General features: G+C 48.3%; 7 protein-coding genes and 1 non-coding gene across 16 annotated transcripts; 4 read left to right on the top strand and 4 right to left on the bottom strand.

Annotated features, from left to right (window-relative positions):
- Positions 1–84,740: 84,740 nt before the first annotated feature.
- Positions 84,741–201,315, bottom strand: ilkap (integrin-linked kinase-associated serine/threonine phosphatase). 2 transcript variants are annotated; one of them, XM_070882202.1, is made up of 11 exons: positions 201,138–201,315; positions 188,037–188,105; positions 184,574–184,696; positions 182,091–182,208; positions 179,831–179,937; positions 178,551–178,644; positions 165,156–165,243; positions 127,576–127,697; positions 106,965–107,084; positions 87,897–87,978; positions 84,741–85,541 (listed from the first exon to the last, which is right to left on the bottom strand). In XM_070882202.1, exons 1-11 carry the CDS (start codon positions 201,166–201,168, stop codon positions 85,401–85,403), a joined length of 1,095 nt encoding a protein of 364 aa, XP_070738303.1. In that variant the 5' UTR covers positions 201,169–201,315; the 3' UTR covers positions 84,741–85,400. The 2 variants fall into 2 exon arrangements, with proteins under 2 accessions (XP_070738303.1, XP_070738304.1); XM_070882203.1 differs by lacking the exon at positions 188,037–188,105.
- Positions 201,316–216,856: 15,541 nt separating this feature from the next.
- kif1aa (kinesin family member 1Aa) lies at positions 216,857–728,806 on the bottom strand. Of its 2 annotated transcripts, none has more exons than XM_070882200.1 (46): positions 728,701–728,806; positions 548,854–548,930; positions 543,517–543,696; positions 536,514–536,579; positions 534,285–534,463; positions 423,917–424,028; positions 410,033–410,110; positions 407,218–407,283; positions 406,136–406,153; positions 403,953–404,028; positions 402,436–402,514; positions 397,926–398,068; positions 387,445–387,656; positions 384,262–384,341; positions 382,344–382,419; positions 364,817–364,896; positions 361,360–361,466; positions 359,646–359,729; positions 356,993–357,173; positions 354,709–354,781; positions 352,347–352,440; positions 350,774–350,922; positions 349,264–349,442; positions 341,745–341,882; positions 313,963–314,081; positions 312,322–312,407; positions 307,892–308,027; positions 305,857–306,019; positions 305,128–305,218; positions 302,800–302,918; positions 301,323–301,378; positions 291,697–291,805; positions 291,418–291,484; positions 289,435–289,519; positions 279,362–279,467; positions 257,028–257,142; positions 255,191–255,324; positions 250,200–250,261; positions 238,234–238,379; positions 236,426–236,629; positions 231,460–231,531; positions 229,367–229,488; positions 224,716–224,859; positions 222,819–223,011; positions 219,916–220,034; positions 216,857–217,116 (listed from the first exon to the last, which is right to left on the bottom strand). In XM_070882200.1, the coding sequence occupies exons 1-46, from the start codon at positions 728,804–728,806 to the stop codon at positions 217,074–217,076; spliced, it is 5,124 nt and encodes a 1,707-aa protein (XP_070738301.1). In that variant the 3' UTR covers positions 216,857–217,073. The 2 variants fall into 2 exon arrangements, with proteins under 2 accessions (XP_070738301.1, XP_070738302.1); XM_070882201.1 differs by having other exon boundaries at positions 387,445–387,578.
- Positions 586,346–631,060, top strand: LOC139265260 (uncharacterized). Of its 2 annotated transcripts, none has more exons than XM_070882199.1 (4): positions 586,346–586,917; positions 594,418–594,633; positions 626,190–626,396; positions 630,099–631,060. In XM_070882199.1, exons 1-4 carry the CDS (start codon positions 586,633–586,635, stop codon positions 630,288–630,290), a joined length of 900 nt encoding a protein of 299 aa, XP_070738300.1. In that variant the 5' UTR covers positions 586,346–586,632; the 3' UTR covers positions 630,291–631,060. The 2 variants fall into 2 exon arrangements, with proteins under 2 accessions (XP_070738300.1, XP_070738299.1); XM_070882198.1 differs by lacking the exons at positions 626,190–626,396; positions 630,099–631,060 and adding exons at positions 600,398–600,604; positions 601,333–602,288.
- Positions 604,137–604,208, top strand: trnaw-cca (transfer RNA tryptophan (anticodon CCA)). Its single transcript has one exon. It is a non-coding gene; the product is annotated as a tRNA-Trp (tRNA).
- Positions 728,807–877,963: 149,157 nt separating the features above from the next.
- On the top strand, positions 877,964–907,750 carry LOC139266204 (allantoinase, mitochondrial). The gene is made up of 11 exons (XM_070884034.1): positions 877,964–878,113; positions 882,974–883,125; positions 890,233–890,347; positions 892,197–892,343; positions 893,899–893,944; positions 902,313–902,406; positions 903,542–903,728; positions 903,919–904,057; positions 905,866–906,038; positions 906,126–906,158; positions 907,613–907,750. Exons 1-11 carry the CDS (start codon positions 877,964–877,966, stop codon positions 907,748–907,750), a joined length of 1,374 nt encoding a protein of 457 aa, XP_070740135.1.
- An 8,165-nt stretch (positions 907,751–915,915) lies between these two features.
- On the bottom strand, positions 915,916–1,019,201 carry cox18 (cytochrome c oxidase assembly factor COX18). 4 transcript variants are annotated; one of them, XM_070883304.1, is made up of 7 exons: positions 1,018,813–1,019,201; positions 948,916–949,386; positions 943,843–943,943; positions 937,354–937,520; positions 927,874–927,992; positions 919,385–919,492; positions 915,916–917,152 (listed from the first exon to the last, which is right to left on the bottom strand). In XM_070883304.1, the coding sequence occupies exons 2-7, from the start codon at positions 949,375–949,377 to the stop codon at positions 916,979–916,981; spliced, it is 1,131 nt and encodes a 376-aa protein (XP_070739405.1). In that variant the 5' UTR covers positions 949,378–949,386; positions 1,018,813–1,019,201; the 3' UTR covers positions 915,916–916,978. The 4 variants fall into 4 exon arrangements, with proteins under 4 accessions (XP_070739405.1, XP_070739401.1, XP_070739402.1 ...); XM_070883300.1 differs by lacking the exon at positions 1,018,813–1,019,201 and adding an exon at positions 954,440–954,632; XM_070883301.1 differs by lacking the exon at positions 1,018,813–1,019,201 and adding an exon at positions 954,384–954,471.
- agxta (alanine--glyoxylate and serine--pyruvate aminotransferase a) lies at positions 954,450–1,048,369 on the top strand. 2 transcript variants are annotated; one of them, XM_070883299.1, is made up of 11 exons: positions 954,450–954,502; positions 1,014,727–1,014,919; positions 1,019,934–1,019,998; positions 1,021,228–1,021,328; positions 1,028,444–1,028,514; positions 1,029,557–1,029,641; positions 1,034,576–1,034,671; positions 1,037,877–1,037,946; positions 1,041,345–1,041,440; positions 1,045,359–1,045,487; positions 1,047,459–1,048,369. In XM_070883299.1, exons 2-11 carry the CDS (start codon positions 1,014,730–1,014,732, stop codon positions 1,047,564–1,047,566), a joined length of 1,011 nt encoding a protein of 336 aa, XP_070739400.1. In that variant the 5' UTR covers positions 954,450–954,502; positions 1,014,727–1,014,729; the 3' UTR covers positions 1,047,567–1,048,369. The 2 variants fall into 2 exon arrangements, with proteins under 2 accessions (XP_070739400.1, XP_070739399.1); XM_070883298.1 differs by lacking the exon at positions 954,450–954,502 and adding an exon at positions 1,004,118–1,004,414.
- A 6,778-nt stretch (positions 1,048,370–1,055,147) lies between these two features.
- Positions 1,055,148–1,091,553, bottom strand: scly (selenocysteine lyase). 2 transcript variants are annotated; one of them, XM_070883296.1, is made up of 13 exons: positions 1,091,399–1,091,552; positions 1,077,497–1,077,641; positions 1,071,849–1,071,958; positions 1,070,635–1,070,735; positions 1,069,580–1,069,766; positions 1,067,348–1,067,475; positions 1,065,624–1,065,788; positions 1,063,700–1,063,806; positions 1,060,756–1,060,792; positions 1,060,005–1,060,088; positions 1,057,729–1,057,831; positions 1,057,508–1,057,583; positions 1,055,148–1,055,754 (listed from the first exon to the last, which is right to left on the bottom strand). In XM_070883296.1, the coding sequence occupies exons 2-13, from the start codon at positions 1,077,598–1,077,600 to the stop codon at positions 1,055,568–1,055,570; spliced, it is 1,389 nt and encodes a 462-aa protein (XP_070739397.1). In that variant the 5' UTR covers positions 1,077,601–1,077,641; positions 1,091,399–1,091,552; the 3' UTR covers positions 1,055,148–1,055,567. The 2 variants fall into 2 exon arrangements, with proteins under 2 accessions (XP_070739397.1, XP_070739398.1); XM_070883297.1 differs by lacking the exon at positions 1,065,624–1,065,788 and having other exon boundaries at positions 1,091,399–1,091,553.
- Between the last annotated feature and the right edge of the window lie 61,880 nt (positions 1,091,554–1,153,433).

Raw genomic sequence — 1,153,433 nt, 5'->3', positions numbered from 1 at the left:
CCGATTCACCGACCTCCCATCTCGCCGAACTCACCGACCTCCTGTCTCGCCGAACTCACCGACCTCCCGACTCGCCGATCTCACCGACTTCCCGATTCACCGACCTTCCGACTCGCCGAACTCACCGACCGCCCGATTCAGCGACCTCCCGACTCACCAACCTCCCAAACTCACCGACCTCCCGTCTCGCCGAACTCGCCGACCTCCCAACTCGCTGACCTCCCAATTAGCCGACCTCCCGACTCGCCGACCTCCCGACTCGCCGAACTCACCGACCTCCCAACTCGCATACCTCCCGATTCACCGACCTCCCGATTCACTGACCTCCCAACTCGCTGAACTCACCGAACTCACCGACCTCCCGTCTTGCCGAACTCACAAACCTCACCGACCTCCTGACTCGCCGAACTCACCGACCTCCCGATTCACCCACCTCCCGTCTCGCCGTACTCACCGACCTGCTGACTCGCCGAACTCACCAACCTCCCGAACTCACCGACCTCCTGACTAGCAGACCTCCCGATTCACCGACCTCCCGATTCACCGACCTCCTGACTCGCCGAACTCACCAACCTCCCGCACTCACTGACCTTCCGTCTCGCCGAACTCACCGACCTCTCGAACTCACCGACCTCCCGACTCGCCAAACTCACTGACCTTCTGTCTCGCCGAACTCACCGACCTCCCGATTCACCCACCTCCCGTCTCGCCGTACTCACCGACCTGCTGACTCGCCGAACTCACCAACCTCCCGAACTCACCGACCTCCTGACTCGCCGAACTCCCGATTCACCGACCTCCCGATTCACCGACCTCCTGACTCGCCGAACTCACCAACCTCCCGATTCACCGACCTCCTGACTCGCCGAACTCACCAACCTCCCGATTCACCGACCTCCCGTCTCGCCAAACTCGCCGACCTCCCAAATCGCCGACCTCCTGACTCGCCGGCCTTCCAATTCACCGAACTCCCGATTCGCCGAACTCACCGACCTCCCAAACTCACTGACCTTCCGATTCGCCGAACTCACCGACCTCTCGAACTCACCGACCTCCCGACTCGCTGAACTCACCGATCTCCCGACTCGCCGAACTCACTGTCCTCCCGATTCACCGACCTCCCGACTCGCCGAACTCACCGTCCTCCCGATTCACCGACCTCCCGACTCGCCAAACTCACCGACTTCCCGACTCGCCGACCTCCCAACTCGCCGACCTCCCAACTCGCCGACCTCCCATCTCACCAACCTCCCGACTCGCTGAACTCACCGACCTCCCGAACTCACTGACCTTCCGACTCGCCGAACTCACCGACCTCTCGAACTCACCGACCTCCCGACTCGCCGAACTCACTGACCTTACGACTCGCCGAATTCACCGACATCCCGTCTCGCCGAACTCGCCGACCTTCAACTCGCCGACCTCCCAATTCGCCGACCTCCCGACTTACCAACCTCCCGACTCGCCGAACTCACCGACCTCCCAACTCGCCGACCTCCCAACTTTCCGACCTCTCGATTCACCAACCTCCCGATTCATGGACCTCCTGACTTGCCGAACTCGCCGACCTCCCGATTCACCGACCACCCACGTCTCGCCAAACTCACCGACCTCCCGACTCACCGACCTCCTGACTCGCCTAACTCACAGACCTCCCGACTCAACGACCTCCCAACTCAACGACCTCCCGACTCGCCAAACTCACCAACCTCCCGACTCGCTGAACTCACCGACCTACCGATTCGCCGAATTCACCGACCTCCCGGCTCACCGACCATCCGACTCGCTGAACTCACTGATCTTCCGACTTGCCGAACTCACCGACCTCCTGACTCACCGACCTACCGTCTCGCTAAACTCACCGATCTTCCGACTTGCCGAACTCACCGAACTCCCGACTCGCCGAACTCACCGACCTCCCGACTCGCCGAACTCAATGACCTCCTAACTTGCCGACCTCCCGATTCACCGACCTCCCGTCTCGCCGAACTCACCTACCTCCTGTCTCGCCGAACTCACCGACCTCCCGACTCGCCGAACTCACCGACTTCCCGATTCACCGACCTTCCGACTCGCCGAACTCACCGACCGCCCGATTCACCGACCTCCCGACTCACCAACCTCCCAAATTCACCGACCTCCCGTCTCGCCGAACTCGCCGACCTCCCAACTCGCTGACCTCCCAATTAGCCGACCTCCCAACTCGCCGACCTCCCGACTCACCGAACTCACCGACCTCCCGACTCGCCGAACTCACCGACCTCCCAACTCGCAGACCTCCAGATTCACCGACCTCCCGATTCACCGACCTCCCATCTCGCCGAACTCGCCGACCTTCAACTCGCCGACCTCCCAATTCGCCAACCTCCCGACTTACCAACCTCCCGACTCGCCGAACTCACCGACCTCCCAACTAGCCGACCTCCCAACTTTCCGACCTATCGATTCACCAACCTCCCGATTCATGGACCTCCCGACTCGCCTAACTCGCCGACCTCCTGATTCACCGACGACCTACGTCTCGCCAAACTCACCGACCTCCCGACTCACCGACCTCCCGACTCGCCAAACTCACCAACCTCCCGACTCGCTGAACTCACCGACCTTCCGATTCGCCGAATTCACCGACCTCCCGGCTCACCGACCTTCCGACTCGCTGAACTCACTGACCTTCCGACTCACCGACCTCCGGACTCGCTAAACTCACCGATCTTCCGACTTGCCGAACTCACCGAACTCCCGACTCGCCGAACTCACCGACCTTCCGATTCGCCGAATTCACCGACCTCCCGGCTCACCGACCTTCCGACTCGCTGAACTCACTGACCTTCCGACTTGCCGAACTCACCGACCTCCCGACTCACCGACCTCCGGACTCGCTAAACTCACCGATCTTCCGACTTGCCGAACTCACCGACCTCCCAACTCGCTGACCTCCCAACTCGCCGACCTCCGAACTCGCCGACCTCACGTCTCACCGACCTCCCGGCTCGCTGAACTCACCGATCTCCCAACTCGTTGAACTTACCGACCTTCCGACTCGCTGAACTCACCGACCTCCCGACTCACTGAACTCACTGACCTGACTCGCCGAACTCACCAACCTACCGACAAGCCGAACTCACCGACCTCCCGATTCATCGACCTCCCGGCTCGCCGAACTCACCAACCTCCCGATTCACCGGCCTCCTGTCTCGCCGAACTTGCCGACCTCCCAACACGCCGACCTCCCAACTCACCGACCTCCCGTCTCGCCGAACTCACCGACCTCCCGACTCGCCGAACTCACTGACCTACCGACTCACCGAACTCACTGACGTCCCGACTCGCCGAACTCACGAACCTCCCGACTCGCCGAACTCACCGACCTTCCGACTCGCAAAACTCACGAACTTCCCGATTCGCCGAACTCACCGACATCCCGACTCACCGACCTCCCGTCTCGCCGAACTCACCGCCCTCCCCATTCACCCACCTCCCATCTCGCCGTACTCACCGACCTGCTGACTCGCCGAACTCACCAACCTCCCGAACTCACCGACCTCCTGACTCGCCGACCTCCCGATTCACCGACCACCCGATTCACCGACCTCCTGACTCGCCGAACTCACCAACCTCCCGATTCACCGACCTCCCGTCTCGCCGAACTCGCCGATCTCCCGACTCGCCGAACTCACTGACCTCCCGTCTCGCCGAACTCGCCGACCTTCAACTCGCCAACCTCCCAATTCGCCGACCTCCCGACTTACCAACCTCCCGACTCGCCGAACTCACCGACCTCCCAACTCGCCGACCTCCCAACTTTCCGACCTCTCGATTCACCAACCTCCCGATTCATGGACCTCCTGACTTGCCAAACTCGCCGACCTCCCGATTCACCGACCACCCATGCCTCGCCAAACTCACCGACCTCCCGACTCACCGACCTCCCGACTCGCCTAACTCACCGACCTCCCGACTCAACGACCTCCCGACTCGCCAAACTCACCAACCTCCCGACTCGCTGAACTCACCGACCTTCCGATTCGCCGAATTCACCGACCTCCCGGCTCGCCGACCTTCCAACTCGCTGAACTCACTGACCTTCCGACTTGCCGAAATCACCGACCTCCCGACTCACCGACCTCCGGACTCGCTAAACTCACCGATCTTCCGACTCGCCGAACTCACCGAACTCCCGACTCGCCGAACTCACCGATCTCCCGACTCGCCGAACTCACTGACCTCCCAACTCGCCGACCTCCGAACTTGCCGACCTCCCGATTCACCGACCTCCCACCTCGCCGAACTCACCGACCTCCTGTCTCGCCGAACTCACCGACCTCCCGACTCGCCGATCTCACCGACTTCCCGATTCACCGACCTTCCGACTCGCCGAACTCACCGACCGCCCGATTCAGCGACCTCCCGACTCACCAACCTCCCAAACTCACCGACCTCCCGTCTCGCCGAACTCGCCGACCTCCCAACTCGCTGACCTCCCAATTAGCCGACCTCCCGACTCGCCGACCTCCCGACTCACCGAACTCATCGACCTCCCGACTCGCCGAACTCACCGACCTCCCAACTCGCATACCTCCCGATTCACCGACCTCCCGATTCACTGACCTCCCAACTCGCTGAACTCACCGAACTCACCGACCTCCTGTCTTGCCGAACTCACAAAGCTCACCGACCTCCTGACTCGCCGAACTCACCGACCTCCCGATTCACCCACCTCCCGTCTCGCCGTACTCACCGACCTGCTGACTCGCCGAACTCACCAACCTCCCGAACTCACCGACCTCCTGACTCGCCGACCTCCCGATTCACCGACCTCCCGATTCACCGACCACCTGACTCACCAAACTCACCAACCTCCCGATTCACCGACCTCCTGACTCGCCGAACTCACCAACCTCCCGATTCACCGACCTCCCGTCTCGCCGAACTCGCCGACCTCCCAAATCGCCGACCTCCTGACTCGCCGGCCTCCCGATTCACCGAACTCCCGACTCGCCGAACTCACCGACCTCCCAAACTCACTCACCTTCCGATTCGCCGAACTCACCAACCTCTCGAACTCACCGACCTCCCGACTCGCTGAACTCACCGATCTCCCGACTCGCCGAACTCACTTTCCTCCCGATTCACCGACCTCCCGACTCGCCGAACTCACCGTCCTCCCGATTCACCGACCTCCGGACTCGCCAAACTCACCGACTTCCCGACTCGCCACCTCCCAACTCGCCGACCTCCCAACTCGCCGACCTCCCGTCTCACCGACCTCCCGACTCGCTGAACTCACCGTCCTCCCGAACTCACTGACCTTCCGACTCGCCGAACTCACCGACCTCTCGAACTCACCGACCTCCCGACTCGCCGAACTCACTGACCTTACGACTCGCCGAATTCACCGACCTCCCGTCTCGCCGAACTCGCCGACCTTCAACTCGCCGACCTCCCAATTCGCCGACCTCCCAACTTACCAACCTCCCGATTCGCCGAACTCACCGACCTCCCAACTCGCCGACCTCCCAACTTTCCGACCTCTCGATTCACCAACCTCCCGATTCATGGACCTCCTGACTTGCCGAACTCGCCGACCTCCCGATTCACCGACCACCCACGTCTCGCCAAACTCACCGACCTCCCGACTCACCGACCTCCTGACTCGCCTAACTCACCGACCTCCCGACTCAACGACCTCCCAACTCAACGACCTCCCGACTCGCCAAACTCACCAACCTCCCGACTCGCTGAACTCACCGACCTTCCGATTCGCCGAATTCACCGACCTCCCGGCTCACCGACCATCCGACTCGCTGAACTCACTGACCTTCCGACTTGCCGAACTCACCGACCTCCTGACTCACCGACCTACCGACTCGCGAAACTCACCGATCTTCCGACTTGCCGAACTCACCGAACTCCCGACTCGCCGAACTCACCGACCTCCCGACTCGCCGAACTCAACGACCTCCTAACTTGCCGACCTCCCGATTCACCGACCTCCCGTCTCGCCGAACTCACCTACCTCCTGTCTCGCCGAACTCACCGACCTCCCGACTCGCCGAACTCACCGACTTCCCGATTCACCGACCTTCCGACTCGCCGAACTCACCGACCGCCCGATTCACCGACCTCCCGACTCACCAACCTCCCAAATTCACCGACCTCCCGTCTCGCCGAACTCGCCGACCTCCCAACTCGCTGACCTCCCAATTAGCCGACCTCCCAACTCGCCGACCTCCCGACTCGCCGAACTCACCGACCTCCCAACTCGCCGAACTCACCGACCTCCCAACTCGCAGACCTCCCGATTCACCGACCTCCCGATTCACCGACTTCCCATCTCGCCGAACTCGCCGACCTTCAACTTGCCGAACTCCCAATTCGCCGACCTCCCGACTTACCAACCTCCCGACTCGCCGAACTCACCGACCTCCCAACTCGCCGACCTCCCAACTTTCCGACCTCTCAATTCACCAACCTCCCGATTCATGGACCTCCCGACTCGCCAAACTCGCCGACCTCCTGATTCACCGACGACCCACATCTCGCCAAACTCACCGACCTCCCGACTCACCGACCTCCCGACTCGCCAAACTCACCAACCTCCCGACTCGCTGAACTCACCGACCTTCCGATTCGCCGAATTCACCGACCTCCCGGCTCACCGACCTTACGACTCGCTGAACTCACTGACCTTCCGACTCACCGACCTCCGGACTCGCTAAACTCACCGATCTTCCGACTTGCCGAACTCACCGAACTCCCGACTCGCCGAACTCACCGACCTCCCGACTCGCCGAACTCACCGACCTCCCAACTCGCCGACCTCCCAACTCGCCGACCTCCGAACCCGCCGACCTCACGTCTCACCGACCACCCGACTCGCTGAACTCACCGACCTCCCAACTCGTTGAACTTACCGACCTTCCGACTCGCTGAACTCACCGACCTCCCGACTCACTGAACTCACTGACCTGACTCGCCGAACTCACCGATCTCCCGATTCATCGACCTCCTGACTCGCCGAACTCACCGGCCTCCCAACTCACCGACCTCCCGTCTCGCCGAACTCACCGTCCTCCCGACTCGCCGAACTCACCGACCTCCCGTCTCGCCGAACTCACCGACCTCCCGACTCGCCGAACTCACCGACCTACCGACTCACCGAACTCACTGACGTCCCGACTCGCCGAACTCACGAACCTCCCGACTCGCCGAACTCACCGACCTTCCGACTCGCCAAACTCACGAACACTCCCGATTCGCCGAACTCACCGACATCCCGACTCACCGACCTCCCGTCTCGCCGAACTCACCGACCTCCCGATTCACCCACCTCCCGTCTCGCCGTACTCACCGACCTGCTGACTCGCCGAACTCACCAACCTCCCGAACTCACCGACCTCCTGACTCGCCGACCTCCCGATTCACCGACCTCCTGATTCACCGACCTCCCATCTCGCCGAACTCGCCGACCTCCCAAATCGCCGACCTCCTGACTCGCCGGCCTCCCGATTCACCGACCTCCCGACTCGCCGAACTCACCGACCTCCCAAACTCACTGACCTTCCGATTCGCCGAACTCACCGACCTCTCGAACTCACCGACCTCCCGACTCGCTGAACTCACCGACTTCCGACTCGCCGAACTCACCGACCTCCCATCTCGCCGAACTCGCCGACCTTCAATTCGCCGACCTCCCAATTCGCCGACCTCCCGACTTACCAACCTCCCGACTCGCCGAACTCACCGACCTCCCAACTCGCCGACCTCCCAACTTTCCGACCTCTCGATTCACCAACCTCCCGATTCATGGACCTCCTGACTTGCCGAACTCGCCGACCTCCCGATTCACCGACCACCCACGTCTCGCCAAACTCACCGACCTCCCGACTCACCGACCTCCCAACTCGCCTAACTCACCGACCTCCCGACTCAACGACCTCCCAACTCAACGACCTCCCGACTCGCCAAACTCACCAACCTCCCGACTCGCTGAACTCACCGACCTTCCGATTCGCCGAATTCAGCGACCTCCCGGCTCACCGACCTTCCGACTCGCTGAACTCACTGACCTTCCGACTTGCCGAAATCACCGACCTCCCGACTCACCGACCTCCGGACTCGCCGAACTCACCGAACTCCCGACTCGCCGAACTCACCGACCTCCCGACTCGCCGAACTCACCGACCTCCCAACTCGCCGACCTCCTAACTTGCCGACCTCCCGATTCACCGACCTCCCATCTCGCCAAACTCACCGACCTCCTGTCTCGCCGAACTCACCGACCTCCCGACTCGCCGATCTCACTGACTTCCCGATTCACCGACCTTCCGACTCGCCGAACTCACCGACCGCCCGATTCAGCAACCTCCCGACTCACCAACCTCCCAAACTCACCGACCTCCCGTCTCGCCGAACTCGCCGACCTCCCAACTCGCTGACCTCCCAATTAGCCGACCTCCCGACTCGCCGACCTCCCGACTCGCCGAACTCATCGACCTCCCGACTCGCCGAACTCACCGACCTCCCAACTCGCAGACCTCCCGATTCACCGACCTCCCGATTCACCGACCTCCCAATTCGCTGAACTCACCGAACTCACCGAACTCCCGTCTTGCCGAACTCACAAACCTCACCGACCTCCTGACTCGCCGAACTCACCGACCTCCCGACTCGCCGAACTCACCGACCTCCCAATTCACCGACAACCCGCCTCGCAGACCTCCCAACTCGCCGACCTCCGAACTCGCCGACCTCACGTCTCACCGACCTCCCGACTCGCTGAACTCACCAACCTCCCGACTCGCTGAACTTACCGACCTTCTGACTCGCTGAACTCACCGACCTCCCGACTCACTGAACTCACTGACCTGACTCGCCGAACTCACCGACCTCCCGATTCATCGACCTCCCGACTCGCCGAACTCACCAACCTCCTGATTCACCGGCCTCCTGTCTCGCCGAACTTGCAGACCTCCCAACACGCCGACCTCCCAACTCACCGACCTCCCAACTCACCGACCTCCTGTCTCGCCGAACTCACCGACCTCCCGACTCGCCGAACTCACCGACCTACCGACTCACCGAACTCACTGACGTCCCGACTCGCCGAACTCACGAACCTCCCGACTCGCCGAACTCATCGACCTTCCGACTCGCCAAACTCACGAACTTCCCGATTCGCCGAACTCACCGACATCCTGACTCACCAACCTCCCGTCTCGCCGAACTCACCGACCTCCCGATTCACCAACCTCCCGTCTCGCCATACTCACCGACCTGCTGACTCGCTGAACTCACCAACCTCCCGAACTCACCAACCTCCCGGACTCACCGACCTCCTGACTCGCCGAACTCACCAACCTCCCGATTCACCGGCCTCCTGTCTCGCCGAATTTGCTGACCTCCCAACACGCCGACCTCCCAACTCACCGACCTCCCAACACACCGACCTCCCGTCTCGCCGAACTCACCGACCTCCCGACTCGCCGAACTCACGAACCTCCGACTCGCCGAACTCACCGACATCCCGACTCACCGACCTCCCGTCTCGCCGAACTCACCGACCTCCCTATTCACCCAACTCCCATCTCGCCGTACTCACCGACCTCCTGACTCGCCGAACTCACCAACCTCCCGATTCACTGACCTCCCGTCTCGCCGAACTCGCCGACCTCCCAAATCGCCGACCTCCTGACTCGCCGGCCTCCCGATTCACCGACCTCCCGATTCACCGACCTCCCGACTCGCCGAACTCACCGACCTCCCAAACTCACTGACCTTCCGATTCACCGAACTCACCTTCCTCTTGAACTCACCGACCTCTCGACTCGCTAAACTCACCGATCTCCCGACTCGCCGAACTCACCGTCCTCCCGATTCACCGACCTTCCGACTCGCCGAACTCACCGTCCTCCCGATTCACCGACCTCCCGACTCGCCGACCTCACCGTCCTCCCGATTCACCGACCTCCCGACTCGCCAAACTCACCGACATCCCGACTCGCCGACCTCCCAACTCGCCGACCTCCCAACTCGCCGACCTCCCGTCTCACCGACCTCCCGACTCGCTGAACTCATCGACCTCCCGAACTCACTGACCTTCCGACTCGCCGAACTCACCGACCTCTCGAACTCACTGACCTCCCGACTCACCGAACTCACTGACCTTACGACTCGCCGAACTCGCCGACCTTCAACTCGCCGACCTCCCAACGCGCCGACCTCCCGACTTACCAACCTCCCGACTCGCCGAACTCACCGACCTCCCGTCTCGCCGAACTCGCCGACCTTCAACTCGCCGACCTCCCAACGCGCCGACCTCCCGACTTACCAACCTCCCGACTCGCCGAACTCACCGACCTCCCAAACTCACTGACCTTCCGATTCGCCGAACTCACCGACCTCTCGAACTCACCGACCTCCCGACTCGCTGAACTCACCGATCTCCCGACTCGCCGAACTCACCGTCCTCCCGATTCACCGACCTCCCGACTCGCCGAACTCACCGTCCTCCCGATTCACCGACCTCCGGACTCGCCAAACTCACCGACTTCCCGACTCGCCGACCTCCCAACTTGCCGACCTCCCAACTCGCCGACCTCCCGTCTCACCGACCTCCCGACTCGCTGAACTCACCGTCCTCCCTAACTCACTGACCTTCCGACTCGCCGAACTCACCGACCTCTCGAACTCACCGACCTCCCGACTCGCCGAACTCACTGACCTTACGACTCGCCGAACTCACCGACCTCCCGTCTCGCCGAACTCGCCGACCTTCAACTCGCCGACCTCCCGATTCACCGACCTCCCGTCTCGCCGAACTCGCCGACCTTCAACTCGCCAACCTCCCAATTCGCCGACCTCCCAACTTACCAACCTCCCGATTCGCCGAACTCACCGACCTCCCAACTCGCCGACCTCCCAACTTTCCGACCTCTCGATTCACCAACCTCCCGATTCATGGACCTCCTGACTTGCCGAACTCGCCGACCTCCCGATTCACCGACCACCCACGTCTCGCCAAACTCACCGACCTCCCGACTCACCGACCTCCTGACTCGCCTAACTCACCGACCTCCCGACTCAACGACCTCCCAACTCAACGACCTCCCGACTCGCCAAACTCACCAACCTCCCGACTCGCTGAACTCACTGACCTTCCGACTTGCCGAACTCACCGACCTCCTGACTCACCGACCTACCGACTCGCGAAACTCACCGATCTTCCGACTTGCCGAACTCACCGAACTCCCGACTCGCCGAACTCACCGACCTCCCGACTCGCCGAACTCAACGACCTCCTAACTTGCCGACCTCCCGATTCACCGACCTCCCGTCTCGCCGAACTCACCTACCTCCTGTCTCGCCGAACTCACCGACCTCCCGACTCGCCGAACTCACCGACTTCCCGATTCACCGACCTTCCGACTCGCCGAACTCACCGACCGCCCGATTCACCGACCTCCCGACTCACCAACCTCCCAAATTCACCGACCTCCCGTCTCGCCGAACTCGCCGACCTCCCAACTCGCTGACCTCCCAATTAGCCGACCTCCCAACTCGCCGACCTCCCGACTCGCCGAACTCACCGACCTCCCGACTCGCCGAACTCACCGACCTCCCAACTCGCAGACCTCCCGATTCACCGACCTCCCGATTCACCGACTTCCCATCTCGCCGAACTCGCCGACCTTCAACTCGCCGAACTCCCAATTCGCCGACCTCCCGACTTACCAACCTCCCGACTCGCCGAACTCACCGACCTCCCAACTCGCCGACCTCCCAACTTTCCGACCTCTCAATTCACCAACCTCCCGATTCATGGACCTCCCGACTCGCCAAACTCGCCGACCTCCTGATTCACCGACGACCCACATCTCGCCAAACTCACCGACCTCCCGACTCACCGACCTCCCAACTCGCCGACCTCCCAACTTGCCGACCTCCCGATTCACCGACCTCCCGATTCACGGACCTCCTGACTTGCCGAACTCGCCGTCCTCCTGACTCGCCGAACTCACCGACCACCCAACTCGCCGACCTCCTAACTTGCCGACCTCCCAATTCACCGACCTCCCGTCTCGCCGAACTCACCGACCTCCTGTCTCGCCGAACTCACCGACCTTCCGACTCGCCGAACTCACCGACTTCCCGATTCACCGACCTTCCGACTCGCCGAACTCACCGACCTCCCGATTCACCGACCTCCTGACTCACCAACCTCCCAAACTCACCGACCTCCCGTCTCGCCGAACTCGCCGACCTCCCAACTCGCTGACCTCCCAATTCGCCGACCTCCCGATTCACCGACCTCCCAACTCGCCGAACTCACCAACCTCACGAACTCACCGACCTCCCGACTCGCCGACCTCCCAATTCGCCGACCTCCTAACTTGCCGACCTCCTGATTCACCGACCTCCCGTCTCGCCGAACTCACTGACCTCCTGTCTCGCCGAACTCACCGACCTCCTGATTCACCGACCTTCCGACTCGCCGAACTCACCGACCTCCCGATTCACCGACCTCCCGACTCACCAACCTCCCAAACTCACCGACCTCCCGACTCGCCGAACTCACCGACCTCCCGACTCGCCGAACTCACCGACCTCCCAACTCGCCGAACTCACCGACCTCCCAACTCACTGAACTCACCGAACTCACCGACCTCCCGTCTCGCCGAAGTCACCGACCTCACCGACCTCCTGACTCGCCGAACTCACCGACCTCCCGACTCGCCGAACTCACCGACCTCCCAACTCGCCGACCTCCTGATTCACCGACCTCCCGACTCGCCTAATTCACCGACCTCCCGACTCAACGACCTCCCAACTCAACGACCTCTCGACTCGCCAAACTCACCAACCTCCCGACTCGCCGAACTCACCGACCTTCCGATTCGCCGAATTAACCGACCTCCCGGCTCACCGACCTTCCTACTCGCTGAACTCACTGACCTTCCGACTTGCTGAACTCACCGACCTCCCGACTCACCGACCTCCCGACTCACTGACCTTCCGACTCGCCAAACTCACCAACCTTCTGACTCGCTGAACTCACCGACCTCCTGACTCACCGACCGCCCGACTCACCAACCTCCCAATTCGCCGACCTCCCGATTCACCGACCTCCCAACTCGCCGAACTCACCAACCTCCCGAACTCACCGACCTCCCGACTCGCCGATCTCACCGACCTCCCAACTCGCCGACCTCCCAACTTGCCGACCTCCCGATTCACCGACCTCCCGATTCACGGACCTCCTGACTTGCCGAACTCGCCGTCCTCCTGACTCGCCGAACTCACCGACCTCCCGACTCGCCGACCTCCCAATTCGCCGACCTCCTAACTTGCCGACCTCCCAACTCACCGACCTCCCGACTCGCCAAACTCACCAAACTCCCGACTCGCCGAATTCACCGACCTTCCGATTCGCCGAATTCACCGACCTCCCAGCTCACCGATCTTCCGACTCGCTGAACTCACTGACCTTCTGACTTGCCGAACTCACCGACCTCCCGACTCACCGACCTCCTGACTCGCTGAACTCACCGATCTTCCGACTTGCCGAACTCACCGAACTCCCGACTCGCCGAACTCACCGACCTCCCGATTCACCGACCTCCCAACTCAACGACCTTCCGACTCGCCAAACTCACTGACCTTCCGACTCGCCGAACTCACCGACTTCCCGACTCACCGACCGCGCGACTCACCGACCTCCCAATTCGCCGAACTCACCGATTCACTGACCTCCCAACTCGCCGAACTCACCAACCTCCCGAACTCACCGACCACCCGACTCGCCGAACTCACCGACCTCCCGACTCACCGACCTCCCGACTCGCTAAACTCACCGATCTTCCGACTTGCCGAACTCACCGAACTCCCGACTCGTCGAACTCACCGACCTCCCGATTCACCGACCTCCCGACTCACCGACCTTCCGACTCGCCAAACTCACCGACCTTCCGACTCGCCGAACTCACCGACCTCCTGACTCACCGACCGCCCGACTCAGCAACCTCCCAATTCGCCGACCTCCCGATTCACCGACCTCCCAACTCGCCGAACTCACCAACCTCCCGATCTCACCGACCTCCCAACTCGCCGACCTCCCAACTTGCCGACCTCCCGATTCACCAACCTCCCGATTCACGGACCTCCTGACTTGCCGAACTCGCTGTCCTCCTGACTCGCCGAACTCGCCGACCTCCCGACTCGCCGACCTCCCAATTCGCTGACCTCCTAACTTGCCGACCTCCTTATTCACCGACCTCCCGTCTCGCCGAACTCACCGACCTCCTGTCTCGCCGAACTCACCGACCTCCCGACTCGCCGAACTCACCGACTTCCCGATTCACCGACCTTCCGACTCGCCGAACTCACCGACCTCCCGATTCACCGACCTCCCGACTCACCAATCTCCCGAACTCACCGACCACCCGTCTCGCCGAACTCGCCGACCTCCCAACTCGCTGACCTCCCAATTAGCCGACCTCCCGACTCACCGACCTCCCGACTCGCCGAACTCACCGACCTCCCGACTCACCGAACTCACCGACCTCCCAACTCACTGAACTCACCGACCTCCCGTCTCGCCGATCTCACCGACCTCACCGACCTCCTGACTCGCCGAACTCACCGACCTCCCGACTCGCCGAACTCACCGACCTCCCGTCTCGCCGAACTCACCGTCCTCCAGACTCGCCGAACTCACTGAACTCCCAATTCACCGACCTCCCGCCTCGCAGACCTCCCAACTCGCCGAATTCACGTCTCACCGACCTCCCAACTCGCTGAACTCACCGACCTCCCGACTCGCTGAACTCACCGAGCTCCCGTCTCGCCGAACTCACCGACCTCCCGATTCACCCACCTCCCGTCTCGCCGTACTCACCGACCTGCTGACTCGCCGAACTCACCAACCTCCCGAACTCACCGACCTCCTGACTCGCCGACCTCCCAAATCGCCGACCTCCTGACTCGCCGGCCTCCCGATTCACCGACCTCCCGATTCACCAACCTTCCGATTCGCCGAACTCACCGACCTCTCGAACTCACCGACCTCCCGACTCGCCGAACTCACCGACCTCCCGACTCGCCGAACTCACCGTCCTCCCGATTCACCGACCTCCCGACTCGCCAAATTCACCGACCTCCCGATTCACCGACCTCCCAACTCGTCGACCTCCCGTCTCACCGACCTCCCGACTCGCCGAACTCCCCGACCTCCCGATTCGCCGAACTCACCAACCTCCCGACTTACCGACCTCCCGTCTCGACGAACTCACCGACCTTCAACTCGCCGACCTCCCAATTCGCCGACCTCCCGACTTACCAACCTCCCGACTCGCCGAACTCACCAACCTCCCGAACTCACCGACCACCCGACTCGCCGAACTCACCGACCCCCCGACTCGCCGATCTCACCGACCTCCCAACTCGCCGACCTCCCAACTTGCCGACCTCCCGATTCACCGACCTCCCGACTCGCTGAACTCACCGACCTCCCGACTCGCTGAACTCACCGAGCTCCCATCTCGTCGAACTCACCGACCTCCCGATTCACCCACCTCCCGTCTCGCCGTACTCACCGACCTGCTGACTCGCCGAACTTACCAACCTCCCGAACTCACCGACCTCCTGACTCGCCGACCTCCCAAATCGCCGACCTCCTGACTCGCTGGCGTCCCGATTCACCGACCTCCCGATACACCAAACTCCTGACTCGCCGAACTCACCGACCTCCCAAACTCACTGACCTTCCGACTCGCCGAACTCACCGACTTCCCGATTCACCGACCTTCCGACTCGCCGAACTCACCGACCTCCCGATTCACCGACCTTCCAACTCACCAACCTCCCGAACTCACCGACCTCCCGTCTCGCAGAACTCGCCGACCTGCCAACTCGCTGACCTCCCAATTAGCCGACCTCCCGACTCGCCGAACTCATCGACCTCCCGACTCGCCGAACTCACCGACCTCCCAACTCGCCGACCTCCTGATTCACCGACCTCCAAACTCGCCGAACTCACCGACCTCCCAACTCGCCGACCTCCTGATTCACCGACCTCCCGACTCGCCGAACTCACCGACCTCCCGACTCGCCGAACTCACCGACCTCCCAACTCACCAACCTCCCAACTTGCCGACCTCTCGATTCACCAACCTCCCGATTCATGGACCTCCTGACTTGCCGAACTCGCCGACCTCCCGATTCACCGACCACCCACGTCTCGCCAAACTCACCGACCTCCCGACTCACCGACCTCCCGACTCGCCTAACTCACCGACCTCCCGACTCAACGACCTCCCAACTCAACGACCTCCCAACTCGCCAAACTCACCAAACTCCCGACTCGCCGAACTCACCGACCATCCGATTCGCCGAATTCACCGACCTCCCAGCTCACCAATCTTCCGACTCGCTGAACTCACTGACCTGACTTGCCGAACTCACCGACCTCCCGACTCACCGACCTGCTGACTCGCTGAACTCACCGATCTTCCGACTTGCCGAACTCACCGAACTTCCGACTCGCCGAACTCACCGACCTCCCGCTCCACCGACCACCCGACTCGCCGAACTCACCGACTTCCCGATTCACCGACCTTCCGACTCGCCGAACTCACCGACTTCCCGATTCACCGACCTTCCGACTCGCCGAACTCTCCGACCTCCCGATTCACCGACCTCCCGACTCACCAACCTCCCGAACTCACCGACCTCCCGTCTCGCCTAACTCGCCGACCTCCCAACTCGCTGACCTCCCAATTAGCCGACCTCCCGACTCGCCGACCTCCCGACTCGCCGAACTCACCGACCTCCCGACTCGCCGAACTCACCGACCTCCCAACTCACTGAACTCACCGACCTCCCGTCTCGCCGATCTCACCGACCTCACCGACCTCCTGACTCGCCGAACTCACCGACCTCCCGCCTCGCCGAACTCACCGACCTCCCGTCTCGCCGAACTCACCGTCCTCCTGACTCGCCGAACTCACCGACCTCCCAATTCACCGACCTCCCGCCTCGCAGACCTCCCAACTCGCCGACCTCCTGATTCACCGACCTCCCGACTCGCCGAACTCACCGACCTCCCAACTCGCCGAACTCACCGACCTCCCAACTCGCCGACCTCCTGATTCACCGACCTCCCGACTCGCCTAACTCAACGACCTCCCAACTCAACGACCTCTCAACTCGCCAAACTCACCAACCTCCCGACTCGCCGAACTCACCGACCTTCCGATTCGCCGAATTCACCGACCTCCCGGCTCACCGACCTTCCGACTCACTGAACTCACTGACCTTCCGACTTGCCGAACTCACCGACCTCCCGACTCGCTAAACTCACCGATCTTCCGACTTGCCGAACTCACCGAACTCCCGACTCGTCGAACTCACCGACCTCCCGATTCACCGACCTCCCGACTCACCGACCTTTCGACTCGCCAAACTCACCGACCATCCGACTCGCCGAACTCACTGCCCTCCTGACTCACCGACCGCCCGACTCAGCAACCTCCCAATTTGCCGACCTCCCGATTCACCGACCTCCCAACTCGCCGAACTCACCAACCTCCCAACTCACCAACCTCCCAACTTGCCGACCTCTCGATTCACCAACCTCCCGATTCATGGACCTCCTGACTTGCCGAACTCGCCGACCTCCCGATTCACCGACCACCCACGTCTCGCCAAACTCACCGACCTCCCGACTCACCGACCTCCCGACTCAACGACCTCCCAACTCGCTGAACTCACCGACCTCCCGACTCGCTGAACTCACCGAGCTCCCGTCTCGCCGAACTCACCGACCTTCCGATTCACCCACCTCCCGTCTCGCCGTACTCACCGACCTGCTGACTCGCCGAACTCACCAACCTCCCGAACTCACCAACCTCCTGACTCGCCGACCTCCCAAATCGCCGACCTCCTGACTCGCCGGCCTCCCGATTCACCGACCTCCCGATTCACCAACCTTCCGATTCGCCGAACTCACCGACCTCTCGAACTCACCGACCTCCCGACTCGCCGAACTCACCGACCTCCCGACTCGCCGAACTCACCGTCCTCCCGATTCACCGACCTCCCGACTCGCCAAATTCACCGACCTCCCGATTCACCGACCTCCCAACTCGTCGACCTCCCGTCTCACCGACCTCCCGACTCGCTGAACTCACCGACCTCCCGACTCACTGAACTCCCTGACCCGACTCGCCGAGCTCACCGACATTCCGACTCGCCGAACTCCCCGACCTCCCGATTCACCGACCTCCCGACTCGCCGAACTCACCAACCTCCCGACTTACCGACCTCCCGTCTCGACGAACTCACCGACCTTCAACTCGCCGACCTCCCAATTCGCCGACCTCCCGACTTACCAACCTCCCGACTCGCCGAACTCACCAACCTCCCGAACTCACCGACCACCCGACTCGCCGAACTCACCGACCTCCCGACTCGCCGATCTCACCGACCTCCCAACTTGCCGACCTCCCGATTCACCGACCTCCCGACTCGCTGAACTCACCGACCTCCCGACTCGCTGAACTCACCGAGCTCCCGTCTCGTCGAACTCACCGACCTCCCGATTCACCCACCTCCCGTCTCGCCGTACTCACCGACCTGCTGACTCGCCGAACTTACCAACCTCCCGAACTCACCGACCTCCTGACTCGCCGACCTCCCAAATCGCCGACCTCCTGACTCGCTGGCGTCCCGATTCACCAACCTCCCGATACACCAAACTCCCGACTCGCCGAACTCACCGACCTCCCAAACTCACTGACCTTCCGACTCGCCGAACTCACCGACTTCCCGATTCACCGACCTTCCGACTCGCCGAACTCACCGACCTCCCGATTCACCGACCTCCCGACTCACCAACCTCCCGAACTCACCGACCTCCCGTCTCGCAGAACTCGCCGACCTGCCAACTCACTGACCTCCCAATTAGCCGACCTCCCGACTCGCCGAACTCATCGACCTCCCGACTCGCCGAACTCACCGACCTCCCAACTCGCCGACCTCCTGATTCACCGACCTCCCGACTCGCCGAACTCACCGACCTCCCAACTCGCCGACCTCCTGATTCACCGACCTCCCGACTCGCCGAACTCACCGACCTCCCGACTCGCCGAACTCACCAACCTCCCAACTCGCCGACCTCCTGATTCACCGACCTACCGACTCGCCTAACTCAACGACCTCCCAACTCAACGACCTCTCGACTCGCCAAACTCACCAACCTCCCGACTCGCCAAACTCACCGACCTTCCGATTCGCCGAATTCACCGACCTCCCGGCTCACCGACCTTCCGACTCACTGAACTCACTGACCTTCCGACTTGCCGAACTCACCGACCTCCCGACTCACCGACCTCCCGACTCGCTAAACTCACCGATCTTCCGACTTGCCGAACTCACCGAACTCCCGACTCGTCGAACTCACCGACCTCCTGATTCACCGACCTCCCGACTCACCGACCTTTCGACTCGCCAAACTCACCGACCTTCCGACTCGCCGAACTCACTGCCCTCCTGACTCACCGACCGCCCGACTCAGCAACCTCCCAATTTGCCGACCTCCCAATTCGCCGACCTCCCGACTTACCAATCTCCCGACTCGCCGAACTCACCAACCTCCCGAACTCACCTACCACCCGACTCGCCGAACTCACCGACCTCCCGACTCACCGATCTCACCGACCTCCCAACTCGCCGACCTCCCAACTTGCCGACCTCCCGATTCACCGACCTCCCGATTCACGGACCTCCTGACTTGCCGAACTCGCCGTCCTCCTGACTCGCCGAACTCACCGACCTCCCAACTCGCCGACCTCCTAACTTGCCGACCTCCCGATTCACCGACCTCCCGTCTCGCCGAACTCACCGACCTCCTGTCTCGCCGAACTCACCGACCTTCCGACTCGCCGAACTCACCGACTTCCCGATTCACCGACCTTCCGACTCGCCGAACTCGCCGACCTCCCGATTCACCGACCTCCTGACTCACCAACCTCCCAAACTCACCGACCTCCCGTCTCGCCAAACTCGCCGACCTCCCAACTCGCTGACCTCCCAATTCGCCGACCTCCCGATTCACCGACCTCCCAACTCGCCGAACTCACCAACCTCACGAACTCACCGACCTCCCGACTCGCCGACCTCCCAATTCGCCGACCTCCTAACTTGCCGACCTCCCAACTCACCGACCTCCCGACTCGCCAAACTCACCAAACTCCCGACTCGCCGAATTCACCGACCTTCCGATTCGCCGAATTCACCGACCTCCCAGCTCACCGATCTTCCGACTCGCTGAACTCACTGACCTTCTGACTTGCCGAACTCACCGACCTCCCGACTCACCGACCTCCTGACTCGCTGAACTCACCGATCTTCCGACTTGCCGAACTCACCGAACTCCCGACTCGCCGAACTCACCGACCTCCCGATTCACCGACCTCCCAACTCAACGACCTTCCGACTCGCCAAACTCACTGACCTTCCGACTCGCCGAACTCACCGACTTCCCGACTCACCGACCGCGCGACTCACCGACCTCCCAATTCGCCGAACTCACCGATTCACTGACCTCCCAACTCGCCGAACTCACCAACCTCCCGAACTCACCGACCACCCGACTCGCCGAACTCACCGACCTCCCGACTCACCGACCTCCCGACTCGCTAAACTCACCGATCTTCCGACTTGCCGAACTCACCGAACTCCCGACTCGTCGAACTCACCGACCTCCCGATTCACCGACCTCCCGACTCACCGACCTTCCGACTCGCCAAACTCACCGACCTTCCGACTCGCCGAACTCACCGACCTCCTGACTCACCGACCGCCCGACTCAGCAACCTCCCAATTCGCCGACCTCCCGATTCACCGACCTCCCAACTCGCCGAACTCACCAACCTCCCGATCTCACCGACCTCCCAACTCGCCGACCTCCCAACTTGCCGACCTCCCGATTCACCAACCTCCCGATTCACGGACCTCCTGACTTGCCGAACTCGCTGTCCTCCTGACTCGCCGAACTCGCCGACCTCCCGACTCGCCGACCTCCCAATTCGCTGACCTCCTAACTTGCCGACCTCCTTATTCACCGACCTCCCGTCTCGCCGAACTCACCGACCTCCTGTCTCGCCGAACTCACCGACCTCCCGACTCGCCGAACTCACCGACTTCCCGATTCACCGACCTTCCGACTCGCCGAACTCACCGACCTCCCGATTCACCGACCTCCCGACTCACCAATCTCCCGAACTCACCGACCACCCGTCTCGCCGAACTCGCCGACCTCCCAACTCGCTGACCTCCCAATTAGCCGACCTCCCGACTCACCGACCTCCCGACTCGCCGAACTCACCGACCTCCCGACTCACCGAACTCACCGACCTCCCAACTCACTGAACTCACCGACCTCCCGTCTCGCCGATCTCACCGACCTCACCGACCTCCTGACTCGCCGAACTCACCGACCTCCCGACTCGCCGAACTCACCGACCTCCCGTCTCGCCGAACTCACCGTCCTCCAGACTCGCCGAACTCACTGAACTCCCAATTCACCGACCTCCCGCCTCGCAGACCTCCCAACTCGCCGAATTCACGTCTCACCGACCTCCCAACTCGCTGAACTCACCGACCTCCCGACTCGCTGAACTCACCGAGCTCCCGTCTCGCCGAACTCACCGACCTCCCGATTCACCCACCTCCCGTCTCGCCGTACTCACCGACCTGCTGACTCGCCGAACTCACCAACCTCCCGAACTCACCGACCTCCTGACTCGCCGACCTCCCAAATCGCCGACCTCCTGACTCGCCGGCCTCCCGATTCACCGACCTCCCGATTCACCAACCTTCCGATTCGCCGAACTCACCGACCTCTCGAACTCACCGACCTCCCGACTCGCCGAACTCACCGACCTCCCGACTCGCCGAACTCACCGTCCTCCCGATTCACCGACCTCCCGACTCGCCAAATTCACCGACCTCCCGATTCACCGACCTCCCAACTCGTCGACCTCCCGTCTCACCGACCTCCCGACTCGCCGAACTCCCCGACCTCCCGATTCGCCGAACTCACCAACCTCCCGACTTACCGACCTCCCGTCTCGACGAACTCACCGACCTTCAACTCGCCGACCTCCCAATTCGCCGACCTCCCGACTTACCAACCTCCCGACTCGCCGAACTCACCAACCTCCCGAACTCACCGACCACCCGACTCGCCGAACTCACCGACCCCCCGACTCGCCGATCTCACCGACCTCCCAACTCGCCGACCTCCCAACTTGCCGACCTCCCGATTCACCGACCTCCCGACTCGCTGAACTCACCGACCTCCCGACTCGCTGAACTCACCGAGCTCCCATCTCGTCGAACTCACCGACCTCCCGATTCACCCACCTCCCGTCTCGCCGTACTCACCGACCTGCTGACTCGCCGAACTTACCAACCTCCCGAACTCACCGACCTCCTGACTCGCCGACCTCCCAAATCGCCGACCTCCTGACTCGCTGGCGTCCCGATTCACCGACCTCCCGATACACCAAACTCCTGACTCGCCGAACTCACCGACCTCCCAAACTCACTGACCTTCCGACTCGCCGAACTCACCGACTTCCCGATTCACCGACCTTCCGACTCGCCGAACTCACCGACCTCCCGATTCACCGACCTTCCAACTCACCAACCTCCCGAACTCACCGACCTCCCGTCTCGCAGAACTCGCCGACCTGCCAACTCGCTGACCTCCCAATTAGCCGACCTCCCGACTCGCCGAACTCATCGACCTCCCGACTCGCCGAACTCACCGACCTCCCAACTCGCCGACCTCCTGATTCACCGACCTCCAAACTCGCCGAACTCACCGACCTCCCAACTCGCCGACCTCCTGATTCACCGACCTCCCGACTCGCCGAACTCACCGACCTCCCGACTCGCCGAACTCACCGACCTCCCAACTCACCAACCTCCCAACTTGCCGACCTCTCGATTCACCAACCTCCCGATTCATGGACCTCCTGACTTGCCGAACTCGCCGACCTCCCGATTCACCGACCACCCACGTCTCGCCAAACTCACCGACCTCCCGACTCACCGACCTCCCGACTCGCCTAACTCACCGACCTCCCGACTCAACGACCTCCCAACTCAACGACCTCCCAACTCGCCAAACTCACCAAACTCCCGACTCGCCGAACTCACCGACCATCCGATTCGCCGAATTCACCGACCTCCCAGCTCACCAATCTTCCGACTCGCTGAACTCACTGACCTGACTTGCCGAACTCACCGACCTCCCGACTCACCGACCTGCTGACTCGCTGAACTCACCGATCTTCCGACTTGCCGAACTCACCGAACTTCCGACTCGCCGAACTCACCGACCTCCCGCTCCACCGACCACCCGACTCGCCGAACTCACCGACTTCCCGATTCACCGACCTTCCGACTCGCCGAACTCACCGACTTCCCGATTCACCGACCTTCCGACTCGCCGAACTCTCCGACCTCCCGATTCACCGACCTCCCGACTCACCAACCTCCCGAACTCACCGACCTCCCGTCTCGCCTAACTCGCCGACCTCCCAACTCGCTGACCTCCCAATTAGCCGACCTCCCGACTCGCCGACCTCCCGACTCGCCGAACTCACCGACCTCCCGACTCGCCGAACTCACCGACCTCCCAACTCACTGAACTCACCGACCTCCCGTCTCGCCGATCTCACCGACCTCACCGACCTCCTGACTCGCCGAACTCACCGACCTCCCGCCTCGCCGAACTCACCGACCTCCCGTCTCGCCGAACTCACCGTCCTCCTGACTCGCCGAACTCACCGACCTCCCAATTCACCGACCTCCCGCCTCGCAGACCTCCCAACTCGCCGACCTCCTGATTCACCGACCTCCCGACTCGCCGAACTCACCGACCTCCCAACTCGCCGAACTCACCGACCTCCCAACTCGCCGACCTCCTGATTCACCGACCTCCCGACTCGCCTAACTCAACGACCTCCCAACTCAACGACCTCTCAACTCGCCAAACTCACCAACCTCCCGACTCGCCGAACTCACCGACCTTCCGATTCGCCGAATTCACCGACCTCCCGGCTCACCGACCTTCCGACTCACTGAACTCACTGACCTTCCGACTTGCCGAACTCACCGACCTCCCGACTCGCTAAACTCACCGATCTTCCGACTTGCCGAACTCACCGAACTCCCGACTCGTCGAACTCACCGACCTCCCGATTCACCGACCTCCCGACTCACCGACCTTTCGACTCGCCAAACTCACCGACCATCCGACTCGCCGAACTCACTGCCCTCCTGACTCACCGACCGCCCGACTCAGCAACCTCCCAATTTGCCGACCTCCCGATTCACCGACCTCCCAACTCGCCGAACTCACCAACCTCCCAACTCACCAACCTCCCAACTTGCCGACCTCTCGATTCACCAACCTCCCGATTCATGGACCTCCTGACTTGCCGAACTCGCCGACCTCCCGATTCACCGACCACCCACGTCTCGCCAAACTCACCGACCTCCCGACTCACCGACCTCCCGACTCAACGACCTCCCAACTCGCTGAACTCACCGACCTCCCGACTCGCTGAACTCACCGAGCTCCCGTCTCGCCGAACTCACCGACCTTCCGATTCACCCACCTCCCGTCTCGCCGTACTCACCGACCTGCTGACTCGCCGAACTCACCAACCTCCCGAACTCACCAACCTCCTGACTCGCCGACCTCCCAAATCGCCGACCTCCTGACTCGCCGGCCTCCCGATTCACCGACCTCCCGATTCACCAACCTTCCGATTCGCCGAACTCACCGACCTCTCGAACTCACCGACCTCCCGACTCGCCGAACTCACCGACCTCCCGACTCGCCGAACTCACCGTCCTCCCGATTCACCGACCTCCCGACTCGCCAAATTCACCGACCTCCCGATTCACCGACCTCCCAACTCGTCGACCTCCCGTCTCACCGACCTCCCGACTCGCTGAACTCACCGACCTCCCGACTCACTGAACTCCCTGACCCGACTCGCCGAGCTCACCGACATTCCGACTCGCCGAACTCCCCGACCTCCCGATTCACCGACCTCCCGACTCGCCGAACTCACCAACCTCCCGACTTACCGACCTCCCGTCTCGACGAACTCACCGACCTTCAACTCGCCGACCTCCCAATTCGCCGACCTCCCGACTTACCAACCTCCCGACTCGCCGAACTCACCAACCTCCCGAACTCACCGACCACCCGACTCGCCGAACTCACCGACCTCCCGACTCGCCGATCTCACCGACCTCCCAACTTGCCGACCTCCCGATTCACCGACCTCCCGACTCGCTGAACTCACCGACCTCCCGACTCGCTGAACTCACCGAGCTCCCGTCTCGTCGAACTCACCGACCTCCCGATTCACCCACCTCCCGTCTCGCCGTACTCACCGACCTGCTGACTCGCCGAACTTACCAACCTCCCGAACTCACCGACCTCCTGACTCGCCGACCTCCCAAATCGCCGACCTCCTGACTCGCTGGCGTCCCGATTCACCAACCTCCCGATACACCAAACTCCCGACTCGCCGAACTCACCGACCTCCCAAACTCACTGACCTTCCGACTCGCCGAACTCACCGACTTCCCGATTCACCGACCTTCCGACTCGCCGAACTCACCGACCTCCCGATTCACCGACCTCCCGACTCACCAACCTCCCGAACTCACCGACCTCCCGTCTCGCAGAACTCGCCGACCTGCCAACTCACTGACCTCCCAATTAGCCGACCTCCCGACTCGCCGAACTCATCGACCTCCCGACTCGCCGAACTCACCGACCTCCCAACTCGCCGACCTCCTGATTCACCGACCTCCCGACTCGCCGAACTCACCGACCTCCCAACTCGCCGACCTCCTGATTCACCGACCTCCCGACTCGCCGAACTCACCGACCTCCCGACTCGCCGAACTCACCAACCTCCCAACTCGCCGACCTCCTGATTCACCGACCTACCGACTCGCCTAACTCAACGACCTCCCAACTCAACGACCTCTCGACTCGCCAAACTCACCAACCTCCCGACTCGCCAAACTCACCGACCTTCCGATTCGCCGAATTCACCGACCTCCCGGCTCACCGACCTTCCGACTCACTGAACTCACTGACCTTCCGACTTGCCGAACTCACCGACCTCCCGACTCACCGACCTCCCGACTCGCTAAACTCACCGATCTTCCGACTTGCCGAACTCACCGAACTCCCGACTCGTCGAACTCACCGACCTCCTGATTCACCGACCTCCCGACTCACCGACCTTTCGACTCGCCAAACTCACCGACCTTCCGACTCGCCGAACTCACTGCCCTCCTGACTCACCGACCGCCCGACTCAGCAACCTCCCAATTTGCCGACCTCCCAATTCGCCGACCTCCCGACTTACCAATCTCCCGACTCGCCGAACTCACCAACCTCCCGAACTCACCTACCACCCGACTCGCCGAACTCACCGACCTCCCGACTCACCGATCTCACCGACCTCCCAACTCGCCGACCTCCCAACTTGCCGACCTCCCGATTCACCGACCTCCCGATTCACGGACCTCCTGACTTGCCGAACTCGCCGTCCTCCTGACTCGCCGAACTCACCGACCTCCCAACTCGCCGACCTCCTAACTTGCCGACCTCCCGATTCACCGACCTCCCGTCTCGCCGAACTCACCGACCTCCTGTCTCGCCGAACTCACCGACCTTCCGACTCGCCGAACTCACCGACTTCCCGATTCACCGACCTTCCGACTCGCCGAACTCGCCGACCTCCCGATTCACCGACCTCCTGACTCACCAACCTCCCAAACTCACCGACCTCCCGTCTCGCCAAACTCGCCGACCTCCCAACTCGCTGACCTCCCAATTCGCCGACCTCCCGATTCACCGACCTCCCAACTCGCCGAACTCACCAACCTCACGAACTCACCGACCTCCCGACTCGCCGACCTCCCAATTCGCCGACCTCCTAACTTGCCGACCTCCTGATTCACCGACCTCCCGTCTCGCCGAACTCACTGACCTCCTGTCTCGCCGAACTCACCGACCTCCTGATTCACCGACCTTCCGACTCGCCGAACTCACCGACCTCCCGATTCACCGACCTCCCGACTCACCAACCTCCCAAACTCACCGACCTCCCGACTCGCCGAACTCGCCGACCTCCCAACTCGCTGACCTCCCAATTAGCCGACCTCCCGACTCGCCGACCTCCCGACCTCACCGACCTCCCGACTCGCCGAACTCACCGACCTCCCAACTCGCCGAACTCACCGACCTCCCAACTCACTGAACTCACCGACCTCCCAACTCACTGAACTCGCCGAACTCACCGACCTCCCGACTCGCCGAACTCACCGACCTCCCAACTCGCCGAACTCACCGACCTCCCAACTCACTGAACTCACTGAACTCACCGACCTCCCGTCTCGCCGAAGTCACCGACCTCACCGACCTCCTGACTCGCCGAACTCACCGACCTCCCGACTCGCCGAACTCACCGACCTCCCAACTCGCCGACCTCCTGATTCACCGACCTCCCGACTCGCCTAATTCACCGACCTCCCGACTCAACGACCTCCCAACTCAACGACCTCTCGACTCGCCAAACTCACCAACCTCCCGACTCGCCGAACTCACCGACCTTCCGATTCGCCGAATTAACCGACCTCCCGGCTCAGCGACCTTCCTACTCGCTGAACTCACTGACCTTCCGACTTGCTGAACTCACCGACCTCCCGACTCACCGACCTCCCGACTCACTGACCTTCCGACTCGCCAAACTCACCAACCTTCCGACTCGCTGAACTCACCGACCTCCTGACTCACCGACCGCCCGACTCACCAACCTCCCAATTCGCCGACCTCCCGATTCACCGACCTCCCAACTCGCCGAACTCACCAACCTCCCGAACTCACCGACCTCCCGACTCGCCGATCTCACCGACCTCCCAACTCGCCGACCTCCCAACTTGCCGACCTCCCGATTCACCGACCTCCCGATTCACGGACCTCCTGACTTGCCGAACTCGCCGTCCTCCTGACTCGCCGAACTCACCGACCTCCCGACTCGCCGACCTCCCAATTCGCCGACCTCCTAACTTGCCGACCTCCCGATTCACCGACCTCCCGTCTCGCCGAACTCACCGACCTCCTGTCTCGCCGAACTCACCGACCTCCCGACTCGCCGAACTCACCGACTTCCCGATTCACCGACCTCCCGACTCGCCTAACTCACCGACCTCCCGACTCAACGACCTCCCAACTCAACGACCTCCCGACTCGCCAAACTCACCAAACTCCCGACTCGCCGAATTCACCGACCTTCCGATTCGCCGAATTCACCGACCTCCCAGCTCACCGATCTTCCGACTCGCTGAACTCACTGACCTTCTGACTTGCCGAACTCACCGACCTCCCGACTCACCGACCTCCTGACTCGCTGAACTCACCGATCTTCCGACTTGCCGAACTCACCGAACTCCCGACTCGCCGAACTCACCGACCTCCCGATTCACCGACCTCCCAACTCAACGACCTTCCGACTCGCCAAACTCACCGACCTTCCGACTCGCCGAACTCACCGACTTCCCGACTCACCGACCGCGCGACTCACCGACCTCCCAATTCGCCGAACTCACCGATTCACTGACCTCCCAACTCGCCGAACTCACCAACCTCCCGAACTCACCGACCACCCGACTCGCCGAACTCACCGACCTCCCGACTCACCGACCTCCCGACTCGCTAAACTCACCGATCTTCCGACTTGCCGAACTCACCGAACTCCCGACTCGTCGAACTCACCGACCTCCCGACTCACCGACCTTCCGACTCGCCAAACTCACCGACCTTCCGACTCGCCGAACTCACCGACCTCCTGACTCACCGACCGCCCGACTCAGCAACCTCCCAATTCGCCGACCTCCCGATTCACCGACCTCCCAACTCGCCGAACTCACCAACCTCCCGATCTCACCGACCTCCCAACTCGCAGACCTCCCAACTTGCCGACCTCCCGATTCACGGACCTCCTGACTTGCCGAACTCGCTGTCCTCCTGACTCGCCGAACTCACCGACCTCCCGACTCGCCGACCTCCCAATTCGCCGACCTCCTAACTTGCCGACCTCCTTATTCACCGACCTCCCGTCTCGCCGAACTCACCGACCTCCTGTCTCGCCGAACTCACCAACCTCCCGACTCGCCGAACTCACCGACTTCCCGATTCACCGACCTTCCGACTCGCCGAACTCACCGACCTCCCGATTCACCGACCTCCCGACTCACCAACCTCCCGAACTCACCGACCACCCGTCTCGCCGAACTCGCAGACCTCCCAACTCGCTGATCTCCCAATTAGCCGACCTCCCGACTCACCGACCTCCCGACTCGCCGAACTCACCGACCTCCCGACTCACCGAACTCACCGACCTCCCAACTCACTGAACTCACCGACCTCCCGTCTCGCCGATCTCACCGGCCTCACCGACCTCCTGACTCGCCGAACTCACCGACCTCCCGACTCGCCGAACTCACCGACCTCCCGTCTCGCCGAACTCACCGTCCTCCTGACTCGCCGAACTCACTGAACTCCCAATTCACCGACCTCCCGCCTCGCAGACCTCCCAACTCGCCGAACTCACGTCTCACCGACCTCCCAACTCGCTGAACTCACCGACCTCCCGACTCGCTGAACTCACCGAGCTCCCGTCTCGCCGAACTCACCGACCTCCCGATTCACCCACCTCCCGTCTTGCCGTACTCACCGACCTGCTGACTCGCCGAACTCACCAACCTCCCGAACTCACCGACCTCCTGACTCGCCGACCTCCCAAATCGCCGACCTCCTGACTCGCCAGCCTCCCGATTCACCGACCTCCCGATTCACCAACCTTCCGATTCGCCGAACTCACCGACCTCTCGAACTCACCGACCTCCCGACTCGCCGAACTCACCGACCTCCCAACTCACTGAACTCACCGACCTCCCGTCTCGCCGATCTCACCGACCTCACCGACCTCCTGACTCGCCGAACTCACCGACCTCCCGACTCGCCGAACTCACCGACCTCCCGTCTCACCGAACTCACCGTCCTCCTGACTCGCCGAACTCACCGACCTCCCAATTCACCGACCTCCCGCCTCGCAGACCTCCCAACTCGCCGACCTCCGAACTCGCCGACCTCACGTCTCACCGACCTCCCGACTCGTGAACTCACCGACCTCCCGACTCGCTGAACTCACCGAGCTCCCGTCTCGCCGAACTCACCGACCTCCCGATTCACCCACCTCCCGTCTCGCCGTACTCACCGACCTGCTGACTCGCCGAACTCACCAACCTCCCGAACTCACCGACCTCCTGACTCGCCGACCTCCCAAATCGCCGACCTCCTGACTCGCCGGCCTCCCGATTCACCGACCTCCCGATTCACCAACCTTCCGATTCGCCGAACTCACCGACCTCTCGAACTCACCGACCTCCCGACTCGCCGAACCCACCGTCCTCCCGATTCACCGACCTCCCGACTCGCCAAATTCACCGACCTCCCGATTCACCGACCTCCCAACTCGTCGACCTCCCGTCTCACCGACCTCCCGACTCGCTGAACTCACCGACCTCCCGACTCACTGAACTCCCTGACCCGACTCGCCGAACTCACCGACATTCCGACTCGCCGAACTCCCCGACCTCCCGATTCACCGACCTCCCGACTCGCCGAACTCACCAACCTCCCGACTTACCGACCTCCCGTCTCGACGAACTCACCGACCTTCAACTCGCCAACCTCCCAATTCGCCGACCTCCCGACTTACCAACCTCCCGACTCGCCGAACTCACCAACCTCCCGAACTCACCGACCACCCGACTCGCCGAACTCACCGACCTCCCGACTCGCCGATCTCACCGACCTCCCAACTCGCCGACCTCCCGATTCACCGACCTCCCGACTCGCTGAACTCACCGACCTCCCGACTCGCTGAACTCACCGAGCTCCCGTCTCGTCGAACTCACCGACCTCCCGATTCACCCACCTCCCGTCTCGCCGTACTCACCGACCTGCTGACTCGCCGAACTTACCAACCTCCCGAACTCACCGACCTCCTGACTCGCCGACCTCCCAAATCGCCGACCTCCTGACTCGCTGGCGTCCCGATTCACCAACCTCCCGATACACCAAACTCCCGACTCGCCGAACTCACCGACCTCCCAAACTCACTGACCTTCCGACTCGCCGAACTCACCGACTTCCCGATTCACCGACCTTCCGACTCGCCGAACTCACCGACCTCCCGATTCACCGACCTCCCGACTCACCAACCTCCTGAACTCACCGACCTCCCGTCTTGCAGAACTCGCCGACCTGCCAACTCGCTGACCTCCCAATTAGCCGACCTCCCGACTCGCCGAACTCATCGACCTCCCGACTCGCCGAACTCACCGACCTCCCAACTCGCCGACCTCCTGATTCACCGACCTCCAAACTCGCCGAACTCACCGACCTCCCAACTCGCCGACCTCCTGATTCACCGACCTCCCGACTCGCCGAACTCACCGACCTCCCGACTCGCCGAACTCACCGACCTCCCAACTCGCCGACCTCCTGATTTACCGACCTCCCGACTCGCCTAACTCAACGACCTCCCAACTCAACGACCTCTCGACTCGCCAAACTCACCAACCTCCCGACTCGCCGAACTCACCGACCTTCCGATTCGCCGAATTCACCGACCTCCCGGCTCACCGACCTTCCGACTCACTGAACTCACTGACCTTCCGACTTGCCAAACTCACCGACCTCCCGACTCACCGACCTCCCGACTCGCTAAACTCACCGATCTTCCGACTTGCCGAACTCACCGAACTCCCGACTCGTCGAACTCACAGACCTCCCGATTCACCGACCTCCCGACTCACCGACCTTTCGACTCGCCAAACTCACCGACCTTCCGACTCGCCGAACTCACTGCCCTCCTGACTCACCGACCGCCCGACTCAGCAACCTCCCAATTTGCCGACCTCCCAATTCGCCGACCTCCCGACTTACCAATCTCCCGACTCGCCGAACTCACCAACCTCCCGAACTCACCTACCACCCGACTCGCCGAACTCACCGACCTCCCAACTCGCCGACCTCCCAACTTGCCGACCTCCCGATTCACCGACCTCCCGATTCACGGACCTCCTGACTTGCCGAACTCGCCGTCCTCCTGACTCGCCGAACTCACCGACCTCCCAACTCGCCGACCTCCTAACTTGCCGACCTCCCGATTCACCGACCTCCCGTCTCGCCGAACTCACCGACCTCCTGTCTCGCCGAACTCACCGACCTTCCGACTCGCCGAACTCACCGACTTCCCGATTCACCGACCTTCCGACTCGCCGAACTCACCGACCTCCCGATTCACCGACCTCCTGACTCACCAACCTCCCAAACTCACCGACCTCCCGTCTCGCCGAACTCGCCGACCTCCCAACTCGCTGACCTCCCAATTCGCCGACCTCCCGATTCACCGACCTCCCAACTCGCCGAACTCACCAACCTCACGAACTCACCGACCTCCCGACTCGCCGACCTCCCAATTCGCCGACCTCCTAACTTGCCGACCTCCTGATTCACCGACCTCCCGTCTCGCCGAACTCACTGACCTCCTGTCTCGCCGAACTCACCGACCTCCTGATTCACCGACCTTCCGACTCGCCGAACTCACCGACCTCCCGATTCACCGACCTCCCGACTCACCAACCTCCCAAACTCACCGACCTCCCGACTCGCCGAACTCGCCGACCTCCCAACTCGCTGACCTCCCAATTAGCCGACCTCCCGACTCGCCGACCTCCCGACTCTCCGAACTCACCGACCTCCCGACTCGCCGAACTCACCGACCTCCCAACTCGCCGAACTCACCGACCTCCCAACTCACTGAACTCACCGAACTCACCGACCTCCCGTCTCGCCGAAGTCACCGACCTCACCGACCTCCTGACTCGCCGAACTCACCGACCTCCCGACTCGCCGAACTCACCGACCTCCCAACTCACCGACCTCCCGACTCGCCGAACTCACCGACCTCCCAACTCGCCGAACTCACCGACCTCCCAACTCACTGAACTCACCGAACTCACCGACCTCCCGTCTCGCCGAAGTCACCGACCTCACCGACCTCCTGACTCGCCGAACTCACCGACCTCCCGACTCGCCGAACTCACCGACCTCCCGACTCGCCGAACTCACCGACCTCCCAACTCGCCGACCTCCTGATTCACCGACCTCCCGACTCGCCTAATTCACCGACCTCCCGACTCAACGACCTCCCAACTCAACGACCTCACGACCTCCCAACTCACCAACCTCCCAACTCGCCGAACTCACCAACCTCCCGAACTCACCGACCTCCCGACTTGCCGATCTCACCGACCTCCCAATTCGCCGACCTCCCAACTTGCCGACCTCCCGATTCACCGACCTCCCGATTCACGGACCTCCTGACTTGCCGAACTCGCCGTCCTCCTGACTCGCCGAACTCACCGACCTCCCGACTCGCCGATCTCACCGACCTCCCAACTCGCCGACCTCCCAACTTGCCGACCTCCCGATTCACCGACCTCCCGACTCGCTGAACTCACCGACCTCCCGACTCGCTGAACTCACCGAGCTCCCGTCTCGTCGAACTCACCGACCTCCCGATTCACCCACCTCCCGTCTCGCCGTACTCACCGACCTGCTGACTCGCCGAACTTACCAACCTCCCGAACTCACCGACCTCCTGACTCGCCGACCTCCCAAATCGCCGACCTCCTGACTCGCCGGCCTCCCGATTCACCGACCTCCCGATTCACCAACCTCCCGACTCGCCGAACTCACCGACCTCCCAAACTCACTGGCCTTCCGATTCACCGAACTCACCGACCTCTCGAACTCACCGACCTCCCGACTCGCCGAACTCACCGACCTCCCGACTCGCCGAACTCACCGTCCTCCCGATTCACCGACCTCCCGACTCGCCAAACTCACAGACCTCCTGATTCACCGACCTCCCAACTCGTCGACCTCCCATCTCACCGACCTCCCGACTCGCTGAACTCACCGACCTCCCGACTCACTGAACTCCCTGACCCGACTCGCCGAGCTCACCGACATTCCGACTCGCCGAACTCCCCGACCTCCCGATTCACCGACCTCCCGACTCGCCGAACTCACCAACCTCCCGACTTACCGACCTCCCGTCTCGACGAACTCACCGACCTTCAACTCGCCGACATCCCAATTCGCCGACCTCCCGACTTACCAATCTCCCGACTCGCCGAACTCACCAACCTCCCGAACTCACCTACCACCCGACTCGCCGAACTCACCGACCTCCCGACTCACCGATCTCACCGACCTCCCAACTCGCCGACCTCCCAACTTGCCGACCTCCCGATTCACCGACCTCCCGATTCACGGACCTCCTGACTTGCCGAACTCACCGTCCTCCTGACTCGCCGAACTCACCGACCTCCCAACTCGCCGACCTCCTAACTTGCCGACCTCCCGATTCACCGACCTCCCGTCTCGCCGAACTCACCGACCTCCTGTCTCGCCGAACTCACCGACCTTCCGACTCGCCGAACTCACCGACTTCCCGATTCACCGACCTTCCGACTCGCCGAACTCACCGACCTCCTGATTCACCGACCTCCTGACTCACCAACCTCCCAAACTCACCGACCTCCCGTCTCGCCGAACTCGCCGACCTCCCAACTCGCTGACCTCCCAATTCGCCGACCTCCCGATTCACCGACCTCCCAACTCGCCGAACTCACCAACCTCACGAACTCACTGACCTCCCGACTCGCCGACCTCCCAATTCGCCGACCTCCTAACTTGCCGACCTCCTGATTCACCGACCTCCCGTCTCGCCGAACTCACTGACCTCCTGTCTCGCCGAACTCACCGACCTCCTGATTCACCGACCTCCCAACTCGCCGAACTCACCAACCTCACGAACTCACCGACCTCCCGACTCGCCGAACTCACCGACCTCCCGACTCGCCGATCTCACCGACCTCCCAACTCGCCGACCTCCCAACTTGCCGACCTCCCGATTCACCGACCTCCCGACTCGCTGAACTCACCGACCTCCCGACTCGCTGAACTCACCGAGCTCCCGTCTCGTCGAACTCACCGACCTCCCGATTCACCCACCTCCCGTCTCGCCGTACTCACCGACCTGCTGACTCGCCGAACTTACCAACCTCCCGAACTCACCGACCTCCTGACTCGCCGACCTCCCAAATCGCCGACCTCTTGACTCGCCGGCCTCCCGATTCACCGACCTCCCGATTCACCAACCTCCCGACTCGCCGAACTCACCGACCTCCCAAACTCACTGGCCTTCCGATTCACCGAACTCACCGACCTCTCGAACTCACCGACCTCCCGACTCGCCGAACTCACCGACCTCCCAACTCACCGACCTCCCGACTCGCCGAACTCACCGACCTCCCAACTCGCCGAACTCACCGACCTCCCAACTCACTGAACTCACCGAACTCACCGACCTCCCGTCTCGCCGAAGTCACCGACCTCACCGACCTCCTGACTCGCCGAACTCACCGACCTCCCGACTCGCCGAACTCACCGACCTCCCGACTCGCCGAACTCACCGACCTCCCAACTCGCCGACCTCCTGATTCACCGACCTCCCGACTCGCCTAATTCACCGACCTCCCGACTCAACGACCTCCCAACTCAACGACCTCACGACCTCCCAACTCACCAACCTCCCAACTCGCCGAACTCACCAACCTCCCGAACTCACCGACCTCCCGACTTGCCGATCTCACCGACCTCCCAATTCGCCGACCTCCCAACTTGCCGACCTCCCGATTCACCGACCTCCCGATTCACGGACCTCCTGACTTGCCGAACTCGCCGTCCTCCTGACTCGCCGAACTCACCGACCTCCCGACTCGCCGATCTCACCGACCTCCCAACTCGCCGACCTCCCAACTTGCCGACCTCCCGATTCACCGACCTCCCGACTCGCTGAACTCACCGACCTCCTGACTCGCTGAACTCACCGAGCTCCCGTCTCGTCGAACTCACCGACCTCCCGATTCACCCACCTCCCGTCTCGCCGTACTCACCGACCTGCTGACTCGCCGAACTTACCAACCTCCCGAACTCACCGACCTCCTGACTCGCCGACCTCCCAAATCGCCGACCTCCTGACTCGCCGGCCTCCCGATTCACCGACCTCCCGATTCACCAACCTCCCGACTCGCCGAACTCACCGACCTCCCAAACTCACTGGCCTTCCGATTCACCGAACTCACCGACCTCTCGAACTCACCGACCTCCCGACTCGCCGAACTCACCGACCTCCCGACTCGCCGAACTCACCGTCCTCCCGATTCACCGACCTCCCGACTCGCCAAACTCACAGACCTCCTGATTCACCGACCTCCCAACTCGTCGACCTCCCATCTCACCGACCTCCCGACTCGCTGAACTCACCGACCTCCCGACTCACTGAACTCCCTGACCCGACTCGCCGAGCTCACCGACATTCCGACTCGCCGAACTCCCCGACCTCCCGATTCACCGACCTCCCGACTCGCCGAACTCACCAACCTCCCGACTTACCGACCTCCCGTCTCGACGAACTCACCGACCTTCAACTCGCCGACATCCCAATTCGCCGACCTCCCGACTTACCAATCTCCTGACTCGCCGAACTCACCAACCTCCCGAACTCACCTACCACCCGACTCGCCGAACTCACCGACCTCCCGACTCACCGATCTCACCGACCTCCCAACTCGCCGACCTCCCAACTTGCCGACCTCCCGATTCACCGACCTCCCGATTCACGGACCTCCTGACTTGCCGAACTCACCGTCCTCCTGACTCGCCGAACTCACCGACCTCCCAACTCGCCGACCTCCTAACTTGCCGACCTCCCGATTCACCGACCTCCCGTCTCGCCGAACTCACCGACCTCCTGTCTCGCCGAACTCACCGACCTTCCGACTCGCCGAACTCACCGACTTCCCGATTCACCGACCTTCCGACTCGCCGAACTCACCGACCTCCTGATTCACCGACCTCCTGACTCACCAACCTCCCAAACTCACCGACCTCCCGTCTCGCCGAACTCGCCGACCTCCCAACTCGCTGACCTCCCAATTCGCCGACCTCCCGATTCACCGACCTCCCAACTCGCCGAACTCACCAACCTCACGAACTCACTGACCTCCCGACTCGCCAAACTCACCGTCCTCCTGACTCGCCGAACTCACCGACCTCCCAACTCGCCGACCTCCTAACTTGCCGACCTCCCGATTCACCGACCTCCCGTCTCGCCGAACTCACCGACCTCCTGTCTCGCCGAACTCACCGACCTTCCGACTCGCCGAACTCACCGACTTCCCGATTCACCGACCTTCCGACTCGCCGAACTCACCGACCTCCTGATTCACCGACCTCCTGACTCACCAACCTCCCAAACTCACCGACCTCCCGTCTCGCCGAACTCGCCGACCTCCCAACTCGCTGACCTCCCAATTCGCCGACCTCCCGATTCACCGACCTCCCAACTCGCCGAACTCACCAACCTCACGAACTCACTGACCTCCCGACTCGCCGACCTCCCAATTCGCCGACCTCCTAACTTGCCGACCTCCTGATTCACCGACCTCCCGTCTCGCCGAACTCACTGACCTCCTGTCTCGCCGAACTCACCGACCTCCTGATTCACCGACCTCCCAACTCGCCGAACTCACCAACCTCACGAACTCACCGACCTCCCGACTCGCCGAACTCACCGACCTCCCGACTCGCCGATCTCACCGACCTCCCAACTCGCCGACCTCCCAACTTGCCGACCTCCCGATTCACCGACCTCCCGACTCGCTGAACTCACCGACCTCCCGACTCGCTGAACTCACCGAGCTCCCGTCTCGTCGAACTCACCGACCTCCCGATTCACCCACCTCCCGTCTCGCCGTACTCACCGACCTGCTGACTCGTCGAACTTACCAACCTCCCGAACTCACCGACCTCCTGACTCGCCGACCTCCCAAATCGCCGACCTCTTGACTCGCCGGCCTCCCGATTCACCGACCTCCCGATTCACCAACCTCCCGACTCGCCGAACTCACCGACCTCCCAAACTCACTGGCCTTCCGATTCACCGAACTCACCGACCTCTCGAACTCACCGACCTCCCGACTCGCCGAACTCACCGACCTCCCGACTCGCCGAACTCACCGTCCTCCCGATTCACCGACCTCCCGACTCGCCAAACTCACAGACCTCCTGATTCACCGACCTCCCAACTCGTCGGCCTCCCGTCTCACCGACCTCCCGACTCGCTGAACTCACCGACCTCCCGACTCACTGAACTCCCTGACCCGACTCGCCGAGCTCACCGACATTCCGACTCGCCGAACTCCCCGACCTCCCGATTCACCGACCTCCCGACTCGCCGAACTCACCAACCTCCCGACTTACCGACCTCCCGTCTCGACGAACTCACCGACCTTCAACTCGCCGACCTCCCAATTCGCCGACCTCCCGACTTACCAATCTCCCGACTCGCCGAACTCACCAACCTCCCGAACTCACCTACCACCCGACTCGCCGAACTCACCGACCTCCCGACTCACCGATCTCACCGACCTCCCAACTCGCCGACCTCCCAACTTGCCGACCTCCCGATTCACCGACCTCCTGACTTGCCGAACTCACCGTCCTCCTGACTCGCCGAACTCACCGACCTCCCAACTCACCGACCTCCTAACTTGCCGACCTCCCGATTCACCGACCTCCCGTCTCGCCGAACTCACCGACTTCCCGATTCACCGACCTTCCGACTCGCCGAACTCACCGACCTCCTGATTCACCGACCTCCTGACTCACCAACCTCCCAAACTCACCGACCTCCCGTCTCGCCGAACTCGCCCACCTCCCAACTCGCTGACCTCCCAATTCGCCGACCTCCCGATTCACCGACCTCCCAACTCGCCGAACTCACCAACCTCACGAACTCACTGACCTCCCGACTCGCCGACCTCCCAATTCGCCGACCTCCTAACTTGCCGACCTCCTGATTCACCGACCTCCCGTCTCGCCGAACTCACTGACCTCCTGTCTCGCCGAACTCACCGACCTCCTGATTCACCGACCTCCCAACTCGCCGAACTCACCAACCTCACGAACTCACCGACCTCCCGACTCGCCGACCTCCCAATTCGCCGACCTCCTAACTTGCCGACCTCCTGATTCACCGACCTCCCGTCTCACCGAACTCACCGACCTCCCGTCTCGCCGAAGTCACCGACCTCACCGACCTCCTGACTCGCCGAACTCACCGACCTCCCGACTCGCCGAACTCACCGACCTCCCAACTCGCCGACCTCCTGATTCACCGACCTCCCGACTCGCCTAATTCACCGACCTCCCGACTCAACGACCTCCCAACTCAACGACCTCTCGACTCGCCAAACTCACCAACCTCCCGACTCGCCGAACTCACCGACCTTCCGATTCGCCGAATTAACCGACCTCCCGGCTCAGCGACCTTCCTACTCGCTGAACTCAGACCTTCCGACTTGCTGAACTCACCGACCTCCCGACTCACCGACCTCCCGACTCACTGACCTTCCGACTCGCCAAACTCACCAACCTTCCGACTCGCTGAACTCACCGACCTCCTGACTCACCGACCGCCCGACTCACCAACCTCCCAATTCGCCGACCTCCCGATTCACCGACCTCCCAACTCGCCGAACTCACCAACCTCCCGAACTCACCGACCTCCCGACTCGCCGATCTCACCGACCTCCCAACTCGCCGACCTCCCAACTTGCCGACCTCCCGATTCACCGACCTCCCGATTCACGGACCTCCTGACTTGCCGAACTCGCCGTCCTCCTGACTCGCCGAACTCACCGACCTCCCGACTCGCCGACCTCCCAATTCGCCGACCTCCTAACTTGCCGACCTCCCGATTCACCGACCTCCCGTCTCGCCGAACTCACCGACCTCCTGTCTCGCCGAACTCACCGACCTCCCGACTCGCCGAACTCACCGACTTCCCGATTCACCGACCTTCCGACTCGCCGAACTCACCGACCTCCCGATTCACCGACCTCCCGATTCACGGACCTCCTGACTTGCCGAACTCGCCTACCTCCCGATTCATCGACCTCCCGTCTCGCCGAACTCACCGACCTCCTGACTCGCAGAACTCACCGACTTCCCGACTCAACGACCTCCCGACTCGCCGAACTCACCGACACATCGATTCACCGACCTCCTGACTCGCCGAACTCACCGACCTCCCGACTCAACGACCTCCCAATTCGCCGACCTCCCAATTCGCCGACCTCCCGACTCTCCGAACTCACCAAACTCCCGAACTCACTGATCTCCCGTCTTGCCGAACTCACCGACCTCCCGACTCGCCGAACTTACCAACCTCCCGACTCGCCGAGCTCCCAATTCACCGACCTCCCGACTCGCCGACCTCCCAACTCGCCGACCTCCCAACACGCCGACCTCCCAACACGCCGAACTCACCGAACTCACCGACCTTCCGAATTGCCGAAATCACCGACCTCCCGATTCACCGACCGCCCGACTCGCTGAACTCAGCAACCTCCCGATTCACCAATCTCCCGTCTCGCCGAACTCCCGGTTCATCGACCTCCTGTCTCTCCGAACTCACCAACCTCCCGACTCACCGAACTCACCGACCTCCCGACTCGCCGAACTCGCCGACCTCCCAACACGCCAACCTCCCAACTCGCCGACCTCCCGGTTCATCGAGCTCCTGTCTCGCCGAACTCACCGACCTCCCAACTCGCCGAACTCACCGAACTCAACGAACTCACGACTCGCCAAACTCACCGATGTCCCGACTCGCCGAACTCACGAACCTCCCGTCTCGCCGAACTCGCCGACCTTCAACTCACCGACCTCCCAATTCGCCGACCTCCCGAATTACCAACCTCCCGACTCGCCGAACTCACCGACCTCCCGTCTCACCGACCTCCCGACTCGCCGAACTCACCGACCTCCCAAACTCACTGACCTTCCGACTCGCCGAACTCACTGACTTCTCGAACTCACCGACCTCCCAACTCGCCGAACTCACCGACCTCCCGACTCGCCGAACTCACCGACCTCCCAACTCGCCGACCTCCCAACTTGCCGACCTCTCAATTCACCAACCTCCCGATTCACGGACCTCCTGACTTGCCGAACTCGCAAACCTCCCAACTCGCCGACCTCCCAACTTGCCGACCTCTCGATTCACCAACCTCCCGATTCACCGACCTCCCGTCTCGCCAAACTCACCGACCTCCCGACTCAACGACCTCCCGACTCAACGAGCTCCCGACTCGCCAAACTCACCAACCTCCCGACTCGCCGAACTCACCGACCTTTCAATTCGCCGAATTCACCGACCTCCCGGCTCACCGACCTTCCGACTCGCTGAACTCACTGACCTTCCGACTTGCCGAACTCACCGACCTCCCGACTCACCGACCTCCCGACTCGCTGAACTCACCGATCTTCCGACTTGCCGAACTCACCAAACTCCCGACTCGCCGAACTCACCGACCTCCCGATTCACCGACCTCCCGACTCACCGACCTTCTGACTCGCCAAACTCACCTACCTTCCGACTCGCCGAGCTCACCGACCTCCCGACTCACCGACCGCCCGACTCACCGATCTCCCAATTCGCCGACCTCCCGATTCACCGACCTCCCAACTCGTCGAACTCACCAACCTCCCGAACTCACCGACCACCCGACTCGCCGAACTCACCGACCTCCCAACTCGCCGAACTCACCGACCTCCCAACTTGCCGACCTCCCAACTTGCCGACCTCCCGATTCACCGACCTCCTGACTTGCCGAACTCGCCGACCTCCTGACTCGCCGAACTCACCGACCTCCCGACTCGCTGAACTCACTGACCTCCCGACTCGCCGAACTCACCGACCTCCCGACTAGCAGAACTCACCGACCTCCCAACTCGCCGACCTCCCAACTTGCCGACCTCCCGATTCACTGACCTCCCAACTCGCCGAACTCACCAACCTCCTGACTCGCTGAACTCACCGACCTCCCGTCTCGCCGACTTCCCGATTGACCGACCTTCCGACTCGCCGAACTCACCGACCTCCCGATTCACCGACCTCCCGACTCACCAACCTCCCGAACTCACCGACCTCCCGTCTCGCCGAACTCGCCGACCTCCCAACTCGCTGACCTCCCAATTAGCCGACCTCCCGACTCACCGACCTCCCGACACACCGACCTTCCGACTCGCCGATCTCACCGATCTCCCAACTCACCGAACTCACCGACCTCCCGACTCACCGACCTCCCAATTCGCCGACCTCCCGATTCACCGACCTCCCAACTCGCCGACCTCCTGACTCGCCGAACTCACCGACCTCCCGACTCGCCGAACTCACCGACCTCCCGACTTGCCGAACTCACCGACTTCCCTATTCACCGACCTTCCGGCTCGCCGACCTCCCGTCTCGCCGAACTCGCCGACCTCCCGACTCGCTGACCTCCCAATTAGCCGACCTCCCGACTCGCCGACCTCCCGATTCACCGACCTCCCGACTCGCCGAACTCACCAACCTCCCGACTTACCGACCTCCCGTCTCGACGAACTCACCGACCTTCAACTCGCCGACATCCCAATTCGCCGACCTCCCGACTTACCAATCTCCCGACTCGCCGAACTCACCAACCTCCCGAACTCACCTACCACCCGACTCGCCGAACTCACCGACCTCCCGACTCACCGATCTCACCGACCTCCCAACTCGCCGACCTCCCAACTTGCCGACCTCCCGATTCACCGACCTCCCGATTCACGGACCTCCTGACTTGCCGAACTCACCGTCCTCCTGACTCGCCGAACTCACCGACCTCCCAACTCGCCGACCTCCTAACTTGCCGACCTCCCGATTCACCGACCTCCCGTCTCGCCGAACTCACCGACCTCCTGTCTCGCCGAACTCACCGACCTTCCGACTCGCCGAACTCACCGACTTCCCGATTCACCGACCTTCCGACTCGCCGAACTCACCGACCTCCTGATTCACCGACCTCCTGACTCACCAACCTCCCAAACTCACCGACCTCCCGTCTCGCCGAACTCGCCGACCTCCCAACTCGCTGACCTCCCAATTCGCCGACCTCCCGATTCACCGACCTCCCAACTCGCCGAACTCACCAACCTCACGAACTCACTGACCTCCCGACTCGCCGACCTCCCAATTCGCCGACCTCCTAACTTGCCGACCTCCTGATTCACCGACCTCCCGTCTCGCCGAACTCACTGACCTCCTGTCTCGCCGAACTCACCGACCTCCTGATTCACCGACCTCCCAACTCGCCGAACTCACCAACCTCACGAACTCACCGACCTCCCGACTCGCCGAACTCACCGACCTCCCGACTCGCCGATCTCACCGACCTCCCAACTCGCCGACCTCCCAACTTGCCGACCTCCCGATTCACCGATCTCCCGACTCGCTGAACTCACCGACCTCCCGACTCGCTGAACTCACCGAGCTCCCGTCTCGTCGAACTCACCGACCTCCCGATTCACCCACCTCCCGTCTCGCCGTACTCACCGACCTGCTGACTCGCCGAACTTACCAACCTCCCGAACTCACCGACCTCCTGACTCGCCGACCTCCCAAATCGCCGACCTCTTGACTCGCCGGCCTCCCGATTCACCGACCTCCCGATTCACCAACCTCCCGACTCGCCGAACTCACCGACCTCCCAAACTCACTGGCCTTCCGATTCACCGAACTCACCGACCTCTCGAACTCACCGACCTCCCGACTCGCCGAACTCACCGACCTCCCAACTCACCGACCTCCCGACTCGCCGAACTCACCGACCTCCCAACTCGCCGAACTCACCGACCTCCCAACTCACTGAACTCACCGAACTCACCGACCTCCCGTCTCGCCGAAGTCACCGACCTCACCGACCTCCTGACTCGCCGAACTCACCGACCTCCCGACTCGCCGAACTCACCGACCTCCCGACTCGCCGAACTCACCGACCTCCCAACTCGCCGACCTCCTGATTCACCGACCTCCCGACTCGCCTAATTCACCGACCTCCCGACTCAACGACCTCCCAACTCAACGACCTCACGACCTCCCAACTCACCAACCTCCCAACTCGCCGAACTCACCAACCTCCCGAACTCACCGACCTCCCGACTTGCCGATCTCACCGACCTCCCAATTCGCCGACCTCCCAACTTGCCGACCTCCCGATTCACCGACCTCCCGATTCACGGACCTCCTGACTTGCCGAACTCGCCGTCCTCCTGACTCGCCGAACTCACCGACCTCCCGACTCGCCGATCTCACCGACCTCCCAACTCGCCGACCTCCCAACTTGCCGACCTCCCGATTCACCGACCTCCCGACTCGCTGAACTCACCGACCTCCCGACTCGCTGAACTCACCGAGCTCCCGTCTCGTCGAACTCACCGACCTCCCGATTCACCCACCTCCCGTCTCGCCGTACTCACCGACCTGCTAACTCGCCGAACTTACCAACCTCCCGAACTCACCGACCTCCTGACTCGCCGACCTCCCAAATCGCCGACCTCCTGACTCGCCGGCCTCCCGATTCACCGACCTCCCGATTCACCAACCTCCCGACTCGCCGAACTCACCGACCTCCCAAACTCACTGGCCTTCCGATTCACCGAACTCACCGACCTCTCGAACTCACCGACCTCCCAACTCGCCGAACTCACCGACCTCCCGACTCGCCGAACTCACCGTCCTCCCGATTCACCGACCTCCCGACTCGCCAAACTCACAGACCTCCTGATTCACCGACCTCCCAACTCGTCGACCTCCCATCTCACCGACCTCCCGACTTGCTGAACTCACCGACCTCCCGACTCACTGAACTCCCTGACCCGACTCGCCGAGCTCACCGACATTCCGACTCGCCGAACTCCCCGACCTCCCGATTCACCGACCTCCCGACTCGCCGAACTCACCAACCTCCCGACTTACCGACCTCCCGTCTCGACGAACTCACCGACCTTCAACTCGCCGACATCCCAATTCGCCGACCTCCCGACTTACCAATCTCCCGACTCGCCGAACTCACCAACCTCCCGAACTCACCTACCACCCGACTCGCCGAACTCACCGACCTCCCGACTCACCGATCTCACCGACCTCCCAACTCGCCGACCTCCCAACTTGCCGACCTCCCGATTCACCGACCTCCTGACTTGCCGAACTCACCGTCCTCCTGACTCGCCGAACTCACCGACCTCCCAACTCGCCGACCTCCTAACTTGCCGACCTCCCGATTCACCGACCTCCCGTCTCGCCGAACTCACCGACCTCCTGTCTTGCCGAACTCACCGACCTTCCGACTCGCCGAACTCACCGACTTCCCGATTCACCGACCTTCCGACTCGCCGAACTCACCGACCTCCTGATTCACCGACCTCCTGACTCACCAACCTCCCAAACTCACCGACCTCCCGTCTCGCCGAACTCGCCGACCTCCCAACTCGCTGACCTCCCAATTCGCCGACCTCCCGATTCACCGACCTCCCAACTCGCCGAACTCACCAACCTCACGAACTCACTGACCTCCCGACTCGCCGACCTCCCAATTCGCCGACCTCCTAACTTGCCGACATCCTGATTCGCCGACCTCCCGTCTCGCCGAACTCACTGACCTCCTGTCTCGCCGAACTCACCGACCTCCTGATTCACCGACCTCCCAACTCGCCGAACTCACCAACCTCACGAACTCACCGACCTCCCGACTCGCCGAACTCACCGACCTCCCGACTCGCCGATCTCACCGACCTCCCAACTCGCCGACCTCCCAACTTGCCGACCTCCCGATTCACCGACCTCCCGACTCGCTGAACTCACCGACCTCCCGACTCGCTGAACTCACCGAGCTCCCGTCTCGTCGAACTCACCGACCTCCCGATTCACCCACCTCCCGTCTCGCCGTACTCACCGACCTGCTGACTCGCCGAACTTACCAACCTCCCGAACTCACCGACCTCCTGACTCGCCGACCTCCCAAATCGCCGACCTCTTGACTCGCCGGCCTCCCGATTCACCGACCTCCCGATTCACCAACCTCCCGACTCGCCGAACTCACCGACCTCCCAAACTCACTGGCCTTCCGATTCACCGAACTCACCGACCTCTCGAACTCACCGACCTCCCGACTCGCCGAACTCACCGACCTCCCGACTCGCCGAACTCACCGTCCTCCCGATTCACCGACCTCCCGACTCGCCAAACTCACAGACCTCCTGATTCACCGACCTCCCAACTCGTCGACCTCCCGTCTCACCGACCTCCCGACTCGCTGAACTCACCGACCTCCCGACTCACTGAACTCCCTGACCCGACTCGCCGAGCTCACCGACATTCCGACTCGCCGAACTCCCCGACCTCCCGATTCACCGACCTCCCGACTCGCCGAACTCACCAACCTCCCGACTTACCGACCTCCCGTCTCGACGAACTCACCGACCTTCAACTCGCCGACCTCCCAATTCGCCGACCTCCCGACTTACCAATCTCCCGACTCGCCGAACTCACCAACCTCCCGAACTCACCTACCACCCGACTCGCCGAACTCACCGACCTCCCGACTCACCGATCTCACCGACCTCCCAACTCGCCGACCTCCCAACTTGCCGACCTCCCGATTCACCGACCTCCTGACTTGCCGAACTCACCGTCCTCCTGACTCGCCGAACTCACCGACCTCCCAACTCACCGACCTCCTAACTTGCCGACCTCCCGATTCACCGACCTCCCGTCTCGCCGAACTCAGCGACCTCCTGTCTCGCCGAACTCACCGACCTTCCGACTCGCCGAACTCACCGACTTCCCGATTCACCGACCTTCCGACTCGCCGAACTCACCGACCTCCTGATTCACCGACCTCCTGACTCACCAACCTCCCAAACTCACCGACCTCCCGTCTCGCCGAACTCGCCCACCTCCCAACTCGCTGACCTCCCAATTCGCCGACCTCCCGATTCACCGACCTCCCAACTCGCCGAACTCACCAACCTCACGAACTCACTGACCTCCCGACTTGCCGACCTCCCAATTCGCCGACCTCCTAACTTGCCGACCTCCTGATTCACCGACCTCCCGTCTCGCCGAACTCACTGACCTCCTGTCTCGCCGAACTCACCGACCTCCTGATTCACCGACCTCCCAACTCGCCGAACTCACCAACCTCACGAACTCACCGACCTCCCGACTCGCCGACCTCCCAATTCGCCGACCTCCTAACATGCCGACCTCCTGATTCACCGACCTCCCGTCTCACCGAACTCACCGACCTCCCGTCTCGCCGAAGTCACCGACCTCACCGACCTCCTGACTCGCCGAACTCACCGACCTCCCGACTCGCCGAACTCACCGACCTCCCAACTCGCCGACCTCCTGATTCACCGACCTCCCGACTCGCCTAATTCACCGACCTCCCGACTCAACGACCTCCCAACTCAACGACCTCTCGACTCGCCAAACTCACCAACCTCCCGACTCGCCGAACTCACCGACCTTCCGATTCGCCGAATTAACCGACCTCCCGGCTCACCGACCTTCCTACTCGTTGAACTCACTGACCTTCCGACTTGCTGAACTCACCGACCTCCCGACTCACCGACCTCCCGACTCACTGACCTTCCGACTCGCCAAACTCACCAACCTTCCGACTCGCTGAACTCACCGACCTCCTGACTCACCGACCGCCCGACTCACCAACCTCCCAATTCGCCGACCTCCCGATTCACCGACCTCCCAACTCGCCGAACTCACCAACCTCCCGAACTCACCGACCTCCCGACTCGCCGATCTCACCGACCTCCCAACTTGCCGACCTCCCGATTCACCGACCTCCCGATTCACGGACCTCCTGACTTGCCGAACTCGCCGTCCTCCTGACTCGCCGAACTCACCGACCTCCCGACTCGCCGACCTCCCAATTCGCCGACCTCCTAACTTGCCGACCTCCCGATTCACCGACCTCCCGTCTCGCCGAACTCACCGACCTCCTGTCTCGCCGAACTCACCGACCTCCCGACTCGCCGAACTCACCGACTTCCCGATTCACCGACCTTCCGACTCGCCGAACTCACCGACCTCCCGATTCACCGACCTCCCGATTCACGGACCTCCTGACTTGCCGAACTCGCCTACCTCCCGATTCATCGACCTCCCGTCTCGCCGAACTCACCGACCTCCTGACTCGCAGAACTCACCGACTTCCCGACTCAACGACCTCCCGACTCGCCGAACTCACCGACACATCGATTCACCGACCTCCTGACTCGCCGAACTCACCGACCTCCCGACTCAACGACCTCCCAATTCGCCGACCTCCCAATTCGCCGACCTCCCGACTCTCCGAACTCACCAAACTCCCGAACTCACTGATCTCCCGTCTTGCCGAACTCACCGACCTCCCGACTCGCCGAACTTACCAACCTCCCGACTCGCCGAGCTCCCAATTCACCGACCTCCCGACTCGCCGACCTCCCAACTCGCCGACCTCCCAACACGCCGACCTCCCAACACGCCGAACTCACCGAACTCACCGACCTTCCGAATTGCCGAAATCACCGACCTCCCGATTCACCGACCGCCCGACTCGCTGAACTCAGCAACCTCCCGATTCACCAATCTCCCGTCTCGCCGAACTCCCGGTTCATCGACCTCCTGTCTCTCCGAACTCACCAACCTCCCGACTCACCGAACTCACCGACCTCCCGACTCGCCGAACTCGCCGACCTCCCAACACGCCAACCTCCCAACTCGCCGACCTCCCGGTTCATCGAGCTCCTGTCTCGCCGAACTCACCGACCTCCCAACTCGCCGAACTCACCGAACTCAACGAACTCACGACTCGCCAAACTCACCGATGTCCCGACTCGCCGAACTCACGAACCTCCCGTCTCGCCGAACTCGCCGACCTTCAACTCACCGACCTCCCAATTCGCCGACCTCCCGAATTACCAACCTCCCGACTCGCCGAACTCACCGACCTCCCGTCTCACCGACCTCCCGACTCGCCGAACTCACCGACCTCCCAAACTCACTGACCTTCCGACTCGCCGAACTCACTGACTTCTCGAACTCACCGACCTCCCAACTCGCCGAACTCACCGACCTCCCGACTCGCCGAACTCACCGACCTCCCAACCCGCCGACCTCCCAACTTGCCGACCTCTCGATTCACCAACCTCCCGATTCACCGACCTCCCGTCTCGCCAAACTCACCGACCTCCCGACTCAACGACCTCCCGACTCAACGAGCTCCCGACTCGCCAAACTCACCAACCTCCCGACTCGCCGAACTCACCGACCTTTCAATTCGCCGAATTCACCGACCTCCCGGCTCACCGACCTTCCGACTCGCTGAACTCACTGACCTTCCGACTTGCCGAACTCACCGACCTCCCGACTCACCGACCTCCCGACTCGCTGAACTCACCGATCTTCCGACTTGCCGAACTCACCAAACTCCCGACTCGCCGAACTCACCGACCTCCCGATTCACCGACCTCCCGACTCACCGACCTTCTGACTCGCCAAACTCACCTACCTTCCGACTCGCCGAGCTCACCGACCTCCCGACTCACCGACCGCCCGACTCACCGATCTCCCAATTCGCCGACCTCCCGATTCACCGACCTCCCAACTCGTCGAACTCACCAACCTCCCGAACTCACCGACCACCCGACTCGCCGAACTCACCGACCTCCCAACTCGCCGAACTCACCGACCTCCCAACTTGCCGACCTCCCAACTTGCCGACCTCCCGATTCACCGACCTCCTGACTTGCCGAACTCGCCGACCTCCTGACTCGCCGAACTCACCGACCTCCCGACTCGCTGAACTCACTGACCTCCCGACTCGCCGAACTCACCGACCTCCCGACTAGCAGAACTCACCGACCTCCCAACTCGCCGACCTCCCAACTTGCCGACCTCCCGATTCACTGACCTCCCAACTCGCCGAACTCACCGACCTCCCGACTAGCAGAACTCACCGACCTCCCAACTCGCCGACCTCCCAACTTGCCGACCTCCCGATTCACTGACCTCCCAACTCGCCGAACTCACCGACCTCCCAACTTGCCGACCTCCCAACTTGCCGACCTCCCGATTCACCGACCTCCTGACTTGCCGAACTCGCCGACCTCCTGACTCGCCGAACTCACCGACCTCCCGACTCGCTGAACTCACTGACCTCCCGACTCGCCGAACTCACCGACCTCCCGACTCGCAGAACTCACCGACCTCCCAACTCGCCGACCTCCCAACTTGCCGACCTCCCGATTCACTGACCTCCCGACTCGCCGAACTCACCAACCTCCTGACTCGCTGAACTCACCGACCTCCCGTCTCGCCGACTTCCCGATTGACCGACCTTCCGACTCGCCGAACTCACCGACCTCCCGATTCACCGACCTCCCGACTCACCAACCTCCCGAACTCACCGACCTCCCGTCTCGCCGAACTCGCCGACCTCCCAACTCGCTGACCTCCCAATTAGCCGACCTCCCGACTCACCGACCTCCCGACACACCGACCTTCCGACTCGCCGATCTCACCGATCTCCCAACTCACCGAACTCACCGACCTCCCGACTCACCGACCTCCCAATTCGCCGACCTCCCGATTCACCGACCTCCCAACTCGCCGACCTCCTGACTCGCCGAACTCACCGACCTCCCGACTCGCCGAACTCACCGACCTCCCGACTTGCCGAACTCACCGACTTCCCTATTCACCGACCTTCCGGCTCGCCGACCTCCCGTCTCGCCGAACTCGCCGACCTCCCGACTCGCTGACCTCCCAATTAGCCGACCTCCCGACTCGCCGACCTCCCGACTCACCGACCTTCCGACTCGCCAAACTCACTGACCTTCCGACTCGCCGAACTCACCGACCTCCCGACTCACCGACCTCCCGACTCACCGACCGCCCGACTCACCGACCTCCCAATTCGCCGACCTCCCGATTCACCGACCTCCCAACTCGCCGAACTCACCAACCTCCCGAACTCGCCGAACTCACCGACCTCCCGACTCGCTGAACTCACCGACCTCCCAACTCGCCGACCTCCCAACTCGCCGACCTCCCGATTCGCCGACCTCCCGTCTTGCCGAACTCACCGACTTCCCGATTGTCCGACCTTCCGACTCGCCGAACTCACCGACCTCCAGATTCACCGACCTCCCGATTCACCAACCTCCCGAACTCACCGACCTCCCGTCTCGCCGAACTCGCCGACCTCCCAACTCGCAGACCTCCCGATTCGCCGACCTCCCGTCTCGCCGAACTCACCGACCTCCTGACTCGCCGAACTCACCGACCTCCCGTCTCGCCAAACTCACCGACTTCCCGATTGTCCGACCTTCCGACTCGCCGAACTCACCGACCTCCCGATTCACCGACCTCCCGATTCACCAACCTCCCGAACTCACCGACCTCCCGTCTCGCCGAACTCGCCGACCTCCCAACTCGCTGACCTCCCAATTAGCCGACCTCCCGACTCGCCGAACTCACCGACCTCCCAACTCGCAGACCTCCCGATTCACCGACCTCCCGATTCACCGACCTCCCAACTCGCTGAACTCACCGAACTCACCGACCTCCCGTCTCGCCGAACTCACCGACCGCCCGACTCGCCGAACTCACCGACCTCCCGACTCGCCGAACTCACCGACCTCCCAATTCACCGACCTCCCGCCTCGCAGACCTCCCAACTCGCCGACCTCACGTCTCACCGACCTCCCGACTCGCTGAACTCACCGACCTCCCGACTCGCTGAACTCACCGACCTCCCGACTCACTGAACTCACTGACCTGACTCGCCGAACTCACCGACCTTCCGACAAGCCGAACTCACCGACCTCCCGATTCATCGAACTCCCGACTCGCCGAACTCACCAACCTCCCGATTCACCGACCTCCTGTCTCGCTGAACTTGCCGACCTCCCAACACGCCGACCTTCCAACTCGCCGACCTCCCGATTCACCGACCTCCCGTCTCGCCGAACTCACCGAACTCCCGACTCGCCGAACTCACCGGCCTCCCGACTCACCGAACTCACTGACCCGACTCGCAGAACTCACGAACCTACCGACTCGCCGAACTCACTGAACTCACGGAACTCCCGACTCGCCAAACTCACCGATGTCCCGACTCGCCAAACTCACGAACCTCCCGACTCGCCGAACTCACCGACCTTCTGACTCGCCAAACTCACGAACTTCCCGACTCGCCGAACTCACCGACCTCCCGACTCACCGACCTCCCGTCTCGCCGAACTCACCGACCTCCCGACTCGCCGTACTCACCGACCTCCTGACTCGCCGACCTCCCGATTCACCGACCTCCTGACTCGCCGAACTCACCAACCTCCCGATTCACCGACCTCCCGTCTCGCCAAACTCGCCGACCTCCCAAATCGCCGACCTCCTGACACGCCGGCCTCCCGATTCACCGACCTCCCGACTCGCCGAACTCACCGACCTCCCAAACTCACTGACCTTCCGATTCGCCGAACTCACCGACCTCTCGAACTCACCGAGCTCCCGACACGCCGAACTCACCGATCTCCCGACTCGCCGAACTCACCGACCTCCCGACTCGCCAAATTCACCGACCTCCCGATTCACTGACCTCCCGACTCACTGACCTCCCAACTCGCCGACCTCCCAACTCGCCGACCTCCCGTCTCACCGACCTCCCGACTCGCTGAACTCACCGACCTCCCGACTCACTGAACTCACTGACCCGACTCGCCGAACTCACTGACCTCCCGATTCACCGACCTCCCGACTCGTCGAACTCATCAACCTCCCGATTCACCGACGTCCCGACTTACCGACCTCCCGACTTACCGACCTCCCGACTCGCCGAACTCACCGACCTCCCGACTCGCCGAACTCACCGACCTCCCGATTCACCAACCTCCCGTCTCGCCGAACTCACCGACCTCCCGACTCGCCGAACTCACCAACCTCCCGATTCACCGACCTCCCGTCTTGCCGAACTCACCAACATCCCGAACTCACCGACCTCCCAATTCGCCGACCTCCCGACTCGCCGACCTCCCAACTCGCCGAACTCACCAACCTCCCGACTCGCCGACCTCCCGACTCGCCGACCTCCTGATTCACCGACCTCCCAATTCGCCGACCTCCCAATTCGCCGACCTCCCGACTCGCCGACCTCCCGACTCGCCGACCTCCTGATTCACCGACCTCCCAATTCGCCGACCTCCCAATTCGCCGACCTCCCGACTCGCCGACCTCCCGACTCGCCGAACTCACCGATCTCCCGACTCACCGAACTCACCGACCTCCCGACTCGCCAAACTCACCGACCTCCCGATTCACCGACCTCCCGACTCACTGACCTCCCAACTCGCCGACCTCCCAACTCGCCGACCTCCCGTCTCACCGACCTCCCGACTCGCTGAACTCACCGACCTCCCGACTCACTGAACTCACTGACCCGACTCGCCGAACTCACTGACCTCCCGATTCACCGACCTCCCGACTCGTCGAACTCATCAACCTCCCGATTCACCGACGTCCCGACTTACCGACCTCCCGACTTACCGACCTCCCGACTCGCCGAACTCACCGACCTCCCGACTCGCCGAACTCACCGACCTCCCGACTCGCCGAACTCACCGACCTCCCGACTCGCCGAACTCACCGACCTCCCGACTTGCCGAACTCGCCGACCTCCCGATTCACCAACCTCCCGTCTCGCCGAACTCACCGACCTCCCGACTCGCCGAACTCACCAACCTCCCGATTCACCGACCTCCCGTCTTGCCGAACTCACAAACATCCCGAACTCACCGACCTCCCAATTCGCCGACCTCCCGACTCGCCGACCTCCCGACTCGCCGACCTCCCAATTCGCCGACCTCCCAATTCGCCGACCTCCCGACTCGCCGACCTCCCGACTCGCCGACCTCCCGACTCGCCGACCTCCCGATTCACCGACCTCCCGATTCACCGACCTCCCGACTCGCCGACCTCCCGATTCACCGACCTCCCGACTCGCCGAACTCACCGACCTCCCGACTCGCCGAACTCACCGACCTCCCGACTCGCCGAACTCACCGACCTCCCGACTCGCCGAACTCACCGACCTCCCGACTTGCCGAACTCGCCGACCTCCCGATTCACCGACCTCCCGTCTCGCCGAACTCACCGACCTCCTGACTCGCCGAACTCACCGACCTCCCGACTCGACGAACTCACCAACCTCCCGATTCACCGACCTCCCGTCTTGCCGAACTCACCAACATCCCGAACTCACCGACCTCCCAATTCGCCGACCTCCCGACTCGCCGACCTCCCGATTCACCGACCTCCCAACTCGCTGAACTCACCGAACTCCCGATTCACCAACCTCCCGACTCGCCGAACTCACCGACCTCCGGACTCGCCGAACTCACCAACCACCCGTCTCGCCGAACTCACCGACCTCCTGACTCACCGAACTCACCGACCTCCCGATTCGCTGAACTCACCAACCTCCCGATTCACCGACCTCCCGACTCGCCGAACTCACCGACCTCCCGATTCACCGACCTCCCAACTCGCCGATCTCCCAACTCGCCGACCTCCAGACTTGCTGAACTCACCGACCTTCCGACTCGCCGAACTCACCGACTTTCCGACTCACCGACCTCCCGATTCACCGACCTCCCGACTCACTGAACTCACTGACCCAACTCGCCGAACTCACCGACCTTCCGACTCGCCGAACTCACCGACCTCCCGACTTGCCGAACTCGCCGACCTCCCGATTCACCAACCTCCCGTCTCGCCGAACTCACCGACCTCCTGACTCGCCGAACTCACCGACCTCCCGACTCGACGAACTCACCAACCTCCCGATTCACCGACCTCCCGTCTTGCCGAACTCACCAACATCCCGAACTCACCGACCTCCCAATTCGCCGACCTCCCGACTCGCCGACCTCCCGATTCACCGACCTCCCAACTCGCTGAACTCACCGAACTCCCGATTCACCAACCTCCCGACTCGCCGAACTCACCGACCTCCGGACTCGCCGAACTCACCAACCACCCGTCTCGCCGAACTCACCGACCTCCCGACTCACCGAACTCACCGACCTCCCGATTCGCCGAACTCACCAACCTCCCGATTCACCGACCTCCCGACTCGCCGAACTCACCGACCTCCCGATTCACCGGCCTCCCAACTCGCCGATCTCCCAACTCGCCGACCTCCAGACTTGCTGAACTCACCGACCTTCCGACTCGCCGAACTCACCGACTTTCCGACTCACCGACCTCCCGATTCACCGACCTCCCGACTCACTGAACTCACTGACCCAACTCGCCGAACTCACCGACCTTCCGACTCGCCGAACTCACCGACCTCCCGATTCACCAACCTCCCGATTCACCGACCTCCCGACTCACTGAACTCACTGACCCAACTCGCCGAACTCACCGACCTTCCGACTCGCCGAACTCATCGACCTCCCGATTCACCGATCTCCCGTCTCGTCGAACTCGCCGACCTCCCAACACGCCGACCTTCCAACGCGCCGAACTCCCGATTCACCGACCTCCCGTCTCGCCGAAATCACCGACTTCCCGACTCGCCGAACTCACCGACCTACCGACTCACCGAACTCACTGACCCGACTCGCAGAACTCACGAACCTACCGACTCGCCGAACTCACCGAACTCACCGAACTCCCGACTCGCCAAACTCACCGATGTCCCGACTCGCCAAACTCACCTCGCCGAACTCACCGACCTTCCGACTCGCCAAACTCACGAACTTCCCGACTCGCCGAACTCACCGACCTCCCGACTCACCGACTTCCCGTCTCGCCGAACTCACCGACCACCCGATTCACCGACCTCCCGACTCGCCAAACTCACCCACCTCCCGATTCACCCACCTCCCGTCTCGCCGTACTCACCGACCTGCTGACTCGCCGAAGTCACCAACCTCCCGAACTCACCGACCTCCTGACTCGCCGACCTCCCGATTCACCGACCTCCTGACTCGCCAAACTCACCAACCTCCCGATTCACCGACCTCCCGTCTCGCCGAACTCGCCGACCTCCCAAATCGCCGACCTCCTGACTCGCCGGCCTCCCGATTCACCGACCTCCCGATTCACCGACCTTTCGACTCGCCGAACTCACCAACCTCCCGACTTACCGACCTCACGTCTCGCCGAACTCACCGACCTCAAGTCTCGCCGAACTCGCCGACCTTCAACTCGCCAACCTCCCAATTCGCCGACCTCCCGACTTACCAACCTCCCGACTCGCCGACCTCACCGACCTCCCGAACTCACTGACCTTCCGACTCGCCAAACTCACTGACCTCCCGACTCGCCGAACTCACCGACCTCCCAACTCGCCGAACTCACTGACCTCCCGACTCACTGACCTCGTGACTTGCCGAACTCACTGACCTCCCGACTCGGCTAACTCACTGACCTCCCGACTTGCCGAAATCCCGACTCGCCGAACTCACCGAGCTCCTGAACTCACCGACCTCCCGACTCGCCGAACTCACCGACCTCCCGACTTGCCGAACTCACCGACTTCCCTATTCACCGACCTTCCGGCTCGCCGAACTCACCGACCTCCCGATTCACCGACCTCCCGACTCACCAACCTCCCAAACTCACCGACCTCCCGTCTCGCCGAACTCGCCGACCTCCCAACTCGCTGACCTCCCAATTAGCCGACCTCCCGACTCGCCGACCTCCCGACTCACCGACCTTCCGACTCGCCAAACTCACCGACCTTCCGACTCGCCGAACTCACCGACCTCCCAACTCGCCGACCTCCCAACTTGCCGACCTCCCGATTCGCCGACCTCCCGTCTCGCCGAACTCACCGACCTCCTGACTCGCCGAACTCACCGACCTCCCGTCTCGCCAAACTCACCGACTTCCCGATTGTCCGACCTTCCGACTCGCCGAACTCACCGACCTCCCGTCTCGCCAAACTCACCGACTTCCCGATTGTCCGACCTTCCGACTCGCCGAACTCACCGACCTCCCGATTCACCAACCTCCCGAACTCACCGACCACCCGTCTCGCCGAACTCGCCGACCTCCCAACTCGCTGACCTCCCAATTAGCCGACCTCCCGACTCGCCGAACTCACCGACCTCCCAACTCGCAGACCTCCCGATTCACCGACCTCCCGATTCACCGACCTCCCAACTCGCTGAACTCACCGAACTCCCGTCTCGCCGAACTCACCGACCTCCCGACTCGCCGAACTCACCGACCTCCCGATTCACCGACCTCCCGCCTCGCAGACCTCCCAACTCGCCGACCTCACGTCTCACCGACCTCCCGACTCGCTGAACTCACCGACCTCCCGACTCGCTGAACTCACCGACCTCCCGACTCACTGAACTCACTGACCTGACTCGCCGAACTCACCGACCTTCCGACAAGCCGAACTCACCGACCTCCCGATTCATCGAACTCCCGACTCGCCGAACTCACCAACCTCCCGATTCACCGACCTCCTGTCTCGCTGAACTTGCCGACCTCCCAACACGCCGACCTTCCAACTCGCCGACCTCCCGATTCACCGACCTCCCGTCTCGCCGAACTCACCGACCTCCCGATTCACCGACCTCCTGTCTCGCTGAACTTGCCGACCTCCCAACACGCCGACCTTCCAACTCGCCGACCTCACGTCTCACCGACCTCCCGACTCGCTGAACTCACCGACCTCCCGACTCGCTGAACTCACCGACCTCCCGACTCACTGAACTCACTGACCTGACTCGCCGAACTCACCGACCTTCCGACAAGCCGAACTCACCGACCTCCCGATTCATCGAACTCCCGACTCGCCGAACTCACCAACCTCCCGATTCACCGACCTCCTGTCTCGCTGAACTTGCCGACCTCCCAACACGCCGACCTTCCAACTCGCCGACCTCCCGATTCACCGACCTCCCGTCTCGCCGAACTCACCGAACTCCCGACTCGCCGAACTCACCGACCTCCCGACTCACCGAACTCACTGACCCGACTCGCAGAACTCACGAACCTACCGACTCGCCGAACTCACTGAACTCACGGAACTCCCGACTCGCCAAACTCACCGATGTCCCGACTCGCCAAACTCACGAACCTCCCGACTCGCCAAACTCACCGACCTTCTGACTCGCCAAACTCACGAACTTCCCGACTCGCCGAACTCACCGACCTCCCGACTCACCGACCTCCCGTCTCGCCGAACTCACTGACCTCCCGACTCGCCGTACTCACCGACCTCCTGACTCGCCGACCTCCCGATTCACCGACCTCCCGATTCACCGACCTCCTGACTCGCCGAACTCACCAACCTCCCGATTCACCGACCTCCCGTCTCGCCAAACTCGCCGACCTCCCAAATCGCCGACCTCCTGACTCGCCGGCCTCCCGATTCACCGACCTTCCGATTCACCGACCTCCCGACTCGCCGAACTCACCGACCTCCCAAACTCACTGACCTTCCGATTCGCCGAACTCACCGACCTCTCGAACTCACCGACCTCCCGACTCGCCGAACTCACCGATCTCCCGACTCACCGAACTCACCGACCTCCCGACTCGCCAAACTCACCGACCTCCCGATTCACCGACCTCCCGACTCACTGACCTCCCGACTCGCCGACCTCCCAACTCGCCGACCTCCCGTCTCACCGGCCTCCCGACTCGCTGAACTCACCGACCTCCCGACTCACTGAACTCACTGACCCGACTCGCCGAACTCACTGACCTCCCGATTCACCGACCTCCCGACTCGTCGAACTCATCAACCTCCCGATTCACCGACGTCCCGACATACCGACCTCCCGACTTACCGACCTCCCGACTCGCCGAACTCACCGACCTCCCGACTCGCCGAACTCACCGACCTCCCGACTCGCCGAACTCACCGACCTCCCGACTCGCCGAACTCACCGATCTCCCGACTTGCCGAACTCGCCGACCTCCCGATTCACCAACCTCCCATCTCGCCGAACTCACCGACCTCCCGACTCGCCGAACTCACCAACCTCCCGATTCACCGACCTCCCGTCTTGCCGAACTCACCAACATCCCGAACTCACCGACCTCCCAATTCGCCGACCTCCCGACTCGCCGACCTCCCGACTCGCCGACCTCCCGACTCGCCGACCTCCCGATTCACCGACCTCCCAATTCGCCGACCTCCCAATTCGCCGACCTCCCAATTCGCCGACCTCCCGACTCGCCGACCTCCCGACTCGCCGACCTCCCGATTCACCGACCTCCCGATTCACCGACCTCCCGACTCGCCGACCTCCCGATTCACCGACCTCCCGACTCGCCGAACTCACCGACCTCCCGACTCGCCGAACTCACCGACCTCCCGACTCGCCGAACTCACCGACCTCCCGACTCGCCGAACTCACCGACCTCCCGACTTGCCGAACTCGCCGACCTCCCGATTCACCAACCTCCCGTCTCGCCGAACTCACCGACCTCCTGACTCGCCGAACTCACCGACCTCCCGACTCGCCGAACTCACCAACCTCCCGATTCACCGACCTCCCGTCTTGCCGAACTCACCAACATCCCGAACTCACCGACCTCCCAATTCGCCGACCTCCCGACTCGCCGACCTCCCGATTCACCGACCTCCCAACTCGCTGAACTCACCGAACTCCCGATTCACCAACCTCCCGACTCGCCGAACTCACCGACCTCCCGACTCGCCGAACTCACCAACCACCCGTCTCGCCGAACTCACCGACCTCCCGACTCACCGAACTCACCGACCTCCCGATTCGCCGAACTCACCAACCTCCCGATTCACCGACCTCCCGACTCGCCGAACTCACCGACCTCCCGATTCACCGACCTCCCAACTCGCCGATCTCCCAACTCGCCGACCTCCAGACTTGCTGAACTCACCGACCTTCCGACTCGCCGAACTCACCGACTTTCCGACTCACCGACCTCCCGATTCACCGACCTCCCGACTCACTGAACTCACTGACCCAACTCGCCGAACTCACCGACCTTCCGACTCGCCGAACTCACCGACCTCCCGATTCACCAACCTCCCAATTCACCGACCTCCCGACTCACTGAACTCACTGACCCAACTCGCCGAACTCACCGACCTTCCGACTCGCCGAACTCACCGACCTCCTGACTCGCCGAACTCACCGACCTCCCGACTCGCCGAACTCACCAACCTCCCGATTCACCGACCTCCCGTCTTGCCGAACTCACCAACATCCCGAACTCACCGACCTCCCAATTCGCCGACCTCCCGACTCGCCGACCTCCCGATTCACCGACCTCCCAACTCGCTGAACTCACCGAACTCCCGATTCACCAACCTCCCGACTCGCCGAACTCACCGACCTCCCGACTCGCCGAACTCACCAACCACCCGTCTCGCCGAACTCACCGACCTCCCGACTCACCGAACTCACCGACCTCCCGATTCGCCGAACTCACCAACCTCCCGATTCACCGACCTCCCGACTCGCCGAACTCACCGACCTCCCGATTCACCGACCTCCCAACTCGCCGATCTCCCAACTCGCCGACCTCCAGACTTGCTGAACTCACCGACCTTCCGACTCGCCGAACTCACCGACTTTCCGACTCACCGACCTCCCGATTCACCGACCTCCCGACTCACTGAACTCACTGACCCAACTCGCCGAACTCACCGACCTTCCGACTCGCCGAACTCACCGACCTCCCGATTCACCAACCTCCCAATTCACCGACCTCCCGACTCACTGAACTCACTGACCCAACTCGCCGAACTCACCGACCTTCCGACTCGCCGAACTCACCGACCTCCCGATTCACCGATCTCCCGTCTCGTCGAACTCGCCGACCTCCCAACACGCCGACCTCCCAACTCGCCAACCTCCCGGTTCACCGACCTCCTGTCTCGCCGAACTCACCAACCTCCCAACTCGCCGAACTCACCGACCTCCCGACTCGCCGAACTCACTGACCCAACTCGCCGAACTCACCGAACTCCCAACTCGCCAAACTCACCGATGTCCCGACTCGCCGAACTCACGAACATCCCGACTCGCCGAACTCACCGACTTCCCGATTCACCGACCTTCCGACTCGCCGAACTCACCAACCTCCCGACTTACCGACCTCCCGTCTCGCCGAACTCGCCGACCTTCAACTCGCCGACCTCCCAATTCGCCGACCTCCCGACTTACCAACCTCCCAACTCGCCGAACTCACCGACCTCCCGAACTCACTGACCTTCCGACTCGCCGAACTCACCGACCTCTCGAACTCACCGACCTCCCAACTCGCCGAACTCACCGACCTCCTGACTCGCCAAAATCACCGACCTCCCAACTCGCCGACCTCCCAACTTGCCGACCTCTCGATTCACCAACCTCCCGACTCACGGACCTCCTGACTTGCCGAACTCGCCGACCTCCCGATTCACCGGCCTCCCGACTCGCCTAACTCACCGACCTCCCGACTCAACGACTTCCCGACTCAACGACCTCCCGACTCGCCAAACTCACCAACCTCCCGACTCGCCGAACTCACCGACCTTCCGATTCGCCGAATTCACCGACCTCCCGGCTCACCGACCTACAGACTCGCTGAACTCACTGACCTTCCGACTTGCCGAACTCACCGACCTCCCGACTCACCGACCTCCCGACTTGCTGAACTCACCGATCTTCCGACTTGCCAAACTCACCGAACTCCCGACTCGCCGAACTCACCGACCTCCCGATTCACCGACCTCCCGACTCACCGACCTTCCGACTCGCCAAACTCACCGACCTTCCGACTCGCCGAACTCACCGACCTCCCGACTCACCGACCGCCCGACTCACCGACCTCCCAATTCGCCGACCTCCCGATTCACCGACCTCCCGACTTACCGAACTCACCAACCTCCCGATTCACCGACCTCCTGTCTCGCCGAACTTGCCGACCTCCCAACACGCCGACCTTCCAACTCGCCGACCTCCCGATTCACCGACCTCCCGTCTCGCCGAAATCACCGACTTCCCGACTCGCCGAACTCACCGACCTACCGACTCACCGAACTCACTGACCCGACTCGCAGAACTCACGAACCTACCGACTCGCCGAACTCACCGAACTCCCGACTCGCCAAACTCACCGATGTCCCGACTCGCCAAACTCACCTCGCCGAACTCACCGACCTTCCGACTCGCCAAACTCACGAACTTCCCGACTCGCCGAACTCACCGACCTCCCGACTCACCGACCTCCCGTCTCACCGAACTCACCGACCACCCGATTCACCGACCTCCCGACTCGCCGAACTCACCCACCTCCCGATTCACCCACCTCCCGTCTCGCCGTACTCACCGACCTGCTGACTCGCCGAAGTCACCAACCTCCCGAACTCACCGACCTCCTGACTCGCCGACCTCCCGATTCACCGACCTCCTGACTCGCCAAACTCACCAACCTCCCGATTCACCGACCTCCCGTCTCGCCGAACTCGCCGACCTCCCAAATCGCCGACCACCTGACTCGCCGGCCTCCCGATTCACCGACCTCCCGATTCACCGACCTTCCGACTCGCCGAACTCACCAACCTCCCAACTTACCGACCTCACGTCTCGCCGAACTCGCCGACCTTCAACTCGCCAACCTCCCAATTCGCCGACCTCCCGACTTACCAACCTCCCGACTCGCCGACCTCACCGACCTCCCGAACTCACTGACCTTCCGACTCGCCAAACTCACTGACCTCCCGACTCGCCGAACTCACCGACCTCCCAACTCGCCGAACTCACTGACCTCCCGACTCACTGACCTCGTGACTTGCCGAACTCACTGACCTCCCGACTCGGCTAACTCACTGACTTCCCGACTTGCCAAAATCCCGACTCGCCGAACTCACCGAGCTCCTGAACTCACCGACCTCCCGACTCACCGAACTCACCGACCTCCCGAATTCACTGACCTTCCGACTAGCCAAACTCACCGACCTCCCGAACTCACCGACCTCCCGAACTCACCGACCTTCCAACTCGCCGAACTCACCGACCTCCCGAACCCGCCGACCTCCCGACTCGCCGAACTCGCCACCTCCCGACTCGCCGACCTCCCAACTCACCGACCTCCCGACTCCCCAACCTCCCGTCTCGCCGAACTCACCGACCTCCTGAACTCGCCGAACTCACCGACCTCCCGAACTCGCCGAAATCACCGACCTCCCGAACTCGCCGACCTCGCCGACCTCCCGACTCGCCGAACTCACCGAACTCCCAACTCGCCGACCTCCCGATTCACCAACCTCCCGTCTCGCCGAACTCACCGATCTCCCGACTCGCCGAACTCACCGACCACCCGACTTGCCGAACTCACCGACCTCCCGACTCACCGACCTCCTGACTCGCCGAACTCACCGACCACCCGACTCGCCGAACTCACTGACCTTCCGACTCGCCGAACTCACCGATCTCTCGACTCGCCGAACTCACCGACCTCCCGACTCGCCGAACTCACCGACCTCCCGACTCACCGGCCTTCCGACTCGCTGAACATACCGACCTCCCGACTCACCGACCTCCAGACTCATCGAACTCACCGACCTCCCGACTTGCCGAACTCACCGACTTCCTGACTCACCGACCTCACCGACCTCCCGACTCGCCGAACTCACCGACCTCCCAACTCACCGGCCTTCCTACTAGCTGAACTTTCCGACCTCCCAACTCGCCAAACTCACAGGGCCTCCTGACTCACCGAACTCCCGACTTGCCAAACTTCCGATTTGCTGAACTCACAATTGGATAGGGAAGAGTAGAGCCTAGCAGACACAGTTAGATTTTGTAAAAGGACAAAGATAAACCAGGAGTAAAAGTTCTCAATTGGAGAAAGGCCAATTGCTTGTAGGTAAATCAGTGTCAGAGCAGTGGGAGGCATTCAAGGAAGAGATAGTGAGGGTTCGGAGCAAATATATTTCTGCAAAGAAAAAATGTGGAACACCCAAATCAAGTGGTATACAGGGTAGGATAAGGCAAAAAAAATAAAGATTACCGAGAGCTAAATACTGCAGAAACCCTCGAGAAGTATACAAAATGCAGGGGTGAAATTAAAAAGGAAATTAGGAAAGCAGAGAGGGCATGAAAAAATATTGCCAAATAAAAATCAAAGAAAACCCAAAGATGTTTTATAAATACATAAAGTGCAAGAGGATAACTAAAGAAAGAGTAGAGCCTATTAGAGACCATACAGGTCATCTGTGTGTTGAGGTGGAAGACATGGGTATGGTTCTTAATGAATAATTTGAGTATGTCTCACAAAAGGGATGAAGTAGACATTGTAGTTAAGGAGGAGTGTGAAATATTAGATGAGATAAACATAGTGAGGGGAAATTTTCAGACATCTTCGAAAGTAGATTAATATTGTCCCTCAGAATTTTTTCCAGACCCGATGAAATGTTAAGAGAAGCAAGGGAGAAAATGACAGAGGTTCTGACCGTCATTTCCCAATCTTCTCTGGCTACAGGTGTGGTGCTGGAGGACTGCTAACGTTGTACCTTTGTTTAAAAAGGGAGAAAGGGATAAACCGAGTAATTACAGGCCAGTCAGCCTAACCTCGGTGGTGGGAAAATTATTGGAAAAAATTCTGAGGGACAGGATAAATCTTCATTTAGAAAGACATGGATTAATCAAGGACAGTCAGCATGGATTTGTTAAGGGAAGGTCGTGTCTGACTAACTTGATTGAATTTTTTGAGGTTGGTAGCACATTTGATGTGGTTTGCATGGATTTTAGCAAGACTTTTGATAAGGTCCCACACGACATACTGGTCAGAAAAGTAAAAGCCCGTGGGATCCAAGGGAATGTGATAAGTTGAATCCAAAATTAGTTCAGTGGCAGGAAGCAAAGGGTAATGCTCGACGGTATTTTTGTGACTGGAAGGCGGTTTCCAGTGGGGTTCTGCAGGATTCAGTACTAGGTACATTGCTCTTTGTGGTATACATCAATGATTTAGACTTGAATGTAGGGGGCATGATTAAGACTTTTGCAGATGACACAAAAATTGGTCGTGTGGTTGATAATGAGGAAGAAATCTGTAGACAGCAGGACGATATCAATGGACTGGTCAGGTGGGCAGAACAGTGACAAATGGAATTCAGTCCGGAGAAGGGTGAGGTTCTGCTTGAATTGTATAAAACATTAGTTAGGCTACAGCTAGAGTACTGCGTACAGTTCTGGTCACCACATTATAGGAAAGGTGTGGTTACACTAGAGAGGATACAGAGTATTTACAAGGATGTTGGCTGGACTGAAGAATTTTAGCTATGAGGAAAGATTGGATAGGCTGGGTTGTTTCCTTTGGAACAGATGAGGCTGAGGGGTGACTTAATTGAGGCGTATACAATTATGAGGGTCCTAGATAGAGTAGGTAGGAAGGACCGATTTCCCCAGAGAGGTCAATAACCAGGGGGCATAGATTTAATATAATTGGTAGAAGTATTAGAGGGGAGTTGAGAACTTCCTTCACGCAGAGGGTGGTGTGGGTCTGGAACTCACTGCCTGAAAGGGTGACATTTAAAAAGTATTTGGGTATGCACTTGAAGTGCCGTAACCTACAAGGCTACAGACCGAAAGCTGAAAAGTATGATTAGGCTGGATAGTTTTTTCAGCCAGCACAGACATAATGGGCCTCCTTCTGTGCCATAAATTTGTATGATTCTATAATTGGTTCCCAGTCTGGCAACACCTCAAATTAAAAATTCTCATCCTCTGTTCAACACCCTCCATGGCCTCATCTCTCCCTATCTCTGCAATCTTCTCCAACCGACAAGTAATCCTCCGAGCTATCGGCGCTCCTCCAATTCTGGCCTTCTGTGCATCCCTGATTCCGATAAACACACTGGAGCTTTTCCTGTTATTGCACACAGGCGCATTGGATCTCCTGATCACAGGTACAAGAGGAATATTCGGCAGAGAAGATCGCATTCATTTAAAAGGACTGAAAATCAAGAATGCTCCATTATTCTCCCTGCTTGATTTTCCTCAATGCGCATGTATTCAGACACAGCAGTACGCCCAGGTGTTCAAATACGGCCAGGTGTTCAAATACGGCCAGGTGTTCAAATACGGCCAGGTATGCCCAGGTGTTCAAATACACCCAGGTGTTCAAATACGGCCAGGTGTTCAAATACACCCAGGTGTTCAAATACGCCAGGTACGCCCAGGTGTTCAAATACGGCCAGGTGTTCAAATATGGCCAGGTGTTCAAATACGGCCAGGTACGCCCAGGTGTTCAAATACACCCAGGTGTTCAAATACGGCCAGGTGTTCAAATACACCCAGGTGTTCAAATACGCCAGGTACGCCCAGGTGTTCAAATACGGTCAGGTGTTCAAATACGGCCAGGTGTTCAAATACGGCCAGGTGCTCCGGTGTCAACCATGGCTCTGTTGGTAGCACTCTCACCTTTCAAGTCCCATTCCAGAGACTTAGGCACATAATCTAGGCTGACACTCCAGTGCAATACTGAGGGAGTACTGCACTGTCAGAGGTGCCGCTTTCTGGATCAGAGGTTAAACTGAGGCCCCGTCCGCTCTCTCAGGTGGATGTAAAATATCCCATGGCGCTATTTTGAAGAAGAGCAGGGGAGTGAGTTATCCTCGGTGTCCTTGTTAATATTTATCCCTCAATCAACATCATTAAAAAACAGATTATCTGGTCATTATTACTTGCTGTATGCAAATTGGTTGCCATATTTCCTACACTACAACAGTGACTACACTTTAAAACTACTTAATTGGCTGTAAAGTGCTTTGGGACATCCTGAGGTCATAAAAGGCACTAGATAAAAGCAAGTCTTTCTTTTTGAAATACACCCAGATATTCTAATACACCCAGATATTCTAATACACCCAGATATTCTAATACACCCAAGCAGAGTAACCAGAAACTCTGCCTAATTGTTGCCACACAGTTAGGAAGTCTGACGTGGGATTGCTTGATGCTAACAGCTGTGAGAAAATTGGAACTGGCATTCACCCTCAACCTTTTCTCCCCCAAAGACTCCTGTCTCAATATTCTACGCACCAGCAATGACTGAGGTATCCTACAGTGGCCTTTAGAATTGAATCAAAGACCTCAAGTCCAACCATTACTCAATATAAAATCAATGGTCAGAACATTCCTCCAACATGCAAGTGAGGGAACCTTGCTCACTATGGCCATAGTCAATAATAAACACAACAAATCAATATATCCATAAAAATAGGCTGGTAGAAAGGAACATATAATGGCCCTGATTTTAACCATACCTGCCCAGCAGTGGGAGAGGTGAAAAATTTCTGAGCCAGCTTTCTGTTTGCAGGCTGCTCTGTTAGCCCTTGGCGAAATTTTATCTTACCCGACTTTTAAATCGGCCAAGGCTCTTGGTGCAGGCAGGCAGGAGCCTCATCGATAATATTTAAATCAGGGCCCTTTGGCCAGCCCGTTAGGAGAAACTAGGCAGGATTGCCTGCAGAATGCCTCCCTCCCATACCCCAGCACCTACACTGACACCCCAGGGGGCATAGTTAGCGTGTTAGAGGGGCCTGCACCTGGTGAAACATGCAGCACAAGTGAGCAGTGCAAGAGATGGAGCTGGTGTAAGGGCTACAGTAGTGTAGTGGTTATACTACTGGGCTAGTAATCCTTATTGTGAGACTATGAGTTCAAATCCCACCAAAGGCAGTTAGCAAATTTGAATTTAGTTTGAACAAGTATTGGCAATAAAAAGCTCCTGTCAGTAAAAGTGAGCATGAAGCTGTCGGATTGTTGTAAAAACCCAATTGGTTCACTTATGTCCTTTAGGTTAGGAAACCTGCTTATCTGGTCTGGCCTACATGTGACTCCAGCCCCACACCAATATGGTTGACTCTTAACTGCCCTCCATTCAATAGTGATTGAGGACAACTACGGATGGCAGTAAGGAAGGTAGAATAGCTAGCAATATTTAGATGGTGAGGTAATAAAAGTAAGAATTAAATTGGATGAAACCATACTCCGGACACACAAAGATACCACATCCAGCAGCAAGGTGTTGGCTGATGTGAGAATGGAATGTTAATTGCTGGAAGAACGCCAATGTGTCTGGGGAACAGCAGGGGAGTGTGAAAGGAGAATAAGTCTCTCTGTAAGAAATATCTAAAGTAGATAAGCAAGTGACGGTTTTGAAGGACATCTGTAGTCATTCATGTGTGCGGAATGTCCGGGGAACAATAATCAGATAGTGATGCTAGTGGTCTATCTGACTACTGACATGCTTACGTATTAACCCGATGTACTTACGCACTAACCGCATGTAGTAGGAACATGCTTACCTCATGTAATTAACCATGTAAAGGTACAGCACATCAGTGTACTTTAGGAATTCTACCTAGTCTTGCATAGGGGGGTACCATGAGCAATCAGCGGGTTCAGCTTGCGAATCCCCTATGAGTTAGTTGTGCGTGAGTATAAGTGACGTCAATCTTTGGAATGGGTTCTAGTAGCATGTTTATTAATGAAGGTTATTAATCAGACGTCTCTCTAACTTGAGTCCACTTGCCTGTATTAAAAGTGATGGTTAAAGATTATCCTAAATTCAACAGAAGGGAGGAGGTGTATTGACCGTTCCTGATCTACTGAAGCCATTGAATCTCTTGCTGTACTATCCAAGTCCTCAGGGTGATACTTGTGCTGTTAATTTCCTCTGCCACATCCAACCAGGCTCTCTTAGTGAAGCAGTTACACTGTTGGAGAGAGAGGATGTCCTGGAGGGGTCAAGGATGGAATCTATATGGATAGAGTTAAGAAATAATAGAGGTGCCATTACATTACTAGGTGTATTCTACAGGCCATCAACTCGTGGGAAAGATATGGAGGAACAAATTTGCAGAGAAATTAGAGAGATGCAAGAACTATAGAGGAGTGATAATGGGGGACTTCAACTATCCTAATATAGACTGGGGTAGTAATAGTGTAAAGGGCGGAGAGGGGGAAGAATTTCGGGTGTGCTCAGGAGCACTTTCTTGATCAGTACGTTTCCGGCCCAACGAGGAAGGAGGCATTGCTGGATCTGGTTCTGGGGAATGAAGTAGGTCAAGTGGAGCAAGTGTCAGTAGGTGAACATTTAGGGAACAGTGATAAAATATCATAAGGTTAGATTAGCTATGGAAAAGGACAGGGAACAATCTCGGGAAAAATACTTAATTGAAGGAAGGCAAATTTCAGTGGGTTGAGAACAGATCTGGCCCGGGTAAATTGGAATCAAAGATTGGCAGGCAAAACTGTGGTGGAACAATGGGCTGCCTTTAAAGAGGAAATAGTTTAGGTACAGTTTGGGTACATTCCCACAAGGGGGAAAGGTAGGGCAACTAAAGTCAGAGCTCCCTAGATGACATAAGAGGTAGAGAGTAAGATGAAGCAGAAAAAGAGCCCGTATGACAGATGTCAGGTCGAGAATACATCTGAGAATCAGGCTAAATATACAAAGTTCAGAGGAGAAGTAAAAAGGAAAATAAGAGGGGCAAAGAGAGGGTACACGAATAGAATGGCAACTAACATAAAAGGTAATTCAAAAATTTTCTATAGGCGTATAAATAGTAAACGGGTAGCAAGAGCAGGGGTGGGGCCGATTAGGGACCAAAGAGCAGACCTACACATGGAGGCAGAGGGCATGGTTGAGGTACTAAATGAGTACTTTGCATCTGTCTTCACCAAGGAAGCAGATGCTGCCATAGGCATAGGGAAGCAGGAGGGAGAGGAGATACTGGATGGGATAAAAATTGATAAAGATGAGGTACTAGAAAGGCCGGCTGCACTTAAAATAGATAAGTCACCAGGACCGGATAGGATGCACCCGAGGATGATGAGGGAAGTAAAGGTGGAAATTGTGGAGGCACTGGCCATAATCTTCTAATCCTCCATAGATACGGGGCTGGTGCCAGAGGACTGGAGAATTGCAAATGTTTACATCCTTTTTTGAACAAGGGTGTACGATAAATCCAGCAACTATAGGCCAGTCAGTTTAACCTCGGTAGTGGGGAAGCTTTTAGAAACAATAATCAAGGACAAAATGAACAGTCAATGGATTTATTTAAGGCAAATCGTGTTGAATCAACTTGATCAAGTTTTTTGATGAAGTAACAGAGAGGGTTGATGAAGGCAATGTGGTTGACGTGGTGTACATAGATTTCCAAAAGGCGTTCGACAAAGTGCCACATAATAGGCTTGCCAGCAAAGTTGAAGCCCATGGAATAAAAGGATCAGGGGCAGCATGGATAAGAAATAGGCTGAGTGACAGGAAACAGAGTGTAGTGGTGAACGGTTGTTTTTCGGACTGGAGGAAGTATGCAGTGGTGGACCACTGCTTTTCTTGATATATATTAATGATTCGGATGTGGGTGTACAGGGCACAATTTAAAAATTTGCAGATGACACAAAACTTGGAAGTATAGTGAATAGTGAGGAGGATAGTGATAGACTTCAAGAGGACATAGAGAGGCTGGTGGAACGTGTGGACACATGGCAGATGAAATTTAATGCAGAAAAGTGTGAAGTGATACATTTTGGTAGAATGTATAAGGAGAGGAAATATAAACTAAAGGGTACAATTCTAAAGAGGGTGGATGAATAGAGAGAGACCTAGGGATATATGCGTATAAATCATTGAAAGTGGCAGGGCAGGTTGTGAAAGCAGTTAAAAAAGCTTACAGGATCCTGGGCTTCATGAATAGAGGTATAGAGTATAAAAGCATGGAAATTATGCTAAACCTTTATAAAACACTGGTTCGACCTCAACTGGAGTATTGTGCCCAATTATGGACACCGCACATTAGGAAGGATGTGAAGGCCTTAGCGATGGTGCAAAAAAGATTTACGAGAATGATTCTAGGGATGAGTGACTTCAGTCATGTAGATAGACTGGAGAAGCTGGGGTTGTTCTTTATTAGAGCAGAGAAGATTTGATAGAGGTGTTCAAAATTATGAGGGGTCTAGACAGAGTAGATAGAGAGAAACTGTTCCCATTGGCAGAAGGGTCGAGAACCAAAGGTCACAGATTTAAGGTGATTGGCAAAAGAACCAAAGGCAACATAAGAAAAATCTTTTTGACACAGCGAGTGGTTAGGATCTGGAATGCACGGCCTCAAAGGGTGGTGGAGACAGACTCAGTCATAGCTTTCAAGAGGGAGTTGGATAAGTACCTGAAAGAAAAAGATTTGCAGGGCTACAGGGAAAGGACGGGGGTTGGGACTAGCTGAGGTGCTCTTGTAAAGAATCGGCATGGGCTTGATGGGCCGAATGGCCTTCTTCCATGTTGTAACCATTCCATTATTCTATGATTAACTTGTGAAAGAGGTCTCTTTATTCACCATGTGATATCCTGCGAGTGAGCCCAAACTGTCCGTACTTGAGCAGAGAAATGTTATTCTAGGGACTGTCAATCAGATCCACCAAAGAGCACAAAATTCAGCTCCCTTTGATGTCCCTCTAAACCATAGCCCTGTATTTCTGTGGGAGTCTCTAATCTCATGTCAAAACCTCAGACGAATCCCTGGAGAAATGGCGGTTTAATTATCAACCTCTTGTTGAAAGTTGATCCGAAAATAAAATTAAATAGACAGGTTAACATTTCGGTTTGACCCATCATCAGAACGTGGTTTGCTTAGAAACTGATTCATCCTTATCCCATGAAGTTACCAAAAAAATAGAAATTATTGACTTTAAAATAGTTAAATTAACATACCTCCTTGGTCCAGGTAATACTATGGCTGTCTCTGGGCTGCTTAGAGGTCTGAGAAAGGGTGAGATACAATAGTGAGACAATTTGCCTAGTGACAATAGAACACATTGGGCTGGATTTTATGAACCTCAGAGGGTCCATGGCGGGTGCGTCAGTGGCAGGTCCCAACCCCGCTGCTGGCTCTATCCCGGTCTCTGAAATGAATTTCCCCTGATTGGGCTTGTTATGCCCCCGCAGCGCATTTCCTGGCCAATTAGAGGAAGCGGGTCTGATGATGTCATTTGATGATTCATCATCAGCCGGTTTCCTGGCCAACTTTATTTTGACAATTGTGCTGTCAGTGTTCTATAGCATTGAGGTGCTGCAAACACTGACAATCGCTGCACAGAGCTGCATACAGGCTCTCCCATGACTCCCTCCATATGCTTATTGAGGGAGTCACAACACACAGGGAGGCCTCTTCCACCCCCTAGTAGATCAATTCGGCCTGGTTACACATTACAGAGGAGGGCACAAGCAGGGCTGTGGTCAGGATCTGGGTGCAATGCTGCAAACGTTTCAATAATCTCAATAGATCACAAAACACGAGTACAAAGCCACACTCAACATCATCCTGCTGTGCCTCTCATCATATCCCCATCACTCTGCCTTCCCTATCCTACTCCTGCACATCCTTACCCACACATTGAAACCTTTATTTTCAACATTTTGCGTTTTTGGAAAGATTTGTGTGCCACTTTGGAAGTGGCTTAGTGAGTTGCAGTGAATGGTGAGACATAACGGTACCCCCCCCCCCCGCCCCCCCTCCACCGCAGTAGTGATGAGTGTGAAAGGAATGGATTGGGCATTGTAGATGCTTTATGGTGTTGGTGTGGGGTGGTGCCAACCTGGTGCATCAGGTGGCAGCCAGGGTGTACAGCATTAAGTGAAGTAAATCTGGCTATGGTGAGGCCATCCCTGGCCACCCGGGCAGCATTGTGGTCGGGTGCTAATGCCCTGTGTCCTGTGCAGCATCAGTTGATTGCGGAGAAGGTTGGTGTTGTTGTTGGTGCTGCTGGTGTGCCTGGTGATGCTGGTGTTGGGGCTGATCGTGGTGGCATTCTGAGGAGCAAGGTGGGAAAGAGCACACAGGCTGATGGAATAGATGGAATAGATGGCAGGTGACGTAGAGAAGACAGAAGCGATCTGTCAATGGTGGGAGAGGTAATGAGGTCAGACTGGGTGGTGACTTGCGTAAAGACTTACAGCATCCTGAACCTGTAGTGGAAATGCAGCTTAGAGAAGCTAGTGGTTAAGGGAACATGTCTCAATCAGATGGGAGCTTTGACTTGATACTTAAAGCTGTCAATTCATCAGCTGATTCAATACCTCCCACCTCAGCTTCACAGACGAAGTCTCGGCACAGCGGGAAACCACTGGGCGACCTGTCAAATCCAAAAAGCTGGATAAAAAACATTATTGGCTGTAAACAAGCCACTAATGATTTTAGCCGCTTCCCCCACCGCTGCATGTTGGGTTTGCCCAGCACCGAGAGACCCGACATTTGGTAAATGCGCATGTCGGCGTGTTCACAGCAGGATCCTGACTCACTGGGGAAAAGAAACACTTTTACACTCGACCCGCTGCTGATCGCGCCCGCTGACCCCCTGGAAAATCCAGTCTATTTTTTCTGGGATCATTGTAGGTGCTGTAAAAGGTTTTAGTTCACAAATCATTACAATCTATCCAGGGTTATGACTCCCAATGAAAGAAACCTATGTGGACAGTGTTGACAAAGCCACATTTTCACATTTTGAGAAGGTGAATTTTGATGGTGTGCCTTCTCCTTGAGAAGGATTGCCTCTGCAATCTTTGTGCTGATGGTGCTCCCACGGTGGTGTTAGGTGGGGAATTCCTTGATTTTGACCCAGCGACGATGAAGCAACAGGCGATGTGTTGCCAAGTCAGGTGGAGGTGGATGGCTGTTTCCATGATCATGCTGTTCTTGTTCTCCTTGGTGGTAGAGGTGCCAAGGCTGGGGGCGGTGACAGTTCTGTCAAAGCTAGCTGTCAGATTGAAGTCTCAAAAATTACTTTTGCCAGTATTAAAATATCAAATCCTTACGGATAAGTTATTTTTGGCTGCAGTTATAGTAGTGCTCCAAACTGCCAGAAAATGAAGCTTTTATATATCACTTAATTGCGTCACTCAGAAAGGTTGCAAAGCATCTCACACCCAATTAATTACATTGTGCTGTTGTCAGTGGGAAAAGTGCAAAACTAAAAGCAAAAGTTTCTGAGGGGTGGGTGGGGGGGGCGCATATGGCTTCGATGTTAGATACCCCCAGGAAATAAATCTCCTTCAGTATTTCCATTCCCCCTTCAGTCATTAAATCGACAACTGCCAAAAAATGATTATGCATTTTTAAAAACTTATTCCTGGGATAGGGGCGTCGCGAGCAAGGCCAGCATTTATTGCCCATCCCTAATTGCCGTTGAGGAGGTAGTGGTGAGCCACTTCCTTGAACCTCTGCAGTCCATGTGGTGAAGGTACTCCCACAGTGCTGTTAGGGAGTGAGTTCCAGGATTTTGACCCAGCATTGAAAGAACTGAGATATATTTCTAAATCAGGATGTGTGTAACTTGAAGGGGAATTTGCAGGTGATGGTGTTCCCATGCAGTTGCTGCCCTTGTTCTTCAAGGCGATAGAGCTCGTGTGTTTGGGAGGTACTGCTGAAGAAGCCTTGGCGAGTTGCTGCAGTGCATCTTGTAGATAGTACACACTGCAGCCACGGTGCGCCGGTGGTGGAGGAAGAGAATGTTTAAGATGGTGGTTGAGGTGCCAATTAAGTGGACTGTTTTGTCCTGGATGGTGTTGAGCATCTTGAGTGTTGTTGGAGCTGTATTCATCCAGGCAAGTGCAGAGTGCTCCATCATACTCCTGAGTTATGCTTTGTAGATGGTGGAAAGGCTTTGGGGAGATACTCATCGCTGAATATCCAGCCTCAGACCTGCTCTTGTAGCCACAGTATTTATGTGTCTGGTCCAGTTAAATTTCTGGTCAATGGCTACCTCCACGATGTTGATGGTGGGGGATTCGGTAATGGAAAGGCCCGCGATTTCCTGGGCAGGAGTACCTGCATTTCCTGTAAGCAGCAAAGTTTGACACTGCCGAGAAGGGGCAGGAGCCCGCTAAAAGCCAGGGGGGGTAAGGAGGACAGCCTACATCGGTCAAAGTACTTGGAAAGCAGATCAGACAGGAACAAATCGATTCAATGCTAAGAAAGGAGCAACGTGAAAAATAAGGAAGCCAAGGCCCAGCCCAAAAACAAGGACTAATCTCACCAAAAGGTTAGGACGGATAATTTTGGCACAACAGGATTGTGCACCTGCAGGATTGTGCTTTGCTGCAGGATGTTGCTGGCCTCAGACCAATTGTGAATTCCTGGGGCAGCAAGGACAGCGGCCCAAGTAATTGGACTAACAAGGCTTGCGCCACCAAGCCGCCTGTGCATGTCCATTGGAAAAGTGGAGCAAGCACAAATCCGGCAGAGTCCACAGCTGGTTTCCCGCTGCCTCCACTCCTGGCACAAGCACCAAATTTCTGCCCCAGTGTCAGAGTGAAGGTCAGGCTTGCGGTCTGGCAAAGTGGAGGATCCAACAGTCTGTGTGATACGCTTGAACACACGGCACCTAAAATGGCAAGTTGAGGGATTAGAGAGGAATTTTCCAGTTTTAACCCCCCCAACTGTCTTTGGGTTTTTGCTTCTCTAAAGGAGACTACATGGCACCTAGAGGATAGGAAGTCTCTAAATCTGCTGCACAAGGCATCATAACTGTATGGGACAGGCGGCATGGACCAGCTGCTCCCTTCCTGTCCGATGTTTTTGTATCTGCGTTTGCAAGTCAGCTGACTCCTGCTGGCTCAATAGACAGATTTCACCACGGCCTGGTTTCCTCACCTGTATATTAAAAGATCCATTTTACTTGCAATCAAGCTGCAAACTTTCTCACTCTGTTGGGTGGCACATCAGCCTAACACAATGTATATATCCATGGAAAAGGATCCTTTCTGTTCTTTTTCGGTTCAATTTCTTCACTGCTTTATAAGAAATCTCCATTCCTTATGTTTGTGGGGAGACTGGAAGTGATACTGTGAATATTTAAAAAAAAATAGGCCTCAATAGAAAATCGAAGAACTGACTCCTGTCTGGGTGGCGGTATGAGCTGTGAGGAGGATGCTAAGAAGCTGCAGAGTGACTTGGACAGGTTAGGTGAGTAGGCAAATGCATGGCAGATGCAGTATAATGTGGATAAATGTGAGGTTATCCACTTTGGTGGCAAAAACAGGAAGGCAGAATATTATCTGAATGGCGGCAGATTAGGAAAAGGGGAGGTGCAACAAGACCTGGGTGTCAAGGTACATCAGTCATTGAAAGTTGGCATGCAGGTACAGCAGGCGGTGAAGAAGGCAAATGGCATGTTGGCCTTCATAACGAGAGGATTTGAGTATAGGAGCAGGGAGGTCTTACTGCAGTTGTCCAGGGCCTTGGTGAGGCCACACCTTGAGTATTATGTACAGGTTTGGTCTCCTAATCTGAGGAAGGACATTCTTGCTATTGAGGGAGTGCAGCGATAGTTCACCAGACTGATTCCCGGGATGGCAGGACAGACATATGACGAAAGACTGGATCGACTAGGCTTATATTCACTGGAATTTAGAAGAATGAGAGGGGATCTCATAGAAACATAAAATTCTGACGGGATTGGACAGGTTTAATGCAAGAAGAATGTTCCCGATGTTCGGGAAGTCCAGAACCAGGGATCATAGTCCAAGGGTAAGGGGCAAGCCATTTAGGACCGAGATGAGGAGAAACTTCTTCACTCAGAGAATTGTGAATCTGTGGAATTCTCTACCACAGAAAGTTGTTGAGGCCAGTTCGTTAGATATATTCAAAATATTGAATGGTGGTGCAGGCTCGAAGGGCCGAATGGCCTACTCCTGCTCCTATTTTCTATGTTTCTATGTTTAACTTGGTCCAGGCCTTAGGTTACTCATTGTGACCCCTTAACCCTTGCCCCAGTGTTGGGAGGCACTAAACAATAGTGCCCCCTCAACTGAAGTAAAGCAACCAGCACATACAAAAATATGGTTGAAACAGCAGAGGTAGGAGAGGTTTTGTATTTCTAAATAGTTGCGGATTTCTGCTCTCGATTGTGTAACATCACAACCGAGGGCCTTTCATGCAGCTAAGTGGGCGATACAATTAAACAATCTGCATAAACAATTATAGAGTGGGAGTGGACCGGAGCTTCCCTCGGTACAAAGGTCGCCTGTTGGACTGCACAAACCCCTGAACAATTGAAGCACTTTGATCTTCATTTGACTGTGATTGCGCAGCTCTGTTTCAATTCAGTGGTTTACATGTCAACAGGCAAGAAAGAGCCAAGGGGCGTTAGATACAGAAAATTAAATAGGTTACATGAAGGTAGGTGGTGAGCAATATATTTAAGATTAACAGATGGTTGGGCAGGCGTCACAAGGCAGCAATTTAATCCAGCAGGTCTTGGGACGATTGTGCTCAAAATGGAATCACTACCTCTAGCTCTCAGCCACTGGCTACTCTGCAGTTTAATCTTTGAATGATTTATTGTTCATATAAACATTGTGTGTTTGTCTGTTGCACTACAGATGTCACACTTCAAATGTCAAAAGTGTACAAAAAAAAGAGAACGAAAGCCAGTCATTTCTTGATTTTTTTTCCCTCCTGGAGTTGAAATTTTTCACTGGAAACCTGCAAGTTCCCTTTACCAAACAGCAATTGAACTCTGACTGACCTCAGGACCTGCTAAGCCCATTCTTTGCCATTGGGAACCTGAGCAGCAGTGGAATATAAAGCGATATGTCACCATAACATGCCAAATATCCTCAAAGGGAGTGCCCTTAATGTCAGAGGGGATCAGCCAGCATTGTTAAAAGAGTCCAGATACCATGACGCGAGAAGTATGTTGAGGGTGGCAGAGGTAGCAGGATCTGAAGGAGGGGGTGACAGGTGAGGTCACAGCTGAAACTATGCAGCATTTCACCACTGGTATAAGTGATTACCTTCCTGGCACAATACAGAGTCTAAATATACTGTTATTACATAAGAAGATAAGAACATAAGAATTAGGAACAGGAGTAGGCCATCTAGCCCCTCGAGCCTGCTCCGCCATTCAATAAGATCATGGCTGATCTGGCCATGGACTCAGCTCCACTTACCCGCCCGCTCCCCGTAACCCTTAATTCCCTGATTGGTTAAAAATCTATCTATCGCTGACTTGAATACATTTAATGAGCTAGCCTCAACTGCTTCCTTGGGCAGAGAATTCCACAGATTCACAACCCTCTGGGAGAAGAAATTCCTTCTCAACTCGGTTTTAAATTGGCTCCCCCGTATTTTGAGGCTGTGCCCCCTAGTTCTAGTCTCCCCGATCAGTGGAAACAACCTCTCTGCCTCTATCTTGTCTATCCCTTTCATTATTTTAAATGTTTCTATAAGATCATCCCTCATCCTTCTGAACTCCAACGAGTAAAGACCTAGTCTACTCAATCTATCATCATAAGGTAACCCCCTCATCTCCGGAATCAGCCGAGTGAATCGTCTCTATACCTCCTCCAAAGCCAGTATATCCTTCCTTAAGTAAGGTGACCAAAACTGCACGCAGTACTCCAGGTGCGGCCTTACCAATACCCTATACAGTTGCAGCAGGACCTCCCTGCTTTTGTACTCCATCCCTCTCGCAATGAAGGCCAACATTCCATTCGCCTTCCTGATTACCTGCTGCACCTGGAAACTAACTTTTTGGGATTCATGCATAAGGACCCCCAGGTCCCTCTGCACCTCAGCATGTTGTAATTTCTCCCCATTCAAATAATATTCCCTTTTACTGTTTTTTTTCCCAAGGTGGATGACCTCACACTTTCCGACATTGCATTCCATCTGCCAAACCTTAGCCCATTCGCTTAACCTATCCAAATCTCTTTGCAGCCTCTCTGTGTCCTCTACACAACCCGCTTTCCCACTAATCTTTGTGTCATCTGCAAATTTTGTTACACTACACTCTGTCCCCTCTTCCAGGTCATCTATGTATATTGTAAACAGTTGTGGTCCCAGCACCGATCCCTGTGGCACACCACTAACCACCGATTTCCAACCCGAAAAGGACCCATTTATCCCGACTCTCTGCTTTCTGTTCGCCAGCCAATTTTCTATCTATGCTAATACATTTCCTCTGACTCCGCGTATCTCTATCTTCTGCAGTAACCTTTGTGTGGCACCTTATCGAATGCCTTTTGGAAATCTAAATACACCACATCCATCGGTACACCTCGATCCACCATTCTCGTTATATCCTCAAAGAATTCCAGTAAATTAGTTAAACATGATTTCCCCTTCATGAATCCATGCTGCGTTTGCTTGATTGCACTATTCCTATCTAGATGTCCCGCTATTTCTTCCTTAATGATAGTTTCAAGCATTTTCCCCACTACATAAACCTCTCCGAAAGCCATTGCCTAGGTAATTGAGTGGTGGAATTAGAAAATGAATTGGTATTCACCACGAGTGCTCTGTATCTGCAGGAGGATACATAATGAGGCATGATGATTTATAATGTCGTTTCAGATGACCTGCCGTCTCGTGAGAAGTGGAGTGGATCAACAGTGCACTGCGGAGCCACGTCCCATTGCAGACTCCTGTCAATTCCATGTAACCCACCCTCCCAGAAACTTTCCAAAGTGATTCAGTGGCGTGAAAGGGTGTGCACTAGTGTGTGTATGTGCGAGGCATCCAGTGTTTCTCACTTGTACCGGAAAGGCAGAGACTGAGTGCGATTTGTATTGTTAAATGCGTGCAAGTGAAAGAGAGGAGAACATGGGCAGGACGGCACATGAAGGCTTTTGGGTGTGAACGTCTTTCATGGTCAAAACACATTAAAAATGGTACAAACTGAAGTGGGCCAAGAGTATTACAGTGTCAGCTGTGGCTCAGTGGGTAGCACATTCATCTCCGAGTCAGAAGATTGTGGGTTCAAGTCCCACTCCAAGAACTTGAGCACATAAATCGAAGCTGACACTCCAGTGCTGCTCTGTCGGAGGTGCCGTCTTTCGGATGAGGCGTTAAACCAAGGACTCGTCTGCTCTCTTAGGTGGATGTAAAAGATTCCATGGCACTATTTCAAACAAGAGCAGGGGCATTATCACCGGTGTTCTGGCCAATATTTATCCCTCAATCAACATAACAAAAACAGATTATCTGGTCATTATCACATTGCTGTTTGTGGGAGCTTGCTGTGCGCAAGTTGGCTGCCACATTTCCCACATTACAACAGTGACTACACTCCAAAAGTATTTCATTGGTTGTAAAGCGCTTTGAAACGTCTGGTGGTCGTGAAAGGTGCTATATAAATGCAAGTCTTTCTTTTCTTTTCCTAAATTGTGAGAGCAGTTACCTCGGTTATCTCCTCCATGACATGTGTAATGTCACTGATGCACACATGTATCGAACCTGCCTGTACACATGCAACCTGTCTAACAGTTTGCAATCTGTCCATTTGAATATAATCTCTCCATATGTTTGAAACCTTGTCCATGTGTTTTGAACAAGTGGTATACTGCATTACATAGACCGGGAGCTTTAGGAGGGTGTTGGTGGTTTTATTAAATCCATTTGTTTTGTTGGTTTCATGGTGGGCTGCAGGCTCCTAAGTTAGATTAGGTTTCATTTCAACGTGTTATTTGACAATGGCATGTACTCTACATGTTGTCTGTCTTCTCCAGTAGTCTCTGGCATATCACTTGTATAGTATATTAATTACACCACAATGCACACCCGAGGGATCGTATCATCGTGGTGGGGCCCAGACCAAAGAATGGAGTCTGAGAATTGGAAACGCAACTGTTTTTGCACTTCATTTCTCAAGTTCCTTAGACAACACCCATTCCATAATTTTTGGGAACAATTCATGTTGTTCCAGTGCCCTGAATGCTATGCGAAGGAGCTGTAACGTGAATCAATGGGTATGCATTAAAAGCCACAAGGATCTGGGCTTCAGTCCCAGTCCCCTCCAACACCAGCCACCCACTGAAACCCTAGTGGATTAGCCAGCACTATGAATGGGGAGGCCCTGCTGTAACAAGAGGATGTCTTGGCCATTATCTTTCATTCTGAAAAATGTAGTCCCCATGCCAAACCCTCCAGCTCCCAACGTCAACTGTGAAATGTGATCATTCCTTAAAATAATGGTTTGGAGAAACTCCCAGCCAAGTATCTATTTCATGGATGTGCAGCTACCCTGAAATTATGAGAAAAGGGCAACAAAGTGAATCCAAACAGGATATGTTTTATGCTGTGTCAAGCTGTGACGATGGGGCAGCAGTGCGAGTTGGCTGCTGCTGGAAACGACTCTGGTTCCTGGACCTGTGAGAATGCATACGGTGCTGGTATTATTGTTGTGTACATGATGACTTGTGCAGATAACTACTCTAATCCTACAGTCTTATGCACAAAGTGCACTGTTAAAAATGTGTAATCTCAGCGGCAGAAACAGTTGTAAATCATTGCTTCCTTTGACCCTGCACCGTATGTATATTCATGTCCGCAGACACTTTAAAAGCAAGGGCTGAGTGAGAGGATCCATTAACAAAGTCTGGGGCGTCCAGTTTATTTTTGCCTAGTCAATCACAGATGATGAGGGCTGTGGGATGTGACTACATTTGATGGTAGCTGTGGGGTTCTGGGATCAGGATTTATTTTTTAAGAAAAGTACTTTCAAATCAACTCGTTATAAAAATAGATAGGTAGGAACGGTATGTAATGCCAGTATGGCATGGCCTTGACCAGGGGACTTTGTCGGCCTGACCTTGACCAGACGACTTTCTCGGCCGGCCCTTGACCAGGGGACTTTCTCGGCCTCCCCTTGACCAGGGGGCTTTCTCGGCCTCCCTTTGACCAGGGGGCTTTCTCGGCCTCCCCTTGACCAGGGAGCTTTCTCGGCCTGACCTTGACCAGGGGGCTTTCTCGGCCTCCCCTTGACCAGGGGGCTTTCTCGGCTTGACCTTGACCAGGGAGCTTTCTCGGCCCGACCTTGACCAGGGGGCTTTCTCGGCCTGACCTTGACCAGGGAGCTTTCTCGGCCTGACCTTGACCAGGGGGCTTTCTCGGCCTCCCCTTGACCAGGGGGCTTTCTCGGCCTGACCTTGACCAGGGAGCTTTCTCGGCCTGACCTTGACCAGGGGGCTTTCTCGGCCTCCCCTTGACCAGGGGGCTTTCTCGGCCTGACCTTGACCAGGGAGCTTTCTCGGCCTGACCTTGACCAGGGGACTTTCTCGGCCTGGCCTTGATCAGGGGATTTTCTCAACTGCCCCTTGGCCAAGAGACTTTCTGGCTGCCCCTTGACCAGGGGGCTTTCTCGGCCTCCTCTTGATCAGGGGGCTTTCTCAGCTGCCCTTTGATCAGGGGGCTTTCTCGGTCTGGCCTTGATCAGGGGGTTTTCTCGGCCTCGCCTTGACCAGGGGGCTTTCTCGGCCTCCTCTTGACTAGGGGGCTTTCTCAGCTGCCCCTTGACCAGGGGGCTTTCTCGGCCTGGCCTTGATCAGGGGGCTTTCTCGGCCTCCCCTTGATCAGGGGGCTTTCTCGGCCTGGTCTTGACCAGGGGGCTTTCTCGGCCTGGCCTTGATCAGGGGGCTTTCTCGGCCTGGCCTTGATCAGGGGGCTTTCTCGGTCTGGCCTTGATCAGGGGGCTTTCTCGGCCTCCCCTTGACCAGGGTCTTTCTCGGCTTGGCCTTGATCAGGGGGCTTTCTCGGCCTCCCCTTGACCAGGGGGCTTTCTCGGCCTGGCCTTGATCAGGGGGCTTTCTCGGCCTCCCCTTGATCAGGGGGCTTTCTCGGCCTGGTCTTGATCAGGGGGCTTTCTCGGCCTGGCCTTGATCAGGGGGCTTTCTCGGCCTCCCCTTGATCAGGGGGCTTTCTCGGCCTGGCCTTGATCAGGGGGCTTTCTCGGCCTGGCCTTGATCAGGGGGCTTTCTCGGCCTGGCCTTGATCAGGGGGCTTTCTCGGCCTGGCCTTGATCAGGGGGCTTTCTCGGTCTGGCCTTGATCAGGGGGCTTTCTCGGCCTCCCCTTGACCAGGGGGTTTTCTCGGCCTCCCCTTGACCAGGGGGCTTTCTCGGCTTGGTCTTGATCAGAGGGCTTTCTCGGTGGTGCCTTGACCAGGTGGCTTTCTCGGCCTGGTCTTGATCAGAGGGCTTTCTCGGTCTGGCCTTGACCAGGGGGCTTTCTCGGCTTGGTCTTGATCAGGGGGCTTTCTCGGCCTGGTCTTGATCAGGGGGCTTTCTCGGCCTGGTCTTGATCAGGGGGCTTTCTCGGCCTGGTCTTGACCAGGGGGCTTTCTCGGCCTGGTCTTGACCAGGTGGCTTTCTCGGCCTGGTCTTGATCAGGGGTCTTTCTCGGCCTGGTCTTGATCAGGGGGCTTTCTCGGCCTGGTCTTGACCAGGGGGCTTTCTCGGCCTGGCCTTGACCAGGGGGCTTTCTCGGCCTCCCCTTGATCAGGGGGCTTTCTCGGCCTGGCCTTGACCGGAGGGCTTTCTCGGCCTGGCCTTGATGAGGGGCCTTTCTCAGCTGCCCCTTGACCAGGGGGCCTTCTCGGCCTGGACTTGACCAGGACCTCTCTCAGGCTGCCTCTGAAATAGTGACTATTAGGAGCACGTAGCTTGCATCCACTATTGTAGGTCTGGTGGCCCACGGGCTGTCCTCTTAGCTTGTCTGTATGGAATGTCGATGGGCTTTACTAAAGAGATTTACGAGAATGATTCCAAGGATGAGGGATTACAGTTACGCAGATAGACTGGAGAAGCTGGGGTTATTCTCCTTCGGGCAGAGAAGGCTAAGAGGAGATTTGATAGAGGTGCTTAGATAGAGTAAATAAGGTAAATTGTTTCCAATGGCAGAGGCTCTAGATCCAGAGGACACAGATTTCAGGTGATTGGCAAAAGAACCAGAGGCGACATGAGGAAAATCCTTTTTTTATGCAGCGAGTGGTTAGGATTTGGAATGCACTGCCTGATAGGGTGGTGGATACAGATTCAATAGTAGCCTTCAAAAGGGAATTGGATAAATACTTGAAGGAGAAACAAAATGCAGGAATATAGGGAAAGAGCGGGGGAGTGTACTAACTGGACTGCTCTTCGAAAGAGCCAGTGCAGACTCGATGGGCTAGAATAGCCTCCTTCTGCGCTGTACTATTCTATGAATCGATATGGTTGGAGCAGTTGACAGTGTCCTGACTGGCTGAAGCCCTTCCTGTTGGGTTCACTAGGTCAGCTTCCTAGGGTTCATACTGGGTCAAGACTCAGAGACCAGCTGCGATGCCAGAGCGACTACATGTTCACAAATCTTACACACACACAGTGGCTCTGCAGTCATGGCTGTGACTTTACTGCCAATGTTAAGTCACACGGTTGTCCTGTACAGTCAGGCTGAGCGCTCGGCCCTTCGCGAGCAGGAGAGGCACCCCTCTGCGCCCAACGTTTGCCTTTGCCAAAAGCGGTGGGTTATGAAATCACCCAGAGCAGTGATGTTTCCCCACCCTACCCCTCAAACCTCTCCAATGGGGTCACGCTGCCTGATTTTACTCCAGCATTTAATATAAATAGAGTTCCAGCAACTATCCTCATGTCTGCTTCTACAAGAAGGCATCGGAGAGGAAACAAGGTGTCAAGTGCTTGTATCTAAATGAGCTGGTACAGCCAGGTATTTGCAAAAGAACCAACTTTAACTAGAATCCAACCAAAACACAGTCCTCAAAACCAGCACAAACAAGGCAACAATAACAAGTGCAGAACAAACAAGAACCTCCAACGCATTCGAGGTTTTCACACATTGCAGTTTGGGTCCTGGGAGAACAACATTAAAACCTCCTTTGTGGTGTCTGTATCTGTATTTTATTTATCGAACCTACCAGTGACCCCTTGCAGACCCCTTTTGACACGCTGTGTACAGGGAGGCAGTCTCCACACGCCCATTCGTGCATGCTCCAGGCGTTCCAGGAGAAACACTGTCCAGCCAGCTCCACGCTAGCATCGTGGGAAAAGCTCTGTAAGAGTTGCTTCAGCTCACTGAGCAGAGGAGGCCGCTGTTCCAGCGTCGGGCCGACGGAGCCACGGTACAAAGCGGATCTCTGCTCCAGTCAGCTGCTTGGAGGTTGACATGTAGGAGTGTCGTCAGTCAGTGGCAGGGTGGGAATTCTCCAGGATCAGACCAGAGCAGGCAGCTCAATAAAGATGTGCATTTTCATTTCAAGTTTTTGAAGTGGCCTGAGATTTGTTCACTCTTTTCTTTCCGGGGTCGGCAATTCCACCTGGACACCCACTTTAAGCCTGCGAGACATTCTCGATGAGGCAAGTTCCTCGTCTCTCAGAGCCCGATGGCCACCAGAATGATGGTGACATTGTCAGCAGAGCCCCGGCGGACCGCCTCGCTGGCCAATCTGTTGCAGGCGGCTTCAAACCGCACATCCGCCGCTGCCTTCCCCAGCCTCGCTATCAGAGTTTCGTCCTGTGGGTCGACACAAAGACCACGCAACAGAGGTTATGGTTTACAACTCAGGGGAGCCGCCGACGCACACAAGCCAATGATGGGAAAACTGCTGCTAGGTAGCTGCTGTGGAGCTGGGGGGAATGGACTCTTTATTCAATGATGGTTACTAATGGCCAAATGTACTGAACGAGGGCCGCAGCGGGAGCCTCTTCCTTGGTCCCCCTACCACATCAGCTGAGAAATAGACAGGAACCCCTCTCTCATTCCAAAGTGTTTCCACTGATAGGGGAGACTAGAACTAGGGGCATGATCTTAGAATAAGGGGTCGCCCATTTAAAACTGAGACGAGGAGGAATTTCTTCTCTTAAGAGGGTTGTAAATCTGTGGAATTCGCTGCATCTGAGAGCTGGGACATTGAATAAATGTAAGACAGAGATAGTTTCTTAACCGATAAGGGATTAAGGGGTTATGGGGAGTGGGCAGGGAAGTGGAGCTGAGTCCATGATCCGATCAGCCATGATCATATTAAATGGCGTAGCAGGCTCGAGGGGCCGTATGGCCTACTTCTGCTCCTATTTCTTATGTTCTAATGTGCCCAAACTCCACCCAGTACGTATGAACAAATGGCCATTCATCTCAATCTAGCCTGCGGAATTTGGAGTCAGCCAGGGCAGTGGCAGCAGGCACCAGAATTGGCCTCGGGATCTGAGCTGGGGAGCAGCAAAGGATCATCCCATGCTCCTGCTTGCTGTCCAGTGAGTCCTGCCACAAAGTGCATGTGTGGATGCTGGGCAAGAACATGCTGGGGCTCTGCTGTGAGGTATACGCTCTCTGGGCTCACACATGATGACTGGATACTTTACGAGGTAATGCAGGGAGGTGAGTGCCCTTGGAACCCATGTCCCAGCAACGGTCGGTGACTTCAGGAAAGCAGCGAATAATCCTGGAGGGATACAAAACAATCCTGAAATTCCCACTTCCTCCACCAGACATGCTTCACGTGGGTCCCCAGATCCAAGTACTGCTGCAGCCAAACCCATCTCCTGGCTCAAAGGAGCTACTAAAATCCCACTTCCTCAAAATAAACATCTTGAAGGCACTCAGAGTGCTTCCTTTAATAATGATTCTTGGCTGTAGCAGAGATCGCATCATATAGAAGGTATGTGGATTAACGGTTAACGAATGCATGGTCAGTTTGGACTGGTTACTATCGTCTGAAGCGGTCAGAGAGGAATTTTCCCAGAGTATTTTCTCCCTTTCCTGCATTACAACAGTGATTACACTTCAAAAATACTTCATTTGCTGTAAAGCACATTGAGACGTCTGGTGGTAGTAAAAGGCGCTATATAAATCCAAGTCTTCTTTCTTTCTTATTGGCCCTGCATTTGTATCTGTTTTTTGCCCTCTCCTCTCCCAGAAGATTACATGGCTGTGGGAACGGGGGATGGGGGGGGCGGGGGGGCGGCGGCTGTGGAAGGGCGGGTAGGAAGTATATAGTTATGATGCTCCAGGCATCAAGAGTGTGGGGGAGGCTTGATGGACCAGCTGGTCCTTTCTTGCCCGTCATTTTGGTACGTTCAGAATGTGCGGGAAAAGATGCTGGAGTCAGCTCTGATCACTGAAAATCCGGGTCACTGTCCTCACTCACCTTGCTGTAATGGATGGGCAGCCCGTTTTACACCACAGCGGATTTTCTTTTCCATTGATGTCACTGGAATACGGGCTGTCCATTCGCTGTTTCACCAAAGGCCAATTCCACCTGCTATGGATTAGTGGATCAACAACCAACTTGTATTCATATAGCACCTTTAATGTAGTAAAACGTCCCAAGGCGCTTTACAGGAGTATTAATAAGACAAAAAAATTTACACCGAGCCACTCCTTTGGTCCAGTATCACTCAGCAGGTTTATGTTCAGCAAACCTGCGACCTTCATTGTACATTTTAGGATTATTCTTTTTCCCAATCTTACCCGTGGTAGGCACCAGTCGCCAGTCATAGGGCAATGGTGGGGTTGGGCGAAGTGTGGTGTTGCTGGGGTCAGGTGAAAAGTGCTATGTGGGCAGGAAGGGCTGCGTTGGTGGGCTGGGAAGGGACTTGCATCTAGTGATCATGGAGCGATGTAGCAGTGTGCCTGAAAAGGGTTTGCTATTATACTGGGAGGGGTGGGCTGGCTCCCAGGGCACTGTGGAAGCTGTTCCGTAAGCAGTTGCTGGGCTGTGTCAGAGGGTGTGACACCACAAAACCACTATCCCACAGCATATACAACGAAGGGGACCAGCGAACTCCTTGTAACATGGTGTTTCCAAACCCTTGTTAACTTTACAGAATTCAGCCATAGGGAACAAACTGGTGTGACACCAGCAAACTGTACCTCGAGTATTGCTGAAACAAAGAGGACGGCTTCATCCGGGGAGAACACTTTAAATAAGCCATCGCAAGCGAGGAGAATGAACCTGGAAAAGAGAAAGCACATCACACACTGACACTGCGGGAAGCACTGCTGCAGAAATGGTATTGATGGAACATGGTCAAACATACTTCCATTCAATACATTTTGTCCCTCTGGTTTTCTCCACTTCCCTGAGGGGTACAGTTCCACAAGCAGTGTTCACCTCTCCAGTACCTCACTCATGTGGCCATTATTCATGCCTCAGCTTTCAACAGCAAGTGCTGGCAATTGCCACACATCAGAGCCTTTCCTCCCCCTCCCCTTACAGCAAGGGGCAGATTTCACAGCCGGGGTTGAATTGGAGATTGGGCATAGAAGGGCCACGACCTAAACATAAAATTGTCAGTCACTCTTTTAGTGACTGCCTGCTTTAAGTATATAAAATGGTTAGAGGGGGAAAATGGAAATGGCATGAAATAATATATTTCAATTATTTCACAGCCATTTCCAACCATGTCTTTAGAATCATCCCAGTCACGCGAGGCAATCATGGAGTGAGTTATGGCCGGAATCGAATCAAGGACTTTGGGTGAAGTGACAATTTCTGAGAGTGAAGTTACGGTGATTTATACCCATTACCTGCGCTCAGAGACAAAAATCACAGTCACAAGTCACTCTTTGGTTTGATTTCAAATACAGTTTACAAACATTTTAGGTTTTTTTGTGCAAACATGCCTGCTGACAGGGCATGTTGACTTCCCAGGCTCAGTGATGATGTAGACTGACATTATTACAGAACGTTTATCAAGAGGTAATCAGTCGTGAGCAGGACACTCTATGGTTGGCAAACATATGTGTTTTGTATATTAAAACAGTAACTGAAGCACGTGTTCAACATCAACCCCTCACAGTATAGCTCAGTTCAGAAATCTGATGACTGGGAAAAATCCCAACACACAACTCAACCTGTGGCCATGGACCACATTCCGTACCAATGTACTAAGCCCCACTGTGCCTCAGTTATCTCCCACCCCTTGCCCCCATGTAATCTGAACCGCCATTTCCTCGATATGCAATCTGCTCTATCTGAAACAGCCGTCACTGAAACATCAACAGGCTCCTGTCACAGGCCAGTGTGAGATGGTTATCTGGCACTGCCTCGCAAGCAGGTGAGTGAGTCCCATATTTACACTTTAATGCTAAACTCAATTGAATGAGCAACAGAAGCAGCCATTTGTCGAGCCTGTCACTACATATCATACGCTGTCATTAGGAAACCCATAACAACTTGATGAGCATAACAAGGTGAGGAAATACGGGCCTGTGCTGATGTCTGGTCGAGACAGACAGGATAAGGCAGGGTTCCCATCCATTCCCACTCTCCTCCTCCCCCCCCACCCCTCCATTAAAGAGATGGTGAAATATCTGCTTATATCACAACTGCTCATTGCACATGCTACAACGCTCCAGGCACAGTTTACAAAGGGAATTGGAGGATAAAGAATATTTAAAAAGAGCTGGTGGGCTTTTCTTTCTTCTCCCTCCTGAAGATGCTGACTGTTTATTAAAATGCCATGGGTGCCAGCACTCCTGCAGTAACTCACTCAAGTGGCACTGTTCACACGTGAGCCTAGATAGTGACTATTGGCAGAATATTCCATTGTAAAGGGCAATACAGCCAAGCTTGATCCTATTGTCACGCGTTGTCCAATAGGCAACGGTAGCGTAGTGGCTACAGCCCTGAGGTTGTGAGCTCAAATCCCACCACCACAAGATGCGACACTGAATTCACCAAATGAGGGCATTGCTAGGCTGACACCGGAAGGAAAATGACTGCTGTAAAAATCCAACTGGTTCATCAATCCCCTTCAGGGAAGGGAATCTGCCACCCCTAACTGGTCCGGTTTATATGTGAATCCAATCCCACAATACACAGTTGACTATTAATGCTCTCAGAAGTGGCCTATCAAGCCCTTAGCTGTAAAAATAAATACCACCGCCTCAAGGCAACTAGGGATGGGTGCTAAAAGTGACATTGCCAGAGTCACCCACATCCCCAGGAGAATTTTTTTTAAATAAAAACATTTGCATCCTCAGGACTGGGAACATTATTTTTTTTACATTTTTTTAATTTGTTCATGCGATGTAGGTGTAGCTGACACGGCCAACATTTCCCATCCCTAATTTCCCTTGAGAAGATGGTGGTAAGCCTCCTTCTTGAACCGCTGCAGTCCGAGATATTATAGCTATTACGGAGACATGGCTAAAAGATGGGCAGGTATGGCAGCTTAGCATTTCTGGTTACAGGATTTTCAGATGGGAGAGAGATGGGGGTAAAAAGGGAGGGGGGGGCATGGTATTGGTTAAAGAAACTATTACAGCTGTTAGAGAGATCATCAAATGAGGCCATATGGGTCGAACTGAAAAACAAAAAAGGGGCGATCACATTTCTGGGCGTGTACGATAGACCCCAAAACAGTGAGAGGGAGATAGAAGAGCAAATATGTTGGCAAATTTCTGAGAAGTGCAAAAACTATAGGGCAGTAATAGTAGCGGATTTCAACTATCCTAATATTAACGGGGACAACATTAATGTGAAGGGTATAGAGGGGGTATGGAATTTCTAAAATGCATTCAAGAGAACTTCTTTAGCCAGTATGTATCAAGCCCAACACAGGAGGGGGTGGTTCTGGATTTCGTTTTTGGGAATGAAGCTGGGCAGGTGGAAGGGGTATCGGTGGGAGAGCATTTAGGTGCTAGTGACAATAATTCAATTAGATTTAAGTAGTTATGGAAAAGGACAAGGTTAGACAAGGAATAAAAGTTCTAAATTGGGGAAAAACCATCTTTACTCAGCTGAGAGGTGATTTAGCCAAAGTGGACTGGAAACAGCTACTTGAAGGTAAATCAGTGTCAGAGCAGTGGGAGGCATTCAAGGAGGAGATCAGCAGGGTTCAGACCAAATACGTACCCTGAAAGAAAAAGAGTGGGATTAACAAATCTAGAGCCCCTTGGATGTCTAGGGACATACAGGATAGGATAAAGAACAAAAAAGAGGCTTATGACAGATACCGAGGGCTAAATACTGCAGAATCTCTCGAAGTGGAACATCCAGGGGTGAGATCAAAAGGGACAGAGACTGTACACACACTGACCCATTTACATCATACTGAGACTGTACACACACCAACAAATTTCCATCACGCTGAGACTGTACACAGAGATTGTACACACACTGACCACGTACATCACACTGAGACAGTACACACACTGACCCATGTACATTACACTGAGACTGTACACACACTGACCCATGTACATTACACTGAGACTGTACACACACTGACCCATGTACATTACACTGAGACTGTACACACATTGACCCATGTACATTACACTGACCCATGTACATCACAGTGAGACTGTACACACACCAACAAATTTACATCATGCTGAGACTGTACACAGAGATTGTACACACACTGACCACGTATATCACACTGAGACAGTACACACACTGACCCATGTACATTACACTGATACTGTACACACATTGACCCATGTACATCACAGTGAGACTGTACTCACACTGAGACTCTACACACACTGACCAATGTACATCACACCCAGAGAGTGTACGCACACTGACCCACGTACATCACACCCAGAGAGTGTACACACACGGAGACTGTACACATACTGACCATGTACTTCACACACAGACTGTAAATACACTGAGACAGTACATACACTAACCCACGTACATCAAGCACTGAGGGCTAGAACCTGCACTTTTGAGCTTATCACCCAAAAATGGGCGTTATTTCCGGCATGGGTTTTAAAAAGGGTATTCAGATCGCCGGCTTCTCGGCTATTCTCAAAGCACCTAGTCTCCATTTTTTGAAATGGATGTTACCGCGAGTGATATGAAATGGGCGGTAGCGTTAAATCTCGCTGACCTTCTGCCGTAAAGTGTCGCCGTCCTTAGCAACGGCATGGCAATGCTCGATTCCCGCGATTCAGGTCAGGGGTCATCATGACATGCGCAGAAGAGGAGACAGAGAGAGAGAGAGGGAGCTGGGAGGAACTGAAGGCGTGTGTGGCTGTGGTGTGTACTTGTTTGGCTGTTGTGGGAGGCATGAGGGAGATTCACCAGCAGCAAAAAGCTGGGAATTAAGCACCAAACATATAGCTAACACCGAGTTTTTGTCCAACAAATAAGATATAGCATGGAAGGGATGATGGAGGCCCTGGAGCTGGTCGCCAGGAACACTAGTGGCAGAGGGCTCCCAGTGGTCCCGGAGCATGGCACTGCACCCCAAGGTGCCGCACCCTCATTGCCAACCACACGAGAGCCAGCAGCAACATCTTGCTTCTGGCTCGGAGCATGTTCCCACCTCGGGACCGTCCTCTCCCGTATCCATCCAAGCAACGTTTCAGTCGTCATCCCCCCCCCCCCCCCCCCCCAATGAAGCATTGCCTGAGGAGCTCCTCGACCAGGTGGCTTGGAATCAGGAGCGGAAGGGGAAGGGGTAGAGGTGGGGAAGAGAAGCGGGGGCGGGGGGGGGGGGGAAGGGTTGGTTTTTACCGAAATACTGATGATTTCAAACAAATGTTCAGTTTAAATGTTTTTTAGTTAACCAAACCTTGTTGTGCATTGGCTCAGATAGCTGCACCGTTACACGCTGATGATTCCTTATCAAAGGGTATAATAACACTTAACTTCAATCAACTTAAACTTTAACTGTCACCAAGGTGATGCCCACCATTAATGTATGACCTGCACACCCAGCAGTGTGTCAGCCTTGTAAATACCACCAATGTTCTTTCAGGCAAAACGATCATTGATGAGCTCCTGACATAATGCTCTTGCAGCTATCATGCCACCATGGCCCTTTCATGATGTCTACAGGGGGACGGGGGCATGGCTTCAGCGTCAGCCTGATTGTCTGGCCCAATGTCAGTGTTTGCCTCCTCGTCTTCCTCTTCCTCTCTCTGGTGAGGTGGACTGTCAGACTCATCAGGCAATTCTTTGTCCCCTCCTGATATCCAAGTTGTGTAGCATGGAGCAGACCACCACGAATTGAGCTACCTGCTCAGGGTGGTATTGGAGCTCGCCTCCTGAGTGGTCCAGGCACCTAAAGCGTTGCTTAAGCACTTCAATGGCTTTCTCCACGATATTGCGAGTGGCTCTGTGGCTCTCATTGTATCGCCTCTAGGCTTCGGTGTGGGTGTCACGCAGGGGGGTCATCAACCAGGTGGCGAGGCCATATCCTTTGTCACCACGCATCCAGCATTGACCTTGTGGCTGATAGTTAAACAAGTCAGATACAGTGCTCTCACGCAGGATGTGAGCATTCACTGCCATTATAATTTGCTCGTGGTCAACAACAAGTTGAATATTCAGGGAGTGGAATCCCTTGCGGTTCCTGAAATCTTCAGCATCCTGAAAAGGTGCTTGTATCATGATGTATGTACAGTCTATTGCTCCCTGCACCTTGGGTAAGTTTGCAATTCACTCTCACTCTGTGCCTCCTTGGTCATAGGGAAGCTGATCAAGTCCCTCCTGCATGCGTACATGGCTTCAGTGACCTGTCTAATGCAGCAATGTGTGGCATGCTGAGACAGTCCGCAAATGTCGCCAGCTGTGACCTGAAAAGAACCCGATGCGTAGAACGACAGTGCCGCGGTGATTTTGACCTCGACGGACAGTGCAGTACTGATGGTGCTGGCAGGCTGCAGATTTCCCCTTATGAGCTGGCATACCTCAGTGATAACTTCTTTGTGGAAGCGTAGTTTCTGAAGACAGGTGGTGTCAGGCAAGTCGAGGTAAGACTGCTTCTCCCTGTACTTACGGGGGCGGTGTAACGTCTGGTCCTCCTCATCAGTCTGGTACATCTTACATTGGGCACATAATGCTTTGGTGCGATCTCAAGTCTGCTGCATGTAATTGGTCATTAAGAGAGGGTGAGAAAGGACAGGCCCCATTGCAATAGCTCTCTGTTTTCCACCGATTGGTCACAAATAATGAATGTCCCGACGAAGACATCTATTCAATTCCAATCGGTCACAGTATGGTCAAGATGTTTGTACAGATGTTCACTTCAACTCCAACGACCTCCATAGTACATCTGAACTCCCCTAAGGTTGAAGCAGAGCAGCCTTTTAAAGAATGCGACACGTGATGTAGAACATGGCGTCCAAAATGCTGTGATTAGTTTTCTGGGCGGTTTTTTGGGCGAGCGATATTGTGCGCAAGGTGGTGAAAGTGACGCTGGGTGATCTCATGACTGCTAGTTTTGGTAAATATGCTCTGTATGACAAAAAAAAGTGGGCGGGCGGTATTATTGAATCTCGATGTTAAATCAGTGTGAAAAGTAATGCTGGGCGATATTATGGGCGTTGATTTTGCCCATTCTGATGATTCCGCCCAAAAAAAGTGGGCAGGCGGTATTATTTTTTCCTGGCGTTAAGCTCATGAGGAAAGTAACGCTCAGTGATAAATTCCCGAAAAATGCCCGTCAGTTTCCATTTTATGGCTAAATGGGCAATATAGGTGACTTACACATCATTTCAGCAGTAAAATGGTTGTTAAATGTGCGTTAAGCATGTAAAAAATATGGAAAATCGAGCCCCATGAGGGTAATGTGTGTGTGGAGGCAGAAGATGCAGGTATGGTTCTTAATGAATACTTTGCGCCTGTTTTCACAAAAGAAAGAGAGAGGCGATGCAGACACCGCTATCGAGGAGGAGTGTGAAATATTAGCTGAAATTAACATACCGAGAGGAGTTATTAAGAGGATTAGCAGCTTTGAAAGCGGATAAGTCCCCAGGCCCGGATGAAATGTATCCCAGGCTAATCAGTGAAGTAAAAGAGCAAATAGCAGAGGCTTTGACCATCATTTTCCAATCCTCTCTGGCTTCAGGTGCGATGCCAAAGGACTATGGGACTGCTAATGTGGTACCCTTGTTTAAGAAGGGCGAAAGCGATAGGCTGAGTAATTACAGGCCTGTCAGCCTAACCTCAGTTGTGGGAAAATTATTGGAAAAAATCCTGAAGGACAGGATACATCTACATTTAGAAAGACACGGGTTAATCAGGGATAGTCAGCATGGATTTGTTAAGAGAAGGTCGTATCTGATTGAATTTTTCCAGGAGGTAAGCAGGAGGGTCGATGAGGGCAGTGCGTATGATGTAGTGTATATGGATTTTAGCAAAGCTTTCGATAAGGTTCCACATGGCAGACTGGTCATGAAAGTAAAAGCCCATGGGATCCAGGGCAAAGTGGAAAGTTGGATCCAAAATTGGCTTGGAGGCAGGAAGCAAAGGATAATGGTTGATGGGTGTTTTTGTGACTGGAAGGCTGTTTCAAGTGGGGTTCCGCAGGGCTCAGTGCTAGGTCCCTTGCTTTTTGTGGTATCAATGATCTAGACTTGAATGTAGACTTGATTAAGAAGTTTGCAGATGATACTAAAATCGGCTGTGTGGTTGATGAAGAAGAAAGCTGCGGAATGCAGGAAGATATCAATCAACTGGTCAGGTGGGCAGAACAGTGGCAAATGGAATTCAATCCAGAGAAATGTGAGGTAATGCATTTGGGGAGGGCTAACAAGGAAAGGGAATACACATTAAAAGGTAGGACATTGAGAAGTGTAGAGGAACAAAGGGACCTGTGAATGCATGTCCACAGATCTTTAAAGGTAGCAGGCCAGGCGGATAAGCTGGTTAAGAAAGCATATGGAATGCTTGACTTTATTAGCCGAGGCATAGAGGCAGGTGGGTTATGCTTGAACTGTATAAAACACTGGTTAGGCCACAGCTGGAGTACTGCGTGCAGTTCTGGTCACCGCATTACAGGAAGGACGTGATTGCACTGGAGAGGGTACAGAGGAGATTTACGAGGATGCTGTCAGGAGTGGAGAATCTTAGCTATGAGGACAGATTGGATAGGCTGGGTTTGTTTTCCTAGGAATAGAGGAGGCTGAGGGGAGACCTCATTGAAGTGTATAAAATTATGAGGGGCCTAAATATAGAGGATAGAAAGAGCCTATTTCTTTTAGCAGAGGGGTCAACAACCAGGGGGCATAAATTTAAAGTAATTGGTAGAAGGTTTAGAGGGGATTTGAGGGGAAATATCTTCACGCAGAGGATTGTGGGGGTCTGGAACTCTGCCTGAAAGGGTGGTAGAGGCAAAAACCCTCACCACATTAAAAAAGTACTTGGATGTGCACTTGAAATGCCGTAACCTGCTAGAGCTGGAAAGTGGGATTAGGCTGGATAGATTCTTGTTGGCTGGCGCGGACACGATGGGTCGAAATGCCGTAAACTTCTATGATTCTCGGTGAAGGTACTCCACAGTGCTGTTAGGGAGGGAGTTCCAGGATTTTGACCCAGTGATGATGAAGGAACGATGATACACTTCCAAGTCAGGATGGTGTGTAATTTGGAGGGGAACTTGGAGGTAATGGTGTTCCCATGCGCCTGCTGCTCTTGTCCTTCTAGGTGGTAGAGGTCGCGGGTTTGGGAGGTGCTGCTGAAGAAGCCGTGGCGAGTTGCTGCAATGCATCTTGTAGACGGTACACACTGTAACCATGGTGTGCCGGTGATGTAGGGAATGAATGTTTAAAATGGTGGATGGGGTGCCAATGAAGTGCGCTGCTTTGTCCTGGATGATGTCGAGCTTCTTGAGTGTTGTTGGAGCTGCACTCATCCAGGCAAGTGGAGAATAATATTCCATCACACTCTTGACTTGTGCCTTGTAGATGGTGGAAAGGCTTTGGGGAGTCAGGAGGTGAGACACCAAGCCACTGACATGCTCTTGTAGCCACAATATTTATGTGGCTGGCCCAGTTAAGTTTTGGTCAATGGTGACCCCCAGGATGTTGATGGTGGGGAATTTGGCGATGGTAATGCCATTGAATGTCAAGGGGCGGTGGTTAGACTCTTGCTTGTTGATGATAATCAGTGCCTGCCACTTGTGTGATGCGAATGTTGCCAATTATCAGCCCAAGCCTGAATGTCGTCCAGGTCTTGCTGCATGTGGGCATGGACTGCTCCATTGTCTGAGAAGTTGAAAATGGAACTGAACACTGTGCAATCATCAGCGAACATTCCCACTTCTGACCTTATGATGGAGGGAAGGTCAATGATGAAGCAGCTGAAGATGGATGGGCCTAGGACACTGCCCTGAGGAACTCCTGCAGCGATGTCCTGCGGCTGTGGTGATTGATCCACAACCACCACAACCATCTTCTTTTGTGCTAGGTATGACTCCAGCCAGTGGAGTTTCCCCGATTCCTATTGACTTCAGTTTTACTAGGGTTCCTCGATGCCACACTCAGTCAAATGCTGTCTTGATATCATAGAATCATAGAAATTTACAGCATGGAAAGAAGCCATTTCGGCCCGGCCAACAATGAGCTATCCAGCCTAATCCCACTTTCCAGCTCTTGGTCAGTAGCCCTGTAGGTTACGGCACTTCAAGTGCACATCCAAGTACCTTTTAAATATAGTAAGGATTTCTGCCTCTACCACCCTTTCAGACAGTGAGTTCCAGACCCCCATCAACCTCTGGGTGAAGACATTTTCCCTGAAATCCCATTTATAACTTCTACCAATTACTTTAATTCTATGCCCACTGGCTGTTGACCCCTCTGCTAAGGGAAATAGATCCGTATTATCTATTCTATCTAGGCATCGTATCATTTTATACAACTCAGCCTCCTCTGTTCCAAAGAAAACAACCCCAGCCTTTCCAATCTTTCCTCTAGGCAGTCACTCTCTCATCTCACTTCTGGAATTCAGCTCTTTTGTCCAAGGCTGTAATAAGGTCTGGAGCCAAGTGGTCCTGGCGGAACCCAAACTGGGCATCAATGAACAGGTTATTGGTGAGTAAGTGCCGCTTTGTAAAACTCAAAGTTTTCTCAAAATTCAAAGATTCCCCCTCTGTGTGAAGAAATCCTAAGGAAGGAGCATTTTGGACTCGCTTAAAATGAACTTTGGGATTTTAAAAGGTGCATGGGTGTGCAAGGGAAAAGGACTGAAAGCCAGGGGAATGCAACCTCTGAAAAGCCAGTCTTTGGGTATTGGAGCTGTCTGGGATATTGGAGCTAAACAAATTGTCTGGGGAATTGTGTAAACTCCAAAACTCTGCTCCCTGGGAGACATTAACACAGCAACAATTGATCCAGAGATAGCCAGCCATAGCTCTAAGCATGAAACCCATCTAGCACATGCATAATGTTAATCACCTACCCGGCCTGCATGGAAAACCTAGGCCTAGGCAGACAACGTAAACACCAAAGATGATTTTTACAATCGCAACTCGAATTCAACAGATTGACACATCCTAAACAAGTTATCATTAACGAGCCCGCCAAAATTCAACAAAGAATTACGAAGCCCGCCAAAACTAAGAAAAAGAATCGGGTTTGATTTGGCGTGCAGATTAGAAAGGCTCTCAAAGTATAATTGAGGCCCTGTTTTACAGCCAAGAACTCACACTTGCTTCTACACTAGCTTTGTATGCTTCAGACTTGGCAGACTTCAAGATCAGCACACCAGCTTTCGTTAAGCTGGTTCTTCAGAACATCAACCAAGACAACATCGCAAACGACCATGATACCAAGCACGCCACGGCAGCAAGAGGCTCATGAAACAACCAAGATATTAGCAGCAACAAAATTGGTAATATTGAGCCACCGCGGCCAACGATTTTCAAACTGAAGTCAACTCGACGAAAACCCGAAGATTCACAAGCTGTTTCCACTTTACAAGCTATCCCTGAGCTACCAACGGCTAAAACATTACCTAAAAGAACTTTAAAACCTACTGCTGAAGGAAGAAAGTGGGTACTTACCCCATAAATCCAAAACGCACCCTACCGCATCAGCGGACACCACCCAACTGAAGACTATGCAGTAAGAAGTCTTCCACGACATTCGAGGTATGGCAAGCCGAACCTACAGAGTCCAGCGAACCCCGAAACCGCGAACCACCGCTAACTGTCAATAAGAGGATTGGTGAGCATTATCCCTGTTGCCCTAGAGTTTAACCTAGTCAGGTTTAGGCATTGGGAGGTGTGAGGTGTATTATTTTCTGTAACCCCTTTTATATGTGTGATAAAAAGTGTCCCTTATTCGAGAGATTGTAAGTTTTGACATTGTACTTTCTTTCCTGAATTAAATCAAAGTTTCTTGCACCAAAACCAGTTGTCTGCTGCACTTTGTCACATCCCCAAATAAATCCAAAGTCTAGAACCCAGTGAGTGGGAGCGATTCGAACCGCTCAGAAGGTCAGAAGTGAACCTGACCCCCACACCACCCCGTACAGCTTGATGGCACTGCTGACGACACCTTCCATCACTTTGCTGATGATTGAGAGTAGACTGATGGGGAGGTAATCGGCTGGATTGGATTTGTCTTGCTTTTTGGACAGGACATACCTGGGCAGTTTTGCACATTGTCGGATATATGCCAGTATTGGAGCTATACTGGAACAGCTTGGCTAAAGGCACAGCTAGTTCTGGATCACAAGTCTTCAGCACGATAGTCGAGATGTTGTCGGGGCCCATAGTCTTTGCTGTAACCAGTGCGCTTAGCCGTCTCTTGATATCACATGGACTGAATCGAATTGGTTGAAGACTGGCTTCTGCGATGGTGGGGACCTCAGGAGGAGGCCAATATGGATCATCCACTCGGCACTTCTGGCTGAAAATAGTTGTAAATGCTTCAAACTTGTCATTTGCACTCACGTGCTGAGCTCCACCATCATTGATGGGGATATTCATGGAACCTCCCCCTCTAGTTAGTTGTTTAATGGTCCACCACCATTCATGACTGGATGTGGTAGGACTGCAGAGCTTTAATCTGATCCGTTGGTTGTGGGATAGAAACATACAAACGTAGAAAATAGGTGCAGGAGTAGGTCATTGGCCTATTGAGTCTGCACCACCATTCAATATGATCATGGCTGATCATTTTTGCAGCTTTAGTACCCCATTCCTGCTTTCTCTCCATACCCCTTGATCCCTTTAGCCGTAAGGGCCACATCTAACTCCCTTTTGAATATATCTAACAAACTGGCCTCAACAACTTTCTGTGGTAGAGAATTCCACAGGTTCACAATTCTCTGAGTGAAGAAGTTTCTCTTCATCTCGGTCCTAAATGGCTTACCCCTAAGACTGTGACCCCTGGTTCTGGACTTTCCCAACATCGGGAACATTCTTCCTGCATCTAACCTGTCCAATCCTGTCAGAATTTTACATGCTTCTATGAGATCCCCTCTCATTCTTCTAAATTCCAGTGAATATAAGCCCAGTCGATCCAGTCTTTCTTCATATGTCTGTCCTGCCATCCCAGGAATCAGTCTGGTGAACCTTCGCTGCACTCCCTCAATAGCAAGAATGTCCTTCCTCAGATTAGGAGACCAAAACTGTACACAATATTCAAGATGTGGCCTCACCAAGGCCCTGTGCAACTGCAGTAAGACTTCCCTGCTCCTATACTCAAATCCTTTTGCTATGAAGGCCAACATGCCATTTGCCTTCTTCACCACCCTGTCTATAGCATGCAGCTTCCATTTTTTAGCATGCATGTAGTCCTGTGTTGCTTCCCCAGGTTGGCACCTCATTTTTAGCTATGCCTGGTGCTGTCCCTGGCATGCTCTTCTGCTGCTGCTGATGGCCCACAGCGCCTCATGGATGCCCAGTTTTGAGCTGCTAGATTTGTTCCGAACTTATCCCATCTAGCACGGTGGTAGTGCCACATAACACGATAGATGATGTCCTCAGTGTGAAGACGGTTCTTTGTCTCCACAATGGCTTTGCGGTGGTCACTGCTACCAATGTTGTAATGAACAGATGCAACAGTGACAGGTAGATTGGGGAGTAAGAGGTCAAGTAGGTTTTTCCCCTCGTGTTGGTTCTCTCACCACCTGCTGCAGGCCCAGTCTGGCAGCTATGACTTTCAGGACTCGGCCAGCTCGGTCAGGAGTGGCGCTACTGAGGCACTCTTGATGATGGACACTGAAGTCCCCCACCCAGAGTACATTCTGTGCCCTTTATTGCTCTCAGTGCTTCTTCCAAGTGGTGTTCAACATGGAGCAGTACTGATTCATCAGCTTCGGAAGGGCGGTAGGTGGTAATTAGCAGGAGGTTTCCTTGCCCATGCTTGACCTGAAGCCATAAGACTTCATGGGATCCGGAATCAATGTTGTGGACACCCAAGGCCACTCCCTCCAGATTGTATATCACTGAGCCGTCTACCCTGGTGGGTTTGTCCTGCCAGTGGGACAGAACATACCCAGAGATGGTGATGGGAGGAGTCTGGGACATTGGCTGAAAGCTATGATTCTGTGAGTATGACTATGACAGCTCTCCCAATTTTGGCACTAGTCCCCAGATGTTGATGAGAAGGACTTTGCAGGGTCGACTGAGTGTGCCGTTGTCATGTCCGTACCAGTGCCGAGGTCCGTCTGGTTTTATTCCTATTATTGTTTTTCGTAGCAGTTGTGTACAACGGAGTGGCTTGCTAGGCCATTTCAGTGGGTAGTTAAGAGTCAACCGCATTGCTGTGAGTCTGGAGTCATACATAGGCCAGACCGGGTAAGCATGGCAGATTTCCTTCCCTGAAAGGACATTAGTGAACCAGTTGGGTTGTCTCATTGCTTTTTCTCTTCCTAAGCACAAGGGCGCTGAAGCCAATTATAGCATTCATACTGCAACTTGCCAGCTAATTCAGGACAGCCCAGGCATTGAACCTAGGACCTCCTCTTCTGCATGTAGCTCTAATAAATGGGATCAAAGTTTTAAAAGGAAATGTAGTTTTTTTTTTAAATGAAGGGCGAAGCTCTCCTCCAAGTTACTTTAGTTTTTTGGCTTCCCTACAGTATGCAGAATCCCCCTTTGACAGCCTTGGGTTCTGACAATACGATGAAAGTCAGAAGGAGTTGGCTGCCATTTCCCTTATTTGAAATGGTCATTACCTGGCAGCTAGGTAGCATCAATATTACCCGCCATGCCATCCCAAGCCTGGATGCTGTCTGTGTCCTGTTGTAGGCTGCCATGGAAGCTTCATTATTGGAGGAATTTTAAACAAAGCTGACCATCAGCAATTGGCCCTACTCCTAACCTTATGACAGAGGGAATGTCATTGATGAAACAGCTGAGGAAGGTTGGGCCGAGGAGACTTCAATGAGGAACTCCTGCAATAATAATCTGGAACTACAATCAGCCTCCAACAACCATGACCATCTTCCTTTGTGTCAGGTATGACTCCAGCCACTGGAGGATTTGCCTTCAGTTTTTTTAAGGCTCCTAATGCCATCCTGTCCACCTTGTTGTTGGGGGCAGCTACTCTCATCATTCCTCTGGCATTCAGCTCTTGCGTCACTGTCTCAATTAAGGCTGTGTTGACAGCTGGGGCCGAATTATTCTTGGGAATTCTGAACTGAGCTTCAGTGACCAGGCTATTAGTGAGCAGGTGCTGTTGGATGACACTATAGATGATACTTCCATCAGTTTACTGATGGTTGGGAGAAGGGAGAGTGGGCAGTAATTGGCCTGGTTAGACCAATCCTGTTCTTTGTGATTGGACATGTCTGTGCAATCTACCACATTGCTGGGTAGATGCCAATGTCATAGCTGTACTTGAAGAACTTGGCTAGGGGGTGTTGCCAGTTCTGGTACACAAGTCTCAGTACTATAACCATCATCACCCTTCAGCATAGGTAGTCCTTCAAAATCGACTTGCTTGCTTCCACTCTAAAAGTGAGTTCTCAGGTGGCTGTACAGTCCAATGCGGAAATTACAGTCTCTGTCACAGGTGGGGTAGACAGTGGTTGAAAGAAAGGGTGAGTGGGGAGCCTGGTTTGTCGCACACTCCTTCCGTTGTTTGCGCTTGATTTCTGCATGCTCTTGGCAATGAGACTCAAGGTGTTCAGCGCCCTCCCAGATGCTCTCCCTCCACTTAGGGCAGTCTTTGGCCAGGAACTCCCAGGTGCTGGGGGGATGTTATTCTTTATCAAGGAGGCTTTGAGGGTGTCCTTGAAACATTTCCTCTGCTCACCTTGGGCTCGCGTGCCATGTAGAAATTCCGCGTAGAGCACTTACTTTGGGATTCTCGTGTCGGCATGCGAACAATGTGGCCCGCCCAACGGAGCTGGTCGAGTGTGGTCAGTGCTTCGATGCTGGCCTGAGCGAGAACACTGACGTTGGTGCGTTTATTATGCTCCCAGTGAATTTGCAGGATCTTGCGAAGGCAGCGCTGGTGGTACTTATCCAGCACTTTGAGATTACTGCCCTGTAGACCATAAGCTTGGTCTTCATATAACCAGGATATTGTCAGTGACCCGATCAATCCCCATCCTCAACCATTGCTGAGCCTAGCACGTGAGTGCAAAAGACAAGGCTGAAGTGTTTGCAAGTGTCATTAGCCAAAGTGCCCATCTCTGCACTCAATCTGACGCGGGCTCCTCACAAAATCCCACCAAAGATGGCAATGCCCTGAAAGTTTGGCTCATTCCACGTGACATTAAGAAATTACTGAGTGCCTACAAATCATTGGAGTATTCTTTTTCCTGACATGACATACTCTGAACTACCACATTTTTAAAATCACATTCGATGAATTCAGCAATAACTTGTATCTCTGTAGGTGTGAGATTCACAAACGGGACTTTGAAGTTAATGTCTGAGGTTAGAGCAAATGTGGGTCTGTGATTTTGCCAGTTTGACCAGGAAGTCTGATACAACCCAGTAAAATGGTAATGCCAACCTATGGGCTACTGAAAGCCAGGCCAGCAATACCAGCTATCATAACGTTACGTCAAACCCCTTTGACTGTGGGTTCACTCAATGCTCCAACAGCACGGACTTTGCTTGATTTGCCTCACCCAGATGTCTTCTCTTCCGTTTTGAGAAGTGACCCCGAAAACAAAATGGGGTATTATTTATCATCTTGGATGCATGGTGTATTGGCTGAAATATCCGTTTGAGCCTTGTCCTTGATGCAAGTGTTTACATAAAGAATTTAGAAACATTAATTTGTGCCCTTAAAAATATATTCTTTTTAAATGCTTTTACTGCCACATCATATAGACGATTCTTGTATGCAACTCGAAAATCAGATGAAGAAAATTATCTTGGATCACTGAGGTACTGGTATGTCTAGGGTTGAAAGGCAAAAACCCTTATCAGATAGTTTGCTGGTTTGATACACTGCGATAGGAAATGATTCGGTTTCTAAACCAGCTTCGATCACCCCCATTCTTGGTTTGAAGTGTGCACTCAGGCTGTTGCTGATAATCCACAAACTCTACACTCGCCTACGATGGTCACAACTGCCATGTCTCTGGACACGTTTAAACTTCTATCAACTGAATTTTGTGGCATTGGATGTTGCGGAGTAGCAGGGTCTAGACTACTCTTTAAAATAAATTCCCAGAGCAGCAAACAACATACAGTGAAGGGAAGGGGCTTAATGAGAGAGATTTCCTTTCACACTCTGGGACTAGGTGGTACAGTGGGTCACACACTGTCCTTTCACAATCTGGGACTGGGTGGTACAGTGGGTCAGACATTTGCAGCCCCTCCCAATCCTATTCCTTAGATCCTGCTTGCATTCTGATTATATCAGAGATAATGCAGATGTATCCTCCTAATTCGCAGATTCCTCAGGCTGGAATTCCTCAGATGGATTGCTCACAGGGGAAGCAGGAATTTCAGGTACAAACACAATTCGCTGGATTTCCGCACGCCATGCGCCACCTTCTGCCCACTCCCCTTTCATTAGGAAAGATTCAGGCTATCACAGGGATTCCGCTCATTATACTTTCAGTCGGCCCCAAATATTTCAGGGAGGAAAGGGTCTTAAATACAGTTCTCTAACCTCCAACCCATTATATACCTCCGCCTCTCCTATCAGAAAGGCAGGGTGCCACTCTGGTATTCATATGTTTTTCCTTGCCGGGCACCTGTGTTGCATCTCTACAAGTGCGGGTTGGCACCACGTACCATGGAATTGGCTTTTATTCTTTCTGTCATGTTACAGACTCATTCTCGTAAAATGTCCCATATGGTTTTGATGTGTCCGGCCGGGTATGCTAGATTGGAGGTCAAGCCATTCAGTTAAAATACAGGCCATTTTTAAGTGTTGTACGTAAATAATTTGACTTACTTAATTTAAGAAAATATTTGAATTTTGTTTGTCCCAGTCAAAATTTGGAAAATGTTTCTCAGCCCATTGTGTTCAAATTTAGTCCAAATTCAACTGAAGACTTCAGAGACAGATAAGTAAGCCAGAGATTCTGTGTACAATGAATAGTAAACCGCTGTGTAAGATTAATATTCAAGACTTAAAAAAAATGCATTTATGGGGTCTGGGCGTCGTTAGCAAGGCCAGCATTTATTGCCCATCCCTAATTACCCGAGAAGGTGATGATGCGCACCTTCTTGAACAACTGCAGTCTGTGTGGTGAAGGTATTCCCACAGTGCATTTACAGAGGGAGTTCCAGGATTTTTACCCAGCGACAGAAATATATCGCCATTCCTTCACTAAGTCAGGATGGTGTGTGACCTGGAGGAGAACTTGCAGGTGATGGTGTTCCCATGCGCCTGCTGCCCTTGTCCTTCTCGGTGGTAGAGGTCGCGGGTTTGGAAGGTGCAGTCGAAGAAGCCTTGTTGAGTTGCTGCAGTGCATCTTGTAGATGGCACACACTGCAGACATGGTGCGTTGGTGGTGGAGGGAGTGAATGTTGAAGGTGATGGATGGGGTGCCAATCAAGCGGGCTGCTTTGTCCTGGATAGTGTCGAGCTTCTGGAGTGTTGCTGGAGCTGTGCTCATTCCAGGCAAGTGGAGAGTATTCCAACACACTTCTGATGTACCTTGTAGATAGTGGAAGGTTTTGGGGAGTCAGGAGGTGAGAGACTCACCAAAGCCTCTGACCCGCTCTTGTAGCCACAGTATTTATGTGGTTGATCCAGTTAAGTTAATGGTCAATGGTGACCCCCAGGATGTGGATGGTGGGGGGATTCGGTGATGATAATGCAGTTGAATGTCAAGGGGCGGTGGTTGGACTCTCTCTTGTTGGAGATCGTCATTGTCTGGCACTTGTGTGGCACAAGTGTTACTTGCCACTTATCAGCCCAAGCCTTAATGTTACCCAGGTCTTGCTGCAAGCGAGCATGGACTGCTTCATTATCTGAGTAGCGAATGGAACTGAACACTGCAATCGTCAGTGAACATCCCCTTTTCTGACCTTATGATGGAGGGAAGGTCATTGATGAAGCAGCCCTAAGGAACTCCTGCAGTGATGTCCTGGGGCTGAGATGATTAGCCTCCAAAAAACACAACCATCTTCCTTTGTGTGAGGTATGACTCCAGCCAATGGTGAGTTTCCCCCCTGATTCTCATTGACTTCAATTTTACAAGGGCTCCTTGATGCCACACTCAGTGAAATGCTGCCTTGATGTCAAGGGCAGTGACTCTCACTTCACCTCTGGAATTCAGCTCTTTTGTCCATATTTGGACCAAGGCTGTACTGAGGTCTGGAGCCGAGTGGTCCTGGAGGAACCCAACCTGAGGATCGGTGAGCAGGTTATTGGTGAGTAAGTGCCATTTGATAGCAGTGTTGATGACACTTCTATCACTTTGCTGATGAATGAGAGTAGACTGATGGGATGGTAACTGGCCAGATTGGATTTGTCCTTTTTATGGACAGGACATACCTGGACAACTTTCCACTTTGTCAGGTGGATGCCAGTCAGTTTCTGTTCACATCAGTGCAGCCAATACAATCTGAAATTTCCCATTTTCTGAGGAAGGATAGTTAAGCCTGTAACTACTATAAATCTGCATCATGTCATTGCTTCTGTTCACTTATCCATGTATGGTTAATAAAGCTGCTCGATAGTTTATAGCCCAAGACACAGTCAAGTGAAGTGTTTATTCTATTGTTTATTCTACTGCCAGTGTTTAATGCAACCCTGAGTAATGCCAGTACCAAACAGGCAGCACTCATCTTATAACACTAACTAACCATTCTACCATACCTGTCATTGGGTGTTAACTGACAGCGTCTAATGTCTGGTATTGCTATCACGCCGCAGTGCTTGTACTGTCCGTCTCCAATCGAGCGCGACACCTCCAGCACGCCCATCACCCGACCATCCCTGTACAGATAGGAATCAACACATCAGCCTGTGCTCAATAAACACACATTATAAGCAAGGTACAGAGTAATAAGCCTGCTTTGCGTCATAGCCGTTAGTTACACTGCTGTGCCTCCCCCACAGACCCAGACTGCCCACCCTGCAGGGCTGAATCGCTAACTGAACATTCCTGGTGAGACCCACATGGAGCACTGGTCAATGGCTTCAAACTGGTGGCAGAAAATCAGGGGCTGCGGGGCACAATTTCCTGAATAGCATTCCCTGTGAGTGCCGAGTAGGGAAGCAGCCTTTCTAGCTTATCTTCGTCAGTGACCTAGTTGATTTCCAAATTGTTCTCTTTGCTGATGACAGGACCGTCTGAAAGAAAGTGGTTAATTCCCCAACTAAAAATCAAGCAGGGGCGGAATCATCTCAGGCAATGATAGATGTGCCGAGCCATGGGAAGATCAATGCTATGATACCTTTACCTGTGTGGAGACCAAATGATTGCGATGTTACCTACCCACTTCCACTCTAAAGATAGGAAACTCTGCTCAAAACTTTCTGGCTTGTTGATCATACTTACATGGGGGTGGATACACAGAGTACAGGTGGAAAAACTGGTGGGAATCTCAAGAAACCACAATTGGTAGCTTCAGGATTCCACAAAGCCTCCATGTGGACAGAGTTCGGCCTCTGAGTGTTCGCAGACGCGTCGTCCGCGTACTGTAGTTTGATGACAGAGCATGGGATGATCTTGGATCTAGCCTGGAGGCGGCATAGATTGAACAGGTTCTCACTGGTTCTTTGGTTAAGTTCCACTCCAGCAGGGAGCTTGTTGATTGTGAGATGGAGCATTGCAGCAAGGAAGATCGAGAAGAGCATTGGTGCGATGACGCAGCCCTCCTTGACCCCGGTCTGGACGTGGATTGGGTCTGTAATGGATCCGTTGGTTAGGATCATGACTTGCATGTCGTCGTAGAGCAGTTGGATGATGGTGACAAACCTTTGGGGACAGCGGAAACGGAGGAGGATGCTCCATAGTCCCTCGCAGTTGACAGTGTCGAAGGCCTTTATAAGGTCAAAGTAGGCCATGTACAAGGGTTGGTGCTGTTCGCTGCATTTCTCTTGTAGTTGTAGAACTCCAAGTCATCGTCAACATCTTCACTGAGGTGTACGAAAGCATGGGCTTTGCGTTAAAGATCCGTAAGACAAAGGTCCTCCACCAACCTGACCCCGTCACACAGCACTGCCCCCCAGTCATCAAAATCCATGGCTCAGTCTTGGACAACGTGGAACATTTTTCATACCTCGGGAGTCTACTATCAGCAAAGGCAGACATCGATGACGAGGTCAAACACTGCCTCCAGTGTGCCAGCGCAGCCTTTGGTCACCTGAGGCAGAGAGTGTTTGAAGTCCAGGATCTCAAATCTGGCACTAAGCTTATGGTCTACAGGGCAATAGTGATACCCGCCCTCCTGTATGGCTCAAAAACATGGACCATATACAGTAGACATCTCAAATCGCTGGAGAAATACCACCAACGATGTCTCCGCAAGATCTTGCAAATCCCCTGGGAGAACAGACGCACCAACGTTAGTGTACTTGATCAGGCCAACATCCCCAGCATCGAAGCACTGACCACACTCGATCAGCTCCTTTGGGCGAGCCACATCGGCCGCATACCCAACATGCGACTCCCTACTCTACTCTACTCTGAACTCCTACACGGCAAGCGAGCCCCAAGTGGGCCGAGGAAACGCTTCAAGGACACCCTCAAAGTCTCCCTGATAAAGTGTAACATCCCCATCAGCACCTGGGAATCCCTGGCCCAAGACCGCCCTAACTGGAGGAAGAGTATCCGGGAGGACGCCGAGCACCTCGAGTCTCGTCGACGAGAGCATGCAGAAAACAAGCGCAGGCAGCAGGAGGAGTGTGCGGCAAACCTGACTCCCCACCCACCCGTTCCTTCAACGACTGTCTGTCCCACCTGTGACACAGAGTGTAATTCCCGCATTGGACAGTACAGCCACCTGAGAACTCACTTTTAGAGTGGAAGCAAGTCTTCCTCGATTTTGAGGAACTGCCTATGATGATGCTGTGGACAGAAATGGAATACTGTAGCTCTGTTAGTCAGGCTACAGAGAACGCCCCTCTTTTCCTTCCAGAGTAAATGTTGTTATGCTCAATAATTTGTTATGAAACTGGAAAAGTTGCTATTTATTCAGCAGGATGCAGGTTGGTCAGCAATATGTCACTGAGCAGCTGCAGGGCATTTTGGGAGGAGAGGGTGAACAGCCAGAAGTCCTGATCCACATCGGTACCAATGACATCGGTAGGAAGAGGGATGAGGTCCTGCAGGAAGAGTTTAGGGGCTAGGAGAGAGTGATTAAAAAGCAGAACCTCAAAAGGTAGTAATCTCCGGATTACTCCCAGTGCCACGAGCTAATGAGTACAGAAATAGGAGGATAAAGCAGATGAATACGTGGCTGGAGAGATGGTGCAGACGAGAGGGCTTTAGTTTTCTGAGGCATTGGGACTACTTCTGGGGGAGGTGGGACCTGCACAAGCCGGACGGGTTGCACCTCAACAGAGCCGGGACCAATATCCTCCTGGGGGCGGGGGTTGCTAGTGCTGTTGGGGAGTGTTTAAACTAGCTTGGCAGGGTGATGGAAACCTGAAAAGAGATTCAGTAGGGAGGGGAGTAAAGCTGGAATTAGAAAGCAAAAATAAAAGAAAGTCAGTTTGAAGGGAGGGAAAACAAGCAGGAAAAAAGGGTTAAAAAAAAACAAAGTTAAAGGCACTTTGTCTAAATGCACGTAGCATTTGTAACAAAATAGATGAGTTGACAGTACAAATTGAGACAAATGGGTATGATCTGATAGCCATTAGAGACGTTGTTGCAAGGTGACCAGGACTGGGAATTAAATATTATGGGGTATTTGACAATCCGGAAGGACAGACAGAAAGGAAAAGGAGGTGGGGTAGCTCTATTGATAAAGGATGGAATCACTGCAATAGTGAGAAATGATATTGGTTCAAATGATCAGGATGTTGAAACAGTTTGGGTGGAGATAAGGAATAATAAGGGGAAAAAGTCATTGGTGGGCGTAGTCTATTATCATCATAGGCGATCCCTTGAGCTAGAATGACTTGCTTCCACGAGAGTTCAGATGTTTCAATGAAGGACCCGATGTGCCAGTCTTGAACTCCAGTTGAGGGGGTGGAAGATGCCTGTGCGTGGATTTTTTTAATGTGTGGTGACCGTTGCACATCAGCCACCACATGGGCTTAACAGAGCTAGGCCTTTATCCAGTGGCACGGGTTAACCAGGACGACTGGAGACCTGCACTGCTGCACGGACCTAGTGCGCACAAATATCACAGTGTGGGCTGGTCCGTGCTGCCCCTGGGCCCTCAGCTCTTCTGGGCCCCGTACCCTCATTCGCCTCACCTCCGCCACGATGTTCCAGGGCCCAGCACTCCATCTCTATTTATAGCCCTGACCTGCGGTAGTGTTCTCACACAGGTCGGGGTGGCCCACGAGTCTATAGGCCCCCTAACAGTAGCAACTCTGTTGGTCGGAGCATAAACCAGGAAATAGCGGGGGCTTGTAAAAAGGGAACAGCAATAATCATGGGTGATTTTAACCTCCATATTGATTGGACAAATCAAATTGGTCAGGGTAGCCTTGAGGAAGAGTTCATAGAATGCATAAGGGATGGGTTCCTTGAGCAGTATGTAACGGAACCAACCAGGGGGCAGGCTATCTTAGATCAGGTTCTGTGTAATGAGACAGGATTAATAAACAATCTCCTCGTAAAGGATCCACTTGGAATGAGTGATCATAGCATGATTGAATTTCAAATTCAGATGGAGGGTGAGAAAGTTGGATCTCTAACCAGCGTACTAAGCTTAAATAAAGGAGACTATGAAAGTATGAGGGCAGAGTTGGCTAAAGTGGACTGGGAAAATAGATTAAAGTGTAGGACGGTTGATGAACAGTGGTGTATATTTAAGGAGATATTTCACAACTCTCAAGAAAAATATATTCCAGTGAGGAGGAAAGAGAAAAGATAGCCAATGGTGGCTAACTAAAGAAATAAAGGATGGTATCCAATTAAAAACAAGGGCATACAAAGTGGCCAAAACTAGTGGGAGGTCAGAAGATTGGGAAGCTTCCAAAAGCCAGCAAAGAATGACTAAAAAAATGATTAAGAAAGGGAAGATAGACTATGAAAGTAAACTAGCACAAAATATTTTTTTAAATAGCAAGAGTTTCTATAGGTATATAAAAAGGAACAGAGTGGCTAAAGTAAATGTTGGTCCCTTAGAGGACGAGACCGGGGAATTATTAATGGGGAACATGGAGATGGCAGAAACTCTGAACAAATATTTTGTATCAGTCTTTACGGTAGAGGACACTAACAATATTCCAACAGTGGATAGTCAAGGGGCTATAGGGGGGTAGGAACTTAACACAATCACAATCACTAAGGAGGTGGTACTCAGTAAGATAATGGGACTAAAGGCAGATAAATCGCCTGGACCTGATGGCTTGCATCTTAGGGTCTTAAGAGAAGTAGCGGCAGGGATCGTGGAAGCATTGGTTATAATTTACCAAAATTCCCTGGATTCTGGGGAGGTCCCAGCAGATTGGAAAACTGCAAATGTAATGCCCCTATTTAAAAAAGGAGGCAGACAAAAAGCAGGAATCTATAGACCAGTTAGCCTAACATCTGTGATTGGGAAAATGTTGGAGTCCACTATTAAAGAAGCAGTAGCAGGACATTTGGAAAAGCAAAATTCGGTCAGGCAGAGTCAGCATGGATTTTTGAAGGGAAAGTCAAGTTTGACAAATTTGCTGGAATTCTTTGAGGATGTAACGAACAGGGTGGATAAAGGGGAACTAGTGGTTGTGGTGTATTGGGACTTCCAGAAGGCATTTGACAAGGTGCCACATAAAAGGTTACTGCACAAGATAAAAGTTCATGGCGTTGGGGGTAATATAGTAGCATGGATAGAAGATTGGCTAACTAACAGAAAACAGAGAGTTGTGATAAATGGTTCATTCTCTGGTTGGCAACCAGTAACTAGTGGGGTACCGCAGGGATCAGTGCTGAGACCCCAACTATTTACAATCTATATTAACGACTTGGAAGAAGGGACTGAGTGTAACGTAGCCAAGTTTGCTGACGATACAAAGATGGGAGGAAAAGCACTGTGTGAGGAGGACACAAAAAATCTGCAAAAGGACAGAGACAGGCTAAGTGAGTGGGCAAAAAATTGGCAGATGGAGTATAATGTTGAAAAGTGTGAGGTCATGCACTTTGGCAGAAAAAAAGAGCAAGTTATTATTTAAATGGAGAAAGATTGCAAAGTGCTACAGTGGGACCTGGGGGTACTTGTGCATGAAACACAAAAGGATAGTATGCAGGTACAGCAAGTGATCAGGAAGGCCAATGGAATCTTGGCCTTTATTGCAAAGGGGATGGAGTATAAAAGCAGGGAAGTCTTGCTACAGCTATACAAGGTATTGGTGAGGCCACACCTGGAATACTGCGTGCAGTTTTGGTTTCCATATTTACGAAAGGATATACTTGCTTTGGAGGCAGTTCAGAGAATGTTCACTAGGCTGATTCTGGAGATGAGGGGGTTGACTTATGAGGAAAGGTTCAGTAGGTTGAACCTGTACTCATTGGAATTCAGAAAAATTAGGGTTATAAGTGGGCTTGACAAGGTGGATGCAGAGAGTATGTTTCTACTGATAGGGGAGACTAGAACTAGGGCGCATGATCTTAGAATAAGGGGTCGCCCATTTAAAACTGAGATGAGGAGAAATTTCTTCGCTCAGAGGGTTGTGAATCTGTGGAATTTGCTGCCTCAGAGAGCTGTGGAAGCTGGGACATTGAATAAATTTAAGACAGAAATAGGCAGTTTCTTAAACGATAAGGGGATAAGGAGTTATGGGGAGCGGGCAGGGAAGTGGAGCTAAGTCCATGATCAGATCAGCCATGATCTTATTGAATGGCGGAGCAGGCTCGAGGTGCCATATGTCCTACTCCTGCTCCTATTTCTTATGTTCTTACGTGCCCGGTAAATAAATAGATAATGAATAGAACTGAATTGGCAGAGGGAGATTTCGAAAAGGATCGGGGCGGAGAAGGGGACAGGGTGGTGATTAAGGACTCCTTACTTCCAATGTCCAAGCTTGCAATGAATCAAGCAATGGGTTGCTGTTGTAAAGGTAGCTAGGCCAGTGTCTTAAGGCAACATGGAGACTTTATAATGCATCAGACAGGCGATATTTGCAATACTGAGATCAATCCTCAGCAGATCACAACACACAACGGAGAATGTGCAGAGAGCAGCAGCTCCACAACCACAGGCAATTGAGGACCCCAATACTGTCCCCCGAAACCTATAAATCTTTATGCGTGTGCTTCTTCTGCGCAGATTAGACAATTAGATGCAAGAGGGGCAAGAGAAAGCATTTTACGTGGATCCTGAAGTTGATAAGTTTTAATCCATTCATATTCTGCTAATTTCAGCATCCACCTAATAATCCCAGCCTCAGAGCTTCGAAGTAAAGAGATGGATCGCTGTTGCCAGGGTTAATATATCAACATTAGGAAGCTACAAAGAATCATAACTTTGTCACAATCTTGAGGGAATGGCCTGTGGGTTGGTGGAGTTTTGGCTCCTCCTACTGGGGAGGAAGAGGAGGGGAAAGTTGTCATATAAGGCAAAACGCAGAGGGTTCTGCGGATAGAGAGAGACTAAGAGATAGAAAGAAGACTTGTATCATATAACCTGATCACTAATAAATCCAATAAGGAATTCGAGAGAAACCTCTTTACTCAGAGTGATGGCAATGTGGAACTCGCTACCACAGGGAATGGTTGAGGCGGATAGCATGGAAGCATTTAAGAGGAAGCTATACAAGTAAACGACGGAGAAAGGAATAGAAGGATATGTCGATAGGGTGAGATGAAGGAGGTTCATGTGAAGTGGAAAGAATGGGCAGAGAATTCCACAGATTTACGACCCTCAGAGAAGAAATTCCTCATCTCAGTTCTAAATGGGCGATCCCTTATTCTTAAATTATGCCCCCTAGTTCTAGATTCCCCCAAAAGCAACAACTTGCATTTATATAGCGCCTTTACACAGTAAAACATCTCAAGGCGCTTCATAGGTACATTATCAATCAAAATTTGAGACAGTGCCACATACGGCAATATTAGGGCAGATGACAAAAAGCTTGGACAAAGAAATAGGTTTTAAGGAGCATCTTAAAAGGAGGAAAAAAAGAGAGGTAGAGAGGCGGAGAGGTTTAGTGAGGGAATCCCAAAGCTTAGGGCCACGGCAGCTGAAGGCACGGCTGGAGCGATTAAAATCGAGGATGCTCAACCGGGAGCCAATGTAGGTCAGCGAGCACAGGGGTGAACAGGACTTGGTGTGAGTTAGGATTGGGACAGCAGAGTTCTGGATGGACTCAAGTTTACGTAGGGTGGAAGGCGGGAGGACGGCCAGGAGAGCATTGGAATAGTCAAGTCCTGAGATAACAAAGGCATGTTTCAGCAGCAGATGAGCTGAGGCAAGGGCAGAGATGGACGATGGTACGGAGGTGGAAGTCTTGGTGACAGAGCAGATGTATGGTCAGAAGCTCATCTGGGTGTCAAATACGAACATTCTGGTTCATCCTCAGACAGTTGCCAGGGCGAGGGATGGAGTCAGTGGCTAGGAAACGCAGTTTGTGGCGAAAACAAAGGCTTCGGTCTTCCCAATATTTAATTGGAGGAAATTTCTGCTCATCCAGTACTGGATGTTGGACAAGCAGTCTGACAAATCAGAGACAGTGGAGAGGTTGAGAGAGATGAGCGGTGAGGTAGAGCTGGTTGTCGTCAGCGTACATGTTGAACCGGATGCTGGGTTTACCTATGATGCTGCGCAGGGGCAGCATGTAGATGAGAAATAGGAGGGGGCCAAGGATAGATTCTTGGGGGACACCAGAGGTAACGATGCGGGAGAGGGACGAGAAGCCATTGTAGGTGATTCTCTGGCTACAATTGGATAGACAAGAATGGAACCAGGCGAGTGCAGTCCCACTCAGGTGGACAACAGTGGAGAGGATGATGGTGTGGTCAAGTATATCAAAGGTCGAGAAGGATGAGGAGGGTTCGTTTATTGTGGTCACAGTCGCATAGGTGGTAATTTGTGACTTTGATAAGGACCATTTCAATACTATGGTGGGGTGGCAACCCGATTGGAGTGATTCAAGCATGGAGTTGTGGGAAAGATAGGCATGGAATTAGGAAGCAACAACTTGTATTTATATGGCGCATTTAACATAGCAAAACACCCCAAGGTGCTTAACAAGAGCAGTTTTGATACCAAGTCACAGAAGGAGATATCAGGACAGATGACCGAATGCTTGGTCAAAGAGGTAGGTTTTAAGGAGCGCCTTAAAGGAGGAGAGAGAGGCAGAGAGGTTTAGGGAGGGAATTCCAGAGCTGAGGGCCTAGGTAGCTGAAGGCACGGCCGCCAATAATGGAGCAATTATTATAGGGGATGCACAAGAGGCCATAATTGGAGGAATGCAGAGATCTTGAATGCTTGTAGGGCTGGAGGAGATTACAGAGATAGGGAGTGCCGAGGCCATGGAGGGATTTGAAAACAAGGATGAGGATTTTGAAATGAAGGTGTTGTCGGACCGGGAGCCAATGTAGGTCAGCGAGCACGGGGTGATGAGCGAGTTAAGATGGGAGCAGCAGAGTTTTAGATGAGCTCCAACTAATGGAGGGTGGAAGATGGGAGGCTGGTCATGAGAGCTTTGGAATAGTCAAGTCTAGAGATAACAAAGGCATGGATGAGGGTTTCAGCAGTAGATGAGCTGAGGCAGGGGTGGTGTCGGACGATGTTATGGAGGTGGAAGTAGGCGATTTTGGTGATGGTGATTGGTGGTTGGTAGCTCAGCTCGGGGGTCAAACAACACCAAGTTTGCGAACAATCTAGCTCAGTTTCAGACAGTTGCCAGGGATGGAAACTGTGGCCATGGAACATAATTTGTGGCGGTGGCCAAAGACAATGGCTTTAGTTTTCCCAATACTTTTAGTTGGAGGAAATTTCAGCTCATCCAATACTGGATGTCAGACAAGCAGTGTGACAAGTCAGAGGCAGTGGAAGGGTTCAGGGAGGTGGTGGTGAGACAGAGCTGAGTGTCGTCAGCGTACCTGATGTGTGTTTTCGGATGAGGTCGCCGAGGGGCAGCATGTAGATAAGAAATAGAAGGGGGCCAAGGATAGAACCTTGGGGGACCAGAGGCAACGGTGCAGTAATGGGAAGAGAAGACATTGCGGGTGATTCTCTGGCTATGATTCGATCGACAAGAATGGAACCAAACAAAGGCAGTTCCACCCAGCTGGAGGAGTGAGGCGAGGCATTGGAGGAGGATGGGGTGGTCAACTGTGGAGAAGACTGCAGATAGGTAGAGAAGGATGAGGGGGGATCGTTTATCACGGTCACAGTAACAAAGGATGTCATTTCTGATTTTGATAAGGGCCATTTTAGTACTGGGGCAGGGCCGGAAACAATTGGAGGGATTCAAACATGCAATTGCGGGAAAGATGGGCACGGATTTGGGAGGTGACAACATGTTCAAGGACTTGGGAGGAAAGACAGGTTGGAGTTGGGGTGGTAGTTTGCAAGGATAGAGGGGTCAAGGGTGGAATTTTGAGAGGGGTGATGATAGCAGATTTGAAGGGGTGGAGGACAGTACCTGAGGAGATGGAACCGTTAGCAATGTCAGCTAACATATGTACCAGGAAGGGAAGTTGGGTGGTCGGCAGTTTGGTGGGAATAGGGTCGAGGGATCAGAACATAAGAACATACGAACATAAGAATTAGGAACGGGAGTAGGCCATCTAGCCCCTTGAGCCTGCTCCGCCATTCAACAAGATCATGGCTGATCTGGCTGTGGACTCAGCTCCACTTACCCGCCCGCTCCCCATAACCCTTAATTCCCTTATTGCTTAAAAACCTATCTATCTGTGACTTGAATACATTCAATGAGTTAGCCTCAACTGCTTCCTTGGGCAGAGAATTACACAGATTCACAACCCTCTGGGAGAAGAAATTCCTTCTCAACTCAGTTTTAAATTGGCTCCCCCGTATTTTGAGGCTGTGCCCACTAGTTCTAGTCTCCCCGACCAGTGGAAACAACCTCTCTGCCTCTATCTTGTCTATCCCTTTCATTATTTTAAATGTTTCTATAAGATCACTCCTCATCCTTCTGAACTCCAACGGATAAAGACCCAGTCTACTCAATCTATCATCATAAGGTAACCCCCTCATCTCCGGAATCAGCCTAGTGAATCGTCTCTGTACCCCCTCCAAAGTTATTATATCTTTCCTTAAGTAAATTGACCAAAACTGCACGCAGTACTCCAGGTGCGGCCTCACCAATACCCTATACAGTTGCAGCAGGACCTCCCTGCTTTTGTATTCCATCCCTCTCGCAATGAAGGCCAACATTCCATTCGCCTTCCTGATTACCTGCTGCACCTGCAAACTAACTTTTTGGGATTCATGCACAAGGACCCCCAGGTCCCTCTGCACCGCAGCATGTTGTAATTTCTCCCCATTCAAATAATATTCCCTTTTACTGTTTTTTTCCCCAAGGTGGATGACCTCACACTTTCCGACATTGTATTCCAGGCATGGGTCTAGTGTAGAAGATGAGCTCGGAGAGGGCATGAGGGGTTTTAGGATATAAACTAGAAAAAGATGCGAGTTCAGGGCTAGGGCAGGGGCGACCCTTGGGGGAATTTTGGCGCGGTGGACTTGGGGAAGGGAGCGAAGCGGCAGAGACAGCTGAACGGATGGTCTCAATCTTTGTGACAAAGTCGTCCATGAGCTCGTCACACTTTTTGTTGGAGATGAGGGTGGAGGAGGCTGGGGACATGGGTTAAAAAGACTGTTTGTCGTGGAAAAGAGAAGCCTGGGGTTATCTTTGCAGTCCAGGATGATTCTGTAATAGAGCAATTTTGGCAGAGGAGAGCAGGAACCAACAGTGTTATATGTGGTTCAGCCAAATCTGGCAATGAATGGTTAAATCAGTTGTCCACCATAGATGTTCAAGCATGCGTTCATTGGACTTAAGGGAGCGCAGATGAGGGCACACATGGGGGAACGACCAGGGTGAGAGAGAATATTGGTATTGATGGGGCCAAACGCATCAACTGTGGAAGTGAGGGTGTGACCGAGCAGATTGGCAGCTGCAAAAATGTTGTGGTGAATAGAGGTCAAAGGCCAAAGTTGCAAATTTGAAAGTGCAGTTGCAAGTGACTTGTGGGGAAAGTGTTTTTTCCAGGGGCAGACACAGAAGGAAGTGATCAGAGATAGCCTTATCTATGATTGACATGATTGGAGTAGCGAGCTTGAGGGGGTGACCGTGAACATAGATAGGGGTGTTAACATGGAGAGAGAGATTTAGGGAGGATAGGAAGGTAGTGAAGATAGGAGAGAGAGAGAGAGAGAGAGAGCATGAAATCACCGAGGCTGAGAAGTCGTTCAGTACAGAGGCTGTGGGACGAAAGCAGCAAAGATATCTCAGTGAGAAACTTGGCTTGGTACTTGGGTGGGTGGTAGAGGAGGAGGAGGATTTTATTGAGGAGCGAGAGGGGTGGAACAAGGCGAGATGCTCAAAGGAGGAGAAGATGCCAGAGGTGTAGTCAGACAGATCAAGGTGTGATTTAGTGATGAGAGCTGCACTGTCATCGCAGCCATTTGAGCGAGGCAAGTGGTGGAAAGTATAGCCAGGCGGGGAAGCTTCATTAAAGGGGAAGACATTATCACCCCTCCATAAAGGTCATGATGGTGATGCAATCATCCACAATAAGCTCATGGATGATAAGAGCCTTGTTCACAAGTGAACGGACATTCTGGAGGGAGCTGTGAAGAGGGGCGGTGATAGCTGATCCACTGACAGAGTCCACGGGGTCAGTACGGAGATGGGTGACTGGAACGGGAAGATCAGCCCCCTGCATGTGCGCTGGACAAGGTGGTTGGTAAGAGAGTAGGATGGGGCAGTTGGGGTTGCTGCTCATAAGACGACAACATGTCCCTCGATGGGCCCTTCATAGGTTGCCGATAGAGGCAGAGGGAAGTTGCAGGCTTATCTAAAAGGGAGTCAAGCCTGGGACAACGGCAGGAGGAGTAGGAAGGTTGAGGAGTGCCGAAGAGTTGGGGTGGGGATTTGGGAGGGCAGAGAATCCGAGAGGGGAGAGATGAAAGGAGGCACGATGACAGGAGAGCGAGGTCTAGGAGGGGTAAAGAGAAAAGGGGAGAAAGAATTAATGGGCTCAGGTCTGGAGTGGCAGCTAAAACATGCACGTGAATGGACACCATGAAACTCAAGTTATGTAGGTACGGAAGATAAGGATAGAAATGTCCTGGTAATAATCGGAGACAGGTGTGGAGGGCGAGTGGGTCTGACAGCCATTCCAAAGGCAGAGCACTGGAGGAAGCACTGCTGGAGGTATTGCCATGGAAATGAAGAACCAGGAGGTATTCAGAATCAATCGCTGGGCAGAAAATCAGCCACGGCCCCTACCACCACTCTGAGCAAGTTTAAGACATACTTAAAAACTTGGAACTCTTCACCCTGCCTAAACCCTTGCAGATTTAATTCCACACATCAAACTTTCAGCAGTCACATCAACGGCAAATCCTCACTCCACAAATCCTTTCGATCCATTAACGCTCTCACCTTGCAGGAGATCAAACTCTTCAGATTCAATTTACTCATTGAGGGGCAAATTGTTTAATCTTTCGACCCCCATCTCAATAAGAGCATGAAACAGTCAGCCAGTTCCAGAGTGCAGTAATATGTTGTGTTGCTGTTTCCAGTTCAAGAATGCGTTGTGCTTGCGGCTTATTAGCTCCTGGTCGATCTCACATAACCAGTCTTGATGTTGCCTGCGGGAGTGACCAAGCCTCTCTTCACAGGTGCTAATTATGGAGGCCTTGAGGGCAGGTCAAGCACTGTAGACGCTCTGCAACTCTAGTTCACTGGAAGTTGTCAGGTTGGTTGTGAGGCGCTGGCTGAATAGGGCTTTCTTCGCAGGGTCTTTGAGTGTCCCAGCGTTGATTTTCTTGTGGCAGTGTTTCGGTTTCCGCCGCTGTTTTGACAGCTTTCCCAGTTGCTGATAGCAGGGAGATTCCCCTGTAATTGCCACAGTCGGACCTGTCCCCTTTTTTTTTTTAAAAAGATGGTCACGATCACTGTATCTCAGATCTCCCGGCATTCTCTCCTCCGTCCAGATGAGAGAGATGAGGTCATGTATCCGCGCCAACAGTGCCTCTCCGCCATACTTCAACGCCTCAGCAGGGATTCCATCCGCTCCTGTAGCCTTGTTGTTCTTGAGCTGTCTTATGGCTTTTTCTATCTTGTGCAACGTTGGGGCTTCAATGAGGTGGTATCAGCCACTGGGAAAGCTGTCACTAGAGTCCTCCTCAACCGTCTTCTCCCTGTGGCCAAGGAGTTCCTCCTGGAGTCACAGTGCGGATTTCGTCACCTACGGGGCACAACGGACATGATCTTTGCAGTGCGACGGCTGCAGGAAAAATGCAGGGAGCAGCGCCAGCCCTTATATATGGCCTTTGACACCGTCAACCGCGAGGCTCTAGAAACATAGAAAATAGGTGCAGGAGTAGGCCATTTGGCACTTCGAGCCAGCACTACCATTCAATAAGATCATGGCTGATCATTCACCTCAGTACGCCTTTCCTGCTTTCTCTCCATACCCATTGATCCCTTTATCCGTAAGGACCATACCTGACTACCTCTTGAATATATCCAATGAACTGATATCAACAACTCTCTGCGGTAGGGAATTCCACAGGAAAGAGCATGCGGCAAACCAGTCCCACCCACCCCTTCCCTCAACGACTATCTGTCCCACCTGTGACAGAGTCTGTGGCTCTCATATTGGACTATTCAGCCACCAAAGAACTCACTTCAGGACTGGAAGCAAGTCTTCCTCGATTCAGAGAGGCTGCCTATGATGTTTTGGGGCTACATTGATGGAAATGATAGAGTGAATTAGGCGATGGTCAGTCCAGCAGTCGCCGACTCCTGTCATGGCGCGGGTGATGCGGATGTCCTTGCGGTCCCTCGCTCAGATGATGACGTAGTCTCGCAGATGCCAGTGCTTGGAGCGAGGGTGTTGCCATGAGGCCTTGTACATGTCTCTGACGGAACAAGGTGTTGGTTATGACAAGACCATGTTCTAAGCATTTCGTCAAGAGGCGGGTACTGTTGGAGTTGGTTTTCCCTACCCCCTCTCTGCCAATACACCTCCCCAGAGGTCTGTGTCCTTTCCAACTCTGACGTTAAAGTTGCCAAGGAGGATCAGCTTGTCATCCATAGAGACTCGGGACAGTGATTGTTTGAGGCTGGAGTACTCTTTGGTCTCATCTGTAGTTTCCAGTGTTGACTGTTGCGCACTGGTTCCGGGCTAGGGTGAGCCGAAGGGTCATGAGGCGTTCGTTTATCCCACAGGAGTCGTCTCAGGGATGGCGCACTAGCTCATTTTTTACGGCGAAGCCTATCCAATGTAGACGCCGTTCTTCTTCTGGTTTACCTTCCTCGAGAGCAAGAAAGCAGCTCTATAGATGTCTGAAGATCAAGGTCCAACATAAAACTCGCGACATAAAGAAGAGATGGTGGGTGGAAAAAGCGCAGGAGATCCAGCAACTAGCCGACAACTACGACATGTGTGAATTCTTTAGCGCAGTCACGACCACCTACGTCACAAGCACCCAAGGCTCTACCCCACTGAGGGCCAAGAACGGAGTGGTACTCATCAAGTTCAGAGAAGCAGTCAGTGCCCGCTGGAAGGAGCACTTCTAAGATCTCCTTAACCGAGACACTATCTTCGACGCAAGTGTCCTCGACCCCATCCCGCAGCATGCTACCCGCCATCATCTCAGCACAACCCCAGCCCGACAACTGAACAACAAGGCCTCAAGAGCAGATGGAATCCCTGCCGAAGCACTAAAGCATGGCAGAGAAGCACTACTGGTGCGTATCCATGAACTCATTTCTCTTATTTGAAAGGAGGAGAGCATGCCAGGGGATTTCAGAGACGCTGTAATCGTGACCATCTTCAAGAAAGGTGACAAGTCTAATTGCGGTAATTACAGAGGAGTTTCCCTGCTGACTGCCACAGGGAAAGTCATCATAAAAATCCTCCTCAATCGTCTTCTCCCTGTGGTTTTCATGGCCTTCTTTGACCGCACAAAGGCCTTCAACACTGTCAACCATGAGGGATTATGGCGTGTCCTCCTCAAATTCGGCTGCCCTCAAAAGTTCGTCACCATCCTCATGCAAGCCGTGATCCTGACCAACGGATCCATCACAGACCCAATATACGTGCGGACCGGGGTCAAGCAAGGCTGTGTCATCGCACCAATGCTCTTCTTGATCTTCCTTGATGCAATGCTCCATTTCACCCTCAATAAGCTCCCCGCTGGAGTGGAGCTAATCTACAGAACAAATGGGAGATTGTTTAACCTCCGTCGCCTCCAGGCCAGATCCAAAGTCGTCCCATCCTCTGTCATTGTACTACAGTACACAGACGGCTCTTGCGTTCGCGCACACTCGGAGGTCGAATTCCAAACCATAGTCAACACCTTCACCGAAGCGTACGAGAGACTGCGGCTTATACTAAACATCCGTAAGACAAAGGTCCTCTACCAACCTGCCCCGCCACACAGTACTGCCCCCTGATTATTAAGATCCATCACGAGGCCTTGGACCATGGAACATTTCCCATACCTTGGGAGCCTCCGATCAACAAAGGAAGATGTTGATGGCGGAAGTCCAAAACCGCCTTCAGTGTGCCAGTGCAGCCTTTGGTTACCTGAGGAAGAGGGCGTTTGAAGACCAGAACCTCAAACTCGGCACCAAGATCATGGTCTACAGAGCAGTAGTGATACCCACCCTCCTAAATGCTTCAGAGACATGGACTATGGAGAGCAGTCACCTCAAAGCACTAGAAAAGTACCACCAATGCTGCCTCCGCAAGATCCTGCAAATCCATCAGCAGGATAGGCGCACCAACGTCAGTGTTCTCAATCAGGCTAATATCCTCAGTATCGAAGCATTGACCAAGCTCCATTAGCTCCGATGGATGGGTCACATCGTCCACATGCTCGGTACGCGATTCCCAAAACAAGTGCTCTACTCAAAGCTCCGATAAGGCAAGCGAGTCCCAGGTGGGCAGAGGAAACATTTCAAGGACAGCCTCAAAGCCTCCTTGAAAAAAGTGCAACATCCCCATGGGCACCTGGGAATCCCTGGCCCAAGTCCGCTCAAAGTGGAGCAGAAGCCGGGAAAGTGCCGAACACAGAGTCTCTTCGCCGGGAGCAAGCGGAAGCCAAGCGTCGACAGTGGAAGGAGCGCATGAGCGGCCACTGCCAAAATTGCCCCCCCAGAGGTTTCCCGGCAGTGCCACGATCTCCCCCCTACCACTCCGCTGCTGCCGATCCACCTTAAGCGTGACATTACAGTGCGCACCACCGATCTAACCCAACAGCGACATTCCCCTCGGAAAATCTTTTTCCCGGTGGTCCAGTGAGGCTGTGGTGGTGCAGCTTTTCCTTTTTGTCAGCCAACTGCCATATCGGTCCAACAATTATGCCCCAGGTTCGGCTGGGCCGCCAACAAGCAACGTGGCACCCCCTCTTGGGTGCCAGGCTTCAACCCAGCTGAAAGCCTCTGGTGGCCCAGTAGGCCGAAGTTTTATAATCGCAGAGGCTCTCCCCTTTAAGTGAAGGGGAGAGCCGTGGTGACATGGCACCGTGATGACATCATCGAGGTGGTCACTCCACACCGCCCCCAACTTCTGCCTCTCCGTTGCTGTCACTGTTCTGGATCGGAGAGAAAAAAAAAGAGCCGAATGTTGCTCAAGAGGCGACCTGAAACGTAGTTGTGGTAAAAACCATTGAAACGGGGTGGGAGTACACCGTTTCGGGCGGGTAGCAATTTCTATCCCGAGGTGTTTTAGGACTGAAGTTAATGTAAGTTAGCAAGCACAGTGGTGAGCAAGACAGTGAGGAATAGGATAAGAGAAACAGAGTTTTGGATGAGCAGAAGCGAGGAGGATGGGAGGCCAGCCAGGAGAGAATTGTCAGAGTCAAGTCTGGAGGTAACGAAGGCATGGATGAGGGATTTGGCAGAGATCGGTTGAGGCAGGGGCAGAGAGAGGTGATGTTATGGAGGTGGAAATAGATGGTCTATGTGATTGAGCAGATATGGGGTTGGCAACTCAGCTTGGGGTCAAACAGAACACCAAGGTTGAAAACAGTCTGGTTCAACCGGAAGCAGTGGCCGGGGAGGGAATGAAAATTAGGGGATAGGGTGCGTACAGTGTTTGTGCCGGGCACCATAGACAATGGCTTTGCTCTTCCCAATGTTTAACTGGAAGAAATTGAGGCTCATACGGATTTGTATGCCAGATAAATAGCCTGACAACACAGACAGTGGAGGGCTCGAGAGAGGGGTGATGGAGAGGTAGAATTGGATTTCATCAGTGTACTTGAGGAAATCTAGTTGTGGAGGATGAAGATGTGGTGCACATATTAAGGAAATGTTTGTTACTTTTTACAAATGGGAGAAGAAGTGAGAACATGGATTCATAGAGTAAGATGTTAGCCAGAGGACACTAAATAGAGGTTTTTAAAATTATGAACAACTTTGATGAGCTGAATAGGAAAAAATGATGTTGTCTGATTGGGAAATCAGTGATGAGGAGTCAACAATTTAAAATGGGCACAGAGAGCGAGAGGAGAGATTTGGAGGATTATTTACAGGAAGAGTTAAGAGCATGAAATGCTTTGCCAAAGGGAATAGTTTAGTAACTGAGACCATTGCATCTTTTTAGGGAGGAGTAGATAACATTTGAAGAAGCGGAAGATACAGGACTATCGGGACAGTGCAGAGCACGGGATTGCTGTAGCAAAAACCGGTCAACGGACACATAGAAACATAGAAAACATAGAAAATAGGTGCAGGAGTAGGCCATTCGGCCCTTCGAGCCTGCACCGCCATTCAATGAGTTCATGGCTGAACATGCAACTTCAGTACCCCATTCCTGCTTTCTCGCCATACCCCTTGATCCCCCTAGTAGTAAGGACTACATCTAACTCCTTTTTGAATATATTTAGTGAATTGGCCTCAATAACTTTCTGTGGTAGAGAATTCCACAGGTTCACCACTCTCTGGGTGAAGAAGTTTCTCCTCATCTCGGTCCGAAATGGCTTACCCCTTATCCTTAAGACTGTGACCCCTGGTTCGGGACTTCCCCAACATTGGGAACATTCTTCCTCCATCTAACCTGTCTAAACCCATCAGAATTTTAAACGTTTCTGAGATCCCCTCTCATTCTTCTGAACTCCAGTGAATACAAGCCCAATTGATCCAGTCTTTCTTGATATGTCAGTCCCGCCATCCCGGGAATCAGTCTGGTAAACCTTCGCTGCACTCCCTCAATAGCAAGAATGTCCTTCCTCAAGTTAGGAGACCAAAACTGTACACAATACTCCAGGTGTGGCCTCACCAAGGCCCTGTACAACTGTAGTAACACATCCCTGCCCCTGTACTCAAATCCCCTCGCTATGAAGGCCAACATGCCATTTGCCTTCTTAACCGCCTGTTGTACCTGCATGCCAACCTTCAATGACTGATGTACCATGACACCCAGGTCTCGTTGCACCTCCCCTTTTCCTAATCTGTCACCATTCAGTCTGTCTCTCTGTTTTTACAACCAAAGTGGATAACCTCACATTTATCCACATTATACTTCATCTGCCATGCATTTGCCCACTTACCTAACCTATCCAAGTCACTCTGCAGCCTCATAGCATCCTCCTCGCAGCTCACACTGCCACCCAACTTAGTGTCATCCGCAAATTTGGAGATACTACATTTAATCCCCTCGTCTAAATCATTAATGTACAATGTAAACAGCTGGGGCCCCAGCACAGAACCTTGCGGTACCCCACGAGTCACTGCCTGCCATTCTGAAAAGTACCCATTTACTTATACTCTTTGCTTCCTTTCTGCCAACCAGTTCTCAATCCACGTCAGCACACTACCCCCAATCCCATGTGCTTTAACTTTGCACATTAATCTCTTGTGTGGGACCTTGTCGAAAGCCTTCTGAAAGTCCAAATACACCACATCAACTGGTTCTCCCTTGTCCACTCTGCTGGAAACATCCTCAAAAAATTCCAGAAGATTTGTCAAGCATGATTTCCCTTTCACAAATCCATGCTGACTTGGACCTATCATGTCACCTCTTTCCAAATGCGCTGCTATGACATCCTTAATAATTGATTCCATCATTTTACCCACTACCGATGTCAGGCTGACCAGTCTATAATTCCCTGTTTTCTCTCTCCCTCCTTTTTTAAAAAGTGGGGTTACATTGGCTACCCTCCACTCCATAGGAATGGATCCAGAGTCTATGGAATGTTGGAAAATGACTGTCAATGCATCCGCTATTTCCAAGGCAACCTCCTTGAGTACTCTTGGATGCAGACCATCAGGCCCTGGGGATTTATCGGCCTTCAATCCCATCAATTTCCCCAACACAATTTCCCAACTAATAAGGATTTCCCTCAGTTCCTCCTTCTTACTAGACCCTCTGACCCCTTTTATATCCAGAAGGTTGTTTGTGTACTCCTTAGTGAATACCAAACCAAAGTACTTGTTCAATTGGTCCGCCATTTCTTTGTTCCCAGTTATGACTTCCCCTGATTCTGACTGCAGGGGACCTACGTTTGCCTTTACTAACCTTTTTCTCTTTACATAGAAGCTTTTGCAGTCCATTTTAATGTTCCCTGCAAGCTTCCTCTCGTACTCTATTTTCCCTGCCCTAATCAGACACGATGGGCTGAACGGCATCCATGTGTTGTAAACTTTTACAGTTCTCATTTCTCGGAACTGCTGCTGTTTGAAAGGTCTACAAAATTCCTCCAAGATTAACACGGATCAGTTTGTACATCGAACTCCAAAATCTAACACACAAATTGATCTAAACGCTCATTCTCAACCCTATTTACATTTACCAGCTGGTCCCTGGAGAGCGATGCTAAAGGAAGCTCATTCCAGCGTTTTCCTACATTTAACACTACTAACTCTTCTCTCCGAAAACCAGAGAGAAAATTATTTAGAAGATGGAGACTCATTCCTGTGTGCATGCACGGATTGCCCAGGTTTCCGTGGATTCAGAATCAAACTGCGCCACACACAGTGGATCTCGAAATATTCGCTTTTTCACAACAAGCTGGCACACTGCACTGGCAATGCGGGTTTGGTGAGAACGAGGCAGATTCCAAGGACCGTCTTTCTGTCCTTGTCCAGCAGAAATTGATGGAGGATCATAATTTGTTTGATCTGACACCTGCCCTCCTTTCTTCAGAAATCTCTAGAATTTATTCCTTACCTTACTGTACCTCCTGCTTTCTGGATTCGCATTCTCTCGTCGTACTGGGTTGGATTATGTTCCTTCACCAGTGGTAAGGACGTCAATTTCTTGCTTGCCTCATTGAAACGACACAAGATGGCCTGCACATGAGAAGGCAAATTTTATTTTAGCAGGTAAAGGGTTCATTCCATCTTCAATTAATGCTCCGATATTTATACAGCTGACCCATGTACATCACTTCGAGACTGTACACACACTGACCCATGTACATCACACTGACCCATGTACATCACCGAGACTGTACTCACACTGAGACTGTACACACACTGACCCACGTACTGTAGACACACTGACCAACCAGTACCATGTACAACAAACTGACCACGTACATCACACTGAGACTGTACACCCACTGAACCATGTACATCACAGTGAGACTGTACACACAGTGAGACTATACACACACTGACCATGTACATCACACACTGAGACAGTACATACACTGACCCAGTACATACACTGACCCATGTACATGAAGCACTGAGGGCTAGAACCTCCAGTTTTGAGCTTGTCACCCAAAAATGGCTGTTATTTCCGGCGTGGGTTTTAAAAAGGGTTTTCAGATCGCCAACTTCACGTCCATTCTCAAAACACCTAGTTTACATTTTTGAAAGTGAGCGTTAATGCGAGTGATATCAAATGGGCGGAGCGTTAAACTTTTCTGACCTTCTGCCGTAAAGTGTGGCGTCCTTAGCAATGGCATGGCAACGCTCGATACCCGCGATTCAGTAGGTCAAGGGTCACCATGACATGCGCAGAAGAGGGGACAGAGAGAGAGGGAGCTCAGAAGCACTGAAAGCATTTCTGGCTGTGGTGGGTGCTTGTCTGGCTGTTGTGGGAGGAACGATAGAGATTCACCAGCAGCAAAAAGCCCACTAAGCATCAGGAACATAGTTGGCACCGAGTTTTTGTCCAACGGATTAACATTAAATGGAAGGAATGGAGGAGGCCCTGGAGCTGATAGCCAGGAACACTGGCGGCAGAGGGTCGCACTGCACCCCAAGGTGACGCACCCCCATTGCCAACCAGACATGAGAGCCAGCAGCAACATCTTGCTTATGGCTCAGAGCACGCTCCCATCTTGCACCTTGGGACTGTCCTCTCCCATATGCATCCAGGCAGCGATTCGGCCATTACACCGCTGCCCCCACCCCCACCCCACCCCCGGCCGCTCCCCCATGCCCCCCAAAGAAGCATTGCCTGAGGACCTCTTCCGCCAGGCGACTTGGAGTCAGGAGGGGAAGGGGTGGAGGTGGGAAGGAGAAGTTGGGGGGGGGGGGGGTGGGAGGAGGGTTGGTTTGTTCAGAAATACTGATGATTTCAGACGAACGTTCGGTTTAAATGTTTTTCATTCAACAAAACCATGCAGCACATTGGCTCAGATAGCTGCACCATTACACACTGGTGAGTCCTTAACATAAAAGGGTATAATCACACTGAACTTCAATCAACGTAAAATTTAACTGTCAGCAAGGTGATGCCCACCATTGATGTATGACTTGCACACCCAGCAGCGTGTCAGTCTTGTAAATGACACTAACATTCTTTCAGGCAAAGCGATCATTGATGAGCTCCTGACGTAAGGCTCTTGCAGTTATCATGCTAAAATGGGCCCTATCATAGAAACATAGAACATAGAAACATAGAAAATAGGTGCAGGAGTAGGCCATTCGTCCCTTCGAGCCTGCACCACCGTTCAATAAGATCATGGCTGATCATTCACCTCAGTACCGCTTTTCCGTTTTCTCTCCATACCCCTTGATCCCTTGAGCTGTAAGGGCCATATCTAACTCCCCCTTGAATATATCCAATGAACTGGCATTAACAACTCTCTGCGGCAGGGAATTCCACAGGTTAACAACTCTGAGTGAAGAAGTTTCTCTTCATCTCAGTCCGAAATGGCTTACCCCTTATCCTTAGATTATGTCCCCTGGTTCTCGACTTCCCCAACATCGGGAACATTCTTCCTGCATCTAACCTGTCCAGTCCCATCAGAATTTTATATGTTTCGATGAGATCCCCTCTCATCCTTCTAAACTCCAGTGAATACAGGCCCAGTCGATCCAGTCTCTCCTCATATGTCAGTCCTGCCATCCCGGGAATCAGTCTGGTGAAGTTTCGCTGCACTCCCTCAATAGCAAGAACATCCTTCCTCAGATTAGGAGACCAAAACTGAACACAATATTCCAGGTGAGGCCTCACAAGGCCCTGTATAACTGCAGCAAGACCTCCCTGCTCCTATACGCAAATCCTCTAGCAATGAAGGCCAACATACTATTTGCCTTCTTCACCGCCTGCTGTTCCTGCAGGCCAACTTTCAATGACTGATGTACCATGACACCCAGGTCTCGTTGCACCTCCCGTTTTCCTAATCTGCCGCCATTCAAATAATATTCTGCCTTCGTGTTTTTGCCACCAAAGTGGATAACCTCACCTAACCTGTCCAAGTCACCCTGCAGCCTTTTAGCATTCTCCTCACAGCTCAAACCGCCACCCAGCTTCGTGTCATCTACAAACTTGGATATATTACACTCAATTCCTTCATCCAAATCAATATTGCAAATAGCTGGGGCCCCAGTACTGAGCCCTGTGGTACTCCACTAGTCACTGCCTGCCATTCTGAAAAGGACCCATTTATCCCGACTCTCTACTTCCGGTCTGCCAACCAGTTCTCTATCCACGTCACTACACTACCCCCAATACCATGTGCTTTAATTTTGCATACCAATCTCTTGTGTGGAACCTTGTCAAAAGCCTTTTGAAACTCTAAATACACCACATCCACTGGTTCTCCCTTGTCCACTTGACCAGTTACATACTCCAAAAATTCTAGAAGATTTGTCAAGCAGGATTTCCCTTTCACAAATCCATGCTGACTTGGACCGATCCCATCACTGCTTTCCAAATGCACTGCTATTTCATCTTTAATAATTGATTCCAACATTTTCCCCACTACCGATGTCATGCTAACCGGTCGATAATTGTCAGTTTTCTCTCTCCCTCCTTTCTTAAAAAGTGGTGTTACATTAGCCGCCCTCCAGTCCATAGGAACTGATCCAGAGTCAATATACTGTTGGAAAATGATCACCAATGCATCCACTATTTCTAGGGCTACTTCCTTAAGTACTCTGGGATACAGACCATCAGGTCCCGGGGATTTATCGGCCTTCAATCCTATCAATTTTCCTAGCACAATTTCCCACCTAATAAGGATTTCCTTCAGTTCCTCCTCCTCACTCGACCCTCGGTCCCCTAGTATTTCCAGAAGGTTATTTGTGTCTTCCTTTGTGAAGACAGAACCAAAGGATTTGTTTAACTGGTCCGCCATTTCTTTGTTCCCCACTATAAATTCACCTGAATCTGACTGTAAGGGACCTACGTTTGTTTTCACTAAATCTTTTCTCTTCACATATCTATAGAAGATTTTGCAGTCAGTTTTTATGTTCCCAGCAAGTTTCCTCTCATACTCTATTTTCCCCCTCCTAATTAAACCCTTTTTCCTCCTCTGCTGTATTATAAAATTCTCCCAGTCCTCAGGTTTGCTGCTTTTTCTGGCCAATTTATATGCCTCTTCCTTGGATTTAACACTATCCTTAATTTCCCTTGTTAGACACGGTTGAGCCGCCTTCCCCGTTTTATTTTTACTCCAGACAGGGATGTACAATTGCTGAAGTTCATCCACGTGATCTTTAAATGTTTGCCATTGCCTATCCACCGTCAACCCTTGAAGTATCACTCGCCAGTCTATTCTAGCCAATTCACGTCTCATACCATCGAAGTTACCTTTCCTTAAGTTCAGGACCTGTCTCTGAATTAACTGTGTCACTCTCCATCTTAATAAAGAATTCTACCATATTATGGTCACTCTTCCCCAAGGGGCCTCGCACAACAAGATTGCTAAATAATCCTATCTCATGTCACATCACCCAGTCTAGGATGGCCAGCCCTCTCGTTGGTTCCTCGATATATCGGTCTAGAAAACAGTCCCTAATACACTCCAGGAAATCCTCCTCCACCGCATTGCTACCATTTTGGTTAGCCCAATCAATATGTAGATTAAAGTCGCCCATGATAACTGCTGTACCTTTATTGCACGCATCCCTAATTTCTTGTTTGATGCTGTCCCCAACCTTACTGCTACTGTTTGGTGGTCTGTACACATCTCCCACTTGCGTTTTCTGTCCTTTGGTGTTCCGTAGCTCCACCCATACTGATTCCACATCATCCAAGTTAATGTCCTTCCTTACTATTGCATTAATTTGCTCTTTAACCAGCAATGCCACCCCACCTCCTTTTCCTTTCTGTCTATCGTTCCTAAATGTTGAATACCCCTGGATGTTGAGTTTTCAGCCTTGGTCACCCTGGAGCCATGTCTCCGTGATGCCAATGATATCATATCCGTTAACTGCTATCTGCGCAGTTAATTCGTCCACCTTATTCCGAATACTCCTCGCATTGAGGCACAGAGTCTTCAGGCTTGTCTTTTTAACACACCTTGCCCCTTTAGAATTTTGCGGTCTACAGGGGGACGGGGGCATGGCTTCAGCGTCAGCCTGATTGTCTGGCCCGATGTCAGTGTTCGTCTCCTCGTCCCCCTCTTCCTCTTCCTGGTGAGGTGGACTGTCAGACTCATCAGGCAATTCTTGTACCCTCCTGATAGCCAAGTTGTGCAGCATGGAGCACACCACCATGGATTGAGCTACCTGCTCAGGGTGGTTTTGGAGCTCGCCTCCTGAGTGGTCCAGGCATCTGAAGTGCTGCTTCAGCACTCCAATGGTTTTCTCCACAATATTTCGAGTTGCTCTGTGGCTCTGGTTGTATTGCTCTCAGTCTCGGTGTGGGTGTCATGTAAGGGGGTCATCAGCCAGGTGGCGAGGCCATATCCTATATCCCCAAACTTCCAGCATTGACCTTGTGGCTCATTGTTAAACAAGTCAGATAGTGTTCTCACGCAGGATGTGAGCATTTACTGCCAGTATAATTTGCTGGTGGTCAACAACCAGTTGGACATTCAGGGAGTAGAATCCCTTGAGGTTCCTGAAAACCTCAGCATCTTGAAAAGGTGCCCGCATTGCGATATGGATACAGTCTATTGCTCCCTGCTTGTTGGGGAAGTTTGCAATTCTGGAGAAACCTAGAGCCCTCTCACTCTGTGCCTCCCTGGTCATCGGGAAGCTGATCAAGTCCCTCCTTCGTGCGTACAGTGCTTTAGTGACGTGTCTAATGCAGCAATGTGTGGCATGGAGAGAAAGTCCGCAAATGTCGCCAGCTGTGGCCTGAAAAGAACCCGAGGTATAGAACGACAGCGCTGCGGTGACTTTGGCCTCGACGGACAGTGCAGTTGTAATGGTGCTGGCTGCAGATCTGCCCTTATCAGCTGGCATACCTCAGTGATAACCTCTTTGTGGAAACGCAGTCTCCGAAGGCAGGTGGTGTCGGGCAAGTTGAGGTAAGAATGCTTCTCCCTGTACTTGCGGGGTGTGTAACATCTGGTCCTCCTCATTTGTCTGTCACTTCGTACATTGGGCACATAATGCAATGCAGCGTTCTTTTTGCGATGTCGAGTCTGCTGCATGTATTTGGTCACATTGCAGTAGCTCTCTGTTGTCCACTAATTGCACGCAAACAAGGAATGTCCCGACGAACACACTTCTTCAATTCCAATCGGTCACAGTGTGGTCAAGATGTTTTTAGAGATGTTCACATCAACTCCAACGACCTGTAGAGTACATCCGAACTCCGCCCAGGTTGAAGCACAACAGCCTCTTAAAGGACGCGACATGTGATCTACAACATGGCATCCATAACGCTGTGATTCGTTCTGGTTAGATCCACTTTTTGTGGGCGGTTTTTTGAGCGAGCGATATTGTGGGCGAAATGTGTGCGAGGTGGTGAAATTGACGCTAGTTTGGCCGCTGGTTTGGGTAAATATGCTCTTTACGACAAAAAACAGTCGCCAGGCGCTAATATTGAATCTCGGCATTAATTCCGTGCGGAAAGTAACGCTGGGCGATATTTTGGGCGTTGAATTCACCCAACCTGCTGATTACAACCAAGAAAGTGGGTGGGCGGTAATATTTTTTCTCGGCGTTAACCACATGGGGAAAGTAACGCTCGCCAATAAGTTTCCGAAAAATGCCCACCAGTTTCCATTTTGTGCCAAAATGGGCGATACATGGGCGTTATACGTCATTTCAGCAGTAAAATGGGCGTGAAGCAGGCAAAAAAAGTGGAGGTTCTAGCTCCAAGATTGTACACATACTGACCCACGTACACACACACACAGACTGTACACACACAGCGCCGTATACATCACATCAAGACTGAACACACACTGACCCACGTGCATCATACACCGAGACTGTACACACACTGAACCATGTGCATCAAACACTGAGACCGTAAACACACTGACTCATGTACATCACAATGAAACTGTACACATACTGACCTCTGTACATCACGCCCAGAGACTGTACACACACTGACCCATGTACATCATACCCAGAGACTGTACACACACTTTCCAATGTACATCACAATGCGAGACTGTACACACACTGACCCATGTACATCACACTGAGACTGTACACACACTGACCCATGTACATCCCACTGAGACTGTACACACACCAAACCATGTACATCACAATGGGACTGTATACACACTGACCTATGTACATCATTCTAATATAAACACACCTTACTGACCCACGTACATCACACTGAGACTGTATACACACCAAACTATGTACATCACACCCAGAGACTGTACACACACTGTCCAACATACATCACACCCCGAGACTATATACACACTGACCCATGTACATCACACTGAGACTGTACACACACAGATTGTACACACACAGAGCCACGTACATCACACACTCAGAGCCACATACATCACACACTCAGACTGTACATACACTGACCCATGTACATCAAACACGGAGACTGTAAACACACTGACTCATGTACATCACAATGAAACTGTACACACACTGACCCATGTGCATCACGCTGAGACTGTACACACACTGAGACTGTACACACATTGACCAATGTATATTACCCCGAGACTGAACACACACTGACCCATGTACACACACGGAGACTATACACATATGGAGACTGTACAGACACTGACCCATGTACATCATTGAGAATGTAAACACAGTTTACTGACCCACGTACATCACACTGAGACTATATACACACCAAACTATGTACCTCACACCCAGACTATACACACACTGTCCAATGTACATCACGCCCCGAGACTGTACACACACTGACCCATGTACATCACCCCAGAGACTGTATGCACACTGACCCATGTATACACACTGACCCATGAACAACACACAGACTGCATGCATAATGATCCATGTACACACATACACAGAACACACACTGACCCATGTACATCACACTGAGACTGTACACATGCTGAAACTGTACACACACTGACCAATGTATATCACCCTGAGACTGAACACACACTGACCCATGTACACACACGGAGACTATACACATGAGGAGACTGTACACACTGACCCATGGACATCAAACACTAACACTGTACACACACTGACCAGTGTACATCACAATGAAACTGTACACACACTGATGCACATACATTACACACCAAGACTGTACACACCCTGACCCATGTACATCATACTGAGACTGTACACACACTGACCAATGTACATCACACTGAGACTTTATACACACTGACCCAGGTACACACACTCAGACTGTACACACACTGAGACAATACATACACTGACCCATGTACATCAAACACTGATAGTGTAATGCACTCGGATATGTGTGTGTACCTGACACTGTACACACACAGACCCATGTAGATCACACCGACACTGTACACACACTGATCCACGTACATCACACCCCAAGACTGTACACACACTGACCAATGTATATCACCCTGAGACTGAACACACACTGACCCATGTACACACACGGAGACTGCACACACTGACTCATGTACATCCCACTGAGACTGTATACACACCAAACTATGTACATCACACCCAGAGACTGTACACGCACTGTCCAACGTACATCACACCCAGAGACAGTACACACACGGAGACTATACACACACTGACCCATGTACATCACAAACTCAGACTGTACATACACTGACCCATGTACATCAAACACAGACTGTACACATACTGGCCCATGTACACACACACACAGAGACTGTACATTCCCGGAGAATGTACAGACACTGACCCACGTACATCACACGGAGATTGTATAAACCAAACTATGTCCAACACACCCCGAGACTGTACAAACACTGATCCATGTACACACACTGACCTATGAACAACACACAGACTGTACGCACAATGATCCATGTATAAACACACACACACAGACTGAACACACACTGACCCATGGACATCAAACACTGACACTGTACACACACTGACCCATGTACATCACACTGAGCCTGTACACACACCGACCCGTGTACATCACACGGCGACTGTACACACACTGGCCCATGTACATCACACGGACTGTACACAAGCTGACCCACGTACATAGCCCCGAGACTGTACACACTGACCAATGCACATCACACTGAGACTATATACACACTGACCCATGTGCACACACTCAGACTGTACACACACCGACCATGTACATCATAGTGTCTGTACGCACAATGATCCATGGAAATCACCACGGGACTAAACACGCACTGACCCATGTTCACACGCGGAGACTGTACACACATGGAGACTGGACAGACACTGACCCATGTACATCATTCTGAGAATGTAAACACATTTTACTGACCCACATACATCACACTGAGACTGTATATACACCAAACTATGAACATCACACCCAGAGACTGTACACACATTGAGACTATACACACACTGACCCATGTACATCACACACTCAGACTGTACACACACAAACTGTACAAACACAGACTGTACACACATAGACCCACTTCCATCACACACTCAGACTCTGCATCCACTGACCCATGCACATCAAACACTGAGACTGTACACACACTGACCCGTGTACATCACAATGAAACTGTACACACACTGATGTGCATACATTACACACCGAGATTGTACACACCCTGACCCTTGTACATCACGCAGACTGTACACAAGCTGACCCACGTACATAACCCCAAGACTGTACACATACTGACCAATGTACATCACAGAGACTATATACACACTGACCCATATACACACACTCAGACTGTACACACACTGGTCCATGTACATCAAATACTGATACTGTACACACACATACCAGAGTACATTACACGGACATTGTACACACACAGACCCATGTTCATCACACTGATACTGTACACACGCAGACCCATGTAGGTCACACTGACACTGTACACACACTGACCCACGTACATCACACTGAGACTGTACACACACTGATTCATGTACATCACAACCCGAGACTGTACACACACCGACCCACGTAGATCACACTGAGACTATACACACCCCGACCCATGTACATCACCCCGAGACTGAACACGCACTGAGACAGTACACACACTGACCCATGTACATCACACCCAGAGATTGTACACACTTTCCAACGTACATCACATCCTGAGTCTGTACACAAGCTGAACAACGTACATCACACTGAGACTGTACACACCCTGTCCTGATGTTGGGGAAATCCAGAACCAGGGATCACAATCTAAGGAAAAGGGGTAAGCTATTTAGGACCAAGATGAGGAGAAACTTCTTCACTCAGAGAATTGTGAACCTGTGGAATTCTCTACTACAGAACGTTGTTGAGGACAGTTTGTTACATATATTCAAAAGGGAGTTCGATGTGGCCCATACGGCTAAAGGGATCAAGGAGTATGGTGAGAAAGCAGGAATGGGGTACTGAAGTTGCCTGATCAACCATGATCATATTGAATGGTGGTGCAGGCTCGAAGGGCCGAATGGCCCACTCCTGTACCTATTTTCTATATTTCTATGTATGTTTCTATGACCCATGTACAGCTTACGGAAACTGTACACTCTGACCAATGTACATCACACTGAGACTGTATACACACACACTGATGTACACACACTGAGACTGTACACACACTGACCAGTGTACATCACAGAGTCTATACACACACTGATCCATGTGCATCACACGGAGACTGTACGCATACTGACCCATGTACTTCACATCCCGAGATTGTACACACACTGACCATGTACAACACATACTGAGACTGTACACATACAGACCCGTGTACATCACACCCAGAGACTGAACACACTGACCCATGTACATCACACTGACCAATGTACATCACACCCAGAGACTGTACACACAGAGACTGTACAGACACTGACCCATGCACACACACAGAGACTGTACACACTGACCCACGAACTTCACATACCGGGACTGTACACACACTGACGATGTACATCACACACTGAGACAGTACATACACTGACCCATGTAAATCACACTGAGACTGTACGCACACTGACCCGTGTACATCACACTGAGACTGTACACACTGACCCATGTACATCACAGAGACTGTACACACACTGACCCGTGTACACACACACTGAGACTGTACACACTGACCCACGTACTTCACATCCCGAGTCTGTACACATACTGAACGTGTACATCACAGAGACTGTACACACTGGCCCATGTACATCACACCCCGAGACTGTACACACAGACTGTACAGACACTGACCCATGTACATCACACTAAGACTGTACACATGCTGTCTCATGTACACACACTGACTCAGGTACATCACACTGACCTATATACATCACACTGACCTATATACATCACACCCCGAGACGGCACACACCCTGACCCATGTACATCACACTGAGACTATATACACACTGACCCATGTATATCACACCCAGAGACTGTACACAGTTTCCAACGTACATCACACCCCGAGACAGTACACACAATGACCCATCTCCACACACGGAGAGTGTGCATACTGTCCCACATACTTCATATCCCGAGACTGTACACGCACTGACCATGTATATCACCCCGAGACTGAACACACACTGACCCATGTACACACACGGAGACTGTATACACACCAAACTATGTACATCACACCCAGAGACTGTACACACACTGTCCAACATACATCACACCCCGAGACTGTACACACACTGAGACTATACACACACTGACCCATGTACATCACACTGAGACAGTACACAGACTGTAAAAACACTGATTGTACACACACAGGCGCACATACATCACGCTCAGACTGTACATACACTGACCCATGTACATCAAACACCGAGATTGTAAACACACTGACTCATGTACATCACAATGAAACTATACACACACTGACCCGTATACATCACACCCGGAGACTGAACACACACGGACCCATGTACATCATTTGGAGAATGTAAACACACTTTACTGATCCACGTACATCACACTGAGGCTGAATACACACCAAACTATGTACACCACAACCAGAGACTGTACACACACTGTCCAAGGTACATCACACCCTGAGACTGTACAAACACTGACCCATGTACACACACTGACCCATGAACACACAGACTGTACGCACAATGATCCATGTACACACACACACAGACTGAACACACACTGACCCATGTACACACACGGAGACTGTACACACTGACTTACGTACTTCACATCCCAAGACTATACACCCACTGACCCATGGACATCAAACACTGACACTGTACACAGACTGATCCATGTACATCACAATGAACCTGTATACACACATTACACACCGAGACTGTGCACACACACTGACCCATGTACATCACATTGAGACTGTACACACCCTGACCCTTGTACATCACACGGAGACTGTACGCACACTGACCCATGTACACACACACACACAGACTGTACACACACTGACCAATCTACATCACACTGAGACTATATAAACACTGACCCATGTACACACACTCAGACTGTACACACACTGGCCCATGTAAATCACACACTGAGACAGTAGATACACTGACCCAAGTACATCAAACACACATACTGTACACACACAGACCCATGTAGAGCACACAGACTGTACACACACTGATCCACGTTCATCACACAGAGACGGTACGCATACTGACCCATGTACACACACGGAGACGATACAGACTGACCCAGGTACATAACACCCTGAGACTGTACATCACACTGAGACTGTAAACACACTGACCCATGTTCATCACACCCAGAGATTGTACACAGTTTCCAATGTACATCACATCCTGAGACTGTACACACACTGACCAGATTTGGGGGGGGGGGGGGGGGAGAAGAGAGAGAGACTGTAGGGGGATCAAGGGGTATGGCGAGAAAGCAGGAATGGGGTACTGAAGTTGCATGTTCAGCCATGAACTCATTGAATGGCGGTGCAGGCTCGAAGGGCCGAATGGCTTACTCCTGCAGCTATTTTCTATGTTTCTATGTACATCACACACAGACAGTACAGACACTGACCCATGTACATGCAACACTGAGACTGCACACACTGACCCATGTACATAACACTGAGACTGTACACAAGCTGTCCCAATGTTGGGGAAGTCCAGAACCAGGGGTCACAGTCTAAGGAAAAGGGGTAAGCTATTTAGGACCAAGATGAGGAGAAACTTCTTCACTCAGAGAATTGTGAATCTGTGGAATTCTCCACCACAGAGAGTTGTTGAGGCCAGTTCGTTAGATATATTCAAAAGGGAGTTAGATGTGACCCTTACGGCTAAAGGGATCAAGAAGTATGGAGAGAAAGCAGGAATGGGGTACTGAAGTTGCCTGATCAGCCATTATCATATTGAATGGTGGTGCAGACGGGAAGGGCCGAATGGCCTACTCCTGCACCTATTTTCTATATTTCTATGAATGTTTCTATGATCCATGTACAGCAGACAGAAACTGTACGCAAACTGACCAATGTACATCACACTGAGACTGTATACACACAGACCGATGTACACACACTGAGACTGTACACAGTCACCCATGTACACACACAGAGACTGTACACTCTGACCCACGTACTTCACATCCCGAGACTGTACACACACTGACCATGTAGAAAACATACTGAGACTGTACACACACAGACCCGTGCGCATCACACCCAGAGACTGCACAAAGTCCATGTGCATCACACGGAAACTGTACGCACACTGACCCATGTACATGACACCCGGACACTGTACACATTTTCCAACGTAGATCACACACCGAGACGGTACACACGCCGAGACTGTACACACACTGACCCATGTGCATCACAGAGACTGTACACACCCTGACCCATGTACATCACTGAGACTGTACAGACACTAATCCGTGTACATCACACTGAGACTACACACACTGACTCACGTACATCACACTGACCAATGTACATCACAGCCCGAGACTGTACACACACCGAGACAGTACATACACTGACCCACGTACATCACACCCCGAGACTGTACGCATATTGACCCATATACATCACACCCCGAGACTGTACAGACACTGACCCATGTACATAACACAGAGACTGTACACACACAGAGACTGTACACACACAGACACGTACATCGCACAGAGACACGTACTTCGCACAGAGACACGTACTTCGCACAGAGACTGTACACACAGTGACCTATGTACATCACACCCCAAGACTGTACACACACTGACCTATGTACATCACACCCAGAGACTGCACACACCCCGACCCATGTACATCACACTGAGACTATACACACACTGACCCATGTATATCACACCCAGAGACTGTACACACAGTTTCAAACATACATCACACCCCGAGACAGTACACACACATTGACCCATGTACACACACGGAGAGTGTACACACTGTCCCACATACTTCGCATCTCGAGACTGTACACGCACTGACCATGTAGAAAACATACTGAGACTGTACACACACAGACCCGTGTACATCACCCAGAGACTGAACACACACTGACCCATACACATCAAACACAGAGTATGCACAAACAGACCCGTGTACATCACACACTGAGACACTACACTGACCTATGTACAAAACAATGAAACTTCGCACTCTGAGACTGTACACGCACTGACCATGTATATCACACCCAGAGGCTGTACACACACAGATCCGTGTACATCACCCAGAGACTGAACACATACTGACCCATACACATCAAACACTGAGAGTATGCACAAACAGACCCGTGTACATCACACACTGAGACACTACACTGACCTATGTACAAAACAATGAAACTGTACACCACACCCGGAGAATGTACATCACACTGACCCGTGTACATCACACTGACCCGTGTACATCACGAGACTATATAGTCACACTGACTCATGTACATCACGCTGAGACTGTACACATGCTGACCCATGTACATCACAGAGACTGTACACACACTGATCCGTGTACACACACGGAGACTGTTCACACTGACCACGTACTTCACATCCCGAGATTGTACACACACTGACCATGTACATCACACTGAGACTATACACACACTGACCCATGTATATCACACCCAGAGATTGTACACACAGTTTCCAACATACATCACACCCTGAGACAGTACACACACATTGACCCATGTACACACACGGAGAGTGTACACACTGTCCCACATACTTCGCATCTCGAGACTGTACACGCACTGACCATGTAGAAAACATACTGAGACTGTACACACACAGACCCGTGTACATCACCCAGAGACTGAACACACACTGACCCATACACATCAAACACAGAGTATGCACAAACAGACCCGTGTACATCACACACTGAGACACTACACTGACCTATGTACAAAACAATGAAACTTCGCACTCTGAGACTGTACACGCACTGACCATGTATATCACACCCAGAGGCTGTACACACACAGATCCGTGTACATCACCCAGAGACTGAACACACACTGACCCATACACATCAAACACTGAGAGTATGCACAAACAGACCCGTGTACATCACACACTGAGACACTACACTGACCTATGTACAAAACAATGAAACTGTACACCACACCCGGAGAATGTACATCACACTGACCCGTGTACATCACACTGACCCGTGTACATCACGAGACTATATAGTCACACTGACTCATGTACATCACGCTGAGACTGTACACATGCTGACCCATGTACATCACAGAGACTGTACACACACTGATCCGTGTACACACACGGAGACTGTTCACACTGACCACGTACTTCACATCCCGAGATTGTACACACACTGACCATGTACATCACACTGAGACTATACACACACTGACCCATGTATATCACACCCAGAGATTGTACACACAGTTTCCAACATACATCACACCCTGAGACAGTACACACACATTGACCCATGTACACACACGGAGAGTGTACACACTGTCCCACATACTTCGCATCTCGAGACTGTACACGCACTGACCATGTAGAAAACATACTGAGACTGTACACACACAGACCCGTGTACATCACCCAGAGACTGAACACACACTGACCCATACACATCAAACACTGAGAGTATGCACAAACAGACCCGTGTACATCACACACTGAGACACTACACTGATCTATGTACAAAACAATGAAACTGTACACCACACCCGGAGAATGTACATCACACTGACCTGTGTACATCACACTGACCCGTGTACATCACGAGACTATATAATCACACTGACTCATGTACATCTCGCTGAGACTGTACACATACTGACCCATGTACATCACAGAGACTGTACACACACTGATCCGTGTACACACACGGAGACTGTACACACTGACCACGTACTTCACATCCCGAGATTGTACACACACTGACCATGTACATCACACCCAGAGACTGCACACACCCCGACCCATGTACATCACACTGAGACTATACACACACTGACCCATGTATATCACACCCAGAGACTGTACACACAGTTTCCAACATACATCACACCCCGAGACAGTACACACACATTGACCCATGTACACACACGGAGAGTGTACACACTGTCCCACATACTTCGCATCCCGAGACTGTACACGCACTGACCATGTAGAAAACATACTGAGACTGTACACACACAGACCCGTGTACATCACCCAGAGACTGAACACACACTGACCCATACACATCAAACACAGAGTATGCACAAACAGACCCGTGTACATCACACACTGAGACACTACACTGACCTATGTATAAAACAATGAAACTTCGCACTCTGAGACTGTACACGCACTGACCATGTATATCACACCCAGAGGCTGTACACACACAGATCCATGTACATCACCCAGAGACTGAACACACACTGACCCATACACATCAAACACTGAGAGTATGCACAAACAGACCCGTGTACATCACACACTGAGACACTACACTGACCTATGTACAAAACAATGAAACTGTACACCACACCCGGAGAATGTACATCACACTGACCCGTGTACATCACACTGACCCGTGTACATCACGAGACTATATAATCACACTGACTCATGTACATCACGCTGAGACTGTACACATACTGACCCATGTACATCATAGAGACTGTACACACACTGATCCGTGTACACACACGGAGACTGTACACACTGACCACGTACTTCACATCCTGAGATTGTACACACACTGACCATGTACAAAACATACTGAGACTGTACACACAGATCTGTGTACATCACAGCCTGAGACTGCACACCCTGACCCATGTACATCACACGGAGACTGTACGCACACTGACCCATTTACATCACACCCAGAGACTGTACACACTTTCCAACGTACATCACACCCCGAGATGGTAGACACGCTGAGACTGTACACACACTGGCCCATGTGCATCACACGGAGACTGAACACACACTGATCCATGTACACACTGACCCACGAACTTCACATCCCGAGACTGTACACACACTGACCCATGTACATCACACTGACCTATGTACATCAAACTCCGAGACTGTACACACACTGACCTATATACACCCAGAGACTGCACGCACCCAGAGACTGCACACACACTGACCCATGTACATCACACTGAGACTATATACGCACTGACCCATGTATATCACACCCAGAGACTGTACACAGTTTCCAACGTACATCACACCCCGAGACTGAACACACACTGACCCATGTACATCACACTGAGACTGTACACACAAACTGTACAAACACAGATTGTATACACTCAGACCCACGTACATCACACACTCAGACTGTACATACACTGACCCATGTATATCAAACACTGAGACTGTAAACATACTGACTCGTATAGATCACAATGAAAATATACATACACTGACCAGTGTGCATCACACCCAGAGACTGTACACACACTGACCAATGTATATCACCCTGAGACTATACAGACACTGACCCATGTACATCACACTGAGACTGTATACACACCAAACTATGTACATCACAATCAGAGACTGTACACACACTGTCCAATGTACATCACACCCAGAGACTGTACAAACACTGACCCATTAACAACACACAGACTGTACGTACAATGATCCATGTACACACACGGAGACTGTACACACTGACCTACGTACTTCACATCCCAAGGCTGTACACACACTGACCCATGGACATCAAACACTGACACTGTACACACACTGACCCGTGCACATCACAATGAAACTGTACACACATTGATGCACATACATTACACACTGAGGCTGTACACACCCTGACCCTTGTATATCACACGGAGACTGTACACACACTGACCCATGTATACACACACACACACACAGACTGTACACACACTGACCCATTTACATCACACGGAGACTGTACACACACTGACCCATGTACATCACTGATACTGTACACACACCGGCCCACGTACATCGCGCCCCGAGATTGTACACACACTGAGACTGTACACACACTGACCCACGCACATCACACTGAGACTGTATACACACTGACTCATGTACATCACAACCCGAGACTGTACACACACCGACCCACGTACATCACACTGCGGCTGTACGCACAATGATCCATGTATTTCACCCCGGGACTGAACACGCACTGACCCATGTACACGCACGGAGACTGTACACATACTCGCCTATGTGCATCACACCGAGACTGAACACACACTAACCCACGTACATCACACTGAGACTGTACACACTGACCCATGTACATCACACCGAGACTGTACACAAGCTGAACAACGTACATCACACTTTACTGTAGAAACCCTGACCCATGTGCATTACATGGACACTGTATGCACACTGACCCATGTACATCACACCCAGAGACTGTACACATTTTCCAACGTAGATCACACCCAGAGACGGTACATACGCGGAGACTGTACACACACTGGCCCGGTTTCATTACACTGATACTGTACACACACTGACCCATGTACACACATGGAGACTGTACACAATGACCCACGTACTTCACATCCCGAGACTGTACACACACTGACCATGTAGAAAACATACTGAGACTGTACACACACTGACCTGTGTACATCACACCCAGAGACTGCACACACTGACCCATGTACATCATACTGAGACTGTACACAAGCTGAACAACGTACATCACACAGAGACTGTAGACACCCTAGCCCATGTACATCACACGGAGACTGTACGCACACTGAACCATGTACATCACACGGAGACTGTACACACACGGAGACTGTACACACACGGAGACGGTATACACACTGATCCACGAACTTCACATCCCGAGACTGTACACACACTGACGATGTACATCACACACAGACAGTACATACACTGACCCATGTACATCAGAGACTACACACACTGACCCATTTACATCACACTGAGACTGTACGCATACTGACCCATGTACATCACACCCAGAGACTGTACACACAGACTGTACAGACACTGACCCATGTACATCACACTGAGACTGTACACGCACTGAGACTGTACACACAGACCCACATACATCACACTGACCCATGTACATCACACCCAGAGACTGTGCACACAGACCTACGTACATCGCACTGACCCACATACATCGCACTCGGAGACTGTACACACAGTGACCTATATATATCACACCCAGAGACTGCACACACCCCGAAACTGCACACACACTGACCCATGTACATCACACTGAGACTATACACACACTGACCCATGTATATCACACCCAGAGACTGTACACACAGTTTCCAACATAAATCACACCCCAAGACAGTACACATACACTGACCCATGTACACACACGGAGAGTGTGCACACTGTCCCACATACTTCACATCCCGGGACTGTACATGCACTGACCATGTACATCACATCCCAAGACTGTACGCACACTGACCCATGTACATCACGCTGCGACTGTACTCAAGCTGACCCATGTACATCACACTGAGACTGTACACACACAGACCTGTGTACATCACCCAGAGACTGAACACACACTGACCCATGTACATCAAACACTGGGACTATACACACACAGACCCGTGAACATCACACACCGAGACACTACACTGACCCATGTACATCACACTGAGACTGTACACACACTGACCCATGTACATCACGAGACTGTATATCACACTGAGACTGTACACACACTAACTCATGTACATCACACTGACCAATGCACATTACACTGACCAATGCACATCACACAGACTGTACACACACTGACCCATGTACATCACACCCCAAGACTGTACACATACTGAGACTATACACACACTGACCCATGCACATCACCAAGACTGTATACACACGGACCCATGTACATCACACAGACTGGACACACACTGACCAATGTACACAGACGGCGCCTGTACACACTGACCCACGTACTTCACATCCCGAGACTGTACACACACTGACCATGTACAACACACCCAGAGACTGCACACACTGACCCATGTACATCACACTGAGACTGTACACAAGCTGAACAACGTACATCACACCCAGAGATTGTACACACTTTCCAACGTACATCACACCCTGAGACGGTACACACGCTGAGACTTACACACACTGGCCCATGTGCATCACACGGAGACTGAACACACACTGACCCATGTACACACACGGAGGCTGTACACTGACCAACGAACTTCACATCCCAGGACCTGACCCATGTACATCAAACACGGAGACTGTACACACCCTGACCCACGTATATCACACGGAGATTGTACACGTACTGACCCGTGTACATCAGAGACTATACACACACTGATCCACATACATCACACTGAGACTGTACCCATGTACATCACACCCAGAGACTATACGCACACTGACCCATGTACATCACACTGACTCATGTACACACACTGACCTATGTATATCACACCCAGAGACGGCACACACCCCGACCCATATACATCACACTGAGACTATACACACACTGACCCATGTACATCACTGAGACTGTACACACACAGACCAGTGTACATCACCCCGAGACTGTACACACACAGACCCGTGTACATCACACACCGAGATACTGCATACACTGATTCATGTACATCACAATGAAATTGTAGACACACTGACCCACGTACATCACACCCAGAGACTGTACACACACCGACCCATGTACATCACACTGAGACTGTGTACACTGAGACTGTACACACACTGACCCATGCACATCACAATGAGACTGCGCACACACTGATCCACTTATATAGAAACATAGAAAATAGGAGCAGTAGTCAGCCATTCGTCCCTTTGAGCCTGCACTGCCATTCAATATGATCATGGTTGATCCTCTATCTCAACACATAGCCCTTGATGCCTTTTGTATCTAAAAATCTATCTCCTTCTTAAATATATTCAGTGACTTAGCTTCCACAGCCTTACATCGTAGAGAATTCTACAGGTTCACCACCCTCTGAGTGAAACAAAATTCTCCTCATCTCGGTCCTAAATTTCCTACCCTATATCTTGAGACTGTGACCCCTTGTTCTAGACTTCCCAGCCAGGGGAAACATCCTCCCTGCATCCAGTCTGTCCAACCCCATTAGAATTTTCTCCTCATATGACACTCCTGTCATCCCAGGAATCAGTCTGGTCTCCCTCTATGGCAAGTATATCCTTTCTTGGGTAAGGAGACCAAAACTGCACACAATACTCCAGGTGTGGTCTCACCAAGACCCTGTATAACTGTAGTAAGACATCCTTGCTCCTGTACTCAAATCCTCTTGCAATGAAGGCCAACATACCATTTGCCTTCCTAACTGCTTGCTGCACCTACATGTTTGCTTTCAATGACTGGTGTACAACGACACCCAGGTCCCTTTGTAAATCGACACTTCCCAAGCCATCACCATTTAAATAATACATTGCCCTTATGTTTTTCCTACCAAAGTGGAAAACTTCACATTTATCCACATTATACTGCATCTGCCATATGTTTGCCCACTTACTCAACCTATCTAAGTCGCCTTGCAGTGTCTTGGCATCCTCCTCACAACTCACAATCCCACCTAGTTTTGTGTCGTCAGCAAACTTGGAAATATTACATTTGGTTCCCTCACCCAAATCATTTTTATATATATATATATATTGTGAATAGCTGGGGCCCCAAGCACTGATCCCTGTGGTACCCCACTAGTCGCTGCCCACCATCCCGAAAAAGACCCATTTATTCCTACTCTTTGTTTCCTGTCAGTTAACCAATTTTCAATCCATGCCAATACATTACCGCCAATCCTATGTGCTTTAATTTTGCACACTAACCTCTGATATGGGACTTTATCAAAGGCCTTTTGAAAATCGAAATACACTACATCCACTGGCTCTCCCTATCTATTCTATCAGTTACATCCTCAAAAAACTCCAGTAGGTTTGTCAAACATGATTTTCCTTTCATAAATCCATGTTGACTTTGTCTAATCCCATTGATATTATCTAAGTGTCCCGTTATCACATCCTTTATAATAGACTCCAGCATTTTCCCTACTCATCATCATCATAGGCAGTCCCTCGGAATCGAGGAAGACTTGCTTCCACTCTTAAAATGAGTCCTTAAGTGGCTAAACAGTCCAATACGGGAACCACAGTCCCTGTCACAGGTGGGACAGATAGTCGTTGAGGGAAGGGGTGGGTGGGACTGGTTTGCTGCACACTCTTTCCACTGCCTGCGCTCGATTTCTGCATTCTCTCGGCGACGAGACTATGGTGCTCAGCGCCCTCCCGGATGCACTTCCTCCACTTAGGGCGGTCTTTGGCCAGGGACTCCCAGATGTCAGTGGGGATGTTGCACTTTTTCAGGGAGGTTTTGAGGGTGTCCCTGTAATGTTTCCTGTGCCCACCTTTGGCTCGTTTACCGTGAAGGAGTTCCAAGTAAAGCGCTTGCTTTGGGAGTCATGTGTCTGGCATGCAGATAATGTGGCCTGCCCAACGGATCTGATCAAGTGTGGTCAATGTTTCAATGCTGGGGATGTTGGCCTGGTCGAGGAAGCTAAATTTGGTGCATCTGTCCTCCCAGGGGATTTGTAGGATCTTGAGGAGGCATCGTTGGTATTTCTCCAGCGACTTGAGGTGTCTACTGTAAATGGTCCATGTTTCTGAGCCATACAGGAGGGCAGGTATTACTACAGCCCTATAGACCATGAACTTGATGGCAGTTTTGAGGGCCTGGTCTTCAAACACTCTTTTCCTCAGGCGGCCAAAAGCTGCACTGGCACACTGGAGGTGCTTGTCTCATTGTCAATGTCTGCTCTTGCTGATAAGAGGCTCCCGAGGTATGGGAAATGGTCCACGTTGTCCAGGGCTGCACCGTGGATTTTGATGACTGGGGTGCAGTGCTGTGCAGTGAGGACAGGCTGGTGGAGGACCTTTGTCTTACAGATGTTTAGCGCAAGACCCAGGCTTTCATACACCTCAGTAAATACGTCTACTATGTCCTGGAGTTCAGCCTCTGTATGTGCACAGACGCAGGCGTCGTCTGCGTACAGTAGCTTGACGACAGAGGTTGGGGTGGTCTTGAACCTGGCCTGGAGATGACGAAGGTTGAACAATAGTTTAATTCCACTCCAGCGGGGAGCTTGTTGGCTGTGAGGTGGAGCATGGCAGCGAGGAAGATTGAGAAGAGGGTTGGGGCGATGACACAGCCCTGTTTGACCCTGGTCCGAACGTGGATCGGGTCTGTAATGGATCCACTGGTAAGGATCACAGCCTGCATGTTGTCGTGGAGCAGGCGGAGGATGATGACGAACTTTTGGGAGCATCCGAAATGGAGGAGGACGCTCCATAGGCCCTCGCGGTTGACAGTGTCTATAGGTTCCCTACTACTGATGTTAGACTAACTGGTCTGCAGTTCCCTGTTTTCTCTCTCTGTCCTTTTTTAAATAGTGGGGTGACATTTGCCACCCTCCAATCTGCAGGAACTATTCTATATTCTATAGAATTTTGGAAGATGACAACCAATGCATCTACTATTTCCATGGCGACCTCTTTTAGTACTCTGGGATGCAGATCATCAAGCCCTGGGGATTTATCGGCCTTCAGTGCCATTAGTTTCTCCAGCACTATTTTCTTACGAATAATAATTTCCTTTAATTCCTCTTGATCACTACACCTTTGGTTCCCTAGCATTTCTGGGACGTTATTTGTGTCCTCTTCTGTGAAGACAGAACCGAAGTATTTATTTAATTGTTCTGCCATTTCCTTGTTCCCCATTATAAATTCTCCCATTGCTGACTGTAAAGGACCTACATTTGTCTTCACTAATCTTTTTCTTTTTACGTACTTGTAGAAACTTTTGCAGTCAGTTTTTATGCTCCTTGCAAGTTTACTCTCATACTCTATTTTTCCCCTCTTAATCAATCTCTTGGTCCTTTTTTGCTGAATTCTAAACTGCTCCCAATCCTCAGGCTAGCTACTTTTCCTGGCAACTTTGTATGGCTACTCTTTGGATCTAATAATATCCTTAATTTCTTTTGTTAGCCATGGTTGGGCCACTATTCATTTTGTGTTTTTACGCCAGAAAGGAATGTATAATTGTTGCAATTCATGCATTTGTTCTTTAAATGTTAGCTATTGCCTATCCACCGTCATGCCTTTTAATGAATCTTCCCAATCTATCATAGCCAATTCATTCCTCATACCTTCGAAGTTTCCTTTGTTTAGATTTCGGACCCCAGTTTCGGATTGGATTATTTCACTTTCCATTTTAATAAAGAATTCAATCATGTTACAGTCACTCTTCCCTAAAGGACAACAAGACTGTTAATTTGCCCTTTTTCATTGCACAATATCCAATCTAGGATAGCCTGTTCCCTAGTACACTCAACATACTGGTCTAAAAATCTATCTCGTACACACTCCAGGAATTCATCTGCCACAATATTATTACTAATTTGGTTTGACCAGTCTATATGTAGATTAAAGTCACCTACGATTACTGTAGTATCCTTGTTACATGCATCTCTAATTTCCTGTTTGATGACGTCCCCTACATTACCACTACTGTTTGGAGGCTTATAGACAAATCCCACCAATGTTTTCTTGGTGCTCCTTAGTTCCACCCAGACTGATTTTACATCTTGATATATCTGAGCCAATATCCTTTCTCACTATTGCTCTGATTTCATCCTTTACTAACACCGCCACACCCTTTTCCTTTTTGCCAGTTCTTCCTAAATATCGAATATCCTTGGATATTCAGTTCCCAACCCTGGTCACCCTGCAACCATGTCTTAATTAGTAATTGCAACTATATCGTATCCATTTACATCTATTTGCGCTGTTAATTAGTCGACCTTATTATGGATGCTTCGTGCATTCAGATACAATGCTTTTAGATTTGTATTTTTAAAATTATTAGACATCTTAACACTATTTTGTACTATAGCCCGATGTGTCTTATCGCTATATTTTCTTACCTGGACCCTATTTGTTAGTGCACCCTTTTGTTTGTATGCTCTGCCCCTTCCTGACATTATCTGGTTATCTTTATCACAATCACTTTCCTATATTGCTTCCTTTTCTTTTTTCTTTAGTATTCTAGATTTCTCTCCACTGGGACCCTCATCCCCAGCCGCCCCCCCCACCCCCCCAACCCTCACCTTATTTAGTTTAAAGTCCTGTCTATCTCCTTCATTATTCAATTCGCTAGAACTCTGATCCCAGCATATTTCAGGTGTAGTCTTTCTCTTTCCAGAGTATTAGTGCCAGTTCCCCACGAATTGAAACCCACTTCTCCCACACCAACCACTGAGCCACGCATTCATCTCCCTGATTCTATTGACCCTACGCCAATTTGCTCGTGGCTCTAGTAATAATGCAGAGATTATAACCTTCGTGGTCCTGCTTTTCAATTTAGTCCCTAGCCGTTCAAACTCTCTCAGCAGAACCTTTTTCTTAGTCCTACCTATGTCATTGGTACTTCCGTATACCACGGCAACAGGATCCTCCCCCTCCCACTCCAAGTTCTTCTCCAGCCCGGAGGAGATGTCCTTTACCCTGGCACGGGTAGGCAACACAGCCTTCGGGACCCACACTCGCGGCTACAGAGAACCCTATCTATCCCCCTAACTATGCTGTCCCCTACTACAACCACCTTTCTCTTTACTTCCCCCACGTGAATGGCTTTCTGCACAATGGTGCCTTGGTCAGTCTGTTCGTCCACCCCGCAGTCTGCACACTTGTTCTCAAGGGTTGCAAGAACCTCAAATCTATTGGACAAGTGCAGGGACTGGGGCTCCTGCGATACTACCTCCTGGATCCCCGTACCTGCCTCACTCGAAGTCACACCCTCCTGTCCCTGACCACGATTCAATTGTAAAGTATTTAATCTAGAGGGTGTGGCTGCCTCCTGGAGCAAAAGGTCCAGGTAACTTTCTCCCTCCCTGATGTCTCGCAATGTCTGCAGCTCAGACTCCAGCTCCTCAACCCAGAGCCGAAGCTCGTCGAGCCACAGACACTTACCGCAGATGTAGTCGCCCTGGACCAAAACGCCCAGAAGCTCCCACATATTGCAGCAGCAACACATCTCCTGTTTTCCCATTATTTTATTTAATTAATTAGTTTAGTGTTAATCAAAGTATTGACCCTATATAGTTTATTCAATTAGTTTAATAAAGGTTAGTTTTTAAAATTTATATATTATATTAATTCAAAGAAAAACTTAGCCCACAATCACCACCAATTACTTAGCCGCTTTACCTGTGATGTCACACTGCAGAGTTCTCCCCACCCAGAGCCATGAGATCTCCTGGGAGAGGCAAAAAAACAGATAAAAACCCAGACCAATTGGGGAAAAAAATCTGGGAAAATTCCTCTCCGACCCAACCAGGCGATCGAAACTAGTCCAGGAGATCACACTGGCCGCAATAGATTCCTAGAAGTTGCAGGTCTGCTGCGAGTTTTATCCCCAACTCTTGGGCCTTGGTCTGCTCCCGCTCAGGTACGCCATCACTCTGCGGGAAAAGTTAGGAAAAACGAGGCAAAGCACCACCTCGTTTTCCTTACTTCACCGAACTCTCCCACTTACCAAACTCTCCGGTTTCCCACTCTGAGCTGCTGCACCACACACTGACACTGTACATCACAATGACCCATGTACATCACCCAGAGACTGTACACACACTGACTCACGTACATTACACAGACTATAAACATAGAAACATAGAAAATAGGTGCAGGAGTAGGCCATTCGGCCATTCGAGCCTGCACCACCATTCAATAAGATCATGGCTGATCATTCACCTCAGTACCCCTTTCCTGCTTTCTCTCCATACCTCTTGATCCCATTAGCCGCAAGGGCCTTATCTAACTCCCCCTTGAATATCATATTGACCCGTGTACATCACAACCCGAGACTGTACAAACACTGACCCATGTACATCACAGAGACTGTACACACATTGACCCGTGTACATTACACTGACCAGTGTACATCACACTGACCAGTGTACATCACACCCCTCCACACTGTACACAAACTGAGACTGTACACACACTGACCCATGTACATCACTATGAGAATGTGCACACACAGATCCATGTACATCACACTGAAACTGTACACTCACTGGCTCATGTACATCACACATCAAGAATACACACACACACACTGACCCACATACATCACACTGAGACTGTATACACACTGACCCATGTACATAACCGAGACTGTGCACACACTGACTGTACAAACACTGACCCATGTACATGACACTGAAACTGTACACAGGCTGACCCATGTACATCACACTGAGACTGTTGTAATGTCTGTAAGCTTGTAATGTTGTAGCTCCACACTGTGGATGTGGATGTAATGTGTTACTGCAACTAAAAGTGAACAAATGAGTCAGCTGACCAGAAGCTTCCGGAACTTCTGAGATGCTGTCTGTCATTATAGAAAGTGTATGTGCTGTGCTCTATGAATATATCACTACTGTACACACGCCGACCTATGTACACACACTGAGACTGTACACACATTGACTCATGTATATCACACCCCGAGACTATACACACACTGACCCATGTACTTCACACTGAGACTGTACACACACAGACCCATGTACATTACCCCTAGACTGTACACACACGGACCCACGTACATCACACTGAGCCTGGTCACACACTGACCCATGTACATCAAACCCCGAGATTGTGCACACACTGACTTATGTACATCACACCCAGAGACTGTGCACACACTGACCCATGTACATCACCAACATGAGACTGTACACACACAGACCAATGTACATCACACTGAGACTGTACACGCACGGAATCATGGACATAATCCCCAGACTGCACACACAATGGCCCATGTACATCACACTGAGACGATACACACACCGACCCACGTACATAACCCCAAAATTCTGCATACACTGACCCATGTACATCACACTGGGACTGTACACACACTGACCCATGTACATCACAGAGGCTGTACACACACTGACCCATGTACATCACACCCCAAGACTGTGCACACACTGACCCATGTACATCACACACTGAGACTGTACACACACTGACTCATGTTCATCACCCAGAGACTGTACATACACTGACCCATGTACATCACACATGGAGACTGTATGCGCACTGACCCATGTATATCACCCTGACACTGTACACACACTGACCCATGTACATGACCACAAGACTGGACACACACTGACCCATGTACATCACACTGAGACTGTACATCACCCCGACCCATGTACATCATCCCATGATTATACCTACTGCTGCATTTATGTAAGATATTCAAATGAATCATTATGACACCAGTACAAATAAGGAAATGTGAAACACAATGCCTTTGTTACTTAGATAGACCAGCTACATCTAGTTTCACAGTTTAGTAGCAATTAATGATCATTAATATGCAGCATTTTAGATCACCACATCACAAGTCAGACACAAAGGAGCCTTGGTTTCCTTCTCTGCTGGATTGCGATGGGTGCCCGCAGCCGGGCAGCTCATTGTACAAATTCCACGGTTTGTTTTTCCGTGCGGGTGGCTGAGATATTGTGTTCGGTGTTTCAACAGCACAGCCAGGATCGCCACGACAACCATCCCCTCCACTACCGCAGCAACAGGGTGGCGCACAGCATCATCCAATAGGCTTGCTGTTCTTAATTATGAATTTTCCCCAGACAAAATCACTGCAGGAGGGCCCCACCTCATCCACGGGGCCATGATCTTACAGTATGGGACCTCGATCATCATCCTGCTAAGGCAGTGATGAGATCAAATGTCAATATTTCAATAGGATATGAAAGGGATAGTGAGATCATGTCTAGGGGGGGTTGCACCGCTTCAGGCTGGCCACAGGGAAAGGGGCTGACAGACACTGACCTGCACATTTAGTCTTTGTAAACAAATGAGGAAATGGCTTACCAAAACACTTTTTTCTGAAGATGATGGTTATTCAAGACCGACAGAGTCTGTCACGAAATTCAAGCTCAAGGTTCAAACAACAATGAGATTTCAGAGTAAATGCCTAACTGTGGTTTCGCTGCACTCTGGAACCATCCCTTTACCTATTTACTTGGTACACATTTAATAGGAAAGGGCAAAATAATAACTTTTACATTCTTAAACTATACAAACCAATAGGTAATTAACAATGTTCTTTAGTGTCTCTGTGGTCGATGACACGGCAAACTGTCCTTCACTTACTACCCAAGGTTCAAATACACTTCCTGCTGATGGAATGACAGCCCCCTCTTTCTCTCTGTCCGTTGTGAGGCTCCTAAAGTGATATGAATTTTGTATTGTCTTAATCTTGGAGTGAATCAGCATGAGCTCACATACAAAACCTCCACAATTTAGCACAAGCAGTTCAATCTGACTCCAAGAGGCCGTAAAGATGCAAATGGAACAGGTAGAAATTCATTATCGCCCAGTTTGGGAGCAGTAACATTTGAGAGATGGGAAAATTAGAACCAGGCGCTAAAGTTTTCCCCCTTCTCAAAAAATTCAGTTTAGCGCTTCTGGAAGAAAGTGAAATATTAAATCAAGCGCTCCACTTGCTTCTTGGAGCTAACAGGGCAGACGCCTCAGCAGCTGGGCCATGCAGCACTGCCGTCTACAGACGGCCCTTCCCTCCCTTAACGGGAAGGGCCAACGCTGCAGGCTCAGCAATGAAAAGAGGACCTGCATGAACCACTCAGGGAGCAGGGATGCCACGCGATCAGCCCAGCACTCAAGCAGCAAGGACCCCGCGAAGAAAACGGAGCAGCACCGAGGTAAGTTTCTTTTTTACTTACCTCGGCTACCTCGCCTTTAACTATGGCCCCGGTAGCGGCCGGCCGCCCGATCCACGCTTCCTGCAGCTGTCGATGTTTTTGCCCAGCGCTGCTGCATGGGGTGAAACTCAATTTGGGGGGGGCGGGGCGCTAATGGGGGGAGGTGCGCTATGATTATGTCACGATCTTGGCCCGCAGGGGATCGGGGCACAAAGCCTTAGCGCCGCCGCTAAACTCCCGCCCAATATGGCAGGAGTCGTTGCCATCACCGTGCCCGGTAACACATTTGCGCCGCGTTAGCACGCCCCCCGCGAGGCGGCAAAGCATTGAATTTCATCCCACATATACTACAGGGGCAGTCTCCACCTCAGGCAATGAGAGAAATCATTAAAGTCGAATACAGAAAGCTTTATTCTGCTTGTTTTGAGAGTTCTGGTGGAACAGTGTAGAAGGAGATGGGTTCTCTTGTGACAGTTCCATGATCTATACTGCCAATGCCCCCAGTAAACGAGGCTCCCTGGTGAGAGCTCAGTGCTGAGGAATTATTCCTTGTATCTAACCCATACTGCACCTACCCTGGGAGTGTTTGATGGGACAGTGTAGAGGGAGCTTTACTCTGTATCTAACCCGTGCTGTACCTGCCCTGGGAGTGTTAGATGGGACAGTGTAGAGGGAGCTTTACTCTGTATCTAACTCATGCTATACCTGCCCTGGGAGTGTTAGATGGGACAGTGTAGAGGGAGCTTTACTCTGTATCTGACCCGTGCTGTACCTGCCCTGGGAGTGATTGATGGGTCAGTGTAGAGGGAGCTTTACTCCATTGAAACCCTGTTCTACAGGTCGTATTTGAAGCTACAAGCTGGTAGCTTATGTCCCCAGAGCCCGGCACCTCTGGATTGGATATTAGGCGACTTCAAAGTTGCAGATTTCATTAAAGTCAGTGGAGTTGCTCCGGGACACAGAGCCCTCTCCCGTCAGTGACATCACTGGAGCAGTATGGAGATGCCACATGGGGAGTCTCTGTCTGATAAGAAGTTCGCTTCAACATCACTGAATATTTTCACATGACAATTTATTCCAAAAATGGTGGAACACATTGAACTATGCTGAACTTGCCTTCAATCTGTTTACTAAAGGAGATCAGTGTAAATCTCAACCTGCAGAGCAAAAATTGAGAGAGTGGCTGCAGTATAAAACATGTAAATATAAAATAATATCCAACAGCAATCGAGACACCTAAACAAAGGAGCTGCTGTTATACTGCACGTAGCCACAGATAACAGTTATCAGCATGGGTCAGGCAGGTGTCAATGTATTGAAATTATTCCAGCCAGCTTATCTCAAAGCATTCGTTATCTTCTATCAAGAGCCTTGTTACATGTTGGATAAAAGATAGTGGCAGAAACATTTAACTCTGGATTGAAATCAGAGGTTCAGACAATGCCTAAAACCCCTAAACACTAAAGTTCAAGACCTTTGCAATCCAGAGATTAAAAATATAAATGCTGCTTTTTTTTTTTAAACGCTCTACATTAGGAGGTGAACCTACTTATTTATATCGTGCCAAGGGATGGGGCCTTGCATTCACCCTATGCAAGGGGGATGGCTTCCATTCACGCCCCGCAGGGGGGGGGGGGGCCCTCCACTCCACACCCCGCGGGGCACTCCACGCCACACCCCGCCCCGCGGGGCAGGGAGGTGGTGGAAGAAATGTGCGTACAAGTTAGGGAAATGAATACAAACCATAGAGGATGTCAACTACCCTGATATTAATTGGACAGAAGAGGTAGGCAAAGGGGATAACAGAATGGAGTTCCTACAATGTGTATAGGACTCCATTCTAACCAGATATGTAAAAAGCCCATAAAGTGAGAATTTGCGATTGGATCTAATAATGGGGAATAAATCAGAACAGAAAGTAAAAGTAGGGGAACATCGAGGCAATAGTGACCATAATATACTACACTTTAAGGTGATAATTGAGAAGGACATAAGTATGACGAAAATAAGGGTAACAGGTTGGAGAAAAGCTGATTTTGAGGGGCTGAGAATATAAATTGAAAAAATAAAATGGGCAACAATATTGGCAAACAACAATGTAGAACAGCAATGGGAAACATTTAAAACGGTGATCAACAGAGTGCAGAAACAATATATTCTTCTAAAAGGAAAGATGAAACTAAACCCTAATGAAACTCCATCAATTAATAAAGCCTAAGAGAAGAATTGAGGGTCAGGAAAAATGCATATATTGAGAACATAGACAGCAGGGAAGTGCATGATAAGCGAGAATACAAAGAGATTAGGAGGTCAAAAAACAATTAGGAAGGCAAAGAGGAAATTAAATTATCAAGGAACATAAAACAAAATAGTAAAACATTTTACAGGCACATCAATAAAAAAAGGTTAGGATGGGAATAGGGCCATTAAGGGATAGGAAGGATCATACCACAGATAACGTAGAGAGATGGCCAAAATATTCAATAATTAATTTTCTTTCGGTATTTACCAAGAATAAATAACAGATGGACAGGACATTGGATGATGAGATTAGTAATGAGATAAGTGCATTTAAAATAAACAGAATAGATATCTCAAATAAACTAAACAAACTCAAAGAGGATAAAATCCCAGGTCCAGATCGATTGCATCCGCGCATTTTAAAAGAATCTAGGAGTCAGCAGAGGCATTACCACACATATTTAATAACTCATTAGCAAAAGGTGTAGTACCGAAGGACTGATGGATAGTTAATGTAATAACTATATTTAAGAAGGGGGATAGAACCTGTCCAGGGAATTATAGACCAGTCAGCTTAACATCGGTGGTAGGAAAATTAATGGAATCCCTACTAAAGGAGAAAATAGAAGAACATTTAGAAACCAGAAATATAATAATGAAATAGTCAGCATGAATTTCAAAAGGGAAAGTCTTGCTTGACCAATATTATTGAATTTTTTGAAGTAGTAAGAGAGAGAATAGATAATGGCAATGCAGTCGATGTAATTTATCTCGATTTTCAAAGGGCCTTTGATAAGGTACCCCATGATAGACTGATGAACAAGGTCAGAGAATGCGGAGTCAGCGGGCAAGTAGCAGAATGGGTAGCTAGCTGGCTTCAAGACTGAAAGCAGAGAGTAGGGGTAATGGGTAGCTATTCACAGTGGCAGAAGGTGGGTATGGTGTTCCACAAAGATCAGTGCTGGGACCACTGTTGTTCACAATTTAAATTAATGATTTAGACTTTGGAATCAAAAACACAATTTCTAAATTTGCGTACGACTCCAAATTTGGGGGGGGGGCGGTTATTCAATACTGAGGAGGACTGCAACAAATTACAGGAGGACATTTATAAACTTGCATAATGGGTATATAATCGACAAATGTAGTTCAACACCGATAAATGTGAGGTATAACATTTTGGTAGGAAGAATAGGGGGGTCATTTATTACTTGGAGGGTGCGAGTCTAGGTGGGGTAGCAAAATAAAGGGATCTTGGAGTACAAATATACAAATCACAAAGTTGTGACACAGGTTAGCAAGGTCATGAAAAAAAGCAATCCAAGCACTAGTGTTTATTTCTGGAGGTAGACAATTGAAAAGTACAGAAGTTGTGCTGAACCTGCATCGAGCCTTGGTTAGACCGCACCCAGAGTACTGCATACAGTTCTGGTCGCCATATTATAAAAAGAATATAGAGGCACTCAGGAGGGTGCGGAGAAGATGAACAGGCTGGGTCTCTTTCCTCCTGAACAAAGGAGGCTGAGGAGTGACCTAACAGAGGTCTTTAAAATTCAGAAAGGTTTTAATAGAGTGGATACAGAGAGAATGTTTCCACTTGTGAGGAAGAGCATAACTAGAGGCCGTCGATATAAATAGTCACCAATAATCCAATAGGGAATTCAAAAGAAACTTCTTTACCCAGAGAATGGTGAGAATGTGGAACTCGTGACCACAGGGAGTGGTTGAAGCGAATAGTATAGATGCATTTAAGGGGAGGCTAGACAATCATATGAGGGAGAAGGGAATAGGAGGTTACGCTGCTAGATTTAGATGACGAAAGACGGGAGGAGGCTCGAGTGGAACATAAACACTGGCATGGACTGGTTGGGGCGAATGGCCTGTTTCTATGCATATATCCTATGTAATCCTATGAAAGGAAGACCCCTGTACACAGTGAATTAGTAAGGTAGAGCTTTCCTCGTACATGCTGCACTGATGAAAGGCAGCCTGCCAATATAAGCTCTCTCTTCCCTTCCTTCCCCCCTCTCCTAATGTTACCAAATCCAACTCAATACGTTTTGGACTGTTTGCCTATCACATCATGTGAGGAATCCCAATTATAAAAGAGGGAACAGTATGTCCCAGACGTTAACTGGCAGCACATTCTGTAAAGCTCACTGCCACACGACTCCCTGCTAAGTTTCAAGTTCCAGTGTCCATCTTAAACTCTCTGACGCCCACCCTGAAGTCAGTACCAGACTCTGGAATTGTTGAATTTAACACTCAGAACACACAAGATTGTAGTCGTCTCTCTGTAACTGATAATCAGAGCCTGTAAGCATTGAGCTGAGACAAGGAATCCACGGTCTTATATAGCCATCACTTGCTAGGTATAATGGAACATTCAGTTCTCATCGTGTGTTTTTAACAACCTGGGGAAGAATTCTCTCTCCCTGTTCCACTACTGTGAACAGTCGCTGGAACCAGGTAAGGGTGCCCCCATTGAGAACTCTGACAAATGGTTACAAACGACAGGTTAAAAGGAGAGGCAGATAGATAGAGTGGAACAAGGGGGAAAAAAGAGAAATGAAAGTAGAGAAAAGGAATGTTAGAATGAAAGGGGGAAATGACAGAATGTGAAGGGGTGAAAAAAAAGTCAAGCTGACTTGTACTAAATACAAGGGAAAGGGAGAGAAATCAGAGGGAGATTTAGGAAGAGAGAGATACAAGAAGGGGAAGTGGGGAAGGGAGAGAGAGAGAGAGAGAAGAGAAGAAAAAAGAGAAGAGAAAAGAGAAGAGAGATCTTGCCTATCTCCTCTCCCTGTCCAACTCACCCCTCCTAGCGCTGAACCTGTGGACCCTGGCAGTGGGTCAGCCATCACTGACCTTCACTGCATCTCCCTCCAGAATGTCTGTTCACTTGCGAACAAGGCCCTTGTGGATGATTGCTTCGACATTATGGCCCTGACGGAAACTTGGTTGAGGGGTGATGACACTTTAAATGAAGCCTCCCCGCCCGACTATACCTTCCATCACTTGCCCCACTCAGAAGCCAGTGATGGCTGTGTGGCTTTCATCCCTAAATCATACCTTGGTCTGTCCCCCTACTTCTCCTGCGCTTTCTCCTCCTTTGAGCATCTCGCCTTATTCCACCCCTCTCATTTAAAATTCTAGTTCTCTACCGCCCACTCAAGTACCACAAACATATTATCGAGATATCTTCACTGCTTTTCTCCCTCAGCTTCTGCACCGAGTGACTTCTCATCCTCAGTGATTTCAACCCCCATCTCAATTCATCATGTTCTCTCTCCTCGGAGTTCACTAACATCCTATCATCCCTTAATGTCTTCCTCCATGTAAACTCCCCAACCCATATTCACGGCCACCCTCTCGACCTTGCCATCTCTCGTGGTCTTGCTACTCCCATCATGTGAATTCAGAAAAGGCCTCTCAGACCACTTAAGAACATAAGAACACAAGAAATAGGAACTGGAATAGGTCATTTGGCCCTTCGAGCCTGCTGCGCCATTCATCAAGATCATGGCTGATCTTCTACCTCAACTCTACCTTTCTACCCTATCCTCACCCTTAATTCCCTTTGTTCCCAAAATGTTATCGACCTCTGTCTTGAATATACTCAACGACTGAACATCCACAGCTCTCGGGTAGAGAATTCCAAAGATTCACTACCCTCTGAGTGAAGAAATTTCTCCTCATCAGTCCTAAATGACCTACCATTATTCTGTGACTGTGACCTCATGATCGAGATTCTACAACCAGGCGAAACATTTTCCCAGCATTAACCCTGCCAAGCCCCTTAAGAATTTTATACATTTCAATTAGATCACATCTCATTCTTCTAAAGCCGCCACGGCTTCTTTGGCAGCACCTCCCAAACCCGCGACCTCCACCACCTAGGACAAGGGCAGCAGGCGCATGGGAACACCATCACCTCAAAGTTTTCCTCCAAGTCATACACCATCCTGACTTGGAATTATATATCGTCATTCCTTCATCGTTGCTGAGTCAAAATCCTTGAACTCCCTCCCGAACAGCACTGTGGGAGAACCTTTACCACACGGACTGCAGCGGTTAAAGGCGGCGGCTCAGCTCCACCTTCTCAAGGGCAATTAGAGATGGGCAATAAATGCTGGCTTTGCCAGCGACGCTCACATCCAGGAATGAATTTTTAAAAACTTGTTAAGGAATATAGGCCTAGTCTACTCAATCTCTCTTCATAGGGCAATCCCCTCATTTCAGGAACCAGTCTAGTGAACCTTCACTGCACTCCCTCTATGGCAAGTATGTATTTCCTTAGGTAGGGAGACCAGAACTGAACACAGTACTCCAGGTGTGATCTCACCAATGCCCTGTATAATTGTAGCAAGACTTCTTTACTCTTATACTCTAATCGCTTTGTAACAAAAGCTAACATACCATTTGCTTGCCTAATTGCTTGCTGTACCTGCCTGTTAACTTTCTGTGCTTCATGTACAAGGACACCCGGTGCAAATATTTCCCAGTCTCTCATCATCCCAGACATATTCTGCTTTTTTGTTTCTCCTACCAAAGCGGATAACTTCAGAGTTCCCCACATTGTATTCCATTCGCCATGTTCTTGCCCAGTCAACCTGTCTATATCCCTCTGCAGCTTTTTTACTTCCTCCTCTTTGGGGAAAGTAAGGGAGAGTGAGGGGGAAAGTAAGGGAGAGAGAGAGGGAGAGAAAGAGAGAGAGAGGGAGAGGGAGAGAGAAAGAGAAAGTAAGTGACAGAGAGACAAAGAGGAAGTAGGGGGGAAAGAGAGAGAAAGTAAGGGAGGGAGAGAGAGATGAAGTGAGCGAGAGAGAAAGTAAAAGGAAAGTGAGTGAGAGAGAAAGTAAGGGAGAGAGAGAGAAAGACAGGGGAAGTAAGCGAGAGAAAGTAAGGGAGAGAGAAAAAGAGAGAGGAAGTAAGGGAGAGAGACAGGAAGAGGAAATAAGGGAGAAGGATAGGGGAGGGGGGGGGGAGCGAGAGAAAGTAAGGGAGGGAGAGGAGGAAGAGAGCATGAGATAGAGAGAAATGGAAAGAGATGGGAGAGGGAAAAAGCAGAGATAGGTTCAGGAAATAACGAGTGAGCACAAGAACAGAGATAACAAGAGGGAGAAAACAGAGATTGAGGTAGGGAGAGTGAACAGAAAGTGGAGTAGGAGAACAAACAGACATAAAGGGAGCACATTTGTGAAAGTGCACTTCCCCAGCCTGTGATTTTCCATCAAAGGAGGCAAAGCGAATAGCCATAGAACTGGAAAGGGGGTGGAAGAAAGAGAGAGCAAGAGAGCGAAGAGAAAACAAGAAAGGCCGAGGAGAAGGTGAGAGAGCTGAAGGGCCATTGTGTATGGATTATTATGCATCAAGAGATCAGGATCCCCCCAGCACAGATCACTGTTATTGGTGAGAGTTTCATACCCTGCTGTCACCGAGGTTTGCAACGTATAAATCCTTGTCCACCAGCAGAACACATGTGGCAGTGGTTCCATCTTTCCAGGTAGGTTTCCTGCAGGAAGAGACATCATAGAAGACCAGTTAGTTCATTGACCAGAGTATATGGAACATTTTATGCAATACTGTGTCAGCATGATTTGGGGCTCTATTTAAAAATACTGATCTGCCAAACTAAGACCAGCACATCACACAGCAAGGCGTCAAAGGTCTTGGGACGGTGCCAGGAGGATTCAGGGATAATCCAAATAAAGCCAAAGCACTTTCCTACCTGCACGTTGTGGCTGAGGAGGGAAGTGAGGTTCTCAGGATAAGTAGCCCAGAGGCTCCGCCACACGCCGTTCAGCAGGCGTCAATGACATCGCAGCTGCCAGCTTCTCATTGGTGGGCTGAGGCATGTGGTTTGGCGATCCGAGAGAGGCAGGGCATAACGAATCTTACCCTGGCAACAGTGGCTGGGCAGACACAGCAGTCCGAGCCACTGTCAAACACACAGAAAACTTCTCACAAACCATCTCAACGTGCACCTTGGGTTCTTTTAATTCATCAGCGGCTCAGTGGATTTCAGCAACACAAACCTACAACTTCTTCCAGCTCCTAGTCCAGCTGACTGGTGACACCATGCCTGATACTTCCACCACAGTGTCCGGATAAAAGAACCCCCAGCAGGTTTTAACTGCTGAATACCAGCGAGAGGTGCAGGTAAAATAGGCAGAAGTTCAAAGCAACCCCTTGAATAAACTGAAGTCATTGCAAACATGGTAAAATGGCCTGTACTACTGCCCCGCTCCGTGCAAGGCGTGTAAGCAAGCACTTTCCCAGTTGTCAGCCCTTCTCTCACACAAAGATTTTGACCCTTGCTGGCTACTGCTGCATGGCTACTCTCTAGAATTTAATTCGATATGCTGTTTACATGATAACCGAGAAAGTTTGGGGGAGCGGGGTATTTTAGCTACTCCTACCTGAAGGAAACTTTGTGGGGGGAGTTAATATGACACTTACCCACACCCTAAGTCAGTGGGGTCCTCTTTAAATATACAGATTGGGCTCCGATGAGCTCATTGGGGCCGGTCTGCCATTTTAATTGAATGCCTGAGCAGGAGAGCAGTGGTGCCCTCCCCACCAGGCAAACTCTGCTGGCAACAGCATCCAGGGCCAGAAAAGGCCCAGGAATGTAATTATTTATTTTTTTAAGTTCTTTAAAAAAAATAGGTTTCCTTGTGGGCCATGAGGAGCACGAGTAATCTTTCAGGCCAGACAGGAAAGCTGGGCGTTTCCTGCCCTGGGCTTCCATCTCCTCCCCAACCGGGATTCCCCTCCCGGAGCACTTTCCTTGTGCTGGGAGCCATTCCCCTGGGTCCCCTGCAACAGCAGTCGCTTCCTGTACTTTTTGGTTGGGATGTCAGCAAGCAGCAGGCTAATGAGGTGCGGCCATTAAAAATCGGCCAAGCCTGCCTGCTGCTGCCCTCGAGCTGGCACTGCCGCACACACTGCTCTCAGACAGGTACTGCCTGTTGCTGCCCTTGGACGGGCACTGCTTGCTGCTGCCCTTGGACAGGCACTGCTGCACACACTGCTCTCAGACAGGTACTGCCTGTTGCTGCCCTTGGACGGGCACTGCTTGCTGCTGCCCTCGGGCGGGCACTGCCGCACACACTGCTCTCAGACAGGTACTGCCTGTTGCTGCCCTTGGACGGGCACTGCTTGCTGCTGCCCTCGGGCGGGCACTGCCGCACACACTGCTCTCAGACAGGTACTGCCTGTTGCTGCCCTTGGACGGGACTGCTTGCTGCTGCCCTCGGGCGGGCACTGCCGCACATACTGCTCTCAGACAGGTACTGCCTGTTGCTGCCCTCGGACGGGCACTGCTTGCTGCTGCCCTCGAGCGGGCACTGCCGCACACACTGCTCTCAGACAGGTACTGCCTGTTGCTGCCCTTGGACGGGCACTGCTTGCTGCTGCCCTCGGGCGGGCACTGCCACACACACTGCTCTCAGACAGGTACAGCCTGTTGCTGCCCTCGGACGGGCACTGCTTGCTGCTGCCCTTGGACAGGCACTGCCGCACACACTGCTGTGTTCTCAGACTACACAGCCAAGGGAGCCTGCCCTTGCCCAAAGTCTAAAAAACATACTTCCCAGTGAGGATCAAGGGATGCCAATCAGGAGTGAGGCACCTTGGCTGAACTTTACTCCTCCCTAAACTAAGTGGCACTGAGTATCAACTGGTGCCCAGCTGAGATGACCTAGTACAGGCAAAGGAATTTAACCGGTGATCTCCCGGTCAGTATAGCTTACACTTGAGCACTAAATTGATAGCAATATTCTTTCAAAATTCCCCAGATTCTAGAACGTCCCAGCAGATTGGAAGTGAGAGAATGTAAAGGAATTGAAAGGAGGGAGAGAGATAAAAGGGAACTACAGGTCACTTAGCCTGACATCAATCATCAGGAAAATGCTGGAATCCATTGTTAAGGTAGTAGTATCAGGGCACTTAGAAATCAAGACATGCTTATGCAGAGTTAACATGTTTTATGCAAGGGAAATCGTGTGACAAATTTATTCGTTTTTTTGAGGATGCAACTAGCAGAGTCGATAAAGTGGATGCAATGCAATTGGATTTCCAAAAGGCATTCGATAAGGCCACATAAAAGATTATTACACAAGATAAGGGCTCATGGGATTGGAGATAATGTATTAGCATGGATAGAGGATTGGTTAACGGACAGAAAACAGAGAGTAATGGTAAATGGGTCTTTTTCAGGTTGGTAGGCTGTAACTGGTGGGGTGCCGCAAGGATCAGTGCTGGGCCTCAGCCATTCACAATCTATATTAATGACCTAGATGAAGAGACTAAATGTAATGTATCTAAGTTTGCTGACGATACAAAGCTAGGTGGGTCAGTAAGAGGAGAATATAAACCGTCTGCAAAGGGATATAGATAGACTGAGTGAATGGGCAGTAAGGTGGCAGATGGAGTATAATGTGGGGAAATGTGAGGTTATTCACTTTGGTAGTAAGAATAGAAAAACAGATTATTTTTTAAATGGTGAGAAACTTTTAAATGTTGGTGTTCAGAGAGATTTGGGTGTCCTCGTACAAGAAACACAGAAAGTTAGCATGCAGGTACAACAAGCTATAAGGAATGCAAATGGCATGTTGTCCTTTATTTCAAGGGGATTGGCGTACAAGAGTAAGGAAGTCTTGCTACAATTGTACAGGGCCTTAGTGAGACCACACCTGGAGTACTGTGCACAGTTTTGGTCTCCTTATCTAAGGAAGAATATACTTGCCTTGGAGGCAGTGCAATGGCGATTTACTAGATTGATTCCTTGGATGCAAGGGCTGTCCTACGATGAGAGATGGTGTAGAATGGGCCTATACTCTGTGGAGTTTAGGTGATCGCATTGAAACATACAAGATTCTGAAGGTAATTGACAGAGTAGATGGCAAGAGATTATTTCCCCTGGTTGGAGAGTCTAGAACTAGGGGATGTGGTCTCAGCATAAGGGGTAGGTCATTTAAGACAGAGATGAGGAGGAATTTCTTCACTCAGAGGATTGAGAATCTTTTGAATTCTCTCCCCCAGAGGGCTGTGGATGCTGAGTCTCTGAATATATTCAAGGCCGAGATAGATAGATTTTTGGATTTTTGGGGCATGAAGGTTTATGGAGATCGGGCGGGAAAGTGGAGTTGAGGCCGATGATCAGCCATGATCTTATTGAATGGCAGAGCAGGCTCGAGGGGCCGTATGGCCTATTTCTGCTCCTTTCTTATGTTCACAGAGGTGACAAGGAGAGCAGGAGTGGCACATGAAATAGCTCATCATCTAACATGCACCAACTTTTCGCAGATTGAGGTTAAAGTATACAGTTGGGACAGTGTAGAGGTAGCTTTACTCAGTATCTACACAAAGGTGTTCATGATCTGGGAGCTCTTGATGGAGTGGTTTAAAGGTAGCTATATCCTGTATGTAACTTGTGTTGTACTTGAGCTGGAAGGGCTTGATGGGACAGTGTAGAGGGAGTTGTACTCTGAATCAAGAACTCATTCTGCACCCTACCCATCAACTGTGGCTGTTCTGAGTGTATGCCACTTTCCTTCTTTTGGATATATCAGATCCTGCAATTGCTGCCCGTTTCCGATCACAGCCACACTTCAGTAGGGCGAGAACAATGGGTTACTTGTATATTGCACCTAAAACTGAAACAACAGCTTACGCAAAGAATCTACAAGTACACAGCCCCCAACATGGCAAAACAACAGCTTATACATATACAACACCCGAGCTCAGCAAAACAGCTTACACATATACAACGCCTAACTCAGGAAAGCAACTCACACATATTGTAGCAGACTGATGAGGACCCGGAGCCCAGAGGAACAATATGGCCCCTTTAAGAACCTCCCCATTAAAGATATCTGCACCTGGAGTGGAAGGTGACTCCCCCAGCCTGCTGAAAATGAGAGGGGAGGTTCAAGGGAAGTAGGCCCTGAAAGAGGCGAGAGTTGAAGAACTGAAAGTCATATGGTGTAGTCTTGCTTTGTGTTATATGCATCAAAAGGTGTTTGGAACTTGGATTGTTCAAGGACGTCTGTTTGTATGGAAAAGGAGGCTCAGACACAGCAGGACCTTGTAACAATATACATAGAAACATAGAAAATAGGTGCAGAAGTAGGCCATTCGGCCCTTCGAGCCTGCACCACCATTCAATAAGATCATGGTTGATCATTCACCTCAGTACCCCTTTCCTGCTTTCTCTCCATACCCCTTGATCCCTTTAGCCATAAGGGCCATATCTAACTCCCGCTTGAATATATCGAACAAACTGGCATCAACAACTCTCTGCCGTAGAGAATTCCACAAGTTAACAACTCTGAGTGAAGAAATTTCTCCTCATCTCGGTCCTAAATGGCTTCCCCCTTATCCTGAGACTGTGACCCCTAGTTCTGGACTTCACCAACATCAGAAACATTCTTCCTGTATCTAACCTGTCCAGTCCCGTAAGAATTTTATCTGTTTCTATGAGATCCCCTCTCATGCTTCTAAACTCCAGTGAATACAGGCCCAGTCGATCCAGTCTCTCCTCATATGTCAGTCCTGCCATCCCAGGAATCAGTCTGGTGAACCTTCACTGCACTCTCTCAATAGCAAGAATGTCCCACCTCAGATTAGGAGACCAAAACTGAACATAATATTCCAGATGAGGCCTCACCAAGGCCCTGTATAACTGCAGTAAGACCTCCCTGCTCCTATACTCAAATCTCCTAGCTATGAAGGCCAACATGCCATTTGCCTTCTTCACCGCCTGCTGTACCTGCATGCCAACTTTCAATGACTGATGTACCATGGCACCCAGGTCTCATTGCACCTCCCCTTTTCCTAATCTGCCGGCATTCAGATAATATTCTGCCTTCATGTTTTTGCCACCAAAGTGGATAACCTCACATTTATCCACATTATACTGCATCTGCCATGCATTTGACCACTCACCAAATCTATCCAAGTCACCCTGCAGCCTCTTAGCATCCTCCTCACAGCTCACACCGCCACTCAGTTTAGTGTCATCTGCAAGCTTGGAGATATTACACAAACCAGCAGGAAGAGCAGTGCAAGAAAGATAGTGCAGGGGTCCCCTGTGGTCATCCCTCTGCAAAACAGATACACTGCTTTGAGTACTGTTGGGGAGGATGACTCATCAGGGGAGGGCAGCAGCAGCCAAGTTCATGGCACCGTAGGTGGCTCTGCTGCAAAGGAGGGCAGGAAAAAGAGTGGGAGCGCGATAGTGATAGGGGATTCGATGGTGAGGGGAATAGATAGGCGTTTCTGCGGACGCAACCGAGACTCCAGGATGGTATGTTGCCTCCCTGGTGCAAGGGTCAAGGATGTCTCGGAGCGGGTGCAGGACATTCTGAAATGGGAGGGAGAACAGCCAGTTGTCGTGGTGCACATTGGTACCAACGACATAGGTAAAAAAAGGGATGAGGTCCTACGAAAAGAATTTAAGGAGCTAGGAGCTAAATTAAAAAGTAGGACCTCAAAAGTAGTAATCTCGGGATTGCTACCAGTGCCACGTGCTAGTCAGAGTAGGAATCGCAGGATAGCGCAGATGAATACATGGCTTGAGCAGTGGTGCAGCAGGGAGGGATTCAAATTCTTGGGGCATTGGAACCGGTTCTGGGGGAGGTGGGACCAGTACAAACCGGACGGTCTGCACCTGGGCAGGTCCGGAACCAATGTCCTAGGGGGAGTGTTTGCTAGTGCTGTTGGGGAGGAGTTAAACTAATATTGCAGGGGGATGGGAACCTATACAGGGAGACAGAGGGAGACAAAAATGAGGCAAAAGCAAAAGACAGAAAGGAGATGAGGAAAAGTGGAGGGCAGAGAAACCCAAGGCAAAGAACAAAAAGGGCCACTGTACAGCAAAATTCTAGAAGGACAAAGGGTGTTAAAAAAGCAAGCCTGAAGGCTTTGTGTCTTAATGCAAGGAGTATCTGCAATAAGGTGGATGAATTAACTGTGCAAATAGATGTTAACAAATATGATGTGATTGGGATTACGGAGACGTGGCTCCAGGATGATCAGGGCTGGGAACTCAACATCCAGGGGTATTCAACATTCAGGAAGGATAGAATAAAAGGAAAAGGAGGTGGGGTAGCATTGCTGGTTAAAGAGGAGATTAATGCAATGGTTAGGAAAGACATTAGCTTGGATGATGTGGAATCTATATGGGTAGAGCTGCAGAACACTAAAGGGCAAAAATCGTTAGTGGGAGTTGTGTACAGACCTCCAAACAGTGGTAGTGATGTTGGGGAGGGCATCAAACAGGAAATTAGGAGTGCATGCAATAAAGGTGCAGCAGTTATAATGGGTGACTTTAATATGCACATAGATTGGGCTAGCCAAACTGGAAGCAATATGGTGGAGGAGGATTTCCTGGAATGCATAAGGGATGGTTTTCTAGACCAATATGTCGAGGAACCAACTAGGGGGGAGGCCATCTTAGACTGGGTGTTGTGTAATGAGAGAGGATTAATTAGCAATCTCATTGTGGGAGGCCCCTTGGGGAAGAGTGACCATAATATGGTGGAATTCTGCATTAGGATGGAGAATGAAACAGTTAATTCAGAGACCATGGTCCAGAACTTAAAGAAGGGTAACTTTGAAGGTATGAGGCATGAATTGGCTAAGATAGATTGGCTAATGATACTTAAGGGGTTGACTGTGGATGGGCAATGGCAGACATTTAAAAATCACATGGATGAACTTCAACAATTGTACATTCCTGTCTGGCGTAAAAATAAAAAAGGGAAGGTGGCTCAACCGTGGCTATCTAGGGAAATCAGGGATAGTATTAAAGCCAAGGAAATGGCATACAAATTGGCCAGAAATAGTAGCGAACCTGGGGACTGGGAGAAATTTAGAACTCAGCAGAGGAGGACAAAGGGTTTGATTAGGGCAGGGAAAATGGAGTACGAGAAGAAGCTTGCAGGGAACATTAAGGCGGATTGCAAAAGTTTCTATAGGTATGTAAAGAGAAAAAGGTTAGTAAAGACAAACGTAAGTCCCCTGCAGTCAGAATCAGGGGAAGTCATAACGGGGAACAAAGAAATGGCAGACCAATTGAACAAGTACTTTGGTTCAGTATTCACTAAGGAGGACACAAACAACCTTCCGGATATAAAAGTGGTCAGAGGGTCTATTAAGGAGGAGGAACTGAGGGAAATCTTTATTAGTCGGGAAATTGTGTTGGGAAATTGATGGGATTGAAGGCCGATAAATCCCCAGGGCCTGATGGACTGCATCCCAGAGTACTTAAGGAGGTGGCCTTGGAAATAGCGGATGCATTGACAGTCATTTTCCAACATTCCATTGACTCTGGATCAGTTCCTATCGAGTGGAGGGTAGCCAATGTAACCCCACTTTTTAAAAAAGGAGGGAGAGAGAAAGCAGGGAATTATAGACCGGTCAGCCTGACCTCAGTAGTGGGTAAAATGATGGAATCAATTATTAAGGACGTCATAGCAGCGCATTTGGAAAATGGTGACATGATAGGTCCAAGTCAGCATGAATTTGTGAAAGGGAGATCATGCTTGACAAATCTTCTGGAATTTTTTGAGGATGTTTCCAATAAAGTGGACAAAGGAGTACCAGTTCATGTGGTATATTTGGACTTTCAGAAGGCTTTCGACAAGGTCCCACACAGGAGATTAATGTGCAAAGTTAAAGCACATGGGATTGGGGGTAGTGTGCTGACGTGGATTGAGAACTGGTTGTCAGACAGGAAGCAAAGAGTAGGAGTAAATGGGTACTTTTCGGAATGGCAGGCAGTGACTAGTGGGGTACCGCAGGGTTCTGTGCTGGGGCCCCAGCTGTTTACATTGTACATTAATGATTTAGACGAGGGGATTAAATGTAGTATCTCCAAATTTGCGGATGACACTAAGTTGGGTGGCAGTGTGAGCTGCGAGGAGGATGCTATGAGGCTACAGAGTGACTTGGATAGGTTAGGTGAGTGGGCAAATGCGTGGCAGATGAAGTATAATGTGGATAAATGTGAGGTTATCCACTTTGGTGGTAAAAACAAAGAGACAGACTATTATCTGAATGGTGACAGATTAGGAAAAGGGAAGGTGCAACGAGACCTGAGTGTCATGGTACATCAGTCATTGAAGGTTGGCATGCAGGTACAGCAGGCGGTTAAGAAAGCAAATGGCATGTTGGCCTTCATAGCGAGGGGATTTGAGTACAGGGGCAGGGAGGTGTTGCTACAGTTGTACAGGGCCTTGGTGAGGCCACACCTGGAGTATTGTGTACAGTTTTGGTCTCCTAACTTGAGGAAGGACATTCTTGCTATTGAGGGAGTGCAGCGAAGATTCACCAGACTGATTCCCGGGATGGTGGGACTGACCTATCAAGAAAGACTGGATCAACTGGGCTTGTATTCACTGGAGTTCAGAAGAGTGAGAGGGGACCTCATAGAAACGTTTAAAATTCTGACGGGTTTGGACAGGTTGGATGCAGGAAGAATGTTTCCAATGTTGGGGAAGTCTAGAACCAGGGGTCACAGTCTAAGGATAAGGGGTAAGCCATTTAGGACCGAGATAAGGAGAAACTTCTTCACCCAGAGAGTGGTGAACCTGTGGAATTCTCTACCACAGGAAGTAGTTGAGGCCAATTCACTAAATATATTCAAAAGGGAGTTAGATGAAGTCCTTACTACTCGGGGGATCAAGGGGTATGGCGTGAAAGCAGGAAGTGGGTACTGAAGTTTCATGTTCAGCCATGAATTCATTGAATGGCGGTGCAGGCTAGAAGGGCTGAATGGCCTGCTCCTGCACCTATTTTCTATGTTTCTATGTTTCTATGTTTCAGCTAAATCATTGATGTATATTGTAAATAGCTGGGGTCCCAGCACTGAGCCCTGCGGCACCCCACTAGTCACTGCCTGCCATTCTGAAAAGGACCCGTTTATCCTGACTCTATCCACGTCAATACATTACCCCCAATACCATGTGCTTTAATTTTGTGTGGGACCTTGTCAAAAGCCTTTTGAAAGTCCAAATACACCACATCCGCTGGTTCTCCCTTGTCTATTCTACTAGTTACATCCTCAAAAAATTCTAGAAGATTTGTCAAGCATGATTTCCCTTTCATAAATCCATGCTGACTTGGACTGATCCTGTCACTGCTTTCCAAATGCGCTGCTATTTCATAATTGATTCCAACATTTTCCCCATTACTGATGTTAGGCTAACCGGTCTATAATTCCCCATTTTCTCTCTCCCTCCTTTTGTAAAAAGTGGTATTACATTAGCTACCCTCCAGTCCATAGGAACTGATCCAGAGTCGATAGACTGTTGGAAAATGATCACCAATGCATCCACTATTTCTAGGGCCACTTCCTTAAGTACTCTGGGATGCAGACTATCAGACCCTTGGGATTTATCGGCCTTCAATCCAATCAATTTCCCTAACACAATTTCCTGACTAATAAGGATTTCCTTCAGTTCCTCCTTCTCGCTAAACTCTCGCTCGCCTAGTATTTCCGGAAGGTTATTTGTGTCTTCCCTTGTGAAGACAGAACCAAAGTATTTGTTCAATTGGTCTGCTATTTCTTTGTTCCCCATTATAAATTCACCTGAATCTGACTGCAAGGGACCTACGTTTGTCTTCACTAATCTTTTTCTCTTCACATATCTATAGAGCTTTTTCAGTCAGTTTTTATGTTCCCGGCAAGCTTCCTCTCATACTCTATTCTCCCCATCCTAATTAAACCCTTTGTCCTCTTCTGCTGAATTCTACATTTCTCCCAGTCCTCAGATTTGCTGCTTTTTCTGGCCAATTTCTGGCCTCTTCCTTGGATATAACACTATCCCTAATTTCCCTTGTTAGCCACGGTTGAGCCACCTTCCCCATTTTATTTTTACTCCAGACAGCAATGTACAATTGTTGAAGTTCATCCATGTGATTTTTAAATGTTTGCCATTGCCTATCCACTGTCAACCCTTTAAGTATCACTTGCCAGTCTATTCTAGCCAATTCACGGCTCATACCATCGAAGTTACCTTTCCTTAAGTTCAGGACCTTAGTCTCTGAATTAACTGTGTCACTCTCCATCTCAATAAAGAATTCTACCATATTATGGTCACTCTTCCCCAAAGGACCTTGCACAACAAGATTGCTAATTAGTCCTTTCTCATTACACATCACCCAGCCTTGGATAGCCAGCCCTCTAGTTGGTTCCTCGAAATATTGGTCTAGAAAACCATCCCTAATACACTCCAGGAAATCCTCCTCCACCGTATTGCTGTCAGTTTGGTTATCCCAGTCTGTATGTAGATTAAAGTCGCCCATGATACCAGATGTTTATTGCACGCTATCCCTAATTTCTTGTTTAATGCTGTCCCCAACCTCACTACTACTGTTTGGTGGTCTGTACAGAACACCCACGAGCATTTTCTTCCCTTTGGTATTCCGCAGCTCTAACCATACAGATTCCACATCATCCAAGCTAATGTCCTTCCTTACTATTGTGTTCATTTCCTCTTTAACCAGCAATGCTACCCCACCTCCTTTTCTTTTATGTTTATCCTTCCTGAATATTGAATACCCCGGATCTTGAATTCCCAGCCTTGGTCATCCTGGAGCCATGTCTCCGTAATCCCAATTATATCATATTTGTTAATAGCTGCCTGCGCAGTTAATTCGTCCATCTTATTACGAATACTCCTCACATTGAGGCACAGAGCCTTCAGCCTTGTCTTTTTAAACACACTTTGTCCTTTTAGAATTTTGCTGTAATGTGGCCCTTTTTGATTTTTGCCTTGGGTTTCTCTGCCCTCCACTTTTACTTTTCTTCTTTCTATCTTTTGCTTCTGCCCCATTTTACTTTTCTGTATAGGTTCCCATCCCCCTGCCATGTTAGTTTAACCCCTCCCCAACAGCACTAGTAAACACTCCCCCGATGACATTGGTTCCGGTCCTGCCCAGGTGCAGGCCGTCCGGTTTGTAGTGGTCCCACCTCCCCCAGAACTGGTTCCAATGTCCCAGGAATTTGAATCCCTCCCGCTTGCACCACTCCTCAAGCTATGTATTCATCTTAGCTATCCTGCTATTTCTATTCTGACTAGAAAAACAACACCGTGCCCTTATTGAGGACCCAACATAACAACATAACAATTTAAATGTATATAGCACTCAGCATCCTACACAACAAAATATGTCATGGGTCTTCATGAGAGAGAGGCCGAGTCGGACGCCAGGCAACAATTGGACAAAGAGCTGGTGAGGGTGATTGAAGACAAGGAAAGAGCTAGGTTTTGAGAAGACTTTAATGCTGGGGGAGATGAAAAGAGGCAGAGGGATTTCTGGAGAAGAGTTCCAGAGTGCATGGCCCTGATGGCTGAAGGTTCTACCTCTGTTAGTAGTTTCAGTGATAAATTGGACATAGAATTGGAAGCTCAACTCAGTTGAATACAACATCAATGCTGCATACTTCAAGGTTCAGCCGGAAGTCAGGATGGAATCAAGATAACAGTGCAGAGTTTCTTGTGAGAACCAAGCAGACTGGCTTCAATCTTGCCATTCTGAGCCAAAACTTTCTTCAAGCATTCATGTTAGACAGGCCGTCTGACAGCACAGCAATGGCCATCGAGTCAAGGGTGATGGTGGAGGTAAAGCTAAGTGCCATCATGGATAAGAGACAGCATGTAGAGAGGAATAGGAGTGCCTGAGGATGGAACCTTGTACATGGCAGAGGTGGACATGGGCCATTTAAGATGCGTTGGCTACACTGGAAAAATTAGGAATGGAACCTTTTGGGGGCGGAGCCAAGGATGGGCATTTGAGGAGGTGGGTGATGGCAATAGCTCTGATAGCAGGGAACAAATTCTGAGGAGAGGGAGCAGCTGACATGGTTAATAAGCACCGAGCCAAGGAAAGGTAATTGACTTTCAGGAGGTTGCATCAAGAGGGGTTCGAGGGAGCAAGCAGTTGGTCTCATAGGAAGATGAGTAAAAAATGCATTTGATCCAATTAATACATTAGAGATTGCAATCTGTTCTTGCACCCAAGAATCAGAACCTCATGCTTGCCCCAAGTCAGTAATTCTCACCTTTGGGGTATTATTTTGCTTTTCCTGGGTGAAAGAGAGAGAGCAAAATAATGGCACAGAAACAGGCTCTCTCAGAATTTGGAGCACAATTGAAATTCCTCTATCAAACTACAGAAATTTGGTGACCTCCACTGAAAAATTGAAGATAGCGGCTTATTTTTCAAGGATTCAGTGGGTAAATGTAATGTCGAGTTGTGTCGAAAGCAAGTGTGAGGAGGACGCAAAGGATCTGTAAGGGATATAGACAGGCTAAGTGAGTGGGCAAAAATTTGGCAGATGGAGTATAATGTGGGAAAATGTGAGGTTATCCACTTTGGTAGGAAAAATAAAAAAGCAAATTATTTACATTGGGGGAGATTACAAAATCCTGAGATACAGAGGGACCTGGGGGTCCTTGTACATGAAACACAAAAAGTTAGTATGCAGGTACAGCAAGTAATTAGGAAGGCAAATGGAATGTTGGCCTTTATTGCAAGGGGGATAGAGTATAAAAGCAGGGAAGTGGAGTTGAGGCCAAATCAGATCAGCCAAGATCGTATTGAATGGTGGAGCAGACTCGAGGGGCCAAATGGCCTACTCCTGCTCCTATTTCTTATGTTCTTATGAGTGTGGTAATGAACCATACAGGAATGTTCCTGCATAAAACCCTAGTCTGTGCTGAGAAAAGGAGATGCTACAGTTGGCCTCAACTGTGTTTGGGAGGGGGAAAAGAATAATCAGCCCAATTTCCCATTACGACTACTCACTGGCTTGATGCCTGCTTGAGAAAGCCCTCGTCCGTCTGCTTGAAGGTCAATAGAAGGCACTTCTTAATGGTCTTCTCCATACTATTCACTTCTCCTGTATAGAGAGTAATTAAAAATTGATCAGTCTTCACAAAAACATCTCACCAGACTGTGGGGGATCCAAATTCAGTCTAGCTCTTGGCTTTCAAGATATCACATCATCATTGGCAGTCCCTCGAATCGAGGATGACTTGCTTCCATGCCAAAAAAGGATAAGTTCACAGGTGTTCCAATGAAGGAGCTAATATTCCAGGTCCCGAACTAGATGTTGATGGGTGGAAGATGCCTGTGCGTGGATTTTTTTAATGTGGGGTGGCCGTTGCACACCAGCCACCACACGGGCTTGACAGAGCTAGGTCTTGGTTCAGTGGTGAGAATTCCCCAAGACGACTGGAGACCTGCACGGACCAGCCCACACTGCGATGTGTGTGCGCACTAGGCCCGTGCAGCAGATCAGATCAAGATATCACAGGGGCTAATGAAAACATGGTTATGTACATCCTGCAAGTCCAGGGCTCAGAGACCTCTTCAAGTTAAAATCTTTTCACTGGAACTTAATTTTGGAAACATGCAACAGATCAAAGGAGATGGTCATATTCGACTCAAACCCTGGAGTCTCACATATTGACTGACACCAATGTTAAGTCCTGGAGTGCTATCTATAAATTCTTTTAGTAACACAAGCCAGGATAATGAATTAAAATAAAAACCTTCCCCTTAATTATTTTTAACTACTGGAATTTTCTATGCCTCAAAGGATCTTTGTCTCATCTTTGATTGAGCAACAGAGCATCTTAACTTCAGATCTCATTTTAGTTCAAATTACATGAACATGGAACAATGATATAACACATATGCCATAGAGATTCTTCTAGCTAGCTCCTCGAAATGAAGACAATAATAGGCCTCAATCCAATGCTTAGCTATTCTTCTGTAGGATACTTTTATATGTACAGTAGGGAAAACGCACAACCCAGAGCTACCAATGACCCCTGCTAAAAAGAATAGCACCCCGGTCCAATTAGGGAGCTTCTTCAGGACTGAACTCCACTTCTGTCCCATCAGGGAGCATCTTCAGGACTGAACTCCACTCCTACCTGATCAAGGAGTCACCTCCGAGACTAAACCTCACTCCCATATAGCCAGTCCTGCAAGTGACTGGATACACCTACAGAGCTTGGAAATTCTGTGGATTTCAGATTAAGTGCTGGAGTTCCCGCTTTCTGCAGCAATGTTGTTACCTTTGGGGAAGTTCCTGGCGAGATTGAGGTGAAGGTTCTGTGCTGCGTACTTGGATGCTCGTATTCCAGCGTGGCCATCGAAAACAGCAAAGTACGACAATCGAGAGCTAAACCAGAGGCAAAGAAGAAGGATGAGGAAGGGAGAGAAATGGCAGCTGCGTTATCCAGCAACACGTTCACATCACCTGCAAGCCACTCAGCTCAATTTAATTCTCGAGAAGTGGGCAAGGCCATCATTTATTGCCCATCCTAGTTGCCCTGAACCGAAAGGCTTGGTAGGCTGCTTCAGAGGGCAGTTAAGATTCCACCTGGTTGGAGTGGGACTGGAGTCACATATAGGCCAGACCAGGTAAGGAGAGCAGGTTTCCTACCCTAAAAAGGATGGCAGTGAACCAGCTGGGCTTTTACAACAATCCGACACGTGATCACGTTTACTGGTACCAGCTTTTTCAAAATATATTTTAAAACTTTGTTCAAATTCACAAATTGCCATGGTGGGATTTGAACACACAGTCATTGAATGGATGGTCAAGGCCTCTGGATTGCCAGTTCTGTAATGTAATCACTGCACTACTGTACCCCCCATTTATCAGGAGTAATGTTCCATGGCAAGAAGTCTGCATAGCAGCAGCTGGACAGTGTTAGATCTCCACAAACTACACTGCAGTACCAGTACATAGGAGTGCACATTGGCTTGAAGTGTGTTCACGTCAGTGTGTGGTACGAGAGGAGGTGTTGAGCTGAGGCCAGAAGCTTTCCCAAAGGGGGGCAGCGGAAACAGGAGACGCTTTCGCAAGCTGCCCTCACAAACTCAACAAAAAGGGGCAGTGGAAGCTGGGAATGGCTCTCCAGTCTGTGCTTTTCCACACAAGAACTCTCTGGGCCAGGGAGAGTGGGTTTGTTGCATGGTAAAGCTTCCTTAGTCTAAACTTAGTCTAAATCTTCTGGAATTTTTTGAGGATGTTTCCAGTAGAGTGGACAAGGGAGAACCAGTTGATGTGGTGTATTTGGACTTTCAGAAGGCTTTCGACAAGGTCCCACACAAGAGATTAATGTGCAAAGTTAAAGCACATGGGATTGGGGGTAGTGTGCTGACGTGGATTGAGAACTGGTTGGCAGACAGGAAGCAAAGAGTAGGAGTAAATGGGTACTTTTCAGAATGGCAGGCAGTGACTAGTGGGGTACCGCAAGGTTCTGTGCTGGGGCCCCAGCTGTTTACACTGTACATTAATGATTTAGACGAGGGGATTAAGTGTAGTATCTCCAAATTTGCGGATGACACTAAGTTGGGTGGCAGTGTGAGCTGCGAGGAGGATGCTATGAGGCTGCAGAGTGACTTGGATAGGTTAGGTGAGTGGGCAAATGCATGGCAGACGAGGTATAATGTGGATAAATGTGAGGTTATCCACTTTGGTTGTAAAAACAGAGAGACAGACTATTATCTGAATGGTGAGAGATTGGGAAAAGGGGAGGTGCAACGAGACCTGGGTGTCATGGTACATCAGTCATTGAAGGTTGGCATGCAGGTACAGCAGGCGGTTAAGAAGATAAATGGCATGTTGGCCTTCACAGCGAGGGGATTTGAGTACAGGGGCAGGGAGGTGTTACTATAGTTGTACAGGGCCTTGGTGAGGCCACACCTGGAGTATTGTGTACAGTTTTAGTCTCCTAACTTGAGGAAGGACATTCTTGCTATTGAGGGAGTGCAGCGAAGGTTCACCAGATTGATTCCTGGGATGGCGGGACTGACATATCAAGAAAGACTCGATCAACTGGGCTTGTATTCACTGGAGTTCAGAAGAATGAGAGGGGATCTCATAGAAACGTTTAAAATTCTGACGGGTTTAGACAGGTTAGATGCAGGAAGAATGTTCCCAATGTTGGGGAAGTCCAGAACCAGGGGTCACAGTCTAAGGATAAGGGGTAAGTCATTTAGGACCGAGATGAGGAGTAACTTCTTCACCCAGAGAGTGGTGAACCTGTGGAATTCTCGACCACAGAAAGTTGTTGAGGCCAATTCACTAAATATATTCAAAAAGGAGTTAGATGTAGTCCTTACTACTAGGGGGATCAAGGGGTATGGCGAGAAAGCAGGAAGGGGGTACTGAAGTTGCATGTTCAGCCATGAACTCATTGAATGGCGGTGCAGGCTCGAAGGGCCGAATGGCCTACTCCTGCACCTTTTTTCTATGTTTCTTTGTAAATCAGCACTCGCCCTCTAAACATAAGGCCGCTCTGCGTCCGTCACTGTGATACTTACACTTCCGATGGTAACTGTGTGATGCCTGCCGTGAAATCATCGATTATAACATGCGCATCCTGCATTTCTACTCGTTCGCCCTTTCGCTCTGCAACATAACCCTTTAAGGTCACAAGTCCTGAAGGAAATCACACAAAAAACTGTCAGCAAAAACTGGATATGTTGAAGTCCACTTATCACAACATTTCAAAATATCCCGTGCTGAACAAGGAGTTCTCCTTCCCCTCTATAGTCCCACCCACATCTCTCCTGAAACCACTAGATCATGCTGGGATATGGCTCCACGGGTCTATGCAACAACAACTTGCATTTCTATAGTGTCTCTGATGTAGTAAAATGTCCCAAGGTGCACCACAGTTATCAAACAAAATTTGACACCGAACCACATAAGGAGATACTGGGGCGTAAATTGCGGCCTCTCTGGGTGCGTATGATGTGCGCGCACACCCGAAGAGGCCTCACAAATGCCGGTTCTCAGCACGCAATGCGCCGAGAACGGGCATAGAATTGTCAAAATTTCTTTTGACAGTTCCAGCGCATCCCCGGGAGGAGGACATTCGTGCTCAGAGATTTGGGCTATTTGCCCAACTCTTGCCCAGCAAATGTTCTTCAAATTCTTATGCCCGGTAAAAGCAGGTGTATAGCTTACTTTTACCAGCGTAAGAGTTTTAAAAGATAGAAAAATTAAATGTTATCACTAATTTTTATATTAAAAACCCTGTTCGTTGTTAAGTTTATTTTTATGCCGATTAAAACATTTTTTTTTAAATGTTGTCTACAATTACAATTAATTTTATATGAGAGTTTTTTTTTTATTTATTGTGTTGTGTTTCGGTGTTTTTGGGGGTGGGAGGTTATTCTTATTGTACAGTAATGGAAGCTTGTACAAACGGAGCTCCCATTATTATCAATGAGAATACTCCATTGTCATTGGTGGTCCAGACTCACGTGATCCCAGGTTGCACTTATGTTCCTGGGATGTGTAAGCCCATGCACTGCGCTGCAAATGGAGGCCGCGGACCGCAAGTATATGTTCCTCCGGGACCACCAGATACTTTCATTAAAAAAAATTCGGTCGGAAACATCCGCCCGCAGGAAGTCTCCGACCGCAATTTTTGGGCCATTAGGACAGCCGGCTAAAAGTTTAGTCAAAGAGTTAGATTTTAAGGAGTGTCTTAAAGGAGGACAGGGAGGTAGAGATGCGGAGAGGCTTAAGAAGGGAATCCCAGAGCTTAGAGCCTTGGTAGCTGAAGGGTGAAGTGATTAAAAATCGGGGTTGCTCAAGAGGCCCTAAAATATGAAATCTAGCTTCTGTTGTGGGTGAATTTTAGGGAACTTAACCTTTTGCCCCGTGTGGATCAGGAAGATCCTAGGCGCGAGTTCCGGTCTGTGCTGAGTTACTTGATCTCAACCAAGGTCACAGTTGGTTTCAGCACTCTAGGCCAGATAAGAGGGAGGGCATATTAGCCAGAGCTTCCATCCTCGTTGCTATCAAATCATCTCTTGCGGGAAAGTGTGCGAATGTGGAGGGGGGCAGGATTGAGCTTGGCGTTGGTGCCCTTCATAACTAAAGAATAGTTATTGTCCAAGATAACTTGTGAAGAAAATCCTTTTCCAAGGTTATCTGCACATCCTCCTCTAGTACAACTAGATTCTCATTTCCACCATCGCTTGTAAATACTAAAACATATTTATTTTATGTCTCTGCCATTCCTTCATTTCCCTCTCCATCCCTGAACACTCTTGCCCTCTCCGAGTACTGTTTTATGTGCTTATAAAAGCCGTTACTAATTACTTTTATATTATCCGCTGACATTTTTTCATATTCCCTTTCATGTCCTTCTAACCTCCCCGCTATACTTTGTAGATTCCTCGTGATTTTATTTCGCACCGTTAGCACTACTTTTAATTTTATGCCCCTTTTTAAGTTTGTTTGAATCTATTTGTCCATGGGACTTTTTCCTTTGATGCACCCTCATTTTAGATTCTGAGAATATAATTATTTTGCATTCTATCCATTCCATATTTGAAGAGTTCCCACCGCTGATCTAGCAACCACTTTTCTGCCCAGTTAATTTGGCCCCAATCCCTCTCATCACACTGAACTTTGTCTTTCTCCAGTCCAGCACTCATAACTTTAACTCTTCGCTGTCCTTTTCTGCATTCAAGTTGAAACCAACAACATTGTGATCGCTATTTCCCCAATTGCTCTCCTGCATTAGCTTTTTGTACATTTATCAGGGTTACAAACTGCGGCGTCACACTGGTGTGAGATCAGACATGAATGGGAGACAGGAAAGAGGTGAAAAACATCTGGAGAAAAAGAGACGGAAAGAACTTTTCAAAAATATATCTGTTACAAACTTTTCCCAAGGAAGTGCCCTCTTTAGACAAGCACTCTCATTAAATAAGGTCTCCATTAACCAGTGTGATCTGTACCTGCTGTTAGTCCTTCGTTCACTTTGTCCATTTGGTTACATTACCTTTACAGATCTTCTTCTCCTCATGGCCCTTGGACCCATTCTGATCCAACAATTTGCGTTTCTCTCCCTTCAGGTTATTCTGTGCTTCTGGAAGCTCCCCGAACAGGTCAGGTACGCGAGGTGCTGGCAGGTGCAAGGAACAAGACAACAATTGAGATACAAGCACAAAACAATAATGCGATTACAACATTAACAGCTTTTAGTAATACTACACCTTTCACGTAAACTACTCTCCGTTTTATCTTACCACCGCTGGCAAGCGTTCCTATCAAAACACCATTGCAGCATTCATAACGTGGCGGAGATGCCAGTGAAGAACCAAAAACTCTATTTGGGACAGGAATTTACTGCCTGCAGAGGCAGAGAGCTACCACTGGCACCTGGAATCCAGTCCATCATTTTGATTCAGGCTGTGGGTCAGAAACGCACCTTTGTTGAAGGTCGTCGGCCAGAATAACAAGGTTGCAAACACAACCTTATAATAATAACTGTGCAAATGCAAGGTGTTGTTCCAGTGTTGCTGAGTTTGCCTCGCAGTAAATCTTTATTCATCAGTCAGTAATAGAGACGGACATACATCCATCCCCATCACTCTCCTGAAGTGCACTCTCTTGCCTCTGATTCAGAAGGTTGTGGGCTTGAACCCCACTCCAGGACTTGAACACACAATCTAGACTGATATTCTAATACATTACTGAGGGCCGACTGAGTTGTCAGAGGTGCCATCCTTTGAATACTTGTTTCAGGTGGACGTTATAGATCCCGTTGGAGTTTTCCAGGGAGAACAAGGAGTTCTCTTGGTGGCTTCTCCAACATTTCTCCCTCAACCAATTTCACCAAAAACAGACCAACTGACTAGCCATCTCATTGATGTTTGTGGGACATTACCGTGCATAAGACAGGTGCCCCATTCACCTACGTCGATACAGTGACAGCACTTCAAAGCATTTCATTGTATGTGAAATCCTTTGGGATTCTTCAGAGAGATGTCATATAAAGCAAGTACAGTCCCCACCTTTCTTTCTGAGGTGTAAATAGCATCCAATGTTATTGCTGATTTAACTAGTGTACCAGTACACCATAGGGGAAACACATCTAGGCCAACAAATGTTAATGTTGTGATACACTTCATCTTTATCACTTCAAATTGCTCCCATCACCATCACTGTAAGCAACAGTGCATCATTCCAGTGTTATATAGCTGAAAAATCTCTCCCCAGGGGCAATATGGAGAAAGGAAACAAAAAATGTTCACTGTTTACAAGGATTAAAGAATGCATAATACTGGAATCACACACCAAGCCTCTGCTAGGAATAAGGGCCCCAAGTTTCCACACGTGGCGAAAAAGGCGCCCCTCAGAGCTGGGCGCCTGTTTTTCGCGCCGAGATCGACGCCACATCATTGCCTGAAAGGTCTGCCTGAAGCACTTTCACACAGGTAGGAACATGGTTTATTTAATCTTTTCTTTGCTTATAAATTTTTATTCAGGTTGGATTTATTTGTATAAATTTGTATAAGTATAACTAAGGATTGATTGTAGAATTTAATGACTTCCCTTCCCCCCCCCTCCCCCCCCCCACCTCGTTCCCGACGCCTAATTTGTAACCTGCGCCTGATTTTTTAAAGTGTAGATAAGGTTTTTTCAAGCGTACAAAAATCTTCACTTGCTTCATTCTAAGTTAGTTTGGAGTACGTTTTCACTGTGGAAACTTTCAAATCAGGCGTCAGTGGCCGGACACGCCCCCTTTTGAAAAAGAAATTCAGTTCCAAAGTGAAACTGTTCTACCTGACTAGAACTGCAGAAAACTAAATGTGGAGAATTCCGATTTCTAAGACACTCCGTTCTACACCAGTTGCTCCTAAAAATCAGGAGCAAATCATGTGGAAACTTGGGGCCATAGTGTGAAATCACATCCATCATCAGCCTTGTTGCATACTGGGAGCAAATTGCGAAACTACAATTCGTGCTTCACATGTTTGCAGAATATCCTCCTCTCCCAATGCTATATGATCAAGTCTCAAACATCACCATCATCATCATCGGCAGCCCCTCAGGGTCGAGGATGACTTGCTTCCACATCAGGGTGGGCGCTGCCCGGAGTTCGGGACCGGCAAGGAATTCTCAAACACTGCAAACATGAGGCCCGGACATCTGGGGGCTTGCAAATGGGAAAACAAGGTAATATGGGCAGACAGGGACTGAATGTGGGGTGGGCTCCTGCTGCACGGAGACCCTCATCCTTATTACCACCTACAAATGAGCGGGTGCCTTATGATGCCACGCAAATGTGGGAAACATATACAAGCTATTTCCTGACATTTTCTCTTTAGCAGGTACAATGCCATAGTGAATATGTTGCAGTAATCCTGAGACCTGGACTAATAATCCACAGAATACAAGTACAAATCCCACCATGGCAGTCTGATCATTTGAATTCAGTTAAAGAAAAACGGTAAAAGTGATGATAAAGCGGTCGGATTGTCATAAAAACCCAAATGGTTCACGAGTGCCCTTCAGGGAAGGAAACCCGTTGCCCTTACCCGGTCCTGCCTGTATATGATTTCAGTCCCACACCAATGTAGGTAACTCTTAACTGCCCTCTGAAGTGGCTTATCAAGCCGCTCTGTTGTATCAAACTCCTGCAATACAGTGGTTCTAGAGGACCCACCACCACCTTCCCAAGGGCAACTAGGATGGATACAAAATACTGACCTTGCAAGCGACCCCAATGTCCTGAGAATGATTTTTTTTTTAAGCCTGTGCATCACTGGTGTCCAGCATTGTCAAAGGCCTTGGGAGGGACTTAACACCAGTTTTGGATATTGGGATCAATTGCGTTTCCAAAGTCGGCAAAACCAGAAAGTGCTGCCATTTAAAAAAATAAATTCCCAAAGAGAGCAGAGGTAGAGTAAGCATCTTCAAATTGGTGGCATTAACATAAGAACAGTTGGCCCCTCAAGTCTTCTCCGCCATTCAATAAGATCATGGCTGATCTGATATTGGCCTCAACTCCATTTCCCTGCCAGCTCCCCATAACCCTTGACTCCCCTATCATTCAAAAACACGTCCATCTCTGACTTAAATATATTCAATGACCCAGCCTTCACAGCTCTCTGGGGCAGAGAATTCCAAAGATTCACGACCCTCTGAGAGAAGAAATTCCTCCTCATTTCCGTTTTAAGGAAGAATCACCTTGTGGTGATGGGGACTACCTTCACCACACAGACTGCAGCAGTTCAAGCCGGTGACTCACCACCGCCTTCTCAAGGGCAATTAGGGATGGGCAATAAATGCTGGCCTTGCCAGTGATGCCCACATCCCAGGAACGAATATTAAAAAAAAGTTACAAAGTCCAACAATAGAGAAACAAAGATTATGGGCAGATTCCCACCATCATTGACATAAAGCAGAAGCAGATCAGCAAAAAGGACAGGAGTTTTATTCTCTGGCTGTGTGTTTACCTACGTCTGGGTTGCTTGTGTCTGGTAGGTTACCAAAGCGTGAAGGTTCTGATTTCGGAGTGTCTCCTCCTAATTGAACAAAAGAAAACAAACACATTCATAGCAGTCAGAATTTTCTCGCCCCTTTTTTGTCAATCTCCTGTCACTGGCTGTTCCCTGGCTTGGGAGGTGGTCAATGACCTGCTCTGAGCTCGCTGGCTGCTGCTGGGAGTTTCGCCAGAGTTGATCAGAAGCAGCCAGAGCTCAGAATACGCACTTGCTCCCCTGGGGTAATGTCCTGACCTGCCATAAAGTGCCTTTCCCTGACTAAAGGATAGGGCTGAGAGAGACAAATTGGGGGTCTGTAGCTGCATGATGGAGCATGTCAGAGAATCAGCACACCATACATCAATCCCACTAGGAGCCCCAAGCCAACCCTGACTCTCAGAGGGAAACCACCCAATTCCAATTCCTGCTGCAAACTCTAACCTAACTCTGATTCCCAGTGTGAATCAAAACCCCGACCAGGAGCCCCGAGCCAACCCTGACTCCCACCGATAGATCCAAGCAACCCTGACTCCAATCGAAGCCCCGAGCCAACACAACCAGTAGTCCAAACCCCAATTCTCACTGACAGTTCATACATTGAAATGAACTTACAAAAGCAAGTCATTACTTGCAGGGTGGAAAGAACGCACACTGTCAGGTGTTAAGACAATGCACAACATTCTCTCCATAATAACCTGTCCACTGTAAATTCACAGATTTAAATGTGTGAGCTGCCAGTTGGAGTTGGATCAGATCTACAAGCAAAGGTTTGGCTGAGTCACATTACATTTATATTATGATTTCTATGGCCTGGTTTATAAAAGGTGGCTTTGTAAAATCTTGCACGGGCCATTTTGACCAAGCTTGGCGGCACTCTAGCTGGATGAATTTCAGTCGCTAGGTGCCAGGTTAACTGAAATTAGCATCATTACATCAGCAGTGAGGATGAAACCAACTGCAGCAAAATTAGGAACACCCACCATTTTGATTGGCTGCCATTAAACACAACCAGTAATAAATTCTCAAGAGGTGGGGGAGAAATTAAACTTTTCTAATATTGTGCTGGAAGGTCCCATCTGAAACATTAACCTAACTTCTCTTCCAGTGCCAACTGAACTCCTGCACATTTCAGGCGTATTCTGTTATTTCAGATTCACAGCTTTCATTTTTAATCCAAACCTTACACGTACCGAGTTGAAAGCAGCAATGCTACCAGCATAGGGAAATAGGGCCCAAATCTCCATCAGTCTGCGGTTGTACACTGGAGCATGAAATGCATTAACACACAGTGGGAGGGCTGCGTCCATGCTAGTGTGGCCCCACACAGTAACCTCCTCATCTCAGCTGCTTCGCTATGGAAGGTGCTCAAGGCTGGTGTGTTCCACAGAGGCAGGAAGGGGAAAGGGAGTTTGAAACTATGACCCTCAGCAATACATTATGGCCCTCAGGGTGACCCCCACTGCTGTGTTGTGACGCCAGCATTGTAAGAACAGAAGTATTATGAGCAGGAGTAGGCCATAAGGCCCCTCGCACCTGCTCCGTCATTCAATAAGATCAAGGCTGACCTATGACCTCAACTCCACTTTCCTGCCCTACCACAGGGAGTAGATGAGGTAAATAGTATAGATGCATTTAAGGGGAGGCTAGATAAGCATATGAGGGAGAAGGGAATAGAGGGTTATGCTGATAGCTAGATGAGGAAAAACAGGAGGAGGCTCGAGTGGAGCATAAACGCTGGCATGGGCTGGTTGGAACAAATGGCCATATGTCCTATGTGATCCTATGTAATCCCCATATCTCAACCTTGAATATACTCAACGACTGAGCATCCACAGCACTTTTAAGGCAGAGAATTTCAAAGATTTACAATCCTCTGAGTGAAGAAGTTCCTCCTCGTCTCAGTCTTAAAAGGCTGACCCCTTATCCAGAGACTATGTTCCCTAGTTCTGGACTCTCCAGCCATGGGAAACAATCTCTCAGCATCTAACCTGTCAATCCCCCTGAGAATCTTGTATTTTTCAATGAGATCTCCTCTCATTCTTCTAAATTCCAAAGAGTATAGGCCTAATTGACTCAATCTCTCCCAAGGGACAACCCTCTCATCCCAGATATTAGTTTAGTGAACCTTCGTGGAACTGCCTCAAAGGCAAGTAAATCCTTCCTTAGATAAGGAGACCAAAACTGTACACAGTACTCCTGGTGTGGCCTCACCAAAGCCCTGTATAATTGTAGTAAGACTTCTTTACTCTTGTACTCTAACTCCTTCGAAATAAAGGCCAGCATACCATTTGCCTTCCTGATTGCTTGCTGTATCTGCATGCTAACTCTGTGTTTCCGAAATCTATCTGAACACCAACATTTAATACTTTCTCACCATTTAAAAAAGTGTTATTGTATTCTTTCCACCAAAGTGAATAACCTCACATTTCCCTATATTATACTCCATCTGCCACCTTATTGCCCACTCATTTAACTCATCTATGGGTTAGACTTTCCCTAAAGCCCCCCAATGCCCGATTGCCACCTAAAAAGACCGCTAAGATTCTTCAAATATCGCTGGGGGAAAATTCCATAAGGGGAAAAATACCGGCCGGCGAGGAAATGGATCTTACACGTAGATTCTCAGCGGTTTCTCGGTGGTTAAATGCGAAATTTAGCAAAATGGGCGGTTCTTAACAGAATGGACGGTAAATACTCAAAATTTAGACCGAGGCTGCGGTTGGGCCTAGGAAGGGGAGACTAATTCAAAAAATATTTTTTCAATGAAACAAGAAATAAAAAGTTAGAAAACATTCTCAAGACCCTTTTTAACTTAAACATGAAAGAATTTTAACATCATCATTAAAAAAACTTTAACTTACCTTTCTTTGCAGGGTACTCACCTACCGCCCCTTTCCCGGCAGCTTTCTGTGAGCGTTTTTTTGATCTTGCGTATGGGTCACCGTTGAGGCAAAACTTGACGGTGGTGGTTTTCTCGGCGGTGCACGCAGATGCACGTGGGCGGTCTGCTCCCCAATGGTATTTTGAAAATGTCGGCGGAACTCTGAATGAAGAGGAAACTTTCGCCGGGCGAGTTTTCACCGAAAGAGAGCTGTGCCACCGAGAAAACCGCCGAAAATGAAGGAGGAAGTCTAGCCCTATATCCTTTTGCAGGCTCTTTGCAGGCAAAATTGCCCTTTTATATAGTGCCTCTGGGGTGCTAACGGGCACAAATGCGGTTTCACCCGGGAGAGGGGGTGCCCTCGTGGAAATTGCCCCGGAGGTTTGGGGGGGAGGGGGGGGGGGCAGCACCACGCTACGCAATTAGCACCCCAACCGCTATGCAAACGGCAATGACCCCTCACCGCCCCGTGCCGAACCCTTTGCGCCCTGCAGGGGAAATTGCCCTGCGGGCCGCGAGGTTGGCGCAGGCAGATGTCAACGCCAGTTTTGCGGGTTGCGAAGCTGCCGGACATCCGCCGCCAGGGCATCCCTTAAAAGGAGCAGCCTTTAGCACCCCTGGCTGCAACTTTTATTTGACGGCCGACTCTTGCGTTGGCCCAACAATGGCGGCCCTCACATCAACTGGGCTGCCATCATGCAGCCCGGTGCTCCGCTTTGGGTGCTGGCCCGGTCGATCACCTCCCTGTGGCCCAGTGGCTGCCACCAAAGGGGCTGCAGAATGCACAGCGGTCCTCCACACTCCGCTTCCATGGAGGGGCGCATGGCGCAATTCCACGTCGGGGGGCCGGGATACCCGGGCTAGGCGCAGGAAGTCCCGCTCCTGGAAGATAACTGCCCTCATTCGGGGCGAATTGCAATTTCCAGCCCTTTGTGCCCTCCTCACAGCTTACTTTCCCACCTAGCTTTGTACCATCAGCAAACTTGGATACATTACACTCTGCCCCTTCAGCTAAGTCATTAATATAAATTGTAAATAGCTGAGGCCCAAGCACTGATCCTTGCGGCACCTCACTAGCAACAGCCTGCCAATCTAAAAATGACCCGTTTATCTCAACTCTCTGCTTTCCGTCCATTAACCAATCCTCTATTCATGCTAATACATTACCTCCAATCCCATGAGCCCTTATCTTGTGTAACTTTTTATGTGGCACCTTATTGAATGCCTTTTGGAAATCCAAATATACCACATCCACCAGTTCCCCTTTATCTACCCTGCTAGTTACATCCTCAAAAAACTCTAATAAAATTTGTCAAACACGATTTAGCTTTCATAAAACCATGTTGACTCTGCCTAATCATATTATGATTTTCTAAGTGCCTTATTATGACTTCCTTAATAATGGATTCCAGCATTTTCCCGAAGACAGATGTCAAGCTAACTAGCCTGTAATTCCCCATTTCCTCTCTCCCTCCTTTCTTAAATAGTGGGGTTACATTAACCACCTTCCAATTCATTGGGACCTTTTCAGAATCTAGGGAATTTTGGATGATCACAACCAATGCATCCACTACCTCTGCCCCCTCTTTTAGAATCCTAGGATGTAGGCCATCAGGTCCAGGGGATTTGTTGGCTTTTAGTCCCATTAATTTCTTAAGTACGTTTTTACTCCTGATATTAATTACTTTAAGTTACTCACTCTCATTAGCTCCTTGGTATTTTTGGTATACAATTTGTATATTCTACTAGGAAGACAGATACAAAATATTTATTTAAGGTCACTGCCATTTCCTTGTTCCCCAATATAATTTCTCCTGTCTCAGCCGCTAAGGGACCAATGCTTGCTTTTGCTACTCTCTTGTTTTCTACATACTGGTAAAAGTTCTTACAATCTGTCTTTATATTTCTTGTTACTTTACTCTCGTATTCCATTTTCTCACGGTTTATCAATAATTGGTCATTCTTTGCTGGTTTTTAAAGCTCTCCCAATCATCAGGCTTACTACTATTCTTCACAACATTATAAGCCTCTTCTTTTAATCTAATACTACCCTGAACTTGTTTAGTTAGCCACGGATGGATCACTTTTCCCGTTGAGTTTTTATTTCTCAATGGAATGTATACTCGTTGAGAATATTGGAATATTTCTTTAAATATTTTCCACTGCTCATCTACCATCATATCTTTTATTCTAGTTTCCCAATCTACCATAGCTAATTCACCCTCATATCTATGTAATTGGCTTTATTTAAGACTCTAGCTTCGGACTCAAGAATGTCACTCTCAAACTTAATGTGAAATTCTATCATATTATGATCACTCTTCCCTAGAAGATCCTTTACGATGAGATTACTAATTAATCCTGTATCATCACACAAGATTAGATCTAAAAGAGCCTGTTCCCTGGTTGGTTCCATGATGTATTGTTCGAGGAAATTGTCTTGATGCATTCTATTAACTTGTCCTCCAGACTATCCTTGCCAATTTAATTTGCCCAATCTATATGAAGATTAAAGTCCCTATGATTATTGCATTGCCTTTGTGACAAGCTCCTATTATTTCTCAATTAATACTCTCTCCTACTGTATAGCTACTGTTAGGGGGCCTATAAACTACTCCCACCACTGTTTTCTGCCCCTTGTTATTTCTGATCTCCACCCATACTGATTCTACTCCCTGATCCTCTGAGCCAAGATCCTTTCTCACTATTGTCCTTAAGTCATTCTTAATTATCAGGGCTATCCCATCTCCTGTTCTAGCCTGTCGGGCTTTTTGAAATATCAACTACCCTGGAATATTTAATTCCCAACCTTGGTCACCTTGCAACCACGTCTCTGTAATTGTTATTAGATCAAAGTAATTTATCTCTATTTATGCCACTAATTCATCTATCTTATTACGGATGCTTCGTGCTTTCAGATAAAGAACCTTTAATTTTAACGTTTTACCAGTATTCCCTTTCACTTTATTCGCTGATGCACTATTACATTTAAATTCCCTGTCCCTTCCTGTCACACTCAGCTTACTTTTACCCAATTCACTGCACTGCTCTATTTCCTTGACTTTTATCTTTAGATTACTAAATTTCCCTTCACCTGTTCCCTCCCCCTACCTTTTTATATTAAAGCCCTATCTACAGCCCTAGATATTCGATCTGCCAGGACACTGGTCCCAGCCCGGTTTAAGTAGTGCCCGTCCCAATGGAACAGCTCCCTCTTTCTCCAGTACTGGTACCAGTGCCCCATGAATTGAAAGCCCTTCCTCACACACCTATCTTTGAGCCACACATTTAACTCTCTGTTCTGCTTGTCCCTATGCCAATTTGCACGTAGCTCCGGTAACAAGCCAGAGATTGTTATCTTTGAGGTTCTGCTTATTAATTTAGACCCTAGCTCCTCAAACTCCCTCAGCAGAACATTGATCTTAGTTCTACCTATGTCGTTGGTTCCTACATAGATTCTCCCACTCCCAAGTTTTTTTCCAGCTGTGAGGAGACATCCTTAACTCTGGCACCAGGCAGACAAAATTGCCTTCAGTACTCCCCATCACAGCTGTAGGGAAAAGTATCTATCCCCCTGACTATACCGTCGCCTACCACTACCATATTCCTTTATACTCCCGGTGCCGTGGTCAGTTTTCCCATCCTCCCGGCAGTCTTTTTTCTCATCCATACAGGTAGCAAGTACCTTGTATCTATTGGACAAGGTCAAGGGCTGAGGCTCCTCCATCACTATATCCTCGGTCCCCGTTTCATAAGATATACGTCATAGAAACAACCAGTCCATGCTGGCATTTATGCTCCAATCGCGCCTCTTCCCATCTTTCCTCATCTAAATCTATCAGCATAACCCTCTATTCCTTTCTCCCTCATATCCTTGTCTAGCCTCCCATTAAATGAATCTCTCCTATTCACTTCAACCACTCCCTGTGGTAGCGAGTTCCATATTCTCACCACTCTTTGGGTAAAGAAGTTTCTTCTGAATTACCTATTGGATTTTTTGGTGACTATCTTAAATTGACAGCCTCGAGTTATGCTCTTCCCCATAAGTGGAAATATTCTCTGTATCCACTCTATCAAAACCTTTCAGAATTTTAAAGACCTCTATTAGGTCACCACTCAGTCTTCTTTCTTCAAGACAAAAAAAGAGACCCAGCTTGTTCATCCTTACCTGGTTATGTATACCTTCGCATTTCTGGTATCATCCTTGTAAATCTTCTCCACACCCTCTCCAATGCCTCTACATCCTTTTTATAATATGGCGACCAGAACTGTACACTGTACTCAAACTATGGTCTAACCAAGATTTGATACAAGTTTAGCATAACTTCCCTACTTTTCAATTCTATACATCTAGAAATGAACCCTAGTGCTTGGTTTACTTTTTTAATGACCTTGCCAACCTGTGTCGCAACTTTGTGATTTATGTTTTATTACTAAGATCCCTTTGTTCCTCTACCCCATCTAGACTCGCACTCTCCAAGTAATAAAGTGATCTCTCTATTCTTCCCACCAAATTGTAATAACTCATATTTATCTGTGTTGAACTTCATTTGCCAATTATATGCCCATTATGCAAGTTTCTTAAATGTCCTCCTGTAATTTGTTGCAGTCCTCCTCAGAACTGGCTATTCCCACCACCACCACCCCCCCACTCCCCCAAGTTGGTGTCATCTGCAAATTTAGAAATTGTGCTTTTGATTCCAAAGTTTAAATTGTTAATATAAATTGTGAACAGCAGTGGTCCCAACACGGATCCTTGTGGAGCACCACAATCCACATTCTGCCACGGTGAATAGCTACCCTTTACCCCTACTTTCTGCTTTCTGTCTTGAAGCCAGCTAGCGATCCATTCTGCTACTTGTCCTCTGACTCCACAATCTCTGATCTTGTACATCAGTCTATTATGGGGTACCTTATCAAAGGCCTTTTGAAAATCTAAATTACATTTACTACATTGCCATTGTCTACTCTCTCTGTTACCTCTTCAAAAAATTCAATAAGCAAGACTTTCCCTTTTGAAATCCATGCTGATGATTAATTAATATATTTTTTGGTTACTAGATTCCATTATTTTTCCTACCACCGATGTTAAGCTGACTGGTCTATAATTTTCTAGACAGGTTCTATCCCCCTTCTTAAATATAGGTATTACGTTAGCTATCCACCAGTCCTCTGGCACTACATCTTTTTCTAATGAATTATTAAAAATGTGTAATAATGCCTATGCTATCTCTTCCCTAATTATTTTAAAATGCTTGGATGCAATCCATCCGGACCAGAGATTTTATCCTCTTTGAGTTTAATTAGTTTATTTAATATAGCCCCTCTTTTTATTTTAAATGCACTTATCTCATTACTAATTTCAGCATCCAATGTCACGTCCACCTGTTCTATCTCCCGGTAAATACTGAAGCAAAATAATTGTTCAATATTTCTGCCATTTCTCTATTGTTACCTGTGGTATTATCCTGTCTATCCCTTATGGCCCTATTCCCATCCCAACCTTCCTTTTGTATTGATGAGCCTGTAAAATATTTTACTATTTTGTTTTATGTTCCTTGATAATTTAATTTCATAATTCTCTGACTTCCGAATTGTTTTTTTGACCTCTCCTAATCTCTTCGTATTCTCCCTTATCATGCACTACCCTGCTGTCTATGTTCTTAATGTACGCATCTTTCCTTACCCTCAATTATTTCTCGAACTGGAGGCACTTACTGCAGAAGTGGTTGCTTGAGATCTTCTCGTTGGTCTCCATCACCTCCCATATGCTGCAGTTACATCGCACCACATGCACTGCCATCTCTATCTAACTTTATTTCATTTATATAATTAATTAGTTACTGTGTGTATTCAAATGATTATTTTTAATTTAAAGTTTGGTTTGTTATTAATTTAATATAGTTATAATAGTTAATACTCTCCCAGTCTGAACTTACCTAACCTAGGCAGCAAAAGAACTGTAATACTCACCAACCAATCGCCTACCTGCTGCACTGTGATGTCACTCCTTGTTTTTTTTATATAAAATCGCTGCTTAGCTCCCTTTATGTCTCTGCTTCCGTTCAGGTCCGCGCTGTGTCCTGGGCCTTCTCTGGTCCTCCCTTTATGCTGCCGCCTCCGCTCACGCTTGGCTCCGCACTGTGTAATGTGACCGCCCCCCACCAGTGCAATACTGTGAACCCCCATTGCTTATTGGTGACCCCAGTACTGTACTGCAACCCCTCTCCAGTGCGTATTGGTGATCCCAGTGCAGTATGGTGTCCTTAGTACTGTACTTTGAACCCCCATGCTTATTGGTGACCCCAGTACTGTACTGTGAAACGCTTCCTCCCGCCCCCCTCCCCCATGCTTATTGATGACTCCAATACAGTATTGTGACCCCAGTACTGTACTGTAAACCCCAAGGCTTCTTTGGGACATCCCTCAAGCTATATTACATAAGAACATAAGAATTAGGAACAGGAGTAGGCCATCTAGCCCCTCGAGCCTGCTCCGCCATTCAATAAGATCATGGCTGATCTGGTCGTGGACTCAGCTCCACTTACCCGCCCTCTCCCCGTAACCCTTAATTCCCTTATTGCTTAAAAATCTATCTATCTTTGACTTGAAAACATTCAATGAGCTAGCCTCAACTGCTTCCTTGGGCAGAGAATTCCACAGATTCACAAGCCTCTGGGAGAAGAAATTCTTTCTCAACTCGGTTTTAAATTGGCTCCTCCGTATTTTGAGGCTGTGCCCCCTAGTTCCAGTCTCCCCTACCAATGGAAACAACCTCTTTGCCTCTATCTTGTCTATTCCTTTCATTACTTTAAATGTTTCTATAAGATCACCCCTCATCCTTCTGAACTCCAAGGAGTAAAGACCTAGTCTACTCAATCTATCATCACAAGGTAACCCCCTCATTTCTGAAATCAGCCTAGTGAATCATCTCTGTACCCCTTCCAAAGCTAGTATATCCTTCCTTAAGTAAGGTGACCAAAATTGCACGCAGTACTCCAGGTGCGGCCTTACCTTATACAGTTGCAGCAAGACCTCCCTGCTTTTGTACTCCATCCCTCTCGCAATGAAGGCCAACATTCCATTTGCCTTCCTGATTACAACTATCACATTTCAGAATCTTTGACCATTTTTACGAGAAGGATCTAAATAAGAGTTATTTTGAAATGTACTTTTAAAAGGCATTAAGAATATAACAGATAGGAGCAGGAGTAGGCCATTCAGCCCCTCGAACCTGTTCGCCATTCAATAAGATCGTGGCTGATCTTCTACCTCACCTCCACTTTCCTGCACTATTCCCATATCCCTTGATTCCCTCAATATCAAAAAATCTATCGATCTGTCTTGAATATACTCAATGACTGAGCCTCCACAGCCCTCTGGGGTAGAGAATTCCAAAGATTCACAACTCTTTAAGTGAAGAAATGTCTTCTCATCTCAGTTGTAAATGACCATCCCCTTATTCTGAGACTGTGACCCCCCCCTGGTTCTCGACTCCCCAGCCAGGGGAAACATCCTCCTGCTTCTACCCTGACAAGCCCTGTAAGAATTATGTATGTATCAATGAGATCACCTCTCTTTCTTCTAAATTTTAGAGAATGTAGGCCTAGTCTACTCAATCTCTCCCCATAGGATAATCTCCCACTCCAGGAATCAGTCTGGTGAACCTTCGTTGCACTCCCTCTATGGCAAGTATATCCTTCCTTACGTAAGGAGACCAAAACTGCACAATACTCCAGGTGTGGTCTCATCAGGGTCCTATATAATTGCAGTAAGACGTCTTTACTCTCATACTCAAATCCTCTTGCAATAAAGGCCAACATACCATTTGCTTTCTTAATTACTTGCTGTACCTGTATGTTAACTTTCAGAGGTTCGTGTACAAGGACACCCAGGTCTCTCTGAACACCAACATTTCACAATCTCTCACCATTTAAAAAATACTCTGCTTATCTATTTTTCCTACCAAAGTGGATAACTTCACATTTCCTCACATTATATTCCATTTGCCATGTTCTTGCCCACTCACATAGCCTGTATATATCCCCTTGAAGCCTCTTTGCATCCTCCTCACAACTTACATTTCTACCTAGCTTAGTATCATCAGCAAATTTGGATATATTGCATTTGGTCCCTTCATTCAAATCATTAGATATAGATTGAGTATAGTTGGGGCCCCAAGCACTGATCCTAAGTTTACTGAACAGTAGGACTGGCAGATATGCATTAGGTTTCAGTCTAGAGATCTTTCACATTCATTGTTAATGCCACAATTAGTTTTGTTTGAACGCTGCAGGGGTCATTGCCAAGATAAGGCTGGTGGATCCAGCCTGGTATCGGATGGAGGAGTTAGTCAGTTTAGACAAAGCTGATACTGCAAGCAGGCTTTTAAAGGACATGGGAGACACTGACACAGAGTCAGTTTGGCTTTTGGAAACATGGCTGCAGAGGCAGTCAGGTAACCAAATGTTGTGGAAAGGTTGCAGAGGAGAGGATACTTCAGGGAGGTTGTAGGACAGGATGGAGAGGGATTACTCTGCTTATGTTCAGTACAATGACCCACCAAAATGGAACAGCTGATGTGTATTCTTTATTTTATATCAATACGCAAATACAAGTTTACCATTTGAAATAAGTGACACTGATCATATAAATTATTCTCTATGTTTTTATTTATGATAGAATAAAGCAGTTTACAATTCAAACCATAGAATCATAAAATAATGCGGCACAGGAGCCCGTTCGGTCCATCATGGCTCTTTGAAAGAGCTATCCAATTAGTTCCTGCAGATTATTCCACTTCAAGTATTTATCCCATTCCCTTTTGAAAGTTACTATTGAATCTGCTTCCACCACCCTTTCAGGCAGTGCATTCCAGATCATAACAACTTGTTGCGTAAAAACATTTCTCCTCATGTCGCCTCTGGTTCTTTTGCCAATTACCCTAAATCCGTGTCCTTTGGTTACAGACCCTTCTGCAACCGGATACAGTTTCTCCTTATTTACTCTATCAAAATCGCTCATGATTTTGAACACCTCTATTAAATCTCCCCATAACCTTCTCTGCTTGGAGAACAATCCCAGTTTCTCTACTCTCCACATAACTAAGTCATTCATCCCACCCATTTAAGTAGATCTCTGCATCCTCCCAAAGGCTTTGACATCTCCCCTAAAAGGTAGTGCCCAGAATTAACCCAGCTGGGGGCCTAACCAGTGTTTTATAAAATGATTAGCACAACTTCCTTGCTTTTATACTCTATGGTTCTATTAATAAAGCCAAGGATCCTGTATGCCTTTTAACAACCTTCTCAACTTGTCCTGCCACCAAAGATTTGTGTACGTATACCCCAGGTATCTCTACACCTATCCCCAGACCTCTATTGTGACCCCTGGTACTGTTTGATGAGGCCTGGTGTTGCAGGTTTCCCCCTCGAGAGCCGCCCTGATACTTCCCCTGGTATTTTTTCGTCCCTCCCCGGGGGCCGTATTTGAGTAGTTCATAACCCACTCCAGAGACTTGAGCACAAAAACCTAGGCTGACACTCCAGTGCAGTGCTGAGGGAGTGCTTTCGAATGCGATGTTAAACCATGTCCCCGTCGACTGTCTCAGGTGGATGGAAAAGATTCCACGCCACTATTTTGAAGAAGAGCAGGGGAGTTATCCCCGGTGTCCTGGCCAATATTTGTAATCCTGAAAATTTATCACTAAAACAGATTATCTGGTCATTATCACAGTGCTGTTTGTGGAAGCTTGCTGTGCACAAATTGCTACTGCATTTCCCACATCACAACTATTTTAGTGCAAAACAATAAATTAAGTGCCCCCATATTAAAGGGGCACTAAAACCGACAAATTAAACTTTTAACATGAAATGGATCAAATAAAAATTTGGTTGCCGGGGGTGATAATGCACTTCAGTCCCTTTCCCACATTATAACAGTGACTACACTTTTTGACGTACTTCATTGGCTGTAAAGCGCTTTGGGACGTCCTGAGGTTGTGAAAGGCGCTATATAAATGCAAGTCTCTCATTTTGTGTGTGGTCCTTCCCCAGGGCTGGTTTGGGGGCTCCCCCATCCCTGCCCCGCCCCAGGACGGAGCCTCAGCCTCTCCAGCCGCCGGCAAGCTGCTTCAAACCCCACCGAGGGAGGCCGGGCTGCAAGTGTAGGCCGCAACCGCCGCCACACCTTACCGGGCTCCGGCAGGTCTTCAAACAAATCCATCCCGCGTGCGCCCGCTTCCTCTCCTCAGCTTTCTAAAGGGGTGATGCCTTCCGACAGTCAAACCAAACTCCCAGGCCCAGGCTTCAACCGCGGCCTTCAAAACCAGCCGGGCAACGCCAGGTTCCCGCCGGGTCCTAGTGCCCGCCCTGTCCCAGTAACAGCTTCTCTGGGTCCCAGTGCTCATCCAATCCCAGTAACACCCGCAGAGCTCCTCTGGGTCCCAGTGCCCGTCCGATCCCAGTAACAGCATGCACAGCTCCTCTGCATCCCAGCAACTGCTTTGGGCTCCTCTGGTTCCCATTGCTCGCCCGGTCCCAGTAACAGCCTGCAGAGCTCCTCTGAATCCCAGTGCCCACCCTGTCCCAGTAACAGCATGCACGGCTCCTCTGGGTCTCAGTGCACGTCCTGTCCCAGTAACAGCCTGCAGAGCTCCTCTGGGTCCCACCCTGTCCCAGTAATAGCCCATAGAGTTCCTATGGGTCACAGTGCCCGCCCTGCCCCAGTAATAGCCCACAAAGCTCCTATGGGTCACAGTGCCCGCCCTGTCCCAGTAACAGCCCACAGAGCTCCTCTGGGTCCCACTCTGTGCCTGCGAAGGTCGTCCGGATGCTAGCCTCCGACTGCATACATACAGGCAGCGGGGTTCCCTCATCCAGCCAACCCCCGAGTCCCAGTGCCCACTGTCAGCAACATTACACCCACAACTGGTCCTTAGGTACCAGCCAATTCCATTACACAAAACCCAAAGCATCTTTGGAATCCTGGAAAACAGATGCCTTGCACAAGTTACTTGTAAACACTAGAGAAACTGGCCTGACCCACTGAGATTTCCAGCATTTGTTTTTATTTCAGATTCCAGCATCCACAGTATTTTGCTTTTGTGCTAGAGAAACTGGGGTTGTTCTTCTTAAAGCAGAGAAATTTAAGGGGAGATTTGATAGAGGTGTTCAAAATCATGAAGGGTTTTGATGGAGTAAATTAGGATAAATTGTTTCCAGTGGCACAAAGGGCAGTAAACAGAGGGCACAAATTTAAGGCAATTGACAAAACAGGCAACATGAGGAGAAACATTTTTACGCAGTGTATTGTCATGTTGTTATGATCTGTAATGCACTGCCTGAAAGGATGGTGGAAGCAGATTCAATAATAACTTTCAAAAGGAAATTTGATAAATATTTGAAGTGGAATACTTTGCAGGGCTCTCTGGAAAGAGCAAGGGAATGGGACTAGTTCAAAGAGCCGGCAAGACACGGTGGCACAAATGGCCTCCTTCTGTACTGCATCATTCTATGATTATATTTATTGTACAGTGACTCCCTGGGTCTGTTCCTCCTGTATATATTGTGCAGTGACTCAATAATAATAATAACTTCTATTTATATAGCGCCTTTAACGTAGTAAAACATCCCAAGACGCTTCAACAGCAGTGTCAACAAGACAAAACAGATAAATTTGACACCGAGCCACAAAAGAAGAAATGGTTTTAAGGAGCTTCTTAAAGGAGGAAAAAGAGATAGAGAGGTGGAGAGGTTTAGGGAGGGAATTCTGGAGCTTAGGGCTCAAACAGCTGAAGGCATAGCCACTGATGAGCAGTTATAATGAGGGACATTCAAGAGGCCAGAATTTGAGGAATGGGGTTGTGAGGCTGAAAAAGGTTACAGAGATAGGAAGGGACAAGGCCATGGAGTGATTTGTAAACAAGGATGAAAATTTTGAAATCGAGGCATTGTTTAACCGGGAGCCAATGTAGGTCAGAAAGCACAGTGGTGATGGGTGATCGTGACTTGGTGCAAGTTAGTACACGGGCTGCCGAATTTTGGATACACTCAAGTTTACATACTGTAGAATGTGGAAGGCCGGCCAGGAGTGAGTTGGAGTAGTCAAGTCTAGAGGTAACAAAGGCATAAATGAGGGTTTTAGCAGCAGAAGAGCTGAGGCGGGGTGGAAGCGGGCAATGTTACAGAGGTGGAAAAAGGCGGTTTTAGTTATACCGTGGATATGTGGCTGGAAACTCATTTCAGGGTCAAATATAACAACTAAGTTGCCAACAGCCTTGTTCATCCTCAGATTGATGCTCGGGATGGAGTCAGTGGTTAGGGAACATAGTTTGTGGCAGCGACCAAAGATAATGGCTTCAGTCATCCCAATATTTAATTGGAGAAAATTTCTGCTCATCCAGTACTGGATGTCGAGCAAGCAATCCGACAACTTAGATACCAAGCAGGGGTCTGGTGAAGTGGTGGAGAGGTAGAGCTGGGTGTCATCGGCGAACATGTAGAAACTGACTCTGTTTTGGATGATATCGCCAAGGGGCAGCATATAGATGAGAAATAGGAGGGGACCAAGGGCAGATCCTTGGGGAATACCAGAGGTAACGATGCAGGAGTGGGAAGAGAAGCCATTGCAGGAGATTTTCAGGCTACGATTAGATAGATAAGAATGGAATCAGGCGAGTGCAGTTCCACCCAGCTGGACGACGGTGGAGAGGCGTTGGAGGAAGATGGAGTGGTCAACTGTGTCAAAGATTGCAGACTAGTCCAGAAGGGCGAGGAGGGATAGTTTACCTTTGTCACATACACACAGGATGTCATTTGTGACTTTGATGAGAGCAGCTTCGGTACTGTGGCAGGGGCGAAAACCAGATTGAAGGGATTAAAACATTGGAAAGATTGTCACTGATTTGGGAGGCGACAACACGTTCAAGTACTTTGGACAGGAAAGGGAGGTTGGAGATGGGGCGGTAGCTAGCAAGCAAAGTGGGGTCAAGGGTTGTTTTTTTGAGGAGAGGGGTGATGACAGCAGATTTGAAGGAGGGGGAACAGTACCTGAAGAGAGTGAACTGTTAACAATGTCGGCTATCATGGGAGCCAATAAAGGAAGTTGAGTGGTCAACAGTTTAGTGGGAATAGGGTAAGGGAGCAGGAAGTGGATCTCATGGATAAGATGAGTGTGGAGAGATCAAGAGCGAAGATCAAAAAGAAACTGGAAAAAGATGCGAGTTTAGGGCTAAGGCAGGTGAGAGCCTCAGAGGAAGTTTGGCCCGGTGGGCTAGGGGAAGGAAGGGAAGTGGCAGAGGCAGCTGATCGAATGGTCTCAATCTTTGAGACAAAGAAGTCCATGAGCTCCTCACACTTGTTGTTGGAGGTGAGTGTGGTGGAGACAGGGGAGAGGGGTTTAAGGAAACGGTTAGCAGTAGAGAATAGTAGCCAGGAGCTATTTTTGCATTCCAGAATGATTCTGGAATAGTGAGCAGTTTTTGTAGACAAGAGTTGGAACCGATAGTGTTTTATGAGTTCAAGCCAGACCTGGCGGTGAATGGCTAAACCAGTTGTCCGCCACACCTGTTCAAGTCTGCGCCCTTTTTGACTTGAGGGAGCGAAGATGAGGGCTGTACCGGGGGAATGGCCAACATGGGAGAGAATAATTTTTTTAATCGGTAATCTTTTCAATGGATGTGTTCCTCCTGTATATATTGTACAGTGACTCATTGGGTGTATTCTCCTGTATATAGAAACATAGAAAATAGGTGCAGGAGCAGGCCATTCAGCCCTTCTAGCCTGCACCGCCATTCAATGAGTTCATGGCTGAACATGAAACTTCAGTACCCCCTTCCTGCTTTCTCGCCATAACCCTTGATCCCCCGAGTAGTAAGGACTTCATCTAACTCCCTTTTGAATATATTTAGTGAATTGGCCTCAACGACTTTCTGTGGTAGAGAATTCCACAGGTTCACCACTCTCTGAGTGAAGAAGTTTCTCCTCATCTCGGTCCTAAATGGCTTACCCCTTATCCTCAGACTGTGACCCCTGGTTCTGGACTTCCCCAACATTGGGAACATTCTTTCTGCATCTAACCTGTCTAAACCCGTCAGAATATTGTACTCACTCCCATTTCTTCCCAAATTACAAGTGACTACTCTCCAAAAGTACTTAATTGGCTGTAAAGCGCTTTGAGATGTCTGACAGTCGTGAAAGGTGCTATATAAATGCAAGTCTTTGTTTTTCTCGAGCCTCACCTGTGATAGCTACATTAAGGGTATTATGCAACTGCCAATTGTTCACACTGCTTTGACAATGAGAGCAATAGGTCCCTTTCAAAGATTCCCAATGCAAGTTTTACTCCCACAGCGGCGTTCTTATGTTGTTCATTATTTTTCCCAATTTACATAGCTTTATGTTAGTCTGGATTACATTTTCAGTCCCTTTTATTTCTGTAACCATGGAACTGATCAGAATCATTATGAAAATCACTAACTGGCTCCTGTTGCCATTTACTATTTCAATATCACCAGCAGCCAGGTTAGAACTGATTTATGTATCCTAGTCATTGACAGCAGGGGTCCAAGCACTGATCCCAGTGGATATCACTCAGCCCCTCTCCCAGACTGATCCATGATACTCCGCCCCTCCCTGTCTGACGCTGATCACTGTGATACTCCACTCAGCCCCTCCCCCAGACTGACACTGGCCCCTGTGATACTCCACTCAGCCCCTCCCCCAGACTGACAATGACCCTGTGATACCCCACTCAGTACTTTTGGTGTCTTGTTGTACACTGCAGGATTCCAGTCCCTGGATTGGGACAGTTGAGGGGAGTGCAAAGGTCAAAGGAGCAGGCAAGGATTATTCTTTTTACTGAGAGAATCCCAGAGATGCAGTAAAGGAGGGGTTACCTTCTTTAGGGCAGATGAACACCCTTCTCCAAAGTCTGCTGCTCAGAGGTGGCAGAGCTGGTGAACATGCTTTCAATTGTACAGGGTCCCCCAAAGACAGATGAGGAAAAATAGTTATCTCATATTGGAAAGGTTTCCCAAGATAAGTGTAGCCAGTTTCAAATGCAATGTAATGGCATGGTTGGAACAAAGACCTTCATCTGAACTAGCTGCCGCTTTATAGAGGGTGTATGAATATCATTGGAGAAACCTTTTAGCTTCTTTCACATAGCCACGGATCAGCGTGAATTCATGTGCAGCACACCTTGTTGTTATGGAAACGTCCACTGAGGTGGCTTCTTCATCAGAAAATGTAGGCCCACAAATTTGGTTACATCCGATTACATGCTGTCCCAGGACACAGAATGATCACTTGCATTCAAATTTCAAGGCTCTTCAAATTTGCAGCCCTTCACCAATTTGTTTGCGCATACAGGAAAAAAGGAGCACGTAATAAAAGGGAGAGGCAAGAAACAGCCGGTGAATCCCCACCCACTTCAAGCTCCTCACCTGTCTCAAGAAAATTACCCTGCAGATAGTGGGTCCAGAATTGGTCGAGCCAATTCGAAAGGGCCATGAGATAATTGCTCACACTTTGTCACTCACAAATGTAGCCTACACCACAGCATCATAAGCCATGATGCCTCAGTAACTGGAACCTTACATAGAATGTACAACATGGAAACAGGCCATTCAGCCCAACTGGTCCATACTCCACTCATACCTCCCACTCCTCCTCATTTAACCCAATCAGCATATCCTATTCCTTTCTCCTCATGTGTTTATCTAGCTTTCCCTTAAATGCATCTGCTATTCGCCTCAAATATTCCTTGTGGTAACGAGTTCCATATTCTAACCACTTCTGGGTAAAGATGTTTCTCATGAATTCCCTATTGGATTTATTAATGACTATCTTATATTTATAGTCCCTAGACTCTCTAAGTCTACCCCTTCAAACCCTTTCATAATCGTAAAGACCTCTTATCAGATCACCCCTCAGCCCTCCCTTTTCCAGAAAAAAGAGCCTCAGTCTGTTCAATCTTTGCTGATAAGTATAAACTCTCGGCTGTGGTACCATCCTAGTAAATCTTTTTTGCACCTTCTCCAGTGCCTCTATGTAATCTTCTTCTGAGGCGGTCCCTCATATCGAGGATGACTTGCTTCCACCAAAAAGGGATGAATTCACCGGTGTTTCAATGAAGGAGCTAATATTCCAGGTCCTGAACTGCATATTGAAGGGTGGAAGATGCATGTGCATGGATTTTTTTAACATGTGGTGGCCGTTGCACTCCAACCATTGGTCTCCAGTCGTCTCTATGTAATATGGAGACAAGATCTGTTCACAGTACTTCAAGTGTGTTCTAACCATGGTTCTATACAAGTTTAACATAACTTCTTTGCTTTTCAATTCTGTCCCTCTCGAAATGAACCCCAGAATCTGCTGGGAGCACATTTCTGATTCCACAGAAATGCTTGTTTCTTAGGCCAGCCCCAGCCTCTCCGGTCACTAAGATTTTGAGATTGGGGAAGAAGCACCAAGTGAAATACTCAGCGTGAGTTCAGAGGGGGCATTTGGAGGTGGCAGCAGAGGAACAGAGACATGCTGACTGGGAGAGCAAGCGGACTTCTCAGAAGAACTGGCCATCCTAACATATTTGGGGACTTAAAATAAGTTTAAGATCGCTGAATTACAAAGGTGTGAAACATTTTTTAAAAAGCAAAATAAGTCGATAAATTTTTGAATGTACATACCAAACAAAATGGGGAAAAGAGGAATTCTAAAAATTAGAAATGCAATTACCTCGAAAACAATTTCAAAGCAACACAGCACCACTTAATGGGCCCAAGTTTCCACAAGAAAAAAAACGGGCGCCCCTCCAAGCTGGGCGCCCGTTTTTCGCGCCTAAAACGGCGTCTAAAAAAATCCTCGGTATTCTGCACCTACTTACAGGTCCTCTGGCCCTCGGCGCAGCCAGCACGAGCTGTGGGGGGGCAGAGCCAGGTCCCGGCGCTGAAAACAGTGCCGGGACCTCTGCACATGCGCGCTACAGTCGGCACGCAAGTGCAGTAGCTCCAGGCGCCGAACTGTGTGGGAGGGGCCCGAAGCACGCAGCCCCTAGCCCTGGCCCAATGGCCTCACTGGGGCTCCTCCCACGGCCAGCTCCTGCTCCCCGCCTGACCAGACCCGACACTCGCTCCCACCCCCCCCCCGCCGACCAGACCCGACCCGACACCCGCTCCCCCCCCCGCCGACTGACCCGACCCGCGCTCCTGTTCCCCGACCCGACGCCCCCCCCCTCTCTCTCTCCCTCCCCTCTCTCTCTCCCTCCCCTCTCTCCCTCCCTCCCCTCGCTCTCTCTCCCCTCTCTCTCTCTCCCTCCCTCTCTCCCCCCTCTCCCTCTCTCTCCCTCCCTCTCTCTCTCTCCCCTCTCTCCCTCCCTCTCCCCCTCCCTCCCTCTCTCTCTCCCTCCCTCCCTCTCTCTCTCTCCCTCCCTCCCTCTCTCTCTCTCTCCCTCCCCCTCTCTCTCTCTCCCTCCCTCCCTCCCCCCCTCGCTCTCTCTCTCTCCCCCTCCCGCTCAGCGGCACGAACGGCTGCAGAATTCTCCCTGGCTGAAGCACTTTCACACAGGTAGGAAGATGGTTTATTTAATCTTTTCTTGGCTTATAAATGTTTATTCAGGTTGGATTTATTTGTATAATATTTGTAGAAGTATAAATAAGGATTTATTGTCGAATTTAATGAGTTCCCTTCCCCCCCCATCCCCCCCCCCCCACCTCGTTCTGGACGCCTAATTTGTAACCTGCGCCTGATTTTTTAATGTGTAGAACAGGTTTTTTCAGTTCTACAAAAATCTTCACTGGCTCCATTCTACTTTAGTTTGGAGTACATTTTCACTGCAGAAACTTTCAAATCAGGCGTCAGTGGTCGGACACGCCCCCTTTTGAAGAAAAAATTCTGTTCTAAACTAGAACTGTTCTACCTGACTAGAACTGCAGAAAAAAAAATGTGGAGAATTGCGATTTCTAAAATAGTCCGTTCTCCACCAGTTGCTCCTAAAAATCAGGCGCGAATCATGTGGAAACTTGGGCCCTAAGTGTCAGCTGTGGCTCAGTGGATAGCACACTCACCTCTGAGTCAGAAGATTGTGTGTTCAAGTTCCACTCCAGAAACGTGAGCACATAAATCTAGGCCGACACTCCAGTGCTGAGTGCTGTACTGTCGGAGATGCCGTCTTTCGGATGAGACGTTAAAACTGAGACCCTATCTGCCCTCTCAGATGGATGTAAAAGATCCCATGACACTATTTTGAAGACGAGCAAGGGAGTTATCCTCAGTGTCCTGGCTAATATTTATCCCTCAATCAATGTAACAAAAAAAACAGATTATCTGGTCATTATCACATTGCTGTTTGTGGGAGCTTGCTGTGCGCAAGTTGGCTGCCGCGTTTCCCACATTACAACAGTAACTACACTCCAAAAGTACTTAATTGGCTGTAAAGCGCATTGAGACGTCCGGTGGTCATGAAAGACCCGATATAAATCCAACACTTTTAAGAAAGAAAAACCCTAAGACCCTACAGTCACTTCCACTGGAGCCCTATTCATTTTTGGTAGCTGCCTGCACATTTCCCAAGCAATGTTTGGCAAAATCACAGTACCCCTTCATTTTCAGTATTTCTGCAAGCCTAGTGATGCTGTTGCTCACCACTAGCTAGAAAATTCTTTGCCAGCATTTACAGTCCAGCTAGAAAATACGAGTCTGGACAATTCAGGTGCAGAGTAGGCCCAAGTCCGACTTCCCTAAATTTCTGCCCCCTCTCTAATTGATGCCTGCGACAGTTGCTTCGCACTGTGCAGTGCCTGATGATTCTTTCATGACTATGGACAAGGATATATACCCTATGGCATGGGAACTTTGTTAGTCTTCATGTCCATGTAATCTACCTATTCCATCCTGATTTCAAATTCCTCCAGGATTTTGGCTGCACCAATTAATAATAATGTGTATTAGGTTCCCTTCACAGTGAACATTTCTCGAAAATAATCTTTCATATAATCCATCCATTTTTTTCTCCATCTTCAATTACTCCACCACTTTCAGCCTTTGAGCTGGATTTTCGGCTTTGATGTTTTTGGGACAGTAAAGTTTGCGCCCGGGAACAGTTTGCGCCTCAGTAAGTAAAATTGGCCAGCTGGGCCCTGAGTCAGAGGGTGCAGCACTAAGGGAGGCCTGATTTCCAAGGCATTCACTGCGGGTTTTGGTGCTTACGGGTCGGGCAAGAGTCAAATCTCGCGCCAGTGTCGCAACCAGGGGCGTTGCTGCTTTTCCGGGCAAACTGATCCGAGGATCGCTGCGGGGTGCTGAAGGCTGACCTCACCACTGCCATTGCCACCACTCTGGGATGAAAAACGGATGGAGAGGAGCCGCCCCTAAAGAATTCAACTCCCTCCCATCCCACTTTTGCAGTCACAAATCTCTCCTTTGTCACTGTTTGGGTAAGGAGTTTGATTGCGATATTCAGCTTCTAACGTGACTTGTGCCTTTAAGACCACTGCTCCAAGTAGGAAAATTCAAGAAATTGTAGCCACATAAACTGTTGAGGTTACAGGACAAATGTTACTGCTTGTGAATGTCAGGTTGAAGCTCAATAACTGTATTACTTTCTCAAAAGTGTGATATATAGATGGATAGATAGTTGGATAGATAAATAGATGCTAGATATACGTTACTGATGTGTGTACATTGCTTGTCTGTCATTTGTGACTTGTGTATGTACCACAATGAGACACAGAACCCTGGTGCTCGCTTGTCCAGAACTGCATAATTACCACGTTTATTTCTTTATTGACAATGCGTTAAAGGGTTCACAAACATCTGAAGACTCTAATTCCAATACCCATGGTTTACACTTCAAGAGACTACTGACCATCTGAGACGGTGTGTACATATAATATACAGTGGTCACAGCCATCACGTATATACAACGTCAGAGGCGGTTTTCAAAATGTACAAAGCTGGGAAGAACAGGTGTGGACTAACTGACAGTAGAAGCACAGAAGTAGAAAACAGATCCTTCCATTCGTTCATTGTTACCTTGCCATCAGGGTCGCAAGTCAATCCTAACTGAAATACGATGTTGTAGAAGCTGCCTGTTTGATGCGAGATTCCTGGGGTGAGCTTTTGGAAGAGTTTGCGCTGTACAGGTCTGTTACGGGTAACGGCGGGGCCAATTGTTACCACATTTGTAGTTTTGGCAAACCCTCTTTGAGCAATTTTGGAAAGCGCTCTCACTTTCTTTGGATGATAGGACAAGGCCATTGGGGTAGAAATTCATCCTGGGTGGGGTAGCGCCAACCATGCAGCATTGCTTCCGCCGCCAGTTATAGGCCCCATAAGATATTCTGTTCTATTGACTTCAATTGAATTGACCATCGGGCCGGGCTTACGACAGGTGAGTAAAGCAACTGCCTCCCATAATGCATTATGGCCCAAGATTAATTACTACCCTGTTGTCCCTGTCTCCCTTTCTCTGAGAATAAATGGGAATCACCTGCAGTCACCATCTAATGAGGCCTCATCCACTGGTTAACAGTAGCAGGTTTGCAACCGAGCATCCTGTCAAAACAATCATCAACAACCATCAGGATATATCCTGCAGCTTGTCACTTACATTCAGGTCGTCACCCATCTCAGGCAGTCAGTTCAGTTCACCACTGGCACGTATGTGGTGACAGTGGTATTTCACAGGCTGGTGGAATGAAAGCTGAGTAAAGCACGAGGTGCAGTCAAATTCCTCCAATTAGCTCAAGGCTCCCTTTCCCAGCTCAAATCACCAAAATCACTGCTTTTTCAGTACAAAACCAGTCATGGAGTTCAACATTTTCAGGTGAGACAGAATTCCTAAAACTTGTATTCTTCCTGGTACTGGCAACACTTAAGTGGTTAAAGATCTAATTGATCGAGGCAAAATGTTCAGTCTAGCGAAGGATTCAAATCCCAGTGGACAAAAGTTGAAAATGAAGATGGAAGAAGTGAGTTAGGGGGAACTTTTTCATCCAAAAAGTAACTGAGTTGTGCAATAAGTGACCAGAGAAGGACATTGACGTGGACAGTAGAAGTGGGATCAAGAGATAAAAGATCGGTTTCTGATGAAAAGATGGGGGATGTGGTGAGATAGTCAGTAGATGGTGAAAAGGTGGATAGGCGGAGCTGAGGAAGAGGGCCAGAAAGTGCATAGGTTATGTTAAGGGATAAAGTGAGAAGATGCGTAGGTTATGTTGAGGGATAAGTTGAAAAGGAGTATAGGTTGGGTTAAGGGATAAGGTGAGACGGTGCGAAGGTTGGGTTATCTATGAGAAAGGGATGGGCTTGTTAGGCCGAATGGCTTTTTCCCTTTGCTAAAAATTCTCATTTCCTTATGGCATATTATACTTATTAAGCATCTGACAGTCAATTGAAGGAAAGAAATTCAGCCTTTGCTGAACACTATTGTTACTTGTATAAATACAAGTTGTTGTTGAGCTAACCATGTGAATTACATTTTCAAATTATTACACAGTAATTGTTGATATATTTGTTGAAGCAACAACATGATGGAAAAGAACTACAGGTGAATTGGACATTCAGGCCCTGTCCACAGATACACTGGGCCTTTTTACTGGTGAAGTACTGGGCATTTGTCTCTTGGTGCACTGGCAGCCTTTGGTCAAGCATAGCAGATATGAGAATGTTTTGGTCAAGTCACCTTAATTATTAACCCTGCTCCTTCGCAAACCTCCCACTTTCCTGATATGGGCATGCTCTATAGGTTGGTTGGCCTAAGGCACACCCCCTGGCTTGCAATTGCACTGCATTGAAGGGAATTTTGGAACATCTTTTGACTGTACATCTCATCCCATCCTGTAGTCAGACATACTCCATAGGCTGGCTGGCCAAGGTTATATCTGCTACTCAACTCAAAAAGCCCTCAAAAGTGGCATTGCACAAACAGTCTCATTTCTGCTCTGGTAAGTTACTTGGCTTGATTCACCCTATCCACTCCGAGTCTTCAGCACCATTTTATTATCAACCTGGACAAATGTGACTAGTATAATACTCTTTCTTGCATTAATATTGGTAATATTGGTATTAACTGAGACTACAAAATGTTAATCTCATAAATGTGATTGTTCAATTTTACAGCTCTCCATAATTCATATTAGCAGCTGGCAGAAGGAAATTAAAATTGGCCAGTTAAGGTCCAGTGTACAGATGCTATCGATTTGATACCTTGCAGTTTTGGGTATTGAATGTGAAAAAACTGTTTAAGTCCATCTCTATTGAATGTGTATGCCAGTTTGTTGTAGGATTCCTTGGTTAGTTTGCCTCTGTTTAGTTACCTAACAGACCTGTATTGCTGCCCGTCTAGTTTTACAGATTTGAGGAGTCCTATCATCACCATTGTGAACACAAGTCAAGGGCAAGGGTCCTTCTCCTCCAAACTCATCCTGCAATCCTAGATTACTGCAAAGTGGAAACAGTCGAGGTGGGGTTGGAGAGGTGAACAATGCTCCATGGGACACATTTCAGCCCAAGCACCCAAAACAAAAAATACTACTTGTACTGTGGCATGCTTACTATCTGCTCTCCAGTGTATAGTCCTATAGAATAGGGAAATGAGTAATGCATTGAACGTGCTGCTCCAGATACTGTTAAGTTTTATCTATGTTCCAGATATTTCCCTTCAATAATTGGTCTCCATGCAGAATCCCATCAACACAAGTTTTTCCCACTATCTCCTGAAGGCATTAACACTCATTTGCCATCTGCACTGGCCAACATTTGGTACCTCCTCTCAAGTGACCACTCTTGGCGTGTGACCCTAGACAGTAATTGTTAACAGAGTACTTGACTGCAGACATTATGACCAAGCCTACTTCCGACTTCAATTTAACATTTACATGCACTTTCCAGCAGGCATCACTGGATGGTGACCAGGAGCAGAAGAATTTTGTCACCTCACTAGACCGAATTCTAAAACTATAATTATTGAGATCAGTTCTTTGAATATAGGAACAGGAGTAGGCCATTCAACCCATCAAATCTGTTCCGCCATTCAATTAGATCATGGCTGATCTGTATCTTAACTCCATCTACATGCCTTAATACCCTTGTCGAACAAAAATCTATTGATCTCAGTTTTGAAAGTTTCAATTGATCTACCCTCAACAATTTTTTGGGGGAAGAGAGTTCCAGATTTCCACTACCCTTCTGGCCTTTAGGGACCTTGTGGCCTGCATCCCTCAGTACGTCCCGAGGTGGCCACATTATCCGCTGGGTCACAGGGTGGGCTGATACGGATGAATTTTATGAAGATATGTTCCCGGCAAGGAGCCTTGTCCAGTGGCAGAACTATCGGGAAGTCACACACCCGTGCACTCATGGCTGAGGCTCCACACAGGGAGCCTACAATTAGCGCTCATCTGTAATTTTATTTAATACTCTATAGGTCAGCTCACTCTCTCTCTCTGGGATGACGCACAGCCACCGATGAAAGCTTGAATGCAAATTAAATCCAGATGATGTCATGCAGTTGCATCCGACTTCATTACTAGTGCCGAGGGACTACCACCACCAGTGACACCAAACTTCTCCAAACCAGACTATGTTGCTAAAGTGACTGAATGTGCTCAGTGCATCGGGAGAAGCGTGCTTCAAACGTGGAAACAACCAAGGGGTGCGGAGAGGAAAGTGATCCCGAACGCACTGTGGTGGGTGGTGGGGGTAAGGGGGCTACATGAACATGCTCAGCAAATGGGACAGCCTTCTTGTGCATAGAACGCATAAAAGTGCACTTGGCCCAACTGACACATAGTCAAAGACAAACAACACAGAGAAAGTGCAGCAGGACACGGGCACAGGACACACTTGCCAATGTGCAACTGAAGGTTTTGCTGCGAATGGTCAATGCCCTTCTCGGTTCTGCAAGCTTCCACTGAGGCACTGTTACCTTAAACATTGGAAGGATACGACCAGGACTTGGGTGCTTCCAACTCTCGAGAGCTTAGGTTTAACCAAAGGTCCACCGCAAAATCCAGTGTATAATCTACAACCTTAAAGTCAGTTAACACATCAATGTGACATCATTGGAGGGGGTTCTCTTTAGCAGCAACTGAATATTCCTGCATTCAGCTGGTTTTGGGGGATGTTGCACTGATGGTTTACAATAACCTGCAGAACATAACACCAGCCCTAACAATAGAGGAACATCAGCCTTAACAATAGAGGGTGCAACATATACACAGCTGTGAGCTTTTAAAAAATATAACAGCAACCAGCATACAGGGGTGTGATGTACGCATGGATGTGAGTTATGCGCTGGACTTTAAGGTATTGCAGTCTCCCGGCAAGGGGGTGCCATATTCCTTTCCACCTGCACATCATGGGGGAGGGGGTCTTCCATTTGTTTTTGGTTTAAATAAAGCACCATGGAGGCTTATGGAGGTCATTGTCACCGTGTTCCTACAGCCCAAACAGTGCTGTGCGGGCTAGGGAGAACCTTGTCGGACACTCGAAGCAATGCTTCTATTCCTACCAACCCTGCAAGCTCCAAGTATCCTCACCACATTCAAGTGGTTCCGTCCTGATCGAGAGCCCCACCTTCCAGTGCAGTGCTTTCAACTGCAGCCTGCGAGGATACTCGACTTGCTTGTAATACTGGGAACGCAGCCGGCAGCTGTGGAATAGTGTTCGCCCGTGGACAGAAATGCAACACACAGGAGTGACTAAGTGTGCGGAGATCTTGCACTTCCAAAGCAAAAGCGTCCTATGTTGCGCAGCCAACCGTCATCGATGGTTCTGGGACAACCAGAGAAAACTGCCCCAGAAGGTTTCAGACCCACTGGCCCCTTCTCCACCCGAAGAAAATCATGGAGAGCGCACCCCGCGGGGCAGCCTGGCACTCTGAAGAGGAACGGGGAGGGAGAGGCAGCAACATCAGCATTTAGAAGCAGCTGACAAAAGCCATAAAAGAAAACCAATCAAAATCATTGTCCCTGCCCCCAGCCCCGGCCCACCCCGATCTTGTTGGGCATATAGTCCGTCACTGGGTAAACAAGTCAAGGGTCACGATGGCATCAGCATTGGGCTGTCAGCCGGTCTGCAGTGCACTGGCCTCTCCTGCATCAGCCAAGGATACAGCAATTCAGCACCACTCGCTTCCAAAGCCACTGATTTATAAAACATTGAATCTTTCAGATCCAACACGGTACGGGTGCTGGGCTAGTTCACGAAAATCCAAACATACCACGTAAACATGACAAGCGGGTGGGTGAGAGCTGTCCAAACATGTGAGCCTGGGGAGGAGGGGGACAGCAATGCCCAAACTCAGCAGTAACAATCATTGTTAAAGATTAAGAATACACCATCAGTATAGAGCTAAACGTGAAATATATACATCATTTACCCTTTTACTCCTCCTCTGCGATCCCAGTCTTTGCAATTCTCCTTTAACCGTCATCTGTCTAGATAATTCCGCCCCTCCCACAAAAAATAAACTCCCAGCTCTCCTCAGACACAAACCTCAAATCGTTCGTGGCGCCTTTTGGAAGGCTAGATTCGTCTTTAAGGGGACGAATGCGGACAGCGAGTCAGCGTGGGGCTTTGGCCGTGCCAACCGACCAATGAGGAGCTCTCGCTGAGCATTTTAAGGCTCTCCTTCAGTTCACCCACCAGTTCCTCCATCCTTCCCAGCAGTGCCCAACCCATAAAGAGGATCGTGCCCGAGGGCACAACCAGGCCCCATTCAGCCGCTCCTCTTGGGCACTGCTGTTGGGAATGGTAGTGATGCCACAAACCGCCTTCACAAACATCCCCCCTTCGATCTCCCCCTCCCCCCAAAAACGCAAGGAGCACAAACAGCATCTAGTGTCCACATCACGGAGCTCATTCATCACTGATATCTAACCGCTTGCTGAAGACACACAGAGCATCACACACACACACGTAACACGGCGCTCCCCAGCGCCAGGCGACACGGTTTTTGCTTTCACACAACTATTAATTTTTGTTCCTCAATAAATTACTACACGTAGAGCAGGCATGTTAGATGAGCATTCACGTCAATGCTGGAAGGGCTGGGTTGACTATGTACATATGAGTCCAGTCTGATGTCACCGGGTTGGAGTGGAATTTCAACTGATTCCAGGATTCCTGTCAGATCCTCATCTGACTGCTCCTCCTTCTAGACAGCTTCGATCTGCAAGAAAGGATGAAAACACCTTTAGTAAACGTAAATACCAATGCTGCCTGACACTCGTGACGAAGGTAACACTGTCTGGCACACCTCACACCTCGCACTTTAACACTCTCTGGTATACCCCACAACCCTTGGTATAGCTCCTTCTGATACACCCCACACATAATACTCTCTCATATACCTCATACTTTCATTATAACACTGATATATGTCACATCCCTCATTATAACACCTCTCAGTATAACTGTCCGATATAGCCTACACCCCTCACTATAACTGATAAAGCCCAAACCCCTTACTATAACTGATATAGCCCATACACCTCACTATAACACTCTCTGATACATTCCATGTCTCTCAGTATTACTGTCTATGACACTATAACACACTCTGATATACCCCATACCTCTCATAGGAACAGAAGTAAGCCAATTAGCCCTTCAAGCCTGTTCCGCCATTCAATGAGATCATGGTTGACCTGTGACCTAACTCCATTTTCTCACCTTTGCCCCATATCCCTTAATGTCTTTGGTTAACAGAAATCTATCAATCTCAGATTTAAAATTAACACTTGACCCAGCATTAACTGCCCTTTGCGCAAGAGAGTTCCAAACTTCTGCCATCCTTTGAGTGCAGAAGTGTTTCCTAACTTCTTTCCTGAAAGGCCTGGCTCTAATGTTTAGCTTATGTCGCCTAGTCCTAGATTCCCCAAACAGCAGAAATAATTTCTCACTATCTACCCTATCAATTTCCCTTAATATCTTGAAAACTCCAATCAATTCATCCCTTAATCTTCTAAATTCCAGGGAACACAACCCTAGTTTCTGTAGTCTCTCTTCGTAATTTAACCCTCGAGTCCAGGGCTGGATTTTCGGCTTTCTCCGTTTCGGGGCGAAAATGGAGGCGGTACAGGAAAATGACTGCCCAATTAGCATTGCCGATTAATTGCCTAACTTTCGGCATTTGGGGTCTGCACAAAGGGAGGCGTTGCACTATTTTCGCGGCGCAAAAACCAGAACCTCACCAAATTTAGGGAGCACTGCGAGAGCGGCTTTGGGAGGGGAACAAAACATTCAAAAAACATTACCAAAACTCTTACCGAACAAATCGCTGCAAAACTACAAAAAAATAAAAACTTTAACTTACCTTTTTTCAGTTTTTCCGACTTACCGCTGCCGGCAGGGCTGGCCTGCCGTGTTTTCGCGGGTGATCACCAGGGCGCGGCGTACTGGTCGGGCGAGTCTCGAATCTTGAACATTGTTACAATTCGAGTCGTTACTCCCCGGCACAGCTCTCCCCAGCGGTACTTCCAAGCACCGCCACAAAAACCGAGCCAAGGATCGCGACCGCTGATCACAACAGCTCAGCGCCCAGTTTTTCGCCGCGGAGGGTCAAAACGCGACGAAAACCCGGTCGCAGGTATCATTCTAGTAAATCAACGCTGCACTCCCTCCAAGGCTTATATATCCTTCCTAAGGTGTGGTGCCCAGAACTGCCCACAGTACTCCAGGTGTAGTCTAACCAGGGCTTTGTACAGCTGTAGCATAACTTTTACCCCCTTGTATTCCATTCCAGTCTTCTAGATATAAAGGCCAGCATTCCATTAGCCTTTTTGATCATTTTTTTACCTGCCCGTGACATTTTAATGATCTATGGACACGGACCCCCAAGTCTCTTCGGAGCTGCACTGTTTCCAGCTTTTCACCATTTAGCAATACTCTGATCTATCCTCTTACGTTCAAAATGGATGACCTCACACTTGCCTACATTGAAATCAATTTGCCACAGTTTTGCCCATTCACTTAATCTATTAATATCTCTTTGTAATTTTATGCTTCCATCTACACTGCTTATTATGCCACAGTATAACACTGTCTGATATACCCCACACCCTCAGTATTACACTGCCTCATATACCCCACTCACTCAGTATTACACTGCCTCATATACCCCACATCCCTCACTATGACACTGTCTGATATAGTCCACACCTCCTATAACACTGCCTCATATACCCCACATCCCTCTCTATAACAATGTGTGATATAGCACATACCCTCATTACTACACTAACTGATAAAACCCACACCTCTCACTATAACACTGTCTGATAAAACCCACACCTCTCATTATAACACTGTCTGATATAACTCACACCTCTCACTATAAAACTGCCTCATATATCCTACATCTCTCACTATAACACTGTCTGATATAACCCACACCTCTCACTATAACACTGTCTGATATAACCCACACCTCTCACTATAACACTGCCTCATATAACCCACACCTCTCACTATAACACTGTCTGGTATAACCCATACCTCTCACTTTAACACTGCCACATATATCCCACACCTCTCACAATAACACTGTCTGATATAGCCCACACCTCTCACTATAACACTGTCTGATATAACCCACACCTCTCACTATAACACTGTCTGGTATAACCCATACCTCTCACTTTAACACTGCCACATATATCCCACACCTCTCACAATAACACTGTCTGATATAGCCCACACCTCTCACAATAACACTGTGATATAACCCACACCTCTCACTATAACACTCTCTGATATAACCCACACCTCTCACTATAACACTGCCTCATATAACCCACACCTCTCACTATAACACTGCCTCATATAACCCACACCTCTCACTATAACACTGTCTGATATAACCCACACCTCTCACTATAACACTGTCGGATATAACCCACACCTCTCACTATAACACTGCCTCACTATAACACAGTCTGCTATAACCCACCCCTTGTGTGGGAGGTACCTGATTGAACCAGCGAGGAGAGGGTTGAAGGCATACAGCCAGTCTTGCATTTCTTTATCATTGCAGGCTTGCAGCAGTATCCCACGATGCTCAGTGCACACAGCAAACGTGTTTGGAGTCTGCAACAAAAAAATGGTGGCAAGGAGAGGGTCAGAAAGTCGGACGAGAATCCTAACACTTGGCTGAACAGGTGCAAAAGAAATACCCAGCCTGCTGTAGAACATTTACGTCTTGCCATGGGCAGGCACCATTTGGAGGCCAGGTACTTCACACAGGAAGAGAAAGAAACAATAAAACCGCAAGCCTCACAGTTCAAATAATCCAAAAGCAAAAGACGGTGCTGGAAATCTGAAATAAAAACAGAGAATGCTGGAAATACTCAGCAGGTCAGGCAGCATGTGAGAGAAACAGAGTTAATGTTTCAGGTCGATGATCTTTCCTCAGAATGGAAAAATTTAGAGATGTTACAGATTTTAAGCAAGTGCAGGGGGAGGGGAGAAAAGAACAAAAGTGAAAGTCTGTGATAGTGTGGAAGGCAGAAGTGATTAAATGACAAAAGGTATACCTGAAGTACAAAACAAAAGGAGATGATAATCGGACAAGTAAAGAAACAAAAGATGATTATAGATCGGTTAGCCTGACATCAGTAGTGGGGAAAATGCTGGAATCAATTATTAAAGATGAAATAGCAGCGCATTTGGAAAGCAGTGACAGGATCGGTCCAAGTCAGCATGGATTTATGAAAGGGAAATCATGGCTTGACAAATCTTCTAGAATTTTTTGAGGATGTAACTAATAGAGTGGACAAGGGAGAACCAGTGGATGTGGTGTATTTGGACTTTCAAAAGGCTTTTGACAAGGTCCCACACGAGAGATTGGTGTGCAAAATCAAAGCACATGGTATTGGGGGTAATGTATTGACGTAGATAGAGAACTGGGTGTCATGGTATATTAGTCATTGAAAGTTGGCATGCAGGTGCAGCAGGCGGTGAAGAAGGCAAATGGTATGTTGGCCTTCATAGCTAGGGAATTTGAGTATAGGAGCAGGGAGGTCTTACTGCAGTTGTACAGGGCCTGGTGAGACCTCAGCTGGAATATTGTGTTCAGTTTTGGCCTCCTAATCTGAGGAAGGACATTCTTGCTATTGAGGGAGTGCAGCAAAGGTTCACCAGACTGATTCCCAGGGTGGCAGGACTGACATATGAGAAGAGACTGGAGCATCTGGGCCTGTATTCATTGAAGTTTAGAAGGATGAGAGGGGATCTCATAGAAACATATAAAATTCTGACGGGACTGGACAGGTTCGATGCAAGAAGAATGTTGCAGACAGGTCAGTGCTTCAATGCTGGGGATGTTGGCCTGGTCGAGGACACTGACATTGTGGCAATAGCAGAATCATTGGCAGCTACCATGTGAAAAAAATAGGGGCAGAGGTTATGATCTGAAATTGCTGAACTCGATGTTGAGTCCAGAAGGCTGTAAAGTACCTAAACGAAAGATGAGGAGGTACTGTTCCTCGAGCTTATGTTGAGTTTCATTCGAACAGTGTAGGAGACCAAGGACAGAGAGGTCAAAGTGGGAGTGGAGCAAAGAATTAAAGTGTCAGGCGACCGGAAGTTCGGGGTCACGCTTAACGGAGGTGCTCCGCAAAGCGGTCACCCAATCTGAGTTTGGTCTCCCCAATGTAGAAGAGACCACATCGTGAGCAGTGAATATAGTATACTAAATTGCAAGAAGTACAAGTAAATCGCTGTTTCACCTGGAAGGAGTGTTTGGGGCCCTGGACAGTGGGAAGGGAGGAAGTAAAAGGGCATTTGCGTGGGAAGGTGCCATGGGAAGGGGAGTGATGTTGGAGATGATTGAGGAGTGGACCAGGGTGTCACAGTGGGAGTGGTCCCTTCGGAAATGCTGAAAGGAGAGAGGAAGATGTGTTTGGTGGTGGGATCACGCTGGAGGTGGAGGAAATGGCGGAGGATGATCCATTGAACTTGGAGGCTGATGGGATGAAAGGTGAGGACAAGGAGAACCCTGTCATGGTTCTGGGAGGGAGGGAAAGGGTGAGAGCAGAAGTGCGGGAAATAGAACGGACACGGTCGAGGGCCATGTTAACCACTGTAGAGGGGAAGCCTTGGTTGAGGAAAAATTAAGACATATCAGAAGCACTAGTATGGAAGGTGTTAAATAGCTTTATTAAATAGCTATGTTTCACTCTGTCTGGAAGATGGGATAACCCAGTATCCCACCAATATTTTCTTGTTTGCTTTTGATGGACAGCAAGAAAAGGAGAGCTGAATGCCGGCTCCATCATTATCCCATAACCTAGCCGGTAATGATTTGAGACCTAGGGCAACATGGAGGTGTACGTCTGTCAAGGTCATAGGCGGCAAAGTGCCCTTGAAAAATATCGTTAGCTGACAGCCTGAGGGAGGGGTAGTGGACATTCAGCCACAGTCTGGGGGGGGGGAGACATTCAGTCACAGTCTGGGGGGGAGGGGGGGTGGTCAGACACAGTCTGGAGGGGGGGGGGCTCAGTCTGGGGGGGGGGAGACACAGTCTGGCGGGGGACACACACACAGTCTGGGAGAGGGGGGAGACACAGTCTGGGGGGGGGAACATTCAGCCCTAGTCTGGGCGTGGGGAGTGGGGGGAGGGGCAAACCTCATCAGACAGTGTGAGGGGAAAAGGACGCAGAATAATTGATATTTTGTCCAATCTAACATTACTGCAGAGAGGCGGGAAACTATTACAAACTTTGATGATGAAAAGTGTGACAGGAGAGCAATGAACCTTCAGCAGAGAAAGAGCAAACTGATGCAATAAGGCGTCCGACATCTTGTCTATCTGCAACACCGCGTTGACACTTGGGCCATGAGCACTTGTCTGAAGGAGAGAGTTTGTGCTACCTTGAGCATGGCCTGCTGGTCCTCGCTGTACTCCACCTGTGCGGCTGACAGGTTGAGGATGGCCCGTTCCACCGTGTCCTTGTCGGTGTTGTAAATGTAGACATACGGCCGACGCACGACCACGTGGCGCTTCACCCAGCCGTTGGTCTGAGGCTCCAGGAAATGCAGGGTCCCTTTCTTTGACACAATCGGACTGGAAGACAACAGAGAATAAGGTAACAGGGAAGTCCTTCCATGCCTCACCATGCACACCTCATTGCATGACAATTGATCCAGCACCTTCAACATTCACTCCCTCCACCACCGGCGCACTGTGGCTGTAGTGTGTACCATCTACACAATGCACTGTGGCAACTCACCAAAGCTTCTTCAACAGCACCTCCCAAACCCACGACATCTACCACCGAGAAGGACAAGGGCAGCAGGCGCATGGGAACACCGACACCTGCAAGGTCTCCTCCAAGTAACACACAGTCCCGGCTTGGAAATACATCGCATTCCTTCATCGTCGCTGGCTTAAAATCCTGGAACTCCCTCCCTAACAGCACTGTGAGAGTACCTCCACCACACAGGCTGCAGCGGTTCAAGAAAGCGGCTCACCATCACCTTCTCAAGGCCAATTAGGAATGGGCAATAAATGCTGGCCTTGCCAGCAATGCCCACATCCCATGAATGAATAAAAAAAAGTCTCTTCTTTTCAGGACCTCTTTCAAATAGGCTGCCTAAATCGGCAAGGGGTTGCCGGCGGGTGGAGTGGGGGGAGGCGCGCGGTGGGACAGTATCTTGGCACAACCTCAAAGGAGCTTCAAACAACGAGTCGATGCTGTCGCCGAGCTCGGTTGACTCCATTGGGTGACTTGGTGTGGGAGCGGTTAATAAATTAAACACAGGGAGGCCCAGTAATCCCAGGCAGCTCATGTTCGTCTGCTGGTGGTTGCTCATTCACCAGCTCTGGCAATAGCCCAGGATCAGGTCACTTGCCACTTCTTGGAAGTTATGTATAAAACTCTGGTTAGACTGTACCTGGAGCATTGTATTCAGTTCTGGGCACTGCACTGCAGGAAGGATTTATTGGCCTTTGAGTGGGTGCAGCACAGATTCACCAGAATGATACCGGGGCTAAAAGGGTTAAATTATGAAGACAGATTGCATAGACAAGGCTTGTATTTCCTTCACTATAGGAGATTAAGGGATGATCTAATTGAGATGTTTAAGATGCTTGAAAGATTTGATGGGGGAGGTAGAGAAACTATTTCCTCTGGTGGGGGAAGTCCAGAATAAGGGAACATAACATTAACATTAGAGCTAGGCCGTTCAGGGGTGATGTCAGGAAGCACTTCTTCACACAGAGGGTAGTGGAAACCTGGAACACTCTCTCCCAAAAAGCTGTTGAGGCTGGGGGTTAAGTGAAAATTTCAAAACCGAGATTGATAGATTTTCGTTAGGTAAGGGTGTTAAGAGTTATGGATCCAAGGTGGATAACTGGAATTAAGATACAGATCAGCCATGATCTAATGGCAGAACAGGCTCGAGGGGCTGAATGGCCTACACCGGTTTCTATGTTTTCCAGCTGCAAAATGAGTGTGCCAGGGGGTCGGAAGACAAGGGAACGGGTTTCCAACAAGGATCTGAATTCATAAGGGTCCTTGGATAGCGACGAGGAGCAGGAACCCTCCCAACCTAGTGACACCAAGCCCAATTTCAGCACCTCTTACTGCTGCCCCGGCTAAGGCCAGCTAACTAAGTGTGGATAATCTGGCCGGCGTAGCTCAGTACAGGGGGAATATAATAAATGTTAAAAAGACAGAAAGGAGAGGTTAGCACTATTGGAGAAGGCTAGCTGGCACGGTCGATGCACAGACTGTAAGATATAGGAGAGATCACATTATCGCCATACCTCACTCTAATCTCCTGGATATCGGCGACAAACATGCGAATTCTTCCTTTCTCGTCCTTGCCCTGCACAGGAGATTTCTTCAGTTCACCGTCTTGTAATAATTCGGGATCAGGGCTCATCGCTCTGGATTGGGTCTCAGGGGTCCTGGGACAGAGATTACAATATTCAAGTAATGTAACCATCACCAAACGTGGTTTGGCCATCTATTCCAGAGATTGATGACTATGTGAAAAGAAAAATATCCTGGCATCTAACCTACTTTTCCATATTTTAAACTTGTGTCCTTCCTTCTCTATCTCACTCAAATAACCAACCCACACAAACAGAATCTGTTCCTTTCATCATTATAAAAACCTCAATCAGAAAAAATCTCTAGTTCCCTCAGTCTATCCTGATAGCTAAAAGCCCGAAGACAGGGTAATGTACTCCTGACGCCTCTTGGACCTTCGCTAAGGTCTTGATAGTTCCTGCAATATGAAGAGACCAAAACTGGACTGATTATTCTAAATGAGAAGCAATAAGGCCTCGAATAAGCAAAGTATTGTAATTCTAGTTTCATACTGAACTGTCCTAGTAACACTCCCAGATATATTCCACACCCCTCACTGTAACACTCGCTGCTATATCCTATACCTCTCACTATAACACTGTGATATATCCCATACCCCTCACTGTAACACTTGCTTCTATATCCCACACCCCTCACTGTAACACTCTCTGATATATCCCACACCCCTCACTGTAACATTCTCAGATATATCCCACACCCCTCACTGTAACATTCTCAGATATATCCCACACCCCTCACTGTAACATTCTTGGATATATCCCATACCTCTCACTGCAACACTCTGATATATCCCACACCCCTCATTGTAACCCATGCTTTATAACGATACACAGCCCCTCATTTTATCACGACAACATATCTCATTATAATGCTCTTTTATATACCCCATGTCCTCACTTAACAATCTTTGACTTACCCCTTCACTATAACATTCTGTGATATACCTCGACACTCTCTGATATGCCTCACACGACAGCAGTCTCTGATATATCGTACACCTCTCACTGCAACACTCTCTGATATACCCCATGCCTCTCAATATATCAGACCCTGACATATCCCACAACCTCATTGTAACACTCTCTAAACGTGGGCTCCCTGTCAAGGACCGATTGCAAACTGGCACTGCTGTTCCAGTTACACTGCTGGCACTAAATTAAAAAGTAGGACCTCAAAAGTAGTAATCTCGGGATTGCTACCAGTGCCACATGCTAGTCAGAGTAGGAATCGCAGGACAGCGCAGATGAACACGTGGCTTGAGCAGTGGTGCAGCAGGGAGGGATTCAAATTCCTGGGGCATTGGAACCGGTTCTGGGGGAGGTGGGACCAGTACAAACCGGACGGTCTGCACCTGGGCAGGACCGGAACCAATGTCCTAGGGGGAGTGTTTGCTAGTGCTGTTGGGAGGAGTTAAACTAATATGGCAGGGGGATGGGAACCAATGCAGGGAGACAGAGGGAAACAAAAAGGAGACAAAAGCAAAAGACAGAAAGGAGATGAGGAAAAGTGGAGGGCAGAGAAACCCAAGGCAAAGAACAAAAAGGGCCACTGTACAGCAAAATTCTAAAAGGACGAAGGGTGTTAAAAAAACAAGCCTGAAGGCTTTGTGTCTTAATGCAAGGAGTATCCGTAATAAGGTGGATGAATTAACTGTGCAAATAGATGTTAACAAATATGATGTGATCGGGATTACGGAGACGTGGCTCCAGGATGATCAGGGCTGGGAACTCAACATCCAGGGGTATTCAACATTCAGGAAGGATAGAATAAAAGGAAAAGGAGGTGGGGTAGCATTGCTGGTTAAAGAGGAGATTAATGCAATAGTTAGGAAGGACATTAGCTTAGATGATGTGGAATCTATATGGGTAGAGCTACAGAACACCAAAGAGCAAAAAACGTTAGTGGGAGTTGTGCACAGACCTCCAAACAGTAGTAGTGATGTTGGGGAGGGCATCAAACAGGAAATTAGGGGTGCATGCAATAAAGGTGCAGCAGTTATAATGGGTGACTTTAATATGCACATAGATTGGGCTAGCCAAACTGGAAGCAATACGGTAGAGGAGGATTTCCTGGAGTGCATAAGGGATGGTTTTCTAGACCAATATGTCGAGGAACCAACTAGGGGGGAGGCCATCTTAGACTGGGTGTTGTGTAATGAGAGAGGATTAATTAGCAATCTCATTGTGCGAGGCCCCTTGGGGAAGAGTGACCAAATATGGTGGAATTCTGCATTAGGATGGAGAATGAAACAGTTAATTCAGAGACCATGGTCCAGAACTTAAAGAAGGGTAACTTTGAAGGTATGAGGCGTGAATTGGCTAGGATAGATTGGCGAATGATACTTAAGGGATTGACTGTGGATGGCCAATGGCAGACATTTAGAGACCGCATGGATGAACTACAACAATTGTACAACCCTGTCTGGCGTAAAAATAAAAAAGGGAAGGTGGCTCAACCGTGGCTATCATGGGAAATCAGGGATAGTATTAAAGCCAAGGAAGTGGCATACAAATTGGCCAGAAATAGGAGCGAACCCGGGGACTGGGAGAAATTTAGAACTCAGCAGAGGAGGACAAAGGGTTTGATTAGGGCAGGGAAAATGGAGTACGAGAAGAAGCTTGCAGGGAATATTAAGACGGATTGCAAAAGTTTCTATAGATATGTAAAGAGAAAAAGGTTAGTAAAGACAAACGTAGGTCCCCTGCAGTCAGAATCAGGGGAGTCATAACGGGGAACAAAGAAATGGCAGACCAATTGAACAAGTACTTTGGTTCGGTATTCAATAAGGAGGACACAAACAACCTTCCGGATATAAAAGGGGTCAGAGGGTTTAGTAAGGAGGAGGAACTGAGGGAAATCCTTATTAGTCGGGAAATTGTGTTGGAGAAATTGATGCGATTGAAGGCCGATAAATCCCCAGGGCCTGATGGACTGCATCCCAGAGTACTTAAGGAGGTGGTCTTGGAAATAGTGGATGCATTGACAGTCATTTTCCAACATTCCATTGACTCTGGATCAGTTCCTATCGAGTGGAGGGTAGCCAATGTAACCCCACTTTTTAAAAAAGGAGGGAGAGAGAAAACAGGGAATTATAGACCGGTCAGCCTGACCTCAGTAGTGGGTAAAATGATGGAATCAATTATTAAGGATGTCATAGCAGCGCATTTGGAAAGAGGTGACATGATAGGTCCAAGTCAGCATGGATTTGTGAAAGGGAAATTATGCTTGACAAATCTTCTGTAATTTTTTGAGGATGTTTCCAGTCGAGTGGACAAGAGAGAACCAGTTGATGTGGTATATTTGGACTTTCAGAAGGCTTTCGACAAGGTCCCACACAAGAGATTAATGTGCAAAGTTAAAGCACATGGGATTGGGGGTAGTGTGCTGACATGGATTGAGAACTGGTTGTCAGACAGGAAGCAAAGAGTAGGAGTAAATGGGTACTTTTCAGAATGGCAGGCAGTGACTAATGGGTTACCGCAGGGTTCTGTGCTGGGGCCTCAGCTGTTTACACTGTACATTAATGATTTAGACGAGGGGATTAAATGTAGTATCTCCAAATTTGCGGATGACACTAAGTTGGGTAGCAGTGTGAGCTGCGAGGAGGATGCTATGAGGCTGCAGAGTGACTTGGATAGGTTAGGTGAGTGGGCAAATGCATGGCAGATGAAGTATAATGGGGATAAATGTGAGGTTATCCACTTTGGTGGTAAAAACAGAGAGACAGACTATTATCTGAATGGTAACAGATTAGGAAAAGGGGAGGTGCAACGAGACCTGGGTGTCATGTACATCAGTCATTGAAGGTTGGCATGCAGGTACAGCAGGCGGTTAAGAAAGCAAATGGCATGTTGGCCTTCATAGCGAGGGGATTTGAGTACAGGGGCAGGGAGGTGTTGCTACAGTTGTACAGGGCCTTGGTGAGGCCACACCTGGAGTATTGTGTACAGTTTTGGTCTCCTAACTTGAGGAAGGACATTCTTGCTATTGAGGGAGTGCAGCGAAGGTTCACCAGACTGATTCCCGGGATGGCGGGACTGACCTATCAAGAAAGACTGGATCAACTGGGCTTGTATTCACTGGAGTTCATTAGAATGAGAGGGGACCTCATAGAAACGTTTAAAATTCTGACGGGTTTAGACAGGTTGGATGCAGGAAGAATGTTCCCAATGTTGGGGAAGTCCAGAACCAGGGGTCACAGTCTAAGGATAAGGGGGAAGCCATTTAGGACCGAGATGAGGAGAAACTTCTTCACCCAGAGAGTGGTGAACCTGTGGAATTCTCTACCACAGAAAGTAGTTGAGGCCAATTCACTAAATATATTCAAAAGGGAGTTAGATGAAGTCCTTACTACTAGGGGGATTAAGGGGTATGGCGAGAAAGCAGGAATGAGGTACTAAAGTTGCATGTTCCGCCATGAACTCATTGAATGGCGGTGCAGGCTAGAAGGGCCGAATGGCCTACTCCTGCACCTATTTTCTATGTTTCTATGTTCAGGAGGGAGTCCCTCACCTCACATATTCTTCCCTGATTGCTGTATAAAGAACAGTTAAAAATCTATTGGAAAACATGGGCTCTAACCTCAGCTCGGAGATGTACTGTCCTTCCAGCAAAGAGGGGCAGGTTGAGGAGGGGGGCAATGTGGTGCTGCTCAGTGCAGAGAACGAAGTGTCCCTCGTCAGTGTGACGGACATCTCAGATAACTGAAAAAAACAGGAAGACAAGCAGCATTATGTTTAGCACCAGCTTCTGCCACAGACAGTCTTCCTCACTTTGATGCAGGTCTCGCTGCCCTTTCCTTCTCTTCCCACCTCCCCCCCCAAAGGCAGTGACCCACACTGTGCTCCAGCTCCCTGCTGTTGCTCTGTGCCTCGCCAGCCATGCGTGAGGCTGGATAGTGATGGTCAGAAACGTGTTCAATTGTCGGGGCATCACAGCCGAGCCCAACATCCAAAGCCAGCATACCTTCGGAACGGGAACCCTGGCTGATTGTTTTTCTTTCTGCTCCAGACAAGGATCATGGAGGCCAATTGCAGTGATCCTACTTCTGCTGTGGCCCCGAAAAGCTAACTCCGTAGCACCAAGGAAGTTGCGTCACATTGTGCCTGTGTCAGCACTTTGTTAAAGCAATCCAACATACTTAGTTCTCCTCAACCTTCTTCTGCAAGATGATATATGTTTATGTTATTAGTCCCAACGTGGAGCAGAACATTTGACCTGATGTCTCCCCAGTTGCTCGTGATGTCTTTCACCCCGACACCAAGGTGGTCAGATACCATTCGAGACTCCTGGTCACGACTGCAAAGAACTGTCCGCACGCCTGACGACAGAATCTCCCATTACTGCCACTCTCCTATTCTGGTCTACCTACCTGTCACCCCTTGGATAGACCTTTACTCCACGGTGCTGCAGGACCAACCTCCTTTGGGCTGCTGCAACTGCTCATCTCATATTCGTCCAACATTAATGATCTACCGGACTTTGGGGTTCCCGGCAGCTGGGAGTCAGGCCAGCCTCAGAGAGTCACCAACTTCTCTTGTTCTGAACTATTCCAAGTGTCCCGAACTTGGGTGACCATATTCTGGAGATGAGCAATCCAAAAACCCATCATTTTCTCTGATTCTGTCAAGTGCAGCCAATGGCTGCCGAATTAACCAATCAGAGAACAGCTCATCACGAGTACAAAAGCGAAAAACTGCGGATGCTGGAATCTGAAAAAACCCCAGAAAATGCTGGAAATCTCAGCAGGTCAGGCAGCAGCTCAGATTTCCAGCATTTCCTGTTTTTATAACAGCTCATCACCTCTTTGTTTCAACCAATTAATGACCTATTACTGCTGCAAACCAGCTTCCAGCGAGCCCACCAAATAAACAACTTTAGACAGCTGTTAGCATTGAACAGCTAAAATGAGGTCAATTAAAATAAATTTGAAATTTATAAATAAAAATTCCAATGCATATTTCCTAGTCAATCCCACGGAGGCTAAATCCCACACTACTCTGGCCTTTTACACTCCACTGGCCTCTCGTGGCTCAGCACAGACAGGAAATTAAATCAGATACCTCATGGTCTGAGAGGCAGTGCATTCATTCTCTACCCCCTTTGTCTAAATGATTCATTTGACCTTTATTTATTTATTTTTTTAATTCGTAGCCAATCGTTCCAATTCTTTGTCAAATCACAAACACCAGAGGTCACCTTGCACACATCAAGGATCACTCTGCGCCAATGCTCTTAGCCAAAAGGCCTAGAGCCACTGCACCGTTCCTGGAAGTACTGCAATACCAGGTTCGTGCCATGGAGGTGGATGGGTCAAGCCACCCCACCCACCTCCTTTATTTAGTTTATAGCCACATTATCCAGAGAAGACACACCCAGCACCTGTTGTCACGCAACAGAGCCTCCCTCCCCACACGATCCACTCCTCACTGTGTCACTGGTGTGGTATTCGGTTTTATCTACCTGTCTGTTAAATATTTTGCTCCCTATGTTCAGCAGACAAATGCCAGCATCATACGGAGAAACAACAAACAGACAGGGCTTCTCTGGAGTACCAGAATCGTAAACTGCGCTGTGAGGCTCCCTGCCACTGTGTCAACTCTTGGATCATGATCACAGAATGTCATCCAATCCCACCTGGAATTAAATTGCCCCAGCACCATTTCTCAGCATACCTTGCTCTCACTGGCGCTGATACAGACGTGGCTGTACTCCCTGTTGAATGTGTGGGACAGGAGTCGGAGGCACTGGAAGAGAGAGCAACACCCATGAGTTTATGGTTATGGGTTTTCCAAGAAACCTTTTTACTCGCTGCCTGCCCGGTTTCCTCCAGGTGGCAATTTGTGCCCTTATAAGAACGTAAGAACATAAGAAATAGGAACAGGAGTAGGCCATATGGCCCCTCGAGCCTGCTCTGCCATTCAATACGATCATGACTGATCCGATCATGGACTCAGCTCCACTTCCCGGCCCGCTCCCCCATAACCCCTTATTCCCTTGTCGTTTAAGAAACTGTCTATTTCTGTCTTAAATTTATTCAATGTCCCAGCTTCCACAGCTCTCTGAGACAGCGAGTTCCACAGATTTACAACCCTCTGAGAGAAGAAATTCCTCCTCATCTCTGTTTTAAATGGGCGTCCCCTTATTCTAAGATCACGCCCTCTAATTATAGTCTCCCCCATCAGTGGAAACATCCTCTCTGCATCCACCTTGTCAAGCCCCCTCATAATCTTATACGTCAGCACCCACTGCCCCTGTAGTAAATACCACCCAACAATTAACCAATGTACCCCTCCCCTATCAGCAGACCTGTACTGTCCCCCTCCCTTATCCATTGTCCTGTACTGTACCCCTCCTCTATCAGTTGTCCTGTACTGTGCCCCTCCCATATCAGTTGTCCTGTACTGTACCCCTCCCCTATCAGCAGACCTGTACTGTACCCCTCCCCTATCAGTTGTCCTGTACTGTACCCCTCCCCATCAGCAGAGTTGTACTGTACCCCTCCCCTATCAGTTGTCCTGTACTGTACCCCTCCCCTATCAGCAGACCTGTACTGTACCCCTCCCCTATCAGTTGTCCTGTACTGTACTCCTCCCCTATCAGTTGTCCTGTACTGTACCCCTCCCCTATCAGCAGAGCTGTACTGTACCCCTCCCCTATCAGTTGTCCTGTACTGTACTCCTCCCCTATCAGTTGTCCTGTACTGTACTCCTCCCCTATCAGTTGTCCTGTACTGTACTCCTCCCCTATCAGCAGAGCTGTACTGTACCCCTCCCCTATCAGTTGTCCTGTACTGTACCCCTCCCCTATCAGCAGAGCTGTACTGTACCCTCCCCTATCAGTTGTCCTGTACTGTACCCCTTCCCTATCAGCAGACCTGTACTGTACCCCTCCCCTATCAGCAGACCTGTACTGTACCCCTCCCCTATCAGTTGTCCTGTACTGTACCCCTCCCCTATCAGTTGTCCTGTACTGTACCCCTCCCCTATCAGCAGACCTGTACTGTACCCCTCCCCTATCAGTTGTCCTGTACTGTACCCCTTCCCTATCAGCAGACCTGTACTGTACCCCTCCCCTATCAGTTGTCCTGTACTGTACCCCTCCCCATCAGCAGACCTGTACTGTACCCCTCCGCTATCAGCAGACCTGTACTGTACCCCTCCCCTATCAGCAGACCTGTACTGTACCCCTCCCCTATCAGTTGTCCTGTACTGTACCCCCCCTATCAGTTGTCCTGTACTGTACCCCTCCCCTATCAGCAGACCTGTACTGTACCCCTTCCCTATCAGCAGACCTGTACTGTACCCCTCCCCTATCAGTTGTCCTATACTGTACCCCTCCCCTATCAGTTGTCCTGTACTGTACCCCTCCCCTATCAGCAGTCCTCCTCAGTATTTAACCTCATGTCCCCTCAACAGACCTGTACAATACCCATCCCCCATTCAGAGTCCTGTATTATTTCCTCACCGAGATTCAATGGCCCTGTTATTTACAGGCAGGCGGGGAAGGAGCGGGGCGAGTGTTGGCAGCTGGGAAATCCGAAAATACTGAGGTCTTCAGGCAGGACCTCATTAGCGTCTTTTTAAAACTCCAGCTGCCTGCCAGATTGAGTGGCTTGCAGGACCACTGGGCACTGTGCATGGCCATCGAGAAGATCGGGAGTAGTGGGAGTAGGGCTGGGGTAGGTGGCAGCAAGCAGGGAGGGAGGGAGAGATCACGGGGGAGAGATCGGGGGGAGAGAGATCGTGGGGAGAGAGAGTGCGGGGAGAGAGATCGCGGGGGGAGAGAGATCGCGGGGGGAGAGAAATCGGTGAGGGAGAGAGATCGCGGGGGGAGAGAGATCGCGGGGAGTGAGATCATGGGGGGAGAGATCGGGGGGAGAGAGATCGCGGGGGGAGAGAGATCGCGGGGAGAGAGAGATCATGGGGAGATATCGCGGGGAGAGATAATGGGGAGATATCACGAGGAGAGATCATGGGGGGGAGAGATCACAGGGGGAGAGACCGCGGGGGGAGAGATATCACGGGGAGATATCGCAGAGAGAGAGAGATCGCGTGGAGATATCATGGGGAGAGAGAGATCGCAGGGAGGTATCGCGGGGAGAGATCACAGGGGGAGGGATCGTGGGTAGAGATCATGGGGGAAGAGAGATTGCAGGGGGGAGAGATTACGGGGGGAGAAATTGTGGGGGGAGATCATGGGGGAGAGAGATCGCGGGGGAGCGAGATCGCAGGGAGATATCGCGGAGAGAGATCACGGTGAGAGATCGCGGGGGGAGAGATCGTGGGGGAGAGAGATCGCGGGGGAGAGATCACTGGGAGAGAGTTCATGGGGGAGATCGTGGGGAGGGATAGATTGGGGGATGGAGAGATCATGGGGGGCGGGAGAGATTGGGGGGAGGGAGACACCGGGGGGAGAGAGATTGGGGGGAGGGAGAGATCGGGGGGCCGGAGAGCGCAGAGGAGAGATTGGGGGGAGAGATCAGGGGGCGAGATCGTGGGGGGAGAGCGTGCGGAGGACAGGGTGGCGGGGAGGGAGAGATCGGGGGGAGGGAGAGACTGCGGGGAGGGAAAGATTGGGTGAAGGGAGAGATCATGAGTGGAGATAGATCACCGGGGGGGGGAGAAAGATCCCGGATGGCGAGATCGTGGGGAGAAATCGCAGGGGTGATCGTGGGGAGGGAGGGAGGGATTCGGGGGAGGGAGAGATCGGGGGAGGAATTGTGGGGAGGGAGGGATCACGGGGGGAGAGATCGCGGGGGAGAGGTCGGTGGGAGAGATCGCAGGGGAGATCATGGGGAGGGAGGGAGAGATTGGGGGGAGGGAGAGATCGGGGGAGATTGTGGGGAGGGAGAGATCACAGGGGGAGAGCTCGGAGAGAGAGATCGCGGGGAGTGATCGTGGAGAGAGATTGGGGAGCGAGATCGCGGGGAGAGATCGGGGAGAGAGATCGCGGGGAGAGAAATCGCGGGGAGAGATCGTGGGGAGAGATCGGGGAGAGAGATCGCGGGGAGAGATCGCGGGGAGAAATCGTGGGGAGAGATCGGGGAGAGAGATCGCGGGGAGAGATCGCGGGGAGAGATCGGGGAGAGAGATCGCGGGGAGAGAAATCGCGGGGAGAGATCGTGGGGAGGGAGATCACGGGGAGAGGTCGCGGGGGGAGAGATCGCAGGGTGAGTGAGATCGCAGGGGGAAAGACATCGCGGGAGACGTGGGGGTGAGGAGAGATCGTGGGGCGAGAGATCCGGGGGTAGAGATCGTGGGGGGAGAGATCGCGGGGCGAGATCGCGGGGGAGATCCTGGGGAGAGAGGGTGAGGTTCTGGGGAGGGAGAGATCGGGGAGTAATTGTGGGGAGGGTGGGATCTCGGGGGGAGAGATCGCGGGGGAGAGATCACCGGGAGAGATCATGGGGAGGGAGGGAGAGATTGGGGCGAGGGAGAGACCGGGGGGAGAGATCGCGGGGAGAGAGAGAGTGGGGGGAGGGAGAGATTGCGGGGGAGAGATCGCGGGAGGAGAGATTGCGAGGGGGAGAGATCGTAGGGGGAGAGATCGCAGGGGGAGAGATCGCAGGGGGAGAGAGAGCAGGGGGAGAGATTGCGGGGGAGAGAGATCGGGGGGAGGGAGAGGTCATGGTGGAGGGAGAGATCGCGGGGGGAGAAATCGCGGGGGAAGAGATCCCGGGGCGAGATCATGGGGAGAGATCGCGGGGGAGATCATGGAGAGGGAGGGCAAGATTGGGGGGAGGGAGAGATCGGGGGGAGGGAGAGATTGAGGGGAGGGAGAGATCATGGGGGGCAGAGATCATGGCGGGGAGAGAGATCGCGGGGGGAAGAGATATCGTGGGGGGAGAGATATCGCGGGGGGAGAGAGATCGCGGGGGGAGAGAGATCGCGGGGGGAGAGAGATCGCGGGTCCTAAACTGGAAGTAGGCGCGCTTGTGGCGGATTGGGGCGAGTTTCAGATTTTTAAAGATTTAACTCCCTTCTTCCCTGACATATCGTGGTGGGGTTGGTAAGGTAAAAATTCGCGCAATGTGTTTGATGGGACAATGATGAGTGAGATTGTACACATGGTGTATCTGACCTGGGAGTGTTTGATGGGACAGTGTACAGGGGGCTTTACTCTGTATCTAACCCGTGCTGTCCCTGCCCTGGGAGTTGGTTGATGACACTGGGGTAAAGAGTACAAAATGTGATAGGAACATGAATTCACCAAAAAGACTGAATTTACATTCCATGAACAGGCAGCCAACACCTCAGCCTATTTGACCTCAGTAATGTGCACACCCAGTGGGAGTGCTCCTTGGGTCCTTACTGTTATATATGTAAACTTGTAAATACCTTGTTTAACCACCAGAGGGCTCACCCCCCGCGATCTCTCCCTCCACCATGACCTCTCCCTCCCCCCGATCTCTCTCCCCCGCAATCTCTCCCCCTGCTCTCTCTCCCCCTGCGATCTCTCCCCCTGCGATCTCTCCCCCTACGATCTCTCCCCCCCACAATCCCTTGGGAGCACCTGTACATAAGGAGGCCTCACAGGCTGCAGAGGCACTCTGGAGACCTGTAATAAAGGACTATGGTCACACATTACTTTGAGCTCACAGTACCTGGTCAGATTCTTTATTCAAGACACAACACTTACCTTGGCTGCTAACTCTTTCTGGCGTTCGGTGGTGGTATAGGTCGGCATGTCGTTGCTTCCTGTTGAGTGTAGGCTGTACGTTGAGGAGATGCTTTGTGATTCGCTGAGGTCCTCGCTGGTGTATGAGGATACTGACTCGCAGCCTGACCTTAGCGTGGTCTCCAGCTTCTCACGCAACAGCAGGTAGTGTCGAGTCTTTTCCACCTGCGGACCGCGAAGCAGACAAGGATCTCACCAACTAACTTACACACCCCAAACTATCACTGCCTTCTGCAAGAGCAAAGATCCCCTTGCCCCACCCCTCCTGTGAGAGAGGGAGTTTCGTTCTCAGGACCTCCGTCAAAGGAGGCACTTCATCCTCAGGAACAGTATCAGAGAGGGAGTTTCACCCTCAGGACTTCCGTCACAGGAGGCATTTCATCCTCAGGACCACCATCAGAAAGGGAGTCTCACCTGCATGATCCCAATTCATGGGTCTCACCCTCAGGATCCCTATCACAGAGGGAGCCTCACTCTCAGGACCCCTATCAGAGATACTTCTCAACCTCTGGATCCATTGCCCACTTTGTTCCTTTTGGGAGGAAAATTGTAGAATGTTTTTGTTTTTAAGTCGCTGCACCAGTTCTCCATCCCCCTCCCCAAGGGTCACCCGGCGTGGTTCCGAGTGATACAGGCTCTGAAGATCCCCGCTTCAGTCCCTAGTCTGCACAGAGTTCCCTGACCTGAGGCATGGCACTTCTTGATTGCCAGCCCCTGCTGCAAACTGTGACTATGGCTAAGATTTTTCATTTTGGGCACAATCGGCGATCTGGGCACAAATTCCGAACAAAATTGCGCGAGTTTTAAGCAGTGTTTTTTTTTGCTCAAGTTTCCGTTCAAACTTATTTGTATATCTCCAAACATAAATTTTTTCATGAACCAGCACAATCGGACAGTGTTTTAGAATGTATTTAAAAAATGTTGCACTGAAAAATATAGTTTGATGTATTGAAGAGTGGTAACCTGGTGCAGTTTTAATAATACAGCTGAAAATGGCTTTATCACAAAAAATAAACATTTTTAATCAGTGTCTAGTCCACCACCTGTGAGTAACCTAATTTTAAATAATTGAATTCACTTTTAAAAACTATACAGAACCAAGTACTTATTTCATTGGTATACAGTAGTCAGTTTCTTAGTAAAATACTTTAAAATTATTTAGAAGCTTCTAAAACGTGTCTATTAGTGTCGTTGCTCCTAAAAAAAAAAGCTCCTCGAAGGCCCGCAAACGTATGCAATGACGGGAAACTTGCCATGGTGATTAACTCGATCTGGGGGCGTGGAGAATTTTGTGGGCGGGTTCGGCTTCTGGCGCAATGTTTTTTAAACTAGAGCAAAAGATCACGGAAACTCGATTTGCTCTGGACGTAATTTGCGCTTGACATTCCTTGATCTTTTGCGCTGGCTTGACCGCTTTCGAGCAAATTGCACCGATAAGACAAGGGCAAACTGGCTGAAAATCCTGGCCGATGTATGCACTTGAAGACATGACTGGTCTCAAGCAGGGATGTCCCCCGCCTCCTCCCAACAGGTGGAGAGCCTGTTGACACTCGCTCTCTGGGCTCACACATGAAGGAAGAAGACATCTAGGTGAGATACGGAAGGGCAGTCAGTGTCTGTGAAACCCATATCCCAACAAGGATCAAGTGCCTTCAGGAGAGGAAGGGGAGAATGGAATATCATCCCATTCCTGGAGCGTTTGGTAAAATTCATATAAAGTTTACAATCCCGTCCCATCACCCGAGGCCCCGGTACGGGGATTACTGTACCTCTTGTAACAGGCTGAGTTTCTCCAGTTCCCATTGGTGGTCCAGAATGAGGCTGTCGCTCCGGGGCCGCCAGCCAGCCAGATTCTCTTCCCCGCGGACATAGGCGACGGAAGTGTCGAGGACTCGCCTGCGTCTTCGCTGCATTCCTGTGTGGACACAATGGACTGGATTTTCGGCATTTCTGTATTCGGGGTGAAAACGGGGGCGGGGCGGGAAAGTTACCGGCCGGGAATAGCCTGCGTTTTGGTTAGGAATTTTCACCATATGGGCCCTGCGTCAGGGAGCGCAGCACAAAGGGAGGCATTTTCGAGGTGTAAAAATGGGAAACCCGCGAACTAAAGTGCCAGGCCCTTTGCACGAGAGAGAGAGAGAGAGAGAGAGAGAGGCCTGGGGGGGCGGCATGGGGGGGGGGGAACGGCATGGGGGGGGGAACCTTAAAAAAGAAACAGTCCCAAAACATTGCCCACGCCACCACAACATAAATCACTAAAAAAATTTAAAGAACAAACACTCGCACTGACCTTCGGAGTACTTTACCGACTTCACCGCCGGCGCATCGTGGGACCGCACTGATTTCCCAGGCAGTCATTGCGGGCACACTTCCGGGCGGACGGATTGGCAAGTGGCCAAACTATTGCCGGTGTCGCAACCAGGGGCGTCGCACACCTGGCGCAGCTCTTCCCGGCGGTGCTGCTCAGCGCCACCGGAGGATCGCTGCGGGGCGCGGGAGACCTGAACGCAGCCTTTCACACCACTCCGGGGCAAAACCCGGAGCGCAAAGGACCAGAAAATCCAGCCCAATGTCTCATTACCGTTTCAAGTCATAAAACGCAGGTGGAACCGATTAAACAAACGGAGACCAGTGAAACTCCATGCGGACCACAGCCAGAACATCATCTACACTCCGATCCCAGCAGCAGAAAGACCTAAACGTGCATCCCAGTCACTGGTGGAAATGCCAGGAGTTGGCAACGAGCTTCACTTCATTTCAACAGATTTCAGTGAGATTCCCATATTTCTGATCTTACTCCAGTGTATTACTTCGATGTGTGCTGTGGGCTGTTGGTTTGTTTCTCTGGGCCCGAAATTGGTGGAAGCTAAGTTCCACCCAAGTGCCGCCCAAAGGACCGCTGAGATCCTGACGGTACTTTGGGCAGAAGTTTCATGGAAGAATCTTGGAAAGACCGCCCAGCGGCAAAAATGGGACTTATGCGCTGAATCTGGGTGGCAGCTCCCATTCTTGGCGGTAAAGTACCACCGAGGATTGAGTCGGGCCCAGGGAGGGGGAACTAATGAAATAAAAAAGAAAAAAAAACACTAGAAATCCTTCAGGGGACCCCATCCACCTGAATCCCTGCAAAAAAATAAAGAAAAAAAGGTTACTAACCTTTTTTTGCAGGTTTTCATACTTACTGTTGAGGTTAGACCTGTTATGTATCTGGACTTGTATATACTCTGGCGTATATACAGAGGCCTCATTCCCTGGCGTCTCAAGGGATCTTATAATCCCTTGGGAGCACAGGTATTTAAGAGTGCTTCACAGGTTGGAGAGATACTCTGGAGACCTGCAATAAAAGACTAAGGTCACACTTTATTTTGAGCTCACAGTATTCAATCTGACTCTTTCTCCATACAGTACAACTGGCGATGAGATACAGATAGCAAACCCAAAGATGCAGAGAACAGTGGGCATCCTGGAGAAATTCTCGGAGGGAGATGATTGGGAAACTTTTGTGGAGCGACTCGACCAATACTTTGTGGCCAACGAGCTAGATGGGAATGTAGAGCGATCCTCCTCACCGTCTGTGGGGCACCAATGTATGGCCTCATGAAGAATCTGCTCTCTCCGGCGAAACACACGGAGAAATTGTACGATGATTTGTGCACACACTGGTCCGAGAGCATTTGAACCCGAAGGAAAGCGTTCTGATGACGAGGTATCGGTTCTACACCTACAAAAGGTCTGAAGGCCAAGAAGTGGTGAGTTATGTCGCTGAGCTAAGACGCCTTGCAGGACATTGCGAATTTGAAGGACATTTGGAGCACTTGCTCAGAGACTTTTTCGTACTTGGCATTGGCCACGAAACCATACTTTGCAAACATTTGACTGTAGAGACCCCAACCTTGAGTAAGGCCATAGCGATAGCCCAGGCGTTCATTGCCACCAGTGACAATACTAAGCAAATCTCTCAGCACACAAGTGCTGCTACAAGTACTGTGAACAAAGTGATGTTGTTTTCGAATCGTAACAGACAGGGCAGGTCGCACATACCTGCAGCTTCACATCCGCAGATGTCTCAGAGTCCACCATCAAGGGTGATGAATGCAAGGCCATTAACACCTTGATAACGCTGCGGGGGTGATCATCGTTTCCATTCACGTCGATTCAAAGGATATATTTGCAAGGGCTGCGGAACAATGGGACACCTCCAATGAGTGTGCAGGCGAGCTGCTAGGCCTGCTAAACCTGCAAACCACCATGTTGCAGAGGAGGATAGATCCACAGAGGACCACGCTGAAACAGAGCCTCAGACCGAGGAGGCAAAGGTACATGGATTGCACACATTCACCACGAATTGTCCCCCGATAATGCTGAAGGTGAACTAAATGGACTCCCGGTGTCAATGGAGCTAGACACAGGCATGAGCCAGTCCATCATGGGCAAAAAGACTTTCGAAAGATTGTGGTGCAACAAGGCCTCAAGGCCAGTCTTAACTCTAATTCGCACAAAACTAAGAACTTACATGAAAGAACTGATTCCTGTAATCGGCAGTGTTACTGTAAAGGTCTCCTACAATAGAGCGGTGCACAAGCTACCACTCTGGGTGGTACCGAGCGATGGTCCCACGCTGCTCGGCAGGAGCTGGCTGGGAAAGATACGCTGGAACTGGGACGACATCCGAGCGCTATTGCCTGCTGACGACACTTCGTGTGCCCAGGTCTTAAACAAATTTCCTTCGCTGTTCAAACCAGGCATCGGAAATTCCAAGGAGCAAAAGTGCAGATCCACCTGATTCCAGGGGTACGACCCATCCATCACAAGGCGAGAGCAGTGCCGTACATGATGAGAAAAATCGAGCTCGACCAGCTACAAAGAGAGGGCATCATCTCACCGATCGAGTTCAGCGAGTGGGCTAGTCCTATTGTCCCAGTCCTCAAGGGAGACGGCACCGTCAGAATCTGTGGCGATTACAAAGTAACTATCAATCGTTTCTCCCTGCAGGACCAATACCCACTTCTAAAAGCCAACGACCTCTTTGCAATGCTGGCGGGAGGAAAGACATTCACGAAGCTGGACCTAACCTCAGCCTACATGACACAGAAATTGGAGGAATCATCGAAGGCCCTCACCTGCATCAACACACACAGGTCTTTTTGTTTATAACAGATGCCCGTTTGGAATCCGGTCAGCAGTGGCGATATTCCAGAGAAACATGGAAAGTTTACTGACGTCGGTCCCGCACACAGTGGTCTTCCAGGACGGCATCTTGGTCACAGGTCGGAACACAGTCGAGCATCTGCAGAACCTGGAGGAGGTTCTTAGTCAGCTCAACCGCGTGGGGCTCAGGTTAAAACGCTCGAAGTGCATTTTCCTGGTGCCTGAAGTAGAGTTCTTGGGGAGGAGGATTATCAGGCCCACCAACGTGAAGATGGAGGCAATCGAGAACGCATCGAGGCCACAGAATGTGACGGAGCTGCGGTCGTTCCTGGGACTCTTGAACGACTTTGGTAACTTCTTACCGGGTCTCAGCACACTGCTAGAACCACTACATGTCTTACTATGAAAAGAGGGCGAATGGGTTTGGGGCAAAAGCCAAGAAAATGTCTTTGTAAAAGCGAGAAAATTGTTATGCTCAAACAAATTGCTTGTGTTGTATGATCCATGTAAGCATTTGGTACTAGCATGTGATGCGTCGTCATATGGCGTCGGGTGTATATTGCAACAAGCTAATGATTGCGGGAAACTGCAACCGGTTGCTTATGCATCCAGGAGTCTGTCTAAGGCCGAGAGTGCCTTCAGCATGATTGAAAAAGAAGCGTTAGCGTGTGTCTATGGGGTAAAGAAAATGCATCAATATCTGTTTGGGCTAAAATTCGAATTGGAAACTGACCATAAGCCACTTATATCCCTGTTTTCCAAGAGCAAAGGGATAAATACAAACGCATCAGCCTGTATCCAGAGATGGACGCTCACATTGTCCGCATACAACTATGCCATCCACCACAGGCCAGGCACAGAAAACTGTGCCGATGCTCTCAGTAGGCTGCCATTGCCCACCACGGGGGTGGAATTGGCGCAGCCCGCAGATCTAGCCATGGTTATGAAAGCATTTGAGAGTGAGCAATCACCTGTCACTGCCCGGCAGATCAAAACCTGGACAAGCCAAGACCCCCTATTATCTCTAATCAAAAGCTGTGTGTTTCACGGGAGCTGGTCCAGTGTCCCAGTGGAAGTGCAGGAAGAGATAAAGCCATTCCAGCGGCACAAAGATGAAATGTCTATCCAGGCAGACTGCCTTCTGTGGGGCAATCGAGTAGTGGTCACCAAGAAGGGCAGAGATATCCTCATCAATGACCTTCACAGTACCCACCCAGGCATCGTAATGATGAAAGCGATAGCCAGATCCCACGTGTGGTGGCCCAGTATCGATGCGGACTTAGAGTTCACAGATGTACCCAGCGAGGCGCCGCTAAGTTTATGGTCTTGGTCCTCCAAATCGCGGTCTAGGGTACACGTCGACTATGCAGGTCCGTTCTTGGGTAAAATGTTCCTTGTGGTTGTAGACGCGTACTCCAAGTGGATTGAATGAGAGATAATGTCGGCTAGCATGTCAGCTGCCATTACTGAAAGCTTGTGGGCCATGTTTGCCACACACGGCTTACCCAATGACCTGGTGAGCGACAATGGGCCACGTTTTACCAGTGCTGAGTTCAAAGAATTTATAACCTGTAATGGGATCAAACATGTCACATCTGCCCCGTTTAAACCAGCATCCTGTGGTCAGGCAGAGAGCAGTGCAAACCATCAAGCAAGGCTTGAAGGGGGTAACTGAAGGCTCGCTGCAGATTCGCCTATCCTGAGTCCTGCTTGGCGACCGCACGAGACCCCACTCACTCACTGGGATCCCACCTGCTGAACTGCTCATGAAAAGAGCACTTAAGACAAGGCTCTTGTTAGTTCACCCTGATCTACATGAACAGATAGAGAGCAGGCGGCTTGAACAAAGTGCATACCATGATAGCGCAAATGTGTCCTGCGAGATTGAAGTCAATGATCCTGTGTTTGTATTAAATTATGGGCAAGGTCCCAAGTGGCTTCCCGGCACTGTCGTGGCCAAAGAGGGAAGCAGGGTGTTTCGGGTCAAACTTTCAAATGGACTCATTCACCGGAAACACTTGGACCAAATCAAAGTCAGATTCACGGACTACCCAGAGCAACCCACCTTGGACGCTAACTTTTTGATCTCCCAACATACACACCAGTGGCAACTGACACCACGGTTGACCACGAAGCAGAATCCATCATCCACAGCAGCCCTGCAGGGCCCAACACACCAGGCAGCCCAGCAAGGCCAGCTGCACAGCAACCAAGTGAGTGCCCAACAAATAACTCAACAACACCAGCCTTCACACCGAGATGATCAACCAGGGCAAGAAGGGCCCCAGATCGACTCACATTGTAAATAGTTACACTATTGAGTTTGGGGGGGAATGTTGTTATGTATCTGGACTTGTATTTACTCTGTACAACCACCAGAGGGCTCATTCCCCGGAGTCCTAAGGGATCTCATAATCCCTTGAGAGCACAGGTATTTAAGAGTGCTTCACAGGTTGGAGAGACACTCTGGAGACCTGCAATAAAAGACCAAGGTCACACTTTACTTTGAGCTCACAGTGTTCAGTCTGACTCTTTCTCCATATACTACAAGACCCGCCTCCACGCAGCGGTCCTTTCCCCTGCTGCAGCGGATTCCCGCCCGGACCAAACTGGCAGCTCGGTGGGCGGGAGGACACTTACGCACGTTGCACGCCAGCGGGCGTCAGCGGGTGGTCCCCAGCGGTCTTCCCTCCCAGCCGGCGGGAGACCTCCACCAAGCTCGCTCAGAGGGGAGACCGCCCAGAAAACTCGGTGGTAGCGGACGGCAGTGGGAGGTGAGTCCACCAGTTTTGGCCCCCGTGAGTCTCATTGGCCAGCTATGTTCTGTTACTTAGCTGCTGTCACATGTTTAAGACACCTTTTCTCGTGTGGAGTAACAGTCAATTTCCACAGGGAAATATAAAGAATGACATTAATAGTAAAGAAAATATCAGATTTTCGCCCCCAGACTGGAGGCAATCAGTCAAGAACACAGCTCTCCGTGGCTAGATCTGGAAACCATGTTCTTATGAACTTTGCTTTATTTTAATGATCGAAGGGTGTAATGAGTATTATTTCTAGTAAAATAAAATAAACCTTTTCAACAGGTTGTAAAAAAGCAAAATAGGCTGGAAATTAGTGTTGTCGATAATAGTGAGTGAACAGATTATACGTTCATTTGACAGTCCACCGTTCTTTTGTCAACAGAGGGGTTAACTTACACTGCAAATTCTACACGGCGATTTTTATTTTAAAATATCTCTAAACCCTTCCAGGGTAAACTACTGTTTGCTTGAATGGCAGCATTACAGCAGGCTCTTCTGTGGCCTTGCCTCCCTCCCCTTTCCAGAAGGGAAATCCCGGTTGTATAAAATGCACCCACCAATATTTCAGTGTGCCTATGCAAATTACCTGAAAGTGAGGTCTCCAACCATGTTTCCAGCCGCTCGCCCAGTTGGAAGGCTGAACGCAGGCGTCCAGTGTTCAAAATGTTGGTGGAGGCATCTCTGGGGACCCAGTGGCGGAGGGGCCTGTGCAAGTGCCATCAGACTCTAGCCACACACAGGCCATGGCAGCAAGAAGGAAAATGTAGGCAGCTATTCCTCCTCCTACCCACTCCATGCCCCCCCCCCCCCAAAGGCTGCCTCAACAAGTCTCTGCCCCCACAATATGGCAGAGGCCTAGGCCCAGGAGCCCGCTCCCAGCATGCAAATGGCCCTGGGGCAGGAAAGTTGGCCGGGGTCAGGGTCGGTACCACGCTGACAAGCGGCAGTCCCACCAATCGTAAAGCTCGCACCCAGGCATCAGAAATCCAAACACTCAGGAAAATAAATCTCAGACCTTCAGAACTCTGATTTCTTATCAGTAATTTTGAAATTTGCCATTGCTGCAAAGTGGGTTTTGATATTTACTTCAGGATTTATCCCCTACAATGAGCACCATCAAATGTTGGCTATAGATGACACTTATATTATGGCCTGCCCACGAGCTGGTGCACTTTCAGGACCTCATGTGTCACCTGGTCTATAATCATACCTACTGACATTTCCGGACTTGTGCCGGCTTTCGTTACTCGACTGAGTTGGCATATGTTGTGCCCAGGAACAGTGGCTGCGGACGGACCGGAGGAGGGTTGACAGGATAGATGCCGAGAGGTTGTTTCCCCTGGCTGGAGAGTCTAGAACTGGGGGCATAGACTCAGGATGAGGGGTCAGCTTTTTCAGACTGCAATGAGGAGGAATTTCTTCACTCAGAGGGTTGTGAATCTTTGGTATTCACTACCCCAAAGGGCTGTGGATGCTGAGTCATTGAATATAGTCAAGGTTGAGATAGATAGATTATTGGACTCTAGGGGAAGTTAAGGGATGGGGGGATCGCGCGGGAATGTGGAGTTGAGGTCAAAGATCAGCCATGATCTTATTGAATGGCGGAGCAGGCTCAAGGGTCCATGTGGCCTACTCCTGCTCCTAATTCTAATGTTGGTGAAGCATGTTGTCAGTGTGGTCTCTGTATCATTGCACTCACGTCCGATGCTGCCCCCCTCCTCCCCCACCGCCCCGACCCCCTCTCCCTGCCCTGTCAAAGACCTGTCTCACATGGCCATCCCTGACGTGCAGACTGCAACACCAGGCTGCTCAAAGCCCAATCATCTGTAATGTATGTGAACCTCACCTGTGTGGAAGACTTGCCACTAGGGGGCACACCTGTGGGAGACCTATGGGTCACTTGTGTACCTTGGAGCAAGCAGGTATAAAAGGCAGTCCACCATGCTGCTGCCTTACTTTGGAGTTAAATCAAAGAGACCAAGGTCACAATGGTTTGAGCTTACAACACAGTCTCGTGGAGTTATTCTGATCTTAACTGGCGATGAGTTACAGATCACGAACTTTCAAGCGGAAATGGCTGTCATTGGTATTCTTGAGAGATTTGTTGAGGGTGATGATTGGGAGGCTTTGTTGAGCATCTTGACCAGTACTTCGTGGCGAACGAGCTGGACATGGCTGAGACAGAGACCAAGCGCAGGGCGATTCTCCTCACCGCATGCGGGTCGTCGGTATATGGCCTCCTCAAAGATCTACTGGTCCCAGACAAACCAACGGACAAGACTTATACAGAGCTGTGTGCGCTGGATCAAGAACACCTCCATCCAAAAGAGAGCATCTTGATGGCCAGGTATCGCTTTTACACGCAGCATCGCTCCGAGGGCCAGAATGTGGCGAGCTTTGTCGCTGACCTAAGACGCCTTGCAGGACCGTGCAAATTCGCAGGATCTATGGGGGAAATGTTGCGGGACTTTTTCGTGCTGGGAATTGGCCACGAGGTCATCCTCTGCAAACTGCTGTCTGCCGAATCCATAGGTCTGAGCAAGGCCATCACGATAGCCCAGGCCTTCACATCCACGAGCGACAATACAAAACAGATTATCTTCACAGAATCGAAGCTCACCGGCAAGTACTGTGCATAAAATAATGCCTTCAGCAGGCAGAACTGTACCTAGTAGGGTCCACACGACAGCAGAGGCCAGGCCTAGGGTGACTCAGAGGCCGCTGGGGAGTGCTAATGTGAATCCATTAACATCATGCTGGCACTGCGGGGGCAGTCACAGAGCCCATCAATGTCGATTCAAGCACTATGTGTGCAAGGACTGTGGAACAATGGGGCACCTCCAGTGAATATGCAAGCAACCTCAGACTCACCACATGGCAGAGTCAGCAGAGTGACCGATCATAGCAGAGCGACCGATCCAGTGCGGATCACGTTGAACGAGCAGGAGAGGCAACTCAACCGGAGGATAAGAAGGAAGTATGGGGTACACACCTTCATCACCAAAAGCCCTCCGATAATGTTAAAAGTCAAACTTAACGGCATTCCCGTCTCATGGAATTGGACACAGAGGTGAGTCAATCGATTATTAGCCAGAAGGCTTTTGAGAAACTGTGGAGTAACAAGACACAGAGGCCAAAACTGAGCCCAATTCACACTATGCTGCACACTTACACCAAAGAACTCATACCTGTTATCAGCAGTGCGGCAGTGAAAGTATCGTATGACGGAAGGGTGCATGATTTTCCACTATGGCTTGTACCAGGCGATGGCCCAACGCTGTTCGGCAAAAGCTGGCTAGGCAAGATCCGGTGGAACTGGGACGACATCAAAGCACTGTCCTCGGTGGATGATGCCCCGTGCACACAAGTGCGAAACAAATTCCGGCATTATTTGAGCCAGGCATCGGCAACTTCTCAGGCGTCAAAGGCCCGAGCAGTCCAATATATGATGTGAGAGAAAGTTGAAATCGAGTTGGACAGACTTCAACGAGAGGGGATCATATCGCCAGTTGAGTTCAACGAGTGGGCCAGTCCAATCGTGCCAGTGCTAAAGAGCGATGGGACGGTCAGAATCTGCAGGGACTACAATGTGACGATCAACCGAGTCTCATTACAGGACCAGTACCCGCTACCCAAAGCAGAGGACTTATTCGCAACGCTAGCAGGAGGAAAGTCGTTCACCAAGCTAGACCTAACCTCCAGTTACATGACACAGGAGCTGGCTGAACCGTCAAAGAAGTTGACGTGCATCAACATGCACAAAGGACTGTTCGTGTACCACAGATGCCCCTTTGGGATTCGCTCGGCAACGGCCAGCTTCCAGAGGAACATGGAGAGTCTGCTGAAATCGGTTCCATGCACTGTGATGTTCCAAGATGACATCTTGATCACTGGTCGCAACACCACAGAACACTTGCACAAACTGGAAGAGGTTCTAAAGCGACTGGACAGAGTGGGACTCAGGCTGAAACGCTCCAAGTGTGTTTTCCTGGCGCCAGAGGTCGAATTTCTGGGGAGAAAGATTGCGGCAGACGGCATCAGACCCACCATCTCCAAGACGGAGGCCATCAAGAATACATCCAGACCACAGAACGTGATTAGGCTGCGTTCGTTCCTGGGATTCCTCAATTATTTTGATAACTTTCTACCGGGGTTGAGAACTTTGCTGGAACCCTTGCATTTGTTGCTATGCAAGGGTGACGACTGGGTTTGGGGTAAATCGCAAGGCCAGAAACCTGCTATGCTCTAACAAGTTACTTGTATTGTATGACCCATGTAAACGCTTAGTACTAGCATGTGATGCATCGTCGTACGGGGTCGGTGGTGTGTTACAGCAAGCAAATGTGTCAGGCAAACTGCAACCGGTTGCTTATGCATCCAGAAGTCTATCCAAGGCTGAAAGTGTCATGTTTGTAACTATAATGTAACACCACTGTATTACTGTATACACTCAACTCAGATACACATCTTAACCACAGGGGGTGAACTTGTGGGAGACACTCCTTACCTGATCACACAGGTATATAAAGGGAGGTCCCACGCAGGGTCATCACTTCTGGAGTCCTGTAATAAAGAGTTAAGGTCACTGAGTGGCCTTGTCCCTGGAATGTGTCTCGTGTGGTTTCATGCTGTAGAGTAAGGACTTTACAGAAAGAGCCTACAGTATGGTTGAGAAAGAAGCGTTGGCATGTGTACGGGGTTAAGAAAATGCACCAATATCTATTTGGTCTCCAATTCGAGCTCAAAACCGACCACAAACCACTTACTTCACTGCTCTCTGAAAGCAAAGGTATCAACACCAATGCTTCATCCTGCATCTAAAGATGGGCACTAAAATTGTCTCCATTTGACTATGTAATCCGCCACAGACCGGACACTGAGAACTGCGCTGACGCCCTCAGTCAGCTGCCATTGCCCACTTGCTCATCAGGGTTCCCCCTGCAGCATTGTTAATGAAGAGAGCACTCAAAACCAGGCTCACCTTAGTCCACCCGAATCTCAATGATCACGAAGAAACCCGGAGGCAGAGGCATAACGTGTACCAGGATCGCGCGGCGACCTCGCGTGACATTGAAGTCAATGATTCGGTGTTCGTTCAAGGTCCCAAGTGGATTGCTGGCAGTGTCTTAGCCAAGGAGGGGAATAGAGTGTTTGTTGTGAAATTGTTGAATGGGCAAACATGCAGAAAACACCTGGATCAGATCAAACTGCGATTCACGGACTACCAAGAACAGTTTGAAGAAGACCCTACCATCTATGATCCACCAACACGGACCCAACCAGCAATCGACCTCGCTGTCAACCCTGAGGATGAACCCACCTTGCCGGACAGTCCGATCAGACCAACCGAGCTGCCGTGCAGCGATGATCTGACCAACTCACCCATGCCAGGATTTCAACTCAGGCGATCGACCAGGGAACGCAGACCGCCAGATCGCTTCAACCTGTAAATAACCTGTACTCAAGACTTTGGGGGGAAGTGATGTTATGTATGTGGCTCTCACCTGACTTGCCACTAGGGGGCACACCTGTGAGAGACCTATGGGTCACTTGTGCACCCTGGAGCAAGCAGGTATAAAAGGCAGTCCACCTCGTTGCTGCCTCACTTTGGAGTTATATTAAAGAGACCAAGGTCACAATGGTTTGAGCTTACAACACAGTCTCGTGGAGTTATTCTGAACTTAACATCATCCTTACTCAAACAAAAAGCACGCTTCAGCGAGTTTAACCAGCAGCAAACAGATGGTTTTATCCCTTTTCCAATCAGAAAGTACAGTTCCTACCTGGGCTTACAGCATCTGCCACCCGGCACAGGCTCAGCTCATACACCCCGGTCACTCGGTTACTGTCGAATAAAAACAAGAGAGAAGAGGGGTGTAAACTTAGTAAACTCAGCCAATACCTGAGAGTCAGAAACTACACAATATAAACACGCACCCCCTTTCAAATCCACACTGCCGCCCCAGGGACCTCAGTGAAGCGACAGGACATTTTCCCAATAGGTGCCATCCAGTGTTGTGGAGTTTCAGCCATGTGACCAGAGAGGCTGGACATCAGATACTAAGAGGGAGCAAATATTGGCATGTCGGTTTGCCCGTTTTGAACGATTAGCTCTCCCTAGACCTGCTCTCCTAATCGGAAGGTGACTTCCTCCCAGACTGCTCTTTCAATCGGGAGGTAAACTCTCCCCCCTCTCAACTGGTCTCCCAAACATGAGTATGTATAATACCAGGAAACGTCATTAGGCCTGAAAAAGTGTCTCAATATCAAAAAAGATGCCACCGATTCTCCTTCTCCTCAACTCCCTCAGTCCCTTCTCTCTCTCTGCAGAAACAAAGCTAATTACCTCTGGACCTGATTGCAACTGTCTGCTTTAATGTCTTTTGCATGTAATTTATTCAAAAACTTGATTACCATTTGGGTGAAAAAGTTCCCCTGACTTCCTCTGTTATTCTGAACGTCTTCATTTATAACCTGTGTTTCCTGCGTTTTGAACACTTTGCCAGATCAGTTACATCTCAATAACTCACATCACAATCTGTTCCTTTCTGAAGTGAACAAGTCTGATTTCCTTCACCTTTCCTCAAAGAAATTCCTGATGACTGGAACATCTAATGCCAGTAGATAGCTTTCCTCAGGATCCTTTACAACCAACACCCATCATCGGTGGGTTTTTAAAAATTTGTTCACAGGATGTGGGTGTCGCTGGCATTTATTGCCCATCCCTAATTGCCCTCAGGAAGATGGTGTTTGTAATATTCATAGCTCCATCCAGTGGACTACTGCAGCCATTGTTGTTTACAACAATAAAGAGGGAACAAGTCACGTGACTGGCTTTCTGAAGTTAGCAGCCATCTTAGAGCATGTGTGTGTTTGTGAGGTCATACCGAAAACATAACATTTGGCGACGAGAATGGGATAATTGGATAACAAAGCTGAAATTTTTGTTGGTGGATGATTCAGCCATCTGACAGAGAGACTTTGAGAGCTTCACTGTTTTGATTAACAGCTAAAAATCTAAGGTAAATTACAAGCACACTTGACTGAACTGCCAGAGTCTAGATGGTCACGCCGATGGAATAGGGCGCTTGGAGGAGTTTCAACGTGACCGTGAAAGTTTCGGAGCAAATAGTATCATCGAAGTCCCCCGATGATGAAAACCATAACCAGGTGGTGTTGGAAAGAAAACGGGCTATTTTCTTAACTGAAGCAGGGCCCGAGGTTTATGAAACCCTGAAAAATTTGCTTGTGCCTGTCAAGCCAAAGGACACATCTCTTAAGCAGATTCAGCACTACAGTCCTGAGCCCCTGGAAATTGCTGAAAGTTATCATTTCGGAATACGAGATCAGTTAATCGACTAAAGTATCAGTGAGTACATGGTAGCATTAAAAAAGCTATCTATTCACTGTAATTTCGGAAACTTTCAGGACCGAGCATTGGGTGACCGCTTTGTTTGTGGGATGAAAAATGATGCAATGAGAAGAAAGTTATTGACAACTCCTTGACTTGACTTTTGATTCAACTTGTCAGACAGCTATGTCAATGGACATGGGCGACCAATATTCCCGAGAATTTCGTACCATTTCCAGTCGTCAGACAACCGAGGTGAATCGCCTACAGATTAAAAGTAAAAGGCAGTTGGGCCCCAAAGTCTCAGAAATTGGCAATGGTAACAGAGCATTGAAGTCCTGCTATCGGTGCCTGGGACAACACATTGCTAAAAGTTGTCCATATGTGAAGGCAGAGTTTTTTTCTGCAGGAAAACTAGGCATCTTGCGAAGGCATGCCGACTGAAGAGTAAAACAACTTTCAAAGCTATATGTAGAAATCCCCAGAGACTACATAGCATGGAAGAAACACAACAGGACGAGGAGGTTTTAGAGCTACACATCATCAAGAGCATGAGGGTGTCTAACAGCGATTTGAAAAGTATCATCATCCACATAGATGTTGCAGGAACCAAGATATGGAAATCGACACTGGTGCACCTGTGAGTGTAGCACCGGAATCACTATATCTCAACAAATTACGTGATTTCCCATTGGAGAAATCCAAGATAGAGCTGTGAGGCTACTCGGGAGAGAACATTCCTGTGGTAGGTTGTATCACCGTACCGGTGAAATACAAAGATCAATTTCAAAGTTTTCCTCTCTTAGTAGTGGCAGGAGACAAGCATTCCTTACTTGGAAGAAATTGGTTGGGATCACTGAAGCTGGACTGGAGTGAGATTTTTCGAGTTGAAACGAGATTTGCATCGAAGGATGATGTCATCAAGAAGTATCCGAAGGTGTTCTGTGAAACAGGCAGTCCGATCCAAGTCTTCAAGGCGCGTGTCAGGGTACAGAAGGACCCTAGACCAGTTTACTGCAAGCCATGTCCCATACCATATGCACTCAAGGAGAAAGTTGAGCAAGAACTCAAAAGACTAGAGACTGAGAATATTATAGATCTATGTAATTGGGCTACACCCATTGTTGTTGTACCTAAGTCCGATGATAAGGTAAGATTGTGCAGTGATTATAAAGTAACTGTAAACCAGGTTTTAAAGGGTAATCTCCCCAATACATTACCAAATGTAGAAGATTTGTTCACAATACTGACAGGTGCTCAGATATTCTCAAAGTTGGATCTTATGAATGCCTACTTACAACTTGAATTAGATGAGGAGTCCAAGTCAAGCTTGACTATAAATACTCATCTAGGCCTATATCAAATTAATAGGCTACCATTCAGTCTTCCGTACCCTGCCATATTCCAGATTTTGTAAGATATTGAAGGAGTAGTATGTTATTTAGATGACATACTAATTTCAGCACCAAACAGGCAAATTCATAATTACATATTGAATGAAGTCCTCAACCGGCTAAAGAAGCACAGAGGACAAGTGTCTGCTCGCAAGTGTGAGTTATTTCAAAACTCCGTGGAGTACTTAGGATACAGAGTAGACAAAGATGGTTTACATCCAACCAAGGGAAAGCTGGATGCAATCAGAAATGCACCCACTCCCAAGAATGTCACTGAACTTTGATAATTTTTGGGTCTTTTGAACTATTATGGGAAGTTCCTACCAAATTTGGCTACAGTGTTACATCCACTGAATGAACTATTGAAAAAACAAGTCCAAGAAAAAGTCAGAATTTAAGTCTGAGTCCGAGTCAGACAGACAAACAGTCTGAAGTTGCAGAGAGTTCAAATTTAAATCAAGGGCATCCCTTGGAGAAAAACTTTCCTCAGGATCAGCCTCGAATGAGTATAAATTCAACACCATGTTTGGAAGGTTCTGTTCGAGAGCGAAGTATCCTCTTCGAAACAGAAAACAAGTAGTTAAGCTTGATTTATATATACGGCAAGATAAGTCCATACCTTTTGTTATGTATAACCATGCAAGTTATGTATGATGATTATTTGTTATAATTACTTCTTCATTAAGGAGGGAGAAGTGTAATATATATGGCTCCACCCAGTGGACTACTGTAGCATTGCAGAAAATGCTTTTTCGAACATTAAAGAGGGAACAAGTCAAGTGACTGGCTTCCTGAAGTTATCAGCCATCTTAGAGCCTGTGTGTGTTTGTGAGGTCATACCGAAAACATAACAGTGTTGAGTGACCTTCTGAACCACTGCAGTCTGTGTAGTGAAGGTACTCCCACAGTGCTGACTTTGTTGTAGCGGTTTGTTACAACTGAGTGGCTTGCTAGGCTATTTCAGAGGGCAGTTAAGAGTCAACCAAATTGCTGTGGGTCTGGAGCTACATATAGGCCAGACCGGGTAAGGGTGGCAGATTTCCTTCCCAATATGACACTACTGAACCAGATGGGTTTTTACGACAATCCGATAGTTTCATGGCCACCATTATTGAGACTATAGTTTTTTTTAAAATTCTAGATTTATTTAAGGAACTGAATTTAAATTCCCGAGCTGTTGTGGTGGGATTTGAACTCACATCTCTAGATCATTAGTCCAGGCCTCTGGATTACTAGCCGGTAACATTACCACTATGCTAAAAAAAAGGAGGGTAACTCGATACTTCATCCTTCTATGTCCCCAAGGAAGAATCCACGTCCTCAGTCAGAGAAATAACAGACAGTGTTCTCGGTACTGCAGACTCAAATGATGGGCAGCTTTGGGCCTCTTTTACAATAAGGCTCCCATATGGTGACTTACCATTCATCAGTCTAAGTGGCTGGGTAGGCCAAATTTCAAAGGGCATCTAGCTCAGATGTCATCATCAGTTTCAATCTGTTACCAGCCACAGCAGATACAATGTGAGCAACGGCAGTCTGTTCCTTGAGCAACTATTGCACTGAGCACTTATGTCGCTCCCAGGAGAGCTTGCAAAGTCCACCACAGCTGCATCCTCTTTGGAGCCAGACAGTATAAACTAGACACCGACAGCCTAGTTTTAAGATAGGCTCCCATTTTATTTCCTACTTCTGCGTTTCATAATGTGGAGATGTTACTGTTGAGGTTTTCGACGAGTTTACTAAAGGAGCAAGGTAACATTAGAGCCCCTCACCCCAGCCCATCCTTCCCAGATTCTGCTCCGCCCTATTCCACCCCCTTCCTGCTTCCTTTTCAGTTTTGGACTTAGTAAGCGTGGTGATCTTAAGGTCAAACCCAAGGCAGCCGCCATTACTTGAACATTGACCCCACGTTGTGAGGCTAGCCCTTTTCCTGCTACACAGTTGAGTAATCGTGATCTGCATTTCACTCGGAGAGAGTGAGGGACTCCCGAGAGCAGCTGTAGACCATCGGCAGCAGGAAACTTCCTACCTCTCCGAAGGTTTGAGGGTTCCACTGCCAAAGAGGTTGCGGATGGAGCGGGAGGCCGGCAGCCTGGCATCCCGTGTGTAGAATACCATGCAGAAGTCTTTGGTAACGACTGCGGGCTGCGTGCAGTTCTCCATCTGCAAAAAAATAAATCAAGAGATTTACAAATAATCCAACAATGTTGATTAACAATGACGTGTGTCTCTTACTTCTTGAGGGAAAGTTTGGGAGAGGAGGAGGGAGGGAGTGAGAGGGGGAAGGGGAGACTGAGGGAAGGGGAGATGGAGGATGTGAGAGAGAGAATGCGAGCTCGGGGGCCAGAAGAGGCGAGGGCACAGGGGCAGCACGGGCCAGCCCACACTGCAGGATGTGTGCGCACTCGGTCCGTGCAGCAGAGCTGGTCTCCAGATGTCTGGGTTAACCCTTGCCACTGGACCAAGACCGAGCTCTGTCAAGCCCGTGTGGTGGCTGATGTACAACGGCTACCCCACGTTAAAAAAATCCACACACAGGCATCTTCCACCCTTCAACGCGTAGTTCGGGACCTGGAATATCAAGCCATTCATTAAAGCACCTGTGAACTCATCCCTTTTTGGCGTGGAAGCAAGTCATCCTCGATACGAGGGACTGCCTATGATGATGTGTCTCTTACAAACCTGAGAGTTTTATTTAAAAGGAAACACTGCCTTGTTTTAAAAGGAATTATTTGTTGCTTGCCAGAAGTGCAGGTTGAATTTCTCGTTGACATACAGCCACACTGGAAAAATCTTCTCCTTCTTCTTAGGCAGTCCCCCGTAGTCGAGGATGGCTTGCTTCCACACTAAAATGAGTTCTAAGGTGACTGATGCCAGGTCCCAAACTTCATTTTAAAGGGTAGAAGATGCCTGCGCATGATTTTTTTATTTTACGTGGGGTGGCCGTTGCACACCAGCCGCCACACGGGCTTGACAGAGCTAGGTCTTGGTCCAATAGCAAGGGGATCCAAGACAATTAGAGACCAGGCTCTGCTGAATGGGCCCAGCACACACGCACATACACATTCCTACTGACCACCTCCCTCCCTCCAGTCCTCTCTCCCTGGATTTCAGAAGATGCTGTGTAGGTGAGCGCATTAATCTTGGTATAGTTTGCAAATTTGTCCACAGAATAATACCCCAAAACTAGAAATCTCACCCATGGGAAAGCCGCAGGATAGATAGATGGTGAGGGGAATGAAGAAATGTCACGCTAGTGCAGCAGAGGGGCTCATGAGATACACTGCTGAGAGTGTAGAGGGAGCTTTACTCTGTATCTAACCTGTGCTGTACCTGCCCTGGGAGTGTTTGATGGGACAGTGTAGAGCGAGCTTTACTCTGTATCTAACCCGTGCTGTACATGCCCTGGGAGTGTTTGATGGGACAGTGTAGAGGGAGCTTTACTCTGTATCTAACCCGTGCTGTACCTGCCCTGGGTGTGTTTGATGGGACAGTGTAGAAGGAGCTTTACTCTGTATCTAACCCGTGCTGTACCTGTCCTGGGAGTGTTTGATGGGACAGTGTAGAGGGAGCTTTACTTTGTATCTAACCCGAGCTGTACCTCCCCTGGGAGTGTTTGATGGGACAATGTGGAGGAAGCTTTACTCTGTATCTAACTCATGCTGTAGCAGATCTGGGGGTGTTTGATGAGACATTATGTAGGGTTTTTCACTCTGAATCTGGGAGTTCTTGATGCTGAGACTGGGCACCTGAAATACAAACTTTTCAATTCCCAAGGACTAACATCCCTCCCCTTGATGAGCACAACATTCACAGCACAGGAAGAAGGGCCCGAGACCCTCTGTTTGGCTGAAGCCAGCTCCTACCTCCAAATACGCAGACAATGTCATGTAGATCTTCTCTCCGTATGGGGTCACTCTGTTCAGCAGCAGGGAGTTGTGCATGGAGCTATCCCAGCCTGCCTCAAATCGGTAAAAGGTTCTGCAAAAAGGGCACTATCCAGTCAGCTCACATAATTTCTCAAACACAGTTTAGCTATTTTGTTTCTGCTTTCTTCCACAAATAACGGGAGCCACTGGGAGAGATAATAAGACACAAACTCAACAATAGTTCAGGACAGCCACTTACCTTTCAGGGCTCTGTTCACTTTGCCTCCTGTCTGATCCATCACACAAATGAGTGGCGGGTCCTTGCACCTGACCGTGTGCGGCCAGTGAGGTGATTCAGTCCACCTCCGTTTTCTCAACTATTGATGGTGTTGACACCTTGGCAGGCATGGTAGGGCGGGCCCTGGCATCCCATCCAATGAGCCATTCTGCATGTGCCAACTTACGACAGCGATTGTTGGCTGATTATTCAACCGCAGGGACCCTCAGAGCCAAGCCTGATCCTGCCTTCAGTTAATTGGCCGCACCGGTGCTCTCTAACAAGCAAGGCATCATTCAATAGAGATTGGGGCGGGGCGGTGACATTGGTCTTCACCATTGGCCGATTTACACTGTGCCCAACTTTCTTTTCGATTGGCAACTGAATGAACTGATGGGGCATGGTGTAAAACGGGCTGCCGATTGGCTATGAGCCTGTTTCGCACTAATGCCGGACACTAACTGTACCCCAAGAGGTGAGAACAAGGGTCAAATTTATCCAGCTTAATCGAGGGCACTGAGGCCAACTGTAGTGCTATATAACTACCGCCTTGGCTAAGATAAGCTAACTCCAGGAGTCAAATGTTGGTCTTTCAAGGTTTATATGACTCAGGTACTCACTCCCTTAATCACCTGCAGCTTTAGCACAACCAGTGTCAGCTGTTACCCCTCCTACAGGATGGAATTCTCGGGATTTACTGAAATATGCTCGGCCGAAATAACTGGCAAAACTTACATGGAGCTGGCAGCTCACCGCGGGCATTCCCGTTTCCCAAATCTCGACAAATCCACGTCTGATGGACTGGAGAAGCAAACTGGTCTTTCACATTGATTGGTACGTACACAAAAGGCCCTTACATAAGGTATCAATCAGCCAAAGAGAATCTCAGTCTCAACAGGGATTCACTGTAAACATGAAAATAATGGCAATAAAGTAGGGAAAGAGCAGCTGCTGATGGTGTGGGTAGGCTTTATTGGAACACGTACAGTGCTGTGTAAAGACTGCTCACCTAAAAAATAATATGATAGCCATATGTTGGTGTGATAAGGATGGTCGAGGGGGAGGGAGATCTGGGCAGGGAGATCAGTGGTTAGGGGGAGGGAGATTGGGGGTCAGAGATTGAGGGGAAGGCAGATCGGGGAAGAGAGATTTGTGGTTAGAAGGTAGGGAGGTCGGTAGTTGGGGGAGAGGGAGATTGGGAGTCAGGGAGGGAGATTAGGGGTCGGGGGATCACGATTGGTGGTCCTGGAGATCTGGATTGGGGTTGGGACATTGAAGGTCGGAGCCAGTGCCTGGAGGTCGGAGGTCGCAGATCTTGGGTCCGGCAGTGGCAGCATTTGTGAAGGTGACTGTGCTAAGCACCTTAAGCTAGTTCTTTATGTAGGTGATCTTTAGGGTGGGTTTCCCTGACTGCAGCCAATAATGGCACTGGCTGCCTTGGAGCGGGCACCTGAACTAGGCGTTCGGCTCCTTATTTGAATATGCAAATGGACGACCGCTTGCTTTAGGTGTGGAAAATGTTTCTTGTTTCTCCTTTCCCAATATGGCAGGTGGCGCACCATGTTGAGGCCTTTGGAGGCCGCGTCGCGCCTGAAAAATGTGTGCTATGAGATCTAATTTAGCCCCCAAGGTGTTACCTGAGAGATCGTGTGAAAACGGAACGATGGAATGATAACTGAGATGATGTTATAACACAGAGTTATGTGATAATTTAAAGATGGTGTGATAACTCTGAGATGGTGGTAACTCTGGGCGATGGTGGTAACGCTGGGATGGCGGTAACTCTGGGAGATAGCGGTAACTCTGGCCGATGGTGCGGTAACTCTGGGATGGCGGTAACTCTGGGAGATGGCGGTAACTCTGGCCAATGGTGCGGTAACTCTGGGATGGTGGTAACTCTGGGATGGTGATAACTCTGGGAGATGGCGGTAACTCTGGGAGATAGCGGTAACTCTGGGAGATGGTGTGGTAACTCTGAGATGGTGGTAATTCTGGGATGGTGGTAACTCTGGGCGATGGTGTGGAAACTCTGGGCGATGGTGTGGTAACTCTGGGCGATGGTGTGGTAACTCTGGGATGGTGGTAACTCTGGGATGGTGGTAACTCTGGGATGGTGTGGTAACTCTGGGATGATGGTAACTCTGGGCAATGGTGTGGTAACTCTGGGATGGTGTGGTAACTCTGGGATAGTGTGGTAACTCAGGGAGATGGCGGTAACTATTGGTGATGGCGGTAAGGTACCTCTGGGAGATGGTGGTAGCTCTGGATGATGGCGGTAACTCTGGGAGATGGCGGTAACTCTGGACGATGGTGTGGAGAAGGATGTTAATTGAGAGATATGCAATAACTGTGAAAGATTGTGTAATAGCGCTGAGAGATAGTTTGACAACTGAGATGATGTGTTGACGGATCGATGTGGAAAAACTGAGCCACTGTCCTTTGACCCCTACTGGATGGGGCCGACATTTAGTGCTCAGGCCTTGCCTGAGAGAGACATGCAATCAGGTGACGTAACTCATAAGTCACTAATGTCAGGAAAGTGGGAAAAAAAAACAATGGCCTGGATTTTGGGGTGGGTATGAAGCGCATGCGATAAATCCCAAACTCGCGGCCTGTCAAGATGACAGGCCATCTGCTCCACCATCAAAACCTAATTGCTGGTGCAGAGTTGGGCTATTTGCCCGGCAATTACGGACAGAAATTTTACCGCTGGTGGAAACAGGTGCAGGTTCGTAAGGGGATATGCAAAATGAAAAAAAATGATTTTCTTTTTAATTAAATGGCATCCAGGAACATTAGAAGCTTTAAGGAGAAGCAATCCTAGTGTATATTAAAGCTGCAGGTTTAAAAAAAAATGTTTAAATTTCATAACTTTCTGTACAGTGTTTAGAAGTGGGAATTCAGAGTAATGAACTGGATTCCCACGATAAATGCTAAATCTATATATATTTTAAAGGCTGGAGTAATGAAGTAACATAGCAATTTAAATGAATGAAAGACACTCTGTTTTCTCATTGGAGGACCAAGCCCATGTGATCTCAGGTACGCTTCCACACAGGCTGCTTCCCTGAGAGCCGTGGGCCACTACACTGCACTCCGAGTCGCAGTGCAGAGTGGATGTTTACACAGTGGGGTCTCCATCGGGTCGGTGCGTATTATTTTTGCAGGTTGGAGTATACTCCGGAGATACGCCGCCGACTGCAATTTGTGGCTCATCGGCTCACTTCTGTAAACTCAAAGGGGGAGAAATTCAGTCGTGCCTCTGTTGGGGCGGTGTCTTGGGCAGAGCGGTAAATTTTGCGCGGCAAATGGATTACGTCTGCCACCTCAAAATTCATCAGCTGGGCCCGGAGTTTGGAGCGGAGCGCTAAGGGACACATTGCACACTTCTCTTAGGGCGCTAGGCCGGCTGAGCAAGGGAAAATCCCGAGCTGAACAGCCGGCCTCGGAGCTCCATAAGAGAGGGCTTGGGGGGGGCGGGGGGGAAACTGAAAAAAACCACCAAAAACATTCCCAGTAAATAACTCATGCCAGCACAACACAAGTTGCGAAAAAAAAACAATCACAATTGCCTGAGGTGGACATTACTTACCTCACTGCGGCCGCTACAGTTCGGACCGTCAGCTCACACAGCAGGGGTCGCTCTATGGAGCGCTACAGATTTGGCGGCAGCCAAAAATCGTGCCGGTGCTGCAACCAGGGGCGTTGCACACCGGCTCGCCACTTCTGGCCGCTAAAGCTCCGCGCCCCCTTGAAACCAGCACTGAATGTCCCGGCGGGGCACTGGAAGCTGGCCGCCTGCCCGGAAGTGTTTATTAAGTGCTTACTGCCGCCATTGCTGCCCCTCTGGGGCGCTAACAGGAGCGGCAGAAGACCAAAAATGCATCCCAAACTATCTAGCGCAAGATAACAAACTTAAGCCCCTAAAACATTGGCTGCACCATAAGAAAAATTTCCCAGGGGCCCTAGTGCCCATCATTATAAGAGTACAATTCCATCACTCCCACAACCATGGTACTCAACTCCGTTATTTGTAGAGAAAGCAAGAAACAATTAGACAGTTACAACATAAAAACATTTTTTAGACAATATAAATATAACTTTCTTCTGAATTAATTTCAATGCTGGAGTTTTATAAAGTAATTTGTCACTTGACAAATTCTCAGTGAAAGACATGGAATGCCAACCACCAAGGAAGGACACAACACTATACACCAAGGACACAACACTTGAAGAACAGGTCATGTGACAAAACACAACACAACTCATCATCAACAGAAGACGACAGCATGTGAAGAACACAATACAACGCATGAAGAACAGACTATAACATGAAGAACAGAATACATGAGAAATAAATGCAGAGTATAGTATAGGAAGAAGGCACAAAATATGAACATAAAGCGCAAAGCACGCAAGACAAGTAGATTGCAAGAGAAACGTTACTCAGCGAGGGACAAAGACACAAAGACAGCAATACACTGAGGGTTCACTCCAGTTCCATACTTATTACCATCTTTCAGATCAGTAACATGATATTCGGGGTCTTTGTCTTCGTTCTCAGTGGGGGGGTGGGGGGGGGGATTTCTTGTGTTTGGATTGGATTCAGGACAGACGGGCAGTCTTCTTCACACAAACCCTCACTACTGACGCTTGTCCCTCAGAGCACAAGTCTGCTGGGAGGTGAACTATCAGGATTGGGTGTGTAAGTTAATAGGCTGGGTATAGAGGCGGTTTCAATTTACTGCCCAAGGCACAGACTAAGCTTGCATCACTTGAGTCGAGAAAATGAAGGGGTGATCTAATTGAGGTGATTAAAGGAGATATTTGATAGGGTCGACAGAGGGAACTATTTTGTCTGCTGGGGGAGTCTAGAACAAGGGGACATAATCTTAAAATTAGAGCTAGGCCATTCAGGGATGATGTCAGGAAGCACTTCTTCACACAAAGAGTAGTGGAAATCTGGAACTCCCTCCCCCAAAAAGCTGTTGAGGCTGAGGGTCAATTGAAAATGTCAAAACTGAGATCGATAACATTTTTGTTCGCTGAGGATATCAAGGGATATTGAACCAAGATAGGTAAATGGAGTTGAGATACAGATCAGTCATGATCTAATTGAATGGCAGAACAGGCTCGAGGGGCTGAATGGCCTACTCCAGTTCCTATGTTCCTCACTGAGAATCCCTTTTTTTGAGAGGTGGGGAGCCTAGACCACTCATAAAATACAGTAAGTGGCATTTAATGGTGGACAAAGATACTGGGGACATTCCAGGGCTTTGTGGTATATGTAGAGTAGAGATGCTATAATTGCTGACACTCAAAACACCCTCAACACCAGCTCCTCCATCACCGACAGGCTCTTGGAGGTCAGCCGCCCTGCTATGGGGGCACATCAAACGCAGCAGGCAGGAACCCAACGCATTCGACATAAAGGAGCCTCTCATCAAGGAGCGATTGCTGCATGTTTAGTTATCAGGAATTATTCCTGGAAATTAAAACGTAGTAGGGAATGCTGGGAATACACAGCGGGTGGCCCAGCATCTGAAACAGAAGACAAGGCAATGTTTGGGGTAGGACCCTTCAAAGATAAGGCCCCACCTGGAATGTTTAGCCTGTCTTTTCTCTTTCAGATGCTGACTGGCCTGCAGTGTATTTTCAGATCTTACTCCAGATTTCTCATCATTCTTATCGACCTAAAATTTCTCAGGTCCTGATGTGGAAAATGGCAATCTGGTTGAGAATAGGGTATATTCGGGGCTGATAGGTCGGTCGGGTGCACTCGGCCCTAAAACACCTCGCCACGGCAGTGTGCAGCCCCCAGGGGGTCACATACATCAATTTTGTACACGAGGCCGTTCGCTCCCACTCACAATTCTTTTTGTGGTTTAAAATGGGGGGAAATAAATGGGAAAACCCATTGTTTCCTGCTGGGAGAGGGGAAGCTGCTTAACGTGACTCCAGTATCCTGCTCACTGCTGCGACTTGCGATTGTCCTCATAACAGAGGCTCCCCCTACTCCCCATAACATGATATAGGTCTGACTCTTAAATCTAGTTTGAAGAGCTGCATGTAATTTGGGATCTTAAATAGAGCAGCCCATGTGGAACACCGTGCCTCACATCGTTTCCCTCAGTTGCTTTTCATTTCTTCAATCACAGCACTTTGTGCTCACTTTCTTTTCAAGACACTTCAGTTGCCATAATGTTTTTTGCCCCGTTTTCAAACACATTCTCAAAACCTACCTAGTCAATCATGGCTTTGCATCTCTCCTGATATTGAGCTACTTCCTTCACATGCTTAACATCAATAACCCCTCCCAGCTAACATTCTGTGTTACTGACTGTATCTCCACTGGTGTTAATCCAGTTCCCTCACACTGTCAGACTCTGTAACCTTTCCCCAGCACCCTGTGTTACTGACTGTATCTTTACTGATGTTAATCCAGCCCCTCACACGGTCACTCAGTAACCCCTCCCGCAGCGCGATGTTACTGACTGTATTTCTATTGATAATCCAGCTCCCTCACGCTGTCACTCAGTAATCCATCCCCAGCACCCTATGTTACTCACTGTATCGCGACTGATGTTAATCAAGCTCCCTCACACTGTCACTCAGTAACTCACTCTGATTATACTGTCACTGCTCATGATTATACACAAATGCTGAATACTGAAACAGAACAGAGCCAACTGATGTAATGATAATTCTGAGTAACTACTTGCTTTCCAACATGTGCTGTGATAGTGAGCCTCCCCTTCTTTGAGTGATGTAATCAGAGGAATAAGAAGCAGCTGAGATGTGTTTGTAGTAATGAAAGGCAGAGACGAGTGAGGTGGGGAGGTCGGGGTTGGTTGCCAGTTGAGGTTAAGGCCCCGGAGCGCAGAATCCATGCACAAAGCTGTCGTGGACCCCACCACTCAGCCCCAATTGTTCTGTCCGGTCTGCAGGCTGGAGGAAAGGAGGGCTTGCCTTCTCACCCTGTGCCCATATTCAAGCATTCCAGCGGGAGTCAGTTCAGGAAGGAAGGAGCAGGTTGTGCCTTCATACCACTGATGTTGGCTTCTTGACTGAGGGGATTGGCCAGAAACCCAGGGGAAAACCCTCAAACATTGACCAGGAGGGGCGGGGGTGCATTTGCTGAACTGAAAAGCGACATTACAAAGTAGTATTACAAAGACAACAGACCCAACACTATGACGTCTATGAAAAAATGTCATTTTCATCGCCTCTAAATTCTTGTGTTATAACAAATATCATTTTACAAACCCTCTGTAAAGCACGGCTCAGGAATAGCTCCTCCTGTTGCAGCAAGAGTGGTTCCTGGTGCATTTTAACTTAATTGAAATAAAAATAATATTTTGCGACCAAACTGCAGACTTTATGGCTAGTTTCCACAGCCAGTCAGAACCCTAATTTTAGATTGATGCCAAATGGATGCACGTTCTTGATGTAACCATGGTGACAATAGCGGGCCTACACTAAGAGGCAATGGCAAATAAAACTCCAGCATCTCACCCTGAGTATTACTGTATAATAAACCACTTGATGCATTGGTCAGGTAGAGGCAATGGTTTCAGACCAGAAGCAGATAACCATTTACTGACACCCTCTTAGTGATCATATGATTATCACAACACAACATGTAAGTTTAGTGCCTGTGATCACTTAGAATTAAAAGTTGTTTGATTTTTCTGGCCCAGTGAAATCCTGTCAGATTTTGTCTCCGCCATTGTGTTGAGAGGAAGGCTGGCCAGTCCAAGGATTCCTCTGTGGCCGCAGCCTCTGGTGGTACTGGGGCCTCTCAGGGCTGGGCCTGGGGTGAAAGAAAGAGACACAACACCACAACAGGAAGTTCTGTTTCCCAAAATGCAATTCACATCACCCACAATTCTGTAACTGGTTCTTCTCTCTTTGGGGTCCCCTCCCGCTCCATACTGTCCCTGACTGAGATGACAAGCAGGTTCCCTCCCCCAAGACCAAGGTGATTCTGCAGCCAGCCATAAGATGGGTGGGGGAGAAATCTGCTCGACTCTTACTCTGGCTTCCCCTTCCCTTCCCCCACCATGGCAAAACCCAATGCCTATATCTAGAGCACCCCCTCCCCCGACAGTTGCTGGGCTCAGACTGCGAACTCACCACATGACAGCAGATTACCACTTTGTGCCACAGTGAGTTATTGGCACTATGCTCATCAAAAACTGAAGCCCAGCCAATTGATACTCTCGCTAGATACAGCTTTGGTTCTGTGGAATTGCAGACTCATGCTTACTGGCATTAAATGGGGAAATAACGAGAGAATTTTAATAATACAGTGCTCACTCATCTCAGCACCTTTCCGGTACACACAGTGCACTTGCCTGGGGCGGGGCAGGGCTGGACTGGGCCGGTCTGGGCTGGTCACAACTAGCAACCGGTCCCGAGAGAGCGTGTCCATAGTGCTCCAGTGAGGTTCTGCCAAGAGTGTCAGGAATTGGCTGAGTACACCAGCCACCATTCAACAACTCAGGAACATGCATTATGTAACTCCCCATTCAATGCATTCACGGTCTCAATCCCAAGCCCATTAGAAGAGGGAGTGTCTGGGTAAGACGGAGTGTCTCTGGATAAACGAAAAGGACAGAATGCCCTCAAAGATGACGGGGCTGATGTGGAAGATAAGTGGGGAGCGGGAAGGATGGGTACGAAACAAGGGCAAAAAGCAGCCTGTATATTGATGTGCGACACCAGTAGCGAACCCGTTAGCAAGTTCGTCTGAAACTTCTATCCGCCGTTTTAATCCTTTCCGGTTAACGCCATCCTGATTCTGACCCCAAAGGCAACCAGCAACACAAATAAAAGAAGGTAACGAGAAAGGAAAAACAGTCGCGGCCGTGAGCTATTGTCACTGAGCTGGATCGAGGGTGGCTGCTTGGCCTGATATCAGACTGGACTGAACCCAGGCTGCGGTGGGGGTGGAGCGCTGGTGCTAAGCAGATTTGATACAGAGGAGACCAATCTCTTAGGGGGGCGTGGGCAGCACAGGTACTGTCAGCCCACTCCACGGATCAACCAGGACACAGCAATGGAGCTCTGGTCTCCTCTGGACCCTGTTTATTCAAAATATTACATTCGGTGACATGTAAAGAAAGAAGTTAAAATGGCCTGCAAGAAGGGAAGAACTTGCATTTATAGAGCGCCTTTCATGACCTCAGAACATCCCAAAGCGCTTTACAGCCAATGGGGCACTTCTGCAGTGCAAGTGCAAAGAGCACCTTTGTAATGTAGGAGACGTAGCAGCGAATTTCTGCATATCAAGGTCCCACAAACAGCAATCAGATACAAGACCAGATGATCTGTTTTAGGTATTGGTTCAGGGATAAATGTTGGTTGGATTACAGGCAAAAACCTCCCTGCTCTTCTTTGAAATAGTACTATGGGATCTGTTATATTCACCTGAGAAGGCAGACTATGCCTCGGTTTAACGTCTCATCTGAAAGACGGCACCTCCGACAGTGTAGCACTCCCTCAGCACTGTACTTGATTATGCACTCAAATCTCTGGAGTAGAATTTGAATGCACAGCCTTCAGTTGAGTGAGTGTTACACTGAGCCAAAGCTGACACCTTAGTCAAAGGGTCAAAGGTAAAATAACAGCGAACAAATTAACAACAGAATGACTAATTGGATTCATGTGCCTACTCCTGACTATTATTCAGCAGCATAAAAAGAACAGACCACAAACCCCTGTAGGGGTAGCACTGTCCACAGAAGGACTGAGCCCTTATGTCCATTTTCTGTTTTTGATCAGCTTCAAGTGGTATACAATAATTTTGTGCTGCCAAAAATATTAAAAAGGGGGTTTGTGCTGAAAGGTGCATGATATTAATCCTGAGAATGGAATAATTTGCATTTTTTGCACCAACATCAAACACTCCCAGGTCAGGAACAGCATGGATTAAATCTAGGATAAAGTTCCCTCTACACTGTCCCATCAAACGCACCTAGGTTAGGTGCTGCAGAGGTTAGATACCGATTAAGCTCTTTCTACACTGCCCATTATTTGGACAGTGTTACCTCTCCCCTCCCAATATGTTCATCCAGCATCACTTTAACCTTTGACCCTCAGACACCATCCTGACTTCCTGTTGTGATGTTATGAATAGGGCACTTAACAGTGCTCCCAGCCACTTCCATTTTTTTAAAATATGAAAAACAGGTCACTTTGGCTGCTGTCTAAACCATTCCTTTTTGTTCTGAATCAAAGCAACTAACAAGAGTGATGTTAATAAGATTGTTGACAGATCGATGTTTGGGGGGCCTGCAAATCTTTCCAGTTTGGTGCCCTGCAAGATGCCTGAGCTTGGAAAGGCCAACATTTGTATGCAAAGGTCCCGGATACATTCCGCTCCGTCCTTCGACATCTCTTGCAGTGCACAGCTCTCAAATTCACAAGCCAGGCACCCGTCACGACTGGCCCAATATTGGATTGACTGCACTGGTCAAACTCTGAGCATGCCCAATTGTTCAGGCTTGACCATGGCAGACCCCACAGGTATAAAGGTACAGTATTGCTTTTAAGGGCCTGTGTGTGGGCTCATCATAATTAGTCAGTGTCCTGAAAGGTGGTGGAAGCAGATTCAATAATACCTTTCAAGAGGGAATTGGATATATACTTGAAAAGGCAAATATTTGCAGGACTCTGGGTAATAAATGTCAGCCTCCATTCAATTTACACTGCAACCAAACTTAGAAATCTTAAGGAGGGGCTCCAGGTTTTAAGAAAGTTTTCTTGCTCCTTCGAATCCTCATCCTGTCCCATTCCTTAACTAGAATCGTGCCAGGATCTAGGATAGTCCCAGGACACAGACCTCTCCTTGGCTACTATCAAAGCTGCTCTGTACTAGCGGTAAGAAAGCACATTTATGGAGTGCAGATAATTCTCTCTCTCCCCCTTTCTCCAAGTGCTTCCTATTTAGAAACTCTGAGCTTTAAATTCTGGCCGAACTCTTAAGAAACTTCTCAGTCACACATCTTTGGGCTTTCCTCTGCAAACATGTTCCTCACATTCTGTAAAGTTCTTGAATCCACTTCAAGGCAAAAGCTGACCTGGAACAGTAACCAGTATAGCAGGACTGCATTCCACTTCATCATATTGTAATGTAGGCTGGATCATTAGCTGGCTTATAGTTTTGAAGGGAAGACAGGGACAGGGAAGTAAGGAAGTAAGATGGGAGGATGAGAGACAGAGATCGAGAAGAGGGACAAGGAGTAGGAGAGAAAGGGGGAAAAAGAAAGTCAGAGGAAGTGAGGGAGGGGGAGGGGAATGGAGGGAGATGGTGAAGGTCAGGGGAATGAAAGGAAGAGGGAAGGGTAGGGGAGAGGGAAGGAAGCGTGATAGAAGAGCGATAGAAATCTTAAGAAAGCCTTGCGTTTATGTTGCACCCGATCATGTCAACAGGGGAAAAAATGACCTTTTTAACTTTGAATTCTATTATTTGCTAATAATATTTGGGGTAATTCCACGATCCTATGCTCCTGTGGGGGAGTTGGACTTGAAGGAAGGGAGGATTGGAGGTTGAGGCACAATATGGCAGCCCCAATTTCCCAAGCGGCGCTTGCTTCGAGTGCAGCTCCCTGCTAACAACGCGAGATGTGGAGTCCGCCCTTTGGTCTTCTCCCCCAATGCCCAGCCTTTTGATGCAAAGCTCAGCCCAGCTGAACAATGGAACGTTTGAACAACTCATCACTGCTGGCAAGTCCTCAAAACAAGCCGGGCTTTGCAACAATCTCGCCGTGTTTGAGTGTCCCACCTGAAACATTCATCTGCATCACACGGTGTCGGAACTGCTATTTCCAGAGCAGTTGCATGGTTTGTTTCAGAGGGCGGATTCTGCGCTCTCAGCACGGACGCTGTTGCTGGGGTCGGCGATTGTTTGGCCACTACAATTATCGCTCTTCTATCACGCTTCCTTCCCTCTCCCCTACCCTTCCCTCTTCCTTTCATTCCCCTGACCTTCACCATCTCCCTCCATTCCCCTCCCCACTCCCTGCAGGTTCTGACCCTTCTCCCAGGAACCCGAGTCAGCCCTTTAGATTCCAGTCTCCAGGGTTTCCCCAATAATTCCTCAATCAACTGCGCTACAATTATTCTCCCCCGCCTCCTACACTCGTCCAGCCAAGCTCAATGAACAGCGCCTCATCTTTCTCCCGGATACCCTGCAGTAGTTGCGTGGAACAGTGAGCTTGAGACCTCATCTGTCTATCAGTTCCTGGCATTCAGCACCTCATTCTCTTCCATTTTGTAGCTGTTTAAACTCCCCTCTTTTCACCTGCCTGAACTGGCCTGAAGAAATCGAGCAGCCATTCATACCTCTTTCCTGCATCGTCAAATCTGTTTCCAGGCTATGGAACCCCATGGCTGCCTCCTTAGGGACAGTAATTGTTGTAAAACACACAGCACTGAAGGAGGCCATTCGGCCCATCACCATCTTAGTCAATGCTAGCTTTTCGGAGCTATCTACTCTGAGGACTCATTGGTTGTTCTCCCCATCCGCTTTAGTTTGGCCAGTCGTGTAAAGCGACTTTCCCCACCAACCACACCTGACAATATCACTTCTGATGAAAGGTTTCCATGGTAACCTGTTTCTCCATTTTTTTCAAATGATGCCCCCGTTCTGCATTTCCAACTTTTTGATTTTATTCCTATTATTTTCTGCCGCTGGGTTTAAGTTTCCAAAAGGGATGGAAAAGACTTTGACTGCAGGCCGATGGAAGGAATACTGTCTCTTTGAACACAGGAAATATCACAATCTTGAATAAAGACATTGTAAAAGGAGCACAGATATCATCGGAGGGAACAGCAGGTTAACAGGCACAGGACACCGACAGGGGGGTAAATAAAACCAAAACAAGTGATACCAGTGAGTGAAACAAAAGAAAGGACGGGACACAAACTGGAGAGAGAGAGAGAGAGACAGAGCGAGCAAAAGAAAAGTTCACTGTGTACCTATTGTCATTTCCGTGTGTTATGCTTTTAGTGAAGACAACCCAGAGACAAACACAAAAGGGGAAAAAAAAGAAAAAAATGTCAGAAGTTTAGTCTTCAGGATGTTAAATGCCATGTCAGTGATGCCGACCTGAGCAACAGAGAGGGGTGGGGGAGTGGTGGAGGGGGGGTGGGGTGTGAGGGTAGGGGCAAAGTGATAGCCACCACCCTCCACCTTAGCCGAGTACAGGCTGCCAACGAGCATTAGCGTGCAGTTTCCTCTGAGAGCAATAGAATATTCTGCAAAGACCTGGATTGCGAATTGATTGGGGCATGAGACATACTGTTAGCTGTGTGGCTGAGTCACCTGATACAATTGAGGAGGGAGCATGGTGACTGTATCTTGTCTGTAAATACGTTGCAATCTCAATCACTGCTGATGGGAACAATCCTCCTCCGGGGGTCATTTAATCCGCCAGGCCATTCCTGGTTACACAGTGCGTCACCATTACACTGCATGGTTAAATCGTGAGTAACCCTTACCCTGGTGAAGAAACAGCAACTTGATACTGTTATACAGTGAGTAACCATTGATCTGCTGCATAAACAGCAACTCCACACAGCTACACCATGATAATGCTTACCCTACTGAATAAACAGCAACTCTAAACAGTTACACAGTGAGTGATTCTTACCCTGCTGAGTAGCAGTAATTCTATAGTTGCACAGTGAATAATCCTTATCCTGCTGAGTAAACAGGAATGTTGTATATTTCCACAGTGAGTAACCTCACCTTGCTGACCATTCGAGAGATCAGGAATTGAAGTTCAGAGGATAGGTTCACAAAATCGGTTTTGTTTCCTTGAAAACAATGAACTTTCAAGGTACCTAAACCAAAGTGAAGTCTTTCAGATTGCGAAGTGTTCTAGAGTATTGTTCCCTACAAGCTAAAGGCTTCAAATACCAGGACACAGAAGCTAAAATCAGGACATTAGGAGCAGGAAAGGAAGTCAAAAGTTTTTACACAAAAATTAATAGAGTTGAGGACCATTTGGAAGGTCACTGAAGCAAATAGTATCCATGGGTTCAATAGGAGAGAAGGATTGACAGAAATAGCAAGGTGTGATCTTGGAAAAATGAACCGGCTTATTTGATCGAATGGTTGTTTTCTGTTTTTAAGACTCTTACATTCTGAACAGCAACTCCGAGCACAATAAGTAATCCTTACACAGCTGAACAAGCAGAGGCTCCATGTAGTTACAATGAGTGAATCCCTACACTGTTGGATAAACACTGACTCCAATCAGATACAGTGAGAAACCCTTACCCCGCTGACTGAACAGGAAATCTACACAGATACAGTGGGAAACCCTTACCCCGCTGACTGAACAGGAAATCTACACAGATACAGTGGGAAACCCTTACCCTGCTGACTGAACAGGAAATCTACACAGATACATTGGGAAACCCTTACCCCGTTGACTGAACAGGAAATCTACACATATACAGTGGGAAACCCTTACCCCGCTGACTGAACAGGAAATCTACACAGATACAGTGGGAAACCCTTATCCTGCTGACTGAACAGGAACTCCGCACAGATAGAGTGGGAAGAGTGAGAAATCCTTACCCTGCTGGATAAACAGTAACTCCATACCATTACACAGTGATTAACCCTCATCCTGCTGAATGAACAGGAACTCCATAGTTACACAGTGAATAACCCTTACCCTGCTGAAAAAACAAGAATTCTATACAGTTACACAGTGAGTAACCCTTACCCTGCTGAATGAACAGAAACTCCATAAAATTATAAAAGGGGGAAAAGGTGTGTTTTATTTGGACCCCACAACCAAATTAATTAGACAGTGTTTGCGGTGCCACAGTCAACAAATGATCAGATTCAGCTTAGAGATTGTCTATTGTATGTGACCTCTAAGGGGTTAATATGTTGCTGCAGACTCTCTGGGGCCAAAATTCAGGTGTGTAAGAAAACTGGCACACCTATGATTTTTAGAGTGGTGCTCACCTCTGGGAACTCTGATGCGGTCGGAAGAGCCATTTTCAGGACTTTGAAATGTTTTCAAAGTCCCATAGGAAATAACTCTTAATGAGGGCGGGCCATAGACTTAAAGCCAGGCTGACTGGCTGAAAATCGGTCGGACAGGAACTCTGCCGCTGTCAATCAGTGGTGGAGTAGTGGTGATGTCACAGCGTATGTGTGTCACCACACTCTCTCCCCTCCGTTAAAGGGGAGAGATTCTGTCATTTTAAACCTTCGGCCACTGGGCCACCAGGCAGGGTTTCGACCGGGCCAGCGGCCTGGCACCCAAGATTGGTGGCCCGGCCGAACTCGGGGGCAGTATTTTGCCGGCCGATTGGGAAGTCGGCCGGCAAAAAGTTTTACATTTCGGCCGCGGCAGTGAGCCCTCCCCTTTAAGGGTCGCCACACTGCCAGGCCGCACTCAGTGCGGAGAGGGTGCACCGACAGAAAAACCTGTCGGGGTACCGCACGGCGGGGGAGCGACGGATGGAGATGAATATCGGAAGGTAAGTATTTTTATGTAATAAAACTGGCGGTGAAACCCCTGATGACTCGCTTTCAGTGGCCACCAGAATCGGGCGGGATAAGGGGTCCAGGCCGAAAAATCCCCAACCTAAATTTAGGTCGGGTCGGCCAGTTGACCCCAAAGCAGCGGCCAATCGAATTTTAAGAATGGCCACCGCAAACGGGCAATTACAGGTCTTTTTGAGACCCTAAATTTCTATCCCTCTACCTCATACCCAACTGATCTGTAAGGAAACCATGATTGTCCAGGCTTTTCCTTATTGCTGTACAAATCTCCGCTGCCTCAAATGGTTTGTTGGATGAGGGCCCTTGACTGGCCCTTGAGCAATAGTAACAACACCTCACAGCTTGTGCTCAAGTTAGCCCATTTAATGGGTAGGCCAACTTCCTTGCAGTGCCATACGAACTTCAACTCAGCACATCGTAAGTTAAGCTTTTCACACCATGTAATACTGAAGCCTGCCGCAACTGAAAGGATTGACCGTGCAACATTTTACATACACGCACTGACCGCCCACATTCCCCTGCCAAAAATAAAACTTAAGGGAATGAAGTAGCAGCAGAAAAGCTCCCCCTGACCCACCCTCAGTCCTTAGCGATACGCCAGCCCACATATCACAGCCATCGCAAGCGCTACATGCAGCCTCCTCAGAGCTAATGGAATCGGGCTTCAAACCGAATCAGACTGGCAATGCCTGGCAGGTCTTTGCAGAATGTGGTGAGAAGAGGAAAAGTGAAAGGAAACAAACTGTCCAAATAAATGAAGATGAAATCAAAGAAAACCAAAGGTTTCGATGGGAGTTCGATGCCTGAAAGCTGTCGAGAAATAAATATCTTAAGCATTTAAAACAAAAAATACCTAGGCATATCCGAATCAAGAAATTGCCTGCAAAAACACAAAAACAATACCTTGTTAGTAGACTCAATAACGTATTGGAGGTGACGGTAACATCATAAAGCAAAGCACATATAGAAGCTTTGGGCCTTCAGCAGACCCTGTAGCAAAGCTATGTTCTAGGAGATAGAAGGTCACTAAGATTCATTAAGCAGCTTTGTTTGGGACCATCTTACATAACAGTTAAAGTTCCTTGCTTTTTTTTTACACAATGTTTTGATTTTCAGTCAAATTATTAATTCATGGCAAACGGAGCACTCAAGAATGGGCGAGACCTCAATACTGTGTTGTATTGTGCCTTTCTTTCCAGCACCACGGCAGATCTCACCTTCAAGTACAGAATATGACGGCCAATGACTCTCTAGTAGAAAAGAAATCTACACTTTGTGTTGAAGTCAGATCAGGTACTGTAGTGTTGTAGCTGGATCACAAAGCTTAGCCGTGCACAAAATTGTGCTGGCCATTTTTGGCAAGCCCAAAGCTGAACAGGAAGCAGGATAGGGCAGGACAGGGCAGGGAGTGGGATCAGGGGCCTGAGTATGATTGCTGTTCTGCTGAGGAAGCTCTTCAGAACTGATTCCTGCATTTCACAAGAGTAATGAACTTTTCATTTCGCAATCATATTTATGGAGGTTGAAGTTCGACCCCCTTTGTCTCTTATTATGTTTTTTAAAAGCCCTGGATCCATTATTCAAAAGCTGGTCTGCTAAGTTGCAGACTGGGAAAACAATTATTGCACCTGACCAATCACAACTAAAGTTCTGTTTGGCTTAGGCAGCCATTTTGTTTGGATACAATGCTGCCTAAACCTGGCTGGTATTGGCTCACCACTGCCAGCAAGCAATGTGATCAGACAGTGAAACTGCCTGCCTGATAACCTTCTCTGCTTATCCTGGGCAGAACATTTTTCCAAGTATCCACGCTATTCTGGGAGGGGCCTATGTTGTCAACTGACTGACAGATGCTTCAGCCAGTCTGAGCTGTTTAGTGACCTTCTATGTCTGCGGCAGTAACAATGTCCACAGGTGGTACATAACAGGGATGAAGCAGAAGGAACTTTGACCATTTGCTTTGTAGAGCATTAGCACATTCACTGCAGCAGCTAGTATGAAAAAAACAATCACAGGTAGCATACACACATTCTCACATGTATACGCACACACAATCTCATGTTCACACTCACACACTCTTAGACATATTCTCTCCTGTTCATGCGCTATCTGTGTCTCACACACACACACACACACACACAGTTACTCAGTCTCACACTCACTCACAAACTCATTCATAGTCACACACACTCATACACAAACTCACTCATATTCACACAGACTCACACTTTCCTTTACACAAACCAAACCAATCAATTTTCTAATTATGTAGAGTTTTCCTGTTTTAAAAGCCTCACCCTTGTCACATTTATCAGAAAGGGTTAGTAGAATAGATAAAATAATTACCTTTAGAAAGAGTTTTGCACATTAAATAAATCATTCAATTGTTACTGCATGATGCTGCTCAACCTACAATTTTCCTGAATTTATTTCTCCCCATTTCCCTGGTCTTACTGACCCCAGGGGCGCAGGGGTGGGGTCGGGGGGGGTTAATCACCAAGATCGGGTGCGTTGGCTGCAAGTGAGAAGTAAAAATATAAAAAATGTCAAACCCGACACCACTTCCGGATTTGACGGAGGCGGGCGACCAATCCGCTCTGAGGAGGCAGGTGGGTAAGTAAAAGCTTTTAAGGAGGCTGCAAGCCTCCATTTAACAAGATTTTTACTTTTCGTCCATTTCGGCTGGGTTTCCCGGGCCTCGAGAAACCCGGTAGGTAAAAGGAGGGGGGAATGGCCGGATCCATGAGGCAAGTGCCTTTCCAGCACTGCTTGTTGGACCGGAGGAGCGGAAGTGTTGCCCCCTGCCCGAACGATCTTAGCTGCTTCCCTCCCCACCATCATCAGAACCCCCGACCTGCGATTCCAGAACCCCCCCGCCCCCTCACTTCCAGGCTCTCCCACCTGACCATAATCACCCCTGAACCCCTGAACCTGATCTCCCCCCGCTGACCACGATCTTTCCCCCTGAACAGGAGATCGCCCCCGAACATGACCTGCCCTCCCACCCGCAACCCCACATGAACATGATCTCTCTGGCCCCCCTGACCATGATCTCCCCCCTGACAATCTCTCCACCAGATCACAAGCCCCTGCGTCCCCACGATCACTGACTCCTCCCCCCTTTCTCCTCACTACTCCCCGGCTGAAGCTTTGCGCTGTGGGCATTCCCACCCAACAGAGAGGCGGCCTGTCCATCAAGCTTGCTGTCAGTTTGGAAACCTTGTGAAAAAATTTAAAAGGTGCCTTGCAGTTAATTTCAGCAGGAGGTGCGGAAAATCCGTACACCCATCACAAACTTCTCCGCCTGCTCCCGCCCCATGAATATCGTGGCTAAAGTCTCTACCACTGTTCTAACAAACTACCACCCAGTCTCAGAGTGTGAAAGGACAGTGTGTGACCCACTGTACCACCCAGTCCCAGAGTGTGAAAGAACAGTGTCTAAAACACAGTATAATCCAATTCTGCTTATATTAATTTGCATGCAGAATGTTAGGTTTTGTCGTTTTGGATTCTGATATCTAAATGCTGAGTTGGTGTTCATGGCACAGATCTTCTCTAACCTGGGAGCCAACAGTCTATGGTTCCATCCATAACTAATCATTTTTAAAATAGCGCACCATGTACAGGGAAGAGCTAGTATCAATAGATACAGAAATCTTCAATAGATACAGAAATAAAAACCAATTTTTCAGAAGCTCTTGAACTACATTAATGGAAGGGGAAAGAGAGAAAACCAAATGATACCATTGCAAAAAGGATGACATTTACAGATGGTCCCTTAGTGATCATGAAAACTCCACGATACCAATGGAATGATATAGATTCTCCCTACTGAGCATTACTGTACTGCCCCAGAGCAAAGTGACTAGTTATTGGTCTGAAAGGAGGTGCTGCTTTCCAACATTGCAGTGCACTGATGAATTGAGGCATCTTGCCTCTCAAACTCTGAAAAGGACAATATCCAGTCACTGGGGCTGAGCGAAGAGATTCAAATCACAGGGCCACAAGTTAAAAATCAGAATGTTAGGAACGAGAAGGGAGAGAACCTTTTCACCCAAAGGGCTACTGAGTTGTGGAACAGATTACCAGGGAAGAACATTAAAGGGTGTCTTATAAATAGGGTCAAGAGACAATTGTTCCTGAAGAGAGGAGATTGGAGGATATGATAAGATAGTGGAATCAGTCTCTGGCAAAGCAGTGGGCCTGTTGGGCCTTGAGGCCTTTGCCTGTTCCGAACATTCTATTTTCTAAAGAGGTCAAATAATGAAACAAATGCCAAAGTGGAGATTTGGGTTCAATTTGCTTTTAGTTTCCCTTTATAAGCCTGGAGCACTTTGAAGTCTCCACAGCTTATGTGTCAATACTGCTCTATACTCAACTATAGGCAGGAGGCTGATTTTCAGTAAGGCATGAATCCTTCCTGCTGATCTGTGCTGGGTCTATAATGTAAACTGACTGGAGTCTGACAACAGTGGCACCCTCGGACATGAAAGTCAGCACAGAGTCTAAATGACAGCAGATATTTAAATCGAGGTGTAGAACCACATATAAAACAAGTTGTTTCAGAAATGGCATGCACAGAGGGCTAACTGCCATCTCGTAACCAGTAATACTTGCGAGAGATTGCAAGCCGGGTGGTTGAGTCACTAAAAGAGATGCGTCTTCCGAGGTGGGAGTAGGGATATCTACAGGTAGTGGGGCGGAGGTCTGCACCTCACATTTTAGCAAACCACCGGCCCCTCCTCAACTGATGCATATGCTGCAAAGCCTGTCAACTTGATCAAATGGATTAAACGGCATGTTGGATTAACCCAAGAATAGGATCACACCAAGCATCGTATACATATAAATACACATATAAACATACATCAAGTATACAGAGATGCTCCTGGGTTTTAACTCATAAGGTGCCTGTAACATGAGGTGCACCTTGTACACTGATGTTGCCTGTTGCTGGACTTTAGAATTCTCTAAGACAATACTCGGAAAGATGTCGATCTTGGTATCTGGCCCCTGTTATTCCCCAGGGGTTTACATCTCTGGATTTTCCTCTCCTACAGTGGTGGCAGTGGTGAGAATACTTACTCTGTAAACGTTGACAAGATTGGTGATGTTTATTGTTATTTCCACTCGCTCCGCGCCCCACCCCATCTCACATGTGCAACCTTGACCCTCAATCACCTTCAGTATGAACAGTAGAATAACACCACTATTTTTCAAATCTTTACAAAAGGAAGGAAAACACATTCCAATTTTGCAAGGGGTAGGAAACACTGAGTAGCTACAAATCCACTATGTGCAGAATAACGGACGCCATCCAGCCAGCTACTAAACCGCAACCCAATCAGTGTGCTCAGGTAAACTCGCAAAGCAACAGAAGCAAAGTTAAGCATAAAAAGATAACATTTTTGATTAAATTATCGTTTGAACTCTTTTCAAAGTGCCAATTATCTTGTGTATTAATTAACATTGATTTGCACTCTCACTTTCTTGCTGTCTATGGGGTGTCTGCATGCGATGTGGAGTTGTATTCATGCAAGGGCACGATCCTCTGTGTGATATCAGGACTCCCTATCCCTTCACTCTCAGGTCAGGAACAGTATGGGTTAGATACAAAGCTTTCCTCTATCTCTAACCCATGATGTACCCAACCTGGGAGTGTTGATGCGGCAGTGTAGATGGAGCTTTACTCTACATATAATCTGCGTTGTATCTGATCTTGGAGTGTTTGATAGGACAGTATGGAGGGAGCTTTACTTTGTATCTAACCCGTGTTATACCTGTGCTGGGAATATTTGATGGGACAGTGTAGAGGGAGATTTACTCTGTATCTAACCCGTGCAGTACCTGCCCTGGGAGTGTTTGATGGGACAGTGTAGAGGGAGCTTTACTCTGTATCTAACCCGTGCTGTACCTGCCCTGGGAGTGTTTGATGGGACAGTGTAGAGGGAGCTTTACTTTGTATCTAACCCGTGCTGTACCTGCCCTGGGAGTATTTGATGGGATAGTGTAGAGGAAGCTTTACTCTGTATCTAAGCCGTGCTCTACCTGTGCTGGGAGTGTTTGAAGGGGCAGTGTTAGAGGGAGATTTACTCTGTATCTAACCCATGGTGTACCTGACCTGGGAGTACTTACTGGGATAGTGCAGAATGAGCATATCTAATCTGGAACTGTTTGTTGAGACACTGTAGAGGGAGCTATTCTCTGTATCTAACCCTATGCTGTACCTCAGAATCGTGCAGAGTTATGAAGGATTTTGATGTTAAAAAGGGAAAAACTGCACTGGGAGCAGCTGATGGATTGACCTGCCCTTGCGGCCCTGAATAAATGAGACGGGGTTTGAGGGAAAGGAACCAACAAGTGAGAGTACTTGGAATCGAAGAGAAGAGGAGAAATCTGGAAATCATTTGAGAATGTTAAAAATAAAATACTATGTAATTTGCAGTGGGTAAAAACCAGGCAGTGTCAAATTGGGCACGAGTGACTCTCTCGCTCAATGCTCAGAGTCTAACGTACCGATCCTCCAAGGATGGGTGTGCGTAGCCAGCAGTTAGAATATTCAGGGATAGGATGTTGGGATCGATGATGGAATCATCCGACTCTGGCGTGTTCCGGATCCGACCTACAAACAGAGACAATACGAGATTGGTTACTGAGGCCAGTATTAACACAAACACAAAAAGTTAGTATGCAGGTACAACAAGTAATCAGGAAGGCAAATGGAATGTTGGCCTTTATTGCAAGGGGGATAGAGTATAAAAGTAGGGTAGTCCTACTACAACTGTGGTGAGGCCACACCTGGAGTACTGCATACAGTTTTGGTCTCCTTATTTAAGGAGGGACATACTTGCATTGGAGGCAGTTCAGAGAAGATTCACGAGGTTGATTCCTGAGATGAAGGGGTTGTCTCATGAAGAACGGTTGAGCAGGTTGGGCCTCTACTCATTGGAGTTTAGAAGAATGAGAGGTGATCTTATTGAAAAGTATAAGATTCTGAGGGGGCTTGATAGGGTAGATGCAGAGAGGATATTTCCCCTCGTAGGGAATCTAGAACGAGGGGGTATAGTTTCAGAATAAGGAGTCTTCCGTTTAAAATGGAGATGAAAAGGAATTTCTTCTCTCAGAGGGTTGTGAATTTTTGGAATTTTCTACCCCAGGGAGCTGTGGAGGCTGGGCCATTGAATATATTTAAGGCAGATTTTTGAATGATATGGGAGTCAAGGGTTATGGAGAGCGGGCGGGGAAGTGGAGTTGGGGCCAAGATCAGATCAGCCATGATCTTACTGAAGGGCAGAGCAGGCTCGAGGGTCCAAATGGCCTACTCCTGCTCCTATTTCTTCTGTTCTTATGTTTCTTATGTGTACCTGGATCCCCAAATCACTTTTATGTAATCCCATCTGCTCTTCACCGAAGGTCTCTCTGCGTGACGTCAATCGAGCTCGTGAACTTCCTGCACATATCTTGTGAATTGACGAATTCTCACTGTGGTGGACTTTATGTGTGTCTCTCTCCTTTATATTTATATTTTTCTTTAAATGTATTGGCACAGTGTAGGAAGCCCAATGGGCTTGGTAGGCCAGCCACTGCACTCGCTCTCCAGGTGCCAGCCGTGGCTCAGTGGGTAGTACTGTCGCACCTTTTGGGTTTTGGGTTTAAGTCTCACTCCAGAGACTTGAGCACGTAATCCAGTCTGACACTTCAGTGCAGTACTGAGTGAGTGCTACACTGTCCGAGCTGCTGTCACAGATGAGCTATCAAGGTTATGGAATCAGGGTTGCAAGACCATTGTTCCTTTCCTGCATTCCCCCCACCTCTCCCCCTTTTTCTGGCTGTGTACTTGCTTAAAAGCTGATATGTCCTTACTATACAGTATAAATACACACAAGGCCCATACTTGAGAGAAGGTCATTCTGTGACCAGTTACCTTTATTACCAAGACCTCAAGTGATGAAGGTGGGTGGAGCTTCCCCTTTTATGCCTAAAAGTCCAGGTTAGGAGTGTCTCCCACAAGTTCACCCCCTTGTGGTCAATGTTCTCAAGGTGGACAACTTAGGTCAGCTTATACATGGGTTGCAATGATAGTTGAATACATGACATCACCTCCCCCGCCAAAGTCTTATTGGGATCACAGGTTAAGTCTCTCTGGTGGTTTACGCTCCCTTGTAGAGCGCCTGAGTTGGGGCTCCGATTGTTGGGCGCTGGCCTGAGTGTCTGCTGTTTGCGGTGCCTCAGGCCTGTCCGGACTGCCCACAGTGACTGGGCTCTCCTCCACTTGGTTCCGGTGTTCGGTCACCTGTGGTGGAGTAAACTCTACGTCGTGTTCTTCCTCTGCTTCTTCTATGGGGTTGCTGAACCTCCTTTTAGTTTGACCCACGTGTTTGCGGCAGATTTGTCCATTGGTAAGTTTAACTACCAAAACCCTATTCCCCTCTTTGGCAATCACAGTGCCTGCAAGCCATTTGGGCCCTGCAGCGTAATTAAGGACAAAAACAGGGTCATTGACATCAATACGTTGCGCCCTCGCATTCCTGTCATGGTAGTCACATTGTGACTGATGCCTGTTCTCAACAATTTCTTTCATAGTCGGGTGTATAAGGGATAACCTGGTTTTGAGCATCCTTTTCATTAGCAGCTCTGCGGGTGGAATCCATGTGAGCGAGTGTGGTCGGGATCTATTGGCCAACAGGAGGCGTGATAAGCGGCTTTGTAGGGAACATAGAAACATAGAAAATAGGTGCAGGAGCAGGCCATTCAGCCCTTCTAGCCTGCACCGCCATTCAATGAGTTCATGGCTGAACATGAAACTTCAGTACCCCCTTCCTGCTTTCTCACCATACCCCTTGATCCCCCGAGTAGTAAGGACTTCATCTAACTCCCTTTTGAATATATTTAGTGAATTGGCCACAACTACTTTCTGTGGTAAAGAATTCCACAGGTTCACCACTCTCTGGGTGAAGAAGTTTCTCCTCATCTCGGTCCTAAATGGCTTACCCCTTATCCTTAGACTGTGACCCCTGGTTCTGGACTTCCCCAACATTGGGAACATTCTTCCTGCATCTAACCTGTCTAAACCCGCCAGAATTTTAAACATTTCTATGAGGTCCCCTCTCATTCTTCTGAACTCCAGTGAATACAAGCCCAGTTGATCCAGTCTTTCTTGATAGGTCAGTCCCACCATCCCGGGAATCAGTCTGGTGAATCTTCGCTGCACTCCCTCAATAGCAAGAATGTCCTTCCTCAAGTTAGGAGACCAAAACTGTACACAATACTCCAGGTGTGGCCTCACCAAGGCCCTGTACAACTGTAGCAACACCTCCCTGCCCCTGTACTCAAATCCCCTCGCTATGAAGGCCAACATGCCATTTGCTTTCTTAACCGCCTGCTGTACCTGCATGCCAACCTTCAATGACTGATGTACCATGACACCCAGGTCTCGTTGCACCTTCCCTTTTCCTAATCTGTCACCATTCAGATAATAGTCTGTCTCTCTGTTTTTACCACCAAAGTGGATAACCTCACATTTATCCACATTATACTTCATCTGCCATTCATTTGCCCACTCACCTAACCTATCCAAGTCACTCTGCAGCCTCATAGCATCCTCCTCGCAGCTCACACTGCCACCCAACTTAGTGTCATCCGCAAATTTGGAGATACTACATTTAATCCCCTCATCTAAATCATTAATGTACAATGTAAACAGCTGGGGCCCCAGCACAGAACCCCACTAGTCACTACCTGCCATTCTGAAAAGTACCCATTTACTCCTACTCCTTGCTTCCTGTCTGACAACCAGTTCTCAATCCACGTCAGCACACTACCCCCAATCCCATGTGCTTTAACTTTGCACATTAATCTCTTGTGTGGGACCTTGTCGAAAGCCTTCTGAAAGTCCAAATATACCACATCAACTGGTTCTCCTTTGTCCACTTGACTGGAAACATTCTCAAAAAATTCCAGAAGATTTGTGAAGCATGATTTCCCTTTCACAAATCAATGCTGACTTGGACCTATCATGTCACCATTTTCCAAATGCGCTGCTATGACATCCTTAATAATTGATTCCATAATTTTACCCACTACTGAGGTCAGGCTGACCGGTCTATAATTCCCTGTTTTCTCTCTCCCTCCTTTTTTAAAAAGTGGGGTTACATTGGCTACCCTCCACTCGATAGGAACTGATCCAGAGTCAATGGAATGTTGGAAAATGAGTGTCAATGCATCCGCTATTTCCAAGGCCACCTCCTTAAGTACTCTGGGATGCAGTCCATCAGGCCCTGGGGATTTATCGGCCTTCAATCCCATCAATTTCCCCAACACAATTTCCCGACGAATAAAGATTTCCCTCAGTTCCTCCTTCTTACTAGACCCTCTGACCCCTTTTATATCCGGAAGGTTGTTTGTGTCCTCCTTAGTGAATACCGAACCAAAGTACTTGTTCAATTGGTCTGCCATTTCTTTGTTCCCCGTTATGACTTCCCCTGATTCTGACTGCAGGGGACCTACGTTCGTCTTTACTAACCTTTTTCTCTTTACATACCTATAGAAACTTTTGCAATCCGCCTTAATGTTCCCTGCAAGCTTCTTCTCGTACTCCATTTTCCCTGCCCTAATCAAACCCTTTGTCCTCCTCTGCTGAGTTCTAAATTTCTCCCAGTCCCCAGGTTCGCTGCTATTTCTGGCCAATTTGTATGCCACTTCCTTGGCTTTAATACTATCCCTGATTTCCCTAGATAGCCACGGTTGAGCCACCTTCCCTTTTTTATTTTTACGCCAGACAGGAATGTACAATTGTTGTAATTCATCCATGCAGTCTCTAAATGTCTGCCATTGCCCATCCACAGTCAACCCCTTAAGTATCATTCGCCAATCTATCCTAGCCAATTCACGCCTCATACCTTCAAAGTTACCCTTCTTTAAGTTCTGGACCATGGTCTCTGAATTAACTGTTTCATTCTCCATCCTAATGCAGAATTCCACCATATTATGGTCACTCTTCCCCAAGGGGCCTCGCACAATGGGATTGCTAATTAATCCTCTCTCATTACACAACACCCAGTCTAAGGTGGCCTCCCCCCTCGTTGGTTCCTCGACATATTGGTCGAGAAAACCATCCCTTATGCACTCCAGGAAATCCTCCTCCACCGTATTGCTTCCAGTTTGGCTAGCCCAATCTATGTGCATATTAAAGTCACCCATTATAACTGCTGCACCTTTATTGCATGCACCCCTAATTTCCTGTTTGATGCCCTCCCCAACATCACTACTACTGTTTGGAGGTCTGTACACAACTCCCACTAACGTTTTTTGCCCTTTGGTGTTCTGCAGCTCTACCCATATAGATTCCACATCATCCAAGAACCCCCTTGGATTCTGAGCATCCCCTGTTTGATTATCTGCACTGCTCGTTCCGCCTGGCCGTTTGAGGCCGGCTTGAACGGTGCCGTTCTGACATGGTTGATTCCGTTGCCTGCCATGAAGTCCTGGAATTCAGTGCTTGTGAAGCACGGGCCATTGTTGCTGACCAAGACATCCGGTAGACCATGGACGGCGAACACTGCCCGTAGACTTTCTACTGTGGCAGAGGATGTGCTTGAATTTAAAATGGCACACTCAATCCATTTGGAGTAGGCGTCTACTACAACCAAAAACATTTTTCCCATGAAAGGACTTGCGTAGTCCACATGGATGCATGACCATGGTTTGGCGGGCCAGGACCAGGGGCTAAGGGGAGCTTCCCTGGGTGCGTTGCCCAGCTGAGCACACGTGTTGCACCTGCGAACACAAAGTTTCAGGTCTGCATCTATCCCTGGGCACCAAACGTGTGACCTGGCAATTGCCTTCATCATAACAATGCCCGGGTGCTCATTGTGAAGTTCTCTGATAAACACCTCTCTGCCCATCTGGGGCATGACTACTCGGTTTCCCCACAGTAGGCAATCAGCCTGAATCGAGAGTTCATCCTTGCGCCTATGAAACGGTTTAAATTCCTCAGGGCATGCCCCGTACGTGGCTGCCCAGTCCCCATTCAGGACACATTTCTTAACTAAAGACAGTAGCGGGTCTTTATTTGTCCAGACTTTAATCTGACGGGCTGTCACAGGTGACACAAGTTTCTTACACGGGTCATATAACGTTAACAGTTTGTTGGAGCATAACAAATTGCGTGCTCTATCAAAAGCCCTTTCCTGGCTATCCCCAAAGAACCCAATTGCGACCTTTGCGTCGGAGCACGTGTGGCGGCTCTAACAGCGTGCTCAATTTGGGAAGAAAGTTTCCAAAATAGTTCAGGAGCCCCAGGAACGAACGCAGCTCCGTCGTGTTACGAGGTCTGGGTGCTACCTGGATCGCTTCCGTTTTGGACGCAGTAGGTCTGATCCCGTCTGCTGCTACCCTCCTCCCCAGTAATTCTACCTCTGGAGCTAAGAAGACGCACTTCGCCTTTTTCAGTCGCAGCCCTACCCGGTCCAGTCTGCATAGCACCTCCTCCAGGTTGTGGAGGTGTTCTTCAGTATCGCGACCCGTGATGAGGATGTCGTTTTGAAAAACCACCGTCCTTGGAATCGACTTGAGGAGGCTTTCCATATTTCGCTGAATGATCGCGGCAGCCGAACGAATCCCGAACGGACATCTATTATACTCAAACAACCCCTTGTGTGTCATGATGGTGGTCAGCTTCTTCGACTCACTCGCCAGCTCCTTGGTCATGTAAGCTGAGGTCAGGTCCAATTTTGAAAATAGTTTGTCATCAGACAGCGTCGCAAAGAGTTCCCCCGCTCTCGGTCGTGGGTATTGCTGACACCCGATTGATGGTGGTCTTGTAATCGTCACATATCCTGACCGACCCATCCGCCTTGAGCACCGGCACGATCGGGCTAGCCTGGCAAGATGATGCCTTCCCTCAGCAGGCGGTCCAATTTGCATTCTATCTTTTCCCGCATCACGTACGGCACCGTCTGGCCTTGTGGTGTACTGGCCTGGCGACCGGGTTTATGTGAATCACTACCTTGGCGCCCATGAAAGTGCCGATGCCGGGTTGAAATAATGAGTCAAATTTGTCCAGGACCTGTGAGTATGATACTCGCTCCACAGAAGAAATTGCATTGACATCGCCCCATTTCCAGTTCATGACAGCAAGCCAACTCCTCCCCAGCAGTGCGGGACCGTCCCCCGGGACAATCCAGAGTGGCAACCTGTTCTCCGAATATTTGTGGGTCACGACTACCGTGGCGCTGCCTAGCACCGGAATGATCTCCTTTGTATATGTCCGTAGCTGTGCGTCAATCAGCAATAATTTTGGCCTCCTGGCCTTTGACACCCAAAACCTTTTGAACTGTTTGATACTCATCAGGGACTGGCTGTCCCCTGTGTCTAGCTCCATTAATACTGGCATGCCATTGAGGAGCACTTTCATCATTATCGGTAGCGGCCTGGTGTATGAACTCTATATGTGCTCCACATGAACTCACTGAACTTCAGCTTCCAGCGATTTCCCCCAGTATTCATTTGACCTCGTAGGGCTTACATCGGGCCTGTCCTCATCGTACATCAACCTGGCTGCAGGCTTCCTGCACATATGCGCCAAGTGACCGCTGACGTTGCAGTTTCTGCAGGTATACTGCTGATGCTGCAAGCTCTGGCTGGGTGTTTGCCTCCACGCCTCCAGCATGAACTGGAGGCTCCTTTGTTGGAAACAAAAGGTCCATTACCAGTCGATCGTCTCTGACTGTCTCTGTAACTGTCCTTAAGTGCACCATTAACAGGTGTTGATGGCCCCATTACTGGCCGCATTGTCCATTGCGATGGCATGAATTGCCGTTCAGCTAGCCATTGTCTCTGTTGAATTCCCCCTTTGGGTTCGACTACATGCTGGGACATGTCCAGTTGCCCTTGTCTGCCTAGAGAACTGTGTGCTGCGTTAACAATGTTGACTCCCTGGTCGTTTGCCGCATTTGAGCCAAGATTTTTGTCATACATCATTCTGGTCTCTTCCTCCCCTGAGATAAATGTCTGGGCTATCAGAGCCGCCGCTTCCAAGGTCAAGTCTTTGGCCTCAATCAGTTTCCTGAAAACCCCAGCATGCCCGATGCCTTCAATAAAGAAGTCTCGCAGCATCTCCGCTCTGCATGCATCTGGGAACTTACATCAGCTCGCCAGTCGCCGGAGATCTGCCATGAAGTCTGGAACGCTTTGCCCTTCTCGCTGCCGGTGCGTGTAAAACCAGTGTCTCGCCATGTGCATGCTGCTCGCCAGTTTAAGGAGTTCCCTGATCAACTTACTGAGCTCTTCGAACGTCTTGTCCGCCGGCTTCTCTGGCGCTAGAAGGTCCTTCATCAGGGAGTAAGTTCTGGATCCACAAACCGTCAGGAGATGAGCCCTGCGCGTGTCGGCCGAATCCTGTCCCAACCATTCTTTAGTGACAAAACTTTGCTGTAGTCTCTCAATGAAGTCGTTCCAATCATCACCAACACAGTACCTCTCTTCTGTGCTCCTAGTGGCCATGCTCGCGTGGTTTAAATCCCAGTTTCTCGTCGCCAATGATATGTCCTTACTATACAGTATAAATGCACACGAGGCCCATACTTGAGAGAAGGTCACTCTGTGACCAGTTACCTTTATTACCAAGACCTCAAGTGATGAAGGTGGGTGGAGCTTCCCCTTTTATACCTGAAAGTCCAGGTTAGGAGTGTCTCCCACAAGTTCGCCCCTTGTGGTCAATGTTCACAAGGTGTACAACTTAGGTCAGCTTATACATAGGTTACAATGATAGTTGAATACATGACAAAAGCTGTACCAGTTTTGATGAAAGGTCATCGACCTGAAACTTTAACTCTCTGTCTCTCTCCACAAATGCTGCCTGACCTGCTGAGTGTTTTCTGCATTTTCTGTTTTTACTACAAGTATAATATGTTTTTAAGCGTACAGTTTCTGCTTCGGGAACATAGTCTCCATACAGAGAGATTGAATGTACGACCAGAGTTAGTGATTGAAACAATGACCATGTTAAAATTTAAGAATAGGTGATTGAAAGAAAGGTGGACGAAAGGATCTGGGAACGGGACGGGCACTTGACATTGGGTTATTGCTCGTATGGAGGATAAACTCCAACGGAGACTAACTGGGCCAAACTGTCTGTGCCCAGCTTGTAATTTCTGATCATTTGTCCATGAAAAAATCCTATGATACCTTCAACAAGCCATAGAGAACTGCCCTGTTAGATTCATGTCTAGACATTCTGGCCTGTATTAGGCATGAAAATCGGGTAATTTGGGTAGTGGGGGGTGGGAGAGAAGGAATTTGGGGTAGAAGGTTTGCCAGGTTTCCATCTCTTCCTGGCTCTGTTTTTGAAGTGCTGGTTAGAAACATAGAAACTTACAGCGCAGAAGGAGGCCACTTCGGCCCATCGTGTCCGCGCCAGCCAACAAAGAGCCTCACGGCCCTCGGTCAGCAGCCCTGAAGGTTACATATAAACCTACGAACAATGGTGAAAAGTTAAAGAGCACCCAGCCCAACCAGTTTGCCCCGCGCAACTGCGACACCCTTGCACAGAAACATTCTACACTCCACCCCAACCAGAGTCATGTGATCCCTGGGAGAGGCAAAAAGAGAGGGAGAGGAATGGTGGCGGTGGCAGATGTCTCTTCCATCCAATACTACATTGTGATGTCAGAGTTGGAGGTGGGATTGGCGGGATGGTAGCCTCCACCAGTGAGTAGCCAATGGCAAGACTTAAACCAACCCACCTTCTCACTACAACCCTCGAACCCACCTTCTCACCCACCTTCTCACCATCTCCCTCAAGGACGCTTGCTTGAAGCTGGCATATTTGCCGCCCAAGTGCCGTAAGTGGGACTCACACGTCGTTTCCCAATGGATAGTGATGAATTACTATTAGAAAAGTGGCAAGTGAGCAAAGGAGCAACTTAGAAAAATATATATTTTGCATCTTTGGCCATTTTCACCCAGACGCCCCCTTCGCAATAGCATCGCAAGGCACCACCCCAGAATTCTGGAACCGCCATGGGGCAAGATGGCCAGGGAGTGGCATAAACACTGCAAACGCCCACCCCTTTTAAGCAAGTGACCCAGTGATGGGTCACTGATGGGTAAGGCTGGTGAGTGGAAGAGCTGACCGATCACACTTCCAGTGTGCAATTCGAATTTCTAGGCCGTAATATCCAATCCTGGTGTTCAAAACATGCTATGGTCTCACTCCTCCCTAGCTACGTAACTTTTTGAATCCTTACAACCCTCCAGGAACTCAGTTACTCGAACTCTGGCCTCTTGTCCAGCCCCTCCTTATTCCCCACCATTAGCGGGCAAGGCCTTAATCTGGAATTCCCTGTTTAAACCTCTTCACCTCCTTTATCACACTCCCTTAAAACCTACCTCTTTGACCAAGCTTTTGGTCACTGGCCTATATAAATGCAAGTTGTTGTTATTAGTTGGGTTATTTTGGCTTCAGACTAGTTCCTTAGATTTGCATACCCAATGAGATGTCTTGATCTTAACAGGGCTCCTGCTATGTCAGGGGTTTGCAGGATATACAAACAGAACAGCCACATCTGTTGCTTTCCCCCCGTACTTACCAACAACCAGTTCTCGCACTTCCTTCCAACGTATGTCACTTCCTGTCTCATGTACTATGGTAACCGTAATCCGCCTCTGGATTCCCTATCAAAAGCAGGGAATAAAGAACAACGTTAGTGACCAGTGTCACTTAATTGCAGTCATACTCTTTGACAAGCTGAAACCCTGTAAGGCCTGGAAAAGCGATCTGAGACAGTTCTCTTCATTGATAGGGTATGGATATAAAAATTCAAGTTGCCATTGTAGAGACCGTGTCATAAAGTCCCTCTCCTTCTAGATACTACAGTCGCTACAACCGTGATGATCAGTGTAAAGAGAGTTCAATCTCACACTGAAAGGTTGGGACAACTTAAGGCTCTTTGTGTCGCAAAGTGGTGCAATGACACTTTTTATGATGTGTATAATGTCACTGCGGTGATAAACACTTGTATTGTGCACCCTCCCCTTTAAACACGTTGGGGTAGATTATGTATCCACGTGACGGGAGTATATATCAGGAACTTGGTGCAGGCAGTCAGCATCTACATTCGCAAGATGTGCTCCCATTGGACAATGCTCTGTGCCTGGAGCTCTAATTTGTAAAAATTAGTCCCCTAAGGTCAGAACGCTTGCAATATGGATCTCAGTTATATCTGTAAAGTGGCCAAAGGTCATCAGTTCCTACTGTTCAGATGGGGTTATCGACGCATCCTTATAATTGTGTTGCTCCTCCTCCCCAATACGATCACTCTCATTTACTTCAGTGCACAAGGACATTTGTTCAATGGATTTCCTCTCAGACTCTTTCTAATGCTGTTGCTCTCACTGCCCACAGGCTGATACATCACTCGACCAAATTCCTGTTGAACCTTTTATTTCTCCCACATTACTGTTCATCAACATTGTGAGTGTACTTTTCACCGTTTTATAACTGCACTACATACTGCACTTGGCATTGGGGGTCATAGATAGAAGCAGGGATCAAGCAAACATGAGAAGGAAGAGAAGCCAGAAGAATGAGAGGAGATCTTATTGAAATGTATAAGACTATGAGGGGGTTTGACAAGGTGGATGCAGAGAGGATGTTTCCACTGATAGGGGAGACTAGAACTAGAGGACATAATCTTAGAATAAGGGGCTGCCCATTTAAAACTGAGATGAGGAGAAATGTCTTCTCTCAGAGGGTTGTGAATTCACTGCCTCAGAGAGCTGTGGAAGCGGGGTCATTGAATACATTTAAGACAGAGATAACCGATAAGGGGATTACGGGGTTATGGGGAGCGGGCAGGGAAGTGGAGCTGAGTCCATGATCGGATCAGCCATGATCTTATTAAATGGCGGAGCAGGCTCGAGGGGCCGTACGGCCTACTCCTGCTCCTATTTCTTATGTTCTTATGTACTTAACTAACTGGCACCTTTCCCTCCCGCCCTCCCCCAATACAGTGAGGATGTAGGGAAGACAAATGTGCAGGATGATGTATTTGGAGCTTAGGTGGAACAAGAGAGGACGGCTCAGAGCATTGATCATAGTAAGATTGATCAGATAGATAAAGGAAAGACATGCCAGGTTAGGAAAGAGAGAGAGTTTGAAGGCTAAAGGTCAGAAAAGGAATGCTTATCCCACAAGTTTTCCCATATCCTATCCAGCAACGCGAGAGGAGCTAGAACAGCTAGAAAATACAGGAGCAGCATTCAACCTTGGATGGTGTCATGTTTCAGGATCATTGTGCAAAAGACACAATATCCAGTTCTGATCACAAAGGAGTTCTATTATTCCAGTCCCAGCTAACATTACTGTATAATCAGTTACTGAGCAGTACAGGCGCACTCCTGAACATAAGCGGCTGAGACCACTTGCAAGAATGTCGAGCTGAGAGAATATGTAAGGCAGACGCAAAACATGTAACAGTTGGACTTGAGTTTTATAGCGAATCAGAGGCAGCGTTGGCAGCGGCAGAGCTGAGAGAGTTGCAACCCATCTGAGGCTGGTTACACAGCAGTACCTGGTGCAATAGGAATGTTCCATGACATGGCATCCCTCCTCTGTGGTCAACAACAGCAGGGATATACCTGAGAAAAGAAAAGAGAGATGGTCACTTCGTGTACCAATAGTCCCAGTACTGTCTAGTCTGATGCTTACTCAAATCAAACACACATTAAAGGAAACATGTGGCTTTATAAGACAAGTATGATGAGTAGCTTTTATTATCTGAACTCGGGCCTAGCATGAACTGGTCTTTAATGGTTTTCAGGTTATGTAGCAATATCTGACAGGTACTTACTCTCCAGTAGCCTCCAGCTCACAGATCTCGAAGAAGACCAGCAGGTCATACTTGCCCTGGCACTGTCCTGCGGTGGGCCGGCTCATGGTGTTTAACTTGGTAGCTGGTACTGTAAGTACAATACACCATTAGTCAGGGCACTGGGAGCAGCCCAGAGTCTGAATCTAAAACTTACAATCGTTTCGACCATCAGCTTCCAGTATTATCTGTTCCAAAACCCTGTGCTGTGTCAAGTGACAAAGCTGGCATCCAAAATATGAACCGACCTCAACTTTATTTTCATAATCCAGTTTGTGTCAGATTCAGATCTCTGACTATGCAAAAAATATTTCTCAAAGTGTGACTGAGAAGTGGGCACAGCTGACAGAACGGGGCACACCCGACGGAACAGGGCACACCCAACAGCGCGGGGTATACCCGACGGCACGGGGCACACCCGACAGAACGGGGCACACCGACGGAATGGGCACCCAAAGGAATGGGGCACACCCGACGGAATGGGGCACACCCGACGGAACAGGACACACCCAACAGAATGAGGCACACCCGACGGAACGGTTAACACCCGACGGAACGGGGCATATCCGACGGGAAGGATCGGGGCACACCTGACAGAACGGGCACACCGACAGAACAGGGCACACCTGACGGAACGGGGCATATCCGACGGGAAGGAACGAGGCACACCCGACGGAACGGGACACACCCGACGGAACGGGGCACACCCGACGGAACGGAACGGGACACACCCGACGGAACGGGGCACACCCGACGGAACGGAACGGGGCACACCCGACGGAACGGGACACACCCGACGGAACGGGGCACACCCGACGGAACGGGGCACACCCGACGGAACGGAACGGGGCACACCCGACGGAACGGGGCACACCCGACGGAACGGAACGGGGCACACCCGACGGAACGGAACGGGACACACCCGACGGAACGGAACGGGACACACCCGACGGAACGGGGCACACCCGACGGAACGGAACGGGGCACACCCGACGGAACGGGGCACACCCGACGGAACGGAACGGGACACACCCGACGGAACGGAACGGGACACACCCGACGGAACGGAACGGGACACACCCGACGGAACGGGGCACACCCGACGGAACGGAACGGGGCACACCCGACGGAACGGAACGGGACACACCCGACGGAACGGGGCACACCCGACGGAACGGGGCACACCCGACGGAACGGAACGGGGCACACCCGACGGAACGGGACACACCCGACGGAACGGAACGGGACACACCCGACGGAACGGAACGGGACACACCCGACGGAACGGAACGGGACACACCCGACGGAACGGGGCACACCCGACGGAACGGAACGGGGCACACCCGACGGAACGGAACGGGACACACCCGACGGAACGGGACACACCCGACGGAACGGGGCACAACCGACGGAACGGAACGGGACACACCCGACGGAACGGGGCACACCCGACGGAACGGAACGGGACACACCCGACGGAACGGGGCACACCCGACGGAACGGAACGGGACACACCCGACGGAACGGGGCACACCCGACGGAACGGAACGGGACACACCCGACGGAACGGGGCACACCCGACGGAACGGGGCACACCCGACGGAACGGGGCACACCCGACGGAACGGAACGGGACACACCCGACGGAACGGGGCACACCCGACGGAACGGGGCACACCCGACGGAACGGGACACACCCGATGGAACGGGGCACACCCGACGGAACGGAACGGGACACACCCGACGGAACGGGGCACACCCGACGGAACGGAACGGGGCACACCCGACGGAACGGGGCATACCCGACGGAACGGGGCACACCCGACGGAACGGAACGGGACACACCCGATGGGACAGGACACACCCGACGGAACGGGGCATACCCGATGGAACGGGGCACACCCGACGGAACGGAACGGGGCACACCCGACGGAACGGGGCACACCCGACGGAACGGGGCACACCCGATGGGACGGGACACACCCGACGGAACGGGGCATACCCGACGGAACGGGGCACACCCGACGGAACGGAACGGGACACACCCGATGGGACAGGACACACCCGACGGAACGGGGCACACCCAATGGGACAGGACACACCCGACGGAACGGGGCACACCTGGCAGAACGGGAGACACCGACAGAACAGGGCACACCCGACGGAACGGGACATATCCGACGGGAAGGAACGGGGCACACCCGACGGAACGGAACGGGGCACACCGACAGAACGGAACGGGGCACACCGACAGAACGGGGCACACCTGACGGAACGGGACACACCCGACGGAACGGAACGGGACACACCCGACGGAACGGGACACACCCGACGGAACGGGACACACCCGACGGAACGGGGCACACCCGACGGAACGGGGCACACCCGACGGAACGGGGCACACCCGACGGAACGGGGCACACCCGACGGAACGGGGCACACCCGACGGAACGGGACACACCCGACGGAACGGGGCACACCCGACGGAACGGGGCACACCCGACGGAACGGAACGGGGCACACCCGACGGAACGGGACACACCCGACGGAACGGAACGGGACACACCCGACGGAACGGAACGGGACACACCCGACGGAACGGAACGGGACACACCCGACGGAACGGGGCACACCCGACGGAACGGAACGGGGCACACCCGACGGAACGGAACGGGACACACCCGACGGAACGGGACACACCCGACGGAACGGGGCACAACCGACGGAACGGAACGGGACACACCCGACGGAACGGGGCACACCCGACGGAACGGAACGGGACACACCCGACGGAACGGGGCACACCCGACGGAACGGAACGGGACACACCCGACGGAACGGGGCACACCCGACGGAACGGAACGGGACACACCCGACGGAACGGGGCACACCCGACGGAACGGGGCACACCCGACGGAACGGGGCACACCCGACGGAACGGAACGGGACACACCCGACGGAACGGGGCACACCCGACGGAACGGGGCACACCCGACGGAACGGGACACACCCGATGGAACGGGGCACACCCGACGGAACGGAACGGGACACACCCGACGGAACGGGGCACACCCGACGGAACGGAACGGGGCACACCCGACGGAACGGGGCATACCCGACGGAACGGGGCACACCCGACGGAACGGAACGGGACACACCCGATGGGACAGGACACACCCGACGGAACGGGGCATACCCGATGGAACGGGGCACACCCGACGGAACGGAACGGGGCACACCCGACGGAACGGGGCACACCCGACGGAACGGGGCACACCCGATGGGACGGGACACACCCGACGGAACGGGGCATACCCGACGGAACGGGGCACACCCGACGGAACGGAACGGGACACACCCGATGGGACAGGACACACCCGACGGAACGGGGCACACCCAATGGGACAGGACACACCCGACGGAACGGGGCACACCTGGCAGAACGGGAGACACCGACAGAACAGGGCACACCCGACGGAACGGGACATATCCGACGGGAAGGAACGGGGCACACCCGACGGAACGGAACGGGGCACACCGACAGAACGGAACGGGGCACACCGACAGAACGGGGCACACCTGACGGAACGGGACACACCCGACGGAACGGAACGGGACACACCCGACGGAACGGGACACACCCGACGGAACGGGACACACCCGACGGAACGGAACGGGACACACCCGACGGAACGGGACACACCCGACGGAACGGAACGGGACACACCCGACGGAACGGGGCACACCCGACGGAACGGGACACACCCGACGGAACGGGACACACCCGACGGAACGGAACGGGGCACACCTGACAGAACGGGGCACACCCGACGGAACGGAACGGGGCACACCTGACAGAACGGGGCACACCCGACGGAACGGGGCACACCCGATGGGACAGGACACACCCGATGGAACGGGGCACACCTGACAGAACGGGGCACACCCGACGGAACGGGGCACACCCGACGGAACGGGGCACACCCGACGGAACGGGGCACACCCGATGGGACAGGACACACCCGATGGGACAGGACACACTCGACGGAAAGGGGCATATCCGACGGGAAGGAACGGGGCACACCCAATGGAACGGGGCATATCCGACGGGAAGGAACGGGGCACACCCGATATAACGGGGCATATTCGACGGGAAGGAACGGGGCACACCCGATGGAACGGGGCACACCCAACGGAATGGGGCACACCCAACGAGACAGGACACACCCAATGGAACGGGGCACACTCGACGGAACGGGGCACACCCGATGGAACGGGGCACACCCGATGGGACAGGACACACCCGATGGGACAGGACACACCGACAGAACAGGGCACAGCCGACGGAACAGGGCACACCCGACAGAAGACTGTACACCTGACAGAATAGGGCACTCTTATTCTGGAAGCTTTGAGTTAATATTTAAGCCGCACTGTGTCACAACGGTGTTTTGTCGCCTGGCAGAGCTTCTTCCTGTTGACGTGTTTTTATGAGTTGCATCTATGACATGACTATATGAATCTTTCGTTGCAGTTTTCTCCCCTGCTCTCCCAGGGGTGCTGACTTTTGCTGGGTTACAGTTCGGTGATGACCGAAACCCTCAATCCCATGACTGTGGAGGGCAGTACAGACAAGCCCAGTCGTGGCCCTGTGGCATAGTGCTGTACCATATGATGAATTTGCCCATAATTCCATGAGGGGAGCTGTGATCATGTCAATCTTAAGATTTAAGCCAATTGATTGGCTAGAAAACAGCTGTGAAAGCTAGTTTTCAGCCAATTCAAATTCAGATTTTTACAAGTGGTTCCAGAATGGGTAATGAGAGGCAGGAGCAAAAAGTAAACATGTTTTAAAGTTAAAAAAGGGTCAGAATAAATTAAGGTAAACAGAAAACATAAACATTAAAGTGAAAAATGAAAAGTGGTCAATGAGAGCAAGTGTGGAAGAAAATGCAAGTAGAATGAAAGTGTATTTTCAATATTTAAGATCGTGTTTCGATGTTTAGTTTAGGTTATTGGTGCTAAATTCCAGTAATAAAGCCATTCCTGTCCCTGAGCAGTTTTACGAGCACTAATTTTAGTGTTTGTGCTGAAAATGTAAGTAATTGGCCTGCCCAGAGAGACAAGCATTTTGCTGGACTTCAGGCAGTTTAGGGGTTAGATGCACAGGGACTGAAAGAGATGCAGTCTGGAACGTGAGCTGTCCTCTCACAATTCTGCCACGGCAAATGCTGCTGTCACACAAACAAAAAACTCAGTTTTGTACGTTAAATAAAAACGCAACAAACCACAGCAAACATGCAGAGTGGAGTTACAGTAAAGACACAGAGCACACTGCACTAACAGCAATCTCAGCCACTGAGGTAAGTTCAGATTTACCCTGCCGTTCTCAATGCAAGATGTTACTTCAATTGAACACCTGGAGCATTTTTGACTGTTTGCTTTAATTTCTTCACACAAAACAAGATGCACTGGTTAATAAAAAAATGTGCCTGAAAAATTGTGCAATTTAAAAACGTCCAACCTGTCCCTGAAAGGGAGACACTAAATCGAAGCAGCTCACTGCTTCATCTATTTAAGAAAGTGCTGAATTGATTTAATGAGATGCCTTCTTGTAGTGGTAGAGTCCACTGTGGCATCACCTTCCCCTACCCCTGGGTCCTATTGAAACAGTTAACTTGTATTAAAAAGTATTTAACTTTTTCCTCCATGGGAATCAAAGTTCAGGGAATGTGCACCTTATATAACTGGCTTTTGACTTATGCTCTTTGACTCTGACGATCACAACAAGCAGGGCAAAAAGCAAAAGCCAGCCTAGTTACCCCGCAGGACAAGTTTCAGTCTGGATGAGATTGTATTGCAAAGCAAAATTCTTTTTGATAAGCCACTGCAGCTTTAAGTTCCATTCCAAAAGGACCTTCCGCTTGTAAGGTGATCCCACGCAATAGAAGATTCAATCACACCGAAGAGTTGATTGGTTGGTGATGGATGCCCTAACGACGTGACTGGCAGCTGCTAAGCGACCCGAGGACACTTTGATGATAAGTATGCAGTGATGTCACTCGCCCAGGGTTTGGGCCTCTCTCACTTTAAATGTGAATTATAACAAACTTTTAAAAATGAAACAAAGTAACAACTTTTGAGGTGTGATTGAATAACAGTAATGGACCAAGTGTGCACACTGTCTTACAAAATGAGATTGGTTATAAAACACAGCAATTGCAAATTTGGTGCCTTCTAGCAATCAGCTAGCCCTGGCACTCCAGTTGCAAATACCTACCCCAGCCCACCCCTCCTTTTACAGTCTGCGGACTTTACAACACCAAAGCTTCACATCGCCTCGGCACCAATTCATTTTTGCTCTTCTGTTTCCAACCTTGGTGGTGCCCTGTACTTTAGGCCTTGGTTCTCCACCAAGGCTTTCCCACTTTAAAATATAAATGAATGGGATGCGATTCCGTAACATTGGCATTAGTTCATATCGTAGTGTCCTAGCTACCCTTCAGTTTAGCCTATCTTCAATTTAGTGAAATACTGCACACTCTTGTCCACTGTTGTTTATAATGCTGAGTCAAGGCACAAGGGCACAGAGCTGAGTAATGACACACAACTGTATCTTAAGGGAAGTGGCTTTGAATTGGGTATGTCACCAGAAGCAGCAAGGAGACACAGTGATAATTACTCACAGCCCAACGTCTGAGGACTGGCAATACATCTCTGCATCAGGTAAGACACAGTTGACTGAGTGATTGAGGTTCTACCAGGCGAACAATTGTTCAGATACCCCAAAACAAAGAGGAAAAGGGGGATGGAAAAAAGTATGGCAGTTTCAGAGTCCTGTCATACAGTGCCATTGTGAACTACTCAATCATATAGTGAGTGGGAAGGAGAATGGCCTAAGTATACTTGGGATTGAGAGATAAAAGAAATGAGTGAGGTAATTTACTCAATCATATCTGGAGTGCAAGGGTGGGTGAAGTATCCAATTGTAAAGGGACATAAATACAAAAGCAAAATATTGTGGATGCTGGAATCTAGAATAAAAGGGATTGGGAGATAAATTACCCAATTAAATCAGGAACTGTGGGGGTGATATACCCAGTATGGGAATTGGGAGATGAATTACCCAATCATATGGGAAACTGTGGGGATGAAGTATCGAATGTATGGGGATTGGGAGATCAATTAACCAAACATATGAGGAACTTTGGAGGTGAAATACCCAATCGTACGGCCGTGGGGGTGGGGGTGGGGTGGGGGGGGAGGCAGGGGTGTTTGATGTATGCAATAATATAGTGAGTTGGGCAGGTTGAAGTACCCAATCGTATAGTGTAAAATATCCAATTGTACAGAGATTGGGAGATGAATTAACCAATGATATGGGGGAGTTGTAATCGGCGAGGTATCCAATCAAAGAGACTTTCCATCAGACTCCTGTACTACGAACCATGCATCTGGGCTTTCATGACAGCACAACCAAGGGACGTTGGAAGGGGCAAGGGGGCATAAACCTCCTCCTCAGAAAGATAAGAAGCAGCAACATTCGCGGCAGACACGGCGTGCATGGACAGCGAGACCAGGAACGGGAGGTTCAAACCATCAGGCATCAGGTGCTTAATCAAAACAAGTGCTTTCTCATTCTCTGCAAGGTACGTGATGAGGAACAGAAAATAACACAAATAGTATCATTACATGGGTTCTGACAACAAGAGGACAACAGATTAACTAAGGAGCAGTGTCGAGAAACATGCACAACAAATTGAAATGATGAAACATTAAGCTGCTAGCACCTAGACCTGTCCCACCACAAAAGAACAGGAATCTCCAGCCATTCACAAGCCCACTCGGCTTTGCGCCACACAGGACGATAGCTCTGGCACAATCCAATATTCCTCCCCCCATCCCCAGCAACATATGGATGAAGAACAATTCTCCACTGGTAACCAGAGGCCACAGAGTTAAGGTCATTGGCAAAAGAACCAAAGTGGAGATGAGGATTTTTTTTACGCAGCGAGTTGTTATGACCTTGAATTCACTGCCTGAAGCAGATTCAACAGTAACTTTCAAAAGGGATATATTCTTGAAACGGAAAGAAATTGCAGGGCTATGGGGAACGAGCAGGAGGGATGAGACTAATTGGGTAGCTTTTTCAAAGAGGTGGCAGGCACGATGGGCCTCTTTCTGTGCCCTATGATTCGATAAGATATCTATGATCAGAAAGTGATACACTGACTGTACCTACAAAACATCAGGAGCTGTGGGCCTCCTTCCTGAAGCCTATCCCTCACACACTCCAAATCCCCACAGCTAAAGGAATGGCTTGGCTCTGGTTAGACACACCCTTGTGTCCCCCACCAAACTCTTTATTTCACCTCAGGTACAACCTGATGCCTAATATACTCTTCACTTCTACCAAATGTGATCTGAGCCCTGCGAAAAGTTAGTGTCAGACTAATTTAGGTACCCGGAGGTTGAAGGTCACTGTCAGGATAATGGAGGGAGGCTGAGAATAAAGGTAATTATTAGTGTAATGTAGGGAGCCTTGATAGTAACTGAAATGTGCAATTCCGCTCTTTGATGCGATAAAGAAAATATTTGCCCATTACTGAGATTCCTGACACTCAGAAACTCATCCTCTAAGTTAATTAAAATAACTTAAGCTAAACAAGAACCCTTCCCCACATGCTTGTTCCATGTTTTCCCCACCTGTCCTGAAGGTGCTGATTCTTGCTCTGATTCAATGGCATCTGCACCATTTGCCCTCAGATAGCCTCAGCTAACTGACTCATCTTCTGAGCTGAGAGATCGGCTAACTTAGCACAGATCAGAGATCGGACCTGGAACCTTCCTGATCTGTACAACTGAGTCATTGCATAATGTTCATGAATTACTTTAATAAGGCTTCAGAGGTGGAAATTGGTTGTGGTACGTTTTCTTGTCCAAACCAGCGAAACATCAACAATGTGAGTCCCAACTGGGAGGCCAAGGCCTGTCCGAAATTGGTCCTCGGGCCCTCATTTGCTTAATTTGGGTGAGATGGCAGTGCCTGTCCCACCTCCACAGGCAGCTCACCCCTTTTACATAGATGGATATCGGGCTGCTTGCCTCACCGGCGGCAGGCTGAAGGTAAGTCCCAGGAGGGGTGGAAAGGTAATGGGTTGGGGGGGAGGGGGGGCGATCGCGAGTGCTATGGAATTGGGGGAGCACTCCTGTTCCTCCTGGCTCCAGGGCAATGATTACTGATTGTTTTCATACTTATATTTTGTTGCCGGCTGTTGAAGAATCCAAAGCGGAGCAGGCCTGGCTTCTGCTCCAGCTAATCACCAACCAGTTTTGGCGAGGAGACCGGAAACAGGTATTAGGCCCCTCATTTACATACGTAAGGAGCCTGTTTTAGGTGGCCGCCCGTGATGACTGAAAAGCCTCCTTTACAAATATGGCGGCGCATGTAACACAGGCACAGATCGGGTGCAGCACATTGCACCCCGAAATTAATACTTTTTGTACATGTTTTCCCCTTCCAATTTCTACCGCTCTATGTCACTAAGAGGTAATCTTAGGTACGTTTATGCAAAGCAAAAAAGCATTAAACAATTTTAGTCTTCTCACCTGGTTTAGACAAGGGCATCACTCGAGGAAACTGTCGCCTTGACGGCCTCAGTGGGCTGGGAACAGAAAGGGAAAGAGCAGGTGAATTCCACTTAGAATACGTTATTCAAAAGCACATCACTGGGCTGAGATTTTATCAGGTCACGGTACCATCAATGGGAGATTCATTCTCCAGAACTCTCGCACTCTGAGGTTCCCATTGTAGTTGTGACATGCAGGGTCTAGCATTGAGCACACGTAAAGGTGCTACTTCACTGGGAATGAGAGATACCAGAGAATTGGGGGTATATTAACTGAACTGCTGTCACCTTCTGCCTCCCAGTACCTGGTACAGGACAGAAGCCGGAATATACCTTTCCTCCCTCTCCGAGCTTCAGGATACACAAGAAACCGGTCTCGCCATATATCTGCCGCTCCCTGCATCTCTCTGCCTTTGCTCACAGACTGCTAGCCAGCCGATCTCAGTGCCAGGGTTCAAGCCAAGGTTCAGCCTTTCCTTCTCTGGTCTTCAGCTACGCAATGCTATTTGGAGATGGAGTTATCGCAGCATCCCAGCAGTTAAAAGGCAGCACTAGAATGCTGGAAATGGAAATATCTGATAGATGGGCAGAGAAAGAAGGAGCAAGAGAACAGCCTTCCTTGCCTGGTACTTCCTCTCTCCAAAGGCCCATCTTCATCTCAGGATGGGCTGGAGACCAGAGTCGTTTCAAGGAGCGGCTAGTAGGTGTGCATGAGTGGCCCAGTGTGAAGCCCAGCTGTCCTTCCCCAGGGGGAAGTACTTGCCCTCAAATCAACAACATGGCTGCCTGCGGTCAGGAGGCATCCATGTGTGGAATAACCATGCCAATCATGTTGTGGTACGCTACAATTAATTTTTCCACCATATCCAATTTAATTTCCTCCCTCAACTTTTTTTCTTTGCAAAACACATTCTTCCCCGACTGAGAGCACGGGAGGAGGGAGGGGGGATGGGCGGAGGGGGGGGTGGTGGGGGGGAGGGGTGCGAGGGTGACCCTGTGAGTCACATCAAATCCCCATCCCTCTCCCTTCAGCTGTCCACCTGACCGGATGTGAGGATTTTATCCTGAGGTGACTCTCTTTCTGCTGATCCCAATTTGTGGGCTAAAGTTTGGCTTGTGTTGAGCAGCAGGAACCGGAAGCTCACTGTGGGGAATTCTGGGTGCTAACTCATATCCTGGCATCGGATGGTGCAGACATGGACCCTCGGCCCCAATGAGACTTTGTGCTGTTTACTTGGTTGACATGTACACCCTCCTTGTGGGTGTTATATTAAAACCACCAGAAATTTGCCTTATTTCAGCTCCTCTTCATCCACTACAATGCAATGGGATAAAAGTCGGGTGCAGAACCACTCATGGCTCTGAACATTGTGAAGAGTAAGTCACAGACTTTGCGGTTGAACCAGAATAAAGGAGTATTGCTGCTGAAGACAATGAGATGTATTGGCATCATCTACCTGATGAGGTCCTTGCAGAGCGGTGGGAATGGATGCTGTTGATAGTGTCCGAATACCTCGAAGACAATGGGTTGGGTCTTGATATACTCTATGAAGGATTTGGTCACTTCCACTGCAATCTGTAAAAAAAAAGTAGTCTTCAATGTGTATAACCCTTCTTTTAATTAAGATTTCAAGAGTTAACAAAGACACAATTTTCTGGACTGCTGTGGACATTAATTGGACAATACTTGTGGGCGGGTACATTGGTATATATGGGTGTAAAATGCTGGAGCAGCAAAATATCACAGTTGGAGGAATTTAGTTTGCCTGGGAAGGTGAGCAAGGAATCCTGCCCACACTAGCTGATGGTCCTGTCAGTTGGGGCCACTGCTCTTGCCGAATGCCAGCTGAGTTGGTCCTGTTGGCTTACTCCCTGATCTCCTGTTAGGAGCACACACCCTCCAATTCTGGCTTCACTTGCATCTCCTCTCCTTCTGCTCCACCGTCAGTACCAGGCCCTTCAGATGTCCTGGTTCTACCTACCGGAACGTTTTCCCTAAACCCTTTCCTCTTGCTACCTCTTTCCTCTTCTTTCCTCCTCAAACCTATCACTTTGGCCATGTGTTTGACAAAGTACAGGTTGAACCTCCCTTGTCGACCGGCACATTCCCGGCCGCACCGGCATGAACAAATTGAAGTCCTTCCTCGCTGCCGACTCCCGCAATTGATGGCCTGACCCCGGGATCCACTGCCCCCCCCCACCCCCCCGCCCATATCCCCGACACACGATCTCTCTGCCACACTCCCAACCCCAAGCCAGCCAGCCCCAATATCCCCTTGCTCAGTACCTGTACCATCCAATTTAACGTGACCTCCCCTCAACCGGCAAAATCCCTTATCCGGCACAGGCCAGGTCCTGAGGATGCCGGATAAGAGAGGTTCAACTTGTACCATATAATAATAGACTTGTTAGCTAAATTAAAGCCCAAAAGATTAAATGGGCAGTGGCAGTGTGGATATGAAATTGGCTAAGGGACAGAAAGCAGAGAGCAGTGGTGAACGGTTTTACAGACTGGAGGGAAGTATACAGTGGTGTTCCGATTGGGTTGGAATTATGCCCACTGCTATTTTTGATATATATTAATGAGCTGGACTTGCGTATATAGGGCTTAACATCAAAGTTTGCAGATGACACGAAACTCAGAAATGTAGTAAACAGGCTGGTGAAATGGGCAGACACGTGGCAGATGAACTCTAACGCAGAGAAGTGCAAAGTGATAAATTTTGGTCGGAAGAATGAGGAGAGTCAATATAAATGAAATGATACAATTTTAAAGGGGGTTCAGGAACAGAGAGACCTGGATGTATGTACCAAAATCTTTGAAGGGGGCAGGACAAGTTGAGAAGGCTGTTAAAAAAGCACATGGGAACCTTGGCTTTATTAAGAGAGGCATAGATTACAAAAGCAAGGAAGTTATGTTAAACCTTTATAAAACAGTGCTTAGGCTTCAGCTGGAGTATTGTGTTCAATTCTGGGTACCACACATTATGAAGGACATTAGAGAGGGTGCAGAAGAGACTTACTAGAATTTCTAGGGATGAGAGACTAGAAAAGTTGGGGTTGAGGAGATTTGATAGAGGTGTTCAAAATCAAGAATGAGTAAATAAGGGCAATGGCAAAATAGTTGATAACCAGAGGACACAGATTTAAGATTGGCAAAGAACCAGAGGCATCATGAAGAAACATTTTTTTTATCACAGCGAGTTGTTTGTGATCTGGGATGCACAGCCTGAAAGGGTGGTGGAAGCAGATTCAATAATAACTTTCAAACAGCAATTGAATAAATACTTGAAAGGAAAAAAAATACAGGGCTACGGGGAAAGAGTGGGACTAATCGGATAACTCTACCACAGAGCCGACACATACACAATGCGCCAAATGGCCTTCTTCTGTGCGATATCATTCTATGATTTGATAATAGTTAAGGAACATAGAACCTCATCCTGCTCTTCTCCATTCCAGACTCATTCACCACTTGCTGCAGAGGGCATAGGTCAGGACATCCGCTCTCCCTCTGTGCATGATGGGCAGAGAATAGCATTGCTGTTGCAAATCACACTTGCTTTTAAATGGGAATTAATAGTAGTGCAGCCTAATGGCACAGCACAATCACCAATCTGCCAACAACAGACTCCGAGACGAGCACTGTCGCCAACAGTACCACACGAGACACTCGAACACAAAATGAAAACCGTACTAAAGCTCTTTGGTACAGTCAGTTGTGAATCTGGGCATTCCATCTGGGCCCATATAACCACGGTTACATCTCCACTCGGGTAACTCACATTCTGCACATGGTAAAAACCAAGAGGGGGACCTCGGCCTGTGTTTTTCAGTGGCTCTGTAGAAAAGGCTTCTTCTTGACGATGGATGAAACTGTAAAAGAGAAAAAGAGATAAAATCACAATTGTACTTTCTTGGTCAGAGGTTCCTTTGATTTATGCCATCAGTTTTGAACAGAAACATCAGTTCTCTCAGAGCTTCATGAGCTGGAGTGTGAGGAAACTGGAAATGGAAATGATGTAAAGCTGCTCTACTGGTTACAGTAGTACCCACAGTGCATTGCAGCAATCCCGACAGTCAGGTCCTTTTAAAGATCAACCTTGTGTTATATCTGACTTGACCAAAAGAGTTTAGAAGCCAGATATAGCACAACCTCCACAGTTGTGGCAATGGGTCAATATAGCAAGGATGCAACAAGCCTCCATAGGTGTGGCAATGAATGGATATAACATGGCCCCCATAGCTACAGTAATGGGTATATATAACACGGATACAACATATCCATCATAGGCAAGGCAATGAGTTTATATAACACAAATATTAAATAGTCATGGTACTGGGTCAATATATCATGGATATATCACAGACCCCATTGGCATGACAATGGGTGGATATAGCATGGCCTCCACAGGTGTGACAGTGCCTCTTTATGGCACAGATACATCGTGGCTTCCACAGGCATGGCATTTTGTCTATATAGCATCGATATAGCATGTTTATGGGTGACTTACTTGAACTGACAGAAGATATCGGCATATTCTGCTGAGATACTCGAGGCCTGTAGAACTGTCACTCTGAAAGTGAAGTTGCTGCCAATCTTGAGGTGTTCTTCGATCCCATCTATCTGTGTGTCTACCGGTGACTTCACTGGACTTTCGAGCTCCTCCTGGGTGGCTGCGGAGTGCAAACAAACCCACAAACATTTAATGGGATTTTTATCCCCACCTTGCTTGCCGAAGTGGTGGAGGCAGGTTAAAGATGGCAGAGGGGTTAAGCTGGCGGGGGTTGGGGGTTCAGGCCTCGCGCCCGCCTCTCACCATTTTAACGAGGCTGCAATCAGGCATGGGAAGGACTCACACCTCAGAAGAGCGGAGGCCTAATTTAAATGGCAGTCATCGGGATGTGTATGCCAATTTAGCCACAGGCTGGACTAAGGTTCGCAACATCTGAAAACCAGGCGCGAAAGCTTGCAGGAGCCAGGATCCTGGCTATAGGAGGCACAGGTAAATGCCATTTAAAATGTAGTTTTTAAATGTTCCTTTGTGGGCCGTGAGGAGCAAGAGTGTTCCTCTTGATCCCACAAGCATACATTGGGGAACCCCATGCCTGGGTTCCCCGTTGTCTCCCGTGATTGCGAACTTTCCTGATTCCCTCCTTCCAATTCCTTTTTTACCTTGGCAGAGACAGTTTCCACGGGACCCCTTGACGGCCGCCTGGCGCCCCTCCCTGAACAATTCTGACTCCTGCCCACTGGCTTTGGATGGGAGTCGGTATTGGAAGTTAAGATCTCCCAGTCCTCACGCTTTTGGTGGGGGTGGGGGGGGGGGGGGCACGACACGTATGCCTCACCGCCTGCTTTGACCTGATTCCCGACCCAGTCTTTACAGTCAGTTTTCTTGTCATTGGGAAATTGTCCCGATTCTCCCAGCCACTGTCCCAGCTGAATAGCATAGTTACTTGAATCTACATCTTCAATGACACCCTTCTTGAATCCATAACCAGGATTCTTTGCTCACTTCTGTTAAAGGGGAAGGATGGTCTAAGGGAGCACTTTTTGTCCAAAGCAATCCCCATTGAGAGTGATTTTCAGAATGTATGTTTGTGCTGGGGAGCCTAACTCACCACTGGCGAATTGCGGGAGCTCAAAGGCTGTACCCGTGCACCGGGATATCTCCTGGTATATTATCTGTTTACAAATTGGCTCTGAGAGCATCACCGCACTGTAGACATCACATTCCACATGGTCCCCGAAAGCAGCCCGCCCACTCTCACCGGAATTGCACTCAAGGGATAGAAATTGGAGTAGATTTTCCATCTCAGGGATGCTAAAGCTGATTTTTCTCCCTCACCATCTCAGCTGATCTCAGTAACCTCAGCACAAACCAGGCACTGACACTGGAACCTTCCAGCTTTCTCATTTACACGTTCCTAGAAAATCTCTCCTTCTTCAATTAGCTCCTGACGTCTGAATCATAGGTATTCATGTCACAGATAGCCCTTGAAAACCAGGATTCAAACTTGGTGAAACACACGCGCCATCAGTTCTGATGGGGTAGTCATCATTATAGGCAGTCCCTCGAAACGAGGATGACTTGCTTCCACGCCAACAAAGGATGAGTTCACAGATATTTCAATGAAGGACCCAAATTACATCCTCAAGGGTGGAAAATGCCTGTGCATGGATTTTTTTAATGTGTGGTGGCCGTTGCACACCAGACACCACACGGGCTTGACAGAGCTAGGTCTTGGTCCAGTGGCAAGGATTACCCAAGATGACTGGGTCCAGTGGCAAGGATTACCCAAGATGACTGGAGACCAGCTCTGCTGCATGGACCTAGTGCGCACACATATCGCAGTGTGGGCTGGCCCGTGCTGCCCCTGGGCCCTCGTCTCCTCTGGGCCCCGAACTCACGCCTCCCCTGGGCACCGATCACGTCCCTCCACAGGTCATCAAAGCCTAGGTCGGTGATTGGAGCGTGGGCAGATACAGCAGGAACGACAAAAGGTCGGGGCGAAGGAGCACCGAGAGACTGGGGTAGTGCATACCTGCACAGGTGTTGTTGTTGACCTCGTCGGCGGAAGGGCCTGAATCGCTCGACTGACCTTGCCCCTCAACGATCCGCAGCTCCTCCTGGGATGTGCCAGAGCGAGACATTCCCGCTGTACAACAATCCGACTGAAACTAAACACAACAGAGAGGATCACAGAGTAACATCACATAAACGCCCCTGCAGGCGCTGCTCATGGACATTCACGGCAGTGCTAATCAAACCACAGAAGTTTATAACAATAAAGGAGGCAGTTTGGCCCATCGTGTCTGTACTCTGTGCTGCAGCAATCCATAGCTAACCCCACGGCACCGCTCTACCCTAAAGCCCTGTATCTTCCTCTGCTTCAAATATTTATCCAATTTGCCAATTAGAGATAGAAACATAGAAACATAGAAAATAGGTGCAGGAGTAGGCCCTTCGAGCCTGCACCGCCATTCAATGAGTTCATGGCTGAACATGCAACTTCAGTACTCCATTCCTGCTTTCTCGCCATACCCCTTGATCCCTCTAGCAGTAAGGACGACATCTAACTCCTTTTTGAATATATTGACTGAATTGGCCTCAACAACGTCCTGTGGTAGAGAATTCCACAGGTTCACCAGTCTCTGGGTGAAGAAGTTTCTCCTCATCTTGGTCCTAAATGGCTTACCCCTTATCCTTAGATTGTGACCCCTGGTTCTGAACTTCCCCAACATTGGGAACATTCTTCCTGCATCCAACCTGTCTAAACCAGTCAGAATTTTAAACGTTTCTATGAGATCCCCTCTCATTCTTCTGAGCTCCAGTGAATACAAGCCCAGTTGATCCAGTCTTTCTTGATATGTCAGTCCCGCCATCCCGGGAATCAGTCTGGTGAACCTTCGCTGCACTCCCTCAATAGCAAGAATGTCCTTCCTCAAGTTAGGAGACCAAAACTGTACACAATACTCCAGGTGTGGCCTCACCAAGGCCCTGAACAACTGTAGTAACACCTCCCTGCCCCTGTACTCAAACCCCCTCGCTATGAAAGGCAACATGCCATTTGCTTTCTTAACCGCCTGCTGTACCTGCATGCCAACCAGGTCTCGTTGCACCTCTCCTTTTCCTAATCTGTCACCATTCAGATAATAGTCTGTCTCTCTGTTTTTACCACCAAAGTGGATAACCTCACATTTATCCACATTATACTTCATCTGCCATGCATTTGCCCACTCACCTAACCTATGCAAGTCACTCTGCAGCCTCATAGCATCCTCCTCGCAGCTCACACTGCCACCCAACTTAGTGTCATCCGCAAATTTGGAGATACTACATTTAATCCCCTCGTCTAAATCATTAATGTACAATGTAAACAGCTGGGGCCCCAGCACAGAACCTTGCGGTACCCCACTAGTCACTGCCTGCCATTCTGAAAAGTACCCATTTACTCCTAATCTTTGCTTCCTGTCTGCCAACCAGTTCTCAATCCACGTCAGCACACTATCCCCAATCCCATGTGCTTTAACTTTGCACATTAATCTCTTGTGTGAGACCTTGTCGAAAGCCTTCTGAAAGTCCAAATACACCACATCAACGGGTTCTCCCTTGTCCACTCTACTGGAAACATCCTCAAAATTTCCAGAAGGTTTGTCAAGCAAGATATAATGGTCTCTATCTTAACCATGCACTGCATCAAAGCATTCCCTAATCTAACAACCTTCTACATAAAGAAACTTCTTCCAATTTCACTCCTCACTCTCAGTGAAAATTTTAAAAGGGATATGTGGATCGGGCAGGAACGTGGAGTTGAGGTCAAAGATCAGCCATGGTCTCGTTGAATGGTGGAACAGGCTCAAAGGACCAGATGGCCTACTCCTGCTCCTATTTCTTATGTTCTTATGACCTCTCATCACTGACTCCCCAACCAGAGGATATAATCGTTTCCTATTTACACTCTTTATTGGTTTAAAAACCTCTCCTTTTAGCCTTCTCTGCTCCAGTGGAAATAATCCTGGAATCTTATCTCTCCTCATAACTCTAGTTTACCATCCCTGGTATCCTGGTGAATCAATGATGTATGCCGTATATAGCTTTAATTTTCTCTCTTTAATGAGAAGCTCAAAACTGCACACAGTACTCCGACTGCTGTCTAACCAGTGTTTTGTATAAAGTTATCATTACTTCTATGTGCTTGTATGCTATGCCCCTATTTAAAAACCCAATGGATTTACCTATCTGTACTTGCACTTTAGGGAATTATGGGGGAGAAATTCCCCAGCGCCCCGATTGGGGGCAGTAACCAGCTCGGAGCGCGACTTCCTGTGCCCGGCGCGCAAGTCCCGCCCCATGCCGCGAAATTGGGGCGGGTCTCAGAGGTAGTGGAGCGCAATCTCACGCGCTCCTGATCCCCTTGGGGCGGGTTCTGGGGCGATGCTGGGACACGATCGGCAGTGCTACGCAGATGCTCTGTCCCTCCCCTTCGCTTAAAGGAGAGGGCCTCTGTGCACTGTGCATGGCCTCCACTAGGCCACCAGGGCGGAGTGGTGCCTAGGTCACAGCCCGCCAAACAAAAGGAAGTGCCGTCTGCACGATGGTGGCTCGGACCATGCAAGGGGAGAAGAAGTCGAACTGACCGGTGAGTCGGCAAGATGGTGGCGCGGGCTGCTCCCCGCCTCCCTTTAACTCCCACCCTGCAAGCGGATATCGGCCCAGTTCGTGACCCACGAGGCCAGCGCTGACACCGCTCGCCCGCATGCTGATGACGTCATCGACTGTTGCGCGCGCCCTACCAGCGGGACGCGGCGCTACCGTGGCAGCATCTCCGCTAACTCCCGCTCACTTTCACAGGAGCCAGTAGCACTCCACCCCTCGTCAAAAAGTGTTTTGCACTCCGTTAGCGCACCCCCCTCCCCGTAGGCGCTAACTGGGGTCACAAAAAGCGGCAATTTCGACCCTTATGTATTAAAACCCCTCGGTCTCTCTTCTTAGCCATACCCTTCAGCCTCTTTCTATTACGTGTATACTCTCAACACCTTGTATTAGCTCACACCACTCCACATTAAATTGCATTTGCCACTTGTTTGCCATTCTGCTAACCAGTCTGTGACTTCCTGAAGTGCTGAATAGTTAATAGGTTTAGAAACATAAGCTAGCATGGAACAATAAGATGTCATTTCATGCATCAAGCTGACTCTTTAGCCCCATGTACAATCTATGCTATCATGGATTCTATCCCAACTATTTAATCTCCTTCCACATACCAGAGATTCTCAGTGTTAGAAGTTACTGTGGGTAATCTCAGGGCTTGGGGTTACTGTGGGTAATGTCAGGGCTAAGGGTTACCATGGGTAATCAGGGTTAAAGGTTACTGTGGGTAATCAGGGTTAAAGGTTACTGTGGGTAATCAGGGTTAAGGGTTACTGTGGGTAATCAGGGTTAAAGGTTACTGTGGGTAATCAGGGTTAGGGGTTACCGTGGGTAATCAGGGTTAGGGGTTACTGTGGGTAATCAGGGTTAAAGGTTACTGTGGGTAATCAGGGTTAGGGGTTACTGTGGGTAATCAGGGTTAGGGGTTACTGTGGGTAATCAGGGTTAGGGGTTACCGTGGGTAATCTCAGGATTAGGGGTTACTGTGGGTAATCAGGGTTAGGGGTTACTGTGGGTAATCTCAGGATTCGGGGTTACTGTGGGTAATCAGGGTCAGGGGTTACTGTGGGTAACGTCAGGGCTAAGGATTACCATGGGTAATCAGGGTTAAGGGTTATTGTGGATAATCAGGGTTAGGAGTTACTGTGGGTAATCAGGGTTAGGGGTTACTGTGGGTAATCTCAGGGTTAGGGGTTACTGTGGGTAATCTTAGGGTTAGGGGTTACTGTGGGTAATCAGGGTTAGGGGTTACTGTGGGTAATCAGGGTTAGGGGTTACTGTGGGTAATCTCAGGGTTAGGGGTTACTGTGGGTAATCAGGGTTAGGGGTTACTGTGGGTAATCTCAGGGTTAGGGGTTACTGTGGGTAATCAGGGTTAGGGGTTACTGTGGGTAATCTCAGGGTTAGGGGTTACTGTGGGTAATCAGGGTTAGGGGTTACTGTGGGTAATCAGGGTTAGGGGTTACTGTGGGTAAATTCTGGGTTAGGGGTTACTGTGGGTAATCAGGGTTAGGGGTTACTGTGGGTAATCAGGGTTAGGGGTTACTGTGGGTAATCAGGGTTAGGGGTTACTGTGGGTAATCTTAGGGTTAAGAGTTGGTTTTTGCATCAAATTTACAAGTTTATTTCCAAATAAAGATATGTCAGCTCAGATGTCCTCACAATATATGGGACATGAATCTAGAAGTGTGTGCATGAAGTTTTATATTTTTGGTAACTTATTTTGTACTTCCTTCCTGTCTAGTTGTATTTCCTAGTGAGCCATGTGTAGTGGCATTCAGGAGGTGATCATGTGAAAGAGAAGCCTGCTAATAGTGTTACCTTCTCAAAGTGCTGATCATCAAAGGAGATCTTGGCTGTTCCCGATTGTCGAACCCCAGAACCATAATCTGGAGCTTCCTCATCGGCTAAAAACAGACACAATAAAATAACATTACTCAATGAAATGAAGCTGTGTGTAACGAACATTGTACCTGCTCTGAATTCCCTTTGCTACCAGTGTCTGATTCATAGCTCTGCTTCTTAACTGATTGGATTAAGGAGGCCATGCTCCAAATTTTCATCGAATAGGAAGACTAACTATGCCAACATGGCCTAGCTCAGTGCAGATTAAATTTGTACTTTGAAAATAAAGGCACTAAAAACAGGCGGTAATTTTACTGAGCCTGCTCAGCGCAAAACTGAGAGGATCGGACAACTGCCCACTTTACCCCCGCCCCGATTATACATTGCACAATGCAATGGGAGATTGGGCTGTGTGTAAAAGGTGTAGCCGATCCAATCCGATCAGTTCCTTGACCAGCGGGTTCGGTTAAATTACCGCCAGACTCAGGCAAGTTTACCATGGGTGGTCGCACAAAGTGGGCGACAGTGAGTTGGCACGTCATTTTGCATTCCGCCCGATTTTCTTTTCCATTGACTTCCACCCAGGGCAGATTTAAGTCCCAGACTATCCAAACTCATTCCATGCAGTTCTTTATAGTCTGCAGAAACGGCGAGTTTCATTCTCCTTGCTGCCTGCACTGACCAGTACCGGCCACTAATTGTTGGATTCAGGTCATTACCTTAGGCCCAAGGTACCTCAGGCGCACACAGCAGCCTCCACATCTGAAGATATTTACCGTTTTCCAAGCTCTGTTTTTGTGCCGACTATCCTTTTTCAGACCTACTGATCTAAAGCAAAGACTGGACACAGAGCCTCAAGCCCAGCTGTCTGCAACAGTGCCAGCAACAGAGGTCTGTGTGGTGTGCTGGGAGTAACGCGAGGAGGGAGTTGCCAGTACAGCACTGCTGCCTCATTTAAATGTCATTTGAATGTTCGTACCTGCTCTGACTCCCTGTGTGTGCCCTATAACCCTGCAATCCCAGGGCAATGCTAAGGGGCTGAGATCCAGATCCATGGGCCTCTATCTCTTTATCCGCTGCATACAACCAGCAAATAAGGAATCCCTAGCGCAAAGCAAAGATAAGTCAGAACTATGCTATTTGTCCCATTAATCTAGGCTGTTTTTGAACCGAGGTCCCTACAAAGAAAGAACAGTGTCTGACTCACTGTACCACCCAGTCTGAGATTGTGAAAGGACAGTGTGTGACCCACTGTACCACCCGGTCCCAGAGTGTGAAAGGACAGTGTGTGACCCACTGTACCACCCAGTCCCAGAGTGTGAAAGGACAGTGTGTGACCCACGGTACCACCCAGACCCAGAGTGTGAAAGGACAGTGTGTGACCCACTGTACCACCCAGTCTCAGAGTGTGAAAGGACAGTGTGTGACCCACTGTACCACCCAGTCCCAGGGTGTGAAAGGACAGTGTGTGACCCACTGTACCACCCAGTCCCAGAGTGTGAAAGGACAGTGTGTGACCCACTGTACCACCCAGTCCCAGGGTGTGAAAGGACAGTGTGTGACCCACTGTATCACCCAGTCCCTCTGGAGTTTGCTCTTCCACACGTTCTTACTTACCAGAAATGGCTTGAACAGCCACACGTAGAAATCCTTTGACTTCTCCCTTCTCACTGACTATTGCCACACGGTGTACCAGTGGCACTGGGTAAAGCAGGTTACTGAGATAAACAAATGCTCTGGAAAGAAGAACACAAAACACATCAGCCAATCCGCCCAATGTCACCTTTACACCATAGGTGGTTCTACACTTCCTCACTGGCTCAGGGACTTCACAGCTGGGTCTGTACAAAAACATGACAATGATAGTTTGTTCGTTTTTCTTGCAGCTGGAAGGGGGTAAACCAAGAATTTTTGAATGAATGCCCCTTCCATTGGGATTGTGAGAGGGAGTGGATGCTTGGTAAATAGAAATGACAAAAGGTTTGGATTTGATGTTTACCTTTCCCACTGTTTTCAGCAGCTACTTATGTGGTGCTGGTTCCATTTAAACACAGTCACGCTTGTTACTTTTATGGATTTTCTTCTACACTACACGAAGCAACTACTTGGTCCGTGGAAGGAACCAGCTTGATTGGCCAAATGGCCTTTTCTCATTCTTAGCTGTCATATGTCAACCTAATTGGTTGCTGGCAATGTAAGGAGGCTGGCAGTCCTGGTCCCAGTATACCTTGCTGTTTTTGAGTCCATATATCAGACGGGCCAGGGTTACCAGTTCTTGGCCAGATTGTTGAACTGAGTGCTGTGTTCAATCAGGTTGTGCCACTGTCCAGAGTGGGGAAACATTGTGAGAGACTATTGTTCGCCTTGCCTCCATTTATATCATCCATCGTGTGCTCGAAGCTCGGAAGTTGCCATGGCATGATCACATCTGCTTGCCAGCTGGAGAAGGATGCCTGGTGGCAAACTTGAAGGACATTGAAATAGGGGTAGAGGCGAAGCAGAAATGAGAAGTCAGACAATACCAATCTGGACATGTGTAGTCGAATGGCTGAGGGCAGCGAATCAGAACAGGCTGGTCCGACTGCATCACCTCTGAGTCCCACAACACAGAATATTGTGGTTATGTACTGATCTGCTGGTTCATTTTGTGACCGGATTCAGTTTAAAGTTAAAAGTAATGTTTTCTACGTCCAACAGCACAAGTCTGCCATTTAACAAGGGCACCAGCATTCTAATGTGCTGCGTCTTCCATCTAAACTTCTTGCAACCATGGGTGTCACTTTTGGATACTCAAAGACTGGTATAATGACTTATGTATAGGAGATCAGATCTCATGACAGTTCCTCCAGCTGCAGTATTAGGACTCCTAATACCAGCCCAACCAACCAATCACTCGTACCCAGCACGTTCTTCATACACCATTCTTCAATAAACCACGTTTCAATGAGCCACATCTGCCCAATCAAGATAAATGGACCCCGATTCTGGGTTGAAAGTAAATCATCCGACTTGATTATAGACAATCTTTCGATGAGGTCCATCAAATGTACAGGCCGGTTGACTATTGCAGCAGCTACAATATTAGTTTCTGAAGATGCACGTGCAGTGCTGGCCGTCAGTCTTGTGTGACACTCAAACCCATCGGGACCATTTGTGCAGAGTTACACTGCGCGCAGCTACATAACAACAGGCTTCAAACTCCTCTTATGTCCTCTTTTTAGTGCTTAGGTTCATGTGCACCATTTTAATGATGATGGAATGGGTTAGAAGGTTTTGCAAACACACCAACTAGTGTGTGAAATAAGAGTGCCCAGAGGAACTTCAAACCTTCAGTGTCGCACCTTGTTGGGGTTCAAACTAAAAAGCAGAACCTCAAAGGTAATCATTTCTAGATTGGTACCTGAGCCACGTGCACGTTAGTATCAGGATAAGCAGATCAGAAAGTTAAATGCATGGCTCTAACAGTGATGTGGGAGGCAGGGGTTTTGCTTCACGGGGCACTGGCACCAGTACTGGGGAAAGAGGGAGCTGTTATGTTGGGACAGGCTCCACTTGAACCGGGCTGGTTCCAGTGTCCTGGCGAATCGAATAACTAGGGCAGTAGACAGGGCTTCACACTAATGAATGTGAGGAGGGTGGGGGGGAACGATTCAGGAAAGGCTAAATTTAAAAGTAGCAAGAGAAATGTCAAGGCTCAGAGCAGAGCAGAGTTTTGGATAAAAATAAGCAGAGTGAGTCAGAAGGGACTGAGAGAGTAACAAAGGAAATCATCATTCATCATCATCATAGGCAGTCCCTCGGAATCAAAGAAGACTTGCTTCCACTCATGAAGTGAGTTCTTTGGTGGCTGAACAGTCCAATACCAGAGCTACAGACTCTTTCACAGGTGGGACAGATAGTCATTGAGGGAAGGGGTGGGTGGGACTGGTTTGCCACACATTCTTTCCACTGCCTGTGCTTGATTTCTGCATGCTCTCAGCGTTGAGACTTGAGGTGCTCAGCGCCCTCCCAGATGCACTTCCTCCACTTAGGGCGGTCTTTGGCCAGGGACTCCCAGGTGGGGATGTCATACTTTATCAGGGAGGCTTGGAGGGTGTCCTTGTCACGTTTCCGCTGCCCACCTTTAGCTCATTTGCCGTGACGGAGCTCCGAGTAGAGCACTTGCTTTGGGAGTCTCGTGTCTGGCATACGAACCATGTGGCCTGCTTCAATGCTGGGGATGTTAGCCTGAATGAGGACGCTGATGTTGGTGTGCCTGTCCTCCCAGGGGTTTGTAGGATCTTGCGGAAACATCGTTGGTGATATTTCTCCAGCGACTTGAGGTTCTACTGTACATAGTCCATGTTTCTGAGCCATACAGGAGGGCAGGTATTCGTACAGCTCTTGAGCTTGGTGGTAGTTTTGAGGGCCTGGTCTTCAAACACTCTTTTCCTCAGGTGGCCGAAGGCTGCATTGGCGCACTGGAGGCGGTGTTGGATCTCGTCGTCGATGCCTGCTCTTTTTGATAGGAGGCTCCCGAGATATGGGAAATGGTCCACGTTATCCAGAGTCGCCTCGTGGATCTTGATGACTGGGGGCAGTGCTGTGCGGTGAGGACAGGCTGGTGGAGGACCTTTGTCTTACGGACATTTAGAGTAAGGCCCATGCTTTCGTACGCCTCAGTAAATACGCTGACTACGTCTTGGAGTTCAGCCTCTGTATGTGCACGGACGCAGGCATCGTCCGCGAACTGCAACTCGACGACAGAGGTTGGGGTGGTCTTGGGCCTGGCCTGGAGACGACGCAAGTTGAACAGATTCCCACTGGTTCTGTAGTTTAGTTCCACTCCAGCGGGGAGCTTGTTGACTGTGAGGTGGAGCATGGTGGCGAGAAAGATTGAGAAGAGGGTTGGGGAGATACCCAACAAAGGTAATAGTGCACAATTGACTAAGGTGACATCAGGGAGAAATGGAAAAAAAGTAAAAGCTAAAGGCACTATTTCTGAATGCACGAAGTATTCGCAACAAAATAGGTGAATTAATACCGCAGATAAAAATGAATAGGTTTGATCTAATAGCCATTACTGAGATGTTGTTGCAAAGTGACCAAGGTTGGGAACTAAATATTCCAGGATACTTAACTTTTAGAAGAGATAGGCAAAATGGAAAAGGAGGCGGGATAGCCCTGATAATAAAGGATGGGATATAGAAAATAGAGAGAAAAGATCTTAGCTCGGAAAATCAAGAAGTAGAATCAGTTTGGGTGGAACTAGGAAACAGCAAGAGGCAGAAAACATCAGGTGGCCCCCAAACAGTATTGGTAATGTAGGGAACAGTGTAAATCAGGACATTAGAGGTGCGTGTAACAAGGGTAATACATATAGACAGGGCAAACCAAATTGACATAATAGTGTGGAGGATGAATTCATGGAATGTATACAAGATGATTTTCTACATCAGTATGTTGAGGAACCAACTTGAGTACAGGCTATTTTAGATCCAGTATTGCGCAATGCATAAGGGTTCATTATTAACCTTGTAGTAAAGGGACTTTTAAGGAAGAGTAACCATAATATGATCAAATTTTATATTGAGTTTGAAAGTAAATTAGTTAAAACCAAAACTAGGGTCTTAAATATAAGGAAAGGAAACTATGTAGCTATGAGAGGAGACTTGGCTAAGGTAGATTGGGAAACTACATTAAAAGGTATGGCTGTAGACAAGCAATGGCTAGCATTTAAAGAATTAATACATAATTTACAACAAATATACATTCCTTTAAGGCACAAAAACCGTGCAAGAAAAGTGATCTAACCGTGGCTAACAAGAGAAGTTAAAGATAGTATAAGATCAAAGGAAGAGGCTTATAATGTTGCCGAAAAGAGCAGTAAGCAGTAAGAGGATTGGGAGGATTTTAGAATTCAGCAAAGGAGGAACAAGAAATTGACAAAGAAAGGGAAAATAGAATATGAGAATAAACTAGCGAGAGACATAAAAACAGACTATAAAAGCTTCTATAGGTATGTAAAAAGGAAAAGATTAGCAAAAGTAAATGTGGGTCCCTTACAGGCTGAGGCAGGAGAAATTCTAATGGTGAAAAAGGAAATGGCAGAGAAATTAAACAAATATTTTGTGTCTGTCTTCACGGAAGAAGACCCGAAGACTGAAAATAGTGGAGTATCAGGGGTCTAGCGTGAATGAGGAACTGAAAGAAATTAGTATTAGTAAACAAATAGTACTGCAGAAATTAATGGAACAGAAAGCCAATAAATCCACTGGACCTGATGGCCTACATCCTAGGGTTTTGAAAGAGGTGGCTTTTGGGATACTGAATGCATTGGTTATCATCTTCCAAAATTCCAGCGATTCTAGAACAGTTCCCACAGATTGGAAGGTAGCTAATATAACCCCTCTATTTAAGAAAGGAGAGAGAGAGAAAACGGGGAACTACAGACCAGAAAGCCTGACATCAGTAGTAAGGAAAATGCTCAAATCTATTATTAAGGATGTGGTAACAGGGCACTTAGAAAATAATAATAGGATTGTGCAGTCAACATGGAGTTATGAATGGGAAATCATGTTTGACAAATGAGTTTTTTGAGGTTGTAACTAGTAGAATAGATAAGGGGGAACCAGTGGATGTGGTGTATTTGGATTTCAGAAGGCATTCGATAAGGTGCCACATAAAATTAGGGCTCATGGGATTGGGGGTAATATACTAGCATGGATTGAGGATTGGTTAACGGACAGAAAACAGAGTAGGATTAAACGGGTCATTTTCAGGTTGGCAGGCTATAACTAGTGGGATGCCTCAACTATTCACAATCTATAGCAATGATTTGGATGAGGGGTTCAAATGTAATATATCCAAGTTTGCTGATGATACAAAGCTAGGTGGGAATGTAAGTTGTGAGGAGGATGCAAAGCTACTTCAAGGAGATATGGACAGGCTAAATGAGTGCACAAAAACATGGCAAATGGAATATAATGTGGAGAAATGTGAAGTTATCCACTTTGGTAGGAAAAATAGAAAAGCAGAGTATTTTTTAAATGGTGAGAGATTGGGAAGTGTTGGTGTTCAGAGGGACCGGGATATCCTTGTATCCTTGAACATTAACATGCAGGCACAGCAGGCAATTAAGAAAGCAAATGGTACGTTGGCCTTTATTACAAGAGGATTTGAGTATAAGAGTAAAGATGTCTTACTGCAATTATATAGGGGCCTGGTGAGACTGCACCTGGAGTATTGTGCACAGTTTTGGTCTCCTTACCTAAGGAAGGATATACTTGCCATTGAGAGAGTGCAACGAAGGTTCACCAAACTGATTACTGGGATGGGGGAGGGAGCGGGGGGAGAGATTGAGTAGACTAGGCCTATATTCCCTAGAGTTTAGAAGAATGAGAGGTGATCTCATTGAAACAGGGTAGATACATGGAGGATGTTTCCTCTGGCTGAGGTGTCTAGAACCAGGGGTCACAGTCTCAGAATAAGGGGTCGGCCATTTGGGACTGAGATGAGGAGAAACTTCCTCACTCAGAGGGTGGTGAATCTTTGGAATTCTCCACCCCAGAAGGCTGTGGAGGCTCAGTCTTTGACTATATTCAAGACAGAGAGCGATAGATTTTTGGATATTAAGGGAATCAAGGGATATGGGGATAGTGCAGGAAAGTGGAGTTGTGGTAGAAGATCAGCCATGATCTATTTGAATGAAGGAGCAGGCTCGAGGGGCCAAATGGCCTACTCCTGCTCCTAATTCTTTTGTTGCTACGTTCTTATCTCAGTGAGGAAATGGGTCCACAGGAAATTATGGCCACAGACACTGGAAAGTGGCCTAAAATGTGTAACTCAGCAGTGCCCGGGCAAAAGAAAGAAAGAAAAACTTGCATTTATATCATGCCTTTCACAACCTCAGGACGTCCCAAAGCGCTTTATAGCCAATTAAGTACATTTGAAGTGTAGTCACTGTTGTAATGTAGGATGTCCCACAACTAGCAATGAGATACTGACCATGTTTAAGTGATATTGGTTGAGGGAAAAATGTTAGCCAGGAGATCTGCCTTGTCTTCTTTGAAATAGTGCCGTAGGAACCTTTACATCTCCCGAGAAAGTAGATGGGGCTTTGGTTTAACGTCTCATCTGAAAGACGGCATCTCCAACAGTGCAGCACTCCCTCAGTACTGCACTGGAATGTCAGTCTAGATTATGTCTCTGGACTGCAGTTTTAGCACACAACCTTCTGACTCAGTGGTGAGAGTGCTGCTAACTGAGCTTAATTCCCGTCAGAGGAGTAAGGAAAAGAGTCAAAGTCAACCGGTGAGTTTGTTTGTTAGTAATGGTCGTAGTTTGCCCTCATTGTGGTTCTTTGTCAGAGAGGAGTTCAAGGTACTCACACCGTATTGACTAATCCTGGAGTGGCATTGACATTGAACGCTGGCTTCTCCTCTTGAAATGGAATTGCAGTGGGTTAGGACTTCCACTCATCGCTCCAAATCCACCCCAATCCTGACCCGATTCCCTGGGTCATGGGTTTTTACTGATATATGGTGGGATTCCTGCTGCCAATTGGAAGCATGGCATGTGTCAATAATGACCTCTGACCCAGGGAAATGGGTGAGGAGTGGGGAGGGACTCGGAAGGATGGGCGGACGTAAATGGAGGTAAAATTGGAAGGAGACGAGGTCACTATAAGGCGCATTCCTCATGCTGGTGCCAGGGGAATGGCAGTAACTGGGTGAGTGGCAGGGAAAATCTGCCAGAGACCTGGACTCTGCCCTTCTGCTGCCACTTGCATGCAGTGGGTGAGAGAGGGCAGCAGCAGGCCTCATTTCAGGAATAGCCCCTTATTCTTCGCTGCTCTCTTGCCCGATTTCAGACGGGATCATGGAGGAGACTCCACATCTAGGCCTGAAGAAGATCTCAGCCCTGAGAAGAAAAGACATTGGGCTTGTTTGCCAGGGCTCCTACGGGCTGTGTAGAAGCCAACTGCCATGAACTGAAAAAACAACCCAAGTGAAATCAGAAAATATGGGGAATAAAGTAATTAAAAATGAGCCAAATGTTTGACATTTATTCTCCCTACCTGGCAAGGGGAGCAAGAAACAAACTCTTCCTATGGTATTCTTCAACTGGTAGCTCTGAGCGAGGCCTACCAACCTCTCCCGCTATGAGGCTGAGCCTAGTATCTGCATTGCACTGCCCTTCAATAACATGGAGCTATCTTTTGTGAAAACCATGGGTGTGTGGACCTGTGTTTTGCCACTCCACAATACTCCACTTGTCCTGTACAGAGGTCCGAAACAACTGGTTTCTCCAATTTCTTTAACCAACACCAAATCAAGAGCTGTGTCTCTTTTCCCGGATGTGTCCTTCTCAAGATTTAATGCAAACCAACAGTAGGTTTGCTGCTAATTGTTGACCTCAGGTTTGGTCTCTTTACTCTTGCCATTACTGTAGAGATTTGTTAATTTTGGAATTATTGCATCTACCTCTGGCAGCCATTCTTCTCAAGAAAAAGGCTTCAATTTCTGCAACGTGGCACGTTTCTTCGCTTATCTCTGCCATCAGATGATATGCTGAGTGCTGCCATGCATTGAGCTTGAAGAACAGAAGAAATGTCCAAACACCACAAGTCAATAATCGCTCAGGAAATCCACCATTATCCAGCAGCCTCAATAACTTTAGGAGGACACAGCAGCTCACAGAGCTAAACATTGTGAAATAATTTAACCATTGGTAAGTTCTTGGAAGCAGTGCTAGTCAGACTGCTCATGATCACTGGATGACCTGTAGCAGCACCTGGCTATCAGGAATTTGTCCGGACTGTTGGTTAAGCAGAGAAATATTTCAACACAGACACAAACCTGAATATTGAATTGACAAAGCAACTCAGTCAGTTGGTACTTGGAGTGATTAAAAAAAAATGAATTACTTGATGCTCACTTACTAGATTTTGTGCAAAGGCTATTGCATTTGCTAAGAAGGCAGCCTGATTGGTCACTGGCAAAAAGGTTTCTGTTGATGAGGCCGTATTCAAGTATGGGGAAAGGGGAAGAAAGGCAAAAGTCCCTGAGTGACCAAAGTAGAACCACCTGTAATCCTCATCCAACAAATGCAGCACGCCACAGTGCTAGGAAGCAGAGCAGCAAAACATATCAGCGTCGAAAGCCAGCCACAGCCAGCCAGGTGACAGCAACCGTAGACAACCACACATGTACGACTGAAAGATAGATTCATCAACAAGTCACAATTAGCATGGAGGGGGAGGGAGTCACTGCCGCTTGGCAATCGAGCAAGCTGTGTGGACATAAAAACATCTGTAATTTAAAAAAAAAAGAAAAAAAGATATTCAGTAGCATTAAGTACAAGCAACCATACTGGATCCTGTGGATTCAGTCTGCTTCAAGAGGAAACAACATCCCGATGGGACTAACACTCAGCTTCTGTTTTCTAAATTGTAACTCTTCCACAAACCATGGAAGGTAGCACTCACGAGATCAAAACTTCTCATGAATTCCACTTGATCACAAACTAAAATTGTGCCAGGCACTTCAACCTATGCAGTCACATTGAACTTTTTTTCGCAAACCCAGTGGGGGAAGGGAGGGAGGTAGGAAGATAGAGGAGACAACCTGACTTCTGTATGAAGGGTGGCATCACTGGGGACAACCTGCCCTGTGCAGCCGCGATGAATACATTTAGAGGGGGTTTTTTGTATAATCAAAATTTTCTGGCAGCCAGCCACAGCGAAGCCTTCATTCCAGGATTTCTTATGTTCTTATCCGTTCCAGAATTCATCGCATTAAGGAATGAGATTTCCCCACTCCCCTTTATACTGAAACAATTACCCGGATTTTTCAAGGGCACATTAAGACATGGCCCAGAATTTGGGATGCACCAATTAAAATTTGACATTTATAATTAAAAAGTGGACTGTGTTTCCCTTTCCTTATCTTGAGGTCCAAATAACTTGAACCCTATCCTTTCATGGATTTCTCAATGTGGTAATATACTTCCAAGGTTAAGGGTGTGACCCTCAGCAAAGGTTGAAATTCAAAGACTCACTAGCTTCCTGATGAGCCAACAGATCATTGCCTTCCCACACGACAGACTCAATGATCTTCAGCTGAAGAAACAGGCACTGTTTGTGGTCCCGTTATTTAAAACAATGCAACTTCCTGGCAAGCAGGAAGTTCATCGGGAATCATAAACAAACCCAATGAGTAAAGGGGCAATCAAATCCAAACCTTTCGCACATCTCTCCTCTCCAATGTATCCTGTGAGTTTAATCTGGGAGGACCTCACATCTCAAACAATACATGTGAGATCTATCCTGTGTTCAATGACTGCTTCCCTCCAACCACCGACTGCCAGTCGCGAGAAAGCCCCTGCCCAGAAACTGACCCTCAGTTGTCCAGCAGGATGATGAAGAGTAGAGACCATTGTATTCTGACTCTGATACCTTCCACATCCGGGTGGAAAACAAGCAACAATAAGAACATAAGAACGTAAGAAATAGGAGCAGGATTAGGCCATTTGGCCTATCGAGCCTGCCCAGCCATTTAATAAGATCATAGCTGATCTGATCATGGACTCAGCTCCACTTCCCTGCCCGCTCCCCATAACCCTTTACTCCATTATTGCTCAAAAATCTGTCTATCTCCACCTTAAATATATTCAATAACCCAGCCTCCACAGCTCTCTGGGGCAGAGAATTCCATAGATTTACAACCCTTTGAGAGACAAAATTCCTCCTCTTCTCAGTTTTAAATGGGCAGCCCTTTATTCTGAGACTATGTCCCCTAGATGTAGTTTCCCCTTTATGAGTGGAAATATCCCCTCTCCATCCACCTTGTCAAGCCCTCTCATTATCTTATATGCTCCGATAAGATCACCTCTGATTCTTCTGAATTTCAATGAGTAGAGGCCCAACCTACTCAAACTATCTTCATAAGTCAACCCCCTCATCTCCGGAATCAACCCAGTGAACCTTCTCTGAACTACCTCCAATGCAAGTATATCCTTCCTTAAATATGGAGACCAGAACTGTACGCAGTACTGTAGGTGTGGCCTTACCAATACCCAATATTGAAGATGTACTGGCCCAGGACACCATCTTCTTAAATCTGCCAGGACCTTTAAAATATTTTGGGCTGGGTTTTGCTGCCCCTCTGGCGGTGGAAAGCACTTGTGCCCAGGCGGCCAGATTCCAACGTTCCGCCGGGACATCCGGTGCCGGGATTGCAGGGGCACGGAGCAGTACTGCCCGGGAGAGAAGAGCCGGTGTGCATGGCCTCTGGTTGCGACACCGGCTCGATTTTTGGTTGCTGCCTGACCCGTAGCACTCCGTAAAGCACCCCGCTGGGGACGCCTGTGGAAGCTGGTGGTCCGAGCTGTAGCAGTCGCAGTGAGGTAAGTAATGTCGACCTCAGGTAAGTGTGATTGTTGTTTTTCCGCGACTTACGTTGTGGTGGCGCGAGTTCTGTATTGGGAATGTTTTTGGTGGATTTTTTCAGGTTTTCTTTTCCCCCCAGGCCTCTGTTATGGCGCTCCAAGGCCGACTGTTTAGCTTAGGATTTTCCCTTGCTCAGCTGGCCTAGCGCCCTAAAAGAGGCGCCTCTCTTAGCGCTCCACCCCACACTCAGGGCCCAGCTGATGAAGTTTGCGGCAGCAGACGCAATCCATTTGCCGGCGCAAAATTTACCGCTCCGCCTGGATTAACGTCGCAACAGAGGCGCGACTAAATTTGCAGCCCCTTGTGTTTGACAATATGGCTCACCCTTGAAAAACAGGCTCCTACTGCAATCAGTAATGTGTTCCCTATCCATCTGTGAAATGGTCAGGTACTTTCTGCTGTTAAGTGGTAGCAATAGTAAACTCACTCTTGAGCTACACTTAATAGTTTAGTGCTTGTTCCACTCTAAGACTGCGTTACAATATTTAGGTATCTTTGACTTTGATAAAGGCTGCTGGTTTATGGCAAAGTTCATGTAATCAAGACCGGAAATTCCAACATGGCTTAGGTTGGGAATGGGTGAGGCTGAGGGAAGCAGACCCAATTCTGCCTCCCAACACTTGGTGGGCAGCATACTGTTCACTTTAAATGAATGAAATGCACTAGTCTTCCTTCATAGTGATTTTTAAAAATTGTATCTGAATTAAAGCTAGTTAATTGTATTGAAGGCTAGGTTATTTCCTCCTTTCTCTTCTGAACCTCCTCATATAACATATCGCTTACTGGCTGGGCTGGTGAATGTCAATCTTCTCCCAGGCCTCTGCCAATACCACCATCCAACCAGCTGTCAGGAAGTGTGGGAGATGCCTAGAGTCAGTCATCTTTTCCCTCTTCCTCTCTTTGGTTAAGTGCCCGATCTCTGTTCAGTGCCCAATATGTTGGCATGGTGGTAGATACGTGTTTGGTTGGGAGGTGTCGGCGCGAGTGGGAAGTGAGGGGAAGGACTCATGGTCTAATATTCTAAGGTGCTTTCACTTGCATATTTTAACTCATTTTTTTCCAATTCTGGTCCAGGTGTGCGGCAATCATGGACAGGACAGGAAAGGTATCACGCATATAACTGTCCCCCATGCAATTCAATGGATACCCAGCGACTGTGCTGCATATATCACCAGTCGCTGAATACAGCTCTAATCTACTCAGACCCTAGTCCTGATGGTGAAAGTGTATGTTTTTATTCCATTGCCCATCATTCCCAAATGTTCATTCCCCAGGAGTTCTCAACACAGGGACCATGAAGAGCACAGACCAGAGAGCCGAGGCCGCCAGCTACCATATGTCCATGGAATCTCAGACCAGTTTAACACATCCTCAGGGATGCCATCATCAAGACTTCCATGAACAGCTCCTTGGTCTTACTCTGTAGACACCAGCACGACACTGCCATGTCGGTTGCTGACCAAGGTCTTGCACCATGGAAAATGATTTAGCAAGTGAGGCTCGGACTTGGGTTTTATGATTTTAATCATTAATTTTTTGTGGGTCTTTTTGTGAATTGAAATCGGGACAGAAAGGTGTGATTGTGTTTACCGATCGCGTTAGCACAAGATCTGTTTCCAAACACAGTAAAGTGAAATTAAATTAGGACATCGATTCTGCTACTGCAGAAATCGTTATGGGTTTCAGGTAACAGGTTTCATTACATACATTTCTAATGAAGAGAAATAACATTTGAATGAACAGGCTTTAACAAAGGTACCCCCTCCCTGCCCTACTGGCTCCAGGGAAAGTGGCAATGCCATTGCTTTATCGATTCCGCTCAACACGGCTCTGTAATGAATCTGGATAAGCAGGAATAATGACACCCGACACTCATGCACCAATCACAAAGAGATACCCTCGACATGGCAAGACACTTGAAGCAGACTGAATATACGGTGCCCAATGGAACGCAGCTGGTAACAAGATTGGTGAGGTGCAAAAGAGGCATGCTCAGAACACAAAGCTTTCAACACAAGAAACAAAGAAATGAAGAACGTCAATTGAAAGGAAACATTGACTGAACTTTTTTAAAAAAAACAGTAGAGCCAGCTTCTAATGTAGCGCCTACAAAATTAACAGAGGATACCTAGCACATGGCACAGCGAGTTTCAAAATGGTGGCACAGCAGGTTTCAAAATGGCGGTGCTTGTGGCCGTGCATGGTTCGAGAAAATTATTTTATTATTTTTCAAAGCCGCTGTGCTGGGGTAGCCAATTCAGATAAATTGTAACATGTTTGGAAATTGGATGCCCTGGCATGCCTTGTTGAGATGCCCTGGCATGCCCTACTCAGAATGCCTGGCATGCCCTATTGAGATGAGCTGGCAAAGGGACGAGCTCTTTCATCAGGAGAACATTTGGATTCCAAGCTGTGAAAAAAGATCTGAGTTTAAACTATAAATAAATGTCAATGAGGCATGAATTGTTAAAACCAACAAGACAACTGCAGTGACACCCGAACTAACCCTCAATATATTAGTATATGCACATGTAAGAAAGGACATGTGGACAATATTATAATCCAAAAGGATGCTCCCAAACCTCCTGAAATGATTAGAAGCAACACACTGAACAAGGTCATTAAATGCAGCAGGAGACATGTCCTTCTTTATGTGATACTCTCCCTACAATGATCTCACGCTGGAGGATTCTCTTCCTTCGCTTCATGTGTTTCAGCGGGCACTCCAAACGGATTAAACCTTATAATTCTTCTCAAGGGAAGTGTGAAGAATGGGCTGAGACTAACACTGGAGAACTGTGAGGAGTGCATGATGCGTGGAGGAGGTCAGTGATCTGGAGAGGGATCAGATGGAAGAGAGTACACTTGCTCAATACTACATTGGAGTGCCAGCTGAACACATTACCTTCTGACTCAGAGGAGAGATTGCTGCCACTGACCAAGTTTGACACCTTTGATGGGAGCTTTCCTCACTCAGAGGGCCTGTACTGACTCCTTTCCCTCCCCGATGCTTGCTCAGGCTCAGTCAGAATGCATCTTGGTGTCACATTGAACCCTGAGCCGAGCTTTAACCCTCCCTTTACTATCCATTTCCAAGAATGCTTGCTTTTACCTCTGCCCCACTTCGTCTCACCTCCCTTGCCACTGAAACCCTTATCTATTTATTTCTCCAAAATCTTCTTTGTTGGCCTCCTGAACTCAATCCCACGAGGTCCTGAACTTCTTCCAAACTGCACTGCCCGCATCTTGACCCTGCATGAAGTTGCACACGCCCATCATCCCTGTCCCAGCCCATCTCTATTGATTCCCTGTCCCCCAATTCCCTGAATTCAAAACCCTCACCCTTTTCTACAAGTCCCTTAGTGGCCTCGCCCCAAGCTGCCTCGGTAACGTTGTCCAGCCCTACGTCCCGACCCAGCCCACTCCTTCATCAGTGCGAGAGCCTTCATCCAATTCAGCCCTTCTCACCACAACCCCGTCCCTAAACTACTGCTTCTCGCTATTTCTCTCCCTGTTTTTAAAAGCCGTCTGACCCAATCTTCTCACCTGTGCTTTTGGTCATCGCTCTTAATTCCGCTATTACTATCTAGAATCCATTCTGTCCAAGTTAAAGGATTTATTAGCGCCTAGTTGGAACATTTATTCAATAAGGAAGACATTGGATAAATTCAAATTGTTGCTTATTGTTGCTGCAGAATTTCAGAACTGTCACATTAAACATAGATGGAGGAGGTTCCTGCTACATTCCCTCTGCTTTCCTGAAGGCGATTTGTTCAAGTGCAGATTATCAAATATTTTACTGGTAGGAGGCAAGAGTTTAAAAAAAGTAGGAGCGGGATCCTTCTTAAAGACAGTTAGTAAAGGGAGAAGAAAATGCTGCGTTAATGCAGGTCTCACTGCAGTGTCCTATCGTCAACCATCTTGGAACCCACTGAGGAAATGGTCTTTCCTGAAGAGATACAGTGGAATCTATACTTGTGCAATAGAGATTTTTTTTACTAATGATTTACCTGGTAGGAGCTAGAAATTTAGCCTGCTCACTGGTATCCAGTTTGGTTACCCACTTAGATTTGGTAGGCCAAGTCTTGCAATCCTGAGCACGTTGTCCAAGATCTAACTGAAGCATTCTATTAGTGCGCTATTTAAGCCAAGTACGCTGGCTGGGTCTCTGACGTGAGCTGACACGCAATTCACGTGCTTTTCCATTTTACAATAAACAGAGAGTGGAAGCTGTAATTCTGTCAGCATGTCCCCAAACACAAGGGGATTCATTGGGCGTGTCTTTGCTCTACAAGCCAGTAGCCAACCATCATGTGCCAGTAATGCAGCCTATCGGTGCTCACTTTCACTGTGCAGAAGGGAACTCGCTAGCGGGAGGCTATGTTCAGGTCTCACTTGTCGCAAGTAGGCCCCAGGACAGATAGTCACTGCTGTCAAATACGTAGCCTCTGAAATTTATTAGCCAGACAGGTACCCTTTTAGTACAGAGTCGGTGGGTTGACGTGAATATTCAGTTCCTGCTCTGTTACAATCACTGTTAGTATGAGGGTCTGGCTACAATCAGTGCTTCCTTTTCACCATTCTGTTGCATACAGTAGGATTCCACTCTATCTGCTTGTGTGACCTTGATTTTGGCTTGGATACATTTTATACACAAGTTACCTGCAATGTTTATACCAATATATTATTTGGCTTTTCCAATTTCTTTTGAAGGAAGGTCATTCTACCTTTGTAAACTTTTGGTACAATATATTCCTAGTCATATCTTGAATGAGACCTCCCTCAGTGTGAGCCAATAGCCCTGGGCCAAACCTGAGGCCTGCGGCATTTGGTTTCCAAAGATTATGCAATGGTTCGTGGCTCCTGCCTGAAGATCTGTCATGGCTATTTGCCACTGAGGTTACCATTCTCGGTGTGAAAGAGCTAGTCCCTTCCCATCATGCTCTAGAGACCTCACCAACCTTCCCACTAAACTGAACCAGGGTGAGCGTTCGTAAAACGGGTCCTGGCCATCATGGTGGATCTGGTACCCTTCATCTCCCCCCAGGTCAGAAAAGGGATCGTCCAGAAAGGTTTCATCGTCCAGCTCCTCCTCCTCCTCCTCCTCCTTCCCATCATGGTGCTCATCTGCGAGCTCAGTGATGTCAGAGTCAGGGTTCGAGAAGGTGGGGGAGGGGGTGAGGTCAGCCATGCGCTCAGTCATGCAAGTGTTGAAAATGGGAGTACTAGTACAGCCAGAGACAGGGGAACTAGGGTTAGTACAGGACAAAGACATGTTAAAAAAAACCTCATCATTCCAACAAACTGCAGGAAACCCTCTGACTGACATCTGTCATCGAGGTTCTGATAAGTCCGCCCCACAGCAACCTGAGGTCAGTAAGCTCTGGTCAGAAGCTATTTCTTACTAAAGGTCTGTGCATGTAAGAATTCATGTCAAGCTGCTGATGGATGCAATGGTCACACAAAGGCCGAGAGGCGTACAATCCATTCGGGTCACCCAGTGGGAAAAGCTGATATGCAGCGGATAGTTGACAGATTTTCCGAAATAAGAGTAATTGGAAATCTGACTTAAAATGTAATAATATTACACAACCGTGAAAAAAAAAACGGTGTAAGGTAATGTCATTGCTCAATGGCCAATGGTGCTGGGAACAACTGCTTCGTGGCGGCATTATCTCAGCTGCTGGGGACTGCAGCACTGGTGCAAAAACAAAAGGCACTGGAGCCATCCAATCAGACACTGCCTACCGACCACTTCTGACCCATCTCTTACTGAGCTCATAGATTTGAAGTCCAGTTTTGGAGCACCCCAATCGAATCCATCGTCATGTCAGAGTATTTCATACAGCAAAGCTTGCACTGGGCATCCACGTCGCTGGATAGTCACACGGCCTTGCTGCCACCATGTTCCTTTCCCGATAGCATGTACAACGAGGAGTATAGAATCATACAGCACAGAAGGAGGCCATTTGGCCCATCGTGCCTGTGCCAGCTCTTTGAATGAGCTGTCCAATTAGTCCCACTCCCCTGCTCTTTCCCTGTAGCCCTGCTAATGTTTCCTTTCCAAGTATATCCCATTCCCTTTAGAAAGACACTATTGAATCTGCTTCCACCACCCTTTCAGGCAGTGCATTCCAGATCATAGTAACTTGCTGCGTAAAAAAAGTTCTCCCCACCTCCCCTCTGTTTGTTTTGACAGTACTGCTGGGTGTAACTGGAAGAGACAACACCCAGATGAACAAGTAAGCAGCTATGGTGAGATACTATGGTCGCGCCATTCAGCTAACTTAATATCTCCCCTGTGAACAGTGAGCAGTTATCCCTGGCATGGCCACTCAGAGGTATTAGGATGCCAGCCGGAGACTCGGACCAGGCATTGAAAAACTGAGCACTGCAGACCCCGCCCACAGGACTTCTCTCACCCCCTCATCACAACCCCGCCCACCCCCCTCACCACCACCACCACAACCTCCCTCTCCCTCCAACCCCCGCCAGCACCAACGCCCATTAATCTGTATTTTAAATAGGAAGCTGACATAAGTGTGGATGTTAATTTGGCGTCCAGTCCTTGATCTAACATGGGAGGTGTGTAATAATGTTCAGAGAGAGGGCGGAGGTACAGGCACATATCAGCAAGTCCCTTCAGCCCTCACTGAACTTAACCCTGCCTCTGTGATGTTTTGATGCACCCAGTTTCAGCCAAGACTGACGATCTGTGGATAAAAATCAGAATCAGCAGCCACATGGACTGGTCGCCCAGAGAAGTGGATGCCCAGAGTGCAAGATCACAAAGAAACTTTCAAAATTCAGCATCTTCGAGTGAAATGTACAGAAAGTGTAATAGCACACTGCAGAAATGTTTAAAACAGTATCAATCATTCATTAGTGATATCACAATATGACACTCCTACTGTACACTCATTGCACACTGACAATATTCACCATACATTGATCTCACTTTATCCAGGCAAGAGAGGCCTTAATCCCATGTGTTGCACACAATTAACTCATTTAGTCAAACGTCACGGCTTACACAGGAGGGTCCACCCCAGACCAGCTGGAAAGTGGAGGTGGTGCAAGGTTCAGTATACGGAGTGACCGGTACAGGGTGTGCAGTATGGGGAGTGACCAGTATAGGGAATATGGGGAGTGATGTGTACAGGGAGTATGGGGAGTGACCGGTGCAGGGTGTGCAGTATGGAAAGTGACGAGTACAAGGAGTATGGGGAGTGACCCGTACAGGGAATATGGGGAGTGACCGGTGCAGGGAGTATGGAGAGTGAGCAGTACAGGGAGTATGGGGAGTGAGCGGTACAGGGAGTATGGGGAGTGACCCGTACAGGGAGTATGGGGAGTGACCGATACAGGGAGTATGGGGAGTGACCCGTACAGGGTGTATGGGGAGTGACCCGTACAGGGAGTATGGGGAGTGAACGGTACAGGGAGTATGGGGAGTGAGCGGTACAGTGAGTATGGGGAGTGACCCGTACAGGGAGTATGGGGAGTGACCCGTACAGGGAGTATGGGGAGTGACCCGTACAGGGAGTATGGGGAGTGACCCGTACTGGGAGTATGGGGAGTGATCCGTACTGGGGGTATGGGGAGTGACCCGTACTGGGAGTATGGGGAGTGACCCGTACTGGGAGTATGGGGAGTGAGCGGGACAGGGAGTGGAGTATGGGGAGTGACCCATACAGGGATTATGGGGAGTGACCCGTACAAGGAGTATGGGGAGTGACCGGTACAGGGAGTATGGGGAGTGACCCGTACAAGGAGTATGGGGAGTGACCGGTACAGGGAATATGGGGAGTGACCAGTAAAGGGAGTATGGGGAGTGACCGGTACAGTGAGACTGGGGAGTGACCGGTACAGGGAGTATGGGGAGTGACCGGTACAGGGAGTATGGGGAGTGACCCGTACAAGGAGTATGGGGAGTGACCGGTACAAGAAGTATGGGGAGTGACCGGTACAAGGAGACTGGGGAGTGACCAGTAGAGGGAGTATGGGGAGTGATCGGTACAGGGAGTATGGGGAGTGACCCGTATAGGGAGTATGGGGAGTGAGCGGTACAGGGAATATGGGGAGTGACCAGTAAAGGGAGTATGGGGAGTGACCGGTACAAGGAGACTGGGGAGTGACCGGTACAGGGAGTATGGGGAGTGACCCATACAGGGAGTATGGGGAGTGACCCATACAGGGAGTATGGGGAGTGACCGGTACAGGGAGTATGGAGAGTGACCCGTACAGGGAGTATGGGGAGGGACCCGTACAGGGAGTATGGGGAGTGACCCGTACAGGGAGCATGCGGAGTGACCGGTACAGGGAGTATGGGGAGTGACCGGTACAGGGAGTATGGGGAGTGACCTGTACAGGGAGTATGGGGAGTGACCGGTACAGGGAGTATGGGGAGTGACCGGTGCAGGGAGTATGGGGAGTGAGCGGTACAGTGAGTATGGGGAGTGACCGGTACAGGGAGTATGGGGAGTGACCCATACAGGGAGTATGGGGAGTGACCCGTACAGGGAGTATTGGGAGTGACCCGTACAGGGAGTATGGGGAATGACCCGTACTGGGAGTATGGGGAGTGATCCGTACTGGGGGTATGGGGAGTGACCCGTACTGGGAGTATGGGGAGTGACCCGTACTGGGAGTATGGGGAGTGAGCGGGACAGGGAGTGGAGTATGGGGAGTGACCCATACAGGGATTATGGGGAGTGACCCGTACAAGGAGTATGGGGAGTGACCGGTACAGGGAGTATGGGGAGTGACCCGTACAAGGAGTATGGGGAGTGACCGGTACAGGGAATATGGGGAGTGACCAGTAAAGGGAGTATGGGGAGTGACCGGTACAGTGAGACTGGGGAGTGACCGGTACAGGGAGTATGGGGAGTGACCGGTACAGGGAGTATGGGGAGTGACCCGTACAAGGAGTATGGGGAGTGACCGGTACAAGAAGTATGGGGAGTGACCGGTACAAGGAGACTGGGGAGTGACCAGTAGAGGGAGCATGCGGAGTGACCGGTACAGGGAGTATGGGGAGTGACCGGTACAGGGAGTATGGGGAGTGACCTGTACAGGGAGTATGGGGAGTGACCGGTACAGGGAGTATGGGGAGTGACCGGTGCAGGGAGTATGGGGAGTGAGCGGTACAGTGAGTATGGGGAGTGACCGATACAGGGAGTATGGGGAGTGACCCATACAGGGAGTATGGGGAGTGACCCGTACAGGGAGTATTGGGAGTGACCCGTACAGGGAGTATGGGGAGTGACCCGTACTGGGAGTATGGGGAGTGAGCGGGACAGGGAGTGGAGTATGGGGAGTGACCCATACAGGGATTATGGGGAGTGACCCGTACAAGGAGTATGGGGAGTGACCGGTACAGGGAGTATGGGGAGTGACCCGTACAAGGAGTATGGGGAGTGACCGGTACAGGGAATATGGGGAGTGACCAGTAAAGGGAGTATGGGGAGTGACCGGTACAGTGAGACTGGGGAGTGACCGGTACAGGGAGTATGGGGAGTGACCGGTACAGGGAGTATGGGGAGTGACCCGTACAAGGAGTATGGGGAGTGACCGGTACAAGAAGTATGGGGAGTGACCGGTACAAGGAGACTGGGGAGTGACCAGTAGAGGGAGTATGGGGAGTGATCGGTACAGGGAGTATGGGGAGTGACCCGTATAGGGAGTATGGGGAGTGAGCGGTACAGGGAATATGGGGAGTGACCAGTAAAGGGAGTATGGGGAGTGACCGGTACAAGGAGACTGGGGAGTGACCGGTACAGGGAGTATGGGGAGTGACCCATACAGGGAGTATGGGGAGTGACCCATACAGGGAGTATGGGGAGGGACCCGTACAGGGAGTATGGGGAGTGACCCGTACAGGGAGCATGGGGAGTGACCGGTACAGGGAGTATGGGGAGTGACCGGTACAGGGAGTATGGAGAGTGACCCGTACAGGGAGTATGGGGAGTGACCCGTACAGGGAGTATGGGGAGTGACCTGTACAGGGAGCATGGGGAGTGACCGGTACATGGAGTATGGGGAGTGACCGGTACAGGGAGTATGGGGAGTGACCCGTACAGGGACTATGGGGAGTGACCCGTACAGGGAGTATGGGGAGTGACCCGTACAGGGAGTATGGGGAGGGACCCGTACAGGGAGTATGGGGAGTGACCCGTACAGGGAGCATGGGGAGTGACCCGTACAGGGAGTATGGGAGTGACCGGTACAGGGAGTATGGGGAGTGACCGGTGCAGGGAGTATGGAGAGTGACCCGTACAGGGAGTATGGGGAGTGACCCGTACAGGGAGTATGGGGAGTGACCTGTACAGGGAGCATGGGGAGTGACCGGTACATGGAGTATGGGGAGTGACCGGTACAGGGAGTATGGGGAGTGACCCGTACAGGGAGTATGGGGAGTGACCCGTACAGGGAGCATGGGGAATGACCCGTACAGGGAGTATGGGGAGTGACCGGTACAGGGAGTATAGGGAGTGACCCCTACAAGGTGTATGGGTCTGGGGCTAGTGCAGCAGGAACTGCTCGATCATTAAATTTTCCAGTACAGAAGGAGGCCATTCAGCCCTTCATGCCTGTGCCGATGGGATTACTCAGGATCTCTTTTCAGCCTGCAAACTGACTGAGTACAATGACTAATGGGTTCATTGTTATCCTCTTTGTACTCCTAATGTCCCATTACTGTACCAGCTCTAGAGCCAAGCACACGTGCAGCATGCAATGCACGTTCCGGGGAAACACTCTGGTTATCACAGAATGCAGGGCACGATTCCTTAATCGACCATACAGACACCGAGACTGGGCGCCTGAGCTGGGATTTGCTCATCCCCTCCGACTGGGGCACATCTCCAGCAGAGTGGGACATCGGCCCATCACGGAAATGCCGCAGTAAGAGCCTAACTAACGTATTTATATTCCGCACTTACAATGAGGTGGGCTGCTGGAGGAGACTAGGAGACTGGAAGACTCAACACGTGGCTCAACAAGTAAGCAGCTGTGTTGAGACGCCATTACCCCTCTACTCAATGATTTCATATTCCCCAATGAAAACAAAACAGAAAACAGAGAGCAGAGATTAAAGGTAGTTACTCAGACTGGCAAAAGATGGGAGGTGGTGTTCCACAGGGATCAGTGCTAGCACCACTGTTGTTCACAATCTACATAAACGATTTGGACTCGAGAATTGGAAGCACAATTTCAAAATTTGCGGATTAAACCAAATAGGGGGGTATAGCTAATACAGAAGACTATGACAAAATACAGGAAGACATTATAAGCTTGCAGCATGGGTGTGTAATTGGCAAATGAACTACAACATAGATAAGTGTGAGGTGGTACATTTTGGTAGGATGAACAAGGTAACCACATATTCCTGTAAAATAAGTGTCTAAATGTGTGAGAGGAACAGAGATATCTGCAGGTACAGGTACACAAATCACTAAAGTTGCGATGCAGGTTAACAAGGCCATGAAAAAAGCAAACAAAGCACTAGGGTTAATTTCTCGAGGGATAGAATTAAAAAACGGAGAAGTTATGTTAAACTTGTATTAGACCTCACTTGGAGTACTCCATATTATAAAAAGGACATTGAGGCCAATGCTGATGGTGCAAAAAAGTTTTACCAGAATGATACCAGAACTGAGCATGGTTGCTTGATCAGGAAAGATTGAACAGGCTGGGAAAGAGAGAACTGAGGGGAGACCAGATAGAGGTCCTTATGATTATGAAAGGGTTTGATTGGGTAGACATAGAGAAGATTTTTCAAGTTTTGGGTGAGACCAGAACTAGGGGCCATCAACATAAGGTAGTCACTAATATATCCAATAGGGAATTCAGGAGAAACGTCTTTACCCAGAGAGTGGTTAGAGCGTGGAACTTGCTACAACATGGAATAGAAAAGCATAGATGCATTTAAAGGGAAGTTGGATAAACACATGAGGGAGAAAGGAATAGAAGGATATGGCGATGGGGTTAGATGAAGAAGATGGGAGGAGGCTCGTGTGGAGCATAAACACCGGCATGGAGCCATTTGGCCGAATGGCCTTTTTCAGTGCTGTAAATACTTTGTAATATTTTAATGGTTTAAAAGAGAGCAGCGCACATGGTGTGGTCATGCAGTGGAACCAGGGGGCCAGCCAGAGACGAGAGAAAGGCACTGGAAAACTGGGCACGGCAGACAACTCCCGCAGTGTGATTCCCATCCTATCACTTCTCCAACATCCTCTTACGGCTACAAAAATACATTTTTTGTTGTATGATATCCCTTGAACAAAAGAAGCAACTCAAGCCCTGCATTGGATAATAATTTCAACCACATCTCTACCAGCCTGAGAACTTGGACAACAGAGCCTCCATGGTAGTCTTCGTATCTAGCCGCCGAGAGACGCAAATACCGGTATCTACCTCAGAGATTGTAACTTCCCCTTTTCCATTTATTTAGATTCATCAGGTATGGGGCAAAGCACACAAAATCAGGGATGTAACAAAGTGCATCCCTCACCAGCCTCCTGGTCTCCTGGCCCTCCCATCGTAGGTACGGAGAATTGGTTGTAGAGGGCTTAAAAACCTTGGTGATGGTGTAGCCACATCATAAGCAAAGTAAATCTACGTGAAACTTTCCACAAATTACACCTTTGTCAGTGTTACACCGACTCAATGATTGCACTGACTACTGTCACTCTGACTCAATGATTGCACTGACAGGATTCACACCGACTCAATGATTGCACTGACTGCTGTCACACTGACTTAATGATTGCATCGACTGGTGTCACACTGACTCATTGACTGGGGTCCTTCCTCAGATTAGGAGACCAAAACTGAACACAATATTCCAGGTGAGGCCTCACCAAGGCCCCGTACAACTGCATTAAGACCTCCCTGCTCCTATATTCAAATCCCCTAGCTATGAAGGCCAACATGCCATTTGCCTTCTTCACCACCTGCTGTACCTGCATGCCAACTTTCAATGACTGATGTACCATGACACCCAGGTCTCATTGCATCTCCCCTTTTCCTAATCTGTCGCCATTCAGATAATATTCTGCCTTCATGATTTTTCCACCAAAGTGGATAACCTCACATTTATCCACACTATGCTGCATCTGCCATGCATTTGCCTACTCACCTAAACTGTCTAAGTCGCCCTGCAGCCTCTTAGCATCCTCTTCACAGCTCACACTGCCACCCAGCTTAGTGTCATCTGCAAACTTGGCAATATTACACTCAATTCCTTCATCTAAATCTTTGATGCATATTGTAAATAGATGGTGTCCCAGCACTGAGCCTGCGCCACGCCATTAGTCACTGCCTGCCATTCGGAGAAGGACCCGTTTATCTCTACTCTCTGCTTCTTGTCTGCCAACCAGTTCTCTATCCACGTCAATACATTACCCCCAATACCATGTGCTTTAATTTTGCACATAAACTCTTGTGTGGGACCTTGTCAAAAGCCTTTTGAAAGTCCAAATACATCACATTCACTGGTTCTCCCTTGTCCACTCTACTAGTTACATCCTCAAAAAATTCTAGATTTGTCAAGCATGATTTCCCTTTTATAAATCCATGCTTAATTGGACCGATCCTGTCACTGCTTTCCAAATGCGCTGCTGTATCATCTTTAATAATTGATTCCAAAACTTTTCCCACTACTGATGTCAGGCTAACTGATCTATAATTCCCAGTTTTCTCTCTCCCTCCTTTTTTAAAAAGTTGCATTACATTAGCTACCCTCCAGTCCATAGGAACTGATCTAGAGTCGATAGACTGTTGGAAAATGATCACCAATGCATCCACCATTTCGAGGTCCACTTCCTTCAGAACTCTGGGATGCAGACTATCAGGCCCTGGGGATTTATCGGCATTCAATCCCATCAATTTCCCGAACACAATTTGCTGACTAATAATGATTTCCTTTAATTCCTTCTTCTCGCTAGACCCTCGGTCCCCTAGTATTTCCGGAAGGTTATATGTGTCTTCCTTCGTGAAGCCAGAACCAAAGTATTTGTTCAATTGGTCAAACTGACTCAATGATTGCACTGACTGCTGGCACACTGACTCAATGATTGCACTGACTGCTGTCACACTGACTCAATGATTGCACTGACTGCTGGCACACTGACTCAATGATTGCACTGACTGCTGTCACATTGACTCAATGATTGCACTGACTGCTGTCACACTGGCACAATGAATTCATTGACCGGTGACTCCATGGTCGACTGATGTTGTACTGTGTCATCAAGTTATTTGCCTCATTTAGCTGGTGGTGTCTATGAACCAGAATAGATGAAGCCTTAACAGTGTTCTAATTATCAGGATCTTAAACTTCATGGAGCTTCTTTTGTATCATTTTTCCAGAACTCCTCTGCTTCGAGAATAAGGACATTTAGAAACCATTGAAGAAACATTCCTCATATGTGTGATCTTGTGACATCCCTCATATCTTACAATCCAGCCTCTCTGCAACAGTCAGGCTCTGGTTTCAAGCTTTGGGCCTTAATCCCCAGCACACTCCCTTCCCTGCTCCAGTTTAAGACCTCAATCCCCAGCACATGCAATCCTGGGCTCCACTCCACTCCCTTCCCGACTCAGCCTTAGATCCTGCCGTCTCCTAGCACCAGACCCTTTCTGCCTTATCTGAACCAGTCAAAGGCTCCAGTGCCTCTCTCAGCTGCACGAATTGCAGCAGCTCCTGGCTGGACTAGAGCCTGGACAGTAGCTCTGCATCTGTCGCTGTATCAACAGGAAATCAGCTGGCCAGAAGTGTACAGGAAAATCAGCAGCCAAGGTGCTCTGAAACCACCAATCTCTCTCGGGCAGACCCTGGCCTTCATACCCAGGCTGCTTCTCATGCCTGAGCCCAGTAGTCTCAGACCGGGTCATAACCAACAAATTTCTCTTACACCTGCCAATCTTACTGGACATAATATAATTGGTGAGAAGTGGGGATCTATGTTGGTGAGAGGTGACAGAGCTGTTTCAGCGCTGGTCTCCCCAACACAGGACAGATTTCCCATCTCAGGCACGCTTCGGTTTGTCACCTTGCTCCATGTCCTAGGTTTTTAAAATTGTAAAAGATACAATTAAATCAGCAAAGGAATATGCGTCAGACACAGAGAAACGCAATGGGAAGAGGGGACAGAGGAAAGGATGGATGACAGAGTGAGACTGAAGTGGGACAGTGCCAATTGCAAGTGGGCAAGAGAGAGAGAAAAGGAAGAAAGGAACAAAAAGAAAGGAAAGAAAAAAAGGAGGGAAGGAAGGAAGGAAGGAGTGAAGAAAGGAAGGGAGGAAGAATGAAAGGAAGGAAAGAAGGGAGGAAGAGAGACATGAAAGACTTGAATTTATATAGCACCTTTCAAAAAATAAAGATCTGATCATCTGCCCCATAAACAGCAGTGAGTTGAGTGCCCAGTTAATCTATTTTGTTGGTGTTGACTGTGGGATAAATGCTGGTCAGGACACTGGGAGAATTCTCTTTCTTTTCTTCAAATAGTGCCGTGGAATCTTTTATGTCCACCTTAGAGGGCAGACTGGGTCTTGGTTTAATGCCTTATCCGAAAGACGCATGGGGTGTCAGCCTAGATTATGTGCTCAAGTCTAAGAGTATAAGAGAGTAACATTCACTTGAAACAGTGGAGAACGGAACCGTACATTAATACATGTGTCTGTTATAAATACTGCATAGTGAGATTTACAGCTACTGTTTTCCTGCCTATGAGATGTGTGCCGAGGGTTATGATCTTGCAAGACACCGAGCTATTCTTCGGACACTCTCTCTTGCTGTCTGATGATACTGTTATCAGTCTGATTGCCTGTCATGGTCTTGGAGAGACACAAACTTGCTGCCTCAAGAGGTGAAATGGCTGGACAGTTCGACAGCCCTCCCAATGGCGAGGGCAAGTTAGCGCACCAAAGAAACTGGTGCCGGTAATGTGGGACAGAAAAACTGAAAAGAGGAAGCTGAATGAAAGATAACAAGAGGGTTTGAAAGGATCAAAGGAAAGTATGTGAGCATCACACACTTGCTGTGAATATTGGCCAAACCCTACGATACATTAAACATAATGCCAATCCTTCATTGTGGCTGGGTCAATATCCTGGAATCTCCTACCTGACATTATTGTGGGAGCAGCAGCATCACAAGGGCTGCAGCAGTTCAAGGAGAAAGTTTCCATCACCTTCTTCGACCTTGCCAGTGTCACCCACATCCAGAGAGCAAATAAAAATATACAGAGAAATATATGCGAGTGTCACGCTCACACATTGGACACCATTGAATCCCAGAGAATGTGTGATAGACCATTTGCCTTCAAAGTGCATAGCTACAGGAGCTGTTGGCAAGAGGATGGCGAATGCTGTTGGCACCTCCTGCCGCTGGGTTGCGTTTTCCGCAATCCCGATTGGTTGGACGGCAACACTTGGATTAGCCAAGCACCTCCATTCTAAAGGGAAGACCCTTACTGCAGGCTGGACTGTAGAGAACCCTTCAGCATCATTCAGGTGAAAACAAGTTGGGACGCCACAGAAAACTAACATTCAGTCAGACTTTCGAGAGGACAAGCTTCACTCTCTCACCCCCCTGTTGCTAATTCCATGGAGACAATGCCAGGGATGAGCAGTGTCCATTCCTATCTGGGCAAGTGAACCATGAAAAATCTGAATTGTATTGGTGTAAAGCATAACCTGCTGGGAGAAGGAGAACTGGGGTGTGCAAGTTATTAAACAATGACATCTCGCTGCGCTGGGCTTTTTCATGTCTTCTGAATGAAATGGGGAAAACCACTTTTTAATCAAAATCAATCAAAATTGGAATCGAGACAATTTGAATCCTTTCAAATTCAGATTAATCCGAATTTCTGATTGGTTCACTGCTCATCTCTATAGAGGACTACAACGATTAGATTTCAGGGTGATCAACTACGGAAAAAGGAGCTCATTACACTCTTACCTTCCGACCAACCGGAACCATGGGAAGCGATCGTAAAATGGATCCCCGCCCGTCATAACATTGTCACAGTCATCAACCACACTGGAAGGCACTTCTGCGGCTCGGTCATACATTTCCCGCATCAGGTCCAGTCTCTGCCTGCAGGAGGTAGGAATCCAACACACAGCAATCACAACCACATCCTCATTGCTGCCAGGCTCAAACAGACTAGGCTCCATCCAGGTGGCAAAATGCTCCAGATGGGGTCTGACCAAGGTAAAAATGCAGCTCCACAGAGCTCTAGTCCGCATCCCTTGCTGTTCACACTGGTGAAGTGGTGTGGCTAGATGGCGACTTTAGCAGAGATTGGCAGATCTCAAAAGGTCCAGGACCAATGAGGGACGTGGGCTAAAGAATAGCAGATGGATTTTAATGTCTGGTTAGGTGACAGCATTGAGCAAACATGCTTGATGCATGGGCCCGATTAGGCATGGACTGGTGGATCATGGGCTTTGGGCAAATCCCAATTACCAAGTGTTCCCTTGTAAGTGTACCTTCTTAGCACTAATGCTAATATGTGAGCAGTATTAACTTTGTTGATGAAATAAAGTTATGTGGACAGCTAACAAGTAGAAAGGAGATTGATCATCTTAGAAAGGCCGAGATACGTCAATTAGATTTTAATGTGGGTGATTGTAGGGTAATGCATATAGTCAAAGTAAACGTGCGGATGAAATTAAAGGATCCAATTTTACAGTAGGCCAGTGGATTGGGTGGGGTACATCGCTGCTTTAGGAGGAGATGCCACTAAAATTCAGGAGGGATTGGTCTGCTCAATTATCATATGGCTGATATTGCCATGCCTATGTGCCTGGGGAATCCTCATTTCCCAGGTGTTAACAGCGAGGGAAAGACTAGAGAGAACCAATACGTTGAGTTTTTGCCTTCTTTACTCAGCCCCGGGATTTCCAGGACGTCCACAAAGGGGCAGATCTGGGTCTGGGTGTGCACTGCAATCATTGCACCCGGTGAAATGAGGTTGGAGGGAACATTCCTGAGCCTCAAGGTACTCTCGTTTCATCCAAGGGTCACCCATTTCCAGCGGTGCCCCAAGAAGCTGATGGTGAGTGTTGTGTCTGGGACCGTCTCAGATCTTGGGCCTGCAGATGGTCTGTCTGCTCCTCTTCAACAGTAGCGAGAAGGCAAAAGAACATAAGAAATAGGAGCAGGAGTAGGCCATACGGCCCCTCGCATCTTTAATACGATCTTGGCTGATCCGATTATGGACTCAGGTCCACTTTCCTGCCTGCTCCCCATAACCCTTATCCCCTTATCGGTCAAGAAACTGTCTATTTCTGTCTTAAATTTATTCAATGTCCCAGCTTCCACAGCTCTCTGAGGCAGTGAATTCCAGAGATATACAATCCTCTGAGAGAAGAAATTTCTCCTCATCTCAATTTTGAATGGGCAGCCCCTTATTCTAAGATTATGCCCACTAATTCTAGTCTCCCCTATCAGTGGAAACATTCTCTCTGCATCCACCTTGTCAAGTCCCCTCATAATCTTATACGTTTCGATAAGATCACCTCTCATTCTTCTGAATTCCAATGAGTAGAGGCCCAACCTACTCAGCCTTTTCTCAAGGTGCTCTCACCCCCATTTTCCGGTGCGCCAAGTCCCTGCTTGGAGGGGGGGAGGTGCAAGCAGGTCATGCTAATGATCCAGCCACTAAATCCCAGCCATTAGGGTGCCCTTGTGCACAGACCACAACAAGCAAGCGCACAGGTTCAAAAAGTAATCAAAAAGGCTAATGTTGGATTATTGACCTTTAGCTCAAGGAGGCTGGAATACAAAAGTGAGGAAGTGATGCTTCAGTGGTACAGGGCCTAGGTCAGACCCCATCTGGAGCACTGCGTTCTGTTTTGAGCACCAAACCTCAGGAAGGATATATTGGCCTGAGGGGCAACAGCACAGATCCAACAGAATTATATCAAGGCCTGAAGGATTAAACTATGAGAACAGGCTACATAAGCTTGGTTTGTATTCCCTTGAGTTTAGAAGGTTGAATGGTGATCTGATCGAGGTCTTTAAAATTATAAAGGGATTCAATAGGGTAGATACAGAGAAACTACTTCCTCTGATAGGGTCATCCAGAATAAGGGGTCACAATCTTAAAATGACAACATTTCGGAGTGAAATCAGGAAGTACTGTTTCACATAAGGGGTAGAGGAGCTATGATATTCTCTCCCCCAAAACACTGTGGATGCAGGGACAAATCAGAATTTCAATGAGTTTGATAGATTTTTGTTGGGTGAGGGTATCAAGGGCTATGGAGCAAAGACAGATGAATGAAGTTGAGGCAAAGATTGAATAGAATGGTGGAATAGGCTCGAGGAGCTGAATGGCCTAATCATGCTCTGAAGTAGAAATCTTATATTGAAAGTACCCAGTCTACAAGTGGCTGTTTTTAACAGAGCTCTGGGATGAATCTTGAATATATCCAAGGAGGTAACTGATACGTCCTTACTATACAGTATAAATGCACACGAGGCCCATGCTTGAGAGAAGGTCAGTCTGTGACCTATCCTTTATTCCTTAGCACTCAAGTGATGAAGGTGGGTGGAGATTCCCCTTTTATACCTGAAGGTCCGGGTTAGGAGTGTCTCCCAACTAGTGGTCAGTGTTCTCACGGTGTACAACCTAGGTCAGTTTATACATGGGTTACAATGCTGGTTGAATACATGACATCACCTCCCCCCCCCCAAAGTCTTATTGGGATCACAGGTTGAGTCTCTCTGGTAATTTACGCTCCCTTGTAGAGCGCCTGAGTTGGGGCTCCGGTTGTTGGGCGCTGGCCTGAGTGTCTGCTGTTTGCGGTGCCTCAGGCCTGTCCGGACTGCCCACAGTGACTGGGGTCTCCTCCCTTTGGTTCCGGTGTTCGGTCACCTGTGGTGGAGTGAACTCTATATCGTGTTCTTCCTCTGCTTCTTCTATGGAGTTGCTGAACCTCCTTTTTGTTTGATCCACAAGTTTGCGGCAAATTTGTCCATTGGTAAGTTTAACTACCAGAATCCTATTTCCCTCTTTGGCAACCACAGTGCCTGCGAGCTATTTGGGCCCTGCAGCGTAGTTGAGGACAAAAACAGGATCATTTACATCAATACATCACGCCCTCGCATTCCTGTCATGGTAGTCATATTGTGACTGGCGCCTGCTCTCGACAATTTCTTTCATGGTGGGGTGTATAAGGGATAATCGGGTTTTGAGCGTCCTTTTCATTAGTAGCTCTGCGGGTGGAACCCCTGTGAGCGAGTGCGGTCGGGATCTATATGCCAACAGGAGGCGTGATAAGCGGGTTTGTAGGGAACCCCCTTGGATTCTGAGCATCCCCTGTTTGATTATCTGCACTGCTCGTTCTGCCTGGCCGTTTGAGGCCGTCTTGAACTGTGCCGTTCTAACATGGTTAATTCCATTGCCTGCCATGAAGCCCTGGAATTCAGTGCTTGTGAAGCACGGGCCATTGTCGCTGACCAAGACGTCCGGTAGACCGTGGGTGGCGATCATTGCCCGTAGACTTTCTACCGTGGCAGAGAATGTGCTTGAATTAAAAATGTCACACTCGATCCATTTGGAGTAGGCGTTTACTACAACTAAAAACATTTTCCCCATGAAAGGACCCGCGTAGTCCACATGGATGTGTGACCAAGGCTTGGCGGGCCATGGCCAGGGGCTAAGGGGGGCTTCCCTGGGCGCATTGCCCAGCTGGGCACACGTGTTGCACCTGCGAACACAAAGTTCCAGATCTGCGTCTATCCCTGGCCACCAAACGTGTGACCTGGCCTTCATCGTGACAATGCCCGGGTGCCCATTGTGGAGTTCTCTGATGAACACCTCTCTGCCCATCTGGGGCATGACTATACGGTTTCGCCACAGTAGGCAATCGGCCTGAATCGAGAGTTCATCCTTGCGCCTGTGAAATGGTTTAAATTTCTCAGGGCATGCCCTGTACGTGGCTGCCCAGTCCCCATTCAGGACACATTTCTTGACTAGAGACAATAGCGGGTCTCTATTTGTCCAGACTTTAATCTGACGGGCTGTCATGGGTGAGCCTTCGCTTCCGAAAGCTTCAACAGCCATGACCATCTCAGCAGCATGTTCGGTAGCCCCCTCAGTGGTGGCTAGTGGGAGCCTGCTGAGTGCATCGGCGCAGTTTTCGGTGCCCGGTCTGTGCCGAATTGTGTAGTCATAGGCGGCTAATGTGAGTGCCCACCTCTGTATGCGGGCCGATGCGTTTGCATTTATGGCCTTGTTGTTGGCCAAAAGGGACGTTAGGGGTTTGTGATCTGTCTCCAGCTCAAATTTCCTGCCAAACAGGTACTGGTGCATTTTCTTTACCGCATATACACAAGCGAGCGCCTCCTTTTCTACCATCCCATAGCCCCTTTCTGCCTGGGAAAGACTTCTGGAGGCATAAGCTACTGGCTGTAACTGACCCTTGGCATTGACATGCTGCAACACACACCCGACACCGTAGGACGATGCATCGCATGTTAACTCAAGTTTCTTACATGGGTCATATAGCGTTAACAGATTGTTGGAACATAACAAATTGCGTGCTCTATTAAAAGCCCTTTCCTGGCTGTCCCCCCAGACCCATTCGCGACCTTTGCGTAGGAGCATGTGTAGCGGCTCTAGCAGCGTGCTCAATTTGGGACGAAAGTTACCAAAATAGTTCAGGAGCCCCAGGAACGAACGCAGCTCCGTCGTGTTACGGGGTCTGGGTGCTCTCTGGATCGCTTCTGTCTTGGATGCAGTAGGGCTGATCCCGTCTGCTGCTACCCTCATCCCCAGGAATTCTACCTGTGGAGCTAGGAAGACGGACTTCGCCTTTTTCAGTCGCAGCCCTACCCGGTCCAGTCTGCGTAGCACCTCCTCCAGGTTGTGGAGGTGTTCTTCAGTATCGCAACCCGTAATGAGGATGTCGTCCTGAAAAACCACCGTCCCTGGAATCGACTTGAGGAGGCTTTCCATATTTCGTTGGAAGATCGTGGCGGCCGAGCGAATCCCGAACGGACATCTGTTGTACTCAAACAACCCCTTGTGTGTCGTGATGGTGGTCAGCTTCTTCGACTCACTCGCCAGCTCCTGGGTCATGTAAGCTGAGGTCAGGTCCAATTTTGAAAAAAGTTTGCCGCCGGATAGCGTCGCAAAGAGGTCCTCCGTTCTCGGTAGCGGGTACTGGTCTTGGAGTGACACCTGATTGATGGTGGCCTTGTAATCGCCACATATCCTAACCGACCCATCCGCCTTGAGCACCGGCACAATCGGGCTCGCCCAGTCACTGAATTCGACTGGCGAGATGATACCTTCCCTCAGCAGGCGGTCCAATTCGCCTTCTATCTTTTCCTGCATCACGTACGGCACCGCTCTGGCCTTGTGGTGTAATGGCCTGGCGTCCGGGTTTATGTGAATCACTACCTTGGCCCCCATGAAAGTGCCAATGCCAGGTTGAAATAATGAGTCAAATTTGTCCAGGATCTGTGAGCATGATACTCGCTCCACAGAGGAAATTGCATTGACATCGCTCCACTTCCAGTTCATGACAGCAAGCCAACTCCTCCCCAGCAGTGCGGGACCGTCCCCTGGGACAATCCAGAGTGGCAGTCTGTTCTCCGAATCTTTGTGGGTCACGACTACCGTGGCGCTGCCTAGCACCGGAATGATCTGCTTTGTGTAAGTCCGTAGCTGTGCATCAATCGCCGATAATTTTGGCCTCCTGGCCTTGGATGCCCACAACTTTTCGAACTGTTTGATACCCATCAGGGACTGGCTGGCACCCGTGTCTAACTCTATTGATACTGGGATGCCATTGAGGAGCGCTTTCATCATTATCGGTGGCGTCCTGGTGTATGAACTGTATATTTGCTCCACATGAACTCGCTGAACTTCAGCTTCCAGTGATTTCCCCCAGTGTCCATTTCTGCAATTTCTGCAGGTATTTTGCTCATCTCTGCAAACTCCGGCTGAGTGTGTGCCTCCATGCCTACAGCATGAGTTGCGGTTTGAAACAAAAGGTCCCTTGCCAGTCGATCGTCCCTGACTGCCCCTGTTATTGTCCTTGAATGCACCATTAACAGTTGTTGATGGCCCCATTACTGGCCGCATTGTCCCTTGCAATGGCGTGAATCGCTGTTCAGCTTGCCATTGTCTCTGTCGAACTCCCCCTCTGGGTTCGACTACATGTTGGGGCATGCCCGACTGCCCTTGTCTGCCTGGAGAACTGTGTGCTGCTTTAACAATGTTGAATCTCTGTCCCAACCATTCCTTAACACAGTACCTCTCGTCTGTTCTGTTAGTGGCCATGCTCGCGTGGTTTAAATCCCAGTTTCTTGTCACCATTGATACGTCCTTACTGTACAGTATAAATGCACACGAGGCCCATGCTTGAGAGAAGGTCAGTCTGTGACCTCTCCTTTATTCCTTAGCACTCAAGTGATGAAGGTGGGTGGAGCTTCCCCTTTTATACCTGAAGGTCCAGGTTAGGAGTGGTCAGTGTTCTCACGGTGTACAACTTAGGTCAGTTTATACATGGGTTACAATGCTGGTTGAATACATGACAGTAACCTTATACCTTATAACTCCTTGGTGGGACAACAGTTTAAACTTTGGGAGCAACAGGAGTTTTCGCACAAGTGCAAACAACAATATCGATGTCATACATAACCACAATGATATTGACCCCATTCTTTGACTTATGCTCCCATCTAGTGATGCTCTGCTCAGAAAGTGCCGCCTTGTTTAATTATCCTGTGCTGTATATGAAGCAGAACTATTTTTCACGTTCAAAATTCCACTAACAACTTGTGCAAATTTGCCTGATTATACTTGGCCAGCACAGTGCATTTGAGTGAACTGCACCCATGGTATTTGCTTGGAGTTGTGCCGATAACCTTACCTCATTTAATTTATTCGGATGTGGGAATCACTGACAAGGCCAGCATTTATTGCCGATTCGTAATTGCCCTCGAGAAGGTGGTGGTGAGCCGCCTTCTTGAACCGCTGCAGTCTGTGTGGTGAAGGTTCTCCCTTAGTTCTTACTTTGTTGTCGCGGTTTGGTATAACTGAGTGGTCTGTTAGGCCATTTCAGTGGGCAGTTAAGAGTCAACCACATTGCTATGGGTCTGGAGTCACACACAGGCCAGACCGGGTAAGGGCGGCAGATTTCCTTCCCTGAAGGACATTAGTGAGCCAGGTGGGTTTTTCCAACAATCCGGCAGTTTCATAGTCATCATTACAGCTACTAGCTTTTTAATTCCAGATTTAATTAATTAACTGAATTTAAATTCCCACAGCTGCCGTGTCGGGATTTGAACCCACGTCTCCAGATTATTAATCCAGGTGTCTGGATTATTTATCCAGTAACATAACTGCTATTCTACCGTACCCCCTATTTGTCTCTATGCATCACATGCCTACCTAGACCTACCCTCCATATAACAGACTCGCTCCAGTTAACCGGTACCTCTTACTTTCTCGTACCTGAGTTTCTCCAGTGTCCAGTAGTGTGTCGCTCCATTCTTCTGGTCTTGGACCTCCACGGCCACAATGGTGCGAGGAAATGGACGCTTCTCCCTGTCCTTAACTGCATCAGGGGGCATGAGGTCAGGAGGTAGAGGGGAGTACAATGTGTCTGTGAGGAGCACGAATTGGAACTGCACCTGTTTAAATAGAAGGCAAAATTGTTGAAACAAGTTTCCGTGGTCTTCCTTTTCAGACACTTACATATCTGGTGTCCATGTGTTTATTGGGGTATCTGACCTGTGACGTTGGACAGATAGTGAGTTTTATTGATGCGCCGTCTCCCAGAACTAACAACGATGCAAACCTTCCCTTCCTGTCACATGTTCCGCAATGCATTTCTACCTTACAATTATGTTCCCACCTCTCTCATCAATGCTCTTTCGAGTACATCCAATCAAGCTTCTGCCCTGCCCACAGTGCTGAGGCCACAATGGTCAAGGTCACAAATTACATCCTGTGTGATTGAGACTGTGACTCCCTACCTCTACTGTCCTGCTGGACCTCTCTGCTGCCTTTGACACAGTTGATCATTCTGTCCTCCTCCAACATCCCAACACAGTCGCCACATTGCTGCCAATTGCTTCTCCTCTTCGGCTCATATGCTCACTTCCAGTGATCTATTCTTGGCTCTCTATCGTCGTTATCTATATGCTACTCCTTTGTGAGGGGCTCAGCTGCCACAGATATACTGAGGGCACCCAGCTCGACCTCACTGACTCCTTCATTAAGCCAAAGGTTAATGCCAGACTCTCAAATTTCCTATCTGGACCTGGATAAGGCAACATTTGCTCCAGCTGAACCTGGGCAAGACTGAGGCCATCCTGCCATCAACACATTACGCCTCTTGCCTCAACCCCAACAACGTCCCTGCTGACCATCTCAAGCAAAGTCAACAGGTACAGAACCTTAGCCTCCCACTGGACTCTGAGCTCAGCTTCCTCCCCCACATCTGCCCCATTACCAAAACCACTTTCTTTCACCTCCACAGCATTACCTTCCCTTTATCCCCACCTCATTCTCCCAGCTCCACTGTCCCACCCTTCCCCCTTTCCTTCCACATTCTCTACTGCATGTCAATTTCAAAATACTGCTGGCTTTTATGTCTGTTTATGGCCTCCCCTCATACTACCTTAGTGATCTCTTCTTGCCTGAGCTGGCTGTGATGTCCCTCCTCACTCTCGGTCATCAAGACCTGACCTGGCTGTGATGTCCACTAGGCTTACAGTGGGGCTGTCAGAAACCTGTTCATGCATCTGGAGGTATGTAAACAGCATATGTTAAATTTTAAAATCTGATCACATTCACACAGGAGACATGTGTGATTTCTCAAACTTCCTGCTTCACAGCCAATTACAGGGCCATGGTCAGATTTTGCTCAACTCAATCACAACTGCTAACCATGCAGCAGGCTCATGGATGATACTACCTGGTATAAATCTCTCTGTGTCCCTGCAAAGTTGCCAATTACCTTTTTCTTCAATTCCACACTGATGGCATTGGCCTCTTTCAGGAAGATGGCGTTCCCCCAGAGCAAGTCCCGCAGTGAGGTAAACTGGTAGCACTTCCACTTACGGAATGCCCACAGTGCCAACTCAAACTCCCGCTCCGTCCATTGCACTGTGCAGAAAGATAACAATGAAATGTTTATTGGAACAAAAGAATCAGGAGTCAGACTCGATACCTGTCACTCTAAAGACAAGCCGTTCTGCCCCAAACAATGTGCCATAATGTACTACAACACCAGGGATCCCAATACCTGCATTAGTTATCCTTGTGTCACTCCGAGTGAGATGTAAGTGCTAAATTATCAACAGTTTTATGGACTTTCTCCAGTGAGACTGCCCCAAACTGACATTAATTAGGACCCTTAAATGACCACCCAGTCCAAGAGTGTAAAAGGACAGTGTGTGACCCACTGTACCACCCAGTCCCAGAGTGTGAAAGGACAGTGTGTGACCCACTGTACCACCCAGTCCCAGAGTGTGAAAGGACAGTGTGTGACCCACTGTACCACCCAGTCCCAGAGTGTGAAAGGACAGTGTGTGACCCACTGTACCACCCAGACCCAGAGTGTGAAAGGACAGTGTGTGACCCACTGTACCACCCAGTCCCAGAGTGTGAAAGGACAGTGTGTGACCCACTGTACCACCCAGTCCCAGAGTGTGAAAAGACAGTATACTATATCATCACACTAAAGCAGATTCATCTGCTTTTGATGGAACAGAGAAAATCACACGGCAGGAGAACCAACCTAACAGTAATGAATGCATGGATTGTAGGTTCCTGGGAAACTACAGAAATATCAAAGGTCTAAAAATGTAAAACTTTTCCATTTGTTTTCTATTGTTCTGTTCTCCCCTTTAAGCTCCTGGCATCAGTTGTTTGCAGTTGCCACTGAGTAAAGAACTGTGACATAAATAATGGATTCCTTATAGAGGACCCCACAGCACTGAAGGATTAAAGCATCTCCATCATGTGACTTTGGAGCTCCTAATCTGACCCTGGAGCATATCATTAAGCAATGCCCTCAGAGGAAATTTGCAAGCAGCCTACAAGATATCCATGCTGTTACATCGGAAGCTTTGGCCTGGATATCTGACTTAGAAATTGACATTTGACTTGCTTTGCTACTCCCATACGAAAGAAGATGAAGACATTTCACCCTTCCCCAGTCTTCATCTTCCTGTGCCCTGCTGGTCTCCCCAAACTAACTGCAACTGCATGAGGTTTACTCGAGCAACCTGTGGATGACTCTTTCCTTCTCTGCGGGGAAGTGCGTGTCATTTAGCTAGGACATAGCTGAGATCGGGTACTCAGTCTGTGGGAGATCACAGCTGCAGGTCCATACACCAGCCCAGCAGAAGCACTGTGCCACCCAGGATTTTGTCCTGGTGTTAGTACACCCAGCACACGGTGCAGCAAAGCCTCCTGTACTGATCCGCCAGCGTCACTGCTCATGGACCTGAGTCAGAACCGAGGCTTGGGGAAACCTGCAAAAAATGAAAATCCAAGCTACAAATGAAGAGGACAGTGTCCCTCACCTTCTTCCTCTGGTTCTTCATCGTCCTGCACATTGTCTGGGTAAAAGCATGAATCCATCTGCCTTTGTAAGGCTTCCAGTCTGCTTTCATAGTCCTGGAAGGTTAAGGTAAAAGGAACTGTTAAAAAATAGCATAGCTGTACACTACTTCTTTTCTTCTAAAGCACAATGCTTCTGTTCCGTAAACAGTGTCATCTGTGCACTGTCGCTGCTGCTTCTGTGTTGATGCAGTGAGGTACTCAAAGGTGTTGTAAGATTGACCAATGCCATGAGGACTGGGCCTGGTAAATTCTGCTTTTCCATAATTCAAATGTATTGAATCTGTAAGCGTCTATGGAATAGTCCCATGATTCTATGAAGCTTGAAGGGAAGTTTGTAGACTAACCAAGTTCTCCCTTATTTCTGCATTTTGCACTTTTCACACTGCTAGCCTAAGACAGACGGTAAGCAACAACTGGGATTCTATACAACAGGAATGAACAGGAAGGGGCTTGGTTCATTGTAATTGTATGCAATGGGAATAAAGGTGACGAGGACTAGTTCACTAGAATTCTATGCAACAGGAATGAATGAGACGAGGGCTTGGTCATTTAGAATTTTGTGCAATGGGAGGGAATGAAAAAATGTTTGGTTCATGAGTTCTCCATACAATGGGAGTGAACTGGAAGGCATTCTGTCCACTGCGATTGTATAAAATTGGAGCGAATTGATGCAGATAATCTACAAAGGTATATCGATCGACTCAGTGAGTGGGCAAACATTTGACAGATGAACAATAATGTGGGAAAATGTGAGGTTATGCACTTTGGTAGGAAAAAATAAAATAAAATAATTATTTAAATGGAGAGCAATTAGAAAATGCTGTGGAACAGAGGGATCTGGGGGTTCTTGTGCATGAAATGCAAAAAGTTAGCATGGAGGTACAGTAAGTGATCAGAAAGGCAAATGGAATGCGGGCCTTTATTTCAAAGGGGTTGGAGTATAAAAGTAGGGAAGTCCTGCTACAACTGTACAGGGCGTTGGTAAGACCACAGTTTTGTTCTCCTTATTTAAGGAAGGATATACTTGCATTGGAGGCAGTTCAGAGAATGTTCACTAGGTTGATTCCTGAGATGAAAGGGCTGTCATCTGAAGAAAGGTTGAGCAGGTTGGGCCTATACTCATTGGAGTTTAGAAGAATGAGAGGTGATCTTATTGAAACATATAAGATTCTGAGGGGGCTGGACAGGGTAGATGCAGAGAGGATGTTTCCTCTCATGGAGGAATCTAGAATAGGGGGCATAGTTTCAGAATTAGGGGTCGCCGATTTAAAACGGAAATGAGAAGGAATTTCTTCTCTCAGAGGGTCGCGAATCTTTGGAATTCTCTACCCCAGAGAGCTGTGGAGGCTGGGTCATTGAATATATTTAAGGTGGAGATAGACAGATTTTTGAAAGATAAGGGAGTCAAGGATTATGGGGAGTGTCAAGGAAGTGGAGTTGCGGCCAGGATCAGATCACCCATGATCTTATTGAATGGCGGAGCAGGCTCGAGGGGCCAAATGGCCTACTCCTGCTCCTATTTCTTATGTTCTTATGTTTTCTTATGAATGGGAAGAGGTTTAGTTCATTAGAATTCTATACAGTGAGAGTAAATGGGAAGGGGATTGATCCACTCCAATTCTTATCAATGAGAGTAAATAGGATGCGGTTCGGTTCATTAGAATTCTACACAGTGGGAGTGAATGGGAAGCGCATTGTACAATTCTGTGCTTGCATTCAGAGTTTTTGGATTCCGATAACTGCCCTGTGGTGACAGAAGGACCTGCAATTCCAGGGTGGAATCACAGACAGAGCAGCACTTTCAGAATCCCAAATGAAATGGAGCACAAGATCAACTTTCAGTCAAGCAGGTTACAAATCCAATTCACAACAGCACATAAGAACTCACTGATTGCAACCCTTCCCTTCATCCCACTTCACTGACTTTTGGCTACCTCCTGTGCCTTTTTGTATTTTGGCTGTTCCTTTCATTCAGGTGAACAGCTTCTCTTTCTGCCAATGAGAGCTTCATTGAATGTCTTATGAAGTACCAGAGTTGTGGAAAGCCCTTTAAGATGGACGTGTTCAAGAAACAATTATTGCATTTCTAAAGAGACAGACAGGTTAGAGGGTGACTGGCAGATAGGTGAGATTGATCTATGAAGAATAGTGGTTTGTTAAGCACAATGACTGGTTCCTGTTCCTAACACACACAGATAACGCGTCAGGTTTTTACTCAGTGTCCACTACCACTGCTTTCATGGTGGAAGCACATAGCTGATGTAGGTGAGAATGGTGCTAACTAAGAACTTTGCTGTGGCAAAAAATTATGCCGTCACATACCAATCTCTGCTGTTCCAACAGTAAATCAGCCTCTTCCTTTTCTCTCCGATATTGCGTTTCTAGTTCCTGAAGCCTGAGAAACAATTCAACAAAGTAAAATAGTTTGCTCAGACTGATTCAGCAAAGGCATCATAGACCACTACAATGGAAAATAAAATCAAACCACTCGTGGAAGCAACCCTGGAGAATCAAGTTGTGTGTTCCCTACGGTAAAGCTTCCTCTACACTGTCCCATCAAACACTCCCAGGGCATGTACAGCACGGGTTAGATACAGAGTAAAGCTCCCTCTACACTGTCCCATCAAACACTCCCAGGGCAGGTACAGCACGGGTTAGATACAGGGTAAAGATTCCTCTACACTGTCCCATCAAACACTCCCAGGGCAGGTACAGCACGGATTAGGTACAGAGTAAAGTTCCCTCTAAACTGTCCCAACAAACACTCCCAGGTAAGGTACAGCACGATTTAGATACAGAGTGAAGTTCCCTCTACACTGTCCCATTCTAACACTCACGGGGAAGGTACAGCACGATTTAGATACAGAGGAAAGTTCCCTCTACACTATCCCATCAAACATCTCTATGTCAGGTATACCAGAGATTACAGAATGACATAAAGCTCCCTTTGCATTGTCCTAGCCATGTGCCTTCCATGGGCCAATGGGATTATCAATGGTTGCGGTAAAGTGATACTTTCACAGGAACATGAATTTAATCACATCATAAATATGATCACAAACCTCCTGTCATTCAATTTAATAGAAACAGAATTGGACTTATTCAGTTATCATACACCAATGAGTTCAGCATTGGCACAGAGTGAAAAAACTGTCCCTAATGTGGACCTAAGTCTCACTCAGACATGCCATAAGTGCGTAATGCAGGAAATGGAAATATCAAATTAGAGTAAAGGTCCATTAAGGTAGAATACAGGGAGCGTTATTCTGTAACTGGCTGTGAGGTAGCTGACCTGGGATTCCTGACGCTGGTGCTTGAAATGGGAAGTGTGCAGTACCGGGAACTAACCCTGCTTTGAAACTCACCAACAAGGAGATACAAGTCTTGGACACAAAGTATTCTGCATTCATCTATAATTCCTTTGTTAACTGATTGCTACATGGGTACAAAAAGGTAAGACTCTTCAAAATGAACTTCAAAGACACCCTGCCTATTACAGCATTGTGATCAATGAAGAACAAGACAGTGAAGTGAAGGACCCTGGGCACTGACGATGCCTTTGGGCAGCAGTTGTTAACAAATGGAAAGATAGCCTGTGATAGCCCAAGTCCAAAAACTAACAGAACATCCACAACTTAACCGCTGCCTGCTCTCGACAACATTTTTAATTTTCTTTCCATGGGACAGATAATCTGATCCCCCCCAGTCAGTTTTATTGGTGCCCACCAGACCTTAGTAGTAACCAAGTGGAGGTACATTATCACAGAAGAAAGCCATTATATTGTCTCCGACTGTAATGTGTGCACCTTTGAATATGCTCACAGGGTTGTAGACCTATTGCAGTGCGGAAGGGAGCGGGCAGGTCAGAAGGCCTTCTCATAGGACTGCTCCTGGGGGTCGTTCAGTCCGACTGCCTGCCTCTCTTCCGCAGTTACATCCGAGCCAGGGTGTCCCTGGAGATGGAGCACGCGGTGTCCACCGGTACGCTCGTGGCCTTCCGCGAGAGGTGGGCGCTGGAGGGATTGATGTGCATCATCACTCCCGGCAACCAAATTTTTATTTGATCCACTAATGTTAAAAGTTTAATTTGTTTAATGTGTTGGTTTAGTGCTCCCCTTTAATAATAGAGCACTTGATTTATGGTTTCAACTTCAAATAGTTGTAAAGCTGTTGCATTGTGAGTGGCTTAGTCAGTCACATGATATTCACAAGGCTCAATAAAACCCCAGTCAGTTGCGTCTAGGTCATCCACGATGAGGTATGCAGTTGTGAGCCTAGTGGATAATGTGTCGGGTGATTGTTACACCTTTGTTAATAAAGCCACTAGTTCTTAATAGCAAAGTGTTACTATGAATTCTTAAGCAAAGAACCTATGAAGCAAATACGTTACACCTACTAACAAAGCTCATAAATTCAGTCAACATGTGGTATAAAGATATATAATGGGACTCAGTGGTTTGTGGAAAAACTAGACCATTGTGTCAAGGCTAAATGCACTCAATGCCCTTTGATGGGATGTTTAGCTGTGAGCCAAAGAATATCACTATGTATCCTCCATTTATCCCCTCTTCCGGCCCCAATATGTTTCCAGTATTTCTCGTTTTACCTCTGTTCCATCTCCTGTTTCATGTCGATGCCCTGCTTCTCTAGCAATTCCCGCTGAGCAAAGGCCCAGTCCACAGGCTCAACTGGTGTCTCTGCACAGGGCGTCTTGTCACGCTCCTGACGGGCCTGTTCGGGGTGATTGAAACGGAAGACGTGGCTCTTCCCCATAATGATACGGTTCCCTTTGAAGAATGAAGAAGTGGAGAAATTGTCTCAATGTAAATGGCCAGCTTGTGAGAAACATTTTGCATAAATGCCCAGCTCGTGAGAAACATTTTGCGTACAATCAGTCCTTTACGGAGACCCAGCATTTGAAACTCAGAATCTCTTTGTACCCAAATTATGAATGAGACAGTGTGGCTTGCTCCCTTTGGGTAGGACTGGCCTACTCAGACTGTACTTTGAGTACTGCACCCAGTTGCGGTCACCCAGATACAAAGCTGGTAGTCCTTTGCTAGAGGTGAGCCATGTGGCTGATCAAAAGTCTGAGCTTTGAGGAAAGACTGGAGAAAGTTGGGCTTTGCGGCTTGGAAAGGAAGTAGCTGAGAGGTCATCATATCGAGATAAATAAGGGAATGGAAAAGATAAATCTGGAATATTACTTCAAATTAAATTGCAAGAGCGGGACATATGTGCAATTAGCAAACGATAATTTCAGAGCTGGTATCAGGGAATTCTTCATACACACAGTAATCAATCTATAGAATAGGAAGAGTAAAGAAAGAATGACTCATTTCTATAGCGCCTTTCATAGAAAATAGGTGCAGGAGTAGGCCATCCGGCCCTTTCACAACCTCAGGGTGTCCCAAAGTACTTTACAGCCAATGAAGTACCTTTGAAGTGTAGTCACTGTTGTAATGTAAGTAACGAGGTAGCCAATTTGTGCACAGCAAGCTCCCACAAACAGCAATGTGATAATGACCAGATGATCTGTTCTTAGTGATGTTGGTTGAGGGATACATATTGGCCAGGACACCAGGGAGAACTGTCCTGGTCAATATGAAATAGTGCCATGGAATCTTTTCTGTCCAACTGAGAGGACAGATGGCTCCTTGCTTTAACGTCTCATCTGAAAGATGACATCTCCAACAATGTAGCACTCCCTCAGTACTACACTGGAGTGCCAGTCAAATCTCTGGACTGAGACTTGAAACCAGGACCTTCTGACTCAAGAGAGTGCGACCACTGAGCCATAGCTGGCACCCATCGTGCAAGAGGAGACCCCAGAATTCTTTCAGGAACAATTGGATACTGAATGGAGGGATTTTAGGATCTCCCTGGATGGATGAACCATCTGCAATGACTTTGGGAACAGTTCCACTGAATTATGCCATATTATGATGGAAGGGCAAACGTTTCCCCTCTTCATACTGATATCTCCACTGCCCATGTGTTGGCAGGAGTGAGCTGCAGGTTCATAACAATACTTTTGACTCTCCAGAGTTCCATTTCCATCTCTTTTCTCCCCTCATCTTCTGAAGGCACTGCCTCTTGCCTAGGATGCTGGCCAACCAGTATCAGTTTGGATCAGTGGGACTCTTGCCTCTGAGTCAGATGGTTGTGGGTTTAAGCTGCACTCCAGGATTTGAGTACATACTGACACCTCAGTGTAGTACTGAGGGAGTGTTGCACTGTTGGAGGTGCTGTTATTCAGAAGAGATGTTAAACTGAAGTCCTGTCTGTCTCTTCAGATAGATATCAAAGATCCCTAAGGAAGAGCAGGGAGTTCTCCAGTGTCCCAGCTCAAGTTTGTTCTCCAATCAACATCACTAAAAACAGATCAACTTGTCATTCATCTTAGTTGCCATTTATGGGACCTTGCTCTGCAAATCGGCTGAAATGTTTGCCTACATAACAAGAGTGATTGCACTTTAACTCATTGGTTGTGAAGTGCTTTGGGATTTCCTGATGATGTGAAAGATACCTCATAAATGGAAGCTCATTTTTCTACCACAAGTGGTTTTCTTCAAGTGTGTTCTTCAGCTGGCCCTGGTCCTCTATATTATACAATCTCTACACAGATACACATGCAACACATTTCCAGGGAGTGCATCACTGGATCAGGAGTGGGAATCCCACTTACCCCAGCTGTTGAGACTCATTTTAGAAAGTTTAAGGTGCAGCCTCACAACCTCATTACCCACTGACAGGTGAGGTAGCAACATAAATGTGAAGATTATCATTCATTTAAAGATTTGAAATTTTCAGTTGATATAAATGTTCCCTTTGAATTAGAATTTCAAACCCTTGATGGATAATTTAGGGTTTGGGATCGATTGGTTCATGCAATAAACAAAAAGAAAGTCTGCGAACGTTAAAGTCAGGGTAGGTTAAATTACATACATTATATCATATCATAGGTCCCTCAGGATCGAGGAAGACTTGCTTCCACTCTTAGCATGAGTTCTTAGGTGGCTGTACAGTCCAATGCGAGAACCACAATCTCTGTCACAGGTGGGACAGATAGTCGGTGAGGGAAGGGGAGGGTGGGACTGGTTTGCCGCACTCGTTTTCCACTGCCTGCGCTTGATTTCTGCATGCTCTTGCCGATGAGACTCAAGGTGCTCAGCGCAGGGTAGGTTAAATTACAGCAATGTATATGCCTGTATATTTGAAGCCAGATCATATACACAGGATGCAACCAGAGTACATACCTGATCGAAGTACTGTTGGTTCAGTCACCTTCTTTCCGTTGACGTATGTGTCTGCTCCTTCACATGGCTCAAGGATGACAATCACTACAATGCAAAAGGAAAATGTTCAAATGGTTTTACAGTAATACAACTGAGCTGCTCACCGCGGCACTCCGACCATTCTACAGATCATGCTGCTCCATGCAATACTGTCTGAGCATCCTTCTGCAGGTCTTACTGCCCACTGCACCACTTCTTGTAAGAACTCACTCTTCAAGTGGCACTAATCACTGGCCCTTTGGGCAGTGCAAATTGACCTGGCCCGTCCAGATTTCCACAGATAACGCAATCTAGTTTGAGAAAACTTGGAGTTACAACAGATTCCAATTTGTGCCGTTGACTTTCGGAATGGCACATAGTGGTTCTGTTACTGGACTAATAATCCAGAGAATATGAGTTCAAATCCTACAATGGCAGTTTGAGAATATAAATTCTGTTTGGAAAAATCTGGAAATAAAAAGCTGGCATCAGCACAAGTGACCATGAAGCTGTCAGATTGTCGTAAAAACCGAACCGGTTCACTAATGTCCATTAGGGAATAGAAACTTTCAAAAGGCAATTGGATATTTTCTTGAAAAGGAAACACTTGCAGGGCTATGGGGAAAGCGCGGGTGTGTGGCGCTAATTGGCTCTTTCAAACAAGCGGCTAAATGGCCTTCTGTGCTCTGTGATACTATCAAATGTACAGCACTGGGCCATGCGTATAATGGCTGGATCAAATTGAAGATCTCCAGTCTAAGTTAAAGTTTTTCTCTGTTAAAAGTTACAATGGAGAAAGATTGTAAAGTGCCGCAGTACAGCGGAACCTGGAGGTACTTGTGCATGAAATGCAGGTACAGCAAGTGATCAGGAAGGCCAATGGTATCTTAGCCTTTATTGCAAAGGGGATGGAGTATAAAAGCAGGGAAGTCTTGCTCCAGCTATACAAGGTAGTGGTGAGGCCACACCTGGAACACTGCGTGCAGTTTTGTTTTCCATATTTACGAAAGGATATACTTGCTTTGGAGGCAGTTCAGAGAAGGTTCACTAGGTTGATTCCGGGGATGAGGGAGTTAACTTATGAGGAAAGGTTGAGTAGGTTGGGCCTCTACTCATTGAAATTCAGAAGAATGAGAGGTGATCTTATTGAAACGTATAAGATTATGAGGGGGCTTGACAAGGTGGATGCAGAGAGGATGTTTCCACTGATGGAGGAGACTAGAACTAGAGGGCATGACCTTAGAATAAGGGGCCACCCATTTAAAACAGAGATGAGGAGGAATTTCTTCTCCCAGAAGGTTGTAAATCTGTGGAATTCCCTGCCCCAGAGAGCTGTGGAAGCCGGGACATTGAATAAATTTAAGACAGAAATAGATAGTTTCTTAAAAGATCGGGGGATAAATGATTATGGAGAGCGGGCGAGGAAGTAGAGCTGAGTCCATGATCAGATCAGCCATGATCTTATTGAATGGCGGAGCAGGCTCGAGGGGTCATATGGCCTACTCCTGTTCCTATTTCTTATATTCTTATGTTAACCACTTTAAGACCTTTGTTTTAAAACAGGTATGGCCTAATGCCATAGCAGTTAAGATGATTATTTCACACCATTGTGCAGCTGGTAGATTAGAGGTTCCGTTAGATGAAACTCAACCAGTAAACATGGTCAGTTCCTACAGGCGTGATCAGAGTGCAGTACCTTCGCCTAAAGATTTGATATCACTGCGGAAGATGCAGTGTTCTTCTTTAATGAAATGTCCACTCAGTACGATGTCCTGCCGCCGTTCTGCATCTTCACGTCCAACTCTGAGGAAACAGATTAAATAGATTCAAATCTATGAAAAAATCACAGAACAACATACTGTAACCCAGGTCAATCTGAGCATTCATGAGTTTCCCACTCTTGACTGTCCTATCATTGCATTAGGAAGTTAATTAGGACGGAACCAATCTACTATTAAGGAAATAGCATGTGACTGAGTGGATTGTACGTCGAAGCTGAGGCCAAATATAAAACTATAGTCTAAAATTATGGGGTTGAATTTCCATAGGGATCTGCCAATCCTCGCCGTAACTTTGGTCGAAACCCTGAAGAAATGGTGCCAGCAGCCTTTTACAATGTTTCTCTGGGGTTTCTGCCAAAACTACGTTAGAAGATTGGTAGAACCTTCCGGAAATTACTGGTGTGTGTGTCAGCTTAGACTGGCTTCCTCCTTCGAAGTCAGAAGATGGTGGGTTCAATGGAAAACTGTGAGGACTTAATGTATAGAAAATCGTGGAAGGTGGCTCTGTGGTTTTCCGTTGTGCATTCCTGGAGGCCGAGACCCCTTCCCAGGATTGCGCAGTTCTAACTGCTCCAGCAGCACTGAGGCAGTGCTGCCTTGTAAGGGGGAATAATACCCAATCTGCCTGTTCCAATGGTTTGGGTGGATGTTAAAGATCCCATCGCACTATTTGAAGGAAAGCGAGGCGTTCTGTTGTCCGACCAACATTCGTCCCTTCACCAACAGCACCAAAGGCGGATTCATTGGCCATTTGTGGGATGTTATTAGGGTTGCCGATAAAAATTAATCTCCAGGACACAGCTGTGTGCAACCCTGGAGAAAAATCACAAGGGCATTCAAAACAATTGTGCGCTTCTTTCATTTTATTTGAACACTTTTGTTTATTTATTAATTAAATGCCAGCTGCGGCTCAGTGGGTAGCACATGCGCCTGTGAGCCAGAAGGTTGTGGGTTCAAGTCCCACTCCAGGGACTTGAGCACAAGCATCTAGGTTGACACTCCAGTGCAGTGCTGAGGGAGCGCTGCACTGTCAGAGGTGCCATCTTTCGGATGACACGTTAAACTGAGGCCCCGTCTGCCCTTTCAAATTGATGTAAAAGATCTCATGGCACTATTTCGAAGAAGGGCAGAGGAATTATCTCCGGAGTCCTGGCCAATATTTATCCTTCAATCAAAATAACTCAAAAAAACAGATTATCTGGTCATTAACACATTACTGTTTGTGGGAGCTTGCTTGTGTGCAAATTGACTGCCACGTTTCCCACATTACAACAGTGGCAACACTCCAAAAAGTATTTCCTTGGCTGTAAAGCGCTTTGACACATCCGGTGGTCATGAAAGGCGCTATATAAATCCAAGTCTTTCTTTCTTTTATTATAAAAATATTGGAGATGGGAAACAAGGCTATTTGACTGACAGTCAAGAATCATCCAATCAGTTAATGAAGAGTCTGTTTGCTTCCCAATTAGAGTGGAAGGCAGTGCTTTGTGCAGATAGACATGTCAGACAACCCATGGTGGGAGTGTGGGGGTGGGGCGTTTGGTGGCGGGAGGTCATGTGATGAAACCTCCTGGAATATCCAACCAGAGTTGGCAATCCTTGCTGTTACTATATGCACAATGGCCACTGTGTGCAAAAGTAATTAATTGTATATGAAGTGTTTTGAGACATGACAGGGCATCATATAAATGCAAGTAATCAAAATAATGAGGGGTACAGGTACAGTCGAACTAAACAAGCCAGCAAAACATATCCCAAAGCAATATTGCAAGTTATCTTGGTTACAGGCTGGAGAGAGGAGTAATTCAAACTTAAAATTCAGTTTGTATATGACTGAAGTTCCTGTTTAATTCTATGTGGTCAGATTTTCAAACTCCAAAAATGTCTTGGTAACTCTTTTCCTAGATATAAAAAGCTGTTCTGTTCAGAAAGCAAAAGAAGTCGATTTGAAAACCTCAGAGAAGGGACCAATCAGTGTGAAACTCTCAAAAAATGAAAAATCAGTTTCAATTTCTAAGAAGCAATTTAGATTAGATTGCCAGACTGCTAAGAAATTCTAGGAAAATAAACAGCGCATTATTTAAAGTTTATTTAAAAAGTGTAGTTCATAGAGTTGCGACCTTATGGTTGTGCAGACTTGAAGTTTGTTGGAAGATTGTCAACTGTAAAGATGTAATTGTATTTATGGCTGTTATTTACGTGCTTGTTTATCTTTTGTAAAATAGATTAGTTTGATGGTTTAAGCTTAAAGTGAGATCTAATGTCACGCTGTGTCACTTTTACACATTTGGAGTGAGACCTTATGCAGCCAAAGTCCAGCACCTGAGAGCAATTACCAGGCAGGGTTTGCTGTTTGTTTCCCAGGTGTGTTGCTAAAAACTCACCAAGGCCTCAAGACCAAGTTAGACACTCTTGGAGACATTGGGAATGATCCAAAGATATCAAGAGTTGTGTAGGTGCCAACCGTCTGCTTTCAGAGTGAGTCATGAGCACTCCTGGCCCTCGTTCATGCTACCACTGGTAGATTCCTGAAGGTTTTAAATTCGCCTCGTAATACACTGCAGGTTATCACTTCTGTGGATTGCCAATATTTCAGTGCAGGCACCAAAGCGATTATGTGCAATGCATTGTTGGGCATGTTTGTTGGTCTCTCAGGCCTCTGTGGGAATGAGGTTCGGAAACATTGGCCAGTGTGGAGCTGAAATAATCTCGAGCAAGAGAGTTAGAAAAGAACCAAAAATGAAACAATCCCCTTGGTCCAAGGTTACATAAAGTCACACAGAAATTACAACAAGGAAATAGGCCGGTTGGCTCAACTAGCCCCTGTTGGTGTTTCTCCTCCACATGAGCAGCACTCCCAATCCCATGTCTTTGCCCTGTTCCAATATTTCTTCATCCTCCTTTCTAACCTATTCTGAAAGGTTGAAATTGTCGCTGTTTCAATCACTAGAGCATTCCACAGCCTCACAACACCGCTGTGTGAACAGGTTTCTCTTGCTCGCTATCCTACATCTCTTACATTTAATCTGATATCTATGTCCCTTTATCTAGACCCCTCGGCCATTGAGAACAGTTGTGTCTCACTTAAACTCTTTACAGATAGTTTGGATTATATCTTTTTCGATCAAATATTATGGCTTGTTTGTTTTCTTTGGATAGCTAGAAATTCTGAATTTGATTATTAAAATGCGAATGACTGTTAAACATACTTTAGAATAAAACAAACAATCATTTAGAGTCAGTCACTGCTGCAACTTGCTGATCACTGACCAGCCAACCTGAATGTTAGGCTTTGCTCAAATACCAATTAAAAGAAAGCAGCGGACAAGCCGGAACTGGAACAGACTGGACAAAACTGGAGTGAGTCTGTACCTGGTGATTCCATCCTTGATGTAGTACAGAAGGCACTCGGACATCAGTGGATCCTCGTTCAAATTCACCAGATGAGGAGTCTACAAGGAAAAATCAGACATCGTTACAGGAAGCAGGGGAACGCCGCTCCTTAAGATGGTCGGTCAGATCACATTTATTTACTTTGGAGCCTTCACTGTGAGGATTGCTAAGCAACCTGGGAAACAAATGACATCCACCTCCATCGAGCTCTGTCTGAGAGGCTGTAGGGGAGCCTCACCATATTGATGACAGAACTATACAGTCCCTCAGGTTGGCCATTCTAACCAATTAAGCTCTCAATTTGGCAACGAGTGCCAATTACATCCTTCATAGAAAGATAGAAACATAGAAAATACATGCAGGAGTAGGCCATTCGGCCCTTCGAGCCTGCACCACCATTCAATATGATCATGGCTGATCATGCACTTCAGTACCCCATTCCTGCTTTCTCTCCATACCCCTTGATCCCTTTAGCCGTAAGGGCCACATCTAACTCCCTTTTGAATATATCTAACGAACTGGCCTCAACAAATTTCTGTGGTAGAGAATTCAACATGCTCATAACTCTCTGAGTGAAGAGGTTTCTCCGCATCTCGGTCCTAAGTGGCTTACCCCTTATCCTTAGACTGTGACCCCTGGTTCTGGACTTCCCCAACATCGGGAATATTCTTCCTGCATCTAACCTGTCCAATCCCATCAGAATTGTATATGTTTCTACAAGATCCCCTCTCATTCTTCTAAATTCCATTGAATATAAGCCTAGTCGATCCAGTCTTTCTTCATATGTCAGTCCTGTCATCCTGGGAATCAGCCTGATGAACCTTCACTACACTCCCTCAATAGCAAGAATGTGCTTCCTCAGATTAGGAAACCAAAACTGTACACAATATTCAAGGTGTGGCCTCACCAAGGCCCTGTAAAACTGTAGTAAGACCTCCCTGCTCCCATACTCAAATCCTCTCACTATGAATGCCAACATGCCATTTGCCTTCTTCACCGCCTGCTGTACCTTTATGCCAACTTTCAATGACTAAGGTACCATGACACCCAGGTCTCGTTGCACCTCCCCTTTTACTATTCTGTCACCATTCAGATAACAATCTGCCTTCCTGTTTTTGCCACCAAAGTGGATAACCTCACATTTATTTACATTATACCGCATCTGCCATGTATTTGCCCACTCACCTAACCTGTCTAAGTCACCCTGCAGCCTTTTAGCATCCTCTTCACAGCTCACACTGCCACCCAGCTTAGTGTCATCTGCAAACTTGCTTTGTCTAAATTCCTTTGTCTAAATCACTGATGTATATTGTAAATAGCTGGGGTCCCAGCACTGAATCTTGTGGTACCGCACTAGTCACTGCCTGCCATTCTGAAAAGGACCCATTTATTCTACTCTTTGCTTCCTGTCTGCCAACCAGTTCTCTATCCACGTCAGTACATTACCCCCAATACCATGTGCTTTAATTTTACACACTAATCTCTTTTGTGGGACCTTGTCAAAAGCCTGTTGAAAGTCTAAATACATCACATCCACTGGCTCCCCCTTATCCACTCTAATAGTTACATCCTCAAAAAATTCTAGAAGATTTGTCAAGCGTGATTTCCCTTTCATACCACTATGCTGACTTGGACCGATCCTGTCACTGCTTTCCAAATGCGCTGCTAATCCATCTTTAATAATTGATTCCAATATTTTCCCCACCACCGATGTCAGGCTGACCGGTCTATAATTCACTGTTTTCTCTCTCCCTCCTTTTTTAAAAAGTGGGGTTACATTAGCTACCCTCCAGTCCATAGGAACTGATCCAGAGTCTATAGAATGTTGGAAAATTACCACCAATGCATCCACTATTTCTAGGGCCACTTCCTTAAGTACTCTAAGCAGACTATCAGGCCCTGGGGATTTATCGGCCTTCAATCCCATCAATTTCCCTAACACAATTTGCTGACTAAGAAGAATTTCCTTTAATTCCTCCTTCTCGCAAGACCCTCGGTCCCCTAGTATTTCCGGAAGGTTATTTGTGTCTTCCTTAGTGAAGACAGAACCAAAGTATTTGTTCAATTGGTCTGCCATTTCCTTGTTCCCCATTATAAATTGACCTGATTTGACTATAAGGGACCCACATTTGTCTTCACCAATCTTTTTTCTCTTCACATATCTGTAGAAGCTTTTGCAGTCAGTTTTTATGTTCCCTGCAAGCTTACTCAAAGGGCCGAATGGCCTACTCCTGCACCTATTTTCCATGTTACTCTCATATTCTATTTTCCCCCTCCTAATTAAACCCTTTGTCCTCCTCTACTGAATTCTAAATTTCTCCCAATCCTCAGGTTTGCTGCTTTTTTGGCCGATTTATATGCCTCTTCCTTAGATTTAACACTATCCCTAATTTCCCTTGTAAGCCACAGTTAAACCACCTACCCTGTTTTATTTTTATGCCAGACAGGGATGTACAATTGTTGAAGTTCATCCATGTGACCTTTAAGTGCCTGCCATTGCCTATCCAACGTCAACCCTTTAAGTATCATTCGCCAGTCTATTCTAGCCAATTCACGAACCATCGAAGTTAACTTTCTTTAAGTTTAGGACTCTAGTCTCTGAATTAACTGTGTCACTGGCCAGCTGTCTAGTTGGTTCCTCAGCATATTGATCTTGAAAACCATCCTTTATACACTCCAGGAAATCCTCCTCCACCATATTGCTACCTTTTTGTTTAGCCCAATCTATATGTAGATTAAAGTCACCCATGATAACTGCTGTACCTTTATTGCACGTATCCCTAATTTCCTGTTTGATGCCATCCCCAACCTCACTATTACTGTTTGGTGGTCTGTACACAACTCCCACTAGCGTTTTCTGCCCTTTGGTGTTCCGTAGCTCTACCCATACAGATTCCACCTCATCCACGCTAATGTCCTTCCTTACTGTTGCGTTAATCTCCTCTTTAACCAGCAACGCTACCCCACCTCCTTTTCCTTTCAGTCTATCTTTCCTGAATATTGAATACCCTTGGATGTTGAGTTCTCAGCCTTGGTCACCCTGGAGCCATGTCTCCGTAATCCCAATGACATCATATCCGTTAACAGCTATCTGTGCAGTTAATTCATCCACCTTATTACGAATGCTCCTCGCATTGAGACACAGAGCCTTCAGGCTTGTTTTTCTAACACTCTTTGTCCTTTTAGAATTATGTTGTAATGTGGCCCTTTTTGATTTTTGCCGTTGATTTTTCTGCCCTCCACTTCTACTTTTCTCCTTTATACCTTTTGCTTCTGACCCCATTTCACTTCCCTCTGTCTCCCGACATAGGTTCCCATCCTCCTGCCCTACTAGTTGAAATCCTCCCCAACAGCATTAGCAAACACCCCCCTTAGGACATCGGTTCCGGTCCTGCCTAGGTGCAGACCGTCCGGTTTGTACTGGTCCCACCTCCCCCAGAATCAGTTCCTATGTCTCAGGAATTTGAATCCCTCCCTCTTGCACCATTCCTCAAGCCACGTATTTATCTTAACTATCCTGCTATTTCTACTCTGCCTAGCATGTGGCACTGGTAGCAATCCTGAGATTACCACCTTTGCTTGGCAAATAGTGCCCATTAGAGCACCCAGCCTTTGGATGGTAAGTTGTGCCAATTACAGCCCTCACTTTTTGATTAGAAAATAGTGCCAATGAGCTCCCTTGCCCTATGGTTGGTTTCCACTAAGCATTAAGAGATTTACCTGTGATCGCCCTTTTATCCACTCCCCCTCTATATGCCAAGGATTCCTGCGTTATCTCCAACTTTCTGACCCATTCTATCCATTGATAGTTTCCTCTCACTTAATATAGCCATTACTGAGTACTCACTTGGGAAGAATTGACCAACCATAACAGTCCTTGAGATGCCAATCTTTTATTGTTTAATAGATTGCATTCCATAACCAAGTGCCGTTTGATGACGAATGGAAACTGTCCAATAAGAAGTTTTACAGAATGCAAAAATAATGTTTGACAATTCAGAGACAAAGGCACCAGTCAGAGAAACGCCTGCACCAAGAACTGAGTGACACCTCGAGTGGGTCTGAGCCAAGGACCAGCCAGTGAGAGGGCTGAGAATGAGTCGGTGCATTGTACTTGAGCTCTGGGTAAGGACATTGGATATTAATACACCATTTGACGTGTATGTAAACTGCTTCTATCTGCACAACACAAACACTAAAATCATGGTCACTGGGGCCTTCTTTAAAGAGGAAGCTCAACATTGGATCCTTTTAAAGGGACAGCATCATGATCAGGACTCTTTTTAAAAAGGAACAGAAGGTCTAATTGTGGAGGGATCCCTGATGTTGACTCACTCGTTGAGGATGAAAGCTTTGAGAGGTCTCTAGCTTGATCGGCACCCCATCCACCACCTTCAACATTCACTCCCTCCACCACCGGCGCACCGTGTCTGCCGTGTGTACCATTTACAAGATGCACTGCAGCAACTCACCAAGGCTTCTTCAACAGCACCTCACAAAACCCGTTACCTCTACCACCTAGAAGAACAAGGGCAGCAGGCGCATGGGAACACCATCACCTGCAAGTTCCCCTCCAAGTTACACACCATCCTGACTTGGAAATATATCGCCGTTGCTTCATCATCGCTGGGTCAAAATCCTGGAACTGCCTCCCTACCAGCATTGTGGGAGTACCTTCACTACACAGTCTGCATCGGTTCAAGAAGGTGGCTCACCACCACCTTCTGAAGGGCAATTAAGGATGGGCAATAAATGCTGGCCTCGCCAGCGACGCCCACATCCCGGGGCAAATAAAAAAAAGCTTTGAGCTAGTGTTGGATTAGTTGGAATATTTTCAGCACAAATATACATCCATGGCCTTGATGTGATTTTGAGAGAACAAATGAATAACTAGTCGCCTCAATCAAGCCAAAGCAAATGATTAAACAGTGAAAGGCTGATTAATCACTGGAGACCCAAACACAAACACACACAAATGAGGCAGTTGGGAAATGATGGAGCATATCATAGAAACATAGAAAATAGGTGCAGGAATAGGCCATTCGGCCCTTCTAGCCTGCACCGCCATTCAATGAGTTCATGGCTGAACATGCAACATCAGTACCCCATTCCTGCTTTCTCACCATATCCCTTGATCCCCCTAGTAGTAAGGACTACATCTAACTCCTTTTTGAATATATTTAGTGAATTGGCTTCAACAACTTTATATATCGCAGTGTGCATTACTGGAGTAGGATCATCTTCCAACTTGCACTGTATCTTGCAACACATGCTGTACCTACGCACGTAATGGTACACTCAGGGGGATTTAGAGGGGATTTAGAGGGCAGCAGACCCTATGTTATTAGTATTTGTGTCAGCACCCTTACTCAAAAAAGGATTTTTTATTATTTGCAATTATATTGCTGCCCTTGCTGATGGGCTGATGAGATGCAGGTGGCCATTCCTAATACAGGTTGAACCTCCCTTATCCAGAACCCTCGGGACCTGGCCTGTTCTGGATAAGGGATTTTTCCGGACGAGGGGCGGTCACGTTAAATTGGATGGTACAGGTACTGAGCAAAGGGATATCAGGACTGGCTGGCTTGGGGCTGGGAGTGCGACAGAGAGATCGGGGGTGGGGGGGGGAGGGGCGGTGGATCGCGGGGTCAGACCAGCGATTGCGGGAGTCGGCAGCGAGGAAGGACTTCAATTTGTTCATGTCAGAGTTCTGCGCATGCGCCACCCGGTGGCCGGGAATGGTTCTGGACGAGGGCTGGTTCCGGATAAGGGAGTTCTGGATAAGGGAGATTCAACCTGTACACACATGATGGCACACAAAGCATTATGTGTCACTTTACCAGGAATACAACCACAGTACTTTCCCCCTCAAATGTCAATCTTTTTCTTAGTTAAAGAAGGAAAGTCTGTGTGAGTGGTGGGAGCCAACCCAGGCTCCCCATTTAATTCTCCCTCATCCTTTGCTTTAGTTGTCAAAAGAACCGGAGGGGAGAGAAGAATATTTTTTTACTTAGCGAGTTGTCCTAATCTGGAATGCACCGCCTGCAAGGGTACCGGAGCAGATTCAATCGGCACTTTCAAAAGGAAATTGGGTATCTATTTGAAAAGGAAATAATTGCAGGGCTATGGGGAAAGAGCAGGGGGAGTGGGACCGATCGGATAGAGCTCGCACAGGCACGAGGGGCTGAATGGCCTCCTTCTGTGCTGTATTATTCAATGATTCTATTCAATGATTCTAGTTCTATGGGTGCCATGAGCTGATCCAAGTAACCATTCTTTGTGCATGAACCTAGACTGCCATTTGACCATGGTGTGTGGGCATCATAGCCGGGTATGGGTTTGCTCTCACCCGGCATCCACGCATACACAAGTCCCAACCGGGGTGAGTGGATAGTGATCAGAAGTAGGTACCGCTGGCCAATTATATCGCTTTCATAGTTCAGACATGGAGCCCAATTGTTAGTGGTCTTATTGCTGTTCTGGCCGAGATTGACTAACTCAGGAAGGATTAGGAGTCCAATCAGTGACCTTGATGGCTCAGTATCACACTGCACAGCAGGTTTATCCACTGAACCAATCAGGGAGCTGCAGAGAACCGGTTTTAATGGTTCACTACTATCAGCAACACAAGTGTCTCCATCAGGAATCACAGTATCTGGGTCATGTGCTGCTGTTGTTCACTTGTTGTCTGACCCAAGTAAAGTCAGCAGCTCCTGGATCCTGCCCTGCACTCCACAGGTATTGAGCTATGCCGATTTTCAGTCTGACGCCAATCTGTGAGATTCCTTGTGGAGATGTGCATTGGCACTCCAGGAATTTCAGTCCCTAAGTCTATACAGGTTAGTAATATCCTAGGACAGATTTTAAAACCATTTTCTACAGCGCCTATATTGTGGTGTTTGTAATATTGCAATTACCTCCTACACATTCCCTCATTACAGGCCCATTAATACGCATGAATCGATTCCCTTACCCCATTTCAAAATTCCACTATTTGGGCAGTATGGAGAGCATAGTAGGGAAGATAGTATGTATAATGTATGCATCTGTGAGTATGCGCGCAGATTTGCAGAGCTGGTGAAACACAAAAAACCCCCCAAAAAAATTACATTAAAATTTTTTTTTTAAAAAGAGGGCAGTTAAAAGTGTCTGGAGTGTCCTACAGATCAGGGGGGGGGGGACTTGATATCTAATGTTTATTTTGTTCTCCCCCCCAAAAAGAGTTGTAGAGCTGTTGAAACACAAAAAATTAAAAAAAATATATATATAATTAAAAAAAATGTTTTTTAAAAGAGGGCAGTTAAAAGTGTCTGGAGCGTCCCCCAGATCGGGTGTCCCTGGAGATGGAGCAAGCGGTGTCCACCGATACGCTCGCGGCCTTCCACGAGAGGTGGGCGCCGGAGGGACTGGAGTGCATCATCACCCCCAGCAACCAAATTTTAATTTGATTTTAATGTCTAAAGGTTAATTTGTTTAAGTTGTCGGTTTTAGTGTCTCCGCCCCCCCCTCCCCGCTTTTAGCCAGGGGGCACTTGTATAATTTTTAGTGCCCTCAAAAATAACAAGGGGGCACTTGAAAAGTGTTTTGTAGTGTGCCCCTCCCTTTAATCAGGGGGGCACTTGATTACTGATACAACTAAAATAGTTGTAGAGCTGTTGATCCATCTTACCGTCCCGGAGGAGTCGGGGGTCCCCAATGAAGTGCTCTCTACGCAGGAGTCATCCCCTTATTTATCGGGGACTTGGCCTGGAGGGTGTTGCACGGAGCAGTCCCGTGCAATAAACTTTTAAGCCGGTTCACGGGCTCCCAGGCCGCCTGCAATTTCTGCGGTCTGGAGGAGTCCGTGTTCCATGTTTTTATTGAGTGTGCGAGGTTGCAACCCCTGTTCCAATATTTAAAGGTGCTGCTCTTGAAATTCTGGTTGCACTTCAGTCCCACACTCCTGATCTTTGGGCACCCTGTGCGGAGGGGAACGGGTGGGCCCGAGGGCCTCCTCGTAGGACTGCTCCTGGGCACGGCCAAGGGTGCCATCAGCCGGTCCAGGCAGCGGGCGGTCGAGGGGGTCGTTCAGCGTGACTGCCTGTCCCTCTTCCGCGCCTACATCCGGGCCAGGGTATCCCTGGAGATGGAGCACGTGGTGTCCACCGGTACGCTCGCGGCCTTCCACGAGAGGTGGGCGCCGGAGGGACTGGAGTGCATCATCACGCCCGGCAACCAAATTTTAATTTGATTTTATGTTTTAAAGTTTAATTTGTTTTAATTGCCGGGGTTTTTAGTGTCGCCCTCCCCTTTTATAGGGGGCACTTGTAAAATTTATGATTTCATTGCCCAAAAAAAAATCACAAAAAAAAAAGTATTAAAAAAAACAAAAAAAGGGCAGTTGAAAAATGTTTGGAGTGTCCCCCGGATCGGGGGACACTTGATTTAATGTTTATTTTGTCTCCCTCAAAAAGAGTTGTAGAGCTGGTGAAACACAAAAAAAAAATTTTAAATTTTTTTTTAAAAAGAGGGCAGTTAAAAGTATCTGGAGTGTCCTACAGATCGGGGGGAGGGCACTTGATCTAATGTTTATTTTGTTCCCCCCCAAAAAAGAGTTGTAGAGCTGTTGAAACACAAAAAATTAAAAAAATAAATAAAAATAAAATTACATTTTTTTTTAAAAAAAGAAGGCAGTTAAAAGTGTCTGGTGCGTCCCCCAGATCGAGTTTCCCTGGAGATGGAGCACGCGGTGTCCACCGATACGTGCGCGGCCTTCCGCGAGGGGTGGGCGCCGGAGGGACTGGAGTGCATCATCACCCCCAGCAACCAAATTTTAATTTGATTTTAATGCCTAAAGGTTAATTTGTTTAAGTTGTTGGTTTTAGTGTCTCCGCCCCCCCCTCCCCGCTTTTAGCCAGTATAATTGTATAATTTTTAGTGCCCTCAAAAATAACAAGGGGGCACTTGAAAAGTGTTTTGTAGTGTGCCCCTCCCTTTAATCAGGGGGGCACTTGATTACTGATACAACTAAAATAGTTGTAGAGCTGTTGATCCATCTTACCGTCCCGGAGGAGTCGGGGGTCCCCAATGGAGTGCTCTCTACGCAGGAGTCATCCCCTTATTTATTCAGGACTTGGCCTGGAGGGTGTTGCACAGAGCAGTCCCCTGCAATAAGTTTTTAAGTTGGTTCACAGGCTCCCAGGCCACCTGCAATTTCTGCGGTCTGGAAGAGTCCATGTTCCACGTCTTTTTTGAGTGTGCAAGGTTGCAATATCCTGATCTTTGGGCACCCTGTCCACTGGTACACTCACGGCCTTCCGCGAGAGGTGGGTGTCGGAGGGACTGGAGTGCATCATCACCCCCGGCAACGAAATTTTAATTTGATCATTAATGTTTAAAGTTTAATTTGTCTATGTTTGTCGGTTTTAATGTCCCCCCCACCTTTTAGCCAGGGGGCACTTGTATAATTTGTATTTCTAGTGCCCTCAAACCCACCCCCCCCAAAAAAAAACAAGGGGGCATTTGTTTGAAAGTGTCTGGAGTGTGCCCCCCCCCCCCTTTAACCAGGGGGCACTTGATTAACGTTGTCTACAAAAATAGTTGTTGAGCTGTTGGTACATCTTGCCGTCCGGAGGAGGCGGGGGTCCCCAATGGATTGCCCTCTACGCAGGGGTCCACCCCTTATTTATTGGGGACTTGATCTGGAAGGGGTTGCACGGAGCAGTCCCGTGCAAAGTTTTTAAGTCAGTTCACGGGCTCCCAGGCCGCCTGTAATTTCTGCGGTCCAGAGGAGTCTGTGTTCCACGTTTTTATTGAATGTGCGAGGTTGCAGCCCCTCTTCCAATATCTGAAGGGGCTGCTCCTCAAATTCTGGTTGCACTTCAGTCCCACACTCCTGATCTTTGGGCACCCTGTCCACCGGTATGCTGGCGGGCTTCGGCGAGAGGTGGGCGCCGGAGGGACTGGAATCATCACCCCCGGCAACCAAATTTTAATTTGATCCTTAATGTTTAAAGTTTAATTTGTCTATGTTTGTCGGTTTTCGTGCCCTCCCCCCGCCCCACCCGTTTTTAGCCAGGGGGCACTTGTATAATTTGTGTTTTGGTGCCTTCAAAATCAGGGGATTTGATTAAAGTATACAACAAAATAGAGCTGCTGTCGAGGGGGTCGTTCAGCCCGACTGCCTGCCTCTCTTCCGTGGTTACATCTAAGCCAGGGTGTTCCTGAAGATGGAGCATGCAGTGTCCACCGGTACGCCCGCGACCTTCCGCGAGAGGTGGGCACCGGAGGGACTGGAGTGCATCATCAACCCCGGCAACCAAATTTTAACTTGATTGTTTAAAGATTAAAGTTTTATTTGTTTCACCAATACCCTGGTCAGTTGTAGCAGGACTTCTCTGCTTTTATACTCGATCCCCCTTGCAATAAAGGCCAACATTCCATTTGCCTTCCTGATTACTTGCTGTACCCGCACACTAACTTTTTGTATTTCATGCACAAGGACCCCCAGGTCCCTCTGCACTGAAGCATTTTGTAATCTCTCTCCATTTAAATAATAATTTGCTTTTTTATTTTTCCTGTCAAAGTGGATAACCTCACACTTTCCCACATTATACTCCATCTGCCAAATGTTTGCCCACTCACTATCTATGTCCCTTTGCAGATTCTTTGTGTCCACCTCACAACTTGTTTTCCCACCCATCTTTGTATCATCAGCAAACTTGGCTACATTACACTCGGTCTCTTCATCCAAGTCAACTGGTGAAGGATATGGAATGTAGGATGGAAGGATACAGATTCTAGAAATTTACTTTAGGGAAATCAGAAAAAAACCTTGTAGAACAGTCTCCCAGGAGATTAAATCAGCCGATTGTACATGGTCTGCGGTGGTGACAGGTTCGGTGGATCTTTCCTGATCCCATGGTTTCTCAGGATCTTAATTATATTTAATATTTAAAGGGAGAGCCAGAGAAGGAGATGAAGGGCAGAAAGGGAAGAGGGGAGAGGGAGACCGGGGGTGGGGGGGGGGGGCGGGGGGTGGCAAGGGGGAATAGGATGATTGGGAGAGAAGGGAGAGAAAGTGAAGAGACAGAGGAGAGGAGGAAGACGGAGAAGGAAATAAATGGAGAGGGAATAGCTGAAAAAGGGGGAAAGAAGGGGATGAAGAGAATGTGGAAGAGTGGGGTGGGACAGAGGGGGTAGAAAGAGAGCAGGAAAGGGGGAGAGAAGGGGTGGGATGGGGAGCGAGAGGTCTAAACGTTCTTCCCAAAATCTGACATGAGATTTATATTATCTTCATTGGTGGGAATGATCCATGAAGTTAAGGGCCATTAAGGGAGGGCTGTAATGTTGGAAAATTAATCAGAAACAGCCGACAGAATCAGGGATTGAACAAGTGACAGAACAAACCAAATCAGAGAGAGCACAATATTGTTCACACGCACACAGCCACCCAGAACAAACCTCCTTGGGAGAGAACACCCCCAGAGACTCCAGCAACATCTGAGCAGCTCTTCTGCGGACAATCTGACAGGAATTAAATGTTAGCGGGTATTGAGCAAGGGAGGGGAGGGGAGGGAGAGTTGAAGCGGTGGTAAAAGAGGGAGGGGAATGGGCAAAACCAGGAATGGAGATAGCAAAAAACAGAACAACAAATGACATTGGTTAACAAATTATAAAGCAGCAGCCATTGGACTTCAGATGGAGGAAAGCAGCCAACAGCAGTTATAATAAATGTTTCTTACACACACACACACACACACACACGTGGACACATCACACACATACACAGTCACAACACAGATACATGTTCAAACGGACCCACAGAATGTGCAGACACACATTCGCACACAAACACCTATACAAAGCCAATGTTAAGCTATATTGAGTTTCACAAAGCTACAATTAACATTGGAATCTCCTCATGAATCTGTTCCTGGTTAGATGTGGGGCTCTATTGTTGTACCTCTTGTAACTAAAGACGCTTTTACTTGGTACCATGGGTCGCAAGAGTACCACATCCACACTGGCCTAAGGAGCCAAACCACCCGTCTCTCCCGACACTGGGGTCTCTGCTTCACCTGGGTTCCAAAAATCAGAGGCAGCAGAAAACATGCCTCCTTCATATTGGCCCTCTAGTGTTCCCTCAAACATCCATGAGCATGGGTACTATTGTGTTCCTAATACAGATGAGGCTGCACACAGGGAGGTTAAAGTAACAGTGACCTCAGTCTTTAATAAGACACTCCAGAGTGAGGAACAGACCTTAGGGGCCGGCTTATATACAGTGCTCCCAAGGGATGCTGGGATCCCTTGGGACTTCTGGGGATGAGCTCCCTGGTGGTGGAACATGGGAGTGCATGCTTTACAGATCCACAACATCACTCCCCCCCAAAAGTCAAAGTGAAAACTATTTACAAAGTGAGGCGGTCGGGAGCCTTTCTTTCCCTGGTGGACCGCCTCGGTACAAATGTCTGTTCTGGTGTGTTGGCTGTGCCTCGCTGGGCTGGTGTGCTGTTGGCCCTGCAGGGCTGCTAGGTGAGCCTGGCCTTGCTGGGCTGTTGAGCGTGATGGGTTCGATTTCCTGGTCCGGCGTGGTGTTGCTGATCCTTTGGGTGTGTGTTGTGGGCTCGAAAAAGGTGGTGTCCACTGTGGGTTGTTCAGGGCAGTCTGTGAACCGCAGCCTCATTTGGTCCAGGTGCTTTCTGCAAATTTGTCCATTGTCCAGTTTGACTACAAACACCCTAATCCCTTCTTTAGCTATCACCGTGCCCGCGATCCATAGTTTAGCACATACACAGGGTCATTCAGATCAATTTCCCGTGACATAGTGGCGCGACCATCGTTTACATTTTGTTGCTACCACCTGCTCTCTACCTGATCATGCAGGTTGGGGTGAACCAGAGACAGTCTGGTTTTAAGTGTTCTTTTCATGAGTAGCGCAGCCGGGGGCACCCCTGTGAGCGAGTGGGGTCTCGTGCGGTAGCTGAGCAGTACTTGGGACAGGCGGTTTTGGAGTGAGCCTTCTGTGACTCATTTAAGGCTCTGTTTGATGGTTTGTACTGCCTGCTCTGCCTGCCCATTGGAGGCTGGTTTAAACGGGGCCGAGGTGACATGTTTGATCCCATTGCGGGTCATGAATTCTTTAAATTCGGCACTGGTGAAACATGGCCCGTTGTCACTGACCAGTATGTTAAGCAGGCTGTGGGTGGCAAACATGGCCCTCAGGCTTTCAATGGTGGCGGTGGCGGTGATAAAGCATCCACCACCACCAGGAACATGGGCCTGCATAGTCGACATGGATCCTCGACCATGGTCTGGAGGGCCAGGACCATAAACTTAGTGGTGCCTCTGTGGGCGCGTTGCTCAACTGAGCACATACGCTGCATTGCCGTACACAGGACTCTAAGTCAGAGTTGATACCGGGCCACCACACGTGGGATCTGGCTCTCGCTTTCATCATTACTATACCCGGGTGTGTGCTGTGGAGAACCAAGATGAATGTCTCCCTGCCCTTTTTTGGTAGCACTACGCGGTTAAACCACAACAGGCAGTCTGCCTGAATGGACAGCTCGTCCTTTCGCCGCTGGAACGGCTTGATTGGCTCTTGCATTTCAATGGTGATGCTGGCCCAGTTCCCATGCAGTAAACAATCTTTTACTCGGGACAGCAGAGGATCTTGGCTGGTCCAAGTCCTAATCTGGCGGGCCATGACAGGTGATTTATCATTTTCAAACGCTTCCATGACCATCAACAAGTCTGCGGGCTGCGTCACCATCAACAAGTTTGCAGGCTGCGCCATTTCCACCTCCGTGGTGGGCAATGGTAGCCAACTGAGAGCATCCGCACAGTTCTCGGTGCCTGGCCTGTGGCGGATGATATGTGTATATGCTGATAGCGCGAGTGCCCACCTTTGTATGCGGGCTGAGGCATTAGTATTTATCCCCTTGTTTTCAGCGAACAGGGATGTGAGGGGCTTGTGATCGGTTTCCAGCTCAAATTTGAGGCCAAACAGGTACTGATGCATTTTCTTTACCCCGAACACATACGCTAATGCCTCTTTCTCAATCACTCTGTAGGCTCTCTCGGCCTTAGACAAGCTCCTGGAAGCATAGGCGACGTGTAATACACAACCGACTCCGTACGACGACGGGTCACATGCTAGCACAAGTCTTTTACACGGGTTATAAAATACAAACAGCTTGTTGGAGCATAAAATGTTTCTGTCTTTCTCAAAAGCAATTACTTGTTTTTTTCCCCATACCCAGTTCTCACCTTTGCGCAATAACATATGCAGTGGCTCTAACAGGGTTCTTAACCCCGGTAGGAAGTTACCAAAATAGTTGAGGAGTCCCAGGAACGACCGCAGCTCCGTGACGTTCTGTGGCCTGGGCGCGTTCCTGATAGCCTCTGTCTTGGCGTCTGTGGGCCGAATGCCGTCCGCCGTGATCTTTCTCCCCATAAATTCCACTTCTGTTGCCATGAAGACGCATTTCGACACTTCAGCCGCAGTCCTATGCAATCCAGTCACTGGAGGACCTCCTCCAGGTTTTGTAGGTGCTTAGCGGTGTCCTGACCCATGACCAATATGTCGTCCTGAAAGACCACCATGTGTGGTACCAACTTGAGTAGGCTCTCCATGTTTCTCTGGAAGATCGCTGCAGCCGACCGGATTCCAAACGGACATCTGTTGTAGATGAACAGTCCCTTGTGTGTGTTGGTGCAGGTGAGACCCTTCGAAGACTCCTCCAGCTCCTGCGTCATGTAGGCCAAAGTCAGGTCGAGCTTGGTGAACGTCTTGCCTCCTGCCAGCGTCGCAAATAGGTCGTCTGCCTTAGGTAGCGGGTATTGGTCCTGTAGCGAGAAACGATTAATAGTTACTTTATAATCACCGCAAATCCTGACCATGCCATCACTTTTGAGTACTGGAACAATCGGGCTGGCCAACTTGCTGAATTCCAATGGGGAGATGATGCCCTTGCGTTGAAGCCTGTCCAGCTCGATTTCCACTCTCTTCCTCATCATGTGAGGTGCCGCTCGCGCCTTGTGGTGAATGGGTCCTGCCTCTGGGACCAAGTGGATCCGTACCTTCGCCCCGGAAAAGTTTCCAATGCCTGGCTCAAAAAAGGAAGGACCTGGATACATGAGGCCTCATCGACATTTGATAGCGCTCGGATGACATCCGAGTTCCAGCGGATTTTGCCCAGCCAGTTCCTTCCAAGCAGTGTGGGGCCATTGCCTGGGACAATCCAGGGTGGCAGTTTGTGCACAGTGCCCTCGTAGGTGACCTTGACCATGGCGCTGCCCAGGACAGTGATAAGCTCTTTTCGTGTGGATGGGGCTCAGGGCTGGTCTGAATGCCTTGTTGCACCACAGTCTCTCAAACATCTTTTTACTCATGATGGATTGGCTAGCACCAGTTCCATGGCTATGGGTAAACCATTCAATTTTACGTTCAGCATTAGAGGTGGACATTTCGTCGAAAATGTGTGCACCATGTGTACTTCAGCATCTGCCTCCTCTCTCTGAGGCTCAAAATTGCTTTGATCCACCATGGACCGATCTTCCTCTGCCACGTGGTGGTTAGCATGTTTTGCAGAGCTTGCAGCTCGTTTGCAAGTTCATTGGAGGTGCCCCATTGTTCCACAGCTCTTGGAAACATACCCTTTGGAGCGGCATGAATAGGATGAATGGAAGCCTCCACAACGCCAACAAGATGTGAATTGCCTTGCATTCATCCTTTGTTGGGGACTCTGAGTCATCTGGGTCACCTGAGGCCTGCTGGCAGTTGCAGACTCGTGGGTTCTGCCCTGTACATTTCTGCTCGCAAACACAGTTCCAGTTAATTTATGAACATTGCTAGCACTTGTGTGCTGAGAGATTTGTTTGGTGTTATCACTAGTGGACATAAACGCCTGTGCTATCGCAATGGCCTTACTGAGGGTCAGTGTCTCTGCAGTCAAAAGTTTTCGTAGGATGGTCTCGTGGCCAATGCCCAGTAAAAAAAGTCTCTGAGCATTTGCTCCAAGTAACCATCAAACTCACATTGTCCTGCAAGTCGCCTTAGCTCGGCGACGTAGCTCACCACTTCCTGACCTTCAGATCGCTGGCACGTCTAGAACCGATACCTCGCCATCAGCATGCTCTCCCTCGGGTTAAGATGCTCCCGAACCAGTGTACACAGCTCCTCATACGACATATCTGTGGGTTTCACCGGAGCCAGAAGATTCTTCATGAGGCTGTAGGTCGGTGCCCCGCAGACTGTAAGGAGGACCGCTCTCCTTTTTGCAGCGCTTCCTTCTCCGTCCAGCTCACTGGCTACAAAGTACTGGTCTAGCCGTTCGACATTGGCTTCCCAGTCCTCACCATCCGAGAACTTCTCCAGGATGCCCACAGTTTGCTGCATCTTTGCGTTGGATTCGTATTCTCGTCGCCAGTTATTGTGTTCCTAACACTGATGAGGCTGCACACAGGGAGGTTAAAGTAACAGTGACCTCAGTCTTTAATAAGACACTCCAGAGTGAGGAACAGGCCTTAGGGGCCGACTTATATACAGTGCTCCCAAGGGACGATGGGATCCCTTGGGACTTCAGGGGATGAGCTCCCTGGTGACGGAACATGGGAGTGCATGCTTTACAGATACACAACAGGTACAATACATCTTGGTGGTTTCAGAGTTTATGACCACCATTTTCCTGATGCCCAACATCAATATAAAGGTGTCTTAATTTTGTCGCGACCTGTGGGGAAGAATTGGTGAGGCTGGTATAGGTGGGGATCTCACAAATCTGTTCAGAAATATTTTCACGTTTAGCGTGGTTCAGTCGGTAGCATTCTCCTCTCTTAAGCAGAAGGTCTAGCGTTTAAGCCCCACTCCAAGGCTTGAGCATGTAATCGAGCTGACACTTCAGTGCAGCACTGAAGGAGTGCTGCACTGTTGTAGGTGCTGTCCTTAAAATGAGATGTTAAACTGATTCCCTATCTGTCTCTTTGAATGATTGTTCAAGATGTCAGTACTTGAAGAGGAGCAGGGAGACTTCCCTGTGTCCTGGTCAACATTCATCGACTAACCAAAAACAGATTAACTGGTTATTCATCTCCTTACTGTTTGTAGGACCTTGCTGTGGATCCTTGCTGTCATGTTTCAATAAATAGCAACTGTGACTGGGCTTCAAAAATAATGTATTGAACGTGCGGTACTTTGGGACATTGCTGAGAGACGAAGTAACGTTCTATATTAATGCAAGTTCTTTTTATTTCTGTATTTTACTGTATCTCTCTTCATCCAAGTTGCAGAACACTGACATTTGTGGTGACCAGCCCACTGCCCCTGGTCCATTGGAGAAAGCCCTGGTCAGTTATTTGAACAGATATTGTGAATTATAGGCAGCAGGTTTAGACTACACCCATCAAAGGGTTCATCAAAAAGCTATGTCCATTTACAGCCATTTAGCAGCAATATCCTTCCTACGTTGCTGGGCACACAAGACGGAAATGGTTCTTTCAGTTTTTTTCAGGCCTGACTTACCTTCTTAGGAGAGAAGACACCCAATGTACCGCCATCTTCACGCATGGCCACACCCATCTCCGCCAGGAGAGCCTCCCTGTAACATAAATTCAAAACCATTGAGAATTTACCATCAGATCTGAACAGGAAAGGGTTTAATAAGAACATAAGAAATAGGAGCAAGAGTAGGCCATACGATCATGGCTGATCCGATCATGAACTCAGGTCCACTTCCCTGCCCGCTCCCCGTAATCCCTTATTCCCTTATCGGTTAAGAAACTGTCTAACTCTGTCTTAAATTTATTCAATATCCCAGTTTCCACAGCTCTCTGAGGCAGCGAATTCCACAGATTTACAACCCTCTGAGAATTTGGTCCGTTGGAATTCTACACTGGTGAATAAATGGTGGTTGGTTGAGTACTTTGGAATTCGATACATTGGCAGCACATGGAACCACTTGAGTTTTGCAGTTGGACCAGTATGATCCATTAGCTGTTTCTCCAGGGTGTGCCCTTGAACAGATTATCTTGGGGATCACTTTACAGAAGAAAAGCCAGTTCTGAATGCCCCATGTCCGAGCCTAGGCCATAATTGTAGGTGGGTACACTGATCTGAGGGGGCAGCACAGGGAATCTGAGTTCAGAGAGAAACATCCAAGATAAAATCTCAGTAGATGAATGATGTTTGTCCTATCAAGAATTGTCGCAGGGTATTAAATACCTTAAACATGATCGGTTCCAGTCCAGGAGTAATAGGTCTCTGACTAATCTCAGATTTAAAATGAATGAGGAGACACAGAGGATCGTACTCCAGTATCTGATCCACCCAGCCTCAGCTGCCCCCTTTCCAGGTTGGTTAGAATCAGAATCATGGAATAGTTACAGCACGGAAGGTCATTCAGCCTATCGAGCCCATGCCGATTCTCAGTTAGTCCCATTCCCCCGCCCTTTCCCCGTTGCCTTGCTAATGTTTATCCTTCAGATACTTATCCAATTCCCTTTTGAAAGATAAAATTGAGTCTGCCTCCAGCACCTTAAGGTTGCCACCTTCTTAATTTCTAGTCAGTTCACAGCATTAAACAGATGCCCCCACTTTAAGGAAATCCTAGCTGGCAGGACTCCAGTAAAAATATCACTGGAGCGGTAAACACTGGGTGGCACAGTGCACCATGTAAGACTTGACTTTACTGCTGGCCATTTAGTGGCAAACACTGAACCTGTTCAAATAACATTCTTCTGTGCTCCGCTTTAACAGAGACATTGGGATAGGTTTTCAACTCGCCGCCCGAACATTAGACTGACATTGTGGACCAGAGTCCGTCCAATTTTTATTTCATAAGAACAGGAGTTGGCCATTCGGCCCCTCGAGTCTGCTCTGCCATTCAATGAAATCATGGCTGATCTGTACCTCAGCTCCATTTACCCACCTTTTCTCCAAAATACCCTTACCTAATACCCTTACCCAATAAAAAATATATCCTGATTTCCCTCCTGAATGGCCTAGCTCCAGTTTTAAGATTGTGCCCTCTTGTTCTGGATCATCTCACCAGAGGAAATAGTTTCTCATTATCCAGTCTATTGAATACTGTACCTTTAACATTTTAAACATCTCAATCAGATCTCCCCCTCATTCTTTTATATTCAGGGAAATACAAGCCAATGATTTCAATGGAAATGGAAATCAAATGGTTTCTATAATGGGAGCTGATCTACAACACCGGAATTACACCTGGGCATCAAGGGATATGGGGACAGTACCGGAAAGTGGAGTTGAAGTAGAAGATCAGCCATGAGCGAGGGGCCGAATGGCCTACTCCTGCTCCTAATTCGCCTCACAACTTACATTCCCTCCTAGCTTTGTATCATCAGCAAACTTGGAGATATTACATTTGGTCCCCTCATACAAATCATTGATATTTGAGATTGAAGTTGTACTTTACCTCTCCATCCTTATGGCTTCCGTTCTGCGGAGTTTCTCCTCCCACGTTTCATTCAGCTCGGCGATTATCTTCTCCGTCTCCTGTTGACATAGCGCACAAACGTCAATGTAAGCTTTTTAAAAACTAACTCGGAAGGGGTGAAGCATAGCTCTGTATTGAGGCCCAGGACCAGGCTGCTGGCTGAAAGATAGGGATCTGCCAGGTGACTATGCAACATTTCCCATGTAACAGTCCCTGGCCCTGCAGTACAGAATATGTGTGCAACTAACATTTAGTGTGGCAGCTACTGTGAAAATGAGTGCGCTATTTCATTTACTCCTGTTCAAAAGCCATAGGTTACAGTGAGCTAGCAGATAGCTTAAATGAAGCACGTAAAATTGTTTCTAATTGAGCGGTTTCTCAAGGAATAAGAACATAAGAAATAGGAACAGGAGTAGGCCATACAGCCCCTCGAGCCTGCTCCGCCATTCAATATCATGGTTGATCTGATCATGCACTCAGCTCCACTTCCCCATCCGCTCCCCATAACCCCTTATCCTCTTATCGCTCAAGAAATTGTCTATTTCAGTCTTAAATTTATTCAATGTCCCAGCTTCCACAGCTCTCCGAGGCAGCAAATTCCACAGATTTACAACCTTCTGAGAGAAGAAATTCCTCCTCATCTCTGTTTTAAATGGGTGGCCCCTTGTTCTAAGATCATGCTCTCTAGTTCTAGTCTCCCTCATCAGTGGAAACATCCTCTCTGCATCCACCTTGTCAAGCCCCTCATAATCTTATACGTTTCGATAAGATCACCTCTCATTCTTCTGAACTCCAATGAGTAGAGGCTCAACCTACTCAACCTTTCCTCATAAGTCAACCCCCTCATCCCCGGAATCAACCTAGTGAACCTTCTCTGAACTGCCTCCAAAGCAAGTATATCCTTTCGCAAATATGGAAACCAAAACTGCTCACAGTATTCCAGATATGGCCTCACCAATACCTTATATAGCTGGCTGTAGTAAGACTTCCCTGCTTTTATACTCCATCCCCTTTGCAATAAAGGCCAAGATACCATTGGCCTTCCTGATCACTTGCTGTACCTACATACAGGCAACTCTCGATTATCCGAGTCCCTCAGGGATCGGGCTATTCCGGGTAAACGATTTTGCAGCTAGGGCGAGTGCACGTACTATCCTGTACTATAATTTTGTGTTTCATGCACAAGTACCCCCAGGTCCCACTGTACTATGGCACTTTGCAATCTTTCTCCATTTGAATAATAACTTGCTCTTTGATTTTTTCTGCCAAAGTGCATAACCTCACACTTTCCAACATTATACTCCATCTGCCAAATTTTTGCCCACTCACTTAGCCTATCTATGTCCTTCTGCAGATTTTTTGTATCCTCCTCACACATTGTTTTTCCTCCCATCTTTGTATCGTCAGCAAACTTGGCTATGTTAAACTCAATCCCTTCTTCCAAGTCGTTAATATAGATTGTAAATAGTTGGAGTCCCAGCACTGATCCCTGCTGCACCCCACTGGTTACTGATTGCCAACCCAAGAATGAACCATTTATCACAACTCTCTGTTTTCTGTTCATTAGCCAATCCTCTATCTATGCTAATATATTACCCCCAACCCCGTGAACTTTTATCTTGTGCAGTAACCTTTTATATGGCACTTTGTCAAGTGCCTTCTGGAAGTCCAAATATACCACATCCACTTGTTCCCCTTTATCCACCCTGTTTGTTATTTCCTCTGCCTGACCAAATTTTGCATTTCCAAATGTCCTGCTACTGCTTCTTTAATAATGGACTCCAACATTTTCCCAACCGCAGATGTTAGGCTAACTGGTCTATAGTTTCCTGCTTTTTGTCTGCCTTCTTTTTTAAATAGGGGCATTACATTTGCAGTTTTCTAATCTGCTGGGACATCCCCAGAATCCAGGGAATTTTGGTAAATTATAACCAATGCATCCACAATCCCTGCCACTACTTCTCTTAAGATCCTTTGTTGCAAGCCATCAGGTCCAGGGGATTTATCTGCCTTTAGTCCCAATACAACCTCCTTAGTGATTGTGATTGTGTTAAGTTCCTTCCCCACTATAGCCCCTTGACTATTCACTGTTGGAATATTGTTAGTGTCCTCTACTGTAAAGACTGATACAAAATATTTGTTCTGAGTTTCTGCCATTTTCCATGTTCCCCATGACTTAATTCCCCAGTCTTGTCCTCTGAGGGATCAACATTTACTTTAGCCACTCTTCTCCTTCTTATATACCTATAGAAACTCTTGCTATCTGTTTTTATATTTCGTGCTAGTTTACTTTCATAGTCTATTGTCCCTTTCTTAATCATTTTTTTAGTCATTCTTTGCTGGCTTTTAAAAGCATTCCAATCTTCTGTCCTCCCACTAATTTTGGCCACTTTGTATGCCCTTGTTTTTAATTGGATACCGTCCTTTATTTCCTTAGTTAGCCACGGATGGGAGAGGCGAGGCCATGGAGGGATTTGGAAACAAGGATGACAATTTTAAAATCAAAGTGTTGCTTAACCGGGAGCCAATGTAGGTCAGTGAGCACAGGGGTGATATCTGATGGGTGGTGCGAGTTAGGACACGGGCAGCCGAGTTTTGGATGACCTCGGGTTTACATAGTGTAGAATGTGGGAGGCTAGCCAGAAGTGTATTGGAATAGTCAAGTCTGGAGATAACAAAGGCAGGCCATTGCCCTGGTCAGGTTGGCCCATTTGCAGTATGGGAGTATATCAGTCAGGGCATTGCCCTCGGCGGGCTGTCACGCAAGTGCAGATCATGCCTTGGCTGTTTAAACACCCCGTGCAAAAAGTCTCAGAAGTTGCTAAGCAGGATGTCACAAAATGAAGGCTGACGTTGAAGGTTAGCAGGAAATAATACCTGGCCTGTTTACCAGAGGCCCTGATGTTGTGGCTTTCAAGGGAAGCCCCATTTGTTTTCTAAATGCATGTCACCAATAAAACAAAGGCTGCTATCTCCAGGTCTTTCATGTTTGCCTTTGGCCTACTAACTGAATTAGAAGACGATACTAATTTACCATGTACCTTTCCAACACCATTCAAATTAAGAATTTAATACATTCGGTATAAACTTTGGCATTTCAAATTTCCCTTGTATTTTTCTCTTCTGTTAATCATCGTCCCGGTTCGAAAATGATCTGTTTACCTTCAGTCGCTCAATGGCTTCCTCGCTGCCGGGGGCAATCATGAGCCGGTCGTGCAGGCTGGACACGGACCCTGCGCGGCTGGACAGAGCGGAAAGGGATGGCGAGGGGCTCACTCCAGCCACCATTCCGGACACTGTGGAGAAATTGTCAGCTCGTTGATTGACAGCGGCTATTCTGCGGTTACGATTATTATTCTCTAAATCGTTCACGTCTACAGAAGGAAGCGGGAGGGAGAGAGGGGAGAAAGAGAGAAAGAAAAAGAAAGAAAGAACAATGCAAGTTGGGTATAATGAACTAAAACGGGATGAGAAATATATGTTAGAAAGCAGACAGACACCATGAACGGGTGCAGAATGAATCAGTGCTTGAGCGGTAGCCAGGCTGGTGTACCCAAGGGTTTAAGATGTGCTTACTGTTGATGGATTTTGATGATTTCTGCCAACTTAGAATGGTCACTTTTCAACGCTCAAATTGTCCGACGGCTGGTTTTCTTTGGGGAGCCACTGATCTACTTACTGAGAGGAAAATACCAGTAACCAAGTGGATTACTCATCTCCCATTGCAATCATTGGAATGCCCATTCACTTGCCGTTGCTCATTGATTTATCATTGCTCATTTTCCCCGTGCCTTGCTAATGTTGCCGTTTGTTTGAGTTATAACCCTATTGTAATTCAGATATTTTCCACCATGCACGGTGAGAGTCCCGTCCACTTGCCCCCTGACCGCTGGCTGTTACCATAGCTGCATGACGCAAGACCAATAAGCCAGTTATGTAGTCTGCAGGCAGCAGATGATAGAAAGGACAGCCTTGGGGGAGAGAGTGAGCAGTGATGCTAACACGCCCACTCCTGACTTAACATAAGAACATAAGAAATAGGCGTAGGCCATTTAGCCTGCTCCGCCATTTAATAAGATCATGGCTGATCTGATCATGGACTCAGCTCCACTTCCCTTATTCCCTTATCGCTCAAAAATCTGTCTATCTCCACCTTAAATATATTCAATGACCCACCCTCCACAGCTCTCTGGGGCAGAGAATTCCACAGCTTTACAACCCTCTGAGAGAAGAAATTCTTCCTCATTTCAGTTTTAAATGGGCGGCCCCTTATTCTGAGACTATGTCCCCTAGTTTTAGTTTCCCCTATGAGTGGAAATATCCTCTCTGCATCCACCTTGTCGAGCCCCCTCATTATTTTATATGGTTCAATAAGATCTCTTCTCATTCTTCTGAACTTCAATGAGTATAGGCCCAACCTACTCAACCATCTTCATAAGTCAACCCCCTCATCTCCGGAATCAACCTAGTGAACCTTCTATGAACTGCCTCCAATGCAAGTATACTCTTGACTTGACTTTTCAACTCCCAAGAACCTGGCAGTAATTATCAGGGAATCACAAGGCAGGCAGCGTCGCTGAGATCTGGCCCATTGGGGACTTCTACAGGTTGAGAAGAGGGATATTTTCACCTGGAAGTGGTTCAGGGGCTGTCACATATCTTGGATCATCCCGGGGTCATGACCAACAACATGTTTTTATTTCTGATGGCACACAGTATGATTTGGATAAATGACTTTCAAGTAACACTCCATGTGCTTGGCTTCTCAAATGTAACCATCCCCGTCAGCAGCTTCCAGTCGGTAACCAAGAAGGACCCAGGTTCCAATCCCAATCTGAGCCCGAAACACCAGAGCTGTAAACCTAGGCAGAACACACAGCTCAAGCTCCATTTTGTATTTTACCAGGACCTGCAAGAGTGGTGTCTTGACAAAAGCCTTGCATGTGCTATCACCATGGCAATGAACCACGTTGTCCTCCGTGGCTACTGAACCCTCTCTTTTCTTCCTTTATGAAAACAAAAATATTCTGAAAGATTATAGGGAAGAGAAACCTTCTCCTGGCACAACAAGTAACAGAACAAAGAACAGCAAAGAGCGCACTCACTCCAGGGCCTCGGGAGTATAGGTTCTGCTCCCCAGAGGGAGGGACATCCCTCTTACATTAGCTCCCAGTTTCCAAAAAAAAATCCACCTCAAGAAACTTTTTTATTCCTGTCTAATACACAGCTTCCTTGCTCTTTGCCACACTGTATGAGTCTGTCCTGTGTACGTGAGTACTTGCATGTATATGAATGCCTCACATATATTTGTGTGCCCTGTGTATGTGTGTACCTTATACATATGTGTACCACATGTATATGTGCATGCTCCACTTATGTGCACCTGTGTATTTGTCTGTTCCATGCACATGTGCGTGCCTGTGTATGTGCATACCTGTGTGTTGCTTGGTGTGCATCTGTGTTCTTTAAATATAAGTGCTCCACGTATATGTGGGTGCTCCATATACATGTCTATCCCATCTACTTATGTACTCCTGTATATCTATATGTCCAATGTATACATGTATGTGCTATGATTGTGCCAATGTACATGTGTGCACTATGTATTTATGTTTGCCTACGTATGCATGCACCCCATGTATGTATTTGCTCCTTGTATTTGTGTGTAGTCCATGCAGCTGTGTGCCTTGTGTGTGTGTCTGCCCTGTGTATGTGTGTTATATTTATGAGTGCATACTCTACATATGCCTGTGCCTCTTATACATATGTGTGCATGCCTATCACATTTATACATGTGTACCCACGTATGTGCATGCCTCTTGTGTTTGTTTGTTCCCTATGTATGAGTGCGCTCAATTTACATGTGCAACCTTTTGGATATGTGTATGCCCTGTGTATGTGTATGTGCCCCTGTACTTGCCTGTCTTGTGTTCATATATATGTCCTGTGTATGATCCATGGTCCATGTATCTGTACCCCATGTAAGTATGCATATTTGACCTATGTATGCATGAACCTGATGTTTGTTCTGCATATGTGTATGTGAGCCCCGTGTATGTGTGTGTAACATGTTACTATGTGTAAGTGGGTTACCTTTATATTTCTGTGTACATGCATCTGGCTCATGTATATGTGTCCTGCATGTGTGTCATCTGTACATGCCTGTCCTATGCATGTGTATACTCTCTATGTATGTGTGCTTTCTCTATGTACAGGTGTGCTCAATAGATTTGTGTGCCATATGTATGTATGCCCCATGTATTGGTGTGCATTGTGAATTGTGCATGTGAGTGCTTCTGTACCTGTTTGTCCCATGTTCATGGATATCTCTACAAGTGTGTCCCTTGTATGCCCATGCCGGTGAAAGTGTTGCTTGTGTATGCACCTCATATGTGTGCCTTTTATATGCCTGTGTTCCATATACGTGTATGCTCTTTGCAATTGTCTATGGCCTATGTATATGTCTGTCTCATGTACATGTATGCCTCATATAGTATGTGCACCCTGTATTTGCATGTGCCCCCTGAGTGCATGTGTGTGCCCTGTGTATGTGCCAATCTCCTGTATGTGTCCTATATCTGTGTGCCCAGTGACTCGTGTAGGTGTCTACCTTGTGGTTGTGTAAGTCTGGCCCATACTTTTATGTACCTCATTTTTTGTGTGCCTACCTTTTATATGTGTGCCTGCCTTGTGTATTTGTGTTGTGCATGTGTCTGTCCCATGTATGTGTGTGTCCACCCTGTGTGTGTGTGTACGCTTAGTGTATATGTGTGCCTTCCCCTGCATGTGTCCGAGATCAATTATAGCAAGGATTACATGCAGAGTAAAGCTCCCTCTACACTGTCCCAACCTCAGCAGATAAGGTTTACAAGCCTGGATCTGGGGGACACTTTTGTGCTGTGGACCTCGGCGAAATTCAAACCCAGTTCTGAACCCAAGATCTTTACTTCAGACCTTTAAGAATTCTGAGAGAGGAACTCTTCATGCTTTCAATTTGGAGTAGCTTTGAGCCCAGGTCCGAGAGATAAAACAACTCCTATCTCCACCTCCAATAGGAAAGGAGACTTCCTGCCTTCTGCCTGAGGTAGAATTATGACTGTCTAACCTTCTACATCACTGGGTTGCATTGACTAGTGATGCTTTGATACTTGTTCAGTTGGTAGCACTATTGCTTCTCAGTCAGATGGTTGTGGATTCAAGTCCCATGCCTGAACGTGAGCACACTAGCCCTAAAATACTTTGGGAATTAAGTTTTCCTTGTCGCCCAACGTAATTCCAACAGAACCCCCAGGAGAAAGATGCAAGCCTCTATTTATGCTATTTTCTCAGGGGGTTTTGCTGGCCAATTGGACTCTTGCAAACATTCAGGGCCAAAATCTTGGCTGATACGTCAGCGTAGTACTGAGTGAATGTTACATTATCAGAGGTGCCATTTGAGATATTAAACTGAGGCTTCGTCTGTAAGTTCACATGGATGTTAAAGATCTACTTGAAAATAACAATCGTGGAATTTTGCTGGCCAGCACTCCTCCCTCAACCTCCACCACCTAACTGCTCATTCATTTGTTGTTTGTGGGACCTTGCTGTGCACAAATGGGCAACCATAGTTGTCTCCATAACAACAGTGAATCATTGGCTGTGAAGGGCTTTGGGTGATCCTGAGGATCATAGAAATTTACAGCACGGAAGGAGGCCATTCAGCCCATCGTGTCCGCGCAGGCCGACAAAGAACTATCCAGCCCAATCATGCTATCCAGCCCAATTCCACTTTCCGGCTCTTGGTCTGTAGCCTTGTAGGTTATGGCACTTCAAGTGCATATCCAAGTACTTTTTAAATATGGCAAAGGTTTCTGCCTCTACCACCCTTTCAGGATGTAATAAGATGCTGTATATCAGCGCAAGATCTTTCTTACCCATTGATTTTGTTGTTCCGGTTTGAGGAGTCCATTTTGAGGGGTCTATCCCACCCAGTCAATTTACATTTCTGTTGGGTGCCCTGTCACCCCTGTCAGAGCCCAAGTCCAAAATGAAAGGACTGGCTCTCCACATTTACTTTGTAGGAATATGTGTCCTCAACCCGACATCAGATTTGTGGGTCTACCCTGTCATCGGCCCCTGTGTCTCCAGCCCAGTCGTGTTGGGTGATTGCTGCAGTGCAGTGTGATTCTCAACATGTCAACCAGACATCCTATCCAACTTGCCTGAAAAACCCCACCGTATCAAAACCCATCAACAGCAAGGCAATTAATTCTGCGGTGTGCCAATTGTGGGCGGGTGCAATTCAGTAAACACACATTGCGTTCTACATCAATGACATCGACATTAGACACAGATAGCGAGACAGACAAAGGTGGAGTATACGCACACGCAAAGCAAGAGGGCGATGCACAGCACAAGCGTTGCAGTAGCATGAGGGGTGCGATAGTGTGAGAACCCCCTCAGCAAAAGGCTCGTCACCAGACTCGCTGTGTCCTGTCCCTAAGTTTTACAGAAGGGTAGGTCTTTTTTAATAATCTTTAATGGTCCAGTCCCACAACCCTCCGGGATCTCTGCGCTCCTCCAATTCTGGCCTTTCACGCATCCATGATTATAATCGCTCCATTATTGGCGGCCATGCCTTCAGATGCCTGGACCCTAAGCTCTGGATTTCCCTCTCTAAACCTCTCTGTCACTCTACCTCTTTTTCCTCCTTTAAGTCGCTCCTGAAAATCTATCTCTTTGACCAAGCGTGTGTCCTAAATATGTCTGTTATCTCTCTATGTGGCTCGATGTTAAATTTTGTTTGGTTACACTCCTGTAAAGCGCCTTGAGACATTTTACTATCTTAAAGGCGCTATATAAATGCAAGTTGCTTTTGTTGTCCCACCAGTCATTTGACGTCACAAATTTTCATATATTCTTTTACAACAGTTTCTCACTTACAACCTCTGTAAGGTGCAACAAACTGTTTGTATATCAAAATCCATTCAACCCTGATAATTATTTAGACCTTACTTTCAGTATTTTTTTTTAATTGAAGGAGCACGTTCAGAATTAACTTTAAAATCCTCTTTTCCTGTCTCTGCAAGAGTCAGCACCTTGAGGAAAGGAGGACTGAAAACTGCGAGCAAGAGGCAAATCAAGTGGCTGAGGGGCAAGCTGCAGTAAACTTCCTCCGTTGGGATGGGTCGGAGTTTGGGGTTAAAGATCATAAACCTTTGTTCATCTAACAGCACACTAATGCAGGCGCACGCGAACAGAGCTGTACAGAGAGTCCATGCCGTAGGACGAGGGTACACCCCGAGGTGGAGGGGTGGGCATATGTCTGAGCCAGAGCATTGGGTAACCAGGAAAGTGGAACAGGGTCAGCAGTGCAGAAGCCTGTCAGTCACAGCATGAGAGAAAGGGTCCCCAGGAGCCAGCGCAATGGTAATCCGGAGGCAAGGGAAGGGGTCAGATCATAGAACCATACAGCACAGAAGGAAGCCATTCGGTCCATCGTTCCTGTGCTGGCTCCCCACACGAGCTACCCAGTTAGTTGTGCACCCCTGCTCTATCGCTGTAGACCTACAAATTGGTCCCATGATGTCTTTGTAAAATGCACGTTTCTATGTGGATGATTCTGTCCCCTGGAAATGTGGGGTCGCCCATCGTGAAGGAGAGCTTTCCCTTCAAAAGCAAGTTCCGTTACACTACACGTAGATGCGATGGTTACGTGATCAGTTCAGACATTTTGGGCAGCGGGAAATTCCACGTTCTGCCTGGAGAGTATTTGCGTTGGACCTTACACCCCCACCATTCTCCAACACCTCAATTGTTAGATAACAGGAGGGGTACATGGGGGCACAGAGTGCCACCAAACGCTCAGTGCCCAGGGGCACGAGAGGGGCATGGGCTGAGCTGCAACAATGGAGGTGGGCAGGGGGGCAATGGACTGTGGGCAGCTGTTCACCCAGCTGAACTGAGGAAAGTCACTTCTGGGCAGTTCCTGGCTCTTGCCAGCAGATGGTAAAGGGGGCACGAGCACCCTCTCAGCCGCAGGGTGTCAAACCAGGCGGACAAACTGTGCCCAGAGAGAAAGAAAGTAAAAGAGAAACAGAATCTAAATTACACCATCGTCTGCAAACATTTTTGTGTGAAAAGGTTATGCAAATGAGCCACTGAGTCCTGGAACTGAGACACACGCCAGGTACTGAGACACACACACATACACACACACACGCACACATCAAGTGCTGAGATACACACACACACACACCGGGTACGAGACACACACACACACACACACCGGGTACTGAGACACACACACACACACACACCGGGTACTGAGACACACACACACACCAGGTACTGAGACACATACACCAGGTACTGAGACACACACACATACACACACACACGCATACATCAAGTGCTGAGATACACACACACACCGGGTACGAGACACACACACACACACACCAGGTACTGAGACACACACACACACACACGCACACACCGGGTACTGAGACACACACACACACACACACACACACCGGGTACTGAGACACACACACACACCAGGTACTGAGACACATACACCGGGTACTGAGACACACACACACCGGGTACTGACACACACAAACACCGAGTACTGAGACACTCACACACCGGGTACTGAGACACACACACACCAGGTACTGAGACACACACACCAGGTACTGAGACACACACACCAGGTACTGAGACACACACACTGGGTACTGAGACACACACACACCAGGTACAGAGACACACACGCACAGGGTTCTGAGACACACACACACCAGGTACTGAGACACACACACCCCAGGTACAGAGACACACACACCCCGGGTACTGAGACACACACACACCAGGTACTGAGACACACACACACCAGGTACTGAGACACACACACACCGGGTACTGACACACACACACACACTGGGTACTGACACACACACACACACCAGGTACTGACACACACACACACACCAGGTACTGAGACACACACACACACACACACACCGGGTACTGAGACACACACACACCAGGTACTGAGACACACACACACCGGGTACTGACACACACACACACACACACACACACACACGAGGTACTGAGACACACACACACCAGGTACTGAGACACACACACACCGGGTACTGAGACACACACACACCTGGTACTGAGACACACACACACCAGGTACTGAGACACACACACACACCGGATACTGAGACACACACACACCAGGTACTGAGACACACACACACCAGGTACTGAGACACACACACACCGGGTACTGACACACACACACACACCGGGTACTGACACACACACACACACCAGGTACTGACACACACACACACACCAGGTACTGAGACAGACACACACCGGGTACTGACACACACACACACACACACACACACGAGGTACTGAGACACACACACACCAGGTACTGAGACACACACACACCGGGTACTGACACACACACACACACACACAAGGTACTGAGACACACACACACCAGGTACTGAGGCACACACACACCGGGTACTGACACACACACACACACGCACACACACACACCAGGTACTGAGACACACACACACCAGGTACTGAGACACACACACACCGCGTACTGAGACACACACACACCTGGTACTGAGACACACACACACCAGGTACTGAGACACACACACACACCGGGTACTGAGACACACACACACCGGGTACTGAGACACACACACACCAGGTACTGAGACACACAATCACACCAGGTACTGAGACACACACACACCAGGTACTGAGACACACACACACACACCAGGTACTGAGACACACACACACATACCAGGTACTGAGACACACACACACATACCAGGTACTGACCGACACACCAGATACTGAGACACACACACTGGCCCACAATGGTGTTCAGTTCAATCAGCTGTCTGTGCTCAGTTAGCTTATTGCTACTAGGGCAGTGGTCTGGCTCTACAGATCACCTTTGCCTCCCTTGTTCTTGACAGGGGAAATCAGCCCGGGCTCTTGCTCCTGATTGCAACACACAATGGGCAAGTGTGGATTTTGGGTCGCTGTCAGGATGGGGCTGGGCTGTGATCCCCTTGATGATGAATCAGCTCGCACAACTTACAAGTCTTGCTTTGCCCCTGAAACGCGCCTCGTGGGCGATGTGGTGGGGAGCGGGCAGGCATGGCTGGGTGTGAACCCGCCACAAAGTGAGAGCGAAGGAACATTTCCCGGGGACCGTGAAACCATGCTGCAGCCTCCTGCACTCGGGCCTATTTGTTATCACCCTTGATGATGACCAATGAACGCAGGGCAAGGGGATAAAAAGGCTCTTTGTCTCATGCTGTGTTGTGGGGGTGTGTGTGCACGTGCGTGTGAGGCAAGCGGCACAAGCTACTACTGTGCTGCTCCAACTATTTACACACATTTTCTTCCACTTGTTTTGGCACCGGGCACCGGAGTCACTGAGAGACCAGAGAAAGGAGAGAAACAAGGGTGAGAGGTCAGAGTACATAAAACAGCTTCACAATCACAGCATCCACAGAGAGAGAAACCACTTGCATTTGCTTTTATAAAACAGATTACAGAGAGGAAATTGGCTCCGAGGAAACATCAACGAGATGGAAAAAAGGTTGGAAGAAACTGCGGTAAGAGGCAGGGGTTAGGAAAGGAGGTCATGACAAAACACACCATTGCCCTGTAAAACTCTTCACTCTCGCCCGACTTCAATATTGTGTTGAGCGTGTAGAGTGCAAGGTTTCCTCTGTTGCTATGCGCGGTGGCATCATAAATGTGTTTGCGAAGACTATCTTTGTTCAGTGTTTCTCGTGAAATCCTAAACACGTTAGTAACGCAAAGGAGCAAGTGCAGTCCTCAACCCTTGGGTTTTCACTTCGCTGTGATTTTGCTGTGTACTAGTAAGGGATATGCCAACCACACGTTGATTTTTATTTCATACTTTTGGCCCCCGTTTTTAAATTAACTTTTGGGTAAGGTTTCCTTTCGCTGCATATTCTGCAGGTTTTATAGATACGAGCTGCTCTGTCCATCATGTGGATCAGTCTGTAATCGGAGAGGCGGGATTCGGGATTTCCTTCCCATTTGAAAACGCTGGAGTGTTTGCAAAAGACACTGTCTTTAGCCAACCAGGTGAACTGCCATTTTGCTCAATTTGAGGACCACCCTCCAAGCGTCTATGTTATTTTGTACATAATAAAGAAGCTACATGTAGCGTGCGTCCATCACACACCGGACATCACGCACCACCCATCACAGTAAAACGTTGATATTGCACATCACACACTGCGTGTCACTCACCATGTGGTACACAGCAGACGCCACACTGTGCTACCGACACAAAACAATCTCAGTGCGATACAAGAGAAAGAAAGCTAGGCCTGACCTGCATACTGGAATCTACAAGCAGTTGCAACTGCCTTTTGATTGACCTGGGCTGTTCATAAGTAGCTACTATTATCTGCCCATTTAGAGTGGTGGCCAGGTGAGCAGCTGTGTTCCCTATACAAGATTACCAGTGAGCAAAGGCACAGGAGATGCGGCAGTGTTAAGAGCGGGGTTTATCGGGCGGGGGAACTCTTCCTGTGACTCAATGATACGCTGCTGCTTACGATCGATAATGTCGCCCAGTCCCTGGGTGCACAGCAGGTCTCTCAGCCTGGAGACTTCGTCCTTCAGCTCCCGGATCAGTTTGTTGTTGGGGTCCTCGTTAATGACGGCGTTGCACCGGATCTGTTTGGCACGATCGGCATACCTAAAGAGCAGAACAAACCGAGTGCCATTCATTGTATGGGGTTAGGGGCCAGAGAAAGAGATGTGAAGGGAGCACGGCACAGGAAATAGTCTTACATTAGATTACATAGGATATACGGCACAGAAACAGGCCATTCGGCCCAACCAGTCTATGCCGGTGTTTATGTTCCACTCGAGCCTCCTCCCGTCTTTCCTCATCTAACTCTATCAGCATAACCCTCTATTCCCTTCTCCCTCATATGCTTGCCTAACCGCCCCTTAAACCATCTATACTATTCGCTTCAACCACTCCCTGTGGTAGCGAGTTCCACATTCTCACCACTCTCTGGGTAAAGAAGTTTCTTCTGAATTCCCTATTGGATTTCTTGGTGACTATCTTATATTGATGGCCTCTAGTTATACTCTTCCCCACAAGTGGAAACATTCTCTCTGTATCCACGCTATTAAAACCTTTCAAGAGAAAAAAGACCCAGCCTGTTCATCTTTTCCTGATATGTATTGCCTTGCATTTCTGGTATCATCCTTGTAAATCTTCTCTGCACCCTCTCTAGTGCCTCTATATCCTTTTTATAATATGGTGACCAGAACTGTATGCTGTACTCCAAGAGTGGGCTAACCAAGGCTCAATACAGGTTTAGCTTAACTTCCCTACTTTTCAATTCTACACCTGTAGAAATAAACCCTAATGCTTGGTTTGCTTTTTAATGGCCTTGCTAACCTGTGTCGCAACCTTTAGTGATTTGTGTATTTGTACTCCGAGATCCCTTTGTTCCTCGACCCCACCCAGACTCACATCCTCCAAGTAATAAGTGACCTCCCTATTCTTCCTACCAAAATGTAATACCTCACATTTATCTGTGTTGAACTTCATTTGCTGATTATATACCCATTCTGCAAGTTTATTAATGTCCTCCTGTAATTTGTTGCAGTGCTCCTCAGTATCGACTATCCCCTAATTTGGTGTCATCTGCAAATTTAGAAATTGTGTTTTTGATTCCAAAGTCTAAATTGTTAATATAAATTGTGAACAACAGTGGTCCCAGCACTGATCCTTGTGGAACACCACTACCCACACTCTGCCACGGTGAATAGCTACCCATTACCCCTACTCTCTGCTTTCTGTCTTGAAACCAGCTAGCGATCCATTCTGCTACTTGTCCCCTGACTCCACATTATCTGACTTTGTTCATCAGTCTATTATGGGGTACCTTATCAAAGGCCTTTTGAAAATCGAGATAAATTACATCAACAGCATCACCATTATCTACTCTCTGTTACCTCTTAAAAAAATTCAATGAGGTTGGTCAAGCAAGACTTTCCCTTTTGAAATCCATGCTGACTTTTCGTTATTATATTTTTAATTTCTATATGTTCTATTTTCTCCTTTAGTAGGGATTCCATTATTTTTCCTACCTCCGATGTTAAGCTGACTGGTCTATAATTCCCTGGACATGTTCTATCCCCCTTCTTAAATATAAGTATTACGTAAGCTATCCACCAGTCCTATAGCACTACACCTTTTTCTAACAAATTATTAAATATGTGTAGTAAGGCCCTTGCTATCTCTTCCCTACCTTTTTTAAAATGCGTGGATGCAATCCATCTGGACCAGGGGTTTTATCCTCTTTGAGTATGATTAGTTTATTTAATATATTCCCTCTTTTTATTTTAAATGTGCTTAATTATTTAATATTTCTGCCATCGCTCTATCATTACCCGTGGTATTATCGTGTCTATCCCTCAATGGCCCTATTCCCATCCCAACCTTCCTTTTTTTATTGATGTGCCTGTAAAATATTTTACTATTTTCTTTTATGTTCCTTGATAATTTAATTTCATAGTTCCTCTTTGGCTTCCTAATTGTTTTTTGACTACTCTACTAGGGGTCAAAATTGCCCCTCTCCTTGAAGGCCTGTTACTACTGCAAATCGGCGGCCTCGCTGCGGAGTGCAGTGGCCGCCGACTTTTCGTGGAATGGCCACCGCTAGTACAATTGCCCTCCCAAGTTTTCCCGGCAGTGCCCTGATCCTCCCCTACTGCTCCACTGTTGCCAATCCGTGGTAAGCGCGTCATCACCGTGCGCACTGCCCATAGACGACTGGCCCGCAGCCCCCCCCCCCCACTCTCCCCGACGGCGACAATCCCCTCTGAAAATCTTCGGCCCACCTGGCGATGCCAAAACTTGCTTTTCCCGGTGGTCCAGTGAGGCTGTGGCCTTCTGAAAGGGCAGTGCGGCTTCCCTTAAAGGGGAGGGCGCACTGCCACTGCCGCCATGTTTTTTTTGTCAGCTGACTGCCATATCGGGCTGACAATTATGCACCCGGGTTCGGCCGGGCTGCCAACAGGCAGCTTGACCTCCCCTCTTGGGTGCCAGGCCCGTGGCCCGGCCGAAACCCTCCCTGGTGGCCCAGTGGATCGAAATTTAAAAATCGCGGAGGCTCTCCCCTTTAAGTGAAGGGAGAGAGCCTTGGTGACACGGCGCTGTGATGATGTCATCACGATTGTCATTCTGCACCACCCTCAACTTCTGTCGCTCAGTTGCTATCACTGCCCCATATTCGCTCCTCAAGTGTTGCCACCGTCCCCATTAAGAGCGACTTCTGGATGCAAGGGAAAAAAAACAACAAAGAGCTGAACGTCGCTCAAGAGGCGACTTGAACCGCAGCTGTGGTAAAAACCAGCGAAACAGGGTGGGAGCGCCCCCTTTCGGGCTGGGGGCCAATTTCTACCCCTTACTCTTTTCATATTCTCCCTCATCATGCACTCCCCTGCTGACTATGTACTTAGTGTATGATGCTTTCCTTACCCTCAATTGTTCCCTTATGGCTTTATTCATACATGAAGTCTCATTAGTGTTTAGTTTGTTCTTTCCTTTGAGTGGAATATATTGTCCCTGCTCTTGTTGAACACCATTTTAAATGTTTCCCATTGCTGCTCTACATTGTTTTTTGTTAATATTGTTGCCCATTTTATTTTCCCAAGTTATATTCTCAGCCCCTCAAAATCAGCTTTCCTCCAATCTATTACCTTGGTTTTCATCATACTTATGTCCTTCTCAATTATCATCTTGAAGTGTATTATATTATGGTCACTAGTGACTAGATGCTCCCCTACTTTTACTTCTCTTATCTACCCTGGTTCATTTCTCATTACTCGATCCCTTGTTGGGCTTTTTACATATTGGGTTAGAAAGGATTCCTGTACACATTATAGGAACTCCATTCTGTTAGCCCCTTTATCTCCCTCTTCTGTCCAATTAATAGCTGGGTTGTTGAAATCCCCCATGATTAGTATTCTATGTTTTTTACTCATTTCCATAATTTGTCTGCATATTTCTTCCTCCACCTCCCTTCCACTATGAGGTGGTCTGTAGACTACATTTATTAATGTGATTGATCCTTTGTTATCTTTTATCTCTATCCACATGGATTCTATTTTTGTTTTGCTGATAACTGCGTCACTTTTTTCTACTGCCATTATCTTATCCCTCCAATTTTTCCCCTCTCTATCTTTTCTAAATATAATATACCCTACAATGTTTATTTCCCAGTCTTGATTTTTCTGTAGCCATGTCTCAGTAATCCCTACTATGTCTGGTTCCTCGCAATGTATGATTGCCTCCAGTTCTCCTGTTTTATTACGGACACTGTTTGCAGTGATGTGCAGATAGTTTAACTCGTTTGTAATAGGATTTCCTCTCACTTTATGTTTAATCATCTTTTTAGACTCTTGTTCTATAACTCTATTTACTCCCTTGCCATCAATGTCCTCCCTTACTTTATTCTTTCCTATGCTCATTTTCCTGTTTTGTTTATATTTAGGCTGCCGATGTTACTTGTAGATCCCTCCCCCCATCTTACTAGTTTAAAGCCTTTGCCACCTCCCTTTCTGCTAGGACACGGGTCCCATCCTGGTTCAATTGGAGCACAGCTCCTTCCTGTCCCAGAACTGGTGCCAATGTCCCATGAAAAGTAACCCCACTTTCCCACATGTCTCCAACGCTTTAGCAGTCTTCAACTCCTTCAATGTTTCACCATCTTTTCCCTACTGAACCCCTATTACCACCTGTTTCCTTCACCCCACCGCCCCACCCTCCCCCAGGCCTTAACCCATTCCCTCCCTCCCCCAGCTATTAACCCATCCCCTCCCTCCCCAAGCCCTTAACCCATTCCCACCCTCCCCAAGCTCTTAACCCAGCCCTTCCCTCCCCCAGCCCTTAACCCATCCCCTCACTCCCCAAGCCCTTAACCCAGCCACCCCACTCTCCAGTTCTTCATTTATACACTCCCTCTCTCTGCCCTAAGCCCAGCTACTCCCTCCCTCCAACACCCCACTGATACCGCCTGGGACAGCTGATCTGTTCCTTACCTTAGGGTGCTGAGTGTCTCATCGTAGTTGATGTCGGCTGGACTGAGGGCTGCCACCATGGCCGTCCGAGAATTGCCCCCTGCAGAGAAGCAATGTGTTAAATCCAATGTAAACGACCCCTCCCGAACACTTCCTTCTTGTCTTTAACCCACCAGATCTTCATGCCTCTGACTGTACTCCCAGTGGCAGTGGCAGGCCTGGGCTGGCGAGCGGGAGGTGTGACTGGCACAGTGGCTCTGTGACCCATTCACCCAACCCCAGTGAAGGGGGAAGAACTATCCTCTCATTCTCACTTCCAGTAGTCCGAATACCAACAATAATGGTACATACACATCCAACAGGCTAGGTTGCCATACCACACTGTTTATATACTTCCCAACATCTATCAGACAGGCTTTTCCTGCTCTTCCCTGAAACAGGTGCGTGTCTGGATCACTGACTCCACTGTGGCTGCCCATTCAGTGCCCATTCATTGCCCACTCGCCCCCCCCACTTCCCTTACTGACCAACTGGCAGTGTTAACTAGCGCTGCCAGTGTATCCTCTGACAGGAAGTTAAGACGAATCAAACGCAATTGGTTTGAGGCCATTTCTAGTGAGAGGAGACCCTCTTCAGCCACGGTTCAGTGGTAGTACCTGCATTGCTGAGTCAGAACGTTGTGCGATCACAAAATCTCGTCTGACTCCGCGCTGCACTGTCAGAGGAGCTGATTTTCAGATGAGACGTTAAACCGAGTCCCCGTCTGCCCTCTCAGCTGAAGATCCCATGGCACTATTCAAAGAAGAGCTGGTGAGTTCTCCCCAGTGTCCTGGCCAGTATTTATCCCTCAGTGAACACCTAAAAACAGAGTATTCTACACTACAACAGTGACTACAGGTCACAAAGTACTTCAGTGGTTGTAAAACGCTTTCGGATGTCCCAAGGTGTTTTATTAATGCGAGTCTTTCTTTATTTCTTTATAATATGAATCCAGGTGTCAGGATGGAAGGACCGTGAGCAATTCATAGTGTTGTCCAATGCAGTACTGAGGGAGTGCTGCACTGTCGGAGGTGCCGTCTTTCGGATGAGACGTTAAACTGAGGCCCCGTTTGCCCCCTCAAGTGGACGTAAAAGATCCCATGGCATTATTTTGAAGAAGAACAGGGGAGTTATCCCCGGTGTCCTGGCCAATATTTATCCCTCAATCAACATCACAAAAACAGATTATCTGGTCATTATCACATACATTGCTGTTTGTGGGAGCTTGCTGTGTGCAAGTTGACTGCTGCATTTCCCACATTACAACAGTGACTGCACTCCCAAAGGTACTTCATTGGCGATAAAGCACTTTGAGACGTTCGGTGGTCGTTAAAGGTGCTCTATAAATGCAAGTCTTTCTTTTTCTGCCAGACCTCCACAGCAGCAGTTTCGAAGCATTATTAACAGCCGGCCATACTAACTGTTAGCTATTGTGGCAAATCCATCAGCTACCTGCGACACTCAGTAAAGAACTGTATGGACGGAGGGGGCTCCCTTACCCAGGTTTTCACGCAGCAGCCATGTCAGCACAGAGTCTCTGTATGGGATGAAATCCGATTTCTTCTTTTTCTTGTTCTGCTCAGCATTGAATGGGAAAAAAATATTTCACAAACAGAACACATTAACGGTTTCAGATTAGAAGCAGCAGTTAACTGTGTTATATCTCAATCGTCTTCTCAAATTAGAGTTTATTTTTCCCCCAGCTCTCCTGAATGTGATATATTTTTTACGACATCACTAAGCACACAAGATGGCTCGGCAGAAAACTTGTCATGTGACCTTGTCACATGATCCTTTTATGCTATATAACAGTAGTTGCAGTACCACAGCACTCCACTAGATGGAGTAGTTGCCCACTAGTGGGATCTCTATATTACACTGAAGGCACTGATTCCTCGCTGAGGTACAGTCCCACTAGGGTTCCACCCCAATCCTCTATGTGACACTCTGTGATCAGTGCCAGCGGGCTGTGGGCAAGGAACCGGGCCTAGCCTGACCTCCTGCAGGGGCTGCTGGTTAAAAGCAGTGACCTTTCCCCTCTCCAGCCCAAGATCGCTCAGGCCGATTGGACTTCAAGTGACTAAAAAAGAATCTCCGGAATCAACCTCTCTCACTTAGAGACAAAGGTGCTGTGACATAAAATGAAGCATGTTTGTCTAAGATACAGCAAGGTAATGGTCTCTTTGATTCTAGTGGATGTAAAAGATCCCACGGCACTACTTTCGAAGAAGAGCAGGGGAGTTATCCCCGGTGTCCTGGCCAATATTTAACCCTCAATCAACATAACAAAAAAACAGATTATCTGGTCAGTATCACATTGCTGTTTGTGGGAGCTTGCTGTGCGCAAATTTGTGGCCGCGTTTCCCGCATTACAACAGTGACTACACTCCAAAAGTACTTCATTGGCTGTAAAGCACCAGTGACCTTCCAGTCGGATCGGGAAATCCAGCCCAAAGTGTTGCCACATCAGCTTCACTCACGGAAGAACATTTCCTAATTTATTTTAACACAATTGCTGCAAATTTGTGACTGAGCCAGGTGCCTGAGTGAGGAGCCATGCCATTCAATTCAAATACACGCGGCTTCTGGGATTGGTTTGAATGTATAATTGATTGACTGTTCTTTGGAGTTTAAATTGGCTTGATCGCAGTTGTGTTTTGGAAAGTATTTCTCAGCCTGTCTGGTTCAAATTGAAGAATCTGTCTAAAGTCTGTGACGAGAGATAGTCAGGTTTGGCAGCTTCTGTGGATAAGGCAAAGCACCACCACCTGAGACTGTTACGTACACTCTAGTTTAGTGCTAAGTTCCAATGATTAATTCTCTATTCATTTCAGGAGATAGTTAAGCTTAAAAACTACTGGAACATCTTCAGTTCATTACTGTTCACTTGTTCTTTTAATATTTAACAAATGAGTCTTGAATAAAGCCCAAGTCCTAGTATAGCACAGTGATACTCTTCGACCTTCCAAAGACCAGGAAAAATCACCTGAGGACACCGGATAACACCAGTAGGTTAAAACAAAGGAGGAAATGGTCTGCGTTCAATCCCTGGGCATGATACTGATTTACTTTAATAGCTGACAAAGTGAAAGCACTTTCTGGAACAAAAGGCGTGAGGGCTCACCTAAAGGACCGGACTGAGCTACTGAACCACAAAATCATACCTAGAATAAAAAATGAGCCATACACCAACCCCCTGAACAACACACCCAGGAGCCGTGCATGAACCCCTTACTGTACCATCCAGCAAGGAACTCGCACCATGTGTTAACTGCCCACTTTGTCCCTGCAGCCTCTGCCCTGAACAGTACAGGTTTGGATGTATTGCACCCGTGCTCACACTGAAACCGACATGGCTCAGTTTGCCAACCGTGACGCTCCAGCGACTTCAAAGGCGGAGTGGACTCTTCCAAGCTGATGGCAGTCTGTGTTCCCTCCCCCTCCTCTCCTCTCCTCTCCACCACCCCTCCTGACTTTGCTGAGGTACGGCCCCGTGGGCGTCAGTTGCACTCTGTACCTCGCCCAGGTAGTGAATTCCTCGTGGCTGAGCCCGAGCAGTCAGTGTTGGCAGGCTATTTCACTGTGGGGCATCACAGCTGAGCCTGATCTCACTGTGCTCTGAGAGAGCACACCGTTTGAACCCGATTAACCCGAGTGTCAGAGAGCAGATCATTGTTCATACCTTGTTTGATCCGGAATCCTGTAACAGACAGAAAGAGGAAGACGGTGATTGAACGGGTCAGACACATGGCATATCACTGCAGCTACTCCACAACACTGACAGCACATCACTGACTTCATCAGATTGAGCAGACAACCATTAAAGGGCATCTGTACAGCAATTGGAGACTGAGCTTCACCATCAGGACCCCTTTTACTGGGGAAATCTCTTCTATAGAGAGACTCTATCCATAAAGGACACTTTTAAGGTGATGAAGAACTTCCTGATATCATTCCTAAGTCAACATGTGTCCCTTAACCTACTCTGGCAATTTACGTTTTCTGGATTTGCTTTCTCCATTTACAATCTTATAAACGCTCTGTGAGCTCACCTGACAGGCACCACCTTTTAAGACTGAAAGGTTGAAGTTTTTCCAAACTTTCCTCACAATTCACTGAGTCAGAAGGCTGCGAGTTCAAGTCCCACTCTAGAGACTTAGGTCCAAAGATCTAGGCCGACACTCCAGTGCAGCACTGAGGGAGCAAGGGAGTGGGAAGAAGAGCAGGGGCGTTCTCCCTAATGTTCTGGTTAATATTTATTCCTCAATCAACAACTAAAGCAACACTAAAATACAGATTATCTGGCCATTATCGCATTGTTGTTTGTGGGAGCTTGCTGTGCGCAATTTGGCTGCTGTGTTTCCTACATTACAACAGTGACTACACTTCAAACATACTTCATTGGCTGTAAAATCCTGAGATAGTGAAAGGCGCTATTAAAATGCAAGTCTTTTTTTGTTTTCTTGCCCTGACTCCTGTGCTAGAAGGACTCTCTTGTGTCTCGGCGACTAGGACTGGACACTGTAGGTGGGGTAGGGTCTGTACAGTGACTTCCTCTGACCTGTATCCTACTGCTGTGGCTATCGAGTTCAACATTCTATTGGCTTTGTTGATTGCCGCTTTGCATTGGTTGGCATGTTGAGCGTTGATTCTGCGAAGACTCCTAGGTCCCCTTCAGCTTCTTCCCTATCTGTTTGAACATGGAGTAATGCCAACATCTCCCCATACCAGAACAACTCCAATAAAGTGACAGCTTGCACTCACCACATCCGCCAGTGCTGAGATGACTTTGCCCAGGGTCGTTAGGGATTTATTGATATTCGCACCTTCCTGTAACAAACAAGGAGAGAGCTATTAACCTGACACAATAATAAATTGAGGGGACTGACTATTTGTACTGTGTTTTTTCTGTCTTTCTGCACATACATCTGTTGAGACTCCGCCCCCGATGCCTCACGCCCAAACCTGAATCATTCCGACCACGTTGCCCGCTGAGCCCCCGGCCCAAGCGGCCCTGAGCCGAGTGGCCCCGTGCCGGCTGGCGGCCGAGAGGGAGGGGGGAAGAGAGAGAGGGAGAAAGAGCCTTCGGGATGGGAGGGAGGAAGAAAGAGAGTCTGGGGTGGTGGGCGGGTAGGTGGGAGAGAGTGCCTTGGGGGCGTGGGGTGGATGGAGAGAGAGCCTGGGTGGGTGGGTGGGTGGGTGGAGAGAGTGACTGGGTGGGTGGGTGGGTGGAGAGAGTGACTGGGTGGGTGGGTGGGTGGAGAGAGTGACTGGGTGGGTGGGTGGGTGGATGGAGAGAGAGCCTGGGTGGGTGGCTGGGTGGGTGGAGAGAGTGACTGGGGGGGTGGGTGGATGGAGAGAGAGCCTGGGTGTGTGGGTGGAGAGAGTGACTGGGGGGGGTGGGTGGATTGAGAGAGAGCCTGGGGGGGTGGGGGGAGGGTGGAGAGAGAGCCTGGTGAGGGGGTGGTGGGGGAGTGGAGAGAGAGCCTGGGGTGGATGGGAGGGAGAGTCAGGGGGCGGGGGAAAGAGAAAGAGAGCCGTGGAGGTTGGGGAGAGGGAGAGTCTGGGAGGGAGAGAGAGTCGGGGTGGGGGGGGGGGGGGGGAGAGTCGGGTGGGGAGGGGGGAAGAAAGAGAGTCGTGTAGGTTGGGGAGAGGGAGAGATAGACTGGGGTGGGGTGAGAGAGACAAGGCTGGGGGGGATCGGAGGAGAGACAGGGAACTCAGGGAAGACGGATCACATTCTTACAACCCCCCTACAAGGGATATCGTTGGAGTGGATAAAATCCAGAAGTCACTACACTGTCACTCTTCACTTCATACCTAATAAACCTGTTAACAATCCGAACACAATGCCCCATCTATGTGTGTGGGGGGGCGGGTAAGGTCATGCATTTGCGCTGGTGTAAGGAATTTCGGCTGGGGGAAGCAGCACTTTTGCTGGCACTTGATGGCTTCTGAGGAGATCTATCCTCTGTGGCTTCTGGAAGTCAAAGTAGATCAGGTTACAATTTGCAAAGTCAGTGAGAAGTTGGGCTGGGCAGTTCCAGTTACACATTCCAGAGAAACTCCAGAGTGTGGCTTATCCACCAAGGGGACCAAATCAGAGACAAAGGGTGGGCATTTTTACAGTACAAATAAACGTGTCCTAAATTGAGCCGAATAGTAAACAATTTGATAGAAATGGGTTTCTTATGAATTACACATGCAATTTCAACCGAGAGCATTCATTCGAAGTGCTCATAAACTCAGGCCACCACCAATAATCCAGTGCAAAACAGGACACTTGTAAAACTATTATGTGGAAGCTCAAACCTAAGGGATACAAGGTGCATCTATGAACTACTAAAGGACTCCAAATGGGAATGCACCGACGTGACCTAGGACACTCCACGCACGTACATCAAAGTAACGGCATGCTTCAATGGCCTGCTTCCAATCCTCCACATTCACAGACTGAAGCGTGCATCAAAACCCTGCTGTGTGCTTCAAAACTGGAAGAGAGGTCACACGGAAGCAAACACAAACTGGAATGTGGAACAGTGACAAGAATCAAGAGCACTAACATTGGGATCACTGCCTGAGAGGTACAAGGGGCTGGATTTTTCGATTTTCTGCTTTCGGGGCGATAATGACGGCGAGACAGGAAAGTTAGCGGCTGGGAATAGTTTGTGCCTCAGTAGGTAAGTTTAGATATCTGGGGCCCTGCATCAGGGGGCGCAGCGCTAAGGGAGGCATTGTACACCTACCTCTCGTGGCGCAAGGATGGGAAACTCCCGAGTTAAAGAGCCGGGCCGGGAGCGCTCCGAGAGGCCTGCGGGGGGATGGGGAGGGAAACCTGAAACACCCACAAAAACATTCCTGAAATATTGCCCTCAGCCCGCAAATTGCACAAGAATTGTAAACAAAAACACTGGCACTAACGTTTGCACTACTTTACCTTCCTCTCCGTCGCCGGAACGGCTGGACCGCACGGATCTCCCAGGCAGTCATTGCTGGCGCCCTTCCGGCCGGACGGGTCGGGCAAGGCTCAAAGCTCGCGCCAGTGTCGCAACCAGAGGCGTTCCCGGCACAGCTCTTCCTGGCAGTGCTGCTCTGCACCGCCGCAAAACCCGACCGGAGGATTGCGGTGAGGCGCTGGAGACCACCCCACCGTCTTTCACCCGCAAAGGGCCGGAAAATCCAGCCCTCCTGCCGTTAGAGCTTTGACTACAGCATTACACAGATATACTGATAAATACATCGAGGTGAGTGGAAGGATGACAGGACAGAGGGATGAACGAGTGAAGCAGCAGGCAGACAGGGAGAAAGGTCGGCAGATCACTGGGTTGAGGGATGGATTGGGTGACTGGATGGACAGGCAGCTGGATGAATGAACACATGGGTCGATTCACAGAAAGGTAAGTGGATGGATGAATGGAGGAATGGTTGCTAGGCTAGTTGGGTGAACAAATGGATGGAGGGACAGATAGATGGATAGAAGGGTGGATGGGTGGATGATTGAACAGAGGGATGGGTGGATGATGAGATGAATGAGTGAAAGAGGGGATAGACGAATGGTTGGATGGATGCAGATCCTCACCTTTAACCGTGTTCCCTTGGCTCCTGTGGAATCTGCCCTTTCACTTCCAGCGAGATCCACCAAGCTGATTTTACTGACCTATAGAACGAGAAGGTATTAGTAACAAAACAAGTCATTCCATGAAAAGCAATAAACATAATCCCTGATTTTAAATCTCTTCACCCATTTTGAAACTTGCTAAAACTCTGAGTACGCTCCCTGTGCGCATTAAAGGTGTTGTGTACACAATTTCTGTAACTTTGGCTATCTGTAACCTAGAGCATAGCAGTGTGTAATGGGCGGGTATGTAATGGCCGGGGGGTTTAATGGGCCGGGGGTATGACGGGAGGATGTAAAACGGATGGGTGTAAAATGGGCGGGTGTATAATGGGAGGGTGTAAAACCGGTAGGTGTATAACGGGCGGGATGTATAAGGGGCTGGTGTATAACGGGTGTATAACGGACGGGTGTAAAACGGGGATTTATAACGGGCAGGGTGTATAACGGGTGTATAACGGACGGGTGTATAACGGGCGGGTGTAAAACGGGGCGGGATGTACAACAGGCGGGATGTATAATGGGCGGGATGTATAACGGACATGTGTATAATGGGCGGGTGTATAACGGGTGGGGTGTATAACGGGCGGGGTGTATAATGGGCGGGTGTATAACGGGCGGGGTGTATAATGGGCGGGGGGGAACAGACGGGTGGATAACGGGCAGGGTGTATAATGGGTGGGAGGGAAACGGACGGGTGTATAACGGCGGGTGTATAACGGGCGGGGTATATAATGGGCGGGGTGTATAACGGGCGGGGGGAAAACGGGTGGGGGGAAACGGGCGGGGGAAAACGGGTGGATGCATAATGTACGGGTGTATAACGAACCGGGTGTATAACGGCCGGGTGTATAATGGGGGTGGGGCGTATAATAGGCGGGGTGTATAATGAGCGGGGTGTGTAATGGACGGGCGTATAACGGGTGGGGTGTGTAATGGGTGGGATGTATAATGGGCGGGATGTATAACGGGCTTGTGTATAACGGGAGGTTGTATAACGGGCGGGGTGTATAGCGGCAGGGTGTATAACGAGCGGGATGTATAACGGGCGGGGTGTATAATGAGCGTGTATATATCGGGCGGGGTGTATAATTGGCGGGGTGTATAATTAGCAGGGTGTATAACGGGTGGGGTGTATAATTAGCGGGGTGTATAATGGGCGGGGTGTATAACGGGCGCGATGTAGAACGGGCGGGGTGTAGAACGGGCGGGGTCTATAATGGGTAGGAGGTATAATGGGGTGGCACAAAATGGGTGGGCAGGTGACTGGCGCGTGTATAATGGGCTGGGTATATTGGGCGAGGTGTATAATGCGCGGGGTGTATAAGGGGCGGGGTGTATAAGGGGCGGGTATATAATGGGCAAGGTGTATAAAAGGCAAGGTGTATAACGATGGTTGTATAACGGACATCCGGGTGTATAATGGGCGGGGTTTATAACGGGCGGAATGTGTAATGGGCGGGGTGTGTAACGGGTGGGGGGTGTATAGCGGGGGGTGTATAACGGGCGAGCTTTATAACGGGTGGGCCGTGTAATGGGTGGTGTGTATAAAGGACAGGTGTATAACGTGCGGGATGTATGACTGGCGGGTGAATAATGGGTGGGGTATATAACGGGCAGTGTGTATAACGGGCTGGGTGTATAACCGGCGGGGTTTATAATGGGCAAGCCGTGTAATGGGCAGTGTGTACAAAGGACGGGTGTATAACGGGCGGGTGTATGACTGGCTGGTGTATCATAGGTTGGGTGTGTAGCAGGCAGGGTGTGTAATGGGCGGGGTGTATAATGGGCGAGGTGTATAACGGGCGGGGTGTATAATGGGCGTGTGTATAATGGGCAGGGTGTATAACGGGTTGGGTGTATAACGGGCAGTGTGTATAACGGGCGGGTGTATAACGGGTGGGTGTATGACTGGCGGGTGTATGATGGGTGGGTTGTATAACGGGCGGGGTGTGTAATGGGCAGGTGTATAACGGGCAGGTGTATAATGGGCAGGTGTATAATGGGCGTGTGTATAATGGGCAGGGTGTATAACGGGTTGGGTATATAATGGGCAGGTGTATAATAGGCAGGTGTATAACGGGTGAGTGTATAACGGATGGGGTGTATCATCATCATCATAGGCAGTCCCTCGGAATTGAGGAAGACTTGCTTCCTGTCCTGGTGAGTTCTTTGGTGGCTGAACAGTCCAATTCGAAAGCCACAGACTCTGTCACAGGTGGGGCAGATAGTCATTGAGGGAAGGGGTGGGTGGAACTGGTTTGCCGCATGCTCTTTCCGCTGCCTGCGTATGATTTCTGCATGTTCTCGGCGACGAGTCTCGAGGTGCTCAGCGCCTTTCCGGATGTATTTCCTCCACTTAGGGTGGTCTTTGGCCAGGGACTCCCAGGTGTCAGTGGGGATGTTGCACTTTATTAGGGAGGCTTTGAGGGTGTCCTTGTAACGTTTCCGCTGCCCACCTTTGGCTCGTTTGCCGTGAAGGAGCTCCAAGTAGAGCACTTGCTTTGGGAGTCTCGTGCAAACTATGTGGCCTGCCCAGCGGAGCTGATCAAGTGTGGTCAGTGCTTCAATGCTGGGGATGTTGGCCTGGTCGATGACGCTGATGTTGGTGCATCTGTCCTCCCAGGGGATTTGTAGGATCTTGCGGAGACATCGTTAGTGATATTTTTCCAGCAACTTGAGGTGTCTACTGTACATGGTCCATGTCTCTGATCCATACAGGGGGGCAGGTGTTACTACAGCCCTGTAGACCATGAGCTTGGTAGCAGTTTTGAGGGCCTTGTCTTCAAACACTCTTTTCTTCAGGCGGCCGAAGGCTGCAGTGGTGCACTGGGGGTGGTGTTGGATCTCGTCGTCGATGCCTGCTCTTGTTGATAGGAAGCTCCCGAGATATGGGAAATGGTCCACGATGACCAGGGCCGTGCCGTGGATCTTGATGACTGGGTGCAAGTGCTGTGCGGTGAGGACAGGCTGGTGGAGGACCTTTGTCTTGCTGATGTTTAGTGTAAGGCCCATGCTTTCGTACGCCTCAGTAAATACGTCGACTATGTTCTGGAATTCAGCCTCTGTATGTGCGCAGACGCAGGCATCATCCTCATACTGTAGCTCAATAACAGAGGTTGGGGTGGTCATGGACCTGGCCTGGAGATGGCGCAGGTTGAACAGGTTCCCACTGGTTCTGTAGTTTAGTTCCACTCCAGCAGGGAGCTTGTTGACTGTGAGGTGGAGCATGGTGGCGAGAAATTGAGAAGAGGGTTGGGGCGATGACGCAGCCCTGTTTGACCCCAGTTCAGACGTGGATTGGGTTTGTGATGGATCCTGTTGGTAAGGATCACGGCCTGCATTTCATTGTGGAGCAGGCGAAAGATGGTGGTGAACTTTTGGGGCATCTAAAACAGAGGCGGATGCTCCATAGACCCTCGCGGATGACAGGTCGAAGAAGGCCATGTATAAGGGCTGGCGCTGTTCCCTGCATTTTTCCTGTAGCTGTCGTGTTGCAAAGATCATGTCCATTGTGCCCCGTAGGGGACGTAATCCGCACTGTGACTCCGGGAGGAGCTCCTCAGCCACGGGAAGAAGATGGTTGAGGAGGACTCTAGCGACGACCTTCCCAGTGGCTGATAGCAGGGAGATTTCTCTGTAGTTGCCACAGTCGGACTTGTCCCCCTTTTTTAAAAATGATCACGATTACTGCATCTCTGAGATCTCCCAGCATGCTCTCCTCCCTCCAGATGAGAGAGATGAGATCATGTATTCGCGACAGCAGTGCCTCTCTGCCATACTTCAATGCCTCATGCAGGGATTCCATCCGCACCGTAGCCTTGTTGTTTTTGAGCTGTCTTATGGCTTTATCTACCTCGTGCAGCGTTGGGGTCTCACTGAGGTGATAGCAGGTAGCATGCTGCGGGATGGAGTTGAGAACACGCGAGTTGAAGGCAGAGTCTCGATTGAGGAGATCTTCGAAGTGCTCCTTCCAGCGGGCCCTGACTGCCTCGGTATCCTTGATGAGTGTCTCCCCGTTCTTGGCCAGCAGTGGGTTGGGGCCTTAGGCGTTTGGCCCTTAGGTGGCCTTGACTGCTATGAAGAATATTCGCACATCATGGCTGTTGGCCAGCTGCTGTATCTCCTGTGCTATCTTCATCCACCACCTGTTCTTTAGGTCCTGGGTTTTTTGTTGGACCTCAGCCTTGAGCCGTCTGTAATGCTGCTTTGCTACTCCCGCATTGGGTTGTTGTTTAAGGCTCAGAAATGCCCTGCGCTTGCGATCTATTAGCTCTTGGATCTCCTGATCATTCTCATCAAACCAGTCCTGTTGTTTCCTGGTTGAGTGACCGAGCATCTCTTTGCTGGCACTGGTTATGGAGGCCTGGAGAGCAGACCAAGCGCTGTGGGCATTCTGCATCTCGCGGTTGTCAAGGCACGCCAGGTTAGCTGTGAGGCGCTGGCTGTATAGGGCTCTCTTAGCTGGGTCCTTAAGTACCCCGGCATTGACTTTTTTGCGGCACTGCTTCTGCTGTTGTCCCCTCCGCTTGGGGGCTATGTTGATGTCGATGATGGATCGGATTAGGCGGTGGTCTGTCCAGCAGTCTTCGGCTCCTGTCACGGCGCGGATGATGCGCACATCATAATGGGCGGGGTTTGTAACGGGCGGGGTGTGTAACGGGCGGGATGTGTAACGGGGGCGGGGGTGTGTAACGGGGGCGGGGGTGTGTAACGGGGGAGGTGTGTAACGGGAGAGGTGTGTAACGGGCAGGGTGTATAACTGGCGGGTGTGTAATGGGACGGGGTGAATAACTGGCGGGGTGTATAATGGGCAGGGTGTATAACGGGCGGGGTGTATCACAGGTGGGGTATATAATTGGCGGGGTGTATAACAGGCGGGTATAAAATGGGTGGGGTTTGTAATGGGCGGGGTGTGTAACGGGCGGGTGTGTAACGGGCGGTGTTTAGAACAGGCGGGGTGTATAACGGGTGGGGTGTGTAACAGGTGGGTTGTGTAACGGTGGGGGGTTGGTGTAACAGATGGGGTGTATAACGGGCGGGGTGTATAATGGGTGTGGTGTATAACGGGCAGGGTTTATAATGAGCGGGGTGTGTAACGGGCGGGTTGTGTAACAGGCGGGGTGTGTAACGGGCAGGTGTGTAACGGGTGGGTGTCTAATGGGCTGATGTATAACGGGCGGGGTGTGTAAAACCCCACCCTCATAGAAACATAGAAACATAGAAAATAGGTGCAGAAGTAGGCCATTCGGCCCTTCTAGCCTGCACCGCCATTCAATGAGTTCATGGCTGAACATGCAACTTCAGTACCCCATTCCTGCTTTCTCACCATACCCCTTGATTCCCCTAGTAGTAAGGACTTCATCTAACTCCTTTTTGAATATATTTAGTGAATTAGCCTCAACAACTTTCTGTGGTAAAGAATTCCACAGGTTCACCACTCTCTGGGTGAAGAAATTCCTCCTCATCTCGGTCCTAAATGGCTTACCCCTTATCCTTAGACTGTGTCCCCTGGTTCTGGACTTCCCCAACATTGGGAACATTCTTCCTGCATCTAACCTGTCTAACCCCGTCAGAATTTTAAACGTTTCTATGAGGTCCCCTCTCATTCTTCTAAACTCCAGTGAATACAAGCCCAGTTGATCCAGTCTTTCTTGATAGGTCAGTCCCGCCATCCCGGGAATCAGTCTGGTGAACCTTCGCTGCACTCCCTCAATAGCAAGAATGTCCTTCCTCAGGTTAGGAGACCAAAACTGTACACAATACTCCAGGTGTGGCCTCACCAAGGCCCTGTACAATTGTAGCAACACCTCCCTGCCCCTGTACTCAAATCCCCTCGCTATGAAGGCCAACATGCCATTTGCTTTCTTAACCGCCTGCTGTACCTGCATGCCAACCTTCAATGACTGATGTACCATGACACCCAGGTCTCTTTGCACCTCCCCTTTTCCTAATCTGTCACCATTCAGATAATAGTCTGTCTCTCTGTTTTTACCACCAAAGTGGATAACCTCACATTTATCCACATTATACTTCATCTTCCATGCATTTGCCCACTCACCTAATCTATCCAAGTCGCTCAGCAGCCTCATAGCATCCTCCTCGCAGCTCACACTGCCACCCAACTTAGTGTCATCCGCAAATTTGGAGATACTACATTTAATCCCCTCGTCTAAATCATTAATGTACAGTGTAAACAGCTGGGGCCCCAGCACAGAACCTTGCGGTACCCCACTAGTCACTGCCTGCCATTCTGAAAAGTCCCCATTTACTCATACTCTTTGCTTCCTGTCTGACAACCAGTTCTCAATCCATGTCAGCACACTACCCCCAATCCCATGTGCTTTAACTTTGCACATTAATCTCTTGTGTGACACCTTGTCGAAAGCCTTCTGAAAGTCCAAATATACCACATCAACTGGTTCTCCCTTGTCCACTCTACTGGAAACATCCTCAAAAATTCCAGAAGATTTGTCAAGCATGATTTTCCTTTCACAAATCCATGCTGACTTAGACCTATCATATTACCTCTTTCCAAATGCACTGCTATGACATCCTTAATAATTGATTCCATCATTTTACCCACGACCGATGTCAGGCTGACCGGTCTATAATTCCTTGTTTTCTCTCTCCCTCCTTTTTTAAAAAGTGGGGTTACATTGGCTACCCTCCACGCCATAGGAACTGATCCAGAGTCAATGGAATGTTGGAAAATGACTGTCAATGCATCCGCTATTTCCAAGGCCACCTCCTTAAGTACTCTGGGATGCAGTCCATCAGGCCCTGGGGATTTATCGGCCTTCAATCCCATCAATTTCTCCAACAGAATTTCCCGACTAATAAGGATTTCCCTCAGTTCCTCCTCCTTACTAGACCCTCCGACCCCTTTTATATCCGGAAGGTTGTTTGTGTCCTCCTCAGTGAATACCGAACCAAAGTACTTGTTCAATTGGTCCGCCATTTCTTTGTTCCCCGTTATGACTTCCCCTGACTGCAGGGGACCTACGTTTGTCTTTACTAACCTTTTTCCCTTTACATATCTATAGAAACTTTTGCAATCCGTCTTAATGTTCCCTGCAAGCTTCTTCTCGTACTCCATTTTCCCTGCCCTAATCAAACCCTTTGTCCTCCTCTGCTGAGTTCTAAATTTCTCCCAGTCCCCAGGTTCGCTGCTATTTCTGGCCAATTTGTATGCCACTTCCTTGGCTTTAATACTGTCCCTGATTTCCCTTGATAGCCACGGTTGAGCCACCTTCCCTTTTTTATTTTTACGCCAGACAGGAATGTACAATTGTTGTAATTCATCCATGCGGTCTCTAAATGTCTGCCATTGCCCATCCACAGTCAACCCCTTCAGTATCATTCGCCAATCTATCCTAGCCAATTCACGCCTCATACCTTCAAAGTTACCCTTCTTTAAGTTCTGGACCATGGTCTCTGAATTAACTGTTTCATTCTCCATCCTAATGCAGAATTTCACCATATTATGGTCACTCTTCCCCAAGGGGCCTCGCACAATGAGATTGCTAATTAATCCTCTCTCATTACACAACACCCAGTCTAAGATGGCCTCCCCCCTAGTTGGTTCCTCGACATATTGGTCTAAAAAACCATCCCTTATGCACTCCAGGAAATCCTCCTCCACCGTATTGCTTCCAGTTTGGTTAACCCAATCTATGTGCATATTAAAGTCACCCATTATAACTGCTGCACCTTTATTACACGCACCCCTAATTTTATGTTTGATGCCCTCCCCAACATCACTACTACTGTTTGGAGGTCTGTACACAACTCCCACTGACGTTTTTTGCCCTTTGGTATTCTGCAGCTCTACCCATATAGATTCCACGTCATCCAAGCTATATAACCTTCTCCAGTCCAGCAAAAAATCATCAATTTTCCCAACTTATTGATTATATAATCTCGTTCCAGCGGCCCCAAATCAGGGCGTGCAAAGTGGGATGAGGTGATTACACAGATTTTGCTGCGTTGACCTATCACTCCCTCTGGTGGATGTCTCAGGCACAGCAGGCTGTGCAAGTAACAGGGAGCCTCCCTCTCACTGCAGCCAATGAACACAGGCCAAACTCAAGCTGCTTAACAGCCCTTAACCAGTTTCTTTTCTCCCCTGCGATTTTCTCCACTCCTCTTTTGAAGGTGCTGCTGCTTGCTGGGCTGTAGCTCCACGGGCAACCACTGTCATCCAGTGCCACACCCCATTTGCTATTTTTCCTGTGTGAGCCTAGTCCACAAGGGGGGAACTCTAACTCTTCCCCCTCGGTGGGAACTGCGTGCTCCAGGAGTTAAAATGGAGCAGCTCCCCTTCCCGCTGCATTCCCGCTAGTTTTAACAGCGGTCAAGCCACCCGCTGGCCTCAGGCGGGAGCCTCACACACAAATCCTAATCGGGGTCCAATGGTGTATGGGAGATGATTGCCTTTACAACTCCCTGACCCAACAACAACAAGTTGTATTTATATAGCGCCTTTAACATCGTAAAATCTTCCAAGGCGCTTCACAGGAGTTTTATGAGACAAAAAATCTGATACTGAGCCACATAAGGATAAATTTGGGTGGGTAACCAAAAGCTTGGTCAAAGTGGTCGGTTTTAAGGAATGTCTTGAAGGAGGAAAGAGCGGTAGAGAGGCGGAGAGGTTTAGTCAAGGAGTTCCAGAGCATTGGTGGAGCGATTATAATCAGGGATGCTCAGGAGGGCAGAATTAGAGGAATGCAGACATATTGCAGGGTTGTGGGGCTGGAGGAGACTACAGAGACAGGGAGGGGTGAGGCCATGGAGGGATTTGAAAACAAGGATGAGGATTTTGAACTCAAGGCGTTGCTTAACCGGGAGCCCATGTAGGTCAACGAGCACAGGGGTGATGGGTGAGTGGGATTTGGTGCGAGTTAGGACATGGGTAGCCAAGTAGTTCATGTTGAGCAGAATGTGGGAGGCCAGCCAAGAGTGCATTGGAATAGTCAAGTCTAGAGGTAACAAAGGCATGGGTGTTTCAGCAGCGAATGAGCGGAGGCAGGGGCAGAGAGGGGCGATAATACGGGGGTGGAAATAGGCGGTTTTAATTCTCCCGTGGATATGTGGCTGGAAGCTCATTTCAGGTTCAAATATAACACGTAGGTTGCGAGAAGTCTGTTTCAGCTTCAGACAGATGTTAGGGAAAGGGATGGAGTCGGTGGCTAGGGAATGGAATTCATCACGGGGACCGAAAACATTAACTTTGGTCTTCTCAATATTCAATTGGAGACGATTTTTACTCATCCTGTCGAACAAGCAGTCTGACAATTTAGAGACTGTGGAGGGGTCGAGAGAAGTGGTAGTGAGGTAGAGCTGGGTACAACAGCGTACATGTGGAAACTGACACTGTGTTTTCGGATGATGTCGCCAAGGGGCAACATGTAGATAAGAAATAGGAGGGGGCCAAGGATAGATCCTTGGGGGACACCAGAGGTAACGATGCGGGGGCAGGAAGAGAAGCCATTGCAAGTGACCCAGACATGCCCCAGGCTGCAAAAGACAGCTGTGAGGATTTTAATAGGACAAAACAGAACAAAAATATAGATAAACAAAAGCAGCTCTCTAACCGAACCCTAAACTAGTCACAAGCCCTGATAGCCAGTTCAATTTGCGAACAACTTGCATTTATATAGCTCCTTTAAAGTAGTAAAACAGCCCAAGTCCCCTGGACCTGATGGCCTGCATCCTAGGGTCTTAAAAGAAGTGGCTGCAGAGATAGTGGATGCATTGGTTGTAATCTACCAAAATTCTCTGGATTCTGGTGAGGTTCCAGTGGATTGGAAAACTGCAAATGTAACGCCTTATTTAAAAAAGGAGGCAGACAGAAAACTATACTATATACCAGTTAGCCTAACATCTGTCGTTGGGAAACTGCTGGAGTCCATTATTAAGGAAGCAGTAGCAGGACATTTGGAAAATCATAATACAGTCAAGCAGAGTCAAGTCAGCATAGCTTATGAAAGGGAAATCATGTTTGACAAATTTGCTGGAGTTCTTTGAGGATGCAACGAGCAGGGTGGATAAGGGGGAACTACTGGATATGGTGTATTTGGATTTCCAGAAGGCATTTGATAAGGTGTTACATAAAAGTTCACGGGGTTGGGTTGGGGATAGAGGATTGGCTAATGAACAGGAAACAGAGACTCGGGATAAATGGGTCATTTTCCGGTTGGCAAACTGTAACTAGTGGGGTGTCACAGGGATCGGTGCTGGGGCTTCAACTAGTTACAATCTATATTAATGACTTGGATGAATGGACCGAGTATAATGTTGCCAAGTTTGATGATGATAGAAAGATGGGTGAGAAAGCAAGTTGTGAGGATGACACAAAAAGGGATAGAGACAGGCTAAGTGGGTGGGCAAAAATTTGGCAGATGAAGTATAATTTGGGAAAATGTGAGGTTATCCACTTTGGCAGGAAAAATAAAAAGGCAAATTATTTTTTAAATGGAGAGAAATTACAAAATGCTGCAGTACAGAGGGACCTGGGGGTACTTGTGCTTTAAACACAAAAAGTTAGTATGCAGGTACAGCAAGTAATCAGGAAGGCAAATGGAATGTTGGCCTTTATTGCAAATGGGATAGAGTATAAAAGCAGAGAAGTCCTGCTACAACTGTACAGGGTATTGGTGAGACCACACCTCGAATACTGCATACAGTTTGGGTCTCCTTATTTAAGGAAGGATATACTTGCATTGGAGGTAGTTCAGAGAAGGTTTACTTGGTTGATTCCTGAGATGAAAGGGATTGACTTATGAAGAAAAATTGAGCAGGTTGGGTCTATACTCATTGGAGTTTAGAAGACTGAGAGGTGATTTTATTGAAACATATAAGATAATCAGGCGGCTCAACAAGGTAGAATCAGAGAAGATATTTCCACTCATGGGGGAATCTAGAACTAGGGGGCATAGTCTCAGAATAAGGGGCCGTCCATTTAAAACTGAGTTGAGGAGGAATTTCTTCTCTCAGAGGGTCGTAAATCTATGGAATTCTCTGCCCCAGAGAGCTGTGGAGGCTGGGTCATTGAATATATTTAAGGTGGAGACAGACAGATTTTTGAGTGAAGGGTTATGGGGAGCGGGCAGGGAAGTGGAGCTGAGTCCATGATCAGATCAGCCATGATCTTATTAAATGGTGGAGCAGGCTCGAGGGGCCAAATTCCGGCACCTGCTCGATTTCTTATGTTCTTAAAACATCCCAAGGTGCTTTACAGGAGAGTAATCAGACAAAAATTATCACTGAGCCAAAGAAGATGGTGTTAGGACAAATGGCTAAATGCATGATCAAATTTCAAGGAGGGTCTTAAAGGAGGAGCGAGACGGAGAGGTTTAGACAAGAAATTCCCGAGCTTAGACAGCTGAAGGCATGGCGCCAGTGGAACAGAGGGAATGGGGGAGGTACAAGAAGCCACGATTGGAGGAATGTAGAGTGCTCGGAGGGTTGTGGGGCTGGAGGAAGCAGCATGCTATAGACAGGGCTAAGTGATCCCACAATCAACGGACCAGATCAAAGCTCTGCAGTCCTCCCACATCCAGTCGTGAATGGTGTGGACCATTAAACAACTAACTGGAGGAGGAGGCACCATGAATATCCCCATCCTCAATAATGGTTGAGCCCAGCACTTGAGTGCAAAGTACAAGGCTGAAAATTTGCAACCATCTTCAGCCAGAAATGCCGAGTGGATGATCCATGTTGGCCTCCTCCTGAGATCCCCATCATCTTCAGCCAATTTGATTCACTTCATGAGATACCAAGAAATGGCTGACGCACTGGATACAGCAAGGCTATGGGCCCCGACAACATCCCGGCTGTCGTGCTGAGGACTTGTGCTTCAGAACTAGCTGTGTCTCTAGCCAAGCTGTTCCAGTACAGCTACAACACTGGCATCTACCCGACAATGTGGAAAACTGCCCAGGTATGTCCTGTCCTCAAAAGGCAGGACAAATCCAATCTGGCCAATTACCGCCCTATCAGTCTACTCTCGCCCATCAGCAATGTAATGGAAGGTGTCTTCGACAGTGCTATCAAGTGGCACTTACTCACCAATAACCTGCTCACCGATGTCCAGTTTGGGTTCCGACAGGACCACTCGGCTCCAGATCTCATGACAGCCTTGGTCCAAACATGGACAAAAGAGCTGAATTCCAGAGGTGAGGTGAGAGTGACAGCCCTTGACATCAAGGCCGCATTTAACTGTGTGTGACATCAAGCAGTCCTTGTAAAACTCTCCACCTGCTGGAGTCATACCTAGCACAAAGGAAGATGGTTGTGGTGGTTGGAGGTCAATTATCCCAGCCCCAGGACATCGCTGCAGGAGTTCTTCAGGGCAGTGTCATAGACCCAACTGCCTTGGCTGCTTCATCAATGACCTTCCCTCCATCAGAAGATCAGAAGTGGAGATGTTCGCTGATGACTGCACAGTGTGCAGTGTCATTTGTACCTCCTCAGTTAATGGAGCAGTCCATGCCCGCATGCAGCAAGGCCTGGATGACATTCAGGTTTGGGCTGATAAATAGAAAGTAACATTTACGCCACACAAGTGCCAGGCAATGACCATCTGCAACAAGCGAGAGTCTAACCACCGCCCCTTGACATTCAACAACATTACCATCGCTGAATCCCCCACCATCCACACCACTGACCAGAAACTTAACTGGACCAGCCACATAAATACTGTGCCAACAAGAGCAGGTCAGAGGCTGGGTATTCTGCAATGAGTGTCTCACCTCCTGACTCCCCAAAGCCTTTCCACCATCTACAAGGCACAAGTCAGGAGTGTGATGGAATACTCTCCACTTGCCTGGATGAGTGTAGCTCCAACAACACTCAAGAAGTTCGACACCATCCAGAACAAAGCAGCCCACTTGATTGGCACCCCATCCACCATCTTAAACATTCACTCCCTCCAGCACTGGCACACTGTGGCTACAGTGTGTACCATCTACAAGATGCATTGCAGCAGCTCACCAAGGCTTCTTCAGCAGTATCTCCCAAACCCGCGACTTCTACCACCTAGAATGACAAGGTCAGCAGGTGCATGGGAACACCACCACCTCCAAGTTCCCCTCCAAGTCACACATCATCCTGACTTGGAAGTATATCATTGTTCCTGCATCGTCACTGGGTCAAAATCCTGGAACTCCCTCCCTGTGGGAGTACCTTCACCTCACGGACTGCAGCGGTTCAAGAAGACAGCTCATCACCACCTTCTCAAGGGCAATTATGGATGGGCAATAAATGCTGGCCTTGCCAGCGACGCCCACGTCCCAGGAATGCATTAAAAAAAAACAAAGAAAGAGAGAGGCGAGGCCAGGGAAGGATTTGAACATGAGGATGAGAATTTTAAAATCACGAAGCTGGTGGAGTGGAACCCAATATGGGTCAGCAAGCACGGGGATGAGGCGAACGGACTTGGTGCAGGTTTGGATATGAGCCGTAGAGCTTTGGATGAACTCAAGTTTATGGAAGACATTCCTTTTAAGTTTGCCGTTTTTGTCATGACATAGGTTCTACTGATGGTTCATGACCACCAGGAACTCATTCTGACTGCCTGAAACAAGCTCACACAATCGTCATAACTGACGTTCAGCCAATGTGTCCGAGCTGGATTTAAACTCAGGTTCTCCGTCAAAGAGTGATGACCTTTGTCCTCTCTGAATGAACTAGATTTAGAACCCAAGGGTCAGAGGTGGAAAGGCAGTTTCTAGCCCGCTGCGCCAATCGGTCCTCCCTCTGAGCCAGCAGGCCCTCAGCAGGCTGGATTTGAAGGCCCAGTGCCGACCCCCTGACACTCCGCTCTGCTGTGCCCGTTTACTTTACCTTCTCCGTAGACGAATCTGCGGTGGAGTCGTGGGCTTTCTGTGTGAAGATGATGTTAAACACAGCGTGGGATCGACTGCTCGACTCATTCATGTTTGTGGCAGCAACAGTTCTGAGGAGAGAGAACAGAAAACAAGAATATGAGTATGCCTTCTCGCTTCTTCACATTCACCCCATTAGAGGCCTTCCTCGAACATTCGCTTATCTCCATGCTGCCTATTCTTTCATCCACATCTCTCAGCAGACTAACGGCGAATACACTTGCTAACGATGTTTACTGGCAAGTCCAGGCCTCCTCTTAACCTTTTCAATCTTCAGCTCAGGCACTGCCATCATCGCAGTCAGAACATTCACTTGATCAAGGAGTGTGATGAAACATTTTGTCCTCTCACACACGCACACTGTAGGGAATTGTTTGAAGCTTGTGAATGTAGGGGCAAGAGTGAGAGACATCAGGGTAATAGTCGGAGACATCAGGGTAAAAGTCAGTGACAGGGCAATAGTCAGTGACAACAGGGCAATAGTCAGTGACAGGGGGCAATAGATAGTGACAGGGCAAGAATCAGTGACAGGGCAATAGTCAGTGACAGGGCAATAGTCAGTGACAGGGGGCAATAGTCAGTGACAGGGGGCAATAATCAGTGACAGGCAATAGTCAGTGAGAGGGGGCAATAGTCAGTGACAGGGCAATAGTCAGGGACAGGGGCAATAGTCAGTGACAGGGGGCAATAGTCAGTGATAAGGGGCAATAGACAGTGACAGGGCAATAGTCAGTGACAGGGCAATAGTCAGTGACAGGAGGCAATAGTTAGTGACAGGGGGCAATAATCAGTGACAGGGCAATAGTCAGTGACAGGGGGCAATAGTCAGTGACAGGGCAATAGTCAGTGACAGGGGGCAATAGTCAGTGACAGGGGCAATAGTCAGTGACAGGGGCAACAGTCAGTGACAGAGCAATAGTCAGTAACAGGGCAATTGTAAGTGGCAGGGCAATAGTCAGTGACAGCAGCAATAGTCAGTGACAGGGGCAATTGTCAGTGACAGGGCAATAGTCAGTGACAGGGCAATAGTCAGTGACAGGGGGCAATAGTCAGTGATAAGGCAATAGTCAGTTACAGGGGCAATAGTCAGTGACAGGGCAATAGTCAGTGACAGGGGGCTACAGTCAGTGACAAGGGGCAATAGTCAGTGACAGGTTAATAGCCAGTGACAGGGCCAATAGTCGGTGACATGGGGCAATAGTCAGTGACAGGGGGCAATAGTCAGTGACAGGGGGCAATAGTTAGTGACAGGGCAATAATCAGTGACAGGGCAATAGTCAGTGACAGGGGGCAATAGTCAGTGACAGGGCAACAGTCAGTGACAGGGCAACAGTCAGTGACAGGGGGCAATAGTCAGCGACAGGGGCAAGAGTCAGTGACAGAGCAATAGTCAGTGACAGGGCAATAGTAAGTGGCAGGGCAATAGTCAATGACACGGCAATAGTCAGTGACAGGGCAATAGTCAGTGACAACAGGGCAATAGTCAGTGACAACAGGGCAATAGTCAGTGACAGGGCAATAGTCAGTTACAGGGGCAATAGTCAGTGACAGGGCAATAGTCAGTGACAGGGGGCTACATTCAGTGACAAAGGGCAATAGTCAAAGACAGGGTAAAAGCCAGTGACAGGGGCCAATAGTCGGTGACACGGGGCAATAGTCAGCGACAGGGGGCAATAGACAGTGACAGGGGCAATAGTCAGTGATAGAGCAATAGTCAGTGACAACAGGGCAATGGTCAGTACCAACAGGGCAATAGTCAGTAATGTGGCAATAGTCAGTGACAACAGGGCAATAGTCAGTGACAGGGCAATAGTCAGTGACAGCGGGCAATAGTCAGTGAGAGGGGCAATAGTCAGTGACAGGTGGCAATAGTCAGTGACAGGGCAATAGTCAGTAACAACAGGGCAAAAGTCAGTGACAGGGCAATAGTCAGTGACAGGGCAATAGTCAGTGATAGACAACAGGGCAATAGTCAGTGATAGGGGGCAATAGTCGGTGACAGGGGCAATGGTCAGTGACAGGGGGCAATAGTCAGTGACAGGGGGCAATAGTCAGTGATAGGGCAATAGTCAGTGACAGGGGGCAATAGTCAATGATAGGGGCAATAGTCAGTGACAAGAGGCAATAGTCAGTGACAGGGCAATAGTCAGTGACAGGGGGCAATAGTCAATGACAGGGGGCAATAGTCAGTGACAGAGGGCAATAGTCAGTGACAGCGGCAATAGTCAGTGACAGGGGCAATAGTCAGTGACAGGGCAATAGTCAGTAACAACAGGGCAAAAGTCAGTGACAGGGCAATAGTCAGTGACAGGTCAATAGTCATTGATAGACAACAGGGCAATAGTCAGTGATTGGAGGCTATAGTCGGTGACAGGGGCAATGGTCAGTGAAAGGTGGCAATAGTCAGTGACAGGCGGCAATAGTCAGTGACAGGGGGCAATAGTCAGTGACAGGGGGCAATAGTCAGTGATAGGGCAATAGTCAGTGACAGGGGGCAATAGTCAGTGACAGGGGGCAATAGTCAGTGACAGGGGGCAATAGTCAGTGATAGGGCAATAGTCAGTTACAGGGGCAATAGTCAGTGACAGGGCAATAGTCAGTGACAGGGGGCTACAGTCAGTGACAAGGGCCAATAGTCAGTGACAGGGTAATAGCCAGTGACAGGCGCCAATAGTGGGTGACATGGGACAATAGTCAGTGACAGGGGGCAGTAGATAGTGACAGGGGCAATAGTCAGTAACGTGGCAATAGTCAGTGAAAACAGGGCAATAGTCAGTGACAGGGCAATAATCAGTGACAGCGGGCAATAGTCAGTGAGAGGGGCAATAGTCAGTGACAGGTGGCAATAGTCAGTGACAGGGCAATAGTCAGTAACAACAGGGCAAACGTCAGTGACAGGGCAATAGTCAGTGACAGGTCAATAGTCATTGATAGACAACAGGGCAATAGTCAGTGATTGGAGGCTATAGTCGGTGACAGGGGCAATGGTCAGTGAAAGGTGGCAATAGTCAGTGACAGGCGGCAATAGTCAGTGACAGGGGGCAATACTCAGTGACAGGGGGCAATAGTCAGTGATAGGGCAATAGTCAGTTACAGGGGCAATAGTCAGTGACAGGGCAATAGTCAGTGACAGGGGGCTACAGTCAGTGACAAGGGCCAATAGTCAGTGACAGGGTAATAGCCAGTGACAGGGGCCAATAGTCGCTGAGACGGGACAATAGTCAGTGACAGGGGGCAATAGATAGTGACAGGGGCAATAGTCAGTAACGTGGCAATAGTCAGTGACAACAGGGCAATAGTCAGTGACAGGGCAATAATCAGTGACAGCGGGCAATAGTCAGTGAGAGGGGCAATAGTCAGTGACAGGTGGCAATAGTCAGTGACAGGGCAATAGTCAGTAACAACAGGGCAAACGTCAGTGACAGGGCAATAGACAGTGACATGTCAATAGTCAGTGATAGACAACAGGGCAATAGTCAGTGATTGGAGGCTATATTCGGTGACAGGGGCAATGGTCAGTGAAAGGGGGCAATAGTCAGTGACAGGGGGCAATAGTCAGTGACAGGGCAATAGTCAGTGACAGGGGGCAATAGTCAATGATAGGGTCAATAGTCAGTGACAAGAGGCAATAGGCAGTGACAGGGCAATAGTCAGTGACAGGGGGCAATAGTCAGTGACAGGGGGCAATAGTCAGTGACAGAGGGAAATAGTCAGTGACAGTGGCAATAGTCAGTGACAGGGGGCAATAGTCAGTGACAGAGGGCAATAGTCAGTGACAGAGGGAAATAGTCAGTGACAGCGGCAATAGTCAGTGACAGGGGGCAATAGTCAGTGACAGAGGGCAATAGTCAGTGACAGCGGCAATAGTCAGTGACAGGGGCAATTGTCAGTGACAGGGCAATAGTCAGTGACAGGGCAATAGTCAGTGACAGGGGCAATAGTCAATGACAGGGTACAATAGTCAGTGACAGGGGGCAATAGTCAGTGACAGGGGCAATAGTCAGTGACAGGGGGCAATAGTCAGTGACAGGGAGCAATGGTCAGTGACAGGAGCAATATACAGTGACATGGCAATAGTCAGTGACAGGGGCAATATACAGTGACAGGGCAATAGGCAGTGACAGGGCAATAAGCAGGGACAGGGCAATAAGCAATGACAGGGCATTAGGCAGTGACAGGGCAATAGTCAGTGACGGGCAATAGTCAGTGACAGGAGCAATAGTCAGTGACAAGGCAATAGTCAGTGACAAGGCAATAGTCAGTGACAGGGGCAACAGTCAGTGACAGGGGGCAATAGTCAGTGACAGGGGGCAATAGTCAGTGATAGGGCAATAGTCAGTTACAGGGTCAATAGTCAGTGACAGGGCAATAGTCAGTGACAGGGGGCTACAGTCAGTGACAAGGGGCTATAGTCAGTGACAGGGTAATAGCCAGTGACAGGGGCCAATAGTCGGTGACACGGGACAATAGTCAGTGACAAGGGCAATAGTCAGTAACGTGGCAATAGTCAGTGACAACAGGGCAATAGTCAGTGACAGGGCAATAATCAGTGACAGCGGGCAATAGTCAGTGAGAGGGGCAATAGTCAGTGACAGGTGGCAATAGTCAGTGACAGGGCAATAGTCAGTAACAACAGGGCAAACGACGGTGACAGGGGGCAATAGTCAATGATAGGGTCAATAGTCAGTGACAAGAGGCAATAGGCAGTGACAGGGCAATAGTCAGTGACAGGGGGCAATAGTCAATGACAGGGGGCAATAGTCAGTGACAGAGGGAAATAGTCAGTGACAGCGGCAATAGTCAGTGACAGGGGGCAATAGTCAGTGACAGAGGGCAATAGTCAGTGACAGCGGCAATAGTCAGTGACAGGGCAATAGTCAGTGACAGGGCAATAGTCAGTGACAGGGTACAATAGTCAGTGACAGGGGGCAATAGTCAGTGACAGGGGGCAATAGTCAGCGACAGGGGGCAATAGTCAGTGACAGGGGGCAATAGTCAATGACAGGGGCAATGGTCAGTGACAGAGGGCAATAGTCAGTGACAGGGGGCAATAGTCAGTGACAGGAAGCAATATTCAGTGACAGGGGGCAATAGTCAGTGACAGGGAGCAATGGTCAGTGACAGGAGCAATATACAGTGACATGGCAATAGTCAGTGACAGGGGCAATATACAGTGACAGGGCAATAGGCAGTGACAGGGCAATAAGCAGGGACAGGGCATTAGGTAGTGACAGGGCAATAGTCAGTGACAAGGCAATAGTCAGTAACAACAGGGCAAACGTCAGTGACAGGGCAATAGACAGTGACATGTCAATAGTCAGTGATAGACAACAGGGCAATAGTCAGTGATTGGAGGCTATAGTCGGTGACAGGGGCAATGGTCAGTGAAAGGGGGCAATAGTCAGTGACAGGGGGCAATAGTCAGTGACAGGGCAATAGTCAGTGACAGGGGGCAATAGTCAATGGGCAATAGTCAGTGACAGGGGGCAATAGTCAGTGACAGGGGGCAATAGTCAGTGACAGCGGCAATAGTCAGTGACAGGGGGCAATAGTCAGTGACAGAGGGCAATAGTCAGTGACAGAGGGAAATAGTCAGTGACAGCGGCAATAGTCAGTGACAGGGGGCAATAGTCAGTGACAGAGGGCAATAGTCAGTGACAGCGGCAATAGTCAGTGACAGGGGCAATTGTCAGTGACAGGGCAATAGTCAGTGACAGGGCAATAGTCAGTGACAGGGGCAATAGTCAGTGACAGGGTACAATAGTCAGTGACAGGAGCAATATACAGTGACATGGCAATAGTCAGTGACAGGGGCAATATACAGTGACAGGGCAATAGGCAGTGACAGGGCAATAAGCAGGGACAGGGCAATAAGCAATGACAGGGCATTAGGCAGTGACAGGGCAATAGTCAGTGACGGGCAATAGTCAGTGACAGGAGCAACAGTCAGTGACAAGGCAATAGTCAGTGACAAGGCAATAGTCAGTGACAGGGGCAACAGTCAGTGACAGGGGGCAATAGTCAGTGACAGGGGGCAATAGTCAGTGATAGGGCAATAGTCAGTTACAGGGGCAATAGTCAGTGACAGGGCAATAGTCAGTGACAGGGGGCTACAGTCAGTGACAAGGGGCAATAGTCAGTGACAGGGTAATAGCCAGTGACAGGGGCCAATAGTCGGTGACACGGGACAATAGTCAGTGACAAGGGCAATAGTCAGTAACGTGGCAATAGTCAGTGACAACAGGGCAATAGTCAGTGACAGGGCAATAATCAGTGACAGCGGGCAATAGTCAGTGAGAGGGGCAATAGTCAGTGACAGGTGGCAATAGTCAGTGACAGGGCAATAGTCAGTAACAACAGGGCAAACGACGGTGACAGGGGGCAATAGTCAATGATAGGGTCAATAGTCAGTGACAAGAGGCAATAGGCAGTGACAGGGCAATAGTCAGTGACAGGGGGCAATAGTCAATGACAGGGGGCAATAGTCAGTGACAGAGGGAAATAGTCAGTGACAGCGGCAATAGTCAGTGACAGGGGGCAATAGTCAGTGACAGAGGGCAATAGTCAGTGACAGCGGCAATAGTCAGTGACAGGGCAATAGTCAGTGACAGGGCAATAGTCAGTGACAGGGTACAATAGTCAGTGACAGGGGGCAATAGTCAGTGACAGGGGGCAATAGTCAGTGACAGGGGGCAATAGTCAATGACAGGGGCAATGGTCAGTGACAGGTGGCAATAGTCAGTGACAGGGCAATAGTCAGTAACAACAGGGCAAACGACGGTGACAGGGGGCAATAGTCAATGATAGGGTCAATAGTCAGTGACAAGAGGCAATAGGCAGTGACAGGGCAATAGTCAGTGACAGGGGGCAATAGTCAATGACAGGGGGCAATAGTCAGTGACAGAGGGAAATAGTCAGTGACAGCGGCAATAGTCAGTGACAGGGGGCAATAGTCAGTGACAGAGGGCAATAGTCAGTGACAGCGGCAATAGTCAGTGACAGGGCAATAGTCAGTGACAGGGCAATAGTCAGTGACAGGGTACAATAGTCAGTGACAGGGGGCAATAGTCAGTGACAGGGGGCAATAGTCAGTGACAGGGGGCAATAGTCAGTGACAGGGGGCAATAGTCAATGACAGGGGCAATGGTCAGTGACAGAGGGCAATAGTCAGTGACAGGGGGCAATAGTCAGTGACAGGAAGCAATATTCAGTGACAGGGGGCAATAGTCAGTGACAGGGAGCAATGGTCAGTGACAGGAGCAATATACAGTGACATGGCAATAGTCAGTGACAGGGGCAATATACAGTGACAGGGCAATAGGCAGTGACAGGGCAATAAGCAGGGACAGGGCATTAGGTAGTGACAGGGCAATAGTCAGTGACAAGGCAATAGTCAGTAACAACAGGGCAAACGTCAGTGACAGGGCAATAGACAGTGACATGTCAATAGTCAGTGATAGACAACAGGGCAATAGTCAGTGATTGGAGGCTATAGTCGGTGACAGGGGCAATGGTCAGTGAAAGGGGGCAATAGTCAGTGACAGGGGGCAATAGTCAGTGACAGGGCAATAGTCAGTGACAGGGGGCAATAGTCAATGGGCAATAGTCAGTGACAGGGGGCAATAGTCAGTGACAGGGGGCAATAGTCAGTGACAGCGGCAATAGTCAGTGACAGGGGGCAATAGTCAGTGACAGAGGGCAATAGTCAGTGACAGAGGGAAATAGTCAGTGACAGCGGCAATAGTCAGTGACAGGGGGCAATAGTCAGTGACAGAGGGCAATAGTCAGTGACAGCGGCAATAGTCAGTGACAGGGGCAATTGTCAGTGACAGGGCAATAGTCAGTGACAGGGCAATAGTCAGTGACAGGGGCAATAGTCAGTGACAGGGTACAATAGTCAGTGACAGGAGCAATATACAGTGACATGGCAATAGTCAGTGACAGGGGCAATATACAGTGACAGGGCAATAGGCAGTTACAGGGCAATAAGCAGGGACAGGGCAATAAGCAATGACAGGGCATTAGGCAGTGACAGGGCAATAGTCAGTGACGGGCAATAGTCAGTGACAGGAGCAACAGTCAGTGACAAGGCAATAGTCAGTGACAAGGCAATAGTCAGTGACAGGGGCAACAGTCAGTGACAGGGGGCAATAGTCAGTGACAGGGGGCAATAGTCAGTGATAGGGCAATAGTCAGTTACAGGGGCAATAGTCAGTGACAGGGCAATAGTCAGTGACAGGGGGCTACAGTCAGTGACAAGGGGCAATAGTCAGTGACAGGGTAATAGCCAGTGACAGGGGCCAATAGTCGGTGACACGGGACAATAGTCAGTGACAAGGGCAATAGTCAGTAACGTGGCAATAGTCAGTGACAACAGGGCAATAGTCAGTGACAGGGCAATAATCAGTGACAACGGGCAATAGTCAGTGAGAGGGGCAATAGTCAGTGACAGGTGGCAATAGTCAGTGACAGGGCAATAGTCAGTAACAACAGGGCAAACGACGGTGACAGGGGGCAATAGTCAATGATAGGGTCAATAGTCAGTGACAAGAGGCAATAGGCAGTGACAGGGCAATAGTCAGTGACAGGGGGCAATAGTCAATGACAGGGGGCAATAGTCAGTGACAGAGGGAAATAGTCAGTGACAGCGGCAATAGTCAGTGACAGGGGGCAATAGTCAGTGACAGAGGGCAATAGTCAGTGACAGCGGCAATAGTCAGTGACAGGGCAATAGTCAGTGACAGGGCAATAGTCAGTGACAGGGTACAATAGTCAGTGACAGGGGGCAATAGTCAGTGACAGGGGGCAATAGTCAGTGACAGGGGGCAATAGTCAATGACAGGGGCAATGGTCAGTGACAGAGGGCAATAGTCAGTGACAGGGGGCAATAGTCAGTGACAGGAAGCAATATTCAGTGACAGGGGGCAATAGTCAGTGACAGGGAGCAATGGTCAGTGACAGGAGCAATATACAGTGACATGGCAATAGTCAGTGACAGGGGCAATATACAGTGACAGGGCAATAGGCAGTGACAGGGCAATAAGCAGGGACAGGGCATTAGATAGTGACAGGGCAATAGTCAGTGACAAGGCAATAGTCAGTGACAGAGGCAACAGTCAGTGACAACAAGGCAATAGTCAGTGACAGGGGCCAATACTCAGTGACAGGAGGCAATACTCAGTGACAGGGGGCAATAGTCAGTGACATGGGGCAATAGTCAGTGACAGGGGGCAATAGTCAGTGTCATGGGCAATAGTCAGTGACAGGAGCAATTGTCAATGACAGGGGCAATAGTCAGTGACGGGGGCAATAGTCAGTGACAGGGACAATATGTCAGTGACAGGAGGCAATAGTCAGTGACAGGGGGCAATAGTCAGTGACATGGCAATCATCAGTGACAGGGGCCAATATTCAGTGACGGGGCCAATACTCAGTGTCAAGGGGCAATAGTTAGTGACAGGGGGCAATAGTCAGTGACAGGAGGCAATAGTCAGTGACAGGAGGCAATAGTCAGTGACATGGCAATCGTCAGTGACAGGGGGCAATAGTCAGTGACGGGGGCAATAGTCAGTGACAGCGGGCAATCGTCAGTGACAGGGGGCAATAGTCAGTGACGGGGGCAATAGTCAGTGACAGCGGGCAATAGTCAGTGACAGGGGGCAATAGTCAGTGACAGGTGGCAATATTCTGTGACATGGGGCAATAGTCAGTGATGGGGGTCAATAGTCAGTGACAGGGCAATAGTCAGTGACAGGGGGCAATAGTCAGTGATAGGGCAATAGTCAGTTACAGGGGCAATAGTCAGTGACAGGGCAATAGTCAGTGACAGGGCAATAGTCAGTGACAGGGGGCTACAGTCAGTGACAAGGGGCAATAGTCAGTGACAGGTTAATAGCCAGTGACAGGGGCCAATAGTCGGTGACACGGGGCAATAGTCAGTGACAGGGGGCAATAGTCAGTGACAGGGGGCAATAGTCAGTGACAGTGCAACAGTCAGTGACAGGGCAACAGTCAGTGACAGGGCAATAGTCAGTGACAGGGGGCAATAGTCAGTGACAGGGGGCAATAGTCAGTGACAGGGGGCAATAGTCAGTGACAGGGGCAATAGTCAGTGACAGAGCAATAGTGAGTGACAGGGCAATAGTAAGTGGCAGGGCAATAGTCAATGACACGGCAATAGTCAGTGACAGGGCTATAGTCAGTGACAACAGGGCAATAGTCAGTGACAGCAGGGCAATAGTCAGTGACAGGGCAATAGTCAGTTACAGGGGCAATAGTCAGTGACAGGGGGCTACAGTCAGTAACAAAGGGCAATAGTCAATGACAGGGTAAAAGCCAGTGACAGGGGCCAATAGTCGGTGACGGGGGCAATAGTCAGTGACAGCGGGCAATAGTCAGTGACAGGGGGCAATAGTCAGTGACAGCGGGCAATCGTCAGTGACAGGGGGCAATAGTCAGTGACGGGGGCAATAGTCAGTGACAGCGGGCAATAGTCAGTGACAGGGGGCAATAGTCAGTGACAGGTGGCAATATTCTGTGACATGGGGCAATAGTCAGTGATGGGGGTCAATAGTCAGTGACAGGGCAATAGTCAGTGACAGGGGGCAATAGTCAGTGATAGGGCAATAGTCAGTTACAGGGGCAATAGTCAGTGACAGGGCAATAGTCAGTGACAGGGCAATAGTCAGTGACAGGGGGCTACAGTCAGTGACAAGGGGCAATAGTCAGTGACAGGTTAATAGCCAGTGACAGGGGCCAATAGTCGGTGACACGGGGCAATAGTCAGTGACAGGGGGCAATAGTCAGTGACAGGGGGCAATAGTCAGTGACAGTGCAACAGTCAGTGACAGGGCAACAGTCAGTGACAGGGCAATAGTCAGTGACAGGGGGCAATAGTCAGTGACAGGGGGCAATAGTCAGTGACAGGGGGCAATAGTCAGTGACAGGGGCAATAGTCAGTGACAGAGCAATAGTGAGTGACAGGGCAATAGTAAGTGGCAGGGCAATAGTCAATGACACGGCAATAGTCAGTGACAGGGCTATAGTCAGTGACAACAGGGCAATAGTCAGTGACAGCAGGGCAATAGTCAGTGACAGGGCAATAGTCAGTTACAGGGGCAATAGTCAGTGACAGGGGGCTACAGTCAGTAACAAAGGGCAATAGTCAATGACAGGGTAAAAGCCAGTGACAGGGGCCAATAGTCGGTGACACGGGGCAATAGTCAGTGACAGGGGGCAATAGACAATGACAGGGGCAATAGTCAGTGATAGAGCAATAGTCAGTGACAACAGGGCAATGGTCAGTGCCAACAGGGCATTAGTCAGTTATGTGGCAATAGTCAGTGACAACAGGGCAATAGTCAGTGACAGGGCAATAGTCAGTGACAGCGGGCAATAGTCAGTGAGAGGGGCAATAGTCAGTGACAGGTGGCAATAGTCAGTGACAGGGCAATAGTCAGTAACAACAGGGCAAAAGTCAGTGACAGGGCAATAGTCAGTGACAGGGCAATAGTCAGTGATAGACAACATTGCAATAGTCAGTAATAGGGGGCAATAGTCGGTGACAGGGGCAATGGTCAGTGACAGGGGGCAATAGTCAGTGACAGGGGGCAATAGTCAGTGATAGGGCAATAGTCAGTGACAGGGGGCAATAGTCAATGACAGGGGGCAATAGTCAGTGACAGAGGGCAATAGTCAGTGACACGGCAATAGTCAGTTAGAGTGCAATAGTCAGTGACAGGGGGCAATAGTCAGTGACAGAGGGCAATAGTCAGTGATAGGGCAATAGTCAGTTACAGGGGCAATAGTCAGTGACAGGGGGATAGTCAGTGACAGGGGGCAATAGTCAGTGATAGGGCAACAGTCAGTTACAGGGGCAATAGTCAGTGACAGGGCAATAGTCAGTGACAGGGGGCTACAGTCAGTGGCAAGGGGCAATAGTCAGTGACAGGGTAATAGCCAGTGACAGGGGTCAATAGTCGGTGACACGGGACAATAGTCAGTGACAGGGGGCAATAGATAGTGACAGGGGCAATAGTCAGTAATGTGGCAATAGTCAGTGACAACAGGGCAATAGTCAGTGACAGGGCAATAATCAGTGACAGCGGGCAATAGTCAGTGAGAGGGGCAATAGTCAGTGACAGGTGGCAATAGTCAGTGACAGGGCAATAGTCAGTAACAACAGGGCAACAGGGCAATCACTTTAGAAGATATTGAACAACAGCACCAGGAATGGTTAGAGGACAGGTCAGTGACAGGTCACTAGTCAGTGACAGGTCAATAGTCAGTGATCGACAACAGGGCAATAGTCAGTGATTGGAGGCTATAGTCGGCGACAGGGGCAATGGTCAGTGAAAGGGGGCAATAGTCAGTGACAGGGGGCAATAGTCAGTGACAGGGCAATAGTCAGTGACTGGGGGCAATAGTCAGTGACAGGGGGCAATTGTCAGTGACAGGGCAATAGTCAGTGACAGGGGCAACAGTCAGTGACAGGGGCAACAGTCAGTGACAGGGGCAACAGTCAGTGACAGAGCAAGAGTCAGTGACAGGGCAATTGTAAGTGGCAGGGCAATAGTCAGTGACAGGGCAATAGTCAGTGACAGGGCAATAGTCAGTGACAGGGCAATAGTCAGTGACAGGGGGCAATAGTCAGTGATAGGGCAATAGTCAGTTACAGGGGCAATAGTCAGTGACAGGGCAATAGTCAGTGACAGGGGGCTACAGTCAGTGACAAGGGGCAATAGTCAGTGACAGGTTAATAGCCAGTGACAGGGGCCAATAGTCGGTGACACGGGGCAATAGTCAGTGACAGGGGGCAATAGTCAATGACAGGGGGCAATAGTCAGTGACAGGGCAATAATCAGTGACAGGGCAATAGTCAGTGACAGGGGGCAATAGTCAGTGACAGTGCAATAGTCAGTGACAGGGCAACAGTCAGTGACAGGGCAATAGTCAGTGACAGGGGGCAATAGTCAGTGACAGGGGGCAATAGTCAGTGACATGGGCAATAGTCAGTGACAGAGCAATAGTGAGTGACAGGGCAATAGTAAGTGGCAGGGCAATAATCAATGACACGGCAATAGTCAGTGACAGGGCTATAGTCAGTGACAACAGGGCAATAGTCAGTGACAACAGGGCAATAGTCAGTGACAACAGGGCAATAGTCAGTGACAGGGCAATAGTCAGTTACAGGGGCAATAGTCAGTGACAGGGCAATAGTCAGTGACAGGGGGCTACAGTCAGTGACAAGGGGCAACAGTCAATGACAGGGTAAAAGCCAGTGACAGGGGCCAATAGTCGGTGACACGGGGCAATAGTTAGTGACAGGGGGCAATAGACAGTGACAGGGGCAATAGTCAGTGATAGAGCAATAGTCAGTGACAACAGGGCAATGGTCAGTGCCAACAGGGCAATAGTCAGTAATGTGGCAATAGTCAGTGACAACAGGGCAATAGTCAGTGACAGGGCAATAGTCAGTGACAGCGGGCAATAGTCAGTGAGAGGGGCAATAGTCAGTGACAGGTGGCAACAGTCAGTGACAGGGCAATAGTCAGTAACAACAGGGCAAAAGTCAGTGACAGGGCAATAGTCAGTGACAGGGCAATAATCAGTGATAGACAACATTGCAATAGTCAGTGATAGGGGGCAATAGTCGGTGACAGGGGGCAATAGTCAGTGATAGGGGCAATAGTCAGTGACAAGAGGCAATAGTCAGTGACAAGAGGCAATAGTCAGTGACAGGGCAATAGTCAGTGACAGGGGGCAATAGTCAATGACAGGGGGCAATAGTCAGTGACAGAGGGCAATAGTCAGTGACAGCGGCAATAGTCAGTGACAGGGGCAATAATCAGTGACAGGAGGCAATAGTCAGTGACAGGGGGCAATAGTCAGTGACATGGCAATCATCAGTGACAGGGGCCAATATTCAGTGAAAGGGGGCAATACTCAGTGTCAGGGGGCAATACTCAGTGACAGGCGGCAATAGTTAGTGACAGGGGGCAATAGTCAGTGACAGGAGGCAATAGTCAGTGACAGGAGGCAATAGTCAGTGACATGGCAATCGTCAGTGACAGGGGGCAATAGTCAGTGACGGGGGCAATAGTCAGTGACAGCGGGCAATAGTCAGTGACAGGGGGCAATAGTCAGTGACAGGTGGCAATATTCTGTGACATGGGGCAATAGTCAGTGATGGGGGTCAATAGTCAGTGACTGGTGCAATAATCAGTGACAGGGCACTAGTCAGTGACAAGGCACTCGTCAGTGACAGGTGGCAAGAGTTAGTGACAGGGGGCAATAGTCAGTGACAGGGGCAATAGTCAGTGACAGGACAATAGTCAGTGAAAGGGGGCAATAGTCAGTGATAAGGGGCAATAGACAGTGACAGGGCAATAGTCAGTAACAGGGCAATAGTCAGTGACAAGGGGCAATAGTCAGTGACAGGGGGCAATAATCAGTGACAGGGTAATAGTAATTGACAGGGGGCAATAGTCAGTGACAGGGCAATAGTCAGTGACAGGGGGCAATAGTCAGTGACAGGAGGCAATAGTCAGTGACAGGGGCAACAGTCAGTGACAGGGGCAACAGTCAGTGACAGGGGCAACAGTCAGTGACAGAGCAACAGTCAGTGACAGGCCAATTGTAAGTGGCAGGGCAATAGTCAGTGACAGCGGCAATAGTCAGTGACAGGGGCAATAGTCAGTGACAGGGCAATAGTCAGTGACAGGGCAATAGTCAGTGACAGGGGGCAATAGTCAGTGATAGGGCAATAGTCAGTTACAGGGGCAATAGTCAGTGACAGGGCAATAGTCAGTGACAGGGTAATAGTCAGTGACAGAGGGCTACAGTCAGTGACAAGGGGCAATAGTCAGTGAACGGGTTAATAGCCAGTGACAGGGGCCAATAGTCGGTGACACGGGGCAATAGTCAGTGACAGGGGGCAATAGTCAGTGACAGGGGGCAATAGTCAGTGACAGGGCAATAATCAGTGACAGGGCAATAGTCAGTGACAGAGGGCAATAGTCAGTGACAGTGCAACAGTCAGTGACAGGGCAACAGTCAGTGATAGGGCAATAGTCATTTACAGGGGCAATAGTCAGTGACAGGGCAATAGTCAGTGACAGGGGGCTACAGTCGGTGACAAGGGGCAATAGTCAATGACAGGGTAAAAGCCAGTGACAGGGCCAATAGTCGGTGACACGGGGCAATAGTCAGTGACAGGGGGCAATAGACAGTGACAGGGGCAATAGTCAGTGATAGAGCAATAGTCAGTGACAACAGGGCAATGGTCAGTGCCAACAGGGCAATAGTCAGTGACAGCGGGCAATAGTCAGTGAGAGGGGCAATAGTCAGTGACAGGTGGCAATAGTCAGTGACAGGGCAATAGTCAGTAACAACAGGGCAAAAGTCAGTGACAGGGCAATAGTCAGTGACAGGGCAATAGTCAGTGATAGACAACATTGCAATAGTCAGTGATAGGGGGCAATAGTCGGTGACAGGGGCAATGGTCAGTGACAGGGGGCAATAGTCAGTGACAGGGGGCAATAGTCAGTGATAGGGCAATAGTCAGTGACAGGGGGCAATAGTCAATGATAGGCGCAATAGTCAGTGACAAGAGGCAATAGTAAGTGACAGGGCAATAGTCAGTGACAGGGGGCAATAGTCAATGACAGGGGGCAATAGTCAGTGATAGGGCAATAGTCAGTTACAGGGGCAATAGTCAGTGACAGGGCAATAGTCAGTGACAGGGTAATAGTCAGTGACAGAGGGCTACAGTCAGTGACAAGGGGCAATAGTCAGTGAACGGGTTAATAGCCAGTGACAGGGGCCAATAGTCGGTGACACGGGGCAATAGTCAGTGACAGGGGCAACAGTCAGTGACAGGGGCAACAGTCAGTGACAGGGGCAACAGTCAGTGACAGAGCAACAGTCAGTGACAGGCCAATTGTAAGTGGCAGGGCAATAGTCAGTGACAGCGGCAATAGTCAGTGACAGGGGCAATAGTCAGTGACAGGGCAATAGTCAGTGACAGGGCAATAGTCAGTGACAGGGGGCAATAGTCAGTGATAGGGCAATAGTCAGTTACAGGGGCAATAGTCAGTGACAGGGCAATAGTCAGTGACAGGGTAATAGTCAGTGACAGAGGGCTACAGTCAGTGACAAGGGGCAATAGTCAGTGAACGGGTTAATAGCCAGTGACAGGGGCCAATAGTCGGTGACACGGGGCAATAGTCAGTGACAGGGGGCAATAGTCAGTGACAGGGGGCAATAGTCAGTGACAGGGCAATAATCAGTGACAGGGCAATAGTCAGTGACAGAGGGCAATAGTCAGTGACAGTGCAACAGTCAGTGACAGGGCAACAGTCAGTGATAGGGCAATAGTCATTTACAGGGGCAATAGTCAGTGACAGGGCAATAGTCAGTGACAGGGGGCTACAGTCGGTGACAAGGGGCAATAGTCAATGACAGGGTAAAAGCCAGTGACAGGGCCAATAGTCGGTGACACGGGGCAATAGTCAGTGACAGGGGGCAATAGACAGTGACAGGGGCAATAGTCAGTGATAGAGCAATAGTCAGTGACAACAGGGCAATGGTCAGTGCCAACAGGGCAATAGTCAGTGACAGCGGGCAATAGTCAGTGAGAGGGGCAATAGTCAGTGACAGGTGGCAATAGTCAGTGACAGGGCAATAGTCAGTAACAACAGGGCAAAAGTCAGTGACAGGGCAATAGTCAGTGACAGGGCAATAGTCAGTGATAGACAACATTGCAATAGTCAGTGATAGGGGGCAATAGTCGGTGACAGGGGCAATGGTCAGTGACAGGGGGCAATAGTCAGTGACAGGGGGCAATAGTCAGTGATAGGGCAATAGTCAGTGACAGGGGGCAATAGTCAATGATAGGCGCAATAGTCAGTGACAAGAGGCAATAGTAAGTGACAGGGCAATAGTCAGTGACAGGGGGCAATAGTCAATGACAGGGGGCAATAGTCAGTGACAGAGGGCAATAGTCAGTGACAGCGGCAATAGTCAGTGACAGGGGCAATAGTCAGTGACAGGGCAAGAGTCAGTGACAGGGCAATAGTCAGTGACAGGGGGCAATAGTCAGTGACAGGGGGCAATAGTCAGTGATAGGGCAATAGTCAGTTACAGGGGCAATAGTCAGTGACAGGGCAATAGTCAGTGACAGGGGGCTACAGTCAGTGACAAGGGGCAATAGTCAGTGACAGGGTAATAGCCAGTGACAGGGGCCAATAGTCGGTGACACGGGACAATAGTCAGTGACAGGGGGCAATAGATAGTGACAGGGGCAATAGTCAGTAATGTGGCAATAGTCAGTGACAACAGGGCAATAGTCAGTGACAGGGCAATAATCAGTGACAGCGGGCAATAGTCAGTGAGAGGGGCAATAGTCAGTGACAGGTGGCAATAGTCAGTGACAGGGCAATAGTCAGTAACAACAGGGCAACAGGGCAATCACTTTAGAAGAGATTGAACAACAGCACCAGGAATGGTTAGAGGACAGGTCAGTGACTGGTAAATAGTCAGTGACAGGTCAATAGTCAGTGATCGACAACAGGGCAATAGTCAGTGATTGGAGTCTATAGTCGGTGACAGGGGCAATGGTCAGTGAAAGGGGGCAATAGTCAGTGACAGGGGGCAATAGTCAGTGACAGGGCAATAGTCAGTGACTGGGGGCAATAGTCAATGATAGAGGCAATAGTCAGTGACAAGAGGCAATAGGCAGTGACAGGGCACTAGTCAGTGACAGGGGGCAATTGTCAGTGACAGAGGGAAATAGTCAGTAACAGCGGCAATAGTCAGTGACAGGGGGCAATGGTCAGTGACAGGGCAATAGTCAATGACAGGGGGCAATAGTCAGTGACAGGGAGCAATATTCAGTGACAGGGGGCAATAGTCAGTGACAGGAGCAATATACAGTGACAGGGCAATAGTCAGTGACAGGAGGCAATAGTCAGTGACAGGGGGCAATAGTCAGTGACATGGCAATCATCAGTGACAGGGGCCAATATTCAGTGACAGGGGGCAATACTCAGTGTCAGGGGGCAATACTCAGTGACAGGCGGCAATAGTTAGTGACAGGGGGCAACAGTCAGTGACAGGAGGCAATAGTCAGTGACATGGCAATCGTCAGTGACAGGGGGCAATAGTCAGTGACAGGGGGCAATCGTCAGTGACGGGGGCAATAGTCAGTGGCAGCGGGCAATAGTCAGTGACAGGAGACAATAGTCAGTGACGGGGGCAATAATCAGTGACAGGGCACTCGTCAGTGACAGGGGGCAATAGTCAGTGGCAGCGGGCAATAGTCAGTGACAGGAGGCAATAGTCAGTGACTGGTGCAATAATCAGTGACAGGGCACTCGTCAGTGACAGGGGGCAATAGTCAGTGACAGGAGGCAATAGTCAGTGACGGGGGCAATAGTCAGTGACAGCGGGCAATAGTCAGTGACAGAGGGCAATAGACAGTGACAGGTGGCAATATTCTGTGATATGGGGCAATAGTCAGTGACGGGGGTCAATAGTCAGTGACTGGTGCAATAATCAGTGACAGGGCACTAGTCAGTGACAAGGCAATAGTCAGTGACAGGTGCAATAGTCAGTGACAGGGCACTAGTCAGTGACAGGGGGCAATAGTCAGTGACAGTGGGCAATAGTCAGTGACAGGGGGAAATAGTCAGTGACAGGGCAATGGTCAGTGACATGGGCAATAGGCAGTGACAGGGGGCAATAGTCAGTGACAGGGGGCAATAGTCAGTCACAGGGGGCAATAGTCAGTCACAGGGGGCAAGAGTCAGTGACGGGGGCAATAGTCAGTGACTGTGGCAATAGTCAGTGACAAGGGTTAAATCGTCATTGACATGGCAATAGTCAGTGACATGGCAATAGTCAGTGACAGAGGGCAATAGTCAGTGACAGAGGGCAATAGTCAGTGACAGCGGGCAATTGTCAGTGACAGCTGGCAATAGTCAGTGACGGGGGAAATAGTCAGTGACAGGGTCAATGGTCAGTGACAGGGGCAATGGTCAGTGACAGGGGGCATTAGTCAGTGACAGGGGCAATAGTCAATGACAGGTGAAATAATCAATGACAGGGTCAATAGCCAATGACAGGGGGCAATAGTCAGTGACAGGGGCAATAGTCAGTTACGGGGGCAAAAGTCAGTGACTGGGGGCAATAGTCAGTGACAGGGGGCAATACTCAGTGACAGGGGGCAATACTCAGTGACAGGGGGCAATACACAGTGACAGGGGGCAATACTCAGTGACGGGGGCAATACTCAGTGACAGGGGGCAATACTCAGTGACAGGGGGCAATAGTCAGTGACAGGGGGCAATAGTCAGTGACAGGGGCAATCGTCAGTGACGGGTGCAATAGTCAGTGACGGTGGCAATAGTCAGTGACAGGGGGCAATACTCAGTGACAGGGGGCAATACTCAGTGACGGGGGCAATACTCAGTGACAGGGGCAATACTCAGTGACAGGGGGCAATACTCAGTGACAGGGGGCAATACTCAGACAGAGGGCAATATGTCAGTGACATGGCAATCGTCAGTGACAGGGGGCAATAGTCAGTGACAGGGGGCAATAGTCAGTGACAGGGGGCAATAATCAGTGACAGGGGGCAATACTCAGTGACAGGGGGCAATACACAGTGACAGGGGGCAATACTCAGTGACGGGAGCAATACTCAGTGACAGGGGGCAATACTGAGTGACAGGGGGCAATACTCAGACAGAGGGCAATATGTCAGTGACATGGCAATCGTCAGTGACAGGGGGCAATAGTCAGTGACAGGGGGCAATAGTCAGTGACAGGGGCAATCGTCAGTGACGGGGGGCAATACTCAGTGACGGGGGCAATACTCAGTGACAGGGGGCAATACTCAGACAGAGGGCAATATGTCAGTGACATGGCAATCGTCAGTGACAGGGGGCAATAGTCAGTGACAGGGGGCAATAGTCAGTGACAGGGGGCAATACTCAGTGACAGGGGGCAATATTCAGTGACAGGGGGCAATACTCAGTGTCTGGGGGCAATACTCAGTGACAGGCGGCAATAGTTAGTGACAGGGGGCAATAGTCAGTGACAGGGGGCAATAGTCAGTGACCGGGGCAATAGTCAGTGACCGGGGCAATAGTCAGTGACCGGGGCAATAGTCAGTGACCGGGGCAATAGTCAGTGACGGTAGCAATATGTCAGTGACAGAGGGCAATATGTCAGTGATAGGGGAAAATAGTCAGTGACAGGGGGCAATATTCTGTGACATGGGGCAATAGTCAGTGACGGGGGTCAATAGTCAGTGACAGGGGGCAATAGTCAGTGACCGGGGCAATAGTCAGTGACCGGGGCAATAGTCAGTGACCAGGGCAATAGTCAGTGACCGGGGCAATAGTCAGTGACGGTAGCAATATGTCAGTGACAGAGGGCAATATGTCAGTGATAGGGGAAAATAGTCAGTGACAGGGGGCAATAGTCAGTGACATGGCAATCGTCAGTAACAGGGGGCAATACTCAGTGACAGTGGGCCATACTCAGTGACAGGGGGCAATACTCAGTGACACGGGGCAATACACAGTGACAGGGGGCAATACTCAGTGACAGGTGTAATACTCAGTGACAGTGCACTAGTCAGTGACAAGGCACTCGTCAGTGACAGGGGACAAGAGTTAGTGACAGGGGGCAATAATCAGTGACGGGGCAATAGTCAGTGACATGGGCAATATTCAGTGAAAGGGCAATAGTCAGTGAAAAGGGGCAATAGTCAGTGAAAGGGGGCAATAGTCGGTGACACGGCAATAGTCAGTGAAAGGGCAATAGTCAGTGACAGGGGCAATAGTCAGTGACAGGTCAATAATCAGTGACAGGGCAATAGTCAGTAACAGGTACAATAGTCAGTGACAGGGCACGAGTCAGTGACAGGGCACTAGTCAGTGACAAGGCACTAGTCAGTGACAGGGGGCAATAGTTAGTGACCGGGGGCAGTAGTCAGTGACAGGGGGCAATAGTCAGTGATAGGGGGCAATAGTCAGTGACAGGGGGCAATAGTCAGTGACTGGTGCAATAATCAGTGACAGGGCACTAGTCAGTGACAAGGCACTCGACAGTGACAAGGCACTCGTCAGTGACAGGGGGCAAGAGTTAGTGACAGGGGGCAATAGTCAGTGACACGGCAATTGTCAGTGAAATGGCAATAGTCAGTGATGGGGGCAATAGTCAGTGACGGGGGGCAATAGTCAGTGACAGGACAATAGTCAGTGACAGGGCAATAGTCATGGCAGGTGCAATAGTCAGTGACAGGGCACTAGTCAGTGACAAGGCACTCGTCAGTGACAGGGGGCAATAGTCAGTGACAGTGGGCAATAGTCAGTGACGGGGCAATAGTCAGTGGTAGGGCAATGGTCAGTGACAGGGGCAATAGTCAGTGACAGGGGGCAATAGTCAGTGACAGAAGGAATTAGTCAGTGACAGAGGGAAATAGTCAGTGACAGGGGGCAATACTCAGTGACAGGGGGCAATAGTCAGTGACAGGGGGCAATAGTCAGTGACAGGGGGCAATAGTCAGTGACATGGCAATCGTCAGTGACAGGGGGCAATAGTCAGTGACGGGGCAATAGTCAGTGACAGGGGGCAATAGTCAGTGACAGAGGGCAATAGTCAGTGACAGAGGGCAATTGTCAATGAGAGCGGGCAATAGTCAGTGACAGGGGGAAATAGTCAGTGACTGGGAGCAATGGTCAGTGACAGGGGCAATGGTCAGTGACAGGGGCAATGGTCAGTGACAGAGGGAAATAGTCAGTGACAGGGGGCAATAGTCAGTGACAGGGGGCAATAGTCAGTGACAGGGGGCAATAGTCAGTGAAAGGGGGCAATAGTCAGTGACACGGCAATAGTCAGTGAAAGGGCAATAGTTAGTGACAGGGCAATAGTCAGTGACAGGTGCAATAGTCAGTGACAGGGCACTAGTCAGTGACAAGGCACTCGTCAGTGACAGGGGGCAATAGTCAGTGACAGAGGGCAATTGTCAATGAGAGCGGGCAATAGTCAGTGACAGGGGGAAATAGTCAGTGACTGGGAGCAATGGTCAGTGACAGGGGCAATGGTCAGTGACAGGGGCAATGGTCAGTGACAGGGGACAATACTCAGTGACAGCGGGCAAGACACAGTGACAGGGGGCAATACTCAGTGACGGGGGCAATAGTCAGTGACGGGAGTCAATACTCAGTGACAGGGGGCAATATTCGGTGACATGGGGCAATAGTCAGTGACAGGGGGCAATAATCAGTGACGGTGCAATAGTCAGTGACAGGGGCAATAGTCAGTGAAAGGGCAATAGTCAGTGAAAGGGGGCAATAGTCAGTGAAAGGGGGCAATAGTCGGTGACACGGCAATAGTCAGTGAAAGGGCAATAGTCAGTGACAGGTCAATAATCAGTGACAGGGCAATAGTCAGTAACAGGTGCAATAGTCAGTGACAGGGCACGAGTCAGTGACAGGGGGCAATAGTTAGTGACCGGGGGCAGTAGTCAGTGACAGGGGGCAATAGTCAGTGATAGGGGGCAATAGTCAGTGACAGGGGGCAATAGTCAGTGACTGGTGCAATAATCAGTGACAGGGCACTAGTCAGTGACAAGGCACTCGACAGTGACAAGGCACTCGTCAGTGACAGGGGGCAAGAGTTAGTGACAGGGGGCAATAGTTAGTGACAGGAGCAATAGTCAGTGACACGGCAATTGTCAGTGAAATGGCAATCGTCAGTGATGGGGGCAATAGTCAGTGACGGGGGGCAATAGTCAGTGACGGGGACAATAGTCAGTGACAGGACAATTGTCAGTGACAGGGCAATAGTCAGTGAAAGGGGGCAATAGTCAGTGACAGGGGGCAATAGTCAGTGACAGGGCAATAGTCAGTGACAGGGCAATAGTCATGGCAGGTACAATAGTCAGTGACAGGGCACTAGTCAGTGACAAGGCACTCGTCAGTGACAGGGGGCAATAGTCAGTGACAGTGGGCAATAGTCAGTGACAGGGGGCAATAGTCAGTGGTAGGGCAATGGTCAGTGACAGGGGCAATAGTGAGTGACAGGGGGCAATAGTCAGTGACAGAAGGAATTAGTCAGTGACAGAGGGAAATAGTCAGTGACAGGGGGCAATACTCAGTGACAGGGGGCAATAGTCAGTGACAGGGGGCAATAGTCAGTGACATGGCAATCGTCAGTGACAGGGGTCAATAGTCAGTGACAGGGGGAAATAGTCAGTGACAGGGGGCAATAGTCATTGACAGGGGGCAATAGTCAGTGACGGGGGCAATAGTCAGTGACAGGGGGCAATAGTCAGTCACTTGGCAATCGTCAGTGACATGGCAATAATCAGTGACAGCGGGCAATAGTCAGTGACAGGTGTCAGTAATCAGTGACAGGGGTCAGTAGTCAGTGACAGGGGGCAATAGTCAGTGACAGGGGGCAAGAGTTAGTGACAGGGGGCAATAGTCAGTGAAAGGGCAATAGTCAGTGAAAGGGGGCAATAGTCAGTGACGGAGGCAATAGTCTGTGACGGGGGCAATGGTCAGTGACAGGACAATTGTCAGTGACAGGGCAATAGTCAGTGAAAGGGGGCAATAGTCAGTGAAAGGGGGCAATATGTCAGTGACAGGGGACAATAGTCAGTAACAGGGGGCAATAGTTAGTGACATGGCAATCGTCAGTGACATGGCAATAATCAGTGACAGCGGGCAATAGTCAGTGACAGGGGTCAGTAGTCAGTGACAGGGGGCAATAGTCAGTGACCGGTGGCAATAGTCAGTGACGGGGGCAATAGTCAGTGACAGGGGGCAATATTCTGTGACATGGGGCAATAGTCAGTGACGGGGGTCAATAGTCAGTGACTGGTGCAATAATCAGTGACAGGGCACTAGTCAGTGACAAGGCACTCGTCAGTGACAGGGGGCAAGAGTCAGTGACAAGGGGCAATAGTCAGTGACAGGGGGCAATAGTCAGTGAAAGGGCAATAGTCAGTGAAAGGGGGCAATAGTCAGTGAAAGGGGGCAATAGTCGGTGACACGGCAATAGTCAGTGAAAGGGCAATAGTCAGTGACAGGGGCAATAGTCAGTGACAGGTCAATAATCAGTGACAGGGCAATAGTCAGTAACAGGTACAATAGTCAGTGACAGGGCACGAGTCAGTGACAGGGCACTAGTCAGTGACAAGGCACTAGTCAGTGACAGGGGGCAATAGTTAGTGACCGGGGGCAGTAGTCAGTGACAGGGGGCAATAGTCAGTGATAGGGGGCAATAGTCAGTGACAGGGGGCAATAGTCAGTGACTGGTGCAATAATTAGTGACAGGGCACTAGTCAGTGACAAGGCACTCGACAGTGACAAGGCACTCGTCAGTGACAGGGGGCAAGAGTTAGTGACAGGGGGCAATAGTCGGTGACACGGCAATTGTCAGTGAAATGGCAATAGTCAGTGATGGGGCAATAGTCAGTGACGGGGGGCAATAGTCAGTGACAGGACAATTGTCAGTGACAGGGCAACAGTCAGTGAAAGGGGGCAATAGTAGTGACAGGGCAGTACTCAGTGAAAGGGGGCAATAGTCAGTGACAGGGCAATAGTCAGTGAAAGGAGGCATTAGTCAGTGACAGTGGGCAATAGTCAGTGACAGGACAATAGTCAGTGACAGGGCAATAGTCATGGCAGTTGCAATAGTCAGTGACAGGGCACTAGTCAGTGACAAGGCACTCGTCAGTGACAGGGGGCAATAGTCAGTGACAGTGGGCAATAGTCAGTGACGGGGCAATAGTCAGTGGTAGGGCAATGGTCAGTGACAGGGGCAATAGTCAGTGACAGGGGGCAATAGTCAGTGACAGAAGGAATTAGTCAGTGACAGAGGGAAATAGTCAGTGACAGGGGGCAATAGTCAGTGACAGGGGGCAATAGTCAGTGACAGGGGGCAATAGTCAGTGACATGGCAATCGTCAGTGACAGGGGGCAATAGTCAGTGACGGGGCAATAGTCAGTGACAGGGGGCAATAGTCAGTGACAGGGCAATAGTCAGTGAAAGGGGGCAATAGTCAGTGACACGGCAATAGTCAGTGAAAGGGCAATAGTCAGTGACAGGGCAATCGTCAGTGACAGGTGCAATAGTCAGTGACAGGGCACTAGTCAGTGACAAGGCACTCGTCAGTGACAGGGGGCAATTGTCAATGAGAGCGGGCAATAGTCAGTGACAGGGGGAAATAGTCAGTGACTGGGAGCAATGGTCAGTGACAGGGGCAATGGTCAGTGACAGGGGCAATGGTCAGTGACAGAGGGAAATAGTCAGTGACAGGGGGCAATACTCAGTGACAGGGGGCAATAGTCAGTGACAGGGGGCAATAGTCAGTGACAGGGGGCAATAGTCAGTGACAGGGGGCAATAGTCAGTGACATGGCAATCGTCAGTGACAGGGGGCAATAGTCAGTGACGGGGCAATAGTCAGTGACAGGGGGCAATAGTCAGTGACAGGGCAATAGTCAGTGAAAGGGGGCAATAGTCAGTGACACGGCAATAGTCAGTGAAAGGGCAATAGTCAGTGACAGGTGCAATAGTCAGTGACAGGGCACTAGTCAGTGACAAGGCACTGGTCAGTGACAGGGGGCAATAGTCAGTGACAGAGGGCAATTGTCAATGAGAGCGGGCAATAGTCAGTGACAGGGGGAAATAGTCAGTGACAGGGGCAATGGTCAGTGACAGGGGCAATGGTCAGTGACAGGGGGCAATACTCAGTGACAGGGGGCAATACACAGTGACAGGGGGCAATACTCAGTGACAGGGGGCAATACTCAGTGACAGGGGGCAATAGTCTGTGACGGGGGCAATGGTCAGTGACAGGACAATTGTCAGTGACAGGGCAATAGTCAGTGAAAGGGGGCAATAGTCAGTGAAAGGGGGCAATATGTCAGTGACAGGGGACAATAGTCAGTGACAGGGGGCAATAGTTAGTGACATGGCAATCGTCAGTGACATGGCAATAATCAGTGACAGCGGGCAATAGTCAGTGACAGGGGTCAGTAGTCAGTGACAGGGGGCAATAGTCAGTGACCGGTGGCAATAGTCAGTGACAGGGGGCAATAGTCAGTGACAGGGGGCAATATTCTGTGACATGGGGCAGTAGTCAGTGACGGGGGTCAATAGTCAGTGACTGGTGCAATAATCAGTGACAGGGCACTAGTCAGTGACAAGGCACTCGTCAGTGACAGGGGGCAAGAGTCAGTGACAAGGGGCAATAGTCAGTGACAGGGGGCAATAGTCAGTGAAAGGGCAATAGTCAGTGAAAGGGGGCAATAGTCAGTGAAAGGGGGCAATAGTCGGTGACACGGCAATAGTCAGTGAAAGGGCAATAGTCAGTGACAGGGGCAATAGTCAGTGACAGGTCAATAATCAGTGACAGGGCAATAGTCAGTAACAGGTACAATAGTCAGTGACAGGGCACGAGTCAGTGACAGGCACTCGTCAGTGACAAGGCACTAGTCAGTGACAGGGGGCAATAGTTAGTGACCGGGGGCAGTAGTCAGTGACAGGGGGCAATAGTCAGTGACAGGGGGCAATAGTCAGTGACTGGTGCAATAATTAGTGACAGGGCACTAGTCAGTGACAAGGCACTCGACAGTGACAAGGCACTCGTCAGTGACAGGGGGCAAGAGTTAGTGACAGGGGGCAATAGTCAGTGACACGGCAATTGTCAGTGAAATGGCAATAGTCAGTGATGGGGGCAATAGTCAGTGACGGGGCAGTACTCAGTGAAAGGGGGCAATAGTCAGTGACAGGGCAATAGTCAGTGAAAGGAGGCATTAGTCAGTGACAGGACAATAGTCAGTGAAAGGGCAATAGTCATGGCAGGTGCAATAGTCAGTGACAGGGCACTAGTCAGTGACAAGGCACTCGTCAGTGACAGGGGGCAATAGTCAGTGACAGTGGGCAATAGTCAGTGACGGGGCAATAGTCAGTGGTAGGGCAATGGTCAGTGACAGGGGCAATAGTCAGTGACAGGGGGCAATAGTCAGTGACAGAAGGAATTAGTCAGTGACAGAGGGAAATAGTCAGTGACAGGGGGCAATACTCAGTGACAGGGGGCAATAGTCAGTGACAGGGGGCAATAGTCAGTGACAGGGGGCAATAGTCAGTGACATGGCAATCGTCAGTGACAGGGGGCAATAGTCAGTGACGGGGCAATAGTCAGTGACAGGGGGCAATAGTCAGTGACAGGGCAATAGTCAGTGAAAGGGGGCAATAGTCAGTGACACGGCAATAGTCAGTGAAAGGGCAATAGTCAGTGACAGGGCAATCGTCAGTGACAGGTGCAATAGTCAGTGACAGGGCACTAGTCAGTGACAAGGCACTCGTCAGTGACAGGGGGCAATTGTCAATGAGAGCGGGCAATAGTCAGTGACAGGGGGAAATAGTCAGTGACTGGGAGCAATGGTCAGTGACAGGGGCAATGGTCAGTGACAGGGGCAATGGTCAGTGACAGAGGGAAATAGTCAGTGACAGGGGGCAATACTCAGTGACAGGGGGCAATAGTCAGTGACAGGGGGCAATAGTCAGTGACAGGGGGCAATCGTCAGTGACAGGGCAATAGTCAGTGAAAGGGGGCAATAGTCAGTGACACGGCAATAGTCAGTGAAAGGGCAATAGTTAGTGACAGGGCAATAGTCAGTGACAGGTGCAATAGTCAGTGACAGGGCACTAGTCAGTGACAAGGCACTCGTCAGTGACAGGGGGCAATAGTCAGTGACAGAGGGCAATTGTCAATGAGAGCGGGCAATAGTCAGTGACAGGGGGAAATAGTCAGTAACTGGGAGCTATGGTCAGTGACAGGGGCAATGGTCAGTGACAGGGGCAATGGTCAGTTACAGGGGGCAATACTCAGTGACAGGGGGCAATACACAGTGACAGGGGGCAATACTCAGTGACAGGGGGCAATACTCAGTGACGGGGGCAATAGTCAGTGACGGGAGTCAATACTCAGTGACAGGGGGCAATATTCTGTGACATGGGGCAATAGTCAGTGACGGGGGCAATAGTCAGTGACTGGTGCAATAATCAGTGACAGGGCACTAGTCAGTGACAGGGGGCAATAATCAGTGACGGTGCAATAGTCAGTGACAGGGGCAATAGTCAGTGAAAGGGCAATAGTCAGTGAAAGGGGGCAATAGTCGGTGACACGGCAATAGTCAGTGAAAGGGCAATAGTCAGTGACAGGTCAATAATCAGTGACAGGGCAATAGTCAGTAACAGGTGCAATAGTCAGTGACAGGGCACGAGTCAGTGACAGGGGGCAATAGTTAGTGACCGGGGGCAGTAGTCAGTGACAGGGGGCAATAGTCAGTGATAGGGGGCAATAGTCAGTGACAGGGGGCAATAGTCAGTGACTGGTGCAATAATCAGTGACAGGGCACTAGTCAGTGACAAGGCACTCGACAGTGACAAGGCACTCGTCAGTGACAGGGGGCAAGAGTTAGTGACAGGGGGCAATAATCAGTGACAGGAGCAATAGTCAGTGACACAGCAATTGTCAGTGAAATGGCAATCGTCAGTGATGGGGGCAATAGTCAGTGACGGGGGGCAATAGTCAATGACGGGGACAATAGTCAGTGACAGGACAATTGTCAGTGACAGGGCAATAGTCAGTGAAAGGGGGTAATAGTCAGTGACAGGGCAATACTCAGTGAAAGGGGACAATAGTCAGTGACAGGGCAATAGTCAGTGAAAGGGGGCAATAGTCAGTGACAGGGGGCAATAGTCAGTGACAGGGCAATAGTCAGTGACAGGGCAATAGTCATGGCAGGTGCAATAGTCAGTGACAGGGCACTAGTCAGTGACAAGGCACTCGTCAGTGACAGGGGGCAATAGTCAGTGACAGTGGGCAATAGTCAGTGACAGGGGGCAATAGTCAGTGGTAGGGCAATGGTCAGTGACAGGGGCAATAGTGAGTGACAGGGGGCAATAGTCAGTGACAGAAGGAATTAGTCAGTGACAGAGGGAAATAGTCAGTGACAGGGGGCAATACTCAGTGACAGGGGGCAATAGTCAGTGACAGGGGGCAATAGTCAGTGACATGGCAATCGTCAGTGACAGGGGTCAATAGTCAGTGACAGGGGGAAATAGTCAGTGACAGGGGGCAATAGTCATTGCCAGGGGGCAATAGTCAGTGACGGCGGCAATAGTCAGTGACAGGGGGCAATAGTCAGTCACTTGGCAATCGTCAGTGACATGGCAATAATCAGTGACAGCGGGCAATAGTCAGTGACAGCGGGCAATAGTCAGTGACAGGGGTCAGTAGTCAGTGACAGGGGTCAGTAGTCAGTGACAGGGGGCAATAGTCAGTGACAGGGGGCAAGAGTGAGTGACAGGGGGCAATAGTCAGTGAAAGGGCAATGGTCAGTGAAAGGGGGCAATAGTCAGTGACGGAGGCAATAGTCTGTGACGGGGGCAATGGTCAGTGACAGGACAATTGTCAGTGACAGGGCAATAGTCAGTGAAAGGGGGCAATAGTCAGTGAAAGGGGGCAATATGTCAGTGACAGGGGACAATAGTCAGTGAAAGGGGGCAATAGTTAGTGACATGGCAATCGTCAGTGACATGGCAATAATCAGTGACAGCAGGCAATAGTCAGTGACAGGGGTCAGTAGTCAGTGACAGGGGGCAATAGTCAGTGACCGGGGGCAATAGTCAGTGACAGGGGGCAATAGTCAGTGACAGGGGGCAATATTCTGTGACATGGGGCAATAGTCAGTGACGGGGGTCAATAGTCAGTGACTGGTGCAATAATCAGTGACAGGGCACTAGTCAGTGACAAGGCACTCGTCAGTGACAGGGGGCAAGAGTCAGTGACAAGGGGCAATAGTCAGTGACAGGGGGCAATAGTCAGTGAAAGGGCAATAGTCAGTGAAAGGGGGCATTAGTCAGTGACACGGCAATAGTCAGTGAAAGGGCAATAGTCAGTGAAAGGGGGCAATAGTCAGTGAAAGGGGGCAATAGACAGTGACACGGCAACGTCAGTGAAAGGGCAATAGTCAGTGACAGGGGCAATAGTCAGTGACAGGGCACTAGTCAGTGACAGGACACGAGTCAGTGACAGGGCACTAGTCAGTGACAAGGCACTAGTCATTGACAGGGGGCAATAGTTAGCGACCGGGGGCAGTAGTCAGTGACAGGGGGCAATAGTCAGTGATAGGGGGCAACAGTCAGTGACTGGTGCAATAATCGGTGACAGGGCACTAGTCAGTGAAAAGGCACTCGTCAGTAACAAGGCACTCGTCAGTGACAGGGGGCAAGAGTTAGTGACAGGGGGCAATAGTCAGTGACAGGGGGCAATAGTCAGTGACAGGTCAATAGTCACTGAAAGGGCAATAGTCAGTGAAGGGGGCAATAGTCAGTGACAAAGCAATTGTCAGTGAAATTGAATTAGTCAGTGACAGGGGGCAATAGTCAGTGACAGTGGGAAATAATCAGTGACAGAGGGAAATACTCAGTGACAGGGGGCAATAGTCAGTGACAGGGGACAATAGTCAGTAACAGGGGGCAATAGTCAGTGACAGGGCAATCGTCAGTGACAGGGGCAACAGTCAGTGACAGGGGGCAATAGTCAGTGACAGGGGCAACAGTCAGTGACCGGAGCAATAGTCAGTGACCGGGGCAATAGTCAGTGACAGGACAATTGTCAGTGACAGGGCAATAGTCAGTGAAAGGGGGCAATAGTCAGTGAAAGGGGGCAATAGTCAGTGACAGGGCAATAGTCAGTGAAAGGGGGCAATAGTCAGTGACAGGGGGCAATAGTCAGTGACAGGAGCAATAGTCAGTGACAGGTCAATAGTCACTGAAAGGGTAATAGTCAGTGAAGGGGGCAATAGTCAGTGACAAAGCAATTGTCAGTGAAATTGCAATAGTCAGTGACAGGGGGCAATAGTCAGTGACAGAGGGAAATAATCAGTGTCAGGGGCCAATACTCAGTGACAGGCGGCAATAGTTAGTGACAGGAGACAATAGTCAGTGACAGGAGGCAATAGTCAGTGACATGGCAATCGTCAGTGACAGGGGGCAATAGTCAGTGACGGGGGCAATAGTCAGTGACAGGGGGCAATAGTCAGTCACTTGGCAATCGTCAGTGACATGGCAATAATCAGTGACAGCGGGCAATAGTCAGTGACAGGGGTCAGTAATCAGTGACAGGGGGCAATAGTCAGTGACAGGGGGCAATAGTCAGTGACAGCGGGCAATAGTCAGTGACAGGGGGCAATAGTCAGTGACAGTGGGCAATAGTCAGTGATGGGGGCAATATTCTGTGACATGGGGCAATAGTCAGTGACTGGTGCAATAATCAGTGACAGGGCAATAGTCAGTGACAAGGCACTCGTCAGTGACAGGGGGCAAGAGTTAGTGACATGGGGCAATAGTCAGTGAAAGGGCAATAGTCAGTGAAAGGGGGCAATAGTCAGTGACGGAGGCAATAGTCTGTGACGGGGGCAATGGTCAGTGACAGGACAATTGTCAGTGACAGGGCAATAGTCAGTTACAGGGGCAATGGTCGGTGGCAGGGGGCTTTAGTCAGTGACAGGGGCAATAGTCAATGACAGGGGCAATAATCAATGACAGGGGCAACAGTCAGTGATAGGGGGCAGTAGTCAGTGACAGGGGCAATAGTCAGTGACCGGGGCAATAGTCAGTGACCGGGGCAATAGTCAGTGACGGTGGCAATATGTCAGTGACATGGCAATCGTCAGTAACAGGGGGCAATACTCAGTGACAGGGGGCAATACTCAGTGACAGGGGGCAATACTCAGTGACATGGGGCAATAGTCAGTGACGGGGGGCAATAGTCAGTGACTGGTGCAATAATCAGTGACAGGGCACTAGTCAGTGACAAGGTACTCGTCAGTGACACGGGGCAAGAGTCAGTGACAAGGGGCAATAGTCAGTGACAGGGGCAATAGTCAGTGACAGGGGGCAATAGTCAGTGAAAGGACAATAGTCAGTGAAAGGGGGCATTAGTCAGTGACACAGCAATAGTCAGTGAAAGGGCAATAGTCAGTGAAAGGGGGCAATAGTCAGTGAAAGGGGGCAATAGTCAGTGACAGGACACTCGTCAGTGACAGGGCACTAGTCAGTGACAAGGCACTAGTCATTGACAGGGGGCAATAGTTAGCGACCGGGGGCAGTAGTCAGTGACAGGGGGCAATAGTCAGTGATAGGGAGCAATAGTCAGTGATAGGTGGCAACAGTCAGTGACTGGTGCAATAATCAGTGACAGGGCACTAGTCAGTGACAAGGCACTCGTCAGTAACAAGGCACTCGTCAGTGACAGGGGGCAAGAGTTAGTGACAGGGGGCAATAGTCAGTGACAGGAGCAATAGTCAGTGACAGGTCAATAGTCACTGAAAGGGCAATAGTCAGTGAAGGGGGCAATAGTCAGTGACAAAGCAATTGTCAGTGAAATTGCAATAGTCAGTGACAGGGGGCAATAGTCAGTGACAGAGGGAAATAATCAGTGACAGAGGGAAATACTCAGTGACAGGGGGCAATAGTCAGTGACAGGGGGCAATAGTCAGTAACAGGGGGCAATAGTCAGTGACAGGGCAATCGTCAGTGACAGGGGCAACAGTCAGTGACAGGGGGCAATAGTCAGTGACAGGGGCAACAGTCAGTGACCGGGGCAATAGTCAGTGACCGGGGCAATAGTCAGTGACAGGACAATTGTCAGTGACAGGTGGCAATACTCAATGACAGGGGGCAATAGTCAGTGACAGGGCAATAGTCAGTGAAAGGGGGCAATAGTCAGTGAAAGGGGGCAATAGTCAGTGACAGGGCAATAGTCAGTGAAAGGGGGCAATAGTCAGTGACAGGGGGCAATAGTCAGTGACAGGGCAATAGTCAGTGACAGGTGCAATAGTCAGTGACAGGGCACTAGTCAGTGACAAGGCACTCGTCAGTGACAGGGGGCAATAGTCAGTGACAGTGGGCACTCGTCAGTGACAGGGGGCAATAGTCAGTGATAGGGCAATTGTCAGTGACAGGGACAATAGTCAGTGACAGGGGGCAATAGTCAGTCACAGGGGGCAATAGACAGTCACAGGGGGCAATAGTCAGTCACAGGGGGCACTAGTCCGTGACAGAAGGCAATATTCAGTGATGGGGGCAAAATCAGTGACTGTGGCAACAGTCAGTGACAAGGGGTAAATCGTCATTGAACATGGCAATAGTCAGTGACAGAGGGCAATAGTCAGTGGCAGGGGGCAATAGTCAGTGGCAGGGGGCATTAGTCAATGACAGGGGCAATAGTCAATGACAGGGGCAATAATCAGTGACGGGGGCAATAGTCAGTTACGGGGGCAATACTCAGTGACAGGGGGCAATATTCTGTGACATGGGCCAATAGTCAGTGACAGGGGGCAAGAGTTAGTGACAGGGGGCAATAATCAGTGACGGGGCAATAGTCAGTGACAGGGGCAATAGTCAGTGAAAGGGCAATAGTCAGTGAAAGGGGGCAATAGTCAGTGAAAGGGGGCAATATTCAGTGACAGGTCAATAATCAGTGACAGGGCAATAGTCAGTGACAGGGCACTAGTCAGTGACAAGGCACTAGTCATTGACAGGGGGCAATAGTTAGCAACCGGGGGCAGTAGTCAGTGACAGGGGGCAATAGTCAGTGATAGGGAGCAATAGTCAGTGACAGGGGGCAACAGTCAGTGACTGGTGCAATAATCAGTGACAGGGCACTAGTCAGTGACAAGGCACTCGTCAGTAACAAGGCACTCGTCAGTGACAGGGGGCAAGAGTTAGTGACAGGGGGCAATAGTCAGTGACAGGAGCAATAGTCAGTGACAGGTCAATAGTCACTGAAAGGGTAATAGTCAGTGAAGGGGGCAATAGTCAGTGACAAAGCAATTGTCAGTGAAATGGCAATAGTCAGTGACAGCGGGCAATAGTCAGTGACAGGGGTCAGTAATCAGTGACAGGGGTCAGTAGTCAGTGACAGGGGGCAATAGTCAGTGACAGGGGGCAATAGTCAGTGACAGCGGGCAATAGTCAGTGACAGGGGGCAATAGTCAGTGACAGGGGCAATAGTCAGTGACCGGGGCAATAGTCAGTGACCGGGGCAATATGTCAGTGACATGGCAATCGTCAGTGACAGGGGGCAATAGTCAGTGACATGGCAATCGTCAGTGACAGGGGGCAATAGTCAGTGACGGGGGCAATAGTCAGTGACAGGGGGCAATAGTCAGTGACATGGCAATCGTCAGTAACATGGCAATAATCAGTGACAGGGGGCAATAGTCAGTGACAGGGGGCAATAGTCAGTGACAGGGGGCAATATTCTGTGACATGGGGCAATAGTCAGTGACAGGGGGAAATAGTCAGTGACAGGGAGCAATGGTCAGTGACATGGCAATCGTCAGTAACAGGGGGCAATACTCAGTGACAGGGGGCAATACTCAGTGACAGGGGGCAATACTCAGTGACACGGGGCAATACTCAGTGACAGGGGGCAATAGTCAGTGACATGGCAATCGTCAGTAACAGGGGGCAATACTCAGTGACAGGGGGCAATACTCAGTGACAGGGGGCAATACTCAGTGACAGGGGCAATACACAGTGACAGGGGGCAATACTCAGTGACAGGGGCAATACTCAGTGACACGGGGCAATACACAGTGACAGGGGTCAATAGTCAGTGACGTGGGTCAATAGTCAGTGAAAGGGGGCAATATTCAGTGAAAGGGCAATAGTCAGTGAAAGGGGGCAATAGTCGGTGACACGGCAATAGTCAGTGAAAGGGCAATAGTCAGTGACAGGGGCAATAGTCAGCGACAGGTCAATAATCAGTGACAGGGCACGAGTCAGTGACAGGGCACTAGTCAGTGACAAGGCACTAGTCAGTGACAGGGGGCAATAGTTAGTGACCGGGGGCAGTAGTCAGTGACAGGGGGCAATAGTCAGTGATAGGGGGCAATAGTCAATGACAGGGGGCAACAGTCAGTGACTGGTGCAATAATCAGTGACAGGGCACTAGTCAGTGACAAGGCACTCGACAGTGACAAGGCACTCGTCAGTGACAGGGGGCAAGAGTTAGTGACAGGGGGCAATAGTCAGTGACAGGAGCAATAGTCAGTGACAGGGGGAAAAATTCAGTGACACGGCAATTGTCAGTGAAATGGCAATTGTCGGTGATGGGGGCAATAGTCAGTGACGGGGGGCAATAGTCAGTGACAGGGCAATACTCAGTGAAAGGGGGCAATAGTCAGTGACAGGGCAATAGTCAGTGACGGGGCAATAGTCAGTGGTAGGGCAATGGTCAGTGACAGGGGCAATAGTCAGTGACAGGGTCAATAGTCAGTGACAGAAGGAATTAGTCAGTGACAGAGGGAAATAGTCAGTGACAGGGGGCAATACTCAGTGACAGGGGGCAATAGTCAGTAACAGGGGGCAATAGTCAGTGACAGGGGGCAATAGTCAGTGACATGGCAATCGTCAGTGACAGGGGGCAATAGTCAGTGACAGGGCAATAGTCAGTGAAAGGGGGCAATAGTCAGTGAAAGGGCAATAGTCAGTGACAGGGCAATAGTCAGTGACAGGTGCAATAGTCAGTGACAGGGCACTAGTCAGTGACAAGGCACTCGTCAGTGACAGGGGGCAATAGTCAGTGACAGAGGGCAATTGTCAATGACAGCGGGCAATAGTCAGTGACAGGGGGAAATAGTCAGTGACAGGGAGCAATGGTCAGTGACAGGGGCAATAGTCAGTGACAGGGGGAAATAGTCAGTGACAGGGAGCAATGGTCAGTGACAGGGGCAATGGTCAGTGACAGGGGCAATGGTCAGTGACAGGGGGCAATACTCAGTGACAGGGGGCAATACTCAGTGACGGGAGTCAATAGTCAGTGACAGGTGCAATAATCAGTGACAGGGCACTAGTCAGTGACAAGGCACTCGTCAGTGACAGGGGACAAGAGTTAGTGACAGGGGGCAATAATCAGTGACGGGCCAATAGTCAGTGACAGGGGCAATAGTCAGTGAAAGGGCAATAGTCAGTGAAAGGGGGCAATAGTCGGTGACACGGCAATAGTCAGTGAAAGGGCAATAGTCAGTGACAGGGGCAATAGTCAGTGACAGGTCAATAATCAGTGACAGGGCAATAGTCAGTAACAGGTGCAATAGTCAGTGACAGGGCACGAGTCAGTGACAGGGGGCAATAGTTAGTGACCGGGGGCAGTAGTCAGTGACAGGGGGCAATAGTCAGTGATAGGGGGCAATAGTCAGTGACAGGGGGCAATAGTCAGTGACTGGTGCAATAATCAGTGACAGGGCACTAGTCAGTGACAAGGCACTCGACAGTGACAAGGTACTCGTCAGTTACAGGGGGCAAGAGTTAGTGACAGGGGGCAATAGTCAGTGACAGGAGCAATAGTCAGTGACACGGCAATTGTCCGTAAAATGGCAATCGTCAGTGATGGGGGCAATAGTCAGTGACGGGGGGCAATAGTCAGTGAAAGGGCAATAGTCAGTGAAAGGGGGCAATAGTCGGTGACACGGCAATAGTCAGTGAAAGGGCAATAGTCAGTGACAGGGGCAATAGTCAGCGACAGGTCAATAATCAGTGACAGGGCACGAGTCAGTGACAGGGCACTAGTCAGTGACAAGGCACTAGTCAGTGACAGGGGGCAATAGTTAGTGACCGGGGGCAGTAGTCAGTGACAGGGGGCAATAGTCAGTGATAGGGGGCAATAGTCAATGACAGGGGGCAACAGTCAGTGACTGGTGCAATAATCAGTGACAGGGCACTAGTCAGTGACAAGGCACTCGACAGTGACAAGGCACTCGTCAGTGACAGGGGGCAAGAGTTAGTGACAGGGGGCAATAGTCAGTGACAGGAGCAATAGTCAGTGACAGGGGGAAAAATTCAGTGACACGGCAATTGTCAGTGAAATGGCAATTGTCGGTGATGGGGGCAATAGTCAGTGACGGGGGGCAATAGTCAGTGACAGGGCAATACTCAGTGAAAGGGGGCAATAGTCAGTGACAGGGCAATAGTCAGTGACGGGGCAATAGTCAGTGGTAGGGCAATGGTCAGTGACAGGGGCAATAGTCAGTGACAGGGTCAATAGTCAGTGACAGAAGGAATTAGTCAGTGACAGAGGGAAATAGTCAGTGACAGGGGGCAATACTCAGTGACAGGGGGCAATAGTCAGTAACAGGGGGCAATAGTCAGTGACAGGGGGCAATAGTCAGTGACATGGCAATCGTCAGTGACAGGGGGCAATAGTCAGTGACAGGGCAATAGTCAGTGAAAGGGGGCAATAGTCAGTGAAAGGGCAATAGTCAGTGACAGGGCAATAGTCAGTGACAGGTGCAATAGTCAGTGACAGGGCACTAGTCAGTGACAAGGCACTCGTCAGTGACAGGGGGCAATAGTCAGTGACAGAGGGCAATTGTCAATGACAGCGGGCAATAGTCAGTGACAGGGGGAAATAGTCAGTGACAGGGAGCAATGGTCAGTGACAGGGGCAATAGTCAGTGACAGGGGGAAATAGTCAGTGACAGGGAGCAATGGTCAGTGACAGGGGCAATGGTCAGTGACAGGGGCAATGGTCAGTGACAGGGGGCAATACTCAGTGACAGGGGGCAATACTCAGTGACGGGAGTCAATAGTCAGTGACAGGTGCAATAATCAGTGACAGGGCACTAGTCAGTGACAAGGCACTCGTCAGTGACAGGGGACAAGAGTTAGTGACAGGGGGCAATAATCAGTGACGGGCCAATAGTCAGTGACAGGGGCAATAGTCAGTGAAAGGGCAATAGTCAGTGAAAGGGGGCAATAGTCGGTGACACGGCAATAGTCAGTGAAAGGGCAATAGTCAGTGACAGGGGCAATAGTCAGTGACAGGTCAATAATCAGTGACAGGGCAATAGTCAGTAACAGGTGCAATAGTCAGTGACAGGGCACGAGTCAGTGACAGGGGGCAATAGTTAGTGACCGGGGGCAGTAGTCAGTGACAGGGGGCAATAGTCAGTGATAGGGGGCAATAGTCAGTGACAGGGGGCAATAGTCAGTGACTGGTGCAATAATCAGTGACAGGGCACTAGTCAGTGACAAGGCACTCGACAGTGACAAGGTACTCGTCAGTTACAGGGGGCAAGAGTTAGTGACAGGGGGCAATAGTCAGTGACAGGAGCAATAGTCAGTGACACGGCAATTGTCCGTAAAATGGCAATCGTCAGTGATGGGGGCAATAGTCAGTGACGGGGGGCAATAGTCAGTGACAGGGCAATAGTCATGGCAGGTGCAATAGTCAGTGACAGGGCACTAGTCAGTGACAAGGCACGCGTCAGTGACAGGGGGCAATAGTCAGTGACAGGGGGCAATAGTCAGTGACAGGGGGCAATAGTCAGTGGTAGGGCAATGGTGAGTGACAGAGGCAATAGTGAGTGACAGGGGGCAATAGTCAGTGACAGAAGGAATTAGTCAGTGACAGAGGGAAATAGTCAGTGACAGGGGGCAATACTCAGTGACACAAGGCAATAGTCAGTGAAATGGCAATCGTCAGTGACAGGGGGCAATAGTCAGTGACGGGGGCAATAGTCATGGCAGGTGCAATAGTCAGTGACAGGGCACTAGTCAGTGACAAGGCACTCGTCAGTGACAGGGGGCAATAGTCAGTGACAGTGGGCAATAGTCAGTGACAGGGGGCAATAGTCAGTGGTAGGGCAATGGTGAGTGACAGGGGCAATAGTGAGTGACAGGGGGCAATAGTCAGTGACAGAAGGAATTAGTCAGTGACAGAGGGAAATAGTCAGTGACAGGGGGCAATACTCAGTGACAGAAGGCAATAGTCAGTGAAATGGCAATCGTCAGTGACAGGGGGCAATAGTCAGTGACAGGAGCAATAGTCAGTGACACGGCAATTGTCAGTAAAATGGCAATCGTCAGTGATGGGGGCAATAGTCAGTGACGGGGGGCAATAGTCAGTGACGGGGACAATAGTCAGTGACAGGGCAATAGTCAGTGAAAGGGGGCAATAGTCAGTGACAGGGGGCAATAGTCAGTGACAGGGCAATAGTCAGTGACAGGGCAATAGTCATGGCAGGTGCAATAGTCAGTGACAGGGCACTAGTCAGTGACAAGGCACGCGTCAGTGACAGGGGGCAATAGTCAGTGACAGTGGGCAATAGTCAGTGACAGGGGGCAATAGTCAGTGGTAGGGCAATGGTGAGTGACAGAGGCAATAGTGAGTGACAGGGGACAATAGTCAGTAACAGAAGGAATTAGTCAGTGACAGAGGGAAATAGTCAGTGACAGGGGGCAATACTCAGTGACAGAAGGCAATAGTCAGTGAAATGGCAATCGTCAGTGACAGGGGGCAATAGTCAGTGACGGGGGCAATAGTCAGTGACGGGGACAATAGTCAGTGAAAGGACAATTGTCAGTGACGGCGGTAATAGTCAGTGACAGGACAATTGTCAGTGACAGGGGGCAATACTCAATGACAGGGGGCAATAGTCAGTGACAGGGCAATATTCAGTGAAAGGGGGCAATAGTCAGTGAAAGGGGGCAATAGTCAGTGACAGGGCAATAGTCAGTGAAAGGGGGCAATAGTCAGTGAAAGGAGGCAATAGTCAGTGACAGGAAAATAGTCAGTGACAGGGCAATAGTCAGTGACAGGTGCAATAGTCAGTGACAGGGCACTAGTCAGTGACAAGGCACTCGTCAGTGACAGGGGGCAATAGTCAGTGACAGTGGGCACTCGTCAGTGACAGGGGGCACTAGTCCGTGACAGAAGGCAATATTCAGTGACAGGGGCAATAGTCAGTGAAAGGGCAATAGTCAGTGAAAGGGGGCAATAGTCAGTGAAAGGGGGCAATAGTCAGTGACACGGCAATAGTCAGTGAAAGGGCAATAGTCAGTGACAGGGGCAATAGTCAGTGACAGGTCAATAATCAGTGACAGGGGGCAATAGTCAGTGACAGTGGGCAATAGTCAGTGACAGGGGGCAATAGTCAGTGGTAGGGCAATGGTCAGTGACAGGGGCAATAGTGAGTGACAGGGGGCAATAGTCAGTGACAGAAGGAATTAGTCAGTGACAGAGGGAAATAGTCAGTGACAGGGGGCAATACTCAGTGACAGGGGGCAATAGTCAGTGACAGGGGGCAATAGTCAGTGACATGGCAATCGTCAGTGACAGGGGGCAATTGTCAGTGACAGGGGGAAATAGTCAGTGACAGGGGGCAATAGTCATTGACAGGGGGCAATACTCAGTGACAGGGGGCAAGACTCAGTGTCAGGGGGCAATACTCAATGACAGGCGGCAATAGTTTGTGACAGGGGGCAATAGTCAGTGACAGGGGGCAATAGTCAGTGACCGGGGCAATAGTCAGTGACGGTGGCAATAGTCAGTAACAGGGTGCAATATGTAAGTGACATGGATGCAATATTCAGTGACAGGAGGTAATAGTCAGTGACATGGCAATCGTCAGTGACAGGGGGCAATAGTCAGTGACGGGGGCAATAGTCAGTGACGGGGCAATAGTCAGTGACATGGCAATCGTCAGTGACATGGCAATAATCAGTGACAGCGGGCAATAGTCAGTGACAGGGGTCAGTAATCAGTGACAGGGGTCAGTAGTCAGTGACAGGGGGCAATAGTCAGTGACAGGGGGCAATAGTCAGTGACAGGGGGCAATAGTCAGTGACTGGTGCAATAATCAGTGACAGGGCAATAGTCAGTGACAAGGCACTCGTCAGTGACAGGGGGCAATAGTCAGTGAAAGGGCAATAGTCAGTGAAAGGGGGCAATAGTCAGTGACACGGCAATAGTCAGTGACGGTGGCAATAGTCAGTGACGGGGGGGCAATAGTCAGTGACGGAGGCAATAGTCTGTGACGGGGGCAATGGTCAGTGACAGGACAATTGTCAGTGACAGGGCAATAGTCAGTGAAAGGGGGCAATAGTCAGTGACAGGGCAATAGTCAGTGAAAGGGGGCAATAGTCAGTGAAAGGGGGCAATAGTTAGTGACATGGCAATCGTCAGTGACATGGCAATAATCAGTGACAGCGGGCAATAGTCAGTGACAGGGGTCAGTAATCAGTGACAGGGGTCAGTAGTCAGTGACAGGGGGCAATAGTCAGTGACCGGGGGCAATAGTCAGTGATGGGGGCAATATTCTGTGACATGGGGCAATAGTCAGTGACGGGGGTCAATAGTCAGTGACTGGTGCAATAATCAGTGACAAGGCACTCGTCAGTGACAGGGGGCAATAATCAGTGACGGGGCAATAGTCAGTGACAGGGGCAATAGTCAGTGAAAGGGCAATAGTCAGTGAAAGGGGGCAATAGTCAGTGAAAGGGGGCAATAGTCAGTGACACGGCAATAGTCAGTGAAAGGGCAATAGTCAGTGACAGGGGCAATAGTCAGTGACAGGTCAATAATCAGTGACAGGGCAATAGTCAGTGACAGGGCACTAGTCAGTGACAAGGCATTAGTCATTGACAGGGGGCAATAGTTAGCGACCGGGGGCAGTAGTCAGTGACAGGGGGCAATAGTCAGTGATAGGGAGCAATAGTCAGTGACAGGGGGCAACAGTCAGTGACTGGTGCAATAATCAGTGACAGGGCACTAGTCAGTGACAAGGCACTCGTCAGTAACAAGGCACTCGTCAGTGACAGGGGGCAAGAGTTAGTGACAGGGGGCAATAGTCAGTGACAGGAGCAATAGTCAGTGACAGGTCAATAGTCACTGAAAGGGTAATAGTCAGTGAAGGGGGCAATACTCATTGACAAAGCAATTGTCAGTGAAATGGCAATAGTCAGTGACGGGGGCAATAGTCAGTGACGGGGGCAATAGGCAGTTACGGGGGCAATAGTCAGTGACAGGGGGCAATAGTCAGTGACAGAGGGAAATAGTCAGTGACAGAGGGAAATAGTCAGTGACAGGGGGCAATACTCAGTGACAGGTGGCAATAGTCAGTACAGGGGTCAATAGTCAGTAACAGGGGGCAATAGTCAGTGACAGGGGCAACAGTCAGTGACAGGGGGCAATAGTCAGTCACAGGGGCAACAGTCAGTGACCGGGGCAATAGTCAGTGACCTGGGCAATAGTCAGAGACGGTGGCAATATGTCAGTGACAGAGGGCAATATGTCAGTGACAGGGGGAAATAGTCAGTGACAGGGGGCAATATTCAGTGACATGGCAATCGTCAGTAACAGGGGGCAATACTCAGTGACAGGGGGCAATAGTCAGTGACAGGGGGCAATACTCAGTGACAGGGGGCAATATTCTGTGACATGGGGCAATAGTCAGTGACGGGGGTCAATAGTCAGTGACAGGTGCAATAATCAGTGACAGGGCACGAGTCAGTGACAGGGGGCAAGAGTTAGTGACAGGGGGCAATAGTCAGTGAAAGGGCAATAGTCAGTGAAAGGGGGCAATAGTCAGTGACACGGCAATAGTCAGTGATGGGGGCAATAGTCAGTGACGGGGGGCAATAGTCAGTGACGGAGGCAATAGTCTGTGACGGGGGCAATGGTCAGTGACAGGACAATTGTCAGTGACAGGGCAATAGTCAGTGAAAGGGGGCAATATTCAGTGACAGGGCAATAGTCAGTGAAAGGGGGCAATAGTCAGTGAAAGGGGGCAATATGTCAGTGACAGGGGACAATAGTCAGTGACAGGGGGCAAAAGTTAGTGACATGGCAATCGTCAGTGACATGGCAATAATCAGTGACAGCGGGCAATAGTCAGTGACAGGGGTCAGTAATCAGTGACAGGGGTCAGTAGTCAGTGACAGGGGGCAATAGTCAGTGACGGGGGCAATAGTCAGTGACGGGGCAATAGTCAGTGACATGGCAATCGTCAGTGACATGGCAATAATCAGTGACAGCGGGCAATAGTCAGTGACAGGGGTCAGTAATCAGTGACAGGGGTCAGTAGTCAGTGACAGGGGGCAATAGTCAGTGACAGGGGGCAATAGTCAGTGACAGGGGGCAATAGTCAGTGACTGGTGCAATAATCAGTGACAGGGCAATAGTCAGTGACAAGGCACTCGTCAGTGACAGGGGGCAATAGTCAGTGAAAGGGCAATAGTCAGTGAAAGGGGGCAATAGTCAGTGACACGGCAATAGTCAGTGACGGTGGCAATAGTCAGTGACGGGGGGGCAATAGTCAGTGACGGAGGCAATAGTCTGTGACGGGGGCAATGGTCAGTGACAGGACAATTGTCAGTGACAGGGCAATAGTCAGTGAAAGGGGGCAATAGTCAGTGACAGGGCAATAGTCAGTGAAAGGGGGCAATAGTCAGTGAAAGGGGGCAATAGTTAGTGACATGGCAATCGTCAGTGACATGGCAATAATCAGTGACAGCGGGCAATAGTCAGTGACAGGGGTCAGTAATCAGTGACAGGGGTCAGTAGTCAGTGACAGGGGGCAATAGTCAGTGACCGGGGGCAATAGTCAGTGATGGGGGCAATATTCTGTGACATGGGGCAATAGTCAGTGACGGGGGTCAATAGTCAGTGACTGGTGCAATAATCAGTGACAAGGCACTCGTCAGTGACAGGGGGCAATAATCAGTGACGGGGCAATAGTCAGTGACAGGGGCAATAGTCAGTGAAAGGGCAATAGTCAGTGAAAGGGGGCAATAGTCAGTGAAAGGGGGCAATAGTCAGTGACACGGCAATAGTCAGTGAAAGGGCAATAGTCAGTGACAGGGGCAATAGTCAGTGACAGGTCAATAATCAGTGACAGGGCAATAGTCAGTGACAGGGCACTAGTCAGTGACAAGGCATTAGTCATTGACAGGGGGCAATAGTTAGCGACCGGGGGCAGTAGTCAGTGACAGGGGGCAATAGTCAGTGATAGGGAGCAATAGTCAGTGACAGGGGGCAACAGTCAGTGACTGGTGCAATAATCAGTGACAGGGCACTAGTCAGTGACAAGGCACTCGTCAGTAACAAGGCACTCGTCAGTGACAGGGGGCAAGAGTTAGTGACAGGGGGCAATAGTCAGTGACAGGAGCAATAGTCAGTGACAGGTCAATAGTCACTGAAAGGGTAATAGTCAGTGAAGGGGGCAATACTCATTGACAAAGCAATTGTCAGTGAAATGGCAATAGTCAGTGACGGGGGCAATAGTCAGTGACGGGGGCAATAGGCAGTTACGGGGGCAATAGTCAGTGACAGGGGGCAATAGTCAGTGACAGAGGGAAATAGTCAGTGACAGAGGGAAATAGTCAGTGACAGGGGGCAATACTCAGTGACAGGTGGCAATAGTCAGTACAGGGGTCAATAGTCAGTAACAGGGGGCAATAGTCAGTGACAGGGGCAACAGTCAGTGACAGGGGGCAATAGTCAGTCACAGGGGCAACAGTCAGTGACCGGGGCAATAGTCAGTGACCTGGGCAATAGTCAGAGACGGTGGCAATATGTCAGTGACAGAGGGCAATATGTCAGTGACAGGGGGAAATAGTCAGTGACAGGGGGCAATATTCAGTGACATGGCAATCGTCAGTAACAGGGGGCAATACTCAGTGACAGGGGGCAATAGTCAGTGACAGGGGGCAATACTCAGTGACAGGGGGCAATATTCTGTGACATGGGGCAATAGTCAGTGACGGGGGTCAATAGTCAGTGACAGGTGCAATAATCAGTGACAGGGCACGAGTCAGTGACAGGGGGCAAGAGTTAGTGACAGGGGGCAATAGTCAGTGAAAGGGCAATAGTCAGTGAAAGGGGGCAATAGTCAGTGACACGGCAATAGTCAGTGATGGGGGCAATAGTCAGTGACGGGGGGCAATAGTCAGTGACGGAGGCAATAGTCTGTGACGGGGGCAATGGTCAGTGACAGGACAATTGTCAGTGACAGGGCAATAGTCAGTGAAAGGGGGCAATATTCAGTGACAGGGCAATAGTCAGTGAAAGGGGGCAATAGTCAGTGAAAGGGGGCAATATGTCAGTGACAGGGGACAATAGTCAGTGACAGGGGGCAAAAGTTAGTGACATGGCAATCGTCAGTGACATGGCAATAATCAGTGACAGCGGGCAATAGTCAGTGACAGGGGTCAGTAATCAGTGACAGGGGTCAGTAGTCAGTGACAGGGGGCAATAGTCAGTGACCGGGGGCAATAGTCAGTGACAGGGGGCAATAGTCAGTGATAGGGGGCAATAGTCAGTGACAGGGGGCAATAGTCAGTGACTGGTGCAATAATCAGTGACAGGGCACTAGTCAGTGACAAGGCACTCGACAGTGACAAGGCACTCGTCAGTGACAGGGGGCAAGAGTTAGTGACAGGGGGCAATAGTCAGTGACAGGGGGCAATAGTCAGTGACAGGAGCAATAGTCAGTGACACGGCAATTGTCAGTGAAATGGCAATCGTCAGTGATGGGGGCAATAGTCAGTGACGGGGGGCAATAGTCAGTGACGGGGACAATAGTCAGTGACAGGACAATTGTCAGTGACAGGGCAACAGTCAGTGAAAGGGGGCAATACTCAGTGAAAGGGGACAATAGTCAGTGACAGGGGCAATAGTCAGTGAAAGGGGGCAATAGTCAGTGACAGGGGGCAATAGTCAGTGACAGGGCAATAGTCAGTGACAGGGGGCAATAGTCAGTGAAAGGGCAATAGTCAGTGAAAGGGGGCATTAGTCAGTGACACGGCAATAGTCAGTGAAAGGGGGCAATAGTCAGTGAAAGGGGGCAATAGTCAGTGACAGGGCAATAGTCAGTGAAAGGGGGCAATAGTCAGTGACAGGGAAATAGTCAGTGACAGGGAAATAGTCAGTGACGGCAATAGTCAGTGACAGGTGCAATAGTCAGTGACAGGGCAATACTCAGTGAAAGGGGACAATAGTCAGTGACAGGGGCAATAGTCAGTGACAGGGGGCAATAGTCAGTGACAGTGGGCACTCGTCAGTGACGGGGGCAATAGTCAGTGACGGGGGCAATAGTCAGTTACGGGGGCAATACTCAGTGACAGGGGGCAATATTCTGTGACATGGGCCAATAGTCAGTGACAGGGGGCAAGAGTTAGTGACAGGGGGCAATAATCAGTGACGGGGCATAGTCAGTGACAGGGGGCACTAGTCCGTGACAGAAGGCAATATTCAGTGACAGGTGCAATAGTCAGTGAAAGGGCAATAGTCAGTGAAAGGGGGCAATAGTCAGTGAAAGGGGGCAATAGTCAGTGACACGGCAATAGTCAGTGAAAGGGCAATAGTCAGTGACAGGGGCAATAGTCAGTGACAGGTCAATAATCAGTGACAGGGGGCAATAGTCAGTGACAGTGGGCAATAGTCAGTGACAGGGGGCAATAGTCAGTGACTGGTGCAATAATCAGTGACAGGGCACTAGTCAGTGACAAGGCACTCGACAGTGACAAGGCACTCGTCAGTGACAGGGGGCAAGAGTTAGTGACAGGGGGCAATAGTCAGTGACAGGAGCAATAGTCAGTGACACGGCAATTGTCAGTGAAATGGCAATCGTCAGTGATGGGGGCAATAGTCAGTGACGGGGGGCAATAGTCAGTGACGGGGACAATAGTCAGTGACAGGAGAATTGTCAGTGACAGGGCAACAGTCAGTGAAAGGGGGCAATAGTCAGTGACAGGGCAATACTCAGTGAAAGGGGACAATAGTCAGTGACAGGGGCAATAGTCAGTGAAAGGGGGCAATAGTCAGTGACAGGGAGCATTAGTTAGTGACACGGCAATAGTCAGTGACAGGGGGCAATAGTCAGTGAAAGGGCAATAGTCAGTGAAAGGGGGCAATCGTCAGTGACGGGGGTAATAGTCAGTGACAGGACAATTGTCAGTGACAGGGGGCAATACTCAATGACAGGGGGCAATAGTCAGTGACAGGGCAATAGTCAGTGAAAGGGGGCAATAGTCAGTGAAAGGGGGCAATAGTCAGTGACAGGGCAATAGTCAGTGAAAGGGGGCAATAGTCAGTGACAGGGAAATAGTCAGTGACAGGGAAATAGTCAGTGACAGGGCAATAGTCAGTAACAGGTGCAATAATCAGTGACAGGGCACTAGTCAGTGACAAGGCACTCGTCAGTGACAGGGGGCAATAGTCAGTGACAGTGGGCACTCGTCAGTGACGGGGGCAATAGTCAGTGACGGGGGTAATAGTCAGTTACGGGGGCAATACTCAGTGACAGGGGGCAATATTCTGTGACATGGGCCAATAGTCAGTGACAGGGGGCAGGAGTTAGTGACAGGGGGCAATAATCAGTGACGGGGCATAGTCAGTGACAGGGGGCACTAGTCCGTGACAGAAGGCAATATTCAGTGACAGGTGCAATAGTCAGTGAAAGGGCAATAGTCAGTGAAAGGGGGCAATAGTCAGTGAAAGGGGGCAATAGTCAGTGACACGGCAATAGTCAGTGAAAGGGCAATAGTCAGTGACAGGGGCAATAGTCAGTGACAGGTCAATAGTCAGTGACAGTGGGCAATAGTCAGTGACAGGGGGCAATAGTCAGTGGTAGGGCAATGGTCAGTGACAGGGGCAATAGTGAGTGACAGGGGGCAATAGTCAGTGACAGAAGGAATTAGTCAGTGACAGAGGGAAATAGTCAGTGACAGGGGGCAATAGTCAGTGACAGGGGGCAATAGTCAGTGACAGTGGGCAATACTCAGTGTCAGGGGGCAATACTCAATGACAGGCGGCAATAGTTAGTGACAGTGGGCAATAGTCAGTGACAAGGGGCAATAGTCAGTGACCGGGGCAATAGTCAGTGACGGGGCAATAGACAGTGACATGGCAATCGTCAGTGACATGGCAATAATCAGTGACAGGGGGCAATAGTCAGTGACAGGGGGCAATAGTCAGTGACAGGGGTCAATAGTCAGTGACAGGGGGCAATATTCTGTGACATGAGGCAATAGTCAGTGACATGGGTCAATAGTCAGTGACTGGTGCAATAATCAGTGACAGGGCAATAGTCAGTGACAAGGCACTCGTCAGTGACAGGGGGCAAGAGTTAGTGACAGGGGGCAATAGTCAGTGAAAGGGCAATAGTCAGTGAAAGGGGGCAATAGTCAGTGACACGGCAATAGTCAGTGACGGGGGCAATAGTCAGTGACGGGGGGGCAATAGTCAGTGACGGAGGCAATAGTCTGTGACGGGGCAATGGTCAGTGACAGGACAATTGTCAGTGACAGGGCAATAGTCATTGAAAGGGGGCAATAGTCAGTGACAGGGCAATAGTCAGTGAAAGGGGGCAATAGTCAGTGAAAGGGGGCAATAGTTAGTGACGTGGCAATCGTCAGTGACATGGCAATAATCAGTGACAGCGGGCAATAGTCAGTGACAGGGGTTAGTAATCAGTGACAGGGGTCAGTAGTCAGTGACAGGGGGCAATAGTCAGCGACCGGGGGCAATAGTCAGTGATGGGGGCAATATTCTGTGACAAGGGGCAATAGTCAGTGACGGGGGTCAATAGTCAGTGACTGGTGCAATAATCAGTGACAGGGCACTAGTCAGTGACAAGGCACTCGTCAGTGACAGGGGGCAAGAGCCAGTGACAAGGGGCAATAGTCAGTGACAGGGGCAATAGTCAGTGACAGGGGGCATTAGTCAGTGAAAGGGCAATAGTCAGTGAAAGGGGGCATTAGTCAGTGACACGGCAATAGTCAGTGACAGGGGGCAATAGTCAGTGAAAGGGCAATAGTCAGTGAAAGGGGGCAATAGTCAGTGACACGGCAATAGTCAGTGAAAGGGCAATAGTCAGTGACGGGGGTAATAGTCAGTGACAGGACAATTGTCAGTGACAGGGGGCAATACTCAATGACAGGGGGCAATAGTCAGTGACAGGGGGCAATAGTCAGTGACAGGGCAATAGTCAGTGACAGGGGGCACTAGTCCGTGACAGAAGGCAATATTCAGTGACAGGTGCAATAGTCAGTGAAAGGGCAATAGTCAGTGAAAGGGGGCAATAGTCAGTGAAAGGGGGCAATAGTCAGTGACACGGCAATAGTCAGTGAAAGGGCAATAGTCAGTGACAGGGGCAATAGTCAGTGACAGGTCAATAATCAGTGACAGGGGGCAATAGTCAGTGACAGTGGGCAATAGTCAGTGACAGGGGGCAATAGTCAGTGACTGGTGCAATAATCAGTGACAGGGCACTAGTCAGTGACAAGGCACTCGACAGTGACAAGGCACTCGTCAGTGACAGGGGGCAAGAGTTAGTGACAGGGGGCAATAGTCAGTGACAGGAGCAATAGTCAGTGACACGGCAATTGTCAGTGAAATGGCAATCGTCAGTGATGGGGGCAATAGTCAGTGACGGGGGGCAATAGTCAGTGACGGGGACAATAGTCAGTGACAGGAGAATTGTCAGTGACAGGGCAACAGTCAGTGAAAGGGGGCAATAGTCAGTGACAGGGCAATACTCAGTGAAAGGGGACAATAGTCAGTGACAGGGGCAATAGTCAGTGAAAGGGGGCAATAGTCAGTGACAGGGGGCAATAGTCAGTGACAGGGCAATAGTCAGTGACAGGGGGCAATAGTCAGTGAAAGGGCAATAGTCAGTGAAAGGGAGCATTAGTTAGTGACACGGCAATAGTCAGTGACAGGGGGCAATAGTCAGTGAAAGGGCAATAGTCAGTGAAAGGGGGCAATCGTCAGTGACGGGGGTAATAGTCAGTGACAGGACAATTGTCAGTGACAGGGGGCAATACTCAATGACAGGGGGCAATAGTCAGTGACAGGGCAATAGTCAGTGAAAGGGGGCAATAGTCAGTGAAAGGGGGCAATAGTCAGTGACAGGGCAATAGTCAGTGAAAGGGGGCAATAGTCAGTGACAGGGAAATAGTCAGTGACAGGGAAATAGCCAGTGACAGGGCAATAGTCAGTAACAGGTGCAATAGTCAGTGACAGGGCACTAGTCAGTGACAAGGCACTCGTCAGTGACAGGGGGCAATAGTCAGTGACAGTGGGCACTCGTCAGTGACGGGGGCAATAGTCAGTGACGGGGGTAATAGTCAGTTACGGGGGCAATACTCAGTGACAGGGGGCAATATTCTGTGACATGGGCCAATAGTCAGTGACAGGGGGCAAGATTTAGTGACAGGGGGCAATAATCAGTGACGGGGCATAGTCAGTGACAGGGGGCACTAGTCCGTGACAGAAGGCAATATTCAGTGACAGGTGCAATAGTCAGTGAAAGGGCAATAGTCAGTGAAAGGGGGCAATAGTCAGTGAAAGGGGGCAATAGTCAGTGACACGGCAATAGTCAGTGAAAGGGCAATAGTCAGTGACAGGGGCAATAGTCAGTGACAGGTCAATAATCAGTGACAGGGGGCAATAGTCAGTGACAGTGGGCAATAGTCAGTGACAGGGGGCAATAGTCAGTGACTGGTGCAATAATCAGTGACAGGGCACTAGTCAGTGACAAGGCACTCGACAGTGACAAGGCACTCGTCAGTGACAGGGGGCAAGAGTTAGTGACAGGGGGCAATAGTCAGTGACAGGAGCAATAGTCAGTGACACGGCAATTGTCAGTGAAATGGCAATCGTCAGTGATGGGGGCAATAGTCAGTGACGGGGGGCAATAGTCAGTGACGGGGACAATAGTCAGTGACAGGAGAATTGTCAGTGACAGGGCAACAGTCAGTGAAAGGGGGCAATAGTCAGTGACAGGGCAATACTCAGTGAAAGGGGACAATAGTCAGTGACAGGGGCAATAGTCAGTGAAAGGGGGCAATAGTCAGTGACAGGGGGCAATAGTCAGTGACAGGGCAATAGTCAGTGACAGGGGGCAATAGTCAGTGAAAGGGCAATAGTCAGTGAAAGGGAGCATTAGTTAGTGACACGGCAATAGTCAGTGACAGGGGGCAATAGTCAGTGAAAGGGCAATAGTCAGTGAAAGGGGGCAATCGTCAGTGACGGGGGTAATAGTCAGTGACAGGACAATTGTCAGTGACAGGGGGCAATACTCAATGACAGGGGGCAATAGTCAGTGACAGGGCAATAGTCAGTGAAAGGGGGCAATAGTCAGTGAAAGGGGGCAATAGTCAGTGACAGGGCAATAGTCAGTGAAAGGGGGCAATAGTCAGTGACAGGGAAATAGTCAGTGACAGGGAAATAGCCAGTGACAGGGCAATAGTCAGTAACAGGTGCAATAGTCAGTGACAGGGCACTAGTCAGTGACAAGGCACTCGTCAGTGACAGGGGGCAATAGTCAGTGACATGGCAATCGTCAGTGACAGGGGGCAATAGTCAGTGACAGGGGGAAATAGTCAGTGACAGGGGGCAATACTCAGTGACAGGGGGCAATACTCAGTGTCAGGGGGCAATACTCAATGACAGGCGGCAATAGTTAGTGACAGTGGGCAATAGTCAGTGACAAGGGGCAATAGTCAGTGACCGGGGCAATAGTCAGTGACGGGGCAATAGACAGTGACATGGCAATCGTCAGTGACATGGCAATAATCAGTGACAGGGGGCAATAGTCAGTGACAGGGGGCAATAGTCAGTGACAGGGGTCAATAGTCAGTGACAGGGGGCAATATTCTGTGACATGAGGCAATAGTCAGTGACATGGGTCAATAGTCAGTGACTGGTGCAATAATCAGTGACAGGGCAATAGTCAGTGACAAGGCACTCGTCAGTGACAGGGGGCAAGAGTTAGTGACAGGGGGCAATAGTCAGTGAAAGGGCAATAGTCAGTGAAAGGGGGCAATAGTCAGTGACACGGCAATAGTCAGTGACGGGGGCAATAGTCAGTGACGGGGGGGCAATAGTCAGTGACGGAGGCAATAGTCTGTGACGGGGCAATGGTCAGTGACAGGACAATTGTCAGTGACAGGGCAATAGTCATTGAAAGGGGGCAATAGTCAGTGACAGGGCAATAGTCAGTGAAAGGGGGCAATAGTCAGTGAAAGGGGGCAATAGTTAGTGACGTGGCAATCGTCAGTGACATGGCAATAATCAGTGACAGCGGGCAATAGTCAGTGACAGGGGTTAGTAATCAGTGACAGGGGTCAGTAGTCAGTGACAGGGGGCAATAGTCAGCGACCGGGGGCAATAGTCAGTGATGGGGGCAATATTCTGTGACAAGGGGCAATAGTCAGTGACGGGGGTCAATAGTCAGTGACTGGTGCAATAATCAGTGACAGGGCACTAGTCAGTGACAAGGCACTCGTCAGTGACAGGGGGCAAGAGCCAGTGACAAGGGGCAATAGTCAGTGACAGGGGCAATAGTCAGTGACAGGGGGCATTAGTCAGTGAAAGGGCAATAGTCAGTGAAAGGGGGCATTAGTCAGTGACACGGCAATAGTCAGTGACAGGGGGCAATAGTCAGTGAAAGGGCAATAGTCAGTGAAAGGGGGCAATAGTCAGTGACACGGCAATAGTCAGTGAAAGGGCAATAGTCAGTGACGGGGGTAATAGTGAGTGACAGGGGGCAATAGTCAGTGACAGAAGGAATTAGTCAGTGACAGAGGGAAATAGTCAGTGACAGGGGGCAATAGTCAGTGACAGGGGGCAATAGTCAGTGACAGTGGGCAATACTCAGTGTCAGGGGGCAATACTCAATGACAGGCGGCAATAGTTAGTGACAGTGGGCAATAGTCAGTGACAAGGGGCAATAGTCAGTGACCGGGGCAATAGTCAGTGACGGGGCAATAGACAGTGACATGGCAATCGTCAGTGACATGGCAATAATCAGTGACAGGGGGCAATAGTCAGTGACAGGGGGCAATAGTCAGTGACAGGGGTCAATAGTCAGTGACAGGGGGCAATATTCTGTGACATGAGGCAATAGTCAGTGACATGGGTCAATAGTCAGTGACTGGTGCAATAATCAGTGACAGGGCAATAGTCAGTGACAAGGCACTCGTCAGTGACAGGGGGCAAGAGTTAGTGACAGGGGGCAATAGTCAGTGAAAGGGCAATAGTCAGTGAAAGGGGGCAATAGTCAGTGACACGGCAATAGTCAGTGACGGGGGCAATAGTCAGTGACGGGGGGGCAATAGTCAGTGACGGAGGCAATAGTCTGTGACGGGGCAATGGTCAGTGACAGGACAATTGTCAGTGACAGGGCAATAGTCATTGAAAGGGGGCAATAGTCAGTGACAGGGCAATAGTCAGTGAAAGGGGGCAATAGTCAGTGAAAGGGGGCAATAGTTAGTGACGTGGCAATCGTCAGTGACATGGCAATAATCAGTGACAGCGGGCAATAGTCAGTGACAGGGGTTAGTAATCAGTGACAGGGGTCAGTAGTCAGTGACAGGGGGCAATAGTCAGCGACCGGGGGCAATAGTCAGTGATGGGGGCAATATTCTGTGACAAGGGGCAATAGTCAGTGACGGGGGTCAATAGTCAGTGACTGGTGCAATAATCAGTGACAGGGCACTAGTCAGTGACAAGGCACTCGTCAGTGACAGGGGGCAAGAGCCAGTGACAAGGGGCAATAGTCAGTGACAGGGGCAATAGTCAGTGACAGGGGGCATTAGTCAGTGAAAGGGCAATAGTCAGTGAAAGGGGGCATTAGTCAGTGACACGGCAATAGTCAGTGACAGGGGGCAATAGTCAGTGAAAGGGCAATAGTCAGTGAAAGGGGGCAATAGTCAGTGACACGGCAATAGTCAGTGAAAGGGCAATAGTCAGTGACGGGGGTAATAGTCAGTGACAGGACAATTGTCAGTGACAGGGGGCAATACTCAATGACAGGGGGCAATAGTCAGTGACAGGGGGCAATAGTCAGTGACAGGGCAATAGTCAGTGACAGGGGGCACTAGTCCGTGACAGAAGGCAATATTCAGTGACAGGTGCAATAGTCAGTGAAAGGGCAATAGTCAGTGAAAGGGGGCAATAGTCAGTGAAAGGGGGCAATAGTCAGTGACACGGCAATAGTCAGTGAAAGGGCAATAGTCAGTGACAGGGGCAATAGTCAGTGACAGGTCAATAATCAGTGACAGGGGGCAATAGTCAGTGACAGTGGGCAATAGTCAGTGACAGGGGGCAATAGTCAGTGACTGGTGCAATAATCAGTGACAGGGCACTAGTCAGTGACAAGGCACTCGACAGTGACAAGGCACTCGTCAATGACAGGGGGCAAGAGTTAGTGACAGGGGGCAATAGTCAGTGACAGGAGCAATAGTCAGTGACACGGCAATTGTCAGTGAAATGGCAATCGTCAGTGATGGGGGCAATAGTCAGTGACGGGGGGCAATAGTCAGTGACGGGGACAATAGTCAGTGACAGGAGAATTGTCAGTGACAGGGCAACAGTCAGTGAAAGGGGGCAATAGTCAGTGACAGGGCAATACTCAGTGAAAGGGGACAATAGTCAGTGACAGGGGCAATAGTCAGTGAAAGGGGGCAATAGTCAGTGACAGGGGGCAATAGTCAGTGACAGGGCAATAGTCAGTGACAGGGGGCAATAGTCAGTGAAAGGGCAATAGTCAGTGAAAGGGAGCATTAGTTAGTGACACGGCAATAGTCAGTGACAGGGGGCAATAGTCAGTGAAAGGGCAATAGTCAGTGAAAGGGGGCAATCGTCAGTGACGGGGGTAATAGTCAGTGACAGGACAATTGTCAGTGACAGGGGGCAATACTCAATGACAGGGGGCAATAGTCAGTGACAGGGCAATAGTCAGTGAAAGGGGGCAATAGTCAGTGAAAGGGGGCAATAGTCAGTGACAGGGCAATAGTCAGTGAAAGGGGGCAATAGTCAGTGACAGGGAAATAGTCAGTGACAGGGAAATAGCCAGTGACAGGGCAATAGTCAGTAACAGGTGCAATAGTCAGTGACAGGGCACTAGTCAGTGACAAGGCACTCGTCAGTGACAGGGGGCAATAGTCAGTGACAGTGGGCACTCGTCAGTGACGGGGGCAATAGTCAGTGACGGGGGTAATAGTCAGTTACGGGGGCAATACTCAGTGACAGGGGGCAATATTCTGTGACATGGGCCAATAGTCAGTGACAGGGGGCAAGATTTAGTGACAGGGGGCAATAATCAGTGACGGGGCATAGTCAGTGACAGGGGGCACTAGTCCGTGACAGAAGGCAATATTCAGTGACAGGTGCAATAGTCAGTGAAAGGGCAATAGTCAGTGAAAGGGGGCAATAGTCAGTGAAAGGGGGCAATAGTCAGTGACACGGCAATAGTCAGTGAAAGGGCAATAGTCAGTGACAGGGGCAATAGTCAGTGACAGGTCAATAATCAGTGACAGGGGGCAATAGTCAGTGACAGTGGGCAATAGTCAGTGACAGGGGGCAATAGTCAGTGACTGGTGCAATAATCAGTGACAGGGCACTAGTCAGTGACAAGGCACTCGACAGTGACAAGGCACTCGTCAGTGACAGGGGGCAAGAGTTAGTGACAGGGGGCAATAGTCAGTGACAGGAGCAATAGTCAGTGACACGGCAATTGTCAGTGAAATGGCAATCGTCAGTGATGGGGGCAATAGTCAGTGACGGGGGGCAATAGTCAGTGACGGGGACAATAGTCAGTGACAGGAGAATTGTCAGTGACAGGGCAACAGTCAGTGAAAGGGGGCAATAGTCAGTGACAGGGCAATACTCAGTGAAAGGGGACAATAGTCAGTGACAGGGGCAATAGTCAGTGAAAGGGGGCAATAGTCAGTGACAGGGGGCAATAGTCAGTGACAGGGCAATAGTCAGTGACAGGGGGCAATAGTCAGTGAAAGGGCAATAGTCAGTGAAAGGGAGCATTAGTTAGTGACACGGCAATAGTCAGTGACAGGGGGCAATAGTCAGTGAAAGGGCAATAGTCAGTGAAAGGGGGCAATCGTCAGTGACGGGGGTAATAGTCAGTGACAGGACAATTGTCAGTGACAGGGGGCAATACTCAATGACAGGGGGCAATAGTCAGTGACAGGGCAATAGTCAGTGAAAGGGGGCAATAGTCAGTGAAAGGGGGCAATAGTCAGTGACAGGGCAATAGTCAGTGAAAGGGGGCAATAGTCAGTGACAGGGAAATAGTCAGTGACAGGGAAATAGCCAGTGACAGGGCAATAGTCAGTAACAGGTGCAATAGTCAGTGACAGGGCACTAGTCAGTGACAAGGCACTCGTCAGTGACAGGGGGCAATAGTCAGTGACATGGCAATCGTCAGTGACAGGGGGCAATAGTCAGTGACAGGGGGAAATAGTCAGTGACAGGGGGCAATACTCAGTGACAGGGGGCAATACTCAGTGTCAGGGGGCAATACTCAATGACAGGCGGCAATAGTTAGTGACAGTGGGCAATAGTCAGTGACAAGGGGCAATAGTCAGTGACCGGGGCAATAGTCAGTGACGGGGCAATAGACAGTGACATGGCAATCGTCAGTGACATGGCAATAATCAGTGACAGGGGGCAATAGTCAGTGACAGGGGGCAATAGTCAGTGACAGGGGTCAATAGTCAGTGACAGGGGGCAATATTCTGTGACATGAGGCAATAGTCAGTGACATGGGTCAATAGTCAGTGACTGGTGCAATAATCAGTGACAGGGCAATAGTCAGTGACAAGGCACTCGTCAGTGACAGGGGGCAAGAGTTAGTGACAGGGGGCAATAGTCAGTGAAAGGGCAATAGTCAGTGAAAGGGGGCAATAGTCAGTGACACGGCAATAGTCAGTGACGGGGGCAATAGTCAGTGACGGGGGGGCAATAGTCAGTGACGGAGGCAATAGTCTGTGACGGGGCAATGGTCAGTGACAGGACAATTGTCAGTGACAGGGCAATAGTCATTGAAAGGGGGCAATAGTCAGTGACAGGGCAATAGTCAGTGAAAGGGGGCAATAGTCAGTGAAAGGGGGCAATAGTTAGTGACGTGGCAATCGTCAGTGACATGGCAATAATCAGTGACAGCGGGCAATAGTCAGTGACAGGGGTTAGTAATCAGTGACAGGGGTCAGTAGTCAGTGACAGGGGGCAATAGTCAGCGACCGGGGGCAATAGTCAGTGATGGGGGCAATATTCTGTGACAAGGGGCAATAGTCAGTGACGGGGGTCAATAGTCAGTGACTGGTGCAATAATCAGTGACAGGGCACTAGTCAGTGACAAGGCACTCGTCAGTGACAGGGGGCAAGAGCCAGTGACAAGGGGCAATAGTCAGTGACAGGGGCAATAGTCAGTGACAGGGGGCATTAGTCAGTGAAAGGGCAATAGTCAGTGAAAGGGGGCATTAGTCAGTGACACGGCAATAGTCAGTGACAGGGGGCAATAGTCAGTGAAAGGGCAATAGTCAGTGAAAGGGGGCAATAGTCAGTGACACGGCAATAGTCAGTGAAAGGGCAATAGTCAGTGACGGGGGTAATAGTCAGTGACAGGACAATTGTCAGTGACAGGGGGCAATACTCAATGACAGGGTGCAATAGTCAGTGACAGGGGGCAATAGTCAGTGACAGGGCAATAGTCAGTGACAGGGGGCACTAGTCCGTGACAGAAGGCAATATTCAGTGACAGGTGCAATAGTCAGTGAAAGGGCAATAGTCAGTGAAAGGGGGCAATAGTCAGTGAAAGGGGGCAATAGTCAGTGACACGGCAATAGTCAGTGAAAGGGCAATAGTCAGTGACAGGGGCAATAGTCAGTGACAGGTCAATAATCAGTGACAGGGGGCAATAGTCAGTGACAGTGGGCAATAGTCAGTGACAGGGGGCAATAGTCAGTGACTGGTGCAATAATCAGTGACAGGGCACTAGTCAGTGACAAGGCACTCGACAGTGACAAGGCACTCGTCAGTGACAGGGGGCAAGAGTTAGTGACAGGGGGCAATAGTCAGTGACAGGAGCAATAGTCAGTGACACGGCAATTGTCAGTGAAATGGCAATCGTCAGTGATGGGGGCAATAGTCAGTGACGGGGGGCAATAGTCAGTGACGGGGACAATAGTCAGTGACAGGAGAATTGTCAGTGACAGGGCAACAGTCAGTGAAAGGGGGCAATAGTCAGTGACAGGGCAATACTCAGTGAAAGGGGACAATAGTCAGTGACAGGGGCAATAGTCAGTGAAAGGGGGCAATAGTCAGTGACAGGGGGCAATAGTCAGTGACAGGGCAATAGTCAGTGACAGGGGGCAATAGTCAGTGAAAGGGCAATAGTCAGTGAAAGGGAGCATTAGTTAGTGACACGGCAATAGTCAGTGACAGGGGGCAATAGTCAGTGAAAGGGCAATAGTCAGTGAAAGGGGGCAATCGTCAGTGACGGGGGTAATAGTCAGTGACAGGACAATTGTCAGTGACAGGGGGCAATACTCAATGACAGGGGGCAATAGTCAGTGACAGGGCAATAGTCAGTGAAAGGGGGCAATAGTCAGTGAAAGGGGGCAATAGTCAGTGACAGGGCAATAGTCAGTGAAAGGGGGCAATAGTCAGTGACAGGGAAATAGTCAGTGACAGGGAAATAGCCAGTGACAGGGCAATAGTCAGTAACAGGTGCAATAGTCAGTGACAGGGCACTAGTCAGTGACAAGGCACTCGTCAGTGACAGGGGGCAATAGTCAGTGACAGTGGGCACTCGTCAGTGACGGGGGCAATAGTCAGTGACGGGGGTAATAGTCAGTTACGGGGGCAATACTCAGTGACAGGGGGCAATATTCTGTGACATGGGCCAATAGTCAGTGACAGGGGGCAAGATTTAGTGACAGGGGGCAATAATCAGTGACGGGGCATAGTCAGTGACAGGGGGCACTAGTCCGTGACAGAAGGCAATATTCAGTGACAGGTGCAATAGTCAGTGAAAGGGCAATAGTCAGTGAAAGGGGGCAATAGTCAGTGAAAGGGGGCAATAGTCAGTGACACGGCAATAGTCAGTGAAAGGGCAATAGTCAGTGACAGGGGCAATAGTCAGTGACAGGTCAATAATCAGTGACAGGGGGCAATAGTCAGTGACAGTGGGCAATAGTCAGTGACAGGGGGCAATAGTCAGTGACTGGTGCAATAATCAGTGACAGGGCACTAGTCAGTGACAAGGCACTCGACAGTGACAAGGCACTCGTCAGTGACAGGGGGCAAGAGTTAGTGACAGGGGGCAATAGTCAGTGACAGGAGCAATAGTCAGTGACACGGCAATTGTCAGTGAAATGGCAATCGTCAGTGATGGGGGCAATAGTCAGTGACGGGGGGCAATAGTCAGTGACGGGGACAATAGTCAGTGACAGGAGAATTGTCAGTGACAGGGCAACAGTCAGTGAAAGGGGGCAATAGTCAGTGACAGGGCAATACTCAGTGAAAGGGGACAATAGTCAGTGACAGGGGCAATAGTCAGTGAAAGGGGGCAATAGTCAGTGACAGGGGGCAATAGTCAGTGACAGGGCAATAGTCAGTGACAGGGGGCAATAGTCAGTGAAAGGGCAATAGTCAGTGAAAGGGAGCATTAGTTAGTGACACGGCAATAGTCAGTGACAGGGGGCAATAGTCAGTGAAAGGGCAATAGTCAGTGAAAGGGGGCAATCGTCAGTGACGGGGGTAATAGTCAGTGACAGGACAATTGTCAGTGACAGGGGGCAATACTCAATGACAGGGGGCAATAGTCAGTGACAGGGCAATAGTCAGTGAAAGGGGGCAATAGTCAGTGAAAGGGGGCAATAGTCAGTGACAGGGCAATAGTCAGTGAAAGGGGGCAATAGTCAGTGACAGGGAAATAGTCAGTGACAGGGAAATAGCCAGTGACAGGGCAATAGTCAGTAACAGGTGCAATAGTCAGTGACAGGGCACTAGTCAGTGACAAGGCACTCGTCAGTGACAGGGGGCAATAGTCAGTGACAGTGGGCACTCGTCAGTGACGGGGGCAATAGTCAGTGACGGGGGTAATAGTCAGTTACGGGGGCAATACTCAGTGACAGGGGGCAATATTCTGTGACATGGGCCAATAGTCAGTGACAGGGGGCAAGAGTTAGTGACAGGGGGCAATAATCAGTGACGGGGCATAGTCAGTGACAGGGGGCACTAGTCCGTGACAGAAGGCAATATTCAGTGACAGGTGCAATAGTCAGTGAAAGGGCAATAGTCAGTGAAAGGGGGCAATAGTCAGTGAAAGGGGCCAATAGTCAGTGACACGGCAATAGTCAGTGAAAGGGCAATAGTCAGTGACAGGGGCAATAGTCAGTGACAGGTCAATAGTCAGTGACAGTGGGCAATAGTCAGTGACAGGGGGCAATAGTCAGTGGTAGGGCAATGGTCAGTGACAGGGGCAATAGTGAGTGACAGGGGGCAATAGTCAGTGACAGAAGGAATTAGTCAGTGACAGAGGGAAATAGTCAGTGACAGGGGGCAATAGTCAGTGACAGGGGGCAATAGTCAGTGACAGTGGGCAATAGTCAGTGACAGAGGGCAATAGTCAGTGACATGGCAATCGTCAGTGACAGGGGGCAATAGTCAGTGACAGGGGGAAATAGTCAGTGACAGGGGGCAATACTCAGTGACAGGGGGCAATACTCAGTGTCAGGGGGCAATACTCAATGACAGGCGGCAATAGTTAGTGACAGTGGGCAATCGTCAGTGACAAGGGGCAATAGTCAGTGACCGGGGCAATAGTCAGTGACGGGGCAATAGTCAGTGACATGGCAATCGTCAGTGACATGGCAATAATCAGTGACAGGGGGCAATAGTCAGTGACAGGGGGCAATAGTCAGTGACAGGGGTCAATAGTCAGTGACAGGGGGCAATATTCTGTGACATGGGGCAATAGTCAGTAACATGGGTCAATAGTCAGTGACTGGTGCAATAATCAGTGACAGGGCAATAGTCAGTGACAAGGCACTCGTCAGTGACAGGGGGCAAGAGTTAGTGACAAGGGGCAATAGTCAGTGAAAGGGCAATAGTCAGTGAAAGGGGGCAATAGTCAGTGAAAGGGCAATAGTCAGTGAAAGGGGGCATTAGTCAGTGACACGGCAATAGTCAGTGACAGGGGGCAATAGTCAGTGAAAGGGCAAAAGTCAGTGAAAGGGGGCAATAGTCAGTGACACGGCAATAGTCAGTGAAAAGGCAATAGTCAGTGACGGGGGCAATAGTCAGTGACGGGGGTAATAGTCAGTGACAGGGGGCAATAGTCAGTGACAGGGGTCAATAGTCAGTGACAGGGGGCAATATTCTGTGACATGGGGCAATAGTCAGTGACATGGGTCAATAGTCAGTGACTGGTGCAATAATCAGTGACAGGGCAATAGTCAGTGACAAGGCACTCGTCAGTGACAGGGGGCAAGAGTTAGTGACAGGGGGCAATAGTCAGTGAAAGGGCAATAGTCAGTGAAAGGGGGCAATAGTCAGTGACACGGCAATAGTCAGTGACGGGGGCAATAGTCAGTGACGGGGGGGCAATAGTCAGTGACGGAGGCAATAGTCTGTGACGGGGCAATGGTCAGTGACAGGACAATTGTCAGTGACAGGGCAATAGTCAGGGAAAGGGGGCAATAGTCAGTGACAGGGCAATAGTCAGTGAAAGGGGGCAATAGTCAGTGAAGGGGGCAATAGTTAGTGATGTGGCAATCGTCAGTGACATGGCAATAATCAGTGACAGCGGGCAATAGTCAGTGACAGTGGTTAGTAATCAGTGACAGGGGTCAGTAGTCAGTAACAGGTGCAATAGTCAGTGACAGGGCACTAGTCAGTGACAAGGCACTCGTCAGTGACAGGGGGCAATAGTCAGTGACAGTGGGCACTCGTCAGTGACGGGGGCAATAGTCAGTGACGGGGGTAATAGTCAGTTACGGGGGCAATACTCAGTGACAGGGGGCAATATTCTGTGACATGGGCCAATAGTCAGTGACAGGGGGCAAGAGTTAGTGACAGGGGGCAATAATCAGTGACGGGGCATAGTCAGTGACAGGGGGCACTAGTCCGTGACAGAAGGCAATATTCAGTGACAGGTGCAATAGTCAGTGAAAGGGCAATAGTCAGTGAAAGGGGGCAATAGTCAGTGAAAGGGGCCAATAGTCAGTGACACGGCAATAGTCAGTGAAAGGGCAATAGTCAGTGACAGGGGGAATAGTCAGTGACAGGTCAATAGTCAGTGACAGTGGGCAATAGTCAGTGACAGGGGGCAATAGTCAGTGGTAGGGCAATGGTCAGTGACAGGGGCAATAGTGAGTGACAGGGGGCAATAGTCAGTGACAGAAGGAATTAGTCAGTGACAGAGGGAAATAGTCAGTGACAGGGGGCAATAGTCAGTGACAGGGGGCAATAGTCAGTGACAGTGGGCAATAGTCAGTGACAGAGGGCAATAGTCAGTGACATGGCAATCGTCAGTGACAGGGGGCAATAGTCAGTGACAGGGGGAAATAGTCAGTGACAGGGGGCAATACTCAGTGACAGGGGGCAATACTCAGTGTCAGGGGGCAATACTCAATGACAGGCGGCAATAGTTAGTGACAGTGGGCAATCGTCAGTGACAAGGGGCAATAGTCAGTGACCGGGGCAATAGTCAGTGACGGGGCAATAGTCAGTGACATGGCAATCGTCAGTGACATGGCAATAATCAGTGACAGGGGGCAATAGTCAGTGACAGGGGGCAATAGTCAGTGACAGGGGTCAATAGTCAGTGACAGGGGGCAATATTCTGTGACATGGGGCAATAGTCAGTAACATGGGTCAATAGTCAGTGACTGGTGCAATAATCAGTGACAGGGCAATAGTCAGTGACAAGGCACTCGTCAGTGACAGGGGGCAAGAGTTAGTGACAAGGGGCAATAGTCAGTGAAAGGGCAATAGTCAGTGAAAGGGGGCAATAGTCAGTGAAAGGGCAATAGTCAGTGAAAGGGGGCATTAGTCAGTGACACGGCAATAGTCAGTGACAGGGGGCAATAGTCAGTGAAAGGGCAAAAGTCAGTGAAAGGGGGCAATAGTCAGTGACACGGCAATAGTCAGTGAAAAGGCAATAGTCAGTGACGGGGGCAATAGTCAGTGACGGGGGTAATAGTCAGTGACAGGGGGCAATAGTCAGTGACAGGGGTCAATAGTCAGTGACAGGGGGCAATATTCTGTGACATGGGGCAATAGTCAGTGACATGGGTCAATAGTCAGTGACTGGTGCAATAATCAGTGACAGGGCAATAGTCAGTGACAAGGCACTCGTCAGTGACAGGGGGCAAGAGTTAGTGACAGGGGGCAATAGTCAGTGAAAGGGCAATAGTCAGTGAAAGGGGGCAATAGTCAGTGACACGGCAATAGTCAGTGACGGGGGCAATAGTCAGTGACGGGGGGGCAATAGTCAGTGACGGAGGCAATAGTCTGTGACGGGGCAATGGTCAGTGACAGGACAATTGTCAGTGACAGGGCAATAGTCAGTGAAAGGGGGCAATAGTCAGTGACAGGGCAATAGTCAGTGAAAGGGGGCAATAGTCAGTGAAAGGGGGCAATAGTTAGTGATGTGGCAATCGTCAGTGACATGGCAATAATCAGTGACAGCGGGCAATAGTCAGTGACAGTGGTTAGTAATCAGTGACAGGGGTCAGTAGTCAGTGACAGGGGGCAATAGTCAGCGACTGGGGGCAATAGTCAGTGATGGGGGCAATATTCTGTGACAAGGGGCAATAGTCAGTGACGGGGGTCAATAGTCAGTGACTGGTGCAATAATCAGTGACAGGGCACTAGTCAGTGACAAGGCACTCGTCAGTGACAGGGGGCAAGAGCCAGTGACAAGGGGCAATAGTCAGTGACAGGGGCAATAGTCAGTGACAGGGGGCAATAGTCAGTGAAAGGGCAATAGTCAGTGAAAGGGGGCATTAGTCAGTGACACGGCAATAGTCAGTGACAGGGGGCAATAGTCAGTGAAAGGGCAATAGTCAGTGAAAGGGGGCAATAGTCAGTGACACGGCAATAGTCAGTGAAAGGGCAATAGTCAGTGACGGGGGTAATAGTCAGTGACAGGACAATTGTCAGTGACAGGGGGCAATACTCAATGACAGGGGGCAATAGTCAGTGACAGGGCAATAGTCAGTGAAAGGGGGCAATAGTCAGTGAAAGGGGGCAATAGTCAGTGACAGGGCAATAGTCAGTGAAAGGGGGCAATAGTCAGTGACAGGGGGCAATAGTCAGTGACAGGGAAATAGTCAGTGACAGGGCAATAGTCAGTGACAGGTGCAATAGTCAGTGACAGGGCATTAGTCAGTGACAGGGGCAATAGTCAATGACAGGGGCAATAATCAATGACAGGGGCAATAGTCAGTGACAGGGGCAATAGTCAGTGACGGGGGCAATAGTCAGTGACGGGGGCAATAGTCAGTTACGGGGGCAATACTCAGTGACAAGGGGCAATAGTCAGTGAAAGGGCAATAGTCAGTGAAAGGGGGCGTTAGTCAGTGACAGGGGGCAATAGTCAGTGACAGGGAAATAGTCAGTGACAGGGCAATAGTCAGTGACAGGTGCAATAGTCAGTGACAGGGCACTAGTCAGTGACAAGGCACTCGTCAGTGACAGGGGGCAATAGTCAGTGACAGTGGGCACTCGTCAGTGACAGGGGGCAATAGTCAGTGAGAGGGCAATGGTCAGTGACAGGGACAATAGTCAGTGACGGGGGCAATAGTCAGTCACAGGGGGCAATAGACAGTCACAGGGGGCAATAGTCAGTCACAGGGGGCACTAGTCCGTGACAGAAGGCAATATTCAGTGATGGGGGCAAAATCAGTGACTGTGGGAACAGTCAGTGACAAGGGGTAAATCGTCATTGAACATGGCAATAGTCAGTGACATGGCAATAGTCAGTGACAGAGGGCAATAGTCAGTGACATGGCAATAGTCAATGACAGGGGCAATAATCAATGACAGGGGCAATAGTCAGTGACAGGGGCAATAGTCAGTGACGGGGGCAACAGTCAGTTACGGGGGCAATACTCAGTGACAGGGGGCAATATTCTGTGACATGGGCCAATAGTCAGTGACAGGGGGCAAGAGTTAGTGACAGGGGGCAATAATCAGTGACGGGGCAATAGTCAGTGACAGGGGCAATAGTCAGTGAAAGGGCAATAGTCAGTGAAAGGGGGCAATAGTCAGTGAAAGGGGGCAATAGTCAGTGACACGGCAATAGTCAGTGAAAGGGCAATAGTCAGTGACAGGGGCAATAGTCAGTGACAGGTCAATAATCAGTGACAGGGCAATAGTCAGTGACAGGGCACTAGTCAGTGACAAGGCATTAGTCATTGACAGGGGGCAATAGTTAGCGACCGGGGGCAGTAGTCAGTGACAGGGGGCAATAGTCAGTGATAGGGAGCAATAGTCAGTGACAGGGGGCAACAGTCAGTGACTGGTGCAATAATCAGTGACAGGGCACTAGTCAGTGACAAGGCACTCGTCAGTAACAAGGCACTCGTCAGTGACAGGGGGCAAGAGTTAGTGACAGGGGACAATAGTCAGTGACAGGAGCAATAGTCAGTGACAGGTCAATAGTCACTGAAAGGGTAATAGTCAGTGAAGGGGGCAATACTCATTGACAAAGCAATTGTCAGTGAAATGGCAATAGTCAGTGACGGGGGCAATAGTCAGTGACGGGGGCAATAGGCAGTTACGGGGGCAATAGTCAGTGACAGGGGGCAATAGTCAGTGACAGAGGGAAATAGTCAGTGACAGAGGGAAATAGTCAGTGACAGGGGGCAATACTCAGTGACAGGTGGCAATAGTCAGTACAGGGGGCAATAGTCAGTAACAGGGGGCAATAGTCAGTGACAGGGGCAACAGTCAGTGACAGGGGGCAATAGTCAGTCACAGGGGCAACAGTCAGTGACCGGGGCAATAGTCAGTGACCTGGGCAATAGTCAGTGACGGTGGCAATATGTCAGTGACAGAGGGCAATAGTCAGTGACAGGGGGCAATAGTCAGTGACATGGCAATCGTCAGTAACAGGGGGCAATACTCAGTGACAGGGGGCAATAGTCAGTGACAGAGGGCAATACTCAGTGACAGGGGGCAATATTCTGTGACATGGGGCAATAGTCAGTGACGGGGGTCAATAGTCAGTGACAGGTGCAATAATCAGTGACAGGGCACGAGTCAGTGACAAGGCACTCGTCAGTGACAGGGGGCAAGAGTTAGTGACAGGGGGCAATAGTTAGTGAAAGGGCAATAGTCAGTGAAAGGGGGCAATAGTCAGTGACACGGCAATAGTCAGTGATGGGGGCAATAGTCAGTGACGGGGGGCAATAGTCAGTGACGGAGGCAATAGTCTGTGACGGGGGCAATGGTCAGTGACAGGACAATTGTCAGTGACAGGGCAATAGTCAGTGAAAGGGGGCAATAGTCAGTGACAGGGCAATAGTCAGTGAAAGGGGGCAATAGTCAGTGAAAGGGGGCAATATGTCAGTGACAGGGGACAATAGTCAGTGACAGGGGGCAAAAGTTAGTGACATGGCAATCGTCAGTGACATGGCAATAATCAGTGACAGCGGGCAATAGTCAGTGACAGGGGTCAGTAATCAGTGACAGGGGTCAGTAGTCAGTGACAGGGGGCAATAGTCAGTGACCGGGGGCAATAGTCAGTGACAGGGGGCAATAGTCAGTGATAGGGGGCAATAGTCAGTGACAGGGGGCAATAGTCAGTGACTGGTGCAATAATCAGTGACAGGGCACTAGTCAGTGACAAGGCACTCGACAGTGACAAGGCACTCGTCAGTGACAGGGGGCAAGAGTTAGTGACAGGGGGCAATAGTCAGTGACAGGAGCAATAGTCAGTGACACGGCAATTGTCAGTGAAATGGCAATCGTCAGTGATGGGGGCAATAGTCAGTGACGGGGGGCAATAGTCAGTGACGGGGACAATAGTCAGTGACAGGACAATTGTCAGTGACAGGGCAACAGTCAGTGAAAGGGGGCAATAGTCAGTGACAGGGCAATACTCAGTGAAAGGGGACAATAGTAAGTGACAGGGGCAATAGTCAGTGAAAGGGGGCAATAGTCAGTGACAGGCGGCAATAGTCAGTGACAGGGCAATAGTCAGTGACAGGGGGTAATAGTCAGTGAAAGGGCAATAGTCAGTGAAAGGGGGCATTAGTCAGTGACAGGACAATTGTCAGTGACAGGGGGCAATACTCAATGACAGGGGGCAATAGTCAGTGACAGGGCAATAGTCAGTGAAAGGGGGCAATAGTCAGTGAAAGGGGGCAATAGTCAGTGACAGGGCAATAGTCAGTGAAAGGGGGCAATAGTCAGTGACAGGGAAATAGTCAGTGACAGGGAAATAGTCAGTGACAGGGCAATAGTCAGTAATATGGCAATCGTCATTGACAGGGAACAATAGTCAGTAACAGGGGGCAATACTCAGTGACAGGGGACAATACTCAGTGACAGGGGGAAATACTCAGTGACAGGGGGCAATACACAGTGACAGGGGGCAATACTCAGTGACAGGGGGCAATACTCAGTGACAGGGGGCAATACTCAGTGACCGGGGCAATAGTCAGTGACAGGGGGCAATACTCAGTGACAGGGGGTAATAGTCATTGACGGTGGCAACAGTCAGTAACAGAGGGCAATATGTCAGTGAAAGGGGGCAATAGTCAGTGACAGGGCAATAGTCAGTGAAACGGGGCAATAGTCAGTGATGGGGGCAATAGTCAGTTAGGGGGCAATAGTCAGTGGCAGGGGGCAATAGTCAGTGACAGGGCAATAGTCAGTGACAGAGGGAAATAGTCAGTGACAGAGGGAAATAGTCAGTGACAGGGCAATAGTCAGTGAAAGGGGCAATGGTCAGTGAAAGGGGGTAATAGTCAGTGACAGGGCAATAGTCAGTGAAAGGGGCAATGGTCAGTGACAGGACAATTGTCAGTGACAGGGCAACAGTCAGTGAAAGGGGGCAATAGTCAGTGACAGGGCAATACTCAGTGAAAGGGGACAATAGTAAGTGACAGGGGCAATAGTCAGTGAAAGGGGGCAATAGTCAGTGACAGGGGGCAATAGTCAGTGACAGGGCAATAGTCAGTGACAGGGGGCAATAGTCAGTGAAAGGGCAATAGTCAGTGAAAGGGGGCATTAGTCAGTGACACGGCAATAGTCAGTGACAGGGGGCCATAGTCAGTGAAAGGGCAATAGTCAGTGACGGGGGTAATAGTCAGTGACAGGACAATTGTCAGTGACAGGGGGCAATACTCAATGACAGGGGGCAATAGTCAGTGACAGGGCAATAGTCAGTGAAAGGGGGCAATAGTCAGTGAAAGGGGGCAATAGTCAGTGACAGGGCAATAGTCAGTGAAAGGGGGCAATAGTCAGTGACAGGGAAATAGTCAGTGACAGGGAAATAGTCAGTGACAGGGCAATAGTCAGTGATATGGCAATCGTCATTGACAGGGAACAATAGTCAGTAACAGGGGGCAATACTCAGTGACAGGGGACAATACTCAGTGACAGGGGGAAATACTCAGTGACAGGGGGCAATACACAGTGACAGGGGGCAATACTCAGTGACAGGGGGCAATACTCAGTGACAGGGGGCAATACTCAGTGACCGGGGCAATAGTCAGTGACAGGGGGCAATACTCAGTGACAGGGGGTAATAGTCATTGACGGTGGCAACAGTCAGTAACAGAGGGCAATATGTCAGTGAAAAGTGGCAATAGTCAGTGACAGGGCAATAGTCAGTGAAACGGGGCAATAGTCAGTGATGGGGGCAATAGTCAGTTAGGGGGCAATAGTCAGTGGCAGGGGGCAATAGTCAGTGACAGGGCAATAGTCAGTGACAGAGGGAAATAGTCAGTGACAGAGGGAAATAGTCAGTGACAGGGCAATAGTCAGTGAAAGGGGCAATGGTCAGTGAAAGGGAGTAATAGTCAGTGACAGGGCAATAGTCAGTGAAAGGGGCAATGGTCAGTGAAAGAGGGTAATAGTCAGTGAAAGGGAGCAATAGTCAGTGACAGGGAGCAATACTCAGTGACAGGGGGCAATAGTCAGTGACAGGGAATTAGTCAGTGACAGGGCAATAGTCAGTGACAGGTGCAATAGTCAGTGACAGGGCACTAGTCAGTGACAAGGCACTCGTCAGTGACAGGGGGCAATAGTCAGTGACAGTGGGCACTCGTCAGTGACAGGGGGCAATAGTCAGTGATAGGGCAATGGTCAGTGACAGGGACAATAGTCAGTGACGGGGGCAATAGTCAGTCACAGGGGGCAATAGACAGTCACAGGGGGCAATAGTCAGTCACAGGGGGCACTAGTCCGTGACAGAAGGCAATATTCAGTGATGGGGGCAAAATCAGTGACTGTGGCAACAGTCAGTGACAAGGGGTAAATTGTCATTGAACATGGCAATAGTCAGTGACATGGCAATAGTCAGTGACAGAGGGCAATAGTCAGTGACATGGCAATAGTCAATGACAGGGGCAATAATCAATGACAGGGGCAATAGTCAGTGACAGGGGCAATAGTCAGTGACGGGGGCAATAGTCAGTGACGGGGGCAATAGTCAGTTACGGGGGCAATACTCAGTGACAGGGGGCAATATTCTGTGACATGGGCCAATAGTCAGTGACAGGGGGCAAGAGTTAGTGACAGGGGGCAATAATCAGTGACGGGGCAATAGTCAGTGACAGGGGCAATAGTCAGTGAAAGGGCAATAGTCAGTGAAAGGGGGCAATAGTCAGTGAAAGGGGGCAATAGTCAGTGACAGGTCAATAATCAGTGACAGGGCAATAGTCAGTGACAGGGCACTAGTCAGTGACAAGGCATTAGTCATTGACAGGGGGCAATAGTTAGCGACCGGGGGCAGTAGTCAGTGACAGGGGGCAATAGTCAGTGATAGGGAGCAATAGTCATTGACAGGGGGCAACAGTCAGTGACTGGTGCAATAATCAGTGACAGGGCACTAGTCAGTGACAAGGCACTCGTCAGTAACAAGGCACTCGTCAGTGACAGGGGGCAAGAGTTAGTGACAGGGGGCAATAGTCAGTGACAGGAGCAATAGTCAGTGACAGGTCAATAGTCACTGAAAGGGTAATAGTCAGTGAAGGGGGCAATACTCATTGACAAAGCAATTGTCAGTGAAATGGCAATAGTCAGTGACGGGGGCAATAGTCAGTGACGGGGGCAATAGGCAGTTACGGGGGCAATAGTCAGTGACACGGGGCAATAGTCAGTGACAGAGGGAAATAGTCAGTGACAGAGGGAAATAGTCAGTGACAGGGGGCAATACTCAGTGACAGGTGGCAATAGTCAGTACAGGGGGCAATAGTCAGTAACAGGGGGCAATAGTCAGTGACAGGGGCAACAGTCAGTGACAGGGGGCAATAGTCAGTCACAGGGGCAACAGTCAGTGACCGGGGCAATAGTCAGTGACCTGGGCAATAGTCAGTGACGGTGGCAATATGTCAGTGACAGAGGGCAATATGTCAGTGACAGGGGGAAATAGTCAGTGACAGGGGGCAATAGTCAGTGACATGGCAATCGTCAGTAACAGGGGGCAATACTCAGTGACAGGGGGCAATAGTCAGTGACAGAGGGCAATACTCAGTGACAGGGGGCAATATTCTGTGACATGGGGCAATAGTCAGTGACGGGGGTCAATAGTCAGTGACAGGTGCAATAATCAGTGACAGGGCACGAGTCAGTGACAAGGCACTCGTCAGTGACAGGGGGCAAGAGTTAGTGACAGGGGGCAATAGTTAGTGAAAGGGCAATAGTCAGTGAAAGGGGGCAATAGTCAGTGACACGGCAATAGTCAGTGATGGGGGCAATAGTCAGTGACGGGGGGCAATAGTCAGTGAAAGGGGGCAATAGTCTGTGACGGGGGCAATGGTCAGTGACAGGACAATTGTCAGTGACAGGGCAATAGTCAGTGAAAGGGGGCAATAGTCAGTGACAGGGCAATAGTCAGTGAAAGGGGGCAATAGTCAGTGAAAGGGGGCAATATGTCAGTGACAGGGGACAATAGTCAGTGACAGGGGGCAAAAGTTAGTGACATGGCAATCGTCAGTGACATGGCAATAATCAGTGACAGCGGGCAATAGTCAGTGACAGGGGTCAGTAATCAGTGACAGGGGTCAGTAGTCAGTGACAGGGGGCAATAGTCAGTGACCGGGGGCAATAGTCAGTGACAGGGGGCAATAGTCAGTGATAGGGGGCAATAGTCAGTGACAGGGGCCAAAGTCAGTGACTGGTGCAATAATCAGTGACAGGGCACTAGTCAGTGACAAGGCACTCGACAGTGACAAGGCACTCGTCAGTGACAGGGGGCAAGAGTTAGTGACAGGGGGCAATAGTCAGTGACAGGAGCAATAGTCAGTGACAGGGGGCAAGAGTTAGTGACAGGGGGCAATAGTCAGTGACAGGAGCAATAGTCAGTGACACGGCAATTGTCAGTGAAATGGCAATCGTCAGTGATGGGGGCAATAGTCAGTGACGGGGGGCAATAGTCAGTGACGGGGACAATAGTCAGTGACAGGACAATTGTCAGTGACAGGGCAACAGTCAGTGAAAGGGGGCAATAGTCAGTGACAGGGCAATACTCAGTGAAAGGGGACAATAGTCAGTGACAGGGGCAATAGTCAGTGAAAGGGGGCAATAGTCAGTGACAGGGGGCAATAGTCAGTGACAGGGCAATAGTCAGTGACAGGGGGCAATAGTCAGTGAAAGGGCAATAGTCAGTGAAAGGGGGCATTAGTCAGTGACACGGCAATAGTCAGTGACAGGGGGCAATAGTCAGTGAAAGGGCAATAGTCAGTGAAAGGGGGCAATAGTCAGTGACGGGGGTAATAGTCAGTGACAGGACAATTGTCAGTGACAGGGGGCAATACTCAATGACAGGGGGCAATAGTCAGTGACAGGGCAATAGTCAGTGAAAGGGGGCAATAGTCAGTGAAAGGGGGCAATAGTCAGTGACAGGGCAATAGTCAGTGAAAGGGGGCAATAGTCAGTGACAGGGAAATAGTCAGTGACAGGGAAATAGTCAGTGACAGGGCAATAGTCAGTGACAGGTGCAATAGTCAGTGACAGGGCACTAGTCAGTGACAAGGCACTCGTCAGTGACAGGGGGCAATAGTCAGTGACAGTGGGCACTCGTCAGTGACGGGGGCAATAGTCAGTGACGGGGGTAATAGTCAGTTACGGGGGCAATACTCAGTGACAGGGGGCAATATTCTGTGACATGGGCCAATAGTCAGTGACAGGGGGCAAGAGTTAGTGACAGGGGGCAATAATCAGTGACGGGGCATAGTCAGTGACAGGGGGCACTAGTCCGTGACAGAAGGCAATATTCAGTGACAGGTGCAATAGTCAGTGAAAGGGCAATAGTCAGTGAAAGGGGGCAATAGTCAATGACAGGGGCAATAATCAATGACAGGGGCAATAGTCAGTGACAGGGGCAAAAGTCAGTGACGGGGGCAATAGTCAGTTACGGGGGCAATACTCAGTGACAGGGGGCAATATTCTGTGACATGGGCCAATAGTCAGTGACAGGGGGCAAGAGTTAGTGACATGGGGCAATAATCAGTGACGGGGCATAGTCAGTGACAGGGGGCACTAGTCCGTGACAGAAGGCAATATTCAGTGACAGGTGCAATAGTCAGTGAAAGGGCAATAGTCAGTGAAAGGGTGCAATAGTCAGTGAAAGGGGGCAATAGTCAGTGACACGGCAATAGTCAGTGAAAGGGCAATAGTCAGTGACAGGGGCAATAGTCAGTGACAGGTCAATAATCAGTGACAGGGGGCAATAGTCAGTGACAGTGGGCAATAGTCAGTGACAGGGGGCAATAGTCAGTGGTAGGGCAATGGTCAGTGACAGGGGCAATAGTGAGTGACAGGGGGCAATAGTCAGTGACAGAAGGAATTAGTCAGTGACAGAGGGAAATAGTCAGTGACAGGGGGCAATAGTCAGTGACAGGGGGCAATAGTCAGTGACAGTGGGCAATAGTCAGTGACAGAGGGCAATAGTCAGTGACATGGCAATCGTCAGTGACAGGGGGCAATAGTCAGTGACAGGGGGAAATAGTCAGTGACAGGGGGCAATAGTCATTGACAGGGGGCAATACTCAGTGACAGGGGGCAATACTCAGTGTCAGGGGGCAATACTCAGTGACAGGCGGCAATAATTAGTGACAGGGGGCAATAGTCAGTGACAGGGGGCAATAGTCAGTGACCGGGGCAATAGTCAGTGACGGGTGCAATAGTCAGTGACAGGGGCAATAGTCAGTGACAGGGGACAATAGTCAGTCACAGGGGTCAATAGTGCGTGACAGAGGGCAATAGTCAGTGAAAGGGGGCAATAGTCAGTGACACGGCAATAGTCAGTGAAAGGGCAATAGTCAGTGACAGGGGCAATAGTCAGTGACAGGTCAATAATCAGTGACAGGGGGCAATAGTCAGTGACAGTGGGCAATAGTCAGTGACAGGGGGCAATAGTCAGTGACTGGTGCAATAATCAGTGACAGGGCACTAGTCAGTGACAAGGCACTCGACAGTGACAAGGCACTCGTCAGTGACAGGGGGCAAGAGTTAGTGACAGGGGGCAATAGTCAGTGACAGGAGCAATAGTCAGTGACACGGCAATTGTCAGTGAAATGGCAATCGTCAGTGATGGGGGCAATAATCAGTGACGGGGGGCAATAGTCAGTGACGGGGACAATAGTCAGTGACAGGACAATTGTCAGTGACAGGGCAACAGTCAGTGAAAGGGGGCAATAGTCAGTGACAGGGCAATACTCAGTGAAAGGGGACAATAGTCAGTGACAGGGGCAATAGTCAGTGAAAGGGGGCAATAGTCAGTGACAGGGGGCAATAGTCAGTGACAGGGCAATAGTCAGTGACAGGGGGCAATAGTCAGTGAAAGGGCAATAGTCAGTGAAAGGTGGCATTAGTCAGTGACACGGCAATAGTCAGTGACAGGGGGCAATAGTCAATGACAGGGGGCAATAGTCAGTGACAGGGCAATAGTCAGTGAAAGGGGGCAATAGTCAGTGACGGGGGCAATAGTCAGTTACGGGGGCAATACTCAGTGACAGGGGGCAATATTCTGTGACATGGGCCAGTCGTCAGTGACAGGGGGCAAGAGTTAGTGACAGGGGGCAATAATCAGTGACGGGGCATAGTCAGTGACAGGGGGCACTAGTCCGTGACAGAAGGCAATATTCAGTGACAGGTGCAATAGTCAGTGAAAGGGCAATAGTCAGTGAAAGGGTGCAATAGTCAGTGAAAGGGGGCAATAGTCAGTGACACGGCAATAGTCAGTGAAAGGGCAATAGTCAGTGACAGGGGCAATAGTCAGTGACAGGTCAATAATCAGTGACAGGGGGCAATAGTCAGTGACAGTGGGCAATAGTCAGTGACAGGGGGCAATAGTCAGTGGTAGGGCAATGGTCAGTGACAGGGGAAATAGTGAGTGACAGGGGGCAATAGTCAGTGACAGAAGGAATTAGTCAGTGACAGAGGGAAATAGTCAGTGACAGGGGGCAATAGTCAGTGACAGGGGGCAATAGTCAGTGACAGTGGGCAATAGTCAGTGACAGAGGGCAATAGTCAGTGACATGGCAATCGTCAGTGACAGGGGGCAATAGTCAGTGACAGGGGGAAATAGTCAGTGACAGGGGGCAATAGTCATTGACAGGGGGCAATACTCAGTGACAGGGGGCAATACTCAGTGTCAGGGGGCAATACTCAGTGACAGGCGGCAATAATTAGTGACGGGGGCAATAGTCAGTGACAGGGGGCAATAGTCAGTGACCGGGGCAATAGTCAGTGACGGGGGCAATAGTCAGTGACAGGGGCAATAGTCAGTGACAGGGGACAATAGTCAGTCACAGGGGTCAATAGTCCGTGACAGAGGGCAATAGTCAGTGAAAGGGGGCAATAATCAGTGACAGGGGGCAATAGTCAGTGACATAGGCAATAGTCAGTGACGGGGGCAATAGTCAGTGACAGAGGGAAATAGTCAGTGACAGAGGGAAATAGTCAGTGACAGGGGCAATAGTCAGTGACAGAGGGCAATAGTCAGTGACAGGGGGCAATATTCAGTGACAGGGGAAATAGTCAGTGACCGGTGCAATAGTCAGTGACCGGGGCAATAGTCAGTGACGGTGGCAATATGTCAGCGACAGTGGGCAATATGTCAGTGACAGGTGGCAATAGTCAGTGACAGGGGGCAATAGTCAGTGACAGGGGGCAATTGTCAGTGACATGGCAATCGTCAGTGACAGGGGGCAATAGTCAGTGACAGGGGGCAATACTCAGTGACAGGGGGCAATACTCAGTGACAGGGGGCAATACTCAGTGTCAGGGGGCAATACTCAGTGACAGGCGGCAATAGTTAGTGACAGGGGGCAATAGTCAGTGACAGGGGGCAATAGTCAGTGACCGGCGCAATAGTCAGTGACGGTGGCAATAGTCAGTAACAGTGGGCCATATGTCAGTGATAGGGGGCAATAGTCAGTGACAGGAGGCAATAGTCAGTGACAGAGGGCAATAGTCAGTGACATGGCAATCGTCAGTGACATGGCAATAGTCAGTGACAGGGGTCAGTAGTCAGTGACAGGGGTCAGTAGTCAGTGACAGGGGGCAATAGTCAGTGACAGGGGGCAATAGTCAGTGACAGGGGGCTATAGTCAGTGCAGGGGGCAATAGTCAGTGACAGGGGGCAATATTCTGTGACATGGGGCAATAGTCAGTGACGGGGGTCAATAGTCAGTGACTGGTGCAATAATCAGTGACAGGGCACTAGTCAGTGACAAGGCACTCGTCAGTGACAGGGGGCAAGATTTAGTGACAGGGGGCAATAGTCAGTGACAGGGCAATAGTCAGTGAAAGAGCAATAGTCAGTGAAAGGGGGCAATGGTCAGTGACAGAGGGAAATAGTCAGTGAAAGGGCAATAGTCAGTGACGTGGGCAATAGTCAGTGACCGGGGGCAATAGTCAGTGACGGGGGCAATAGTCAGTGACGGGGGCAATAGTCAGTGGCAGGACAATTGTCAGTGACAGGGCAATAGTCAGTGAAAGGGGGCAATAGTCAGTGACAGGGCAATAGTCAGTGAAAGGGGGCAATAGTCAGTGACAGGGGGCAATAGTCAGTGACAGGGCAATAGTCAGTGACAGGGCACTAGTCAGTGACAAGGCACTCGTCAGTGACAGTGGGCAATAGTCAGTGACAGGGGGCAATAGTCAGTGGTAGGGCAATGGTCAGTGACAGGGAGCAATGGTCAGTGACAGGGGCAATGGTCAGTGAAAGGGGGCATTAGTCAGTGACAGTGGAAATAGTCAATGACAAGGGCAATAATCAATGACAGGGGCAATAGTCAATGACAGGGGGCAATAGTCAGTGACGGGGCAATAGTCAGTGACGGGGGCAATAGTCAGTGACGGGGGCAATAGTCAGTTACGGAGGCAAAATTCAGTGGCAGGGGGCAATAGTCAGTGGCAATGGGCAATAGTCAGTGACAGAGCAATCGTCAGTAACAGGGGCAATAGTCAGTGACAGGGGGCAATAGTCAGTGACAGGGGGCAATAGTCAGTGACCGTGGCAATAGTCAGTGACCGGGGCAATAGTCAGTGACATGGCAATCGTCATTGACAGGGAACAATAGTCAGTAACAGGGGGCAATACTCAGTGACAGGGGACAATACTCAGTGACAGGGGGCAATACTCAGTGACAGGGGGCAATACACAGTGACAGGGGGCAATACTCAGTGACAGGGGGCAATACTCAGTGACAGGGGGCAATACTCAGTGACCGTGGCAATAGTCAGTGACAGGGGGCAATACTCAGTGACAGGGGGCAATAGTCATTGACGGTGGCAACAGTCAGTAACAGAGGGCAATATGTCAGTGAAAGGGGGCAATAGTCAGTTAGGGGGCAATAGTCAGTGGCAGGGGGCAATAGTCAGTGACAGGGTGCAATAGTCAGTGACAGAGGGAAATAGTCAGTGACAGAGGGAAATAGTCAGTGACAGGGGGAAATAGTCAGTGACAGGGCAATAGTCAGTAACAGAGGGCAATATGTCAGTGACAGGGGGCAATAGTCAGTGACGGGGGCAATAGTTAATGACAGGGCAATAGTCAGTGAAAGGGGGCAATAGTCAGTGAAAGGGGGCAATAGTCGGTGAAAGGGGGCAATAGTCAGTGGCAGGGGGCAATAGTCAGTGACAGGGGGCAATAGTCAGTGGCAATGGGCAATAGTCAGTGACAGAGCAATCGTCAGTAACAGGGGCAATAGTCAGTGACAGGGGGCAATAGTCAGTGACAGGGGGCAATAGTCAGTGACCGGGGCAATAATCAGTGACCGGGGCAATAGTCAGTGATATGGCAATCGTCATTGACAGGGAACAATAGTCAGTAACAGGGGGCAATACTCAGTGACAGGGGACAATACTCAGTGACAGGGGGAAATACTCAGTGACAGGGGGCAATACACAGTGACAGGGGGCAATACTCAGTGACAGGGGGCAATACTCAGTGACCGGGGCAATAGTCAGTGACAGGGGGCAATACTCAGTGACAGGGGGTAATAGTCATTGACGGTGGCAACAGTCAGTAACAGAGGGCAATATGTCAGTGAAAGGGGGCAATAGTCAGTGACAGGGCAATAGTCAGTGAAACGGGGCAATAGTCAGTGATGGGGGCAATAGTCAGTTAGGGGGCAATAGTCAGTGGCAGGGGGCAATAGTCAGTGACAGGGCAATAGTCAGTGACAGAGGGAAATAGTCAGTGACAGAGGGAAATAGTCAGTGACAGGGCAATAGTCAGTGAAAGGGGCAATGGTCAGTGAAAGGGGGTAATAGTCAGTGACAGGGCAATAGTCAGTGAAAGGGGCAATGGTCAGTGAAAGAGGGTAATAGTCAGTGAAAGGGGGCAATAGTCAGTGACAGGGAGCAATACTCAGTGACAGGGGGCAATAGTCAGTGACAGGGAATTAGTCAGTGACAGGGCAATAGTCAGTGACAGGTGCAATAGTCAGTGACAGGGCACTAGTCAGTGACAAGGCACTCGTCAGTGACAGGGGGCAATAGTCAGTGACAGTGGGCACTCGTCAGTGACAGGGGGCAATAGTCAGTGATAGGGCAATGGTCAGTGACAGGGACAATAGTCAGTGACGGGGGCAATAGTCAGTCACAGGGGGCAATAGACAGTCACAGGGGGCAATAGTCAGTCACAGGGGGCACTAGTCCGTGACAGAAGGCAATATTCAGTGATGGGGGCAAAATCAGTGACTGTGGCAACAGTCAGTGACAAGGGGTAAATCGTCATTGAACATGGCAATAGTCAGTGACATGGCAATAGTCAGTGACAGAGGGCAATAGTCAGTGACATGGCAATAGTCAATGACAGGGGCAATAATCAATGACAGGGGCAATAGTCAGTGACGGGGGCAATAGTCAGTGACGGGGGCAATAGTCAGTTACGGGGGCAATACTCAGTGACAGGGGGCAATATTCTGTGACATGGGCCAATAGTCAGTGACAGGGGGCAAGAGTTAGTGACAGGGGGCAATAATCAGTGACGGGGCAATAGTCAGTGACAGGGGCAATAGTCAGTGAAAGGGCAATAGTCAGTGAAAGGGGGCAATAGTCAGTGAAAGGGGGCAATAGTCAGTGACACGGCAATAGTCAGTGAAAGGGCAATAGTCAGTGACAGGGGCAATAGTCAGTGACAGGTCAATAATCAGTGACAGGGCAATAGTCAGTGACAGGGCACTAGTCAGTGACAAGGCATTAGTCATTGACAGGGGGCAATAGTTAGCGACCGGGGGCAGTAGTCAGTGACAGGGGGCAATAGTCAGTGATAGGGAGCAATAGTCAGTGACAGGGGGCAACAGTCAGTGACTGGTGCAATAATCAGTGACAGGGCACTAGTCAGTGACAAGGCACTCGTCAGTAACAAGGCACTCGTCAGTGACAGGGGGCAAGAGTTAGTGACAGGGGGCAATAGTCAGTGACAGGAGCAATAGTCAGTGACAGGTCAATAGTCACTGAAAGGGTAATAGTCAGTGAAGGGGGCAATACTCATTGACAAAGCAATTGTCAGTGAAATGGCAATAGTCAGTGACGGGGGCAATAGTCAGTGACGGGGGCAATAGGCAGTTACGGGGGCAATAGTCAGTGACAGGGGGCAATAGTCAGTGACAGAGGGAAATAGTCAGTGACAGAGGGAAATAGTCAGTGACAGGGGGCAATACTCAGTGACAGGTGGCAATAGTCAGTACAGGGGGCAATAGTTAGTAACAGGGGGCAATAGTCAGTGACAGGGGCAACAGTCAGTGACAGGGGGCAATAGTCAGTCACAGAGGCAACAGTCAGTGACCGGGGCAATAGTCAGTGACCTGGGCAATAGTCAGTGACGGTGGCAATATGTCAGTGACAGAGGGCAATATGTCAGTGACAGGGGGAAATAGTCAGTGACAGGGGGCAATAGTCAGTGACATGGCAATCGTCAGTAACAGGGGGCAATAGTCAGTGACAGGGGGCAATAGTCAGTGACAGAGGGCAATACTCAGTGACAGGGGGCAATATTCTGTGACATGGGGCAATAGTCAGTGACGGGGGTCAATAGTCAGTGACAGGTGCAATAATCAGTGACAGGGCACGAGTCAGTGACAAGGCACTCGTCAGTGACAGGGGGCAAGAGTTAGTGACAGGGGGCAATAGTTAGTGAAAGGGCAATAGTCAGTGAAAGGGGGCAATAGTCAGTGACACGGCAATAGTCAGTGATGGGGGCAATAGTCAGTGACGGGGGGCAATAGTCAGTGACGGAGGCAATAGTCTGTGACGGGGGCAATGGTCAGTGACAGGACAATTGTCAGTGACAGGGCAATAGTCAGTGAAAGGGGGCAATAGTCAGTGACAGGGCAATAGTCAGTGAAAGGGGGCAATAGTCAGTGAAAGGGGGCAATATGTCAGTGACAGGGGACAATAGTCAGTGACAGGGGGCAAAAGTTAGTGACATGGCAATCGTCAGTGACATGGCAATAATCAGTGACAGCGGGCAATAGTCAGTGACAGGGGTCAGTAATCAGTGACAGGGGTCAGTAGTCAGTGACAGGGGGCAATAGTCAGTGACCGGGGGCAATAGTCAGTGACAGGGGGCAATAGTCAGTGATAGGGGGCAATAGTCAGTGACAGGGGGCAATAGTCAGTGACTGGTGCAATAATCAGTGACAGGGCACTAGTCAGTGACAAGGCACTCGACAGTGACAAGGCACTCGTCAGTGACAGGGGGCAAGAGTTAGTGACAGGGGGCAATAGTCAGTGACAGGAGCAATAGTCAGTGACACGGCAATTGTCAGTGAAATGGCAATCGTCAGTGATGGGGGCAATAGTCAGTGACGGGGGGCAATAGTCAGTGACGGGGACAATAGTCAGTGACAGGGCAACAGTCAGTGAAAGGGGGCAATAGTCAGTGACAGGGCAATACTCAGTGAAAGGGGACAATAGTCAGTGACAGGGGCAATAGTCAGTGAAAGGGGGCAATAGTCAGTGACAGGGGGCAATAGTCAGTGACAGGGCAATAGTCAGTGACAGGGGGCAATAGTCAGTGAAAGGGCAATAGTCAGTGAAAGGGGGCATTAGTCAGTGACACGGCAATAGTCAGTGACAGGGGGCAATAGTCAGTGAAAGGGCAATAGTCAGTGAAAGGGGGCAATAGTCAGTGACGGGGGTAATAGTCAGTGACAGGACAATTGTCAGTGACAGGGGGCAATACTCAATGACAGGGGGCAATAGTCAGTGACAGGGCAATAGTCAGTGAAAGGGGGCAATAGTCAGTGAAAGGGGGCAATAGTCAGTGACAGGGCAATAGTCAGTGAAAGGGGGCAATAGTCAGTGACAGGGAAATAGTCAGTGACAGGGAAATAGTCAGTGACAGGGCAATAGTCAGTGACAGGTGCAATAGTCAGTGACAGGGCACTAGTCACTGACAAGGCACTCGTCAGTGACAGGGGGCAATAGTCAGTGACAGTGGGCACTCGTCAGTGACGGGGGCAATAGTCAGTGACGGGGGCAATAGTCAGTTACGAGGGCAATACTCAGTGACAGGGGGCAATATTCTGTGACATGGGCCAATAGTCAGTGACAGGGGGCAAGAGTTAGTGACAGGGGGCAATAATCAGTGACGGGGCATAGTCAGTGACAGGGGGCACTAGTCCGTGACAGAAGGCAATATTCAGTGACAGGTGCAATAGTCAGTGAAAGGGCAATAGTCAGTGAAAGGGTGCAATAGTCAGTGAAAGGGGGCAATAGTCAGTGACACGGCAATAGTCAGTGAAAGGGCAATAGTCAGTGACAGGGGCAATAGTCAGTGACAGGTCAATAATCAGTGACAGGGGGCAATAGTCAGTGACAGTGGGCAATAGTCAGTGACAGGGGGCAATAGTCAGTGATAGGGCAATGGTCAGTGACAGGGGCAATAGTGAGTGACAGGGGGCAATAGTCAGTGACAGAAGGAATTAGTCAGTGACAGAGGGAAATAGTCAGTGACAGGGGGCAATAGTCAGTGACAGGGGGCAATAGTCAGTGACAGTGGGCAATAGTCAGTGACAGAGGGCAATAGTCAGTGACATGGCAATCGTCACTGACAGGGGGCAATAGTCAGTGACAGGGGGAAATAGTCAGTGACAGGGGGCAATAGTCATTGACAGGGGGCAATACTCAGTGACAGGGGGCAATACTCAGTGTCAGGGGGCAATACTCAGTGACAGGCGGCAATAATTAGTGACAGGGGGCAATAGTCAGTGACAGGGGGCAATAGTCAGTGACCGGGGCAATAGTCAGTGACGGGGGCAATAGTCAGTGACAAGGGCAATAGTCAGTGACAGGGGACAATAGTCAGTCACAGGGGTCAATAGTCCGTGACAGAGGGCAATAGTCAGTGAAAGGGGGCAATAGTCAGTGACACGGCAATAGTCAGTGAAAGGGCAATAGTCAGTGACAGGGGGCAATAGTCAGTGACTGGTGCAATAATCAGTGACAGGGCACTAGTCAGTGACAAGGCACTCGACAGTGACAAGGCACTCGTCAGTGACAGGGGGCAAGAGTTAGTGACAGGGGGCAATAGTCAGTGACAGGAGCAATAGTCAGTGACACGGCAATTGTCAGTGAAATGGCAATCGTCAGTGATGGGGGCAATAGTCAGTGACGGGGGGCAATAGTCAGTGACGGGGACAATAGTCAGTGACAGGACAATTGTCAGTGACAGGGCAACAGTCAGTGAAAGGGGGCAATAGTCAGTGACAGGGCAATACTCAGTGAAAGGGGACAATAGTCAGTGACAGGGGCAATAGTCAGTGAAAGGGGGCAATAGTCAGTGACAGGGGGCAATAGTCAGTGACAGGGCAATAGTCAGTGACAGGGGGCAATAGTCAGTGAAAGGGCAATAGTCAGTGAAAGGGGGCATTAGTCAGTGACACGGCAATAGTCAGTGACAGGGGGCAATAGTCAGTGAAAGGGCAATAGTCAGTGAAAGGGGGCAATAGTCAGTGACGGGGGTAATAGTCAGTGACAGGACAATTGTCAGTGACAGGGGGCAATACTCAATGACAGGGGGCAATAGTCAGTGACAGGGCAATAGTCAGTGAAAGGGGGCAATAGTCAGTGACGGGGGCAATAGTCAGTTACGGGGGCAATACTCAGTGACAGGGGGCAATATTCTGTGACATGGGCCAGTAGTCAGTGACAGGGGGCAAGAGTTAGTGACAGGGGGCAATAATCAGTGACGGGGCATAGTCAGTGACAGGGGGCACTAGTCCGTGACAGAAGGCAATATTCAGTGACAGGTGCAATAGTCAGTGAAAGGGCAATAGTCAGTGAAAGGGTGCAATAGTCAGTGAAAGGGGGCAATAGTCAGTGACACGGCAATAGTCAGTGAAAGGGGCAATAGTCAGTGACAGGGGCAATAGTCAGTGACAGTGGGCAATAGTCAGTGACAGGGGGCAATAGTCAGTGGTAGGGCAATGGTCAGTGACAGGGGCAATAGTGAGTGACAGGGGGCAATAGTCAGTGACAGAAGGAATTAGTCAGTGACAGAGGGAAATAGTCAGTGACAGGGGGCAATAGTCAGTGACAGGGGGCAATAGTCAGTGACAGTGGGCAATAGTCAGTGACAGAGGGCAATAGTCAGTGACATGGCAATCGTCAGTGACAGGGGGCAATAGTCAGTGACAGGGGGAAATAGTCAGTGACAGGGGGCAATAGTCATTGACAGGGGGCAATACTCAGTGACAGGGGGCAATACTCAGTGTCAGGGGGCAATACTCAGTGACAGGCGGCAATAATTAGTGACAGGGGGCAATAGTCAGTGACAGGGGGCAATAGTCAGTGACCGGGGCAATAGTCAGTGACGGGGGCAATAGTCAGTGACAGGGGCAATAGTCAGTGACAGGGGACAATAGTCAGTCACAGGGGTCAATAGTCCGTGACAGAGGGCAATAGTCAGTGAAAGGGGGCAATAATCAGTGACAGGGGGCAATAGTCAGTGACATAGGCAATAGTCAGTGACGGGGGCAATAGTCAGTGACAGAGGGAAATAGTCAGTGACAGAGGGAAATAGTCAGTGACATGGCAATCGTCAGTGACAGGGGGCAATAGTCAGTGACAGGGGGCAATACTCAGTGACAGGGGGCAATACTCAGTGACAGGGGGCAATACTCAGTGTCAGGGGGCAATACTCAGTGACAGGCGGCAATAGTTAGTGACAGGGGGCAATAGTCAGTGACAGGGGGCAATAGTCAGTGACCGGCGCAATAGTCAGTGACGGTGGCAATAGTCAGTAACAGTGGGCCATATGTCAGTGATAGGGGGCAATAGTCAGTGACAGGAGGCAATAGTCAGTGACAGGGGGCAATAGTCAGTGACATGGCAATCGTCAGTGACATGGCAATAGTCAGTGACAGGGGTCAGTAGTCAGTGACAGGGGTCAGTAGTCAGTGACAGGGGGCAATAGTCAGTGACAGGGGGCAATAGTCAGTGACAGGGGGCTATAGTCAGTGCAGGGGGCAATAGTCAGTGACAGGGGGCAATATTCTGTGACATGGGGCAATAGTCAGTGACGGGGGTCAATAGTCAGTGACTGGTGCAATAATCAGTGACAGGGCACTAGTCAGTGACAAGGCACTCGTCAGTGACAGGGGGCAAGATTTAGTGACAGGGGGCAATAGTCAGTGAAAGAGCAATAGTCAGTGAAAGGGGGCAATGGTCAGTGACAGAGGGAAATAGTCAGTGAAAGGGCAATAGTCAGTGACAGGGGCAATAGTCAGTGACAGGGGGCAATAGTCAGTGGTAGGGCAATGGTCAGTGACAGGGGCAATAGTGAGTGACAGGGGGCAATAGTCAGTGACAGAAGGAATTAGTCAGTGACAGAGGGAAATAGTCAGTGACAGGGGGCAATAGTCAGTGACAGGGGGCAATAGTCAGTGACAGTGGGCAATAGTCAGTGACAGAGGGCAATAGTCAGTGACATGGCAATCGTCAGTGACAGGGGGCAATAGTCAGTGACAGGGGGAAATAGTCAGTGACAGGCGGCAATAATTAGTGACAGGGGGCAACAGTCAGTGACAGGGGGCAATAGTCAGTGACCGGGGCAATAGTCAGTGACGTGGGCAATAGTCAGTGACAGGGGGCAATACTCAGTGACAGGGGGCAATACTCAGTGTCAGGGGGCAATACTCAGTGGCAGGCGGCAATAATTAGTGACAGGGGGCAACAGTCAGTGACAGGGGGCAATAGTCAGTGACCGGGGCAATAGTCAGTGACGGGGGCAATAGTCAGTGACAGGGGCAATAGTCAGTGACAGGGGACAATAGTCAGTCACAGGGGTCAATAGTCCGTGACAGAGGGCAATAGTCAGTGAAAGGGGGCAATAATCAGTGACAGGGAGAAATAGTCAGTGACATAGGCAATAGTCAGTGACGGGGGCAATAGTCAGTGACAGGGGCAATAGTCAGTGACAGAGGGCAATAGTCAGTGACAGGGGGCAATATTCAGTGACAGGGGAAATAGTCAGTGACCGGGGCAATAGGGGCAATAGTCAGTGACGGTGGCAATATGTCAGCGACAGTGTGCAATATGTCAGTGACAGGTGGCAATAGTCAGTGACAGGGGGCAATTGTCAGTGACATGGCAATCGTCAGTGACAGGGGGCAATAGTCAGTGACAGGGGGCAATACTCAGTGACAGGGGGCTATACTCAGTGACAGGGGGCAATACTCAGTGTCAGGGGGCAATACTCAGTGACAGGCGGCAATAGTTAGTGACAGGGGGCAATAGTCAGTGACAGGGGGCAATAGTCAGTGACCGGCGCAATAGTCAGTGACGGTGGCAATAGTCAGTAACAGTGGGCCATATGTCAGTGATAGGGGGCAATAGTCAGTGACAGGAGGCAATAGTCAGTGACAGGGGGCAATAGTCAGTGACATGGCAATCGTCAGTGACATGGCAATAGTCAGTGACAGGGGTCAGTAGTCAGTGACAGGGGTCAGTAGTCAGTGACAGGGGGCAATAGTCAGTGACAGGGGGCAATAGTCAGTGACAGGGGGCTATAGTCAGTGCAGGGGGCAATAGTCAGTGACAGGGGGCAATATTCTGTGACATGGGGCAATAGTCAGTGACGGGGGTCAATAGTCAGTGACTGGTGCAATAATCAGTGACAGGGCACTAGTCAGTGACAAGGCACTCGTCAGTGACAGGGGGCAAGATTTAGTGACAGGGGGCAATAGTCAGTGACAGGGCAATAGTCAGTGAAAGAGCAATAGTCAGTGAAAGGGGGCAATGGTCAGTGACAGAGGGAAATAGTCAGTGAAAGGGCAATAGTCAGTGACGTGGGCAATAGTCAGTGACCGGGGGCAATAGTCAGTGACGGGGGCAATAGTCAGTGACGGGGGCAATAGTCAGTGGCAGGACAATTGTCAGTGACAGGGCAATAGTCAGTGAAAGGGGGCAATAGTCAGTGACAGGGCAATAGTCAGTGAAAGGGGGCAATAGTCAGTGACAGGGGGCAATAGTCAGTGACAGGGCAATAGTCAGTGACAGGGCACTAGTCAGTGACAAGGCACTCGTCAATGACAGGGGGGAATAGTCAGTGACAGTGGGCAATAGTCAGTGACAGGGGGCAACAGTCAGTGGTAGGGCAATGGTCAGTGACAGGGAGCAATGGTCAGTGACAGGGGCAATGGTCAGTGAAAGGGGGCATTAGTCAGTGACAGGGGAAATAGTCAATGACAAGGGCAATAATCAATGACAGGGGCAATAGTCAATGACAGGGGGCAATAGTCAGTGACGGGGCAATAGTCAGTGACAGGGGCAATAGTCAGTGACGGGGGCAATAGTCAGTTACGGAGGCAAAATTCAGTGGCAGGGGGCAATAGTCAGTGGCAATGGGCAATAGTCAGTGACAGAGCAATCGTCAGTAACAGGGGCAATAGTCAGTGACAGGGGGCAATAGTCAGTGACAGGGGGCAATAGTCAGTGACCGTGGCAATAGTCAGTGACCGGGGCAATAGTCAGTGACATGGCAATCGTCATTGACAGGGAACAATAGTCAGTAACAGGGGGCAATACTCAGTGACAGGGGACAATACTCAGTGACAGGGGGCAATACTCAGTGACAGGGGGCAATACACAGTGACAGGGGGCAATACTCAGTGACAGGGGGCAATACTCAGTGACAGGGGGCAATACTCAGTGACAGGGGGCAATACTCAGTGACAGGGGGCAATACTCAGTGACCGTGGCAATAGTCAGTGACAGGGGGCAATACTCAGTGACAGGGGGCAATAGTCATTGACGGTGGCAACAGTCAGTAACAGAGGGCAATATGTCAGTGAAAGGGGGCAATAGTCAGTGACAGGGCAATAGTCAGTGAAACGGGGCAATAGTCAGTGATGGGGGCAATAGTCAGTTAGAGGGCAATAGTCAGTGGCAGGGGGCAATAGTCAGTGACAGAGGGAAATAGTCAGTGACAGGGGGAAATAGTCAGTGACAGGGCAATAGTCAGTAACAGAGGGCAATATGTCAGTGACAGGGGGCAATAGTCAGTGACGGGGGCAATAGTTAATGACAGGGCAATAGTCAGTGAAAGGGGGCAATAGTCAGTGAAAGGGGGCAATAGTCGGTGAAAGGGGGCAATAGTCAGTGGCAGGGGGCAATAGTCAGTGACAGGGGGCAATAGTCAGTGGCAATGGGCAATAGTCAGTGACAGAGCAATCGTCAGTAACAGGGGCAATAGTCAGTGACAGGGGGCAATAGTCAGTGACAGGGGGCAATAGTCAGTAACCGGGGCAATAATCAGTGACCGGGGCAATAGTCAGTGATATGGCAATCGTCATTGACAGGGAACAATAGTCAGTAACAGGGGGCAATACTCAGTGACAGGGGACAATACTCAGTGACAGGGGGAAATACTCAGTGACAGGGGGCAATACACAGTGACAGGGGGCAATACTCAGTGACAGGGGGCAATACTCAGTGACAGGGGGCAATAGTCAGTGACAGGGGGCAATAGTCAGTGACAGGGGGCAATACTCAGTGACAGGGGGTAATAGTCATTGACGGTGGCAACAGTCAGTAACAGAGGGCAATATGTCAGTGAAAGGGGGCAATAGTCAGTGACAGGGCAATAGTCAGTGAAACGGGGCAATAGTCAGTGATGGGGGCAATAGTCAGTTAGGGGGCAATAGTCAGTGGCAGGGGGCAATAGTCAGTGGCAGGGCAATAGTCAGTGACAGAGGGAAATAGTCAGTGACAGAGGGAAATAGTCAGTGACAGGGCAATAGTCAGTGAAAGGGGCAATGGTCAGTGAAAGGGAGTAATAGTCAGTGACAGGGCAATAGTCAGTGAAAGGGGCAATGGTCAGTGAAAGAGGGTAATAGTCAGTGAAAGGGGGCAATAGTCAGTGACAGGGAGCAATACTCAGTGACAGGGGACAATACTCAGTGACAGGGGGCAATACTCAGTGACAGGGGGCAATACTCAGTGACCGGGGCAATGGTCAGTGACGGTGGCAATAGTCAGTAACAGAGGGCAATATGTCAGTGACAGGGGCAATAGTCAGTGACGGGGGCAATAGTTAGTGACAGGGGGCAATAGTCAGTGAAAGGGGGCAATAGTCAGTGACAGGGCAATAGTCAGTGAAAGGGGGCAATAGTCAGTGACAGGGAAATAGTCAGTGAAAGGGCAATAGTCAGTGAAAGGGGGCAATAGTCAGTGACGGGGGTAATAGTCAGTGACAGGACAATTGTCAGTGACAGGGGGCAATACTCAATGACAGGGGGCAATAGTCAGTGACAGGGCAATAGTCAGTGAAAGGGGGCAATAGTCAGTGAAAGGGGGCAATAGTCAGTGACAGGGCAATAGTCAGTGAAAGGGGGCAATAGTCAGTGACAGGGAAATAGTCAGTGACAGGGCAATAGTCAGTGACAGGTGCAATAGTCAGTGACAGGGCACTAGTCAGTGACAAGGCACTCGTCAGTGACAGGGGGCAATAGTCAGTGACAGTGGGCACTCGTCAGTGACGGGGGCAATAGTCAGTGACGGGGGCAATAGTCAGTTACGGGGGCAATACTCAGTGACAGGGGGCAATATTCTGTGACATGGGCCAATAGTCAGTGACAGGGGGCAAGAGTTAGTGACAGGGGGCAATAATCAGTGACGGGGCATAGTCAGTGACAGGGGGCACTAGTCCGTGACAGAAGGCAATATTCAGTGACAGGTGCAATAGTCAGTGAAAGGGCAATAGTCAGTGAAAGGGTGCAATAGTCAGTGAAAGGGGGCAATAGTCAGTGACACGGCAATAGTCAGTGAAAGGGCAATAGTCAGTGACAGGGGCAATAGTCAGTGACAGGTCAATAATCAGTGACAGGGGGCAATAGTCAGTGACAGTGGGCAATAGTCAGTGACAGGGGGCAATAGTCAGTGGTAGGGCAATGGTCAGTGACAGGGGCAATAGTGAGTGACAGGGGGCAATAGTCAGTGACAGAAGGAATTAGTCAGTGACAGAGGGAAATAGTCAGTGACAGGGGGCAATAGTCAGTGACAGGGGGCAATAGTCAGTGACAGTGGGCAATAGTCAGTGACAGAGGGCAATAGTCAGTGACATGGCAATCGTCAGTGACAGGGGGCAATAGTCAGTGACAGGGGGAAATAGTCAGTGACAGGCGGCAATAATTAGTGACAGGGGGCAACAGTCAGTGACAGGGGGCAATAGTCAGTGACCGGGGCAATAGTCAGTGACAGGGGGCAATAGTCAGTGACAGGGGGCAATACTCAGTGACAGGGGGCAATACTCAGTGACAGGCGGCAATAATTAGTGACAGGGGGCAACAGTCAGTGACAGGGGGCAATAGTCAGTGACCGGGGCAATAGTCAGTGACGGGGGCAATAGTCAGTGACAGGGGCAATAGTCAGTGACAGGGGACAATAGTCAGTCACAGGGGTCAATAGTCCGTGACAGAGGGCAATAGTCAGTGAAAGGGGGCAATAATCAGTGACAGGGGGCAATAGTCAGTGACATAGGCAATAGTCAGTGATGGGGGCAATAGTCAGTGACAGAGGGAAATAGTCAGTGACAGAGGGAAATAGTCAGTGACAGGGGCAATAGTCAGTGACAGAGGGCAATAGTCAGTGACAGGGGGCAATATTCAGTGACAGGGGAAATAGTCAGTGACCGGGGCAATAGGGGCAATAGTCAGTGACGGTGGCAATATGTCAGCGACAGTGTGCAATATGTCAGTGACAGGTGGCAATAGTCAGTGACAGGGGGCAATTGTCAGTGACATGGCAATCGTCAGTGACAGGGGTCAATAGTCAGTGACAGGGGGCAATACTCAGTGACAGGGGGCAATACTCAGTGACAGGGGGCAATACTCAGTGTCAGGGGGCAATACTCAGTGACAGGCGGCAATAGTTAGTGACAGGGGGCAATTGTCAGTGACATGGCAATCGTCAGTGACAGGGGTCAATAGTCAGTGACAGGGGGCAATACTCAGTGACAGGGGTCAATAGTCAGTGACAGGGGGCAATACTCAGTGACAGGGGGCAATACTCAGTGACAGGGGGCAATACTCAGTGTCAGGGGGCAATACTCAGTGACAGGCGGCAATAGTTAGTGACAGGGGGCAATAGTCAGTGACAGGGGGCAATAGTCAGTGACCGGCGCAATAGTCAGTGACGGTGGCAATAGTCAGTAACAGTGGGCCATATGTCAGTGATAGGGGGCAATAGTCAGTGACAGGAGGCAATAGTCAGTGACAGGGGGCAATAGTCAGTGACATGGCAATCGTCAGTGACATGGCAATAGTCAGTGACAGGGGTCAGTAGTCAGTGACAGGGGTCAGTAGTCAGTGACAGGGGGCAATAGTCAGTGACAGGGGGCAATAGTCAGTGACAGGGGGCTATAGTCAGTGCAGGGGGCAATAGTCAGTGACAGGGGGCAATATTCTGTGACATGGGGCAATAGTCAGTGACGGGGGTCAATAGTCAGTGACTGGTGCAATAATCAGTGACAGGGCACTAGTCAGTGACAAGGCACTCGTCAGTGACAGGGGGCAAGATTTAGTGACAGGGGGCAATAGTCAGTGACAGGGCAATAGTCAGTGAAAGAGCAATAGTCAGTGAAAGGGGGCAATGGTCAGTGACAGAGGGAAATAGTCAGTGAAAGGGCAATAGTCAGTGACGTAGGCAATAGTCAGTGACCGGGGGCAATAGTCAGTGACGGGGGCAATAGTCAGTGACGGGGGCAATAGTCAGTGGCAGGACAATTGTCAGTGACAGGGCAATAGTCAGTGAAAGGGGGCAATAGTCAGTGACAGGGCAATAGTCAGTGAAAGGGGGCAATAGTCAGTGACAGGGGGCAATAGTCAGTGACAGGGCAATAGTCAGTGACAAGGCAATTGTCAGTGACAGGTGCAATAGTCAGTGACAGGGCACTAGTCAGTGACAAGGCACTCGTCAATGACAGGGGGGAATAGTCAGTGACAGTGGGCAATAGTCAGTGACAGGGGGCAATAGTCAGTGGTAGGGCAATGGTCAGTGACAGGGAGCAATGGTCAGTGACAGGGGCAATGGTCAGTGAAAGGGGGCATTAGTCAGTGACAGGGGAAATAGTCAATGACAAGAGCAATAATCAATGACAGGGGCAATAGTCAATGACAGGGGGCAATAGTCAGTGACGGGGCAATAGTCAGTGACGGGGGCAATAGTCAGTGACGGGGGCAATAGTCAGTTACGGAGGCAAAATTCAGTGGCAGGGGGCAATAGTCAGTGGCAATGGGCAATAGTCAGTGACAGAGCAATCGTCAGTAACAGGGGCAATAGTCAGTGACAGGGGGCAATAGTCAGTGACAGGGGGCAATAGTCAGTGACCGGGGCAATAGTCAGTGACCGGGGCAATAGTCAGTGACATGGCAATCGTCATTGACAGGGAACAATAGTCAGTAACAGGGGGCAATACTCAGTGACAGGGGACAATACTCAGTGACAGGGGGCAATACTCAGTGACAGGGGGCAATACACAGTGACAGGGGGCAATACTCAGTGACAGGGGGCAATACTCAGTGACAGGGGGCAATACTCAGTGACAGGGGGCAATACTCAGTGACAGGGGGCAATAGTCATTGACGGTGGCAACAGTCAGTAACAGAGGGCAATATGTCAGTGAAAGGGGGCAATAGTCAGTGACAGGGCAATAGTCAGTGAAACAGGGCAATAGTCAGTGATGGGGGCAATAGTCAGTTAGGGGGCAATAGTCAGTGGCAGGGGGCAATAGTCAGTGACAGGGTGCAATAGTCAGTGACAGAGGGAAATAGTCAGTGACAGAGGGAAATAGTCAGTGACAGGGGGAAATAGTCAGTGACAGGGCAATAGTCAGTAACAGAGGGCAATATGTCAGTGACAGGGGGCAATAGTCAGTGACGGGGGCAATAGTTAATGACAGGGCAATAGTCAGTGAAAGGGGGCAATAGTCAGTGAAAGGGGGCAATAGTCGGTGAAAGGGGGCAATAGTCAGTGGCAGGGGGCAATAGTCAGTGATAGGGGGCAATAGTCAGTGGCAATGGGCAATAGTCAGTGACAGAGCAATCGTCAGTAACAGGGGCAATAGTCAGTGACAGGGGGCAATAGTCAGTGACAGGGGGCAATAGTCAGTGACCGGGGCAATAATCAGTGACCGGGGCAATAGTCAGTGACATGGCAATCGTCATTGACAGGGAACAATAGTCAGTAACAGGGGGCAATACTCAGTGACAGGGGACAATACTCAGTGACAGGGGGAAATACTCAGTGACAGGGGGCAATACACAGTGACAGGGGGCAATACTCAGTGACAGGGGGCAATACTCAGTGACAGGGGGCAATAGTCAGTGACAGGGGGCAATACTCAGTGACAGGGGGTAATAGTCATTGACGGTGGCAACAGTCAGTAACAGAGGGCAATATGTCAGTGAAAGGGGGCAATAGTCAGTGACAGGGCAATAGTCAGTGAAACGGGGCAATAGTCAGTGATGGGGGCAATAGTCAGTTAGGGGGCAATAGTCAGTGGCAGGCGGCAATAGTCAGTGACAGGGCAATAGTCAGTGACAGAGGGAAATAGTCAGTGACAGAGGGAAATAGTCAGTGACAGGGCAATAGTCAGTGAAAGGGGCAATGGTCAGTGAAAGGGGGTAATAGTCAGTGACAGGGCAATAGTCAGTGAAAGGGGCAATGGTCAGTGAAAGAGGGTAATAGTCAGTGAAAGGGGGCAATAGTCAGTGACAGGGAGCAATACTCAGTGACAGGGGACAATACTCAGTGACAGGGGGCAATACTCAGTGACCGGGGCAATGGTCAGTGACGGTGGCAATAGTCAGTAACAGAGGGCAATATGTCAGTGACAGGGGGCAATAGTCAGTGACGGGGGCAATAGTTAGTGACAGGGCAATCGTCAGTGAAAGGGGGCAATAGTCAGTGAAAGGGGGCAATAGTCGGTGAAAGGGGGCAATAGTCAGTGAAAGAGGGCAATAGTCAGTGAAAGCGGGCAATAGTCAGTGATAGGGGCAATAGTCAGTGACGGTGGCCATAGTCAGTGACGGGGGCAATAGTCAGTGACGGGGGGCAATAGTCAGTGACAGAGGGAAATAGTCAGTGACAGAGGGAAATAGTCAGTGACAGGGGGCAATACTCAGTGACAGGGGCAATAGTCAGTGACAGGGCAATAGTCAGTGAAAGGGGGCAATAGTCAGTGACACGGCAATAGTCAGTGAAAGGGCAATAGTCAGTGACGGGGGCAATAGTCAGTGATGGGGGGCAATAGTCAGTGACAGGGGCAATAATCAGTGACAGGACAATTGTCAGTGACAGGGCAATAGTCAGTGAAAGGGGGCAATAGTCAGTGAAAGCAGCAATAGTCAGTGAAAGGGGGCAATAGTCAGTGAAAGGGGGCAATAGTCAGTGAAAGGGCAATAGTCAGTGAAAGGGGGCAATAGTCTGTGACGGGGGCAATAGTGAGTGACAGAGGGAAATAGTCAGTGACAGAGGGAAATAGTCAGTGACAGGGGGAAATAGTCAGTGAAAGGGGGCAATGGTCAGTGAAAGGGGGTAATAGTCAGTGAAAGGGGTCAATAGTCAGTGACAGGGAGCTATACACAGTGACAGGGGACAATACTCAGTGACAGGGGGCTATTGTCAGTGACAGGGGGCAATAGTCAGTGACCGGGGAAATGGTCAGTGATGGTGGCAATAGTCAGTAACAGAGGGCAATAAGTCAGTGACAGGGGGCAATAGTCAGTGACGGGGCAATAGTCAGTGACGGGGGCAATAGTCAGTGACGGGGGCAATAGTCAGTGGCAGGGGGCAATAGTCAGTGGCAATGGGCAATAGTCAGTGACAGAGCAATCGTCAGTAACAGGGGCAATAGTCAGTGACAGGGGGCAATAGTCAGTGACAGGGGGCAATAGTCAGTGACCGGGGCAATAGTCAGTGACCGGGGCAATAGTCAGTGACATGGCAATCGTCATTGACAGGGAACAATAGTCAGTAACAGGGGGCAATACTCAGTGACAGGGGACAATACTCAGTGACAGGGGGCAATACTCAGTGACAGGGGGCAATACACAGTGACAGGGGGCAATACTCAGTGACAGGGGGCAATACTCAGTGACAGGGGGCAATACTCAGTGACAGGGGGCAATAGTCATTGACGGTGGCAACAGTCAGTAACAGAGGGCAATATGTCAGTGAAAGGGGGCAATAGTCAGTGACAGGGCAATAGTCAGTGAAACAGGGCAATAGTCAGTGATGGGGGCAATAGTCAGTTAGGGGGCAATAGTCAGTGGCAGGGGGCAATAGTCAGTGACAGGGTGCAATAGTCAGTGACAGAGGGAAATAGTCAGTGACAGAGGGAAATAGTCAGTGACAGGGGGAAATAGTCAGTGACAGGGCAATAGTCAGTAACAGAGGGCAATATGTCAGTGACAGGGGGCAATAGTCAGTGACGGGGGCAATAGTTAATGACAGGGCAATAGTCAGTGAAAGGGGGCAATAGTCAGTGAAAGGGGGCAATAGTCGGTGAAAGGGGGCAATAGTCAGTGGCAGGGGGCAATAGTCAGTGATAGGGGGCAATAGTCAGTGGCAATGGGCAATAGTCAGTGACAGAGCAATCGTCAGTAACAGGGGCAATAGTCAGTGACAGGGGGCAATAGTCAGTGACAGGGGGCAATAGTCAGTGACCGGGGCAATAATCAGTGACCGGGGCAATAGTCAGTGACATGGCAATCGTCATTGACAGGGAACAATAGTCAGTAACAGGGGGCAATACTCAGTGACAGGGGACAATACTCAGTGACAGGGGGAAATACTCAGTGACAGGGGGCAATACACAGTGACAGGGGGCAATACTCAGTGACAGGGGGCAATACTCAGTGACAGGGGGCAATAGTCAGTGACAGGGGGCAATACTCAGTGACAGGGGGTAATAGTCATTGACGGTGGCAACAGTCAGTAACAGAGGGCAATATGTCAGTGAAAGGGGGCAATAGTCAGTGACAGGGCAATAGTCAGTGAAACGGGGCAATAGTCAGTGATGGGGGCAATAGTCAGTTAGGGGGCAATAGTCAGTGGCAGGCGGCAATAGTCAGTGACAGGGCAATAGTCAGTGACAGAGGGAAATAGTCAGTGACAGAGGGAAATAGTCAGTGACAGGGCAATAGTCAGTGAAAGGGGCAATGGTCAGTGAAAGGGGGTAATAGTCAGTGACAGGGCAATAGTCAGTGAAAGGGGCAATGGTCAGTGAAAGAGGGTAATAGTCAGTGAAAGGGGGCAATAGTCAGTGACAGGGAGCAATACTCAGTGACAGGGGACAATACTCAGTGACAGGGGGCAATACTCAGTGACCGGGGCAATGGTCAGTGACGGTGGCAATAGTCAGTAACAGAGGGCAATATGTCAGTGACAGGGGGCAATAGTCAGTGACGGGGGCAATAGTTAGTGACAGGGCAATCGTCAGTGAAAGGGGGCAATAGTCAGTGAAAGGGGGCAATAGTCGGTGAAAGGGGGCAATAGTCGGTGAAAGGGGGCAATAGTCAGTGAAAGAGGGCAATAGTCAGTGAAAGCGGGCAATAGTCAGTGATAGGGGCAATAGTCAGTGACGGTGGCCATAGTCAGTGACGGGGGCAATAGTCAGTGACGGGGGGCAATAGTCAGTGACAGAGGGAAATAGTCAGTGACAGAGGGAAATAGTCAGTGACAGGGGGCAATACTCAGTGACAGGGGCAATAGTCAGTGACAGGGCAATAGTCAGTGAAAGGGGGCAATAGTCAGTGACACGGCAATAGTCAGTGAAAGGGCAATAGTCAGTGACGGGGGCAATAGTCAGTGATGGGGGGCAATAGTCAGTGACAGGGGCAATAATCAGTGACAGGACAATTGTCAGTGACAGGGCAATAGTCAGTGAAAGGGGGCAATAGTCAGTGAAAGGCAGCAATAGTCAGTGAAAGGGGGCAATAGTCAGTGAAAGGGGGCAATAGTCAGTGAAAGGGCAATAGTCAGTGAAAGGGGGCAATAGTCTGTGACGGGGGCAATAGTGAGTGACAGAGGGAAATAGTCAGTGACAGAGGGAAATAGTCAGTGACAGGGGGAAATAGTCAGTGAAAGGGGGCAATGGTCAGTGAAAGGGGGTAATAGTCAGTGAAAGGGGTCAATAGTCAGTGACAGGGAGCTATACACAGTGACAGGGGACAATACTCAGTGACAGGGGGCTATTGTCAGTGACAGGGGGCAATAGTCAGTGACCGGGGAAATGGTCAGTGATGGTGGCAATAGTCAGTAACAGAGGGCAATAAGTCAGTGACAGGGGGCAATAGTCAGTGACGGGGGCAATAGTCAGTGACAGGGCAATAGTCAGTGAAAGGGGGCAATAGTCGGTGAAAGGGGGCAATAGTCGGTGAAAGGGGGCAATAGTCAGTGAAAGGGGGCAATAGTCAGTGAAAGGGGGCAATAGTCAGTGACGGTGGCCATAGTCAGTGACGGGGGGGCAATAGTCAGTGACAGAGGGAAATAGTCAGTGACAGAGGGAAATAGTCAGTGACAGAGGGAAATAGTCAGTGACATGGGGCAATACTCAGTGGCAGGGGACAAGAGTCAGTGACCGGGGCAATAGTCAGTGACGGTGGCAATAGTCAGTGACAGGGGGCAATATTCTGTGACATGGGGCAATAGTCAGTGACGGGGGGCAATAGTCAGTGATGGGGGCAATAATCAGTGACAGGACATTTGTCAGTGACAGGGCAATAGTCAGTGAAAGGGGGCAGTAGTCAGTGAAAGGGGGCAATAGTCAGTGAAAGGCGGCAATAGTCAGTGAAAGGCGGCAATAATCAGTGAAAGGGCAATAGTCAGTGAAAGGGGGCAATAGTCAGTGAAAGGGGGCAATAGTCAGTGAAAGGGCAATAGTCAGTGAAAGGGGACAATAGTCAGTGACGGGGGGCAATAGTCAGTGACAGAGGAAAATAGTCAGTGACAGAGGGAAATAGTCAGTGACAAGGGGCAATATTCTGTGACATGGGGCAATAGTCAGTGACGGGGGGCAACAGTCAGTGACAGGGCAATAGTGAGTGACAGGGGGCAATAATCAGTGACAGAACAATTGTCAGTGACAGGGTAATAGTCAGTGAAAGGGGGCAATAGTCAGTGACAGGGCAATAGTCAGTGACAGTTGCAATAGTCAGTGACAGGGCACTAGTCAGTGACAAGGCACTCGTCAGTGACAAGGCACTCGTCAGTGACAAGGGGCAATAGTTAGTGACAGAGGGCAATAGTCAGTGACAGGGGACAATAGTCAGTGATAGGGCAATAGTCAGTGATAAGGCAATAGTCAGTGACAGGGGCAATAGTCAGTGACAGGGGCAATAGTCAGTGACAGGGCAATAGTCAGTGAAAGGGGGCAATCGTCAGTGACACGGCAATAGTCAGTGAAAGGGCAAAAATCAGTGACGGGGGCAATAGTCAGTGATGGGGGGCAATAGTCAGTGACAGGGAGCAATACTCAGTGACAGGGGACAATACTCAGTGACAGGGGGCAATACTCAGTGACAGGGGGCAATACTCAGTGACCGGGGCAATGGTCAGTGACGGTGGCAATAGTCAGTAACAGAGGGCAATATGTCAGTGACAGGGGGCAATAGTCAGTGACGGGGGCAATAGTTAGTGACAGGGCAAGTCAGTGAAAGGAGGCAATAGTCATTGATAGGGGGCAATAGTCAGTGATAGGGGCAATAGTCAGTGACGGTGGCCATAGTCAGTGACGGGGGCAATAGTCAGTGACGGGGGGCAATAGTCAGTGACAGAGGGAAATAGTCAGTGACAGAGGGAAATAGTCAGTGACAGGGGGCAATACTCAGTGACAGCGGGCAATACTCAGTGACATGGGGCAATAGTCAGTGGCAGGGGACAATAGTCAGTGAAAGGGGGCAATAGTCAGTGACGGTGGCAATAGTCAGTGACAGGGGGCAATATTCTGTCACATGGGGCAATAGTCAGTGACGGGGGGTATTGTCAGTGACGGGGGGGCAACAGTCAGTGACAGGGCAATAGTGAGTGACAGGGGGCAATAATCAGTGACAGAACAATTGTCAGTGACAGGGCAATAGTCAGTGAAAGGGGGCAATAGTCAGTGACAGGGCAATAGTCAGTGACAGTTGCAATAGTCAGTGACAGGGCACTAGTCAGTGACAAGGCACTCGTCAGTGACAAGGGGCAATAGTTAGTGACAGAGGGCAATAGTCAGTGACAGGGGAAATAGTCAGTGACAGGGCAATAGTCAGTGAAAGGGGGCAATAGTCAGTGACACGGCAATAGTCAGTGACAGGGCAATAGTCAGTGACAGGGGCAATAGTCAGTGACAGGGGCAATAGTCAGTGACAGGGCAATAGTCAGTGACAGGGCAATAGTCAGTGACAGGGGCAATAGTCAGTGACAGGGCAATAGTCAGTGAAAGGGGGCAATAGTCAGTGACACGGCAATAGTCAGTGAAAGGGCAATAGTCAGTGACGGGGGCAATAGTCAGTGATGGGGGGCAATAGTCAGTGACAGGGCAATAGTCAGTGACAGGGGCAATAATCAGTGACAGGACAATTGTCAGTGAAAGGGCAATAGTCAGTGAAAGGGGGCAATAGTCAGTGAAAGGCAGCAATAGTCAGTGAAAGGGGGCAATAGTCAGTGAAAGGGGGCAATAGTCAGTGAAAGGGCAATAGTCAGTGAAAGGGGGCAATAGTCAGTGACGGGGGGCAATAGTGAGTGACAGAGGGAAATAGTCAGTGACAGAGGGAAATAGTCAGTGACAGGGGGAAATAGTCAGTGACAGGGGGCAATACTCAGTGACAGGGGGCAATAGTCAGTGACAGGGCAATAGTCAGTGAAAGGGGGCAATGGTCAGTGAAAGGGGGTAATAGTCAGTGAAAGGGGTCAATAGTCAGTGACAGGGAGCTATACACAGTGACGGAGGACAATACTCAGTGACAGGGGGCTATTGTCAGTGACAGGGGGCAATAGTCAGTGACCGGGGAAATGGTCAGTGACGGTGGCAATAGTCAGTAACAGAGGGCAATATGTCAGTGACAGGGGGCAATAGTCAGTGACGGGGGCAATAGTCAGTGACAGGGCAATAGTCAGTGAAAGGGGGCAATAGTCGGTGACAGGGGCAATAGTCAGTGAAAGGGGGCAATAGTCGGTGAAAGGGGGCAATAGTCGGTGAAAGGGGGCAATAGTCAGTGAAAGGGGGCAATAGTCAGTGATAGGGGCAATAGTCAGTGACGGTGGCCATAGTCAGTGACGGGGGCAATAGTCAGTGACGGGGGGCAATAGTCAGTGACAGAGGGAAATAGTCAGTGACAGAGGAAAATAGTCAGTGACAGGGGGCAATACTCAGTGACAGAATACTCAGTGACATGGGGCAATAGTCAGTGGCAGGGGACAATAGTCAGTGACGGGGGGCAATAGTCAGTGACGGGGGCAATAATCAGTGACAGGACAATTGTCAGTGACAGGGCAATAGTCAGTGAAAGGGGGCAGTAGTCAGTGAAAGGGGGCAATAGTCAGTGAAAGGCGGCAATAGTCAGTGAAAGGCGGCAATAATCAGTGAAAGGGCAATAGTCAGTGAAAGGGGGCAATAGTCAGTGAAAGGGGGCAATAGTCAGTGAAAGGGCAATGGTCAGTGAAAGGGGGCAATAGTCAGTGACGGGGGGCAATAGTCAGTGACAGAGGAAAATAGTCAGTGACAGAGGGAAATAGTCAGTGACAAGGGGCAATATTCTGTGACATGGGGCAATAGTCAGTGACGGGGGGCAACAGTCAGTGACAGGGCAATAGTGAGTGACAGGGGGCAATAATCAGTGACAGAACAATTGTCAGTGACAGGGTAATAGTCAGTGAAAGGGGGCAATAGTCAGTGACAGGGCAATAGTCAGTGACAGTTGCAATAGTCAGTGACAGGGCACTAGTCAGTGACAAGGCACTCGTCAGTGACAGGGGCAATAGTCAGTGAAAGGGGGCAATAGTCAGTGACAGGGCAATAGTCAGTGAAAGGGGGCAATCGTCAGTGACACGGCAATAGTCAGTGAAAGGGCAATAGTCAGTGACGGGGGCAATAGTCAGTGATGGGGGGAAATAGTCAGTGAAAGGGTAATAGTCAGTGACAGGGGCAATAATCAGTGACAGGACAATTGTCAGTGACAGGGCAATAGTCAGTGAAAGGGGGCAATAGTCAGTGAAAGGCGGCAATATTCAGTGAAAGGTTGCAATAATCAGTGACACGGCAAAAGTCAGTGAGGAGCAATAGTCAGTGGCAGGGCAATAGTCAGTGACAGGACAATAGTCAGTGACAGATGGCAATCGTCAGTGACAGGGCAATAGTCATTCTGACAGGGCAATAGTCAGTCTGACAGGGCAATAGTCAGTGACAGGGGCAATAGTCAGTGACAGGGGGCAATAGTCAGTGACGGGGCAATAGTCAGTGACAGGGGGCAATAGTCAGTGACAGGGGGCAATAGTCAGTGACAGGGGGCAATAGTCAGTGACAGAGCAATCGTCAGTGACAGGGGCAATAGTCAGTGACAGGGGGCAATAGTGAGTGACAGGGGCAATTGTCAGTGACAGGGCCAATAGTCAGTGACAGGGCAATAGTCAGTGAAAGGGGGCAATACTCAGTGAAAGGGCAATAGTCAGTGACAGGGCAATAGTCAGTGAAAGGGGGCAATGGTCAGTGAAAGGGGCAATAGTCAGTGACGGGGCAATAGTCAGTGACAGGGGCCAATAGTCAGTGACAGGGGGCAATAGTCAGTGACAGGGGGCAATAGTCAGTGACAGGGGGCAACCGTCAGTGACAGGGGCAATCGTCAGTGACAGGGGGCAATAGTCAGTGACAGGGGCAATTGTCAGTGACAGGGCCAATAGTCAGTGACAGGGCAATAGTCAGTGAAAGGGGGCAATAGTCAGAGAAAGTGGGCAATAGTCAGTGAAAGGGCAATAGTCAGTGAAAGTGGGCAATAGTCAGTGACGGTGGCCATAGTCAGTGACGGGGGCAATAGTCAGTGACGGGGGCAATAGTCAGTGACGGGGGGCAATAGTGAGTGACAGAGGGAAATAGTCAGTGACAGAGGGAAATAGTCAGTGACAGGGGGCAATACTCAGTGACAGCGGGCAATACTCAGTGACATGGGGCAATAGTCAGTGACAGGGGCAATAGTCAGTGACCGGGGCAATAGTCAGTGATGGTGGCAATAGTCAGTGACAGGGGGCAATATTCTGTGACATGGGGCAATAGTCCGTGACAGGGGCAATAGTCAGTGAAAGGGGGCAATAGTCAGTGAAAGGGGGCAATAGTCAGTGACAAGGCACACGTCAGTGACAAGGGGCAATAGTTAGTGACAGGGGGCAATAGTCAGTGACAGGGGGCAATAGTCAGTGATAGGGCAATTGTCAGTGATAAGGCAATAGTCAGTGACAGGGGCAATAGTCAGTGACAGGGCAATCGTCAGTGAAAGGGAGCAATAGTCAGTGACACGGCAATTGTCAGTGAAAGGGCAATAGTCTGTGAAAGTGCAATAGTCAGTGACGGGGCAATAGTCAGTGACAGGGGCAATAGTCACTGACAGGCAGCAATCGTCAGTGACAGGTCTATAGTCAGTCTGACATCGCAATAGTCAGTGATAGGGGCAATAGTCAGTGATAGGGGCAATAGTCAGTGACAGGGGGCAATAGTCAGTCACAGGGGCAATAGTCAGTGACAGGGGGAAATAGTCAGTGACGTTGGCAATAGTCATTGACATGGCAATAGTCAGTGACAGGGGGCAATAGTCAGTGACAGGGGGCAATAGTCAGTGATAGCGCAATAGTCAGTGATAAGGCAATAGTCAGTGACAGGGGCAATAGTCAGTGACAGGGCAATTGTCAGTGACAGGGCTATAGTCAGTCTGACATCGCAATAGTCAGTGATAGGGGCAATAGTCAGTGATAGGGGCAATAGTCAGTGACAGGGGGCAATAGTCAGTCACAGAGGCAATAGTCAGTGACAGGGGGAAATAGTCAGTGACGAAGGGAAATAGTCAGTGATAGGGGGCAATACTCAGTGACAGCGGGCAATACTCAGTGACATGGGGCAATAGTCAGTGACAGGGGCAATAGTCAGTGACCGGGGCAATAGTCAGTGATGGTGGCAATAGTCAGTGACAGGGGGCAATATTCTGTGACATGGGGCAATAGTCAGTGACAGGGGCAATAGTCAGTGAAAGGGGGCAATAGTCAGTGATAGGGGCAATAGTCAGTGACAGGGGGCAATAGTCAGTGACAGGCGGCAATAATCATTGACATGGGCAATACTCAGTGACATGGGGCAATAGTCAGTGACAGGGGCAATAGTCAGTGACCGGGGCAATAGTCAGTGATGGTGGCAATAGTCAGTGACAGGGGGCAATATTCTGTGACATGGGGCAATAGTCAGTGACAGGAGCAATAGTCAGTGAAAGGGGGCAATAGTCAGTGAAAGGGGGCAATAGTCAGTGACAAGGCACACGTCAGTGACAAGGGGCAATAGTTAGTGACAGGGGGCAATAGTCAGTGACAGGGGGCAATAGTCAGTGATAGGGCAATAGTCAGTGATAAGGCAATAGTCAGTGACAGGGGCAATAGTCAGTGACAGGGCAATCGTCAGTGAAATGGAGCAATGGTCAGTGACACGGCAATTGTCAGTGAAAGGGCAATAGTCTGTGAAAGGGCAATAGTCAGTGACGGGGCAATAGTCAGTGACAGGGGCAATAGTCAGTCACAGGGGCAATAGTCAGTGACAGGGGGAAATAGTCAGTGACGTTGGCAATAGTCATTAACATGGCAATAGTCAGTGACAGAGGGCATTAGTCAGTGAAAGGGGGCAATAGTCAATGAAAGGCGGCAATAGTCAGTGACACGGCAATAGTCAGTGACACGGCAATAGTCAGTGACAGGGGCAATAGTCAGTGACAGGGGCAATAGTCAGTGACACGGGAATAGTCAGTGATCGGGCAATAGTCAGTGACAGGGCAATAGTCAGTGACAGGGCAATCGTCAGTGACAGGGCAAAAGTCAGTCTGACAGGGCAATAGTCAGTGACAGGGGGCAATAGTCAGTGACAGGGGGCAATAATCAGTGACAGAACAATTGTCAGTGACAGGGCCAATAGTCAGTGACAGGGCAATAGTCAGTGAAAGGAGGCTATAGTCAGTGAAAGGGGGCAATAGTCAGTGAAAGGGCAATAGTCAGTGAAAGGGGGCAATAGTCAGTGACGGTGGCCATAGTCAGTGACAGGGGGCAATAGTCAGTGACAGGGGGTAATAATCAGTGACAGAACAATTGTCAGTGACAGGGCAATAGTCAGTAAAAGGGGGCAATAGTCAGTGAAAGGGCAATAGTCAGTGACAGTTGCAATAGTCAGTGACAGGGCACTAGTCAGTGACAAGGCACTCGTCAGTGACAAGGGGCAATAGTTAGTGACAGAGGGCAATAGTCAGTGACAGGGGGCAATAGTCAGTGATAGGGCAATAGTCAGTGATAAGGCAATAGTCAGTGACAGGGGCAATAGTCAGTGACAGGGGCAATAGTCAGTGACAGGGCAATAGTCAGTGAAAGGGGGCAATAGTCAGTGACAGGCAATAGTCAGTGACAGTTGCAATAGTCAGTGACAGGGCACTAGTCAGTGACAAGGCACTCGTCAGTGACAAGGGGCAATAGTTAGTGACAGAGGGCAATAGTCAGTGACAGGGGGCAATAGTCAGTGATAGGGCAATAGTCAGTGATAAGGCAATAGTCAGTGACAGGGGCAATAGTCAGTGACAGGGGCAATAGTCAGTGACAGGGCAATAGTCGGTGAAAGGGGGCAATAGTCAGTGACACGGCAATAGTCAGTGACACGGCAATAGTCAGTGACAGGGGCAATAGTCAGTGACAGGGGCAATAGTCAGTGACACGGGAATAGTCAGTGATCGGGCAATAGTCAGTGACAGGGCAATAGTCAGTGACAGGGCAATCGTCAGTGACAGGGCAAAAGTCAGTCTGACAGGTCAATAGTCAGTGACAGGGGGCAATAGTCAGTGACAGGGGGCAATAATCAGTGACAGAACAATTGTCAGTGACAGGGCCAATAGTCAGTGACAGGGCAATAGTCAGTGAAAGGAGGCTATAGTCAGTGAAAGGGGGCAATAGTCAGTGAAAGGGCAATAGTCAGTGAAAGGGGGCAATAGTCAGTGACGGTGGCCATAGTCAGTGACAGGGGCAATAGTCAGTGACGGGGGGCAATAGTCAGTGACAGGGGGCAATAGTCAGTGACAGGGGGTAATAATCAGTGACAGAACAATTGTCAGTGACAGGGCAATAGTCAGTAAAAGGGGGCAATAGTCAGTGACAGGCAATAGTCAGTGACAGTTGCAATAGTCAGTGACAGGGCACTAGTCAGTGACAAGGCACTCGTCAGTGACAAGGGGCAATAGTTAGTGACAGAGGGCAATAGTCAGTGACAGGGGGCAATAGTCAGTGATAGGGCAATAGTCAGTGATAAGGCAATAGTCAGTGACAGGGGCAATAGTCAGTGACAGGGGCAATAGTCAGTGACAGGGCAATAGTCAGTGAAAGGGGGCAATAGTCAGTGACACGGCAAGAGTCAGTGAAAGGGCAATAGTCAGTGACGGGGGCAATAGTCAGTGATGGGGGGCAATAGTCAGTGATGGGGGGCAATAGTCAGTGACAGGGCAATAGTCAGTGACAGGGGCAATAATCAGTGACAGGACAATTGTCAGTGACAGGGCAATAGTCAGTGAAAGGGGGCAATAGTCAGTGAAAGGCGGCAATAGTCAGTGAAAGGCGGCAATAATCAGTGACACGGCAATAGTCAGTGACAGGAGCAATAGTCAGTGACAGGGCAATAGTCAGTGACAGGGGGCAATAGTCAGTGACAGGAGCAATAGTCAGTGACAGGACAATAGTCAGTGACAGGTGGCAATCGTCAGTGACAGGGCAATAGTCATTCTGACAGGGCAATAGTCAGTCTGACAGGGCAATAGTCAGTGACAGGGGGCAATAGTCAGTGACAGGGGGCAATAGTCAGTGACAGGGGGCAATAGTCAGTGACAGGGGGCAATAGTCAGTGACAGAGCAATCGTCAGTGATAGGGGGCAATAGTCAGTGACACGGGGCAATAGTCAGTGACAGGGGGCAATAGTCAGTGACAGAGCAATCGTCAGAGACAGGGGCAATAGTCAGTGACAGGGGGCAATAGTCAGTGACAGGGGCAATTGTCAGTGACAGGGCCAATAGTCAGTGACAGGGCAATAGTCAGTGAAAGGAGGCTATAGTCAGTGAAAGGGGGCAATAGTCAGTGAAAGGGCAATAGTCAGTGAAAGGGGGCAATAGTCAGTGACGGTGGCCATAGTCAGTGACAGGGGCAATAGTCAGTGACGGGGGGCAATAGTCAGTGACAGGGGGCAATAGTCAGTGACAGGGGGTAATAATCAGTGACAGAACAATTGTCAGTGACAGGGCAATAGTCAGTAAAAGGGGGCAATAGTCAGTGACAGGCAATAGTCAGTGACAGTTGCAATAGTCAGTGACAGGGCACTAGTCAGTGACAAGGCACTCGTCAGTGACAAGGGGCAATAGTTAGTGACAGAGGGCAATAGTCAGTGACAGGGGGCAATAGTCAGTGATAGGGCAATAGTCAGTGATAAGGCAATAGTCAGTGACAGGGGCAATAGTCAGTGACAGGGGCAATAGTCAGTGACAGGGCAATAGTCAGTGAAAGGGGGCAATAGTCAGTGACACGGCAAGAGTCAGTGAAAGGGCAATAGTCAGTGACGGGGGCAATAGTCAGTGATGGGGGGCAATAGTCAGTGATGGGGGGCAATAGTCAGTGACAGGGCAATAGTCAGTGACAGGGGCAATAATCAGTGACAGGACAATTGTCAGTGACAGGGCAATAGTCAGTGAAAGGGGGCAATAGTCAGTGAAAGGCGGCAATAGTCAGTGAAAGGCGGCAATAATCAGTGACACGGCAATAGTCAGTGACAGGAGCAATAGTCAGTGACAGGGCAATAGTCAGTGACAGGGGGCAATAGTCAGTGACAGGAGCAATAGTCAGTGACAGGACAATAGTCAGTGACAGGTGGCAATCGTCAGTGACAGGGCAATAGTCATTCTGACAGGGCAATAGTCAGTCTGACAGGGCAATAGTCAGTGACAGGGGGCAATAGTCAGTGACAGGGGGCAATAGTCAGTGACAGAGCAATCGTCAGTGACAGGGGGCAATAGTCAGTGACAGGGGGCAATAGTCAGTGACAGAGCAATCGTCAGTGACAGGGGCAATAGTCAGTGACAGGAGGCAATAGTCAGTGACAGGGGCAATTGTCAGTGACAGGGCCAATAGTCAGTGACAGGGCAATAGTCAGTGAAAGGAGGCAATAGTCAGTGAAAGGGGGCAATAGTCAGTGAAAGGGCAATAGTCAGTGAAAGGGGGCAATAGTCAGTGACGGTGGCCAGTCAGTGACAGGGGCAATAGTCAGTGACGGGGGGCAATAGTCAGTGACAGGAGGCAATAGTCAGTGACAGGGGCAATTGTCAGTGACAGGGCCAATAGTCAGTGACAGGGCAATAGTCAGTGAAAGGAGGCAATAGTCAGTGAAAGGGGGCAATAGTCAGTGAAAGGGCAATAGTCAGTGAAAGGGGGCAATAGTCAGTGACGGTGGCCAGTCAGTGACAGGGGCAATAGTCAGTGACGGGGGGCAATAGTGAGTGACAGAGGGAAATAGTCAGTGACAGGGGGAAATAGTCAGTGACAGGGCAATAGTCAGTGAAAGGGGGCAATGGTCAGTGAAAGGGGCAATAGTCAGTGACAGGGGGCAATAGTCAGTGACAGGGGGCAATAGTCAGTGACAGGGCCAATAGTCAGTGACAGGGCAATAGTCAGTGAAAGGGCGCAATATTCAGTGACAGGGGGCAATATTCAGTGACAGGGGACAATAGTCAGTGACAGTGGGCAATAGTCAGTGACAGGGGGCAATAGTCAGTGACAGGGGCAATAGTCAGTGACGGGGGCAATAGTCAGTGACCGAGGGCAATAGTCAGTGACCGAGAGAAATAGTCAGTGACAGGGCAATAGTCAGTGACAGGGGCAATAATCAGTGACAGGACAATCGTCAGTGACAGGGGCAATAGTCATTGACAGGGGGCAATTGTCAGTGACAGGAGCAATAGTCAGTGACAGGGGGCAATAAGGGGCAATAGTCAGTGACAGGGGCAATAGTCAGTGACAGGAGCAATAGTCAGTGACAAGGAGCAATAGTCAGTGACAGGTGCAATATTCAGTGACAGGGGCAATAGTCAGTGACAGGAGCAATAGTCAGTGACAGGGGGCAATAGTCAGTGACAGGCGGCAATAATCATTGACATGGGCAATAGTCAGTGACATGGGGCAATAGTCAGTGACACGGCAATAGTCAGTGAAAGGGCAATAGTCAGTGACAGGGCAATAGTCAGTGATAGGGGCAATAGTCAGTGACGGGGGCAATAGTCAGTGACCGGGGCAATAGTCAGTGACAGGGCACAATATTCAGTGACAGGGCGCAATATTCAGTGACAGGGGGCAATATTCAGTGACAGGGGACAATAGTCAGTGACAGTGGGCAATAGTCAGTGACAGGGGGCAATAGTCAGTGACAGGGGCAATAGTCAGTGACAGGAGCAATAGTCAGTGACAAGGAGCAATTGTCAGTGACAGGTGGCAATCGTCAGTGACAGGGCAATAGTCATTCTGACAGGGCAATAGTCAGTCTGACAGGGCAATAGTCAGTGACAGGGGGCAATAGTCAGTGACAGGGGGCAATAGTCAGTGACAGAGCAATCGTCAGTGACAGGGGGCAATAGTCAGTGACAGGGGGCAATAGTCAGTGACAGAGCAATCGTCAGTGACAGGGGCAATAGTCAGTGACAGGAGGCAATAGTCAGTGACAGGGGCAATTGTCAGTGACAGGGCCAATAGTCAGTGACAGGGCAATAGTCAGTGAAAGGAGGCAATAGTCAGTGAAAGGGGGCAATAGTCAGTGAAAGGGCAATAGTCAGTGAAAGGGGGCAATAGTCAGTGACGGTGGCCAGTCAGTGACAGGGGCAATAGTCAGTGACGGGGGGCACTAGTCAGTGACAGGAGGCAATAGTCAGTGACAGGGGCAATTGTCAGTGACAGGGCCAATAGTCAGTGACAGGGCAATAGTCAGTGAAAGGAGGCAATAGTCAGTGAAAGGGGGCAATAGTCAGTGAAAGGGCAATAGTCAGTGAAAGGGGGCAATAGTCAGTGACGGTGGCCAGTCAGTGACAGGGGCAATAGTCAGTGACGGGGGGCAATAGTGAGTGACAGAGGGAAATAGTCAGTGACAGGGGGAAATAGTCAGTGACAGGGCAATAGTCAGTGAAAGGGGGCAATGGTCAGTGAAAGGGGCAATAGTCAGTGACAGGGGGCAATAGTCAGTGACAGGGGGCAATAGTCAGTGACAGGGCCAATAGTCAGTGACAGGGCAATAGTCAGTGAAAGGGCGCAATATTCAGTGACAGGGGGCAATATTCAGTGACAGGGGACAATAGTCAGTGACAGTGGGCAATAGTCAGTGACAGGGGGCAATAGTCAGTGACAGGGGCAATAGTCAGTGACGGGGGCAATAGTCAGTGACCGAGGGCAATAGTCAGTGACCGAGAGAAATAGTCAGTGACAGGGCAATAGTCAGTGACAGGGGCAATAATCAGTGACAGGACAATCGTCAGTGACAGGGGCAATAGTCATTGACAGGGGGCAATTGTCAGTGACAGGGGGCAATTGTCAGTGACAGGAGCAATAGTCAGTGACAGGGGGCAATAAGGGGCAATAGTCAGTGACAGGGGCAATAGTCAGTGACAGGAGCAATAGTCAGTGACAAGGAGCAATAGTCAGTGACAGGTGCAATATTCAGTGACAGGGGCAATAGTCAGTGACAGGAGCAATAGTCAGTGACAGGGGGCAATAGTCAGTGACAGGCGGCAATAATCATTGACATGGGCAATAGTCAGTGACATGGGGCAATAGTCAGTGACACGGCAATAGTCAGTGAAAGGGCAATAGTCAGTGACAGGGCAATAGTCAGTGATAGGGGCAATAGTCAGTGACGGGGGCAATAGTCAGTGACCGGGGCAATAGTCAGTGACAGGGCACAATATTCAGTGACAGGGCGCAATATTCAGTGACAGGGGGCAATATTCAGTGACAGGGGACAATAGTCAGTGACAGTGGGCAATAGTCAGTGACAGGGGGCAATAGTCAGTGACAGGGGGCAATAGTCAGTGACAGGGGCAATAGTCAGTGACAGGAGCAATAGTCAGTGACAAGGAGCAATTGTCAGTGACGGGGGCAATAGTCAGTGACAGGCGGCAATAATCATTGACATGGGCAATAGTCAGTGACATGGGGCACACGTCAGTGACAAGGGGCAATAGTCAGTGAAAGGGCAATAGTCAGTGACAGGGCAATAGACAGTGATAGGGGCAATAGTCAGTGACGGGGGCAATAGTCAGTGACAGGGGGCAATAATCTTTGTCAGGGGGCAATAGTCAGTGACAGGGGGCAATAGTCACTGACAACAGAGGCAGTTAGTATTGATTAATTCAAATAAAATTCAAGAGGTTTTTTGAAGAATGTTACATTTTGGGAAACGGTACGTGAGTAATTTGAGACATGATATGTGGTAAATGTTGCAGGCTGGGGAGGAATCGCTGACTTTGACTCTATGGTTTCCAAACCTCTCCACCTTTGGGATTTTACTCTCCTCAACTATTTTTGGTAGAAACGTTAAATCAAGAGCCCCCTTATTAAAGGGACACCAGAACCGACAAACTAACAAATAAAACTTTTTAACAATAAATAGTCAAATTAAAATTTAGTTGCCGGGGTGATGATGCACTCCAGTCCCTCCGGCGTCCACCTCTCGCGGAAGGCCGCGAGCATACCGGTGGACAATGCGTGCTCCATCTCCAGGGTCACCCTGGCTCGGACGTAACTGCGAAAGAGCGGCAAGCAGTCAGGCTGAACGACCTCCTGAGCTGCCCGCTGCCTGGTTGGTTGATGGCCCCCTTGGCCATGCCCAGGAGCAGTCCTACGAGGAGGCCTTCCGACCTGCCCGCTCCCCTCCGCACAGTGTGCCCAACGGTCAGAAGTGTGGGACTGAAGTGCAACCAGAATTTGCGGGGAGCAGCCCCTTCAAATATTGGAAGAGGGGCTGCAACTTCACACATTGACATGGAACACGGACTCCTCCAGACCACAGAAATTGCAGCCTGGCTGTGTTGTAGTCTAATTGATTGCTATGATGAGGCAACAACTTCAATATCTACCAGGATGGTGGAAGGGAAACTAGGTGGACCTCAGTTTTGTTTCTTGCACCTGATGGCAGGAGATATCCGGTCCCTCTTACCTGGCCTTGTTGCCCGAGTCCATGAGGTCGGAGATGTCATTGAAGGAGGTGACGGCAAGTTTGGAGAGATCCTCAACATACGGTCCGAGGATAGGGTGCTCCCGAACACGAAGGTTCCCTTTGGTCTTCGGGTTCAGTAGGTCTCGCACGCGCTCACAGTAAATCTCCATGTAACTGACCTAGGAGATAAACACAGCGAAAAGCTCACACAACGGAACAAAACACCAGATGCATGGCAGTCAGTGTTGGCCAGTGAAACAGAACTCTCTTCTCAAAGCCCGTTCAGTGAATGTTCCCGCTAACCTGCCGGAACCAAGGGTGAACATTTGGGCAATTCCACCGTCCGTTTTCAAATGGTGTTTGCTTTAAGCTGTTGAGACTCCCCTCCCACCACCTACCTTGTTCTCCCCATCTGCCTTCTCCGCACCAAACGCCAACCATGGCCGCACTCGGACCTGAAACACCCAGCCTCCTGGGGACTGCCGGCATCAGCCAGAGCTTCAGTATTGTGGGGTGAAAGGTCAGCATATAATCTTCTTCTAACCCTGGCCTCTTGTACATCCCTCACGTTATTCGCCCTTCCATTGGTGGTCGTGCCTTCAGCTACCGAGGTCCTAAGCTCTGGAATTCCCTCCTTAAATCTCTCTGCCTCTCCACCTCTCTCTTTAAAACTTACCTCTCTGGCCAAGATTTTAGTCGCCCCCTCATAATCTCTCCTTTGTCTCAATAGAAACATAGACATAGAAAATAAGTGCAGGAGTAGGCCATTCGGCCCTTCAAGCCTGCACCGCCATTCAATGAGTTCATGGCTGAACATGCAACTTCAGTACCCCATTCCTGCTTTCTCGCCATACCCCTTGATCCCCCTAGTAGTAAGGACTTCATCTAACTCCTTTTTGAATATATTTAGTGAATTGGCCTCAACAACTTTCTGTGGTAGAGAATTCCACAGGTTCACCACTCTCTGGGTGAAGAAGTTTCTCCTCAACTCGGTCCTAAATGGCTTACCCCTTATCCTTAGACTGTGACCCCTTTGTTGAGTTTTGACTGATCTCGTCTCTGTGAAGTGACTTGGGATGTTTTTCTATGTTAAAGTTGCTATATAAATATAAGTTGTTGGTGTAGCTGTGTTCACTTAAGATGATGGATGTTCATGAAATGGAATACTCCCTTGTTCAGACACGCAGTGTTGACAGCACCCACTCAAGTATTCCCAGGTCAGGTACAGCCCCATGCATGGTAGAGCTTCCTCAACTCTAACATTAACAATGTGCGAGAAATTCTTTTACGGCATTGTCCCAAGCGGGGCAGTAAATTTTGCGCCAGCAAATGGATTGCGTCTCCAGCCACAAAATTCATCAGCTGGGCCCGGAGTGTGTGGCGGGCGCTAAGGGAGGCGTTGTACACCTCTCTCAGGGTGCTAGGCCAGCTGAGCAAGCGAAAATCCCGAGCTAAACAGCCGGCCTCGGAGCACCATAATAGAGGCCTGGGTGGAAAAAAACTGAAAAAAACACCAAAAACATTCCCAAAACAAAACTCATGCCACCACAACATAAATCGTAAAAAAAAAACCAATCACACTTACCTGAGGTGGACATTACTTATCTCACTGTAGTCACTACAGCTCGGACCGCCAGCTTCCACAGGCCTTCTCACGGGTCGGGTGGGAGCCAAAAATCGAGCCGGTGTCGCAACCAGGAGCGTTGCACACTGGCTCATCTCTTCCGGGTGGTATTGCTCCATGCCCCCTCGAAACCAGCCCCGAATGTCCTGGCAGGGCGCTGGAAGCTAGCCGCGCGCCCGGAAGTGCTTACCGCTGCCATTGCCAGGGCCGAAAATCCAGCCCCATGTGCCTCAGCACCAACCACCAAACAGCGCCCTCTATCACATCAGTGTGATATTGTTCCTACTTGCCATGCCATCCTTAGACTTGGCTGAATGACACTGTCACCTAGTGCTGGATTAGGCAGTTTTGTTTTGGGAATAGCCCAGAGCCATTTTGCAAAGGAACTCTTTCAATCAGAGACATTTTCATCCCAGTCTGAATTGGATTGATACTCGGGGCCTGAGACTGAACATCTATTTGGCACTGGCATTCCCTACGAGATTGTTTCAAAATAAATTCTAGGACTTAAGATGTGAAGTCCCAAGCTCCAATCTGCACTGTAAATAATCATAGCCATGTGTGCGCATGGGGAGCAATTTGGAAAACTCCAATCTTACACTTACCTCCACAGAGTACGCGAGGTTGGCATTTGTACTGTCGTTAATTCGGGCAAAGAGATCTTCACAGAGCTGGGGAGAGAACAAAAAGGCAATGTAAATATCCAAATATATCAGCTAGAACAACACTGAGAGACCCGCACATTAGGGACATCTCAGGGCTCAGGTGTCCTTATTATCAAAATGAACATTGTAAACCAGGTGGGCCCAATATCGCGGGATTGGCTGCAACCCTGCAGCATTCCTTCTTTTTATCTCCCACCTGGGATCATGCCCAATTCTGGAGCCCAGCCAGCAGGATGTGATTTCAATTTATTTCCTATTTGTTGGGTTTTCCAGTTCATTGCCATCCATTGAGAGAGGGATGTCCTGATACTGGGATCTGCTATACTGGCAGTCTGCACAGGACAATGTGGCTACTGGGAGATCCCAGCCTAATGCGGGGAGTGTGGGGGGGGTGGGGGTGGATTAATGCCCGGCAGACCCCTGTGCAGGACCCCCATCTCTCCATGTACTGTACAGCTGCTAATGTTTGCCTTGCTGGGGGCTATGTAAGGGGCTGTTAGGAGCTGGGCAGGAGTACGAGGCAACCCCCCAATCGCAGTGTCACTTGTCCCCGTGCTCTCCAGCCGCTCAGGCGGCTCGGGTTGGGGACTGAGCGCTGGGCTCGCCCGTCACGCCCACGGCTCGCAGTCTCACGAGAGCTTTCCTCCTGCGCGGCCCATGCCCCTCGATACTGCACTCCATAATGTTTTAAATCAGATCCCACGGTCCAATAGCTCTCAGAGAGCCGATGGTTAAGGGGAGCGGGCAGGGAAGTGGAGTTGAGGCCAGGATCGGATCAGCCATGACCACATTGAATGGCGGAGCAGGCTCGAGGTGCCGAATGGCCTACTCCTGCCCCTATTTCTTATGTTCTTATTTCCACTTCACTGGCTGCTCCTCTCTTAGTGCTGCTCCCACTCCACATTGCCGCTGCTGCTCCTGGCCCCGCAGAGAATGATGGTGCCCACTACCAACCGCAATCACCCGACTCCTGGTCCCCTTCTCTCCCGAGACCCCATTCCCTAGTCTCCATCGCTTCACCATCCCGCACCACGCCCCCCGATTTCAGAGACTCCCCTCCGAATGCTGAGACAATGCCCGATTTGAGAGCCTCCCCACCCCGATTTCAGTGATCCCACCAAATGCTGAGATCACCCCCATATCAGACCCCCTCCTGAGTGTCAGCACTCATGCTTCCTGACTTTCCAGCCACCTCCCGACTGCGCTCCACGTGGTTGCGGCGGTGGTCGGGAGATGCCACAGCGCGCGGGGGAGGGGGGGGGCGCACCACAATGAGAAAGTTAATTCAACGATCGGCATGTTAACAATCTAGAGGCGGCACCACCGGAGAGCCAGCCCCCATTTTGCGAGAGTACCGGTTATTCCAGTGCAGTTCCTGGCTTTTATGGAGTGGAGGAGTTCTTTACCCAGCGTCCATAGAGGCCAGGAAACCCCTCTATTGCTGGGATCGAGCTCGACAAGCATTCAGTCCCAGAGATAGAGGCCTTTCTCTGCCGCTATGAATGTAGGGTAAAATTGTCTCCATTACACATAATCCCATTTGTTTTCACCCATTGTCACCTCACAGGTACCCACGCGTCCAGTGATTGAAGCTGAAAACGGATTTGGTGATTTGAAGACTGTCCCTAGTTTGTAATCTGCGAGTGTCCGTGGTTTCAAGGGGCATTTTGTATCCATTATAAGTAGTAATCTCGGGATTGCTACCAGTTCCACGTGCTAGTCAGAATAGGAATCGCAGGATAGCACAGATGAATACGTGGCTTGAGCAGTGGTGCAGCAGGGAGGGATTCAAATTCCTGGGGCATTGGAACCGGTTCTGGGGGAGGTGGAACCAGTACAAACCGGACGGTCTGCACCTGGGCAGGACCAGAACCAATGTCCTAGGGGGAGTGTTTGCTAGTGCTGTTGGGGAGGAGTTAAACTAAAATGGCAGGGGGATGGGAACCAATGCAGGGAGACAAAAGCATAAGACAGAAAGGAGATGAGGAAAAGCGGAGGGCAGAGAAACCCAAGGCAAAGAACAAAAAGGGCGACTGTACAGCAAAATTCTAAAAGGACAGAGGGTGTTAAAAAAACAAGCCTGAAGGCTTTGTGTCTTAATGCAAGGAGTATCTGTAATAAGGTGGATGAATTAACTGTGCAAATAGATGTTAACAAATATGATGTGATTGGGATTACAGAGACGTGGCTCCAGGGTGATCAGGGCTGGGAACTCAACATCCAGGGATATTCAACATTCAGGAAGGATAGAATAAAAGGAAAAGGAGGTGGGGTAGCATTGCTGGTTAAGGAGGAGATTAATGCAATAGTTAGGAAGGACATTAGCTTGGATGATGTGGAATCTATATGGGTCGAGCTGCAGAACACCAAAGGGCAAAAAACGTTAGTGGGAGTTGTGTACAGACCTCTAAACAGTAGTCGTGATGTTGGGGAGGGCATCAAACAGAAAATTAGGCATGCATGCAATAAAGGTGCAGCAGTTATAATGGGTGACTTTAATATGCACATAGATTGGGCTAACCAAACTGGAAGCAATACGGTGGAGGAGGATTTCCTGGAGTGCATAAGGGATGGTTTTCTAGACCAATATGTCGAGGAACCAACTAGTGGGGAGGCCATCTGAGACATTGTGTAATGAGAGAGGATTAATTAGCAATCTCGTTGTGCGAGGCCCCTTGGGGAAGAGTGACCATAATATGGTGGAATTCTGCATTAGGATGGAGAATGAAACAGTTAATTCAGAGACCATGGTACAGAACTTAAAGAAGGCTAACTTTGAAGGTATGAGGCATGAATTGGCTAGGATAGATTGGCGAATGATACTTAAGGGGTTGACTGTGGATGGGCAATGGCAGACATATAGAGACCGCATTAATGAACTACAACAATTGTACATTCCTGTCTGGCGTAAAAATAAAAAAGGGAAGGTGGCTCAACCGTGGCTATCAAGGGAAATCAGGGACAGTATTAAAGCCAAGGAAGTGGCATACAAATTGGCCAGAAATAGCAGCGAACCCGGGGACTGGGAGAAATTTAGAACTCAGCAGAGGAGGACAAAGGGTTTGATTAGGGCAGGGAAAATGGAGTACGAGAAGAAGCTTGCAGGGAACATTAAGACGGATTGCAAAAGTTTTTATAGATATGCAAAGAGAAAAAGGTTAGTGAAGACAAACGTGGATCCCCTGCAGTCAGAATCAGGGGAAGTCATAACGGGGAACAAAGAAATGGCGGACCAATTGAACAAGTACTTTGGTTCGGTATTCAATAAGGAGGACACAAACAACGTTCCGGATATAAAAGGAGTCAGAGGGTCTAGTAAGGAGGAGGAACTGAGGGAAATCCTTATTAGTCTGGAAATTGTGTTGGGGAAATTGATGGGATTGAAGGCCGATAAATCCCCAGGGCCTGATGGACTGCATTCCAGAGTACTCAAGGAGGTGGCCTTGGAAATAGCGGATGCATTGACAGTCATTTTCCGACATTCCATTGACTCTGGATCCGTTCCTATCGAGTGGAAGGTAGCCAATGTAATCCCACTTTTTAAAAAAGGAGGGAGAGAGAAAACAGGGAATTATAGACCGGTGAGCCTGACATCGGTAGTGGGTAAAATGATGGAATCAATTATTAAGGATGTCATAGCAGCGCATTTGGAAAGAGGTGACATGATAGGTCCAAGTCAGCATGGATTTGTGAAAGGGAAATCATGCTTGACAAATCTTCTGGAATTTTTTGAGGATGTTTCCAGTTGAGTGGACAAGGGAGAACCAGTTGATGTGGTATATTTGGACTTTCAGAAGGCTTTCGACAAGGTCCCACACAAGAGATTAATGTGCAAAGTTAAAGCACATGGGATTGGGGGTAGTGTGCTGACATGGATTGAGAACTGGTTGTCAGACAGGAAGCAAAGAGTAGGAGTAAATGGGGACTTTTCAGAATGGCAGGCAGTGACTAGTGGGGTACCGCAAGGTTCTGTGCTGGAGCCCCAGCTGTTTACATTGTACATTAATGATTTAGACGAGGGGATTAAATGTAGTATCTCCAAATTTGCGGATGACACTAAGTTGGGTGGCAGTGTGAGCTGCGAGGAGGATGCTATGAGGCTGCAGAGCGACTTGGATAGGTTAGGTGAGTGGGAAAATGCATGGCAGATGAAGTATAATGTGGATAAATGTGAGGTTATCCACTTTGGTGGTAAAAACAGAGAGACAGACTATTATCCGAATGGTGACAGATTAGGAAAAGGGGAGGTGCAACGAGACCTGGGTGTCATGGTACATCAGTCATTGAAGGTTGGCATGCAGGTACAGCAGGCGGTTAAGAAAGCAAATGGCATGTTGGCCTTCATAGCGAGGGGATTTGAGTACAGGGGCAGGGAGGTGTTGCTACAATTGTACAGGGCCTTGGTGAGGCCACACCTGGAGTATTGTGTACAGTTTTGGTCTCCTAACCTGAGGAAGGACATTCTTGCTATTGAGGGAGTGCAGCGAAGGTTCACCAGACTGATTCCCGGGATGGCGGGACTGACCTATCAAGAAAGACTGGATCAACTGGGCTTGTGTTCACTGGAGTTCAGAAGAATGAGAGGGGACCTCATTGAAACGTTTAAAATTCTGATGGGTTTAGACAGGTTAGATGCAGGAAGAATGTTCCCAATTTTGGGGAAGTCCAGAACCAGGGGTCACAGTCTAAGGATAAGGGGTAAGCCATTTAGGACCGAGATGAGGAGAAACTTCTTCACCCAGAGAGTGGTGAACCTGTGGAATTCTCTACCACAGAAAGTTGTTGAGGCCAATTCACTAAATATATTCAAAAAGGAGTTAGATGAAGTCCTTACTACTAGGGGGATCAAGGGGTATGGCGAAAAAGCAGGAATGGGGTACTGAAGTTGCATGTTCAGCCATGAACTCATTGAATGACGGTGCAGGCTAGAAGGGCCGAATGGCCTACTCCTGCATCTATTTTCTATGTTTCTATGTTTCTATAATGTAAGTTATTTGGAACGGTCAATAAGTGATCATTATTTGTGGTGGGGTCCGTTTGGACAGGTTTCACTGCACATCAAATAAGTTTGTTTGGGGCAGCTTCAAGCTCCACTCCAGGAAATTGAGCACATAATCTAGGCTGATATTTCAGTGCAGTACTGAGGGAACAGAGGGAGAGAGTTGTGACTGCACACCAGCTGTACACTGCAGGGTGAGACCCTTTCCTGCCGAGCGCACCAGAAATCCAGCCGTTTATCATGGTGAACAGCTTGCTCATGCTGACTTGCTTGACCCATGGGAAAGGTTACCAACTGGGCCGCTGAGGCCAACAATCCATCATTAACTTTCTTCATTCACTGGAGGGCAGCCGATTGGCCCAAGGTCACACATGACCCCTGACCCCCCCGACTCCCCCGGTGAAGCCCGAAAGGAGCCAGTAGCATGGCAGTGGAGTGACATTACGCCTTTGACTGATACTGTCAATGCCGTGTCTCCAGAAGAGTGCCAGCTCTGGGTCTTCTATTGAAGCAGACTTCAATAAAAGGTGGGTCTTCTTCATGTAGGGTGCAAGGCCCACTGAATGCCAATGTCCTTCATCATGCCATATTGTTCTGACATCAGGCACTTTATGGCCACCCATCCAGTGACCGGACTGGACATTTCAGGTCCTCACCCATTTTCATTGTGCCCTCCACATAGGCAGGGTGGGAGGGGGGACGGACTTTATAACGGGAGATGCCACGCTGTCTGTATTTGCAGTTTAGCCGTTTAACATTGCAATGATTTTCAATCTGGCCAACCTCTGCCCAGATGGTAGCTTCAAGGAAGGTGTTTGCTTTTTAACACTGCCACCGCTCTGCTCGTTGATGGATATGAGGCTGTCTGGGTCTGGCCCGCCCAGCCCCTCGGGAGATTTACATGTTCCGCGGAGTGGGGTGGGGTGGAAGAAGGTTTTGATGTGCAGACACCAGCAGTACTCAGCAGCAACACCAGGGGGCACCATTATTCAGCACCAGCACTGAGGTCACGTGGTATGGCGGATAGATCGTCCAGGGAATCAGTGCTAAATATCTGACCAAACCCGATTATCTTCAACAGCATTAACCACAAGGCAACAAGCTCAGGATGTGCTTTTAAAAATATTAACTAGCAATTAGAATTTTTCAAAAATATGTGAAATTGCCATCAAGTTAAACAGACTCATTTGAAAATGCCCAGCACTTGATCATCCAGCTTTTATAATATCTATAAATGGAGTACAGACTAGGCATCGACGACAAATTAAGCTTATACACTGGGTACGGAGCTTGTACTGTGGGTGTGGGGAGTTAGTGTACGGTCTATACTGGTGGGTGTGGGGAGTGAGTGCACTACCTGTACTGCGGGTGTGGGGACACAGTGTGTGTATGGTCTGTACTGTGGATGTGACACACAGTGAGTGTACGGTCTATACTGTGGGTGTGACACACAGTGAGTGTACGGTCTGTACTGTGGGTGTGAGGAGTGAGTGTACGGTCTGTACTGTAGGTGTGACACACAGTGAGTGTACGGTCTGTACTGTAGGTGTGGGGAGTGAGTGTACGGTCTGTACTGTGGGTGTGGGGAGGGTGTGTACGGTCTGTACTGTGGGTGTGGGGAGAGTGTGTACGGTCTGTACTGTGGGTGTGGGGAGAGTGTGTACGGTCTGTACTGTGGGTGTGGGGAGAGTGTGTACGGTCTGTACTGTGGGTGTGGGGAGAGTGTGTACGGTCTGTACTGTGGGTGTGGGTAGAGTGTGCACGGTCTGTACTGTGGGTGTGGGTAGAGTGTGCACAGTCTGTACTGTGGGTGTGACACACAGTGAGTGCACTGCCTGTATTGTGGAGTTAAATGTCACCGATAGCTGAAAGTAATGGCAGTGGATGATGATGCCACATAGAGCTCAGCCCTCGGCCCTCAGTGAGAGCACTCTTGCCCATTACCTGCGGGATTATACCCTGCTGCTCCTTCTCCTGTTTGCCCATCATGGTGTAGGATTTCCCCGCCCCAGTCTGCCCATAGGCGAAGATGCAGACATTGTAGCCCTCGAAGGCATGCTGCAGCATCTCCTCCCCGATGTCCCGGTACACCTGCTGCTGTGAGGCATAGTTGATATCGGCGGGCTGGAATCGAGGGACAAGACAGTCACGGTTAGAGCTGAGCACGGCCTCTTCCTTCAGCAATTCCCTCCCAGTCTCCCACCCGTCCCCACCCATCACCCACCTATGTGCTGCGTGCATCTCTAAATTGCGCTGTCGTTAGACACTGATGCACTAAGGCTTACTTCTACATCTGGAGTTCCATTTGGTGCGAGGGGCTTGGACTGAACTGCGTCCACTGCACAGAGGGTCCTCAGGACAATCAATCCGTAACAAGCAGGGCATAACGTCAACAGAACAAACACTCCCAGGATACGTTCAGTACAGGTTAGATGCAGAGTAACACTCCCTCTACACTGTCCCATCAAACACTCCCAGGACAGATACAGCATGGGTTAGATACAGAGTAAATTTCCCTCTACATTGTCCCATCAAACACTCCCAGTGCAGGTACAGCACAGGTTAGATACAGAGTAAATTTCCCCCTACATTGTCCCATCAAACATTCCCAGGGCAGGTGCGGCACGGGGTTAGATACAGAGTAAAGCTCCCTCTACACTGTCCCATCAATCACTCCCAGGGCAGGTACAGCACGGGTTAGACACAGAGTAAAGCTCTCTCTACACTGTCTCATCAAACACTCCCAGCGCAGGTACAGCACGGGGTTAGATACAGAGTAAAGCTCCCTCTACACTGTCCCATCAAACACTCCCAGGGCAGGTACAGCACGGGTTAGATACAGAGTAAAGCTCCCTCTACACTGTCCCATAAACCACTCCCAGGGCAGGTACAGCACAGGTTAGATACAGAGTAAAGCTCCCTCTACACTGTCCCATAAACCACTCCCAGGGCAGGTACAGCACAGGTTAGATACAGAGTAAAGCTCCCTCTACACTGTCCCATAAACCACTCCCCGGGCAGGTACAGCACAGGTATAGATACAGAGTAAAGCTCCCTCTACACTGTCCCATCAAACACTCCCAGGGCAGGTACAGCACGGGTTAGATACAGAGTAATGATCCCTCTACACTGTCCCATCAAACACTCCCAGGGCAGGTACAGCACGGGTTAGACACAGAGTAATGCTCCCTCTACACTGTCCCATCAGTTTAGATGCATGAACTCAACATCCAGGGGTATTCAACATTCAGGAAGGATAGAATAAAAGGAAAAGGAGATGGGGTAGCATTGCTGGTTAAAGAGGAGATGAATGCAATAGTTAGGAAAGACATTAGCTTGGATGATGTGGAATCTATATGGGTAGAGCTGCAGAACACTAAAGGGCAAAAATCGTTAGTGGGAGTTGTGTACAGACCTCCAAACAGTAGTAGTGATGTTGGGGAGGGCATCAAACAGGAAATTAGGAGTGCATGCAATAAAGGTGCAGCAGTTATAATGGGTGACTTTAATATGCACATAGATTGGGCTAGCCAAACTGGAAGCAATACGGTGGAGGAGGATTTCCTGGAATGCATAAGGGATGGTTTTCTAGACCAATATGTCGAGGAACCAACTAGGGGGGAGGCCATCTTAGACTGGGTGTTGTGTAATGAGAGAGGATTAATTAGCAATCTCATTGTGCGAGGCCCCTTGGGGAAGAGTGACCATAATATGGTGGAATTCTGCATTAGGATGGAGAATGAAACAGTTAATTCAGAGACCATGGTCCAGAACTTAAAGAAGGGTAACTTTGAAGGTATGAGGCATGAATTGGCTAAGATAGATTGGCTAATGATACTTAAGGGGTTGACTGTGGATGGGCAATGGCAGACATGTAGAGACCGCATGGATGAACTACAACAATTGTACATTCCTGTCTGGCGTAAAAATAAAAAAGAGAAGGTGGCTCAACCGTCGCTATCTAGGGAAATCAGCGATAGTATTAAAGCCAAGGAAATGGCATACAAATTGGCCAGAAATAGCAGCGAACCTGGGGACTGGGAGAAATTTAGAACTCAGCAGAGGAGTACAAAGGGTTTGATTAGGGCAGGGAAAATGGAGTACGAGAAGAAGCTTGCAGGGAACATTAAGGCGGATTGCAAAAGTTTCTATAGGTATGTAAAGAGAAAAAGGTTAGTAAAGACAAACGTAGGTCCCCTGCAGTCAGAATCAGGGGAAGTCATAACGGGGAACAAAGAAATGGCAGACCAATTGAACAAGTACTTTGGTTCAGTATTCACTAAGGAGGACACAAACAACCTTCCGGATATAAAAGTGGTCAGAGGGTCTATTAAGGAGGAGGAACTGAGGGAAATCTTTATTAGTCGGGAAATTGTGTTGGGGAAATTGATGGGATTGAAGGCCGATAAATCCCCAGGGCCTGATGGACTGCATCCCAGAGTACTTAAGGAGGTGGCCTTGGAAATAGCGGATGCATTGACAGTCATTTTCCAACATTCCATTGACTCTGGATCAGTTCCTATCGAGTGGAGGGTAGCCAATGTAACCCCACTTTTTAAAAAAGGAGGGAGAGAGAAAGCAGGGAATTATAGACCGGTCAGCCTGACCTCAGTAGTGGGTAAAATGATGGAATCAATTATTAAGGATGTCATAGCAGCGCATTTGGAAAATGGTGACATGATAGGTCCAAGTCAGCATGGATTTGTGAAAGGGAGATCATGCTTGACAAATCTTCTGGAATTTTTTGAGGATGTTTCCAATAAAGTGGACAAAGGAGTACCAGTTGATGTGGTATATTTGGACTTTCAGAAGGCTTTCGACAAGGTCCCACACAGGAGATTAATGTGCAAAGTTAAAGCACATGGGATTGGGGGTAGTGTGCTGACGTGGATTGAGAACTGGTTGTCAGACAGGAAGCAAAGAGTAGGAGTAAATGGGTACTTTTCGGAATGGCAGGCAGTGACTAGTGGGGTACCGCAGGGTTCTGTGCTGGGGCCCCAGCTGTTTACATTGTACATTAATGATTTAGACGAGGGGATTAAATGTAGTATCTCCAAATTTGCGGATGACACTAAGTTGGGTGGCAGTGTGAGCTGCGAGGAGGATGCTATGAGGCTGCAGAGTGACTTGGATAGGTTAGGTGAGTGGGCAAATGCGTGGCAGATGAAGTATAATGTGGATAAATGTGAGGTTATCCACTTTGGTGGTAAAAACAGAGAGACAGACTATTATCTGAATGGTGACAGATTAGGAAAAGGGAAGGTGCAACGAGACCTGGGTGTCATGGTACATCAGTCATTGAAGGTTGGCATGCAGGTACAGCAGGCGGTTAAGAAAGCAAATGGCATGTTGGCCTTCATAGCGAGGGGATTTGAGTACAGGGGCAGGGAGGTGTTGCTACAGTTGTACAGGGCCTTGGTGAGGCCACACCTGGAGTATTGTGTACAGTTTTGGTCTCCTAACTTGAGGAAGGACATTCTTGCTATTGAGGGAGTGCAGCGAAGATTCACCAGACTGATTCCCGGGATGGTGGGACTGACCTATCAAGAAAGACTGGATCAACTGGGCTTGTATTCACTGGAGTTCAGAAGAGTGAGAGGGGACCTCATAGAAACATTTAAAATTCTGACGGGTTTGGACAGGTTGGATGCAGGAAGAATGTTCCCAATGTTGGGGAAGTCCAGAACCAGGGGTCACAGTCTAAGGATAAGGGGTAAGCCATTTAGGACCGAGATAAGGAGAAACTTCTTCACCCAGAGAGTGGTGAACCTGTGGAATTCTCTACCACAGGAAGTAGTTGAGGCCAATTCACTAAATATATTCAAAAGGGAGTTAGATGAAGTCCTTACTACTCGGGGGATCAAGGGGTATGGCGTGAAAGCAGGAAGTGGGTACTGAAGTTTCATGTTCAGCCATGAACTCATTGAATGGCGGTGCAGGCTAGAAGGGCTGAATGGCCTGCTCCTGCACCTATTTTCTATGTTTCTATGTTTCTATGTAACCTGACTGCAACAGATTGAGGAAAATAAATCTCCTTTTTAAACCCAAATGATCTACTTCCGAAACTATAATTCCTGAGAAAAGATTTTGGCCTGCATGGGTGACACTGTAATTCCCACTCTGCTCCCCAATACCCTGAGTCAGCCAGGAGGGTGGGGTTGGGGGGAGTGGGGTACATTCTGTATGTAGGCCACCTGATTGGTGTTGCTTCACACTGTCACAGATGAACGAACAGTATGAGAATGGAAAGGATGAGGAAGAAGAAGGAGCTCCGAAGATCCGTGCAGACACAGTCACTGCAGGAGGGGGCTCAGAATCGCAGGGTGACAGGAGCTGGTAGAACTTCAGCCACTTAGATCTGAGCTTGACTTCCTAGCCTCACTAATCTTTGAGCAAAAGTAGATGAGTTTGGGAACACTTCCTCCTTTTCTTAAATTGGGTGGGGACAGGAATTTCAATCCCCAGGTACTTAATGGCAGCACCAAGAAGAACCCAGTGGCACCACATGGGTATGTGCGAATTAAACTAAGCTGACTTCTGTAATAGAGAGCTCCACCTAGGGGATTACTGTGGTAATGCAACTGCTGCTGTAAATACAATAAACACATCAGGTTACAAGGTCACCTGACAAGTTCCTGTGTAATGGAACCATCTTGTAAGTGTGTGTTTGTGATCTCATAAAGAAGATATTACAACTTCATTACTGAATGAACAATCACTTCACAGGTTAGACACAGAGTAAAGCTCCCGCTACACTGTCCCATCAAACACTCCCAGGACAGATACAGCACGGGTTAGACACAGAGTAAAGCTCCCTCTACACTGTCCCATCAAACACTCCCAGGGCAGGTACAGCACGGGTTGGATACAGAGTAAAGCTCCCTCCACACTGTCCCATCAAACACTCCCAGGGCAGGTACAGCACAGGTTAGATACAGAGTAAAGCTCCCTCTACACTGTGCCATCAAACACTCCCAGGGCGGATACAGTGCGGGTTAGACACAGAGTAAAGCTCCCTCTACACTGTCCCATCAAACATTCCCAGGGCAGTTATAGCACGGGTTAGATACAGAGTAAAGCTCCCTCTCCACTGTCCCATCAAACATTCCCAGGGCAATTACAGCACGGGTTAGATACAGAGTAAAGCTCCCTCTATACTGTGCCATCATACACTCCCAGGGCAGGGACAGGGTAAAGCTCCCTATAGTGGGAGGGTGGTCTGGGAGCTGCTTGCTCCGTTCCGCTCGGTTCCATGTGACGAGTTGAGGGTGGGCTACGTACCGTGGTGTGGGACCAGTAGGAATAGTCAAAGTTGAAACTCTTGGGGGCCTCCTTGGGCTGCTTCGGGTTAACAATTGCTGCAGAGAACAGAGAGGCAGAAAAGAGAAGGCTGTGTCAGTGCACCGTTCAAACAATTTACACCCTACATAATTACACTTAATGTAACAGGACACACTGAGGCATTTCACAGAAGAGAGGCAAGGAGGCACTGCGCAAGAGTTAGAGAAAGTGACAGGAGGGTTGGTGCAAGAGATGTCTTCTGCATCTCAGCTTGTAGCACTCTTGTCCCGGAGACAGAAGGTTGTGGGTTCAAGTCCCACAGGCTGACACTCCAGTGCAGTGCTGAGGGAGTGCTGCACTGCCAGAGGTGCCGCCCTTCATTTGAAACAATGAACCGAGACTCCGTTTGCTCTCTCATGTGGATGTCAAAATCCCATAGCACAATTGGACGAGCAGGGGAGTTCTCCCCAGTGTCCTGGCCAATATTTATCCATCAATCAACATCACTAAAACAGATTATCTGCTCATTTATCTCATTGCTGTTTGTATGATTTTGCTGTGCACAAATTGCTGCCATGTTTTCTACATTGCAGCAGTGGCTACACTTCATTGGCACTTTGGGGAGTCCTGAGGATGTGAAAGGTGCTACATAAATGTAAGTCTTTAAGGATTCTGAGAAACTTCTGGAAAGATATCACCAAGGCAGTGGGGTGCAGGGAAAGAGCCCCAGAGGAAGGGGGCTCACCTATCTGCTGGATGCTAGTCTCTTGAGGTAAAGCTAGCTATACATGCCTGACCGAGCTAATGCGTTATCAAGGCATCCCACTACCAAACGTAGGATCTATGTGTTATCTCTTTATCACTGCGTTGTTCGGCTGTTGGTTAGGGCTGGATTTTCGGCTTTGCTGATTTCAGGGCGGTAATGGCGGTGGGGCGGTAAAGTTTGCGCCCGAGAAGAGTTTGCACCTCAGTCAGCAAAATTCATCAGCTGTGCCCTGAGTGTGGAGCGGGCGCTAAGGGAGGCATTGTACACCTCTCTTAGGACACTAGGCCACTGAGCAAGCGAAAATCCCGAGCTAAACAGCCGGCCCGGGAGCGCTCTAAGAGAGGCCTGGGGGGGGCGGAAATCTGAAAAAAAACCACCAAAAACATTCCCAATAAATAACTCACGCCACCACAACATAAATCGCTAAAATATTGAAAAAGAAAATAATCACACTTACCGGCGGTGGACATTACTTATTTCACTACAGCCTCTCTACGGAGCGCTACGGATCGGGCGAGATCCAAATATCAAACCGGTGTCACAACCAGGGGCGTTGCACACCGGCTCGGCTCTTCCGGGCGGTAATGCTCCGTGGCCCGCCGAAACCAGCCCTGGAAACCCCGGCGGGGCGGCGAAAGCTCACCACCTGCCCAGGGGAGCTCACCGCAGCCATTGCCGCCCTTCCGGGGCAAAAACACAGGCGGCAATGAGCTGGAAATCCAGCCCGATCCTTTACAAGAAAACAACTTGAACTTTGTATAAAAACAACTGTTTAAAAGTGCAGTAAGTCGAGAACCAGACAGACAATCTATATTTAAATCCCAGAACTGCCTGGCGGGAGGCCTGTGTAGAATTTCAGGTGAGGCAGTGCCTCACTTGACGAGCTGCATCTGATCTCCAGAGACACGCTGGAGACAACTCTCGGCTACAGACACAAAGATTGAGACAAATGGCCAGTGCAGATATCTGTTCAAGCAGAAGCTATAAGTAATATGGTGTGACTGTAATTAAGAACCAATCCACAGATCTCTGCCAAAAAATTGGACAATCATTTCTCTTCATGTGGAGTCTGCCAGTGACGTGTCCTAGGTTGCCAGATGGGTTTCATTTCTATTAAAATGCCTCCAACAGACCTCACCCTGTACCCACTCCCAGGTATCCATAATTCGATATATAAACCATCTGACCCCCTCGATTACATTGCAATTGGTATCTTACTTTCATGTATCTGTTATTGTATAGCTAAGCAATCCTGACCTCTCAGTTAGATCCCACTTATACCTCATTCCCCGCTATCTAACATTCTACTTATATATATCGCCGTCTTTCAGATGAGACATTAAACCACCTGTTCGGTATTAGTGAAATATCTTTTGGCACTTTTTTGAAGAAGAGCAGAGAGTTCTCCTGGTGTCCTGGCCAACATTCATCCCACAACCATAGTACCGGAAATAGATTCACTGGTGATTTATCTCATGATTGCCTGTGGGATCTTGCTGTTCACCATGTTTGCCTACATAACAACAGTGACTACACTTCACAAGTAATTCATTAGTTGTGAAGCACTTTGGGACATTCTGAGGATGTGAAAGGTGTTATGTCATTTGTTTTTTTTTAAAGCAACTGACCTTCGGCCTGGAACTCAGTCCTGGATATCTGTTAATCTATAACATAGCGTTTGTGAATATAAAGAAGGTATATCATTCTGTAAAACTCGGCTGCCCGTGTCCTAACTCACACCAAGGCCCACTCACCCATGACCCCTGTGCTCACCGACCTACTTTGGCTTCCGGTTAAGCAATGCCTCGATTTTAAAATTCTCGTCCTTATTTTCAGATCTCTCCATGGCCTCGCCACTCCCTATCTCTATAATCTCCTCCAGTCCCACAACCCCCCCGAGATGTCTGCCCTCTAATTCTGCCCTCCTGAGCATCCCTGATTATAATCGTTCAACCATTGGTCGCCATGCCTTCTGTTGCCTAGACCCTAAGCTCTGGAACTCCCTGCCTAAACCTCTTTGCCTCTCTACCTCTCTTTCCTCCTTCAAGACATTCCTTAAAACCTACCTCTTTGACCAAAGCTTTTGGTCACTTGCACTAATTTGTACTATTGTGGCTCGGTGTCAACATTGTTTAAATCTCATAATACTCCTGTGAAGCACCTTGGGACATTTCACAACAACAACGTAGTAAAACGATTCACAGCAATGTTATAAGACAAAACAGATAAATTTGACACTATATAAAGGTGCTATATAAATCCAAGTTATTATTGTATATGAAACCTCCAATGGCCCCTCCCCTTCCCCCACCCCCACCTCACACACATGCACTGACACCGAGGAGTTATCAACCTCTGGTAAGGACACGGGTTACAAACAGGTTGATGGCCTGAATGATGATCACACTAATTAACACATGCCATTTAACCCAGGGCCTTGCATCACGCTCGCCATCAATAACTTTACCTTTGCTACTCATTATACCCTGAAATTTGAGATGATTAATCACAGGATATTACTTTAACCTTGGCTCGGAGATACAGGGTAAGGTTACTGATTGACGTGCATCTAGAGGATGATGATAATCTCGGTTTCTGAATGCAATCGTGGCGTTATTACAATCACAGGCATGACAAGCAAAATCTAATGGTTACCATGGAAACTGTGAGCACGAAAGGTGGCTTATAGACACTGGGGTAGATCTTGACTTCAAATGGAAATAAAACTCAGGAGAGACGTAAAACGGGCACCTGTGTTAAACCATCGACCGAAGGCAAGAGGGCCGAAATTGCCCCTCTGAGAAATACCGTTTGCACCTTAACCCGGCAGCCACGCTGCAGAGTGCATCGACCGCCGAGCTGCCGTCAAATGGCTGCCGACAGCGCAATTCCCCTGACGCAGGCTTGCAGCGGTCTGCAGCTCTGCACCACTTCCCCTTCACTTCCGCGGTGGTGAGTGACAGCACTCTTAGGTGCATCATCACTGTGCACACCGCCGAGGTCCCGGGAAGGAAGCGAGATTCCCCTTCTGAAGTTGTGCGGCCCCTTGGCGGTCCCAAGAGCTGCTTGTTTCCGGTGTTGCCTTGTGGCAGATGCTCACCGCCGGAGCCTTTTAAAGGCTTGTTGATTTAACAGAAGCTCATGCCAGCTTGGAGGGGCGGGGGGGGGGGGGGGGGGGTGGTGAGAAAGACCACTGGAGACAGTTCACACACTTATTTTTTTTTTTAAGTATCTCTCTACATCAAATTATTAATCAGCCTTGAGGAGCTTTTTCCTCCTTTTAAAATCCGTTATTTTAATTCTATTAATTTGCACCGCTGTCTTCAGTGTGCACTGCTTGCCCAGTGCTGGAGGGGCCTTCCAGCTGTAGAACAGGGAGGCCACTTCGAGGAGCCTCAGCCTGTGGAGGGTGTTGAGATGGGGGCAGTGCTGGCAGGCCAACGCCTACTGCGCATTGTGCATGCCCCGAGGCACGGAGGGGAAGGCGGCGCCAGGGGCAAGTGATGCAGAGGCAGCGGGCAAGGGCCGTGGGCACCATTAGGGAGCATGATGGAGAGGGCCTGGGAGATGGCCACAGAAGGCAGGCAAGAGAGCTGGCACACGAAGCCCCTCAACAAGGGCCTCCCCCAAGGAGGCGAGTCAGGGTGCGCCAACCCCCTCCAGCAGAGAACTGCCGAGCAGCCCAGGAGGCAGCCTGCAGCGAAGCCAGATCTGGGCAGCACCAGCCTGCAGCTGACACTGCATGGCAGCAGCCACACTCTGGACGCCATCAGAGGCTGCGTGCCCTGTTGTCCAGCGTGCATGAGAGCATTCTGAGCTTCCAGGGCAGCGGCCAGCCTGTGCAAAGAAAGGTCAAGACGAACTAAAGACACAGCTGCAAAACCTGCCCTTTAAGGCAGCCAGGGAGAAACTGCATTGGCATGGCAGGCGGTCCCCAGGTGGGCATAGGAAACATTTCAAGGTCACCCTCAAAGCCTCCTTGATAAAGTGCAACATCCCCACCAGCACCTGGGAATCCCTGGCCCAAGACTGCCCAAAGTGGGGGAAGCGCATCCGGGAGGGTGCTGAGCACCTCGAGTCTCGTCGCCGAGAGCATGCAGAAAGCAAGCACGGGCAGCGGAAAGCGCGTGCGGCAAACCAGACTCCCCACCCACCCTTTCCTCCAACCACTGCCTGTCCCACCTGTGACAGAGACTGTAATTCCTGTATTGGACTGTTCAGTCACCTAAGAACTCACTTTTAGAGTGAAAGCAAGTCTTCCTTGACTTTGAGGGACTGACTATGATGATGATGCTGCATCGTAAGCATGATGGTTTTGCATCAAATGGATAATTGGGGAATTTCTCAGTGCAAACACCACACCGCAGCCACACCATTGAAAACAGCCGTTGCCACCGGGAACTAAGACTCCGCTACGTTTATGACCAAAAAAAGGGCAATTACGATCTTATTACCACCGCAATCATATTGGTAGTAATGGAGGGCCAATGGGCAGAGGGCAGTTTCAGCCCCAAGATCTACCTCACTGATCCCTCCATTGGTGGGACAGTGTGACATTGGTTAAAATGGCACGTGTGAGGAACCAGTCATAGAATCATAGAAATTTACAGCAGGGAAGGAGGCCATTCGGCCCATCGTGTCCACACCGGCCGACAAAGAGCTATCCAGTCTAATCCCACTTTCCAGCTCTTGGGCCATAGCCTGTAGGTTACGGCACTTCAAGTGCATATCCAAGCACTTATTAAATATGGTGAGGGTTTCTGCCTCTACCACCCTTCAGGCAGTGAGTTCCAGACCCCCACAACCCTCTGCATGAATAAATCTCCCCTCAAATACCCTCTAAATCTCCTACCAATTACTTTAAATCTATGCCCCCTGATTGTTGACCCATCTGCTAAGAGAATAGGTCCTTCCTATAGAAAGAAAGATTTGCATTTATATAGCACCTTTCACGACCACCAGACGTCTCAAAGCGCTTTACAGCCAATTAAGTACTTTTTGGAGTGTAGCCACTGTTGTAATGTGGGAAACATGGCAGCCAATTTGCACACAGTAAGCTCCCACAAACAGCAATGTGATAATGACCAGATAATCTGTTATTGTTATGTTGATTGAGGGATAAATATTGGCCAGAACACCGGGGATAACTCCCCTGCTCTTCTTCAAAATAATGCCATGGGATTTTTTACAGCCACTTGAGAGAGCAGATGGGGCCTCGGTTTAACATCTCATCAGAAAGGTGGCACCTACCCACAGTGCAGCACTCCCTCAGCACTGCGCTGGAGTGTCAGCCTAGATTTATGTGCTCAAGCTCCTGGAGTGGGACATGAACCCACAACCTTCTGACTCAGAGGTGAGTGTGCTACCCACTGAGCCACAGCTGACACTATCCTTCCTATCCACTCTATCAAGGGCCCTCATAATTTTAAAAACCTCAATACGGTCGCCTCTCAGCCTCCTTTGTTTCAAAGAAAACAACCCAAGCCGGTCCAATCTTTCCTCATAACTAAAATTCTCCAGTCTAAGCAACATCCTCTGTACCCTCTCGAGTGCAATCACATCTTTCCTGTAATGTGGTGACCGGAATTGCACGCAGTACTCCAGCTGTGGCCTAACTAGTGTTCAGAAACATAGAAACATAGAAAATAGGAGCAGTAACAGGCCATTTGGCCCTTTGAGTCTGCACCGCCATTCAATATGATCATGGCTGATCCTCTATCTCAACACCATATTCCCGCTTTTTCCCCATACCCTTGATGTCTTTTGTGTCTAGATATCTATCCATCACCCTCTTAAATATATTCAGTGACTTGGCCTCCACAGCCAGCTTTATGTAGTTCAATCATAACCTCTCCGCTCTTGTATTCTATGCCTCGGCTAATAAAGTAAATATAGCTGTGACAAATATGAAGCATTTTTTACAAGATTTAGCTTAGTGATGGCCTCTAAGTCTCTCTCGTACACATGTAATTAAAACCCAGCTTCACTCTCAGAAAACATGTCCCAGCTTAAGTTGATGCACTGTTGCAACAATTAGGTTGTTGCTGGGCAGTTCCTGGGCAGAGTAGCCAAGTCTTTCAATTCAACTACAAATGTTGTCTTCCAATTATGAGTCTGATTGGCAGCCTGCTGAATTGAGCAAGGAGGAGGAGCCTGTGAGCTGCTCTGGGACTTTCAAAGAGGCTTTCTGTAATATTGATTGTGAGTCTGAATCGGTTTCAAACTTGCAGTGTCAGCTAACAAGATTGCTTGGCTGATGATATTATAAAAGAACAAGGGGGTGACATTCCGCTGCTGTGGGCTGTTAGGGCCTCCGGGAGGCGCTAGCGGGGCGAGTTTTCACCTCGGGGGGGGGGGGGGGGGCGGGGTGGGGATGCTACGGCTCCTGCGAAATCACGCAGGATTAGTGGAGGTGCGAAGCCGGTAATGCCGCGACTCCACTGATAGCTCCCCGGGCTGCTGTGGCTCCGGTGATGACGTCGTCGCCGCATGTGGCGACCCCTTTTCTCCCCACAGCAGAAATTGGGCAGCGCCCCGTGAGGCTGCCGCGGGCGATGTCAGTTTCAGCCTCGCGAGTGGCGAACTGGGCCCCACTCCGCTCGTGGGGTGAAATTTAAAGGGGAAGTGCACGGCGGCGTTTTGCGCTGCCTGCTGACTTACTGGTCCGGCCTCCGTGTCGATTCTCACGGGGTCCCTGCCACGAGCGTGCAGCCCGGCACTCTGTTTCGGTGCCGGGCTGCGGCCACACACCTCACGTCCCCGGTGGCCGAGTGTAGGCCTCTGAAAAACCCTGCAGAGGTCGCAGCATGCCCTCCCCTTTAATGGAAGGGGAGGGACCTGGGTTCGCGTCAGCACTGCGCAGAGAGGCCGCGTAGCGCTTCGTCTTTTGCCCGGGCAGCGCCCCCCCGAGGCGGCTCCAACAGGAAGTGAAGCGACCAACATTGTGCTCCACTTCCTGTCAGGGGCAGTGACCCCAATCGAGGTCGCGGGGCAGGACTTCTGCGCCAGAAGTCCTGCCTCGCAATGTTTACCGCCCTGAAATTTCGCCCCCCCAAAAATTCATTAAAATTTAGCTTAGTATAGAAATTAGAACATTTTATTTTCTATTGGATCAAGGCAATAGCAATGCTGAACTACCATTGCAATTATACAGATGAAATATTACGGTTCATTTACGTTTAATATAGTTATTTGACAGTTGCAGCTTAAAGTAATGCCTTGTGCTAATGTTACTGCTTTTCAAAGGCAAAGAAGATGCCACAAGGAGACTGAGACAGCCACTGGCTGGAGCAGTCTAACATAGGATTTTCTGTTTGTTATCCTGGAAATGGGATGAAACTGGTGGTATCTCTCTGTTTCAGACCCTCAAAGCCTCCCCGATAAAGTGCAACATCCCCACCGATACCTGGGAGTCCCTGGCCAAAGACTGCCCTAAGTGGAGGAAGTGCATCCGGGAGGGTGCTGAGCACCTCGAGTCTCATCAACGAGAGCATGCAGAAATCAAGCGTAGGCAGCGGAAAGAGCATGCGGCAAACCAGTCCCACCCACCCCTTCCCTCAACGGCTATCTGTCCCACCTGTGACAGAGTCTGTGGCTCTTGTATTGGACTGTTCAGCCACCTGAGAACTCATGTTAAGAGTGGAAGCAAGTCTTCCTCGATTTCGAGGGACTGCCTATGATGATGATGGAGTCTGCGTATAATTCTTGGAGTCCGGGTATAATTCTGGTAAATCTATGCTGCATTTCCTCCAAGGCCAATATATGCTTCCTAAGGTGTGTTGTCCAGGCCTGCCCAAAGTACTCCAGTTGTGGTCTAAGCAGAGTTTTATATAGCAGCATAACCTCTATCCCTTGTATTCTCGTCCTCTAGATATAAAGGTCAGTATTACATAAGAACATAAGAACATAAGAATTAGGAACAGGAGTAGGCCATCTAGCCCCTTGAGCCTGCTCCGCCATTCAACAAGATCATGGCTGATCTGGCCGTGGACTCAGCTCCACTTACCCGCCCGCTCCCCATAACCCTTAATTCCCTTATTGGTTAAAAATCTATCTATCTGTGACTTGAATACATTCAATGAGCTAGCCTGAACTGCATTCTTGGGCAGAGAATTCCACAGATTCACAACCCTCTGGGAGAAGAAATTCCTTCTCAACTCGGTTTTAAATTGGCTCCCCCGTATTTTGAGGCTGTGCCCCCTAGTTCTAGTCTCCCCGACCAGTGGAAACAATCTCTCTGCCTCTATCTTGTCTATCCCTTTCATTATTTTAAATGTTTCTATAAGATCACCCCTCATCCTTCTGAACTCCAACGAGTAAAGACCCAGACTACTCAATCTATCATCATAAGGTAACCCCCTCATCTCTGGAATCAGCCTAGTGAATCGTTTCTGTACCCCCTCCAAAGCTAGTATATCCTTCCTTAAGTAAGGTGACCAAAACTGCACGCAGTACTCCAGGTGCGACCTTACCAATACCCTGTACAGTTTCAGCAGGACCTCCCTGCTTTTGTACTCCATCCCTCTCGCAATGAAGGCCAACATTCCATTCGCCTTCCTGATTACCTGCTGCACCTGCAAACTAACTTTTTGAGATTCATGCACAAGGACCCCCAGGTCCCTCTGCACCGCAGCATGTTGTAATTTCTCCCCATTCAAATAATATTCCCTTTTACTGTTTTTTTCCCTAAGGTGGATGACCTCACACTTTCCGACATTGTATTCCATCTGCCAAACCTTAGCCCATTCGCTTAACCTATCTAAATCTCTTTGCAGCCTCTCTGTGTCCTCCACACAACCCGCTTTCCCACTAAGCTTTGTGTCATCTGCAAATTTTGTTACACTACACTCTGTCTCCTCTTCCAGGTCATCTATGTATATTGTAAACAATTGTGGTCTCGGCACCGATCCCTGTGGCACACCACTAACCACCGATTTCCAACCCGAAAAGGACCCATTTATCCTGACTCTCTGCTTTCTGTTAGCCAGCCGATTCTCGGTCCATGCTAATACATTTCCTCTGACTCCGCGTACCTTTATCTTCTGCAGTAACCTTTTGTGTGGCACCTTATTGAATGCCTTTTGGAAATCTAAATACACCACATCCATCGGTACACCTCTATCCACCATGCTCGTTATATCCTCAAAGATTTCATTAGTCTTTTTGATTATTTTCTGTACCTGTTCATGACATTTTAATAATCTATGTACCTGGACCCCCAGGTCTCTTTGAACCCCCACTGTTTTTAGCTTTTCACCATTTAGAAAGTACCCTGTTCTATCCTTTTTTGGTCCAAAGTGGATGGCCTTACATTTACCTACATTAAAATCCATTTGCCACAGTTTTGCCCATTCACTTAATCTGTCATATCCTTTTGTAATTTTATGCTTTCTTAACCGGTCAATAATTTACCCTCAATTTCATAGGCTTCTATCTTAGTTAACAGTTTCTTATGTGGGATTTTATCAAATGCCTTCTGGAAATCCATATAAATAACAACCCCTGTCCACTACTTTAGTCACCGCTTCAAAAAATTCAATCAGGTTTGTCAGGCATGTCCTACCTTTCACAAATCCATGCTGGCTCTCTCTGATCAACTGAACATTTTTCGAGATGCTCAGTATCCTTAATTGAAGACTTAAGCAATTTCCCGACAACAGATGTTAGGCTAACTGGTCTACTATTTTGTGGTTTCCCTCTCTCGCCATTTTTAAAGAGCGGAGTGACATGCGCAATTTTGCAATCTAAAGGAACAGTTCGTGAATCGAGAGAACTTTGGAAGATTATAGTTAGAGCATCTGCAATGTGCTCACCGACTTCCTTTCAAACCCTGGGCTGGAAACCATCTGGTCCTGGGGACTTGTCAATCTTTAGTGCCATTATTTTCTTCATTACTGTTATTTTACTTACGTTAATTTTATTGAGTCCCTGTCCCTGATTGAATATTAGTTTCCTTGGGATTTCTGGCTGTAAATACTGACGCAAAGTAATTATTCAACATGTCTGCCATTTTCTTATTATCATTAACAATGTCACCGCTTTCAGTTTTTAAGGGACTAACATTGCTGCTCACTACCCTCTTTTTCTTAATTTAGTTGTAAAAATTCTTTGTGTTGATTTTAATATAATTTTCAAGTTTCTTTTCATACTCCCTTTTTGTAGCTCTTACTATCTGTTTTGTGACCCTTTACGGTTCTTTGTAACTTTCCAATTCATAGAATCATAGAAATTTACAGCACAGAAGGAGGCCATTTCGGCCCATCGTGTTCGCGCCGGCCGACCAAGAGCTATCCCGCCTAATCCCACTTTCCAGCTCTTGGTCCGTAGCCCTGTAGGTTACAGCACTTTAAGTGCACATCCAAGTATCTTTTAAAATTGGTGAGGGTTCTTGCCTCTACCACCCTTTCAGGTAGTGAGTTCCAGACCCCCACCACCCTCTGGGTGAAGAAATTTCCCCTCGTATCTCCTCTAAACCTCCCGCCAATTACTTAAAATCTATGCCCCCTGGTTGTTGATCCCTCTGCCAAGGGAAACAGGTCCTTCCTAACCACTCTATCCAGGCCCCTCATAATTTTATACACCTCAATCAGGTCTCCCCTCAGCCTCCTCTGTTCTTAAGAAAACAGACCCAGCATCTCCAATCTTTCCTCATAGCTAAAATTCTTCAGTCCAGGCAACATTCTTGTAAATCTCCTTTCCAATGCAATCACATCTTTCCTGTAATGTAATGACCAGAACTGCACACAGTACTCCAGCTGCGGCCTAACCAGTGTTTTATACAGTTCAAGCATAACGTCTTTGCTCTTGTATTCCATGCCTTGACTAATAAAGGCAAGTGTACCATATGCCTTCTTAACCACCTTATCTACCTGGCCTACTACCTTCAGGGATCTAATGGACATGCACTCCCTTTGTGCCTCTACATTTTTCAGTGTCATACCATTTAATGTGTATTCCCTTGCCTTGTTAGACCTCCCCAGATACATTACCTCACACTTATCCGGATTGAATTCCATTTGCCACTGTTCTGCCCACCTGACAAGTACATTTATATCTTCTTGCAGTCCGCAGCTTTCTTCTTCATTATCAACCACACAGCCTATTTTGTGTAATCTGCAAAATTCTTAATTATACCTCCAACATTTAAGTCCACGTCATTGATTTAAGCATCTGTGCTATTTTTTGCATTTTTGTATGCATGTTCGTTTATTTCTATGCTGTCCCCTACCTCGTTAGTCATCCATGGCTGTTTTTTTTTGGCAGTTAGAGTTTTTGCCCTTCAGTGGTAAGGACATGAGACGAATGGTCAAGGACAAAGTAAACAATTTGAGAGGATGATGGGAATGTTAGTGTACTGAATGGAAAGGGTCAAGTCAGGAGTTAAAGATAAAATAGCAAACATATTTCTGCTTTGTTCTGTCATCAAATTAACGGCATTTATTTATCATGTGACAGTCTGATTGCCTTCGCCTTCCAGATAGTGTGCATCATTCAGACAACAACTGAGGCCTCCCCTCATTCTCACTGTATAAAGGTACTGCCTGATATGTTATCAAGCCATACAGTTCATGAAGTTCATTCCCCACTCTGCATAGAGCTCACTGCAGCCGGGACAGAGGCAACTGGGTTTGGTATGCCTATTGAGAAGATTGAGCTCTCTGGAGTTTTGTAATGTATTTGCTTCATGGGTTCTTGCTTAAGAATTCATAGCAACACTTTGCTATTAAGAACTAGTTGGTTTATTAACAAAGGTTTAACAATCACACAACACATTGGGCCCAAGTTTCCACATGATTTGCGCCTGATTTTTAGGAGCAACTGGTGGAGAACGGACTATCTTAGAAATCGCAATTCTCCACATTTTTTTTCTGCAGTTCTAGTCAGGTAGAACAGTTCTACATTGGAACAGAATTTTTTCTTCAAAAGGGGGCGTGTCCGGCCAATTACGCCTGATTTGAAAGTTTCCACAGTGAAAACGTACTCCAAACTAAAGTAGAATGGAGCCAGTGAAGATTTTTGTAGAACTGAAAAAACATGTTCTACACATTAAAAAATCAGGCGCAGGTTACAAATTAGGCTTCCAGAACGAGGTTGGGGGGGGGGGGAAGGGAAGTCATTAAATTCTACAATCAATCCTTATTTATACTTATACAAATATTATACAAATAAATCCAACCTGAATAAACATTTATAAGCAAAGAAAAGATTAAATAAACCATCTTCCTACCTGTGTGAAAGTGCTTCAGGCAGGCCTTTCGGGACCGAAGGCTGAACGGGCCGGCCCGAGACTTCGGGCAGGGCCCGTCCCCAGCACCAGATTTACAGGTAGGTGGCGTTGGGTTGGGTCGGTTCGGTTCGGGTCGGGTCAGGGGGGGGGAGGGGGAGAGAGAGAGAGAGGGAGAGAGAGGGGGGGAGAGAGAGAGGGAGAGGGGGGGGAGAGAGAGAGGGAGAGGGGAGGGAGAGGGGGGGAGAGAGAGGGAGGGGGGAGAGAGAGGGAGAGGGGGGGTAGAGAGAGGGGGGAGAGAGGGAGAGGGGGGGAGAGAGAGCAGGAGATGGGGGCGAGAGAGAGGGAGAGGGGGGAGAGAGAGAGCGGGAGAGGGGAGGGAGGGGGGGGAGAGAGAGGGAGAGGGGGGGAGAGAGAGGGAGAGGGGGGGAGAGAGAGGGGGGAGAGAGAGGGGGGGAGAGAGAGAGCAGGAGAGGGGAGGGAGAGGGGGGGGAGAGAGAGGGAGAGGGGGGGAGAGAGAGGGAGGGGGGAGAGAGAGGGAGAGAGAGGGAGAGGGGGGGAGAGAGAGAGCGGGAGAGGGGAGGGAGGGGGGGGGAGAGGGAGAGGGGGGGAGAGAGAGGGAGGGGGGGAGAGAGAAGGGGGAGAGAGAGGGGGGGAGAGAGAGGGGAGGGAGGGAGAGGGAGGGGGGGAGGTCAGGTCGGATCCAGTCTGGGAGCGGGAGTCGGGTCGGGTCCAGTGGGGGGGGGGGGTTCGGGTCGGGGGGCAGGAGCGTGGGTCGGGTCGGGTCCAGTCGGGGGGGCGGGGAGCGGGAACAGGAGCGCGGGTCGGGTCGGGTCGGGTCAGGGAGGCGGGGAGCGGGAACAGGAGCGCGGGTCGGGTCGGGTCGGGTCCAGTCGGGGGGGCGGGGAGCGGGAACAGGAGCGCGGGTCGGGTCGGGTCAGGTCCAGTCGGGGAGGCGGGGAGCGGGAACAGGAGCGCGGGTCGGGTCGGGTCCAGTCGGGGAGGCGGGGAGCGGGAACAGGAGCGCGGGTCGGGTCGGGTCGGGTCCAGTCGGGGGGGCGGGGAGCGGGAACAGGAGCGCGGGTCGGGTCGGGTTGGGTCGGGGAGGCGGAAAGCGGGAACAGGAGCGCGGGTCGGGTCGGGTCGGGTCCAGTCGGGGGGGCGGGGAGCGGGAACAGGAGCGCGGGTCGGGTCGGGTCCATTCGGGGAGGCGGGGAGCGGGAACAGGAGCGCGGGTCGGGTCGGGTCCAGTCGGGGAGCCGGGGAGCGGGAACAGGAGCGCTGGTCGGGTCGGGTCCATTCGGGGAGGCAGGGAGCGGGAACAGGAGCGCGGGTCGGGTCGGGTCGGGTCCAGTCGGGGGGGCGGGGAGCGGGAACAGGAGCGCGGGTCGGGTCGGGTCCATTCGGGGAGGCGGGGAGCGGGAACAGGAGCGCGGGTCGGGTCGGGTCGGGGAGCGGGAACAGGAGCGCGGGTCGGGTCGGGTCGGGTCCAGTCGGGGGGGCGGGGAGCGGGAACAGGAGCGCGGGTCCGGTCGGGTCCATTCGGGGAGGCGGGGAGCGGGAACAGGAGCGCGGGTCGGGTCGGGTCAAGTTGGGGAGACGGGGAACGGGAACAGGAGCGCGGGTCGGGTCGGGTCCAGTCGGGGAGCCGGGGAGCGGGAACAGGAGCGCGGGTCGGGTCGGGTCGGGTCAGTCGGGGGGGGGGGGGGGTCGGGGGTGCGGGTGTCGGGTCTGGTCGGGAGGCAGGGCGGGGCGGCGGGGAGCGAGTGTCGGGTCTGGTCGGGGGGGGGGGGGGCGGGGAGCAGCAGCTGGCCGTGGGAGGAGCCTTATTCACGCAGCCCCAATGAGGCCATTCAGCCAGGGCTAGGGGCTGCGTGCTTCAGGCCCCTCCCACACAGTTCGGCGCCTGGATCTACTGCACTTGCGTGCCCACTGTAGCGCGCATGTGCAGACGTCCCGGCACTGTTTTCAGCGCAGGGACCTGGCTCCGCCCCCCCACAGCTCGTGCTGGCTGCGCCGAGGGCCAGAGGACCTGCAAGTAGGTGGAGAATACCGAGGATTTTTTTAGGCGCACTTTGTGGCGCGAAAAACAGGCATCCAGGTCGGGACTGCGCCGTTCTAGGCGCGTGTGGAAACTTGGGCCCATTACTAGTACATCCTCTAGGTTCACAACTGCATATCTCATCGTGGATGACCTAGACCCAACTGACTGGGGTTTTATTGAGTCTTGTGAACATCACATGACTGGCTAAGTCACTCACAATGCAACATCTCTACAAACCTGTGAGCATACTCACAGATGCATACATTACAAGTTTAGAAGAATGCGAGGTGATCTCATTGAAACATATAAGATTCTGAGGGGGATTAACAGGGTAGATGCTGAGAGGTATTTTCCCCTGGCTGAAGAGTCTAAAACTAGGGGGCATAGGCTCACGATAAGGGATCAGCCATTTGAGAGAGATGAGGAGAAATTTCTTCACTCAGAGGGTTGCGAATTTTTGGAATTCTCCAGCCCAAAGGGCTGTGGATGCTCTGTCGTGGAGTACATTCAAGACTGAGATAGATAGATTTTTAGGCTCTAGGGGAATCAAGGGATATATGGATCGGACGGGAACGTGGAGTTGAGGTCGAAGATCAGCCATGATCTTATTGAATGGCAGAGCAAGTCCGAAGGGTCGTATTGTTCCTAATTCTTATGTCCTGAGGAAGGGTAAAGGCCGCTGGGTTTCTGTTCCGAATCTAGTGACCCCTGCGGCAAAGTGCATGGGTCGGGGGAGATCAGGATGGCATTCTACTTTGTGCCTACTGTCACTGGCTAGGTTCATGCATGAAGGACAACCACCTGGGTGAGGTACAGGCGGGCCCCGTGGAGCCTGTACCCTAGCAAGAGGTGATGGAAATAATAGTCACCAGCATCTAGGGCAGGAAATATTCTTTAGAGCTGTAAAAAAATAATTCTTTATGATAACAACAATTCTTTATCATTTCTGCTTATTTCCTGGTTTAAGCTACTGATTATCAGCTGCCACATGTAAAGGACTTACATTTATATACAGCACCTTTCATGTCCTCAGGATGTCCGAAAGTGCTTTACAGCCAATGGAGTACTTTTGACGTGTACTCACTGTTGTAGTGTAGGAATACACAAGTTACAACATGGAAGCAGGCCATTCGGCCCAACCAGTCCCTGTCAATATTTACATAAGAACATAAGGAATAGGAGCAGGAGTAGGCCACTTGGCCCCTCGAGGCTGCTCCGCCATTCAATAAGATCATGGCTGATCTGATCTTGGCCTCAACTCCACTTCCCTGCCCACTCCCCATAACCCTTTACTCCCTTATTGTTCAAAAAATCTGTCTATCTCCACCTTAAATATATTCAATGACCCAGCCTCCACAGCTCTCTGGGATACAGAATTCTCCCCATGGGCAAATAGTTCTGATCACATTTACCCTTCTTAATCTCATATCCCTCCAATCATTTTTCCTTGATCCACCTACCTGACCCAACCTCGAAGTATGCAATGATATTCTCACAATCCTTAATTGCTCTGTGACAATATCATCGCATGACAACAGCACAGCCTTCAATGGCCACCATGACACCTCCTGTCAGCAAAACACACAAACTCAATTGGTGCATGGAGCTCCTCTCAGGACTGAAGCTCATCTCGGGCTCAGACATATCTCAGAAAATGCAACTGCTTCATCTTATACCTGGATCATGTGAACCGCTCAATGAAACGATTAGACCCTTGCTCTAAATATATATTGTCCTATATATCCTATCTTGGTTATCTCCTCCATGCAGGTCGGGGCCTCCATGCTGCTCCCAGGCCACTCGCCGCTCCTTTTATTGCCCCGACCTGCCTTGGGTAATCCTTGCCACTGGACCAAGACCGAGCTCTGTCAAGCCTGTGCGGTGGCTGGTGTGCAATGGCCTCCACACGTTAAAAAAATTCATGCACAGGCATCTTCCACCTTTCAGGATGTAGTCCGGGACCTGGAATATTAGGTCCTTCATTGAAACATCTGTGAACTCATCCTTTTTTGGCATGGAAGCAAGTCATCCTCATTTCGAGGGATTGCCTATGATGATGATGATGAATCTCCTCCAGCCCCACAACCCCCCCCGAGATATCTGCGCTCCTCTAATTCTGCTCTCTTGAGCATCCCTGATTATAATCACTCAACCATTGGTGGCCGTGCCTTCTGTTGCCTCGACCCCAAGCTCTGGAACTCCCTGCCTAAACCTCTCTGCCTCTCTAACTCTCTTTCCTCCTTCAAGACGCTCCTTAAAACCTATCTCTTTGACCAAACGTTTGGTCACCTGCACTCATTTCTACTTATGAGGCTCGGTGTCAAAGTTTTATCTCATAATACTCCTGTGAAGCTCCTTGGGATGTTTCACTACGTTAAAGGCATTGTTTTTTGTTCTTATATATGAAACATTCAAATTCCTCACTTAGATTACAACCTGTAACTCACTCTCAGGCGTCTGTTATTCTATATATAAACCATCTGAACCCTCGATTAGATCCTCAGCATTATTTTATACATGAACCATTTGAACCCCTTAAATAGATTCCATCCTGTCACTCAACCTGTGTCTGTTATTCTATATTTAAACCATCTGAAGCTCTTGTTTAGGTTCCAGACTATAACTCAGTCCTGGAAATTTGATATTGTAATTTAGTGCCTACCAGACACGACTGATAGATGCTAGAATCATATTTGAAAGTGTCTGACGGAAGACAGTCTTGCATTTATATAACGCCTTGGACAATGTGGATCACATCCCGTACCTCGAGAGCCTACTATCAGCAAGGGCAGACATCGATGACAAAGACCAACACCACCTTCAGTGTGCCAGCGCAGCCTTCGGCCGCCTGAGGAAAATAGTGTTCGAAGATCAAAATCTCAAACCCGGCACCAAGCTCATGGTCTACAGAGCAGTAGTGATACTCGCCTTCCTATATGCTTCCGAGACATGGACTATGTACAGCAGGCACCTCAAAGCACTGGAGAAGTACCACCAACGCTGTCTCTGCAAAATCTTGCAAATTCATTGGCAAGACAGGCGCACCAACGTCAGCGTTCTCTCTCAGGCCAATATCCCCAGCATCGATGCATTGACCACGCTCGACCAGCTCCAGTGGGCGGGCCACATTGTGCACATGCCCGATGCTAGACTCCCGAAACAAGCAGTCTACTCCGAGCTACGTCACAGCAAGCGAGTCCCAGGAGGGCAGAGAAAATGCTTCAAGGACACCCTTAAAGCCTCCTTGAAAAAATGCAACATCCTCACCGAATCTTGGGAATCCCTGGCTCAAGACCGTTCGAAGTGGAGGAGGAGCATCCGAGAAGGTGCCAAACACCTCGAGTCTCTTCGCTGGGAGCACGTACAAATAGCGGAAGGAATGTATGACAAATCAAGTACCCTACCCACCCTCTGCCCCACCTGTGACAGAGACTGTAGATCCCGCACTGGTCTCATCAGTCACCTTAGAATTCATTTTAATGTGGAAGCAAGTCATCCTCGACTCCGGGGGACTGCCTAAGAAGAAGATAACCTTTCACAGGACATATCAAAGTGCTTCACAAACATAGTCACTATTGTAGTCAACGTGGCAGCCAATTGCACACAGAAAGATGCCATAAACAGCAATGAGATATTTTGTGACGTTGATTGAGGGATAAATATTGGCCAGGACACTGAGGGAACTCCCCTGCTCTTCTTTAAAGAGTGGCGGGGGATCTTTTACATTCACAGGGCCTTGGGTTATGTCTCACTCGAAATACGGCACCTCCACCGGTGCAGCACTCCCTCAGCACTTCACTGGGAGTGTCAGCCTGGATTATGTGCTCAGGTCTCTGGAGTGGGATTTGAATACATGACATATTGATTCAGAGGTGAAAGCGCTACCAACTGAGCCATGCTGACACCTAGTAAGTGGGTAAAGTCTCATTCATAGACACTTCCAGACAAGAATCTAGAATCTTATCAGGCAATCTGTCTTCAAAAGATCATCAGCTCTGATTTATTTTGGTGTTTTTACCCAATCCTATGCCACTGCCCCTCCTGACTGAATCTAGGGGCTAGATTTTCCACTTTTGTGCTTATCACTCAAAAATGGGCATTATTTCTGGCGTGGACGGTAAAACAGGGTTTTCAGATCACTGGCTTCTCGCCCATTCTCAAAACACCTAGTCTCCATTTTTGAAAATGGGCGTTACCGCGAGCGATAACAAATGGGCGGTAGCGTTAAATCTTGCTGACCTTCTGCCGTAAAGTGTCGCCATCCTTAGCAACAGCATGGCAACGCTCGATTCATGCGAGTCAGGAGGTCAAGGATCATCATGACATGCGCGGAAGAGGAGACAGAGAGAGAGGGAGCTCAGAGGGACTGAAGGCATGGCTGGGTGTGGTGTGGCTGCTTTGGGAGGAAGGAGGGAGACTTTAGAGCTTCACAGCAAGTAGGCAAACAAAAATTAGCTGTCACCAGCCACATATTTGACCGAATTTGGCCTATAATGGAGGGAGAGGAGGAGGCATCACAGCACACTGTGGAGACTGACTTTGGAGAGAGCAGTGAGGTGGGAGAGGAGCCCACATTGGAGGGCGCAAAAGAACCAGGAGGTTCTCGGATGAGACAAATGCCTCCCTCTTGCAGGAGGTCGAGTCACGCTGGGGTGATTTGATACAAGGAGGGCGTGGGAGCCCACCTCAAAGGCCTACCAGAGGATATGGACCGAGATAGCAGAGATGGTCTTGTCGGCGACCAACAAGATTCGTGAGGGCAATCGATGCCGCAAACGATGGAACGACCTTGTGGGATCCATAAGAGTAAGTATTACATTGATTTACATGTACTTATGTATTTATATAATTTGATTTGTAACAGTCATGAGTGACTATCAGCAAATGTGAGGTCTTTCACTTTTACTGGGAATGTTTTACTCAAAGCCTGCAATCACGCTGCACGTCTTTAAGTAAAGAATAATAATTTTCATAATAATCATGATCACATCTGTCGGTTATGTATTGTATCAGTCTCTGTACAGTACCTAGCAATGATATTACGCAGTGATCTCATGCCATGTCGTCCTGTCACTTTTTACAGAAGAAGCTATTGACGATGAGGTCCATGCAGAGGCGAACGGGTGGGGGAGGCCACCAGTCCCCAGTTACATCACTGAAATGGAGGAGCGGGCGTACCCCCGGACAGCCACGGACGCATCTGCAGACCCTGAAGTGATGCCACGTGAGTAAAACTTACACCATTGCGTAATGTAAAGTCAATAGATGCCACACCCACTCATATCCGAACAATCATGTATGATAGATGATTTCTAAAATTATCATAGAAATAATGATGGACGAATGAAAATCATTGCAATGCAAATGTGTTGATGATCATGAAATGTGATGTTTGTGATGATTTTGAGAGTGGTGGTGCTTTTGTCGTGTAAATGCTGTGTGTAGTGCTGGACTCACCTTGTGCCCCAAGCACCCCCTTCTCCTCTAAAAACCTCATTTGTGTTTTGAAGCTCAGCCAGCAATGTGTCCCAAGTAAAGACTACAGAGGCCAGAAGGTGGGGGCTGGGGGCCCGACTCTCCGGACGATCCTACAGCTGGTGCTGAGGAGCTCCGATTCTCGCCTGTCAATCCGCTGGGTCTGTTCTCCATGGATGAGAGCGCGGATTTCGAGGAACCTGTATCGCCATGCTCCAGAAGCCATTCCACCCCAAGGCCATCTAGTGGTCCTCCGGTCATTTCCGCCTCCAGAGGTACCGGCCCCAAGTACCTTGCCACAGGGCACCTCAGTTGTCCCCAGGACAGCGCCGACCCCGCAGAGGCCTCATGGACATGGCAAGTCTGTTCCACGAGCGCCACATGAGAGCAGAGAGATGGTACAGTTGTCCAGGAGGACTGTAGACATTGGTGACCAGCTCATCGAAGCATTGGGGGACATATCCCGACAACTGGCCACCAGGACCGAGTACATTCCCCGGATGGCAGAGGCCCTGGATGCGATAGCCAGGAACACTGCTGGCACAGGTCTCCCAGTGGTCCCCGAGTGCGGCACTCCACCCCGAGGTTCCGCACCACCACTGTGAACGACAGGTTAGAGCAAGGACCAAGATCCTGCTTCTGCATCAGAGAATGTTGCCCCCCCGGCATCCTCCACTCCCATACCTGTGCAACCACCGCATCTGCCTTCATCCCTCCACAATGAGGTGCCGCCTGAGGAGCTCCTCGGCCAGGCGCCGTGGAGCGGGGAGGGGAAGGGGTAGAGGGGGGAGAAGAAGGAGAGGGGGGTAGGAAAGTGAGGTGCATGTCATCATCATAGGCAGTCCCTCGGAATCAAGGAAGGCTTGTTTCCACTCTTAGAATGAGTCCTTAGGTGGCTGAACAGTCCAATACGAGAGCCACAGTCCCTGCCGCAGGTGGGACAGACAGTCATTGAGGGTAAGGGAGGGTGGGACAGGTTTGCCGCATGTTCCTTCCGCTGCCTGCGCCCTCCCGGATGCACTTCCTCTACCTAGGGCGGTCTTTAGCCAGGGACTCCCGGATGTCGGTGGAGATGCCACACTTCATCGGGGAGGCTTTGAGGGTGTCCCTGTCACGTTTCCTCTGCCCACCATTGGCTCGTTTGCCATGAAGGAGTTCTGAGTAGAGCGCTTTGGGAGTCTCATGTCTGGCATGCGGACAATGTGGCCTGCCCAGCGGAGCTGATCAAGTGTGGTCAGTGGTGGCGGACAGGATGGAGTTGAGAATACTCGAGTCGAAGGCAGAGTCTCTATTGAGGAGCTCTTCGAAGTGCTCCTTCCAGCGGGCCCTGACTGCCTCGGTGTCCTTGATGAGTGTTTCCCCATTCTTGGCCAGCAGTAGGGTGGGGCCTTGGGAGTTTGGACAGTAGGTGGCCTTGAATACGATGAAGAATCCTCGCACATTATGGCTGTAGGCCAGTTGTGTATCTCCTGTGCTTTCTACATCCACCACTTGTTCTTTAGGTCCCGGGTTTTTTGTTGGACCTCAGCCTTGAGCCGTCTGTAATGTTGTTTTGCTGCTCCCGAGTTGGGTTGTTGCTTGAGGCTCAGAAATGCTCTGCGCTTGCGATCTATTAGTTCTTGGATCTCCTGGTCATTCTCATCAAACCAGTCTTGATGTTTTCTGGTTGAATGACCAAGTGTCTCTTCGCAGGCACTGGTTATGGAGGCCTGGAGGGCAGACCGAGCGCTGTGGGCATTCTGCATCTCATGGTCATCAAGGCACGCCAGATTAGCTGTGTTTCGGGCTCTCTTAGCTGGGTCTTTAAGTGCCCTGGCATTGACATTTTTGTGGCACTGCTTCTGCTGTCCCCTCCGCTTTGGGGCTATGCTGATGTCTATGATGGATCGGATTAGGCGGTGGTCCGTCCAGCAGTCATGAGCTCCTATCGTGATGCGGGTGATGCGCACATCCTTGCGATCCCTGGATTGGACGATAACATAGTCGAGCAAGTGCCAGTATTTGGAGTGAGGGTGTTGTCACAATGCCTTATATTTGTCCCTCTGGTGAACCAGGATGTTGGTGATGAGAAGTTCATGTTCTAGGCATGTTGTCAGGAGTAGGGTACCACTGGAGTTAGCTTTCCCTACCCCCTCAGGTGCATGTCTGCAGGTGATGGCAGTGTTATATCTCCATCTGGGTGTATTCAATTTGTTGTAATGTTTGGGGGCTGGTGACCACTCTCCTGCTTTGCCTTTGTATTTTGTGTTGCTGGACATGTTGAACATTTGATTGATGCCAATGGTGGAAAAAATTGGGACGTAGGCAGGGGTTAGGTGTTGTTGCCTGTGATACTTATGATTTCAGACCAATGTTGGTATAATTTTTTTTTAAATGAACATAACCTTGTTGTGCATTATCTCAGATAGCTGGACCATTACACGCTGGTGATTCCTGAACATGAAAGGGTTAAATACAACTTAACTTCAATCAACGTAAACTTTAACTGGCACCAAGGTGATGGGCACCATTGATGTCTGAGCTGCACACACACAGCAGTGTGTCAGTGTTGTCACTCACATCAATGCTCTTTTAGGCAAGTCGTTCAGATATCAGCTCCTCACGTAAGAGTGTTGCAGCTATGTAGCCACCACGGGCCCTCGCGGTCTGGAGGGGGTCATGGGCATGGTTGCATAGCCAGCCTGATTGTCTGGCCCTTGGTCAGTATCCAGCCCCTCGTCGTCCTCGTCCTCTCTCTCCTGAGGTGGAGCATCAGTGCCTTCTGGCAATTCTTAGTCCCTCCTGATAGCCAGGTTGTGCAGCATCGAGCACACGACCATGAATTTACCTATTTGCTCAGGGTTGTATTCTAACTCCCCTCCTGAGTGGTCAAGACACCTGAAGCGCTGTTTAAGCAGTTATTGTTTTCTGACCCACATTGCATGTGTCTCTGTGGCTCTGGTTGATTGCTTCTCGGCCTCGGTGTGGGTGTCATGCAGGGGGTCATCAGCTAGGTGCCTAGGCCATATCGGTTATCACCAAGCATTCAGCATTGTCCTTGTGGCTGACTCTTAAAGATGTCAGAGACAGCACTCTCACGCAGGATGTGAGGCTCATCGAAGGTGCCCGGACATTTGGCATTCACTGCAGTATGATCTGGTGGTGGTCAACAACTAGTTGGACCTTCAGAGGATGAAATCCTTTTGTGTTACAAAAACCCTCCGGGTCCTGAGAAGGTGGCCACATGGCGATGTGAGTGCACTGTATAGCTCCCTGCACCCTGGGGAAGAGCAATGCGGTAGAATACTCCAGCCCTGTCAGTCTTAGTCTCCGCGGTCATGAGTGTTAAGTATTTAACCCCTTGTATTCTGTATTGCACTGCCACCAGAAGGCCTACCTGTTGGAGTCCCAAGGGATCCCAGCATCCCTTGGGAGCACGGTATATAAGCAGGACATCCACGAGGTACCTGCACTCTGGAGTCTTATTAAAGGAGCTAAGGTCACACTTGCTCATTGTACACAGTATTCAGTTTCATCCTTTTTTATGAACATATCAATGGGGAAGCTGATAAAGTCCATCCTTCTCGCGTACAGGGCCTCTGTGACCTGTCTAATGCAGTGATCAGTTGCATGTTGAGACAGAGGGCAAATCTCGACTGCAGAGGCCAAAAAGGAACCGGACACGTAGTAAGATAGTGTCGCGTGACCTCGACCGACACTGATGTCCTGATGGCAGGCTGCATATGTGGCCTGATGAGCTCACATATTTCATTGATCAGCACCTGGTGGAAGCGCAGTCTCCGAAGGCAGGTGTGGTCGGAGATGTCGAGGTAAGACCTCTTTTCCCTGTACGTGCGGGGTGTGTATGGTCTGGCCCTCCTCCTCATTCTTGCACATCTTAAATTGGGGACATAATGATGTGCATCACACATTGAGCCAATGGCACTCTGCGTATTAATCGATGCAGGCTGAGAAATGGATGGCCCCCCATTGCATTGAAAGTATAATAGTGATTGATCAGAAGCAATGATTTCCTCACTAAAATACACCTAGAGTAAACCCCCATAGTCCAGAGTCTGAAAATATGTCTGTTGAGATGTTCACTTCACCTGAGAAGAACTCCAGAGTCAATGCAAACTCCCTCGAAGTTGAAACAGCCTTTTGAATGAAGCGACCTGCGATTTTAAAAATGGCAGCCACACTGGTGGCGTTCGTTCAGAACAGTTCCACTTTTTCTGGGCGTTTTTTTGGGCGAGCGATATTATGGCCGATATGTGTGCGAGGTAGTGAAAGTGACGGTGGGTGATCTCCTGGGCGTTAGATTCGCCAAATGTGCTCTTTACGACAAAAAAAAGTGGGCAGTAGATATTATTGAATCTCGGTGTTAATTCCGTGCGGAAAGTAACGCTGGGCGATATTATGGGCGTTGATTTCGCCCATTCTGGTGATTCCATCCAAAAAAAGTGGTAATATTTTTTCCTGGCGTTAAGCACATGGGGAAAGTAACGCTCGCTGATAAGTTTCCTAAAAATGCCCGTCAGTTTCCATTTTGTGCCAAAATGGGCGATATATGGGCATCATACGTCATTTCAGCGGTAAAATGGGCATTAAGTGGGCGTTAAGCAGGCAAAAAAAGTGGAGGTTCTAGCCCTAGGTCCTTATTCTCACATACATCACAGCACCTGATACACTTGTTACACAATTGCCTTCTGGGCCAGCACTGCAGGACAGGACTGCTTTGGGAACATCCAGGAAAAGGGTTGAAGTGACTTGAGGTTGGGGGGGCAGGATGGCAGGGGGTTTGAAGTCGAGCATTGTTGCAAAGGGGCGGTTGGAAATGGGGAGTGTGGGTGGCAGAACATCTTGGAAATGCAAAGAATTGGGGAGGAATCAGAGTGACACAGAGTGGCATGAATCCAAGGGCCGGATTAACACTCCTCAGGGCTCCAGCTAAATATAGGGTCCTGGTAAACTCACCATAATGGCAAAATACTGTGTACAACCGCTGGATCACTTCTAGTTAAGCGTAGTATATTGTGATCTGATTTGCTTTATCATTAATGCAGTGCGAAAAAATTTTATTTTGTCCGATATTTTACAAAACATCCATATGTTAATTGATCGGAGAGTTTTTACAGGCCTGTGGAGGGACTCGAATGTTTGTGGTGCCGAGGGCCCCCAGAATTCTTAATCAAGCTCTGTGTGAAACTGTGTGAGATAAAGTAAGGCATAGCGAATGGTCGGTGTGGATTGGCTGGGTGTTCTAATAAATTGAGAAACATGAGATCACCATTTGGATAGACTGTTCCTCTATGTCCCCATTGGTCTCGCTCTCTCCTCTTTCTCTGCATTCCTCTCTCAGGCTCTTTCTCCTTCACTCTCCTTTTCTCTGTCCTTCCCTGTTTCTATCATCCTCTCCATATCTGTAATGTATTTGCTTTGTGGGTTCTTTGTTCAGGAATTCATAGCAACACATTGCTATTAAGAACGAGTTGGTTTATTAGCAAAAGGTTTGGCAATCACACTACACATTATCAGTTCATCCACCAGGCTCACAATCACCTGCCCCATCATGGATGCCCTGAACTCAACTGACTGGGATTTTACTGAACATCGCGTGACTGGCTAAGCCACTTACAATGCAACAGCTCGAGAAACCTGTGAGCATACTCACAGGTACATACATTACAATATCCACCTGTATTCCTGTCCCCTCTTTCTGTTCTCTCTTCCCCTCTCTCCCTGACTCTATATGTCTCCATCCCTCTCTCCGACTCTCTGTCTCCATCACCCCCTCTCTCTCTCTTGCTCTCGCTCTCTCTCTACAGCGCTTTTCTTAGCTCTCTGTTTCTGGGAAATTGATAGCCCTGCAGTCTGCCTGCACTAATTAAGATTGTGTCACAGTGCCAGCTGTTATGTGACAGCCAGTTGCCATGGTGATGACAGATGGAAGAAACTTCCATCAGTGGATCAATAATTTACAGTGGTAGGACCTGGCTGCACGCCTATCTGGGATGAAACAAAATCAGGCATTCCAACTGTGAAAGACAAAAAATAGCAAAGAAGCAAAGTGGCTCAGGCACTCTCTTCCGGAACAGAATAATTAAAAAAACTTAAAGGGGCAAAGTGATTATGGGAAGAGACCACAGCCAAAACGTTTCCCTCAGGGAGATATCTGTACACTGACTGTTGTCTCTCAGTCCCCTCTCCCTCAGGGAGATATCTGTATACTGACTGTTGTCTCTCAGTCCCCTCTCCCTCAGGGAGATATCTGTACACTGACTGGTGTCTCTCAGTCCCTCTCTCTCAGGGAGATATCTGTATACTGACTGGTGTCTCTCAGTCCTCTCTCCCTCAGGGAGATATCTGTACACTGACTGGTGTCTCTCTCTGTCCCCTCTCCCTCAGGGAGATATCTGTACACTGACTGTTGTCTCTCAGTCCCCTCTCCCTCAGGGAGATATCTGTACATTGACTGTTGTCTCTCAGTCCCCTCTCCCTCAGGGAGATATCTGTATACTGACTGGTGTCTCTCAGTCCCCTCTCCCTCAGGAAGATATCTGTACACGGACTGGTGTCTCTCAGTCCCCTCTCTCTCAGGGAGATATCTGTACAGTGACTGGTGTCTCTCAGTCCCCTCTCCCTCAGGAAGATATCTGTACACTGACTGGTGTCTCTCAGACCCCTCTCCCTCAGGGAGATATCTGTACACTGACTGGTGTCTCTCAGTCCCCTCTCTCTCAGGGAGATATCTGTATACTGATTGGTGTCTCTCAGTCCCCTCTCCCTCAGGAAGATATCTGTACACTGACTGGTGTCTCTCAGACCCCTCTCCCTCAGGGAGATATCTGTACACTGACTGGTGTCTCTCAGTCCCCTCTCCCTCAGGGAGATATCTGTACACTGACTGGTGTCTCTCGGCCCCTCTCTCTCAGGGAGATATTTGTATACTGACTGGTGTCTCTCGGCCCCTCTCAGGGAGATATCTGTACACTGACTGGTATCTCTCAGACCCCTCTCCCTCAGGGAGATATCTGTACAGTGACTGGTGTCTCTCGGCCTCTCTCTCAGGGAGATATCTGCACACTGACTGGTATCTCTCAGACCCCTCTCCCTCAGGGAGATATCTGTACACTGACTGGTGTCTCTCAGACCCCTCTCCCTCAGGGAGATATCTGTACACTGACTGGTGTCTCTCAGTCCCCTCTCCCTCATGGAGATATCTGTACACTGACTGGTGACTCTCAGCCCCTCTCCCTCAGGGAGATATCTGTACACTGACTGGTGTCTCTCAGTTCCCTCTCCCTCAGGGAGATATCTGTACACTGACTGGTGTCTCTCGGCCCCTCTCAGGGAGATATCTGTACATTGACTGGTGTCTCTCAGTCCCCTCTCTCTCAGGGAGATATCTGTACACTGACTGGTGTCTCTCAGTCCCCTCTCCCTCAGGGAGATATCTGTACACTGACTGGTGTCTCTCGGCCCCTCTCAGGGAGATATCTGTACACTGATTGGTATCTCTCAGACCCCTCTCTCTCAGGGAGATATCTGTACAGTGACTGGTGTCTCTCGGCCTCTCTCTCAGGGAGATATCTGCACACTGACTGGTATCTCTCAGACCCCTCTCCCTCAGGGAGATATCTGTACACTGACTGGTGTCTCTCAGACCCCTCTCCCTCAGGGAGATATCTGTACAGTGACTGGTGTCTCTCGGTCCCTCTCTCTCAGGGAGATATCTGTACACTGACTGGTGTATCTCAGTCGCCTCTCTCTCAGGGTGATATCTGTACATTTACTGGTGTCTCTCATTCCCCTTTCCCTCAGGGAGATATCTGTACACTGACTGATGTCTCTCAGCCCCTCTCCCTCAGGGAGATACCTGCTCACTGCCTGATGTCTCGCAGTCCCTCTCCCTCAGAGAGATATCTGTACACTGACTGGTGCCTGTCAGTCCTTCTGCCTCAGGGAGATCGCTGTACACTGACTGGTGTCTCTCGGGTGTGAAAAGAGACAAGAACTGCATGTAAAATGATCTGTATTTCGGAGTGCCATCAGATCCTTGCTGGTTTGACATTTCCTCATGGACAAGGTCTGCAGCTGAAGCACCACTTTCTGCTTCTCTCCGTCAAAGGTTTCTTCTTCCCTTTAAATCGATTCCATGATTCCAGTTCCAAGTGTCCCACTTGCTGCTTGATCATCGAGTTCTTTCGTCAAGCTCTGCTACACCCTGGGAGTGGGGGGAGGGGGGGGGGTTTGAGTCCCTCTGGAATGAGTGCACAGTAAACTCTTGTTACTGACAGTATAATTGTTGCAGCTGTTCCAGACTCCCACAGCGGACCCACACAGCCAGGCTGCTGCACTGCGGCAATGCAGGATTCTGGGACACTATCATAGTCCATCAGCTGATGTCTCTCTGGGCCGGGTGCAGGTCATTGAATGGTATTTCATTTCACTCTCCCTTTACCTGCAGGTGCTCAATAGTGAGAGACAAACTAACATTTCAAGTGGCACCTCACTCCAATTCTGGGAACTTGACTGTATGAGGAATGACATAGATTACCTACTACTGTCTCAGTTATCTTTTGTAGTCTGTTATATCCCATGCTTCTCATTGACACATTGACACAATATGTTATGTTCCTGTTTGCACCACACTTCCCTCTAACACTCTGATATATCCCGCATATCTCACTGTAACACTGATATACCGCCCTACCTCACTGTAATACTCTCTAATATACTTCACTACCTCACTGTAACATTCTCTGATATACCGCCCTACCTCACTGTAACACACTCTGATATACCTCACTACCTCACTGTAACACACTCTGATATACCGCCCTACTTCACTGTAACACACTCTGATATACCTCACTACCTCACTGTAACACTCTCTGATATACCTCACTGTAACACTCTCTGACATACCTCATTGTAACTCTGATATACCCCACTACCGCAATGTAACACTCTCTGTTATACCCCACTACCTCACTGTAACACTCTGATATACCCCACTACCTCACTGTAACAAACTCTGATATACCTCACTACCTCACTGTAACATTCTCTTATATACCTCACTACCTCACTGTAACACTCTCTGACATACCGCCCTACCTCACTGTAACACTCTCTGTTATACCCCACTACCTCACTGTAACACTCTGATATACCCCACTACCTCACTGTAACAAACTCTGATATACCTCACTACCTCACTGTAACATTCTCTTATATACCTCACTACCTCACTGTAACACTCTCTGATATACCTCGCAACCTCACTGTAACACTCTCTGATATACCTCACTGTAACAGACTCTGATATACCTCACTACCTCACTGTAACATGCTCTGATATACCTCACTACCTCACTGTAACACTCTCTGATATACCTCACTGTAACAGACTGATATACCTCACTACCTCACTGTAACAGACTCCGATAAGTCTCACTACCTCACTGTAACACTCTCTGATATACCTCACTACCTCACTGTAACACACTCTGATATACCTCACTGTAACACTCTCTGACATACCTCATTGTAACTCTGATATACCCCACTACCGCAATGTAACACTCTCTGTTATACCCCACTACCTCACTGTAACACTATGATTAACCCCAATACCTCACTGTAACAAACTCTGATATACCTCACTACCTCACTGTAACATTCTCTTATATACCTCACTACCTCACTGTAACACTCTCTGATATACCTCACTATCTCACTGTAACACTCTGATATACCTCACTACCTCACTGTAACACTCTCTGATATACCTCACTATCTCACTGTAACACTCTGATATACCTCACTACCTCACTGTAACACTCTCTGATATACCTCACTATCTCACTGTAACACTCTGATATACCTCACTACCTCACTGTAACACTCTCTGATATACCTTACTACCTCACTGTAACACTCTGATATACCTCACTATCTCACTGTAACACTTTCTGATATACCCCACTGTAACAGGCTATGATATACCCCACTACCTCACTGTAACACTCTCTGATATACCTCACTACAACACTCTCTGATATACCTCACTACCTCTCTGTAGCACTCTCTGATATACCCCACTGTAACACTTTCTGATATACCTCACTACCTCACTGTAACAGATTCTAATATACTGCACTACCTCACTGTAACACCCTCTAATATACTCCACTACCTCTCTGTAGCACTCTCTGATATACCTCACTGTAACACTCTCTGATATACTTCACTACCTCACTGTAACAGACTCTGATATATCCCACTACCTCACTATTAATGTGAGGGGGGCGCGGTGGGGGAATTAGCGATACTCTAATAATGAAGTTAGCATTCTTATAGAGCTCATTAACCAGGAAAGTAGTATCAGTGTTTCCTCCCCTGTCACTTAACTGGTGAGTGTTCTATAATCTTCTTCTTCTTAGGCAGTCCCCGGAGTGGAGGATGACTTGCTTCCACACTAAAAATGAGTTCTAAGGTGACTGATGAGTCCAATGCGGGATCTACAGTCTCTGTCACATGTGGGGCATGTGGTGGTTGGAGGGATGGGTGGGTGCGGTGCTTGATTTGTCGTATGTTCCTTCCGCTGTTAGCGCTTGGCTTCCATGTACTCCTGGCAAAGAGACTCGAGGTGTTCGGCGCCTTCCCGGATGCTTCTCCTCCACTTTGAGCGGTCTTGGGCCAGGGATTCCCAGGAGTCAGTGGGGATGTTACATTTTTTCAAGGAGGCTTTGAGGGTGTCCTTGAATGTTTTCTCTGCCCTCCTGGGACTCGCCTGCCGTGATGTAGCTCGGGGTAGAGTGCTTGTTTCGGGAGTCTAACATCGGGCATGCGGACAGGTATAATCATCACTTGTTTAATGTCCATCTGCTTTCTCCATTTATTTACTGTGCTCATTGATGCTCTATAGAGCTAGACCGTGTTTCGTAGGCTGTGTGTCCTGTTGTGAATTGCATCACTCAAGAGCTCTCTGGTTTGATTCTACGCCACTTAACGACTGCTTCAAGACACAAGGAATAATTGGCCCTGTCTGTACCACATTGTGATGGAAATGCTCTCCACAGCCATTTAGTGCTCATTAGTGGTAAACGGATACTCCACAGTGTCGCTTCCAATTTCCGCTTTCAACCCAAATCATTTCGAGATGCAAACAGCCTCCTCAAAGAAACCCACTCTCTCCCTGGTTTCCTTCATTCCCCCGTAACCGCCCCCCCTCCCACCCCACCTCCCCCGGCTCCCACCCCACTTCTCTCCTGGAGGTGTGGTTTCACAAAGGCCAGAGGTCAACCCGTACCTCGCCCAAGTGGCCATTCGCCCTCTGTGGACCTTGGACGAAGAGGGGAAGAAGACGTTCGCAGGGAAAGGTGCGGAGCGGGGAGAAGAGTAGAGAAAGAGGAGGGGCTGGGTGGAGGAGAGCAGGAAGGGTGGATGGGGTGAGGTTGGGTGGCACTGAGCCAGGGCCTAATTCCATCTCTGTGCGGGGAGTGGGGTGTGGGGGGGGGGAGTGTAATGTCATCTGTGAGTATGCTCACAGGTTTATAGAGATGTTGCATTGTGGGTGGCATGGCCAGTCACGTGATGGTCACAAGACTCAATAAAACCCCAGTCAGTAAGGTATAGGTCATCCATGATGAGGTATGCAGTTGTGAGCCTAGTAGATAAACTGGTAATGTGTAGAGTGATTGTTAATCCCTTTTTAACAAACCAACTAGTTCTTAATAGCAATGTGTTGCTATGAATTCTTAAGCAAAGAAGCCATGAAGCAAATACATTACAGTGGGACCAATTTTCTTTTCATTTGTAGAGTAGGGGGAGAGTTGCACTGGGTGGAGTAGAAATTGGTCACTGTTGCAACCATTTTCAGGACTGATAACCAATTTCGCAGAACCTCGGACGATTTTCAGGCATTTGGGCAGCCGCCTAATACAGGGGTTAGGTCCCTTGCACATGGGCAGGTTCGCTCCAAGAAACTGGGCAATGGGTCCGTTCCACGCAGGACCTCTTGGCCTGGATGCAGCATTGTAAGCAGCCGCTATCGAGATGGTGAGTATCATTCGTTTTTAAAAATACAGGTGGAGCCAGGAGGATTAGGAATGTTCCCCATGGCTGCACAGCAGGCCTGAGCACCCTGCTGGACCTAATCGGCCCTCCCCCCCACTGTCCTGCCACTCCGCCGGCCCCACAGGGCACTTATCTGCCCGTGTCCTAACTCGCACCACGTCCCGTTCACCCATCACCCCTGTGCTCGCTGACCTACATTGGTTCCCGCTCCGGGAGCACCTCAATTTTAAAATTCTCACCCTTGTTTTCAAATCCCCCCATGGCCTCGCCTCTCCCTATCTCTGTAATCTCCTCCAGCCCTACAGCCCTCCGAGATCTCTGCGCTCCTCCAAATCTGGCCTCTTGCGTATCCCTGGTTTAATTGTTCCATCATTGGTGGCCGCACCTTCAGCTGCCAGGGCCCTAAGCTCTGGATTTCTCTCCCTAAACCACCCCATCTCTCCTCTCTCTTTTCTCCTTTAAAACGCTCCTTCAAAACTACCTCTTTGACCAAGCTTTTAGTTATATTCAAGACAGAGATCGCTAGATTTTTAGATAGTAAGGGAATCAAGGGATATGGGGATAGTGCAAGAGTGTGGAGTTGAGGTTGAAGATCAGCCATGACCTTATTGATGGCAGAGCAGGCTCGAGGGGCCGAATGGCCTACTCCTGCTCTTAATTCTTATCTGTCCAAATATCTGCTCACGTGGCTCAGTGTCAAATTTTATTTGATAATGTTCCTGTGAAGCACTTTATGATTTTTACGATGTTAAAAGGTGCCATATAAATGTCAGTTGTTGTTTCCTAAGGGCCGCTGCAGATGAGGCAAATGGCCTGAAATTCACGTGCTGAAGTGGGTGAGCTGCCTGTGGAGGTGGGACAGGTGCTGGTAGCTCACCTAAATTATTGAAATGAGGCCCCAAGGTCCAATTTTGGGCGGTCCTTGGGCCCCCCAGTTGGGACGAACAGTGCCCGGTTTTAGGGCCTGAAAGTGGGTCGAGATGAATTTCTACCACGCTAGGCTTACGGCTCTGGGGGGGGCCTGCTGTTCAGCAGCTACCAGGTGAAGGGCTGGAAGAGACACAATCTGTTTCTCATCGAAAGGGTGATGGGGGGGGGTTGAATTTGCTTTTCCTTGGGTGGGGTGAGAATTACTGATAATGAGGGGCAGGAATGGGCCTGTATTTGACCAGCTTCAGCTACACGGGGAATGGGGATTTGTTCTTAGCGGAAGAAGGAAAGAGGAAGTACGAGTTTGTGCTCAGTAGGAATGTGGCAGGACTTCTTATTCCTAAGTAGGGGACAGGGGAGGAGAGATGCATAATCGATAGCGCCCATTTGACACAAAGTCAAAATGACCCCCATTGCCTATTTTGATGTATTTCACTTTTAATAAATCCTATTCCATGTGTTTCACTGGTTCGAGATCTGCCTCAGTCAGACATCTTACTTGCCATTGCCCCTTTAAGGCCAGAATATCCAAACTTCTAATCATCGTGGGCCCTTTGGGTTCTTATTGTGAAACTATGCCAGCCAGTTATAGGGAGAATTTCCAGCTCCTTGCCGCTCTTCGTCCCGGAGCGGCGACAATGGTGGCGGTGAGGTGTTCTGGGCGGGCGGTCAGCCTCCAGTGCCCCGCAGCGATCCCCGGGTACGGTTTTGTGGCCTGCAGAGCAGCACCGCCCGGAAGAGCTGCGTCGGTGTGCAACGCCCCTGGTTGCGACACCGGCGAGAGTTTTGACTCTTGTCCGACATGTCCGCCCCGAAGTGTTCCCCGCATTGACCGCCTGGGAACTCAGGCAGTCCAACGATACCGACTGCGGAGAGGTAAGTAATGGACTCCGAAGGTAAGTGTCATTGTTTTTTCTTTAAATGTTTTTGGCCATTTATCTTGTGGTGGCGTAGGCAATGTTTTGGGAATGTTTTTGTGGCTTTTTATCCCCCTCTCTCGTAGTGCTCCCGGCACGGCTCTTTAGCTCGGGATTTTCCCATGCTAACCCCCAAGAGAGATGTACAATGCCCCCCGACTCAGGGCCCAGCTGCCCAATGTTACTTACTGAGGCGCAAACTGTTCCCGGGTGTCATGTATGTAACCACAATGTAACAACAATGTAACACCACTGTATTACTGTATACACTCAACTTAGATGCACACCTTGACCACAGGGGGTGAACTTGTGGAAGACACTCCTTACCTGATCATACAGGTATATAAAGGGAGGTCCCATGCAGGGTCATCACTTCTGGAGTCCTGTAACAAAGAGTTAAGGTCACAGAGTGGCCTTTTCCCTGGAATGTGCCTCGTGTGGTTTCATGCTGTAGAGTAAGGACTTTACACTGGGCACAAACTTTCCCGCCCGTCGCCATTACCGCCCCAAAAACATCAGCGGCGAAAATCCAGCCCGAAAGTTTAAATCCATGTTCCCATTGATTTGTGTTTACCTGAAGTTACTGCTACCAATTTATCCACCAATAGGAAGCAATCCTGAGGACAGCCCTTTCCATACACCCAGGGGTGTGGGATTCACAAGTGGGAACTGAGCTCCCAAGGCTTTGTGGGTCGAACAGCTGTGGTTCACAGGCCGTACATAGGCCCGTGGTTACAGTTTGGACATCCCAGCTTTAAGTGTTTCGTGTGGATTACAAGTACGCAGATCTCCAGAAGTGAGGAAATTCTGTAAATAACCTTACAATGGCAGCAAATTTCACTTATCCCCATACAGAAAAACAAAGCAGATATATAAAGACTTGCATTTATATAGCACCTTTCACGACCACCAGATGTCTCAAAGCGCTTTACAGCCAATGAAGTACTTTTGGAGTGTAGTCACTGTTGTAATGTAGGGAATGCTGCAGCCAATTTGCGCACAGCAAGCTCCCACAAACAGCAATGTGATAATGACCAGATAATCTGTTTGTTTTTGTTATGTTGATTGAGGGATAAATATTGGCCAGGACACTGGGGTAACTCCCCTGCTCTGCTTCAGAATAGTGCCATGGGATCTTTTATGTCCACTTGAGAGAGCAGACGGGGTCTCGATATACCGTTTCACCCAAAAGACGGCACCTCCGACAGTGCTACACTGGAGTGTTAGCCTAGATTTTTGTGCTCAAGTCCCTGGGGTAGCCAATGGAATGAGGTGGTGGGGCGGGAGCAGTACCAATGTTCCCACTTAATTTTTTGGGTGTGTGCGGCCCCATTAACAGACTGTGCGGCCCATTCGAATTTCCGCACATGCCTGGTTTTTCCATTTGAAAGCCGGTGAGCGGCTTGCACAGGACCTCCAGGGACATTGATCAGTACCTGAGCAACCAACATAGCCAGAGTCACTGCCTTCAGGAGAGGAGGGGAGAATGCGTGGCGCAGGGCGGGGGGGGGGGGGGGAGGTTAGAAAATAAACTTTCTATCCTCCTGAATTGAGCCTTTTTCCCATTTCATTCCGTGATTCCTCTACCAGAGATCCAAAGCTACCAACACTCCCTGCAGTTATCCCTCAATTTCTACAACTGCTGTGTGTCAGGTTCAATTGTGTTCCCGACTGAAGCTAATCATCGCACAAATGTTCCACTCCCGTACGAGTTCTATCGCTACAGGCAAGCCGACCTCAATGCAAAATGCTCTGTGACTTGCTGTCCAACTGGTTGTCTGAGCCATAGGAAGATTGTCACAGACAGAGGGCACATTTATCTCATTCCAGTGCTCCAATGCCTGATCTCAGTTCTCACAGAGTCTGCAGCGTTGGTAGATTTAACAGTACGGTTTATTGCCTCCAGACAACAAAGAACCCTCAGTTCCCCGTGGACTGCTGATCTCCCCTGGTGCCGGTACAAACCCGGTTGTGTGCGTCAGCGTGCTAGTGCCATAACAACAACAACTTGTATTTATATAGCACCTTTAACGTAGTGAAACTTCCCAAGGTGCTTCACAGGAGTATTATGCGAGTAAAAAATTGACACCGAGCCGCATAAGTAGATATTAGCCCAGGTGACCAAATGCTTGATCAAAGAGGTTAAGGAGCATCTTGAAGAAGGAAAGAGAGGTAGAGAGGCAGAGAGGTTTAGGCAGGGAGTTCCAGAGTTTGGGCCTAGGCAACCGAAGGCACAGCCACCAATGGTTGAGCGATTATAATCAGGGATGCCCAGGAGGGCAGAATTAGAGGAGCGCAGACATCTCAGGGGGTTGTGGGGCTGGAGGAGATTACAGAGATAGGGAGGTGCGAGGGCCATGGAGGGGTTTGAAAATACGGATGAGAATTTTGAAATCGAGGCGTTGCTTAACCGAGATCCAATGTAGGTCAGCGAGCACAGGGGTGAAGGGTGAGCGGGACTTGGTGCGAGTTAGGACACGGGTAGTCAAGTTTTGGATCACCTCTAGATTACGCAGGATAGAATGTGGGAGACCAGCCAGGAGTGAGTTGGCGTAGTCAAGTCTAGAAGTAACAAAGGCATGGATGAGGGCTTCAGCAGCGGATGAGCTGAGGCAGGGCGGAGACAGCCGTGTAATCGCATGATAATGTGAGCACACAATTTTCCCTGGGCTAGAGCAGTGCCAGAGACTCTGACTGAAGAAGTGCTATTCTCTGAGGGCAGCTGACTGGAAATGGATTGGGAAAGTGATACGTTGATCTTGCCACGCTGACACAATCAGGTGCCTTTCTTTATATAATCCAAGAGGAGAGGATTATATAAAGGCAGCACACAGAGGCCGGTTTGGGATTGAATTACCACAACGGGAAAGCAAAGAATCAAGAATCAAGACTGTCCTGGAGGTGGAATGGGGGTGACGTTTGGGAAAACTCCAGTGTGTGGACAATGTTTAAAGCTGCAAATCTTGCCTCGATGCTGGCCCCTCCCCCGCACTTGAAACTTTAGCTTGGCCCTACATTTTTGCCCAATTGGAGCACAGCACTTTGAGGACAAAGGTCAAGCCAGACCAATCGGCAGGAAAAAAGTTTCAGCCGCTTGAAGTGCTAAAAGCTGGCTGTTCTCCTGTGCAGAATAACGGCAGACTTCTGCACAGAGGATTCATGGAGGGGTTTGGGTGTTCTGAATTTCGAGCCAAACGCTGACAGTGAGCTGTTTGGACCGAAGGTTCAGCGTCCTTGTGCTAAGGGGGAGTGATTGCTTTCATTAACAGGACACCTGCCCTGCTGCTGGTTCTCTCCTTTTTCAGCTGTTGCTCCTCCAGTTCTCGCCTGCGGCCCTGCGGCCTTGGTCTGCCGAGCAATGCCTGTGATGCGTGTGCTGAGGGAGGGGAGGCCCACGCTGGTGGGGTCTGCAGTCCTGCTGGGGGGCGGCTACGCCTTGTACCGCTTGTGGAGTCGTCTCACCACCTCACGGGAGAAGCAGTCGAAGGGCAACGTGTACGAGACCCAGCGCGCTCTGAGTGAGTACCTCCTCTTCCACTTTGGCTCACCGCAGGACCTGTCGCTGTACATCACCGACCCAGTCGCTATCCAGAATTTCCCACAGCGGTGTGCCAAGGAATGTGTGAAACATTTCACCCAGCAGGTAAACAACAGCACTTGTGTTGGGCCTCTAGTTAAATCCTCTTCCAAATAATTATTATTTTAGAATTGGGGCATGGTCACAATCAGAAGAAAAAGAAAGAGGAAAGTGTTGCTTTTTATAGCGCCATTCACAACCTTGGAACGCCCCAAAGCGCTTTACAGCCACTGAAGTACTTTTGGTGTTTGGCCACTGATGTGATGTAGAAAACGCAGCAGCCAAGCACAGCAAGCTCCCACAAACAGCAATGAGATAATGACCAGACAATCTGTATCAGTGATGTTGGCTGAGTGAAAAATATTGGGCAGGACACCGGGGAGAACTCCCCTGTTCTTCTTTCAAATAATGCCATCGGAACTTTTACCTCCACCTGAGAGGGCAGACGGGACCTCGGTTTAGCGTCTCATCCGATAGACGGCACCTCCAACAGTGCAGCGCTCCCTCAGTACTGCATATGTCAGCCTCGAGTATGTGCTTAAGTAGCTGGAGTGGGACTTGAACTCACGACTGGGTGGTACAATGGGTCAGACACTGTCCTTTCACACTCTGGGACTGGGTGGTACAGTGGGTCACACACTGTCCTTTCACACTCTGGGACTGGGTGGTACAGTGGGTCACACACTGTCCTCTCACACTCTGGGACTGGGTGGTACAGTGGGTCACACACTGTCCTTTCACACTCTGGGACTGGATGGTACAGTGGGTCACACACTGTCCTCTCACACTCTGGGACTGGGTGGTACAGTGGGTCACACACTGTCCTTTCACACTCTGGGACTGGGTGGTACAGTGGGTCACACACTGTCCTTTCACACTCTGAGACTGGTTGGTACAGTGGGTCACACACTGTCCTTTCACACTCTGGGACTTTGTGGTACAGTGGGTCACACACTGTCCTTTCACACTCTGGGAATGGGTGGTACAATGGGTCACACACTGTCCTTTCACACTCTGGGACTGGGTGGTACAGTGGGTCACACACTGTCCTTTCACACTCTGGGACTGGGTGGTACAGTGGGTCACACACTGTCTTTTCACACTGACAAATTCAGATTTCCAATTCTGAACCTGCCAGTGTGGGATTTAAACTCACGTTCTCTCAATTATTAGTCCAGGAAAATAACTACTCCGCTATCGTACTCTTGTAAGAGTCTTCCATGAAGTGCTTTTGATTCTTACTCCTAGATGGCACAAAATTCACCCTAATTGGCACAGGACTGATGGATTGTAAAACTCACATGTCACACTGATACAAATATCAGGCAATGTTCTGAGTTGGTTTGAGGCACACAGGGTAGGGAAAGTTTTATGAGCACCAAGAGCTATGATGGGTGGAACACTGCGACTGGCAGGGAGCGATGGGTCATACGGTGCAATGTGTAGCAGTGCGCGATGGGTGCGATAGGTGGCAGAGTGCGATGGGTACAATGGGTGGCAGGGAGCGATGGGTGACACGGTGCGATGGGTGGCAGGGAGCGATGGGGAGCAGGGAGCGATGGGTGACACGGTGCGATGGGTGGCAGGGAGCGATGGGTGACACGGTGTGATGGGTGGCAGCTGCACAGTGCTATGCGCCCACTGGGAAGGAGGAGAGCATTGGTTACATTTATAAATTAGATAAATGTCAAATAAAGGTGGATGTATTCTCTGTCACTGCTAAACGCTTGGATCTACAAATGTCGCCAGCTCACAGTGTACATTAGGACTGAGGGTGGAACATTACTTGAAATAAATCACACTTGTGTATACTGCAAAAACATTAACCCATATTTGCTCTGTTTGAGCTGCTGTGTGTTTCATAATCATTAGCACTGTCAATTATCAGCAATGGATGACAACTATTCACCCCCAGCCAGCAGAGATACAGATCGTATCCGCAGTCACTGTCTACCGGGAACCCAATGTCTGCCAGGAAACGGCTCCAAAACAGATAGAATAGTAACTGATACCATAGAATGATTGCAGGCAGTTATCTGATCTCAGGGGGTTAGCAGCCAGTTAGAAATTGCTGGATCTCCTGTCTTGTGAAAGGTATTGTAATCCCTCCCGGGTACCTGATTCTGCCACTGATCAGTTACGTATTCTCCATTTTCTGTCCTGTTGCTGAACATGTATTTGAGGGTCTTGCTCCAAAGCTGTGACTAAGTGGGTAGCATGCTCGCCTATGAGTCAGAAGGTCATCAACTCAAGTCCCACAGAATCTAGGCTGATGCTCTAGTGCAGTGCTGAGGGAGTGCTGCACTGTCGGAGAAGCCATCTTTTGGATGAGATTTTAAACCGAGGCCCCCTCTGCCTTCTTCAGGTGGACATAAAAATTCCCATTGTACTATTTTGAAGAAGAACCAGACTCCTTGGAGTCCTGTGTAATATTTATCCCTCAACCAACGTTACTAAAACAGATTATCTGATCATTATCACTTCGTTTGTGGGACCTTGCTGGGCGCAAATTGGCTTTATTTGCAAGGCCAGCATTTATTGCCCATCCCTAATTGCCCTTGAGAAGGTGGTGGTGAGCCGCCTTCTTGAACCGCTGCAGTCTTTGTGGTGAAGGTACTCCCACAGTGCTGTTGGGGAGGGAGTTCCAGGATTTTCACCCAGCGATGAAGGAACGGCGATATATTTCCAAGTCAGGATGGTTTGTAACTTGGAGAGGAACTCACAGCTCATGGTGTTCACTTCCACCTGCTGCGCTTGTCCTTATAGGTGGTAGAGATCGCGGGTTTGGGAGGTGCTGCTGAAGAAACCGTGGCGAGCTGCTGCAGTGCATCTTAAAGATGGTACACATTGCAGCCACGATGCGCCAGTGGTAGAGGGAGTGAATGTTGAAGGTGGTGGATGGGGTGCCAATCAAGTGGACTGCTTAATCCTGGATGGTGTCGCGCTTCTTGAGTGTTGTTGGAGCTGCACTCATCCAGGCAAGTGGAGAGTATTCCATCGCACTCCTGACCTGTGCCTTGTAGATGGTGGAAAGGCTTTAAAAAAGGAGGCAGACAAAAAGCAGGAAACTATAGACCAGTTAGCCGAACATCTGTCGTAGGGAAAATGCTGGAGTCCATTATTCAGCAAGCAGTAGCGGGACATTTGGAAAAGCATAATTCAATCAAGCAGAATCAGCATGGTTTTATGAAAGGGAAATCATGTTTGACAAATTTGCTGGAGTCCTTTGAGGATGTAACGAGCAGTGTGGATAAGGGGGAAGCAGTGGATGTGGTGTTCTTGAATTTCCAGAAGGCATTCGATAAGGTGCTACAAAAAAGGTTACTGCACAAGATAAAAATTCACGGAGTTGGGGGTAATATATTAACATGGATAGAAGATTGGCTAACTAACAGAAAACAGAGAGTGGGGATAAATGGGTCATTTTCCAGTTGGCAAACAGTAACTCGTGGGGTGCCGCAGGGATCACTGCTGGGTCCTCAACTATTTACAATCTATATTAATGACTTGGATGAAGGGACTGAGTAATGTAGCCAAGTTTGCTGATGATACAAAGATGGGTAGGAAAGCAAATTGTGAGGAGGACACAAAAAATATGCAAAGGGATATAGACAGGCTAATTGAGTGGGCAAAAATTTGGCAGATGGAGTATAATGTGGGAAAATGTGAGGTTATCCACTTCAGCAGAAAAATTAGAAAAGCAAATTATAATTTAAAGGGAGAAAAATTGCAAAGTGCTGCAGTACAGAGGGACCTGGGGGTCCTTCTGCATGAATCACAAAAGGTTTGTATGTGGGTACAGCAAGTAATCAGGAAGGCAAATGCAATGTTGGCCTTTATTGCAAGGGGGATAGAGTATAAAAGCAGAGAAGTCCTGCTACAACTGTACAGGGTATTGGTGAGGCCACACCTAGATTACTGCATACAGTTTTGGTCTCCGTATTTAAGGAAGGATATACTTGCATTGGAGCTGTTCAGAGAAGGTTCACTAGGTTGATTCCGGAGGTGAGAGGGTTGACTTATGAAGATAGGTTGAGTAGGTTGGGATTATACACATTGGAGTTCAGAAGAATGAGAGGTGATCTTATCGAAACATATCATCATCATCATAGACAGTCCCTCGAACGAGGATGATTTGCTTCCACGAGAGTTCACAGATGTTTCAATGAAGGACCCGATATTCCAATCCTGAACTCCAATTGAAGGGGTGGAAAATGCATGTACGTGGATTTTTTTAATGTGTGGTGACCGTTGCACATCAGCCACCACACTGGCTCGACAGAGCTAGGCCTTTATCCAGTGGCAAGGGTTAACCAGGACGACTGGAAACCTGCTCTGCTGCACGGACCTAGTGCGCGTACATATCGCAGTGTGGGCTGGTCCGTGCTGCCCCTGGGCCCTCGGCTCTTCTGGGCCCCATACCCTCATTCGCCGCACCTCCACCACGAACTCGCACTGCACCTCCGCCACAATCTCCCGCCGCACCTCTCCGCCACGATCACCCACCAATCTAAGCCACGATCCCTCATCACTCCTCCGCCCCGATCACTCGTCGCAAGTCACCACGACTTTCCCGCTCCTCTGCTTTACCAGGGCCCCACCGAAACATATAAGATAATGAGGGGGCTCGACAAGGTGGATAGAGAGAGAATATTTCCACTCATAGGGGAAACTAAAACTAGGGCACATATTCTCAGAATAAGATTTAAAACTGAAATGAAGAGAAACTTCTTCTCTCAGAGGGTTGTAAATCTATGGAATTCTCTGCCCCAGAGAGCTGTGGAGGCTGGGTCACTGAATATATTGAAGGCGGAGATAGATTTTTGAGCGATAAGGGAATAATGGGTTATGGAGAGCGGGCAGGGAAGTGGAGCTGAGTCTATGATCAGATCAACCATGATTTTATTAAATGGCAGAGCAGGCTCGAGGGGCTGGGCGGCCTACTCCTGCTCCTATTTGTTATGTTCTTATGAGACACTCCCCACAGAATACCCAGCCTCTGATCTGCTCTTGTAGCCACAGTATTTATGTGGGTGGTCCAGTTAAGTTTCTGGTCAATGGATGTGGATGGTGGGGGATTCAGTGATGGTAATGCTGTTGAATATCAAGGGGGGGTGGTTAGACTCTCGCTTGTTGGAGATGATCATTGCTTGGCACTTGTGTGGCGTGAATGTTATTTGTCACTTATCAGCCCAAGCCTGAATGTTGTCCAGGTCTTCCTGCATGCGGGCATAGACTGCTTCATTATCTGAGGAATTGAGAATGGAACTGAACACTGTGCAATCATCAGTGAACATCCCCACTTCTGACATGATGGAGGGAAGGTCATTGATGAAGCAGCTGAAGATGGTTGGGCCGAGGACACTGCTCTGAGGAACTCCTGCAGCAATGTCCTGGGGCTGTGATGATTGATCTCTAACAATCACAACCATCTTCCTCTGTGTTCAGTATGACTCCAGCCAGTGGAGAGTTTTCCCCCTGTTTCACATTGGCTTCAATTTTACTAGGGCTCCTTGATGCCACACTTGGTGAAATGCTGCCTTGATGTCACTCTCAATTCAACTCTGGAATTCAGCTCCTTTGTCCATGTTTGGTCAAAGGCTGTAATGAGGTCTGGAGCCGAATGTTCCTGGCAGACCCCAAACTGAGCATCGGTGAGCACGTTATTGAGGAGTAAGTGTCGCTTGATAGCACTGTCAATGACACCTTCCATCACTTTGCTGATGATTGAGAGTAGACTGATGAGGCGGTAATTGGCCGGATTGGATTTGTCCTGCTTTTTGTGGACAGGACATATCTTGGCAATTTTCCACATTGTCGGGTAGATACCAATGTTGTAGCTGTACTGGAACAGCTTGGCTAAAGGCACAGTTAGTTCTGGAGCACAAGTCTTCAGCATGACAACTGGGATGTTGTCAGGGGCCCATAACCTTTGCTGTATCCAGTGCGCTCAGCCGTTTCTTGATATCACGTGGAGTGAATCAAATTGGCTGAAGACCGGCTTCTGTGATGGTGGGGACCTCAGGAGGAGGCTGATATGGATCATCCACTTTGTACTTCTGGCTGAAGATGGTTGCAAAGCTTCAGCCTTGTCTTTTGCACTTGCGTGCTGGGCTCTGCCATCATTGAGGGTGGGGATATACATGGAGCCTACTCCTCCCATTAGTTGTTTAATTGTCTGCTACTTAGCATACATGTAGTCCTGTGTTGCAGCTTCCCCAGGCTGGTACCTCATTTTTAGGTCCCCTGGCTTGATGGTAGAATGAGGGATATTGTGGTGCTGCTGATGGCCCACAGTGACTTATGGATGTCCAGCTTTGAGCTACTCGATCAGTTCTGAATTTATCCTATTTAGCACAGTGGTAGTGCCACACAACACAATGGAGCGTGTCTTTAGTGTGAAGACGGGACTTTGTCTCGACAGTGACTGTGCAGTGATCACTGCTACCAATGTTGTCATGGACAGATGCATCTGTGATAGGTAGATTGGTAAGGACGAGGTCAAGTAAGTTCTTCCCTGGTGTTGGTTCTCATACCACCTGCCACAGGCCCAGTCTGGCAGGTACATCCTTCAGAGCTCGGTCAGCTCGGTCAGTATTGGTGCGACCAAGCCACTCTTGGTGATGGACATTGAAGTCCCCCACCCAGAGTACATTCTGTGCCCTTGCTACCCTCAGTGCTTCTTCCAAGTGGTGTTTAACATGGAGGAGTACTAATTCATCAGCTGAGGGAGGGTGGTGTGTGATAATCAGCAGAAAGCTTCCTTGCCCATGCTTGGCCTGAAGCCCTGAGACTTCATGGTGTCCGGAGGCAATGTTAAGGACACCCAGGGCCACTCCCTCCCGAATGTATACCAATGTGTTGCCACCTCGGGTGGGTCTATCCTGCCGGTGGGACAGGATATACCCAGGGATGGTGATGGAGGAGTCGGGGACACTGGCTGAAAGATATGATTCTGTGAGTATGATTATGTCAGGTTGTCGCTTGATTAATCTGTGGGACAGCTCTCCCAATTTTGGCGCAAGTTCCCAGATGTTGATGAGAAGGATTTTGCAGGGTTGACTGGGCTGGGTGTGTTGTTGTCGTGTCCAAAGCTGGTGCCAACGTCGTTGCCAGGTGGTCCATCCAGCTTTATTCTTATTATTTTTCCTCATAGCGGTTTGTTGCAACTGAGTGGCTTGCTAGGCCATTTCACAGGGTAGTTAAGAGTCAACCACATTGCTGTGGGTCTGGAGTCACATGCAGGCCAGACCAGGTAAGGACAGCAGATTTCCTTCCCTAAAGGACATTAGTGAACCAGATGGGTTTTTACGACAATCTGGTAATTTCATGGTCACCGTTAGTGACATTAGATTTTTATTCCATGTTTCCCACATTACAACAGAGACTACACTTCAAAAATACTTCATTGGCTGTAAAGCGCTTTGGGACATCCTGAGGTTGTGAAAGTCGCTATAGAAGTGCAAGATTTCTTTTTCAAACGTGACCATTTAATCCATGACCCATCTACGTCCCGTTGTAGGGTGGTGTCATTTCAGTCCTAACCTGTCTGTTCGCTTTTGGTAGAGTGATGTTCCCAGCAGAGCCCTGGACATCGGCTGTGCTGTGGGGAGAGCCTCGTTTGAACTGGCACGGGTATTTGAGGAGGTGGTGGGCATCGACTTCAGCCTCTCCTTTGTGAACTGCTGCAATCAACTGAAAGAAAAAGGCCAGCTCCCTTACTGTGTCGTGACTGAAGGAGACTTGAGCACCCAGCACACTGCCGTGGTACCCAAGGACATTGTAAGTACTCAACCCAGCCTTTACTCATCTCCCCACCCCTGCCATTCTATACTTTGCCATTCATTCTCTCCCTCTCCTTTTCCTTTGTCTCTAGCTCAATTTTTCCAATCTGCTCTCCATCTATTTCTTATTTTTCTTTATGTCTACATTCTCCTATATTCATGCTGCTCTCTCTCTCTCCCTTTTCTTGCTGTTGCTGTCCCCAATTTGCCATTCCGGCTCATGCCTTCTCCCTTTCTGTGTGTCTGTAACCCATTTTCTTTCCTTGAACAACTATTGGGTTTACTGCAGATGACAGTCAGATGACCTGTTGCTTCACCCTGCCCCTGGCCAAAGCTTCTCCCTGGGCAGCCCCCACCCACTTCCCCCACCCCCCCTCCGTGGTAAGACCCTGGTCAATTTTACTATCATTGCCAGGAAAACCACATTGACTCAATTTGGTGCCAGTGCCTGTCACCCACGACCAAGATCACTAATTTGGCTGGTGGAGGAAGGCCCTAGTGCCAGCTGAGGCTAGGGTCACCCACTCTGATTGGACATTACCCTGGATGTTTTAATCACATGACCTCCTGCCTCCAAACCCGAGCCACGCGCCTCCCTCATTGGTCGCCCGACAAGTCCAGCCTTGCTTCCCCAGGGCCAATTGGAAAGTGAGTAGGCACTTTGTTACCCAATGGAATGAATCTTGCCTGTCAGTCAAACTGCTTTTTTCCCCATCCCCAACATTTGTATAACTAATAAACAAATGTCCAAAGAAAATGAAAAAAAAAGATAACTATTTTTAAATGTCCCCTGTGATTTTTCTCCCGATTGTTGCTCAGAGCAGTGTCCTGGAGATGAAGCTTCAATTGCTGGAGATTCCGGGGCACTCCTAGTGGGTTGGCAACCCCTAGCTGAAGCCAAGATCCAAACCCAGCTCTCCCATGTCCACGATGCAGGCTGTGAATGAATGGGACATTGCTGGGTGATGGGAAAACACTAACAGCAAAATGTGGCAGATGGCCAACTTTTGTATTCACTCAAGTCAATGTTCAGACCAGAAGCTTGCGAAGTATCCAAGAAGAGTTTGCACTGAACTTAGTCTACATGCCAAAACATGACCTGCCGTGTTTCCAGAATTTTCTGCAATCATTTTAGGTTTGCAGTTTTTCTCCTTGTCCACGCAGCTAAGGGACCAGACTCAGGGTATCGTTTCAGTTCAGAGATAAGATTGAGCAAAACTATTGTTCGAATAATGACCGTGTATAAAGTGAGTAATGTCGTCCGAGTTCATGAGTATAAAACGGTAGAGTTCAGAGTAGCCAATTAAACACTGCAGAGCGTGAGAAGCCCAGTGAGTTAAGACACTCTCATCTGAAGGACTTAGTTTGACTCCAGCTCAGACTGGGAGGGACCTTTACTCTTGTATTTGCATCTCCCGTTAACATCCCCGGGGGGGATATAACGGAGCACAAGCAATTTCTCGGCCTGGGCAGCGACTGTGAAATTCTGCGGGAGGTAGCGGAGGCGCAAACTGGTAGCGGCTGGCTCCTGACGTCATCGGCGTGCGCAGCGACCCGTTTTCGCCCCGAAGCGGAACTTCAGTAGTGGCCAGTGAGGCGGCCGCGGGCATTGTCCATGCCAGCCCCGTGGCCCGCAAGCCAGGACACACTCTGCTTGCAGGGCCAACATTTTGTTTTTCCATGGCCGACATCCTGGTCACGGCCTTGCCTTGTGGAATTGGCGGGGTCCATGCCGCCATGTTGCAGCCCGGCACTCCGCTTCTGAACCGGGTTGCTGCCACGGCACCCCGCTCCCCGGTGGAGAAACATAGAAACAGAGAAAATACGTGCAGGAGTAGGCCATTCGGCCCTTCTAGCCTGCACCGCCATTCAATGAGTTCATGGCTGAACATGCAACCTCAGTACCCCATTCCTGCTTTCTCACCATACCCCTTGATCCCCCTAGTAGTAAGGACTTCATTTAACTCCTTTTTGAATATATTTAGTGAATTGGCCTCAACAACTTTCTGTGGTAGAGAATTCCACAGGTTCACCACTCTCTGGGTGAAGAAGTTTCTCCTCATCTCGGTCCTAAATGGCTTACCCCATATCCTTAGACTGTGACCCCTGGTTCTGAACTTCCCCAACACTGTGAACATTCTTCCTGCATTTAACCTGTCTAAACCCGTCAGAATTTTAAACGTTTCTGTGAGATTCCCTCTCATGCTTCTGAACTCCAGTGAATACAAGCCCAGTTGATCCAGTCTTTCTTGATATGTCACTCCCGCCATCCCGGGAATCAGTCTGGTGAATCTTCGCTGCACTCCCTCAATAGCAAGAATGTCCTTCCTCAAGTTAGGAGACCAAAACTGTACACAATACTCCAGGTGTGGCATCACCAAGGCCCTGTACAACTGTAGTAACACCTCCCTGCCCCTGTACTCAAATCCCCTCGCTATGAAGGCCGACATGCCATTTGCCTCTTAATGTACAATGTAAACAGCTGGTGCCCCAGCACAGTACCTTGCGGTACCCCACTAGTCACTGCCTGCCATTCTGAAAAGTACCCATTTACTCCTACTCTTTGCTTCCTGTCTGACAACCAGTTCTCAATCCACATCAGCACACTAACCCCAATCCCATGTTCTTTAACTTTGCACATTAATCTCTTGTGTGGGACCTTGTCGAAAGCCTTCTGAAAGTCCAAATACACCACATCAACTGGTTCTCCCTTGTCCACTCTACTGGAAACATCCTCAAAAAATTCCAGAAGATTTGTCAAGCATGATTTCCCTTTCACAAATCCATGCTGACTTGGACCTATCATGTCACCTCTTTCCAAATGCGCTGCTATGACATCCTTAATAATTGATTCCATCATTTTACCCACTACTGAGGTCAGGCTGACCGGTCTATAATTCCCTGTTTTCTCTCTCCCTCCTTTTTTAAAAAGTGGGGTTACATTGGCTACCCTCCACTCGATAGGAACTGATCCAGAGTCTATGGAATGTTGGAAAATGACTGTCAATGCATCCGCTATTTCCAAGGCCACCTCCTTAAGTACTCTGGGATGCAGTCCAACAGGCCTTGGGGATCTATCGGCCTTCAATTCCATCAATTTCCCCAACACAATTTCCAGACTAATAAGGATTTCCCTCAGTTCCTCCTTCTTACTAGACCCTCTGACCCCTTTTATATCTGGAAGGTTGTTTGTGTCCTCCTTAGAGAATAGCAAAGCAAAGTACTTGTTCAATTGGTCTGCCATTTCTTTGTTCCCCGTTATGACTTCCTCTTATTCTGACTGCAGGGGACCTAGGTTTGTCTTTACTAACCTTTTTCTCTTTATATATCTATAGAAGCTTTTGCAGTCCATTTTAATGTTCCCTGCAAGCTTCCTCTTGTACTCTATTTTCCCTGCCCTAATCAAACCCTTTGTCCTCCTCTGCTGAGTTCTAAATTTCTCCCAGTCCCCGGGTTCGCTGCTATTGCTGGCCAATTTGTACGCCACTTCCTTGGCTTTAATACTATCCCTGATTTCCCATGATAGTCACGGTTGAGCCACCTTCCCTTTTTTATTTTTACGCCAGACAGGGATGTACAATTGTTGTAGTTCATCCATGCGGCCTCTAAATGTCTGCCATTGCCCATCCACTGTCAACCCCTTAAGTATCATTCGCCAATCTATCCAAGTCAATTCACACCTCATACCTTCAAAGTTACCCTTCTTTAAGTTCTGGACCATGGTCTCTGAATTAACTGCTTCCTTCTCCATCCTAATGTAGAATTACACCATATTATGGTCACTCTTCTCGCACAATGAGATTGCTAATTAATCCTCTCTCATTACACAACACCCAGTCTAAGATGGCCTCCCCCCTAGTTGGTTCCTCGACATATTGGTCTAGAAAACCATCCCTTGTGCACTCCAGGAAATCCTCCTCCACCGTATTGTTTCCAGTTTGGTTAGCCCAATCTATATGCATATTAAAGTCACTCATGATATCTGCTGCACCTTTATTGCATGCACCCCTAATTTCCTGTTTGATGCCCTCCCCAACATCACTAGTACTGTTTGGAGGTCTGTACACAACTCCCACTAGTGTTTTCTGCCCTTTGGTATTCCGTAGCTCCATCCAAAGCTATTCCACATCATCCAAGCTAATGTCTTTCCTTACAATTGCATTAATTTCCTCTTTAACCAGCAGCGCCAACCCGCCTCCTTTTCATTTCTGTCTATCTTTCCGAAATGTTGAATACCCTTGGATGTTGAGTTCTCAGCCTTGGTCACCCTGGAGCCATGTCTCCGTGATGCCAACCACATCGTATCCGTTAACTGCTATCTGCACAGTTAATTTGTCCACCTTATTCCGAATACTCCTCGCATTGAGGCATAGAACCTTCAGGCTTGTTTTTTTAATTCACTTTGACCCTTTAGAATTTTGCTGTAAAGTGGCCCTTTTTGTTTTTTGCCTTGGGTTTCTCTGCCCTCCCCTTTTACTCGTCTCCTTTCTGTCTTTTGTTTCTGTCTCCATTTTGGTTCCCTCTGTCTCCCTGCATTCGTTTACATCCCCCTGCCATATTAGTTTAACTCCTCCCTAACAGCACTAGCAAACACTACCCCTAGGATATTGGTTCCAGTCCTGCCTAGGTGCAGACCGTCCAATTCATCTTGGTCCCTCCTCCCACCTTCCAATGCCCCAGGAATTTGAATCCCTTCCTGCTGCACCACTGCTCAAGCCACGTATTCATCTGAGCTATCCTATGATTCCTACTCTGACTAGCACGTGGCACTGGTAGCAATCCCGAGATTACTACTTTTGAGTTCCGACTGTTTAATTTAGCTCCTAGCTCCTTAAATTCGTCTCTTTGGACCTCATCCGTTTTTTACCTGTATCGTTGGTACCAATGTGCACCACGACAACTGGCTGTTCACCCTCCCTTTTCAGAATGTCCTGCACCCGCTCTGAGACATCCTTGACCCTTGCACCAGGGAGGCAACATACCATCCTGGAGTCTCGGATGCGGCCGCAGAAACGCCTATCTATTCCCCTTACAATTGAATACCCTATCACTATCGCTCTCCCACTCTTTTTCCTACCCTCCTGTTCAGCAGAGCCAGCCACGCTGCCTTGAACTTGGCTGCTGCTGCCCTCCCCTGATGAGTCATCCTCCCCAACAGTACTCAAAGCGGTGTATCTGTTTTGCAGGGGGATGACCGCAGGGGACCCCTGCACTAACTTCCTTGCACTGCTCTTCCTGTTGGTCTTCCATTCACTATCTGGCTGTAGACCCTTTACCTGCGGTAAGACCAACTCGCTACACGTGCTAATCACGTCATTCTCAGCATCGTGGATGCTCCAGAGTGAATCCATCTTCAGCTCCAATTCCGCAACGCGGTCCGTCAGGAGATGGAGACGGATACACTTCCCGCACATGTAGAAGTAGTGGGCCCTCGCCCCATTGCAGAGTTCGCAACCTGCCTACCCCTTTAACGGAAGGGTACTGGGCAGCGCTATGCACGCTTCGCGTAGCGCTGATAATTTCCCGCGGTTAGCATCCCAGTCCCTCTCCCGAGAGGAAATGGAGCGCGTGACATTGTGTCCACTTCCTCTCGGGGGGTGATAACCCCAATTTTGCTGCCGTGGCGGAACCTCTGCACCAGCCAGAGCAAGTCCCGCCTCGCCTCGGTTACTGCCTGCAAACGAGGCGCGACCGAATATCGGCCCCAAAGCCTTTGCCTTTCAACCCAGTTGGTCACTTTGTGTTTCTGGTTCCTTCTGCAGGAGCGGGATAGGTGCCAATTCAGGAAGGGTGATGCCTGCAACCTGCCGACAGATCTGGGAACCTTTGGCTGTGTACTGGCAGGGAACCTGATCTGTCGCCTACCTGACCCCTTTGCGTTCTTCCACAGACTCCCGGGGCTAGTGGCCCTAGGTGGAATTCTTGTCATTACATCACCGTACACCTGGCTGGAGGAGTTCACACCAAAGGTAAAATTATCTGCTTCCAGTTTGAAACCTTCGGGTTACAGGGCCTGCTATGTATCCAGAGTAATTCTGTATGATCAAATGTCTTGGAAAGTGCCAGGACTATAATCATTTAACTGATTGCCTTAATTAAACAGATGATCCATTCACGCTGTGAAGAAATATTGAACAGTTCCTCCTACTCCCTGTCCCTAAAAGATGTATTGGGACCAGCAGCAATGAGCCACTCTTAATGTCAGATGCAGCTGGTGTTAGACCGAGGGTGGATCTCTGTATTTAGGAATTTAAGGAAGCAGCCTCAGACTTCAGCAGCATACTGACACCTATATAACTGTAACCAATCCTGAGCATTCTCCAAGAAACTAGATAGTTCATTGGACCATCTGCAACCTTTTCAGTTTCACGTTCAAACATTGTAGCTTGAGCGAACTGTCCTGCTGGCTCTAAGCTAATCGTAAAGGTGTTTGGCAGTATTTGGCCTTGCCCAGCAGAGCTCTGCTTACCTGACCAGAGAACAAAGCAGAAGCAGAAGTATAATTCAGCAGTGCCATCTGTAAGCTGGTACAGCACTTGCCTTAAAGCATCAGCTCTGTACACAGCACCATTGTGTAAACTACCAGAAGCCGCCAAGAGCCACCAAACAGATGTGAACAGTCGGAGCCACTAATAGTATGTCTGCCTGATTAATTTGGTCACTTGCATTTCAATCATAATTTTTTTTCTTTCCACAGTCACTGTGGTTGGGTGGGTACAAGGATGGCTCCGGCAAGGAGGTACGAGGGTTTGATACGATGAAGCGAATCTTCTCTCCGCACTTTGAGCTGGTGGCCGAGAAGAACGAACCCATCCTGATCCGTGAGACGGCACGCAAGCACCAGTGGACGGTGGCTCACATGACCATATGGAGAAGGGGAACCGTCTAGAATTCTGCAGCCATCTTTGCTCACAACGGTCCAACACTTTGGCTTGGCAAAACAGGATAGACAAACTAGTTTGTTTTTAATTTAAAGAAGCAAAAAATGAACATGGAAGTAACATTAGTCCACAGCAGTAAAGTAGGAGGACACAGGCAGTCCAATAGCTAGCCAGATAACATCAAGAAAAGGGCCCTCTTGATCACCCCAACCATCAATTGGCAAGTAATGACACAGAGGTCCTCTGTACCCAATGTTCCTCTTCATCCCCTTGGCATCACCTCCTCTCACTAATTCCCACCTGCACTGCGAGGGAACCTGCAAATCCCCCTGAAATAATGCACCATATCTGGAGCAGTATCATCAATTACCGGAACAGACTTCAGCCCCTCCCTGAAAGGAATGCCCAAATTGCCTAGATTCTAGAGCGGTCACAGCAGATCGGAAGATAGATATTTTCAAGGCTGAGATAAATAGATTTTTGGAGTCAGGGGAATCAAGGGATATGAAGATCGGGCGGGAAAGTGGAGATGAGGTCGATGATCAGCCATGATTTTATTGAATGGCGGAGCAGGCTCGAGGGGCCGTATGGCCTTCTCCTGCTCCTATTTCTTATGTTATATGTTCTTAGACTTAGATCAGGTTGTGCGCCATCAATGTTTCAGAGTGAAGGTTTGCTGTATTTTAAATGATGGAGCTGTATTCTGGAATCTGCCATTGGTGACATGGCATATACAGTACATGAATAAGGATTGAATCAATAAAAGTTTCACCCTGCCTTTCAAACGTGTCCTTCTTTAACTAACTGCAGAATAGAAAATGAAGACTGTACAATTTGAAATTCAACATCAATAAAGTTGTCCAATGTGAGAATGTGTAACCTCCGAATCAGTCACATGACGTTGGGTAAATGTCACATGACTTGGTCGGGTCCGTGATCACCATCTCGTGGTGGTGGGGTTCCAAACACTTGTAGCACACTGGCTACCAATGCGGAGGAACAATCAACAAAGCCAATCGGATGGTGAACTACACACAGCCAAAACAGTCAGAGGAGGTCGTGCTCAAACTTTATAGTGCTTTGGTCAGACCGCAAGTTGAATACTGCAACTGGTTCTCCTCACCGAGAAACAAGACCGGTAGCTGGAGCTAGTACATAAGAGCCACAAGGCTGATGCCTGTATCAGGGGGCTGAGTTATGAAGAAAGACGGAAGAAACTTTATCTTTTCAGCCTGGTTAGGAGGCGGCCAAGAGATAATTTTTGATTTCAATAAGATTGTTAAGGATGCAGAGAAAGTTAATCCAGAATATTATATTAAACTGTGAGAACATAACTCAGAGACAAAGGTACAGACTAATAAGGGTACTTTTCGGAAAGATATTGGGAAATTATTCACAGAGTACTCAATGTATGGAATAAACTTCCAGCTAGAACAGCGAAAGCTCAGGAATCATTGAAGAAACAACTGGATGCTTCAAGGGGAGGATGTTAGGATCTATCTGCAAGGATGAATCAAGATGGGCCAAATGGCCTTCCTCATCAATAATTATTGGTAGGGTCAAAAACAGTCAATGGCTATGGTCAACTACTGCTGTAAGCATTGGACACACCTGTCTAGCTGACATCAGCTGTCGTTTTCTGAAGAACAGCTTCTCACTGGAGGCAGGTGATCAGATTCCAGCGCAGAACAGCCTTTTTCAGATACTTTGTTTCACCTCAACCCTTGAAGCCTGGCTCACAGAGAATGCTTCCTTCCTTCTAACCAAAACTACATCCATATATACCTCCAACCGTACTCACTGCCCCCACCGTGGTGGTAGCAGTATGGCCCTCACCACACACTGTCCCCATACTTCCACGGCACTTTCATATGTTTGAGCGCCTCACTCGCTGCCAGTTTTTCCACTTCTCTTTCAAGCTCTTCATTGCCTAGCATTCTTTCATGATCTCTGATTTCATCATCACCAAAGTCTCATTTTCTACTGTCCTCACTTCGCCACTGCAGAGAATGATTTCTCATCCTCAGTAACTTCAACCTGTGCTTAAAGACACCCTGTGCCTTCTCTGATTTTTCGCTCCTCTGCTTTTTGCCCTTACTCAACCACACCAAAAAAAAACCTCTCCATCCACACCCATGGGCGTTCATTTGACTGCTGTCATATGAAGCCTCTCTATCTTTGAGGTCATGACATGATCAACAATTGCCTGGCTAGAGTCTTTCATGTCCTTGCCCCCTGCAACATCCTAGCTTCTCTCCCACCCCACCACCACACATGATACAAGAGGTAGCATTCTGACCTCAAATCATAGGGACACGGGCTCAAGCAGGCAACGCTTTCAACTGGCCTGTTCACCTCCGATCTACCTGTCTTTCCAATTCTGCAGCCAAAACTTCCTTCTAGTCCAGGATCATCCTGGAAGACAAGGACAATCCCATGTTTTTACCCTCCATGCCTAACATTGTGCTCCGAACCTCTTCTCCTGCCCATTCCCTCTGCTCAGCTCTCTCTGCCTCCCTAGTCCACCTGCCTCTCACCCCAGCCCACAACATTTTGCAATCTCTTCCCCTGTAATGCATGCACCTGTCAGTATGCTCACAGGATTGTAGAGCTCTTGCTAGACCTTGTGGCGCAATGGTAGCGTGATTGACTCCAAATTAAAAGGATGCATGTTCAAATCATGTCAAGGTCGCTGTTATTTCAATGTTATTCGTCCAGAATTAATATTTACTCCCTCGGGAGCCGGCGCCTCACAACTTGAGCCACCTCGGGGAAATCCCCTCCGTGCCTTTCAGTTCTGTGCGGAGGGGTTTCCTGTACGGGCTGCTCCTGCACACTCTCAACCTTGCCATCCTCGTCTGCCGTCCAGACACGCCGTGGCGTACCATCTTGCCGTCCGGAGGAGGTGGGGGTCCCCGATGGAGTGCACTCTACGCGGGAGTCCTCCCACTATTTATCGGGGACTTGGCCTGGAGGATGGTGCACGGAGCAGTCCAGTGCAACAAATTTTTAAGCCGGTTCATGTGCTCCCAGGCCGCCTGCAATTTCTGCGGTCTGCAAAAGTCCGTGTTCCATGTTTTTATGGAGTGTACGAGGTTGCAGCCCCTGTTTCATTATTTAAAGGGGCTGCTCCTCAATTTCTGGCTGCACTTCAGTCCCACACTCCTGACCTTTGGGCACCCTGTGCGGAGGGGAGCGGGTAGGTCCGAGGGCCTCCTCGTAGGACTGCTCCTGGGCACGGCCAAGAGTGCCATCAGCCGGTCCAGGCAGCGGGCGGTCGAGGGGGTCGTTCAGCCTGACTGCCTGCCTCTCCTCCGCGCCTACATCCGGGCCAGGGTGCCACTGGAGATGGAGCACGCGGTGTCCACGGTACGCTCGCGGCCTTCCGCGAGAGGTGGGCGCCGGAGGGACTGGAGTGCATCGTTACCCCCGGCAACCAAATTTTAATTTGATTTTATCTGTTTTAAAGTTTAAATTGTTTTAATTGCCGGATTTTTAGTGTCCCCCTCCCCTTTTATAGGGGGCACTTGTAAAATATAAGGTTTTAATGCCCCCCCAAAAAATCACAAAAAACCCCACAAAAAAACAAAAAAAGAAACAAAAAACTTTTTTTTAAAAGGGGGCAGTTAAGTGTCTGGAGTGTGCCCTAGATCGGGGGGCACTTGATCTAACGTGTATTTTGTTCCTCCCACCCCCCAAAAGAGTTGTAGAGCGCTTGCTAGACCTTGTGGCGCAACGGTAGTGTGATTGACTCCAAATTAAAAGAATGCATGTTCAAATCACATCAAGGTCGCTGTTATTTCAATGTTATTCATCTGAAATTAATATTTACCCCCTTGGGAGCAGACGCCTCACAACTTGAGCCGCCTCGGGGAAATCGCCTCCGTGCCTTTCAGTTCTGCGCGGAGGGGTTTCCTGTACGGGCTGCTCCTGCACACTCTCCACCTTGCCATCCTCGTCTGCCGTTCGGACACGCCATGGCGTACCATCATGCTGTCCGGAGGAGGCGGGGGTCCCCGATGGAGTGCACTCTACGCGGGAGTCCTCCCACTATTTATCGGGGACTTGGCCTGGAGGGTGGTGCACGGAGCAGTCCCGTGCAATAAATTTTTAAGTCGGTTCACGGGCTCCCAGGCCGCTTGCAATTTCTGCGGTCTGGAAGAGTCCGTGTTCCATGTTTTTATAGAATGTGTGAGGTTGCAGCCCCTGTTCCATTATTTAAAGGGGCTGCTCCTCAAATTCTGGTTGCACTTCAGCCCCACACTCCTGATCTTTGAGCACCCTGTGCGGAGGGGAGCGGGTAGGTCCGAGGGCCTCCTCGTAGGACTGCTCCTGGGCACGGCCAAGAGTGCCATCAGCCGGTCCAGGCAGCGGGCGGTCGAGGGGGTCGTTCAGCCCGACTGCCTGCCTCTCTTCCGTGCGTACATCCGGGCCAGGGTATCCCTGGAGATGGAGCACGCGGTGTCCACCGGTACGCTCGCGGCCTTTCGCGAGAGGTGGGCACCGGAGGGACTGGAGTGCATCATCATCCCCGGCAACCAAATTTTAATTTGATTTTATATGTTTGAAAGTTTAATTTGTTTTATTGTGCCAGGTTTTAGTGTCCCCTCCCTTTTAGCCAGGGTGCACTTTTATAATTTGTGGTTTTAGTGCCCCAAAAAACCCACAATAAAAACCACAAAAAAAACACAACCCCCCCCCCCCCCCCCCCCCCCCCTCCACAACAATAAAACAAAAATGAGCACTTGAAGACTTTTTGGAGTGTCCCCTCCTTTAATCAGGGGGCAGTTGATTTAACGTTTATTTTTGTTCACAACGAAAAGAATTGTGGAGATGTTGCATTGTGGGTGGCTTAGCCAGTCACGTGATGTTCACAAGACTCAATAAAACCCCAGTCAGTTGGGTCTAGGTCAGCCACGATGAGGTATGCAGTTGTGAGCCTAGTAGATGAACTGGTAATGTGTAGTGCAATTGTTAATCCCTTGTTAACAAACCAACTTATTCTTAATAGCAATGTGTTGCTATGAATTCTTAAGCAAAGAAGCCATGAAGCAAATACATTATGGTGGGACCAATTTTCTTTTCATTTGTAGGGTAGGGGCAGCGTTACACTGGATGGAGTAGAAATTGGTCATTGTTGCAATTGGTTTCAGGACTGATAACCAATTTCGCAGAACCTCGGAAGATTTTCAGGCATTCGGGCAGCCTCCTAATACAAGGGTTAGGCCCCTTGCACATGGGCAGGTCCACTCCGAGAAACTGGGCAGTGGGCCCACTCCATGCAGGACCTCTTGGCCTGGATGCAGCATTGTAAGCAGCCTCTACCGAGACGGTGAGTATCATTCATTTTTAAAAATACAAGTGGAGCCAGGAGGAGTAGGAATGTTCCCCATGGCTGCACAGCAGGCCTGAGCACCCCGCTGGACCTAATCGGCCCTCCCCCCCACTGTACTGCCACTCCGCCGCCCCACAGGGCACTTATCTGCCCGTGTCCTAACTCACACCAAGTCCTATTCACCCATCACCCCTGTGCTCGCTGACCTACATTGGCTCCCAGCCCAAGAGCACCTCAATTTTAAAATTCTCACCCTTGTTTTCAAATTCCTCCACAGACTTGCCTCTCCCTATCTCTGTAATCTCCTCCAGCCCGACAATCCTCCGAGATCTCTGCGCTCCTCCAATTCTGCCCTCTTGCGTATCCCTGGTTTAATTGTTCCACCACTGGTGGCCGAGCCTTCAGCTGCCAGGGCCCTAAGCTCTGGATTTCTCTCCTTAAACCACCCCATCTCTCCTCTCTCTTTCCTCCTTTAAGACGCTCCTTCAAATCTACTTCTTTGACCAAGCTTTTGATTATATTCAAGACAGAGATCGATATTGAAGACAGAGATTGATAGATTTTTAGATATTAAGGGAATCAAGGAATATGGGGATAGTGCAAGAGTATGGAGTTGAGGTAGAAGATCAGCCATGACCTTATTGATGGCAGAGCAGGCTCGAGGGGCCGAATGGCCTACTCCTGCTCCAATTTCTTATCTGTCCAAATATCGCCTCACGTGGCTCAGTGTCAAATTTTATTTGATAATGTTCCTCTGAAGCACCTTGGGATTTTTTACTACGACATAGAAACTTATAAGATTCTGACGGGACTGGACAGGTTAGATGCGGGAAGAATGTTCCCGATTTTGGGGAAGTCCAGAACCAGGGGACATAGTCTTAGGATAAGGGGTAGGCCATTTAGGACTGAGATAAGGAGAAACTTCTTCATTCAGAGAGTTGTTAGCCTGTGGAATTCCCTGCCGCAGTGAGTTGTTGATGCCAGTTCATTGGGTATATTCAAGAGGGAGTTAGATATGGCCCTTATGGCTAAGGGGATCAAGGGGTATGGAGAGAAAGCAGGAAAGGGGTACTGAGGGGATGATCAGTCATGATCTTACTGAATGGCGGTGCAGGCTCGAAGGGCCAAATGGCCTACTCCTACACCTATTTTCTACGTTTCTATGTTTCTATATAAATGTCAGTTGTTTCCTAAGGGCCGCTGCAGATGAGGCAAATGGCCTGAAATTCACGTGCTGAAGTAGGTGAGCTGCCTGTGGAGGTGGGACAGGTGCTGGTAGCTCACCTAAATTATTGAAATGAGGCCCCAAGGTCCAATTTTGGGCGGTCCTTGGGCCCCCCAGTTGGGACGAACAGTGCCCGGTTTTAGGGCCTGAAAGTGGGTCGAGATGAATTTCTACCACGCTAGGCTTACGGCTCTGGGGGGGGCCTGTTGTTCAGCAGCTACCAGGTGAAGGGCTGGAAGAGACACAATCTGTTTCTCATCGAAAGGGTGATGGGGGGGGGGGGTTGAATTTGCTTTTCCTTGGGTGGGGTGAGAATTACTGATAATGAGGGGCAGGAATGGGCCTGTATTTGACCAGCTTCAGCTGCACGGGGAATGGGGATTTGTTCTTAGCGGGAAAAAGAAAGAGGAAGTACGAGTTTGTGCTCAGTAGGGATGTGGCAGGACTTCTTATTCCTAAGTAGGGGACAGGGGAGGAGAAATGCATAATCGATAGCGCCCATTTGACACAAAGTCAAAATGACCCCCATTGCCTATTTTGATGTATTTCACTTTTAATAAATCCTATTCCATGTGTTTCACTGGTTCGAGATCTGCCTCAGTCAGACATCTTACTTGCCATTGCCCCTTTAAGGTCAGAATATCCAAACTTCTAATCATCGTGGGCCCTTTGGGTTCTTATTGTGAAACTATGCCAGCCAGTTATAGGGAGAATTTCCAACTCCTTGCCGCTCTTCGTCCCGGAGCGGCGACAATGGTGGCGGTGAGGTGTTCTGGGCGGGCGGTCAGCCTCCAGTGCCCCGCAGCGATCCCCGGGTACGGTTTTGTGGCCTGCAGAGCAGCACCGCCCGGAAGAGCTGCGTCGGTGTGCAACGCCCCTGGTTGCGACACCGGCGAGAGTTTTGACTCTTGTCCGACATGTCCGCCCCGAAGTGTTCCCCGCATTGACCGCCTGGGAACTCAGGCAGTCCAACGATACCGACTGCGGAGAGGTAAGTAATGGACTCCGAAGGTAAGTGTCATTGTTTTTTCTTGAAATTTATTTGGCCATTTATCTTGTGGTGGCGTGGACAATCTTTTGGGAATGTTTTTGTGACTTTTTTTTCCCCTCTCTCGTAGTGCTCCCGGCCCGGCTCTTTAGCTCGGGAGTTTCCCATCCTAGTGCCCAAGAGAGGTGTACAACGCCTCCCTTAGCACTGCACTCCCTGACTCAGGGTTCAGCTGCCCAATGTTTCTTACTGAGGCACAAACTGTTCCTGGGCGCAAACTTTACCGCCCCATCGCCTTTACCGCCCCAAAAACATCAGCGCCGAAAATCCAGCCCTAAAGTTTAAATCCATGCTCCCATTGATTTGTGTTTACCTGAAGTTACTGCTACCAATTTATCCACCAATAGGAAGCAATCCTGACGACAGCCCTTTCCATACACCCAGGGGTGCGGGATTCAAATGTGAGGGGAGCAAAATAAGCACAAGTGGGAGCTGAGCTCCCAAGGCTTTTTGGGTCGAACAGCTGTGGTTGACAGGCCATACATGGGCCCGTGGTTACAGTTTGGACATCGCAGCTTGAAGTGCTTCATGTGGATTACAAGTACGCAGATCTCCAGAAGTGAGGAAGTCCTGTAAATAACCTTACAATGGCAGCAAGTCTCGTTTATCCCCATACAGAAAAACAAGGCAGATATATAAAGACTTGCAATTATATAGCGCCTTTCACGACCACCGGACATCTCAAAGCGCTTTACAGCCAATGAAGTGCATTTGGAGTGTAGTCACTGTTGTAATGCGGCAGCCAATCTGCGCACAGCAAGCTCCCACAAATAGCAATGTGATAATGACTAGATAATCTGTTTGAACCCTCAGTTCCCCGTGGACTCCTGATCTCCACTGGTACAAACCCGGTTGTGTGCGTCAGCATGTTAGAGCCACAACAACAACAATTTGTATTTATATAGCGCCTATAATGTAGTGAAACTTCCCAAGGTGCTTCACAGGAGTATTATGCGAGTAAAAAATTGACACCGAGCTGCATAAGTAGATTTTAGCGCAGGTGACCAAATGCTTGGTCAAAGAGGTTAAGGAGCGTCTTGAAGAAGGAAAGAGAAGGGCGAGGTTTAGGCAGGGAGTTCCAGAGTTTGGGCCTAGGAAACAGAAGGCATGGCCACCAATGGTTGAGCGATTATAATCAGGGATGCTCAGGAGGGCAGAATTAGAGGAGCGCAGACATCTCAGGGGGTTGTGGGGCTGGAGGAGATTACAGAGATAGAGAGGTGCGAGGGCCATGGAGGGGTTTGAAAATACGGATGAGAATTTTGAAATTGAGGCGTTGCTTAACCGAGATCCAATGTAGGTCAGCGAGCACAGGGGTGAAGGGTGAGCGGGACTTGGTGCGAGTTAGGACACGGGTAGTCAAGTTTTGGATCACTTCTAGATTACGTAGGATAGAATGTGGGAGACCAGCCAGGAGTGAGTTGGCGTAGTCAAGTCTAGAAGTAACAAAGGCATGGATGAGGGCTTCAGCAGCGGATGAGCTGAGGCAGGGCGGAGACAGCCGTGTAATCGCATGATAATGTGAGCACACAATTTTCCCTGGGCTAGAGCAGTGCCAGAGACTCTGACTGAAGAAGTGCTATTCTCTGAGGGCAGCTGACTGGAAATGGATTGGGAAAGTGATACGTCGATCTTGCCACGCTGACACAATCCGAGAGGAGAGGATTATATAAAGGCAGCACACAGAGGCCGGTTTGGGATTGAATTACCACAACGGGAAAGCAAAGAATCAAGAATCAAGACTGTCCTGGAGGTGGAATGGGGGTGACGTTTGGAATAAACTCCAGTGTGTGGACAATGTTTAAAGCTGCAAATCTTGCCTCGATGTTGGCCCCTCCCCCGCACTTGCAACTTTAGCTTGGCCCTACATTTTTGCCCAATTGGAGCACAGCACTTTGAGGACAAAGGTCAAGCCAGACCTGTTATGTATTGTCCATGTACATTAAATGTATAGTTACAATGGTGTGCCACAAGGGGCACTGTGGTGGGAGACCCGAAAGTACCTGCAAGACAGAGTATAAAAGGCTGACCACCACACCTGAAGGGCACTCTGGAGTTACACAATAAAGGACCAAGGTCACAGCAGTTACTACAACACCAGACTGTGTGGAGTCAGTGATCTGAGTGCTACATACATCACAAATTGGCAACGAGGACACAGACGAGCTCTTCACGCAACCATGGCTACTTTGGGCACGCTAAAGGATTTCACAGAGGGTAATGACTGGGATGCCTTTACGGAAAGGCTAGAGTACTATTTTATAGCAAACGACCTGACAGGGGACACGAACGCACTGAGAGAGAAGTGTAAGGCAATATTGCTGTCCAGTTGTGGCGATGAGGTTTACCGTCTTGTCAGGGATTTGCTGGCACCCGCAAGCGCCAAGGACAAGTCATATGAGGAGCTGATTGAACTCATTCGTAACCAACTGAAACCGAAGGAGAGCATCCTCACGGCCAGGCACAAATTCTACCACCACTTCAGACCTGAGGGCCAGGATGTCACAAAATGTGCTGCGGACATCAGGAGACTTGCGGCGCCATTTGATTTTGGCACACACCTTGACAAGACGTTGCGAGACGTCTTTGTTATGGGGATTGGCCATGAGTGAGTCAAGATGATTACTGTGATTTGTATGATGACGTGATTTATGACAAGAGTTAATAGTTTGATGCTAAAATGATTACTGTGATTTAATTGATTGAGATGATTGGTGAAAAGAGTTAATATCACAATGCACAGTAAAAAGGGTTAATGCATCTGTGACCAACATGACGAATGGATTAATGCGATTTCTGATTTTATGTGATTTATGCAATTGTTCAGCGGCTGCAGACAAACCACAAAAGGCAACTATTTTCTGAGAACAGAGGCAACGCACCAGTTGCCATACCCTGTCTCAGAGCAGCCCATTACCTCGGGCAAAAAGGGGCAGTATGCAGCCACCACACCTCAACCAGTGGAGTTAAGATTTAATAACGTTATGTGTACCTGCTTTCTACTGGAGATTATGTTTGTGTACTTGTATCACTCATGTAAGGACTGCAAATACCACACGCTTGCACCGGATCGCAAGCATAATCTCTAAATGTGGGGGGGGGGGGCGGGGAAGTGGATGGTCATGGACTCACATTCACAAATCAACCAGGCTGAGGTTACCAGCAATTTGCTTTTGGAACTGCGGGGGGAGTGTATTGTCCATGTACATTAAATGTATAGTTAGAATGGTGTGCCACAAGGAGCACTGTGCTGGGAGACCCGAAAGTACCTGCGAGACAGAGTATAAAAGGCTGCTCACCACACCTGAGAGGCACTCTGCAGTTACACAATAAAGGACCAAGGTCACAGCAGTTACTACAACACCAGATTGTGTGGAGTCAGTGATTTGATTGCTACCTTCATCACAAGATCAGCCAGCAGGAAAAGAGTTTCAGCCGCTTGCAGTGCTAAAAGCTGGCTGTTCTCCTGTGCAGAATAACGGCAGACTTCTGCACAGAGGATTCATGGAGGGGTTTGGGTGTTTTGAATTTCGAGCCAAACGCTGACAGTGAGCTGTTTGGACCGAAGGTTCAGCGTCCTTGTGCTAAGGGGGAGTGATTGCTTTCATTAACAGGACACCTGCCCTGCTGCTGGTTCTCTCCTTTTTCAGCTGTTGCTCCTCCAGTTCTCGCCTGCGGCCCTGGTCTGCCGAGCAATGCCTGTGATGCGTGTGCTGAGGGAGGGGAGGCCCACGCTGGTGGGGTCTGCAGTCCTGCTGGGGGGCGGCTATGCCTTGTACTGCTTGTGGAGTCGTCTCACCACCTCACGGGAGAAGCAGTCGAAGGGCAACGTGTACGAGACCCAGCGCGCTCTGAGTGAGTACCTCCTCTTCCACTTTGGCTCACCGCAGGACCTGTCGCTGTACATCACCGACCCAGTCGCTATCCAGAATTTCCCACAGCGGTGTGCCAAGGAATGTGTGAAACATTTCACCCAGCAGGTAAACAACAGCACTTGTGTTGGGCCTCTAGTTAAATCCTCTTCCAAATAATTATTATTTTAGAATTGGGGCATGGTCACAATCAGAAGAAAAAGAAAGAGGAAAGTGTTGCTTTTTATAGCGCCATTCACAACCTTGGAATGCCCCAAAGCGCTTTACAGCCACTGAAGTACTTTTGGTGTTTGGTCACTGATGTGATGTAGAAAACGCAGCAGCCAATTTGCGCACAGCAAGCTCCCACAAACAGCAATGAGATAATGACCAGACAATCTGTTTCAGTGATGTTGACTGAGGGAAAAATATTGGGCAGGACACCGGGGAGAACTCCCCTGTTCTTCTTTCAAATAATGCCATAGGATCTTTTACCTCCACCTGAGAGGGCAGACGGGACCTCGGTTTAGCGTCTCATCCGATAGACGGCACCTCCGACAGTGCTGCGCTCCCTCAGTACTGCACAGGTCAGCCTCGAGTATGTGCTTTGGTAACTGGAGTGGGACTTGAACTCACGACCTTCTGACTCAGAGGCGAGAGTGCTACCATTGAGCAATGACTGACACCTCACCGTGGGTTAGGATAGAGGGCAAAATCAGCCAGCTTTTCCATGCCTGAATCCTACGGAAGGCGCAATTGTGTGCTTGTCAAGTGAGGACAATGTTCAGGCTTCGCTCTGACTTCCCTAACTTTACCATATGCCTTGGCACATGCATGACGAATGATCACTTTGGCAAGGGACCTACCGGGGGCAGCTGGTGCCTATGTCCCAGCAATGGTCAGATCCTTCAGGAGAAGAGACACAACAAACATTTTAAAAACAAGCCTATAGTGCACAAGCTATGGTCTATGCAAGATGGCAATAACAATGGAAGTTTCGAAATGATTTTGTTTTTGTTCAGTTTCGAAGAAACAACAAGGTCATGAAACAGTTAAAACATTAGCAACTGGAGCAGTCTGGAAGTAGCCACTTGGAATTGCAAGATTTTTTTAAAACTAGTGGGACTGGGTGGTATAGTGGGTCACACACTGTCCTTTCACACTCTGGGACTGGGTGGTACAGTGGGTCACACACTGTCCTTTCACACTCTGGGACTGGGTGGTACAGTGGGTCACACACTGTCCTTTCACACTCTGGGACTGGAAGATACAGTGGGTCAGATACTGTCCTTTCACACTCTGGGACTGGGTGGTACAGTGGGTCACACACTGTCCTTTCACACTCTGGGACTGAGTGGTACAGTGGGTCACACACTGTCCTTTCACACTCTGGGACTGGGTGGTACAGTGGGTCACATGCTGTCCTTTCACACTCTGGGACTGGGTGGTACAGTGGGTCACATGCTGTCTTTTCACACTGTGAAATTCAGATTCCAATTCTGAACCTGCCAGTTTGGGATTTAAACTCACGTTCTCTCAATTACTAGTCCAGGAATATAACTACTCTGCGATCTTGTAACAGTCTTCCATGAAGTGCTTTTGATTCTTACTCCTAGATGGTTCAAAATTCACCTTAATTGGCACAGGACTGATGGATTGTAAAACTCAAATGTCACACTGATACAAATATTGGGCAATGTTCTGAGTTGGTTTGAGGCACACAGGGTAGGGAAAGTTTTATGAGCACCAAGAGCTATGATTGGTGGAACACTGTGAGTGGCAGGGGGCGATGGGTCATATGGTGCGATGTGTAGCAGGGAATGATGGGTGGCAGGGAGCGATGTGTGGCAGGGTGCGATGGATATGATAAGTGGCAGGGTGTGATGGGTGGTACGGTGCGATGGGAGGCAGGGTGCGATGGGTACGATAGTTGGTACGGTGCAACAGGTGCGATAGGTGGCAGGGAGCAATGGGTGACACAGTGCGATGTGTAGCAGGGATGGATGGGTGCCAGGGAGCGACGTGTGGCAGGGTGCGATGGATATGATAAGTTGCAGGGTGCGATGGGTGCGATAGGTGGCAGGATGTGATGGATGGCAGGGAGTGATGGGTGACACGGTGTGATGGGTGGCAGGGAGCGATGGGTGGCAGGAAGCGATGGGTGGCAGGGAGCGATGGGTGGCAGGGAGTGATGGGTGGCAGGAAGCGATGGGTGACAGGGAGTGATGGGTGACACGGTGCGATGGGTGGCAGGGAGTGATGGGTGACACGGTGCGATGGGTGGCAGGGAGCGATGGGTGGCAGGGAGTGATGGGTGACACGGTGCGATGTGTGGCAGGGAGCGATTGGTGGCAGGAAGCGATGGGTGGCAGGGAGCGATGGGTGGCAGGGAGTCATGGGTGACACGGTGCGATGGGTGGCAGGGAGTGATGGGTGACACGGTGCGATGGGTGGCAGGGAGCGATGGGTGGCAGGGAGCGATGGGTGGCAGGGAGTGAAGGGTGACACGGTGCGATGGGTGGCAGGGAGCGATTGGTGGCAGGAAGCGATGGGTGACACGGTGCGATGGGTGGCAGCTGCACAGTGCTATGTGCCCACTGGGAAGGAGGAGAGCATTGGTTACATTTATAAATTAGATAAATGTCAAATAAAGGTGGATGTATTCTCTGTCACTGCTAAACGCTTGGATCTACAAATGTCGCCAGCTCACAGTGTACATTAGGACTGACGGTGGAACATTACTTGAAACAAATCACACTTGTATATACGCAAAAACATTAACCCACATTTGCTCTGTTTGAGCTGCTGTGTGTTTCATAATCATCTGCACTGTCAATAATATTGCAGCAATGGATGACAACTATTCATCCCCAGCCAGCAGAGATACAGATCGTATCCGCAGTCACTGTCTACCGGGAACCCAATGTCTGCCAGGAAACGGCTCCAAAACAGATAGAATAGTAACTGATACCATAGAATGATTGGAGGCAATTATCTGATCTCAGGGGGTTAGCAGCCGGTTAGAAATTGCAGGATCTCCTGTCTTGTGAAAGGTATTGTAATCCCTCCCGGGTACCTGATTCTCCCACTGATCAGTTACGTATTCTCCATTTTCTGTCCTGTTGCTGAACATGTATTTGAGAGTCTTGCTCCAAAGCTGTGGCTCAGTGGGTAGCACGCTCGCCTATGAGTCAGAAGGTCATCAACTCAAGTCCCACTCCAGAGACTTAAGAACATAAGAACATAAGAATTAGGAACAGGAGTAGGCCATCTAGCCCCTCGAACCTGCTCTGCCATTAAACAAGATCATGGCTGATCTGGCCGTGGACTCAGCTCCACTTACCCGCCCGCTCCCCATAACCCTTAATTCCCTTATTGGTTAAAAATCTATCTATCTGTGATTTGAATACATTCAATGAGCTAGCCTCAACTGCTTCCCTGGACAGAGAATTCCACAGATTCACAACCCTCTGGGAGAAGAAATTCCTTCTCAACTCGGTTTTAAATTGGCTCCCCCATATTTTGAGGCTGTGCCCCCTAGTTCTAGTCTCCCCGACCAGTGGAAACAACCTCTCTGCCTCTATCTTGTCTATCCCTTTCATTATTTTAAATGTTTCTATAAGATCACCCCTCATCCTTCTGAACTCCAACGAGTAAAGACCCAGTCTACTCAATCTATCATCATAAGGTAACCCCCTCATCTCTGGAATCAGCCTAGTGAATCGTCTCTGTACCCCCTCCAAAGCCAGTATATCCTTCCTTAAGTAAGGTGACCAAAACTACACACAGTACTCCAGGTGCGGCCTCACCAATACCCTATACAGTTGCAGCAGGATCTCCCTGCTTTTGTACTCCATCCCTCTCGCAATGAAGGCCAACATTCCATTCGCCTTCCTGATTACCTGCTGCACCTGCAAACTAACTTTTTGGGATTCATCCAGGTCGGGTGGCACGGTTTAATGTTTTATGTTTCATAGGTAGACTCTAAAAGAGTTTCATGCACAAGGAGTGCCATCAGCCGGTCCAGGCAGCGGGCGGTCAAGGGGGTCGTTCAACCTGACTGCCTGCCTCTCTTCCGCTCTTACATCCGGTCCAGGGTGTCCTTGGAGATGGAGCACGCGGTGTCCACCGGTACGCTCGCGGCCTTCCGCGAGAGGTGGGCACCGGAGGGACTGGAGTGCATCATCACGCCCGGCAACCAAATTTTAATTTGATTTTACGTTTTAAAGTTTAATTTGTTTTAATTGCCGGTGCTTTTAGTGTCCCCCTCCCCTTTTATAGGGGGCACTGGAAAAAGGAAAATTTGATTTTAGTGCCCCAAAAAAAAACCCCAAAAAAGGAAAAAAAGAGGGCCTTGTAAATGTCTGGTGTGTCATCCAGGGCGGGTGGCACCGATTAATGTTTTTGTCTTGCAGGTAAACTCCAAAAAAAGTTTCATGCACAAGGATCCCCAGGTCCCTCTGCACCTCAGCATGTTGTAATTTCTCCCCATTCAAATAATATTCCCTTTTACTGTTTTTTTTTCCAAGGTGGATGACCTCACATTTTGATATTATATTCCATCTGCCAAACCTTAGCCCATTCGCTTAACCTATCTAAATCTCTTTGCAGCCTCTCTGTGTCCTCTGCACAACGCGCTTTCCCACTAATCTTTGTGTCGTCTGCAAATTTTGTTACTCTAACTCTGTCCCCTCTTCCAGGTCATCTATGTATATTGTAAACAGTTGTGGTCCCAGCACCGATCCCTGTGGCACACCACTAACCACCGATTTCCAACCCGAGCATGGAACTTGAGCATGGAATCTAGGCTGATACTCTCGTGCAGCGCTGAGGGAGTGCTGCACTGTCGGAGAAGCCATCTTTTGGATGAGACTTTAAACCTAGGCCCCATCTGCCTTCTTAAGGTGGACATAAAAGATCGCATAGTACAATTTCGAAGAAGAACCAGACTCCCTGGAGACCTGTGCAATATTTATCCCTCAACCAACATTACATTTGACCATTATCACATTGTTTGTGGGACCTTGCTGGGCGCAAACTGGCTTTCTTTGTGTTCCGGTATGTGCACATTGCTGGCAAGGCCAGCATTTATTGCCTATCTCTAATTGTCCTTGAGAAGGTGGTGGTGAGCCGCTTCTTGAACCGCTGCAGTCCGTGTGGTGAAGGTACTCCCACAGTGCTGTTGGGGAGGGAGTTCCAGGATTTTCACCCAGCGATGAAGGAACAACGATATACTTTCAAGTCAGGATGGTTTGTAACTTGGAGTGGAATTTACAGGTAATGGTGTTCCCATGCGCCTGTTGCCTTTGTCCTTCTAGGTGGTAGAGATCGCAGGTTTTGGAGGTGCTGCCGAAGAAACCGCGGTGAGCTGCTGCAGTGCATCTTGTAGACGGTACACACTGCAACCACGGTGCACCGGTGGTGGAGGGAGTGAATGTTGAAGGTGATGGATGGGGTACCAATCAAGCGGGTTGCTTTGTCCTGGATGCTGTTGAGCTTTTTGAGTGTTGTTGGAGCTGCACTCACCCAGGCAAGTGGAGAGTATTCCATCACCCTCCTGACTTGTGCCTTGTAGCTGGTGGAAAGATTTTGGGGAGTCAGGAGGAAAACCATAACCTTATTTAAAAAAGGAGGCAGACAAACAGCAGGAAACTATAGACCAGTTAGCCGAACATCTGTCGTTGGGAAAATGTTGGAGTCCATTGTTAAGGAAGCAGTAGCGGGATATTTGGAAAAGCATAATTCAATCAAGCAAAGTCAGCATGTTTGACAAATTTGCTGGAGTTCTTTGAGGATGTAACGAGCAGTGTGGATAAGGGGGAAGCAGTGGATGTGGTGTTCTTGGATTTCCAGAAGGCATTCAATAAGGTGCCACATAAGAGGTTACTGCACAAGATAAAAGTTCACGGGGTTGGGGGTAATATATTAACATGGATAGAAGATTGGCTAACTGACAGAAAACAGAGAGTCGGGATAAATGGGTCATTTTCCAGTTGGCAAACAGTAACTAGTGGGGTGCCGCAGGGATCGATGCTGGGTCCTCAACTATTTACAATCTATATTAATGACTTGGATGAAGGGACTGAGTAATGTAGCCAAATTTGCTGATGATACAAAGATGGGTGGGAAAGCAAATTGTGAGGAGGACACAAAAAATCTGCAAAGGGATATAGACAGGCTAATTCAGTGTGCAAAAATTTTGCAGATGGAATATAATGTGGGAAAATGTGAGGTTATCCACTTTGACAGAAAAAATAGAAAAACAAATTATAATTTAAAGGGAGAAAAATTGCAAAGTGCTGCAGTTCAGAGGGACCTGGGGGTCCTTGAGCATGAATCACAAAAAGTTAGTTTGCGGGTACAGCAAGTAATAAGAAAGGCAAATGGAATGTTGGCCTTTATTGCAAGGGGGAATAGAGTATAAAAGCAGAGAAGTCCTGCTACAACTGTACAGGGTATTGGTGAGGCCATACCTAGAGTACAGCGTTCAGTTTTGGTCTCCGTATTTAAGGAAGGATATACTTGCATTGGGGCTGTTCAGAGAAGGTTCACTAAGTTGATTCTGGAGATGAGGGGGTTAACTTATGAAGATAGGTTGCGTAGGTTGGGATTATACACATTGGAGTTCAGAAGAATGAGAGGTGGATCTTATCGAAACATATCTTCATCATCATATTCGATCCCTCGAATGAGAATGATTTGCTTCCACGTGAGTTCACAGATGGTTCAATGAAGGACCCGATGTGCCAGTCCTGAACTCCAATTGAGGGGGTGGAAGATGCCTGTACGTGGATTTTTTTAATGTGTGGTGACCGTTGCACATCAGCTACCACACAGGCTTGACAGAGCTAGGCCTTTATCCAGTGGCAAGGGTTAACCAGGACGACTGGAAACTTGCTTTGCTGCATGGACCTAGTGCACACATATATCGCAGTGTGGGCTGGTCCGTGCTGCCCCTGGGCCCTCGGCTCTTCTGGGCCTCGTACCCTCATTCGCCGCACTTCCGCCACGATCCCCCACAGCCCCTCCGCCACGAAACACTCGCCGCATTCCGCCACGATCCCCCGCCGCACCTCTCTGCCACAATCACCCACCAACTCTCAGCCACGATCCCTCATCACTCCTCGATCACTCGTCGCAAGTCCACCATGACCTTCCCGTTCCTCTGCTTTACCAGGGCTCCACTGAACACCGAAACATATAAGATAATGAGGGGACTCGACAAGGTGAATAGAGAGAGGATATTTCCGTTGAATATCAAGGGGAGGTGGTTAGACTCTCACTTGTTGGAGATGGTCATTGCCTGGCACTTGTGTGGCGTGAATGTTATTTGTCACTTATCAGCCCAAGCCTGAATGTTGTCCAGGTCTTGCTGCATGTGGGCATTGACTGCTTCATTATCTGAGGAATTGAGAATGGAACTGAACACTGTGCAATCATCAGTGAACATTCCCACTTCTGACCTTATGATGGAGGGAAGGTCATTGATGAAGCAGCTGAAGATGGTTGGGCCGAGGACACTGCCCTGAGGAACTCCTGCAGCGATGTCCTGGGGCTGGGATGATTGACCTCTAACCACCACAACCATCTTCCTTTGTGATAGGTATGACTCCAGCCAGTGGGGAGTTTTCCCCCTGATTCGCATTGGCTTCAATTTTACTAGGGCTCCTTGATGCCACACTCGGTCAAATTGATGTCACTCTCACGTCAACTCTGGAATTCAGCTCTTTTGTCCCCGAGATCATTACTGATCTGATCGTGGACTCAGCGCCACTTCCCTGACTGCTCCCCATAACCCTTTATTCCCTTAGCGCTCAAAAATCTGTCTATCTACGCCTTAAATCTATTCACTGACTGCAAAAGCTTCGATAGATATGTGAAAAGAAAAAGATTAGTGAAAACAAACATAGGTCCCTTGCAGTCAGATTCAGGTGAATTTATAATGGGTTACAAAGAAATGGTGGACCAGTTAAACAAGTACTTTGGTTCTGTCTTCACAAAGGAAGACACAAATAACCTTCTGGAAAGACTCGGGGACCAAGGGTTCAGTGAGAAGGAGGAACTGAAGGAAATCTTTATTCGGCGGGAAATGGTGTTAGGGAAATTGATGGGATTGAAGGCTGATAAATCCCGGGGCCTGATAGTCTGCATCCCAGAGTACTTAAGGAAGTAGCCCTAGAAATAGTGGATGCATTGGTGATCATTTTCCAACAGTCTATTGACTCTGGATCGGTTCCTATGGACTGGAGGGTAGCTAATGTAACACAACTTTTTAAGAAAGGAGGGAGAGAGAAAACAGGTAATTATAGACCGGTTAGCCTGACATCAGTAGTGGGGAAAATGTTGGAATCAATTATTAAAGATGAAATAGCAGCGCATTTGGAAAGCAGTGACGGGATCGGCCCAAGTTAGCATGGATTTATGAAAGGGAAATCCTGCTTGACAAATCGTCTGGAATTTTTTGAGGATGTTACTGGTAGAGTGGACAAGGGAAAACCAGTGGATATGGTATATTTGGACTTTCAAAAGGCTTTTGACAAGGTCCCACACAAGAGATTGGTGTGCAAAATTAAAGCACATGGTATTGGGGGTAATGTACTGATGTGGATAGAGAACTGGTTGGCAGACAGGAAGCAGAAAGTCGGGATAAACGGGTCCTTTTCAGAATGGCAGGCAGTGACTAGTGGGGCACCGCAGGGCTCAGTGCTGGGACCCCAGCTATTTACAATATATATTAATGATTTGGAAGAGGGAATTGAGTTTAATATCTCCAAGTTTGCAGATGACACTAAGCTGGGTGGCGGTGTGAGCTGTGAGGAGGACACTAAAAAGGCTGCAGAGTGACTTGGACAGGTTAGGTGTGTGGATAAATGCGTGGCAGACGCAGTATATTGTGGATAAATGTGAGGTTATTCACTTTGGCGGCAGATTAGGAAAATGGGAGTGCAGCGAGACCTGGGTGTCATGGTACATCAGTCATTGAAAGCTGGCATGCAGGTTCAGCAGGCAGTGAAGAAGGCAAATGGTATGTTGGCCTTCATAGCTAGGGTATTTGAGTATAGGGGCAGGGAGGTATTACTGCAGTTGTACAGGGCCTTAGTGAGGCCTCACCTGCAATATTGTGTTCATTTTAGGTCTCCTAATCTGAGGAAGGACGTTCTTGCTATTGAGGGAGTGCAGCGAAGGTTCACCAGACTGATTCCCGGGATGGCAGGACTGACATATGAGGAGAGACTGGATCGACTGGGCCTGTATTCACTGGAGTTTAGAAGAATGAGAGGGCATCTCATACAAACATATAAAATTCTGATGGGACTGGATAGGTTAGAGGCAGGAAGCATGTTCCCGATGTTGGGGAAGTCCAGAACCAGGGGACATAGTCTAAGGATAAGGGGTAAGCCATTTAGGACTGAGATGAGGAGAAACTTCTTCACTCAGAGAGTTGTTAACCTGTGGAATTCCCTGCCACAGAGAGTTGTTGATGCCAGTTCATTGGATATATTCAAGGGGGAGTTGGATGTGGTCCTTACGGATAAGGGGATCAAGGGGTATGGAGAGAAAGCAGGAAAGGGATACTGAGGTGAATGATCCCCCATGATCTTGTTGAATGCTGGTACAGGCTCGAAAGGCCTACTCCTGCACCTATTTTCTATGTTTCTATGTCCATGTTTGGTCGAAGGCTGTAATGAGGTCTGAGTGGTCCTGGCACACCCCAAACTGAGCATTGGTGAGGAAGTTATTGGTGAGTAAGTGTTGCTTGATAGCACTGTCAACGACACCTTCCATCACATTGCTGACGATTGAGAGTTGACTGATGAGGCGGTAATTTGTCAGATTGGATTTGTCCTGCTTTATGTGGACAGGTCATACCTTGGCAATTTTCCACATTGATGGGTAGATGTCAGTGTTGTAGATGTACTGGAACAGCTTGGCTAGAGGCACAGCTAGTTCTGGAGCACAAGTCTTCAGCACGACAACCGGGATGTTATCAGGGGTCCATAGCCTTGCTGTATCCAGTGCGCTCAGCCGTTTCTTGATATCATGTGGAGTGAATCAAATTGGCTGAAGACCGGCTTCTGTGATGGTGGGGACCTCAAGAGGAGGCTGATATGGATCATCCACTCAGCCCTTCAGGCAGAAGATGGTTGCAAAGCTTCAACCTTGTCTTTTGCACTTGCGTGCTGGGCTCTGCCATCATTGAGGGTGGGGATATACATGGAGCCTACTTCTCCTATTAGTTGTTTAATTGTCTGCTACTTAGCATACATGTAGTCCTGTGTTGCAGCTTCCCCAGGCTGGTACCTCAATTTTAGGTCCCCTGGCATGATGATAGAATGAGGAATATTGTGGTGCTGCTGATGGCCCACAGTGACTTACGGATGTCTAGCTTTGAGCTACTCGATCAGTTCTGAATTTATCCTATTTAGCATAGTGGTAGTGCCACACAACACAATGGAGGTGTCTTTAGTGTGAAGAGGGGACTTCATCTCTGCACTGACTGTGCAGTGATCACTGCTACCAATGTTGTCATGGACAGATGCATCTGTGATAGGTAGATTGGTAAGGACGAGGTCAAGTAAGTTCTTCCCTTGTGTTGGTTCTCATAGCGCCTGCCGCAGGCCCAGTCTGGCAGCTATGTCCTTTAGGGCTCGGTCAGTAATGGTGCTACCGAGCCACTCTTGGTGATGGACATTGAAGTCCCCCACCCAGAGTACATTCTGAGCCCTTGCTGCCCTCAGTGCTTCTTCCAAATGGTGTTTAACATGGAGGAGTACTGATTCATCAGCTGAGGGAGGGCGGTAGGTGGTAATCAGCAGGAGGTTTTCTTGCCCATGCTTGGCCTGAAGCCCTGAGACTTCATGGTGTCCGGAGTCAGTGTTGAGGACTCCCAGGGCCACTCTTTCCCGACTATATACCACTGTGCTGCCACCTCGGGTGGGTCTATCCTGCCGGTGGGACAGGATATACCCAGGGATGGTGATGGAGAAGTCTGGGACACTGGCTGAAAGGTATGATTCTGTGACTATGACTATGTCAGGTTGTCGCTTGATTAGGCTGTGGGACATCTCTCCCAATTTTGGCACAAGTTCCCAGATGTTGATGAGAAGGATTTTGCAGGGTTGACTGGGCTGGATGTGTTGTTGTCGTGTCCAAAGCTGGTGCCGAGATCGATGGCGGGTCGTCCGTCCCGTTTTATTCTTATTATTTTTCCTCCTAGCGGTTTGTTGCAACTGAGTAGCTTGCTAGGCCACTTCAGAGGGTAGTTAAGAGTCAACCACATTGCTGCGGGTCTGGAGTCACATGTAGGCCAGACCAGGTAAGGACAACAGATTTCCTTGCCTAAAGGACATTAGTGAACCAGATGGGTTTTTACGACAATCCGGTAATTTCATGGTCACCGTTAGTGATATTTGCTTTTTATTCCATGTTTCCCAAATTACAACAGAGACTACACTTCAAAAATACTTCATTGGTTGTAAAGCGCTTTGGGACATCCTGAGGTTGTGAAAGTCGCTATAGAAGTGCAAGATTTCTTTTTCAAACGTGACCATGGAGGAAGGCCCCAGTGCCAGCTGAGGCTAGGGTCACCCACTCTGATTGGATGTTACCCTGGATGTTTTAATCACATGACCTCCTGCCTCCAAACCCGAGCCACGCGCCAACCTCATTGGTCGCCCGACAAGACCAGCCTTGCTTCCCCAGGGCCAATTGGAAAGTGAGTAGGCTCTTTGTTACCCAATGGAATGATTCTTGCCTGTCAGTCAAACTGCCTTTTTCCCCATCCCCAACATTTGTATAACTAATAAACAAATGTCCAAAGAAAATGAAAAAAAAAGATAACTATTTTTAAATGTCCCCTGTGATTTTTCTCCCGATTGTTGCTCAGAGCAGTGTCCTGGAGATGAAGCTTCAATTGCTGGAGATTCCGGGGCACTCCTAGTGGGTTGGCAACCCCTAGCTGAAGCCAAGATCCAAACCCAGCTCTCCCATGTCCACGATGCAGGCTGTGAATGAATGGGACATTGCTGGGTGATGGGAAAAAACTAACAGCAAAATGTGGCAGAAGACCAACATTTGTATTCACTCAAGTCAATGTTCAGACCAGAAGCTTGCGAAGTATCCAAGAAGAGTTTGCACTGAACTTAGTCTACATGCCAAAACATGACCTGCCGTGTTTCCAGAATTTTCTGCAATCATTTTAGGTTTGCAGTTTTTCTCCTTGTCCACGCAGCTAAGGGACCAGAGTCAGGGTATCGTTTCAGTTCAGAGATAAGATTGAGCAAAACTATTGTTCGAATAATGACTGTGTATAAAGTGAGTAATGTCGTCCGAGTTCATGAGTATAAAACGGTAGAGTTCAGAGTAGCCAATTAAACACTGCAGAGCGTGAGAAGCCCAGTGAGTTAAGACACTCTCATCTGAAGGACTTAGTTTGACTCCAGCTCAGACTGGGAGGGACCTTTACTCTTGTATTTGCATCTCCCGTTAACATCCCCGGGGGGGATATAACGGAGCACAAGCAATTTCTCGGCCTGGGCAGCGACTGTGAAATTCTGCGGGAGGTAGCGGAGGCGCAAACTGGTAGCGCCTGGCTCCTGACGTCATCGGCGTGCGCAGCGACCCGTTTTCGCCCCGAAGCGGAACTTCAGTAGTGGCCAGTGAGGCGGCCGCGGGCATTGTCCATGCCAGCCCCGTGGCCCGCAAGCCAGGACACACTCTGCTTGCAGGGCCAACATTTTGTTTTTCCATGGCCGACATCCTGGTCACGGCCTTGCCTTGTGGAATTGGCGGGGTCCATGCCGCCATGTTGCAGCCCGGCACTCCGCTTCTGAACCGAGTTGCTGCCACGGCACCCCGCTCCCCGGTGGAGAAGTGCTGGGCCCTTGCCCCATTGCAGAGTTCGCAGCGTGCCTACCCCTTTAACGGAAGGGTACCGGGCAGCGCTATGCACGCTTCGTGTAGCGCTGGTAATTTCCTGCAGTTAGCGCCCCAGTCCCTCTCCCGAGAGGAAATGGAGCGCATGACATTGTGTCCACTTCCTCTCGGGGGTGAAAACCCCAATTTTGCTGCCGGGGCAGGACCTCTGCACCAGGCAGAGCAAGTCCCGCCTCGCCTCGGTTACTGCCTGCAAACGAGGCGCGACCGAATATCGGCCCCAAAGCCTTTGCCTTTCAACCCAGTTGGTCACTTTGTGTTTCTGGTTCCTTCTGCAGGAGCGGGATAGGTGCCAATTCAGGAAGGGTGATGCCTGCAACCTGCCTACAGATCTGGGAACCTTTGGCTGTGTACTGGCAGGGAACCTGATCTGTCGCCTACCTGACCCCTTTGCGTTCTTCCACAGACTCCCGGGGCTAGTGGCCCTAGGTGGAATTCTTGTCATTACATCACCGTACACCTGGCTGGAGGAGTTCACACCAAAGGTAAAATTATCTGCTTCCAGTTTGAAACCTTCAGGTTACAGGGCCTGCTATGTATCCAGTGTAATTCTGTATGATCAAATGTCTTGGAAAGTGCCAGGACTATAATCATTTAACTGATTGCCTTAATTAAACAGATGATCCATTCACGCTGTGAAGAAATATTGAACAGTTCCTCCTACTCCCTGTCCCTAAAAGATGTATTGGGACCAGCAGCAATGAGCCACTCTTAATGTCAGATGCAGCTGGTGTTAGACCGAGGGTGGATCTCTGTAATGTCTCTATTAGAAACATAGAAAAATAGAAAATAGGTACAGGAGTAGGCCATTCGGCCCTTCAAGTCTGCACCACCATTCAATAAGATCATGGCTGATCATTACCTCAGTATCCCTTTCCTCCTTTCTCTCCATACCCCTTGATCCCTTTAGCCGTAAGGGCCATATCTAACTCCCTATTAAATATATTCAATGAACTGACATCAACACCTCTCTGCGGCAGGGAATTCCAGAGGTTAACAACTCTCTGAGTGAAGAAGTTTCTCCTCATCTCAGTCCTAAATGGCCTACCCCTTATCCTAAGACTATGTCCCCTGGTTCTGGACTTCCCCAACATCAGGAACATTCTACCCGCATCTAACCTGTCCAGTCCCGTCAGAATCTTATATGTTTATATGAGATCCCCTCTCATCCTTCTAAACTCCAATGTATAAAGGCCCAGTTGATCCAGTCTCTCCTCATATGTCAGTCCAGCCATCCCGGGAATCAGTCTGGTGAACCTTCGCTGCACTCCCTCAATAGCAAGAACGTTCTTCCTCAGATTAGGAGACCAAAACTGAACACAATATTCCAGGTGAGGCCTCACCAAAGCCCTGTACAACTGCAGTAAGACCTCCCTGCTCCTATACTCAAATCCTCTCGCTCTGAAGGCCAACATACCATTTGCCCTCTTCACCGCCTGCTGTACCTGCATGCCAACCTTCAATGACTGATGAACCATGACACCCAGGTCGGGTTGCACTCCCCTTTTCCTAATCTGCTGCCATTCAGATAATATTCTGTCTTCACATTTTTGCCCCCAAAGTGGATAACCTCACATTTATCCACATTATACTGCATCTGCCATGCATTTGCCCACTCACCTAACGTGTCCAAGTCACCCTGCAGCCTCTGAGCGTCTCCCTCACAGCTCACACCGCCACCCAGCTTAGTGTCATCTGCAAACTTGGAGATATTACACTCAATTCCTTCATCTAAATCATTGTATTGTAATATTGTAAATATTGCAAAAAGCTGTGTTCCCAGCACTGAGCTCTGCGGCACTACACTAGTCAATGCCTGCCATTCTGAAAAGGACCAGTTTATCCCGACTCTCTGCTTCCTGTCTGCCAACCAGTTCTCTATCCACATCAGTATATTACCCCCAATACCATGTGTTTTGATTTTGCAACCAATCTCTTGTGTGGGACCTTGTCAAAAGCCTTTTGAAAGTCCAAATATCTACTGGTTTTCCCTTGTCCACTCTGCTAGTTACATCCTCAAAAAATTCCAGAAGATTTGTCAAGCATGATTTCCCCTTCATAAATCCATGCTGACTTAGACCGATCCTGACACTGCTTTTGAAATGCGCTGCTATTTCATCTTTAATGATTGATTCCAACATTTTCCCCACTACTGATGTCAGGCTAACCAGTCTATAATTACCCGCTTTCTCTCTCCATCCCTTTTTAAAAAGTTGTGTTACATTCGCTACCCTCCAGTCCATAGGAACTGACCCTGAGTCGATAGACTGTTGGAAAATGATCACCAATGCATCCACTATCTCTCGGGCCACTTCCTTAAGTACTCTGGGATGCAGACTATCAGGCCCCGGGGATTTAGCGGCCCTCAATCCCATCAATTTCCCGAACACAATTTCCCGCCTAATAAGGATATCCTTCAGTTCCTCCTTCTCACTAGCCCCTCAGTCCCTTAGTACTTACGAAAGATTATTTGTGTCTTCCTTCGTGAAGACAGAACCAAAGTATTCGTTCAATTGCTCTGCCAATTCTTTGTTCCCCATTATAAATTCACCTGAATCCGACTGCAAGGGACCTACATTTGTCTTCACATATCCATAGAAGCTTTTGCAGTCAGTTTTTATGTTCCCAGCAAGCTTCTTCTCATTCTCTATTTTCCCCCTCTTAATTAAACCCTTTGTCCTCTGCTGAATTCTAAATTTGTCCAAGTCCCCAGGTTTGCTGCTTTTTCTGGCCAATTTATATGCCTCTTCCTTGGATTTAACACTATCCTTAATTTCCCTTGTTAGCCACGGTTGAGTCACCTTCCCCGTTTTAATTTTACTCCAGACAGGGATGTTCAATTGCTGAAGTTCATCCATGTGATCTTTCAATGTTTGCCATTGCCTATCCACTGTCAACCCTTTAAGTATCATTTGCCAGTCTATTCTAGCCAATTCATGCCTTAAACCATCGAAGTTATCTTGTCTTGAGTTCAGGACCCTCGTTTCTGAATTAACTGTGTCACTCTCCATCTTAATTAAGAATTCTACCATCCTACAGAGCCTTCAGGCTTGTCTTTCTAACACACTTTGCCTCTTTAGAATTTTACTGTAATGTGGCCCTTTTTGTTTTTTGTCTTAGGTTTCTCTGCCCGACACTTTTACTTTTCTTCTTTCTATCTTTTGCTTCTGCCACCATTCTAATTCCCTCCGTCTACCTGTATAGGTTCCCATCCCCCTGCCATATCAGTTTAACTCCTCCCCAACAGCACTAGCAAACACTCCCCCTAGGACATTGGTTCCGGTCCTGCCCAGGTGCAGACCGTCCGATTTGTACTGGTCCCACCTTCCCCCAAAACCAGTTCCAATGTCCCAAGAATTTGAATCCCTCCCTTCTGCACCACTTCTCAAGCCACGTATTCATCTGAGCTATCCTGCAATTCCTACTCTGACTAGCACGTGGCACTGGTAGCAATCCTGAGATTACTACACTTGAGATCCTACTTTTTAATTTAGCTCCTAGCTCCCGATATTCATCTTGTAGGACATCATCACGTTTTTTACCTATATCGTTGGTACCTATATGCACCACGACAACTGGCTGTTCATCCTCCCTTTTCAGAATGCCCTGCCCCGCTCCGAGACATCCTTGACCCTTGCACCAGGGAGGCAACATACCATCCTGGAGTCTCGGATGCGTCCGCAGAAACGTCCATCGTAACATCTATTTAGACCGAGGGTGGATCTCTGTTTTTAGGAATTTAAGGAAGCAGCCTCAGACTTCAGCAGCATACTGACACCTATATAACTGTAAGCAATCCCGAGCATTCTCCAAGAAACTAGATAGTTCATTGGACCACCTGGGAACCTTTTCAGTTTCACGTTCAAACATTGTAGCTTGAGCGAACTGTCCTGCTGGCTCTAAGCTAATCGTAAAGGTGTTTGGCAGTATTTGGCCTTGCCCAGCAGAGCTCTGCTTACCTGACCAGAGAACAAAGCAGAAGCAGAAGTATAATTCAGCAGTGCCATCTGTAAGCTGGTACAGCACTTGCCTTAAAGCATCAACTCTGTACACAGCACCATTGTGTAAACTACCAGAAGCCGCCAAGAGCCACCAAACAGATGTGAACAGTCGGAGCCACTAATAGTGTGTCTGCCTGATTAATTTGGTCACTTGCATTTCAATCATAATTTTTTTTCTTTCCACAGTCACTGTGGTTGGGTGGGTACAAGGATGGCTCCGGCAAGGAGGTACGAGGGTTTGATACGATGAAGCGAATCTTCTCTCCACACTTTGAGCTGGTGGCCGAGAAGGACGAACCCATCCTGATCCGTGAGACGGCACGCGAGCACCAGTGGACGGTGGCTCACATGACCATATGGAGAAGGGGAACCGTCTAGAATTCTGCAGCTATCTTTGCTCACAACGGTCCAACACTTTGGCTTGGCAAAACAGGATAGACAAACTAGTTTGTTTTTAATTTAAAGAAGCAAAAAATTAACATGGAAGTAACATTAATACACAGCAGTAAAGTAGGAGGACACAGGCAGTCCAATAGCTAGCCAGATAACATCAAGAAAAGGGCCCTCTTGATCACCCCAACCATCAATTGGCAAGTAATGACACAGAGGTCCTCTGTACCCAATGTTCCTCTTCATCCCCTTGGCATCACCTCCTCTCACTAATTCCCACCTGCACTGCGAGGGAACCTGCAAATCCTCCTGAAATAATGCACCATATCTGGAACAGTATCATCAATTACCGGAACAGACTTCAGCCCCTCCCTGAAAGGAATGCCCAAATTGCCTAGATTCTAGAGCGGTCACAGCAGATCGGAAGATAGATATTTTCAAGGCTGAGATAAATAGATTTTTGGAGTCAGGGGAATCAAGGGATATGAAGATCGGGCGGGAAAGTGGAGATGAGGTCGATGATCAGCCATGATTTTATTGAATGACGGAGCAGGCTCGAGGGGCCGTATGGCCTTCTCCTGCTCCTATTTCTTATGTTATATGTTCTTAGACTTAGATCAGGTTGTGCGCCATCAATGTTTCAGAGTGAAGGTTTGCTGTATTTTGAATGATGGAGCTGTATTCTGGAATCTGCCATTGGTGACATGGCATATACAGTACATGAATAAGGATTGAATCAATAAAAGTTTCACACTGCCTTTCAAACATGTCCTTCTTTAACTAACTGCAGAATAGAAAATGAAGACTACAATTTGAGATTCAATAAAGTTGTCCAAAGCGAGAATGTGTAACCTCCGAATCAGTCACATGACGTTGGGTAAATGTCACATGACTTGGTCGGGTCCGTGATCACCATCTCGTGGTGGTGGGGTTCCAAACACTTGTAGCACACTGGCTACCAATGCGGAGGAACAATCAACAAAGCCAATCGGATGGTGAACTACACACAGCCAAAACAGTCAGAGGAGGTCGTGCTCAAACTTTATAGTGCTTTGGTCAGACCGCAAGTTGAATACTGCAACTGGTTCTCCTCACCGAGAAACAAGACCGGTAGCTGGAGCTAGTACATAAGAGCCACAAGGCTGATGCCTGTATCAGGGGGCTGAGTTATGAAGAAAGACGGAAGAAACTTGATCTTTTCAGCCTGGATAGGAGGCGGCCAAGAGATAATTTTTGATATAAATAAGATTGTTAAGGATGCAGAGAAAGTTAATCCAGAATATTATATTAAACTGTGAGAACATAACTCAGAGACAAAGGTACAGACTAATAAGGGTACTTTTCGGAAAGATTTGGGAAATTATTCACAGAGTACTCAATGTATGGAATAAACTTCCAGCTAGAACAGCAAAAGCTCAGGAATCATTGAAGAAACAACTGGATGCTTCAAGGGGAGGATGTTAGGATCTATTGCAAGGATGAATCAAGATGGGCCAAATGGCCTTCCTCATCAATAATTATTGGTAGGGTCAAAAACAGTCAATGGCTATGGTCAACTACTGCTGTAAGCATTGGACACACCTGTCTAGCTATGGGCGTTCATTTGACTGCTGTCATATGAAGCCTCTTTATCTTTGAGGTCATGACCTGATCAATAATTGCCTTGCCAGAGTCTTTCATGTCCTTGCCCCCTGACCTCAAATGATAGGGCCATAGGCTCAAGCAGGCTACGCTTTCAACTGGCCTGTTCACCTCCGGGTCTACCTGTCTTTCCAATTCTGCAGCCAAAACTTGCTTGTACTCCAGGATCATCCTGGAAGGCAATCCCATGTTTTTACCCTCCATGCCTAAAATTGTCCTCCGAAACTCTTCTCCTGCCCACTCCCTCTGCTCAGCTCTCTCTGCCTCCCTAGTCCTCCTGCCTCTCACCCCAGCCCACACATTTTGCAGTCTCTTCCCCTGTAATGCATGCACCTGTCAGTATGCTCACAGGTTTTTGGAGCTCTTGCTAGACCTTGTGGCGCAATGTTAGCGTGATTGACTCCAAATTAAAAGGATGCATGTTCAAATCACGTCAAGGTCGTAGTTATTTCAATGTTATTTGTCCAAAATTAATATTTACTCCTTCGGGAGCCGGCACTTCACAACTTGAGCCGCCTCGGGGAAATCGCCTCCATGCCTTTCAGTTCTGCGCGGAGGGGTTTCCTGTACGGGCTACTCCTGCACACTCTCAACCTTGCCATCCTCGTTTGCCGTTCGGACACGCCATGGCACAACATCTTACCGTCCGGCGGAGGCGGGGGTCCCCGATGGAGTGCACTCTATGCGGGAGTCCTCCCACTATTTATCGGGGACTTGGCCTGGAGGGTGGTACATGGAGCAGTTCCATGCAACAAATTTTTAAGCCGATTCACGGGCTCCCAGGCCGCCTGCAATTTCTGCGGTCTGGAAGAGTCCGTGTTCCATGTTTTTATGGAGTGTGCGAGGTTGCAGCCCCTGTTTCATTATTTAAAGGGGCTGCTCCTCAATTTCTGGCTGCACTTCAGTGCCACACTCCTGATCTTTGGGCACCCTGTGCGGAGGGGAGCGGGTAGGTCCGAGGGCCTCCTCGTAGGACTGCTTCTGGGCACGGCCAAGAGTGCCATCAGCCGGTCCAGGCAGCGGGCGGTCGAGGGGGTCGTTCAGCCTGACTGCCTGCCTCTCTTCCACGCCTACATCTGGGCCAGGGTGTCTTTAGAGATGGAGCACGCGGTGTCCACCGGTACGCTCGCGGCCTTCCGCGAGAGGTGGGCGCCGGAGGGACTGGAGTGCATCATCACCCCCGGCAACCAAATTTTAATTTGACTTTATATGTTTTAAAGTTTAATTTGTTTTAATTGCCGGGTTTTTAGTGTCCCCCTCCCCTTTTATAGGGGGCACTTGTAAAATATACGATTTTAATGCCCAAAAAAAAACAAAAACAAAACTACAAAAATACAAAAAAAACAAAATAAAAACGGGCATTGGAAAATGTTTGGAGTGGCCCCCCAGATTGGGGAGTACTTGATTTAAATGTTTTATTTTGTCTCCTCTAAAAGAGTTGTAGAGCTCTTGCTAGACCTTGTGGCGCAATGTTAGCGTGATTGACTCCAAATTAAAAGGATGCATGTTCAAATCACGTCACGGTTGCTGTTATTTCAATGTTATTCGTCCAAAATTAATATTTACTTCCTCGGGAGCCGGCACTTCACAACTTGAGCCACCTCGGGGAAATCGCCTCCATGCCTTTCAGTTCTGTGCGGAGGGGTTTCCTGTACGGGCTGCTCCTGCACACTCTCAACCTTGCCATCCTCGTCTGCCGTCCGGACACGCCATGGCACAACATCTTACCGTCCGGAGGAGGCGGGGGTCCCTGATGGAGTGCACTCTACGCGGGAGTCCTCCCACTATTTATCGGGGACTTGGCCTGGAGGATGGTGCACGCAGTCCCGTGCAACAAATTTTTAAACCGGTTCACGGGCTCCCAGGCCGCCTGCAATTTCTGCGGTCTGGAAGAGCCCGTGTTCCATGTTTTTATTGAGTGTGCGAGGTTCCAGCCCCTGTTTCATTATTTAAAGGGGCTGCTCCTCAATTTCTGGTTGCACTTCAGTGCCACACTCCTGATCTTTGGGCATCCTTTGCGGAGGGGAGCGGGTAGGTCAGAGGGCCTCCTCATAGGACTGCTCCTGGGCACGGCCATCAGCCGGTCCAGGCAGCGGGCGGTCGAGGGGGTCGTTCAGCCCAACTGCCTGCCTCTCTTCCGCGCGTACATCCGCGCCAGGGTGTCCTTGGAGATGGAGCACGCGGTGTCCACCGGTACGCTCGCGGCCTTCTGCGAGAGGTGGGCGCCGGAGGGACTGGAGTGCATCGTTACCCCCGGCAACCAAATTTTAATTTGATTTTATATGTTTTAAAGTTGAATTTGTTTTAATTGCTGGATTTTTAGTGTCCCCCTCCCCTTGTACAATTTGGGTTTTAGTGCCAAAAAACCCCACAAAATAAAACGAAAAAATAACACAAAAAAAAGGCACTTGTAAACTGTTTGGAGAGGCATAGAAACATAGAAAATAGGTGCAGGAGTAGGCCATTTGGCCCTTCGAGCCTACGCCACCATTCAATAAGATCATGGCAGATCATTCCTTCAGTACCCCTTTCCTGCTTTCTCTCCTGCAATGTCTGTAAGCTTGTAATGTCTGTAGCTCCACACTGTGGATGTGGACGTATTGTGTACTGCAATTGCAGAGTTAATAATTAAACAGAAGCAGGCAATTTCGGAGACTTACGAGAGGGCTGACTGCCATGTTAGGAAGCTGTGTGTGTTGTGCTCTGTGAATATATCACATTTGGCGACGGAAGATAGGATTTTTCGGATGATTTAAAGCTTAAATTTTGTTGGTGAAGGATTCAGCCAGCCGACAGAGAGACTTTGGAAGTTTCTGTCTTTGGAAAAAAGCTACAAAATCTGAGTTAAAATACAGAACACAGTGTGAACAGCTAGAGATTAAAATGGCATGTGTATTGGGACATTTGGGTGAATATCGACACGACTGGGAACGTTTTAAAGCATATGTGGATCGGCTAGAAATGTATTTCATTGCAAATAACATAATCGAAGTTCCAGACAATGCAGTCCAGAACCGGGCTGTGTTGGAACGAAAGAAAGCGATCTTCTTATCAGTGGCGGGTCCAGCATTATACGAAACCCTTGTAAATCTGCTTGTGCCTGACGAGGAAAAGTACATAACGCTTAAAGAGATTTTAACGAAGCTGGAGCAGCACTATAACCCCAAACCGTTTAAAATTGCTGAAAGCTATCGTTTCAGGATTCAGAATCAAAAGGCTGAGGTAAGTATCAGTGATTACATCATTGCATTAAAAAAGCTATCAATGCACTGTAATTTTGGAAACTTTCAAAACCGAACATTACGGGATCGTTTTGTTTGTGGGGTGAAAAATCATGCGATCAGAAGGAAGTTATTGATGACGGATGATTTGACTTTTGAGATTGCTTGTCAGACAGCAAGGTCGATGGGCATGGCTGAACAATATTCCCGAGAATTAAATAATAATTACAGTCGTCAGTCAACCGAGGTAAATCACCTGCAGGTTCAAAGTAAAATACGGTGGGGGCCCAAAGTCTCAGAATCTGGAAATTCTAACAGAGCGTCAAAGTCGTGCTATAGGTGCCTGGGACAACACATTGCTCAAAGTTGTCCATACGTGAAGGCAGAGTGTTTCTTCTGCAGAAAGACTGGGCATCTTGCAAAGGCATGCCGACTGAAGGGTCAACCAGTTTTTAAAGCTATGAGTAGAAATCCCAAGAGACTACATAACATGGAAGAACAACAACAGGACGAAGAGATGTTAGAGTTACACATCATCAGGAGCACGAGGTTAACGGACAGTGATTCGGAAAGCATCAAAATCCACATAGATGTTGCGGGATTCAAGATACCAATAGAAATTGACACGGGTGCATCCGTGAGTGTAGTACCGGAGTCACTGTACCTCGACAAATTGTGTGATTTCCAACTGGAGAAATCCAAGATAGAGCTGTGAGGCTACTCAGGAGAGAAAATTCCTGTGGTAGGTCGTATCACCGTACTGGTGAAATATAAAGATCAATTTCAGAACTTTCCTTTAATAGTAGTGAAAGGAGACAAGCCGGCCTTATTCGGAAGAAATTGGTTGAGCTCACTGAAGCTGGATTGGAGTAAGATTTTCTGTGTGGAAGAGAGATTTTCATCAACGGATGAAGTTATCAAGAAGGTATTCTGCGAAACGGGCAGTCCGATCCAAGGCTTCAAGGCGAGTGTCAGGGTACAGAAGGACGCTAGATTGGTTTACTACAAGCCACGTTCCGTACCATATGCACTCAAGGAGAAAGTTGAGCAAGAACTCAAAAGACGAGAGACTGAGAACATTATTTCTAAGATAGATCCATGTAATTGGGCTAGACCCATTGTTGTTGTACCTAAGTCCGATGGTAAGGTAAGATTGTGTGGTGATTATAAAGTAACTGTAAACCAGGTTCTAAAGAGTAATGGCTCCAATACATTGCCGAATATAGAGGATTTGTTCACAACACTGACAGGTGGTCAGATCTTCTCAAAACTGGATCTTACGAATGCTTACTTACAGCTTGAACTAGATGAGGAGTCCAAGTCATGTTTGACTATAAATACTCATCTAGGCCTATATCAATTTAATAGGCTACCGTTTGGAGTGTCTTCTGCCCCTGCCATATTCCAAGGGGTGATGAACCAGATTTTGCAAGGTATTGAAGGGGTAGTATGTTATTTGGATGACATACTAATTTCAGCACCAAATAGGCAAATTCAAAATAACATTTTGAATGAAGTCCTCAAACAGCTAGAGAAGCACAGAGTACAAGTGTCTGCTCATAAGTGTGAGTTATTTAAAAACTCAGTGGAATACTTAGGGTACAGAGTAGAAAGATGGTTTACATTCAACCATGGAAAAATTGGATGCAATTAGAAATGAACCCACTCCCAGGAATGTCACTGAACTTCGTTCATTCTTGGGTCTTTTGAACTATTATGGGAAGTTCCTACCAAATTTGGCTACAGTATTGCATCCACTGAATGAACTTTTGAAAAAACAGGTCCATTGGCAGTGGTCAAAAGAATGCGATACAGCATTCAAGGAGTGTAAAAGCAAATTGGTAGAGAGCACCATGTTAGTTCACTATGACATATCTAAGGAGATTAGGCGAGCATGTGATGCCTCGACGTATGGAGTTGGGGCAATAATCTCTCATGTATTAAGTAGTGGGGAGGAGAGACCAATTGCTTTTGCTTCACGCACTCTTAGTGCCAGAATAATTATGTGCAAATTGAAAGGGAAGCTTTGGCATTAATTTTTGGGGTCAAGAAGTTTCACAAATACTTGTATGGTCGTAAGTTTACCATCGTTACGGACCATAAGCCCTTAACAGCAATCCTCCATCCAAAGTCCCCAGTTCCAACATTAGCTGCAGCCCAAATGCGGAGATGGGCTTTGATTTTGTCAGCATATACATATGATATTGAATACAATCAGCTGATCACAGTAATGCTGATGCAATGTCTAGATTGCCTTCCCCATCACAAGTTACACCCGATAGGGAAGAAGTATTTTATTTTTCATACATTGATGAACTCCCAGTCACAGCTCAAGAGATTGGTAGAGCAACCAAATGTGACCCAGTGATGTCAAAGATGTATGAGTATATTGCAAATGGATGGCCAAACCAGGTAACAGACAAAGATACACACCCATTCTTCATTCGTAGGAATGAATTATCAGTGGATAAAGATTGCATCATGTGGGGTGCAAGAGTGGTTATACCAAATAAATTCAGGTCCAAATTATTAGGAGATCTCCATCACCAGCACCTGGGAATGTGCTTGACCAAGAGTTTTGCACGCAGTTATCTATGGTGGTCAGGTCTTGATAAAGATATAGAGACATCGTGAGTCAGTGTACGACATGTCAATCGGTAAGCAAGCAACCACCACCAGTACCATTACAGCCATGGAAAGGCCTCCCAGGGTGTGGCAAAGGCTACATATTGATTTTGCTGAGTTAGAAGGACAACAATTGTTCATTGTGATTGATAGCCATTCGAAGTGGGTTGAGGTGTTTCCAATGTGGAAAATAACAAGTAAAACATTGGACATTTTACGAAAATTATTTTCTTCATTTGGCCTCCCTGATGAAATTGTTTCAGATAATGGACCACAATTTCGTTTCGAAGAATTTGCACAATTTACAAGCAAAAATGGTGTGAAACATACCAAGGTTCCACCATACCATCCTGCTTCAAATGGTGCAGCAGAGTGCACTGTACAAATTGTAAAACGTGCCCTCATAAAATCCAAATCCAAGGAAACGACAGTTGTCATTGGATCACAAATTGGCTAATTTTTGGATTATATATCGAAATACTCCTCATGAAACTACTGGTAGAACACCAGCAGAGTTGTTTCTTAAACGACAGACAAAAATCAGATTCTCGTTGTTAAAGCCAAATTTGGCACAGTCCGTAGAAGAGACACAATTAAGACAGAAAGAGAATCATGATAGAGGTAGAGTAAAAGAGAGAAGTGTGAAATTAAATCAGAAGGTGAGAGTGAAGAACCATCACCATAAATGGTTAAAGTGGTTACCAGGAAGAGTGGTGAAGATATGTGGTCCTCGCACATATTTGGTCAAGATGTTTGATAATGGACAGGTTAGGTTAGTTCATATTGATCATATTTTAACTACAGACATGGAAGGAGTTGAAGGTGGGAATGATTCAATAATTTCTGACTCATCAGATAGTTTTGATATACCAGTAGCAAATCCTAAATCCAATGTTCTGGAAACAAATCCAGGAGAGAATCAGAATGAAAGTCTGAGTCCGAGTCAGGAAAACAAAGAGCCTCAACTTAGAGTGAGTTCAAATGAAAATCAAGGAAATTCCGTGGAGGAAAACGTTCCTCAGGATGAGCCTCGAATGAGTTTAGATTCGACACCAGGTTTGGAAGGTTCTGTTCGAAAGCGAAGGTATTATCTTCGAAACAGAAAACAAGTGGTAAAGTTAAATTTGTAAATATGGAAAAAAAAAGTTGATATCCTGTGTTATGTATAAACATGAAACAGGCAATTCTGGAGACTTCCGAGAGAGCTGCCTGCCATGTTCGGAAGCTGTGTGTGCTGTGCTCTGTGAATATATCACATCTCCATATCCCTTGATCCCTTTAGCCATAAGGGCCATATCTAACTCCCTCTTGAATATATCCAATGAACTGGCACCAACAACTCTCTGCGGCAGGGAATTCCACAGGTTAACAACTCTCTGAGTAAATAAATTTCTCCTCATCTCAGTCCTAAATGGCCTGTCCCATATCCTAAGACTGCATCCCCTGGTTCTGGACTTCCCCAACATCGGGAACATTCTACCCGCATCTAACCTGTCCAGCCCCGTCAGAATCTTATATATTTCTATGAGATTCCCTCTCATCCTTCTAAGCTCCAGTGTATAAAGGCCCAGTTGATCCAGTCTCTCCTCATATGTCAGTCTAGCCATCCCGGGAATCAGTCTGGTGAACCTTCGCTGTACTCCCTCAATAGCAAGAACGTTCTTCCTCAGATTAGGAGACCAAAATTGAACACAATATTCCAGGTGAGGCCATGTACAACTGCAGTAAGACTTCCCTGCTCCTATCCTCAAATCCCCTAGCTATGAAGGCCAACATACCATTTGCCTTCTTCACTGTCTGCTGTACCTGCATGCTAACTTTCAACGACTGATGAACCATGATACCCAGGTCTCGCTGCACCTCGTCTTTTCCTAATCTGCCGCCATTCAGATAATATTCTGCCTTCGTGTTTTTACCCCCAAAATGGATAACCTCACATTTATCCACATTATACTGCATCTGCCATGCATTTGCCCACTCGTCTAACCTGTCCACTTCAACCTGCAGCCTCTTAGAGTCCACCTCACAGCTCACACCACAACTCAGTTTAGTGTCATCTGTAAACTTCGAGATATTACACTCGATTCCATCCTCTAGATCATTAATATAGATTGTAAAGAGCTGAGGTCCCAGTACTGAGCCCTGCGGCACTCCACTCATCACTGCCTGCCATTCTGAAAAGGACCCGTTTATCCTGACTCTCTGTTTCCTGTCTGCCAATCAGTTCTCGATCCACATCAGTACATTATCCCCAATACCATGTGTTTTGATTTTGCACACCAATCTCTTGTGTGGGACCTTGTCAAAAGCCTTTTGAAAGTCCAAATACGCCACATACACTGGTTCTCCCTTGTCCACTCTACTAGTTACATCCTCAAAAAATTCCAGAAGATTTGTCAAGCATGATTTCCCTTTCATAAATCCATGCTGACTTGGATCAATCCTGGCACTGCTATTTCATCCTTAATGATTGATTCCAACGTTTTCCCCACTACTGATGTCAGGCTAACCGTTCTATAATTACCAGTTTTTTCTCTCCCTCCTTTTTTAAAAAGTGGTGTTATATTAGCTACCCTCCAGTCTATAGGGACTGATCCAGAGTCGATACACTGCTGGAAAATGATCACCAATGCATCCACTATTTCTAGGGCCACTTCTTTAAGTACTCTGGGATGTAAACTATCAGGCCCCGGGGATTTATCAGCCTTCAATCCTATCAATTTCCCTAACACAATTTCCCGCCTAATAAGGATATCCTTCAGTTCCTCCCTCTCACTAGACCCTCATTCCCCTAGTCCATCCGGAAGGTTATTTATGTCTTCCTTCGTGAAGACAGAACCAAAGTATTTGTTCAATTGGTCTGCCATTTCTTTGTTCCCCATTATAAATTCACCTGAATCCGACTGCAAGGGACCTACGTTTGTCTTCACTAATCTTTTTCTCTTTACATATCTATAGAAGCTTTTGCAATCAGTTTTTATGTTCTTGGCAAACTTCCTCTTGTACTCTATTTTCCCCTCTTAATTAAACCCTTTGTCTTCCTCTGCTTAATTGTAAATTTCTCCCAGTCCTCGGGTTTGCTGCTTTTTCTGGCTAATTTATATGCCTCTTCCTTGGATTTAACACTATCCTTAATTTCCCTTGTTAGCCACGGTTGAGCCACCTTTCCCGTTTTATTTTTACTCTAGACAGGGATGTACAATTGTTGAAGGTCATCCATATGATCTTGAAAGGTTTGCCATTGCCTATCCACCGTCAAGCCTTTAAGTATCATTTGCCAGTCTAATCTAGCCAATTCGTGCCTCATACCGTCAAAGTTACCTTTCCTTAAGTTCTGGACCCTAGTTTCTGAATTAACTTTGTCACTCTCCAACCTAATAAAGAATGCTACCATGTTTTGGTCACTCTTCCCCAAGGGGCCTCGCACAACAAGATTGCTAATTAGTCCCTTCTCATTACACATCACCCAGTCTAGGATGGCTAGCTCCCTAGTTGGTTCCGAAACATATTGGTCTAGAAAACCATTCCTAATACACTCCAGGAAATCCTCCTCCACCACATTGCTACCAGTTTGGTTAGCCCAATCAATATGTAGATTAAAGTCGCCCATGATAACTGCTGTACCTTTATTGCACACATCCCTTATTTCTTGTTTGATGCTGTCCCCAACCTCACGACTACTATTTGCTGGTCTGTACACAATTCCCACTAGCTTCTTTTGCCCTTTGGTATTCCGTAGCTCCACCCATACCGATTCCACATCATCCAAGCTAATATCCTTCCTTACAATTGTATTAATTTCCTCTTTAACCAGCAACGTCACCCAGCCTCCTTTTCCTTACTGTCTATCCTTCCTAAATGTTGAATACCCCTGGATGTTGAGTTCCCAGCCTTGGTCACCCTGGAGCCATGTCTCCAGATCCATTAACTGTTATCTGCGCAGTTAATTCGCCCACCTTATTCCGAATACTCCTCGCATTGAGGCACAGAGCCTTCAGGCTTGTCTTTTTAATACACTTTGCCCCTTTAGAATTTTACTGTAATGTGGCCCTTTTTGTTTTTTGCCTTGGGTTTCACTGCCCTCTACTTTTACTATTCTCCTTTCTATCTTTTGCTTCTGAATCCATTTTATTTCCCTCTGTTTCCCTGGATAGGTTCCCATCGCCCTGCCATATTGTTTAACTCCTCCCCAACAGCACTAGCAAACAGTCCCCCTAGGACATTGGTTCCGGTCCTGCCCAGGTGCAGACTGTCCAGTTTGTTCTGGTCCCACCTCTCCCAGAACCGCTTCCAATGTCCCAGGAATTTGAATCCCTCCCTTCTGCACCACTGCTCAAGCCACATATTCATCTGAGCTATCCTGCGATTCTTACTCTGACTAGCATATGGCGCTGATAGCAATCCCGAGATTACTACTTTTGGGTCCTACTTTTTAATTTAACTCCTAGCTCCCTAAATTCGTCTCGTAGGACCTCATCCCATTTTTTACCGATATCGTTGGTACCAATGTGCACCACGACAACTGGCTGTTCACCCTCCCTTTCCAGAATGTCCTGCACCGCTCCGAGACATCCTTGACCCTTGCACCAGGGAGGCATCCTGGAGTCTCGGTTGCGGACGCAGAAATGCCTATCTATTCCCCTTACAATTGAATCCCCTATCACTATCGCTCTCCCACTCTTTTTCCAGCCCTCCTGTGCAGCAGAGCCAGCCACGGTGCCATGAACTTGGCTGCTGCTGCTCTCCCCTGATGAGTCATCTCCATCAATAGTACCCAAAGCAGTGTATCTGTTTTGCAGGGGGATGACTGCAGGGGACCCCTGCATTACCTTCCTTGCACTGCTCTTCCTGTTGGTCTTCCATTCCCAATCTGGCTGCGTACCCTTTACTTGCGGTAAGACCAACTCGCTAAACATGCTATTCACGTCATTCTCAGCATCGTAGATGCTCCAGAGTGAATCCACCCTCAACTCCAGTGCCACAATGTGGTCCGTCAGGAGCTGGAGGAGGATACACTTCCCGCACACGTAGTCGTCAGGGACACTGGAGGCGTCCCTGACTTCCCACGTAGTATAGGAGGAACATAACCAATGTCCGAACTCTCCTGCCATCTAACTGGCCAACAACAATGCTAAAAGGTTACTTGCTGATAAAAAAAAAGGAAAAACTACTTACCAATCACCAGCCAATCACTTATCCCCTTGGCTGTGAAGTCACCTTTCGATTTCGTTCTACTTCTTTTCTGCCTTTTCTCCTTGCTGCAGCTGCACCGGTAGGCCTCTCCAACCGACCCTGGAACTCCCGCCTCTCTTCGACACTCCTCCGCCGACTCTGGGCCTTTTGTGGACCTCTCGAACCAACCCCAGAACTCCTGCCTCTCCTCGACACTCCTCCGCTGACTCTGGGCCTTTTGCAGGCCTCTCGAACTGACCCCGGAATTCCCGCCTCTCCTCAACAGGAGTGTTCCCCCCTTTAATAAGGGGCACTTGATTTAATGTTTATTTATTGGTTTGCAACAAAAAAGTTATGGAGCTCTTGCGCTGTGAGTGGCTTAGCCAGTTACGTGATGTTCACAAAACTCAATAAAACCCCAGCCAGTTGGGTTCAGGGGATCCGCGATGAGGCAGGTGGTTGTGAGCCTGGTGGATGAACTGGTAACATGTAGTGTGACTTGTCATGTATTCAACTGTCATTGTAATCCATGTATAAACTGACCTAAGTTGTACACCGTGAGAACACTGACCACTAGGTGGTGAACTTGTGGGAGACACTCCTAACCTGGACTTTCAGGTATAAAAGGGGAAGTTCCACCCACCTTCATCACTTCAGTGCTGGAATAAAGGTTACTGGTCACATAGTGGCCTTCTCTCAAGTATGGGCCTCATGTGCATTTGTACTGTATAGTAAGGACATATCATTGGCGACGAGAAACTGGGATTTAAACCACGCGAGCATGGCCACTAGCAGCACAGACGAGAGGTACTGTGTTGGTGATGATTGGGATGATTTTATTGAGAGACTACAGCAAAGTTTTGTCACTAAGGAATGGCTGGGACAAGATTCGGCCGACAAACACAGGGCTCATCTCCTGACGGTTTGTGGATCCAGGACGTAGTCCCTGATGAAGGACCTTCTAGCGCCAGAGAAGCCGGCGGACAAGACTTTTGAAGAGCTCAGTAAGTTGATCGGCGAACACTTTAAACCGGCAAGCAGCATGCACATGGCGAGGCATCGGTTTTACACGCACCGGCGGCGAGAAGGGCAAAGCATTCCAGACTTCGTGGCAGACCTCCGGCGACTGGCGAGTCTACGTAAGTTCCCAGATGCATGCAGAGCGGAGATGCTGCAAGACTTTTTTTATTGAGGGCATCGGGCATGCTGGGGTTTTCAGGAAACTGATTGAGACCAAAGACTTGACCCTGGAAACGGCGGCTTTGATGGCCCAGACATTCATCTCAGGGGAGGAAGAGACCAGAATGATGTTTGACAAAAATCTTGGTTTAAATGCAGCAAATGGACAGGGGGTCAACATTGTTAACGCGGCACACAGTTCTCCAGGCAGACAAGGGCAACTGGACATGTCCCAGCATGTAGTCGAACCCAAAGGGGGAATTCAACAGAGACAATGGCTAGCTGAATGGCGATTCATGCCATTGCAAGGGACAATGCAGCCAGTAATGGGGCCATCAACACCTGTCAATGGTGCGTTTAAGGACAGTTACAGAGACAGTCAGAGACGATCGACTGGTAATGAACCTTTTGTTTCCAACAACGGCTCATGTTGGAGGTGTGGAGGCAAACACACAGCAAGAGCTTGCAGGTATTAGCAATATACCTTCAGAAATTGCAACGTCAGCGGTCACTTGGCGCGTATGTGCAGGAAGCCTGCAGCCAGGTTGATGTACGAGGAGGATGGGCCCGATGTAAGCCCTACGAGGCCAAATGGACACTGGGGGAAATCGTTGGAAGCTGAAGGTCAGTGAGTTCATGTGGAGCACATACATCAGGATGCCACCGATAATGATGAAAGTGCTCCTCAATGGCATCCCAGTATTAATGGAGCAAGGGGGCCAGCCCATCCCTGATGAGTATCAAACAGTTCGCCAAGTTGTGGGCGTCCAAGGCCAGGAGGTCAAAATTATTGCCGATTGACGCACAGCTACAGACATATACAAAGGAGATTATTCCGGTGCTAGGCAGCGCCACGGTAGTCATGACCCACAAAGATTCGGAGAACAGGTTGCCACTCTGGATTGTCCCAGGGGATGGTCCCGCACTGCTGGGGAGGAGTTGGCTTGCTGTCATGAACTGGAAATGGGGCGATGTCAATGCAATTTCTTCTGTGGAGCGAATATCATGCTCACAAGTCCTGGACAAATTTGACTCACTATTTCAACCCGGCATTAGCACTTTCATGGGGATCAAGGTAGTGATTCACATAAACCCGGACACCAGGCCAGTACACCACAAGGCCAGAGCGGTGCCGTGCGTGATGCGGGAAAAGATAGAAGGCGAATTGGACTGCCTGCTGAGGGAAGCCATCATCTCGCCAGTCGAATTCAGTGACTGGATGAGCCCGATTGTGCCGGTGCTCAAGGCGGATGAGTCGGTCAGGATATCTGGTGATTACAAGGCCACCATCAATTGGGTGTCACTCCAAGACCAGTACACACTACCGAGAGCGGAGGACCTCTTTGCGATGCTATCCGGTGGCAAACTTTTTTCAAAATTGGACCTGACCTCAGCTTACATGACCCAGGTGCTGGCGAGTGAGTCAAAGAAGCTGACCACCATCACGACACACAAGGGGTTGTTTGAGTACAACAGATGTCCGTTCGGGATTCGCTCGGCCGCCGTGATCTTTCAACGAAACATGGAAAGTCTCTTCAAGTCGATTCCAAGGACGGTGGTTTTTCAAGACGACATCCTCATCACGGTTTGCAATACTGAAGAACACCTCCACAACCTGGAGGAGGTGCTACGCAGACTGAACCGGGTAGGTCTACGACTGAAAAAGGTGAAGTGCGTCTTCTTAGCTCCAGAGGTAGAATTCCTTGGGATGAGGGTAGCAGCAGTCGGGATCAGACCTACTGCGTCCAAAATGGAAGTGATCCAGAGGGCACCCAGACCCCATAACACGACGGAGCTGCGTTCGTTCCTGGGGCTCCTGAACTATTTTGGTAACTTTCTTCCCAAGTTGAACACGTTGTTAGAGCCGCTACACGTGCTCCTACGCAAAGGTTGCGATTGGGTCTGGGGGGACAGCCAGGAAAGGGCTTTTGATAGAGCACGCAATTTGTTCTGCTCCAACAATCTGTTAATGCTATATGACCCATGTAAGAAACTTGTTTTAACGTGCGATGCGTCGTCCTATGAAGTCGGGTGTGTGTTGCAGCATGTTAATGCCAAGGGTCAGTTTCAGTCGGTAGCTTATGCCTCCAGAAGTCTGTCCCAGGCAGAAAGGGGCTACGGGATGGTAAAAAAGGAAGCGCTTACATGTGTATATGCAGTAAAAAAAAATGCACCAGTACCTGTTTGGCAGGAAATTTGAGCTGGAGACAGATCACAAACCCTTTACATCCCTTTTGGCCGACAACAAGGCCATAAATGCAAATGCGTTGGCCCGCATACAGAGGTGGGCACTCACGTTAGCCGCCTATGACTGTACAATTCGGCACAGACCGGGCACTGAAAACTGCGCCGATGCACTCAGCAGGCTCCCACTAGCCACCACTGAGGGGGCAACCGAGCATGCTGCTGAGATGGTCATGGCTCTTGAAGCTTTCGAAAGCGAAGGCTCACCTGTGACAGCCCGTCAGATCAAAGTCTGGACTAATAGATACCAGCTACTGTCTTTAGTCAAGAAATGTGACCTGAATGGGGACTGGGCAGCCACGTACGAGGCATGTCCTGAGGAATTTAAACCATTTCACAGGCGCAAGGATGAACTCTCGATTCAGGCCAATTGCCTACTATGGGGGAACCGAGTATTCATGCCCCAGATGGGCAGTGAGGCGTTCATCCGAGAACTCCACAAGGAGCACCTGGGCATTGTCATGATGAAGGCAATTGCCAGGTCACACATTTGGTGGCCAGGGATAGATACAGACCTGGAGCACTGTGTTCGCAGGTGCAACACGTGTGCGCAGCTGGGCAATGCGCCCAGGGAAGCCCCCCCTTAGCCCCTGGTCCTGGCCCGCAAAGCCATGGTCACGCATCCATGTGGACTATGCAGGTCCCTTCATGGGAAAAATATTTTTGGTTGCAGTAGACACCTACTCCAAATGGATCGAGTGTGACATTCTCAATTCTAGCACATCCTATGCCACGGTAGAAAGCCTACGGGCAATGCTCGCCACCCATGGTCTACCGGACGTCTTGGTCAGCGACAATGGCCCGTGCTTCACAAGCACTGAATTCCAGGACTTCATGGCAGGCGATGGAATTAACCATGTCAGAACGGCACTGTTCAAGCCGGCCTCAAACGGCCAGGCAGAACGAACAGTGCAGATAATCAAACAGGGGATGCTCAGAATCCAAGGGGGTTCCCTACAAAGCCACTTATCATGCCTCCTGTTGGCCAATAGATCCCGATCACACTCGCTCACAGGGGTTCCACCCGCAGAGCTGCTAATGAAAAGGACGCTCAAAACCAGGTTATCCCTTATACACCCCACCATGAAAGAAATTGTTGAGAGCAGGCTCTGGTCACAATGTGACTACCATGACGGGAATGCGAGGGCGCGATGTATTGATGTCAATGATCCTGTCTTTGTCCTCAACTACGCTGCAGGGCCCAAATGGCTCACAGCCACTGTGATTGCCAAGGAGGGGAATAGGATTCAGGTAGTTAAACTTACCAATGGACAAATCTGCCGCAAATACGTGGATCAAACAAAAAGGAGGTTCAGCAACCTCATAGAAGAAGCAGAGGAAGAACACGATGTAGCATTCACTCCTCCACAGGTGACCGAACACCGGAACCAAGTGGAGGAGAGCCCAGTCACTGTGGGCAGTCCAGACAGGCCTGAGGCACCGCAAACAGCAGACACTCAGGCCAGCGCCCAACAACCGGAGCCCCAACTCAGGCGCTCTACAAGGGAGCGTAAACCACCAGAGACTTAACCTGTGATCCCAATAAGACTTTGGGGGGGAGGTAATGTCATGTATTCAACTGTCATTGTAATCCATGTATGAACTGATCTAAGTTGTACACCGTGAGAACACTGACCACTAGGTGGTGAACTTGTGGGAGACACTCCTAACCTGGATATCAGGGTATAAAAGGGGAAGCTCCACCCACCTTCATCACTTCAGTGCTGGAATAAAGGTTACTGGTCACAGAGTGACCTTCTCTCAAGTATGGGCCTCGTGTGCATTTGTACTGTATAGTAAGGACATATCATGATTGTTAAACCTTTGCTAATAAACCAACTAGTTCTTAATAGCAACGTGTTGCTATGAATTCTTAAGCAAAGAACCCATGAAGCAAATATGTCTCATGCCCCCATCCACCAAGGCATCAGACTTCTTTCCTCCTTGAGGTCCAATACCTGCTCTATCAATTTTCTTCCAAAACAACAGTTCACCGCATCAACACCATCATTCTTTCGCTTTTGGGTGAGCAACAGCATCATTGACAACCTTGCCACAATATACACGGAGCCCTGGTGGCAGAAGTACAATCTTTTGAAAATGCTCCTTTCTAGGCTCTGCAGATTTTGGTCACTGAAGTTGGGCCATTGAATGTTATAGTGATAAAAGTTGACATAAAAGTGCAACAACAGAAAATAAGGTTTTGTGGACAGGAATTACATGCAGATGTAAAATTTAAAAAATTCTATCGATCGACTACAAAACTGCTTGTGCATTTATTTTTATTTCCCCTCCTGTATCAGCTTCTCATCTCTGGTTCACTTTCTTTTCTCTCTACCTATTTGCCTCTTTTTCCTCCCTCAGATTTGCTCGACTTCTATTTCTCTTTCCTTCTACTTCCAAAGATGATAGCAGAAGTGAGAGGAAAGACTGAACAGGCTGGAGCTCTTTTGTCTAGAAATGAAAAGACTGAGCGGTGACCTGAAAGGGGTCTTTATGATTATGAAAGGGCTTGATAGCATTGGCGTAGAGATAGTTCCCCTAGTGGGGTGACCAAAACTAGGGGTTCTAAATATAAGATCGTCACTAATAAATCCAATAGGAAATTCAGGAGAAACTTCTTTACCCAGAGAATGGTTAGAATGTGGAACTCGCTTCCACAAGGAATAGTTGAGACAACAGCAACTTATATTTATATAGTGCCTTTAATGTAATAAAACGTCCCAAGGCGTGCTATTAAAAAAAATGACATTGAGCCATAAAAGGTGACATTAGGTCAGATGACCAAAAGCTTGCTTGAAGAGATAGGTTTTAAGAAGCATCTTAAAGGAGGAAAGAGAAGTGGAGAGGCGGAGAAGTTTAGGGAGGGAGTTCCAGAGCAGGACCTCAGCAGTTGAAGGCACGGCCGCCAATGGTGGAGCATTTAAAATCTGGATGTTCAAAAGGTCAGAATAGGCGGAGCGCAAAGGTCTGGGGAAATTATAGGTGTGAGGAGATTACAGAGATAGGGAGGGGCGAGGCCATGGAGGGATTTGAAAGCAAGGATGAGAATTTTAAAATCAAGGCATTGCTTAACTGGGAGCCAACGTAGATCATCAAGCACAGGGGAGATGGATGAGCGGGACTTGGATGGGTTAGCACACGAGTGGCAGAGTTTTAGATGACCTCAAGTTTATGGAGAGTAGAACTAGGGAGGCTGGCCAGGAGTGCACTGGAATAGTCAAGCCTAGAGGTGATAAAGGCATGGATCAGTCTTTCAGCAGCAAATAAGTTGAGGAAAGGATGGAGAGGGACGATGTTACAAAGGTGGAAATGGGCAATCTTAGTGACAGAATGATGAACAGAAATTTTCTCCAATTAAATATTGGGAAGACCAAAACTATTATCTCTGGCACAAACTGTGTTCCCTAACCACTGACTCCATCCCTCTCCCTAGCATCAATCTGAGGGTGAAAAAACCTCGCAACCTAGGCATCATATTTGACCCTGAAATGAGTTTCCAACCACATATCCACGGCATAACTAAAACGGCCTATTTTCACCTCCATACCATTGCCCACCTCCTCCCCTGCCTCAGCTCTTCTGCTGCTGAAACCTTCATTCATGCCTTTGTTACCTCTAGTCTTGACTACTCCAACTCACTCCTGGCAAGCCTCCCACTTTCTACACTACGTAAGCTTGAGGTTACCCAAAACTCAGCAGCCCATGTACTAAGTCACATCAAGTCACGATCACCCATCATTCCTGTGCTTTCTGACCTACATTGGCTCCTGGTTAAACAATGCCTCGATTTCAAAATTCTTATCCTTGTTTACCTCTTTCATCCATACAACCCCACAAGATGGTCTGCAGTCCTCAAATTTTGCCCTCTTGAACATCCCTGATTATAACTGCTCAAGCCGTGTCTCAGCTGCTTGGGCTCTAAGTTCTGGAACTCCCTCCCTAAACCTCTCCGCCTCTCTACCTCTCTTTCCTCCTTTACGATGCTCCTTAAAACCCACCTCTTTGACCAAGCTTTTGGTCATCTGTCATAAATTCTTCTTATGCGGCTCAGTGTCAAATTTATCTCTTTTGTCTTATAACACTGCTGTGAAGCGCCTTGGGACATTTTACTACATTAAAGGCGCTATATAAATACAAGTTGTTATTGTTGTTGATGATGTAAAGCAGACCATCTGATGTTATCTAGACAGCTCCTTTGACTTCCACCTTGAAAAAGAAACACCCACCATTTCAATCTTCAAGGATCACAGTTTAACTCTCTGCAAGACAGCTTGCTGCGACAACAAGCCTTCTAGTGCAGCCAGCAAAACATTTTGCATGGTTGGATGCTGATATCATAGTAAAACGACCCAAGGCTCTTCACAGGACAGGTGACCTCAAGCTTGGTCAAAAAGGTAGGTTTTAAAGAGCGTCTGAAAGGAAGAGAGGTAGAGCGGCGGGGAGGTTTAGGGAGGGAGTTCCAGAGCTTTGGGCCTAGGCAGCTGAAAGCACGGCCACCAATAACGGGAGATGAAAATCGGGGATGCGCCACAATTGGAGGAGCGCAGAGATCTCGTGAGAATCCACTTAGTAGGAGGAAGGCTAATAGCAGCTTTCAAATAACAAATTCCACTCCTACAGTTTAGGGAATGTATCTTGATTGCAATAAAAAATGTATGACTTGCAATTCATAATGCATGTTTACTTCTCCAGTCATAGCCTGTTCAGCAGTAGACAGATACAGGGTGAGAAATTCAACTCAGGCTGGTTTCCAGCACGGAACCGGTGGCGAGATCCAAACGCGTCCCTGAAGAGATTGGCGAGTGGCCCGTGCCAAATGCAGCATTGGGCCCCATTTGAATCAGGCAGGCAAGGCTGTGGATGGCAATTAGGTGTCCCGATGCAGCCCGCCGGTCGGGGCCTGAGGAATTCTGGCCATCCTTGAACCAAAACACAGGTGGGTCCTTGAGGGAGTGGGGAGGGGAGGGAGGCGAAGCAGAGCAGGCCAAACCAGTGTCGACAGCAGTCCGGCATTATTTTTGTGGAGCCTGGAGGACAATTCCTGCTCTTCCTAGCTCCACAGTATCGAGAGGGGAAGAGGAATAGTGTCCCACTCTCAGATAATGGCTCCTCCGTCACCCACAAACACAGTCTGTCCCACTGTCAGATACCAGCTCCTCCATCTCCCACACACACACACACACACACACAAACACACACAGTCTGTCCCCCTCTCAGATACCAGCTCCTCCATCTCCTACACACACACAGTCTATCACACTCTCAGATATTGGCTCCCCCATCACCCACACAGTCTGTCCCACTCTCAGATAATGGCTCCTCCATCACTCACACACAGCCTGCCCCACTCTGATACCATTTTTTGCTGGGTGCCTCTGGACTGGGCGGGAGAAGGAAAGTCAGCCAAGGTTCCTATTCCTCATGGTTCAGCAATCCCTACTGAAACATTCCATGAGCGTGGATGTTAGGATCAGGCTTGGCTGTGACTGAATAGATTACCCACACTCAATATCATGGCTTAGACATTGGTAAGCGCCACTGGCCAGAGATAACACAGGGCCCTAGAACCTGTGAAGTTCTACTCCATCAAGCATTCAGAAAAGGTGGAGGGAATGTCCTAAAACCTGTATATAAAGCAAACTCAGGGGGAATTTTGGTATTTCTGGGCATGCTAAGGTTATAAGAAGCTAATAGAATTCAGACTACTTCTTCTATTTCAAGCCTTCTTGCTGGTCCCTTTGGGGAGAGTGTGAAGTAGTGGAAGGATTCGCAGGCTGATTAACAGACTGGCCACGTTAACGCTGCTTCCACGGCCCTAACCATTTTTATACCAGCTGACAGGGTGGTTAGTCCTGCACGACAGGAGGGTTTTATGGGCACCACAACCCATACGAAGAGGGTGGGGGGCACGCGGGGGGCTCCCATTCACAGCGGACACGAGTATCCCACTGGACCTTGACACTGGACCTGACCTTCGAACCCTGAACCTTCTGGCCCAGAGGCAGGAATGCTACCACTGCAGCAAAGGCTCACTCCCATTGGGGCTACTATTAATCTACAAATCTGAGACAGCGCTTGTTATAAAGTGTGATGGGCAACCTTTACAATTAATGGATTTCATCTGGCTGGGCACGCTCCTTTCAATGTAGATAAACTTGAGGTTCTGTCTAGGAATAATGCACGGAACTCCGACAGGGGACAAAGTTGGTCAACAATACTCTTCCCTGCACAGCACTACAGGCCAGGACAAGGCTCTGCACAACACAGGGCTTGAGATCAAGACCAACCATCTTGTAGATGGTACACACTGCAGCCACGGTGTGCCGGTGATGGAGGGAGTGAATGTTTAAAGTAGTGGATGGGATGCCAATCAAGTGGGCTGCTTTGTCCTGCATGGTGTTGAGCTTCTTGAGTGTTGTTGGAGTTGCACTCATCCAGGCAACTGAAGAGCATTCCATCACACTCCTGACTTGTGCCTTGTAGGTGGTGGAAAGGCTTTAGAAGTCAGGAGGTGAGACACTCGCCGCAGAATACCCAGCCTCTGACCTGCTCTTGTAGCCACAGTATTTATGTGGTTGGTCCAGTTAAGTTTCTGGTCAATGGTGACCTCCAGAATGTTGATGGTAGGGGATTCGGCGATGGTAATGACGTTGAATTTCATGGGGCAGTGGTTAGACTCTCTCTTGTTGGAGATGGTCATTGCCTGGCACTTGTGTGGTGCAAATGTTGCTTGCCACTTATCAGCCTGAATATCATCCAGGTTTTGCTGCATGTGGGCACAGACTGCTTCATTATCTGAGGAGTTGCGAATGGAACTGAGCACTATGCAATCATCAGCGAACATCCCCACTTTATAATTATAAATTACTGACACAAGCCAAGTATCTGCTGTGGTTGCTCCATGCCTATTGGTGAAGTGATCCAGCAGAATAACCGTGTGTAATGATACAGCCCGAATGAGATTAGGTTTATGAATGCTTTAATCCACAGGTGGGTGTGAAAGATCCCATAGCGCTATTCAAATAAGAGCGGAAGAGTTCTCCTGATATTTTGACCAACAATTATTCCTCAACTAAGACCATTGAAAGATTATTTGGTCATTTATCTGGTTGCTGTTTGCAGGACCTTGCTGTGCACAGTTTGGTCGCTGCATTTCCCTACATAACATCAGTGTTTCCAGACAACAACCAAATGCTGCGCAGTGGCTTTCTGCACAGCGCATGTGCAGAATGCTTATGGGTCATTGCCCACAACCGTGTCACACCGTGCGACTGGAGTGAATTCACGAGTTGCGTCCACGTAACAGTGATTACATTTCACAAGTGCTTCACTGCCTGTTAAAGGGGGTGGGGGAGGGAGGCGATATTAAAGCTTTGGTATAGGTTCAAGATTGATCCCCATCTTAAAAGACCCGAGCTACCCAGATTGGCTGAATAAGCTGGGTCTATATACTTTGGAGAAACATAGTTTCAGGCACAATTATATTGAGGTCTATCAAATAATGAAGGGACATGTGTGCATGCTGATAAATTATTTCAATTAGGTAGGTTGGGGAGCTTCTAAGTTATGCCAGGGTAGAATTAGTTAGCTGTTAGATGGTTCTTTCCCCAGAGAATAGTAAATCTATGGAACAAGTTGCCGGTGAATGCAGTGAGTGGCTGATTCGCTGCACACCTTCAATAGAGAGCTGGACCAGTTTCTGGCTGAGGTGGAGTCCACGTCAACAATAACAACAACAACTTGTATTTATATAGCGCCTTTAATGTAGTAAAACATCCCAAGGCGTTTCACAGGTGTATTATGAGATAAAAAATTTAACACTGAGCCACATAAGTAGAAATTAGCGCAGGTTAAAGTGGTATGTTTTAAAGAGCATCTTGAAAGAGGAAAGAGAGGCAGAGAGGTTTAAGCAGGGAGTTTCAGAGCTTGGGCCCTGGGCAACAGAAGGCACGGCCACCAATAGTTGAGAGATTATAATTGAAGCTCAAGAGGGCAGAATTAGAGGAGCGCAGACATCTCATACAAGAGAGTTACCAAGTAACATATAGGGGCTTCATGCTCAAAGCTATAATTCACAAAAAAACTACTCTATTAATTGCAGTAAATTTGTTTTTTTCTCCCCCATAGACACTTGCCATGAAATGATTGAACTTCAGAAGTCAGACCACGTACAGACAGGGTCTGAGCGACTTTTCCTCTGTTGCTCCGTTGCTTTTTATCAGAGTGTGGCAATGACTTACTTGTTGCCTGGTTGCCACTGTATGACGCTATTCCTCATCCAGTAGGAACCAGCTTACACTGACAGAAAGAACATTGTATTTCCCTTTGGTATTTGCCTCTAACTCCGTCTTTTTATTGGCAATGACTTGCAAATGGCAATGTTCTCTGTTAAGATTCCTGTTATATGTCACATTCTAGAAATAATAGACAATTGCTCAACTCACAGCAGGGTACTTACACAGTCCTGGCACAGTGCCGGGAAGCTTTGTCAGTACCATGAGCCTCCTGGTGTTCTTTGATGATGTGACAGGCATCAACAGAATTCCGCTGAGTGCTCTAAGCCCAAGTTCCACTCCAATGGGCTTTTGTGTGAAGATTGAGTGAAAGGAATTCATTATGAGGTGAAGCTGTTGAAATGAAAACGTGCCCTGCAAAATGGAACAGATTTATTGATTTTGAACCCGAGGTACCCAGATGAAGAATCAAGGCCATAGCCCACAACACCAGATGAAGGGTCATGGCCATAGCCCAGGACACCAGGTGAAGGGTCAATGCCACAGTGCAGGACACCAGGTGAAGAGTCAATGTCATAGTGCAGGACACCAGGTGAAGAGTCAATGTCACAGTGCAGGACACCAGGTGAAGGGTCATGGCCATAGCCCAGGACACCAGGTGAGGAGTCAATGCCACAGTGCAGGACACCAGGTGAAGAGTCAATGTCATAGTGCAGGACACCAGGTGAAGAGTCAATGTCACAGTGCAGGACACCAGGTGAAGGGTCATGGCCATAGCCCAGAACACCAGGTGAAGAGTCAATGCCACAGTGCAGGACACCAGGTGAAGGGTCATGGCCATAGACCAGGACACCAGGTGAAGGGTCATGGCCATAGCCCAGGACACCAGGTGAAGAGTCAATGTCATAGTGCAGGACACCAGGTGAAGAGTCAATGTCACAGTGCAGGACACCAGGTGAAGGGTCATGGCCATGGCCCAGGACACCAGGTGAAGAGTCAATGCCACAGTGCAGGACACCAGGTGAAGGGTCATGGCCATAGCCCAGGACACCAGGTGAAGGGTCATGGCCATAGCCCAGGACACCAGGTGAAGAGTCAATGCCACAGTGCAGGACACCAGGTGAAGGGTCATGGCCATAGCCCAGGACACCAGGTGAAGGGTCATGGCCATAGCCCAGGACACCAGGTGAAGAGTCAATGCCACAGTGCAGGACACCAGGTGAAGGGTCATGGCCATAGCCCAGGACACCAGGTGAAGAGTCAATGCCACAGTGCAGGACACCAGGTGAAGGGTCATGGCCATAGCCCAGGACACCAGGTGAAGGGTCATGGCCACAGTGCAGGACACCAGTGAAGGGTCATGGCCATAGCCCAGGACACCAGGTGAAGAGTCAATGCCACAGTGCAGGACACCAGGTGAAGGGTCATGGCCATAGCCCAGGACACCAGGTGAAAAGTCATGGTAACAGTGCAGGACACCAGGTGAAGGGTCATGGCCATAGCCCAGGACACCAGATGAAGAGTCAATGCCACAGTGCAGGACACCAGGTGAAGGGTCATGGCCATAGCCCAGGACACCAGGTGAAGAGTCATGGCCACAGTGCAGGACACCAGGTGAAGGGTCATGGCCATAGCCCAGGACACCAGGTGAAGGGTCATGGCCATAGCCCAGGACACCAGGTGAAGAGTCAATGCCACAGTGCAGGACACCAGGTGAAGGGTCATGGCCATAGCCCAGGACACCAAGTGAAGAGTCAATGCCACAGTGCAGGACACCAGGTGAAGGGTCATGGCCATAGCCCAGGACACCAGGTGAAGGGTCATGGCCATAACCCAGGACACCAGGTGAAGAGTCAATGCCACAGTGCAGGACACCAGTTGAAGGGTCATGGCCATAGCCCAGGACACCAGGTGAAGAGTCAATGCCACAGTGCAGGACACCAGGTGAAGGGTCATGGCCATAGCCCAGGACACCAGGTGAAGGGTCATGGCCATAGCCCAGGACACCAGGTGAAGAGTCAATGCCACAGTGCAGGACACCAGGTGAAGAGTCAATGCCACAGTGCAGGACACCAGGTGAAGGTTCATGGCCATAGCCCAGGACACCAGGTGAAGGGTCATGGCCATAGCCCAGGACACCAGGTGAAGGGTCATGGCCATAGCCCAGGACGCCAGGTGAAGAGTCAATGTCACAGTGCAGGACACCAGGTGAAGGGTCATGGCCATAGCCCAGGACACCAGGTGAAGAGTCAATGCCACAGTGCAGGACACCAGGTGAAGGGTCATGGCCATAGCCCAGGACACCAGGTGAAGGGTCATGGCCATAGCCCATGACACCAGGTGAAGGGTCATGGCCACGTTGCAGGACACCAGGTGAAGGGTCATGGCCATAGCCTAGGACACCAGATGAAGAGTCAATGCCACAGTGCAGGACACCAGGTGAAGGGTCATGGCCATAGCCCAGGACACCAGGTGAAGAGTCATGGCCACAGTGCAGGACACCAGGTGAAGAGTCAATGCCACAGTGCAGGACACCAGGTGAAGGGTCATGGCCATAGCCCAGGACACCAGGTGAAGGGTCATGGCCATAGCCCAGGACACCAGGTGACGAGTCAATGTCACAGTGCAGGACACCAGGTGAAGGGTCATGGCCATAGCCCAGGACACCAGGTGAAGAGTCAATGCCACAGTGCAGGACACCAGGTGAAGGGTCATGGCCATAGCCCAGGACACCAGGTGAAAGCCCATGGCCATAGCCCAGGACACCAGGTGAAAGCCCATGGCCATAGCCCAGGACACCAGGTGAAGGGTCATGGCCATAGCCCAGAACACCAGGTGAAGGGTCATGGCCATAGCCCAGGACACCAGGTGAAAGCCCATGGCCATAGCACAGAACACCAGGTGAAAGCCCATGGCCATAGCCCAGGACACCAGGTGAAAGCCCGTGGCCATAGCCCAGGACACCAGGTGAAAGCCCATGGCCATAGCCCAGGACACCAGGTGAAAGCCCATGGCCATAGCCCAGGACACCAGGTGAAAGCCCATGGCCATAGCCCAGGACACCAGGTGAAAGCCCATGGCCATAGCCCAGGACACCAGGTGAAGGGTCATGGCCATAGCCCAGAACACCAGGTGAAGGGTCATGGCCATAGCCCAGGACACCAGGTGAAGGGTCATGGCCATAGCCCAGAACATCAGGTGAAAGGTCATGGCCATAGCACAGGACACCAGGTGAAGGGTCATGGCCATAGCCCAGGATACCAGGTGAAAGGTCATGGCCATAGCACAGGACACCAGATGAAGGGTCATGGCCATAGCCCAGGACACCAGGTGAAAGCACCTTGCCATAGCACAGGACACCAGGTGAAGGGTCATAGCCATAGCCCAGGACACCAGGTGAAGGGTCATGGCCATAGCCCAGGACACCAGGTGAAAGCACCTTGCCATAGCCCAGGACACCAGGTGAAGGATCATGGCCATAGCCCAGAACACCAGGTGAAAGGTCATGGCCACAGCACAGGACACCAGGTTAAGGGTCAAAAAGGACTATGCCCATTCGGGACCTGAAACGTCTGGACCCTCGTGGACAATCCCAACAGCAACAGCCGCACCAGGAACTCAGTCGTTTTGACATTGACATCGCCGCCCTAAGCGAGACCCGGCGGGCAGGGGAAGGCCAGTTGAAGGAACATGGTGGAGGTTATACCTTCTTCTGGAAAGGGAAACCAGAGGCAAAACGCCGCCTTCATGGAATCGGCTTTGCCTTCAAGAATGAGCTGGTCAACCGCACAACAGACATGATTTTTGCAGCGCGACAGCTGCAGTAAAAACGCAGGGAGCAGCGCCAGCCCTTATACATGGCCTTTTTTGATCTTACAAAGGCCTTTGACACTGTCAACCGTGAGGGTCTATGGAGCGTCCTCCTCCGTTTCGGATGCCCCCAAAAGTTTGTCAACATCCTTCGCCTGCTTCACAATGACATGCAGGACGTGATCCTTACCAATGGATCCATTACAGAACTAATCCACGTCTGGACTGGGGTCAAACAGGGCTGCATTATCGCTCCAACCCTCTTCTCAATCTTCCTCGCTGCCATGCTCCATCTCACAATCAACAAGTTCCCCGCTAGAGTGGAACTAAACTACAGAACCAGTGGGAAGCTGTTTAACCTACGCCGCCTCCAGGCCAGGTCCAAGATCACCAAACCTCTGTCATTGAGCTGCAGTATGCGGACGACGCCTGCGTCTGTGCACATTCAGAGGCTGAACTCCAGGATATAGTCAATGTATTCACTGAGGCATATGAAAGCATGGGCCTTATGCTTAACATCCGTAAGACAAAGGTCCTCCACCAGCCTGTCACCGCCACACAGCACTGCCCTCCAATCATCAAGATTCACGGCGGGGCCCTCGACAACGTGGACCATTTCCCATATCTCGGGAGCCTCTTATCAACAAAGGTAGACATTGATGCGGAGATTCAACATCACCTCCAGTGTGCCAGTGCAGCCTTCGGCCGTCTGAGGAAAAAATCTACCACCAAGCTCATGGTCTATAGGGCTGTAGTAATACCCGCCCTCCTGTATGGATCCGAGGCATGGACGATGTGTAGAAGGCACCTCAAGTCGCTGGAGATATATCACCAACGATGTCTCCGCAAGATCCTGCAAATCCCCTGGGAGGACAGGCGTACCAACATCAGTGTCCTCGACCAGGCTAACATCCCTAGTATTGAAGCACTGACCACATTCGATCAGCTTCGCTGTTCAAGCCACATAGTTTCGTATGTCAGATTCGAGACTCCCGAAGCAAATGCTTTATGCGGAGCTCCTTCCTGGTAAACGAGCCAAAGGAGGACAGCGGAAACATTATAAGGACACCCTCAAAGCCTCCCTGGTAAAGTGCGACATCACCACTGACACCTGGGAGATCCTGGCCAAAGACTGCCCGAGGTGGAGAAAGTGCATTCGAGTCTCAATGCAAAGAACGCGAAGAGGCCAAGCGCAGGCAGCTGAAGGAGCGCGCGGCAAACCAGTCCCACAGTTCCCTCGATGAATGTCTGTCCCACCTGTGACAGAGTCTGTGGCTCTCGTATTGGACTGTTCAGCCATCAAAGAACTCACTTTGGGAGTGGAAGCAAGCCTTCCTCGATTCCGAGGGACTGCCTATGATGATGATGATGACCAGTAAATGGGGCAATGGGGAGGGGCATCAGTAAATGGGGGATAGGGGAGGGCAGCAGTAAGTGGGGGATAGGGGAGGGGCAGCAGTAAATGGGGGAGTGGAGAGGGCACCAGTAAATGGTGCCATCTTGCAATAGTGTTTGTGAGTGAAAGGTCAGAATGTTTTCATGGGTTAAAAATAGAAATAAAGAGGGCCCCCTGGTAGATGCTCGACCACACCGACTAGAAAGGTCGGAGATACAATACTTGGTCTATGTTGAGTTCACTGATCGCGAGTCAGGATAGCAGTAATTGCACTTAGAGGCCAGCAGCGAGGCCGGGACCAGAGGCCAGTATACGTGTGGTAACCAACCACCAAAGTGTGATCGGCTGGAGAGAAGGTGGAAAATCACGGCAGAACCTGCGCATGAAGAGCAGTGATCTGGAGCCAGGGGGGCCTGGGGTACAGGGTCAGTATTCTATGGACAAATACACAAACTGACAAACAGGGAGAGAGGACCTGAGGGAGGGAGGGGATTAGTAGAAATATGTGTGTTAGGCCTATGCTGCAGAGCCTGGTCTCCAAACGTCTTGGATCCCCTTGCCATTGGACCAAGACCTTGCTCTGAAAAGCCCGTGTGGTAGCCGGTGTGCAACGGCCACCCTGCGTTAAAAGAATTCACGCACAGGCACCTTCCACCCTTTAAAATAAAGCTCTGGACCTGGCCCGCATTGGTCTCACCAGTCACCTTAGAACTAATTTTAGTGTGGAAGCGTGTCATCCCCAACTCCGGGGCACTGCCTAAGATGGGAGACACTTCTACCTGCACTATCCGAATGCAATAGCTAGCCCATTTATTTTAAACAACTGCATTAAAATAGCATAATCAGGAGATTAACACAAACATGTTAACTGGTGTGCTAAAAAGAGCATGCATCAAGAGTTAACTCCCTTGTTGCTTTGCATCTACATAAATGGCCTCAGTGCAGAAACCATTTGCCGCTTGTTAAATTTGCAGACACACCGAATAGGGACAGTGAGTACAGGTCACGATTTACATCTGTGCTGCAATTGGGCAAATAAATAGCAAATGAAATCTAATACTGGCAAGTAATTTTTTTTGTAAAAGTCTTGCATTTATATAGTGCCTTTTATGACCTCAGGATGTCCCAAAGTCATTACAGCCAATTAAATCCTTTTTGAAGTGTTGTAATAGAAACATAGAAACATAGAAAATAGGTGCAGGAGTAGGCCATTCGGCCCTTCGAGCCTGCACCGCCATTCAATGAGTTCATGGTTGAACATGCAACTTCAGTACCCCATTCCTGCTTTCTTGCCATACCCCTTGATCCCCCTAGTAGTAAGGACTACTGCAGGACATAATGTAGGAAACACGACAGCCAATTTTGCTCTCTGCAGGCTCCCACAAACAGCAATGAGATAAATCATCAAATAATGTGTTTTTAGGTATTGGAAGAGGGATAAACGTTGGTCAGACACCAGAGAGAACTCACCTGCTCTACTTCGAATAGTGCCATGGGATCTATTACATCCACCTGAAAGGGCTCTCTCATTCGAAAGACGGCATCTCTGACAGTGCAGCACTCCATCTGTGCTGCACTGAAGTGTCAGCCTAGATTTTGTGCTCGAGTCCCTGGAGTGGGACTTGAATTCATAATCTTCTGATTCATTGAGCCACGGTTGACACCTTCAGTACAAAATATTGCATATGGAACAAAAAGTATGAACATGCAAACGTACAAAATTGATGGGCATGAAAAAACCAGCTGGTTCATCAAGTCTGCTCCAACCTCCTCCCTTACCTTCCCTCCCCGCCCACCCCGCTCACCCCTCCACCCCGCCAGGTCATCTCCTGCTCCCCCCCATTCCTCCACCCTGCCAGGTCATCTCATACTCTGCCCCCCACTCACTCCTCCATCCTGCCAGGTCATCTCCTGCTGCCCCCCCCCACCCCACCCCCTCCCCTCACCCCTCCACACCGCTATGTCATCTCCTGTTCCCTTCACCCTTCCACCGTGCCAGGTTATCTCCTGCGAGGGGGAAAAACGAGCAACAAAAGACTGCAATGAGATAAAAAGTGCAAGGTGATTTTTTTTTAAAAAGGGGCCAGGCGTCACAGACTCAACAGTCTCAATGGCCTAGAAATCCCAGCCTCCTTGGGTCCGTACGGAATGTGTATGGACCCGGGAAGGCCCCGCAAAAGCCGATTTTAAGTGCACAATGCGGATGCACTAAAAAACAGATTTTCTAATCTGTCAAGCTCTGGCTTGATAGATCGTCCATATCCCTACAGCCAGGACATTGCGTTATTTACCCATCTCTTGTCCAGTGAATGTCTTGAAAACTCTTGCGCCTGGTAAAAGCAGGCACATAGCCTACTTTTACAGGCGTAAGAGTTTTAAAACATACAAAAACATAGTAAAATAAAATTTAAAAAATACATTTTAGTTTTAAAAAATCCTGCCCACTAAGGTAAGTTTATTGTAAATAATAATTTTAAAACTCTTTAAAAAAAAAATCTGAAAAATATTTTTTAACTTTAATTTAAATTAACTTTAATTTAACTTTAATCTTAAATCTGTGGTGTGTTTTTTCTATTTTTTATTGGTGTTTGGGTGTTTGGGGAGGTGTTTCTCAATCATAATAATAAGAATTCCTACTTACAGAATTCCCATTGTTATGAATGAGAAAATACTGCACCTGGATAGGCTGCCCAGTGCCATGTGACTCCAGCTCCAGCATACGGATGTCCCGACGTGCACGCGCTCCGATGCGCACGGAGAGGAGGAGAGGAGGCCTCAGGACCAGGATCGCTGGTAGGCGCAGCAGGAACAGGTAGGTACGCATCTTTTTTACCTTTTTCTGTTGCGCGCCCGCAGGAAGCAGAGGAGCGGGATTTCTAGGCCATTGTCTAAACATTGTGGAGAAACAATCACAAAAAACAATTGGGATGTGGGGACACAAAGCCAGAACAGTGAGATCTCAGTTGGAAGCTTTATAATGCACTCAGCAGATCTGAGCAGGAGTTCTCTGTACAATCTTTGAAATCACACTTCAAAGGGGAAGAACATACATTGGAGAAGGTAAAGGGAAGAGCAACAAAAGTCACCCCTAGTGCAAGGAATCTGAGTAGTGAGAGCATTGGGTTATTACCAATATGTACCTGGGATAAATATCCTGTTAATTAAAGATCTGAATGTAAAAATTGACAATAACCAGACCAAGCTATTAAAATATCAGAAATGAGAAGGTAATCATTCTGTCACTCCTATGGGATGCACTTTGTGTAATACAATTACATCATGACTAGCGAGGGTCTCAAGGGATGAGAACCTCAGGCAACTGGAATGTGATGTCTCACTCTCCTGAGGGAACGTACACTGAGAGACAGCACAACATCATTTCCAGTTCTCCTGTTACACTCGTCCAATTTTCCTGACTTCAACCATTCATTCCAGTAATAAGCCATCCCAGTGAAGAGGAGGTCCATGGAACTTCCAACTTCAACAGCATCAGTGACATGGCAGCAAAAAAGATGGATTATGACATCATCAACACCAACAAGATTACTATGATATCATCAATTTAGCAGAGAAGAGATAACCCATAACACCATCATTATAGTAAGAAGGAGCGGTTACATTATTATGAACAGTAACCTGGCCACAGACCAACCCGTTGCAGAATATCATTTTTCGAACAATAAAAAAGGAAAGGCTTGCATTTATGTCCCAAAGCACTTTACAGCTAATGAAGCACTTTTTGAAGTGTAGTAATATAGGAAATATGGCAGCCAATTTGCGCACAGCATGCTCCCACAAACAACAATGCGATAATGACTAGATAATCTGTTTCCTTTTAGATGTTGATTAAATATAAGAATGGCACCTACATAATCTTTCCCAGAATTTAACAACCCAGCACTGTTGACAGACTGAGACGCAGACTACAGTTAGTGAATGGATCAGGTTTGAGCTGCTGAATGGCACCCTTTCACAGTTCCAGGAAGAGTATGTTTATCACACATCCCTGGCACTAACATCACAGCTTCAGGGAATGATTCACTTCCAGGTACAATGGTGTGAAACCCGATCCCTGGCCCTGCTGGCAGCCTGCAATGCAAGCCCATTTTCTAACCGTGAGCCACACATGTCCCTTCTGTAAGACAGATATTGGCAGTGCTCCCAGATCACAGGTGGCTGGTTCACTACATTACACCATTTGCCTGCTACAGGCCTGCACACACATCACAAAACAGCCAGGGACACCTCACATTAATGTCCTGGTTGGAAAAAGAGCAGAGTTGTCGGGGTGGAGTGGGGGAGGGGGAGTTCTGGTTGTTGACATTGAATAGGTCATTGCTTTGCCAGTGTTGCCTGCTGTTACTGATAATTTCCTTATTTTTATTTTTCTCACCAGTTTCCTGCTTTGAACATGTTGTCGCCTTCCAAATCCGTGCCCATCTTTCCCACAATTCCATGTTTGAATCCCTCCAATATAGTTTCCGGGCCTGCCACAGTACCGAAACGGCTCTAATCAAAGTCACAAATAACATCCTTTGTGACTGTGACAAAGACAAACTATCCTTCCCCCTTCATCTTGACTTGTCTGCAGCCTTTGACATGGTTGACTCCATCCTCCTCCAACGCCTCGCCACCGTCGTCCAGCTGGGTGGGACTGCACTCGCCTGGTTCCATTCTTATCTATCTAATCATAGCCAGAAAATCACCTGCAACGGCTTCTCTTCCCGCAGGTGACCTCCAAGGATCTATCCTTGGCCCCCTCCTATTTCTCATCTACATGTTGCCCCTTGGCGACATCATCTGGGAACACAGCGTCAGTTTCCACATGTACGCTGATGACACCCAGCTCTACCTCACTACCACTTCGCTTGACCCCTCCACAGTTTCTAAATTATCAGACTGTTTGTCTGACATCCAGTTCTGGATGAGCAGAAATTTTCTCCAATTGAATATTGGGAAGACCGAAGTCATTGTTTTTGGTCCCCGCCAGAAACTCCGCTCCCTTCCCAATGATTCCAACCTTTGTCTGAGATTGAACCAGGCTGTTCGCAACCTTGGTGTCATATTTGACCCTGAAATTAGCTTTCAACCACATATCCTCAGATTAACTAAGACCCCCAATACCACCACCGTACCATCGCTCATCTCCGCCCTTGCCTCAGCTCATCCATGAAACCCTCATCCATGACTTTGTCAGCTCTAAACTTGACTATTCCAATACACTCCTGGCTGGCGTCCCACATTCTAACCTACGTAAACTAGAGCTGATCCAAAACTTGGCATCCCCTGACCTAACTTGCACCAAGTCCCGCTCACCCACCTCTGACCTACATTGGCTCCCGGTTAAGCAATGCCTCGATTTCAAAATTCTCATCCTTGTTTTCAAATCCCTCCATGACCTCACCCCTCCCTATCTCTGTAATCTCCTCCAGCCCCACAACCCCCTGAGATATCTGCACTCCGCTAATTCTGCCCTCTTGAGCATCCCTCATTATAATCACTCAACCATGGGTGGCCGTGCCTTCTGTTGCCTAGGTCCTAAGCTCTCGAATGCCCTTCCTAAACCTCTCCACCTCTCTACCTCTCTTTCCTCCTTCAAGACGCTCCTTAAAACCTATATCTTTGATCAAGCTTTTGGTCACCTGTCCTAATTTCTCCTTATGTGGCTTGGTGTCAAATCTTTTGTCTAATAACACTCCTGTCGCCTTGGGACATTTCAAGACCTTAAAGGCGCTATATAAATATAAGTTGTCATTGTTGTTATTGCCCTGCTCTCCAGGATGCACAGCTGAAATTCTCTTCCTGAGTTGTTAGAATTATAGAATAGTTACAGTACAGGAGGAGGTCATTCAGCCCATCGAGCCCGTGCCGGCTCTTTGCAAGAGCACTTCAGCTAGTCCCACTCCCCTGTCCTTTCCCCGTAGCACTGCAAATTCTTTTCTTTCAGGTACTTATCCAGCGAAGAGTGACGTCATCAAGGTCCAGTTCAATGATTGGAGTGTGGGCAGATACAGGAGGAGCGGCGAAGTCGGGGTGAAGGAGCGGTGAGAGACTGTGGAGGGAAATGATTTGGCCCAGAAGAGGCGTGCGTTCAGGGCCAGGGGCCCAGGGGCAGCACGGGCCAGCCCACACTATGATATGTGTGCGCACTAGGTCCGTGCAGCAGAGCTGGTCTTCAGTTGTCTTGGGCAATCCTTGCCACTGGATGAAGACCTAGCTCTGTCAAGCCCGTGTGGTGGCTGGTGTGCAACGGCCACCACACGTTAAAAAAATCCACGCACAGGCATCTTCCACCCTTCAGGATATTGCTCAGGATCTGGAACTTTAGGTCCTTCATTGGAACACCTGTACACTTATCCTTTTTTGGCGTGGAAGCAAGTCATCCTCGTTTCGAGGGATTGCCTATGATGATGAGACCCCTATCCTGCTGTTTCCAAATGTCCAACGAGCAAGTGATGAAAGTATTTGCTTTCACAAAGAAGGCGCCATGCACCTGTACAAACATGGACTGCAGATTGAGGGACCTTGCTGCTGTTCCCGATGGCAGCCTTGAATAGAGGTGGCAGTTCAGGGCCGCAGTGACCTTGATTAAAGCTGGCTGTCCATCTTCTTGCAGAATGTGACATAACTCTGCAGGTATGTTGTTCTGAGCCGATAAACTCTGTTGAGAGGGTAAGGATTCCTCCGAGCATGCCGACGCCAATTTGCTCTCCCTCCAGCTGCAGTTTCTTCCATCCTCCTCCTCCTCCCAGAGCGGGATTCCTAGAACAACTTCCATCAAGAAACAACTGCAATGTGCCAGAACAATGTGCAGAACCTACAAAAGCAACTAAAGCACTTTCAAGCCCTTTCGAGAAAAAAACAAGGAAAGTGCCCATAAAATCTCTACTCTGCTATACCTGAACAGCTCAGCATCTCTTTAAATAGCACTTGGAATGGCTGTCACAGTACTTGTACTGCCCACGGCTGGCGGGCAAGAGCAGCAAGTGACATTGGGCGATAAGGTCAGAAAATGGCATTGCCTGGCCACAATTTAAATATATTCAGGATGTGCCGATCTGTTTCAAACAAAGGGCTAGAACCTCCATTTTTGTGATTGGGCGATATTTCCGGCATGGGCGGTAAAAAAAGGTTTTGAGATCACCCACCGGCTTCTCACCCATTCTCAAAACACCTAGTTTACATTTTTGAAAATGGTCGTTACCGCGAGCGATATCAAATGGGCGGTAGCGTTACACTTTTTTGATCTTCTGCTGTAAAGTGTGGCTGTCCTTAGCAACGGCATGGCAGTGCGCGATTCCCGCAATTCTGGAGGCCAAGGGTCATCATGACATGCGCGGAACAGGAGACACACAGAGAGGGAGCTCAGAGGGACTGAAGGCGTGGCTGGGTGCGGTGTGGCTGCTTTGGGAGGAAGGAAGGAGATTTTAGAGCTTCACAGCAAGTAGACAAACAAAAAGTAGATGTTACCAGCCACATATTTGACCGAATTTGACTTATAATGGAGAGAGAGGAGGAGGCATCACAGCACGTTGTGGAGACTGACATTGGAGAGAGCAGTGAGGTAGGAGAGGAGCACATTGGAGGTCGCAAAAGAGCCAGGAGTTTCTCGGACGAGGCAAATGCCTCCCTCCTGCAAGAGGTCGCGTTACACTGGGGTGATTTGACACAGGGAGGTCGTGGGAAGCCCACCCCAAAGGCATACCAGAGGATATGGACCAAGGTAACAGAGGTGGTCTTGTCGGCGACCAACGAGGTGCATGAGGGTAATTGATGCCGCAAACAATGGAACGACCTTGTGGGATCCGCAAGAGTAAATATTACATTCATTTACATGTACTTATGTATTTGTATAATTTGATTTGTAACAGTCATGAGTGACTATCATCAGATGTGAGATCTTACACTTTTACCAGGAATGTTTTACTCAAAGCCTGCGGTCACGGTGTACTTCTTCAGGTAAAGAATGATAATTATCATAATAATCATGATTACATCTGTCGGTTATGTGATGTATCAGTGTCTGTGACAGTATCTAGCAAAGATATCATGTAATGATCTCATGCCATGTCGTCCTTTCACCTTTTACAGAAGAAGCTATCGACGATGAGGTCCATGCAGAGGTGAACGGGTGGGGGGCCACCAATTGTCAGTGACATCACTGAGATGGAGGAGCGGGTGCTCATACTCGTGGGGAAGCACCCCCGGACAGCCACGGACGCATCAGTGGCATCACCTGAAGTGATGCCACATGAGTAAAGCTTGCACCATTGCATTATGTAAAGTCAATAGATGCCACACCCACTCATATCCGAACAATCATATATGATGGATGATTTCTAAAATTGTCGTAGAAATACTGCTGGCCCAATGAAAACCATTGTAATGCACAATGTGTTGGCGGTCATGAAATGTGATGTCTGTGATGATTTTGAGAGCGGTGGTGCTTTTGTTGTGCATGTGCTGTGTGTAGCGCTGGACTCAGCTTGTTATCCTAGCACCCCCTTCTCCTCTAATAACCTCATTTGTGTTTTGCAGCTCAGCCAGCAGCGCAGCCCCGGGCAAGGCCACAGAGGCCAGAAAGTGGGGGCGCGGGGCAGGAGTCGGCGGACGATCCGACTACATCTGGTGCTGAGGAGCTCCGATTGTCGCCCGTCAATCCGCTGGGTCTGTTCTCCATGGATGAGAGCGCAGAATTCGAAGAACCTGCATCGCCACGCTCCAGAAGCCATTCCATCCTAAGGCCATCTAGTGGTCCTGCCTCCACTCTAGAGGTACTGGCCCCAAACACCTCTCCACAGGGCTCCCCATTTGTTCCCAGGGCGGTGCCGACCCCGCGGAGACCTCATGGATGCGGCAGGTCTGTTCTACGAGCGCGACATGACAGCAGAGAGATGGTACAGTTGTCCAGGAGGACTGTAGATATTGGTGACCAGCTCATCGAAGCATTGGGGGGCACATCCCGACAGCTGGCCACCATGACCGAGTACATTCCGCGGATGGCGGAGGCCTTGGATGTGATAGCCAGGAACACTGCTGCCACAGGCCTCCCAGTGGTCCCCGAGCGCGGCACTCCACCCCTAGGTCCTGCACCACAACTGCAAACAACAGATGAGAGCAAGGACCAAGATCCTGCTTCTGCATCAGAGAATGTTGCCCCCTCAGCATCCCCCGCTCCCGTACCTGTGCAACCACCGCATCTGCCTTCATCCCCCGCAATGAGGCACAGCCTGAGGAGCTCCTCGGCCAGGTGCCATGGAGTGAGGAGGGGAAGGGGTAGAGGTGGGGAAAATAAGGAGAGGGGGGAAGGAATGTGAGGTCCATGTGCGCAGGTGATGGCTGTGTTATATCTCCATCTGGGTGTATGCAATTTGTTGCAATGTATGGGGGCTGGGGACCATGCTCCTGCTTTGCCTTTGTATTCTGTGTTGCTGGACATGTTGAACATGTGATTTATGTTAATGTTGGAAAAAGTGGGATGTGGGAGGGGGTTGGGTGTTATTGGCTGTGATACTTATGATTTCAGACCAATGTTGGAATTAAATTTTTGTTATTGAGCATAATCTTGTTGCGCATTGTCTCAGATAGCTGGACCTACACACTGGTGATTCCTTACCATGAAAGGGTTAAATAAAACTCAACATCAATCAACGTAAATTTTAACTGGCACCAAGGTGATGAACACCATTGATGTCTGAGCTGCACACACACAGCAGTGTGTCAGCGTTGTCACTCACATTAGCGCTCTTTCAGGCAAATGGTTCAGATATCAGCTCCTCACGTAAGAGTGGGATTTAACAAATGCCAGCCACACCGCTGGCGTTCATTCCGGTTAGTTCCACTTTTTGTGGCAAGCGAGATTGTGGCCGATATGTGCGCGAGGTGGTGAAATTGCCGATGGGCGATTTGGGTAAATATGCTCTTTATGACAAAAAACAGCGGACGGGCTTTAATATTGAATCTCGGCGTTAATTCAGTGCGGAAAGTAACGCTTGCTGATATTATGGGCATTGATTTCGCCCATTCTGCTGATTCTGCCCAAAAAAAGTGGGCGGGCGCTAACATTTTTCCCCAGCGTTAAGCACATGGGGAAAGTAACGCTCAGCAATAAGTTTCCTAAAAATGCCTGTCAGTTTCCATTTTGTGCCAAAATGGGCAATATCTGGGCGTTATACATGATTTCAGCGGTAAAATGGGCGTTGTGGGCGTTCAGCATGAAAAAAAAGTGGAGGTTCGAGCCCAAAGACTTTTCCACCAGGATTAACGCCTGTGGGAGTGGAAGCTTGTTGGGAAAAACAGAAATTATTTTTGCTAGCTACTGCCCCATTTTTGGGTACAAACAGGGTAGTAACTAGTAAGGAGACCAAAAAATCCCCCTGTGTGTATCTAGCCCATGTTGTACCTGCCCTGGGAGTGTTTAATGTGACAGTGCAGAGGGAGCTTTACACTGTATCTAATCCGTGCCATACCTGCCTGGAAGTATTTAATGGGACAGTACAGAGGGAGCTTTACTCTGTATCTAGCCCGTGTTGTACCTGCCCTTGGAGTGTTTAATGGGGCAGTAGGGAGGGACCTGCATGGTGTGCAGCAGGAGCTCAGAGTGCAAAGGTAAGAGTTTGGTAAGTGGGAAAGTTCAGGCACGTGAGAATGGGAGGTGTTGCTTTGTCTTGTTTTCCCTGTCAGTGCTGACTCCCCGACCTGGGAGAAAAAGAAAATGAAGTGTGATGTCACAGCCAAGAGTGTAAGTGATTGGCTGGTTGATTGGTGGGTAGTTTTTTTTTCCTTATCTAGTCAGTAAATTAGGTAATTTTAAGGGTTAAGTTATGGCAGGAGAGTCCAGACCCTTGTCATGCTCCTTCTGTGCCATGTGGGAAATCAGGGACGTTTCCGGTGTCCCTGACGACTATGTGTGCAGGAAGTGTATCCAGCTGCAGCTCCTGTTAGACCGCATGACAGCACTGGAGCTGCGGATGGATTCACTCTGAAGCATGCGCGATGCTGAGGATGTCGTGGACAGCACATTCAGTGAGTTGGTCACACCGCAGGTAAAGGTTACAAAGGCAGATAGGGAAAGGGTGACCATCAGGCAGAGCAGGAGAAGGAAGGCAGTGCAGGACTTCCCTGTGGTCATCTCCCTCCAAAACAGATATACCGCTTTGGATATTGTTGGGGGAGATGGCTCAGCAGGGGAAGGCAGCAGCAGCCAATTTCATGGCACCATGGATGGCTCTGCTGCACAGGAGGGCAGGAAAAAGAATGGGAGAGCTACAGTGGCAGGGGATTCTATTGTAAAGGGTATAGATCGGCATTTCTGCGGTCGCAACCGAGACTCCAGGATGGCATGTTGCCTCCCTGGTGCAATGGTCAAGGATGCAGGGCATTCTGGAGGGGGAGGGTGAACAGCCAGTTGTTGTGGTGCATATCGGTACCAACGATGTAGGTAAAAAGCGGGATGAGGTCCTACAAGCTGAATTTAGGGAGCTAGGAATTAAATTAAAAGTAGGACCTCAAAGGTAGTAATCTAAGGATTGCTACCAGTGCCACGTGCTAGTCAGAGTAGAAATAGCAGGATAGCTAAGATGAATACATGGCTTGAGGAGTGGTGCAGAAGGGAGGGATTCAAATTCCTAGGACACTGGAACCAGTTCTGGGGGAGGTGGGACCAGTACAAACCGGACAGTCTGCACCTGGGCAGGATCGGAACCAATGTCCTAGGGGGAGTGTTTACTATTGCTGTTGGGAAGGGGTTAAACTAATATGGCAGGGGCTGGGAACCTATGCAGGGAGATAGAGGGAAATAAAATGGGGGCAGAAGCAAAAGATAGAAAGGAGAATAGTAAAAGTGGAGGGCAGAGAAACCCAAGGCAAAAATCAAAAAGGGCCACATTACAGCAAACTTCTAAAGGGACAAAGAGTGTTAAAAAGACAAGCCTGAAGGCTCTGTGCCTCAATGCGAGGAATATTCGTAATAAGGTGGATTAATTAGCTGCGCAGGCAGCTATTAACGATTATGATATAATTGGGATTACGGAGATGGCTCCAGAGTGACCAAGGCTGGGAACTCAACATCCAGAGTTATTCAACATTCAGGAAGGAGAGGCAAAAAGGAAAAGGAGGTGGGGTAGCGTTGCTGATTAAAGAGATTAACGCAATAGTAAGAAAGGACATTAGCTTGGATGATGTAGAATCTGTATGGGTAGAGCTGCGGAATACCAAAGGGCAGAAAACGCTAGTGGGAGTTGTGTACAGACCACCAAACAGTAGTAGTGAGGTTGGTGATGGCATCAAACAAGAAATTAGGAATGCGTGCAATAAAGGTACAGCAGTTATCATGGGTGACTTTAATCTACATATAGATTGGGCTAACCAAGCTGGTAGCAATGTAGCGGAGGAGGATTTCCTGGAGTGTATTAGGGATGGCTTTCTCGACCAATATGTCGAGGAACCAACTAGAGAGCTGGCCATCCGAGACTGGGTGTTGTGTAATGAGAGAGGACTAATCAGCAATCTTGTTGTGCGAGACCCCCTGGGGAAGAGTGACTATAATGTGGTAGAATTCCTTAGTAAGATGGAGAGTGACAGTGTTAATTCAGAGATTAGGGTCCTGAACTTAAGGAAAGGTAACTTCGATGGTATGAGACGTGAATTGGCTAGGATAGACTGGCAAATTATACTTAAAAGGTTGACAGTGGATAGGCAATGGCAGACATTTATAAATCACATGGATGAACTTCAACAATTGTACATCCCTGTCTGGAGTAAAAATAAAACGGGGAAGGTAGCTCAACCGTGGCTAACAAGGGAAATTAGGGATAGTGTTAAATCCAAGGAAGAAGCAGCAAACCTGAGGACAGCGAGAAATTTAGAATACAGCAGAGGAAGACAAAGGGTATAATTAGGAGGGGGAAAATAGAGCATGAGAGGAAGCTTGCAGGGAACATAAAAACTGACTGCAAATGCTTCTATAGATATGTGAAGAGAAAAAGATTAGTGAAGACCAACGTAGGTCCTTTGCAGTCAGAATCAGGTGAATTTATAATGGGGAACAAAGAAATGGCAGACCAATTGAACAAATACTTTGGATCTGTCTTCACTCAGGAAGACACAAATAACCTTCCGGAAATACTAGGGGTTCAAGGGTCTAGCGAAAAGAAGGAACTGAGGGAAATCCTTATTAGTCAGGAAATTGCGTTCGGAAAATTGATGGGATTGAAGGCCGATAAATCCTCAGGGCCTGATAGGCTGCATCCCAGAGTACTTAAGAAAGTGGCCCTAGAAATAGTGGATGCATTGGTGCTCATTTTCCAACATTCTATTGAATCTGGATCAGTTCCTTTGGACTGGAGGGTAGCTAATGTAACACCACTTTTTAAAAAAGGAGGGAGAGAGAAAACAGGGAATTATAGAATGGTTAGCCTGACATCAGTGGTGGGGAAAATGTTGGAATCAATTATTAAAGATGTAATAGCAGCACATTTGGAAAGCAGTGACAGGATCTGTCCCAGTCAGCATGGATTTATGAAAGAGAAATCATGCTTGACAAATCTTCTAGAATTTTTTGAGGATGTAACTAGTCGAGTGGACAAGGGAGAACTGGTGGATGTGGTGTATTTGGACTTTCAAAAGGCTTTTGACAAGGTACCACACAAGAGATTGTTGTGCAAAATTAAAGCACATGGTATTGGGGGTAATGTATTGACGTGGATAGAAACCTGGTTGGCAGACAGGAAGCAGCGAGTCGGAATAAACGGGTCCTTTTCAGAATGGCAGGCAGTGATCAGTGGGGTGCCGCAGAGTTCAGTGCTGGGACCCCAGCTATTTACAATATACATCAGTGATTTAAATGAAGGAATTGAATGTAATAGCTCCAAGTTTGCAGATGACACTAAACTAGGTGGCGGTGTGAGCTGTGAGGAGGATGCTAAAAGGCTGCAGGGTGACTTGGACAGGTTAGGTGAGTGGGCAAATGCATGGCAGATGCAGCATAATGTGGATAAATATGAGGTTATCCACTTTGTTGACAAAAACAGGAAGCCAGAATATTATCTGAATGGTGACAGATTCGGAAAAGGGGAGGTGCAACGAGACCTGGGTGTCATGGTACATCAGTCATTGAAGGTTGGCAAGCAGGTACAGCAGGCAGTGAAGAAGGAAAATGGCATATTGGCCTTCATAACTAGAGGATTTGAGTATAGGAGCAGGGAGGTCTTACTGCAGTGGCACACCTAGAATATTGTGTTCAGTTTTGGTCTCCTAATCTGAGGAAGGACGTTCTTGCTATTGAGGGAGTACAGTGAAGGTTCACCAGACTGATTCCTGGGATGGCAGGACTGACATATGAGGAGAGACTGGATCAACTGGGCTTGTATCCACTGGAGTTTAGAAGAATGAGAGGGGATCTCATAGAAACATATAAAATTCTGACGGGATTGGACAGGTTAGAGGTAGGAAGAATGTACCCATTGCTGGGGAGTTCCAGAACCAGGGGTCATAGTCTAAGAATAAGGGGTAAGCCATTTAGGACCGAGATGAGGAGAAACTTCTTCACTCAGAGAGTGGTTAACCTGTGAAATTCTCTACCACAGAAAGTTGTTGAAGCCAGTTCGTTAGATATATTCAAAAGGGAGTTAGATATGGCCCTTACGGCCAAAGGGATTAAGGGGTATGGAGAGAAAGCAGGAAAGGGGTACTGAGGTTGAAAGATCAGCCATGATCTTCTTGAATGGGGTGCAGGCATGACGGGCCGAATGGCCTGCTCCTGCACTTAATTTCTATGTTTCTATGAGCTTTACTCTGTATCTAACAGTGCTGTAACTGACATGGGACTATTTAATGGGACAGTACAGAGGGAGTTTTACTCTGTATCTAACCCGTGCTGCCCCTGACATGGGAGTATTTAATGGGACAGGACAGAGGGAGTTTTACTCTGTATCTAACCCGTGCTGTCCCTGACATGGGAGTATTTAATGGGACAGTACAGAGGGAGCTTTACTCTGTGTCTAACCTGTGCTGTACCTGACATGGGAATGCATGAGATTGCAATGTGGAGGGAGCTTTAATTTTGTAAATTATTCTGGGGATTTGGGCATCATTGACAAGGCGGGCATTTATTGCCTATCGCTAGTTGCCCTGGGAAGGCTGTAACAAGCCCCTTCAGAGGGGAGTTTGAAGAGTCAACCACATTGGTGTGGGACTGGAGTCAAATCTCGGCCAGACCGGGTAAGGACGGCAGGTTTCCTTTGCTAAAGAGTATCAATGAAATAGTTTTTTTTTACGACATTCCAACAGCTTCATGGTCACATTTTTTTTTACTGATGCCAGCTTTTTATTTCCTTTTTTTTTAAACCGAATTGAAATTCTCAAACTGCCATGGTGAAACTTGAACTCATGTTCATCTGGATTATCAGTCCAGTAACATAACCACTGTGCATTGCTGGTTAAGGAGCAAATTAAGGCAATAGTTCGGAAGGACATTAGCTTGGATGATGTGGAATCTATATGGGTAGAGCTGCAGAATACCAAAGGACAAAAAACGTTAGTGGGAGTTGTGTACAGACCTCCAAACAGTAGTAGTGATGTTGGGGAGGGCATCAAACATGAAATTAGGGGTGCGTGCAATAAAGGTGCAGCAGTTATAATGGGTGACTTTAATATGCACATAGATTGGGTTAACCAAACTGGAAGCAATACGGTAGAGGAGGATTTCCTGGAGTGCATAAGGGATGGTTTTTTAGACCAATATGTCGAGGAACCAACTAGGGGGGAGGCCATCTTAGACTGGGTGTTGTGTAATGAGAGAGGATTAATTAGCAATCTCGTTGTGCGAGGCCCCTTGGGGAAGAGTGACCATAATATGGTGGAATTCTGCATTAGGATGGAGAATGAAACAGTTAATTCAGAGACCATGGTCCAGAACTTAAAGAAGGGTAACTTTGAAGGTATGAGGCGTGAATTGGCTAGGATAGATTGGCGAATGATACTGAAGGGGTTGACTGTGGATGGGCAATGGCAGACATTTAGAGACCGCATGGATGAACTACAACAATTGTACATTCCTGTCTGTCGTAAAAATAAAAAAGGGAAGGTGGCTCAACCGTGGCTATCAAGGGAAATCAGGGATAGCATTAAAGCCAAGGAAGTGGCATACAAATTGGCCAGAAATAGCAGAGAACCCGGGGACTGGGAGAAATTTAGAACTCAGCAGAGGAGGACAAAGGGTTTGATTAGGGCAGGGAAAATCGAGTACGAGAAGAAGCTTGCAGGGAACATTAAGACGGATTGCAAAAGTTTCTATAGATATGTAAAGAGAAAAAGGTTAGTAAAGACAAACGTAGGTCCCCTGCAGTCAGAATCAGGGGAAGTCATAACGGGGAACAAAGAAATGGCGGACCAATTGAACAAGTACTTTGGTTCGGTATTCACTGAGGAGGACACAAACAACCTTCCGGATATAAAAGGGGTCGGAGGGTCTAGTAAGGAGGAGGAACTGAGGGAAATCCTTATTTATTAGTCGGGAAATTGTGTTGGGGAAATTGATGGGATTGAAGGCCGATAAATCCCCAGGGCCTGATGGACTGCATCCCAGAGTACTTAAGGAGGTGGCCTTGGAAATAGTGGATGCATTGACAGTCATTTTCCAACATTCCATTGACTCTGGATCAGTTCCTATGGAGTGGAGGGTAGCCAATGTAACCCCACTTTTTAAAAAAGGAGGGAGAGAGAAAACGGAATTACAGACCGGTCAGCCTGACATCGGTAGTGGGTAAAATGATGGAATCAATTATTAAGGATGTCATCGCAGTGCATTTGGAAAGAGGTAATATGATAGGTGCAAGTCAGCATGGATTTGTGAAAGGGAAATCATGCTTGACAAATCTTCTGGAATTTTTTGAGGATGTTTCCAGTAGAGTGGACAAGGGAGAACCAGTTGATGTGGTATATTTGGACTTTCAGAAGGCTTTCGACAAGGTCCCACACAAGAGATTAATGTGCAAAGTTAAAGCACATGGGATTGGGGGTAGTGTGCTGACATGGATTGAGAACTGGTTGTCAGACAGGAAGCAAAGAGTAGGAGTAAATGGGGACTTTTCAGAATGGCAGGCAGTGACTAGTGGGGTACCGCAAAATTCTGTGCTGGGGCCCCAGCTGTTTACACTGTACATTAATGATTTAGACGAGGGGATTAAATGTAGTATCTCCAAATTTGCGGATGACACTAAGTTGGGTGGCAGTGTGAGCTGCAAGGAGGATTCTATGAGGCTGCAGAGCGACTTGGATTGGGTTAGGTGAGTGGGCAAATGCATGGCAGATGAAGTATAATGTGGATAAATGTGAGGTTATCCACTTTGGTGGTAAAAACAGAGAGACAGACTATTATCTGAATGGTGACAGATTAGGAAAAGGGCAGGTGCAAAGAGACCTGGGTGTCATGGTACATCAGTCATTGAAGGTTGGCATGCAGGTACAGCAGGCGGTTAAGAAAACAAATGGCATGTTGGCCTTCATAGCGAGGGGATTTGAGTACAAGGGCAGGGAGGTGTTGCTACAATTGTACAGGGCCTTGGTGAGGCCACACCTGGAGTATTGTGTACAGTTTTGGTCTCCTAACCTGAGGAAGGACATTCTTGCTATTGAGGGAGTGCAGCGAAGGTTCACCAGACTGATTCCCGGGATGGCGGGACTGACCTATCAAGAAAGACTGGATCAACTGGGCTTGTATTCACTGGAGTTCAGAAGAATGAGAGGAGACCTCATAGAAACGTTTAAAATTCTGACGGGGTTAGACAGGTTAGATGCAGGAAGAATGTTCCCAATGTTGGGGAAGTCCAGAACCAGGGGACACAGTCTAAGGATAAGGGGGAAGCCATTTAGGACCGAGATGAGGAGGAATTTCTTCACCCAGAGAGTGGTGAACCTGTGGAATTCTCTACCACAGAAAGTTGTTGAGGCCAATTCACTAAATATATTCAAAAAGGAGTTAGATGAAGTCCTTACTACTAGGGGAATCAAGGGGTATGGTGAGAAAGCAGGAATGGGGTACTGAAGTTGCATGTTCAGCCATGAACTCATTGAATGGCGGTGCAGGCTAGAAGGGCCGAATGGCCTACTCCTGCACCTATTTTCTATGTTTCTATGTTTCTACCATACCCAATTTTTTAATCTAACCTGTGCTGTATCTGAGCGAGGAGTACTTGGTACTGGCGCTGAATGTTTGTCATGGGGAAGTGTCCCATTACCCAGTGTTAACAATCCTCACTTCACTGAGGACAAAGCTCTAAAGCATCGCAGCTGACACAGAAACCCTTGGTTGACACTGAAGACCAAATTACTAACATCAGGCCCTGTCACAGAGAGATTCCAGGAGTCCCTTCACCAGAGAAAATTGTTTATCTTTTGACAGTAAGAGTCTCAACTCTCTGCTATCCGCAGTGTCACACCCACTTCAGGCACAATGTCATTTGCTTCAGCCTCACTTCTCAGCGTTTCGTAACTGTGTCTGCCAGTAACCCTTTCAGCGCTTGCCGAGGAAACTGGGCCTTTCATTTCTAATAATGCTGACTTATCTTGAAGTAGATTAAGTGTAAAGGTGCAAAGAGGGTGCATTAATGGTGTGGCGACTCTAACCCCGAATCCTGACCCAATGCTGGGGAGTTACAGGAACACATTCAGACAGTGGAGATGGGTGTACTGAAATAAAATTGGGTCTTCTCCCTCCAGATTGGGTGTCGGTGATGAGCTATACAACTATTTCTATAGCTCCTTGCTCTTCCAATGTTGTGTGTATGTTATTTGGCTCCAAATCACAAAACTCAATTGTCCGTTTCTGGCTGGACTTTAACGGAATGAAGTAGGTGGTGGCCCAATGATGCAGCACATTGAAGTATTACATAAGAACATAAGAATTAGGAGCAAGAGTAGGCCATTCGGCCCCTCGAGCCTGCTCCACCATTCAATAAGATCATGGCTGATCTTTTACCTCAGCTCCACCTTCCTGCAATGTCCCCATAATCCCTTGATTCCCTTAATATTCAATAATCTATTGACTGAGCCTCTACAACCCTCTGGGTTAGAGGATTCCAAAGATTCACCACCCTCTGAGTGTAGAGTGGTGAGGAGCGATGGCATAACAAATTTGATTCTCCCCACACCATTTCCTGCCCAATCTCAGCACTCAGTTGATGTGTCAAGGTTCTAAGGGAAAGGGCAGAGCTGCCTCCCACCACACATCCCCCTCCCCCATACAGATCCCACACACAATCTTCTCAGGCTGCAGCTCAGTGCAGGCCAATTTGCTGTGGGCAGTGAGCCAGTGGTGGCCTATTAAACATTTGCACGTCCTGACACGCTGCTCCCTCGCAGACCATGAGAAAAAACAGTTTTTGATTAAATAGATGTCACCCAGAAACAATTTTGTTGATGGCATCTGAAACAAGAATAAGCTAAAATGCCCTCCTTAGCGCTGCACTCCACACTCAGGGCCCAGCTGGTGAATTTTGCGGCTGAAGACGCAAACCATTTCCCTGCGCAAAATTTACCGCTCCGCCTGGGTTAACACCGCGACAGAGGCGTGACCGAATTCCCACCTCATAAAGTTATACAAAAACTTTAGTTAGAAGTTACTTATATTGATGAAGTTTTGTTGAATCAGTGGGATTTACTTGGTGTTTCTCATTGGGGTCAATACTGTAGAAACATCACAGGAGTCGTTTTTATTTAAATATTACTTGTCCTTAAATCTTTCTATTCTTTTGTGTTTTTTGTTTGATTTATAAATTATGTTATTTATCTCACTATAAAACAAAAAGTTAAATATTTTATTCGGGGCTTGGTGATACTGAGACACTCAACTAAGGTAATTGCAATAACATTTGCAAATAGTGTGAAAATGACACATGACCACATGTCACGTGATTAAGCAGCTTGACCTTGCTGTGTACATATTGGAAGCCGTGTTTGCCAACAAAATAGCAATGACTGCACTACAAAAGGTAATTCATTGGTGTGAAGCACTTTGGGATAAACCAAGGACAAAAGGCATTATAAGAATGCAAGTTCTTTCAGCTAGTGCTTTAATATACAGATACGATTCATTACATACACTTTAATGTGAGCTACGGTATTTGATAAAATGTACATTTTATAATTTAGCATATACTAAAAAGTATATGGAGACTGAAGTGGGGCACATATTTTATTCAAGCAGGAGATTAAATGTATATATTCTATAGGATAAAGAAGCTTAAATAATGTAGATTGTTTTGCTACATATAATTATACAGTGTGCATTATATGTATGCAATGTTACATGTTGTGTACATAGCATGATATATAAGTTTTTCTGTATATGATATGGATATACAAGGTTATATAGTGTATATTATATGAGTATACAAGGTTATATATTGCATGGGTGTACATGGTTATATTGTTTGGATATACAAGGTTATATGGTGTATATTGTATGGGTATGCAAAGTTATATATTGTGTGGGTATACAAAGTTATATAGTGTATATTGTATGGGTATACACGGTCGTATACCCTGTATTGTATATTGTATGGTATACAAGGTTATATAGTGTATATTGTATGGGTATGCAAGGTTATATATTGTATTTTGTATTTGTATACAAGGCTATATATCATATAGTGTATGGGTATAGAAGGTTAAATATGTTATATATGTTATAGCAGGTCAGGGCCATTGAAGGGAGCAGCGTGCGGCGGCCCGGCCTGGAAATCGCCGCAGTCCAGGCCTGCAAGACCTTCAGCAGGCCGGGGTCATTGGTGGAGCAGCGTGCAGCGGTATACCACTGCAGGAGGGCAATGGTTACGAAGCCAGGTCGCTGATTGCAGTGCGGGCAGGCACAACAGAAGGGGGCGAAGGAACAGCAAAAGTCCGTAAAGGGAAGTGACTGGGGCCCAGGAGAGGCGTGAATCTGGGGCCCAGAAGTGTCGAGGGCCCAGGGGCAGCACGGGCCAGCCCACACTGCGATATGTTTGCGCGCTCGGTCTGTGCAGCAGAGCTAATCTCCAGTTAGTCTTGCGTAATCCTTGCCACTAGACCAAGACCTAGCTCTGGCAGGCCCGTGTGGTGGCTGGTGTGCAATGGCCACCACACGTTAAAAAAATCCACGCACAGGCATCTTCCACCCTTCAGGATCTGGAATATTAGGTCCTTCATTGAAACACCTGTGAACTCATCCCTTTTTGGCGTGGAAGCAAGTCATCCTCACTTCGAGGGACTGCCTATGATGATGATGATGATATTATATGGATATACAAGGCTATATATTGTATATTCTATGTGTGTACAAAGTTATATAGTGTATATTGTATGGCTATACAAAGTTATGTATTATATATTGTGTGGGTATACAAAGTTACATATTGTATGTTGTATTTGTGTACAAGGTTGTATATTGTATGGATATACAAGGTTATTTATTGTATATTGTACGGATATACAAGGTTATATATTGTATGGGTATGCATGCTTGTATAATGTATGGGTATACAAGGTTATATAGTTTATATTGTATGGATATACAAGGTTGTATATTGTGTATTATATATTGTATATTGTTTGTGGATACAAGGTTATATATTGTATACTGTATGGATATACAAGATTAAATATTGTATATTGCATGGGTATACAAGGTTATATACTGTATGGGTAACAGCAACCACTCTGTAGGACAGAGTATAAATCAAGAAATAATGGAGGCTTGTAAGAAAGGTACGGCTATAATCATGGCAGGCAGTGACTAGTGGGGTGCCGCAAGGTTCTGTGCTGGGGCCCCAGCTGTTTACATTGTACATTAATGATTTAGACGAGGGGATTAAATGCAGTATCTCCAAATTTGCGGATGACACTAAGTTGGGTGGCAGTGTGAGCTGCGAGGAGGATGCTATTAGGCTGCAGAGTGACTTGGATAGGTTAGGTGAGTGGGCAAATGCATGGAAGATGAAGTATAATGTGGATAAATGTGAGGTTATCCACTTTGGTGGTAAAAACAGAGAGACAGACTATTATCTGAATGGTGACAGATTAGGAAAAGGGAAGGTGCAACGAGACCTGGGTGTCATGGTACATCAGTCATTGAAGGTTAGCATGCAGGTACAGCAGGGGGTTAAGAAAACAAATGGCATGTCGGCCTTCATAGCGAGGGGATTTGAATACAGGGGCAGGGAGGTGTTGCTACAGTTGTACAGGGCCTTGGTGAGGCCACACCTGGAGTATTGTGTACAGTTTTGGTCTCCTAACCTGAGGAAGGACATTCTTGCTATTGAGGGAGTGCAGCGAAGATTCACCAGACTGATTCCCGGGATGGCGGGACTGACCTATCAAGAAAGACTGGATCAACTGGGCTTGTATTCACTGGAGTTCAGAAGAATGAGAGGGGACCTCATAGAAACGTTTAAAATTCTGACGGGTTTAGACAGGTTAGATGCAGGAAGAATGTTCCCAATGTTGGGGAAGTCCAGAACCAGGGGTCACAGTCTGAGGATAAGGGGTAAGCCATTTAGGACCGAGATGAGGAGAAACTTCTTCACCCAGAGATTGGTGAACCTGTGGAATTCTCTACCACAGAAAGTAGTTGAGGCCAATTCACTAAATATATTCAAAAGGGAGTTAGATGAAGTCCTTACTACTCGGGGGATCAAGGGTTATGGCGAGAAAGCAGGAAGGGGGTACTGAAGTTTCATGTTCAGCCATGAACTCATTGAATGGCGGTGCAGGCTAGAAGGGCTGAATGGCCTGCTCCTGCACCTATTTTCTATGTTTCTATGTTTCTATGGGTGATGTTAATCTTCATATTGATTGGACAAATCAAATTGGCAAAGGTGGCCTTGAGGAAGAGTTCATAGGGAGTATGCGGGATGGTTTCTTAGAACAATACATTGTGGGACCAACCAGAGAGCAGGCTATTTTAGATCTGGTAATGTATAATGAGACAGGATTAATTAATGATCTAATAGTTAAAGGATCCTCTTGGGAAAAGATTATAGGATGGTAGAATTTCAAATTCAGTTTGAGGGCGAGAAAGCTCGATCTCAAATGAGTGTCCTGAACTTAAATAAATGCAATTACAAAGGTATGAAGGCAGAGTTGACTAAAGTGGACTGGGAAAATAAATTAAAGGGCAAGACTCCCAGCAAAGATATATCATCCAGTGAGAAAGAAAGACTCAAAGAGAAAAATGAACCGTCCATGACTAACTAAGGAAGTAAAGGATGGTATCAAATTGGAAAAAGAGCATACAATGTTGCAAAGAATAGTGGAAGGCCAGAGGATTGGGAAATTTTTAGCAGCCAGTAAAAGATGACTAAAAAAAAATTATAAAAAGAGAGAAGATAGTTTATGAGAATAAAATAGCAAAAATATAAAAACAGACAGTTAGAGCTTCGACAGGTATATAAAAAGGAAGAGAGTAGCTAAAGTAAGCATTGGTCCATTAGAGGATGAGACTGGGGAATTAATCATGGGAAATAGGGAAATGGCAGAGACTTTGAAGAAATATTTTGCATCGGTCTTCACGGTAGAAGACACTCAAAGCATCCTAAAAATTGATAATCAAGGGGCTATTGTGTGTGTGTGTGGGGGTGGGGGGTAAAACAATCACTTCCACTAGAGAAAATGTACTAGGGAAACTAATGTGACTAAAGGTGGACAAGTCCCCTGGACCTGATGACCTGCATCCTAGGGTCTTAAAAGAAGTGGCTGCAGAGATAGTGGATGCTTTGCTTGTAATCTACCAAACTTTCCTGGATTCTGGAGAGGTCCCAGCAGATTGGAAAACCACAAATGTAATGCCCCTATTTAAGAAAGGAGAGAGACAGAAAGCAGGAAACTATAGACTAGTAAGCCTAACATCTGTCATTGAGAAAATGCTGGAGTCCAATATTAAGGAAGTAATAGCAGGATATTTAGAAAATCATAATGCAATCAAGAAGAGTCAGCATGGTTTTATGAGGGGGAAATTATGTTTGACAAATTTGCTGGAGTTCTTTGAGGATGTATCGAGCACGGTGGATAAAGGGGAACCAGTAGATGCCGTGTATTTGGATTTCCAGAAGGCATTTGATAAGGTGCCACATAAAAGGTTACTGTACAAGATGAGAGCTCACGGGGTTGAGGGTAATATATTGGCATGGATAGAGATTACAAAATGCTGCGGTACAGAGGGACCTGGGGGTCATTGTTCATGAAACTCAAAAAGTTAGCCTGCACGTACAGCAAGTAATTAGGAAAGCAAATGGAATGTTGGCCTTTATTGCAAGGGGGATGGAGTATAAAAGGAAGTCCTGCTACAACTGTGCAGGTCGTTGGTGAGACCACACCTGGAGTACTACGTACAGTATTGGTCTCCTTATTTAAGGAGGGATATTCTTGCATTGGATGCAGTTCAGAGAAGGTTTACAAGGTTGATTCCTGAGATGAAGGGGTTGTCATATGAAGAAAGGTTAAGCAGGTTGGGCCTATACTCATTGGACTTTAGAAGAATGAGATGATCTTATTGCAATGTATAAGATTCTGAAGAGGTTTGACAGGTTAGATGCAGAGAGGATGTTTCCTCTCTAGTGGGTCGTGAATCTTTGGAATTCTCTGCCCCAGAGAACATTGCAGGCTGGGTCATTGAATATAGTTAAGTTGGAGATAGACAGAGTTTTGAAAGATAAGGAAGTCAAGGGTTATGGGAAGAGGGCAGAGAAGTGGAGTTGAGGCCAGGATCGGATTAGCCATGATCTTATTGAATGGAAGTGCAGGCTAGAGGGGCCAGATAGCCTATTCATGCTCCTATTTCTTATGTTCTTATATTGTATGGGTATACAAAGTTATATATTGTATATTGCATGGATGTACAAGGATATATATTGTATATTGTATCGGTATACAAGGTTATACAGTGTATATTAGTTGGCAAACTGTTTGACTGGAGCCCAAAACAGTAATTCTGTTTAAGGGGTTGTGTAATCTCAGAGCCACCGATTTGATTTCCTGCCTTGCCACTTACTGACACCAAGCCTGCACTGACTATTATAAAATTATACAAACCCATTCAAACACTCATTTCTTATCGACCCATGCACTCTCATTACACTGTGAATCCTCCAGACATTTCCGATCAGAAACAGCTCGATGGCGTGTCATCGAAAATTCAACAAATCTGGTGCATGGGGAACATTAATAGATAGGTGATAAGGACCCCCAGATCCCTCTGTGCCACAGCATTTTGTAATCTCTCCCAATTTAAATAATAATGAGCTTTTTTATTTTTTCCTACCAAAGTGATTAGCCTTACGTTTTCCCACATTATACTCCATCGGCCAAATTTTTGCCCACTCACTTAGCCTGTCTATATCTCTTTGCAAAATGTTTGCATCCTCCTCACAACTTGCTTTCCCACCCATCTTTGTATCATCAGCAAACTTGGCTACATTGCACTCGGTCCCTTCATCCAAGTCATTAATATAGATTGTAAATAGTTGAGGCCCAGCCCTGATCCCTGTGGCAGCCCACTAGTTCCAGTTTGCCAACCGGACTATGACTCATTTATCCCGACACTCTGTTTTCTGTTAGTTAGCCAATCCTCTAGACAAAGTCCAATACCACCTTCAGTGTGCCAGCGCAGCCTTCGGTCACCTGAGGAAGAGAGTGTTTGAAAACCAGAACCTCAAACTCGGCACCAAGCTCATAGTCTACTGTATGCTTCGGAGACATGGACTATGTGCAGCAGGCACCTCAAAGCACTGGAGAAGTACCACCAATGCTGCCTCCGCAAGATCCTGCAAATCCATTGGCAGGATAGGCACATCAACGTCAGTGTTCTTGTTCAGGCCAACATCCCAGAATCGAAGCATTAACCACGCTCGATCAGCTCCGATGGACGGACCACATCGTCCACATGCCCGATACGAGACTCCCAAAACAAGCGTTCTACTCGCGGCTTCGACACGGCAATAGAGCCCCAGATGGGCAGAGGAAACGCTTCAAGGACACCCTCAAAGCCTCCTTGATAAAGTGCAACATCCCCACCGACACCTGGGAATCCCTGGCCCAGGATCGCTCAAAGTGGAGGAGAAACATCCGGGAAGGCACCAAACATGTCGAGTCTCTTCGCCGGGATCAAGCGGAGTCCAAGTGCAAACAGCGGAAGGGGCGCATGACAACCCAAGCACCCCACTCACCCATCCCTTCAACCAATGTCCCTTCAACCACCGTCTGCCCCACCTGTGACAAAGACTGTAGGCCCCACATCAGTCACCTGAGAACTCACTTTTAGTGTGGAAGCAAATCATCCTCGACTCCGAGGGACTGTCTAAGGAGAAGATGATCGCAGTGACACCTGTAAAACCGACCACTTCAAGGCAGCAGTCCACGAATAAACTAATTTGATCCAAAGAATCATCTGGCAATTTCATAAATAACATGCCAGGCAGCAACAGAATGAACTTGCATTTATATAGCGCGATTTATGACCTCAGGATGTCCCAAACGTTGGTTGTAATGTAGGGAAATGCAGCAGCCTATTTGTGTATAGCAAGGTCCCACAATCAGCAATGAGATAAATGACCATATAACCTGTATTTAGGTGTTGGTTGAAGGATAATTATTGGCTAGGACACCGGGGAGAACTTCCCAACTCAGAATAGAGCAATAACATCCTTTATGTGCGTCTGAGAGAGCAAACTGCGCTTCCGTTTAACATGTGATCCGAAGGATGGTACTTCCGACAGTGCAGCGCTCCCTCAGTATTGCACTGAAGTGTCAGCCTAGATTATGTGCAGAAGTCTCTGGGCATTCAAACACTGGCTAATATTCCAGATATGCCCTGCTCCTTCTCCTTGCTGAAGGTAATGGCATGGATTACTGACTTTGTATACCGGAGCTGGAAACTCATGGGGGAGGAGATGTGGTGTTTGTACTATTAGTTGATTTGGGGCCACAAGAAGATAGGAGTACCAAATGCTGATGTCCACGTGGAAAGCGAAGGGGTTAGCAACCTTGTATCTAAAGGAAGTGAGTGGAATTAAGAGAGTTGTTCAAAGTGAGAAGTTCCAGCAGGTTGAAGATGATGGTAGTGTATAGTTTGATCTACTGCTCAAGGAAGAATTGGAGGACCCATTAATCATCCTGGTGAAGATAGAGATGTAGAGGGACTGCCCATGGTGAAAAGAGACCAAAGATCAGACAACCTGAAATCATCAAAACAGAAAAGGGCACTAGAAGAGTCACAGATGTAGATGGATTGAGAGAGAAAAAGGGGTTAAGGAATAGCATCCAGCTGAGAGGAAATTATTCTGGTTGGACAGGAGTATACTGAAATAATGGCCCCGATATTTACGGGCCCCACACGTTCTGCGGGAGGGAGGAGTTATGGATGGGAAACACGGAAGTACGGGATTCCCGGATGTCCTGCATTTTTTAACAGGCAGGATGTCTAATGAATGTTTTCTCCAGGCTGCCCGCCTGTCGGGCGCGAAAGCCTGTGGCACAAGGCCACACCCGAGCAGAGAGCAGGTAGGGAGGCAGGGAGAGATCACGGTCGGGGGCATCCACTGGGGGGGGGGGGGGCAAGATGGTGAAGAGATCGCATGGGGGAGAGCGAGCTGGTGGTGGGGGGAGGTGGTGGTCATGGTTGCGGGGAGGAGGGGAGATTGTGGTCGTGGGGTGAGAGATGGTGGTCGCAGGAGGCTAAAAATGGTGATCAGGGAGGGGGAGATGATGGTCTTGGGGGAGGGGAGATCGTGGTCGTGGGGGCGAGAGATGGTGGTCATGGGGCGGTGGGGAGGGGAAGACTGTGGTTGGCGAGGGGAGATGGTGGTCAGGGCAGGAGATGGTGTGCGGGGAATGGGTAGATGGTGTTTGGAAGGGGGGAAAGAGATGGTGTTCCGGAAGAGATGGTTGTGGGACGGTGGGTAGGGGAGAGATGTTCGGGGTGGAGGGGGATGTTAGTCAGCAGGAGAGACGGTGGTCGGAGGAGGGCAGGATGGAAGGGGCGTCGATTGTGGAGCTGGAAGCAGGTAAGCTTGCTAGTCCTAAAGGAAACACTGCTGCTCCTCCTTGCCCACAGGCAGTGCTGTGAGGACACTTACCTTACAGATCGGCCCTTCCCTCCTCCTTTTACCTCCCAGCTATCCCATTTCCGAGACCCAGTTAACATTAGTTAAAAATAAAAACCTTGTTAAAATGGAGGCACTCAGCCTCTTGAAAAGCTGTTACCAACTGACTGGTTGCCAGCCCTTCGGCCCACCTCTTTAAAAAAATATAATAATTTTACCTTCTCACCCTACCCAAACCCACTCGTCTTTAGGGCTTAAATTGCCACCAATGTGTCTGCTGGAACAGTCCTGTTTGTGTATGGAGTACATTGGAGATGGACCTTTTGATCAGGGGGTGATAACGACTGTTTTGAACGAGGTAAGGATAATGCCGGACGATGGTATTTGATTCATGATGTTAATGAGCAAAGAGCTGAGAAGGAGAGTTGGGTGACCAGCAGCTGAGAAGACAAGCGGTCAAGGAAGCAGCTTATGGCCTTCATGGACTAGTTAGGTTTGGTGAGGGTTGGGTAAACGTGGGGGAAAAAAACATGAAAATAGATGGGGTGGTAACATTTGGAAAAGAGAAAGAGCAAAGGATTGCGGTGGGGATAGGAAACAAAGGCACAACTAAGGATAGTCTCGATTGTGAACAGGAATAAGTCTATAAGAATGTAAGGAAAGCATGGAGTGAAGAGGGGGGAAGGCAAAGGAGACAGTTAGTATGGAGAAGAGGAGTTTGCAAGTGCTTATACTCGGCATTATAACTTTGGAACAGTATGTGGATTTAGCTAGTAGAGAAGGAACGACAGTTAACCTTCAGATATCTAAGCCCATCTGGTGATGAACTGCCAGATGGTCCCACAGCTGGTACATTCGGGCTTACAGCCAGCCCATTGATTTGAGGCCTACGGGTATGAGAGATTGTCCAAAATCTCACATGAACAAAGCATTTAAGCTGGAGGTGGGGCAGTTATGGAGGTCAATGGAGGCATTAGCTTTTTGAATACAGTAATTAAGATGTCCGTATGGCCTTCCTGATCCATAATTATCTTCACGTGTGGCGGGCTTGAGAAGGAGAAAGTTGGAATTTTAGAGGGTGCTAGTATGAGTTAATTTTTTCCCCCAGATAGAGAGTGAAAGTGGAAGGGTTTTGAGGTGTCAGATTTCAAGGCCCTTTGTGACAAGGGGGAATAGGTTTGGCTGTAGGTTACAATCACTAAGGAATCGTTCGATCTGGTTCTGGGGAATGCAGTGTCAGTTGAGGAACATTTAGGGAACAGTGATCATAGTATCATAAGGTTTAGATTATCTATGGAAAAGGACAAGGAGTAATCTAGAGTAAAAATACTTAATTGAAGGAAGGCCAATTTCAATGGGTTGAGAATGGATCTGGCCCGGGTAAATTGGAATCAAATATTGGCAGGCAAAACTGTGATCGAACAATGGGCTGCCTTTACAGGAGATGGTGCAGGTATAGTCGAGGTACATTCCCATGATGGGGAAAGGTAGGGCAACCAAAGCCAGAGTTCCTTGGGTGACAAAAGAGCTAGAGTAAGATAAAAGCAGAAACAGGGGATGTATGACAGATGTCAGGTTGAGAATACAAGTGAGAACCAGGCTGAATATAGAAAGTTCAGAGGCGAAATGAAAAAGGAAATAGGAGAGGCAAAGAGAGAGTATAATAGTCTTGCAGCTAACATAAAAAGGAATCCAAAAGTGTTCTGTAGACATATAAATAATAAACAGGTAGTAAAAGGAGGGGTGGAGCCGATTGGGAACCAAAAAGGAGAGCTATGCATGGAGGCAGAGGGCATGGCTGAGGCACTAAATGAATACTTTGCATCTGTCTTAACCCAGGAAGAAAATGCTGCCAAAATCAGGGTGAAATAGGAAGTAGTTGAGATACTAGATGGGATAAAAATGGATATAGAAAGGCTGGCTGTACTTAAAGTAAATAAGTCACCAGACTTCAAGAGGACACAAAGGCTGGTGAAGTGGGTGGACCCGTGGCAGATGAAGTTTAACACAGAAAACTGTGAAGTGATACAATCTGGTAGGAAGAACGAGGAGAGGCAATATGAACTAAAGGGTATGGGCTAGAACCTCCACTTTTTTTGCCTACTTAATGCCCACTTAACACCCATTTTACCGCTGAAATGACGTATAATGCCCATATATCACCCATTTTGACACAAAATGGAAACTGGCGGGCATTTTTCGGAAACTTATCGCTGAGCATTACTTTCCCCATGTGGTTAACGCCGAAAAAAATATTACCGCCTACCCACTTTTTGGGGGCAGAATCAGTAGAATGGGCGAATTCAATGCCCATAATATCGGCCAGCATTACTTTCCGCACGGAATTAACGCTGAGATTCAATATTAACATCCAGCGACTGTTTTTTGTCGTAAAGAGCATATTTACCCAAACTAGCGGCCATGGAGATCGCCCATTGTCAATTTCACCACCTCGCACACATATTGCCCGCAATATCGCTCGCTCAAAAAAACGGCCACAAAAAGTGGAACTAACCGGGACGAATCACAGCGTTATGGACGCCATGTTGTAGATCACATGTTACGTCCTTTAAAAGGCTGCTGTGCTTCAACCTCGGCGGAGTTCGGATGCACTCTGCAGGTCGTTGGAGTTGATGTGAACACCTCTAAAAACATCTGTGACCGATTGGAATTAAAGAGGTGTGTTCATCGGGACAATCCTTGTTTGTGTACAATCGGTGGAAAACAGAGAGCTACTGCAATGGGGCCTGTCCTTTCTCAGCCTCTCTTGGTGACCAATTACATGCAGCAGACTCGATATCGCCGAAGGAACACTGCACTGCATTATGTGCCCAATGTACGAAGTGACAGACGTTACACCCCCCCGCAAGTACAAGGAGAAGCATTTTTACTTTGACTTGCCTGACACCACCTGCCTTTGCAGACTGCGTTTCCACAAAGAGGTTATCACTGAGGTATGCCAGCTGATAAGGGCAGATCTGCAGCCTGCCAGGACCATCAGTACTGCACTGTCCGTCGAGGTCAAAATCAACGTGGCACTGGCGTTCTATGCCTCGGGTTATTTTCAGGCCACAGCTGGCGACATTTGCGGACTTTCTCAGCATGCTACACATTGCTGCATTAGACAGGTCACTGAAACCCTGTATGCACGCAGGAGGGACTTGATCAGCTTCCCTATGACCAGGGAGGCACAGAGTGAGAGGGCTCTAGGTTTCTCCAGAATTGCAAACTTCCCCAAGGTGCAGGGAGCAATAGACTGTACACACATCGCGATGCGGGCACCTTTTCAGGATGCTGAGATTTTCAGGAATTGCGAGGGATTCCACTCCCTGAATGTCCAGCTGATTGTTGACCACCAGCAAATTATACTGGCAGTGAATGCTCAATTTCCGGGCAGCATCCATGATGCTCACATCCTGCGTGAGAGCACTGTATCTGACTAGTTTAATAATGAGCCACATGGTCAACGCTGGATGCTTGGGGACAAAAGATATGGCCTCACCAGCTGGCTGATGACCCCACTGCATGACACCCACACCGAGAATGAGAGGCAATACAACGAGAGCCACTGAGCAACTCGCAATATCATGGAGAAAACCATTGGAGTGCTGAAGCAGTGCTTTAGATGCCTGGACCACTCAGGAGGCGAGCTCCAATACCACCCTGAGCAGATAGTTCAATCCGTGGTGGTCTGCTCTATGCTACACAACTTGTCCATCAGGAGGGGACAAGAATTGCCTGATGAGTCTGACAGTCCACCTCACCAGGGAGAGGAAGAGGAGGACGAGGAGGTGAATACTGACATCGGGACAGACAATCAGCCTGACGCTGAAGCCATGCCCCCGCCCCCCTGTAGACTGCATGAAAGGGCCCGTGGTGGCATGATAGCTGCAAGAGCCTTACGTCAGGAGCTCATCAATGATTGCTTTGCCTGAAAGGACGTTGGTGTTATTTACAAGGCTGACACACTGCTGGGTGTGCAGGTCATACATCAATGGTGGGCATCATCTTGGTGACAGTTAAAGTTTAAGTTGATTGAAGTTAAGTGACATTATACCCTTTGATATTAAGGAATCACCAGTATGTAATGGTGCAGTTAGCTGAGCCAATGTGCTGCAAGGTTTTGTGAAATAAAAAACATTTAAACTGAACATTAGTCTGAAATCATCAGTACTTCTGTAAAACCAGCCCTTCCCCCGCCCCCCCCCACCCCGCCACCGCTTCTCCTGCCCACCTCTACCCCTTCACCTTGCCCTCCTGACTCCAAGCTGTCTGGCCGAGGAGATCCTCAGGCTATGCTTCATTGGTGGGGGGAGGGGCGGGTGACAGCCGAAGCGCTGCTTGGATGGATACGGGAGAGGATGGTCCCGAGGTGGGAGCGTGCTCTGAGCCAAAAGCAAGATGTTGCTGCTGGCTCTCATGTCTGGTTGGCAATGGGGGTGCATCACCTTGGGGTGCAGTGCGGCGCTCCGGAACCACTGGGAGCCCTCTGCCACCAGTGTTCCTGGCTACCAGCTCCAGGGCCTCCTCCATCCCTTCCACTTTATATCTTAATTGTTGGAGAAAAACTCGGTGCCAACTATGTTCTTGGTGCTTAGTGGGCTTTTTGCTGCTGGTGAATCTCCGTCGTGCCTCCCACAACAGCCAGACAAGCACACACCACAGCCACACACACTTTCAGTGCCTCTGAGCTCCTTCTCAACCGAGACTCCAGGATGGTATGTTGCCTCCCTGGTGCAAGGGTCAAGGATGTCTCGGAGCGGGTGCAGGACATTCTAAAAAGGGAGGGAGAACAGCCAGTTGTCGTGGTGCACGTTGGTACCAACGACATAGGTAAAAAAAGGGATGAGGTCTTACGAAACGAATTTAAGGAGCTAGGAGCTAAATTAAAAAGAGGACCTCAAAAGTAGTAATCACGGGATTGCTACCAGTGCCACGTGCTAGTCAGAGTAGGAATCGCAGGACAGCGCAGATGAATACGTGGCTTGAGCAGTGGTGCAGCAGGGAGGGATTCAAATTCCTGGGGTATTGGAACCGGTTCTGGGGGAGGTGGGACCAGTACAAACCAGACGGTCTGCACCCGGGCAGGACCGGAACCAATGTCCTAGGGGGAGTGTTTGCTAGTGCTGTTGGGGAGGAGTTAAACTAATATGGCAGGGGGATGGGAACCAATGCAGGGAGACAGAGGGAAACAAAAAGGAGACAAAAGCAAAAGACAGAAAGGAGATGAGGAAAAGTGGAGGGCAGAGAAACCCAAGGCAAAGAACAAAAAGGCCCACTGTACAGCAAAATTCTAAAAGGACAAAGGGTGTTAAAAAAACAAGCCTGAAGGTTTTGTGTCTTAATGCAAGGAGTATCCGTAATAAGGTGGATGAATTAACTGTGCAAATAGATGTTAACAAATATGATGTGATTGGGATTACAGAGACGTGGCTCCAGGATGATCAGGGCTGGGAACTCAACATTCAACTTTCAGAATAAAAGGAAAGGGAGGTGGGGTAGCATTGCTGGTTAAGGAGGAGATTAATGCAATAGTTAGGAAGGACATTAGCTTGGATGATGTGGAATCTATATGGGTAGAGCTGCAGAACACCAAAGGGCAAAAAACGTTAGTGGGAGTTGTGTACAGACCGCCAAACAGTAGTAGTGATGTTGGGGAGGGCATCAAACAGGAAATTAGGGGTGCATGCAATAAAGGTGCAGCAGTTATAATGGGTGAGTTTAATATGCACATAGATTGGGCTAGCCAAACTGGAAGCAATACGGTGGAGGAGGATTTCCTGGAGTGCATAAGGGAGTTTTCTAGACCAATATGTCGAGGAACCAACTAGGGGGGAGGCCATCTTAGACTGGGTGTTGTGTAATGAGAAAGGATTAATTAGCAATCTCGTTGTGCAAGGCCCCTTGGGGAAGAGTGACCATAATATGGTGGAATTCTGCATTAGGATGGAGAATGAAACAGTTAATTCGGAGACCATGGTCCAGAACTTAAAGAAGGCTAACTTTGAAGGTATGAGGCATGAATTGGCTAGGATAGATTGGCGAATGATACTTAAGGTGTTGACTGTGGATGGGCAATGGCAGACATTTAGAGACCGCATGGATGAACTACAACAATTGTACATTCCTGTCTGGCGTAAAAATAAAAAAGGGAAGGTGGCTCAACCGTGGCTATCAAGGGAAATCAGGGATAGTATAAAAGCCAAGGAGGTGGCATATAAATTGGCCAGAAATAGCAGCGAACCCGGGGACTGGGAGAAATTTAGAACTCAGCAGAGGAGGACAAAGGGTTTGATTAGGGCAGGGAAAATGGAGTACGAGAAGAAGCTTGCAGGGAACATTAAGACGGATTGCAAAAGTTTCTATAGATATGTAAAGAGAAAAAGGTTAGTAAAGACAAACGTAGGTCCCCTGCAGTCAGAATCAGGGGAAGTCATAACGGGAAACAAAGAAATGGCGGACCAATTGAACAAGTACTTTGGTTCGGTATTCACTAAGGAGGACACAAACATCCTTCCGGATATAAAAGGGGTCAGAGGGTCTAATAAGGAAGAGGAACTGAGGGAAATCCTTATTAGTCGGGAAATTGTGTTGGGGAAATTGATGGGACTGAAGGCCGATAAATCCCCAGGGCCTGATGGACTGCATCCCAGAGTACTCAAGGAGGTGGCCTTGGAAATAGCGGATACATTGACAGTCATTTTCCAACATTCCATCGACTCTGGATCAGTTCCTATCGAGTGGAGGGTAGCCAATGTAACCCCACTTTTTAAAAAAAGGAGGGAGAGAGAAAACGGAATTACAGACCGGTCAGCCTGACATCGGTAGTGGGTAAAATGATGGAATCAATTATTAAGGATGTCATAGCAGCGCATTTGGAAAGAGGTGACATGATAGGTCCAAGTCAGCATGGATTTGTGAAAGGGAAATAATGCTTGACAAATCTTCTGGAATTTTTTGAGGATGTTTCCAGCAGAGTGGACAAGGGAGAACCAGTTGATGTGGTATATTTGGACTTTCAGAAGGCTTTCGACAAGGTCCCACACAAGAGATTAATGTGCAAAGTTAAAGCACATGAGATTGGGGGTAGTGTGTTGACATGGATTGAGAACTGGTTGTCAGACAGGAAGCAAAGAGTAGGAGTAAATGGGGACTTTTCAGAATGGCAGGCAGTGACTAGTGGGGAACCGCAAGGTTCTGTGCTGGGGCCCCAGCTGTTTACACTGTACATTAATGATTTGGACGAGGGGATTAAATGTAGTATCTCCAAATTTGCGGATGACACTAAGTTGGGTGGCAGTGTCAGCTGCGAGGAGGATGCTATGAGGCTGCAGAGCGACTTGGATAGGTTAGGTGAGTGGGCAAATGCATGGCAGATGAAGTATAATGTGGATAAATGTGAGGTTATCCATTTTTGGGTAAAAACAGAGAGACAGACTACTATCTGAATGGTGACAGATTAGGAAAAGGGGAGGTGCAACGAGACCTGGGTGTCATGGTATATCAGTCATTGAAGGTTGGCATGCAGGTACAGCAGGCGGCTAAGAAAGCAAATGGCATGTTGGCCTTCATAGCGAGGGGATTTGAGAACAGGGGCAGGGAGGTGTTGCTACAATTGTACAGGGCCTTGGTGAGGCCACACCTGGAGTATTGTGTACAGTTTTGCTCTCCTAACCTGAGGAAGGACATTCTTGCTATTGAGGGAGTGCAGCGAAGGTTCACCAGACTGATTCCTGGGATGGTGGGACTGACCTATCAAGAAAGACTGGATCAACTGGGCTTGTATTCACTGGAGTTCAGAAGAATGAGAGGAGACCTCATAGAAACGTTTAAAATTCTGACGCGGTTAGACAGGTTAGATGCATGAAGAATGTTCCCAATGTTGGGGAAGTCCAGAACCAGGGGACACAGTCTAAGGATAAGGTTTAAGCCATTTAGGACCGAGATGAGGAGAAACCTCTTCACCCAGAGAGTGGTGAACCTGTGGAATTCTCTACCACAGAAAGTTGTTGAGGCCAATTCACTAAATATATTCAAAAAGGAGTTAGATATAGTCCTTACTACTCGGGGGATCAAGGGGTATGGCAAGAAAGCAGGAATGGGGTACTGAAGTTGCATGTTCAGCCATGAACTCATTGAATGGCGGTGCAGGCTAGAAGGGCCGAATGGCTTACTCCTGCACCTATTTTCTATGTTTCTATGGGCCCAAGTTTCCACATGATTTGCGCCTGATTTTTAGAAGCAACTGGTGGAGAACGGACTATCTTAGAAATCGCAATTCTCCACATTTTTTTTTCTGCAGTTCTGGTCAGGTAGAACAGTTCCACTTTGGAACAGAATTTTTTCTTCAAAAGGGGGCGTGTCCGGCCACTGACGCCTGATTTGAAAGTTTCCACAGTGAAAACGTACTCCAAACTAACTTAGAATGAAGCAAGTGAAGATTTTTGTCGAACTGAAAAAACCTATTCTACATATTAAAAAATCAGGCGCAGATTACAAATTAGGCGTCCAGAACGAGGTGGGGTGGGGCGGGGGGGAGCGGGGGGGGAAGGGAAGTCATTAAATTCTACAATCCTTATTTATACTTCTACAAATATTATACAAATAAATCCAACCTGAATAAAAATTTATGAGCAAAGAAAAGATTAAATAAACCACCTTCCTACCTGTGTGAAAGTGCTTCAGCCAGGGAGAATGCTGCAGCAAGCCTCACAAAACGAGGCAGCCGTTCCCGAACGCGGCGGGGGAGGGGGAGGAAGCTGTTCCAACGGCGGGGAGGGACCGAACGCAGGTGTGGGGGGGGCGGCGGCGGCCGGGGGGGGAGCCGTTCCAGCCGGGCGAGCAGTGGGAGGGGGGGAGTGCGGGCCCGACCGACCGACCGAACGCAGGAGGGGGTGGGGGGGTGGGGAGGAAGCCGTTCCAGACGGCGGGAGGGAAGGAGACAGAAGGCTGCAGGAAGCCTCAGAAATTGAGGAGCCATTTCCCGACGGCAAAAGCGGGAGGTCGTCGGGAAACGGCTGCCTCAACTTTCTGAGGCTTCCTGCAGCCTTCTCAGTGCTGATGTGCTGATGGCAATGTGCTTTTATTAAAAAATGTTCAAAAACTAAACAGCTACAAAGAACTACAAAAATGGCCGAGTGCCAATGTTTCCTTCACACTGCGTGTGCGCGAACGCTCCAATGCGCACGCGCAGCGTTGCCGGCAGGAAAAAAACTAATTTAAATAGTACTCGCCCCCTCCCACTTACAAAATCGGCGCGAGTGTAGGCTCCGCCCCCCTGGGCGCCGCGCCAAACAGGCAAGGAGCTGCAGGGTGCTCCAGAATCGCGAGTTTTTTTTCCGGCGCCATTTTAGGCGCGAAAAACGGCCGCCCAGCTCGGAAGGGCGCCCGTTTTTTATCGTGTGGAAACTTGGGCCCTATGTTTCTATGTTTCTCTCTCTGTCTCCTCTTCTGCGCGTGTCATGGTGACCCTTGACCTCCAGAATCACGGGAATTGAGCGTTGCCATGCCATTGCTGAGGATAGCCAAACTTTACGGCAGTAGGTCAGAAAAATTTAACGCTACCGCCCATTTGATATTGCTCGTGCTAACGCCCATTTTCAAAAATATAAACTAGGTGTTTTGAGAATGGGCGAGGAGCCGGCGATCTGAAAATCCTTTTTTAACGCCCACGCCGGTAATAACGCCCACTTTTGGGAGCTAAGCTCAAAAGTGGAGGTTCTAGCCCTGTAATTCTAAAAGGGGTGCAAGAACAGAGAGACTTTGGGGTAGATGTGCACAAATTGTTGAAGGTGGCAGGGCAGGTTAAGAAAGCAGTTAAAAAAGCATATGGAATCCTGGGTTTCATAAATAGAGGCATAGAGTACAAAAGCAAGGAAGTTATGATGAACCTTTATAAAACACTGGTTTGGCCTCAATTGTAGTATTGTGTCCAATTCTGAGCACCGCACTTTAGGAAGAATTTTAAGGCCTTAGGGAGGGTGAAGAAAAGATTTCTGAGAATGGTCCCAGGGATGAGGGACTTCAGCCACGTGAATAGACTGGAGAAGCTGGGGTTGTTCTCCTTAGAGCAGAAAAGTTTGAGAGGAGATTTGATAGAGGTGTTCAAAATCATGTGGGAGTCTAGACAGAGTAGATAGAGAGAGACTGTTCCCATTGACGGAATGGTCGAGAACAAGAGGATACAGATTTAAGGTGATTGGCAGAAGGCGACATGAGGAAAAACTTTTCATGCAACGAGTGGTTAGGATCTGCCTGAGAGGGTGATGGAGGCAGATTTAATTGTGGTTGCAAAAAGGGAATTGGAAAAGCACCTGAAGGAAAAAATTTGCAGGGCCAAGGGGAAAGAGCGGGGGAGTGGGACTAGCTGAAGTGCTCTTGCAGAAGTGCTCTTGCACGGGCTTGATGGGCCGAATGGCCTCCTTCTGTGCAGTAAGCATTCCATGATTCTATGCTGGAATTATGCATTACTTCCATCTTCAGGAGGGTTATTCCTGAAGTTAACTGTATTCCTAATGGGAATACAAATAATGATTCAGAGTTCTCAAGACTGCCAGATGTACTGGATTTTCCAATGCCCAATAAATGTCCTGAAGACTCGTTCCCTAATGTCTTGATCCCACATGGCAAGAACTCAGCCTCCACGCCTTCATATTGCAGTGGCTGCATTTGAGCTTCACATACCTCAGCCCCTCCTTCCTTTGATGCTCTCAGACTCTGACCTTCTGCCTTACATTAAATCTGCCCCTCACTTCCATCTCCCCAGAGAAGCAGAGGTCTTTGTCATTTCCAACTTGCCCACTTTTCTCCCCTCTCCTCCTGAAAAAATGACTGTCTCCTTCTTGGGGCACAATTCCAGGGGCACAGTCCAGTACCTCATGTGCCCATTCCCTTCCTCATGTGTGAGCCCATTCAGTATCGGGGTGATTCCCCGACCCACACTCCCAAAATGGGCCCATGGTGGCAGGGAGCAGGGGCCAGATTTAGGTCTGGGGTCCTGCTCCCCACCGGATTCGCAGGATCGAGAAATTACCCTTTGTATTGTTGGCAGGCTATTCAGTCATGGGAAGGGAGTATCACAAGCCCCACCTGTTGCAATTAGCCTCCCTTAAAGGTCCTCAAAAAACTCTGTTATGCTCCATGGCTGGCTTACAAGACATGCGTCTCATTAGTCACTGGCACAGATGTGTCCCATACCCAGGAATGAGTGCTGAGACAAATATTCACACAGGGCAGGGTATGTACAATCTTTTACACAGAGATTCACGCTTTTCTTTTTTTTTTAACAACTCTACTACATGGCTAAACTTAGGGTCCAATTTATTTTTAAAAGCCATGCACTTAACGTTCGACCAAGTGATGGTAAGAATGCTACACTTGATCTAATCCCACATCCCATTTGCAGTTATTACACTAATATATCTTGCTACTGAGTGGCAATATGGTGTGCAGTAACCATGCCTGAAAGCATTAGAGAATTTTAGCGGTCTCTGGAGATTGAGTAAATCCCTCCAAGATTCTCCATCTCAATTCAATAGCCCATCACTAATGGCTACATATTTTCAAAATCTCATTTCAGGAAGAGCTGCTGCTATCTTTCCATTATTGCCATAGCAGGCGACATGGCATGTTGCTAAGTTCTACACTCAGTAAGTACCACTTTTCCTGCTGCAATCATAGACTCTTAAATGCCAAGCTTGGTTTCATCCAGCCATTACTTCTTGATTAACTTCACCTTCCTTCCTACTCCTTTCAACCATAGTCCCTGCACTGTGGGTCTTAGTCATTCAGCTCGGTTTCCCAATGAAAAAGTACTGCCGACAAACATTCACCATCGCTGCGAGTATGTCCCACTAGAGGAGGGGAGGCCCACTCTCCCCACACAATGAAATCCAGATATGTGCAAACCTTAATCAACCAAAACTGGGATCCAAACACAGTAAATTAATGTACATCCCCTTTTCACCCATTGTATAGAATCTAAATGAAGAAACCTTAGCTCATTCATTCCCATTATATAAATTCCTAATAGACAAAACCCTTTCCAGTTCACTCAAATTGCCAATATAAGTGGTTAATAATTTCACGATAACTGCGGTAACATAATTTCACGATAACATTTAGTTCAGTGACATGTTAGCCTAGATTGTGTGCTCAAGTCCTGGAGTCAGCCTTGAACTCATGAACTTCTGACTCAGAAGAACCTTCACCTCTGATTAATCAATAAAAAAAAAATTACATAGTTTAAAAGCTTCCATTCCAGTTCAGCTGCAGGTAACAGTCTCGGGGTCACAATTATTCTTGCCTATTGTAACTTTTCCAAAGGGAGATTCACAGCTTGGAATGGTAGTAAACAAACTGGCACCTGTTATACCTGTTATGCCTAACAGTGTCGCTAAATTAACTGGGAATCGAGAAAGCAGCATGCTTACGGCAACAGAATTTCAACATGCTGCTTTTACAATACAAGTCTGCCAAGGCAAACAATAACTTAACATGCAAGGATGCTATTACAGGTTAGCTACCATTTTGTCCTGGTAAGTCACTAAAGTATGAAGCCGATTTGGGGTCGCATGCTGTAATTTGATTTTTATTCCCCTCCTATTTCCTCTCTTCTCCTTTTCACGTTTGAGGTGCCCAGTTCCACAGGGACTGGTTGGTCTCTACTATATCCAGGCAGCAATTCTTCAATTGTGTGAGCCTTGGCAATGCTAGAAGACTGTTCGACCACAAGAGGCCTCACACAGCCACGTCTGAACACATTTCCACCTGACATCTATTTTTGCAGCAAGGTATCAGGAGCAAGAAGCCTGGCTGATTCCCCCCCCCCCTCCCCCCCTCCCCCTTAGACCAACAACTCTGTGGTCAATTGTAGCATCTCAACTGCTGGGATCAGCAAACTCAGCCTAGACTGAGGATCGCTTCTGGGACATTTACAGGCTGTGTGGCTCAGTACCAAGCACGGAAGAGTGACAGTGGGAAATAGTAAGGCAAAATCGTATGAGAGTGACGGAGCCATATTTCAAAGTGCAACTGCGTTTGATTTCTGAGCCTCCCTGTGGCAAAGTGACATTTATAACAATTGTTCCCATCCAGCAGGTGTTCGTGTAACCGGGACTTTTACAGATAAGGCACAGCAAAACTGTACACTTATGTTTTGTTGGCCTCGCTTGAGTCAATGGAATTTAATTTTATAAAAAGTCACACACGTCAACAGAGTTACAGAGGGAGGGAGAGACAGCATGAGCGAGAAAGGTAGAGAGAAACAGTACGGAGAGAGAAAGAAGCAGACAGAGAGAGGGAGAGCGAGAGAGACAAACACACGGAGAGAAAGACAGAGGGGGAAGAAAAGGAGAAAAGAACCAGAGGCGACATGAGGAGAAACTTTTTTTACACAGCGAGTGGTTAGGATTTGGAATGCACTGCCTGATAGGGTGGTGGATACAGATTCAATGGTAGCCTTCAAAAGGGAATTGGATAAATACTTGAAGGAGAAAGAATTGCAAGAATATGGGATAAGAGCGGAGTAGTGGGACTAACAGGATTGTTCTTCGAAAGAGCCGGCGCAAACTCAATGGCCCGAGTGGTTTCCTTCTGTGCTGTACGATTCTATTATTCTATGATATTGATGTGTAGCTAGGAACAAATTACAATGGAGTAACAAATACCCAGGAGTGAGTTACACAATGGGTACAGATACATGGGTGGTGGCAGGGTGTGGGGGTGAAGGAGACAAGGAGTTTCACAGAGATAGTAAAGAGGGAATTACACAGTGTAACAGATACTCAGGAGTGAGTGACACAGACGCTTGGATATCCGGAAGTCAGTTGCATAGAAATTAATTGATACTTAGGAATGAGTTACGCAGAGAAAACAATGAATATTTAGAATGAATTATACACACAATTAAATTCTCCAACAGAATAATGAATATTGAGGACTGCTGTGATCTAACTGAAGAGCTGAGGTTTTACTAAAAACTGAAATAGCAAAGCTCACAGGGTTTGTAACTGTAATGTATGCGCACAGGTTTGTAGAACTGTTACATTGTGAGTGGCTTAGCCAGTCACGTGATGTTCACAAGACTCAATAAAACCCCAGTCAGTTGAGTCTAGGTCACGATGAGGTATGAGGTTGTGAGCCTGGTGGATGAACTGGTAATGTGCAGTGTGATTGTTAATCCTGTGTTAATAAACCAACTCGGTCTTAATAGCAATGTGCTGCTATGAATTCTTAAGCAAAGAACCCATGAAGCAAATACATTATGGTAACCATCTCCGAAACCTGAGAATCATGCTGGGATTGTTAATCCACCCATTTGTATTATTATAAACTGAGTGGTGTGACCGTTACCGGTGGCTGATTTGGCCCATGGGATATGAGATAAACAATGAGCCATCACGAAGTCAGGGCCACTTTCACTCAATTTCCTCTGTGAGGTTAATTTGTACAAAATAGATATAGAATTAAATGAACTACTGGATTATCAGTTTTCCAGCAGCCGCAGTATTTTTCTCTTTTATCAAAATATGATGATATTTATCAGACTTTCTCATTCCATGAAGATTCTTGTTCAAGTAGGTTTCTGGATCACTAAAATTTGCATTATTCGATGCAATTCACCAGAAAACTCCCACCCTTAGTGTCCAATGTCTCTCTTCCACAGTGGCATCACAACAGCATGTAACATCAGAAGTGAGGCTTCCTAGATACAGTTACAAGATGAGAATTTGATGGGAGGGTTGTGGGTAATGGAATAGGTTAAAGTTTGTGTTTCATATAAACAATGGCAGATGGAAAGTGGGATCAGAAAGAAAAGAAAATAAGGTATTGCGGATGAGACGTTAAACCGAGGTCCCCTCTACCCTCTCAGGTGGATGTAAAAGAACCCACAGCACTATTTAGAAGAAGAGCAGGGGAGTTATTCCTGGTATGCTGGTCAATATTTATCCCTCAATCAACATCTAAAACAGATTATCTGGTCATTATCACATTGCTGTTTTGTGGGAGCTTGCTGTGCGCATTTCCTACATTACAACAGTGACTGCACCTCAAAAAGTACTTCATTGTCTGTAAAACACTTTGGGATGTCCAGTGGTCATGAAAGGCCCTATATAAATGCAAGTCTTTTTTTTCTAGAGAACTCACAGAACCATGATAGATGGCAAGAGATGGAGAAGACAATGACAGTCTACTCAACCCAGCAACATGGAAAGGAAGGGCCTTTATCTTGGGCCCCAGGACATTTTGTTCCCACAGAAAAGCAAACAGAAAAGAAGGAAAGAAAATGAGTTTCCCTAATGGCTCATTTGGAAGGAACAGCCCGACATTACTGCTGGGGAAAATACCCAGGGATGAGATCGGGTGAAGCCACACTTGTGGATATCGGTGCACGTGCCCAAACAAAGCCTTCTCAGCAATGTTAACAATCATTGCCTTAGCAATTCTAACTTGGATCGCAGCAAAGCCATATAGATTTATTGAAAATGAAGGTCTGTGCTCTATTTTTAAAGCGGGAGAGAACAAATGATCAAAAGAGTGAGACACAGATTTTTAACTTGGTCACTACTTCAGTCATCAGCATGTTCCACAGCTTTGCAACCCTCTGTGCAAAAAGGTTTCTCATACTCTGTGTCCTAAATCTCTTAAACCAACAGTCTGTTTCTAATTACTCTATCCCATCCCATCATAATTTCAAACACCTCTACCAAATCACCACACAATCTCTGTCAAAAACAGTCCCAATTTATCAAGCCTTTCTTCGTATTTCCTCATACCAGGCATCCGAATGAATCAGTGCTGGACCCACTCTTTTGCCTCAAAATCCTCCCCATAGCGTTGAGCGCAAAACTACACACAATATTCGAATTGTGGTCTTTCTAAAGTTTTATATAGATTCACCATTACAGCTCTACTTTGATATTCAGTACCTCTCACCATGAAATCTAGTTTTATATTAGTTTTTTTCAAAAAAGGCTTTAACAAATAATGACTGATTTCAGCACTTGATTAAACACTCCCTGCCACCAAAGCAAACTTGAAATAACTAAAGATAACTATTTCAGTGGCAGGAAGTAACAAACAGACACTGAAACTGCAAAACCCTGATAGGTATAGCTGATTGGGGATGGTGCTTTTAAATATCACTGCTGCAGCCTGCTTTCTGCTTGTAGATGCCAGCTCTTCCTGTTGTTTTTCTGCGCTGCCGTTAAGATAAGTGGTGAAATCCAATGTTGGAGATCGGGCGTCCAGTGAGTGTTACACACTCACTGACGTCACATTCTCTATCATGGCGAGCTCCCTGACAATCGAGGTTATGGGCAGCGCTACCAAAATGCCGTGCGGCACTGGAACTGGCATCAGTTGTCGTTACAGCCGTCAACGGCATTTAAGCGCCATTTCCAGGCGCCGTGTCACGCAAACCGCACAAATTTCTCCCCGCTACTCTCTGCTTCCTCCCCTCTAACCAGTTTTTAATACAATTCACTAACCTTTTCCTAATTCCGTGCCCCTCAATGCTATCCATTATTTTCCTGTAGTACCTTGTCAAAGGTTTTCTATTAAGTCCATGTAGACCACATCCATTAGATTCCCCCTCCCCCCCAATCCCCCCCCCCCCGCAATCTACTATATCAGTCACCTCCTCAAAGAATTCTAGCAGATTCTTGCTTTCTGAAATTCAAATTGGCTTCTTTTGATTGTTTTGTGTTTACCTAGATAGTTAGTGAATTCATCTTCAATTCAAGATTCTACGATTTTCTCCACGACAGATTTTAAATGAACTGGCCTGTAATTAGCGCCGATTCTCTTTTTAAAACTGGGTATTAAATTTTCCATTCTCCAGTCCTCCAGCATACATCCACTCTCAATCGAGCTCCGAAACAGAGCTGCTCTTTTCTCATTTTTCTTTTCATTGACTTCTTCACTCAATGGTAACTAGTGCAGAAGGAAAGTGTTCCACTTCTTGACCCCCTTCGCCCCACTGGTACAATAGGCTATACTGGGGTTGTGGGTGGCGCAAAGGAGCTTTACTCTGAATCTCCCCTTTATTTTACATCTGATCTGGGAGTGCTTAATGAGATAATGTACAAGGAGATTTTTAATCCATGCTGTAGCTGCCCTGGGAGTGTTTGATGAGACAGTGTAGAGGGAGCTTTACTCTGTATCTAACCCGTGCTGTACCTGCCCTGGGAGTGCCTGATGCCGACACGGAATGCCTGAAATGGAAGGGTCCATTCCTCAGCACTAACATCCCTCACTTTGATGAGCACGGGATTCACCACAACAATTTCCTGTGTCAGGATGTATCTGAGCGCTTGACCCCCGAGGGATTAACAGTAAAATGTAATCTCCGCGCCTCATTCTTGCTCCGACCAACAGCTGTTTTGTTCCAGTTTGTGCCTTTCACTAAAAGCTCGCCTGCATTTAATCCCGCAAGTGACCCACAGGACAACAGAAAAACTGTGTCAGGGAAATTGCACATTCCACTGGGATTACGCAACACACACACACACACACACACACAGTGAGCGGTCTGTTAAGCAGCCCAACTGGCAGCAACTCGGCTCCGTGTTCAGTGGCACAGGGATCAGTCATGCCAGCTGGATAGACATGTCCTCAACTAGAGGGTAACTGAAGCAAGTGTGATGTTATCAACTAGCACATCAGACTAGTGTACCTTTTCGAATACCATGGTACCGATGCGTTATCCTATCCTCCAGCAATCTGCTGGCAATACCAGCTTGTGCGCCCCACCAGTGCCCGAATATGGTAGTGACCTATGTCGCATAGGCAACTTTTCGGTATTTTATTCCCCTCGCCATTTTTGAAAAGGTCCAGTTGATTAAAAAAAATAATAATTAAACAAAAACAAAGTTGCAATACTAAAAGTTGAACGGGCACAATCAGCCATGGAACGGTATCAACAAGGTAGAGTCATCCACTCCAAACAGGCCCGGTTGGGGGAGATCTGCGTGTGAGATCCCGGCTTGAGTTCAGGTTTGCTGGTGGTGCAAATGCATCGAAAGCCTCTGTAACTAATGCCTGCATGTCACACGACAAAAAATGATCTGGAAAAATGCACTCCCGCTTCAAAGAATCCGACCGTGGTGTCCAGTTCACAGTTTAGAAATTTCCGGACCGTTCTGCTGGGAGTAAACTGGTAGTGACCCTATTGTTCCAACAGCGCTCGCAAAGAGCGCTCACAAGCCTGCTCTTGTGTCACCGTGTGTGTAGAGGCTGATGCACTGGGGTGGAATCACGCACAGTGTGAAACACACGCACACATCCACACAAACGCACCTGAGTCAACAGTGCGGAGGCTTGAAAGAGCTGTTACTATGACAACAGTATCTTTAAATAGTGGCAGTAAAATAAACTGCGGGGTGGAAAACAATAACTGATTTGTCTAACTACCCCCCACTCACACTCCCATCCCCTTCACACACACCAGGCCTCAGGCCTTCTCTTGTATAGTGTATTAGATGAGAGCAGGATAAGTGCCAAGAAGGCTAATGGGTCAGGCTGTTAAAGAAGCCTTCATTAAAACATAAAGAGGACAGCTTCGAGTGTTGCTGGTTATCCTGCACCTGAAAATCCTCACCAACCATTCACCAGCCTGGCTTCCTTTGTAGTGCTGCTGGGCAGACACTCGCTCCTAGAATGTCCTTCTGACTTGACAATTGTTGAATACTTGCTGTGGGATGGGGTTGGGGGGGTGGGGGCTGTGACTGGATTCAGTGGAAAATCACAAGACAGCAGCTGGAGTGAGCTGTTCCGTGTCGTGCCTTGCTGAGTGATTCCCTCCCTGCTCACTGAGGATGTAAATTATTCAGGTGTGTTGGTGTCAAGTTGAAGAAAGCCTGGTGTTTGGCAGCCAGACACTGCTGAGGATTACAGAGTGACACCAGCTTAGAGTGGGAACGCTCCCTCCGTCAGGAGTGCTGCTTCCGTGGGTTTGTTGGGAGTGAGGGGTAATGGATCCCCCTCCCTCCCGCTCTCATTAGGGAGCTCTCAGACAATATCACGGTGCTGATCCTGGGGAACATAGGGACGGGAATAGACCATTCAGCCCCTTGAACATGTCCTGATAATTAAATTAGACCATGGCTGATCTGCATCTCAACTGCATCTGTCCTCCTTTGCTCCATGTCCTTTGATATCCTCACCCAATAAAAATCTATCGATCTCAATCTTGAAAGTTCCATTGACCCGGCATCAACATTCCCTGTAATAGAAAAATCGTGCATGCGCGGAATTTTAAATGGGCCGCACAGCCTGAAGAAATATTACAGGGAACATTGCCCGCCATCCATTGCCTCGCAGGGGAGAGTTCTACACTTCTACCACCCTTTTTGTGAAGAGGCAGTTGTACAACACCTTGCCCCCACCACTAGTGCTGCCCGCCATGGGGGTTTGTCACTCTGGTGACAGATGGGCCTAGCACTCAACCCTGCCCAGACAGGCCAGAGACGGGAGTTTTACATTCTGAGACTATACATGTCCAGTCGCTCTGGTGCTACTGCTGTCTGTGAACTTGACCTGCAGTATAAACAGGGTTACATTCAGAAAATAGGAACTACGTACGAGGAATGAAATGCAAGAGAATGCGGGGTCGGGAGAGGAAGACGACACAGACTCACTTCAGCCCGAAACCCAACCAATATGTCGGGTATCGGAGATGTGACATTAGCATCAGCTGGGCAATGGGAGAGGGGGGGAACTCCCCTATCTGTAGACAACCTAAAGCTCGAACACGTATTTAAATATGGAATATATTCCATTTTATGTGAGGAAATTGTGCTCTTCTCTTTTTTGGGGGGATGAGGTGAAGGGGTATTCAGCACACCCTCAGGTTGGCATAAGGCGGAAGACAAGTTGCTCTATGAAGAGAGAGGAGGGCAACAAACAACAGCAGTAATGATACTCTGCTGTGGAACAGCAGAAACATTCATGGGTACAGGTTCACAGGACATTAAAGGCTGCACCTCAGGCTGATTGAGGGCATAAATAAAGCTAATGGGATTCTAGGTTTTATCACAAGAAATATAGGGGCTGAAATTGCCCCCCACCCGAAACGGGGTGCACCTACCGATTTTTAAGGGTTCCGTCTTCCCCACTTCATGGGGCGGGCATTCTGGAGAAATTCAGGTCTTTGTTCTTTTTTTGGAGTGCGGCGGAAGTGATATCATCATTGGGGTGGAGGTGGTGTCATCATTGGCGCAGAAGTGATGTCGTCATTTGGGGCGGAAGTAATGTCATCGTTGGGTGGAAGTGGTGTCATCATTGGGGAGGAAGTGGTGTAATCTTTGGGGCAGAAGTGGTGTCATCATTGGGGCGGAGGTGCGGGCGGGTTGGAGTGGCCATTGCTCCGAGTCATTACCGCCGCAATGATGATGTCAGCACAATGCGCCACAACGTCCTTCCCCTTCAGTTAAGGGCGGGGGGGGGGGCCGCTGCGAACTCTGCAGCCACTCAGCTTTTATATTCTATGGGGCTGAAATAGCCCCATTCTATAAGAGCCGTGGCCGACTCACCGCTCGGTCTGTGTGGAGGGGCCGACATTTAAAAAATTGCCCTTATGATTTTCCTGGCGGAGAATGTCTTAGCTCCGCCCCTGTGAGAGGGTTTCGGCCGGGCCAACAGCCTGGCACCCAAGAGGAGGTTCCAGGCTGCCTGTTGGTGGCCCGGCCGAACTCGGGAACATAATTGTCGGCTTGACATGGCAGTCGACCCGACAAAAAAAAACATGGCGGCAGCGGCAATGCACCTCCACTTTAAGGGAAGCCACACCGCTGTTGCAGAAGACCACAGCCTGACTGGACCACCGGGAAAAAAGAGGTTTTAGTACTGCTGGGTGGGCCGAATGTCGCTGTCGAGGGGCGGGGGTTAGATCGGCGGTGTGCACGTTGATGACGCGCATGGATTGGCAGCAGCGGAGCGGTAGGTGGGGGGGTCGGGGCACCACCGGGAAACCACAGAAGGGCAATTAGACTATCAGTGGCCATTCCACGAAAGGTCAGCGGCCACTCCACTCCGCAGCCAGGCCGCCAATTTGCGGTGGTAACAGGCCTTAAGGAGAGGAGCAATTTCAGCCCTCAGAAATAGTGCCTTTCAGTTTGAACAATGCAGATTGCGGGGTTTAAAATTATAAAAGGAAGGGACAGGGTACGTAGAATTAGACTTTTTCCAATATTTGAGGGGTTTAGAATGAGAGGCCATAGACAACAGATGAAATGTAAGAGATTAGGACAGAGGGCAGGAGAAATGTTCTTACACAGAGCATGGAAAGACTGTGGAATTCACTTCAAAGGTTAGCGATTCAAGTTAGATTGGATGGGTGAATGAACAGATATGGGAAGGCTGATGAATGTGATTAGGACTATTTGCTTGTGTGGATTGTCAACACAGGCACGGACTGATTGGACCGAATGACCTGCTTTCATAACTTCAATGTTCAGTTCGTTTAATGGGAGATGTGAAATCAATCAAGTATAAACTGGGAAACCCAAGTTGTTCAGAGTCAGAGTTGGTCAATGTAAAAGATGATTGCTTTATCATTCAAGGAAGCAATATGAGGCAGTGCTCTTCTTGACCTGAGGTCAGTAAAGGATTCAGATAACGTGGGGTTTTGTTGCCACAGGATGTTTAACATGATCTGCGATGCAGATATACCAAGACCAGGATCCAGGCATTGAAATGTAAAAGGGATAAACTAAATGACATAAGGAAAAAACTAAAACAAATTGACCAGCACTGTCGCCCCAACACTTTAGTGGAGGATAAGTGGAACACCTTCAATGATATAATGCAGGATAAATACATATTGAAAACCAAGAAGATCAGACTTAACAAATATGACCAAAATGGATTAACAAATGAAAAATAATATAAGAACATAGGAGCAGGAGTGGGCCATTTCAAAGACCATAGAAACATAGAAAATAGGTGCAGGAGTAGGCCATTCGGCCCTTCGAGCCTGCACCGCCATTCAATATGATCATGGCTGATCATGCAACTTCAGTACCCCATTCCTGCTTTCTCTCCATACCCCTTGATCCCTTTAGCTGTATGGGCCATATCTAACTCCCTTTTGAATATATCTAATGAACTGGCCTCAACAACTTTCTGTGGTGGAGAATTCCACAGGTTCACAATTTTCTGAGTGAAGAAGTTTCTCCTCATCTCAGTCCAACATGGCTTACCCTTATCCTTAGAAGATGTAAAATGGCCTCTACAAATTCTGCAGGACAGAATTTGGGTTCACTGCAATGAACATAAGTAAATGTAGAAACAAGTTAAAAGGGAGATCAAAGGGGCACTGAGAAGCATAGAAGAAGGCATAGAGACGGAGACTAAACAAAACAGTAATTTTTTAACCGTACTATAATAGTAAAAGAGCAGTCAGTGAAGTGAAAATCATAAATGTTGCAAACAGAACTGAAATGTAGGATGAGCGTAATATAGCTTGTGTCCTGAAAGATTACTTCCTCTAAGTATTTATATAGGAAGACAAACAGATAAATAAAGTAAAGTCAACGAGAAGTTAACGGCTGCTGAATTGAATAGCCCCGGCAGTATATCGGTGCAACTTGCGAATTAACATTGGTGCAGCACTAAACATACAGTGCAGGGCCAGTTTACAGGCGGTCCCTGGAACAAGAGCAGCCAGCGTTCTCTTAAAGCAAGGCTGCATTTTAGAAAGCAGTTGATCTTAAAGGGGAACTGCCTTCTAAAATGAAGAACATTAATAATTATTTGAAAATAGGCAGTTTTTAGCCCTTAGAGCTCAACTGCCATCTGAAAAAAACCCCATTAAAAATAATTTCCAAATGGCAGTCTTCAGCTCTTGAAGCTGAATTGCCTTCCGCACCTAAAAAGAAATGTGAAAGGTGCTTCAGCATTAACACAAATGGCTCAGCAAGCCAGGGAAGGGGCACCCAGGGTATCGTCTGCAGCACTCCCACTCTGCACGGGGGGGGGGGGTGGGGGGTCAACACTGCGAGAGAGGTCGTCTACCCACCGGGGCCAGGAGGCCCTCCATTTGTGTGCAAAGCCAATTTCAGCTTTATTTCTCCAAACTTCTTCACCAGGAAAAGGTTGCTGAAGCACTTTGAAGAACAGAAGCTTTCAAATTTTCAAGCCTTGGGAGAGGAGTTGGAAGGGAGGAGAGGATGGGAATGAAAGGATATGGGGTGATGGGGAAGGTAGAATGATGCTTCAGGAAGTGGGGATGGAGGCTACAGGGGGAGCCTTCCATTTTTATAGCGGTCTCACTTTTTGTATAGGAGTGGCTCTCACTTTATTTCTATGTGGACTTTTGCTTGTTTGTGTATGGAAGTATTGATCCCTTGAGTGTGGAGGTCTTGCTTTGTGGGGCCTCACTTTTGAGATTGCGGGAGCATTGAGGGCAGGGGGGGGAAGTTGCTTTTTCTGACTCACTTTCTTGTTCATAGTTCTGGTCTACTCATCCAGCCACTAACTCCAAAAAGGTACACATTCCAGCTCTCGCTGCATCAAACAGTCTGCAGGACAGTGTGGGTTAGAGCGGTAAAAGTTCACTCAGCTCTGCCCCAACAATGTGCCTCAGCCCCCCTCCCCAACACCACAAGAGCACCCACTTAACTCAGAGGTGTGACATTTCCCCATTTCGCCACACCGGCCAATCTGTGAGCTCCCGGTCAGTTTGCCAATTCGTGACATTTTTCTGCTATGGATCCATAGCCACCAGGAACTGAATTAATACCTCCTGGAATTCTTCGAGCCAAAACTGAGAGGAGACTTTGGGCCAATCTGTCTGCCTTGGGCTGGATTTGCTCTCAGATCCCAGAGATGAAATAAGAGAATCTAATCCCTTGGCATTTACCAGTCCTACAAGGCTGGACTTAGAAACATAGAAACATAGAAACATAGAAACATAGAAAATAGGTGTAGGAGTAGGCCATTCGGCCCTTCGAGCCTGCACCGCCATTCAATGAGTTCATGGCTGAACATGCAACTTCAGTACCCCATTCCTGTTTTCTCACCATACCCCTTGATCCCCCTAGTAGTAAGGACTACATCTAACTCTTTTTTGAATATATTTAGTGAATTGGCCTCAACAACTTTCTGTGGTAGAGAATTCCACAGATTCACCACTCTCTGGGTGAAGAAGTTTCTCCTCATCTCGGTCCTAAATGGCTTACCCCTTATCCTTAGACTGTGTCCCCTAGTTCTGGACTTCCCCAACATTAATAAGAACATAAAAACATAAGAATTAGGAACAGGAGTAGGCCATCTAGTCCCTCGAGCCTGCTCCGCCACCCAACAAGATCACGGCTGCTCTGGCCGTGGACTCAGCTCACTTACCCGCCTGCTCCCCATAACCCTTAATTCCCTTATTGGTTAAAAAAGACTTTAAAGAACAGAAAACAGAGAGTAGGAATAAACGAGTCATTTTCAGATTGGCAGGCTGTAACTAGTGGGGTGCCGCAAGGATTGCTGTTTGCTGATGATACAAAGCTAGGTGGGAATGTAAGTTGTGAGGAGGATGCAAAGAGGCTTCAAGGGGATATAGACAGGCTAAGTGAGTGGGCAAGAACATGGCAAATGGAATATAATGTGGAGAAATGTGAAGTTATCCCTTTGGTAGGAAAAATAAAAAAGCAGAGTATTTTTTAAATGGTGAGAGATTGGGAAATGTTGGTGTTCAGAGGGACATGGGTATCCTTGTACATGAATCTCTGAAAGTTAACATGCAGGTACAGCAAGTAATTAAGAAAACAAATGGTATGTTGGCCTTTATTACAAGAGGATTTAAATATAAGAGTAAAGACATCTTACTGAAATTATATAGGACCCTGGTGAGACCACACCTGGAGTATTGTGTACAGTTTTGGTCTCCTTACCCAAGGAAGGATATATTTGTCATGGAAGGAGTGCAACTGAGGTTCACCAGACTGATTCCTGGGATGGGGGGATTTCCCTGTGAGGAGAGATTGAGAAGACTAGGCCTCTTTTCTCTATATAGTTTAGAAGAATGAGAGATGATCTCATTGAAGACTCAAAATTCTTACAGAGCTTGTCAGGGTAGAGGAAGGGAGGATGTTTCCTTTGGCTGGGGAGTCTAGAACCAGGGGTCACAGTCTCAGAATAAGAGGTTGGCCTTTAAGACTGAGATGAGGAGAAATTTCTTCACTTAGAGGATGGTGAATCTTTGGAATACTCTACCCCAGAGGGTTGTGGAGGCACCATCGTTGAGTATATTCAAGACAGAGATCGATAGATTTTTGGATATTAAGGGAATTAAAGAATATTGGGATAGTGCAGGAAAGTTGAGTTGAGGTAGAAGATCAGCCATGATCTTACTGAATAGCAGTGCAGGCTTGAGGGGCCGAATGGCCTACTCCTGCTCCTATTTCTTATGTTCTTATGTTCTGGAAGCTTTCCCCGACATAACACCTTTCTTCACAAGTATGTTTCTGCCACTTTCTGCTCTTCCTAGAGATCAATGTTCTCCTGATACCAACACACACCAATGTTCCTCCACCAATCACAGTTAATGTCTCTCAAAGTTTAATCAGTTCAATCGATTGATCTCCAACCACTAACACAACATGATGGAGAAACTGGAAACTTGTAACGAAGGAATTCCTAAATCACCTTTGACTCCAGAGCTCTGCTGCAACACAAAGACAAGGGGCTAGAACTTCGCTATCGCCCATTTTGAGGCTTTAATCCCGGTTGGTCGGTAACTGTAACGCCTTGTGAAGTTTAACAGTGTCTACCGCGAAATTAGATCAGTAAATGGATCAGTAAATCAGACGTTGCACATTTCTCGTAGGGCAGTGAAGGAGAAAATCGTAGCAATAAATTCCCAGGGCGAATGTGGATGAGGCAATGGTTATTAAACATTCCGGAGCCAGCCACTTCTTAAAAGGGAGGTAAGATGACTCTGCGTAGGTGCAGTTTCACAATTGCACTCTGCTCAGAGCGGCAACACGGCTGAGGGTGCAGCTCACCAGCATGCCCACTGGTTTTCCAACGCGGCCCTGGAGGCTTTCATAGAGGCTGCTGAGAGGTAGTCGGATGTCCTGCAGCTTCAGGGTGACAGGAGGCCAGTGCCTAGAGTTTTCAGACGTTTGTGGAGGGAGATGTCACAGCACGCGTCGGCAAGGAGCACGGTGCCCAGAACTGCGACACAATGTCGCGAGAAGTTGAACGACCTCACTTGAGTCGTCAGGGTGATACCCTTCCTATTAACCTTACGCTGCCATAATGTGAACCTCACTGTCTCACACACTGTACAGTCTATGCTGTCCCTGCTTCTTCACTATGTGCACCAGTCCATGCTGTTCATTGCTGAAGAGAGCTGCAATGTTCTGCCTCAGTTCAGCAGCCATACCCTGGGCCTCCATGTGTAACTCTCCTTCTTGATCCCTACTCAGCCCCACCCCTCCTCTTACTACCTTTTCGCTTTTTATATGCATTGTAAAAATGTTAGCCGCACACTTAAACTTAGCTGGTAGCCTCCAAATCCCACCGTTCACATAGCCACTGCGCAGCTACTGAGAGTCAAATGGACATCCGCACACTTCCATACAGTAACAGCTGTTCAACTCTGCAAGGCACATGTGGCAGACGATTAGCTGCACACTTACTCACACCTTCTTCTGTTTGTTATTGTAAGCAAAACTCGCTCACAACAGGCGTGGGTAGCTGTGGACTGGAGGAGGGGAGCCACACCTCCATAACCTCACGGAGGTGGAAGAGCGAGTGGCCGCCCTCATGGGCGCGGTAGCGGTCGGGGAAGCCGAGCCCCCTGGGGACAATGACGGTATATTCATCACCTTTCTCTCTTCTATGAGACCATTTACCTCTGAAACCACTTGCCTTTCCCACTTTACATATAAATGTTCTCTGCCACATCCTTCTTCTCTTCCTGCCCCCTCTCCTGCTGCTAACCACACTTCTGTCGCTTTGTGCTTCCAGATAATGAGCCAGAAGTGCAACAGCCTGTCCGTGAGGCGTCCACCTCCAACGACGGGGGAGAGGACGAGGAAGGGGACGACAGTTCTGCGCCAGTCCGGCAAGATCCATCTGCTGTAGACCGTGGGGACACCACCTCGATGGACGATCTGATCTTCCTGGGGTTTGATGAGCCTGAAGCTCCTGAACTCAGTGGCCTTCAGCAACGGCCAGCGCAAGGGGAAGCTCAGGGGCCATCTTCCCAGAGGGTTAGTCGGCGCCTGAGCGTGACTCAGATGTGGACCTGGATTCGGAGGGTTTGGCGAGAGAGCCTCAGGGCATGCACCATGAGCTTATAGGTTGCATTGGCAAGGGTCCTGCAGAGCACTGATGCGATTGCTGTGAGGTTGGGGCGAGCGGCCTCAATCATTGCCCATGCCTCTGAGCATTCCATCAAGCCCATCCTTGGCAAGTACCAAAGGATGTTGGAGCCGACGAGCGACCGTGGGGACTCAGAGGTGATGGTGCATGCCATGGCTGACGTGGCAGCAGCTATCACGCAAGGCCTTTGTGATGTGATGCAGTCACTGGTTGGTGGCATCAACTCTCAGTCTGCTACATTGCAGACTCAGTCTGCTCACATGCAGATTCAGATTGATGCCTCGCAAGCGCTGACTGCTGCCATCCTCTCTGGATTCCCCACAGTCCAGCAGGGAACTCACGGTGCCGAAGCAGGCCAGCAATCTATGCTCCAACCAAATGCTCCGGATGCTGAGGCTCTGCCCCGGGGGAATTGCAGACGGAAATGGAAGGCGCTGTCCTCTCTCGCGACGACAGCATTCCGGCTTCCACCACTGCCACTCCACCTTTGCACTTGTCGTGGTCTGCACCCCACCCATCCTAGACTGCTGCCATCCATGCTGAGGTGGTGCAGGCCACAGCCGGGCCTTCCAGGCCCAGAGCTGGGCCAGGGCATCCTGCGAGGCCATCTGCAGTCTCTGCCTCACTGACACAGCAGCCTTCAGGCAGCCTTGCTGCAGGCACAGCGGCCCCATTAAGGAGGCACTAGGCATGGGAGGGGGAAAAGGGAAGAAGTGGGAAATATGTGAGTGTCACAACAAGGACTTTGCCGACCATGACCAGATGTCCACATGTAGTAAATATAATTGTGTTATGTATGTAACTATGTAATACTTGCCATCAGAGGGTGTAACTATTGGAGTCCTAATGGTCACCTGCACACACATGCAGGGCCAGTATAAAAGGTTGGCTGCCATGTTGTTTAAGCACTCTGGAGTTGCAATAAAGAAGACTTAGGTCACACTAAGTTTAGCTCACAGTACTCAGCCTCGTGGAGTTCTTCTATACACAACAATTGGCGACGAGTAACAGAATATGAACCTTCACACAACCATGGCTGCCATTGGAATATTAGAGAGATCCGTAGAGGGTGATGATTGGGAAGCCTTCATCAAGCGTCTTGACCAGTACTTTGTGGCCAACGAGATGGAAGGAGACACTAACGTGGCCAAGTGCAGGGCGGTTCTCCTCACCGTCTGTGGGCCTAAAATATATGGCCTCATCTGCTTGCACCGACAAAACCAACGGAGAAGGAATATACAGAGTTGTGCACGCTGGTTCGGGACCACCTCAAGCCGAAGGAGAGTATCGTCATGGCCAGGTATCATTTTTAAACACACCATCGCTCCGGGGGCCTGGGCATGGTGGATTGTGTCGCCGACCTGAGATGCTTCGCGGGACCATGTGATTTTGGAGCTGCGTTAGGGCAAATGTTGCAGGACTTTTTCGTGCTGGGCATCAGCCACGAGGTCATTCTTTGAAAGCTGCTGGCTGCCGAAACCCTAAACGTGAGCAGGGCCATCGTGGTCGCCCAGGCATGGATGGCCACAGACGATAACACCAAACAGATATCTTCTCAACATCGAAGCTCACCGGCAAGTACTCTGCATAAAATGACGTTGCTAGCAGGCCAAACTGCATATGGCAGGACCTATACGTCGGCGGCTGCAAGACCTGTGATGACTCAGAATCTGCCATCGGGGGTGAATGTGAATCCATTAGCACCCTGCTGGTGCTGAGGGTTAATCATCAGGCCCATCAATGTCGATTCAAGCACTACGTGTGCAAAGGCTGCGCAATGATGGGGCGCCTCCAGCGAATGTGCAAACGTGCTGCGACATATCACGTGGCAGAGGATGATCGATCCGGTGCAGATCACGCAGCACAGGCAACTCAACCCGAGGAAGCAGTGTATGGGGTACATACCTTCACCACCAAGAGCCCTCCTATAATGCTGAAAGTCAAATTAAATGGAGTTCCAGTATCCATAGAGTTGGACACGGGTGCGAGTCAGTCAATAATGAGCCAGAAGGCTTTCAGAAACTTTGGGGCACTAAAGCACAAAGGCCCAAACTGAGCCCGATTAATGCAAAGCTGAGTACCTACACCAAAGAGCTCATACCAGTCATTGGAAGTGCGGCAGTGAAGGTATCGTATGATGGAGCTATGCATGACCTATCATTGTGGATTGTTCCAGGCAATGGCCCAACGCTGTTCGGCAGAAGCTGGCTAGAAAAGATTAGATGGAATTGGAACAACATCAAAGAATTATCTTCAGTGGATGACGACTCGTGTGCTCAAGTGCTGAGCAAGTTTCCCTTGTTATTCGAACCAGGCATCGGAAACTTCACAGGCGCCAAGGAATAGATCCATCTTGGCTCCGATGCACAGCCCATCCATCACAGGCTCGGGCGGTTACTTACATGATGAGGGAGAAAGTCGAGATTGAACTGGACAGACTCCAACGCGAAGGAATCATATCGCCAATCGAGTTCAACGAGTGGGCCAGTCCAATAGTTCCGGTGTTGAAAAGCGATGGCACGGTCAGAATCTGCAGAAATTACAAGGTAATGATTAACCGAGTCTCACTACAGGACCAGTACCCGCTGCCCAAGGCGGATGACCTGTTCGCAATGTTAGTGGAGGGGAAGTCATTCACCAAATTGAACCTAACCTCCGCCTACATGACACAGGAGCTGGCTGAATCTTCGAAAAGACTGACGCGCATCAACACACACAAAGGGATGTTTATATACCAGAGGTGCCCTTTCAGGATTCGCTTGGCTGCAGCCATTTTCCAGAGAAACATGGAGAGTTTGCTGAAATCTGTTCCGCGCATCGCTGTGTTTCAAGACGACTTCCTGATCACAGGTTGTGACACCATCGAACATCTACACAACCTGAAAAAGGTTCTGAGTCAGAGTGGGACTCAGGCTGAAACACTCCAAGTGTGTTTTCCTGGAGCCAGAGGTCGAATTTTAGGGTAGAAAGATTGCAGCAGATGGAATCAGGCCCACTGACTCAAATACAGAAGCCATCAAGAATGCACCCAGACCACAGAATGTGACGGAGCTGTGTTCGTTCCTGGGACTCCTCAACTATTTCGGTAACTTTCTACCCAGGTTTGACACGTTGTTAGAACCTTTGCACATGTTGCTACGTAAGGGTGATGACTGGGTTAGAAACATAGAAAATAGGGGCAGGAGTAGGCCATTCGGCCCTTCGAGCCTGCACCGCCATTCAATGAGTTCATGTCTGAACATGCAACTTCAGTACCCCATTCCTGCTTTCTCGCCATACCCCTTGATCCCCTTAATAGTAAGGACTACATCTAACTCCTTTTTGAATATATTTAGTGAATTGGCCTTAACAACTTTCTGTGGTAGAGAATTCCACAGGTTCACCACTCTCTGGGTGAAGAAGTTTCTCCTCATCTCAGTCCTAAATGGCTTACCCCTGATCCTTAGACTGTGACCCCTGGTTCTGGACTTCCCCAACATTGGGAACATTCTTCCTGCATCTAACCTGTCTAAACCCATCAGAGTTTTAAACGATTCTATGAGATCCCCTCTCATTCTTCTGAACTCCAGTGAATGCAAGCCCAGTTGATCCAATCTTTCTCGATATGTCATTCCCGCCATCCCGGGAATCATTCTGCTGAACCTTCGCTGCACTCCCTCAATAGCAACAATGTCCTTCCTCAAGTTAGGAGACCAAAACTGTACACAATACTCCAGGTGTGGCCTCACCAAGGCCCTGTACAACTGTAGTAACACCTCCCTGCCCCTGTACTCAAATCCCCTCGCTATGAAGGCCAACATGCCATTTACTTTCTTAACTGCCTGCTGTACCTGCATGCCAACCTTCAATGACTGATGTACCATGACACCCAGGTCTCGTTGCACCTCCCCTTTTCCTAATCTGTCACCATTCAGATAATAGTCTATCTCTCTGTTTTTACCACCAAAGTGGATAACCTCACACTTATCCACATTATACTTCATCTGCCATGCATTTGCCCACTCACCTAACCTATCCAAGTCACTCTGCAGCCTCATAGCATCCTCCTCGCAGCTCACACTGCCACCCAACTTAGTGTCATCCGCAAATTTGGAGATACTACATTTAATCCCCTCGTCTAAATCATTAATGTACAATGTAAACAGCTGGGGCCCCAGCACAGAACCTTGCGGTACCCCACTAGTCACTGCCTGCCATTCTGAAAAGTACCCATTTACTCCTACTCTTTGCTTCCTGTCTGACAACCAGTTCTCAATCAACGTCAGCACACTACCCCCAATCCCATGTGCTTTAACTTTGCACATTAATCTTATCGAAAGCCTTCTGAAAGTCCAAATATACCACATCAACTGGTTCTCCCTTGTCCACTCTACTGGAAACATCCTCAAAAAATTCCAGAAGATTTGTCAAGCATGATTTCCCTTTCACAAATCCATGCTGACTTGGACCTATCATATCACCTCTTTCCAAATGCGCTGCTATGACATCCTTAATAATTGATTCCATCATTGTACCCATTACCGATGTCAGGCTCACCGGTCTATAATTACGTTTTCTCTCTCCCTCCTTTTTTAAAAAGTGGGGTTACATTGGCTACTCTCCACTCCATAGGAACTGATCCAGAGTCTATGGAATGTTGGAAAATGACTGTCAATGCATCAGCTATTTCCAAGGCCACCTCCTTAAGTACTCTGGGATGCAGTCCATCAGGCCCTGGGGATTTATCGGCCTTCAATCCCATCAATTTCCCCAACACAATTTCCTGACTAATAAGGATTTCCCTCAGTTCCTCCTTCTTACTCGACCCTCTGACCCCTTTTATATCCGGAAGGTTGCTTGTGTCCTCTTTAGTGAATACCGAACCAAAGTACTTATTCAATTGGTCTGCCATTTCTTTGTTCCCGTTATGACTTCCCTGATTCTGACTGCAGGGGACCTACGTTTGTCTTTACTAATCTTTTTCTCTTTACATATCTATAGAAGCTTTTGCAGTCCGTCTTAATGTTCCCTGCAAGCTTCCTCTCGTACTCTATTTTCCCTGCCCTAATCAAACACTTTGTCCTCCTCTACTGAGTTCTAAGTTTCTCCCAGTTCCCGGGTTCGCTGCTATTTCTGGCCAATTTGTATGCCACTTCCTTGGCTTTAATACTATCCCTGACTTCCCTTGATAGCCACGGTTGAGCCACCTTCCCTTTTTTATTTTTACACCAGACAGGGATGTACAATTGTTGTAGTTCATCCATGCGGTCTCTAAATGTCTGCCATTGCCCATCCACTGTCAACCCCTTAAGTATCATTCGCCAATCTATCCTAGCCAATTCACGCCTCATACCTTCAAAGCTACCCTTCTTTAAGTTCTGGACCATGGTCTCTGAATTAACTGTTTCATTCTCCATCCTAATGTAGAATTCCACCATATTATGGTCACTCTTCCCCAAGGGGCCTCGCACAACGAGATTGCTAATTAATCCTCTCTCATTACACAACACCCAGTCTAAGATGGCCTCCCCCCTAGTTGGTTCCTCGACATATTGGTCGAGAAAACCATCCCTTATGCACTCCAGGAAATCCTCCTCCACCGTATTGCTTCCAATTTGGTTAGCCCAATCTATATGCATATTAAAGTCACCCATGATAACTGTTGCACCTTTATTGCATGCACCCATAATTTCCTGTTTGATGCCCTCCCCAACATCACTACTACTGTTTGGAGGCCTGTACACAACTCCCACTAATGTTTTTTTCCCTTTGGTGTTCTGCAGCTCTACCCATATAGATTCCACATCATCCAAGCTAATGTCCTTCCTAACTATTGCATTACTCTCCTCTTTAACCAGCAATGCTACCCCACCTCCTTTTCCTTTTATTCTATCCTTCCTGAATGTTGAATACCCTTGGATGTTGAGTTCCCAGCCCTGATCATCCTGAAGCCACGTCATTGTAATCCCAATCACATCATATCTGTTAACTATTTGCACAGTTAATTCATCCACCTTATTACGGATACTCCTTGCATTAAGACACAAAGCCTTCAGGCTTGTTTTTTTAACACCCTTTGTCCTTTTAGAATTTTGATGTAGTGTGGCCCTTTTTGTTTCTTGCCTTTGTTTACTCAGCCTTCCACTATTGCTTTTTACCTTTCTAACATCTGTTTCTGACTCCATATTACTTCGCCCTGTCTCGCTGCATAGTTTTCCCATCCCCTTGCCATATTAGTTTAAACACTCCCGAACTGCATTAGCAAATGTTACCCCGAGGACATCAGTTTCAGTCCTGCCCAAGTGAAAACCGTCCCTTTTATACATGTCCCACTTCCCCCAGAACTGGTTCCAATATCCCAGGAATTTGAATCCCTCCCTCTTGCACCACTGCTCAAGCCATGTATTTATTCTAACTCTCCTGCTCCCTCTACTCTGATTAGCATGTGTGGCAAATCTCAAGACACAGCCTTTGAGAAGGCCAGGAACCTGCCATGTTCAAATAAGTTACTTTTATACTATGACTCATGTAAACGTTTAATGCTAGCTTGTGACGCCTCATCGTACGGGGTTGGCTGTGTGTTACAGCAAGCCAATGTATCGGGCAACCTCCAACCGGTCGCATAAGCATCTAGAAGTCTAAGGCTGAGAGAGCCTTTCATATGGTCGAGAAAGAGGCGTTAGCATGTGTATATGGGGTTAAGAAAATGCACCAATACCTATTTGGACTTCGGCTTGAGTTTGAAACTGACCATAAGCCGCTCATTTCGCTGTTTTCAGAGAGCAAAGGTTTAAACACCAATGCTTCGTCCCGCATCCAAAGATGGGCACGAACATTATCCGCTTATGACTATGTTATCCGCCACGGACCAAGCACTGAAAACTGTGCCGATGTGCTCAGCCGGCTACCATTACTCACCACTGGGGTTGAAATGGCGCAGCCCGCAGACTTGCTACTGGTCATGGATGCTTTTGAGAGCGAGGGGTCACCCGTCACAGCTCGCCAGATCAGGGCCTGGACCAACCAGGATCCTGTGCTATCATTAGGAAAGAGTTGGGTCCTAAATGGGAACTGATCGGCCATTCCTGGTGAAATGCAAGATGAAATTAAGCCGTTTCACTGACACAAAAGTGAAATGTCCATCCAGTCGGATTGTCTCTTATGGGGTAATCGCTTGGTTTTGCCAAAAAAAGGCAGGGAAATGTTTATACCCGACCTACACAGTAGCCACCCAGGCATTGTCATGATCAAGGCAATTGCCAGGTCGCATGTTTAGTGGCCCGGCATTGACTCACACTTGGAGTCATGCATGCATCAGTGCAACACTTGCTCACAACTGAGCAATGCACCAAGAGAGGCTCTACTGAGTCTGTGGTCATGGCCCTCCAAACCGTGGTCCAGGTTTGGAGGGCCATGATTTTGCCGGCCACTTTCTAGGAAAGATATTTTTAGTAGTTGTGGACGCTTACTCCAAATGGATTGAATGCGTAATCATGTCATCCAGCACATCCACAGGCACCATTGAAAGCCTCCGGGCCATGTTTGCCACCCGTGACTTGCCCGACATCAGCGACAATGGACCGTGTTTCACCAGCTCGGAATTCAACAAGTTTATGACCCGCAATGGCATCAAGCATGTCAAGTCTGCTCCATTTAAGCCCGTGTCTAACTGTCAAGCAGAGCGGGCAGTTCAAACAATCAAGCAGAGCATGAAATATATGACGGACGGCTCCCTGCAAACCTGCTTGTCTCACATTCTGCTCAGTTACCGGACGCGATCCCACTCGCTCACTGGGGTTCCCCCGGCAGAATTGTTAATGAAGAGAGCCTTCAAAACCAGGCTCTCCCTAGTCCACCCGGATCGTAATGATCACGTGGAAACCCGGCGACACCGGCAGAACCTATACCACGATCGCGCAGCTGTTTCACGTGACATTGATGTCAACGACCCTGTGTTTGTCCTGAATTACGGTCATGGTCCCAAGTGGGTTGCTGGCACTGTTTTGGCCAAGGAAGGGAATAGGGTGTTTATAATCAAACTGTTAAATGGCCAAACGTGCAGAAAGCATTTAGATCAGACCAAATTGCGATTTACTGACAACCAGGAACGACTTGAAGAGGACATCACCATCGACGATCCACCAACACACACCCAACCAGCAATCGACCTCACTGTCAATCACGAGGATGAACCCACCGTTCCTGACAGTCTGGTCAGACCAGCAGCAGTGCAGTGCAGCAATGGTCCGGCCAACTCACACACGCCAGGGTTTGAACTTAGACAATCAACCAAAGAATGAAGGGCTCCGGATCGCCTCAACTTGTACATAACTTGTACCGAAGACTTTGGCGGGGAGTGATGTTATTTATGTAATTATGTAATACTTGCCATCGAAGGGCGCGACTGTTGGAGTCCTAATGGTCACCTGCACACACATGCAAGGCCAGTAGAAAAGGTTGGCTGCCATGTTGTTTAGGCACTGTGGAGTTGAATTAAAGAAGACTAAGGTCACACTAAGTTTAGCTCACAGTATTCAGCCTCGTGGAGTTCTTCTATACACAACAAATTGTACATATTTTGTTGCTGATGTTTGACGGCAGTTATTTGTGGAGCAATCTTCCCATAATATGGTTTCTGAGAGCATTTCAGATGGGAGGGGTGTTTGTATATATAATCATGAAGTTACTTGTGTGTTATGCTGTTTCAAGGGGCTTTTGTTACATTCTTTTTTAGTTGCTGGCGAAGGGCCGTTAGTTTGCTGCCTGAGGTCACGCTCTTGTTAGAGATAATAAAATGATAAAATGTTGTTGATGGTTGCATTGCTGTCATGTGTATTAATTGAGAATTTCACAGAGCTGCCCCATCAGCCTAGTACACAGCAATGTGCCTGAGGCCCAGTAGCCATGTGGTCATTGATTCTTCGGAATCGATGCAGGATGAGGCGCTGATGTGCGACCCTTGCAGCTGCAGCATTGGCACGGTGCCTCCTCCATGGCTACTGATCCTCCTCCTCATCTGCCTCACCATGCTGTGCATCGTCATGCTCCTCTTCCTCCTCCTGAGGTGCAGCTGCAATCCCAAGTGGCAATGCCTGGGTCCTCATGATGGCCACTTATATCCCTGTTTTCCGAAGAAAAGGAATAAATACCAACACATCGGCCTGCATCCAGAGATGGACGCTCACGTTGTCCGCATTCAACTATGCCATCCGCCACAGGCTAGGCACAGAAAACTGCGGCGATGCTCTCAGTAGGCTGCCATTGCCCATCACGGGGGTGGAAATGGCGCAGCCCGCAGATCTAGCCATGGTTATGGAAGCATTTGAGAGTGAGCAATCACCCGTCACTGCCCGGCAGATCAAAAGCTGGACAAGCCAGGACCCCTTATTATCTCTAGTCAAAAGCATGTGCTTCATAGGAGCTGGTCCAGTGTCCCAGTGGAAATGCAGGAAGAAATAAAGCCGTTCCAACGGCGCAAAGATTAAATGTCTACACAGGCAGACGGCCTTCTGTGGGGCAATCGCATAGTGGTCGCCAAGAAGGGCAGAGACACCTTCATCAATGACCTTCACAGTACCCACCCAGGCATCGTAATGATGGCCTGGTATCGATGCAGACTTAGAGTCCTGCGTTCACAGATGTAATACATACTCACAGTTAAGCAATGTACCCAGGGAGGCGCCGCTAAGTTTATGGTCTTGGCCCTCCAAACCGTGGTCTCGGGTACACATCGACTATGCAGGCCCATTCCTGGGTAAAATGTTCCTTGTGGTTGTAGACGTGTACTCCAAGTAGATTGAATGTAAGATAATATTGGCTAGCACATCCGCTGCCACTACTGAAAGCCTGCGGGCCATGTTTGCCTCTCACGGCTTACCCGATGTCCTGGTGAATGACAACGGGCCATGTTTTACCAGTGCTGAGTTCAAAGAATTCATGACCCGTAATGGGAGCAAACATGTCACATCTGCCCCGTTTAAACCAGCGTCCAATGGTCAGGCAGAGAGAGCAGTGCAAACCATCAAGCAAGGCTTGAAGAGGGTAACTGAAGGCTTACTGCAGACTCGCCTATCCTGAGTCCTGCTTAGCTACTGCACGAGACCCCACTCACTCACTGGGATCCCACCTGCTGAACTGCTCATGAAATGAGCACTTAAGACAAGGCTCTCGTTAGTTCTCCCTGATCTACATGAACAGGTAGAGAGCAGGCGGCTTCAACAAAGTGCATACCATGATAACGCAAATGTGTCATGCGAGATTGAAATCAATTATCCTGTATTTGTATTAACTTATGGACAAAGTCCCAAGTGGCTTCCCGGCACTGTCATGGCCAAAGAGGGGAAGCAGGTGTTTCGGGTCAAACTTTCAAATGCACTCATTCACCGGAAACACTTGGACCAAATCAAACTCAGATTCACGGACTATCCTGAGCAACCCACCTTGGACCCTACCTTTTTTGATCCCCCAACATACACACCAGTGGCAACCGGCACCACGGTTGACCACAAAGCAGAACCCATCATCCACAGCAGCCCTGCAGGGCCCAACACACCAGGCAGCCCAGCAAGGCCAGCTGCACAGCAGCCCAGTGAGGGCCCAACAAATGATTCAACAACACCAGCTTTCACACCGAGACGATCAGCCAGGGCAAGAAGGGCCCCAGACCGACACACATTGTAAATAGTTACACTATTGACTTTGGGAGTGGAGGGGGGCGGGGGGAGTGTTGTTATATATGTGGACTTGTAACAGCCACCAGAGGGCTCATCCCCTGGAGTCCCAAGGGATCCCATAATCCCTTGGGATCACAGGTATTTAAGTCGGCTTCACAGGTTGGAGAGGCACTCTGGAGACCTGCAATAAAAGATTAAGAGCACACTTTACTTTGAGCTCACAGTGTTCAGTCTGACTCTTTCTCCATACACAACAAAAACAAAGGCTGTGATGGAACTTGCAGAGTCCACCCAACATCGACTTCACTCCGCATATCCCGAAACTTCAGTCAAGTTCTCACCTCAGGGTTAATTCCCCAATCCCTTGGTCTCAGTAGCAAATCCATGCTTAACAGGAGCACATATAGGAGACTGGACCACAATAAGGTACCCAGGATTTTCCAACGCATGCCCCTGCACCTCACTGGGAGAATGGGATTGCCAAATGAACCCTCTTGTCCATGTGTAATCGTGGAATTATCCTTGAGTCTTTTCCCGTTCCACCGGCGTAACTTCGGCGGAGATCTGGTGGAAACAGTGCCCATGTTCATTATTGGGGTTCCCAGCAGAGTTGTGCTGGCAGAGCAGGAGAAGCCTCAAGGAAATTCCCGGTGAATGTCTTTAGTGCAGACATCTCAGAGCAGAGCTTTAATGCTCCTCTCAGACAGACACAGCCCTGCACATAACCCCAGACAGGCACAATCCTGAATGCCTCACCAGACACATAAGTACACTAGAGTTGAATACGGAGGCAATTTTAGATTGAATAACATGCTCAAGGATCCACAGGACAGCAATTGTCCAATCGGACATCAGAGAGTGTCAAAGATGTCTGAGGTTAATGCAGTTATGATGTACTGTCACTAGGTGTCACTAGCATATTAAATGCACAATGTCACATCACTCCATCAAGGACAGGGCTCATCACGATACCAAGGACCCCCAGGTGCAGGTCACATCACTGCAATAAGGACCATCAGAGGTTGTCTTATGAAGAAAGGTTGAGCAGGTTGGGTCATAATCATTGAAGTTTAGAAGAATGAGAGGCGATCTTATTGAAAAGTATAAAATTATGAGGGAGCTTGACAGGGTAGATGCAGAGAGGATGTTTCCCCTCGTGGGTGAATCCTGAACTAGGGAGCATTGTTTCAGAATAAGGGGCCGCCCATTTAAAACAGAAATGAGGAAGAATTTTTTCTCTCAGAGGGTCGTGAATCTTTGGAATTCTCAACCCAGAGGCTGTGGAGGCTGGGTCATTGAATATATTTAAGGTGGAGATAGACAGATGTTTAAATGATAAGGGAGTGAAGGGTTATGGGGAGCGGGCAGGGAAGTGGAGTTGAGGCCAAGATCAGATCAGCCATGACCTTATTGAATGGCGGAGCAGGCTCGAGGGGCCAAATGGCCGACTCCTGCTCCTATTTCTTATGTTCTTTTGTCTTAATAAGGACCCCCAGGGGCAGGTCACATCACTTCAGCGAGGTTTTCTCTGCTTGATTCCTTGAGCCCAACATAAACTGTGAACAGGCTGAATCAGAATCTAACATACACTGGGAGCTCAATTTATACTCTCAGGATAACGGAGAAGGGCTCCACCTCATGAACTGTCCCTTAACCCAAGAAGTCTTGCCAGGACCAGAACATCCTGCCAGCAAAGTCGGTGCCAACCACTCTGAGGAACAAACTGCATTGCACAAGGTGTAACCAGAACGTTGTTCCCTAAACTATAATTTCAGCTTGGTCAATACCACACTCTCTTGATCTGACATCTTCCTCCCAGTGAGAGTCATACACACCAGTTAATGAACAGGGCAGTTGTTTCAAAAAACAATTCACCTTTCACAGTGAAAGCAAACGCAAAGTGATAGGTCATGGCTATTGCAGCCTCATTACGATTCCTCCCCTCAACAAATCCTTCCCACAGCAAAACAAAGGGAGAGGATCATTTAATTGAACAAACACTTTCCAGCATTTTCTGCATCTTATGTTATTTTCTTCCTTCCAATTTTCTACATTTCATCTTCCCTCCTCTGCTGGAAATGCCGAGTCTCGGTGGGATACCGTATCATGGGTAACAGCCGCCCCACCCCAGGTAGCCCTTCTTCACAGTGTAGGTTATTCAACTTCGGCGACATCAAAACCAGGCCCGGCATTCACAAACCGGCACTCACCAGCAGGAATCACCGGACAGGGATCGGCAGCTGGAACCCGGGATGCCTTTCCTTTCTATAGTCCACAGTCAGGGAGGCCGACTGCATCACTCCCTAACACCATTCCCACCGATACCGGCAAAGACATGGAACCAAAGCAGGACCTTCTTGGTTGGTATAGCGCAGTGCCATCAGCTTGCTGCTATTCCCACGGAGCACCCCATCTCTCAACGCCCTTTGCAAACCCACCAAGTGTGTGAAAAAATACACAGCCCTTCATTATAAAACACTAAATAAGGCAGAGCTCTTCCTATCTAACCACTGGGCCTCATCAGAATTAAACTAAACAGAAAGAGAGGAAATCCCAGCAGTTGCTCTCAATGAAATGCCCATTTTACACTCGCAGTAAATCACAGTCACACAAAGACGGTCTAGTGAACATGGAAGAACAGGGCGACTCCCGATAACATCAAATAACAGAACGATGCTGAACGCTCAGCCCTGCTAAGGAGCTATTAATATTCCTGGCTCTGCCGCCTTTAAGGTTGCATAATCAGTTTTTGTCTTTCTATTTGCTCTGCATCGTCTCGGGCCCTGGGAGGGTAGGCGAGCAGTGTGGTGTGCAAGCAAATACTCACTTGTTGTGTTTCCCGACATCTGAATAATGCATTTGCTGTCTCGGCCGATCTCTCTGGAGTTGAAAGGCCGGACTCTCACCGCCACCTTCACCGAGGCACTGGCCATCTTGCTTCCGTGAGGCTCTCAACAGAGAGGCTGGGCTGGGCTCTCGTGGTCTTGGTCAGGCTAAGAGAGAGGGAGAGAAAGGCAAAAGAGTAAATGCAAAGCTTTTTAATCCTGATTGTATCTCTACGTAACCTAAACCTCTCCACATTTCTATCTCTCTTTCTCGTTTAAGATACTCCTTAAAACCTTACCTCATCTGTCCTAATATCTTCTTATGTGGCTTGGTGTCAAATTTTGTTTGATGTCACTCCTGTGAAGTGCCTTGGGATGTTTTACAATGTTAAGGGCCCTATATGAGTGTCAGGTGTGGCTCAGTGGGCAGCACTCTCGCCTCTGAGAAGGTTGTGGGTTCAAGTCCCACTCCAGAGACTTTAGCACATATCTAGGCTGATGCTCAAGTGTAGTACTGAGGGAGTGCTGCACTGTCGAAGATGCCATCTGTTGGATGAGACATTAAACCGAGGTCTCGTCTGCTCCCTCAGGTGGAGGTAAAAGATCCCATGGCACTATTTTGAAGAAGAGCAGGGAGTTATCCCCAGTGTTCTGGCTAATATTTATCCTCATTCAACATTACTGAAACAGACTATCTGCTCATTATCACATTGCTGTTTGAGGGAACTTGCTGTGCGCAAAATCGCTGATGCGTTTCCTACATTACAATAGTGACTACACTTCAAAAGTGCTTAATTGACTGTAAAAGTGTTACTATAGACCCCTAAATAGTAAGAAGGAGATAGAGGAGCAAATTTGCAGGCAAATTTCAGAGAACTGTAACAATAATAGGGGACTTCAATTACCCTAATATAGTCTGGGAGAAAAACAAATTAAAGGGCAAGGCGGGGGGGGGGGGTGAAGGATTCCTAAAATGTGTACAGGAGAAATTTCTTAGCAGCATGTTTCTGGGCCAATGAGGAAGGAAGCAGTGCTGGACTTTGTTCTGGGGAATGAAGCAGGGCAAGTGGAGTGTGTTTCAGTGGGAGAACATCTGGGCAATAGTGATCACAATATAATTAGGTTTAAAGTAGTTACAGAAAGGGACAAAGAAAAATAAAAGGTGAAAGTGTCCAACTGGAAGAGAGCCAATTTCAGTGACTTGAGAAGGGATCTCGCACAGATGGACTGGAAACGAAGATTGGCCAAGAACACAGTAGATGAGCATGGGCAGACCTTCAAGGTACCGATAGTTTGGGTACAATCCAAGACAAAGGAGGAAAGATGGGGCATCCAAAGCTCAAGCTCCCTGGACAACAAAGGAAATAGAGGTTATACTAAAACAAAAGGAGGAGTCTGTGACACATGTCAGGTACAGAAGACATTAGAAGGCCAGATAGAATACAGAGTCCAGGGAGAGATTGTAAAATGACAACAAGAACAAAGAGAGAATATGAGAAAAGATTAGCAGGTAACATAAAAGTGAATCCAAAAATCTTTTATAAACATATAGGGCCCAAGTTTCCACAAGAAAAAAAACGGGCGCCCCTCCGAGCTGGGCGCCCGTTTTTCGCGCCTAAAACGGCGCCTAAAAAAATCCTCAGTAGTCTGCACCTACTTACAGGTCCTCTGGCCCTTGGCGCAGTCAGCACGAGCTGTGGGGGGGCGGAGCCAGGTCCCGGCGCTGAAAACAGTGCCGGGACCTCTGCACATGCGCGCTACAGTCGGCACACAAGTGCAGTAGCTCCAGGCGCCGAACTGTGTGGGAGGGGCCCGAAGCACGCAGCCCCTAGCCCTGGCCCAATGGCCTCACTGGGGCTCCTCCCACGGCCAGCTCCTGCTCCCCGCCTGACCAGACCCGACACTCGCTCTCCCCCCACCCCCCCCCCCGCCGACCAGACCCGACCCGACACACCGCCCCCCCCGACGACACGAGACCCGCTCCCCCCCGCCCCGAGACCCACTCACCACCCCCCCCCCCGCACCGAGACCCGACACCCGCTCCCCCCCCGACTGACCCAACCCGCGCTCCTGTTCCCCGACCCAACGCCCCCCCTCTCTCTCCCTCCCTCCCTCTCCCTCCCTCCCTCTCCCTCCCTCCCTCCCTCTCTCTCCCTCCCTCCCTCCCTCCCTCTCTCCCTCTCTCTCTCTCCCTCCCTCCCTCTCTCTCTCCCCCCTCCCTCCCTCTCTCTCTCCCTCCCTCTCTCCCTCTCTCTCTCCCTCTCTCCCCTCTCTCTCCCTCCCTCCCCCTCTCTCCCTCCCCCTCTCTCCCTCCCTCCCTCCCCTCTCTCTCTCCTTCCCTCCCTCCCTCTCTCTCTCCCTCCCTCTCTCCCCCCCTCCCCTCTCTCTCTCCCCTCTCCCTCCCCTCTCTCTCTCTCTCTCTCTCCCTCCCCTCTCTCTCTCCCTCCCTCCCCCTCTCTCCCTCCCCCTCTCTCCCTCCCTCCCTCTCTCTCCCCCTCCCGCTCAGCGGCACGAACGGCTGCAGAATTCTCCCTGGCTGAAGCACTTTCACACAGGTAGGAAGATGGTTTATTTAATCTTTTCGTGGCTTATAAATGTTTATTCAGGTTGGATTTATTTGTATAGTATTTGTAGAAGTATAAATAAGGATTTATTGTCGAATTTAATGAGTTCCCTTCCCCCCCCCCTCCTCGTTCTGGGCGCCTAATTTGTAACCTGCGCCTGATTTTTTAATGTGTAGAACAGGTTTTTTCAGTTCTACAAAAATCTTCACTGGTTCCATTCTACTTTAGTTTGGAGTACATTTTCACTGTGGAAACTTTCAAATCAGGCGTCAGAGGCCGGACACGCCCCCTTTTGAAGAAAAAATTCTGTTCTAAACTAGAACTGTTCTACCTGACTAGAACTGCAAAAAAAAAATGTGGAGAATTGCGATTTCTAAAATAGTCCGTTCTCCACCAGTTGCTCCTAAAAATCAGGCGCGAATCATGTGGAAACTTGGGCCCATAAAGTGCAAAAGGATAGTTAAAGGAATGGTGGGGCTGACTAGGGACTTGTGGAGGCAGAGGGCACAACTGAGGTCGTGAATGAGTACTTTGCATCTGTCTTCACAAAAGAGGATGAAGTTAATGTTACAGTAGAGGAGGAGGGAGTGGAGATATTGGATAGGATAAATATAGACAGAAAGTAGGTGCTAGGTAGGTTGGCATCATGCAAATTTTAAAAGTCACCCAGTCCGGATGGGACACAGCCTAAGTTGCTGAGGGAAGCAAGGGAGGAGATAGAAGAAGCTCTGCCCACAATCTTTCAATCCCCCTGGATATGGGAGTGGTTCCGGAGGACTGAAGGATTGCAAATGTTGTAGCCCCATTCAAAAAGGGGAGGGGGATAAACCTGGTAACTACAGGCCAGTAAACATCAGTGGTGGGAAAACTACTCGAGACCATTGTCAAGGAGAGAATTAATTCTCACTTGGAGAAGCATGGGACAGCCAGCATGGATTTGTTCTTTGATGAAGTAACAGATGGATTGATGAAGGTAGTGCAGTAGATGTTGTATACATGGACTTTCAAAAAGCATTTAATAAAATACCACAAAATAGACTTATTTGGAAAATAAAAGCACATGGGACTAAAGGGACAGTGGTAACTTGGGCAAGTAATTGGCTAAGGGATAGGAGGCAGAGAGTAGTGATGAACAGATGTTTTTCTGACAGGACAGAAGTATGCAGTGGGGTCCCCCAGGGGTCAGTATTAGGACCACTGTTCCTTTTGATATACATGAATGACCGTAACTTAGGTACACAGGGCATCATTTCAAAGTTTGCAGCTGACAAGGAATTCTGAAATGCAGTAATCAATGAGGAGGACACAGACAGACTGGTGACATGGGCAGGCACATGGCAGAGGCAATTTAATGTGGATATGTGTGAAGTGATGCACTTTGGGAGGAACAACATGGAGAGGCAGTATAATCTAAATGGTATTATTTTCAGGGATGTGCAAGAGCAGAGGGATCTGGGGGTGGATATTTACAAATCCTTAAAGGTGGCAGGGCAAGTTGATAAGGTGATTAAGAAAGCGTATGGGATATTTGACTTTCTAAATAGGGGCATTGAATACAAAAACAAGAAAGTTATGCTTTACCTTTACAAATCTCTGGTTAGGCCACAGCTGGAGTATTGTGTACAATTGTGGGCACCAGACTTTAGAACGGATGTCAAGGCCTTGGAGATAGTACAGGTGAGGTTTACCAACATGATGCCAGAGATGAGTGACTTCTGTTACGTGAAGAGATAGAGAAGCTGGGATTGTTCTGATTAGAGAGGTGGTTAAAGGAAGACATAATAAAGGTATTCAAAATGATACGGGGTTTTGAGAGAGCACGAAGGGAGAAACTGTTTCCCCTGGCAAATGGGTCAGTAAACAGAGGTAATAGATTAAAAATAATTGGCAAAAGAACTTGAGGGGAAAGGAGGAGAAACTTGTTCACACTGAGGGTTGTGAAGATTGGGAATGCACTACCTGGTGGTGGTGGAATCAGATTCCACAGGAACTTTCAAAGGCAATTGAACATGAACTGGAAGAGGATTAATTTGCAGGGTTATGGGGAAAAGGCTGGTGTGTGGGACTAACAGGATAGCTCTTTTTAAGAGCCGGTACAGGTGTGACAGGCTGAATGGCCTCCTTTATGCTATCAGATCCTTTAATGTGGCCACAGATATTTTTCTCTGTTTCTTGCCTCACCCATGAAGCGCACCATTCAGAGGAGAGGCAGTCCTTAGTGAGCCGATCTTCATCGTCCCTTAATGTGTTTCTTTACAACACTACATGGTGCATTTAGCCACACTGGGCCTCAGGGTTAATCTATGGCCAGTTATCACTCGATCCAGAACACAGATTAACAGGTACCCTGGGATTCTCATCTCAATCAGCTGACAGAATGTTCCAGCAAAACCTGAAGGTCATTTAATAAGGGGCAACATGGCTATAATGTTCTGAATTACATTTTTAGGCAGTAGATTTTGCACTAATAACAAAGACAGAAGAGAAATTAGGCACTGGGTACAATGTGTTACACACTGTCCTTTCACACTCTGGGACTGGGTGGTACAGTGGGTCACACACTGTCCTTTCACACTCTGGGACTGGGTGGTACAGTGGGTCACACACTGTCCTTTCACACCCTGGGACTGGGTGGTACAGTGGGTCACACACTGTCCTTTCACATTCTGGGACTGGGTGGTACAGTGGGTCACACACTGTCCTTTCACACTCTGGGACTGGGTGATACAGTGGGTCACACACTGTCCTTTCACACTCTGGGACTGGGTGGTACAGTGGGGCACACACTGACCTTTCACACTCTGGGACTGGGTGGTACAGTGGGTCACACACTGTCCTTTCACACTCTGGGACTGGGTGGTACAGTGGGTCACACACTGACCTTTCACACTCTGGGACTGGGTGGTACAGTGGGTCACACACTGTCTTTTCACACTCTGGGACTGGGTGGTACAGTGGGTCAGACACTGTCCTTTCACACTCTGGGACTGGGAGGTACAATGGGTCAGACACTGTCCTTTCACACTCTGGGACTGGGAGGTACAGTGGGTCACACACTGTCCTTTCACACTCTGGGACTGGGAGATACAATGGGTACAGGACTCAGATGTGCTGGGGTGCCAATTCACACTGGCCAGGTGTCCACATTCAGCTTGTCTGAGCATGCCCACTTATACTTGCTGGGGTCCACATTCAGTTCACGGGAACCCTTCACTCAGACTCACATGTTGCACTGCCTCAGTGTGCACTTTAATTCACTATCGATGGCTGATTGATGCTGCTTCACAGTATCATCACAATGAGGCTATACGCACGCACTCCTCTGTCAATGATGTGTTAAACCTTCACGGTTACTCATGCTGACTCATCTCTCATTTTATCTCTTTTTTAAAATTTTCCATCTTTTCTCTCTCCTGCTCCGACAGTGCTGACTCATGCTCGGTGGCGTGATTGGCAGGCGCCTTCTGTTACCTCACATCCAGCCATTCATTGCCTGTTAGCCTCGGAAATTAATGCTGGCAGACTGCTTGACACGGAGCATTTCACAGCCGAGTCCAATGGTGACCTGAGCAGACAGTTTTACTTTGCAACATGGTGATCATAAACAGGAACGCTGGTTGATTCTTCCTTCCTATCCCAGAGTACTGAGGCGAATTCTCATTTCCCCAACTATCGTCCTACAGTACAGAATGGGGATCGAACCCAGGCCTTCCTTAGTCTACAGTATTCCGTTCCCTTCTTGAATACAGAGTTTCAAGGTTTTGACAGTCCAGCAACATTTAAAAATCCCTCAGCAATGGCAAGACCGTTTGCAGGAGATGTTCTCTGCTGAAAGTGGAAACAGCAGCAATTTTGAACTATCGGCCCCAGCCCACCCCTACCCAAGTTTATCCTCTTCTTGCCATTCTTATTGAGCTGCCAGTGAGGAGAGAGGTGTAAATAACCCAGCTTCACATCACTCGACTTCATCGGACCACAGTGCTGTGTGCAGCCATTATTTGAACAAGCTGGGTTGGTGCACAGCACAGTGTGTGCTGGTGAGACAATGAAATCCTGCAAGAACTGAGCATTTGAAGTGATAGCGTTGCTGCTCTCGGGATTAATAACAAATTGCACAATATTACGGCACTCCTTTAACCAGGTACAGTCCTGTGTCTCCCAGGATTCCGGGATTTAACCGGAAAATATACCTGAGTTTGGCACAGGAAAGAAAATGGCAAAACTGCCCAATCTTAGCTTCTTATTGTTTTCTACTCAAATTCCAAAATGGCTGCACGAGTTCCTGCAACCTAAAATGTTCACAGACTGAGCCAAGACTTTTTTTTTAAACACTCCCTCACTTTCTGATAATGTCTGTTCATAGATTGGGCAGGCAGCCTGTTCTTGGGTTGTCCACTCTGATTGGACGTATTCTGAAGATTCCATCACGTGACTTCTCCCCACTATCTGCTCTACCCCCATTGGTCGCTTGACACATCCGTTCTCGCAGTGCACTGCCTTCCCACACCAATTCGAAGGCAAGCACATACTTCATTATCCGATTGGATGATTTTAACTCTGGCTTTTTATCCCATTTCCAATATTTTAAAACTAATAAACCTGAGAATGAAAAACACACAATTGTTTTAATGCCCCTATAATTTTTCTCCTGAGTTCATCTTAACAGTGTCTTGGAGATTAATCTTAATATCCTGGAAACTCCAGGGCAATTCTCGAGGGTTGGCAACTCTACCCTGTTCCCTGTGCCAATACCAATGCTGAGGCCTCTGCCAGTACCCCACTCCCAGGCCTCTGCCGTACCCCGCTCCCAGGCCTTTGCCCGTACTCCGCTCCCAGGCCCCTGCCCGAACTCTGCTCCCAGGCCTTTGCCCGTACCCTGCTCCCAGGCCTCTGCCAGTACCCTGCTCCCAGGCCTCTGCCTGCACCCTGCTCCCTGTCCTCTGCCCGTACCCCGCTCCCAGGCCTCTGCCAGTACCTTGCTCCCAGGCTTCCAGCGGTACCCTACTCCTGTGGCTCTGCCCATACCTTGTGCCCAGGCCTCCGTCTGTACCCTGCTCCCAGGCCTTTGCCTGTACCTTGCTCCCAGGTCTCTGCCCATTCCCTGCTGCCAGGCCTCTGCCCATACCCTGCTCCCAAGCCTCTGCCGATACCCTGCTCCCAGGCCTCTGCCCATAACCTGCTCCCAGGCATCTGCCAGTACCCCGCTTCCAGGACTCCATCCATACCCTGCTCCCAGGCCTCTGCCTATACCCTACTCCTAGGATGCTGCCGGTACCCCGCTCCCAGGCCTCTGCCCGTACCCCGCTCCTAGGCCTCTGCCAGTACCTTGCTCCCAGGCTTCCGGCGGTACTCTACTCCTGGGCCTCTGCCCAAAACCTGCGCCCAGGCCTCTGCCTGTACCCTGCTCTCAGACCTTTGCCTGCACCCTGCTCCCAGGTCTCTGCCCATTCCCTGCTGCCAGGCCTCTGCCCATACCCTGCTCCCAAGCCTCTGCCGATAACGTGCTCCCAGGCCTTTGCCTACCCTGCTCCCAGGCATCGCCCAGTACCCCGCTTCCAGGACTCCATCCATACCCTGCTCCCAGGCCTCTGCCTATACCCTACTCCTAGGACACTGCCGGTACCCCGCTCCCAGGCCTCTGCCCGTACCACGCTCCCAGGCTGCTGCCGGTAACCTGCTCCCAGGCCTCCTCCAGTACCCTGATTCCCGGCTGGTGCCTTGCTTTTCTGACACCAGCCACTTGGAGCTGAGCAAGAACAGCCTGGAATGACACCTCCTTCGACTTTCGGTCTGGCCTCCCCTCGGCACCAATCATCATCATCATAGGCCATCCCTCGAAATCGAGGAAGACTTGCTTCCACTCTAAAAGTGAGTTCTCAGGTGACTGTACAGTCCAATACGGGAATTATGGGGCTAGAGTCTCCACTTTTGAACTTATCGCCCAAAAATGGACGTTACTTCCGGCGTGGGCAGTTAAAAAAAGGGTTTTCAGATCGCCGGCTTCTCACCCATTCTCAAAACACCGAGTTTACATTTTTGAAAATGGCCATTACCGTGAGCGATATAAAATGGGCGGTAGTGTTAAATATTTTTGACGTTCTGCCGTAAAGTGTGGCCGACCTTAGCAGCGGCATGGCAACGCTCGATTCCCGCGATTCTGGAGGTCAAGGGTCACCATGACACGCGCAGAAGAGGAGACAGAGAGAGAGGGAGCTCAGAGGGACTGAAGGCGTGGCTGGCTGTGGTGTGGCTGCTTTGGGAGGAAGGAGAGAGACTTTAGGAGCTTCACAGCAAGTAGGCAAACAAAAAGTAGCTGTTACCAGCCACATATTTGACCAAATTTGCCCTATAATGGAGGGAGAGGAGGAGACATCACAGCATGCTGTGGAGACTGATGCTGGAGAGACCAGTGAGGAGAGGAGCACATTGGAGGCCACAAAAGAGCCAGGAGGTTCTCGGACGAAGCAAATGCCTCCCTCCTGCAGGGTCATGCTGGGGTGATTTGACACAGGGAGGGCTTGGGTCAAATGGGCTTGGAGCCCACCCCAAAGGCTTACCAGAGGATATAGACCAAGATAACAGAGGTGGTCTCGTTGGCGACCAACGTTGGTGCGTGAGAGCAACCAATGCCGCAAATGATGGAATTACCTTGTGGGATCCGCAAGAGTAAGTATTACATTGATTTACATGCACTTATGTATTTATATAATTTGACTGACTATCAGCAGATGTGAGGGCTTGCACTTTTACCGGGAATGTTTTACTCAAAACCTGCGGTCACAGTAAAGAATGATAATAATCATAATAATCATGATTACATCTGTCAGTTATGTGTTGTATCAGTCTCTGTGACAGTACCTTGCAATGATATCACACAATGATCTCATGCCATGTCATCCTGTCACCTTTTACAGAAGAAGCTATCAACGATGAGGTCCATGCAGAGGCGAACGGGTGGGGGGCCACCAGTCTCCAGCGACATCACAGAGATGGATGAGCGAGTGCTAGCACTTGTGGGGAAGCACCCCTGGACAGCCATTGATGCATCTGCAGACCTTGAAGTGATGTCACGTTTGTGTGATGTAAAATCAATAGATGCTACACCAACTCATATCATATATGATGGATGATTTCTAAAAGTGCATAGAAACAATGCTGGGCTAATGAAAATCATTGCAATGCATAATGTGTTTATGGTCATGAAATGTGATGTCTATGATGATTTTGAGAGCGGTGGTGCTTTTGTTGTGCATATGCTGTGTGTAGCGCTGAACTCACCTTGCCACCCTAGCACCCACTTCTCTTCTAACAAGCTCATTTGTCTCTTGCAGCTCAGCCAGCAGCGCGGCCCCAGGCAAGGCTACAGAGGCCTGAAGGTGGGGGCGCGGGGCAGAAGTCGGCGGACGATCCTACTACATCTGGTGCTGAGGAGCTCCGATTGTCACCCGTCAATCCGCTGGGTCTGTTCTCCACGGATGAGAGCGTGGACTTAAAGAACCTGCATCGCCACGCTCCAGAACCCATTCCACCCCAAGGCCATCTATTGGTCCTCCGGTCATTCCCGCCTCAACTCTGGAGGTGCCGGCCCCAAGCACCTCTTCACAGGGCACGCCATTTGTCTCCAGGACGGCACCGACCCCGCGGAGGCCTCATGGATGTGGCAGGTCTGTTCCACAAGCGTGACATGACACGCAGAGAGATGGTACAGTTGTCCAGGAGGACTGTAGACATTGGTGACCAGCTCATCGAAGCTTTGGGGGGCATATCCCAACACCTGGCCACCATGACCGAGTACATTCCGCGCATGGCGGAGTCCCTGGATGTGATAGCCAGGAACACTGCTGCCATAGGCCTCCCAGTGGTCCCAGAGCGCGGCACTCCACCCCAGGTTCCGCACCACCACTGCGAATGACAGATAAGAGCAAGGACCAAGATCCTGCTTCTGCAGCAGAGAATGCTGCCCCCTCGTCACCCCCCGCTCCTGTACTCGTCCAACCAATGCATCTGCCTTCATCATCCCCCCCACCCCCAATGAGGTACATCCTGAAGAGCTCCCCGTGAAGCAAGGAGGGGAAGGGGTAGAGGTGGGGAGAAGAAGGAGAGGGAGAAGGGAAGTGAGGTCCATGTGTGCAGGTGATGGCTGTGTTTTTTCTCCATCTGGGTGTATTCAATTTGTTGTAATGTATGGGGCTGGGGACCACGCTCCTGCATGCCTTTGTATTCTGTGTTGCTGGACATGTTGAACATGTGATTGATGTCAATGGTGGAAAAAATGGGGTGTGGGCAGGGGTTGGGTGTTATTGGCTGTGATACTTATGATTTCAGACCAATGTTGGTATTAAACTTTTGTTATTGAACATAATTTTGTTCCGCATTGCCTCAGATAGCTGGACTGTTGCTGCTTGATGATTCCTTACCATGAAAGGATTAAATACAACTTAACATGACGATTCGGGTCCAGTGATTATGGAAGTCAAGATTAACGGAGTCCCAGTGAGTATGGAAGTGGACACGGGGCCGGGTCAGTCGCTGATGAGTCGGAGAACTTTTGATAAACTGTGGATTAACCCAGCTGCACGACCCAAGCTGGTCCTGGTCACTGCGAAGCTGCGTACCTACACCAAGGAAGTGATACCTGTTCTTGTGCAGGGATCTCACGGGGGCGAGATGCACGGTTAACTTTTGTGGATCATTGCAGGCGATGGGCCGACACTACTTGGCAGGAGATGGATGGGGAAGGTCCGTGGGGGCTGGGAAGACTTCATTCCTCCACAGACCGGTGTCCCCCGTGTTCACAGGCAGAGCAGGCCTCCACCTTCGGATCAGCTGGCAGTGAAGGAAGCGTGTGTGGGGTTGGGCAGAGCAGTGGCGGCCGTCGACTCTCCCCTGCAAAGTCTGAGAGTGAGAAAGAGGCGCTGGAACCAGCAGCAATGCCGACCGAGCTGGAGAAGAGAGAAGGGCTTAGACTAGCTGCTCCAGCAGGCACCATCGGCCCGCAGGCAGAGGCGGCCGTTCGCGGGGCTTGCAGCGGGAGGAGCGGTGAATCAGCTGTTTCGGGAGCGGGACTCGCTCGGCGACGTCGGGAGGGCCGGTGCTCCGAGGAGCGGGGCTCTTCCGGGATCAATTGCAGCAGAGTTCTGCAGAGAGAGGCAGGCAGGCACCAGCAGAGCACCTAAAATGGCGGCGCCCAGTAGAAACCTCGTGGGAAAAACAAAATGGTATCTTAAAAGGGAAATGTACCCGGGAGTCTTAAAGGGGCCTTACACCGTTGGTGGTCCCCACAAAGAGACTTTTGTAAGGGCAAGAGTGAGTCAAAATGATTATTGTGATTTGTATGATGACGTGATTTATGAAAAGAGTTAATATCACAATGCACAGTTAAAAGGGTTAATGGATCTGTGACTAACATGACTAATGGATTAATGCGATTTCTGATTTTGTGATTTATGCAATTGTTCAGCGGCTGCAGACAAGCCACAAAGGCAACTATTTTCTGAGAACAGAGGCAACGCACTAGTTGCCATACCCTGTCTCAGCGCAGCCCATTACCTCGGGCAAAAAGGGGCAATATGCCACCACCACACCTTAACCAGTGGAACTGGGATTTAATAACGTTATGTGTACCTGCTTTCTATTGGAGATTATGTTTGTGTACTTGTATCATCCATGTAATGACTGCAAATACCACATGCTTGCACCGGATCACAAACATAATCTCGACATGGGGGGGTGGTCGGGGGGGGGGTAGTGGATGGTCATGGACTCACACTCAAAAATCAACCAGGATGAACAAAGCCGAGGTTACCGGAAATTTGCTTTTGGAACTTGCGGGGGAGTGAGATGTTATGTATTGTCCATGTACATTAAATGTATAGTTACAATGGTGCGCCACAAGGGGCACTGTGGTGGGAGACCCGAAAGTACCTGCGAGACAGAGTATAAAAGGCTGCCCACCACACCTGAAGGGCACTCTGGAGTTACACAATAAAGGACCAAGGTCACAGCAGTTACTACAACACCAGACTGGTGGAGTCAGTGATTTGAGTGCGACATACATCACAGGCACCAAGATGGTGGGCACCAGTGATGTCTGAGCTGCACACACAGCAGTGGGTCAGCGTTGTCACTCACATCTTCAGTCAAATCTTTCCAATATCAGCTCCTCACGTAAGAGTGGGATTTAACAAATGCTAGCCACACCGCTGCCGTTTGTTCTGGTTAGTTCCACTTTTTGTTGGTGGTTTTTTGAGCGAGCGATATTGTGGGCGATATATGTGCGAGGTGGTGAAATTAAGGATGGGTGATCTCCATGGCCGTTAGTTTGGGTAAATATGCTCTTTACGACAAAAAACAGTTGCCAGGTGTTAATATTGAATCTCGCCGTTAATTCTGTTAGGAAAGTAACGCTGGCCGATATTTTGGGCGTTGAATTCATCCATTCTGCTGATTCTGCCCAAAAAAAGTGAGCGGGGGTGATATTTTTTCTCGCCGTTAAGCCCATTGGGAAAATAACACTCGGCGATAAGTCTCCTAAAAAGCCAGACAGTTTCCATTTTGTGCCAGAATGGGCGAAATATGGGCGTTATACGTAATTTTAATGGTAAAATGGGTGTTAAGTGGGTGTTAAGCATACAAAAAAAGTGGAGGTTCTAGCCCATAGTCTCTGTCGCAGGTGGGACAGACAGTGGTCGAAGGAAAGTGTGGGTGGGGAGTCTGGTTTGTCGCACGCTCCTTCAGCTGCCTGCGCTTGATTTCTGCATGCTCTCAGCGACGAGACTCGAGGTGCTCAGCGCCCTCCCGGATGCTCTTCCTCCATTTAGGGCGGTCTTGGGCCAGAGATTCCCAGGTGCCAGTGGGAATGTTGCACTTTATCAAGGAGGCTTTGAGGGTGTCCTTGAAACATTTCCTCTGCCCACCTGGAGCTCGCTTGCTGTGTAGGAGTTCCGAGCAGAATGTTTGCTTTGGAAGTCACGTGGCGGGCATGCGATGTGGCCCGCCCAATGGAGTTGGTCGAGTGTGGTCAGTGCTTCGATGCTGGGGATGTTGGCCTGATCAAGAACACTGATGTTGGTGCGTCTATCCTCCCAGGGGATTTGCAGGATTTTGCGGAGGCAGTGCTGATGATACTTTTCCAGCGCTTTGATGTGTCTACTGTATATGGTCCATGTCTCTGAGCCATATAGGAGGGTGGGTATCACTACTGCCCTGTAGACCATAAGCTTGGTGCCAAGTTTGAAGTCCTGATCTTCAAACACTCTCTTCCTCAGGCGAACGAAGGCTCCGCTGCCGCACTGGAGGCGGTGCTGGACATCGTCGTCGATGTCTGCCCTTGCTGATAGTAGGCTCCCGAGGTTTGGAAAATGTTCCACATTGTCCAAGGCTAAACCATGGATCTTGATGACCAGGGGGCAATGCTGTGTGTTGGGATCAGGTTGGTGGAGGACCTTTGTCTTACAGATGTTTAATGTAAGGCCCATGTTTTTGTACGCCTAGGTGAAGATGTTGACGATGGCTTGGAGTTCGGCCTCTGAATGTGCTCAGAAGCAAGTGTCATCTGCATACTGTAGTTCGATGACCTGGAGGTGACGAAGGTTGAACAGGTTCCCATTGATTCAGTTCCACTCTAGAGGGCAGCTTGTTGAGAGCGAGATGGAGCATTGCAGCAAGGCAGATTGAGAGGAGCGTAGGCGCGATGATGCAGTCCTGCTTGACCCCGGTTCTGTGGTGGATCCATTGCAAATCAGAGAGGTCATGGTGATGCTGGCATGAAGCAGCAACCCACCTCACTGTGGCAGATTGCAAGATCTCCCAGCATAATATCCACGGCTGTTTGTGGCAACCTAATAAGCTTCATTTCTTTATTTTTGAAACATCAGCGAAAACAATGTCACTGTGTTCTGGAATTTTCTTTGTGTAGTATGATCAAAGATTTCCAGGGACCACACAGGGAAAGCTTACAGCTTCTGCGATATGCCTGATAGAAAATACAGGACAGTGCAGAACGAGGGAGCAGATTCTACTGAACTGGTACCCAATGAGGCATTGTCAACCACTTCACCATCACCCCACTGTTCCTCCTCCCCAGTCAACCTCAATGTTATTGCTCTCTCTGGTTCCATTCATACCGATCTTAACACATTAACAACATCAGCAACTCGTATTGATATAGCGCCTTTAATGTAGTAAAACATCACAAGGCTCTTCACAGGAGAATGATAAAACAACATTTGACACCGAGCCCCATAAGGAGATATTATTACGGCAGATGACGAGATAGGTTTTAAGGAGCATCTTAAAGGAGGAAAGTGAGGCGGAGAGGCGGAGAGGTTTAGGGAGGGGATTCCAGAACTTTGAGCCTTGGCAGCCGAAGGCACAGACACCAAAGATAGAGCAATTAAAATCAGGAATAGAAGAACTCCACGAGGCTGAGTACTGAGCTAAACTTAGTGTGACTTTAGTCTTCTTTATGACAACTCCAGAGTGCTTAAACAACATGGCAGCCAACCTTTTATACTGGCCCTGCACATGTGTGCAGGTGACCATTAGGACTCCAACAGTCGCGCCCTCTGGTAGCAAGTATTACATAACATCACTCGCCCCCAAAGTCTTCAGTACAAGTTATTTACAAGTTGAGGCAATCCAGAGCCCTTCGCTCCCTGGTTGATCGTTTAAGTTCAAACCCTGGCATGTGTGAGTTGACCGGTGTCATGTATTTCACCATCTTGCAATGACTATAAGTATGTAACTGTAACTCATGCATACTGTACCTGTACCCTTGTAATGCACACCCTGACCACAGGGAGTGAGCTACTCACCTGGGCTTCCAGGTATAAAAGGGGAGGTCCCACCCAGGATCAAGACTCTTCAGTCCTGGAAATAAAGTGAAGGTCACAAAGTGACCGTGTCTGAGATATCCATGTCTCGTGTGAGTTTGTAACAAGGTGCAGAGACATTACATCTGGCAACGAGAATCAGGAATCACCGAACCACGAGGATGGCCACCGGTGGCACAGAGGAGCTCACTCCCTGTAGTCAGGGTGTGCATTACAAGGGTACAGGTACAGTATGCATGAGTGATTCCAACTTTACACCTGTAGGATTTGTAATGTCAAGGGACACCTGGCCAGGATGTGCAAAAAGGCAGTAGCGAGGCTAGTCTGCGAGACAGACGAACCAGACGAGGGATCTGAAATGCAGGATGAGGCCTGGGGAACTACCATGGAGGCTGAAGTTCAGAGAATTCATGTGGCCGACGTCCACAGCTCATACAGCAAAATGCCACCCATGATGATGAAAGTCTTACTGAATGGCATCCAGGTGCACATGGAACTGGATACCGGAGCTAGCCAGTCCCTCATGAGCGCCCAACAATTTGAGAGACTATGGCCACATAGAGCTAGCAGGCCCAAATTGGAACGCATTGAGACGCAGCTACGTACGTACACCAAAGAGATCATCCCAGTGCTGGGCAGTGCAAACTTGGTGGTAACGCATAATGGATCACAGAACTGGCTGCCACTCTGGATTGTTCCGGGAAATGGCACCGCGCTCTTGGGGAGGAGTTGACTAGCTGAGATGAATTGGAAATGGGGGGATGTGCACGCCATTTCATCCGTGGAGCGAAGTTCATGCTCACAGCTATTGCAAAAATTCGAGTCACTCTTTCAACCTGGTGTCGGAACGTTTAAGGGCACCAAAGTAGTCATACACATCACTCCAGACGCCAGACCAGTGCACCACAAAGCCAGAGCGGTGCCGTACGTGATGCGTGAGAAAATTGAAAGTGAACTAGACAGGCTGCTCAGAGAGGGCATAAGTTCGCCCATTTAATTCAGCGTTGAAGTCCCATTGTTCCCGTCCTCAAAGCAGATGGCTTGGTTAGGATTTATGGCGACTACAAAGCCACCATCAACCGAGTGTTGCTGCAAGACCAATACCCGCTCCGGAGAGCGGAGGACCTTTTTGCCACGCTGGCAGGTGGTAAGCTGTTCACGAAGCTGGACCTCACTTCAGCCTACATGACTCAGGAATTGGCTGAAGAATCCAAGTTTTTGGCCACCATCACGACACACAAAGGATTATTTGTTTACAATAAGTGCCCGTTTGGCATTCATTCGGCAGTGGCTATCTTTCAGCGAAACATGGAAAGTTGGCTCAAGTCCATCCCTGGAATGATCATGTTCCAAGACGACATCCTTATAACGGGTCGAGTCACTGAGGAACACCTCCGCAACCTAGAGGAGGTGCTACGCCGATTGGACCGGGTAGGCCTGCAGCTGAAAAAGGCCAAGTGAGTGTTTTTGGCCCCAGAGGTCGAGTTCCAAGGCAGGAGGGTTGCCGCAGACAGGATCCGGCCCACTGAATCAAAAACTGAGGCGATTCGCCGGGCGCCCAGGCCCGGCAACATGTCGGAGTTGCGATCATTCCTGGGATTTTTGAACTATTTTGGGAACTTCCTGCCGAACTTAAGCACATTGTTGGAGCCGTTATACATGCTCCTCCGTAAAGGTTGTGAATGGTCTTGGGGGGATTGTCAAGAACGGGCTTTCAATGAGGCGAGGAACCTGCTGTGTTCCAACAAACTGTTGACTTTGTATGACCCTTGTAAAAAAAATGGTTTTAACATGCGATGCGTCATCCTACGGGGTTGGGTGTGTTTTGCAGCAGGGTAACGATGACGGCCGGCTCCAACTGGTGGCTTACGCCTCCAGGTCGCTCTCCCAGGCAGAGCGTGGATACGGCATGGTCGAGAAGGAGACACTCACGTGTGTGTACGGTGTGAAAAAGATGCACCAGTATCTTTTCAGTAGATGGTTCGAGCTAGAGACGGACCACAAGCCGTTAACATCCCTGTTGTCCAACAGCAAGGCTGTCAACGCCAATGCGTCAGCTCACATACAGCGATGGGCCCTCACGCTGGCTGCATATGACTACATCATACGGCACCGGCCAGGCACCGAAAATCTGCACTGACGCACTCAGCAGGCTCCCACTGGCCACCACCGAGGGGGCGTCGGAGCAGAGCGCTGAGATGGTCATGGCCTTTGAGGCTTTTGACACTGCGGGCTCCCCCATCACAGCCCGCCAGATCAAACTCTGGACCAACAGGGACCCCCTCCTATCCATGATAAAGAAATGTGTCCTGACTGGGGACTGGGTGCCCGCACACAGGGCATGCCCCGAGGAAGTCAGGCCGTTTCAGAGACGGATGGATGAACTCTCCGTCCAAGCCGACTATCTGTTATGGGGCAGCCGGGTAGTCATGCCCCAGAAAGGAAGGGAAACGTTCATCAGGGAACTCCACAGTGAGCACCCTGGCATCGTGTTAATGAAGGCCATTACCCGGTCACACGTGTGGTGGCCGGGGATTGACTCAGACCTGGATCACTGGGTTCGCAGGTGCACGACATGTGCCCAGCTGGGCAATGCCCCCAGGGAGGCCCCACTCAGCCCGTGGCCCTGGCCCACCAGGCCATGGTCACGTATTCATGTGGACTATGCGGGCCAGTTCATGGGAAAAATGTTCCTGATTGTTGTCGATGCATACTCGAAGTGGATCGAGTGCATCATATTGAACTCGTGCACGACATCCATCACTGTGGAGAGTCTGCGTATGGTTTTCGCGACCCACGGCTTGCCGGACATCCTGGTCAGCGATAATGGCCCGTGTTTTACCAGCCATACATTCCAGGAGTTTATGTCGGGCAATGGGATCAAGCACGTCCGGACAGCGCCGTTCAAGCCGGCCTCCAATGGCCAGGCGGAACGGGCGGTCCAAGTCATAAAGCAGGGCATGCTACGCATCCAAGGACCCTCCCTTCAGTACCGCCTATCGCGCCTCCTGCTGGCCTACAGGTCCCGCCCGCACGCGCTCACGGGAGTCCCGCCAACGGAACTCCTCATGAAACGCACGCTCAAGACGCGGCTGTCCCTCATTCACCCAGCCCTGGCAGACATTGTTGAGGGCAAGCGCCAGTCCCAAACCGAGCTCCATGATTGAGGCTCAAGGGGGAGGTGTATAGAAATAGATGACCCAGTATTTGTTCTTAACCATGCTTTGGGACCCAAATGGCTTGAGGGCACCGTAATTGGCAAAGAAGGAAACAGGGTCATGGTGGTCAGACTAAACAATGGGCAGATATGCCGCAAACACGTGGACCAAGTAAAGACAAGGTTTAGTGCAGACACGGAGGAACCGGAAGAAGAGCATGACGAGATAGCACCCACACCACTGCCAGCGCACGAGCAACAAAGACAGCCCTCAGCACGCACAGTCCCTGCGGCCAGCCCGGACAGGCCGGAATCACCTCAAGTGACAGAGACGCATGCTGAGGCTCAGCCACCAGAGCTACAACTGCGGCGCTCCACGAGAGAGCGCCGACCACCCGATAGACTTAACCTCTGAAACTAAAAGACCTAAGGGGGGAGGTGATGTCATGTATTTCACCATCTTGCAATGACTATAAGTATGTAACTGTAACTCATGCATACTGTACCTGTACCCTTGTAATGCACATCCTGACCACAGGGAGTGAGCTACTCACCTGGGCTTCCAGGTATAAAAGGGGAGGTCCCACCCAGGATCAAGACTCTTCAGTCCTGGAAATAAAGTGAAGGTCACAGAGTGACCGTGTCTGATATATCCGTGCCTCTTGTGAGTTTGTAACAAGATGCAGAGACATTACAACCGGACCGTTGCTGCACTGCACTGCAGCTGGTCTGACCGGACTGTCAGGAACAGTGGGTTCATCCTCGTGATTGACAGTGAGGTCGATTGCTGGTTGGATGTGTGTTGGTGGATCGTCGATGGTGATGTCCTCTTCAATTCATTCCTGGTTGTCAGTAAATCGCAATTTGGTCTGATCTAAATGCTTTCTGCACGTTTGGCTATGTGACAGTTTGATTAGAAACACCCTATTCCCTTCCTTGGCCAAAACAGTGCTACAACCCACTTGGGATCATGACCATAATTCAGGACAAACACAGGGTTGTTAACATCAATGTCACATGAAACAGCCGCGCAATTGTGGTACAAGTTCTGCCGGTGTCGCCGGGTTTCCACATGATCATTAAGATCCGGGTGGACTAGGGAGAGCCTGGTTTTGAGGGCTCTCTTCTTTAACAATTCTGCCGGGGGAACCCCAGTGAGTGAGTGGGATCGCGTCCGGTAACTGAGCAGAATGCGAGACAAGCAGGTCTGCAGGGAGCCGTCCGTCATATATTTCATGCTCTGCTTGATTGTTTGGACTACCCTTTCTGCTTGACCGTTAGATGCAGGCTTAAACAGAGCAGACCTGTCATGCTTGATGCCATTGCGAGTCATAAACTCGTTGAATTCCAAGCTGGTGAAACACGGTCCATTGTCGCTGACAAGGACATCGGGTGAGCCATGGGTGGCGAACATGGTCCGGAGGCTTTCAATGGTGGTTGTGGCCGTGCTGGATGACATGATTACGCATTCAATCCATTTGGAGTAAGCATTCACAACTACTAAAAACATCTTTCCTAGAAAGAGGCCGGCAAAATCTACATGGATCCTGGACCATGGTTTGGAGGGCCATGACCACAGACTCAATGGAGCTTCCCTTGGTGCATTGTTCAGTTTCTAGCAAGTGTTGCACTGATGCACGCATGACTCCAAGTCTGAGTCAATGCCGGGCCACCAAACATGCGACCTGGCAATTGCCTTGATCATAACAATGTCTGGGTAGCTACTTTGTAGGTCGGGTATAAACGTTTCCCTGCCTTTTTTTGGCAAAACCACATGATTACCCCATAAGAGACAATTCGACTGGATGGAAATTTTATCTTTGCGTCGGTGAAGCGGCTTAATTTCATCTTGCATTTCCCCGGGAACGGGCGACCAGTTCCCATTTAGGACCCAACTCTTTACTAATGATAGCACAGGATCCTGGCTGATCCAGGTCCTGATGTGTCGAGCTGTGACAGGTGACCCCTTGCTCTCAATAGCATCCATGACCAGTAGCAAGTTTGCAGGCTGCGCCATTTCAACCCCAGTGGTGGGTAATGGTAGCCGGCTGAGAGCATCGGCACAGTTTTCAATGCCTGGTCTGTGGCGGATAACATAGTCATAAGCGGATGATCTTAGTGCTCATCTTTTGATGCAGGACGAAGCATTGGTATTTAAACCTTTGCTCTCTGAAAACACCAAAATGAACGGCTTGTGGTCAGTTTCAAGCTCAAACCGATTGGTGCATTTTCTTAACCCCATATACACATGCTAATGCCTCTTTCTCGACCATACTATAGGCTCTCTCAGCCTTAGACAGACTTCTAGATGCGTATGCAGCCGGTTGGAGATTGCCCGATACATTGGCTTGCTGTATCACACAGCCGACCCCATACAATGAGGCGTCACAAGCTAGCACTAAATGTTTACATGTGTCATAGTGTTCAAGTAACTTATTTGAACATAGCAGGTTCCTGGCCTTCTCAGTCGTCACCCTTAGGTAGCAACATGTGCAAAGGCTCTAACAATATGCTCAACCCGGGTAGAAAGTTACCGAAATAGTTGAGGAGTCCCAGGAATGGACGCAGCTCCGTCACATTCTATGGTCTGGGTGCATTCTTGATGGCCTCTGTCTTTTGAGTCTGTGGGCCCTGATGCCGTCTGATGCAATCTTTCTCCCAAAAAATTCGACTTTTGACTCCAGGAAAACATACTTGGAGCGTTTCAGCCTGAGTCCCACTCTGTCTAGGCGACATAGAACCTCTTCCAGGTTGTGTAGATGTTCGATGGTGTTACGACCAGTGATCAGGATGTCGTCTTGAAACACAATGGTGCGCGGAACAGATTTCAGCAAACTCTCCATGTTTCTCTGGAAAATGGCTGCCGCCGAGCGAATCCCGAAAGGGCACCTGTGGTATATAAACATTCCTTTGTGTGTGTTGATGCACATCAGTCTTTTTGAAGATTCAGCCAGCTCCTGTGTCATGTAGACGAAGGTTAAGTCCAACTTGGTGAACGACTTCCCCCCAGCTAACAATCCAAACAGGTCATCCGCCTTGGGTAGCGGGTATTGGTCCTGTAGTGAGACTCGGTTAATCGTTACCTTGCAGTCTCCACCGATTCTGACCGTGCCATCGCTTTTCAACACCGGAACAATTGGACTGGCCCACTCGTTGAACTCGACTGGTGATATGATTCCTTCACGTTGGAGTCTGTCCAGTTCGATCTCGACTTTCTCCCTCATCATGTACGGAACCGCCCGAGCCTTGTAATGGATGGGCTGTGCATCGGGGCCTAGATGTATCTGTACCTTGGCGACTGTGAAGTTGCCGATGCCTGGTTCAAATAGCGAGGAAAACTTGCTCAGAACTTGAGCACACGAGGAGTCATCCACTGAAGATAGTGCTTTGATGTCATTCCAATTCTATCTAATCTTTTCTAGCCAGCTTCTGCCAAACAGCATTGGCCATTGCCTGGAACAATCTACAATGATAGGTCATGCACAGCTCCATGATACGATACCTTCACTGCCGCACTTCCAATGACTGGTATGCGCTCTTTGGTATAGGTACGCAGCTTTGCATTAATCGGGTTCAGTTTGGGCCTTTGTGCTTTATTGCCCCACAGTTTCTCGAAAGCCTTCTGGCTCATTATTGACTGACTCGCACTCGTGTCCAACTCCATTGATACTGGAACCCCATTTAATTTGACTTTCAGCATTATAGGAGGACTCTTGGTGGTGAAGGTATGTGTCCCATACACTTCTTCCTCGGGTTGAGTTGCCTGCGTGGTCTGCGCCGGATCGATCATCCTCTATCGTAGTATATCGCAGCACATTTGCACATTCGCTGGAGGTGCCCCATCGTTGCGCAGCCTTTGCACACGTAGTGCTTGAATCGACATTGCTGGGCCCGATGATTACCCCCGCAGTGCCAACATGGTGCTAATGGATTCACATTCAACTCCAATGGCGGAGTCATCACAGGTCTTGCAGCCGCAGACATATAGGCCCCGCCATATGCAGTTCGGCTTGCTAGTGACATCATTTTTATGCACAGTACTTGCCGGTGAGCTTCGATATTGAGAAGATATCTGTTTGGTGTTATCGTCTGTGGCCATGCATGCCTGGGTGATTGTGATGGCCCTGCTCAGGTCTAGGGTTTCAGCAGCCAGCAGCTTTCGAAGAATGACCTCGTGGCTGATACCCAGCACGAAAAAGTCCCACAGCATTTGCCCCAACGCAGCTCCAAAATCGCAAGGTCCCGCGAGACGTCTCAGGTCGGCGACATAATCCGCCACGTCCTGGCCCCCGGAGCGATGGTGCGTGTAAAAACAATATCTGGTCATAAGGTTACTCTCCTTTGGCTTGAGGTGGTCCCTAGTCATGCACAACTCTCTGTATTCCTTCTCCGTTGGTTTTGTTGGTGCGAGCAGATTCTTGATGAGGCCGTATATTTTAGGCCCACAGACAGTGAGGGGAACCGCCCTGCGCTTGGCCACTTTAGTGTCTCCTTCCAGATCATTGGCCACAAAGTACTGGTCGAGGCGCTCGACGAAGGCTTCCCAATCATCACCCTCTACGGATCTCTCTAATATTCCAATGGCAGTCATGGTTGCGTGAAGGTTCGTATTCTGTTACTCGTCGCCAATTGTTGTGTATAGAAGAACTCCACGAGTCTGAGTACTGTGAGCTAAACTTAGTGTGACCTTAGTCTTCTTTATTACAACTCCAGAGTGCCTAAACAACATGGAAGCCAACCTTTTCTACTGGCCCTGCATGTGTGTGCAGATGACCATTAGGACTCCAACAGTCGTGCCCTCTGGTGGCAAGTATTACATAGTTACATACATAACAGGAATAGTTAAGAGGCCAGAATTTGAGGAGCGTAAATATCTGAGGGATTGTGGGATTGGAGGAGATTACAGAGATAGGGAGGGGCGAGGCTATGGAGGGATTTGAAAGCAAGGATGCGAATTTTTAAATCGAGGCATTACTTAACTGGGAGCTAATGTAGGTCAGCGAGCACAGAGGTGAGTGGGACGGTGCGAGTTAGGACACGGGCTGCCGAGTTTTAGATGACAGCAAGTTTATGGTCTCTAATGGTTTCTCCTCCCGTACCCACAGTCTCATCTGGTATTCCTCAAGATCCTATCCTCTGTCCCAACTTCCTTGTTCATGTGCTGCTCCTTGGCAACAACATCCGCAGCTTCCTTGCATACATCAACAGTACCTGGATCTAGCTTTCTGCCTCGTCTATTGATCCAAAGGCATTGCTACACTCACCCAACTGCCTGTCTGACAATCAGACTTCATTAAACCAAAGTCTCGGTCAGATTGACACCAGCACAGCCAGAGCCATCTTCCTCAGGCTCCCATGAGCATCATCGCAAGTTCAGCCACAACTCCACCAACCTCTCTAACTGCCACTGCAGACCTCAGAACACTCAGCCCAAACTGAGCATCCCAGTGCATCTGCCCTGTTACCCAGAATACTTTCATCGATCTCTTTGCCTGCTTCTTTCCCTTTCACACCCTTGGACTGGATCACACACTGTCCTTTCACACTCTTGGACTGGGTGGTACAGTGGGTCACACACTGTCCTTTCACACTCTGGGACTGGGTGGTACAGTGGGTCACACACTGTCCTTTCACACTCTGGGACTGGGTGGTACAGTGGGTCACACACTGTCCTTTCACACTCTGGGACTGGGTGGTACAGTGGGTCACACACTGTCCTTTCACACTCTGGGACTTGGTGGTACAGTGGGTCACACACTGTCCTTTCACACTCTGGGACTGGGTGGTACAGTGGGTCACACACTGTCCTTTCACACTCTGGGACTGGGTGGTACAGTGAGTCACACACTGTCCTTTCACACTCTGGGACTGGGTGGTGCAGTGGGTCACACACTGTCTTTTCATACTCACTCTCCCCCACCATTGCCAAACCTTAACCCATGTATTCATCATATCGTGGCTTGACTTCTCTTACATTCTGTTAGCTGCCCTCTCCTCTCCACCAAATGCAACTCATTCAGAAAACCACAGTACCTGCCCTACACTTTACAACTGATGATTGTTTCTACATCACTGTCCCCTTTAGATTTCTCCACTCTGCTACCTCCCTCCCTGCTTTCAGAAACCGTCAGAAGCCCTTCTCCTTTACCATACCATCATCCCTCGTCCTTAACATTCTCCCTCCTGCTAGCTGGGCACTGATTGTTCCTCAATGCAGGAGGAGCACTATAGAAATGTGAGTGGCCTGTAACAGATATAAAAATTGGAAGCGATGTAAAATAGGCTGCCGATTCGCTAATGCCCATTTTACAGAGAGAGGAGCAGCAGTGAGGATTAGCCATTACACCGAGAGGCAGCAGTGAGGATTAGAAATGAGAGAGAGGGGGAGCAGTGAGGATTACACATTATACCAAGGCAGCTTATGAATTTGATTTCAGTTATTTAAATTAAATCTGCAATAAAAAGCGAGTATCAGTGGTTGCGTCTGAAGCAGCCGAGCAAGTTGTAGCAAACAGCTGCACTACAGTATGATCAGAATAAAACCCCACAGAACACTCTGCTTTGACCTAGGCATTTGGATTCGGATGAAACAAAGGTACACCCAGCCCAGTTAACGCTGCAAAGTCCTCCTCAAGAATATCTGGGGACTTGCGCCAAAATTGGGAAAGCTGTCCCACAGACAAGTCAAGCAACAGCCTGACATAATCATACTCACAGTATCATACCTTTCAGCCACTGTCCCAGACTCCTCCATCACCATCCCTCGGTATGTCCTGCCCAACCATCAGGACAGACCCACCAGGGGTGGCAGCACAGTGGCATAGGGGAGGGAGTGGCCCTGAGAGTCCTCAACATTGACTCCGAACCCCATGAAGTCTCATGGCTTCAGATCAAAGATGGGAAAGGAAACCTCCTGCTGATTACCACCTACCGCCCTCCTTCAGCTGATAAGTCTGTACTCCTCCATGTTGAACACCACTTGGAAGAAGCACTGAAGGAAGCAAGGGCGCAGAATGTACTCTGGGTAGGGGACTTCAATGACCATCACCAAGAGTGGCTCAGTAGCACCACTACTGACCGAGCTAACCGAATCCTGAAGGACATAGCTGCCAGACTGGGCTTGCGGCAGGTGGGGAGAGAACCAACAGAAGGGAAAAACCTATTTGACCTCGTCCTCACCAATTCACCTATCACAGATGCTGGGACCACTGTTGTTCACAATTTATATCAATGACTTCGACTTTGGAATCCAAAACACAATTTCTAAATTTGTGGATGACACCAAATTGCAGGCAACAGTCAATAATGAGGAGGACTGCAACAAATTACAGGAGGACATTAATAAATTTGCAGAATGAGCATATAATTGGCAAATGAAGTTCAACACAGATAAATGCGAGGCATTACATTTTGGTAGGAAGAATAGGGAGGTCACTTATTACTTGGAGGGCGTGTGTTTAGGTGGGGTAGAGGAACAAAGGGATCTTGGAGTATAAATATACCAATCACTAAAAATTGCGACACAAGGCCGTAACAAAAGCAAACCAATGCACTAGGGTTTATTTCCAGAGGTATAGAATTGAAAAGTGGGGAAGTTATGCTAAACCTGTATCAAACCTTAGTTAGAGCACACTTGGAGTACTGCGTACAGTTCTGGTCACCATATTATAAAAAGGATATAGTGGTATTGGAGAGGGTGCAGAGAAGATTTACAAGGATTCTAATAGAAATGCGAGGCTATACATATCAGGAAAGGATGAATAGGTTGTCTCTCTATTCTCTTGAAAAAAGAAGGCTGAGGGGTGACCTTTAAAATTATGAAAGGTTTTGATAGCGTGTACGCAGAGAAAATGTTTCCACTTGTGGGGAAGAGCATAACTAGAGGCTATCAATATAGGATAATCACCAAGAAATCCAATAGGGAATTCAGAGGAAAATTCTTTACCCATAGAGTAGTGAGTATGTGGAACTCGATACCATGGGGAGTGGTTGAAGCGAATAGTAAAGATGCATTTAAGGGGAGACTCGACAAGCATATGAGGTGAGAAGAGAATAGAGGGTTATGCTGATAGATTTAGATGAGGAAAGACGGGAGGAGGTTTGAGTGGCGCAGAATTGGGCTGAATGACCTGTTTCTGTGTTGTATATCCGATGTAATTCTATGTAAGGCAGCATTTGACCGAGTGTGACATCAAGGAGTTCTAGTAAAATTTAAGTCAATGGGAATCAGTTGGAAAAACTCTCCATTGGCTCGAGTCATACCTCGGCAATAGTAAACCATAATATAATACGCTTCAAGATGATAATTGAGAAGGACATAAATATGAAGAAAATCAGGGTAATAGTTTGGAGAAAAGCTGATTTTGAGGGGCTGCGAATGGAACTTGGGAAAATAAAGTGGGCAACAATATTGACAAAAATCAATGTCGAACAGCAATGGGAAACATTTAAACCAGTGTTCAACATGACCCGTGTCATGCTCCTCTTTTGCTATGTGGGAAGTCAGAGACATTTCCAGTGTCCCTGACTACTATGTGTGCGGGAAGTGTATCCAGCTGCAGCTCCTGTCAGACCGCATTGCAGCATTGAAGCTGCGCATGGATTCAGTCTGGAGCATCCGCGATGCTGAGGATGTCATGAATAGCACATTGATTGAGTTGGTCACACCGCAGATAAAGGTTACACAGGCAGATAGGGAATGGGTGACCATCAGGTAGAGCAGGAGTAGGAAGGTAGTGCAGGAATCCCCCGCAGTCATCTCCCTCCAAAACAGATATACTGCTTTGAATACTGTTGGGGGAGATGGCTCATCAGGGGAAGACAGCAGCAGCCATGCTCATGGCACCATGGGTGGCTCTGCTGCACAGGAGGGCAGGAAAAAGAGTGGGAGGGCTATAGTGGTAGGGGATTCTATTGAAAGGGGAATAGATAGGCATTTCTGCGGCCGCAATCGAGACTCCAGGATGGTATGTTGCCTCCCTGCTGCAAGGGTCAAGGATGTCTTGGAGCTGCTGCAGGGCATTCGGGAGGGGTGGGTGAACAGCCAGCTGTCGTGGTGCATATAGGTACCAATGATATAGGTAAATAACGGGATGAGGTCCTACAAGCTGAATTTAAGGAGCTAGGAGTTAAATTAAAATGTAGGACCTCAAAGGTAGTAATCTCTGGATTGCTACCAGTGCCACATGCTAGTCAGAGTAGGAAAGGCAGGATAGTTAAGATGAATACGTGGCTTGAGGAATGATGCAAGAGGGAGGGATTCAAATTCCTGGGACATTAGAACCGGTTCTGGGGGATACAAACCGCACGGTCTGCACCTGGGCAAGACTGGAACCGATGTCCTAGTGTTTGCTAGTGCTATTGGGGAGGGTTTCAACTAATATGGCAGAGGGATGGGAATCTATGCAGGGAGAGAGAGGGAAGTAAAACGGGGGCAGAAGCAAAAGGTAGAAAGGAGATAAGGAAAAGTGGAGGGCAGAGAAATCAAAGGAAAAATCAAAAAGGGCCACATTACAACATAATTCTAAAAGGACAAAGAGTGTTAAAAAAACAAGCCTGTAGGCTCTGTGTCTCAATGCGAGGAACATTCGTAATAAGGTGGATGTATTAACTGTGCAGATAGCTGTTAATGGATATGATATAATTGAGATTACGGAGATATGGCTCCAGGGTGACAAGGCTGGGAACTCCACATCCAGGGGTATTCAATATTCAGGAAGGATAGACAGAAAGGAAAAGGTATTGCTGGTTAAAGAGGAGATTAACGCAATAGTAAGGAAGGACATTAGCTTGGATGATGTGGAATCTGTATGGGTAGAGCTGCGGAACACCAAAGGGCAGAAAACGCTAGTGGGAGTTGTGTGCAGACCACCAAACAGTAGTAGTAGTTTGGGGATGGCATCAAACAGGAAATTAGGGATGCGTACAATAAAGATACAGCAGTTAACATGGGTGACTTTAATCTACATACAGATTGGGCTAACCAAATTGGTAGCAATACGGGGGAGGAGGATTTCCTGGAGTGTATAAGGGATGATCTTCTAGACCAATATATCGAGGAACCAACTAGAGAGTTGGCCATCCTGGACTGGGTGTGGTGTAATGAGAGAGGATTAATTAGCAATCTTGTTGTGCGAGGCCCCTTGGGGAAGAGTGACCATAATATGGTAGAATTCTTAATTAAGATGGAGAGTGACACAGTTAATTCACAGACTAGGGTCCTGAACTTAAAGAAAGGTAACTTTGATGGTATGAGACATGAATTGGCTAGGATAGACTGGCAAATGATACATAAAGGGTTGATGGTGGATAGGCAATGGCAAACATTTAAAGATAACGTGGATGAACTTCAACAATTGTACATCCCTGACTGGCATAAAAATAAAACAGGGAAGGTGGTTCAACCGTGGCTAACAAGGGAAACTAGGAATAGAGTTAAAACAAAGGAAGAGGCATATAAATTGGCCAGAAAAAGCAGCAAACCTGAAGACTGGGAGAAATTTAGAATTCAGTAGAGAAGGACAAAGGGTTTAAATAGGAGGGGGGAAATAGAGTATGAGAGTAAGCTTGCAGGGAACATAAAAACTGACTGCAAAAGCTTCTATAGATATGTGAAGAGAAAAAGATTAGTGAAGACTAATGTAGGTCCCTTGCAGTCAGAATCAGGTGAATTTATAATGGGGAACAAAGAAATGGCAGACCAATTGAACAAATACTTTGGTTCTGTCTTCACTAAGGAAGACACAAATAACTTTCCGGAAATACTAGGGGACCGAGGATCTAGCGTGAAGGAAGAACTGAAGGAAATCCTTATTAGTCAGGAAATTGTGTTCGGGAAACTGATGGGACTGAAGGCCAATAAATCCCCAGGGTCTGATCGTCTGCATCCCAGAGTACTTAAGGAAGTGGCCCTAGAAATAGTGGATGCATTGGTGGTCATTTTCCAACATTCTATCGACTCTGGATCAGTTCCTATGGACTGGAGGGTAGCTAATGTAACACCACTTTTTTAAAAAGGAGGGAGAGAGAAAACAGGGAATAATAAACCGGTTAGCCTGACGTCGGTAGTGGGGAATTCAATTATTAAAGATGTAATAGCAGCGCATTTGGAAAGCAGTGACAGGATCGGTCCAAGTCAGCATGGATTTATGAAAGGGAAATCTTCTAGAATTTTTTGAGGATGTAACTAGCAGAGTGGACAAGGGAGAACCAGTGGATGTGGTGTATTTGGGCTTTCAAAAGGCTTTTGACAAGGTCCCACACAAGAAATTAGTGTGAAAAATTAAAGCACATGGTATTGGGGGTAATGTATTGATGCGGATAGAGAACTAGAGACATGAAGCAAAGAGTGGGAACAAACGGGTCCTTTTCAGAATGGCAGTCAGTGACTAGTGGGGGACTGCAAAGTTCAGTGCTGGGACCCCAGCTATTTACAATATACATTAATGATTTAGACGAAGGAATTGAATGTAATATCTCCAAGTTTGCAGATTACACTAAGCTGGGTGGCAGTGTGAGCTGTGAGGAGAAAGCTAAGAGGCTGCAGGGTGACTTGGACAGGTTAGGTAAGTGGGCAAATAAATGGCAGATGCAGCATAACGTAGATAAATGTGAGGTTATCCACTTTTGTGGCAAAAACAGGAAGGCAGAATATTATCTGAATGGTGACACATTAGGAAAAGGGGAGGTGCAATGAGACCTGGGTGTCATGGTACATCAGTCATTGAAAGTTGGCATGCAGGTACAGCAGGCGGTGAAGACGGCAAATGGCATGTTGGCCTTCATAGCAAGAGGATTTGCGTATAGGAGCAGGGAGGTCTTGCTACAGTTGTACAGGGCCGTAGTGAGGCCACACCTTGAATACTGTGTATAGTTTTGGTCTCCTAACTGAGGATGGACATTCTTGCTATTGAGGAAGTGCAGCGAAGGTTCACCAGACTGATTCCCGGGATGGCAGAACTGACATATGAAGAAAGACTGGATCGACTAGGCTTATATTCACTGGAATTTAGATGAATGAGAGAGGACCTCTTAGAAACACATAAAATTCTGACAGGATTGGCAGGAAGAATGTTCCCGATGTTGGGGAAGTCCAGAACCAGGGGTCACAGTCTAAGGATAAGGGGTAAGCCATTTAGGACCGAGATGAGGAGAAACTTCTTCACTCAGAGACTTGTGAAACTGTGGAATTCTCTACCACAGAAAGTTGTTAGATATATTCTAAAGGGAATTAGATGTGGCCCTTACGGCTAAAGGGATCAAGGGGTATGGGGAGAAAGCAGGAATGGGGTACTGAGGTTGCATGATCAGCCACAATCATATTGAATGGAGGTGCAGGTTCGAAGGGCCTACTCCTGCACCTATTTTCTATGTTTCTATGTCTATGTTACGAAGAAACTACACACATATGAGACTCCATGGATGAATAAAGTCATAAGGGAATAATTGCGGGTAAGGAAAGAGGCATACATTAAGTACATAAACAGTAGATGAGTGCAAGGTAAGGGAGAATACGAAAAGAGTTGGTGAGAAGTAAAAAAATACCAATTAGGATGGCAAAGAGGAACTGTGAAATTAAATTATCAAGGAAATTAAAACAAAATAGTAAACTATTTTATAGGCACATCAATAAAAAAGGAAGGTTGGGATGGGAATAGGGTCATGAAGGGATAGACAGGATAGTACCACAGTTAACAATAGAGAGATGGCAGACATATTAAATAATTATTTTGCTTCAGTAGTACCAGGGAGATAGAACAGTTGAACATGACATTGGATGATGAGATTAGTAATGAGACAAGTACATTTAAAATAAAAAGTGGGGATATATTAAATAAACTAATCAAACTCAAAGAGGATAAAACTCCTGGTCATTCCAGTGTCAATACAGAATCAGGAGTTATCATAGAAAATACAAAGAGGTCTCAGGTAGGTTAGGAGCGTATGTGTGTAAATGCACAAAGTGAAGTTAATAAGGATGGTGAGCTGCAGGCACAAATAGCTCGTGGGAATATGATGTAATGGGCATACCACTACAGCTTCCAGCGCGTGCCGCTCCAAGTGCACAACGGCTTCGAGGAGGGTGACTGGGTGACGTAATCAAAACCCAGGTCGCCATTTAGAACGTGGGCAGGAACATCGGCGGGGCCCAGGTATTGCGGAGGAGCGGGAAGGTTGGGGCGGATGAGCAGCGAGAGATCGAGGCAGAAATGCGGCAGATGATCAGGATGGAGGAATAGTGAGGGATCATGGCTAAGATTCGGCGAGTGATCGTGGTGGAGGTGCAGCAAATGTTTGGTGAGGAGGTGCGGTGAGAGAAAGTGGCGGAGGTGCGGCGAATGTTTTGTGGCAGAGGAATGGCGAGAGATTGTGGCGAAGGTGCAGCGAATGTTTGCGGCGGAGGAGCGGCAAGAGACGTGGCGGAGGTGCAGGAAATGGGGGTACGGGGCCCAGAAGAGCCAAGGGCCCAGGGGCAGCACGGGCCAGCCAACACTGCGATATGTGTGCGCACTAGATCCGTGCAGCAGAGCAGGTCTCCAGTCGTTCTGGTTAACCCTTGACACTGGATAAAGGCTTCGCTCTGTCAAGCCAGTGTGGTGGCTGATGTGCAATGCTCACCATACGTTAAAAAATTCCACGCACAGGCATCTTTCATCCCTGGAGTTCAGGACTGGAATATCAGATCCTCCATTGAAACATCTACGAACTCATCCCTTTTGGTGTGGAAGCAAGTCATCCTCATTCGAGGGACTGCCTATGATGATGATGGTAGAAATGACCACCGCACAGTCCTTGAGGAGACAATGTCCCGTCTTCCTCCATTGTGTTGTGTGGCAATACCACCATGCAAAATGGGATAATTTCAGAACAGACCTAGCAGCTCAAAACTGGGCATCCATGAGGCGCTGTCGACCAGCAGCAGCAGAACTGTACTCCACCACAATCTGTAACCTCATGGTGCCGCATATTCCTCACTACCATTACCATCAAGCCAGAGGACCAACCCTGGTTCATTGAGGAGTGTCGAAGAGCATGTCAGGAGCAGCACCAGAAGTACCTAATAATGAGGTGCCAACCTGGTGAAGCTATAACACAGGACTATATGCATACTAAACAACAGCAGTAGTACGCTATAGACAGAGCAAAGCGATTCCACAAACAATGGATCAGATCAAAGCTCTGCAGTCCTGCCACATCCAGCCATGAATGGTGGTGGACCATTAAACAACTAACGGGGGTGGAGGCTCCAAGAACACCCCCATCCTCAATGATGGTGGAGCCTAGACAATGAGTGCAAAAGACAAGGCTGAAGCATTTGCAACCATCTTCAGCCAGAAGTGCTGAGTGGATGATCCATCTCAGCCTCCACCTGAGGTCCCCACCATCACAGAAGCCGGTCTTCAGCCAATTCACTCCATGCGATATCAAGAAATGGCTGAACGCACTGGATACAGCAAAGGCTATGGGCCCTGACAAAATCCCAACTCTAATATTGAAGACTCTAGCCGCAACTTTAGCCAAGCTGATCCAGAACAGCTCCAACACTGGCATCTACCTATGAAAAGGAAATTGCCCAGGTATGTCCGGTCCACAAAAAGCAGGACAAATCCAATCTGGACAATCTGGACCCCATCAGTATAATCTCAATCGTCAGCAAAGTGATGGAAGGTGCCGTTGACAGTGCTATCAAGCCAATAACCTGCTCACCGATTCTCAGTTTGGGTACCGCCAGGACCACTCAGCTCCAGACCTCATTGCAGCCTTTGTACAAACATGGAAAAAAGAACTGAACTACAGAGGTTAAGATGAGTATGGCTGCCCTTGACATCAACCCAATATGTCAAAAGCCCAACAAGGGAGGATTCGCTATTGGATTCGCTGGGGAATGAACCAGAGGAGATAAGACAAGTAAAAGTAGGGGAACATCTAGGCAATAGTGACCATAATATAACATGCTTCAAAATGATAATTAAGAAGGACATAAGTATGAAGAAAATCAGGATAATAGTTTGGAGAAAAGCTGATTTTGAGGGGCTGAGAATAGAACTTGGGAAAATAAAATGGGCAACAATACTGACGAAAATCAATGTCGATCGGTGTTCAATAGAGTGCAGGAACATTATATTCCGCTAAAAGGAAAGAACAAACTACACACACATGAGACTCCATGGATGAATAAAGCCACAAGGGAATAATTGAGGGTAAGGAAAGAGGCATACATTAAGTGTATAGGCAGCAGGAGAGTGCATGATAAGGGAGACTACGAAAAGATTAGGAGAGAAGTAAAAAAAAACAATTAGTAAGACAAAGAGGAACTATGAAATTAAATTATCAAGGAAAATAAAACAAAATAGTAATATATTTTACAGGCACATCAATAAAAAAAGAAGGTTGGGACAGACAGGATAATACCACAGGTAACAATAGAGAGATGGCAGAAATATTAAATAATTATTTTGCTTCAGTAATAACCAGGGAGAAAGGCAGGTGGACATAACATTGGATGATGAGATTAGTAATGAGACAAGTACACTTAAAATAAAAAGAGGGGATATATTAAATAAACTAATCAAACTCAAAGAGGATAAAACTCTTGGTCCGAATGAATTGCATCCACGCATTTTAAAATAATCTAGAGAAGAGATAGCAGAGATGTTACTATACATAGTTAATAATTTGTTAGAAAAAGGTGTAGTGCCAGAGGGCTGGCAGATAGATAACATAATATCTATATTTAAGAAGGGGGATAGAACATGTCCAGGAAATTATAGACCAGTCAGTTTAACATCTACAAGCAAAAAATACAATCATGAATAGTCAGCATGGAATTCAAGAAAGAAAGTCTTGCTTGAACAAACTCATTGAATTTTTTGAAGAAGTAACAGAGAGAGTAGTTAATGGGAATGCAGTAGATGTAATTTATATAGATTTCAAAAGCCTTTGATAAGGTACTCCATAATAGACTGATGAAGAAGGTCATAGAACGTGGAATCAGGGGACAAATAGTAGAATGGATAGCTATCTGGCTTCACGACAGAAAGCAGAGAGTAGGGATAAAAGGTGGCAGTGGCAGAAGGTGGGTAGTGGTGTTCCACAAGGATCAGTGCTGGGACCACTGCTAGTCACACTTTATGTCAATGATTTAGACTTTGGAATCCAAAACACAATTTCTAAATTTGCAGATGACACCAAATTTCAGGCGATAGTCAATACTGAGGAGGACTGCAACAAATAAAAGGAGGACATTAATAAATTTGCAGAATGGGCATATAATTGGCAAATGAAGTTCAACACAGATAAATATAAGGTATTACATTTTGGTAGGAAGAATAGGGAGGTCACTTATTACTTAGAGGATGTGAGTCTAGGTAGGGTAGAGGAACAAAGGCAACTCGGAGTACAATACACCAATCACTAAAAATTGCGACACGAGGCTGTAAAAAAAGAAAACCAACCACTAAGGTTTATTTCCAGAGGTATGGAATTGAAAAGTATGGAAGTTATGCTAAACCTGTATCGAACCTTGGTTAGACCACACTTAGAGTACAACGTACAGTTCTAATCGCCATATTATAAAAAGGATATGGAAGCACTGGAGAGGGTGCAGAGAAGATTTACAAGGATGAGGCCAGAAATGCGAGGGTATACATATCAGGAAAGGAAGAATAGGCTGGATCTCTTTTCTCTTGAAAAATGAAGGCTGAGGGGTGACCTAATAGAGGACTTTAAAATTAGGAAAGGTTTTAATAGAGTGGATACAGAGAGAATGTTTCTACTTGTGGGGAAGAGCATAACTAGAGGCCATCAATATAAGATAGTCATCAAGAAATCCAATAGGGAATTCAGAAGAAAATTCTTTACCCAGAGAGTGGTGCGAATGTGGAACTCAGGGAGTGTTTGAAGCGAATAGTAAAGATGCATTTAAGAGGAGACTAGACAAGCATATGAGGTGAGAAGGGAATAGAGGGTTATGCTGATAGAGTTAGATGAGGAAAGACGGGAGGAGGTTTGAGTGGATCCTAAACGCCAGCATGGACTGGTTGGGCCAAATGGCCTATTTCTGTGTTGGATATCCTATGTAATCCTATATAAGGCAGCATTTGACTGAGTGTGGCATAAAGGAGCCCTGGTAAAATGTAGTCAATGGGAATCAGTTGGGGAAACTCTCCATTGGCTCGAGTCATACCTAGCACAAAGGACTGAGAGACAGTTAAGGTTAGAAATAATACAGAATCAGGAGTTATCATAGAAAATACAAAGAGGTCGAAGTTAGGTTAGGAGTGTATGTATGTAAATGCACAAAGTGAAGTTAATAAGGATGTGAGCTGCAGGTGCAAATAGCTACGTGGGACTATGATGTAGTGCCAATAATTGAGACCTAGCTCAAAAAAGGGGAGGATTGGATGTTTAATATTCCTGGGCAATGTTCCCTTTAAGCTGCACAGCTGCAGTGGTCTGGAGGTTCTGTGCAGACTGGCTCACCGGTCTTTAAATGGAAAAAAAATCACATATGTGCAGTGTAATATATGCCCCTGTGAGTATGCTCACAGGTTTGTAGAGCTGTTGTATTGTGAGTGGCTTAGCCAGTCACGTGATGTTTATAAGACTCAATAAAACCCCAGTCAGTTGCATCTACATCATCCACGATTAGGTGTGCAGTTGTGAGCCTAGTGGATGAACTGGTAATGTAGTGTGATTGTTAAACCTTTGTTGATAAACCAACTAGTTCTTAATAGCAAGGTGCTGCAATGAATTCTTAAGCAAAGAATCCATGAAGCGAATACATTACAAGTGGAAATTTGAATGGGCCGCACAGCCCATTAAAGGGGCTGTGCACACAAAAATCAATTACAGGGAACATTGTTCTTGGGTACAAGGTATTCAGGAAAGATAGGGAAATTAAAAAAAGCAGGATGGGTAACAGTTTTAATTAAGGAAAATATTACAGTGCTAGAAAGAATGAACGGCCTTGAGGGGGTCAAAGACAGAATCTATTTGGTTGTTAAGAAACAATAAAGGAGCTACTATGCTACTTGGTGTATTTTATAGGAGAAGATGTTCAAGGAAATTTCTGAGAAGTGCAAGAACTATAGAGTAGAGATAATGGGAGACTTTAACTACCCCAATATTGAATGTGCAATGATTGTGTTAAGGGCAGAGAAGGGGAGGAATTTCTGAAGTGTGTTCAGGAGAATTTTCTTGATCAGTATGTTTCTTGCCCAACGAGGAAGGAGGCATTGCTGGATCTAGTCCTGGGGAATGGAATGAGTGAAGTGGAGAACATTACAGTGGGGAGCATCTCGGGAATAATGATCATAGTATCGTAAGTTTTAGATTAGTTATGGAGAAGGAAACTGAGCAATCTAGAATAAAAATATTTAACTGGAGGAGGGCTAATTTCGGTGAATTGAGAAGAGATCTGGCCCCGGTAAATTGGAGTCAAAGACTGGCAGGCAAAAATGTAATGGAGCAATGGGCGGCCGTTAAAGAGATGGTCCACGCACAGTCTAGGTACATTCCTACAAGGGGGAAAGGGAGGGAAACCAAAGCCGGAGCTCCCAGGATGATGAAGAAGTTGGAGAGTAGGATGAAGCAGGAAAAGTATGACAGTATGACAGCTTGATAATATAAGGGCGACTCAGGCTGAAGATAAAAAGAAGTGAAAAAGGAAATCAAAGGGGCAAAGAGACAATATGAGAATAGATTGGTGGCTAACATAAAAGGGAATCCAAAAGATCTTTTAAAGGCATATTAACAGTAAAAGGGTTGTCAGAGGAGTTGAGGGGCCAATTAGGGATCAAAATGGAGATTTATTGGTGGAGGCAGAAGGCATGGCTGAGTTACTAAATGAGGACTTTGCATCGGTGTTTACCAAAGAAGAGGACTTTGCCAAAGCTATGGTAAACAAGGAGGTTGTTGGGATACTGGATGAGATAAAAATAGTTAAAGAGGATGTACTAGAAAGCCTGGCAGTACTTAAAGTGGATAAGTCGCCCAGTGCGGATGGGATGCATCCTAGGTTGCCGAGGGAAGTAAGGGTAGAAATTGCAGAGTTGCTGGCCACAATCTTCCAGTTCTCCTTAGATACAGGGATGGTGCCAGAGGACTGGAAGATTGCAAATGTTATTCCCTTGTTCAAAAAAGGAGAGAAGGATAAACCTGCCAATTAACCAGTCAGTTTAACATCAGTGGTGGGGAATCAATAATCTAAGAGAAATTAACAGCCACATGGACAAGCATGGATTAATAAAGGAGAGCCAACACGGATTTGTTAAAGGCAAATCGTGTTTGACGAACTTCATTGAGCTTTTGATGAGGTAACAAAGAAGGTTGATGAGGGCAGTGCAGTTGATGTTGATGAAAGGGAAATCATGCTTGACAAATCTTCTGGAAGATTTTGAGGATGTAACGAATAGAGTGGACAAGGGAGAACCAGTGGATGTGGTGTATTTGGACTTTCAAAAGGCTTTTGACAAGGTCCCACATAAGAGATTAGTGTGCAAAATTAAAGCACATGGTATTGGGGGTAATGTATTGATGTGGATAGAGAAATGGTTGGCAGACAGGAAGCAAAGAGTAGGAATAAACGGGTCCTTTTCAGAATGGCAGGCAGTGACTAGTGGGGTACCGCAAGGTTCAGTGCTGGGGCCCCAGCTGTTTACAATATGATTTGTAATGATTTAGATGAAGGAATTGAATGTAATATCTCCAAGTTTGCAGATGTCATTAAGCTGGCTGGCAGTGTGAGCTGTGAGGAGGATGCTAAGAGGCTGCAGGGTGACTTCGACAGCTTAGGTGAGTGGGCAATGCATGGCAGATGCAGCATAATGGAGATAAATGTGAGGTTATCCACTTTTGTGGCAAAAACAGGAAGGCAGAATATTATCTGAATGGCGACAGATTAGGAAAAGGGGAGGTGCAACGAGACCTGGGTGTCATGGTACATCAGTCATTGAAAGCTAACATGCAGGTACAGCAGGCGGTGAAGAAGGCAAATGGCATGTTGGCCTTCATAGTGAGAGGATTTGAGTATAGGAGCAGGGAGGTCTTACTGCAGTTGTACAGGACCTTGGTGAAGCCACACCTTCAATATTGTGTACAGTTTTGGTCTCCTAATCTGAGGAAGGACATTCTTGCTATTGAGGGAGTGCAGCGAAGGTTCACCAGACTGATTCCCGGGATGGCAGGACTGACATAGGAAGAAAAGCTGGATTGACTAGGCTTATATTCACTGGAATTTAGAAGAATGAGAGGGGATCTCATAGAAACATATAAAATTCTGATGGGATTGGACAAGTTAGATGCAGGAAGAATGTTCCTGATGTTGGGGAAGTCCAGAACCAGGGGTCACAGTCTAAGGATAAGGGGTAAGCTACTTAGGATCGAGATGAGGAGAAACTTTTTCACCCATAGAATTGTGAACCTATGGAATTCTCTACCACAGAAAGTTGTTGAGGTCAGTCCATTAGATATATTCAAAAGGAAGTTAGATGTGGCCCTTACGGCTAAAGGGATCAAGGAGTATGGAGAGAAAGCAGGAATGGGGTACTGAAGTTGCATGATCAGCCATGATCATATTGAATGGTGGTGCAGGCTCAAAGGGCCGAATGGCCTACTCCTGCACCTATTTTCTATGTTTCTATGTTGTGTAAATGGATTATCAAAAGGCGTTTGTTAAAATACCACATATTAAGCTTGTTAGCAGAATTGAAGCCCAATGAATAAAAGGGGCAGTAGCAGCATGGATACAAAATTGGAGTGAATGGCTGTTTTTCACACTGGAGGGAGGTATACTTTGGGCGTTCCCCAGGGTTCAGTACTGGGACCACGACTATTTTTGATATACATTAATGACTTGGACTTGGGGATATAGGGCACAATTTTGAAATTTGCAGATGACATAAAACTTGGAAGTGTAGTAAACAGTGAGGAAAATAATGATAGACTTCAAGAGGACATGGACAGGCTGGTGGAAGGGTGGACATGTAATTCAATGCAGTAAAGTGTGAGGTGCTACATTTTGATAGGAAGAATGAGAAGTGACAATACAAGTTAAATGGTATAATTTTAAATTGGGTATACGAACAGAAAGACCTGGGGGTGTCTAAATGCAGGTTGAGAAATCTTTTAATAAAGCATATGGGATCCTGGATTTTATAAATAGAGTACAAGAACCAGAAGGTTATACTAAACCAATATAAAGCAGCAATTCAGCCCCAGCTGGAGCATTGTGTCCAATTCTGGGCACCGCACTTTGGGAAGGATGTGGATAGGAAGTGGGAAGGAAGGTTTTGGATAGGGTACAGAAGAGATTTACTCGAATGGTTCCAGGGATTACAGTGATGTGGATAGACTGGAGAAGCTGGGTTGTTATCCTTAGGGCAGAGAAGGCTAAGAAGAGATTTGATAGAGGTGTTTAAAATCAGGAAGGGTTTAGATAGAGTAAATAAAGAGAAACTGTTTCCAATGGCTGAAGTTTCGATAACCAGAGGGCACAGATTTAAGGTGATCAGCAAAAGAACCAGAGGCGCCATGAGGAAAACCCTTTTATGCAACGAATGGTTAGGATTTGGAATGCACTGCCTGAAAGGGTGTCGGATACAGATTCGATAGCAATCTTCAAAAGTGAATTGGATAAACACTTGGTGAAGAAAATACTGCAGGGATATGGGGAAAGAGTGGGGGTGTAGGATTGCCTGGACTGCTCTTCGAAAGAACCGTTGCAGACTTGTTGGGTCGAATGGCCACCTTCTGTGCTGTACTATTCTATGATTCTATGAAAGGAAGGTAGCTGTTGTTGGAGGCCAATCATCTCAGCCCGAGGACATCACTGCATCATCTTCAGCTGCTTCATCAATGACCTTCCTGCCATCATAAGGTCAGAAGTGGGGATGTTTGCTGATGATTGCACAGTGTTCAGTTCCATTCGCAATTCATCAGATAATGAAGCAGTACATACCCGCATAAGCTGATAAGTAGCAAGTAAAACTTGCACCACACAAGTGCTAGGCAACAACCATCTCCTACAAGAGAGAGTCTAACCACCTCCCCTTGATATTCAATTGCATTACCATCATCAAATCCCCTATCATCAACATCCTGGGGGTCACCATTGGCCAGAACCATAACTGGCCCAGCTACATAAATACTGTGGCTGCAAGAGCAAGTCAGAGGCTGGGTATTCTGCAGCGAGTGTCTCACCTCCTGACTCCCCAAAGCCTTTCCACCACCTACAAAGCACAAGTCATGAATGTGATAGAATATTCTCCACTTGCCTGGATGAGTGCAGCTCCAGCAACACTCAAGAAGCTCAACACCATCCAGGACAAAACATCTCGTTTGATCGGCACTCCATCCACCATCTTCAACATTCACTCCCTCCACCAGCAGTGCACCGTGGCGGCTGTGTGTACCATCTACAGGATGTACTGTAGCAACTCGGCAAGGCTTCTTCGGCAGCACCTGCCAAAGCTGCATCAGCATGGTTTTATGAAAGGGAAATCATGTTTCACAAATTTTCTGGAGTTCTTTGAGGATGCAACGAGCAGGGTGGATAAGGGGGAACCAGTGGATGTGGTGTATTTGGATTTCCAGAAGGCATTCAACAAGGTGCCACGTAAAAGGTTACTGCATAAGATAAAAGCTCACAGGGTTGGGGGTAATATATTAGCATGGATAGAGGATTAGTAAACTAACAGAAAACAGAGAGTGGGGATAAATGGGTCATTTTTCAGTTGGCAAACAGTGATTAGTGGGGTGCCACAGTGATCGGTGCTGGGGCCTCAACTATTTACAATCTATATTAATGACTTGGATGAAGGGACCGAGTGTAATGTAGTCAAGTTTGCTGATAATACAAAGATGGGTGGGAAAGCAAGTTGTGAGGAGGACACAAAAATCTGCAAAGGGATATAGACAGGCTAAGTGAGTGGGTAAACATTTGGCAGATGGAGTATAATGTGGGAAATTTGAGGTTATCCACTTTGGCAGGAAAAATAAAAAAGCAGATTGTTATTTAAAAGGAGAGAAATTACAAGATGCTGCAGTATAGAGGGACCTGGGGGTTCTTGTGCATGAAATACAAAAAGTTAATTTGCAGGTAGGTACAGCAAGTAATCTGAAAGGCAAATGGAATGTTGGCCTTTACTGCAAAGGGGATAGAGCATAAAAGCAGAGAAGTCCTGCTACAACTGTACAGGGTATTGGTGAGGCCACACCGAGAGTACTGCGAACAGTTTTGTTCTCCGTATTTAAGGAGGTATATACTTGCATTGGAGGTAGCTCAGAGAAGGTTCACTAGAGCAAGTTATTATTTAAATGGAGAAAGGTTGCAAAGTGCTGCAGTACAGCGGGACCTGGGGGTACTTGTACATGAAACACAAAAGGTTAGTATGCAGGTACAGCAAGTGATCAGGAAGGCCAATGGAATCGTGGCCTTTATTACAAGGGAGATGGAGTATAAAAGCAGGGAAGTCTTGCTACAGTTGTACAGGGTATTGGTGAGGCCACACCTGGAATACTGTGTGCAGTTTTGGTTTCTATCGTTATAAAAGGATATTCTTGCTTTGGAGGCAGTTCAGAGAAGGTTCACAAGGTTGATTCCAGAGATGAGGGGGTTGACTTATGAGGAAAGGTTGAGTAGGTTGGGCCTCTACTCATTGGAATTCAGAAGAATAAGAGATGATCTTATTAAAACATATAAGAAACTGAGGGGGCTCGACAAGGTAGATGCAGAGAGGATGTTTCTCCTCATGGGGGCATAGTTTCAGAATAAAGGGGCCGCCCATTTAAAGCTGAAATGAGGAGGAATTTCTTCTCTCAGAGGATTGTGAATCTTTGGGATTCTCTGCCCCAGAGAGCTGTGGAGGCTCGATCATTGAATATGTTTAAGGCAGAGATAGACAGATTTTTGAATGATAAGGGAGTGAAGGGTTATGGGGAGCGGGCACGGAAGTGGAGCTGAACCCAAGATCAGATCAGCCAGAATGGTATTGAATGACGGAGCAGGCTCGAAGAGCCAAATGGCCTACACCTGCTCCTATTTCTTATTTTCTTATATATCATCTAGAATGACAAGGGCAGCAGCTGCATGCGGGCACCATCACCTTCAAGTTCCCCGCCAAGTCACACATCTTCCTTCCTTGGAAATATTTCGCCATTCCTTTATCGTCGCTGGGTCAAATTCCTGGAACTGTCTACCTAACAGCACTGTGGGAGGACCTTCACTACATGGACTGCAACAGTTCAAGCAGGCGGCTCACCACCAGCTTCTCAAGGGCAATTAGGGATGGGTAATAAATGCTGGCCTTGCCAGCGACACCCACATCTGGTGAATGTGGTTTTTTTTAAAACACAGAGAGGGGCAGCAGTGAGGATTACCCATTACACACAGAGAGGGGCAGTAGTGAGGATTACCCATTACACACAGAGAGAGGCAGTAGTGAGGGGCAGCAGTGAGGATTACCCATTACACACAGTGAGGGGCAGTAGTGGGGATTACCCATTACACACAGAGAGAGGCAGTAGTGAGGATTACCCATTACACACAGAGAGAGGCAGTAGTGAGGATTACCCATTACACACAGAGAGAGGCAGTAGTGAGGATTACTCATTACACACAGAGGGGGCAGTAGTGAGGATTACACATTACACGAAGTGAGGGGCAGCAGTGAGGATTACCCATTACATGCAGAGAGAGGCAGTAGTGAGGATTACATATTACACACAGTGAGGGGCAGTAGTGAGGATTACCCATTACACACAGTGAGGGGCAGTAGTGAGGATTACCCATTACACACAGTGAGGGGCTGTAGTGAGGATTACCCATTACACACAGAGAGAGGCAGTAGTGAGGATTACACATTACACACAGTGAGGAGCAGTAGTGAGGATTACCCATTACACACAGAGAGAGGCAGTAGTGAGGATTACCCATTACACACAGAGAGAGGCAGTAGTGAGGATTACCCATTACACACAGAGAGAGGCAGTAGTGAGGATTACCCATTACACACAGAGGGGGCAGTAGTGAGGATTACACATTACACGAAGTGAGGGGCAGCAGTGAGAATTACCCATTACATGCAGAGAGAGGCAGTAGTGAGGATTACATATTACACACAGTGAGGGGCAGTAGTGAGGATTACCCATTACACACAGTGAGGGGCAGTAGTGAGGATTACCCATTACACACAGTGAGGGGCTGTAGTGAGGATTACCCATTACACACAGAGAGAGGCAGTAGTGAGGATTACACATTACACACAGTGAGGAGCAGTAGTGAGGATTACCCATTACACACAGTGAGGGGCAGTAGTGAGGATTACCCATTACACACAGTGAGGGGCAGCAGTGAGGATTACCCATTACACACAGTGAGGGGCAGCAGTGAGGATTACCCATTACACACAGTGAGGGGCTGTAGTGAGGATTACCCATTACACATAGAGAGGGGCAGCAGTGAGGATTACCCATTACACACAGAGAGAGGCAGTAGTGAGGATTACACATTACACACAGTGAGGGGCAGCAGTGAGGATTACCCATTACACACAGAGAGAGGCAGTAGTGAGGATTACACATTACACACAGAGAGAGGCAGTAGTGATGATTACACATTACACACAGAGAGGAAGTAGTGAGGATTACATAGCAAAACAAAACCAAATATGTTTAACAAGGATTGTGCAAAGGCAAATTCAATTGAAACCAAAGTCATTCTACACACTTCAGTCATTGAACTCACAGGAGAACAGGGAAAAGAATCACATGCAACCAAGGGTGATAAAAACATACGAAAGATTCACCAAGAGATCTCTGGAATAGAAAATGGTGTGTAATTGTGGCAGTAATAGCAAAACCTTTTTAAGCTATGTCAGGAGTCAAAAGACCATTAAGGACCATATAGGGCCACGAAAGGATACTGCAGGACAGCTTCCAACTGATTCTCAGATTAAGGCAGAGCTGCTATATGACTATTTTACATCAACCTATACTCCTGTAGATGATGGTCCTGTTCCAGATGAGGGGTGCTCTGTACTGAATAGCATTTTTAATATTTAAATAGATAATAATGACATCTTGGATAGATTACACCAGCCCAAAATTAGAGGGCTCCAAGTTCGGATAGTAATCATCCAAGGGTGATTAAAGAGATGGGACAGGTGCTCTGTGAGTCACTTGCTCATATCTTCAATAGTTCAATAGAGTTGGGGATGTTTCCCTTAGACTACAGCTATCTCATGTACTTCCTATTTTTTTTTTAAAAAGAGGACAAATCAGAGCCAGGTAATTACAAGCCTATCAGCCGAACATCCATTACTGGGCAGATGCGAGAAGAGATCGTAAGAGATGCTCTCTATGATCTCCCTCAGAAAGGGAGGACGATTAGAAACTCACAGCATGGCTTTTGATAAATTAGGTTGTGCCATACAAATTTGATAAGAATTTTTTTGAAAAGGTCACTAGGGTAGTGGATGATGGAAATCCGGTAGACAATGTCTACCGGAACTTTCAGAAAACCTTTGATAAAGTACTTCATACTAAGTAACATCACAAGACAGAATCTCGTGGTATCAATAGGAATTTGAAAGGCTGGATTAGGAATTGGCTTCAATCCCACAGTCAAAACGTTGTAGTTAATGGATGTGGTTTAGCCCGGAGACAGGTTAATAGTGGTGCCTCCCAGGCATCGGTCCGAGACCAAATACTTTTCATTGTCTCTATTAATGACCTCGACAGTGTATTGGGAGTATGGCAAATAGGTTTGCCGAGGACACCAAGATCTGTGCAAGCATTAAGAAAGTAGAGCAGTGCAATCAAATACCAAAAGATTTAGATGTGCTACAGGAGTGGGCCACACAATGGCAAGTGAATATATGTATCATTTTCAGGGAAGAGGGTGAGAGAGATCTTGGTACTATTGTGCACAGATCACTAAAAATTCATGACCAAAGTAAAGAAACTGTAGCTAAAGTTAACAGGGTCTTCTTTTTGCAATTCCCTTTGGGGAACAGTGCAAAGTAGTGGAAGGATTCATAGGCAAATGAACAGTCTAACTGACTGCATTAGTGCCCCTTCCATGCCGTAACCATCTTTAAACCAGCTGATAGCATGGTTAGTCCTATACAGCAGGAAGGTTTTATGGGCTCCTACAACCCATATGATGAGGGGGTGGGGGGAAGGGGACCACCAATCCCCACCCACTAGACACAAGTATCCCACTGGATGTCAACCCAGAATTGAAAGCCGGAGCTCCGACTCCACTCGCTGGGACTGTTTGGAGTGGGGGTTTGAACCCTGCACCTTCTGGCCCAGAGGCAGGAATGCTACCACTGTGCCAAAGGCTCACTCCAGCCATCGGGGTGTTGGATTTTTTTCGTAGAACCATTCAGTATAAATCAAAGCACACTGACACTATACAGGTCACTGGTCAGACCGCATCTGGAATCCAGTGCCTAGTTTTGGTCTCCTCACATGGTGGTTGATATAGTGGCCTTGGAAAAGATACAGAAGAGCTACAAGAATGAATCCTAGCTAAAAACTACTCAGATAGGTCAGGAACCTTGGTCTATTGACTTTAGGGAAGTTTCCTTTTAGAGATGGAAGTGTTTAGTCCTGATGCTCTGGCCATCATGATGTTGGGCAGGCGCGATGGACCAGCTGGTCTGTTCCTGCTCATCGTTTCATATTACCCATTACACGTAGAGAGACAGCAGTGAGGATTGCCCATTACACACAGAGGGGTAACAGTGAGGATGACCCATTACACATAGAGAGTGCAGCACCTTCTGAAGGAAAACTAGGGATAGGCTACACCCACATCCCAAAAATGAATCCATTTTAAAAAAGGATTTATGATGCTAACTAATGCAGGACAACATCACTGGTGTATATCACAAGATGCATCTTCCCATTAATAGTCTGCTATTGGATTACATTGGATTACATAGTATTTACAACATAGAAACAGGCCCACAGGAGCCTCTTCTCACCCTTCTTCATCTCGCCCTCTCAACATTTTCCTCTATTCTTTTTCCCCCTTGTGTGTTTATCGAGATTCCCCTTAAATGCATCTATGCTAGTCTCCTCAACTACTCCCTGTGGTAGCGAGATCCACATTCTAACCATTCTCTGGGTAAGGAAGTTTCTTCTGAATTACATTTTGGATTTATTAGTAACTATCTTATATTTATGGCCCCTAGTTTGGGTCTTGCCCGGAAGTGGGTGATCTTCTCTACGTCTACCCCATCAAACCCTTTCAGAATCATAAAGACCTCTATCAGGTCACCCCTCAGTTTTCTCTTTACTAGAGTAAAGAGCCCCGGCCTGTTCAATCTTTCTTGATAGGTATAACCCCTCAGTTCTGGTATCATTCCAGTAAATCTTTTTTGCACCTTCTCCAGTGTCTCTAGGTCCTTTGTATAATATAGAGAGCAGTTTTGGTTTCCATATTTATGAAAAGATATACTTGATTTGGAGGCAGTTCAGAGAAGGTTCACAAGGTTGATTCCAGGGATGAGGGGGTTGACTTATGAGGAAAGGTTGAGTAGGTTGGGCCTCTACTCATTGGAACTCAGAAGAATGAGAGGTGATCTTATCGAAACGTATAAGATTATGAGGGAGCTTGACAAGGTGGATGCAGAGAGGATGTTTCCACTGATAGGGGCAACTAGAACTAGAGAGCATGATCTTAGAATAAGGGGCCGCCCATTTAAACAGAGATGAGGAGGAATTTCTTCTCTCAGAAGGTTGTAAATCTGTGGAATTTGCTGCCTCGGAGAGCTGTGGAAGCTGGGACATTGAATAAATTTAAGACAGAAATAGACAGTTTCTTGAGCAATAAGGGGATAAGGGGTTATGGGGAGCAGGCAGGGAAGTGGAGCTGAGTCCATGATTAGATCAGCCATGATCTTATTGAATGGCAGAGCAGGCTCGAGGGGCCATATGGTCTACGCCTGTTCCTATTTCTTATGATCTTATGTTCTTATGTAACTGTTCACAGTATTCCAAGTGTAGTCTAACCAAGGTTCTATATAAGTTTAACTTCTCTACTTTTCAATTTTATTGCTCTCAAAGTGAACTCCAGTGCTTGTTTTTTTTTAAATGGCATTGTTAACCTGTGTCACTACTTTCAGTGATTTGTGTATCTGTACCCCCAGTATCCCTCTGCTCCTCAACCCCATTATCCTTTCTTTCCCTGGCACAGTAGGATGCACCAGCTCTGATTATTCATGCAGAAATACCATCTGGAGTAGTGCATTACTGAGCCATACAAACCAGGAAGGTCCCGGCAGATTCCATTTCTGGTCCATGTTGAGTATGTTGGTCTGAGTGGAGGTGGGTGCAGAATGCTATCATTGGGCTCAGTGCCCTGGGTGTGAGAGGAGAATAAGTAACCAAGTCAAGCCTGCAGTTGCAAATCGCTGTCTTGTGACTCCTGTTGGAAAGTGCATGTGTGCATGGAGTTGGGCGAGGGCAGGATTAGCCTTGGTGGTGATGGTCAAATAGCCTGCCAACTCTCACTGCTGAGCCTCACATCTGGAGTGGTCACCTGGTGAGGGCAACAGAGAGCAGACACTGGTCTTGGAGCTGCACCTCACCGTGAGTGTCCTAGGCTCTAGGGGAATGGGGGAGGTGGGAGGAAGTAGAAAAGTGTTGCAAAGACAACAGCCAAATCAGAGCTGCTTTCATCAAAATCCCTCCAGTGAAAATGTAAGTCCCTTTCACTCAGCCCCCCCACCCATTACTGCCAGGGCTGACGTTGGCTCTTATCATGTCTATTTGTGGCATTCCTCATTTCCTATACAGCAAAATGGCAGAATACCAACATCAAAGTGTTAAACTTGGCCCCTTATTATCAAGCTCAGAAAACAGATGAGGCGGGGGACTGTGACTATTTAATATCTCCCTTCCCTGTTATTATCCATTAGCAAATACCATATGAGAAGGTAAACAAATGGCAGAGCTAAAGGCTGCGATCCAAGTTCATAGGTTGACGGATATAAAGCCTGTGACTCACTGCCCCGGCACCTACTATTAAAGATTAAATATCATATCCCAAATACCAGATGGAGAATTTCCTCAAAATTAACTGTGGATTATTATTTTCCTGTAAAGCTGCAGTGGTGATGTCACAATTACGTATCAACGACAATGTTGACAGAATCCCAGCACAACAACAAACCCCCGCTTAAAATAAAAACAGTAAATGTCACTGCAGAATGAACGCGAACACACACCCACACACTGAAGCCAGCTGTAAATTAATCTCCAAACTCAGACATTTAGATACCATTCAAGCTCTGCCTTCTGAGCTGATGACGCCAGCTCAGCCTCTCGATTAGGTTACCGCCTTGTAACTCTGTCCCCAGTACCCATTATTCTCCCTGAAGTGACGTTGAACCGGTACAAGGCAGACATCAAAAAGCAGGATCATTTTTTGCATGGAGATAAAAATACAAATGACGATTTCAACAGAAAGAATACAGGCAATTTCGGATTCATTTGGTATGTTTTGCACAGCAGAGTCATTCCTGGCCTGTGGATTCTAATGCAAGCAGCAGCCTACGCTCTATGCCCAGAGACGTAAATCCACCTGCTTCACATCCGCTCCTGGTATTTGCGTCTGCACGCTCATTCTCATTGGCACCTATACCACTTCATCCTATTATTATTTGATTAGATAGACCGATTGGCTTGAGGGATTACACAAAAGTGGAAAAAGCTGTTTGTTAGTAACAGTCATGTTATTTGGTTCAGGTATGTCCTAAAGCATGCAGACTGCCTGCCATTAAACTTATCTGCATCTGCTAGATGAAACTGCGCAGATTGCAAAACCCTGGGACAGGGCGCCCTGCATCACACAGACGATAATTTTTTTTTTAAACATTGCGTAGAGGGAGGGGAAGAGCAGCAGTCAGAAAGAGGCCCCTCGATGATATCCCATTAATAACAAACCTCCTTAACCCATTAGCAGATGACGAACAAAGATGGATCTGCATTGCCTCTCATCCCTGGGATAAGGACAGAACCTGCTGGCAGAGGTTATACAGAAATAAGATAACTTGCTCTGGCGGCCATTTTAGATACTTGTTTTTCTTTTTAAAAAGTCACTGTTTAACGTAACACAATACCAGCAGAATACATGTGCACAGATAAGATTCAAAATGGCCATCTATAAAGAAACTGGGCAGGAATTTTAGTAAGCAAACTCCTCTCACTGGGTTTTTTTCCCATAAGGTGTTTACCATAAATACTACACATCCTCTCTGGAGCAGAAATAAGCCTGAAAATATCATCAATCACGGATGACTTTGAATCAGCACTGACTGTTCTGGGCAGAAAATGCCATTACACCATTGCAATTCACTCCCATTATAATCCAACTTTAAAAGCTAGCATTGTCATCTGTAATGTGATTCGGCACCATTATATGTGAACCTGCACTGGAAAGGCAGGCTGTTTTTTCTTAGCCAGTGCTATCATAGGGGTAAGATTTGTTCACTGCCCGCCGCTGGGAGGTACCTGCCGATGGATGCAGCTCAAGGCCAGTGTGCCTGGCTTTGTCCACTGGCTGAGTCTGGGCGGGTGGGTACCGGCACAATGATGGAGGTGAATGGAAATACACTGCACCTGCTCTGGGATCATCTCCTGAGACAGAGATAGTCACAGACACAGACACACACAGACATGCTCGCACACAGACACACATATATACGCAGACACACATACAGACAGACACACATGCAGACCCACAAATATACACACAGTCACGCACATACACAGCGAGACACGCACAGACACATACACGTACAGACATAGAGACAGAAAGACACACAGACAGAAAGGGTGACAGAGAAAAAGAGGGAGGAAAAAAGAAAAGAAAACCCGATATATGAGGGCGGGGAGAAATCAGTCACTCCTCTCTGACTCCCCCTTTCTCTCTTTCACTTACAGCTAGCTACTGATATGGGTGGAGACCTTGCAGGAAATTTCTCACCGCGATTCACCGCAACAAAGAGCAGGGAACTCGCAGCCAGCCCGCTGGCCTGCGGATGCTGTCGAGTGAAAGCAATCCCACCACATGCTTCATCAAATATCTAACATCTTGGTCTGTCTCGCTGTGCAGCCTTCATATCGGGATATGCCCAAACCCTACATGGGAATGGAGATCACAGTTGGAAAAATACACAAAGCTGGCAATGAGCATGCAACTGGCCGCAGTAAAATGTCAGCAGAATGAAAGGACCATGAACAGACACACACTGCATTGAGATGGCAGGACTGCGGCAGATCAGCGGCTGCAAATAAACGGAGCTGGGAGTGAAGGCATTTCGGGAGCTTGCCGACTAGCACAAGGGTGTGTGGGTGAGGGACAGGGGGCGAGGGTCGCTCTACCTGCAGTGGGAGGCTGGCTGCTGGGGCCAGCACTCAGTCCATGCCCGGCGCTGCGCTCTCGCTGGTGCTGGTGCTGATGCTGCTGGTGCTGCTGGCTGCTCGCTGCTGACTGGTTGCTGCCGGGGGAGGAGGCGGACAAACAGCTCGATGTCTCTGACCTCACTGCGCTCCGGAGCTGCGCCCTCCTCCTCCTCCCTCCCTCACTCGCCGTGTGTTCGCGGCTGCGGAATAGTTAGTTCACTGCGGCACCGTTTGACCCGGACCAGAGCCGGGACAAATTGCCAGCTCGACCCAGGGCGACTGGGGGTGGGGCGGGGGGGACGGGTCATGGATTTCCTCCACCCGGGACAGATCCAGGGATGTCTGCCTTGGAACAGCCCAGGGGCAGACCTGGGACAAGCAGGGACAGGCCCTGGCTATTCATTGATAAGATGCAGTCCATCCAGACTCAAATGGGCAGGAACAGACCACGGAGAGCCAGGGATGCAGAAGAGCTAGGGACAGAAAGCAGGGACTTAAACGATAAGGGGATAAGGGGTTATGGGGAGCGGCGGGGGGTGGTGGTAGGGAGTGGAGCTGAGTCCATGATCAGATCAGCCACGATCTTACTGAATGGCGGAGCAGGCTCGAGGGGCCGTATGGCCTACTCCTGCTCTTATTTCTTATGTTCTTATTACCTGGGGATAACCAAAGACAGAGCTGGGAATCCAAGGAACTATCTGGGATAACCAAAGACAAAAGTTTAAGATGACCAGAGAAAATCCTGGATAACTAGAAACTGGGGGGTGACCAAAGATGGACCCAGGGATAACTCGAGACAGACCTGAGTTAACCATAAATAGACCCAGGATAAATAATCAGACGTGCAGGGATCAGCAAAAATCGAGGGATAGCCAGAGACCTGATGATAACTTACAACTTGAAATTAACCAGCTATCTTGGAACAATCTAGCAAATTGGCACTCTATTACCTGGTTTTGTTATTACTAACCCCAACAACTCGGAGCTAATCACACAGTCACTGACCTGAAAAGTAGCACCAAACACTTACCTGATTCGAGACAACACTGGCAACTAAACCCTCAATGAATCATTTAATATGAGCTATCAACCCTGAACATCAATAGTCAGCAGGGTACGGGGAACCAAGGGGAGATAGAACAGGAGGTCCAGCAGACGCTGGTCTAGTTCTTGATGGTACAATCTACTTGCTTTTTTTATTTAATTGAAACTTTTATTAAAGAACAATTTCTCTACCAACAATCCTGTATTTTGTACAGAAATCTGAATCAAGCTCCATTTGAACCAGATATTCATCCTATAGTGTGCCAGTACTGTGGGTGGAAGCAACAAAACCTCGTTACAGATTTGCTTTCATACGTCTCAGTTATCATTGTAATCCTGACTCCTGGATTTTCAGTAGATACAGATCATTTATGAGGATATGGATGCAGGTTGCCAGAATGCTAACCATGGCACCACGGAGCAAGAGGCAGTCCAATGGGGGCGGGGGTTGGAGCAGAATAGCAAGATTATAGTCATAGGAGATTCAATAATTAGGGTGATTTCCAGTTAAGCAACGCCTCGATTTCAAAATTCGCATTCTTATTTTCAAATCCCTCCATTTCTCTGTAATCTCCTCCAGCCCCACAACTCCCCAAGGTATCTGCGCTCCTCTAATTCTGCCCTCTTGAGCATCGCTGATAATAATCGCTCCACCATTGGTGGCCGTGCCTTCTGTTGCCTAGGCCCCAAGCTCTGGAACTCCCTCCCTAAACCTCTCTGCCTCTCTACTTCTCTTTCCTCCCTTAAGACCCTCCTCAAGACCTACCTCTTTGACAAAGCTTTTGGTCACCTGCGCTAATTTCTATTTATGCGGCTCAGTGTCAAATTATTTTATCTCATAATATTCCTGTGAAGCACCTTAGGATGTTCACTATTATAAAGGTGCTATATAAATACAAATTGATGTTGTTGTTGTTGGGAAAGAAAGCGTCTTCTGCAGTCATGACCAAGAGTCCAGAAGGGTGTGTTACCTAGTGGTCCAAAGGTAAAGGATATCTCAGAGCAACTGGAATGGGAACGGTAGCATAGTGGTTAAATCACTGGACTGGTAATCCAGAGGCCTGGACTAATGAGATGCGAGTTCAAATCCCACCATGGCAGCTGGGGAATTTAACTTCAGTTAATTAAATACATCTGGAATAAAAAACTAGCACCAGTAATGGTGTTAAGGAGCAGGAGTAGACCATTTGGCTCCTTGAGCCTGCTCTGCCATTTAATAAGATCATAGCTAATCTGATCATGGACTCAGCTCCACTTCCCTGCCTGCTCCCCATAACCCATTAGTCACTTATCACTCAAAAATCTGTCTATCTCTCCTGTAAGGAGATAAAAAAAACAGTCATGAGAGTGGAGGCAACTGATGGTCAAGAATGGAGATACTGAAGGTAGGGAATTGATCTGACACATAAAATGGTCCAGATTAAGAGGGCTTATCAGTATTAGGGGGTTCTGAAGAATCAGGAGTCTTATGGTATGGATTGTAATATTGACCGATTGTGAATAACCTGCTTATGTATGTAAAGTACGTTCATACACTCGCTTACATTGGGCTAGTAAGAGGGGAATAGCGAAGCCTGGTGGGTAATGAACTATCCATTGTGTTAACATTAATACAGATTTACATTCTGAATGAGCACATCCACCAAGGGCAAGTGGAGAGTCAACAGTCTGGAACATAGATTGTAAACAGCATCTGACTCTCATGAGAAACTCGGACATTATGACTGAAGTTCTCTTGGGAACAGGATAAGAAAGCAAGTGTTTTGGGAACAAGATTTCAAACCCTGGGCAGCAAGGTTACTTCACACGTCATGAGAAACTGAGGCAAAGTGACACCATTGAATAACACATTCCAGAAGCGGGACATGTGATGGGAGATGGACAGGTGGGGAGAACCATTCAGAGCTAGTCTGATAAGAGTCAACAAATCAATGTAACTTCGCTGATAGCAGTCAGCCAATCGGTGGTTCTGTAGGAGGGTCACACACCTCAGAATATGTATAACTGTCATTACAAACTGTTGTTCTGGGAAGAGTTCATCAGAACATTTCCCTTGCATGCTCGAATAAAACCCGGTTGAACCGAAGTTTTTGTCGAAGTGATTCCGTGGTCACCATTAAGAGGGCAGGTGTTGACTCCTTATATCAGGGAGTCCACCTCGAGGAAGAGACGTCTTCCTTCTACCCCAACATCTGCCTTAAATATATTCAATGACCCAGCCTCCACAGCTCTCTGGGGCAGAGAATTCCACAGATTTACAACCCTCTGAGAGAAGAAATTTCTCCTCATCTCAGTTTTAATGGGCAGCCCCTTATTCTAAGACTATGTCCCCTAGTTTAATTTCTCCTATGAGTGGAAATATCCTCTCTGCATCCACCTTGTCGAGCCCCCTCATTATCTTATATGTTTCGATAAGATCACCTCACATTCTTCTGAACTCCAATGAGTATAGGCCCAGCCTATCTTCATAAGTCAACCCTGAAACTATTGGATTGTCATAAAAAACTCATCTGGTTCATTAATGTCCTTTAGGGAAGGAAATCTGCCATCCTTAGCTGGTCTGGCCTATATGTGACTCCACAGCAATGTGGTTGACTCTTAACTGCCCTCTGAAATGGCCTAACAAGCCACTCAGTTGCAACAAACCGCTACAAGAAACAATAATAAGAATAAAACCAGACTGATCACCCAGAATCAACTAGGCACCGGCTTCAGACACGACAACGGCACACCCAGCCCAGTCAACGCTGCAAAGCCCTCCTCATTATCATCTGGGGATGTGTGCCAAAATTGGAAGAGCTGTCCCACAGACTAGTCAAGCAACAGCCTGACATACTCATACTCACAGAATCATACCTTTCAGCCAATTTCCCAGACTCCTCTATCACCACCCCTGGGTATGTCCTGTCCCACCGACAGGACAGACCCACCAGAGTACAGTTGGGAGCGAGTGACCCTGGGAGTCCTCAACATTGACTCCAGACCCCGTGAAGTCTCATGGCTTCAGGTCAAGCATGGACAAGGAAATCTCCTTCTGATTACCACCTACTGCCCTCCCTCACCTGATGAAGCAGTACTCCTCCATGTTGAACACCATTTGGAAGAAGCACTGAGGGTAGCAAGGGCACAGAATGTACTCTGGTAGGGGGACTTCAATGTCATCACCAAGTGTGACTTTAGCACCACTACTGACCGAGCTGGCCGAGTCCTGAAAGACATAGCTGCTAGACAGGGCCTGGGGCAGATGGTGAGAGAAACAACATGAGGGAAAAACCTACTTGACCTCACCCTCACCAATCTACCTATCACTGATGTATCTGTCCATGTCAGCATTGGTAGCAGTGACCACTGCACAGTCATTGTGGAGACAAAGTCCCATCTTCACACCGAGGACACCCTCCATCGTGTTGTGTGGCACTACCACCGTGCTAAATGGGATAGATTCAGAACACATGTAGCAGTTTAAAACTTGGCATCTATGAGACACTGTGAGCCATTGACAGTAGCAGAATTGTAACCTCATTGCCCAGCATATCGCTTACTCCACTATTACCATCAAGCCAGGGGACCAACCCTGGTTCAATGAGGAGTGCAGAAGAGCATGCCAGGAGCAGCACCACGCATGCCTAAAAATGAGGTAATAACCTGCGGAAGCTGCAACACAGGATTACATGCATGCTAAACAGCGGAAGCAGCAATCTGTAGACATAGTTAAGCAATTCCACAATCAACGGATTCAGATCAAAGCTCTCCAGTCCTGCCACATCCAGTCGTGAATGGTGGTGGATAATTAAACAATTATGGGAGGAGGAGGCTCCATGAATATCCCCATCCTCAATGATGGTGGAGCCCAGCATGGGAGTGCAAAAGACAAAGCTGGAGCATTTACAGCCATCTTCAGCCAGAAGTGCCAAGTGGATGATCCATATCGGTCTCCTCCTGAGGTCCCCACCATCACAGAAGCTAGTCTTCAGACAATTTACTCCATGTGATATCAAGAAAAGGCTGAACGCACTGGATGCAGCAAAGGCTATGAGTCCTGACGACATCCCGCTGGCGTGCTGAAGGCTTGCACTCCAGAACTAGCCGCGCCTCTAGCCAAGCTGTTCCAGTACAGCTACAACACTGGTATCTACCCGACAATGTCCTGTCCGAAAAAAAGAGGACAAATCTAATCCGATCAATTACCGCCCAATCAGTCTACTCTCAATCATCAGCAAAGTGATGGAAGGCATCGTCGACAATGCCATCAAGCGGCACTTAGACACAAATAACCTGCTCACTGATGTCCAGTTTGGTTCCACCAGGAACATTCAGCTCCAGACCTCATTACAGCCTTTGTCCAAACATGGACCAGAAGTGAGATGAGAGTAACTGCCCTTGACAACATTTGACCGAGTGTGGCATCAAGGAGCCCTAGTAAAATTGAAGTCAATGGGAATCAGGGGAAAATTCTCCACTGGCTGGAGTCATACCGAACACAAAGTAAGATGGTTGTGGTTACTGGAGATCAATCAATTCCCAGGACATCGCTGCAGGAATTCCTCAGGGCAGTGACCTAGGCCCAACCATCTTCAGCTGCTTCATCAATGATCTTACCCCCATTGTAAGGTCAGAAATAGGGATGTTCGCTGATGATTGCACATTGTTCAGTTACATTTGCAACTCCCCAGAAAATGAAGCATGCAGCAAGACATGGACGACGTTCAGGCTTGAGCTGATAAGTGGTAAGGGCAAGGGAAGAAATAGCAGCGGCATTACGATACATATTTAATAATTTGTTAAAAAAAATGGTGTAGTGCCATAGGACTGATGGATAGCTAACGTAATAACTATATTTAAGAAGGAGAATAGAACATGTCCAGGGAATTATAGACCAGTCAGCTTAACATCGGTGGTAGGAAAACCAATGGAATCCCGACTAAAGGAGACAAGAGAAGAACATCTACAAAGTAAAAATACAATTCTGAATAGTCAGCATGGAATTCAAGAGAGAAAGTCTTGCTTGACCAACCTCATTGAATTTTTTGAAGAGGTAACAGAGAGAGTAGATAATGGAAATGCAGTAGATGTAATTTATCTCGATTTTCAAAAGGTTTTGATGAGGTACCCCATAATAGACTGATGAACAAGGTCAGAGAATGTGGAGTCAGGGGACAAGTAGCAGAATGGATAGCTAGCTGGCTTCAAGACAGAAAGCAGAGAGTAGCGGTAATGGGTAGCTATTCACCGTGGCAGAGTGTGGGTAGTGATGTTCCACAAGGATCAGTGCTGGGACCACTGTTGTTCACAATTTATATTAACGATTTAGATTTTGGAATCCAAAACACAATTTCTAAATTTGCAGATGACACCTAATTGTCAATTCTGAGGAAGACTGCAACAAATTACAGGAGGACATGAATAAACTTGCAGAATGGGTATATAATCAGCAAATGAAGTTCAACACAGATAAATGTGAGGTATTACATTTTGGTAGGAAGAATAGGGAGGTCACTTATTACTTGGAGGGTAAGAGTCTAAGTGGGGTCGAGGAACAAAGGGATCTCAGAGTACAAATACACACATCGCTAAAAGTTGTGCCACAGGTTAGGAAGGCCATAAAAAAGCAAACCAAGCAAGAGGGGTTGTTTCTAGAGGTATAGAATCGAAAAGTAGGGAAGTTATGCTAAACCTGTATCGAGCCTTGGTTAGAGCACACTTGGAGTACTGTGTACAGTTCGGGTCGCCATATTATAAAAAGTATATAGAGGCACTGAAGAAGGTGCAGAGAAGATTTACAAGGATGATATCAGAATTGCAAGGTTATACATATCAGGAAAGGATAAACAGGCAGAGTCTCTTTTCTCTTGAAAAAAGAAGGCCTGAGGGGTGACCTAATAGATGTCTTTAACATTATGAAAGGTTTGGATAGAGTGGATACAGAGAGAATGTTTCCACGTAGGAAAGAGCATAAGTAGAGGCCATCAATATAAGATAGTCACCAAGAAATCCAATAGGGAATTCAGAAGAAAATTCTTTACCCTTAGAGTGAGAATGTGGAACTCGCTATGTGGAGTGAAGCGAATAGTGTAGATGCATTTAAGGGAAGGCATATGAGGGAGAAGGGTTATGCTGATAGGTTTAGATGAGGAAAGATGGGAGGAGGCTCAAGTGGAGCATAAATGCAGGCATGGACTGGTTGGGCCGAATGGCCTGTTTCTGTGCTGTATATGCTATGTAATCCTATGTAATCCTATGTAACATTCACGCCACACAAGTGCCAGGCAATGACCATCTCCAACAAGCGAGAGTCTATCCACCTCCCCTTCACATTCAACAGCATTACCATCGTCAAATCCTCCACCATCAACATCCTGTGGGTCACCATTGACCAGAAACCTAACTGGACCAGCCACATAAATACTATGGCAACAAGAACGGACAGAGGCTGGGTATTCTGCGTCAAGTGTCTCACCTCCTGACTGCCCAAAGCCTTTCCACCAGTTACAAGGCACAAGTCAAGAGTGTGATGGATACTCTCCACTTGAGTCTCCACTAAGGGCACCCCTTAGGCTTCTTTTTTCAAGAGAAAAGAGACCATGCTTGTTTATCCTTTCCTGATATATATACCCTCGCATTTCTGGTATCATCTTTATAAATCTTCTCTGTACCCTCTCCAGTGCCTCTATATCCTTTTTATAATATGGCAACCAGAACTGTATGTAGTGCTCTAAGTGTGATCTAACATGGCTTGATACAGGTTTAAGTGCTGGATGAGTGCAGCTCCAACAACACTCAAGCTCGACAGCATCCAGGACAAAGCAGCCCACTTGATTGGCACCGCAACAATCACCTTCAACATGCACTCCCTCCACCACTAGTGCACCGTGGCTGCAATGTATACCATCTACAAGGTGCACTGCAGCAACTCACCAAGGCTTCTTCGGCAGCACCTCCCAAACCTGTTGCCTCTACCACCTAGAAGGACAAGGGCAATAGGCACATGTGAGCACCATCACCTGTAAGTTCCCCTCCAAGTCACACACTACCCTGACTTGGAAATATATCGCCATTCCTTCATTGTCGCTGGGTAAAATTCCTGGATCTCTTTCCCTAATAGCACTGTAGGTGTACCTTCACCACACAGACTGCAGCGGTTCAAGAAGGTGGCTCACCACCACCTTCTTAAGGGCAATTAGGAATGAGCAGTAAATGCTGGCCTTGCCAGCGACGCCCTCATCCTGGGACAAATAAAAAGAAACTGGTGGAAAGGGAGGAGGAAGGTCCAGTTGTCATGGTCCATGTTGGGACCAAAGACATAGGGAAGAAAATGGAGAATTCCTGCTAAGAGAATATCAGAAGTTAGGAACTAGATTAAAAAATAGGACCTCACGGATGGTAATCTTGTGATTGCTACTCGAGCTACACAGACTGCAGCGGTACAAGAAGGTGACTCATCACCACATTCTCAAGAGCAATTTGGGATGGGCAATAAATATTGGCCTTGCCAGCGATGCCCACATGTTGTGAATGATTAAAATAAAACCTTGGCCTCCTATTTGACCCTGAACTGAGTTTCCAACCCCATGTCCTCTCCATCACCAGCACCGCCTACTTCCACCTCCGTAATGTCGCCTGCCTCCACCCCTGCCCCAGCCCATCTTCTGCTGAAACTCTCATCCATGCTCTAAATGGAACTATTCCAATGCTCTTCTGGCCAGCCTGCCATCTTACACCCTCCATAGACTTGAGCTCAACCAAAACTCTCCCGCCTGCATCCTGACTACAACAACGCTTCAATTTTAAAATTCTCATTCTTGTTTTCAAATCCCTCCACGGCTTCGCCCCTCCACATCTCTGTAACCTACTGCAGCACTACAACCCGTGCTGTAAATTTCTATGATTCTATGAGTCTATAACCCTCTGAGATCTCTAGGCTCCTCTGATTCTAGCCTAGCCTCTGCATCCTCGATTTCCTTTGCCCAACATTGATGGCTCTACCTTCATCCGTCGAGGTTCTAAGCCCTGGAGTGACCTCGCTGTAGCTCTCTGCCTCTCCACCTCTCTCCTTCGTTAACACTCTCCATAAAACCTGCCTCTTTGACCAAGCTTTTGGTTACCTGTTTTAGGGCTCAATTTTCCCCGTTCATTTGTGCCGTTTTTTTTGGCGTACTTATTTGTTCCCAAGTTTCCCCTGCAATCTGCGCCAGCGTAACTGACTTAGTTATGATTTTTCTAGGCCAGTTTTTTTTAAACATCATGTCTGCGCCGGTTTTTATAATTTTTATAATTTTTTGCAGAATGGTGAACATTTTTTCTCCTAGGTCGGCGTATCTGGCTACTCCCAAAAAACTTTCTGGTAACATTGAGAAATCGGCGCTGAAAGACGGCATTGTTTTTAAATCAAAGATTTTGGAGGGAATCAAGAACACTGTAAAAATCAATAATAAAGTTCAACTTTTTTTACCTGTCAATGTAGTAAATGTAAATTTATTGGATTTCAGAAGTTTTCTTATTTTTTTGCTCACTCACACGCCACCAGCGAACGTCTTGAAGCAGGGCTGGAGGGTTGTAGCTTTGGCCGGCAGAATCGGTCCAGTGCCCTGACACAGGGGCTCAGGACTCGGCTAGAAAACAAGCCAGGGGCATGGGGAGGGGGGGGCGGGGAGGTGGGGAGCAGAGAGCGAGCTGCTGATCGGAAGACTAAGAGCCCGGGGAGCGAGCTGTCGGTCAGAAGGCTTCTGAAGACTGCAATGAGTGGGGGGGAAGAGAGAAGGGGAGAAGTCACATGACTGCAATTAGTTAAGAGGGGTGGTGGGGAGAGAGGAGAAGTTACAAGACCTTGGGTGTGGTCCATCCATACAGACCTTGGGGAGAGAGAGAACTGCGAACGTGTCCTACCTGCTTTCCTGCCGTTTTGAGCTTCTTTCAAAGGATAAATTTAAGTATGGAGGCAACACTGACAGTGCCATACCTTGTGTGAGCCTTCTGCATCATGGTGCTACATGGAGACAATTGATTCAATGTCATTGCATCAGGATCATCAGAACCCGGAGGGTGCTGGGCAGGAGGTCTTACCCACCTCGGGTATATTGAGACAGGCGTTCGTACCTCCACCTGAGTGATGCAGACTGTGTCAGAAGGCTGTGTTTCCGCAAAGAAGTTATAAGTAAAATCTGTGAATTGGTCAAAGCAGACCTGCAACCTAGAAGCATCAGGAGGACTGCTTTGTCAGTTGAAGTGAAGGTTACAGCTGCACTTTCATTCTATGCCTCTGGATCGTTTCAAGCTACAACTGGGGATGTGTGCGCCATCCCTCACCATGTCTCCATTCACCAGTTCATGGCTGCACTGTACGCACGGAGGAATTACTTCATAAAGTTCCTCATGACCACCCAAGCAATCCATGACAGGGCTGTGGGTTTCTCCAGGATTGCTGGCTTCCCAAAGGTACAGGGCTGCATTGATTGTATCCACATCGCCTTGTGAGCACCTTTGAAGGATTCCGAGATGTACAGGAACAGAAAAGGCTTCTATTCCATTAATGTGCAGCTCGTGTGTGACGACATGTATCATATCATGTCAGTCGATGCAAGATACCCTGGCAGCATCCATGATGCGTTCATCCTATGTGACAGTGTTATATCTGCCATGTTTCAGCAGTAGCAGCCAGAAGGGCACAGCTGGCTACTGGGAGACAAAGGGTACAGCTTTGCCACCTGGCTCATGACGTCCCTACAGGTAACCCGGAACGGAAGCTGCCGGTGAATACAACATGTCGCACATTGCGACCCGCTGCATCATAGAGAAGACAATGGCATCTTGAAACAGCATTTCCGATGCCTGGATCATTCCAGAGGCTACTTGCTGTACTCCCCTGAGATTGTCGGTCAGTTCACTGTTGTGTGCTACATGCTGCATAACTTAGCCATCATGAGGCAGCAGCAGCTGGTAGTGGAAGACCCACCTGAGGTGAGAGTGGCTGATGATAATGATGTGGAAGATGCAGGTGACGAGCAGGAGGAGGAGGAGGAGGAGGACGAGGATGAGGAAGCCGTGCAAGTGCCTGAGGCTGGAGCATGACATCGGAAGAGGGCGGGCCATCGTGCCCCTTTAACGATTGCTCGAGCCTTGCGCCAGCAGCTCATCCGTGAACGCTTTACTATCTGTGAACGCTTTACTGATGCTTGAGGGCTCAGCGACAACTATTCCTCATCGATATGTTTATTGTTTGGAGCTGTTCTGTAATGTGTTGTGTTAATGGAACAAATGATGAAAATGATTCAGTTTTAATGTAAAATATATTTTATTCAAAAGTTTAATAAACAGTTCTTTTGTACTTAACTTTAATAAAATTATTCTTGCATCAAACTTTATTTTAAGATCATTCTTTAAGATCACTTAAAAACTTTAAGATCACATACAAACTTTTAAACTTGTAAATTTACATAACTTACAAAAATACTTTTAAGTTGAGAACAGTTACAACAGCAACAACAATAATAATAACAACAACAACAGCAAAGAAAGGCTGCACCCACCCATCTCTCCTCCCCCTTATTCTAAGACCACCCACTGCGCTTGGTCTTGGACTCTCCACTACCCCTGCCCGCAGGCGGTGGCGCAGTGTTTCTGGGCTTGGTACCAAACTTATTCTTTGTAAGATCTCGGGTACTGTGTACCTGTTGATGGGGGGGGGGGGGGGGAGGGGGGAGCGGCGCGGTGGGAGTGGGGGCGTTGGTGGAAGGCGGAAAGTTGAAGGTCCCGGCTTTGCGCTCTTCAGAGGCTGGTGTGGGGCAGGGTCTGGGCATGTTCCCTTATTGCAGCACCAACTCTAACATGTCATCCCTCATGCGCCCTGACAGTATCTCAATGATCTGCAACATTCCCTCCCTCATGTTGAGCAAAAGTTTCTGAAATACCTGCAACATTCTCTCCCTCATGGTCAGTGATGTGGTTTGCACTATCTCTGACATCCCCTCCCTCATGGTCCCTATTCCCTCATTGATGGTCCCAGACATCGTTCCCATTTCTCGTGTCATTGCTGTTACTTCTCCCGACAGTCCCGCTATCTCATCACTCACCCCACTGATGGCGTCCGCACTTAATGACATCATCTGAACCACATCTGTTAGATCCTGCACCTCAGGAGAGCGCGGTCAAGCTCTCCTTCCTCTCCTCCCCACGGGTGTGGCTCGCTGCACCAAACAACTGGGACCCGCAACCTCAGAAAGTGTGAAACCATGGAATGCCCCACCCACACTCAAACCACTAGTCATGGAAGGGGCTGTCAACTCCATGAGCGTCATCTCCTCCGAAGTCAGTACAACAGTGGGAGCTTCATCCAGCTCCATCCCCTCCCCCTCTCCCTCACCCCCATGTTCTTGTCTGGAGGGTGGGATTGGAAGATGTTCTCTTCAGGCTTGTCTGCGTCTGAATCTTCTTCTGCAGCGCCAGGGTTGGCCTCAAGTTCTGCAAAATATAACAGAACAGTCAAATGCTTAGCATCAGGGGAGGGGTCAGGGTGGGTGGTATGAGTAGGTTCACACATCATAGGCCAGGCAGCAGGCTGATTTGAGGGGCCACAATGACTTACCCTCTCCCTCAAGTATGGGTCCAGCTAGCGCAGTGGTGGTTGCTTTTCTACAGGCAGGACCCATCAAAGCAGCAACCCTCGCTTCCAATGGTGTCAGTGGCTGCAGATTTGCTGGGCCTCCTCTTGTTCGAGTTCTTTCCCTTTTATTATGTGTCACCTTCCTCTGCAAAGATGAAAATGCAACTTTTTAGAGAGGGTGTCTTTCTGCTGGGTGGGACATACAGATGGTCACATTTACAATTGCAATTCCATTGAATAAATGAAAATATTACTGCCACTTCTTTTTACACTGGCTTCCAGATCGTGCGATGGTCACCACTGCGCAGTGATCTTCTGCAACTTGGTTCCAACGTTTCTTCATTTCTTTGGGTGGAACCTTTATGTGACCTCTGCTGGTGTCCAACTCCTGCCATCTGTTCTCAATCACAATAACTAATACCTCCACATCTTCCTGTAAGAAATTCTTGGTCTTGCACTGTGTTGCATCTTATATTGCTACAGATCTTATTTTTCCAATGCTCTCACACAGCCCTCCTTCTCACACACAACTGGCTCTTTAAAATTGGCTGATAGCCAACTCCGAGCTGTACTGAGCATGCGCGTCCATTGGAACGACGTCAGAAATGTAACTTTTTTTTCCGCGCATGCGCAGAAGGTGCGGCATTGTTTTTCGGCGCAGACAGCAGGCTCCACCCCCCGAGGTGACTGGACACGCTGCGAGGCGCCAAATTTGAATTATACATCGGGGAAACTTTGGCAAATTATTTCCGGCGCATTTCTGGTCTAGAAAAACCGGCATAACTCTGGCAATATGCCAGAAAACAGGCTTGGACAAAATTGAGCCCATAATATCTCATGTGACTCGGTGTCAAATTTTGTTTCATAACACTCCTGTGAAGCATCTTGGGACATTTTATTATGTTAAAGACACTATATAAATACAAGTTGTTGTTGTTGTGACACCTCTATGTAACATTCCATAGCTCCATCACTCAAAATGATCTCAAATTCCTTATCTCTGAGTGTGCAATGGGTGGAATTCCAAAGTGACACCTTTATGCAGTCTCCCAAAGCCCTGTGGAGTTACAGTATGGGAGCTCTCCAATTTCTACATCAAGTGTCAGTTCTCCCGCCCACCCAATAGGTTGTTTTGTGATTCAACATCATGTGGTGTTGCAGATGACCATTGAGGTAACACGAATCTTTCAGTTCAATTGAAGATCGTATCATCATTTCTGTTGTAGGTCGTTAACAAGCCTCTTACTAAAACCCAATGCGAGTGTTCAAACAGCTGAAAGCAAGTCTGAAGTCTCAGGACAGGGAGGAGGGGAGAGGTAGTCTAGGAGCTTCCGTTCAGATTGTTAGATCAGGTTCCAAGCAGATTGTGTAATGAAACAATGCCACATCTGAGCTGGTGTTGTGATGTGACAGTTCAACAGATTAAATTCCAAATAAATAGGCTTTTAGAAAAGGAGCTTCAGAACACAGTGTGACACAGGCAAGTTACCAAAATAACATCCAGGGCTCATTCACCAGACAAATCAGATGGGCCACACGCCTCCAGCCTGCACACGATGGATCTCTACCCTCGATCACCACTAAAAATATCAAAGCATGCAGTGATCCCACCAATGAATGTAAAATCGTCCAAACCAATAACCCAGTGCACCCAGATTAATCTACACAACAACAATCACCTGCTATATGGGCATTAAACATCCCATAGAAAGACTTGCATTTATATAGCGCCTTTCACAACCTCAGGACGTCCCAAAATGCTTTACAGCTAATGAAGTACAGTTGAAATGTGGTCACTGTTGTAATGAAGTGCAGTGTGCTGGCCAACATTCCTCCCTCAAGCTGCACCATCAAAAATAGATTCATTGGTCCTTGCTGTTTGTGCGTCTTTCTGGCACAGAATGACTGCTGTATTTTCTTACATAACAACAGCCAGCAGACAGGAAAGAGATAATGTAAAAAAAGAGGGAAGAAATGGGAGAGAGAGAGAGTAAAACAATAGGAGAGAAAGAGAAACAGACAAGCAGGAAAGATTCTCCGGTAAGAGTGGCCATCGGAAGAGAGGGAGAAAAAAAAGAGGGAGAAATAAACAGATGAAGGTGAAACCGAAAGAGTAATAAACTGATGGGAAAGTGAGAAGAAAGATTTTTTTTTAAATGACACAAGGGCAAAATAAAAACAGAAAATGCTGGAAATACGCAGCACACCCATTTGGAATCTGTGAAAGAAAGGCAGGTTGACATTCCGGATGCAGATCTGACGTCAAACTGGATTTGATAGACAGGGGAAAGAAAAACAGGACAGGAGAAAGAAAAAAAGGGGAACACATGAAAGGCAGACAGGATAGTATGGCACAGAGACATGAGCCCAAGGGAGAGACAAAAGGTGACAGAGGACTAGTCTGCTTTCAACTGAGCTGTCGAAAATTCCAGTAGTTTTGCTCTGTGTTATTTCTGTAGAAAATTCTCATGGTTTCTCGGATGCAGAGGGAGAGGGGTGGTGATGGGCTACCTGACTGGTGATACAGCGGCTCGGATAACTATCTCAGCCTTCCTTAGAAACATAGAAACATAGACAGCTACAATTAAATCCTGACACATGTCGAAGGTGAAGTGTCACCTTGGCAACAGTCTTCAGGGATTGTCATAAACTGAGCTTGGGAAAAATGGCAGTTCTTAAATACATCCGTCAGCACGAGCTCCAGAGTCCTGTGTACCAACCCCAGCTTTGATGGGGGATGGTGCTAACCCTGGCAAAGCCTCTCACGTTTGACAAAACTGCAGCTGAACAAAGCAGAGCTGTTGATTCGGATGCTGCCCAGGGAGCCGTCAAACTCCGTTTTACACGGCCACAGGAGCTAAACGGGAACCTTATTAGATATTCATCTCCTCAGGATTTGCAGCCACTCACTCCCATTCAATCTCCAACCGCCCTTTCAAAGTCCTTGAATGTGTGCCGCCTCCCAAATCAGTGCCCATCCTTCCAGTAACTCCATGTTTGAACCTCTCCAATCACAGTCCATGTTTGAACCTCTCCAATCACAGTCCATGTTTGAACCTCTCCAATCACAGTCCATGTTTGAACCTCTCCAATCACAGTCCATGTTTGAACCTCTCCAATCACAGTCCATGTTTGAATCCCGCCACAGCACTATTGTTATGTATGTCAACATTGTAACTGTGTAATACTTACCACTAGAGGGCGCAACTGTTGGAGGCCCAAGGGTCACCTGCACATCTCGTGCAAGGGAGTATAAAAGGTTGTCTGTCATGCTGCTTAGGCACTCTGGAGTTGTATTAAAGAGACTAAGATCACATCAGTTTTAGCTCACAGTACTCAGTCTTGTGGAGTTCTTCCATTCTTAACAACTATCACAGCCCTTATCAAAGTCACAAATGACATCCTATGTGATTATAACTGTGCACTATCTCTCCCCATCCTTCTTGGCCTCTCTGCAGCCTTTGACACGGTTGACCACTCCAACCTCCTCCAACGCTTCTCCTCCATTGTCCAGCTGGGTGGCCTCGCCTGGTTCTGTTAAGAACATAAGATAAGAAATAGGAGCAGGAGTAGGCTATTTGACCCCTCGAGCCTGTTCCACCATTCAATAAGATCATGGCTGATCTGATCATGGACTCAGTTCCATTTCCCTGCCCGCTCCCCATAACCCTTTACTCCCCTGTCGTTAAAGAACTATCTATCTCCGCCTTAAATATATTCAATGACCCAGCCTCCACAGCTCTATGGAGCCAAGAATTCCATAGATTTACAACCCTCTGAGAGTTTTAAATGGCCAGCCCCTTATTCTAAAACGATGTCCCCTAGTTTTAGTTTCCCCTATGAGTGGAAATATCCTCTCTGCATCCACCTTGCCGAGCCCCCTCATAAGCTTATAAATTTCAATAAGATCACCTCTCATGCTTCTGAACTCCAATGAGTATAGGCCCAACCTACTCAACCTATCTTCATAATTCAATCCCCTCATCTCCGGAATCAACTTATTGAACCTTCTCTGAACAGCCTTCCTTACCCTTCCTTAAGTAAATCCTTCCTTAAATATGGAGATCAAAACTGTACGCAGTACTCCAGGTGTGGCCTCACCAATACCCTGTACAGTTGTAGCAGGACTTCTCTGCTTTTATACTCCATCCCCCTTGCAATAAAGGCCAACATTCCATTTTCCTTCCTGATTACTTGCTGTACCTGCATACTAACATTTTGTGTTTCATGTACAAGAACCCCCACGTCACTCTGTACTGCAGCACTTTGCAATTTTTCTCCATTTAAATTATAATTTGCTTTTCTATTTTTTCTGCTGAAGTGGATAACCTCACATTTTCCCACATTATACTCCATCTGCCAAATCTTTGCCCACTCACTTAGCCTGTCTATATCCCTTTGCAGATTGTTTGTGTCCTCCTCACAATTTGCTTTCCCACTCATCTTTGTATCATTAGCAAACTTGGCTACATTACACTCGGTCCTTTCATCCAAGTCATTAATATAGATTGTAAATAGTTGAGGATCCAGCACTAATCCCAGGTACTCCACTAGTCACTGTTTGCCAATCAGAAAATGACCCATTTATCCCGACTCTCTGTTTTCTGTTAGTTAGCCAATCCTCTATCCATGCTAATATATTACCCCCAACCCCGTGAGCTTTTATCTTGTGCAGTAACCTCTTACGTGGCATCTTATCGAATGTCTTCTGAAAATCCAAATACACCACATCCACTGGTTCTCCCTTATCCACCCTGCTCATCCTCAAAGAACTCCAGCAAATTTGTCAAACATGATTTCCCTTTCATAAAACCATGCTGACTCTGCTTGATTGAATCATGCTTTTCCAAATGTCCCACTACTGCTTCCTTAATAATGGACTCCAGCATTTTCCCAACGACAGATGTTAGGCTAACTGGTCTATAGATTCCTGCTTTTTGTCTGCCTCCTTTTTTAAATAGTGGGTTACATTTGTGGCTTTCCAATCTGCTGGGACCGCCCCAGAATCCAGGGAGTTTTGGTAGATTACAACCAATGCATCCACTATCTCTGCAACCACTTCTCTTAAGACCCTAGGATGTCAGGGCCAGGTGACTTGTGCACCTTTAGTCCCATTATTTTACCTAGTACTACTTCATTAGTGATAGTGATTGTATTAAGTTCCTCCCTCCCTATAGCCCTTTGATTATTCCCTATTGGGATGTTTTTAGTGTCTTCTACCGTGAAGACCGATACAAAATATTTGTTCAACGTCTCTGCCATTTCCCTGTTCTCCATTATTAATTCCCCAGTCTCATCCTCCAAGAGACCAACATTTACTTTAGCCGCTCTTTTCCTTTTAATGTAGCTGTAGAAACTCTTACTATCTGTTTTTATATTTCGTGCTAGCTTACTTTCATAATCTATCTTCCCTCTCAATCATTTTTTTCTGCTGGTTTTTAAAAAATTCCCAATCCTCTGGCCTCCCATTAGTCTTGGCCACATTCTAAGCCTTTGTTTTCAATTTGATACCCTCCCTTATTTCCTTAGTTAATCACGGATGGTTCTCCCTTCTCATTGGGATATATTTTTGTTGCGAGTTATAAAATATCTCCTTAAATGTCTGCCACTGCTCATCAACCGTCCCATACTTTAGTCTATTTTCCCAGTCCACTTTAGCCAACTCTGACCTCATACCTTTGTAGTTTCCTTTATTTAAGCTTAGGACCCTGGTTTGAGAACCAACTTTCTCACCCTCCAACTGAATTTGAAATTCAACCATATTATGGTCACTCATTCCTAGAGGTACTTATCTTTATTTTTTCCTATCCAGTCATAGCCAGAGAAACTCCTGCAATAGCTTCTTTTCCTACTCCCGTACTGTTATCTCTGAAGTCTCCCAAGGAAATATCCTTGGCACCCTCCTATTTCTCATCTGCATGCTGCCCCTCAGCGACATCATCCGAAAACACAAGGTCAGTTTCCATATGATGACACCCAGCTCTACCTTACCACCACCTCTCTCGACCGGCTACACTGCCTCTGATTTGTCAGGCTGTTTGTCTGACACCCAGTATTGGATGAGCTGAAATTTCCTCCAACTAAATATTGGGAGGTCCGAAGCCATTATCTTTGACCCCCGCTACAAACTCCATTTCCTTGCCACCGATTCCATTCCCCTTCCTGGCCACTTTCTGAAGCTGAATCAGACTGTTTGCAACCTCGGTGCCCTACTTGACCCTGAGCTGAGATTCTGACCCAATATCCTCCCCATCACCAAGACCACCTACTTCCGTCTCCATAACATCGCCCATCACCACCTCTGTCTATTTGCTGTTGAAACTCCCATTCATGCTTTTGTTCTCACCAGACTTGACTATTCCAAGGTTCTCCTTCCTGGCCTGCCATCTTCCACCCTCCGTAAACTGGAGCTCATCCAAAACTCTGCTGCCCATGTCCTAACCCGCATCAAGTCCCGGTCACCCATCACCCCTGTGCTCGCTGATCTACATTGATTCCTGGTTCAGGAATGCCTCGATTTTAAAATTCTCACTCTTGTCTTCAAATCCCTCCATGAATGCATCCCGCCCTTTCTCTGTAACCTCCGCTAGCCCTACATTCCTCTGAAATCTCTGTGCTCCTCCAATTCTGACGTTTTATCCATCCCTTACTTCCTTCGCCCCACCATTGGAGGCCGTCCCTTCAGCTTTCTAGGCCTAAGGTCTGGAATTCCATCCCTAAGCCTGTCTGGCTCTCCACCTGTCTCTCCTCCTTTAAAACACTCCTTAAGCTACCTCTGTGACCATTGCTCACCTGTCCTAATGACTCCTTCATTGACTCGTTGTCAATGTTTGCCTGGTTGCACTCCTGCGAAGTGCCTTGAGATGTTTTACTATATTAAGGGATTGAAATTGTCCTCCTCCTTAAGGTGAGGATAGGCCTCACCAACTGGGGGCAGACGGATGGGCCGACCCATCCTAAATTGCCTTCTGGGTGGAAGCGGCGGGAACGGATTTCTGCACCGCCCGTGCTTCCGCCCCGTCAGTCATGCGTTGACCCCATACCGACTGGCGTGACCCCCTTTCTGCCCCCCGCGGGAAATTGCCCCACGGGAGCAGCACTGCCGCCGGTCGGTGCCACTCACCACTTTCCCCTGCGGGAAGCTGTGTGTGCCTGGGCAGCACGTCCGCCCTTAAAGGGGAATGCGCGCTGCCGCCGCCTCCATTTTACTTTCATTGTTGGCCAACCATCAGGTCGAAACTCTCCCTGGTGGCCTAGTGGGCCTAACTAAACCCCATGCAGAGCTCGCAGCGGCCCTCCCATTTAACTGAACGGGAGGGAAGTTGTGACACGTCAGCGTGACGCGGCACGTCTGCGTTGCACTGATGTCATCAGAGCAGCGGTGATGACACATACCAGCCTCCGACGTGCTCCACATGCTCTTCCGCCCCGCAGCCAACTCGAACACTACCTAGAGATGAAAATTTTTTACAAGTCCTCACGTATCGCTTTAATCTCCGCCCCATGGATTGGAGCGGAGAAAAATCTTCAGAAACGATAGGTGCGCCTACTTTCAGTCGGGGAGCAATTTCGGCCCCTAAAGGTGCGAGATAAATGTACGTTGTTATTGTAGCCAGAGAGAAAAGCTGCTATATGGAGGGGATTACAACAGCAGAATATACTCTCAAGTATGTTGTGGGATGGGGTTCGGCACGGTCTTGCGGGTGGGAAGGGGTAACAGGATCATAGACTTTACTTGTGGGTCTTTGGCGAGTGTTTCTACTGCACTGGGCTCCATAAAGATAAGTTTAAAACTTACCTTTGACCTTTCAGGGCCTCGGCTTCTTCCCTGCCAGGCTTCATGGAGCGGATCACCTGCCGCGGGCAGCAGGCAAATGGGAACACCACCATCTTCACATTCCCATCCACGTCACACACCATCCTGACCTGGAAATGTATCGCCATTCCTTCATCATCGCTGGGTCAAAGTCCTGGAACTCCCTCCCCAACAGCACTATGGGACTACCTTCACCACACGGACTGCAGCGGTTCAAGAAAGTGGTTCGCCACCCCTTCCCAAGGGCAATTCGGGATAGACAATAAAAGCTGGCCTTGCCAGCGATGCACACATAGCAGGAACGAATAATTTAAAAATAATCTGCTGAGTACACTGTTAAAATCCCATCGGGTCCAATATACATCATAGAACCCTGATTACCATATGTTACTGAGGCTCCAGCCTGAGTGAGATGGTCACCTCAGCCCCCGGCGAAGGTGGTCAGGTTAAACCTGCTGCATGGCGGCAAATGGAGATGCTCGATTTTAACTCCCGGTCCACAGGGAGTTAAAATTCCCCGTTTAATGTCCTAAATAGGCAGATCATTACCCTTTCCAAAAGACAACAGCTATGTCAAAACGACACTCACTCAGTGCCGCACTGGAATATCAGCCTGGACTACGTGCTCAGCCCTGGAGTGGGCCTTGAACCCACTGACTGACAGGTAAGAATGCTATCAACTGAACCATGCCGATTAGTACTGTTGCACTCTCTTGCTGGTGAGGCCCCATCACCGCTAGTATATTACAGCTTGTGTCTGAACTGTAACTCAGTGGGCGTGATAATGGTGCTTGTCTTTTAGCAAAATTACGGCCCACAGTGCGGTACACCACCAAGGTTTTAAAGTGTAGGTCAAGGGTCAGATCAATCAGGTAGTGCCACCCTTGTGTTCTGAAAGCCTCGAACAGCAAAGAAAGAATGCGGGAATGAAGAATTCCATAGGTTGAGAATCAGCTAGAGTGGGTTAGGCCATGATTGTGAGGATGTGTACGTGGGACTAAATACAGACACAATGGGCTGAATGGCCTCCTTCTGTGCCATGTCAACTGTGGCTCAGTGGGAAGCACACTCGTCTCTGAGTCAGAAGGTTGTGGGTTCAAGTCCCACTCCAGGGACTTGAGCACAAAAATATCTAGGCTGACACTCCAGTGCAATGCTGAGGGAGTGCTGCACTGTTGGAAGTGTTGTCTTTCAGATGAGACATTAAACCGAGGTTCCTGTCTGCTCTCTCAGGTGCATATAAAAGATCCCACGGCACTATTTTGAAGAAGAGCAGGGGATTTATCCTTTGTGACCTGGCCAATATTTATCCCTCAATCAACATAACAAAAAAACAGATTATCTGGTCATTATCACATTGCTCTTTGTGGGAGCTTGCTGTGCACAAATTGGCTGCCGCGTTTCCTACATTACAATAGTGACTACACTTCAAAAGTACTTCATTGGCTGTAAAGTGCATTGAGACAGCTGGTGGTTGTGAAAGGCGCTATATAAATCCAAGTCTTTCTTTCTTTCTTAAATTTCTATGTTTCTATGAGTGTTCAAAGAAATGTTAGTGACCCCTGCCAGTAACTTCCTTCTGTCATGAGGTAGGTGGGGCGGGGGGAATGCTGGGGGTGGGGGATGGTGACAGAAACTTGGAGAACATTCCTGGCAAGACTGCCTGCTGGATCCTTATTTGTATTTTTGTCAGGTGTGGTGCCTGGTGCTAGCGTTTGAAACCTCTGCATTCTGCTGAATCATCAAAATGCTGAATCAATATACTGAGTCATGTGGCTGCAAGTCATGCTGTGTGCCAATGATAATGGGAAAGGGGCCTCTATACGGGCTGACAGCACCAGAGCTGCTCTGTTGCTCTGACACCACCACGGCTCTACTGGAATTCAAGAGTCTTTTGCGACATGAAAAGGCCACTCGACCCAATCAGCCGGTTCCTTTTTTAATTGACCGGGAACAAACTTGATGCTTGGTTCACCAGCACAACAACACTAATTTATATTTATATAGCGTCTTTAACATAGTGAAATGTCCCAAGGTGCTTCACAGGAGTATTATGAGATAAAAATTTGACACTGAACCGCATAAGTAGAAATTAGCACAGGTGACCAAAAGCTTGGTCAAAGAGGTATGTTTTAAGGAGCATCTTGAAGGAGGAAAGAGAGGTAGAGAGGCACAGAGGTTTAGGCAGGGAGTTCCAGAGCTTGGGACCTAGTCAACAGAAGGCACGGCCACCAATGTTTGAGCGATTACAATCAAGGATGCTCAGGAGGGCAGAATTAGAGGAGCGCAGACATCTCAGGGGGTTGTGCGGCTGGAGGAGATTACAGTGATAGGGAGGGGCGAGGCCTTGGAGGGATTTGAAAATTAGAATGATAATTTTGAAATCGAGGCGTTGCTTAACCGGGAGCCCATGTAGGTCAGCGAGCACAGGGGTGATGGGTGAGCGGGACTTGATGCGAGTTAGGATACGGTTTACATATCGTAGAATGTGGGAGGCCAGCCAGGTGTGCATTGGAATAGTCAATTCTACAGGTAATAAAGGTATGGATGAGGGCTTCAGCAGCGGATGAGCTGAGGCAAGGGCGGAGGCGGGCGATGTTACGGAGGTGGAAATAGGTGATCTTAGTTATGCTGCGGATATGTGATTGAAAGCTCATTTCGGGGTCAAATATGGCACCAAGGTTGTGAACAGTGGGGTTCAGCCTCAGACAGAAGTGGGGCGAGGGATGGAGTCAGTGGCTAGGGAACAGAGTTTGTGGTGGGAACCGAAAACAATGGCTTTGGTCTTCCTAATATTCAATTGGAGAAAATTTCTGCTCATCCAGAGCTGGATGTCAGACTCGCAGTCTGACAATTTAGAGACCGAGAAAGGGTCGAGAGAAGTGGTAGGGAGGTAGAGCCGGGTGTCATCGGCGTACATGTGGAAAGTGATGTTGTCACTGGCACATTCAAACCACCGCACTTTGGTGGAGCTCTCATTGAAAAATAAAAAGGTAACAGGGTAGCCCCTCCGACAGCTTGGCTGCTTAAGGCAGTGGATTGAACTCAGTGTCCCAAATTAGGGAAGGGAAGATCATTCAGGCTTCCCACTCCTGATCACTGTGCAGCAACCCCTGTGAGTCGTGCAAAGTGGATGGACTTTGGTGAGGACAGTACTGGTCTTAAATTGGATGCCTCCACAGCAAATAGCCTGGAGTCAACGGAATGAAATCAGGCGAATTGTACAAAGGACCGGCGATGCATTTGGCCACATTGTTGCCCCATTTTCCAGGCTCATGCATGAAGAATGGTGACTGGAAGCGATACTACAAGGTGATCAGTGGCAGCAGCAAGTACATGGAGTCAGGAGACAGCAGAAGCTAATCGGATCATAAGCTGACGGGGATCGGGATGCAGCAGCTGATGGGGTTGGTTCACAACAGCTGATGGGGGTCACGTTCCTGCACAATCTAATTGGAGTCACGAGGGCAGCAGCAGCTCTGGGGCCATTACCATCTGGCCTTCTCTCAAAACTCAGACGCAGCGAGCAGGTGGCTGCTCACCATGGTGTCCTGTCCACTCTGAAATCTGGCAAGTATCACACCATTGGACCATTCTCCTCAGGCTAAAAGTACTAGTCAGATTAATTAAATGTAAGATAATTGCAGCATAACAGAAGAATAGAGCAAGAGGCCATCAGTACACAACACATACGCTGTTCTAAGTCAATAAGAAGCCTGACCTCTTAGCAATTATTTTCAATAGTTTTAAACGGAGTCTCTGCTGAAATATTGCACGGGCAATAGCTCCGCGGCCTCTCCCTTAGCCCCCTCACACGGAGGTGAAGCACAGAACTGAAGGTTACAAGAAAAACCCAAAGCTCTTCCACAATTATCTGGGACTCCAAAGACAAGTTCCATCACCTTCGATCAAGCCGATTCTTTTCAATGATCAACAACTGAGATGCCAGCCTATTCTAGTTCTCATCGATGTTCTCAGTGATGATAACAATGGGCAACAATAACATGCATTTATATAGCGACTTCAACACAGTAAAACGTCACAAGGTGCTTCACAGGAGTACACTCAGATGAGATTTGACACTGGACCACACAAGGAGATATTATGACAGGTGACCAAAAGCTTGGTCAGAGAGGTAAGTTTTAATGAGCATCTTAAAGGAGGAGAGAGAGGTTTCAGAAGGGAATTCCAGAATTTAGGGCCAAGGCAGCTGAAGGCATGGCTGCCAATGGTGGGGTGAAGGGAATCAGGGATGTGCAAGAGGCCAAAATTGGAGGAGCGCAGAGTTCTCGAAGGGTTGTAGGGCTGGAGGTGATTACAGAGATAGGGAGAGGCATGGCCATGGTGGGATTTGAATCTGAAAGCTTAGCCATCAGACATAATTGACTGCATCCCCCAGTCCACAATCTCGCATATATTAACATCTCCATTGGGTCTGACCCAGACTACTTCTGATCCAATTAATATCCGAATACATGGGACAATGGAAATCAACTAGGCCCGGCTAATTGAAATGCAGCTGAAACAAGAGAGTATTAGCTACGCCCAGGTCATAGAGGCAAGGGAACAGTATATGGGCTGATAATCCAGCCAGCACCAGGGCCCAGTATTATTGAGCTCGGAGCCCTGAGGCCTGTTCCACGGTGGGCAAGGTGGCAGGGAGAATCCCGAGAGGACTAACAGTCTGTGCGGTGACTATCAAGGCTCCAGTTGGGTTGCTCTACTCCTCATAGACTGGCGTGTGTACTTGCAAGGAAGGGCCGAGGGTAAAGGGAGAATTTGGTGAACTGTTGCCATAGGAAATCCTGCCTGACAAACTTGGCATCTCCCATCACGGTCTGAGCAATGGGCTACGAGCCACATTTACATATTCTAATGAGATGACTCACGTGATCATATAAGAACATAAAGAACATAAGAACATAAGAATTAGGAACAGGAGTAGTCCATCTAGCCCCTCGAGCCTGCTCCGCCATTCAACAAGATCATGGCTGATCTGGCCGTGGACTCAGCTCCACTTACCCGCCCGCTCCCCGTAACCCTTAATTACCTTATTGGTTAAAAATCTATCGATCTGTGACTTGAATACATTCAATGAGCTCGCCTCAACTGCTTCCTTGGGCAGAGAATTCCACAGATTCACAACCCTCTGGGAGAAGAAATTCCTTCTCAACTCGGTTTTAAATTGGCTCCCCCGTATTTTGAGGCTGTGCCCCCTAGTTCTAGTCTCCCCGACCAGTGAAAACAACCTCTCTGCCTCTATCTTGTCTATCCCTTTCATTATTTTAAATGTTTCTATCCTTTTGAACTCCAACGAGTAAAGACCCAGTCTACTCAGTCTATCATCATAAGGTAACCCCCTCATCTCCGGAATCAGCCTAGTGAATCGTCTCTGTACCCTGTCCAAGGCTAGTCTATCCTTCCTTAAGGTGACCAAACTGCACGCAGTACTCCAGGTGAGGCCTCACCAATACCCTGTATAGTTGCAGCAGGACCTCCCTGCTTTTGTACTCCATCCCTCTCGCAATGAAGGCCAACATTCCATTCGCCTTCCTGATTACCTGCTGCACCTGCAAACTAACTTTTTGGAATTCATGCATAAGGACCCCCAGGTCCCTCTGCACCTCAGCATGTTGTAATTTCTCCCCATTCAAATAATATTCCCTTTTACTGTTTTTTTTCCAAGGTGGATAACCTCACATTTTCCGACATTGTATTCCATCTGCCAAACCTTAGCCCATTCGCTTAACCTATCCAAATCTCTTTTCAGCCTCTCTGTGTCCTCTACACAACCCGCTTTCCCACTAATCTTTGTGTCATCTGCAAGTTTTGTTACACTATACTCTGTCCCCTCTTCCAGGTCATCTATGTATATTGTAAACAGTTGTGGTCCCAGCACCGATCCCTGTGGCACACCACTAACCACCGATTTCCAACCCGAAAAGGACCCATTTATCCCGACTCTCTGATTTCTGTTAGCCAGCCAATTCTCTATCCATGCTAATACATTTCCTCTGACTCCGCGTACCTTTATCTTCTGCAGTAACCTTTTGTGTGGCACCTTATCGAATGCCTTTTGGAAATCTAAATACACCACATCCATCGGTACACCTCTATCCACCATGCTCGTTATATCCTCAAAGAATTCCAGTAAATTAGTTAAACATGATTTCCCCTTCATGAATCCATGTTGCGTCTGCTTGATTGCACTATTTCTATCTAGATGTCCCGCTATTTCTTCCTTAATGATAGCTTCAAGCATTTTCCCCACTACAGATGTTAAACTAACCGGCCTATAGTTACCTGCCTTTTGTCTGCCCCCTTTTTTAAACAGAGGCGTTACATCAACTGCTTTCCAATCCACTGGTACCTCCCCAGAGTCCAGAGAATTTTGGTAGATTATAACGAATGCATCTGCTATAACTTCCGCCGTCTCTTTTAATACCCTGGGATGCATTTCATCAGGACCAGGGGACTTGTCTACCTTGAGTCCCATTAGCCTCTCCAGCATTACCCCCCTAGTGATAGTGATTGTCTCAAGGTCCTCCCTTCCCACATTCCTGTGGCCTGCAAATTTTGGCATGGTTTTTGTGTCTTCCACTGTGAAGACGGAAGCAAAATAATTATTTAAGGTCTCAGCCATTTCCACATTTCCCATTATTAAATCCCCCTTTTCATCTTCTAAGGGACCAACATTTACTTTAGTCACTCTCTTCCGTTTTATATAATCGGTAAAAGCTTTTACTATCTGTTCTTATGTTTTGCGCAAGTTTACTTTCGTAATCTATCTTTCCTTTCTTTATTGCTTTCTTAGCCATTCTTTGCTGTTGTTTAAAATTTTCCCAATCTTCTAGTTTCCCACTAACCTTGGCCACCTTATACGCATTGGTTTTTAATTTGATACTCTCCTTTATTTCCTTGGTTATCCACGGCTGGTTATCCCTTCTCTTACCGCCCTTCTTTTTCACTGGAATATATTTTTGTTGAGCACTATGAAAGAGCTCCTTAAAAGTCCTCCACTGTTCCTCAATTGTGCCACCATTTAGTCTGTGTTTCCAGTCTACTTTAGCTAACTCTGCCCTCATCCCACTTTAGTCCCCTTTGTTTAAGCATAGTACGCTCGTTTGAGACACTACTTCCTCACCCTCAATCCGTATTACAAATTCAACCATACTGTGATCACTCATTCCGAGAGAATCTTTTACTAGGAGATCGTTTATTATTCCTGTCTCATTACACAGGACCAGATCTAAGATATCTTGCTCCCTTGTAGGTTCTGTAACATACTGTTCTAAGAAACAATCCCGTATGCATTCTATGAATTCCTCCTCCAGGCTTCCCCGTACAATTTGATTTGACCAATCGATATGTAGGTTAAAATCCCCCATGATTACTGCCATTCCTTTTTCACATGCCTCCATTATTCCCTTGATTATTGTCCGCCCCACCGTGAAGTTATTATTTGGAGGTCTATAAACTACGCCCACCAGTGACTTTTTCCTCCTTACTATCTCTAATCTCCACCCACATTGATTCAACATTTTGTTCATTAGAGCCAATATCATCTCTCACAACTGCCCTGATATCATCCTTTATTAACAGAGCTACCCCACCTCCTTTCCCTTCTTGTCTATCCTTCCGAATTGTCAGATACCCCTGTATGTTTAATTCCCAGTCTTGGCCACCCTGCAACCACGTTTATGTAATGGCCACCAAATCATACCCATTTGTAATGATTTGTGCCGTCAACTCATTTACTTTATTTCGAATGCTGCGTGCGTTTAGGTAGAGTGTTTTAATATTAGTTTTTAACCCATGATTTTTAGTTTTGACCCCTCCTGCAACCCCTTTATATTCATACATATTGTCTCTTCCTATCACCTTGTGGTTTACACTTACCCCAGTGCTACTCTGCTCTGTTGCCTCCTGCCTTTTGCATTCTTTCTTGGGGTCCTCTTCATCTGTGCTCTCACCCACTCTAACTAGCTCAGAGCCCTCTCCTGGGTTCCGAGTACTCCTCGCATTGAGGCACCGAGCTTTCAGGCTTGCCTTTTTATTACACTTTGACCCTTTAGAATTTTGCTGTACAGTGGCCCTTTTTGTTTTTTGCGTTGGGTTTCTCTGCCCTCCACTTTTACTCATCTCCTTTCTGTCTTTTGCTTCTGTCTCCATTTTTTTTCCCTCTGTCTCCCTGCATTGGTTCCCATCCCCCTGCCATTTTAGTTTAACTCCTCCCCAACAGCACTAGCAAACACTCCCCCTAGGACATTGGTTCCGGTCCTGCCTAGGTGCAGACCATCCGGTTTGTACTGGTCCCACCTCCCCCAGAACCGGTTCCAATGCCCCAGGAATTTGAATCCCTCCCTGCTGCACCACTGCTCAAGCCACGTATTCATCTGAGCTATCCTGCGATTCCTACTCTGACTAGCATGTGTCACCGGTAGCAATCCCGAGATTACTACTTTTGAGGTCCTACTTTTTAATTTAGCTCCTAGCTCCTTAAATTCGTCTCGTAGGACCTCATCCCTTTTTTTACCTATGTCGTTGGTACCAATGTGCACCACGACAACTGGCTGTTCTCCCTCCCTTTTCAGAATGTCCTGCACCCACTCCGAGACATCCTTGACCCTTGCACCAGGGAGGCAACATACCATCCTGGAGTCTCGGTTGCGGCCGCAGAAACGCCTATCTATTCCCCTTACAATTGAATCCCCTATCACTATCGCTCTCCCACTCTTTTTCCTGCCCTCCTGTGGAACAGAGCTAGCCATGGTGCCTTGAACTTGGCTGCTGCTGCCCTCCCCTGATGAGTCATCCCCCTCAACAGTACTCAAAGCAGAGTATCTGTTTTTCAGGGTGATGACCGCAGGGGACTCCTGCACTGCCTTCCTTGCACTGCTCTTCCTGCTGGTCTTCCATTCCCTAGCTGGCTGTGGACCCTTCACCTGCGGTAAGACCAACTCGCTACACGTGCTACTCACGTCATTCTCAGCATCGTGGATGCTCCAGAGTGAATCCACCCTCAGCTCCAATTCTGCAACGCGGTCCGTCAGGAGCTGGAGGCGGATACACTTCCCGCACATGTAGTCGTCAGGGACAACGGAAGCGTCCCTGAGTTCCCACATGGTACAGGAAGAGCATATCACGTGACCGAGCTCTCCTGCCATAACTTAACCCTTAGATACACTTAATTTGGCGACAACAATGTTAACAGGTTACTTACTGATATAAAAAAGAAAAAGACAACAATGTTAACGGATTACTTACTGATATAAAAAAGAAAAAGAAAAGCTACTCACCAATCACCAGCCAATCACTTACCCCTTTGGATGTGATGTCACCTTTTGATTTCTTTCTACTTCTTTTTCTCCCAGCTGGAGCTGCACAAGCTGGGCCTTTATAGGCTCACCACGCACCCGGGACTCGCGCTGCTCGAACTGCTGCTCCTCCTCCGACGTTGGGCCTTTATAGGCCTCTCCACGCACCCCGGACTCACGCTGCTCGAACTGCTGCTCCTCCCCTGACGTTGGGCCTTTATAGGCCTCACCATGCACCCCGGACTCACGCTGCTCGAACTGCTGCTCCTCCCCCGACGTTGGGCCTTTATAGGCCTCTCCATGCACCCCGGACTCGTGCTGCTCGAACTGCTGCTCCTCCTCCGACGTTGGGCCTTTATAGGCCTCTCCACGCACCCCGGACTCGCACTGCTCGAACTGCTGCTCCTCCCCCGACGTTGGGCCTTTATAGGCCTCTCCACGCACCCCGGACTCACGCTGCTCGAACTGCTGCTCCTCCTCCGACTTGTGGACTGAAGGGGGCTGCACCTCAGGAGCAATGGTCCCAAGGCCGCTGTGCTATCAGCCTCATGCCTCAGCTACAGATTGCTAAAGCCAAATTCTAACCCACATTACTCTGTCCACCTAAAAACAACAGAAGACAGAGATTTTCCCATTTGAATCACCTGATTCCACGAGCTGGCGGAGGGCAGCGGGTAGTAGCAGGGGTCGCGGAGCAGAGGGTAGTAGCATGGATCGGCGGGCAGGGGATAGTAGCAGGGGTCAGGGAGCAGGATACAGCACCAAATGATGGAGAACAGAAGGTGAGAGGTGATGGGAAACAGGAGATAAAAGTGGAAGCTGATGGGGAGCAGAAGCTAGGAGTGGCTGCTGGGAAGTGGGGGACAGAGCAACTGTTTGGGAGCATAAGAACATAAGAATTAGGAACAGGAGTAGGCCATTCAGCCCCTCTAGCCTGTTGCGCCAATCAAGATCATGGCTGATCTTCTACCTCAATTCCACTTGCCTGCATTATCCCCATATCTCTTGATTACCTTAATATTAAAAAATCTATCAATCTCTATCTTGAATATACTCAATAACTGAACTTCCTAAGTCCTCTGGGGTAGAAAATTCCAAAGATTCACCACCCTCTGAGTGAAGAAATTTCTCCTCATCTCAATTGTAAATGGCTGACCCATTATTCTGAGACTGTGACCCCTGGTTCTCGACTCCCCAGCCAAAGGAAACATCCTCCCTGCATCTACCCGTCAGACCCTGCAAGAATTGTGTATTTTTCGATGAGATCACCTCTCATTCTTCTAAACTCTAGAGAATATAGGCCTAGTCTACTCAATCTCTCCTCATAGGACAATTCCCCTATCCCAGGGACCAGTCTGAACCTTCTATGGCAAGTATATCGTTCCTTAGGTAAAATTGTACACAATACTCCAGGTGCGGTCTCACCACCCTTGAGATGGCAGAATCAAATGGCGGAATCCGTTCGCCAGCTGCAAAGCTGTGACTCAATCGCATGCTATTCAAGCAACGGGCAGTGACACTGTCCCGAATGGAAATCGGATATTGGAGCAGATTTGGGTGGCTTTCACCAGGGCCTTATATAATTTCAGTAAGACATCTTTAATCTTATACTAAAATCCTCTTGTAAAAAAGGCCAACATACCATTTGCTTTCTTAATTGCTTGCTGTACCTGCATGTTAACTCTCAGTAATTTGTGTACTCGGGCATCCAGATCCCTCTGAACACCAACATTTTTCAATCTCTCACCATCTATTTTTCCTAAGTGGATAATTTCACATTCCTTCACATTATATTCCATTTGCCATGTTCTTGCCCATTCACTTAGCCTGTCTATATCTTGAAGCTTCTTTGCACCCACTTCACAACCTACATTCCCATCTAGCTTTGTATCATCAGCAAACTTGGATATATTACATTTGGTCCCTTCATCGAAATCATTGATCCAGATTGTGAATAGCTGGGGACCAAGCACCAATCCTTGTGGTACCCCACTCGTTACAGTATGTCAACCCGAAAATGATCCATTTATTCCTATTCTCTGTTTCCTGTCTGTGAACCAATTCTCAATCCATGCGAGTATATTACCCTAATCTAATGAACCGTAATTTTGTTTAATAACCTCTTGTGTGGCACCTTATCGAATGCCTTCTGAAAATCCAAATACATCACATCTACTAGTTCCCCCTTATCTATTCTGCTAGTTACAACCTCAAAAAAGAGATTTGTCAAACATGATTTCCCTTTCATAAATCTGTGCTGACTCTGCCCAATCCTATTATTATGTTCAAAGTGTCCTGTTACCGTGTCCTTAATAATAGATTCAAGCATTTTCCCTGCTACTGGTGTCAGGCTAACTGGTCTGCAATTCTCCATTTTCTCTCTCCCTCCTTTCTTAAATAGCGGGGTTACATTTTCTACCTTCCAATCTGCGGGAACTGTTCTTGAATCTATGGAATTTTGGAAGTTGACAACCAATGCACCCACTATCTCTTTAGCCACCTCTTTCAAAACTCTAGGATGTAGGCCATCAGGTCCAGGGGATTTATTGGCTTTTAGTCCCATTAATTTCTAGAGGCAGCAGGCCCATTATATTCGCTATTCAATAGGCAGAACCTTAACATTGTGTCACAAAACTGTGCCTGATCCCTAATAGCTTCAGTGCTGCCTTGCAAAATCTTTCCCTGTTCCTGCCTGCACCCTACTGGTGGGTCATCGCTAACTGTGCAGGTTAGAGCTGTTTCCCGCTGAAGGAAATGGGGAGTCTCCACAGGCGTGAGATCATGATCCTCGTGCAGGAGCTCTGATTTCATATATGAGGCACGCTGTTTGCAGTAGAGTTGACAACCTGAACAAAAGTCCAATCACCACAGTTGTTTTGAAAGCCACCCAAATCTGCTCCAATATCCGATTTCCATTCGGGACAGTGTCACTGCCCGTTGCTTGAATAGCATGCGATTGAGTCACAGCTTTGCAGCTGGCGAACGGATTCCGCCATTTGATTTTGCCATCTCAAGGGTGGTCCTGTGTTGAATTAATTATGAGTTGCCTCACACCAACATAGGAAAATGATGGACAGGTAAAAGACCAGCTGGTCTATTGACCCAGTCCCATCTCTTCATGGTACCCCAGGTATCATGACCACCATCACTCCCGTCCCCCCCAGCCCCGGCACACCAACAGCCACATAAGAACATAAGATATAGGAGCAGAAGTCAGCCCTACGGCCCCTCGAGCCTGTTCCACCATTAAATAAGATCATGGCTGATCTTTTACATTGTAATGTCTGTGAGCTTGTAATTTTGTAGCGCCACACTGTGGATGTGGACGTATTGTGTACTGCAACTACAGAGTTAATAATAAACAGAACCAGGAGGCTTCCGAGAGAGCTGCCTGCCATGTTAGAAAGCTGTGTGTGTTTGTGCTCTGTAAAAATATCACATTTGGTGGTGAGATGGGATTTTTCGGATGATTTAAAGCTGAAATTTTGTTGGTGAAGGATTCAGCCTGCCGACAGAGAGACTTTGGAAGATTCTCTGTCTTTGGAAAAAGCTACATAATCCGAGGTAAAATACAGCACATTGTGTGAACAGCTAGAAATTAAAATGGCAGCTCCCGCAGGTGTAATGGGACATTTGGGTGAATATAGACACGACCGGGAACATTTTAAAGCATTTGTGGATCGGCTAAAAATGTATTTCACTGCAAATAACATAATCGAAGTTCCAGAGAATGCAGTCCAGAATCAGGCGATATTGGAACGTAAGAGAGCAATTTTCTTATCGGAAGCTGGACCAGAATTGTATGAAACTCTTGTAAATCTGCTTGTGCCTGATGAGCCAAAGGACACAATGCTTAAAGAGATTCTAACAAAGCTGGAGCAGCACTATAACCCCAAACTGTTAGAAATTGCTGAAAGTTACAGTTGAGGTATACAAAATCAAAAGGCTGATGAAAGTATCAGTGATTACAATTTAGCATTAAAAAAGCTACCTATTCACTGTAATTTCAGAAACTTTCAAAACCGAGCTTTGTGGGATCGTTTTATTTGTGGGGTGGAAAATTATATGATCAGAAGAAAGTTATTGACGATGGATGACTTGACTTTTGAGATTGCTTGTCAGACAGCGAGGTTGATGGGCATGGCCGATCAATATTCCCGAGAATTGCATAATAATTACGGTCATCAGTCAACCGAGGTGAATCGCCTGCAGATTCAAAGTAAAAGGCGATGGAGGCCCAAAGTCTCAGAAACTGGAAATTCGAACAGAGCGTCGAAGTCGTGCTATATGTGCCTGGGACAACACATTGCTCAAAGTTGTCCATATTTGAAGGCAGAGTGTTTCTTCTGCAGAAAGACTGGGCATCTTGCGAAGGCATGACGACCGAAGGGTAAACCAGCTTTCAAAGCTATGAGTCCAGTGTTCAAAGCTATGAGTAGACATCCCCAGAGACTACATAGCATGGAAGAGCAACAACAGGACGAGATGCTAGAGTTACTCGTCATCAGGAGCACGAGGACAGCGATTCGTAAAGTATCAAAATTTACATAGATGTTGCGAAAATTGACACAGGTGCATCCATGAGTGTAGTACCGGAGTCGCTGTACCTCGACAAATTGCGTGATATCCAACTGGAGAAATCCAAGATAGAGCTGCGAGGCTACTCGGGAGAGAACATTCCTGTGGTAGGTCGTATCACCGTACCGGTGAAATACAAAGATCAATTTCAGAACTTACCTCTAATAGTAGTGAAAGGAGATAAGCCTGCCTTACTAGGAAGAAATTGGTTGAGATCACTGAAACTGGATTGGAGTGAGATTTTCGCGTTGAAACGAAATTTTCATCAACGGATGACGTTATCAAGAAGTATCCGAAGGTCTTCTGCGAAACGGGCAGTCCGATCCAAGGCTTCAAGGCGAGTGTCAGGGTACAGAAGGACACTAGATCGGTTTACTACAAGCCACGTTCCGTACCATATGCACTCAAGGAGAAAGTTGAGCAAGAACTCAAAAGACTAGAGACTGAGAACATTATTTGTAAGATGGATCGATGTAATTGGGCTACACCCATTGTTGTTGTACCTAAGTCCGATGGTAAGGTAAGATTGTGTGGTGATTATAAAGTAACCGTAAACCAGGTTCTAGAGGGTAATGTCCCCAATACATTGCCGAATATAGAAGATTTGTTTACAACACTGACAGGTGGTCACATCTTCTCAAAACTGGATCTTACGAATGTCTACTTACAGTTTGAACTAGATGAGGAGTCCAAGTCATGCTTGACTATAAATACTCATCTAGGCCTGTATCAGTTTAATAGGCTACCTTTTGGAGTGTCTTCCGCCCCTGCCATATTCCAAGGGGTGATGAACCAGATTTTGCAAGGTATTGAAGGGGTAGTATGTTATTTGGATGACATACTAATTTCAGCACCAAATAGGCATATTCATAATAACCTATTGAATGAAGTCCTCAAACGGCTAGAGAAGCACAGAGTACGAATGTCTGCTCGTAAGTGTGAGTTATTTAAAAACTCAGTGGAGTACATAGGGTACAGAGTAGACAAAGATGGTTTACATTCAACCATGGAAAAATTGGATGCAATCAGAAATGCACCCACTCCCAGGAATGTCTCTGAACTTCATTCATTCTTGGGTCTTTTGAACTATTATGGGAAGTTCCTACCAAATTTGGCTACAGTATTACATCCACTGAATGAACTATTGAAAAAACAGGTCCATTGGAAGTGATCAAAAGAATGCGATACAGCATTCAAGGAATGTAAAAGCAAATTGGTAGAGAGCACCATGTTAGTTCACTATGACATATCTCAGAAGATTAAGCTAGCATGTGATGCCTCTCCGTATGGAGTTGGGGCAGTAATCTCTCATGTATTAAGTAGTGGGGAGGAGAGACCAATTGCTTTTGCTTCATGCATTCTCAGTGCCAGTGAGAGTAATTATGCGCAAATTGAAAGGGAAGCTTTGGCATTAATTTTTGGGGTCAAGAAGTTCCACAAATACTTGTATGGTCATAAGTTTACCATCGTTATGGACCATAAGTCCCTAACAGCAATCCTTCATCCGAAGTTCCCAGTTCCAACATTAGCTGCAGTCGAATGCAAAGATGGGCTTTGATTTTGTCAGCATATACGTATGATATTTAATACAGACGATCAGCTGATCACAGTAATGCTGATGCAATGTCTAGATTGCCTTCCCAATCACAGGGTACACCCGATAGGGAAGAAGTGTTTTATTTTTCATACATTGATGAACTGCCAGTCACAGCTGAAGAGATTGGTAGAGCAACCAAACGTGACCCAGTGATGTCAAAGGTGTATGATTATATTGCTAATGGATGGCCAAACCAGGTAACAGACAAAGATACACATCCATTCTTCATTCGTAGGAACGAATTATCAGTCGATAAAGAATGTATCATGTGGGGTGCAAGAGTGATTATACCTGTCATGTATGTAACCTTTATGTAACAACACTGCAATACTGTATATACGTAAGAAATGCACACCTTGACCACAGGGGATGAACTTGTGGGAGACACTCCTCTCCTGATCATCCAGGGATATAAAGGGAGGTCCCATGCACGGTCATCACTTCTTGGTCCTGTGAATAAAGGTTCAGGTCATGGAGTGACCTTGTCCATAGAATGTGCCTCATGTGGGTTTCTGGTATTGTGTAAGGACTTTACATTGGCGACGAGAAACAAGAATCAATGACCCACGAGAATGGTCACCGGCAGCACAGATGAATGGTACTGTGTTGGTGAGGACTGGGATGATTTTATTGAGAGGCTCCAACAGAGTTTTGTCACGAAGGACTGGCTGGGAGACGCAGCGGCCAACAAACGAAGGGCTCATCTGCTGACCAGTTGTGGACCTAAGACTTACGCGCTCATGAAAGACCTGCTAGATTCCGAGAAGCCGACAGTGAAAACCTTTGAAGAGCTCAGCAAACTAATCGGTGAGCACCTCAAACCGGCGAGCAGCGTACACATGGCCCGACACAGATTCTATACACACCGACGTCGGGAAGGACACAGCATACCGGATTTCGTTGCGGACCTCCAGCGCTTGGCCAGCCTATGTAAGTTCACAGACACCTGCAGAGGGGAGATGTTAAGGGATTTCTTTATTGAGGGCATCGGTCATGCTGGGATTTTCAGAAAGCTAATTGAGACCAAGGACTTGACCTTGGAAGCGGCGGCGTTGATGGCTCAGACTTTTATGGCGGGGGAGGAGGAAACCAAGATAATATACGCGTGCAATTCTGCTTCCAATGTGGTGATGGATCAGGGAGTCAATATCATAAACACGACACAGAGCCCCGCAGGCAGCAAGGGCAGTTCGAGACACCCCAGGCAGCAATCGACCCAAGAGTAAGTCTCCAATAGAGACAATGGCAGGCTGAACGGACAGTTACGCCCCCCAGTGGACAATGCGTCCTGGGATGGGGCCATTGACACCCAGTAACAGGGTGCTCAAGAGCAGTCAAAGGGACAATCAGCGAGGAATGCCTCGCAACAGCTCTTTTGTTCACAACAATGGGAATCTCAGTTCATGCTGGAGGTGTGGGGGCAGACATGCTGCCAGGACTTGCAGGTTTCAACAGTTCGTCTGCAGAAATTGTAACCTCAGTGGCCAGTTAGCCAGAATGTGCAGAAAGCCTGTAACCAGGCTAATATACAAGGCAGATGAATCAGATGAGGGATCTGCGAGGTAGGTTGATGCTTGGGACAAATCAATGGACGCTGAAGTTCAGCGGATTCATGTGGCAAACATTCACAGCTCATATACCAAAGCGCCACCTATGATGATGAAAGTCCTATTAAACGGTATCCCTGTACGCATGGAGCTGGACACAGGGACCAGCCAGTCACTCATGAGTATTCAACAATTCGAAAAGCTGTGGCCACTCAAAGCCAGCAGACCCAAACTAGAACGCATTGAGACGCACACCAAAGAAATTATTCCAGTGCTAGGCAGTGCAATGTTGGCGGTCACACACAATGGATCGGTGAGCCGGCTGCCGCTCTGGATTGTCCCGGGCAATGGTCCCGCACTGTTGGGGAGGAGCTGGTTAGCTGAGATGAACTGGAAATGGGGGGGGTGTGCACACCATGTCATCTGTGGAGCGAAGCTCATGCTCACAGGTCCTACAGCAATTTGAGTCACTATTTCAACCTGGCGTCGGGACGTTCAAAGGTACCAAAGTAGTGATACGCATCACCCCGGATGCCAGACCAGTGCACCACAAAGCCAGAGCTGTGCCGTATGTGATGCGGGAGAAAATTGAGAGCGAGTTGGACCGGTTACTGAGGGAGGGCATCATCTCGCCCATTGAATTCAGCGACTGGGCAAGCCCCATCGTTCCCGTCCTAAAAGCGGACGACTTGGTCAGGATCTGTGGTGACTACAAGGCCTCTATCAACCAGGTGTCCCTACAAGACCAATACCCACTCCCGAGAGCAGAGGACCTTTTTGCCACGCTGGTAGGCGGCAAGCTGTTCACCAAGTTGGACCTCACTTCAGCCTACATGACCCAAGAACTGGCCGACGAATCTAAACTACTGACCACCATCACCACGCACAAGGGTCTGTTTGTTTACAACAGGTGTCCATTTGGGATTCGATCAGGGGCCGCGATTTTTCAAAGAAACATGGAAAGCCTGCTCAAATCCATTCCGGGAACAATAGTATTTCAGGACGACATCCTCATCACTGGTCGTGACACTGAGGAACACCTCCACAACCTGGAGGAGGTGCTACGCCAACTGGACCAGGTAGGACTGTGACTCAAGAAGTCTAAGTGTGTGTTTTTTGGCCCCAGAGGTCGAGTTTCTGGGCAGCAGGGTTGCTGCAGATGGGATTCAGCCTACCGAATCCAAAACGAGGCGATTCGACGAGCGCCCAGGTCCTGCAACACATCGGAGTTGCGTTCATTTCTGGGACTCTTGAACTATTTCGGGAACTTTCTGCTGAACTTAAGCACATTGTTGGAGCCGCTACACGTGCTACTGCATAAGGTTGTGATTGGTTTTGGGGGGACTGTCAGAAACGGGCTTTCAATCGGGCGCGGAACCTACTTTGTTCAAATAAGTTGTTGACCCTGTACGACCCCCGTAAGAAATTGGTTCTGACATGTGATGCATCGTCCTATGGGGTTGGGTGTGTGTTGCAGCAGGGTAACGCTGAGGGCCAACTACAACCTGTGGCTTATGCCTCCAGGTCGCTCTCTCAAGCTGAACGGGGATATGGGATGGTTGAGAAGGAAGCACTCGCATGTGTCTATGGGGTGAAAAAGATGCATCAGTACCTTTTTGGCAGGAAGTTCGAATTAGAAACGGACCACAAGCCGTTAACATCCGTGTTGTCAGACAGCAAGGCCGTCAATGCCAATGCATCAGCCCGCATACAGCGATGGGCTTTCACGCTGGCTGCGTATGACTACACCATCTGGCACCGGCCCGGCACCGAAAATTGCGCTGACGCACTCAGCAGGCTTCCACTGGCCACCACTGAGGGGGCAGCGGAGCAAAGCACTGAGATGGTCATGGCTGTCGATGCCTTTGACAGCACAAGCTCCCCCATCACAGCCTGCCAGATCAAAATCTGGACCAACAGAGATCCCCTCCTATCCTTGATTAAGAAATGTGTCCTGACTGGGGATTGGGCGCCCGCACACGGACCCTGAGGAGGTCAGACCGTTTCACAGACGGCTGGATGAGCTCTCCATCCAAGCTGACTGCCTACTATGGGGCAGCCGGGTAGTCATGCCCCAGAGGGGCAGAGAAGCATTCATCAGGGAATTCCACAGCGAACACCCAGGCATCGTGCTGATGAAAGTCATTACCCGGTCACATGTGTGGTGGCCGGGAATTGATTCAGACCTGGAACACTGTGTTCGCAGGTGCACGACATGTGCCCAGCTAGGTAATGCCCCCAGGGAGGCCCCGCTCAGCCCGTGGCCCTGGCCCACCAGGCCATGGTCACGTATTCACGTAGACTACGCGGGCCCGTTCATGGGAAAAATTATTCTCATTATCGTTGATGTGTACTCGAAATGGATCGAGTGCATCATTTTGAATTCATGCATGACATCCACCACCGTGGAGAGTCTGCACACGGCCCACGGCTTGCCGGACATCCTTGTTAGCGATAATGGCCCATGTTTCACAAGCTACGAATTCCGAGAGTTTATGTCGGGTAATGGCATTAACCATATAAGGACAGCAACGTTCAAGCCGGCCTCCAATGGCCAGGCGGAACGTGCGGTCCAAATCATAAAGCAAGGCATGCTCCGGATTCAAGGACCCTCCCTTCAATACCGCCTATCGCGCCTCCTGCTGGCCTATAGGTCCCGACCGCATTCGCTTACGGGGGTCGCGCACGCAGAGCTACTCATGAAACGAACACTTAAAACTCGGCTGTCCCTCATTCATCCAGTTCTGTCCGACATTGTTGAGGGCAAGCGCCAGTCCCAAAATGAGTACCATGACCGAAATTCAAGGGGGAAATGTATAGAAATTGATGACCTCATATTTGTTCTCAATCACGCTTTGGGGCCCAAATGGCTTGAGGGCACTGTACTAGACAAAGAGGGAAATCGGGTCATAGTGGTTAAACTTAACAATGGGCAGATATGCCGCAAGCATCTGGACCAAGTAAAAAAAAGATTCAGCATGGACACTGAGGAAGCTGAGGAAGATCATGAGATGGTATTCACACCACCGCCAGTGAATGAGCAACAAGAACATTCAGCAGCATGCACAGTCCCTGCGGTCAGCCCAGACAGGCCGGAATCACCACAGGTGACAGACACGCATACCAAGGCTCAACAACCAGAACTCCAACTGCGGCGCTCCACGAGAAACCGCAGACTTTACCTATGATCCCAATAAGATGTTGAGGGGGAGGTGATGTCATGTATGTAACCTTTATGTAACAACACTGCAATACTGTGTATACGTAAGAAATGCACACCTTGACCACAGGGGGTGAACTTGTGGGAGACACTCCTCACCTGGTCATCCAGGTATATAAAGGGAGGTCCCATGCACGGTCATCACTTCTTGGTCCTGTGAATAAAGGTTCAGGTCATGGAGTGACCTTGTCCATAGAATGTGCCACGTGTGGATTTGTGGTGTTGTGTAAGGACTTTACAATACCAAATAAATTCAAGTCCAAATTATTAGGAGACCTCCATGACCAGCACCTGGGAATGTGCTTGACCAAAGTTTTGCATGCAGTTATTTATGGTGCCCAGGTCTGGATAAAGATATAGAGTACATCATGAGTCAGTATACGACATGTCAATTGGTAAGCAAGCAACCACCATCAGTAGCATTACAGCCTTGGAAATGGCCTCCCAGGCTGTGACAAAGGCTAGATATTGATTTTGCTGAGTTAGAAGGACAACAATTGTTCATTGTGATTGATAGCCATTCGAAGTGGGTTGAGGTGTTTCCAATGTGGAAAATAACCACAAGTACAACATTGGACATTTTGCGAAGATTATTTTCTTCATTTGGCCTCCCAGAAGAAATTGTTTTGGATAATGGACCACAATTTCGTTCAGAAGAATTTGCACAGTTCACGAGCAAAAATGGTGTGAAACATACTAAGGTTCCACTGTACCACCCAGCTTCGAATGGTGCAGCAGAGCGCACTGTACAAATTGTAAAACGTGCCCTCATAAAACAAATGTTAGATCCAAATCCAAGGAAATGACAGTTGTCATTGGGTCACAAATTGGCTAATTTTTTGATTACGTATCGTAATACTCCTCATACAACTACTGGTAGAACACCAGCAGAGTTGTTTCTCAAACAACCAGAGTCTCGTTGTTAAAACCAAACTTGGCACAGTACGTAGAAGAGACACAATTAAGACAGAAAGAGAATCATGATAGAGGTAGAGTAAAAGAGAGAAGTGTGAAATTAAACCAGAAGGTGAGAGTGAAGAACCATCATCATAAATGGTTAAAGTGGTTACTAGGAAGAGTAATGAAGATATGTGATCCTCGCACATATTTGGTCAAGATGTTTGATAATGGACAGGTTAGATTTGTTCATATTGATCATATTTTACCTACAGACATAGAAGGAGTTGAAGGTGGGAATGATTCAATTATTTCTGACTCATCAGATAGTTTTGATACACCAGTAGCATATCCTACATCTAGTGTACTGGAAACAAATCCAAGAGAAAACCAAAATGAAAGTCTGAGTCCGAGTCAGGAAAACAAAGAGCCTGAAGTTAGAGTGAGTTCAAATGAAAATCAAGGAAATTCTGTGGAGGAAAACGTTCCTCAGGATGAGTCTCGAATGAGTTTAAATTTGACACCATGTTTGGAAGGTTCTGTTCAAGAGCGAAGGTATCCTCTTCGAAACAGAAATCAAGTGGTTAAGTTAAATTTGTAAATATGGAACAAATAAGTATATATCCTATGTTATGTATAAACATGAAAGTTATGTATGATGTTTGTTATAATAACTTCTTCATTAAGGAGGGGGAAGTGAGCTTGTAATGTTTGTAGCTCCACACTGTGGATATGGACATATTGTGTACTGCATCTACAGAGTTAATAATTAACAGAACCGGGGGTTCCGGAGGCTTCCGAGAGAGCTGCCTGCCATGTTAGAAAGCTGTGTGTGTTTGTGCTCTGTGAGAATATCACATACATCAACTCTTCTTTCCTGCCTTATGGACATAATCCCTTGATTCCCATAGTGCTCAAAAATCTATCTATCTCAGCATTGAATATACTCAACGACTGAGCATCCACACATGATCTCATGAGAGAGGCAAAAGAGCTAGAGAAAAACTCTAGACCAATTTAAGAGGGAAATTATCTGGGAAATTCCTTTCAAATCCCTGAAAGAAATCAAAACAAATTCCAGGATACCAGTGACCACGAGACACTGCACCGAATACCACAGCCTTTTCTTTATTCATTCTGGGATGTGGGTGTCGCTGGCAAGGCCAGCATTTGTTGCTCATCCCTAACTGCCTTTGAGAAGGTGGTGGTGGTGAGACACCTTCTTGAACCGCTGCTGTCAGGGAGGGAGTTCCAGGATTTTGATCCAGCCACGATGAAGGAACAGCGATATATTTCCAAGTCAAGATGATGTGTGACTTGCAGGGGAACTTGCAGGTGGCGGTGTTCCCACGTGCCTGCTGCCCTTGTCCTTCTAGGTGGTAGAGGTCACAAGTTTTGGAGGTGCTGTCACAGAAGATGTGGCGAGTTGCTGCAGTGCATCTTGTAGATGGTACAAACTGAAGCCACAGTGCGCCGGTGGTGGAGGGAGTGAATGTTTAAGGTGATGGATGGGGTCGAGCGGGCTGCTTTGTCCTGGATGGGGTCGAGCTTCCTGAGTGTTGTTGGAGCTGCACTCATCCAGGCAAGTGGAGAGTATTCCATCACACTCCTGACTTGTGCCTTGTCGATGGTGGAAAGGCTTTGGGGAGCCAGGAGGTGAGAGGCTCACCACAGAATACCCAGCCTCTGACCCGCTCTCGTTGTGACTGGCCCAGTTATGTTTCTAGTCAATGGTGATTCCCAGTATGTTGATGGTGGGGGATTCGACGATGGTAATGCCATTGAATATCAAGGGGAGGTGGTTAGACTCTCGCTTGTTGGAGATAGTCATTGCCTGGCACTTGTGTGGCGCAAATGTAACTTGCCACTTATCAGCCTAAGCCTGAATATCATCCATGTCTTGCTGCATGTGGGCACGGACTGCCTCATTTTCTGAGGAGTTGCGAATGGAACTGAACACTATGCAGTCATCAGCGAACATCCCCACTTCTGGCCTTATGATGGAGGGAAGGTCATTGAAGAGGCTAAAGATGGTTGGCCCAGGACACTGACCCGGGGAACTCCTTTTGTAAGCTGCAATATTGACCATAGCTGGGAACTCATCCAGCTTTTGAACACTTGCAAAAATCCGTACTTACTGCAGGAGCTGACAACTTGTTCCATAGGTTTACTATGATCCTATAGGAAATGAAGAACCTCCTGACATCTAACCTAGTTCTACCCTTGCATGACTTTTCTGCATGTCCTCTGTTCCTCTCTGACCGATCAAACTCAACAGTCTATCCACATGGACAAAGTCCAATCCCTTCATTATTTTAATGACTTCAATCAAATGTCCTTGCAGTCTATGCTAAAAAGCCCCAGCTCTGTCGGTCTTTTGTGGTTACCAAGAGCTGTCTCAATCTGAACTGTTTCCAGAGCCTTTGTAATCACTCATTTTTTGAGGGGACCAATACTGGACACAGTATTTTAGATGAGGTTTAACCAAGGTCCTATACAAGGACAGTATAGTGATTTTTGTTTAGTATTGGATTGTCCAAGTAATACATCCTAATACTCAATTTGTTTTTATTATAGGCTTGCAGCACTGGTAATTAAACCCTTGTAGATTCATATACTGTAATACCTAGATCCCTTTCTTGCTCAACAGTGTTTAGTTTAAAACTTTGTATGATATATATATGCTTGGCATTTGCCCTCCCCACGTGAGTAATACTATATCTATCAATATTAAATTACATCTGCCAGATGTGGGACATCTCTGATTGCTGCAGTTTTTTCCCATCTAAAGTCCTAACAATTGCACAGGTCTTTATATCATCCACAAACAGTTTCCCCAATGCTTTTGTCCAATCTATTAACAAAGGTTGTAAAGAGCCATAGTCCCAGCACCAATGCCTGTGGGAATCCATCAGTAACTGATCCACACACATAATCATTGCCTTTTATAACAGCTTTCTGCATACAGGAATGCAACCCGTTTAAAAAAAATCTAATCCAGAATGTTCCTGTTAATCGCACAGGATATTATAAAGCAACGTACTATCTAGCACAAAAAGAGAAAATGCCGGAAATACTCAGCAGGTCAGGCAGCATTTGTGGAGAGAGAAACAGAGTTAACGTTTCAGGTCAATGAGCTTTCATTGAAACTGGAAAAAGTTCGAGATATAACAGGTTTAAAGCAAGTGCAGAGGCAGGGAAAAGGGGATGGGAGGTCTGTAATAGGGAGGAAGGCAAGAGAGATTAAATGACAAAAGATATAATTGTACAAAGCAAAAGGAGATGGTAAAGAAACAAAGGATGGGTCTAGAGGAGGTGTAAATGGGAATATCATCATAGGCAGTCCCTCGGAATCGAGGAAGATTTGCTTCCACTCTTAGCATGAGTTCTTAGGTGGCTGTACAGTCCAATATGAGAACCACAGTTTCTGTCATAAGTGGGACAGATCGTCGTTGAGGGAAAGGGTGGGCAGGAAGCCTGGTTTGCCGCACGCTCCTTCTGCTGTCTGCGCTTGATTTCTGCATGCTCTCGGCGACGATACTCAAGGAGCCCAGCGCCCTCCCAAATGTACTTCCTCCACTTTGGGCGGTCTATGGCCAAGGACTCCCAGGTGTCAGTGGGGATGTTACACTTTATCAGGGAGGCTTTGAGGGTGTAATGGTTCCTCTGCCTGCCTTTGGCTCGGTTGCCGTGGACGAGTTCCGAGTAGAGCGCTTGCTTTGGGAGTTTTGTGTCTGGCATGCAAACTATGTGGCCTGCCCAGCGGAGCTGATCAAGTGTGGCCAGTGCTTCAATGCTGGGGATGTTGGCCTGGACGAGGACATTAATGTTTGTCCGTCTGTCCTCTCAGGGGATTTGCAGGATCTTGGTATTTCTCCAGCGACTTGAGGTGTCTACTCTACATGGTCCATGTCTCTGAGCCATACAGGAGGGCAGGTATTACTACAGCCCTGTAGACCATGAGTTTGGTGCCAGTTTTGAGGGACTGATCTTCAAACACTCTTTTCCTCAGACGGCCGAAGGCTGCACTGGAGCACTGGAAGCGGTGTTGGATCTCATCATCAATGCCTGCTCTTGTTGATAGGAGGCTCCCGAGATAGGGGAAGTGGTCCATGTTGTCCAGGGCCATGCCGTGGATCTTGATATTTGGGGGGCAGTGCTGTGCGGCGCGGACAGGCTGGTGTGGGACCTTTGTCTTACTAATGTTTAGCGTAAGATCCATGCTTTCATACGCCTCGGTAAATACGTCGACTATGTCCTGGAGTTCAGCCTCTTTGTATGCACAGACGCAGGCGTCGTCCGTGTACTATAGCTCGACGACAGAGGCTGGAGTGGTCTTGGACCGAGCCTGGAGATGGCGAAGGTTGAACAGCTTCCCACTGGTTCTGTAGTTTAGCTCCACTCCAGCGGGGAGCTTATCAACTGTGAGATGGAGCATGGCAGTGAGGAAGATTAAGAAGAGGGTTGGGGCGATGACGCAGCCCTGCTTGACCCCGGTCCGCACATGAATTGGGTCTGTGATGGATCCATTGGTAAGGATCACGGCTTGCATGTCGTCGTGGAGCAGGCGGAGGATGGTGATGTACTTTTGGGGGCATCTGAAACGGAGCAGGACGCTCCATAGACCCTTGCTGTTACAGTGTCAAAGTCCTTTGTAAGGTCGAAGAAGGCCATGTATAAGGGTTGGCGCTGTTCCCTGCATTTTACCTGCAGCTTTCGTCCCCTCTGGGGCACAACGGACATGAAATGGGAATAGCAGAATCATCAACAGCTGCCATCTGGATAAAATGGGGGCAGTGGTTATGATCTAAAGTTGTAACGTGCCTAATCGAAAGATGAGGTTCTGTTTCTTGAGCTTACGATGAGCTTGCGTATGGCAAACAGATCTACAGAGCACAGAGCAGTCTGCACAAAGTAGTCTCAAACAGAGTGGATTAAACAGAGTGGGAATTTGGAAAAAATGGGAAATTGGAAAAGAGGGGGAAGGAGTTGCTGCTTTTTGCCTACACTACTTGTAATGCTTTGTGTTACAGGTAAATATTTAATTTCATTACACATAACTTAATCTAGATCAATTAAGTAGTCAAGGAATTAAACTGTAAACTAAATTACTTAAATTCAAATGTAATTACATGTAATTAAACAGAACAAGGTCATATAGGGATGGCAGTGCAGGTGGTGTGCCGCAACTGCAGCATGTGGGAGTTTGCGGAGGGCATTGTGATCCCGGACACCCATGTTTGTGGTAAACATAGGAACATAGGGGCCAATTTTCATCAAGGCCTCTGCCCGCCCAAGTGCCGCCCAAAGTGCCGCCGATGGACGCTGATGTACCGGACGGTACTTTCGGTGGGATATTCCTGGCCGAGGTCCCTCGAAGGTCGGCAGGCGGAAAATGGATGACATACGCCGCCAATTTGGATGGCAGTGGGCGGGCGCTCTCATTCTCAGCGGCAGAGGCGCTTGCCGCCCAAGTGCCGCCGAGGATGGAGTTGGGCCCATGAAGGGTTGAACAGCTGAAAATAAAAACCACCAATAAAAAATAAAAATACTATCGGAAGGCCTCCAGGGGACCCCATGCTAGTAAATCGCTGTCAAAAAAAACACTTAAAATGTTCATTTACCTTTTTTTCAGATTCTTCCTACTTATCATAGGGACAGACCAGTCTCCACGCAACGGTCCACCACCGGCTCTGCCGCCAAGTCCCGCCAACTCCCGCCCACAGGAATCTGGGAGCTCGGCAGGCGGGAGCTCAGTTGCGCCACTTGGCTGCTCGCTGACGTCAGCGGGCGGTTCCCGGTGGCTCTCCCCTCCCGCCCGCTCCAGGTCACCTCGAAGGTGGCACAGGGTGGATCAAGAAGAGCAATGTCGGCGGCAACAGCTGGTGAGTGATGAATTTCGGCCCCATAGAAACATAGAAATTTGCAGCTCAGAAGGAGACCATTTCGGCCCATTGTGTCCGCGCCAGCCGACAAAGAGCCACACGGCCCTCGGTCAGCAGCCCTGAAGGTTACATATTATCCTATGAACAATGAACAATGGTGGACAGGCACCCCCCACAACTGCGATACTCCATGGATCGCAGCATTTTACACTCCACCCCACTATACAATCTCCTGGGAGAGGCAAAAAAAATAGATAAAAACACAGGCCAATTGGGGGAAAAAAATCTGGGAAAATTTCTCTCTGACCTATCCAGACAATTGAAACTAGTCCAGGAGATCACTCTGGCCGTATTCAATTCCCTGCAGTACTTACCATCGTATCTGCGCCAGCCAACAAGAGGTTATCCAGTCCAATCCCACTTACCAGCTCTAGATCTGTAACCCTGCAGGTTATGACATTTCAAGTGCCCATCCAAGCACCTTTTAAATGTGGTGAGGGTTTCTGCCTCTATTAGCTTTCCAGGCAGTGAGTTCCAGACCTCCACAACCCTCTGCGTGAAGAAGCTTCCCGGCAAATCCCCTCTAAACCTTCCACCAACCATCTTAAACCTATGCCCCCTCGTAATTGACCCTTCCACCAAGGCAAATAGGCCCTTGCTATCCACTATATCCAGGCCCCTCAAAATGTTATACACCTTAATGAGGTCTCCTCTTGGCCTCCTCTGTTCCAAGGAGAACAAACCTAGCCTATCCAATCTGTCCTCATAGCTAAGAATCTCCATTCCAGGCAGCATCCTTGTAAATCTTCTCTGCACCCTCTCTAGTGCAATCACGTCCTTCCTATAATACGACGACCAGAACTGCACGCAATATTCCAGCTGTGGCCTAACCAGTGTATTATACAATTTAAGCATAACCTCGCTGTTCTTGTATTCTAGGCCTCGGCCAATAAAGGCAAGCATTCCGCATGCCTTCTTAACCACCTTATCCACCTGGCCTGCTACTTTCAAGGATCTGTGGACAAGCACTCCAAGGTTCCTTTGTTCATCTACACTTCTAAGTGGTCCACCGTTTAATGTGTATTCCGTTTCCTTATTAGCCCTCCGCAAATGCATTACCTCAAACTTCTCCGAATTAAATTCCATTTGTTACTGTTCTGCCCACCCGACCAGTAGATTGATATCCTCTTGTAGCCATAACTTTCTTCTTCAATATCAACCATACAGCCAATTTTAGTGACATCTGCAAACTTCTTAATCATACCCCCTATATTCAAATCTAAATCATTAATGTATACCATAAAAAGCAAGGGACCCATTACTGAGCCCTGCAGAACCCCACTGGAAACATCCTTCCAGTCACAAAAACATCCATCAACCATTACTCTTTGCTTCCTACCTCTAAGCCAATTTTGGATGCAACTTGCCACTTTGCCCTGGATCCCATGGGCTTTTTATCTTCATGACCAGTCTGCCATGTGGGACTTTATCAAACGCTTTGCTAAAGTCCATATACACTAAATCGTATGCACTACCCTCATCAACCCGCCTGGTTACCACCTCGAGATGCACCAAGGATCAAGGAGAGGAACAGGGAGAAGGAGAGGGACAGACAGAGGCAGAGAGAAAGGGACATGGACATGGAAAGGAACAAGAGCAACAGGCAGAGGCGCACCAATAGGAGGATCCAGAGGGACAGGAACAGCAGGAGCAAGATGAAGAGGTCCATGAGGATGTGGCAGAGGAAGACGCATACACAGACGTGGCAACAGAAGGCTGTACGCACCCAGGTTCTTTCAGAAACAGTTTTCCTACATTAACTTTACTGAGGAGCAGTGTGTCCAAAGGTTGCGATTTAGGAATGACGTGGTGACAGAACTGTGTCATCTGCTACCGCCAGACCTTGAGCCTCAAACAAAGATGAGGACAGCTTTCTCAGTGGCAGTGAAGCTCACCATCGCTCTCCACTTCTACGCCAATGGATCATTCCAGGGAGCCACTGCAGAAATCTCCAACATCTCCCCGTTTGCCGCCCACTGCTCCATTTGTGACATCACAGAAGGAGGATGGAATACATCTCCTTTCCCATGACCACACAGAAGCATCTAGAGCAGTCAACTGGCTTTGTGAGGATAGTGGGCTTCCCCATGGTGCTCGGTGCCATAGACTGCACACATGTCGCCTTGAGGGCTACGCACCACAATCCTGAGCTCTTTCGAAACCGAAAAGGATATAACTCACTGAATGTTCAGTTCGTATGAGACCACACACGCAGAATAATGACCATTAATGCCCGCTAACCTGGCAGCAGACGCAATGCCTTCATCCTGCACCAGACCAGTGTGCCAGCTTTGTTCCAACCATCCAATGCAGCTCATGGCTGGCTCCTCGGAGACAAGGGCTACCCAATATGCATCTGGCTCATGACTCCCCTCCACAACCCTGTTATATATGTATACTTGTATTTACTCTGAACAGCCACCAGAGGGCTCATCCCCTGGAGTCCCAAGGAATCCCATAATCCCTTGGGAGCACAGGTATTTAAGGAGGGTTCACAGGTTGGAGAGGCACTCTGGAGACCTGCAATAAAAGACCAAGGTCACACTTTACTTTGAGCTCAGTGTTCAGTCTGACTCTTTCTCCATACACAACAACTGTCAATGAGATACAGATAGTGAACCCAAAGATGCAAAGAGCAGTGGGCATCCTGGAGAAATTATCTGAGGGAGATGATTTGGAAACTTTTGTGGAGTGACTCGACTAATACTTCGTGGCCAACGAGCTAGATGGGGAAGAGAGTGCTGCCAAATGAAGGGCGATCCTCCTCACCGTCTGTGGGGCACCAATGTATGGCCTCATGAAGAATCTGCTCACTCTAGTGAAACCCACGGAGAAATCGTATGACAATTTGTGCATACTGGTCCGAGAGCATTTGAACCCGAAGGAAAGAGTTCTGATGACGAGGTACCGGTTCTACATCTACAAAAGGTCTGAAGGCCAGGAAGTGGCGAGTTATGTCGCCGAGCTAAGACGCCTTGCACGACATTGTGAATTTGAAGGACATTTGGAGCACATGCTCAGAGACTTTTTCGTACTTGTCATTGGCCACGAAACCATACTTCGCAAACTGCAGAGACCCCAACCTTGAATAAGGCCATAGCGATAGCCCAGTCGTTCATTGCCACCAGTGACAATACGAAGCAAATCTCTCAGCACACAAGTGCTGCTACAAGTACTGTGAACAAAGTGATGTTGTTTTCAAATTGTAACGTACAGGACAGGTCACACATACCTGTAGCTACACGTCCGCAGATGTCTCAGAGTCCACCATCAAGGGTGATGAATGAAAGGCCATTAACACCTTGTTGGCGCTGCGGGGGTAATCCTCATTTCCATTCATGCCGATTCAAAGACTACGTTTGCAAGGGCTGTGGAACAATGGGATACCTCCAACGAGTGTGCAGGCGAGCTGCAAAGCATGTTAAATCTGCAAACCACCATGTTGCAGGGGAGGACAGATCCACGGAGGATCACGACGAACCAGAGCCTCAGATCGAGGAGGCAGAGGTACATGGGGTGCACACATTCACTATGAATTGTCCCCCGATAATGCTGAATGTTGAACTAAATGGACTCCCAGTGTCAATGGAGCTGGACACAGGCGCGAGCCAGTCCATCATGGGCAAAAAGACTTTCGAAAGGTTCTGTTGCAACAAGGCCTCAAGGCCAGTCTTAACTCTAGTTCGCACGAAACTAAGAACTTACACAAAAGAACTGATTACTGTAATCGGCAGTGCTACTGTAAAGGTCTCCTACGATGGAGCGGTGCACAAGCTACCACTTGGGTCGTACCGGGTGATGGTTCCACGCTGCTCAGCAGGAGCTGGCTGGGAAAGATACGCTGGAACTGGGATGACATCCGAGCACTATCGCCTGCTGACGACACTTCGTGTGCCCAGGTCTTAAACAAATTTCCTTCGCTGTTCGAACCAGGCATCGGGAAATTCCAAGGAGCAAAAGTGCAGATCCACCTAAATCCGGGGGCGCAACCCATCCATCACAAGGCGAGAGCAGTACCGTACATGATGAGAGAAAGGCTACAAAGAGAGGCATAATTTCACCGATCGAGTTCAATGAGTGGGCCAGTCCTATCATCCCAGTCCTCAAGGGAGATGGCACCGTCAGAATCTGTGGCGATTACAAAATAACTATCAATCGTTTCTCCCTGCAGGACCAATACCCACTACCAAAGGCCGACGACCTCTTTGCAACGCTGGTGGGAGGAAAGACGTTCACGAAGCTGGACCTGACTTCAGCCTACATGACACAGGAACTGGAGGAATCATCAAAGGCCCTCACCTGCATCAACACACACAAAGGTCTTTTTGTTTATAACAGATGCCCTTTTGGAATCCGATCGGCGGTGGCGATATTCCAGAGAAACATGGAAAGCTTACTGAAGTCAGTCCCGCAAACCATGGTCTTCCAGGATGACATCTTGGTTACAGGTCGGAACACAGTTGAGCATCTGCAGAACCTGGAGGAGGTTATTAGTCGACTCAACCGCGAGGTTCTCAGGTTAAAACGCTCGAAGTGCTTTTTCCTGACCCTGAAATGGAGTTCCTGGAAAGGAGGATTGTGATGGACGGCATCAGGCCCACCAACACGAAGACAGAGGCAATCGAGAACGCACCGAGGCCACAGAACATGACGGAGCTGCAGACATTTCTGGGACTCCTGAACTACTTTGGTAACTTCTTACCAGGTCTCAGCACACTTGTAAAACCACTGCATGTCTTACTACGAAAAGGGGACGAATGGGTTTGGGGAAAAAGCCAAGAAAATGCCTTTGTAAAAGCGAGAAAATTGTTATGCTCAAACAAATTGCTTGTATTGTATTATCCATGTAAGCGCTTGGTACTAGCATGTGATGCGTCGTCATATGGCGCGGGTGTGTATTACAACAAGCTAATGATTGCGGGAAACTGCAACCGGTTGCTTATGCATCCAGGAGTCTGTTTAAGGCTGAGAGAGCCTACAGCATGATTGAGAAAGAAGCGTTAGCGTGTGTCTATGGGGTAAAAAAAATGCATCAATACCTATTGGGGCTAAAATTCGAATTGGAAACTGACCATAAGTCACTTATATCCCTGTGCTCCGAGAGCAAAGGGATAAATAGCAATGCATCAGTCCGCATCCAGAGATGGGCACTCGCATTGTCCACATACAACTATGCCATCTGCTCAGGCCAGGCACAGAAAACTGCGCCGATGCTCTCAGTAGGCAGCCATTGCCCACCACGCGGGTGGAAATGCCGCAGCCCGCAGAACTAGCCATGATTATGGAAGCATTTAAGAGTGAGCAATCACCCATCACTGCCCGGCAGATCAAAACCTAGAGAAGCCAGGACCCTTTATTATCTCTAGTCAAAAGCTGTGTGCTTCACGGGAGCTGGTCCAGTGTTCCAGTGGAAATGCAGGAAGAGATAAAGCCGTTCCAATGGCGCAAAGATGAAATGTCTATACTGGCAGACTGCCTTCTGTGAGGCAATCGAGTAGTGGTCCCCAAGAAGGGCAGAGACACCTTCATCAATGACCTCCACAGTACCCACCCAGGCATCGTAATGATGAAAGTGATAGCCAGATCCCACGTGTGGTGGCCCGATATCGATGCGGACTTAGAGTCCAGCGTTCAGATATGTAATACATGCTCGCAGTTAAGCAATGTACCCAGGGAGGCGCCGCTAAGTTTATGGTCTTGGCCCTCCAAACCGTGGTCTCGGGTACACATCGACTATGCAGGCCCGTTCTTGGGTAAAATGTTCCTTGTGGTTGTAGATGCGTACTCCAAGTGGATTGAATGTGAGATAATGTCGACTAGCACATCTGCTGCCAGTACTGAAAGCCTGCGGGCCATGTGTGCCATACACGGCTTACCCGATTTCCTGGTGAGCGACAATGGACTATGTTTTACCAGTGCTGAGTTCAATGAATTCATGACCCGTAATGGGATCAAACATGTCACATCTGCCCTGTTTAAACCAGCGTCCAATGGTCAGGTAGAGAGAGCAGTGCAAACCATCAAGCAAGGCTTGAAGAGGGTAACTGAAGGCTCACTGCAGACTCGCCTATCCTGAGTCCTGCTTAGCTACTGCACGAGACCACACTCACTCACTGGCATCCCACCTGCTGAACTGCTCATGAAATGAGCACTTAAGACAAGGCTCTCGTTAGTTCACCCTGATCTACATGAACAGGTAGAGAGCAGGCGGCTTCAACAAAGTGCATACCGTGATCGCGTAAATGTGTCACGCAAAATTGAAATCAATGATCCTGTATTTGTATTAAATTATGGACAAGGTCCCAAGTGGCTTCCCGGCACTGTCATAGCCAAAGAGGGGAGCAGGGTGTTTCGTGTCAAACTTTGAAATGGACTCATTCACCGGAAACACTTGGACCAAATCAAACTCAGATTCACGGACTATCTTGAGCAACCCAATTTGGACCCTACCTTTTTTGATCCCCCAACATACACACCAGTGGCAACCAGCACCACGAAGCAGAACGCATCATCCACAGCAGCCCAGCAGGGCCCAACACACAAGGCAGCCCAGCAAGGCCAGCTGCACAGCAGCCCAGCGAGGGCCCAACAAATGATTCAACAACACCAGCCTTCACACCGAGACGATCAACCAGGGCAAGAAGGGCCCAGATTGACTCCCATTGTAAATAGTTACACGATTGACTTTGGGAGAGGGAGTCTTGTTATATATGTATACTTGTATTTACTTTGTACAGCCACCAGAGGGCTCATCCCCTGGCGTCCCAAGGGATCCCATAATCCCTTGGGAGTACAGGTATTTAAGGAGGCTTCACAGGTTGGAGAGGCACTCTGAAGACCTGCAATAAAAGACCAAGGTGACACTTTACTTTAAGCTCACAGTGTTCAGTCTGACTCTTTCTCCATACACAACAAACCCCACCTCTCCTGCCAATACAATGAGAGTCATGCTGCCACCAGGAGCATCATTGAGCAGACCATCGGAGTGCTGAAGCAACAGTTCTGCTGTCTTGACCGCTCAGGAGGAGTCTTGCAGTTCTCGCATGACCGGGTTTCCTTATTCGTCATCGTCTGCTGCATGCTTCGCAACCTGGCAATCATGAGGCCCAGTCGTTGCACCTCAGGAGGAGGGGTAGGAGCAGGACCAGGAGGAGGAGGAACTGTAGGAGGAGAATGAGGAGCTGCAGGAGAAGGCACAGCCGGCAGGAATGATGCGCCGACACTGTCCCGATCCCGTGAGGGAGGTCCGAGACCGTCTCATAAGATGTCGGTTCCAATAAGGTCCTCGCCACTTTCCGTTTCCTTTGTGCCTCCCCATAAATACATCAATGAGCCCTTCCTTCCATACCACATGCCCAACACGGAAATGAGAGACAAGGCCAAACAGTAAAGATGAAAATCAACATTCGTGTAAAAAGTGTAACATTAACATAACATATATCATTCACTCTTGTGCATGTCCTTATATCTCCTTTTATGTAAACCTACTCTACTACTTTGTCACCATGTGTCCCCTGTGGCTGCAGCACGGCTGCTGGAAGGCTGATGTGTTTCAGGGCCTGAGATTACAGATGGCCTTGTCGGATGCCCTCGACCAGCTCTGGGCCTGGAAGACCCGGCTGCAGACTGAAGTACCTCAGGCTGGGTGACAGCCGTGAATAGTTAGAATGGCGGAGAGGCAGTGGTGGGATCAGGAATGCCGTCGTCCTGAGAGAGGACAGCAGGCTCCTGCTCCACTGACCCACTGCCACTCCCCCGGGGCAGCACCACAGCATCCCCACCAGTCTGATGGAGCACAGATTGCTGGGCTACTGTGCCACCGTGTAATCCCCGGTGGACCGTGATGGACCCAGCGGCGATGGCAGCAGTCAGGGCTTGCGTGGCATCACGCTGAGACTGCATGACTTCATCAAGATGTTGCATGGCATCAAGCTGATGCTGCATGAGAGCGGTCTGAGAATCCATGCGAGCAACCATTGACTCCATTACAGCACCAAGACATTGCATTGCTTCCACCTGTGCCCCAATAGAAGTTGCCATATCATCCATGAGACACGTCCAAACGGTCTCTCTGGGAATCCACCATCGTCTGCACACTGGCAGTGATGTGCTCCATGCCATGCACAGAGCTGTCTACAATGCGGGAGGCGGACTCCTCCACGCTGCTTACCGCTTAGGACAGGCTCTCAGGCACCTTTGCCATTGCCTCTATCATGTCGGAGTGCAAGCCCTTTCTTCAAATGACTCCCCAACTAGGTCCTAACCTGAGTCCTGTGCAGTAGAACCCGTGCGCGAACTCGCCCTCCGGAGAGCTGGCTCCTGAGCTTGCCTTATCCATTGACCCTGCTGCAGCCCACTCGGCCCCAGTATATCATCCAGTGCAGACTCCTCTCCTAAGGTCAACTGCAACGACCATGTACTCCCAGACTCTGAGCTGGTGCGTGTGAGTGTGAGAGGCAATGTCGCGGTGCTTGGATCGTCCTCCTCTCCCTCCTACTGCTCCTCCCCCATTTCTTCTCCCTGCAGACTGGGTTGGGGGGTGGGGTGGGTGGGGGGGGCGATGGCTCAGGCATAGGCTGGGCCGCAGGCGGGGCATTGTCTGAAAACACAAATGGCACGAGTCGCGTTAAGGTGAGGGAAGGGGGGCAGGCATGCTGGAAGAAAAGTGGTCAGAATATGGACCTTTCAGGTCTGTGAGCTGGCCTATTTCAGCCTCCCCCTCTGTTTTTCACCTGCTGTAGCCTATTATGTGCCATCTTGGCCTGCAAAATAAAGGAAGCTTGGCGAGTCACAGTGCACTTACATATGTGGAAGAAATGCACAGGCAGCTTAAGCAACTGTGATTCTAAGCAAAGCATCAAAGGAGGCAATAACTGTGAGTAGGCACATCCTGACTTTACTAAGTCTGCTCAGAGGCTGCCGAGTAAGAGTTGGGGGAACAGACAAGGGCTCTCAGGTTGATAGGGAAACACGTACACGCTTTGGCCAGACGATTGAGGGCACAGAACGTCTTGCGACAATGTGTGGGTGTACGGTCAAGGTCGGAGGTGCCCAACACGTCGGTGCCACCTCTGCCCAGATAGCTGTGAGAAGCTGTGGAGTGGGCCTCCCAGCTGGAGGGGAAAAGGAAGCACCTCCTGTCCTCCATTGCCCCCACCAGTGTCTCCAATTCGGTGTCTGAGAAACGCGTGGCCTTGTGCTGCCTCTCCCAGCTGACATAACAGCCCTCACCAAGCAGCCACTGAACTGTGAAGAACAAGAGAATCAGCAGAACAAACCTGCAAGGCATCCCCTTTAACAAGCCCAATGCCCAGGTGACTCGTTATGATTGAATGAAACTCACCTGAAATTGGCTGCACATTACCTGCAGCGTCCCCTGCAGCGCCCTCCACCATCCCTCCATCGCCACTCCAACGCCCCTCCGTTGCCCCTGCACCGTCCCTCCAGCGCCCCTCCACCGCCCCCCCATCGCCTCTGCACCATCCCTCCATTGCCCCTCCACCACCCCTGCACCGCCCCTCCATTTCCCCTCCAGCGCCCCTCCATTTCCCCTCCAGCGCCCCTCTATTGTCCCTCCACCATCCCTCCATCGCCACTCCACCGCCCCTCCATCGCCCCTCCATCATCCCTCCATCGCCCCTCCATCGCACCTCCATCGTCCCATCGCCCCTCCATCGCCCCTCCACTGCCCCTGCACCGCCCTTCCATTTCCCCTCCATTTCCCCTCCATCGTCCCTCCATTTCCCCTCCAGCGCCCCTCCATTGTCCCTCCATCGCCCCTCCATATTCCCTCCATCGTCCCTCCATTGCTCCTCCAGTGCCCCTCCATCATCCCTCCATTTCCCCTCCATCGCTCCTCCGTCTTCCGTCCATCGCCCCTCCATCGTCCCTCCATCTCCCCTCCATCACCCCTCCATCGTCCCTCCATCACCCCTCCATCTCCCCTCCATCGCCTCTCCATCGCCCCTCCAGCGCCCCTCCAGCGCCCCTCCAGCACCCCTGCACTGTCCCTCCATCGCCTCTCCATCGCCTCTCCATCGCCCCTCCATCGCCCCTCCAGCACCCCTCCATCGCCTCTCCATCGCCCCTCCATCACCCCTCCATCGCCCCTCCAGTGCCCCTCCAGCGCCCCTCCAGCGCCCCTCCAGCGCCCCTGCACTGTCCCTCCAGCGCCCCTCCAGCGCCCCTCCAGCACCCCTCCAGCGCCCCTCCAGCGCCCCTCCAGCACCCATCCAGCACCCCTCCAACGCCCCTCCAGCGCCCCTCCAGCACCCCTGCACTGCCCCTCCAGCGCCACGCAGAGGCCACTTAGCACTCCAACAGCAGAGCTCTCAGATTTGGGAAATAAAGTGTGGAATTTACGATCTTCCTTCCCCCACATCTTGGCCAGCACTTACTTTTCACAATTCAAATTATGCGTCCCAAGCCCAGCGCGGGGCACTTTCGCCCCTTTAACTACTAGAGATAGGCAAAATGGAAAAGGAGGAGGGGTAGCTCTGATATTAAAGGATGGGATAAAGACATTAGAGAGAAAGGATCTTAGCTCAAGAAATCAATGCAGAACGGCAATCAATAAAGTCAACAGGATGTTGAACTACATAGCCAAAACAGTAGAAAATAAGTCATCGAAGACAATGATCAAACTTTATAGGGCCAATGTGAGACCAAACCTTGTCCAAACTATGTCCAAGTCTGGTCATCAAATAACAAGAGAGACATACAAGCGCTGGAAGCAGTTCAGAGAAGAACTACGAGGCTAATGCTCTGTGCCAGAGTCTGAGTTATAAGGGAAGAGTGGAGAAACGTGTGCTTTTCCTCCTAGGAAGGAGATGTTCAAGAGATTGTTAAGGGCATGGAAAATGTTAACGCAGAATAATTTTGACTTAAACTAGGGCCACAGGTTCAAACCAGCGAAAGGAAGGTTTAGGGCTTATATCCGGAAGTTCTTCTTCAAAAAGTGATTGGCGCATGGAATAAACTTCCAGAGAGAGCGGGGAGGGGAGGCAAAAACCCTGGAATTATTGAAGAAACAATTGGACGCTTCAATGGGCAGGTGCTAGGATCTCTCTCGATGGCAGCATCAAGATGGGCCGAATGGCTTTCCTCATCCATAATTATCATGAAATGAGCCTACAGAGACATTGCTCATGGGGGATATCCATAGCTTCTTGCAAATCAGCACACCAACACCATTTGTTGCAGAAACTGCACACATAACAGATCCAGTACAGCTTTATGAAGTTGTTATTCGAGGTTTACCTACCCTCCTTTGTCCAGTAATAACAATATAGCAGCAAACAGATACATGGAAAAACTGCAATGTACCTTTAAGAGCAAGGTCCCAACTAAAGGGAAGTTGTCCCTTGCAGTTCCTGTTTCTTATGGGTGTTGAGCTCAGGCACTTCACTTGCATTATGGGTCTTTCCTTTTTTGCACAAAAACTGGTGTTCTAGCGAGCCTGGTGGCCTATTGGTGCATAGGCTTCAAGCAGCTAAGGCACTTCCAGGTCAAGTTACTGAGTGCATTTAATGCACTCTGTAAACCACAGGCTTCAGTGCTCCATAATGTAGGTGTGCTGCAGCATTACAGGCTCAAACGATCGCACTGTTGGCCCCATTAAGTGCAACCATGCAAAAATATTTTACACCTTTTCCTCAGACTCAACAGGCACAACTCCAGAGTTCAGAGGAAGGTCATGATTATTTCACAAACAGGAAGCTAATGCTATGGATCCACTCGGGGGACGCGTTGGAGTGCAAGGAGAGGAGATTTTAATCACATTTGCCTGGACTGAATTCAAATCTAGGTCTCAGAGGTGAGAAGTCAGCCTGCTGACTCACAGCACCATCCAGTCCCTGCATTTTGCAAATTGAAAAGGCCACAGGATAGTTCATAGAATCATAGTCATTTATAGCATGGAAGAGGGCCATTTCGGCCCCATCATGTCCACGCTGGCCAACAAAGGGCCATCCAGCCTACTCCTGTCGGTTTTCGCACTTCAAGTGCAGATCCATGTATTTTTAAAATATGGTGAGGGTTCTGCCTCTACCACCCTTTCAGGCAGTGAGTTCCAGACCCCCACTACCCTCTGGGTGTAGAAATTTCCCCTCAGATCCCCTCTAAACCTTCTACCAATGACTTTAAATCTAAGCCCCCTGGTTGTTGGCCCCTCTGCTAAGGGAAATAGGTCCTTCCTATCCACTCTATCCAGGCCCCTCATAATGTTATACATCTCAATCAAGTCTCCCCGCAGCCTCCTCTGTTCCAAAGAAAGCAACCGCAGCCTATCCAATCTTTCCTCATCGCTAGTTGTGAGCTTCAGATCATAATTGCAGATCGTACCACTTTATTATCCGCTCACATGAAAAACTCGCCTGTCCTCTAGATCTGGATCACTACAGCAGTCAGTTGACCTATGTATTTATTTTTGAGTCCTTGGGTCTGAAATTGGCCTTTTTATAATCCCGTCAGGCACTAACAGGACACTAATGATTTATCACCCGGGGTCGGGCGGCAGATTACGGGTTCACTCAGCGCCCCTTAGTTTTCACTCCAGGCGAGGGTGCACGAGACGATGCTGTCATCGCCGTGCGTGCCAACCGCTTATCGCCCGCACTGATCCCTTTGCCCCCCCACAGGGGAAGTGAGATTGGCGTGGGGCGATGCCAACGAGAGTTTCGCGGGTCACGGAGCTGTCAAGGCTGGGACGCCCCGGCCGCCCTTAAAGGGGAGGGCCTTGCGCCGCAGCCGGTATCTTTTTTTTGTTGGCCAACTTTACAGTCAGCCATTGGCCTGACTGAAACCATCCCTCGTGGCCCCCTTTAAAAGAAGGGAAGCGACGTTGTGACGTGTCACCTCCGCGTCGTGCTGAGCCTCGCGCCCCATTTCTGCCGCACTACCAGCCAGTGGAGGCGAATCACGCCTCCGATACCGCCCCGCACATTTATTTCATTCAAAGACCCCAATTCAGCAACATTTAGTGGCACATCTCGCCAGGTGCTAAATGTTTATTTAATTCAAATTGTGCACCCTAAAACGGTGTGCGGGGCAATTTTGACCCCCCTTAACTGTGGCATAATGGGAGGCCACCATGCAAGCCTTCAGTACTGAGTGAGCCAGTGTCCAGGAACAAATACAAAGGAAACGCTGCCTTCGTTTATACTTTTCAATCCCAGCCAAGTAGGCTCGGCATTAAAGGGCTGATTTTCCTAATGGTTGCCCCCTTGGGATTGTCCGTTTCCCTATACCAGAGGGTGTCCCTGAGCCACCATCAGGAAATCCTAACCCTTTGGTTGCGCGGCTGCTGCCCAGTGATTGGGGCAGAGGTTGGGGCGGAGGGGGAAGGTGGCAGGAAAATCTGCCCTCAATTGTTTAGCTAATTTGAGCTGGGCAGATGGCCAGCAAGACCTGGCCTGCAATGTTTCTTCTTCAACAACAAAAGAAGTCCTTCTCCGAAGTGTTTATCTGCCATCGTGCCTGCCACATTCAAATGTACACCGGCAGAAAAATATAACCACAAGAGCAAAAAAAGGTTAGACAATCACAGCGGTGACACTGCTCGTGAGTACCAACAGAGAACACGCAGCCCACTCCTGATTAAATAGCACAGCATAAAGCTGGACTGAATTTGGTTAATTGGATCTGATCAATCACATGGAGAATTGCACTGCTGCAGGCAGTCCCAGGTAGATCCAGGATACTCAGCTTCATCCAGCACTTTAATAACCAGTTTTTCTTCAAGACAGGAATAAAGAATCATGTCTCATAGTAATGTCACAAGGTGCTTCACGTAGAGCGAATTACTTTGAAGTGCATCCACTGTTGTTACGTACATGGCAGTCATTTTATGCACAGCACTGGCCCACAAACAGCAACAAGATGAATGACTGGTTATTCTGTTAAAGCAGAGCTGTCAACGTTGGACAAATGCTCGATGTGAGCCCTGCAATGAAGCATCCACTTGTACCTTACACTTAAACATAGCTTAAGTGCAAGCTGCACTTGTTATACTGGCCATAGGGGAATGGCCTATTGACGTTAATAGATCAGCTCTCCTTTTAGAGAATGAACGGAACAATAGGCAAGCCTTCTTAACACGAGTGAAAGCCTTCTATTTGCTTGAAGTTTTTAGAGGAAGGGCTTGCATTTATGGAATCATAGAATCTTACAGCACAGACGGAGGCCATTCTGCCCATCATGCCTGTGCAAGCTCGTTGAAAGAGCTATCCAATTAGTCCCACTCTCTTGCTTTTTCCTCACAGCCGTGCAAATTTCTCCACTTCAAGTATTTATCCAATTCCCTTTTGAAATTTATTATTGAATCTGCTTCCACTACCCTTACAGACAGTGTGTTCCAGACCATTGTAACTCGCTGTGTAAAAGAAAATTCTCCTCATCTCCCCCCCAGGTTCTTTTTCTAATTACCTTAATTCTGTGTCCTCTGGCTGCCAACCCTTCTGCCACTGGAAAGTTTCTCCTTAATCACTCTATCAAAATCCTTCGTGATTTTGAACATCTCTATCAAATCTTCTCTAAACCTTCTCTGTTCTAAGGAGAACAATCTTTTCATGTAACAGAAGCCCCTGGTACCACTCCAATAAATCTCATTTGCACCCTCTCCAAGACCTACCTCAAATCATCTGCTGCTGAAGCCCTCATCCATGCTTTTGTTATCTGTAGACTTGACTATTCCAATGCCCTCCTGGCTGGCCTCCCACTTCCTACCCTATGTAAACTCGAGGTGATCCAAAACTTGGCTGCCCATGTCCTAACTCGCACCAAGTCCCACTCACCCATCACCCCTGTGCTCGCTGACCTTCATTGGCTTCTGGTTAAGCAAAGCCTTGATTTCAAAATTCTCATCCTTGTTTTCAAATCCTTCCATGGCCTCACCCCTCCCTATCTCTGCAATCTCCGTCTGCACCACAACCGCCCCCCGAGATATCTGCGCTTCTCTAATTCTGCCCTCTTGAGCATACCTGATTATAATCGCTCAACCATTGGTGGCCGTGCCTTTTGTGGCCTCGGCCCCAAGCTCTGGAACTCCCTGCCTAAACCTCTCTGCCTGTTTACCTGTCTTTTCTTCTTCAAGACGTTCCTTAAAACATACCTCTTTGACCAAGCTTTTGGTCACCTGCGCTAATTTCTACTTATGCAGCTCGCTGTCAAATTTTTTATCTCATAATACTCCTATGAACCGCCTTGGGACATTTCACTACGTTAAAGGCGCTATATAAATACAAGTTGTTGTTGATATCTTTCCTAAAGTACGCCCCCGAAAGTTTGTCAACATCCTTCGCCTGCTCCACGATGACATGCAGGCTGTGATCCTTACCAGTGGATCCATTACAGAACCATTCCACATCCGGACTGGGGTCAAACAGGGCTGCGTCATCGCTCCAACCCTCTTCTCAATCTCCCTTGCTGCCATGCTCCACCTCACAGTCAACAAGCTCCCCGCTGGAGTGGAACTAAAATACAGAACCAGTGGGAAGCTGTTTAACCTACGCCGCCTCCAGGCCAGGTCCAAGATCACCAAATCTCTGTCATTGAACTGCAGTTTGCGGATGACACCTGCATCTGCGCACATACAGAGGCTGAACTCCAGGGCATAGTCGACGTATTTACTGAGGCGTACGAAAGCATGGGCTTTACGCTAAACATCTGTAAGACAAAGGTCCTCCACCAGTCTGTCCTCGCCGCACAGCACTGTCCCCCAGTCATCAAAATTCACGCCGCGGCCCTCAACAACGTGGACCATTTCCCATACCTCGGGAGGCTCTTGTCAACAAAGGCAGACATTGATGCGGAGATTCAACACTGCCTCCAGTGCGCCAGTGCAGCCTTCGGTCACCTGAGGAAAAGAGTGTTCAAAGACCAGGCCCTCAAACCTACCACCAAGCTCATGGTCTACAGGGCTGTCGTAATACCCATCCTCCTGTATGGATCAGAGGCGTGAACGATGGACAGAAGACACATCAAGTCGCTAGAGATAAATCACCAACCATGTCTCCGCAAGATCCTGCAAATCCCCTGGGAGGACAGATGCACCAACATCAGTGTCCTCGACCAGGCCAACATCCCCAGCATTGAAGCACTGACTACACTAGATCAGCTTCGCTGGGCAGGCCATTTCGTTCGCATGCCAGACACGAGACTCCCTAAACAACTGCTCTACTCGGAGCTCCTTCATGGCAAATGAGCCAAAGGTGGGCAGCGGAAACATTACAAGGAGACCCTCAAAGCCTCCCTGGTGAAGTGCAACATTAGCACTGACACCTGGGAGACCCTGGACGAGGACCGCCCTAGGTGGAGAAAGTGCATCCGGGAGGACGTTGAGCTCCTTGAATCTCAACGCTGCGAATGTGAAGAGGTCAGGCACAGGCAGCGGAAGGAACATGTGGCAAATCAGTGCTACCCCCCCCTTCCCCCGATGAATGTCTGTCCCGCCTGTGACAGGGTCTGTGGCTCCCGTATTGGACTGTTCAGCCACTAAAGAATTCACTTTGGGAGTGGAAGCAAGCCTTCCTCGATTCCGAGGGACTGCCTATGATGATGATGAAAGTATGGTGCCCAGAATTGGATGCAATACTGAGACCTAACCAGTAATATATAAAGGTTTACCTTCCTTGCCTTTGTACTCTACATCAAGGATCAACTTGACCTGCCAACTTTAAAGATTTCAGTATGTAAGCCTCAATGTCCCAGTATTGTTCTTCCAACCTCTTCAAAATTATGTGATTTAGTTTATATTGCCTCGCCTCTTCTTCCTTCTAAAATGTATCACTTCACACCTTTTGTGTTAAATGTCATCTGCCATGCGTCAGAGATAAGCACCTTTCACACCCTCAGGATATCCCAAAGCACTTCACAGCCAATGAAGTGTAGTCATTGTTTACTGTAGGAAACATGGCAGCCAGCAATGTCTCAAAAACAACACTGAGATAAATAAACGGGTAATCGGTGTTAGTTGAGGGATAAATGTTGGCCAGTACTCCAGGAGAATTCTGCTGCTCACTTCAAAAAATGAATGGGATCTTTATCTCCACCTGAGAGGGCCAACAGACCTTCAGCTAAACATCTCATCTGAAATATGATACCTTTACCAGTGTAACATCCCAGTGTCAGCCATTTTGTGCTCATGTCTGTGGAGTGGGGCTTGAACCCATGACCTCTGGCTCAGAGGTAGGGGAGTTACCACTGCACCAAAGCCAAAAATGAAAGAAATTGAGTAATTTGACTGGCTGATTTTATGGCCCTGGCTTTTCCTGCCAGTGTGCACATGTGCCAACCTGTAAAACTTCAAAAGAAGCTGACATAGCCATCAAAAAACTGACAACTCCACATACTATTGAAAAATGGACACAACTATTTGTACTAATAAAATGGCCGCTGTGTCTCTGATTCGCTCTCCATTATCACATGATCTATTGCTGATTGGTCTCCTTGGAGGATAAGCCACAGCCTGAAGTTTCTCTGGAATGTGTAAATGGAACCGCCCAGCCCAAGTTCTGACTGATAATGCAAGTTGTAATTTGATCCATTTTGACTTCTGAAGCCATAAAAGACAGATCTCAAAAAACACAGCAAAAGGCTCCCAATTTCCAGCCGATGTCCCTTACCCACAATCCCGCCCGCCGCCTGCATAGATGGGACATTGTGTGTGGATTGTTAACAGGTTTATTGGGTATGAAATGAATAGTAACAGTGTTGTGACTTCTGGATTTTATCCACTCCAGCGATGTCCCTTGTAACACATGCACCGAGCTTTCTGAGAAATCAGGCGTGGGTACAGGGGGTTGGATGAATGTGATCTGTCTTCCCTGAGTTCTTTCTCACCCCTCTGAACCCCCACCCCACCTGTGTGTGTCTCTCACTCCCCACCCCCCCCTCGCCGCCTATGCCTCTCTCCCCCCCACCCCCCTGCCCGCCACCGGCTCTCTCCCCCCATCCTCCCGCCCCCATCACCGGCTCTCTCCTTCCCTCCCCCGCCGCCTCTCTCTCCCACGGCCACCACCGGCTCTCTCCCCCCCTCCTCGCCACAGGCTCTCCCCAGCTGGCTCTCCTCCACCACCACCGCTGGCTCTCCCCCGCCCATCACCGCCAGCTCTCCCCCCCCCCCCGCAACCCCCACCACCGGCTCTTTCCCACCTCCCCCCCCCGTCGACTCTCTCCTCCCCACCCCCACTACCGTCTCTCTCCCCCCCCCCACAACCCCCACCACCGGCTCTTTCCCCCTCCCCCCCCCCCGCCGACTCTCTCCTCCCCTTCCCCCACCACCGACTCTTCCCCCCCCCAACTGCCAGCTCTCTCCACTCCCCCCACCACCTCCACTGCCGGCTTTTCCCACCCCCCCCCCCACCAATGGCTCTCTCCCAACTGCCACCGTCGCTGCTGCCGCCCGCCCACCAGCTCAGAGAAACAGCGTGGTCAATTGCAGGGCCCCACTTCTGGTTCTGGTTCCAGTTCCTGTTGGGGGGCGGAGTCCAGAGGATGCAGGCACAGAAGGTCCAGAAAAACATTGGTACAAATAGTCAGTTCGTTGAAAAATAGTCTTGAATAAAGGTCCAGGACCAAGGTCATTTCTTCAAGGTGACAGAATAACTTACATTCCTTTTTTATTCTGTTTGATAATAGATGACAGGTGTTTTATGAATGTTTTGGGATCACATTGCACAATTCAGTTTCTTTTTCTGTGAAAACCGAAACCAGTGGCCTCACACATCACAAACAGACAGAGGCAGTTACAATAATTTTTTCAGTGGTAGGCATAAAAATGTTGAAAGGGAACATTTCTGATAGTGCAAAATCTATTTCCTACAAGTGTTCACCCCTCCCACTTTTTGGTGCTTTTTCCAGCATTTTGAAGTGTACCGTAATTCAGCATTTGGAAGTAAAATTATTTTTCCTGGAATTTATATATTTATAAATATTAAAATAACCGTACTTGTCACAAGTCAGAAATGACTCATGCTGTTAGCATCATCAGAAGCAAATATTCAAGGAGTATGACACAGCAGGCCTATATATATATAATTCGGAGTTTGGGCAGGAACATCTGTGGGGCCCAGGTACAGAGGAGTGGGAAGGTCGGGGTGGATGAGCAGTGAGAGATGGTGGCGGAGGTGTGACAATTGATTATGGCAGAGAAGCAGCGAGCGATCGAGGCAGAAATGCGGTGGACGATCGGGGCAGAGAAGCGGTGAGGGATTGTGGCTGAGATTCGGCGAGTGATTGTGGCAGAGGTGCGGCAAATGTTTGGTGCGGAGGAGCGGCGAGAGATCGTGGTGGAGGAACAGTGAGAGATGGTGGCGGAGGAACAGTGAGAGATCGTGGCGGAGGTGCGGCGAATGTCTGTGGAAGAGGAGCGGCGAGAGACGTGGCGGGGGTGCAGCAAATGAGGGTACGGGGCCCAGAAGAGCTGAGGGCCCAGGGGCAGCACGGACTTGCCCACACTGCGATATGTGTGCGCACTAGGTCCATGCAGCAGAGCAGTTCTCCAGTCGTCCTGGTTAATCCTTGCTACTAGATAAAGGCCGAGCTCTGTCAAGCACGTGTGGTGGCTGATGTGCAACGGTCACCACACATTAAAAACTTACATGCACAGACATCTTCCACCCCATCAACTGGAGTTCAGGACTGGAACATCGGGTCCTTCATTAAAACATCTGCAAACTCATCCCTTTTGGTGTGGAAGCAAGTCATCCTCATTCAAGGGACCGCCTATGATGATGATATATATAATATATATGTGGGTGTCCTAATTGAATTTGATAATAATAATGGTCTGTAGACTTGCAGCATCATCAAATTATTTAAACAGATAAATAATAGAACAATTTAAATGCAAAAAGCATTGATGTAACGACCATAGTAACAACATGTACATCTATAGCACTCCTCAAGTGCAGGAAGACATCTGGTTGCATTTGAAGTTAAGGAAGAAACAATTAGCTGTTGCATTATGGTACGAGAGCATCAAGTAAACATTCAACATCCCCTCCCCACCCGCCCCCCACCACCTCCAGATGCACTTTACAGAGACACTTTATCCCACCACTCCGCTGTCTACCATCTGTACCCCTCCCTTGCATCTGCTTCTCCTCTTCCTTCCCCATCCATTACCCCTTTGCCATGCACTTTTCCCTCTCCCCTTTGCCATGCACTTATCTATTGCCATGCATTGTGCCAATTCCCCATTGCATTCTTCCCCACTTCCCTTGCATTCTTCCTTCACTCCTCTCCTCCCCTTGCATTCTGGTCACCTTCTTTGTCATATATTCTCCCCCACTCCTTGTCACCTCTTCCCCTTTTTACCCAGTCCCACCCAAGTCCAGTGGCTAATGTGCCAGAAAACCCGGCTCCTTGTACTCAAGCACATCCAGAACTAATGGCCTTGATTGCCACCACTGTTTATTCAGAGGGTTCCCACCTCTGGTATAAAGAGGTGATAATTGGGGCGGTTAGTGATGGGGTGGGAAAAGAAGTTACAACGGGACCCACGAGCAGCAGGACAGAAGGGGCGTGAGCCTAAACTCTGCCAATTTCTTGCCATAAATGAGGACAGCATACACAGAGAGAGCCCAGGCGTGAAAATTGTAGAGGGTCGTCAATTATGTATTCTTCTTTATGTTTCTACAATGGCATATCAAAGGGAATACGGGCAGTGATCACCCAAGGATCATGTTACCTCTAGCTCGACTATAACAGAAGATAACAGTTCAACCTCATCGTCAATGGCGATGACTAATACACATAATATAACAAATCTTTGGTCTTAATTTTACTCAAGGTTATTGTTCAAAGGTGACAACCAGATAGAAATTAAATCCCAGAACATTAAAGGTAAACTCATCCAGTTTCAAAAGATCGCAATTTGCTCAAATGCAGACACTGTACAATTTTAAACCCTTAATAATAAACTAATTTGAAGATTAAGTGGTGCACTACACAATTCCACACAGCCTTGTGACAAAAGACCAGCCTGTAAAAGAACAGGCCCTGATCTAGCTCTGTGCTGAGCTGCGTGCGCTCAAAGACAATAGCTGATTTTGGGCTCCGAGTGTAAGGGTAATGTGGTCTAGTGGTTCTGGTACTGGGCTATGGGTTGTGAGTTCAAATCCCATCATGGCAAGTTAGGAAATTGTAATGATTAAATCTGGTAACTAATGGGCTGGCTCAAGGTAACAAGCTGCCGGATTGTTGTGGAGGGAAGGGAATTGCCAGACCGGTCTGGTCCACATTTCTCTCCAATCCCACACTACATGGTTGACTCAGGGCAACTCGGGATGGGCAATAAATGGGGCCTCGCCAATGTTGCACATATCCTGAGAATAAATATTAAAACAACATAATCCACCGTGGCTCACCTCTTCTGCGTGTGCACTGAAACTTTGCAGAAGAGGCGAATCACAGTGGGTGCCTTAGTACCCCCAACGTTAGCTGTTTTTCAGATCGCCATAGGAACAGCCCAAATGGGTGCTGTTAGTCAAAGGAATATTTGAGCCAATCAACGCTTCACAAATCCATGCTGGCTCTCAGTCCTCACTCACTCTGTCCCCAATGATAGATTCCTGTAACTTCCCCTCAACATATAAACCATTTGAACCACTCAATTAGATTCCAATCCATGGCTGGGTATTTCATCCTCCGCCGTAACTGCATCAGCGAGGTCTCCGCCACATTTCCACCAAAGTTATAGTGGTGGAGTGGTTCCAGAGAATTTCCAGCCCATGTCTCACGTCTATATTATCTATATACAAAGTGTCCAGAGCTCTGAATGAGATTCCAGCTTGTAACTCACTCCTGGGTATCCATTATTTTATACCTAAACCGTGCAAACCCCTCAATTAGATTCTAGCCTGTTACGCACTCCTAGGTATCCATTATTCTATATTTCGCTCTCGAGTAGATTCCAGCCTTTAACTCGCTCTCGGGCATCCATGATTTAAAATATTAACCAACCAAGCCCTTCGATTAGATTCTAGTCCATAACAGGAATCTGTTGCTCTGTGGTATACATGACCTGGGGCTCTTCATTACATTACTGTTTAGACCAAAATGCAATAAAGATCTGGATAATGGATAGACTATTTTGAGTGGTTGAGGTAAATATATTTTGCAGAGGAAATGAGTCATCTGCTAGCACCAAAAGGAAAATGTATTGTCTGTTGTAAGAGAATGATTTTACACAAGTCCAGTGCCGCCTTCGAACATCCTATGTCATTTACAGGCGATTTCCTTATCTCTTCCCCACAGTGTGAGCTGAGCCTAACTTAGGGCGAGAAACCCCTACTGTCATTCCCCCACACCGACGTCTCTGGGTGAGACTCCAGTTTAGTGATGGGCTTTGTCGAAATAGTGAAAATCCTGTACCATGAATGAGAAAAGAGACACGCACTTCTTCAGTGGTTCTCCCAGTCATCCCAATCGGCAACTCCAGATACACCACCTCAATGGGATTTCCGCTTCCGACGGAGTTATGGCGGTCGGTCAGAAAAACCCCCAAGGAAATTCCCACCATCAGTCTCTCCAATTGGCTCTGATCTTCAGTTCAGGTCCCAGAGTTGAAAGGGCATGCAGTCAAACAATGCCCCGACCCAACAGAATTCTATGTAGTAGAAATGAATAGGGAGTGTGTATCGTATTCCTGGATGGGAAGTGATTGTCCTTTAATGGTATGAGTGAACATGATGCAGGGAATGAGAACTTGCTTATTTCTAAGCTGCTTTTAATATCGTGAATCCTGGCGCATCTACTTTCAGGCTGAAACCAACTGTGTCAGATCCATTTATCAGGAGATGACCCAACTGGAGTGGGTCATGAGCACAATATACAAGCAGCTGAAAATCGGGTTCATTTCTACGGACATTGGATTATGCACAATGGAAATAATAAGGAGCATTGGAATTCTATATCATTGAAGGTTTTTAGGTTCTTGTTTACGCACACTTTGGTGTAAGGCCAACTTGCTGCTTATAGGCAGGTAAATCGTCTGGTTCCTGTTTATGGGTACAGTGTAATAACTCCTGTTCTGTTCTGGGAGAAGTGAATAGATTGGGCCCTGTGGTTTGAATTTGCCACAGACACATCGCCCAGTATATTTAGTGCGTTAACCCATGAGTAAAATCATGTTCCTGGTACACTCGTGTGGAGCACTGGATAGAAGGCAAGATGATCGAGGCTAGTGTGACTCACGCACTGTGAGCAGTGACTTCCGCAAGACATTATCAATAATTGATCCGCATTTTGTTGTTGTTGTGATTCTTATTAATTTACTAAACACAAATTTAATAATTGATATAACCAGGTCTCATACACATGCTCCCTCACTATCAGTGACAGATGTCCCTCTACTGTTCAGTACTTGCATAGCATCATAAGTGCTGGTTTTCTGGAGCACTGGATTAAACCAAAGATAACCTCTCTCTTTGCAGAGAGCTTGGAGTTTCCCTGTGCCTCAATTTGTTGCTGCATTGTCGAGAGTGGAACTGGGTGAGAAACATAGAAACATAGAAAATAGGGGCAGGAGCAGGTCATTCGGCCCTTCGAGCCTGCACCGCCATTCAATATAATCATGGCTGATCATGCAACTTCAGTACCCCACTCCCGACTTCTCTCCATACCCCCTGATCCCCTTAGCTGTAAGGGCCACATCTAACTCCCTCTTGAATATACCCAATGAACTGGACTCAACAACTTTCTGTGGTAGAGAATTCCACAGGTTCACCACTCTCTGGGTGAAAAAGTTTCTCCTCATCTCGGTCCTATATGGCTTACCCCTTATCCTTAGACTGTGACCCCTGGTTCTGGACTTTCCCAACATCGGGAACTTTCTTCCTGCATCTAACCTGTCCAGTCCCGTCATAATTTTATATGTTTCTATGAGATCCCCTCTCATTCTTCTAAATTCCAGTGAGTATAAGCCTAGCCGATCCAGTCTTTCTTCATATGTCAGTCCTGCCATCCCAGGAATTAGTCTGGTGAACCTTCGCTGCACTCCCTCAATAGCAAGCACGTCCTTCCTCAGATCAGGAGACCAAAACTTCACACAATACTCAAGGTGTGGTCTCACCAATGCCCTGTACAACTACAGTAAGACCTTCCTGCTCCTATACTCAAATCCTCTCGCTATGAAGGTCAGCATGCCATTTGCTTTCTTTACTGCCTGCTGTACCTGCATGCCTACCTTCAGTGACAGATGTATCATGACACCCAGGTCCCGTTGCACCTCCCCTTTTACTAATCTGTCACAATTCAGATAATAATCTGCCTTCCTGTTTTTGCCACCAAAGTGGATAACCTCACATTTATCCACATTATACTGCATCTGCCATGCATTTGCCCATTCAGCTAACCTGTCCAAGTCACCCTGCAGACTCTTGGCATCCTCCTCACAGCTCACGCTGCCACCCAACTTAGTGTCATCTGCAAACTTGGAGATATTACACTCAATTCCTTCGTCCAAATCATTAATATAAATTGTAAATAGTTGGGGTCGCAGCACTGAACCTTGCGGTACCCCACTAGTCACTGCCTGCCATTCTGAAAAGGACCCGTTTATTCCCACTCTTTGCTTCCTGTCTGCCAACCAGTCCTCTATCCACGTCAATACATTACCCCCAATACCATTTTGCACACTAATCTCTTGTGTGGGACCTTGTCAAAAGCCTTTTGAAAGTCCAAATACACCACATCCACTGGTTCTCCCTTATCCACTCTATATCCTCAAATAACTCTAGAAGATTTGTCAAGCATGATTTCCCTTTCATAAATCCATGCTGACTTGGACTGATCCTGTCACTGCTTTCCAAATGCGCTGCTATTATATCTTTAATAATTGATTCCAGCATTTTCCCCACCACCGATGTCAGGCTAACCAGTCTATAATTCCCTGTTTTCTCTCTCCCTCCTTTTTTAAAAAGTGGGGTTACATTAGCTACTCTCCAATCCATAGGTACTGATCCAGAGTCCATGGAATTTTGAAAAATGACCACCAATGTATCCACTATTTCTTGGGCCACTTCCTTAAGTACTCTGGGATGCAGACTATCAGGCCCTGGGGATTTATTGGCCTTCAGTCCCATCAGTTTCCCTAACACCATTTCCTGGCTAATAAGGATTTCCCACAGTTCCTCCTTCTCGCTAGACCCTCGGTCCCCTAGTATTTTCGGGATGTTATTCGTGTCTTCTTTAGTGAAGACAGAACCAAAGTAGTTGTTCAATTGGTCTGCCATTTCCTTGTTCCCCATTATGAATTCACCTGATTCTGACTGCAATCACTAATCTTTTTCTATTCACATATCTATAGAAGCTTTTGCAGTCAGTTTTTATGTTCCCTGCAAGCTTACTCTCATACTCTATTTTCCCCCTCCTAATTAAACCCTTTGTCCTCCTCTGCTGAATTCTAAATTTCTCCCAGTCCTCAGGTTTGCTGCTTTTTCTGGCAAATTTATATGCCTCTTCCTTGGATTTAACACTATCCCTAATTTCCCTTGTTAGCTATGGTTGAGCCACCTTTCCTGTTTCATTTTTACGCCAGACAGGGATGTACAATAGTTGTAATTCATCTATGTGATCTTTAAATGTCTGCCATTGCTTATCCACCGTCAACCCTTGAAGTATCATTCGCCAGCCTATCCTAGCCAATTCACGCCTCGTACCATCGAAGTTTCCTTTCTTTAAGTTCAGGATCCTAATCTCAGAATTAACTGTGTCGCTCTCCATCTTAATGAAGAATTCTAACATATTATGGTCACTCTTCCCCAAGGGGCCCCGCATGACCAGATTGCTAATTAATCCTCTATCGTTACACAAAACCAAGTCTAGGATGGCCTGCTTTCTAGTTGGTTCCTCAACATATCGTTATACCGAGCAGGACGATCCCAGTTCAATCCCTGGTCTAAGCTCAGTTATCTGCTCTCAGTTGTGTAGTAGAAGATCATGCAATTGGCCTTCGCACTCCTGGGTGTGCCTTTGTTCTGTTGGTGTTTCTGAGCCATATAATGGGGTCTAGAGCTATCCTCCAGAGCAATAAATCAGTCCCCTCTTGAATGCAATAGGATATAAAAGAAAGACTTGCATTTATATAGCGCCTTTCACGAACACCGGACGTCTCAAAGTGCTTTACAGCCAATTAAGTACTATTTGAAGTGTAGTCATTGTTGCAATGTGGGAAACATGGCAGCCAATTTGAGTACAGCAAGCTCCCACAAACAGCAATGTGGTAATGACCAGAAAGTCTGGTTTTTTATGTTGATTGAGGGATAATTATTGGCCAGAACACCGGAATAACGCCCCTGCTCTTCTTCAAAGTGGTGCCATAGGATCTTTTATGTCTACCTGAGAGAGCACAAGGAGCCTCGGTTTAATGTCTCATCCAAAAGACGGCACCTCCAACGGTGCAGCACTCCCTCAGCACTGCACTGGAGTGTCAGCCTAGATTTATTTGCTCAAGTCCCTGTGGCACTTGAACCCACAACCTTCTGACTCAGAGGCGAGTGTGTTACTGAGGCACAACTGACACTATATTGCCTAATGGCAGAGAACCTGCCCCACCCCCACCCCCACCCTCCCCCCTAAACCCGGTGTTTAAAAACAACTGGTAACTGGTGAGTCGGGGCTGTAAGAAAGGCTGTGTTTGGTGAAGAAGCCCATCAGTGCCTCAGGACTGTGCTGTGCTCATAAATACAATGGATCGATCTTGAAATTGGATATTGTACAAGAGCTTTGTGAGCCTGTTATTGCCCTTGGCCTGTGACACATAAACGTTGCTTTTAGTGCTTTCTCTGTGATCTTTAATGACACTAATTTGGTTATGATCTGTGGTGTGCCTATTATTGTGGCATTTCAATCACTTGTCCATTAGACTTTGAACTGGAGCTTGATCAAACCCATTTCTGTACTGTAATCAGCTGGATGTATTGAAAGTGAGGAGACATTCATTCGGTGTCGATTATATCTGATGAATCTTCCTGTACTGATTATTTACTGTAAAAACAATCTGGATAAAAATATTACCATTACTTCTGCAGTTCCTGCTTCATCTTAAAAAGAACAATACTGGCTAGATCGCTCAGCTTGTAAATACACTGCCTGGAACTGGGCTATGAAATCTGGTACATTTTCAAAAAGTTGACAATCAGATGCATATTTGAATGAATTACATAACATGTTTGTATTTGAATTGATTAACCTGGCTCCACTCTCAGTAACCTACCAAATAATAGTCACTTCCAATGCAGATATAAGAACATAAGAACATAAGAACTAGGAACAGGAGTAGGCCATACGGCCCCTCGAGCCTGCTCCGCCATTCAATAAGACCATAGATCTGATCATGGATTCAGCTCGACTTCCCTGCCCGCTCCCCATAACCCCTTATCCCCTTATCATTTAAGAAACTGTCTATTTCTGTCTTAAAGGTATTCAATGTCCCAGCTTCCACAGCTCTCTGAGACAGCGAATTCTACAGATCTAAACCCTCTGAGAGAGGAAATTCCTCCTCACCTCTGTTTTAAATGGGCGGCCTCTTATTCTAAGATCATGCCCTCGAATTCTAGTCTCCCCCATCAGTGGAAACATCCTTTCTGCATCCACCTTGTCAAGCCCCCTCATAATCTTATACATTTCGATAAGATCACCTCTCATTCTTATGAACTCCAATGAGTAGAAGTCCAACCTACTCAACCTTTCCTCATAAGTCAACCCCCTCATCTCCGGAATCAATCGAGTGAACCTTGTCTGAACTGCCTCCAAAGCAAGTTTATCCTTTAGTAAATATAGAAACCAAAACTGCTCGCAGTATTCCAGGTGTGGCCTCACCTATACCCTGTATAACTGTAGCAAGACTTCTCTGCTTTTATACTCCATCTCCTTTGTATATAAAGGCCAAGATACCATTGGCCTTCCTGATCACTTGCTGTACCTGCATACCATCCCTTTGTGTTTCATGTGTTAGGTAATCTGAAATCAAAACAAAATGGACCTAAATTATAATGGGGAGGATAGGCTGGGAGCAGGGGAGTGGGGATGCTGGGGGGGGGGGGGGCGGCGGGGGGTGGCTCCAAAGCAGTCAGGAAATCTGGGAGAATGGGTATCCCACAGGCCCTGATGAATTTAAAGTACTTGAGAAACTAATGGGACTACAAGCCTAAATCCTAGGGTTCTAAAAGAGGCAGCTGCAGAGATTGGTTGTGATCTTCCAAATTTTCCTAGATTCAGAAATGGTCTCAGCGGATTGGAAGGTAGCAAATGTAACCCCGCTATTCAAGAAAGGAAGGAGAGAGAAAATAGGGAACTACAGGCCAGTTAGCCTGACATCAGCCGTCGGGAAGATGTTGGAATCCTTTATTAACAAAGTGGTAACAGGAGACTTAGAAAATCATAATATGATTAGGCAAAGTCAACATAGTTTTATGAAAGGGAAATTATGTTTGACAAATTTATTAGAGTTTTTTGAGGGTAAATAAAGGGGAACCAATGGATGTAGTATATTTGGATTTCCAAAAGGTATTCAATAAAGTGCCACATAAAAGGTTGTTATACCAGCTAAGGGCACATGTAGTAGGGAGTAATATATTAGCATAGAGAGAGGATTGGTCAATGGACAGGAAAAAGAGAGTAGCGATAAATGGGTCATTTTCAGATTGGTAGGCTGTAACTAGTGGGGTGCTGCAAGGATCAATGCTGGGGCATCAGTTATTTACAATCTATATTAATGACTTAGATGAAGGAACTGAGTGTAGCGTGTCCAAGTTTGCTGATGATACAAAGCTAGGTGGAAAAGTAAGCTGCGAGGAGGATGCAAAGAACCTGAAAAGGGATATAGGCAGGTTAAGTGAGTGGGCAATAAAGTGGCAGATGGAGTATAATGTGGGGAAATGTGAGGTTATTCATTTTGGTAGGAAGAATAGAAAAACAGAATATTTTTTAAATGGTGAGAAACTGTTAAATGTTGATGTTCTGAAAGATTTAGGTGTCCTCATACAGGAAACACAATGAGTTAGCATGCAGGTTCAACAAGCAAATAGGAAGGCAAATGGCATGTTGGCCTTTATTGCTAGAAGGTACAAGAGTAAGGGGGGCCGAAATTGTCCATCGTCAGAAACGAGTCACACCTACCATTTTCCAAGTGTTCCGTCCGCCCCAATGCATGAGGCAGACAATACGGAGAAATTCAGGTGGTTGTAGCTTTTTATGGAGCCTTTGGAAGTGGCCTCATCATTGGGGAGGCAGGGCGGAGTAGCCATCACTAGCAGGGCAGAAGTGGGGGAGGGGCAGCAAGCCATCAGCGCCCTACTGGTGATGTCATTGGGCTGGCGCGTCACAATGTCCCTCCCCTTCAGTTAAAGGGGAGGGCCACTGCGAACTCTGCACCCACTTTAATGGCAAACACTAGGCCACCAGGGAGGGTTTCGGCCGGGCTGGGCCACCATTTTGGCGGTCCCCTATACCGCTCCAAAACTGAGGAAGGGCAATATCTAAAATGGCGGCCCTTCCGCGAGACTCGCCGGCCAGTCCACACTGACCCTGAAAGTGGCAGCCACGGGCCTTATTGAGAGGGGCAATTTTGGCCCCAGGAAGTCTTGCTACAATTGTACAGGGCTTTGGTGAGGCCACACCTGGACTATGGTGCACAGCTTTGGTCTTATCTGACGAAGGATATAATTGCCTTAGAGGCAGTGTAATAAAGGTTCACTAGATCGATCCCTGGGATGAGAGGGTTGTCCTATGAGGAGAGATTGTGTAGATTGGGCCTCTACTCACTGGCGTTTAGAAGAATGAGAGGTAATCTCATTGAAACATCCAATATTCTGAGGGGGATTGAGAGGATAGATGCTGAGAGGTTGTTTCCTCTGGCTGGAGATCTAGAACTAGAGGCCGTGGTCTCAGGATAAGGGGTCGGCCATTTAAGACCAAGATGAACAGGAATTTCTTCACTCAGAGGGTTGTGAATTTTTGGAATTCTCTACCCGGAAGGATTCTGAGTCCTTGAGTATATTCAAGACTGAGATAGATAGATTTTTGGGCTCTAGGGAATCAAAGGATATGGGGATCGGGCAGGAAAGTGGAGTTGAAGTTGAAGATCAGCCATGATCTTATTGAATGGCAGAGCAGGCTCGAAGGGCCGTATGGTCTACTCCTGCTCCTAATTCTTATGCCCTGAAAATGTTTTTAAAAATATATTCATTCATGGGATGTGGGTGTCGCTGGCAAGGCCAGCATTTATTGCCCATCCCTAACTGCCCTTGAGAAGATGGTGGTGAGCTGCCTTCTTGAACCATTGCAGACCATGCGGTGAAGGTACTCCCACCGTGCTGTTAGGGAGTTCCAGGATTTTGACTCAGCAACAATGAAGGAATGGCGATAGTTTTCCAAGTCAGGATGGTGTGTGACTTGGAGGTGATGGTGTTCCCATGCGCCTGCTGCCCTTATCCTTTTATGTGTTAGGGTTTGTGAGATGCTGCCGAAGAAAATTGGCACAAATTTGTCCTCAAAATGAAGTTTCAGCAGTCAAGATGTGTTCTGGGAAACCGAGAAACTAATGCTGAGTGAGCAAAACAACAACAACAACAACAACTTGTATTTATATAGAGCCTTTAACGTAGTGAAACGTCCCAAGGCCTTTCACATGAGTATTATGGGCTAAAAATTTGACACTGAACCACATAAGTAGAAATTAGCGCAGGTGAGCAAAAGCTTGGTCAAAGAGGTAGGTTTTAAGGAGCGTCTTGAAGGAGGAAAGAGAGGTAGAGACGCGGAGAGATTTAGGCAGCGAGTTTCAGAGCTTGGGGCCTAGGCAACAGAAGGCACGGCCACCGATGGTTGAGCAATTATAATCGGGGATGCTCAGGAGGGCAGAATTAGAGGAACAAAACATTGCTCACAAACTGATATCCCCAAACTGTCACGGCCACACCTCAGAGGCAGCAGCCCCGATTTTAACCTGGGGAAGGAGAGCGCATGTAGGGGCCGGAGTGGGCAGGAAGCGCCCACGATGATGCCAGCGGGAGGCTCAGGCAATTTTTACCTCTAGGGACTCAGTTAAAAGCCGGCTAGAATGATGGGGAAATTGTATGGCCGCCGCCAGGAAACCAAGACAACAGTCGCCAGCAAGGTATTGGAGGAGGAGGCGTCCAGGACGTTCGTGGTCGGGGGAGGGGGGAGAAGCCCAGGGCAGGGGGGGGCCAAGATTTCCTTGTGGGGCCAGGAGGACTCCTGAAAAAAATGAACTCACCTGGGTCTCTTCTGGGCCCGACCCAGCTTACCATCAGCAGCTCTCACTGTCAAAGTGGTGCCATGATGTGAATTGTGTGATCGGATCCTGACATTTAAATATTTATGAGGCCCCTGCCTGCCTGGGCCGGGCAACCTCGAGGCTCCAAAAAATCTGCAAGTTAAAATGGTGAGGGGGCAACATGAATAGCTGTGGAAACGCAATGTGCAGCACTCGGTCGCCATTTTAAATGACTGCCCACACCATTCATGGCGGCCTAGGATGTTAGGAGTCTTATTAGAAGGAAGGCTGAGAAGCTATGGGAGTGAAATTGTCACATGATGTCTGTGTGTTATCCCATAGTTTGACCTGAGATCAGCATGATTCCTAATGTAGTTGTTTAAGGTGATTGGCACCCAATGGGGCAAACTCTTGTAATGTGTGTACCAGTCAGATTGGCTCATGATTACATTAAAGAGGTTGATTTGAGAATCAAGGGTATATAAGGTGGTGCTTTGACACTAAAAAAAGTTAAGTAGGAAAGTTAAAATTTCTTAAGTTAGACATTAAGAGGCAGAAATTGGTGAACTCTAAGGCCTGTCCATTTCTTGGCAGTCCCCGGGCGGATCCTACCATTTTACTGCCCACTGCTGCTGGGGCAAGTTTCGCCACGGTTGTGTCGGCATCAGCGGCAGCGGCAGGCAGCGGGACTGGGCGGCAGGTGCAGGCCTCTCGATTCAGAGACTTGGGGTTTTTTTGTAATTTAATTTGCCAGCTGACATCAGTGTTGCCGCGATTCGGGCTGATGGGACATCTGCGCATGCGCTTAAATGCTGATCACTCCCTTGCACCTTGCCAGTTGGAGAGGGGTAAGTGTTGGAAATACAGAGCTAAAGGTAATCAGCAGCCATCCATCAAAGGAATTAAAATGAGTTGAAAAAAGCTTCAAAGAAGACTGTTAAAACCAGGTCCAGAGCTCCCTGGTTTAATGATGAAGAACTGGAGGAGCTTGTATCAAAGGTCAAGCGCAGATATAAAGACCTGACCCGGGATGGCCGTGGCAAGCCTCCACTGCCCCAATTCTAGACACATTTGGAGTGAGATTGGTGAGGCCATGTCCTCAATGAGCAACGTTGCGTGGGATAGAGACCAGTGTAGGAAACGTTGGAACATGTGTTGGTGTCAGCAAGAGTGAGTAATCATTTATTGGAGGCCTCCCATAGAACACCAAGAGGCTCTGTGCCAGTGTGTGTGTGTGTGTGTGTGTGTGTGTATGTGGGACATGAGCAAAAGGGGTCAAGGCTGGTAATTTTCTTTCTGCAGAAGAAAAATACATCCAAGGCAGTAAGCCTGAGTGCCACGGGAGGGGGCCGAGCAGAGGTCATAGAATTGAGCAGCCGAGAGGAGCGTGCCTTGGCATTGGTGGGTGACCACCGCCGTGCAACCACAAAGGGTGATGCCGATCCCGTGCTAGAGCATGATAAGGTTATACTAATCTCCAGTGTCCCTCACGCTCATGTCATGAAATGTTAAGCGTTAAGTCAAATGCATTTTAACGCACACTTTGTCAGCCATTATTGGTGTGCCCATGTAGAGATGGAACTCCTTGATGGCACAATGTGAGATGGCATGACTCAGATGTCATCTTGACCAAGCCCACCCCCCCAGCTACAGACTGAAATGTTGTCCTCTACTTGCAGATGGTGATTCGGACAGCACCGAGCAATGCACACCAGCCACTTCTGGCACACGAAGGAAGAGTGTGATCCCAACTTCTCCCACCCCGACGTTGTCACCAGCCCAAGACAATGACAACTTCCTCCGCCAAAAATCACCCATATCCACCACACCCAGGGTCCGGAAGCAGAAGACCAGGAGGGAGAGGAGGGAGGAGGGCCCGTGTTGGAGCCAATTAAGCTGTAGTTGCTGGAAGAGGAGGACACCAGCCTCCTGACATGTGTGCCACCTCTCCGGAGAGCCTCGGAGTAGGGCTCCAAATCCCTGGGCTTTGAACCGGACGAACTAGGAACAAGTGCTGGCAGGCACAGAGGTTGTGGCTTTAAACCAACCATGCCGGATGCACCCACACAGACCCAACAACCACCTGAGGATGCAGGACGACTCGAGGCTATTCAGGAGATAATCCAGCTGTCGAGGATGGGCGCCAACCTAGGTCACAACCTGCTGCAAACCATGGCTGGGATAGCTGCCAGCATCGCGATCTTTGCTCCGCACCATACTGCCAGCATGGACCGGCTCATTAGTGCAGTGAAGCGCACCAGCATTTCTGTTGAGGCGATGAGGCAAGCGAGGGCTTCTGGCCAGGTCGTCCAAGCCCTCGAGCCCACATGCTCAAGGCAGACGGATGCCGAGGAGCCGGAGATGCTGGTGCCTTCAGTCACGCCCCCTACTTCTCGCCAAGATGGACACGTCTGCAGAGATCTGGCTGCCCTCCTGCACAACCTGCTCAAGCAGAGGCACTGAGGGGCAGGGACATGGCACGCCGTGTTGAAGTCGATGGGCCTCACATTGGAGGAGGGGGAAGAGAGGTGGTGGTAGCGGGTAGAGGTGTGTGTGTTGGTGGTGGATATGTTCGTTAATGTTATTATGTTCTGTCACTTTTGGTATGCTGGGATTTTCAATACAGTCACATTGTTCACCCACTCTTGGTCAGTGTCTCATTTTTACATAATGTGTGGTGCCTTCTGAGAAAAACACAGCTTTCCCTCAGGTGTTCTGCTGTATGAGGGATATCTTGCCCTCCACATATCATTCTACTGTATAATGGGTCCTGCCATCAGGCCATCGCGATACGACAAGGGTCACCAATGCAGGAAGGCTGCCAGTCAATGAGAGTCAGTTGGACTATTTGCAGGGCAGACATTAAGACTTGCACTTCATCCCACATTTTCAGATGCCAATCATCGCGTAGTGCCTCCCCCGAGATGACATGTGCATCAGTGACATTGCAGTCCATTATATGTATTTTTCCATCTTCCATACCTCATGTCATGCTGTTCCCACTATCATTTGCAGCGACCTGCCAGAGCTTTACATCTTCTAACTTTCGCTTATTTACTCTGACATAAGCTCATACCATCTGCGCAGTCACAATCTGTCACTAAATATGTTCCGCCTGAAATGGTGTCAAAACTCTTGTAGGGCATCTCCATTGATACTTTACCATCTCTCGCTACTCATTGCCGCTTCCCCTACCACACCTTCCCTTCAACGGAGTCAGATAGAGTTACATATCTCAACTCTTTCTGAGCGGGCTAAGGTCCATCACATCTCTGTGCCACTGTTAATGCTGCAGCATGTGCTCGATACCCAGGATGTGCAGTGCTGCAACACTCTGAGCGATTCTCCCTGCCGCCCGACTCACAGCCAGCTCAGACCAGCCTTTTGCCAGCGGTCCACCTGGCAGGCGGCAGGGCAATCTTAGTGATCCCTTGCCTGAAGAAAATCCTGGTTTTCCAGCCTCCGGCATGGGCAGGCGGCACCAAGTATCGCCGGCGCAACCTCTGGCTGGCGGTACCTGGGCAGCAGATGGGCGGGACCAGAGGAATCGGCAAAAAAAAAATTATTTCCGGCGGAACATTGATCAAGTTCGGGCCCTAAAAGTCTTAGATTACGTATTGTTCATCATCATCATCATAGGCAGTCCCTTGGAATCGAGGAGAACTTGCTTCCATTCCCAAAATGAGATCTTTGATGGCTGAACAGTCCTATACAAGAGCCACAGACCTCCCCGGAAGCTTAAAGTGCCCCGTGCCCCTCCAACTAACGCTTGCCGATGCCAACGATATCTTTTGATGTCGGTTTGAACTCGTTGGGCTGCAGCGCCGGTGGAAACAATTTTTTTGTTGGCCAAATTTTAGCACAGTTGGATTTTTCCATTGTTTTGTTTCTGCCACAGCAATCATCGATTGCTGGGCCACAGTGTCCTTTGGCTTCCATCCCTCGTCCTCCTTCACTCAGCTCCATTGGTAGAGCACGACATTCTCTGTCAAGCAGGGGCTCAGTGTTGGCAGTGAACAGCCTCCTGTGTCTTCACCACCGGAGGATGGTTCTGAGGAGACAATGGCGCTGTGAATTAGCCAGGCAGAGGCATCGGCAGAGGCAAAGAGAAAGGTTACCACTAGGAGAGGCCCATGGAGAGGGCCATGCTCCGAGGGTCAGGGAGAGGGACAGGGAGAGGCAGCAGGAAAGGCGCAGGGAATGGCAAAGGGAGCAAGAGCTGCGGGCAGAGGCACAGCAACACCAGGATGCTGAGGGACAGCAACAGGGTGACCCACATCAGCAGGTCGATGAGAACGTGACCACAGTAAGACACTTACACAGACATGCCAACGGAAGGCCGTACGCACCCAGGTGTTTCGCCAATAGTTTTGCTCCGTCCATTTCTCTAAGGATCAGTGTGTCCGAAGGCTGCGATTTATCAAGGACGTGGTCACAGAGCTCTGCCATCTGCTGCCACCAGACCTTGAGCCTCAGACTAGGGTGAGGACAGCTCTCTCAGTGACAGTGAAGGTCACCATCGCCCTCAATTTATACGCCAATGGATCTTTCCAGGAAGCCACAGCAGACATCTCCAACTTCTCCCAGTTTGCCACCAATTGCTCCATTCGTGACGTCACAGATGCTCTGTACAGAAGGAGGATGGAATACATCTCCTTTCCCATGACCAGTCCAAAGCAGCAGGAACGATCAGCTGGGTTTGTGACAATGGCGGGCTTCCCCATGGTGCAGGCTGCCATAGACTGCACACACGTCGCCTTGAGGGCACAGCTCCGGAATCCTGAGATGCATCAAAACAGAAAAGGATATCACTCACTCAATGTCCAGTTGGTCTGAGACCACACACGCAGAATAATGGCCGTTAATGCCCGCTAACCTGGCAGCAGCCGCGATGCCTTCATCCTGCGCCAGACCAGTGTGCCAGCTCTGTTCCAGCCACCCAATGAAGCTTGCGGCTGGCTGCTCAGAGACAAGGGCCGCCTGCTATACACCTGGCTTATGACTCCCCTCCGCAACCCCACCACTCCTGCCTAGCGCTCTTACAATGAGAGTCATGGCGCCACCTGGAGGAGGCACAGCCGGCAGGAAGGATGCGCCGACACTGTCCCGATCCTGCCAGGGATGTTCCAGACCGTCTCATAAGATCTCGGTTCCAATACGGTCCTTGCCACTTCCCGCTTCCTTTGTGCCTCTCCATAAACACATCAATGAGCCCTTCCTTCCATACCACATGCCTAACAATTAAATTAGATGCAAGAGCAAACGGTAAAGATGAAAATCAACATTTATGTGTCAAACATTCAACATAACATATATCATTCACCCTTGTGCATCTCCTTTTAAGTTATGCAACTCTACTACTGCAACGCAGTGTGTCCCTGTGGCTGTAGCACGGCTGCTGGAAGGCTGCTGTGTCAGGGCCAGAGACTACAGGTGGCCATATAGGATGCCCTCAACCAGCTCTGGGCCTGGAAGACTGAAGCACCTCAGGCTGGGCGACAGCAGTGAATAGTTACAATGACGGAGTGTCAGTGGTGGGATCAGGAGAGGACAGCATGTTCCTGCTCCACTGACCCACTGCCACTCCCCCGGGGCAGCACCTCATTCTTGGCACCAATCTGATGGAGCACAGATTGCTGGACTGCTGTGACACCCTGTGATCCCCGGTGGACCGTGATGGACCCAGTGGCGATGGCAGCAGTCAGGGCTTGCGTGGCATCACGCTGAGACTGCATGACTTCATCAAGACGATGCGTGGCATCAAGATGACGCTGCATGAGAGCAGTCTGGGCGCCCATGTGAGCAACCATTGACTCCATTACAGCACCAAGATGTTGCGTTGCTTCCGCCTGTGCCACAATGGAAGCTGCCACATAGCCCATGAGACGCCTCATGAGGTCTGAATCCGCATGGTCCGTCTGGGAGTCCACCAGTGTCTGCACACTGGCAATGGTGGGCTCCATGTTGTGCACAGAGCTCTGTGCAATGCTGGAGGTGGACTCCTCCACGCTCCTTACCATTTGCGGCAGGCTCTCGGGCACCCTTGCCATTGCTCCTATTGCTTCAGTTCCCTTTGCCGAAAGGTCTCTTCAATGAGGTCCTCATCTGAGTCCCGTGGAGCAGAACTCATGCCTGGTGTCCTTGGTAAATATTCCTTCCAAGATTTATTGGAAAAAGAATTCTCGGGGATGAAATTGCCCTGCGCTCCGATTGGTGGCGGTAATCAGCTGGGACCGGGACTTTCTGCGCCAGGAGCAGAGGTCCCGCCTCCACCGCTATATTGGGCTTACCGCTCCTCAAAGGAAGTGGAGTGCAATCTCGCCCGGTCCACCTCCTTTAGGGGCAGTTCCCGGGGCACTACTGGGGCGGTGAGTGAAGGGCTACACGGATGTTCCACATAGCGCTGACACGCTTCAATGCTCCTCCTCTTCGCTAAAAGGGGAGGGCTGCTGTGCACTCTGCATGGCCTCTGATGGCCTCCACTGGGCTGCCAGGACAGCGGGTGACCAGGCCTGCAACCCCTCCATTTCATAAACAGAAAGAGGTTTCATTCAATTAATGTGTAGCTAGTGTGCAGTGCCACTCGCCTTATCCTGCTCATTAAAACCCACATCCTGGGAGTTGCCATAAGCCCCTTCATCAGACGCAATTCCATCTTATCAGTCTTGATATCCCAAAACAATGTATCAGGTGGGTTGATTGATTGGAGACATTGGGATATTACCTACAGTTAGGCCTCATAACTTCAGTACAGCATCTGTAGACAGAAAGGGAGAACAATGTTAAAGAACCTTATGCTGCTATAAGATGTGTGATAGAACAAAACACTGGTATTCTGAAGTCTTGTTTTAGGTGCCTAGATTGATCTGATGGAGCCTTGCATTACAGACCAGCAAGTGTCTCCAGAATCAGATGAGGAGATTTTAACTCTTCCCCGAATGGCGGGAAAGGAGCGGGGGAGCAGTTAGAGAGAAGTGGTTTCATTTCCCACCAATCTGCAAGTTTACCATGGCTCAGTGGTAGCACTCTCACCTCTGAATTGGATGGTTCAAGTCGGGAGATGTAAGCACAAAATCTCGGCTGACACTCCAGTACAGTACTGAGGAAGTGATGCAATGAATTAAACTGAGGCCCCGTCTGCCCTCTCAGGTGGGTGTAAAATATCCCATGGCACTATTTTGAAGAAGAGCAAAGGAGCTATTCCGGTGTCCTGGCCAATATTTAACCCTCAACCTATAGCTAAAACAAATTATCTAGTCATTATCTGTTTGTGGGAGCTTGCTCTGCGCGAATTGGCTGCCGCATTTCCTACATTACAACAGTGACTGCACAAGAAATTTCGAAGTCTTGAGAACACCTTATTCTCCCTCTATTTATTGGGCATTTTATTGTTTACTGGATGTTTGAGGTTCGATGTGCTCCAATTGTGGGCAGGGTAGAGGAGGAAAAGCTGCAAAAGGTTTCTCTTGGGTTAAAGTTCCTCCCTGCTGTGTTGGGTTTCACAGGCACTGCCAAGCCTTCAGGTACCTCTCCTGGGTCTGTGGGGCTTAATAGTGAGCATCGGTAGGCTAGTCAACCATAAAAAGCATTACAGTTGAGAATCATCTTGGGCTCAATTAGTGTTGATGTGCAAACTTTTAGCTCGGGTCATGGTAAGTGAACAGGAGCAGGAACCCTGCTCTTCTTACCCCCTTTCCTCGCCCAGGGGTGCTGAGGCCAATTGTAGTGCCCAGGCTGATACCAGCTGATTCAGTACAGACCAGGGATTGAATTTGGGACATTCCTGGTTTGTGCAATTCAGCTACTGAAAGGATCATTTGCTGAGCAGTCAAGGGAAGGGGCTTGAAGGAGGCGACATTGAACAATGACTCCATTACTAGCTTCCAGAGAACAAGGGGTAAAAATGCGAGTGTACCCGAAATACGGATGTGGCACCTGCCTCAGCAGAAGGAAGACACATCCATACCAGCGAGCTCTCGGGGACACCTGTCAGCCAGAGACCCCGCGCCTCCTTTTCCCACTCAAATACTACCTAGGAGAAAGGAAGACAAAACTTGCATTTACATAGTGCCTTTCGCATCCTCCCGACGTCCCTAAGTGCTTTGCAACCGATGAACTGCTTTTTGAAGTGGAGTCACTGTTATAATGTAGGCAACGCGGCAGCCAATTTGCGCACAGCAAGCTCCCACAAACAGCAATGTAGTAATGACCAGATAATCTGTTTTAGCTCTTTCAAAGGGCTGGCACAGACACGATGAGCTTATCTCGTTGAGGGATAAATATTAGCCTCTACACCGGGGAGAACTCCTCTGGCATTAGAATAGTTAATAAGAGACTCTCACCATACACGTACAGTGGGGAAGAAACATTGGCACTGCTCCAAAATTCCTACTGTTTGACAAATAAATGTTGAAATTTGGCCATGAACTTTATGCTAGGAGTATTTTGTCTTGAGCTATGTTATTGCTTCAGGGCATGACTGACTGTGCATACATGGTGGGCAAGGTATACGACAGGATCATGATATTAGGTTGGCTTATTATGACAGTTCGTGACAGAGCAATGCTTATCTGGGGGGCCTTACAAGTTTTTAAGGAACTTACATTCTCCACTAAATGTTGTTGTATTCCCGCCCATGATGCTGCTCCAGTGGATCTGGCCACTCCTAAGGCTTAGCCTCATTATCCCCACCTTCCTCTAGCCCTTTGCTGCGTGGATGGTCCTAGATATCCTTGTGTCACTAGGCCTATGGTATGCTCAACTTGTGAACCATGTGACTCAATATATTTCCATTCTGTTGCAGTTCTTGGAATCTGGTCAGCCAAGTCCTTCCAAGTAGACGCAACAGTCTTGAAATAATGTTGGGACTGCGGGCTGGCCAGTGGAGAATAAATGCATTGTGGTGGCTGCCAGAGTAGTTGGCATCTATCTGCATATGTAGCTCTGAGAGTCACTGACGTGCAGCCTGCACATTGATGGATAGGAATGACGTCACTCTTCACTGCCGTTGCCCTCCTGAAGTAGAATGCCTCCACGCTGCTCTCAGGTCGGTGATTGGAACATGGGGCAGACACAGCAGGAGCGGCGAGATCGGAGCGAAGGAGCGGCGAGAGAATGTAGAGGACGTGATCGGGTCCAGGAGTGGCATGAGTTCAGGGCCAGGGACCCAGGGGCAGCACGGGCCAGCCCACACTGTGATATGTGTGCGCACTAGGTCCGTGCAGCAGAGCAGGTCTCCAGTCGTCTTGGATAACCTTTCCCACTGGACCAAGACCTAGCTCTGTCAAGCCCGTGTGGTGGCTGGTGTGCAATGGCCACCACACGTTAAAAAAATCCACAATCAGGCATCTTCCACCCTTCAGGATGTAGTTCAGGACCTGGAATATTAGGTTCTTCATTGAAACACTTGTGAACTCATCCTTTTTTGGCGTGGAAGCAAGTCATCCTCGCTTTGAGGGACTGCCTATGATGCCACATTACAACATAATTCTAACAGGACAAAAAATGTTAAAAAAGCAAGCCTGAAGGCTCTGAGTCTCAATGCAAGGAGCATTCATAATAAGGTGGATGAATTAACTGCGCAGATAGCTATTAACGGATATGATGTAATTGGGATTATGGAGAGATGGCTCCAGGGTAATCAAGGCTGGGAACTCAACATCCAGGGCTATTCAATATTCAGAAAGGATAGACAGGAAGGAAAAGGAGGTGGGGTAGCATTACTGGTTAAAGAGGAGGTTAACGCAATCGTAAGGACGGACATTAGCTTGGATGATGTGGAATCTATATGGGAAGAGCTGCAAAACACCAAAGGGCAGAAAACATAGAAACATAGAAACATAGAAAATAGGTGCAGGAGTAGACCATTCAGCCCTTCGAGCCTGCACCGCCATTCAATGAGTTCATGGCTGAACATGCAACTTCAGTACCCCATTCCTGCTTTCTCACCATACCCCTTGATCCCCCTAGTAGTAAGGACTACATCTAACTCCTTTTTGAATATATTTAGTGAATTGGCCTCAACAACTTTCTGTGGTAGAGAATTCCACAGTTAGTGGGAGTTGTGTACAGACCACCAAACAGTAGTAGGGAAATTGGGGATGGCATCAAACAGGAAATTAGGGATGCATGCAATAAGGGTACAGCAGTTATCATAGGTGACTTTAACCTACATATTGATTGGGCTAACCAAACTGGTAGCAATACTGTGGAGGAGGATTTGCTGGAGTGTATAAGGGATGGTAATCGAGACCAATATGTTGAGGAACCAACTAGAGAGCAGGCCATCCTAGACTGGGTCTTGTGTATCGAGAGAGGATTAATTAGCAATCTGGTCATGCATGGCCCCTTGCAGAAGAGTGACCATAATATGGTCATTAAGATGGAGAGTGACACAGTTAATTCAGAGACTAGGGTCCTGAACTTAAAGAAAGGAAACTTCGATGGTATGAGTCGTGATTTGGCTCGGATAGACTGGCGAATGATACTTAAAGGGTTGACGGTGGATAGGCAATGGCAGATATTCAAAAATCACTTGGATTAATTACAACTATTGTACATCCCTGTCTGGCGTAAAAATAAAACAGGAAAGATGGCTCAACCGTGGCTGACATGGGAAATTAGGGATAGTGTTAAATCCAAGAAAGAGGCATATAAATTGGACAGAAAAAGCAGCAAACCTGAGGACAGGGAGAAATTTAGAATTGAGCAGAGGAGGACAAAGGGTTTAATTAGGAGGGGGGAATTAGAGTATGAGAGTAAGCTTGCAGGGAACATAAAAATTGACTATAGGTATGTGAAGAAAAAAAGATTAGTGAAGACTAATGTAGGTCACTTGCAGACAGAATCAGGTGAATTCATAATGGGGAACAAGGAAATGGCAGACCAATTGAACAAATACTTTGGTTCTGTCTTCATTAAGGAAGACACGAATAACCTCCCAAAAATACTAGGAGACCGAGGATCTAGCGAGAAGGAGTAACTGAGGGAAATCCTTATTAGTCAGGAAATTTTGTTCGGGAAACTAATGGGACTGAAGGCTGATAAATCCCCAAGGCCTGATAATCTGAATCCTAGAGTACTTAAGGAAGTGGCCCTAGAAATAGTAGATGCATTAGTGGTCATTTTCCAAAATTCCATGGACTCCGGATCAGTACTTATGGATTGGAGGGTAGCTAATGTAACCCCACTTTTTAAAAAAGGAGGGAGAGAGAAAACAGGGAATTATAGACCGGTTAGCCTGACATCGGTGGTGGGGAAAATGCTGGAATCAATTATTGAAGATGTAATAGCAACGCATTTGGAAAGCAGTGACAGGATCGGTCCAATCAGCATGGATTTATGAAAGGGAAATCATGCTTGACAAATCTTCTAGAGTTTTTTGAGGATGTAACTAGTAGAGTGGAGAACCAGTGGATGTAGTGTATTTGGACTTTCAAAAGGCTTTTGACAAGGTCCCACACATGAGATTAGTGTGTAAAATTAAGGCACATGGTATTGGGGGTAATTTATTGACGTGGATAGAGAACTGGTTGGCAGACAGGAAGCAAAGAGTGGGAATAAATGGATCCTTTTCAGAATGGCAGGCAGTGACTAGTGGAGTGCCATAAGGTTCAGTGCTGGGACCCGAGCTATTTACAATATACATTAATGATTTAGACAAAGAAATTGAGTGTAATATCTCCAAGTTTGCAGATGACACTAAGCTGGGTGGCAGTGTGAGCTGTGAGGAGGATGCTAAGAAGCTGCAGGGTGACTTGGACAGGTTAGCTGAGTGGGAAAATGCATGGCAGATGCAGTCTAATGTGGATAAATTTGAGGTTATCCACCTTGGTGGCCAAAACAGGAAGGCAGATTATTATCTGAATGGTGACAGATTAGTAAAAGAAGAGGTGCAACGAGACCTGGGTGTCATGGTACATCAGTCACTGAAGGTAGGTGTAAAGTCCTTACTCTATAGTATGAAACCACATGAGGCACATTCTGGGGACAGGTCAATCTGTGACCTTAACTCTTTATTCACAGGACTCCAAAGACGATGACTCTGCATGGGACCTCCCTTTTTATACCTGTGTGATCAGGTAAGGAGTGTCTCCCACAAGTTCACCCCTTGTGGTCAAGGTGTGCATCTAGGTTGAGTGTATACAGTAATACAGTGTTGTTACATTGTGGTTACATACATGACATCACCTCCCCCTCCAAAGTCCTATTGGGATCATTGGTTTAGTCTTTCAGGTGGTCTACGCTCCCTCGTGGAGCGCCGCAGTTGGGGCTCTGGTTGTTGGACACTGACGTGAGTGTCTGTCACCAGTGGTGATTCCGGCCTGTCCCGGCTGACCTCAGGGACTGTGCATTTTTCTGATTGCTCTTGTTGCTCGTTCACTGGCGGTGGTGTGAGCTCCATCTCATGGTCTTCCTCAGGTTCCTTCGTGTCGAAGCTGAACCTTTTTTTTACTTGGTCCAGATGCTTACGGCATATCTGACCATTGTTGAGTGTTACCACGATGACCCTATTTCCCTCTTTGTCAATTACAGTGCCCTCAAGCCATTTGGGCCCCATGGCGTGATTGAGGACGAATACAGGATAATTTATTTCTATACATCTCCCCCTCGAATTACGATCATGGTACTCATTTTGTGACTTGCGCTTGCCCTCAACTATGGTCGGTCAGGACTGGGTGAATGAGGGACAACCGAGTTTTGAGTGTCCGTTTCATTAGTAGCTCTGTGGGCGGGACCCCCGCGAGCGAGTGCGGTCGGGATCGATAGGCCAGCAGGAGACACGATAGGCGGCATTGTAGGGAAGGTCCTTGAATCCTGAGCATACCTTGCTTAATGATTTGGACCGCACATTCCGCCTGGCCATTGGAGGCCGGCTTGAATGGCGCAGTCCTGACGTGGTTGATGCCATTGCCCAACATAAACTCTCAAACTTCGTAGCTTGTGAAACATGGGCCATTATCACTAACCAGGATGTCCGGCAAGCCATGGGTTGCAAAGATTGCACGTAGGCTTTCCACGGTGGTGGATGACGTGCATTAATTCAGAATGATGCACTCGATCCATTTCGAGTACGCATCTATCACAATGAGGAACATCTTACTCATGAATGGGCCTGCGTAGTCAACATGAATGCGTGACCATGGCTTGGTGGGCCAGGGCCAGGGGTTGAGCGGGGCCTCCCTGGGGGCATTACCCAGCTGGGCACACGTCGTACACCTGCGAACACAGTGTTCCAGGTCTGATTCAATTCCAGGCCACCAAACGTGTGACCGGGCAATAGCCTTCATCAGCACAATGCCTGGGTGCTTGCTGTGGAGTTCCCTGAAAAATGCCTCCCTGCCCCATAGTAGGCAGTCGGCTTGGATGGAGAGCTCATCCATCCGTCTGTGGAATGGTCTGACCTCCTCAGGGCATGCTCCGTGTGCAGGCGCCCAATCCCCAATCAGGATACATTTCTTAATCAGGGATACGAGAGTGTCTCTGTTTGTCCAGATTTTGATCTGGCGGGCTGTGATGGGGGAGCCTGCACTGGCAAAGGCATCGACAGCCATGACCATCTCGGCGCTTTGCTCCGTTGCTCCCTCAATGGTGGCCAGTGGAATCCTGCTGAGCGCGTCAGCGCAATTTTCAGTGCCGGGCCGGTGCCGGAAGGAGTAGTCATAAGCAGCCAGCATGAGAGCCCATCGCTGTATGCGAGCTGATGTGTTGGTGTTGATAGCCTTGCTGTCTGACAACAGGGATGTGAGTGGCTTGTGGTCCGTCTCTAATTCAAACTTCCTACCAAAGAGGTACTGATGCATTTTTTTTTTACACCATAGACACATGCAAGCGCTTCCTTCTCAACCATCCCATATCCCCGTTCTGCTTGAGAGAGCGACCTGGAGGCATAAGCCACAGGTTGTAGTTGGCTATCAGCATTGCCCTGCTGCAACACGCACCCAACCCCATAGGACGATGCATCACATGTCAGAACCAATTTTTTACTGGGGTCGTACAGGGCCAACAACTTGTTTGAACAAAATAGGTTTCACGCCTGATCAAAAGCCCGTTCCTGACAATCCCCCCAAAACCAATCGCAACCCTTACGCAGGAGCACATGTAGCGGCTCCAACAACATGCTCAAGTTCGGCAGAAAGTTCCCGAAATAGTTCAACAATCCCAGAAATGAACGCAGCTCCGATGTGTTGAACCGCCTCTGTTTTGGATTCAGTGGGCCGAATCCTATCTGCAGTAACTCTCCTGCCCAGAAACTCAACCTCAGGAGCTAAAAACACACATTTAGACTTCTTGAGTCGCAGGCCTACCCGGTCCAGTCGGCGTAGCACGTCCTCCAGGTTGTGGAGGTGTTCCTCGGTGTCTCGACCCGTGTTGAGGATGTCGTCCTGGAATACGATCGTTCCAGGAATGGATTTAAGTAGGCTTTCCATGTATCATTGAAAAATCGCGGCCGCTGATCGAATGCCAAATAGGCACCTGTTATAAACGAACAGTCCCTTGTGCGTGGTGATGGTGGTCAGTAGTTTAGATTCGTCGGCCAGTTCCTGGGTCATATAGGCTGAAGTGAGGTCCAACTTGGTGAACAGCTTGCCGCCTCCCAGTGTGGCGAAGAGGTCCTCCACTCTCGGGAATGGGTATTGATCTTGTCGGGACATCCGATTGATGGTGGCCTTGTAGTCGCCACAGATCCTGACAGAGCCATCCGCTTTTAGGATGGGAACGATGGGGCTCACCCAGTCGCTGAATTCAACAAGCGAGATGATGCCCTCTCTCAACAGCCGGTCCAATTCGCTCTCGATCTTTTCCTGCATCACATATGGCACCGCTCTGGCTTTGTAGTGCACTGGCCTGACGTCCGGGGTGATGTGTATCACTACTTTGGTGCCTTTGAAAGTCCCGACGCCAGGTTGGAATAGTGAATCGAATTGTTGTAGGACTTGTGAGCACGAACTTCGCTCCACAGATGACATTGCGTGAACATCCCCCCATTTCCAGTTCATCTTGGCTAACCAGCTCCTCCCCAACAGTGCGGGACCATTGCCCGGGACAATCCAGAGCGGCAGCCGATTCACTAGCCCATTGTGTGTGACAGCCATCATTGCACTGCCTAGCACTGGAATGATTTCTTTAGTGTAAGTCCGTAATTGTGTCTCAATACGTGCTAATTTGGGTCTACTGACTTTAAATGGCCATAGTTTCTCAAATTGCTGAACGCCCTTGAGTGACTGGCTGGCCCCAGTGTCCAGCTCCATGCGTACTGGGATACCGTTTAATAAAACCCTCATCATCATTGGTGGCGTTTTGGTGTATGAACTGTGAATATTCGGCACATGGACCCGCTGAACCTCGGCGTCCATCGATTTTCCCCAAAAGTCATCCTGCCTCAAAGAACCCTCTTCTGGTCCATCCCCCTCATATATTAGTCTGGTTGCAGGCTTCCTGCACATTCGAGCTAAGTGGCCACTGAGATTGCAGATCCTGCAGACAAACTGTTGAAATCTGCAAGATCTAGCTGGATGTTTTCCCCCACACCTCCAGCATGAGTTAAAGTTTCCATTGTTGGGAACAAAGGGACTATGGCCAGGCATTCCACGCTGACTGTCCCTTTGGCTGCTCTTAAGTACCCTATTGGTGGGTGTCAATGGCCCCATCCCGAGCCGTATTGTCCCTTGTGATGGTGTGAATGTCCGTTCAGCCTGCCATTGTCTCTGTTGAAGTCCTACTCTGGGGTCTGTTGCTGCCTGGGGAGTGTTGGACTGCCGCTGCCTGTCTGTGGGGCTCTGAGTCACATTGATGATGTTGACTCCCTGATCCATCGCCGCGTTAGAGGCAGAATTGCGTGCGTATATTATTTTTGTCTCTTCCTCCCCGCCATGAAAGTTTGAGCTAACAACGCCGCCGCTTCCAAGGTCAAATCCTTGGTCTCAATTAATTTGCGAAAAATTCCCGCATGACCGATGCCCTCGATAAAGAAGTCCTTTAGCATCTCCCCGCTGCAGGCGTCTGTAAACTTACAGAGACTGGCCAAACGCCAGAGGTCCACTACGAAGTCCGGTATGCTTTGTCCTTCACGACGTCGCTGGGTGTAGAATCTGTGTCGGGCCATGTGTATGCTCCTCGCCGGTTTAAGGTGCTCACCGATCAATTTGCTGAGTTCTTCAAAGGTTTTGTCCGCCGGCTTTTCGGGTGCTAGTAAGTCCTTCATGGGCGCGAAAGTCTTTTGTCCGCAACTGGTCAAAAGACGAGCCCTTCGCTTGTCAGCCACTGCATCCCCCAGCCATTCTTTCGTAACGAAGCTTTGCTGAAGACTCTCGACAAAATCGTCCCAGTCTTCCCCAACACAGTACCGTTCCTCTGTGCTACCGGTGGCCATTCTCGTGGGTCGTGAATTCCCGTTTCTCGTCGCAAATGTAAAGTCCTTACTCTATAGTATGAAACCACATGAGGCACATTCTGGGGACAAGGTCACTCTGTAACCTTAACTCTTTATTCACAGGACTCCAAAGGCGATGACCCTGCGTAGGACCTCCCTTTTTATACCTGTGTGATCAGGTAAGGAGTGTCTACCACAAGTTCACCCCTTGTAGTCAAGGTGTGCATCTAGGTTGAGTGTATACAGTGTTACATTGTGGTTACATACATAACAGTAGGCATGCAGGTACAGCAGGCAGTAAAGAAAGCAAATGGCATGCTGGTCTTCATAGCGAGAGGATTTGAATATAGGAGCAGGGAGGTCTTACTGCAGTTGTACAGGGCCTTGGTGAGACCACACCTTGAGTATTGTGTGCATTTTGGTCTCCTAATCTGAGGAAGAATGTGCTTGCTATTGAGGGAGTGCAGCGAAGGTTCACCAGACTAATTCCCGGGATGGCAGGACTGACCAATGAAGAAAGACTGGATTGACTAGGCTTATATTCACTGGAATTTAGAAGAATGAAAGGGGATCTTAAAGAAACATATAAAATTCTGACAGGACTGGACAGGTTAGATGCAGGAAGAATGTTCTTGATGTTGAGGAAGTCCAGAACCAGGGGTCACAGTCTAAGGATAAGGGGTAAGCCATATTGGACCGAGATGAGGAGAAACTTTTTCACCCAGAGAGTGGTGAACCTGTGGAATTCTCTATCACAGAAAGTTGTTGAGTCCAGTTCATTGGATATATTCAAGAGGGAGTTTGATGTGGCCCTTACGGCTAAGGGGATCAGGGGGTATGGAGAGAAGGTGGGAGTGGGGTACTGAAGTTGAATGAACAGCATGATCATATTGAATGGCGATGTAAGCTCGAAGGGCCGAATGGCCTGCTCCTGCACCTATTTTCTATGTTTCTATGATGGATAGGAATGCACATTGCTGCAAGGAGCCTGAATGGGCTCCATCACTGAGCTTCGTCATTCTTGGGAAGAGCCCTCTCTTGTTGATGGTCATGAAAAGTGCTAAAGCGCTTAGCCCTAGGACACAATATCTAATGCATTACATACCAGCTGACGGGGCAGATATCAAACATAGGTCCTTGAAGGGAGCCAGTGGTATAGAAGTTCGAAACGGCCGTGCCTTGGGCAGAGCCGTACAGGAGGTTTGGAGGTCGACTGCAGGAGGTAGTAGGCAACGAAGACACAGCTCCTCAGACATGTCCATGTAACTGCAACCTAGTCGGTCTGTATGGCTCTTGGGAGCTGAGCCCTCCTCCAGATCAAGCACACCTGTCTCTGCCATCAGCTGTGAACCTGTCCCATCCTGTGGGCTGGATTCATTCACAAAAGGAAAGTTCATCCTATTTACTCTATCAAAGATACACTATGTAGGGTTTTGACAGAGTAATTAAGGAGAAACTGTTTCCACTATCAGGAGGGTTGGTAACCAGAGGGCACAGATTGAAGGTGATTGGCCAAAGAACGGGAGGGGAGATGAGGAGAATATTTTTTACACAGCGAGTTATGATGATCTGGAATAAATTGCCTGAAAGAGCAGTGAAAGTAGACTCAATAGTAACTTTCGAAAGGGAATTAGATAAATACTTGAAAAGGAAAAGAATAAAGGCTATGGGGAAAGGGCAGGGGAGTGGGAATAATTGGTCGCTCTTTCAAAGGGCTGGATGCTGGCACGATGGGCTGAATGGTCTCCTTTCATGTAATGTAATGGAATATTCCATGACCTGGGGGACTTGCCAATCACAGTAAAACTCCCTTGAATGGTTGGTGATTAAAAAGAGGCCAATAGAAAAATGAATTAAGGAGCAATGCAAAAAAAATGCGAGAGAAATGTAACCCAATTAACCCAAAATAAATCTGAAAATGGAGTGTTATAAGTTCAGCAGCACCGTTTTAAGAAGTACAGCGGGTGGCTTCTCCTCGCCAGATACCTGTGGCAGGCTTTTGTCTCTCAATTTATATTCACAGGCAGAAGGGCAGCCTCACCCAGTCCTACGAAGAAATAGTCAAATCAGGCTGACACGTTGGGGCAGTCTATGCTTTCTGTTCCTGCTGCTCAGTGCTGTTCATGGTAAGTAAAAGAAAGACTTGCATTTATATAGCGCCTTTCACGACCTCCGGACATCTCAAAGCGCTTTACAGCCAATGAAGTACTTTTGGAGTGTAGTCACTGTTGTAATGTGGGAAGCCTGGCAGCCAACTTGCGCACAGCAAGCTCCCACAGACAGCAATGTGATTATGACCAGATAATCTGTTTTTTGATATGTTGATTGAGGGATAAATATTAGCCAGGTCACTGGGGATAACTCACCGGCTCTTCTTCAAAATAGTGCCATGGGATCTTTGACATCCACCTGAGAGAGCAGACGGCGCCTTGGTTTAATGTCTCATCCAAAAGACATCATCTCTGTCAGTGCAGTACTCCGTCAGCACTACACTGGAGTGTCAGCCTAGATTTTTGTGCTCAGGTCCCTGGACTGGACCCAGAGGTGAGTGTGCTGCCCACTGAGCTACAGCTGACACAGTATTATGCACAAGGCCTGTTGTGTCCCCTTGTCCTCTGATCCCTGGAGCCACCAATGCACAAAAGTGCAATTGTTACCTTTTCCATGTACACTCACAGGTTTTTAGGGTAGAGAGGAAGCCCTAGCGAAGCCCAAGCTTGCAAGCAGAACGAAGGCCCGTGGTACACCCAGTATCATATTCCATTTTAGGCATGCAGTAGGACGGTCAAACAGACCAGGTGCTGCATCGGCTGGATGCAGGGTGGTGCTCCGTCTGCTATACTGCCCACTGCCACATCAAGCCACTCTAGTGTCGGGCACAGCAAGGGCAAAAAAATTATAAATAAAAAGATAAACATCTACAAAGAGTTTAAACCGCTTCGTATCTATCAACAAAACCTGCATAAATACATAAAATGACTGGGCAACTTGCTCGGCTGATAAAGAATTATTTCGCGTTTGGCTCCTGTCAATCACCCACGTCTCTTTAGTTAACGATTGACTCGCTGACTTGGACACGGAGTTGATTTGTCACATGGTACGTGGATTCAGAACAATCTGTTTAGAAATGGAAGTGGGCTCTCAACTGTCGGTGGTGAGAAGCAGAAAAGTAGTGTTCGATTCGCGGATCGGCCCAGCCGACATCATCATAGAAGGGGGCAAGATTGTGGCCATTCACCCCGAGGGAATCACCGCACCGCACACCCTGACTCAACAGGTAAGCCTTGCAGACACTCTGCGCTTTATTACATTCGCCTGACATTACATTCTCCACAGTCCCACCCGGGATGGGAGGAGTCAGGTGTGACCTCAGTCACTGGGGGTGGAGTCAGGTGTGACCTCAGTCACTGGGGGTGGAGTCAGGTGTGACCTCAGTCACTGGGGGAGGAGTCATGTGTGACCTCAGTCACTGGGGGAGGAGTCAGGTGTGACCTCAGTCACTGGGGGAGGAGTCAGGTGTGACCTCAGTCACTGGGGGAGGAGTCAGGTGTGACTTCAGTCATTGAGGTGGGAGCAGGTCAGATTTCTGAATGCGTTTCATTAGTGTGACGTCACATTCGCGGGAATTAAATGCACAATTGTGCATTTGTAGTGTATTTAACAACTGTTAGAATATAGGCTGCTAAAAAGTTTAGCCTCGCTACGCTGCACAACCTACAATTTCCATCCAGGCTGCTTTGCTGTGCTCTCACCCTGAGTGTCCCCGGGATTTGGTTTGGGAAACATCGTCACCCTCCCAATAGTAACACCCTTATCATCAACCCAGACCATTGGCGGAGATCAGTGAGTGAGCGTAGAGACCGGGGAATAAACCTGAACCTTCAGCACTACACTGGGCAAGGCATTTACTCACTGATCCATCAGGGGACAGGCCAGGAAGCAATGACTTAAGCCATCCCACAATGCAGTGATCCCCTGATGTGCTCAGTGAACAGGTGGCAAGTAGGCCTGAGCCTCAGCATTGGCCCACACACAATTCCACGACCGGATCGTTTGGAATATTTTGTTGGCAGCCCTGCAGTCCTGCACAAGATTCATTACAACCTGAATTTGATATAAATGTAGATCAATTGGTTAGTTTGATCAATTCCCTCGGTTTTCTTCACCCGTTGTGCATATTTAAAATGGGTGCTTGTCAACTGCTGTGATGTTCAGTAACAAATTCCTATTTGTAAAGCCAGGCCCACTGTGTTTTTGCAAGTTGGATTTTGCTGCCTGGTTTAACCTGTCAAAGTGCTGCTTCTGCATCCTTGCTGTTACACTACCTAGTCTGCTGTTTGCTGCTGAATTATTGCGATTCACCAGCCCTTTCGCACAGACCTCCAGCCCTTTCGCACCGAGCTCCAGCCCTTTCGCCTAAACCTCCAGCCTGCTGCAGCCGGCAGCTGCTAAACTCTGCTCAAGCCACACTGCTCAGCACGCATGTTCCAATCAGCCTGCCAAGGATTGGGAGGAAGAGGAATTCATGCAGATGGAGGAAAAGCAGTGGGGCTTGCATCTCAGGTCTCTGGCTTGCATTGGGAATAGGCTCAATGCCTGGCATGGCTACTTGGCCATGTCTGAGAAGACCTACCTACATTGTCTCCACTTCACGAGGAAGACTGTATTTGAGTTGCCCATCTACTGCAGCCTGACCTGCAGACAGGTTCTAGCGTAGGAAGTGGCGCAGGGACGATAGATATGGAAGCCACGCCACAGTTCAATGGCACTGTCAGTTATGTAGCAGGACCAACTCCGATTGGGCAAGTCAGTTGGCTGCCAGCCAGCCCAGCTGGAAGCACTCACACTTCTGAGCCATAACGTTCTTGAGTCAAGCCCCACTCCAGAACTTGAACACATAAGCTAGGCCAATTCTCCAGGGCAGTAATGAGGACATAGTGCGCTGTTACAAAAGCTGAGACATTAAACCAGTTTGCCTCCTCAAGTGGATGTAAAAGATCATGTGTTAGCATTTGAAGAAAAACAGGGAGTTCATCCGGTGTCCCAGCCAAAATTAATCCTTCAATTGACACCGCCAAAAAGAGTTTAGCTGGTCGTTTCCTGTTTTTAGACCTTGCTGTTCACACATTTGCCTACAGTGACCATACTTCACAAGTAATTCGCTCGCTGTGAAGTGCCTTGCAATGTCCTGAGGATGTGAAAGGCTTTGTATAAATGCAAACTTGTTCTTCTTTCTAATTAACTTACTAAGTGCAGAAGATTATATAAGGATGAGAAAATGCAGATTTGCCCATGAAGCTCATCCCTAGAGTACCCTAACTATCTGCCACCAGCCAATCACCTTCATAAAGCTCTGGGTGGCTGCTATGGGTTACTGGAAGGACTACTGGCAGAAATTGGCCAAGGCTTCTTCAGCAGCACCTCCCAAACCCAGAACCTCCACCGCCTAGAAGGACAAGGGCAGCAGGCGCATGAGAACACCACCAGCTCCAACTTCCCCTCCAAGTCACACAGCATCCTGACTTGGACAGATATCGCTGTGACTTCATCGTCGCTGGGTCGAAATCCTGAAACTCCCTCCTTAACAGCGCTGTGGGAGCACACGGACTGCAGCGGTTCAGGAAGGTGGCTCACCACCAGCTTCTCAAGGGCAATTAGGGATGGGCAATAAATGCTGGCCTTGCCAGTGATGCTCGTATCCTGAGAATGAATTAAAAGAAATGAAGAGGGCAGTCTGAAGCGGCAATGTTGCATGTGCTCCTGACCTGTGTTCTGTTGCGGTTCCTGGCGCAGATTCTGATTAAATTCCAGTGGCAGTTTAATATGCAGATTATATTTCAGAGAGGAATTGTCTCTGCTGAAAGTCTTTGGTAAAGCTTCTTTTGTTTAGAGGGCCAAAGACCATCTCCATCACGGTGACTTCACGTGATGTGTTGATTTATCTGGACCCTCACATTAAGTGCCGAGCAAACCCTTTCTCTTCTGTTAGTTTAGAAACACTCCCATGAAGGCATGCACCATTGCAACACGTCTCTGTGGTATTTCTTTCTGAAGTATTTTCTTCTGCTGTGGATAATAAAGAAATGTATTTACCTGCTTGTATTTATCACGTGGTGATTTACACCAATCGTGTGACCATTTCCAGCTCTTTCACTCTACAGAACAATCTAGAACATGCAACACTGCTTTACCCCAACCTCCTCAACATATGTACACAGAAGCTGGCTTTGCAAGCGCCAGTTACTTTGCGCTAAATAGCTAATGGCATGTTACCCAGAACGCACTGCAGAAAGTGGCAAGCATTACGGTTCCCAGTGGCACCACGTGCAGCTGCCCCTGCAATCGTCTTTGTGAGAAAACAAAATATGGGAAGAGAAAGAAAGAAATACTTGCATTTATATAGCGCCTTTCATGACCATTGGACATCTCAAAGTACTTTACAGCCAATGAAGTACCTTTGAAGTGCAGCCACTGTTGTAATATGGGAAATGCAGCAGCCGACTTGTAGGCAGCAAGCTCCCACAAAATGACCAGATTGTTATGTTCATTGAGGGATAAATATTGGCCAGGACACCGGGGATAACTCCCCATCTCTTCTTCAAAATAATGCCATGGGATCTTTTACACTCACCTGAGAGAGCAGACATGGCCTCGGTTTAACGTCTCATCCGAAAGACAGCACCTTCAACAGTGCAGCACTCCCTCTGCACTCCACTGGAGTGTCAGCCTAGATTTATATGCTCAAGTCCCTGGAGTGGGACTTGATCCCACAACCTTCTGACTCAGAGACGAGGGTGCTGCCCACTGAGCCAAAGTTGACATATTTAATATTAAAATGCAGCATGTCAAAACGGCAGTATCCCGCGAGGCATTTCACTGAATTTATACAACCTGGGCGACAAACGTTAACATGGTTCTGTCAGCCTGTTGTTGGTGAGTTTATGGATAAACGCTTCACGGCTTGAAGCACCATTGTCCATCTTCTCTTTTAACACAGCCGCTAACCCATTTATTTTAAAATTGAATGTTGCCTTAAATAAGTTAAAGTCACTGCCAAATCTAATAAGAACATTATTACATTCTTCGTCGACTAACATGAGCAGTGGGAACTTCAAAGGCACTGAATATTACATTCAGATTTAATGAATTATTTGCCTAGCAAGATGAGAGCTCTCAATCCCATCAAACACTCCCAGGGCAGTTAAAGAATGAGTTAGATACAGAGTAAAGCTCCCTCTACACGGTCCTGTCAAACACTCCCAGGGCAGTTAAAGAATGGGTTAGATACAGAGTAAAACTCCCTCTACACTGTCCCATCAAACATTCCCAGGGCAGTTAAAGAATGGGTTAGATACAGAATAAACCTCCCTCTACACTGTCCCATCAAACATTCCCAGGACAGGTACAGCACGGGTTAGATACAGAGTAAAATTTCCTCTACACTGTCCCACCAAACACTCCCAGGTTTTATGAGTAAGAACTTGCAGCATTCAGCCTTGGTGTATGTAAAGGTAGATTGGACAGTCATTCATGAGGGTCGGCAATGCGATATGTGACTTTCCAAATTTTCCTCTTATTAATTTTAATATCTGAACAATTGGGAGAGTTGCAAATTTAACTGACCCCTTTGCTTAATTGTCTCATCTGACCAACCAGCCACTATCTGGACCCTGACCTCATAAAATATACACTGACCCAATTCTGCATCTAAGTCCAGCATCACAAAACCGGCTTTGCTGCATCGTTGGCCACTTCCCACTTCTACCATCCTGTGGGTTTTCTGAGTGAGATTTACAATTTAATGCTAAATTAAAGGCAGTTTGGTGCTGTAGATATGTGGAAGTGCTTAGGGACTGCTCAACCTCACTTTACATAGGATCCTTACAGTCCTGAGACACCATCGGTCTTGTGTTGGCTTCAATAAATGAACGGGAGGTGTCCATAGCCCTGTCCTCTCACGTTGAATCCCAATGCTTTCAAAGTGGTCTGTGCCTTTTCCCAGACTCCAAGCCTGCCAGTTGCAGCATCTAAAAAAAGTATTTTGGGGTACAGCTGACCAATTGGTTAATGACTGATGATGTTGTCCCTGGGTGCTGTTTGCCTGCTCTGATCTCTATCAATCATTGACTTGGTGCAGATCCTGGATGTTGGAGAGCTGGTGGTAATGCCTGGTGTTGTGGACAGTCATGTCCATGTCAATGAACCTGGACGCACTGACTGGGAGGGCTACTGGACAGCGACGAGAGCGGCAGCAGCAGGTGGAATAACAACTCTTGTCGACATGCCGCTGTAAGGAGCCAGGACACAAGTGATGGTGTACTACTAAATATCACAGTTACCTCTTGAGTGTGTCAGCATGTCCTCCATCATGGGGGAATCCAGAACTAGGGGGCATAGTTTCAAAATAAGGGGTCGCCCATTTAGAACTGAGATGAGGAGGAATTTCTTTTTTCAGAGGGTTGTAAATCTATGGAATTCTCTACCCCAGAGAGCTGTGGATCTGGGTCATTGAATGTATTTAAGGTGGAGATAGACAGATTTTTGAATGATAAGGGAGTCAAGGGTTATGGGGAGCGGGCAGGAAAGTGGAGTTGCGGCCAAGATCAGATCAGCCATGATCTTATTGAATGGCGAAGCAGGCTCGATGGGCTAAATGGCCTACTCCTGCTCCTATTTCTTATGTGTGTCAGTGTGTCAGACTGGTGCCTGAACCCTCACCCCCCATGATCTGCTGGATTTGTGTTGCTGTTCACCTGTGCTGTTTCTCACTTGTGTTTGTCTGTGAGCAGTTCATAATAGAAAAGCACAGTTCTGATCATATTTATATCGTATAAATTAATTAACTGCCTGAAATCAAGCTTTCAAAGTTGAATCTCCATTTTCTTTCAAAGCTCCCTCTACAGGAGTGCACTTCCCCAGATTTTCCTCTATTCAGTGCACCAAGTGACTCAATATGCACAGGCGCACAACCGGTACAGTCAATCCCCTGTAGAACATGGAGATTTAGCAGTTTTGGTCCATCAGATCCCACAGTGTGAGTGATGTGTCAATAGTGTCACCTAGTGACACAAATTCATCATCATAGGCAGTCCCTCGAAGACTTGCTTCCACTCCAAAAGTGAGTCTCAGGTGACTGAACAGTCCAATTCAAGAATTACAGTCTCTGTCACAGGTGGGACAGACAGTGATTGAAGGAAAGGGTGGGTGGGGAGTCTGGTTTGCCGCACGCTCCTTCCGCTGCCTGCACTGGTTTTCTGCATGCTCTCAGCGACGAGATTCTAGGTGCTCAGCGCCCTCCGGGATGCTCTTCCTCCACTTAGGGCGGTCTTTGGCCAGGGACTCCAAGGTGTCAGTGGGGATGTTGCATTTTATCAAGGAGGCTTTGAGGGTGTCCTTGTAGCATTTCCTCTGCCCACCTTGGGCTCGTTTGCCGTGTAGGAGTTCCGAGTAGAGTGCTTGCTTTGGGAGTCTTGTGTCGGGCATGTGAACAATGTGGCCCGTCCAATGGAGTTGGTTGAGTGTGATCAGTGCTTCGATGCTGGGGATGTTGGCCTGATTGAAAACACTGACGTTGATGCGTCTGTCCTCCCAGGGGATTTTCAGGATCTTGCGGAGGCATCGTTGGTGGTATTTCTCCAGTGATTTGAGGTGTCTACTGTATATGGTCCACATCTCTGAGCCATATGGAGGGCAGGTATCACTACAGCCCTATAGACCATAAGCTTGGTGATTTGAGGGCCTGATCTTCGAACATTCTCTTCCTCAGGCGGCCGAAGGCTGCGCTGGCGCACTGGAGGCGACCTCGTCGTCGATGTCTGCCCTTGCTGATAATAGGCTCCCGATGTATGGAAAGTGGTCCACGTTGTCCAGGGCCGCGCCGTGGATCTTGATGACTGAGGGGGGCGGTGCTGTGTGGCGGGGTCAAGCTGGTGGAGGACTTTTGTCTTACGGATGTTTAGTGTAAGGCCTATGCTTTCGTATGCCTCAGTGAAGATGTTGCCTCTGAATGTGTGCATACTATAGTTCGACGACAGAGGATGGGACGATCTTGGATCTGGCCTGGAGGCGACGAAGGTTGAACGACGAAGGTTGAACAGGCTCCCACTGGTTCTATAGTTTAGTTCCACTCCAGCGGGGAGCTTGTTGAGTCTGAGGTGGAGCATTGCAGTGAGGAAGATCGAGAAGAGGGTTGGCACTGCTTGACGCTGGTCTGGCCGTTGATTGGGTCCGTGGTGGATCCGTTGGTCAGGATCATGGCTTGCATGCCATCGTGGAGCAGGCGGAGGATGGTGACAAACTTTTGGGGGCAGCCGAAATGGAGGAGGACGCTCCATAGTCCCTCGTGGTTAACAGTGTCAAAGGCCTTTGTAAGGTCAAAAAGGCCATGTACAAGGGTTGTTGCTGTTCCCTACATTTCTCTTGCAGTTGTTGCGCCATAAAGATCATGTCCGTTGTGCCCCGTAGTGGACAGAGTCCGTACTGTGACTCCGGGAAGAGCTCCTCAGCCACAGGGAGAAAACGGTGGAGGAGAATTCTAGCCACAACTTTCCCAGTGGTTGACAACTGGGAGATTCCTCTATAGTTGCCGCAGTCGGACTTGTCCCCTTTTTAAAAGATGGTCACGATCACTGCATCTCTGAGATCTTCCGACATGCTCTCCTCCTTCCAGATGAGAAAGATGAGGTCTGCATTCGTGCCAATAATGCCTCTCCGCCATACTTCAGTGCCTCCCATCCACTCCCATTGCCTTGTTGTTCTTGAGCTGGTGGGTGGCCTTTTCTACCTTGTGCAGGGCTGGGGTTTTGCTGAGATGGTGGCGGGTTGAATGCTGCGGGATAGGATCGAGGACACTCGTGTCAAAGGCAGAGTCTCGATTAAGGAGATCTTTGAAGTACTTCTTCCAGTGGGCCTTGACTGCCTCGGTGTCCTTGATGAATGTCTCCCCGTTCTTGGCCAGCAGTCGGGTGAGGCCTTGGGTGCTTGGGCCGTAGGTGGCCTTGACTGAGGTGAAGAATCCTCGCACATCATGGCTGTCGGCCAGCTGCTGAATCTTCTGTGCTTTCTCCACCCACCATCTATTCTTTAGGTCGCGTGTTTTTTGTTGGACCTCGGCCTTAAGCCGTCTGAAAATTAATACAGTCACCATTACTGCGCCAATCATCTGCACAGACACGGACAAAATATTAATGGTGTTGTCTGTCACAATGTGACTTCGACCTTGGTAACAATCTGTACTCTGGGGCCAGGCCTTCCATTTAAGTTTCTCGATTTAAAAATGGCCATATGTGTCCTGTGAACCATCATGTGACTGAAATAAAAACAGAGAATGCTGGAAATACTCAGTAGTTCAGGCAGCATCTGTGGAGAGAGAAACAGAGTTAATGTTTCAGGTCGATGACCTTTCATCAGAACTGGAAAAGGTTAGAGATATAACAGATTTTAAGCAAGTGTAGGGGCAGGGAAAGGAGGGAGGGGAGGAAAGAACAAAAGGGGGAGGTCTGTGATAGGGTGGAAGGCAAGAGATGGGTCTAGAAGAGGGGTAAATGGGAATGGCAGAATCATCAACAGCTTCCATGTGAAAAAATAGGGGCAGAGGTTATAGTCTGAAATTTATGAACTCAATGTTGAGTCTAGAAGGCTGTAAAGTGCCTAAACAAAAGATGAGGTGCTGTTCCTCGAGCTTGCATTGAGCTAAGTTAGAACAGTGCAGGAGGCCAAGGTCAGAGTGGAAGTGGAGCGGAGAATTAAAGTGACAGGTGACCGGAAGCTCGGGCTCACACTTACGGACTGAACAGAGGTGTTCTGCAAAGCAGTCACCCAATCTTCATTTGGTCTCCCAAGTATAGAGGAGAATGCATCATGAGCAGCGAATATAGTATACTAAATTGCAAGAAGTACAAGTAAATCACTATTTCACCAGAAAGGAGTTTTAGGGGCCCTGGACATTGGGATAAGAGGAGGTAAGAGGGCAGGTGATGCATCTACTGCGCTTGCACGGGAAGGTGCTGTGGGAACGGGAGGGGGTGTTGGAGGTGATTGAGGAGTGGACCAAGGTGTTGCGGAGGGAGCGGTCCCTTCGGAATTCTGAAATCGGAGGGATGGGGAAGATGTTTTTGGTGGTGGGATCACACTGGAGGTGACGGAAATAGTGGAGGATGATCCGTCAAGTAACTGCTATGTGTAATACCCAATCCTTGTCTGTCCAGTGATCTGTGAATGTATTAACAGGTAACTTTATTTTTATTTATGTGGACGTTGCTAGCAAGGCCAGCATTTATTGCCCATCCCTAATTGCCCTTGAGAAGGTGGTGGTGAGCCGCCTTCATGAACCAGTGATGCTGAAGGAACAGCGATATATTTCCAAGTCAGGATGGTGTGTGACTTGGAGGGGAATGTGGAGGTGGTGGTGTCCCCATGCGCCTGCCGCCCTTGTCCTTCTAGGTGGTAGAGGTCCTAATTTGGCAGGTGCCGTCAAAGAAGCCTTGGTAAGTTGCTGCAGTGCATCTTGTAGATAGTACACACTACAGCCACGTTGCCCCGGTGGTGGAGGGAGTGAATGTTGAAGGTGGTGGATGGGGTGCCAATCAAGTGGACTGCTTTGTCCTGGATTGTGTCGAGCTTCTTGAGTGTTGTTGGAGCTGCACTCATCCAGGCAAGTGGAGAGTATTCCATCGCACTCCTGACTTGTGCCTGCTAGGTGGTGGAAAGGATTTGGGGAGTCAGGAGGTAAGTCACTTGCCGCAGAATACCCAGCTCTTGTAGCCACAGTATTTATGTGGCTGGTCCAAATAAATTTCTGTTCAATGGTGATCTTAGGATGCTGATGATGGGGGATTCAACGATGATAATGCCATTGAATGTCAAGAGGAGGTGGATAGAGTTTTCCCCTGATTCCCATTGACTTGTTGGAGATGGCCATTGCCTGGCACTTATGTAGCGTGACTATTACTTGCTACTTATCATCAGCCCAAGCCTGAATGCCGTCCAGGTCTTTTTGCATGCGGGCATGGACTGCTTCATTATCTGAGGAATTGAGAATGGAACTGAACACTGTGCAGCCATCACGAACATTTCCCCTTCTGACCTTATGATGAAGGGAAAATGATTGATGAATCAGCTGAAGTTGGACCTAGTGCGCTGCTCTGAGGAACTCCTGCAGCTATGTCCTGGGGATGAGATGATTGGCCTCCAACAGCCACAACCATCTTCCTTTGTGCTGGGCAAGACTCCAACCAGTGGTGAGTTTTCCCCTGATTCCCATTGACTTCAGTTTTGCTAGGGCTCCTTGGTGACACATGCCTTGATGTCATGGACAGTCACTTTCACCTCATCTCTGACATTTGGCGGATTTGAACTGAGCAACTGTGAGCAGGTTATTGGTGAGCAAGTGCCACTTGATAGCACTGTCGATGACACCTTCCATCACTTTGCGATATTTAAGAATACATTGATGGGGCGGTAATTGGCCGGATTAGATTTATCCTGCTTTTTGTGAACAGGACATACCTAGACAATTTTTCGGGGAGATGCCAGTGTTGTACTAGAACAGCTTGGCTAGAGGCACAGCTAGTTCTGGAGCACAAGTCTTCAGCCCTATAGCCGGGATGTCGTTGGGCCCGTAGCCTTAACCATATCCAGTGCGTACAGCCATTTCTTGATGTCACATGCAGTGAATCAAATTGTCTGAAGACTGGCATCTGTGATGGTGGGTTCCTCAGGAAGAGGCCGATATGGATCATCCACTCGGCACTTCTAGCTGAAGATGGTTGCGAACGCTTCAGTCTTGTCTTTTGCACTCATGTGCTGGACTCTGCCATCATTGAGGATGGGAATATTCATGGAGCCTCCTCTTCCCGTTAGTTGATTAATTGTCCACCACCATTCATGACTGGATGTGGCAGGACTGCAGAGCTTTGATCTGATCTGGCGATTGTGGGATCACTTAGCTCTGTCTATAGCATGCTGCTTCCACTGCTCAGCATGCATGTCGTCCTGTGTTGCAGCTTCCCCAGGTTGACATCTTATTTTCAGCCAAGCCTGGTGCTGCTCCTGGCATGGTCTTCCACACTGCTCATTGAACCAGGTTTGGTCTCCTGGCTTTATGGTAAAGGTAGAGTGAAGGATATACTGGGCCATGAGGTTACAGATTATGGTGGAATAGAATTTTGCTGCTGCTGATGACCCACAGCTCTTCATGGCTGCCCAGTTTTGAGCTGCTAAATGTATTCTGAATCTATCCCATTTTGCACGGTGGTAGTGGCACACAACACGATGGAGGGTGTCTTCAGTGTGAAGATGATACTTCGTCTCCATAATGACTGTGTGATGGTCGCTGCTACCAATTCTGTCATGGACAGATACATCTGTGATAGGTAGATTGGTGAGGACGAGGTCAAGTAGGTTTTTCTCTCATGTTGGTTCTCTCACCTCCTGTCGCAGGCCGAGCCTGGCAGCTATGTCTTGGCCAGCTCAGTCAGTGGTTGTACTACCGAGCCATTCTTGGTGATGGACATTGAAGTCCTCCACCCAGAGTACATTCTGTGCCCTTGCTACCCACAGTGCTTCTTGTTCATCAGCGGAGGGAGGACGGTAGATGGTAATCAGCAGGAGGTTTCCTTACCCATGTTTGACTTGATGACATGAGATTTCATGGGGTCCGGAGTCAATGTTGAGGACTCCCAGAGCCACTCCCTCCTGACTGTATACCACTGTACCATCACCTCGGGAGGGTCTGTCCTTCTGGTGGGACAGACCATATCCAGGGATGGTGATGGAGGAGTGGAACATTGGCTGAAAGCTCTGATTCTGTGAGTATGATTCTGTCAGGCTGTCCCTTGACTAGTCTGTAGGACAGCTCTCCCAATTTTCGCACAAGTTCCCAGGTATTAGTGAGGACTTTGCTGGATTGACTGGGCTAGGTGTGTCGTTATCATGTCCAAATCTGATGCCTAGGTCGAAGCAGATTGGTTTGTTCGGTTTTATTCTTATTATACTTCTTTGTAACATTTTGAGTGGCTTACTAGGCCATTTCAGAAAGCAGTTAAGAGCATTGCTTTGGGGTCTGGAGTCGCAGATAGGCTAGATTGGGTAAGGACGGCAGGTTTCCTTCTCTCAAGGACATTAGTGAACCAGATGGGTTTTTATGACAATCCGATAGTTTCATGGTCACCATTATTGATACTAGCTTTTCATTCCAGATTTTCAGATTTTATTTACTGTCTCTGATTATTAGTCTAGGCCTCTGGATTACTAGGCCAATAATATAACCACTACACTATGTACCTAATGTAAATTGATGTGTAACACCCAGTCCCTGTCTGTCCAGTGAGCTGTGACTGTATTATGAGTGACTGACATGTGTAACACCCAGTCTCTGTGTTTTCATGTTGTGGACAGGAACAGCAATCCACCAACAACTACGCTAGAAAACTTCCAAACTAAACTGCACGCGGCCAGAGGCAAGTGTTTTGTTGATACTGCATTCTGGGGAGGTGTTGTCCCAGGCAACCAGGTGAACCTCTTAAAAATAATTAAACCCTCACTTTTAACAGATGAATTAGCCTGACTAGTTTGATTCTATGGGTCGCGCATGTTAGGATGGGGTGGGACAGGGCGTTTATAGGGACAGAGCAGGACAGATCCTGGCTCGATGTAATGCTTTAGTTTGCTGCCAATGAGTGCGTTGGGAAGCTCAGTAAGCATGTCATGTGGTGCAGAAGTGACAGGGGAAAAATAAACTTTTAAGCACCAAAATTGCAAGAAATTTCTGCCAGCGTGGAGATCTCACTCAACAGGAGTGCAGATGGCAGGGACCGATGTGAAGTACGGCATACCCAATGTGTACCACTCCTAATCCTCCAGCCAATCAAAAGTGGACAGTCAAGTCGCTGTGCCCACTTCCCCGATCTGCACTCCTGCTGAGTGAGACTCTGAGTAGGGGTGGGGGGTCCTGGGTGGAAGGGGTGGTGATGGAGTCTGGGTTTGAGGGGGTTGGGGGAGGGGGGGGTGAGGGGGCCTTGGTGGGAGGGGTGGTGAGGGTGGCTGGATGGGAGAGAGGGTGGTGAGGGGGCCTGGGTGGGGGAGGGTCCTGGGTGGGAGGGGGGTGAGGAGGCCTGGTTGGGGGGGGGGGGGTGAGGGGGCCTAGGAAGGGGAGGGTCCTGGGTGGGAGGGGCGGTGAGGAGGGTGGGTGAGGGGGGCCTGGGTGGGATGGGGTGGTGTTGGGGGTCTGGGTGGGAGGGGTGATGAGGGGGCCTGGGTAGGGGAAGGTCCTGGGTGGGAGGGGGGGGTGAGGGAGGTCGTGTGTGGGAGGGGGGGGGGTGAGGGGTCCTGGGTGGGAGGGGGTTGAGGGGGGGTCCTGGGTGGGAAGGGTGGTGAGGGGATATAGGTTGGAGGGGGGGGTGGGGGGAGCCTGGGTGGGAGGGAGGTGAGGGGTGGTCCTGGGTGGGAGGGGTGGTGAGAGGTGTCCTGGGTAGGAGGGGGGGGTGAGGGGCCTGCATGAGGGGCCCTGGGTGGGGGGGTCCTGGCTGGGAGGGTGGGGTGAGAGGGCCTGTGTGGAAGGAGGGGTGGGGGGGCCTGGGTGGGGGGGGGGGGTGAAGGGGGTCCTGGCTGGGAGGGTGGGGTGAGTGGGCCTGGGTGAGGAGGCCTGGGTGAAAGGGGGGGTGAGGGGGCCTGGGTGGGAGGGTGGGGTGAAGGGGCCTGGGTGTTGGAGGGGCGGTGAGTGGAGGGGGCTGGGTGGGGTGAGGGGCCTGGGTGAGGGGGCCTGGATGGGAGGGAGGTCCTGGGTGGGAGGGTGGGGTAAGGAGGCCTGGGTGGGAGGGGGGTGAGGTGGGGTGAACAGGCCTGGGTGGGGGGGGGGGGGGGAGGTTGTGAGGGGGACCTGGGTGGGAGGGTGGTGAGGGGGCATGGGTGGGAGGGGGGATGAGGGGGCATGGATGGGAGGGCGGGTGAGGGAGCATGGGTTGGAGGGCGGGTGAGGGGGCCTGGGTGGGAGGGCGGGTGAGGGGGCCTGGGTGGGAGGGCGGGTGAGGGGGCCTGGGTGGTGGGGGTTGTGCTTAAATCTCAGTTTCAGGGCTTTGGTGTCGAATTCACATTTCAGGAAGTTCCAGAGTCTCTGGTTCAGAAGCAGACTGATATTTTAACCCTGATTTAAATGCGAGTGTTCACTACCGTGTTGAGAGAAATATCAGTGTCAGTAATCCAATCCAACCCGATCGTGTTATTTAAAGGTATGGGGTCAGTTTCGCGGTACAAAATAAAGGAGGAAACAGAAGTGACTCAGAAGTAAATTTAATCTGCAAGCCAAGCCCAGTAACTGTCGAACACACTACTGCACAGTTTTAATCCCTCTGTTTCATTCCCAGTCTGCACTGCGCCCCATGATTGAGGCTGGAGTCCCGGGGTTCAAGTGCTTCCTCATTCACAGTGGAGTGGACGAATTCCCTCACATTACTGAAGCAGATCTGCGGGCAGCCCTGGCTCAACTGCAGGGCACAGGCCGGGTATTACTGGTAAATATGCAATCTCTCTATCTCACTCTACCTCCATCTATCATAAAAGTTCAATAGGCACACAATGCTACCCTATCTCTACTCACAGCAATAAAGGTCAAGGTTCAAGTGTTCTGTTTGCAACAAAGCTGTGGATTGGGCTGATTTGTAACTGTGCATAGATAGACAGACATGGAGCATCAAAAGAGATACATCTGGTAATAAGGCACAGGGTTCTATACAGAGTGGGCCTTCCAGGCAGACACGTGCAGACTGAAGCACAGAGTCCCATATACTGGGGACCCTCTGGATAGGCAGACCCAGTGTGAAGCACAGTCCTATAGTCCCAGTGCCAGTCCTTCTGTGAATTAAGATGCCCACAATGTCTTCATCCACAGAGCTCGGGTTATATGCTCAGTTCTGTTGGTTGAACGCAGTAGCCAGGATGTTCTGCTTGTACTCCCACTAGCCTGCAATCTCTGCTCACTCACTTTAATAGGTGGAACATCACGGACCTCAGAGCAGACATGTAAAGCATGGTCAGCTGCTGTAATCTGAATCGTACTCCTGTAAAATCCATTCCAGTGACAGCTCCCACCTTGTGCTGTCAGAGCCTCAGTTCTACGGTATATTGGTTAATGACCTGAGCTTGCTTCAGATAGCTCTCTTACCCCTGGGTCTAGGTGTTTGAACATATAATCTAGGCTGACATTCCAGTGCAGTACTCAGTGAGTACTGAGGCTCTGTTCTATGGATGAGATATTAAAGCTGTGTTTGTCTGCCTATTCCAATACTTACCCTGGCCAACATTCTTCTTTCAACCAAAATTACAAAGAGCTAATTAACTAGTCATCCATTTTCTTACTGTTTTTGTGACTTTAAATGATTGCCAGATTTGGCTATATAACAAGACGCTGTGCTTCAAAGTAATTCAATGTAAGAAACACTTCTAACTGGTGGTAAAGTCCACGCACACACCCCTATTCGTTATTTTCCCTGATAATAGGAAATAACCATCAAGTTATTTGATGTAAAATGAGATTCTGCTCCCAAACTAAAACCTGGGTTATCTCGGAGGCGCATGCTTGTTAACCAGTCTCCAAAGATGTAGCATAGATCCCACCCGTGTTGTACCTGCTCTGAGGATGTTTGATGGAACAGCGTAAAGGGAGCTTTACTCTGTATCGAACCCATGCTGTACCTGTCCTGGGAGTGTTTGATGGGACAGTGTAGAGGGAGCTTTACTCTGTATCTAACCCGTGCTGTACCTGCCCTGGGAGTGTTTGATGGGACAGTGTAGAGGGAGCTTTACTCTGTATCTAACCCGTGCTGTACTTGACCTGGGAGTTTTGATGGGACAGAGTAGAGGGAGCTTTACTCTGTACCTAGCCTGCTCTGTAACTGACCTAGGAGTGTTTGATGGGGTAGTACAAAGGAAACTTTATTCTTTATCTAGCTTACACTGTACCTGATCTGACCCACACTGGGTACACCAAACTGGAAAGTATTCCATGTGGTGACATTGTTCATCACGATAAGCATGAAATAGCTAACTGAATATGTATTGCTTCACCAGTTCCATGCAGAGAGAGAGCTGGAGCATGTGACCCCTCTATTAAACAGTAAGTATAAGAAGTGATGGAGGTTGTAATGGAGAATAACCATGCAAGGATCGAGCTATCTGCCAAATATACCCTGTAAATGTAACTACGTCTTAAGTTGCATTCACAAATGTACGCAATAGCTGCAGCCATTAAACAAAAATTAAAACAAAACTTTCAAATATGAAAACATACATTAAATGAAAGACAAAGTCTAATGGACTGTTCCTAGTTAGCGACCAACTAGCCTCTTAATGACTGGGTATGGATCCTCTGAAGGCCAATAATGTAGTTATTGTATTTCACTAGTCGGCCTGGTTTTAAATTGTATTATTATAGGAGGGATATCACCAATTAGTTACCTGCATGAATAATATCCATAAGTACCAGCTTGGCACAGCGGTGGCAACTCTCACCTCTGTATCAGATGGTTTTGGGTTCAACTCCAGATCTAGAGGTAAGAGTATATAATCTAGGCTGACATTTCAGTGCAGTACTGAGATAGTGCTGCACTACCAGAAGTATCATCTTTCGGATAAGATGTTGAACGAAGAGTCTCTACCTCTCAGGTGGCTGTAAAAGATCCCATGGCACTATTTTAGAAAGAAGAGTTCTCCAAGTGGCCACATTGATCCCTCAATCAACATCGCTAAAACAGATTATCTGGTCATTTATCTCATTGTTCTTTGTAGAATCTTGTAAGTGTCAGGCAAAGGCAAAAACGTAAGACTTGCATTTATATAACGCTTTTCACAATCTCTGGATGTCCCAAAGCACTTCACAACCAATAAAATAATTTTGAAGTGTAGTCACTGTTGTAATGCAGGAAACCCAGCAGCTAATGCTCACAGCATGGTCCCACAAACAGCAATGTGATAATGATCAGATAATCTGTTGAGGTGTTAGTTGAAGGATAAATCTAAATATAACAATATGCAGAAACATCGAATGAGAAAGACCACTGATACCATCAGAGGCTTCTTTCTTCCAACAAACCATGTACAATATTCACCAACATGGACCATGGGCCATGTACAATGTTGACCAACGTGGACCATGTACAATGTTGACCAACGTGGACCATGTACAATGTTGACCAACGTGGACCATGTACAATGTTGACCAACGTGGACCATGTACAATGTTGACCAACATGGGCCATATACAATGTTGACCAACATGGACCATGTACAATGTTGACCAACATGGACCATGTACAATATTGACCAACATGAGCCATATACAATGTTCACCAACATAGACCATGTATATTATTCACCAACATTGAATTTATTTTTTTTATTTTTTTCGCTTGTATCTATTTGTCTGCCGCTTCAGACCCGAGCCATTGACTTCTTTTTACACTTCCTTCTTCTGCTTTTTCTCTCTTTCCCTCCCTGGTCAGTATCTAATGTCGATATGCCACCTCTCATCTGTCCTCTCTCGTATACTCTATCCTCCAAAATCCCTACGCCAACACTTCATTACTCTACAACCTTCCTACTTTCGTGGCAGAGACTTTGAACAAATATTTTGTATCAGTCTTCACGGTAGAATACACTAAAAACATCCCAAAAATTGATAATCAAGGAATTATTGGGTGAGGGGGTGGGGGGGGGTGGAGAGGGGAACTTTAAAAACAATCACTATCACTAGAGATAAAGTACTAGGCAAACTAATGGGTCTAAAGGTGGACAATTCCATGGACCTGATGGCCTGCATCCTAGGGTCTTAAAAGAAGTAGCTATAGAGATAATGGATGTGATACCTGAATTCTGGAAAGATCCCAGCGTACTGGAAAATAGTAAATGTAACACCCCTATTTAAGAAAGGAGGGAGACAGAAAGCAGGAAACTATAGACCAGTTAGCTTAACATCTGTCATTGGGAAAATGCTGGAGTCCATCATTCATCATCATCATCATCATCATAGGCAGTCACTCGAGTCGAGGATGACTTGCTTCCATGCCAAAAAGTTCACAGGTGTTTCAATGAAGGACCTAATATTCCAGGTCCTGAACTACATAGTGTAGGGTGGAAGATGCCTGTACCTGGATTTTTTTAACATGTGGTGTCCGTTGCACACCAGCCACCACACGGGCTTGACAGAGCTAGGTCTTAGTCCAGTGGCAACGATTCCCCAAGACAACTGGAGACCAGCTCTGCTGCACGGACCTAGTGCGCACACATATTGCAGTGTGGGCTGCCCCTGGGCCCTCGCCTCTCCTTGGCCCCAAATCACGTCCCTCTACAATCTCTCGACGCTCCTTTGCCCCGACCTCGCCGCTCCTGCAGTACCTGCCCATGCTCTAATCAGCGACTTGGATCTTGGTGATATCCAATCCAGTCACCCTCTGCGCTGCCATTGCTTTCCTGCTCCAGCTCGTGCTGCTGTCCTGCTCCAGCACGTGCTGCTCCCTGGAGTGGTACGCCGCCACGCTGCTCCTTCCACTCCCCAGCCAGCTCCGATGGTGCTCGCAGGCCGGGGGCCACGCAGACTGCTGGGCCAGGCCACCACACTGCTCCTTCTGCCAGGGGCCCGTTTGGGTAAAGGAAAACATGATGCAGACGACAAGCCTATTCATTGCCACTTTCTTCCGATTCCTCCTTAAATTCTCCGGCCGATTGCTTCACTTTTCCAAACTTATCGCAAGTTCCTGCCCTTTGGTTTTAGCAATGATTTCCGCCTACAAATCCCGAGCAACCCCGGTAAAAACTGCGCTACCGGTTTATCTGCTTTTTGTTTTGTTAGTTTTCCCTCTCTCCCTCCTTGAACCAGTCCATCACTAAGGAAGTAGTAGCAGGACATTTAGAAAATCATGATGCAGTCAAGCAGATTCAGCATGGCTTTATGAAAGTGAAATCATTTGAGACAAATTTGCTGGAGTTCTTTGAGGATGTAATGAGCAGGGTGCTTAAAGGGGAACCAGTGGATGTGGTGTATTTGGATTTCCAGAAACCCTTCGATAAAGTGACACATAAAAGGTTACTGCACAAAATAAAAGCACATGGGGTTGGGGATAACATATTAGTTTGGATAGAGGATTGGCTAACTATCAGAAAACAGAGAGTCGGAATAAATGTGTTATTTTCAGGTTGGCAAACTGTAACTAGTGGGATTGATGCTGGGGCCTCAATTATTTACAATTTATATTAATGACTTGGATGAAGGGACTGTGTGTAATGTAGCCAAGTTTGCTGATGATACAAAGATGGGTGGGAAAACAAGTTGTGAGGAGGATGCATAGAATCTACAAAGGGATATAGATAGGCTCAATGAGTGGGCAAAAATTTGGCAGATGGACTACAATGTGGGAAAATGTGAGGTTATCCATTTTGGTAGGAAAAATGAAAAAGCAAATTATTATTTAAATGGGGAGCAATTACAAAATGCTGCAGTACAGAGGGATCTGGGGGTTCTTGTACATGAAACACAAAGTTAGTATGCAGGCACAGCAAGTAATCAGGAAGGCAAATGGAATGTTGGCCTTTATTGCAAGGGGGATGGAGTATAAAAGTAGAGAAGTCCTGCTACAACTGTACAGGGCGTTGGTAAGACCACACCTGGAGTACTGCGTACAGTATTGGTCTCCTTATTTAAGGAAGGATATACTTGCATTGGAGGCAGTTCAGAGAAGGTTCACAAGGTTGATTCCTGAGATGAAGGGGTTGTCATATGAAGAAAGGTTGAGCAGGTTGGGCCTATACTCATTGGAGTTTAGAAGAATGAGAGGTGATCTTATTGAAACATTTTAGATTATGAGGGGACTTGACAGAGTAGATTCAGAGAGGATGTTTCCCCTCATAGGGGAATCTAGAACTAGGGGGTATAGTTTCAGATTAAGGGGTCGCCCATTTAAAACAGAGGAGGAATTTCTTCTCTCAGAGGAGTGTGAATCTCTACCCCAGAGACCTATGGAGGCTGGGTCTTTCAATATATTTAAGATGGAGATAGACAGATTTTCGAATGATAAGGAAGTCAGAGGTTATGGGGAACGGGCGGGGAAATGGTGTTGAGGCCAGGAACAGATCAGCCATGATCTTATTGAATGGCAGAGCAGGCTTGAGGGGACAAATGGCCTACTCCTGCTCCTCTTTCTTATGGTCTTATGTATGTGCCTCCATCCCAGAATTGACTCCCTTTTAGACAAGCCTGCAGCTTCCCTCTGTGCCTCTCCTCCCCATCCAACTCATCCCTCCAACCAATGACCACGTGCAGCCGTCACGGATCCTCTCAAAATCTCCTTGCAGAATGTCCGCTCACTTGCAAACAAGGCACTTGCAATCCATGACCTTATCGTGGATGACTGCATCGACATCATGGCACTAACGGAAACTTAGCTGAGGGATAATGACACACTACCTTTAATTGAAGCCTTCCCTTCCACCACTTTCCCCGCCCACACTGCCATGGTGGCGGGATAACCCTCATCACCAAATCATATCTTGGTCTGTCCCCCTACTCCTCCTGAATGTTCTCATCTTTTGAACAACTCGCCTTATGCCATTCTCACCTCTCATTCAAAATTCTCGTTCTCTATTGCCCACCCAAGTAAGTTAAAACTTTATCACAGATATATCCTCACTGCTTTCCTCCCTCAGCCTCTATACCAAGCGACTTCTCATCCTCAGTGACTTCAACTTCCATCTTAATTCAACATGCTCTCTCTCCTCTGAGTTCATTACCCTCCTGTCCTTCCTTAATCTTTCCCTCCATGTAAATTCCTCAACCTATATTTACGGTCATCCTCTTGACCTTGCAACCTCTTGTGGCCTTGCTATTCCAACCGTGTCAATTAAAGATAAAGCCATCTCTGATCATTTCCTTGTATCGCTCTCAACCCACATCCCCCTTCCCCAATCCAAATCTACTTCCTTCTACATCCGCCCCTGGAAACAACTCTCCCCAAACTCTCTAACAACTGCACTTATCAACTCAAAACTGTCCAACCTTTGGCCGTCTTTTAACAATGACATTTCTTCAGCCATCGATCTGCTCAATCACCCCCTCACTACCACCTTTGATGCCCTAGTCCCTATTAAAAAGATTACTCTCTCCCTGCTGACCATTCCCCCGGTACAGCCCTCATCTTTGCTCTCTCAAGTCAAAAGGGCGCAGACTTGAATAGATATGGCGGACAACTGGTTTATCCATTCACTGCCAGATCTGGCTCGAAGACATAAAACATTATCGGTTCCTATTCTTGTCTATAAAAACTGCTCACTATTCCAGGATCATTCTGGATTGCAAAAATATCTCCAGGCTACCATCCTTTACTGCTAACCATCTCCTTAAACCCCTCTCCCCTGTCTCCACCACACTCATCTCCAACAACAAGTGTGAGGAGCTCATGGACTTCTTTGTCTCAAAGATTGAGACCATTCAATCAGCTGCCTCTGCCACTTCCCTTCCTTCCCCTAGCCCACTGGGCCAAACGTCCTCTGAGGTTTCCCTCTGTCCTAGCCCTAAATTCACATCTTGCTGCAACTGTACAGGGCATTGGTGAGGCCTTACCTGGAGTACTGCGTGCAGTTTTGGTCACCTTACTTAAGGAAAGATATACTAGCTTTGGAAGGGGTACAGAGACGATTCACTCGGCTGATTCCGGAGATAAGGGGGTTACCTTATGATGATAGATTGAGTAGACTGGGTCTTTACTCGTTGGAGTTCAGAAGGATGAGAGGTGATCTTATAGAAACATTTAAAATAATGAAGGGGATAGACAGGAGAGAGGTTGTTTCCACTGGCCGGGGAGACTAGAACTAGGGGGCACAGCCTCAAAATACGGGGGAGCCAATTTAAAACCGAGTTGAGAAGGAATTTCCTCTCCCAGAAGGTTGTGAATCTGTGGAATTCTCTGCCCAAGGAAGCAGTTGAGGCTTTCTCATTGAATATATTCAAATCACAGATAGATACATTTTTAACCAATAAGGGAATTAAGGGTTATGGGGAGCGGGCGGGTAAGTGGAGCTAAGTCCACAGCCAGATCAGCCGTGATCTTGTTGGGTGGCGGAGCAGGCTCGAGGGGCTAGATGGCCTACTCCTGTTCCTAATTCTTATGTTCTTATTAATGTTGGGGAAGTCCAGAACCAGGGATCACAGTCTAAGGATAATGGGTAAGCCATTTAGGACCGAGATGAGGAGAAACTTCTTCACTCAGAGTGGTGAACCTGTGGAATTCTCTACCACAGAAAGTTGTTGAGGCCAATTCACTAAATATATTCAAAAAGCAGTTAGATGTAGTCCTTACTACTAAGGGGATCAAGGGGTATGGCAAGAAAGCAGGAATGGGGTACTGAAGTTGCATGTTCAGCCATGAACTCATTGAATGGCAGTGCAGGCTTGAAGGGCCGAATGGCCTACTCCTGCACCTATTTTCTATGTTTCTCCAGTTTCTCTTTGATCTTCGCTCTTGATCTCTCCAAGCTCATCTTGTCTATGAGATCCACCTCCTGCTCCCTTACCCTATTCCCATTAAACTGCTGACCACCCAACTCCCTTTTTTGGCTCCCATGTTAGCCAAAATTGTTCACAGTTATCTCTCCTCAGGTACTGTTCCCCTCTCCTTCAAATATGCTGTCATCACCCCTCTCAAAAAAACAACCCTTGACCCCACTTTGCTTGCTAGCTATCGCCCCATCTCCAAACTCCCTTTCCTGTCCAAAGTACTTGAACGTGTTGTCGCCTCCCAAATCCGCGACCATCTTTCCATGAATTCAATGTTTGAATGCTTTCAATCTGGTTTTCACCCCTGCCACAGTACCGAAACTACTCTCATCAAAGTCACAAATGACATCCGGTGTGCATGTGACAAAGGTAAACTATCCCTCCTCGCCCTTCTGGACCTGTCTGCAGCCTTTGACACAGTTAACCACTCCATCCTCCTCCAATACCTCTCAATTGCGTTCCCTAACCACTGACTCCACCCCTCTCCCTAGCATCAATCTGTGGGGAACAAGACTGTTTGCAACCTAGGTGTCATTTTTGACCCTGAAATGAGTTTCCAGCCACACATCCGCAGCATAACTAAAACTGCCTTTTTCCACCTCTGTAACATTGCCCGCTTCTGCCCCTGCCTCAGCTCTTCTGCTGCTGAAACCTTCATTTGTGCCTTTGTTACCTCTAAACTTGACTACACCAACTCACTCCTGGCTGGACTCCCACATTCTATACTACGTAAACTCGAGGTCATCCAAAACTCGGCAGCCCCTGTCCTAACTCGCACCAAGTCACAATGTGCTTTCTTCCCACATTGGCTCGATTTCAAAGTTCTCATCCTTGTTTATAAATCACTCCATGGCCTTGCTCCTTCCTATCTCTGTAATCTTTTTCAGCTTCACAACCCCAGAAGATGTCTGCGTTCCTCAAATTCTGCCCTCTTGAACATCCCTCATTGTAACTGCTCAACCATCGGTGGCCGTGCCTTCAGCTGTTTGGGTCCTCAGCTCTGGAATTTCCTCCCTAAACCTCTCCACTCTTCTACTTGTCTTTAATCCTTTAAGACGCTCCTTAAAACCTATCTCTTTAACGAAGCTTTTGGTCATCTGGCTCGGTGTAAAAATGTATCTGTTTTGTCTTGGGATGTTTTACTACATTAAAGATGCTATATAAATAAAAGTTATTATTATTGTAACATGGACCATGTACAATGTTCACACAAGGACCATGTATAATGTTCACCAACATGGAACATGTACTGTTCACCAACATGAACCATGTACAATATTCACCAACATGGACATGTACATTATTCACACATGGACCATGTACAATGTTCACCAACATGGGCCATGTACAATGGTGACCAACATGGGCTATGTGCAATATTCATCAACATGGACCACGTACAACTTTTCCTGTCACAGACTTAACCTAATGTACCCAAACGGCTGCTGAGTGAGAGAAGTAGTTGTGAGGCGTAACTCAAGAATACTCAACCTATTTTTGCAATCATCCAATCCTGGCTAGCTGCATCCCAGTGACACTCTCATGGATCCAGCAATCAATTTTACCATCATAAATTGATAAATTACGTAGTGGTATGGTATTAGTTCTTGATTTCAGCCTTTCATAAGATGTATGGTACTAGTTTTCTTCTCTGTGTTTCAGCTTCTTTCCATCACTGCCTCTCCAAAGTCCTTGTTTGTCTGTGTCATTGCCTATCTCTGTCAGTGCCTTTTTTCTCCATGCCTTGCCTCTCTCCCTTTGCTTCTCCGTCTCTATCTCCCTCCAAACCGCTACTTTTTTTCTCCCCGCATCTCTCCGGCTCTCTTCGTGCATCTGCTTCTATCTCCCTCTTTGTGCCTCCACTTTTTTCTCTCCCCATGTCTCTGCCTCACTGTGTCTCCATCGCTCTCTTTCCTTGTGTCACATGTGACTCTGTCCTCAGACCCCTGTGATTACACAACATTCCTGGCGACCCGGCCTGATGAAATGGAGGTGGAAGCCATTCGAACAGTAATTAAACTTTGTCTCCAGTACAGGTAGGGAATTCATTCTAGCTGCACAAAAAGCCCAATCATGGCACAGGCTGCACTGAAAGGTGGTTCTCTATAGTATTCACTAACATCGCAAATGATTAAACCCAGTGTTCGGGATGCTCTTGGGGGGGCGCAGCGTTTTCTGACATTTGCATAATTTTCTCAACAGCAAATGAGTGGATAAGATAACTGGAGTGGTAATGGTGGATATAAAGATAACAGGGAAGGGGCTAGAGGGCATAAAGGAGACTGGAGTGGAGTCAGTGGGCAAAAATGAATTGGATTGGGGCAGTGGGGATAAAGGCAACTAGAGGGGGAGGTAGGTATTAAGGCAACTGAATTGGAGTAGTGACTAGTAAGGCAACTGGAGGACAGTCGGTATTAAGACAACTAGATTGGAGCAGTGAGTATCGAGGCAATTGAGTGGGTATAAAGGTAACTGGAATGGACAGTTGTGTCCTGACCAAGATCATACCCTATGGTGTGTTTTCATATTGAGGAGGGGCAGGATTAGAATGAACTAAAAACTTTCTTTCTTCTCAATTTTTATGCCAGGACCAGAACTGGTTGAGCTAAATTTACTGCCCATTTCATTCTCAATTAGTGGAAAATCTAGCCGCGTAAGTTGTAGCTGCGTCTCAACAATCTGTATCCATCCCAAAAAGGCGCAGGGAGTCCTAGCTTCACATGTGTCTCCTGCCTGTGAAAATCTCTCAGACAGCAGCAAACTCTTACATCCCTCATACATAGAAAGTAAAACACAGGAAGGGACATAATTTGCTGGAGAACACACTTGCATGTGCAAAATCTCCATTGTCCCTTTGGTATCGCAGTACCATTTCTCCAACTTATTCCCAGACACCCAGCAATCACCAGGTTTAAATTAGAGAGATGGTCCTGACACCATCCCAGTGAGCAGTTTCACAAACCACTGCCATCGCCCTATCCCCTGTCAAAGAGGGAAGAACTCTTCACTCCATTCGAACGCACCCTGTCACTCAGCCCTAGGAACAGTCTAAACAGTAGTTTGATCATGTTCCCAAAAAATTAAAAAGTCACAAATGCTGCGTACCTTTCAGTGGATGGATAGTCCAGTTGTCTTTAGAAATCACACTTGCTTTCTGCTCTTCTCTCCCAGAGTTCACTGCCATATTGTCCATCTTTCCACTGCGGAAGCCCTACCCATCATAGATGAAGCTCGTAAAGCAGGGGCTCTGCTGACTGTTGAGACCACTCACCATTATCTCTCACTGGCTGCTGAAGACATACCAAACGGTGCCACACAATATAAGTGCTGCCCTCCAATTAGGACAAGAAACAATCAGGTGTGGATTCTGCATTTTATTAATGAGTCCAATTTTCAATGACACGTTTCATTCCAGAATGAAGATGGTATGTCGTTAAAACTACAATGTAGTTATTATTATTGTGTTGCCCATGCCTTATAGTGTCATAGACTACATTGGTCTATATACCAATTGTGGTGCTAGTCATTCACTCTCTGTTCCCACACAGGAGCAGCTGTGGTCTGCGCTGAAAGCTGGAAAGATAGACATGGTGGTCTCTGACCATTCTCCATGCACTGCCGACCTCAAACTGCTACAATCTGGAGACTTCCTCAAAGCGTGGGGAGGGATTTCTTCTCTGCAATTTGGTGAGTCAGATCTGTGTCAGCCAAATTCAAATAGTTAACATATGCACCGTTAATGTATAGATGGGGTACTGTCAACAGATCACCCGTGTACTGTCAGCAATGTCAGCTTGGCTTAGTTAGTAGCACTCTCGTCTCTGAATCAGAAGGGTTTGGGTTCAAGTTCCACTCCACATAATCTAGCGTAAAACTTCAATGCCGAGAGAATGCTATATGGCCAGATGTTGTCTTTTGGCTGAGACTTATACCAAGTCTCTCTCTGCCTGTCCAAGCAGATGTAAAGGATCCCATGGCGCTATTCGAAGAAGTGTTGGGGAGGTCTCCATGCTGTCCTGTCCGACATTTATCCCTCAACCAACACCACCAAGACAGATTAATTGGACCTTCGTCTCATTGTTGTGTGTGGGACCTTGTTGTGCATGTATCCATTTTTGACAATATAACAGTGACTGCACTTGGCTGTAAAGAACTTTGGGGCGTCCTGGGAATGCAAATTCTTTCTAACATATACACCATGTACTGTTAACACATAAGTCATGCACATATACTATGTCCTATCAGCAAACAGACTGTGCAGTTAGCATATACTGTCAACACATAAGAACATAAGAAATAGGAGCAGAAGGCCAGTTGACCTCTCGAGCCTGCTCCACCATTTAATAAGATCATGACTGATCTGATCATGGACTCAGCTCCACTTCTCTGCCCGCTTCCCATAACCCTTTATTCCCTTATCGCTCAAAAATCTGTCTATCTCCGCTTTAAATATATTCAATGACCCAGCCTCTACAGCTCTCTGGGGCAGTGAATTCCACAGATTTACAACCCTCTGAGAGAAGAAATTCCTCCTCATCTCAGTTTTAAATGGGCGGCTCCTTATTCTGAGACTATGCCCCTCAGTTTTAGTTTCCCTTATGAGTGGAAATATCCTCTCTGCATCCACCTTGTCGAGCCCCCTCATTATCTTATATGTTTCAATAAGATCACCTCTCATTCTTCTGAACTCCAATGAGTATATGCCCAACCTATCCTCATAAGTCAACCCCCTCATCTTCGGAATCAACCTAGTGGACCTTCTCTGAACAGCCTCCAATGCAAGTATATCCTTCCTTAAATACGGAGACCAAAACTGTACGCAGTACTCTAGGTGTGGCCTCACCAATACCCTGTACATTTGTAGCAGGACTTATCTGCTTTTATACTCTATCCCCCTTGCAATAAAGGCCAACATTCCATTTGCCGCCCTGATTATTTGCTGTACCTGCAAATTAACTTTTTGTGTTTCATGCACAAGGACCCCCAGGCCTTTCTGTATTGCAGCACTTTGCAATTTTTCTCCATTTAAATTATAATTTACTTTTCTATTTTTTCTGCCGAAGTGGATAACCTCACATTTCCCACATTGTAGCAACATTTTCCCCTTATTATTCCTTATCTCCACCCAAACACCAAGTACTGTAAACACATTGACTATATGCTAATGACACAAAGACCATGTACTGTTACCACATAGACCACGATTATACACCTTACTGGCCATCACCCAGTTCATTAGCTAAACCAATGTAGAACCTACTCGGCTGGAATTAAAATGTGTAATAGGGCAGTCTATCCTCCGTTTTTACTCGGGAGCCATTTACCACTGCCAGTACTTGATAGTGATCAGCCATTAGCCAACCTCGGGGTACACATCAATAATGTGTTGGTAACTCGGGCATGAAGAACAGGCATTTCCTGCCATCCAAGTATTGAGGTGGGCACTGGCCCGTTATCACTCTCTTTCTCTCTAAATCGTCATTCTCTTTTAAAAGGTCTCCCTCTGTTCTGGACCTCTGCTCAGCGGCGAGGATTCACGCTGCAGGACACAGTGAACCTGATGTGTAAAAACACAGCCAAGTTGTGTAGGATTGAGAACAGGAAGGGGTCTCTGGTCGCTGGTAAGGATGCTGACCTTGTGATATGGGATCCTGACAGAGAGTTTGAGGTAGGTTACTAACACATTATCACCTTCACCATGACGACGTTTCCATTTCTGAGTATAACCTCAGTAACTGATTATTGTTGTTTGCAGGTGAGAGAGGCCTTAATTCACCACAAAAACAAAGTAAGTGTCCTTAATGCAATCTGCTTAGCCTCGCTCCCTTTAAATTCCTCCAGCTGTCAGCACTGTACACTGGGGTTAGTGCCTCTGCTCTCTTTCTACCTCCTCTCCACATTCAGATGAGGTGCTCCCATTCCTTGAGTAATTCCATCAACAGCTAGTCTGAGAACTGGCAGAATCGGTGCAGTGACTGTGAGACAGACAGCCCTCAAGCACTGACTGAAGGAGCACGTGAGATGGAAAGCTTTATGACTGAAACTCAGCAGATGAGGCTGCAAATGTGAGGCAGCCTGTCTCAGGACTGACACCGGCTGTGGTACTGAGTGTGGGACGGATGCCATGATAGCCTAAAAGGTGTTGAAAAAATCAAAAGGAGTTCCTGAACCCATCAGACACAGGCTGCTAGTCCCAAATAACAACAGGTGCATTACACATTCCTAAAATAAATCCTACTGTGAGTCGGTGCAGAGAAGAAGATAGGCATCTTCCTTCAACGTCTAACAAAGGGGAGGAACTGATCAGAATGAGTTATACGCACAGGCTCCTCCAGTAGCTGTTTTCAGCGACCAATTGGAGGAAGCTTGGGAGCAGATTTTGTACCTAGGACACTCTCAGTCATGGCTGGTGAACGGAAAATAGCTCAAATAAAAAAATAACTCCCCCAACACACAAATAAAACAAGGAGCATGGGACTACTTAATACAGAAAGTTAAACAGCCTCTCACCGCTGGCTCCAGATTCAAATGCAGCCCTATCTGGTGGGATAAAAGACCCATCTGCTGATTGTAAGGGTACAGGGACTCAAAGCTTAGTTTCCAGTGGGTGCAAAAATAACTTTCATTATGCTCTATCACTCAGAGATGTCACACTGGTGCAGTCAGGGATGCTCGGGTGTTTGAGGTTAAGCCACATTATGAGAGAAGAGTAGAAAGCTTTACTCACCTTCTGACCATGGTTATACACAAGAAAAAGCAGGAAGTCCTTCGAGCCTGCTCCGTCATTCAATAAAATCATGGTTGGTCATCTACTTCAACTCCACTTTCCTGCCCTATCCACATATCCCTTGATTCCCTTAGTATCCAAAAATCTATCGATCTCAGTCTTGAATATACTCAACGACTAAGCATCCACAGCCCTCTGGCGTAGAGAATTCCAACGATTCACCACCCTCTTAGTGAAAATAATTCTCCTCAGCTCAGTCTTAAATGGCCAAACCCTCTTTCTGAGACTATGACCTCTAGTTATAGACTCTCCATCCAGAGGAAACATCCTCTTAATGCCTACCGTGTTAAGCCTTCTAATAATTTTATATATTTCAATATCTCACTCATGGGCACTTAATGCTGCCCTTAGGCACCCAAAATGGTAAAGAGTTCCATTTACGTCCCTCACCTTCAGAAACATATTCTAAAAAACATATTTAAAAAGAAATGATGCCAATTCTGTTTGCCTTCCAGTTGACCCCATATCTTGGACACCGACTGCAAGGAGAGATTTTTGCTACTATTGTCCGTGGGAAGATAGTCTACCTGCAAGGAAAATTCTCCGACAAACCCCTGGGAGAACACATCCTGATCGATAGTACTCATTTATAAACTGTATGAAGATTCACTTGTACACTTTTTCCTAAATGTATTTTCTTCTGTTCCATTAATGAGGACCAATCTATCCCATCTCTCAGTACATGTGCATCCAGCAAACACAAACCTAGAAATTCGATGCTGCTATTAGTGGATGAATATTTAACGTGTTTAAAAAAAATGGATGGAGACATTTTGTACAAACAGGAGGTGCCTTGAACTGCTGTACCACAATAGAAGAGTGTTATACAAGAACGTATGTAAAATGAGGGACAGGTAAAGTCCTACTGGTCTATCCAGCCTGTTCCACATCACTGCGTTGTCTTGTGTATCACAATATATACACTCCCCACACCACCTGGAAGCCACATAATCTCCTGTGACAAAAAAAGATTAAAATCCAGGCCAATTTGGGGGAGTGGGGGAGTGGGGGGCGGGGTGGAAAAAATAAATCACAAAATTTCTCTCTGACTCCATTAGGCATTGAAACTAGTCCAGGAGACCACTCTGGCCCTCATTAAAGTACAAGGTAATCTCCGACCCAACCAGTAACAGGTCCAGCTCTCACTTGAAGGAATCTGCACTCACTGCACGATCCGGAAGACTTTTCCACAGGTCCACTATTCTCCGGGAAAAAAACACCTTAAAAACATTCATTAAAAACATTCATTTGTTAATATCAGCGACAGGAATGTCTAGACTACAGATTTCACTTCAAAGTTGATGCAGATGAAGTCCTCCGGCAATGAGTTTTTGTCGTAACTACACTAGAAAGTGGTGCCTCAGAAGTTGTCCGATGGGCTTAAGAATGCTGCTTTTGTAATGATCAAGTACCGACTGTAAACTGTAAGTCAATGTGACCAGCAAATCCATAATCTGACTACTGCTTTTGTTTTGTGCGAGCAGTCCCTGTCTGAATATAAAGGGGTGAAACTGGTCTTCGGCAGTAGTGTGAAACACGCTCAGAGCGAATCGGTATCATGTTTTACACCGCGTTCATTGACTTAATCGAAAAGAAAATGGCGTAAAAGGGGCTGCCGATTCACTGGGAGCCCATTTTGCGCTACTGGCGAAGACCAATGTCACACCTATTAGCTCTCCTCTCACCATCATTTTGTTATTCAGTGAAATAACTTAATAAAATCACTTCTTACCCCAATCAGTTCTTGAAGCTCATTATCCAGGCCTCGGGCTTACAAATATATGGATAACATTCAGGCTTAGGCTGATAAGTGGCAAGTCACAGTCACGTCACACAAATGCCAAGCAATGACTATCTCCAACAAGAGAGAGAGTCTAACCACCTCTCCTGGACATTCAATGGCACTACCATCGCCGAATCCCCCACCATCAATATCCTGGGCGGTCACCATTGACCAGAAACTTAACTGGACCAGCCACATAAATACTGTGGCTACAAGAGCACATCAGAAGCTGGGTGTCTCACCTCCTGACTCCCAAAGGCCACCATCGTCAAGGCACAAGTCAGGAGTGTGTGGAATACTCTCCATTTGCCTGGATAAGTGAAGCTCAACAAGAAGCTCAACACTATCCAATCAAAGCAGCCTGCTTTTTTGGCACCCCATCCTTAAACATTTACTTCCTCCACAAAGGTAATAATCTCTGGATTACTACCTGAACCATGAGCAAATTGGCATAGGGTAAATAAGATCAGAGAGATGAACGTTTGGCTCGAAGACTGGTGTGGGAGAAATGGGTTTTGATTCCTGGTGCACTGACATCAGTACTGGGGTAAGAGGGAGCTGTTCCATTGGGACAGAATTCACTTGAACCGTGCTGGGACTAGTGTTCTGGCGAATCGAATATCTAGAGAGGGCTTTAAACTAATTAGTGGGGGGGAGCGTTCAGGTGAGCGGAAATGTAAAGTCAAAGAAAAAGAAGAATACAATAGAGCAGGGTAACGATTGGGGAAATGATAACCAGAGTGTGACAGGAAGAGACAGAATGTATAAAAATAAGAGTGTGAGCGGAAAGTGTGGCCAAAGCAGTGAAAATGGTAAAAAGACAAAATTAAAAGCTCTTTATCTGAATGCATGCAGCTTTCTTAGCAAGATAGATGAGTTGATGGCACAAATAGATATAACTGGGTATGATCTGATAGCCATTATAGAGACGTGGATGCAAGGTGACCAAGGCTGGGAACTGAATATTCAGGGGTATTTGACAATTCGGGAGGAGAGACAGAAAGGAAAAGGAGGTGGGGTAGCTTTATTATTAAAGGATGAAATCAGCGCAATAGTGAGAAATTATATTGGCTCAGAAGATCAAGATGTAGAATCAGTTGGGTGGAGATAAAAAATAATAAGGGGAAGAAGTCACTGGTGGGTGTTGTCTATAGACCCCCCAACAGTAGCTACACTGTTGGACAGAGTATAAATCAAGGAATAATGGAGGCTTGTAAGAAAGATATGGTAATAATCATGGGTGATTTTAATTTTCATATGATTGGACAAAGCAAATTGGCCAAGGTAGCCTTGAGGAAGAGTTCATAGAATGTATCTGGGATGGTTTCCTTGAACAGTACATTGCAGAACCAACCAGAGAGCTGACAATCTTAGATCCTGTGTAATGAGACAGGATTAATAAATGATCTCGTAGTAAAGGATCCTCTCGGAAAGATCATAGCATGGTTGAATTTGAAATTCAGTTGAAGTGTGAGAAAGTTGGGTCTTAAACCAGTGTTCTGATCTTAAATAAAGGCGATTACAAAGGTATGAAGATGTAGTTGGCTAAAGTGGACTTGGAAAATAGATTCAAGTGTAAGACAGTTGATAAGCAGTGGCAGACATTTAAGGAGATATTTCATAACTCTCAACAAAAATAAATTCCAGTGAGAAGGAAAGACTTTGAGGAAAGAGAACTATCTGTGGCTAACTAAGGAAGTAAAGGATGGTATCAAATTGAAAATAATGGCATTCAATGTTGCCAAGATTAGTAGGAGGCCAGAGGATTGCAACATTTTTAAAAACCAGCAAAGGACGACAAAAAAATTAATAGAGAGAAGATGGATTGAGAGTAAACTAACAAGAAATATTAAAATAGATAGTAAGAGCTTCTACAGCTACATAAAAAGCAAGAGAGTAGCTTAGAGGATGAGACTGGGGAATTAATAATGGGGAACAGGGAAATGGCAGAGACTTTGAACAAATATTTTATATCAGTCTTCAAGGTAGAAGATACTAAACACATCCCAATAATAGTTAATCAAGGGGCTATAGGGAGGCATGGGGGGGGGGGGGGGGGAACATAAAACAATCACTAACACTAAAGAAAAAGTACTTGGTAAAATAATGGGACTAAAGGTGGACAAATCCCCTGGACCATATGGCCTGCATCCTAGGGTCTTAAAAGAAGTGGCTGCAGAGATAGTGGATGCATTGGTTGCAATCTACCAAAATTCCCTGGAGTCTGGCGAGGTCCCTGCAGATTGGAAATCCGCAAATGTAACGCCCCTATTTAAAAAAGGAGGGAGGCAGGAACAGGAAACTATAGACCAGTTAGCCTAACATCTGTCGTTGGGAAAATGCTGGAGTCCATTATTAAGGAAGCAGTAGCAGGATATTTGGAAAATCATAATGCAGTCAAGCAGAGTCAGCATAGTTTTATTAAAGGGAAATCATGTTTGACAAATTTGCTGGAATTCTTTGAGGATGTAAGGAACATGGTGGATAAGGGGGAACCAGTGGATGTGATGTATTTGGATTTCCAGAAGGCATTCAATAAGGTGCCACATAATAGGTTACTGTACAAGATAAAAGTTCACAGAGTTGGAGGTATTATATTAGCATGGATAGAGGATTGGCTAACTAATAGAAAACAGAGAGTGGGGATAAATGGGTCATTTTCCAGTTGGCAAACAGTAACTAGTGGGGTGCCACAGGGATCGGTGCTGGGGCCTCAACTATTTACAATCTATATTAATGACTTGGATGAAGGGACTGAGTGTAATGTAGCCAAGTTTGCTGATGATACAAAGATGGGTGGGAAAGCAAGTTGTGAGGAGGACACAAAGAATCTACAAAGGGATATAGACAGGCTAAGTGAGTTGGCAAATATTTGGAAGATGGAATATAGGCCCCAAGTTTCCACATGATTTGCTCCTGACTTTTAGGAGCAACTGGTGGAGAACGGAGTATCTTAGAAATCGGAATTCTCCACATTTAAGTTTTCTGCAGTTCTAGTCAGGTAGAACAGTTTCACTTTTGAACAGAATTTTTTTTTCCAAAAGGGGGCGTGTCCGGCCACTGACGCCTGATTTGAAAGTTTCCACAGTGAAAATGTACTCCAAACTAACTTAGAATGGAGCAAGTGAAGATTTTTGTAGGCTTGAAAAAACCTTGTCTACACATTAAAAAATCAGGCGCAGGTTACAAATTAGGCGTCCGGAACGAGGGTGGGGTAGGGAAGTCATTGCATTCTACAATAAATCCTTAGTTATACTTATACAAATATTATACAAATAAATCCAACCTGAATAAAAATTTATAAGCAAAGAAAAGATTAAATAAACCATGTTCCTACCTGTGTGAAAGTGCTTCAGGCAGGCCTTTCAGGCAGCCGTTCCCGACGGGCCCGACCGACGGCAGGGGGAGAAAGCTGCAAGAAGCCTCAGTGCTGATCATGGAAGGGCAATGTGGTTTTATTAAAAAATGTTAAACATTGAACAGCTACAAAGAATTTGAATAGTCTCAAACAAGTGCATGTGTCCCATTTATCACAGTCTATTTTTAATTACAGAATGCACTCCCTCACCCTCACACACAGAAATATCAAGAAAATTAAAATGCAAGCCTTTGCAAGGGTTCAATAAACAAATTTTAACTTTTTCTGCAGCACTTTTTAAAATGGCCGAGCGCTAATGTTTCCTTCACACTGCGTGTGCGCGAACGCTCCAATGCGCACGCGCAGGGTTGCCGGCACGAAAAAAACTCATTTAAATGGTACCCGCCCCCTCCTACTTACAAAATCGGCACGAGTGGTAAGCTCCGCCCCCTGGGCGCCGCGCCAAGCAGACATCGAGCTGCAAAGCGCTCGAGAATAGCGCGTTTTTTTTCAGGCGCCGTTTTCGGCGCGAAAAACGGGCTCCCAGCTCAGAGGGGCGCCTGTTTTGCCGCGTGTGGAAACTTGGGGCCATAATGTGGGAAAGTGTGAGGTTATCAACTTTGGCAGGAAAAATAAAAAAGAACATTATTGTTTAATTGGAGAGAGATTACAAAATGCTGCAGTACAGAGTGACCTGGGGGGGTCTTTGTGTATGAAACACAAAATGTTAGTATGCGGGTACAGCAAGTAATCAGGAAAGCAAATGGAATGATCGCCTTTATTGCAAGGGGGATGGAGTATAAAAGTAGAGAAGTCCTGCTACAACTGTACAGGGTATTGATGAGACCACACTTAGAGTACTGTGTACAGTTTTGGTCTTCTTATTTAAGGAGGGATATACTTGTATTGGAGGCAGCTCAGAAAAGGTTCACTAGGTTGATTCCCGAGATGAAGGGGTTGACTTATGAAGAAAGGTTGAGCAGATTGGGCCTATTCTCATTGGAGTTTAGAAGACTGAGAGGTGATCTTATTGAAACATATAAAGATACTGAGGGGGCTCAATAAGGTAGATCCAGCGAGGATATTTCCACTTGTGGGGGAATCTAGAACTAGGGGTCATTGTTTAAGAATAAGGGGATTGTCATTTAGAATGGAGATGAGGAGGAATTTCTTCTCTGAGGGTTGTAAATCTGTGGAATTCTCGGCTTGACAGCTGTGGCGGCTGGATCATTGAATATATTTAAGGCAGCGAGTGAAGGATTATGGGGAGTGGGCAGGGAAGTGCAGCTGAGCCCAAGATCAAATCAGCCATGATCTTATTAAAAGGTAGAGCAGGCTCTCTCTCATACGCCCTCTCTCTCTCTCGCACACCATCTCTCTCGTACAGCCTACTCCTGCTCCTATTTCTTATGTTCTCCACCACCAGCACACTTTGTGGCTGCAGTGTGCACCATCTATAAGATGCATTGCAGCAACTTGGCAAGGCTTCTTTGGCAGCACCTCCCAAATCCGCGACCTCTACCACCTAGGACAAGGGCAGCGGGCGCATGGGAACACCATCACCTGCAAGTTCCCTCCAAGTTACACACCATTCTGACTTGGAAAAATATCGCCGTTCCTTCATCGTCGCTGGGTCAAAATCCTGAAACTCCCTCCCTAACGGCACTGTGGGAGTATCTTCACCACACGGACTGCAGCGGTTCAAGAAGGCGACTCACCATCACCTGCTCAAGGGCAACTAGGGATGGGCAATAAATGCTGGTCCTGTCACCGACACCACATCCCAAGAATGAATAAAAATATATAGCCAGTTTAACCCATACATCAACCAACCACTGCACCAAAAGGCTACAGATTTTAGTTTCTCTCCCCCGCGCCCCCCGCCACCCCCACCGCACCAAAAAAAAACTACTGAAGCTCCCGTGGCTTTTCAGGATAAAGCAAATTTCCCTCAGAGGGCATTAATGATGCTCTAGGTTTAGGTTTCTGCAGCTTCTGGAACAGGAAACTCCATCTAGTGGTAGAAGAGTACATCTGTAAGCGTGACTGTGTGTCACAGAATGGTGATACGCAAATAAGGAGTGCACGACCGATGTAGGAATTTAATATATTGTTTATTGGTGGGGGGGGCGGGAGGAGGCGCAGGAGGGGGGAGGCGCAGGGGAAATTGAGTAACAATTCCTTTTGGTGATACTGTAAACTGAGCATCGCCTCCAGCTCCAAGTAGACCAAAAGGTTACGTTCACTTATCCTGTGCTCCCAGTGGGGAGTCATGCTCCAATGGAGTGCAGGTCTGAGAATCAGCACTCAATGCTGTAGCCCCATCTTAGACTCTGAGTGAGACTCTCTGCTAGGACCACTATGATTGGTGAATTCACGCTATGATTTCTGGCTTCCAAATTCACTGGGTTTCGTGGAGGTCAGTTCCAGACCCAGTCAACAAGCAGATCAGGAGTCCAAACATGACAATATTAGTTCCCCACAGTTAATCAACATTAAAGACTACTCATGGTTTCACGCTCAGGCACCTGTCAATTGGTATTCTGAGCATGGTACAGGCGGTTTGTCTGTAGCAGACTCCACAGAGCTCCTCACTGTTGGATCCTGATTCTGACTTGGAGCTTGAGAAACGACAGTCCGAAGGGAAGGGTTTAAGTGCTCTTCTCTACACTTACTGTCCACTTTACAAGGCAGGCAGTTTTGGTGTGAATTTCCATCGCCATCACTCATTGATGCTTTTTAAAATGTGAAGTCCAAGGAGAGACTGCAGTGGAGAATGCATCTGCTACAGGGAGGGAATAATAAGAGCACAGACCAGCTCCAATGAAATGTTATGAGCGGCAAGCATCAGGAACCTGGAAGCGCACGCTGATTTCACAAGAGGTTGACGTGTGCGTGTGTGTGTCAGTGTGTGTGCGTGTGCGTGTGCGGGTTCATGTGCGGGTGCATGTGCGGGTGCGGGTGCATGTGTGATGGCTGTATCCAGCCTTGGTTTTTAACTGCATTGCCAAAGTCAGATGACGGTGAACAAAGCCCCTCCACATAAAAATCACAAGAAGAGTGAACGAAACCGTCCAGCAATAAGGTTCTAAAATTGCCTCACCCTTCAGTACTGTGCCTGTAAAAACACAGCCCTGGATTTAATTTTAAAGCATGTTATTCTTAAACAGATTGACGTGACTGGGAATGCTACTTCCCATTTAGGGTTGCCACCGGTGGCATGGTTCTAAACACTGGCCCCATCAAGAGAGGACCTGGGCTTCTCCCACGATTTCTGTGGCAGACCCATACGTGTTTAACTATGAGCAGATTTGTGCTGAGAGCACTTACCCACGAGGAATTGGTTTCCCAGGGCCCAAACTCTGCTTTTATACAAAGGAACCTGACGAGCATCTTAAGTGGAGGAGCCTTTCAGCTCACCAGTCGGAAGCACATTTGAATCTACACTGTAGAGGTGACAGAGGACAGTGTGCTGTCTCTGGCAATGCCCCTTCAAGTCCTTTGATCTCTCAAACACCTCAATACACACACATCACCGCTTTCATGTACAAGCTGAAGACATTATTCTCTATAAATTCTGAATAAAATTTATGGCGTAGAGTTCAAATAATCAAACATTTGTAAAGTCAAATAATGTATTTTTTTTAATGATCTTTTACTTTAGATTTTAGTACCAAAACATGATTGCAATTCTGATGGGGTTAAAACTTAAATCCACCAACTACACTGAGCAGTGTAGCATAATGATGAAGTTGAGGAGTGCAATCAGGACAAATACAGAGGAAGAGGGCATGGAATCGTCCACTAAAGCACTGTGAAATAGCAAATTGCTCTACAATCAATCCAGGCAGTGAAACGCCCAGTTTCAGTCAAACCAGTTGGAATAAGGCTGCAAGCAGCGATGAGGCTCTACCCCAGACAGGAAGAAACACTAGGAAATAAAATCAAGCCAGGAGCACTCTCTTACTTCTCCAAGCAATCATCTACAAAATGGATATGCTTCAAAACAAACTGTCTCCCAGCTCTTTCAATAGGGTAAAGGGTAGAGAATTACAGCGGTGTGCAATTACCTAGTACTTCGACTTAATTTCACCTCCTCTGATCAGCAATAATCTGGATGAGGGGGAAAAATCAAAACAAAATACAGGTACGTCTCAAATCCGGCTGTCTGAAAATTGGACAATTTTTGAGAAAATCCCATTTGATATTCAGTAAAATAAAATCCAGAATTATTGTCCAAAAATCGGCGGGCCGGACTAGTTATCGGCTTCGCTGCTATGTTTTAAATGGCATGCGATCGGTCCGAGCCTTGTTGCATGAACCTCGATCCGGCCCGACCCGACCCGACCTGACCCACGCCACCATTAGTACTTTGTCTGTCTCGGTAGCATACATGCGCTCTTGATTTTCTTGTCTGAAATCTGAAAAAATCCAAAAATCAGCACGGTCTCGAGGTTGCTCGATTTGAGACGTTGTACTGTAACTATAATCGTTACAGTCCCACACAGCAGACCATGGTCTATGGTATCTTCAATACATGCTGTATGCCTGTTGATTGCTGAGCATGCTTGATTCTCCGTGGCTTTGAAGTTTCACAGTTTATAAAAATCAAATGTCACAAGACATCGGTGCATCCCATTCAGACACAGCGTGCATTTCACACACAAAATGCACAGTTGGTCACTTCCGAGGAAAATATTTTGCAACGAATCCTGCTGACAGGTCTCTGAAGGGAGTGTCTGAATCGGACTTCATCTTGGGAATCCGGCAGAGGGTACGAAGGTTGGGGGAACGCAGCAGCAAATTCTGTCCAAGACCCACACAGCTGGAAGTCAGCCAATAGAGAGCCATAGACTGTAAAAGAAAAAGGCAGGTACTGAGCAAGCTTGCCCAACCCATGAACACACACACACACACACACACGTACATGCGCACACGCAATAAATATCCTTGAAAATTCATGAGAACGGTATGATTTCATTAAACAAGAGTCCCGGGAGAAAGGGAGAGGCGTACGTGGAATCTGAGTATTTAAGTGACACATTTCCACAACCAAACCAAAGTAAGCTCTCAACAGATCAGCCTCGATAAAAATAAAGTGTACTTTTGGGGCTCTATCGATTTGTGCAGTCAGTGATTTTAGGCATACAGATTAGAGGATCCCAGGCTGGTTGAATTGGCAGATCTCAGCCAGGATGGTGGTAGGGTCACAATAAATTTGACTCTCGGGTCAGGCAGCCGAAAGTCAGCTGGGTTTCCCAGCAATCGCTGTCCATTGAATCCTGCTGGAAAGTGTGCATGTGTATGTTGGGTGAGGATCTCCAGAGTCAAATATTCTACCAACCATCATTGTCCAGAGTCAAGCATGAAGATTGGATACTTGGTGAAGCAAGGGCAGCTGGTACCCAGAGAGCCATACCCCAGCAGGTAACTAATGTCTTCACCAGGGAAGTGCTGAACATTGGCAAGAAAAAAATACTAATATTTTGGGAGGTGGGGAGTCATTTCCCACAAATATTACAGAATACAATTTGTTGGATCTTATCCTCAAATACTCTTTTCTCATAATATAGGTTACTGCTGTTTCTTCTGTAATTCATGAGTAGAAAACATCTTGGGTTGGAGGTCCTGCACTTGCAGAATTATCAGTTGGTAAGGTAGCAGACCCATGAAAAAAGCTGAAATGCTGCAGTATCCATCATGTGTCACTAGTAGATGGGGGGATGGGTTACAGTAATGGAGCACAGAGTTAGGGCTTTTTCAGCAGAGCTGAAAAGGTTAAGTGATGACCTAACATGAAGGGTTATGATAAGGTAAGCAGCGATAGATTGTTTCCATGATCAAACGAGACAGTAGTGAGAGGGTACGAACTTAAGATACTTCCCAAAACTAAAAGAGTGAATAGAAAAAAAATCTCCTTAGACAGAATGTGGGATTCACTCTTTTTAACAATGGTTTGTGGCAGTCAATAAATTCTTCGAAAAAGGAATTAATATTCCTCAATTTGAAGGTACTATCATTAGTTAAAGGAAAGCAAATGGGAGTGGGATTAGACTAGATTGTTTACACAGAGAAAAACAGTAGTGCAACTCGATGGGCTCAATAGTCTGTCTCTGTGCTCTAACATTCTTTGATTCTACTGGGCACTGGGCTTCCTTGGTTTGCTGACGGCCTCTATTGTCAGGGCCCAAGTACTGAAGCACTGCAATGCAAGTAGCTGCTTTGCAAAATGGGAATGCCGCTGCAGAAATCATTCAAAATAAATGACCATTTTAGTAGTAGTAGCAGCAAGGGATAACTGCATGATAGAATACACACACAGTCCAAATGAGAGGCAATACCTGAACTCCAGTCATGGGACCTGTAGGACAAAAAAAAGTTTCAACCCAACACAATTTTAGTTGCCAGAGGTCCCGCTCTACAACAGCTGAATCGTACAGGAGCAGGCTTTTACAGGAACACTGCATAATTAAACACACCCCCATACAACATATTTAAAGGTACTCCACAGTATGTTCAAGCAATTATTTTCAACTTACTCCATGTTAATAATTCAGAGTGAACATTTGCATCTCTCTGTGACTACGTGGAGAAGGTTTCCTTGCCAGGGTTTCTGCCTTCACTCCAGTAAATGTTCTGGATTTTGTTTAACTTCAGTGAAACTTTGTTGCGTGCTGGAGCTGGAGGGTCCAGGGTACAGTGTCAGTATTCTATGGACAAATGCGCAAGCTGCTCCAAGATTAATGCGCTCACCTAAACTGCGATCTCTGAAAAGCGGGGAGAGAGGACCTGAGGGAGGGAGGGAGGGGAGGTCAGTAGGAATGTGTGTGTGTGTGTGTGTGCTGGGCCCATGCAGCAGAGCCTGGTCTCCAGTAGTCTTGGACCCCCTTGCCATTGGACCAAGACCTTGCTCTGTCAAGTCCGTGTGGTGGCTGGTATGCAACGGCCACCCAACGATAAAATAATTCACGCACAGGCATCTTCCACCCTTTAAAATGAAGTTCGGGACCTTAGAACTCATTTTAATGTGGAAGCAAGTCATTTTCGACTCTGGGAGACTGTCTAAGAAGGGCATCAAGCACTTACCGAGGGCACCGTTGAAGCAATCGGAACCATGAGCACTGAAAGTCCACGCATGACGTAGGTGACGTATTTCTGAAATTTTGACAATTCGATTCTCCGGAGAGCAAAAATCTGTATTTGAATAGGAGAACAAAAATAGCATTACAGGTTTTGGAGCCGAGGAGCCAGGTGTTGTGATCTGACACTATGATTACTGAAGTGAGATTTTATTTCTCTACCAAGCCACTTAGACAAACATTCAAACTTTGAAACCATTTTGGATTACAGTAAAATAACAGCAGCGTGGACGTCAGTTTATCAAGGCCTAGCCAGCAGAACTGTTCACTGAAGACTATTTTATGGTGTTTGATTACATGCTCTTCACAAACTCCAGACTAAGGGACTCAATACCATCCAGTAGCTTTTAAGGAGGACACTTTGCAATCGACACAAGAACACAGAAACTAGTGGGAGGTCCGGTTTGACAACTGAATTCTGCTAATTAAATCTGTTCAGTCACACAAAAAAAAATGGTAAAATGATTAAATTCCTGAGTATTGGTCAAACATTCCCAAGCTTTTAATGATAAACAGTTCACATATCTAGGTTGGAGGTGCATGACCCCAGCTCATGCTTCTACAGTGAATGCACCGTCAGCAACACCTCACGTACAATAAGCACAGAGTTTCCTTCTCCATCACTGCAATGTAAAGTGACAAATCCCCTTGGATCCCAAGCGCAAGGCTGAAGACAAAGAATCTTGTCTAGTATTTGGTGATGCAATGGAAGGAATTTTAGAGAAGCACATTCTTTCTCAGTAACTGTTTAGCAACTGTTCTTGTAAATGGACCTTGTCCCAAGGATCCAGACATTATACCTTTTTGGCAATTAGCTCTTGCAGAGTTGTCGTTACTCTAACCATGACTCAGTGGTAGCACTCTCAGATCTCGAGCCAGGATTAAGTTCCACTCCAGAAACTGGAGCACAAATTGTAGGCTGACACTCCAGCGCAGTACTCAGGAAGTGCTGCACTGTCAGAGGTACTGTCTTTCGGATATTAAACAGTCACACACTGTTACCATACCCATCTTCTAAATGGCACATATTAGAATCATAGACATTTACAGCACGGAAGGAGGCATTTCGACCCACTGTGTCCACGCCGGCCAACAAAGAGCTATCCAGCCTAATCCCACTTTCCAGCTCTTGGTCCGTAGCCCTGTAGGTTACTCCACTTCAAGAGCACATGCAAGTATTTAAAAAAAAATGTGGTGAGGGTCTTTGCTTCTACTACCCTTTCAGGCAGTGAGTTTGAGACCCCCACCATCCTCTGGGTGAAGAAATTTCCACTCAAATCCCCTGTAAACCTCCTACCAATTACTTTAAATCTATGCCCCTGGTTCTTGACCCCTCTGCTAAGGGAAATAGATCCGTCCTATCCACTCTATCTAGGCCCCTCATAATTTTTATACGCCTCAATAAGGTCTCCCCTCAGCCTCCTCTGTTCCAAAAACAACAAATCCAGCCTATCTAATCTTTCCTCATAGCTAAAATTCTGCAGTCCAGGCAACATCCTCGTAACTAGGGAGGTAGACAGGGCTTTAAACTAAATAGGGGGTGGGGGTGGAAGGGCGGTCGTAGTAGAGAGCAATCGAGAATGCTAAAGAGAAAAGAAAAGGAAGCAATGCAGGATAGTGATTGTGGTAAGGATAACCAGATTATATCAGGAAGGGACAGAGCAAACAAACAAAAGAGTGCACTAACAAATAGGGTCCAGGTAATAAAATATAGCAATAAGACAAATGGGGCTATAGTACAAAATAATATTAAGATGGTAAATAATGTTACAAAGACAAATTTAAAAGCATTGTATCTGAATGCAAGAAGCATCTGTAATAAGGTAGACGAATTTACAGCGCAAATAGATGTAAACGGATATGACATAGTTGCAACTACGGAGACATGGTTGCAGGGTGACCAGGGTTAGGAACTGAATATCCAAGGATATTCGATATTTAGGAAGGACTGGCAAAAAGGAAGAGGGGTGGTGTGGCGGTGTTAGTAAAGGATGAAATCAGAAAAATAGTGAGAAAGGATATTAGCTCAGAAAATCAAGATGTAGAATCAGTCTGGGTGGAACTAAGGAGCACCAAGGGGCAGAAAACATTGGTGGGAGTTGTCTATAGGCCTCCAAACAGTAGTAGTAGTGTAGGGGACAGCATCAAACAGGAAATTAGAGATGCATGGAGCAAAGGTTCTATAGTAATAGTAAGTGACTTTAATCTACATATAGACTGGCCAAACCAAATTAGTAATAATACTGTGGCAGATGAATTCCTGGAGCGTGTACGAGATGGTTTTTTAGACTAGTATGTTGAGGAGCCTACTAGGGAACAGGCTATCCTAGATTGGGTATTGTGCAATGAGAAGGGGTTAATTAACATTCTTGTTGTGCGGGGTCTTCAGGGAAGAGTGACCATAACATGATTGAATTCTTTATTAAGATGGAAAGTGAAGTAGTCCAATCCGAAACTGGGGTCCTAAATCTAAACAAAGGAAACTACGAAGGTATGAGGAATGACTTGGCTATGATAGATTGGGAAGATTCATTAAAAGGTATGACAGTGGATAGGCAATGGCTAATATTTAAGGAACGAATGCATGAATTGCAACAGTTATACATTCCTTTCTGGCGTAAAATCACAAAAGGAAAAGTGGCCCAACCATGGCTAACAAAAGAAATTAAGGATAGTATTAGATCCAAAGAGGGGTTATACAAAGTTGCCAGAAAAAGTAGCAAGCCTGAGGATTGGGAGCAGTTTAGAATTCAGCAAAAAAGGACCAAGAGATTGATTAAGAGGGGAAAAATAGAGTATGAGAGTAAACTTGCAAGGAACATAAAAACCGACTGCAAAAGTTTCTACAAGTATGTAAAAAGAAAAAGATTAGTGAAGACAAATGTAGGTCCTTTACAGACAGAAACGGGAGAATTTGTAATGGGGAACAAGGAAATGGCAGAACAAATAAATAAATACTTCGGTTCGGTCTTCACGGAAGATAACACAAATAATGTCCCAGAAATGCTAGGGAACCAAGGGTCTAATAAGCAAGAGGAATTCAATGAAATTATTATTAGTAAGAAAATAGTGCTGGAGAAACTAATGGGACTGATGGCAGATAAATCCCCAGGGCCTAATGATCTGCAACCCAGAGTACTAAAAGAGATCGCCATGGAAATAGTAGATGCATTGGTTGTCATCTTCCAAAATTCTATAGATTATGAAACAGTTCCTGCAGATTGGAGGGTGGCAAATGTAACCCCACTATTTAAAAAAGGACAGAGAGAGACATCAGGAGTAGGGAAAATGCTGGAGTCCATTATAAAGGATGTGATAACGACACACTTAGATATTATCAACAGGATTAAACAAAGTCAACATGGATTTATGAAAGGAAAATCATGTTTGACAAACCTACTGGAGCTTTTTTGAGGATGTAACTGATAGAATAGATAAGGGAGAACCAGTGGATGTAGTGCATTTGGATTTTCAGAAGGCCTTTGATAAAGTCCCACATAAGAGGTTAGTGTGCAAAATTAAAGCACATAGGATTGGGGGTAGTGTATTGGCATGGATTGAAAATTGGTTAACTGACAGGAAATAGAGAGTAAGAATAAATGGGTCTTTTTCGGGGTGACATGCAGTGACTAGTGGGGTACCACAGGGATCAGTGCTTGGGCCCCAGCTATTCTCAATATGTTATATATATATATAAATAAATATATATAAATAAAAATGATTTGGATGAGGGAACCAAATGTAATATTGCCAAGTTTGCTGACGACACAAAACTAGGTAGGATTGTGAGTTGTGAGGAGGATGCAAAGATGCTGCAAGGCGATTTAGATAGGTTGAGTGAGTGGGCAAACACATGGCAGATGCAGTATAATGTGGATAAATGTGAAGTTATCCACTTTGGTAGGAAAAACATAAGGACAAAGTATTATTTAAATGGTGATGGCTTGGGAAGTGTCGATGTACAAAGGGACCTGGGTATCCTTGTACACCAGTCATTGAAAACAAACATGCAGGTGCAGCAAGCAGTTAGGAAGGCAAATGGTATGTTGGCCTTCATTGCAAGAGGATTTAAGTACAGGAGCAAGGATGCCTTACTACAGTTATACAGGGCCTTGGCGAGACCGCACCTGGAGTATTGTGTGTAGTTTTCGTCTCCTTACCTAAGAAAGGATATAGTTGCCAGAGAGGGAGTGCAGCGAAGGTTCACCAGACTGATTCCTGGGATGGCAGGACTGTCGTATGAGGAGAGATTGGGCCGACTAGGCCTGTATTCACTAGAGTTTTGAAGAATGAGAGGGGATTTCATTGAAATGTATAAAATTCTGACTGGGTTGAATAGACTGGATGCAGGGAGGATGTTTCCCCTAGCTGGGACTTTCAGAACAAGGGGTCACAGTCTCAGGATACGGGGTAGGACATTTAGAACGGAGATAAGGAGAAATTGTTTCACTCAGAGGGTGGTGAACCTGTGGAATTCTCTACCACAGAAGGCTGTGGAGGCCAAGTCACTGAACATATTTAAGAGGGAGATGGATAGATTTCTAGAAAGAAAAGGCATCAAGGGGTATGGGGGAAAAGCGGGAATATGGTGTTGAGACAGAGGATCAGCCATGATCTTATTGAATGGCGGTGCAGACGCGAAGGGCCGAATGGCCTACTGCTGCTCCTATTTTCAATGTCTATGTTTCTATGTAAATTTCCTCTGTACCCTCTCTACTGCAATCATCTTTCCTATAATGTGGTGACCGGAACTGCACGCAGTACTCTAGCTGTGGCCTAAATAGTGTTTTATACAGTTTAAGCATAACCTTGCTGCTCTTGTATTCTATGCCACTGCTAATAAAGGCAAGTATTTTGTATGCCTTCTTAACCACCTTGTCTACCTGGCCTGCTACCTATTAAACTCATATATATAGTCTGCAAGACAGGAGCTACTTACAGCTATTAAGTGGAAATATGAAGCACAAATGTTCAGCATATACAATATACAAGCACACACTAAGAGCCTGAAATGAATGCTGTACCCTTTTTCAGAACAAAGTCTGTAAGTTCTGAAAGACCAAGTCCTGGTTACCGGCGAAGGTAAATTCAATAGATTTCACTGGAGAAGACACTAGTGGCATCCCATTCATCATAGCATGTTCTGGAACTAAATTGAATGACTGACAGATTTGCATGCATGTCTTCAACTGTCTTAAAGAGCTTAAAACCAATAAATCTGAGACAGTCAGATCCTGCCCGACCAACCACTGAATAAGTGACATCCCAAATGGAGATTAGAAAGGCAAGTGATATACATCTAGACTTTAAGAAAACATTCCACAAGTTCCACATAAAAGATGGCTAAACAAGTTTACAGCAGTGAATGCACAAGGTAAAATTTGGAATGGACAAAGACTTAGGCGAGAGTATTCGTTAGGGGAATGACATTGAGCTGGGGAGATAGAAACATAGAAAATAGGTGCAGAAGTAGGCCATTCAGTCCTTCCACCATTCAATATGATCATGGCTGATCATGCAATTTCAGTACCCCATTCCTGCTTTCTCTCCATACCCCTTGATCCCTTTAGCCGTAAAGGCCACATCTAACTCCCTTTTGAATATATCTAACGAACTGGCCTCAACAACTTTCTGTGGTAGAAAATTCCACAGGTTCATCACTCTCTGGGTGAGAAAGTTTCTCCTCATCTCAGTCCAACAGTGATCCGAAGTGGCTGAGTTACATTGTGAATCTTACAGCCACATGGAGCAGTAGGCTCAAATGCTGTTTCACCATTGAAACAACTCATTGGATATATTCAAGAGGGAGTTAGCTATGGCCCTTACAGCTAAGGGGATCAAGGGGTATGGAGAGAAAGCAGGAAAGGGGTACTGAGGGAATGATCAGCCATGATCTTATTGAATGGTGGTGCAGGCTCGAAAGGCCGAATGGCCTACTCCTGCACCTATTTTCTATGTTTCTATGTTTCTACATGGCTTACCCCTTAACCTTAGACTATGGCCCCTGGTTCTGGACTTCACCAACATCGGGAACATTCTTCCCGCATCTAACCTGTCCAATCCCGTCAGAATTTTATATGTTTCTATGAGATCCCCTCTCATTCTTCTAAGTTCCAGTAAATATACTGAGTGGAGTGCACCAGGGATCGGTGTGGGGCCCACACAGTTTCTGATCTCCACAAGTGATCTTCATTCAGAATTATAATGTAAATTTGCCAAAATCAATGATACCAAACCAGAGGGAGGACACAGTACAGCCTAATGATGCAGCCAAAGAATTACGGTTGGGCCGAGGTAATATTTATAAATGGGCAGAGTTAGGCCAAATGACATTCAATTCAGGTAGAAGTACGAGGTCTTACATATTGGGGAAAACAATTAATGAATGGTTGAATTAGCTAAGGGAGAAGCTGGAAGAGATACGTCAGTGACAATAGACTCAACACTTATCGTGTCCAGACGCTGCATAGCAACAATTAACAAAGCAAGCAGAATGTCGGGCTATATTGCCAAACTAATAGAATACAAGTCTGTGCCTGTCATACCACTGTCTGTGAGAATTCATTCAATTCACAAGTTTGCAGACAAATCGGTCTGTAACCAGACATCCATAATTTTCTCAAATTACAGGAAGCCTCCACTATTTACACTGGTATTGCCATTAGCAATATAAATCAGTGAATCAGTCTGATCCAGGATAAAAAGATTCCCCCTCTGTACATTCAGATAAAGGAAATAAGCTCATAGAATCACAGCGCAAGAGGTGGCCATTCAACCATTGTGCCTGTGCTGGGTCTTTGAAAGAGCTATCCAATTAGTGCCTTGCTCTTTCCTCATAGCCCTGAAAATATTTCCTTTTAAGTATATATCCAAATCCAATTCCCTTTTGAAAGTTATATTGAATTTCCTTCCATCTTCTACAAATTGTCTATTGACGCCACTATGTCAGCCAATGAGTTGGAGGCGGTTGGGCGGGTGGGTGGATGCGGGGAGAGAGAGTCAGGACCTATGGTCGGACGGACTTAAAGCAAACAGCCTATTATACAGCAAACAAAATCTATTTACTCAGCGAGCAGAGTCTGTTTAAACAGTGCAGAACAGAAAACAGTCTACAGGGTCTATTTAAAAAGAGTCTCTACGAACTACAGCAAACAGAAAATGCAGTGAGTGGAGGGCAGTTACAGAATACAATTTATATTCGTAAAATCAGTCACTTACAGCAGTGCGGTCTTCAGGCGTGATTAGCGGGGTAATTACCCAATCATCTCCATTCTGGGCAGGAATAGTGGTGTCACTATATGTAGCTACCTTTTAAAGCAGTGCATTGCAGATCATAATAGCTCGATGCGTTAAAAAAAAAATTCTCCTCATCTCTTCTCTGGTTCTTTTGTCAATTACCTTAAATCTGGTTTCTGACCCTCTTGCCAGTGGAAATATTTTCTCCTTATTTACCGTATAAAGGGATATTTTTGATGTCTTGATCAGAAGACATGGTCTGAGCCCTAATCAAATTGAATAAATCCACACTCGACACCCGATAAGGTCTTTACCTTGGTTTATTCAACAAGAACACAATTGTTGCATTTTTGACATCCGGGACATGTGGAAGAACACACTGCGCCACAGCTCTCTGTACAGAGACTGCACTTTTTAATACAAATATTTAAACATCACTCGCTTCCCCTTCCTCTCCCTATGCGACTTGCTCACATGTCTTGCAATTTGCAGAGTTTTTTTTAAAATGACACATGGAACATTTAAGCATGTAGGAAATTACACTTACTTTTTTTGCACGAAGCACAACATTTAAAAACTCTGGTGAATTGTAATGCGTGCTCCTCGAACAAGTGAAAGAATGCCGATGCTAATACAGATTATGTAAAGCAGTGATGCCTATAATGTGACCGGCGCGTCATTTGCACTTTACCTGCAGCCCTCATTAGACAATTTGTTCCGGTACATCTGTAACTTAATTCGTTGCCTGTTTAGCTGCGGGATGTTGATGGAGATGAGATGGTGGACAGATCTTTCTCTTTTTTTCTTGCTCCCAGCAAAAAGAATGCCATTAGGGAGCCTTACAAAAGCAGAACAATGAAAAGTTTATTTTCCTTTGAGGAAGTGCTTGACACAATTGACAACTGTCAAGTATCATGCTCAATAAAGAGCTCACTACATGGGAAATTATAGGCATGGACCCATGCCCCATCGCTCCATGATGCAATATTCCAGAGAGTAGCACTTGAGCAACACACTGGTTGGAATTTTAACACCGATGTGGAGTGTTACAAGATAATGAGTCACAATCTATAGCACATAATGTTTGAACACCAACCCACTGCTCCAATATACATTATACAAAAAAAACGTACAGCTATTTAAGTAAAAGAAAATATTCTCTTTCATAGTGAGCATGAGTCTTCAAAACGATCTCCTTACCTCAACTATTAAAAGGTTAATGAATCCTAATGAGATGGGCAGTATCCAGGTGGAATCAGGCAAAGTCAGATCAGGAAACCAGAGTACTCCTCCAATTGCTAGGTCCTGAACAGCAAGTACTAAAGCAAGAAATGGAATATTAGCAATCTCACCACCCTGTGGCCCATTAACCCACCACGATCTACAAGACCCCTCCAACCATCAACTTACCATCGTTCACTGCAAAAATCCCCTAACCATCAACCACCTCCACTGCCACAACCCTCCCTTACATATCCCCATGAGCGTTGCTCCCAATAGCCCAGTTAACCCACCCAACCACAATACTATCCCTCAGCAACATTGCATTTGCCACCTGTGAGCTCATCCATCGCTTCATCAGCCATTTCATTTCCTCGAGGATCAGAGAGGCAAGGATAAAGATATTGAGGGATAAATTCCCTGAGCAACCACAAATCAAAAGACAAACTGAAATTAAAAACAAGAGGTTATTTTTAAGAAGAAAATGATATTAACAAAAAGTGCTGGAAATACAAAGAAGATTTACCAGCATCTGAAAAGACAAGAGACAGATTAATGGTTTTGTTGCACATTCTGTGGTTTCGGGTGGAAGACATGGTCTTACAGCAGATTGCAACCTCCGCTTGAACCCTCCCTCCCAGTTTTACTCTGAGCTTTTAGTCTTTGGCCTCCTACACTGCTCCAGCCAGACTCAATCAAAAATTTCAAGAATAGCATCTCAATATTCTCCTGGGTATTTCTGCAGTCCATCAGGCTGATATAATTTTTGGGTTTCACTGCCATTGACTGAGGATTTTTGTCAATTCATATCTTTTATATATTGAATGCAACATTTTGTTGACAACAAAATCAACCAACATAAAATCTCAATTATTGCCACAGTTATAATGGGAAAGTGTTGAGCACAGACCTGAAACGTTAACTGTTTCTCTCCACAGACATTGCCTGACCTGCTGAGATTTCCAGCACTTTCTGTTTTTAGAACACATCTCATAGCAATTTTCACCCTGGTGATACACCCTAGCTGGTATAGCACACAGGCCAGCCATTACTCTTTACTTTTGCAGGTAACGGTAGCTTTGAGACAAGGATCTTAAAGTCTGATTCTAAAAAATGTTCACCATCATGCTAGAATGATTTTCATTCAATGTGCCAGGCAAGCGGCTGGCTGAACAAGACATATAGGTGCCACGAGCTCTCACATCAAGAGTGGCACTTTAATCAAAAGGGACAATTGGTGGACCAATCTGTCATGTATTCAACCAGCAATGTAACCCATGTATAATCTGACCTAAGTTGTACACTGTGAGAACAATGACCACTAGGTGGTGAACTTGTGGGAGACACTCCTAACCTGGACCTTCAGATATAAAAGATGATATTGGCTCCAATGAACAAAATGTTGAATCATTGTGGGTGGAGATTAGAGGCAGTAAGGGGAAAAAGTCACTGGTCGGCATAGTTTATAGGCCCCCAAATAATAACTTCACGGTGGGGCGGGAAATAATCAAGGGAATAATGGAGGCATGTGAAAAAGGAATGGCAGTAGTCATGGGGGATTTTAACCTACATATCGATTGGTCAAATCAAATCGCACGGGATAGCCTGGAGGAGGAATTCATAGAATGCATACGGGATTGTTTCTTAGAACAGTATGTAACAGAACCTACAAGGGAGCAAGCCATCTTAGATCTGGTCCTGTGTAATGAGACAGGAAAAATAAATGATCTCCTAGTAAAAGATCCTCTCGGAATGAGTGATCACAATATGGTTGAATTTGTAATACAGATTGAGGATGAGGAAGTTGTGTCAGAAACGAGCGTACTATGCTTAAACAAAGGGGACTACAGTGGGATGAGGGCAGAGTTGGCTAAAGTAGACTGGAAACAAGGACTAAACGGTGGCACAATTGAGGAACAGTGGAGGATTTTTAAGGAGCTCTTTCATAGTGCGCAACAAAAATATATTCCAGTGAAAAAGAAGGGCGGCAAGAGAAGGGATAACCAGCCGTGGATAACCAAGGAAATAAAGGAAAGTATCAAATCAAAGACCAATGCGTATAAGGTGGCCAAGGTTAGTGGGAAACTAGAGGATTGGGAAAATTTTAAGCAACAGCAAAGAATGACTAAAAAAGCAATAAAGAAAGGGAAGATAGATTACGAAGGTAAACTTGCACAAAACATAAAAACAGATAGTAAAAGCTTTTACAGATATATAAAACGGAAAAGAGTGACTAAAGTAAATGTTGGTCCCTTAGAAGATGAAAAGGGGGACTTAATAATGGGAAATGTGGAAATGGCTAAGACCTTAAATAATTATTTTGCTTCCGTCTTCACAGTGGAAGACACAAAAACAATGCCAAAATTTGCAGGCCACAGGAATGTGGGAAGGGAGGACCTTGAGACAATCACTATCATTAGGGGGGTAGTGCTGGACAGGCTAATGGGACTGAAGGTAGACAAGTCCCCTGGTCCTGATGAAATGCATCCCAGGGTATTAAAAGAGATGGCGGAAGTTATAGCAGATGCATTCGTTATAATCTACCAAAATTCTCTGGACTCTGGGGAGGTACCAGCGGATTGGAAAGCAGCTAATGTAACGCCTCTGTTTAAAAAAGGGGGCAGGCAAAAGGCAGGTAACTATAGGCCGGTTAGTTTAACATCTGTAGTGGGAAAAATGCTTGAAACTATCATTAAGGAAGAAATAGTGAGACATCTAGATAGGAATAGTGCAATCAAGCAGACGCAGCATGGATTCATGAAAGGGAAATCATGTTTAACTAACTTACTGGAATTCTTTGAGGATATAACGAGCATGGTGGATAGAGGTGTACCGATGGATGTGGTGTATTTAGATTTCCAAAAGACACTCGATAAGGTGCCACACAAAAGGTTACTGCAGAAGATAAAGATACGCGGAGTCAGTGGAAATGTATTAGCATGGATAGAGAATTGGCTGGCGAACAGAAAGCAGAGAGTCGGGATAAATGGGTCCTTTTCCGGTTGGAAATCAGTGGTTAGTGGTGTGCCACAGGGATCAGTGCTGGGACCATAACTGTTTACAATATACATAGATGACCTAGAAGAGGGGACAGAGTGTAGTGCAACAAAATTTGCAGATGACACTAAGATTAGTGGGAAAGCGGGTTGTGTAGAGGACTCAGAGAGACTGCAAGGAGATTTGGATAGGTTAAGCGAATGGGCTAAGGTTTGGCAGATGGAATACAATGTCGGAAAGTGTGAGGTCATCCACCTTGGGAAAAAAAACAGTAAAAGGGAATATTATTTGAATGGGGAGAAATTACAACATGCTGAGGTGCAGAGGGACCTGGGGGTCCTTGTGCATGAATCCCAAAAGGTTAGTTTGCAGGTGCAGCAGGTAATCAGGAAGGCGAATGGAATGTTGGCCTTCATTGTGAGAGGGATGGAGTACAAAAGCAGGGCGGTCTTGCTGCAACTGTATAAGGTATTGGTAAGGCCACACCTGGAGTACTGCGCGCAGTTTTGGTCATCTTACTTAAGGAAGGATATACTAGCTTTGGAAGGGGAACAGAGACGATTCACTAGGCTGATTCCAGAAATGAGGGGGTTACCTTATGATGATAGATTGAGTAGACTGGGTCTTTACTCGTTGGAGTTCAGAAGGATGAGGGGTGATCTTATCGAAACATTTAAAATCATGAAAGGGATAGACAAGATAGAGGCAGAGAGGTTCTTTCCATTGGTGGGGGAGACTAGAACTAGGGGGCACAGCCTCAAAATGCGGAGGAGCCAATTTAAAACTGAGTTGAGAAAAAATTTCTTCTCCCAGAGGGTTGTGAATCTGTGGAATTCTCTGCCCAATGAAGCAGTTGAGGATAGCTCATTGAATGTTTTCAAGTCAAAGATAGATTTTTAACCAATAAGGGAATTAAGGGTTACGGGGAGAGGGCGGGTAAGTGGAGCTGAGTCCACGACCAGATCAGCCATGATCTTATTGAATGGTGGAGCAGGCGCGAGGGGCTAGATGGCCTACTCTTGTTACTAATTCTTATGTTCTTATGGGGGAAGCTCCACCCACTCTCTGCACTTGAGTGTTAAGGAATAAAGGACAGGTCACAGACTGACCTTCTCTCAAGCATGGGCCTCGTGTGCATTTATACTGTATAGTAAGGACGTATCAATGGCGACGAGAAACTGGGATTTAAACCACGCGAGCATGGCCACTAGCAGAACAGACGAGAGGTACTGTGTTAAGGAATGGTTGGGACAGAGATTCAACATTGTTAAAGCAGCACACAGTTCTCCAGGCAGACAAGGGCAATCGGGCATGCCCCAACATGTAGTCGAACCCAGAGGGGGAGTTCGACAGAGACAATGGCAAGCTGAACGGCAATTCACGCCATTGCAAGGGACAATGCGGCCGGTAATGGGGCCATCAACACCTGTTCATGGCGCACTCGAGGACAATAACAGGGGCAGTCAGGGACGATCGACTGGCAAGGGACCTTTTGTTTCCAACAGCAGCTCATGTTGGAGGCGTGGAGGCACACACCCAGCCGGAGTTTGCAGAGATGAGCAAAATACCTGCAGAAATTGCAGAAATGAACGCTGGGGGAAAATCGCTGGAAGCTGAAGTTCAGCGAGTTCATGTGGAGCATGTATACAGTTCATACACCAGGACGCCACCGATAATGATGAAAGTGCTCCTCAATGGCATCCCAGTATCAATGGAGCTAGACACGGAGGCCAGCCAGTCCCTGATGGGTATCAAACAGTTCGAAAAGTTGTGGGCGTCCAAGGCCAAGAGGCCAAAATTATCGCTGATTGACGCACAGCTACGGACATACACAAAGGAGATCATTCCGGTGCAAGGCAGCGCCACGGTAGTCGTGACCCACAAAGATTCGGAGAACAGGTTGCCACTCTGGGTTGTCCCGGGGGACGGTCCCACACTACTGGGGAGGAGTTGGTTTGCTGTCATGAACTGGAAATGGGGCGATGTCAATGCAATTTCCTCTGTGGAGCGAGTATCATGCTCACAGATCCTGGACAAATTTGACTCATTATTTCAACCCGGCATTCGCACTTTCATGGGGGCCAAGGTAGTGATTCACATAAACCCGGACGCCAGGCCAGTACACCACAAGGCCAGGGCGGTGCCGTACATGATGCGGGAAAAGATAGAAGGCGAATTGGACCACCTGCTGAGGGAAGGCATCATCTCGGCAGTCGAATTCAGTGACTGGGCGAGCCCGATTGGGCCGGTGCTCAAGGCGGATGGGTCGGTCAGGATATGTGATGATTACAAGGCCACCATCAATCGGGTGTCACTCCAAGACCAGTAACCGCTACCGAGAGCGGAGGACCTCTTTGCAACGCTATCCGGTGGCAAACATTTTTCAAAATTGGACCTGACCTCAGCTTACATGATCCAGGAGCTGGCAAGTGAGTCGAAGAAGCTGACCACCATCACGACACACAAGGGGTTGTTTGAGTACAACAGATGTCCGTTCGGGATTCGCTCGGCCGCCGTGATCTTCCAACGAAATATGGAAAGCCTCCTCAAGTCGATTCCAGGGATGGTAGTTTTTCAGGACGACATTCTCATCACGGGTTACGATACCGAAGAACACCTCCACAACCTGGAGGATGTGCTACGCAGACTGGACCGGGTAGGGCTACGACTGAAAAAGGCGAAGTGCGTCTTCCTAGCTCCAGGGGTAGAATTCCTGGGGATGAGGGTAGCAGCAGACGGGATCAGCCCTACTGCGTCCAAGATGGAAGCGATCCAGAGAGCACCCAGACCCTGTAACACGACTGAGCTGCGTTCGTTCCTGGGGCTCCTGAACTATTTTGGTAACTTTCTTCCCAAATTGAGCACGCTGCTAGAGCCGCTACACGTGCTCCTACACAAAGGTCGCGAATGGGTCTGGGGGGACAGCCAGGAAAGGGCTTTTAATAGAGCACGCAATTTGTTATGTTCCAACAATCTGTTAACGCTATATGACCCATGTAAGAAACTTGTGTTAACGTGCGATGCGTCATCCTATGGTGTCGGGTGTGTGTTGCAGCATGTCAATGCCAAGGGTCAGTTACAACCTGTAGCTTATGCCTCCAGAAGTCTGTCCCAGACAGAAACGGGCTACGGGATGGTACAAAAGGAGGCGCTCGCATGTGTACATGCGGTAAAGAAAATGCACCAGTACCTGTTTGGCAGGAAATTTGAGCTGGAGACAGATCACAAACCCCTAACGTCCCTTTTGGCCGACAACAAGGCCATAAATGCAAATGCATCGGCCCGCATACAGAGGTGGGCACTCACGTTAGCCGCCTATGACTGTACAATTCGGCACAGACCGGACACCGAAAACTGCGCCGATGCACTCAGCAGGCTCCCACTAGCCACCACTGAGGGGGCTACCGAGCATGCTGCTGAGATGGTCATGGCTCTTGAAGCTTTCGGAAGCGAAGGCTCACCCGTGACAGCCCGTCAGATTAAAGTCTGGACAAATAGAGACCTGCTATTGTCTCTAGTCAAGAAATGTGTCCTGAATGGGGACTGGGCAGCCACGTACAGGGCATGCCCTGAGGAATTTAAACCATTTCACAGGCGCAGGGATGAACTCTCGATTCAGGCCGATTGCCTACTGTGGGGAAACCGCGTAGTCATGCCCCAGATGGGCAGAGAGGTGTTCATCTGAGAACTCCACAATGAGCACCCGGGCATTGTCATAATGAAGGCAATTGCCAGGTCACACGTTTGGTGGCCAGGGATAGACGCAGATCTGGAACTTTGTGTTCGCATGTGCAACACTTGTGCCCAGCTGCGCAATACGCCCAGGGAAGCCCCCCTAGCCTTGGGCACGCATCCACGTGGACTACGCAGGTCCTTTCATGGGAAAAATGTTTTTGGTTGTAGTAGACGCCTACTCCAAATGGATCGAGTGTGACATTTTAAATTCAAGCACATCCTCTGCCACAGTAGAAAGTCTACTGGCAATGTTCGCCGCCCACGGTCTACCGGACATCTTGGTCAGCGACAATGGCCCGTGCTTCACAAGCACTGAATTCCAGGACTTCATGGCAGGCAATGGAATTAACCATGTCAGAACGGCACTGTTCAAGCCGGCCTCAAACGGCCAGGCAGAACGAGCAGTGCAGATAATCAAACAGGGGATGCTCAGAATCCAAGGGGATTCCCTACAAAGCCGCTTATCACGCTTCCTGTTGGCCTATAGATCCCGACCATACTCGCTCACAGGGGTTCCACCCGCAGAGCTGCTAATGAAAAGGACGCTCAAAACCCGGTTATCCCTTATACACCCCACCATGAAAGAAATTGTCGAGAGCAGGCGCCAGTCACAATATGACTACCATGACAGGAATGCGAGGGCGCGATGTATTGATGTAAATGACCCTGTTTTTGTCCTCAACTACGCTGCAGGGCCCAAATGGCTTGCAGGCACTGTGATTGCCAAAGAGGGAAATAGGATTCTGGCAGTTAAACTTACCAATGGACAAATCTGCCGCAAACATGTGGATTAAACAAAAAGGAGGTTCAGCAACCCCATAGAAGAAGCAGAGGAAGAACACAATATAGAGTTCACTCCTGCACAGGTGACCGAACACAGGGACCAAAGGGAAGAGAGCCCAGTCACTGTGGGCAGTCCGGATAGGCCTGAGGCACCGCAAACAGCAGACACTCAGGCCAGCGCCCAACAACTGGAGCCCCAACTCAGGCGCTCTACAAGAGAGCGTAAACCACCAGAGAGACTCAACCTGTGATCCCAATAAGACTTTGGGGGGGGGGGAAGGTGATGTCATGTATTCAACCAGCAATGTAACCCATGTATAATCTAACCTAAGTTGTACACTGTGAGAACAATGACCACTAGGTGGTGAACTTGTGGGAGACACTCCTAACCTGGACCTTCAGATATAAAAGGAGAAGCTCCACCCACTTCCTGCACTTGAGTGCTCAGAAATAAAGGACAAGTCACAGACTGACCTTCTCTCAAGCATGGGCCTTGTGTGCATTTATACTGTCTCGTAAGGATGTATCACAATCCTTGGCATAGAGTTGAGACAAGCTTCAGAGGACTGTCTTTGCTTTCTTTTCCTCTATCGGTGAGACAGTCAGAGACACAAGAGAGAGTCCTGGCTGGCATATAAACAGGTTTAACTTGCTTTGGGACATCCTGTGGTCGTGAAAGGTGTTCTATCAATGAAAGTCTCTCTCTTTTTTCCCATTCATGCAATTCATGTAAAATAAGCCAGTTGTTGGTTTACAACTGTGCCTCATCTTACTAATGTACTTTTCCGTTCACCTTCCCTGAAGAACATGTGATGGCATATGCAGGATTGCAGTGGACAATATAGGCAAAAAAGCTTCCATTATGGGTCCCAGGCCACACTATCGTTTAATCAGATATTGGAGGGGCTACAAGGTCAATTTATAAAAGTGACTGGTGATGCTGAAGCCAAGTAAATACCGAGTGCAAACCCGTGAAACTTGTAACAAGAGTTTAATCCTGATTCAGCAATTTCAGATTTGAGTAGCCTGCCATTTTCCTGCAAGTTTCTCCCAGTTTTTACTTTGATCAGTAATTTCACAGTTTTCATCTCATTTTCAGGAGAGTTGAAGGGCTGGATTTTCAGTTGCCTGGCGCCTCAGTTAGCGGCCAGAGGGGGTGTTAATGGGAGCGCAAGAGGTTACCGACCGGAAGCGTAGCGTTTAGCGCCCCGTCCGAAAAGTCATTAGAGACTCACCGGATGCGTAAACCAGTAGCGCCTGGCTGCTGGCGATCAGTCCGATCGTGATGTATTCTTGGTGCAACGCCCACGCTTTCACCCGGTCAGAAAATTAGATGCAACTGCCTCATGTAGCGGGAAAAACAGTCGTTACAGGTTGCAGACTCGTTAACTGGTGGCTACTCACAGGGATGAGGAAGCGCTTCCCTCGGAGGTCACAGTCAGTGCAACGTTTACACACAGCACGGTGCGTTAGCCTCCAAGTTTGCAGCGGCAAACAGATGTAATAGTACAGATTGAAAACAAGTGATTTTGAAAACTTTAACGAGCGGATTACAATGTCGCACCTTTAAGACTCGCCTGTTGCCAGGGTTTGACTCGGAGTTCCGCGCAAGTACAATGGGTCTGCCAAATTTATTGACTAAACTTTTGTTATCGCCCCCCTCAGCTCTGGTGTGCAACGACTGATTTAGCGCCTGTCAGCTCCTCGCCCTACTCGAACGAATTTCTGGGCGGAGGGCGCAAACTTTTTCAAGGTGCTAAAATTACTGCTCTGCCTGGGTTACCGGCCCAAATAAGGCGCGACCGAATTTCTCCCCCTAAGTGACCATCAACCCGTGACATTTTACCACACATCTCTCAGGCATTTGGGCACCAGTGTGAAACTCCTTCAACACATAATATAAATTTACATTGTAAGCCTAGGCACGCTGGTAATGCTGATTACCTGCTGCAGGATCAGACGCTGCTAGGCTCAGGTTCCGCAAGGCAATAGAGATGAAAATCCACAGTGGTAGCTGGACCCAGATGAGCAGACTGGCTTTGAAAGGATGACAGTTGTCACGAACATACAGCTCAGAGATGATCCTCCGCAGATTCTTCCGGAAGTGAAAACTGACTCCCGAGAGACAAAATAATGGATTAAAACTTCATAACTAAATATGAGTGTTTTGCAGAATACCTACATTCAGTCTGTAAGTGTGAACTTGAACTTCCAGTCGCCTATCACTTTAATTCTTCGCTCCACTCCCATTCTGATATCTCCATCCTCGGCTTCTTACACTGTTCCAATGAAGCTCACTGCAAGCTCGAGGAACAGCACCTCATCTTTCGTTTAGGCACTTTACAGCCTTCTGGACTCAATATCGAGTTCAACAATTTCAGACCATAATCACTGCCATAATTTTTTTGTTGTTTTTTTTCCTCTTTTACACGGCAGCTGTTGATGATTCTGCTATTTACACCCTATCTAGACTCATCTTTTGTTTCTTAACTTACCCCATTACCATCTCCTTTTACTTCCACTATCATCTTTTTTGTCTCTTAATCGCTTCTTCAGCAGTCAGGAGGTGCGTCGCTGAGGCGTGAGTCCGGGGTCGGTGAGAGGCCTATAAAGGCCACGAGTTCAGCAGTCGGGAGGTGCGTCGCTGAGGCGTGAGTCCGGGGTCGGCGAGAGGCCTATAAAGGCCCAGCTTGTGCAGCTACAGGGAGAAGGCAAAAAGAAGTAGAAAGAAATAGAAAGGTGACGTCACAGCCAAGGGGGTAAGTGATTGGCTGGTGATTGGTAAGTAGTTTTTCTTTTTTCTCTTCTATATCAGTGAGTAACTTTTAGCATTGTTGTTGCCAATTTAAGTTAATCGAAGGGTTAAGTCATGGCAGGAGAGCTCGGACACGTGATATGCTCCTCCTGTACTATGTGGGAAATCAGGGACGCCTCCGGTGTCCCTGACGACTACGTGTGCGGGAAGTGTATCCGCCTCCAGCTCCTTACGGACCACGTTGCGGAATTGGAGCTGAAGGTGAATTCACTCTGGAGCATCCACTATGCTGAGAATGACGTGAATAGCACGTGTAGCGAGTTGGTCTTACCGCAGGTAAAGGGTCCACAGCCTGATAGGGAATGGAAGACCAACAGGAAGAGCAGTGCAAGGAAGGTAGTGCAGGGATCCCCTGCGGTCATCCCCCTGCAAAACAGATAAACCACTTTGAGTACTGTTGAGGGGGATGACTTAGCAGGGGGGAGCAGTAGCAGCCAAGTTCATGGCAGCGTGGCTGGCTCTGCTGCACAGGAGGGCAGGAAAAAGAGTGGGAGAGCAATAGTGACAGGGGATTCAATTGTAAGGGGAATAGATAGGCGTTGCTGCGGCCGCAACCGAGACTCCAGGATGGTATGTTGCCTCCCTGATGCAAGGGTCAAGGATGTCTCAGAGCGGGTGCAGGACATTCTGAAAAGGGAGGGTGAATAGCCAGTTGTCGTGGTGCACATTGGTACCAACGATATAGGTAAAAAACGGGATGAGGTCCTACGAAACGAATTTAAGGAGCTAGGGGCTAAATTAAAAAGACCTCAAAAGTAGTAATCTCAGGATTGCTACCAGTGCCACGTGCTAGTCAGAGTAGGAATCGCAGGATAGCGCAGATGAATACATGGCTTGAACAGTGGTGCAGCAGGGAGGGATTCAAATTCCTGGGGCATTGGAACCGTTTCTGGGGGAGGTGGGACCAGTACAAACCGGACGATCTGCACCTAGGCAGGACCGGAACCAATGTCCTATGAGGAGTGTTTGCTAGTGCTGTTGGGGAGGAGTTAAACTAATATGGCAGGGGGATGGGAACCAATGCAGGGAGAAAGAGGGAAACAAAATGGAGACAGAAGCAAAAGACAGAAAGGAGATGAGTAAAAGTAGAGGGCAGAGAAACCCAAGGCAAAAAACAAAAAGGGCCACTTTGCAGCAAAATGCTAAAGGGTCAAAGTGTGTTACAAAGGCAAGCCTGCAGGCTCTGTGCCTCAATGTGAGGAGTATTCGGAATAAGGTGGACAAATTAGCTGTGCAGATAGCAATTAACGGATACGATGTGGTTGGCATCACAGAGACATGGCTCCAGGGTGACCAAGGCTGAGAACTCAACATCCAAGGGTATTCAACATTAAGGAAAGATAGACAGAAAAGAAAAGGAGGTGAGATGGCGTTGCTGGTTAAAGAGGAAATTAATGCAATTGTAAGGAAAGATATTAGCTTGGATGATGTGGAATCAGTATGAGTGGAGCTACGGAATACCAAAGGGCAGAAAACGCTAGTGGGAGTTGTGTACAGACCTCCAAACAGTAATAGTGATGTTGGGGGGAGGGCATCAAACAGGAAATTAGGGATGCATGCAATAAAGGTGCAGCAGTTATAATGGGTGACTTTAATATGCATAGAGATTGGGCTAACCAAACTGGAAACAATACGGTGGAGGAGGATTTCCTGGAGTGCATAAGGGATGGTTTTCTAGACCAATATGTTGAGGAACTAATTGGGGGAAGGCCATCTTAGACTGGGTGTTGTGTAATGAGAGGATTAATTAGCAATCTCGTTGTGCGAGGCCCCTTGGGGAAGAGTGACCATAATATGGTGGAATTCTACATTTGGATGGAGAATGAAACAGTTAATTCAGAGACCATGGTCCAGAACTTAAAGAAGGGTAACTTTGAAGGTATGAAGCGTGAATTGGCTAGGATAAATTGGCAAATGATACTTAAGGGGTTGACAGTGGATGGGCAATGGCAGACATTTAGAGACCGCATGGATGAACTACAACAATTGTACATCCCTGTCTGACGTAAAAATAAAAAAGGGAAGGTGGCTCAACCGTGGCTATCAAGGGAAGTCAGGGATAGTATTAAAGCCAAGGAAGTGGCATACAAATTGGTAAGAAATAGCAGCGAACCCAGGGACTGGGAGAAATTTAGAACTCAGCAGAGGAGGACAAAAGGTTTGATTAGGGCAGGGAAAATAGAGTACGAGAGGAAGCTTGCAGGAAACATTAAAATGGACTGCAAAAGCTTCTATAGATATGTAAAGAGAAAAAGGTTAGTAAATACAAATATGTAGATCCCCTGCAGTCAGAATCAGGGGAAGTCATAACTGGGAACAAAGAAATGGCAGACCAATTGAACAAGTACTTTGGTTCGGTATTCACTAAGGAGGACACAAACAACCTTCCGGATATAAAAGTGGTCAGAGGGTCTAGTAAGAAGGAGGAACTGAGGGAAATCCTTATTAGTCGGGAAATTGTGTTGGGGAAATTGATGGGAGTGAAGGCCGATAAATCCCCAGGGCCTGATGGTCTGCATCCCAGAGTACTTCAAGGGGTGGCCTTGGAAATAGCGGATGCATTGACAGTCATTTTCCAACATTCCATAGACTTTTGGATCAGTCCCTATGGAGTGGAGGGTAGCCAATGTAACCCCACTTTTTAAAAAAGGAGGGAGAGAAAACAGGGAATTATAGACCAGTCAGCCTGACATCGGTAGTGGGTAAAATGATGGAATCAATTATTAAGGATGTCATAGCAGCGCATTTGGAAAGAGGTGACATGATAGGTCCAAGTCAGCATGGATTTGTGTCAGGGAAATCATGCTTGACAAATCTTCTGGAATTTTTTGAGGATGTTTCCAGTAGAGTGGACAAGGGGGAACCAGTTGATGTGGTGTATTTGGACTTTCCGAAGGCTTTCGACAAGGTCCCACACAAGAGTGCAAAGTTAAAGCACATGGGATTGGGGGCAGTGTGCTGACATGGATTGAGAACTTGTTGGCAGACAGGAAGCAAAGAGTAGGAGCAAATGGGTACTTTTCAGAATGGCAGGCAGTGACTAGTGGGGTATAGCAAGGTTCTGTGCTGGGGCCCCAGCTGTTTACACTGTACATTAATGATTTAGACGAGGGGATTAAACGTAGTATCTCCAAATTTGCGGATGACACTAAGTTGGGTGGCAGTGTGAGCTGCGAGGAGGATGCTATGAGGCTGCAGAGTGACTTGGATAGGTTAGGTGAGTGGGCAAATGCATGGCAGATGAAGTATAATGTGGATAAATGTGAGGTTATCCATTTTGGTGGTAAAAACAGAGAGACAGACTATTATCTGAATGGTAATAGATTAGGAAAAGGGGAGGTGCAACGAGACCTGGGTGTCATGGTACATCAGTCATTGAAGGTTGGCATGCAGGTACAGCAGACGGTTAAGAAAGCAAATGGCATTTGGCCTTCATAGCGAGGGGATTTGAGTGCAGGGGCAAGGAGGTGTTACTACAGTTGTACAGGGCCTTGGTGAGGCCACACCTGGAGTATTGTGTACAGTTTTGGTCTCCTAACTTGAGGAAGGACATTCTTGCTATTGAGGGAGTGCAGCGAAGGTTCACCAGACTGATTCCCGGGATGGCGGGACTGACATATCAAGAAAGACTGGATCAACTGGGCTTGTATTCACTGGAGTTCAGAAGAATGAGAGGGGATCTCATAGAAACGTTTAAAATTCTGACAGGTTTAGACAGGTTAGATGCAGGAAGAATGTTCCCAATGTTGGGGAAGTCCAGAACCAGGGGTCACAGTCTAAGGATAAGGGGTAAGCCATTTGGGACTGAGATGAGGAGAAACTTCTTCACCCAGAGCGTGGTGAACCTGTGGAATTCTCTACCACAGAAAGTTGTTGAGGCCAATTCACTAAATATATTCAAAAAGGAGTTAGATGAAGTCCTTATTACTAGGGGGATCAAGGGGTATGGCGAGAAAGCAGGAATGGGGTATTGAAGTTGCATGTTCAGCCATGAACTCATTGAATGGCGGTGCAGCCTCGAAGGGCCGAATGGCCTACTCCTGCACCTATTTTCTATGTTTCTGCCTTCACAGACCTTCCCTTTTGTTCTTTCCTCCCCTCTCCCCTTTCCCTGCCCCTACACTTACTTAAAAACCTGTTACATCTCTAACTTTTTCCAGTTCCGACGAAGGTTCATTGACCTAAAACATTAACTCTGTTTCTCTCTCCACAGATGGTGCCTGACCTACTGAGTATTTCCAGCATTCTCTGTTTTTATAACTAAATAAAATCTGCTTAAAACACACACGCACACAGGTTTAGCTCAAGGGTGGTGCAGGAGACCATCATTATTTGTAGTTTATTTTATAATCTCAATACTATGCTGACCAGACTAAAGGTAATATGAACAGTTATGACCAGCTCCTATAGTTTTTTTTTTAATTATAAAAAGGGTCACATTTTACCAGTGTACATTATGTAATGCAGTTACGGACTCAGGTACTGGGTTTGGAGAAATTAACTAAACTCACGACAACACAAGCACATAAATTATTTGTTCTTTCAGCATATGGGCAAGACCATTTAATTAGTGGAATTCTGTATTTCCATTGGTAACTTTACGTGTTCTTCCTGTCAAATCCTTCTTGTCTGGTTTCCACAGCTCTCAGTACCAAAGCAGCTTTACTCAGTAACAAGCAATATCCATTGTGACTGTAGCCATGGTGCATTATCATTCCTTGACCTCTCCAAGACATTCAACATTTTAGACTGCACCACCCTCTCGAATGCCTCTCCTCTGTTGTCCAACTCCATGAGAGTGCCCTTGAATGCTGAAATTCATTATTAAGGAAGTAGTAGCAGGACATTTAGAAAATCGTAATACAGTCAAGCAGAGTCAGCATGGTTTTATTAAAAGGGAAATCATGTTTGACAAATTTACTGGAGTTCTTTGAGGATGTATCGAGATAAAGGGGAACCAGTGGATGTGGTGTATTTGGATTTCCAGAAGGCATTCGATAAGGTGGCACATAAAAGGTTTCTGCACAAGATAAGAGCTCACAGGGTTGGGGGTAATATATAGCATGGATAGAGGATTGGCTAACTACAGAAAACAGAGAGTCAGGATAAATGGGTAATTTTCCGGATAGCAAACTGTAACTAGTGTGGTGCCACAGGGATCAGTGCTGGGACCGCAACTATTTACAATCTATATTCATGACTTGGATGAAGGGACCGAGTGTAATGTAGCCAAATTTGCTGATGATACAAAGATAGGTGGGAAAGCAAGTTGTGAGTTGGACGCAAAGAACCTGCAAAGCGATAAAGCTAAGTGAGTGGGAAAAAATTTGGCAGATGGAGTATAATGTGGGAAAATGTGAGGTTATCCACTTTGGTATGAAAATTAAAAAAACAAATTATTTAATGGGGAGTGATTACAAAATGCTGAGGTATGGAGGGATCTGCGGGTCCTTGTACTTGAAACACAACATGTTAGCATGCAGGTACAGCACGTAATTAGGAAGGCAAATGGAATGTTGGCCTTTATTGCAAGAGGGATGGAGTATAAAAGTAGGGAAGTCCTGCTACAACTGTACAGCTAAGTAACATTTCATGCTTTTGCAAGAAGCGATACATACCGAGCCACCTTTTCAGACCACCCAACTTGCTTTGCACGCACAGATACTTCATAACGCAGTTGCTTGGCAAATTCTGCAATCTCCAGCTGCAAATTTTCAACCTAGTGAATGAGAAGACGACCCTGTTTAGAATACACACGGCAAGAGAAAGTTCACTTCCAGTTAATAGTTTAATCCATTCTACTTCACATCTTCAACACATATACACGTATTCTTTCCCATTGTAAGGACACAGCTCAGGAAGGTCCCTGATTTGTGCTCAGATAGCAGGCTTTGATGTACCCAGGTTTTGGGGGGCCTGGGGCATAAATTTCTGCTTTTGATCACGATCAAGTGATGCCGAGGACAGGGTCAGGATTAGCTGTCCGGGGGCTCAAACAACCTGCAGAGACTCACTGCCGAGGCTTATGTAAAGAATAGGAGGTAAATTATATTAATCCAATCATAGCCAGTGCATCTCCAGCAATGGTTTCTCTTCCTACCTTCGCAACGTCATCTCTAGAGTTCCCCAACGATCTATCCTTGCCTCCCCCATCTCCTCTTCCTCATTCACAAGTTGCCCTTTAGCAACATCATCTACAGCCATCGGGTCAGCTACCACATGCATGCTGATGCTGATGACATTCAGCTCTACCTCTTCACCATCTCTTTGTGTTGTCAGACTGCTAGTCTGACATTCAGTGTTGGATGTAGGAGGGGAGTGAGGTAGATGGGTTTCCCACATTACAGCAGTGACTACACTTCAAAGGTACTTCATTGGCTGTAAAGCGCTTTGAGATGTCCGGTGGTCGTGAAAGGCGCTATATAAATGCAAGTCTTTCTTTCTTAGTGAGGGAATTCCAGAGGGTAGGACCTAGGCAGCTGAAGGCATGGCTGTCGGTGGTGGGGAGAAGGGAGGGAGGATGCATTAAAGGGCGGGGTCAGAGGAACATAGCTCGGGGCGGGGGGGGGTTGTAGAGCTAGAGGTTAATGAGATAGGAAAAAGCGAGGTCATAAAAGGGATTTAAACAGGAGAATGAGAATTATAAATTGGAAGTGTTCAGCGCCTGGGAGTCAATGAAAGTGAGTGAGGGGGTTGGGGGGGGGGGGAAAGGAGAGCAAGTCTTGGAGTTGTATAGAATAGGGGCAGCAGAATTTTGGATGAGCTGAAGCTGAAGGTGCAGGATGGAAGGCTAGCCAGGAGAGTGTTGGAACACTCAGGTCTGGCAGTGACAAATGCATGGATGAGAGTTTCAGCAGCGATGGACTGGGGCAGGGGCAGCGATAGCGATGAGAAAGGTTACTGAGATGGAAGTAGGTAGTTTTTGTGATGGGAGAGGCTATTGGGTCTGTAGCTCAGCCCAGACCCCATAGGATACAGAGGTTGCGAACAGTCTAGTTCAGCCGAATTGGCAGGGGACTGGGGAAGGGGGTGGAATCAGTGGCATGGGTATGGAATTTATGGCAGGGCCCGAATATGATGGCTTCAGTCTTCCCATTGTTTAACTGGAGGAAATATATAGTATAGATATGCTATTTCTTCAACTCTGAGACCAGCCAATTGGGCCACAAAGGTTTTTTCTGCTCATGTGCATCCTACATAACTTTTTCCGATTTAGATTATTTTATATTTAAACATTGTTTTATTTAAAAGCACGAGCACTGATTACATCATGTGGCATTCTGGTCTAAAAGAGTTACTAACCTACATTGTAAGGGAGTTGAATTAATATCAGTAGAGATGCAGTCAATTAACCCAGGGTGCTGGCTGGTCGAGGTTACTGAGCCCACGAGGTGGATTATCAGAAGAAATTAATACATGATGCTGGAATAGTAGGACTCCTAAAATTGGCTAGGGAAAAGAAATGTGTCAGAGTTCCTATTGCTAGTCGTCATCGACCTACCCGTTGGGAAAGTGCACCTCAGGTGAGGAGAGAATCGGGTGACCACGGTTCAATAGTCTGCCGATACTCAGTCTAGCTTTACACATTCAGAGTAGTTTTCGCACTTCATGCTGTGGGTGGGGACCCGCTTCTTAAATGGTCAGACAATCGTGCGCAGTTAGTGTCTGAACTTCCGGCAACCGCTCCATATAGCAGCAGGATATTGGAACATTACCCTTATTAAGAATGGCTACTTTGGTGAACTGTACCCCAACAAGAGTTAGTCCCTTTGGGAGGTGGAATGTAAGGGAAAGAAAACTAGGGGGAAAAAAAAGTTTTTTTTGAATGAATGCATTCGGATGTCTTCACTAATCTCAACAGCTAATTGAAATCATTAATCCTAGTAGTATGGTCCACTGGGTCTCTGTCAGTAACCCACTGCTAAGTGTAATGACCACAGGCCAAATTGTGACCAATACTTATTCCAAAATGTTGAGAACTGAAGTTACCAACGATGGCTGCCTGACTGAGACGTCATCATCATAGGCAGTCCCTCGAAACGAGGATGACTTGCTTCCACACCAAAAAAGGATGAGTTCACAGGTGTTTCAAGAAGGACCCGAACTACATCCTGAAGGGTGGAAGATGCCTGTGCATGGATTTTTTTTAAACATGTGGTGACCGTTGCAAACCAGCCACCACACGAGCCAGGTCTTGATCCAGTGGCAAGGATTAAGTAAGATGACTGGAGACCAGCTCTGCTGCACGGACCTAGTGCACACACATATCGCAGTGTGGGCTGGCCCGTGCTGTCCCTGGGTCCTCGCTACTTCTGGGCCCCAAACTCACGCCTCCCCTGGTCTCCGATCATGTCTCTCTAGTCTCTCGCTGTCCTTCGCCCCGACCTCGCCGCTCTTGCTGTATCTGCCCACGCTCCAATCATCGACCTGGACCTTGATGATGTCACTCTTCGCTGCCGTTGCCCTCCTGCACCAGCTTGTGCTGCTCCCTGGAGTAGTATGCCTCCACGCTGTCCATGGCCGCCGCTCGCCCCTCCTTTTATGGCCCCGACCTGCCGCTGATGGTCTCGCGCAGGTCGGGACCTCCACGCTGATCGAAAGCAGAGTTGTGGTGAATGGCTGTTTTTTGGACGGAGGTGCACAGTGACGTTCCCCAAGATTCAGTACTAGGAGCACTGCTGTTTTTGATATACATTAACAACTTGGACTTGTAGGTACAGGGCACAATTTTGAAATTTGCAGATGACATGAAGCTTGGAAGTGTAGTAAACAGTGAGGGAGATAGTAATAGATTTCAAGAAGGTAGACAGGCTGGTGGAATGGTCGGTCACCTGGCAGATGAAATTCAATGCAGAGAAGTGTAAGGTGGTATATTTTGGTAGGAACGAGGAGAGACCATATGCACTAAGTAGTAGTTTTAAAGGGGGTGCAGGAACAGAGAGACATGGGGGTGCTTGTGTACAAATCTTTGAAGGTGACAGGACAGATTAACAGATTAGTTAATGAAGCATATAGATTCCTGGGCTTTAGAGAGTACAAAAGCCAGGAAGTCATGCTTAACCTATATAAAGCATGAGTTCAGCCTCAGCTGGAGTATTGTGTCCAATTCTAGACACCACACTTTAGGAAGGACGTGAGGAAATTTACTCGAACGGTTCCAGGGATGAGAGAATACAGTTATGTGGATAGACTATAGAGAAGCTGTGCTTGTTCTCCTTAGAGCAAAGAGGAGATTTTATAGAGGTGTTTAAAATCATGAAGGATTGAGATAGAGTAAATAAAGAGAAACTGTGTCCAATGGCTGAAGAGTCGATAATGAGATGGCACAGGTTTAAGGTGATTGACAAACAAACCAAAGGTGAGATGAGGAAAATCTTTTTGTTTTTACGCAACAAGTGGTTAGGATTTGGAATGCACTACCTGATAGGGTGCTGGATTAGCCTTCAAAAGGGAATTGGATAAATGCTTGAAGGAGAAAAATTTGGACCGATATGGGGAAAGAACGGGGGAAGTGGGACTAACTGGATTGCTCTTCGAAAGAGCCAGCGCAGACTTAATAATCATAATTTTTTTAAACTTGCATTTATATAGCACCTTTAACGTAGTAAAATGTCCTAAGGTGCTTCACAGCAGTGTTAACAAGACAAAACAGATACATTTGACACCGAGCCACAAAAGAAGAAATTACGGCAGATGACCAAAAGTTTGGTTAAAGAGGTCGGTTTTAAGGAGCATCGTAAAGGAGGAAAGAGAACTAGAGTGCCGGAGAGGTTTAGGGAGGGAGTTCCAGAGGTTAGGGCCCAAACAGCTGAAGGCACGGTCACCGATGGTTGAGCAGTTATAATGAGGGATGTTCAAGAGGACAGAATTTGAGGTGCGCAGACATCTTGTGAGGCTGAAAAAGATTACAGAGATAGGGAGGGGCAAGGCCATGGAGTGATTTGTAAACAAGGATGAGAATGGGCCGAATGATGACTTGATGGGTCAAATGGCCTCCTCTTGTGCTGTACTATTCTATGATTCTATCCACGTCACCACCATTCCTTGCATACCTTAATTTTAACAAAACCCTCTTATGCAGCATCATATGCAAATCCATATACACAACATCGACTGAATTTCCTTTATCAATGCACTGTTATTTTCTCAAGGAACTCAATTAAATTTGTCAGACGTTACTTATCTTTTACAAATCCATCCTGGCTGTCCTTAATTAAGTCATGTGTTTCGAAGGTGATTATTAAATTTTACACTATTTTGGTCTCCAAAAGTTTACCCATTACAACTCTTGTGCCAGAGTGGTTGTGGAAGGGTAGTTTTCACTGCAATAGGATAATTCATGACTTAGACTCGATTATTGCTTTATTATTCCCGGACAAGTCTCCGCAGCATTTTAATATGTTTCATCTTTAGTTTGACGCCTGTAGGAGAGTACCCCCCAAATATAAGTGTATGAGCATTCCATTTCAACACATGCTTCAGGCCTTCAGCATATCCATTCATTGGTGTTGAATTTGAATAATTTTGTATCCTGGGCTTGCAAATACCAGAAGCAGGAATGAGCCTGTCCATTCTTGCATTATCTTTAAAATGTTTATGTATGAGAGGAGGGAAGGGGGGGTAGGGAGGAAGCACAAAAAATAGAATATAAAACAGAACAATTACTGAGACGTATGAAGCTCCCCACTCACCTTGGCAATAATGTACATCTGGTAAACAGCTAGGGGGAGGGTCACACTTGCTCGTAGCGCCACAGTTGTGCAGATTATGCTTGCCCACCATGGCAGTCCTGTGGCTTGCTGCACGTTGGTCAGAAGGTCCTGCGTCAGGTGAACAGGCGCTGAGTCCGCAAAACTCTCGTACCAGCCAAGGTGAGGAGCTGAAACTGCTGCAGCAGACAAGCCCGAGGCCAATGACAGCGTCCTTCTATGACAGACTGAGGGGCTTCTAAACACTCCATTACCCTCAGCCGCAGCCAGCAATGATGGCGAGCGTCTGTTACAGTCTGTCCCTCTGTCTTTTCGAATGATTCCATGAGCAGTCGAACAGGATAATCCTTGGGTTCTCTCCCATGGACATCGCTTCAACACACATACTCCACCATGTGACAACGCCAACGTCTTTGCGAGTTTCAATGCCCGACAGCACAGCATTTTGGAAATCTGCAAAGACCATACAAGAAAAGAGATAATTACAAACTTTTTTTTTTGCACTGACTCACACATCAATCTTCCATTCACACTCAGCAGCAGAGCCAAGAAGAACTATTCCCAATGCATGTCCAAACTTATATCCCACCACTATTGCCAAGTAAAGAGTTGACAGTTCAAACCCATATCCCACAATTATTCCAATGGGAGGAACTGTATGTCCAAAGCCATATCTCACAATTAATTCTACGGCAAGGACTTTATGCCCAAACCCATATCTCACCATTAATCATCTGGGGAGATCTGTATGTCAACAACAACTCACATTTATATAATGCCTTTAACATAGTAAAATGTCCCAAGACACATCACAGTAACATAATCAGACAAAAATTGACACCAAGCCAAAGAAGGAGACATTAGGGGCCCAAGTTTCCACACACGCCTAGAACGGCGCAGTCCCGACCTGGGCGCCCGTTTTTCGCGCCACAAAGTGCGCCTAAAAAAATCCTCGGTATTCTCCACCTACTTGCAGGTCCTCTGGCCCTCAGCGCAGCCAGCATGAGCTGTGGGGGGGCGGAGCCAGGTCCCTGCGCTGAAAACAGTGCCGGGACCTCTGCACATGCGCGCTACAGTGGGCACACAAGTGCAGTAGCTCCAGGCGCCGAACTGTGTGGGAGGGGCCCGAAGCACGCAGCCCCTAGACCTGGCTGAATGGCCTCACTGGGGCTGCGTGAATAAGGCTCCTCCCACGGCCAGCTCCTGCTCCCCCCCCCCCCCCCTTGACCAGACGCGACACTCGCTCATCGTCCCCCCCCCCGCCTGCCTCCGGACCAGACCAGACCCGACACCCGCTCCCCCCCCCCGCCTCCGGACCAGACCAGACCCGACACCCGCGCCCCGCTGCCTCCGGACCAGACCCGACACCCGCGCCCCCCCCCCCCCCCCCCGACTGACCCGCGCTCCTGTTCCCGCTCCCCCGACTGGACCCGACCCGACCCCATCCGCGCTCCTGTTCCCGCTCCCCGCCTCCCCGACTGGACCCGCGCTCCCGCCCCCCCCACTGGACCCGACCCGACTCCCGCTCCCGGACTGGATCCGACCTGACCTCCCTCCCTCCCCCCCCTCCCTCTCTCTCCTTCCCCCCCTCTCTCTCTCTCTCTCTCTCTCTCCCTCCCTCCCTCTCTCTCTCTCTCCCTCCCTCCCTCCCTCTCTCTCTCTCCTCCCCCCCCTCTCTCTCCTCCCCCCCATCTTTCTCCCCCCCCCCTCTCTCTCCCCCCTGACCCGAACCTCCCCTCCCCTCCCCGACCCAACCCAACGCCACCTACCTGTAAATCTGGTGCTGGGGACGGGCCCTGCCCGAAGTCTCGGGCCGGCCCGTTCAGCCTTCGGTCCCGAAAGGCCTGCCTGAAGCACTTTCACACAGGTAGGAAGATGGTTTATTTAATCTTTTCTTTGCTTATAAATGTTTATTCAGGTTGGATTTATTTGTATAATATTTGTATAAGTAGAAATAAGGATTTATTATAGAATTTAATGACTTCCCTTCCCCCCCCCCACCTCGTTCTGGACGCCTAATTTGTAACCTGCGCCTGATTTTTTAATGTGTAGAACAGGTTTTTTCAGTTCTACAAAAATCTTCACTTGCTCCATTCTACTTTAGTTTGGAGTATGTTTTCACTGTGGAAACTTTCAAATCAGGCGTCAGTGGCCGGACACGCCCCCTTTTGAAGAAAAAATTCTGTTCCAAAGTAGAACTGTTCTACCTGACTAGAACTGCAGAAAAAAAAATGTGGAGAATTGCGATTTCTAAGATAGTCCGTTCTCCACCAGTTGCTCCTAAAAATCAGGCGCAAATCATGTGGAAACTTGGGCCCTAGGAGAGGTGACTCAAAGCTTGATCAAAAAGGTAGGTTTTAAGGAGTGTCTTAAAGGAAGAGGGAGGTGGGTGCAATAAGTAAACATTAATCATTAGGTTATAGGCAGAGTTAAGCTCCCTTTACAATGCCCCATCAAGTACTCCCACATTAGGGTTCCATACAGAGTGGAGACAAATGGAGGGATTCAAGGGTGAAACTAAATGAGTTGGACAAATTGAATAAAGATTTTTGAAGCAAATGTGCCATAGTCTAGACCTTGCAAAGTTTTGAACAGTCTACTTATTTATATTTATATTTATATATATATATATTTAAAAAAAATATATATAATTCATTCTCGGATGTGGTTAGCACGGAAGGCCGGCATCATATTGCCCATCCCTAGTTGCCCTGAGAAGATGGTGGTGGGTCTTTATCGCGCTCACTGATGATTGGTTCACGATTTGGATAACGCAGACCTCACAGACGGGATTTAAAAGAGCTACTGGTTAAAGCGGGGAGTGACAATTCCAGCACTGCAAGACAGCAGGAGCCAAAATTGAAATTCAATGTGTTGAAAGAGTGCTTCTGCAGCCCAAGGAGAAAAAGAAAAAAGACTTGGATTTATATAGCACCTTTCACAACCACCGGACAGCTCAAAGCGCTTTACAGCCAATGAAGTACTTTTGGAGTGTAGTCACTGTTGTAATGTGGGAAACGCAGCAGCAAATTTGCACACAAGCAAGCTCCCACAAACAGTAATGTGATAATGACCAGATAATCTGTTTTTGTTATGTTGATTGTGGGATAAATATTGGCCAGAACACCAGGATAACTCCCCTGCTTTTCTTCGAAATAGTGCCACGGGATCTTTTACGTCCACTTGAGAGCAGGTGGGGCCTCAATTTAACATCTCATCCGAAAGACGGCACCTCCGACAGGCAGTACTCCCTCAGCACTGCATTGAAGTATCAGCCTAGATTTTTTTGTGATCAAGTCTCTGGAGTGGGACTTGAACCCACAATCTTCTGACTCAGATGCGAGAGTGCAACCCACTGAGCCACGGCGGACACTGTAAGGAGGTGATGCTAAGCAAGGTGCAGCAAAGGAGCGGCCATCTTAGGTTAAAGGGCCACCCTCCTCAGAGGTCGGCTGTCTGCAATGATTGGGAAGAGGTGACAGAGCAAGTGAGGATGGCACAGGTATAGATGTGAAAAAAGTTTATCAAGTTGAGGAATGTAGCTGCCTAGGTGTAATGCTATAACATGGCTACAGCACACGCTCACCTTAATCGGCTGCATGTCTTTGGATGGATAATAGTCATTTAAAACACATTGGGGACGAAATTGGCCTCCTCTTTAAGGTCCATTACCGCCCCTAAGAGGCGGTAATGGGGCGGTAAGGCCTTTCCGACCAGGGGTAGGCGCAATTTCAAAACTAATCTGCAGAAGCAATATTTCAAGTGAGCAAGTGGTCAATCTATGGAGCAGATTCCCTGGGGAGACAGTGGAAGCAGTTCATATTGATTCATTCAAATGCAAAATAGATTTCAGAAAACAACATTGATATACAGTATAGGATCATTAGGTCCATGCAACAGAGCTGGTCTCCAGTCGTCTTGGGTAATCCTTGCCACTGGACCAAGACCTAGCTCTGTCAAGCCCGTGTGCTGGTTGGTATGCAACGGCCACCACACGTTAAAAAAATCCACACACAGGCATCTTCCACCCTTCAGGTTGTAGTTCAGGTCCTTCATTGAAACACCTCTGAACTTGTCCTTTTTTGGCGTGGAAGCAAGTCATCCTCGTTTTGAGGGACCGCCTATGATGCATTTAAGACATGAGATTACATAGTATTTACGACACAGAAACAGGCCATTTGGCCGAACAGGTCAAAGGTTCCCGACGAGCCACTCTCTCCCCCTACGTCATCTCACACTATCGACAAATCTTTCCATTCCCTTCTCCCTCATGTACTCATCCAGCTTCCCCTTAAATGCATCCAGGCTATTTGCCTCAACTACGAGTTCCACATTCTCATTGGTCTCTGGGTGAAGTCTATCCTGAATTCTTTATTGAAGTAGTTAGCTTGCTTGGGAGGAACAGCTGACTTTGGACCTACAGTTCACAAAGCTCTCCACCACTGGGGTTTTTCTCGCCTCGTATCAGGGTCTGTTGTAGACTCAGAGATTGATTGCGATGATTAGTCAGCAACTCCATTATTATTGTATCATGCGACTACCAGGATGGTAGAAGGCAAACTAGATGGACCTTAGTCTTTTTTCGTCTAGCTATACCTATATTCCTGGTTGCAGCTTCTAAGGCAACCGTCCAATGATGTGGAGCACTTAACCCACATGGCCAAATGGCAGCCAGAAGAAGGGGAGCACAATCTTATAATTGGAGATAGGCCATTTAGGAGGGCAGTCAGGGTGTACTTTTTTTTTACACAAAAGGGTACTGGAAATCTAGAACTCTCTTCCTCCAAAAAGCAGTGGACCAGATTAATTGAAATTTTCATGACGGAGATCAATGCAAAAGCAGCTAAATGGAGCTGAGCTACAGAAGTGACTCCTCAAATTGTTGCCCTGGAATTTGCAGAGCCTATTGAAGAAGTTCATGCAGAACCCTACTCACCAGACCCCACGGCCGATATCAAAAACCAAGCACATGGGGATCCTGGGATCAGACCATTAACCCCCTGTAGAAACCACACCTGGAGCTATTGCCCACCCCAACACAGACGCCTCCCCAACAGACCCCACCCCCAGGTGTAGCCCCTCCCCAACAGACCCCACCTCCAGGTGTAGCCCCCTCTCCAACAGACCCCACCTCCAGGTGTAGCCCCCTCTCCAACAGACCCCACCCCCATGTGTAGCCCCTCCCCAACAGACCCCACCCCCAGGTGTAGCCCCTCCCCAACAGACCCCACCCCCAGGTGTAGCCCCTCCCTGTGGGCTAGCCGAGGCCTTTAATGCCCTCCCCCGGGGTAAAGAGGCGCGGAGCTCCGCCCTCCACCCCGAGATCTTCCTCTCCGGTCGCATCATCACCCAGTGACCTGGAGCTGGGCCTGCCAACTCCTGTCTCCGCCCGAGGTAGCGAACTTGCCCATACTCAGCGTGCCCGGCCGGGCTATGCCGGGCTCACTCACCAGTCCGCGCCCGCTCACAGCTCCGCCTCGCGCCCTGACCGGCTGGACGTGCTTACATCATCCGGCGTGTATGGCGTCATCGCGCTGCGTCCTTTCAGACGTTGCTGTCTCGAGGAGGGGTGAGGATGGTGTCTGACACTGTAGCCCCAGAGTGTGACCTCGGTGTAGCTCCAGTGTGACCCCAGAGTGTGTCCTCGGTGTAGCTCCAGTGTGACCCCAGAGTGTGTCCTCGGTGTAGCTCCAGTGTGACCCCAGAGTGTGACCTCGGTGTAGCTCCAGTGTGACCCCAGAGTGTGTCCTCGGTGTAGCTCCAGTGTGACCCCAGAGTGTGTCCTCGGTGTAGCTCCAGTGTGACCCCAGTGCAGCTGTGTAGCTTCAGAGGTGGCATGGTCCTGTGGGGAGAATGAAGGCTTGTGCAGGGGCTGGATGAGTGGGAGGGTGGAGGATGATGAAGATGAAGGTGGTGGGGGGGAAGGGGTGCTGTGGGAGAATGATGAACGGGGCATGGGAAGGGGTACAGTGGGAGGATGATGAAGGTGAAGGGGTGGTAATGATGAAGGCTCCAGGGAGGGGTGGATGATGATGGCTCTGGTGGGCTTCCAGCTGCTGATGAAAATGAACTGAAAATGTTATTCATTGATGCCTCCACTGAGGGGGGGAAAAAAAATATTTTAAGTCAAGACCTGATGTTCTGGTGTCTGACCAGAAATTCACACACTCCTACTTGTCCCGGACTGTACTGATAATGTCATTCCATTATTTAAGAAAGGTAGGAGTGAGAAACTAGGACATATTAGAACTGTTAGTCTGTTCAGTTATGTGGAAGTTACTAGAATCTGTTCTTAGGGACAGAGTGACTAGTTGCCAACTTGCTCCAAAGAGTGACTGTTCTCTGGGAAAAGAAGAACTATCTAACATCTAATCTAGTCCTCGCCTTGTGTAAATTATAAGCGTCACAACCTATCTAATTGAAATAAGTTGTTAGCGTGAACACAATCCAGTCCCTTCATTATTTCATAGACCTCAAACAAGTTGTCTTGAAGTTTTTCTCTCACCCCTGCCCCTTCCTCCCAGAACCACGTTAGGGTTCTGCTTGCCCTCACCTTCCACCCCACCAGCCTCCACATTCAACGGTTCATCCTCTGCCATTTCCGCCACCTCCAGCGTGATCCCACAACCAAACCAGCTTTCAATGGGGCCGTTACCTCCACTCCACCCTGGTCCATTCCTCAATCACTCCAAAGATCCCTTGCCCTTCCCATGGCACCTTCCTGTGAAAGTGCAGGAGGTGCAACATCTGCCCTATCACCTCTCTTCCCACCATCCAGGGCCCCTAACACTCCTTCCAGGTGAAGCAGCGATTTACTTGTACTGCTTTCAATTTAGTATTCTGTATTCGCTGTTCACGATGTGGTCTTCTCTACATTGGGGAGACAAAACACAGATTGAGTGACCGCTTTGGGGAACACCTCCGTTCAGTCCCCAAGCGCGACCCAAGCTTCCAGTCGCCTGACACTTTAATTCTCTGCCACACTCCCATGCTGATATCTCTGTCCTCAATGTAAGCTCGAGGAATAGCACCTCATCTTTTGATTAGACAATTTCAGATCATAACCACCGATCCCATTTTTTTACATGGCAGTTGTTGTTGATTCCACCATTCCCACTTGCACCTCCTCTAGACCCATCTTTTGTTTCTTGTCCCATTACCATCTCCTTTTGCCTTGCACCCGTCATCCCTTTGTCATTTAATTTATCCTGTCCTCCACCCTATCACCGACCTTCTTTCCTCCCCTCCCCTCCCCCCTTTCCCTCCTTCTGTACTTGCTTAAAACCCGTTATATCCCTAACTTTTTCCATTTCTGATGAAAGGTCATCGACTTGATTTCTCTCTCCACAGATGCTGCCTGACCTGCAAAGTATTTCCAGCATTTTCTGTTTTTATTTCAGATTTCCAACATCTGCAGTATTTTTCTTTTGTCTTGAAGCTACGCATATATAAAGTAAATAGAGCTAGCTGTTTAAGTCTATCTGTGTAGCTGAGGTAGTTTAAATTAGGTATCAATTTTGCGGCCCTCTGATTTTTTTCAAAAGCCTCAATATCACCCATCGTGTGAGAGGACCAACACTGGATACAGTATTCTAAACGAAGCCCAGTAATGACAAAATGTTCCTTGTACAGGGACAATATTGCATGTTTGTTTTATATTGAATAGCTTTGTGAATGTAGTCCAGTATGTTATTTGTATTGGATGTAGCTTCACGGCTTTACTCGTGAGCCTTCAGAGCATTGTGAACTATGTCATCAAGATCTTTTTATTTCTCCACAAACTTCAGTTCTGTTCCCTGTAGGGTGTAGGTATATATCGTGTCCGTCCTGCCCACATGCATAACACTGCCCTTCACTTTTTTAAGTTAAATACCATTTGCCATTCACTGACCCATTCCCCCAATACATCAAGATCTGCTTATTGTGGTATACTCTCTTTCACAGTCCTAACACACAACTCTTTTTATATCATCAACAAACTGACTGCAAAGGGCAATGGTTTCAGTTTTGATGGAAGAGGACTGAGCTGTTCACCTTTACCATTGAGCTACGAATGTATCCCTTGGATCTCCAGCCGCAAGGCGCTGTGGTGACTTGCCTTCCTCTGCTTCTCGCCTTCGTTCATCTGTTCCTCAACAGATGAAGACTCTTCTTGCCCATCTGCCTCCTACATTTGCAACCCTTTCCATATTAGCGATACTCTGCAGTACGCAGCAGACCACTATTATACAGGAGACTATCTCCATAGCACCACACAAGTGCCAGGTAATTATTATTTCTAACAAGTGAGATTCCAACCACCCCCTAAATGACATTCAATGGCTTAACCAAATTCCCCACCGTCAACATCCTGGGGGTCACCATTGACCAGAAACCTAACTGGACCAACCACATAAATACTGTGGTTACAAGAGCAGGTCAGAGGCTGGGTATTCTGCAGTGAGTGTCTCACCTCCTGACTCCCCAAAGCCTTTCCACCATCTACAAGTGACAAATCAGGAGGGTGATGCAATACTCTGCACTTGCCTGGATGAGTGCAGCTCCAAGCTCGAAACCATCCAGGACAAAACGGCCTGCTTGATTGGCACCCCATCCGCCAAACATTCACTCCCTCCACCACTGGCGTGTGTACTATCTACGTGATGCACTGTAACAACTTGCCAAGGCTTCTTCGACAGCACCTCCCAAACCTGTGACCTCTACTACTTAGAATGACAAGGGCAGCAAGCGCAAGGGAACATCATCACCTCCAAGTTCCCCTCCAAGTCACACACCAACCTGACTTGCAAATATATCGCCGTTCATTCATCGTCGCTGGACCAAAATCTTGGAACTCCCTCCCTAACAGTATTATGGGAGTACTTTAATCACATGAACTGCAGCGGTTCAAGAAGTCGGCTCGCCACACCCTCTCAAGGGCAATTAGGGATGGACAATAAATGCTGGCCTTGCCAGTGACGCTCACATCCCATGAACAAATTTTTTAAAAGCATACTGCCGGCAGTCCCAAGACCTATCAAGGCACCTGAACAGTTGCTATAGGAGCCCAATGGTGAGCTTGATGATCGCCCTTGTGGTTCCATAGTTCTCGTATTACCTGATCTGCTCAGGCATGGTGGGGTTTCGAAGGGATATCATGAGCCACAGTAGAAGGGGTTAGTTCTTGTCCCCAAGCAGCCATAGAATGATACAGCACCGAAGGAAGCCATTTGGCCCAGTGCGGTAGAGCTCGTTGGTAGAGCTATCCAATTAGTCCCACTACCCTGCTCTTTCCCCATAGCCCTGTATATTTTTCTCCCCCTTCAAGTATTTATCTAATTCCCTTTTGAAAGTTACTATTGAATCTGCTTCCAGAACCCTTCCTGGTGGTGCATTCCAGATCATAATAACTTGCTGTGCAAAAAAAAAAGTTTCCTTATGTTGACTCTGGTTCTTTTGCCAATCACCTTAAATCTGTGTCCTCTGGTTACCAACCCTTCTGCCACTTGAAGTAGTTATTATTTATTCTATTGAGAAATTTTGAACACCTCCATCAAATCTCTTCTTAATCTTCTCTGCTCTAATAAGACCAACTCCAGCTTCTCCAATCTCGCCACATAACTGAAGTTCCCCCATCCCTGGTTCCATTCTAGTCAATCTCTTCTACACACTCTCTAATGCCTTGACATGCTTCCTAAAGTGTGGTGTCCAGAATTGAACACAATACTCCAGCTGAGGCCTAAGCAGTGTTTTTATAAAAGTTTAGCACGTCTTCAAAATAATGGCATGGGATATTTTATGTCCACCTGAGAGAGCAAACAGGGCTCAGTTTAACGTCTCATCTGAAAGCGGGCACCTCCGACAGTGCAACACTCCCTCAGTACTGCACTGGAGTGTCAGCCTAGATTTTTGTGCTCCACTCTCTGGAGTGGGATTTGAACCCTCAATTTTCTGAATCAGAGGTGAGGGTGCTACCATTGATAAACCGGCAAGTGGTCTGCATGGGAGCTTCAGACAGCTGCTTGGCAGCGCAATGGGAATATAGCCCAGGAAGTGACCAATGCTTTATTTGTATATCATTTGCCATTGATGTCAACAGTCAAAAGGAAAGAGACTTGGGGTTCGCAGCAATGGCTGACTTCCCCCAAGTGCGAGGCGTTATTTACTGCACTCATGTTGCCATCAGGGCACCTTAGGAGCAGCTAGGAGGCTTTGTCACCCATCTATTTCAAGGAAATAGGCTAGGTCACCAGGGATAACTCCCTTGCTGTTCTTTGAAATACTGCCATAGGATCTTTTACGCCCACCTGAGTGAGCTGACGGGACCTCGGTTTAACGTCTCATTTGAAAGACAACACCTCCCTCAACAACAACTTGTATTTATATTGCGCTATTAACGTAGTGGAACGTCCCAAGTCACGTCACAGTTATGAGACAACAAATTTGACACCGAGCCACATAAGGAGAAATTAGGGCAGGTAACCAAAAGCTTGGTCAAAGAGATAGGTTTTAAGGAGTGTCTTGAAGGAGATAAGAGAGACGGAGCGGTTTAGGCAGGGAATTCCAGAGCGTATGGCTTAGGCAAAAGAATGGTTGAGTGAATAATCAGGGATGCTCATAAGGGCAGAATTAGAGGAACGCAGACATCTTGGGAGGGGTTGTGGGGCTGAAGGAGATTACAGAGATAGGGAGGGGTGAGGCCCTGGTGGGAATTGAAAACAAGGATGAGAATGTTACGGAGGTGGAAATAGACGGTCGTAGTTATGCTGTCGATATGTGGTCAAAAGCTCATTTCAGGGCCAAATATGACGCCAAGGTTGTGAACAGTCTGGTTCAGCCTCAGACAGAAGTTGGGGAGAGGGATGGAGTCAGTGGCTAGGCAATGGAATTTGTGGCGGGGCCCGAAAACAATGGCTTTGGTCTTCCCAATGTTCAATTGGAGAAAATTCTGCTCATCCAGAACTGGTTGTCGGTCTGACAATTTAGAGACCATGGAGGAGTCGAGAGAAGTGGTAGTGAGGTAGAGCTGGGTGACATGAGCATACATGTGGAAACTGATGCTTTGTTTTTGAATGAGGTCGCCAAGGGGGCAACACCATCTTTGAAAAAGGGGGGGGGGGAAAGGAGGACAAGTCTGACTGCGGCAACTACAGAGGAATCTCTCTGCTATCAGCCACTGGGAAAGTCGTCGCTAGAGTCCTCCTCAACTGTCTTCTTCCCGTGGCCGAGGAGCTCCTCCCGGAGTCACAGTGCAGATTTCGTCCCCTACGGAGTACAACGGACATGATTTTTGCAGCGCGACAGCTACAGGAAAAATGCAGGTAACAGCACCAGCCCTTATACATGGCCTTCTTAGACCTTACAAAGGCCTCTGACACTGTTAACCGCGAGGGTCTATGGAGCGTCTTCCTCCGTTTTGGATGCCCCCAAAGGTTTGTCACCATCCTCCGCCTGCTCCACGACGACATGCAGGCCGTGATCATTACCAACAGATCCATCACAGACTCAATCCACATCCGGACCAGGGTCAAATAGGGCTCCGTCATCGCCCCAACCCTCTTAATCTTTCTCGCTGCCCCAACCCTCTTAATCTTTCTCGCTGCCATGCTCCACCTCACAGTCAACAAGCTCACCGCTGGAACGGAACTAAACTACAGAACCAGTGGGAGCCTGTTCAACCTGCGCCGCCTCCAGGCCATTTCCAAGACCACCCCAACCTCTATCGTCGAGCTACAGTACGCGGACGACGCCTGCGTCTGCGCACATACAGAGGTTACACTCCAGGACATAGTCGACGTATTTACTGAGGCGTACAAAAGCGTGGGCCTTATGCTAAACATCCGTAAGACAAAAGTCCTCCACCAGCTTGTCCTCACCGCACAGCATTGCCCCCCCAGTCATCAAGATCCACGGCGCGGCCCTGGACACCGTGGACCACTTCCCATATCTCGGGGGCCTCCTATCAACAAGAGCAGGCATCGACGACGAGATCCAACACCGCCTCCAGGGCAGTCTTCAGCCGCCTGAGGAAAAGAGTGTTTGAAGACCAGGCCCTCAAAACTGCCACTAAGCTCATGGTCTTCAGGGCTGTAGTAATACCTGCCCTCCTGTATGGTTCAGCAACATGGACCATGTACAGTAGACACCAAGTTGCTGGAGAAATATCACCAACGATGTCTCCGCAAGATCCTACAATTCCCCTGGGAGGACAGGCGCACCAACATCAGCGTCCTCATTCAGGCTAACATTCCCAGCATTGAAGCACTGACCACACTTGATCAGCTCTGCTGGGTAGGCCACATAGTCCGAATGCCAGACACGAGACTCCCAAAGCAAGTGCTCTACTCGGAGCTCCCTCACGGCAAACGAGCCAAAGGTGGGCAGCGGAAATGCTACAAGGACACCCTCAAAGCTTCCCTGATTAAGTTCGACATCCCCACTGACACCTGGGAGTCCCTGGCCCAAGACCGCCCTAAGTGGAGGAAGTGCATCCGAGAGGGCGCTGAGCACCTCAAGAGAGCATGCAGAAATCAAGCGCAGACAGCGGAAAGAGCATGCGGCAAACCAGCCCCACCCACCCCTTCCCTCAACGACTATCTGTCCCACCTTGACAGAGTCTGTGGCTCTCGTATTGGACTGTTCAGCCACCAAAGAATTCACTTCAGGAGTGGAAGCAAGTCTTCCTCGATTCCAAGGGACTGCCTGTGATGATGATGATGATATAGATAAGAAATAGGAGGGGGCCAAGGATCGATCCTTGGAGGCCACCAGAGATAACAATGCCGTGGCGGAAAAGAAGCCATTGCAGGTGATTCTCTGGCTATGATTAGATAGATAAGAATGGAACCAGGCGAGTGCAGTCCCACCCAGCTGGACGACGGTGGAGAGGCGTTAGACAAGGCTAGAGTGGTCAACTGTATCAAAGGCTGCAGACAAGTTAAGAAGGACAAGGAGAGATAGTTTGCCTTTGTCACAGTCACAAAGGATGTCATTTGTGACTTTGATGAGAGCCGTTTCGGTACTGTGGCAGGCGCGGAAACTGGATTGGAGGGATTCAAACATGGAATTGTGGGAAAGATGGGCGTGGATTTGGGAGGCGACAATACTTTCAAGGACTTTGGAGAGGAATTTGAGGTTGGAGATAGGGCGGTAGTTTGCAAGGACGGAGGGGTCGAGGGTTGGTTTTTTGAGGAGAGGGGTGATGACGGCAGATTTGAGGGAAAGGGGGACAGTACCTGAGGAGAAAGAACCGTTAATAATGTCAGCTAACATGGGAGCCAGAAAGGGAAGTTGGGTGGTCAGTACTTTGATGGGAATAGGGTCACGGGAGCAGGAAGTGGGTCTCATGGACAGGATGATCTCTGAGAATTCATGAGGGGAGATCGGAGAGAAACTGGAGAAAGATGTGATGTCAGGGCTAAGGCAGGGGGGGATCCTTAGAGGAAGTTTTGCCCGGTGGGCTAGGAGAAGGAAGGGAAGAGGCAGAGGTGGCCGAACGGATGGTCTCAATCTTAGAGACAAAGAAATCCATGAGATCCTTATATTTACTGTCGGAGGTGAGGGTGGAGAGAGGGGTTTAAAAAGATGGTTAGCAGTGGAGAATAGAAGCCGGGGTTTATCTTTACATTCTAGAATGATTCTAGAATGGTGAGAAATTTGACAGATAAGAGCAGGACCTGATAATGCTTTAGAGTGTCCGCCTAGATTTTTGTGCTCAAATCTCTGAAGTGGGACTTGAACCCACAACCTTCTAACTCAGACGTGAGAGTGCTACCAACTGAATCACAGCTGACACAAGAAGACACAAGAAGCGCAGCCTCCTCAGGCACTGTTCCTCAGACATTTCCTGAAAGGCCACCTTTGGCCTGTAGACCCTGTTGGGTGAGTAAGGCCTTGAAGATGCTGGAGGAGCTGCAGTTGGACCTGTGAAAAGGCAGCAGTTTCGAGGTTTTGTTGCTGCTCCTCCTCCTCCTCCAGTCAGTACAGTGCAGCAGGAGCATCACCTATCATAAGGTTTCACTGCTTATTGAGGGCAACTGACTAAAATGAAGTATCACAAATAGCAATCTCCAAAGACGCGTCTCACTCCGACTCCACTAAACTCAGTAACACACAGATGCCACTGATTTGTGTGCCTGAAGCATATGAGCTCCTTAAATCCCACAGGCTACTGACTCTGAACCAATCTCACTAGAGTTCACCTAACGGGCCGGGATTTCCGTTTTTCACGGTTAAAATCGCCTCCTAATTGTATCAATGGACACGATTTGCGTGAAATTCATGAGGCACGCGCCTGCTCGTAGTGGGCCTCTTGGCTGGCTAGAAAGTCCGCAGAGTTAAAATGGTGCTGGGCTGGAGCGGCATCAAGACGGTAAGTACATTCGCTCGAATTTAACCCTTCACACGCCCCATTCCCGTCCCGGTGGGGTGGGGTTAAAATTCCCCCCAAGATTTTTAATATAGGGAGATAGAAAGCTTGGGTTATGATTTTGGAGTATGCACATAAATGAATGACCCAACATATTTAAACATTTCACTCAATATTTCAGTACAAAAAGCAATCTCAGAGATCCCAGTTACTCATCTCATGAACTCTTATCTTCCTTATTTACACAGATAACACTTGCAGTGCATAAACCAAATAGCTGGTAAACAGCCCTCTGTTTAGCTTCAGCAACAATTAGGATTTGAAAAATGGACTTAAAGACATGAAATAAAGGAGTTAGTGCATTGTCATTGTTGAATGGGCATTTAAATGTTTAATTGAAATTTCGGGTGGTGGTGGGGGGTACACGGATTGGCAGGCTGTGCCCGCAACCTAATGACAATCACCCCGGCCAAAGCCCAGTCCAGCGCTAGTTTATTTATTGCTGGGTGTGATCAAACAAGAACTGGAACTTTGAATCGCAGCTGAACAGGCATATGGGATTCTCAGCTTTAGAAAAAAAGGCATAAGAGTACAAAAGCAACAAAGTTATGGTAGACCTTTATAAATCAATGCTTAGGCTGATTGTGTTACATTCTGGGCACCACACTTTAGAAAGAATGTCAAGGCCTTGGAGAGGGTGCAGTGGAGATTCATCAGAATGGCACCAGGGTTGACGGAGTCTAGTTATGTGGAGAGACGAGAGAAGCTGGGATTTTTTACCTGAGAGCAGAGGAGGTTAAGCGGAGATTAAATCGAGGTGGTCAAAATTATGAGGGATTGTGATAGAGTAGATAGTGAGTAACTGTTTTCACTGGCAGGAAGGTTGGTAATCAGAAGACACAGATTTAAGATAATTGGCAAAAAAATTCAGTGGGGAAATTAGACTTTTTAATGCAGTGAATTGTTGTGATCTGGAATGCACTGCCTGGAATGCATTGCACTGTGCTGGGAAGCAGATTCAATAGTAACTTTCAGAAGGGAATTGGATTTTGACTTGAAGGAGAGAAATTTGCAAGGTTATGTGGAAAGAGCAGGGGAGTGGGACTAATTGGATAGCTTTACCAAAGACCCGGCGATAGACCGAAAGCCTTCCTTCTATGCTTTATGACTCTATGAGTGAACAATTGTACAAAATCCACAGCATCTGGGAGTTGGACGATTCTCTCTGCACAGTGTGAGTGCTTCCATCATTCCACGCCATGAGGGAGAAATGAGGGGGCTTGACAAGGTGGATGTCTCCGCTGATGGGGGAGATTAGAACTAGAAGGCATAATCTTAGAATAAGGGGCCGCCCATTTAAAACTGAGATGGAGAAATTTCTCCCCTTCAATCGTGTTGTTATGCCCAAGAAAGGCAGAGAAAAATTTGTACGTGAACTACAAAGCACTCATCCTGGCTTTGTCATGATGAAAGCCATTGCCAGGGCTCATGTTTGGTGGCCTGGAATTGACTCTGATCTGGAATCATGTGTGCATCAGTGCAATACTTGCACGCAGCTAAGTAAAGTACCAGCGGAATCTCCGCTGAGTCTTTGGTCGTAGCCATCTAAATCATGGATAGGTTAGGTGAGTGGGCAAATGCATGGCAGATGAAGTATAATGTGGATAAATGTGAGGTTATCCACTTTGGTGGTAAAAACAGAGAGACAGACTATTATCTGAATGGTGACAGATTAGGAAAAGGGGAGGTGCAAAGAGACCTGGGTGTCATGGTACATCAGTCATTGAAGGTTGGCATGCAGGTGCAGCAGGCGGTTAAGAAAGCAAATGGCATGTTGGCCTTCATAGCAAGGGGATTTGAGTACAGGGGCAGGGAGGTGTTGCTACAGTTGTACAGGGCATTGGTGAGGCCACACCTGGAGTATTGTGTACAGTTTTGGTCTCCTAACCTGAGGAAGGACATTCTTGCTATTGAGGGAGTGCAGCGAAGGTTCACCAGACTGATTCCCGGGATGGCGGGACTGACCTATCAAGAAAGACTGGATCAACTGGGCTTGTATTCACTGGAGTTCAGAAGAATGAGAGGGGACCTCATAGAAACATATAAAATTCTGACGGGGTTAGACAGGTTAGATGCAGGAAGAATGTTCCCAATGTTGGGGAAGTCCAGAACCAGGGGTCACAGTCTAAGGATAAGGGGTAAGCCATTTAGGACCGAGATGCGGAGGAACTTCTTCACCCAGAGAGTGGTGAACCTGTGGAATTCTCTACCACAGAAAGTTGTTGAGGCCAATTCACTAAATATATTCAAAAAGGAGTTAGATGAGGTCCTTACTGCTAGGGGGATCAAGGGGTATGGCGAGAAAGCAGGAATGGGGTACTGAAGTTGAATGTTCAGCCATGAACTCATTGAATGGCGGTGCAGGCTAGAAGGGCCGAATGGCCTACTCCTGCACCTATTTTCTATGTTTCTATACACATCGATTTTGCGGGCCCTTTCCTGGGAAAGATGTTTTTTGTTGTGGCGGATGCATATTCAAAGTGGATAGAGTGGGTTATTATGTCATCCAGTACATCCACAGCTACCATTGAGAGACTTCGTGTCATGTTTGCTACTCACGGTTTGCCTGACATTGTTGTGAGCGACAACTGATCTTGCTTCACAAGTCTGGAGTTTCAAGAGTTCATGAAACTCAATGATATTAAACATGTGAGGTCAGCCCCATTCAAACCTGCTTCTAATGGTCAAGCAAGCGTGCTGTTCAAACGATCAAGCAGAGCATGAAACGTGTAACTCAGAGTTCTTACTGCAGACTCGTTTGTTATGCATATTGCTTAGTTACAGGACAAGAGCTCACACGCTTACCGGGGTCTCCCCTGCTGAACTACTGATGAAGAGAAGTCTCAAGACCAAGCTCCCTCTTGTTCATCCCGATTTGAATGATCGTGTTGAAAACAGACGTCAAAGTCAGCAATTGTATCATGATCGTGCTGCTGTGTCATGTGATATTTCTGTCAATGATCCGGTTTATGTACTGAACTATTGTCAAGGTCCAAAGTGGATCGCCGGTACTGTTATAGCCAAGAAGGGTAACAGAGTGTTTATCGTCGTGCTCAAGAATGGGCAAACATGCAGAAAACATGTTGATCAAGTGAAACTGCGGCACACGGATGAACTGGAATCGCTTGAGGAAGATGCCGTCAGTGACCAACCAACCAATAGTCATTCATCAGAGGACTTTGCTGTCATTACCGAACCTGGACTTTCAGTCTCTGACATGATCATTACCACTCCCATCAAATCAGCTACTCAGCCTCCAGTCATAACTGACTCAGAATGCTCGCCCAGAACTGGAGTTGAATGAGACGATCATCTCGTGAGCGGAAAGCCCCCGACCATCTTAATTTGTAGAGACTGATACTAAGATCTTAAAGGGGGATGTTGTCATGTATTGATGCTTGGGGTGGGGTCACTAGGCACCAGGGGGCGCCACTGTCGGAGGTTATCAGAATGTACGTGCGTGTGTACGGGCCCTGGTATATAAGTGCTGGTACCATGTCTTGTAGTCACTTTGGGTGCGAATAAAGTGGTCCAGGTTTACACCTAAGTGAGTTTACAGTAACAAGTCTTTTGAGTCATTATATACATAACACATACAACAATCATTGTCATACACTGCAGCTGGATTCACTGACTAATGCAGTGCCTGTTTGCTGCTGTAAAGAGGCTGTGGGAGAACAAAAGGTAATCAATCGTGAGCTTACCCAGAGCAGGCTAATTCTGATCCAGTGAGTCTTCTCAGAAAACACAAAAAGATTTACCCATTGGCAGGGTAATGGTTAATTCAACATGGCACAACTTCAAAACAACAATAACTTGCATTTATATAGCGCCTATAAACGTCTCAAGGCCGTTTCACAGGACTGTTATGAAGCAATTTGACACCGAGCCACATAAAGAGATATTAGGGCATATAACCAAAAACTTGGTCCAAGAGGTAGGTTTTAAGGAAGGTTTTAAAGGAAGAGAGAGGGAGAGGTGGAGAGGTTTAGGGACGGAATTTAAGCTTAGAGCATAGACCGCCAATGGTGGAGTGATTAAAATGTGAAAGGGCCCAGAATTGCAGCAGTGCAGAGATTTCAGAGGGTTGTAGGGTTGGAAGAGGTTACAGAAATAGCAAAGGGGGGGGGGGGGAGTTTGAAAACAGGGATGAGAATTTTAAAATTGAGGCCATTGACCGGGAGCGAGTACTGGGGTGATGGGTGAACGGGACTTTGTGTGAGTTAGGACACAAGCAGCAGAGTTTTGAATGAGTTTAAGTTTATGGAGGGTGAAAGATGGGAGGCTGGCTTGGAGAGCATAATGAATAGTCAAGTCTAGAACTAACAAACCTATGGATGAGGGTTTCAGCAGCAGATGAGCTGAGGCAGGAGCAGGGACAGGCGATGTTACAGAGATGGAAGTAGGTGGTCTTCGTGATGGAGCAGATATGTGATTGGAAACTCATCTCAGGGTCAAATGTAACAGCAAGCTAATGGCTAGGTTTGTGGCTGGGACCGAAGACAATGGCTTTGGACATCCCAATATTTAGTTGGAGGAAATTTCTGCTCATCCAGTACTGGAAGTCGGACAAGCATTGCAGCAAATCAGAGACAGTGGAGGGGTCGAGAGGTGGTGGTGAGGTAGAGCTGGGTGTTGTCAGTGTACATGTGGAAACTGACGCTGTGTTTTCGGATGATGTTACCTAGTGGCAGCATGTAGATGGGAAATAGGAGTAGCCCGGGAAATAGGAGTGGCCCAGGAAATAGGTCCTTGGGGGAACACCAGAGGTAATGGTATAGGAGGGGAAGAAAAGCCTATGCAGATGATTTTCTGGCTACAACTGGATAGATAAGAATGGAACAAAATTTCTTGGAACAATTTTTAACATTCTACCTTGTCGAGTGGGTGTCTAATGCATGTAATGCAACAAGGAGTCAATAATGAGTTTTGTGAGTATGTGGTAACTGCATTATCGATTAGATATCAAATACCTACAGTAGATACCTCATGTGTTGTTGCAATCCTGTCCATAACCTTGAGCTAAAGTATGTTTACCGGTAAGATAGAAACATAGAAAACATAGAAAATAGGTGCAGGAGCAGGCCATTCAGCCCTTCTAGCCTGCACCGCCATTCAATGAGTTCATGGCTGAACATGAAACTTCAGTACCCACTTCCTGCTTTCACGCCATACCCCTTGATCCCCCGAGTAGTAAGGACTTCATCTAACTCCCTTTTGAATATATTTAGTGAATTGGCCTCAACTACTTTCTGTGGTAGAGAATTCCACAGGTTCACCACTCTCTGGGTGAAGAAGTTTCTCCTCATCTCGGTCCTAAATGGCTTACCCCTTATCCTTAGACTGTGACCCCTGGTTCTGGACTTCCCCAACATTGGGAACATTCTTCCTGCATCCAACCTGTCCAAACCCGTCAGAATTTTAAACGTTTCTATGAGGTCCCCTCTCACTCTTCTGAACTCCAGTGAATACAAGCCCAGTTGATCCAGTCTTTCTTGATAGGTCAGTCCCACCATCCCGGGAATCAGTCTGGTGAATCTTCGCTGCACTCCCTGAATAGCAAGAATGTCCTTCCTCAAGTTAGGAGACCAAAACTGTACACAATACTCCAGGTGTGGCCTCACCAAGGCCCTGTACAACTGTAGCAACACCTCCCTGCCCCTGTACTCAAATCCCCTCGCTATGAAGGCCAACATGCCATTTGCTTTCTTAACCGCCTGCTGTACCTGCATGCCAACCTTCAATGACTGATGTACCATGACACCCAGGTCTCGTTGCACCTTCCATTTTCCTAATCTGTCACCATTCAGATAATAGTCTGTCTCTCTGTTTTTACCACCAAAGTGGATAACCTCACATTTATCCACATTATACTTCATCTGCCACGCATTTGCCCACTCACCTAACCTATCCAAGTCACTCTGCAGCCTCATAGCATCCTCCTCGCAGCTCACACTGCCACCCAACTTAGTGTCATCCGCAAATTTGGAGATACTACATTTAATCCCATCATCTAAATTACTAATGTACAATGTAAACAGCTGGGGCCCCAGCACAGAACCTTGCGGTACCCCACTAGTCACTGCCTGCCATTCTGAAAAGTCCCCATTTACTCCTACTCTTTGCTTCCTGTCTGACAACCAGTTTTCAATCCACGTCAGCACACTACCCCCAATCCCATGTGCTTTAACTTTGCACATTAATCTCCTGTGTGGGACCTTGTCGAAAGCCTTCTGAAAGTCCAATTATACTACATCAACTGGTTCTCCTTTGTCCACTTTACTGGAAACATCCTCAAAAAATTCCAGAAGATTTGTCAAGCATGATTTCCCTTTCACAAATCCATGCTGACTTGGACCTATCATGTCACCATTTTCCAAATGCGCTGCTATGACATCCTTAATAATTGATTCCATCATTTTACCGACTACTGAGGTCAGGCTGACCGGTCTGTAATTCCCTGTTTTCTCTCTCCCTCCTTTTTTAAAAAGTGGGGTTACATTGGCTACCCTCCACTCCATAGGAACTGATCCAGAGTCAATGGAATGTTGGAAAATGACTGTCAATGCATCCACCGTTCCAAAACGCTTTAACACTAATGGAATACTTTTTGAAGTGTAATCACTGTTGTAATGTAGGAAATGCGGCAATCAATTTGTGCACAGCAAGTTCCCATAAACTGCAATGTGATAATGACCAGATAGTCTGTTTTTACTGATGTTGATTGAGGAATAAATATTGGCCAGGTCACCAGGGATAACTCCCTTGCTCTTCTTCCAAATAATGTCATGGGATCTTTTACATCACCGGAGAAGGCAGACCGGGCCTCAGTTTAACGTCTCATCTGAAATACAGCACCTCTGACAGTGCAGCGCTCCCTCAACATTGCATTGGAGTGTCAGCTTAGATTTTTGTGCTCAAGTCTCTGGAGTGAGACTTGAACTCATAACTTTCTGACCCAGAGGTGATTGTGCTACCAACTGAGCTATGGTTGACAGAGTACCAAGATAACTGTGTGGGTACAGGACTGTCCTGTACATTTTTACACTCCTGTCTTGAAATCAACTGGCATCGACAGAAGATGCTGAGGTGACATTAATGCCCTGGTATCCGTTATTCGGGAAAGGTCTCAAATATTTCCTTTCTGGGCCAGTGATATCTTGAGAAAAGCCTCACAATGATCACTTTTTCCAATACTAACCATTCTAAGGCTGGCTGGTATGTCGTAGATACCTTCTCCAGTTCAGCAACTCCCATAAGTGTGTCCTATTTCCTTTACATTCTGGAGTTGCCTCACATTGCCTAATACCTACTTTTACAATAGCATAATCCAAGGAAGGTAACAATGTGCTCCCTTGCACTCAAATTGGTAATTGTATCTTTCCCACAAACCCTCAGATTTGCTTCTCTAATCTCCCTGTAGTTGTTTACAATTTAGTGAGACGTGGCCAGAACAAAACATTCACCTGTTTTAATTCTCAGACTGTCAGTGAATATATAAAGCAATAGTTATGATTGGACTCACTTAATTCAATCAGTATAACTTGTCTTTACGTAATAATACAAAATATTGAATACACTATGCTTCCCAACATCAGTTTTGCTTGAAATCTCAGGGGCTTGTATATGCCCCTCTCCCTCACTCCTCCACTTTAGTCTGTTCCAGAGTTTATCAATTCTCCACTTCAAATCTCTCAGTAGCTAATATATCTGCCACTACCATTTAAAGTTTGTGCACTGCATTGTATAATACCAGAACTTGTGGCACCCACTTTCGGTTTTGGAGACAAGTGAATGCACATTTTATGGCTGCTATGAATGTTGCACAGAATGTCTCAATCACTTTCTTGACCAGGGCAGGCAACATTTCCTGCCAGAATTGGGATTCGGAGTGGAAGCGGAGGCAGTGTTGCTATAGTTGGCTTTAACAATAGGTTTGTGAATTAGTATGGCAGTTTTCTGCTTCAAACAGCTCTCTTCCTCCCCGACCCTACCAATTATTGGCAGCTCTATCAGCCTTCTCCGCTCCTAATCCTAGCTGCTGTCTCGTCTCCTTGCTCCCAATTCTGCCCCTACTTATCCTGTAATCTAGGTCATCTGAACCCCGACTCCTACATCCACTTGGATGATCTGGTTAGAGGGAAAAGAAGATAATTACTGTTTAAGGAGGCCATTTGGCCCATCTCAGCTCATCCATTGAAAAAGATTCATTGCAGCACCCAATTGATTTAAATGATTCCAGGGTTTTTGCTTCCACTAGTCTATCTGAGAGTCAATTCCATTTTATGTGTGTAAAGAAGAACCTCTAAATAGCAATCCCAATTTGCCTTTTACTAGTTTAAATCTGTGACTCTTTGTTTAATTTAAAGTAATTTCCAGATTTACCATTTCCATATTGTTTGCAATCTTGGAAAATTTACCATTGGTGGCCGTGCCTTCAGCCGTCTAGGCGCTAAGCATTAGAATTCCCTCCCCAAACCTCTTTGCCTCTCTACCTCTCTCCTAATTTAAGATGCTCCTTAAAACCTACCTCTTTGACCAAGTTTTAGGTCATCTGTCCCAATGTCTCCTTTGGCTCGGTGTCAATTTTTGTCTGATTGCACTCTTGTGAAGCACCTTGAGATGTTTTACTACATTAAAGGTGATATATAAATGCAAGTTGTTGTTCTAGTCTAGTAACCCAGAAGCCTGGACTAATGATCCAGAGACATGAGTTTGAATCCCACCATGGCAGCTGGGTAATTCAGTTAATTAAGTAAAGCTGGAATATAAATCAATAATGGTGACCATGAAACTATCGGATTGTTGTAAAAACCAATTCTTTAGGGAAGGAAATCTGCCGTCTTTACCTGGTCTGACCTATATGTGACATAAGACCACAGCCATGTGGTTGACTCTTAACTGCCCTCTGAAATGGCCCAGCAAGCCACTCAGTTGTAACAAACAGTTACAAAAAACAATAATAAGAATAAGACCACCCGGCATCGACCTAGGCATCAGCTTCAGACATGACAACCCAGTCGACTCTTCAAAGTCCTCTTCACTAATATCTGGGGACATGTGCCAAAATTGGGTGAGCTGTCCCACAGACTAGTCAAGTAATACTCATACTCACAGAATACTTTCAGCCAATGTCCTAGACCCTTCCATCACCATCCTGTCCCACTGGCAAGACAGACACACCAGAGGTGACGGCAGTGTGTTATACCGTAAGGAGGGAGTGCCCCTGGGAGTCCTCCAGACCCCATGAAGTCTCATGGCTTCAGGTCAAGCATGGGCAAGAAAGCCTCCTGCTGATTACCACCCACCACCTTCCCTCAACTAATGAATCAGTACTTCGCCATGTTGAACATCACTTGGAAGAAGCACTAGGTGGGGGATTTCAATGTTCATCACCAAAAGTGGCTCAGTAGCACCACTACTAACTGAGCTGCCCGAGTCCTGAAGTACATAGTGCCAGGGGCTGGACCTGGGGCAGGTGTTGAGAGAACCAACACGAGGGAAAAACCTCCTTGAACTTGTCCTCACCAATCAACCTGTTGCAGATGTATCCGTTCATGACAGTATTGGTGGAAGTGACCACTGCACAGTCCTTGTGGAGATGACGTCCTGTCTTCACACTGAGGATACCCTCCATTGTGTTGTGTGGCACTGCCACTATGATAAATGGGATGGATTCAGAATATATCAGCAGCTCAAAACTGGGCATCCATGAGGCACTATGGGCCAGCAGAATTGTATTCCACCACAATCTGTAAACTCATGGTCCAGCATGTCGCTCACTCTACCATTAACATCAAGCCAGGGTACCAACCCTGGTTCAATGAGGAGTGCAGAAGAGCATGCCAGGAACAGCACCATGCATACCTAAAAATGAGGTGCAAACCTGGGGAAGCTGCAACATAGGATTACATATATGCCAACCAGCGGAAGTATAATGCTATAGACAGAGCTAAGCAATTCCACAATCAATGGATCAAATCAAAGCTATGCAGTCCTGCCACATCCAGTTGTGAATGGTGGTGGACAATTAAACAACTAATGGGAGGAGGAGGCTCCATTAATATCCACAATGATGGCAGAGCCCAACATACAAGTGCAAAAGACAAGGCTGAAATGATTGCAACCATCTGCAGCCAGAAGTGCTAAGTGGATGATCCTTATCGGCCTCTTCCTGAGGTCCCCACCATCACAGAAGCCAGTCATCAGCCAATTCAATTCACTCCACATGATATCAAGAAACGGCTAAGCACACTGGATACAGCAAAGGCTATGGACCCTGTTATGTCTTGAATAAATAATCTGACCAGATACTGTAAGCTCAAAGTAAGGTGTGACCGTAGTCCTTTATTACAGGTCTCCAGAGTGCCACTCCAGCCTGTGAGGCCTCCTTATGTACAGGTGCTCCCAAGGGATTGTGAGATCCCTTGGGACTCCAGGGAATGAGCCCTCTGGTGGTTAAACAAGATATGTACAGGTTTACATATATAACAACACTGCCGCCCCCCCCACCCCAAAGTCAATAGTGTAACTATTTACAAAGTGAGTCGATCTGGGGCCTTCCTTTCCCTGGTTGATCGTCTCGGTGCAAATGCTGGTTTTGGTGAGTCGTTTGTTGGGCCCTCGCTGGGCTGCTGCGCTGCTGGACTGCTGGGAGTGGTGAGTCTTGCTGGGCTGCTGCGGGTGATTGGTTCTGCTTCCTGGTCAACCGCTGGGTCGGTTGCCACTTGTGTGTGTGTGTTGGAGGGTCAAAAGAGATAGAGTCTATTGTGGGTTGTTCTGGATAGTCCGTGAATCTGAGTTTGGTTTGGTCCAAGTGTTTCCTGTAGGTGAATCCATTTGAAAGTTTGACCAGAAACACCCTACTCCCCTCTTTGGCCACGACAGTGCTGGGAAGCCACTTGGGACCTTGTTCATAGTTCAACACAAATACAGGATCATTAATCTCGATTTTGCGTGACACATTTGCACGATCATGATACGTATTCTGTTGAAGCCGCCTGCTCTCTACCTGTTCGTGTAGATCAGGGTGGACTACGAGAGCCTTGTCTTAAGTGCCCTTTTCATGAGCAGTTCAGCGGGGGGAACCTCAGTGAGCGAGTGGGGTCTTGTGCAGTAACTAAGCAGGACTCAGGATAGGCGAGTCTGCAGTGAGCCTTCAGTTACCCTCTTCAAGCTCTGATTGATTGTTTGCATTGCTCTCTCTGCCTGACCATTAGACACTGGTTTAAACAGGGCAAATGTGACATGTTTGATCCTGTTGTGGAAAAATATTTCCGAGACTGTATAATATATAAAGAGAGGTTTATTAAATCGGAGACAAAGCTTTGGGAGAAGTATTAGAGACCCCTGTCTCTGAACCACTTCTCAAATTGGTATCTCCAGTGAGGTTCTTTTATCTTACAAATTACGTCACTTTACATCACATGCTTTAGCACTACAAAGCTTTTACTATCGAAGGCTAAGCTTTTGATATAAACCATCCTGCATTGTGACAGGGCAGTATAAACAAGTGCAGGCTTTTGGCACCGGTATAAACAAACATACCCAGCACTTAACTCTCCAGTGTTCATTATCTCACTTTCCTATCTCCATAACTCAAGGCCAGCATACCTTGAAGTCTAACTGTTTTTTTTTATATAAAGCATAATGCATCAGTATTGTCCCTTACAAAATTCATTAAAGGGGAAAATAAAACAAATGTTTGGTCCCGTATACTAGTCAAGTATATGTCCAAAAATCCGCTCCAACAATATCATTGCGGGTCATGAATTCTTTGAACTCAGTACTGGTGAAGCACGGCCCATTGTCACTCACAGGGACGTCAGGCAGACCATGCGTGGCAAACATGGCTTGTAAGCTTCCAATGGTGGCAGCGGACGTGTTTGCCGACATTATTTCGCATTCAATCTATTTGGAGTACACATCTACAACCACTAAGAACATTTTTCCTAAGAACGGGCCTGCATAGTCGACATGGACCCGAGACCATGGTTTGGAGGTCCAAGACCATAAACTTAGTGGTGCCTCCCTGGGTGCATTGCTTAACTGTGAACATGTGTTACATTTGTGCACGCAGGACTCTAAGTCTGCATCGATACCGGTCCACCATACATGGGATCTGGCTATAGCTTTCATCATTACAATGCCTGGGTGGGTACTGTGGAGATCACTAATGAAAGCACCCCTTCCCTTTTTTGGCACCACTACCTGATTACCTCATAGGAGACAGTCTGCCTGTATGGACCACTCTGCGCCACTGGTCCAACTTTATTTCTTCCTGCATCTCTAACGAGACACTAGACCAACTCCCGCCAGCATCGCAAATAGATCGTCTGCCTTTGATAGCGGTTATTGATCATGCAGGGAGAAACGATTGATAGTTACTTTGTAATCAGCTCAGATTCTGATGGTGCCATCTTCCTTGAGGACTGGAACAATCGGACTGGCCCACTCATTGAATTCGATCGGCGAAATGATGCCCTCTCATTGCAGCCAGTCCAGCTCAATCTCTAACCTCTCGCTCATTATGTACGGTACCGCTCTTGCCTTGTGATGGATGGGTTGCACCCCCAGAATCGTGGATCTGCACTTTTGCTCCTTGGATCTTCCCGATGCCCGGTTCGAACAGTGAGGGGAACTTGTTTAGGATCTGGGCACATGAAGTGTCGTCGATGGACGAGAGCGCTCGGACGTCGTCCCAGTTCCAGCATATCTTTCCCAGCCAGCTCCTGCTGAACAGCATGAGGCCATCGCCTGGTACCACCAGAGTGGTAAATTATGCACTGCTCCATCGTAGGAGACCTTTACGGTAGTACTGCCGATTACAGGAATCAGTTCCTTTGTGTACGTTCTCAGTTTAGTACGAATGGCAGTCAGGACTGGCCTTGAGGCTGTAAGTGGGTGGTGCTCTCTATGAGGGGGTCAGGTTCCCTTCTGGCCAACTTGAGCGGTTCGAATCGCTCCCACTCCCTTGGGTTCTGTACTCTGGATTTATTTGGGGGGTGTGACAAAAGTGCAAAGGACACTGGTTTGATGCAAAAGAAACTTTGGTTTTATTACAGTCAAAGTAATATAGGCTTATTACACTAGTAAGAAAATACAATCACTCTAATAAAGAACAATACAAGGAAAGGTACAAGGTCAAATTTATAATCACTCTAATAAAGTACCATACACTACACATTCAAAGGGGGTTACAGTAAATTATACCTCCCACCTCCCAATACCTAATTCTAGCTAGGTTAGACTCTAGGGCAGGCGGGGACTATGCTTACCAATCCTTTTGATAGTTAACGGTAGATCGCGTTTGTTTTTCCCTTGATACCACGTTGACTGTGGTCAGTCGCTGCTGCAATGGTGATGTTCTTCCTTCCTTCAGGACTTCGAGGCTGGAGAAGTTAGTTTACAACTGTCGCGTTAGTTCCTCTCCTTGTTGTGATGAAATACTCGCAGTATAGCACTTGGTGTAGTATGGCATCTGAGGTAGTAGCAGCCTTGTAGCTACCCAGAAACCACCTAACCTCTGTTGAAAATAGGGGCCAGTTGTACGATTTCAGTGTTCTAATCTTAACGCAAAATCTCTTCAAAATCCTTTGTATAATTTTGGTGGGGTTGGTTCTTCTTTGTAATATTTTGGTGGGCTCGTTAAAAGTTGATATGTTTCGGGTGAGTTGATGTTCGAAAACTGTTTCCTGATGGAAATATTAGTTTGGTAATTGCAATGTCCTTCTGTGCTTAGTCTTTCGCATACAGGCGGGATTGGGCCTCTTTGTGATGTATATGCTGAAATGGTTGTCCAGACCCATGTTGATGGGCAGCTACCTCTGGATGATTTTGTGATGTTAGTGTCTCTTGTGGAGAAGGATTTTCGAATACTCATTCTTCCAGACAGGTTAACTTAGTTCTCACACCCAGGTAGCCTCACTTAATCAGTCTGTCTCCTGTTAATTCCGTAGGTCTGCCCACAACCTTGAGTATGTCTTTTAAAATCCAAAATTCTAATAAAGTTCGAAGTTTTTCCAGAAGCACTTTAGAGTTCCAAACTTTTTGGTAGATAGTTCCAAATTAAATTTCCTTTCGAATGAGCCCAAACACAGGAGGGGTTTCCTGTGAATTTTGCATCCCTTCATTCCCCCCTGTTGACACTCCACACCCTTGAGTGTCAATCAAGGTAAGCAAAATTCCTGCTCCCGAGAGGCAACCTTCCCTGCATTTATACTAACTCTAAACATTACCCTGTAACCCCTGTTGAAATGCAAATGCAATTTACAGGCGAATACAGTCGTTACAATTCGGTTGCAGTATAAAGAGGGTATCATGTCCCTCTTTTACTTAATTTTCACAGTAAAATAACGGTATACAGTCAAACACAACTTTAAGTAAAGCAAAACAAAGCACATTCTCAAGTAACATTAAAGTTCTACAGTCAAACACATTTTAAGTTCAGCAAAATAAAAAGTACATAGTCACATCTTTAAGTAATATTCTTACATTACTCGAAATTTTGCGGTTTACAACAGGTAAAATCAAACACAAATTAAACATGGCAGTGTGGTGTCACCCCTCCCTGCGCGATTCCCAAGTTCGGCCAAGGAGCGTACAGCACCCTTTGGTGTCTGACCTGACGGCCTCTGCGTTTCACTCGGCAAGTGAGACACCATAAGTAAAGTATAATCGCGAGTTGACAAATAACTAAAGTATGGGAAGCGATTCTGATCCAGACTGGAACCTCTATATTTCTGAAAAGGTCCCACCAAGGCGGAATGGTGATCTCGAGAATCCTTTTCCCTATTTCATTGGTTTTCTGTTCTAGAGTATAGAAGCGTTTTTGTGAGATAATTACAGCTTTTAGCAGAATGGCAAGATGTTCGGGTAAGGGGGAATTGCATAGCCAAAATGTACAACATAATCCTGCAGGTTTGTAATGTTTTCCTTCACAGTGAGATGGACAGTGGAGGGTTGAGGAATGGGGACAATCCGTTCCTGGGCCACTTGAACTGATGCCTCAGGTTTGAAGCAAAAACTGCTGTCACTTATCAGACACCAGAAGTGTCCATGTTGGTAGTGGGGCGCACTTTTGGTGACACAATATGTCCCACCCCCTATGTATGCTACCTGTGGAGGGACATGGTCATGTGCCATTACTTCCATGGTGCAGTTAATAAGCTGTGCGCCAGCAGCTTTAAACCCACACTGTGGCTTTGAATGGGCACTCAAGTACTGGGGACACTGTATTACATGTGCACCCCGGCTCCGGCACCCAGAGAGGTCAGTACCCGTTACAGCGTGTTCCCACTTTATGACATAGGGTGGGACCGCTGCGAAACAAATGTGTGCACCTCCCTGAATAACTCCAATATTCTCCACCCGGTATACCGGTGCGGGTCGGGCTGTCCCACCCATGACTGGCCTCCTTAGTACGATTCCCATAGCCTGGTCCTCGTGTAGTTCTGATTACTACAGTATTCTCCTGTTTCAGGATTTTCCTCAATTGGGTCTTTAAACTGTTTATCTGTGTTTGCAGTTCTATGTCATCTAGGCTATTTATTACAGAGGATGCTGTATTGCAGGTAGTGAAAACATCGTTTATGATTCTCCTTCTAGGTCTCCCCGAGCCCATGGTGTCCCTGGTGTTTAGGGTGTATAGGTCTGCTTTGTCCACATTACCAAAGTCTAACTCATAAAATTTCTTAAACATGTTTCTAAGTAGGGCCTGGTATAGCAGCTCTGTTTCCTTTAGACACCATGCAGTTAGGTGTACCTCGGTAAGGTTTAAAATTACTGAAGCTACTGCATAATGTACCCCCTGGTATAACACCTTTTCGGTCGGTACCAATACTAATCCATTTCCAGGTCCCTTGGTGATGTTAGGACACCTTTCTATTACTGTGCGTATTGGTGGGGTTGTGGGCAGGGGTTTCTTAATGTGTGCTCTTAGTTCGGTGGCGTTAATTGGGAGTGGGGAGTGTGGGACCATGCACCTGCGTAGGCTAAAGTTCCACCCTATCCCTTCCCCTTCAACTTGCCATTGCCTGGCGAAGGCGATTGATATGCCTACGGGACAAATACTCTCTGATCCCCACATGCAAACATAAATTCCTTGTTCGGATTCCCACCATTTGTCCCAACGCACTGTTACTCCTCCCCATGTCCCCGTGATGGTGCGGTACGTATCATTACAAAGTCTTTCCCAGTCCGATTCCTGGTTCCATGCGTTCTTGCTGAGTTTTCTGAGCCACCACCATCTTCCTAGGGGAATGTTCCCTTTGCAAGTCAAACACACACGCTTTCCCTCTGTAACACTGACTCGGGCAGCGATGATCCGCATCTGGGGGCATGGAAGTGAGGCCTCCCCGTAGGTAAAACCTTCCTGGCTGGGGAGTCCTTCTTAAGGCTCTGGCTGCTGGAGGTGCGCCGAGTTCCAAATGATTGGGGGCGCGGCTCCTCCAGTAACACAGTCCACCGCTCCTCTAGGTGCAGTTTGTGGGTCTGCCACGTCCCCTGTGGGATTTCCACTGTCGGGGGCTGCTGGCTGGGGTCCCTGTCTTTAGCACGGTTTACAGTTTTTGGCTGTCCCTTACGTTTAGCTGCTGCCCCTGGGTCGAAAAGTTTGCACTGATTTATGTGGAACCACTTTGTTCGGCGGGGCAATTTTTTTGGCATAGACCATGGGGCTTGCCTTGTCAACAATGTGGTACAGTCCCATGTACAGTGCCTCAAAGACCCCTACTCTAGCGTAGTTCCTTACCATAACCTGGTCCGCTATCTCCCACTCGTGGTGCTTGCGGGGTTCTAGCAGCGGTCGGTTGCTCCGATGCTGTTTTCCCATGTTGTTAGCAGCCTGCCAGTGAATCTGTTTAAGGTGTTCAAACAGATTCCTGACAAAGCTGTCCCGGTTCGCTTCCCTAAGCTGACCTTTCGTGAGTACTGGAGCTAACACATGGGTGGGGGTTCTCATGGCTCTGCTGGTCATGAGCTCGTACGGGGAGCACCCCGTGCTCTTTGACTGGCTGGCCTGGATCCCCATGAGGACTAATGGTAGGACCTCTACCCACCCTTTGGGTGAGTCTCCTGTCTCTTTGCGCACCCTTTCCTTGATGGTCCGGTTTAAACGCTCCACAGGCTCGGATGACTGCGGGTTGTAGGCGACATGCCATTTCCCTTTGATGCAGAGCACCTTAAGGGTCTCTTGCATCACCTGCCTGGTGATGTGACTCCCTTGGTCGGACTCCACGTATTGTGGTAGTCCCCATCGAGAGAACACTTCTCTGACCAGGATCCTGGCTGTTCCCAAGGCAGTGGCTGTTCGGCATGGAAAGGCTTCCACCCATTTGGTGAATATATCCACCAATACTAGGCAGTACTTGTAGCCTCCCTGGTCAGTGGGTAGCGGCCCGATGTAACCGATTTGGATCAACTGCCAGGGTCACTTTACCCTCCTAATATGTCCCATAGACACCTTTCTTTTCTGGGGGTCGGGGTTGTTGGCCGTGCACATCAGACAGCTAGCACAGAACTCACGGACATCTTCCCTGAGTCCTGGCCACTACCCTGCCTGTTCCACTCGTTGCCAAGTGGTCTCAGGTCCGGGGTGTCCTGCTCCTGGACCCTCGTGGGTCAGCTGGAGGAATTCTCTCCGGTGTTGTTGCGGTACTACCCATTGCTCCCCCCTGAACAGCATGCCTTCTTTAATGGCAATTGCTGCGGTGCCGTATGGGCCATCTACCGTTTCCCCTTTAGCTAGCGTGTTCAGGACAGTTTTGAGGACGAGGTCATAGGTCTGGACCGTTTTTAGGTCCGGGGGCAAAGCTATCCCTGCCTTCCCTGCCGTCCCTATCCTGCCTCCAACTGCTGAAAGATAGATAGATTTTTAACCAAATCACAGATAGATAAATTTTTAACCAATAAGGGAATTAAGGGTTACGGGGAGCGGGCGGGTAAGTGGAGCTGAGTTCACGGCCAGATCAGCCATGATCTTGTTGAATGGTGGAGCAGGCTCGAGGGGCTAGATGGCCTATTCCTATTCCTAATTCTTATGTTCTTATGTTCTTATGCAATGGGACCTCGGTTGTACAGATCCCAGAGCTTGCCCATGCAGGCACCTTGCTCGGCCAACATGTCAGCCTGCTGGTTTCCCTCACTACGGGGTTCTGTGGTGGAATGTGCCTTCACCTTATGTATGTAGATATTCCCTTCCTCCCCTACGGCTTTCATGATCTTTTCCTGTAGGGGCTTAATTGCCAGGGGTCTCCCATCTGCGGATGTGTATCCGCGGCAGGACCAGATAGCCAGGTACTCCGTACACGAATTGCATGTGAACATACTGTCCGAGCAAATCGTGTATGGGGTAGGGAATTCTTTGGGGTGTGTGACTACGTACACCACCGCAGACAGTTCAGCGTGCTGGGCGCTCAATAGTACTGGGGAGTTTAATTGCCAGGGCAATGCCTGCCTCGGGGTCATAAACTCCGCAGCCTGTGAGTCGTTCACCCGCAGATACTGTGCTTAAACTGTCCACATAGATCTCTCGGCCTATGGGGTGTAACCCAGCCCGAAAGCCTATGTTAACTTCCCATACCCCTTCTACGGAACACCGGTGGGCTGTCCCTGGATAAATCATGTTGGCTGCGAGTCTTGGCTCGCAGAGATCCTTTACCCTTAGGTCCATTTGAGAGAGGAGCAGAGTCCAGCAAGCAACGTGGGCACTGCTCACTGTCCCGTCCTTAATTCTCCCGTCCAGGAGCATTTGGGTGGGCATATGGTGGGTAAGAAGTGTGCTAGGGGACCCCCCTGTGAAGATCAGTGATCTCTTCACAGCCCAGTGAGTGGCTAGAAGATGCCGCTCACAGTTGGAATATCCCTTGACCACATCCGTGAGTATCCTGGAGGAGAGGACCACTGGTCTCAGCTGGCCGTGCCACTCTTGGAGCAGTACTGCACTCAGGCTGTTCCCACTGGCTGCTACCTCCAGGAAAACACTCTTGACCCCCATCTATGGCCCCTAGAGTTGGCACGGTCTGCAGGTCTTTCTTGAGTTGGATAAATGCTGCCTCGCAAGCTTTGTCCCATTCCCACTCCACTCCCTTGTGTAGGAGTCGGAGCAGAGGGGCTGCGGTGGCTGCATAATCCTCAATGAAATCTCTGCAGTAGCCGGTTAGCCCTAGAAAAGATCTTACTCCTGTTACTGTGTTGGGGGAGGGTAACTTCTGTACTGCTTCCCTTCTAGCTTTGTCAATGGCTCTCTCCCCAGCGCGCACAGCCAGTCCCAGGAATTTTACTTCCTTCAGGCCGATCTGTGCCTTCTTGGGGTTTACTTTAAATCCCTCTTCTTTTAGCAGCTCCAGCAGTTCAGCCAGCAGTGGGCCATGCTCCTCCCCTTCATCGGTGAAGAGGAGCAGGTCATCCACATGCTGTACTAGCTGCTGGGGTCTGCTGAAGTTCTTTAAACAGTTGACCATACACTGATGGAAAATACTGGGGCTGCTGTGGAAGCCCTGAGGGAGACAGTTCCAAATGTATTGCTGCCCTTTAACGGTAAAAGCAAACTTGTACTGATCTTCCCTTCTTAAAGGTATGGACCAGAAATATCCAGCACTGTGAAGGTGGTCGCGGAAGCTGGGATACTTCCAATGAGGTCGGCGACAGCAGCAACGGTGGGTGCACAGGCGGGGATGTTACGGTTGAGTATTCAATAGTCCACCGTGGCTCTCCAGGAGTTGTCCGGTTTCTTAACCGGCCACAATGGAGAACTCACATGGGTAGCTATTGGTCTCAATACCCACTGTTTAACCAGCGAACCCTAGGCTGTTTCCATGTCTGCCTCCGCCTCCCTGGGGAAATCGTACTGTTTCTGTGGTCGGGTCATGGGGTCCCCATCTATGCTAACCTTGACCCCATTTTTTCTCCCGCAGTCGTGTTTGTGAGTGGCAAAAGCTGCAAGGTTTTTCCTCACATACTCTTGATATTTTACAGGGGTGTTACTGATCAGTGAATAAAGGTCGTAACCCTCCTTTGGCTTCATGGCGCACACCATCCCTTTTCCCTGTTTTCCCGGGATAACCATCATCTCCTGTCCCGTACAGACTGAACCCCAAAGACAGTGGTTTCTTAAATCCACTAGGATCCCGTGGCCTAGGATGAAGTCAGCCCCCACGATCACTCTCCCTTCCTGCTCCCACTTCATCAGGACACAAGGCCACTTAGTGTGGAGTGTAGCTAAATGAATGGAGAGCAGAATGGAGAATGAGCCAGTCTATTCAGTGCCTGTGAAACCCACCAAGCTGTAGGGGACCCCATTAGACAGAGGTGAGGCGGCGGGGTTAGCTGCATAGACAAGGGTGCTTGAGGCACCGGTGTCCAGCAGGTAAATCCCTTTCACCTTTTCACTTTCATCTGTACAGTCGGTCTCCCCCACGCATCATACTCGAGGGCACACAGGTGGACAGGCTGTGCCTGTCCGAGTCACGGTTTTGGTTGGGAGGGGCCAGATGGGATCTCGGTACCGGTGGCGGTGGCTACCTTTCCAGGGCCATCTAACATGGCTCGGAGCGCAGTTAAAAAGGTCTCAAATGATTGGGGAGGGACTGGCTTATCTGTCTCGGTCTTTTGAGCAGGGGCTGGAGAATTCTTTCCTGCGCTATTCTTCCAAAGATTTTTACAATCCCTTCTCCAGTGCCCACTCTTTCCACACCCAAAGCAGGTACGTTTTGTATCGGAGGAGTTGCCCCCCTCGTGGTGCCATTCCCTCTTATCTTGGTTAGGTCGGATTTCGTGAACCCTTCCCTTTTGTGGGTGCTCTTCTGTCCCTCTGCCATTTCTGTAAGCTAGGGTCAGTTGCCTAAGCACTCCCTGTTCTGTGGCTTGGGGATCTCTGGGGTTGAACCAGCCCTCAGCCTTAGTTCTTATTCTGGGTAAACTGTTAGCTACTAGGCTTCAGAGCCAGTGGGCTAATTCGTCCGGGTTTAAGTTATCCCTGTCTATGTCCCCACTACAGGCGCTTTTGTACACTGGCCACAGTCGGTCTGTGAAAGCCTGTGGGGTTTTTTCTGTGAGCTGCACCGTTTTCTCTCCTCTCGAGAAGGGACTCCCGTCATTGCAGCCCATAGCTTCTAAAATGTCTTTCTGGATGGCAGCAAGTGTTTTCTGTCCTCTTTTGCTCTCAGTAGAGAGGGACTGCTACAGTTTGCTGTCAAGGGGTAGGAGAAGCATCTTTGCACCAATTAATATCCTCTGCCTGTTCCACCTCCACAGAGTGAACCGAGGGGTCTCCCATTGGAGTTAGCTTTCCCAGGTGGCTTATCATAGCCCTAAGCTGGTGGGGTGTGTGGGGGACCACAAACTGACTTTCCAAGGGCCCTTGACCCCATTAAGGGTGGGCGGGCCAAACTTCTGTTGCAGGACCGGGCACATTGGCCCTGGTTCTGGCTCCCCCAGTTCTGGCTCACCTCCCTCTCCTCCCTGCGGCCAAGCCGAGCTGAAACTCGGTGCTATGGGTGGTGGTGGTTCACTATCCTTGTCCGTCCCGCAACTGATTTGCCCCTCCTGCTGCTGCACCGGTGTAGTCACCGGTAGTGGCTGGGTAGTTTCTTCCTTCTCTTCCAGGTTTACCTGGGGTGTACCCGGGCTTATTAGGCATACCATGTCTTTTGCCTTGGACAGAGCAAGGTTCAAACTTTTAATTTGTTGCTGGCAGGGACCGTGGTCTCCCGATTCAAACCATTCGTGCTAGTTGCTTTATACGCTGCTTGCACATCTTTTAATCTTTCCTGGAGCTCTTTTACTTGTAGGGTGAGGCGAGTGCTTTCCTCCCTCAGTGACTTTTCATTACTTTTGGCCTCAGTAACCTGACAGTGAAAGTAGTCCTGACTGTTTTTAAATCTTTCCATTACTTGGGTCCTTTCCTGTTTTAGCTTACGGAGTACTCCTGATAATCTTTCTTCTGACATAACTCTTTCCTGGTAGTTCTCTGCGCATTCCCATAACTCATTCATTCTGTCTAGGAGTTGGACCTGTCGCTGTAGGCAGACCAACCAAATTGCTTTCCCTACTGCTTCTTTGTGATCTTTGCTTGCTGTCCACTGGGCTGCAGCGTCAGCTGGACACTGAGCACGCAATAGACTAAACACCCATTCCTTAGTGACATTGACTTTCTTATACACACAGGAGGAAATCCTCTCTTCCATTTTGGTTCTTTGCCCCAAACCAGCACTCTCCACATCACACCCCTTGTACCAGAGTCCTGCCACGTTCGCCATTTTGTAAGGGGGTTCTGGTCTCGAGAAGGGGTCAGGTTCCCTTCTGACCAACTTGAGCGGTTCGAATCGCTCCCATTCCCTTGGGTTCTGTACTCTGGATTTATTTGGGGGGGGGGGGTGACAAAAGTGCAAAGGACACTGGTTTGATGCAAAAGAAACTTTGGTTTTATTACAGTCAAAGTAATACAGGCTTATTACACTAGTAAGAAAATACAAGGCCAAACTTACAATCACTCTAATAAAGGACAATACAAGGAAAGGTACAAGATCAAACTTATAATCACTCTAATAAAGTACCATACACTACACATTCAAAGGGGGTTACAGTAAATTATACCTCCCACCTCCCAATACCTAATTCTAGCTAGGTTAGACTCTAGGGCAGGCGTGTACTATGCTTACCAATCCTTTTGATAGTTAACGGTAGATCGCGTTTGTTTTTCCCTTGATACCACGTTGACTGTGGTCGGTCGCTGCTGCGATGGTGATGTTCTTCCTTTCTTCAGAACTTCAGGACTTCGAGGCTGGAGAAGTTAGTTTACAACTGTCTCATTGGTTTATCTCCTTGTCATGATGACATACTCGCAGTACAGCACCTGGTGTAGTATGGCATCTGAGGTAGTAGCAGCCTTGTAGCTACCTAGAAACCTCTGTTGAAAACAGGGGCCAATTATACGATTTCAGTGGTTCTAAGCTTAGCGCCAAATCTCTTCAAAATCCTTTGTATAATTTTGCCGGGCTTGGTTCTCCTTTGTAATATTTTGGTGAGCTCATTAAAAGTTGATATGTTTCGGGTGAGTTGATGTTCGAAAACTGTTTCCTGATGGAAATATTAGTTTGGTAATTGCAATGTCCTTCTGTGCTTAGTCTTTCGCATACAGGCGGGATTGGGCCTCTTTGTGATGTATATGCTGAAATGGTTGTCCAGACCCATGTTGATGGGCAGCTACCTCTGGGTGATTTTGTGATGTTAATGTCTCTTGTGGAGAAGGATTTTCGAATACTCATTCTTCCAGACAGGTTAACTTAGTTCTCACACCCAGGTAGCCTCACTTAATCAGTCTGTCTCCTGTTAGTTCCGTAGGTCTGCCCACAGTTGAGTCTGTCTTTTAAAATCCAAAATTCTACTAAAGTTCGTAGCTTCTTCCATAAGCACTTTAGAGTTCCAAACTTTTCGGTAGCTAGTCCCAAATTACATTTCCTTTCGAATGAGCCCAAATACAGGGGTGGGGGGGGGGGGGGGGGTTCTTGTGAATTTTGCATTCCTTCAAGGCCTTGCTGCACCACAATGTATCAAAAGTCTTTTTGCTCATTATCGACTGGCTCGCGTCCGTGTCCAGCTCCATTGACACCGGGAGCCCATTTAATTCAATCTTCAGCATTATCGGGGGACACTTTGTGGTCAATGTGTGCACCCCAAATATCTCTGCCTCCTTAGCCTGAGGCTCTGGCTCGTCATCATCCATCGTGGATGTGTCCTCCTCTGCAACATGGTGGTTTGCAGGATTAGCAAGGTTTGCAGCTCACCTGCACATACGTTGGAGATGTCCCATTGTTCCACAGCCCTTGTAAACATATCCTTTGAATGGAAACGATGATCACCTCTGCAGCATCAACAAGGTGTTAATCTCCTTGCATTCACCACCCTTGATGGTGGATTCTGAGACATCTGCGGATGTGCAGTTGCAGGCATGTGAGGCCTGCCCTGTACATTTTGATTCAAAAACAACATCACTTTGTTCACAGTACTTGCAGCAACACCAGTGTGCTGACAGATTTGTTTGGTATTGTCACTGGTGGCGATAAATGCCTGGGCTATTGCTATGGTTTTACTCAAGGTTGGGGTCTCTACAGTCAAAAGTTTGCGAAGTATTACTTCATGGCCAATGCCAAGTACAAAGAAGTCCCTGAACATGTGCTCCAAGTGTCCTTCAAATTCTCAATGTTCTGCAAAGTGCCTTAGCTCGTCGATGTAGCTCGCCACTTCCTGGCCTTCAGACCTCTTGAACATGTAGAACCTATACCTCGCCATCAGAACGCTTTCCTTCGGGTTTAGATGCTCCCGGACCAGTGTGTACAAATCATCATACGACTTCTCTGTGGGTTTCGCTGCAGCGAGCAGATTTTTCATGAGTCCATACGTTGGTGTCCCGCAACGGTGAGGAGGATCGCCCTTCGTTTGGCAGTGTTCACTTCTCCTTCCAGCTTGTTGGCCACAAAGTATTGGTTGAGTCGCTCCACGAAGATTTCCCAATCATCTCCCTCCAAAAATTTCTCCACGATGCCCACTGTTCTCTGCATCATTGTGGTGGGGTTTGTCATCTGTATCTCGTCGCCAGTTGTTATGACTTGAATGAAGAATCTGACCAGATACTGTGAGCTCAAAGTAAGTTGTGACTGTAGTCCTTTATTACAGGTCTCCAGCGTGCCTCTCCAGCCTGTGAGGCCTCCTTATGTACAGGTGCTCCCAAGGGATTGTGTGATCCCTTGGGACTCCAGGGGATGAGCCCTCCGGTGGTTAAACAAGATATTTACACGTTTACATATATAACAGACCCCGACAACATCGATGAAGACTTGTGCTCCAGACCTAGCAAAGGCTCTAGCCAAACTGTTCCAGTACAGCTACAACACTGGCATCTACCGGACAATGTGGAAAACTGCCCAGGTATGTCCTGTCCACAAAAAGCAGGACAAATCAAATCCAGCCAATTACCGCCCCATGAAACATCAGCAAAGTGATGGAAGGTGTCATCGACAGTGCTATCCACCGGCACTTACTCACCAATAACCTGCTCACCAATACTCAGTTCGGGATCCGCCAGGACCACACAACTCCAGGCCTCATTACAGCCCTGGTCCAAACATGGACAAAAGAGATGAATTCCAGAGTTGAGATGAGAGTGACTATCCTTGACATCAAGGCAGCATTTGACCAAAGTGGCATCAAAGAGCCCCAATAAAATTTAAGTCAATGGGAATCAGGAGAAAACTCTCCACTGACTGGAGTCATACCTAGCATAGAGGAAGATGGTTGTGATTGTTGGAGGTTGTAATGTATTTGCTTCATGGGTTCTTAGAACTCAGCAGAGGAGGACAAAGGGTTTGATTAGGGCAGGGAAAATGGAGTACGAGAAGAAGCTTGCAGGGAACATTAAGGCGGATTGCAAAAGTTTCTATAGGTATGTAAAGAGAAAAAGGTTGGTGAAGACAAACGTAGGTCCCCTGCAGTCAGAATCAGGGGAAGTCATAACGGGGAACAAAGAAATGGCAGACCAATTGAACAAGTACTTTGGTTCGGTATTCACTAAGGAGGATACAAACAACCTTCCGGATATAAAAGGGGTCAGAGGGTCTAGTAAGGAGGGGGAACTGAGGGAAATCTTTATTAGTCGGGAAATTGTGTTGGGGAAATTGATGGGATTGAAGGCCGATAAATCCCCAGGGCCTGATGGACTGCATCCTAGAGTACTTAAGGAGGTGGCCTTGGAAATAGCGGATGCATTGACAGTCATTTTCCAACATTCCATTGACTCTGGATCAGTTCCTATGGAGTGGAGGGTAGCCAATGTAACCCCACTTTTTAAAAAAGGAGGGAGAGAGAAAACAGGGAATTATAGCCTGACCTCAGTAGTGGGTAAAATGATGGAATCAATTATTAAGGATGTCATAGCAGTGCATCTGGAAAATGGTGACATGATAGGTCCAAGTCAGCATGGATTTGTGAAAGGGAAATCATGCTTGACAAATCTTCTGGAATTTTTTGAGGATGTTTCCAGTAAAGTGGACAAAGGAGAACCAGTTGATGTGGTATATTTGGACTTTCAGAAGGCTTTCGACAAGGTCCCACACAAGAGATTAATGTGCAAAGTTAAAGCACATGGGATTGGGGGTAGTGTGCTGACGTGGATTGAGAACTGGTTGTCAGACAGGAAGCAAAGAGTAGGAGTAAACGGGTACTTTTCAGAATGGCAGGCAGTGACTAGTGGAGTGCCGCAAGGTTCTGTGCTGGGGCCCCAGCTGTTTACATTGTACATTAATGATTTAGACGAGGGGATTAAATGCAGTATCTCCAAATTTGCGGATGATACTAAGTTGGGTGGCAGTGTGAGCTGCGAGGAGGATGCTATTAGGCTGCAGAGTGACTTGGATAGGTTAGGTGAGTGGGCAAATGCATGGCAGATGAAGTATAATGTGGATAAATGTGAGGTTATCCACTTTGGTGGTAAAAACAGAGAGACAGACTATTATCTGAATGGTGACAGATTAGGAAAAGGGAAGGTGCAACGAGACCTGGGTGTCATGGTACATCAGTCATTGAAGGTTAGCATGCAGGTACAGCAGGCGGTTAAGAAAGCAAATGGCATGTTGGCCTTCATAGCGAGGGGATTTGAATACAGGGGCAGGGAGGTGTTGCTACAGTTGTACAGGGCCTTGGTGAGGCCACACCTGGAGTATTGTGTACAGTTTTGGTCTCCTAACTTGAGGAAGGACATTCTTGCTATTGAGGGAGTGCAGCGAAGGTTCACCAGACTGATTACCGGGATGGCGGGACTGACCTATCAAGAAAGATTGGATCAACTGGGCTTGTATTCATTGGAGTTCAGAAGAATGAGAGGGGACCTCATAGAAACGTTTAAAATTCTGACGGGTTTAGACAGGTTAGATGCAGAAAGAATGTTCCCAATGTTGGGGAAGTCCAGAACCAGGGGTCACAGTCTGAGGATAAGGGGTAAGCCATTTAGGACCGAGATGAGGAGAAACTTCTTCACCCAGAGAGTGGTGAACCTGTGGAATTCTCTACCACAGAAAGTAGTTGAGGCCAATTCACTAAATATATTCAAAAGGGAGTTAGATGAAGTCCTTACTACTCGGGGGATCAAGGGTTATGGCGAGAAAGCAGGAAGGGGGTACTGAAGTTTCATGTTCAGCCATGAACTCATTGAATGGCGGTGCAGGCTAGAAGGGCTGAATGGCCTGCTCCTGCACCTATTTTCTATGTTTCTATGTTTGCTTAAAAATTCATAGCAACACATTGCTATTAAGAACTAGTTGGTTTATTAACAAAGGTTTAACAATCACACTACAGATTATCAGTTCATCCACTAGGCTCACAACTGCATACCTCATAGTGGGTGACCTAGACTCACCTGACTGGGGTTTTATTGAGTCTTGTGAACATCACATAACTGGCTAAGCCACGCACAATGCAACAGCTCTACAACTATTTTAAGTTGATCTGTAATTCAAGTCGATCTGTAAATCAAGTGCCAACCCCTAATTAATGGGGGGCACTAAAACCGACACATAGAAACATAGAAACATAGAAAATAGGTGCAGGAGCAGGCCATTCAGCCCTTCTAGCCTGCACCGCCATTCAATGAGTTCATGGCTGAACATGAAACTTCAGTACCCCTTTCCTGCTTTCTCGCCATAACCCTTGATCCCCCGAGTAGTAAGGACTTCATCTAACTCCCTTTTGAATATATTTAGTGAATTGGCCTCAACTACTTTCTGTGGTAGAGAATTCCACAGGTTCACCACTCTCTGGGTGAAGAAGTTTCTCCTCATCTCGGTCCTAAATGGCTTACCCCTTATCCTCAGACTGTGACCCCTGGTTCTGGACTTCCCCAACATTGGGAACATTCTTTCTGCATCTAACCTGTCTAAACCCGTCAGAATTTTAAACGTTTCTATGAGGTCCCCTCTCATTCTTCTGAACTCCAGTGAATACAAGCCCAATTGATCCAATCTTTCTTGATAGGTCAGTCCCGCCATCCCGGGAATCAGTCTGGTGAACCTTCGCTGCACTCCCTCAATAGCAAGAATGTCCTTCCTCAAGTTAGGAGACCAAAACTGTACACAATACTCCAGGTGTGGCCTCACCAAGGCCCTGTACAACTGTAGCAACACCTCCCTGCCCCTGTATTCAAATCCCCTCGCTATGAAGGCCAACATGCCATTTGCTTTCTTAACCGCCTGCTGTACCTGCATGCCAACCTTCAATGACTGATGTACCATGACACCCAGGTCTCGTTGCACCTTCCCTTTTCCTAATCTGTCACCATTCAGATAATAGTCTGTCTCTCTGTTTTTACCACCAAAGTGGATAACCTCACATTTATCCACATTATACTTCATCTGCCATGCATTTGCCCACTCACCTAACCTATCCAAGTCACTCTGCAGCCTAATAGCATCCTCCTCGCAGCTCACACTGCCACCCAACTTAGTATCATCCGCAAATTTGGAGATACTGCATTTAATCCCCTCGTCTAAATCATTAATGTACAATGTAAACAGCTGGGGCCCCAGCACAGAACCTTGCGGCACTCCACTAGTCACTGCCTGCCATTCTGAAAAGTACCCGTTTACTCCTACTCTTTGCTTCCTGTCTGACAACCAGTTCTCAATCCACGTCAGCACACTACCCCCAATCCCATGTGCTTTAACTTTGCACATTAATCTCTTGTGTGGGACCTTGTCGAAAGCCTTCTGAAAGTCCAAATATACCACATCAACTGGTTCTCCTTTGTCCACTTTACTGGAAACATCCTCAAAAAATTCCAGAAGATTTGTCAAGCATGATTTCCCTTTCACAAATCCATGCTGACTTGGACCTATCATGTCACCATTTTCCAGATGCACTGCTATGACATCCTTAATAATTGATTCCATCATTTTACCCACTACTGAGGTCAGGCTGACCGGTCTATAATTCCCTGTTTTCTCTCTCCCTCCTTTTTTAAAAAGTGGGGTTACATTGGCTACCCTCCACTCCATAGGAACTGATCCAGAGTCAATGGAATGTTGGAAAATGACTGTCAATGCATCCGCTATTTCCAAGGCCACCTCCTTAAGTACTCTAGGATGCAGGCCATCAGGCCCTGGGGATTTATCTGCCTTCAATCCCATCAATTTCCCCAACACAATTTCCCGACTAATAAAGATTTCCCTCAGTTCCTCTTCCTTACTAGACCCTCTGACCCCTTTTATATCCGGAAGGTTGTTTGTATCCTCCTTAGTGAATACCGAACCAAAGTACTTGTTCAATTGATCCGCCATTTCTTTGTTCCCCGTTATGACTTCCCCTGATTCTGACTGCAGGGGACCTACGTTTGTCTTCACCAACCTTTTTCTCTTTACATACCTATAGAAACTTTTGCAATCCGCCTTAATGTTCCCTGCAAGCTTCTTCTCGTACTCCATTTTCCCTGTCCTAATCAAACCCTTTGTCCTCCTCTGCTGAGTTCTAAATTTCTCCCAGTCCCCAGGTTCGCTGCTATTTCTGGCCAATTTGTATGCCACTTCCTTGGCTTTAATACTATCCCTGATTTCCCTAGATAGCCACGGTTGAGCCACCTTCCCCTTTTTATTTTTACGCCAGACAGGAATGTACAATTGTTGTACTTCATCCATGCGGTCTCTAAATGTCTGCCATTGCCCATCCACAGTCAACCCCCTAAGTATCATTCGCCAATCTATCCTAGCCAATTCTCGCCTCATACCTTCAAAGTTACCCTTCTTTAAGTTCTGGACCATGGTCTCTGAATTTACTGTTTCATTCTCCATCCTAATGCAGAATTCCACCATATTATGGTCACTCTTCCCCAAGGGGCCACGCACAATGAGATTGCTAATTAATCCTCTCTCATTACACAACACCCAGTCTAAGATGGCCTCCCCCCTAGTTGGTTCCTCAACATATTGGTCTAGAAAACCATCCCTTATGCACTCCAGGAAATCCTCCTCCACCGTATTGCTTCCAGTTTGGCTAGCCCAATCTATGTGCATATTAAAGTCACCCATTATAACTGCTACACCTTTATTGCATGCACCCCTAATTTCCTGTTTGATGCCCTCCCCAACATCCCTATTACTGTTTGGAGGTCTGTACACAACTCCTACTAACGTTTTTTGCCCTTTGGTGTTCTGCAGCTCTACCCATATAGATTCCACATCATCCAAGCTAATGTCTTTCCTAACTATTGCATTAATCTCCTCTTTAACCAGCAATGCTACCCCACCTCCTTTTCCTTTTATTCTATCCTTCCTGAATGTTGAATACCCCTGAATGTTGAGTTCCCAGCCCTGATCATCCTGGAGCCACGTCTCCGTAATCCCAATCACATCATATTTGTTAACATCTATTTGCACAATTAATTCATCCACCTTATTGCGGATACTCCTTGCATTAAGACACAAAGCCTTCAGGCTTGTTTTATTAACACCCTTTGTCCTTTTAGAATTTTGCTGTACAGTGGCCCTTTTTGTTCTTTGCCTTGGGTTTCTCTGCCCTACACTTTTCCTCCTCTCCTTTCTGTCTTTTGCTTTTGGCTCCTTTTTGTTTCCCTCTGTCTCCCTGCATTGGTTCCCATTAAACAAATTAAACTTTAGACAGTAACTTAAATCAAATTAAAATTTGGTTGCCGGGGGTGATGATGCACTACAGTGCCTCCGGCGCCCACCTCTCGCGAAAGGCCGCGAGCGTACCGGTGGACACCGCGTGCTCCATCTCCAGGGACACCCTGGCTCGGATTCAACCGCGGAAGAGAGGCAGGCAATCGGTTTGAACACCCCCCTCAATCACCCGCTGCATGGTGCAACAGCTCTACAACTCTTTTGGGGACACAAAATAAACATTAGTTCAAGTGCCCCCTGATCTGGGGGACAGTCCAGACACTTTTCAACTGTCACTTTTTTTTTGGTTTTTTTTGTTGTTTTTTTTGTGGGGTTTTTTTGTGTTTTTTTGGGGGGGCATTAAAATCATAAATTTTACAAGTGCCCCCTATAAAAGGGGAGGGGGACACTAAAACCGGCAATTAAAACAAATTAAACTTTAAAACATATAAAATCAAATTAAAATTTGGTTTCCAGGAGGAATAAAGCACTCCAGTCCCTCCGATGCCCATCTCTCGGGGAAGGCCGTGAGCGTACCGGTGGACACCGCGTGCTCCATCTCTAGGGACCCCCTGGCCTGGATGTAAGCACAGAAGAGAGGCAGGCAGTCAGGCTGAACGACCCCCTCGACTGTCCGCTGCCTGGACCGGCTGATGGCATCCTTGGCCGTGCCCAGGAGCAGTCCTACGAGGAGGCCCTCGGACCTACCCGCTCCCCTCCACACAGGGTGCCCAAAGATCAGGAGTGTGGGACTGAAGTGCAGCTAGAAATTGAGGAGCAGCCCCTTTAAATAATGGAACAGGGGCTGCAACCTCGTGCATTCAATAAAAACATGGAACACGGACTCTTCCAGACCGCAGAAATTGCAGGCGGCTTGGGAGCCTGTGAACTGACTTAAAAATTTATTGCACGGGACTGCTCCATACACCACCCTCCAGACCAAGTCCCCAATAAATAGTGGGAGGACGCCCGCGTAGAGTGCACTCCATCGGGGACCCCCGCCTCCTCCGGATGGCAAGATGGTATGCCATGGCGTGTCCGGACGGCAGACGAGGATGGCAAAGTTGAGAGTGTGCAGGAGCAGCCTGTACAGGAAACCCCTCCGCGCAGAACTGAAAGGCACGGAGGGGATTTCCCCGAGGCGGCTCAAGTTGTGAGGCGCCGGCTCCCGAGGGAGGTTCCGGGGCTTGGCGCCGATGAGGAATTCCGTCCGGACGGGGGTCAGTTTGGACGAGATCTCCCCATGTGCTTGAGCCTCCTCAACACACCTAATGGAGTCAGGGCCCAGAGCTGTTTTTAGCGACTCGATGGCATTGGCCGCGCGGCGGACGTCGGACGAATTTAGGCGCCGTGCCAGCGTGTCTGGGCCATCCAGCCCGCTCCTCCGCCATTGAGCAGGTCCCTGACCCTGGCCACCTCGCCAGCCACAGCCCTCTTGTCCGACTGCCACCTAAAACCTCGGTTGTGGAGGTACGGATTCCCGAGCAGCGGCTCCTGCAGGACAGCCGCCACTCCATACGGTAGAGAGCTGCGCTTTGTGGAGACTTTGTTCCAGACCCTGATGAGTTCCTGGTAAAAGACAGGCAGCCCCTGGACGGCGGTCCTGAGGCCCCCCAGGCGCACAAACAGGAGCTACGTCTCATAATTGAGGCTGTACTGCTGGCGGAAGAAATATGTCGCCAGCGCACGCCACCTAGGAGGGGGCTCGACGTAAAGGTATCTCTGCAGGGTCTGAAGACGGAAAGTCGCGAGCTGGGTGCTGACGCACACCAACGACTGACCGCCCTCCCTAAGCGGGAGACTCAAGACCACGGCAGAGACCCAGTGCTTCCTGTTGTTCCAGAAGAAGTCCATCAGCTTCTGTATCTGCAACAGCTCTATAACTCTTTTTGGGGGAGACAAAATAAACATTAGATCGAGTGACCCCCTGATCTGGGGGACACTCTAGACACTTTTAACTGCCCTCTTTTTTTTTGTGATTTTTTTTTGGGCTTTAAAATCATATAATTTACAAGTGCCCCCTATAAAAGGGGAGGGGGGGCACTAAAACCCGGCAATTAAAACAAATTAAACTTTAAAACATAAAATCAAATTAAAATTTGGTTGCCAGAGGTGATGATGCACTCCAGTCCCTCCGGCGCCCACCTCTCGCGGAAGGCCGCGAGTGTACCGGTGGACACCGCATGCTCCATCTCTACGGACCCCCTGGCTCGGATGTAAGCACGGAAGAGAGGCAGACAGTCTGGCTGAACGACCCCCTCGACCGCCCGCTGCCTGGACCGGTTGATAGCACCCTTGGCCGTGCCCAGGAGCAGTCCTACGAGGAGGCCCTTGGACCTACCCGCTCCCCTCCGCACAGGGTGCCCAAAGATCAGGAGTGTGGGACTGAAGTGCAGCCAGAAATTGAGGAGCAGCCCCTTTAAATAATGGAACAGGGGCTGCAACCTCGTACATTTAATAAAAACATGGAACACAGACTCTTCCAGACCGCAGAAATTGCAGGCGGCCTGGGAGCCCGTGAACCGGCTTAAAAATTTATTGCATGGGACTGCTCCGTGTACCACCCTCCGGGCCAAGTCCCCGATAAATAGTGGGAGGACTCCCGCGTAGAGTGCACTCCCTCGGGGACCCCCGCCTCCTCCGGACGGTAAGATGTTGCGCCATGGCGTGTCCGAACGGCAGACGAGGATGGCAAGGTTGAGAGTGTGCAGAAGCAGCCCGTACAGGAAACCCCTCCGCACAGAACTGAGAGGCACGGAGGGGATTTCCCCGAGGTGGCTCAAGTTGTGAGGCGCCGGCTCCCGAGGGAGGTTCCGGGGTTTGGCGCCGATGAGGAATTCCGTCCGGACGGGGGTCAGTTCAGTTCGGACGGGATCTCCCCACGTGCTTGAGCCTTCTCGACACACCTAACGGAGTCACGGCCCAGAGTTGTTTTTAGCGACTCGATGGCATTGGCCGCACGGCGGACGCCGGCCGAATTTAGGTGCTGCGCCAGCACGTCTGGCACCATCCAGCCCGCTCCTCCGCCATCGAGCAGGTCCCTGACCCTGGTCACCTCGCCAGCCACAGCCCTCTCATCCGACTGCCACCTAAAACCTCGGTTGTGGAGGTACGGATTCCCGAGCAGCGGCTCCTGCAGGACAGCCGCCACTCCATACGGTGGAGAGCTGCGCTTGGTGAAGACTTTGTTCCAGACCCTGATGAGTTCCTGGTAAAAGACAGACAGCCTCTGGACGGCGGTCCTGAGGTCCCCCAGGCGCACAAACAGGAGCTGCATGTCGTAATTGAGGCTGTACTACTGGCGGGAGAAATACGTCGCCAGCGCACGCCACCTTGGAGGGGGCTCGACGTAAAGGTATCTCTGCAGGGTCTGAAGACGGAAAGTCGCGAGCTGGGCGCTGACGCACACCAACGACTGACCGCCCTCCTCAAGCGGGAGACTCAAGACCACGGCAGAGACCCAGTGCTTCCTGTTGTTCCAGAAGAAGTCCATCAGCTTCTTCTGTATCTGCAACAGCTCTATAACTCTTTTAAAGGAGACAAATAAACATTAGGTCAAGTGACGCCCGATCTGGGGGACACTCCAAACATTTTGCAAGGCCCTTTTTTTTTTGTTTTTTAAAATATTTTTGCAGATTTTTTTTTGTTTTTTTGGGCTCTAAAAACATAATTTACAAGTGCCCCCTATAAAAGGTGAGGGGGGACACTAAAACCGGCAATTAAAACGAATCAAACTGTAAAATAAACAAAATCAAATTAAAATTTGGTTGCTGGAGGTAACGATGCACTCCAGTCCCTCCGGCGCCCACCTCTCGCGGAAGGCCGCGAGCGTACCGGTGGACACCGCGTGCTCCATCTCCAAGGACACCCTGGCGCGGATGTACGCGCGGAAGCGAGGCAGGCAGTCTGGCTGAACGACCCCCTCGACCGCCCGCTGCCTGGACCGGCTGATGGCGGAGCAGTCCTACGAGGAGGCCCTCGGACCTACCCGCTCCGCTCCACACAGGGTGCCCAAAGATCAGGAGTGTGGGACTGAAGTGCAACCAGAAATTGAGGAGCAGCCCCTTTAAATAGTGAAACAGGGGCTGCAACCTCGTACACACCATTAAAAAATATGGAACACGGACTCTTCCAGACCGCAGAAATTGCAGGCGGCCTGGGAGCCCCTGAACCGACTTAAAAATTTATTGCACGGGACTGCTCCGTGCACCACCCTCCAGGCCAAGTCCCCGATGAATAATGGGAGAACTCCCGTGTAGAGTGCCCTCCATTGGGGACCCCGCCTCCTCCGGACGGCAAGATGGTACGCCATGGTGTGTCCGGACGGCAGACGAGGATGGCAAAGTTGAGATTGTGCAGGAGCAGCCCGTACAGGAAACCCCTCCACGCAGAACTGAAAGGCACGGAGGGGATTTCCCCGAGGCGGCTCAAGTTGTGAGGCGCCGGCTCCCGAGGGAGGTTCCGGGGTTTGGCGCCGATGAGGAATTCCGTCCGGACGGGGGTCAGGTCGGATGGGATCTTCCCACGTGCTTGAGCCTCCTCGATACACCTAACTTAGTCAGTGCCCAGTGCTGTTTTTAGCGACTCGATGGCATCGGCCGGGCGGCGGACATCGGCCGAATTTAGGCGCCGCGCCAGCATGTCAGGCGCCATCCAGCCCGCTCCTCCGCCATCGAACAGGTCCCTGATCCTGGTCACCTCACCAGCCACAGCCCTCTCGTCCGACTGCCACCTAAAACCTCGGTCGTGGAGGTACGGATTCCCGAGCAGCGGCTCCTGCAGGACAGCTGCCATTCCAGCCAGTGGAGAGCTACGCTTGGTGGAGACTTTGTTCCAGACCCTGGTGAGTTCCTTGTAAAAGACAGGCAGCTCCTGGACGGCGGTCCTGACGCCCCCCAAGTTCACAAACAGGAGCTGCGTGTCGTAGTTGAGGCCGTGCTGCTGGCGGAAGAAATACGTCGCCAGAGCACGCCACCTTGGAGGGGGCTCAACGTAAAGGTATCTCTACAGGGTCTGAAGATGGAAAGTCGCTAGCTGGGTGCTGACGCACACCAATGACTGACTGCCCTCCCTAAGCGGGAGACTCAAGACCGCGGCAGAGACCCAGTGCTTCCTGTTGTTCCAGAAGAAGTCCACCAGCTTCTTCTGTATCTGCAACAGCTCTACAAACCTGTGAGCATACTCTCAGGTGCATACATTACAGAGGTCAATCATCTCAGCCCCAGGACATTGCTGCAGGACTTCCTCAGGGTAATGTCCTAGGCCCAACCATCTTCAGCTATTTAGCAATGACCTTTCCTCCATCATAATGTCAGAAGTGGAGATGTTCGCTGATGATTGCAGTGTTCAGTTCCATTCGCTACTTCTCAGATAATGGAGCAGTGCATGCCCGCATGCAGCAAGACATGGACGACAATTAGGCTTGGGCTGGTAAGTGGCAAGTAACATTCGCACCACACAAGTGCCAGGCAATGACCATCTCTAACAAGTAAGAGTCTAACCACCAGCCCTTGACATTCATTGGCATTACCATCGCCGAATCGGCCACCATCAACATTCTGGGTGGGGTCACCATTGACCAGAAACTTAACTGGGCCAGCCACATAAATACTGTGGCAACAAGAGCAGGTATTCTGCAATGAGTATCTCAGCTCCTGACTTCCCAAAGCTTTTCCACCATCTACAAGGCAAAAGTCAGAAGTGTGATGGAATACTCTCCACTTGCCTGGATGAGTGCTGCTCCAACAATACTTAAGAAGCTCAACACCATCCAAGACAAAACAGCCGCTTCATTGGTACCCCATCCACCATCTTAACCATTCATTCCCTGCTCCAGCGGCACATCGTGGCTGCAGTGTGTACCATCAAAAGATGCACTGAAGCAACTTGCCAAGGCTTCTTCGGCAGCATCTCCCAAATCCACGACTTCTACTACCTTTTTGACAGCACCTCCCAACCCTGTGACCTCCACTACTTAGAAGAACAAAGGCATACGCAAGGGAACACCATCACCTTCAGGTTCCCCTCCAAGTCACATACCATCTTGACTTGGAAATATATCGGCATTCATTCATCATCGCTGGGTCACAATCCTGATACTTCCCCCCCCCACCCCCGCCCCCCCCCCCCGCAAAAGCACTAGGGGAGTACCTTCACCACATGGACTGCAGCAGTTCAAGAAGGTGGCTCACCATTAGGATGGGCAATAAATGCTGACCATGCCAGTGACACCCACATCCCAGGAACGAATTTAAAAAAAACACATCATAAAGTCTTTGGGTCTAAAACTCTTTGTGGATTCTCGCGGTCCACTGCTGTAATTTCCGATGGGAGATGTGCGGAAATCCCTAAAAAACAGTGGAGACCGAGTTAATATGGCTGCAGACTCGGATAACGCTTGTGGAATTTCAGGGCCTTTACAGATAAATCTGAAAACCTGCCCAAAACACATCAAGTAAAGTGTCAAAAAGCAACATTTTCTGATGGGGAGGCACCTCTAGTAAAGCAACCTGCTGTTTGATGCACAGTGTACCCAGTTCTAAAATTGGCATTAAATCACAGACATGTCATAAAGCATTCCAAATTCCAATAACCCACTGTGTGAAAAAATAATTCCACCTTTTGTTCCTCAAAGGATAATCATCAGTCTAGCCCCTTCATTACCAATTTGCCAAATAGTGGAAACAATATTTCACCCATTTACCTTCTCAAAACCTTCTCACTTCTGTGCAAGTGTTACAACTGTAGAAGATACTCATCTGCTTCAGGCAGATCTTAATGTATTTGGAGATTGGGCTCAAGACTGTAAAATGATGTATAACTTAGATAAGTGCAGTGTTATGCATGTGGGCAGGGCAAATGCTCAACATTCATGCACCCTCCAGGGAAGGCATTAAAGATGGTGGAGATAGAAAAAGATTTGGGCATTCTAGTGCATACATCCTTAATACTCTTATGAATGACTCTACGAGGTTTAGTATTGTACTTGAGTTGTTGTGACCTTAGTCCCATTTATTGTAACTCCAGAGTGAGGCACAAGCATGGTGGGCAGCCTTTTATACTGGGCCCTGCACACCTATGCAGGTGACCCTCAGATCTTCCACCACAGTGCCCTCTGGTGGCATACCTTATGTGACTATACAGTTGGTATACATGGTCTACTTACATGACATCACTTCCCCCCAAGTCTTTAATGCAAATTGACTCGTACATTGACGGTGTCCTGGTTGACCATTGGAGGGTCGCTTGGTGGGCTGGTAGTGAGATTTGTTTCCAGTGGAGGTCCTAGTGGTTTCTGGTTGTAAGTCCATGACTACTCCATTCTCCTCCCCACAGAGATCATGCTAATGGCCCATTACATGCAAGTTGCATTCAAGTTCATCACATGGGTTTTACATTTACATCTTAGTACATTTGTTGGGTGGATTACAGTTGCGTTCCTTTTTGTGTCGTACATTTATATGATCAGTATAGGTATATCAGTACAGGTACACAAGGACAGTGTAGTTCCAGCACGGCCGGATGAGATCAGGTCGTCTGGTGGCGGTGCAGTGCCCATGCTAGTGGGTCTGTGGGTGAGGTGAGCTCATTTTGCTCGAGTTGCCGGAGCTCAGGACTCTTGCCATTACTCCTAGTGTCAGGCAGGCCCAAAGACAGCTGATGTGTCTGTGACCTCCCTGTCCTTTTCGTTTGCACAATGTCGCTGCTGCTCCCTGGGAAGCGGTCTGAGCGAGTGAGCGTTTCGTCTAAGCGACGATGGGGCTGCCTCGTCTTGTCTATCAGTTCGCAGGGGACTGCTGACTCGCTTTCCTTGAGGGCACCATTGTGAGCACTCTCTAGTTTGGGATCCTGGCTGGTCCCTTGCAGGACACACACACAGCCAGTGGGAGCACACCCACTACAGGGACAGTGGTCAATGGGCAGCCCAGCCATCACCAATGGCAACCTGCACCAGACCAACTGTCAAAACCCCTGGCCACCAGGGCCAACACCAGGAGCATGAGGCCAATACCCTCCAGCTTCCCTGACAAACCCTGGGATGACCTGACCCTCATCCTGATTGGTGGACAAGGAGCCCACCCAGTCTTGTGGCCCTGCCTACCACCCCACAACTACCCACATCACAGTGTATACACACCACCCACTGCTGCCGTGGCTACCCCCCTCCCCCCGAGGGATCCCACAACAGTTACACCCACTTGGTTTGTGTGTGAGGGAGGGGACAGGTATGAGGCCAGCCTCAAGCACAGGGGTCACACCTGGCAACCACACAACCCTCACCACAACCTCCCATAGCCCACCACTGATCACCTCCCCTGGTCATGACAATAAGGATATGAAAAATGCTTAGGGGGGAGTGTTGTTGTGTATGCATGCCTGTTTACTGTGTGATGTCTGTAACACTGCTATGTAACACTGAATGTACCCTTACACTGTACACACCTTGCCTGTACACCAGAGGGTGCTGCTGCTGGAGACCTAAGGGTTACCTGCACACTACAGGTAACCCAGTATAAAAAGGAACTCACAGCTTGTTGTCCTCACTCGAGGAGCTGCAAATAAAGGACTACAGGTCTACACAGTTTAAGTATCATACCCTGCCTTGTGGAGTCATTACTAAAGGTGCCTCAGGGAATAGTAGACCTCTAGGACAAGCTGCCGTTTGATGTGGTGGATGCAGACTCGCTGAATTCCTTCAAGCGAAAGCTGGATTTGTTACAGAAGATAGGTACTTCAGGGAATTTAATGGCCAGAGTGATCTCCTGGACAAGTTTCAATCGCCTAGATGAGTCAGAGAGGAATTTCCCAAATTTTTTTCCCCAAATTGGCCTGGGTTTTTTTTCTGGTTTTTTGCCTCTCCCAGGAGATCACATGGTTTTGGGTAGGGTGGAGTGTATATTTTGTGATACACAAGGTATCGCAATTATGTGGGACAGGCTCGATGGACCTTTACCTGTCTTTACCTGTCCGTCATTGTTCGTATGATGTACCCTTTCCATGGATTTAATAACCTTCCTATACTGAGGTACCCAAAACAATGCACAATACTCCAACTTTGGCCGAATGTTTTGTCCAAATGCAAGATCTTAATAACATTCAATATTCTGTTCTATTCAGTGCCCTTATGTATAAAATCCAGGATCCCATTTTCCCTTTTTACAGCCTTTTATAGCTGACTGTTTTGACTTGGTTTGATGAGCTATGATCACACAGGCAAGTGACATGGTAACACCGTGTCATAAATTAGGTCCTCTTATCACATAGTTAAATTGCTTGAGGGGAAAGTTTGTCCCCTATGTTTCAAAGGAATGAGGTACCTTCAGCAGGGGTGGATGTGTATATAAACCTCCGGTCAGGCCTCCAAAGTTCGGCTTTCGCAATAAAGTGGAAAAACCAAGAAAAGACCCTACTCATTGTTCTGGATTCAGCATTAACTTGTTGTGGCACTGTGGAGCTGACGATATTCGCACAGAACCTGATGTCAGCCCAATGACCCTACTCCCCTCCCACACTCAGTAGCCAGTCACCTGCAATCTCCAGCTCACCGCCTCCTTCTGTCAGTTGATGACCGACATGACAAGCAAACACACGACCACTTGACTTGTAGAAAAACATGCAAGTTATCTTTGAACTTATTCTATAAAAATATAAATGGCTTTAACAAATTAACCCATTCCTGACTTTGCAACAATAATCTTCAGCATGTGATCACAGATAGTGTCTCTCAAAGAAGCCAGTCTAATTTACTAGTTAACAATGTATAACTGGATTTGTTTGAATAATTAACCATTAATAAGAATGTTTTTTTTCCAATTCCATTATTTATTGACAAGACCTGGAGCTGATTCTTTTTCTTGGAGATCTGACCAGCTCCATTTCCTCTTTAGATTTTTCTTCAAGTGAACAGAGCTGGTGGGACCCAGGGGAGAGAGCAGATTTGAAAGTTTTTAAAACTTTGTGCGTGTGTTGAATTCAAAGGGTCAAGGTGTGCTGGTCAGTGCTCGGGGGGCCGTAGACCTTTCTTTTCCTTTGCAAACAAAAAAAAGGCCTCCAGAAAATAATCAAAGGCCCAATTATATGGGTGATTGCTGAGTGTGCTGCTGTGGAAAATTTTTAACAAAATGCCAGGGGTCGTGTTTCGAAGTGCTCTCCTGACCCGTCTGACAAGCTGTGGTCTTCTGGCGCAGGTCGAACGAGGCTCTGGTCCCCTGGCGCAGTTGGGCTCCTGGTGCAGGTCCTTTAGCCGCAGCATGTCAGCTTATGCTGAGCTCACGGTGCCTCCACCCCAGGCCCTCCTGCAACCACTCATTGTCCCCAAGAAGCTGCTGCTGGGGCCAGGCCCCTCCAATATCTCCTCGCGGGTCCAGGAGGCAGGAGGCAAGCAGATGATTGGACACATGCACACTGAGATGTTCCAGGTAAGCCCACTTTGTTTCTATTTTTCGGTATTTCTCCACTTTTCGTTCTAAGGGTTATTTTGCCCTTGAACGCAATAAAAAACTTGGGATGTTTCACAGAAAGTGATAAAATGCTATAGAAAGGTAAATCTTTGTAAACAGTTGGGTAAATGGGCAGTTACTTGCAGGAAACGGCAATGGTGCAATGGATTGAGATGTTTAAAAAAATATATAAGTACTTTGAAACAAAAGAGCAGGTTTGCATTGCCACCGATAAGGACCATTTTCTCTGGTGATCGACGGAAGCCATTTGCAATCAGGCTATTTGAAAGACGTCCAAGTTGTCTATTGGCTCCTTGCAGGGGTAGAAATTTGTCTTGGGCAGAGCGTAAAAGAGGTAGTATCGATGGAGTGCCTGTTATACGCCCCACCCAATATTCCGTTCACTGCAGCCAATGGAATTGGGGTGTGTAACTGGGAGCCTAGCCAATATCCCCCTTCTTGCACAACCGGCCAAGACAAATCTTTACTCTGATAACTGTTTTAATCCTCATCCACTTATTTCTCTATCACCATCTCTTCACTGAATTACACATTTGTTCCCTTCCCCTTAATGCGGATGGAGGGGACGGGCAGAGCTTTTACATAACCGGTCGGAAACTGACAGGATCAGGTGAACACTGCTTTTACACTCTGCCTGAATTTACTTTCCATTGGGGTCAGTGGAGCCCAATGTTCCCTCTGAGCTGTGCGTAATGGGAAAGATCCCGCGCAGACTGCTCACCGACTTCTCCATTGTAAATACCGTGCGCGAGCGGAAATTGAAAAGGCCGTGCACTGAAAGAAACAGGCCGCGCAGAACAAAGTGCAGCTTATAGGGAACATTGGTGGAGACTAAAGTTAGGCGGGGTGTAAAACTGGCATTTTACCCGATCCTGTGGGTTTCCTGCCCAGCGAATCCGGTTAAAATTAATCCCCTCCCACCCAACCCCCAACATTGTTTCAGTTGAAGGGAGAAATCTCTGCTGTAGGATTCTGTTGAAAGATCCCACTCAAAACCATAGCCTGGCTTTTTTCTTTCAGATGCTAGCTGACCCTCTGTGTATTTCCATTGTTTTCTCTTTTAATTTCAGAGTTGCACCGAGCACAGCCGTCCTTATTGTTTTAATCTTCGGGTGTTTTCAAGCCTTAATCCTAAATTCATAAGATCACCCAGTAGTTTTAGATGAAGAATATCTTTCAGCATATTTTGAACTGATACTTCTAGAATATCCACCTTATAGTCTGTCTCACGGTTTGAGTCGCTGGCTATTGCTCCAATGACTCCAGCATCCTGGCCATACAACCAGCTGCCTGGTGTCCATTCCAGCTGTGATCACTATCTGGGTAAAGAAATACTTCCTAACATCTGTCCTAAACATTTCCTCCACAACCCTGAATAAGCTTTGACTTTACACACTGCAGTTTTGTTAATGTTGAAATTGCTCATTTGTTGCAAACCCCTTCCTTTATAAACCGACCAACAGACACACACCAAAATAACCCACTTTTCAGTAGCAGGATAAAAGGTTGTTTTTATCTCGTACAGTAAGGACAGTTTGAAAATGTAACTATTCCGATTACATGGCCCTTGGATGGAGCTTTGCCCACCATATTATGAAATTGCATATCCACAGCCATGGTTTTCCTTTCAAAAGCAAAGCATGGTGAGAAGGTCATCCTCGCCCAGTACACTGGCCTTTTGACGGAATTCAGTTTCGGAGCAAGAGGTGCTCTTTCTCTGCAGCGTGGCAAAAAAGGGCTCTAACCTTGACTGGCTTTGTTCAACACCAAGATTGACAAACAAAGCTGAAATTTATTTAGAGTTCCCACTCTTCCATCAGCTTTTCCAGTCACCTCTGTCACCTATTTGCCCCATTGTAGCTTGACTTGTTTGCCAAGCCATGAATGTGATCACCCAGATTGAGATTAAGCCCCATGTAGATTCAACACGACAAGAAGATTGACGGTGTAGTTTGTACTGGGGGTCACAGGGGATGGACGTTGATGCAGTAGTTTGTACTGAGGGTCACAGGGGATGGACGTTGATGCAGTAGTTTGTACTGAGGTTCACAGGGGATGTAGGTTCCTTGCTGCTTCGCACAACCTGATTGCACAGTAGTTTACACTGCCTTGTTATCAGAACTTGTGTTCAGTGAAACAAACAATGAAACAGACAGGGCTATCCCAGAAATAAGAATCCTTTGAAGTTGGAATGCCTTTGTGGGTGTTTGTTGCCTTAACTTTCTGCTATTGCTACATCTGCTAGAAAATTCATAGGTTGCAGAGTAACAATTTAAGTAATTTTCCTTGACTGCAGAAACAGATTTAATCTGGCAGGTTATTTTCTTATAGGTTCTTTGGTGTCTGTGTGGTCTAGTGCAACGTGCACTAAAATTTGGTTCCTACCAATTTCATAGGGCTCAATTTAGTCTTACTCATGGAGAGAGCGGACTGAGATATATTCGCCACCGTGTGGTTTCTCAATATGCACTGCTAGTAGATGAAGCTCTGTCCCAGGAGTGTGATCCCATACAACAGGCACTTACATCTGCTCTATCTGCTGTACACTCTCTGCTGCTTTTATGTTGGTGTTTGTGATCTTCAGAGAGTGACGTCAGCACACTGACTCACTGCTGAAAATGCCTCCCTCATCCCAGTCACCATCATCATAGGCAGTCCCTCGAAACGAGGAAGACTTGTTTCCACGCCAAAAAAGGGATGAGTTCACAGGTGTTCCAATGAAGGACCTAAAGTTCCAGGTCCTGAACTACATCCTGAAGGGTGGAAGACGCCTGGATTTTTTTAACGTGTGGTGACCGTTGCACACCAGCCACCACACGGGCTTGACAGAGCTAGGTCTTGGTCCAGTGGCAAGGATTACCCAAGACGACTGGAGACCAGCTCTGCTGCACGGACCTAGTGCGCACACATATCGCAGTGTGGGCTGGCCCGTGCTGCCCCTGGGTCCCTGGCCCCAAACTCACGCCTCCCCTGGGCCCCAATCACGTTCCTCTAAAGTTTCTCGCCGCTCCTGCACCCCGATCTCGTCGCTCCTGCTGTGTCTGTCCATGCTCCAATCATTCACCTGGACCTTGATGACATCACTCTTCACTGCCGTCGCAGCTGGTGCTGCTCTCTGAAGTTGGAGACTTTAAGTTGCTCCCAGTAGGAGAAGCATAAACCCACCAAACAGAAATGCATCTGAAGAAACAGGCACTACCAGGCATCTCAGAAAAATCTTACTGTACCTCAACAATTAACTCTTCGTCCTGCTCAGTAGCACAGAGCAAGGATTGGAAAACATTGTATTGCAATCCAACAAGGATATAGGATAACTCACAAAACTGGGAATGTATAAATTTGTAACAATAAAGTCAGATGAAGTGCAAGAAAAAGAGAAAATGTTGGACGTACACAGCAGGTCAATTATCATACGTAAAAAGAATGTCTGCAAGTGTCAGTCGTGGCTCAGTGGGTAGCACTGTCCCCTCTTGAGTCAGAAGGTTGTGGGTTCAAGATCACCCCAGGAATTTTAGCAAAAAAATCTAAACTGACACTCCAGTGTAGTGCTGCACTCTTGGAGGAGCCGTCTGTCAGATGAGATGGTAAACGGAGGTTTGGTATCCTGGCCAACATTTATCCCTCAATCAACATAACAAAAACAGATGATCTGGTCATTATTATTGTGCTCCTAACACAGGTGAGGCTGCACACAGGGAGGTTAAAGTAACAGTGACCTCAGTCTTTAATAAGACACTCCAGAGTGAGGAACAGGCCTTAGGGGCCAGTTTATATACAGTGCTCCCAAGGGATGCTGGGACTTCAGGGGAATCACTCCCTGGTGGCTGAACATGGGAGTGCATGCTTTACAGATACACAACATCACTCCCCCCAAAAAGGCAAAGTGAAAACTATTTACAAGGTGAGGCGGTCGGGAGCCTTTCTTTCCCTGGTGGACCGCATCGGTACAAATGTCTGTTCTGGTGTGTTGGCTGTGCCCTCGCTGGGCTGGCGTGTTGTTGGCCCTGCAGGGCTGCTGGGTGAGCCTGGCCTTGCTGGGCTGTTGGGCATGATGGGTTCGATTTCCTGGTCTGGCGTGGTGTCGTTGATCCTTTGGGTGTGTGTTGTGGGATCGAAAGAGATGGTGTCTGTTTTGGGTTGTTTAGGGCAGTCTGTGAACCGCAGCCTCGGTTGGTCCAGGTGCTTTCTGCAAATTTGTCCATTGTCTAGTTTGACCACAAACACCCTACTCCCTTCTTTAGCTATCACCGTGCCCGCGATCCACTTGGGACCATGTCCATAGTTTAGTACATACACAGGGTCATTCAGATCAATTTCCCGTGACACAGTGGCGCGACCATCGTTTACATTTTGTTGCTGCTTGCTGCTGCCTGCTCTCTACCTGATCATGCAGGTTGAGGTGAACCAGCGAGAGTCTGGTTTTAAGTGTCTTTTTCATGAGTAGCTCAGCCGGGGGCACCCCTGTGAGCGAGTGGGATCTCGTGAGGTAGCTGAGCAGTACTCGGGACAGGCGGGTTTGGAGTGAGCCTTCTGTGACTTGTTTAAGGCTCTGTTTGATGGTTTGTACTGCCCGCTCTGCCTACCCATTGGAGGCTGGTTTAAACGGGGCCGAGGTGACATGTTTGATCCCATTGCGGGTCATGAATTCTTTAAATTCGGCACTGGTGAAACTTGGCCCATTGTCACTGACCAGTATGTCAGGCAGGCCGTGGGTGGCAAACATGGCCCTCAGGCTTTCAATGGTGGCGGTGGCAGTGCTTCCCGACATTATTTCGCATTCAATCCATTTTGAAAAAGCATCCACCAGGAACATTTTACCGAGAAATGGGCCCGCATAGTCGACATGGATCCTCGACCGCGGTCTGGAGGGCCAGGATCACAAACTTAGTGGTGCCTCTCTGGGTGCGTTGCTCAACTGAGCACATACGCTGCATTGCCGTACACAGGAATCGAAGTCAGAGTCGATACCAGGCCACCACACGTGGGATCTGGCTATCGATTTCATCATTACAATACCCGGGTGTGTGCTGTGGAGATCTGAGATGAACGTCTCCCTGCCCTTTTTTGGTAGCACTACGTGGTTACCCCACAACAGGCAGTCTGCCTGAATGGACAGCTCGTCCTTTCGCCGCTGGAACGGCTTGATTGGCTCTTGCATTTCAACGGGGATGCTGGCCCAGCTCCCATGCAATACACAGTTTTTTACTAGGGACAGCAGAGGATCTTGGCTGGTCCAAGTCTTAATCTGGTGGGCCGTGACAGGTGATTTATCATTTTCAAACGCTTCCATGACCATCAACAAGTCTGTGGGCTGCGCCACCATCAACAAGTTTGCAGGCTGCGCCATTTCCACCCCCGTGGTGGGCAATGATAGCCGACTGAGAGCATCCGCACAGTTCTCGGTGTCTGGCCTGTGGCAGATGGTATAGTTATACACTGATAGCGCGAGTGCCCACCTTTGTATGCGGGCTGAGGCATTAGTATTTATCCCCTTGTTTTCAGTGAACAGGGATGTGAGGGGCTTGTGATCGGTTTCCAGCTCAAATTTGAAGCCAAACAGGTACTGATGCATTTTCTTTACCCCGAACACACACGCTAATGCCTCTTTCTCAATCATACTGTAGGCACTTTCGGCCTTAGACAAGCTCCTGGAAGCATAGGCGACGGGTTGCAACTTCCCCGCAACGTTAGCTTGTTGTAATACACACCCGACTTCGTATGACAATGCGTCACATGCTAACACAAGTCTTTTACACGGGTTATACAATACAAGCAGCTTGTTGGAGCCTAAAATGTTTCTGGCTTTCTCAAAAGCAATTTTTTTCCCCATACCCAGTTCTCACCTTTGCGCAATAACACATGTAGGGGCTCTAAAAGGGTGCTTAACCCTGGTAGGAAGTTACCAAAATAGTTGAGGAGTCCCAGGAACGACCGCAGCTCCGTGACGTTCTGTGGCCTGGGCGTGTTCCTGATAGCCTCTGTCTTGGCGTCTGTGGGCCGAATGCCGTCCGCTGCGATCTTTCTCCCCAAAAACCCCTCTTCTGTTGTCATGAAGACGCATTTCGACCTCTTCAGCCGCAGCCGTATGCGATCCAGTCGCTGGAGGACTTCCTCCAGGTTTTGTAGGTGCTCGGCGGTGTCCTGACCCGTGACCACTATGTCGTCCTGAAAGACTACCGTGTGTGGTACCGACTTGGGTAGGCTCTCCATGTTTCTCTGGAAGATCGCTGCAGCCGACCGAATTCCAAACGGGCATCTGTTGTAGATGAACAGTCCCTTGTGCGTGTTGATGCAGGTGAGGCCCTTCGAAGACTTCTCCAGCTCCTGCGTCATGTAGGCCGAAGTCAGGTCGAGCTTGGTGAATGTCTTGCCTCCTGCCAGCGTCGCAAATAGGTCGCCTGCCTTAGGTAGCGGGAAACGATTAATAGTTACTTTATAATCGCCGCAAATCCTGACCGTGCCATCGCTTTTGAGTACTGGAACAATCGGGCTGGCCCACTCGCTGAATTCCACTGGGGAGATGATGCTCTCGCATTGCAGCCTGTCAAGCTCGATTTCCACTCTCTCCCTCATCATGTGAGGTATCGCTCGCTCCTTGTGATGAATGGGTCGTGCCTCTGGGACCAAGTGGATCTGCACCTTCGCCCTGGAAAAGTTTCCAATGCCTGGCTCAAAAAGGGAAGGAAATTTGTTAAGAACCTGGGTACATGAGGCCTCATCGACACGTGATAGCGTTCGGATGTCATCCCAGTTCCAGTGGATTTTGCCCAGCCAGCTTCTTCCAAGCAGTGTGGGGCCATCGCCCGGGACAATCCAGAGTGGCAGTTCGTGCACCATGCCCTCGTAGGTGACCTTGACCATAGCACTGCCCAGGACAGTGATAAGCTCTTACATTCTCAGTTCCGTGTGGATGGGACTCAGGACTGGTCTGAATGCCTTGTTGCACCACAGTCTCTCAAACATCTTTTTACTCATGATGGATTGGCTAGCGCCAGTGTCTAGTTCCATAGCTACGGGTAAGCCATTCAATTTTACATTTAGCATTATAGGTGGACATTTCGTCGAAAATGTGTGCATCCCGTGTACTTCAGCATCTGCCTCCACTCTCTGAGGCTCGAAATTGCTTTGATCCACCATGGACCGATCTTCCCCTGCCATGTGGTGGTTAGCAGATTTTGCAGAGCTTGCAGCTCGTTGGAGGTGCCCCATTGTTCCATAGCTCTTGCAAACATACCCTTTGAAGCGGCATGAATCGGCTGAATGGAAGCCTCCACAACGCCAACAAGGTGTGAATTGCCTTGCATGCATCCTTTGTTGGGGACTCTGAGTCATCTGGGTCACCTGAGGCCTGCTGGCAGTTGCAGACTCGTAGGTTCTGCCCTGTACATTTCTGCTCGCAAACACAGTTCCAATTAATTTATTAACATTGCTAGCACTTGTGTGCTGAGAGATTTGTTTGGTGTTATTACTGGTGGACATAAACGCCTGTGCTATCGCAATGGCCTTACTGAGGGTCGGTGTCTCTATAGTCAAAAGTTTTCGTAGGATGGTCTCGTGGCCAATGCCCAGTACAAAAAGGTCTCTGAGCATTTGCTCCAGGTAGCCATCAAACTCACATTGTCCTGCAAGTCGACTTAGCTCGGCGACGTAGCTTGCCACTTCCTGACCTTCAGATCGCTGGCACGTGTAGAACCGATACCTCGCCATCAGCACGCTCTACCTCGGGTTAAGATGCTCCCAAACCAGTGTATGCAGCTCCTCATACGACTTATCTGTGGGTTTCACCAGAGCCAGAAGATTCTTCATGAAGCTGTAGGTCGGTGCCCCGCAGACTGTGAGGAGGACCGCTCTCCTTTTTGCAGCGCTTCCTTCTCCATCCAGCTCGTTGGCTACAAAGTACTGGTCTAGCCGTTCGACATAGGCTTCCCAGTCCTCACCCTCTGAGAACTTCTCCAGGATGCCCACAGTTTTCTGCATCTTTGCATTGGATTCGTATTCTCGTCGCCAGTTATTGTGTTCATAACACAGGGTGATTAAAGTAACAGTGACCTCAGTCTTTAATAAGACACTCCAGTGAGGAATAGGCCTTAGATGCTGGGAACCCTTGGGACTTCAAGGGATGAGCTCCCTGATGGCGGAACATGGGAGTGCATGCTTTACAGATCCACAACAATTATCACATTGCTGTTTGTGGGAGTTTGCTGGGCGCAATTTGGCTGCTACGTTTCTCACATTACAACAGTAACGACACTTCAAAAGTACTTAATTGGTTGTGAAGCGCTTTGAGATGTCCGGTGGTTGTGAAAGGCGCGATATAAATGCAAGACTTTCTTTTTTAACTGTCTTTAATGTTCCAATAAAGGAGGGGGCATTTTATGATATGGGGCAGTCGCCACACCAATGGTTAGAAAAGATTTTTCTACTGACATGAATGGAACTGTTTATACCCATTTTCAACGGTCAGGTCATTAGCTTGATGGGTTTCTTTTTAGCTGCTGATTTAGACTGGTGAGAGAGCCATGCTAGTAGCTCGAGCAGAAAATTGTATATGTGAAATATAAACTTGCAGAATGGGCATATAATTGTTAAATAAATTTAAACACAGATAAGTGTGACGTATTATATTTTGGTAAGAAAAATAAGGAGGTCAAATATTACTTGGAAAATGAGTATCTAAATTGGGTAGTGGAGCAAAGGGATCTGGGATACTAAAAGTAGCAACGCAGAATAATAAACCCATAAAAAAGCAAACCAAGCACTAGGGTTTATTTCTAGAGGGATAGAATTGAAAAATAAAGATGTTATGCTCAACTTGTATTGAACCTTGGTTAGACCACACTTGGAGTACTGCGTACAGTTCTAATTACCATATTATAAAAAAGGATATAGAGGCACTGGAGGGGATGCAAAACGATTTACAATGATGATAACAGAAATGCGAGGTTATACCTATCAGAAAAGGATGAACAGAGCGGGTCTCTATTCTCTTGAAAAGAGAAGACTGAAGGGTGACCTGATAGAGGTCTTTAAAATTCTGAAATATTTTGATAGAGTAGACACAGAGAGTATCTTTCCACTAGTGGGGAAGAGTCAAACTAGAGGCCATCAATAAAAGATAGTCACCAAGAAATCAAATAGAGAATTCAGAAGAAACCTCTTTACCCAGAGAACGTGGAACTTGCTACACAGAGAATGGTTGAAGTGAATAGCATAAATGCATTTAAGGGGAGGCTAGACAAGCATATGAGGGAGAAGGGGATAGAGGGTTATGCTGAGAGTTAGATGAGGAAAGATGGGAGGAGGCTCGAGTGGAGCATAATGCCAGCATGGACTGGTTGGGCCGAATGGCCTGTTTCTGTGCCGTATATCCTATATGATAGAAATAGAAATGCACCATTCGGCCCAACCAGTCTGTGCTTGCGTTTACCATCAGCGCGAACAAATAATCCTAATCACAATTTCAGCTCTGTTCCCATATCCCGTTATTCCCCTTTCCTTCGTCCAACTATCCAATCTAATCTTGAATGTCGACAGTTTCTTTCTCAACCACTAACCTTGGAAGTGAATTCCACAGCCTTGCAACTCTCTGCCTTTGACACGGTTGACCATTCCATCCTCCTCCAATGCCTCTCCACCATCGACAAGCTTGGTGGGACTGCCTGGTTCCATTCTTATCTATCTAATCGTAGCCAGAGAATCACCCACAATGGCTTCTCTTCCCACTCCCACATTGTTGCCTCTGGTGACCCCCAGGGATCTATCCTTGGCACCTTCCTATTTCTCATCTATATGCTGTCCCTGAATTGAGTTTCCAGCCACATACCTGCGGCATAACTAAGACCGACTATTTCCACCTCCGTAAATCACCCGTCTCTGCCCTTGCCTCAGCTCATCCGCTGCTGAAACCATCACCCATGCCTTTGTTACCTTTAGACTTGGCTATTCCAACGCATTCCTGGCTGGTCTCCCACATTCAACACTACGTAAACTTGAGGTCATCCAAAACTCGGCGCTATATAAATACAAGTTGTTGTTGTTTCTCCTGCTCTCGGTTCCATTACTTGTATCCATGGCCTCTCATTCTAGGAATGTCAGAGCTTCTTTTTTCTCTTTCCAAGGGTATTTATCAGAATTTTCTACTATTTTTTTTTAGATTTTCAACATTTCCAGCTTTCTTTTTACCTTAAGTGCAGTTAAAAAAAAATCAGCCAAGATTAGCTTCCGAACAGCTTTGAAGTGAGTGTGTCACCATTTCCTTCTCTTGGTGCAGATTATGGACGAGATCAAAGCTGGGATACAGTATGCCTTTCAAACCACAAACAACTTGACTCTGGCAATCAGTGGCTCTGGGCACGCAGCAATGGAAGCAGCCTTGGTTAATGTGGTGGAGCCAGGAGATGTGGTGCTAATCGGAATTCATGGCGTATGGGGTGAAAGGGCAGCGGACATCGCTGAGAGAATTGGTACAAATTCTACATCTTCCATGATAAACTCTGTATATTGTGTGCATCAGACCTTAATTTTTCCCCCCACTTATGCATCAGTACAGCTGGACATTTTCCTAGCAGGCCATTGGCATGGGATGGATTTGATATGTTGAGAATATTAGTATAATTATACATTTATTCTTTCCTCCTTTCTGGAACCAAGCATCATCCCCTGATGTAAGGGTTGATTTCAGATCACCGACAGTGTCAAAAATTAGCCACAAGGAGGAGCAGACAGGTTTTCCACACAAAAGGCTACCAGTTAAACTTAAAGCTGTGGCGATTCAGAGTAAAACTAGGGAATTGGTAAGAAATTGGGTGAAGGGTAAAAGGCAACAGGCACTGGTCAGAGGAGTCATGTCAAAGTGTGGTGGAAATATTGTGCAGTGTCAAGACCACTACAGTATCTAATTTGCACCAATGATTTGCACTCCGAAACTCAATGCAAATAGATCAAATTTGTGAATGGTACTAAACTGGGAGGGGCAATGGAATCAGAGACGGCAGCTCAGAAATTGCAGAATGAGATGGACGAAGTATGTAAGCAGACAGACGAAATTTAATGCCGACCAGCATGAAGCATTGCACGTTGGAAGGAAAAATGGGCAACACATGTGTTCCATGAATAATGTTGAAATAACCAAGAATGAAGTTGAAAGCGACCTGGGAGCCTTAATGCTCAATACGCCCACCAATGCAGAGCAGCAATCAACAAAGCCAATAGAATGTAAAATTCTATAGTCAAAACAGCAGATTACAAGTTAGAGTAAGTTGTGATCAAACGGTACATTGCTCTGGTCAGACTGCACCTTGAGTACTGTGTCCAGTTCTGGTTGCTAAGAAACAAGGAAGGCATTTAAGCACCAGAGACAGTGCAGGGAAGAGCTACAAAACTGACTCCCGGTGTCAGGGATTTGAATTTTGAGGAAAGACCGAGGGACATGGGTTTTTGGGCCTAGAGAGGGAGGCATCTAAGAGGTGATCTTATAGAAGTAAATGATATCAAAAAGGTTCATCTGGAATCTACTTCAAATTAAATTGTGGCAGTAGACAAGAGAACACAGATTTCAAACTTGTAAATGATCATTTTAGGACTAATCTCAGGAGGTTCTTTTTCCACACAGAGTGATCAGCACTTGGAATGGACACCCTGATGGAGCAGTGGAGACGAAAACCCTGGAATCATTTAAGAAACAATTCGATGCAGCAATGGGGGCAGTGTAGGATCTTTCTGGATGGATAAATTAAGATGGGCTGAAAGGCCGCCCTCCTCCGAAAATATCTTGTGATCTTGTGACTCCTCCTCTGATTCCTCCACTTGATTGTACTTGACCTCTCCCTGTAATGGTAAACCCGAGATCGGGTACTCATCAGGTAGTAGTGTGCATGAACCTGTGTGTGTGCAGGAATGCTGTGGAACAGTACTCTGCTGCAGTCCCATGCTCTAGCCTGCTCACTCGTTTCACTTTGCACTCATTGATCTATGCTCCCAGATAAATGCAACACAATCAGATGCTGCTTGGCTGCAATCCTGAAGACTTCATTCACAGCACAAAAGTCTCTTATTCTGTAACTGATTCTCTACTTATAAGAACATAAGAAATAGGAGCAGGAGTAGGCCATATGGCCCCTTGAGCCTGTTCCGCCATTCAGTAAGATCATGGCTGATCTGATCATGGACTCAGCTCCACTTCCCTGCCCGCCCCCTTATCCCCTTATTGTTTAAGAAACTGTCTATTTCTATCTTAAATTTATTCAATATCCCAGCTTCCACAGCTCTCTGAGGCAGCGAATTTCACAGATTTACAACCCTCTGAGAGAAGAAATTGCTCCTCATCTCAGTTTTAAATGGGCGGCCCCTTATTCTAAGATTATGCCCTCTAGTTCTAGTCTCCCCGTCAGAGGAAACATCCTCTCTGCATCCACCTTGTCAAGCCCCTTCATAAACTTATACATTTCGATAAAATCACCTCTCATTCTTCTGAATTCCAATGAGTAGAGGCCCAACCTACTCAACCTTTCCTCATAAGTCAACCCCCTCATCTCCAGAATCAACTTAGTGAACCTTCTCTGAACTGCCTCCAAAGCAAGTATATGCTTTCGTAAATATGGAAACCAAAACTGCATGCAATATTCCAGGTGTGGCCTCACTAATACCTTATATAGCTGTAGCAAGACTTACCTGCTTTTATACTCCATCTCCTTTGCAATAAAGGCCAAGATACCATTGGCCTTCCTGATCACTTGCTGTACCTGCATACTATCCTTTTGTGTTTCATGCCACTCTAATTTGTTCTGTCTCCATCACTCTATCTTTGTATCTACTCATTCTGTAACCCACTTTCCTTCTTTCAGTATGGCGCTTACACACATTTGTTGTCTCTATCGCTTCATGCGTTTCCATCTTTCTCTCTCCCTCTTTCTGAAAGCCTGACTTTCCTTATGAATGTTGTCTGTCTTCTATCTCCCAATCTCTCTGTTTACCTCACAAACTTGCAGTTTTTCCCTTGATGCACATCTCAGGCTTTGCTGGTCTTCGTGTCATTGTCAGACTAGATATGGACCCCAGGTCTGATGGCACATTTTGGAGTTGCTGCAACAGGGTGCAGGTGAGAAAGGAACCAAGGCCACAGGTGGAAGGGATCATGGATTTGGGGGTCAGGGTAATATTTGGGGCCAGGAGGTAAGGTGGAAGGGATCAGGAGACTGGACTTGTGATAGGAGGAAGTATGCAAAAAAAAATGCAGTGGTATTTTGTATTTAAAAAAAAAAGTTGGCATTCTACAAAAATGGTGCAGATCGAGATATTGGCCCAGAAATCCCGGTTTCTCCTTCCCGCGAGCATTCGGCTGGATTCTAGAAAAAAGATGCACACTTACCTAAAGCAGCTGTGCCCACGAGAGATCCCGGTTCTGAGGCGTCAACTAACTGCGCGTAGCATGCGCGTGCAATTCGGAACGTGCGCAGTGCTGGAGCTGCAGTCACATGGCTCTGGGCAGCCAATCCAGGTAAAGTATATTCTCATTCGTAATAATGGGAACTGCGTAAGTTGGAGTTCCCATTATTATGCATGAGAACCCCCCCCAAACACACAAAACATTAATAAAAAATAGAACAAATACACTACATATTTAACATTAATTTAAATTAAACTTATTTATTATTAAAAAAAGATATTTTTCTAATTTAAAAAAAAATTAATTATGCTTTAAAATAAATTTAACACAGTGAGCAGGATTTAAAAAAATAACGTGTTTTTTAAATTTTATTTTTTATGTTTTAGGTGTGTTTTAAAACTCTTACACCTGTAAAAGTAGGTTATGCGCCTGCTTTTATCAGACGCAAGAGTTTTCACGACATCCACTGGGCAAGTATGGGTAAATACCGCAATCTTGCCCATGCGAATGTCCTGGCTGTGGGGATATGGAAGATCTGTCAAGCTCCAGACAGATCGGAAAAGCCGGTTTTCTGAGCATGCTCATTGTGCGCTGCAAACCGGCTTTTGCAATGCCTTCCCGGGTCCATGCACACTTCGTTCGGACCCAGGGAGACCGGGATTTCTGCGCCATTTATTTTTATAGTGCTGGGTTGAGTGATAGCAAGAGTTCAAGAACTGACCTGGGAAGTAGCAGGCGCAGGTGGCTTAGAATCAGAATACTAAGGGATGAGGGGGTTGGAATTGTCTTGTGGTCTGAGAGGGCAAGAGAGAATGGGGCTGGAGCTGGAGTTGGCAGGGAGTGGGAGTGGGTTGCAGCTTCAGTCCTGGGGCTACAGTGAGGAAGACTTACTCAAGGATTGGAGGTATTAATATTACAGTTATTAAAATGGAAAAGATGTAATTATGAAAGCAAAAGCATTTAAACACTCACTCGCTTTCCCTTGTTTTTTTTCCTTGGGTGACTGTACTCAGAAGTAAGCTGACTTGGCCCAGGAGTTTCTTGTTCCTGAGGCTCTTAGGCTCCTATACCATCCCTCAAAAGTATTCCTGAGTTTGGAAGGTCTTGTACTTTGAAGGTCACCATAGCCGTCTAAGCTCTGGAATTATCCCTTTAACTTCTCCACTTTTCTCTCCTCCTTTAAGACACTCCTTAAAACCTACCACTTGGCCACCTGTTCTAATATCTCCTTATGTGGCTCCGTGTCAGATTTTGATTGATTACGCTCCTGTTAAACACTTCGTGACATTTTTCTCTGTTAAAGGCGCTATATAAATGCACGTTGTTGTGGTGCCACAGGTCTCTCTATTCGAGCCCTGAAGTCTGTGCTATTGGCTGAACAAGCCAACAGGCTGGTACCGTACTGTGCCCGGATAGGACATCTGGGGGCTGAAATTGCCCCCCGACTAAAAAGTGGCACATCTACCATATTTTCTTCTCCCCCCCAATCCATGCACTTGGAGTAGATGTCACTCTGAGTCATTGCGTTGCATTACAACGTCCCTCCACTTCAGTTAAAGGGGAGGGCTGCTGCAAGCTCTGCATGTAGTTTAGTTTGGCCCACGAGGCCACAAATAAAACAGCAGTGCGCTCTCCCCTTTAAGGGCGGACGCGCCACCTAGGCACACACAGCTTCCCGCAGGGGAAATCTGTCAATGGCACCGAACGGCGGCGGCGCCGGTCCTGCGGGGCAATTTCCAACGGCGGGGGGTGGAAAGGGGTCGCCGTCGGTGGGTGGGGGGGTTGGCGAGTGCCTGATGGGGTGGGAAAACGGGCAGTGCGGAAACATGTTCTCGACGCTCCCAGCCCGGGGGCAATATAGGAAGGATCGGGCCATCCATCTGCCCCCGGTCAGTAAGGCCTATCCGCTCCATATGGAGTTTAAGGAGGGGGGCAATTTCGGCCCACAGACTGAGTAGATTTGAAATCAGATGGCAATGAAGTAAGACTTCCAGCCTTTGAAATGCTGAGGTTTCTGTTAACGACAGCACCCAGTGCATCGTGTTACAATAGATAGCACCACAGTGACACTGTCCTTTCACTTTGTATTTAAGGCGGCGATGTCAGGAGATTTGTAAAACCTCCAGGGGAAAATTTCACCTTGCAAGAAATCGAGCAGGTTTGTGTCTATGTGTCTGTGTGCACGTGTGTTTGTGTGTATGTGTCTGTGTGCACGTGTGTTTGTGTGTATGTGTCTGTGTGCACGTGTGTTTGTGTGTATGTGTCTGTGTGCACGTGTGTTTGTGCCTCCTTTCCCTCGGATGCAAAAAAAGGTGGGAATTTGGCGACAGTCACGTCGACACAATGGTTTAATTCCAGTCCCCTAAATCAGAGAGAATGTCGTTAGTAATGTTTACAATCTTGTTTGCAATTCTGACTGGCTGAAAAGCCAGTGCATTGGGTTGGATAGATTTGCTACAGTGCCGCCTGCTGGCCCAGACCAAAGGAGCCCCCTCACCGTGCATTATGGCTTTAAGTTAGAATCTCTGGCTCATCAAAGCTCTTGTATTCTGGTGCAGTTAGCCATCAGGCAGCCCCTTCCCCAGGGATTCAATAATGGTGGGCATATGGGAGGGTTTGTAAGTGAGGGCTGGCCGCTCAGATGATAGACAAGCACAGCGGTTGAGTCTGTGTATAACAGGTGAGCCCATTACCGCTTAATTCAAACACAAAGGAAAGGAAACTGGGAGAATCTTTCACACTCATCCACAGCAGGGCTGAGGTGACCCATCCCGCCAACCCCCAAACACTGACCCACGAGTAGCAAAATGTTAGCACCCTATCAGGTGTGGGTTAATATAAACCATAGAAGCTCGGAGACATGCCAGAATCCTCGTGGAACCATCCTTCAACTTGCTCCTTCAAGTTCCTCCTGCAGGATGGTAACAAGATTTGTGGCTCAGAGTTCAGCTCTTACAGGGGAAGACACTGAGTCCTGCTTCTCTTCACCTCCCAGGTTTCACTAATCATGTCGTAAGCCTGGTTTGTCAGCTGCCCACTCGGTAAGGGAATGGCACGAAACCCATTGACGGGAGAGTGATCATGATAAATTCTTATAGCCGAGTGAGACAAGGCTTTGTGACGTTAGCGCGATCAGCGATCGATGGGTAGAAATGAGGCTGAGAAGGAAAGGAGCCCATTTGCCCACTTAGCAAAAACTCTGTTCCTGATTGAAGGCGACCAGTGCTACACACATGGGTGCACTTTGCATGAAGCATGTCCAACAGCACCAGGTGGAAAGGGGCACAGCAATGGCGAAGCGTGGTTCTCAAAGTCGGTTGTTATACTGGTCGGCGTTGCTTTCGGCCGTGTGCGGGTGCCATGTAAAAGATTTGCTTTGCTTTGCAGGCTCTGGTGCAGCACAAGCCCATTCTGTTTTTCATGACACACGGGGAATCCTCCTCAGGCGTGGTTCAGCAGATGGATGGGATGGGTCCTCTATGTCATAAGTAAGTATATGCCAATCACTCAGCACAGACTCAACAATGCCACAGGAACATTTCATCTTCAACTTTAGTTTTCCTGCTTTTGATTTAAAAAGCTACAAGACTGCTGTATTTACTGAAAAGAAATCCCAACTGATGTCTTCTTGTCCCGACAGCAGCTGTTCCTTGGGTCCCCTTTTCCAAAGCTTTCTCCCAGTCAGTGTGACTCCTCATTTCCATCCCTCTTCTACAATGATGCTCCTAAAGATTTTGGCTCACCTTTCTCTTCTCCTCCAACCCTAATCTCAATAAAGACCCTCCCACATTGTTCCAATATCTTCTACATTATGACAGAGCAGTTTTTAAAAAATCCCTATTATATCTGTTCAAGCCTTCAGCTCCTGGGTTCCAATTAGACCTCTGGTCCTATTGTCCACAATATGTGTGCCTCCAAACTTAATCCTATCCCGTGCCATCTCTTCAGATTCTGCTACTCTCATTCCAGCTTCCATTCTCAATGGAAATTTGCTTCCATTATCCGATCCCTTTTACTTTCTAATGACTCCCCTCTCCCTCGTTACCCATCCCTACTTTCTAAAGTTTTCAAAGCCACTGTTATCTTTCCGCCTTGAAAGTTCTGGCCTAACCTATGTGTAATGTCCTTACACACTACTATAAATTCACACGAGACACATTCTGCAGACAAGGTCACTCTGTGACCTGAACCTTTATTCACAGGACCAAGAAGTGATGACCCTGTGTGGGACCTCCCTTTATATACCTGGATGACCAGGTGAGGAGTGTCTCCCACAAGTTCACCCCCTGTGGTCAAGGTGTACATTTCTTATGTGTATACAGTATGCAGTGTTATGAAGGTTACAGTTACATGAAGGTTACATACATGACATCACCTCCTCCGCCCCCCCCCCAATGTCTTATAGGGTCAAAGATTAAGTCTTTCAGGCGGTCAACGCTCTCTCGTGGAGCGCCGCAGTTGGGGCTCTGGTTGTTGAGCCTTGTCGTGCGTCTCTGTCACCTGTGGTGATTCCGGTTTGTTCGGGCTGGCCGCAGGGACTGTGCATGCTGCTGAATGTTCTTGTTGCTCATTCACTGGCGGTGGTGTGGCCAACGTTTCATGATCTTCCTCAGGATCCTCAGTGTCCATGCTGAACCTTTTTTTTACTTGGTCCAGATGCTTGCGGCATCTCTGTCCATTGTTAAGTCTGACCACTATGACCCTATTCCCCTCTTTACCAATTACAGTACCCTCGAGCCACTTGGGCCCCAAAGCGTGATTAAGAACAAATACAGGGTCATCGATTTCTATACATCTCCCCTTTCAGTTACGGTCATGGCACTCATTTTGGGACTGGCGCTTGCCCTCAACAATGTCTGACAGGACACGATGAATGAGGGACAGCCGAATTTTAAATGTACGTTTCATGAGTAGTTCCGCGGGCGGGACTCCCATGAGTGAATACGGTCGGGACCTATAGGCGGCATTGAAGGGAGGGTCCTTGAATCCGGAGCATGCCCTGTTTTATGATTTGGACCGCACGTTCCACCTGGCCATTGGAAGCCGGCTTGAACGGTGCCGTCCTGACATGTTTGATGCCATTACCCTACATAAACTCCCGGAATTCATAGCTAGTGAAACACGGGCCGTTGTCGCTAACCAGGATGGCCGGCAAGCCGTGGGTCGCAAAGACCGCACGCAGACTCTCCACAGTGGTGGATGTCGTGCACGAATTCAATATGATGCACTCGATCCATTTCGAGTACGCATCAACAACAATGAGGAACATTTTTCCCATGAATGGGCCCATGTAGTCTACGTGAATACGTGACCATAGCCTGGTGGGCCAGGGCCACGGGCTGAGTGGGGCCTTCCTGGGAGCATTGCCCAGCTCGGCACGCGTCGTGCATCTGCGAACACAGTGTTCCAGGTCTACATCAATTCCCAGCCACCATACATGTGACCGGGCAATGGCCTTCATTAGCACGATGCCTGGGTGCTCGCTGTGGAGTTCCCTGATGAATGCTTCCCTTCCCTTCTGGGGCATGACTACCCGGCTGCCCCATAGTAGGCAGTCGGCTTGGATGGAGAGCTCATCCATCCGTCTGTGAAACGGTCTGACCTCTTCGGGGCATGCTCTGTGTGCGGGCGCCCAATCCCCAGTCAGGACACATTTCTTAATCAAGGATAGGAGGGGATCTCTGTTGGTCCAGATTTTGATCTGGCGGGCTATGATGGGGGAGCCTGCACTGTCAAAGGCTTCAACAGTCATGACCATCTCAGCGCTTTGCTCTGCTGCCCCCTCAGTGGTGGCCAGTGGAAGCCTGCTGAACAAGTCAGCGCAATTTCCGGTGCCTGGTCGGTGCCGTATGGTGTCATCATACGCAGCCAGCATGAGAGCCCATCGCTGTATGCGAGCTGACGCATTGGCATTGACAGCTTTGCTGTCTGACAACAGGGATGTTAACGGCTTGTGGTCCATTTCTAACGCAAACCTTCTGCCAAAAAGGTACTGGTGCATCTTTTTCACCCCGTAGACACATGCGAGTGCTTCCTTTTCAACCATCCCATATCCCTGTTCTGCTTGGGAGAGCGACCTGGAAGCATAAGCCACAGGTTGGAGTTGGCCCTCATTATTACTCTGCTGCAACACACACCCAACCCCATAGGACAATGCATCACATGTCAAAACCAATTTCTTACAGGAGTTGTACAGAGTCAACAGCTTATTAGAAAAAAGCAGGTTCCGCACCCGATTGAAAGCCCGTTCCTGACAGTCCCCCGAAAATCAATCGCAACCCTTACGTAGGAGCACGTGTAGCGGCTCCAACAATGTGCTTAAGTTCGGCAGAAAGTTCCCGAAATAGTTCAAGAGTCCCAGAAATGAACACAACTCCGATGTTGCCTGGGTGCACGACGAATCGTCTCCGTTTTGGATTCGGTAGGCTGGATCCCGTCTGCGGCAACCCTCCTGCCCAAAAACTCGACCTCTAGGGCCAAAAACACACACTTGGACTTCTTTAGTCGCAGGCCTACCCGGTCCAGTCGGCGTAGCACCACCTCCAGGTTGTGGAGGTGTTCCTCGGTGTCTCGACCCGTGATAAGGATGTCGTCCTGAAATACGATTGTTCCAGGGATGGATTTGAGCAGGCTTTCCATGTTCCTTTGAAAGATAGCGGCCGCTGATCGAATGCCAAATGGACACCTGTTGTAGACAAACAGCCTCTTGCGCGAGGTGATGGTGGTCAGTAGCTTGGATTCTTCGGCCAGTTCTTGGGTCGTGTAGGTTGAAGTGAGGTCCAACTTGGTGAACAGCTTGCCGCCTGCCAACATGGCAAAAAGATCTTCCGCTCTCTGAAGCGGGTATTGGTCTTGTAGTGACACTCGGTTGATAGTGGCCTTGTAGTCACCACAGATCCTGACCGAGCCATCCGTTTTGAGGACAGGGACGATGGGACTTGCCTAGTTGCTGAATTCAACGGGCTAAATTATGCCCTCTCTTAGCAACCTGTCCATCTCACTCTCAATTTTCTCCCGCATCACATACGGCACAGCTCTGGCTTTGTGGTGCACTGGTCTGGCATCTGGGGTGATGCGTATCACTACTTTGGTAACTTTGAAAGTCCCGACACCAGATTGAAATAGTGACTCAAATTTCTGTAGGACCTGTGAGCATGAACTTCGCTCCACAGATGAAATGGCATGCACATCCCCCTATTTCCAGTTCATCTCAGCTAGCCAGCTCCTCCCCAAAAGCGCAGGACCATTTCCCGGGACAATCCAGAGTAGCAGCCGGTTCTCTGATCCATTATGTGTGACCACCAACATTGCACTGCCTAGCACTAGGATGATCTCTTTGGTGTACGTCCGTAATTGCGTGTCATTGCGTTCTAGTTTGGGTCTGCTAGCTCTGAATGGCCATAGTTTCTTGAATTGTTGGACACTCATAAGTGACTGGCTGGCCATTGTGTCCAGCTCCATGCGCACCGGGATGTCGTTTAATAGGACTTTCATCATTGGTGGCGTTTTGGTATATGAGCTGTGGATGTTTGCCACATGAACCCACTGAACTTCAGCGTCCATTGCTTTGTCCCAAGCATCAACCTGCCTTGCAGACCCCTCTTCTGGTTCATCTGCCTCATAAATTAGCCTCGCTGCGGGCTTCCTGCACATTCTGGCTAAATGGCCACTGAAGTTACAATTCCTACAGATAAATTGTTGAAACCTACAGGTTTTTGCAACATGTCTGCCCCCGCACCTCCAGCATGAGCTGAGATCGTTGTGAACAAAAGGGCTGTTACCAGGCATTCCTCTCTGATTGTCTCTTTGATTACTCTTGAGCACTCTGTTAATGGGTGCCTATGGCCCCATCCCGGGACGCATTGTCCACCGTGATGGCGTAAATGTCCGTTCAACCTGCCATTGTCTCTGTTGAGGACCCACTCTAGAGTCTGTTGTTGCCTGGGTGGTGTCGAATTGCCCTTGCCTGCCTGCGGGGTTCCGAGTCGCGTTTACAATGTTAACTCGCTGATCCATCGCCACGTTGGAAGCAGAGATGCGCGCGTATATTATCTTGGTTTCCTCCTCCCCCGCCATGAAGGTCTGAGCCATCAACACCACCGCTTCCAAGGTCAAGTCCTTGGTCTCAATTAGCTTTCTGAAAATCCCGGCATGACCAATGCCCTCAATGAAGAAATCCCTTAACATCTTCCCCCTGCAGGCGTCTGTGAACTTAGAGGCTGGCCAAGCGCCTAAGGTCTGCAATGAAGTCTGGTATGCTCTGTCCTTCCCGACGTTGGTGTGTATAGAATCGGTGTCGGGCCATGTGTATACCGCTCGCCGGTTTGAAGTGCTGAAAACGATCAGTTTGCTGAGCTCGTCAAAGGTTTTGTCCGCCGGCTTCTTGGGTGCGAGCAGGTCTTTCATCAGCACGTATGTCTTAGATCCACAGCTGGTCAGCCACTGCATCTCCCAGCCAGTCCTGCATGACAAAGCTCTGCTGGAGCCTCTCAATGAAATCGTCCCAGTCCTCACCAACACAGTACCATTCCTCTGTGCTACCGGTGGCCATTCTCGTGAGTCGTTGATTCCCATTTCTCGTCGCCAAATGTAATGTCCTTACACATTACTATAAATTCACACGAGGCACATTCTGCAGACAAGGTCACTGTGACCTGAACCTTTATTCACAGGACCAAGTGCAGACCCTGCGTGGGACTTCCCTTTATATATCTGGATGACCAGGTGAGGAGTGTCTCCCCCAAGTTCACCCCCTGTGGTCAAGGTGTGCATTTCTTAGGTGTATATAGTATGCAGTGTTGTTACATGAAGGTTACAGTTACATAAAGGTTACATACATGACACTATGGTTCCCAGGAAGGCTTTCATCATGTCAGTGACATTCATACCTCCAGAGCAATCTGGTCATTGATTTTGGATTTGTTGCCATTATATTGTTTAAGGATAACTAATTTATCCTCAAAACTATGCTTTAGTTGATGGCTCATCTTCTACTTTTTCTTTAGTTCAGGGGTTCCAAGGAGCTCGCTGTTCTTTCCTCCACTCCATTTCTTCTGTTGATCAAGGGAGTGCTCTTCTCATCATCCACCATCAGCCACACATTTCCTAATGATCCCACCTGATCTTCATCAGTGTATAGGATCTTCACCCCTCTTGCATCACAATGCTTTGATCTCCGCATCCTTCAATGGGGGAATGAAAACCTTGTTATTTGCAGTTCTTCAAAGATGCAGTTACTTCTCGTCTTTCACAAGTCCAACCAACAGCTTTCACCTCTTACCTTCGATGGCTCCACCCTTCGTCCATCTATCAGCATTCAACATCTCACGATCTCCTCTGATCTCAAATTGAATTCCAATAACTGCTCTATTGCCTCTGAGAAACTTGCTTTGAGTTTGAGTGGTGTCAATTGGAAGGGTGTGAATTTGTAAAATCTACAATCTAGTTCTTGGGTCTACAACGCAAAAGATGATGGTAGTTCATCACAGATTGACAATGAATTGGCAGGTTCACCTTAGAGGAACCACGAGTATGTGTGGAAAGTGGAACTGCCACATTGGTGCAGGCGGGGTTAAGGCTTAAAGTTGGAACAGTGGAGAGGGAGCTTTACTCTGTATTTAGTTTGTGCCGTGCCTGACCTTGGAATTCTTGTTTGCAAAGTGAGGGGCTTTTCCTTTTATCCAATCCATGCCGTACACGGCCCAATGAGCACAAAAATATCACCAAAATCAATTTCAAAAGGAGAAAAATCTCTATGCAATAATAAAATATCATCTCCTTCAGTGATCTGATGTAATAGTCTGACCAATATAAGAGGCAAAGCAAACTGAAATAGTAAGTTCATTATTGAAATATAGGGTAGATTTTTTAAGTGTTTGCCCATTGAAATGGGCGGCATTTCCAATATGTGCTTGTGGCAAATGAGGAATATCACTGGGTAAAAATTCAGAAAATCTACCCTGGAGTGGAAACTCATGAGTCGAATCATCAATGTCAAGCTTTATCACCAGTTGATTGCTCAATTTTATATCCATTTGGAGGTTTGATGCCCAACACATTTATCATGACCTCTGATCCTAAACCTACGTAGTCGTCCACATAGTGTGGGACTGGGGCTATGTGTAGATCAGACTGGATAGGGATCTTAGTGAACCAGTTGGGTTTGGACAACAATCCAGTTGCTTCCATGTCCAATACCAGCCCAGAAACGACTGGAATGATTGAATTTGCTATGGTGGGATATAAACTCACAACCCCTGGGTTGTGAGTCTAGCACCATAACCACTGGGCTACCCTACTCAATATGTATGCGATGTAACACTGGTCAATACTGAAATCAGGGCTGGAGAATACAAGAAAGCCACAAAAAGAAAATACCATTCAGCCCACTCTGCTATTTTGAGGTATTTTCTGGAGCTCCATCTCTTCACTATTGCCCCCCTCTCCCTGTTCAATCGGGAATCTCTTCCTTTTTGAATGTTGCAAATTAAAAACATTCACAGATCCACTAAACGCTCGTCTATTAATGCATTGATTGACTAATCTTGTGGTGCTTAAGCACCTCCCTTCTACCTATCTCTAATGTTGTTCCACTTATTTCTAGGCATAACTGTTTGCTACTGGTTGACTCTGTTGCCTCTCTGGGAGGGGCCCCTCTCTACATGGATAAGCAGGGTATGTATTATATCTAACATTCTCAACAAGACTGGCCATGAAATCCTTGCGCCTCCCTTTATCATTTGATTTCTTTTTTGATTCCATGGGGTAGAAATTGAACCTCATAATAGATTCCAGGTAGGATTGATTGCTATTTTGAGAAAGGTAATTTCCTCCCTCAGGAGCATTTCAAAATGTTTACGCCTCCACCACTGGAGTGGTATGGTGCTGCTCCAATTTTCCTGCTGGCTGTTGGGATAGATGCCTCTGTTGCATCCATATACGTGCAACCCCCCCCCCAATTATTTAAACAACCATGTCCCCATGATTTAGAACAGGATCTATGATGATGACTACGGGCAACTGAGAATCTTGCTCCACCACACGTTTGTTAGTGGAGCAGAATTTCCGGCCTTTAACCTTTTTCACCCTGTTTTAACCTGGGTATCACGTCTTTTTCTTCCCCTGAATTCCTTCCAAGTCCTCAGAAACAATTCTTAAGCTTGCTGACCACAAGTGCTTTGTAATACCAGTCAGTATCGCCAGTAGCTGGAAAATTGCTGGACGGCGCTCAAATGTTTACGCAAAAGCAGCTGAGGGGTCATTCCACAATCTCACACTCCCAGTGAGGAGCTGCACTCTAAGGGAGCGTCGGTTGGAGACGCAGCTACAAAATTGTAGACTTGATTCCCGACCTGCAATGACCCATTATGGAACCACTTTTTGCTTAAGAACTTTAAAGCCATTCCACGGTGTCCCATTTTAACCACAGAATATATTTTCATTAGATATACATTTCATAGATCCACTTATTGTGTTTTCATTGTGTTTGCAATTGCTAGTCGACTGCATGATACGGTCAGTCACTAGGTCAGCAAACTTGCTCAAGTATACGAAGTCCAAATGTTAACACTCCCCACGTATCATCACCCCACCCCAATAAATTACTTATGACATCCAAGGCCAATTCCAAGGGCAACAATGCTTTGTTGGCATTGCACGTAATCTTGAATGTCTAGTCTGCTGTGCCAGACTTATGTGACCATCTTTCTCCATTCAGGTATTGACATCCTTTACTCAGGATCCCAGAAAGTCCTCAACTGCCCTCCTGGAACGGCACCAATCTCCTTCAATGACAAAGCCTGGTATGTAACTATTTTATATTTTTCTCACCTGCTACTTTAGTGGTCATAAGGACATCCAAGAAGCTGTGTCCTGCCATCCACGAGTTACCCTGAACCACCACAGAACATATATGCGCATACAACTGCAGACAGATTTTCACCCCTTCCTGAATCTTGCTAGACCTCCTACATTTAATGTTCTTCTTCCTTGTTTGTTCCTTCCAATTTTCTTCCCATCGCTCCCGAAAGCAAGCATTCATCCCAGGTACAGTTCCACAGGTTCCCGCTTCCCTCCCATACCTCTTCATGTGTGAGCCTACAACAGCAAAATGTATATATTTATACCTTTCACTTAATCAAATGTCCCATGGCACTTCAGAGAGGAGGAACCCACATTGAGCATTAAAAGAGGAGTGAGGCAGGATCGAAAAAATGTGTTTTGAGGAGGCTTTTAAAAGGCAGAGAGAGAGAATAGGTGGACGGAGTGATTTAGGAACAAAGTTCCAGAAAGAAGGGCCATGGCTTCTGAAGGCTGATGGAGGGGAGAAAGAAAACTCAAGTCTGAGGCCCAAAAGGTGCAAAGTGGAACGTAGGGCTGGACGAAGCTGCAGAGGTATGGCAGGGTGAGGTCTTGAAGCGATTTATAAACGAAGATCAAGATTTTGAATTGAGGAATATGGAGCCAAAGGAGGCCAACAAAGAAAGAGGTGATGGGTGAGCAGCACTTGGTGCTGACAGCAAAATTGTGGATTAGTTTGAGTAGTGTAAGTCAGAGCTGATGAGGGAACTGGGGAAATAGAGCCTGCAGGTAACAAAAGTGTGGATTTCGGTCTTAATGGTGGAGGGGAAGGTAAGGGTGGAGGCCAGTCGTAGAGATCAGCAAGCTCGTTACAGACCAGGAATAGAATCTAGGATATTCCTGGTCTGTCAATCTCAGTAACGCACTGACCCAGGGGACAAACTATGGCAAAGCGTTATTTGAAATAATCTTTAGTAACAGATTTAGGAGAGGACATTCCAGTTGGCCAATCTCACCTATCCACAGCATTCCCTTGGTATATTTCTAATAACCTTGGATCCCATTTGTAGATAAGAACTTGCATAGCTCCTTCTTGATTTCTTGTTCCACCACCTCTGCCGGTAATGTTACCACCTTTTTAGTAAAAAAAAGTTCACCCTGCATATCCTATTTTCTTCTGTTGTCCTTATGACGACTTAGGTGAAGGGACTGAGTGTAACAGTTCCAAGTTTTCTGATGATGCAAAGTTAGGTGGGAAAGTAGGCTGTGAGGAGGACGCAAAGAGGTTGCAGAGAGTTATAGTCAGGTTGACCGAGTGGGCAAGAACATGGCAAATGGAATACAATGTGGAGAAGTGTGAAGTTATCCACTTTGGTACGAAAAAATAGATTGGGAAATGATTGCATTCAGACGGACCTGGGTGTCCTTGTACATGAATCACAGAAAGTTAACAGGCAGGTACAGCAAGCAATTAGGAAAGCAATTGGTATGTTAGCTTTTGTTACAAAGGGATTAGAGTATAAGAGTAAAGGGGGTGAAATTCGGCCTCCCAATAAGGGCTGTTACCGCCGGAATGCAGCGGCCAGGCGGCGGAATTCAATGGCCGCCGATTTATGATTGATTGGCCGCCGCCAGCCAAATTCAGCAGGGGGGGCTTTCTGGCGTTCCCCACTTCCGTCCCGCCGCTCTCGAGCGGCCATAAGTGCGTCTTCAGTGCACGCACCGCCAGGAACCCTCCACCTCCGTCGATATTCAGGCCGAAAAATCTAATGCCCGCCGAGCGGCACCCCCGACAGCTTTTTCCTGTTGATGCACCTTTTATTCCCTCTCTCAGCACTGGCTGCATGGTGGCCATTAAAGGCAAGGGCCCAATGCCGCCGCCATTTTATTTTGTTTGCGGACTATTGTTCCCCCGGGATTGGCTGGGCCGCCAACAGACAGCCCGGCACCCCCTCTTGGGTGCCAGGCTGCTGTGCCGGCCAAAACCCTCCCTGGTGGCCAACCCTATAGATTTGCTGATTCTCTCCCCTTCAAAGGAGGGGAGAGACGTGGCGACGCAGACACACAATGATGTCACCACCACTCCGCTGCTGAGTGACAGCAGCAGAGAATCTGTCCCGCCTCCACTTCCTCCCCTCACCAGCACTTACCGCCGCACTTTCACCCCATTATAACCCACTTCCTGGTCGCTTAAAAAAAAAAAGACCTGAATATCGATCAAGAGTCGACCTCTTCCGAGACGGCGGTAAAAGCATTTAAAAACCAGTAAGTGCAGCAGCTTTCTGGCGGGACTGAATTTCGGCCCCAAGAAGTCTTATTTCAATTTTACAGGGCATTGTTGAGGCCACACCTGTGATATTGTGTACAGTTCTGGTCTCCTTACCTAAGGAAAGACATACTTGCCTTAGAGGGAGTGAAATGAAGCTTCACTAGACTGAATTCTGGAATGAGGAGTTTTCCCTATGAGGAGAGATTAAGTAGACTAGGCCTATAACTCCCTAGAATTTAGAAGAATGAGAGGTGCTCTAATTGAAACATATAAAATTCTTAAGGGGCTTGACAGGGTTAATGCTGAGAAATTGTTTCCCCTGGCTGGGGAATCTAGAACACGGGGTCACAGACTCAAAATAAAGGGTCGCCCAGTTAGGACTGAGATGAGGAGAAATTTCTTCACTCAAATGGTTGCGAATCTTTAGAATCTCTACCCCAGAGAACTGTTGATGCTCTGTCATTGAGAATACTCAAAACAGAGGTCGATAAATTTTGGGGAACAAAGGGAATTAAAGGATATGGGGATAATGCAGGAAGGTGGAGTTGAGGTAGAAGTTCAGCCATGAACTTGTTGAATGGCGGAGCAGGCTTGAATGACCAAATGGACTACTCCAGCTCCTATTTCTTATGTCCTTATGACCTTACGCTTAAATTCAGTAATGTGTCAGCCATGGCTCAGTTGGTAGCACTCTCACCTCAGAGTCAGAATGTCGTGGGTTCAACTCTAGAGTCCCATTCCAGAGACTTGAGCACATATCCAGGCTGGCATAGTGCAGTACTGAGGGAGTGCTGTGCTGTCGGAGATTACGTCTTTTGGATGAGATGTTAAATTTGCCCTCTCAGATGGATGTAAAAAATCTTCGAAGAAGAGCTGGGGAGCTCTCCAATATTTATCTCTCAACCAACATCAATAAAACAGGTTATCTGGTCATATTGCTGTTTGTGGGACCTTGCTGTATGCAAATTGGCTGCTATTTTTTCTATATTATAACACTGACTATACTACACTTCAAATGTACGTAAACCACTGTAAATCACTTTCTGACTTCCTGAGGTTGTGAAAGGCACTGTATCAATGCAAGTTCTTTCTTTTTTTCAAATGGGAGAAAAGCTTACTTTGTTCAAACAAACTTAATTTTTAAAAATTTATTCATGGGATGTGGGCCCTGCTGGCAAGGCCACTATTTATTGCCCATCCCTAATTGTCCTTGAGAAGGTGGTGGTGAGCCACCTTCTTGAACCACTGCAGTCCTTGTGGTGAAGGTACTCCCACTGTGCTATTAGGGAGGGAGTTCCAGGACTTTGAAAGAGCGACAATGAAGGAATGTGATATATTTCCAAGTTTGGATGATGTGACTTGGAGGGGAACTTGAAGGTGGTAGTGTTCCCATGCGCCTGCTGCCCTTGTCCTTCTAGGTGGTAGTGGTCGCGGGTTTGAGAAGTGCTGTTAAAGAAAAACATAATTAGAATGAAATCCAGAAAGTGCAACATAGACCAGAAATGATCTAATTTTCATCACTTTGGATTTGCGTTTCATTCATTGGATTATAGAGGATATACGGCACAGAAACCAGCCATTCGGCACAACCAGTCCATGCCAGTGTTTTATGGTCCACTCGAGCCTCCTCCCGTCTTTCCTCATCTAAGTCTATCAGCATAACACTCTATTCCCTTCTCCCTCATATGCTTGTCTAGCCTCCTTTTAAATGCATTTATACCATTCGCTTCAACCACTCCCTGTGGTAGCGAGTCCACATTCTCACCACTCTCTGGGTAAAGAATTTTCTTCCGAATTCCCTATTGGATTTCTTGGTGACTATCTTATATTGATGGCCTCTAGTTATACTCTTCCCCACAAGTGGAGACATTCTCTCTGTATCCATTCTATCAAAAACCTTTCATAATTTTAAAGATCTCTATTAGGTCACCCCTCAGCCTTATTTTTTCAAGAGAAAAGAGACTCAGTCTGTTCATCCTTTCCTGATATGTATACCCTCGCATTTCTGGTATCATCCTTGTAAATCTTCTCGGCACTCTCTCCGACTTAATTTTGTATTTTATTGAGCTCGGACTGTGTTCACCTCTTAGACGGTTTAAAGCAGCAGGAATCTGAGGGATTTGGGACAACTCACAATGCCATTACCTAGCTGATTACCCAGCATTATCCTTGCCCTTCACTAAGTGCAAACAATTCCAGGTGTTTTGAGTCCCTGTTTGACTGAGTTTCAATAAAACAGTTGGGTTCACATAACCATTTAATAATCTGCCACACAATTCAATGTTCACAATAAATAACCTGAATCTTAACAGTTTACTGAAACCCCAATCTGACGTTGAGGAAGATGGCAGGGAGTGAATGAGAACATTCTAGAATGACTTCCACACAGCATTTATGTTTTTTCTTTCTTACTTGATCAGTCAACTATCCCTATCCACACGTCTCCACCTCCTCCCCCGCCCCCACTCCACACCGCCCTATCTGTACAACACACATCTCAAGGGTTCAGCACCTCTGGATGTGTAAGAATGTCCAGGAGCCTGCAACTGATTTCAATCACCAGCATCCCATCAAACTTATAAAACATAAAACTACAGCTTTTACAAACATTTTACATCAGTTTCTAAAAGCCGATTTTCAAATGTGGGGTTTGTGTTTTTCTTACAGTCAGAAAATATTTAATCGGAAGAAGAAGCCTACGTCGCTGTACCTCGACATGAGTTGGCTCTCAAACTTCTGGGGCTGTGATGGGAATCCAAGAAAGTAGGAGAGAGTTCTGTTCCTTCATTGTAGAAAATGTTCACGAGTTAGTGAGATCCTGGGTAGGAGAGGGACGGAGTGGTTGGGAGGGAGGGAGGGAGGGAGAGGGACGGAGTGGTTGGGAGGGAGGGAGGGAGGGAGAGGGACGGAGTGGTTGGGAGGGAGGGAGGGAGGGAGAGGGACGGAGTGGTTGGGAGGGAGGGAGGGAGGGAGAGGGACGGAGTGGTTGGGAGGGAGGGAGGGAGGGAGAGGGACGGAGTGGTTGGGAGGGAGGGAGGGAGGGAGAGGGACGGAGTGGTTGGGAGGGAGGGAGGGAGGGAGAGGGACGGAGTGGTTGGGAGGGAGGGAGGGAGGGAGAGGGACGGAGTGGTTGGGAGGGAGGGAGGGAGGGAGAGGGACGGAGTGGTTGGGAGGGAGGGAGGGAGGGAGAGGGACGGAGTGGTTGGGAGGGAGGGAGGGAGGGAGAGGGACGGAGTGGTTGGGAGGGAGGGAGGGAGGGAGAGGGACGGAGTGGTTGGGAGGGAGGGAGAGGGACGGAGTGGTTGGGAGGGAGGGAGGGAGGGAGAGGGACGGAGTGGTTGGGAGGGAGGGAGGGAGGGAGAGGGACGGAGTGGTTGGGAGGGAGGGAGGGAGGGAGAGGGACGGAGTGGTTGGGAGGGAGGGAGGGAGGGAGAGGGACGGAGTGGTTGGGAGGGAGGGAGGGAGGGAGAGGGACGGAGTGGTTGGGAGGGAGGGAGGGAGGGAGAGGGACGGAGTGGTTGGGAGGGAGGGAGGGAGGGAGAGGGACGGAGTGGTTGGGAGGGAGGGAGGGAGGGAGAGGGACGGAGTGGTTGGGAGGGAGGGAGGGAGGGAGAGGGACGGAGTGGTTGGGAGGGAGGGAGAGGGACGGAGTGGTTGGGAGGGAGGGAGAGGGACGGAGTGGTTGGGAGGGAGGGAGGGAGGGAGAGGGACGGAGTGGTTGGGAGGGAGGGAGGGAGGGAGAGGGACGGAGTGGTTGGGAGGGAGGGAGGGAGGGAGAGGGACGGAGTGGTTGGGAGGGAGGGAGGGAGAGGGACGGAGTGGTTGGGAGGGAGGGAGGGAGAGGGACGGAGTGGTTGGGAGGGAGGGAGGGAGGGAGAGGGACGGAGTGGTTGGGAGGGAGGGAGGGAGGGAGAGGGACGGAGTGGTTGGGAGGGAGGGAGGGAGAGGGACGGAGTGGTTGGGAGGGAGGGAGGGAGAGGGACGGAGTGGTTGGGAGGGAGGGAGGGAGAGGGACGGAGTGGTTGGGAGGGAGGGAGGGAGAGGGACGGAGTGGTTGGGAGGGAGGGAGGGAGGGAGAGGGACGGAGTGGTTGGGAGGGAGGGAGGGAGGGAGAGGGACGGAGTGGTTGGGAGGGAGGGAGGGAGGGAGAGGGACGGAGTGGTTGGGAGGGAGGGAGGGAGGGAGAGGGACGGAGTGGTTGGGAGGGAGGGAGGGAGGGAGAGGGACGGAGTGGTTGGGAGGGAGGGAGGGAGGGAGAGGGACGGAGTGGTTGGGAGGGAGGGAGGGAGGGAGAGGGACGGAGTGGTTGGGAGGGAGGGAGGGAGGGAGAGGGACGGACGGAGTGGTTGGGAGGGAGGGAGGGAGGGAGAGGGACGGACGGAGTGGTTGGGAGGGAGGGAGGGAGGGAGAGGACGGACGGAGTGGTTGGGAGGGAGGGAGGGAGGGAGGGAGAGGGACGGAGTGGTTGGGAGGGAGGGAGGGAGGGAGGGAGAGGGACGGAGTGGTTGGGAGGGAGGGAGGGAGAGGGACGGAGTGGTTGGGAGGGAGGGAGGGAGAGGGACGGAGTGGTTGGGAGGGAGGGAGAGGGACGGAGTGGTTGGGAGGGAGGGAGGGAGAGGGACGGAGTGGTTGGGAGGGAGGGAGGGAGAGGGACGGAGTGGTTGGGAGGGAGGGAGGGAGAGGGACGGAGTGGTTGGGAGGGAGGGAGGGAGAGGGACGGAGTGGTTGGGAGGGAGGGAGGGAGAGGGACGGAGTGGTTGGGAGGGAGGGAGAGGGACGGAGTGGTTGGGAGGGAGGGAGAGGGACGGAGTGGTTGGGAGGGAGGGAGAGGGACGGAGTGGTTGGGAGGGAGGGAGAGGGACGGAGTGGTTGGGAGGGAGGGAGAGGGACGGAGTGGTTGGGAGGGAGGGAGAGGGACGGAGTGGTTGGGAGGGGGATGGAGTAGTTGGGTGTGAGAGGGACGGAGATCTTGGGTGGGAGGGGGACGGAGTGGTTGGGAGGGAAAGGGACGGAGTGCTTGGGAGGGAGAGGGACAGAGTGCTTGGGAGGGAGAGGGACGGAGTGCTTGGGAGGGAGAGGGATGGAGTGCTTGGGAGGGAGAGGGACGGAGTGGTTGGGAGGGAGGGAGAGGGACAGAGTGATTGGGAGGGAGGGAGAGGGACAGAGTGATTGGGAGGGAGGGAGAGGGACAGAGTGGTTGGGAGGGAGGGAGAGGGACAGAGTGGTTGGGAGGGATAATCTTATTGAATGGTGGTGCAGGCTCGAAGAGCTGAATGGCCTGCTCCTGCACGTAATTTCTATGTTTCTATGAGAGGGACGGCGTGGTTGTGAGGGAGGGAGAGGGATGGAGTGTTTGAGAGAGAGAGGGATGGAGAGCCTGGGTGGAAGAGAGATGGAATGGTTGGGTGGGAGAGGGCTGGAGTGTTCGGGATAGAGAGGGAGTGTGGGAGAGGGAGGGAGCGGTTGAGTGGAATATGGGAGGAGAGCTTGGGTGTTACTCAGGGGCCTCAGTGATGCACCGGTTTGTGTACATTGTACAAGTATAGTTGTAACACCAGGCGTGATGCCATCAACCAATGTTAATTTAGTAAATATTTGCATCATTAATTTCAATTTAATAGTTAAAAAGACCGTAAATTGGTAAAGGCTCACAGTGGCCCCTGAAAGAAACAAGTCCAATCTAAAGATATCCTCAGTACTGGGGAGCATGTCACTGAGACAGTCCAGTTGTACTTACTTTTCTAGCACTTCCTGCACTGCAAATGTTTGGATCTATTTATCTTTCTTGAAGCGGAAGTATAACTAACAGAGAAAAATTACACAAAACAAATGGGCAAAATTCTATCCATGAACATGGCTGGAAAAGTAAATGATAAAAATAGATTTCCTGGGCCCAAATGGACAATGAGTTTCATGAGCTCCTGCATGCCATTGAACTGAACATCTAACAATGTCACTGTTTTTACAGATACCATCACACAAGTCCCATCACCGGCCTTTTTGCATTGAGAGAGGCACTTGCAATTCTTGCAGAAGAAGTGAGTATTGTCGAGTTTATCAATGTCATTATAGTGGACTGGATGTTTTTTTTCATGATTTTCACAATTGCAAGAGGCAGTCTCAACTCAGCAAGAGTTAGACTCAAAGTATATTAATCTACGAAGCAATAAGCAGCCCTTCCCCAAGAGAGTATCTAACTCACTGCACCCCTCCACAGGACAGTATCAAACACACTGCACCCCTCCCACAGGACAGTATCAAACACACTGCACCCCTCCCACAGGACAGTATCAAACACACTGCAACCCTCCCCCAGGTCACTATCGAACTCACTGTACCCCTCCCCCAGGACAGTATCTAACACACTGCAAACCGTCTCCCAGGACAGTATCAAACACACTGCACCCCTCCCCCAGGACAGTATCTAACACACTGCACCCCTCCCCCAGGACAGTATCTAACACACTGCACCCGTCTCCCAGGAAAGTATCTGACTCACTGCACCCCTCCCCCAGGTCAGTATCTAACACACGGCACCCCTCCCCCAGGACAGTATCTAACACACTGCACCCCTCTCCCAGGACAGTATCTAACACACTGCACCCCACCCCCAGGTCAGTATCGAACACACTGCACCCCTCCCCCAGGACAGTATCTGACACACTGCACCCCTCCCCCAGGTCAGTATCTAACACACTACACCCCTCCCCCAGGACAGGATCTAACTCACTGCACCCCTCCCCAGGACAGTATCTAACACACTGCACCCGTCTCCCAGGAAAGTATCGAACACACTGCACCCCTCTCCCAGGACAGTATCTAACACACTGCACGCCTCCCCCAGGACAGTATCCAACACACTGCACCCCTCCCGCAGGACAGTATCTAACACACTGCACCCCTCCACCAGGACAGTATCGAACGGACTGCACCCCTCCCCCAGGACAGTATCTAACTCACTGCACCCCTCCCCCAGGACAGTATCTAACACACTGCACCCCACCCCCAGGCCAGTATGTAACACACTGCACCCCTCCCCAGGACAGTATCTGACACACTGCACCCCTCCCCCAGGACAGTATCTAACACACTGCACCGCTTCCCCAGGACAGGATCTAACTCACTGCACCCCTCCCCCAGGACAGTATCTAACACACTGCACCCCTCTCCCAGGACAGTATCAAACACACTGCACCCCTCTCCCAGGACAGTATCTAACACACTGCACCCCTCCCCCAGGACAGTATCGAACACACTGCACCCCTCTCCCAGGACAGTATCAAACACACTGCACACCTCCCCCAGGACAGTATCTAACACACTGCATCCGTCTCCCAGGAAAGTATCTAACACACTGCACCCCTCTCCCAGGACAGTATCTAACACACTGCGCGCCTCCCCCAGGACAGTATCTGACTCACTGCACCCCTCCCCCAGGATAGTGTCTAACACACTGCACCCCTCCCCCAGGTCAGTATCGAACACACTGCACCCCTCCCCCAGGACAGTATCTAACTCACTGCACCCCTCCCCCAGGACAGTATCTAACACACTGCACCCCTCTCCCAGGACAGTATCAAACACACTGCACCTCTCCCCCAGGACAGTATCGAACGCACTGCACCCCTCCCCCAGGACAGTATCGAACATACTGCACCCCTCCCCCAGGACAGTATCTGACACACTGCACCCCTCCCCCAGGACAGTATCTAACACACTGCACCCCTCCCCCAGGACAGTATCTGACACACTGCACACCTCCCCCAGGGCAGTGTCTAACACACTGCACCCCTCCCCCAGGCCAGTATCTGACACACTGCACCCCTCTCCCAGGACAGTATCAAACACACTGCACACCTCCCCCAGGACAGTATCTAACACACTGCACCCTTCTCCCAGGAAAGTATCTAACACACTGCACCCCTCCCCCAGGAAAGTATCTGACTCACTACACCCCTCCCCCAGGAAAGTATCTAACACACTGCACCCCTCCCCCAGGACAGTATCTAACACACTGCACCCCTACTCCAGGACAGTATCTAACACACTGCACCCCTCCCCCAGGACAGTATCTAACACATTGCACCCCTACCCCAGGACAGTATCTAACACACTGCACCCGTCTCCCAGGAAAGTATCTAACACACTGCACCCTTCTCCCAGGACAGTAGCAAACACACTGCACCCCTCCCCCAGGACAGTATCTAACACACTGCACGCCTCCCCCAGGACAGTATCTAACACACTGCACCCCTCCCCCAGGACAGTATCTAACAAACTGCACCCCTCCCCCAGGACAGTATCTAACACACTGCACCCCTCCCCCAGGACAGTATCGAACACACTGCACCCCTCCCCCAGGACAGTATCGAACACACTGCACCCCTCCCCCAGGACAGTATCTAACACACTGCACCCCTCCCCCAGGACAGTATCGAACACACTGCACCCCTCCCCCAGGACAGTATCGAACACACTGCACCCCTCCCCCAGCACAGTATCTAACACACTGCACCCCTCCCCCAGGACAGTATCGAACACACTGCACCCCTCCCCCAGGACAGTGTCTAACACACTGCCCCCCCCCATCAGGACAGTGTCTAACACACTGCACCCCTCCCCCAGGACAGTATCTAACTGACTGCACCCCTCCCCCAGGGCAGTATCTAACACACTGCACCCCTCCCCCAGGACAGTATCTCACTCACTGCACCCCTCCCCCAGGACAGTATCTAACTGACTGCATCCCGTAACCTACATGCAGTCCAGTGGAGATCAGCCTCAGTTGTCACAAGTTTGGGAAGAATTTGAACCCCCCCTGCCCTGTGGTAATGGGCAGGAAGGGCCTCTAAAGTGGAGCAGTTTGTTGTACCGCCCCCTGCCACTGCAATACTGCTGGCCACTCTTTTTTTGGCTGAGGCTCCGACTCGAACCGGATTGTCTTTTAGCTCGAGCCTCAGCGGGGAGGTTACTGCAGCTTTGTCTCCACATCAGAAGCCCTGCCATTTCTTTTTGCTGCCTATTGCTGCCTTTTTGCCCCACGCCTTGCCCTTTAAGCATGTCCCGCCCTTTGCCCCACGTCCTGCCATTTGCGCAAGTCCCGCCCTTTGCCCCACGCTTTGCCCCGAATCCTGCCCTTTGCCCCGTGTCCCGCCCGTTGCCCCGAGCAATGTTCCCATTGGCTGCATGGCCATGTGGCCGAGCACTGTTCTGGAGGTCCCGTGCCTCCGGCTCACGAGCTTTACAATGCAAAAACCGCGCAGTCACAGATTTCTGAAGGGCTGTGCAGCTCTTTAATGGGCGGCATGGCCTCCCCCCGAAAAATAGAAGGAACATTCACCCTGGGTCCTGCTTGTAAATTGTTACGTATTTCAAAAAGAGGTGTGGATGAGGAAGTATTCTTCATTTGTAAAGTATTGGTACCATCTCTATACAGGGACTCGAGAAGAATTGGAAGCTTCACCAAGAGAATGCTGAATACTTGCACAAAGGGGTGCAGGACCTGGGTTTAAAACTCTTTGTAAAGGACAAGGTGAGGAATAGCACTGCAGTCGGAAACTAGCTGGGCTAGTGGTAGGCCACAGTAAAACCTTATGCATTATTCATTGTTGGAGTTGAAGGGCTGAGTGAGGTAGTATCTCTCAGTACAGAGAAAGCATACATGGTAACGTTCCTGTGTGAGCATGCTATGATTTGAGTGAAGTGGTCAGGGAGCAAATGGTCTTCAGAGATAATGCAGTTGTCCCTGTGCTAGACAAGCGGCATTCTTCTAAGTACTTAAACTCCTATAAGACCTTTGAATTGGGAGCAGCTGAATGGAATTCACATTAAGAATCAAAATCCATCATTATCATCATCACAGGAAATGGAGGAAGACTTGCTTCCACTCCAAAAGTGAGTTCTCAGGTGACTGTACAGTCCAATACGAGAATTACAGGCTCTGTCAGGTGGGACAGACAGTCGATGGAGGAAAGGGTGGGTGGGGAACCTGGTTTGCCACACGCTCTTTCCGCTGCCTGCGCTTATTTTCTGCATGCTCTCAGCAACAAACTCGAGCTCAGCACCCTCCCGAATGCTCTTCCTCCACTTCGGCCAGAGATTCCCAGATTAGGTGGGGACGTTGCACTTTATCAAAGAGGCTTTGAGAGTGTCCTTGAAATGTTTCCTCTGCCCACCTGGGGCTTGCTTGCCGTGTAGAAGTTCTGATTAGAGCGCTTGCTTTAGGAGTCTTGTGTCGGTTATGCAAACAATGTGGCCCACCCAACGGAACTAGCCGAATGTGGTCAGTGCTTCGATGCTGGGGATGTTGGCCTAATCAAGAACATTGGTGTGTCTGTCCTCCCAGGGGATTTGCAGGATCTTGCAGAGACATCGTTGGTGGTAGTTCTCCAGTGATTTGAGGTGTCTACTGTATATGGTCCACTTCTCTGAGCCACACAGGAAGGTGGGCATCACTACAGCCCTGTAGACCATAAGTTACAGTTACGGTTGATGTGGAGGTGGATCAAATTCAGTCACAGTGGCCAAGTCCCCTAATCATTATCCAAGTGGCTTGTTTATTTGAAGCTTAACTATCATTGCGTTATTCTGAAGACCTATGTCATGTTTTCCCTTAGTCCCCTTTTGTCTGTCGAAGATACGTATAGTTCCTTGAACAATCATTCATGACTTAGTCACACCCAACATCGTCAGAACACCCATAGCAATGTTGCTGATGCTGATAATGCTTATGCACCCTCAGTTAACATTCTGTCTCACTGCTAATTGGGGAAATGGGAGAACAGGGGGCTTATTTGCACACACAAAAGCCAGAGGGCAGCATGAAGAAAAGAAAATTCAGTACCTTGTTGTGAGGTAGATGCCTTTGCTGCCTGTCCTTGGCCTTGAGGCATGAGGGCAGTAACTGATGGTCGCTATTAAGATTCCAGCAATTTGGATTTTGGAACGGATACAGACTGCCAATTCCTTTGTAGTTCGGCGACCAGCCATCCAGTTTCCGATTGGACAATCTGGTTATAGGAGAGGGCACGTGGTAATTTTCACTTATGAGTTAAAAAATACCACCCTGTGCACCAGTGGATCAGTTTTACGTGTTCACCAGCAGATTTTTTAAATACTTTGTCACTGTCTGTTTTTGGACTGGGAAAAAGATGGCCAGCCTACTTCCAGTTACCTTATAACCACAGGTTTTTAAAATGCAGTCTGAGAGTCCGCAGGATCATTGGATTTCTGCAGTAGTCCACCTTCTAAGAAGGCATTTCTGTTGCTGTATGCTAATAAAAATGTCACCCTTTGGGTAAATGACACTGTCTTTCAGAATTTTGGAAAGGGAATTGGAGGGGTGTGGGTGCCCGAGAACAGTGATATCTATTTACAGGGTGTCCTCGGGAGCGCCTCAATAATCGCAGTGGGTCTCCCTGAATGCTGCACTTCAGCATCCTGTGTCAGACCATCACCCACTGAGCCGGGGTTGGCGGACCACCCAGTAGGCTGCAAGACACGTCTGCTGGGCCTATTGATACACAAGAAAATCTCAGCATTGGCTCACAGTAATCAGCAGAATCAATTTTAAGGAGCTGTCTTCATTCTATGAAATCTTATAGTCAGTTATTTATCCAAAATAGCTGCATTATAAAAATGAGATATAATTATAATTAATATCTGGGTCCAAATGACTAATTCTTGCCCCTGATTAAGCTATTATCTTGAACCTATGATAAAGTGGAGATTACTTACGATTTTGTTATGTAACAAATATATAACTCTCGTGAACTTTATCGCTTCACTATTTTATTTTAAACAATTTAATACCTCTGGTAAAATAGCATGGGAATGTAGGAACAGGAGTAGGCTATTCAATTAAATCATGGCTGCTCTGTACCTCATCAGCATTTCCCCACCTTTGATCCATATCTCTTGATACCCTTACCTAATAAAAATCTGGCGATCGCAATCTTGACATTTTCAATTCACTCAGCATCCACATCTTTTTGGAGGAGAGCCATCCAGATTTCCACTACCCTCTGTGTGGCAAAAGTGCCTCCTGATTTCAATCTTTAATGGCCTAGCTCTAATTTTAAGATTGTGCCCCCTACATGGCTCTGTTCAACTGAAGCATCGCTTCCTCATGTTTGTATTGCAGCTGCCTTGTAATGCCAACATTACATAGAATTTCACAGCACAGAAGCAGGTCATTCGGCCCAACAGGTCTATGTTGTTGTTCATGCTCCACATACACCTCCTCCCACCCTGCTTCATCTCACCCCATCAACATATCCTTCTGTTCCTTTCTCCCTCATGTATTAACTAGCTTCCGCTAAATGCATCTATGCTATTCACCTCCATGTGGTCGTGATTTAACATTTTCATTTACTTTTAATGATTTGTGTACCTGGACACCCAAATATTTTTGCTCCTCCAATTCTTAGTCTCTCAGCATTAAGATTCTGATTCATCTTTCCTGGATCCAAAGTGGATGACCTCATACTTCCACTCATTGAACGTTACCTGCCCACTCACTTAATCTGCCTATATCCCTTTGTGACTTCCTTGCTTCCATCTACACAACTTACTCTGCCAACTCGAATATACAAACAACTCCGTGGGCTGGATTTTCGGTTCTGGTCATTTCGGGGCGGTAATGGCGGCGGGGCAGTAAAGTTTGCACTGGGAAATAGTTTGCGTCTGCAGCCACAAAATTCATCAGCTGGGCCGAGTGTGGAGCGGAGCGCTAAGGGAGGCATTCCACACCTCTTTAGGATGGCAGGCTGGCTGACCAACTGAAAATCCGTTGCTAAAGAGCCGGTCTCGGAACGCCATGAGGTTTCTTTGGAAAATAAAAACCCACAAAACGCATTCCCAATACCTTGAGCAACCTACATATAAATCGCAAAATTAAAAATAAACAAAATAATCAAACTTATCTCATTCATTGTTTACTTCACTCACCACCGCCGGGACAGCTCCGACTGTTTTGTTTTCCAGGCGGTCCCACCACGGTGCGCTACGAGGCGCTGGAGGGTCGGCGTCAAACAAAAATCGAAGCACTGTCGAAACCGGAAGCGTTGCACACCAACTTGGCGTTCCCAGGCAGTGCTGATCTGCGCCCCTGCAAAACCAGCAACTAATTTCCCGGTGGGGCACTGAGAGCTGGCCGCCTGCCCGGAAACCATTTCCCCTGTCATTATTGGGCAACATACCAAATATCCAGCCCCATGTCTTAATCCAAGTCACTGATACATATACATAAACGCTGAGAGCATTATAGCACCATTTATGGGAATGGGGGTAAAAAAACAAAACTGATGAGCTACATCGGATCTTGTGCTATGCAGCATAGATTAATTCACAGCCGCATGCCGGGTCTGGAGGGTAAACACTGCATTGAAGTAAATGAGGAGTGACAACTAAGGAGGAAAAACATTTAAATATTTTGTCTTTCACTCTTGAGGCCATGAGACTCCCCACAGTTACAACAATTTCTGTGCCAGAAGGCTACGAGTGGAAAGACATCACTGGCTTCATCATGAAGAACTATCAGATCGAGATCACCGGGGGACTGGGGCCTACTGTTGGCATGGTATGTGAAGGCAACTGGGGTTGGCACTGGGTATGCAGGGAAGATCACCTGTTATATTGAATGAGGACATATACCAATGTTAACGTTATTACTTTACCTGTACACTTTGCAGGAAAAAATGTCATTATAATTTGGAACTTATTGTCGACACATGCAGCCGAAGAGCATTATCTGTTGTAAATTATGTATTAATATACCTGGAAAGGCATTGAGAGTCGTCAGATCTTCATTGCATAGAGCACAGCCAAGGCTCTGCTAAAGGGGCTAAGGGGAGAGAGATAGGATGTGATGTTCTGTCTTAAAGGGATGCAGTCCTCCTGAAAGATTGTTTGGTGAACCTTATATATTTGTTTGCAAACACTCACCTGCATTACACTTTGCATTCATTCTGTCCAAACAAAAAAAAGAATTGCAAAATGCCAGCATACTGCTTAAACCATATTCTTTGCCCTGGGATTCCCCACAAGGCAAGTTTCTAATCTTGGCTGGGTAGATGTGGGGAACTGACTGTGTATACCTCACATGGAGGTCACTTCAGCAGTCCCGCAGTCGATCAGTTATAAGCAACATTAGCAGATGACTGCCAGAAGCTCCCTGCAGGAGGATAAAACAGGGAAAAATGTTTTCTTGCACAGAAAGTGCTAACAGAGCTTTATTATTTAGGTCAGATAGTTGTAGGAATGAATAGTATATTTGACCCTTGTGTGACTACCTATGGGACAAATTCCTTGCTCCTGTGCTTCTAGTAGGGAGCTACAGTGATGCAGGTGTTAACAGTCAACTGTTAGCCAATCTCCTTCCTTCTATAGTTAACATCATGTTTTGAGTAAGAACAAGAAACTTGATGGTGAGTATATGGAACAGACTTTATTGATATCCAGTGTAGATGATCGGCCCAACTAGACACAAAGAATGGGTTTTGGATTTTGATTTTATCTTTAGAGCCCTCTGAAGAATTGTTGAAAGCCATGCTCCTTTATACACGATATTATGTCTACATCAAAGGTATCTGTCACAGAAAGGACCTCATGATGTATCTGTTCCCGAATCCCTTGAAAACAATCTATTTACATAAAAAGTTGTAATTGTTTACTCCAAAGCTACTTTCCTCAAAAGACTTTCTGACGTAACTGTTCTCAAATCCTTTGAAGAGTAGACTTTTTAAACTGTTATCTTTCTAAACTGTAGTTAATGGATCCCTTTATGTGTATTACACTAGCCCCCAAAGTTATGCTTTAATCACCCATGGTTGACATCATTACTGTCATTTATTTCCATGCCCAATCATTTTTTGTCTATAACTTCTCTCAGGTGGTCCCTCATATAGAGGATAACTTGCTTCCACGTCAAAAAGGGATGAGTTCACAGGTGTTTCAATGAGGGACCTAATATTCCAGATCCTGAACTACATCCTTAAGGGTGGAAGATGTCTGTGCATGGATTTTTTTAACGTGTGGTGGTCGTTGCACACCAGCCACCACACGGGCTTGACAGAGCTAGGTCTTGGTACAGTGGCAAAGATTAACCAAGACAACTGGCGACCAGCTCTGCTGCACGGACCTAGTGCGCACACATATCGCAGTATGGGCTGGCCCGTGCTGCCCCTGGGCCCTAAACTCATGCCTCTCCTGGGCCCCGATCATGTTGCTCTGCAATCTCGAGAGATCGTCTATAACACTCAGACACTAAAAACAGAAGACAAGCTATATTTTCTTCTCATGACTCTTCAAAGCCATCCTGTTTATATTGTAAAGTCAGTTGCTCCAGGATACAAGGAAGTTCAATTATTAACCACTAACTCCCCAAGATGTCCAACGGCAGGTTGGAGATAGGGCTACAGCACACTTTCATAAAGGCTGTGCTCCCTCTAAGAGCTATCCCCGTATTGTCGTTTGGAACCCGGGATCGGTGGATTTACCCTAATATATCTAAGCTATCCACAACTAAACAAATCTATTTTCTGGCCTTTAGGTTTTGCGGATTGGATTAATGGGCATCAACTGTACAAAAGCCAACGTAGATCTTGTGCTCCGAGCTCTGAAGGATGCCCTTGAGCACTGCAAGAAAAGCAAGCACTGAGCAAAGTCCGGAAGAACTGAACAGCTCCGGGACCTAACAGCCAGATGACTGAACTTAAAACTAATCCTTGAAGAACAAACATTGCGTTATTTTAGTCTTTGCTACAATAAAACAGAACCTGCTTCCAACTGTACCAAACCCTAGCAATCACCCAGAAGGCTAATCATTTAGTTTATACAAAACTCCGCAGTATCTATCACTATATAGAGTCCCAGAGGAAGTGTTGGCGAGGAGAATCATTAAATCCAGTCTTTTCTGAATTTAGGACTTAATTTTGGGGGGATGGAAGGGATTGGAGGGTTGGTATGTTCCTTGAATACTATACTGGGATAAGCCATTAATCTTGATTCTCGTTTTGACCTAGAAAACTTAAACACACTGAAGAACTTAATCACTTTTTTTCTTTACCTCAGATTCACTGAGATTGCCTTCAGTACAATCCCGATAGGTTTGGGTGTCAGAGAAAGTGGGAGTGAGAATGCATCTGGGCTGTGGGCCATGGATTATTTCCACTATTACACAATGACATAAATTATGGAAGGGAATGCCTCCAGTACCCCACCCCTCCAGACAGGCCAGTGAAGTTACTGTGGTTATGTGACTGATACAGGAGTGGAACCTGATGGTAGGGCCTCTGCAGTTTGGATATTCTGAAATATCAAAGAATTGTGAAGGTGATCGCCTTAAATCTATTAAATACAACTGTTATACATTGCATCAATCCAGTATATCCAGTTACATGAACAGAGTGAAATTGAACAGACCATAATTAGGTATATACTGAATAAACACCAAGTTCAGTGCTATTGTTTCCTGAATTCAATTGTTAAATTAGTATTTAAAACCATACAACCACTCCACTGATGATAATGACATCAATTACACATTCAAATATATTATACAATTAGAACCATAAACTGCCCCTTGTTTCCCTGTCCATCCTCCAATACTTGAGGTTTCTAAGCTAGGCTGATACTCCGGGACAGCAATGGGGGAAAGCTGCTGCAACAAAACTCCTGCCCTTCTGAGGAGACATTAAACACTGTCTGTTGAGGTGGATGTGAAAGAGTCCACGGCACAATTTAGGGAGTTCGCACGGTGTCCTGGCCAACATTCTTCCCTCACCAACATCATCATTCATCTCACTGCAGCAATGCTATGCACAAAATGACTGCTACAATTGTCGGTATAACAAGAGTGACTACACTTCAGTGTATTTACAGCACCTTGAGATGTTTCTGAGAGACATGTTAAGGTATCATATAAATATAAGTTTGTCATTTATATTTAAACTTTGTTTTTGGGTAACTCATAGTTACTGAATGTACTGAACCTCATTTTCTCAACAAATTTTGATCAAATATTAAATATAAACAAGGTTTGTTACCCAAGACTGGAGACATCATGGTTGGCAACTGTTTTCTGGCTCCTGTTCATGCAGGGGCCTGGAGAACAGCTGATTGCAGATGTCACCCCATAATCTACTGGGCTTGGTGGATTATGGGATGACTTCAGCAATCAGTTGTTCTCCAGTCCCCTGTGCAAAGGGGCCCAGAAAGGGTTGGATTCTGTTGGCTACAAAATAAAGCCTCCAAACTCACAAAGCCACCTTTCAAATAACCATACTGATTTTGTGCATCACCGGTTGGCTCAATCTTACAATCTTGTACTTCAGAACTCATCTTTCTGAAAATGACATACAGGTCTAGACTGCAGGTGGCCTATGATACCCTGGATGTGAGTATGAATTGGACAGTGGGTTGACTATCTTTGGTGCCAAGAGTGCACAGCCAATAATTCTGCCAAGAAAACTCGATTGTGATGTTGGTCATCTAGTTCAGGCTACAAGTCAAGAATTCAGTTGCTTGGCTAGGTGACCACATCTAATCTACGCTAGGGTAACAGGTGGGAAAGGCAAGTGGAAATCCAGCTGATAATTCTCAACAAAAATGCAGCCCAGGAATCAAGTGTAGTAACCGTTAGCTGAACATCTCAACAGCAACCATACCAAGCAAATCCATACTTTGAAATGGATCTATGCGCTTCCCCCAAAAAACAAAATTAAACATCATGTCCTGTTTCACCTAAGGAAAATAACTGAATTGTGTTCCAGTAATGAAGCAAAATCACATTCGCAGTCCTATCAACATCCCTTACAATTTCATCTGATCTCTTTTGTGTTCTTGCATTTAAGAATAACAAGGAATCTTTGCAGTGTGACGTTAAGTTAAAGTGTACTTCCCAGCCTAAAATTCAGTACTAAGTGATTTGAGTTACTGAGCCAAAGGAGATATTAAGTGGGAATAACCAAAAGCTTGGTCAAAGAGGTGAGTTTTGTGGAGAGGCAGAGGGGTTAGGGAGGGAATTCCACAGCATGGGGCTTAGGTAACTGAATGTACAGCCACCAATGGTGGGGTGAAGGGAAGGATGAATGTGCAAGAGGCCAGAGTCATACGGGAGTGGTTGTAGGAGGATTCAAAACGGTTGTAAACAGTTTGGTTCACCACAAGACCGATCAGGAGGGGGATAGAATCGATGGCAAGGGTATGGAATTGAACAATAGCTTCCGTCTTCCCAATGTTTAAAATGGAGAAAATTGCTGATCTTCTAAGACTGGATGTTGGACAATACAAAGGTAGTGGAAGGGTTAAGAGAGGTGGTGGAGAGATAGAGATGGTGGCATTAGAGTATATGTGGAAGCTGGCCCCGTATCTACAGAGGACACCAAGGAGCAGCGGATATATGAGGAAGAGCGGGGCCAATGATAGATCCCTGGGAGACTCCAGAGGTAACAGTGCCGGGGCAGGAGGTGAAGACAATGCTGCAGATGCACTAGCTACGATTAGATAGGTATGAGTTGAACTAAGCAAGGTCGGCTATTAAAAGAAAACTGACAGAACAGTTGTCTCTTTTTGCAAATTGTAAAAAGTGAGCCATACACTGGCTTCTGTGAAACTACCATAGTTCATAGAAAAAGTAAAAATGATGGGAGACCATCTCTTGGAATTGTGGAGATTGTAAATTTGGGCATCCCTGACTCGTAGTACACTTTTTTTTTTATATGAGATGCAATTTTGAGGAGTTTCAGGGGGTTGTACAACCAACATGCATGGGCCTCCTGTAAATATGCTAATTCATTTAGTTCTGTGCCAAATTTCACAAGTTTTTCTCAGGTTCCATCCAAAGCCTTGGTGCCACCAGTAAAAACTGAACAGATCAATGCTACAGCAGCCGAGGACTGCTTAGTAGGCAATTATAGTAGACAGCTTATTGTCATTTTGGTCACATTAGAAAAAAAAAATCATTTTCCTTTGCACCGTTGTGCATTCAAATATTGTAGAGCCATTTTTTTTTTTTTTTACACAATCCTAATTTTTTTCTCTGCCGCACTTCAAGCCAAAGTTTGAAATAACTGCTGCTATCCAAATATCATCTAGGAGGGTTGGAAGGATGAACCTGGTCTGCCAACTCTCAATCTGCTGCATGACCTGTACGAGAAAGATCACTTCATAATGGGACTTTATCTGCATGCCCAAAGGCACCTCAGGCACATCCACCATTATTCTCACTCCTAACTGTCCATGTCAAATGAAATGTCTCCGGTGCCTCCTCTTCATAGAATCAGAATAGTCCATCACAGGAGGCCATTTGGCCATCGAGTCTCCGTCTGCTCTTTCAAAGAGCAATCCAGTTAGTTCCACTTCCCTGCTTTTCCTATATCTCTGCAATTTTTTCTCCCTCAAGTATTTTCCAATTCCTTTTGAAGACTACTATTGAGTCTGTATCCACCACCCTGTCAGGCTGTGCATTCTAAATCCTAACCACTCGTTGCGTAAAAAGGTTTTTCCTCATGTCACCGCTGGTTCTTTTGCCAATCACCTTAAATCTGTACCGTCTGGTTATCGACCCTTCCGCCACTGGAAACAGTTTCTCTTTATTTACTATATCTAAATCCTTCATGATTTTAAACAAATCTCTTCTTAGCCTTCTATACTCTAAGGAGAGCAAACCCAGCTTCTCCAGTTATTCTACGCAACTATAATCCCTTATCCCTAGAACCATTCGAGTAAATATCTTCTGTACCCTCTCCAAAGCCTTCATGTTTTTCCAAAAGTATGGTGCCCACAATTGGACACAATACTCCAGCTGGATCCGAACTAGTGTTTTATATATGTTTAGCATAACTTCCTGGCTTTCATACTCTATGCCTCCATTTATAAAGCCCAGGGTCCCATATGCTTTATTAACGGTTTGATTAACCTGTTTGATCAAAGAGTTGTGTACAAGCACAACCAGGTCACTCTCTTTGCACACCCTTTAAAATTGTACCATATAGTGTGTATGGTCACTCATCATTCTTCCTACCAAAATGTATCGCCTCACACTTTCCTGCAAATTTTATGTCCCCGCTCATTCCATCAGCCCGTCTATGCCATCTTGAAGTCTATAACAACAACTTGTATTTATAGAGCACCTTTAATGTAATAAAACGTCCCAAGGTGCTTCAAACGAGTGTTATAAGACAAAACAAATAAATTTGACACTGAACCATATAAGAAATTACAGCAGATGACCAAAAACTTGGTCAAAGAGGTAGGTTTTAAGGAGGAAAGAGAGGTAGAGAGGTTTAGGGAGGGACTTCCAGAACTTAGGGCCTAGGCAGCTGAAGGCACGGTCACCAATGGTTGAGCGATTATAATCAGGGATGTTCAAGAGGGCAGAATTTGAGGAGCACAGACATATCGAGGGGGGGGGGGGGGCTGTGGGGCTGAAGGAGATTACAGAGATAGGGAGGGGCAATGGGCCTGGAGGAATTGGTAAACAAGGATGAGAATTTTGAAATCGAGGCATTGCTTAACTGGGAGCCAATGTAGTTCTGCGAGCACAGGAGCAATGGGTGAATGGGACTTGGTGCGATTTAGGATAAGGGCTGCCGAGTTTACGTAGGGTAGGATGTGGGAGGCCAGCCAGGAGTGTGTTGGAGTAGTCAAGTCTAGAGGTAACAAAGGCATGGATGAGGGCTTCAGCAGCGGATGAGCTGAGGCAGAGGTGGAGATGGGCAATGTTACAGAGGTGGAAATAGGCGGTTTTAGTTATGCCGCGGAATATTTATTACTCTCTTCACTGTTAATTACACTTCCAAGCTTCGTGTCATCTGTAAATTTCAAAATTGTGCCTGTATCACAAAGTCCAAGTCATTAATATGCATCAAAACAGCACTGGTCCCAGTACTGAACTTTGGGGAACTCCACTGTACACCTGCCTCCAATCCGGAAAAACAGCCATTCACCCCAACTCTCTGGGAATTATTTTAGTGAAAGGTTGAAAACAGGTGCTAAATTGGTGCTGTGCTGATAAGACATGCCAGTTTTAAAGTCCGAAGTTAGCACACAATTTTGGTCCTAATTGCTGATTACCACAACTTGAACTGGCCTGGAGGTGCTAAACCAGACATCTGCAGGTTGAACACTCGACGCTGTTTAGAGGCAATTTTTGCATGCATCCATTTCCACTAAAGGTGGGCTGAATGACACACAGTGGCACATTGCTGGATGGCTCAGGCACTGAGTGAGAGCACGCACAGGTTCTCAGACGTGGCACTAGGGGTCCTGATGGAGGTCGAGAGGAGGGATGTCCTGTACCCACAGGGTGGAAGGAGTCCACCTCGCTCTCCTGTTCCTCTGGTACTGCTCCTCTTCATGTCCTCTTCCCATTCCTCCTGAAGACCAAGGGAGACCCCTAGTTAGATGCCGATGACCAAGCACTCCCTTTCTCCTGGTGACTCCTGTGTGTCCAATAATGTACAGTAGCACAGCACTCACTCTCTTTAGGTGAAGTCCTCACAGAATTTCCAGAATAAACATTGATAGAGCGTTGGTGATGTCTTGACAGTGCCCCAGAAAGTCTCCTGATGTGTTTCAAAAGCCCTCTTCAAACCTCCAGCAGTAAGTGAACAGTGAAAGGTGATATACCTTTAAGTGGCGCTCAAAATTCTCTGCAATGAATTGTACTCCCAATCAGCTGGTTGATGTAGGGAGAGGGCATTAGGTCAAGTATTAACCGTCAAAATGCTTTGCAGCCTACTTAGTCATCTCTGCCACTTAAATTGTCTGCTAATCAGTCCTTAACGATTCTCCGGGTAGCCATTCTTAGCACTGATTTCAACTCCTTTACCAAGATGGCGCCCTGCGCTAAACGGCATCTTGGCTACCTCAGAAGCTCTTTAGGGCCTAAAATATCCGAGGAAAATTGTCCCCAAGGCTTTTATGTTCTGTTTTTCCCCATAATGGAAGGATCTACATTGTGAAATTCTATCCCTGAAAACACTGGTGAAAATCATGCAATAGAACATAATTTAACTTACTCTGTCACCGTAAAGCAGTGGCCTTTGTCATAGGCTTTGTTTCACATCCAGTATTGAATTGTTGGCTGTTATTTGAATTGTTAGCATTACTGGGGTCGTGTCAGCTTCTTTTAAAGCTGTTCGTCAGCTTTTGTGAGTTTTCTAGCTTGGCATGTTTGAGTCACTGAGGAATGGATACATGTGGATGTGGATGGTGTCCAAGACCCGAATACAACAAAAATGTGCAAGAACTTCATCAACGTTCTAGAGGAAGGGAACAGTATTGATAAATATAATAATCCTAGATGGAAAGTGATGGGAGAAAGGGTGTAAACAAGTCTTATTTGGAAGGTTGATTTAACTGAGTCACCATGGCCTGAGGAGGAGAGGTCAGTATAAATAATTTGTACGGTCACAACCTAACCATCACTTACAAACCGAAGGTACTTAATTACACACACAGAATGTAATAATGGAGTCAGAGGCTGGAATCTAATTGAAGGAGTCGGATGATACAGAGTAATAGATACCTGGTAAACTACCGGAATTGAAACTTCTGTTTATCTGTCTCTCACATCAGAATTACTGGGCCGAGTCTGTGATTCAAAAGAACTGGGAGCAGGGGTGGGGTGGGAAGAGGGGAGATGCCTTTTGGCTGTGGTCACATTCAATTTAAAAAAGTAAAAAAAAAATACACCCCCTCCTTAGTTTTTCTGGTTCAAATAGATGGCTATGCAGCCTGCGTATTATTCTCTGGAACCAGCTTGTACAAGGTGTTCAGACTGGGCCACGGAGAATAGTCTTTGCTTTGGTTCTCTTTTGTTACATCCAGTGAAGTATCCAGCCACTACTCTATGTTCCTTCCCGACAGGCCGACAAGAGATCAGGAAACACATCTGGTGGGGAAATTTCCATCGTACTGCTTCCTGGCACGTGGTGTCACTGCACCCATCTGCAGGGCAGCCTGAAAACTCCCAGGTCAAGAGTTTCCGCTTTGGGCTCAATCAGTGATCTGGGCACAAATTGAAATAGTTTTCAGAAGAGTTTTTTTGCACAAGTTTCCATTCAAACTCATTTGCATATCGTCAAATGTAACATCTGCCATGAACCAGCCAAATTGGGCAGCATTTTCAAACATAATTAAAAAAAAAAAATTTGTATTTAAAAAAAAAATTCCTTGATTTATATAAATATAAAAGAATGGTAACCTGTTGCAGTTTGATTAAGACAGCTGAAAATAGGTTTATCACAAAAAATGTATCATTTTTAATGATCTTAAATGACTGAAAAACTATACAGTTACATTGCTGTACAGTAGTCAGTTTCTTAGTAAATTAAAAATAAATGTAAACACTTTTCAATTGTGCCTATTATTGTCTGTGCGTCTAAAACAAAAACAACCTCCTGGAAGGCCCGCTAACAGGCGCTATTAGTGGAAACTTGCAACAGCTTTTTTTTTTAAAAACCAGCACAAAAGATCCTGGATTTGTGCTAGATGTAATTCGTGCTGCAACTCTTCGATCTTTTGCGCTGGTTTGGCTGATTTCAGTCGAATTGCGCTGAAACAAATCAGCACAACCTGGCGGAAACTCCAGACCTTTTGGTGAAAAAGGCCTTATTGCTCCTGTTGTGCATCTCTGGATTTCTGCTGGCAGTAATCAGTTCCTGTCTCTGTGAGTCTGCCCAGCCTGTGCAGCACACACTTCAATTTCATTAACTGCTTGCTTCAGGTCTTCTATAATGGCAACCACATCCTCTTTCGATGTTGCACGCCCCACACTCAAGCGGATTGCATTCTGTGCCACGTCATATGGAATGCCACTGTTCAGTAAAATATGCGAGGGCCTGGAAAAACAAGACTGTTTGTTACAGGAGGATGTAAGAGGGTGAGAGCAAGTAAACTACATGCAGCCCACAAATCCACTCCATCCACAGCCCACCAAATCCACAGACCATGGACTCGACACCACTCATTGAATTCCAGAAGGAAAGTTTTATATGAATATTTCCTGACCCACAATGAACGCTTACGTAGTTGAACACACAGGCTGTGGATATGATGGTAAGTGGTTATGGTACTGGACTGACAACCCAGAGGTCAGGAGTTCAAATCCCACCATGGCAAGTTGTGAAATTCAGTAAATCTGGCAATTTATGAGGTGGCAACAGGAAAAAAAAAGCTGCTGGATTGTCTACGAATTCCCTTCAAAGGGAACCTGCACCTCTACCCAGTCTGGCCCACTCTAATCCAAACTGAAGTCATAACTGCGCAATGTCCATCTATGTCCACAGCTCCATTATTCAGCCTAGGCTGGTTGCTTTCCATAAGGGTCACTTTTCATGGATCCTGGTGCACAGGAAGCATGGCAGATGATGGGAGTATTTAATTCCTTCCGTCTGTATTTATTCCTGTAATCTCTAATCCCAATCCCTCACTGGATATTCATCCAGCTGTTCTTGGTACTCGCTGCTTTTCTGAGAGCCGTTTCCATTTCTCTAGGGAGGAAATGAATACTGCTATCTCCAGTCTTTCTTGAAGCTCATTCATTCTATTCTTGTACGAGCAGGTTTCCTGCAAAGAGAAAAAAAATGGAACCCCCTACCCCCATCTAAAAAGGTACAAGTGTCACTAATTTATCCACTTCTCTGGCATGTGCCTCAGCCCACATCCTACTGTCCTGTGGGAAAGTCCAGGTTCTGACATTGCACTGTATTCACCACTGGGGAGGGGGGGGGGCGGGGGGAAACGTCGACTTGGCCATCACTACAGTGCAATCTGGGAATAACTGTCACTGAATGTTTCACAGATATTTCACTGAGCGATGTGGGAGTACACATCACAAAATATAGGAGGATACAGATTATTGAATGGACATTTGTTTTTCGTTTCAATAATTTATTGACCGGCAGTGACCTGAACTACTTTCAGACACTCAATTTAGTTGTTCTATCAGCTCGGCCGAAACCAGCACCCATTAATAATTCGTCACAGGGCCCTTTCGACTTCTCAAGCTGTCACTATTACAGGAACATAAACAGATTTGCACACTGCAGTCTTTATCACGAAATGCCATGAACAGCTGCATGCCTACCACTTCAGAATCCCATGTGTCGGATCAGGGAGGGAACCAAGGGATGGGCAGCATCCGTTGCCAGTGTGCAAGGGGCAGTGGGCAGCAGTGCTCCGCTACATGGCTGCATATTGACACTGTTAAAGTTCTTTACGCTAATAGTTAAAATGCCAATAGATCATAGTACTGGAAATATAAACTGACCTTTAATTATACAGCAATATTGTCAGTTATTAATTTATTTTCCATTTATATTAACATTAAATCATGCAGTAGGAAGCAACGGATTACTGATTCATAAACCACAAATCTTTCCAGGCTGTTTATCTTTTGTTTTACAGGCTCCATTTCTATTGAGAAAATATACAAAATCCCACAATTGTAACAGTCCGACTTAATGGTTCAATCTCTCCCCAGAGAACTGCAAGCACAGGCAGCCCAGAACAGTGGCTGGTGATGTAATGATTTCTAACACTATTCTGCTGCCTTTTTCAGAATCACACAGGAGACACTGTGAGACCTCTTACCTATTGCCTTTGTCGGAATGGCAGGCAGCTCCCACACTAGCCAGCAGCCTTCGACAGTTCAGCAGCACCTTCCGACCTAGCACACAATGAAAGCGTTATTGTGGCACAGCACTTCTTAAAGGTGATTCACACATTCCCAGCCCAGTGCTTCTAGGCACTAATTAACAATTAATTACCACCACATGTGTGATTCATTGAGATGATGGTATTTTTGCCAGTACCTTGCAGATTAGGCCCTAGAATGGACATGTTGCAGGTGTTTGGCAACCTGTCTGAGCCCTTAAAGTGGCTGTTGAAATGGAGTTTGTCCTTTCCAAAGACAGTCTGGGATAAGAATAGGAAAAGACCAATTAAGTCCCTTACATACAGATTTTACTCATCATCAATCATGTAACATAGACAACTACTGAAATACTAGATTTGATAATTTTGACTTTTATGCAATCTTAATGAACTAATCACTTCCTATTCAACTTCACAAACAATTTTACATATACTCCCAAATGTACAGTCTTGTGGAATAAACCCATCCTGCTGTAATCTATATCCTACTGCAATATGCAGAGCCTAGCAACTCAAAGTAAAGAAGAAATGGCCAGGGCACAGTGTGACTAACAGTTTATTTACAGAGTCTGCCTGTGTACCCTGAATTTTCCATTGTAAATTAATTGCCGAGCCCTGCCCCTTAACCAGGTATTATAATGCTGCAATACTGGGCATCTGCCAGTAGAGGGCCCTCATGTACTACAGAAATTCTCCTCCCTTCTCCCAAAAAGTTTTCGAACCTGATGCCAGGCATCCGGAGTTTGATAAAATTATTTCAAATTTCACAGGATTTTTCAAAGTTAGAATTTTTTTCTTGCTCCTTTCCTTTTTCCTATTATTTCCAACTTTACTGAAATGCTTGCTTTATTCTACAGTTTAAATATATATATAGATCAAGGAATAAATTCAGTAAACCCTGGAAATAAACAGTTGGTCAGTCAGCATCTGTAAATAAGTAGATTCGAAAGACTTAACGTTGAGTGTAGACCCTTGACCAGAACTGAAAAGTTGGAGAAATATTTTAATATGGTTGGAAAAAAATACAGCCAGGGAGCAGGGAAGGGGTCAGATGCAACAATCAGAGAGAAGGGGGTTAAATGAGTTAAATGATTTAATAGAAAACTGAGATGACATAAAATAAAAGAAAAAAATGAAAATCACAGGAAAGGGAAGGGGCGGATATACAAAGAAAACCATACACCGAGCACAGAACGGAAGGTAATCAGTGAATGAATTGTAACCATCTTGAGATGGAAACAACAGCAACTTGTATTTAGATCGCGCCTTTAACATCGTAAAACGTCCCAAGGCTTTTCACAGGAGTGTTATCAAACGTGACACCGAGTCACCATACAGAGATACTAGGACAGATGACCAAAAGCTTGGTCAAAGAGGTAAGTTTTAAGGGTCGTGTTAAAGGAAGAGAGAAGTAGAGAGGCAGCGAGGTTTAGGGCCTATGCAGCTGATGGCACAGCCGCCAATGGTAGGCCAAAAGATGTCAGAGATGCACAAGAGGCCAGAATTAGAAGAATGCAGAGTTCTCGGAGGGTTGAAGGGCTGGAGGAGGTTACAGAGAAAGGAAGGGGCAAGGCCACGGAAGGATTCGAACACAAGGAAGAGAATTCGAGGCTCTGCTGGACTGTGAGCCAATGTAGGCCAGCGAGTACAGTGGTGATGGATTAATTGGACGGTGCGAGTTAGTATACAGATAGCAGAGCTAACGGCAAGATATAGATTTTTATAAAGTCTGTTTTGATTATAGACACCACAAACATTGCCCCATGGCCACGGTGCTGATTTATTCTATTAGTTCTGGAACATGGCATTGGGCAAGGCAACACGCTAAGGTAACTCTGCCTACTGGGATTATTATGCCACTTTTCTCCCCCCCCCTCTTCCACCAGTACTAACTCTTGCTGGGTTACTGTTCCAGAGATGCAAGCAGCCCCTCCGAATCTTACCCAAGTGGATGCTTTCCAGCTGCGAGTCCAGACAGCAAATGTTGTCAAGTTCCTTGACTAGGGGGCCCCAGTCCCTCTTTATCCTTATCATACGTTCACCCAAGTGCATCTTTCCAGTAAGAGTCACTGAATAACAGTTAGGAGCGAGAACCCTGGATGATTTTTTTCCTCTCCCTAACCCAGCACCTCAGCTGTGATCAGCTCACTCAGCAGAGAACAGGATTCAAAGCAGGAACTTTTGATCTGTATGGTTTAATGTTACATTGAGTGGTGCTTTGACCAATCATAGCAATCGATCTCTCTCAATCAGTCTACAACAGATACAGACACGATGTGAGGAAAACCCCAGGGGTGGAGAGCTTTGGCAACTACAGGTCCAAAGCCCCCTGTTCCTCTCAGGCATGCTACACTTACCATGTCATTTTGTAAATTACTCAAATAAATACCGTACCTAAAATATTATTTCATTACTGCTAAACATTCACACGTACCAACAGTTTCTCCTCCAGGTAATCCCTCACTTCTTGCATGTGACTGGCATATACCTCCAGGTTCTGAACAACCAGCTGAGCAGCCTGAGGGAAGCGGTCAGAAAAATCAAGTTGAAGATTATCAGTGGTAACTGTTATTTTACATTTATCTCTTTGTAACCACCTCCCGTTTATTCAGCAGGGAAAGGGTTGCACACTCTGCCACATACAGAGCTCCCCTTTATTCACTGTGTAATGTAGACACATAATATCCCTGCAGTCATTAATTCCCTTTATGAATTCAAACTTTGGAATCACTTACCCCCTTTACTGGTGAGAAAAGATTTTGCTTCCTCAGTGCTCATGATGTAAAATCTTTCAACCTCCTCAATCCTTTTTACTGCTCATTTTTGGTAAGTGGAGTGCCCAGAACTTGATACTGCACACAGCAGCTACTCATACTTTCCAAGGGGTCAGCAACACTTCAATGGTCAGTGGTTCAAATGTGTGATTGTATTTGGAAGGGGAGAGCGAGAGACTTGCTGTGTCTCTAATGTAATGGCTAAGTGAATACAGACACATATAGAACCAGAAAAGACCATTGCTACCTGTTTGACAGTGAATGTGAGGGTTTAGTTACCCTTGACATGAGCAGGATTTAGTTTGCAGAATGGTAGCTGTGGAAGAGGATTGTTTTAGAAAAGTCTTGCCAAGCTCTGGCGGTAGATGCCTGTTGTATATCATAGTCAGAGTGAGACTTTGTGTTACTTACCTTCCCGAGTCCGGCGATCATTGGTGTGTTCTCTGTACTGGGAAGAGATGGCAATACAAATTGTGAGGTTAAATATCTGATTTACAATTTATATATTTACTAGTGTCCTCTAAAGCCTGCGCAATCAGTTCTAAATCAGTCCTGGTCCTTTATTTAGACTAATTTAAGTGAAAAGATGAGGACACCTATTCAGGACCATAAAGCTCCTCTTATTAAACACAGTGGAGATAATTTAAACTTTTTTTTAAGCGTTGGGCGAGAAATGGGCAATAACGAATTGGTCATCCAATTTAGACTGCGCCCTATTTTCTTTTCAATTGACTTCAATGGAGAGAAAATCAGGCAAGGTGTAAAACGGCGTCCAACTCGCGGTTTTTCGCCTGGCAATAAAAGTTAAAATTATCCCCAAGATTAAAAAGAATCTGTCACAGTTGCAGACTGAAATATGTGCCAAGGATCCAATAGAACAGGAGGAAGCCATTCATCCCCTCGAGCCTGTTCCACCATTCAATCAGATCACGGCTGATCAGTACCTCAATTCCATTTACCTGCCTTTGCTCCATATCCCTTGATATATTTAACCAACAAAAAACTATCCATCTCAGGTTTGAGATTTTCAATTGATCCTCAGCCTCAGCAGCTTTATGGCCATGAAAGCTCCAGATTTCCATACCCTTTGTGTGAAGTACTTCCCATCATCACCCCTGGCTCTAATTTTAAGGTTATGCCACCTTGTTCTGGACTCCACAACCAGAAAAAATAATTTCTCTCTATTTACCCTGTTACATCCTTTAATCATCTCAATGAGATCACCCCTAAATTAGATCACCTCTAAATTAGATCATCCCTTAATCTTCTATACTCAAGGGAATACAATCCAAGTCTATGCAACCTATCCTCATAATTTAACCCTTTAGCCCCGGTATCAATATGCCGAATCTGTTCCGCACCCACTCCAGGCAAATATATCCTTCTCGAGGTGCGATGCCCAGAACTGAATGCAGTAAATCACAGATTTAGAGCCAAATCAGTCACAGTGCAGTCAAAAGATCCTTTTTGCAATGGTCACAGTCGTTACATAGCTGGATTCTCAGAGTAAGTGCAGTTCTGACATCATCACGGTGGCGAATTGGACAGTGTGCGAGTGTCATGTGAGAATCCCTGGGCCTCAGCTCTGGGAAAGGGATGGGCACACCGCATTATGTGCTCCTTCAAGCTACACGGGGGTCCTCTCAGTTTGTGACAGGCGAAAGAAAGGAGATGTGAAATGGTCTCTGCTGGAGCAGAATAAAATAGGAAGGCATCTCAAATGCTTTACATGAAAGAAGATAAAACAGTGGACAGCAAGCAATAGAGCAAAAGGAAAAATTGGCAGGGTAATTTTAACTTTTTTTTAATTGCCAGGCGTAAAACAGATGACAGCGAATCGAGAAGGGAGAATTTGAGATTTCTTCTGATACATGAGGAGTGCTATAGATATGCAAGTTGTTGATGGCTTCCTAGGACAGTCAGCCATAAAGTGAAAGCATGGAGAGGCATCAAGCTGCCTGCTGTCTGGAGGAAGGGAGAATTCTGGTATTTTACACAGCATTTTTTAAATGTCTGTGGAAAAAAAACCCACCTCTTTCAGCAAACTTTTGGTCACACCTCCCAATATCTCCTTCTTTGTCTCGGCGTACATTTATTTGTTCGCTGATGTCTTTGTGAAGTGCCTTGGGACCCTTTTCTATGTTAAAGGAGCTAAAAAAATGGAAGTTGTTGATCAGTGTGGTAGGCGACATGGAAGCCAGATTGGAGGATCTTGAATAAAGAGCAGTGGGAGGGCAATTGTGAGGCAAAGGCAAATGCTGGAGAGAAAGGAAAGGTTAGAGATAGGGTGGTAATCAATGTTCCCTATAAGTTGTGTGGCTGTGAACCCGCACAGCTGGTGGGCCGGCTTTTAAATAGAAAAAACGTGCACCTGCGTAATACTGAATGGGCCGTGCAGCCCGTTAAAGGGGCCACGAGGCCCCCAAAAAATTACAGGGAACATTGGTGGTAATTGGAAAAAAAAAAGAATAATTAAGAGTAGGTTTTTTAAGCAGGGGGATGAGAATGGTACACTTGGAGGTCGATGTGGAAATGGTGTCGGAGGCTGATGTTGTCTGCAAGCATGGGGCCGAAGAGGTGAATGTAGATGGTCAGGAGCTGGGGTAGGAGAAGATTTAGGAGCACCTGGTCAGCTTCTTGAGATGGGATGTGCTCAAGACTGAGGGGAAGATTGGAGTGAAAAGGATGGGTGAGGGCTTGGTTGGCTAAAGAACAGGAAGGAGAGCTGGGAGCTAAGGAGGGCTAGTTCAGTGACAATCATAGGAATCAGCGACAATTATATGGATGACCTTAATTTTGGACACAAAAAAGTCAAAGGGGTGAAATTGGCTATCGCCCCGGTCAGGGGCGGTGACCTTTCTGGGACCAGACAGAAATCACACTCTGGAAGCGGAATTTGGGTTACTCCGCCTCACAGGAGGTGGAGCCTAATGTCGCGCGCTCCACTTCCTCTCGGGTCGGAATTGGGAGCACTCCGCGGCCTCTCCAGGTAGTGCTGATGCGTTTCAACTTCACTCTCCTTCCGTTAAAAGGGAGGGCCACTGTGAGCTCTGCAGGCCCTTTGATGACCTCCACTGGGCCACCAGTAGTAAGCAGGTTTGATCCAGCAGAGCGAACTTGTGATGCAGCATGAGCTTGTCCAACCAGATCTGGCAGTGGATAGTTTGGTCAGTAGAATGTAATCATGCAGCCTTTTCTTTCACTCTAAAACCCCCAACAAGCTTGAGATTGAAGCTATAAATCTGATTCGATCAGAAATGCCTTGTTACACTCAGCTGTGAACCAGCTCCAATCATCGTTCAAGAATAATCCAGGGTCAAGAGTAAATCTCTCTGCATTTTTCCAGAAAACTTACCCTGGCCTGAATTTCCTTTCTTGGCCTCCACCAAAGAACATGGAATATACGGGTGTGCTCGTGCCTGGTCCTCTTACATACAGGACTCCAATCCGTGGGCCATGGAACTGCGGGGGTGACAGAAATACAAACCTTTATTACCAGCCAAAACAAAGATTCTGAAATCTGGTGGCACGGGCTTTCTTCATTTCCACGGGCATCAAATTTTTTCCCCCCCAAATTTCAATAAAGTGGAGAACACTAAATTGCACCACTATGTTTTAAACAGAGGGGACCCGAAATTTCCCCCCGCGCAAAACGGGGAGCACGCACCACGTTTCTACTACTTTTACCACCGCGGTGTTTGAGGTGGCCGAGTGATATTCCGCTCTTTGGCATTTTTTTTTCAGGCGGACCGGAAGACACTCATAATGGGGGCGGAAGTGTGGTGGTGAGTACACGAGAGGGGCGGAGCGGGCGCCGCCGTCAGTCATCAGCGTAGATGTCATCACGGCGCTGCATCACCACAGCTCTGCCCTTCACTTAAAGTTCGGTACACGAGGATGCCTGTTGGTGGCCCGGCCGAACCCAGGGGCATAATTATCTGCTCGACATGGCAGTCAGTCGAAAAAAAAAACATGGCGGCAGTAGGCCCTCCCCTTTAATGGGAGCCGCGCCGCCATTGCAGGCCACAGCCTCATTGCACTGTTGGGGGAAAATGCAGGTTTTGGCACCGCTTGGTGTGAGTAAGATTTTCACGGTGGAATTTCTACGTCGGGGTGGGGGGGAACATCGGAGGTACGCACTGTGATGACACACTTAGCACGGATCGGCAGCAGCGAAGCGGGTCACCGCAAGGGTGGAATTTTGATAATGGCGGCCATTGCACTCCGCAGCCAATTTCCGGTGTTAAGAGGCCTTAAGGAAAGGGGCAATTTTGGCCCCAGGGTCTCACCATCACAACCTCTTTTACACAGTGCCAGCATCTAATCATCATCGGGCTCTATATCGCTGGTCATTATACTCATTCTGATGGTCAGAATTGTAACAGAACGACTGCAAGATTATTGCGAGATAATCTGATCATTGGGAACTTCCGTGACTGTGTGTATGAAGCAAATTAATTGCAGTGTTAGTTGCTAATAGGGCACTTACTGAGCAAATCCAATTTGTCCATTATACCTTATAGCAAAAGAAAGACAAATCAGAGTATTTTCTTAATGGCGAGAGGCTACGAGCTGTGGAGCAGCAAAGGGATTTGGGAGTCCAGGTACACACATCACTAAAGGCTGTGCACAGGTACAAAAAGCAATCAAAAAGGCTAATACTATGTTGGTGTTTATCTCAAATGGATTGGAATACAAGTGAGGAAGTGATGCTTCATTTGAAGAGAAACTTGGTCCGACCCTATTTGGAGTATTGCGTACAATATTGAGCACTGAACCTCAGGAAAGATATATTGACCTGGACGGTGTTACAGGACAGGTTGCATAAATTAGGTTTGTATTCCCTTGATTTAGAAGGACGATGAGTGATCCAATGGAGGTGTTTAAAATGAAAAATGGATTTTATAGGGTAGAGAGAGAAAATATTTTATCTGGTGGAGGAATCAAAAACAAGGGGGCATAATCTTTAAATTAATGCTAGGCTATTTAGGATTAAAACCAAGAATCACTGTTTCACACAAAGGATAGTGGAAATCTAGAATTCGCTCCCCCAAAAGGCCATAGATGCTGGGGGACAATTCGAGCTTCCAAGATGGAGAGCGATAGATTTTTGTTAGGTAAGGATATCAAGGGATATGGAGCAAAGTAGGGAAAATGGAGTTAAGATACAGATCAGCCATGAGGGACTGAATGGCTACTCCTGTTTTGAAGTTCTTGCTGATAAGTCTAATTCGCCAGCCCTGCATATACGGCTGGGCTCAGAGAGGTATTTTTTTTACCTTGTGTCCTACGATTGTGAGATAATCTACACCGAGATCCCGTACGTCAACTCGCAGCTTGCCAATTGCCTGTGCTGCGTCTGTGTGCAGCAGAATTCTGGGTGATTCCTCCCTGTCTCTTTGCTGATTTAGAACCTTCACTCGCTGACAGATCTCCGCGATTGGCTGGAATTGAGTAAATTCCATTGAAACTGGTTATTGTGTCATCGGTCAGGGTGCAAAAACAAAATATATATATAATTTGGAACACAAATCGGAGCCAGATACTTAATCATTTCTTCCAACAATGCTCAGTGCAGTACATATAAATGCTTTTTAAATACTGAAAAGAGAATTAGATCGACTCCCAATTCAACTGTGAGCGGAGTGGGGAACATCTAAAATATAGCCTATATGCTATACGCGGCCTGCAAAGCCTGGCAAACTGGCCAATGAAGCCCTGTTTAGTCACATTCATTTTATATTTCTTATTCGTTGGTTTGCCTGGAATGAGTTTTATGGAATGGGCTGTTCCTAGCACTTTCAATAACACCCTCAAAGCCACCTTGATAAAGTGCAACATCCCCACTGGCGCCTGGGAATCCCTGGCCCAAGACCACCCCAAGTGGAGGAAGAGCATCCGGGAGAGAGCTGAGCACTTCGAGTCTTGTCGCCGAGAGCATGCAGAAATCAAACGCAGACTGATATGTCCTTACTATACAGTACAAATGCACAAGAGGCCCATACTAGAGAGAAGGTCACTCTGTGACCAGTAACCTTTATTAGCCAGCACTGAAGTGGAGAAGATGGGTGGAGCTTCCCCTTTTATATCTGAAAGTCCAGGTTAGGAGTGTCTCCCACAAGTTCACCACCTAGTGGTCAGTGTTCTCACGGTGTACAACTTAGGTCAGTTTATACATGGATTACAATGACAGTTGAATACATGACACAAACAGCGGAAGGAGCATGCGGCAAACCAGACTCCCCACCCACCCTTTCCTTTAACCAGAGACTGTAATATTGGACTGTACAGTCACCTGAGAACTCACGTTTAGAGTGAAAGCAAGTCTTCCTTGATTTCGAGGGACTGCCTATGATGATGATGTTCCTAGCACTGTTTCACTGATGGGTGAATCCCAAATCAGAATGTTTGTATCTTGAAATATACAAGAAATTAAAGAAAAATGGATTTAACCTTTATATGTGACCCATGAGGCTCCATGGTGGTATAAACCCAAGCTAGGACACTTCACTCCTAGAACAGAGCAACAGAGTAAGAAAAAGAATGAAAAGGACATTTTTGACCTGGGGTACGGTAATGCAGTGGTTATGTTACTGGACTAGTAATCCAGAGAAAATGAACTCAAATCCCACCATGGCAGTTCGAGACTTTGAATTCAGATTAAAAAATATAAATTTGGAAATAAAAAAATAAGGGGAATCAGAAAAAGAGGCCATGAAGCTGTTCAGATTGTCGTAAAATCCAATAGATTCACTAATTCTCTATAGGGAAGGAAACCTGCCAGCCTTACCTGGTATGGCCTATATGTGACTTCAGTTCCACACCCATGTGGTTGACTCTTAACTGACCTCTGAAGTGGCTGAGAAAGCCACTCAGTTGCATCAAACCTTGATTAGTTGTTCAAGAATAAGGCCCAACACCACTTTCTCGGGGCAACTATAGGGAATAAATGCCGACCTGATCAGTGACGCCCACATCCCCAAAACAAAATAAAAATAATTACCATCAGAATTCCCGTCTCATTGTTAGCGAGCATAACAGAAACAAGGCAGGTGGTTGGCCTGACAGCAGCTATTAAATCATCTACTTCGGTGCAGCCGGTAACCTTGGAAACAGGCAAAAACGTAGCATCTAAAAAGGAAAAAAATAATAATGGTCCTTTCACTTAAAGGCTCCTGTGACCATAACATTTTGCAATCTTTATAAACTTCAAATCACTCCATCTGTAACCAATCTGGAGATTTTTCACTACCTTTTTAGCAGGTCTTGTAATTGCAGTTGCCATTTTGCCTGCTGTGGGGGGTATTTTCCTATGCAGGGCAAGGGACCCTCAAGTAATATCTCAATGCCTAACAAAGTGCTCAAAGCTCCCAAAGCACCCAGCACTCTGAGGTCCGCAAGCTGCCGAGACTCACAATAGGATCTTCTCATCCAGTGAGAAGGCAAAGAGCAGCGGGGTTGGAACGGTTACATGTCTATCTATGCAATAGAAAGTTTTGCACTTCACACCTCTGCCACATCAAAAGTGCCACGCATGTGACTGATTTGTTTTATGAATGCTATTTGAGCCAATCACAATTCAACAATCTTAAAAAGAAATTAAAAAGCCAGTCATGATCTTGACAGCCTGTCCTCTTTATAGAGGGACTGGAAATGTACAAACAGTTAAAAATCTGGAAACTAATTTTGACAGCAAATGGCCTCCAATTATATCAGACTGCATCTCTGTGACCTTAAGAGAAAAAGCCTTTTAAAGACAGCAGAGTAATACATGGTGCATTATATTGTCTCACACTCCTGACCTTATAAAACAGCACATCATCCAATTTACCACGAGCAGTTCCACACAAGAGCCACTATTATGGTTAAATATTCAGCCAGGGCAGTAATTTATAGATCAACTGGGATTCAGGTCATAGAGATTATAGTTGACACTCGGGTTAAAATTTAAGTAGTAAAATATTAACTTAATTTACAGGCCTGAATTCCAGTGGAGATGGTTTAGCCTGCTTTACTTGCTGATGGAGGCTATGTTAAGGGATCCCTATCTTGGAAAGTACAGAGAAAAGATAGCCATATTAATTTTTCAGCACAGAAGCTGGCCTTTTGGCCCAGCTCTTTGCTAGAGGAATCCAATAATAATCCCACTGTCCTGCTCTGTCCCCATGGCAATGTACTGCCCTCTTCTTACATAGAAACATAGAAAATAGGTGCAGGAGTAGGCCATTCAGCCCTTCTAGCCTGCACCGCCATTCAATGAGTTCATGGCTGAACATGCAACTTCAGTACCCCCTTCCTGCTTTCTCGCCATACCCCTTGATCCCCCGATAGTAAGGACTTCATCTAACTCCCTTTTGAACATATTTAGTGAATTGGCCTCAACTACTTTCTGTGGTAGAGAATTCCAATGTTTTCTCTTAAAAAGTGCAGTGACTCTGCCTCAATGATCCTGTGCTACTTCTTAGGGAAAACCCGCTACTCCTTCAAGGAAAAACTCTGTTACTTCCAACTTTTCCTCTAATTCTTAAGCTCCCTCTGATGGGATTCCTATTTCCTTTCCATGTCTAATGACACATGAGACAGCCCATTTATTCCTTTTAAAACCAGATCGTGGGTTGTGTCCGTAATGTTAGCCTGACCAGGGGACACTGGCTAGAAGAGATTGGGGGGCGGCGGGGGGAAGTGTCCCACTGGATATCAATCCTGAGTTGTGAGACCAGAACTCTCAGCTCTGCTTGCCTGGGCTGTCCGAAGTGTGACTCAAACCCATAACCTTCTGACTCAGAGGCAGGAATGCTACCACTGATCCAAGACTTACTCCCCTCTGACGAGTAACACAAGATAAATTGTTTCTGTTGCACTGGGTGGAGCAGGTTACATGACACCAAGCAGAAAAGAAACACTTTGAGAAGGGGAAGTCAGTCCCAGGGTGACTGCAAGCTAGAAACATAGGCCATTCAGCCCCTCGAGCCTGTTTCGCTACTCAGGGGGTGTCAAATGTTGATAGCCCACCATCAGGGTTCTTGGACTGTGAGATTTATGATCTGTTCCTGCCCTCCAAAAACAATGAAAATAAAACTTGAACTGCTCATATCAGACAGCCACCAGCTTTTGTTAAAGTATGTTTTGCATATTAATAATGGTAGAACCTTGTTTATATATACATTGTATGATTCAGAGCAAGAGGCTGAAATGTTTTTCATTTCAAGTTATAAAGCCATCAAAAAAGTCTCACTTGCTTTCTTCTCCTCGATCAGATTGTCTACCATCAGTTGCACTGAGTCGTGCTCGATGTTTGATATAATGATGTGCGGTAACAGCTCAGCAATCCCGCCAAGCTCCACACTCGCACCGTTCTGTGCCAGCTGGCGCTGATGGTCCCAGAAGTACTTGACTGCCGTGTGAAAGACTAGATTATTAGCCTAGAAAACATGGATCCTTTTGAGTTTTAATCGAGACTCACGGATTTTGCACAGCTACAGTGTATGAGATTGGCAGTGACAAACTCCAGGAAATGATACACGGCACATAAAACAAGGGAACCTTTTTCTACTTTTTGCTTCAGTGTCACCATCAAGCCTACTACGTCAGGTACAATATAGTTGAGGCACTAGGTCCGTGCAGCAGAGCTGGTCTCCAGTCGTCTTGGTTAACCCTTGCCACTGGACCACGACCTAGCTCTGTCGAGCCCCTGTGGTGCCTGGTATGCAACGCCACCACATGTTAAAAAAATCCTTGCACAGGCATCTTCCACCCTTCAACATATAGTTCAGGACCTGGAATATTTGGTCCTTCATTGAAACACCTGTGAACTCATCCTTTTTTGGCGTGAAAGCAAGTCATCCTCATTTCGAGGGACTGCCTATGATGATGATGATGATGATAGTTGAGATACTAATAAATCTTCTTTACACTGCTCCAATAAACATTCCTGGTTGAAAGTCTCCTTTCTCTACCACAGCTGAAAGGGCCCCGAGTGAAATGAGTGTCAATCCAGCTCCTAAAGGCTGTGAGCTCACTGCACAGAACCATTCGTAATTTGGCACAAATGATCAGTCACTCAGGGAAACCATCAACTCATCTATCTGGACAGGTTCTGAATGCAGGTTAAAGATTTGTGATGTTGGCCCTCGCTTTGTACAACAGCCATGGATTTTGGCATGTGGGGGGTGGGGACAGAGGGTTGGGTGGAATTTGAGGGGGAGGGTTGCCTTACATGCGAGTATATAGCACAGACAATAATTAAAACTGGGGCTTAAATTAATTCTCTTTAGATGGGACCCTTCTTACCTCAGTACCACCAGAGGTGAAAATGATATCTTCTGGTCGACCTCCAACCATCTGAGCCACATTCTCTCTTGACCAATCTATCAACGCTTTGGCTTTTCTACCTAATCACAATTAGACACACAAGGAAAATAGCAGGCAGCATTTGTCTTTATTCACTCTATAAGGAGCACAAGTCTGTTCCGACAGGAGTTAAATTCAGCGAGAGCTTTGCACAGGTACGCATGCATGCGCAAAGATCCATTCCTGCAATTAATAGTTAAGGGGTAGAATTTCTGTGGGGGGAATCCCTGTTCTCGCACCGTAACTTTGGTGGAAGATTGATGGAAACCCAGAGAAACAATATAAATGGGGTTTTCACCGATGTTAGAGGACGATCGGGAGAATTCCCACGGAAATTACTGGTGGTCTGACAGAATATAATACTCATTCCAAAGAGGGACATTGTCATTTACAAGTGAGTTGCATAGGTCACTGTCCTGGTTACATATGGAACTTAATAACTTACAAGCAGCAGACTGTTCAAAACACGGGTGTGGTTGTTGTGTGTTTTCTAAAAATAAGAAACAGGGTTAGTGTGGTTTTAAAAATAAGAAATAAGGTTAGATGTTATGAGCAGAGTTTTTGGTTAGGCATGGTGATTTTCTTCCTATTGACGAGGGCTCTTAGATAAGCAAAGTGTCAGCTTGGCTTAGCTGGCAGCACTTCTGCCCGTGAGGGTTGTGAGTTCGAGCTTCACGCCAGGACTTGAGCACATGATCCAGGCAGTGAGGGAGTACTGCATTGCTGTAGGAGTTGTCAAGTCCATTATACCTGGTCCAGTGGATAGTAAAGATACTGAAGAACATGGACTTTTCTGGATAACCTGACCAATGCTTCTCCCTCAGCTACCAGCACAAAACAGATTAAAAGGTCATTTATCTCAGCAGTTCACTCTGCTATATGCAAAATGGTTGCCACGTTTGCCTACATAGCAATAGTCACTGTGTTTCAAGTTAATGAATTATATGTGCCGCATTTTGAGACGTGTCTGAGGGATAGGATAAGATGTTACATAAATATAGCCTTTAGATTGGATTGCTGGCGTGGGATGCCATTCTTTCTAAAGCTGATCATTAATCACACATTATGACTAGTAAGTGCCTGTGATCACTACTTTAAGTGCAGAACCACTATCTGTGAAATGTCACACACCTGTGTCCCTACTCACCACACACCTGGAGTATATGAACTGCTGGGGTTTCCCCAGGCCTCCTGCATGGCTTCAGTAACAGTCTGGATTACTTCGATGTCCACAGGCGTAGTTGCATTGTAATCCATGTAAATGCTGTTTCAAATGCAAAGTATTATTTTAACTCTTCACTCGTTTGTTCAACCTTCATCCAACTCGCAAGTCCTAACCTTCATTTGGTGGCTAGAATGATTGAATCAAGCCTAAGACACCGCATGATGCAAGGAAAATTACAGGTTAAGGAGGTCCGATTGAAGCAATGCTTTTGACAGCCACGTTTTACTAAATCTATCCCAGAGGAATATAGGAATAGGAGTAGGCCATTCAACCCCTCAAGCCTGAACGGCCATTCAATGAGATAATGGTTGATCTGCGACCTAACTCCATATACCCGCCTTTAGCCCTTATCCCTTAATAAGATTGGTTAACAAAAATCTATAAATCTCAGGTTTAAAATTAACAATTGATCGAGCATCAATTGCCATTTATGGAAGGGAGTTCCAAACTTCTACCACCCTTTGGGCCCAAGTTTCCACATTATTTGCGCCTGATTTTTAGGAGCAACTGGTGGAGAACGGACTATCTTAGAAATCGCAATTCTCCACATTTTTTTTTCTGCAGTTCTAGTCAGGTAGAACAGTTCTACTTTGGAACAGAATTTTTTCTTCAAAAGGGGGCGTGTCCGGCCACTGACGCCTGATTTCAAAGTTTCCACAGTGAAAACGTACTCCAAACTAAAGTAGAATGGAGCAAGTGAAGATTTTTGTAGAACTGAAAAAACCTGTTCTACACATTAAAAAAATCAGGCGCAGGTTACAAATTAGGCGTCCAGAACGAGGTGGGGGGGGGGAAGGGAAGTCATTAAATTCTACAATCAATCCTTATTTATACTTCTACAAATATTATACAAAAAAATCCAACCTGAATAAACATTTATAAGCAAAGAAAAGATTAAATAAACCATCTTCCTACCTGTGTGAAAGTGCTTCAGCCATCGTTCGTTCCCGCGGGGGGTGGGGAAGGAAACCGCCGTTTGCCGCCGCGGAGGGGAGGGAGGGGAAGGAGACAGCGGTTTGTTGCCGCCGCGGAGGGGAGGGAGGGGAAGGAGTCAGCGATTTGTTGCCGCCGCGGAGGGGAAGGAGGGGAAGGAGACAGCGGTTTGTTGCCGCCGCGGAGAGGAGGGAGGGGAAGGAGACAGCAGTTTGTTGCCGCGGAGGGGAGGGAGGGGAAGGAGACAGCGGTTTGTTGCCGTGGAGGGGAGGGAGGGGAAGGAGACAGCGATTTGTTGCCGCCGCGGAGGGGAGGGGGAGGAAACCGCCGTTTGTTGCCGTGGAGGGTGGGGAGAGGAAGGAGACAGTGAGAAGGCTGCAAGAAGCCTCAGTGCTGATGGCAATGTGCTTTTATTAAAAAATGTTCAAAAATTAAACAGCTACAAAGAACTACAAAAATGGCCGAGTGCCAATGTTTTTTTTCACACTGAGCATGCGCAGCGTTGCCGGCAGGAAAAAAAACTAATTTAAATAGTACCCGCCCCCTCCCACTTACAAAATCGGCACGAGTGTAGGCTCTGCCCCCCTGGGCGCCGCGCCAAACAGACAAGGAGCTGCAAAGCGCTCGAGAATAGCGTGTTTTTTTTCTGGCGCCGTTTTAAGCGTGAAAAACGGGCGCCCGTTTTTTATCCTGTGGAAACTTGGGCCCTTTGTGTGTAGAAGTGTTTCCTAATTTCACTCCTGAATGGTCCGACTCTAATTTTTAGTCTATGCCCCCTTGTCCTACACTCTACATCCACCGGAAATAGTTTCTATCTATCCTACTTGTTCAGCTTAATATCTTTAAAAATGTGATCAATCACCCCTTAACCTTCTAAATTTGAAGGAATAATTTGTGTAATCTCTCCTCGTAATGTAACCCTTGGAATCCAGGTATCATTCTGGTAAACCTACGCTGCATTCCCTTGAAGGTCAATATACCTTTCCTAAGTTGTGGTGCCCAGAACTGCTCACAGTACTCCAGGTGTGTAGCTCCACCATAATTTCTACCACCTTGTATTCCAGTCCTCGAGATATAAAGGCTGGTATTCCATCAGCCTTTTTGATTATTTTCTGTACCTGTTCATGACATTTTAATGATCTATGTACCTGGACCCCCAAATCTTAGTGCATGACCTCATGTTTGTCTACACTGAAATCCATTTGCAACAGTTTTGCCCACTAACTTAATCTATTAATATCCCTTTGTTATGCTTTCATCAACACTGTCTACAATGCCGCCTATCTTTGTGTCATCGGCAAATTTGGATATGTGGCTTTCTATGCCATCATCTAAATCATTAGTAAATACTGTGAATAGTTGCAGCCCCAACAGAGATCCCTGTGGGACATCACTAGTCACATCCTGCCAATTAGAATACCTGCCTATTATCCCTACACACTGTTCTCTACCGCTCAACCAATTACCTAACCAGGTCAATAATTTGCCTTCAATTCCATGGGCTTCAACATTAGTTAACAGTCTCTTCTGCATGAGGAGATGAAGTTCTCCTCTCTTTCATAATGGGGGAATGTGGATCATTTAATGAGTTAGTGCTCTTGCTTTCATTCCTGTGGCCTGGGTCTCAATCTAGGCCAGACTGCACGGATAAAGGTTTCCTCTGGAGAAGGCGGACCTGTATGGGAGTGGCAGCGGGACCAGAGAAAAGGCGGAGCGGCGATAAAGGAGCACGGCAGAGGAGGCCCGACACCGGAAGAGGCGGACTGTGTGGGAACAGCAAACTTCGAAAGAGTGAAGTCAGAGTAAAGGGAAGGAGCTAATTGGTAAGTAGCTGGTGAGTGTTTTTTTAAGTTTTAAGTTTATTTTTTTTTTAAAGTTCAGTTAAGTTAGTTCTTAGTCTATTAAATAGAGGAATGTCAGGGCAGCTCAGTCCAGTGGAATGCACATCCTGTGCCATGTGGGGAGTCCTGGACACTTCTCGTGGTCTGGACGACCACGTGTGCAGGAAGTGTTGCCAGCTACAGCGGCTCGAGATCAATGTTTCGGAGCTTGAGCGGCAGCTGGAGTCAATGCAGTTTATCCGCGAGGCTGAGAACTTTGTGTCTAGCACATTTCAGGAGGTGGTTTCCCCACAGTTAAAGAGCCTGCAGGCAGGGAGGGAATGGGTGACCGCTAGATAGAAGAGGAGGACCAGCCAGGTAGTGCAAAAGTCCCCAGCATGCATCTCACTCTCCAACCAGTATTCAGTTCTGAGTACCTGTGAGGTCGATAATTCCTCTGGGGAGTGCAGCCAGAGCCAAGCCCATGGCACCACAGGTGGCTCAGCTGCATGGGGGGGGGGGGGGCGCGCGGGGGAGGAAGAAGAATGGAAGATAAATAGTGGTAGGGGATTCAATCGTTCGGGGAGCAGACAGGCATCTCTGCAGGATGGTATGTTGCCTCCCTGGTGCCAGGGTCAAGGATGTCACTGAGCGGCTGCAGGACATTCTGAGGGGGGAGGGTGAACAGTCAGAGGTCGTGGTCCATAGGTAGAAAGAGGGATGAGGTCCTTCAGATATATTTTAGGGAGCTAGGAGAGAGATTAAAAAGCAGGATCCCAAAGGTAGTAATAGTGTAAATGGATTTTAGCAAGGCTTTTGATAAGATCCCACATGGCAGACTGGTCATCGAAAGTAAATGCCCATGGGATCTAAGGCAAAGTGGCAAATTGGATCCAAAACTGGCTCAGAGGCAGGAAGCAAAGGGTTGATGGGTGTTTTTGTGACTAGAAGGGTTCCGCAGGGCTCAGTACGAGGTTCCTTGATTTTTGTGGCATATATCAATGATTTAGACTTGAAAATATGATTCAGAAGTTTGGAGATGATACAAAAATTGGCTGTGTGGTTGATAATGAAGAAGAAAGCTATAGATTGCAGGAAGATATCAATGGACTGGTCAGGTGGGCAGAACAGTGGCAAATAGAACTCAATCCAGAGAAATGTGAGGTAATGCATTTGGGGAGGGCTAACAAGGCAAGGGAATACACATTAAATGGTAGGACACTAAGAAGTGTAGAGGAACAAAGGGACCTTGGAATGCATGACTACAGATCCCTGAAAGTAGTAAAACAGGTAGATATGGTGGTTAAGAAGGCATACAGAATAGTAGTCAAGGCATAGAATAAAAGAGCAGGGAGGTTATGCTTGAACTGTATAAAACACGAGTTAGGCCACAGCTGGAGTACTGCGGCAGTTCTGGTCACCACATTACAGGAAAGATGTAATTGCACTAGAGAGGGTACAGAGAAGATTTACGAGGAAGTTGCCTGGACTGGATAATTTTAGCTGCGAGGAAAGATTGGATCGGCTGGGTTTGTTTTCTTTGGAACAGAGGAGTTTGAGGGGAGACCTTACTGAGGTGTATAAAATTATGAGGGGCCTAGATAGGGTGGATAGGAAGGAACTATTTCCCTTAGCAGAGGAGTCAACAGTCAGGGGCATTTAAAGTAATTGGTACGAGATTTAGAGGAAACATTTTTTCACCCAGAGGGTGGTGGGGGTCTGGAACTCTCTGCCATAAAGGGTGGTAAGCCATAAACCCTCAACACATTTAAAAAGTACTTGGATGTGCACTTGAAGTGCTGTAACCTACAAGGCTACGGACCAAGAGCTGATAAACGGGATTAGGCGGGATAGCTCTTTGTCGGCTGGCACGGACACAATGGGACGAAATGGCCTCCTTCCGTGCTGTAAATTCCTATGATTCTCCCAAACCCCTACCATACCTCTAATTAGCCCATGTGAAAAGAGTAAATAGAGCCTCAAACCAATTCCCAGTAGGAACATATCCATAGTTAAACTGTTCCCGTTAGTGATCAAGTGGCAAACTCACTTCAGACAGGTCAGAAAGATGGGTAGTGTAGGAGACAGAAATGTAATTTAATTGGAAGTACAGAGGGGAGAGAGCATTAAAGCGGGAAAATAGGGACGAGTTCTGATGAAGGACCATGGCAGAAACGTTCACAGATGTTGTCAAGTCTGCAGTGCACTTTCTGCAACTTTAGCTGCTATAAAAACATAATTTTCCTGTCAAACTTGGATGTGACATAAACAAAGCATTTTCATCTAATTTTACCTTGGTAATGGCTGTTTTAATTTAGACACAGTAGATAAGGAGTTAAAACATGGCTGCATTTAAAATTCAAATCCCAGCCTGGCTCGATGCAATATCTGGAGGATTACCGGTCAGTTTCATCACTCAACAGAAAGCTTAAGCAAACAATTCAAATATATTTGTTCAGTTGTGTGTTTGACTGGCAGATCCTTTTGAACGTAGCTGACAGTTATTCAAATCCCCAAAATATGTTTGGCCACTGCTTTAATTGGCTTGGATTGTTCAAATTGGAAAAGGTCAGAAAGGAACTTTTAGAGAGATGAGTAAAACGGATTAGCTCTTGTAGTTGATAAGAACATAAAAAGTTAATGATAAAAACATAGTTTATTAGGGATTACAAAACATTTCTTATTTTGAGGAGTTAATATTATCTAACATCCATTGTAAATATATTATATTAATGTTATAATAGTGATGTAAAACAGACTGCCATTTTACACTATTGTACATAGTTACAAGTATCTCCACGATGTTTCCTAGGCCCATGCTTACCATTCAGATGAGGAGTCATTTCTTTCCTCTGTTGCTGTCACTTTCTGATAACTTTGAGTAAATGGAGACCCATCAGTTGTTATAGTGCAGTCATTCCTCTCCATCGTTTAGTACTTCAGATAACCCAATTACTTCTTCAAAAACCCTTTAAAATACAAATAAAATTTCAAATTCATACACTTGAGTGAATCATTTATAAGAGTGACAATATGTAAGCCACATTTCGAGGTGGGCGACTGGGTGACGTCATCAAAACCCAGGTTACCGTTTGGCATGTGAGCAGGGACGACGGAGCCCAGGTACAGTGGAGGAGCAGGAAGGTCGGGATGGATGAGCGGCGAGAGATCATGGCAGAGGTGCAGCGAGTGATTGAGCCGGAGGAGCGATAAGAAATCATGGCTGAGATTCAGCGAATGTTTGATGCGGAGGCGCAGTGAGAGATTGTGGCGAAGGTGCAGCGAATGTTGTGGCGGAGAAGCAACGAGATATCATGGCGAAGGAGCGGTGAGAGATCGTGGTGGAGGCGCGAAGAATGAGGGTATGGGGCCCAGAAGAGCTGAGGGCCCAGAGGCAGCATGAGCCAGCCCACACTGCGATATGTACGCGCACTATGTCCGTGCAGCAGAGCAGGACTCCAGTCGTCCTGGTTAAACCTTGCCACTGGATAAAGGCCTAGCTCTGTCAAGCCCATGTGGTGGCTGATGTGCAATGGTCACCACACGTTAAAAAAATACACGCACAGACATCTTCCACCCTTTCAATTGGAGTTCAGGATTGGAATAGCGGATCCTTCATTGAAACATCTGTGAGCTCACGTGGAAGCAAGTCATCCTCGTTCGAGGGACCGCCTATGATGACCATAGGATGTTGAAAGCTTTGTATCCAAGATAGCGATACCACTTTAAGAAGTTATGCAGGTATAAATTCCAGAAACTGGAAACCTTGGGATCAAGGCCATTCTGGTTTTCAGGTTTTTCTGGATTTCGGAAAATAAATCCAACGTCCCGAATCCGTAAACTCTTGGGCCGACTTTCGTGTATTTACGGATTTTGGAGCCAAAAATTCGACAGCCTGAATCCGGAAACCTCATGGACTATTTTTGTGAATTTCCGGATTTTAGAACATTACATCCAACGGCCTAAATCTGACAACCTCGAGGCCGGGCTAGGCTGGGCTGCGTATTTTTTTGGATTCTTGCTTGGGAAAAAGGTATGTACAGCTTAAAAGTCTGATTTTTGGGAAATATTTCTGGATTCTGGACAACGACTCTTGCAATCTGCACAATGTCCGGTTTTCGGACAATTACGGTTTTTAGAACTCCGGATTTCGGACGTACTTCCTATACAAGAAATCACTGATCTTAATTGCCTTTAATCAGGAATGACTCTCAGCCATAAAAATAAAAGGCAGAGAAATGGTTCAGTTGGAGAAAGGAACTGAGAGGTCGGCTGGAAAGTAATATTGAACACTGCCTTGTTCATTGCTGCAAGAAAAGACACAACATGGGTGAATAAATCTAATTTGTTTTAAGATCTAGTCTGTGTGTCTAATTGACCACTAGGGCCTGGGCCTGGTTCAACTTGTTGAACGTGGCATCAGAAGAGAGAGTTTAGAAGACCTACCATCATGGAGGAAATGCTGGTAGCATTCATGCAGGCCACATTGGCACATCAGGAGCAGACAAACAAGATTTTGGAACTCCAGCAAGAAACAAATCGAACCATGGATGCAGCTGATTGCCAGATGCTGAAGGAGGAAGCCCTGGTCTGTACTGGAGTAACCCCATGTCAGAGCGTGACAGTTTCAAACCTGGGCCTATGAGGTGGGGAAACTGCAGAGGTCACAGATATACAACCCGATACACCTGGCCTGGCGATGGTTGCAGCCAGAGACAAATCACACGGCGCAAATTGTGGAGCTGGTTGGTATGGGCTGGTACATCTGAGTTCCACTCCTAAATGTCTGGAGATGGATCGAACAAGGAGAGCTGGCAGACACCCAGGAGTTGGCAGCTGTTTTAGAGAGACATCGTAAGGTGTAAGAACTGGTTTGTGATCGCAGAGACGTCCCCTCCAGGACCCTATGGCACACGCTTAGCCCAAAAAAACATGGAGATTTCGATAAAAGAGTATTGGGAATTGGGGTGCTGAAATGCAGCAAGACGCTGTGAAGGGACATTTTATCATTGATGACAAATAGATTGTTAAGATGTTATTGCCGAGATGGGTTTGGGCATATTGCAAGACAATGTCCTAACATTGGGGAACCTACGGTCTGTAGTGTGGAAAACTAGAACCCAGCCTCTGATTGGCCTAGTGCAAACCATGAGCAATGCGGAGGCCATCTGCTGTTTTTTTTAAATATATAGCCCATAAAGTTTAAAGAACAATCATTGCCCTGACTGATTTCAGTAGTGGCAAGACATTGGTAGCTGCCAATCTGGTCTGACATTCCCAGTTACTTCATGGGTTCAAAATAGGGATACGGTGTGTGCATGGGGATGTGCAATATTACCCCACTACTACTGTGGCTTTCGAGTATGATGGAAAAAGTCAGGAGATTGCCGCAGGGGTAGTTTCAGGCTTCCCTCATCCAGTGATCCTGGGAAGGGATCTTTGGAATTTGAAACACTTGTTTAAAAACGAGGTCCAGCATATGCACCTGTCAGACACCTGGACACTGAGACTAATGAGGTATTTGCTCAGAAAGTTCAGTTTGTGGACCCTGACCTATTTCAGGGCGTTGGGAGGAAACTGAAATCTAAAGAAGAACAGAGATGGAATAGGCTCGAAGAGCTAGAGACCAGGTCCCTCCTATTAGGAGACCAACTCAAGAGCCTTTCTACTAGTAGAGAACCTCTGTCAGACGCAGAAGGAGAAGGTTCCCGAAAGGACCATCTTGGGAGAAGGGAAGACTCCTTAGAGGAATTTACCATGAGTGTGACAGATTTCAAATGGGAACAGGCTAATGACCCGGCCTTTCAGAATGTGAATACTGAAGTGGTATCAGTTAATGGAAATTCGGTAGAAGTTAAATAAAAAAGGACAGGGTCTTGCTATACAATTGAGAATGATTTGTTGCACAGGTGGAAGATGACGAAAAAAGCTTATCTATCATATTAATCTGCTAAAACCATGGAGAGATCCAGAGATGCTTGTGTCCAAGTCGGGGCCTCATTTGGGAACTAAGACCAGAGAAATCGGGGCAGTTCACCTGGCTGTGGAACGAACAGCACAGCAGCAACTAAAACTGCAAGAATTAGTCAAAAGAAAGGATGTTTGTACCTCTCGTTCCGGGAAAACGCATGTTATTAAATATGATATTGTAACGCCTCTGGGGATAACGGTCTCGGTGAAACTGTACTGGATCCCCAAGCCGAAGAGGCAGGAGGTCTTCCAAGAGGTCAGGACAATGCTAGAGCTAGGGGTAATACAAGAGTCTCACAGTGAATGGTCAAACCCTATGGTTATGGCACCATAGTGATCATGGAGATTCCGTAATGCTTTTAGAGAATTAAGCCCACATCCAAGTTTGATGCTTACCCCATGCAAAGAGTGGAGGAACAAAGTGAACGTCTAGGAAATGCCAGCTTCTTGTCCACGCTGGACCTTACCAAAAGGTATCGGCAGATACCGTTAATTGACTCTGCCAAAGAAAAATTAGCCTTTGTAACACTTGGAGGTCTATACCAGTATCGAGTGATGCCATTTGGGCTGCCGTTTTACACTATTGTACAAAGTCAGTTAGTCCTTTTCATCATGGACGTCAAATCCCTCTACATTTCCATCCCCCATCAGGGTGGCCTAAGGGCGCTCCATTTCTTCCTTGAACAGAGGCCCAACCAGTTCCCATCCACCACCATCCTCCTCCGCCTGGCTGAACTGGTTCTCACATTGAACAACCTAACCTTTGACTCCACTCTCACCTTCCAAATTAAAGGTGTTGCTAAGGGAACCCACATGGATCCTAGCTATGCCTGCCTTTGAGGGATATGTGGAACATTCTTTGTTCCAGTCCTATTCAGGTCTCCTCCCACACCTCTTTTTCCGGTACATTGATGACTATCTGCCATTTCACGCTCTCGCCCTCAACTAGAAAATGAAATTCACTTTTCTTCCAATTTCCACCCTTATCTCACCTTCACATGGTCCATCTTTGACTCTTCCCTTCCCCGACTTCTCGGTCTCCATTTCTGGAGATAGGCTATTGACAACCATTCACTATAAACCCTCCTATCCCACTTCCTGTAAGGACTCCATTCCATTCTCCCAGTTTCTCTGACACATCTGTTCTGACGCCACCTTCCATATTAGTGCTTCAGATGTCTTCCATTTTCCTCAATTGAGGATTCCCCTCTACCATGGTTAACATGGCCCTCGACTGTGTCCATTCTATTTTCTGCACTTCTGCTCTCACCCTTTCCCCTCCCTCCCAGAACCACGAGAGAGTTCCCCTTGTCCTCACCTTTCATCCCCACCAGCCTCTACGCCCAACAGATCATCCTCTGCCATTTCCGCCACCTCCAGCATGATACCACCACCAAACATATATTCCCCTTCCCTTTCACCATTCCGAGGGGACCACTCCCTCCGCAACACCCTGGTCCACTCCTCAATCACCCCCAGCACCCCTTCCCACGACACTTTCCCGTGCAAGTGCAGGAGATGCAACACCTGTCCTTTTACCTCCTCCCTTCCCTCAAACGCTCCTTCCAGGTGAAAGAGATTTACTTAAACTTCTTTCAATTTAGAAAGACACGGATTAATCAAGGAGTCAGCATGGATTTGTTAAGGAAAGATCATGTCTGACTAACTTGATTTAATTTTTTTTGAGGGTCGATGAGGATCGTGCGTTTGATGTAGTCAATATGGATTTTAGCAAAGCTTTTGATAAGGTCCCACATGGCAGACTGATCACGAAAGTGAAAGCTCATGGAGTCCAAGGCAAAGTGGCAAGTTGAATCCAAAATTGGCTCAGAGGCAGGAAGCAAAGGGTAATAGTTGATGGGTGTTTTTGTGACTAAGGCTGTTTCCAGTGGAGTTCCGCAAGGCTCAGTAATAGATCCCTTGCTTTTTGTGGTACATATCAAGGATTTAGACTGGATTGTAGGGGGTATGATTAAAATGTTTGCAGATGACACAAAAATTGGTCATGTGGCTGGTAATGAATGAGAAGGCTGTAGACTGCAGGAAGATATCAATGAACTGGTCAGCTGGGCAGAACAGCGGCAACTGGAATTCTATCCAGAGAACTGAGAGGTAATGCATTTGTGGAGGGCTAACAAGGCAAGTGAATACACTATAAATGATAGGACACTGAGAAGTGTAGAAGAACAAAAAGGACCTTGAAGTGCAGGTCCACAGATCACTGAAGGTAGCAGGACAGGTAGATAAGGTGGTTAAGAAGGCATATATAACACTTGCCTTTATTTGCCGAGGCATAGAATACAAGAGCAGGGAGGTTATGCTTGAACTGTATAGAAACATATCAACATAGAAAATAGGTGCAGGAGTAAGCGATTCAGCCCATTGAGCTTGCACCACCATTCAATATGATCATGCAACTTCAGTACCCCATTCCTGCTTTCTCTCCATACTCCTTGATCTCTTTAGCCGTAAGGGCCACATCTAACTCCCTTTTGAATATATCTAACGAATTGGCCTCAACAACTTTCTGTGGTAGAGAATTCCACAGGTTCACAATTCTTTGAGTGAAGAAGTTTCTCCTCATCTTGGTCCGAAATGGCTTACCCCTTATCCCGAGACTGTGATCCCTAAGTGGAAAGTGGGATTAGGCTGGACAGCTTTTTGCCGGCCGTCACGGACATGATAGGCCGAAATGGCCTCTTTCCGTGCTGTAAATTTCTGTCAATAGTATACTGTATTGACTTCTCACGATATGTCTCTCCTACATTGGGGAGACCAAACGCAGATTGGGTGACCGCTTTGCAGAACACCTCCATTCAGTCCGTAAGTGTGAGCCTGAGCTTCCGGTCGCCTGTCACTTTAATTCTCCGTTCCACTCTGATCTCTCCATCCTTGGCCTCTTACATTGAGCTCCATTGACAGTGTAAGAACATAAGAAATAGGAGTAGTAGGAGTAGGCCATTTGGCCCCTTGAACTTGCTCTGCCATTCAATAAGATCATGGCTGATCTGATCTTGGCCTCAACTCCACTTCCCTGCCCGCTCATAACCCTTGACTCCCATATCATTCAAAAATCTAAGTTCAAGGAATAGCACCTCATCTTTTGTTTAGGCACAAAACCTAAACATCGAGTTCAACAATTTCAGACCATAACCTCTGCCACTATGTTTTTTTTCCCTTTTTAAAAAATCTTTCCCACAGCAGCTATTGATGATTCTGCCATTTACACCCTATCTAGACTCATCTTTTGTTTCTTAACTTGTCCCATTACCATCTCCTTCTGCCTTGCACCAAAATCCCTTTTGTCTCAATCTCTTCTGCCTTCCACCCTATCACAGACCTTCCCTTTTGTTCTTTCCTCCCCTCCCCTGCCCCTACACTTGCTTAAAAACCTGTAATATTTTCCTGTTCTGACGAAGGGTCATCGATCTGAAACATTGGGCCTGAAATTCCAAAGTCCCGGGTCCGTACGAAGTTTCTATGGACCTGGGGAGGCATCGGAAAAGCCGGTTTTCAGCGCTCAATGCGCATACACTGAAAATCGTTTTTTCCGATCTGTCACGTTTCTGGCTTGACAAATTTCGCGCAGATCATGAGCGAGGACACTTGCAGGGCAAGATTTGCGATATTTACTCATATCTTGGCAAGCAAATGTCCTCAAAAATCTTGCGCCTGAAAAAGCAGGCGTATCGTCTACTTTTACAGGCGCAAGTGTTTAAAAACATAAACATTAAAATTAAATTAAATAAACACATGGAAACATATTTTGTTAAAAACTCTCCCCACTACTGTAAGTTTATTTTAAAGACATAATTAAAAAATTTTTTATAAAATTAAAATATTTTCCCGTCTTTTTTAAAGAACTTTAATTTAAATGAATCTTAAATATGTAGTGTATTTTTCTATTTTTTTTTTTATTAGTGTTGTGTGTGTTTGGGGGTGGGGGGGGGGGGGGATTCTCATTCATAATAATGGGAACTCCAACTTACGGAGTTCCCATTATTATGAATGAGAAAATATTGTACCTTGATTGGCTGCCCAGAGCCATGTGACTCCAGCTCCAGCATACAGATGTCCCAACGTGCACACACTCTAATGTATAAGGAGTGGAGGCCTCAGGATCGGAAGTTCGAGCGGACGTAGCAAGAACAAGTAGGTGTGCATCTTTTAAAATTTTTTCCAGTCGATTTCCTGCAGGAAGAGCTCGATCAGGATTTCTAGGCCATTAACTGTTTCTCTCTCCACAGATGCTGCCTGACCGCTGAGTATTTCCAGCATTTTCTGTTTTTATTCCAAACGAATGTGTTGGAAGTTGGGTTATGGGCAGTACTGTCCTAGGTTATCAAAGAGACCGAGCATCCCACAGCGAGACCATAGCTATGCTATAGTCGAGGAGTGTTTAGTGATCGACTGGGTGGTAGAGACACTGAAGTACTATTTATTAGGGAGAACCTTCTGGCTAGTAACGGATCATGTCTCCCTGAAGTGGTTGCAGGCCAATAAGAAAAAAATGCCCGTGTTGCACTTTGATTTTTGTCCCTCCAAACATATGCTTTTACAGTTGCAGATCCTCTCTCTCGTGCCATGACTTATGACAGAAATCGTTTGAGCCACTGGTCCTTTGCTGACAGCGGGGGATGCAACAGTGAGAGGGGGACGATATGTAAGCCATAGGATGTCGAGAGCCTAGTGTATCCGAGATAGTGATACAACCTTAAGAAGTTGGAAGAAGAATGGAATCTTGGCCTTTATTACTAAAGGGGATGGAGTATAAAAGCAGGGAAGTCTTACTACAGTTGTACAGGGTATTGGTGAGGCCACACCTGGAATACTGCGTGCAGTTTTGGCTTCCATATTTACGAAAGGATATACTTGCTTTGGAGGCAGTTCAGAGAAGGCTCACTAGGCTGATTCCGGAGATGAGGGGGGTTGACTTATGATGAAAGGTTGATAGGTTGGGCCTCTACTCATTGGAATTATGAATGAGAGGTGATCTTATCGAAACGTGTATGATTATGAGGGGGCAGAGAGGATGTTTCCACTGATGGGAGAGACTAGAACTAGAGGGCCGCCCATTTAAAACTGAGATGAGGAGAAATTTCTTGAGGGTTGTGGATCTGTGGAATTCGCTGCCTCAGAGAGCTGTGGGAGCTGGGACATTGAATAAATTTAAGACAGAAATAGAGAGTTTCTTAAACGATAAAGGAATAAGGGGTTATGGGGAGCGGGCAGGGAAGTGGACCCGAGTCCATGATCGGATCAGCCATGATCGTATTAAATGGTGGAGCAGGTTCGAGGGGACGTATGGACTACTCCTGCTCCTATTTCTTAGGTTCTTATGTTAAATCATGTTAAAAGGAGCTATAGCTTTAAGAAATCATGAAATGCAATTAAGGTCAATCAGGAACGACTCTCTCTCAGTCTAAGAATAAAAGACGGGGAAATGGTTACATTGGGGAGAGGAAGGAATTGAGAGGTAGGCTGGAAAATACCTACCAACCACTGTCTTAATCGCTGCAAGTAAAGACATGTGAATAAACCTCAATCTAGCCAACGTATCTTTTTCACCCCTGTGCCCTCGGCTTGCATCAACGTGTTGCATCTGAAACAAGTACTGAAACATTTGGTGCCAGAGTACTCCACCAGATCAACTGAGGCAATGATTCCCAAGTGAATGAGCTGTGCATGCAACCAACCAACTCTCAACCCTACCCCACCCACCCGTCTTGGTGTAAACATGCTATTACTTGTGAAAAATCAGCACAATTGGACACCAAAAAACGGGATTATAATGACAATATTTCCCTCTTTAAAAATAAGGTTCAGTGCCTCCAGTGACTATGTTAAGTGATTTACATGCAGCCAGTGTAACACCGCAAATCTACCGCACTTGGCCAAATCACTCAGATAAATGCTGGTTTGCTCATCATTTTACAGAACTATGTCACTTTTAGAAAGTCAGCTGTTACTTAGGGCAATGTTACATGTCCCACCGGCTAAAGGCACCTGTACTACTCGGCATCGCCACCTGTCCCGCTGAATGATTCTACCCGTACGATTCGACCTGTACTAATTCTACCTGTCCCACTGAATGATTCTATCAGTCACGCTATGCAATTCCACTTGTCCTGCTCAGCGATGACACCTGTCTCGCAGGTAACTATAATGATTTTACAAACACAAATGTCAAATGTACCTTCAATTCCTACAGCCAACAATGGGCTTCCTTTCAGTATGAATTCCACAGCACAGTGTAACCGTGTAACCCCAGGTTCCAGCTAAACACTTCTCGCACTGGTTAATATTTTACCAGTTTGAATGTTCTGTACAGATGCAGTTTTCCACCAACCTGCTAAACACCACTCCATATTCTACTCTCATTCCGACTCCTGGTTTACTTCACCTCACCCAGCCATAGGGACTATTTAAATAAAGTAACTAACAAAATGGGAATTAAAACAGAAAGTGGCAGCTCGATATGGTTACTATGGAGGTTTTGCCATCAACATTAGAGCAGTGACAAGCACAGGAGGTGCAGAGGGGAGAATGAGAAAAAGTGTTGAGAGTCAGCACTTGCGTGTGAAGCTGTTTCAGGGGGTAAATATGCCCATCCTGGAGACCTAAACTGCACAGACCTAGAAGGTACTAGGTTCCATCCCCTGTCTGTACCGAGTTAACTAGCGTAACTGATTGGCGGTAGAGCCATTACCACTGACTTCGGCATCCATGAGCTAGGGGTGGAGTGAAAATCGCCACGGTTCCTACTCTCGATTACTCGCCTTTACCTCTTAATTCAGTTTTTTTTTTAAGCACATAAAATGACAATCAGGAACAGACTATTTTCTATAAGTGCATGTGCATAAGATGTCAGGGTGAGACAGAATTGGGCTGTTGAATAGACTGCTGACATTGTCTAATCCCACACGGATAAGGTACTGATCGCACTTTAGTTCGTCAGTGAGTTTTAAAGCGGAGTCGGCTTGGTGGCAGGAAGGTCGATTTCCACGTAAACCCACTGCCAGCAATTGCTTGCAAGGATTCCCTTCTGTAATCTCGATCTCTTGGGAAGCCGTTAACCCCAACTTTACTTGCTTCTTTTTGCCTCTGTTCTCTTTCAATCCACTCTTTGGGTTTCTCCCACTGAGAAACTTCTGTCCTGCAGTTGTAGTAGTATTTTTTGCCTGAAGAGCTGATGTGCTCTGACCAGTCACCAGCAGGTTCATAAGGTGCATCTGATGCTTTACTTGGATTATTACCAGCATTAGAAGAATGTGAATTTGAGCTATGGCGAGTACTGTTATTATGTGAATTCTCCTGTGAAGAATAGCTGGTCCCTCCGTCTCACTCTCTGGCTCGATGCGAGTGTACATCCTCCTTCTGCTCCATGACAACATGCAAGCCGTGATCCTGACCAACGGATCCACCACAGACCCAATCTACGTCTGGACCGGGGTCAAGCAGGGCTGCGTCATCTCGCCAACGCTCTTCTCGATCTTCCTTGCTGCAATGCTCCATCTCATTCACAACAAGCTCCCCGCTGGAGTGGAACTGAACTATAGAACCAACGGGAACCTGTTCAACCTACGTCACCTCAAGGCCAGATCCAAGACCGTCTCAACTTCTGTTGTCGAACTGCAGTCATCATCATCATAGGCAGGCGCTCGGAATCAAGGTACACTTGCTTCCACTCCCAAAGTGAGTTCTTTGATGGCTGAACAGTCCGATAAGAGAGCCACAGACCCTGTTACAGGTGGGACAGATATTCGTCGAGGGAAGGGATTGGTGGGACTGGTTTGTCGCGCGCTCCTTCTGCTGCCTGCGCTTGATCTCTTCACGCTCTTTGCATTGAGACTCGAAGAAAAATAAAGACTTTTATATAGCACCTTTCACAACCATTGGACGTCTCAAAGCGCTTTACAGCCAATGGAGTACTTTTGGAGTGTAGTCACTGTTGTAATGTGGGAAACGCGGCAGCTAATTTGTGCACAGCAGCGAGAGCATTGAAAAACAATCTGTACAGAAACTCGTAGATTTGAGCGGCCTGCTCCAGCAGTGTCACCTCCCTGTACTGGCTGCCATGGGAACACGCGGTGTACAGAAGGCCTGTTCAATTATAACCATAAAAACCACAGGTGGCACACGCCAGCTGGCTGCTGTTGCTGCTCCCCATCCCTTTGGTTTTACTCACTGTTTGTCCACTGCTGATTATTGACTGCCTGCTACTGTTGCCGTTAACATTTCATCATCATCAGCACAGGCAGTCCCTCGGAATCGAGGAAGACTTGCTTCCACTCTTATGAGTTCTTCGGTGGCTGTACAGTCCAATACAAGAGCCACAGTCCCGGTCACAGGTGGGACAGATAGCCGTTGAGGGAAAGGGTGGGTGGGGAGTCTGGTTTGCCGCACGCTCTTTCCGCTGCCTGCGCTTGATTTCTACACGCTCTCGGCGATGAGACTCGAGGTGCTCAGTGCCCTCCCGGATGCGCTTCCTCAACTTAAGGTGGTCTTTGGCCAGGGACTCCCAGGTGTCAGTGGGGATGTTGCACTTTATCAGGAAGGCTTTGAGGGTGTCCTTGTAACGTTTCCTCTGCAAACCTTCGACTCGTTTGCGTGAAGGAATTCCCGAGTAAAGCACTTGCTTTTGGAGTCTCGTGTCTGGCATGCGAACAATGTGGCCTGCCCAGCGGGGCAGATCAAGTGTGGTCAGTGCTTCAATGCTGGGAGTGTTGGCTTGGTTGAGGACACTAATCTTGGTGCTTCTGTCCTCCCAGGGGATTTGCAGGATCTTGTGGAGACATCGTTGATGGTGTCTACTGTACATGGTCCATGTTTCTGAGCCATACAGAAGGGCGGGTATTACTACAGCCCTGCAGACCATGAACTTGGTGGCAGTTTTGAGGGCTGGTCTTCAAATATTCTTTTCCTTAGGCGGCCGAAAGCTGCACTGGCACACTGGAGGCGGTGTTGGATCTCGTTGTCAATGCCTGCTTTTGTTGGAGGCTACCGAGATGTGGGAAGTGGTCCACGTTTCCAGGGCCCTGCCATGGATCTTGATGACTGGGGGACAGTGCTGTGCGATAAGGACAAGCTGGTGGAGGACCTTTGTCGTACTGATGTTTAGTGTAAGGCCCATGCTTTCATACATCTCAGTAAATACGTCGACTATGTCCTGGAGTTCAGCCTCTGTATGTGCGCAGACGCAGTACTGTAGCTTGACGACAGAGGTTGGGGTGGTCTTGGACCTGACCTGGAGGCGGCGTAGGTTGAACAGCTTCCCACTGGTTCTGTAGTTTAGTTCCACTCGAGTGGGGAGCTTGTCGACTGCAAGGTGGAGCATGGCGAGGAAGATTGAGAAGAGGGTTGGGGCGATGACGCAGCCCTGTGTGACCCTGGTCCGGACGTGGATTGGGTCTGTAATGGATCCATTGGCAAGGATCACGGCCTGTATGTCATCGTGAAGCAGGTGGAGGATGGTGACGAACTTTTGGGGTATCCGAAACGGAGGACGCTGCTCCACAGACCCTCACGGTTGACAGTGTCAGAGGCCTTTGTAAGTTCGAGGAAGGCTATGCTGGTGCTGTTCCTGCAGCTGTCGCGTTGCAAAAATCATGTCCGTTGTGCCCCGGATGGGACGAAATCCGCACTGTGACTCCGGGAGAAACTCCTCAGCCTCTGGGAGAAGACTGTTGGAGTACTCAGGCGACAACCTTCCCAGTGGCTGATAACAGGGAGATTCCTCTGTAGTTGCCAGTCGGACTTGTCCCGTTTTTAAAGATGATCACGATCACTGCATCTCTGAGATCTCCTGGCATGCTCTCCTCCCTCCAGATGAGAGCGATGAGGTCAACAGCACCTCTCCGTCATACTTCAGTGCCTCAGCAGCGATTCCATCTGCTCCCGAAGCCTTGTTGTTCTTAAGCTGCCTTATGGCTTTTCCTACCTTGTGCAGTGTTGGGGTTTTACTGAGGTGGTGACGAGTAGCATGCTGCGGGATCCAACCTGACTATGCCTGACCAAATTTTGCTTTTCCAAATGTCCTGTTACAGCTTCTTTAATAATGGACGCCAACATTTTCCCAACCACAGATGTTAGGCTAACCAGTCTATAGTTTTCTGCTTTTTGTCAGCCTCTTTATTTAAAATAGGGGCGTTACATTTGCAGTGTTCAAATCTGCTGGGACCTCTCCAGAATCCAGGGAATTTTGGTAAATTACAACCAATGCATCCACAATCCCTGCTGCTACTTCTCTTAAGACCCTAGGATGCAAGTCATCAGGTCCAGGGGATTTATATGCCTTTAGTCCCATTATCTTACTGAGCACCACCTCCTTAGTGATTGTGTTAAGTTCCTCCCCGCATAGCCCCTTGACTATCCACTGTTGGAAAACTGTTAGTGTCCCGACACTGACTTTTTTGCGGCACTGCTTTTGCTGCCTCCTCCGCTTTGGGGCTACATGGATGTCAATGACACATCGGATTAGGCGGTAGCCCATCCAACATTCGTCAGCTCCTATCACGGTGCGGGTGATGCGCACATCCTTGCGATCCCTGGCTCCGACGATGACAGTTCCCTTGGGAGCTCCCCTGCTGAACAACCTCCATTTGTGGAATTTAAAGCTTCTCGGCAACTTTCCACCCTCAGTCCCCGCCCGCCATGTCCAAACTCCCCCTAGCCCTAACAGATCCAAATACGGAGTTTTAAATACTTAAACCCCAAGTTAAACCCAACCCTGCGAATCCCACAACATGGGGCCTACCTCAGGCTTCCTACCACACCACCCCATCAGCGACAACGACCGGAGTTCTCGATCCACGACACTCCGCCGCCGCCGCGCCCTCAGTCCGTTAATATTTAACCGGCTGTTATCACATCGACAGGGAAGCTCGCTGCCGGGCGCATGCGCAGCGCTTCACCCGCCGAGTTCGCGCCTCCGGTCGCAGTGCCCCCTGCGGCGGGGAGGAGCGCATTACAGAGAGCCAGCAGCGCGCGAGTCCGGCTCCGGCGCAGGACTGAGCCTTCAGCGCCGCCATGTTGCTGAAGGAGAAAGATGGACAACGGTGCGGGTGTTTGGCAGTGGGACAATGGATGAAAACCGGCTCCTGTACCAACCCAACGACATACACGTAGACAGCAGCAGCAAAGGGCGACAATGGAACACGAGTGCTGTCACTGTTTTAAGATAGTGATCATATAAAGGAGGAATGTGGATAAAGGCCTCACGTCCACAGTGCAGGACACCCAATCTGGGTTGGAAAAAGTAGAAGAGAAGATGAAGTAAACCTGTGCATAGTTATGAGGTGACACCAAGTATCACGATTTTAATCACTCCACCATTGGTGGCCATGTCTTCAGCTGCCAAGGCTCTAAGCATCTTTCCTCCTTTAAGTCACTTCTTAAAACCTACAACCACATGCGCAAGAAGTGTCGTCAGCTAGAGGAGCTCAAACTCCAGGTTTCGGAGCTTGAGCAGCAGCTGGCATCACTGCGGGGCATCCGTGAGACTGAGAGCTATGTGGATAGCACGTTTCAGGCGGTGGTCACCCTGCAGCATAAGAGTGTACAGGCAGAGAGGGAACCGGTGACTGTCAGACAGACAAGGAGGACCAGGCAGGTAGTGCAGGAGTCTCCTAGAGTGCATCTCGCTCTCCAACCAGTCCTGGTGAGGGCAATGGTTCCTCTGGGGAGTACATCCAGAGCCAAGTCCATGGCACCATGGCAATAGTGATAGAAGATTCGATAGTTAGGGGAGGAAGATCGTGAATGCAATAGTGATAGGAGATTCAATAGTTAGGTGAACAGACAGGGATTTCTGCATCCACAGATATGATTCCAGTATGTTATGTTGCCTCCCTTGAGCCACGGTCAAAGATGTCACTGAGTGGCTGTAGAACATTCTGAGGGGGGGGAAGGGTGAACAGCTAGAGGTCGCGGTGCATGACATAGGTAGAAAGAGGGATGAAGTCCTGCAGACAGATTTTAGGGAGCTAGGAAAGAAATTTAAAAGCATGACCATAAAGGTAGTAATCTCCAGATTACACATGGTGCCACGAGCTAGTGAGTATAGAAATAGAAGGATAGAGCACATGAATGCGTGGCTGGAGAGATAGTGCAGGAGGGAGGGCTTTACATTCCTGGGATATTGGGACCTATTCTTGGGGAGATAGGCTCAATGCAGGCCGGACGGGTTGCACCTCGACAAATGTCCTCATGGGGGTTTTGCTAGTGCTTGGGGAGTGTTTAAACTAATTTGGCAGTGGGAGGGGTACCAGGATGTAGCATTAGAAAGGAGAAACAAGGTGCACAAAGGATTAGGAGAGACAGGTAGCACTAGAATAAGAAATAGTACTGTATTAGGTAGGGTCAGACTGAGAGAGAATACAAGAAGGTCTACGATAGGTTTGCAGTGCATGTGTGTGAATGCATGATCTATGGTAAATAATGTTGATGAGCTGCAGGTGCAAATAAGCACATGGGAATATTACATAGGATAGGATATACAGCACAGAAACAGGTCATTCGATCCAAACAGTCCATGCCAGTGTTTAAGTTCCTCTCGAGCCTCTTCCTGTCTTTCCTCATCTAACCCTATCAGCATAATCCTTCTCCCTCATATGCTTATCTAACCACCCCTTAAATGCGTCCATACTATTCGCTCCAACCACTCCCTGTGGTAATGAGTTCCACATTCTAACCACTCTCTGGGTAAAGAACATAAGAAAGAACATAAGAAATAGGAGCAGGAGTCCGCCACCTGACCCCTCGAGCCTGCTCCACCATTTAATAAGATCATGGCTGATCTAAGTTTCTTCTGAATTCCCGATTTGATTTCTTGGTGACTATCTTATATTGATGGCCTCATAGTTATGCTCTTCCCCACAAGTGGAAACACTGGGCCCGAAATTGATGGCCTTACCGCTCATTGCCGCCGACTGCCACCCACATTACTCCTCGAGTTGTGGCCAGTGCCACTTTTGATCTGGGCTGGAGCGGGCAGGAGGGGAGAACCGCCGGGAACCGCCCATTGATGTCAGCAGACGGCCAAGTGCCGTAAGTGGACTCCCGCCTGCCGAGATGCCATATTGATGCGGGCGGGAGTCGGCGCCAGAACGGGGGTGGACCGCTGGCTGGAGGCTGGTCTGACCCTGACGGTGAGTATGAAGATCTGAAAAAAAGGTGAGTAAACATTTTATCATTTCTTTCTTTACAGGGACTTACTTGGATGGGGTCTCCTGAAGGTCTTTCGATGTTTTTTTTTAATGATTTTCTTTTTCAGGTCTTCGATCCTCCATGGGTCTGACTCCATCCTCGGCAGCACTTGGGTGGCAAGCGCCTTTCCTGCCGAGATTGGGAGCTCCTGCAGGCTGCCACCCAGATTGGCGGTGTAATTTCCTCTTTTGCCGCTCGCGGATCTTTGAAGGACCTTTTCGATGAAAAACCTGCCCAAAGTACTGTCAGGTACCTCAGCGGCCATCGGCGGTTCTTTGGGCGGCACTTGGCCAGGCAGGGGCCTTCACCAATTTTGGCCCCACTGTCTCTATTCTATCAACACCTTTCATAATTTTAAAGACCTCTATTAGGTCACCCCTCAGCCTTTTTTCAAGAGAAAAGAGATCCAGCCTGTTCATCCTTTCCTCATATATATACCCTTGCATTTCTGGTATCATCCTTGTAAATCTTTTCTGCACCCTCTCCAATACCTCCATATCCTTTTTATAATATAGCGACCAGAATTTTACACAGTACTCCAAATGTGGTTTAACCAAGGTTCAGTACAAGTTTAGCATAACTTCACTACTTTTCAATTCTATCCCTCTAGAAATAAACCCTTGTGCTTGGTTTGCTTTTTTTATGGCCTTGTTAACCTGTGTCAATACTATTAGTGATTTGTGTATTTGTACACCTAGATCCCTTTGCTCCTCTACCCCATTTAGATTCTTATTTTTCAAGTATTATGTGACATTCCTATTTTTCTTACCAAAATGTAATACTTCACATTTATCTACATTGAATTTCGTTTGCCAATTTTATGTCCATTCTGCAAGTTTATTAATGTCTTCTTGTAATTTGTTGCAGTCCTCCTCAGTATTGACTATTCCCTCCAATTTGGTGTTGTCTGCAAATTTAGAAATTGTATTTTTGATTTCAAAGTCTAAATCATTAATATAAATTGTGAACAACAGTGGTCCCAGCACTGATCCTTGTGGAACACCACTACCCACCTTCTGCCACTGTGAATAGCTACCCTTTACCCCTACTCTTTGCTTTCTGCTACTTGTCCCCTGACTCTGCATTCCTTGACCTTATTCATTAGTCTATTATGTGGTACCTTATCGTAGGCCTTTGGAAAATCTAGATAAATTACATCTACTGTGTTACCCTTGTCTATTTTTTCTGTTACCTCTTCAAAAAATTCAACTAGATTGGTCAAGCAAGACTTTCCCTTTTGAAATCCATGCTGACTATTATATTTTTTGTTTTGAGATGTTCTATTTTCTCCTTTAGCAGGAATTCTATTATTTTTTTCTACCACCGATGTTAAGCTGACTGGCTTATAGTTCCCTGGAAATATTCCATCTCCTTTCTTAAATATAGGTATTACGTTAGCTATCCGTCAATCCTCTGGCACTACACCTTTTTCGAAAGAATTATTAAATATGTGTAGTAAAACCTCTGCTATTTCTTCCCTAGATTTAAAAAAAATGTGTGGATGTAATCTGTCCAGACCAGGGGTTTTATCCTCTTTGAGTTTCATTAGTTTAATTAGATTATCTCCTTGTTTTATTTTAAATGCTGTTAACTTATTACTAATATAATTCAGTGTCATCTCCACCTGTTCTATCTCCCTGGTAAATACTGAAGCAAAGTAATTATTTAATATCTCTGCCATCTCTTATTGCTGCCTGTGGTATTACCTTCTGCATCCCTTAGTGGCCCTATTCCCATCCCCACCTTCCTTTTTTTATTTATGTGCCTGTAAAATATTTTACTGTTTTGTTTTATGTTCCTTGATAGTTTAATTTCATAGTTCCTCTTTGCCTTCCTAATTGTTTTTTTGATTTTGCTCCTACACCCTTCATGTTCTCCCTTATCATGCTCTCCCCTGCTGTCCATGTACTTAATGTATGCCTCTTTCCTTACTCTCAATTTTTTCCTTATGGCTTCATTCATCTTTGTTCATTTGATGCCCTGGTGATAATGGAGACTTGGCTCAAAGAAGGGCAGAATTGGGTACTTAATATTCGTGCATATAAGATGTTCAGGAAAGATAGGGAAAGAAAGAAATGAGGTGGGATGGCAGTATTGATTAAGGAGAATATGACAGTGCTGGAGAGAGAGGATGTCCTGGAGGGGTCAAGGACAGAATCTATTTGGTTAGAGTTGAGAAACAAGAGAGGTGCCATTAAAATACTAGGTATATTCTGTAGGCCGCCAACTAGTGGGAAGGATATAGAGGAGCAAATTTGCAGGGAAACTACAGAGAAGTGCAAGAACTATAAAATAGTGAAAATCAGAGACTTCAACTATTCTAATATAGACTTGGATAGTACAAATATTTTGTATTAGTCTTCATGGTAGAAGACACTAAAAACATCCCAATAATGGGTAATCAAGGGGCTATGGGGAGGGAGGAACTTAAAACTATCACAATCACAAAATAAGTAGTACTAGGTAGGATAATGGGAGTAAAAGTGGACAAGTCTCCTGGACCTGTTGGCGTGCATTCTAGGGTCTTAAAAGAAGTGGCTGCAGAGATAGTGGATGCCTTGGTTGTAATCTACCAAAATTCCCTGGATTCTGGGGAGGTCCCAGTATGGAAAACTGCATATGTAACACCCCTATTTAAAAATGGAGGCAGTCAGAAAGCAGGAAACTATAGACCAGTTAGCCTTACATCTGTTGTTAGGAACATGCTGGAGTTCAATATTAAAGAAGCAGTAGCAGGACATTTGGAAAAGCATAATTCAGTCAAGCAGAGTCAGTATGGTTTTATGAAAGGGAAATCATGTTTGTCAAATTTTCTGGAGCTCTTTGAGGATGTAACGAACAGGGTGGATAAGGGGGAACCAGTGGATGTGGTGTATTTGGATTTCCAGAAGGCATTTGATAAGGTGCCACATAAAAGGTTACTGCACAAGATAAAAGTTCACAGGGTTGAGGGTAATATATTAGCATGGATAGAGGATTGGCTAACTAACAGAAAACAGAGAGTCGGGATAAATGGGCCATTTTACGGTTGGCAAACAGTAACTAGTGAAGTGCCACAGTGATTGGTGCTGGGGCCTCAATTATTTACAATCTATATTAATGACTTGGATGAAGGGACCGTGTGTAATGTAGCCAAATTTGCTGATGATACAAAGATGGGTGGGAAAGCAAGTTGTGAGGATGACACAAAAATTCTGCAAAGGGATATAGACAGGCTAAGTAAGTGGGCAAAAATTTGGCAAACGGAGTATAATGTGGGAAAGTGTGAGGTTATCCACTTTGGTAGATAAAATAACAAATTATTATTTGAATGGAGAAAAATTACAAAATGCTGCAGTACAGAAAGACCTGGGGTCCTTGTGCATGAAACACAAAAAGTAAGTATGCAGGTACAGCATTTAATCAGGAAGGCAAATGGAATGTTGACCTTTATTCGAGGGGGATGGAGTATAAAAGCAGAGAAGTCCTACCACAACTGTACAGGGTATTGGTGAGTCCACACTTAGAGTTCCGCGTACAGTTTTGGTCTCCTTATTTAAGAAAGGAAATACTTGGATTGGAGACAATTCAGAGAAGATTCACTAGGTTGGTTCTTGAGATGAGGGGGTTGACTTATGAAGATAGGTTGAGTAGGTTGGACCTATAGTCATTGGAGTTCAGAAAAATTAGAGCTGATCTTATTGAATCATATAAGATAATGAGGAGGCTCGACAAGGTAGATACAGAGAGGATAATTCCACTCACTGGGAATCTAGAACTAGGGAGCATAGTTTCAGAATAAGGAGTCACCCATTCAAAACTGAGATGAGGAGAAATTTCTTCTCTCAAAGGGTTGAAAATCTGTGGAATTCTCTACCCCAGAGAGCTGTGGAGGCAGGGTCATTAAATATATTTAAGACGGAGATAGAAAGATTTTTGAGCGATAAGGGATTAAAGGGTTATGGGGAGCGGGTAGGGAAGTGGAGCTGATTCCATGATCAGATCAGCCATGATCTTACTAATTAGCAGAGCAGGCTCGAGGGGCCAAATGGCTTACTCCTGCTCCAATTTCTTATGTTCTTATGTTCTTAGTAATAGTGTAAAGGGAAGAGACGGGGAAGAATTTCTGAAGTATGTTCAGGAGAACTTTCTTGATCAGTACGTTTCCGGCCCAACAAGGAAGGAGGCATTGCTGGATCTGGTTCTGGGGAATGAGGTGGGACAAGTGGGGCAAGTGTCAGTAGGGGAACATTTAGGGAACACTGATCACAGTATCAAAAGGTTTAGATTAGCTATGGAAAAGGGCAGGGAGCAATCTGGAGTAAAAATACTTAATTGGAGGGAGGCCAATTTTAGTGGGTTGAGAACAGACCTGGGCGGGTAAATTGGAATCAAAGATTGGCAGGCAAAACTGTAATCAAACAGTGGGCTGCCTTTAAAGAGGAGATGGTTTAAGTACAGTCGAGGTAAATTCCCACGCAGGGGAAAGGTTGGGCAACCAAAGTCAGAGCTCCCTGGATGCCGAAAGAGGTCGATAGTAAGATAAAACAGAAAAAGGGGGCATCTGACAGATGTCAGGTTGAGAATACAAGTGAGAACCAAGCTGAGGGAAAATGAATAAGGAAATAAGAGTGGCAAAGGGAGAGTATGGAAATAGATTGGCAACTAACATAAAAGGGAATCCAAAAAGTCTTACATAAATAATAAATGGGTAGTAAGAGGAGTAGTGGGGCAGATTAGACGAAAGTGGAGACATAAGCATGGAGGCAGAGGGCATGACTGAGGTACTAAATTAGTACTTTGCATCTGTCTTCACCAAGGAAGAAGATGCTGCCAAAATCATAGTGAAGGAGGAAGTAGTTGAGATACTGGATGGGATAAAAATTGATAAAGAAGAGGTACTAGAAAGGCTGGCTGTACTTAAAGAAGTCACCAGGACCGGATGGGATGCATCCTAGGATGCTGAGGGAAGTAAAGGTGTAAATTGCGGAGTTACTGGCCATAATTTTTCAATCCTCCTTGGATATGGGACTGGTGCCAGAGGATTGGAGAATTGCAAATGTTACACCCTTGTTCAAAAAAGGATGTAAGGATAAACCCAGCAACTATAGGGCAGTCAGCTAAAAAACAACAACGCTACGGAGTGGATGGAATCCCTGCTGTGGCACTGAAGTATGGCGGAGAGGCACTACTGATGTGAATACACAACCTCATCTCTCTCATCTGGAGGGAGGAGAGCATGCCGGGAGATCTTAGAGATGCAGTGATCGTGACCATCTTTTAAAAAAGGGACAAGTCCGACTGCTATCAACCACTGGGAAAGTCGTAGCTAGAGTCCTCCTCAACCATCTTCTCCCCTTAGCCGAGGAACTCCTCCCGGAGTTGCAGTGCGGATTTCGTCCCCTCCGGGGCACAACGGACATGATTTTTGCAGCGCGACAGCTGCAGGAGAAATGCAGGGAACAGCACCAGCCCTTATACATGGCCGCCTTCGACCTTACAAAGGCCTTTGACACTGTCAACCGTGAGGGTCTATGGAGCGTTCTCCATTTCGGATGCCCCCAAAGCCTGCTCCACGACGACATGCAAGCTGTGATCCTTACCAACAGATCCATCACAGACCCAATTCCGGACCAATGGGAAGCTGTTCAACCTTCGCCGTCTCCAGGCCAGGTCCAAGATGACTTCAACCTCTGTCGTCGAGCTACAGTACGGGGATGACGCCTGCGTCTGTGCACACACACAGTCTGAACTCCAGGACATAGTTGACGTATTTACCGAGGCGTATGAAAGCATGGGCCTTATGCTAAACATTAGTAAGACAAAGGACCTCCACCAACCTGTCCTCGCTGCACAGCACTGCCCACCAGACATCAAGATCCATAGCGTGGCCCTGGACAACATGGACCACTTCCCCTATTTCGGGAGCCTCCTATCAACAAGAGCAGGCATTGACGATGAGATCCAACACTGCCTCCAGTGTGCCAGTGCAGCCTTCGGCCGCCTGAGGAAAAGAATGTTTGAAGACCAGTCCCTCAAAACTGTCACCAAGCTCATGGTCTACAGGGCCGTAGTAATACCCGCTCTCCTGTATGGCTCAGAGACGTGGACTGCGGCAACTACAGAGGAAACTCCCTGCTATCAACCACTGGGGAAGTTGTCGCTAGAGTCCTCCTCAACCATCTTCTCCCCGTGGCCGAGGAACTCCTCCCGGAGTTGCAGTGCGGATTTCGTCCCCTCTGGGGTACAACGGACAAGATTTCTGCAGCGCGACAACTGCAGCAAAAATACATGGAACAGCGCCAGCCCTTATACATGGCCGCCTTCGACCTTACAAAGCCTTTGACCCTGTCAACCGTGAGGGTCTGTGGAGCGTCCTCCGTTTTGGATACCCCCAAAAGTACGTCACCATCCTCCGCCTGCTCCACGACGACATGCAAGCCGTGATCCTTACCAACGGATCCACCACAGACCCAATTCACGTCTGGACCAGTGGGAAGCTGTTCAACCTTCGCCGTCTCCAGGCCAGGTCCAAGACCACTCCAACCTCTGTTGTCGAGCTACAGTACGCAGACGATGCCTGTGTCTGTGCACACACAGAGGCTGAACTCCAGGACATAGTCAACATATTTACCGAGGTGTATGAAAGCATGGGCCTTACGCTAAACATTAGTAAGGAACATGTCCTCCACCAACCTGTCCTCGCTGCACGGCATTGCCCACCAGACATTCAAGATCCACACCGTGGCCCTGGACAACGTGGACCACTTCCCCTATCTCGGGAGCCTCCTATTAATAAGAGCAGGCATTGATGACGAGATCCAACATCGCCTCCAGTGTGCCAGTGCAGTCTTCGGCCACCTGAGGAAAAGAGTGTTTGAAGACCAGTCCCTCAAAACTGTCACCAAGCAGGTATTACTACGATCTACAGGGCCATAGTAATACCCACCCTCCTGTATGGCTCAGAGATGTGGACCATGTACCTCAAGTCGCTGAAGAAATACCACCAGCGATGTCTCCGCAAGATCGTGCAAATCCCCTGGGAGGACAGACACACAAACATTAGCGTCCTCGTCTAGGCCAACATCCCCAGCATTGAAGCACTGACCACACTTGATCAGCTCCGCTGGGCAGGCCACATAGTTCGCATGCCATACACGAGACTCCCAAAGCAAGCGCTCTACTCGGAACTCATCCACGGCAAAGGCGGGCAGAGGAAACGTTACAAGAATACCCTCAAAGCCTCCCTGATAAAGTGACATCCCCACTGACACCTGGGAGTCCCTAGCCATAGACCGCCTTAAGTGGAGGACGTGCATTCGGGAGGGCGCTGAGCTCCTCGAATATTGTTGCCGAGAACATGCAGAAATCAAGCACAGGCAGCGGAAGGAGCGTGCGGCAAACCAGGCTCCCTGCCCACCCTTTCCCTCAACGACTATCTGTCCCACCTGTGACAGAGACTGTGGTTCTCGTATTAGACTGTACAGTCACCTAAGAACTCATGCTAAGAGTGGAAGCAAGTCTTCCTCGATTCTGAGGGACTGCCTATGATACTGAGTTTAACCTCGGTAATGGGGAAGCTTTTAGAAACGATAATCTAAGACAAAATTAGCAGTCACTTGGCGGCAGTCGGAGAGGCGGGAGTTCGGGGCGTTGGTGAGGCCTATAAAAGGCCCAGCGGCAGAGGAGAGGCGGGAGTTCGGGGTGTTGGTGAGGCCTATAAAGGCCCAGCGGTAGAGGAGAGGCGGCGGCAGTCGGAGAGGTGGGGGTTCGGGGCGTTGGTGAGGCCTATAAAGGCCAGCGGCAGAGGAGAGGCGGGAGTCCGGGGCGTTGGTGAGGCCTATAAAGGCCAGCGGTAGTCGGCGAGGCGGAAGTTCGGGGCGTTGGTGAGGCCTGTAAAGGCCAGCCAGTGCAGGTGCAGCGGGGAGAGAAGGCAAAAAAGAAGTAGAAAGAAATGGAAAGGTGACGTCACAGCCAAGGGGGTAAATGATTGGTTGGTGATTGGTAAGTAGCTTTTCTTTTTTCTTTTCTTTATCAGTAAGTAACCTTTAGCATTGTTGTTGCCAAATTACATTTATCTAAGGGTTAAATCAGGGCAGGACAGCTCGGACACGTGTTATGCTCCTCCTGTACTATGTGGGAAGTCAGGGATGCCTCCGGTGTCCCTGACGACTGCATGTGCGGGAATTGCATCTGCCTCCAGCTCCTGACGGACCGCATTGCGGCACTGAAGCTGCGGGTGGATGAACTCTGGAGCATCCACGATGCTGAGAATGACGTGAATAGCACATTTAGCGAGTTGGTCTGACCGCAGGTAAAGGGTGCACAGCCAGATAATAAATGGGTGACCAACAGGAAGAGCAGTGCAAGGAAGGTAGTGCAGGGGTCCCCTGCGGTCATCCCCCTGCAAAACAGATACACCGCTTTGGGTACTGTTGAGGGGGATGACTCATCAGGGGGGAGCAGCAGCAGACAAGTTCATGGCACCATGAGTGGCTCTGCTGCACAGGAGGGCAGGAAAAAGAGTGGGAGAGCTATAGTGATAGGGGATTCGATTGTAAGGGGAATAGATAGGCGTTTCTGCGCCCACAACCAAGACTCCAGGATGGTATGTTGCCTCCCTGGTGCAAGGGTCAAGGATGTCACGGAGTGGGTCCAGGTCATTCTGAAAAGGGAGGGTGAACAACCAGTTGTCGTGGTGCATATAGGTACCAATGATATCGGTAAAAAAAGGGATGAGGTCCTACAAGACGAATTTCGGGAGCTAGGAAGCTAGGAGCTAAATTAAAAAGTAGGACCTCAAAAGTAGTAATCTCAGCATTGCTACCAGTGCCACATGCTAGTCAGAGAAGGAATCGCAGGATAGCTCAGATGAATACGTGGCTTGAGGAGTGGTGCAAAAGGGAGGGATTCAAATTCCTGGGACATTAGAACCGGTTCTGGGGGAGGTGGGACCAGTACAAACCGGACAGTCTGCACCTGGGCAGGACCGGAACCAATGTCCTAGGGGGAGTGTTTGCTCGTGCTGTTGTGGAGGAGTTAAACTAACATGGCAGGGGGATGGGAACCTATGCAGGGAGACAGAGGGAAATAAAATGGAGTCAGAAGCAAAAGATAGAAAGGAGAATAGTAAAAGTGGAGGGCAGAGAAACCCAAGGCAAAAAACAAAAAGGGCCACATTACAACAAAATTCTAAAGGGGCAAAGTGTGTTAAAAAGACAAGCCTGAAGGCTCTGTGCCTCAAGGCGAGGAGTATTCGGAATAAGGTGGATGAATTAACTGCGCAAACAGCAGTTAACGGATATGATGTAATTGGCATCACGGAGACATGGCTGGGAACTTAACATCTAGGGGTATTCAACATTAAGGAAGGATAGGCAGAGAGGAAAAGGAGGCGGGGTGGCGTTGCTGGTTAAAGAGGAAATTAATGCAATAGTAAGAAGGGACATTAGCCTAGATGATGTGGAATCGGTATGGGTGGAGCTGCGGAATACCAAAGGGCAGAAAATGCAAGTGGGAGTTGTGTACAGACCACCAAACAGTAGTAATGAGGTTGGGGACAGCATCAAACAAGAAATAAGGGATGTGTGCAATAAAGGTACAGCAGTTATTATGGGCAACTTTAATCTACATATTGATTGGGCTAACCAAACTGGTAGCAATGCGGTGGAGGAGGATTTCCTGGAGTGTATTAGGGATGGTTTTCTAGACCAATATGTCGAGGAACCAACTATACAGCTGGCCATCCTAGACTGGGTGATGTGTAATGAAAAGGGACTAATTAGCAATCTTGTTGTGCGAGGCCCCTTGGGGAAGAGTGACCATAATATGGTAGAATTCTTTATTAAGATGGAGAGTGACACAGTTAATTCAGAAACTAGGGTCCTGAACTTAAGGAAAGGTAACTTCGACAGTATAAGGGGTGAATTGGCTAGAATAGATTGGCAAAGGATACTTAAAGGGTTGACGGTGGGTAAGCAATGGCAAACATTTAAAGATCACATGGATGAACTTCAGCAATTGTACATCCCTGTCTGAAGTAAAAATAAAACGGGGAAGGTGGCTCAACCGTGGCTAACAGGGGAATTTAAGTATAGTGTTAAAACCAAGGAAGAGGCATATAAATTGGCTAGAAAAAGCAACAAACCTGAGGACTGGGAGAAATTTAGAATTCAACAGAGGAGGACAAAGGGTTTAATTAAGAGGGAGAAAATAGAGTACGAGAGGAAATTTGCAGGGAACATAAAAACTGACTGCAAAAGCTTCTATAAATATGTGAAGAGAAAAAGATTAGTGAAGACAAACGTAGGTCCCTTGCAGTCGGATTCAGGTGAATTTATAATGGAGAACAAAGAAATGGCAGACCAATTGAACAAATACTTCAGTTCTTTCTTCACAAAGGAAGACACAAATAACCTTCCGAATGTATTAGAGGACAGTGGGTTTAGTGAGAAGGAGGAACTGAAGGATATCCTTATTAGGTGGGAAATTGTGTTAGGGAAATTGATGGGATAAATCCCTGGGGCCTGATAGTCTACATCCCAGAGTACTTAAGGAAGTGGCCCTAGAAATAGTGGATGCATTGTGATCATTTTCCAACAGTCTATTGACTCTGGAACAGTTCCTATGGACTGGAGGGTAGCTAATGTAACACCATTTTTAAAAAAGGAGGGAGAGAGAAAACGGGTAATTATAGACCGGTTAGCCTGACATCAGTAGTGGGGAAAATGTTGAAATGAATCATTAAGGATGAAATAGCAGCGCATTTGGAAAGCAGTGACAGGATCGGTCCAAGTCAGCATGGATTTATGAAAGGGAAATCATGCTTGACAAATCTTCCGGAATTTTTTGAGGATGTAACTAGAGGAGTGGACAAGGGAAAACCAGTGGATGTGGTGTATTTGGACTTTCAAAAGGCTTTTGACAAGGTCTCGCACAAGAGATTGGTGTGCAAAATCAAAGCGCATGGTATTGGGGGTAATGTACTGACGTGGATGGAGAACTGGTTTGCAGACAGGAAGCAGAGAGTCAGGAAAAACGGGTCCTTTTCAGAATGGCAGGCAGTGACTAGTGGAGTGCTGCAGGGCTCAGTGCTGGGACCCCAGCTCTTTACAATATACAGTAACAGATGAAGGAATTGAGTGTAATAGCTCCAAGTTTGCAGACGACATTAAACTGGGTGGTGGTGTGAGCTGTGAGGAAGATGCTAAGAGACTGCAGGGTGACTTGGACAGGTTAGGTGAGTGGGCAAATGCATGGCAGATGCTGTATAATGTGGATAAGTGTGAGGTTATCCATTTTGGGGGCAAAAACACGAAGGCAGAATATTATCTGAATGGCGGCAGATTAGGAAAAGGGGAGGTGCAACGAGACCTGGGTGTCATGGTTCATCAGTCATTGAAAGTTGGCATGCAGGTACAGCAGGCGGTGAAGAAGGCAAATGGTATGTTGGCCTTCATAGTTAGGGGATTTGAGTATAGGAGCAGGGAGGTCTTACTGCAGTTCTACAGGGCCTTAGTGAGGCCTCACCTGGAATATTGTGTTCAGTTTTGATCTCCTAATCTGAGGAAGGACATTCTTGCTATTGAGGGAGTGCAGCGAAGGTTCACCAGACTGATTCCCGGGATGGCTGGACTGTCATATGAGGAAAGACTGGATCAACTGGGCCTTTATTCACTGGAGTTTAGAAGGATGAGAGGGGATGTCGTAGAAACGTATAAGATTCTGACGGGACGGAACAGGTTAGATGCGGGAAGAATGTTCCCGATGATGGGGAAGTCCAGAAACAGGGGACAATATCTTAGGGTAAGGGGTCGGCCATTTAGGACTGAGATGAGGAGAAACCTCTTCACTCAGTGAGTTGTTAACCTCTGGAATTCCCTGCCGCAGAGAGTTGTTGATGCCAGTTCATTGGATCTATTCAAGAGGGAGTTAGATATGGCCCTTATGGCTAAGGAGATCAAGGGGTATGGAGAGAAAGTAGGAAAGGGGTACTGAGGGAATGATCAGCTATGATCTTATTGAATGGCGGTGCAGGCTCGAAGAGCCAAATGGCCTACTCCTGCATCTATTTTCTATGTTTCTATGTATGGATTAATTAAGGAACGCCAGCATGGATTTGTTAAAAGCAAATCGTGTTTAACTAACTTGATTGAGTTTTTGATGAGGTAACAGAGAGGGTTGATGAGGGAAATGTGGTTGATGTGATGTACATAGACTTCCAAAAGGCATTTGATAAAGTGCCACATAATAGGCTTCCCAGCAAAGTTGAAGCCCATGGAATAAAAGGGACAATGGCAGCATGGATACAAAATTGGCTAAGTGACAGGAAACAGAGAATAGTGGTGAACGGTTGTTTTTCGAACTGGAGGAAGGTACACACTGGTGATCCCCAGGGTCCACAGTACTAGGACTACTGCTTTTCTTTGTTTTACATATATATATATGTATATATATTTTGACTTGGACTTTGGTGTACAGGGCACAATATCAAAATTTGCAGATGTCACACAACTTGCAAGTAGAGTGAACAAAGAGCAGGATAGTGATAGACTTCAAGAGGACATAGACAGGCTGGTGGAATGGGCAGACACGTGGCAGATGAAATTTAATGCAGGAAATTGCAAAGTGCTACATTATGGTAGGAAGAATGAGGAGAGACAGTGGGGCAGAAATCCCGCCCTCCCCGGGTCCCTACGAAGTGTGTACGGACCCAGGAAGGCATCACAAAAGCCGATTTATGGCACACGATGCGCATGCGCCACAAACCAGCTTTTCCGATCTGTCAAGCTCTGGCTTTACAGATCCTCCGTATCCCTACAGCCAGGACATTCGCGTGGGCAAGATTGCGGTATTTACCCATCTCTTGCCCAGCGAATGTCCTGAAAACTCTAGCGCCGAGTAAAAGCAGGCGCATAGCCTACTTTTACCAGCATAAGAATTTTAAAACATGTAAAAATAATATTTAAAAAACACATTTTAATGTTAAAAACCCTGCCCCAGTAAGGTAAGTTTAATTTTAAACCATAATTTAAAAAACTTTTTAAAAAAAATCAGAAAAATATATATTTTTTCTAAGACATTTATTAACTTTAATTTAAATTAATCTTATATATGTGATATATCTTCTCCATTTTTTATTGCTGTTTGGGTGTTTGGGGGGGTGTTTCTCAATCTTAGTAATGAGAACTCCTACTTACTGAGTTCCCATTATTATGAATGAGAAAATACTGTACCTGGATAGGCTGCCCAGTGCCATGTGACTCCAGCTTCAGCATACGGATGTCCCGATGTGCACGCACTCTGATGCGCACGGAGAGGAGGAGAGGAGGCCTCAGGACCAGGATCGCTGGTAGGCGCAGCAGGAACAGGTAGGTACGCATCTTTTTTACCTTTTTCTGTTGCGCGCCCGCAGGAAGCAGAGGATCGGGATTTCTAGGCCAGTTTCAACTAAAGGGTACATTTCTAAAGGGGGTGCATGAACAGAGATACCTGGGGATATATGTGTACAAATCGTTGAAGGTGGCAGGGCAGGTAGAACAAAAGAACATAAGAAATAGGAGCAGGAGTAGGCCATTCGGCCCCTCGAGCCTGCTCCGGCACTCAGTAAGATCATGGCTGATCTTTTACCACAACTCCACTTTTCTGTACTATCCCCATATCCCTTGATAACCTTAATATGCAAAAATCTATCGATCTCGGTCTTGAATATACTCAATGACTGAGCCTCCAGTATACAATTCAAAAGATTTACCACCCTCTGAGTGAAGAAATTTCTCCTCATCTCAATCCTAAATGGCCGGCCCCTTATTTTGAGTCTGTGACCCCTGGTTCTAGACTCCAAGCCAGAGGAAACATTCTTCCTGCATCCACCCTGTCAAGTCCTGTAAGAACTTTGTATGTTTCAATGAGATCACCTCTCACTCTTCTAAACTGTAGAGAATATAGACCTAGTCTACTCCATCTCTCCTCATAGAAAATTCCCCCATCCCAGGAATCAGTCTGGTGAACCTTCATTGCAAGTATATCCTTTCTTAGGTAAGGAGACCAAAACTGTACACAATACTCCAGGTGCGGTCTCACCAGGGCCCTACATAATTGCAGTAACACAATGGCACAAGTACCACAGGAGAACATACTGAGAGCACAAGTACCACAGGGGAACACACTGAGAGCACGAATACCACAGGGGAACACACTGAGAGCACGAGTACCACAGGGGAACACACTGAGAGCACGAGTACCACAGGGGAACACATTGAGAGCACGAGTACCACAGGGGAACACACTGAGAGCACAAGTACCACAGGGGAACACACTGAGAGCACGTGTACCACAGGGGAACACACTGAGAGCAAGAATACCACAGGGGAACACACTGAGAGCACGAGTACCACAGGGGAACACACTGAGAGCACGAGTACCACAGGGGAACACACTGAGAGCACAAGTACCGCAGGTGAACCCATTGAGAGCACGAATACCACAGGGGAACACACTGAGAGCACGAGTACCACAGGGGAACCCATTGAGAGCACGAATACCACAGGGGAACCCACTCAGAGCACGAATACCACAGGGGAACAGACTAAGAGCACAATTACCACAGGGGAATCCATTGAGAGCACGAATACCACAGGGGAACACACTGAGAGCACAAGTACGCAGGGGAACCCATTGAGAGCACGAATACCACAGGGAAGCACACTGAGAGCAGAAGTACCACAGGGGAACACATTGAGAGCACGAGTACCACAGTAGAACACACTGAGAGCACAAGTACGCAGGGGAACCCATTGAGAGCACGAATACCACAGGGAAGCACACTGAGAGCAGAAGTACCACAGGGGAACACATTGAGAGCACGAGTACCACAGTAGAACACACTGAGAGCACAAGTACCACAGGGGAACCCATTGAGAGCACGAGTACCACAGGGGAACCCATTGAGAGCACGAATACCACAGGGGAACCCACTGAGAGCACGAATACCAAAGGGGAACACACTGAGAGCATGAGTCCCACAGGAGAACACACTGAGAGCACGAGTACCACAGGAGAACACACTGAGAGCACGAGTACCACAGGGGAACACACTGAGAGCACCAGTACCACAGGAGAACACACTGAGAGCACGCGTACCACAGGGAAACACACTCAAGAGCATAAGTACTGTAGGGGAACACACTGAGAGCACAAGTACCACAGGAGAACCCACCCACAGCACAAATACCACAGGAGAACACACTGAGAGCACCAGTACCACAGGGAAACACACTGAGAGCACAAGTACCACAGGGGAACAAATTCAGAGCACGAGTACCACAGGAGAACACACAGAGCACAAGTACCACAGGGGAACACACTGAGAGCACGAATACCACAGGGGAACACACTGAGAGCACGAGTACCACAGGGAAATAAATTCAGAGCACGAGTATCACTTAACCTGTCTATAGCCCCTTGAAGCCTCTTTGCATCCTCCTCACAACTTATATTCCCACCTAGCTTTGCATCATCAGCAAACTTGGATAGATTACATTTTGTCCAATCATCCAAATCATTGATATAGATTGTGAATAGCTGGGGCCCCAGCACCGATCCTTGCGGCACGCCACGAGTTACACCCTGTCAACCCGAAAATGACCCATTTATTCCTACTCTCTTTTCTGTCCGTTAACCAATCCTCAATCCATGCTAGTATATTACCCCCAATCCCATGAGCCCTAATTTTGTTTAATAATCTCTTGCCTAGCACCTTATTGAATGCCTTCTGAAAATCCAAATACACCGCATCCACTTGTTCCTCCTTATCTATTCTGCTTGTTACAACCTCAAAAAACTCATAGATGTCAAATATGATTTCCCTTTTATAAATGTGTGTTGACTCTGTCCAATCCTATTATTCTTTTCTAAGTGCCCTGTTACCACATCCTTAATAATAGAGTCTAGCATGTTCCCTACGACTGATGTCAGGGTAACTGGTCTGTAGTTCCTCATTTTCTCTCTCCTTCCTTTCTTAAATAGTGGGGTTACATTTGCTACCTTCCAATCGCAGGAACCATTCTAGAATCTATGAAGTTTTGGAAGATGACAACCAATGCATCCACTATCTCTATAGCCACATCTTTCAAACCCTAGGATATAGGCCATCAGGTCCAGGGGATTTATCAGCTTTCAGTCCCATTAATTTCTCCAGTACTATTTTTTTACTAATACTAATTTATTTCAGTTCCTCATTGTTGCTAGACCCTTGGTTCGCCACTATTTCTGGGAGGTATTTGTGTCTTCCCTGAAGACGGACACAATGTATTTGTTTAATTTCTCTGCCGTTTCCTTATCCCCCATTATAATTTCTCCTGTCTCAGCCTGTAAGGGACCCACATTTATTTTTGCTAATCTTTCACCTACAGAAGCTTTTACAGTCTGTTTTTATATCTCTCGCTAGTTTACTCTCATTCTATTTTCCATTTCTTTATCAATTTCTTGGTCCTCCTTTGCTGAATTCTAAAATTCTCCCAATCCTCAGGCTTACTGCTCTTTTGGCAACATTATAAGCCTCTTCCCTTGGTCTAATACTATCATTAACTTCTTTAGTTCGCCCGATTGGACCACTTTTCCTGTGGGGTTTTTGTGCCTCAAAGGAATGTATGTTTGTTGTAAATTATGTATTAATTCTTTAAATCCTAGCCATTGCTTATCTACCATTATACCTTTTAATATAGTTTCCCAATCTATCTTAGCCACTCGTACTTATGTAGTTTGCTTTGATTAGATTTAAGACCCCAGTTTTGGATTAGAAACATAGAAATAGGTGCAGGAGTAGGCCATTTGGCCCTTCGAGCCTGCACCACCATTCAATAAGATCATGGCTGATCATTTCCTCAGTACCCCTTTCCTGCTTTCTCTCCATACCCCTTGATCTTTAGCCATAAAGGCCATAAAGGCAATATCTAACTCTCTCTTGAATATATTCTTACTCCCTCTTAAACTAAATCACTTTCAAACTTAATATAAAATTCTATCATATTATGGTCACTCTTCCCTAAAGGTCCCTTTATGACAAGGTTATTCATTAACCCTTTCTCATTGCCCAATCTAAAATAGCCTGTTACCTAGTTGTTTCCTCAACATACTGATGTAGAAAACCATCATGAATTCATCCTCCACACTATTACTGCAAATTTGGTTTGCCCAGTCTATATATAGATTAAAGTACCACATGATTACTGTATTACCCTTGTTACATGCACCTCTAATTTCCTGATTTATACTGTGTCCCACATTATCACTACTGTTTGGGGGCCTATAAACAAGTATGCGTTTATTTGTACTAACTGAAAGTCAGCCTTTTCTCTGATTGACTCTCCATTATCACATGACCTATTGCTGATTGGTCCTCTTGAAGGAAAGGCCACACCCTGACGTTCCTCTGGAATGTATAACTGGAACCGCCCAACCCAAGTTCTGACTGACTTTCCAATTTATAACTCGATCCATTTTGACTTCAGAAGCCAGAGGATAAATCTCTCTAAAAGCCACCAAGTTCCAGCTGAAGTCCCTTACCCCAGCGCAAGTGTATCCCTCCCCCAGTCGAAGTCCCTTACACCAGTGCAAGTGCTGTCTCCGCCAGCTGAAGACCCTTACCCCAGCACATGTGCTGCTTCCCGCAGCCGAAGTCCCTTACCCCAGCGCAAGTGTATTCCTCCCCCAGCAAAGTTCCAGCCAAAGTCCCTTATCCTAGCCTTCTGGATTTCATCCACACTTACTGAGCTTGCACGCACCAGGGGGTTGGAAGAACGTAATCCGTCTTCTGAGTTCCCTCTCTCTCCTCTGATCCCCCCAACTGTGCATCTCTCTTTCTCCCCCACACAAGCTCTCTCTCTCCCCCAGTGTCTCTCTCTCTCCCCACCTTGGCACTTTCTCCGCCCCTCCCTCAGGCTCTCTCTCTCCCCTAGAGTCTCTCTCTCCCTGCCCCCCCCACCACCATCAGGCTCTCCCTCTCTCCCCCACCCCCCTCCGCCCAGGCTCTCTCTCTCTCACTCTCTTCTCCTCCCCCCACTCCTCCCCAAGGCTCTCTCTCTCTCCCTGCCCTCCCACCCCCCCGCCCCAGGCTCTCTCTCTCCCCACCCAGTATCTCCTCAAGGAGCACTTTATGATGCCGCTTGACTCTTCACTCAAACTGGCGCTGAATGAGAAACGAACTGCCCCTGGCCACCCCGCTTCTCTCTCTCCCCGCCGTCCCGCTTCTCCCTCTCCCCGCCGTCCCGCTTCTCCCTCTCCCCGCCGTCCCGCTTCTCCCTCTCCCCGCCGTCCCGCTTCTCCCTCTCCCCGCCGTCCCGCTTCTCCCTCTCCCCGCCGTCCCGTTTCTCCCTCTCCCCGCCGTCCCGCTTCTCCCTCTCCCCGCTGTCCCGCTTCTCCCTCTCCCCGCCGTCCCGCTTCTCCCTCTCCCCGCCGTCCCGCTTCTCCCTCTCCCCGCCGTCCCGCTTCTCTCTCTCCCCACCATCCCGCTTATATTCCCAGCAAACTTCCTCTCATATTCTATTTTCACCCTCCTAATTAAACCCTTTGTCCTCTTCTGCTGTATTACAAAATTCTCCCAGTCCTCAGGTTTGCTGCTTTTTCTGGCCAATTTATATGCCTCTTCCTTGGATTTAACACTATCCTGAAATTGCAGCGCATTTGGAAAGCAGTGACAGGATCGGTCCAAGTCAGCATGGATTTATGAAAGGGAAATCATGCTTGACAAATCTTCTGGAATTTTTTGAGTAAAAATAAAACGGGGAAGGTGGCTCAACCGTGGCTAACAAGGGAAATTAAGGATAGTGTTAGGGAAATTGATGGGATTGAAGGCTGATAAATCCCCGGGACCTGATAGTCTGCATCTCAGAGTACTTAAGGAAGTGGCCATAGAAATAGTGGATGCATTGGTGATCATTTTCCAACAGTCTGTCGACTGTGGATCAGTTCCTATGGACTGGAGGATAGCTAATGTAAAACCACTGTTTAGAAAAGGAGGGAGAGAGAAAATGGGTAATTTTAGACCGGTTAGCCTGACATCAGTAGTGGGGAAAATGTTGGAATCAATTATTAAAGATGAAATAACAGCGCATTTGGAAGGCAGTGACAGAATCAGTACAAGTCAGCATGGATTTATGAAAGGGAAATCATGCTTGACAAATCTTCTGGAATTTTTTGAGGATGTAACTAGTAGAGTGGACAAGGGAGAACCAGTGGATGTGGTGTATTTGGACTTTCAAAAGGCTTTTGACAAGGTCCCACACAAGAGATTGGTGTGCAAAATCAAAGCACATGGTATTGGGGGTAATGTACTGACGTGGATAGAGAACTGGTTTGCAGACAGGAAGCAGAGAGTCAGGAAAAACGGGTTCTTTTCAGAATGGCAGGCAGTGACTAGTGGAGTACCGCAGGGCTCAGTGCTGGGATCCCAGCTCTTTACAATATACGTTAATGATTTAGATGAAGGAATTGAGTGTAATATCTCCAAGTTTGCAGATGACACTAAGCTGGGTGGTGGTGTGAGCTGTGAGGAGGACGCTAAAAGGCTGCAGGGTGACTTGGACAGGTTACGTGAGTGTGCAAATGCATGGCAGTTGCAGTATAATGTGGATAATTGTGAGGTTATCCACTTTGGGGGCAAAAACAGGAAGGCAGAATATTATCTGATTGGCGGCAGATTAGGAAAGGGGGAGGTGCAACCAGACCTCTGTGTCATGGTTTATCAGTCATTGAAAGTTGGCATGCAGGTACAGCAGGTGGTGAAGAAGGCAAATGGTATGTTGGCCTTCATAGCTAGGGGATTTGAGTATAGTTAGTGGGAGGTCTTACTGCAGTTGTACAGGACCTTGGTGAGGCCTCACCTGGAATATTGTGTTCAGTTTTGGTCTCCTAATCTGAGGAAGGACGTTCTTGTTATTGAGGGAGTGCAGCGAAGATTCACCAGACTGACTCCCGGGATGGCAGGACTGACATATGAGGAGAGACTGGATCAGCTGGGCCTTTATTCACTGGAGTTTAGAAGGATGAGAGGGGATCTCATAGAAACTTACAAGATTCTGAGTGGACTGGACAGGTTAGATGCGGGAAGAATGTTCCCGATGATGGGGAAGTCCAGAACCAGGGGACACAGTCTTAGGATAAGGGATAGGCCATTTCGGATTGAGATGAGGAGAAACTTCTTCACTCAGAGAGTTGTTAACCTGTGGAATTCCCTACCACAGAAAGTTGTTGATGCCAGTTCATTGGATATATTCAAGAGCGAGTTAGACATGGCCCTTGCGGCTAAAGGGATCGAGGGTTATGGAGAGAAAGCTAATAGGCGTACTGAGGGAATGATCAGCCATGATCTTATTGAATGGTGGTGCAGGCTCGAAGGGCCGAATGGCCTACTCCTGCACCTATTTTCTATGTTTCTATGTTTCTCCCCCCGCTGCCCCGCTTCTCTCTCTCCCCTCCGCCCCACTTCTCTCTCTCCCCACTACCCCACTTCTCTCTCTCCCCTCCGCCCCGCTTCTCTCTCGCCCCACTTCTCTCTCTCCCCACTACCCCACTTCTCTCTCTCCCCTCCGCCCCGCTTCTCTCTCGCCCCGCTTCTCTCTCTCCCCGCCGCCCCGCTTCTCTCTCGCCCCGCTTCTCTCTCTCCCCACTACCCCGCTTCTCTCTCTCCCCCCCGCCCCGCTTCTCTCTCTCCCCTCCGCCCCACTTCTCTCTCTCCCCACTACCCCGCTTCTCTCTCTCCCCTCCGCCCCGCTTCTCTCTCCCCCCGCCCCGCTTCTCTCTCCCCCCGCCCCGCTTCTCTCTCTCCCCTCCGCCCCGCTTCTCTCTCGCCCGGCTTCTCTCTCTCCCCACTACCCCGCTTCTCTCTCTCCCCTCCGCCCCGCTTCTCTCTCTCCCCTCCGCCCCGCTTCTCTCTCTCCCCTCCGCCCCACTTCTCTCTCTCCCCACTACCCCACTTCTCTCTCTCCCCACTACCCCGCTTCTCTCTCCCCCCGCCCCGCTTCTCTCTCTCCCCTCCGCCCCGCTTCTCTCTCGCCCGGCTTCTCTCTCTCCCCACTACCCCGCTTCTCTCTCTCCCCCCCGCCCCGCTTCTCTCTCTCCCCCCCGCCCCGCTTCTCTCTCTCCCCTCCGCCCCGCTTCTCTCTCCCCCCGCCCCGCTTCTCTCTCTCCCCTCCGCCCCGCTTCTCTCTCTCCCCACTACCCCACTTCTCTCTCTCCCCACTACCCCACTTCTCTCTCTCCCCCCCGCCCCGCTTCTCTCTCTCCCCTCCGCCCCACTTCTCTCTCTCCCCACTACCCCACTTCTCTCTCTCCCCCCCGCCCCGCTTCTCTCTCTCCCCTCCGCCCCGCTTCTCTCTCTCCCCACTACCCCACTTCTCTCTCTCCCCACTACCCCACTTCTCTCTCTCCCCCCCGCCCCGCTTCTCTCTCTCCCCTCCGCCCCACTTCTCTCTCTCCCCACTACCCCACTTCTCTCTCTCCCCTCCGCCCCGCTTCTCTCTCTCCCCACTACCCCACTTCTCTCTCTCCCCACTACCCCACTTCTCTCTCTCCCCTCCGCCCCGCTTCTCTCTCGCCCCGCTTCTCTCTCTCCCCTCCGCCCCGCTTCTCTCTCTCCCCTCCGCCCCGCTTCTCTCTCGCCCCACTTCTCTCTCTCCCCACTACCCCGCTTCTCTCTCTCCCCGCCGCCCCGCTTCTCTCTCGCCCCGCTTCTCTCTCTCCCCACTACCCCGCTTCTCTCTCTCCCCCCCGCCCCGCTTCTCTCTCTCCCCGCCGCCCCGCTTCTCTCTCGCCCCGCTTCTCTCTCTCCCCACTACCCCGCTTCTCTCTCTCCCCCCCGCCCCGCTTCTCTCTCTCCCCTCCGCCCCGCTTCTCTCTCCCCCCGCCCCGCTTCTCTCTCTCCCCCCGCCCCGCTTCTCTCTCTCCCCCCCGCCCCGCTTCTCTCTCTCCCCCCCGCCCCGCTTCTCTCTCTCCCCTCCGCCCCGCTTCTCTCTCGCCCCACTTCTCTCTCTCCCCACTACCCCACTTCTCTCTCTCCTCGCCGCCCCGCTTCTCTCTCTCCCCTCCGCCCCGCTTCTCTCTCTCCCCTCCGCCCCGCTTCTCTCTCTCCCCTCCGCCCCGCTTCTCTCTCGCCCCACTTCTCTCTCTCCCCACTACCCCGCTTCTCTCTCTCCCCTCCGCCCCGCTTCTCTCTCGCCCCGCTTCTCTCTCTCCCCACTACCCCGCTTCTCTCTCTCCCCTCCGCCCCGCTTCTCTCTCGCCCCGCTTCTCTCTCTCCCCACTACCCCGCTTCTCTCTCTCCCCTCCGCCCCGCTTCTCTCTCGCCCCACTTCTCTCTCTCCCCACTACCCCACTTCTCTCTCTCCTCGCCGCCCCGCTTCTCTCTCTCCCCTCCGCCCCGCTTCTCTCTCTCCCCACTACCCCGCTTCTCTCTCTCCCCTCCGCCCCGCTTCTCTCTCGCCCCACTTCTCTCTCTCCCCACTACCCCGCTTCTCTCTCTCCCCTCCGCCCCGCTTCTCTCTCGCCCCGCTTCTCTCTCTCCCCGCCGCCCCGCTTCTCTCTCTCCCCTCCGCCCCGCTTCTCTCTCTCCCCGCCGCCCCGCTTCTCTCTCGCCCCGCTTCTCTCTCTCCCCCCGCCCCGCTTCTCTCTCTCCCCTCCGCCCCGCTTCTCTCTCTCCCCCCCGCCCCGCTTCTCTCTCGCCCCGCTTCTCTCTCTCCCCTCCGCCCCGCTTCTCTCTCTCCCCTCCGCCCCGCTTCTCTCTCGCCCCGCTTCTCTCTCTCCCCTCCGCCCCGCTTCTCTCTCTCCCCGCCGCCCCGCTTCTCTCTCTCCCCTCCGCCCCGCTTCTCTCTCTCCCCACTACCCCGCTTCTCTCTCTCCCCCCCGCCCCGCTTCTCTCTCTCCCCCCGCCCCGCTTCTCTCTCTCCCCTCCGCCCCGCTTCTCTCTCTCCCCCCCGCCCCGCTTCTCTCTCTCCCCCGCCCCGCTTCTCTCTCTCCCCTCCGCCCCGCTTCTCTCTCTCCCCCCGCCCCGCTTCTCTCTCTCCCCCCCGCCCCGCTTCTCTCTCTCCCCTCCGCCCCGCTTCTCTCTCTCCCCGCCGCCCCGCTTCTCTCTCGCCCCGCTTCTCTCTCTCCCCCCGCCCCGCTTCTCTCTCTCCCCTCCGCCCCGCTTCTCTCTCTCCCCCCCGCCCCGCTTCTCTCTCGCCCCGCTTCTCTCTCTCCCCTCCGCCCCGCTTCTCTCTCTCCCCTCCGCCCCGCTTCTCTCTCGCCCCGCTTCTCTCTCTCCCCACTACCCCGCTTCTCTCTCTCCCCGCCGCCCCGCTTCTCTCTCTCCCCTCCGCCCCGCTTCTCTCTCTCCCCACTACCCCGCTTCTCTCTCTCCCCCCCGCCCCGCTTCTCTCTCTCCCCCCGCCCCGCTTCTCTCTCTCCCCTCCGCCCCGCTTCTCTCTCTCCCCCCCGCCCCGCTTCTCTCTCTCCCCCCGCCCCGCTTCTCTCTCTCCCCTCCGCCCCGCTTCTCTCTCTCCCCCCGCCCCGCTTCTCTCTCTCCCCCCCGCCCCGCTTCTCTCTCTCCCCTCCGCCCCGCTTCTCTCTCTCCCCACCGCCCCGCTTCTCTCTCTCCCCTCCGCCCCGCTTCTCTCTCTCCCCTCCGCCCCGCTTCTCTCTCGCCCCGCTTCTCTCTCTCCCCGCCGCCCCGCTTCTCTCTCTCCCCTCCGCCCCGCTTCTCTCTCTCCCCGCCGCCCCGCTTCTCTCTCGCCCCGCTTCTCTCTCTCCCCCCGCCCCGCTTCTCTCTCTCCCCCCCGCCCCGCTTCTCTCTCTCCCCTCCGCCCCGCTTCTCTCTCGCCCCGCTTCTCTCTCTCCCCGCCGCCCCGCTTCTCTCTCTCCCCTCCGCCCCGCTTCTCTCTCTCCCCACTACCCCACTTCTCTCTCTCCCCACTACCCCACTTCTCTCTCTCCCCACTACCCCGCTTCTCTCTCTCCCCACTACCCCACTTCTCTCTCTCCCCACTACCCCACTTCTCTCTCTCCCCGCCGCCCCGCTTCTCTCTCTCCCCACTACCCCGCTTCTCTCTCTCCCCTCCGCCCCGCTTCTCTCTCTCCCCTCCGCCCCACTTCTCTCTCTCCCCACTACCCCACTTCTCTCTCTCCCCGCCGCCCCGCTTCTCTCTCTCCCCACTACCCCGCTTCTCTCTCTCCCCGCCGCCCCGCTTCTCTCTCTCCCCTCCGCCCCGCTTCTCTCTCTCCCCACTACCCCGCTTCTCTCTCTCCCCTCCGCCCCGCTTCTCTCCCCACTACCCCGCTTCTCTCTCTCCCCACTACCCCGCTTCTCTCTCTCCCCACTACCCCGCTTCTCTCTCTCCCCACTACCCCGCTTCTCTCTCTCCCCACTACCCCGCTTCTCTCTCTCCCCACTACCCCGCTTCTCTCTCTCCCCTCCGCCCCGCTTCTCTCCCCACTACCCCGCTTCTCTCTCTCCCCACTACCCCGCTTCTCTCTCTCCCCACTACCCCGCTTCTCTCTCTCCCCTCCGCCCCGCTTCTGTCCCCACTACCCCGCTTCTCTCTCTCCCTGCCCCGCTTCTCTCTCTCCCCGCCGCCCCGCTTCTCTCTCTCCCCACTACCCCGCTTCTCTCTCTCCCCTCCGCCCCGCTTCTCTCTCTCCCCACTACCCCGCTTCTCTCTCTCCCCGCCGCCCCGCTTCTCTCTCTCCCCACTACCCCGCTTCTCTCTCTCCCTACCGCCCCGGTTCTCTCTCTCCCCACCACCTGCACTCTTCACTCAAACTGCCACTCGAACTGGTCCTGGCAGCCCGCTGCCTGATCGGCGCTCGGGACTGCTGATGGATGAGAGGCAGTGGAGACAATGTGTGGGGCCGGTTCCGGTTTTGGATCGGGTGTCGGGGGTGGGGAGTGGGGGAGAAAGGAGGATGCATGCGTGGAAGCGAGAGTTGGGACAAATAGTCACTCTATATAAACAACTTCACTATTTTTCCCTGCCCCATGCTGCTTCTTAGCTCCACGCAAACTGATGCCACTTCTTGATTTTCGGAGCTAAGATCCTTTCTCTCTTCTGTCTTTATCCCACCCTTTATTATCAGGGCTACGCCTCCTCCTTTTACATTTTGCCTATCTCTTCTAAAAGTCAAGTATACTGGAATATTTAGTTCCCAACCTTGGTCACTTTGCAACCACGTCTTCATAAAAGCTATTAGATCAAACTTATTAATTTCAATCTGCTATTAATTCATCTATTTTGTTGTAAATGCTTCACACAATCAGATATAGTGCCTTTAGCTTTGACTTTTTTCTATTTTTCCCTGATGTCACCTTAGTCATTGATGCCCTATTACCTTTGTTACTCTCTCTGTCCTCTCTCCTGACCAACTCTGCTTATTTTTATCCAAAACTCTGCTCTGCTCTCGAGCCTTGACATTTCTCTTGCTGCTTTTAAATTTAATCTTTCCTGAATCATCTCCTCCACCCCCCGCCCCCTTAATTAGTTTAAAGCACTGTCTACTGCCCTAGTTATTTGATTTGCCAGAATACTTGTTCCAGACCAGTTCAAGAGGAGGCCATCCCAACAGAACAGCTCCCTCTTTCTCCAGTACTAGTGCCAGTGTCCCACAAAGCAAAACCTCTGCCTCCCACACCACTCTTTGAGCCATGCATTTAATCTTTAATCTGCTTATCTCTATGTCAATTGTCACATGGCTCAGGTAACAATCCACTTTGAGGTTCTGCTTTTTAATTTGGACCCCAACTCTCCAAACTCTCTCAGCAGAACCTCATTCCTAGTTCTACCGATGTCATTGGTTCCTACATGGACCACAACAACTGGATCCTTCTCATCCCTCTCCAAGTTCTTTCCCAAGCCATGAGGAAATGTCTTTAACCATGGCAGGCAACACAACTGTAAAGTCCTTACTCTACAGTATGAAACAACACGAGGCACATTCTGGGGACAAGGTCACTCGGTGACCTGAACTCTTTATTCACAGGACTCCAAACACAGTGACCCTGCGTGGGACCTCCCTTTTTATACCTGAGTGATCAGGTAACGAGTGTCTCCCACAAGTTCACCCCTTGTGGTCAAAGTGTGCATCTAGGTTGAGTGTATACAGTAATACAGTGGTGTTACATTGTGGTTACATACATGACAACAACCTTCAGAACTCCTGGTCCCGGCTGCAGAGAACAGTATCCCTCTGACTATACTGTTCCGTACCACAACTACATTCCCTTTCACTTCCTCCCATTTGAATGGCTTCCTGTCCCATGGTGCCATGGTCAGCCTGCTCATCCATCCTGCAGGCTTTTCCTTCATCTACACAGGCAACAAAAACCGCACACCTGATAGATAAGGACAAAGGCTGAGGCTCCTCCTATACTGCACCTGGGGTCCCCTTATCTGCTTGAATTGCAATCACACCCTACTGTCCCTGACCACTAACCAGACCTGTACCACTACCTAACCTAAGGAATGTGACTGCCTCCAGGATCAACATGTCCAGGTAACTCTCGCCCTCCCTGATGCCCTGCAATGTCTGCACCTCAGACTCCACAACTCTGAGCTGAAGTTCCTGGCAGGGAGATGGGAACCTTTGCAGGGAGACAGAGGGAAATAAAATGGGGCAGAAGCAAAAGATAGAAAGGAGAATAGTAAAAGTGGAGGGCAGAGAAACCCAAGGCAAAAATCAAAAAGGGCCACATTACAGCAAAATTCTAAAGGGACAAAGAGTGTTAAAAAGACAAGCCTGAAGGTTCTGTGCCTCAATGCGAGGAGTATTCATAATAAGGTGGATGAATTAACTGCGCAGGCAGCTATTAATGATTATGATATAATTGGGATTACGGAGACATAGCTCCAGGGTGACCAAGGCTGGGAACTCAACATCCAGGAGTATTCAACATTCAGGAAGGATGGACAGAAAGGAAAAGGAGGTGGGGTAGCGTTGCTGGTTAAAGAGGAAATTAACGCAATAGTAAGAAAGGACAATAGCTTGGATGATGTGGAATCTGTATGGGTAGAGCTGCGGAATACCAAAGGGCAGAAAACGCTAGTGGGAGTTGTGTACAGACCACCAAACAGTAGTAGTGAGATTGGGGATAGCATCAAACAAGAAATTAGGGATGCATGCAATAAAGGTGCAGCAGTTATCATGGGTGACTTTAATCTACATATAGATTGGGCTAACCAAGCTGGTAGCAATGCGGTGGAGGAGGATTTCCTGGAGAGTATTAGGGATGGCTTTCTGGACCAATATGTTGAGGAACCAACTAGAGAGCTGGCCATCCTAGACTGGGAGTTGTATAATGAGAGAGGACTAATTAGCAATCTTCTTGTGCGAGCGCCCCTGGGGAAGAGTGACCATAATATGGTAGAATTCTTTATTAAAATGGAGAGTGACGGTGTTAATTCAGAGACGAGGGTCCTGAACTTAAGGAAAGGTAACTTTGATGGTATGAGACGTGAATCGGCTAGGATAGACTGGCAAATGATACTTAAAGGATAGGCAATGGCAGACATTTATAGATTACATGGATGAACTGCAACAATTGTACATCCCTGTCTGGAGTAAAAATAAAATGGGGAAGGTAGCTCAACCGTGGCTAAGAAGGGAAATTAGGGATAGTGTTAAATCCAAGGAAGAGGCATATAAATTGGCTAGAAAAAGCAGAAAACCTGAAGACTGGGAGAAATTTAGAATTCAGCAGAGGAGGACAAAGGGTCTAATTAGGAGGGGGAATATAGAATATGAGAGGAAGCTTGTGGGGAACATAAAAACTGACTGCAAAAGCTTCTAGAGATATGTGAAAAAGATTAGTGAAGACCAATGAGGGTTCTTTGCAGTCAGAATCAGGTGAATTTATAATGGGGAACAAAGAAATGGCAGACCAATTGAACAAATACTTTGGATCTGTCTTCGCTAACGAAGACACAAATAACCTTCCGGAAATACTCGGGGTTCGAGGGTCTAGCGAAGATGAGTAACTGAAGGAAATCCTTATTAGTCAGGAAATTGTGTTAGGGAAATTGATGGGATTGAAGGCTGATAAATCCCCAGGGCCTGATAGGCTGCATCCCAGAGTACTTAAGGAAGTGACCCTCGAAATAGTGGATGCATTGGTGATCATTTTCCAACATTCTATTGACCCTGGATCAGTTCCTATGGACTGGAGGGTCGCTAATGTAACACCACTTTTTAAAAAAGGAGGGAGAGAGGAAACAGGGAATTATGGACCGGTTAGCCTGACATCGGCAGTGGGGAAAATATTGGAATCAGTTATTAAAGATGAAATAGCAGTGCTTTTGGAAAGCGGTGACAGGATCGCTCCAAGTCAGCATGGATTTATGAAAGGGAAATCATGTTTGACAAATCTTCTAGAATTTTTTGAGGATGTAACTAGAATAGTGGACAAGGGAGAACCAGTGAATGTGGTGTATTTGGACTTTTAAAAGGCTTTTGACAAGGTCCCACACGAGATTAGTGTGCAAAATTAAAGCACATGGTATTGGGGGTAATGTATTGACGGGGATAGAGAACTGGTTGGCAGACAGGAAGCAGAGAGTCGGAATAAACGGGTCCTTTTCAGAATGGCAGACAGTGACCAGTGGGGTGCCGCGCTGGGACTCCAGCTATTTACAATATACATCAATGATTTAAATGAAGAAATTGAATGTAATATCGGCAAGTTTGCAGATGACGCTAAGCTGGATGGTAGCGTGAGCTGTGAGGAGGATGCTAAGATATGACTTGGACAGATTGTGTGAGTGGGCAAATGCATGGCAGATGCAGTATAATGTGGATAAATGGAGGTTATCCACTTTGGTGGCAAAAACAGGAAGACAGAATATTATCTGAACGGTGACAGATTAGGAAAAGGAGAGGTGCAATGAGACCTGGGTGTCATGGTATATCAGTCATTGAAGGTTGGCATGCAGGTACAGCAGGCGATGAAGAAGGCAAATGGCATGTTGGCCTTCATAGCTAGAGGATTTGAGTATAGGAGCAGGGAGGTCTTACTGCAGTTGTACAGAGCCTTGGTGAGGCCACACCTGGAATACTGTGTTCAGTTTTGGTCTTTTAATCTGAGGGAGGACGTTCTTGCTATTGAGGGAGTACAGTGAAGGTTCACCAGATTGATTCACGGGATGGCAGGACTGACATATGAGGAGAGACTGGATCAACTGGGCTTGTATCCATTGGAGTTTAGAAGAATGAGAGGGGATCTCATATAAACATATAAAATTTTGACGGGATTGGACAGGTTAGAGGCAGGAAGAATGTTCCCGTTGCTGCGGAGTTCCAGAACCAGGGGTCACAGTCTAAGAATAAGGGATAAGCCATTTAGGACCGAGATGAGGAGAAACTTCTTCACTCAGAGAGTGGTTAACCTGTGAAATTCTCTGCCGCAGAAAGTTGTTGAGGCCAGTTTGTTAGATATATTCAAAAGGGAGTTAGATATGGCACTTATGGCCAAAGGGATCAAGGGGTATGGAGAGAAAGCAGGAAAGGGATACTGAGGTTGAATGATCAGCCATGATCTTATTGAATGGTGGTGCAGGCTCGAAGAGCTGAATGGTCTACTCCTGCACCTATTTTCTATGTTTCTATGATCTTATTGAATGGCGGTACAGGCTCGAAGGGCCGAATGGCCTACTCCCGCACCTAATTTCTATGTTTCTATATTTCTATGTTAAGATGCAGGCACTTACTGCTAACATGGTTGTCCGGGATCACAATGCTCTCCACAAACTCTCACATACCACAGCGGCGGCACATCACCTGCACTGCCATCTCTATATGACCTTGTTCTAATTAATTAAATATAATTACATTCATATTTAAGTAATTTAGTTTATAGTTTAGTTCCTTGACTACTTACTTGATTCAGATTAAATTATGATGAATGAAATTAAATATTTACCTACTATACAAAGCACTACAAGTCGTGCAGGCAAAAAGCAACAACTCCTTCCCCCTCTTCTCCAAATTCCCACTCTTTACAAATTTCCAAATAAAACACTCAATTTAAGTCACCCCGTTTAAGTTTGCTCTGTGCTCTGCAGAACTGTTTACTTCTTTATTCTGAGAGCTTCACCCAATTTTCAAGTGTTGACTCCTGTGATTAGCACATATTCAAGACAAACACTTGCAACTGACTGACAGTGAACTGCTACTGGTAAGCAACTTCTGTTAACTACAGTCTTTAAAGTTCTGGAAAGCGGTTAAAAAAGCATACAGGATCCTGGGCTTCATAAAAAGAGACATAGAGTACAAAGGCAAGGATGGTATGATGAAACCTTTATGAAACACTGGCTCGGCCTTAACTGGAGTATTGTGTCCAATTCTGGGCACCGCACTTTAGGAAGGATGTGAAGGCCTTAGAGCGGGCTGGAAAGATTTACAAGAATGGTTCCATGGATAAGGGACTTCAGTTATGTGGATAGACTGGAGAAGTTGGGGTTGGTCTCGTTGGAGCAGAGATGGTTGAGAGCAGATTTGATCGAAGTGTTCAAAATCATGAGGGGTCGGTACAGAGTACATAGAGAGAAACTGTTCCCATTGGCAGATGGGTGGAGAACCAGACAACACAGATTTAAAGTGATTGGCAGAAGAACCAAAGGCGACAGGAGGAAAAACCTTTTTATGCAGCGAGTGGTTAGGATCTGGAGTGCACTGCCTGAAAGGTTGGTGGAGGCAGATTCAATTGTGGCTTTGAAAAGGGAATTGGATAAGTATCTGAAGGAAAAAAATTTGCAGGACTGCGGGAAAAAAGGCAGGGGAATGGGACTCACTGAAGTGCTCTTGCAGAGAGCCGACACGGGCTTGACAGGTCGAATGGCCTCCTACTGTGCTGTATCCATTCTATGGACCCTCCCGTTTTTTGGTGCACTCACGTGAAATGCGCCGACTTCTTACGCTCAAAAAGGCGCCGAAAAGCTCTCCCCAGATTCTGGCCGCTGTGTCGACTGTCCTTGTGCTTGGCGCGGCGTGGCAATTCCATTGGGGGGTGGAGCTAGGGTCGTGCGGCTGAAAGAGTGCCGGTAGGGGGGCGGAGCTAGGGCCCAGTGCGTGTAAGAGTGCCAGCAGCATTGCGCATGCGCATTGAAGCGTTCGCACATGTGCAGTAGGGAATAACATTGGCAGTTAGTCATTTTTAAAGGGAAAGGAAGCTGATTGATTTTTGGCACCCGAAGGAGTGCTGTGAGGAGTGCTGTGGAATAAATCAGCTGCTGGAATCAGTGAGTGCTCTGTGTTGCTGCTAAAGTTCCAGAAGGCGTGCTGCATAGGTGAAAATCATTTCTGCATACAAAATAAGGACTGTGTTTTGAAAAATTACGGAGTGTCAATTCAATACAGCAATGCAGCAACATGCACCAAGAACAAAGAATTTCTTGCTTGATGAAGTGGAGATACGAGTTAATGTTATTGAGAACAGATGGCATGAGCTGGATACCAGCAACAGAGGTCGCACAAAAGTGCCACCCAAAGAAATGAAGAAACGCTGGAACCAAGTTGCAGAAGATTACTGCGCAGTGGTGAATACCACGAGATCTGGAAGTCAGTGTAAAAAGAAATGGCAGGATCTTGGTCAAGTAGTTAGTGTAAGTAATATTTTCATTTATTCAATGCAATTGCAATTGTAAATGTGACCAGCTGTATATGTCCCACCCAGCAGAAAGACACCGCCTCTAAAAAGTTGCATTTTGATCTTTGCAGAAGAAATTGGCCCACAACAAAAGGGAAAGAACTCGAACAGGAGGAGGCCCGCCAAATCTGCACCAACTGACACCCTTGGAAGAGAGGGTCGCTGCTTTGATGGGTCCTACCTGGAGAAAATCAATCAGCACTGCACAAGTTGGGCCCACAGGCGAGGGAGAGGGCAAGTCCTGAAAATTCATCGTGGCCCTTCAAATCAACCTGCTGCCTGGCCTGCTACGTGTGAGCCTACTCATGCCACCCATCCTGCCCCTTCCTGTGCTGCTAACCATTTGACTGTTCTGTTATATTTTGCAGAACCTTATGCCAATCCTGAAGATCCAGAAGAAGATTCAGACGCGTACGAGCCTAACCCTGCAGACCAACTTGGGGGGCGGGGGGGTGGGGAGCTGGGCATGGAGATGTATGAAGGGGACAATGTTGAAATGAATATGGTTGAGGCTACGTTAATGGACTTCGCATTGCCAAACACTTCCATGAGTTCTGGTGTGACATTCTTTGGTTTCAGCCCAGCCCTGTCCACGTATAGTGATTTAAGTTCTAATTTGACATTCCATGGTTTCCCAAGTTCCGAGGTTGAGGGTCCCAGTGGTGGTGGAATGCATCATCGAACACCCAATGCCCGACCGTCCGAGGTTGTGGGTCCCAGTGCTGGTGGGATGCAGCATGGAACACCCAGGCCCCCACGAGGCAGATCCAGGATGAGGGGACGGAGAAATCGACCACACTCTCCTGAGATGCAGGATGCAAAAGATGTGGTTTAGATGATGGCATTGGGTGTGGAGAGCAATGACCTTATCCGATCACTTCTACACACCATCAGTGGGGTGGGTGATGAGGTAACGGGACTGTCGGGAGAAATAACAGTAATGGCACGGGAAATGGGAATGATTTCCGGGAACATCAGTGAGTGAATAGTGTCCCTGAGGGAGGGAATGTCAGAGGCAGTGGCAACGACGGCACAGGCCATCAGGGAGGGCATGTGTGAGGTAGCTGCTGCAATAAGGGAACACAGCCAGGCCGTGCGCCATTGACAGAATGAACTGCCACTTCCACTGCAATCCCCGCACCAGCCTCTGAAGAGACCCAACAAGCCGGGCCCTCCACATTAATACCTGCACCGCCCCCCATGAAGAAGTGCACATTCACCGAGATGTGAATGAGAGATGGGTGTAGCCTTTGCTGCTGTTGTTGTTGTTGTTGATGTTACTGTTGTAACTGTTTTCAAATTAAAAGTTTTTTGTAAGTTATGTAAATTTACAACTTTATAAATGATCTTAAAGTTTTTAAGTGATCTTAGAGTGTATGTTTTTTCAAATTGAAAGTTTTTTGTAAGTTTTGTAACTTTACAAGTTTATGAATGATCTTAAAGTTTTTAAATGATCTTAAAGAGTCATATTAAAGTAAAGTTTGATACAAGAATTATTTTATTACACTAAAATGAAGTACATTGTAAACTTTTCAATAAAATATATTTTACACTAAAACTGAATCATGTTCCATTAACACATCACAACATTTAGCAACAACTGCAAAAAATAAACATGTCCATGCGGAATAGTTGTTGCTGAACCCTCAGGCATCAGTAAAGCATTTACGGATGAGCTGCTGGAGCAAGGCTCGAGCAATCGTTAAAGGAGCACGATGGCCCGCTCTCCTCTGATGTCGTGCTCGGCCTCAGGCACTTGCATGGTTTCCTGATCGTCGTCATCATCCTCCCCCACCACCTCCTCCTGCTCATCAGCTGCATCTTCCAAATCATTATCATCAGCCATTCTCACCAGAGGTGGGTCTTCTTCCACTATCAGCTGCTGCTGCCTCATGATGGCTAAGTTATGCAGCATGCAGCACACAACAGTGAACTGACCGACAATCTCAGGGGAATATTGCAAGCAACCTTCAGAATGGTCCAGGCATCAGAAACGCTGTTTCAAGGTGCCAATGTTCCTCTCTATGATGCTGCGCGTCGCAATGTGTGACATGTTGTATTGATGGTCAGCTTCCGTCCGGGTTGCATGTAGGGCCGTCATGAGCTAGGTGGCCAGGCTGTACCCTTTGTCTCGCAGTAGCCAGCTCTACCCTTCCTGCTGCTGCTCAAACATGTCAGATATAACGCTGTTGCGTAGGATGAACGCATCATAGGTGCTGCCAGGGGTATCTTGCATTGATTGACATGATGCGATGCATGTTGTCACACATGAGCTGCACATTAATGGAGTGGAAACCTTTTCTATTCCTGAACTGCTCGGCATCCTTCAAAGGTGCTCACAAGGCGATGTGGGTGCAATTAATGCAGCCCTGTACCTTTGGGAAGCCAGCAATCCTTGGGAACCCCACAGCCCTGTCATGGATTGCTTGGGCAGTCATTGGGAACTTGATGAAGTCATTCCTCCGCGCATATAGTGCAGCCGTGACCTGGTGAATGGAGACATGAATTCCATGTTGAGAGATGGCGGACACATCTCCAGTTGTAGCTTGAAACGATCCCGAGACATAGAAAGAAAGTGCAGCTGTAACCTTCACTTCAACAGACAAGGCAGTCCACCTGCCACTTCTCGGCTGTAAATCTGGTCTCAGCAACTCACAGATCTCACGGGCAACTTCTCTGTGGAAATGCAGCCTTCTGACACAATCTGCCTCACTCAGGTCCAGGTACGAATGCCTAACTCGAAATTGCCAAGGTGGGTAAGGCCTCCTGCCCAGCAGCCTACGGGCTCTGATGTTCCTGATGTGATGAGCTCTAATCAATTCTCTCACAATGATGCCGAACCATTGCAAAATTCGTGGCATTGATATTCCTCCACCCATACTTAAAGTAACAGTTAAACTTTCAAAGGTCAAAGAAGGTGAAAAATGGCTGTAAAGCAGGCAGCACAGCAGAGTTTTGCCCTTCTTCCCCCAAGGTATGTATATGGGCCACACCCAAAGGTCTTTTGTTCTCTCCCCCTCCCCCCTTCAGTAATGTGACCTCTCTCCCTCCTCGTCCACCACCCACTCCGCCTCCCACCCCACAGCTGTTGCAGCCTGGTTCATTCCTGCAGCCTGTGTGTTCTGCCGAGCCCAGCCCCTGTCAGTTGATTCCTGCAGCCTCTGTGTTCTGCGAGCCCAGCCTGCTGTTTGTTATGCGAGCCTGTATGTGGCCAGTTCCCTGTGCTCTCTCTCCCGCCCGGGTGTCCCACCCACCCGCACCTATCCCCGCCCTCTCGCACCGGCCGGCCCGCTGACTTCATTGGCTGAGTTATGAAGGTAGGACTTAAGTTTTATTTTTAATTTATTATTGATGGTTTTTATGCTTCTTGAATGTTGTGAAGGTGTTTAGTGCTTTGCAAGGTCCTCTCCGCTTCCCCCCCCCCCCCCCCCCCGCCAATCTCTGGCCACCTGCGTTGATTTCTTAACTCTCCGCAAAGGTTTTCTGTGCAGCCACAAGTGGCCACATACGCTGGCCTAAGTTAGTTTGGAGCAACTATTAGCTGTCCAAATTCGTTTAAATGGCCAAAACGGGCAAAGGTGGCTGGTAATGCCCCCTTTTGGAAAAAAAAACAAAACTAAAAAAAATCCTAACTAACTCACTTACACTGGCGCAAATTGAATGTGCAGACTGGGAATTTTTAAGATACTCCAGTAAAATCAAGTTGCTCAAAAAAAAACAGAGCAACTCCTGGGCAAACTTGGGCCCAAGGTTTCTACCTCTTTGACCAAGCTTTTGGTCATCTGCCCTAATATCTCCTTATGTGGCTTGGTGTCGAATTTTGTTTGATATTGGTCTTGTGAAGTGCCTTGGAAAGTTTTACTATGTTAAAGACGCTACATAAATACAAGTTGATTTGGGGTTTAAAACCCATGGATTGTTGGAGGATGCAATCATTACATTTTTATTGGTTTGCTTTCAAAAGGAATTTGGGCTTGACTGCTCGCAACTCTGAGTTCACCCGAGAATGTTCTGGAAAGTTCGTCTGCAGATGCGTGGCCCCGTGATAGACGATTTCTGTTCTGGTTCGTGATCAAGCACCAGGTGGCAGGCAAATACATTCCAAATCATTGATCTTCATTCAGAGCTTAGCAATTACAAGCTTGAAATATGCTGGTGAAGTAGCAGAGAATGGTCCTCTTTTAGTAAATTACAATTGGCCTTGCTCAAGGTAAGTTGATGAATGAGATTTTTCTATATACAGTTGGGACACGTCAGAAAGAAAAATGCTTCACAGAGCTATATCGTGGCCAGATCTATGACTACATTATGACAATTGACATAGCAAAATTGAATGGGAAATATTTACAAAGCAGTTTGCAATGGCAAAAGCGTGACCAAAATTATGACAACAGGAAGTAAGGTTTGTGGACAGGATGTTTGCACCCAGTGCAAGACCTTTATTGACACATATAGGTTCAATCTTTATATAGCAATCCATTCAACTAAAGCACTTCCACAGCATAAAATAAACCTTAAATTGTACAGTATTAGCATTACCACTCCCTCGACCCTATTCCCACCAAACTGCTGATCACCCAACTTCCTTTCCTCTCATGTTCGCCGAGCCTCGCTTAGGGCGACTATGTCTATGTCGAAACATCAGAGTTCCCGGGTAACGATAGCAGTACAACATTCCGGTCTGTTGCTGTTAGGGTTGCCCATGAGGGTCCTGATGTTCCAGGTCCAGAATTTCATTCTAAAGGGTGGAAGATGCCTGTGCGTGGATTCTTTTAATGTGGGGTGGCCGTTGCACATCAGCTACCACATGGGCTTGGCCGAGCTAGGTCTTGGTCCAGTGGCAAGGGGATTCAAGATGACTGACCAGGCTGTGCTGCATGGCCTAGTACACACACACACACACACAAACACTCCTACTATCATCCCTGTGCTCGCTGACCTACATTGGCTTCCGGTTCAGCAACACCTCGATTTAAAAATTCTCATCCTCGTTTTCAAGTCCCTCCATGGCCTTGTCCCTCCTTATCTCTGTAATCTCCTCCAGCCCCACAACCCTGCCCCAAATATCTGCGTTCCTCAAATTCTGCCCTCTTCGGCATCCCTGATTATAATCGCTCAACCATTGGTCACCATACCTTCTGTTTCCTCAGCCCTAAGCTCTGGAATTCCTTCCTTAAAACTCTCTGCCTCTCTACCTCTCTTTCCTCCTTTAAGACATTCCTGAAAACCTACCTCGTGGACCAAGCTTTTGGTCATCTGCCTAATTTCTCCATATGTGGCTTGGTGTCAAATTTGTTGTCTTAACATATTCCTGTGAAGCGTCTTGGGCCATTTTACCATGTTAAAGCACTATATAAATACAAGTTTTTGTTACTCTTAATTCATTTAGTTCTAATGCTAATTCTCCAGGATGGTACTGCTCATGGCCAATATCTCCCAGATTCTCTCACTCCCATATGTGCCCTTTGAATGCAGCTCAACTGAGGCTCTGTGGAGCTTGCACTTTGCAGGGTAACTTTGAAGGTATGAGGCGTGAATTGGCTAGGATAGATTGGCGAATGATACTTAGGGGGTTGACTGTGGATGGGCAATGGCAGACATTTAGAGACCGCATGGATGAAGTACAACAATTGTACATTCCTGTCTGGCGTAAAAATAAAAAGGGGAAGGTGGCTCAACCGTGGCTATCTAGGGAAATCAGGGATAGTATTAAAGCCAAGGAAGTGGCATACAAATTGGCCAGAAATAGCAGCGAACCTGGGGACTGGGAGAAATTTAGAACTCAGCAGAGGAGGACAAAGGGTTTGATTAGGACAGGGAAAATGGAGTACGAGAAGAAGCTTGCAGGGAACATTAAGGCGGATTGCAAAAGTTTCTATAGGTATGTAAAGAGAAAAAGGTTGGTGAAGACAAACGTAGGTCCCCTGCAGTCAGAATCAGGGGAAGTCATAACGGGGAGCAAAGAAATGGCGGATCAATTGAACAAGTACTTTGGTTCGGTATTCACTAAGGAGGATACAAACAACCTTCCGGATATAAAAGGGGTCAGAGGGTCTAGTAAGGAAGAGGAACTGAGGGAAATCTTTATTAGTCGGGAAATTGTGTTGGGGAAATTGATGGGATTGAAGGCCGATAAATCCCCAGGGCCTGATGGACTGCATCCTAGAGTACTTAAGGAGGTGGCCTTGGAAATAGCGGATGCATTGACAGTCATTTTCCAACATTCCATTGACTCTGGATCAGTTCCTATGGAGTGGAGGGTAGCCAATGTAACCCCACTTTTTAAAAAAGGAGGGAGAGAGAAAACAGGGAATTATAGACCGGTCAGCCTGACCTCAGTAGTGGGTAAAGTGATGGAATCAATTATTAAGGATGTCATAGCAGTGCATCTGGAAAATGGTGACATGATAGGTCCAAGTCAGCATGGATTTGTGAAAGGGAAATCATGCTTGACAAATCTTCTGGAATTTTTTGAGGATGTTTCCAGTAAAGTGGACAAGGGAGAACCAGTTGATGTGGTATATTTGGACTTTCAGAAGGCTTTCGACAAGGTCCCACACAAGAGATTAATGTGCAAAGTTAAAGCACATGGGATTGGGGGTAGTGTGCTGACGTGGATTGAGAACTGGTTGTCAGACAGGAAGCAAAGAGTAGGAGTAAACGGGTACTTTTCAGAATGGCAGGCAGTGACTAGTGGAGTGCCGCAAGGTTCTGTGCTGGGGCCCCAGCTGTTTACATTGTACATTAATGATTTAGACGAGGGGATTAAATGCAGTATCTCCAAATTTGCGGATGATACTAAGTTGGGTGGCAGTGTGAGCTGCGAGGAGGATGCTATTAGGCTGCAGAGTGACTTGGATAGGTTAGGTGAGTGGGCAAATGCATGGCAGATGAAGTATAATGTGGATAAATGTGAGGTTATCCACTTTGGTGGTAAAAACAGAGAGACAGACTATTATCTGAATGGTGACAGATTAGGAAAAGGGAAGGTGCAACGAGACCTGGGTGTCATGGTACATCAGTCATTGAAGGTTGGCATGCAGGTACAGCAGGCGGTTAAGAAAGCAAATGGCATGTTGGCCTTCATAGCGAGGGGATTTGAATACAGGGGCAGGGAGGTGTTGCTACAGTTGTACAGGGCCTTGGTGAGGCCACACCTGGAGTATTGTGTACAGTTTTGGTCTCCTAACTTGAGGAAGGACATTCTTGCTATTGAGGGAGTGCAGCGAAGGTTCACCAGACTGATTCCCGGGATGGCGGGACTGACCTATCAAGAAAGGTTGGATCAATTGGGATTGTATTCACTGGAGTTCAGAAGAATGAGAGGGGACCTCATAGAAACGTTTAAAATTCTGACGGGTTTAGACAGGTTAGATGCAGAAAGAATGTTCCCAATGTTGGGGAAGTCCAGAACCAGGGGTCACAGTCTGAGGATAAGGGGTAAGCCATTTAGGACCGAGATGAGGAGAAACTTCTTCACCCAGAGAGTGGTGAACCTGTGGAATTCTCTACCACAGAAAGTAGTTGAGGCCAATTCACTAAATATATTCAAAAGGGAGTTAGATGAAGTCCTTACTACTCGGGGGATCAAGGGTTATGGCGAGAAAGCAGGAAGGGGGTACTGAAGTTTCATGTTCAGCCATGAACTCATTGAATGGCGGTGCAGGCTAGAAGGGCTGAATGGCCTGCTTCTGCACCTATTTTCTATGTTTCTATGTTTCTATACTCCAAAATGGAACAATGCAAGATAATGTGTCCTGTGCAATTTATATGTTAAGAATCAGCAGAAACAAGACAAGAGCTGCTCTATTCCAGATAGGTCAGTGGGGTGAGACCAGTGTATTTAATGCCACCAAACCTTCATGAACTCATTTGGGATAGACTCACTAAGAAAATACCGTGTGGCCTATTAAACTGAAATAATTGTTTTATAGTCAATTCTCCAAGTTAGGTCTACTATACAATGAGTGTCTTACAGAGTCCAGTAGCTGCAAAATGCTTCAAGTGAACCAGTGGACAACACGTGCTTGTTTTACATGAACCTCTGGTAAACAAGTTTTGATTAGTGGCTGTGAACTCAGTGGTGCCATTAATAATAGCACCACTAACAATTTGGATACAAGTGTGGTTAAATAAAACGTTTCCATGTTCAATGTTGGTAAAGTCTAACTTATTAATTTGCAAAGCTGTATGTTTAACACACATTTCACTGCAAAAAAAATATTTAATTTATATAGTATCTTACAAATGTCCTCTGGACATTCCAAAAGCATTTCACAGCAAATGAATTGCTTTTTGAAGTATAATCACTGTTGTTATGTAGGCAAATGCAGCAGCCAGTTAGCACACAGCAAGTTCCCGTAAGGACATAAAACCAGATAATCTATTTTTAGTGAGGATTGCTGAGGTGGGAATGCTGGAAAATTACCTGCTCTTCCTCAAATATTCATAGAATCATAGAAACTTGCAGCCCAGAAGGAGCCATTCGGCTCATTGTGCCTATGCTGACTCTTTGAAAGAGCAGTCGTGCTTAGTGCCACCCCCACATGTTTTGTCCGTAATCCTGTAAGTTCCTGGGATATTGCCCTGGGATCTTTAACGTTCACTCAGACAAGCAGACGGTGCCTTGGTTTAACATCTCATCCAAAACATGGCACCTCCGGCAGTACTGCACTGAAGTGGCAGTCTAGATTATACGCTAAAATTGTGGAGGGTGGCTTGAACCCATGTCATTTTGATTCCGGTGAGAATGCTACCAACTGAGGTAAGCTTAAATAGCAGAAATATCTAACTCTCGGTCTCTGATCCCTCCCAATGTACCCTTAATGTGCCTCGAGATTTCTACTGTACCTGAATCTGAAACAGATGCTTTTTAACCGTTTGTGTATCTCATTGTATTACTTCCTTCAAAGTTTTAATCTTTGAAAACACATACCCAAGCCAAATGCAAGTCTGACAGTGTTCTTCCTTAACTTTCGACAAAAATATATCCCAATGAGAAGGAAAGACAGTAAGAGAAGGGATTACCATCCGTGGCTAACTAAGGAAATAAGGGATGGCATCAAATTGAAAACAAGGGCATACAATGTAGCCAAGACTAGTGGGAGGCCAGAGGATTGGGAAAATTTTAAAAGCCAACAAAGAACGACGAAAAAAATAATAAAGAGAGGGAAGATAGATTATGAAAGTAAACTAGCACGAAATATAAAAACAGATAGTAAGAGTTTCTACAGGTACATAAAAAGGAAAAGTGTGGCTAAAGTAAATATCGGTCCCCTAGAGGATGAGACTGGGGAATTAATAATGGGGAACAGTGAAATGGCAGAGATTTTGAACAAATATTTTGTATCGGACTTCACAGTAGAAGACACAAAAAACATCCCAATAGTGGATAATCAAGGGGCTATCGGGAAGGAGAAAATGAATACAATCACTATCACTAAAGAAGTAGTACACCGTAAAATAATGGGACTAAAGGTGGACAAGTCCCTTGGACCTGATGGCTTGCATCCTCGGATTTTAAAAGAAGTGGCTGCAGAGTGGATGCATTGGTTGTAATCTTCCAAAATTCCCTGGATTCTGGGGAGTCCCAGCAGATTGGAAAACCGCAAATGTAACGCCCCTATTTAAAAAAGGAGGGAGATAGAAAGCAGGAAACTATAGACAAGTTAGCCTAACATCTGTCATTGGGAAAATGCTGGAGTCCATTATTCATCAATCACAGGCAGTCCCTCAGAATCGAGGAAGGCTTGTTTCCACTCTAAAAGTGGGTTCTCAAGTGACTGTCCAGTCCAATACGGGAATTACACAGATGGGACAGACAGTCATTGAAGGAAAGGGTGGGTGGGGAGTCTGGTTTGCCGCATGCTCCTTCCACTGCCTGCACTTGTTTTCTGTCTGTTCTTGGTGATGAGACTCGAGGTGCTCAGCATCCTCTCGGATGCTCTTCCTCCACTTAGGGTGGTCTTGGGCCAGGGATTCCCTGGTGCCACTGGGGATGTTACACTTTATCAAGGAGGTTTTGAGGGTGTCCTTGAAACGTTTCCTCTGCCCACCTGGGGCTCACTTGCTGTGTAGGAATTCCGAATTAGTCCATTATTCCATTTTTAAGGAAGCAGTAGCAGGACATTTGTAAAAGGATAATTTAATCAAACAAAATCAGCATGGTTTTATGAAAGGGAAATCATGTTTGACAAATTTGTTGGAGTTCTTTGAGGATGTAACGAACAGGGTGGTTACGGGGAACCAGTGGATGTGGTGTATTTGGATTTCCAGAAGGCATTCGATAAGGTGCCACATAAAAGGTTACTGCACAAGATAAAAGTTCACGGGATTGGGGGTCATATATTAGCATGGATAGAGGATTGACCAACTAACAGAAAACAGAGAGTCGGAATAAATGGGTCATTTGCCAGTCGGCAAACAGTACTAGTGGGGTGCTGCAGGGATCAGTGCTGGGGCCTCAACTATTTACAATCTATATTAATGATTTAGATGAAGGGACCGAGTGTAATGTAGCCAAGTTTGCTAATGATACAAAGATGGGTGGGAAAGCAAATTGTGAGGAGGACACAAAAAATCTGCAATAGGTATATAGACAGGCTAAGTGAGTGGGCAAAAATTTGGCCGATGGGAAAATGTATCGTTATTTAATTTGGCAGAATAAATAGAAAAGCAAATTATAATTTAAATGGAGAAAAATTGCAAAGTGCTGCAGTATAGAGTCATCTGGGGGTCCTTGTGCATGAAATATAAAAAGAATAGTATGCAAATATAGCCAGTAATCAGGAAGGCAAATGGAATGTTAGCCTTTTTTGCAAGGGAGATACAGTATAAAAGTGGGGAAACCCTACTACAACTGTATAGAGTATTGGTGAGGCCACACCTAGAGTGCTGCGTACAGTTTTGGTCTCCGTTTTTAAGGAAGGATATAATTGCATTGGAGGCTTTCCAGAGAAGGTTCACGAGGTTGATTCCAGAGATAAGGGGAGTTATTTATTGAGATAGGTTGAGTAGGTTGGGCCAATTCTCATTGGAATTCAGAAGAATGAGAGGTGATCTTATCGAAACATGTAAGATAATGAGGGGGCTTGACAAGGTGAATGCAGAGAAGTTATTTCCACTCATAGGGGAAACTAAAACTAAGGGGAATAGTCTCAGAATAAGGGGCCCCCCATTTAAAACTGAGATGAGGAGGAATTTCTTCTCTGAGGGTTGTAAATCTATGGAATTCTCTGGCCCAGAGAGCTGTGGAGGTTGGGTCATAGAATATATTTAAAGCGGAGATAGACAGATTTTTGAGTGATAATGGAGTAAAGGGTTAAGGGGAACGGGCAGGGAAGTGGAGCTGAGTCCCTGATCAGATCAGCCATGATCTTATTGAATGGCAGAGCAGGCTCGATGGGCCAAAAGGCCTACTCCTGCTCCTATTTCTTATGTTCTTATGTTCTTCCTCTCTGTAGGTTGCATTAAGAGATCCCTTTAGTATGAACTGAAATCCAAGTAACTGGAGCTTAATTTGCAAAATAAAAGTGAAGCAAAGGAACAACAAGGTAGAAAAGGGGAGGGAACTCAGTGTGAGTAATGTCCACATCTGCTGGGTCATGGACTGTTGTGTTCAGTTCTGGGTCGACTTTATTCTAAATAGAAGGAGCAATCAGAGATGTCAAGTTTTGTTTGGGGTTCAAGAGGGAGCCCTGTACCACAACATGTTCCTCTCATAGATTTTTAATTCATACGCACCAACCATCAGTGTGTTTTAAGTTGTGTCTGCTTGTCTGCATTTGCTGATAAAAGTATGTGCAAGATTTAAACTTCCCCGCTCCCTGGTCGCTTCCTTAAGGTTCCCCCAGAATGCTGCAGAAAGCTCTTCTGTGCTTCTGCGATTAGGTAGCTCTTATACTGGCTCATGATGAATGGCAGCTAGTAACATACATGTATATTAAACCTTCAGGGGCAGATGTACCGCAGAGACTAGTTATGTAAATTGTATTTGAGAGACTGATGTTGAATATATCATGGTGAGATATGTTGTAAAATATACCGGAGAGAGTCAACTAAAATATGCTGACGAGAGTGACAAGAGGTGAGGAATGGCAATGCTCTTGGAGTTCCATGATTTTCCTTAGAACTGCTCTTCCGAGGTTAGTTAATAGGATTCTGTTTGAGGACCACCTTTTTATCTACAAGAAGGATGACCCTGGTGCACCTGGAAACAACCGAGAAATCTCGCTAATATCAGTGGCTCTTTGAGTTGATGTGGCCTATGGGACGCTTTGGAGTAATCAGAAATGAACAGGCTCATGAGGAATCTTTAAGGCAGATGTGGATTTCTACAAAATCTCAATGTTGTGACCCACAGAGGAAACCCACTTACATTGCTTTCATCAATTTTCCTTCTCGTCGTCATCATCTGAAAACACAACGTCAGCTTCCACATGTACGTTGACGACACCAAGCTCTACCTCACCAATGCCTTTCTCGACCCCTCCATTGCCTCTGATCTGTCACATTGCTTGTACAAATGCAGCAATTTCCTCCAATTAGATATCGGGAAGACCAAAGCTATTGTCTTTGGTCCCTGCCGCAAACTCCGTTCCCTAGCCACCGACTCCATCCTTCTTCCTGACCCCTGTCTGAGGCTGAACCAGACTGTTCGCAACTTTGGCATCCTATTTGACCCTGTGATGAGCTTCCGACTCCATATCTGCTCCATTACCAAGACTGCCTACTACCATCTTCATAACATCTCCCGTCTCTACCTCAGCTCATCTGCTACTGAAACTCTCATCCATGATTTGCTACCTCTAGACTGAATGTTCTCATGGCATCCCACCTTGCACCCTCTGTCAACTTGAGCTCATTCAAAACTCTGCTGCCCATATCCTAACTTGCATCAAGTACTATTCACCCATCACTGCTGTGCTCGCTGACCTTCATTGGTTCCCGGTCTGGCAAAGCCTTGATTTTAAACCTCTCATCCTTGTTTTCAAATCCTTCTATGGTCTCACTACTCTGCATCTCTGTAACCTCCATCAGCCCTACAACCCCTGAGATCTCCGTGCTCCTCCACTTCTGGCTTCTTGCGCATCCCCAATTTTTATTGCTCCACCATTGGTGGCTGTGTATGCAGCTTTCTAGCCCCTCAGTTCTGGAATTCCCTTCCTAAAGCCTTGCTACCTCTCTCTCCTTGAAGACGTTTCTAAAACTTATCTCTTTGACCAAGATTTTCGTCACCTGTCCTAAAATCTTATGTGGCTTGGTGTCAAATTTCTGTGAAGCGCATTGGGACATTTTAGTGCATTTAAAGAAGCTATTATCATCATAGGCAGTCCCTTGAAATCGAGGAAGACTTGCTGCCATTCTAAAAGTGAGTTCTTAGGTGATTTAACAGTCCAATACAGGAATTACAGTCTCTGTCACAGGTGGGACAGACTGTCATTGAAGGAAAGGGTGGCGGGGGGGACTGGTTTGCCGCACGCTCCTTCCGCTGCCTGCACTTGTTTTCTGCATGCTCTTGGCAACGAGACTCGAGGTGCTTAGCGCCCTCCCAGATGCACTTCCTCCGCTCAGGGCGGTCTTTGGCCAGGGACTCCCAGGTGTCGGTGGGGATGTTGCATTTTATCAAGGAGGCTTTGAGGGTGTCCTTGAAACATTGGGCTTGCTTGCCATGTAGGAGTTCAGAGTAGAGCGCTTGCTTTGGGAGTCTTGTGTCAGGCATGGTACAATGTGGCCTGCCCAATGGAGCTGGTCGAGTGTGGTCAGTGCTTTGATGCTGGGGATGTTGGCATGATCGAGGACGTTAACGTTGGTGCTTCTGTCCTCCCAGGGGATTTGCAGGATCTTACGGAGACATCGTTGGTGGTATTTCTCCAGCGATTTGAGGTCTACTGTATATGGTCCACGTCTCTGAGCCATACTGGAGGATGGGTATCACTACAGCCCTATAGACCATGAGCTTGGTGGCAGATTTGAGCACCTGATCTTCGAACACTTTTCCTCAGGCGTCCGAAGGCTGCGTTGGCGCACTGGAGGCGGTGCTGAACCTCATCGTCGATGTCTGCCCTTGCTGATAATAGGTTCCTGAGATATGGAATTATACTATTATAAATGCATCATCATTAAAGGCAGTCCCTCGGAATCGAGGAAGACTTGTTTCCACTCCTGAAGTGAGTTTATTTGGTGGCTGAACAGTCCAATACGAGAGCCACAGATTCTGTCACAGATAATCGTTGAGGGAAGTGGTGGGTGGTTTGCCGCACGCTCTTTCCGCTGCCTGTCCTTGATTTCTGCATGCTCTCGGCATTGAGATTCGAAGTGCGGCAAGAACAGGCAACTTGATGATGTAGGCACCAGGAAGCAATTCTTATCGAGAGAATAAATGACCTAAATATGTAGTGAGTGTGAATTTGCATCCCAAAGGTTGCTGGACAAGTTCCTGAGAATGGAGAAAAGTTAGGTAAGGGTTAGCTCTACTTGGTGATATCATTCACCTCATCTTGTGGAGCTTGTTTGATTTCCTAGAGGCTTTCAGAGAGGAATTTCCCAGAGCTTTGTTTACTAAATTGCCGAAAAGGTTTATCTGTTTTTTACTTCTCCCAGGAGATTGCGTGACTGAGGTGGATTTTGTTGATGGTGCTTGTAGACTACACCATGTGAAGATATTACATTTTGGAAGGAAGAATAGGGAAGTCACTTATTACTCGGAGCTTGCGAGTATAGGTGGGGTAGAGGAGCAAAGGGATCTCGGAGTATAAATACACAAATCACTAAAGGTTGCGACACAGATTAGCAAGGCCATAAAAAAGCAAACCAAGCACTAGGGTTTATTTCTAGAGGTATAGAATTGAAAAGTAGGGAAGTTTTGCTTGAATTTCGGGGTCAAGTAAATCTACATCATAGTCAAACTTATTTTGGAGGTCACACTTTCGCACCACAATTCCCAAGAGAAGCGCTAACACACTCTTCATCTTTTTCTCCTTTTCCCCTTTTCCGTGTAAAATAAAATAAAATAAATTTCACTCTGCATTGGCCCCTACTCCACTATCCAGGCCACGCAGATCCAATGGGTTATGAAAAAGAAACCTATTCATTGACAGAATTTACATGCATGCCCTTGGCATTTATGACTATGCAAAGAGGTTTTGATACTCTGCCAGCCTGCGCAATTCCCGTAAATCATCCCAAAACGTAGGATTCGCCGCTGGACTAATTGGACCTCTTTCTTTCCTCTTTTTTCCAATGTAAAAACCTCACAATGTGAAAGTCTCATGTCCGGAATGAGAGACTCCCACATAATTTAAAATAACCAGAATTTCACTGTGGGCACAATGAAAGTCTGGTTTTAGTAGGTTAATCAACCTCAATAACTCCAATTTATAATTTCAAGAAACCTTTAGGAATCAACTTAAGAAGGCAATGCTTTGTTACAATTCAAATTCATTTAAAATGAAACCATCCATTTTAATTAACAAAACAGCTCACAAAGAGTTAAACAGCTTTAACTCTCGGCACAGAAAAGTGGGTGGAGCTAAAACAAACATAACAGACACTTTTTTTTATACAAAGACAGATTTTCACACAAAAGATTTCCATAACTTCTCAAACATCCATGGGAGCAAATTCTAGGGTCGTTAACATCAATGTCACGCGATACAGCCGCGCGATCATTTCACATGTTTTGCCGATGATGCCGGGTTTCCACATGATCATTTAGATCCGGGTGGACAAGGGAGAGCCTGGTTTTGAGTGCACTCTTCATTAACAATTCTGCAGGGGGGACCCCAGTGAGCGAGTGGGTAGCTTCCGGTAGCTGAGCAGAACCCGAGATAACCGGGTCTGCAAGGAGCCTTCCATCACGCGTTTCAAGCTCTGCTTGATAGTTTGGACTGCCCATTCCGCTTGACCGTTGGATGTGGGCTTAAACAAGGCAGACCTGACATGCTTGATGCCATTGGGGGTCATAAACTCATTGAATTCTGAGCTGGTGAGACACGGTCCATTGTCACTGACAAGGATATCGGGCAAGCCATGGGTGGCGAACATAGCCCGGAGGCTTTCAATGGCGACAGTGGATGTGCTGGATGACATGATTACGCATTCAATCCATTTAGAATAAGCATCCACTACAACTAAAAACATCTTTCCGAGAAAGGGGCCAGCAAAATCTACATGGATCCTGGACCACGGATTGGAGGGCCATGACCACAGACTCAGTGGTGCCTCCCTTGGTGCATTGCTCAATTGTGAACACGTGTTGCACTGGTGTACGTATGACTCTAAGTCCAAGTCAATGCCAGGCCACCAAACATGCGACCTGACTATAGCCTTCATCATGACTATGCCTGGGTGGGTATTGTGTAGGTTGCGTATAAACGTTTCCCTGCATTTTTTTGGCAAAACCATGCGATTACCCCATAAGAGACAATCTGATTGGATGAACATTTCATCTTTGCGTCGGTGAAACGGCTTAATTACATCTTGCACTTCCCTGGGAACGGCCGACCAGTTCCCATTGAGGACGCAACTTTTTACAAGTGATAGCACAGGATCCTGGCTGGACAAGGTCCTGATCTGGCGAGCAGTGATGGGTGACCCCTCACTCTCAAAAGCATCCATGACCAGAAGCAAGTCTGCGGGCTGCGCCATTTCCACTCCGGAAGTGGGCAATGGTAGCCGACTGAGGGCATCAGCACAGTTCTCCGTGCCTGGTCTGTGGCGGATTACATAGTCATAGGTGGACAATGTTAGTGCCCATCTTTGGATGCGGGACGAAGCATTGGTGTTTATACCTTTGCTTTCTGAAAACAGCGAAATGAGCAGTTTGTGGTCGGTTTCAAAATCTATCCAAAGTCCAAATAGGTATTGATGCATTTTCTAAACCCCATATACACATGCTAATGCCTCTTTCGCGACTTCAGCAGACTCTCCACGTTCCTCTGGAAGATGCAGCTGAGCGAATCCCAAAAGGGCACCTGTAGTATATATCAGTCCTTTGTGCATGTTGATGCACGTCAATCTTTTCGAAGATTCACCTAGCTCTTGTGTCATGTAGGCGGAGGTTAGGAGCAACTTGGTGAATGACTTCCGCCGCCCCCCCTCCCCCCACGCCCGCTAACGTTGCGAGCAGGTCATCCGCCTTGGGTAGCGGGTACTGGTCTTGTAACGAGTCTCGGTTGATCGTTACCTTGTAGTCTCCGCAGATTCTGACCATGTCATTGCTTTGCAATACCGGAACAATCAGACTGACCCACTCATTGAACTCGACTGGCGATATGATTCCCTCTCGTTGAAGTCTGTCCAGTTCGATCTCGACTTTCTCCCTAATCATATATGGAACCGCTCCAGCCTTATGATGTACGGGCCTTGCATCGGAGACTAGATGGATCTGCACCTTGGCGCCTGTGAAGTTGCCGATGCCTGGTTCAAATAGCGACGGAAACTTGCTCAGCACTTGGGCACATGAGGCATCATCCACTGACGATAGTGCTTTGATGTCGTCCCAGTTCCATCGAATCCCAGCCAGCTTCTGCCAAATAGCATTGGGCCATCGCCTGGTACAATCCACAGTGATAAATCATGTACAGCTCCATCGTACGATACCTTAACTGCCACACTGCTAATGACTGGTATGAGCTCTTTGATATAGGTGCGCTGCTTTATCTGAATCGGGCTCAGTTTGGGCCTTTGTGCCTTGTTGCCCCACAGTTTCTCAAAAGCCTTATTGCTTATATTGACTGACTCATCCCCTTGTCCAACTCCATTGATACCGGAATACCGTTCAATTTGACTTTCAGCATGATAGGAGGGCTCTTGGTGGTGAAGGTGTGTACCCCATACACTTCTTCCTCGGGTTGAGTTGCCTCTCTTGTTTGTTCTGTGTGATCCGCGCCGGATTGATCATCCTCTGCCGACTCTGCCACATGGTGAGTCATAGCACTTTTGCACATTCACTGGAGGTGCCCCATTGTTTCGCAGCCTTTGCACACGTAGTGCTTGTATTGACATTGATGGGGTGGATGATTACCCCGCAGCGCCAACATGGTGCTAATGGATTTGTATTCACGCCCAATGGCAAACTCTGAGTCATCCTAGATCTTGCAGCTGCATACTTGTAGGCCCTGCCATATGCAGTTCTGCCTGCCAGCGATGTTATTTTATGCACAGTACTTGCTGGTGAGCTTCGATGCTGGGAAGATATCTGTCTGATATTATGCTCGTGGATATGAATGCCTGGGCTATCATGATGGCCTTACTCAGGTCTAGGGATTCGGTGGACAGCAGCTTGCGAAGAATGAACTTATGGCCGATGCCAAGCACAAAAACGTCTTGTAGCATTTCCCCCAAAAATCTAGCAAATTCGCAAATTCCCGCAAGGCATCTCAGGTCAGCGACATAACTCACCACGTCCTGGCCCTCGTAGCGGTGGTGCATGTAGAAGCGATACCTGGCCATTAAGAGGCTCTCCTTCAGCTTGAGGTGGCTCCAAACCAGTGTACACAACTCTGTATGTCTTTTCCGTTGGTTCCTCCGGTGCTAGCAGATTCTTGATGAGGCCGTATATTGTGGACCCACACATGGTGAGGAGAATCGCCCTGCGCTTGAACGCTTTATCGTCCCCATCTAGCTTGTTAGCCATGAAGTACTGGTCGAGACGCTCAACGAAGGCTTCCCAATCATCACCCTCTACAAATCTCTGTAAAATACCAACAGCAGTCATGACCGCGTGAAAGTTTGTAATCTGTTACTCGTCGGCAATTGTTAAGTATGGAAGAACTCCACAAGACTGAGTACTGTGAACTAAAACTGATGTGACCTTAGTCTCTTTAATACAACTCCAGAGAGCAGAAGAGGAGTGAGAGGCAGAATCGGAGGGAGAGAGAGGGTGAGAGTGGATGAGGAGAGAGAGAGGGAGGAGAGAGAGGGAGAGACTGGGGTAGAAGTAGAGAGGGTGAATGAGGATCAGAGGGGAGAGGAAGAGTGGGAGGAGAAGGAGAGAGAAGTAGTAGGGAGGGGAGAGAGAGAGGGCAGAGGGGCAGGGGGGTTGAGAGAGAGTTAAAACCATAGAATTGTTACAGCATGGAAGAAGGTCATTCGGCCCATCAAGTCTGGGACGACTCTCAGCTGGTCCCATTCCCCTGCCCTTTCCCCGTAGCCCTGCAACTTATTTTCCTTCAGCTATTTATCCAACTCCCTTTTGAAAGTTGAGGAGGAGAGACAGATGGGTGAGAGGGGGGAGAAAGAGGGATATAAGAGAGAGGGGAAATGGGAGAGAGGAAGGTGGAGTGATGGAGAGATAGGGAGAGGGGAAAGAGAAAGGGGAGAGAGGGAGAGATGAAGGGGTAATCGGAGAGAGGAGGGAGAAAGGGGGAGAGAAAAGGAAAGAGAGGGGGAGGAGAGGAAGACAAGAGAAAGAGGGAGAGAGAGGGGGGGAGAGAGAGTGGCAGTTCCAGGGGTCATTGGGGGGGGGGGGGCTGGTGGGGGGGGGAGAGGAGGAAGAGAGAGAGAGAGAGAGGGAATCAGAGGGAGAGAGATGGCGGCGAAAGAAAGTGGAGGAGAGAGAGGGTGGGGAGAGAGGGGGGGAAGAGTGAGGATTGGAGGGGGAGAGACCGGAAAGAGAGCATAGAGAGAGGGAGGGAAAAGAGAGGCTGAGGAGGAGGGAGAGAGGGGAGAGAGAAAGGAGAGGAGGGGAGAGAGGAGGAGGTGGGGAGCGAAGGGGAGGGGGGAGAGAGCGAGGGGTAGGAGAGAGGGGGAGAGTGAGGATCGGAGGGGGATGGACTGTGGGGAGAGAGAGCAAGGGGGAGGACAGGGGTGGAAAGGTGAGCGAGGGAGGGGTGCGAGGGAGAGAGGGGGTAAGAAGAGAGAGTTAGAACCATGGAATGGTTACAGCACGGAGGAAGGCCATTTGGCCCGTCGTACCCATGATGACTCTCAGATGTCTGTTTCCCCATAGCCCTGCAACTTATTTTCCTTCAGATCCTTATCCAACTCCCTTTTGAAAGTTGAGGTGGAGAGAGAGAAGGAGAGTGAGAGAGAGGAGGAGGAGGATAGAGGTGGAAGGATGAGTGAGGTAGAGGAGAGAGAAAGGGAGGGAGAAAGAGAGGGAGAGGGAGAGGGGGATAAGAGAGAGGGTGAGGAAGGGAGAGAAAGGAGAGATGGAGATTAAGGGCTAGAATCTCCACTTTCGAGCTTAGCGCCCAAAAATGTGTGTTATTTCCGGCGTGAGCGTTAAAAAAGGGTTTTCAGATCGCCGGCTTCTCGCCCATTCTGAAAACACCTAGTTTACATTTTTGAAAATGGGCATTACCTCGAGCGATATCAAATGGGCGATAGTGATAAATTTTTCTGACCTTCTGCCGTAAAGTGTGGCCATCCTTAGCAACGGCATGGCAATACTCCATTCCTGTGGTTCTGGAGGTCAAGGGTCACCATGACATGCGCTGGTAGTCAAGAACACTGGTTGCAGAGGGCTCCCAGTGGTCCCGGAGCACCTCACTGCACCCCAAGGTGATGCACCCCCATTGCCAACCACACATGAGAGCCATCAGCAACATCTTGCTTATGAAGCATTGCCTGAGGACCTCCTTGGCTAGGCAGCTTGGAGTCAGGAGGGGAAGGGGTAGAGGTGGGGAGAAGCGGGGGGGGGGTGGGGGTGGAGGGTTGGTTTGTACAGAAATACTGATGATTTCAGACAAATGTTCGGTTTAAATGTTTTTTATTTAACAAAACCTTGCAGCACTTTAGCTCAGATAGCTGCACCATTACATGCTGCTGATTCCTTAACATCAAAGGGTATAATCACACTTAACTTCAATCAACTTAAACTTTAACTGTCACCAAGGTGATGCCCACCATTGATGTATGACCTGCACACCCAGCAGTGTGTCAGCCTTGTAAATAACTCTTACATTCTTTCAGGCAAAGAAACATAGAAACATAGAAAATAGGTGCAGGAGCAGGCCATTCAGCCCTTCTAGCCTGCACTGCCATTCAATGAGTTCATGGCTGAACATGCAACTTCAGTACCCCCTTCCTGCTTTCACGCCATACCCCTTGATCCCCCGAGTAGTAAGGACTTCATCTAACTCCCTTTTGAATATATTTAGTGAATTGGCCTCAACTACTTTCTGTGGTAGAGAATTCCACAGGTTCACCACTCTCTGGGTGAAGAAGTTTCTCCTTATCTCGGTCCTAAATGGCTTACCCCTTATCCTTAGACTGTGACCCCTGGTTCTGGACTTCCCCAACATTGGGAACATTCTTCCTGCATCCAACCTGTCCAAACCCGTCAGAATTTTAAACGTTTCTATGAGGTCCCCTCTCACTCTTCTGAACTCCAGTGAATACAAGCCCAGTTGATCCAGTCTTTCTTGATAGGTCAGTCCCACCATCCCGGGAATCAGTCTGGTGAATCTTCGCTGCACTCCCTCAATAGCAAGAATGTCCTTCCTCAAGTTAGGAGACCAAAACTGTACACAATACTCCAGGTGTGGCCTCACCAAGGCCCTGTACAACTGTAGCAACACCTCCCTGCCCCTGTACTCAAATCCCCTCGCTATGAAGGCCAACATGTCATTTGCTTTCTTAACCGCCTGCTGTACCTGCATGCCAACCTTCAATGACTGATGTACCATGACACCCAGGTCTCGTTGCACCTTCCCTTTTCCTAATCTGTCACCATTCAGATAATAGTCTGTCTCTCTGTTTTTACCACCAAAGTGGATAACCTCACATTTATCCACATTATACTTCATCTGCCACGCATTTGCCCACTCACCTAACCCAATCCAAGTCACTCTGCAGCCTCACAGCATCCTGCTCGCAGCTCACACTGCCACCCAACTTAGTGTCATCCGCAAATTTGGAGATACTACATTTAATCCCCTCGTCTAAATCATTAATGTACAATGTAAACAACTGGGGCCCCAGCACAGAACCCTGCGGTACCCCACTAGTCACTGCCTGCCATTCCGAAAAGTATCCATTTACTCCTACTCTTTGCTTCCTGTCTGACAACCAGTTCTCAATCCACGTCAGCACACTACCCCCAATCCCATGTGCTTTAACTTTGCACATTAATCTCTTGTGTGGGACCTTGTCGAAAGCCTTCTGAAAGTCCAAATATACCACATCAACTGGTACTCCTTTGTCCACTTTATTGGAAACATCCTCAAAAAATTCCAGAAGATTTGTCAAGCATGATCTCCCTTTCACAAATCCATGCTGACTTGGACCTATCATGTCACCATTTTCCAAATGCGCTGCTATGACATCCTTAATAATTGATTCCATCATTTTACCCACTATTGAGGTCAGGCTGACCAGTCTATAATTCCCTGCTTTCTCTCTCCCTCCTTTTTTAAAAAGTGGGGTTACATTGGCTACCCTCCACTCGATAGGAACTGATCCAGAGTCAATGGAATGTTGGAAAATGACTGTCAATGCATCCGCTATTTCCAAGGCCACCTCCTTAAGTACTCTGGGATGCAGTCCATCAGGCCCTGGGGATTTATCGGCCTTCAATCCCATCAATTTCCCCAACACAATTTCCCGACTAATAAAGATTTCCCTCAGTTCCTCCTCCTTACTAGATCCTCTGACCACTTTTATATCCGGAAGGTTGTTTGTGTCCTCCTTAGTGAATACTGAACCAAAGTACTTGTTCAATTGGTCTGCCATTTCTTTGTTCCCCGTTATGACTTCCCCTGATTCTGACTGCAGGGGACCTACGTTTGTCTTTACTAACCTCTTTCTCTTTACATACCTATAGAAACTTTTGCAATCCGCCTTAATGTTCCCTGCAAGCTTCTTCTCGTACTCCATTTTCCCTGCCCTAATCAAACCCTTTGTCCTCCTCTGCTGAGTTCTAAATTTCTCCCAGTCCCTAGGTTCGCTGCTATTTCTGGCCAATTTGTATGCCATTTCCTTGGCTTTAATACTATTCCTGATTTCCCTAGATAACCACAGTTGAGCCACCTTCCCTTTTTTATTTTTACGCCAGACAGGAATGTACAATTGTTGTAATTCATCCATGCGGTCTCTAAATGTCTGCCATTGCCCATCCACAGTCAACCCCTTAAGTATCATTAGCCAATCTATCTTAGCCAATTCATGCCTCATACCTTCAAAGTTACCCTTCTTTAAGTTCTGGACCATGGTCTCTGAAATTACTGTTTCATTCTCCATCCTAATGCAGAATTCCACCATATTATGGTCACTCTTCCCCAAGGGGCCTCGCACAATGAGATTGCTAATTAATCCTCTCTCATTACACAACACCCAGTCTAAGATGGCCTCCCCCCTAGTTGGTTCCTCGACATATTGGTCTAGAAAACCATCCCTTATGCACTCCAGGAAATCCTCCTCCATCGTATTGCTTCCAGTTTGGCTGGCCCAATCTATGTGCATATTAAAGTCACCCATTATAACTGCTGCACCTTTATTGCATGCACTCCTAATTTCCTGTTTGATGCCCTCCCCAACATCACTACTACTGTTTGGAGGTCTGTACACAACTCCCACTAACGATTTTTGCCCTTTCGTGTTCTGCAGCTCTACCCATATAGATTCCACATCATCCAAGCTAATGTCTTTCCTAACTATTGCATTAATCTCCTCTTTAACCAGCAATGCTACCCCACCTCCTTTTCCTTTTATTCTATCCTTCCTGAATGTTGCATACCCCTGGATGTTGAGTTCCCAGCCCTGATCATCCTGGAGCCACGTCTCCGTAATCCCAATCACATCATAATCCCAAAGCAATCATTATGAGCTCCTGACATAAGGCTCTTGTAGCTATCATGCCACCATGGGCCCTTTCATGCGATCTACAGGGGGGCGGGGGCATGGCTTCAGCATCAGCCTGATTGTTTGGCCCGATGTCAACGTCCGCCTCCTCATCCTTCTCTTCCTCTCTCTGGTGAGGTGGACTGTCAGACTCATCAGGCAATTCTTGTCCCTCCTGATAGCCAAGTTGTGTAGCATGGAGCAGACCATCACAAATTGAGCTACCTGCTCAGGGTGGTATTGGAGCTCGCCTCCTGAGTAGTCCAGGCATCTGAAGCACTGCTTCAGCATAAGAACATAAGAATTAGGAACATGAGTAGGCCATCTAGCCCCTCGAGCCTGCTCCGCCATTCAATAAGATCATGGCTGATCTGGCCGTGGACTCAGCTCCACTTACCCGCCCGCTCCCCGTAACCCTTAATTCCCTTATTGGTTAAAAATCTATCTATCTGTGACTTGAATACATTCAATGAGCAAGCCTCAACTGCTTCCTTGGGCAGAGAATTCCACAGATTCACAACCCTCTGGGAGAAGAAATTCCTTCTCAACTCGGTTTTAAATTGGCTCCCCTGTATTTTGAGGCTGTGCCCCCTAGTTCTCGTCTCCCCAACCAGTGGAAACAACCTCTCTGTCTCTATCTTGTCTATCCCTTTCATTATTTTAAATGCTTCTATAAGATCACCCCTCATCCTTCTGAACTCCAACGAGGAAAGACCCAGTCTACTCAATCTATCATCATAAGGTAACCCCCTCATCTCCCGAATCAGCCTAGTGAATCGTCTCTGTACCCCTTCCAAAGCCAGTATATCCTTCCTTAAGTAAAGTGACCAAAACTGCACACAGTACTCCAGGTGCGGCCTTACAGTTGCAGCAGGACCTCCCTGCTTTTGTACTCCATCCCTCTCGCAATGAAGGCCAACATTCCATTTGCCTTCCTGATTACCTGCTGCACCTGCAAACTAACTTTTTGGGATTCATGCACAAGGACCCCCAGGTCCCTCTGCACCTCAGCATGTTGTAATTTCTCCCCATTCAAATAATATTCCCTTTTACTGTTTTTTTTCCCCAAGGTGGATGACCTCACACTTTCCGATATTGTATTCCATCTGCCAAACCTTAGCCCATTCGCTTAATCTATCCAAATCTCTTTGCAGCCTCTCTGTGTCCTCCACACAACCCGCTTTCCCACTAATCTTTGTGTCATCTGCAACTTTTGTTACACTACACTCTGTCCCCTCTTCCAGGTCATCTATGTATATTGTAAACAGTTGTGGTCCCAGCACCGATCCCTGTGGCACACCACTCACCACCGATTTCCAACCTGAAAAGGACCCATTTATCCCAACTCTCTGCTTTCTGTTCGCCAGCCAACTCTCTATCCATGCTAATACATTTCCTCTGACTCCGCGTACCTCTATCTTCTGCAGTAACCTTTTGTGTGGTTTTCTCAATGGTACCAGTGGTTTTCGCAACGATATTGCGAGTTGCTCTGTGGCTATTATTGTATCACCTCTCGGCCTCGGTGTGGGTGTCATGCAGGCTAAGTTGATTGAAGTTAAGTGTGATTATACCCTTTGATGTTAAGGAATCACCAGTGTGTAATGAATCAGCTATCTGAGCCAATGTGTTGCAAGGTTTTAACAAATAAAAAACATTTAAACCGAATATTAGTCTGAAATCATCAGTATTTCTGTACAAAGCAACCCTCCGCCCCGCCCCGCTTCTCTCAACTTCTACCCCTTCCCCTCCTTACTCCAAGCCGCCTGGCCAAAGAGGTCCTCAGGCGATGCTTCATAAGCAAGATGTTGCTGCTGGCTCTCATGTGTGGTTGGCAATGGGGGTGCGTCACCTTGAGGTGCAGTGCGGTGCTCCGGGATTACTGGGAGCCCTCTGCCACCAGTGTTCCTGGCTACCAGCTCCAGTGCCTCCTCCATCCCTTCCATTTTATATGTTATTTGTGGACAAAAACTTGGTGCCAACTATGTTCATGGTACTTAGTAGGCTTTTTGCTGCTGGTGAATCCTGATGACCTCCCTGCGTGACATCCCCAAGCATCCAGCATTGACTTTGTAGCTCATTGTTAAACAAGTCAGATACAATGCTCTCATGCAGGATGTGCGCATCATGGATGCTGCCTGGAAATTGAGCATTCACTGCCAGTATAATTTGCTGGTGGTCAACAACCAGCTGGACATTCAGGGAGTGGAATCCCTTGTGGTTCCTGAAAACCTCAGCAACCTGAAAAGGTGCCCGCATTGCGATGTGCATACAGTCTATTGCTCCCTGCATCTTGGGGAAGTTTGCAATTCTGGAGAAACCTAGAGCCCTCTCACTCTGTGCCTCCCTGGTCATAGGGAAGCTGATCAAGTCCCTCCTGCATGTGTACAGGACTTCAGTGACCTTTCTAATACAGCGATGTGTGGCATACTGAAAAAGTCTGCAAATGTTGCCGGCTGTGGCCTGAAAAGAACCCGAGGCATAGAACGACAGTGCCGCAGTGATTTTGAACTCGATGGACAGTGCAGTTCTGATGGCGCTGGCAGGCTGCAGATCTGTCCTTATCAGCTGGCATACCTCAGTGATAACCTCTTCGTGGAAGTGCAGTCTCTGAAGGAAGGTGGTGTCGGGCAAGTCGAGGTAAGAATGCTTCTCCTTGTACTTGCGGAAGGTGTAATGTCTGGTCCTCCTCATCTGTCTGTCACCGTTCATTGGGCACATAATGCAGTGGAGCGTTCCTTCGGCGATGTCGAGTCTGCTGCATGTAGTTGGTCACCAAGAGAGGGTAAGAAAGGCAGTAGTTCTCTGTTTGCCACTGATTGCACACAAACAAGGAATGTCCCGACGAACCCACCTCTTCAATTCCAGTCGGTCACAGTGTTGTCAAGATGTTTTTAGAGATGTTCACATCAACTCCAACGACCTGCAGAGTACATCCGAACTCCGCCGAGGTTGAAGCACAGCAGCCTTTTGAAGGACGCAACATGTGATCTACAACATGGCGTCCATAACGCTGTGATTCGTCCCGGTTAGTTCCACTTTTTGTGGCCGTTTTTTTGCGTGAGCGATATTGTGGGTGAAATTGTGAGGTGGTGAAATTGACGATGAGTGACCTCCATGGTCGCTAGTTTGGGTAAATATGCTCTTTATGACAAAAAACAGTTGCCGGGCGTTAATATTAAATATCGGCCATCCTGCTGATACCGCCCCAAAAAAGTGGGCGGGCGGTATTATTATTTTTTCGCCATTTAGCACATGGGGATAGTAACGCTCGGCGATAAGTTTCCGAAAAATGCCCGCCAATTTCCATTTTCTGCCAAAATGGGCGATATATGGGCATTATACGTCATTTCAGCAGTAAAATGGGCATTAAGTCGGTGCTAAGCAGGCAAAAAATGTGGAAGTTCTAGACCATAGAGACTGGGAGAGGGGGAGAGAGAGAGGGAGTGGGTGGGCCAGAGGTGAGGAGAGAGGGGGAGAGAGAGTGCTGGTGGGGGGGAGGGAAAGGGGGAGAGGGAGTGCGGAGAGAGGGGGCATGGAGGAGGTGGAGATAGTGGGGCAAGAGAGGATGAGGGGGAGAGAGAAAGGAGAGAAGGAGGGGGAGAGGAAGTAGGGGTAATGGAGAGGGAGAGAGAGAGGAGGAGGAGGGGAGAGAGGGGTAAGGAGGAAGGGGAGAGAGAGGGAGAGACGAGGGTATAAGTAGAAATGGTGAGTGAGGATCGGAGGCGGGAGAGAGCGTGGGAGGAGAGAGCAATAGATGGACAGAGTAGGAGAGGGAGAGGGGGAGGAGAAAGAAGTGGAAGGATGAGCGAGGGAGGGGAGAGAGAGGGCAGAGGGGGGGCGGAAAGAGAGTTAAAACCATAGAATTGTTACAGCATGGAAGAAGGCCATTCAGCCCATCGAGACTGGGATGCCTCTCAGCTGGTCCCATTCCCCTGCCCTTTCCCTGTAGCCCTGCAACTTATTTTCCTTCAGCTACTTATCCAACTCCCTTTTGAAAGTTGAGGAGGAGAGAGGGTGAGAGGGTGCGGGGGGGAGGGAGGTGGGGGAGGAGAAAGAGGGATATGAACGAGGGGGAATGGGAGACAGGAAGGTGGAGTGATGGAGAGATAGAGACGGGCAGAGGGAGAGGGGAAAGAGAGGGGGCGAGAGGAAGTGGTAATCG

This window comes from Pristiophorus japonicus, chromosome 6 (genome assembly GCF_044704955.1).
Source record: "Pristiophorus japonicus isolate sPriJap1 chromosome 6, sPriJap1.hap1, whole genome shotgun sequence".
In the NCBI taxonomy this organism is placed as follows: domain Eukaryota; kingdom Metazoa; phylum Chordata; class Chondrichthyes; family Pristiophoridae; genus Pristiophorus; species Pristiophorus japonicus.
The sequence above is the reverse complement of the archived record's forward strand: the minus strand, read 5'-3'. Positions and strand labels throughout refer to the sequence as shown.

Coding starts and splice junctions, on each gene's coding strand:
- ilkap (XM_070882202.1), bottom strand. CDS start 201,168: ATGGATTTGTTTGAAGACCTGCCGGAGCCCG. Junction 184,697..188,036: donor CACAAGCAACCCAGACGTAG/GTAAACACACAG, acceptor TGCACCTGCCAG/CACCTCGCGTACCTGACCTG. Junction 85,542..87,896: donor TTGTTTCAGCAATACTCGAG/GTACAGTTTGCT, acceptor GTCGACCCACAG/GACGAAACTCTGATAGCGAG.
- LOC139265260 (XM_070882199.1), top strand. CDS start 586,633: ATGCCTGTGATGCGTGTGCTGAGGGAGGGGAGGCCCACGCTGGTGGGG. Junction 594,634..626,189: donor CCGTGGTACCCAAGGACATT/GTAAGTACTCAA, acceptor TTCCTTCTGCAG/GAGCGGGATAGGTGCCAATT. Junction 626,397..630,098: donor TGGAGGAGTTCACACCAAAG/GTAAAATTATCT, acceptor TTCTTTCCACAG/TCACTGTGGTTGGGTGGGTA.
- kif1aa (XM_070882200.1), bottom strand. CDS start 728,806: ATGGCCAGTGCCTCGGTGAAGGTGGCGGTGAGAGTCCGGCCTTTCAAC. Junction 349,443..350,773: donor GTGTGGAATTGAAGAAAAAG/GTAATTGGCAAC, acceptor CTATTTAAACAG/GTGCAGTTCCAATTCGTGCT. Junction 305,219..305,856: donor GATATCTTCTGTCAGTTCAA/GTAAGTCACCCA, acceptor TCTCTTTTACAG/TTTCATCCATCGTCAAGAAG.
- LOC139266204 (XM_070884034.1), top strand. CDS start 877,964: ATGGAAGTGGGCTCTCAACTGTCGGTGGTGAGAAGCAGAAAAGTAGTG. Junction 892,344..893,898: donor GCACAGGCCGGGTATTACTG/GTAAATATGCAA, acceptor TTGCTTCACCAG/TTCCATGCAGAGAGAGAGCT. Junction 893,945..902,312: donor TGTGACCCCTCTATTAAACA/GTAAGTATAAGA, acceptor CTCTGTCCTCAG/ACCCCTGTGATTACACAACA.
- cox18 (XM_070883300.1), bottom strand. CDS start 954,463: ATGACGCCATACACGCCGGATGAT. Junction 937,521..943,842: donor TGGTCTGAAAAGGTGGCTCG/GTATGTATCGCT, acceptor CTCGGGAGTCAG/TTTTCACTTCCGGAAGAATC. Junction 917,153..919,384: donor TTGCTTCAACGGTGCCCTCG/GTAAGTGCTTGA, acceptor TTTCTTTTACAG/TCTATGGCTCTCTATTGGCT.
- agxta (XM_070883298.1), top strand. CDS start 1,004,118: ATGCCAGGGGTCGTGTTTCGAAGTGCTCTCCTGACCCGTCTGACAAGC. Junction 1,034,672..1,037,876: donor TGTGATGGGAATCCAAGAAA/GTAGGAGAGAGT, acceptor CTGTTTTTACAG/ATACCATCACACAAGTCCCA. Junction 1,037,947..1,041,344: donor TTGCAATTCTTGCAGAAGAA/GTGAGTATTGTC, acceptor ATCTCTATACAG/GGACTCGAGAAGAATTGGAA.
- scly (XM_070883296.1), bottom strand. CDS start 1,077,600: ATGGAGAGGAATGACTGCACTATAACAACTGATGGGTCTCCATTTACT. Junction 1,069,767..1,070,634: donor TCACCTCTGGTGGTACTGAG/GTAAGAAGGGTC, acceptor CATGTTTTCTAG/GCTAATAATCTAGTCTTTCA. Junction 1,067,476..1,069,579: donor GATCGAGGAGAAGAAAGCAA/GTGAGACTTTTT, acceptor TTTCCTTTTTAG/ATGCTACGTTTTTGCCTGTT.